This window comes from Pan troglodytes, chromosome 10 (genome assembly GCF_028858775.2).
Source record: "Pan troglodytes isolate AG18354 chromosome 10, NHGRI_mPanTro3-v2.0_pri, whole genome shotgun sequence".
Classification (NCBI taxonomy): domain Eukaryota; kingdom Metazoa; phylum Chordata; class Mammalia; order Primates; family Hominidae; genus Pan; species Pan troglodytes.
The window spans coordinates 85,599,819-86,753,251 of NC_072408.2; the positions used below are offsets into that span (position 1 = coordinate 85,599,819).

The window sequence follows — 1,153,433 nt, forward strand, 5'->3', positions numbered from 1 at the left end:
CATCATGTCTAGCACAATCCCAAACACTTGGTAGATGAAGACACATTGCTAAACCACCTTATTCATCCTTTCCAATTGCATATTTAAAATTTGAAATGGCCTTATGTTTATCTTTAAAAAATCAAAAGTAGATGTTATATCATTGGCTAACATGAAGAGTACAAGATGGAATAATAAGAAAGTTTTAAAAAAATGTATTTCAATGGTTAATGGAAATTAAATATTTATTTTATTTACTGTATTCCTATAAAGTTTTTAAAACCTTATGAACACTATTTTACTTTTTGTGAGACAATGTTTGGACAACCCTAAAGAACTGAAAAAAAAAAAAAAACCTCAGGAAATCCAATGACGTTTTCAATAAAATCTACAAACAGGTTTTATTCTCTTCTGGTGTCATTCAGCACCATATAGTTTCTTTTCCATTACATACAGCTGTATCGCAAATGATTTTTATCAGTGAGTTTGCATGATTTAGGTCAATTACTGTTTCTGTCTGCTTATGCTATTTAACTGAAAGGGTAATCTTAATTGGCAGAAATTTATTGTTAAAAGGATTTATTAATTTTTTCTAATATTTTTATCCTTCCATAAGAGCTACAAAACGGGAAAGAACAGAGAGATTTTTATTCTATTCATGTCTCATCACATAGTAAAATATGAAAGTCATATTAATTTGCACTTCACATCTGAAATGCCACACAAATTGCATAACCATATGGAAGAGTTACCATCTGAATTAAAATATATTAACAAATTGAAATAGTGAAACCATGAATATGTGTTTTAAACTTAGTGAGACATTTACTTTGGGATATAAAAAGACTATAAAAGTTAAATTTTAATTCAACTCAGTGAAATATAATAGGGGCATATTAATATATTTAATTTCGGACATTTGAATTTATTTCTTTGGTGCCACCTTTAATTTCTGTGTCTATTTTTTGTATTTTTAAAACTTATTACCTTATATTATTTGTTCAGCTATCTAACTCCCCAGAAAAAGCCATGTCTTTCTCAGTTGGTATTCTCATGTGGCCCACTGTATTGTGCCTTACGTAGTATAGGAGTAAAGCCATGTTTATTAAAGTAAAAAAAAGTTTAATAAATAATGCGATGGGTATATTATAGTCTTATGTGGATATTAAAGCTCTATGGAAAAATATTTAACAACATGGGAAAATATTCATAAAATAATTTGAAAAGACCTAAAGCGGGATACACAGTTTGTGTAATCATAACTATAATCCCAATTTTATGTAGAAATGTGTACATACACTGAGAAAAATGCTGGAGGTTAATACACCACAATCATTTTTTATATACTGAGTATGTTGGGAGCTAGAAGGTGAGACTAGAGATCTCTCTTTTCTTTCTCATATATTTCAGTATTTTTCAAAATGTCTACAGTGAAGGTATATTAATTGTATAATTAATATGCACTTAATCACTTCTCAAAATATATTTTGAACAATAAATTTATTTTTTAAATGAACAGAATGTAGCATTAAATTTTTGAGGGTCACTGCCTTACTTCATCCATTTCCAGTCTGATCTTATGCCCAGAGATACTAATGTTCCTTTTATTACTCTACCAGAATGTAAAATACACCTGAGTCTTTCAGATACTATCACAAATTGAGGAAAAATCAATTATTCCATCTTCTTTTAATTATGTATTCAACTTAAAATTAAATATACTGAATAGAAAATAATAATAATAAATCTAGTCAGTCAACTATGGAGTATTTCATTATGAAGAGCAATGTCAATAAAATTTTATTTTAGAGTTCCTGATGTCCCGCTCCAGTAGCGGAAAAAAAGTTTTTTGTTTTTGTTTTGTTTTTTGTTTTTTTTTTTTGCAGGGTTGATAGTGTATGAGAGAGAAGAATATTTTTTGTTTGAGCTTTTAAACTTTAATTTCGATTTTAAATAAGTTCACTGAACTCTTCAATTCTTATATTTTTTTTTCTTTTTGAAAGTAATAAATGCTGAAAGGTTCTGTAAAATATAAGCACCACTTGATACGTCGATAAAGCAAAGCTACAAAGGAGCATACTGCGTGGATAAGACCCAATTGAGCATGAGTTTTAATGGTAATCTTAGCTGACACTTACCTAATACCGTCTCTTACTTTGTCATTACACTATTACAGGTACAAGTTTGAGTGGCCCATAAATCAGAGATTCTCTAATTCTGCCTGAAAAATCAAGGCTGATTTATTCAAATTTATCTGAAATCCTAAGGCCCTTAAAGAATGGAATATTAAGTAGAGATATATGGCTCTCTAAGAGGGAACAGACATTGTGTTATGGTCTATTAATGTTCTTAACCTGCTTCAGACTTTTAACTTATCAAGGTTCTTTATTTCAGAATAGGGTGTATAAGAAAATAATCTGTACTTTATCGAAAAGCTTCAATATATTGTGTTTCACCCATAAAAATTTATCTTAAACTGACCTTGAGAAGCTTTCTAAGAGAGTGCTTTTTTTTTGTTTGTTTCTTTTAAGGTGAAATCTTCCACTCAAGAATTCTACCCAGGAGGATTAGAGATGGCTTTATCTCTGTTATGTATGTAGAGATTCCTATTGTTGGGTAAATTTTCTAGTCTGTTTTATGCCAGATCCTTGTCTCTCAATTTACCACTCTAATAGTATTTTCTCATTCAGCATACAGTTGAGGAAAATGATGTATATTTGCATATATTAAATTACTGTCATCCTTTCTTAGATTTATATCTCTGTTTTCATTTTAAAAACAAGTAATTTAGGCCTTTCAAATAGCATCCAAAACAAATTAAGGATTGTAAAACTTGAATTTTAACGTAAGCCTTGAAAAAATGTGAGGTTCAATAGTTATCTGGTTTTAATATGTCTTTTTGGTTTCTCTGTTGACTGATATATTCCTGTCTAAAATTTTGATCCAAATTTAATATCTCTTGTTACACAAGATTTATGTAAAAAGTAAATTCAGTTGCTTTCAAATTCATTTTGTGTCTCAGTGAAAACAGAATTTAGTAATTGCAAATCTTCTGGAAAGCATTGTTTTTTCCTGCCTCTAATTGTACCTTTAAAACTTCAGTCCATAATTTATTCTTTTAAAGAAAAGTACAATTTATAGTATAGTTGTTAAGATTATTTAGTAAAGCAAATATGTTGGTAAAATAAGCAACTTTTTAAAAATCTGAAATTATCACCAAGATGAAATTACAGAATTTATAAAAATCTCCTCTATCATGAATTACTTACTACTGAAACAATTCCTAATAACTTATTTTCACAAAGACTTAAGAATTATTCTAGTTGTAATAGTCCTTCATAAAAGTTACAGGGACTTAAAGTCTTCATTTTGTAAGAACAACATTTTAGTGCTGGAACATTGGCTGACTCCCTCCCACAAGATCAATGTTGTATGAAAAATGGAAAACACTCAAAATAGAGAAAACCTCACAAAGCTTATGGGGTTCTGTTTTGAACTAGTGTATGTGTTTCGTGTCAGGGGATGGGGAGGAAGGGCAGAGAATAAAATTTTTAGCATGGGGCATGGCAATGTTGTAGAAAGGTAAAGTAGAAAATAACTCTTGGTATTTAGTTTCTGCCATTGCCTTGGAGAGAACAAATGCGTGCCCCCACACCGGCCATGATTTAGAGCACCAGTCAGGAGTTTATCAGGAGTAAAATGTGGAGCCGTATGCATTTGAGAATTTGAGTAAAACAGGTGAAAATAACTAAATTTAGGCAGTGTTTTCACACCACTTTTTTTCTAAACTTTCTGAACTGATGAATTATATTCTAAAAAGGCTCTCCTCCTAATGGTCTTTTGTAGGGGTTGGGGTGAAGGCAAAACCTTTTCTGATTTTAGGAAGTGAAAAGGGAATTCCTGTGGTTTTCTGGTTAACTCCAAATCTTCATCCTAGAGCTCATTTCAGCTCTTCAGAGCCATCCTGGTCTTTCCAAATTGTCTGCAAATAGCTGATATACTCACAGGCAAATACATTTACTGGGTAAAATAAAATAAAATAAAACGAAACTTCTCCCAACACAACTGCTTAAACAAACTGTTCTTACTGTGAAGAAGCTAATCTTGAACTAATAGACAAAACAACCCAAACACTTTTTTGTTTGTTTGTTTGTTTGTTTTGAGATGGAGTCTTGCTCTGTCACCCAGGCTGGAGTGCAGTGCTGCGATCTCAGATCACTGCCACCTCTACCTCCCTGGTTCAGCCAATTCCCCTGCCTCAGCCTCCCAAGTAGCTGGAATTACAGGAGCACGCCACCATGCCCAGCTAATTTTTTTGTATTTTTAGTAGAGACCGGTTTCACCATGTTGGCCAGACTGGTCTCAAACTCCTGACCTCAGGCAATCCTCCAGCCTTGGCCTCCCACAGTACTGGGATTAAAGGCGTGAGCCACCGCGTCCGGCCACCCAAACATTTTTATCTTCCCTCTGTAGAATTATCTATAATTGCTGGTCCAGGGGAATGTTATAAAGTTTATCAGCAACAGTAAAAGGAGCACATTATTCATAGAAAGCTGTTATGAGAAGAAAAGATATACTAGGAATCAAAACTTTTTAGCTGAAGCAACACTCCCAAAACATGCCAACCATGAATCAGAGGAAAACTGATACACGACATCAACATAAATTAAACTTAATTGAATCAATTGTTAGAGATAAGATACACCACAATGAAGTAGAAATTCAAACTACTGAATTTTAAGTAGAAATTCTGAAAGTAGAAATGAAAAATACATTATTTACCAGATTAATTGAAGAAAAATAAAAAGTCAAATCTGAAGTGAATATTAAAATAAGAAATGGTCATGGGAGAATAAACATGATTGAATGTACAGTGATAGAGACGATACATGCAAAAAACAGCAAAAATAAAATTTCAAAATATAGATTAAAATATGAATAAAAGATATAGATCTGGAAGGCAGGCACGGGAGATCTAACATACCTATAATTGGAATTTGAATATGTAAAAATAAAACAAAATAGTACAAAAAAGCTAAACGTTTTTAAATGTTCTGAAATGGTGAAACCCCGTCTCTACTAAAAATACAAAAAATTAGCCCGTCGTGGTGGTGGGCGCCTGTAGTCCCAGCTACTCAGGAGGCTGAGGCAGGAGAATGGCGTGAACCCGGGAGGCGGAGCTTGCAGTGAGCCGAGATCACGCCACTGCACTCCAGCCTGGGCAAGAGAGTGAGACTGTCTCAAAAACAACAACAACAACAAAAGCATCTAATTTTTCCACTAAAGAGGTCCATCTTTGTAATTAGAAAAATTAACCCGGAAGGGTCAAGTCCAAAACATATCACAGTAGAATTTTTAGAAAATCTGTGCTTCTATACAAAAAATGAACAAAAATAACAACAAAAAACACAAAGGCAAACCAAATCATTTTTTAAAGAAAAATAATTGGCATCAAAATTTCCAATATTGTGTGGAGCAATATTTTTAAGTTACTGGGAAAAAATAGTCTAAGCCAAGCATTTTCTTTTGGATAAATTGATTTTCGACTATCAGAGCTAATAAAAACTGACTTAAACATTAAAAAATACAGAAACTATTTTAGTAGAAGAATAAATAAACATAGGGGACAAAGAGAAAATAAAAAATACAATGGTTAACGTTCTCGCAAGTGGGAGCTGAGCAATAAGAACACATGGACACAGGGAGGGGAAAAACACACACTGGGGCCTGTCATGGGGGGTGGGGGAGGAAGGGCATCAGGATACATAGCTAACGCATGAGGGGCTTAATACCTAGGTGATGGGTTGATCTGTGCAGCAAACCACCATGGCACACGTTTACCTATGTAACAAACATGCGCATCCTGCACAAGTATCCCAGAACTTAAGGTATAATAAAATTTTTAAAAATTTGTAGAGAAGCTATTTTACTTATGAGCCAACCTGAAATATTTACTGGTGGACAAGCATCATCCCACCAAAACATGATAGGAGAAATTTCAAAAAAATTATTTTTCAAGGAAAAATTCTAATGGAAGCACCTAGAAATAAAGCCACATTACTAACAATGAGCCTAACTAGTGAAAATCTTCTGAATATCACTCACAACAGAAGGAATAAGGAAAGCTTGAAGAAATGGCTAATTCTGAGTCTGGAGAGGTATGAGTATGAGATATTCTCAGCCAGAGTATGAGAAGTATGAGATATTCTGAGCCAGAAATTAGGGAAGATATCAAATATTAATGTACACAAAAGCTAGTTGTATGAAGAAAATTTAACCAAATTTGGAACAAGTTTAGCTTAAAAGAAGGAAAGCAATATTGTAATTGGTATGTATTAAGTATTTAAATATGGACTTTGTGGTGTGTGTGTGAGAGAGAGAGAGAAAGAGAGAGACAGAGACAGAGAGAGAGAGAGAGAGAAAGAGAAAAGAATCATATTCTAACATTCCCCAGGCAGGGATCACCAAAAGCTACTAAAACCATAAGACCATTAGGTGAAATGATATTGGGAAAAGATATTCACCAAGTACAAAAGTGTTACCCAAAATATGTATTGCAAAAGAGAGAACAGTCCTTTACAATACAGACATTTGTCAATCACGATCTTTAAGTCACTAAGCTTAGCATCACTAATAATGGAGCAAGCTGATATATGTTTCCTGTTGTGACATTTTCTGAAGTATATATTATCAACTACAAAGTATTTGTTCCAAGAATGCTCAATTTAAATCTGATCAAGTCTGCAGGCATATAATATCCAGTTTATAGGAAACAAAGGGCAATTTATTATAATACTACATTAATTGGAACCAAGAAGTGTGACTATTATGATATTTACAACTTACATTTAAATAATACAAGTATATGTAGGCAAGACAGAAAACACAATTTTGGTTTAGTTATTGAATCTAGGTAAAGGGTAAATAGATGTTTCTATATTATTCTTACAACTTTAAATGTTTTTTATACTAAAAAGTTATGGGAGAAACTCAGGTTCAAATTCCTTATAAAAAATTGAACCTCAGGTTCAAATTGCTTAACCAAAAATTATAAGGAAAACCCCACAAAAACAAAATACAATACTTGGAAACATTTTGGTAAGTTTTAAGATTTCACACACAAAGATAAACTTAAGGATACAGACAAAAAAAAATACACAAAGAAGAAAAATTGGTTTATCCGAATTTTTAACATTTGATGCAAAGTGGCAATAGAGTCACATTTTCTAAGAAGGATGTTATTTGGAATTTCAGATGTAATACCAGTCATTGTGTAATTCAACTACAGTGTCATGGTAAATTTTTAAAAAAATTATATAAACTACTTGAAGAGAAAAAATCCAGGAGATGCTGCAAGATAAAAATAAAAGCAAGTGATCAAATAGCATTGCAAGTTTTGTTGTCGTAAAAATTTACAAGAGTAAGAGTGAGGTTGGAGTGGATGAGGAGACCAATAAATCAGAGTATGCTAAAATTCTTATGGCAGGTAGAAGCAGTAGATATTATTTTTAAAATAAGATAAAATGAAGGAATAATACAGAAAAGGTGGTACAATTTGAAATAATGAATTAGGGAAAAATATTCAAGTAAACCAATGATTATAAAAAGCATCATTGGAGTAACTCAGAAATTAAAGGCAAATAACAGCAGATCGCATTAAGAAAAGAAAGAGATCTGGACGTCTAGATGACAACAAGGAATATGTTCAATTCATAAGGAGATATTATATCAATTATAAACATGTAAGAAATTTAAAGTTTCATATAAAGTAAATATTATTGATACATCTAAAGAAAGAATTTGAGTATTTTACCATCATACCTCAAGATTTCAATATCACTCTCAATTATTGATAGATTATGGGGAAAAGACAAAAATATGGAAAAGCTACTACCTACTAACACAATTAAGTCTTGATCTCATTGAGGGAGAATATATATACATATGGGAGTATATATACATACTTCCATGTTTATATATACACACATACCTATATATGTGTATTTATATAGGTGTGTGTGTATATACATATATATAGAGAGAGAATAGCACTTATTCAAACACTCATTAAACATTAATAAAAACATATCAAATACTAGGCCTTAAAAAAGGCCATACAAATTCAAAAAATTTTTCAAAAAATGCAAAACATAAAGACTGTGACTTCACCTTATTGACAATTATGATAGAAGTTCATAGTGAAAATATAAATTAAAATTTTCATATTTTGGAGATTAAAAGGAAAATATATTGATAAGTAATTAATTCTTCAAAAAGGAGGTTGTAGAGATTATGCAACCCTGAAACTGAATAAAAATGAAAACATTATTTATAAACTTACAGGCTACATTAAATATAATTTTTCTGCACTTTCCAATATGGTAGCCATCATCTATTCAAGTCTATTTAAATTTAAACTACTAAACTTATAAGTGTTCAATGTCACATGTGAAAAAGCAATCTATAAACTGGGGAAAAATACTTTAAAAAGTATATGTAATACATATTTTAACATAGACTAAAGAACTCTTAGAGCTTAATAACAAAAGAACCAGTCTAGTTACAATAGAAATAGTTCTGAACAGATGTTTTAGAAAAGAACTTATACAAATGCCCAATTAGTACATTAAAACATATTCAATATAATTAATCATTTGGGAAATCTAAATTAAACTACAAGGAGATTCTACTATAAACTAGAATGGTTTAAAGAGATTGGCAATGACAAATGTTGGAAAGAATGTAAAAAATGGGAACTCTCATATATTGCTGGTATGAATTCCACATTAGAATATACTTTGACCGTTTCTTCTAAAGGCACATGGACACTTACCACACAACCCAGCAATCTCACTCCAAGGTACACACCAAGATAAATGAAAATATATGTCGAGTCAAAGATGTATACATGAATGTTAACAAAGACTTTTTCATAATGACCATAAGCTCTAAACCCAAATGCCTATCAACTAATAAAAGGATAAACAAATTGTGGCATAAAACTACAAAACAAACAACTGTGCTTACTCACAACAAAAGCATTATGCTAAGTAAAAGAAGGCAAAAACAAACCAAAAGAAATTCATGTACCATATAATCCCACTTATATAAAATTTGAATAAAGGAAAAATTAACAATCAATAGTTATTAGTGTTGAGATGGGTATATGGAGGGGATCGACTGCAAGAGGGTATGAGGTTACTTTTTAGGGTGATGGAAATATTCTGTATCTTGAACGCCATGGTAGTTATATGGATTTGTACATTTGTCTCTCAAAATTTACGATACAATTCACTTTACATTGATGAAATTTACTATGTGAAATATACGTCAATTAAGCTGATTATGAATTCCTAGGAAATAATAATTGTCATAGTAGAACTTATAAAAGCTGCAGAATGTAGGAAAATCACAAGTACTTTGTGGAAAACTTATAGCATTAAATATTTATATTAAAAACTAGAAAGTATCATAATGAAGGACCTCAAACATGCATCTAAAGAAATGTTAATGTACCAAGATATTCAGGACCTGGACCCAAAATTAAGCCAAATGGATCTGATAAACCTTTACAGAACTGTCTGCCCCAAAACAATAGAATACACAGTCTTCTCATTGCCACATGGCATATACTCTAAATCAACCACACATTTCGACATAAAACAATCCTCAGCAAATGAAAAAGAATTTATATCATACCAAACACACTGTCAAACCACAGTGCAATAAAAATAAACATCACAACTAAAAAAAAATCATTCAAAACCATGCAATTACATGGAAATTAAACAGGCTGCTCCTGAATAACTTTTAGGTAAATAATGAAATTAAGACAGAAATCAAGAAGTTCTTTGAAACCAGTGAGAACAAAGATACAACATACCAGAATCTCTGGGACACAGCTAAGGTAGTGTTAAGAGGAAAATTTATAGCACTAAATACCTAAATCAAAAAGTTAGAAAAACCTCAAATTAACAACCTAATATCACAGCTAAAAGAACTAGAGAAGCAAGAGCAAACCAACTCCAAAGCAACAGAAGACAATAAATACCAAAATCAGAGGAGAAATGAAGGAGATCGAGACATGAAAAACCATTCAAAAGAGCAACAAATCCATTTTTTTGGGGTTTTTTTTTGTTTCGTTTTAATATATCCTCGATGAACACACACGCACACACAAAAAAACAAGGTCATGAGGTCAGGAGATTGAGACCAGCCTGGCTAACACGGTGAAACCCCATCTCTACTGAAATAAAATACGAAAAATTAGCCAGGTGTGGTGGCACACACCTGTAATCCCAGCTACTCTGGAGACTGAGGCAGGAGAATCGCTTGAACCCGGGAGGTGGAGGTTGCAGTGAGCTGAGATCACACCACTGCACTCCAGCCTGGGTAACAGAGCCAGACTCCATCTGAAAAAAAAACAAAAAACAAAAAAGAGAGAGAAAATCCAAATAAACACAAATAGAAATGAGAAAGAGAACATTACCACTCACCCCACAGAAACATAAATAACCATCGGAGCCTACTACAAACACCTCTATGCACACAAACTAGAAAATATAAAAGAAATGGATAAATTTCCAGACACATACACCCTTCCAGAAGTGAACCAAGAAGAAATTGGTTCCCTGAACAGACCAATAACAAGCTCCAAAATTGAATCATTAATATATAGCCTGCCAACCAATAAAAGCTCAGGACCAGATGGACTCAAAGTCAAATTCGACCAGATGTATTCAAAGTTAAATTCTACCAGATGTAAGAGCTGGTAACATTTCTATTAAACCTATTCCAAAAAAATTGAGGACAAGGGACTCTTCCCCAACACATTCTATGAGGCCAGCATCCTCCTGTTACCAAAACCTAGCAGAGTCACAAGAAAGAAAGAAAACTTTGAGGTTTTTCTAAGTTTTTAACGTAGGTTATTTATTTAAAACCAGACAATATCCTTGATGAATATTGATGCAAAAATATTCAGCAAAATACTACCAAACCAAATCCAGCAGCACATTGAAAAGCTTATCCTGCCTGGAGCGGTGGCTGGTACCTGTAATCTCAGCACTGTGGGAGGCAGAGGCGGGCAGATCACCTGAGGTCAGGAGTTTGAGACCAGCCTGGCCAACGTGGTGAAACCCCATCTCTACCAAAAATACAAAAATTAGCCTGATGTGGTGGTGTGCACCTGTAATCCCAGCTACTTGGGAGGCTGAGGCAGAAGAATTGCTTGAACCTGGGAGGCAGAGGTTGCAGTGAGCCGAGATCGCGCTACCAATGCACTCCAGCCTGGGCAACAAGAGCGAAACTCGTCTCAACAACAGCAACAAAAAAGTTTAACCACCACGATTAAGTAGGCTTTATCCCTGGGATGTAAGGTTGGTTTGACATACACAAATCAATAGATATGATTCATCACAGAAACAAAGCTAAAGACAAAACCACATGATTATCTCAATAGATGCAGAAAAGGCTTTTTATAAAACTCAACATCCTTTCGTCTTAAAAACCCTCGGTAAACTAGATACTGAAAGAACCAATTTTAAAATAATAAGCACCATCTATGACAGTTGACACCCAACATCATACTGAATGGGCAAAAACTGGAAGCATTGCCTTTGAAAACCTTCACAAGACAAAGATGCCCTCTCTCAGCACTTCTATTCAACGTAGTATTGCAAGTCCTGGCCACAGCAATCAGGCAAGCCAAAGAAATAAAGTGCATCCAAATAGGAAGAGATGAAATCAAACTATTCCTGTTTGCAGATGACAAACCTACAATGACTTTTTTAAAAAATTGCTGATACATAATTGTATATATTTATGGGATACAAGTGATATTTTGAGACCTGAATACAATGTATAATGATCCAATCAAAGTATTTAGGATATACATCACCTCAAACATTTATCTTTCTTTATGTGTTTGAGACATTGCTAATCATCTGTTCTAGCTATTTCAAAATATACAGTATAGTGTTGCTAACTATAGTCACCCTACTGTGCTATCAATGCTAGAACTTATTTCTTCTATCCAAGTGTACGTCTGTACCCATTAACCAACCTCTCTTTTTTTCCTCCCCCAGCGTTTCCCAGCTTCTGGTAACCATCATTCTACTCTCAACCTCCATGGGATCAATTTTTTGATTCCCATTATGAGTGAGAACATGTAATATTAATCTTTCTGTCTTATTTCATGTCTGCCTGGCTTATTTCACCTAATATAATGACTTCCAGCTCTATTCATACTGCTCCAATGACAGGATTTTATTCTGATTTCATTTCGTTTCGGTAAATATCTAGTAGTGAGATTGCTGGAAAGTATGGTAGTTCTATCTGAGAAACCACCATAATGTTTTTCATAATGGCTGTACTAATTTACTTTCCTACTAACAGCACCCTACACTGGTACTTCTTACATAGAAGTAAAGCTTTAAAAATTTTTAGTTATCAATTAGTCATGACATACTAAATATGTGTCAATATAACCAAATCTATATTTTAAATTACCCTTAAATCCTCAATTTTTATATGAAGACAAGAGTATTCTCTCTCACCTAGCCTCTCTCTGTAAAAGCACCTGCATGGATTTTTACTGAAATAGTCAATTTGGGTGCTTACATATTCCAAGGAGTGAATGAGAATTCAAATGAGATATAACACAAAGTTACAGACACAAATCCATGAACAAAATTTTAATAACTCAAGCTCAAGAAGGTTTATTTCTTGCTCACTTTTCAGTTTAAGCAGCTAATGCCAATCTTGAAGTAATTAGGAGACCCAGGATTCTTCCGTCTTCATTCTACTTTATGGGAGAGCCTTACTGTCATTTCCATCATCCAGTCACTTGAACGGGAGAGAAAGGGTGGAGCAGCCCCACCCATCTTTTTAACCCTTGTCCCAGATACAACATGTAGCACTTCCACTGCATTGCACTGGCTAGGTCTCAGAGACATGTTTAAGTTTAACTGCAAGGAAGCCTGGGACTTGTAGTCAAATTGTGTGCCCCCCCCCCCAAAAAAAAGAGCAAATAGATTTCAGTAAATGGCAGTTTCTGGTATAGAAATTCATTCCAGTTTGTATTTTAACATTCGAACTGTTAAGTGAAAAAGCTGAGTTCCTCTGGGGAAAAATACATATGGCATAGTGTCATAAAAAAGATGAACAAAGAATCATCATGCTTGCGCCCTCGATACCTCTGCCTTTAACAAATGAGTAAATAGACAAACTATTAAACTTCTGTAAAATTGCATTTTGAGCAATTTTCTGACTGGATTATTTCTAAGATTAGCTACAGCTTTAAAATGCTGTGATTATACTTCTGACAGTTTCCGAGGAGTTGAGCGAGGCTTAAATGTACAAAACTCCAGCAAACTGAAAAAGTGAAAAGCATATTCTGAAATAAATATTAAGGTTCATATGGATGATTTTCATTACATATCAGAGTTAACTTATTCTTTCTGTAGAAATTAAAGTGACAGTAATTGGGTAACTATATGATATACCAATTTATTTAAATCACTTTTTATATTTTATATTTTTAAAACACTATGTGCTGACACTACTATTTCTGGCACATAGTAGGCACCCTATAAGCATGTGCTGAATTAATAATGATGAATAAATGGACAAAATGAATTCAAATAAAATTTAGGTATTATAGCCTGTATTCGTTATAAACATATTTCCTAGACATCATCTCCATGGTTAATTGAAAAACATATTGAAAAGTCTCCTATAAAATTTAATACTTAAAAGGCAGTGCTCTCTGACATTTTCTTCAGGGCATGTTTTAAATGAAATTTAGATTGGTCTAATAATTAAACTAACTCTAACAAAAATCGAAGAAATGTACTTCTACAACTGGGACTGGTAAATGCATAGATATTATGTAGTTCAAATGAAAAAGACTACATTTTCCCACAACATATTACATACCAAAATTGATATTTTTGGAGGAATTTCCTAAGGGAAAGAACTAAAGAAGGAAATGTAATATTGAAATATTGGGCCTATTTTCATTCATTATTTAACTTAAACCTAAAAATATAGTAGCAATAGAGTGGTAGATAAGTGAGAGGACTTTGATTCTAAAGCTGGCATAAAGCTTCAAAACACTATGAAACAATTGCCACATTTCCTATTCTCGATTATAACTATCATCCTGCTCCTACACCAGCTTAAGGCAGTTTTCCTTTCTTCAGTGCTTCTGGGACAGAAAAATTTACTTATATTCATGTAAATGCAGGCAAATTCCCTCCACAATTTTATATTTTTACATAATTAATTCTCACCTTTGTTTATTTGTCCAACAAATATTCATCAAGCATTTCCTTTGGGTCAGGCACAGCTCTAGGTCTGAGTACATACTGGTGAGATAAAGACACACAGTTCCTGTCCTTTTTCAATTTGTACTAAAATAATATAGTATGGACCAGTATGTACTCTTTATCTCACCAGTATCCTCAATTATAAATGCTGCACCACTGTATTTGCTGAGTTAAAAGATTGAATAATTTGCCATTCACCAATTATAGAAAAGCAAAACATTCAAAAACTAAAATTAATATAGAGATTGATTTCATGTAAAAAGATAAATGAAGTTAGATAAAGTAGGGTTCAAATCCTATTTCCTTTTTCTTTTATTATCCACAAGTGTGTGGAAATGCTAGAAAAATGTCATAGAATATCTTAAATATATCTAAAAATCAAAAATAGCTACTTTGGAAGGTAGATATTATACATTGATTCATTTATTCATTCTGCAAATATTTATTCTCACCTTGGGACAAACATGCACAGATTTAAAATATAGATCAAGGGCCTGGGTTCATAGTAAATGTTCTATAGTGGTCACTAGTGTTAGACTCACTTATAGAGCCTTAAGTTCACATAAGAGTAGTCAATGATGTTTCACATAAAGAAAATACAAATAGAAAAGCAGGACAATAGAATGATTTTATATCAGGTCCTCAAATAACATTTGAGGAGCTTGTAGGAAGTGGACTGAATTGAGAAAAAATTAGTAAAATATTACTCTGGTAAAGTAGAGTGGCAGAAGTTTGATAACTAAGAACTCGTATGATATTCTATAGAACAATGCATAACAGATTTGTGTTATAAAAAAATTATTCTAATAGCAACTGGAAGGTATACTGGAGATGAAACAATACTTGGATTAGAGAGATCATTTTCAAAGCATTTGAAGGCACACATCCATTCTCTCCATGTACCAGGCACAATGATAAGTGACATTGATGCATAAATGAAGAGACGTCCACTTGTAAATCCAGCAGAGAAAGGATGAGGCTTGAAATGAAGTGGAAGAGGGAATAGTGAGTCATGGATTTGGGAAAACTTTAGGAGGTATAATTGACAAGAACATATGACCAAGTACATGTGGGCTTTGAGGAACAGGGAAGCATCCAGGATGACTCTCAAGTTTCTGACTAAAGCAGCTGAGTAGGATAGAGGCAGCACAGGGCTGGTGAAGAGTGTGATCTCTAGAGAAAAGATTGTTTGGGTTCAAATCCGGACTTCATGATTTTTTAGCTGACCATACCTTGGATAAGTAGCTCCTCCAATTATTAGCCATATGCCTGAGGTGGAACAGGGAAGACCTGAAGGTCAAAAAAGTAGAGAAATCCTCCCAGAACTTGATTGCTTTTCTGGAGGGAATTGAACATGTTTGCAGTTTAGGGTAGTTTTCTTATTAAGAATATTATTTTTAGAAAGGTAGGTATAGACACAAGAATATATGTGGAAACCAGACAGCCAAGGAGTAATTGCATGAATATTTGATCGTTTGAGGTACCATCAATATTAAATCCTTCTTCTTTCCATTGGTAAAAGAGGGAATAACATGGACAATATTTGTTCTATTTTCTTCTATGGAAACTGAGAGCAATTGCACCTAATGGCAGCAAAGCTGTGTGCAAGTATGTTAAGCAGAGCCCTGGGTGTTGAATCTGAATCTGAAGCAAATGATGTAAACACATTAAGATGGTTGGAATCATTAAAATTAGCTGTAACTAAATCCAGAGACAGAAATGCTTTAGCTGTTTATTTATTTAGTAAGAACACTTATAATTCTTACTATGCTTCAGGTCCAGATCTAAGTGTTTTACAAATATTCACTTACTAGGAAATGTTTATTAGTCGTTGACACTCTTCATCAAATACTCTGAACTCATGGTACAGTTGTACTCCCTGATAGCCTTCTGGTTGAGTGAAACCAAATAACCAGTTTTGGCCAATGAGTTAAGTGACAGTAGTTCCTTCTTTAGCCTGGTCATAGAAATGAGAATGACAAGACAAGGAGCTGTTACCTGCCAACCCATAATAAATACGTACCATGAGTATAAAATATACCTTTATTTAAAAATTGTTGAGACTTTGAAGAGTCGTTACCAAAAAGTAGCCTTCCCTAACCTACCCTGCCCAACACAAACCTTTATGAGGTAAATACTGTTATTATTCCCATAGTATAGATGAGGAAACTAAGCCACGGAAAGGTTAAGTACCTTATACAAAGCCACAGAAAGGTTAAGTACCTTATACAAAGTAACATAAGAGTAAGCAGCAGACCCAAGATTCAAACCCAGTCACACTGGCTTTAGAGCTTAGACTATTAATTGATAAGCTATGCTGTCTTTCTAGATTGTCAAACATAAAGGATGATTTCTGTGCTTTTTTGATTTTTATACTACCAGACTTGCCCTATACCTGTGTGCCTTCTTTATTAGCTACCCATTATTAGTTTAGGCCCTCAAGTAAGTTTGTCTTTTCTTACCTAACATAGACAGAGTTGTTTTGATGCTTAAAACCAAAAACTCCGAAAGACACATGTATATGCATGCATGGCTTTCTATCTTAAAAGCAACAGGGATTCACTGAACAAGTTAAAATGTAATGTCATAATCCAATTGTATTAAAATAAGTCAAATATCTTATAGAGTGATCCTACATTCTAATTTTATGAATTGGAAGTGTAGTAAAATTAATTTATTTAAAATAAGGATATTAGCAAAATGTCTTCAAGGTCCCTATGAATTGAGTCATGAATCTCATAGAATTTTAGATATTAGGGAAGGGTAACACAGGAATGCTCTGCTCTCATTATGATGCTAATATCAAATAAATCCTAACTCTAAATATTCATTCCAATTTTTAGAAACTGATTTCTATAATGTTATGACTAAGAAAATGTATTCTGAAAGTCCCACAGAACTACTTTTCTATTCACTATTGATGTTAAAGTATTTCCAAAAATCCTGGTTAAACATTTGGAACTCCATTTTAAAGCTAAAAAAGAAGCTTTGAAAAACTAAGACTGGATTTTACATTTGATAAGACTGCCAATTACTTTTCAATTTGGCTGTTAAAAATATTTAGATAGTAAATTGAAAGTTTTTATATCTACCACTAAAAAGTGGTGTTTGTCCTCAGAATGTCTGAGATAGAAATACATGATGACGCAAAGGCCTAAGAAAACTTTTAGTTACAGTGGCTGGAACTCAATATATATCTCCGAGAAGTAAAACAATACATACTGTCAACTTGGATTATTTCCATAATTGTCTGCCTCTTTAAATCAGATTTTTAAAATCTGAAACTAATCGAAACAAAATAATAGTTTACTCATTATACTTGAAAACTGCAGATAAATTTTATTATTATTTGTATATGTTAAACCTCTCCTAGAAAACATAGGACTAGATGTTATTGCACAAAACTAACCATAATTTTTTAGATTTTAGAATTCCCAAGGCAGTTAATAGAGTATAAGGATGATAATTTTGTTTTAGGCCATATAAAAGAAATTATGCTTATACAGATTTTTCTTTTTACCTTTTACAGAATAGTTGCATGTATTTGTTTCTATGTGTGCTTGTTTATTGTAATTTGCTATTTTTTTCAGTAATCTCAATTGCAATGACTTCTTTCTATGTAAAGAGAGAATATTAGTAAATTTGGGACCATTGTTTATAAGTAAGGTTTGCCAAAAGGCTAATACATTCTTTTCTGTAAGAATATAATTTCATGTTTGCATTATGGAAGAATGAATTAACATATGCAAATCCAACGACATTTTTGTTGGAGATCTTGCTGCGTAACCCTATCATCTTGATCTACTTAAAGTGAAGTTTGTCCCTTTGTTTAAGTTCTAATACAATTGCTAAGCAAGGACCTTTACTTAGGATGTACTGTGGGGAATACAATTCAGAGATTCTGTGAATAAATTTTTGTCATTAACTTTGTCAATCACGCTATAATTCTTATCATAACTTCTCTCCCGGATGGAGTAGAATGATGTGGTAATTTCCTGCCAAGGTAAAATTGTTGACCAGGAACTCCCTAACTTCTTAGTTTGCCCCAGCACAAGCCAGCCTGAGAGTTTAGATGCACAGAACCACTAAGATGTTTCAGATTTTAACTGTCAGGTAGAGGGCCGAAAGCAGTCATAGAACAGCTAAGTATGGCTTGAATATTACTTTTAAGCAGAATACAAAAGGTGCTCAGCCTAATCAGAAAGTACTGCCTTGTCAAGTTTTAAGACTTCCCCAAAACAAGTTACCAGTGTCTATTTAGAATCCAGGAAAAGACACGTAAACTGTGAGCAATTAGGATGATTTTTATATTTTTCTACTATATTTCTTCAACAGTAAATATGAAAGAAATAGGCTTGTATTGCTTGTTTGGAGAATCTCACTCTTCTGTTGTTAATCTCATTATTTGCCTAAGTGCTTACTATGTAATCATTAGATGAAGAAGTATACAACAATAGAAGGAAAATGTATGAATTCTAAACTAAGTTTATCTCTGAAGTCTGTCAATTATACATTTTCTTATTCCCCTAAATGAGGAGAGAATATTACTTATAATTACATTATTTAGTTACTAGAAAGAACAGAACGATCTAAACATAAGGTTCAAAATCATAATTAGTGGGTGCAGCGCACCAGCATGGCACATGTATACATATGTAACTAACCTGCACAATGTGCACATGTACCCTAAAACTTAAAGTATAATAAAAAAAAAAATCATAATTAGATGGTTCCTTGCAGTGAGCTCAGTAATCCATAATAATTTGATACAAACTGACATTTGGCTAAACCTGTGACAAGGAAAAAAACAAACTTTCATTGGAAAATAAGTAAATAATCTCCTAGGATTTTGAAGTATAGGCTAAAATTAAGGGTTTTTCGAGCTGAAGATAAGCTGATAAGTGTTACAGCACTTTCCTCCAGACTTTCAGCAAGCCCACAATCTACAATAGTCCCTAGTATTCCTTTTATTTTGCTCTATCACTTGCTTTTCTTTTTCTTTTTCTTTTTTTTTAAACTCCCCAGTGACTGAAGACATTTTTCTTAACAGGTGATTTTTCAATGAAATGTCATTTTGGCTTTGTGAGTATCCTTAGTGGCATGTACCAAATGACTCATTTCATTTGTGACCAGAGCCAAATTCAAATTTAATTTTCCAGAGGGGACAAGTTAATGTATAACCTATTGTGCCACCTGGCATCCTAAATTAAATTTCCTGAACTGTTTTCACTGAGAACAGAATCAGGTATTTTGCTGTGTAAAGGCATTTTCAAGTGTCAGTTGTGACTTTGATCACTCTTATAGTCATATAACCTTTTTGTTAGAACTAATAAATAATAAATACCCAAGATTCTTAATTTTGAAAATAACAATTGAGTTATTTGGCTCTATGGAATTGCAAATGCCTATATTCTGAACATTACAGAAATACTAGAAGTTTTCACTTGGACTTTCATTAAAACATCATATATCCAAATGATATGCTTTATGAATACAAACTTAGAGTAAAATTTTAATTTGAAATTCAAACCCAAACAAATTTAATTCCAAGGATTCCAAAGCCCATGTTCTTCCCACCACATAATATTAGAGTTGCAGGTATTTTATTAATTTTTATGGAATGTGTGTATATCATTAAGTTAAACAGAGAGAAAAGCATTTTAGACCACATCAAAATGGCATCTAGACACAAAGCCCTGGTAACATTTTATATCTGTAGGTTTAAACAAATGAAGTAAAACTCAGAAGGATTCCATATGTATGAAATTCTGATTTATTAAGGCCACTTTTTGTCTGGAGTGGCTTGACATGTCACCAGAACACAATAATCATCTCTAGCATAATATATATCCTGTAGCTCACCAATTTACATTCCATTAGTAACTTGCTAATTTTTATACAAATATTCATTTTTCTCTATATGTTTGACTAAACCCAAAATGAGCCATTTCAAATAGCTAACAAATATTACACTTTTTAAATTAATTAAATACTGTTTGAATTTATGAATGAATTTTTTTTTTAATTTCAGAAGCTGTTACTCCCTTCCTTATCCTTAACTGGAAGTTAAGACTACAGATTCTGAGTTAGACCAAGCTTCAAATTCCAGATATGCCATTTATTTGCGGTGTAACCTTGGAAGATAATAATAATGATTTCATTGGCTAATTATGAGAATTAGGCAATTTCATTTGACTAACGCACTTCAAACAACACCCACACATAGTGAATACTCAGAAAACATCAAGAAATACCTGTCTATAATACTTGATTTCTAGTGTATTTATTTTCTCTTTTCCCTCCTTTTTACTTCATTTTTCTGACAAGTGATAAATAATAATTATTAAAAATTAGAATATATGAAAAATAAGAAAACTCGTGGCATCTCCATCTAAACACATGTGCTATAAATATTTGAGAGTGTTGCTTCTTTTTTAAAATTTTGTTTTAGGTTCAGGGGTTCATGTGTCGTTTGTCATATAGATAAACTTGTGTCATGGGGGTTTGGTGTACAGATTATTGCATCACCCAGGTACTAAGCCTAGTACCCAATAGTGATTTTTTCTGATCCTATTCCTCCGCCTACCCTTGACTCTCAGCTATGCCCTGGTATCTGTTATTCCCTTCTTTGTGTCCATAGGTACTCTATGTCTAGCTCCCACTTATAAGTGAGAACATGTTATATTTGGTATTCTGTTCCTGTGGTTGCTTGCTAAGGATAATGACCTCCAGCTCCAAACATGTTCCTGCAAAGAACATGGTCTTGTTCTTTTTTTATGGCTGCACAATATTCCATCTTACATATGTACCATATTTTCTTTATCCAGTTTGCCATTGATGGACATTCAGGTTGATTCTATGTTTTTGCTATTGTGAATAGTGCTGCAGTAAACATACACATGTAGGTGTCTTTATGGTAGAACAATTTATATTCCTTTGGGTATATACCCAGTAATTAGATTGCTAGATTGAATGGTAGTTCTGTTTTCAGTTCTTAAAAGGAATCACCACACTGCTTTCCACAATAGTTGAACTAATTTACACTTCCACCAGCAGTGTATAAGTGTTCCTTTTTCTCCACAACTTCATCAGCATCTGTTATTTTTTTACTTTAGTAATAGCCATTCTGACAGGTTGAGATGGTATCTCATTGTGGTTTTGATTCCATTTCTCTAATTATTAGTGATATTAAGCATTTTTATATACTTGTTGGCCGCATGTAGGCCTTATTTTAAAAAGTGTCTGTTCTTGTCCTTTGCCCACTTTTTAATGGGATTTTCGTTGCTGTTTGTAAATTTGTTTAAGTTCTTTGTAAATGCTGGATATTAGATCTTTGTCAGATACATAGTTTGCAACTGTATTTTTCCCTTCTGTAGACTGTTTACTCTCTTGGTAGTTTCTTTGCTGTGCAGAAGCTCTTTAGTTTAATTAGATCCAATTTGTCAATTTTTGCTTTTGTTGCAGTTACTTTTGGTGCATTGATCATGAAATCTTTGCCAGTTCCTATGCCATAAATGGTATTGCCTAGGTTATCTTCCAGGGTTTGTATAGTGATGGGTTTTACATTTAATCTTTAATCCGTCTTGAGTTGATTTTCATAGATGGTGTAAGAAGGGGTCCAGTTTCAATCTTCTGCATATAGTTACCCAGTTATCCCAGCGCTATTTTTTGCATATGGGGCCTTTCCCCACTGCTTGTTTTTGTAAGCTTTGTCAAAGATCAGATGGTTGTAGGTGTATGGCATTATTTCTGGGTTCTCTATTCTGTTTTGTTAGTCTATGTGTCTATTTTTATACCAGTACCTTGCTGTTTGGGTTACTGTAGCCCTGTAGTACAGTTTGAAGTTGGGTAACATAATGCCTCCAGCTTTGTTCTTTTGATTACCTAGGCTATTTGGGCTCTTTTTTGGTTCCATTTGTATTTTAAAATAATTTTTTCTAATTCTGTGAAGAAAATGTCATTGGTAGTTTGATAGGAATAGCACTGAATCTATAAGTTGCTTTGGGCAGTATAGCCATTGTAACAATATTGAGTCTTCCTATTCATGAGCATGAAATGTTTGTCTGCTTTTTGTGTCATCTCTGATTTCTTTGAACAGTGTTTTGTAATTTTTCTTATAAGGATCTTTCACTTCCCTGGTTAACTGTATTCCTAGGTATTTTACTCTTTTTATGACAATTGTCACTGGGATTGTGCTCTTGATTTGGCTCTTGGTTTTGATGTTGCTGATGTATAGAAATGCTACTAATTTCTGTATGTTGATTTTGTATCCTGAAACTTTGTTGAAGTTGTTTGTCAGCTGAAGGAGCTATTAAGCAGAGACTTTGGGGTTTTCTAGATATAGAAGCATGTCATCTGCAAACAGAGATAGTTTGACTTTCTCTCATCCTATTTGAATGCCTTTTATTTCTTTCTCTTGCCTGATTGCTCTGACTAGGACTTCCAATACTATGTTGAATAGAAGTGGTGAGAGACGACATACTTGTCTTGTGCCAGTTTTCAAGGGGAATGATTCCAGCTTTTGCCCATTCAGTATGCTGTTGGTTGTAGCTTTGTCATAGATGGCTCTTATTGTTTCAAAATATCTTCATTCACTACCTGGTTTATTGAAGGTTTTTTAACATGAAAGGATGTTGAATTTTATCAAAACCTTTTTATGTATATATTGAAATAATCATGTGCTTTTTTGTCTTCAGTTTTGTTTCTGTGATGAATCACATTTATTGATTTGTGTATATCAAACCAACCTTGCATCCCACGAATAAAGCCTACTTGATCATGGTAGATAAACTTTTGTGCTGCTAGATCTGGTTTGCTAGTATTTTGTTCAGTATTTTTGCATCAGTGGTCATCAACAACATTGGCCTGAAGTTTTATTTCTTTGTTGTGTCTCTGCCAGGTTTTGGTATCATTATGATGCTGGCTTCATAGAATGAGTGGCTTCCTCCTCAATTTTTTGGAATAGTATCAGTAAAAATGGTATCAGCTCTTCTTTGCAAATCTGGTAGTATTCGACTGTGAATCTGTCTTGTCCTGGAGTTTTTTTGGTTAGTAGATTGTTTATTACCGATTCAATTTCAGAGCTCATTGTTTGTCTGTTCAGGGATTAAATTTCTTCCTGGTTTTTCCTAGGAGTACATACACACACTGTTATGATCACATTGCAAATATGATTCTTGGTCTTGCCCTATTCATATAATATTACAACAACAACAAAATATTTTCTGAGAAACATGTAGACATCATTTTAAATATCCACATAATGGTTTAAATTATTAATATATACTAAGTTATCTAACTATATTTCTATTATAGAGCATTTAGTTTATTTTTATCTTTTTATCATTATAGTTAGTGTCATGATTCATTCATTCACCAACTAAGAGTGTTCTCTAGCCAGGAGATATGGTAGAAAACAAAAGATGGAGAATCCCTACCTTTGTGAAGCTAATACTGTGGCTGGGGAAGAAATAATATAGACACAGGTAAAAACTTCTGTATACATATAAATAAATGGCATGGGCTACAAAGAATACTAAGGCAAGACATAGATATAAAAGGTAATGGGGAGGCTCTCTTTTAGACAAGGGTGAATTTAGAAAGCTTCTCTGAAGGGGAGATAGTTGAACAGACACCTGAATGCAATCCTGATGAAATCATAAAAATATTAGTGCATAAAATGTCTCATTATAATTTTTGAGTATATATGTACATTTATACATAGATGAAAAATCAATAGGTGCAAAAATCCTAAATATTTTCATGCCGTATCCTAAAGGCACTCCCCAGCAAGCATTAATATAAGCAAATCAATAACATGATAACAGCAAAATAAACATATTTGACTCACTGGTTGATAGATGACAGGTTCAAAATATGGCTCATAGAGTTACATGATTACTCAGGCCAATTTTCTTGTCTGGCAGGTTACAAGTCATGGATCTGAAAAGGGAATTTGGCTTTATATTTCTCAGCAAAATCTTCATCATCTATTTATAAAATATGGTCAACATCCATGGGTATGATTCTAACAGGCTCATCTACTTGGGTTCAAACTATTGGCAACAGCATATCTACATATTATTATACCTATAAAACAACTTAGACTCTCCTGTGGAATCTCAGTCGACAGAAACCTGTTATATTCAGCAATCTATAACCTGCAAAGAATTTCTTCTGACAGTCAGGGTGCATAATGGAGGCTGCCTTTGCTTAGAATTTTACATAATCACTGACAGTCAGCCTTCCTGCAGAAGTTCCCATATTCAGTGCTTCAGCCCTTTGATCATAATGCAATAGGACACATGTCAGAAATTATATTTCTATAAAGTGAAATAAATCTTGTTCTTTAACCCAGAAATGACTATAAACATTACCTTCATGCAAATTTCACTCATATGCATATATTCAGCTTCTGTAAGGAGAACACTGAATGACAATTAGGTAGTGGTATTTTTAATTGAAGACAAGACTAAATTTTACTTAGCAGATTCTCAAATAGTACAAGCTCAAAACTTTCATCTATATGCTATAGTAAAAACACAACCCTTTGACCTCAAAGCATTTCAGGTTTTTAAATTTTTCTTTGAAAGAAAAAGTGAAATTGATTTGGATAAGTCCTCTTGATGGAAAAAATTCATACAATATTTATATATCTGTTCTGTTCTTTAGTAGTGTGTTTATACATTTAGAGATAAAACCCAGAATTTCTTTTTTAGTTTTTTTGTTTGTTTGTTTGTTTGTTTACAATGTAGTACTATAGGAGCTCAAAAAACCTAAACAAAGCCTTAGGTGCATATACAAGGCTCAAATTGGAGATATGAGGGATTTAAGACTGGGCAATGGTAAGAAAGAGGAAAAGTAATGAAATGAGAACATACCTAAAAACACTAGGGAAGAATTTGTGGTAAGAATAGGCAGATAAGTGTCAGGCATGGTGGCTCACACCTGTAATCCCAGCACTTTGGAATGCCAAGGCTGACAGATCACTTGAGACCAGGGGTTCAAGACCAGCCTAGCCAACATAGTGAAACCACAGTTTCTATTAAAAATACAAAAAATCAGCTAGGCATGGTGGTGCACATCTGTAATCCCAGCTACTTGGTAGGTTGAGGCATGAGAATTGCTTGAACCGAGGAGGCAGGGATTGCAGTGAACTGTGATCAGACCACTGCACCCCAGCCTGGGTAGCAGAGCAAGACTCTGTCAAAAAAAGAAAAATAAAAAAGAATGGATAGATAAGAATTAGAAGTACCATGAGAAGGAGAAAGCAGAAAAGGAGGTAGGTAGAAAAAAAGACATAAAGAGTAGATAGAAATAGAAGCAAGAAGAAAGGGAAGAGAAAAGAAGTATTAGTAGAGAGGATTATATCAGCCCTCAACAAAAAAGAGGTATCAAGAAGGGAAAAGAGGAGAAAGTTAGAGGCAAAGGAAAGATAAATTCCAAGACTGAAAGTTACATAATACAACTACAACTAGGGATGGATGGATGGATGGTTAGATAGATGCATAGATAGATTAGATAGATATAGATAGATAGATAGATAGATAGATAGATGATAGATAGATAGACAGATAGATAGATAAACTATCTCGTAAAGATACACAGCTGTCTCAGAGAACACAATATGTGGAAGTTCAACCAGGTCTTTCCAGGAATTAACACCAGGACTGGAAAGCTGATAATTTCAAGAACTTATAGTCTTAATTGTATGTACTTGCTCCCTTCTTCTCTTTCTGCAGTTCGGCTTCTAGTTAGAAGTTTTGTTTTCTCACAGTTGCCAGTTTTTCATCTATTCAGTATGACCAACATCAGAGACTGGCTAGGATTACGAATTTTAATCCTCGACTTACCCAAAAGGCAGCTCTGCTTTGGGCCAGCCACCCCTGCAGGAGAGCCTACCACCAGAGAAATAAGGAGAAAATATAATATCCATGAGTATTCTTAGAAGTAAGGGAAGAGGAATGGCTTACCCCTACCTACAACATTCCAAATTAGTGAACTCATATGATGAGTGAGGTGCATTAACTAATATTGAAACAAAATATAAATGAATAGTGAGAAAAAATGAGATCGAAAAATTTTTACTAAATTTTGTTTTAAGTAAAGATTTAAATTTACTCACTAATAATGCCATTGATTTCTGCTTGTAACTAATACATTATTACTGTTTTTATTTATTTCTTAATGATAGCAATTAAAGCTTTGGTTATAATTCTCCTACATTAATTTAGTGGAAGCTTTCCAACAGTAATCTATTAAATTGTCCCTGTTAAATTAGCATGATGGACTTTTAATGGATCTCTTAATAAACATTATGATGATCAAAAATATTGTGAAATCAAAATCACTCTCAATGACATTTCTGACTTTGTGTAGTAACAGTCCTCAAAGTCACGGATTCTGGTCCTCTGAGAAATATCTCAAAATCCATTATTAAAAAATTTCTGTACTGCTAGCAAGAAAAATGACAAGTGAACATAGACTAGGTCACATTTAACAAGATTTTTTTAAAGAAATAAGCTCTTTAATTAGCTAATTTAAAGTTTTCATTATGATTCTCCAATTCTATGATCTTTCCCAATAAAATAGAGATAGAAGAGATGAGATTTGATTTTGAATTAAAGGAGTATAATAGATGGGCCATCTATTTGTATTTGTAAACTTCATGTCTTGGGATCATGTGTTCAATGATTTGGATCACCCATAAAGGCAAATCTTGAGGAGTTTAGTTTAACCTAATTTCAAAAATGACATTTCCTCTAGGATATAGATTCTTAAGACCTTCATGTACGGCCAGCAGCTATTTCCCTTTGCTTCTGTGGAAACAGACAACAAGACTCCTTGAATTAGCAAAAGCTAGAGAACTTCAATAATTTAACCTGGCTTGTGTCATTAAAAAAAAAAAAAAAAAAAAAAACAAAACCCGCTAAGCTGCATGCTTACAGTCTCTGAGGATATATTTTAAAGAAACTTCTGCAAGTGGTTGAAAGTTGTGCTCTATGCAGCTGCAGTAAGACAATGAAAACTGCTTACCTTGGGAACAATGACTATACCATGCTTATATCATCTGTGTTCTACTTAAATAGTTTACATTGCTGAAGGGGTAGCAAGGCTCATTGTTATGTTTCTTTCTTGCCACCATCATTTCCTATACTCACTGGGTATTTATTGCGAGAAAAGCAAATAGTTTTTATTTGAAATTTTCATTAGATTTTTATTATTTGTGTAATATATTTTCACCAAAGAAAATGTAAATATATACATATAATGACAGAACAGAATTTAGGAAATATTTGTCTTTTTTTTTTTTTTTTTTTGAGACAAAGTCTCGCTCTGTCACCCAGGTTGGAGTGCAGTGGCACGATCTTGGCTCACTGCAACCTCTGCCTCCCAGGTTCAAGTGATTCTCCTCCCTCAGCCTCCAGAGTAGCTGGGATTATGGGAGCCCACTCGTGGCTAATTTTTGTATGTTTAGTAGATACAGAGTTTTGCCATGTTGGCCAGGCTGGTATCGAACCCCTGGCCTCAGGTGATCTGCCCGCCTCAGCCTCCCAAAGTGTTGGAATTACAGGTGTGAGCCACCGCGCCCAGCCAGGAAGTATTTGTCTTATAATCCAGCACTTTATTACAAATCCTGGTAACAATTTAATTAATAACCATTAAGACATATTTATACGAGAATATTTGTTTTGCTTTGTTTTATTTTCCCTCATTATTCATTTAGTTCATTCATATATAAAGAATATTTCAAATGCATTAAACTTATAATTTCTAATGAACTACAAATGTTATAGAAAATGTTTTTAAAAATGAAAGAAATATAATAAATTGGAAATACTATATATCATTGCTCTCAGAGACAACTACTATGAATATTTTAAGATAAATATTTCATTTTCCCAATTTGTATTCTGAATAATTGAAATAACTGAATAATATATTAAGAACATACCCCATGTCAGTAAATGTGGAGAAACATCAATAGCATAGTGACCCAAAACATCATTTCTAGAATCACTTTTCCTGGCTTTCTGAATTAAGACTACCACTCAGTTGTGGACAACAGGACAAATTGCTTAACTTTATTGAACCTCATCTCTTTAATGGGGAATAAAGCACTACCTACCACATATGGCTATTGTAAAGTAACTAGTACATGGCATTTATATAACTAGTACATAGTATTTTATATAATACTATATAACTTGATACAATATTATACCACTAGTATATATTATTTTAGGTCACATTGTATATTATAACATAAAATCTTATATTTTTATTACTATTACTGCATACTTTGTCAAATGAATAGCTATACTATGAACTATTTAATCAATTCGATTTTGATGGACTTTCATAGCATTTCCAATTTGTCACTATTAAATAGAATGCCTGTGATAAAAATCTTTAGACATATTCCTTTTTCAATTATCAAATTATTTTGCACAAAATGGAAAGATAAGTCCAAGATTATTCATTTGAAATAATTTCAGAAAATACAAAACTTTTAAATTTTAAATCTTATTAATTACATGTGAGTATAAATAAAACTATGAATAAACACAAAAAGTATCAGAACTCTTCTTGGTGTCAACAAATGCCATTATTTATAACTTGCATGGAGGAACAAAAGGACTCACAATCTTTCAGAAACTTATCTGTTCATAAATAGAAGAATTTTTTTCTTGCCAAATTTCTTCTAGAAAGTTTATACCATATATCTTACATGACGTATTTTCTGTTTAAAATATTCAAACAAATATTTAAACAAAAATAAAAACCATGTAACATAAGTTTATAAGTAACTGTCAGTGTGTAAATATTTTGTGTTCAAGGGTTTATTTTAAATTTGTTATTTGTTTTTTGGAACTCATCTTTCCAACTGAGGGAGTGATAGACATAATGTAGTGATTTTCAGGCTACCCCCCAAAGACTTTATAAATCATGCTGTGTCTGAAACACATAATTTTACAATTTGTTATAATCTAATATTGAAACAAAAAATTCATGGTGCAAGGAGAATAAAATTTATATTTCTCACAATACTTGATACAACCACTAGATATTTGCGAAGGGTGTTGACTCTCAGAGAAAGTCTATCAAGCTGGTTCTTTTGGGTTTTGTAAAGGAAAAAAATGGAAAAAGATAGAATAATGGAAATGAGAGAGACATAAAGAAAGCTTAGGATTAGAAGACATTCCGCTAAAAATAATATAAAATTTTGGAAAGAGATGGAAGAAGAAAAATAAATCAGTAGCTTTAGGATAATGATTGATTTTTCCTGATGGTCTCCAGGGCAATTCCTCAAGGACCCAGAGGCAGAAATACTATTTGACCCAGCAATCCCATCACTGGCTATATACCCAAAGGAATATAAATCATTCTATTATAAAGAGACATGTACGCATATGTTTATTGCAGCACTATTCATATAGCAAAGACATGGAATCAACCTAAATGCCCATCAATGATAGACAGGATAAAGAAACTACGCATAGAAAGAAATGAGTTAATGTCCTTTGCATTGACATGGATGGAGGTGGAAGCCATCATTTTCAGCAAACTAACACAGGAACAGAAAACCAAATACCGCGTTTTCTCACTTATTAGTGAGAGGTGAATGATAAGAACACATGGACTCATGCGAGCAAGAAACATACACTGGGGCCTGTCGGAGGAGGCTGGGGGATGGGAGGAAGGAGAGCAGCAGGAAGAATAGCTAATGGGCTATTCAGAATAGCTAATGCTAGGCTTAATACCTAGGTGAGGGGATGATTCATGCAGCAAGCCACCATGGCACATGTTTACCTGTGTAACGATCCTGCACATCCTGCATATGTACCACTGAACTTAAAATAAAAGTTGGAGAAAGAAGAACCTGAGTAACGCAAGAAAAATGAACAAAATTTCTTCTAGAAATTTTATACCATATCAAATTTTATACCATTTTTTAATATGTTTAGTAGAACATGTATTTTTATATCTTTTAATTTTTTTCAAAATAAGTAAATAGAGAATGGCCTATAGGGAGAAAAAGAGAAAAGACATGACAAAGAAAAAGTAGAAAATGACGAATGTTACAAATAAATTGAAATAATTACTAATTATAATTATAGATGGACTTAGTTATTTAGTTAAAAAATAAAGTGGTTCTCAGAGGAACATGTATAGCCTCAAATGTTTATGTTTTAAAAAAAGTAATGACCATAAATTAAGAGGCCAAATCTTTATTATTTTCTCCTTCCTTCTCCCTCCCTTTCAGATGGCATCTTTGGCCACGGATGCATGTCTTTCATGGTTCCTCTCTGAGGTCTCAGCTCTCGCTGGACAGCCTTCACAGCAAGAGGAACCAGGGAGCTTGGCTCCTCATAGGTGGTAGCTGTTTCCTGATGCTGTGGAGCTCTAGATTCTCTCAGCTTCCCTGTATGGCCCTTCAAGTTTTTCAACCTTTGCAGCCACTTGGCTCTTTGAAATGTCTGCTGTTGAACTACTTGGAACACACTCTAGTTTTGCTGACTGTATCCTTAGAGATAGAAGAAGGATTTCCCACAATTCCCTCCCCACTCAGCGCCACAAAATAGTCCACAAATGATTGTAAAATTCACCACATTAAAATATATATATCCTTTTTTATCAAAAACAGTGAAAATAAAAGACAAAAATGACAAGATATATGCAACACATATAAATGATTAGTACCCAAAATATGTATAAACATCTATAATAAGCCAAATTAATAACTATATAAGAAAATGCCATAGATAAGGGAATTCTAACAGAACATTTGAATGGCCCATAAACATATCAAAGCTTAAGTCTATTAGTGAACACGAAAATGCAAATTAAAATAGCATCATTTTATACTCACTAGATAGAAAAAAAACTTTAATCTCCCAATATTAAATGTTGACAAGGATGAAAAGCAACCTGAAAATTATACAGTTCTGGAGGCAGTACAAACTGATTTAACCAATTTCAAAAACAATTTAACATTCCATAGTAAACTTAAGATTGCATGTTACCTCAGACTAATGTTATCTGATTTTTAGAAGTACATACTCAAAAAATCCTCCATGCTTGCAACAAAAAATATGTGTAAAATTGTTCCCAACAACACAGACGTAGCACAAAAAAGCAAATGTACTTCATTTGAGAATCACACAATAAATCACGATATATTCACATAATGGAGTAATATACAGCAGAAAATAAATGACTTGCAGCAACACTCAACAGTATGAACTGATCTCAGCAACTCAAAATTGAGTAATAAATCATAAAATGATAGAGCAGAAATTTAATTATATAAAGTTGTACAAAATGTTTAAATGTACAATTAAATAATGTATTGTTTAATGATACGAAGATGTGGTAAACTATAAAGAAAACTATAAATATGTAGGGGACTATTAGGCAGCAACTTCTGGGCAGTGGTAATCTCTGACGGGGGATGCAGTGGCTTGGGTCAAGGAGGGGCATACAGAAAGCTTTAAAGGTAAAAGTATTTGTTTTGGTCAACTAAATAGTGTGTAAAAATTGGATGATATTTTCATTGTATATTATTATAATTTACATATGCTTGTAAATATTTATCTGTATCTACGCAACAGGTCCCAAAAGACAAGTTTTTAAAATGACATAAAACTGCCCACTTGAGCTAATAATTAAATCCTAAAGTACTTCATACCTTAATATGAGTTATTAAACATAATTATTTGGTAATTCATTATTATTGGACTTCATATACTTATACCAAACATCATCTCCTGTATAAATCGGGAAAGATATAGTATTTACAACCAGTGTCATTCTGGCTATTTATAGATATATGTTACATATCATGTTTGAGTATTTATAATTCAGAACATGTCTATAGTATCTTCTAAAATCTAAAATAAGTAACTTTTCTTAAGTTAAAAAATGTATCTATCAGCCAAAGATTTAAAATGTAGGCCCTCTATCTCTTATAACATTAAAAATATAGTTTTATGATAGTTGAACTTTACATACAGACAAACTTATCTTGATGTAATGAACTCACATTTTATTTAACTTCTTGCTCATTTTTAATCCCAAATAAGTTTAGGGAATTCCTATTGATACACCACATTTTCCTGAGTTAACTCTTTTAAAGAAATGCCAAACTTAAATATAAGAGTTATAGTAAAAGTTTCCAGAACTTAATCCCTGAAATTGATTCACTTGTTTTTATTGATGTGAGATGGACTAAAAACTTTATTGATATTCAGGGTTCCAAGTTTTATTTCCTTGCAGGATTGACTTTATGACCAGAGGAATAGGTGAATTAAGTATATTAACACATAAAGAAAAAAAGTCACCATTTTATGAGAAATTTTGTTTAAGATTTATCTGATCATGAAATAATTAAAATTTAGTAATTTGTTGAAATGCCTAAAGTTCTACATGTCTTAAAAACCTAAAATTAGGTTATCATGTTTCACTGAAATGTTTCCTCTATTGCAATACTTCCTGAAATGTTTTTTTCTCCTTTCTTAACTTACATTTAGTGCTCCTTTCCCCACACAGTATGCAACTTGGCCACTATTTCTTCTTATTTTAAATAGAATAACATGGATATCAAGGGGTTCTTAATTTTCATATTTCAGATTGTGCTAATTGATACCAATCCCTTACATTTATATTTTTAATTATAAGTGAGCAATTTTCCAAGTTCAAGTAAAAGCACTTATTCTAAACCTTAGCTTTATTGTTCTATTCTTATAGTTCTTAAACAACTTACAAGTATCAATATCTTCCACTTTAGGTTATTAAGTGAAATCAAGTAATAAATGTACATAGTATAATTGCTTGATGATGCTCAATATGTTGTAATATTATTATTGCTTCCAGGTGATGAAAATAGTGGAGGTTTGTTTATTTGGGAGTCTAAATAAAGAGTGAACAGTACCAGGTATCATAAACGTGCAGAATTTCATAGTCTATGGAATGAGGGCAAAATATATATCAATCATATTATTTACATCACTTTTAAACTCAGACACATATAGGAAAGACATTTATGTGAATGATATGTTCAATAAGGAAATGAAATGAATACTAATGTTTTTAACAACATAAGGTTATTTTCTAATATACGAAAAAACTTGTTAAAGGATATGCCTGAAGATCTCACAGTAGAAAGTTTTTTCACAATCAATTTTAATTAGAAGACTTCCCACAATCCAATTGGAAGGAAAGCAAAAGAAGTGAACTCCTGCAGTGTCATATGTTTGAGAGCAATGAAATCCCTTCAGTCCAAGCATTAATAAGCATTTTCAGACTATAGAATAGTACACTGTTGGCATACTTTAAGAATGAACTTCTGGTTACACAGGAAGATTGGCATGTGTGTGTTTCTCCATCTTTCTTTGAATCATATCAAACATAAAATATACCTTATCTGTATAATCCTGTAAATCAAAAACTTGTAAATCCAGAGGGTTTGCAATTGTTTACGTTAAAAATAACTTTTAAATGTCTCAGAAGTAAATGATTTAAACTCTAATTTGGATATAAGAGCTGCTTAACTTTACAGATCTTCCACAGGTGCTGGACAATACAATTTTGAAAGCACATAAAAAAATTAAAGGAATCAAAGATGATTAAGGGGTGGAAAAGTAACACTGGTAAGAAGAAATTAAACGAAGAGGGTTATAATGTAAAAAAAAAGAAAAGAAAAATAGAACTAGTAATTCCTTTTCACACATAGTTTGTCTAACTTTGTAGAGACTGAGGCAATATGCTGATACCTTATTAGGAAGGGCTATCTGTATTGGTATGTCCTGAAAAAGTATCAGACATTAACCATGGGGTCAGAGAAGACAAATTCAGTGTAAAATTGTTTCAGCAAATTTCCCATACAAGTGCTACACTGTAAACAGCTTTCTTTTTATTTTTTTATTTTTTTTATTTTTTTGGAGACGGAGTCTCGCTCTATCGCCCAAGCTGGAGTGCAGTGGCGCTATCTCGGCTCACTGCAAGCTCCGCCTCCCGGGTTCAAGCCATTCTGCCTCAGCCTCCGGAGTAGCTGGGACTTTCTTAAAGAAAAAAGTTCAATACAGCACCTCATCAACAATGAAATGAAGTTCTATTTCAAGGGTCTCTTAACAACTCTCTTGATTCCTTCTAACTCATGGGATCATGACCATCAAAAGCGATATTCTTAACACAAAAACATACAATGTTATTCTCTTTTCCCACTATCTCCTTCTGAGCACATGGAATAATTTGTCTTTTTAAGTTTTTTATTATTATACAATACATATAAAATAAGAAATTTACCATCTTTTCCATTTTAAGGTATACAATCCAGTGGCATTTAATGTCGTAATGATGTTGTCCAATCATCCCCATGATCTAGTTCCAGAAGATCTTTATCACCTCTAAAAGAAACTCATACCCACAAGCAGCCACTCTCCTTAATGGGTTGTCTCTTTCCCCCACAACCCTTGACAATTATTAATATGCTTTGTGTCTCTATGGATTTAACTATTCTGGGTATTTTATCTAAGTGGAATGATATAATATGTACCCTTTTGTGTCTGGCATTGTTTACTTAGCGTAATTGTTTCAAGGTTCATGTATTTTTTTTTTCTTTTTTTTTTGTGTGTGTGAGCAACATGGCTGTTTATTTCACCTGGGTGCAGGCCGGCTGAGTCCGAAAAGAGAGTCAGCAAAGGGAGATAAGGGTGGGGCCGTTTTATAGGATTTGGGAAGGTAAAGGAAAATTACAGTCAAAGGGGGTTTGTTCTCTGGTGGGCAGGAGTGGGGGGTTGCAAGGTGCTCAGTGGGGGTGCTTTTTGAGCCAGGATGAGCTAGGAAAAGGACTTTCACAAGGTAATGTCATCACTTAAGGCAAGGACCAGCCATTTACACTTCTTTTGTGGTGGAATGTCATCAGTTAAGGTGGGGCAGGGCATATTCATTTCTTTTGTGATTCTTAGTTATTTCAGGCCATCTGGGCGTATACGTGCAAGTCACAGGGGATGCGATGGCTTGGCTTGGCTTGGGCTCAGAGGCCTGACATTCCTGCCTTCTTATATTAATAAGAAAAATAAAACAAAATAGTGTTGAAGTGTTGGGGCGGCGAAAATTTTTGGGGGTGGTATGGAGAGAGAATGGGCGATGTTTCTCAGGGCTGCTTCAAGCGGGATTAGGGGTGGTGTGGGAACCTAGAGTGGGAGAGATTAAGCTGAAGGGAGGTCTTATGGTAAAGGGTGATATTGTGGGGATGTTAGAAGAAACATTTGTCGTATAGAATGATTGGTGATGGCCTGGATACGGTTTTGGATGAATTGAGAAACTAAGTGGAATAACAGAAGGAGAAAAACAGGTATAAAAGGTCTAAGAATTGGGATGACTCAGGATATCTGATTAGAGAGTGCCTAAGGAGATTCAGCATAGTCCTGCCAGCAAAGATTATTTATTTACTTCAAGAGTTAAGAGTGGCAGTTTGGGGATAGCACCAGGAGATATCAGCTGTGATGGCTTGGAAAAACAGTGTAAACCGGCAGTGTAAACAAGAGCAGGGCATGTATGAGTAGTTGAGAACGGTGAATAGGAGTATGACTAGACAGAAGATAGTAGGGACGACAAGTTTTTTGGGGCACAGTGTAAGTTGGTCTGGTGTCTGGAATGAGACTGGGGCCTAATAAAAAGGAGTGTCCATACAGGAGCTCAAATGGGCTGTAACCTGTAGCATTCTGAGGACAGGCCTGAATTCTATGTATTTTATAAGCATGCACCAGGTACTTCATTATTTTTCATAAAAACCATATTCCATTGTTTGTTTATACCACATTTTGTCTGTTCGTCGATTGATGGACATTTGAGTTGTTTCCACATTTTGACTATTGGGAATAGTGCTGCTATGAATATAAAATATAGAATTTTTGGTTTGAACACTTGTGCTCTATTCTTTGGAGTATGTATCTACAAGAGGAAATGCTGGGTCATGTAGTACTTGCATGTTTTACTTCTATGTTTTAATTATTGAAGAACTGTTTTCCATAGCAGCTGCACCATTTGACATTCCCACCAGAGATATATATGAAAGTTAATATTTCTCCACATTCTTGTCAACACTTATTTTCATTTGTTAAATGATTATAGCCGCCCTAGTGTCTCTGAAATGGCGTATCATTTTGGTTTTAATTCTCCCTAATAACTAATGATATTGAGCATTTTTCATGTACTGGTTGGACATTTGTTTATGTTCTTTGAAAAAATGTCTACCGACATTTGCCAATGTATTAATTGGGTTGTTTTTATTTTATTGGTGATTTGCAAATGTTCTTTATATACAGGAATACCTCAGTTTATTGCACTTTGCCGATATTGCTTTTTTTCTTTCTTTTTCTTTTTCTTTTTTTACAAATGGAAGGTTTGTGGCAACTCTAAGTCAAGCAAGTCTACCAGAACCATTTTTTTCCAACAATGTGTGCTCACTTTTTGTCTCTATGTCAGATTTTGATAATTCACACAATATTTCAAATGCTTTCATTGTTATTATACCTCGTTATGGTCATCTGTGATCAGCAATATTTGATGTTACTATTGTAGTCGGTTTTTTTTTTTTTTTTTTTTTTTGAGACAGAGTCTCAGTCTGTCACCCGGGCTGAAGTGCAGTGGCGCGATCTCGGCTCACTGCAACCTCTGCTGCCCAGGATTCAAGCAATTCTCCTGCCTCAGCCTCCTGAGTAGCTGGGATTTCAGGCGCCTGCCACCGTGCCTGGCTAATTTTTTTTGTATTTTTTTGTAGAGATGGGGTTTCGCCATCTTAGCCAGGTTGGTCTTGAACTCCTGATCTTGTATTCCACCTGCCTTGGCCTCCCAAAGTGCTGCGATTACAAGCGTGAGCCACTGCGCCCGGCCTTGTAACTGTTTTGAGGTACCACAAACCTCAGCAAACTTCATTGATAAATATTGTGTGTGTTCTGACTGCCCCACTAACTAACTGACTGTTCCCCTGCTTCTCTCCCTCTTCTTAAGCCTCCTTGTTCCCGAGACAGAGCAATATTATAATTACATGAAGTAATTAATAATCCTACACTGGCCTCTAAGTGTTGAAGTGAAAAGAAGAGTCATGCATCTTTCATTTTAAATCAAAAGCTAGAAATGACTTAACTTAGTATGAAAGGCATGTTGGAAGCCAAGCTAGGTCAAAAGCTAGGCCTCTTATGCTGTGAACGCAAAGGAAAGCTTCCTGAAGAAAATTAAATATGCTACTCCAGTAAACACATAAATTATAAGAAAGTGAAACTATTTTATTACTAATATGGAGAGAGTTTTAGTGGTCTGACTATAAGATCAAACCACCCACAACATTCCTTTAAGCCAAAGCCTAATACAGAGTAAGGTCCTAACTCTTAAATTCTATGAAAGCTGAGAGAGCTGTGGAGGCTAAAGAAAAAAAGTTTGAAGCTAGCAGGGGTTGGTTCATGAGGTTTAATAAAAGAAGTTGTCTCCATAACATTAAAGTACAAGGTGAAGCAACAAGTGTTGATGGAGAAGCCGCAGCAAATTTTCCAGAAGACTTGGCTAACATATTTGGTTGCCACACTAGAGGTGGCCACACTAAACAACACACCTCTCTTATAAAGGAAACAGCCTTATATTGGAAGAAGATGTAATCTAAGACTTTCATAACTAGAGAGAAGTCTATATCTGGTTTCAAAGTTTCAAAAGGCAGGCTGACTCTCTCGTTAGAGACTAACACAGCTGGTGACTTTTAGCTGAAGCCAATGAGCATTTACCATTCCAAAAATCATAGGGCCTTTTAGAATGATGCTTTATAAATGGAAAAAATAAAGCCTAGATGACAGCACATCTGTTTACAGCATGGTTTATTGAATATTTTAAGCCAACTGTTGAGACCTACTGTTTGGAATAAAATAATCCTCTCAAAATATTATTGCTCATTGACAATGTACCTGGTCCCTCAAGAGCTCTAATGGAGATGTACAAGGAAATTAATATTGTTTTCATGCCAGCGAACATAACACCCATTCTGCAGCCCATGGATTAAGTAGTAATTTTGACTTTCAAGTCTTATTATTTAAAGCATACATCTTGTAAGGCTATTGCTGGGATATATTGTGGTTCTTCTGATGGAACTGAGCAAAGTAAATTAAAAACTTTCTGGAAAGGATTCACCATTCTAGATGCCATTAAGAGCAATAGTGATTCATGGGAGGTAGTCAAAATATCAAGATTAACAGGAATTTAGAAGAAATTGATTCCAACATTCATGGATGATTGAGGGGTTCAAGACTTCCGTGGAGGAAGCCACTGCAGATGTGGTGAAGATAGCAAGAGAACTAGCATTGGGAATGAAGTCTAAGATTTGATTAAATTCCTGCAATCTCATGATAAAACTTTAACAGATGAGGAGTTGCTTCTTATGGGTAGCACAGAAAGTGGTTTCTTGAGGTGGAATGTGCTCTGCTTGAAGATGCTGTGATCATTATTGAAATAACAACGAAGGATTTAGACTGTTACATAAACAGAGTTGATAGGGCAGTGGCAATTTTTGAAAGGATTAATTCTAATTTTGAAAGAAGTTCTATTGTGGGTAAAATGCTATTAAACACTATTGCATAGTACAGAGAAATTTTTCTTGAAAAGAAAAGTTAATCAATCTGGCAAGCTTCACTGTTGTCTTATTTTAAGAAATTACCAGTCACCCCAATCTTCAGCAACCACCACCCTGATTAGCCAGTAGCCAGCCATCAATGCCAAAGCAAGACCCACCACCAAAAGCAAAAAGATTACAACTTGCTGAAGGTTCAGATTATTGTTAGCGTATTTTAACAAAAAATTATCTTTACATTAAGGCATGTACTTTTTTTAGACATAATGTTTTTGCATATTAATAGACCACTGAATAGTGTGAACATAACTTTTATATGCACTGGGAAACCAAAAATTCATGTGACTCTGTTTATTGAACTATTTGCTTTATTGCAGTTGTTGGAAACCAAATCCACAATATCTATGAGATAGGTCTGTATTCTGGACACCAGAATCTGACCAGATTTATGATTTGCAATTATTTTCTACCAATATGTGGATTATCTTTTAAGACTCTTGATTGTGTCCTTTGATAGATAAACATTTTTAATTTTGATGAAGTCTAATGTATCTATTTTCTTTTGTCGCTTGTGTTTTTGGTATCATATCTAAGAAACGATTATGAAATCCATGGTTATGCAGATTTACCTCAGTTTTCTTCTAAGAGTTTTATAGTTTTAGCTCTTATCTTTGGGTCTTTGATCCATTTTTAGTTACTTTTTACATATGATGTGGGATAAAAAAGTACAACGCATTGTTTTGCACATTGCAATCCAATTGTCCCAGCATCATTATTGAAAAGATTGCCCTTTCCCTTTTGCAAAGTCTTGTCATCCTTGTCAAAAATTAATTGGTCATAGATATTTGGTTTATTTCTGTACTTTTAAGTCTATTTCATATGTCCACCCTTATGCCAGTACCACATTGGCATTGATTACTGTAGTTTTGTAGTTACTTTTGAGATCAGGAAGTGTGAATTTTCCAGTGTTTTAAAAAATATTGTTTGACTCTTCAGTGTTCCTTGCAATCTTACATAAATTTTAGGATCAGCTTTCCATTTCTACATAAAAGACGATTGGCTTTTGATAGAGATTTCACTGCTTCAATAAATTGCTTTGAGAAGTGTTGCTATTTAAGTAACATTAAGTCTGCCGATTCATGAACATGGAATGTCTTGCCATTTATTTAAGTATTTTTAAATTTCTCTCAACAATTTTAAGAAATTTTCAGTGTACAAGTGTTATACCTCATTTGTTACATTTATTCCTAAATATTTTATTCTTTTGATGCTATTATGAATAAAAGTGTTTTCTACATTTTGGAGGATTGTTCATTGATAGTATACAGAAATAAAACTGACATTTCGTTTTAATGTTGTATCCTGAAAATTTTTCTGAATTTATTTCTCTAACAGTTGCATCTTATGGATTCTTTAGAATTTTACATGTTTAAGATCACGTCATTTAACAATTGAGATAGTTTTACCTTTTCTTTTCCAATTTAGATGTCTCATATTTCCTTTTCTTGCCTAAATACTTGGACTATAACTTACAGTACAATATTGAATAAAAGTACAAAATGAAATTTTTGTCTTTTTCCTGATCTTAATGAGAAAAGTTTTATTCTTTCTGCATTGAGAATCATGTTAGATGTGAGTTTCTTATAAATGCCCTTTATCTTGTTGGGGTATTTCCTTTTTATTCCTAGTGTGTTGACTGTTACTATAAAATGGTGTTAGATTTTGTGAAACGCTTTTCCTTCACCAATTGAGATAATCATATAAGCTGACTTTTTGTTGTTGTTTTTCTTTTCTTTTTTAACCTTTGTTCATTAGTGTAGTATATTATACAAATTTGTCTATGTTGAGCCATTCTTACATTCCTGGTACAAATCCCACTTGTTGGTGGTCTATTTCTCACTTGGTCATGGTGTATAATCTTTTTAATATTTTGCTAGATTCACTTTGGTAGCATATTGTTCAGGATTTTTTTCATCTATAGAAGTAAGGGATATTGGTCTGTGTTCCTGTGGTAGTTTTGGCTTTTTATCAGCCTAGGCACATGGAATGAATTAGAAGGCATTCCCTCCTCTTTTAATTTCTGGAAGAGTTCAAGAAGAATTGAAGTTAATTTTTCCCTAAAATTTTGGTAGAATTAACCAGTAAAGTGATCTACTCTAGCACTTTTTCTTATTGGGAGGCTTTGTAGAGATATTTTACATTGTTTTAATTTGCAATTTCCCAAACATAAATGATTTGAGCACTTTTAAATGTACTAAACATATTCTTTTGTGACATGTCTGTTGAAATCTTTCCTCATTTTTTAAATTGCTTAACTATATTTTTATTATTGGGTTTTAGGATTTGTTCATATCTCTTGGGTACCAATGTGGCTTGCCTATTTAATTTCTTAAGTATCTTTTGAAGAGATTTTTAATATTGGTAGAATAATTTGTCAATATTTTCCTTTAATAGTTATTATTTTATGCGTTCTGCACAGTTAAGAACTCTTTAAATGCTCTAGATTTCAGTATTTTATTAGAAATGTGCAGTATAAATGATTTATCTCAGTTTGCGATGTGCCTTTTCAATCTTTTAATAATGTTTTCTGATGATCTGAAGTTCTTAATTTAACAAAGTTCATTATGTCAATTTTCCATCAATACTTAGTTATTTCCATTTAAGAAATGTTTGCCTATCTGTACCATGTGAAGATATTTTTCTATATGTTACACCAGAAGATTTACTGTTTAACTTTCACATTTAGGTCTATGTTCCAATTCCAATTATCCAATTAGATACATGTATCCAATTGGTTTAGTATTATATATTAAACATAAATCCTTTTTCCCACTGAATTGTAGATGTGCCTTTGTTATAAATCAGATGACTGTACACTTATGTGGGAGTATTTGTGGACTCTGCATTCAATTCCATTGGACTATTCACATATTCTTTTACCAGTAACACTGTTATGATTACTGAAGCTCTATAATAAATCCTTATACACAGTAGTATAAGCTTTTCAATTCAGTTAAATTTCTTCAAGAAGTTTTATGGCTACTATAAGACCTTTAGAGCTCCATATACATTTTTAATCAGCTTGTCAACTTACATTAAAATTGGTATTTAATTGTGCTGTAAATCAGCATAAGGGAAATTTATATTTATTCCTCTAATATAAAAATATGATATTTTTTCCATTTTCTTTATTTTTCCTCAGCAATGTTTATAATATTTAATATAGATGTCATAACCATATTTTGTTAGGCTTAATATTTAATGTTCTTTGATGTTATTTTAAATGGTATTTTAAATATTATTTATAATTATCTGTTTCTAATATATAGAGAAGTTATTTATTTTTGCATATTGATCATTTATCCAAAAATTGGTTGTCTGTTTATTAAATTTAAGACCACTTATCCTTTTTAAAAATTTTTTGCATATAGAAAAATGTAATTTGCAAATAATGACATGTTGATTTATTCATTATTTAGAAACACACAGACACACATACAAATTCCTATGTGAATTTAATTAGAGGGGAATTCTATTTTCCAGAATTTCTTTCTATGTATGATGTAAATAGAGAGTTGGTTCAGTGTTACTTGTGTAATATATGAAAGAAAGAAGTAAAGTTGCAGCTATTGGTCACAGAAGGTCCTCATACTCAGATGTGATATCTGACAGAAACTGACAAATGTGTAACATAAAGAACTTGGCAATTTCTAGCTTTTCCTCATATCTCTCCATTCTATACCTAGTTTTTCTTCCTAATAATGCCCTCAGACCCATAACCAGACCCTTGGCTGCAGACCCACAGACACACAACCACTTTCTATAAATCTCTCCATAAGTTTCATGTATTAGCTCCTTACTAAATATTAAGCTTACAATTATAAAGGACAGATAACTTAAACCTCTAACTATTTTTTAAAAAGCAAAGAAACAACAAAATGTATTCTCAGGCATTCCGAAGAAAAAATTTTTAATATGCAGAAAGAATATAAAATAGGTTTATATTTTATGATGGGTTGCCTGGAAAACATAAGGGTGAAACTTGAGGAAGTATATAAAGAAATAGTTGTTTCAGATAAATTTGAAGGAAAAAAATGCTATAATTAAATCATAAATTATTTTATATTTAAAAATGAAATGTTCTTCAACTTCTACAGACATTAACAATATAGACTGTTTATTTTAATTTTAGCGCTATTAAGTGTGTAGTTTGCAAATACATAAATTGCTACAAAATATTTTAAAGTACCATATAATAGTTAAAATCTTACACATTAAATTTGAGATTAAAATGCACCTCATTGTATTAATGATATTTAATTTCCAGTTCAATTTTTTATGTTTTAAAACTGTTCCATTTACGTAAAAATATAAACACATAAATTGTTCAGCTAAGAAACCCATATGTAAGCAGAGAAATATAGGAATTTTGAAAATAATAAAACCATTGTAAGCAATACTCATTGAATAGATGATATGAAGTTCTTATGGTTTCATCACGAATGTTTACATTAGACATGCCAAGACATTTGGCATAATTTTGATAAAATGCTTAAGAAAGCTGTATCGTCTCTAGTAAAAATACAAAATTATCTGGGCGTGGTGGTGTATGCCCGTAATCCCAGCTACTCAGGAGGCTGAGGCATGAGAATTGCTTGAACCCGGGAGGCGGAGGTTGTGGTGAGCCTAGATTGTGCCATTGCACTCCAGCCTGGGCAACAAGAGCAAAACTCCATCTCAAGAAAAAAAAAAGAAAAAAGGAGAAAAGAAACCTGTATCTTGCAGATACATTTTATTAAAATAAAATCATAGAAATCTCAATTGTATGCACCTAAATTTTTAAGAAAGTAATTCTTTGACCAATAAATACCTAACCTATAGTCTTAGGAATAGGCAGCAAAACAAAGTTAATTTCCCAAATTTTAGACCAATTCAAACTCACTTGAACCACCATTTTTACTAGCTCTTTGCAACTTGTGCTCTGAATTTTCTTTCAATTCAGTCCATTTTCATTCTCATTGACCTTCTCCTAATTAACCTTTTTCTAATCAGTTCCAAAATCCTCTGGTCTGTTAGATATGCCCAGAATCAGCTTGCCCTATCATCACCCCAACACCAGAATGTTAAATTCTTACTATTTAAGCTAAAACCACTGCAGATTTTTCTTCCCTTGGGAACAGCTTTTCTGATCAATGAATTGAAATAGCTGCCTTTGCCTAGCTATACCTAATATTTTTTAAGGCTTTACTGGCATAGCGTGAAACTATTCCTAGCTACTGCATTCTGGATTTTGCCTGGCATCAACAGTTTACTCTGACAATATCAATGTAGATGATACAGAAGTAAACTAGGTAAAGCAATAGACATAGCATCAGTAGAAGCAAGTTACACTCCTATACCGTTAATTGCTCTGTAATGTTTATTGTGACCTTTAAACAATCTGACTGTTAATTTCATCCTCTGTAAAGTGGGACCAATGGAAATGAGATCAGAAGGCTATGAGAATAAGATGATATGGGTACAAATATTCTGTAACATACAAAGTATTCCAATCATAAAATATGCAAATTTTGAAAATATTTTTGTAATATTCTGACATATTGCACTGATGTTTTTCTCCTGTAGAAGCAGTATTACATATGGTGGTTGGAATAGTTAATATGAATTATTATTATTAAGCTTTAGGTGTATAATGGATTGTATAGGCCTTTGTGAGTCCTCTAGAAGAGCATTATGACAATCCCTCTCTCTCTCTCTCTACTTCTACCCCTATATATGTGTGTGTGTCTGTATATATACATATATACATATTTAGTAAGCAACCATCTTACAAATAAACTTTTCATTATAATTTATTAATTTGTTTATTATAAATAAAGGTACCTGTTTTTTTTCTTTATATAAAATTATGCTCTAAGAAGCTTATGCAAACAGGGTTAATGGTGAGATACAAGTATTCTACCTTATTGTTAAAAATTGTGTGCTAGAACAATAGTACAAATGGCAAGAGCCCTTTTTTCTTATTGTGTTCCATGAATTTGATCACAAATAAACAACCTCTTCAAAGTGCTATCTCGAACCTGTACCTGATTGTCAGAGCTGAATATTTTTGGCCTATGCAAACACCGTCATATCTCCTTTCCATAGGCAACCTAAACTTCACAACTCCCACATTGAACTGACATTCTTTTTAAAATGTAATTTTTCTGTATTTGGACCTTAGTTAACAACTAATTTAAAATTTTCAATTAAGTCAGAAATCTGCTATCCTCCTATATTTCTCCTTTATCACCTCTGCCCTCAGACCTGAAGAAGTCTTAATTTTATCTGTTAAATATCTCCCCAGTGTGTTCCATGTTATCCATTTACTATCACTGACTTCATTCGGGTTCACATACATGCTGAGGCTAAAGGCCAGCAAACTTTTCTTGTAAAAGACCAGAGAGTAAATATTTTAGGATTTTTAGGTCATATAACCTCTGTATCAATTACCTACTTCTGCTGTTACACCCTGAAAGCAGCCATAGACAGCACATAAGCAAGTGGGTGCTGTTGGGTTTCACAAAAATTTTATTTACAAAAGACCACTGAAGCGGCAATTCATGTCTAATCCTGTAATCTCCCTCTCAAATCCATACTCCACATTTTATTTTCTGCATTGAAAAGAAAATCTGACTATATTTCTCTCTTTTAGTTGTTCTTTATTATTTGTAGATGCTCAAGGTTTGTCCTTCGTAATGTAAGTCCTGGCTAAAATTTCAAATTTATTTTGAGAACCCCAGTATACTCATCTACAGTTCTAAAGTTACTAAAGTACTTGCAGTTCTTGGCTCCTTACTCATGGATTTGGTAAACATTTATTAAGTACATATTATCTGCCAGTGTGGACTATTTTCTTTTATGTGAATCTCTCTCTAGACTGAACACCTGGGGTATGTCGATCTGGTAGCACAAATTTGCCTCCTCCAGTTTCACTTAAGAGCTTCATATTTTTATTTACTTATTAAATTTTATAATCTTCCCAAGGTTTCATTTTTAGCTCTTGATTTTCCATCACTATATATTTGATCTACTTTTATCACTTCAATGCTCATTCATAGCTGCCTGAATCTAAAATACATATTTCTGGTTTAAATTTCCGCTTTAGTTTCAATTATGTATTTACTATTGTCACATACAAATCCTTTGAAGACATCTCCAACTGAACATACCCAAAACCTGAACCATTAGCTTCCTTTATTTCTTATCTTGATTAGCACAACTATTAAATCAATTACCCAAAGACTCAATGTAATAAAGTTCAATGTAATAAAGACTACATCTTAAGGTTGACAGGAATGTTTATCAAAATTTGAAACTCAACTTTTATTTATTTCAGCTCATTAATACATTAAGGTGAACAGCCTCTATTCTATCCACCTACCAGAGGAAAAGATAAATTCTCTGTGGATGAATATATTTTAAGGCTCTATATTTTTAATGAAAAATGTGATGCATTCTAAAGAAAAATAATATTAAGGTATGCTGAGAGAAAAAAAATGAATGACAACAATCCAAGGTTAAAAAAAAAGAAACACAAAGATACAAGTGATAAAAATATTGTAATTAATGGTTAAGCATTTTTTAAAAAATAATCAAGATTGACAGTCAAAAAAGGAGATTAAAAAGGAGAGCATGAAAATATAGGAAAGGTGTAATAAAATAGAATTAGAGTCTATGAAAATGAATTAAATAAGGCTGGGCTTGGTGGATCACACCAGTAATCCTAGCACTTTGGGAGGCCAAGGTGGGCAGATCACAAGGTCAGGAGTTTGAGACCAGCCTGACCAACATGGTGAAACCCCGTCTCTACTAAAAATACAAAATTTAGCCGTGTGTGGTGGCATGTGCCTGTAGTCCCATCTACTCAGGAGGCTGAGGCAGGAGAATCGCTTGAACCTGAGAGGCAGAGGTTGCAGTGAGCCGAGATCATGCCATTGCACTCCAGCCTGGTGACAGAGTGAGACTCCATTAAAAAAAAAAAAAAAATGAAATGGATGTTCTAGAACTGAAAAATATAATAATTAAATTAAGTATTATATGGATTAAACAACAGATTAAATAGAGTAGAAGACAGAAATTGGACATAACAATTAAATTAAACATAATTCCATAGAGAAAATAAAGACTGCATACAGAGAGAAAAAGAATAGAAAATACAGAAATACTATAATACAGAGGTAGAGCACAGTAAGAAAGGTCTAGCATACATATAATAGGAGTCCCAGAGCAAGAGAAAGTAAAAGAAACGAAACAATATATAAAGATATATAAAGTGACTATAAAATTTTCAAAACTGAGGGAAGATATTAAGTCATATATTAAAGAAGCTCTGTAAACCCAAAGCAGGACAAACAAAGGGAAACCACAAATTGAAATAAGTTAATAAAATTACTGTAAAACACAGACAATTTCAGAAGTGATCAGAGTGAAAAAGAAATATTATATTTTGAGAACAAAAAAATAGATAATTTGCTTCTCAACAGAAAACAATAAAATGAAATATTTAAATGCTGAAAGAAAATAACTGACCACAGAATTCTAAACCCAGTGAAAACATTCATTAAAATGAAAGCAAATATGAAAAACTTTCACTTCTAGCCATGACAAAATAACAAGTTCCCAACTTACATTCTGTTCATAAAAACACTAGAAAACTGGACAAAATATATGAAACAACTGCTTTCAAATATTGGACAAGAGATACATAACTGCATTCCCCAAAATAGGGAAAGAAAAGAGTGTCACAACCATCCTGAAATTCTGTCTGGAGGCACTTTCTGGACTGTGGTTTAGAAAGGAGAAACTGAAGCAGTGCAAACTCAGTTTGCCTCTGGGTTTGTCTGACTCAAAAGAGACCAGTTCGGACAGTCTGAAGCAGCTGGAATTAACAGGGAAGGGTACTGGAAAAGGCACCAAATAGAGATGGAACAGAGATCCTGAAGCCAGCATAGAGATTACTTTGACTCTTTGGCTGAATACTAAGATCCACATGAGGGAAAAAGGGAACTTTCATGAGGGTGTGAATTCAACAGCTCACACAGGGCAGAGAAATAATTAGTTTCTAACCTACTCAAGCAGAGGAACCTTGCTGAACACCCAGAGCATTTAGTGGAGACCTCAGAGAGGTCATGCCTTAGGAAGAAAGCTACAGTAATCCTATAGTAATGGCTACTCTAGATGCACTCTAATGAAGCTAAAACATAAACCTTAAAATGAACAAGTTGATCTTAGATAAATAAATCTTCATGCCAATATAAAATTCAACACATTTCAAAAGAACACAACAATGCTCAGGTGCTCAACAATATAATATTCACAATGCCCTGTATTTTTCTTTCTATGATTAGGAGGAAAATCGTTAATAGAAAAATAACAGAAATAGCAGAGATGATAGAATTAGCAAAAAGGACTTCAAAAGAGCTATTATAAGTTCAAGCATTTAAAGGTAAACAAACACATAACAGAGAAAGAAATAGAAGATAGGAAACAGAACAACATTCTGAAGTTAAAGGCCCACTATCTAAAAGGAAAAATGATAGGCTAACTAAATATCAAATAAGATACTGAGAAGAAAAGAACAGTGTATAAAGTGACATAGGTATAAAATTATCAACACCCATACTGAAACAAAGAAAAAGAAAAAGTTAAATATATAAGTTTTGGTTAACTGTGAGAATATTAAGAAGTCTAACATATGTATAAGTGAAATCTTTATTAAAAACAAAATAGGTTTAAGGTGGGCAGAAGAAATATTTCAAAGATTAATGGCCCTAACTATAGACTGAAACTCTAAATCCATATATTAAAGAAACTGAATGAACCCAGCCAAACTAAAACAAACTTTTTGCAGGTATTTTTCCGTGAAAATTGTGAAACTAATTTTAAAAAGCATATTGAAATGCAGAGGACTAAGAATTGTCAAAGCAGTCTTGGAAAAAATCAACAAAGTATGAAAACATACTACCAAATTCAAGGCTTATGATGAAGCAGCAATGTTAAATAAGATAGTGCAATATTGTCATAAGGACAAAGTAAACCAATTGAACAAGATATAGATTCTATTAACAGAAGAAGACCTGTTGCATATTGATTGATGAGAATTGCTACTGCAGTGAAATGAGCAAAGGATCAGTTTAATAAATCCTGTTGGGTCAACTAGATACTCACATTGAAAAAAAAATCTTGACCCCAACTTAAAGCCATACATAAAATGTAATTCCAGATGGAGTACATAAGTGAATGTTAAAAGCAACAAACAAAGCTTTTAGATGAAAATACAGGAAACTGTCTTTACAACTTTGGAGTCAAGGAAGATTTCTTACAGTAGACACAAAACAAACCATCCATAAAGGCAAAATGTGAAACATTGTACTACATAGGAAAAAGAACACATGCCCAATATATTTTATTATGATGCTACAGTAACCTTGATATCAAAACCAGCAAGTATAGCTCAAGAGAAAAATTATAGTACCATCTTAGAAGACAATAGGAATGCAAACGCTTCAACAGAATATTATCAAATGAAATCCAGTAATTGATTTAAAAATATTACATTATATTAGAGTTCATTTATTTCAAAAATGCAAATGTAATTTAATTAAAATACACATTGTCTAGGTACAGTGGCTCATGCCTGTAATTCCAGCTCTTTGGGAGGCTTAGGTGGGAGGATTCCTTGAGGCCAGAAGTTATAGACTAGCCTGAGCAACAAAGCAAAACCCTCCCTCTACAAAAACTAAAAAATTAGCCAGGCATGGTGGCATACACCTACAGTCCCAGCTACTTGCAAGCCTGAGGCAAGAGGATTGCTTGAGCCCAAAAGTTCAAGGCTGCAGTGAGCTATGATTACACTACTGCACTCCAGCCTGGGTAGCAGAGGGAGACTTTGTCTCAAAAGCAACAACAACAAAAATACACGTTGATATAAATCATGTAAACCACATTAACAAATTGATAGAAACTTGCCCTCTCAGTATGTGTAAACAAAATAACAAACAAAAACCTAGACAAAATTCATCATCCATTCATGGTTACAATAATTAAAAAGTAAACCAAAAATAGAAGAGAACTTCCTTACCCTAATAAATAACTTTGTCTAAAACCCTACAGCAAACATTAGATTTATTGGTAACATATTATAGCATTTTTCTTAAAGGGAAGATAATAAGAGTCCTTACTTTAAGTGGATAATCAACCCAATGCAATAAGTAAGCATAAAAACTGAAAATGATAGATTTTGGAAAAAAACAAAAGCTACTTTTCATCGATTTTATGTTTGTCTCTAGAGAAAATTGTTAAAATCTGCAAATTATTATTATTAATTAGAAAACAGAATTGCTAGATACTTAATCCCTCTATAGAAGTTAATTTATTTCATTTTTATGAGGAAACATAAGTTTTAAAATAGTAGAATTTACAACATTAAAATTGGTATTAAATTAGATCTAGGAAAAAATGTGCCTTGCCTTTATTAGAAAATATATTAAATTTTTATTGAAATGCTTAGAGGAAGAACCAAATAATGAAACTATAAGCCAGATTGATAGAATCAAAGTCAAAATAATGCCAATTTTCCTCAAAATTAATTTTGAAAAGTAATAAATGATAGCAATAGATCAAGCAGCTTTTCGTTTTGCTGGAAATTTACAAGGGGACTCTAAAATATATATGAGCATGTTAAAGATTAAGAATAATCAAAACATTTTGGAAGTAGAAGCAAGAATTTGTGGGGAAATGCTCTTTCAGATATTAAAATATATTAGAAAGTTACATTATTAAGCAGTATGCTATTAATGCAGGAATAAAGAGGTCAAATAGAATGAAGACTTTTAGAAACGGATATGTGCATATATGAAAAAATGATAGAGCTAGAATTGAAAGTTGATGGGGAAAGAAGAGGTTCTCAATAACTGCTGGGAAACTGATCATTCGTGTAGAAAAATGGAATTAGATTATGTCTTATAGCATAAATAAAAATTATTTTTAGAAAAGGAAAGCAAATATAAAATGATTAAATTTTATTAACTTAGAGAGAATATAAAGAAAAAATGATAGAATTGGACTACACTAAAATAAATTTCTCATATGAAAAGAAAAAACCTCCCTAAAATTCAAAATATGAGCCACAAGCTGGGAGAAGATATCAATAGTATATAGTAGCCAATACAGTATTAATATTCAGACTATCAAAAATTCCACTGAATCGAAAGGAAATATTTAAAAATAAATAGATTATGGGCAAAAGATCTGTGAAGGCATATCACAGAAAAGGAAATATGAACCAATAAATATGTGACATTGTTCTCAAATTTCTCAGTATAAGAAAAATATAAATTTAAATCTCAAAAATATATCATTGGTATCCACCACACTGACAAAAATTATTAAGATTTGTTGTGATTTATTTTCTTATTCCAAGTAAATATAAACATCAATGCCTAATTTGGGGCTATTTTGTTTTTACAAAATACCTTAAATTATAAATATTTCCAATCTACAAAACGTGGATCCAATTCTTACCACAGGAGAAGCTTACCCAAGAGAAGCTTATGTATGTGTGACAATGTTCATAACAGCATTGTATGTAATATAAAATAATCAGAATAATGCAAATATCTAAAGACAGAAGAATGGGTTTAAAATATTAACGCAGCAGGGCGCAGTGGCTCACGCCTGTAATCCCAGCACTTTGGGAGGCTAAGGCGGGCTGAACACAAGGTCAAGCGATCAAAACCATCTTGGCCAACATGGTGAAACTAAAAATAATAAAAAAAAAATAAGTGGGTGTAATGGCACCTGCCTGTAGTCCCAACTACTCGGGAGGCTGAGGCAAGAGAATCGCTTGAACCTGGGAGGCGGAGGTTGCACTGAGCCAAGATCACGCCACTGCACTCCAGCCTGGCAACAGAACAAGACTCCATCTAAAAAAAAAAAAAAAAGTAATGCAATTGAACACAATCACGCCTGTAATCCCAGCACTTTGAGAATTCAAGGCGGGCAGATCACTTGAGGTCAGGAGTTCAAGACCAGCCTGGCCAACATGGTGAAACTCCATCTCTACTAAAAATACAAAAATTAGCCAGGCTTGGTGGTGGGTGCCTGTAATCCCAGCTACTTGGGAGGCTGAGGCAGGAGAATCGCTTGAACCCAGGAGGCGGAGGTTGCAGTGAGCCAAGATCACGCCACTGCATTCCAGCCTGGATGACAGAGCAAGATTCCGTCTAAAAAAAAAAAAAAAAAATTGATAAAATAATTTCAGTTACATAAATAAATCTCAAATTTTACTCTTTCACTAAGAAAGCAAGTGTCAGACGTACATATTAAAGCATGATTCTATGTATAAAGCATCAAAAACAGGTAAAACTAATATACATGGTAAAACTATAAAGAATAGCAGTATAATGGTAAACACAAGATAGTAGTTACCTTGGTTGTGCAGCTAGGGAGAAATATCAGATGGGGGAGAGAAATAGGTGATGGCAAATGTTACCTTAATACTTGATTTCTGAAGCTGGATTGTGGGTATACTGGTGGCTTTATTATTAACCTTTACAGCATGCATACTATTTCATAATGAAGTTCTAAGATTTCTTAAGCCCATAGCTAAAACTCAGTCGCCTCATTGGTTAAAGAGAGTGACTGGAAAAATATCCCTACTCTAGCTTCATGGATTTCCCTTGGTGGTGATGTGATACTTATATTAATAGATGTGATTCAAACTGTTCCTACATAAATCTTTCAAGTTACTCAGTATTTCTAGAGTCTACTCAACTAGACTGGTAGTCCTTGAAATAGTCACAGCTATTTTTAATACATCTTAAGTGTCTATTAACATTATCAAGCCATGGCATTTGAAGGCATGGAAGAGGGGGAGTCTCCCACCATGTGATCTTCAAAAAATTACTTAACATTTCTGTGTCTCAGGTTTTGCAAAAATGTTTGTTTTTATTTATACCATTGGCTTCCTGATACTCAAATCTAGTTATTCAGTTCTACTTAGGATAGATGTGGGGACACACATCCAGGACATCTATGGTCCAGGAGATGTCGTTTTTTTGCACCCATAGTAGGTTCCCGCCACCTGGAGTGAAAGCATGCCCACAGACAGAGAACAATCACTCACGTCCCTATCACCTCTAGCATGTCTTCAATATCCAAAAGACTTAAATATACAAATGGAAGTATGCCCAGATCCATGACAGACATTTCTGCTGGGGCCAGAGGCAGAAAACCTGGTGTCCTTACCCTTTTTATTAGTTCAATGTCCAATAAATGAACCTTCCTTTAGGAGTCCACCAATTTATGGTGCTTTATTTAGTATTAGGTGAACTAGGAACAAGTAGTACAGATTGCATAAAATATTGAAGCAAACCCATATGGTCCGCTCTGCAAAAAGCCATCCAGAAGTGTCCCAGAAAGGATCAAATGTATTTTTCAGCCCTTATCAGAACACTAAGAACCACTGCAGAATCAAATTTCAAAGTAGAGGTTTTGATTGTCTACTATCCTTCTCTTCACAATTGTATTATTAAAATAGTTTTATTTTGTTGAAAACACAGACTCTTCTCCCACTCACACTCAACCCTCTATGGCTTTGGGTAACTCGATTAGTCTCTCTGGACACACTTTTCAAATAAGTTGAATGAAGCAGCTGAACTATAATTCTCTGTGTGTTCAATTAGATAGAAATCCTTCCTCTGATTTCAAAGGGAATTAATGTAAACTTTAATGTTGCCCTTGCTTTATTAGCAAACTAGTTTTCACCACGGTATATTCCTTTTATCATAGAGTATTTGAAACATATATCATTTGTTTCCTTTCTAAGACCTTTAGCTAACATTAGCTCAAACTACTTTTATTTTGCCCCTGAGATAGATTCACCTAAATGATATTTTCCTTGCTAACCTCAACAGCCTGACACAGTATATTACTTTTTGAGTAACTGTCCTCCTTTTCATTTCCAATACTTTCTTAGCCATATCTTTAAGAAAAGGCTTTTGTAAAGCCACATAGAAAACTACTAGCTCTTTGTTTTCCTTTCTTTGGAAATTGTGAAGTTTCATCGTTCAATTATGGGGCTCTAACTCTCTGCTCCAGAGACTTGACTCCCATCAGTATTCATTTTTTTTCTTCTCCCATTTCTAGAGTCTCTTTATTAAATTCCATGGATGTTCAGTATAAAAATCAACACAGCTAATTTCTTATCTAATTCTGATACAAGGAGCCTTCATGTTTTTTCTTTACCAATCGGTTACAAAATCACTAGCAGTAATCCCAGGACAAATGATCTTGAGAAAGATGAATGGAAGAGAAATAAAAATGATGGCTCTACTGTCTTCAAGAGCATTTTCTAGAAAACAAAACAAAACAAAACAAAATAGTGTTCATCATTTTTTTTTGCCACCAGAATTGGATATTTCTTAATTTGAAAGAATAATATAAACAAATGTTTTTATGAAAAAAAAGCTTAAGTATACATCCCTAAAAACTAAATTATTCATCTCATAGATGATTACAGTGTAAGACTACTACATGCAAGACAGATGACTGTTGTCATTTTACGTATTAAAAAAGTTCTGTATCCAGGCGCGGTGACTCATACGTGTAATCTCAGCACTTTGGGAGGTCAAGGTGGAAGGATCACTTGAGCCCAGGAGTTCAAGACCAGCCTGGGCAATATGGCAAAAAAAAAAAAGAAAGAAAGAAAGAAAGAAAAAATTAGCCCAACATTGTGGCATGCACCTGTAGTCCCAGCTACTAAAGAGACTAAGCTGAGAGAATCACCTGAGCCTAGGAATTGGAGGATGCAGTCAGCCATGATTGAGTCACTGCGCTCTAGCATGAGCTACAGAGTTAGACACTGACTCCTCCTATCAAAAAATAAATAAAAGTTCTTATAACATGAATTAACACCCTTCTACCTTTAATGCTCATAGGTGAAGAGTCTATGGCTCACTATTGGCTTAAATGGATGAGATGACGGGAGGAAACCCAATAACCCAGAAATCTGGAAAAAAAAAAATAGTAGTAGCAGAAGTAGCAGCAATGATAATGATAAAATGATAATAATAGTCATTAAGTTCTTGCTATGTGCTTGGAACTAGCACTTTATGTGCACTGCTTTTTTTAATCCAGAAAAAAAAATCTAATGATAAATGTTGTGTTCTTATGTACATATTTTAGATGACAAAACTGAGACTTGGAGGGGTTTTGTACATTTTTCAAGGTGGCATAGCCAATTAGTGGTGAAGCTGGAATTCTACCCAAATTCTGACACCAGAAAACATTTAATTAATTATCTGTCCTGCAAAGAGAGCAAAAAGTCAGTATCTTGAGAAACACAGATATAAAGTGAAAAGAATAGTAAGATCTGCATCTATATAAAAAATAAACAAAAAAATAGAAAAATTTAGAGAAGTCAATTATTTTTCTTTTTTAAAGAAACAATCCTGGGTAATGATATTTATAAATAGCTTTTACCAGACAACTACTGTGGCTACTAAAGATATAAAGTTTCATGATGTATGAGTCTTAATTAAATGTAACTCTTTTTTTATTATTTATTTATTTATTTATTTTGAGACAGTCTCGCACTTGTCACCCTGGCTGGAGTGCAGTGGCGGGATCTCGGCTCACTGCAAGGTCCGCCTCTCGGGTTCACGCCATTCTCCTGCTTCAGCCTCCTGAGTAGCTGGGACTACAGGCGCCCGCCACCACGACGGGCTAACTTTTTGTATTTTTAGTAGAGACGGGGTTTCCCTGTGTTAGCCAGAATGGTCTCGATCTCCTGACCTCGTGATCCGCCCACCTCGGCCTCCCAAAGTGCTGGGATTACAGGCGTGAGCCACCGCGCCCAGCCGGATTAAATGTAACTCTTTAGTATCATTGATCAACCAGGTAATTCTGGCCTTTCCAACAACCTGCAGAATTTTCTTGATACCTCTCTCACGTTAAGTATTCTTTCTGTGGTTTACAGAAACCTTGGCTAAGTTTCCACTTAATGAATTTCTAGTTCTAATGTCCCTAATTCCCACTCTTGCCATAAGACACACTTTCCTCCTCAGTGCCCCAATCCAATTTAGTTTCTATTCTGATCCTGTAGCCTAAAATAGATGGCAAAGGAAGCATGAAAGTAGTAAATAGATGAATCCAATAAAAAAGGAATAAAGAAAATATTGAAAATGAGATCTTGATCAGAGCAAAATGTGAAGAAAAATTAATAACACTTTTTTAACGAAGAAAGAGGAAACAAAACATTAAACAGATTTTGTAAAAGTTCTGAAAATAATATTTTTAACATACCATACAATCAGGGGATAAGTTAATTCTCAACAGCAAAAGTACTCTAGATGTAAAAGTACTTAAGAAATGGAATGATAAGAGTGACAAAGAGCTCTCTCTTTGTCTCTACAGAACAATTGACCCGATCTTCCTTTTAATAAAAATGAGTCTGCTTCAATAGGCAAAGAGATGATACACACTTGCGGCAAAGTATAATGTGTCAGCCCAGTAGATCCAGGAGGGCGTCTTCAACACATTCCCAAGAGCTTGGAGAGAATTTAGGAATAGGAGGGAGAGTTAAAATCTTAGTATAGCTACAGTCACCATATAAATAGAGTCTTCTTATTATTTATGTACAGAAAATGTTATTAATTCTAAAGTTAAGCACAATATACATGTAAAGCCCATTTCTTATTTTAACCTGCAGTCTCCCTCAAGGAACATTGGGATACAAACTTCTGATACCATTCATGTTGCCAAGGATTCTGGCCACTGAAATAGAAAGATTGCTAGGTAAGATGTGAAGTAAACAGGAAAAGAAATTGACTAAAATATTAATGACAAAATCAGTGTCTGGAGCAAAAATTTTAAAATCTGTATTTGTATTCTATTGACTAATTTCTTCTAAAATAAGCATACTTTTTTTCTACATGCAGCTATTGGTAAATAGGATAAATGTGCCAGTTTTAATCACTGGAATCTAGAAAGTATGCTAGGCATATATTTAGAATAAAGATCTATATTAAGTGGATATTATAATAATCCTCTCATCCAAAGATACTTATTGGACAACAAAATTAGAGGGTTACTTAATTCTTCTTCGTCTTCTCTTCCTCCTTCTTCTCCTTTTCCTCCACCTCACCCTCCTCCTTCTCCTCCCCTTCCTCCTCCTCCAACTTCTTCTACTTTTTATCCTGTCGTTTTTCTTCCTTCTCTCTCTTCTCCTCCTCCTCTCCCTCACTAAATAACTGAAAAAAAAATTAGACCAAATTCTTTTATCTTATTTCTCCAACTATGAAATGATTTTAAAATAAGGTTTGGAGACTATTTTGGAAAATGGAAAGTGAATATTTACATGAAGTCACAAGTCTGGGGTGCATTATTTTCACACTTCTACCTCTAATGTTAAACTTCCTATTATTCAAGCATAGCCCAAACACAAGTGTTTGTCACTTAGAAGGATATATTTATATCACGTTGCCTTCTTTTCCCGTATACTTAGAAAAGGATCTTAATCTTAAACATTACATAAGTAGAAGAGATTTAATTAAAAACTTGAAGAAATGTGTTACTGTTAATTGAATTCTTGCTACATTTACCTTTGCACACCAATGTTAATAAAACTCCAGTTCAAAGTGGATGGGTTTGGGGAATTGAGATAGCTATTTATTTCCCTACCTGAGATGCCAAGATAATCTTCTCAGTAAAATAAAGAACCCAATTAGGAGAGTTCTCATTTGTAGCTATTGATCAAGTTTACACAAAATGCTAGGATTTCTAAATAAAACAAATAAGAGGTTCAAAGGCCTTTAAACGAGGTTGAGGGAGTGAGAAAGGGAAATAGTTCTCTCCGTTTTGAAAGCCTTTCACCTGTGGAGCAGATAATGGACGGGCCCCTCTCCCAGCTGGGCTCCGCTCCCGCCCCTAGCCTGGCGCGCGGTCCCTTCCCCCACCCGCTGAGCCTTCCTGTTCGGTATTTCGGTATTACCAAGCTATAAATTGCCTGAGAGCTTAGAGACAATCAGGTCACCACCGCCCTCACAAGGGAAAAGCTTCTTACTTCCGAGCAGAACGGTTCAGCTGGGAAGAGAGGAAGCAGGGAGAGAATCTATGCTTTAGTCGTCACTGCTCTGGCAAGGGGTCGAGAGAGATGGGGGAGGGAGGTGGCAAAAAAATAAAAATGAAAAAATAAAAATAAAAAGCATCTCCAACAATGTTGCACTTGACCCAAGTGTACAAACTTATTGGTCGCTGCAATGGAAACTCCCAGTGCACTCTCCACGGCCTGGCAGCCGCCGCTGATGGGTGGAGTCGCGCTCCCGGCCCCACCTATGGGACGGAGCTGCTTCTCCCGCATCTCGGCTCCACCGCACCCTTCGCGGGAAGTCCCCAGGCTTCCAGCAAAGCTCAGCTTATCCCGCCCCCGCTTCCAACCCGGAACCCCAGAAGAACAGCATGATGAGCCTCCGGCAGCCAGGCGGGCCACCTCCCCGCGGCTCAGTTTGAGGACACTTGTGCGGAACCCTTTCACGTCCCCACCCTACCCAGCTTTCACAACTCCGCCGGGTTAAATGGCCAAAGACAAACTTCTGCCTCTCCTGTCCCCGGTCCCAGCTTTTGAAAAACCCACAGCTGGCGAACCCACACACATCGAAACTCCTAGGTCGCTGTTGCAGTCTGGGCATGCTCAGTATCAGGGTAGGTTTTGATTGAGAGTAAAAAAAAAAAAAAAAAAAAAGCTTTGTATTATGCTCTCTTTCTCCTGTGCATACTGCTTGCTGAACAGCTTGTGGGGCATTCCTGAGTCTACCTAGAGGTTTTATCAGACGCCCTTGATTGTGTCTCCTTGGGATCTGTTCCCCTCTTACTTCACCCCCTCCCCCAACCCGCCTCCACCCCGCTTCCCAGGTCCCTGTCCGCTGTGGGGATGGAGAGACACTAACAGAACTGGGATGGGCGATGTTGGCTGAGCGGATCCACCTATTATTAGTGCGCGGGGATTGGCTCCTTGGCGCAGCGTACCCGAGGTGGAGCCAATCAGGATGCTGGGGCTGGGAGATGATGGGCGGCCGCCTCCTCACTGGAGGGATTCCTGGAGAAGCTGCAGTGTGGGGATGCTCTAGACCGAGTACTGCCCCCAGTGTCTTTCCACCTCCTCCTGCAGCAGCGGCAGCGGCAGCAGCAGTTAGCAGCGGCAACTTGAGGCTGCACCCCGGGCAAGTCCCCAGGGTGGTGCTCAGCCGAGAGGGGGGCTTGGCGCCCCGAAAGGGTGTGTGTAGGGTGGGGGCGACCAGCTGGGACCAGCTGGTGGCCCTGGAAAACCTCCCACACACCCACACCCACACACCCCTTTTGTGTTGCAGGCTGCCCCTCCAAGAGCGGAGGCAGCGAGAGTACGCGTGTGCCTCGCGCCGGTCCACGCGGGGAGAGCACTGGGGACCGAGACCCGGCACCACCTCCCGGTCCGCCCTCCAGGTAAGGAAGCGGGACTGGCGGCGCGGCCACCTCGGCGGTGCCTATCTGCTCGAATCCATCCCAAAGATTTTCTTCTCGATACACTTGGGTTTTAGTGGTGGGAGTCTGAGACCTAGGGAGGGATCCCCGGGTGGCCTATTGTGAGAAATATGAGACTACATGTGCATCTCCTGGAAAAGCACTTTGCACAGCGCCCGTGATTTAGAGCCTGGAGTTGATGTTGGGCATCCCCCATCTTCTTGCTTCCTCTTTCCTTCTCTTGTTCTCTCTCCTCCGTCCCCCACCCCCAATCTCAATCTTTTCTCTCTTTCTCTCCCACACCTCCCCTCTCGCCCTCCTCCCACCCTAAGCACGCACAGCGTTTCTTTCTCCTGGAGAGGATTGCCTTTCTTAGAGGAAAGAGGGGGAGTGAAGAAAGGAGAAAGATTTTTTTCTGTTGGGGAGAGGGATATTGGTGGGGGGGACGTAAACAAGATAGAATACAAGCTCTGCGAAAATCAGAGCACATAAAGCAATTAAACTGAATAAGGGGAGTAGACAACCAGTCCAGCTTGGGCTGTCAGAGAGAGGAAGCGTCAAGTTTGACTTGATTTCCTCCTTGCAAGAGTCTATGTCTCTCACTTGATTCGTTCAAATGGAACAAAAATAAACCGACAATCCAACCCACTTTCAACTGCTTAATTGCTTTTGCTTTTGAGTGCCAACCATCTGACTTTTCCTGTTTCCATCTGTCCTGTGGGGCTAACAATTTGGTATTGCACATCAGTGTTAATATCTGAACTTTGAAAGGTTTCTTGAGTAACAAAAAAAAACAATTAAAATAGATTATTACTTTCCTGAGGTTTCTTGGTATGGCCTGTTGTTGGGGGATCAAAAAATGTAAAGTTTCAAAACATTTGCAAGGGACAACAATTTTATAGGAAGGCTTGGATTTCTACTTTGAGAAAGCTAATCTTCTAGTTAGCTTTGTGTGCATGTTGATATTCACTTTCTCCAGTATTAACCCTTTCGTGAAATAAAGCAACTGTTTAACTTTTGTATGGAAGCTACATTTGTGTAGAATTTTCACTTTATTCTACCTTTGTACTATCTATTTGCATTTTATTGTCTGGATACCAAACTTATGCCTGGCTTTATTTTCTTTTAATAGGACAATATTTAATGGATATAAACATGATGTTTATACAATTTCAGCACTCCCTTTAGAAGGCACATGGAGGCTCAGTTGGACAAGAATCCTCCTGTACTGGAACTAAGTTTAGAAAGTAATGCTAGAAAGATACCCTAAATTTTAAAAATCCTGAAGGGGAAAACATTTTTGTAACGTCTTGTTAAAAGAAAGAAAAATATATCAAAACACCAACATGCCCCTGGCTGCCTGCATAATAGGTCAAGTAAATGGTACTTGTTGGACAGAGCCTTTACAGCAGCTTCAGCAGTCTCTAATTCCATCATTGGGGATATAAGCTTTCTTTTCTTATTATTCTTCAGGGACAGCTAAGCGATAGTACTGTCAGATGGAAGGAGGTATAGAGAAATGCCTCGTTTGATGTAATAGGAAAGCAATCCAAGTGGGTCTTACCTGAACACAGAGAAATCCACAGATGTTAGTATACAAAACACTTCTTTTTATTTATCAGGGGAAATGCAGAGTCTTACTTTTTTTTGTCTAGAACTCCACTTGATATAAGAAAAGAGAATCTTCTATCTTAACTGTGTCTGACCTTCCACACTAATTTTGTATCTCAGAGAGTATTTTTTCACTATGTATGTTTAATATATAAGTTTACACACCAACTTAGAGAAGAGCTGAATTCATTTGCCATCAGTGTAATGTGTACTATTTTCCAAACCATTTTGCATTTGAGGCAATGATCTCTCCCTAAATAGAATTACCAAGTCACGAAAAACGATTTTCTTTCTAGGGCTTTGACATTTAAATGAAAAAAAAAAAATAGTGTCTCTGTTGAAAGCTAACTCTGGTTTTTAGAGGTGCCACCTTTTGGTTACAAGGACAAAGGGACAATCACTTAATTACCTCACATGTATGTACAACTGAATTAACAAGTTTAGACATGAAAAGATGTACAAAAAGGAAGCCAGCTGCCTTCATGTGAGAAAATTAAGATTTTGTTTTCTCATTTCTCCACTGTCTTAGGAATATGTGAAAATTTAGGCTTGGTTTGTGACATTTATTTTCATGACTCTTTACAAATGTTAATTATAGAAATAACATCTAAAAATATGGATATGAGTAGTTTTTCAAATACTTCTAAAAAATTCAATATCTGTGTATTGGAAATCAGAACTAATTCCAATATATAGTGAGTGGATTGGGGAGAGACCTTACATGATATATTATAGGAAATTCTTACTTTGTTATCCCACAAAATAGTCTAATGTCACAATTTCATACAATCTTTGTTTTTTCTCCCTTTGACAGGATATTTTAGTAAATCTCATTAATGTTTCAGAGTAAATATGATAATTATGCCTCGAGGTATTTTTGTCAGAATTGAAGACTGCTAATATATAGGGAAAATCCTAAAATACTAATTTCACAAAAATACCACATGATTGAGAGTTGTTGCTGAGTAGTTTTGAACTTCATTTCATAATGGAGAATATTAGTTATTTCATCTGGTCAAATTATCAGATAGTTCTAATCAACAAATATGAAAATGAATAACATTGTATTTATACGATTTGCGCATTAGACTGAAATTGAAACTAAAAAATAGTATTAATTATATGCTTGTATTAATTATATGCAAGATGAGCTGGAAGATTAATAAAATAAAATGTAGAATATGTTAGAAATCTGAAAGTTAATTTGAACTTCCTGTTAGCCTAATAACACCATTAACATAATATCAGTTCATCACTTTTGATGTCAGTATATTAAATTGATTTTGAGAAAATTCCCAAAACAGTTAGAGCCATCTAATCTTAAAGAACACACACTTAATGCAGACAATTATATGAGCCTGAAATATAGTTCTTATGATTTCCAGTTTGTGCAACAGCCAAGAAGAGCTATCACTAATTCCAAATTGAAACATAATATTTATTTTCCTAATGGTAATAATTAAGTAATTTGGGGGGAACAAGAAATAAAAACAGTTTGATTATATAATGGAACAAATCTTTGTCTAATATTACCAAAAACCCATACCAAAGTTAGACTTTCTGCCATTGTATAATGTAGGTATGGGTCTTGCATGCATTCTGCTGAAAATATAATATTTTTAAAAATTAAATATCTGATGTAGTTGTGATATTTTAAATTTTTTAAATAATTTATTTATCATAAATATATCTGTACCAAAAGTTCAATACATGACGTGGCTGATTTTAGCTGAAATTTTTTCACTGAAATTGACCAAAGCCATTTAAAAAGAGACAAAGTATATGGCAATATACATAATAATTTCAGCTAGAATTTAAGGATATGTGTGTGTATATACATATGCATATATTTGTGTGTATATATATTCCGAAATTATCTAAATTTTTCAAAAAGGTTTAGAAACTCATGGACAGTAGACTATAATTTGCTGAAACTAGGGGCTATTCATGTACAAAGTACCATTTAAAGAAAGATGACGGTGTCTTGGGAATGCTTTTAAGGGTTCTTTAGTTGAAAGTCTGGGAATACTCAGAGATAATATTAATGAGAGCCTAGAGTTTTTTTCTTTTAAAATGGGGTTCCATGGCTTTGGGCAGAAATGATTTTTATATGTATCATGATTGAAAAAACTCTCAGTACAAGATGATGCACTTCTTTATACAGGTAACAAATAAGTTGAAATCATATTTTTACATGATTTAGATATGATGGCTGATAAAACTTCTGTCTTTCTAAGGCTTTTGGCAGATGTTTCTTTCAATATTTGCATTAAGGTAAACATTCTTAATTTTTTATGTAATTGAATGGCATGATGATCATTGCATTGGGTGGGAGAATGTGGGTTGATATGTTTTCATTAAATTCCTCAAGAAATGATCAACATTTTTTCAGTCTTTTTGCAAACTTGACTTAAACTTCTCCACTAAGTGTTTCCATTTCCTTAAGCAGAAATTTAACATTTCCAAAAAAAGATAACCAGCATTTTTCTTTCAGCTGGTCATTTTAAGAGTGTTCTTGAGGAGCTAGTTTTATATGGACTATAAGATAAACTGTGGTAGCTGGGTATGTGAACATCACTCCATTCATATGTACTAGCAATACAAAATAAGCTTATTTAAAATTACAGTGCAAATGTATGCTACCTATTAGAAGAGAGCATACCATCATTTACTGTCTACATCAATAAAATTTACTTTTGTTTTATTAAAAAAGAAAAGTTTTCTTTAAAGTGGACAATAAATATATTGCTATGTTGTAGAAATGGTAAACACTAGAGATGCTATTTCTGCAATTTAAAATATAATATTAGAGATTCTATTGCAAAGAATCCTAGTTTTAAAATGGCATCTACATTACATTATTTTAAAAAAGCAATATTTAAGAGAGTTTCAAAAGAAATTAAAACCTACATTAAAGTAAAATAACACCTTTATGGTAGTCTTAGAAATGAATTTTCTAGCATGTCTTTGACACATGCAAAACAAATATTTTAAAGAATTATTTCTGTAATTGCTCTAATTTTTATATTTATTTAAGCCTTAAGTTCTGATTGCTGATTTCCATACTTTACTAATAATGCAAATGAGAGGTCAAAGTTTATCTTTTTTGGTTACTGCTATTGCGGAGATACAAAGAAAGCATACTGGTCACTCCTATAAATGTCTCACACATAGTATGTTTTATGTTTAACATTATTACTTATGCACATAAAAAGGCATTTTGTTAAAGAGGAGCTCTAGAAAATCATAAAGCAGATGAAGATATAAAACATGCCTTCTATTTCTAGCTGTTTGTACAAAATGAGAGCTGGGGAATTTCCATGTAGAACGGGAATGGCCTATAAACTAGTGTAAGAATTCAGTGAAACTACTTGGTTAAGATATAATTTAAGATATTATTTCCAAGAGTTCATACAGCCCTGTTGGACAACATTTCATCACAGATACTAGCTTGCAACCATGCTATGGCAATCATAAGTACTGTTAACAAGACATTTAGCTAAGTGCCTCAGTTAGAAATTAATTTCTGATTGAAATATCCACTTAATTAAATTTAGGTATGGTACTGAAACTTGGTCATATCTTACCTCAAAGAACCTATTTCTGTACTTGTGAAATATAGCTTTATTAATAATTTTAAAGTGCTTAGAGTTCCGATTTTTTTTATCAAAGGGTATTATATAAGTAAAAGTAATTGTGTCTTATTTCCTGTGATAGATAAATGTTTTCTTTCTCTTTTGAAATCAAAGATAAAATGCACATATGCACTCAAATGCAAACACATTTGAAGAGTTTGAAATGTAAACATTCTTATTTTGCAATTGCTTACATGAGAAGTATATAGTCTCCTGTCCTCTTCCATCATGCTCCCTGACAGCAGCCATCATTTCAGTCCCTTGAGAATAGAAAGGAAAGCAGACAAACCACCTGAAAACTCTGGTGAAAGTTCTCATGATGTGGCCTCCAGGGAACAGCCTCTTGTTTTACTTGAGGCTCATTTCCTCTGGGCCATCCTCCTTGCATGTCACTCCATGCCTACTGTGGGTAGGAAACAGGTACTTGGATTGACTGATTGCTGCTTTGAGATTCCTTGACATATTTTTTCATCAACATGAAGGCAAAAGGACATGAATACTCAGTCAAAACATGCAGAGCTGTACTTACGTGAACACTTTTAAAATGCGATACTGAATCTTATATAATTTTAGGATAATTTATGAAAAAGCTTTTCTTTCTTGGAATTTCTTTTGTTTACTCACAAGTGATCCAAGCAAAAGATGAAGCTGTTAAACCATGAGTCAGTATAGTATTTTTTTAACTTAACACCTGAGAATAAAGCTGAAAGGATTGTTTAAAAAGTGTTTCAAATCATACTTTCAAAATCCATCTGTGTCTGGAGACCCTTAAATAAGCACATGCTTCATGGTCATTATCCCAGATAATTGACAATTTGTTTTTCTACAAAATCTCTAGATATTATGAAACATCACACACGAGCTTGCTTTTAGGATGGATTATTAATAATGTATTTTTCAGACACAATTGTATGTGAGAGTTTCTGCAAGTATAAACAATAAGATAACATTACAGCAGCAGGCAACACTCACTAAAATATCAATTTCGAATTGTCTGCTCTCTCTTTGAGAAGGAGAAAGAGCTAACTGAGTATCTTTTTCCCTCGTGATGTACTGGTCTCCACTATCCTATGCCATACAAACAGTGGACATGGTCCTTGCTTACCTCCTATGAAATACGGAAATTGCCTACCTGCTTATTTTTGAGGGAAAAAAAAACTTATTTAGAAAGATTTTTAGACAAATGATTTATTGGCCTTTGAATCAAGGACAAGTGCTATAACAACTTATTAAGGGATAGTTGAGCTCTAGCAATCAGGTTTTGAGTTATCAAGATTATTAGGAAGAAAAGTTGACACAGTTTCTCAGGAGAAAGACAAGGAAGCAAAGCATTGAAATCTGTTTCTGACTTGGAGTGTCTGCCAGATCCTAGTTTACAAGGCTGGCTTTCTGCCTAATCCCTAGCATTTTCATCAGATTTGAAGACTGAATAAAGTGAACTATTGGGCATTAGAGCATATTTCTAGAGCACTGAGACCTCTTCTATAAATAGCATAACATCACTCTTCTATTTTAACCAATGTTCAGAATCCGAGGCCACAAGTTTTTATATTTAAATATGTATAAACCAGATCATTCTATGCCTGTAAGTACTAGGGTTTCATCTGTCTGTGTACAGGAAATTCTTCTGTTAAAAGCTTAGTTAACAATATGACATTACAAATAATGTACCTATTTTTAGTGGTTTTATTAAATTATAATGTTAAATTTAAAAAGCCAAGCATTCACCTTGAGCTACATCTGAGCCTGATAATTCAAAAAGCGACATTTCAGTACAAAGCCAACATACCCTTAAATTGACAAAACTGCCCTGCTTTTAAATTGTTTTGTAAAAAAGTACTTGATATGCAAGTTTCCAACGACTTGTTTTTTTTCTGGAGAATCTTAGATACTTTCTGAGCCACTCTTAGACAACACAGAATGAATATTAATGACAGGAGAGAGCTGACTCCTTCAGGCAAAAGTGGATGAGACAAGTTCTTTTATGCCTTTGAGAATCTGTTTCATCATTTATATATTGAACACATAGCAACAGTTTTATTTCTCTTGATTTCTGGACTTTTAGACCTGTATGCATCGAAGCATATTACAACTCACAGCCTGAATAGGAAAGATTTGTTCAGTTCTCTGGTTATAAGAATGATATAGGAATTCCTTTGTGTTCCCTTCCTTTCTGTACATTTTATTCCTTTCTCGTGTCTTCCCTTCCTACTCTGCCCTTCTTCCTTCTTTTCTTCATTCTTTTGTCTTTCCTTTCTTTTTTTGTATCTTCATTAAATATTTTCCTATAGAATCACTAAATGAAGGTTTAGTACTTTTGACCCATAGTAATCTTCACCGGCTGAATTAATTTGTGTCAACAACTAAGAAATGTAATTCTTAGTTTGCATACATTTTAGGTTAGCTTCACAAAGTATATGTATAGATAGATAAAGGAGCAGCCTTTTAATTTGTTTATGTAATTGGCACACTTAAATGGAATGTGTCATGATATGAATGTTTTTAAAATTTTGCATGTAAAGGGCTTGCTGATAATTTCTAAACCATAACTTTTTGCAGAGAGACAGAATAATGTTTTAGAGTCCAAAAAACTGGCATGTACTATTTGGCATGTTTTTCTTTATTTTCTATTTTGCCATTGCAATGGTAACAAGTTATTGTTTTCATGACAGGCGTGCAGCACTGTATTTTTATTTGTTTATTTATTTTATTGCCTTATTTGATGTTGATAATGAAGAGTTTCTCTCTCTTAAAGATGCAATGAAGGAGACTCAAGTGTTGTTACTTGCCTGCAATTACACATTTAGAAAGCCTCTTATATTTTTTGTCTATTGGAACTTACTGCCTCAGCACTTAATAAAGCAGGAAAAAGCATGTTTCGTAATTCTCTTACTATGTAAGAACTAGTTTGCTTTTGCTTATCTAACATCATTATTGAGTATAAGATACATAGTCTTTATTTATCCCACTGAAAAAATAAGAAAGATTTGATATACCATTATTTCTTCTGTGACTCTAATTGCAAAATAAATTGAGTTTGTGTTTTAAAATTATTCAAGGGACATTTTTGTAATCTACAAGAAAAGTCACTAAGCTTGAGTCACTAGGCTAAGTTGGCCTTTAGTCATTGCTATATCACTGTGATGTTAGATAAGTCACCTTATTTGTTTTCTTATTTGTAAACTCCATAGTTCCAAGCCACCAAGTAGGGTGCAATGAGAAGTGATTGGAATCATAAGTGTTGTAGCTTTATCACTAACTCTCCAAACTTATCTCTTATTATTCTCCTCATTGATATTCATACACATCTTCTTGCTGTTCCTTCACATAACATTAGTGGAAGTTGTTGAATCTATTGATACTTTTTATCTTCTATTCCAAGGTAGAATGGTTAAACATTCTGCTCTAAGTGAACATATCCAAACCACAATTATTATTCAATTCAAATGTGAAGTCTATCAGTTGGCAATTCTTTGTGTTAAGAAACACATTTGGGAGCAATAGCTAATAGCCATACCATTGCAATGTGGAATAATATAAGTGTGTTTGTAGCTAATCTGATTGAAGAAAACAGGAATTTTAGTTGGGAAGGGCCTATAGAAAGAATACAAAATTATATGAAACATAGGATAGGTATTAAGGGAGATATTTGAATGAATACAGGTATTCATATTGTTTCTTACAATATGTCAAGCACTTTTCTATGTACTTTCCATGCTTCATCCCATTTAATATTCTCAATAACTCCTTGGGATTTGTGCTAATTTGTTTATAATTTTTAAGTGAGAAAGTAGTGGAAAAAGAATAACTGAGCAACTTCCCAGGGTCACATTACGTAGTAAGATGTAGAATTAAACCCAAGCTACCTATTTACAGAGCCAATACTCAATCATAGGTAGTCACACAATCAATAAACTCATAAATGTCAGAAGAAGAGAATAGATGGTGGCAAAGAGGTAGAGGTACCCAAAAGAGATTAAATAGTGATAGGCCAATTGATCCACTTTATAGGTTAGGTCAATATGAGCATGATGGCAATAGGATAAAAGTATGAAACTTAGAGAGCTGGATTCAGATAGCCAACTCTGGAATGGTGAACTTCAATAAGATAGTTCCCCAGGAATGAAAATGCAATAATGTTTGCAAATTGTCTGGTACCCTGTTACTATATGGTAGATTTGACCACCTTTGCTCTCTCTTTCTCTTTTTTTATTTTCAGAAATTCTTTCACTTGTAAAAATGCCACCTGACTCAAAATGCTTAAGCAAGAAAAGGGATTTTGGTGCTCATGTGACCATAAAGTTCATGAATATTCTGGCTTCAGTCATAGGTGGAAATGGGAGCTCACACCATGTGGTCAGAACCAAGCCTATTCTCCTTCCTACCACTGTACCACTAGTACTCAATAATTTAACGACTGGTATGATTATACCAGTGTGAAAAGTCTACCTATAAGAGGATATTGGCTGAGTTGAGTGTTATTTAATTCTAGTTATGTCCTTGCCTTACTCTGTTTGGCTTCCTCACTTTTTAATGCAGAAGGGTAGATAGTCTTTATTCATCTCATTGCAAAGATAAGAAGAAAGTCCTTTACAAGACTTGAAGAAATTCAGCTTAGTAGAACTAAGAACAGCAAATTGCAGAGCCACTTGCATATAAATGAGAATTTCAAACTTTTGTTAGTTTTGTAAGGAAGGAGGGGTTATTTCAAGGAGTTTATAAAGTTTTAACCTACATATGCTACAGATTAAATGTTATCAATTTGTACAAATATATTATACATTTCTATCTTTGCTGTACTCTGAATTGAAGAGGAAATATTTGGGAATAATATATTTCTTCGGTAAGTACGATGATGTTCCTATTATATGCCAGGCACCATTTGGATGCTGGGGATACAGAAATAAAAATAGTAGACAGGTTTCCTGCGTGTAGGAGCTTACATTCTAAGGAAGAAGAGAGACCATTAAAAACAACAACAAAACATAGCTATGGTACTTATATAATAAATACTACAAAATTGTAAAATAGGCTAATAACTAAAACAGAGCAATAGTGGGGAATGTGATCAACCAAAAGGAAAAGGAGCCAGCCCTGTAACTATCAGGGGAAAGCACTGGGGTCAAATGAAGCAACCAGTACAGAAGCTCTACAATGGGAACAGTTTGGTCTATTTAGGTATAAAGACACTGGTTTTATGTGTTTCCCGTGCCTTAATATTTTAATTAAAAATAATCTGCAAACATTATTAAGAAATTTTCAAAACAGTGTAATCATGTATAATCTCACCATGCTTTAAATATATGCTGTCTCATTTCTGTGTAATATGTTTCCAGTGTGTGTTCATATGCTTACATTTTTTATGGCGACAATCATAGAATATACACTGTTTTTACTTTGACTTTTAAAATGTATTCTCAGTTGTCTTGTAGACATGTATTTTTATACTCCAGTTTTATCTTCGGAAGAGTAGCTGCTTTTCTTTTATTCTGTATATTCCTCAGACACTTTCTGCATATCTTCCGTTTCTTAAATCTTAATAATTCTTTCCCTTTCCCCTCATTTCTAAAGAAATTAAATACATGGCCTAACTCCAGTTTTATTGTTCTATAAATTTAAGTCAACACCTTAACTTTTTATCACATTCATGACATTTTTCAATGCAATTTCCTTTTGAGTATATTTTTGATTATATCCTACAAAACTCTAATTTAGATTTTGAAACAAAAGTAAATAAACACGGAAAACATAATGAAACAAATCATTTTGTGTCGATTATCACTTAGACAACACAGCTCTTGTAGCATTAACCGGAAATTACTTTTCCTCTATCTAGTCTCATATCCTGGTTTCAAGAACTCAATAACCTAAGTCTACCTAGGTCGCTATATGATAGTAAACCAGTTGCCTACAAAGGCATATTAACTTTTGTGAGACTGCAATACCACTCAATCTGCTACACAGTAATGAAGTAATAATTAAAGCCTCAATCTTAAATGTTCCTCTTTTATTTTCTGCTAATGCTCTCTATAGACATTATATTCTGATAATAACATGTTTTGAAAATGGAGGTTGTTTTTTTTTTTTTTTTTGCCAAACTACTCTGCTCCATCAGGCTCTTTTGTATCCTAAATATTTTATGTTATACTATATATATGCGTGTGTGTATATATATACACACATATACACACATGTATATATACACATGTAAATATATACACATATGTATATACACATGTGTACTCATATGTATATACACATGTGTACACACATGTGTATATACACACATATATAGTATATTATATACTATATATAATATAAATATATAATTTATATATTTATATTATATATTTATATATTATATATTTATATTATATATTTATATATTATATTATATTTATTATATATTATACATATTATATATAATATATATTATATATTATATGTATTATATATTATATATTATATATATAGTGTATTTTGATTTTTTAAATGCACCTGGCTCCTCTAGTAAATGCCAGTTTTTCAGAATTTTGCAATGACATTTTTATCATCTCTGACTCTTCAGTACCTGAAAGATATTAAGGAGTGAATATTTTATAGAGTATTTATTGAATGAGTGTATTAGTCTGTTCTCACGCTGCTAATAAAGACATACCTGAGACTGGGCAACTTATAAAGGAAAGAGGTTTAATGGATTCACTGTTCCACATGGGTGGGGAGGCCTCAAAATCATGGCAGAAGATGAAGGAACAGCAAAGGGATGTCTTGTGTGGCGGTAGGCAAAGAGAGAGCATGTATAGGGGAACTCCCCTTTATAAAACCACAAGATCTCGCGAGACTTATTCACTATCATGAGAACAGCATGGGAAAAACCTTCCCCCATGATTCCGTTACCTCCCACTGTGTCCCTCCCACAACATGTGGGAATTTTGGGAGCTACAATTCAAGATGATATCTGGGTGGGGACACAGCTAAACCATATCAATGAGTAAATCCAGTAACTGTATATTTTCTAACATTTTTAACTGGCATCCGAATTTAGTATATGCATACACATACTATTAGCAAAAGTTCTATGAAATATTACTTGTTATGCTTTCTGATACTTTTCAATTATCCTTTTCTATTTCATTAAATAAGTACTGGTCATGATCAACTAAGTTTATATTACAATCTAACAATGTATAACAGCCTGTATTTTTTTTTTCCTTTTTGAGACAGATTCTGGCTCTGTCATTCAGGTTGGAGAGCAAGCACATGATCCTCCCAACTCAGCTACCTGAGTAACTGAGACTGCAGGTGCATACCACCACGCCTGGCTAATTTTTGTATTTTTTTGTAGAGACAGGGTCTCACTATGTTGCCCAGGCTGGTCCTGAACTCCTGGGTTGAAGAGATCTCCCTGATTCAGCTTCTCAAGGTACTAGGATTACAGGCATGAGCCACCACACCTGTCCTCAAAATTATAATCTTCTTGCTATATTCACATACAGGTAATTTTGTGTGAATTTATAATGCATTATTTTTAAGTCCACAATGAATCTAGCACCAATGCTGTTATTGGCCACTCTTAAGCAGATTCATGTCAGTTGGCTACCTTCTAAGGGATTCAGCTAATAGCTCTTAAGCTTCCTTTTGGTTGTCATGGGGTCGATATATTGCACTCCTTTTGTGTGTGTGTGTGTGTGTGGATAAACTTTCTTGTAGATCAGAAGAGGATACACGAAAGGAATAAGGGATTACCTCTTTTCCTTTAAAATAGTGAGTGGAGAACTAGTCTATGGAAAAAATAGACAATGAAGATTGAGCATAGGTATTTAGAGTTTTGTATTCAAATTAAGAAACAAACAAATAACATAAAATCTGTCAATCCTTCACTAAGTACATAATGTGGGAATTTTACTAAATGATTTCCCTGACACCTTTCAGTGCTAACATGTGAAGGTCTGTAATTGACTATGGCATTTTGCTGCAAGAAAATTAGACATATGAGTAACCCAGCACATAAAGCCTTTGGCTTCCCTTCTAACATTTGTTTACTCTCATAGTGGTGAATAAGGTTGAAGAGTATGTCTTTCATCTTTCAGTCATTCATTAATCTACTCAAAAATAGTTAAAGTACACAAACAAACTCCAAGACACCATTAGCCACCCATAAAAGAATTGAGTACCATCTAGTTAAGAGTGAAACCATAAGGAAGTAATGATTCACTCACATGTGAGCTGTGAAATAGCATTGTGTAGGATATTCTGTGGTAGCAAACAGTACAAAAGCCTCAAGGGCTTCAGCACGAAAGCTTTATTCCTTGGACATACCACATAGCCATTGCAGATCAGAGTGTTTGGAGAGTACATAGGGGAGAGTGTCCTCTGATTTACATAGTCATTCAAAAATCTAGACTCTGAGAGCTCCAGTGCCCCAGTGTCTTATAAGACTGTCATCTCAATGTAAAGTTTAAGGATTCATTGCAGTAGGGCAAAGAACATCAGAATTTCTTACCAGCAATTATCTACTCTGACCCTGTAAAAGATACATAAAATTTCTGCTCACGGTGCATTAGCCAGACCCAGTCACGTGGCTCCTAATTACAAGGATATAGGAAGTATAACACACCCATTCCCACCCCAGGCTTGGAAGAAGAGGATATTGGCAAGTATTTGAAGAGATAAGCTGCATCAGGAAAATGCAAAGCTTTCTGCAAACACATGAGAGTGAATGACAGCTGAAACAGCAATGGCTTCATATAGGAGGTGATGCATAAGATACTCTGAGCGACTTTGGGGTTATGTTAGGTGTTCAGTTCATTCATTAATGAAAGCATCTCTTTTTAAAAATCTAAGTCTCCAACAATGATATGTGTTTGGTTCAGAAGGCCAGCACTCCTGGCAAATTTGGAAGCTGAACAAAATCATTCCCGTCTTACTAGGATTCCTGACACGTAGTCCAACCACCTACATGGCAGATCTATTTAGAAGCCTGAAAGACATCTCAAACTCACCACATTCAAACTGAACTCATCTTCATCAACATATGTAGTCCTTCCCTAGTGTCTTCAATCTTAGTGAATGATTGCACCATCCATCTAATTTTGTTATCTAGAAACCTGGGAGTTATACTTGTTTCATATGTCTCTCATTTTTAATCTCAAATTCAGAATATATGTCTTAATAAAATTTTTAACTCATAAATATCTTTTGAATATATTTACTTTTCTCTGTCTACATTGCAGCACCATAATTCAAATCAACTTGCCTTCTCAAATCTATTATCCTTAACTTGACTTTCAAGTCCATGCATTATCTGGCCCTACGTATTCACCAGCCTCATTTATCATATTGTTCCTTTGTTCTGATACTCTGGCCATATTGACCTTTTTTCAGGTTTTTAATATTCCAGATTTTTTTCTGCCTCAGGATCTTAACACATTCTGGTTATGATGTTGGAGTGCTTTCTTTTCTCTTTTATCTGGTTAAATTCTATGCAGCCTTCAGATCTCAATATAGGTATCAACTATTCAGGGAAGACATTTTTGACTCTTCAGAATCACTCAGAACTTTGCGTTGTACCTCCTCATAGTGACCTGTATTTTCCCTTTACAGAATTTATCAATTTATCATTATATATGATTGTATATTTATTTGGGTGGTTATTTGATTAGTAACTTCTTCCCCAACCAGATTTGGAGTTTCAACAAAACAGGCATGATTTGTTTTCCTCATCCATGTGGATCAGAGCCTCACAAATAGTAATTCGTCATTACATTGCATTCCTGCCTCAGATCCTTTGTTCTTCCCCTTCCCACTGGATGGAATGCACTTCCTCTGTATTCTCTTTTGATTACTTCTTCAAACCTTTTGTGTGTTTACTCAATTTTTGTGTGGTCTTTCCTGACCAGTCTTGTAGTACATTGATATCTCCTCCCACTTCCCTAACATCTTTCTTCTTATCACTTATCACTCTTTGAATACAGTTTTTAAATAAATAAATTTATTTATTTATTGCCTCCCACTGTAAATTCCATGATAACAGAGATTTTTATATTTTTTACTTCCTGATCTCCGAATGCCTAAAACAACACATATTTGTTGTTCCATAAATATTTGTTGAGTCAATGAATAAATGAACTGTGAATTGTCTCTCCATTAATTAGAACAGCTCTATGCATCTCATCCAATGAAAAAAATATTAATTTACCAGTCTTAACAATTTGCATAGAGATGACAAGCTTATACCTTTAAAGTGCATGTAGGAATTTTTTTTTTTTGTAGACTAAGTTATAATTTACAATAAGAAGGCCAAAATGACTAATTTGTCTACTATACCATACTTGGAAACTTAAACTTTCTAGTGAAAGGGTTATATTTATTATAAAAATAATTTTCAGCTTAGCTGTTTTCTGACTGTCATCATCCAATCACCTTCATCCTACTGAATTTTCCTCTTAACTAATGCTAATTTGTTTCTCTAATCTCACATTAATTATTGTAAGAAAAAAAAAACAAACCTTTTTCCAACTGGCTTTTCTACCTTACGGTCCTGCTTTCTTCCAACTCATATTCCTCACAGTCACCTAAGTCACTGAACACAAATGTGATCAGATTATTCTTCTGATTGACATGCACATGCAGCTTCCTCAAAATTAGAAAACAAAAGGAAATGCCTGTCATTCCTATATACCCATTATAATTGACTTTGCTTGGCTCGTCACAGTACTTGTCACCCCCAAATACTTCCCTCCTGTCCCTTTCCATGAACAACTTCTACCCTTAACTACATCAATTTTATATCACTCCCTTCATTTCTAATTTATTTTTTAGGTCTGTTTCTCAAAGAAATTTTTCCCAACCCATCTCTGTAATTCAAAGCTTATGTAATACTCTCAGCATATTTCCAGCATTACACTTGTCATGTTGTTTTAGGATTATTGTTCATATAGCCACCCCCTGTTGGTTTTGAACTCGCTAGGTTTAAGGATTGTGTCTTATTCTTTGTATTCCCATTTACTGGAGGAATGTCTGGCACATAACAGACATTATCGAACCTTGTTGAATAAAAAGAGAATGAGTATATTTAGCCTTGATGGGGGAAAACTTCTAAAATATGCACAAAAAATCAGGCATTTTCTAACTGTGTTTGTAAAGATAAACTTGATTATATCACTAGCCATTTATGCTTTGGGGAGAGTAAGCTTCATGCAGTCTAGGGAAACCAAGTAACCTTCACTTGGTAATTTGCCTTTCAAAAGAAGAAAAGAGGAGAGGAGATGAGGAGAGGACAGAGGAAGGGAAAAGACAGAAAAAAGGAGATAAAAGAAGAAGAGTACCAGCTCTCTTTGAGAAGCTGATTCTAGGGCTCATCTTTGATAAGAGAAATGTTAAGATGATTTTTTTGGCTTGCTAAACTTGACTCATCCCTCAGGCATCTGCTTAAATCAGAGAGGATACTTCTGATCTCTCAATGACAATTTTGTCTCCCATTGTATTTCCCATAGCACCCTGTATTTTTTATAGCATTTGCACAATTTGCAATTATATATTTATTTATTAGACTATTCATTAAATGCCAGGAGAAGCCACTAAGAACATAAACCATAAGAGGTCGGGGTCCATGTATGCTCTATGGAAGCAGCCAAAATGCCAGTTACACTCAACACCTGACACATAGTAGATGTTCAAAAAACGTTTGCTGAATGAATGGGGAGATGATAAGATGCATAGGTGATTGACTGAACTTTAAATGGATGCTTTCTTTATCCCCTAATCTTTAAAGAAGTATGAAGTTTTCTATATCGGAGAGGAAACAGAAAATAATATTGTAGTCTGGTATATTTGAGGGAGGATGAGCAGGCTTGGTTAAAATAGAAAGCTGAGCTTTCCACAGTGATTGGATCCAATCTGAATACAAATTTAATCACTCTATGAGTGTATCTACTATCATTAGACACTAAAATTGTAAATTCAGCAATGTAATATGGCTGACTCTTTAAAAATAAATTTTTATTATTTATATCTGAGAGTAAATATTCAGTTTTTTCATATTATAGTAGTATGAATAATTTGCTTTCCAAAATTCCTCCAGAACTGCCAAGAATTGGCAAACTCTGCGTGGTAGAGAGATTTGAACAAATAATTGCAACAAAATGAAAATATTTCGGTAAACCCTAAGTAGACATTAAGTTTGAAAATATTGAAAACTTAAACGATTTTAAAGAAGAAATATATTTATAAATTCATATCTCATAGGTGAGGGTACTGATGAGACTAAATTTAGTTGACAGAAATCTGAAGTGAATGTAGAGAAGTGCTTTAAATATATATTGCTAAAATTTTAACCTTGAGTTTTTATCCAATTGTTTTGATAATCTCTTTTCTCTGAATCATGGCATCATAGATTTTTTTTTTCTTGTTTGCTTCTTTTCTTTGTAATGGGAACAGTCTGTGATCTTACATCCTCTGGGTGTGAAAACACATTTTCAGAAACTATCTAAAAAGTGCAGTGAAAAATAAATCTTCTAGATAAAGTAGAGATTGTTACTGAAATACAAGGTCATATGATTTTTTTAAAAAATCTCTTATTACTTGATTACCCAGTTGAGAATAACTATGTCAAAAAATCTCTGAGATTATATGTGTGTATTTCTGTAATTTCTTCGAACAATAATACACTAAATTATAATGTTATAACTGTGAACAATTGATGTTTATTGCCACAATGCAAAAAATAAGATTGAGTTAAGTCCTCTATGATTGCAGGAACCATTTCTATATTGTTTGCAATTTTTTCCCCAGTACCGACCTAGCAATACATGGCACATACTAAGTAGTACTTAAAAATCTTTGGTGGATATCACTGAAGTATCATCCTTCTTGATTTTTTTTCATTCGTTTCTCACTCACTTATATATTTCTTTTGAATAAGTGTACTACTTTAATGTGTGGTATTGGTAATAAGTCTTCATGAACTGATATTAGATGTAGTCAAGTCTTCTCTTCCAAGGTGAAATATGACTTTCTTTCTTTTCTCAGTCTTTGCTTCCCTAGATTAAATCACCAGGTAGCTCACTGTTAAGTTTCAAATAAAATATGGTAATTTAAATGCTCATTTTGTCATGGACAATTAAGAGTGAAGAGATGATATATAATAATATATTCCAATTTCTCTTTAATGGGACCAACTAATGTTTTGGATTATTTGAACCAATGTTACCTATCTCTGAAACAGATAATCATTCTTGACTTTCTCTTTTCCCTTTCACTTTCTCTCCACCTTTTCTTCTTTCTCTATTTTTAACCATTTCTTCAATTATATTATAAATCTCTATGGCGTCCAAAGTGCGAAGGGGTTCTGTCACTGAAAAAGTTATTCCTTCTGTAAATATATTCAATATATACTTAATACTATACACATGAAAGTGATAGTTTTAAGAAAATTATGATTCATTTCTAGTAAAGAGAAATATTTTAAAGGAAATATTTTAGCTTGTTTTTTAAATAAAAATAATTTTTTAAATAAAAAATTATTCCATAAAATTATTTAAAATACTCAAATAATCTAATAATATATAAATGGAAAAATTAGTCTTTTTTCAGACACTGTTTTCTTTCAGTCAGCCACTGTTACCAATCTCTTATATTCTCTAACAGAAATATTTAAAGCCCCTAACAGAAATATTGCATTTGCAAACATCACATTTAAAATCAACATTCCATGATATACACAACGGTCTATACATTTTCAGTTAGATTATTTTATTTATGTTGGATTAGATATTACTTTATACAATCTACAGTGATTTTTAAATGTATAGTTATATATTTTATATATTAGGAATAGCTATATCTACTGCTTTTGGTTAATGCAGCATTAAGTAATTGTGTGAAACATGTTAATTTGAAGTGATTTTTTACTCTAAGCTAATTCAGTTTGATAATTTAGTTTTTTTCTAGTAAAATTTGTGATGACAGTAACAATGAACATAAGGTGTATTAAAGGATTTTATAGATTGATCATGTCTAAAGATTTTTGTAAATGTTCCACTTCTTTCATACTGCAAAGTATCCTTGTGTTAACATATTTTATAACATCTTGTTTAATATTTTCATTAATAATTGATTCTCTTTATCATAATCTTAGAATATTTTAATGTTTGCATTTCTATATACATTCAGACATTATAAATAAAATTTTATAATTATATTTAATATATCTTTGGTTTGGGGCTGCAATTGTTGAGTTTAAGAATATTAAAGCTTTTCAAAATGTAAACTTGTTAAGAATGAGCTTGCACATGTTAGCTACATGTAAAATCTTTTTAAAACAAAAAGAAAAAATATGGAATCTGTCTGAAGAAATATGAAGTTTTAAAAGTGTTTATAAAATTTGGCAAATTTAATAATAATAGTTTATATGTATAGAGTTTTCATTACATACCAGGTGCTATTTTAACTGTTCTTGTATATTGCTTATTTAATACTTACTTCAAAACCTCTGTGAAGTTTCAACTATTATCATGCTTATTTTGGAAATAAGAAAATTGAGGCACAGAGAAATGATACTATTTGCTTTTAGGTCATAGCTGTTAAATGTTAGGGGATTTGGATTTCAATCCACTAGTATCTAGATGATTTATTACTTCATTAATTCAAAAATCTCTGAGCATTAATTCAAAATTTTTCAGTATTAATAAGTTATTTACCCTCAAATAACTTACCTTTCAGTGGGGGCAGAAAAATAAGTGGAGAAAGGAAGGAGGGCAGGAAGGGAAGAGTGAGAAGAAAGGGGGAAGGAGGGAAGGGAAGGAAGGAGGGAAGGAAGGCGAGAAGGAAGGAGAGAGGGAGGGAAGAAGGAAGGAAAGAAGGAAGGAGAGAAGGAAGAAAGGAAGGAAGGAACGAAGGAAGGGAGGGAGGGAGGAAGGGAAGGAAGGGAGAGAGAAGGAGGACAGGTGCTATTAATAAGCTGTATCTTCATGATTGCTATCAAAAAAATAAAAATAAAAAACAAGGAAAGAGAGTAGAGAGTGCCAAGTTGGGAATACGAAGACAGAATACATTTTTAAATAAGATTGTCACTGAAAATCACATTTCACCACAGATCTGGAAGAGGTGAGGAATTAAGCTAGGGTTAAAGATCAGGCCATGCCTGGTGATTTCAAAGAAAGCAAGGCGTCCACGTGGGCCAGGTGCTGCAGGCTGAGGGAGCACTGAAAGCTTTTTTTCTGAGAGGGAACACAGGGCCAGATGGTGTAAGGCCCTGGGGCGACTATGGTTTTTATTTCGAATGAGAGGTGAAACCAGTAAAGGATTTTGAGCATATGAGTAACACATCCAACTTTGATATTTTTAAGGATCATTTAGAATAAAATATTCTTGCTAGAATAGACTGAATGGGGCCAAGGGTGGAAACAAGAAGGGAATTTGGACTTTGTTGCCCTATGATGGAAGCAAAATACATATCTATTGTATGTATTTCCTAGATTTTGTGACCTCTAAGTACATTAAGATAGCAGTGGAAAGCTCAGAAATACATTCCTATCAATTTTTTATAAGAAATGGAGTTTAACTTCCCTCATACTTGGTAGAGCTTATCATAACACTAATTTTTTTAACATGTTATACATACTTCCTCAGCCACTTTGCCAGCTAATTTATTATCCTGGGGCAAGTAAATAAAAGTTGGGCTAACTTCAAGGCATCTAGGAAAATAGCAGAAAAATATCTTTTTATTTTTTTCTATGATTGAAAGACTAATGCACTCACAAACATCAGAGAATGAGAAGCATTAAGGGTTCATGAATATAGAGTGAGTGCAGTTGGTTCTAAAAGATATCCTCCTCAAAATTCCTGGATTGGTATTGCTTTTCAAGTAAGTTATTTTGAGACAAAATGCTTTTGCTTTTCAATATTTACATTTAATTTCATTTTAAACAAAAACAGATTGATACCAACATTCACAGTGATACCTACTGTGCTGAAGGCTGATTTTGACAGTTGTAAGATAATACATGCAATTCTTTGAAATTAATCATCACCTAAATGTTGCTTATTATAGACAAATACATAGCAACAAATTTAGAATTAAAAGATGTTTGTAACCGTATGCCTGTGATGATCTATATTTTAATAAGTACGTACTCCTGATGTTTTTAATACACAGTCAGCAAGTATTTACCTATTGCCTGCTCTGAGATGAGCATTCAGCCACATTTGAATAATGTTTTGAAAGGTTTGGGTTGTTTTCAGGGAGAATATAAAGTAAACAGCCAAGAAAGACCCACAAAATGCTTTTGGAGAAAAGTGTATGATAGTGCGTTATTTATTGCTCAAATAAAGACAATGGATATTTAAATAAAAGCCATGGGGAATAAGTTGATACAAGCTATATGGGGTTAAGTCATTCAACACATTTTCATGATCTATATTTAGGCATGAGATTAGACTGGAAGCCCCACCAGTCAGTGTAGGATAGAGTGCCAGTTTATGTATGAAGTTTTAGAAGGAATATTTTTCTTTGAGATTAAGGAAATAATGGTATCCCATGATACTTGCCCTTTCTACCTTTTACAGTAGTCCTCCTTACCCACGATTTCACTTTCTGTGGTTTCAGTTACCCATGGCCAACCATGGTCTGAAAATACTAAATGGAAAAATTCCAGAAATAAACTATTCATATGTTTTAAAATGCATGTTGTTTTGAGTAGCGTGATGAAATCTCACACCATCCTACTCATCCTGCCCAGGACATGAGTCATCTCTTTGTCCAGTATCTCGATGCTGTGTTATCCACCCGTTAGTCACTTAGTAGTCCTGGCAGTCGTCACACTGACTATCGGTATTACAGTGCTTGTGTTCAAGTAACCCTTATTTTACTTAATAATGGCCCAAATGCACACGAGTGTGGATGCTGGCAATTTGGATATGCCAAAGAGAAGCCATAAAGTGCTTCTTCTAAGTGACAAGGTGAAAGTTCTTGACTTAGTAAGGAAAGAAGAAAGAATCATATGCTGAGATCATTAACAGCGATGGTAAGAATAAATCTATTCATGAAACTGTGAAGAAGGAAAGAGAAATCCATGCATGGTACACATAATTATTGGTACTAGCCATAGTTTCAGGAATACAGTAGGGGAGCTGGAACATATCCCCCACGGATAAGGGAGGATTTCTGTAACGTAATTGCTTTTGTATATTATCTTCCCTATTAGGACAAGAGCTCCTCATAAGTAAAGAGGATATCTCAATCATCTTTATATCCAAAATTATATATCATAAAGTTAATATTCAGTAAATATTTATTAATTGAAGTAGGTGATGACATACTAAAATATAATTTCAATATCTAGCCCTTTCTTTAGAAGAAATTGATTATTCATACTTGTTTTAAAAACCTGATTGTATTTCTCAAGTATAATATTGTTAACTTATTGAAGACAGGTTTACACTGTTAAGATTTAAATAATTAAAACAAACTAACTGAATTTTATTTCTAAAGAGGACTGCTCAAATTTTGTGCCCAAAAAACTATGATAGGCAATTTAAAGTAAGAGATTTTCAAGTTATAATTAGTAGTGGAACTCATTACATGAGAAAATTAAGATGTGTCATTGGTAGTAGTAATAAGGAATATAAATTTATAGAATCACAGATATTATAATATTTTTAAATCCTTTCTTAAGAAATTGATAGTTTTTTTCAAAATCTATGATTTTGGAGGATGAGGTATTGTAGGTATTGGCTTTGTTTGTAGAAGATTACACATATAATTGTATAAAGTTAGTGTAAATGGATTGCTTATATTTCAATTCTTAGACCTCTTCTTCATTTCCTCTCCTGGAAATCCTTGTGTACAATTACCCTGGTAAATGGATGGACCCATTTCAATATTTTATATTTAATTTCATTTTAAATACAAATAGATTGACATCAACATCCCCAATGATACCACTCTGCTGAAGGATGATTTTGAAAGTTGTAAGACATTTTATGCAATCATTTAAAATTAATCATCACCTAAATGTTCCTTATTATAGTCAAATGCATAGCAACATATTTAGAATTAAAAAGATGTTTAGCACCGTGCTGGACACTTAGAAATGTCCAATAAATATTTCTATGATAGTTATTATCATCTTTTCTAATCTTGTTGGAGTTGTTCACTTTTAGGAGTGCTTCAAAGATCACTTCTTCTAGTCACCTTCTGAACTCCTCTTTACTTTTTATAGTTCAGCATACCACTACCTGCTGATTGGTTAATATCTTTGGTAGCTTCTGAGTCATGGTTCATCAGGAAACCAAGGGTGCGATTTGCATTCAAGCAAATCCTCCTCCTTCCTCCTGCTCACTGTCACTTCTATTTTTACTTTGGAGTGCAAGGTTCTTTAAGGCATCTGGTATTCTGAGGCTTCCTGCATTTACAGATTTACTACCTGCTTCTCTATAAGAAATGTGATTTGGTGACAAATCTTTACTAGAAAAAGGCAATTGTAATTAGATTAATACCTAAGGCCAAAGCTTTTCTTTGCTCCAAAACCCGTATTCTTTCCCCTTTTTAGACTATTATCAATTTTTATCTCAGTTCCTTCAGAGCTCCTGGTTAATTTTTTTTTAAGAAAAAATCAAGACTTATTTGAGAACCTTATAGTTAATGCATTGACAAACATGTATAGAATTCCTGCTTTGTCTGGGAATGTTTGTTAAGAACTAGTTCAGGATTTCTTATCCTGGCATCCATGTTTCTTCAAGGGTTTCAGAGAATTTTCTCTGAAATTTTATACAAAATGTGGTGTATACATTTGCATATGCATTTTTCTGGGTAATGAGCTTATAGCTCCAATCACGTTACCAAAGGGTTGAGACTCCAAAGAAGTTAAGATTCACTCACTACACTGGCAGAAATACAAAAAGCACATTTCCTTGCTTGAGGAACTTGTAATATAAATGAAGCTGACACCATAAATGACAGTATAAAAATAAAGGTGAAATGCTCTACAATAGGTAAAAAGAGAAAAATCACTTAATAATCATTTTGGAGAGGAATAACTGAGACTTTGTCTGGATTTAGAAATGTTATTTATGAAACTTTTATGGGACTTCTATCCTGTGTGGGAAAGAGTGTGAGCAAAGCCTTGGAATTAGTATTGATTAGAGTGCATGGGAACATAACGAAGAGCCCATGTCTTGAATAATATTGATTTATAAAGAAAGAAAAGCTATTGAACATGTGAGATATTAATAATTCTCATGGTTTAAAATGTTGACTAATACAATGATACATTGTAGATGATATTTTAGCTAATCACCCTTAGATTTAAACACTTTTGGATTTTGAAAACCTTAAATATTCTTCAAGGATGTTTTGTAAAATGACTCAATCACAATGATCATCACGATATATAATTAATAAAGACACTGGTCCATTTCCCAAAGGGGCCAAACACAGTTTTCCAATAACAAATCACATTATAGCAGTTTACACTGACACAGACTGCCTCAAACTTCTGTATATTTGAGTTTTATTAAGTACATTCAGTGCATTTTGCATCTGGGCTTCTGTTTTATTTGATTAAAAGAAAAAGTTCAAATTTTATGGCTAAAGAGAGCAGACATATCCATTTGAATATTCCACTGTCACCTCAAAAATAATATTTTTTTCTTTTCAAGCAGTGCTTTTATTTCTTACAATCTGTACAATAAGGTGACTTGCCTTGAAAGCATTTCACTTTTTCTATCCAAAAAAGTTATAAAAATTTGCAAAGTTAACTTTTATAAATTGATAGTGTTGTCTCTGACTCACATCATCATATTAGAGATGCATTTCCATAGTGGGAGGGAAAGAACCTTAGATCCAACATACCCACAATAGTATTTTAGATCAAGAAACAATAGGGTGGGGAACATCACACACTGGGGCTTGTCGTGGGGTGACGGGAGCGGGGAGGGATAGCATTAGTAGATATACCTAATGTAAATGACGAGTTAATGGGTGCAACACACCAACAAGGCGCTTGTATACATATGTAACAAACCTGCACGTTGTGCACATGTACCCTAGAACTTGAAGTATAATAAGATAATAATAATAATATATCTTAAACTAGACTGTTCAGGATGCTGTCCTCCCTTCTACTTTTATCATCTTCCTCCTCGCTCCTTTTTCTTCCAAGCTTCACAGTTTCTGTCCATTGTAACCAGTCTTTCATTCTCCAACTCCCTCATCTTTCCCAAAATGGACTCATTTCCCCCAGAAAATTACTTTCTTCATCTCCTTACACTGTCTTTCTTATTTTCACTCCTCGCTATAACTGCATTTCTGTTACCTCCAATCTACAATCCGGAGTCTATCTTTTCCTTTCACCATTTTAAATATTGCTCTAACTTCAAGGCTTGGCTGAAGAGTAACCATTTGCTAGAAAGTTTCTGAATTACAACTATGCAATAATTATGCCATAGAACTATGCTCCTAACATGCACCTCTCCAGATTTTAGGTACATAGCTCACTATTTTATTTAGAATTAATCCTACTGATTCCTCATGTATATGTGTATTACCTATCTTCTCACCCAAACTATAATATTCTTTGGGGCAGATATAAGTCTATTTTATTATTGGTTTATTGTTTGTTTTATTTTGTTTTGGTTTCATCTATCAGATCATTAGGCACAAAATGAGCTCTTGATATGTAGTTATTTATTAAGACACTGGCAAGATTTTAGGAGGGGAATGACACATAGTTGCTAGCCACCAACATATAATTTATGGTGTACAAAGCACTTTTACGTGCTTTTTCTCATTTACTACTCATAGCAACACTATTATATATTATCATCCACATTTTGCAGATAAGAAAACAGTACATTTAGAGAAAGTCATCGATTTGGTTAGGAATAGGAAACTAGTAAATTGCTAAACTGAGCATTAAACTCAACATTTTTACTCCATACCCAGGTTTCCATGTTACCATAGCTGTCTTCCAAGGCTGCGTTTTGTACAAGAGAGTTAAAAATGAAATGTTTCTAATATCTGTTTGATTAAAGGAAAATATCTGGAACAAATTTGTCAAGATAGCTAACAGAATTTCTAGGTGTTACTGAATTTTAAAGTCTCCACGGTGAAATGATGGTTAACTAACATTTATTTACATATGGAAGAAGGTATTTTTGGCAGCTTTTTAAGGTGTAAAACTTAAGACACCTCAGAACATGTAGGATAAAAGGAAACTTTGTCAGGGATGTCTTGAGAAACCTGTGGCATTTGAACTGTGCTCAGGAGGAAGGACACAAATCATGGCTGTAGTGAGATCTGTGAAGTAGTCTTCCCTCTACAGCTTCTCTTTAAAAGCTAAGTAATGGGTGGCAAAATAAACCAAACTGAAACTGAGATGCATGTCATCTCATTAGTGTCTTCTTAGATCCACAGTGCTAGCACTGATAAGCTCAAGTGCTGAGAATTGTTCAAATAAATTCTATGTGCAATCAATAGAAGACCTAAGAAAACTGTGAATAAGTTAATCACTATAATTTTATATATTAACAATTTTTCATTCTCTTTCTCCTGATATAAATATTTTTGTCTTAATTCTTATGAATTGAGGGTCAAGTTATGTCTGGTTTTCCTGCCATATCATGTATGGTCTGCCTGAACTATAGATCTGGCAAGTCCTTGAACTATGCTAAGTGGTTTAAATGGGGTAATACTTAACATACTTTGATAAAAACCAGGTGGCTTCACTCATTAACCTCTTGGATTCACTAATATGGAAAACATCATCTTATCATGTTTTTAACATGAAAACAACCTACCTACTACCTACCACTAATTTTTAAAATAATAATCTTATCATTCAAATTATAGTACATTTTAGGTTCTGCACATAATACTACTCAGAAATTAGCTTAGTCACATACACCCAGGGGATCAGTCACTGCTATTATAAAAATCAAAAAAGTTATAAACCATTCTTCAGTAATATAAAATAGAGAAAACATTTTAGCAATAGGAAAAATGACCAGTATAGACCTAAACAATCAGTTGTTTCCCTTTCCCCACCTCTCTAAACACACATTTTAAAATAGGAGCTGCCCCCATCAAATTTTAAATTTTGACAAATAAATAGAAGACTTCAATCTTCCATAGAAAATAACATTCATTTTATTTTACTGGAGGTCTGATTTAGAATTCAAAAGGAAGTCAAAATTTAAAAGGAAGGCAAAAGGAAGTCAAGATTAATTTGGAAATAATGGGACACAAATATATATGGATATTTAATTTAACAATACATTAATCACCCAAAATAATCTCAAGGGAGAAAGTTTAATGACAAATAACAGTAAAGAGGAGAATTATTTTTTTCAGAATTACACAATATTTTTGAAATAACTAGATATGAATCCTAATTTGAGTAAACTCACTTTCACAGAGAACTTAAGAGAAACGTAAGTAATATTCTTGAATTGAAAAATTAGGATGTATAAGTAGCATTATAATATTCTCATAATGGTTTGGACTCACTCCTAACTAAATTGCCCAAATAAGTTGATCTACTGCTGGCCTTTGCCATCAAAAATATTTACCAATCTCCATTAGGATTGTGCAGATAAATGCAATGGCTGCCATCATTACAATCAGTATGCATGTACTTACTGAGGAGGAGTCTACAAATGAAAACCAATTCCTGGGAATTTGTGGGCAATTTCAGTATTAAAAGCAACCATGACTAACAGTAAATGACAGGCTACATTTTTCAATTTGCTTATAATGATTCTTGCTTTAATTTTTTTTTAATTTCCACTGCTGATTTATCAAAATATATGGATTAGCACTGAATGTAAAGTTATAATCTAGATGGATCATTATTAATTCTTAGTACTAAAATACATATTTTTGAATTAAACTTGTCAAAAATTCAATTCTGTCTCCAAAATTTGAATCAATGTTAAGCATAACTTTCAAAGCCAACTCACCTAGCAACATTCTTCTACATCTGTATTAAAGAGGAGGAAAGTCTTAGTGCCAATAATCACTGAATACTAAAAAAATAAAATGCTCACAAACTTAGATACTCATGAAGTCTGAACTATAAGAGAATATCCTGGAAAAGTTGAGGCAAAGATGTCAAGTCTTCTATTTGAATAAAATTTGTTATCCTATAATTTCTGCTTACACTAGGCCAGTAGATGACAATATGTTATGAAAACAAACTTCTCTGAAGAGAAACTAAGACTTTAACCAAAAAGATAGGTTTAAGGCTAGAATTTATCTCATGTTTTATAGATAAGCAAAAAATAAAAACCATGGTGCAGTGTTAATAAATTAGAAGTGAGTTTAATGTTTATTTTATACGGATGATTCTGCCATAACCAAGGCAATGATAAAAAATAATAATAATAATAAAGTTGCCCTCTGCATTTCTCCTGAAGACCTCAACTTTCAGTCTCTCATGCGCAAAGATGCTTCCAGGGGCTTGGGGGAATGAGGAGGCTAGCAATGGATATGTTTTATTTTTGGAAAATCTGCAAAAATAAGCTATTTTAACCAATATTGGTGAGAGCACTGTGTTCTTTCTGCCTAACTTTGTATTCATATTGCTTTTATAATTTTTCTTTTTTTTTTTCCAAAAAGATTCTGATAATTGTACAAGTGTCAAGAAACTTAACACCTGGAACCATTCCTACATTCTTTTTCTCTGCTTCAATATCTCTCCCCATCAATCCTGCTCACTGAAATCCTTCCTAGCAGTCAAGGACTACCCTAAATACCTCCTCTCTAGGCAGTTGTTACAGTATGTTTATAGCACTTCGATTGTATCCATTTTCAGTTTTAATTTTACTCCGTCTTAATTTATGATTGTGTTTTTTAATGTTTTTTTTTTTGTGTGTGTGTGATCACCATAATATAGTAGCAAATGTCTACAGCCTAAAATAAGGCTGGCAGAGACTTGTACCCAAGCCTTATGACTTTCTAGCTGTGTAACATACACAAAAAAAGTCACTTATTCTTTTACTCTGATTGAGCCTCAGTTCCCTTACATTTTGATACACATCAAAATAATAGGATTCTCTTCATAAACTCCTCACGATTAAATGAAACAATGCATATTAAGTGCTTATCAGAGATCTTGGACAAGGATGACAACTCATTATGAGCTAGTTCTTACAATTACGGCTATTTAAAGCCAGGTACAGAAAGCCAAATATCTGACGATCTCACCAATATGTGGAATCTAAAAAAGTCAAACTCATAGAAACAGAGAGTCAAATGCTGGTTACCAGAGACTGGGAGCTGGGGATGAGGAGCTGTTGGTTAAAGGACACAAAATTTCAGTTAGACAAGAAGAGTAAGTTTAAGAGACCTATTGTACATCATGATGACTGTGGTTAATAGCAGTATATTGTATACTTGAAAACTGCTAAAAAGTAGATTTTAAGTGTTCTCACCACAAAAAAATAATTCAGTGAGGTAATGCATATGTTTATTAGCTTGATTTAGCCATTCCACAATATATACATATATCAAAACATCATATTATACAATATAAATATACACAATTTTTATTTGTTAATTAAAAATTAGATAAGCTAAAATTAAAAATTAAAAAAATTTGTGACCAAGCCACTATTTTTGATGTATTCTCCATTGAGGTTTTCCATACCATCCTCCAAAATACTTAGAAAATAAATATTTATTGAAATGAGTAACTCATGAGAATATTACTTTTTTGAGATATAAAATTATTTTGAATACAAAATGAGCAAAGATAAAAAAAGTGTTTTTTCATAAAACTAATTTGTGACACTTAGGATTATAGGATTAAGTAATCAGCATATTAAATAAAACAACCAAAAATTCTTCAACTATAATGTTTATTCTGTCAAATGCATAATGTAAAATAATATTTGTTTTGGCAATTACTGAAGACTTGGCATTTGTTTGCCTCCCACATAATAAACAGACTAAAGAAAAACACATTTGGTAGCTTGAAAAATGGCATCTTCATATGAAAAATTAAATATTTCTATAGACACATTTTCATTTCTTTGTGATAAAGATTTAATTTTAAGTATTTTTAAAAGTATTCCATAACACAATTCCATTTGTTGTTGTTGATCTATATACTTACCCATATGTAAAATATTTTAAATAATAACATATTTGAAGCCACAGGGCACAGAAATGAATAATTGTGAAATGTGCAAAGTATTTGAATAGTGAGAGCTAATTCTATACTATTAAGGACAATAAAAAGTGCAAAAGTAATTGTAACTGCTAAAATGTTCTTTCAAGTTTTAGTCCATATTTTGATCTATGGTCTAAATTGAAGTTTATTGATTCTGTAACTCATCGGAGTTTCAACCTAGAGAAATCAGTCACTGTATTATGCTGGGGGCCTTATAAAAAGTATAATTGTGTAGGAGAAAGAAAAATGGGTAAAAGAAACATAAGGACAGGAGACAAGTCAGCTATTTAGTTACCATGCAATGCAGTTATTTGGGAGCTTTTTCTCAAATGTAAACTGGGAATAATTATACCTAATCTAAAGCTGGGTGGTGCATAGAGCACTTGGATCAATTTCTGGCATATAGTCTGTGACAGAGCTATGTAAATAAATTAATCAATTTATATCTAGAAATCCAACTCTGTATACCACCAAATCCCTTTATTATTTTCTTTTTTCTAAGCATTTAATGTAAAGTTTGAACTGTATTATTCTTTCCTACTAATTTAAATTGCTGCTTGCCCTGTTTGAATAAAAAATTGCCTATTTCTATGGTTTTGCTAAATAGTGAATAACTAGTGCCCTTACAGGAATCACAAGAAAAACACACTGAAAAATGTACTTGGAAGAAAGAATATATGGAAATATATGATAAAGAAATAACTGGGAAAATGCCTTAGGATAAATTATGAAAGAAAATATTTTAGCTACCCATTTCTGTTGAACAAATGAGAAAATGTGGTCAAAAAACAAGTATAAATCTATTGGGAAAAAAAAAATTTATCTCCTATTACCCAAAATTTTACCTGAAACATGTTTTTAAGCAAAGAGAGAACAAACATATTCTGAAACATAGAAGAGGTGAGTTTAACTTGAAATTAAGAGCAACCACCCTCCCCAAGGGGAAAAATATCTCCAAACCTCTCTCCTCATGTAAACAGAGACTTTACAGTATTAGCAGTCAACAATATTTTTATTAATTATTTATAATGTAGAAAGCCATGCCATTTAATTCCATTTTCATTTAAAACACTACAAAATATGATATATCTTAATTTTAAAAATTATGTGAAAAGAAAATATCTGAATTATCTTCATTTCTTTTTGATGAATACAAAAAGAGAAAAAGGAAGTAGTTTTTACTTTACAATTTCTATATCTTTAGGAAGATAATAAGGAATCCAACATATAAAATATCATTTTCTACAGCAAAATTACTTTCAATAAATGGAAACCTATAATTAAATAATTTACCTTCCTTAAGTCTGAGAACCTCACAATCATGCTCTTCAGTTCTTTTGACTTAACAAAATATCTATATAAGTGTATGACAATGTCAATAGTCAACTGAAGGCAATATATTCAAGGTAAATTTTATTTTAAACTCTTCTTCTATTTCATACATATAGACTACAAAATAGCAAACCTGGCATTTAAATATATAATTCCTTCAAATTAATTAAACTAAAACATGTCATAAGTAGCTTTTATACATTTTTTATTAAAAATAACACTTAGAAAATATTCAGCCTAATTTATCTTTAAAAATGTCAAATATCAGGATACTTTTAATGATTTTTGAGCACAAAAGAAAAGCAACTTTTCTTTCTCTGTGGTTCAAAGATACTGACATGGGAATATTACCCGGTAAACTATCCTTGTAGGATTAAATGTTCAGTGACCAGAAGCTAGATTGTTTTGTTTTGTTTTGTTTAACAAATTAGGCTCAAATACTGTCCAAACCTAAAAGTGGATCTTCATCATTATATAAATTCTGCAAGCCTGAACAATGACAGCCCGAGACTGTTGTACAGAGACATATGTGAGACTTTATCCTGATCCTTTAAAATGAATAGTCAGATGATGGTTTCACACTGATACAAATTAGATCTCATATGCTGATATGCTCAATAATGCTAACAAGGATCTATATATAACTTATTAAGTGCTACAGGCAGAGCCTATGCTAGGGCTTTACATCTACCATTTCAAATGCTCATCAAAATCACAATTAACCTATTGATAAGTTTGTACTGGTAATTTAAAATTTGGAGGCATTCTTTTTCCAGTGGTTTTGAAATATTATGTTCATTAGAGAATACAGTGCCGAGCCTCTGATGCCTTTGTTGGTTTTTATTTCATGAAGTTAGTGTACACAGCACCTCTGCCTGAGCAGAGCTGAAACTCCCAAGTTAGGACATGAACCAAATATAAGGGCCACTCAGAGCTTGGGTTTAGGCAGCCTTCCTCACCTTTAGCTCCTAAAGGGTGAAACATCTCAGATGAAAAACCTCACTAACCAAAACTCCTAATTACTAAATAAAACTTAAGGCATTCATAAACGCTTGAATGTCTGAAATTGCAAGTCTATACAGTTGAAAATGCATTTTCTGAATTCAGATATTTGCCCTTGCTACATAATAACTGTAGAATGTTGAGCAAATTACTTAAATTCAGTGTCTCATTTGTCTTATCTGTAAAATTGGAATAAGACTAGCACTGCCTCATAGACTTATTTTGAGGATTAGAGTGACTTAATAAATATCAATACTCTTGGAACGATGCCTGGCAAAATTATTATTGTTTTGCCTTGTTGTTATCTTAGATAGGTTGTCCCTATACCATGCCAAAACTATTCTGTCAATTTGAGGGGGAAAAATTAAGAGTCAAAATAGCAAGTTGGTGCCTGAACATTTACTTTCCTTTTGATTATTTTATCATTGTGTCAAAGAATTACAAACAACATAATCCCTATTTTCAAAACTTCCTTAGCCCTCTGATCTTCCCAGAGTCACAAAAAGTAGTAGTTGAATGGCTTTAATCTAGTTTGTCTTAGTAATAGACCCACAGTCCATCAAGAAACAAATGCCATTCTATGGCCCTAGTTAAATAGAATTCATGATTGTCTTTTCCCCTAGGACTGCATTGCAACCTCAGACAAGAATGGCAGACAGCCAGCAGGTTCTGCCAGCTGGCTTTGCACTGCTCTCTGGGTTTTAGAGAACAGGAGCACAGATATTTTTGATTCTGCAGGCCAATTCAAGCATAATTTACAGTGAAGAAGAAACCCTTTAATAGTGATTTTGCATGTAGAGAAATTATATTTTTAATATAAAAGAACATCACAATTTTTTAACATGCGTGCATTTGAAATGGATACTTACAAATTATCAGCTAACACGGGACATTTCTTTAAAAAGCATGTTTTCCAACAATTGATTGCAAATCCAGTAAAGATATAAAATGACCTGTTGGTTTTGAGATATTTTATTCATTCATCTCTTCAATACATCTTTAGTGAGTGTCTACTATTTGCTCGACACTGGCATGACACTGTATTAACTTTATTATTGACAGCTTTGATGTGGCACATTCTGCTGTAATATTGTTGCTTATACTATACTAATAGTGGAAACTATTGCTCACTAACTATAACTAGTTTAAAATAAAATCTGAGATTAAAATTTAGCATTTAACTTTCTTAATAATTGAGATTATTGCTGAAATCATTATGAATGTTTTTAGTGTAGGGAACTTTGCCTTGTCCCTCAGTGTACTAGAACAGTGCCTGACAGTTAAGAGTGCAATGTAATAACTAATTCAGTAAATAAGTATGAAAATCTAAGAAATGCAGAATGTCAATTAGAGGAATTATGCTAATGATGAAAGGCTATGAACCCTGGAAAAAAATTTCATTTCAAAAATATACATAATATTCTCAAAATATAATTTTTATTTGTATTTAAAAAGACGTGCATAATTTGTATTAAATATGTATGAATGTATTATAAGTTAAAAAAGATGCATGTCTATATTTAAGTGTGGGTGGAGAGAAATACAATCTACTCTATTTAAAAGTTTCTGAAACGTACTTGTGAAATATTAATATTTTTCACCTAAAAGAGATTTTTCTTTTTTCTTATTCAAGAAAGTTTTCTCTTTGAAATTTAATGTAGCACTTAAAAATATTCAGTGCTTTGTTTAATACGCAAACTTAGCATAATTGGATTTTGTGAGCCTGGCTCTTAAAACACTATGTGAAAACTTTTTCTCTAATACACTTAGTTCAATATGCTTTATACTTTTTATCAAAACTTTGTAATGAATTTTAAAATAATTTTATAGCTAGATTATTTTATAGGTAACACAAAATATTTTCCAAGATGAAGTTCTTTGAAGCGAAGTCATTAATTTTGTTATATGATTGAATTTAGCTCCTACTTTTTAATCTAAGTTACTTTTAGAAATATAAATTAGAAAGTCATATGAATAGATAGACTCCTTATTGAAAGTAAAGTAGCATTATCTTGTAATTGTACAGTAAGACCAAACACAAATATGACAAACCAGGTTAATCAAATAAATGGTCATTGAAAATTGCTATTAAATGTGTAAGTGGTGACTAAGAGAGGCTGAGGTAATGATAATTATATTTCCATAGTTTTCTGATAAAGTAGATATTTTGGATGGAAAAAATACTGAGGTGATGTTTGTTTATTTATTATTTTATTCTTTCATTTAACAAATATTGATTTAAATTGACGCTTTGCCAGGCACTCTTCTATTACTAATACTAAATTTGTGAACAAGCCAGATAACAAAACTGCTCTCAGGGAACTTAAATCTGGGAGGAGAAGGCAGATGTTAATACATTATAACTATGGTGAAATCAGGTGGATTTAATTGTGAGAAGAAAATAAGAAAGACCAGAAAATGATGTGGGGAGACAGGGCCAATTTAGATTGAACAGTCAAGGAAGTCTCCTTTGAACTGAGATCCAATGACAAGATGCCAGCCATTAGAAGATTGTGAGTCCTATTCTCTAGGCAAAAGAAAGAGCCAAATGTTCCAAGGGAGAGAGCTGATCTCGGTGTGTCTGAAAAATGGAGAGAAGGCACAGTTGAGTGGAGCATGGAGAACTGGAGGAAGGAAGTGGAGAAGAGGCTAGAGCACATGCAAAGTACACCACATAGGGCCTTGTAGGCCATGGAAAGAACTGGACTGAACTACAAGTATCATGAATTGTGAACAGCATATTGGTACTATTTATAATTTTAGAAATTTCTTTTATGTGGAACAATAGCTGTTCTATACTTTTTATAGTTACATGAATTTGGATTCCTGTTGGTGAACGTTCTTATTTCTTAATTTGAATACTCAATACAATCAAAATGCATGTAATTTTTAATTCATTGTGGTTTGTCAGAACACTAGAGGCAATTAAAATCATTTGACATAGTATTTTCCTTTTTATCCTTTTACATGAATGCATTTTTCAGTTATTTCAAAATTCAATTGAACAAAATCTAAACCATTTATTTCACTATATCCTTCATAAAACATCACACTTTTTAAAACGTGTATGGATATGTATCTCTATCTGGTTGATTTTATATTAATCCATTGCTTCTCTAACCAGAAAGAATAGTAGTGAACAATATCTTTTCAGGTTAATGATTTAATGTGTCATGAAATTTTTCATGAAGTGTATCATGAAATGTTTCATGATGATAAAACTACTTATTTTCTAAAAACATTAACTTTGAATTGAATGTGGACCTCCTAAAATATTTTTTTCCAAAAAGAAAGTCATCTTCCATGAATGATGAAGATTAGTGTTGGTTACTGAGTTCGAGATTTTATTTTTGTGTAGTATTTTTTCCCTTTTCTTCATTTTCCAGACATGAATATCTGCCAAACACACACTGTATTTAAACCCCTGAGAAGTTCAAAAGGGATTGGAGACAGCAAAGGGAGGTCTTTTATATTTCAATATCCTCTGTAATTAACATTTCTGTCTTGGCATTAATAAAACTAAGCTTTTGCCTACTTTTGCTTTTGATTTTAGTGGTTGAAGCCATTATTATTTGTGCAAAAAGACAATCTAGTAACACAAGTGTAAATTGGAGGGTAATTTGAAGAGATAATTTGCTGTTGTGAAAACAAGTCTAAATATTTGTTCATGTAGTTATTGGCAAAATGGTGATCATAGACCAATCCAATTCTCCTCAGACACCAACTGGTTGTTGTTGAGTGCTTGGCCTTCACAGTAGTCATGTGATCAAACTCCATCATACATGCTTGAAACATCTTTAAAAATGGAGAGTACTCTTAATGGATGAAATGTGGATGCTGCCTCCTTACCTCTACATTCCTAAAAATAATCTACATTCCTAAAAATACACTTCAAACTGGAAACCATCATTCTCAGCAAACCAACACAAGAATAGAAAACCAAACACTGCATATTCTCACTCATAAGTGGGAACTGAACAATGAGAACACATGGACACAGGGAAGCGAACATCACACACCGGAGCCTGTCATAGGGTGGGGGATGGGAGGGAGGGATAGCATTAGGAGAAATACCTAATGTAGATGATTGGTTGAGGGGTGCAGCAAACCACCGTGGCACATGTATACCTATGTAACAAACCTGCACGTTCTGCACATGTACCCCAGAACTTAAAGTATAATAATAAATATGTGTATATATATATACTTTAATCCTGATTACGCTGATCATATAAAGATAATCATAATTACACACATACTGTTGATCTTATGTGTGTAACTATGCCCACTGATTCTTGAAAAAATGATAATACATTTGTTTACATAAATTGTAAAGAATCCAATTGAAAGCAAGCTCAACATATAGAGTAGTAAAAACATGAAGTGTATCTTAGGGACATCTCTGTACCTTCCACATAGGGCAATATAATAGGTCAGAATTTATAAACAGCCATCTACCAGTGTTAGTTCCTTATAAACAATGATGCAAAGTAGTGTAGGTAATATAAACTGAAAATATGGAAAAGAAAAAATAATTTGTCAGTAATAACAGCCTTCACTTTGAACTATAGCAATACTATTGATGAATATCAGTATTATTATATTTTTTCCAGGAGGTTTCTCATTTTTCTAGAAAGTGGTAGACCTTGAGTTTTTTAACAACCAAATAAATAAATATACAAAATCAAATTAAACATAGACAAGAAATTTAAGTTTTTTTTATTGATGTGGGTGCACACACATTAACTGTAAAGCAGAAATAAATTGATAGTTGGTTATTTCACTGGCAACTGTGTTTTGTTTGATCTTGACATCTGGTACTCATGAAATTTGTAGCATGCTGTGAAAGACTCTGACACTATTAAAAATTTGAAGCTCCAAATAAACATACTGGATGCACCATTTTCTGGAAGTCATTTGTGAGATTATGTACTAAAGCAAGGATCTTAATTTCAAGTCTTAACTATTCAAACTCTACTAATGTAAGTTCTGAAAGAGGAATTAGGGTCATAATATTAAATCAGCTGGATTTGGCTACAATTTTACAGAATCAATTCTTAGCTCAGAAAATTGTCAAAATTCATTTATCTTATACCTCATGTGAAAGTAGTATGGCAGTTCATAGTTAGAAGTAAAATAAAAAATCGTCAAATCTGAAATTTATCTTTCAAATAAATGTAGATACCTTTTTGTGTTTTATATTAAAAAGAGTTCTGTGTTTTATATTAAAAAAAGAGAAAAATCTCAAAATATTTATACATATACAAAATATATATACAAATATATATTATATGTATATATATTTTTGAGATGGAGTCTCACTGTGTCGCTCAGGCTGGAGCGCAGTGGCATGATCTTGGCTCACTGCAACCTCTGCCTCCTGGGTTCAAGCTATTGTCCTGCCTCAGCCTCCTGTGTAGCCTGGGATTACAGGCACGCACCACCATGCCCAGCTAATGTTTGTAATTTTAGTAGAGATGGGTTTTTGCCGTGTTGGTCAGGCTGGCCTCGAACTACTGACTTCGTGATCTGCCCGCCTCGGCCTCCCAAAGTGCTGGGATTACAGGTGTGACCCACCGCACCTGGACAAAATATTTGCATATTTTATATGTAACACTTGTTTTATAATTATCTGTACAATTCAATAGGCTTTTATTCTTTCTGCATTCTATAAAAAGGTTTTCTTTATTGGTTAAAGAGATACACATATATTAATTTCAAAAAGTGCTGAATGAACATTATTTACAATATTCTGAATATTTAATAGGTATGTATATTTATCATAATCTTGAATGACAAATTATAAGATAGTTATACATAAATTAATTTATAAATGTGCCAAGAATTTTCTTATAGTTTTTGACCATATTTTATAAAAAGAAATTTTTGTACCTTTTAAGCTAGAGGACAATACTCTTACCCCATTATTTTTTTCTATTAAAAAATCACGTATTATTAAAGAATCACAGTTGAATCTGTATTACAGAAAACTTGATCTGTCTCATTAATGGAACCAAATAACTACTGTATTCAGTAAGAAAAATAATAATTTAAACAGCTATATGTCATAACAGTTATTAGAATCCCCGGTAACCAAAATTTAGTCATAAAACAAATTTACTAATTTTTGTTTTTATAGTAAAATGTTACAATTTAAAAAACAAACTGGAAACACTAGTGTGTATTAAATTTGAACTTATATTTTTATAGACAATGTTTTCCTATAAATATTTGTGAGATTTTAAATTGGTCATGATCTGCATATGACTTAGCCTTATGATACTTCTATATTAAGTTACATGTGATTTATCCATTGGAAAGCTAATGGAAAGCTTAGATACATTGAAGAGAGACACTATTAATGTGTAAAAATATAAAATTTGAATTTTTTAGTAAGTATTCAATGAGCACCTACTCTGGAAAAAAATAATGTACTGGATCTTTGGAGAACATGGATGTATAAAACATCATAACCTCTATTCACCAGTTTTCGAGTATCTCGACCTAACTCTGCCCAAGGATGAAACTCATTAATTCTAGAGTAGCTCATGATACATAAGTCAACCTGAAACACAGAAAAACTATCTTTATATGGAAAACTTTTAAAAAGAAAAGTGCTGCAAGATAATGTTATTTGACATTTGAAGGGAAGAGATACATATTCCATTGTTCAAAAATGATGCAAAATCTGCTCCATTACATGAGTAATATTATATGAGCCATAGTCTATACAACATAAAAATACACAAGCGGACATTCTTAGTATTCTAATAACATACATACAATTTTAACCTGAAAGATCAAATTATATATATAATTGTCATTGGCAATTAGACATAATAGAACTAAATGTTTTAGAAGAGATTTTTTTTTTTTTGGTAAAAGATTTCAAAGTTTAAATAGAATCAACTTTCGCTTAAATCCATTTAATAGTTTGTAATATTGTCCTATCTTGAGTCTCAACTATCATTGTATTTAATCATCTTATAATAAGAAGGCCAAATATGAATTAAACAATCTCCTAAGATATCTCATAAAACTGTAGCTTTTTTGTTGTTGTTGTTCTTACCTGAATACATCCAATAGTAGGCACTGATTACTTGGTAAGGCAATTTTTTGTTCCGGGACCATTCTAATCTTGAGAAATGTCTTCCTGTTTTCTGTGGGCCAGAAAAGTTTATCATCTTTCTTTAGTAACATGTTGCCATGATTTTAAAGAGATTAATTATCTGGGGCCAGCCCATAGTTCCTTCTTAGTAGAAGTACAGAAATCCCGCAGGGGGCGGGAACTGACTTACCTACACACTTCCATTTAACATACAATGGGTTTTGCCATTATGATCAGCTTTAGGAGTAAGTGTCCACCAATTTCATGGAGAATTGGAAACTCTCCCTATCCAAATTATCTAACTTGTATGTTGACAGTGGTGGCCCGGTGGTAATTGAAGGAAAACAGTTGTAATAGTAATAGCTAAATTGTCTTGAACACTCACTAATATCAGCTTTACATTCAATGTTTACTTCAAAGTCATACAATTTATGTTTATTAAAATTCCTTAAGCAGGAATGGTTTGGAGAAAGGTAAACCATCTATTCTTCTCCCCTAACCTTTTATTACATGGCATCTACAATATATTGGATTTTGATTTTCTTACTGTTATTTATTTTCATTTTATTTCAGTTTCAATAAAATAAACCTAAATACCTGAACATTGGACTATTATTCCTTTTAAGGGAAATGACCTAGGAAAAGTAAAGATAGAGTTTTTTGACCTTTTTAATTTTTTTTTTAAATTACAGCACATTACAAGGCTATTAAACGTGTTGTAAGTAATGTAAAATCTATTTAAAACTCTAATATGGAGAAAAATTACTCTAATTATATGTGCTGCAGCATCAAGGAAGTTTTTTCCCCCAAAGGACTTCTCATATTTCATAAACACTGATGAGTTTTCCCTTCACTGAAGTAACATCAAAATTATATTTGTAATTTAGAAGTAAGTCTCCTTGTCAGTATATTTCAAGGAATCTGAAGAAATAAAAGCACTATTTTTAGCATACTCCAATCAAGCCAGTAAATAAAGATATGGAATATATAAATATAAAGAAATTTGTGTATTTAGAAAGTACAATTATAAAAGAGGTTCCTTTCAATAGAAGATGATTTATTGAATTATTTTCTATAACATTAAGAAAGTCTTGAAATAGAAAAAAAACAAAATCAAATCAAATATTAAGTTCTGGTGATTGATTTTATTGTAGGCTTTTGTGTATGTATTCAAAAAGTAGGAAGATGTTCTGAGGGAAAAATGTATTTCCTCATGACAAGTGGAAGTTCATTCAAGTATTTAACAAATACTGGTGAGTACCTGCCAAGTACCTGATTCTAAGGGCTGAAGATATAGCAGTGCCCAGAACAGAAAAAGATACCAACCTTCATTTAGTTTATGGGATAATAGAGAGAAGCAGATAGATGTACTAATTTGTAAAATATTTAGTGTGTCAGACTCTAAAATTCTATAGAGAAAGGAAAGGGGAAAAGGCCGTAACAGCAGTAAATATATGAGTTGTCTGTGGGCCACAAATTCATGCGACAGCATTCAAGGTGTGAGGGATACACTGGAAGTCCTGGCCTCTTGTGGAAATTAGAGTAAACAGAGGATTCATTCTGCCTGTCTTGATGCAGGTCGTGGACAGACTGGGGGTGTCTGTCCTGGTGTAAGAAATGACCAGAGTCCTGCCAGGAAGAAGCAGTGTTCTGGGCCCTATCTTTACTCTGCTAGAGCACCATGGTATCCCTAGGCCGTATTGATCATTCTGTCATTTTCAGGTTAACATCTCATCACCAAAACATTTATTTTAGTGCCTACTGTGTCAAACGTTATGCTATATCTTGTGCATACAAAGAAAATTAAGACTTCATAACCGCACATGAAAAGCTTAATTCTGGCACTTTAATAATACCTACTGCTATAACTTTTGATATAAATTATTTAAAGATAAGATTTTCATGTTGTATTTATTAAAGTGTACATTTATGGCAAAGTGTGGTTAGACAGGGAATTTAACATTTATTGAGGTCCTCCTCTTGTTTGGGTTTGTGGTAGGTGCTTCAGGTACATTACCTTATAAAATCACCTTAAAACATTATCTTCAGTTGGGTGTCATGTTTCCCATTTTAAAAGAAGAAAAAAAAAGATATGCAAGTTCATAAAGCAAGCAAGTGGCAAAGCAGACAATTGAATCTTAAGTATTCATTTATTCTTTCTGTCAAAATAGGATGCCTGCAAAAACCACCCCATAAAATAGATTCATTCTGTAGCTTGATAATATTATCATAATTACCTATACAATATGGAAAAATCAATTAGTTTATATGAAAATACATTAAATCAGAATATATTACATAATATATAAATAGATTTATATATAAATCAGAATATATTATATAATATATTATATATTAGTTCTCTGGGATATCACTTGTCTAGTGAAGGACAAAGAGATTGAGTTTCTCTAGCAAAGCAAAATGATTAAGTTTAGGTAATGATTCTTAGAGATTTACATCGTCAAAGCAGTTCTTTCCAGAAGTTGCATACTTATTAGAGCATTCAACACTAAATTCTTCTCTTATGTACTGATGAAAGTATCCGAAGATGAGCTGTCTGAAACCAAAATATAAAATGCCATGTGCCGTTAGGTCAAACACTCTGATCTGCCTCCCAGTTATTACTGTCATGAAGCTACCTTTTATTTTGTCAAATGAAATAAAAATGCGAGTTTGCCTATGCTTTACAACCAAAAAAGCATCATCAAAACCACAAGTTCTTAGGACTTAATAGAAGCAAAATGATCAAGATGACTGTTTGTACAAAGCATTGATCTGTTTCTCTGCTTTATACTTTGAAGGTAATGAGTAATTTAATTACCTCTCAGGTATATAGAGAAAAGTTTTTCTCCAAACATTTTCTAGGGTCTGAAGTATCTGAAATTGATCAGCCAGCAGCCGTGTTATCACACTGAAAGTATGCAAATTTTGGTTTTGCCTAAAGGTCAAAATAATAGAAAATCACACCAAGCTATTAAAATCTTACTTTATTTTTTTGTGTGTTTTTCTCATCTTGCCAGTTTTCAGAAACTCAAGGAAAATAATCTGTCAAGGATTCTTCACTATCTGATCAGCCTGAGGCAAATAACTTCATCTCCCTCTGCCTCAGTTTCCTCATATCCACAATCTCCACAATTCCATGAAAATCCTACTCATTCAACTGATATTCATGGAATTTCCCATTTCTAAGCACAGAGGGTCTTTCTTAATCCATTATTTTAGTTGAAATACTGAATTTAAAATTACAAATTTTGAAGACAGATCAGTTTTTCTTTTTTTTTTTAAGTACTGGTTATGTTATTTCTAAATATAATGTTACCTTAAGGGCACATGGTACAACTTCAAAGAAACCAGAAGCTCAGGCTACAGTCTCTGTCAGTTTTCATAAGAACATATCTCAACAATATAAAACTGAACAGAACTCAACAGTTCACTCTTAGAGCAGAATCTGTGTCAATCATTCTGCTCTAATGATCAGTACTTAAAGCCAAGATATTTTCCCCTAAACACTAAAATATGGTTTTCCCATGTTCCAATGGTTATTTGGTAATATTTCCACTTTACCCTGTATTACAACTTCCAATATTTCTATAAATAAAATAGACTTAATAGAATATTGCAGTGGAAATGAATAAAAAGAACTCATGGAAAGAGTCGGCAGAGTCCACTATTTTGGCCCTTAGTAAAGTCATGACATGTCCAGGTTTAACCTCTTATCTGGAATATGCAGAAAATCAAATTTTTTTTTACTTCATTTGGGATTGATCAGGTTCTGGGACACTGATCTCTATTATATGTTTCATAAAGAAATGATTTAACAATCAGATCATGTTTTATTAATATATAATTAAGGCATTTCAATCAACCAAAAGATTCCTAATCCCTGCAGGACAAAGAGGACATGGAAGTTGCCTTTTATGACAGACTCTGTATTGCTCCTCCCTGTGGATATGGAATGATTTCTGCCCAGAAATGGCTATCTTATTGGCATTGCACTGAGTAAATATATTACAGTTAATGTTTTTTCTAGCCTCCATGCATTTTTTGTGCTCCCATTCACAATTTTATTAACTTATTGTAAATATTTCCAAGGTGAATGGTTATCTAATATAAGTGTATGATTAGTTTAATTACTTTATGAAATTAAAGTATGCTATAATTTATCATCCATTTATTTACAAAACATCTCAGGGTGAGTTATTTCTAAATTGCTTTGCTTCGTCCGTTTCCTTATTTTCTAGGTAGAAAAATAATTTATTTTTTTCTTATTACATCTTCAAATTGTTTTCGGTATTTATAATTCCTTTTTGCTCTTAAGATTCTGATTAAATTCTAACTGCAACAAAAACAATAAATATAAGCTTATGCTTTATCCATAGGGAAAAAAATCCAGGGACATGTATACCCCCTTCTATCCAGAGAGAATTGTTATAGAAACCATTCTAACCAGACTTATTTGCTGACATATTTTTCTTACAGTTAAATTTTGGTCCTCTTATAATCTAAGCCTAGATAGACATAGACATAGATATAGATAAAGATTTTGTCCTCATTGTCCTCCATGAAGGAAAATTACAGATAATGACTAATCAATATAATATCTACTTGTTTTCTTGAACATTGCCATCACCAAACTAGTACTTTAATAACTAACACCTACCTCAATATAACCCATTTCACTTTTGGTTGTTGTAATTCATTTTACTGCAATCGAATACCATGTTATTCTAACTTAGTCTTCAAAGTGTCAAGTACCACCCACAACAGGTTGTTCTTTTAATTTTTAAAAAATGTACTCTCTCTTTAAATAATAGTCATTCATAAAGTTATCAGATATTACTGATGCCCTAGTACCATCTCCAATATTGTTTGACCCCTTCTTCCTCCTCTGTTCACATATATCCAGCTTGGCATTATCAGCCCCCAACCCTGTTGTTTCCTGCTTTATTCATGTACATCCAAGAATCACTACATTTCATATCTAGAAATAAATTAGAAATTGCTTCCTCACCATTGAGTGGGCCCCAGAACTATTTACCTACTAGGCTGTAAGCTTCCTAAGGAAGGGCAGTTGTCATCTTACATTTGTAGCCCAAATGCCTAGCATAGTCCATGTGGCATAGTAGGTGTTTAATAGATATTTGCTAAGTAAATGGATGAGTGAATAATTGGATAAACAAAAGCATGAACTTAAACCCTGACCTCCTTGCCTAGTTCTTATAGTTCCTTTATTGCATATCCAGTGTGTCAGTTCCTAAACATTCGATTTCTGCCTACTGCCTTGTACTAAACCTGGGTTAACTTTTTTAGACTCTAGGAGTCAAATAATAAAAAGGCTTAGGGATTTTTCTGCCCTTTTAATTGATTCCTCAGCTCATCTTAAATCCCTAGATATTTACATCCATCCGGTTCAGACTGCAAACATTTATTTGTTGATTCATTCAATTGGTGTATATTGATTTTTTAATGTAAGTTGTTGAATTTTGCATGCAACAGGGAGTAAACACGCAACAAGCAAAGCCCTTGCCTTCATGAAAATTGCAGTCTAGACAAATAGAGTAATTAGATAATTATTGCAAAAACACGCAAAGTTACAACTCTGAAAAATTCTACAGAAGAGGGTAAAATATACCGTGTTTTGAGAGCTCATAATAAGGAAACTTGACCTTATCGAAGAATCTAGGCTTTCACCAGTAGTGTACATGTGAGCTGACACCAGAAGGACAAACTGGAAATAACCTAGATAATGTGCATGGGAAAGAGAATCCAGGCAAATTATTGAGAGGGCAGACAAGAGAATGAAAAGTCCCCTGTATGTGGAAGTTCAGGCAATGCAGAAAGGCATGTTTAAGAAAAGATCAAAGTAGAGATAGCCAGATCATGCAGGGCCTTTTAGATTATGGTGAGAATTTGTTTAAGAGTAATGGAAGGCCACTGAAAGGTGTTGAACAAGAGAGGAAAATGATCAGATTTGATTTTTAAATTATCATCCAAGCTTCAGTATTGTAAATAGGTGAAAGTAGCACTAAGGTGGATGTAGACAGATTAGTTTGTTGTCAAGATGAGTTTTCTGGCTTGTACAACTAGACGGATGTGGGTGTTATTCATTGAGATAGAAAACACACTGAGTGTGTGGGAAGGCTGTGAATTTGATTTTGGACATGAATATGTGTTTGGAAATAAATCCTAGGAGAGATGTCTTATAGAAAATTGCATATATTGGTTGAGAGCTCAGAGAAAATAATTTGTGTTTAGGTAGTAATTCAAGCTGTGGATGTGGAAGAAAGTATACAATAAAAAAATGGAGAGCCTAAGACTGAACCTTGGGGTGCGCCAACATTTCATGTCTATGTACACGAGAATGAGCCTGCAAGCTGATAGTGGAAAGACTAAAATAAGGCAAATATGTGAGAGAAGACCTGGAAAGAACATGGTTTAAGAGTGAGAGAAGATGCTGTATCAAAAAAAAAAAAAAAAAAAGTCTGCTTTGAGATCACCTAAAAACTGAAAAATATCTGTTAGATTTAGTAATATGGAAGTCTTTCGGGATCCCAGCAAGGGCTGTTTCAATGCAGTCATGGGACCAGTCAACACAATGGTGTGGGGTGAGGAGATAAGTAAAGACAACTCCAGCCTCTCTGAGACTTTTTGGTCATGATGTTGGTGACACCTTGGGAAAGTGAGGAGACTTAAATGCTGGGGAAACATTTGCGATTGCCTCATTTCTTTCACTTTATTCTAAACATGGTAGTGATGGAGTCCTAGAGGCTCCCCATTGGGACTACCTACTTTGTTAAATTACTAAATGTGATGAATATTTGTTGACGATAGTACCTAAAAATTTGTATCAATAGAATCATAAAGTCTTCTACAAGGCTCAAAGTCCAACATAATTGATGACATCGTGTCTGACTTCCAATATTCATGACTTCCCAGGTGAGTTTCCATATTTCTGAAAGTTTTCTCTGTAACACTTGGAAAATACAATTTAGAATTGGGATATATAAGAAAGATAATATCAGGGATGGAATGTTAGGTGTATCTGTCATTTGTGATATTTTACAAAGTGAAAATAGATTTATTCACATATTTTTACCCCATCTTCTTCCTTTCTTATTCTTTTTTTCTCCTTGTTCTCTTTAAGAAATGAATACCTAATGTTTATTCTGTACTGTACAAGGCACTAGATGATAAATAGAAAAAGGAAATTATGAGATAATGATAAATACACTGAAATTGCTGAAAAAGAAAGGCTATGTCAGAATGAATAAAGATAAGGTTAAAGAGAATAGCATTGAGAGGACAGGTATGATAGATACTTTTGAATGCAAGGATGAGACGTGGTGGAGAATAAAGCAGCATTGAAAAAAATAACATTTAACAGAGATTTCCTAGCAGCTCTGTGAAGGTCTAAAAATAAAGAGAGTTTGGTTATTGTAATAATCTGGATATCAATTTTAGGAAGTGAATATAAATGAAAAGCATTATGTAATGGAAGTAGTCTGAAGACTCAGTAATCAACAGGGGCATGCAAAGGTAAAGGCAGTGAATTTGGAAATAACAGGAAATTTTTTAAAAAGATGCTTTAAAACGGAGATGTTTTAAATAAGTAAAATTATAATTATTGGCTTATTGGGCATCATGTGTTGGTAGGACATCTAAGTGTTCATATAATAAGCAGGAGAAAATGCTCACACACTTGGGGTTGCCCCGTAACTCACCTCAAATTATCACTGGGAATACCCACTTAGTAACTAGCATTTTCTAAGAGATGCTCTACATTGATAAATACAAGTGAAAATGTCCATTGATTGAAAATATGTTACACATCTATTAGATTTATTTACATAAGACTGGAAAGTTATATTTTACTTCTAATTATAAGTAAAGTTATTTTTAATATATTCACTTCTACTGGATGTTATTGAGTCTATTCTTAGATTACCTAAATAGAACATTTCAACTTTGTCACAGAAAATGTACACAATAATCTTGATTTTCCATTTAAAATTCTTATAAAGAAGGCTTATTTTTAATGAACTAAATTCTAAATTTTATTTCTCTGTTCTTCATAGATATGTTTTATTTAATTATTGAATTTATTTTGTTTTCTTTCAAAATAATTTTTAAGCATATTCATTTTGCATCAATCTACACTCATTGTAAAATCTAACATTGACTTAGAGCTATTAGTTAATTTTAAACTAAGCAAAATGCACTCTTTTTGTCTTATTAATTGTGTATTTGAGAAGATCTTAAACTTCGAAAAAATTCTATTTCTTCAAGAAACAATTATTAAACTTCTATATAATGCAATATTAAATACTTTATTATAGTTAAGGAACTTTATATATTTTTTCTCTAGATCTCATAATGATTTAAAATCCATACATGCTTCAAAAATGCTTTAGTATGCTCATTTCTCCAATTGTTTAACTGAAAAATATCCTGTAATGAGGTCAGTGATTATTTTTTATAAAATGCAGAATTCCTCATTCATTCTTTACTCTGAATAAGTATTTAAGTAGCTTTTTCCAGTATGAGTTGTTTGTTTATGCTTTGCTTGATTGATAATCAGATTCTTTGCAACTTTTATTTGATCTTGTAAAATATGTGATTTATTTAACACAATGGTGGGGACATGAAATGATTAAACTAATAGTAATTACAGTCTAACCATTAACCAGTGATATAGATGGTGAACAAATCAAACTTATGTATCACTAGTCACATACATGGGGATATTGGAAGGGTATCTTGCTATCCAAAATATTTATTGTGTCTCTAGGAGTCTCATAAAAATTTAAGTATCTTGGGAAAAATGGGTATGTTGTAAAGGGCATTGAATTGGATTTGCCTTGAGAAAATCAGTTAATTTCTTTAAGTTTCAGTTTCTTCATTTGTGACATATAGATAATAATTTTTACCTATTTCACAATGTTATTCTGACTATAAATTAGATAATATAGGTAAATTTATCAAAATGAAAAGATGATATTAATGTTCAATTAATTATTCTTTTGATCACCTATCAAATTAATCACTAATCAAAATTCTGAGGATATACATATATATATATAAAAGTAAATTTTCAAAGGGACATTGGGAAATGATTGTGGATCTTTTACATTGGAGAAATGGGTATTGCAGTGAAGATACCTTGGAAACTATTTCTGTGAGTGGGAAAAAGACGGCTTGTGGTGCTGATAATGAAGAGTGAGGTGCATAACTGGGACTAGAAACACAATGGAAAACTTCTATTTCCTGGTTTGTCCTGGAATCTATTCTGATAACAGTCTATGGCCTCTGCACAGATGTTTTCATATGGCTTAGCCACCAAGCAGTTTAATGAATTAAGACTACTATAACAGCAACAAATTATAAAGTAATTTGTTTGTATTGATGCACATGTTAGATAGATAGATAGATGATAGATATGTGAGTATAGATAGATAGAGCGATAGATGATAGATAGGTAGATAGGTAGATTGATAGAGAGACAGATGTTTCCACTTAAATGCCCTCATTTACATAAGTTTAAATAGACATATGAATTACAGCTCAGGCTGATTTGACTTCATTTATGGTTCCTATACCTTTTGATGTTTGCCTAAAGATATATTCAGCTTAAATGCTATATTAGGAATATTTATTTTTCTTCTTATAAAATCTCTGAATTCAAGAATATTATTTTGTTTTCTATGTATTTTTATGTATTAATTCATGTAATTAAATATGTACACTTGTGAGATATGTACACAGCATACAGAGTTTGTACATATGCAGACAATTATAATACAAAAGTGAAGATTACAAATGCCACATTAGTCATACAGAATGTTTGGGGATTCCAAAGAGGGTGTGATGACTTCTCACAGGTGGTGAAAGTGGGCATCTTAGAGGAAGTGTCTTTTGAGCTGCGCCTTGAAAGATAACTAGTAATCTCTTTAAAAAGATAGACTGGAACTCAACTATGAGCTATTGAACGTTTTAAAATAGAAAGGTGATGTCATCAGAGAGATGCTTTAAGAAGATTGAAGTAGTGGCTTGAACCAGGTGGACTGGAAGGCAGGGAATGACTCTGCAGGTAAAAATGCAGTCAGATCACTATTTTAACAATAGATCAAAGGTTCCCAAGCACTGAACCCCCTGCTACAGAAGCATCTGCAGAGACTTTTGAACTGCAAATTTCCAGGCCCCTCCTCAGAGCCTAATTCAGTGGGTCTAAGATATAGCCCCAGAAGTAATATTAAAAACCTACAGAGTGATTTTGATGCATAACCAAGGTTAAGAACCACAGGCTGCAATGAAAAAGCTCTGGCCTCGCTGATAGACTCGAAGGAGGGTGAGAAGACAAGACAATGGGGTCAAAAAAGAAAAAAAAATGTAGAAATGACACAGAAGATATTTTGTTTCCTGTTACTTGTCCAAATTTCAAAATGATAATTTCCACTATTTGAATTTAATAAAATACACTTGCCAGAAAGTTTGTCTTATATATGTATTTGTCTGTATTTTATCTATAGATGTATTGAATGGTTCTTTTCCTGCCATTTTTCTCTTATTTAAAAAACAACAAAATTTGTCTGAATAAGCTTACAATATTTTTTTTTCTATTTATTCTGGCTAGAATTTTGAAATTGTTTTAAGATTTTATGTCCTTTTACAATTACATTGATATTTAAAATGACTATGCTTGCTACCATGGATATTTTTAAGAAGAAAAATATCAGTTGATGAGAAAGAAAACCACTATGCTTGAGACCATTTTCAGAGCTTTGTTATCTACTTTTCATCCCAATTTCTATATATTTTTATTAAGATTCCCTAATGCATAAGGATAGAAATTGTATTTGTAAATGCTAACTTAAAATACCAGTATTTAATTATGTTGTGTTAATAGGGATGATTTATTCTAGACTTTAATCGGATGTTTTTGTGCCTAAATGAAATTTAGTCTTATTTTAATTAAATGGTAGAACATGCCAAAATTGATGGGTAAAACTAGAAGAAATGAACCCCAACGGAAGACTCCGGTTTCAGTTATCAGTTTTGTAGCTGTAAAGTAGTTAAGCTCTGTGGTTGAACATGCCAGACAGGCATTAACATTATGGTATAGGATTCATCTGCTGAGATAAGATTTTCTCTTATTTAACTTTATTGAAATGTCTGAATAAATCACTAAGCCAAATGTATGGTTTCTTGTTTAAAATATATTAAAATCATGGCATAAAACAAAATTCTCATATGAAGTAAATAATAAAAATAATTATGAATGTATCATTCAAAACATTTTTTCAATAAAAAATGTTTGAGGAGAGCTCAGATTTGGTTATTGAAACCAATATTCCTTTGATAACTTATTTCTCTTTTTTCTTTCAAAGTTCAGACTAGTTAAATTGACTTATTTCTCTCTTATCCTACTTTTTTGTAGTCTTGCAACTAAATAAATTTAGTTATTACTTATTGATCTGTTCGCTTGAACCATCTGACATTTTTTCCTATTGTGTACATATAAAATAAGCAAAGTATCCTTTATTTATAAAGGCCTTGGTTAATTGTACCCAATGAAACTATCAAAACCTTTTTTAATTACTTCTAAAACTGTATTCTCTGTTCAAGTCTCCGTGTTTAATATTTAATATTGAAACCATAGTGTTTACTGTTTTGCTACCTAATTTCTTTTTAAAGACTTTATTTTTTAGAGCACTTTTAGTTTCACAGGCAAAATTGAGAGGCAGGTACAGAGATTTCCTATGTACCCCCATTCTCACAGATTCATTTCTTTTTTAAAAATATAAACTTGAAAACTTTTCTTTTTACAATCTTAATATAAATTCTCAAAGCATTTACAATTGTCCCTGTCCTTTATTAGAAAATTCTCGCCCAGGCTGGAGTGCAGTGGCATGATGATGACTCACTGAAGCCCTGACCTCAAAAGCAATCCTCCCACTTCAGCCACCCAAGTACCTGGGACCACAGGCATGCACCACCATGCAGAGCTTTTTTTATATATATATTGTAGGAAATAAAAGAAAGAAAGTTCTTTCCTATATTGAGTTGAAATGTTTTCTTATATTTCCACCAATAGCTCAATCCCTTGTGGCTACACAGAACAAATCCTACCCTACACGGCAGCCTTTCAAGAATTTGAAGACAGTTGTATTTATCCTCCTACATCGTCTCTGCTCTTGGCAGTTTTTCATGAGTCATGGCTTTGAATTCTTTATCATCCTGTCTTCTGAATGTATCCCAATTAGTTTCCATACCCAAAGTTGACTGTAGGACTCAGTTTTAGTCTGAACATCACAGCAAAAGGAACAATGAGAGCACTTGGACACAAGAAGGGGAACATCACACACTGGGGCCTGTCGTGGGGTGAGGGGAGTGGGGAGGGATAGCGTTAGGAGGTGTACCTAATGTAAATGACGAGTTAACGGGTGCAGCACACCAACATGGCACATGTATACATATGTAACAAACCTGCACGTTGTGCACATGTACCCTAGAACTTAAAGTATAATAAAAAAATTTCAAAAAAAAAAAAAAAGGAAAACCAATTTTGTTCTTGAGAATATATTTCCATTAACACCCCTTGCTGCCCACCCACACATCCCCACAAACCTGCCTAATGAGATTAGCTTTGAAGATGGTTGTTTCGTAATCTTGACCCATATTGAATTTAAGGTTGACGAGAATTGGGCCTTGGACAGAACTAAAGCCTACGTTGTTGGATAGCCTAAAACACAAAATTTGTTAACTCTTAAGAATTAATGTTTTATACGGAACAAAGTCTTTCAGGAATTCTAAAAGTCATACATCAATAAAGAGATTTTTATGTCTTTGGTAAGGCTTTTAAGTACTGTCATATTAAATCCTCCCTAAAATAATTTAGCTCAGAAATGTACAGGCAATATTAACACAGATTTTTTTGCTTAAGTAATTCATTAGCCTCTGTAACTTCTTGAATATAAAAAATAACGCCAGGATTTTTTTTAAGGTGTCTTTAAATCTGCTAGCAAGTTAAAGAAAAGGTTAAACTTTTTCAGACGCTATGCTTTAATGAAAACAACAGAAGACACATGTTTTATTGTAAATAAATAGATAACTTTTCTATTAAGATTTGGAGCAAGGCTATGCACCATACATGCTCTGAGTGGGCTTGATTCCTCCTGGGAAGAGGCCAGGAAAGCATTGATGTGAAAACAGCCTTTCCCTTGCCATTCTCACCATTCCAGGCAGGTTATCTGCCAAGAAGCTCATCCCTATCTGTAAAACTGCCAGCATCAGTTCATGCAGCATTCATGTGTAATTTGCTTTTTCTGGAGAGCCATACCAGGGCAGAGTTGACTGATTGAGGGAATTAAAAGCTACAGACTCTGGGACAGGAGGGCTGCCCTGTGGGTATATGAGCTGGTTACATTTTGGCCCCTTTTCAAACCAGGGATATGCAACTCTTGATATGTATAGGAAAGGCAGAACTGCCAACACTGACAGCGCTCCTGAGCAGCGCAAATGATCCACATGGCAAATGCATCATTCACAGAGGACTCATCAGAGCAGCACCTAGAAAAAAACCAAACAGAGCAATAGACAGAGAGACCAACTGGGGCCAGATTTTGTATATAAAACATTCCTCATAGAGTGACTTATAATGGGTAGAAAAAGGATATGTCCTGAATGGCAAACTATTATAGTATTGATTATAGTACATCCATACAAAGAAATATCATGCATTTATGTATGATGATGGTAAAGAAAAACCTTTAAGATCTTCAGGAGAAATGTTTATGACATACTAAATTAAATATTAAATTTCAATGCAGTATGTATATTGGTACCTCATTTTTAAATTCTTAACTAATTTATCTGGAAAGAAAAATGGTAATTAAGATCAAGATGTGGAGACAGGACAAATGAAAGATTATAACGAAAATTTTAAAAGAGGCAAGGAAAGCATTGATGTGAAAACAACCTTTGAGATGACAGAGTTATTGATGACTTTTCATGATTATTAATTCCTGTCTTTGTGCTCCTATGTGTTATGCAAATATTCCACAGACAATAAAGTTACTACTTTTGTAATGAAAGTCTGTGTAATTAAATTTTTTTTTTAAAAGAAGTTGTGACAGGTATAAAAGTTTCTGGTTTATGAACAATAAAAACTACCTCTGGGGACCTTGAGCAAAATAATGATGGGTTAGAAGGCTATTAAAGAACTCCTAGAATCTGCTGGGTGGCTAGATCCAAGCTTCTGAAGGATGTCAAGGGAAGCTCAATACCAGGTGAGACCAGGGAGCTGAACACAAAGCTGGATCAGGCAGACCAAGAGAATAGTCTGGCTACAACTCTTCCACTTGACAATCGATCTGTGCCACAGCCTTTGACCCCTGGGCTGTCCTGCCATGAATAATCGTTAGTTCCCCTTACATTTTTGCTTTGCTTTGCCAAGAAACAAAAACTTAAGGTGGTGTAGTATATATGCAGTATATATTACCACCCCATTTCCCATGGCATATGACGATGTCTGAGCTTCCAGGGACTTGCATGTATATTTACTGCTTCCTTTGGCTTCTAGTGAAGGCATTTCTCATATTTTGAGATTTCTGTAATTCCCTGCCTCCAATAGAAAGGTGTTGGATGCTAAGTAGTGGCAAATGTCCTGCACATGAAATGTTGGAATAGAAGATAAAGTATTGTGTTAGTACGTCTCTGGATATTTTTAAAATCCTTAAAATAAATTTTTACCTGTGCAAGAAAGTCTAATTGTGTGTGCCACAATTCCTAAGACTCTAGAACATTTCCATAATTTGTATTATATAGGTCAAGCATAATACAAATACATTGTCCTAGTGATCAATGTGTGATCTGATTTATGTATGCATTGCCAGCCTCAGACACCATATATTAGTAGCAATATATTGTAGAGTATCATTGGGCTATTTTTTTTGTTCAAAGAGCTATGGAATTTAGTCTTTTTGAAATACTAAGGCAGAAAAATGTGAAGCTAACTACCGAAATTTAAATAAAAAAATATTTTCAGTTATGAGTGATATATAGTAATGTGTCTTTATTAATGGACTTGAATGAAATGTGCAAACTAAATTAAAATCATGGAAATCTATAATTAGGTTAATAATGTAGTGATGACTTCTTACCAGAGAAATAACAACATTTAATAGGATATGCTTTTTTCTTTCATAAGATGTTTTACAAGATAAGAAATAAAGTTATAGATATAATACCTGTGACTGGGTTGTCTTATGAGCTAATAGATCGCATTCAACAAATGAAGATGAAAAGACAAAATATGCATCATAGACAAACAGATGATGCCATCATCTATGAATGCACAGTATGGGTTATTGGAATGGCTTTAACACATTGAAGTTGGTCTAGTAAAAATTCAAGAAGCAATTTAGTTTTTAATTCACATGTTTTAATTTCTTCTTTTACCCACTTAGGTGCATGCATTTTTATAAACTTTTATAACTAAAAGTTCTCTAAATAAGCATGTTTTATTAAAATGCTTACATAACCACATTGAGAATAGAAATAGCTCTTTAAATATTGCTATTACCTTGGGGTATATAAAGTAAGTCTCAACTGGCAATTCAAAACCTTCTATGATCTATTCAGTTGAAATTAATCCCCTTTCTTTCCCTTCATGTTTCCACTAAACTTTGCTTTAACCTTTATTATCTGATTCAAGTTTGTATTATATGATGCTGCTAATAATGATGATAATGATGAACTTTTAGTGATTTGCAAATCAAAGATTAGACAGATTAGTAGGTTTGTTCAAGGCCATACAGCTGACAAATAAGGTATTAATACTAAGATTCAGTCCTGAGCAGTCAGACTTGAGTCCATAGTTTTCATTTCTACACGATTGATAGATTATCTATTTTCTTCTCTGCATCATCAGTTTTTTGAAGGTGAGGCATTGATTTTTATTTAGTATTATAACTTTGAAGATGCTTAGGACCACCATGACCACCAAATAACTAAAATTAAAAGAAAATATACCAAAAATTTTAGTACAGTTGTTGGATAGTGTGATTATAAGTTCTCTATCTCATGTTTTTACCACTTTAATTTTTTAAATATTCTATAATGAACAGAAGTTAGCATAGGGGAATAATTTAGAGTAGAAATTTTGGTCAAATACAACGGATTTTAAATTACTTCTTCCTCACTTTACGACTATAACAGGTTATCTATTGCTTCATCTAATCCATGAATTGGGAGCTGTTGGTGAAACCGATACTCAAGTTTGTTGTAACAACTATATATACACTTAGAGTCTCTGGCAGAAAGCAGTCAATAGATGCTAGTTATTATTTTTAAATCAAACAAAATATTTAGGGAGAGACTTTAATATTCTTAAACATAACCCTTCAAATCCTTAAACCAGATTTTTTTTCTATACAAGAAAGTCTGGTTGTATATGCTACAATTCCTAAAACTGGAACATTTCAATAATGTTATTACACAGCTCAGGTCTTGATTCTAATGCTCAGGGTGGATAGAATAGGCAAAAAGTGCTAGGTAATGAAGACATGCCCCACCAGGCTTCTTCCCATTGGTATGCTGCCTTGACACAGTCATATTTAACAGTGAACTCTGTTTGGAAGCAATTTATATGCATATATAGATATGTTCACATGGCACTGCTGAGATAATTACAATGTTATTTACTAGTTTTGTCTGGTATTTCTGCTATGTCTTTAGTGACAAAATGTTGCAGAGACACGGGTGAGAGAGACAAAAGATGATGAGGATGAGGTGATTTTGTAAATAAGCAAAAAGAGGAGTATTTTTGCATACTTTTGTGCTGGATGAAACCAGTAGAAGAGCAAATTTACGTCTAAGAGAAGGTAATAAATTATATGTTTAAATCAAATACCTTTAAAGAATAAAAAAAAAACTTTTGATCATCGCAGGAAAAATTTCAAAATATTTCATCTTGCATCAAAAAGTTACATCTAAATATTACTTCATAAAAATTATCCTAGGGTTTACTTGACTTTTGTCCATGCAATTCCAAATAAAATAAGGTTTTATGAACTCTGAGATTCTTTGAACAATTTGAAGAACTTGAACTGGAATATCTCTTATACTAAGCACAGGAGACTGTTCTCCATATTTAACACTATTTTCACAGTGTATACTACCATATCCAGTACATACTATGTGCTCAATAAATATACAATGAATGTGTAACTAATAGAGTCAAGAGGCATAAAGGACTTGGAGATGCAAGACCTCTCTTCAACCCTAGGCTTTGCCAGTTGTTGATTATTCAACTTTGGGCTAATAATTTATTATATAAAATGTTGTTTATTATATTAAATTTTAAATATATAATTTCTTAAGAAAACGTATTATAAAGTAAATTTATCTATTTGGAAAATTAAAAAAATTCTCAGACTGTATTCAGGAAATATATGTAAATGATCCTTGCAAATTATAAATGCTAATTGTTTTAAAGTCACTTCCAGGGCAGAATGGCAATGCTCTTAATATTATGAAATCATAGAGCCTCTGTTGAAAGAGACCTTAAAAGGCATCAAGTTCAACCACATCTCTGGTTTTTAATTATCTTTCTACATAGGGACCTGATGGACACATGCTGTATATTTAACTTTATCTTTAAGGAAATTGTTAACTGTATCCCTGGTATGCCTCAGAGTGTTCTCTTTGAATTATAAAGGAGTGTTCTTTTCAGTACTTTATTTCATTCATTTAGTTCTCACACAACCCCATGAAGTACTATTACTGTTCCCATTAAACAGATGAGAAACCTAAATAAAAAATGTGGTTACTTGCCCAGCAACTCAAAACTAGTAAGTTGTATAGTCAGGACGAGAACCCAGGTAATCTCCAGAGCCCATTCCCATAACCAGTACAGAGTACCCTTTCCATGTGAAGTGGAATGTGAAAATCTCCTCTGCTTCTTGCACACGATTGTGGTTGAATGTAAGGAGCACCCCTTTTAATTGCATTACAGTATACCATCCAAACCAGCAGAGTCCAATTTCTATAGAAATTTCGGATGTGAAAGAAATATTCTATATTTATGCTGTCCAATATGGTGGTTAGTAGCCACATTTGCCTTTTGAGCACTTGGTATGTGGCTAGTGTGATTGAGGAACCAACTTTATTATTTTGATAATTTTAATTTAAGTAAGCACACATGGCTGTCGCACATGCCAGCACTTACTGGGCAATGCAGTTTAAGTTCTATATCAAAGCTCTTCAGTGTTTTCTTTATTGGCATGTGTTACAGCTCCTATTTATATGTGAGACACTCTCCCATAGCTGTAGGCTGACAAGACAGAGAAAGTAGTGACTAAAAGTTTAGATGCTGAAGAGACAAGTTTACATCTTGGCTGTGGAGCTTAGTATGTTACTCTGAGTTTAGAGCTGACTTACCCTTAAATTGGGATGATTATTGAACTACATTATAGAACTATTTTTTAAAAAATTTTATTTTGACATAATTTCAGATTTCAGACGTTCAGAATAGAGACAAGAATTGTACAAAGAATAACTGCATGAACTTCACTGAGAATCTCCAAAGGTTTCTGAACTCTCTCTCCACCCCCCTTTCTTTCTCTCTCTCTCTCTCCCTCTCTCTCTCTTTCTGTGTGTATGTGTGTGTGTGTACACTTTATTGTTTTCATGAACAATGTGAGAGTAAGTTGCTGGCTTACTCCTTTTCTTTTAGGTGCATATTTTCTGAAAATAAAGGCATGATCTGTCATCAGGAAATTAACATTCACTAGTCTTAATACTATTATCTAATCTACAGACTTAATTCAGATTTCATAGGTTTCCCAATAATGTCTTTTATAGCTAAAGAAAATATCATCTTATGCCTTGCATTCCATTTTCATGTCTTTAAACTTCTTTATTCTGAAACAATTCCTCAATCTTAATTTGTGTTGCATGACATAGACATTTTCTAAATAATATAAGCCAGTTATTTTGTAAATAGTCTCTCAATTTAAGTTTGTCAAATGTTTCCTCATGATGAAATTTATTCTATGCACTTTTGGTGGCAATACCACAGAAGTGATGATGTGTCTTTTGCAATGCATCATATCAGAAGGCCCATGGTATTCATTGCCCCATTATGGTGATGTTAACTTCAATCACTTTATTATCGGGTTAAGGTGCTGTCTATCAGAATGGTGTTTGCTAGTATAGGCAATGTCTGCCAATAATTTCAATGTAGTTATTGCCTTTTCCCTCTGTAATGAAAAATATATTGGGGAAAGTTACATTGAGAATAACTAAATGTCCTGTTGCTGCCTCGAATTTTTACACACTTCTTTTTGCACTTATTCATGATTCTTATGTGAATTCTTATGATGATTGCTAAATAGAGATTTTCTAGTTCCATATTTTCTTTACATTTATTAGTCGAGTTTCCACCTGAAAAACAGCTTTTTTCCACCTAATTATTTATTTATATCCTGGTAGACATATATTATTCAATGGGTTATAATCCTTTATGTCATTACATATAATATATGTGAATATACATATATATGTATATATATTCTTTATATATATAAACATATATATTTGTATATATTTCTTTATATCTTTGATGCTCAAATTGTCCTGGATTTGAGTTAAGGGAGCTCCTTCAAGCTAGCTTCTACGTCCTTTTGATGTGTCTCCATAATTCTTTGAATACATCCCTAATTTCTGGCACAAGATGAGGTTTCATAATGATTTTCTACTTTCCCTCACTAGCCCTGGAATCAGTAATTTTCCTAAAATTCCTTTATTCCTTTGAGTGAAAAGTATTTAGAAGCCTAGATCATGGGCTAGGTCTTCTTCTTGTTGCTACTGGGTGTCATTGCTTCTAGGCCTTCTCAGCAGATAGCCTGGAAGTAGGACTTGAAATATTCATGAATGTATAATTATCTATATGAATAAATACATATAAAGGCATATATATTTATACATGTATATGAGTATATGTGTCACTACATATCTATTTCTATTTTTATGCCTATCTATGTATCTAGCTATCCATCTTAAAACTCTTAAATTCAAACTGACACCTCCAAAATCAACACCTTGGAGTTCATTCTATCTTCTCCCTTTTCCATATTTGTAATTCCCTTCTCTAATTTAGCAAAACTTAGTTACCATTGGCCACAATTTATTTTATTTATTTGCTCACCTTAGAATATATAGAAACTAGTTTCCAAACTGTTAATCTAGGAATCTGAGCAAAAGCTACTCACTAGAATTGAATATTTGTTCAGAGTTGTCTTCAGACTCAGAGTACATAGTTCTAATAGTCAAGGTTCATATAGTTCAAAAGTTAACTGAGGTTCCCCCTAAGCTGTTTGGCCTGTTATTCATTTGAAATATGACTCTGTTCATGTTTTTGTTTTAGGTTTTTGGATCTAGGAGTTTTTTCCTCCCATGCTTGTTGGTTTTCTATTCTTTTTAAAGTATGTATGTGAAACATTAAAAATTCCCAAAAGTCAGAACCATAAAATATTATACTCAAGAAGGTGTAAGTCCATCCTCCCTTTCTTCATAGAGCAGTTTTGAAGAGTAAATAATATTATAAATGTTTAGATTTTGCATTACCTGGCACATATTTAGGTCTCAAAAAATCTAATATAGCTATTCATCTAATAATAGCGCTTTTTCTATGTTCAATTACACACTCACTAAGTACTTCATACCTTTTTCTCAATGTATGAAACCAAATAAGAATGCACATATGTGAACAAAACTCTTCTAAAATTTTGGTATTTTAACTCTTATTAGCAAAATATTATTTGCAATCTTTCCCACAATTAATCACAAAACAAACTATTGTGTTTGATTTCCTAGCTAAGAAATAATGGCTTATTTCATTCCTTAAAAAGTGGAACAGGAATGCTGCATGTGGCATAAGCACAGTGTTACTGCAGGAGTAATATAGAAAACATATCAGGGTCAGAACTCATTTAGTGGTGCCTTAAATGTGAAGAAAATAGCTGCAATTCTGCATAAATGTTATAATTGTTAGATTGCAGAGAAACAAATAAAGAGTCCTGAGGCATGTCTGAAGAAATGAGCAGATTACATGCTTAACTAATTCTGGAAGATAAGGTTTCTAGATTAAGTCATGCTCTGCAAGGGAAACAAATAAAGCAAGCACTACATCATTAGAATCTATTTTATTTTAATGTATTTCTTTAAAGAGAAAGCTTTGATTCTGGAAATGTCTGACATTGCTGCATTTTTCTCATGAAGTCTTCTGTGCATACTTAACTCGTGATTCTAATATGTATATTTTACTAGTGATATTCAGTAAATATGTCAGAGAACAGATTTCTTCTCTTGGCTAAATGTTTGCAATAAAATTTCTGGATAAAATTTGAATTATTTTCCTATTTTGTGAATCATATATCCTTACTAAAGCATCTTTTTACTTCTTTTTTGATCATGTATAAAAGTTGTTGAGTATCATAAGAAATTTTAAAACATTTTATTTTTATCACATAACAGGAATGGAATAAACCAAAAAAAAGTATACTTAGAAAACTCTTAAATGAATACAACTATGAATCTTAAACATTTTTGGGAAGCAAATAGAGATGACATATCAAGATCAAATTGTAAAATCCATGTAAGTATCACCAGCATGACAATCTAAGAGATGGTTACTTTTAGATATACTCTCTATATTCTTTATAGTATATAGAAACTTTCTTTGTCCATATCTTAATAGCAGGGTGAACTTAGAGGTAAGTTACAAGTTGCATACATTTAAATGTTAATTTTAATGCACCTTTGGTACACTTTATATTTTGAATTGAAGAGAAATTTTATTCTGTAACATAAGTATCTTAATAGATACTTAATCATATATCCAGAGATATTAATAGATATCCAGTTTTACCCAGAATTTTCTTAAAGTAATACACAGATGCTTACTGATTGATTAGTACCCTTCTTTCACATTTCTGAGGTCTCATCTTCCAAATGAGGTAGATTCAACAACGTTTCCAAGTTGTAGCTCCTCAGGACCCAAGTCCTCTCCATGCTGTGGCTAGGGCTTCCAAAGTCCCTCATTTCCCCACATCACCACTCCTCTTTAAGATCTCCTTCTTTCCTGATTTCTCATACAACTTTTTTATGCCCATCTCTGTCCTTGATGCTGGAGGGGGAAGTGAAACTGCCAAACATCATCACCAGGATGTGCATGAAATCCAACCACACATTGAACCCCAGATCTCCTTGGGCTCTTTTGAACACCCAATCTTTGGGTAAGATTATTTCTATGAAAATTTTGTTTCAACTTTCCAAACAATTGAACTGTAAATTTTACTGTAAGATTAGTGTGCGTCATTTAAAAAATTTTGTGTCTTCCATGCGTTATGAGATATGTCCCATTCTGTAATCTCTGACCATGGAATCAAGCTTAAATTTCATGACCCTTTCTGAAATTACATAAGTGTCTTGAGTTTGTTTTTAACTGATATTCACCCACCCCGCTTGTTGGTCTAAATGAAGAGGAAATTATCCTAATGACTTTATTTTCCTTCTTTAGATGAAATTGTTAGCATGGCAAGGAAAAAATATATTAGCTTTTCCATGTTTATTGCAATAAGATTTCCAGTAGATATCAGGATAATTTAAGGCTTCCGTTGCTACAGTTGCTTGCCTTTCTCTCTTCTGGTTTTGAAATTATCATTAGGAATAAAGAACTCATTGCTTTCTCCTAGCTAACCATCTATAGCATAATACTAAATACCCTTTCAAAATGATGCTTCTATTTGCATTTATGTTACTTCATTCTACTAATTTTCCCTATGCTTTCACTCAAAAAGCTATGGATACCTCCACACTGTGTTTTTCGGTATTTCTCCCCATGTTCTTCTGCTGGGATTTGAAAGTACACACTTGAACTTGAAATAAATAATAGTAATTCATGCAATGTAAGAAATATTCTGCTATTATAGGATGGGGAGAGAGATAACTTAGAAAGACATAATTTGTAACAATAAAAGTTTTGAATATTTTTCCTTCCTGGCTGACTTCATTAGTAACTATCATAGAAGCATTTGACACTTCATTTTAAAGTACAGTAGTCCCCCATTATTCTCCAGGGATATATTAGAAGACCCCTAGTGATGCCTGGAACTGCAGATAGTACTGAACCCAATTGCTGTCAATCTTTCTGTTCATCTTCCAACTACAAATTTAATACTTATTCCACCTTAACTAAGCCCTTATCGTACACTCTAGCCATAACTTTTATAGTGAAGTATGACAGCAAAGCTTGCATAATTTGTTTTCCTTCTTCCCGATTTCATGAATAGAAGACTCATTCTTACCATAGACATTAGCAACCTCAACCTCAGCATACTTTTTTTTTCTTTCCTTAAGTGGAGAACTTTCACTTTTTCCCTTAAAGGAAGCACTTCCCAGCTTCTGTTTGGCATATCCAAATTCTCACCAACATTACTATTGTGCTTTGGGGTTATTCTGAAGTCAATTAAGGGTTCCTTGAACACATGCACTGTGATATCACAGACAGTCAATCCATCACAGAGATGAATACCAAGTGACTCATGAGCAAATAGCGTGGACAGCTTGGATACACTGGACAAAGAAATAATTCACATCCTGGGCCTGTAGGAGCAGGATGGCATGAGATTTCATCAGCTACTCAGAATGATGTGCATTATGAGTTGTTTATTTCCAAAATTTTTTATTTAATATTTTCAAACTGCACGGTAACTAAAGCCATGAAAAGCAAAACCTTGAACAAGAAGGGAATGCTGTATATATGTCTGAACCATATTCCATTGGGAATAATTTACATAAGATATACAGCATAGCTATATCTGTATAAACAACACAGGTTCGAACTGTGCAAATCTTACAGATGAAACTTAAGATTGTTAACTAAAAAAAATGATGGTAGAAAATTACATATAGTTTTATTTTATGTCTTAAATAATAATAATCAGGAAATTTGGATAAATATATAAAAAGTTATTAGCAGCCAGGCATGGTGACTCACTCCTGTAATCTCAGCACTTTGGGAGGCTGAGGCGGGCAGATCACCTGAGGGCAGGAGTTCAAGACCAGTCTGGCCAACATGGTGAAACTCCGCCTCTACTAGAAATACAAAAATTAGCTGGACGTGGCAGCACATGCCTGTAGTCCCAGCTACTCATGAGGCTGAGGCAGGAGAATTGCTTGAACCCGGGAGGCAGAGGTTTCAATGAGCGGAGATCGCGCCAGTGTACTCCAGCTCACCAGCCTGGGTGACAGAAAGAGACTCCGTCACAAAAAAAAAAAAAAAAGAAAAAAAAAAGGTTATTAGCAGCAATTAGTTTTATAAAGGTAGGAAGAATCTTTACTCAATAATTTTACTTTCTAACTTCACAATTTATGTAGTGTTTGAATGATTTACAGTTAGCAGTTATTACCTGTCTGAGTAGGAAAAGAGAGAGATTTTCAAAAGACAAATTTTATTTTAAAAAGCCAAATGATGTAATGGAAAGTTGTGGAGTTTACAGTCAGAAAATGTAGCAGCCATCTAATCATATGACTTACTAGACTTAATTTATTCCTTCTGAGCCTCAGTATTCTTACCTGTAAAATATGATAATAATTACCAACCTAAAAGATTGTTCTGCAAGCAACATGTGAGAAATGTAAGCTGCAAATAGCAAGATACGTCTTCTGGTTTTGTATGTATGATTTTATACTGACTTACAGATACTTATAATTGAGAAAGAATGTGGTGGGGGGAGGGGTGGTAGTGAGTAGGACCATTTGTAAAATGATGAGAACAAAATTCAATAAAGAAAGCTCATGTTTCTGCGAAGTGGGCTTTTTTGGATTACACAAATAAGTGAGATCTAAGAGGACAGAGGGGAGGAAGAGTTATGGAGAAAGAGGAGCTGTTGATCCAGGGATAAAATTTCAGTTAAACTGGAGGAATAAGTTTTAATAATCTATTGCACTGCATAGTGACTACAGATAATAATAATGTACTATATATTTCAAAATTGCTTATAATAGATTTTAATGTCTTCACCACAAAAAATCAGTTGCTGAGGTGATGAATACGTTAATTAGACTGGTTAAAACTTTCTGCAAAGTATAGATGGATCAAAACATCACATTGTACCCTATAAATACACACAATTATTAATTGTCATTTAAAAATAAACTAATAGAAAAAGAAAGCTCATGTTGAAAATTGAAGGCAGAAAGGGAAGGAAAATACAATGCAAATATACTGTAATACATTTTCAATCAAAGTAAAATAGCTATTCAGTGCTGAAAGTAAGGAGAAGGGGAATTGAAGAAAAAGTAACAAAGAAAACAAAAAGTCAAAAGTTGGGAAAAAAAATGGATGAAGTTAATGACTCAGAGATTTTTAGAAATAGCACCAAGCTGTGAAGCCCAAGAATGGTCATTCAATTTGGAAAGGATGATCGAAGCCTCAATCACTTTTGTAGATTGATAATGACAGGATTAAAATATTTTTAAAGATTTTCACCACTTCCCAACCTCCTCCATTGGGAGGTTGAGAAGTGGTGAAAACTTAAACATAACCAAGTGTTGCAAGCAAAATTTGATCTACTGAATGTAGTGCGGCTCTTCATGGCTTCAGGTTACGTGAGCAACAGGTATAAGCTAAGCTTTAGAGTAATATACAGATTTGTAATCTTGTGCCAATTGCTTTTCTTCCTTAAGTCTCATTTTCCTCATCTGTTAAATGAGGTTAAAAATAATAGCTATTCCATAAGGTTGTCGGGAGGAAATAATGTGTTGCTATACCTAAGACTGAATAAATGGTAAATATTGTTGTAGTTGTTGGAAAATTCTCCAGGCATTGTGCATCAATGATTTAAGAAGTTAGATATCCAAGTCAGGCACTGTGGCTCACGCGTGAAATCCCAGCTAATTGGGAGGCTGAGGCAGGAGAATCACTTGAACCCAGGAGGCAGAGGTTGCAGTGAGCTGAGATCACACCACTGCACTCCAGTCTGGGCAGCAAGAGTGAAAGTCTGTGGAAAGAAAGAAAGAAAGAAAGAAAGAAAGAAAGAAAGAAAGAAAGAAAGAAAGAAAGAAAGAAAGAAAGAAAGGGAGGGAGGGAGGGAGGGAGGGAGGGAGGAAAGAAAAGAAAGAGAGAGAAAGAAAAAGAAAGAAAGAAAAAGAAAGAAAGAAGGAAAGAAAGAAAGAAAAAATAAAGAAAGAGAAAGAAAGAAAAGAAAAGAAAGAAAGAAAGAAAGAAAGAAAGAAAGAAAGAAAGAAAGAAAGAAAGAAAGAAAGAGGTAAATATTCAGAGAGCTTCCATCTGCCCATAGAATGCAGGACTTCAATTCGCATCTTGAGAACCGAAATTGGTTACTTAGAACTGAGTGAACAAGTGTGTAGGCACGATGTAGATTTATTTATTTTTCTCTCAGGAGTTATTTTAACAATTTTGTTTTGAGACTTCTAACAGACTTTCTGGAGCTCTCCTACCAGCTGCTATTGTTCTGTGTCCCTTGCTGGCAAGTACTGTCTTTCAATAGAGATGAGCCAATTTATTTGATGCTGCCTCTGGAGAAGAGAGAAGCCCTTTGGGTACAAAGTGTGCCTGTCATGCAGATGGCTTCTCTAATCTAATGAGGTAGAGAGCTGAGCAGTCAGGAGAGGAAGGAGTGTTGGTAAAAGCAGAGTCTGTTCTCTGCACCCACTTCTCCCATCTATATATGAATAGTTAGTACAAGAGCCACTTTCTACAAGAATCTTTAAACTTTGACATGACTTGACAAGGATGACTATCCTAAAGATGAGCACATCTGAGTCTGTGCATGGCTGGTATATCAGTGCAGTCTGTTTGGACAGCCACTTTCCTCTACCGCAAGGTGTGTTTCCTTTTTATTCTTCGTGACAGTTTGGCTTATAAAGTCTTCCTTTATTGATGCAATTGTGAGAGAATAAATTTCATTCTTCCCCTGAATCTGTAACATCTTTAGAATATAATCTGAATATCAAAATTTAGGTTTTTGGTTTGGTTTTGTTTAATTAATTCATTTAACCATAAATACTTCTGTAATGAGAAACCAATTGTAGCTTATAGAATAACCTGATAGTGGTGATGAGGGAGACATAAGCCTGCTGCCTTAATGCTTTCTGTGCCTCAGTTTCCTCATGCATATAAGAGGGAAATATGTCACTATCTTTTACTGGTTTCATAGGATTATATTCAGTGCCAGTTATATTTGTTCTAAAATGCTTGGATAGTTATTTGTGCCTTCAAAATTATCTAATGTCATATGAAAATACAAATTTTGAAAGGATACTATTGCAATGAGCTGTCAGTTTTAAATATTTTGATTTGAATTTTATTGAAAAACCAAAATCCACCTTAGGTTTTCTATGTGAAATGTTTAAAATTTGTGTAAATATTAACATCACATGGAAATCATATTCTATTTAAATTTTTTGCCATCATTTATTTTTTATCTGACTCTCCTTGTAATTTTATTTTCAATTGCCTTCAGGGAACAATATGCAAACTCTTCGAGAATTCATTTAACTCTTATCAATTTGTACCAATAAAAATCAAAGCTTATATAGTATTATGCAAATATTTTATTCACTTGGATAAGAGGGAGTCCATTCAATTCTACTAAGTCAGTTCTTGTATTAAAATAATTATTCATTTTGTTTCATCATTTCAATTATAGGCGCATAAATTCTTATATCTTGTCTCAAACACAAAATCTCAGAACATCTTACTTTCATGCAAAAAAATTAAGTTCTATAAAAGCAAATTTATATCACCTTAAGACGTCCAAAATTATAAAGGTTATTGGACATCACTCCTGGTATCCTTGGAAATATTTGTTTGATTTTGAAGAAAGCCTCTAAGCAGTCAAGTTGAGTAATATTTTTAACTTACTTTTCTCGACTTTGAAAGAGTGCACCTGTGAAGAAATATCTAGGGCATAGATATTTCCTCATCTCTCTTTATCATCTTGCTTTCTACCCTGTTGGTCTGCATATGGTTAGATGAATCTGTGTGACTAATATCAGGGCAATCTTGACCTCAGTGTATCAACTTCTGTGAGCCTGTCTTGTCTAAAATGAATTTGGCTGAGTTATAGAGCCTCTAAGAAACTCTTACCAGAGGAAGGAAGACAAAAGTTTGCAGTGGGAAAGTGAAGAGGTCAAAAAAGGAGCTAGAACTTACTAAATAAACATTTTAGCATATATTATCAATATAAGAGTAACCCAGGAAAATCATTGTTATGGCTTCTATATTCTTGAATTTAGTAGTAAAAATAATTTGATTTTGGCTTAAATGTAATGTTCTATTTCTTAAGGTCCTGTTTCTCAAGGTCCCATTTCTTTTCACTCTACTTGTCAAGTTCAAGACCATTTAAAAAATTAGTATTTTGCTAGTACAGTTTATTAATAACCATCTCATTTAAAAGAGTAGAGATATATGTCAGGTGCACTCAACTTTATGTTTCAGATCACCTTGGATACTGTTTTAGCATTAGTTTAATAATTTTTGATAATTCATCATAAATTTCCATCACAGATTAGCATAAATTCTACAGGCCAATTTTTTAAATAAATCCTTGTTTTACCTCATCAAGAGAGAAATAAAGAGTGAGAGAAAAGTGAAAGAGATTGAGATGGGGTAGAATCCGATAACATTTAAATTTAAGGGAACATGCCTGCTTTGTGTGTTTGTCTGTTTGGTTATTTCCAGAAACATAGGAATCTCAGTAGGAGAAATTGAGTATAATGTTCTGTATTTAAGGGATGCAGTTTATATGTCTTTTTGGTCAATACAGTTATTCCCTTTATTCAGGGGGATATGTTCCAAGACCCTCAATGGATGCCTGAACCATGGATAGTAGTAAACCCTATATACACTGTTTTTACATATATATATGTGTGTATATACATACGTGTGTGTGTATGTATGTGTGTATATATATGTGTGTGTGTGTGTATATATATATATACACATGCATATATACACCCACACACACCATACCTGTTGATATGGTCTGGCTGTGTCCCCATCCAAATCTCACCTTGAATAACCCTCATGTGTCAAGGACAGGGCCAGGTGGAGATAATTGAATCACAGGGTGGATCACTTGAGTCAAGGAGTTCAAGACCAGCCTGGGCAACAGGGCAAAAACCTATCTCTACAAAAACTAACAAACAAACAAAACAAAACAATTAGCCACGTGTGGTGGTGCACATCTGTAGTATCAGCTACCCAGGAAGCTGAGATGGGAGGATCACCTGAGCCTGTGGGGTTGAGGCTACAGTGAGCCATGATTGTGCCATTGCACTTTAGCTTGGATAATAGAGCAAGACTCTGTCTCAAAAAACAAACAAATAAAACGAAATAACAACAACAAAAAAAAACACTTGTCTTATATCATGTCCGGAATTGAAAACACCTGTCACGCAGTCAAAAACTAGATTAATTTTCTATGTGGAATATAGAAAAAGAAAGAAGTTGAAGTGGAAAATCTGGAGCAAAATATTTATATTGAAATAAAATCTGAACTTTTTTTTGAAAAGATACACTGGAATTTACTACACAAATAAGTCAAGGCTCTCTCTAAAGAATGTGGCATATAATTTTTGTCTTTAGAAAGTAGTAGAAGCATGGGGATGGCTGCACGGCCTCCACATTCTCTGCGGGTAGATGAAATCTTGAATTTAGGAATTCTAGCAGATCGTGCTTTCTGCCCTTAGAGAAAAGGTATTACATGTTGGTAACTGAGGTATAAAAAAACCAAAGCCCAGATCTCTTCCCGTGCTCCACGGAAATCATGCCTCGCCCGAGTCTATAATTGGCTGAATTCATTTCCAATGAATGAAATGCAAAAACATGGAAAAGACTAAAATTGAAATTTTATAATTTAAAAGATTTAAGCTGTGAAGATGGTACATCCTTGACCTAGAGAATTTTGAATCTGTCTTTGGACAGGTGGGCAACCATAGGAAGCAAGTAGGTGTCTGGAGATGGCTGCAGAGACATCCCGTCCCCCTCGGTAGCACTGATTGCATTTTCCATGAAGGTTGCTCTTAACTTCAAAGCAGACACTCTGCTGTGAAGGTTCTGAGAGGTTAGTTCTGGGTCTCGTTGTTTCAATTAATCATTTATTCAATTAATAAATTTTGAGCTCCTGGTGTGAATCAGGCAGTATGCTAGGCCCTGTGGCTACAATATAGGCATGGTTCATGTTTTCAGCAAACAACATTTTACTGCTTTGGTAAAAATAACAATTCATCAGAAGAAAGGCTATATACTAAGTTATAGAACAGAACAGAAGTAAGACCCTCCAAAAAGGAATGTGAATATACAAGAATGGATATGAATAATTTTCCAAATTATGTGTTCAGCTTGGGTAAAGAAAACTGTGGGATTTGTTACCCTTGCTTTATGCTGAGAACTAAGAAAAAATAAAATAAATAAAATAAAATAAAACCTTTCATGTTAATCCTTTCTAAGACAAACATGCTTTTATATTCTGATTTTAATTTTCCATTTGCCAATGAAAGGCTCTTAGATAGTAGTTAAAAGAAGTATATAAAAATTAAAACAAAAAAGAAATTATTCCTAGGTTACTAAGTATTTAAGAGCTACAAACATATATAAAAACTAAAAAATTTGTTGTAAAGCCATTTGAAAAGGAGTATACTTATCTGTAGCCACCTAAGCTATATCTTAGGGCAGAGTAAGCACAGCTTGATCAAATAATCTGGAAACCAGAATTATGTTAGCCTCATAAAGTATTTCCAAGTATGAAGAGTTCATTTTCTTTGACAAAACAAAGGAGAGATACAGTAATCTTATAGCCAAGGCAAACCTTTGGATATAAGATTTTTAAAAGCTTGGAGAAAATTATTTTATTATAATAAAATCAATTATTGAGATCCACTGTATTTATGTCACTTCTTTTAGAGTTACATAGAAATTTTAATCTTTGTCTACAAAGAATTACACTTTAAAAGAACAATTTCAGTGTAGGAAAGGTTAACCAATGAAAATATCATATCATATTTGGGAATGTTTACTTAGATAAGGACATAGTATTCATTGTTTCCTCATTTGTAACATATGGTGGTTTAATCAGTATTATCTCTAAGTTTCCTGGTAACTTGAACACTAGGATTCTTTAAACCCTAAGGAATTAGAATTCAAATTATGACTTGTGTGCTTCCTACTATATAATTGAAAAGTTAAACCTTGCTTATTTACTGTTTCTTCAATCATTACATATGTGTTACATCTTTTAAGCAGCTTTTAGTATAATTCTTGTAGACTGGCCTTGTAGGTATGCCTGTTTATTTTCTTTATTCTTTAAATTGGGTATTTATAGATAATTAGGAAGTAAGATTAATTACAATTTTTCCTTAAAAAACCTTTTATGTTCACTAATTAAAAAATGCATATTCTTTATTTCTTAGTATATGTAGACTATATTTTTCTGACTTTAACCGAGTTTGGCAATTTTGCATGAACAAGCAAGGGGCACTTTATTCAAGACTATTGCAGTAGGAAAGAAAGGCCAGAATTCAGTCTGAGCTCAACTCCACTGAAATAAAAGGCAGAAATGTTCTTAAAAGCAGTGGTGGGGGAATGTTAAGCCATAGGTGTTTGTTAATTGTCTTTACCAAATGGAAAGGAAAACTTTCTCATATCTTCCAGGCAAGGGATGGCTTTACAACTTGGAGCAAGGTACCCCTGAAACTTAGGCTTCTACCCTCCAAAAGACAGGGGAATAGGAGCTCTATCTTCCTTAATGATGACATTTCAAAAGGATGGCTCCCAGGTCCTTGAGAAAGACATTTCTGGTTGTAAAACTGACAAGAAGCTTTTTTAAAGATTTACATTTCAAAGGAGGAAATATTTTGCAATTACAAGTTTTCTAAAGCAAATGCTCTAAGAAAAAAAAGATCAAGGGCCTAGAATCAGGAAGCAGCCTGTCTAAAATTTAGTCAAGCTGAGGGGAATGTTTAGTCTACCTTGGCCAATATATTAGGCTGTAATTTAACTTTTTTTTCGAGGTCCTGTGATTGTGGGCCTTCTGGGTATGACTCATTTGGACTCTTGGAGATAGGAGGAACAGTAGGGACGATGCTTTGGGTACTCTCCTTTACTCTGCTATCCACTATTTATTTATTGAGAAGCCTTTGTGGCCTTTAAATTCTATAAGTTGAGTAGAAATTAAATATTTATTCTGGTAACAAACAATGAAAATGTATCTTAAATCAGTGGGATTGCATAGAAGAGGATTATCATTGAAACACAATTATTAATAATATTTTTAGTACTTTTTTTAGACTGTAAACATGATGGGGAATAAAAAAGAGAGGTTGTTATGTTACAAAGATAAATAAATTCAAATGTAAGTCAAGATAAGCAACTACTTAAATAGAATAGCCATATTCTTCTATTAGCTGCTTCTTACCTTCCAACTGAAGTTAAAAGAGAAACGGTGTTTATGTGTCATTTTAGTAAGAAGACTGTAATAATTACAAATCACCTTTTTTCCTTCAGAATCTTCTCAACAAAAAGCCACAATTTCTGGAAAATTCTATAGTGTGCTATAATGCTGAAAATAATTCAGAATAAATTTGCTCATAAAAATGTCAGCAAGAAAAGCTAACTGGACAATTTTTATTTCTCTGAAAGCCAGAGCTCTCTAATATCTGCTTTTGGGATGCTGCTTAGGGTAATTAGGTATGCTTTTCCAGTTACTTGGGGACGAGCAGATGTGACTGGTATTGCTGAGATCCTAATTTTATACTGCTAATGCAATGCTTACCGTACAAAGGCATGTGAAGGTGAGATAGTTAAAGGTCGATGTAAAGATTGGAAACTGGGAGTCTTTGTACTATATTTAAAATAATTACAATTAGGGCTAAAAATAATTTTATTTTTGCATTTCTCTTTTTTCTTTGTTTTCATCCACCATTCCCATAGCACCTGAATTCTCAGGGTCCCTCTTCTCCCTTTCCACCCTTTTCCTTCTATTTCTCTTTTAACACAGCTTTTCTCCAGGAAAATAGGACACAGAAAGAACATCTACCTGCAAACAGCCATCAGCGAGTAAGTCCAGATCATGCCAGTACTCAGTAAGCCATGTCTGACAACTCACCCTTTCCTCTGAGTTTAATAGGATAAAGCTAGTAGTGGAATAGAAATTGAGAAATGTGGCTCTACTGATAAGGAAACCTTGTCATAAAGTATGAATTAGCAGCGCTTGAGCAGATTTACTTCAGGAGTGTTTCACTGCTATTATATTGCCTGTTTTATCCTTTGGCTTCTATGGAGATATCATCTGAGATAATGACCCTCCATCTATTTGCACAGGTGCAAGTAAAAAGGTCCTAAAATGGACACACAAACTCACACACATGCACACATAAGCATGCCAAGCATACTAAATTACAGAAACGAATAATTCATCAATAAAGCAAATGTTATAAAGTCCTGTGACTCATCATTCATGATTTACTCATAACACAAATTAAAAAATAATTTTGAAATAAGTTGACAGATTGGACCTGAGGATAAATGTAGGCTATCCAGGAAATATAACTCTGTACAGTAACACTAAAGAAACAGCTGCCGTCTTTGTGTAGCTCACACACAGTCTGCTTTTATAGACCCTAATGAGGACAAAACCGATTAGCAGATTAGAAATTGACAGAAATCAGAGACACTCTGCTTAAGAATCACTAAAGTTGGATAGTATTTCAACTAATGCTATTCTTTGTTCATCTAAAGATTTATGGAATGAGTGTCTTATGTATAAACATCTGCCTCTTCAGGGAAGCATCTGTCATGCAGCCACCAAATAACATGACAGAGGGGTACTGTGTGCATCTGAAGAGCCTTAAGATCTGTGGTATTGCCCAAGTTCCTACTGCAGATTAAAACTTTTAATCAGGTAGTTTTTTAAAAAAATAAAATAAACCTAGCTCATAAAATGAACTGTTGAATAGTTTAATGTAAAAGAAAGCATTTCAAAGGATATTTCATTTAAATGCAAATGTGGACTATGAGTTATTAAAGAGAATCGAGCTTTTCATATTCTTGTTTTTCTAGACTCCTGGGATCAAAGTCACCTTTTGAACTTGCAAAGTAAGCTTCAAAACTTCTATCTTACTGTTAGGATTTAAGTTTATTGTTTTCGCTATTAAAAGACAAATGCTATCTGAAGCTTTATCTGCAGCATTAATTGTCCCTTAAAGACAAGGGAACTGAATTAACAGGGGAAAGGGTAGGACTCTAGAACATTTAGGTCATGGCTTTGGAATCAGAGCTCTCAGCAGTTTCATGCTTTGTGGATAATTAAAATCTATATAAAATAATTATAGAACTAGAAGGATCTCCAGATACCTAATCCAGCCCCTTGTCTCCAGGAGAAACTAGCTCTAGTTTAAACTAACTTCCACACAGATACTTGAGTTGTGTGAGAGAAACTGGGACTCTAGATTCACTTTCTGCACTTACCAAGAATATTGCAAATGTGGCTTGCTAACCAGTGTTCAAAAAGAGATTATGGTTTTTATAAGCATGACATTGGCATCATGAAACTATCTTCTACAGTCTCAGATCAGCAATGGAAGGCAATGATGGCCAAAATAATATTCATCTTTCACACTACATTTATAGAGAAATTAGGGTTTCTGACAATGCCCCATCTGCTAGCTTGTCTTGTCATTTTTAGTGCATCCTGTCTTATCTTAAAAGTTTAGATTGGGTGCTACATCCTCCATGAAGCTTACCAATCTCAATTCTTATTGGTTATTTTCTTTTTGATTCCTTTATTTAATAAGACTTTAGGATATATACATAACTCTATAGTAAAAATATAGATGACCATATAAAGCAGCATTTGCCATCTCTCTACTTAAATGAAATGTGCTTAAATGCTAGTCCCTGGAGCCTAACACAATACTCTTTACTTAGTCACTACTCAAAAAATGCTGGTTGATGATTTTTTTTTTCTAAATCTGGTTGAAATTAATTCTCTTTATTATTCTGTTCTCAGGGAAGATGAGGACAAGAATGAGATGTATTGAGTCTCCTGATTTCAATTCCCTATTCCAACATTATATTTCTCTTTATACCATTCTTACTGCTCCTTTTGTTATGAGCTCAAACATCAGAACAGAGTGAAACAAATATATTCAAGCTCCATTAATGTTCCATTTCTTTAAGTAATTTTAAAGAGACAGTGACTTGCCTATTGCCCAGTCTACAGTGCAGTGGCCCAATCATGGCTTGCTGCAGCCTCAAACTCCTGAGCTCAAGTGATCCTCCTGCCTCAGCCTCCTGAGTAGCTGGGACAACAGGAGCCTGCCACCATGCACAGCTGATTTTTTTTTTTTAATTTTTTGTAGAGATGGGGCTACATTGCTCAGGCTGGTCTTGAACTCTTGGCCTCAAGCATCCTCCTGCCTCAGCCTCCCAAAGTGCTGGGGTTACCAGCATGAAACACTGCACCTAGCCACTTTAAGTAAAATTTAATGTGACAAAATTACTTTGCAACATAAATTTCTGGATGACTCCTTGGAGTTTAGTTTTATTTTTAGATACATTTTCTTCCTAAAGAAAAGGGGCATGGTTATCGAAGCATTTTGTAAATCAGTAGAATTCAACATGCCTAAGGTAAGGTGTCGAGTTAGATTAGTGGACTAGTACAACAATACTTTCTGTTTCAGAAAGGTCAACATTGAAAACATATGTGTGTCTGCATTACTGAACTGAATTGGCGAAGTTGAATATTTAATTATGTGCTCTGTGAGAATAACTGCAGTGAGATACATGTCCTTTAGAGCATTTCTTTTTTTCTTTTTCTTTTCCTTACTTTTTTTTTCTTTTTTTCTTTTTTTTTTTTTTTTTGAGATGGAGTCTCGCTCTGTCGCCCAGGCTGGAGTGCAGTGGCACAGTGGCGCCATCTCCTCTCACTGCAAGCTCTGCCTCCCCAGTTCACGCCATTCTTCTGCCTCAGCCTCCCCAGTAGCTGGGACTACAGGCGCCCGCCACCACGCCTGGCTAAGTTTTTGTATTTTTAGTAGAGACGGGGTTTCACTGTGTTAGCCAGGATGGTCTCGATCTCCTGACCTCGTGATCCACCTGCCTCAGCCTCCCAAAGTGCTGGGATTACAGGCGTGAGTCACCGCGCCCAGCCTAGAACATTTCTTAATAGAATCTACACACACACACACACACACACACACACACACACACACATTACGTAACACTTTAGAAGAAAAAGATGGATCATTTTCATTTTTAGAGAAAGTCTTAGGAAAATTTTATATTTTACATCTACTGCATGCTTTGCAAAAACAGAAGAGAGCTTTTAATCAACAGTAACATTAGGCAGCTATATGGAATTGCATCCTATTTCACTGAATCTTGTCATCCTTGACTACTGGTCAAAATGAAAGACTGCTATTACACGATTACAGGAAATGTTTCCCATTGATTGTTATTTCTACAACCAACAGTCTTCACCATACTTTTCTATATTCTCTGATCCACATCTTACATTTCTTTATAAATGCTTCTTCTTCCTCCTTGAGCTAATAGACACCTGGTTAGTTCACCTGCCAAAAACGCAAGGCATCCCAAGTGAGGCTATTCATTTCATTACACCAGTTGGGGGTGAAAAGAGAGGGAAGGGCTGAAAATAGGGATGACATTCTCCTCAGTTTCCATTGCCATTCAAGGACCATCACTTTCCTCTCATGTAAAACCTTTCCTCTGCACACACATCCCAGCACTGTCTTCTAATCATTGAGGACACTGGTATCTGGCTTACTATTTTCCTTTTGGCCTCTTTTGTACAACTTCATTGTCTTTGTGGAGAACCCTTCAATATGCCAACCTCCTCTACTGACATTCCATTCAGCAAACATTATCAAACCTGATGTCCAAAGAAAAGAATTAACCTTCATTTGATTCCTTATTAAAATCTCTCTCTCCATTCAAGCTTTATGTCCTTTAACTCTTTATGTCCTTTAAAATTATTCATTGAATCCTCCAAAACAACACATTACTGCACATAATGACTGCTTCCCATGATCACATGTTCAATCTTCTTATCCAGGCATTCAATGACCTTCAAGATTGGTTCTTAACCTTTGTCTCTAGACATTTTTTAATTACTTGCACAAGATTATAACTAATCCAACGATTCTCCAAATATGCCTAACTTTTCAGACTCCAAATCTTTCTCATGGCCTCTCTCCATCTTTCCAATTCTCTTCCTCCCCCACAACCCCAAATAATCATCCCCTTTAAAGCCCAAATTTCCAGGCATTCCATGACCTTTCCATGTCAAAGTGTCCATGTCCTTCTCTGAACTTCTGCAGAATTGTGTCCCACTGTCTGAAAGCGTTTACTTTCTTGCTCTGTGGTTACCTATATATTTATCTAAGTCTCCTTAACTACTTGGAAGGTAGTACCAGCTTACTGTATTAGTAAAATAGGGTATTAGTTCAGTCTCTGGTTCTAATTAGTTCTTCTGACTTATCTCGCCACCCGTATGAACAACAGTTGTAAAATATATTGCCTGGAACCAGCTTCCACTTTTCCTGTACTTCCAGGCTGAGCCGAGGGTCAACAGAAAGGAAAGCCATTCAGCTCTGGGGTCCCGACAAGTTGGTTGACCCTGCAGCCATGAGCGGAACTCTCAAAGTCATGTCGCCCAAGCGAGACCATGCAAAGATACTGGTTACAGTGCTTTGAGTTCTGTATGTGTTCTATGAAATCATCAGTAAAACTGACCAGGGCTTTCCTATGTTTATATTTTCCACATCACTCTCTGTATAGTAGTCTAATAATAGTAAATATTCAATGAGTATTCATTGACTAAGAAGAAGATATTTACTACATTCTTTTGTATAGAGCACAATAATTTATAAGGGGTTTCTAATCCATTCAAGTGGCTAGTTCTTCGGTCATCTATTACTTCTTTTATCCCATCTGTGGTCGGAATTTCTCATGGAGTCTCATTGTGTTAGGCTGTTCTTGCATTGCTATAAAGAAGAACCTGATAGTGGGTAATTTATAAAGAAAAGAATTTAATAGGTTCATGGGCCCGCAGGCTTTATAAGAAGCATGGTCTTGGCATCTGCACAGCTTCTGGGGAGGCCTCAGGAAGCTTACAATCATTGCAGAATACAAAAGGGGAGCAGGCACCTCACATGGTCAGAGGAGGAGCAAGAGGTGAGGGGCAAGGGAGGTGCCACAAGCTTTTAAACAAATAGATTTCTTATGAACTCATTCACTAGCTTGAGGACAATACCAAGGACATGGTGCTAAACCATGCATAAGAAATCTGCCCCTATGATCTAGTCATCTCCCACCAGGCCCCCTCTTTAACACTGGGGATTATAATTCAACATGAGATTTGGCAGGGACATATATTCAAACTATATCACCCATCTCACAGGCCACAGCTTTAGCCTATGTCGAATACTGAAACTAGTAGAAAAAGCATGGCATGTCGGATTTGGCAAAACAGATTTTTAAGTAATAGTGACAAGTCATACCATGTTACAATGCCATGATTGCTTTGAAAATACTTTGCAAAATTTCTCAACTACAATTCATCATATGGTTCTTGTACCTTGACAATATTTCCCTGATAAAATGACATAAAATTGGCATTGTTACTCACCATTGACAAGACTGCATCACATGATCCATCTGGCTTGAACCTCATACTAAGTCAGAAGTTACAACTTCTTCCTGTTGAATTAGTTGCATATTATCACTAATTTTGCATAATTATATATGTGTTTCTTTGAATGATGGTATCTCATAAACATTGCAATTTATATCTTTCAGAAACTTATACATTTTGGTTGTGTATATTGATAAATAATATTTAAAATTAGTTTATTCTTATAAAGATTTCAGAATTTTAAAAATCTCTGGGAAGGAATATACGCTAAAAGATGCTTAATGTTCAGTGTAGCTGAAACATACACTTAGAGGAAGGTTTTTCTTTTTAAACAGTTAAATAATGGTAAATTGGCAAGTACCATGCCAATCCCCCTTCTTGCCATGTGTAGTACAGCAGTGGTGGTAATGTTAGCTATTAGAGATATTAATTTTATTTATCTTTTTTCCTGGAGATAAAGGCTTAGTAAAAGATGAAAATATTTCTTTCTTTTTTTTTTTTTTTTTTTTTTTTTTTTTACACCTGGTAGACAAAGGAGCAATTTATTTGGTCAACATAGTTCTTTCTTTCTTTTCTTTTCTTTTTCTTTTTCTTTTTTTTTTTATTATACTTTAAGTTTTAGGGTACATGTGCACATTGGGCAGGTTACATATGTATACATGTGCCATGCTGGTGCGCTGCACCCACTAACTCGTCATCTAGCATTAGGTATATCTCCCAATGCTATCCCTCCCCCCTCCTCCCGCCCCACGACAGTCCCCAGAGTGTGATATTCCCCTTCCTGTGTCCATGTGATCTCATTGTTCAATTCCCACCTATGAGTGAGAATATGCGGTGTTTGGTTTTTTGTTCTTGCGATAGTTTACTGAGAATGATGATTTCCAATTTCATCCATGTCCCTGCAAAGGACATGAACTCATCATTTTTTATGGCTGCATAGTATTCCATGGTGTATATGTGCCACATTTTCTTAATCCAGTCTATCATTGTTGGACATTTGGGTTGGTTCCAAGTCTTTGCTATTGTGAATAGTGCCGCAATAAACATACGTGTGCATGTGTCTTTATAGCAGCATGATTTATAGTCCTTTGGGTATATACCCAGTAATGGGATGGCTGGGTCAAATGGTATTTCTAGTTCTAGATCCCTGAGGAATAGCCAAACTGACTTCCACAATGGTTGAACTAGTTTACAGTCCCACCAACAGTGTAAAAGTGTTCCTATTTCTCCACATCCTGTCCAGCACCTGTTGTTTCCTGACTTTTTAATGATTGCCATTCTAACTGGTGTGAGACAGTATCTCATTGTGGTTTTGATTTGCATTTCTCTGATGGCCAGTGATGATGAGCATTTTTTCATGTGTTTTTTGGCTGCATAAATGTCTTCTTTTGAGAAGTGTCTGTTCATGTCCTTTGCCCACTTTTTGATGGGGTTGTTTGTTTTTCTCTTGTAAATTTGTTTGAGTTCATTGTAGATTCTGGATATTAGCCCTTTGTCAGATGAGTAGGTTGCGAAAATTTTCTCCCATTTTGTAGGTTGCCTGTTCACTCTGATGGTAGTTTCTTTTGCTGTGCAGAAGCTCTTGAGTTTAATTAGATCCCATTTGTCAATTTTGTCTTTTGTTGCCATTGCTTTTGGTGTTTTGGACATGAAGTCCTTGCCCATGCCTATGTCCTGAATGGTAATGCCTAGGTTTTCTTCTAGGGTTTTTATGGTTTTAGGTCTAACGTTTAAGTCTTTAATCCATCTTGAATTGATTTTTGTATAATGCGTAAGGAAGGGATCCAGTTTCAGCTTTCTACATATGGCTAGCCAGTTTTCCCGGCGCCATTTATTAAATAGAGAATCCTTTCCCCATTGCTTGTTTTTCTCAGGTTTGTCAAAGATCAGATAGTTGTAGATATGCGGTGTTATTTCTGAGGGCTCTGTTCTGTTCCATTGATCTATATCTCTGTTTTGGTACCAGTACCATGCTGTTTTGGTTACTGTAGCCTTGTAGTATAGTTTGAAGTCAGGTAGTGTGATGCCTCCAGCTTTGTTCTTTTGGCTTAGGATTGCCTTGGCAATGCGGGCTCTTTTTTGGTTCCATATGAACTTTAAAGTAGTTTTTTCCGATTCTGTGAAGAAAGTCATTGGTAGCTTGATGGGGATGGCATTGAATCTGTAAATTACCTTGGGCAGTATGGCCATTTTCACGATACTCATTCTTCCTACCCATGAGCATGGAATGTTCTTCCATTTGTTTGTATCCTCTTTTATTTCCTTGAGCAGTGGTTTGTAGTTCTCCTTGAAGAGGTCCTTCACATCCCTTGTAAGTTGGATTCCTAGGTATTTTATTCTCTTTCAAGCAATTGTGAATGGGAGTTCACTCATGATTTGCTGTTTGTCTGTTATTGGTGTATAAGAATGCTTGTGATTTTCTATATTGATTTTGTATCCTGAGACTTTGCTGAAGTTGCTTATCAGCTGAAGGAGATTTTGGGCTGAGACAATGGGGTTTTCTAGATATACAATCATGCCGTCTGCAAACAGGGACAATTTGACTTCCTCTTTTCCTAATTGAATACCCTTTATTTCCTTCTCCTGCCTAATTGCCCTGGCCAGAACTTCCAACACTATGTTGAATAGGAGTGGTGAGAGAGGGCATCCCTGTCTTGTGCCAGTTTTCAAAGGGAATGCTTCCAGTTTTTGCCCATTCAGTATGATATTGGCTGTGGGTGTGTCATAGATAGCTCTTATTATTTTGAAATACGTCCCATCAATACCTAATTTATTGAGAGTTTTTAGCATGAAGGGTTGTTGAATTTTGTCAAAGGCTTTTTCTGCATCTATTGAGATAATCATGTGCTTTTTGTCTTTGGCTCTGTTTATATGCTGGATTACATTTATTGATTTGCGTATATTGAACCAGCCTTGCATCCCAGGGATGAAGCCCACTTGGTCATGGTGGATAAGCTTTTTGATGTGCTGCTGGATTCGTTTTGCCAGTATTTTATTGAGGATTTTTGCATCAATGTTCATCAAGGATATTGGTCTAAAATTCTCTTTTTTGGTTGTGTCTCTGCCTGGCTTTGGTATCAGAATGATGCTGGCCTCATAAAATGAGTTAGGGAGGATTCCCTCTTTTTCTATTGATTGGAATAGTTTCAGAAGGAATGGTACCAGCTCCTCCTTCTACCTCTGATAGAATTCGGCTGTGAATCCATCTGGTCCTGGACTCTTTTTGGTTGGTAAGCTATTGATTATTGCCACAATTTCAGCTCCTGTTATTGGTCTATTCAGAGATTCAACTTCTTCCTGGTTTAGTCCTGGGAGAGTGTATGTGTCGCGGAATGTATCCATTTCTTCTAGATTTTCTAGTTTATTTGCTTAGAGGTGTTTGTAGTATTCTCTGATGGTAGTTTGTATTTCTGTGGGATCGGTGGTGATATCCCCTTTATCATTTTTTATTGTGTCTATTTGATTCTTCTCTCTTTTTTCTTTATTAGTCTTGCTAGCGGTCTATCAATTTTGTTGATCCTTTCAAAAAACCAGCTCCTGGATTCATTAATTTTTTGAAGGGTTTTTTGTGTCTCTGTTTCCTTCAGTTCTGCTCTGATTTTAGTTATTTCTTGCCTTCTGCTAGCTTTTGAATGTGTTTGCTCTTGCTTTTCTAGTTCTTTTAATTGTGATGTTAGTGTGTCAATCTTGGATCTTTCCTGCTTTCTCTTGTGGGCATTTAGTGCTATAAATTTCCCTCTACACACTGCTTTGAATGCGTCCCAGAGATTCTGGTATGTTGTGTCTTTGTTCTCGTTGGTTTCAAAGAACATCTTTATTTCTGCCTTCATTTCGTTATGTATCCAGTAGTCATTCAGGAGCAGGTTGCTCAGTGTCCATGTAGTTGAGCGGTTTTGAATGAGATTCTTAATCCTGAGTTCTAGTTTGATTGCACTGTGGTCTGAGAGATAGTTTGTTATAATCTCTGTTCTTTTATATTTCCTGAGGAGAGCTTTACTTCCAACTATGTGGTCAATTTTGGAATAGGTGTGGTGTGGTGCTGAAAAAAATGTATATTCTGTTGATCTGGGGTGGAGAGTTCTGTCTATGTCTATTAGGTCCGCGTGGTGCAGAGCTGAGTTCAATTCCTGGGTATCCTTGTTGACTTTCTGTCTCGTTGATCTGTCTAATGTTGACAGTGGGGTGTTAAAGTCTCCCATTATTAATGTGTGGGAGTCTAAGTCTCTTTGTAGGTCACTCAGGACTTGCTTTATGAATCTGGGTGCTCCTGGATTGGGTGCATATATATTTAGGATAGTTAGCTCTTCTTGTTGAATTGATCCCTTTACCATTATGTAATGGCCTTCTTTGTCTCTTTTGATCTTTGTTGGTTTAAAGTCTGTTTTATCAGAGACTAGGATTGTAAGCCCTGCCTTTTTTTGTTTTCCATTTGCTTGGTAGATCTTCCTCCATCCTTTTATTTTGAGCCTATATGTGTCTCTGCATGTGAGATGGGTTTCCTGAATACAGCACACTGATGGGTCTTGACTCTTTATCCAATTTGCCAGTCTGTGTCTTTTAATTGGAGCATTTAGTCCATTTACATTTAAAGTTAATGTTGTTATGTGTGAATTTGATCCTGTCATTATGATGTTAGCTGGTTATTTTGCTCGTTAGTTGATGCAGTTTCTTCCTAGTCTCCATGGTCTTTACATTTTGGCATGATTTTGCAGCGGCTGGTGCCGGTTGTTCCTTTCCATGTTTATTGCTTCCTTCAGGAGCTCTTTTAGGGCAGGCCTGGTGGTGACAACATCTCTCAGCATTTGCTTGTCTGTAAAGTATTTTATTTCTCCTTCACTTATGAAGCTTAGTTTGGCTGGATATGAAATTCTGGGTTGAAAATTCTTTTCTTTAAGAATGTTGAATATTGGCCCCCACTCTCTTCTGGCTTGTAGGGTTTCTGCCGAGAGATCTGCTGTTAGTCTGATGGGCTTCCCTTTGAGGGTAACCCGACCTTTCTGGCTGCCCTTAACATTTTTTCCTTCATTTCAACTTTGGTGAATCTGACAATTATGTGTCTTGGAGTTGCTCTTCTCGAGGAGTATCTTTGTGGCGTTCTCTGTATTTCCTGAATCTGAACGTTGGCCTGCCTTGCTAGATTGGGGAAGTTCTCCTGGATAATATCCTGCAGAGTGTTTTCCAACTTGGTTCCATTCTCCCCATCACTTTCAGGTACACCAATCAGACGTAGATTTGGTCTTTTCACATAGTCCCATATTTCTTGGAGGCTTTGCTCATTTCTTTTCATTCTTTTTTCTCTAAACTTCCCTTCTCGCTTCATTTCATTCATTTCATCTTCCATTGCTGATACCCTTTCTTCCAGTTGATCGCATCGGCTCCTGAGGCTTCTGCATTCTTCACGTAGTTCTCGAGCCTTGGTTTTCAGCTCCATCAGCTCCTTTAAGCACTTCTCTGTATTGGTTATTCTAGTTATACATTCTTCTAAATTTTTTTCAAAGTTTTCAACTTCTTTGCCTTTGGTTTGAATGTCCTCCCGTAGCTCAGCGTAATTTGATCGTCTGAAGCCTTCTTCTCTCAGCTCGTCAAAGTCATTCTCCATCCAGCTTTGTTCCGTTGCTGGTGAGGAACTGCGTTCCTTTGGAGGAGGAGAGGTGCTCGGCGTTTTAGAGTTTCCAGTTTTTCTGTTCTGTTTTTTCCCCATCTTTTTGGTTTTATCTACTTTTGGTCTTTGATGATGGTGATGTACAGATGGGTTTTTGGTGTGGGTGTCCTTTCTGTTTGTTAGTTTTCCTTCTAATAGACAGGACTCTCAGCTGCAGGTCTGTTGGAGTACCCTGCCATGTGAGGTGTCAGTGTGCCCCTGCTGGGGGGTGCCTCCCAGTTAGGCTGCTCGGGGGTCAGGGGTCAGGCACCCACTTGAGGAGGCAGTCTGCCCGTTCTCAGATCTCCAGCTGCGTGCTGGGAGAAACACTGCTCTCTTCAAAGCTGTCAGACAGGGACATTTAAGTCTGCAGAGGTTACCGCTGTCTTTTTGTTTGTCTGTGCCCTGCCCCCAGAGGTGGAGCCTACAGAGGCAGGCAGGCCTCCTTGAGCTGTGGTGGGCTCCACCCAGTTCGAGCTTCCCGGCTGCTTTGTTTACCTAAGCAAGCCTGGGCAATGGCGGGCGCCCCTCCCCCAGCCTCGCTGCCGCCTTGCAGTTTGATCTCAGACTGCTGTGCTAGCAATCAGCGAGACTCCGTGGGCGTAGGACCCTCGGAGCCAGGTGCGGGATATAATCTCGTGGTCCGCCATTTTTTAAGCCGGTTGGAAAAGCGCAGTATTCGGGTGGGAGTGACCCGATTTTCCAGGTGCGTCTGTCACCCCTTTCTTTGACTCGGAAAGGGAACTCCCTGACTCCTTGCGCTTCCCAAGTGAGGCAATTCCTCGCCCTGCTTCGGCTCGCGCAGGGTGCGCGCACCCACTGACCTGCGCCCACTGTCTGGCACTCCCTAGTGAGATGAACCCGGTACCTCAGATGGAAATGCAGAAATCACCCGTCTTCTGCGTGGCTCACGCTGGGAGCTGTAGACCTGAGCTGTTCCTATTCGGCCATCTTGGCTCCTTCCCCGGTCGAAAATATTTCTTATAAGTAAGTTACTACAAACAACTTAGTTTCTATTTAAAAAGTGGGAAAAGCTTCTAACTCAGCCTCAGGACATTAATTTTATTTGTGTACCATCTAATATTTGTAAGTGGACTTCATTTTATCTTGGGAGTTCAGAATGCAAATAGAAAAACAAAATTCCTGGGGGGAAATGCAGTTATTAAAAACTCCCTTAGAGAATTATTCAAAAGACAGGTTACTTTATTTACTTAAATAAATAAAGTAAAAGAATGTTGTGATCACAACATGAAAGAATGAAATTAATCTGTATTTGTTACAGAACAGGAATAAAGTTAAGTTGTAATTAATTCAAAACAGAAATATGCCTTATTTGTAATTACCTTATTTATGACAGCATTTAATTATTCCTTTAAATACAATTTTGGAGAAACTAAAATTTTTGACTAAATTTTGATTTTAATCAACACACCCAGTGTAGTCTTATGTCATAATAACTGAGATTAATATCCAGTATGCAAAATACTTGAGATTAATGTAGAATAATTTTGAAGCAAAAATGTTTTTCCCTCAGATGTGGGACATGATTCAGCATTTGATACTTAGAATTTCCTTTGAAATGTTGCAGAGACAAACTGTACTCAAACTCAAATAAGAGCAATTTCCATTATTACATAGCAATCCTGGAAATGTGTGTGAGAATGACAACTTCAATTACCACCACATCAGTTTGCCTCCCTTGTCGATTTCTTAGTAAAACCAGTTTAAAAGAATGTGTAGCTACAGGTGTGTATAGACAAAACTGAACTTATAAATAACACAGCAATTCAGCTGTTTTTTTTTGTTTCAGAATAAATAATTATTTCATTTTTACAAATTATTTCTAAACTTTAAAAATATAAATGCACCTTAACTTGATTTTTTTTCTTACCTGAGCATCTGTGGATGATTAATTGGATTTTTAGCCTAAGATATTCTTTCACGTATGATTTTCTTTGTAGGAAGTTATAAAGCTATGCACACATATATATAATATTACACATATGATATGCATATGTTATACATATGTGTATATGTACATAATATACTCATACATATTTTACATTTATATTGTGTGTGTCTATATATATACACATTTCTTTCTTTATAAAATTACACAATTTTAGGTTAACCAATGATGTGATTAGGCAAATGTTTTCATGCCAAACCTCCCTCCTCTGTTCAGAAAATGAGATTAGCAGTGCTTATATGACACACTCCTTGAATCATCAGTCTTTGCTGCTAATTTAGTCAAATTAGGGTTATGCTTCCTTACTAATGTAGATTTTGACAGTGTAATCCAAAGACATGAATCTCGTAATATTAATAGGAAGTCACTTCCATTTGTAGAGAGAGTAAAGAATGGACAATTGTGCCCGGTCCACCCTTATTCAGTCCCTGATCCTCAACCCCATAGCCAACATGCCTCACACATATCCTACCTATAATCGAAGGCAGCCCTTCTTGGTTTTACCACTTTTTCTAAGATTCTTTAGCCTTGTAGAAGAAGGTTTAAGGGGGAAATAAAAGAAGTCTAGTTCAAAATATCCAGTTTCCTCTTCAATGGCACCGCTCAACCTAATACTGTTCAAAGAAAAATTCAGGACCTTTTCTTTCAAGCAGTAACATCCATGAGAAACTTTTAGGCTATAACACAGCGATAATATTGCAGCTGATTAATAACACACAAATAGTTATATATTAGAGAATTCTTAAATAAAACTCCTTTGTTTTTATTTCAATAAAATGTCTTTTTAAAAACATTTAAAATCTGAAGTAAACATTTCCAAAAGATCATCTCTTCCAATGAGGGAACAGGTTTATTCAGGCCTCAAGAATTTGCGGGGCATCTGGTGAATGCCAGGTGTCTTCTAACTGAAGATACAGCAGGAAACAAGAAAGACAAATGTCTTGTCTTTGAGAAGTTTATGTTCTAGTCATACTTAATGGATAAAAGCTTGTATTTATGGCTGGGCACAGTGGCTCACACCTCTAATCCCAGCACTTTGGGATGCCTAGGCAGGTGGATCACTTGAGGTCAGGAGTTCAAGACCAGCCTGGCCAACAAGGCAAAACTGCATCTTTACTAAAAATACAGAAATTAGCCGGGCGTGGTGGCACACACCTGCAATCCCAGCTACTCAGGAGGCTGAGGCAGGATAATCACTTGAACCCGGGAGGCAGAGGCAGGAGAATCGCTTGAACCTGGGAGGCAGAGGTTGCTGTGAACCAAGATCGTGCCACTGCACTTCAGCCTAACAGCCTAAGTGACAGAGTAAGACTCTGTCAAAAAAAAGAAAAAAAAAGAAAAAGAAAAGAAAAAGCATGTATTTATAAAATCCGGAGCAATTCTTAAACCTACTAAACTCAGTAAATCTATAGTGCCTATAACATTATACTAAATAAGTAATAAATACTTTTCTGATGATACACGTACTCACCAAATGTAATGACCAGAGAAGATATGTTTTTAGCTAAAATATCCTAGCTTTGGGATGAACAGTAGGAGCACTGGATTGGATCAGAATGCAGTATAGACATATTTATTTCTTATGAGTCTGCCTCTTAGTAAAAAGTGTATTTTATACCACTCTGTTTTCAAAAACACACCAAAACCCAAGTTTTGTTTCCTCAAATGTTTAATGACGTTTATTTATTGTATCTGAATGATTTATTATGATATTGTGATACAGCATCACTTAAGGTTGTTTGGATTTTTAAAAGCTATTCCCAAAAGATTTGCAACTACTTTCCCCTGCTATCTTGGTTGCTTCCTATTCTCACAGAAATGTGAAATGATGTCCCTCATGTATTGCTTATTTCTTGAGCTTTTAGGTACAACTTGGCAAATATACCAAATGATAGACAGGAAAAATGAAGGTATTTTTACATTGAAAATTTTTCACTGGCAAAGCTGTTTTCCTGAAGGAAACATCACTCATGTTTAGGCTAGATTATGTGCGCATCGTGACCTAGAATTGGAAACCCAGTGGCTACTGAATTGGGGCTCTTCTAAAGCCAAACCAAACCATTTGAGCAAGAACTATGGACTATTCATACAGGTTACCAAATTTAGCCAGATGAGAGAGACAGTGTCTGACAAAAGGTTGAATCTAGTAAAAAAAAAAAAAAAAAAAAAAAAAAAAAAAAAAAAAATTCACTTAGGATAAAATGTCTAATGGAGATTAAAACTTTAAAATATGTACTAAATTGGTGTTCCCCACGCTGTTCATATTCTCAGTGCCTACAAAATACAGAAAAGCTAGAAATAGCTAATGTAGCTTTGGAGGATAACAGAAATTTTGTTTGGTTTTGTTCCTATGTTTTTTTCAAAACGTTGTTATTCTTTATATAACTATTTAGGTTATTTTAATTGGTTTAAAAAAGCTCGAGTCTGTTCCAGGAGGGATTGTTTAAAAAAAAAAGATAGAATTTAAAAAGGTTGAGTCTCTACATGGATGAGAAAAAAAAAGCCAATATAAGTCTTTTATATAAACCAATCTCTTAAAACATTTTAATAAATATTTTATTTTAATCTATTAAAATCCCTTCATAGCCCACTAACATTCTAAAATACCAGCTATAAATTTCAAGTTCATTTTTTAGAACTTTGAAAGAAAAATAGATATATTGCATAAGAAAGGTGATGAACTTAATAGTAGTTATGGAAAAAGATACAAATATAACAATGAAAGGTCCTGCAGATTAATTTAACCATTTAATTAAGAAAAAGAGAGCACTATTACTTAGGTAATTTTTTAAAGTCAATATTACTATAACTCAGTATATTAAAGGCTTTCAAAATGAAGGAATTAGTCATGGAATAGTGTTTTGTATAATTAATGACATATTTAACTTTTTCATTTAGTCATATTGCTATCTTTATTCCTAATCAAAATGCAATTTACAGAATGTATTATTTCATTGAGAAATTAACAGCTGGCTTGTAAGAAACATTTAAGTTAGGTTAATTACTGCCTTTTAAATTTGTATAATATACTGTGACAGAAAATTAATGATGCTCACAGTATTTAGCATAGTTCATAACCCATATTTTAATGAAAATATACTATTATTAGTGATATACATGATACAGATATAATACACTCTAATTGCTGGTCATTTTATGTCTGTTCTATATAATTCTATAAAATGAAGCCATATTCATTCTGCTTATTAATTTAGACTTCACAGATAAAAATTTGCATTTAATATATTGATGTGTATATTGGATTATGTGAATTTTATTAACCTAAGGCATGACAAGCGGGGTTTGACTGACAGTTTCTCAAGATTCTAATCTGGTCAAGAATTCATTTTCCTTTCATCTTATCACAGACATATGAAAATCTTAAATTAAACTGAACACGTTAGCATTTTAAGTAGTATCCATTTTCTTCCTGTGCACTGTGCCAAAAGTGAGATAACTACTTGCATAGTGTCCATGGAGAGGTGTTTCCATAACATGCTCCGATAATAAATTTGTGACAACTCCAGTTCTGCTATCTCAAATGTAAGTTTCTTACAGAAGCCTAAGTTAAAATCTCTTTTTCTGTAGCAAAAATCAAGGCCTATTATATTATATTATATTATATTATATTATATTACATTATCAACTACCAAATTTAGGTTTCTTGAATTGGGTCACTGCTTTCTTTAGTCATACTAAGTTCAGTGATTGTCTTTATGCCAGTTGCTAGTGATTGGCTATAGGACTTCTCCAAACAAGGATTACAATTATAGGAAAGAAATGGTATACCTCTGAGCTAATATGAGAACACATATTTTTTGAACCATAGGCAAAAAATACTAGAAAAAGTGCCATTGTAGTTGTACCGTAGAACATAATTTTAGAAATATAGGACTCCCATGAAATACTTGAAGAAAATTTGATAAATATATTGCATGAATAGTCAAGATGGCTATATTAAAATGGGTGTGAAATAAAGTTTTATTACTTTTTTAAAGTAATACCAACTAACTTCTGTGCAGGTCAATGATAACGAGTAAAATATGTCTACTGGTTTCAAGATATTTCCAAGTAAGTTTAGAAGATGTGAGTTCTCACAAGACAATATAGCTCATTAAAAAAAAAAACCTTAAATAATATCCAGTTTAAGAGATTTCAAATACCATTGCATTTATAATTCACTTTGAAGTATCTGTGTTCCAGAAAATCACTGACAATGGCAAATGTTTCTGAGTCATTGCTATAGAAAATATCCAAGATGGGTTATTGCAGACATAAAAACTTCCCCTAAAAGAAGAGAATTCAAAGGAGGCAAGTAACGAAATTCATTTTTGAGTGAGAAAATATGACAGATTTTCAAATCTCTCATTTTGGCTTATTCAGCATATTGAGAAAGAAGCATATCAGAGAAACAGAGAAGCCACAGAGGATAGTAGGGCAGTTCCATCCCATTAGGGTGAAAGGACAAACAGGAAAAATGTGAAACTGGGCAACCTAAATTCTATTGGATTATCTGAACTATGAAAACCTTTAAGATATGCATTTCTAACTGAACAGGAAGAGTAAATAAATAATATAATAAATGTTTGTACATAGCAGCAGAATAACTTTTTTTCACAAGTTACAAATATTTTAGCATTTTTCTGTTAACCCACAATTCTCCAATTATTTTTTCAAAAACACAAAGAAAGTAACAGCCTCCCTGGAATTATTACTATATACTCTAAAAGTAACTGCAATAATCAGTTTGGTGTAAATCCCTTCAGACTTTTGATAGTGCATGAATATGTATTTTTGCATTAATGACATTTTCCTATAACATTTTGCTATAGACTAGATTTTCATTCAGTCATGAGGCATAAGCATTTTATATCATTACATATGAACCTACCTTATAATTTTGTCACTACAGTGTTTAATTAAATAACTGCATCATAATTCAATTAAATAATCCTTTTTGAAGTATCTTTTTAATGTAGTAATATAAGCCATCATGCAACATATGTAAATGAACAATCATGCAACACACACACTTCTAGTGGAATTTACATTTTTACACAGTTTCTAATAAGCCTCTGTGATACGAGGGGACCAGTTTCAGTGGAATATATAGGAACTGCCAGGGACTTTTTCATATATAATTTCATAAAATCAAAACATTTGTTTGTAGAAATTGTGAGCATTGTTTTACAGTAGAAGACAATATGTTTCAAAGAAGTTGAAAAGTTTGTTGAAAGACACATACATAATATATGGCAAAACAGATCTTCAAAATCAGTTGTGTTTGGATGAGTCCTTGCTCATTCCAGGTCAACAAACTGCAGGAAAGGCACTTTAAATGTATGTATATTTATTTGATTAGATCATGCTTTTTTAATCAGATGGTTTGAGTCTCAAACTGTTTTCCTTAACCACAAATCTCTGATTTGCTTTTCTAAACAGCACAAAAATTGTGCTGTTCTGATTTTCACCTAACATCCTTAACAGGAAACCTGGCTGCTCAGACAAAAATGGAGTTGCCATTGTGCTCTAGCCAAAAGTATCAGCTCACAAATTGTCTCAGCAGGAATGATGGGTTTCTATATTTCTACATTTTAAATACAAATTGACATCACCCATGGACATCAAAAATAAAATTTTCCCATCCGGTGCATATTATAGTATATTGGAACTAATTGGTTTGGTTGGAAAATGAGGCAATCCTCTACATAAATGAACGTATGTATTCTCTCCAGAGTGATAGTCAAGTCCAAACTCTCAGTATATGGACTAAATCTTTTTTCCTAATTCAGTAATCCCATTGCTTTCATAATAAATCCTTACTTGTAACTTTTTAAACAATTATTTTTTTTTCTTTTGAGTAAAAAGCGTTCTTTACCTCCTAATACGTCAGTCTATTATGGGACCAGGAAGTCATCTATTTATTTATTAAACAAAACTTATGAAACAATTATTATTTCCTAGATTTATGCTAGACTCTAGGGATATAAAAACAAATTACACATAGAATCAATATCTTCACGTAGTAGTTACCAATATAGTAGGTAGGAAAGTTATATGGGCAAGGAATTGTTATAATGTCGACTATGAGGTGAAATTATAGTCCAAAGTTCATTTGGAGTTATAATACAGAAGACATATGAACACCAGTGTAATTTTGGTTTCCAGGACAACATTAATATGGTATTTAATAACATAAAAATGTTAAAGTAATTGGAATACTCCAAGGTGGGAGAAATGTACCATTTAATATGTGATGTCAATGTGTAATTATGCAAAGAAATACAATGCCTGGTTAACAGTAATTTAAAACTCTCCTAGTCTGTATTTTGAGTCAGTACAGTGAACAAGTTAGTCAACCTACCAGTGAGCATGTTAAAAGCTGATGAATGACCAGATTTTTTTGTTCACCTGAGTGGATATTTTGCCATTGTCTAGTCACAACCTCCGTGCAGCTCCCAGTGATTTGGCTGCGTGAGTGCTTTCTGGAGCTTATGTGTCATTCAGGGCATCTCTGGCGTCTGCACTTCTGTCTGTTCTAATGACCACACTCAGCAAGCTCCAGCTTTCGAAGGAGACTCCACTAATTAGCTTAGTCGGCATAGCATCTGGTAACTGGTTGGTGGGATAAACAGAAAAGACTCCCGAAGTGAAGGATGGAAAAATGAATTCTCCAGGCCATGAAGAGCAAAATGAAATTATGAGCATACAACCCAAAACCATGAAGAAGCTTGATCATTTACATTAGCCGCATCTGTAACATTGCCTGGCACGAAATCCTGGGCCAAAATGGAGATAATTGGAATTACACAATACTCAGCGCTTCAGTTTGGCATCAGTTTCATAATATAATAAAACTTATCATTTGTAAGCCTGTCTGCTTTTTCAAAAAAAGACCTAGAACAATTTGATCTGTCCTGCTACAGCAGACACTGATGCAGGTGGTTTAAAAACAAAGCATTTAATCAGGCAGGGTTTTACTTAAACTACTTGATGATTCATCATCCAGCCTCTGCTCATTGTCAATTGTGCCTCTCTGAGCTATTATTTATAGAATATTTAAAGAGCCTGGACTGCATGTGCCTCTGTCTTGGGTTCTATTGTACTATAAATTATAGGTCCAGTTTGTTTCAAATTCGGCATGGACTGTCAGGATACCATGACTCATCCTCTGTTCAGATGAATACTGTATATGGCTAAAGCAAAAAGTACTGTTGTTACTATTAATTTATAGGTAATTCTGGAATATTCCTAGACTACAGTTTTGTCATGTTTTAGGTCCACAGAATCACTCTATTCCTACATTCCCCTATGTTCTTCTTTCCACAGGGTAAAAATAAATGAATGGCTTTATGACCACTATGTAAATTCTGGTCTTCTAAATGGCCACTGCTAAAGGAGGTTGTTCGGGATGACACAACCCTTTCTCCATCATGAAAACAGACCAACTTTTCCTAAGTAGAGACTGCATAGATTTATTGAAATCACATTCTATATGCTGAGGGATTTTTGTTTTGTTTTGTTTTTCTTAAGCTGACTATTAAAAACAAAGCCAGAATTAGATTAAAGAAAGGAAAAATTGACCTTTAATGAGAAAACCAAGAGGGTGAAATTTTTTATGTCTCATTTTTTAGCACTCAATAATTGCAATTAAATAAACATTCAGTTTACTTCATCCCCATAGGCTCCTTGGAAGCAGAACTGTCTATTTTCTTCATCACTGTATTCTAGCCTTTAACACATAGTAAGGGCACAATAACAAGATTGGTGGTAGGAATCGATGCATGAGTGAATGAGTAAAAGACGAGTTGTGTGGCTAGACTATTGTGAGTCTGGAGAAAGTGGATTTTTTTAATATTAAAGGATGAGAATAGGAATGAATGATATAGGGAAGAGATGAAATGGATATGTTTGTATCTGGTCTGAGAGTCCACTTCAAAATGAACATTCCCTCTTCAGAGCACACATGCATTGCTCATGTGCTGCTATTGCACCCATCACATTGATTTGTTATAGCTCCTAGGGGTTACTTAGATGGATTAGTTCACCTTTTTATTTCCAGCATAGAGTGTGGCACATTAGAAGTATCCGAATTGCATTTATGTATACACTGACTCATACTGGATGAACAGTATCATCATCGCCCAATCCTAAAGTCTTGCCCCGTTTAAGGAGCTTTGAGGTATTATTGTTTTGAAAACTCATGGAAATCGAAATAATGCACAAGAAGCAATGTCTGAAAGAGTCAGGCATTCAGCAAACACAATTTTTTGTAAAATTTGAAAATCCAAACCACAGTATGACATTAAGAAAACACAAATATTACTTAGCCAAAAGAAAAACCATTTTGAAATTTTTCTTAAAATATTTAGAAAGAAATAACTTGGAGCCTGGAGCAGTAGAGTGAGAAATAAGGAAGGACTATGTGGGAGAGAAGAGAAAGGGAAAAGAAAGTGCATCAGATTTTTTATTGTTATTAGCACTACACTGGTTTGCTTTGGGCCCCTAGCCAGGGTTGCTTTTTAAAACTATCCAAATATTTTTTTAAAAATCCTCAATGATATTTATATGTCTACTAACATTTCAGTTGTTTTTATAGGGTCAGTGATATTAAGGCAAATTATTCAGATTCACATGGCGAACAAAGGCACTTCATAGAATTCTTGGACTACTTAGAGAATCAGAGAGATACTTTCTCTAGCTGCTACTTCATTTGTGGCCTTAGAGAAATAATGCATTAATCTCCAATTAGATCATGTCATCTTTCAGGATGTTTAGCTAAGGTGAAATGTGTAATTAAACATTTTAAATTGCATGTCACCTCCACCCACAGGGTTGACACATGTTTTCTCTTTGGTATAGTTTTGTGTAAGGATTCACTCAGTATATCCAGAAGTCACCTTGACCATGAAAATAAATCTGCTGCAAATTACAGCCTCACAATTAACTCAAACATTATCATCTATTATTTGTGTTCTCTGACTTGAGGAGCAGGTATTTGATTTTTTTCCACTTTTTACTTATTAACATAACTTTTATATTTGAATATATAGTAATTTTTTAAATTATCAAAATGATAGCAGGTATTAAGTGACAGTCTTCAAAATGATCCTATGTGGTACCCTGTGTAGCTTTTCTTATAATAAAAATATACATGGAACATCAGAGAGAGAGAGAGAGAGAGAGAAAGAAAAATATATGTAAATATCTTTTTAATATTGAGCTAATTTAAGCTTCATCAGTTTGTTGTGCATATGATATTTACCCTACAGATTTGTTTTCAATAATGGTATTTTATGATGAATAACTTTAAATAGAAGTATTTTTCATTTAGAACTTTGTTGAATATTAGCACATGAGGGAAAAATAAAATATGTAACTCATCTATCTGTGTAAAATAATGAATGCTAGATCTAAAGGAGCCATTTGCTAAAATGTACTTAAACAAATGCATATTGCCTGCATTATATTTCTCTACTCTTTTATTGCACTATTAGTCAGAAATTTAAATTCTATTTTTGAGCTTGTGATTATCCTGAATACTAAGTGAAAGGGAAGTGATGATGGAATTTTTATTTTAATGATAACAACAGTTTTCAAGGGAGATAATCAAAATCTTTTTCTGAAGTTTGAAGATGAGAAAACTGTGTAAATCCATCTGCTGAGTTCATGTGCCTTTTGAGATTTGCTTTTCTGTCTTTTAATTTCACATTTCTGGTTTTTAAATTATTTCTCCTATAAAAGAATTTTTTGATGTCATTAATGCCGTTTCATTTTGAAGTGACGGTTAAACAGAGTTTCTAATAATTCAACAGTTCTGTTTGGTTTTGTATAACATGTTATATTCAGGTGATATCTGAATGATCAACTGGATCAAAATTCAGAAGACAAGAAAAGCGTTGCTTGATCGATTTTCGAACACACATTCAGGTTTTGTCCATAGATCTTGAATGCCATAACACCAGTTGTGCCTCAGGGAAAAGCATATGCTTACTTGTCACATAGATTTTTAGTTGGTATGTTAGACCATTTGGGTCATTATAACAAAATACCTTAGACCGGGTAATTTATAAATAACAGAAATGTATTACTTACAGTTCTGGAAGCTGGAAGCTCCTGGATCAAGGCCCTGGCAGATTCTGTCTGGTGAGAGCCCATTCCTTATGGTGGTAACTTCTATATGTCTTCCCACCACAGAAGGGGTAAGCAAGCTTCTTGGCCTCTTTTATAAGGGCACTAATTCCATTCATGAGGGCAGAGCCCCCCCAAAGGCCCACCTCTTAATGCCATTTTTGGAGACACAACATTCAAACCACAGCAATTGGTTTTAGTGTCATTGAACTACAAGCTTTATAAGGACCAGAAAGAAACTTTTTTTTTTTTTGCCTTTAACCTAACAGTTTTCTGGGTCCATGCGTTTTATTTTCTGCCAAGATATTTGTGTGTGTGTGTGTGTGTGTGTGTGTGTGTGTGTGTGTGTGTGCGTGCATGTAGAGAGAGAGAGACAGAGAGAAGCACTCAAATACAATGTCTGCACTATCAATTGCATTTTCCCCTATCTTTTGAAATTTCAAGTTCAAACTCGTAGTTTAATATTTTTCTCTGGCTGAAAATAAATGAGTTGATCTGTGTGGAATGGGGTGATAAAAGAGGTCAAGGTGTGTGGGTAAGGAAGGAAACTTCTATAATATGAAAAAATACTGCAATGAAGGTGCAGTATGAAGGTGCTTTACTTCTCTGTTGAACACAGATACTTTTTGAATGGAAATGTGGTATGTAGTAATTTGGGAGAGAGTATCTTAGTAATAATGGAGTACCAACATTGACAGAATGACTGGTATGGGGGGGCAGGATGTGCATTTAATAAATATTTCACAAAAGTGCAATAACAGTCTGAGAAATACCTGGAACATTTTAACATAAGATATTAATATAAAACACAGCCAAATAATCTGGAGACACACTTATTGAGTTTGAATCCTAGCTCTTCTCCTTTTTTTTTCCATGATGGGCAATTTGTTTAACTTCCCTGAGCCTCAGTTTCCTCATGGGTAAAATTGGGGAAACAGTAGCATCTATTTCATTAAATTGTCTTGATGTTTAACTGAGTTAATATCTCTCTCCCTACCCCTGCTAGAAAGAAAACTTGAGGAGGTTTTAACGTGTTTCAGGAATGTGGCCCAAACACCTGAAACAATGATGAAAATCATTTTAAACTTAAAATAGGCATCAAAAATGAAAAAAAAATGTTTATTGTCAAAAATAATGACATTTGTGCAGAGGTTCTGTATTTTAGTAGCCAATTACTCTGTAACATTTATTGAGATTTGACTCCGTATATATAAGGGAGTTTCAAAAAGCTTATGGAAAATGTAGTTAAAAGATAAAATTAAAAATATAAACTTTATTTCTTGACATAAGTTCTATCAAGTTCAAGAAACTTTTGTACATGAAGAACTAAAGTTCCTGGGAATTTAAATGTACTCTAGAGCAGTTAAATGGAGTCTATTTTTCAAAACCCATGTAGGCCATAAAGCCTTTCCTGACTTGAAAAAGAAAGATCAAATAGGACAGGAGCCCCACATCAGTGATTTCAAGGAGAATGCACAGCAGAGTGAATATGGACTATATCCTTTGTCCATTTTATCAGAGGACTAAGGAGATAAGGTCAGAATCAGAAAAAGATTTGCTGTTGAAAGTCACATTTGTTGATTCCACTGGCTGTCCACTGTTTGAGGGAGACTGATGGGCAAACATCTGCTTAGTTTTTATATCAATTGTCAATTTACCAGAAAATATACCCGTGTGCCTTGATTATTAAGAAGAACACCTAAAACTGGTCACAGTGGCTCATGCCTGAAATCCCAGCCCTTTGGGAGGCCCAGGCAGGAGGACAGCTTGAGTCCAGTGGTTCAAACTATCCTGGGCAACATGGTGAGAGCCTGTCTTTATTTTAAAAAAAGAAGAATACCTAAGAAGTAGTTACTTTTTTCCCCTACTTTCATTTTCTCCTTAAATAAAAGTGCTTTCTAAGTATTTTAAAGAAAACTCTTCTTTCTCATCCTGCCTCTTGCTGAAGCACTTACGACATTCAAGCATTAAGCATAATACTTACATTATTTCAACTAATACAAAAACTCTTTGGGATGAATTTTATTGACTTTATTTTGAAGCTTTAAAATGAACTCAGAAAGATTAAGTAATTTGTTTGTGATCACACAGCTAGTAGGAGAGTAGAGCCAAGGTTGGATCCTGTTTCTTTTTAAAGCAAAAGCTTATATTCTTTGCATTTCTTTGGGAGTCAAATAGCCTGCTGAACTGAATCACTACATGGTTTTTGTTATTGTTACTGTTGTTGTTGTTATTTTGGGTTGTTAAGGTCCTGTGCACATTTCTTTTTAAACCTGGAGATCTTAATCTTGTAAGGTGTTTTCAAATAATACTCACAAAATAAGTAAATAAAGAAATCCTACAAAATGTAGAAAATCAGTAACATTATACCAAATTGTTTGGTTCAGAAATTGCTTAAGACTTTAAAATCAGTTGACCCAATCTGTAATTTTATTTGCTTTCCAGCCTTCAGATAATTTTCAAACAAAAGAAATAACTAAAAAACTTTAATTTCTCTTTTCCTTTAAATTCTTGCATAGTTTCATGTGAGATCATAGCCTGTTATAATTCTGTTCAAACTAATTTTTATGGAAAAACCATTTTTGAGTGTACTTTTCATCTTTCTTTGTGAAGAAAGTTATAAGATAAAGATTTATCTCCCTTCTCCAAGTGTCCTTTAATAAATGGATTATGCTTCTGAAGCCCAGGTAGTTTCAAGCAACAGCATAAACACTGCACACAAGAGCTGTCACTTAGAAATGAAGTAATCAATAAACACTTCAAATTTCTTTTTAAAATTTATTTCACAAATCCAAACAAAACAAGTTTGTCTATAAGTTCCTTGCCATGTTTTTTTTTTTCTTTTTTTTCCCCTGTTTATATAATTCTTATTTAGTCCCTATCAGTTATGTTCAGGAACAGGCCAAAATCAATCAAAACACAAACAAGGCCGGGAGCCATGGCTTACACCAGAAATCCCAGCACTTTGGGAGGCTGAGGTTGAGGTAGGTGGATCACCTGAGGTCAAGAGTTGGAGACCAGCCTGGCCAACATGGTGAAACCCCTTCTCTACTAAAAATACAAAAATATGCTGGGTGTGGTGGCACACACCTGAAATCCCAGCTACTCGGGAGGCTAAAGCATGAGAATCACTTGAACCTGGGAGGCAGAGGTTGCAGTGAGTCAAGATCACACCACCACACTCCAGCCTGGGTGACAAAAGCAAAACTCTTTCTGAAGAGAAAAAAAAAAAAAACTATGCATTATTGTTTATGGTGATTGAGTTTTATTACTTGCAGCTGTAATTTGAAATAAAGGAAACCACACTATGCTTAACCTCATTTTGGATCATTTACGCAAACGTGGAAAACTTTCAAGATCTGTATAGTATCTGAGAAAAATATTTAGAGGGCTTACAAGTCTACTTTTTTTTTTGATATGTGAAAAGATTTCCTACATAAATATTCTTATAATATGCTAACTCAAACTTCATTCTTTCATTTTTCAGCAAAGTATTCAGTCAATCCATTTAGTTACTTTGCAAACTGATAGAAAGCTGTCAATATCTACAAACTGATAAAAAGCTATAAAACTGCAGCATAAGGGAAGCCCATTTGCATTCAGCTGAATTTAACTTGAATACCTAGATAACTTCTGGAAATTTGAGAAGCTACCTAAGCTGGAATGCGCAAATGTAGCTACCTGCTTACCTCACAGTTATTGTTAAGAAATAAAAGACTAAAACCTTAAAAAAATACAGCATGTATATACATAATTTATATATGCATGCTGTATTGAGGGAAACTCGGGAGATGTTCCAAAGTGTTGAATCAGCTAGAAGAAAGATTTTTTTAACTGAATATGTATGTTCATAAATATATTTAGAATAAAATTATAGGTAACTGCAAATATAATAGCTTAAGATGTTTGTTTAGAGTTACTGAGATAATCTTATTTTAAAATTTGTAATTTAAAAGCTACCTTACATAAAAATACTGATTTTATTTTGCTTCAAATTTGTTCTTTAATTTTTTTGTACACATCTGATATCACAAAAACATTGTTTATGAATTGGCACTGCTACCTTAAAATGTAAATGAGGGGGAACTTCGCCATAGATATCCATTATTCTGTTGGACAATTCTAGCAAGAGACACCTAAAAAGGAAGAATAAGTCAAACATAGAGGTTCTAGCCCCTTATTACAAACAACAGCTGTCAGGGCTTCTTAAGAATATGTGCCCATCAGAGAAGGCTGCTGAGTTCTTCCGTGTCTGAAATTAATAAAAACGCAGTTGCAATGCCAGCTATGTAAGCCAGGGAGGAACTCGGTGGAAAAGTGAGATAACAGGGGAAATGTTTTTATGTCTTTGGAGCTGTAAGTGCATTTCAATGTTATGCCATGATCAGAAGGGCCATATGAAGCAATTTTGTTTCTGAAGAATTGTGGTTATAGAGTTTGAACTACAGGTATCAGTAAACAAATAAACACTACTGGTGATTTTGAAATTGATACAAAGCCAAAGTTAGGAAAAACTGCATTCCAGAACTGTTTTAAAATGTAATATAAATTCAAAGTTCCAAAATGTATATATTTTTAAATTCTTGGTTTTTAAAAATTTTACCGTCTAATAGTCAATACATTAGTGAAGAAATTTAATAAAAATGGCAACTTTACCACTCATATGTTTTTCTGGGAGTTATGCTGGCTTTTGTTTTAACCCCATTTGAACCCATTCTTTTAGGTAGATTTCTTTCTAAACATTGGCCTTTTCAGATTTTCTCTAAATATGCATTTCAAGTAATAACTTGAATTTCAGGAATTTTTTGGTCATATTTTTCTGCCACAATTTAAATATATACAGCAATCTGGCAATAAAGTGACCTGCAAAATCAGTGCTCATTTCTTGAGTGAATAAGTAAATATGTTTATAATTTGGAAAATAGAAACACTTTTCTGACTCAATCTTTATCCCTAAGTTTCCCTTATCTTAAAGAAATGCCAAACAACAACAGCAACACCAACAACAAAACTGAGTTCCTTTAGCCTGAATGAAACCATTTGGTGAGCTAAATGTAACAGACAAATGTTCTCGCGTGCTTCCTGCTCTGGGACATCCCAGGCTCTTGAAGAGGACCAAGTTCAGAGCGGCACCATCAGTGTCATGTTATGAAGGGGGCTGCAGGATCCGCAGGTACCCAGGAAGGATTCTCACTTAAATCAATAGGGTTAGAGATGGCTTCTGGGAGATGTCACCTGGAATATGGAACAGTTTTGAAAATTTTCAAGTGAAAAAAACTTGACCTAGCTAAAAGTTTTAAAGAAGGACCTACCATGTTTTTTTCCTGTAGAACTAAAAATATTAGTTTATACTTGAATTGCAAGAATGTCTATTAGCCCAGTGGTCTGTGTTCACATGTTAGCACTTTGGAGCATATGGTAGAGGTGGAAAGCAATATAAAACTATCAGAATTGTTTTATATAGCCCAATATGGCTCTGTCATCCATTAATTTTCTAAAGTTTTCTTCAAAAACACATATATATTCATTCTACCTTTCTGAAGTAGTTTATTTCTGTACTCAAAATGCCCATTGTATTGAAGATTGAGTATTTTTTTGTTGCTGTTTCCTTAAGTTTGCTACTTCAAGCTTTATATTTTTTAAGAAATTTTTTTTTTAGAAAAAATTTCTCACTTTGTCATGCAGCCTGGAGTGCAGTAGTGTGATCACAGTTCACTGCAGCCTCCAACTCCTGGGATCACTTCCTACCTCAGCCTCCAGAGTAGCTGGGACTACAGGTATGCCCCACCTACCCACTGGCTAATTTTTTGAATTTGTATTTTGTGGAGACATAATCTTATTGTGTTGCCCAAGCTGGTCTTGAACTCCTGGCCCCAAGTGATCCTCCCACCTCAGCCTCCTAAACTGCTGGGACTACAGGTACCAGCCACTGTTCCCAGCACATTCCACACTTTAAATAGTTCTTACCCTCTTAAATTCTAGTGATGCAAGATTTCTGTGACCACGTTCCTATTGAACCAATTGGCTGCTTTCATGTCTTCATGAAAATTGATCATACCTTTTTGTCTTTGTAGAAGGAGAAGATTTTATCTTTGTAACTATGTCTCCTATAGTAGGTTGATATTTCCCTGGGTCGCAAGCAGTATGGCATATAAACATGAGAAGGTAGTTATAGAATACATTGCTTAACAATGAGCAATTCTTAGGCATTACTAATGACAACTTGAAACTATTTAGGCAGAAGGGCTCTTAGTACAGATAAAATGACCATCCTTCCAGAAGATATAAGCTGTATAATTGAACTGGAATAATTGTTGAACATGGTATCCTTTTCTTTTCTGCTTGATATGTCATATTTTGGCAAATGGACATAATCATTTACTAAGTAGCTGATATTATACTTTAGCAACTTCACAGTGACAACTTTTTGACTCATAAGTTACTAAGAACCAATCAAAGATAAAAGGTAATATTATAATATTCTTACAATTTTTTAATGTCACATAATTCTATGTAACTAAATTGTATTGGGACGAATGTATCGGATTATGTTGTTTGTTGTTTTATAGGTTTCTTCTCGTTTTTGTTTTCTTTTGTTGTTGTTTTGCTTTGTTTGGCTTGGTTTGGTTTGAGTTTAGGTTTGCTTACTTGAGTGTTTTGGACTGTGCTGACATAGAGAGTCTACACACAAGTTTGGGTCACTCAGCTAACTTAGGGAATTATCTCAATGAGGTTGGGTATATAATGGAGCAAACATACATATGAACTATCTAATATGATTGTTGCAAACGTTGAATAACTTAATACGAGGTAAAGTATTTTGACCACTGCTTGGTACGCAGTAATCATTCAATAGCATTCTTTCTTTTTTTTTTTTTTGAGTCTTATAATTAATAATAGCATCACTTCGTGGGTCACGTACCTTTGCTTTTCTCTTGTGCAAACTTATCCTTTATAGCCTAATGATCAATAAATATTGGACATCAGTACTAGAAAACTATCTCAATGTTTATGACCTAATTACATCAACCAAGTGGGTAAATTTATAAAGAGATTGGACCAATTGAATAAGTATATATATGTGAGGTGTGTGCATTTCCATCTTGTGTGGTGGGGGAGAGAGAGAGGTTGGCCTGTGTGTATTCTCATTCGTAATCTCTATAGGATATTCTAAATCTGAGCTGTCATTTAAATTATGTTTTAATAATGTGGCTCATAGGTACAAGGAATTTGATTAATCGGAATTGGAAAGAAAAAATTGTGTAGCTTAACTTGTCCATCTTTGTTTCCCTGAAATCTACTCACCATGCCACAGCCAAAATGATGTTTCAAAAATTCAGGTCTGATCAAGTAGAATTGCCCACCCGGCTTAACAATTTTTAATGACTTCCTTTTTCATTTTATTGTGGTAAGAAGAGTTAACACAATATCTCTAGAATTAATTCATCTTCATAAACTGAAACTTCATACCAATTGAACAACTCCCCAGTTCCCCTTGCCCCTAGTCTCGGGCAACCACCATTCCATTTTTTGATTCTATGAGTTTGACTATTTTACCTGTCTCATAAATTAGAACCATGAAGTATTTGACCTTCTGTGACTGTCTTATTTCACTTAGTGTAATATCCTCAAGTGTCATTCGTGTCATTGTATATTATAGGAATTCCTTCTCCTTGAATACTAAATAATATTCAATCGCATATATATATATGACATTTTCTTATCCATATATCTGTATTCTTAAAATATGTTTATCATAGGGAAAAACATCATGACATTGGTTTTTGCAATGATTTCATGAGTCTGAAAATAAAATTACGGGCAACAAAAGCAAAAATAGCAAATGTGACTACATTTAGCTAAAAAGTTTCTGCACAGTAAAGGAAACAATGGCGTGAAAAGACTACCTACAGAATGGGAGAAAATGTTTGCAAACCATAAATAATGATGGGTAAATTTTTAATGTAGGAACTCCTACAAATCAATAGCAAAAAAAACACACTGACAACCCAATTTAAAAATGGCCTAAATACCAGAACAGACATTTCTTTAAAGAAGACATACAGTTAGCCAGCAAATATATGAAAAGATGCTCAGCCTCACAAATCATTAGGAAAATGCAAATCAACACCAGAGATATCACCTCACACCTGTTAGGATGGCCACTAACAAAACAAAAACAAAACAAACAAAAAAACAGATGCTGGCAAGGTTGTGGAGAAATTGAAACCCTTATATGCTCTTGATGAAAATGGAAAAAGGGTTCAGCTGCTAAAAAAGCAAGAGGAGGCTTCTCAGACAATTAAAAGTAGTGCTATTATATGATTCAGTAATATCACTCCTGGGATTTGGTCAAAAGAATTAAATCAGGATACCAAAGAGACATTAGCACTCCCATATTCATAGCAGCAGTATTCACAATAGCAAGATGTGGAAATAACCTAAATGTCCATTGACAGATGAATACATTTTTTAAATGTAGTATATACATACAATGGACTACTGTTCCACTCTCACTTTGCTTTCTGTGCTTCAGCTGTCCCCGGCACATGCTCACTCATTTTGGAGGAATCTTTGGCATTCTGAATCATCCTCCTATAACACTTTCCCATCCAGGCCCCACCCAACTAATTTTTAATCATAATTTAGATCTCAACACAAAGGCTGGCACAAAGGTAAGTCCCAAAAATATATGTAGGATGAATGAAAAAAAGATGAATGAATAATTAATTGAATGTGTATTTTCTCAGAGGCTCTGGAATAAAGTATAATTTGAAAAGTTTTCATTAGTAGTTTTTCCTCTATTTGAGTTAGTTTTATATTAGAATTATGTCAAAACCCAACTTAAAGCTTCCCTTTCTTATATTTCATAATCATGTATCTGAATGTTTAAGATTCTTAGCAGGGTAACAGAGAAAAGAAATCCTTTATGTGCTACTATTTTCTTTTAAAATGTAGGGTTACTGCATTAAGCAGGGGAGGATAATACATACTCTCTTTAGAATTTTGGATGATTTGAGATAAGGCCCAAAACTTAGCTCACTGAAAATGGAATTACTGCACATATCAAAACTACACTGAATGGTCACAATTGAAATAGTGAATATGCTGCATATGGCATAAACTATTTTACTATTTGTGCTCTAAAGGTATTATAAAACTGTAGTCCTACAAAGATACTAAAGTTTAAAAATCTTAAAGTAAAAGAATTCCTGTAAGTGTTATGACCTTAATCCCCTGCAACTGTCTCAGTCTCCTCTCACAGCAGTCTTGGTTGTTTAGAGTGAGTAACTGAGACAAAAATAATTCTTTTGAAAGAAAAAACATTTGAGCCCCAAATGCTGATAACTTTTCTTCTCCTCTTAGAAGAGCAAAAAGAAAGAAAGATACAACCTCTGCACTTTACTTTTATATATAACAAGGTTGTTGTGGTCAAATAAATGTGAACAGTTTAGAATTCTATAAAATTGTAAAATACTGATGTAAATAATAATATTTTATTATTAACTATTATTAATGCAAATATATTCTGATATGCCACTGAGGAAAGTGATACATTTTATGCACACTAAATAAAAATAGGCCCAATCTGACAATGAGAAATTATTCCTAATCTTATTTCTAAGCTTTGTAAAATTTGTAAATTTAAATGATTCAAAATTTTATATTCACTTTAATCTTCCTCTATTTGTTAGTTCCTCACCATATTGGAAATCAATATTTGTTGTCTGATATATTTCTTAAATAATACGAATTAAATATTGTGAGATGTTTTAGGCCTTTAAGAGATATCATTTTTCCTTTTCAGTTTATGAAAATGCTAGTTGCCATTTTATATGTACAGATTAGGCAGCTACTATGAGCATAGAACAATAATACTAAGCAAGTGATGCACAACCTCTGCTCTCCTGGAGCATATAGTCTATAATCCTCTGTTTCCAGCTTCCTACTGAATATTTGTGCTTGATTTTCCTATTGGCATTTCAAATATATGATATTTAAGTTCAAATCAAATACATGTGTTCCCCTCAAATCTACATCTAGTGCTAATACTTACAATCTTTACAATTATAACCTAGTAAATCAGATATCACTTTAACTAGTCTTTGAGGGAAACCACTTTTTGAGAGTTTTCACAGGTGAGAAACAGGAGGCTGAATGGGGCTCAGCCACTTGCCAACAATCACATAGTTAATAAGTCCCAGAGCTGACACTTGAGCCAAGATCGGTCTCCAGGCCCCATTACCATCATGTGATACTCTCTCATCAAAGATCTCATGTTGCATGGAACCTAGTAAATCATCAAAAATATTCTGGAATAGGCTTGGTGCAGTGGCTCACACCTGTAATCCCAGCACTTTGGGAGGCTGAGGTGGGTGGATCACAAGGTCAGGAGTTCAAGACCAGCCTGACCAAGATGGTGAAACCCCGTCTGTACTAAAAATTCAAAAATTAGCTGGGCACGGTGGCAGGCGCCTGTAATCTCAGCTACTCAGGAGGCTGAGGCAGGAGAATCATTTGAACCCGGGCGGCAAAGATTGCAGTGAGCTGAGACCACGCCACTGCATTCTAGCTTGGGTGATAGAATGAGACTCTGTCTCAAAAAAAAAATTATTGAATAAATGAATATAATTGACTTTTATTAATTCATAGTTCACATTTTTTTACTATATCTATTTTCTGTTTTGTTGACAAGGTAGTGGGAAGGGACCAACATTTGCTGAACATTAAACATTTACATTTATTTGTAATCATTTATTCGTTTGTTTATTTTTTGTATTATTTATTTATTGTATTTATTTGTTATTATTTGAATCGTTTATTTGTCATATATCATCCCATTTTATCCTCTTAACTCTAAGATTGGTACCCTTATCATCATTTTAAAGAAGTGAAAACCCAAGAAATTGAAAAATTTTCTCTAGGCCAGTGTGTGTTAAAGTCACACACTGACTTCAGACAGACAATTACAAGTCTGCCTAATTCTAATGACTTAAATCTACTACACCATCTTGCTGATCCATTTTGCCTAGCAAACTATAGAGAGTAGTTTCCTTCTTCACATTTTTAGCGTTTCAAAAGATGTATGGCAAACATTTCTGCCATATTACTTATATCAGGTAAGTCAGAATAAAAAAGTTGATGAGGTGTCACCTATTTACTTACAGTGCCTCAGCCTGAACCCAGGAGCATGATTCAAAAATTCAGGCTTGTGTGTTAATTTCCCACTACATCCTTTTGATATGATGTTGGAGAAAGCACTTATTCCTTCTGTATCCTACAGATACATATAAAGCATACCAAAAAGTTAATATTCATAAAAGCATTTTCTTGCCAAAAATAGACAAATTTAAGAGAAATCATTGTTGATTTCTGAGTTACATGTAAAGTCAATATATGCTGCTAAACTCTCTTTAACTTTTCCAGTATGTTACAGTTTTTAACAATCTGTTGTTCAAAAACTAAATACCAGAGGTATATTAAATATTAGATAATATTTGAGCATAAACTGTTGAAGGCAACAGCATAATTTTATTTCCTTATGTCATAATAGAGCATCGCATCTCAGTCAGCCTACCCCAATGATGACATATTTTCTGAATTGTTTTTACCCACACATCTTATGCTCAATTTAACAAATATTTATTAAGTGCACAGTTGGCAAGGTGACACTATGGAGGAGATGAAAAAGACTAAAGTATCATTTGTGCCCTTGAGGAATTAATAATCTGACGGCAAAAGCTGACATGTATACAATCAACTGTAGTATTTGAAAGGATAAAGTAAGTCCTTTAATAGCAATATAAACTGCTCTGCTAGTATTGAGAGAGCAAGGCTAGAGGGCAGAGCAATGTGAAGCTTGGATTGAAGTGGCAGGATATTAAAGGCAAGACATCAGTTATGAAGCTAAAGCACATATAGGCAATAACATGATAACAGCCTGAATTAGTCAGTGGACTGATAGAATAGAAGGAAAAGGAATACCAGGGGCATTTCACTGGAAGAATCAATAGTATGTGACAATCAGATGTGAGAGTGGAAATTAGGAGGAGTCAAAGATGAATTCAAGTTTTCTTATCAGATACTGGGCTAGGAAACACAAAATTAGAAAGCTGTGGGAGAAGCATATGACATTTCATTTGAGGTTTGTGGGTTTAATATACCAGCAAGCCATCTATGAGCAGATAGCCATCAGTGGGAAATTTGAGTCTACAGTACAGTAAAGAGACCAGCAGCAAAGATATACAGCATAGCAGTAATTGGAGTACATAGAAGATTATAGAAATAGGAAAGTGCTGAGGATAAAAACTTGGGGGAAATTAAACACAGATATGATAAAGGAAGAGTAAGCAGAAAAATACACTGAAGTAGAACACAAAACTAGAAAAAACAAAATGTGTGTGCATTGACACGGAACCAAAATTTTGAAACAAAGAGTGAAAAGAAGCTCAACAATATTAACAATGTAGAGGAGTTCGGAATTGAGAATGAGGTATGGGATTTGACAACCAGGACTTTTGTGATGACTTTAGTAGGATGGAATGGGGAACCTAGATTACTAAAGATTACATATCTATATATGGAAGTAAATGCATAAAAATTTACTATGAAAATTTAATTGTAAATAGGAGAAAGAGGAGTATATGGTTAAATAGGATGCAATGTGGAATTAATATTTTGACTCAGTGTGGAGAAAATTGAACATACTTGTGAACCAGTAGGGAACAGAAATAGAGAAAAATGTAGCAAGAATTCTTAACCGAAAGTCACGGATTAGGAGTCTATTAGGTTGTTTTTGATCTCCTGCAAGCCTAGGCAATATATTGAATGTACATGTAGTTTTATTGGAAGAGTCATCACATTCTCATAAAGATTCATACACCCCTCTAGCCCCCACCACCCTCAAAAGGAAACTTTGGAATCTCTGAAATATGTAGACAGAGTATTTTATGAGCAATGCCCAAGGGAACAAGATGAAATGCATTTGAGAGGATGTATATTCTACACTATTTCATTGAAAGTTCATCTGTGAATTTCAAGTGTTCCCTGTAAATTTAAAACACATTTAAAAGGAGTAACTCATATCTCTTAATTTACTCTGAATCTTGAGAAGAAAATAGATCTAAAAGGATCTCCACTGTATTCATTTGTTCAACAAATGATTGTTGAACACTTCCCAATCTGGGGCATGCATAGTGCAGAGTGTACTTCAACAATTAAGCAGGATACCTAATTAACCCAGACTTTAGAGGGACCATGCCAGAGTAGGGTTCAGTAATATTTTAGCAGACATAATATCTAAGCTCAGGCATGAAAAATCCATTCACTCAACAAATATTTATATGGTGCTCATATAGGCCAGATACTATCCAAGATGCTGGTATCATGTGTGTGAATAAGACAAAGTGCCTGCCCTCATGCATTGTATGAAAGAGAGAAAATAAACAAATGAACAAGTAAACAAATTCTATAATCATGTAGTGATAAGTGTTATAAAGAAAATATATATGCAGTGACCCTTCTGTATCCACAGGTTCAACATCCTTGGATTCAACCAATCATAGATCAAAAATATATTTTTTAGAATTTGAACATGTAGAGACTTTTTCATGTTCTATTTCCTGAACAAGAGACTATAACAACTATTTACATGGCATTTACATTGTATTAGGTATTATAAGTAATCTAGAGATAAAGTATACTGGAAGATGTACGTAGGTTATATTCAAATACTACAACATTTTGTATCAGGGTCTTGAATAGCCAAAGATTTTAGTATTTACAGGAGGTCCTGGGACCAATCCCCAATAGATACTGAGGAATGACTGAATAAGATAAAGGTACAATGGCAATGGAAGACTTCCCTACAAAGGTGACATTCAGAAAAAGACTGCAATAAATAAAAGAATAAGCCAGGTTAACATCCAGAGGAGGTGGAGGGAAGAGCAAATGCAAAGCCCTGGGTAAAAACATATCTTGATTGGGCTTCAGGAATGACCAATGTGGCAAGAGCAGTTTGAGGAGGACAGAGAATGGTAGATAAGGCCAGCAGAGCCATTATGGGCCATGGCAGGGGATCAGGATAGGAATAAGTCAACTTGGGATTGGAAGGAGTAGCTTGGATTGGAAGAAGTAGCATGGCTTATTCCAGAAGTTTGATTTGACTGTGATATAATGAGGGGAGTGTGGTGAGATGAAGTAGGAGAAGTCAGCAGGACCCAGGAAATAAAGGGCATTATAAACGTAAGTTATCATCAGAGCAAAGGTGAGCCACTGAAGATTTTAAATGGGGAGGTGACGTGCTTTATCAGTCTTGCATTTTGAGTATTGCATTTTCACTGGATACATTATAGAAAATGCCTTGGCAGATGATCAAGATTGTCTTCAAGGATAAAATTTACAAGTAAAGGCCCAGGATTCGATGTCTATTGCTCTTTCTACTAGTACTTTCTTTCCTAATAATGGGAATGATTATGTACTCAAGTATATTAGGAAAATTAATCTGAAACTGGTGTTTCAGATGAAGGGGAAGTAGAAGATTATTCCAGAGTTTGTTACAGTATCTAAGTATAAAGTGGTAAAGATCTCAGTCAGTCCACTCAATGTATTAATGATGGAAATTGAGAGAAAAAGGTGAGTTGCTGCTAGAGTCATAGAAGAAAGAATTCATAGACTTGTGCCTGATTACAGAAAGAAAGGAAAAAAGCAAAGATGACCTCATGTGGTATTAATGACTAAAGACATTGTTATTTGTATTTGTGGGCCTAGCCCATTGCAAACCTCCAATAAACAGTACTTAAAGTGAATAAATGAACACAGGACCAAGTGAGAAAGAAAGAAAGCAAGGTTATGAGAACTGGTTTTAGTTTTAGGCATCTTATATTTGAATAGAATGGGTAAAGACAGTTGCCTAAATTTTAAAAGGTTATCAGTATATTAGTTTCATTTTACATCTTGGACTAACTCAGTAGTATTATAAACATGAGTCAGTTTAGCTAGGTGCACCTATGTTTCAGCAATACACAGAAAAAAAATAAGACAGAGACATGTTTAAGAGCAAGGTCTTGAAGCGTGATAGCCAGGGTTCAAATCTCAGCTCAACTTCCTGTTAGTGTGACCTTGAGAAAAGTATGTAATTGTTATATTCCTATTATCTTCTTCAGAGGATAGCAAAGATGTGATAAATAATCTGCTACCACTAGCCTTTAGCACATACACTATAAATCAGGTTTGCAGATCAAAGACATCACTGAGTAACTTAATTACCCAAGATTCTCAACCAATAAACCCAATATGGCTTATTATGAGCTACACATTTTAATTGGATTAATTACCCAATCCTCATAACAGCAATGTTGGAGATTTACTGTTATACCCATTGTTTTTGTTTGTTTTCTAGATGATGAAATCAAGAATTATAGCTAGGTAGGTGGATCACCTGAGGTCAAGAGCTCAAGACCAGCCTGGCCAACATGGTGAAACTCCATCTCTAATAAAATAAAAATAAAAAAATACAAAAAGTTAGCAAGGTGTGATGATGCATGCCTGTGATCCTAGCTACTCGGGAGGCTGAGGCAGGAGAATTGCTTGAACCCAGGTGGTGGAGGTTGCAGTGAGTTGAGATTGCACCACTGCACTCCAGCCTGGGCAACAGAGTGAGACTATGTCACTGTTCAATAGATCATGTGAGTTAAAAATTTTCTCTCATGATAACTACTTTCAGCAAATCTCTAGACTAGATTCCTTTCTTAACCAAATTTATCTTATAAAGATGTCCAAACTTCTTTTGAATAATTTAAAAATAAAATTTGAAAAATAAATTTACAAAAGATAAAAGAAATACATTCATCTGTCCTCACTAACAAAGGACTAGAGAAAGTGAAGGCAATTCAGTTGAACAAAAACAGGTTGTTAAAATTCACAGCATAGTCTGTGTTGAGATTTTAGAAATAATAAAAAAAAAGAGTAGATGCATTGTTCCATGGATTAAATCAGACAAGAGAGCTAAGCTTTTCAATTCACTTTTCTGAACAATTCACAAAGAAAAATTATATAAAGTTTCTTGTGTCTTTCATTTCACATTGAATAATATGCTAAACAATTTTTCCTAACATTTTTGATAAGAAAACAAACAAATTTTACTTCTAATAATGAAGCTAAAACGTGTATTTCTACGTATTTTGTACTATTTTAACTTTGTGATTCTAGAGGCAAATAAAGTCTTATGATGGCTTGACTTGGACTATATATTATAGCAGAGGCAATGTATAATGAAAAGGGCACTTTTCACTGACTAGACTGAGAATCAATAGATATGAATGATACTTCAACTATACTACTAATACGCTGTGAGACTTTGGGCAAGTAAATTCAATTTCTGAACACTGTTTTCAAGGAAGGGAATCATTGACCCCTTTTAAGAGTCTGGTGAAAATGCATAAACATGTATAATTTTACAAAATATTTCAGGAGGTTTGCAGACTTCTAGGAATTAAAGTTCCTATTAATAGGTACTTAAATGAAGAAATACATAATCCTAATGTCTGTTTTACATTCTGTTTCTAATACAATTTGTAATCATTTAATTGTAAATGATTTCTTAAACTAAGAACAAACAATTGAACGGTGTAGGTGAAAGTCTCGCTTTTCTATTTTCTCCCCCATTTGCTGCCTTTGACCTTTTAAAATAAGATTCTTCTTATGTAAATATCATGTAAGATATCTTAACACAAAGAATATTTCAGTGTAATTATTCCTTAAATATTCATGTCTCAGGTAATTAGCTGATATATCATCTGTGATTTGCTTATACGTAAGGTCAAAAACCTAAGGTAATGCATCATAAACTAATCATTTATATTTTCTTTGCCAAGGTTCACTGAATCTTTTAATCTACATTGACTATGATAAAGTTAATTTTCCATATTAAAGTAATATTCAAATTAGACTTTTAAAAATTATACTATGGGAAAAAACGAACACACGTAAGTTAAAATTAAGGGTGCCATAAGCAAATAACTTGGCAGCTTTTCTCAGCAAAAAAAAAAAAAAAATACATATATATATATTTATGAGGCACATTTCTCTAAATTATTTAAGTTGGTGTATTAAACCAATTTATATCTAATCCAGTGAAATTTATGGCACATATGTTCATTAGGAGAAAATAATTGATAAATTAAGAAACACTTCACTGTGAAAAATCTATTAATATTCCTAACTCATTCGATTTTTTTCTTTCACCTTTGAGTTTTTATGAACTTATTTCTATGCCATAACAATATAATATAGATAAGTATAAAATACATACGTTTGGCTTAAGTTATATCCCCACCAGTCTCCCTATCAAATAAAGGGTGCCAGACAGTCTGCTATCTGCATTTATCTCTAAACTGACAATAACTAAAGGATTCAGAATTTTATGTAAACATTAAGACAATGGGCTTAAAATAATTGAATCTTACTCTACAATAATCGAACTTAAAGTCTCAGAGAAATATGTTAGTTAGGACAAATATATTTTGCTTTCCCATTAGCCTCTTTACCTTCTATTTTTCATCAATTTGTTTTGCCCAGTCGGGTTTTATTTACACCTTTTTAATAAACTACAACAATTCTAACAACTGTTTCTTTTAAATTTATTTTTTAATTCACAGGAAAAATGATATGTATTTACATGCACAACATGATGTTTTGAAGTCTATGTACATTGTGAAATGACTAACACTAGCTAATTAACATATGCATTACCTCAAATAATTACTATTTTTGTGGTAAGAACACTTTACATCCACTCTTAGTATTTTTATGACTACCTCATATTATTAACTATACTCACCATGTTGTACAGTAGATCTCCTGAACTTATTCCTTCTAACTGAAATTTTGTTTCTTTTGGTCAACATCTCCCCAGCCCAACATCTAACCACCCCAGGCCCTGATAACCGCCATTCTATGGAGGCTTCTCAAGAAATTAGAAATAAAACTACCATATCATCCAGCAAGCCCATTACTGGGTATATATCCAAAGGAAATGAAACCAGAATGTCAAAGGGGTATCGCCATTCCACTACATATTGCAGTATTAATCACAGTAGCCAATGAATGTTTTTAATGACAAACAACCAGGAACACATTTTATTAATCTAATGTGCTCCAACTTACTACACAGGTTGACCTTGCATAAAAGTAACTTTACAAGAATATTAGCACTAAATAATTCCTAACATCTTGGAGACAATTTTCAAAATAATGCGTTTGGTTACTCATTCAAGATGTATTTACTGAGCTACCACTGTTATATGCCAAGTGATGTTCTAGGTCCTAGACATGTAGCAAAAACCAAACTGAAAAAAAAATTAACTCTTGTAGATTTTCAAAGCAACTATAGCAGCAAGAGGAAGAGACGAACACCAAAAAAAAAAAAAAAAAATATATATATATATATATATATATATATATATATATATATATGCAGTCATGTCTTACTTAGTGACAGGGATATGTTGTGAGAAATGCATCATTAGGCATTTTGTCATTGGGTGAACATCATAGAGTGTACTTACACAAACCTAGATGATATAAGCTAACTATATACATAGGCTAGATGGTATAGCCTATTGCTCCTAAGCTCAAAACCAGTACAACATGTTACTTCAATGAACACTGTAGACAATTGTAACACAATGGTAAGTATTTGTGTATTGAAACATAGTACAGTAAAAATATGGTATTATAAGCTTTTGAGACCATCATCTTAAATGCAATTCATCATTAACTGAAATTTTATTATTTGGTGCATAACTATATTGGATGATAAGTGCTATGAAGAAAAATATAGCATTACTTATAAATTAAGAAAACAGATCAATCTACTAAACATCAGGTCTTCCGAAAATTATTATTATTATTTTATTTTTATTTATTTATCTATTTATTTTGTGACGGAGTCTTGCTCTGTCGCCCAGGCTGGAGTGCAGTGGTACGATCTCAGCTCACTGCAAGCTCTGCCTCCCGGGTTCACGCCGTTCTCCTGCCTCAGCCTCCCAAGTAGCTGGGACTACAGGCACCCGCCACCATGCCCAGCTAATTTTTTGCATTTTTAGTAGAGACAGGTTTTCACCATGTTAGCCAGGATGGTCTCGATCTCCTGACCTCGTGATCCGCCCGCCTCAGCCTCCCAAAGTGCTCACATTACAGGCGTGAGCCACCGCCCCCGGCCCTGAAAATTATTTTTTAAACCAATATAATAGTTATTCCTGAGAATAGGTACAAGAATTTTTTTAATCATGATAAATCTCATCTCCTACCCCTCTTCATTCCTGCCTCCACCTCAATCCATTCTTCAAAGAGCAACTAAAGAAATTAGATCCTCCAGAGGCTTCTCGTGATCCTCCTCGCATAGACCCTTCAGCACAAACTCACCCATGCCCGCCTCCAGCTTCATCATTCTCCGTGTTTCTCTAAACTCACTATATTCAAGCCACAGTAACTTTTTATTTTTTTAAGTCTGTCAAACGTTTAATGCTCCTTCCTGCCTTGGGTCTTCACACATATATTGTTCCCACGTTGGGCCCACCCCCACCTCCCTGATCCCACCCCACCCCCAAACCCGACTAACTCCTGGTCACTTTTTAATACCGAAGTGTGATTTCTGCATGGAAGCCAATTCTCCATGAGGTTCCCCTGTTTTCACTCTTCAAGGGTCTTTACCTATCCTTTGGGAACTTACTACTATTTAAATTATGTAAACACTTATGTTATACTCTGTATATTTATCAAATACCCCTCCTCAGATTGCAAGTTCTGCAGGACGAGTTCAGAGAAGAGGTGGAGGCAGTTGTTTCTCTCCTTGGCCAGTGTACTTTCACTGCTTTGCACCCTGCCTGGCATAGACTAGGCATTTAGAAAATTGTTCCTGAGAGAATTAAAGAATAAATTTCATAAAAAATGTCTTCAGTTTACAACATGTAGTTTTATGCAACACTTGGCAAAGTGGGTTCTGGTGGGAGCTGGTAATATCCTTTAAATCATGGGACTGAGCAAATGATTCTAGTTGAATCTGTGTTATTTAATCTGTGTTTTTAAATCTGTGAGGCTCTTGCCCCAGACTCTACTTGAAGTCTGCTGTGCTTGCTTGTAAGCTCATAATCCCAATGACAGATGGTTTTTAATCTTTGCTATTTGGCTTCTAGAATGGGTATGTATTACTAACTCATGTATTTTCTCTGACATGTAGAATCTGATTCTGGTGGCCATTCCCTCTGAGGAATAAGATACTTTCTGGGACTTGTAGCCATAGGAGAAAGGTTGAAAACACTTTCAGAGAGTTGAGGGGAAGCCACTTTATGCTTGGAATCATTGTTGAAAAAAATTCAATTATGAAAAATCACAAATGGGTAAAACCATTAAATAATCCCAGATAGCAGTAGCTCAGGGCATTATTGTTTAATCATCTCATGCTCAATATTCTAAAGGACACGCACATACACAGCAAACAAACAGTGTTGGTGATGTTTTCTGTGTTTTTTAGAGTGAGAAATTAGAATTATTTTTGAGGACTGGAAGAATCTTTCCTCACTAACTAGCATATCCCAAATTTACACCATGACACTTACCAATTTATAAAAATATTTTATTTTATTTCCATATATGTCGCCCTAACTTCTTTAGAGGCATGAACCTATCTTTTCTCTTTTTTATCCCCAAGGACTGGCCAAAAAGAAGAAAAAAAAAGTTTAAAATAAGCAATTAATATTCATTAAATAAATCACAGATAGTAAAGAAGTATTAAAAGCAGCCTGAGCTGGAGTCAACTATTTCTTGTCTGTATCAGCCAGGCAAAATGTTGCTCAGAAGCCACTCGGGGAATAAAACTCTCTTGTGAAGAATCTGTTCCTTTAAACTAAGGACTTACGTTTTCCCAAACCCTGTAAATTCCCATGTTTTTCTATATGGATTTATGCCAGAATGATTCCAATCCACTGGTTGGCGAAGAGAATGGTTTAATAACTGCAGGGGAAATGTAAAATTCTATTCAGAATATAATGAAAGCTGTAGGGGATTATGTATTCATTTACCTTGTAGTAGGAAAACTCAAATCTTCAAATAACAGAGTGTTGCCATGTCAGCTTCCTCTGGAGAGTTGAAAACTAAACTGTAAAGACAGTAGAATGATGTGATTTGTATTGGAGTCACTGGAATCGACAAAACCTAAATTTTTTTTTATAATTTATTTATTTCAATTAACAAATGACAAATTTTATAAACTAGTGGTATACAATATGATTTTAATGTATGCTCTACTATGCAAAGCCTCAATTCTTAATTGGTCTACAGGATTCAGCTGATAATGTGAATTCTGTCTACCTGCGTTTTTATATTTGTGAAAGAATTATGCTACTTTATAACTCAGTTTTTTAGAGTTTCCATATTCTAAAATTATTACTTGCAACCATCAAATATAAGATAGTAGAAATATGAGGCAAAATTTTTTGCAGTTTTATATCAAAAAAGTAGATGAATGCAATAGGGAGTGCATTAAAGAGAACAGAAAAAATTTTTAAAAGAAAGAATGGGGAAAAAAGAAGAGAAAAAAATGTAAAAGAAAGGCGAGAGGAAGGGAACCCGAAAGGGCAAAGAAAGTGAGGAAGGAAGGGAATATTAAAGTATTTGATAGAGCTTCCCTACCACCCAGATGCTTTAGTATGTGCAGTATTTCAAAGTTCTTCCTAGGTAAATAGCAATGTCTTTCCTTTTTATTAGCACTGCTGCAGCTGCTGTTGCTCACAAAGAGATTCACAAATCAAAATAGACTCAGTTAGCTTTTCAATAATTCTGAAAAGGTAGGAGAACATTGCCAGAAAAGGATAGCACTCCAGTATCCTAACATAGAGTCTTGTTAGCAAAACAAAGTGTGAATTGCTTAGATAATTCCCTGCTGTTGGTAATTCCACTGGGTGTCTTCTGTGGCAGCACAGGTTACTTCTCCTCTATAGACCAATGCCATTGAACAGAAGATGTCAGAATGGTATGAAAAAGTTGCTCTTTTGAAATGTTTATTCTTCTAGATTTTTTAAAAATGTCAGCATGATTCATACCTATTGGTTCTTAGCCTGGAGCACCCAGCACAACCAGGAATTGAGGAAGCTAGAGCAGGATGTGAATAATGAATGGGCTGCATAAGCAGAAGTCTATACCCAGTCAATAAGCAGAAGTCTATACCCAGTCAATGTGCAGAGTTGCAGGCTAGCATTTTCACAGATTCTATTATTCTCTCTCTCTCAAGGGAAAACGGGAAAACTAGCAAGAGCTAGCAAGAACTAGCAAGAGCTTGAACAAACGCCTGGACTCAGATTGAAAGACTGCCCATTTGTCTACTGCCTCATTCCTGGAAATTGCACTGGAACTGTCTGATTAAGGTATTTGGAAAAAACAAATTTTTGACACATTTTGTTGATGATCAACCTCCTTTATCCATCCATATCTTTTTATATGTGGCGGCGGGGCCGGCGGAGGGAAGGGTAGTATTTGTGCTGAAGATTGAAGAACTGTATCTCTTTAAAAATTTTTGTGATATTAAGGGGAAATTAGTGTTTGTCACATATTCTGAAATTATTACTATTATTAATGTTTTTGAAATGCTGTTTTCGTTGGTGGGGCACTGGCTCCTTGTATAACATGTTTGCTTTCTCCCACTGTCATTTTGTACTCTATCAAATCCAAAGTTGTCATGGTTCATTATCTGTAGATGATCTTGAGCAGTCTTGCATTCTAAAAGAATATGCCATGGCATCTGCCTCTGTGCTTTTGTGGCCTGCTGCACAGATGATATTTTAGCACGAGTATTGGGTGAGGGGTTAGAGGGGAGAGCAGAATTTGTCTCAGACTGATGTTTCCTTGTACCATGCTGTGTCTCATTCTTTCATATATGGCTAATTCAACAGTGAAGTACATATATCACACTGTGACTATTACATATGTTAGAGTACATAATTTGGGTTGTAAAGTATCTGTTTGAATGTCTTAACTAATGAATTCCATCAAATTCAATTACCATTCTTCATTAACCAATCAAATTACTCCTTTGGTCTAAGTCATTTCTAACACAGTTTTATTAGGCATACACACAATTCTATGAAGTAAACGTGAGGTGATTAGATTATCTCATGATCTTTATTTGGAGTCCCATGCTACAGAAGTTTGGATTTCTAAAGAATAGCCTTTTGCATTACTTCCACTGTATACAGGAGAAATAGTGTTACAGTGTGAAGCTCTGTCTTTAAGACTCTGTTTTACTACTTCTATCTTAGACTTTCTTTTCCCTGAGGAAGTTTGCTACAGTGGATCGCCAATACAAAAATACATAGAAATACACCAACTATATATTTCTATAAAATTAACCTATTTATTAAGTAGATGTACCTATACGCTTATGCGATACTGGATCATAATATTTTTCACCTTTTAGGAATAAATTATTTCAGTACTAGAACTTTCTCCTATCTCTTGCAGTAAGATACCACAGTGTAGGATCACAGTTGTTATTGTTGAAACACTTTTTTCAAATTATCATTATTTCTTTACATGGATTTCTTTTTAAACAAAGTGGTTCTGGAAATGCATATACCCAGTATTGATAGTACTTCAGTTTTCTAGGAAATAATTGCCACAGCACTAATTTACATTGGAAATTTTAATCATTTTACAATGAAGGGCAGGTGCCTAATGTCCTTGCAGTATAATTCTTACCATACAGATCTTAAAATATTTCCATTTTGTTCTCTTCTACATTAATGTCTTTTAGGAACATTTTCATCTTCTTTCCTACAACTATTTTGAGAAACATCTCAAAATGTGGTCTAAAGCCAACCTACAAAAATACATGTTCTGAGTTCCATGCCAGACTTAAGTCAGAATCTTTGGGAGTAGGCCCTAGGACCAGCATTTAAAATATACATATTAGGTGATTATAATGTACTCCAAAGTGAAATAACCACTGCTCTACAAAATGAGAGCAAGGAAACAACTGACAGAAAAGCATTGTAAAACTAGATGTATAACTGATATGAAAAATGAAAACACCAAAATCAAGTTAAATTTGAATTTTAATTTTTTTCTACATGTTTTCATTACTTGGCTGCAAAAAGCATTCTAGGTTGTTTATTTCGCCTTTAATATGAGTTTTAAATATCTTAAATTAAAATTTTAATATTTAGTGTTAATTAAGGATATGGATGTCTGTTATTTAAAAGCTTTTTCCAAGTTGCCAAACAATGAATGATAGTTATAATGGTAAAAGGTATTAAATTTATAATTTGTATCATTCATTAGTATTTTCATATTTGAATCTTTAGTTTTACAAAGCTTTGTAAATAACAAGTCTATCTTTAATATTTTATATATCTAATAAACAACACTTTTTAAAGAATTTCAACCTATCTTTTTGTTAAGGTTTCCATTTAAATGAATTACGTGAGTGTCTTACTTTCAGAAGATACTTTATTAATACAACTAAATTGAATTCTTTGGGCTGAGATTTTTCCATTTTTTCATAAATGAATATTTCCATATTATCTAATCTTAATAAGAATATTTTCTCAGTGCGGCAAGTAAGACATGTTTGCCAATTTAATATACCAAACTCTAAAGTAAGTATACACTCAAATGAGAGTTAGGGGACAAAGAACTGTCTTCTGAACCATGAAAAGACGGAATGTCGTGATTACCTCAGGCACTGAAAGACAGCAAAAGTCTACATTAGTTCTAGTAGAAAGACTACAGAGAATGTTTGACCCATAAAATTAATTTTTGCTTCCTACATAACTGACTCCATGGAGACAAGGTCTAAAAAGGGAAAATGGTCGAAATCTTAGGTTTGTAGGTTAACTTACTTTGTAAACTAGATATGTCCTGAAAAGACTGGAATAATTTAAATTGTTTCTGCGTTCATAAGAATCATTTTATGTATCAAAAATTCTTTTGTTTTCAGCTAGTTTTGAAGATTGTATTTAGATTATGGACAGACACTACTTTAATTGGGTTGTGTTTCAAAAGTTTCATTTAGAAGTTAAATATTTGGGACTCAAAACTTATTTTCAAATATAAAGAATGCTATAAATGCTGTTTCATGCCCAGATTCAATTTTATGAAATCCACAACATTATAGTAAAATTACATAAGTTATAAAACTAGAAATTGAAGGGAAGAATCATTGAAAACAATACTATATGATCGTCAAAATTAAGCCAATTAGACCAAAAATATTACATTATATATTTACTTTGAATATAAATGCTAAAGGAAAGTAAATTTGCTTATAAATAAATGAGAAATTAGAAGAGGAGGTAGAATATTTTTCTAAAACACAGAGAGAGTGGGGTTATAGCATGAACAGTATTCTCCTGAGCTGGGGGGGAGAGGGAGATGGAGGGGAGAGATGCTGGGTAGATTTAGAGAATGAAAGGCAAAAGGATCTCAAGTATGAGTGGCCAACAGCATTGAACTAGCTATTAAAAAGAAAATTTGCTCATAAATGGTAGGCTTATAATCCAGAAGAACAGGTGTATTCAATGGTTTGTTTGTTTTTGTGTTTTTTGTTGATGTTTTGTTTGTTTCTTTGTTTTTTTTTTTTTTTTTTTTGAGACGGAGTTTTGCTCCTGTTGCGCAGGCTGGAGTGCAATGGCATGATCCTGGCTCACTGCAACCTCCAACTCCCAGGTTCAAATGATTCTCCTGCCTCAGCCTCCTGAGTAGCTGGGATTACAGGCGTGAGCCACCACGCCCAGCTAATTTTGTACTTTTAGTAGAGATGGGGTTTCTCCATGTTGGCCAGGCTGGTCAAAAACTCCTGACCTCAGGTGATCCACCACCTTGGCCTCCCAAAGTTCTGAGATTACAGGTGAGAGCCACCACGATCAGCCTTAATTCTTTTAAAATGAATAGGTAACTATGTTGTTAACATATCCATTTAGAAAGCAGCTGTGTAGAGGAAATGGTAAGGAGAGACAGTGAGCGAGCATGCATGCTAACTCAGTAAGTGCCAACTAATGGAGTGAAGGGAGAACTAATGAATCTTTGGCCTTCTACTAATGGCTTTATCTCTGAGTGGATTAACTCCTTACTCTTTATTGAGTTCCACTTTCTAAGGAATTCTACCCTTTGTTTCTTTCTGAAAATTCAGCATCAAGTGAACCGAATTTACCAATTTGCTGCCTTTGTGTGCACAGTTGTTCATTTAATTTATGAAATATTTATTGAATACCTACTATGTAGTCAGCACTATGCAAATTTTGTTACTTTTAGCCCAGACATTAGGACACAAAGAATATTTTGTTGTATTTGAATTTTAGTATTTTGTATTTTACCATTTCTCATTTATTTTCTGTTTCTTAAATTTGGATAGTTGAAGGGAACAGGTGGCATCCATGCCTAGGGATGGAGGGCTAGGAGTGTGGATAACCCAGAGAAGAAGGTGCAAAAAAGGGAGGTATCTGTCTTGTTCCTCTATTCTTCTGATTTTAAGGAGGTCTTAGCAGCCCTAAGTAGAGCCCCCATCACTTCCATTTAACCTTAAAAACAATTTTTAGAGATGGAAAAAATAGAACTATTTGCTCATGATAAAAATTCTACATTCAAAGTGAAGAAAAACTACTACATTCAAATTGAAGACCTGCAGTATATAGCTCTTTTTGAGCTGATATATCTCATTACTAGGCTAATCTATGGTATAAGAAGCAAGAAGTTAGAAAGGCATCCTGGGAAAATGGCCCATAATTCTTCATCAACTGTAATTTTCAGTGAAATAAAAGTCTAAATCTCCATTACTAGTTAGTTTGAAGTACAGAAGGTCATCATGTAAGTTTCTGGAATCCCTTTTAACTCTAGAAATTCTACTGGAGAGACAGGTGAATAAGATTGGGAAAAAATAATGGTTCATCTTTCATTGAAGAAAGTTATTTAGAGGAATTTTTCAATATCAAGCACCCCTCCTTTCCGTTCCATTTTCAAGAAACAAGAGCAAAGGATGAGTTTTGGCAACATTCCAAGAAGTGTCTTAGGGCAGAAATGGTCAATGCCTGTGTTGAGTTACCTGAATCTCTATTTGGCAGCTTCTGAAAGCTACTATAAAAACCTGGGCTTAAGAAGAGGATGATGGTATGGTCTCGCAGTCTTGTGTGAATTTTCTAAACAGTTTTGTTACCCCAAAGCATAGAAGTGATACCTCAAAATTTATAACTGATGCTATATCATAGTTATACTCACATATAAACTTGCTTGATAATATTTCCTACACTTAAGTTTCCAATCAATCTATTTTTGTCTCCTACACTTCCCTGATCCAACAAATCTTATCCATCATGCAGCCTGAGTTCATACCTTTGTTTCTTCAATGATTTTATTAAACATCTACAATGTCAGTTATTCTTCAAACCCTCTTGTACAGGCCCCTGTCCTCATAGAGACTACCTTCTAGTAGAGAGGTAGACTATTAACAAGGAACAAATATATAAATAATAAGACCCACCAAAATCTTGTTTATTCACTAACTTTAATCGTATTTTTGTCTAAATTTTCTTCTTCCAAGTTTTTTTTTTTTTCAGTCAGTAATCCTACTCTTCATTTTAGCCTACTTGATTCTTACTGTTTTCAACATTGCCCTCAAATTAATATAATCCACTATTTTAACTCTTTTAAGATTTTCCATCATCTTAAGTGGAAGGAACAAATAAATTCATAAATTTACATATTAGATAAGATGAATTGCTGGAGAAATTTGATCCGTATAGCCAGACGTAAGTAATACCAGAGTGGCTCCAATGTGGCCATTATGGAATCAAATACCTCACAGCCCAGGCCTCAAAGGCATCTTTTCTTATCATGAGATTTTTCTTAATTACATTTTCCAGTGATTAAGTGTCCCATTTCTACACATTGGAATGCATTTTCTATATTAAGTTGTCAATGATCATAAACTATCTGGCAAGAGCTTATTCCAATTATCCTAACAACCTCCTCTAGGATCCCTAGCTTAACCATTCTACATTTACTATATGTACTTGGCACAAAGATGGTATAAAGGTTTAGCCCTAAATTGTTTATAAATTTTTCACACTATTCCAGGATATTAGAACAGGATAGTCATTTACATGTGTACACATATAAATGTCTGAATACACGTCTTGAAAATGCAATAGGTTACATCTGATGATGGTTCAAGAAGAACTAAAAGGATAATCTTAAGGGAACATAAAAATTTCGTGTTTGAAGTTACTGCTAAGAAGAATAGCGATGTAAGAGTTCAGATAACTGCAAAAGTAAAGAATCAAGGCAGTGTAAAGTTTCTATATCTTAGGGAACTTAACTAGCTGTTAAAAGGGCACCTCTCTGACATCATTAAAATTTCAAAAATTTGATACATAAAGATGTGCCAGTACAAAGTTTGGTCCTTAGCAATAATCAATTAATGATACTGTCCTTTTCATTCAGTGAATCCAAGAATAATAGTTTTCAGACCTAAATATTTACAACCACAGTTTCATCAAAATACAGAGAATATATATTGTATCGAGTGTGCCTTTATCTAGGACAAATCTTAATAGCGTCTAGATTCAGACCAACCACCAAGACAAATTGCCAAGAGAATTATTAAGAAATTTGTATAAATCCCTTTATTACATCTTAGATTTTAAAACTTCTCAAAACAATTACAGCCCTTACATACCTGTGATGGTTTTTAATTCCCTGGACAATTTATCAAGAAATTAAAAATTCAGAGCTCCCTAGCAACACAGTGGTATATTTACCATTACAGTATGCCAGTTTTGTTTATTTTTTATGGCACAAATACCACAATGTATTTTATTTATTAACCTATTGGCTGAAGTATAATATGCCTACAGAAAAGTGAATAAAACATGCATTTTATATAGCATTATGAGATTTTTTATCTTGCTTTTTGGTCATTGATCTTGTAAATTGTTATTTTTTAGTTATTATGATGAGGATTTAATATCCAGAATATATTAAGAAATCCTACAACTCAACAACAAAAACCTAATGTGTCTATTTACAAATAAAAATTACAAATTAGTTTAGATAATTACAAATTAGAAAACAATGAAGAATAGAATTTAATTGAATGGAAAATAAATGTTTATATTCATGGAAGAAACACACATAAAGATGAATTATAATTTGCTATCAAATATACAGAAAATTAGATGGAGTTTTTGGTTCACAATAGCTGACAAGTTGACACTATGCTTATGTTAAAAATAAACATTATTCTAAGGTATTTAAATAGAAACATAACAAAAATAATCCTGGGTATGGTCACTTTGTTAGAGACTTGGGCTCAAATTTAGGTCCCACAATAGAAAAAGAATTAACAGGAAGGTGGAAAGAGCAACAAAACCGCAGTTATTTGTAGTTTGCGACATAATCTTGTAAGAAAATAAGTTCAAGATGCTAAAGAGAGAAAAAAGAAAGATGCATCAAGTGTGGATTTAAAGTAAATATATACCATTACAAGGCACATTGTATACCGAGAACCAAAAAGAAACTTACTGAAATTGTAGGAAAGAACAACGAATGACATAATGCAATATTCTGAGAAGAGAATGTTGAAATTTATTCTGGATTTTTTTTAAAAGACAGCTATTTATCTTTTGTGAAAAATCATAATACAGTTCTGTTTAACAATGAAGAACTATTCCACTGTATTACCTCCCAATTCTCACATATTTATACATAAGTATTAAAACTATATGTAGTATAACAAACCTAAATTTCTGAAATATGAACACTATCACAATTTTCTAGGTGATAAGTTATTATACGATTTTGTTATTTAACTGTAAGCAAGGGAGAATCTAAGAAAGAAGAATATATTCTTTCTAAAATAACTCCCCTTCAAGATGGCAGCTGAATACATAGAATAATCAGACTAATCATTTGGGGTTAGTGGTTGTTTTTATGTTACATAGAAGGAGAAATGACCACTATCTGATGGCATCCAAGAAAGTGCCTCTCTGGGGACAGAATTGTCACCCTGATCACCATTGCTCATGAACCCCCTTCATGTTAATGGGCACATTCCAAGTAGAAGATGTGATAACAAATTCTTTATGTTCTTTTAGGACTGTTAATTCTAAAAATTTTGGGACTTATTATATACTGCTGGTTAATTCTGAGTATAAATGTAAGGAAATTCTGTTTCATAATTTAGTGTCTAGAATAGGACTTTATAAATTGGTTTATGATCAGTGTGCTTCAAGTTTATTTTGGGTACCAAATGTTCCCTTTATTTAATCTATTTAAATCAACAAAAGAAGCAATTTCAAACGGTATTCATCCAATAAACTGTAGTTAGGAAAATGTTCATTAATCTATTTTTATTTACCAACAACTTTGTCCTTTTCTTTCAAAAAGCACTTTGAAGGAGGGAAAAATAAAAACAGAAGGAAAGAGAAATTATATACCACTATAAAAATTATATGCAGTTTTGCCTGCTTTTTATGTAACCTAGTATTCAAAACTTAACTGGTTTTATCAGATTCCATTATGTTATGAACACACAGGCCAGTATTTCCCCACCAGTTTCTTCTAACTAGGAAGTACATTCAAACTGAAAATCTAAGTTTGTGTTTTTCTACTGAAAGAAATGTCGTTGGTGAGTAGCGAAGATGATTTATGTGCATAAAGCTGACCTTATAAAAATAATCTCTGTGTTCATCATAATTTTATTGCTATGTAACATTTGTTCCATTTTCTTTTTGTATATCTCTGATAAACCATTAGTTTGTAGATCTCTGATGCCTTAGAACATATGACAGTTTAAAAATATCTATTGTGTTTTTCCCCAAATTATTTTATTAGTCAGTAGTTTTTTTTGATGAAACAGTGACATCAATTTCTTTCATGGTTACAATTTTTGCAGTGTTTTAGCTAACATATTTTACTAACTGAAAATTATCCTTGCCTTTTATTTACACTTCAGAAGTTAAAAATAAATATATTTATTAATTAACAATTATATCTCCAAAACAAAGTAACGATTATTTGGTTTCTAATGCTAGCAATTCTTGTTTATATTTAATGAAAATCGCATTTCTCCTGACAGGGGAAAAATATTTTTCCACATTAAGAAAGGCTTTTCATTCATGTCCTGAAACTACATATTTTTGTTCTGGAATATAAATCATCTATTTATTTGACATGTATGTTGAAATTTAGTTTGTGAAACAGAATATATATCTATTTGTATGTCTCTCTATAATAGAATTCTGGACTGTGATGAGTTGTTCTCCATATACATGAAGGATTAGATACATATCTTTCTTCTTTCCAAAAATGCCATCAGCATTGTCAGTCTCAGAAAACAGGTGGAAAATTGCCTCAGTGTTTCTGATATCTCTTATTAAAGATAATTATGATGCAGAACTGAAAAATACTAAAGTTTTATGAAGCATCACCATGAAGTAATAAAACTTTCCTTTAATAAAGGGCTCATATCCAATAAAGGGCTTATATCTGAATGAATATTGTCGTTCACTATGGTCACCTTAAATTTCAGATGCTTCCATCGTTCAAAATATTCTGCTGTTTGTTTGCAACTTTTAGAGCCAGTTTATGCACCAGGAAGCAGTCTTTGACAAACACCACTGTGAAGGCATTATATCATTATGATCAGTACAAATGAGGAGGCACCCTTTCTAAGCATGAGGAACATTTCTTTTAATGAGTCTGTGTCCTCTCCAAAAGAAATATGCATTCATCAAGTACACTTTAATTCAAAATGGTGTGTGTTTTCTAGACAAAAAGATACATCTCTCACAAAGGAGAAGTACTCTGAGGCTGATGGGCTCATGAGGTCACATGTTGGCTAAAAGACCTCGCAGGCTATGCCCAGAACATTAGTTAGACCTTTTCAAGATGTGGGGGAAAAAAAGACACATAAAGTTTCAGGCTGAATCAAAAAGACTATTTTTTTACTCAGCTCTTGTTATATTTTATAGTTACATCCTTATCCCAGACAGGATATAAGGTCCTTTCAAGAACCCATGAGGCTACACATGACCTTCCCCTGCTACCTCTCTTTACTGGAATATGAAACCTTACTTGAGCCTACGGTACTCTGCATACATAGTTACCATTTGCTATTTACTTTACATTAGGGATATATTAAAAAACCCTAAAAAGCCAGCCTATACCAAGCTCAGATGGGCTTACTAGTGAATTTTACTCAACATTTAAAAAGAGATATTACTAGTTCCCTACAATCTCTTCCGGAAGATAGAAGCAGAGGGAATACATCCTAACTCATTCTGTGAGGACAGAATTACATGAATATCAAAACTAGACAAAGGTAATACAAGAAAAGAATACTATATACCAGTATCTCTCATGAATATAGAGGCAAAACTCCTCAACAAAAGCCAGCCCATAAACCATCCTGCCAGGTGAAAAGGTAATGGAACTGTGGAGGGATGTTCTGCTTTCCATTAAAAACCATTTATTCATTCAACCAATATTTACTTCTGTGAGGTTGATTCTATGTGGTCAAGAAATCAAACCTGTCATCTCTCTCATTCAGTCAGTCACTTATTAATTCACTCACTGAACAAATATTTTTTTTTCAAAATGTACAATGCGTTAGGCATTATACCTGGTGCTGGGGGATACAATAGTGAGCAAAATAGGACAAATCCTTGCCATCATGGTTTTTACATTATATTGGAGAAACAGACAATAAATGAGATATTAAACAAATAAACAATAAACAAGATAAATATATCTATGTTATATACTATGTTATCTTTATATCAATAAATCAAGATACATAGATATCTTATTATCTATTTCTCCAATATAATGTAAGATATATAGTAAGATTTATATTATATATAATAAATATATATATATAAAATGTAAAGTATGCTAAAGATATATGCCAAGAAGAAAACAAGAACTTAACATGTACATAGGGTGAAATTTACAGAGATTGTTCAGAGATGGCCTCATTGAGAAAATGACTTTGTGTAAAATCCCAAAGGCAATGAAGAAAAGCATCTTGATAATGTTTCCTGGAAGAGCATTGCAGACATAAAGAACAAGACACAACAACAGAGGCTGGTGTAGAGTGAGTGAGGAAATATGCTTGGAGATGTGAAGTCAGAGATTTAGATGGAAATCAAATCATGCAGAGCCTTGTGAGAAATGACATGGAGTTTTGATTTTTGGCCAAATGTAATGAACAGCCATTGGAGGGTTTTCAATAGGAAAATGCTGTAAAATGATTGACTATTATACAAAATTTATTCCAGTTTCTGTATGGAAGACAATATTTAGATATCAAGAGTGCAGGCAGATAGAACAATAGAAGTTATTGCAGTATTCCAGGTGAGGCAGCTACCAGAGTTGGTAATTTTGATTAGGCTTATGGCTGTACACTACTGAGAAGTTAATAGACTTGAGATATGTTTTTAAAGTAGAACCTATATGACTTGTTGATGAATTGAATATGGAAAATAAGAGAGAAGGAATCATCAAAATAATTACCCTAGAGATTTCCTTGAACACTTTGGTGAAGCCATTTATTCTGATGGGGAAGACTCCAACAGAAACGGGTAGGGGAGGAGAAAACAAATTTTGTTTTTATATGTTAGGTTTGAGGTCATCTTTGGACTTCTAAGAGAAGCCAGTTAGGCAGTTAAAATATAGGAGGCTGGACCTCAGGGAAAAAGACTGGAATGAAGATATCACGTTAGGATTTGTATGAAGGATACTCTCAATAGCAAATTAAAGAATACCTTACTAAAATTTACTTAAATATTATTAATATTTGTTATGTCACTTTATTATATCTGTTTATTAAATCCAACTCTAGAGAGTACCAAGATTTATTCAGTAGATAATTGATATCAAAACCCTGGGTCAGCCTCTCTTGGAGTCTCAGGGCCTAGCCCCCCTGTTCCCAGACTTTGTGCAGCATCTCAAGCATCATATCCTCCCATGGCAACAGAGAAGGCAGAGTCACTGTAAGGAGAACATGCAGGAGAAAGGGGTTCTTTTTAAAGTTAGCTCTCTCATCTGATTGGGGAGAAGAGAGAAAATATCTTCCAGAAAACTACCAATGGATTTCCCTAATGTCTTCCTCCAGAGCTACAGCAAATGCCCATCCCTATACCATCCTTTGCAAAAGGGAAGTGTATTGTCTAAAATTGAGAGGACAAGTATGAGTTATTACTTGTGACTCAGGTTCCATCATCAAAGAAAAAGCTAGAACATGTTGGGAAGGTAACCTTCCATGTCTGCTACAGGAGACATTCTCTTATAGATTTTATTTAAAATCAGGACCAGATGATGTCCCCAAAAATACACCCACTGTGCACTCAAGATATCTTCATCCTCTCTGTATAAAACTCTATGTGGCTACTGGAAGAAACAGATTATATCAGCCTGATAAGGGGATAGACAGACCTGTTGAATCATAAATAGAACAAGCAGAAATAATAGAAGAGCTTAGAACATTCACAGGAAAGTAGAAGAAACTGGATTTTGGAAAATAAGTTTCTGGGGTTTGTACCACAATTGAGGGATTGTGGGTGGTATTTGAACATGAGCTAGTGCCCCTGAATGTCTTAGATGCCTGTGAATGCTGCCATTCACCAGCAGCCTCTGTGAGAGGGCTTAATGGGTATTAATTGTTCATTTGTTTCTGAGACTCTCCAATATACCAACCAGGTGCTGTGCCTGGAGCAAATAAAAAGCAGGCCTCTGTCCTCAAAAAGTTCATAATTTCTGATGGCGATCTAGGTAAATTAGTAATATATTAAATATTTTTGCCATAACTCTCCTATTATTGTAACTTTTTCTGACTTTAAAAACCATAACCCAAGCAATCTATTGGCATTTAAACCACGACTATCTGGTTTACACTGTCTTTCCAGACATTTACTTTGTTCTATTTGTTCTATTATAGAAAAGACAATGCAAGTTGATATCTACATGTGTTTTTAAGTACAAATTCTTATCTGTGTCTGCCATATCACACAGTATTGTGAGAAGTCCAAAATTTAGGTTCTTTCTTAAATTTAATTATCTGGTACTTTCCTACAACAGTGTGTCTCCTATTGACATTTCAAATTTCATTTTGTTCACATATCTAATGTTTGTGTCTCCTTGATATGGATAACAATAGCTGGTGTAACAGCTTATCTCCTTTTGATTCTGAAAATGTAATAAAGAAGGAAAATGCAAAGTAACAGCCACATGTGCCGGTTATTCAAGCAACCATCCAACTTCTGTATGAAGTTAATTTGGGGGAAATATGGTATGCACGCTGCAGCTCAAGCTCACTTGTGTCACAGAGAAATACGAAAGGCAAGGGATGGTGCTACTTTGACAAGTACATGAAGGAATAAAGTATTGAAATAAAACAAGTGAATGTGGCCTTATGAGAATCTTTGTTTTACTTATAAGGCACAGCAGTTTCAAGAATATGACCTTGCTTAATATATTACTGTTTTTACTTCAAAACAACAGCATTTGTATTCTTATGTAACAATTTATGAATACAAATGACATGAAAATCATGAGATACTTTTACTCTTTATATTGATTTTTATTCCATTTACTCCACTTGAATATATATCCTAAGTAATCATCAAAATTAAATGAATATTTGAGGGAAAATATAACATTAAAAGAACCCCTGAGAAGTTATGTAGTTCTTGCCTGACTCTAGGCAAATTTATAATATGTAAAGATCTTCTGAAGAAGAAATTCATATAACCTATTATAGAAACTCTTCCTTATTTCTAACTCAAATCTTTATATTTTATATTAAGCTTGTTGAAGTTTTTTCTTAGAAAATTTGTAATAAAACATCATGTCTCTTTGGCCTATAGCGAATGAAAAAACCTCACAGTTAATTAATACAGAGATTTTAAAATTGTAGACCTCTAGAAAACTCATTTTGTTTTCTTTGGATTTTATACATAAAAGTAAACATTGATTTGTAATTAAGAGAAGGGAAGAATTCATGATTTGGAATCATTTTCTGTAAAAGAAGAATAGAATTAAAGATGTGGCACTATTTAAAATTAGAGATTAGACTTTTTATCCATGAAAACTCTGGAGAAATAATTTTGATTTTCAAATATGATTAGAAAAACTCAAACATTCAGCCTTGCGCTTTCTTTGAACTCTTTCTTAGGCTAACAAGTTCTTCTAATCTTATAGTTTTAGGTGCTGTTTATAAAATTGATAGTTGTACATTTATAGATTTTACAGAATTGTACTCTTTTTGTGGATAAGTATCTTTATGCCAAGTTTATTTGGCTTTGTGTGAATTACTGTTTGAAAAAAGACTGATCATTTTGTAATGAGTATCATTACATGAAGAGCTATTATTTCCTGGAAACTTTATTCTGCAGCCTCAGAATGTAGATCAGGGGCCCTAGCAAGTTAAGGTCCAGGCTCCTCATCAAGGTCATTTTCCTTTTCATACCACTGCCCTTTCCCCAACTCAAAGTCAGCCTAATGGTCAGGAAGGTTCACTTATAGGGAAAGAAAAGGAACAGTGCCTTCTTTACCTATGCCCTGCATAGCAGGTAACAATTACCTAAAATTCATTGTGGAGGATTGGAATATCCAAGAGTTTTAGAAACAGTTATGCTCAGACACCTCTGTGTGATCCCAGGCAAAGTGACTAAGCTCTCCAACATATTGTCCTTTATACACAATAATTAAAAAGATTCCTCAAAACATTATCTCTAAGATAAGATATGAAGGTAGTTACGGTTTTTCCCAAACTATTTTGACTTGTTCTTTGTCAGTAGCATGAGGCTATATTAAGATATAACTTTAAATAGTGCTTCATAAACAGTGGATGGCCATGGAATCGAATTAGTGGCTTGTGATTGGCATTTGAATAAAATAGAATAGAAAAAAATAAAGGATGTAAGTTACATCAAATGCAGCGAGGATTAGTATTGCTTTGTGAAACTTTGTATATTTGTACTGTGTATATGAAATTGTGCTGTAAAATGTATTTCTTACCATGTGTAAAAGTTTTCCAAAAATGTTTAAAAGATGTCAGCCTACAGAATTGGACCATCTAGTACAACATGAAAACCCCCTAAAAAATACCACTCAAAGATACAGAGCACAGACTGGCATTCAGCACCACTAGAAAGAAGCAGTGCAGTGATGATCTTCAGGGTCTGTGATTGCTTTGGGCAGTCTTCTTGCTGTCATGTTGCAGTAAGTAAGGTATCTGAGCTGCAGTCATCATGTGGGTGTAATACGTAAAAAGTCACACATGCCCATTCAGTTGGGCACTTGTGGGAAAAAAGCAAATAGAATAGTGTATCCTTATTTAGTATATGTAAGAGCTGTGTTTAGGTATCTTTCCTCAGAATTCATGGTACTATGATGACTGCAGAGAAAATTCTCTATATGTTTCCTCTACAAACTTTTACACTTGCTCTTTGGCATTTTTTTGTCAGCAACAAGATGGCTACTGTATGCTAATAAAATCCCTGTGCATCTACCCGCAACTCATCCCTTCTGATGGCTTTATATCTAATTACTTAAAGCCTGTATTATGTGTATCTGTTTTCTAAAACAGAATATGAAACTGTCAGGCCTAAATTATCCTGAATCCCAATCTGTGAAAGGACACATAATGATGGGGGAAATATATTCCTTATCAGAACAACCAGGTGTTCTCAAATATTGACTGAGCTGCATAATCATTTGGGCAAAGTATATCTTGCAAGAAAAGGCAGTAATGTTCAAATTCTTGCATTTTTATTTTCCATGAGTTTGGTGTTTTCCTTTCAGAATAATCATTGTTCATGTTCTTGATAAAATCAAGTTGATGCATCAAGGCAGCCATCCTTGAAGATATAAAGCCTATGACATTAGGTCCTGTGATGTTGTTTTACATGTTGCTTACTGGCATGGATGCCCATTCAGAAATTCTGCTATTCTACTGGGACTCCATTTCTGTTTTTCTAGAAGCAACTGCACATCCATAGGATCTATCTTCTGGAAAGAAAACCTTTCAAATAAAACACACTCTGCATTTATTTATTTTAAGCCACATTAAAATTTTAAAAGGCAAACAAAAATTTAAAAGTATTTACATGAACCATTTGAAATTGCTGATACTTTGGTTTCTTTGGCCTATAAAAATGATGATTTCATATAGCCCAATCTAATATTACTTTTCAAAAAGTAAGTTAATATTCTAAACCCAATATGCAATTGCTTTTAAGTATCCAAATTCTTTGAGTTCAGCTGGTATTAGAAGCAGTCTGATGCTTTTCTTCATTCTCATACTTAACAAATATTGTCCTAAGTTTCTGCTATGTTCAGAGTGCCAGGCATGTGGTAAAGAAAGAATAAAGCTGACACAACTTAATAATTATGAAACATTTTTTCTGATGATAGTATGTTGTTGGCAGAACAAAAAAGTTGTGTTTCCTTTGCCTATAAAGTGACCCAAAACTTTATAACTCCTTCACATGTGTGGTTTTTCTTAAGCATTTCCTCAACTTGGTACTGCTTTTTATCAAATTCCCTGTATTTATTTCCTCCTGAGTAGATTCACCCTGAATCAACCTGTCAGTGTAGTTTAGTCTTTCCCAGATATTGTTCCCCAATTTTTAATGTAGGAATTAGCCTAGTCTTTCTGTGTCTTGAAACATTAACAAAGCACTTAAGTGAGCCTTGATCATTTCAATTGCACCAACCACGATAAATAAAACATTAGTTGTTCTCATATATTATTGTTCCTTCAGTTTTGAGGAGAGAATCACAAGTGGATGTCTATGTAGTTTGTCCCTTTGTAAGACATTCACTGAATAGTCTGCCTATTGTTCTGCCTAGCTCTTTCACATTTACTTGAGAAGTGTCATCATAATTTTTCTTTTTCTTCTTTTTTTTTTTTTCTTTTCGCTTGGTGAGCATCCTTTGTTCTGAGGATTTTTTTTTTTTTTTTGAGATGGAGTCTCACTCTGTCGTCAGGCTGGAATGCGGTGGCGTGACCTCAGCTCACTGCAACCTCTGCCCTCTGAGTTCAAGCGATTCTCCTGCCTCAGCCTCCTGAGGAGCTGGGATTACAGACGCCTGCCACTGCACCCGGCTAATTTTTTGTATTTTTAGTAGATACCGGGTTTCACCTTCTTGGCCAGGCTGGTCTTGAACTCCTGACCTCGTGATCCACCCGCCTCAGCCTCCCAAAGTGCTGGGATTACAGGCATGAGCCACCGTGCCCGGCCAATATTTTTGAAATGAATGTTTCCCACCATCAATATACCCAATGCTGCAGGGTTTCTGTTTTTTGTTTTTTTTCAGAGCTCTCACTTTGTTTCTCCAAAATTGGTCATCCCACCTGTGATTGCTGCACTGACGCTCCCCAGTCTATATGCTGAGTAACAGTAGGGCAATTCATGGAAGCCAGCGATTCTCCACCTTCACTTCACCCTGGATCACCTGGGGAGTTTTAAAAATACTGACACCTGGGTTTCACTCCCAAGATTCTGATTAAATAGGCCTGAACCAAAGGCTGGGCATTAGGATTTTTTTAAATCTCCCAGGGGGAGCTAAATGCACAGTGAAGCCTGAGAACCACTAATTGAAGTTTTAACAAGAATCCCCAGGCATAGCCTTGTGTCTTTGACCTCATTGAAACCAGGCCCAAACTTTGGAATAGGCTAAAAGCTAGTGTCTATATCCACTTTTAGAAACCCATCGTGGTGATTCATTGGCTACCATTTATTAAGTTTTTTCTATCTGCCCAAAATTCATCAGAGTAGAGCTCAGATCTCAATAGGGGTGAGAAACAATAACCATAATAGTCTTGAAGTCACTTTTTGGTATCCACTGCCAGATTATGCTACTCACCTAACAATTTGGGCAGCTTTCTCCAGAGAGTAATTAACATCTTTGTAAAGATGTAATCACCTGAAGCAGCTATATAAGCAAGAGCAGTCTCAAGAGCTTTCATTTCTAGCAGCAAAGAAATTGTATTACAGTAGCATTTTGCCAGCATATCTTAGAACATCAGTGTAATCAGTATTAGAATGATGCATTGTAAGACTGAATAACAGAAAGAGATTAATTTCTATTAAATATCTACATCTGTTGGTTCCCCAAGGTAGATTATGCTGGGAAAATCTAATGGAGTTTTTTTAACCCAGCCTCCTTTCACTCCGTGCCCAATTCCTGCAGTTGTTGCTGAGGTTCACCAGATGGATTAAAAGAAAAAATAAGAAGAAGTGGCCCGAAACATGTAAGCAATCCTCAATTCATTGCTGTTTGAATGAACTGTGGTGTTATTTGCATTCAGTGTTAATTTACAGGGAAAATGACATCCTTTCGCTTAGAAACAAAGATAGTTTTCTTTTTCTACGTAACGTTACTCACTGTAGGATCAAAAACTTGCCTGAAGTTTCTGAACCAAACTTATTGTTGTCCATAATGTCACTAATAACCCAGGTCTATCTCCATCCAGGATTGTTACAATAAGGTCTGGAGGTGTAATTATAGGTATAATTTGACCTCTTTTTTACTACCTTCATACAATTTACTTGGTTGAAAGATCTCTGTCAGCTTTTGCTGAACTTTATGCTTCGCTACCTCAGTGCATTAAGTAAACCATAAAAAGAGGTATTAATAGTAATTTTCAATGAATATAATATCCAGCTGCTCTCAAGAGAATCCCTTGATCACATCTATTGCCATGATTTTGCCTGAGTAAAATGTTACTGAGCACCGACTTCTCCCTTAAGGAAGGGTTGGTTTCAGGATTTTATAGGGGAATCTTGCAAAGGCACTTTTGCCCATTGACCAGTATATTGAGACAAAGTTAGAGAAAAGAATGAGATGGGAACTCTGCTAGGTGTCTGTTCTGTTTTGTCAGAACTTTGTTAAAGCCGTGGGGAAGAGCTTTAAACTTCCCTTGATTGTTATTTTAGACACTAATAGTCAAGGGTATTCTTTAAGGTTCTTAAAGTTCAGAAAGGCCACATTGACACTGTTACCTATCAAGAGTTAGGTTTCTAAACATCACATCAAACAGCATATGCAGAATGAGCCCAAGAACAGTATGATTTGAGGATGCTGTGGAGTTCCATGCCACACCCTACAAATCCATATATCTGCTTTTCCTGCTCAACTCTAGTTTGCCAAAATACAGAAAACGGGTCAAATAAATCACAGATATAAAGAACACAAGTAAACTAACAAAAGCAGCCTGGGAAATGCAGTGCTTTAAAGGAAACTCAGAAACAGAGTTTGGATTATTCACAGGATAAATATAGGCCTGGTCACTGTATGAAGAATCTTTGAATGGTAAGTCATAGAAACCATGTGAGCTAATCTCAGTGATTTTTATCAAAAAAGACACTGGGCTATCTACAGAACCCAAGGAAGCATTAAGCTTTAGCATCTCAAAGAGAGGGATCAAAAGCAAATACAGGGAGCTCAGCAGCAGGAGTATGGTCTCCAGGTTTCTGGAAGTCTCTTAGAGGCCCAACAGCATATGCCTCTATATCTCTCAGTTCCAATTCCAAACTGGCAGGAAAGTTATTTGATTTTTCTATTTGGATAAGAGGCTCATCCTATATGAACTAGTGAATTAGCAGTAACCAGGAAAGCTGTTCTTAGAACAAAAACATGGCCCGTGGGAATCATTGCTATAGACAGTGTGAGCAGTTCTCACTTAGAAGGACCTAGATAGATAACTCCATAAGATTCTGTTATGGCTATTTTCACAGAGTACTTAAAATAAAGAAAGGTCACCAAAATATAGGGAAACTTATGTATCACGTTATTCCCAATGCCTTGGGCTTTTCTATTTTGGCTAAATTGCCTTATATTCTTGACAGCTAGATATTAAATAATTATGCCTTGAGAGAAGGTGGTAATACTTTGCTTTTAAAAATAGGATTAAACTAGTCTGTAAGCAACCTTCAGTTTCTTTTCTCTTGAGTTTATAAGTGATACTTGAGGAGGAGCATGCACTGAGGGTATCTTCTGCCCTCCCAGAAGCCATCTATTACCCAAATTATGTATCTTTCCCCTTTCTTTCCTTCTTTCTCTTTCCTTTTTTTTTTTTTTTTTTTTTGAGAAATGAGGAAGAAAACAGTGGTGTTGGGATGAGATGACGGGTAGGAAAGGCCGTGAGGAAGAAGAGACACATGGGGAAGGAAAGACAGTGTCTAGCAGAGAACACTGCTGTTAAACGAGGTATCCCCTCACCTAGCAGCCTCATGGAAAGAGAACCACTGCTTCAAGGAATAATTCTGGAGAAGTGAGACTGACTCCACAGTCACCCTGTCTTTCTCTTAGTGACCCTGGTGCCTGAAATGACTTTACAAAAGCTCTGACCCTCAGTCCACATTTAAAAAGGAAAGACTGGATTCATTTAAATTCAAAACAAGCGACAAATTGGCTCCTATCAGATCTTTGCCCCAGATCAGGTTTTGGTAGATCTGAGAACAAATGAAACAAAAGAATTACAATAATCTGAAAAGGAAAGGAAAGAAAGAGCAGGATCTGAGAACCCCCAAAATGACTCTTGCTCTCTTCATAGTTTGCCTAGTGCTGTCCTTGATTAGAAGTAATTTTATTTCATTTGCCTATGAAAAAGAAAAATATTGAAATTATGACCAAGCATGGAGATATTTTACAGATACCGACCTTTAATTTAGCTGAAGGAACAGTTAGGGCAAGAGCACAACAGTCAGGATTTCACATGAAACAAATTTCATTCATACTTATTGGAAGATAACCCTAAATATGTGAACTCAGTGCAACCTATGTGTGAAGTCTCTTTGCCAAGGAGCAATGCTGCTTGCTTTGTTCAGGGATCTGGATTATGAGCACTCTGAGAAAAGAAGTCATGTCTACTGTGCCATGACATAACACCCAGCACCTAACATAGGGCCTGCACATGGAGGCACTGGACTGAGTAAGATTTGCTGAAAGGATATTAAATCATAAAGCAGTATCTAAACAACGATATGATGTTTGAGAAATCTTGGGAAGAAGTGTAGAATTAGTAGTGTTTAAGAGTGGGGACTCTCAAGTTAGATTAAATTGATTCAAATCATGACTGCATTCTCTAGCTTTGTGATCTCCGATTTGTTTACTCTCTCTAAATCTGGTTACTTTCTCTGCAAACTTGGAGTAATAATATGAGCTTCCTCATGGGATCATTCCTAAAAATGAATCAGCTTTTGGACATAAAGCACTTAACACATCTTCTTTCACACAATGAGTACTCAGAAATATTAAGTACAACAAGTTGCTGTACAGCTATATGCAAAGTCCAGTGGAAATTTGGTCAATATCTTGAGTTTCCGTATTGACAGAAATTTTCATTCTATCACACTGATTACTGATCAAGGGATGGGTGAAATAAAGCGTGGTGATAAAAAGGTCTCGTTTGTAGATAGTAATATTGCTGTTCTAGAACATCAATACTTTGGACCATGTCACAGAACATGGCTTATTTTAGTGCTCTGCCCTATCAACTAACCAATAAATAAATTATAAAATTCAAATAGGAAGCTCTGACCCAGCAAGTAATTTTTGGAAATTCATATCTCGTGTTTTTCATCTACATTAGCATCATTCAAGGAGCAGTAGCATGCTCTTGGCTGTGGTCCTAAGTGTTTTTGAAACTTCATTTGCAACATTCTCTCTAGAAAGGCAGCAAACAATTTAGAGGCAACATGATGGTGTTATTTGTCAAAGAAGATTCTTATGTATATCTATAGTTTCACTTTCTGAGGGTTATTTTTAAAGAGTCTGGATCTTTGACGTGTTTTTCTATTTTTTGTCTAAAAGTGGGAGACTAATAGTGCTGACCAAAACCAGGATAACCATGATGTAAACGGTTTCTGACAGCCCTTCTAATGACAAGTTCAATTCTGATTTATATCACCTTTCCTTTTCTTTTCTAATCCCTCCAGCCTGGAAGAAATAGTCTACTTTGGATGGAATGTATATCTATCAGAATACATGTGATTAATAGCAACTGGAATTAAATTAATCACACTCTCAATATTTGAATTTGTGTGTTTTAGAGAGGATAGGTAGGTGTAATGCAGGGTTCAGTGTAGCACTTTGGCCCACTGAATTGAGGTAATTCAGGAATCAGTCACTGTCAGTAGTTAATATATTCAATATTAGTGAGAATGGGAGAGGGGATCATCACAAGGTGTAGAAGCTTGCTAATATCCCTACAAAGAATTCATTAACTTCAATATGATGTGATTTGAGAGAAAACGTTCTAATCACTACACATTTTAAATAAGCACTTGCACTTAATAGGTGCCAGGGTGCCGATTATACAACTGGATATTATTTCATACTAAGAAATGCTAACTATTGGAAATGTATCAGTGAAGTTCATGGAAATATACAAAATGTTTGAAGTGTGAAATAAATGCAAACATTACCAATATTAGATCAGATTATATTAAATTGGATTGGGGTGTGTTAGAATATAGGACAGACAACATCTCTAAAGTAATTCAAAACTAATTCACCATTACTAAGCTGTGATTCAGCTGCAAACAAAATGGAAAGCAGAGTGCAATTTTTTTTTCAGCTAAGCAGTGGAAGGATTAAAAATTGTAAACTTCTTGGAAACAAAATACCTCCCTTGCTGTTTAACACAAGTGGTATTTAAAAATGACTTTTTAGAATTGCCTTAACTGCTTCTTTTTTTTGTTTGTTTGTTTTTGAGACAGAGTTTTGCTCTAGCTGCCCAGCCTGGAGTGCAATGGCACAATCTCAGCTCAATGCAACCTCCGCCGCCTGGGTTCAAGCGATTCTCCTGCCTCAGCCTCCCAAGTAGCTGAGATTACAGTTACAGGCATGTGCCACCACACCCAGCTAATTTTGTACTTTTAGTAGAGACGGGGTTTCACTGTGTTGGTCAGGCTTGTCTCAAACTCCTGACCTCAGGTGATCCACCCACCTCAGCCTTCCAAAGTGCTGGGATTACAGGCACGAGCCACTGTGCATGGCCGCCTTAACTTCTTCTTAATTTGAATACATAAAGCTCTTTATCCTTAAAGGGAAATTATAATTTGTCTGTATAGTTGAAGCTGCCAAGACTGAGGTTGGATTTCCTAATGGTGCCTTAGTCATTCATACACATTATTCTGGGGCCAAAGGGTTCCAATCAGTATTTTGTTTGGGGAAGAAACTTTTTTTTCATCATGATTTAATGAATTAAAAATTGTTGCTAGACCAAGTGGTTTACCTTTTAACATCAATATCTATTGATCAAATACCTGTATATTCAGTTTCTCCAAGAAATGCCAATTTAAATTCCCCAAAATATCGCTACTTAGAAAAACTAAACAAAAGCAATCTTAGCCACACTGTCAACAGAAAGTTTCAAATAAATTAGATAATTGAACAGTGCCTTTCCAAGAATTCTGAAAGTTTACATTTCTAATGTGATTGCCCATGGAATCACTTATTTGTCCATACCTTAATTCATATACTATTCTAGTGTAAAAATTACAGCAAGTATAAGGGGCTCCAGGAGATTTCTAGTTTAAACTTTCAGTAGCTAAAAATTGCCATTATGTAACCAGTTTACCTATTTTACATGCTACATTTAATGGACTAAAATGATGATATTTTGCAAATTCTTTACACATTATGAAGTTCATTTCTTTAAAAAAAAAAAAAAAAAAGCCCCTATCCTTCTAATGAAGCCACTGTCAGTAGTACAGTAGAACATTCTGAAGTTTCATCATTCAGAGATAATTTAGAGAACATTAACTTTAGTTCCCATTATTAATTGGATTCAAATATCAATACTTAGTAGTTTTCTCTTCCTTTAGTGCAAATTTTAACACTATTTTATAAAGAAGAACACAGTTCAAACAACGCATTTAAAGAGAATCTATGACTAGGGTTTAGAAGACTAAAGATGTTACACTGCTCTCTCTACAATCCATTCTAATGGTTGGAAAGATCAGGTGCTATTAGTGACTATATAAAGGCTCAAGGAGTCAGCACACCACCATTATCTGACTAATTGCTTTGTGAAGTGCTTTTAGAAAAATTGGAACTGAAAGGCACTCCATACTACCAATTTATTTTCTGTTCTTAGTGTCAGTGATGCATGAGAGAACAGCATATTGTAAAGTGTGTTTTTCTGGTGATAATATTTTTGTCAAAGCGATGCAGATTTTAAAATACTCTCTTGCTGAAAGGTACAAACTTATCTGTTTTTCCTGATGTGAAGTTTATCTTCTGGATATTGATTTCTTCAACTTTCTTCACTCAGATAAACTAGTTTTTTTTGGCACTTGCCTGGAATTTAAAAGAAGCTAAAAAGAGTACATGGATTAATTTCAGTGGTTGAATTAACTGACAAGTTTTGCTTTTGGTGATTTCAGGGTTTTATAATCCTATTTTAAGAGCATTCTCTACTTTAATCATCTGCATGATAAAATAACTAAAATATTTAAGGAAAAAACACTGCTACAGTTGCATAGAAATGTTTATAGGTCCCTTTTATAAAAAAGTATAAAAATATAATGTTTGTTTCTCATTTCTTTCAAACAATTAAATCAATTTTATTATAGACTTACTACAATCCTTTGCTGGTTAAAAAAAAATTGCAGAAATAACATGGAAAAAGTAAGCTTAAGCAAGAACAAAGTGCATCAATGCAACGTGCTCCCTCCCCAGTCGAAAGACTATGAAATAAAAGCAATCATGGCATATGCTTGCTGCTCCTTTATTATAATTTTCATTTATGAACAACTTACTTGCTCTTAGCTGAAATTTCCTCAGTAGGAGGAATAACAGCGCACTTGTGATTTCAACATGAAATATTCCTTGTTTGGCTTTTTGCTCATTGCCAGTATGAAGGAAAATTTTGCTTAAAATAATGTCTCATCATTTCACAGTTTTAAAAGTTTTTCCTAATGAATGAAGTTTGGCTTTTGACCTCAATTTCGGTATCCAGGTAGGGAGCTACACCGAAAATGTTCCCATGCTGTTTTTATTTAAATGCCCTGAACTCTTGCCCTGAGCTTATTTCATTTATATTCCAAGTCTCCTCTAATTGTGAATCTAGTTTAGCATCACTAATGACTATGTATTCCTTGACTCTCAATTTCACTGAGTCACTCCATTGGGATCCTTCTATTGTTGTTAAGGAGATGAGGAGGTAAAATAAGGCAGAATGAGAAACATAGGAGCCCCCCACTTTGTTTGGAAATGATTTTATGAGATTTAAAGTTTTAAAAATATGTGTTATATTAAGATCAGTATGTAGTTTCCTTTTAAAATGAGTACAAGGATCTTTTATTTATGCAGCACCTTTCTTCCCTAAGGAGTGTTACAAACTATACAAACTATACAGAGTGCAGAAATCACTTGACCCACCACTGGAGAGGAACAAAGCAGCTGTTTAACAGATCACAACAATACTGCAAAATCATTTAAGAAAAGAATTCAATGAGAAAGTACAGCATCCCAAAGAAACTATAGGGAGAGTCAGAAAAAGCAGACTACAGTCTCTCAACTTAGAATTTGGCTAGGATATTCAAGCCAAACACTTCATTCCATTTTTTTCCCCTTAAAAATTGTAGTGCCTTTGATCCAGTGATTGGTATCTAGAAATTTAAGTGTTTCTATCACATGACATCTCCTAGACCTAGTCCCTTGGAAATTACTTGTCTAGAACTGATCCCCCCCACCACACACACACACAAATCCCACTTAATGACTTGCAATCTTCACTCTTCTAGTGTACCTGCCTTCCTACCTTCATGTATCCTTTCCAAACACAGTCCTAGTCAACATTAGCAATATTGCCACACATATGTTATTTAAAACCCACAGTGGCGGAGTTGTAGCTTATCAAAAGCCTCATAAATATGAACAGGCACACACTTAAGACATCACTGCAAGATTAGAAAAAATTTAGAGATATTCAATGAAGTTAAGTACATAATGTAGTAGTAAAATAAACCTAGTATGCATCATTGATTGGTTGTTGCTTCTTTGTTTCTGATTACAAAAGGGTATACTTTAATTCATATTATACTGCAGATCTTTCTGAACTCCAGAATATGATCTATTCATACTTTACACGTTTGATGATGTAGTCTGTTTTCTCAATTTGTAAGTGTTGGACAGTCCCATTTCATTTTACATAATTCTATAGAAACTACTTCTACAAAGAAAAAACTGTAGGCTTTGAAGTCAGATTACAGTTATTTTTTTTCCATCTGGCAGGTTTGAGTCATCACTGTCTCTAAAAGGATTAATTTCTTTTGTTCCAATTTAAAGCAACAATTGCCAGCATCTTGAAAAGTATCAATTATGTGGGAAAACAGCCATGAGCAGAACCATAAGAAAATAGTTAACCTTCGTCTTTAGAGTAACTGTGATGCCACTAATAATTCCATTTTCTATGTTCCCAAATATCTAATGACCCTCCTTTTTAAAAATCTAATACTCTATTCAAGAAAAGGTAATCACATGTAGTTTATATGTATAAGAAATGATAATGAAAAAACATTCATATTCACTGAAATTTTATTCAATTTACAGTTATTAGTGAAGCTACCAGTTGTCTAAAATTCTTAAAGGTAATGTACTTGGGCATTTTAAAGCATGCTATATTATTATTATTAAAAACAAATAAATTATATTATTAATATGAAAGTGATGACAATTGCAATTTCTGTCAAAGTAATTATAGCATGTAACTAATTCAGCTAATTCTCACTGACTTCTCTTATGTACCTGATCAATTCCAAGATTTGGATATGAAGCACTGAGGACAGTCTTGGGAATTACTGAGCGCTACACAAATTTTGCCATTTTTATTATACTATTGTTTTCTTTAGTTGCATAAGTAATTGTATAAATTACTTTAGTTAGCATAAGTAATTTGAATGAAATTTCAATAAAATGTCAATAAAATAGCTATTTTGTTGGCTTGGGACTAGAGATAAGAAAGATTTGATGTTGCAATTGCTTTTGGATATTTTATTAGTACAGTAGCAATTGTTCATAAATACAGAGTGAAAATAATAATGCAATTTTGATACAGATGTGAGAAGACTCTAGACCAATATTTTGTATCTAATATGTCTCAGCTTCCTTTAATTACTTTACCACATTTCATTTCACAACAACATTATCAAGAAAATATTATTTCCATATTTAGATAAAGGAAATGGAGCAGAAAGTGGTTCAGTAACTTGCCCAGGTCACATGGTTATAAGTGATAGATCAATATAGCTAACTCTAAGATCCTTTCTATTAAACAATAATATTGGTTTGGTGAATAATATGCTCATATAATTTCAAACTTTCAAAGCAGAGTTTACACAAAAACTTGAAGCTTAACTTTAGTTGTATGAAACCCCAGGGTTTCATAGGAGGTAACTTGAAAACCATAATAGATAGCATCTTATTAAAAGATGCTTATTGTGTGGGCACAGTAAAACTTTCCTTTAGCACTTTCAGTCCTAGCAAATAAGGCTTCTCTGTGACTATGCTAATTTTATTTTCCTTAGCTATACGTGAAGTCAGCGGAGAAGCTTATTTCAAGGGTGCATCCAACATGTGTTATAGGCCAGCCATAGACTTTAGAAAGAGAGTATTAATGAACTCATAATATATCTGAACCTATTTATTAATAATGTTTTTCATAATATTTTATTCATATCATGATATTCAATTATATAAATATTTATTAATAGAAAGTATACCCGCCATGGATATTAAGAACGTGGAATTTAAGGTCCCACAAACCTGGATTGCAATCTCAGTTTTCCTTTTGCTGGCTCTAGATCTAGGACAAGTAATTTTAATTCACTCATCTACAGTTTCCTTATAGGAAAACTCAGGCCAATAATAATGTCTATCTCAGGGCTGTTGTACATTAATCATGTATTAAATTAGATAGTATATGTAAAACACTTAATGGGATATCTGAGCCATAGGAAGCCCTTCAGAAGTGATTTTATTATTTTTGCATATATAATAGCATTATTAGTGATAGATACTAGACAAGGTCCTTAATATTAAGTAGACATGGCCCCTACATAGACATGTAGGTTATGGACTGAAAAGAGAGGCAGTTAAACAAGCATTGGCCATGCAGTTTACTAATTACCAAGCCAGAAAAGAATTAAAATTGTCAGAGTTCCAAAAGCTTTCACTGAGTTCAAAAGTAATTTCAAGTTGAGAACTGGTCACATTGAAGGTATATATGTCATGAGGGCCCCAGTCTAAACTCACATTTTCAAATTGTCCTTCCCACCATGGAAACACTTCAACACTCATGGGTTAGAATCAGATACCCAAAGGAGTACTGCCATTTGGACAGGCACTCTGTTTGCCTACATTTCTTTTCCCTAATTGTTTTGCATCGAAAGTGTTTGGTGCACCTTTTAAGATGCCAAAAGACCACAGGCCTCATCTCCTAACAACCAGATGTGACTGTGAATAAAAAGTTTAGAGAGGATTCTCATTCAAGGTTTTCTTCTAGGGAGGACCAAAATCTTGAAATTGACTAAAAATACAATTTCTATTTTAGCTTAGAGAGGACATGATGGCATTCATTACTTTCAGGATTTCCTGTCTCCGGCAGGCCAACTTGTGACCATGTATGAAGATCACTTATATCAGGTTTGGGAATTAAAGTATTAGATTCAGTCATCAAAGGAATGCTTGGTTAAGACTAGCCAATGGATCAAGTGACTCCTGTATGGCTGAAATTGCCAAGGCCAAAGGGTGGCTAGTATGTAAGAAGTGGTTCCCATAATACGTTGTCATTGGAATGCTCTATGAGGGGAAAAAGCAGAAGGAGCAGTGACTGTAAATGAGGTCTAGACAACAGGTGCTTTTCTTGAGAAACTGGTCATGTTACTAAGAATGATGATGATGATATATATTTGGCTTTTCTTATCTTTTGGCAGTCAGTAGGGATAAGTATTTGGTGCCATCTTCTGAGAGCCCCTGAAATGACATCTGTCCCATCTGTTTTATTTATTTGTGTGTGTGAATTTTTTCTTTTGTTTTGGGTTTTGTTATCTGAAATATACTATGTAGGATCATTAGATATTTGTGAGAAGATATTCTCGGAAAGCTTCAGAGCTTTGCGTAGTAAGTCTGATTGCAATGGGGGAAAAGGGGAGGATCCTGCAACACAGTTCCTGCTTTCTCCATGATCAGCCATGCTGATGCTTTTGACAAAATGCATTATGATCCATTTAATTCCTTTGAAACAGTTTGTTAATGGGTAATTAAGATGTCTTGCATTGATTATTGACTTTGGTTGATATATAGTTCCTGATATTTCTTGCTTTGTAAATTTTTTCCAGCCACTAGCAGAGTTCTAAAGAAAGAAGTAGGTCTGTATCCTTACAAATATACTCCTAAGCTCTCTGCCCATTAACATTTCAGTTTATAAGTGTTTTCAGTGTGAAACTATTCACAGTTACCTTGTTGGCCATTTTTCAGCAAAAGGGCCACTCCTGCTGCTGACAGGCATGACAGCCAGCCAGGAGAAACTGGGCATAGAGGAGAAGCAAATCTCCCCTCAAAATTATGTGAGGGGAAATTATATGACTAAATATAGCAACTGTTTAAATTCATCCATAATTCAAGACTATATCAAGTCCCTCCTCCTCTGTGATGCTTCGTTAAGTACTCCAAGCCATGTTGACCACCTTGTCCTCTGGACTTTCGTGGCTCTTAGTTTATTCGGGTATTTAAAATGAAAAGTAAGACACATTAGTCATTGAGCACATGGAAACTATTTTCCTAGAGGGTGAAAACATGCATGTTTTATGTGATTATTGTATTTTTTTGTAGTCAGCTTCATTACCATTATTAGGAGATTATTGCCTGGATCAGTCCTGACCAAAGCTGTTTAACCATCATGTGGTAATAACAGTACTGCAGGAACTTGATGCCCTTAAGGACCTCTATGTCAAATATCTAGAATTTACTTTTTCTTAATTTAATAGATCATTTGAACTCAGAAGTTAGTGAACGGTTAATTTGGGAATGGAGGACAAAAGCTACATCATACTTATACCGTTTTTTGTTCCCATACGTCAACCTTCATTTCCTGGGAGGTGTCAAGAAAAGGCTTTGGGAGCAGAAGGTGAATAGTAGATTTGAGAGCTCAATTCTCATTAGAGAGGTAATGAAATAATTTCAGTGCAAAAGTTCATCAAAGGCAGAAGAGTATGTGGGAAGTAGATTCTGAGATAGGAAATGCATGTGGATAAAAAGTATGAGTAATGGCCCCCTTCAGCCATTCGGCATTCAACTACAAATGCTTTCTAAGTGTCTGGCACTGGTTTTAGGAAGCACTTGGAGATATAGTAATAAATATGTTAGCCAGGATCACTGACCTCAGAATAATCTTTGGTTGTCTGCATACTTCCTTATGGATGAGCATTGGCAAATGCAAATCATAGCTATTAATATTAAATTACAGGTATTAAGTTCTTACTTGCTCCCTGGTACCATGATAAACACGTGTATGTTTTATTTCACTTAATCAATGGAAATACCCTATGAAGTAAGTAACATAATTATCCCTGTTTTACTGATAAAGACTGAGGCTTAGAAAGGTTAAACATTGTGCCAATATCATCTAGCTGTTCAACTAGAACTGAAATGAATAAAAGTCTACAACTCACATTCTTAACTGTTTAGATTTTCAGCATTTTGAAATTTGATGTGCTTTCACTTGCATCTCTTCTTTGTTTCCCCATCAATATCAATTCCATTTGTTTCATTATCATCTTATGTTTCCTTTCTTTTATTTTTGTTTCTGAATCTAGATTTGGTGCTTTTCTCCACAGGTACTTTGAGCTTAGCACAGAGACGGCATCCTCTATGTTTCATGGCACTTTCCCCTCATTGCTGTCACTGTCCTCTCTCCCAGATTCACAATACTGAGCTCTGATAATATTTCCAACATTTCTTACTTGCCTTTCAGTGTCTGTGAATGGAATACTGCTATGTGAGTCTGAGGTTTGTACTGGAGGTTTTATGGGTTTCTTGTTATTGCTAGATGAATACTGTAGGTTATTACTATTACTGTAGGTTAATGTTTCTTTATCCTGTTCTTTCAATATCTTCCTAGTATGATGGAGAGAGAGGTTGAAAAATCAATAGAATTAGAATTGAAAAGAGACCATGACAAGATGAAAATTGGATAGAAACAAACTGAATGATTTTTTTTTCCAAGTTGAAGTTCAAGATTAGAGTAAAGAGGTGTCTCCAGCTTCTCTCAGAAAATAAAAGGTGGGGAATGTCTCACATGTATCTATCACATGCCCTTTTCTCACTTTGGTTGCCTACTATGGAATCCTCCACTTCATTCTGAACAAATTCTCCTCTCAAAATGTTTCCTTATGTGTTCACAGCAGGGACCAAGCTGTTTGTAGTAGTATTTCCTACTGCCTCCCTTGATGAAGACCGCACCTCTTTATATGAAAGTGGGGAGGGGAGGTATCTATATTTTATCCCCTCACTTATTAAATAAAGCCCACTACACTATTCCCTACTATATTTTTAAAATTAAACCTGGATTCCTGATTTAAAATTTCAATTCCTCCTATAATGCCTCCAAAACACCCAGATCTTCTGATCTTTTGATTCTCACTGATTATGCCTTTGTTCCTTCACTACAGACTCATAAAGTCCTGTCCTGCTATCAGTTTTCAAGTCATCCCTATGGAAGTTCAAAATTTTTTCTAGAGGTCATCCTAATCATTTCACCTTTCTATCTGTATTTTCATTATTCATTTTATGAAGACAATTTTCTTCTAAAGCTAGATCCTCTAATTGTACCCTTCATTTTATATTTACCTAATTCCTGAGCAATCTTGCTCCCATAAGAATGTTTTCATTTTCCAAACCTATTTTATTTCCCCTCAAAGGGAAGGAAGGACAGAGGTGTCTTGGTCTAGAATTGTAACTGCAGAGATGGTGAGAAATAGCCAGATTTAGGTCATTATGCCAATCATTGTTGAGAAGTTCTTACAGATTTTGCTTTCTATTTCTTAAAAGAAATAATGGCTAAAAGGTTGCATTACAGGAAGGGGAACATCACACTCTGGGGACTGTTGTGGGGTGGGCGGGGGGAGGGATAGCACTGGGAGATATACCTAATGCTAGATGATGAGTTAGTGGGTGCAGCACACCAGCATGGCACATGTATACATATGTAACTAACCTGCACAATGTGCACATGTACCCTAAAACTTAAAGTATAGTAATAATCATAATAAAAAAGAAAAAAAAGAATATAATATGAAACTTTACTCGAAATAATATAATGTCATTAGTGAAGAGGAAGTTAAGGAAGAGACCACAGTCTTCAAGTAATGGAAACATTTAACATTTACTGCATATTTTTTCATGCAATAAGTATTTATTAATTGCTAGGTACTCTGCTAGATATTAAAGATTCTCTTGAGCATACAATAAACAATATCTCCTTAAGTTTACATACCAGCTTAGAAGAAGGATAATTAATCAGTTTATTACAAGGAAGTGTGATGAGTGACCAGATTGGGAAATTACAGAGAAATATGCAAATTTATAGTAGGGCATTCCATCTAGTCAAGAAGGAAATAACATTTCATCAGAGACCGTAAGAATAAATAAGAGTTAATCCTATCCTAGTATTAAGGAGAGAAAGTTGAAAAAAAAGTGTGCCTGACCTCTAAGAACTTACAACACAGGAATATATATGCTTTCTGAAAGATCTTGCTAGAAATAGTTCAAATAAACTAGGAAGAAATTTTAAAACAATAGCTGCCAATTTTGCTCTTAACATTTTCCAGAGATTTGTAAAAAAAAAAAAAAAAAAAAAAAAAACACCTGTGACCAATCACCATTTTAAACCTCCTGAATTAAAATTTCTGGGAGTAGATCCTGGGAATCTGCATTTTATAAGCTCCCTGGGTGCTTCATATATATATGAGTAATTAGGAAACTTTGCCTAAAATATAAACATAGGTTTTCTTAAGAACCATCTGTGGGTGTTTTAGGCCTGGCATGGTGGCTCATGCCAGCATGAGCACTTTGGGGGGCTGAGGCGGGTGAATCACCTTAGGTCAGGAGTTCAAGACCAGCCTGGCCAACATGGTGAAACCCCAACTATACTAAAAATACAAAAATTGGATGGGCATGGTGGTGTGCACCTGTAGTCCCAGCTACTCGGGAGGCTGAGGCAGGAGAATTGCTTGAATCCAGGAGGCGGGAGCAGTAGTGAGCCAAGATCAGCCCACTGCACTCCAGCCTGGGTGACAGAATGAGATTCTGTCTCAAAAAAAAAAAAAAAAGAGGGAGAGAATCATCTGTGGTGTATTATATCTGCATATTCTCAGGCTGTACCTGAGAACCTGGAATTTGTAGAAGTAAGAGGTCCAGACTCTATTTTTAGGAATCAGCACAGTCAGTGCTGGTTGAGGAGTAGACAGACCACACATGGTAACTGAGAACTCTGAAGTTTCACCACCATATTATCTATTACAGAAGACAACTGTGGACTAGACACTGATTTAAGTTTTAGAGGCAGATTGGATCCAATCACCTGGATGATATCTTACTTTTTGACCATACACAGCACAAACCATCTCTTACTCAAGCATAATTGAGCAGGTACTATTCTGGTATACAAAAGGCAAACACTTCTTTGTTCACAAAAATGTAAGTATATGTGGAGATTTCAATATGTAAGGAGAGAATCACTTTTCCAATTCTATTATTTGTTACTGTGGTGCTTCTGGGATCTATGTGGTCACGTCACCATTATATAGCTCTTCCTTTCAAAAAGAGCTGAAGGGAAAATTTACTATAATATTTCCTGGTTCCTTGTGAAGTGTGTAGGCAAAAACAGCCAGCTGTCTATAAACAAGCGTTCAATGCTTCTGAAAACAGCAGAGTGCACCCTGTCGCTGCTCCCTGTGCCTCTTTCCAGACTGCCACTGCTTTGTAGTCAGAATGGCATTTTCCTTCTGTGGTTTCTCATTACGCTTTATGATGAGGTAATGTCCTTAATGTGGCTTGCTGTGCTTTCTGGGACGTACCCCAGCCCACCTCCAGATGCATCCACCCCTCTTTCTTTGCTTCATTAACTGTGCCATGCCCCTTTCTATTACAAGGCCCCTCCTCCCATGCAGTCCCTTCTACCTGGAGGTCTGTGCCACCTCTGCTTGCTTCCACACCAGCCTAGCTAACACTCGTCTTTCACATGTGAGCTCAGGAGTCACTTACCAAAGAAGCCTACCTTGATTCCCCATCAAGGTCAGTTATTAAACACTATTTCTGTCTTGTAGAGTGCACTTCTCAGTTTGTTTTTGTATTCTCTTTCATGAGTCTATTTGCTTAATATCACCTTAACTAGACTGAATGCAGGGATTGTGTGTTGGTGTGTGTGTGTGTGTTTACCATATTGTCTAAGCATAGTAGGTATTCCATAAGTATTTGTTGAAGAAGTGAATGAGGGTTTAAAACACTTTGAGAGCATCAGGTCTATGATTTCAGTTCACTGAGTGGGTTCATCAAATAATTGTTCAATATTTGCTATGTACTGAGTCCAGTAATGGGCACCAGGAACTCCGAGAGGGATTAACTGTTTATAAACTGTAACTACAACACGCACACTGAATTTTAGCCAACTCTCTTACAAGTAGATGCTGTTGGAGCATCCATTTGTATCAGCAGTAGCCCTTTCTCACTAACTCATCTCCCCATCTTCTCTACAAGCATCTGAAGCATATTTCACTATATTTCCTGCGTTTTTTCCTCTATAACACCTAGGAGGTCTTAATAAAAATATCCAATCCAGTCCAGTTATAGAAAACAAAGCAAAAACATCAGATAGGTTCTTCATTTACTATATAAAGCCACTTTTATTCTAGATAGTTATAGAATGTAAAGGCTAAGAGAAAACATTAGAAGGGTAAGCTTATGAAGGTTTTCTTCATATAAGACCAAGATTCTATGATTATGTACATTTTGTTAGAAAATAAGACTTCAGGCCGGACGCCGTGGCTCACGCCTGTAATCCCAGCACTTTGGGAGGCCAAGGCGGGCAGATAATGAGATCAAGAGATTGAGACCCTCCTGGCCAACATGGTGAAACCCCGTCTCTATTAAAAATACAAAAATTAGCTGGGCATGGTGGTGGGCGCCTGTAGTCCCAGGTACTCGGGATGATGAGGCAGGAGAATCGCTTGAACCCAGGAGGCAAGGGTTGCAGTGAGCTGAGATTGTGCCACTGCACTCCAGCCTGGCAACAGAGTGAGACTCTCTCCAAAAAAAAAAAAAAGAAAAAGAAAAAGAAAAAAAGAAAGAAAAAGGGAAAGAAAATAAGCCTTGGGTATTTTTGACAACTTCTAATGAAAAACCAGTTCAAATATTTTCATCAGTAACAAGTCTCATAGTTAGTACAATTTATTTTTTCTGAAATTTAACATGAAACCTACATTCAGATATGATTCCCAGTCTTTTCAAATACTTTATACTATTTAGAATAATGTTTAGAATTCTTCCCTTTAACCATTCCATATCATGCCTATTTTAGTGCAAATATTTCTTCTCTTTGAAAATGCATTCTCAAAAGAAGACATTTATGCAGCCAAAATCACATGAAAAAATGCTCATCATCACTGGCCATCAGAGAAATGCAAATCAAAACCACAATGAGATACCATCTCACACCAGTTAGAATGGCAATCATTAAAAAGTCAGGAAACAACAGGTGCTGGAGAGGATGTGGAGAAATAGGAACAGTTTTACACTGTTGGTGGGACTGTAAACTAGTTCAACCATTGTGGAAGTCAGTGTGGCGATTCCTCAGGGATCTAGAACTAGAAATACCATTTGACCCAGCCATCCCATTACTGGGTATATACCCAAAGGACTATAAATCATGCTGCTATAAAGACACATGCACACGTATGTTTATTGCGGCACTATTCACAATAGCAAAGACTTGGAACCAACCCAAATGTCCAACAATGATAGACTGGATTAAGAAAATGTGGCACATATACATCATGGAATACTATGCAGCCATAAAAAATGATGAGTTCGTGTCCTTTGTAGGGACATGGATGAAATTGGAAATCATCATTCTCAGTAAACTATCGCAAGGATAAAAAACCAAACACCGCATGTTCTCACTCATAGGTGGGAATTGAACAGTGAGAACACATGGACACAGGAAGGGGAACATCACACTCTGGGGACTGTTGTGGGGTGGGGGGAGAGGGGAGGGATAGCATTAGGAGATATACCTAATGCTAAATGAGGAGTTAATGGGTGCAGCACACCAGCATGGCACATGTATACATATGTAACTAACCTGCACATTGTGCACATGTACCCTAAAACTTAAAGTATAATAATAATAAAATAAAAAATAAAAAAAGAAAATGCATTCTAAAACTTTGATATTAAATGTAAGTTAAAAGTTTCAAAGCTAAACTTGCACTCTAATATAAGCTTATGCTGCATAGACTGGACTCCAATTTAAATATGTTTGTAATATTGTCCTTTTGTTTTAAGTAATAATAAGTAACCAACTTTTTTGTTTTTCCTATTTTTTATAGGTGTGCACATCAATTTATACCATATATTATCTCTTTGACAATTTGTTTTATCTGATTCATATTGTTGATGTCTATATCACTTACTACTTTGCTAATGATTTAAACTAGAAGAATCAGAGCCTAAAGAGCCAGAAAAATAAAAGTTTGTGCATTAAACATATTCATATAAAGAAGATATGCAGCCAGAATATTTCGGTCTAATGGACCAAAGTAAATATAATCGCTCCCCATTTGCTTAAACGAATCCAAAATACCTAGTTGTCAAAACAGTTCTGAAGTTCAAATGAAAGCAATTTGTTTAAAGGCTTATGTGAAAGACACAGTAATACTCTTATGCCATCAAGTTTATCCTTTATATCAATAAACTTCCATGTACGTACCTATTTAATGTATTCTGCTAGTGTTTATTTTTGCCAAGCTAGGTAGGCCAGGATTATCTACACTTCTTATAAATGAAAAATCTGAGGTAAGGGGAGGTTAAATGACTTTGCCAAGGTTGCACAGTGAGTCCACAGCAGATCTAAGATGAAAACAAAGTGTAATGAGCCATGGTGCCTCCCTTCCTGGAAAATAATTTATCAAGCACTTATCCCAAATCAAGATTAATAAGGTCAGATGATAACTTTTCCTTCACTGAAACACATTCAGCTAATACAACTGAGATCTGTTTATGTTACCATTTCTAAATTTTGTGTGTAATGAATCACAAAGAGAAAGACAGTTAAAAACAGAAGTTCTTTCTGTTCTCTAATAATATCAAAGGTTTCACATCTTTTCACTATCACAGCATCTGTGTGAGGTAGGACATGTATAGTGAATTTATCACACCTATCTCCAGATAAAAGCTCAAAAGAAAAATAGGTCTATGGCTCTTCAATGCTCTGATATCATACTTGTTTCTAGAATTAAGGCTGTGTCTAGGGTGTTTCCATAAGCATTATGCTTTCCTTTGGAGTCACATGGTTCCTGTTTAAACAGCTGTCCTCAGTGCAACTGCTTTCATACTGGTTGTAATTATACTTCAAATGAAAAACATTGTTGCATTGTTATTTATAAACTGGGGAGGGAGAGCAACTTAAACTACATAGAGGTTAGTTTTTCAGATCTGGAATCAGTTAAATTATTTACTAAGGGCGCCAGTGTCAGAAAGATTATCCTCTGGTATATTTATACATTTAAAGGGGAAAAACTCAATTACAAAATCCCTGAGCATTAAATGGGTAGCAATGCTTACTGCAACTTAATTTGAAATGGATTTTTAAAACTGGTGGAAGTTGTTACTAATGATGTCATGGAGGAGGCATGGTGATTAAGTTTATGTTCAGTATATGCCCAGGATTTAAATATCTGCATTTGGTCTCCCATTCAGTTTGTAACAGTTTAATTAATAACTACCAACAAGGTACAAATTTGGGAAAATTGTTATTTTTTATTTGAAATGTAGTGTAGTTTGATGGATAAAGGCCACCATAAATCCACTCCACTATGTACTAACTATGATGATTTTGGGCATTTTAAGAGGCAAAGCATTGGTCTGTTTAATTATCTGCTCCTAGATATGGACAAGGGGCTTATTGTGTTTATACAAATTTTCTTACATCCATCACTTATTGACCTATTAGAAATCCCTGGTGGGAATGGAGAAAAATATAGTGACTCCCTAATATTCCACAAGATTTCCAAAGGTGGCGTTAAAAAACAACCTCAAGTCAGCTACCTGAGAACTGGGAAGTTCTCTGCTTTATGATAGGTAGATATTCACATTTAAGAAAAATATGACTTCAGATCAGGAGACAAGAATATTAGAAATAATTGTAGTACATTCATTTTATACTTACTTGTATTAGGCATTTATTTTATATCAAGCATTATGCTAAGTGTTAAGAATAGCAAAATAATTAATCATAGCCTTTGTCTTCAGTGAGCTAACTGTCTAATAAAATAACCAAGCATGTAAGCAAATAACCACAGTGTAATGGTAGAGTCTCTAATTGAGACACATAGATCAACAAAGAAAAATTAACTAGGATAGTTCAAAAATATAACAGATGTTACTGAAGAGATAATTGTTCAATGATTTTTCAAAGTATTTTATTTACCAACAAACTGATAGATGAGGAGGGGGTTGTGAGCAATGTGTGTGATACAAAATTAGGAAATCTAAAAGGGCATGACACATTGTGGGGAGGGGACTTCAACCTAGCCAGAACATGTAAGAGTTGGGAGCCAATGTTGGAGGAAGAGGTTGGAAATATAAAAAGAAGTTAGGCTGATAAAGGTCCTGCATGCTCTGCTAAGGAATTTCAGGAAGCAGCTGTTGAAGATTTTTGACCAGAAAATTGACATGATTAGATTGTACTTTGATAAAATGTCTCTGTCAATGAGGAAATAAATAGATAGAAGGAGTAACACTAGTCATATAAAGCTAGCAGCAAAGAGTTTAGTATGGAAGTCATGGCATGGTCCAGGCCAAAGGTGAAGAGGTCAGTAGGGATGGTTTAAAAAGATTGGTTTGAAATAAAATTGTTTATTTTGGTTAGAAGAGTAGTGTGGCATGGATGGCAATGGATAATGAGGGCAAAGAAGGACATGAAGAGCAGATCTAGGTTTAGGGCAAAAGACAATTTTTCTTAAAAAAATTGTTTATTGCGGCACTGTTCACAATAGCAAAGACTTGGAACCAACCCAAATGTCCAACAATGATAGACTGGATTAAGAAAATGTGGCACATATACACCATGGAATACTATGCAGCCATAAAAAATGATGAGTTCATGTCCTTTGTAGGGACATGGATGAAGCTGGAAACCATCATTCTCAGCAAACTATCGCAAGGACAAAAAACCAAACACCACATGTTCTCACTCATAGGTGGGAATTGAACAATGAGAACACATGGACACAGGAAGGGGAACATCACACACCAGGGACTGTTGTGGGGTAGGGGAGAGGGGAGGGATAGCATTAGGAGATATACCTAATGCTAAAGACAAGTTAATGGGTGCAGTGCACCAGCATGGCACATGTATACATATGTAACAAACCTGCACGTTGTGCACATGTACCCTAAAACTTAAAGTATAATAATAATAAAAAATTGTATATTTATTAAAGTCTTTCCTCTTATATAAAACAAATTCTAAGTGAAAACCAAGTACCAAGAAAGGAAAGAGCTGCTAGAAGTGGATTTCCCTTGGTTGGATGGGCCAAACCTAAGTCCTATAAAGGCCTAAAGAAAAACATGTACCACTTGAGGGTGGAGACTTTCTAGAGTTGGGCAGCAAGACATTCCTGGAAGAAAAGTTGCTCCTTATGGGTATCATTATTTAGCTTCAGTAAGCATAAAGACTGGGTTCTTTGAGAGTTAAAGAGTTTCCTTCTAATAATTTGGGAAAGACGTGTTAATCTCAGTTCCGTGAATTAGTAGTTATAAAATTTTGTATGAATCAGTTGGATTCTCTCTGAAACTCAGTTGTATTATGCTTAAAATGGGAGAATAATATCTGCCTCATAATTATTTCTAAAATTAAATGAAATAGTATAAGTAAGGTGTTTTGTATTCTGCTCAGCACATACGTAATTTGTAAATGATAGCTATTCGTCAAATTCCTATTGAAAGTAGTACATGTGTCCATTAAATTAAGGAGTTGCCAAACCTCAATTTTATATTTCTTTATATCTTGTTTCTCTCCTTTATTCAATCAACAAGCAGTTTTTGAAGTGTTGTCCTGTATCAAGGGGTCACAGATTTGCTGGCTATGGTCTGACAATCTAATGGAGAGAGAGAAGTATTGTCAAATAAAGACAGTAAAATGTGATTTTGCAGTCTATAAATATATACAAATAATATTTCATTCATGAGTATTCTGTTAATGTCCTTCTTAAAATAACTTAATTTGGGGATTTGTCTTTAAAACTCTTGCAAAAATTTGAAGCCAAATTAAGTTACTCATGAGATAACTAGTTTGAATTACCATCAACATTCCAGGGTTATACTGCAAAACCTATAGATGATATAACTATATAAACCAATCTACACATTGATAATATCATAATGATAATAATCATAACGAAGTTAAAAGTTAATGCAAACATTATATTTCAGAGTGCCTACCTACCACAGTTGCTATCTGTATAGATGTAATTATCAAGAATAATCAACATGAGAGACATTTTATCTATGATTCATCTGCCTGGTTGGTACTATGTTGGTTACTTTTAACTTCGATGGGAAAAATGACATTGGACTGGGAGGAGTTAGAAGTGAAGAAACAACCTACAGCATTTATTTATTTATTTATTTTACTAAACTCCTTTCATGTCAGAGAAACATAAAACTGCTGATTAGAGAAACCAGGAGTAAAATTTGTCAGTGAAACAAAACAAATTCTAATCAATTCTTGTTACAGTACTAAAATGCTTTCATTTTCATAATCCATTTAACAAGTAGATGTTTCCTGTGATGCAAAAATACATTTTTTTTCTTTTCACACCTCTACAAATTGCTTTTGTGTGATACACTGCACCACAGGACACTTATCCGAAGAGCTAATGTAAAAACCTCATTTTGAGAAACAAAAGTAGTGTCAATTTATATGTCAAGAGAATGAATACTGCATTCCAAGTTGATATAGGATCTGACATTTCAAATCCAACATAAAGTATTTGGAAGACTCCTGTCTTTTTCCCTGACCTCTGTATTAACAGCTTTTGTGACCTTGAATGCAAATGAAGTACAATACTAAGGATGTTCTTCATCAGTATGAATTAGAAGTTTTTTAATGTATGTTTCTGTGATCATCAGCTTATTTTCCAACATTTATTTTTTATCTCCCTAAATCAGTTTAACCAGCAGCATGTTGCGAATGTGACTCATGTCATCTGTGCCTGTGGTTAACATTATGTTGCTGTAACAAGTCCACCTGACAGATTTTTTGAGCCTAGGAAGTTGTCCATTTCAATTAACAGGATGCCCAGGACATTTCCCTGGCAGAATAATAAAAGCTCACACTGGTTCTCCTCCTCTCTGAAAAAGAAGAAAATATTATGTACTATTACCATAAAGTCAACTTTCTATTTTTGTTTGAAAGCACAGTCTTAGCAGGAAACCAATATAAACAACAACAACAACAACAACAAAGTATGTGCTGAAACTTAGAGAAGTGTGATTTCTTTATTCTCTGCATTATAGTATATGCACCAGGCATTCCTTTCTTAATTCTGTCTCTCCTGTGGAAAATAGATGGATACATCCATGAGTTTATATTGCTGCTATTGCCTGCTGTTCCCTGTCCATAGCAATAGGTCTGGGTTTTCTGTGCTCTGGAAAGAAAGCACTTTGAAGAAAATGCATCATTCTAATGTTTAAATAGCATTTACTCTATGAACTCTTTGAAGAAACCTGTGGTGTTTAATTCCTAGACCATTGCTAAGCAAGGCTACCTAATGGGTGGTAAAGTAAAAACACAGTGTGATGATGACTCCAAAGGGCTTCAAGAAGAATTTATGCAGCTTCTCAATAATACTTTAATGAGATAGGAAACTGACATTTTCTCTTAGTCAACGTTGGTGCTAAACTTTTAACAAAATTGCCTTGTAAGCCATAACTCTTTTAGTCCAACTCAATTTCTCTCTGTTCTATTCTTGATAAATATTTTTAATTTTCATGTAAACCTACATCAGAAAAGAGGCCAAAAAAAAAAAGAAAACCAAACTGAAGCAAAGCTCCATTCAGCTATAAAAACATCCTTGCAAATGTATGCAGGCACTCCTTAGATATACCATTTTGTATGGTTGAGCTTCACAAACTCATCTCTGCAGCAGGCTGCACATTTGGCTAGGAGACAACTGAGTTATAAAATTGGTTTTGGACTGTTGAGAAAAGAAATGGAGCTAAAGCACAGAGATTCTATCATGAGCCTAGTAAAATAGGAACCATTTCTTTTAGTAAATTTTTCCTCTAATATTGGTTTATTTTCTTTCATAAGGGGCCTGATCATTATCAAGCTGCCTCACCCTGTTTCTCCATGCACAGTGATCCTCAGTTAAAATTGTGCATATATAGATAGTGAGGAGATGAGCCTAAAATACTGAAAATATCTCCTTTCTTAAAAAAATCAATTATTACTGAAAATAGTATCATAACATCGTACAATTGATAAATTATAGCATTATGAAAAATAATTATAAAAAAAGAACCATAGCATCATACAATTTGAGAACTGAAAGGATGATCAGTTAACCCCTCCAAAAATTATTTTAAAGATGAAAATTGCTGTGCACAAATGTTGATTTGCACCAAATCAGAAAGCTAGCTAGTATTGGAAGAATAGAAATTTAGAAAATATATAATGCCCAAACCTAGGCTTTTTAAGAAAATAATTTAGTGTAATTCTTTTTATTTGATTTTTCAAAGAATTGAATTCTGTCTAAGCAGAAAATTTAACTCACTCTTAACATTTTTATTCTGTTGCCAAAATAAATTTATTTTTTATATTTGTACGTCCCCTTTTTTTGAAAGCATCTTCAAATCTATTGTTTTTCTCTTCATAGCCATTCTGTAAGTTAGCTATAAAAATTTCTGATTTACTTTTTTCCCACTGAGGACAGTGTAAAACAGAGATAAACTACAACACTTCTAAGTTCACAAATCAATGTCACTACAGACATTGACTATATAATTATGAGTGCCAATGAATTTGCAGAAGAAAAAAAAAAGAGGAAACTTACTTTCACTGAATACAAAGTTATTTGTGCTGAAAACTATTGAGAGAAGTTTTATATTTATTAGGTAATTATCTGTGGAGAAGCATTATCTCAATTTCCCAAACAACAGACTGAGTCTCTTAGATAGGGTAAATAATTCAACTGAGGCTTTAAAACTGCTTGGAGACAAAGGTGGGATTCAAACTCAGGATTGTTACTCCATAACAACTACATGGTCTGCTACGTCAGTGGCTCTCAAAGTATGATCTGGGTACCTGTAGACCCCAAGACCTTTTTAAAGAAGATTCTAAGATTAAAACTATTTTCATTATAATACCATTTAAAATCTCATTCTCTAACAATTGTACACTGGAGTTTTCTAGAGGTTACCTCCAGCTGCTTGACCGAAGAAGCAGAGTCCATCTGTTTTCTCTTAAATCAAACATTTAATAAGATTTGCAGATACATAAAATAATGTCATGCTTCTTATTATTTGTTTTGTTTTGGAAAATTGTTTTTAATATATTAATTATGTTACATGTTAGAGGTTTATTGTTTATTTTAAAATAAATTATATTTTTATTTTTTACTTTTAATATCTAGTAGGTTATATGTCTGTAGATGCAGCTCACACACATAAAACCTCTAATGCATCCTTAATTTTTAAGAGTATAAAGGAGTTCTGATACAAAAAACATTTTGAGAACTGTGCTAAATTAAGCTTCTTTACTGAGTAAAATTGGAAGCTACAATATACAGCAAAACAACCCAGGATCTAGCTTTCAAAAGACAAGCAAATCTCTGTGTACCTTAGTTTTAGTGCTAGAAATAACCTTTAGATAAAATCTTGCTTCCATGCCGGTTTTTTATTTAACTTATCCTAGAAATAAATCAGTAATTATTGTTCTTTGCTTGGAGGTCATGAGTTATGAATTGTCACTCTAACCAGGTATTTAAATCAGACTCTTTTGACTTAGTTTGAGCAAAGGTCTAAAAAGCCAAAAAGGAAAAGATGGGTGATAAAACTTGCACGTTCCAATGTGAGGGGCTAGAGTCTCCACAGGGCTTTCAAAGACAACTTTAAAAATTGGTTTGACAATGCTGCTTCTACCTGAATATAAAAGAGTTGAAGTAGGAAAAGCCAGGTTTTTGGAAATTAAATAATTTATTTGATTATGGCTGTCATTGTGCTCTGAATCTTCATAGAGGAGGGAAGAAGAAAGCTTCTGTCTCCCACAAAACCGGAGGGGTGGGGCTTTAGAGAGACCATCTGGAGATCCTCATCTGTAACACATGACATTTCTGGGGCTCCACAGAGGATGTCTGACCCACAGCAGGAAAAGTCAAAGGTGGGGATATTGTGACTGGCTCAGCCCTCAAATGGAGGAGCATGCATTGGGAGCTTCATTGAGAGCAATCTGTGCTTACAGAGACTGAGAGCCAAGAATGATGTTTCCTCTGGGACCAGATATTGAGAAACCAGCCTGTAGTCGTTGTTTTTAGTAACTTTTTATTTTTTATTATATATAACTGACAATAATACATTCATTATTATTACATAATTATCTTGCATTATTTCATGCCTACAGACGTTACAAGACAAGCACAAAAATTCCCATATACTCTTTACCAAGCTTCATCAATTGTTTCTGTTATCTCATTTGCTTTATTATTCTATCTCTCTCTCTCTCTTTCTCTCTCTCTCCATGCACATTCATCACACATCCACTTTTGTTTTCTGAACTATTCACCTATAGGTTAGAGACATCATACCTCTTTACTCCTAAACACTTAAGTATGTACTTCCTAAGAATAAGCACATTTTCTTATATAACCACAGTACAGTGGTCAACATCAGGAAATTTCACATTGATGCAATAGGATTACCTAACACATAGCTGGAGTTGTTTTAAATTCTTCGCAACACTGCCTGGAAGAGCATCCTAACCTCACGGAGGGAGAGAACTGCTGTTTTCCCAAAGGTTGAAGGAGGAAGTGTGAAGGGCACACAGATGAAAATGCATGGGGTTCTAACTCAGTCTTGAGTGTCTAGCAATGATTCTAGGAAATTGGGGCTGGAAATAGAATAGAATCATTTACTGAAGGACAATTCAAAGACGTATTTGCTGGGTAATGGGATTGAGAGAGGCGTGTGGCCAGCAAGCAGCAAGGCAAATTCGAGGATGGGTTGGAGAGCACCTATCCCAAGCTTCTGTTTGTGCCTATTGACTAATGTCAGAATTGGTGGCAGAACCCAGGGTTGTGCTGCTTCAAAAAGTAAAGCACATTTATGTTCAGCAGCCAAGATTAGCTGCTGTACTCTTATCCAAATCCAGAATTTTGCTTGACAGTATGTTAATATAATGTGTAATGTATCTTTAACATTCTAGGGCTATAAACTCATTTATTCATTTAATAATCAAATATTAACTGAATGTCTACCTTGTAAAGATACCTGAGCAGTTTGTTCAACACTCATTCATTCAACAAACATTTACAGATAAGAATGATGTACCAGAGTTTCTAATTGCTAGGAAAACAGTATTTGACTAAAATGGGCAAGACCCCTGCTCTCCCCTGGAAAGTACTTTCTAGGGTACATTCTGTTGTCCTTGTTGAACTTAGCAATATCATTTCTGTAGGGGGATGCTGAAATGATGTTTTGGTGTATCTGACATACTATATTTTTTATTTTTGTGATTAAGGAAAGATTTGGATTGGAGAATAACGCTAAATAAAATTTTGATCTAGCTTTGTTCCTCAGAATGATCTACTGTCTTCTTAAAGTCCTGTTTGTTGGCTACATATTTTGTTATTTTTAAATATTTTCAGGATAGCAGGTACTTTATGCTGCATTTATTGTGACCTTTGATAGTCTAAAGCAAAGCAGAACACACTTATTTAAAATGTGCTTATAAGATGCTTCTTTAGGCAAATAAAATTTATACATTCATGAGCAAAAGCTTACAGATGTATACATTAATGAACTAATTATTGTGAATACCAAGTGTTGATTTTATATCCAAAGTTCCGTGTGTGTTTTTAATATTTAGGAAGTTATGATTTGTCTACAAGTATTTTGACGTGATACATGTATTAAACACTCAAGCCTGAATTCAGAGTAATTTTCCTCTGGAGGCAAGAAAAAAATTATCTGAACCATCATTAGTTTTACTTCAATGTGAATCATGACTCCACATCAACATGATTCCATTTCCCCTAAGCTGACTTTAAAACTCTTAAACTCAAAGCCAAAGCTATAATGACATTTGCTTGTTGAGCTTTATAGAAGCACTGGGAAGCCTGGAAATGATGCTTAAATTATATTGAACCTTGATGTTTCTAGTAGCCTTTTTTAAACCATGAGAAACTAAGTTTAGTAGCTTGCTTTGGGGATATTATTTCTAGACACACAAATCTAGTGAAAGGAACTCGAAGTACACTGTGTCAGATTTCTGGCTATTATACGTTGTAGAATAAAAACATGATTGATATCTTAGGCATACACACACATATAACACATGCACATATATGATATATGTATGTATATGTGTTTTATGTATACATATATATTTCTTCTATACATATGTATATAGGCTCTGTATTTTGTTCTTCAGTACTTGTAATGTATGCATTCATATATATGTTTATGTGTGCGTGCATAATAGCTATTAAGTGGTAGCAAGTTATAAAGCCTGTTTGACTCTAGAGCTTTTTTAAAAAATACCAGACATTGTAACTGTATAAGTGACCTTTTCAGAAGGTTGGTAATATTGACAACCTCGTTGGGAAATGTGTTTTGATTTTGCTAAATAGAAGTAGATTATGTTTATATATGAATATGAAACTACTTTAAAGTGAATCTTTCCCTCAGTGCTAGATATAAGATACTGAAAATAGATATTTAAAAAGATCCTTGAAATGCAAATGCCTTTGGCATAATATTATGATAAAGCATTGTGTTTAAAGCCTGATTTGTTAATTTTATGCATCATTTATTTGAATTTTATATAATTTTTAAAGGAAATATTACTATTCAAGTGTTTTAAATCACTTCCTTTTATAATTCTAAGTTAACAGATTGCTTACAGCAGTTTATGCTTCTGTTCAAACATTTTAAAGGAAGAAGAACTTTATTAACTTGTTGGGCATAGAAATTATATCTGTTCCATAAACATGTTCCAAGTACAGTACACAGTTATTATTGCTTCTTGATGAAGGAGTGCATGTCCTAGTTATAGAAATGAGGAAGTAAAGATCCAAAGAGTTAGTTGCATTCTCTGAATGTGTAATGCATTTATATATTGAACATTGGAAAAAATGCCCATTCTTATCCATTTAACATGTTCTTTCTTGATAAGAAAATGCAATTTTGCAGTTAAGAAAAGCGAAAAGTTATAACAAATAAAACACTATGCTTTTATGTTATTGGAATCACGTGGTTTATTTATTTATTGGTTTTTAGCTATTAGAATATATTTAAAGCTAATTGAAATTCCACGGAACTGGATACTGACTTGTTTCTTTTATACACATATATGTATAATATTGTGTGTGTATATACATATATATATATCTCACACTTTCATTGTCCATTCACTATCAATGGACACTTAGGTTGTTTCCATATCTTAGCTATTGTGAATAATGCTGCAAGAAATATGAAGTGGAGATATCTCTTTGAGATACTAATTTCGTTTCCTTTGGATTTATCAAGACCACAATGAGATATCACCTCACACCTATTAGGATGGCTACTACAAAAAAAGATAAGCAATAACAAGGGTTGGAAAGGGAATGGAGAAAAGGGAATCCTGTACATTGTTGATAGAAAAACAAATGCTACGGCCGTTATAGAAAACAGTGTGGAGGTTCCTCAAAAAATTGAAAATAGAACTACCACACAATCCAGTATAGCCCACTTGTGGATGTACCTGCTTTATTAAGAGGACTGAGGTTCTTGCTATTTCTTGAACACAGAGAACTATCTGCTGCCTCAGGCCACTGAGCCTTCAGCTCTCTCCACCTTCTCTCCAGGAAGTTTCTTACCTGGATCCTCAGCTGAATGTCTTTCTCACTTTACTCTGGTTTCTGCTGAAATATCTTTCCAGAGACCCCTTTGCTGACCGCCTACTTTAAATAGGCTCTCCTCCCTGTCTCCTGCTTACCTCCATTAAGCTTTACCTGCCTATATTTTTCTTCATAGCCATTATTACTACCAAGAGTTACATTGATTCACTTTCTCAATGAGTCCATGAGAGTGAGGACTTCATCATATTTAACACTAGAAACACTGTCTATCATATTAAGGAGGTGTCAAAAAATAAAATGTCAATGCATATATAAGGCATATAAATATATATGCTTTTTATTATATATAACAAATAATACATAGATATTATGTAGATATATATAAACTTGTCAAGCCCTCTGTGGAATAAATGCATTGGGCAGGTTGAAAACCGAAAGCTTTTAGGCATGTGACAACCATACATACTCGAAGCCAATTTGTGATCTTAAAAAAATTCATTTTTTTCCCAAAGAAGAAGTCAAACTAAAACATAATATTCTATGGATATTTTAATGTGGAACAATAGAAATAATTTATTTAAAACCAAAAATAAGAAGCTTTATTAAGATACATTCTATCTGCAGCAATATAAAAGCATAGCACCACATCAATTATCTTGAGTTTGCTTTAAACAGATAGAGACCAGTATAGCCATAGACTTCACATCAACCACCGGCCAAATTTTCATGGTCTGATAGCCTTTCTGTGGATGGCCATTTCTCCTTATACATTCCCACCTTGTATGCATTTGAACTTGTCTATCTCTTTATGCAGTCATATTATGGACTGATAAAGATCTCCACATTTGATCAGATTAAAGGGGAAAAAGAGGATACTGAATATGACCAAATCCATAAGATGAGATTATCAATTGCTTGTTCAAGTAATATTGTAAAAACGCATGGTTAATTTTGTCATCTCAAAGCTATTTCTGTGGTGAATGTGTTCAAAAACCAGAAAAATCACGTACTGTGTACTGAAAGCCTCTTCAAATTTTCTGTCTGTCGAGTTATTATTTGTGTTTTACTAACCCTGTCAGACCTTATCAGATATTTCTTCACTTCAATACAAATCTGTTTTTAAGCATAATCTTCTCTTATGTTACTGTTCTTCTAAAATTTTAAGTGTAAATGCTGCAGAATAATGCATGTTGCTGACTAATCTAATACTATAGAAGTTCAAAATTCAAAACACAGAAATAAACGAATATTGATAGAGCTAAGTGCTATTCAAAGTTTTTTCTGTAGAGAAAATTAGAGCCTGCATATTCGTTACAGAGACTGTAAACACTAGGAGAGTAAAGTCCCTGTGCGCACTGTGGGCCTCATGTCCAGGGCACTTAGTACTATATAGGCACTCAATACATCTTTGTTGGATAAACAGAAATTTGAGGCTATGTAAATGATCCCTTTTTCCCCAAAATAAAAATAATTATAACACAGTATTAGCCATTTAGGTATAATTGGTAAATAGTTAATATAGTCTTACTTTGGTCTAAAATGTGCCTGTTTTTCTGGATGTGGTATTGGGAAGGAATGAATTATATTCAGTAAACAATGAAATGTATAAGTATGATAGTTGTATAATTGAGTGACGATTTTATGCCATTCCATAAGTAAAAACTTCACTTTACCCATGACCTCGTCTCAAGAGCAATAGAATAGTTGAAATGGGACAAGACATAGAAAATGTATGTAGAGGTTCCTGCCATTCAAGGTGGAATAATAACAGTAATAAATATTCTAAGAGCATTATTTCAAAAAAGTCTTTTATGTTAACAATAGTCACAAAAATATTTCATTTTTCTATATCTTGTGGTTGTTTTTGAAGTCCTACATGGTAGTAGGATACTTTCTTGTTCCTGGGTAATTTCTACTAATGCAGATATCAGTTATGCCTTCAAACTATTCAATACCTCACCCTTGCATACTATGGGTAGTGCAGATTGTTTTTGTTTTATAGCCTTTGTTAATGCATTTGCAGATTGCACTGAAAAGAGCCTGAGAAAATTACTCCATATATCAGCATCAACAGTACAAATTGTTTTTGTTTCTTTTCTTTTTTAATTCACACACTGTGCTAGTGTGCCATATTGTACAAATCAGTAAAAAAAAAAAAAAAAAATGGTAATTAAAGCTGTTCTGGAAAGTTGTAGTGCTGGAGCAAATATATTTTTTCAATGTTTCTCAAAACCAAGCAACAGAAAGGGTAAATAAAATAAAACGTGAAACCAAACATACATTCTGCCCTCTTCCAACCACAAGGATTCAGAAATATTTGCAACTTCTGATTTGGTGATTAATTTAGCATCACTTGTGAAATTAGTGAAATTAAAATATTTTTCATGCATGTAATGTTATTCTCTAGCTAATGAATCCTGAATGAAATTTTATTTATGTAGATATGCTAAGTGTGGCCATAGGAGGTTACATGGTATAAGTTAAGTAATTAATAATAGCTGTAATAAATGTTATTCTAAGAATTCTCACAGTAACATTTTACAATTAGAGATTATTTTATAATCAACTGTATTATCAAGATAATGATTTTCTTCTTTACTCAAATGTAGAAAGGAAAGTTAGCTGATTTGTATGTTGCTAGCCACATGTATTATATAAATTCTAATATAATTACATGTCACTGTGCTTAGCTTTTATGTCAGACTTGCTTCACCATTCACACTTTTCCTTTTTCTCCTTGAACACAGATCATCAGTACCATATAAACTACATGAAATTTTGTGATTTTAAGTCAATCATGTTTTCTCTTCAACTTGTGATGAATTTCAGTATTAAATACGCTTCTATGAAAGAAGCAAAAATTCTACATACTTCATAATTCACTTTCTAAATTTTGCCTTACAATATTTTATTTTATTCAAGTACTGTGACATATTAAATGAAACATTACCTGATCAAATAAATGCTACCAAATTCTTGTGCTATATTAATTTTCTGAGTTTATCACTTTTCTCATGAGAAACCTGAATTTGCTCTTTGTTGCCCTTTGTGACCTTATTCTAAGGATGTCTACAATATGGTCCAATCTACTTTTTCAGTCCTCTTTCTCTCTCCTTCCCATACTTACCTTATTCTCCTGCCACACTAACCTACTCTCTAGAATCCAAATATTCCCAGTGCTTTTCTCCCTCCATAACTTTTCTCCTTCATAACTGAAACACTTTTCTCTATCAAAACGCATAGAAAGAATGGTCACCCTTCAAGGACCAAATGCCATTAGGGCTTTTACTATTCCATTGAGCTCTAATTTGTATGCATAAAAAACTCATCATAGTCTGCCTTGGGTAGAGTTTTAAATGGGTCGAACTCTCCTTTTCCCACTCCATCTTCTGGATTAAAAATTCTTGAAAGCAGAAATTTCTTGAGATTTCTTGCTTTTCTATTTTAAACAGCATTTGGGAAAATGCTTTGCCCAAAATAGTCTATCAGCAAAATATAATGAACCAATATACATTATGAGTGAATGGCACCAATTACTTTGGTGAGGCCATCCCAAAATAAAAACAATAGTTCTTTATACAGTTTTATGTTTAAATTAAGTGAAGGAGTAAGGTGATGCCATCAGCTCTACTTTGTCTTAGAAGTATACCTACATTGTTTTTAAATAATGATGACATTTAGATGAGATGGGTTGAGTTCTCCTCAGAGATATGTCATGTCTCCAGTAGAGTTATAGTATTCTCCAATCCTTACCTCCAATGCGTACTCACTCCCAACAACCACTATCTAAACTTTTGGAGCTGCTGCTCATTTATATATATTCCAGAAAGAATGAAATGCATAAGTTTAAATAGAGAATAAACACATAATTTTAAAAAATGATTTACATAAATAACATCTATTAAAATTAGCTGCTCAATAAAATCTCTACTAATTGAAATAATTATCAAAATAGTATTGATTATACTGATATTAACTATTAATGTCACAATTATTTGACTTCTCTCATGTTAAAACTCTATTCTAGAAAATAAATAAGAACATTTTCCTTAGTATATTAAATAAATGTAAATTTTATTTTATGCCTTCTGCAAATACTTCTGATATTCCCTTTTAAGTAATATTATAAAATTTGAGGTTGTAGTAGATTGTGCCTAATGTATTCATCAGGGCTTCCATGTTAAGTTATTTTCTTAGCTTTGGCTTCTTCACAATAAAGAAACGTGAACAATGTACAACACAGAAATGACCTCTCAGGTTTGTGGATAATCTGTTATAGCTTGTCAGAAAATGCAGGGGAATTTTATATTTATGGCTTGAATATCCCTAAATCACCAAATCCATCCGCTCTTACTTCCTGTTAAGATGCTAATTCTTGTTAGAACCCTATTATGTAACTTTCATATTAAACACATCACAGAATTAATCCTGGCTCTTCCTTATAGAACTTAAAAGAAAAGCGAAGGCATGCATAGTTAATGGGCAGGAGGTTAGTAAGGTTTGAGGTGTAGTAATTATCAGACTGGGAAAGAGGAAAAATGAGACATAGAATAGGATATAATAATATTCTACTTTTGGAATTCCTAATCATGGGAAATGTCTAGAATATATGCCCACATATGGCAAAGTATCTCCTGTACCTGTTTTTTCTTTCTATTAATGGTCACAAATCATGTTTAATGATGCAAGCTGGCATGTAAGCCTTTATGAAAATATATATATGTTATAATCTAAATAAATAAATATCATGGGAGATAATTGAAAATTATTTTATGTCCTACATAATAACTAAATATCCTGTAGAAATCAAGTAACTTTTTTCACGTTTACATAAAAGTCAGGAGCATAGCTAGTATTAAGCCTAAGTGTAATTGTAGCTCCATGATTCAACTGTACCACCAGATTGGCAAGGTAAATTCTGAGTGAGAGGATGCTGTGTTGGGAAAGGGGACTGATTGTGTCCTTTGAGCTTTTAGTTGAACAAATATTTATTTAGAACCTTATATGTATATGCCAGGCAATGTGCTAGGTACTGTGAACTGAAGATTAGTTAGATAGCGTTTCTTGGGGAGCTTCTATTGCCCTAAACAACAATAACAAAAACAAACAGTGTAATGCACTAAGTGATATATGATAGAGACATGAATTTTATAGGCAGGGACCTTATCTTATACTCTTTTTTACACCACACAACTCCTGGAATTAAACACTTTGTTGATGTTTGCCTGTTTTATAGAAATGGAACTTTGGCTTCACTTGGGGCTACCTCCAGCGTATTGACATAAGAATACAACTCACAATAATACTGTGATTTGTATTCAGCTAGAAGGGCTGAGCTTCCCATCAACCTCTGCCAACCAAGTTTGCTAGTCTTAATACAGTTAGCATTTAAACGATTTCATTATGTTGACATTTTAGGTCATGTTACAATTGTTAGTAAAATTAAAAATCCACATGTGATAGATGGTGTTACAAGATTCCAGTAAAGTCTGTTAAAGTGAATTATTTTATGATTATTTTCTGATTATTCCCTATTTCAAGGATACAAAGTAATTGTAAGAAAGACAGTTTCTTTTCAAAAGTGTTACAAACTTAAACCATAACAAAAGAGAAAATCACAACGCTAAGGGATTCTATGGCAAATACCACAATGATGACATTGAAAAACAAAGCAAAAAAATCACTCGAAATCACTTGCTATAGTATATAACTCCAAAAGAATTTGATTTTCAAATTGAACTTCAGTCTCTTTAGTTGAGTTTTATATCAGAAGACCAAAAACTCAGATCCTTATAATCTGCCTCGAGTTGTACCTCCCAGGAAATTTGCCTGTTCTAAGGAATTAATCTGATATTTCTCTTGAATATGTTCTTTTGTCAGTAAAAATTAGTTGCCATTCACATTAGACATCTAAAAGATCAAAGATTGGAAGCTGAGAAAACAGCTCATCCATGTTATTGCTTCACTTGATCTGCTGTTATTCTATTCATTGTATCATTTCATGGGTGAAATGAGAGTCTCCTTCCAACCAAGTCAAATAGTGTCAAAATTGTAGGTGTAATTAGATTGAACTCTTCCCCAAATCTCTAACCATAGTGCACCCAATTGCTTCCTCTAGTGAAAACTTTAGTATGACTTAACTATATGTTCCTCATGTAATTTGTTGAATGCTGTCTATTTCTCTCAAATACAATTACATTACTTTGAAAACATCTTTGAATTCTCCTCTGAATAAATCATTGATTTAGAATTTCATAGGATTGCATTTATGCTCATTTTAACATTAAAGAATAACTTGATCAGAATTAGGTGGTTGGTTCTTGACTTATGGTGAGCTTCTTTCTTGCATCATCGCCTACCTTTGGTCTTTTCTGTTTATCAGTATGTTTCATCCATTGAAGGGGGATCTAGAGTCTAGTATTCTGAAATCACGGCTTCATAAGTACTCCAACTTCCGAACATCTAAATCTAAGAACTAGCTTTTAAAATGTGTTTTAACCAAAGTAAATTTTTAAAAATTTTACTTCTAGGGCTTTTAGAATTAAAGAAATGCTGTCCATTTAAAAGGAGTGTGGCTATTTGGGTTAATATGGTCTTTTGTGATTTCAAGTCTCCATATAACATATCTTACCCATCTCTCTAGTACTTACCTCTTCACTTAGATTTTCACTCATATTTTATAGACTATAATTAAGACAAAATGTATCTCTAGGCCTCCATAGACATGTGGTTTTGTTTTATGCCTAATGTAATTCTATGTGAACTATGTAGAAATAGATGTTCTGGAGTTAAAAGTAGTATGACAAATGTTTTGAACTTCTCATAAATTTATCCTGAAGGCAAGCCCACAATATTAAATCGTCATGTGTAGAGGAAGCTGTCCTGTTGATTTTGAATTTTTTAAATATAAGAATCATGCTGTTCAAGCAAAAGTCCCAGGAAAACTGATCAATTTAAAGATGTTTTATCTTGAAAATTCTTTGGAAAGCCCTTTTGTTTTAAGGCTTTTGTTCCTCTAAGATTAGATAAATGATTTTCAGAAATCTAAGATACCTCAATAAATTAGTAAATCTGTTCTCTTTCCTTTGGGTAAATACTGCTTTCTCCCCATTTTACTGATGAAGAAAACTTACATTAATATGAAGGTAATATATCTAATAAGTAGTAAGGAATGTCTAAAAAATAGATTTACTACCCTCTCAAAGTCCATTCCAACATTACAGAGACTTTTTTGCAAGAGAAAAACAGGATTTGGATACAGACAGAATTGAATTTAGATCCTAGCTCTGATACTTATTAACTCCAAAGAAGTTATGAACTGAATTTGCTCATATGTAAATAGAGATAATTAACGCCTACTGCACGATTTCCTTGTGAAGCTGAATGTGATAAACATATGCAATCTGCTGAATGCAGCTTATTAAATAGCAGCTGTAATTTTTTTAAACTATGCTGCTTCTCCATAAATAGGCATATAGCCTCCTCCAGTGAATCTCTGAAGAGGGCAATTTTCATGTGAATATAAAGGTCCAGGATACCTGTGAACAAAGCTGTATTATTTTTTATAATCTGACACCTTTTTAAAAAGTTTTATTCTATTTTTAATTGATATATGCCCTTTTGATATACCTGTAAGTTGGTGTCTTAAAGACAGGGATAAAAAATAATGGTGTCTTTAGAGTAATTTAGCATGAGTAGTTGATTATTTCCTATTTTATTTCTACAGTTGTTCTCCACATGGATGCCCAACAGTGGAAACCAAAGACCACTTCCTCTAGGCTGTAATTTTTGTCCTTACTGGTCTTGCATTTCCAGCTTGGCACCTTCCCACCATTGTCATCACAGGGTATGGTACTGAACTAAACTCAGAATATAGCAAAGCACCTAAAGATGAGCCGCTAATCAGCTCAGAACTATAAAAATCTCACGCCGAACCCCAACATACCACTTACGTGTTCAATGACATACTGCTGGGTTTGAATATGGAGCAAACCAAGGTTTAAATACATAATTTTCTCTTCTTCAGTCTTAGGCATGTATAGAGAATTGCTGCCCCATTCTCTCTACCTCACTTCCCCAAAAGTTGGGAAAGCTGAGTCCATTTATGTTCATTGTTTGTCATTTCACCAACATCCTCCATCCTTATAGGAAATGTGCAGAGTTTAGGCAGTTACCTTAGAGCACTTTGTAAAGATATTTGGTTGGCTTCTCCTTTTTATGAAGCCAACAATTATGTATCTGTTTTATCTCAACATTCTCCAGACTCTAACGGTTGTAGCATCAGAATCTGTGTAGATACCAATACCTTCTGGAAATGAACTAATTCCTTTGCATTCTCTTTCCCTCATGCCTTCCTCCTCTTCTGTAGTCCCCTTCATTTACCCACCACTTCCTGCCCACAAAGCCACCCATTCTGCCATCACTGCCATGCCAGCTTCCTTATAGGAATATTGCCATGGTGGTCTTGATTTGTACATAGAATCATAAGAGACATTCTGCTCTGTTTTGATATAGCTGAGAAAATGACCCCTGCTCACCCCTGCAGACTCAACTGGCAAGGAGACTTGAAGCCGTAGCTTCAGTTGCTTGTAACGCTTTTTAAATAGACCTTTCTCATTAAAGAACTGTACATCTTTGAACCTCATGTGATAAGTGCCCTGGCCTCTCTTTCCAAGAACACCTAGGAGAATATGACAATGAGAAAACAAAACAAATAAAAAAAAAAAAAAAAAAACAAGGTAGAGGCATCACAGAAGTCCCAGGGACCATCCAGCCTTCATGGCTGAGAAGTCATCTTTGGCAGCTGCCAATCAACATTCCTGTCCAGTTTTTAAGCTCAGAGTATTTTCTGCTCATCTCCATTCATTGATGAGAGTTTATCTAACAACTACTCATTTTAAGTACCAGCTTATTACAGGGAAGCACAAATATATAGTGCATGGCCTCCTCTAGTTGTCAAGACGAAATGAGCATTGATGAAACTGGGAAAATAGAGAGATCATGTGTAAGTAAGTGTTGAATTTTGTGTTACAGAATGTAAGTACCTGACAAGCTTGTAGGAAAAAAAATACCTAAGGAAGCCATTGTTGGTATGGAAAGCTTCATGGAGGTGTCAGTAATTGCCAGATGGGTATTGAATTAGCTCTTCATGGAATTAAATATAGATGCTAAGAATTTATTCAGCTTTTTTTCCTCCACAATGAGTAGTCTCAATTATATGACCCTGTAGTAAAAGAATGTTTACATAAACTCCTACCATTTTGTAGCATCTTTTGAACACTCTTCATTTCTCTTCACTTGCGGATGCTAAACGTGGAAGCAGGAAGTGTGTAGAGTCACTCTGACTGTAATAAAAAAAAAAGATAAAGATTTCTACATCTGCATACCTATATCAATAGTACATGTGAATGTCAGTTCATGCATACAAAAACCATAAATTACCTTTGGCATTCTCTCCTTTATATTAAAGCCCCTTTCAGTGGTACTTACTTTTCATTATTTGAATCAGTGCATTGATCCTTTATTCATCTTTTCTATTTTTCTCATTTCTCTTTCTATAATTCATATCAGGCTATTCTCTTTCACGAGAGTGTTCACAATGGCCCATTTTAATAAACGGACCTGTATGCAGAAATATTTAAAGCTGGAAGTCACCTTGGAGAATCAACTTCTCCCACTCTCTCATTTCACAGCTAATGAAATCAAGGTCAAAATAGATGAAGTGATTTGCCTAAGGTTATGGACTAAACAGAGGCATCAGAAATAGGATTATAAGATACAGAATTTTACTTTTGTCATTATGTAACCTTATTAATTGAACATTTATTTATGTGACAGGTACTATTCTAGGGGCTGGAGACCAACCGAAGCCCCCCCAGGTACAATTCTGCTCCTGATATTCACATCTCTGCAGATTTCAGTTAGATGTGCTCAATGTGACTTTCCGTTATACATTTTGGTAAATAGTTTTGTTTCTTCATGCTTTGATAGTGCCCTTATCGTCACTCAGTCCCAATTAACTTCCCCAAGCTTCTCATTTAATTAATTCCCATCCTTTTTTTTTCAAGGTACATACTAGCTCTCCTTAGTGCCATCCTGCCTCATTGTCATCCCCCTTTCTAAAATAATTATTTTGAGTATAATGAAATGTTAAACATGATTGAACCCAGTATGTGATTATTGTAACTCTGGCTGCCAACAGATGTTTTCGTATTTGTTGACTTGTATAATAAAGTGTCAAAACAGAAAAAATGAGTAGTTCCTTCATCCCTGCCCCCTTTCCCTTTTTAAAATCTTTGTTAGTAAACATTTGTTCTGTCATAATGAGAGCGGGCTTGTAGACTTATGCCTCTTACATGGTTGTCAATGGTTAGACAACAAAAGAGAAAAAATAGGAAAATTCTTCTGCCCTAAATATGAGGTACAATCTTTTGGCCTTCTACCTTCATTTCCAAGAAAGTCCATATTCTGAACGATTGCCTTCCATACTCTTCCTACCAGCAACCCCACAGGTACTTCTAGTGGTTACCTGTAACCATAGAACATTTCTTTGTTTACTCTATTACTTGATGAATTCTTTTTCTTTCACTACCTAATACTCTTTAGTAGTTATCCAGGTAAACATTATTATCTTCTATAGCTGTAGACACAATCAGATAATGTCGTGCTTAATGAACAAAATAAAATAGCCACAGTTTCATGTAATACAGTATTGATAATGAAAATGGCATTTTATTTTTGTTTAATATTTTTAAAGGATAGTTGTATGGTCTTTTTTTGGTAATGTTTATTGCTCTATAATTTTAAATTCTCACAAAAAGCTGCCGGGATAGTACAGGTTCTCATATGCCTTCTACCTTGACTCACTAATTATTTACCTTTTGTCATATGTCATTTTTTCTCTATCTTCTCTCTCTCTGTGAATATATGAATATATATATATACACATATATACATACACACATACATATATATACACATATATATATATACACACACACACACACACACATATATATATAGTTGTCCAATACAGGCAATTTATCTTTAATATAATACCATTATCTAAATCACAATCTATATTCAAATTTCATCTACTGTCCTAATAATTTTCTTAACAGTTAATTGTTTTATTTCCCACTGGTCCAGGATCCAATCTAGAATCATGCAGTGAATTTAGTTGCCATACAGTGCTTTATTTTTGTGTTGAAAAGCTTACATTAACAATAATGATCTGGACAGTGTCCTTTTAAAAATAATCCCTGCTTACTGACTGCTGTTCCAATAATAAGAATTTAAGTCAAAAGATATGTAACAAAATCCCTTAGGATTAGTGATATCTGTGCTGAGGATATCTGTGCACATCAACCTTGTAACTATTTTCTAACCACCAGTTTTGGCATTTCAATGGGAGAGGGTCCAAGACAGAAAACTCTGAGTTTATTAATATTTTACAGTTTTGAAATTTAAACCTTAGGACTAGGATTCTACTGCCATTCTAGTCCACCATGGGTTAAAGGGATAGTGTTTATAAGTAGCCATGGAACAAGGATTCACAGTGCCCTCTTTAAAGCCAATCCTAAATAAATATTTAGCTCAGCACTATGCTACCGAAGCCTCAAATAAAATCAATATTCTCCTCAAAAGAAATGCTTGATATATTTAAAATCAAAACCTGGATATAAATATGAGTTATTTGTCATTCTTGAAAGTAAGTTATCTTTTTAAAAACATACAGCTATGCACTTTTAAATGTCCAACATTAAAATGAATATAAATAGTTGTCTTCCTCCCCAAAAATGCCACAAAAATTATTTGTATATTTCTGATGCCTAAAGCATGCAGTGCTTTGCTTAATTCTGTAAATAGACTATGGTTAGGTCTACAGGGTGTGAGCAGTTTGCTTTCTAGCCACTGTCGAAGCAATAATAATCCCTAAATCTCAGATATTTTTTTCTCCATGTCAAGCCTGTTTCTAAAACTAGATACAAAAAAACACTAAAAAGTCATCAGCTTTACCAACTATGAATGTATATAATATTTTGTGAAAAACACACAACCCTACCTAAACAGATTAATGTTCTTTAAAAGTATTGTACAAAAACATAAAAGTATCAAGCCTTGATAAGAGAAAATTATCTGAGTCAGTTAATACTAATTACATTACTGAAACATCAGATAGATGATGGAAGGTGCAAAATAATCCTTTACTATGTTCACTTTCTCCTCTAAAATAAAGACAAGGCATTTATACATGCAAGGGATATAAATTAGCTACCAGAAAAATGCTGTGCCCATCCATATTCAGAGCATAGATTAAGAATAAAATAGTTTTTTAATTGATTCTACCACATTTATTTTTTATTTTTTTATTTTTTATTTATTTATTTATTTATTTTTTTTTTTATTATACTTTAAGTTTTAGGGTACATGTGCACATTGTGCAGGTTAGTTACATATGTATGCATGTGCCATGCTGGTGCGCTGCACCCACTAACTCGTCATCTAGCATTAGGTATGTCTCCCAATGCTATCCCTTCCCCCTCCCCCCACCCCACCACAGTCCCCAGAGTGTGATATTCCCCTTCCTGTGTCCATGTGATCTCATTGTTCAATTCCCACCTATGAGTGAGAATATGCGGTGTTCGGTTTTTTGTTCTTGCGATAGTTTACTGAGAATGATGATTTCCAATTTCATCCATGTCCCTACAAAGGACATGAACTCATCATTTTTTATGGCTGCATAGTATTCCATGGTGTATATGTGCCACATTTTCTTGATCCAGTCTATCATTGTTGGACATTTGGGTTGGTTCCAAGTCTTTGCTATTGTGAATAGTGCCGCAATAAACATACGTGTGCATGTGTCTTTATAGCAGCATGATTTATAGTCCTTTGGGTATATACCCAGTAATGGGATGGCTGGGTCAAATGGTATTTCTAGTTCTAGATCCCTGAGGAATCGCCACACTGACTTCCACAATAGTTGAACTAGTTTACAGTCCCCCCAACAGTGTAAAAGTGTTCCTATTTCTCCACATCCTCTCCAGCACCAGTTGTTTCCTGACTTTTTAATGATTGCCATTCTAACTGGTGTGAGATGGTATCTCATTGTGGTTTTGATTTGCATTTCTCTGCTGGCCAGTGATGATGAGCATTTTTTCATGTGTTTTTTGGCTGCATAAATGTCTTCTTTTGAGAATTGTCTGTTCATGTCCTTCGCCCACTTTTTGATGGGGTTGTTTGTTTTTCTCTTGTAAATTTGTTTGGGTTCATTGTAGATTCTGGATATTAGCCCTTTGTCAGATGAGTAGGTTGCGAAAATTTTCTCCCATTTTGTAGGTTGCTTGTTCACTCTGATGGTAGTTTCTTTTGCTGTGCAGAAGCTCCTTAGTTTAATTAGATCCCATTTGTCAATTTTGGCTTTTGTTGCCGTTGCTTTTGGTGTTTTAGACATGAAGTCCTTGCCTATGCCTATGTCCTGAATGGTAATGCCTAGGTTTTCTTCTAGGGTTTTTATGGTTTTAGGTCTAACATGTAAGTCTTTAATCCATCTTGAATTGATTTTTGTATAAGGTGTAAGGAAGGGATCCAGTTTCAGCTTTCTACATATGGCTAGCCAGTTTTCCCAGCACCATTTATTAAATAGAGAATCCTTTCCCCATTGCTTGTTTTTGTCAGGTTTGTCAAAGATCAGATAGTTGTAGATATGCGGCGTTATTTCTGAGGGCTCTCTTCTGTTCCATTGATCTATATCTCTGTTTTGGTACCAGTACCATGCTGTTTTGGTTACTGTAGCCTTGTAGTGTAGTTTGAAGTCAGGTAGTGTGATGCCTCCAACTTTGTTCTTTTGGCTTAGGATTGACTTGGCAATGCGGGCTCTTTTTTGGTTCCATATGAACTTTAAAGTAGTTTTTTCCAGTTCTGTGAAGAAAGTCATTGGTAGCTTGATGGGGATGGCATTGAATCTATAAATTACCTTGGGCAGTATGGCCATTTTCACGATATTGATTCTTCCTACCCATGAGCATGGAATGTTCTTCCATTTGTTTGTATCCTCTTTTATTTCCTTGAGCAGTGGTTTGTAGTTCTCCTTGAAGAGGTCCTTCACATCCCTTGTAAGTTGGGTTCCTAGGTATTTTATTCTCTTTGAAGCAATTGTGAATGGGAATTCACTCATGATTTGGCTCTCTGTTTGTCTGTTGTTGGTGTATAAGAATGCTTGTGATTTTTGTACATTGATTTTGTATCCTGAGACTTTGCTGAAGTTGCTTATCAGCTTAAGGAGATTTTGGGCTGAGACAATGGGGTTTTCTAGATATACAATCATGTTGTCTGCAAACAGGGACAATTTGACTTCCTCTTTTCCTAATTGAATACCCTTTATTTCCTTCTCCTGCCTAATTGCCCTGGCCAGAACTTCCAACACTATGTTGAATAGGAGTGGTGAGAGAGGGCATCCCTGTCTTGTGCCAGTTTTCAAAGGGAATGCTTCCAGTTTTTGCCCATTCAGTATGATATTGGCTGTGGGTTTGTCATAGATAGCTCTTATTATTTTGAAATACATCACATCAATACCTAATTTATTGAGAGTTTTTAGCATGAAGCGTTGTTGAATTTTGTCAAAGGCTTTTTCTGCATCTATTGAGATAGTCATGTGCTTTTTGTCTTTGGCTCTGTTTATATGCTGGATTACATTTATTGATTTGCGTATATTGAACCAGCCTTGCATCCCAGGGATGAAGCCCACTTGATCGTGGTGGATAAGCTTTTTGATGTGCTGCTGGATTCATTTTGCCAGTATTTTATTGAGGATTTTTGCATCAATGTTCATCAAGGATATTGGTCTAAAATTCTCTTTTTTGGTTGTGTCTCTGCCCGGCTTTGGTATCAGAATGATGCTGGCCTCATAAAATGAGTTAGGGAGGATTCCCTCTTTTTCTATTGATTGGAATAGTTTCAGAAGGAATGGTAACAGCTCCTCCTTGTACCTCTCGTAGAATTTGGCTGTGAATCCATCTGGTCCTGGACTCTTTTTGGTTGGTAAGCTATTGATTATTGCCACAATTTCAGATCCTGTTATTGGTCTATTCAGAGATTCAACTTCTTCCTGGTTTAGTCTTGGGAGAGTGTATGTGTCGAGGAATTTATCCATTTCTTCTAGATTTTCTAGTTTATTTGCGTAGAGGTGTTTGTAGTATTCTCTGATGGTAGTTTGTATTTCTGTGGGATCAGTGGTGATATCCCCTTTATCATTTTTTATTGCATCTATTTGATTCTTCTCTCTTTTTTTCTTTATTAGTCTTGCTAGCGGTCTATCAATTTTGTTGATCCTTTCAAAAAACCAGCTCCTGGATTCATTAATTTTTTTGAAGGGTTTTTTGTGTCTCTATTTCCTTCAGTTCTGCTCTGATTTTAGTTATTTCTTGCCTTCTGCTAGCTTTTGAATGTGTTTGCTCTTGCTTTTCTAGTTATTTTAATTGTGATATTAGGGTGTCAGTTTTGGATCTTTCCTGCTTTCTCTTGTGGGCATTTAGTGCTACAAATTTCCCTCTACACACTGCTTTGAATGTGTCCCAGAGATTCTGGTATGTTGTGTCTTTGTTCTCATTGGTTTCAAAGAACATCTTTATTTCTGCCTTCATTTCGTTATGTACCCAGTAATCATTCAGGAGCAGGTTGTTCAGTTTCCATGTAGTTGAGCGGTTTTGAGTGAGGTTCTTAATCCTGAGTTCTAGTTTGATTGCACTGTGGTCTGAGAGATAGTTTGTTATAATCTCTGTTCTTTTACATTTGCTGAGGAGAGCTTTATTTCCAAGTATGTGGTCAATTTTGGAATAGGTGTGGTGTGGTGCTGAAAAAAATGTATATTCTGTTGATTTGGGGTGGAGGGTTCTGTAGATGTCTATTAGGTCCGCTTGGTGCAGAGCTGAGTTCAATTCCTGGGTATCCTTGTTGACTTTCTGTCTCGTTGATCTGTCTAATGTTGACAGTGGGGTGTTAAAGTCTCCCATTATTAATGTGTGGGAGTCTAAGTCTCTTTGTAGGTCACTCAGGACTTGCTTTATGAATCTGGGTGCTCCTGGATCGGGTGCATATATATTTAGGATAGTTAGATCTTCTTGTTGAATTGATCCCTTTACCATTATGTAATGGCCTTCTCTGTCTCTTTTGATCTTTGTTGGTTTAAAGTCTGTTTTATCAGAGACTAGGATGGCAACCCCTGTCTTTTTTTGTTTTCCATTTGCTTGGTAGATCTTCCTCCATCCTTTTATTTTGAGCCTATGTGTGTCTCTGCATGTGAGATGGGTTTCCTGAATACAGCACACTGATGGGTCTTGACTCTTTATCCAATTTGCCAGTCTGTGTCTTTTAATTGGAGCATTTAGTCCATTTACATTTAAAGTTAATATTGTTATGTGTGAATTTGATCCTGTCATTATGATGTTAGCTGGTTCTTTTGCTGGTTAGTTTATGCAGTTTCTTCCTAGTCTCGATGGTCTTTACATTTTGGCATGATTTTGCAGCGGCTGGTACCGGTTGTTCCTTTCCATGTTTAGCGCTTCCTTCAGGAGCTCTTTTAGGGCAGGCCGGGTGGTGACAAAATCTCTCAGCATTTGCTTGTCTGTAAAGTATTTTATTTCTCCTTCACTTATGAAGCTTAGTTTGGCTGGATATGAAATTCTGGGTTGAAAATTCTTTTCTTTAAGAATGTTGAATATTGGCCCCCACTCTCTTCTGGCTTGTAGGGTTTCTGCCGAGAGATCTGCTGTTAGTCTGATGGGCTTCCCTTTGAGGGTAACCCGACCTTTCTCTCTGGCTGCCCTTAACATTTTTTCCTTCATTTCAACTTTGGTGAATCTGACAATTATGTGTCTTGGAGATGCTCTTCTCGAGGGGTATCTTTGTGGCATTCTCTGTATTTCCTGAATCTGAACGTTGGCCTGCCTTGCTAGATTGGGGAAGTTCTCCTGGATAATATCCTGCAGAGTGTTTTCCAACTTGGTTCCATTCTCCCCATCACTTTCAGGTACACCAATCAGACGTAGATTTGGTCTTTTCACATAGTCCCATATTTCTTGGAGGCTTTGCTCATTTCTTTTCATTCTTTTTTCTCTTAACTTCCCTTCTCGCTTCATTTCATTCATTTCATCTTCCATTGCTGATACCCTTTCTTCCAGTTGATCGCATCGGCTCCTGAGGCTTCTGCATTCTTCACGTAGTTCTCGAGCCTTGGTTTTCAGCTCCATCAGCTCCTTTAAGCACTTCTCTGTATTGGTTATTCTAGTTATACATTCTTCTAAATTTTTTTCAAAGTTTTCAACTTCTTTGCCTTTGGTTTGAATGTCCTCCCGTAGCTCAGCGTAATTTGATCGTCTGAAGCCTTCTTCTCTCAGCTCGTCAAAGTCATTCTCCATCCAGCTTTGTTCCGTTGCTGGTGAGGAACTGCGTTCCTTTGGAGGAGGAGAGGCGCTCTGCTTTCTAGAGTTTCCAGTTTTTCTGTTCTGTTTTTTCCCCATCTTTGTGGTTTTATCTACTTTTGGTCTTTGATGATGGTGATGTACAGATGGGTTTTTGGTGTGGATGTCCTTTCTGTTTGTTAGTTTTCCTTCTAACAGACAGGACCCTCAGCTGCAGGTCTGTTGGAGTACCCTGCCATGTGAGGTGTCAGTGTGCCCCTGCTGGGGGGTTCCTCCCAGTTAGGCTGCTCGGGGGTCAGGGGTCAGGGACCCACTTGAGGAGGCAGTCTGCCCGTTCTCAGTTCTCCAGCTGCGTGCTGGGAGAACCACTGCTCTCTTCAAAGCTGTCAGACAGGGACATTTAAGTCTGCAGAGGTTACCGCTGTCTTTTTGTTTGTCTGTGCCCTGCCCCCAGAGGTGGAGCCTACAGAGGCAGGCAGGCCTCCTGGAGCTGTGGTGGGCTCCACCCAGTTCGAGCTTCCAGACTGCTTTGTTTACCTAAGCAAGCCTGGGCAATGGCGGGCGCCCCTCACCCAGCTTCGCTGCCGCCTTGCAGTTTGATCTCAGACTGCTGTGCTAGCAATCAGCGAGACTCCGTGGGCGTAGGACCCTCGGAGCCAGGTGCGGGATATAATCTCGTGGTCCGCCATTTTTTAAGCCGGTCGGAAAAGCGCAGTATTCGGGTGGGAGTGACCCGATTTTCCAGGTGCGTCTGTCACCCCTTTCTTTGACTCGGAAAGGGAACTCCCTGACCCCTTGCGCTTCCCAAGTGAGATAATGCCTCGCCCTGCTTCGGCTTGCGCACGGTGCGCGCACCCACTGACCTGCGCCCACTGTCTGGCACTCCCTAGTGAGATGAACCCGGTACCTCAGATGGAAATGCAGAAATCACCTGTCTTCTGCGTCGCTCATGCTGGGAGCTGTAGACTGGAGCTGTTCCTATTCGGCCATCTTGGCTCCTCCCTGATTCTACCACCAAGAATAAAATAGTTGTTTGTCCCCTACAGTAGAACAAGTTTGCCCATTCATCCTTGTGATAGATATGCATGCAAAACCAAAATGAAATAAAATCCCCACAGATGGCTGGTAAGTCAAAAACACTGTTTAATCCTTTCACTGCATCCCTTTGGGAAGCCTGGCCCTTGGTAAGTAATAATGTACAAAGTATATAGTGTCAATTATTCTCTTATTTTTTAATAGAATGTCTTTGTCTTATTTAACAGGTTTTTTTCCCCATATTTCTTGTAAGAAGCTCTGTGTCACTGTTTACCTTAATGTGTATGTCCACAGAATCTTGCTCTAGTTTTTGTTTTAATAAAAAAGAAGTGTCCGTATACTAAAACTATACAAAGCATATCTAAAATTGATTATGGCTCTAAGTCATGTTTTTAGAGGCAGTCAGGCAAACCTAGGTGCATTTTAACATTGCTCTTCCAAATGGATTTTACTAAGAAACAGTTGAGTTTCAAGCAGGAATAAAGGAAATGCAGATCTTCGAGATTTAACTGTTGAGCAGATGCAGTAAATGCGGCTTTGGAAATAACGCTGTCACTTTAGATATTTTATGCTGAGTTACCTATGTGACCCAATAGCTAGAGCTGCTGATATTAAAATATTTTTGTAATTCTGTTGAAAATAGATGCCATGAGAACTCTTAAAAACAGAGTAACATACCTATTATAAGACCTATTTTAAATATTTCATTCTTTCCTCATTTTCATGATACCTAAATTTTTTGAAGACTGAAAATGATGAGAACTTATATAAAAAGGTACTTGTCTGTAGCACCATGGAAATTTTCATTTATGAGTTGTTAACATGTCAAACCAAATCAGAAATTCCTGATATCTTTATTACATTAAAGCAATTCTTAATGTTGCCTCTTGAGAAGGGTTTAATTTTTTTACTCTTTAAACTGAAAGCTTATCTTTTTTATGCAATGACGTGCAATCATTTTTCTCTTAATTCCTGATGGGCTTGTAATATATACATATTTACTTGTGTGTGTATGTACATACATATCTATTAATATGTATATAAACATGTATATTTAAATACATGTATGTTTATCCTATGTACTAGAATAGTTAGTAGGTTATATCTAGATATTGATTAGCTTCTGAAAATAGGCAAATATGTATAACATATTGAGGTGTTTCTAACATTGGTGAAAAATATAAAACTTAAAAGTAACATGGGGCTGTACAAGGTTGATTTGTAATAGTCATATTGGTACTTGAGACAGCACCAGATATTTAATTGACTAAGAATCATGTGATTTATTTCTTAATAAATGTAATATTCTCTAATGTCTGCCTAGATTAGTGTTACTCTAATTTCAAATTAAAACACTATAGAAAGCATAATTGACTTTTCATAAAATCAGTATATAAACTATCCACAGACTCTCAATCTCTAGCTCATCAAACAACTTTAAAATCCAAACTATCTGTATTATATATACTAAATATGGATATATATGACATTATTTTTATTGGAATATATAGTAAAACTTTAAGTAGAAATATTAAATAATAAAATTAACATATTTATGACAAAAATGATTCTGAACTATGTGTAGTCAAGTAACCTCTGTATATATTGTTTTCCTTTTAGAAAAACAGAATAATTCTGAAAGAAAGAAAACAAAGAAAAACATACTCCAGAATTCCTAATAGAACAGTAAGTACTTTAATGACACAATGATGATAATAAATCTGTAAAATTAGAGCTTACAAATGTCTTTTATAGAAATACTAACTTCTATTTTCTAAGATAATAAATTAGTAGAGTAAGCAAGTTGAGCCTTCTCTTTCAATTTACTGGAGTAAACTGAAAATCATTTGTCCTATAATCCTCTTAGATAAGAGGGCAAAGTATTCTTTGTGATACATTTATGGGGCAGAAAACGTTTATGATGACTCCATCATATCTTTTGACTAGCATAGTATCATCTTAAATTCTAAAGAAGAAAACAGTAATAAGCTAGATGTAATCAAAGTGCCTCATTTTCTCCATATGTGATAAAAAGTTTTTACTTATTTTGAACAAAATTTTAAATAGTATTGATGTGCTTGGTTTATTTATAATCACTAAATTGGGATTATTAAAAAATGGCAGCTATCTGCAGGCTTAAAATCTACACCATATTCTCATTAGTACATTTGTTTCTAATCTCACAACTTAACTAAAAGTGTATTTCCTAGAAATGTATTTCCTTGCTATTGTTTGATGATAATATAGTTTTCCTAAATATGTTCTCACTAAGCAAAGTACATGTTGATGTCAATCTTTATGGGAAAATTGGTGACAATATAAAATTTTCAAGATGCAGGCAATTATAAATTTTGAATATGTGAATATGAAGAACAATAACATAAAGATAGAAAAGCAAAACCCATGTTGATGACCCACGTTGTATCACATTTAATATTTTTGAAACTGCATTTGAAATTGCATTTCAAACTCAATGTTTCAAAAGTTTCAAACAAATATTAGAGTAAAACATAGTATAATAAATTAACAAAATGAAAAATCTATATCTTAGTATATATCAAACTAGAGTCAAGTTCAATGGAAAAAAATGTAAGTTTGATATATAAAAAGTAGAAATTTCTAAATAATTTTATAGGATATATACAAACTATTCCTACATAATAACATTTTTTAGCCCCAAAGAACTTTGATGCATAAATTACATCTTAACTTTGAATGATTGGGTATAATTAATCATCATCACGATGATATAAATGAAGTTTATCTGAAATATATTTTATTTATTTTTGAGGTGTGAGAAAGGCAGAGAGAACACGTTTCTTTTACCTGCCTGTCTGAAGGTTATGTATGTTACAACTTCACCCAAAGCACTCTGCCACTTACTTTTTGTTGTAGTTATGAACGGCCATATATTTTAAATCAGAAATCTATAAAATTTATCATTCAAAATGTTTACACTTTTAAAAACTGCTCTTTGATTTAAAAAATTAACTCTAAATGTATGAAAGTCTATTTTGAGTATTCAGAGCAGGTTACGGGCATGTTTACATAGTTCTGGGTACAGGGATAATTTAAGAATCAGATTTTTCTGTCATATATAACAATTTTTGAAACCCGCAAATCTGCCTGAGTTACAAGATATGAAGTAAGTGAGAAATTTCTTTTTGACATAGACATTTTTTATCATCTTAATACCCTAACATAGACAATGAAATCATTCAGCCAAAACAAACCTTTTTCAACATCTAAAAGACTAGACTGTCTTTTTTTTTATATATAATTCTGTTTCTAAACATAATTTCAATTCTGTACAATACTCATTGGAAAATGGTTGAATTTTTTAAACTGACAGGACTGACATAAGCTCTTTATACAAGAACCAAGTGATATCTACTTCACTCCCTCACAATTTCTCGGCCCTCTGAGTATAATTTCATGTGAAAAGCCATCAATGACTCCTTTTCTGTGCTGATTTATGTATAAGTTATTTGATCTATTGTTCAGGTGTGACCTATATAAGTTATTTGACTGGAAATGTAATTTTCATAATTGTATTGAAATAGGATTTAGCCTAGCATACCTAGGAGACATCTCATTCAAGTAATGAGATCTCCTGTTCATTTGCAGTAATCTTAGAAAAAATAACATACATGTTTCCAAAGAAGAAATTATGCCTCTTTTCATGCATTTTTATGTGGTTTGGAGCAGGTTTTAATCTCAGATTTTAATTACCTATTATTTAATAATTATATGCTAAATCACTCATAAATTACATGCAAAAAAAAAGACTGTTAATTCTTATTATACTGTAATAAAAAGTATAATTTATCCTTTAAAAATTTTATCAGATATTGTGGAGAGGAATACTCTGACTTAGATGACATTGTCAAAACATAAGAGTTCTTAATATATCTTAGCCACTAAAGGCTTGTGAGCTAGTGTTAGACAACACATGGAATAAAACATGATATCAGATGAATATAATAGATAATACAGTGACATTTTATCTATAGACTGTGCATGTGTTTCTAGCCCATGAATGAGTTTTATGAATTTTATTGGAATCAAAACTTTATAAATGAAAGCTTTTTAGCACAGGAAAGCTCTACAAACCTCTTACAATTTTGCTTTTAAATCCATAGCTTAAGAACAAGTTGATAATTGATTAAAATATTACTATAATATTGCTAAAGACGCTTACAGCACATTGCATTTATTGCTTACAAAAGGTTTTTGTGCTTAAGAAATATAAAATATAAAACTATAAGATGCTTTCTTATAAGAATAGAAAAATAAAAGAACATTGGAAAGTGTATTCTAAAATACAATTGACTCTTGATCACCAACTCCCACACAGTCCTAAAATTCCATGCCTAACTTTTAACTCCCCCAAAACTTAACTACCAATAGCCTACTGTTGACTGGATGTTATCAATAACATAAATAGTCGATTAATTCATATTTTTATGTTATGTGTATTATATACTCTATTCTTAACAATAAAGTAGGAAAAGTGAAGAAAATGTTACTAAGAAAATCGTAAGGAAGAGAAAATGTATTTAGTATTCATTAAGTGGAAGTGGATCAGCATAAAGGTCTCCATCCTCATCTTCACATTAACTAGGCTGAGGAGGAGAAGGAAGAGGAGGGGTTGGTTGGTTTTACTGTCTCAGCAGTGGCAGAGGCAGAAGAAAACCTGTGAATAAGTGGACCTGCATAGTTCAAACCCGTGTTGTTCAAGTGTCAGCTATAGTCATCTTTCTTTTGATTGCTGAAGCTCAGTAATACTTTCAAGAACTTCATAGTCTGCTCCTTGTAAACTCTGGTCACACTGGATACTAATAATAAAGAGGGTGTGTTTAAAAAATCATTCAGATGCTCAGACATCCTTTTTAGAAACTCTTCATATTATCCTAGATTTCCTAAGCCTCTTTAATAAAACTGGGAGTTGATACACTCACTCAAAGTGTGACAATTATTAACAACACTGCTTTCCTGAAAAAACAAATATAGCAAGAAGTTTTTAGTAAGAGTGATTCTAGTGGAAAGCAGATTTTAGCCAATAAAACATCTTGTGACTCATTAGAGAATAAATGTTATTTGCAAATATCCCAAATGTTACCTGCAAATGCTCCTGACAAGTTTTACTTAGTCAATATTTCCCTATTAGAAGTAATAAAGTCCTGCAATAAAAAAGCATAAGCCTGTGAGTGTGTGTAATAGTGGCATAAAGCTAGGAGAAAATTTAGAGGTCACCTATTCTAATATTTTCATTTTATAGAGGTTACCTCCTCTAATATTATCATTTATATATGGCCTGATAGGTCAAGTCATTTGCCTAAGCTCTTATATCTAGTGATAGAATTGAAAAAAAAAAATCTGTGCTAATTAACCACCCACCATTTTTTTCTATCTGCCATATTAACTGAAAGTGCTGTTATTAAAAAATGCATGTGTCGGAACTGTTAAAAAAAACTCTTCTCCAAATTTAATCTTTTTTCAACCAAAACACTAGTGAAAATTTATGTAAATTATTGTTTGTCTAATCTCTAGTAGTTTAAAATTGTATTTTGATATAGTTTATTAGAATGATGTTTATAAAAGTTATATATCTCCACAGTATAACCTTTATAAATAAATATATATATATACATACATATGTATCTCCACTATGTATGTATAAAGAGAGCTCATTTATATAGGTATTTATTTATTTATATTTATATATATCTCTACTATATATGTATAAAGAGAGAGGTAATCTGAGTCTTGGCTTAATCCAACTCCACCTAATATTTATTAATGATAAGTAGTAAAGAAAAATAACATATGCACATTAAGTTTTCATGTGCAGCGAATCCATAGGAAAATTTGAGGACATTCAAGATTACACAGTGAAAAAACTACTAGATAATAATAATATGTAATAATAATACATAAAAGCAATCTGCCATCAGCAACACTTAAGCAGTTATCTCAATGAGTCTCCCTTTTCTCATCTGGGTAATGAAAAATGTCTACCTAGCATACTTCCCAAGATTCTCTGAGATTGGAATATGAAGATCTCTATAGTGATATTTAATTTAAAATTCTTATATATATTATCCTTTCCCCATTGCTTGTTTTTGTCAGGTTTGTCAAAGATCAGATAGTTGTAGATATGCAACATTATTTCTGAGGGCTCTGTTCTGTTCCATTGGTCCATATCTCTGTTTTGGTACCAGTACCCTGCTGTTTCAGTTACTGTAGCCTTGTAGTATAGTTTGAAGTCAGGTAGCGTGATGCCTCCAGCTTTGTTCTTTTGGCTTAGGATTGACTTGGCAATGCAGGCTCTTTTTTGGTTCCATATGAACTTTAAAATAGTTTTTTCCAATTCTGTGAAGAAAGTCATTGGTAGCTTGATAGGGATGGCATTGAATCTATAAATTACCTTGGGCAGTATGGCCATTTTCACGATATTGATTCTTCCTACCCATGAGCATGGAACGTTCTTCCATTTGTTTGTATCCTCTTTTATTTCATTGAGCAGTGGTTTGTAGTTCTCCTTGAAGGGGTCCTTCACATCCCTTGTAAGTTGGATTCCCTATTTAATAAATGGTGCTGGGAAAACTGGCTAGCCATATGTAGAAAGCTGAAACTGGATCCCTTCCTTACACCTTATACAAAAATCAATTCAAGATGGATTAAAGACTTACATTTTAGACCTAAAACCATAAAAACCCTAGAAGAAAACCTAGGCGATACCATTCAGGACATATGCATGGGCAAGGACTTCATGTCTAAAACACCAAAAGCAATGGCAACAAAAGCCAAAATTGACAAATGGGATCTAATTAAACTAAAGAGCTTCTGCACAGCAAAAGAAACTACCATCAGAGTGAACAGGCAGCCTACAGAATGGGAGAAAATTTTTGCAATCTACTCATCTGACAAAGGGCTAATATCCAGAATCTACAATGAACTCAAACAAATTTACAAGAAAAAAACAAACAACCCCATCAAAAAGTGGGTGAAGGATACGAACAGATGCTTCTCAAAAGAAGACATTTATGCAGCCAACAGACACATGAAAAAATGCTCATCATCACTGGCCATCAGAAATGCAAATCAAAACCACAATGAGATACCATCTCACACCAGTTAGAATGGCACTCATTAAAAAGTCAGGAAACAACAGGTGCTGGAGAGGGTGTGGAGAAATATGAACACTTCTACACTGTTGGTGGGACTGTAAACTAGTTCAACCCTTATGGAAGTCAGTGTGGCGATTCCTCAGGGATCTAGAACTAGAAATACCATTTGACCCAGCAATCCCATTACTGGGTATACACCCAAAGGATTATAAATCATGCTGCTATAAAGACATGTGCACATGTATGTTTATTGCATCACTATTCACAATAGCAAAGACTTGGAACCAACCCAAATGTCCAACAATGGTAGACTGGATTAAGAAAATGTGGCACACATACACCATGGAATACTATGCAGCCATAAAAAATGATGAGTTCATGTCCTTTGTAGGGACATAGATGAAGCTGGAAACCATCATTCTCAGCAAACTATCGCAAGGACAAAAAACCAAACACCCCATGTTCTCACTCATAGGTGGGAATTGAACAATGAGAACACGTGGACACAGGAGGGTGAACATCACACACCGAGGACTGTTGTGGGGTGGGGGGAACAGGGAGGGATAGCATTAGGAGATATACCTAATGCTAAATGATGAGTTAATGGGTGCAGCACACCAACATGGCACATGTATACATATGTAACAAACCTGCACGTTGTGCACACGTACCCCAAAGCTTAAAATAGAATAATAATAAAATTTTAAAAAATTCTTATATATATTATATAAATTCTTATGTATAAAATAATGCATATTAACTTTAAAATTATTTTATAATATTGACAAAATTATTTAAAATATATATCACCAATAAAAGATATTGATTTTTAATTAAAAATAATTAAAATTTATATATAAACAACACTTATTTTTAAACAAACAATAAGTATTATTACATAAAACTTAGACTATATTATTGTAAAAATAAGTTGTTTTTGTGAACATTTGCCTTAATTGTTTTTGGAGTACCATGTATCATTTTATGAAGGCATGTTTCTGAAACAACCAAAGTTGTTGGTTGATTTTTGCTTTAGGCAATAATGATCATCCGAAAAAAAATTCCCTTTTTCTTGAATTTATAATTTATCTTTAATCCTGATCTGTGTTCCCACACATAAGCCTAGGAGAGTTCATATATAGAAGGAAGGGAGTTGGGAAAGGAAAGGAAGCATTTATTGGGCTCTTGTTTTGTGTCATGTGTTTAGTAGGCATTGAACTAAATTTCATTTAATTATTCAAAGAATTCTTCTGATGTTATAGTGGTTTTGCAGATGATGAAAATGTGGATTGAAGGGTTTATAAAGTTAGCTTACTTAGTATGCAGCAGAGTTGCCATTTAAACTCAGGTCTGTCTGATTTCTCCTTTTCAAGTTAGGACTCAACTAAACGGGGACAACTAGTGAAAGTAGGGCATATTTCACCTTCCTATATGAATGTCTATGCAAAATACTTAATGTGAACACGTTACTTTTCTTTACTACTTATCATCAATAAATATTAGATTGCATCATGTATATTTGTCCTTCAGATGCTAAAAATAAACCATGGTAGGAGAATTTAATTATTAAAGACAGCAATCTTTTGATAGGAAAAGTAGAACCCAAATCAAAATGGATTATAGCCGTAAGTATAAACATTCACCTAAAGAAGAAAAACAATATTTATTTTGTTTGTAAATAGCAATACAGTGGATATTCACCATATATACTTAGATTTTTATACATACTACATTATCTGGACTTATTTTCTTTAAAAACTTTGGTACAACTTTGGAAATTCATTCCTTTATTTATCCTTCATTCTTTATTCAACAGCTGCTATTGATTACCCACTGTATACATAGTTCCAGGTGTTTTAGAAATAGGAATAAATAAAGTATAGTCTCTGTCATCAAGTAGTTTATATTTTTAGTAATTACAAATATAGAAAAGTTTGCTTCATAAGGAGAATAAAAGTTATATTGACTATAAGTCATAGATTTTATTTTCAAGCTACTCGTCTGATTAACCATGATCAGATTAAATTATGTTTTTATTTGTCAAATGATTCAGTGTTTTGTCACTTTCCCTGGAAATTGAGTAAAATGGGTTTCCCACAATCATCATTATTCATGATAAATCTAAACCATATTTCACGATTTACAGTATTTTTTGATACACTAACAAAGGAGTCTTTTATAATCTTATTATAGCATAGTACTGGCTTTGGAAATTCTCTATATTCAAATGCCAGCTCCACCACTTATTAACTATGGGATGTAGGACAATTTTTTAGACCTCTGTGAGTTTTGATTTCTCCATTGAGTAATTGTGATATTCAAATGAGTCAAATATAGGCCATGTCTTTGTTTATATAAGTCTCTTGTTGATTGTAGTTACTGTATTCAAGTTAGCTATTATAATTAGTTGATAGAATTCAGTTCATTGTTTCTAAAACTTCTTATTAATCTTTGATTTGTAAGCTCTCATTGATATTAGTCTTTATTTTATTCTGAAAAACATTATCTTTCATGACTCTGATATATAAGTTGTCTAGTCAAAAGAGATAAAGTGGAAATATTTAACCTGCATTTACAGTTTTAAAGAAATCATGTAAAGTCCAAAGTTAATAAGACTTTAAATCAAATGATTTAGCTATATGAATTATTAGTTTTGATCTGCTATAACATTATGATTTATTTACTTGGCTACACCAGGGTTTCGCCTTGGGTTGCATTATTCTCCTGTGTAATTAAGAATGTTTGCACTGGATAAAAAACTGTATTCAAGTGCTATTTCTGCCACTTACTACCTGTGTGTCAGCAGGAAAACAAAATAAGCTGCCTCAATGTCCTCTTCTATAAAAATGAAAATGAATCCTATTTTATACATTTCATATGAGAATAATGACATGTTTATTAACTGCTTATTACAGAAATTAATATAGTAACATAAGTAAAAATTAATGTTGTTATATTTGTTATTTAAAACATCTTAGTAATATCAAAGGGGCATTCTTTTCTTTCAAATTTATTTATTATAAATTGGCATCTTTTAAATTATAAAACATAGTTATGTACCACCTAACAAATTTCAGTCAATGATGGACTGCATATATAGCAGTGACACCTTAAGATTATAACATCAGATTTTTACTGTACCTTTTCTGTTAAGATACACAGATACTTACCAATGTGTTACAATTGCCTACAGTATTCAGTACAGTGACATGTACAGGTTTGTAGCCCAAGAACAAAAGGCTAAACCATACAGCCTAGGTGTGAGGTAGACTGTACCATCTAGGTTAGTATAAGTACATGCTGTGCTGTTCAGCAACAACAAAATTGCCTAATGATGCATTTCTCAGGATGTACCCCTGTTGTTGAGTGATTCATAACTGTATATAGAAGTCTAGATGGAATAAAGAGGAAGGGAAAGTGTGAGGGAAGAAAGAAAAGGAGAAAAGTCTGGTTAGAAATCTTTAACACAAGATGAAATTTGGATTTGATAGAGTAGGATGCAGGCTTGCTTTGGGAGGAGTCCATCAGGAGCCCTCTCCTTGAAGGCCTCTTCCTTCTTAAAGCAAACACAGAAATTAGACAATCTCAATAGCATGACTCACTTCCAGAAAGGTGGAGGGTAAAGCTTGAGACATTTTGACAGTCTTCGTGGCCCTAGAAGTAGGCTGAATCAGTATGCATCACGATGTGAAGGGTAGCAAAAATGCTTTCTATCTTACCATGAAATTATTTTCTTTGGAATAACAAAGGGGCCCACTTCCTCCAGAGAAAATAGACCTAACCAAACTGTAGACTGAACAGATGTCCAGAAATAAATTACATCCCACACATTGTTATTACATGCACCATTTTAAAGTTAAGGGCAGTATGATGCCATTACATGGCAACTCTCATTTTAAAAAATAATAAAATTTTGTATGTGATGTCTGAAATTGAAATCGCAGCATTATTCTTTTACCAAAGAAATCTCAGTTGACAAAGTTGCTTATTTTGCTGCATTTTTCCCTCATGATACAGAATACTGTTTCTCCTCATTTTAAAACCTCAATTAATTATCTTCAGATGAAAATTTTCATATTCGCCATTTTAAGTGGTTTTGTTGTTTGAGTCATTCTTTTGCAAACACCATAAAAATCCCTTTACAGTCTGACATGGGCTATCAATCCTAACACCACTTCTCCTTTCAATGTAAAATCTTGTTATGCCTCTAAAGATGAGTATATCCCAGTCTTAGTAATAACTATTCCTGTTTCAGCAGAAAGTAATTCATAATAAGTATCTTAGCAATTTCCTCCTTTCCTTGGAATTGAATCATTATAAATACTGACAATTTTATTTCTTTTCTATTCTGAAAGATGAAAAGTCTGGTTCAGCATATGCTCCATTGTACATTTGAGCAATCTATATCCTCTGTTCTTATGGTTAATATGAATTGCTTAATCCTGTGATTGTTTTTGTTTTCCATTTTCAAAGGAATCCTGGCAAAGCCTATGTTTATGAATTTGTACAAAATGTTTCAGACTAAGGAAAATGTCTCTAAACAAAAGCTCAAAATACATTGGTTTCTAACTCATATGACCCCCCCAAAATGATATTATACAATTTTTCAATAGTCTGAAATATATTATAAGAAATAATTCTTATCAGTAGTTTTGCAAGTTGCTCAGGATTTTTGCTGATCCATTTTATATTTGCATGTGGCATTGACACAATTTGCTATAACATCTCCTAGGAAGTAATATATTTTTTTTAGGCATTTACTATTTGAGCTATGAAGGTTAGTCTTAGATGTTCTTTCTCTTTTGTACTTTAAAAATTTTTTTCTAGTTTTACACAAGGTAAAAATGTTTTTAATACCCTCTATGTCTTAGACTCACCATGCAGGGGTGTCCAAGGGAGAGAGTACAGTCATGGGTTCTTAGTTTCTGTTTCTGGTTGGCCCAGTAAAACCCCTGCCTCATCCCTCCTTTCTGCTTACAATTAGACACAGAAACCAAAAATTATGGCTTCAGGCTGCTAAAAGCCTGAAACAAAACAAAACAAAAACAACAACAACAAATAAGGCAGGTTGGACAAGCTCATGAGCATTACATATGTCACAACCTTTATAATAAATACCATTTTATTACAGAATGCAACAAAATAATTATTTGAATTATGCCTAGTAACATAATTCCAGAAAAAATGGGTTTGGACAATTGTATATTTATGGATATATCCATTGTTCCCATTTTAAGAAGTGAACAATTATTAGTGTGTTTTTTTGAAAGGCAAAGCCAGATTTGTCATTAAATGAGACAGCTAAAAGAATGGAAGCAATACAAGCAGTCCCCAACTTATGAATGAGTTATATAACAAAATTCCTTTTAAGATGTTTTCTTTCCATTTTATAAGATGGATATTTATCGACAGTGGCCACACAAAAAAACCTGTGAAAACCCACAGCTTATGCTAAATGACAATATTTTTAGCATTGGTTATGGTGACTGTGTGAGTGAGAGGGACACAAGGAAAAACATGTTTCTCCATTTTTCCTGATACTCAGTTGACCCTGCCCAATATGTGAAAAATAACTAAAGCCAGCTTTTCACACAGCCTTCTCTCTCTTTGTCACCTTTGTTTTCTTCCTGAGGTAATGCTGTTTCCCATCTGATATTCTCTAGCTGCCTTTTCTTTAAAGTGGTTTTGGTTTCCAATTTTCTAACCCAACTTGTCTCTTGATCAAAATGACTCAGTACAGCTGGCATGGGGAAATGTCTAAGAAAAAATAATTGGGCCAAAGTGTCCACACCAGCCCTGCATCTTGCATCCCCTCTGCTTCTCACTTCCCGACCCCCACACCACAATTGTTAATTTAAATAAACAAATAACTTAAGGAATTTCTGGCAGTGTGGGGTCCTGGAGTGATACATGTATAGATAGTATGGGTGAAGATATTTGGAGACAGGAACTGGGATAGGTGGGAATTCAGCCTTAAATGCAGCATCCCCTGCACTGCTCTTGAAGTGATACATTTTCTTCAATACTATACTTAGGAGCCTATAGTTTCTTTATTTTAATACATACACATTTTCCCAGTGGGTCTTGCAAAGCTTGTGATAGAAGCTTTGTTAATGAGGTGTGTATTAGTCTGTTCTCACACTGCTAATAAAGACATACCCAAGACTGGGTAATTTATAAAGGAAAGAGGTTTAATTGACTCACAGTTCCACATAGCTGGGGAGGCCTCACAATCATGCCAGAAGGTGAATGGGGGTCAAAGGCACATCTTACATGGCGGCAGGCAAGGGAGCACGTGCAGAGGAAGTCCTTTTTATAAAACCATCAGATCTCATGAGACTTATTCACTATCACGAGAACAGCATGGGAAAGACGTCCCCATAATTCAATGACCTCCCATTGGGTCTCTCCCACAACAGGTGGGAATTATGGGAGCTACAATTCAAGATGAAATTTGGGTGGGGACACAACCAAACCATATCAAGATGTAATAAGCTAGAGATAACTGCTTCATTTTTTCTAAAATGTAAAAGTAAATGTAAAATACATGATTATATAATATTGTTTACCTATATTTTAATTTTAATTCTTTTCAATACCTCAAATGTAAAACCATCCACTCATAAAGTAAATTTTAAGAGTTACCTCTATATGAAAGAAATCGTTATTTGTATTAGTTATAACATTCCTTATACCTGGCCACCCAAAACAAGAAAATAATCAAGTTTTCAATTTTCAATTTTTTATCATAACTCTGGATATAAATATAACTAAAATGTTTTCAGTAATAACTCCATGAACAATGATCAAACAAATGCTGTACTTGTTGTGGGCTGGCATCAACAATTATGAAAGTGGCTTGGTAAGGCCAGGCCAGACCTTTGTAACCAGTTATACCAGGCTACTGTTAGACAGCCCCAGATAGCCCATCCCTCTGCCTCAGGGCTTATGGAAACAGTGGATGTTGGTAACTGAACACTTACTCCCTGCTGCATGCTTCCCATGTCATTTCATTCCTGCGAAGTGCATTTTCATATCTATATTTCATAAATGAGGAGACAGATTCTGAAAGGCAAACCAACTTGCTCAAAATAACTAGCTTATATATTTTGAGCCAGATGCAGACTAAAGTCTGTGTAATGCTAAAACCTGTGCTCCTAGACATTATGCAAACTGTTTCATGGGCTTACACTGAAATAATATCTGATGAATTTCTCTTTGCATAAGAGAGTGAGCTCCACAAGTGTGGTAGGCAGAGCATCCTCATATCTCAGAACCTGACACAGCGAAGGTGCTCAATGCTGGTTGAACCAAAGTGACAACTTGTTTATCCAGCTCTATCATAGCAGTAACTTTACTAAAAGTTCTCTGTTCCCTTACTTTTTTTCAGAAAAGTTATCCACGTCCCCAAACAAAACCTACGTCCCTGTAACAAAAAGCTTTTATTTTCAAGAGCTGTATCTGTAGCCATTTTTTTAATTGTGGTAAAATATATATAACATCAAATTTACCATTTTAACCATGTGAAAGTATACAGCTCAGTGGTATTAAGTACATTCACACTGTTGTTCGATCATCAGCATCATCCACCTTCAGAATTTTTTCATCTTCCCAAAGTGAAACTCCGTACATATTAAACAACAACTCCCCATTTCCCCTCCCTGCAGCCCCTGGCCATCACTATTTTACCTTCAGTCTTGATGAAACTGACTATTCTAACTACCTTATGTAAGTGGAATTATACAGTATTTTTCCTTTTGTAACTAGGTTATTTCATTTTGTATATTGTCAAGGTTTATCCTTATTGTAGCATGTGTCAAAATTTTCTTCCTAAGGCTGAATAATATTCCATTGTATGTATATATCACATTTTGTTTATCCATTTATCTGATGATTTATTGAGTAATGTAGTTGTCCAAAATGGAATCTTTTTGCCAATTCTTTGATGGAAAGATAAGATGCAAATATAGAAATGCAATGAGTTCATGATTTTTAGAACATCTCTCTTTTTATATCATAAGCCCTAAAATTAATCATGGAAAACTAGTTCAGTTTAGGCAATCAGCAAAAAAAAAATAGATGGGCTTAAGATAATTTAGGATTTATGAGTTATAAATATGCCACATTTTAACTACTCAGGCTGGAATTAGCCTGTCTTCATTTGATTATCTGTTTTGATACATTGACTGTTCTTCAGAAGATTCGTGAAGCTAGGGGTATTTAAAAATTGCCATTTCTCTAAAATTAAATAGAATAATAGGGAAGGGAGCATTGATTCTAAATAAGAATGCAAATTTATAGCCATCAAGTTTTCTACTACTACCATTTAACTTCTAATCAGCGTATTATGAAATATTCTTGTTCAAGAATTGGTGTCTGAATCTTAAGTCAATAAGAAGGAAATAATCTATACAGTTTTTAGTATTTTCAGCAGTTTTCCTTATGTGCTAACCAATAATTTTTTAGCTGGCATTTATCAATGCAAGAGACACACTCATATACACATATTATATATCCTCTAATACACAACATTATCCTCTAATCCTCTAATCCTTACACTGAAAAGTAGACGTCATCACCATTTTACAAATGAGGAAGGAGAGGATCAGAAAGGTTAAGTGACTTTCTCAGTTAATAACTGGCAGAGTTGGCATTTGAGAACAGGACTTCTAGATACAAGGCTGCTGCTCTGTCACCTCACACTTCCCCTACATGTTGTGAATAGTACTGGGCCACAAAAATGAATGGGACAGTCTCCACCCTGGAAGAATTTATATTATACTGGAATGGATGGGCATTTTTAACTAATTAAAATATAATAGTATGAAGATTAGAAGTTCTTTGGATGCCAGCAGGTAGACATAGCTTAATAGTGCCTGAAAAGCTTTGCAAAGGAAAGGGCATTCCATCTTGGCCTTACATGACTTCCTTCCATCCTGGTTTTCCATTTTAATTAGTAAAGAATTTAGTTAAGCACATGGGATGATTGGTTAAAGTTGAAGCTGTAATGAGATCATGAAGGTTAAATTAAAGTGTTTGAAGTTTATCTCTTAGCAGTGGAAAACAAATGTTTTTATGTTTTCATTCTTGTTACTTTTTTCTGCTTAATCTACCATTCTGTAGAAGCCTTAGTAATAGAACAAGCGAAGGAGAAGAAAAAGATATTTTTTTTAAAAAAGAATCCTTTTTTGAGCCTATGCTAGCTTATTTTAATGTTCTTGCATTATAGGCATGATTAAAGATTTTAAGTGTATGACTTTGCATTTTGATCAGAGTTATCATCTCCCTCAAGGCTGCTCAATAACATGATCCATAATGACATTTTGTTGTTATTTTCTGACCTGTTGGGTGAGGCACTAAAGCCAGCTTCCCTAGGTCTATGTAGCTTTAAGTTATTGCAGTGAGGAAATTTCACAGTGCTGTCATGCTTTTGGTTAATACAGTTTTGTGTTTTGCTTGGGAAAGACAATTCTGAGAGTGTCCTATTGATTCAGATGTTTTCTGACAGTAGCTGCCTACCAGGTTTGCCTTCATTGACTTTTCAATGTTCTGTTACAAATAACTTGCATGTACAATTTGATATTGAAAAGCCTAGAAGGTTCCCCACTGTGCATGAAGTTAGAGCAGCCCTGAGCCATGGGGTGGTGAGTGCTTATTATCATTCTGAAAATCATCCACTTGTCCTGGGCTGTTGCCATAAAAGGGTTCTGTTTTCTCTGTTATTCTTTTTTCTTCTCCTGCTTCTTTTATTCTTTCAGACATTCCAATGCACTTCTTATTCTTTAAAAGTTTAAACTTCATTCTTAAAAATTCCCCATGGTGACTGAAACATGGAATATAAAGTCAGAGGTGTTTTCTGATATTTTTGAACACACGGAATGTGAGATGGCTTGGATTGGAAGTACTTATTTTGTTAGTACAATTTAAAAGAATCACTTCTGTGAGATTTTTCTAAAATGATGAATGGTTAGAAATGTTCTTTTATAATCATAATAAAAATAACTACCATTTATCGAATGCCTACCATCTGCCAAGATCTGTGCTTAGCAACTTTCATGCTATCTATAATATTGACAACTCTGTAAGGTAGGTATCATTAAACCATTTACAGATAAAGAAACAAAGACTCTGAGAAGTTAAGTGACTTGTCCAAGACAAGAATGATTACTTCTATCTTTCTAATTGTGGTTGACTTCTACTTATTAAAAATGATGGTAATATCATTTGGGTTTGCAGAGCACGTCACAGTTTACATAGCAGTTTCACATATGCCACCTCCTTTAACCTCACAAAACTGATAACTATATTTTGCATTTCACCTTAATCTTTGTGAGACCATCTTGAGGCTTTAGATCAGAAATGGGGTATGAATTTCCTTGTGCTGAAATATGACCCTTTGTTAAGTTAGCATCATTTGCAAAAATGTCTTCATTTCTACCATTACTAGTTTATGCTTCTATTTTATCAGGGGAGAAGGCAGCTGGAGAACTTGCCTATTGATGCCCTTGAAGAGTTTGTGGGATTATGTTTACCCAGAAAATAGTTGCCTGTAGCAAAAGCATAATAATGTTTTTGAGACCCAGCTGCTCTGCCCCTGAAAACTATGTAGGAAATACTTACATAGCTGCTATTTCCTGCTCTCTCCTCCCAGGATCCCAGCCCGTGCGTGGCATCTCTGCCTTTCAAAGACATTCCACTGTGCAGTCTGTCCCTATGTCTGCTTGTAAACCAAAGCATAATGTTCATTTACACATAAGTGGAGGAGGGGGAAGGAGAACCTTATAGAATTACAAATAAGATAATATTATAGTGGGTAATAAGTACATTTCTGCCTCATCACCAGTATTTCCAAAACCCAATGGCATCAAATTCTCTGAAATAATTTAGGGCTCTGAAATGGGAATTGGGTAAAGAAAATAAGTTAAAAAGTTATTGGATTCAATAGGGAAAAATAATAAAACAAATACAGTAACAGGTACACTACCCTCCTCTATCCCCCTTGGGAACACCAAAGCAAACCCACTCACCCTTCCAAAAAGTATCATTTCTTTCAAATATCAGAGCTTTGACCCAGGAGCCTGACCTCACTTTTCCTGACCTAACTCCTCCTAGGCGAGATTGGTTTCTCCCTCTCTTCTGTATTCTCAAAGCACCTAGGACATGCCTCTGCTTCAGTATCCATCTCCTCTACTGGACATGAGCAAAATGAGCTTCCTCCTTATCCCTACCATTCCGGGGAACAGTCCATCACTTGGAGCACAAAGCTTAGTGCACAGTAGATGAATCTATTCAGCCATGCAACAGTACCAGACCTTCTGTTAGTGCTGTGTGCTACACTCAGAGAATGTTTAAAGAAATGAGGAATGAAGAAAGGGAGTGAAGAAGACAGGGAATGTAGGAATGAGAGAGACAGAAGAAAAGACTGAAGGAGGAAGGAAAGAGGGAGTGAGGAAGGAAGGAAAGAAGAAAGCCTGGCCCAAGATGTGAATAAGAATGTGATGATTTCACTTATCACATAGTATTTCACATAATACCTATTGTTTACTTTCAGCAAAGAAATTTATTTTGAGAATATGAATATTTCAGAGGAATAATTCACAGTGGAGATGGGGTAGATAGTTTTGTAGAAGACTAGAAATCAGTTTCTAAATGTTTCTCTTTCCACTAATTTCAAAGTTTATTTTTCTTATTACTAAAATATTTCCACTTTTATATATGTGAAGAGAAAACTTTTGCTTACTCCTTAGCTAATGAATTTTATAAACAAACTCTTTTATATGTTTTTATAATATAATATGTGAAATGAGAAGACTAAGGGATTTTACCTACCACCTACATATTACCATATTAAGATATTCCTGAATAAAGTAAACCCCACCATAAATGTATGTGTGTTGGGGGGTATGATTTTTCTTTTTGGTCTATGAAACAGATTATGCTAATTTACACCAGCACTTCCAATAACAACTAACTATTCTGCACCCCAAACACACACACACACACACACACAACACACCCCATCTACTCTTCTCTCTCCTGCTCCAGTACTCTGTAGCATTAGTTTAGTTTCTCTTATTCCCTCAGCCCCACTCTTTAGACAAAAAAAAAGAAAGAGAGAAAGAAAGAAAGAAAGAAGGAAGGAAGGAAGAAAGAAAGAAAGAAAGAAAGAAAGAAAGAAAGAAAGAAAGAAGAAAAGAAAGAAAGAAAAGGAAACCTTTCCTTCTCATTTCTAGGGCTCTTAGGGTTTGCACGCTGCCACTCTACCATTCTTCACACATTCCAATTAGAAACTTAAGGGTGGCCAGCACAGTGGCTTGTGCCTGTGATGCCAGCACTTTGGGAGGCTGAGGTGGGTGAATCGCTTCAGCCCAGGAGTTTGAGATCAGCCTGGGCAACGTGGTGAAAACCCATCTTCACAAAAAATAAAAACAAACAACAACAAAAATAGCCGGCATTATAGCACACACCTGTAGTCCCAGATACTAGGGAAGCTGAAGTGGGAGGGTCGCTTGAGTCCGGGAGGTGAAGGATATAGGCTGCAGTGAGGCTTTAGTGTGCCACTGCCCTCCAGCCTGGGCGACTGAGCGAGACTCTGTCCCAAAAGAGAGGAGTGGAGGGGAGGGGAGGAGAGGGGCACAAAGGTGCCATGCATATCAGAGGATGCTTTCTTGTCTGCTTATCTCAAATCTGGCCATACATTTGAATATCAAATAAAGCTGATATTCTCATTTTCTTCCTCTCTACTGAAAAATAATCTATCCCAGTAACAACAGTTAGCAGTCACTGCAGGCAAGATGATAAAGAGGAAAATAAAAAAGATCTTGAGGAAAAAAAAAGTCAAGGATGATTTTGAATATTTATTATGTTATCTTGAAACCCATCATAATCACTTCTCAAATTCTTAATGAAATCTGACCAAAATGTGCTCCCACTATTTGTTGAGATCTATAGGAAAGTCAAAATGATACAATTTCTCATTTTATCATTATTTTTTGTGCACTTATGCGCACAGAAGATACTGTGTGAATTGGTTTGAAGTTTTCCTTCTTTTCACTATCTTATAGCTTAACTGGTAATGAGCAGCAAATTTTAAAAGATTAAAAATTACAGGGGGAAGGGAAGAGGAAAGTTAGTGCCCTAGATAGAGTGACAAAAATTACAAAAGAACAAAGTAATTATTCACAAGATGGGAAAAAGATATAAATGAATTGAATTATGAGTCAGACAGAAAAGACCACACAAATATATACCCACATGCATGAACATAAACAAACACAAATACACATGCACACACAAAAAGACATGCACACACAGTCTACACTACACACATATCATCCACCCACACAAATGCAGAGACCGCACATTTGACACATGCTCACAAACACACTCATCCAAACATGGCAAAATTATGCTCCCAATTTAATTAGCAAAGAATACATTTTACCAGAAGCAGGGTAAACACCACATAGGATAGTAGCATGTATCAGAGTAGCTTCCCTTGATCCCCAGAGTCCTTGTGGGGGCTCACAGCTGCCTGTGAACTGGACATGTAAGCAAACCTATAAACCTTAATTCTTTCTGCAACACTGAACTTTTATATGCCAGAGGTACAGGATGATTTCAGAAAATCTTAAATTTACAATTTTTATGCCTCTGATTAACATTAAGCATCACATCTCTTGGTTCGAAAAAAAAATTAAAAAAAAAAAACTCAGTGACATGGAGGCCATATCATCATCTGGGGAGAGAGAGCAGAGTCAGTGAGCAGAAGCTATGAGCAAAATGGCATTACCTTGCAGTAAATATTGTGAATTTTACTTAATCTAATATTCAGTTTAAACATGGGGATAATTAATAATTAGTGCCTAATTAGAAATAAATAATATTGGTAACATAGCTAATACAATGCCTGGCACATCAAAGATGCTTAAAAAAACAGAAATGGGGAAAGGTGAGACAGATTTTCACTTCCTTGTTATAATTGATGATTATCCAGTTGCTTTTGGTCTGGTTGGTTCCCCTTGCATAATCCATTAGCTTAAACTAATTGCATTTTCCAACTTGATCACCATTTAGTGTCCTAACATGTATTAATATGGGCTACTGAATCTGCATTCATATGTCTCTGAGACCTGAATAAAACCTTAAAATTTTCAGGGATAGGTTGGAAATACACATAACATGAGTGTTACTATACATTGCCTTGATGCAGTGTTACTATAATTGCCTCCACTCAGTGTGCTTTGGGATCATAGATCAAAATGGTGAAAACCTTCCTGCCACAACAAGCCAGTTAGCTTGTCCCACTGTGAGATTCTCCTTACAAAATAGACATGCTTTTTCAAAAGTGTTTCTTTTAATTTGTTGAAATGTCAAGAAGAGCCTGATGTTATAGATTTTGGTGAAAGGTAGTTTTGTCTTATCAAAATCATACAGCTCATACCTATCTATTTTTTTCAAATGTCCATTGTACAAAAATACAGTCTTTATGGGTATTTAACTCCTACAGTTGACTTTAAGTTCTGCTCTCTATATTGAGCAGAAAAATAGTCATGGAACTGTGGAATTGGAATTTGAAGGTATGTATTTCAATGCCATTTATATATTAAAAGTAGTAGGAAACTATATCGATATAAATACAGTCATTTTCTAGAGTCAGTTAGTTCCAAGAGGCTTTTCTTTTTTTTAACATTTAAGATGCCTTACTTGGAGTTCCTTAGAGAAAAATTTCTTCGAATGCTAGGATAATATAAAAACCATAGCTTTCCAAAAACGTTTACATTAACTTTGAAACAAGTAACTAACATGGTATGAATGCAAGTGAGGCCAAGCAATTAGTGTAAGGAGACCTTGTAATTCAGAGGTGTAGGGGATTCCAGGTAAAACATCAATACCAACTGTACTTTTTTTCTGTGTGGTGTAGAAAGGCAGATGAGAGAAGTTGGGATATGGACACAGGTCCTGGACTTTAAAGATTCACTTAAATTTCCCCACTTCTTTATCGTGGCATACATCTTCCCCTAGGATCAAGCTGCCATGGGCTAGAAATAAAGACTCAGAATATATTTGTTCAAGACCAACAGATCAAGTAGAAATTGTTGTAGAACATATATGTGCTGCTGCGTTTCAGGGTTGAATATAATCATTTGGCAATATCACCTCTACATTTTTATTTCCAAGAAGACACACCCATGCGACAAGCCTTAAAGAAGGTGACAGCAATAGATATTATTTCCAGAGCTCCTACCATGCTTTGGATTACAATCTTATCAATTTGGGTTGAAGTTGCAAAAAATTCAGGCCAAAAATGAACTTTGAGTATTTTATGAAACCCAAACACACTTGTCAAACCTAACCATGCAAAACAGCACAAATTAAGTCAACTTTCAATCTGGTTTTGTGCCAAATGGAATGAAGCCTCTGGTGGGCTAGACAGCTCTGTTTCCTGCTTTCAATTTTGGAGAGTCCAATTAGTAAATTAAACTTTAAAAAGCTGTCTAAAATAATTAATTAGGTCATAATTATTCAGAAGCATATTTTATAGTGTACTCTAATCTAGTATCTAGTCTAAATACTTGAAAAAAGGGTATCAATTTCATTATTAAAGAATTAATTATAATTGGGCCTAATCCTTTGGTGATGAACGTTGAAAAAATACTCTAGGGATAAACTGTTCACATATGCGAAGTGGATAAATTCTTTCAGAGCTCAAGAATAATAGTTATGCTCTGGAAGTGTTTTCTGCTTATATTAATTCCTTTGTTAAAATTCTTACAGATATCACCCAACAAATAAAAGTTTCATAGGAAAAAGAGCCCTCTGTTTAAATGAGTTCATCACATATGGACAACTGATTTTCCTCCTACTCTATTCCAGACATTTTCCATAATCAGTACATTGGTACAGAAAAGAGAAAAGAAACAGGGAGAAGTAACCTGCCGGGCATGGTAGCTCATGCCTGTAATCCCAGCACTTTGGGACGCTGAGCCAAGAGAATCGTTTGAACTCAGGAGTTCATGAGCAGCCTGGGCAACATAGTGAGATCCATGCGGGAAACATTTTGCTATTTCTTTAACTTCCTTCTCATTTCTTCCTAATGTCCTTTTATGATCTAGTAAATCAAATTTAAAAACTCAACATATCATAAATAATGATACCAGAGATCAGTTTCCATCTATGTCAGAGAGAAGAAATAAATATAGACCATTTCAATACTCTTCCTGCATATACAGGCCAAATAGAATTATAAAGCCAAAGCTCTAGAGTTCAATAAAGGAAAGGCAGTTAATGATTATTGTTTTATGGATAAATTGTTGTAGTGAATTAATGTGTTTTTCAGAAGAGAGAGAACAGGAATGGCAGGTGTTCATCTATAAATGGTGATGAACAATGTGAAACCGAGACCACGGGTAATATTTCTGGTAAGGATTTCACAAGAGTATAAACCACAGCAGCTAAAAACAAAACTTAAATCCATAAGTAGACAAGTTAATCAGAAACATATTTTATGCACTGTTTCTTCTATAATTTTAGGCTTCACAAAATATATTACATACATAACTAAGGCCATAATACTGACTTAAGCTCTTATTTAAATGTATTTGTTGAAAATATTCACAGACTTTTTCAGAACATATGTTCTTTTTATATTTGTCTATACATGTTTCTGTTTTTTTTCAATTGTGTTTGGATGTTGAGATTCTAAATGATTTCTCTATTTTATTTATGGATATTATAATATTAATTTTAATACTAATTCAAAATATTAAAAATATAAAAAGGAATCTAAAAATCCCTGTAATGTAGAAAGATGGCTACTAACTATGACTTACATGTGACTTGACTGATAGAAAAATACTCGTGTGTTTACAAATGAACACATGATAAGTATGAAATAAGGATATAGTCAGATGTTAAAATCCCTTTCTGGATCTCAGTCCTCTTGGCAAACATAACTGTTGTGTTACTCTTTTTATTTTAATGGGAGTAAAGTGTTTGGGTGAAAGAATAATTTTTACTTTTATGTGTTTCCAAAAATACAAATACTGCTGTTTTGAGATGCAAAATGGAAAAATTGAATAGAATAGAATAGAATTAAGTCTCATTGTCCAACAGAATCAATAAATAATAAATGAGAAAAATAAAGAGATGCTCAAATATAACCTTGAACATAATGCTTTGCAGGGTTATAAGAGTGTTCAAATGCCTTTCATTTTCATCCTTTCAAATTTTTCAAAAGCTAATTAAGGTGTCATAGGTAAATAATAATGCTTCTATTATAACCAAAGCCTATTCTTTGAAGGCTGTTTATCACGCATTTCTGCTAGTTTATGTAACCATAGTGGACCTACCAATACACCCAATGAGTGGCATACAAACTGATCAAGATAGACCCAGGAATCTAGATACATGTGCATCAGTGTGAGAATAGCATTTGTCAAGTCAACACTTTTGCCTCCAAAATGCTTTATAGACCTCAAGAAATTCTAACAACACTCCTGAGAGAACATTTGCTCTTATTAACAATTTCTAGTGAGGAATTAATGGCTAATTAATTTGCCCAAGGACAAAAAAGTCAGATTATGGTTTTCAGGCTCATTTTTTTTTAGTCTAATTGATTATTAGCGTTGCATTATCTCTTTTTTTTAACCTTGAAGTTCTTTTTGTTTTCTTAAAAATGCAGCATTCTCTGCTATTGTGAATCTGTATTGTGGCTATACTTGTATTTGAGGTTACACTTCTATTCTAAGTTCCTATTTCCAACACCAATTTTTTAGGCATTTTTCTCTTCTTTTTTTTTTTCTTTTTCTAAAGTTTTACTTTATTCTGCAAAGCCAAACTAGAAAGATGTACTAAAGATTGTTTGGCACTGGGTACACTTGAACATAAACACGGGAACAACAGACACTGGGGATTACTGAAGAGGAAAGACAGCGACAGGGGCAAGGCTGAACAACTACCTATTGGGTACTATGCTTACTACCTGAGTGACAGATCATTTATTCTCGAAACCTCAATATCATGCAGTATACTTTTGTAACAAACCTGCTTGGGTGCCCTCTGAATCTGAAATAAAAGTTGAAAGGAAAAAAAAGAAAGAAAATTGTTTGGTTTTGTTTCAATTAGCCAAAATTTGAGATAAGTAATAGCTGCAAGTAGTAAAAAATAGTCTACGCTGTGTGTACATAAGAGTAGATAACTCAAACCTCGGTTCCCCTCTAAACACAAACTCTAAATAAGGGAAGAGGGTTCTGCCCTTCAAAAGTGAAGATATATAGACAAAAGAAACAAATATCTTGAAATGCTGAGCCTCATCCTTTTCAAAAAATATTTAAATAACTAGAAAAACAAAATAAAAATAGAATTCATGGTGTGTGTTTGAGAGCAACAGATCCTTCTTCAGTATATTATTGGCTGGAAGTGTACAGAAATCTTTGTAAATTTTTTAAAAAAATAATTTATTGGCTAATTCAAGATTTTATTTGCTACTTTCTATGCCAGACACTATTATGAGTTCTGAAGTTACAATAATAAATGATATGGACTTTGTCCTTAAAAAGCTCACAGTCTAAGAGAGTGGGGGAACCCAAATATAATAAATCTGTGCTAAAAGAGTACGAGGAAAAAAGTAATTATTAATAATTCTGTGGACAATAAACACTACTATAGATCAGAAAACTGTATCCCAAAGCCTAAATGTGGTTAAATGCCTACTATATTTGTTTGCTACCATAACAAACCACCAATTTGCATAACCTCAACAAAAGAAATTTATTCTCTCACAGTTCTGAAGGCTAGAAATCCAAACTCAAGATGTCAGTCAGGCAGTGCTTCCTCTGAACTCCTCTAGGGAAGGCTCCTTCCTTGCTTCTTCCAGCTTCTGGTAGCCCCAGGCACTTCTTAAATGTGGCAACATAACTCTAATTGCTGCCTCTGTCTTCACATGGCTGTCTTCCCTCATTGTCTTTGTCTCTTCTGTTCATTTAAGAACACCAGTTATGTTGGACTTAAGGCCTATCCTACTCAAGAATGACTTCACCTTAATTACATCTGCAAAGACCCTATTTCCAAATAAAGTCATATTCATAGATACTGGGGATTAGGACTTCAACATATCTTTTTAAGAGGCACAATTCAACACAAAACACTTACTCAGCTAGGTGCTCATTAAAACACTGGATTTCTGCCATTCTGAATTTAAAAGGTAATGATTTAATTAAAACATCAGAGAGTAAAATGACATATTAATGTTTTACAGTTTACAGTTCTATATATAGGCATATATATACACAGCTGTCATTATTTCATTGTTATCTATAGAATTTCTTATTCTGTCTTTAAATATAAAAAGGATTATCTTCTATGAACAATAAAAAAGATAAACTAAATTTAATTACCAATTAAAGATAGGGGTAAAAAAGAGCAACAACACTCTAAAACAGAATAATCATGGATATTGTGTAACCTCTCTCTTTCGTAGTTTATTCATACTGGGAGACTAATGAAATAGAATGATAAAATCTTGTCCAGAGATGAGGAGGAGTATTAAATGACATCCTGTTCATTTAATGTGAATATAATAAACTTCAAAGTCAAAAATGTGAATATAATAAAGTTTGAAATTTTTGAAAATATGACACATAAGCATAAATACGTACATAAGATTAACACATTTTATCTATAAGTTATTTAAATTTATATACATATCCAACCTGAAAATTGTTTAATATTTGAGTTTTTTATAGTGTCTAAGAATGCATAAATGGTATGCAAAAATATTTTCAATTTTTTGCTTACCATAGTTGAATGTTACAAACTTACTGTATCCAGCAAATTCCAAACTATATGCTAGAACTTGCAGAGAAAACAAAATGTTTTCCATGACAGGAAGAGACTCTATTTAATCATTATATTAAGAGATTTAAACAAGATGAGAATTAAGGATGGGATGGATATTCCAGAGAAATGGAACGATTAATTCATTCAATTTATATATGTTGAGATTCTGCTCTATACCAGGCACTGGTCAAGGTATTGGGAACACAGCAATGAACACAATGTTCCAAGTCTCTGCCCTCAAATAGGTTAACCTCAAGTAGCTTAAATTCTAGGTGAAGGAGTAAGGGGAAGGAAGGGAAACGGGATGAATAATAGATAAACAACAAATAAATTTTTAGTACAAGTATGTTCCATGCAATATTTGGGACACTTAAATAATTAAACAATGAATAAGTTGTCAGAATAGGTAATGACAAGGACAAGTAATAATATTTTTCATATGTCTGATGCAATAGTTAGAACATAATTATTCTTTTTTTAAAAAAAGACAAGGTCTCACTCTGTTGCCATGCTGGGGTGTAGTGGTGCCATAATAGCTCACTGCAGCCTTGAACTCCTAGACTCAAGCCATCTTCCCACCTCAGCCTCCCTAGTAGCTGGGACTATGGGTGCATGCCACCATGCCTGGATAGGATATAATTAACTAAAAAGTTTTTTGTTGCTTGTCTGAAGTTCAAATTTAACTGGGTGCCCTGTATTTTCATTTGCTCCATCAAACCATCTTAACAGGAGGAGATAGCAAATAAAGGCATTTTTAAAAGTAGTATGTTATATGGTGATAAATGCTTTGGAGAAAATAAGGCAAGGTTAGGCAAATTCGGAATGTTGTGAGGAGTGGGGAATCCCTACTCCATACATCAGCGGGATGACCTCTCCAATAATGAAGCATTTCAGCAGATACTTGAAGAAGGTGAGCATGTGGTCCAAGCCACCGGAGTCTTCCTGGCTTGGCTAGAAGGACAGCAGGTGAAAATCCCTGAGGCAGAAGAATGGTAGGTCTCTCCAGAAACAGAGGGTCCAGTGAACTGGAGTAGAGGGAGGAAGGAGAAAAGCAAATTTTTGCTTGCTCTTGCAGTATTTGTTGTTGGCCAGAATTACTTCTTCGACATTAATCAAAACATGACCTTCAGCTGTATGTATCTGCTCACCTCTGTCTACCTGTCTCTCTTTTTCTGTCTCTCCCTTTATCTCTGCCTCTCAGCACAGGCACCTATCTGTCTTCATATATAGCTTACTTATAAACCAAACACAAAGCAATGTCTGCTGCAAGAAAAAATAATGAGCAACTTAATTAATTCAGGCCTTATTTACCCTCACGTTGTCAATTTTGATCATTTGCTTATTTAACTAAATTGTTCTGCTTTCATTCCAGTCATTAGCTTCCATCTATAAAAAATAATGTGCTCACATTCCATAAGTATGTTAGATATTCACACATTTTGCATTTTGCAATAGAGACCAAGACTCTGGAGTGTTTTTATTTAATGAAACCTCTAATCAGATCCTGTGGATTTACTAGTAATTAATCTTTAAAATAACACCATATACAGGACTTTAATACCCCAATATGTTAATCTCATCTTTTGTTTTGAAAATCGTCCTCTATTTAACATTCTATCACACTGTATGCTGTCTCACTCCTGCAGCCCTCATCTCCACACAGCTGTGGTCTACATGGCCCCAACATGTGTATTCAGTACTGCCCCGCCAATTGTAAATGAGAGGTTTAAAAGGCTCCAGATCCAAGTGACACATGCAGCATTTGTGTTGAGGTTCTGCCTCCATCTTTGTGCCTAAATCTCTAACTGTGTAGCCTCCCACAACTGCAGTCTCTAGAAGCCTGGAACTCCACCTTTATCCCCTCATTAAGTCTTTTAAAAATCTACTTATTCTCTGATTTCTAGCCCAGTTGCTGATAGAATTTCACCTGCTGATAAAATTTTCTGAATAAAATGTCAGAATATGAATCATCCTTCATTCTTGAGTTTTGCTTACTTATGAACTGCGACATCCTATGTCAGCCTCTCAGACTCCTATTCTTGACTTTCCCCTCGACCTGTACCCTGCTATTATCATGCTTCTTGACACAGGCCAAGGTTTGCCTGATAGACTAAATTTCTCTGAGCATCAGCTGATGCTTTTGGGCTTCATTCAAGCCCAATTCTGAATGTGATTCCAGATTTTATTATCCCTGTCTTCCCTCTTTGGATTTGGCAGGGCTGAGACACTTAGGGATAAGGTAAGTTCTGCCCTCTTCTCAATAATGGGATTGGTTGGACATTGCTTTTTACTTCTTGTTTTCCATGCAGTGGGAATATAACCAAAAAATACTATGTACTTCACTGTGAAGTCCTCAAACAAAAATATCATCGTAAATACCCTGGATCTCAAGGATCTCTAATTAGATGTACCATACACATATTGTAGAACACTTCCAGAACCAGGGATTAGAAGAACAAGCCCTATATTTTGCAGAAATGCGAACCTTAACTAACATATGTCTAATCTCTTTAATTTTACATACTGATGCAAAAGAGATACTAGGAGTTCCCCCATCAGTTCGTTCAATCTCTTGCTTCTTGGGCAAAATCTTCAAGGCTCTTGAATTTCATAGTGAATTTCTCTTTTTGGTCTGTGGGCCTACTCTCCATCTTTGTTACTTCTCTTTTGAGGCTTTCCGCTTATACTCACTACAACTTCTCTCTCTCTCTCTCTTTTTTTTTTTTTTGTGCTAATCCAAATAGACTTTTTGGCCTTGCCCTAGCAGACATTTAGATTTTCCTTCCCAGCAAGTGTCTGTCTCTAAAGCTTGATGAATAGTTGCCAAAGAACACTTTCCTGATATAAGTAAATAGAGCCATGTTTGGTTGGGCTTTAAGATGAAACACAGAATCGTCTTTTTCACTGTGGTGAAGTACATCTGATGCTTTAACATTTATATTCTAGATCTAACATTTAGACTATCAGTTGTGTGACCTTAATCCCCAAGTCTTGGTTTCCTTATTTGTAAAATAAGAATATCAGCTATTTGATCTTGAAGGTCACCTACACCTCTGCAGTTTGTGATACAACTATTCATCACATTTAGCAGATGCCCTTCTCTTTAGAAAAATCTCAAGCCTATAGAATCGGATACAATTTAAATGATCCCCAGCATAATTTTGCCCTCTCAGGATTTCTATCTTCATAGTCATATACAGATTTTTTTGAAAACCCAAGAAAAGAAAACCATGCAAATTAGAAGTGAATATATATTAGATGATTATAAATCACAAATTATATCAACCTTGTAGGGAAGAAAAGATTTCTTTTCTCACCCATAGCTAGGTTCGTGGCTGAGGCCTTTATAACAAAAGTCATTAACAAGAGAAAAGCATACAGATTTTTTAATAAAAATTTTATGACATGTCATAAAATTACATTACAGAACACAGGAAACTTCAGAAGTGAAGAGCAAAGGAACAGGGAAACCTATGACCTTTTTGCTAAGTTTGATGAAGAAGTGGATAGTTGTGGAGGAGTATGATGTGATCTAATGGAACAAGCTGGGGGAATTTAGGAGGGCCTATTTGTTCAGATTCTCCTCTGTGTCCCTGTTCCTTCAGAGATAAGGATGTTTCTTTTCTCTGGGTATAGGGAGGCACCTCTAGAATGAGGGTTTTATGACCTGCTTCAGGGGAGAAAAATCAGAGGAAGGTGACAGCAACCTTCTTGCTTCTGTTGTTTCCTCAAATGCCAAGTTACATTATTTTGTGGTAGCGTGTCCTGAACTCCATCATATTTAAAAAATAGAATGTTACCAAAATTTTCTAAAAAGAAATAATATACTATTTTATATGTTGTTACTTTCGTACTTTCTATCCATTCTTTACTCTTTTATTTGTAGATGAATACATAAAAAGTTTCAGAATTTTCTAAATTAACCAAATCAGGTGAAATGCAATTGTGACCCCTGGTCCTCTGTTTTTGCTTTTCATAGTAGATATTATAAATATAAAACATTCAGTGCGAGCATATTTGTAAGAATATAAATTGTTGAGGCAGGGTGCGGTGGCTCACACCTGTAATTCCAGCATTTTGGGAGGCCGAGGCAGGCAGATCACGAGGTCAGGAGATCGAGGCCATCCTGGCCAATGTGGTGAAACCCCCTGTCTACTAAAAACACAAAAATTGCCTGGGCATGGTGGCACGTGCCTATAGTCCCAGCTATGCGAGAGGCTGAGGCAGTGGGCTTGTCATTGCAGACTTCCATGCCTAGATTTCACTAGTATTTACAGAGATGTTTTTTAGCCTGTCTTCCTTCCTACCCCTAACCCCAACTCTTCTCTGGATTTTCCACTTGCTGGATCTACTGTGTCAATTACTGAGCCAGTCTTGACAAAGTTCAGGTGTTTTAGTGCAGGCTGCAGCTCAGCATGCCTTTATTCCCTTGTCCCAGCTGTTGCATTAACCACCATGAATTTTCTACTTTGGTCTGCTGCTGCCCTGAGCTCTCTTGGATAAAGCCTTATTCCTGCTTGGTTTCTGTCAGCCCCACCTCTAGAGAATGAGAAGCTATTTATTCCTACAACATTGCTATATTCCTTCCAGAAATGGGCTACTTTGCCCAGATACAAAGCACTGCCATCCACCTAATTCTGATATTAAGCATACTGCTTATTCTTCCATGATACAGTGCATTCACACTATTGTATTCAACGCTCACGGTAACCACACAGAGATCTACCATTTGACACTGGATAGGACCAAGGGAAGGTACACTTTCTAGTTTCCAGTTTCTTGCCCATTTCCTTTCCATTGTCTCTTGTTGATGAAATGGCTCTCTGGCCCATTCTGACTGATCCAAATAGTGAGGGAAATTAGGTGGTTATTTGGGTAAGTTATCATGTTCTTGGGCAATTAATGGGAAAGGAATTGAGGCAAATTATGAATATTCTTCTTTTAAAATAAAGTGATACTAAGCAATGTATTGAAGGGTCAACTGTGCAGTATTTGCAAGAAATAAATGACAATTAATTAAAGACATAAATTTTGACAAGAGCATTACATACTTTCTGCTTTTCAATGTGTTGTTGCTTTTCCTACAAATTGTTAGCTGAAGGGAACTATGAAAAGCTGATTAAAAATAATGTCACATAAAAATAAGCATTGGGCCATTCAGTATTATCATGTCTATCTTGCTGGCCCTATTAGAAATACCATGCCCTTTTTAAAAAATTGTATGCTTTTTTTTTCTGGTTTGATAAATTTTTGCATTTAAATTTTAAATCATTAAAAAGTACTACTCACATTTTTTTCTGATATGTTTTCTGAAATATTTTTGCATTAGTTTTTATGTTAGTAGGTACAGAGGAAATTTTGTAAAACTACATTTAAGAATACATTTTTGGTGTTTAAAACTTGTTTTTTATGAAATGGTTTTTTTTCTCTAAAATTTCAATAAGCTTCGCTAGAACTACAAAATTAAGGTTGCCTTTTTCCCTTTACTCACTGGTCATTGTCCAGTTGTAATTTATCCTACTGACTATCACTTGAGATCCAGAGCAATGTTGGGGAAGAAGCAAGTTGATGTTAGACTTAGAGTTGGGAGCTAAGCGTGCCTTCTCCCCTCACCTTCACTCTGTTCTTGGATCTCACCCTCTTCAGCCCCCAAATTTTCTCATCTCTAAATAGTTAAGAATATCAGTATCTTCTCTAGCAGAGGTCATTTTTAGGGCTTTTATAATAGCCAATATATATAAAGCACTTAGTTTAGTGCCTGACATACAGTAGGAGCTTAATGAAATAATTACTTAAAACAACATAATTACCTATCTCTGAAGGAATTAACCTTTTTATGTTTTCCATTTTTTTTTCTAATACTAACAACCTCCTTGTTTTTTTCTTCAACTTTTAAAATTCTGGGGTTCATGTGCAGGATGTACAGGTTTGTTACATAGGTAAACCTGTGTATGGTGGTTTGCTGCACAGACCAACCCATCACCTAGGTATTACACCTGGCCTCCATTAGCTATTCTTCCTGATGCTCTCCCTCCCTCAACCTACCCACCCCCAAAAGGCCCCAGTGTGTGTTGTTCCCTGCATGTGTCCAGTGAAAAAACTGCCTTTTAAGAGAAGAATACATCAGTTTGTGTATACACACACACAGAAAGAAACGGGAGCATTATTTTCTGGTTTAGAGTTTCAAGAAGGTTTTATACATACTGTTTGCCCCTGGATGCAAATGGATACTTATGCTGTATGGTGTGACTTCATGGAGAGTCCATTGTACTCAATGGTAAGTGATAAATATATTCAGCTATATTAAGAGGAAGAATTTAAAAGGCACATTAATTTAAAAGAATGCATGAGATCCACCTAAAAATTCTGTTCTGACAGGGGACTAATTTAGGCTACAACCCTGAATCCCCAGTATGTTTAGCGCTTGTGATGTTTGGAATACCCTATAACTAAAGAATGAATAGAAAATATTTAACTTGCAATCATGGTAAAATATAAGTCTAATATAGAAACTGTTGTCACAAGTTGGCAAAACTATTGTCACAAGTTGGCAAGAACATGAGAACGATTTCAACTGACTTTCACCTCTCCCTACACAGAGATTAATACAGTAATAATTTTACTTTGATGTATAATCCATATTAAAATACACTGAGTGATTTAAATGGTTCCTATGCTATATGAAGCATTAGGTATATCAAAAGCCCCTGAATCCAACATGTAAAAGCCTTGGAACTTTATAAGAAGATTGACATGTATTTGTGAGATTATTTTTCTAGAATGTAAAATAGGAAATTTTATCTAGCTAAATTTAAATCCCCACTAACACAGATTATCATCTCATTTAAATTATGATATATATGTTGTTATTTAAATTAATTACCTAGATATTTTATACATAGATATATCAAATAAAATTAATGTATCAAAGTATGATAGCAGAAATGACATTTTCAGATATTTGAATTCCTTTATTTTTTCTTTCATTATAGCAATGTTCTATATCAACCACAGAACCTTTGAAACATGCACGTTATGTTATGAACATATAAATAAATAATTTTATTCATTTGAAAGGCCACAATAATTTCAAAGAACTATTTGCAGTTGACATTGACCAAAATAAAATACACTGAAGTGATAAAACAGATTTTAGATCTTAAAGTTGTAGTGGCTGTTAACATTGAATAGATCCATAAACATGAAAAATGGGCCATCTGTCCTTTTTGCTGACTCAAGGATAATACTTTAAAAATAAGATCAGTACTTTTACATAGCTGCTGATTGTTATGGATAACAATCTTAAATTCAAATTTAAGATTGAATTTAATCTTAATTCAATCTTAATTAATTTAAGGAGAATCTTAAATTCAAAGTACAATATTTTCTATTCTTCACCAGTGAGTCATTGTTACCAAAGTAAAACCTTCACTTCTTCAGTAGCAAACTTTCTGCTCTTTCAATGAGATTAAGCATTTGACTAATCCTCATTTTATGTTTAATATTAACTTATTGGTCCTATAGGAAAACAGTCTGAGGATTTAGTATATAGACATTTATCCAATGATATAAAATCCGTGTATTTGGACAAGAAAGAAAGAATTATGCAAATTACTTATTTCTTTTTATATTATATCAGACATCTGCATATTTGGGACATCTGGATATTTGACAACCACGAACCTCAATATGATTAACTGAGCATTTCATTTTTTATCTAAATGATTTGGCACCAGGCAAAACAGATTTAATGATTATTAATTAACCTTCAGGTCCAAGGAGAGTTAGAGAAAGTTCTGTTATAAAATGTAAGAAAAGCCATTCACTACACTAAAATTATTGTCCCTAAATCTGAATCTGAAAGGAATCACAATGGATTCTGGTGGATATACATATAAATACATTTTCTTCAATCTTTAAGACAAAAAAAATCACAAAAAGATGGTGGGGTTGAATATATAGGTTTTATAGGCTAAATATCACAAGCAAAAATTGATGAGAATGTACTGGCTCCAATATAAATTAGCAGCAATTACACCAGGCAATTTTTAGACTCTATTATCTTAAAGGCATTCAGATCTTACCAAGTCCACAAGCCATCTACTTGGATATAACAGCTCCCGAGAGGCTGCCTAGCAGCCACAAGGATGCTGTAGACTAACTAGGTTAGTACCTTCCACTTTCAATACTTCGTCAAAACAGTTTAAGATGACAGATGGGACAAGGAATTTAGGAATCCTGTAATGGATGTGAGATTGGAGAGTGTCTACAGCCAAGACATGGGTTTATGATAAAAGCAGATTAAAGAGGATACTATTGTGACTAGATGGGGGATTTAGGTCATGCTGTAAAACTCTTCAGATGGTATAGAGCTATATGTTAGGTCAGTACAGAGGCTGAGGGTGGTGGGAATGGGTCTGTAAAGGAACTGATAAAAGTTTGGGACTGAAAAGATTTTAAAAAGACAGAGATCTTGGAAGAGCTATATGTTATATCAAAAGCTATTGTGTGCCTGTGCATATGCATGTGTATGTGTGTGTGCACCTTGCACACATAACCTGCTGCTTACTACTCAGCCCCCTTGTGTCTTCTCCCCTTCCAGAGTAGGCCATATACCTATGAATGTTTTAACGCTCATGTATAAAATCTATAAAGAAAAGAAAAAAGCAAATTACTACATTTTTACCTCCACAGTGGAATCTGAGACACTGTTATGTCACACAAATTCACTTTTTTTTTTTTTTTTGACAGAATCTCACTCTATCACCCAGGCTGGAGTGCAGTGGCATGATCTTGGCTCACTACAACCTCTGTCTCCTGGGTTAATCTGATTCTCCTGCCTCAGCCTCCCAAGTAGCTGGGGTTATATGCACCTGCCACCATACCCAGCTAATTTTTTTATTTTTTAGTAGAGACAGGTTTCATCATGTTGGCCAGTCTAGTCTCAAACTCCTGATCTCAGGCAATCAGCCCACCTTGGCCTCCCAAAGTGCTGGGCTTACGGGTGTGAGCCACGGTGCCCAGCCCAAGTTCACTTTTTCTACAAGTGACACGTGAGGCCTATTCTGTATCTAGTCATTCGTCCTCATTTCTCTCTGTATTCCACAGTTTCTTCTTCCTATCAAATTTAAAATTAACAATTTGTTTCTCTGATGGAGCATATTCTCTGTCAATTCAAGTACTTCTGCTCTGCTTTCCCCAGGAGCTTCTAAGAGCACAAGTGACTGCTTTACCATTGAATTCATCTCACTGTAAAGGAGTATTTGTCACAATAAGCCTCCTATTTTCAAACCTGAAATAAATACAAAAATATATAGAAAAAATAGAAAATTATTTTTCTACAAAATAGAAGTAGTACATACATTGACATTAAAACTTTTTCCTACTGAAACTATTGTGGCCAAGATGAATGATGTAGTAAGCTGGACCTCAAATGCCCATCTATTGAAAGGCTTGTGTGGATTCAACACAGATTTTGGAAGGAATTTTGACCTTTTATAGACGCTTTCTTAGAGAGGAAGTTATATAGCCTTTTTTCAGACTTTTGTCGTTTTTTAATCTTTTATTATTTTTAAAAATGTTTGTGGGTTGGTGTCCTTTGTCTTCTTTTCTGTGTGTTTCCACAAAGGCTTAGAGACCCATCTCCCACTCAACAGTCTGCAAGAAGTAGCTTCAATAAACACCACAGGATAGCAACTTTCCAGGGAGAATAAGAAAATCTAATCATTCATTTATTAGTTCATTTACCATAAATTTTTGTGCGCCTACTATATCCCAGGAAGTACCCTAAGCACAAGTATGTTAGCTCTGAACAGACATGATCCCTATCCTTAGGAAACTGGTACAACAGAGCAGAAGTCAGACAATAAATGCATAAGAAAATAATATATACATAAACATATACCTCATAATATGTGTTACGAAGAAAATAAGTTGAGCAGTGATAGAAAATAGCTATCAGAGAATTATGGGAAGAGGATGGCTTGAATATATCCCTGAACCCTTGCTGCTTGCTGTATCTGAGCCAATCAGCTGCTAAGGCCTCCTGCCCTGCTGAACTATTGAAAGAAAGAGCTAAGGCAAGAATTTTTACTTCATGAGCCGAGGAAGAGGCAGGGACCAGTTAGGGGAGGTCTAAGGGGAGGCCCCAGTGCATGTGTTAGATTCTGACAAAAGCCTGGCCTGAGGGGTATATGAGCTAAACCTGCCTGTGAGAATGGTCCTTGCCAGGTGAACACGTCTTCTCAGGCTTTGAGCAGCTTCCAGGTAAAGGAAAAATTTTTTAATGAAAAAACAAAAATAAAATAAGCAATAAAAGAAATGATTGTCAAAGATAACTCCAAGAGGATTAAAAGAAACAAATAGACACAAATGAAAAAAAAAAAAAGGTAAAAAACATGAAAGAACAAGTCAAGACTAAGAAAATATATTTAAAAAACAAATAAATAATCCAGAAGAAAAATAGGTAAAAGATAACATCAGATATTTCATTGAGGAAAAAATTATAATGTCAATAAATATATCAAACGTTAAAGCTCACTAGCAACTTCTGAAATATTAATAAAGGAGGTTGATTGAAATTAATTAATTTTTAAAAACCAAGGTACTAATGAAGATGTGAAAAGATAAGACTTATATACATTACTGACTGAAGTATAAATTAGTACCACTGCAAAGGAGAGTATCTTCAAAACACCTGGTGAATTTGAGCAGGCTTATGAGCTATGACTCAGCAGTTTTAGTAGATGAATCCCCTAGAGTAGCTCCCACACATTTCCATAGGGAGTTATGGGCCAGGATGCTCAGGTCAGCTCCCTTTGTAAAGGTGAAACATAGCAACAACATAATTATTTTTAGTAAGAAAACAGATAAATAGTATTGGCTGAAAAATACTATACTAGCCATATGATTTTTAAAAAGCAAATTGCTAAAAATAAGAGTATTAAAGTATTTAAAGTTGTAAAACGTATATTAATGTAAAAATGCATTTGTATACAAACTTTAAGTCTAGAAAATAGCATTACATATATTGTTTATATAGATATCCATATTTTATGAAATATAAAATTATGTGGAGATGTAATATACACCAACTTCAGCAAAATGATTGCATTTGAGAAGGAAGGGAGGGCAAAATAATAGAAGACGCTTTAGCTGATGTCTAATATTCAATTCTTGGAGAGAGAGAACACTGATGCAAAGATGTCAACACGAACATCTTTGTGTTCATGGAAGTGGACATCCTTTGTAATATTATTCTTGTATTTCATAAAATCAAAATCACAATGGAAGATTCACAAATGAGCATATCTCCTAACAAGAACTAAAACAGCAGTTTGTCAAGGAGAGAGGCAGGTTGAGCGTGTCCTATGTCACAGAAGTGCATATGTATAGAGTAGCTGTTGGTGTGCTTTGAGATCAGGTGTGGAACAGTTCAGATGTAACTATTTACCAGATGTGAATTTTTAAAAGAGTTATTTCTCCTTTTAAAGATTCATTATTTTCATTAATAAAGTGGAATCTACTTCACAGTACTGTGATGCAATGTACTAATATTGCCTATATAAAACAATTGTCACTATGCCTAGAATAAATGTTCCATAAATGTTGATGGACACATAGTTTATTCATTCATCTAGATATTATTAAAATTTCAGGAATAAAAACATAATTAGCATAAAGATATTATGAGGGTAAATGGTAATTTAATAGTGAGAATTAGTTGAACATACACTAGTCTCCAGCTACCTTACATAATTAACCTGATACCCTCCAAATAACCATGCAGTGGTGACTCCATCATTCTATGTAAGGAGACCGAGACTCCAAGAGGCTCAGTGCTTTGCCTAAATTTGAGGTCCAGATTAAAGTCCATATCTGACTGCTGCACTCTTTCACTTACAGTGATATTCACACTGGACTTGCAGAGGATATGACAGCTTAAAAACATTTGAGAACCATAATTCTACACTACATGCTCTTTATGAATACTAGTAGATGTTTTCTAAGGTTCAGAGGAAGGCCTGTACAATTGGCCAATCTATAACTTTGATACCAGTGTAATATATCAATTATATACTACAAGTAAAATTTTAAAAAGAACAAAATTGTTTAACCTTAAGCTTATGATTTAATTTTTTTGATGTGTATCATAGAATTTGATATAGATAAAGTAGTTAATCAGATGTATAAAGAAAATAATACAGGTTGAGTATCCTGTAGCCAAAATGCTTGGGACCAGAAGTGTTTTGAATTTTTTGATTTTTTTCAAACTTTGAAATATTTGATATACATAAAGGGATATCTTGGGTTTGGGACCCAAATCTAAACACAAGATTCGTTTATATTTCATATAATACTTATACACATGACCTGAAGATAATTTTATACAATATTTTTTAAAATTTTTGTATGAAGCAAAGTTTGTGTACATTGAACTATCAGAAAGCAGAGGTGTCACTGTCTCAGCCACCTATGTGGACAACCTGTAGTTGTTTGGCATCACCATCATTCCTGACTCTGAATTTATATGCTAATGATAAGCAATCATTTTCTTGCAGTTACTCACACATAAGTATTAGCAGTAAGAAATATGACATACCATTACTACAGTGAAAAATTAATGTGTCAGAGGTGGAATTTTCTACTTGTGGCATCATGTCTGTGCTCAAACAGTTTCAAGTTTTGGAGCATTTCAGAGTTTGGATTTTTGTGTTAGTGATGCTCAGCCTATACAAAAATGACTCTTATGCTTGAAAATCTTAGTCCGTCTCTTCTGGTTTTTAAGTCATCCAGGAAGTTTATATGTGGTGGAAAATGCAACTGGCCATGTCCCAGGGCAGACACCTCCTCCAGTGCTCACAGTGGAGGCCACTGAATTGTTATGACCATGTTCTGTCAGTGATGTGTTCTTTTCTTTGGGCTCACACTGGCATAGAAAGATGTAACCAAAGTCTGGGGAATTGGGTCCTAATTAGAGAACTGCCAGTAACCAGGAGTAGGACCATAACACCTGGGACTCTGAGCTTCACCTCTCCAGGCTCCAGTTTCCTCATCTATGTAAATGAAAACATTGAACAAGAACAGTAAAGCAGTTATCAGGTCTGTTTTGACTCCTACAGTCCTTTATTCACTTGAAATTTTAAGCAAATGTTAAATATATAAACCTGAGCCTGAGATGGGACTTTGAGTACTCTCCCCAAATCCTCAGAGACATTTCAAGAAGCACTTTGGAACAACTCAGAGAAATCTTTGTAAAAATTAGTGGACAAGATGAACTCTAAGATTAAATTAATTAAGGAGAAAATTGAGGGTCCCATAATATGATCACCAGGTTTGAATCCCAGATCTTCCAGTTACTACTAGTCAGTCTGATATTGACTAAATTACTTAACTACTCTACAAGCAGTTTACTAACCTTACAGGATTATTGTGAATATTAATTAAGATAATTCATGTGAAGCACTTAGAAAAGAATCTAGAACATAAAGAAGAAATCAATAAAGTGATCTGTGATCAATTTACCATCACCATCATCATCATCATCATTGTTATATAAATGTAATCAAATACATGAGAAAAACCTAACACTTGTCTGGCACAAGGGAGCTGTGTATAGGTATATGTGTGTGTGTGAGCCTGTGACTAATTTTTTAGCCTCCGTTATTTTTCCTACTTTCCTGTCAAGATATCTACTCTCTATCAGGCACTAGAAATATAAAGTGTGATTAGTTTAGATTAAAAGATACTGAGGAATGAAGTACCAATCTCAGAACACGGTGATGAAAAATATTTTCTGCAGATTAAAATGAATATTGAACTAATAGCATTTTTGTTAGAAACTTTCTTTCATCCCCAGAAGTTTAGTATTCCCTTTTCTGGACATTTTAGTGGTTGAATCATTCCTGGCTATGCAGGATGTGAAGTGTTCATTAAAAGAAGCATCATGGTTACTGCCTTGTAAAGATGATCCTAACAGCTTAGTTCTTTGTGAACTATTTGTGTGTTGGCTTGCTGTGACTTTGCACAAGTTAGCCGCTGAAGCAGAAAAATCACCGCCGGGGTTGTCAAATATCATTGGTGCAAGGTGCCTTTCTGTGTGCCTGGCTGAGCAGCTTCCAATGACATGTGATGTGGGGTTTTCTCCCAAGGCTGTCGTGTGCTGTGTGCAGCATATCTAAGCTGAAAGACTAATGCATGGCCGGGTATTCTTGTTAGGCCTCCAGGCATTTCACATTCATTTATAAAATGCCTTTTTTCTACTTCAAATTAATCTTATGTTCTTTCCAATCACCATTGTAATATTCTTTTGACTTTATATTCTGACAAGCTTGAAATAGCCTGATAGGATTGAACTAAAGTATAAAAAACCAGAGTTACAACAGTCAGAAAGAAATGAAAAACTGAAACCAAGTCTGCAGCGTTACCTTCACAGCTGTGTTAGTACACAATTCGGGCCTTTTCTAGCTTTATGATTCTAAAGTATGTCTTTGTTTTGAATTAAGTTGCTGGCATTATGTTTGCAGAGCAGTTAATCCATCTCCAAAATTTGTAATAGTCATGGTTATTCTGTGACTTTCATTGCAAATGGAACTTCAGTGTCAGGTTTATGGGACAGCTATTAAAAAAACAGAAGGAGAGTTATCACAAGTCTCTTATGGAACTCGTTAACTTATGGTAATTAATCTAAATAGGACATTTATTTGAATTCTATCTCAGGAAACCAAATGAACTTTCTCTTCCTGAATGTGCAGTTTAATGCTCATTTATGTTAATATTATATTTCTTTAAGTTGTTAGTCACAATTTGTGTTGCTGTCTCATCCATTCATCTAACAAGCATGTATTTGGCACCTCCTGTGTGTCTGACTCGTAATTGAGTGATGAATAGGACTAGTTCCTGTCCTCAGAGAGTTCCTAGTCTGGTGGAGGGGAAGCTTTGCAGATAAAGAATGAGTAAGGTCCATCAAGCCCAGTGGTGAGTAACATGTACCAGGCAGAGGGATAACATAAGAGAATGGCATTAACTCATTCTGGGAGTTGAAGGAACACTTTCTGAAGAAAGTGATGTCTCAGCTGGATGAAAAGGAGTAAAATAGTGACAATCCATGATAGAAGCTCAGGTATAGTAATTTGTTAACCAAAATATTCCAAGTGAACGTAATTGAAATAGGGCATCTGAACGATTTGCATGGGGCTTTATATTTAGCACTTTCCTACTTTCAACTGTTCATTTTTTCCTCTCTCTTACAGAAACTCCCTGAGATACACAAACTGATATTCCTCTGAGTTTTCAAGTTGGAGAACTGGCCCTTAGGGTACACTCAGTGACTATTAGTTGAATGGGATAACACAACTAATATTTATTGAGTGCCTACTGCCTCTCTGTGCCTTAATTCTTTATTTGTAAAATTAGCATAATAACCAGGCCTCTCTCCTATGATTATGGTAAGGAAAAAATGAGATTAATATGTTATTAACATAGACTAGCATTGGTCTCAAAATCAGGGTTATATTAAGCCAGTTATTATTACTAGTAACTGCTACTGGTTATTAATTAGTTATTATTAGTAACTGGCTAGTTACTAGCCAGTTATTATTACTAGTAATTTTCTAGATAACAAGAAGTTGGTTTAGGGGTGAAGGGAATCTTCCTTACCCCTTCGGAAGGTTCAATAATTTGAGTCTGTAAAACAAACTGACAATAGACAGGTTAACAGGAAACAGGCATACAAAACGATACTAGTAATAATAATTAGTAGAGACATGCCACGCACTGTTTTAGGCACTGAACGTCAGCAGAGCAAAGGCTGGCTTTCATGCAGTTTAAACCGTGTGGCCAGAGTGGAGTGGCTGAGGAAGGGAGTAAATAAAAAGAAACGAAGTTGAAAGACTTGCTGTAGGAGGGAAAGGCACAGATTACAGAGGGATTTATAAGCCATGGTGAGACTTCAAAATTTTAAGCCAAGAAGGAACCTAATCTAACTTAGGTTTTAAAAGAATTACTTACGCACTCTGAATAGATTGGAGGAGCGCAAACATGGAGAGAACAGAAGAATCAGAAGGTTATTCAGATCACAGTGGCTTTGGGCCTGTGTGTGTGTGTGTGGGTGGGGGGCGGGGAGCAGAGAGAAGTGGTCAAAATCTGGATATATTTTGGAGGTTTACTAGGCAGAATTCACTAATGGAGTAGATATGTGGCATTCAACAAAGAGAGGTTCCAGAATTTTGGCCTAAGCAGAAAAATAGAAGCTTCCATTTCTTGAGATGGGAGAAGATTTATGAGGAAGAAAACTGGCTTCAAGAATGAAAATTTCCATTTTAGACATGTTAGTAATAAATCAGTGAATATAATATGGTATTGCAAAAGACCAAGGAATTAACCTGGGTTAGGAAAGATGGATAGAGATAAAAGAGAAAAGAATGTGAGAAAGATGTTACTATGGCTTCAAGATCCAAGGTGAGAAATGGGAGACAATAAGGCTCATAAAAGAGAAATCTGTTCGGATCTGAATCAGAAAGATCACACAGTATAGTAATGGGAATTAAAACTGCACAGAAACAATCAGGGTTTAGAAGGCTAAAGTGGACAATTTGAACTCATTTACTAGTAGCTTGGCAACAGTTAAAATTTTCAAAACAAGCTGATTTGAGCTAAGTCTCTTAGCATTCACCACATTATACTGTGTTATCTATTTCTGTGTTTTGCTATCCCACCAAACTGTAAATTCTGCTGTGTTTTATTCATCATTTTACTGCCTCTGCCTAGCATGGTACCTGGTACATGCTTGCCACTCAGTAATCACTTGTGGAAGTCAACTGAAAAAAAAAAAAAAAGAAAAGAAAAAAAAAAAAGGCTTGTGCCCAAACAAGGACACAAATTGAAATAACAGGCTCCATTGGTTCAAATTCAAACTATTCCCATATGCAAAGGATTCAAGTTTGCTGAGACCCCAGATCCAAGGCCCTATATCTGTCTTAATATGATAACAATGGGTAACACTCACCTCACATATCCCAAAAATAATTTTCAGTATCCTGCTACTACCTCATTTTGTCTCATACCAGAATTGAGAGCAAACACTCAATGTTTCTTTATCTCTTACGTTTAATTTGCTAAACTCCAAATCAAATTGAACCCTGGTCTATTTGAAGAAAATACACTGTAGTAGTTTCTCCTCCCCTGTGCAGGTTCATTTATCTGTACCCTAATTCACTCAAAACTCAGAGGAAAAACACATCTGTATTGAAACATTTTTGTGGCATTGATTGCTCCCCATGTGATTATTCCAACAACAACTATGTAACAACGTGAGGGTGAAAATAATCTCTGTAGCTTGTTTTGTGTGGGCTAACACCCTAGTGAGATGGAAAAATAGCCTAAAAGTATGTCTACTTTTTCCTGAGACTTGTCTTTTCAATAAGAGTTTATTTACTATACCTCCTGCTTGCTTTTAGTCAGTAATATGTTTTGAAGATAGAACAAATGATCTTTTCCACTTGAAAACACAATTTATTTTTATTGTAGTTAAACTATCCCATTAAAAAGTTTTTAAGATGTGGAGAATAGATCTCATTTTAAGTTGGTACAGCCTGTTCAAATTTTGATACAATAAATCAAACTGAAGGTGTTGAAGGTGTAGGATAGCAAATTTTTTTCTCCAGTCCCACTTAACAGCCAAAAATACATCACTCCAATATATCTGCCTCCATTTGGTTTCTTGCTCTTTCGTATCTTCCCTCAATTATTATGGTATCTCAAAACACCTCTCACACTTTCCTGTTTTGCCCATCCAGCCAATACTCCCTCATTCCTGAAGAATTCGCCCCATCAGAGACCCATAAGCAGTGCTGGGGTTCATGTACATCATAATTTTCTAGATAATAAGTTGGTTTAGGAATGAAGGGAATTTTTCTTACCCCTTCTGAAGGTTAGATAATTTGAGCCTATAAAACTAACAAACAGATTCACAGGAAAAAGCATACAAATTTATTACATGCACGTGCACAGGGAGCTACACAAAATACAGGACTCAAAGAAGGGCCTAAGGTTTTTATACGATACAGAAAGAAAAAGAGGCCTGAAGCTCCTGGAGGCTGTGGTGACAGGTTATGGAAGGGTAAGGGGAAGAAATGCACTGTGAACAAAGGCTGTTGTTTCATTGTGCAGAGAAAGTCTATCAGGTAATAGCCCTCAAAAAGAGTAGATGGTAACCTGTGGTAATAGTTTCTCTGTCAGACCTTTAAAAGTGTCAAACCTGTCTTTAGTCTTCTTTTCCTGTGAGTTAATCTTTCCTAGATTCAAATAAAAGGACCTCAGAGAAACCCTCTGCCTGCATCCCTTGTTTGCTTTATTAATATATACATGTAAATTTATTTTACAAAAGGATAAATTTTCAGAGCCATGCTTGTGTCTGCAGACCCTCTGAATAGCCATCTCAAAATATGCCAAAGAGGCACGCTTTGGATGGCATATTTTGGTTTCCCACAGTCCCCTCTTTGAAATTTATTTTCAGTAAGTTTTACATATTAAAATAGGATTGATAACTGTGGAAAATTTGCATTAGACATTTTGAGATAAGACATTAGCAAAGGGAAGAAAAACATAAATTGGAATAAGTAGAAAAATGTCTCATTTTAGGAAGTGGTGTTGCAGGGTTCCCACAGTTAAGTCTCTACGTGGTGTAAGCAAACAGGTTTTTAATATGAGGCTTCTCTAAAGAAACAAAAGAAAGACAAAACTTAATAATTGAAGCAGCATATAAACTAGTTCTGAGTCTAGCAGTTGAAAAGATTTCTAGATTTGGCCTCAAAACATCTTCAGTTGAAGTGTGGATAGACAGTGACAATCTGACAGATTTTAATTTGTTATTGTGATTTATCTGGAGTCAACCAGCTTCAGCTTTCAGGGCTTCAAGAAAAAGGCACATTTAATTTCAGTGATTCCAAGTCAGAAAAAAATTGGAGAAAAAAGTGAAAATGTTAGTTTGGAGAGTTGCAGTCAGACATTAGAGGAAACTAACAATTTCAGAATCCAGTCTAAATTGTAGGTAAATAATAAAATCTCAAAAAAATGAACAGAGCTAGAATCTAGTAACAGATACACTGTAGTTTTCTTTTAAGTCATAATTTTTCTCTCTCGAGTTCCCCCCTTTTTACCAAAGTTAATCACAATAAAACTAATTTGTTTGCAAAATAAGTTTTAGGCTTGTTATACTTTGCCTAATAATTTACAGAGGTACAGCAAAATGATGATTAATCATATAAGCTCATTTTCAATTTTGCTTTGCTGGAACTTTTCACAAGGAATCTCAGATTAAACTTTTGAAAGCCTCTTGAGGCTGGGAAGCCAATCCAAGGAGTCACCCTCAAATTGTGCCTGTAATACCTTTAAACTTGAGTGAATACTTCTCTTCTCAAGGTTCCCAAAAATATATTCAGGTTCCAGGGCCTCTCAGGAAGTGACATTTTTTCTCACCTATAAATCAACCATGTTAATTATTTATCCAAGATATCAAGATAGATTTTCCAAGGGGTTTTAATTGGCTTTATAAAGTCAACTTTAATTCCTTAGAGCAATCTGGTCATATCTCAGAATAGGACATGTCAGGCAAAGCCTTGGTAATATGGCCAATGTTTCCAATTGTGTCCTATTAGAAAGAGAATAGATTCTTCTTAAATGTAAGCAAATAACTGTATTGTTATTGAAATAAGAATACTCACAAATAGTCTCCAAACTCTGGAGGGATCAGGTAGGGAGAAAAAAAAATTTCAATTCTGCACACAAAAGTACACCTTCCCATATTCCCGTAAACTGTAGATAGCTGAAAGAAAAAAAAAATTTAATGTGGAAAATGAAACATGAAAGAATAAGCCATGTGCCAAACAAAAAAGTCATAAAATCATAATCTTTCATTGCTTTAGTCCCATGTAATAATTCTTATTCTGCTTGATGTTGGGTTAGTAGTTTTTTGAGTTCAGTTTTTTCACTGAAGTTCGAAATTCTTACCCAGTCAAATACTACGATCTCAAAATCATCAGAAAACTATATTCAATGGTACTTGTGAGAGTCTTTTCTATAAATTTCATTGAAGAAAAGCAATTTGGGGCTATAACTGACTGCAAGATGCTTTTAGAGAAGAAGCAAAACCACTGTCTGTCAATGACAAAAACTTACAATAGCCATGGTTAAAAACCTAATGAGAATTCATAACAAGTCATTGACAAGGAAATGTGTTGTGGCACACAACGCTTTAACATAATAACCATAATTATTACTGATAATGTACACTAGGATATAAATTTCTAGAAATTTCATACAATTTTGGAATACATGTGAATAACATATCTATAAAATTATAACTCAAAGAAGGTTAAACATACATGTGAATAACACATGTATAAAATTATAACTCAAAGAAGGTTAAACATCACTTGCTATTTGGAGTGCTTCCCATATAACTTAGTGTATTAAATAGGCCTAACTTGTTTAATATCTCTCTTTTGTACTGCTAGGGGTCCTTCTGGAATGCCCAAAAGTTAGTTTGAGGTCAAAAAGACTTAATTTTGATTTGGAGAAGGTTGTTAAAAAATAAAGGTTCGAAGCATTCGATCAAAAATAAGATCACAGGCTACTGTTAAATTCATTTAACCAGAATGGCAATTTAAAGACTTCAAAATAAAATGCAGGAAGTTACATAATTATAGAAACAGTTTAATTCTTTAACCCAGCTTTTCTAAGTAATCAAAGACCTAATAAAGACAGTATAAAGCATAGGAAATTATTTTGATAAAATGCAAAATCTATCAATACTCTTGTTTTTAAAAGAGAAGACCAAAGTTTAGTTTTTTACCAGTGCACTTTTTCTATTAAAGCTCATTTCTGAAACCTTTATAATAATTTTATTCAACTTTAGTCAGTTTAACCTTACAATATTTTCTCTCACTCTCTTCACCCAACTCTCTTGAACTGTCATTCAGCTTTTTATGTATCATTTCTTCATTCTGAAACAACCTTTAAACTAGAATAATTATTTTTTCTTCAACAACAAAAAATCCTTATGCCTTCCTTATAACTTTCCTCACCAAAAACGCATCCTAGTTTCCTTCTACACTTACATACAGAATTTTTTATCTTATTTCTAGTAGTTTTAATTACATATATTAATTAGAATTTCAATTCTTAGTAATCTTATTTTCCAGTGAAAATCTAGGAAGTAAACAATCTTGAACTGTCATGTACCAACATGTTATCAATAGATTTCATAATTTCTAGAAACAAAAGCTTTCTCATAAAATAATTTTACAATGTGGATCAGGACATATTTACCAGCCAAACCAAATATATTTAGTTCTCTTGTAACAAGAAGTTAAAAGTAAATAAGCTAAAATGTATGATTAACAATTAATGTTCCAGTATTATATCTTATTTGGAAATGATCTAATTATTTAAAGAATATTCATTATCTAATTTAGTTTAGCAATACTTTAAGGGTGTAGTTACCTGAAAGATTTGAGAAACCTTTGAAAGTATATATGATAAAGCATAATTATTGTTAAAAATTAAATTTATAAAGTTTTATCTCACTTACATCTATTTAATTACTATAAAACCAACAGCATTAAGCTAGTCCTATTTGTGAAAGATTTACCCAAGTCACATGAACTTGAAAAGCCTTTGAGTTTGTTACCATATTTCTAGCAGTTTTAAAAGTATTTAATTCATGAGAACAAATTTTTCTTTAAGCCAATTTGAAATTCTTCCAAGGAATTTTATCCCATGTAGATACAACTTGCACCATACATGCACACATGTATAAACATATACAAACATACAGATAGGACACAAACAAAAATATTATAGTTTTTATTGTAAAACTTTAGACAGATACAATAATATAAAACTCACCAATTTATGAAGTATTAACCAAGTTAACACTACCTGTTTACAATGGTCAAAACCCTTTATCAATATTAATAGAAAAGACCTTTAAGATTTTTCATTTGTTTTAAATTTTTAAATAGCTTTTTTTCCCTGAGTATATAGTTCCATTTTAGCTTAGGAGAGAAGGCAAAGAAATTCTTATTATGCTCTGAGTATGAACCAGAGCCTTAAAACAAAGGTATATCTACAAGAAACTCAACAGCAAAAATAATTCTCATGACCTATATTAATAAGCCTTTTAATGGCTTTAACCAAGTGTCTAAAGTTAGAGCAAAAAGATACAGGCTGCTGAAAATCCAAAGCCACTCCCAAAAGAAAGGCAGTCAAAAAGAAAGAAAAGCTTTGCTTGCCAAAATGGGGTACAACCCACATTTCTGTCCAGCCATATTTGTGGGTCTCTCAACCTTTTGGTAGGCCACCCATACATGAGGGCCTAATAACCTGTGTGCCCTCAGTAGACAAAATGTTTAAAAAAGACAACAGTTGGTAAGACAAACAGGAAAACAAAAGCCATTCATGAGAGGGAAGAGGATCATTATCAAACGAGTACCCCAAAAGTCAAGAGTTATACAAATTCAAAACAAATAATTCAAATAAATTCTTATAAACTAATTCTTACAAATATTTATCTCCTGAGCTAAAGAAATGTACTGAAAAAAATGGAGGTGGATTCAGAGAAGGGAAGTTTTAAACTTTGGAGCCCAGAGATCCAAAAACTTTTCTCATTTAAAAGGATTTTAACTTTGTTCTAAAACTGATTTTTATTATTTTAATATTGCCAAAGGAGTCTTTAAGGGTAACAGTTATATTTACATGTGTCTCTTCTTTTTTTTAATTTGATCTTTTCATAGATAGCAATAGTTAAGATGAGAGTTTTTCTACATATAACCAATTTATTTATTACAAAAGTGATTCAAATCAATAAAAGACTTCATTTATAGACATGTTTTCACCAGCAACTCCAAATTTGAAGGAAAAAGAGACGAGGAGTGACTGTTGCCACTCTTACTCAACTGGGCTCTAAAGGCAGAGATCTGGGAATACTGACCTTGGTAAAAATTCTTACCTTTCTTGGCTGGCTTTTTTGTTAGTTGTCCCAGGGTCCCATTTACGGCCTCTAAACTGAGCAGAGTGATTTGTTCTCCTGCCTGGGCTCACCAAAACTGTTAGGGACAAAGGCAACTTTCCTCCCTCTTCCTTCTGAAGATTCAATAATTTGTGTCTATAAAACCAACTGACAAGAGACAGATTAACAGGGTAAAAACACATACAAATTTATTATATGCACATGAGCATGAGAGTCACACAAAATATGAGACTCAAAAAAGAGCCTGATGGCTGACGTTTTCATATTGTACAGGAAGGATAGAGTCTTGGCGGTCCTGAGGGCTGTGGTGGCAGGTTATGGGAGGATGAGGGGAAGAAATGCACTGTGAACAAAGGCTGTTGTTTCATTGTACAGATAAAGTCTCTCAGGCAATAGCCCACAGAAAGAATAGATCATAACCTGTAGTGATAATTTCTCTGTCAGACCTTTAAAAGTGTCAGACCTTTCTTTAATTCCCTTTTCCTGTGATTTAATCTTTCCTAGGTTTAGAAAAAAGGGACCTCAGAAAAAGCCTCTGCCTGCAACTTTTGTTTGCTTTATTAATATAGATAGATGTAAATTTCTTTTACAAAAGGATAGATTTTTCAGAGCTATGCTTGCATCTGCAGCCCCTCTGAATAGCCGTCTCAAAATATGCCAAAGAGGTGCACTCTGGGGTGATGTATTTTGGTTTCCTGCATTGGTCAGGTGGAACAATATACCAGCTAGCAGGGATCTTTTGATCTCCTGAGAGACACTTTGCTAAGTGTGATTAATGCTTTAACAGATGTAGTCCAGAAGATACGTTTCTTAACACTTCCTGGGGCAGCTGAGGAATATTACACTGCAGAGATGTTGTTTAGTTGAACCTTGAAGGATGAGACAGAGTTTCCCCTTGAAAGGAGGCATTTTAGGTGAAATAAGCAGTATGTTAAAAGGAACAGAGGAATGCAACAATATGACCCATTTGGAGGAAAGAAACTAGGTGTGATTGGAAGGAAGAATCATCAAAGATCAGGGTAGATACTGGTGGGGCAGCTATTAAAGGAGTTTGAGCAGGGGCATGACATCTTCACATTGAAAGCAATGTGGGAGTCGAATTAAATTTAGTACCCAGTTGAGATAAAAGTCCATTGCCATATTCACAGTGAGGTGGGACAAAAGCAGAGTCAGAGAGATTAAGAGGCTGGGAAAGATTGAAGTGATTTTTAGGAATCAGAATCCACATCAGTTGATGACAAGTACAGAAGGGCACAATAGCAAGAAGAAGAAGTAAATGATAATTCCTAGATGCCATTAGTCACAATCAAGTACGGAAGAGACATTATTGACTGAGGTTGAATCAGGGCAGAGAAGATAATATACCTGATTTTGGAAGTGTTGCATGTAAGGGGGCTTCGATTTCAGCTACTTACATACTTGGGAATCTTTACAAAAGCAGGAAGGTTGAAGCCACAGATGTGGATGTAATTACTAAAAGTAGAAGAGGTAGAGTGAAAAGGGACATGGGATGAAGCAAAAGCAACATTTGAGACTGTCCAAAGAATACAGGTATATTCCCTTACTGCAGTAGTCAAAGTCCACAAGACCCTGAATAGGCCTAGTCCGTCTTAACTAGTCTGAGGGCTATCAGCCATACATCCGGTACATAAGCATATATTTCTTGGTTTAAAGAATTAAAATAATATATTATCATCCTCTAAGATGCATGAGACTGCCAGAATGACCTGTTAGCCAGAGGTCATTGATATCATCTATCCACAAGAGATTAAACCTCTGAGGTATTAGAAAGCAGTTTTTGGAGGGCCTATAGTAACAAATGTTTCCCTTTTCTTATGACTCCCTATAGCAGCTGGTATCACTATAAAATACCGTGTAATCTTTGAAAGTCCCTCTAGAAAAACCAACACGCTCACAAACTAAAGCTAAGATTTTGTCAAATGAGGGCTTACCCAGCTTTATTCAAGAAATAAGCAGTCCCATTGACCTCTGGAAAATGACCTATTTGTCTTCTCCTCCAAGGAATAGTAGTAAAACTATAATAACTGTACATTTATATTTAATAATGATAGAAAATTTAAACTTTCAAGTATCCTGCTTAGAGATGGAAAGCCAGGACTCCCAAAGCAACACTGCTTGTTCCTAACTAGGGAAAAGCTTAGTTTCTTCGCCTTCTTTAGTGTGAAACAAGAGCCCATTTCGGGTGTGTGCATGTGAGCATGCATATTACTCACACATACACATTTACCTGAAATCTACCAGACATTGCATGGTCTTTTAAAAACTTGTTTTGTTCTCCTGAAGTGTTTTCTATTTTGTTTTCTCCTAGTCTCTCTGGGCTTATGTTTTATCTCAGCCACCATTTAATGAGTTTCTATGCTGTTCAAAACCATAGAAGTTTCACATTCTTCATTTCATTTTATTTTTCAATATTTATATGAATGAGATGTTAACATCCACTTTTATACACGAATCTCCCTCTGCAAAAGGCTCAACAACTTGCCCAAAATAAGTCTTTCTGACACTAAAGCCATCACTTCTTCCACAACACTGTCATCTCCAAATGAGCTGGGGAGAAAGTGGCCCCTAATAATTCTGAGTTACCATGAACCTCTTTATTCCAGAACTCATCATCTACTAACAAAATTTTTTGTATGTCAATAATAAAACTAGAAATGAAAAATCTCAAAGTATTAGCAACAAGAGCCCAATAAATATGAAACACCCAGCAACAGAAACTATTTATATTGGCTAGATCAAAATTTGTCTATGTCAGTTAATATTATTTATGTTACCTCATCTCAAAGGGTATACTAGAATTTCAAGTTATAAAGATGTGGTTTCAATTAAATATATTAAACTAGTTCTCAAAACAGTTATTTTACAGTGTCCAGTTATTCACTAAGAAAAAAACATTTAATGTTCTGGTTAGTGGTGACTTAGTACAATGTTTCCATCCTTGGGCTCTTGGCCCCAGTCCAATCGTAAACATGTTGTACCCTGCTGTGGTACAACAGGAGAAAACCACGTGTTAGCAGAGGCTCCTATCAGGACCTTTGAGGAACTGAATCTCTTTGTGAATAAGCAGCTCCTAAGAAAGATCTGATCTAAGCATAACATGATCTGAAAATTTTTGCCTCTCCACGTGCCATTTTAGAACCTGTGAACAGCACACTACACAGATTGGTAGCAGAGCAACTTCAACTGGTCCAATGTATGAGTATCGACTTTTTATCCTTTAGAGCTTTACTGCTGCCACTCAAGGGCAAATTGGGAAATAATTCCAAAAAATGCAGCCAATGGTAATTTTCTACATTGTAAGCACAGGAAAGGAGGAAATAAAAGAAAAGATAAATAGGTTACCTTAGTGCTATCCTTAGTAACTCTGTCCAATCTTGGCAATGACAAACCTATATAAACTTTAACTAAATAAAGGCAATGCAGCCAGAAGGTGAATTTTGCTACTTGGCTTACAGTCCTGATCCTGAGAAAACTGTTAATTCCCCTGATGTCACTAAATACTCCCTACAATTAATTACTCCCTCAATTAATACATTGAGAAATGTATTAATTCAAAAAATCCATTTTCCACATAAAAGAGAAGCTTTAGCACAATAACGTTTTGTCTAAACATTATTTATTCATTGCCACTGAGAGTTTTAAAACAATGCAATTTGGAATAAACATATGCCTGGTTAATGTTATCCTTTAGAGAGAAATAAAAATTAATAATTTAAAACCATATAGTTGTAAGGCATCTGGTTTGATAGAAATGTACTCTTGAGGTAGAACAGTGAACAATTACTCAAAAATCAGAAATACTGGAGGAATCACAACTTCTCAGATGGTTAAAGTAGTCTATCTGTAAATACAAAGTAGGGTTTTTAATCCTTAAATAGCTTGTCATTTCTAACAATGTGAAGAATATATTGATAAATATCTTTAAAAGAATGAGTTTTTTTTTTTAACTTCTGTGTCTGTGTTAAAAACAAACACTGGTATACTTTGAAATAAATTGTCAGTAATGTACTGTGTGATTTTATAAAAATAGCATAGACACTAATTCCTAATTATGACAGTGACTGGCTTACTGGATTCAATTGGAGATTAAGCTAGTTCACATTTTTCAAAGCACAGCACTAATACTCTGTACTCCTAATCCGGATCCTCTAAATTAGAATCCCAGGGGAAGCATTTCCATTCAACATTCCAGGTAATCGTAGGCATGCTAAAGCTTTAGAATCACAGTAAACATATTTTGCCATAGAAATTTCTGAAGATTTGTCAAATGATTTAACGCTTGATTAAATAATTGTACATGTTCTTTGAACTTTAAAGTAATAGAGTAATATATTATTCATATGTTATATATAAGCATATTCAAAAATAGATGTATGTTAAATAATAATAACGAACATTTGGAGTGCTTCTTTGGAGGTATTGTTTTAAGGAGGAGTTCGTTAGTATTATTTTGTTGAGTACTCACAGCAACTGTACGAAGTATTATGTTTATCCCCCATTTTATGATGAGGAAAAGAGGTAACTAATTTGAATAAATTGCCTGAGGTCACACACCTAGCAAGTGGCAGAGCCAACTTTGGACTCATGCAATCTAGCTCCCAAACCTCGTCTTAACCACCAGGTCATACTATATCTTAAAGGTTTTTCAGTGAAAACTGGTCTGCTAAGAAGTCATAATAATAGGAAATGCTTTTAACACATTATTAGTTGAACAAGAGGAACGAAGGTAAGGAGGAGAGAGGAGAGGAAGGAAAAGAAGGAAAGGAGGAGGAGGAGAGAAAGGATCTTACAAAGCAATATAGACACAACTGTTTTGCAGTGAAAATATACATAGAAAAAAAAGACTAAAAAGGTATAAACCAAAATACTTATTATCAGATGATGGGGTGGCAGTAATTTACTGTGTTTTCTTTATTTTCCAAATTCCCTGTAATAAGAGAATGAATGATCATGTATTGCTCTTATAATCAGAAAACAATAAATGAGTCATTTTACAGGCTGATTACATATGTCTTAGTTGACCTGTTTCGTAAATATAGGAATTGATTTAGATTTTTAATTATACTTATTACTTAGCTACCTTTAGAACACATAAATGTATAATAACTGTTTTTTAAAAACTTTGAAGAATGGTTTAATCCTTATATGTAAATTCTATATTTTTATATTATGTTTAGGTGCTCTATGAAGAAAAAAATGCAAACCACATTGTGGCTTTAAAATAAGTATGTTATTTCTACCTCATTGCAATGGAAAACATTCCAATCTTATTTTGTTCTCCAATATTATGTACATAATGAAATAAATAAGATTATTTATCAATACATTTTATTTTACATTTGTTTTATTATTCTGATCAGAATTTATTTTGTTAGAATTCAGAAAACTGTACCTTAAAATGTAAGGTAAGAACAGATATTAGCACACTGGTGTTCATAGTACCACTATTCACAAGCATCATTCACAAGCCAAATAATTCATAGCACTATTCACAAGTACCAAAGGTGGAAGCAACACGAGTTGCTTCCATCAGTGGATAAGTGAATAAACAAAATGTGGTATAACCGTACAATGGAATATTTTTCAGACTTAAAAAGGAACGAAATTCTGACACATGTTACAAAATGGATGAACCTTGGAGACATTATGCTAAGTGAAATAATCCAGTCACAAAAGAACAAATATTGTATGATTTCACTTATATGAAGTGACTAGAGTTGTCAAATTCATAGAGACAGAAAGTAGAGTGCTGAAGGAAGGGAAGAATGGAGAGTCAGAGTATACAAGGTACAAAGTTTTAGAGAAGGTGAAAAGTTCTGAAGATGGAGAGTGGTGTTGGTTGTACAATGTGAATGTAGTTAATGGCAAAGAACTGTCCACTTAAAATGGTTAAAATAGTCAAGTTTGTGTTATATATAAATTTCCTCAATAAATAAGCTTGGTATGGTGGCTTATACATGTAATCTTAGCATTGCAAAGTTGAGGTGTGGAAACCACTTGAGAAGAGCCTGGGCAACATGGCAAAACCCCATCTCTACAAAAAGTAAAAAAATTAGCCAGGCATGGTGATGCATGCCTGTAGTCCCAGCTACTCGAGGGCTGAGGCCAGAAGATCACTTGAGCCTGACAGGTCGAGGCTGCAATGAGCTATGATCATGCCACTGCATTCCAGCCTAGGTGACAGAGTGAAACACTTCCTCAAATAATAAGTAAAATTAAAATAAATTAATTAATAAAATAAAAGATATTAAATAGTATTTTTTCATTTGTTATTGCGTTCAAGACAGATCACATTCTCAAAATCTTAAAATTACCTATTCATAAGGGTTGTACTCCTAAAGATGCTTTAATAGACATCTTTTTTAGAAACCTTGCATTTATCGCCTCCTAATTGGTCTTTGATCATAATATATCCCTGCTTATTGAACTCCTCCTGTGGGTATCATTCACATTATAAATAAAATCCAAAGTCTGCAAAAAATGCTTTATAATATTGATCTCTGTGCATAGAAATATACCTACACATATGTCCCCTCTCCCTCTCTTTCCTTCTCTCTCTCTCTCTCTCTCTCTCTCTCTCTCTCTCTCTCTCTGTCCTTCCTACAGCTGCACAGGCTTCTTGCTGTTCCTGGTACATACCAACTTTTTAACTTTGACAAAGACATGACACTCAATACTTCCACCCCTGGAAAGCTTCCCCTAGACTTCTGTTGTTCCTTTTCAGCAAGGTCATTCCTAAGGGCCCCATCCAAAACAGTGCTGCTTCTAAGATGCAGCTACTCTACGCTTTAGCCTTCTCTCTGTGTTTCCTCCTTAGCACTTCAATAACTAAAATGCTGTATGGTTCACTTGTGTGTTTTCTTTCTTTCTGTAGTGGAATGTGAGCACCAGGAGAGCACACATCTCAACTGTCTTGTTACCACTGTATCTCCAGTGTCACAGCACTTAGCACAGTGCCTGGTACAAAGTAAATACTCAGCAAATACTGCGTGTGCAACTGTTTGTATAAACATATTCAAAATACCTCATTGGCTGTCATTGATATTTGTGGTATAGATAAAATGAGATTGAGGTTTGCAGTAGTAAGGATGAGCCATTTCTGAATCAACAAATTTTAAGTAGGTGGTCATTTGTTCTCTGAGATAATATCCTGATTTTAGGTAATAGAATTTCATAAAATGGACCCAACTTTTTTCTCCACTGAGAAATAATTTGAATATGAGCATTTGTATTGTATTTTCTTAAATGCTTTACATTCATTGTAGCATTTCATCCTCACAACACTATAAGGTAAATATTATTATTGCCATTTTACAGATACAGAAACTGAGGTACACAGAGCGATTTACCCCAGGTCAAGTAAGTATTCAAATTGGATTTCATTATTAGCAATGATTCCCAAGCTAATGCCTTTAAGCAGTATTGACTGTGGCTTTCCCTAAACACAGATAAGTTTTACTTATCGTGGCAATTTTTTATTACCTATTACATTTAAAATGTGTGCTCATTCAAAAAAGTGAAGACATGAATATTCAAATAAGAAAATAATATAAAAATCATCCCTAATCCTTTAATTAGACATTACCACTTTTAAAATAAATTTTCCTTATCTTTGGGCTTTGCATAGACAACTTAAAATAAATCAAAGTGAAAGAGGAATGAAAATAGTGAACTAGTAAAATTCCAGAATAAGCAAAGTCCTAAAAGATATTTTTTTCATTTAACATGTGAAATGTTTTTTTCAATTGTATCCATTCATCTTTTACTTTATGATATGGAATGAGGAGTGAAAGTTTCCTTACTAAAAATTTTTTTTAAAAAACTGACCTGGCAGACAGTAGGTATATTCTTTTATGTACGTAAATATGAAATTATTTAAAGGGTATTCAAAAAGTTTTAATTGAATAATATAGCATAATATTCCCTAAAATAAAAATATTTTAAGTAGTTATAATATTAGATTCATAGTGGCTTCTAATATTTTTAGGGAAATATTAGAAGAATGATGTGACCTCTTAGTGTCCAACTCAACTTCCCTGGTTAAACTGTATCTGTGATAATTAACCATATTTTGAACAGATTTACTCTGAGCAGGCATTTTTCATATGTGTGAAAATGAGCCATAAGAGCTTCAACAGATAATGCCAGAGGATGGGGATCTCTTAAGAATATGTACTTACCCACACCAGCAGTGCAACCTTACCCTTGGGTCTGTAAATTTCACTTGATAGATATTCTACATGCATACTGTAAGAACATAAGGCAGGAAATATAGAAAAATTGAATGCTCCCACAGTGACAAATAGTAAAATTATACTAAAAATAGCTGCACAGGGATTGTTTTACAGTATTATTATATGCTGTTGTCACTGGAAAATAGTGTTTTTCTTGCAATACATTGCAATGTTATACGATATGTTATTATAAAAAAATTATGTTGACATCATTCAATGGAGTCAAATTTTTTTTTTTTTTGTAATTTGGTCTACTCTATCAGACAACACTCATCTCAATGTGTCCTTCAAAATACAAAGAGTTCTTTTTTCAAATTTAATAGAGATTTAGTGAAAACTGTAGAAAGTATATAAATAAGGATTTATGTTGCTTACAAAACTGAATAAAAGATCATACCTCTCTTTAGGGAACTTACAAATTAGGAGGGAGAGGGATTTTTAGAAACACAGTACATGATATATATATACAATACATATATAGCATGTTCCCTAATCGCTACAAAATCCTAAGGCAATTTAGAGAAAAAAGTGACCATAAAAATTGTGGTTAGGAAATAATGGGGAGATGCATAAGTCCTGATGTTTCATCAGGATAATGGCTTTAATTTGGATCCTGAAGTATTAGTAGGCTATTAATAGGCAAGGATCTCTTTATTCCTTACACACATATTAATTTAGCATCATACTATGAACTTGTCCAACGGCTAGACAGATCAATCGAACAGCACTAAGTAAACCCTACTCTAAAGGCTTCCGGTAAACGAATACTAGATAAATTAGGTAAGTTCAGATACTGATAAATTCTATTACAATAATAAGATAGGATAATAGCAAGTTGCTTGAAAGAGTAAGTTGCAAGCAAACTTGAAAGTTGTTTGAAAGAGGAGAGAATGGGGCCTTTTTGTGAGGTAGGGCTTTCTGGAAACACAGTATCTGAATAAATATTAAAAGCCAATCTCAAATAGAGCATTTCAGAAAAAGGCAATAGATTTATTAGCGATTCCGAGATTGAAACAATATTGGTCATGAGTTCAAGAAACAATAACTAGAACAAAATGGCGGTGGGACAGAATGAGGTCAGATTAGAGAGGTAGACACAGATAATGCTGTGCAGGATCAAGGAGATATTCAAGACAGAAAGAACAGCTAGAGCCATAATACAATTCAAAACACATAGAGCACAATGGTTGAACATAGGTGGCTATTGGGATCAAATGGCTTGGCTTCAAATTCTAGCTCTTCCACCTCCTGTTTGTTTAGCGTTGACCACATTATCTATTTTTTCGAGCTTCAGCCTTCTCATTTTTAATGCAAAAATAATGATGATGCCCAGCTTCCCATGTGTGATGAGTACTTCTTGGTATAATGCATGTACAGGGCTTAGCAACGTGTCCAGCACTAACAAAGTAACCATTCTAGAGTATTTTGAAGTACAGAATTGAGTCCAGTTTAATTGTTACATATAAGGAAGAGTAATGGAAAATGAGTCTACAAATAAAACAGGAACCAGAGTTAAGCAGAATATGAAACATCAGACTATTTCATAATCAGGAGAAAATCCTTGCACTCCTTTAAGCAGGGAAGTGATGTGTCAGCAGTAAACTTTGGGTAGATTAATATAGCAATTGTTGACAAAGTATTTTGGATATTGGAGATAAGAAAATAAGCAATTTGGCCGGGCGTGGTGGCTTACGCCTGTAATCCCAGCACTTTGGGAGGCCGAGGCAGACAGATCAGGAGGTCAGGAGATCGAGACCATCCTGGCTAACACGGTGAAACCCCGTCTCTACTAAAAATACAAAAAAATTAGCCGGGCCTGGTGGCGGGCGCCTGTAGTCCCAGCTACTCGGGAGGCTGAGGCAGGAGAATGGCATGAACCCGGGAGGCGGAGCTTGCAGTGAGCCTAGATTGCGCCACCGCACTCCTGCCTGGGCGACAGAACTAGACTCCGTCTCAAGAAAAGAAAAGAAAAAAAAAGGCAATTTAATTTGTTCTAAGATAGAGACCAAAGAGAAGGACTGGATTGAAGACATTGTAGAGGTTAACTTGGCAGGACTTTGTGACTAAATGAATGAGTACAATCTCAGGAGCCTGAGAGAATATATAATTGAAATACAGATGGTGGGGAAGGAACCAGTTTGAGTCAGAAGAAATTGAGTGAACTGTAGACCTGCTGCTCTGAGATTCCTGCAGCTATCCAGCAAGCAGTTGGAAATGCAAAAGTAAACTAAGGGGAAAAGTACTGGCTGGAAATGTAGGCTAACATTCAGATTTTAGCTGCAGCTTTCTGATTGCCGGTTGGATTGTCAAGAGAAAAGAATGAAGATAAAAGAGCAGAATACTAAGGATATAATCCTGAGGTCCAAGTATAGTTCACTAACAAGACTAGAAGAATGAGTTTATGAATGAGATAGGCGAGTGATCCACATGGTCAAAGGAAAGCCAGAAGAACAGGGATCATATTCTACATGTCAATTGCTGGATATAAATGATACCTAAATAATGAATTTAAACATTTTAACTCAGATATTCAGTTTATGGCATGGCAAACAACTGATTTAAAAATTGTTTATAATGCTTTTTTTTTTTTTTGCACATAATGAAAATGATGTAAAAATTCCTGAACTCTGTGTGTTTTTCCTGTATATATCTAATTTACTTACAAAACTCTCATAGGGAACTTTTTTTTAATGTTCCATTTTTAAAGCCTAGAATAACTTCCTAAGGAAAGTGTGAAATGTTCAGACCCATAATAGCTTCCTAGAAAGTAGTTCTTACTTTCCATATGAAAAAAAAAATCTTTGACATAATAGCTAAAGGTGATGAAATTGTTTCTTCTTTAAATGACTCTAGTCTTATGGTGGCATTTAGAAATGCATCTTAAGTGAGGGGTTATCACAAAGTCTTTTTTATCTGCTAGTTTTTCCTCTACTTTACCTTTAATCATAGTAGGAACAAAGTATAAACAAAATCAGCAAATATAAATAAAAATTGTATACATTGTTCTATTTTATTTGTTATCCAACATATGTCTCACTTTGCATTGTGTAGACCAGAATTCGGGTTCATAGAAAAAAATTCTTTCTTCAAATGAGCATGCTTATTTATATAAATAAAATTATAAATGGAATTAAGAAATAATAAAACTTATGTAAGGTATTTAATTACTATGACCAACTATATATTAATAAACTTGCAAATATCAGTGAAATAAATATCTCAAAAGCTAGAAATGATCAAAATTAACTCAAGACATATAAAACATAAAGAGTTCAATAAACCAGGAATAAATTTTATTTTTTATCCAAGAACTTTAGGGCCAGAGAGTTTACTAATGTTATTTTGAAATTCAAGTAATAACTTGATATAGTGTTTGTATAATATAAATTGTAATGGTTATCTATTATTGTTCCTGATGATTACAAAATTTGATCAACAATTTGATCAACAGCATGAAAAAATGTAGTACAATGATGCAGCTATTAACATAGATGAATACAAAAGTATAAAATATATACCAACAAGGTATTTCCAATAATACATTAATGTATTGATGACATAAGATAGGTTTGTTCCAGAAGTTTAAAAAATGTTGTCAATGAATTTGATAAAGTTTAATATTCACATTAAAAGTACTACCGTTAAAACCAAAATATAGCATACTTATTCTCTCCATTATTTTGGAATAAGAAAAAATTATTCTTTGCAGAGCTCATGCTTATATGCATAGAATACCCCAGAGAGTTATCTGAAAACTGTCAGACATTATTCTTAAAGACTTTAGCTACAAGAATTTAGATACAATATAAATAGCCTAAAAACCAGTAACTTGATGTTGTATCACTGATGACTGCTTACAAGATGGAAATAATTTATTATCAATTAAGAAAAAAGCTAAAACATACCCAGAAACAATCCTAACAAATCTGTGGGAACTTTACCAATAAAACTATAAAGCTTCATTTAAAAAACAAAAAACTAAATAAACAGAGAGATGTACTAGATGGGCTACTGGATGGAAACAAATATTGTAAAAATATAAATTCTAAATTTAGAGATTTAATGCAATCTTCAGCAAATTACTAGAATATTGTTAAGAACTTAACATAATCATAAAGTACATTTGGAACAATCAAAGTAGAAAGACAGCTGCAATTAAATGACATTACATTTTTTAATACAAGAAAAAAGAGCAAAGATGAAGATATGCACCAAGCTGATAACAATATAATCTCTTGGGGGTGGAATTAAAAGGGTTTGATGGAGGGGTGAGGCTATTTCTTTTTTTCTATATTTCTTTAGTGGGAGTGATTTTTACTTTCTTCTGACTGTATTTTTTTAAAAAGTTGTTAAAGCAATAAAAGCTGAAAATCTAGGGAAATATTTACATCCAATATAACAAATGTTTAATATCTTTAATATGTAAACATATGTATCACTTATAATAAAAGTATTCTAATAGAAAATTTTATAAATATTATCAGGTAATTGGCACTGAAAATAAGAAATTAAAAATTCAATATAACAAAAACATTTTAAAAATAGAGAAAGCTTTTTTATCTCTGTAATTTTGTGATTTAAATGTTAAGACTGATAAGGATACAGTGAGAGAGACCCTCCCATGCCCCTTGGATAGGAATGCAAAAGGGGAAATGAAAATCTCTGATTGCTGAATCATAATGCATTTTTACTTTCCTTCTCATACATTTGTGGATTTTAAAAAATTCTATAATACTACACATTATTTCTATATTAAGGAAAATAAAAAGTATTTCAAATTCAAGAAAGTTATGTTTTATGTAAATGCAGCAAGCTAGAACTTTTAAATATAGTACTTCTTTAAAACACTGCTTTTTAAAATTTATTTATGAGTATTGAACATGGTTATGGTCTCAATTTCTCTCCCCAGTAAGTTCATGCCTAACATTTTAGTCCTTGAAATGGAAATACACAATGTCTTATCATAAGGATAGTAGATGGTATATATAGTAATAACTATCATAACATTAGTAACGTTGCGGGAACTTTTCCTTAGTTCAGCTAAAGATGGGTGTCCACAAGAAATTAGGCTTGCAGACAATTTGAAGCATGAGGAGGGCAGGGTTCAAGGAAAAGAGGGAAAACAGGGACTCTCCACAAGGCCAGGGGCCCTGCTAGGGTGCTTCCAGCCTGGCAGATTGAATCCCGGGTTCTACTCAGGAAGTGGAGGGCCAGGCTCCTCCCTGCTGCAAACAGCACAAACTTTTATGGCTCCAACCCAGTGCGCACTCCTCCCAATGTTCAGGCCAGTTGGAGGCTCTGCCAGGGAGCCCTTCCCACCTGTCTCAGTAATAGTCAAAATATTGAACTTTATCATATGCCGGATACTGTGTTAAGCTCTTCAGAGGCATTAGCCCAGTTAATCATCAAACCCTATGTGATGGATGTTACTGCTTTCACCATTTTGTAGATAAAAGAATCGAGGGTCAGAGAAGTTACATGAATGTCCAGGATGGTGGGACTTGGAGGAGGAATGCCAACACCTACGCCCAGCTAGATCACTTATTTATTTGCTATCTTCCCTGAGAGGCCATTTAACTTACTTGAGCCAAAAGGTTCTCAACTCAGCTATAAAATGGAAATAATAATACTTGGCAATGTTGTGAAACCCAAATGATGTACTATATGTGAATGCACCCTGAATAGCAAATTCTATAAATTCAAAGCATAATAGAGATTAAGTATTTACAGTTTCCTTCTTTAAAGTATCTTTCTTATTTTACCACTTATCTTTGCCCCAAACTTTAAAAATTGTGATATTTCATAGGAGAAATTATTTTTCCTTATTGAATCCAATATCTGAAGCTTTGTCTACCCAGTGTTGCTAGTCAGTGTTTTATTGCAGACTAACCTATTAATGACCTCTTTAAAAGTAAATTCCAACCACAGAACCTGTCTTCCTGTGTAAGACTTTAGGTGCAGCAAATAATCATGCATCTACAGCAAGTTTTCCACTCTATATTGCTACTGCCAAAGAATCTCAGATGAGATATGACAGAAAATAAATTAGTCTCATATGATTCAAAATGTAGTGAACACTTTGCAAACAAGTATTTTTTAGCATCTTAAATAAATTTTGGTTGAATTACGTCTCATTTACAATATCACATTTCATCCTAATTTCAGTTGTTTTCCATATTGTCTCCTATTGACTTCTACTCCATTTCACAAGAAGAGTAAACCTTACTTTAATTCATCTCCGAATAGAAGATTGAAGGAAGACCCTGCTATAAGCATAGCGTCCTACACAAGGAATAGCTAGAGATGTAGGAAAATTTTTATTGATTGGAAAAAAAAAAGTGAGCTGGCCTCCAATATTTTCTGTTAGGTTTTCTCTGTGATATGGCACAGGAAAAAATAAATAATAATTTGAAAAAAGAGGCAGCTTTTTCATATTGCTATGGAGCAATTTATGAATAGGACATAAGTCCTTTTTTCCTCCTAAAATAGGGACTTTATGGGGTTTTCATCTTCTTTTTTATTAGTGGTTGGATTATCTGATCATTTACATTATAAGAAACACATGAAAATCTAGAAAACATTTTACATTTTGTTACAGATTTACAAATAGCATGTTTTCACCTTCATTCTAAAACTAATTATTGATATCAGAAATTTGTATCTTACCTAGATCATTGGTTAACAAGACAGATTTTTAATTCATAAACTTTAATTCTTCATATAGCAGTCTGATTGAACCAATACATTTTTAAAAAATTTATCAGCTAATTGAAGTATAACGTGAATTAAACACACATAGACTTCAAAATAAAGCATAAATAGAAGTGCATGGAAAAATGTACCGATGATTGGTTCTTAGGAAATTAATAATAAAGGCTAACATTTGTTGAACTCTTACCAAGTACGACATGCAGTTATAATATGCGTTACTTCTTTTAATATTCACAATAATTTTATAATTAAGTACCATTGCTACTTTATAGTCAAACTATTAAGTGATTTGCCCAAGGACATGCCACAAAAAAGGTGATGAAGTTGGATTATGCCGGCACTGGTCGAACTCAACAAGCAGTGTTCCTCACCTCTCACCTACACTCTGGGTAACATTTATTTTTCAAAATCTTAACTATATAAAGTATAGCAATGAAAAATGAAGAATGTTCTAAATATAAATTGTCCTCACTTAAAAGCTTAAAAAGAAACTAGCTACAATGAAAGGAGAATCCGTATATGTCAGCGTGATCTAGCGCAGTATTTGTAATAAAGCTGAGGTGGGGGGCAGTGGAATAAAGAAGGGAAAATCCCTAGGGGAATATATTAGAATTAAAAAGGAGCATTTTAATACTATGCACACACCACCTCCCAACTCTAGAATTTCCCACCAGTTTTTCTCCTGCCTTACATAGCTTTTCAAATACTCTTTCTCTTCCTGGAACACCCTTTCTACCTCTTCCTCACTTCAGGACTAAGTTCTGCAAGTTGATCTCTTCTAGACTATCAGAACCTTTCAAGCAAGGACCATAAGTTTTTTTATTCATCTTAACATAATAATAAGTTGTAATAATTATAATAAATTATAATAAGTTATAACAACTTTGAAAACTATCACGCCTCCCACAGACTCAACACTCAAGAAGTATTTGTTGAATAGACAAATATGATATATTTCAAAGTATCTCACAGTTTGCAACGCATTTTCTTATAATACCTCATTCTATTTTCATGATAAGCCCCTATGGTGAGTATTTAAATAAGAAGAAACCTGAGACACAGAGAAGCTAAGAAACTTGTCTAGATTCACAAATCCTGCAAAAAAAAAAAAAAAAAAAACTGAGACTCAAACTCATGCCTTTGAGTTCTGCGTCCAGTGTTGTTTCCCTCACAGCTCAGACAAGAAATTGGTCTTCTGGTAAATTATAAGGCCTACCTGTCATGTACCTAATTTCATGTTCTAAAAAATTTTACTACACCGAAGTGTTTACATTCCACAGAAATTTTTTAACTTTTCATTTCAACTTAACTGTTTATTGCAGAGCACAGTGGTAGTAAATAACAGATACAATCTTTGCCCTTGAGAGAACTTAAAATTTAGTTAGAAAGGATCAGGAAAAAAAAAAAAAAACACACAAAGAACTGCAATTCAAAGCAAGAAAGACATGGTATAAGAGAGTCAACAGTTAGTTGGACAAATTTTATTAGGTAATTAATCTATGCACCAGCCTTAATACAATATGCTAGTACATGAGGAATTTAAAAGAGGGGATTGTGGACTCAAAAGAAAGAGATACTAACAGACTCATGGGTATGGTAGAATCTGAGACAAAACTTGAAGAACTGGTTTACTTTTAAAAGACAAATATAAAGGTAGTCATTCTGAGATAATAATGAGACGTTGAGTAAAAGCTACAATGTGGAGACGTGTGGGGCATGTTTTGGAGAGAGCCAGTTTAGTAAGAGTGATACAAAAAAAAGTTCTATTTCTTAGAATATAAGAGTGAAATATTAGGACCTTAAATGCCAGACTAAGGAATTCATTCATAATTTGATAAGCCATGTGGAGCCATTGAGAGTTTTGAGCAGGGGAATGACATTATTGGAGGTGGGGTTTATAAAGATTGACCTACCGGTGAATACAGGATGCTGTAAGAAGCTCAAAGTAGGGACACTAGTCAAGTTTTCAAAGATAAAAATGATAAAGTAGCATCACTTAATTACACCATTGTATCTCAGAAAATATTTAGGTGATCTAAAATAAACATATTCTTTTAGTTTATTCCCTCAAATAGATAAAATGAGTTTAAGAGAGTCCCTGATGATGAGTTTTTATACTAAACAAAATGCTTATTTGGGTGAGAGATTGCAACTCAGTATGGTTAAATTAGATTTATTATTTCTTAGAACTACATTCCCTTTGGTACTTGTAGAGAACTTCTATTTCTGATTTAAAAAGAAGAACACAAGGCATATGGCAATTTTTCATAGTTATTACAGGTGACATCTAAACTGGCAGAGTGCAGACAAAGGAAAGGCATATAAATTAGACAAATAAAAGTTTCTTTAGACCCATACACAAACACCAACAGAAGTGTACAAAGAGATAATGAACTTGCCTAGGATCACTGCAACTGAATGAACAAGCCCAGATATCTATCAATTCCAAAATGTATTCGACATAAAAGTCAAGTTATTTTTTTACTGCTGTTTTCGAAAGCAGCCATTTTTAGGATATTTGTGTTTCTGATATGTTAACCAAAATGTTTTATGTATGGTGTCCATTTTAATGGTGTCAATACTGAGTATATTGTGCTAATAATGACCATAACAATTGGCATCTCTAAACAACATAGAAGGTCAATTTCATTGATTTAACTTGAAGTTTTTAGTAAATAGGAAAGTATTTGCCTTGATGCTGGCTATTGAGTCTGGCACTTACTGGCACTGAGTAAGCAGTTTTTTAATGATAACTATCTTATACTAGAGAGATATGACTTTGAAACTACGTTGTATTCGTTGACCAAAAAATTCTTAGAGTTATAAATTCTGTGAAATGATCTACAAAAGAAAAAATTATATTGTCAATTGAATTTTGGAAATTTGTATATCTTTTTCTTTTGGAGATACATACTGCCTAGTAGCATATTAAAGTCTAACATGTGCTATCTAAAAATAAAACCTATTTAACTTTCTTTAACCCAGTGCTTTCCAAACTTATTTGACCATGAAATTGATTTATCTTCCTTGAACATATATTCAGATTCCATGCTGACTTTAGGAAATTTTGCCAGAGAACAAGGAAAGCAGCATTATATACCAGAAAAATGTGAAGTTTTAATACAAGATCTGCTCACCACTAATCCCAGTTCCCACAAAAACTGCTATAGTGTCCTGTAACCTCACCCAACACCTCAACCCAATAGGTGTTCAAATTTAACCTAGGTGTTTACAGGATTTTCATAGTCCTATCTAATTCTGCCTCAAAAATAGAAAATTATCTCTGATTATTTTATCTCCCCATCTCTGCTGCCTCCATCCATTCATTCAACCAAGGCTTTCTATGTTCTGACTCCACAACAGGAAGCATGACATATGTTGAAATGAACTCGTGAGCAGACCTCATGGTCCTCACCTTCACTAAACAAGCAGGGTAGTAGAAGAAAAAGACAAGGAAAGAGCCTGATATGTCTTTGCTAAGGAAAATACCTTGGGTTGTGGGAACTGCCTTGGTGGATAAAGGTAGTTCTGTGAATAAACCAAAATCTGAAGGATGAGTAGGTAAGAGGGAAGGAAGAGTTTCAAACAAGGTCTTTGTGTGGGAGATTACGGCTTTATGGGGAAAAATAAGTGCAGTAATTCATTCCATTCGTGCAGTACAGAGCCTAAGGGAAAATATTTTTTACTGTTGGATTTCCATTGTCAGGAAAGCTTAGAAACACTAAGCAAACCCTGGTACATGTAGGATAATCTGGAGGCAGAATGAGTGGCATCACACCTCTTACAAGCTTGACCTTTGGCTCTTTAATCAGGTAGCTACAGGTATTGGGAGGTAAGGGGGCTGATGCTCAATTCCTCCAACCCCTAACTCCCATGTCTTAAGCCCAGAGTTGCAAAGGGTGACCCACCTACATCATAACTCCTCCTACAGTGCTGTACCTCTGGGGTTTTATCCAACTTTGGAGAAATTCCTTCATGCAGACTCTGGGTCTTGATTGCAATCATATCTTCAGGCCAGAGCACTTCTTTATTGAGATAGAACACAGCTCTTTGAAGTATATTCCCAAAATACAATATATGTTAGAATACTTCTGGCCAGGCCTATATTGATGTGTTTACTTCTTGTCAAAATATTAATTTGTCTTTGAGGAGAAGACCCACCAGATTTTGAAATCAATGTGTAAGCCATATAGAAGCAAAATTAGAGTTTCTACAATTGAAAATTTCAGCATTTTTCACATAATCTCAAAAATACCAAACTGGCAACATTCCAGTAAAATGAAGATTAAAATGTTTTAAAAAATGAAAAACTGGAATATGTTAGTATATGCAATTATTCTACATTTTTGAAAGGAAACATTCACAGGAGAATGTGCTCATTTATCATCCTGACCAGACCTCTCCCACTCTTTTCTCTTTAAAGTTGAAAATGCTGCAATTATTCTGTTATGCCTCATAAAATAGTAAATTATCTCCAATTACTGTACAGTCACAGTAGCAGTAAAAAGCTTGTGTAGAACAACATACTCCCCATAGTCATCTTGAAATTTATTAGAATATCATAAAATTATAACTCAGAAAGGAATTTCAAAAACATGTCTAGTCCATTTTTATTACCTCTGGGCAGGACTGAGTTGCAAATAATTCCAGGAAACTATCTAAAGAGAAGATTCAACAATTATTCTTGTTAGCTAGAGGGTTCAATCACACTTATATAGTGAGAAATATTTTTCCTATATGATACATTTCTTAAATGTTTCCTCATGTTCATATGCAGCTAAATTCTCAAAATTCACTTCTACCACCTCAACCCAAGTGAATGGCATCTGAGCAATACATAAACAACAAATTTTACCCTTATGAACTTAGGAAAAACCTTTCATTTATTTGCCACAATATTTTTATTTTCATCTGAAAGACAGCACTACCTAGACAAATTTTTAACCCCCTTAAATGAAATATCAAAAATAGTGTTTTAAGAGCAGGAGGTAACCTTGCCTCTGCACAAAAACATCTTGTTCTTTCCACAGAAACCATAAAGTAAGCACAGCTTTCACCACTGATATTGTAGAATATTAAGTAATTTTTTTAAATTATAATTACTAATTTTTGTTGGGAATCAGGGCAATGCCAGATATCCTTTGTAAAATTTTAACACAGTCAAATGTTCCTTTATTGCTCAGCATGCCATCCAGGCTCCATTCCAGGGCATGCCTTCCACAGTTTAGGGTTGCTTTGAATATTTCTACAGGATTTTTCAGACATTAGCCTGTCAATCAAATATGCAGTAAGTTCTCATAAAATTTCTCACTTCCCCACACCCTGCAAGCTATAATGAGCAAACAGAGTAGATTCTAATGATGTGAACAAGATAGCATACAACCTTTGAACTTAGATCTTTGTTTGATACCTGGTTCTGTCACTAACTAGCTGGATGATCTTGGAAATATCATTTGTCTTCTCTAAATTTCAAGTACCTTGTCATTAAAATGGGAATCATGATGGTTGCCTCATAGGTTAGAGTAGGATTAGTTGAGATAATTAATGGAAAACAAATAATAGGTGGTAAAGAAAACTGGCCCTCAGCCCATGTTTGTAGTTACTATGGCTGATATTTTTGTTGTTCTTAGTACTACTATGTCTATTGGGAGTGCCAGAGGATGGTGGCCCAAAAAGCCTAACAAAGACATTTAGGATTGGTATTAGTGTTCAGTAGAAGAAGTGCTTGGGGTTTTACACTGGCAGGGATGTACACAACATTCAATGGAGGAAAAGATAGGTGAAAATTAAGAAGGCAAAGTATTTCCTGCATGTGTTGGTGAGGTGTTGACTTAGGATCCACACAAAATCTCTAATCAAGCAAAACACTCTCTTATTTGTATCTTACTTCATAAGTGAGGAACTCACAGCATAGGGTATTAATATAACATGCCCAGCGTGGGTGAACTAAGGATTCAAACTTCAGATTTCAAAGTCCAAAGTGAATGCTTTGTTCACTTTTACCAGGCTTGCCCTCTGCCATTTACAAGAGCAGTCTTTCCCATATTCTTCCCTAAGCAGACAACAATTTAGCCCTTACCTATATTGAATTCTCATAGTATGCTATACTCACTTTATTATAGGATAACTATTTGCTGTATTCTGTCACTTTCTGCTAAATTGTGAGCTCTGGGAGGTCAAGGAGAATTTTCCATTCAGCTACATATCTCAGAGCCTACACCAAAATCCTGAGTTTCACCTCTGAAGGCCTGAGTAGGCAAGTTGCTCCTCTCCCCCTCCAGTGAGGAGGGCAAGTAAGATTCTATCTGGGCTCCTCTGAAATCCACGAGCAGCTCTGCAAATAGAGAAGCATTGATGTAGAGATTGTTGGGTAATAAAATTAATGAGGAAGCCATGGTACAAAATTTTAACACCTTTCTGTTCTGAACTAAAGTTAAATTCTTGAGTGTAGGCGTTCCTTCTTGAAAGTCCTGTTACTGGAGAGATTAATCTACCAGCAATATACAAAGACAGATTAGTGAGAGATGGTGGTCCCAATAAAATCATTTATAGGCTAATTAAATTCCTTCTTCACTCAGTTTTACTACAATTAAAATGTAAAAGGTCTGTTTACATTTTTGGTGCCTCAATATGTATTGAGAAATACAGTATTGTTAAGCAGGTTTTCACTTTGCATTTCTCTGCTTTAATATAATGAAGTCATTATCCGTGTGGGCCCACAATGCTCCGTGTTAAATTCGCCAACTGCTGTTCTGTACATTCCCTCAGCCAATTTATTTCACTTTCAGAAGGAGCAACCAACTCCACAGTGGATGACTGCTGACTGCAGTTCCACACCATCACTCTTCAAGAGTAAACTCAAATCAAGGAAAAAGCTTCCACATGTGAGCATGGATGTGCTCAATCTCCTGTTAGCTGCAGCCACAGTTTCAGGCCTGATAGACCCCAGCTTCTGCCCATGGGGTGCAGAGCTACAGACAGCTCACCTGCCTCTACCACAGGACAGATCACAGGACAGGCTGTGTGTGTGTGTGTGTGTGTGTGTGTGTGTGTATTACATCATATATATATATATATATATATATATATAATAAATAGGTTGCATACAGAAGATTTTCAAACCAATCATTAACACATGTAAGAGCTAGGTCATATTATTTATGGCACTGTTGGTGGTAGCCAGATATCATAAATGCAGTGTCATAAATACTTTTGTATGAAATTATATAATTCTTAGGGTAACACCTTAAAACTCATAATTTGCAGAGTTCCAGGGTTAGAGCCTAAATGTTCAGAAATTTTCCACAAATGGCTATCATCAATTTAAAATAGCTATGTTTACCAAATAAATTTGTACTGAGCTAGACACGTGGATTAGCAAATCTATAGCACAGAGCCGAGAAAGGAACCCCTTGGTCCTTTTGACCTCCCTGCTCTTGTCTCTTATTTTCTCTGTTTGCTGATTCCATCAAATAATTTGATCTTTTTAGAGCTGATCTAGCCTGTTGTTTGACAAGACCCTTTTTTCTTGAACTACATTATCACTTAACCCATTACCTTGTACTTGTGAACAGCATATTAGAATGAATCATTTTGCCATTTAACATGTGTGGTTAAAAATTATTGGTTATGTATTGAACTCCACTAAAACTATGATTTTAATATAGAAGCTGATGTTTCAAGAAATCAGCAGTCTCTACTGGGTTAGGTTTTTCAAAGTTTGGGTTGTGCATGATCATAAGGTTAAACATTTTTCAAGTGTAACATTAAGAACAAATTTTTCATGTAATTTGGATAGACAAGTCATTTCGTTCAAGTCTATATACAATTTTCTTGTGCTAATCTTGGTGTAAAAACTAATGGTAGACTGTCTTTTTCTGCTTTTGTTGTTTAAAATGACAGTAATCAAGTTTACCATCTCCACCATTTAATAAAGCAAACAGCACTAGTATAGAAATTAGAAAGGAAATAAAAGGAGCATTTAGTGAATGTCAATGTTGATCTAGTCAATCATTGTACATGTGTTAGCTCCTCTAGTTTCCACAAAGCCAAAATGAAGTCGTTATTATCTGAGTTTTACAGGTGTTAAGAAATTTACCAAATGTGCCCTGGTAGCTCTTTAAATGTTGTGTTCCACAGGCTCCCTGTCCTGAGCACTCTAATTTTCTATGGTACGTAATTCACCTGGGTGATCTCATCTCTTTACTTGGTTTCAATTGCTACTTATATACTCTGATTACTCTCAAATCCATTATTTTCCACTGTTACCTTTCTTCTCAACTTCAGATCCAGATATCCAACTGCCTACTAAACATCTCTTCCTTGTCCCTAGACACATAATCCTTCACTTACCCACTTTTGAATTCCCTATTCTCTATGTTTCCTGTATTCTTCCGTGGTTGCTGGTACCATCCAGCCAAAGTAGGAAAGGGCTGGTCGTTTTCTTCTTCTCCATTACCCCTGATATATTCCTACAAATTTTATCTCCTCTATAATGTACAAGAGCAACTAGAGAATCTGTGCCTGTCCTCTCCACTCGCACTAACTTCTTATTGTGTCTATCATCATCTCCTGCCTGAACTTTTAACAGGTCCTCCTGCCTTCAGTTTTAGCCTCCTGAACTTCGTCCTCCATACTACTGCTGGAGAAGTCAATAGTAAACAATGCACGTATGCCATTTTGCTTTTTAAAAACCTTTAATGGTTCTCCATTTCCTGGAGAAAACAGGCCAAGCTTCCTAACAAGTCCCTCCTTGATCTGGTTCACGCTTTCTTCTATAAAACTTCACCGCTCTTCAGTTTTTTGACCCCTGACTTTTTTCTCCAGACACACAACTCCTTACATATTTTCTCACATAAGGTGTTTTTTTTTTAGTCATAACTTTTCTTCAGCTGAGAAGGTCCTTCTTATCTACCCTTTCACTTTTTCTATCTAACTCCTCCTCACCCTTTAAGATTCAGTAAATGTCACTATCACCAGAAATCCTTTTCTGACCCAGTCTTACAAAAATTTGTAAGGGTCTTATATTTTGGAATTTGTTAACTAAATGTCTAGAGAGTTGACGTGACAGCAAGAAAGATATTCTTGTAAATGAACTCAAGAAACCCAGGACTCACTGAAACAAAGAGGAACATTTCAAATCATTTTGGAAGATTCCTTTACTTCCTGAATTAATTCATAAGTTTTTTTTTTTTCTAAGCTAAATTACTTAAATAGCTTTATTCTCCCCTTGAGTAAGGACAGAAGCTAATTAGGCATTCTCCAAGGCACAGATGGGAAAAATATCATCTCCCTTCCTCTTTTCTTAATCCCCAGTATAGCCAGATGTAGTGAAGGTCCCAGCTGCCTCCTAAAGACCTGCTGTGGAACAACAGGATCCAAGAGACTGAGGGAGCCAATCAAGCTTAACATTTGCATGCGAAGACCTCCCAGAAGCAAGGAATTCAGCTCCCTGGCTCCCTATCTGTTCTGCTGCTTGTGGGCAATAGCACCACACAAAGAAATGGGCCTGTGCTTAGGAAAAAATATATATATATTTACCCAAGTCAGAATGTTCGTATGTGGCGATGAGAACCCAATCAATTCAAGAGGACAGAGCAATTAATTTATATATCAGTTATAAAAATACAAATTGACATAAACATGGGAACAATAAGACACTGTGGACTACTAGAAGGGGGAGAGAGAAAGGGAGGCATGGATTGAAAAACTACCTATTGGGCACTAGGCTCACTACCTAGGTGTAATATTCCCATGTAGCAAATCTGCACCCGTACCTACTGTATCTGAAATCAAAGTTAAAATTTAAAAAAATATATAAAAATGCAAAATTTGAGAGGGAGAGCTGCTTAAAACAGCTTCAAGGATTTTTATCTTTCTTGAATTTCTATTTAGCAGTCAATGTTTCACACTCTTAGTATATAAGTTATCAAAACTAACACATTTTCAGTAAAACTGGACTTTGATGATGTAACTTATGCAAAGTATCCTCTAAAACATGGTTTTTCCCTTATGTAGATCAGCTGAGTGAACTGTAAGCATCAAACAAAGAAATCTATATGAAAATGTATGTTTATCAAAAAGTTATATGATGTTTCATGTGATTAAATTCTAAGAAGATGTTCCTAAATGTCTCATTCTTACAGCTGCAAAGCAGTGTTGACATCATCCGATCCAAATTCCCTGCTTTACAGCTGAAAATCCAATGCATGTAGCAGTTCAGTGACTTTAATGATGGCACAGCCAGTGTTAGCCTAGAAACCCAAGGTGCCTGACCTTGAAGGAAGTTCATATGTATACACATATTTGTGTATGTATATATATATATATATATACACACACACACACACATTTGTATATATATATACACACACATATTCGTGTGTATATATATACACATATTTGTATATGTATATATATGCATATGTTCATACATCTATCACCAATCACATACATATATGTAACCTGAATATATATATCCAGGTTAGGAATCTGTTTGTCTTCCTTCAGATTACTCCTAACCCCTGCCTTCTGTCTTCCTTCTCCTCTGGCAAACCCATTTTCCAATCACGAGCATCCCATTGCCCACTTACACACTGCTCACCACCGAGAATGTAGGGACTGAGTCTTACTCCCAAGAGACTCACTTCAAGCCACCTCCTTCCCAGCCATTGCTGGACTTGGCATCTGAATATGTTTTGTTCTGCAGGAGTAGATAGCCTCATATACTAATCAAGGGTGAAAGTTTTCTTTGTCTGTTGGGTTTCCTCTAACATCTTATGAATAATCTTAAATAAAATGTAGGGAAAGCTTTCAGTAACATCAAATAGATCTCAAAAGAAAGGCAGACTGCTATTCAACATTGCTAGCCTCTCTCTGATTCTAGAAGCAAAGCCTCTGAATAAAGGGTTCAATTTTACACTTTTGTTCTATCCCCACTCAGGACTTGCTAACCACAATCACCCCCTCACTCCATAACCTGCTCCCATGCCCATTTGTTAGTGTGGGTATAAAGTCAGGCCAGAGACAGCTAACGAGCAATGAGTCGGCTGCACTTGCATACTGAGCCACCAGAGGTGCTAATAGACAGGAAATTTTCTTATTAGATGCTTTCAAAAAATAAAATTCTGGAGCCCAAGTATTGTCTTTAATGTCCTAAGGGCAGATCTTGTATAGAGAGCTCAAGCCTTGTATTTGTTTAAATATCAAGAACCTGTCAATGTATTGAATAATATACAAATAGTAGATGTAATTCAATTTGACTAGTGTTTATTAAGTTCCTAATACAAGATAGCCTGATATATACAAAAAAGTGAAAAGCCCTGCTTCTGTGGTAAAGGGGAACTAAGAAAAGCTGAATTTAACCACACAGATTAATGAAAATATTCTGCTCTTGTCATTGCTTTCAGCACTTTTTGAAGTAGATGTCTTCTGTTTATCATATTTCCTGGCAAGATTTATAAGAGTCTTCAAATTATAAATCTTTAGCACGTCTTGAGTACACTCTCATTTCTTCAAACTCTTCATCACTCGTATAATTAGAAATAAAAGACTGTAGAAAAATATGAAATTCCTTTGAAAGAAGTCAACAAAGAGATTCATATTTCAAATGCACATGAACATTTAACTAGTTATTAAAAATTTCCAATAAATTGAGCTATTACTAAACTGGAATATACCTAATTCAGATTCCAAATGTGATGAGTAAGACACATTTTTCTGGTCAAAACTAAGTTCCATTCATTTTATTGCCTATAAATTGAGTCTGGTAAGTTTGAGTGAGAGATATTTGAGCATTATGATTTTTAAGGTAATGCTTTGTTTCCATCAAGTTCTTAGTAAATAATAAATTCTCAGTTATTTGGAGAAAGATGGCTTTTATTTTCCCCATATTGCCTAAGCCTCCAAGTTATAATTCTAACTGTTCATCCAACTTGCTCTATTTTTTATATAAATGATGACACCTCCTAAGTAAAGTGATCATTAACATCCATCATTTTTAAAAGCAGTTTCACTGAAAATGAAGAATGATAATGAGAAGAGAGCCTAGTTTTACAAACGGGAATTTTACCTTTTCTGTGGAGACAAGTTCTACAGTCACCCACAGAAACTTGTATGTTTAATTCAGTTATGATGGAAAGAATAAAATATCTCTTAAAAGCTTCAAACTAATTTACCATTTTATCCGCAAGTTTCTAGTAGGCTCTGACACTAAGCAAACCAGAAGCCAGTGAATTTCTAGACAGAACCTACCTTAAGTGCCCATCTATCTAAAAATGTGCTTTAAGTTGGATGCCTCAGCATTACAATTCCTATCAATGGGTCCAGTACTCGGTAACACTCTGTTACATGTATCTCTAAAAATGCAATGTGTGTGTGTGTGTGTGTGTGTGTGTGTGTGTGTGTTTAGCTATCATCTCAGAAATCAGGTAAGCAAGTCACCCAGGAAACAAAATAGGTAACTATGTTAAAAATAAACACCTAATGTTTATTTCATTTGGTCCTCTAGGTACTAACATCATCTCCATTCTAAAGATGAGGAATCTGAGGCTCATAGGGATTGAGTAACTTGTTCAAGGCTATGCTCTTAACCACAGCACTGCATTCTTGTATTGAAAGCAGTTTGTTTACTTACAATTTAGAAACACATTTACTGCATAAATCCAATACTGTTGTGCATAGAACCTTATTATACTTTTTTCCTCTGGCTAAAATAAAATTGAAGCATTTTACATTTCCTTAATTGCCAGCAGGTGTCTAAAGGTTCTGTTTTCCATTTTCTGGTGTTAAACCTGAATGAGCTCAAATTAATGATTCCTGATAAATATGGAATAAACAGAAATGCTTTTTAAAAATTAATGAATATTAGTTCTTTATTTCATTGACCAGTAAATCAGCAAAAAAGAAAAAAAAAAAGTCTTAAAGAGCTTTACTCTTCCCCTTAAGTGAAGAGGAGGCTAATTAAAGACTCTTTAATGCCAATAGGAGAAATATATTTCCCACCCTGCTTCTGTTTTGTTATTGCTCTTGTGTTTTTGGCTAACATTTATCAAGCACATACTATGCGCCAGGCACTGTGACAAAAACCTGCATCTAACTATTCAATGTTTGTCACAACCCCATGAGGTTTTCCTGAAATAAGCCACATTAAAATTGTCAAAAAGAAAAACCTCTTGCAAATAGCTGATCAAAATTCATCCTCTAAAAGCTATCCTCTAACTCACACATTTTGACTCTGCCCTAAACATAGCCAGAAGTAGGTTGCCTTTCAAAATTATGTGGCCTGCCATGGGAAAAAATTCTCCAGCACCAACATGATGTAATTGGAAGAACATACATGCCTAGTGTTTTAATATACCCTTCGCAACTTTCTTGCTGTATGATCTTGGAGACAATACCAAAGCTCTCAGAATCAGAATATCACATATTATCCTATCTGAAAAGGGACTATGATACCAAACTCACAATCTTCTGAGATTACAACTTACGACTCTTCTTTGGCTTGTTGTGAGGTAGAATATAGATAATATACGGATAATCTGGAAAAAAGCGTGCCCAATAAATAACAGGGTATTACTCTCACCATCATCATCATCATCACCATTGCCATCATCATCATCACCATCACCATTATCATCATCATCATCATCATCACCATTATCATCATCACCATCGCCATTATCATCATCCTCATCGTCATCATCACCTGATACATTCTTAGATTCTTTGGGAGAAAAATGGTAGGAAATGAGTAGAAAATAAGACTCTTCCATGTGGTAGTTGTGTGTATTGTACATATACAACAATATATGAAGTCATTTCATGTTTGGTAACTAGACAATTATATCTCTACTCTTTTTTCATGTTTGGTAACTAGACAATTATATCTCTACTCTTTTTTTTAATATTATTAGTCAGATGTCCAGTCCATAAAGGTTTAAAAAGTCAAGTATGGAGTAATTTGAGTATAACTGAAGAGCTTCATTTGTTTCAAATGAAATGAAGGGGAAAAAAGACTGGAGGAAACCAGGAAAGAAAGGAGGGAAATTGAGAGATGGGGAAAAAATTGAAATGTCAATTTTTTTTTTTTCCCATTCTCTGCTCTTGTGGGTTTTGTTTGGTTTGGTTTGGTTTGGTTTGATTTGGTTTGGTTTGGTAGGACTACAGTATAACATATGCATCCTTGCGTCTTTTTATTTCTCATGACGAATAATCCATCCATTTTTTGGTAAGCATCTTAGGGCTCAGCAGATTGCTTTATCACAGAAGGTTAAATCATAGAATCCTCAAAAGAATGGGTAGAATCCATTAAAAACTGTGCAAATGGAAAATAACGTACCTATTTATTTTTCTGTTTTCTTCTTGCTACTTCAGAACTTTATTTTTCTTTGGCAAACATTGTAAAGAAAGAAAAATGTTCAGAGGCTGGGCGCAGTAGCACATGCCTATAATCCCAGCAATTTGAGAGGCCAAGGCAGGAGGATCACTTTAACCCAGGAGTTCAAGACCAGCCTGGGAAACATAGTGCAACCCTCACTGTCTCTACAAAAAAAAAAAAAAAAAAAAAAAATTAGCTGTGTGTAGAGGCTCATGCCTGTGATCCCAGCCACATGGGAGGTGGCTGAGGTGGGAGGATTGCTTGATCCTAGGAGGTGGAGACTGCACTGAGCTGTGATTGCACCACTGCACCCCAGCCTGGGCAACAGAACAAGCCCCTGTCAAAAAAAAAAAAAGAAAAAAGAAAAAAAAAGAAAAAAGAGCTCAGAGTTCTCAGCATATTTACACAAAATTTAAAATATAAAAACTATATTTTTCCTTTGACTGCTCTAATATCAATATGCAGCTTGCTAATAGGCATATCACATTCCTGAATAAATGACATTCACTCTTCCTGGAACAGGTAGCCCCCAAGTTTCTTCATGTCTTTGCACAAAGGCCCCCTTATCAAAGAAGACTTTCCTAACCTCTGCAGGAAGTAAGTTCCCCGGCTCATCAATCACTACTTTCCTTATTTGGTTTTTTCTTTATTTTCTTCAGAGCACTTCTTGCAATGTAACATCTGTTTATTTAGTGTCGTTCTCAGTCCATTAGAAAGTAAGCTCCATGAGACCATGGATTTTCTTTGCTTCACTACTGTATGTCATGGCAGAAAACTTCAGCAATAATTATTTCAATGGTAATGCAGTGATTACTGAAAAGTGAATATTAAAGACTTATCTTCTGGAAGAGCAAAGTCCTAATTGATTAGGTATCAGAGACTGATAAAAATTAATATCAGCACATTTAAAATACATAGCTGATATCTTGAGTATGTAACCCATATATATGGCCATTAATAAAAGTGGTTTTTGTTTTGTTTTGTTTTGTTTTGTTTTTGTTTTTGTTTGAGACGGAGTCTCGCTCTGTTGCCAGGCTGGAGTGCAGTGGCACGATCTTGGCTCACTGCAACCTCTGCCTCCCGGGTTCAAACAATTCTCCTGCCTTAGCCTCCAGAGTAGCTGGGACTGCAGGCATGTGCCACCACACCTAGCTAATTTTTGTATTTTTAGTAGAGACGGGATTTCACCATGTTGGCCAGGATGGTCTCGATCTCTTGACCTCATGATCCACCCACCTCAGCCTCCCAAAGTGCTGAGATTATAGGCGTGAGCCACCATACCCGGCCAAAAGTGTTTAATAATATGCTAGAATTGTCCCTTAAATAACTCCAGTGAAATAGCGACTTTGGAGGATTTATATATGCAGTGTCAAATAACCCCATTTAAAGTATCTATCTGGACACCTCAAAATGGTGTTAGTAAGAATTATTTTCAGACCCAGAATAAGACAGTGTCCTAGATGTCCTGGATTAGTAAGTGAGCAGGTATAAGGGGTACTAGAGAGTAGGGACTCCCTTATTATGTCTTGGACTCAAGATTGAAATTAGGGTAGGGTTTACCAGTGACGTGAGTTCTGTGCTTATTTGTCAACCCTATGGTGTCTATACTGAATTCAGTAAAACTCTGGCTTTCAACTTGAGAATTAACACATCATACTTGTTTCCAATTTTATGTCATTGACATTGGTGAGAGACTCCTATGTAGGACCATAGCCCACCAGGAAGAGACACTTGGGAGTCTCTGGCAGCATCTCTCAGCATCTAATCTATTGTCTCACACTGTTAAAATGTGTCTCCAAAGTTTCATATTTTATTCCGCAAAATGAAAACCCAGGAATTATCTGGACTGATCTTCCACTGAAAGCAGACAAGTGGCATTTGTTACTTAAGCATAATTTTAGAGCTTCACTCTCTTCAACCAGGTTGCTCATCAGAGTGTTCCTCCCAGAGGCATAAACAAGCTCTAGTAGATGCAATTTTCTCCATCTTCTAACATTCCAAAAATAAATTTTAGTGCCCTTCACACATTGGCTTTCTGGCAAATGCCTGACTGGCCCACACTTAATCTGACTTTGACTTAACATAGCACTGGTTGCAAAAGATGTGAAAAACATGGGCAGTTCTTGCGAAACAGATTGTGGTTCTAGAGCTTAGTCATATTTAAGAGCAAGAGTTTTGAAGCCAGTGTAGGTGGTAACAGCCATCTGAATGTGGGAAACTTACTTAATGTTTCTAAAGCTCAGATTCCTCAGTTGTAAGATAGGAATAATGATAGTACCTAGCTCAGAGGAGTGATGTGAGAATATGAGTAAGCACTGAACAACGTTGTCTTAAGGCCTGAGCAGAATAGTGAACATGAAAATGACTATCACATAGCAGTTCAACATGTCTGTTGTTTTCATGTGCTGCCAACATCCTGCATTTGTGTGACTGTTTCTGTTTCCAGCTGTCTTTATCCAGCCACACAGAAGACGAAAAGCTCATAGGAGTCCTAGAAAACAATGGTTACTTTGTCTTTATTTCAAGCAATAGAAGGGGACCTTCTTTAGGAATGCGTGTTGGATCAAGTTGGAGAAGTTGATTAATATTGTTTAATGTTGTTTAAATTCAGCTGTTTAGGAAATGGAATGCCTGTGCTGATAATAAAAAAGATCATAGATAGATAGATGGGTAGATAGGTAAATAAATGCATGATGGATGAATTAGGTAGACAGAAAAACAGAAACAGTCATAATATAGATGAGTGAATAAGTAGATGGGTGGATGGACACAGAGATAAAAACAAATAAGGGTGCATAGATGGATAATTAGATAGACAGATTAGATAGATAGAAAGATAGCCTGGGCAGAGTGGCTCACACCTATAATCCCAGAACTTTGGGAGGCCAAGACGGGGAGGATCTCTTGAGCCCAGTAGTTCAAGACCAGCCTGGGCAACATAAGGAGACCGTGTCTCTCTAAAAATGAAAAAATTAGTCAGGTGTACTGGCTCACATTTGTAGTCCCAGCTACTTAGGAGGCTGAGGTGGGAGCACCTGTTTGAGCCAGGAGGTTGCGGCTGCAGTGAGCCACAGCACCCCAGCCTGGGTGACAGAATGAGATTCAGTCTCAAACAAACAAACAAAAAAAGATAGACAGGTAGATAGATAGATAGATGATAGATAGATACATAGATAGATAGACAGACACATAGATAGAAAGAACAAATCTTGGAACTCCCTTCCTCTTCTGAGTTACAGCTGAACACGCTTATGTTTAAAGTCTATGCTTTTCAGGCATGGTGCACTCAAGTTGCAAGGAAAACCTGGCAGATTTTCCTAGAACTTCTGATTTTGTTGATACCCTATTAAAATCATCAACATGCCCCTGCAAAATTAGATAAAATCCCAATTTCTTTATAGAACATAAAAACCCATTACTGAGTTGATGGGTGCAACAAACCACCATGGCACATGTATACCTATGTAATAAACCTGCACGTTCTGCACATGTATCCCTGAACTTGAAGTATAATAAAAAATAAGTTAATTTTAAAAATCCATTATTATCATACTTACCTTACTAACTTCTCTTCCTGTCAGTTCTTCCTACTCCTTGAGCCAAGCTGGACTTACTGGTAATTCCCTGAACACTTTTGATTTCTACATGATTTCTATATGCTATTCTTACTAGAATTTTGTGTTTGTGTTTCAAAAAGTGTAGATATAAGACAAAACAAAAAATATATATTTATATTTTATAGAACAAAACCTTAAAGAATCAGTGTCATTTTATGTTAGAGGAGCATGGCCTTGGGTTACAGTCCCCCAGACCCTCCTGATGGTATCCCTTCCCTCTCCTTTAGCTTTATGTGTACTTTGGTGAAAATTTTTAAAAATGCGTTGTTAACCAAAGGACTGCAATAATTGGTGTGGCATGACTCATAAAGGCTTTGCAATTTTTATTTTATTATGCTTTTATTTTAGCAATGTATAAATTCATTTTTGCTAATACTAAATACACATGCTATTAAGGTGATGCTCATCAGATGATATTTTCAGCAGAAAGGCTATGAGATGCAATGGAAAACAGAACACAGTTTGCTATGAGCAGAAGATAAAAGGCATAGATGCATGCTAAGCCAAAGAAAGATCAAATACTCAATAGACCCATAAAACTTTCCCTCATGGGTCTATGAAAGAGCACAGTCAAGCTGATAAAAGTTCTACTGAAAGGAAGAGTCACTGTTGAAAGAAGATCAATTGAGTAGTGTATTGACCATGGATGCAATTTTCTAAAGCTTTGTAGAAATATTGATGTACTCTAGGAGGGATTACGTTGCAAAATTTGCTGCCTCATTCACCATATTTGAGTATTTTAACCCCACTAAGTATGAGTGTCAGCAAAGACTTAGTACTTGAAAGTGTGCTAAGAGTTCAAAATGGTTAAGAATCTCTGAGTTAAATTTTGCATTTTAAATCAAGAGACTTACCAGTACCTTTTATCATCAAACCAGAACCAGAAAATCAGGGTTGGGGAGGAGGCGGTGGCTTTTAATATAGTAAATCTAAGTATAAATGTATAAAATTCCATTTAAGTCATAGTGCTTCCATGGAATGTAAAGTTATAACAAAGATGATTCGAATATGGGTATATTATAAACATTTACAGAGATGTATTATTTTGAAAATGGTAAAGACCTCTGCAAATGGCCAGATGGAGAGAATTACACATATACAAAAAAGTAACATTTTTAGATTAAAAGTTTGCAGATCTTTATCAGAAACCTTTATAAAAGCAAGTAAACTTTTTTCATTGTACATAAAAACATGGAAAATTTGCTAAGTTTCAGCAGCAATTTGGGGTATACAGTTATAGCCACCAAAGAATAATTTTTATGCTCATCTGGAAAGAATATTTTTTCAGGAATAAAGTGTTTTTTCACAGTGAGCTGTAACTGAGTGATTATATATGTATTCACATGAGACACTTTTGAGAGAGGAGGTGCTAAAACAAATTTAAAAGTATTAGTTGATCTATAGCAGGCTTTGTCCAGGCTTTTCTATGAGCAAACTGGAACACACAGTTAATCGAGGAATAATAACTACCTTCTTAATATCATTTGCCATCCTATGCATTATATTGTCCACCATCTCTAAACTCTCTGAGTCTCACCATCGTATTGTTCATAAGCAGTTCTCCATGGATGTCTGTTTCCAAACATCTTGAGAGCACAGGAATTGTCTGCCTTGATTCCAGATAATATATTCAAGAAATTTTGTATGGCAAAGAGCTTTGGAAGCTAGAAATTTGGAGCAAAGATCGGGTTCATTTGTTTGCATCTTTTATAAGATTTGGATTTTCTAAGACTAGGATTTCTCAGTTCTAACTTCAACCCATTATGTGAACATCATCTGCTTGGGCCATGCCATAATTACCCGCATGGGATTTGGGACTTGGGGTGTCAAGGGGAACTTGCACAAATATAAAGCTCATGCTGCTTGTTATGTCATAAATAATTTGGTCCTTTGTCTTTGAACCAGGAGTCTCATGTCTTCTGCTAGCATCCATGAATTTATAGCAGGCTAACTTGTTAGCTTACAAGTAGGTCAGAACCTCAGTCCCTTCATAGTTCTTAACACACATCTACAGGGCAAAGCAAAACAAATAAACATTATAATAGTGATATTCAATCCAGTTGAGCATGAGACAGGGCATTGAACAGGGATTTGGAAGTAAATTGTAATCCCACTGCATTACAACCATTTTTTGAGTTACTCTGTGCAAATTATTTCACTTCTTTCTGCTACTCAATTTCTTTTTTTTTAATAAAGGAACTTCTGCTAACATGCAAATGTGTGCATGTGTGTTTTCTTTTTTTTTTTTTTCTTTGACCATTGTTTTATTACACTTTAAGTTCTGGGATACATGTGCAGAACGTGCAGGTTTGTTACATAGGTATACATGTGCCATGGTGGTTTGCTGCACCCACCAACCCGTCATCTACATTAGGTATTTCCCTTAATCTATAAAGTTTTTTAGAGAGGGTGGTGGCCCTATAAGGTCTAACTCTAAATTCTTAAAAGTTGTTAAATTTTTTTCAGTGTTTTTCATAACTCTGTCCCTTATTCCTTCAACAAGGGTTTGTTTGTTTGTTTGTTTGTTTTGTGTGTGTGTGTTGTGATAACTTAAAAATCAGAAAATATTACATATGGGAAGCTCCTTAGAGATGATGTACTTTAGGGACTTCCATAATTATGTTCTGATCAATCCTAGGTTTCTTCAGAGAAAATTTTGGGTCTCTGAAATGCTTGATTGAACTTTAATTTTCATATACAATTTAATTAAGTTTTAAGCTAATAAGACAGCATGTATAATCAGATGTGTTATAAGCCAAGTGCTAACACATAGAAGACCATCAATGAGTCAACTTATATATTCACTGACATTAAAAATGCAAATGCCATAAAATTCAATTTCTAAAACAAATCTATACTGATAATATATTTATTTTGACTGTTTTTCTATGGAAAGTTAAGAACAATAAATCACTTTGAACAGCCCATTTTACAAATCAGAAATATGAAAAACTAATAGGAATATGAGTATGATGAAAGAATGTGGTTAATTCGAGTAAAGAGAAGACAGAGGAGGCAGGAAGTTAGCTATACATGTATGGAGCTATGATAATTTAGTTGAAGTTTTTTATTCCTTTTGAGTTAAAGATCACACTTTGTTTCTTTTGAGTTTCTATAGTTAAATGCTGCAATACCATGGAGTGTGGTTAACCAGAGTGAGTTTTCTTCCTATTAGAAATTGTTATTAAAGACTTTGTTACAACTAAACAGAAAAAATAAAGGAATAACCCCATTAAAAAGTATGCAAAGGACTGAATAAACATTTCTCAAAAGAAGACATACAGGCCGAGAGTGGTGGCTCACACCTCTAATCCCAGCACTTTGGGAGGCCAAGGTGGGTGGATGACGAGGTCAGAAATTCGAGGCAAACCTGACCAACAAGGTGAAACCCCGTCTGTACTACACATACAAAAATTAGCCTGGTATGGTGGCACGTGCCTGTCGTCCCAGCTACTCAGGAGGCTGAGGCAGGAGAATCGTTTGAACCTGCGAAATGGAGGTTGCAGTGAGCCAAGATCGCACCACTGCACTCCAGCCTGAGCGACAGAGCAAGATTCCGTCTCAAAAAATAAAAAAAATGCAAATGGCCAGGTATATGAAAAAATGCTAAACGTCACTAATCATCAGACAAATGCAAGTAAAAGCCGCAATAAAATCATCTTAACCTGGTTAGGATGTCTGTTATCAAAAAGACAATAACAAGGGCTGGTGAGGATGTGGAACTCTCATACATTGTTTATGGGAATGTAAATAAGAATAGCCCATATGGTCAACAATATGGAGTTTTCTCAAAAAAAAAAAAAAAAAAAAAGACCCTGAAAATAGAGCTACCATGAGATCCAGCAATCTCAATACTGGGTAGCTATCGAAATGAAAGGAAATCAGTATATCAAAGGGATACCTGGATTCCCATATTTATTGCAGTACTATTCACAATAGCCAAGATATTGAGTCAACCTAAGTGTTCATCATTGGATGAATAAAGAATATGTGGTATATATACACAATGAAATACTATATAGCCATAAAAAATAATAAAATCCTGTCATTTGCAGCAACATGGATGGAGCTGAAGGTCATTGTCAAGTGAAATAAACCAGAAGCAGAAAGATAAATATTACATGTTCTCACTCATATGTGGAAGCTAAAAAGTTTCTCTCATGGAGGAAGAGAATAGAATGATAGTTACTAGAGGCTTGGAATGTGGTGGTCAGGGTGGGATGAAGAGAGGGTAGTTAATGAGATAGATAGATAGAAGGAGTAAGTTCTTGTGTTTGATAGCACACTAAGGTAACCATAGTTAAAAACTGTATATTGTGTGTTGTATATTTCAAAATTGCTAGAAGAGGGTCAGGTGCAGTGGCTCACACCTGTAATCCCTGCACTTTGGGAGGCCGAGGTGGGAGAATCACTTAAGCCCAGGAGGTCAAGGCTGCAGTGAGCCTAGATGGTGCCACTGCACTCCAGCCTGGGTGTCAGAGTGAGACCCTGTCTCAAAAAACACAAAAACTACAAGAGAAGATTTAAAATGCAAAGAAAAGATAAATGCTTAAGGTAATGGATATCCTAAATACCCTGTTTGGATAATTATACCTTGTATGCATGTATCAAAATATCACCTATATCCTGTAGATATTTACAAATATTATGTATCCAAAAAAATTAAAAGGCTTTAAAATGTACATTTCTTCCTTGGCATTGCTACCTCTAATGATGAGATGACAGACCTAAACTTGGGAGAAACCAACCAGAATGAAAAAGAGATATGTATAAAAGACAATATGGAAGAAAAACCACAGAACTTAATGGCAGGTACAATTACAAAAAAAATTAAACTTTGCTCTTGCATCCTGGTGACTGGGAAATGATTATATTGTTGACAGAAATATGAAAGTTGAACAGAGCAACCGGTTTGGGAAGGAAAAAATTATCAACACAATTTCAGAAAGTTAGGAGTTTGAAGAGATAGCAGAACTCCTGCTCTAAATCTCCAGTGAACAGGTCAGAATTGAGGAGAAAGGCCTAGATAGAATTATAGATTTGGCAGTCATCTGTGTCCATAGATTGCAGGCTTCATATATCAGATTTTATCTGTTATTCTTGAATCTTGAAGTGCTGGTCATGTGGCAATTTTCTGCCACTCTTTCCAATAAAAAGTCCATATACTGATTTCCCTGTGACTCAGTAAATTGCCTCAAATCTCATACACTGTTTTTCTTGTTACTGGGTGTCAAACCAAATCTGCCTTTACTTTAAGTGTAAAAGTTTTAAAACTATGTTGTGTATATGCAAACTGGATAATTACATATTCATTTACTGAGAATATGGAAGCATGGAAAAAAAACTAATAAATCATTTTCCTCAATCAATGTAAGGAATCTAGGTTTACAAAGGCATATTTGAATTACTATAAAAGAAAAGGAGATCTGACAATTTCTGTTTGATTGTGAGATGTATAGCATCATCAAAATTACAAGGTAAAAGCTGAGGAACATTTTTCTGAATGCTTGAAGAATTGACTGGGTACTCAGCAGAAGCTGAATGAAAATGTCAGGCTAACAATGAAGATTTTGTACTTTATCACACCCTGATGACTGGTACATAGCAAGATTTGATCAGTTTCATAAAAGTAGGAAATTGAACTTTCAAAGACATCGCTAGTACTAGAATATACTAGAATGCTCCTTTGGTATGCATTCAAGTTTTTTAATAGTATGTTACTTGGTTAATATTTATGTCTGTCTCATCCCTTAAGTCTACCTACATTTAAATTTTATTTCTTGGTAAGTATAAAATTATTCTAAGCTTACCTCAGACACTAACAAATAAGTAACAAGGGCTCGATGGGTATCAATTCCATGCCTAACACAGGGCTGGGCATTATGAGAAGTTTAAGACATTCTAATAGAGTAGAATGGTGGTCTCCAGGGGCCACCTGGAGATGGAGAAAATAAGGAGATGTTGGTCTAAGGGTGCAAACTTTCCATTATAAGATGAATAAGTTCTGGGGATCTAATGTATAGCATGGTAACTATAGATAATAATATTGTATTGTACACTTGAAATTTGCAAAGAAAGTAGATCTTAAATGTTCTCACCACACACATACACACACACACAAATGGTAACAATGTGTTAACTAACTTGATTGTGGTAATTATTTCACTATATATATGTACTAAAATATCATGTTGTACACATTAAGTGCATATACTTTTTTTATTATTATTATACTTTAAGTTTTAGCGTACATGTGCACAACGTGCAGGTTTGTTACATATGTATACATGTGCCATGTTGGTGTGCTGCACCCATTAACTCATCATTTAGCATTAGGTATATCTCCTAATGCTATCCCTCCCCCCTCCCCCCATCCCACAACAGTCCCCAGTGTGTGATGTTCCCCTTCCTGTGTCCATGTGTTCTCATTGTTCAATTCCCACCTATGAGTGAGAACAGTGCATACACTTTTATTTGTCAATTATATCTCAATAAGGGTAGGGTGGGAAAGTGAGCCAGGACTTCTAATATCATGCTAGTCAATGCATTTATAAAATGTTATTTAATTACCATGTTCCTATTGTAAAGACTCAGTTTCAATAGTTCATAAATTATTTATTCATTATTGGTGTCCCTGACAAATAAATATGAAACAGGCTTGCACTTAAGAGGGGAAAAGCCTATGAAAAAATTACAAGCTACTTGGGAAGCCTTTTGGATACTTGTAAAGTAGGTTACTCCACATTTATTCTGTGATGAGGAAGAATGACAGACTTGGATGATTTACAGGAGCATCTTGCTTTCGATAGTAAAAGGCACTCATTGGAACATCAGCTTATTCAACTCCATGCCTTTACTTTTAGGGCCACAGGAAACAGGGGTCAATGATGGTGAATGCGTGCTTTTTCTCTTGACAGAAGTAGGAGGATTGAAAGATTCTGGTGCCCTTAAGTGTGGTTGAATTTCTGAACAAATAAGATCCTTGCAAGAGTAATTAAAATAAGCTGCTAATTAAAAGCTTTTGTTGTTTGAACTTGGAGAAGCAAATCAAAGTGGCAAGCTTTCACTCCAAGTCAACTCAGTGCTCTTTGACTCCCAGAAGGGCAGCTTGAGACAACATTGCCTAAAAATTTCTTGAATGCCTGAAAGGAGTTGGGTTGAGTTCAGCTTAGAAGTTTAGATTGGAAAAGATGTCTATGTTAGAATAAATCGTGGATTTTTAGATTTAACATTTAGATAGAAAATTACTTAATTTTGATTATTCTAAAAATAAATCCACCATTCCAGTTAGTAGAATAGACATCCTTTCAGCTACCATCTATTGAACTCTTATTAACAGTCTGGCACCTGGTAACTGCATAAGCTTAGTTAAATCTCACAGTAGTATTATGAGGTTGATAATTTAGTTATCCCATTTTTATAAAGAAGGGAAAAATAATGAAGATGTTAAGTAACATTCAAGATTCATTAGCTCACAAGGGTGAGGCTGGAATTGGAACCCAATGTACTGACCCCAAAGCCATCTTCTTTACTACCATATTTTGCCAACCTTGACCAGCTGTAAACTTGAGGAATCCCATACGCATGTGCTGGGTAAAATAGTTTCCAATTACAAAAAGACTTCTAATCTCCATTTTTTTGTACTACATATTACTATTATACTATTTTCTGTAGCTTCTAACAATATATAATACTCTAATAATGACATTGTAATTATTAATAAAAATGACTAATGCAACTCTGTAATTTTCACTTTTAACATGTTACCTAAAGCACTTTTTGCTTAAATGTTTCTTCTTGGTCAATAATTTATTGCTCTTGCTAAACTGAAAAACAATATGTTTGATGAAGTTATTTCATGTAAATGGTAAATCCTTTACATTTAGAAAAAAATCATTTCTCTTGTGTTTTTCATTAATTATAATGGCAGTGATCAATTTTAAATATGGCCTTACTTGCATATTAAAATTGATTTCCTTCCCAGTTTAGTTCTGCAAGTATTACTTATTTAGGAAACAAGAAAAATTATAAAATGTTTTTACTATTCCATGTTTGCAAGGTATGGGTAGTTATTTCTATGGGTCAGATATTTGTTCCAAAATACTATTCCTTTGCTTCCACAAACACAATAATAAAAACAGTTAGGTCTAACATTTATTATTCAATAAATTGATATGTTCCAAATACTATACTTGGAACTTTTTTTTTTTTCCTCCCCAAGATGGAGTTTCACTCTTATTGCCCAGCCTGGAGTGCAATGGTGCAATCTCGGCTCACTGCAACCTCCACCTCCCTGGTTCAGGCAATTCTCCTGTCTCAGCCTTCCGAGTAGCTGGGATTACAGGCATGCACCACCACGCCCAGCTAATTTTTGCATTTTTAATAGAGACGGGGTTTCACCATGTTGGTCAAGCTGGTCTCGAACTCCTGGCCTCAGGTGATCCATCCACCCCAACCTCCCAAAGTGCTGGGATTACAGGCATGAGCCACCCCACCCGGCCAGAACTTTTTTATACTTGGAACTTTATATCTATTATCTCATTAATACTTACAACCATCCTATAAAGCAGCTGACATTATACACAATAATACAAGAGCAATGGGGCTTAGATAAGTTAAATAACTCTCCCAAGTCATAAATTAGAAGAGACAAATGATTTTCTAAAACCAAGACTGCCTGCTTCCTAGTACTAATTTTTTACCCTATCAACTTGCTGCATTCAAAATACCTTTGAAAATATTAAAAATTAAACTATAAGTATAAAATAAGACCTTGAGTTCATTTAATATTTGGTTTATTCATAAACATTTTAATGCATATTTTTAAATTTTAGATGAATAGAATTTGATTTAGCTGTAATTCTATAATGCATTTCTTTACATAATTGGTATCATGTTAACTCTTTGTTAGCCTTGCTGACCTTTCCTAGCACTGGTATTCATGTATATGAGCCTGCTTTTGTATTGACTGTGGATATTTCTTCCTTTCCTCTTTCTCTGCACAGATCTCTTTGCTGTCATGTTGTTAGCAAATATTTATTCCATTCCTGCAAGTAGTCATGCATAAAAATATGATAATAGATATTCATGTCCTTTCTTAAACCCCAGCACATACCTACTTAACCATCATGTCATTCAATAATACTTATTTCACCATGACAAGAAGGGCAACATAAATAATTAATATTGATTTCCCTGATCTTGCCTCTAACCCATTCAGCTTTCTCAAGTACTGATTGATAGAAAAATACTTTACCTCTGAAGCTGTCTGACATTTAAATATTTAACTCCCATCTCATAGTTCATGAAATATTACTAAAATACACAAAAAAAACTACTTAAAAAGCAGTAATTCAAACTAAAAACTTGAGAAAGCAACTGAAACCAATGAAATCATGTATGATTTTTAAAAGATACCTCTAGAAACTTAAATTCAGGGCATCAAATTTATATTTTTAATCTCCATGAAAGAGGCAAGAACAGTATTGCTATTTAGTAATGCAATATTAAATGATATTTTGCTGCATTTCCCAAAGGCAGTAATAACTATTACTAGTAGTTTATTGGTTTATAAAAAAGTACTATCTTAATTCATAAATAGATTACTTTCTCTCACTTCTATTCACCTCCTGCCTTTGACCCGTCAGCTCTGCAACTTTGGGTAAATTACCTCTTTGAGCTTTCCTCACTTTATCTATAAAATGTAATGCAATTCACAGGATTAAATACGAATACACATACATATTATTTGTGTGTGTGTGTATGTGTGTGTGTGCATGCATTCATATGCATAAACAAACAATGCCTGGCATACATGTAGTAGGTTCTCAAAAACTGTGAGTCCCATCCTTTTTTTCCCTTTTTGTATATTTACATGACCTACCTGTGTACACACCTAGTTAAATACCTTATATTTTGCAAGGCTTTCACATATGGTGGGGCCAGGGTGAGGCAAGTGTGCCACTTGCCTTATGCACAAAATTTAAGGTGGTAAGAAAAAAACTCAATAATTAAGGTGAAATAAAAATTTAGGCAGTATTTTTAAAAATCAGAATTTATCCAAAATTTCCTGATGAACAAAACCTCAAAATATTAAATAAAGGCAAGGTCCACAGGACTGGCATTTCCTTCGCCTCAGCCTCCAGTGTGGCTTAGCCCAGCTCTGCTTTCACCAGCGTTACCTATACATGTCCCGTAGCTCTGGCCCCCACACAGAAACAACATCCAAGATGTCTGCGTCCTTAGTCGCAGGCCTCCTACATAAGGCAGCTCACAGCCTCATTCCTTATTCTCGGTTTGAGGTTGAAAGGTTTAAATCTTGAATTTGGCGATAGGAATGAAGGCAAAACTCAAGCTGAGAATTTGAGAGAAAGCAAGAATGAGAGAGTATAGAACGTCACAAAGATCTAGCCATGAGGGAGCTTCATTCTGAACTCACCATGGTTGAAAGGCTATAGATGAGCACTGTCTGTTCCCTCAGTCTGCATCAGCTTCATCCAAGAATGATTTTTGATGATGACATTGAATAAGTGTCCATGTTTCTGTAATAGTTTTAGGAGGCACAAAATGAACTTCTGGTTCCTCTTAGGCTTATAAATATAAAGGAGTATTCCATAGTTATTTTATCTTCCTATTGGCCTTGAAAAAAATACCCTATTAGTTATCTAAATCCTCATCATGTGTAGGTGTAGAGTCAATGTTAATAGTACTTTTTGATAAATAAAAATGATGACATCCTCCTTCTATAATACCTATTCCCAAATATTTAAATACGCTTCTACTAAAACCAAATCATAGACTAAGTTGGAGTGCTTGGTGTTACTTGGTTTTGATTTGTTCTCTACTGAGACAGGACACATTTTTCTCTTTGATTTACCCCAAGAGAAAGAATTGTCACCACTGGATAACCCAGTGAGCAGAATAATCAGGCCACTGCGCAGAATGAGTGAGTGATGGTGTTTCTAGTCCTCCATTACCAAATTGTGCACAAAATATATCGCAGCTGGTGCTGCCACGTATGCAGCATTTTAGGTGGGCTATGGACTGCCGGGAAAAGATCATACAAACCTATAGAAAGTCCCTGATTTATTTAACAAGTATCCTGAAATTAATGGAACAGGGGCTCTCCACAGCAGGAAAAGATAGGTAGTATATGGCCTCCCCTTTGCCCCTGGGCTCCCAGAGGGGCACACAGCTGCCAGAAACTCGCTTCATCTGAGAAGACCATGCTAATGTTGAAAATGTAGCCAAGTTCTTGCTATGCCACAGTCGCTTAAAATTTGAGGCATATAATAACCATAAATATTCCAGTGGCATTTAGGCTAAAAATCTGCATGCTTCCATTATAGAAGCATTTACAAACTTCAGACTCTACAGGTTCTTCTGCACACAAGAATCCCATATCCTCTTCTGGTAGATAACGCAGAATCAGGTTTCCCTTTACTGCGTATCTGCCTTTAGAATTCTTGTGTCTATAAAAAACTCTTTTCTAACAGAACACTCCTTGATACAGATTTAGTATGCCTTTACCTAGGTGCTTTCCGTATATAGTGTGATCTTAATAGTCACTTCTCTGAAATATATTGTCTTTACTGTGTGCAAACTTAAGTATTTGTTGAGGTCTTAGATCAAATGAATGTGTTTTAATTCAGGCTTAACTGACTATAAAAGACCGTGTGCTTCGTTACCATGCAGGGTTCTACAGATTGCATACATCAGAATCATCTGGAATGCTTATCAGCACCTCATTGCATCTGGTACTGAATCTTTGTCTGAGGGTATGGGGCCTAGGAATTGTTAGTTTTACAAGCTCCTCATACATGCTGAAGTTTGGAAATCATTGCTTTAATGTTATACTGCATCCTGGTTGCACTGATTCCTTCACAATTTGAAGTTCTTGCTATCTTAGGAAGAGAAGCCTATAGGCTAACAGATTGCCAGCACCCCTGTGACCATTACTGTTTGCTTCCCTCAAAAAAACCACATTGTTGATTGGCATAAGTCCTCTAGTCACTACCCCACCCTGAGCTCAGCTTGCCAACATCTGAATGAACTGGCAGTCAAAGCCATACAGTGCCAAGAGAGTTAGCTTCCTAAGAGTTCCTCATGAAAAATGGAGGCCAGGTTTTGCCCCTTGCTTTCTATCTTGAGTTTTGTTAAAACAAAAACTATTTTTATCTGTGGAAACAAGCATGTATGCCATCTGTTTTCTTTGAGATATCAAAGTTCAGTATTGTTTTTAATTCAGCAACAAATATTTATTTTGCCCTTCCATATGATGTTTATTCATACTCGTCTCCTTCACCCTACCAGCTTTATCTGATTAAATTCAGTCTATACATTGGTACATTAATATTGTCTGTTAATTTTTTTCCTAATTAAACCTAAGGAATTGTATATTTTAATATACTGTGACACTCTATGTAATCTTTATTTCTTCAAAATTATACTCCTTTGGAAATGCACAAATAATGCGTATTTGTATCTCTGCCATTTCTTAAGCTTATTATTTAGGCACATAATATATATAATATTAGACATGCTGGTTTAACTAAAATAAGCTATTCATTTTGTTTTCTTCCATTTATATTATTGTGGTTATATAGGTTAATATATTTGAAAAACATGAGAAATATATTATAATTAAATTATTTTGAATTTCATAGTCCAAACAAGTAAAACTAATGTTGTTCTAGCACTGACAATGAGACAAAGAGGAGTCATTGAATAATTAGGAAAAAGATAAAAAATATCTAGATTAGCAATGATTATTTAGACATGAAAAACAAGATGATATCTACTAAAATGTATATAAACTGATATTCAGACATATTCCACTTGTCATAATTAATTTGAGCCTTGTGTATGATATTCATTGCTTCTAATGCTCCCACAATTTTTTTCTGTCTTATGGAGCCCATATTTTCTAAGAAACATCATAGGGCCATAAGGACACATTGCCTTCAGATGCATAATTCATTAGGTTAAACAGTGTATGTCATTGGCTTGGGTTTCTTTCTTCAGGGTGCTGCCGAAGTGCATCAGAACCCTGTTTAACTGGCAGCAATTTGAGATGCAGAATTAGCATATTGTTTCTTGGGGAATGCCCTTGAATGTGCTTGAGTAGCTTGTTGTGTAAGGCATGAACAGAATTGCCAAGAGCCAGGGAAGAAATGGGTTCCAAGCATCATGCAGTAATCCTGTGTGCCTGTGCATATCTCAAGAAAGCTCCTCAGGAAATGTCAGATCATTGCTGAATGATTAACGCACAGACATTGCAGACCAGAGTTATACCTGGGGACTCACAGCTCACTCATATTACAGCACACCTGTGCAAAATTCCAAAGCAAGGGATCCCTGTGGTGCCAGGTAAGCGTCTCACCTTCACTACTAATGCTCTAAAGTTACAGCTGAGAAATTATTGAGAAGTTAAGCTACAACTTTGCTACAACTTGAAAACTTACATTTTTCACCTTTGTGGGGATGGAGCTTAATATATTTGTGTTCTGGAAGAGACAAAATGTAGAAATAAATAGAGGGCTGGCTTGGATAAAGTATACTAAAAATGTGACCATAAAAAGATGTAAAGAAAAACAAATCAACTTCCATGTGGACCAATCATGAGAGCTTAGAAATACGACTTTTTATTAATCTCACATGCCAAGAAACCATCCCTTACTAAAATGATGGAATGGAATATTTCCATTTGGCAAAATGCTTGCAGGTGAAGCAAAATTTAATCAATCAAATTCAAATATTAGTAAAATGAGGAGAAATAAACTCTAGGCAATTCATAATTTCATAAGAACTCTCATTTGTCTTTTGAGCAAAGAATAAAATAGCTATCATTGCTTTTAATCACTGGAGAACCAGAATTCTTTTTAGACTTCCATCACTTACTGTTGAATATGCTTGTGTATGAGTCCTCCAGTGTTCTAAACCAGAGAATAGTTTCTTTATGGGATTTGTGTCTGCTGCAGAATGCTTGGAGGAATATCATTTTTGCTTGCAGAAAATTGAAATAGGCATGGTCTATGTCTCAAGTGCGTTTTAAAGTAGGAGGTCAAGTACAACTCCTTGGCAAGTGAGAAGCAGACATAATAACAAAACTTCAAACCCTAGATTGTCTTCATGTAACCTTGTGGGTCTATGATTCTAGGAAAATCCTACATTTAAAAAAAAAGATGGGTGATTAGGTATAGAGAGCAATATACAGTTTTCTCTGATGATACTTCAAAAATGGATTCTTAAGAACAGACCCTGTTAAGATCTTTCCATGTTGCTAGGAGCAATTGTTACCATAGGAACAATGGTACTAGTAAGCATCATTTATACATACATAACATCCAACCCAGAAAGTGATTTAATTAAATTACCTTTACAATTATATACTGTTGTCTTTTGCAGCGTTTTCATGTGTATAGTACAACTTATTAGGCCCTCTTTTAGGTAAGCTTATGTAAATTTGCTCACTGGTAACTTTCACTGGTTTATATCCTCACCCATTTTGTTACATTGAAGTTTAGTCTTTCTTTGGCATAGAAGAAAAAAAGATTCAATATTCTGAGCTCAATTGTCATTTTTGTAGGGAACTTTGAGTCACAGCAGTGATGGGTGCTCAGCCCTGATGGGGCTACTATAATCAAATAAGAAAATCAAAGAAAATGTTGACACTGCTGCAGATTTAGATTGTGCTTCACCCACAACCCAGTCATTTTATGTTGAGTATTATTTTGAAAACATAAAATCAGAACAAGTAGTTATCCTCAAATTCCTTAAAACATTCTTTTTTTAATTTTTCATTAAAAATCACATTCTCTGGTGAAACTGAAAAGAATTCAGCTCGAGCAACGTTGGAAAATGCTCCTCTACTTCCCCCCTTAAAAGAATAGTTAATTAGACTATATTACAGATACTGATTACAGGCCTGTGGTTTGCTGTTGAAAGAATATCCTAGCTCAGGTTACAGATCTTTCTAAAGCCAAAAGAAAGAAGTATGAATTCAGGTTGTAAATTGTTAACATATTGCCAGAAAACAAATTGGGAGATGTGGTCCTCTGCTGTGGATGTGGATTTGTGCCATGATTGTGGATTTCCTGAAATACTCTTAAGTAGAGAGTCTTAGGTACTGGGGAAGATAAAGCACACCACACTTGACTGCAACAGGCTTCAGCTAATGGCACATCCATCCTCACCTCCTTGATCTGTCATTTCCTCCAAAATTAGCTCATTTAGTTTACAATGCATCAAATTACTTTTCAGTTTCTATCAATAAAGTGTGCCATCTATTATTACAACTGTGGAATATACTGGCAGGCACCAGACTTATTTCTCCTGAATCTCAAAAGTGGACAGGAAAAGCAGAGTCAATAACACCTATTAGCAAGGATTATGCATTCAGCAGTGTATATAAAATTCTGGGTTCTTTAAAATATAATAGAGAACAGAGCTATCAGTCCTCGGGCTCAAATCCCTTCCCTGACATTTTTCAGTAAGACGCTTCCTTTTTTACCCCACCGCCCAGAAGGGCATGTCTCAGCAGTTTCCTCAGCCCACATTGGGATAAGGGAAAGAGGCTTCTGATTTTCTGTGCAAGGACCCTTTCCAAGAGCACCCAGATGCCAGGCATCCATGGCCCAGGATGTACAATTCCCATTTACAAACAAACTGGGCTAGACAGCACCAGGAGGTAGATGGCTCTTGCAACAAGACCCATCGTCTGGGTCAGCCATTGCAACTATTGACCCAACACTAGGAAGACCAGAATACCTCTCAAACCTCTTCACACCCTGGCTCATTTCGTTTAAGAGACTTATTTCCCAAGAAATTGGCATGGGATAAGCTTCTAATAAGCTTTCACTTTAAACTACCAATAATTCTGTTTTACCTTTTCAGGGGAGAAATACTCTTGAATCCATCTGCACTGTCAAAATCAAAACACTGTTTCATCCTATTTAGCTGTAGCCTGAAGGCACTTTCTAAATTTTGTATCATGTTAGTGTTTAACACATTCAGAGCTTGGTACCCTCAGTAACAAAGAGTTTCAGAGTCTGACCTTGCCCTGGACAATTTGTTTTTTTCCTACAAACATCATAGAAAGAGCAAGAACCTTGGTATTAGCAACTTTCTAAGCTTCAGTTTACCTGTATAGAAAATAAAGAACATCACTTTACTACATAATATTGGAATATTAATGAGGATCAAGCTAGATAATGCATATAAAAGTACACAGGACAGCATCTAAATTACTACTCTTGTTCATTTCTACTCTTCCCCTAAATGCTTTAGATGGTAACAAATCCACTTAATATTCTGGAATGTGTATCATACATGCTTAATAATATATTATCTAATTTTATAAATCTCTATAGCTTTGACTCATCTTGATTAAAAACATATTTTTCTAATTTTATTTAGAATATTAACATTTTTAAAAAATATGAATTAACCTTTGTCATTTTGTTATATGTGAATTTTAAAGATCATAATCTTCATAAATCATCAGAAATATTTAAATTAATATTTATTTTTATCTGATTCTTTCTGTGACTTTAATAATTTTTTATCTAATTCTTTACATGCAATAATTAGTAATAGCTAACAAGTGTATGGTATGTATGCTTACAATGTCCAAAACACCATGACCATTTTTAATGATTTTACGTATTAAAATTTACTACTCATGACAACAACCCAATGAGATTGACATCATTACCAACAGCCTAGTTTTGCAAATGTGTAAATTGTGGCACAAATGTTTTATATAACTTCCCCAATATAACACAGCTAATTTTTCAAACCCAAATAGTTGGACCCCAGAACCCAAGATTTAAACATAGTGTTTTAAGTCCTGTGGAGGAGAGGGAAAAGCAAAAAGCTAACAGCACAACAACAAAACAAAAACCACTTCAGACTTCAAGGAGTTTTTAATCATGAGAATGTACAGCCTGTGTCCTAACCATCTTTCAGCCCTAAACATATTCCCACAGACAGGCAGCACATTCATACACCCTCAGACAACACACTACTCCGTCCTCACACTTTAGAGTAGAATGCAAGTTACAAGACAATGTCAATTAATGTTGTTGTAGGAAACAGTCCATTGGAAGGACTGGAACTGTCAGCTGTATGTCAGGCTCTTTCCCTGTACTGTCTCATTCAATCTTCATCACTTTAGAGAAAACTGAGGCCTAAGAAAGTTCATTACCTTTCTGAAGACCACACAGATAATTATGAAAGTTTTAGAATTCAACCCTCATTCTGACTTCAAAGCCTACAACACCACCATACCACAGTACAGAGGCCTTAACCCAAACTTCCAGTTTGAGAAGACAATGCTTTGAGTAGTGTGAAATGCTAATCTTCTCCAGACATTCACCTCAGAAGCCAGGAGACATTAATAATTAAACAAAAAGGAGTGTCTGTACTTCAACAATTCTGGAAAATAATAAACTTTAAAACATGACCTTATGAAATGATATGGTAGAATAATAAACAGAGGACATTGAAGTTCATCAAAGGATGTTTTCTGAACGTTTTTAGATCTGACCTGGGTTTTAAAAAAAATTGTGTAAAGTGTCTACAAAGTAAAGGAGATAAAAGGCTAAACAGCATATATCTACTACTTTTGTTTTGTTTTGTTTTGTTTTGTTTTGTTTTTTTTTTTGAGATGGAGTCTCACTCTGTCGCCCAGGCTAGAGCACAATGGCACGATCTCAGCTCACTGCAAGCTCTGCCTCCCGGGTTCAGGCCTTTCTCCTGCCTCAGCCTCCTGATTAGCTGGGATTACAGGCGCCCACCACCAAGTCCGGCTAATTTTTGTATTTTTAGTAGAGAAGGGGTTTCACCATATTGGCCAGGCTGGTCTCGAACTCCTCACCTTATGATTTGCCTGCCTTGGCCTCCCAAAGTGCTGGGATTACAGGTGTGAGCCACTGTGCCCGGCCAGCATATATCTACTTTAAAAAATAAATAAATCTTCAGAATGTACACATTGTTTGTAAACTGAATCTTTGTAATCATTACCAAAAATTAAGCTGTCTACTCTTCATATTTGCTCTCTTCCTCCACCTCTTAGCTAATGTAATATTTATTCTTAGCTATTATCTCCTTTATTTTCTAAGTATATGAAAAGGAAAGACAGGCCTTTAGAAAATATATTCTTAGTGTTCCCCTAATCACAAACTTTCTTGAAAATTAAAAGACAAAGAAAGGAGCTGAAGTATGTTTAAGGTGTACAGCCTATTTTTTTTCTAGACTTACACTGATTTTTAAAATATTTTTGTGAATTTTGAAACTGGGGGAAAAAGAGTGTTACAATGTTCGTTACAATAATTGTAACTTAAATTTGGACAATTTTAAGTAGGCTTTGTGAGGTTAAACAGTATTAACAGATCTTAAACTCAAAAGTTTGATAACTATAACTACATTTCTTACAATACATTCAGTACCAAATGCAAGTAGCTAATAATTAACTTGAACAGTCCCATCACAATGATTAAAAATATGTCAACTGACACAAAGGAACTGGTATACCTAATGAGTTCATAAAAGTCTTAGATTACCTACAGGAAGAAATATGAAATATCAATCCTGAATATTTTAATGTTTTAGTATTTGTAAGTCAGGGTGAGGGTCAAACGTAAAATTTTTCAAGGATGTGTAAGGGAATTTGTATTTGGTGAAATAGTAATGAATTTCAGCACTAACATATAATTGGTTTGAAATAGGAAGTTTTGATGCCACATCTGGAGAACAGAATAATATAATCCACAACAGGTAGTAATTACTTACTGAAGGTAATTGTAATGCAGCTTGAGTTGTAAACATTAATGAAAAAAAAAAGATTTCTAAGCAAATAAAATCTCACGCATCAAAAAGACAAAAAGTTTGTGATAAATGGTTCATTTAGGCATGCAGTGCTGTGTGGGCAAAATTGGATTGCAATCATAGGCATTTCAAAAAATGAAAACATTAGGAGAAAAGAAAATTGGACAGAAATGGCAGGGAAATTACAGCCTTTGATCCATTCCGAAGAACTTTTTTTTGAAGCATCATTATGAGTGGGCAGCAAACTCCTTCCAATCTTCTGTTAAAACTTTTATGAAACCCTGGAGACCACAAGGTAAAAATAATCAATTTAGGACAGACCATGGAAATATTTTTCAGTGGTAATCTTTTTTTCCCGTAAAATTGTACAAAACTAATTCCAATGTTGAATTGCTATCTGGTCTTGAAATTGACACTTTTAATTTCAGGAGAAGGTCTTTCCTGAATCATTTTTGACCTCTTCAACTAAAGATCTGTTATTAGACACATGCTTCACGGTAAATTATATGGAGATGGCACAATTTCACAAAAATAAAGAGTATTGTAATGCTCTTGCTGATATATCATTGAGAATATCATGGGTCCAAGAATCATACCTTTAATAATCACACCTTGAAACATAAATGGGCACTATGCTATGGAAACAGATCTTTGGCTATTGTAAATAATGCACTATAGTTTCCAAAGGGCTGAGGTGCTATATCTGTATGTGCAGAAACTTAAATTAATCCCTACAGCTTTGAAACAATGATGATGATAGACTTGTTCAATTGCTATTAAAATGTCTGTAATTTGATTGTAAACCATTAATATTCGAGATTACCGATTGGCTTTCCTTATTAAACACTGGTAATTAGTCATTTCATGAGGATTTTTGACCTTTATTGTTAAATCTAGGTTTTTAAATTAGCATCTCAATATCGTTTAAATTAGTTCTTGTATATAAGATTATTTTAAGTTATTATCTTTGGAAGAATGTTACATCCTAAAGTTAAAAAGGAGAATTACTGGCAAATAAGTATAAGAACATTACTTTATATTTGAGTAAATAGTAGCTTTATTCTTCTGAGGGGGCTGTTTAAATCAGATTTACAATGCCTGAAGCAACATCTAGATTTATTTTTTTACTTTATTTGACTTGACTACATTCTGTTTTCATTAACATTTTCTATTTGACCTTTTGAATTATAGACCCCTTCTAACCTAAAAAGATGTTATTATGAAAGAAGAATGTGTTTGTTTTGTATCTTTGAAAGTGAATACTGGTTTCATTGCTATTTGAAAATATTACTTAAAATATAGGGAGGTGAAATTTCAAATGAAATGACTGAAATATGTTTTTTCTGTCAAGATTTTTAACTCAACTATGGGTAAAGTAGTTTCTAGGATTTATTAATCTGCAAGTTCTATAACTAAAATGAATCATTTGCATGACACTTTTAAGGTTGTAATGGTAATTTTTCTAAATTATCCCTAACAATGTTTAGCATCATAAAATAGTTTCCTAAATAGCCTTTTTCTTAGGTCATTGTAACATATAACATATTTTTTTAATGTGAAAGAGATGAAAATCCTTGCCTTCGCTCTTGAAGAATCCATACTTTATGGAAAAGATTGATAAGTGATAAATTTAAAAATAGTGTGATGAGTGCTGTGAGGGAGGTGCTTAAACATCACTGCCTCAGGGACTGCTAGACTAGATTATATCCCCTGTGATAGACTGCCCTAGCACACTGAACTTCCCCTGTTAAAATGATCCACATTCTACATGGCAATTACGTCTTTCAAATCTGTATTCATAATAGACCATAAACTCTACACTGGCCCCACACCTTCTCTCTTGCTCACTATAGTATCTTCAATGCCAAGCATCATTTCTGACACATAGTAGCTGACTTATACATACTCACTGAAGAAATAAGTAAATGAGGGTGAATGAATGAAAGGTCTGAAACGGTGTTTTGTTATGTAACCCAGATTAGACTAGTTTTGAATTTTTTATTTTTAATTTATAAATAGTAATTGTATATGTTGATGGGGTCCAGTGAGATGTTTTGATATTTGTATACAACATGGTATAATTAAATCAAGTAATTAACATATCCATCAGTTCATATTCTGGTGTTTCATGGTGAGAGCATTTAAAATCTACTCTTTTAACAATTTTGAACCGTACATTATTACTAACTGTAGTCTCCAACAGATGAATAAAGAAAATGTATATACACACAATAGAATACTATTCAGCCATTAAAAGGGAAATTCTGTCATTTGCAACAACATGAATGAACCTAGAAGACTTTATTCTAAGTAAAATAAGCAGGCACCAAGAGATAAATATTGCATGGTCTCACTTATATATGGACTCTTAAAAGTCAAACTCACAGAAGTAGAGTAAAATGGTGTTTACCAAAAGGTGTATTTGAGAAGAGGGGTAGTGGGACTTTGGTCAAAGGATACAAATTACAATTAGACAGGAGGAATAAGTTTTTGAGATGTAGTGGACAGCATGGAGACAGACCATAGTTAATAATAATGTATATTTCAGATCAGACCATTTTTAAATGGGCACTGAACTGTCATAAAAGAAATTCCAAGTGAACATGATGAGGAGGGCACAAAAACAAGATGATAGTCATGCCAAGGTGCAGAGGTGAGAAAGAGCACAGAGCAAGTTAAATCAACTGCAAGGAATCTGGAATGATTGGGCATTCATAGAATAGTATTGCAGAATAATTGCTTAAGATATTATATTGTATTTTGTTGTTACCCTCCTCCATTTCGAGCAAGTAACCCATTACTTGTCTAAAGGCATTTTCTTTTCAGAGAAGAAAGGAGAAACAGCCAGCAGTCATTAGCAGTTCTTGTTTTTTGTGAGAGTTTAAATGTATTGAAGAGATACGTTAAGTGCCTAGAAAAAAGGAAAATAAAGGGGAGCATGATTTTGAGGATAAGGAGGGAATAAGAAGAGTGACTCCTGGAGATAAGAAAGGGGATCTAGTTTGTCAGGACCGTAAGACAATGGTAATGACTGTGCCACAGACCCAGAGGCTGCTGGCTTCACCTCAGAGTCCTGTGTCCCAATGACAGAATGAAGAAAAGGGAAGATGGGGTGATAAACCTATTGAAGAAACCATACTGGCTGAGAAATTGGGCATGTCAGAGGTGTCAAGGGTTGGCAGAGGAATTATGACCAGAGGAACTTCCATTCCTGCTTGGCATTCAGTAAATTCCTGGGACTTCAGAACAACCTGGAGATTATAAAGTTCCATATTTACTAAGATTGACATTCCCACCTGCCAGGAAGAATGGGAACTTGGAGTCAGTTTTAAGATGATTTATGAAAATAAATAAATGCAGTAGTTTTGTCATTTGAATTTGCAACTTGAAATTCATATGTGCTACCTAACCTAGAAAGACAGGTTGGAGGCACATCACTGAAGGGCATCATATTATCAAGCTAATACATTTGAAATTGATTCTGAAGAGAGTCGGCCATTAATGGTTTTTAATCAGGAGAATAATAAAAAACATCACCCTAATGATGACAAAAGGTTGGACTGGACACCAACAAGACTAGTGGGAAGTTGACCAGGTACAGCCAATATTGCAGTCGAGTTGATGAGCTGGACCAAAGATTATGAGTATAGAAAGGAGCTGATGGTTTGAGAGCTATTTAGGCTGTAGAATCACCTTGATTAGATGTCTGTGGTGAAGTAAAAACAAACCTCAGAGCACTCCCAAGTTCCTGGTTCACAGCAGGGCAGTACAGAGGAGATGTAATATTATCATTTGTCCCAAAAAGTACGAGGGATGTGCTGACGAGAGAAGGGAGAAAATGATATGGAGTTCAGGAGAGAGAAATTGGCGGCTTATCAGCAAAGTTGAATGTCGAACCACATAAAAGAGACATGGCCCAGAAATGTATAGATAGTAGAAGGGCTGAGAAAAGAACTGTGTGTATTCAGGAAGTTTCAGAGAAGACTGAGGAAGAGTGAGCACAAAGCTAGAAGAACAGTAGAGAATGATGTCACAGGAGAAGTGAGAGGAGAAATTTTCTGGAAGGAGAGATTAGTCAACTGTGACAGATACTACTAAAGGGAGAGAAATTAAAATAAACTTAGGAAATTTGAATGATAAGACTTTAGATGACCTGCGAGAAAAGAATGTGCAGATGTAGGGGGATAACGTGGAAACCAGACTTCAATGGGTCAAAAAGGTAGTTCTAAGTGATGATGTAGATATGTTACAGAATTTGATCAGGAGGAGAGAGGGAGATGCAGGACTCTGAATGGTTTTTAGGACATAGGAAGTTGGCAGTGGAGAGGAGTGAGATACAAACAGACATACCTCTTCTATTGGCATGGAAGGGAGGGTTGGAATCCTTATGAAGTGAGAATCGTTTTGCACTTTGTATAGGGCAGTTAGAAGTGGAAGAAAAGTGCCAGCTATCATGGAGATTGTTGTTTGTTTGCCTCTATTTTCTGAAGGGTAATGTATGAGAGAGGAATTACCTGTTATATGAGGAATATTATGTGAAGAATTATATATTCCTCATATAATCTCATATTACCGAAATATTTATCCATTATATCTATTCTATGAGAAATTGTATGGAGGTATCTCTATAAAATGAGAGAGGAATTGTATGCTGAGAGTGAGGACACAGCTTGGAATATTAATGGTTTAGAAGTAAGCATAGTAAGTATTTGAAGAATAGAATGGAAAGGGAAGCTTGACTAGGGACAGGTGAAAGGGGTATTATAGAAATTTTTGCTAGGAGCAAAGCTTTCATTTTGGGTCCAAACTATGGAAACTAATTAACTGATGATGCTTCATAAAAAGCAAGAAAAATGTAAAAAAAAAAAAAAAAAAGTAAGAGAAATTAAGACCTAGGAGAAACCTTAGGTTTTACCCATTATTATTATCCTTCTCATTTATATAAGAAAATTATTACCCTTCTCATTATATATAAGAATATTCAAGACCCTTTAATTTAAGGTAAACTACATTAATCTTGACAATAAGCTATAAGTGCCTATTTCCCAAGTTGTCATCGATGACCAAAAAACAACCCCAAAAAAGGCATTAAACTCAAAAGGAACCCTCACTGGGAGAGGTTGAGGGAAACGGGGCTGAGTTCTAGCCCAAGACATAGGTATTTCCAAAATTATTTAATTTCACAGGTTTCTCAGCTTTTGTCATCTGGAAAATAAAAACCTTAAATTTACTAGTACTTATGATCTCTATAATCAATTGGATGCCAATCAGATCAAATTCACCTGGTTTCAAATTTAACAATAAACCTATGCCCCTAGCTAGCTATCTGGAAAATTGTAGGTCAGAAGAAGAGCCATTGAACATGTTAGAAAACTCTGTTCTGTTTCACTACCTAAAAGAAAAATCGAGTTACAATTTTGATGGTTTATTGGCTACCCTAATGCAATCTATGTTATAGGATGGCTGTGGTTAAAAACTCAGTTGATGAACAATACAGACACATTAATTATGACTGGAAAAAATAAACATAAGCACAGAGGATATAATGCATTTTATATGTAAATTATCCTGCCTTATGATAATCAAACTATGCAGCAATGGTAACCCTTCTTTCACTATAATGGTTATTTTCAAATGCTTTTACTTCGTTAAGTGGACTTCATAGATGATAATCTCTGGCATAAAAACCATTCCATTGTCATCACTATTTCTTCAGAAAATTTGAAAGTTCATAGGTCTTTACTTAAAATGAGTCATTACGATGGTGTTATTTTTCTTTCTACTGTTTGTCTGCCCATGTATTCAATTAGACATTTGAGGTTCAGAAATAAAATCAAGTTGAATGTTTATCAGTTGGATATAAAACATGTACCCACATGGAAATCACTGTTGCTAATAATGTTGTCTCTATTTTACAGTCAGAGAAATTGACATTCAGAAAGATTAAAGAACTATGAAAACCAAGCAGATTTTAGTTGACAAATCTGAGAATCAAGCCCCTGACTTTATAAACTTCAAGTCCATTGATGTCCACTCTATAGCTTAGACTTCAGATACATTCTGCCAATCATTAGTGTGAAGTTAGGCTGAGACCTACTAGCTCATGTTACTACTAACCTGATTCTTGGTTAAATTTCTGTGGTGTATATCAGAGTTAAATATTCACAGGTATGTTAAAGAGCCACTGAAGAGCTCTTCAGAAGCTCTTCAATTTCAGAAGCTCTAAAATTTCAGAAATCACAAGAAAACTATTATTTTAGTTTAGTTAACTGTTACCTTAAAATATTGGTTAACATGTATTGAGTACTTACCCCATTGTTATGAGAACATTATGGGTAGGAATTTATTTAATCCTGAAACAACTCTATGACGTAGGTACGTTTTTTTCTCCTTTTTTTTTTTTTAAATAAATGAGGGATCTGAGGGACAGAGAAGTTAAATACCTTGACAAGGTCATACAGCTTGTAAGTTTTGGGGCTAGATTAGGAAGCAGTCTGACCCCAGAATCTATGCTTTACACCACTGTCAGGTAGAGATAATGGGGGGGAAAAGAGCAAAACATTGAATTCAATGATTACTTACATTTTGATGAGAAGCAGGAAAATCCCTGTAGAGTGAAGCATTTAGAAAATAATGGTGTTGGGGCATGTGATAACTAAATGAGGACCACATAGTAACAAACGGAGAGAACTTCAAACACTTCGTGAAAGGGTCACTGAGGACATATTGCTTCATAGTTTCACCTGGAATGTGTGAAGATAAGTTTAGAGGGAAAAGCATCTGGACTTGAGGCCTTGGAATCAACATGACAGCTAAGGTTTTGGGGGAAAAAAATGCTGTTTCCACTCCACTGAAGGCATATTGCACCACTTAGAGGTGCTTATTACTGAATACATCTACCAAGAAACATATGAAAGAGCCAGGAAATTATCTCTACTCCCACATGAAACAGCCATATGGCCATGGCACCACCATTTCACTCTTCTAAGCTCTTAAGCTCAGGATCTGATGAGCAAGAAAACATAAAAATAAATATTTAGCTAAATTTATGAGCCAAGTGTAGAAATTAAAAGTATATCAACATCAAGTTAATGGAAAAAATGAAAATACATTATAAAAACAGAAAAATACATCTTGCTAAAGGACAAGCTAAAGAACTATGTTCATTGCCATGAAAGACCAAACAAATGTAAGAGAGATAAAAATAAAGCAAGAGATTATAAAGAGATATAAGAAAAATCATTTTATTGAAGAGCTAATCAAATATTAGAATGGGCTGCCAAGAGGGATTATAGAGGCTCTGTCTCTGAATATCAGAAGGGATGCTGTTCATCCTCATTAATTAAAAATTCAGATGTTGGAAGGCAGGGACTCCCTAGGATCCCACTGTTAATATAGAAATCCATACTCAGCTGTAATCATTGTCTCTGAGGCATTAACAATCCAAACATGCCTGAATTTCTCTGTTGACATTATATTCTTTTAAAATAGGGTAAAACTTTCTTCTCATCTAGGCATCAAATCAACTGTAAAGATTTTGTTTAAAATCTGTGAGTAATTTAGTAGTGTCCTAGATTCACAGTGATGTCCCTAAATAACACAAAATATGTTTTAATGTACTTTATATATCAGAAAAGACAGCCTATTACAGTTATGTTTCCATCAATGCATTCTTTATCACAATTACAAATATCTAGTTTCACTTTTAAAATGTGCATTAAAATGGAACAAACTTCTCTGACAGACTTTTAGTGATGACTCCATTTCAGAAGGAAAAAAGCCAAAGGGAATTCTTCTGTTGCCTTCCGGCCTCTCTTGTGTATTTCCTCTTCACAGAGTAGAACTTGAATACTTTCAACCAACCAACGTGAGATGGGAATTTGTTAACAATTACATAACCTCGGTGGATAACTTGATTGCCTAATCAGCCATTGTTACATGTGTGGAGCAAATTACTAAATCATGTACTCAGTCTCTAACCAATCTTCCTAGAGGAAAAACATATTAAAATCTACTTGGGTCTAACATCTGGTCATTGTATATCTATCAAGTACCGTATGCCAAGTGTGTTACATATACGACTTCATACTAAGAACAACCTTGGACAAGATGAGTATTATTATTATTCATTTTACAAGTGACAAAACCAGAACTCAACAGGGTTTGACAGAATGAACTGACAGAATTGTGAAGCTAATCCAGAGAGGTTTATCTGACTTAGAAAGCCCACCATCAGTGAGCGAGGCCGTATGACCTCATTTTAATCAGGGAAGCTCACTGGTGTTCCTTGTATACACAGATGGCTTGTACGGGTAAATTATCTGTGTATGTGTGTAACCCTTTAAGGTTGTTTGCCTTCAGAGACTATTCTTACCCCCAAACTGCCTGAAAACTGTAGGCTGTTCAGTTAATTGTTGTGGTTGTTGCTGTTGTTGTTGTTGTTGTTGTTGTTGTTGTTGTTGTTGTTGTTGTTATGGAGTCTCGCTCTGTCTCCCAGGCTGGAGTGCAGTGGCATGATCTCAGCTCACTACAACCTCTGCCTCCCAAGTTCAAGCAATTCTCCTGCCTCAGCCTCCCGAGTAGCTGGGACTACAGGCACATGCCACCATGCCTGGCTAATTTTTTGTATTTTTAGTAGAGACAGGGTTTCACCGTGTTATCCAGGATGGTCTTGATCTCCTGACCTTGTGATCTGCCCGCCTCAGCCTCCCAAAGTACTGGGATTACAGGCGTGAGCCACTGCACCTGGCCTGTTCAGTTAATTTTTAATTCAATTATTTAATCAAAAATCATCAAAATTTAACACAACTTAAAGGTTCTGATTAGATGTGCTCAGTGACTTCACTCAGAGAAGGGTCCTACTTGGCGAGCATGACTGTCAATTGTCACAAGCAAACACTTCCAGGTCACCTTTCCCCTCACCAATACAGGCGGGAAGTGTCCAGAGCTTCACCTCCAGAATTGGCTTAGGCAAGAGAGAGACAGACTGATGGGGAGGAAGAGAAAAGAGGAGGAGGGAAAGGTGGTGTCAGGGTGAGGTGCAGAGAAGAGGAAGTTGTAGGGTTCAAGTAGACTGCCTAGACTGATCCTGGGTCTGGGTCACCCATCCCTGCTCCTGCCACCTCTGCACCTGCTGCAGTTAGTACCCTCTCCTTTCCACTGTCAGGCAAGCTTGTCACGCAAGACAAAGTGAACTGCTTGCCGTTTATTGCAAGGGAACTTTTTAGCAGTGACCTTTAAAAGCACCACATCCTATAGGCATGACTATCATTCACCCTTTGCATTGATGCAGGTGGCTGAAGTATGACACCAGGTTATGCACCTTGGGCAATTAAAAATTGCAAAAGACAGACTGACACTAGGTGAAAAAACCAAAATAGCTACTTCAGAATCAACCTCCGTCCCGTCGCTATTTAAAGCTTCTTTTTTGAAATAGAAAGTGACAAAAAGTCCCCCACTTTAAATGAAACCTAAACATGTTTAACTCTGTCTGTACAAAGAACCTGACAAAAATAATCTACTCATTTGACCTTATATGATAAATATGTGCTTCTATTCCATGTTGGTTTGATGGTACTGTTCATCAATAAATACTTATGGAGTATTGGACAAATGTCAGGAACTAGATTGGGTATTAAGAATATAAAGAAAAAACAGGATATTGTCCCTGCCAGTGAAAGACTGGCTTTCTAATTGGAAAGGCAAACAATTATAGGACTTTGTACTAAGAGCTTTAACCTTACTATGCCCTGGAATTCTTCTAAGTGATTTAAGTATATTAACTCAATAATTCTCCCAACAACTTTTCACATGGTTGCTATTATTATCCCCCATTTTACTAATAGAGAAAATAAAGCACAGAGAGGTTAAGTGACTTACTAATTTATTTATTAATACCTCTGAAACTAGGACTCAAACTCAGGCAGCTGACTCCACAGTCCACATTTACATCCACCATGGTATAAAGGAGCGGTCCCCAATCTTTTTGGCATCGGGGACCAGTTTCATGGAAGACGATTTTTCCATGGACCAGTGGGGAATGAACGGGGTGGTTTCGGGGTGATTCAAGCACACTACGTTTATCATGCACTTTATTTCTATTATTATTACATTGTAACATATGATGAAGTAATTATATAACTCACTATCATGTAGAATCAGTGCGATCCCTGAGCTTATTGTCCTACAACTAGATGGTCCCATCTGGGGGTGATGGGAGACAATGACAGATCATCAGGCATTAAATTCTCATAGGGAGCCCACAACCCAGATTCCTCACATGCACAGTTCACAATAGGGTTGGCCCTCCTGGGAGTATCTAATGTCACTGCTGATCTGACAAGAGGTGGAGCTCAGGTAGTAATGTGAGCGATGAAGAGGGGCTGTAAATACAGATGAAGCTTTGCTGCTTACCTGCCACTCACCTCCTGCTGTGTAGCCTTGGTCCTGAGAGGCCACACACCAGTACTGGTCCATGGCCTGTAGTTTGGGGACCCCTGCTATAATCACCTAAAATAAGAGAGTGACCCTTTCAGGGGAACCAGGAAATATTTCTGAGCAATAATAATAGATGATAAAAGGCCAGGCATGGTGGCTCATACCTGTAATCCCAGCACTTTAGGAGGCTGAGTCGGGTGGATCGCTTGAGCTCAGGAGTTCAAGACCAGCCTGGGCAACATGGTGAAAACCCATCTCTACAAAAAATACAAAAATATCTGGCTGTAGTGGAGCGCACCTGTAGTCCCAGCTATTTTGGAGGCTAATGTAGGAGAATCACTTGAGCCCAGGAAGTCGAGGCTGCAGTGAGCTGTGATCACGCCACTGAACTCCAGCCTGGGTGACAAGTGAAACCTTGTCTCAAAAAAAAAAAAAAAATTGATAAGAGATAGGTTGAATTTATAGTCAAAGAAAAGTATTTCAAGGCAAAACATGTAGCGTGTCCTGAGGCAACACAGTTTGTTCAAGGAAGCTTGAAGAAGTCTGTAAAAAATGGCATTTAAAGTATGTCAGAGAAATGAAGAAAGGTAGGGAAATTACATTAGGACCTGATTGGAAAAGACCTCTTATGCTTTGCCGAAGAGTTTGCACTTTATCCTGCAAACAATAGAGAGACAGCAAAGGTTTCCAAAGCAAGGAAAGAGAGGTGAACAGTAAGGTGGAGCATAGGCTGGTGGATTCTCTCCAAATTATAGAAAACGCAAAATGTAGAGATTAGGTAGGTTTAGAGATGATGCATACATATCATATTCAGCATTTTGTTTTCTAAGACTTATCCTGAGGACTGACAAAGAGAGTACTGGGGAGTGAAGACAGAAAGAGGAAACAGAAGACAGAATGGCTGGGAAGGTTGAGTAGTCCCCCCTTATCTGTGGATTGCTTTCCAAGGTTTCAGTTACCTGTGGTCAACCACAGACTGAAAATATTACAGTATTTTGAGACAGAGAGAGACAGAGAGATAGACCATGTTCATGTAACTTTTATTACAGTATATTATTATAATTGTTCTATCTTATTATGGTAATTGTTGTTACTCTTTCACTGTGCCTAATTTATAAGTTAAACTTTATCATAGGTATGTATATGTAGGAAAAAAAATAGTATATCTAGGGTTCAGTACTATCTAAGGCTTCAGGCCTCCACTGGGGAAATTGGAACATAACCCCCATGGAGAAAGGGAGATTACTGTACACAGAAAACCATTAGCATGTTTCATCAAATCTAAGGCACCATCGACTATAGAGCACATTAATTTTAAGAAATCCTAAGAAAGAAAAATACTTCCAGTTAAACACCATCTATTATTAGATACATTCCAATTTCTCGGAGTTAAAATGTAGCGGTGAATGCATCTCAGAATCTATGAAATATTGTATAATAACTTAGGCAAAAGTAGAATTGATCACTGGTTCCAGCCACTGAGTAAATGAGAACATAAATTAATTGCAAAAATACTTATTGAGTGTTGCAAAAATACTTACTGAGTATTACATGGAAATATAATGGAGATGTTGAGAATAAATGGCAGTTGTGATTGAAGGCAAGAAATGATCATGTTTTAAGATATTTAGAAAATAGAACTATTAGGCTTTGTTGTGCTACTGAATGCAGATGGTGAGGGAGAGACATTTAAGTGATGTCTAAGATGGCTGATGAGGTAATGTCTTTAAGACCAAAAGGGCAAAAAGAAGATCATGTTGGGCTATGACATCAAGTTTGGCTTTGGACATGCTGAGGTTGAAATATAAGTAGGACTTACATGTGGGATCCCCAGCAGGCAGTTGGAATATTGGCCCTAGCTCAGAAAAGAAGATAGAACTAGAGGTATTGATTTTGGATGTATCTAAGTGATGTGGTCAATGAAACCATGGAAGTGGATGAAGCCACTTACAAAATAAAAAGTCTGGCTAAGAAGTTATGTTCACGTGAACTAAGGGAAAGCATTAGAAATAAATGAAAGGAGACAGATTCAAGACATACTGTGAAGATGTCATTTCTAGGTCTTGATAACTGATGATCTTTAGGTATTGAGAGAAAAATGGTCCCAATAAGAGATACAGAGAAGTTAAGAAATATAGCAGTTTAGTTGGAGAAGAGTAAAAATTTCAGTTCTAGATGTGCTATGTTGAAAGTGCTGCCAAGACATCAAGTGAAAATGACCCAGGAATAGTTGAAAATGTGATCTATATTTCTGGAGATGGGGCAAATCTAGAGATGTAAATTTGAAAATCATCTATTCATAGTGAGAGTTGGTGCTGTGGCATAAAAGATTGCCAAGAGAAAAAATATAAAGAAATAGTAAAGGTTTCAAGCATAGAACCTTAAAGTAAGTTATACTCAGCAGAAGTCATGTGGTGCATAATGACCTTTTGATCAATGACAGACTGCATTTGTGATAGTGGTCCATAAAATTATAAGACTGGGCCAGGCGCAGTGGCTCACACCTGGAGTCCCAACATTTTGGGAGTTCCAGGCAGGTGGATCATTTGAGCCCAGGAGCTTGAGACCATCCTAGGCAATATAGCAAAAACCCATATCTATTTTTAAAAAAACACAAAAAATATTAGCCAGGTATGGTGGGTGCACCTGTAGTCCCAGGTACTCAGGATGCTAAGGCAGAAGGATCACTTGAGCCCAGGAGGCAAAGGTTGTAGTGAGCCAAGATTGTGCCACTGCAATCCAGCCTGGGCAACAGAGTGAGATCCTGTCTCAAAAAAGTGGGGGATTATAAGACTGTATTTTTACTTTACCTTTTCTATGTTTAAATACATTTAAAATACAAATACTTACCATTGTGTTACAGTTTTGCCTAGAGTATTCAGTACAGTCACATGCTAGGTTTGTAGCCTAGGAGAAAAAGGCTACACCATATAACCTAGCAGTGTAAAAGGCCATGCCATCTAGATTTGTGTAAGTACACTCTATAATGTTTGCTCAGTGACAAAATCACCTAGCAATGCATTTTTCAGACTGTATTCCATCGTTGTTAAGTGATGCATGCCTTATGCTAAATAATACTATTTAATAAAATACTAAAACTACTACTATATAATGGATGCTGATATGTGTAAGACATTTTACATCTGATTTAAAATACTTATAACTGCATAACAGATAATCAACTGTCTATTTTACAACTGAAGAACATCTGAGGTGTAGTAACATTCCCAGGGTCACAGAGCTAGTAAGTGACTGAGTAGGGATTTGAGCCTGAGGCTCTTTCTTGAAAGTCCTCGTGTTTCATACTGCACCCAGCCTACACAAAGCCTATCCTCCTTTAATTTTTATACATTGCTCTTATTTCTTTATAGAGTATAATATCAAACCCAAATGCTTACAGAAGACACAAGTAAGTAACATATGAGAGACCCTAGCTGGGTCTTTCCCTAAGGATATCTGGAATTGTATGCTTCTGACACTGGCATGCTTCTTTTAACTATGAAGACGTATTGTTCGATTCCACACACAAAGAAAAGGTTTTCTTGAAATACGTGATCTTCTTACTCTATTCTCATTTTTCTGTATTTTGACTGAAACATGGAAACAAGTATTTCTCTACCATAAGAAAGCAACAATGTAAGATGATGGTAAGAGCACCAGATACTTGAATTCAGTTTTGTGTACAATAAGGAATGGTGAGAACTATTGCAAAATGGAGAGTAAAACTCCATCTAAAAAGGTGGCAAACCCTCAAAGTTCTGTGTTGCTCAAATTTCAGATTTTGTAAGGGAAGGTGGAAACTTAAAATATTAGGTGAAGCCTCCCATTGATAATGTGACTCATTATTTTAAATACTATGCAAGCTAAAGAAAAAATCCCTGTGGGCAAAATGCACTTTAAAAGATGACACCACACTGCCTTATATTCTCGAAATTTAATATTTCCAATTCCTTCAACGGTTTATGTTGCTTGATTTACAAAACTTTATACTCTCCTTTGAGCAGAGACCATTCTATCACTGTTCCTCTTAAAATATGACATCTAGAGCTAAACAAAATCATGCAGCTTCTCTCTGGCCTTCTCAGAATTCAGTGAAACTGCTACTATTTTTGTGCTAAGCACTATATGCTAATGTAACCTAGTATTGCATTAGCTTTTTCTTTTTTTAGCATTTACAACATTTTACTGGTGCCTAATGAGTTTTAGTCCATAAAAACCCTTAGTTATTTTTTCACATTAACTGCCGAGATAAATCTTAACTCATCCAATACTTACAAAGAAGGAGCAATTTTGTTTTGAAATTAAATGCAAGACTTTACATTTTCTCTATTAATTTTTTATGGTGTAGATAGAGTTGAATAAACTTTATTTTATTTATGTGGGCCCATTATTCTAGATTTCAGGCAGAGTTTTCAATCATCTGTCTCTTTCCACAGCTTCAAGTATAAGGATCTACAATTCATTATATGTACTGTGCACAGATACAATGAATGTTCCTGAGAAATCTCATCCACCAAGGTGCACACAATTTTAAAAGGTTCAAATCAGAATTGATCCATAATTAGAATATTACATTAGCCTTTAAGAACTATCCCCACAGCACCCTGCAAATAACCACAGCATTATCTGTATTTGCCTGCCTTATGTATATGCACCCAGAGACGTCACACTGAGTGGGACACCTACTGCACACAGGGTGTCATTTCAGTAATTTCATCTATTTGGCTGCTTCTGCTATCATCCAGAACTCCAGCCTTAAGTCCTCTTCAGTGTTCATGGTAATTAGGAAATTCCTTTCTGGCAACTGTAAACATATGTTTGATCATAGAGAACATTCTCTTCCTGTTCCTCTGTTTAAAAGAACTAACCCATAAACATCAATTTATCTGGCTCATGGGGGCCTTGCACTCCACATGGCTTCCTTTCAGGGAACTGTGTAGGCTACAGTATCAATAATGAAAGTAGCTCATGCATCCTAAGGGGTCACTATGTGCCAAGCACTATGCTGTGCACTTTATGTAAGTCGTCTCCTATATTCCTTGATAACATGGTCTAAAGAAAGACTTCACAGCCAAGGAACTAAGACGTAAAGAACTTGAGTAGCCTCACAAAGTCAGTAATTGTCAGGGTCAACTTTCCAAAAAGCCTGTCTACACTGAAAACTCTGCTCTTTCTATTGCCGTTCTCGTTCCTCTGCAGGTCAGCTGACCCTTCCTTTGGTGTAGTCAAATAAATTACCAGTTGGACAGCAGCACCCACCATCACCAATGAATACCCTGTGTTCTGTGTTCTAAAGAGCTAATTTGGCAGGCATGTACCAAACCCTAAAGCAGAGTTCCCTGATAGTCCACTACTAAGTCTATACTTTTTAGCCTTTTTAAATCAAGGGGAGTATTTTTCAAACATTTTTCTCATTGTTTGTTAAGTAGGTGCTTTAGAGCTCAACATACACCTTCATTTCTTCAATCAGGCTGTTGGTAGGATATTGAATGAGAAAGAATTCTGGGCTGTGCCATTGCTGTATGACTTTCTATCTTTTTTCCACCATGACACAGATAATTGACATACATATCTGTATCATGTTCACAATACCCATTGCACTCCTAATTCTGAAGCTTCTTCTCCATTAAAAAAATAAGATCACAAGCATAAAATAAAGTAAGCATGGTATTATCGTAGGGACAACATCAAATCAGTTTTACTTTTTAAAGGAAGTAATTAAGAAATGTTGGTGCTTTACCATCGGGGATAAATTACTGGTGTCCCAAGACACTACTGCAGAGGACCACTTAGCTTGAAGCATTCACAGAGAATTTAGTGGGCATCTTTTCTTTAAAACGTCCATTGTTCCACCAACTATTAATTCATCTAAACTAGATTGCCCTCTCATTCTTCATTTTTCCATTTGCTTTTACAAAAAATATTGCAAGAAGTTGTGTGGATGCCTCACTAAATTAAAAAGTATGTGCGTACGAATAAATATTTATTACTTTTTCATCCACATCAGGCTTTGCTGTCATGAGATGAGAATAAAGAGAAAGACCTATGTCCCTTTACCTGCCTTAGAGCATGCCCAGAAAAAAACAATATAGAGAGAAATCCTTAGTAATTGCTTCTCTCAGTGGCTGCAATCTCTGTTGAGCCTCTTGTTTTGTCTTTGGAAATTTAATGTTTAATTATTTTTAATATGTCAAAATATTAGTTTCTCAAGAGAGAGGCTGTGCAGTAACAGGCATTTGGAGATCATTGGTTGCTTTGCAAAGTGGATAGATTAGATTTAAATTTATTTTTTAATGAATCAAGAAATATCCAGCTTTTACATTTAATAAATAAGAAATGGCAAATGAACAAAGGGAAATGGTGATGTAGACAGAACCCGGCAGATACCTAAATTTCTGTTGAGGGAGATTTATCCCTGTAGTTTAAGACTTTGATATAAAGTAAAAGGCAAATATCTAGAGAGGTAACATTTTGGCTATCATTGGTCTTTTGTGAAGGAGTTGGACACAAATTTTGATAAGACCGTAGAAAGAGAGGAATCTTATACTGGAATCCCTGTGGAAGTGAGAGGAAAGCAATAATAGGGTTGTTGGTTTTTTCATTATCTTCAAAATTTTTGCTGACTAGTGTCCCATTATTGTTTAGAAACGTAATTTTTCTTAGACAAGTATCAGCTAAGCTCATTTAAGAGAAGCTTGCTCTGGGTGACATTTTTGCTGCATTTATCTTTAGAAACAATTTTTAACTCTGTTTTTCTATGTCATTTATGGCTGAAAATTATAATTGAACAGTTAGAAAAAATCTCTGTTGATTAATTACATAGCTTATGTGGTATTTAAATGGCCAAATTTATTACATATTTGTAGCTTGAGAGGATTCTTTACAAATAAAAGCTTTTTTCTGGGCTGGGCACCATCCCAAATCAGATTTAGAACAGTGTTGGAAAGGTTTTGTTCACTAAATGTATTCCAAAATTATAATGTTCTTTAAGGACGGTATGGTTGCTGATTTTATTTGATGGTTTACTGTGAAGACTCTTCGATTAAAATGTGTTTCACTGAAAATTTATTCTTCAAGCAGACGCCTTAGAAATTTATCTTGATTGCAATGGAAGATGGCAATTTAGAACAATTATTTATCCTTATAATAACTCAAGAGCTTTTATCATCAAGCACTTGCTATTTGAAGACCTGACTCCCATTGCTAAATAAGTGAATATTAATCTGATTGTTTTTAGTCCTTATAACATAACTTAATCTTTTGCTACCCTATTGCATGAACTGAGTAAATATTAAGTGGGAGCTGAATTGTCCGCCTTCTCCACTGTTTATAAAGATACATATTAGGTGTGTTACAATAGAATGAGTGCTAAAGCACATTTTCTTTTGAAGAATAATATTCTAGGAAACTTAAGTTTCATTACTTGCTAAAGATCACCCATGGAATTCAATTTTTTCTTACTTTTTCTCATTTTGACTACCTGCCTTATTGCACAAAAACATATTACTGTTTACAAGAAATCATTATCCTTTATTTTCAAATGGAAAAGGCAAACCAAAGACAATAATCAAAATTGGATGTTATGTCAGATTCGTCAACTTGGAATTCTGAGATTTGATTATTCAAAACGTGGAACAGTACCGATAAAATTTGTTTTTACCTTTGTAAGCCATCTGGAACTCAAGAGCCATTAGACCTGCTTTTGCAAAACACTGTTTTATACAAATAAAACAATTTTTCAGAAGGCAATTTAGAATTTTGAAATACATACCAATTGTCAGAGTCAGTCTGTCAGGTTCTGCTCATCATTAATTTTTTAAAACATCAATTATGGTAAACTCTATCATAATTGCAATAGAATACAATTCAATAATGAATATAAACATTTAATGCAATGCATAGAATAGAATTCATAAGCTGACAGTAATATTGGTCTCTTCATATTCTATGCAGGGAAGCCCAAGCTCTAAACTGATATATACACTGCAGAGACTAGGAGACAAAGGTGATATTCTGAAGAAGAATATTTTAGGGAGAAAAAATGAGAAAATGAATAGCCATCTAGGTCATTTTTAGACCAAAATTTTATTTAATTTTATTTTTATGGTGTGATGCCCAAGTAATGGTTCAATAGCATCACAAATAGTCCTAAACCCTGGGGGATAACATGCTCTCCTTCTATTTTTAGAAATGCAATTGACATCAGAATAGTTATAAAAATACCTACCTCCCTGGGTCTTGTGAGGATCAAATGAGATGATGTGTATGAAAGACTCCAGATGCTATACAAATGTTGGTTGGATTATACGGGAAGCTTTAGAGATGCCTTTGCACAGTGGAAGGATCCTTGGACTTGGTAGTTGAAAAAATTCAGTTTTGCTAGCCATGTTATTTTGAGTAAATCATTTAAATTTAATTCCTCTGTGTCATACTTTTTACATGTAAAATGAGGATATAATTTCTACCACAGTGCTGTTTTGTAAATCACCTCAAACAAAATGAGATCTATAATGAAAGTGCTTTATAAACAATGAAGCATAATGCTAATAGTGTAACAGATTGTTAATAGAGTACTTATTAAATATGGCATAAGTAAAGGAATGACATTTACAACAAAATAAATACAATTGTTTAAGTGAAAAATCTATGTAGAAAAGATTGAGAATTGAACTGAGTTCTTCTGTTGAATACTTACCATATTGCGATCTCAGGTTCCCTATGAAAAGGACAAAGTCCTGCCCTTGAAAATGTTAGGATTTCAAGAAGAGGTAGGGCATACTTTGGGTATCTATAAGATATAAAGGAAATAAACCCAAAACTAAAATTTGCATTATAAGCCACTTTTATGGTTAAATCTCATTCCTAGCCTGAATAATACTTTTTATTGAGAATCAATTGTGTAGAAAGCATTGTTTTATGTCCTGATTTCTGGGAGAATGTATGTGTTTGTGTGTGCTTGTGTGTAGTGGAAATGGATTTGAAAGGTATACTACAAAAGAATGTAAATGTTTACTTCTATTCCCTCAAGCTTATATACTTGAGAAACATAAAATTTGATAATACGAAAAATCACAGAATAAATATCAAATGACTTACCCTAGGATGTATTATTGAAACTTATTAAGCCTACTATGTGGAAAATGGTCTTTAATTATTTTTACCAAAGAAACAAGAAGGTGAAATGTCAGGGACTGAATATTTGTGGCTATACTTTCCCCCCAAATCTAATAAATTGCAATTAAAACATTAAGAATTAAGAATAATTATGCGTATAGTGTAATACAGCGGTCCCCAACATTTTTGGCACCAGGGGCTTGTTTCATGGAAGACAGTTTTTCCCTGGGGGATGCAGCGGGCTGGGAATGGGGTGGTTTGGGAATGAAGCTGTTGCACGTCAGGTCATCAGGCATTAGATTCTCATAAGGAGCGTAACAACCTAGATCCCTCACATGTGCAGTCTACAATAGGGTTCACTCACCACAGGGTTCACAATCCTATGAGAATCTAATGCCTCTGCTGATCTGACAAGAGGCAGAACTCAGGCAGTAATGCTCATTCTCCATCTGCCACTCACCTCCTGCTGTGCGGTCCAGTTCCTAACAGGCCATGGACTGGTACCCATCCCTGGCAGGAGTTTGGGGGCCTCTGGTCTAATACATATGTATGTACTTAACTTCTTTGTCTTCTAGTGATTCCTTTAGAAATGTAAAGAGACAGGGAGCTTAGGAGAGACAACTAGATCTGGTTAGAGCCTTATTTGAGTGAAAGTTGTCAGATTACCTCCCTAAGCCTCAGTTTCTTCATCTGTGAGGGAAGTCCTAACTCAATGGGTTGTTGTAAAGATTCAGCATTATAATCAACACAAGTGAACCAAAACCGTGTCAGGCAAATGCTTGGGTCTCAAAAAAGTGAGAGTTTATTAAGTGTCTCAGTAATCTTTATTCTTAATAAACCCACCAAGTGATAGTTTGATCTGACAAAGATGGGATGGGACACCCAGCACTAAACTTAACTATTCTCTTTCACACAGAATATTGCTAGTTTTTACTGGTGACATTTTAATTTTATATTTACATTTTAAATTTTTCTGATATAGTCACTGGGAAGATAAAGGACAGAGTTTGTTACAGTGAGAAAATAACACAATTTTCTGAGGTCTTTTTCATGAAATGTTTTAAACCGGAGCTTTGTCTTTGGAAATTCTTGCTCTTGGGCATAGTTATCATGTTGTTTGAGGTTAGCAAGGATGTGATTTTGAGGTCACAACCAGACATTGTTTACTGAATGTGTATAAGATAAAATGAGATGAGAGGGTAATTATCTATAGGTTTGCCTTAATTAGCAGATAACATTTTCTAATTTAACGAGGCCTCAGTGATAATAATCAACAGTCAAGTTTCTAAATAGCTTTCCCATATCTTTGTGGCCATTAATTCCCTCATCTTTAAGTTTTCGACATTCTTTTCAAGGCATCTGGAATACTTGAGCAGCAATTTTCCCTGTTTGCAGCAATCACCAGTTGAATGCTTTTGTGAATGAGAAATTAAATGGGTTTTCCACAATGTAGATAGTTTTAAATGAGAGTCCCATTGAAATTATGGATGAATCAAGGGACAGCAGGAAGTCTGTGATTTTCTCCATTTGCAAAAGTTTTTCTAAAAAATGCCATCCTAAGAACACTTTACAGATATTAACCCATTAATTCCAGTGCCTCATTTTTTTGAAGTAATTCTTATTCTTTCTTTATGGCTCCAAAAATTCACAGAAGAATAGTTAGCAAAGCAGCAGTCAACTATCCACACCAAATTTTATAAACTGCATTAAATGTACTACTATTCACTGGAAAACTCTTATAAAATATATACATGCATGACTTACAAAAGTATAAATTATAAATGGTATGAAAAATGCTTCAAAATCTAGAAAGAATGTAAGAACTTAGGCAGGGAAAAAAGAAATATATACAATCTTATTTAGCGATCTGCTTATTATCACATGAATTTGTGAGCAGAATGATCTAGAGAAGGCCTATGACATGTAGTGAGGCAAACAACATTTTAAAAACTCCTCTGGAGGAAGATGGAATCAATGAAGTTTCAAATTCACCTGCAAAAGTTACAAGCAGATTTGAACTATGTGACCAAATCTAGCTGCACCTAGATTTGAAAGGACACCATTTGGATTTGCCATACACGCTTCTGAGAAGGAGAGAGGTATGAGTAGAGCTTTTTTTTTAACTTTTAAATTTAGGGGTACAAGTGCAGGTTTGTTTCACAGGTAAACTTGTGTTATGTGGGTTTGTTGTACAGATTATTTCATCATTCAGGTATTAATCCTGGTACCCATTAGTTATTTTTCCTGATCCTCTCCCTCCTTCACCTACCTGGCTCCAAAAGGCCCCAGGATGTGTTATTCCCCTCTATGTGTCCATGTGTCCTCATCGTTTAGCCCCTATTTAGAAGTGAGAACATGTGGTATTCGGTTTTCTGTTCCTGTATTAGTTTGCTAAGGTTAATGGCCTTCAGCTCCATCCACGTCTCTGCAAAGGACATGATCTCATTCTTTTTTATGGCTACATAGTATTCCGTGGTGTATATGTACCACATTTTCTTTAGCCAGTCTATCATTGATGGGCATTTAGGCTGATTCCATGTCTTTGCTATTGTGAATAGGGCTGCAATGAACATACACATGCATGAGTCTTTATAATAGAATGATTTCTATTCCTTTGAGTATATACCCAGTAATGGGATTGCTGGGTCAAATGGTAGTTCTGTCTTTAGGTCTTTGAGGCATTGCCACACTGTCTTCTACAATGGCTGAAGTAATTTACACTCCCACCAACAATGTAAAATCATTCCTTTTTCTCCACAACCTTGCCAGCATCCATTATTTTTTGACTTTTTGATAATAGCCATTCTAACTGGTGTTAGGTAGTATCTCACTGTGGTTTTGATTTGCATTTCTCTAATGATCAGTAATGTCGAACTTTTTTTATATGATTTTCGGCCACATGTATGTCTTCTTTTGAAAAGGGTCTGTTCTTGACCTTTGCCCACTTTTTTATGGGGTTGTTTGTGGGGTTTTTTGTACATTTGTTTAAGTTCCTTATGGATGCTGGATATTAGACCTTTGTTAGATGCATAGTTTGCAAAAACTTCCTCCCATTCTGTAGATTGTCTGTTTACTCTGTTGATAGTTTCTTTTGCTGTGCAGAAGCTCTTTAGTTTAATTAGGTCCTATTTGTCAATTTTTACATTTGTTGGAATTGCTTTTGGTATCTTCATCATGAAATCTTTGCCCATACCTATGTCCTGAATGGTATTGCCTAGGTTGTCTTCCAGAGTTTTTATAGTTTGAGGTTTTACACTTAAGACTTTAATCCATTTTATGTTGATTTTATATATGGCAGGGGTCCAGCTTCAATCTTTTTCATATGCCTAGCCAATTATCCCAGCACCATTGATTGAATAGGGAGTCCTCTCTCCATTGCTTGTTTTTGTCAGGTTTGTTGAAGATCAGAGAGTTGTAGGTGTGCAGTTTTATTTCCGGATTCTCTATTCTGTTCCATTGGTCTATGTGTCTCTTTTGGTACCAATACCATGCTGTTTGGATTACTGCAGCCCTGCAATATAGTTTGAAGTTGGGTAGTGTGACGTCTCCAGCTTTGTTCTTTTGCTTAGGGTTGCATTGGCTATTTGGGGTCTTTATTTGGTTCCACATGAATTTTAAAATAGTTTTCTCTAGTTCTGTAAAGAATGTCAAGAGTAGTTTAATAGGAATAGCATTGAATCTATGAATTGCTTTGGATAGTATAGCCATTTTCATGATATTGATTCTTCCTCTCCATGAGCATGGAATGTTTTTCCATTTGTTTGTGTCATCTCTGATTTCTTTGAGCAGTGGTTTGCAGTTCTCCTTGTAGAGATCTTTCACCTCCCTAGTTAGCTGTATTCCTAGGTATTTTATTCTTTATGTGGCAAGAGTAGAAATATTTTTAAGGAAGATGATTATTGCTCCTACTAAATAACTATGGAAGAGGAAGAATCATTTGGCTTTCACATGACTTGTGTATTATAAATAAAAAAGTTCTTTCAAATTAATTCCATTTACTATGTTTTATATATTCCTTCCATAATTCACTTATTCTGTTCAGTAAAGGCTTAGTCTGCCAAAACCACTGCATGATTTTCCAAAGGAGGTACACAGTAAAAAAAAAAAAAATGATTAGAACCATAAGTTCTGGAGTGGGACCACATGGGTTTAGATCTTGGCTATACTCCTTGCTAGCTGTGTGACATGGATGAACTAGTTAATCTCTCCAAACCTCAGTCTCCTCAGCTCTCCTATTATTAATAAAATCCGTTTAATAATAATGTATTCCTCCTTATTTTAATGAGAGGATTAAATGATAGCATGTTGAGAAAGCACTTACACAGTATCTGGCATATTATAAATGTCCAATAAGTACTAGTTATTGTTAGAATTTCTGGATTTAAAGAGATCACTTATTTTTTTTAAGGTATCTTGATTGTTACTACTATATCATGCAAATCTTTATCTCTTTTAATTATTTATTTAATAACAGAAAAATACTGTAAAAACTGAAAAATTCAAAATTAATTTTCCAAGTGCCTAAGTAATTTCTAAATAGAGATATAAACACATTTAAGTTCACAATAATAATTGCATTTCCTTGGAGTTTTACAACTACTGCTTGGTTCTAAATGCTTTGAACTAGACAGTTAAACTTCTCATATTTTAAATTTTTTTCCAAACATAAAATGCATACATTGAATAACCTAACTTTAGGTATACTGAGACTTCATTTTATAATGAACAGTTACATGAAGAGCGCCTGCTCCCAAAAAAAGGAGTTATAATGCTTCAATTTTAAGTGGTAAGACATTTACTGGGACACAGAGTAAAATTATAGTGAAAAATGTGAAGATGCTATCTGAATAGTGATAAGATAATTTTATTGTCTATTTAAAAACAGGCCTTGGCAATTGGAAAATATTAGTTAAATCTTTTTTTAGCTTTTTGCTGTTATTGTTGTTTTTATTATATTACTAGTTTTGCTTTCTTTCTTCTATCTTATAATATTTTCCCTAAAGAATGGGGTTAGTTATGTGGGGCAATCTAATATGATGGTATTTATAATGCTCTAAATCAAATTTTTGAGCTAAGAAAATCAGTCACAACACTTGAGATTTGTCAATTTTCTAGTGAATTATAGTTATCTGTAAACAGTTTTGATTATGAAACTTCTATGAACTCTCTTATTATTTTGTAACTTCTTTCCCTTATTTATTTTACAGACTAAGGCATTTTCTCTTAAGCCTATGTTAGCAGCATCTACCCTTGGAAATACTACGATCATTTGATAATACTGGGTTTCAAACTCTAGATGCCTTTCTCACATTGGCTTCATAGTTCAATTCCATAAGTTTGTGTCAAGATACTACTACATGTAATTCAGGTTACTAAGAGTTCCTGCTCTCAAAAAAAAAAAAAAAAAAAAAAAGGAGTTTGGCATGTCCAGAAATAAAATAATGTGGCAGAAAAGGTATATAAAACCTCTTGAGATTTTAGGGAACTGATTAATAGCATCTCTACCTTTTCACATCAGAGTCCTGAACCAACTAAGAGGTAGAACAAAGTGTCGAGCTGCTACAGATCAGGATAGTAGCTTTTTGCATTATGGGCATAAATGTGTAGCCCTAATTTGGTTCCTTGAATTGAGCTTACAATTCAGATCAGCAATGCTCCCCTGCAAGTTCCCTGTAAGCTCACTATGCATCTGATAGAGCAGCATGCAGCCTCTTAGGAGGTAGGCAGATGGATAGTAAGAACCCTAAATGTCCTGGACTAAGCGTGCTTAATTTCTTCCCCCAAATTTGTCAGTTAGGCCAAGCATCTTCCCCACTGCCCCACCTGGGCAAGATGGATGAAGGAAAGGATCCCAAAAGATGTAAATGTTGCTCCTTTTCTCCCCTTTAGCACATGCAGTGGAAATTCCCCATCACTCGGTTGGAATATGAAGAGTAAAAATAAGTGTTCCCATCCTAAAAGAGACAACATGAATTTCAATTCAAAGAAGAAAGATTCCAGATGGTTGGAATGATCAGGAAATAATTCAGAGAGAAGATAGTATCTGAGAAAGGCTTAAAAGAGGAATACAAATTAAGCAGGCAAGATGAAAGAAAAGGGCTACCATAAGGAGCCTTGTAAAACGTCCAGAAGAAATAACTAGAAGAATTTCCAGGCTTCAAAAAGGGCCCAGTTAACATTGGAGTGAATTTTTAATGAATTTAGTCAGTACGATTTGAGACTTTCTTTATTAATATTTAGGAGGCAAGGTAAGGCAGACATCATAAATTGTTTACAGTTAGCAAGTGCTGTAATGTATATTTAACTTAATGTGGCATTCTATGAAAGTAGTGTATCATTACAATAGATGTTGTGGAGTTCAGGCTCTGTTGCTGGACAAATGAAACCAGTATCTGTGTCAGTCTAGGAGGAGTAAAGAAAGGAAAATAATGAACAGATTTATGGGGAAAAGCAGAAGACAGACGTCTATAATGAAAGAGAAGTTTTGGAAAATGGATTAATGCCCAGAGATAAAACCCACACTATAATTATGAAAATCATTAGAATTTTAACAAAAGGAATTTTGAGGGCCACATAGCAGAGGGTCATCACTGGATGCTGAAATCACTAAGGATGCTTCTAAAAATGTTGGCACAATGTGGTGTAAGCTAGTGGAGAAAGATAGATACCCATCACAGAAGTTGTTGGTGACATTGATGAAGAATTAAATAGCATAAATACAGAAAAAATAAGTGGCTTCAGAACATGCTGTTGGTTAATAATCTGGAAGTGGTATTGGCTGATAAATAATATGGTGACGTATTCTCCTGTCCTTATAGAAAAATAGGCTAGAAGGCATCAGGGAGAAATCGGGTTTCAATTAATAAAAAGTGTAACGAGCCTTGAAAAAGATTTGAGAATTTATTACAATGTGCAATAAAATGTAGCTAGTCAGTAACATATGATTTATGAGACACTAGCAAGGAAATGGGCCAGAGTATATATGTGGCCTGGGAAACAAGAGAGATCTAGGTAAGAAAAGGGAGTTGGGAACTATCAATAGCAAGGATTAAGAAAATGGGTTGAGAGAGAAGCTCCAGGAAACTGTTGACAGTACAGAAGGTGTCATAATTTAATCACTTCAGTCCTTTGGAATGGTATTGCCAAGTCACTTTGGGATGTTAAAAAATTATATTCCTTCAACACTTTATAATTAGGAACAGGAATTGGCGTCATCCTATTGGAGCTTGCTGCTAACAACGTGGGAGTTTTTAGAGACAGATACAAGGTCTTGCCAACACATTCTAATGTAGTCACAATGCCATCCAGTGGTTACTTTGGTTACTTTACAGGTACTTTCCATTGCTCTTTAAGAATATATTTTATTTTATAGTTAATATTCATCAAAGTTTCAGAAAGCTTGTATGGAAAGTCTTTTATTATATCTTCAAAAATGGCATAGCAGGGATTTGATTTGCTATGTACTTCTAAGCTAATGGAGTTATATCCAGCTTGTTTTCTATATGTGTTATGCTGTGGGAAACATGATTTAGCCTGTCCTCTATCAAAATTAATGCAATAAGGAACCATGAAATAATGGGACTTACACTGTATTCAATTTTAGTTCTAATAGAAACACAATGGAAAATAACATCTGCGACATAGGCCTGGTTGATCAGAGGAAAGTAATGGACATTTGTTGCTGTGATTTTATTGGTGCTATGGGTTTTATCCTTCACGGTATGCTCATCAGTATAGGGATAATGTAATAAATACTTTTGACTTCACTTGTATTTAGTCTCAGTTTGTCTGTAAGGTCATAACGAGCAAACTTAAATGGGAAACATTAATTTGGCAGCTGACAACATAAAATAAATCTAGCTGCCATTAGCAAGGACCCTTCTTAAAATTTTTATAAAAGCACAGCTTTCAAGTTTATTGCACATCTCTTTAAAAATGTATTTCAAAGTAACTTCAGAGACATCTATTTGGCACACTCAAACTTTTGGTGATGAAATTCCCTTTTGCCACAAAAATTCATTATTTGAATCTCCATGGTAAATTAGCTTTATGAGTTAGCTATTGTAATTATTTTTCTATGAAGCAAAGGCAGGAGTAGAGACAATTTCATCATCTTATCATCATTTGTATGTGGAATCACTAAAGAGTTTATCCATGTGGAACCATGAAAGTCCCTGATTTACCCCTCTATCAGTAGGCATAAACATATCTAAACCACCCAAGAAACTGTACATTAATATTGCTTCTAAGACCTGGGGGTTGGGGGGTAGCATCCCCACAGTCAACAATGTTAAACTGATGAAACATTTTAAACAATTTTAATGTTAAAATTATTGGAGCCATTTCTTGTTTGATTATTTTCACACTATTGGCCCTTAAACTGTTTAAATTTCGTTCAGAAAGTACAGAAGTGGGCCGGGTGTGGAGGCTCACACCTGTAATCCCAGCACTTTGGAAGGCCGAGGAGGGCGGATCTCCTGATGTTTAGAGTTCAAAACCAGCCTGGCCAACATGGTGAAATCTCATCTCTACTAAAAATACAAAATTAGCCAGGTATGGTGGTGCATGCCTGGAATCCCAGCTACTTGGGAGGCTGAGGCAGGAGAATCACTTGAACCTGGGAGGCTGAGGTTGCAGTGAGCCTAGATCACTCCATTCACTCCAGCCTGGGCAACAAGAGCGAAACTCCGTCTCAAAAAAAAAAAAAATACCAAAGTGATTTGGAAAAGAAAGTGATATTGATGTAAATGATGGCAGTGTCTGCAGATTTTCAGGGGTGTAGGAGCAAGAGATCTAATGTTACCCAGACCGAGTGGCAAAACTGAAGATAATGACCACAATAGAAACACTTCACAGTTCACAAGAGTTATGGTGTTTTATCTTCACTCATGTAGCTAAATACTCCATGTTGATATTCATTTATCAATACTAAATTAAGCTGAGTAATTCTTTTAACTAAACACTGATACTCTACAACCTGCTTCGTACAATACATTTATTGGGGGCTTTGTTCTTGTTGTTGAGTTCTATATTTTTTTAACTTTACATTTGAAAAAGTTTTAGACTTACAAAAAAAAGTTGAAATAGTACAATGAACACACATATACCTTTGCTTACACCAAATGGTAACCTCTTTGCCACATTTGTTTTGACTATCAATTTATTTTTTTTGGAGTAAACTAGATAAAAATAAGTTGAAGACACTTCAACCTATAACTCTATAACCTATAACCTATAACCCTATAACCTATAACTCTTTGCCACATTTGCTTTGACTATCAATTTATTTTTTTTGGAGTAAACTAGATAAAAATAAGTTGAAGACACTTCAACCTATAACCCTGTAAACCTTAGGGTTTACAACCCTACGTAGTTTACAATACTACTACGTACTTCAGTAGTATCTCCTAAGAACAAAAATACTTTCCTGTATAACCACAATGTCAATCACACATCCAACAATTGAACATTCATCCAATAATATTATCCAATATAATCTCTAAATTTAAATTCCCCCAATTCTCCAAAATTTCACTGATAACTCTATTGTAAAAGCATATTTCTATTCTTATCATTAATATTCTCTTCCCAGGATATCTTCTACCCAGTGTTTTTAGCATAGTTGGCCCTTGCCTGAATCACTTATTATATTGACTATTACAAAAAGGTGATTTTCTAATTCTATCATTTCCTTTACATTTTGAGATCTTTTTTATTCTGTGAAGACTGTTCTCTTCCTTTTACTTAATAGTATCACTCAGCCACATAGATTCCTTTTTATTTCAATTTTTTTGTAATCCATCACCATTATTTTTCTTTTTCATGCTCGTATTGTCTGAAATTTAGCTGATGAGAGCCACCAAAAACCACCTCCTGTGTCTTTCTAACATGTCTCCAACAGATTTGGGGCATGTTCTTACTTATAAAATAAGGTATTCTAGGCCCACTTTGTACCTTGCCTGTTCCAGACGTTTGTTTTTTGTTTTGTTTTGTTTTGTTTTTTGTTTTTTTCCAATGGGCAATGATATTTGGAAACCTGCATATGCTCATTTTTACTGCAATATTATTTTTCTAGGCTCATTTGGTGGACAGGGTTATATTTTTCTTAATAATGAGTACATAGTTATACCTCCAAGTCAAATCCAATACCATAGAATGTTTCCTCACTTTTCTCCATTTCATATGTTTATATCACATCTCCCACTGTGAAAACAGTAGTTTGTTTGTTTGTTTGTTTGTTTATTTATTTTTGAGATGGAATTTCGCTCTTATAGCCCAGGCTGGAGTGCGATGGTGTGATCTCGGCTCACTGCAATCTCCTCAACCTCCTGAGTAGCTGGGATTACATGCATGCGCCACCACACCCAGATATAGATATCGATATATCGATATATAGATATATAGATCGATATATCTATATATCGATATATAGATATATCGATCGATATTTCTATATATCGATATAGATATCGATATATCTATATAGATATATCGATATCTATATCGATATAGATATATAGATATATAGATATAGATATAGATATATAGATATAGATATATTTTTTTTTAATAGAGACGGGATTTCTCCATGTGGGTCAGGCTGGTCTCAAACTCCCTACCTCAGGTGATCAGCCCACTTCCGCCTCCCAAAGTGCTGGGATTACAGGCGTGAGCAACCATGCCTGGCTGAAAACAGTAGTTTCTAACGTCCTTGATCTATTTGCCATTTGCTCTAGCCTAAGTTTCAGATTTTTAATTATTCATTTTTGTCCTTGGACAATGTACCACTAAGGGTGTCTCACTTAAAAATGTATATTGAAACTAACTTTACATTTGAAAAAGTTTTAGACTTACAGATTATAGAGATACACTTTATTTTTTTTATGGCTTCATAGTTCTTCATTTTATGGATCTATCAGAATTTACTCAACCAATCCCTATAATTCGATATTTGGGATTTTCCCCAATATTATGCTATAATGATGTACTTTGTGCTTGTTATTTTATATTCTTCAAGACATATCTTCAGGGTGAATTTCTAGAAGTGGGATTGCAAAGAGAAGAGTTACTAAAGATAAATACTTTTGTCAGATATTGCCAAATTTCCCTCTATTAGAAATTGTACCATTTTGCATTTCCACCATTGTCCTTCCTAAAATAACCAAACCATTATTTCTCTTTGAAAATATGAACAATAATTAACTAATATTAAAAAATAAAGAGCTTTTCTAGAACAAGCATAAGAATTCCTTACACACTATCCTCACTTCCTGATTCCAAACTCAAATTTAGATTTTATAGGTAGAATATGCCACTGCAGAAGCAGAGAAGACTATAATTCTAGACAAGCCTCAACATATGTAATCATTTAAAGCTTTAGTATTGGTATTAGTCCATTCTCACATTGTTATGAAGAAGTATCTGAGACTGGTAATTTCTTTTCTTTTTTTTTTTTTTTTTTAAGGAGGTTTAATTGGCTCGGGGTTCTGCAGGCTGTACAGATAGCATAATGCTGGCATCTTCTTAGCTTCTGAGGAGGCCTCAGGAAACTTATAATCATGGCTGAAGTGGAAGGAGGAGCAGGCGTCTCACATGGCAGGAGCAGGAACAAGAGAGAGTGAAGGGGGAGGTGCCACACACTTTTAAATGAGCAGATCTCAAGAAAATGAACTCACTATCATGAGGACAGTATCAAGAGAATGGTGCTAAACCATTCATGAGAAATCACCCCTATGATCCAATCACCTCCCAGCAGGCCCCACCTCCAACTTTGGGTGATATGGTTTGGCTGTGTCCCCCAGCCCAATCTCATCTTGAATTGTAGTTCCCATAATCCCTACATTTCATGGGAGGGACCCAGTGGGAGATAACTGAATCATGGGGACAGTTACCTCCATGCTGTCCTCATGATAGTGAGTGAGTTCTCTCGAGAGCTGATGGTTTTATACGGGGATTTTCCCCTCTTCACTCTGCATTCTCCTTGCTGCCGCCACATGAAGAAGGACGTATATGCGTCCCCTCTGTCATGATTGTAAGTTTCCTGAGGCCTCCCGAGCCCTGCAGAACTGCGAGTCAATTAAACCTCTTTCCTTTAGAAATTACCCAGTCTTGGGTATGTCTTTATTAACACTGTGAGAATGGACTAATCCACTGGGGTTTACAATTGAACGTGAGATTTGGGTGAGGACACAGGTTCAAATGATATCAGTATTTATGATTGCATTTTTCTTGAGCTAATTAAAAATATTAAATAAAACAAAGTCATTCATAACATAGAAATTTGGAGTGGAAAGAAATCTTAGGGATTTACTTTTATGGATCATATTAGCAGAAGGTGAAGTACTGACAATATAAAAATGATTGAATGCATATCACATTGTTTCTTAGAGTATGGATCAATATATATAGCATTTTTGCCACTTTCTACTCAAAATACAATCTTCTCTCCCTTTTTTTTCTTCCAGGGCCCCCACTCTTCTCCATATCTATCTTATACCTTTCTAGATGTCTAATATATTTAAATAGTTCCTGAGATCCTATGATCTGATTTCTCAGTTTCCATTCCCAAGTAGCTAAGTGTGGCAGACCAGGTCATGTGACTGGAACCACTGTGGATTCTCCTCATGAGACACCAATGGGCTTTCACTGCTACTCAGTACTCCTGCTGCTCCAGGCTTCAAATGTCTGAAATTCCCCCAATGCCCCTAATACCTTCTCTTTCAGCTGATGACCTTAGTTTTTAGTTCACATGAAGACCAACAACATCCCATTGTGTTCCTATCAATTCTATCATCCCTTTTCCAGAACATCTTTATTTTCACTCTTTTTTCTCTTTCTCCTAGACAACCCCACCCCTACCTCATCCTCCATGCTCTTCCTCTGGAGCACTATAAGTCATCTCCTTTTTAATTTATAATGTTTTAAATCTTTCTCACTTCTGGTAACTTCTCTTTGTCCACACACATGTATAGGTCTGTAACATTCTAAAGACAGCTTTTCACCATGTTACCCTGAGTTATTACTTTGTCTTTGTCCTTTCAACTGCAAAATTGTGCACTGTTTTAAAATCACAGCTTTTTACTCACTTGTCAAGCCCTTGTAATCCAGCTTCCACTTCATAATGCTGTTCTCTTAAAAGTTTCTAGTGACCTCTAAACTCTAATTTCAATAGTCTTTTACTGGTCTTCATCCTCCTTAAACTCACTTTAATGTTTGGTACTGCTGATTGGTCTTTTTTTAACTCCCTTTCTGTGATTTTTTTGGGACACTTTGGTGTCATGGTTTTCTTCCTAAATGCTCTTATTCTCTCTTGTTCATTAGTTTGTCCCAACTCCTAAAATTAAGCATTTCCTGAAACATCTTCATAAACTCTACTTGAGTAATTGACCAGATGAACAACAAGTTGAGGACCATCCATGAGAATATACCTCCTGGACTGTGAAAATAGCATAATGCATCCTGGGGACTCAATCAACAAAGCCTGAGAGTAAAAGGAGAAAAAACTATAGATATGGGTAGGTCCAGATGATATGCGTATAGTTCAAGAACTTTATTTTTTAGACCAACACATATTGCAGTTAATTGCATCAATAGTTTTTAACTGACTGAAAGCAGAGATCTGAACTATAATTTAAAAGCATAAATGTTTACCCTTCTTCTAGCATCTCTGCTGAAAAGATTTTCTTTCAATCTGATAACCTAAAGCAAACTGCATAATATTAGTGTGTCTAAACTGCGCTTAGTTACTTCTCATTAGAAATCAGTTCTGTCACTTCTGTTACTTCTCATTAGAAATCAGTTCTGTTTCCCCATTTTTAAAGGTCTAACAATTTTAAAAAGTTAAATATTGTGTACACATAATAATATTGTTATAGCTTCATTTGATGTAGGTCAAATTCTGATGCAAACTGGTCCTTGTAATAATCGTTCAGAGTAAGAACCAAATGTGTTATATTCTTTTTAATTAGGAATTTAAGAAATATTTCATCATACATTCATTGCCTAAGTCAGCATATGTTTATTGTGCACTGACTATGTGGAATTCACTTTTCTGAGCATTAGAGATTCAAGCTAGACAAACTTTTGTCCCCTGGAGCATGCACATTACATCTGAATGAATTAAACTGACTGAGATATTATGGTATATGTAGCTTACACATGCAGCACCACTCACTTCGGGAAGAGACAAGTCTTCTGCAGTGAGTGGTGCTGCATAGGATGTACCAGCTTTTAGTGAACACAGTAAGTTGCGCAGACAGGAAGATATTTGTCTTCTGTAGAGAGGAACTGGTTCATCTTTGCCAGTGGTTCTCAACCAGGGATGATATTGCCCCCAGGGGACATGGGCAATATCTGGAGATATTTTTAATTGCCACAACTCAGGGAAAAGGGTGCTACTGGCATTTAGTAATGCTGCTAAACATCCCACAATGCACAGGAGAGCTACCCCCAACCACCAAAGAATTATGTAGTCCAAAATGTCAACAGTGTCAAGGCCAAGAAACCCTTCTCTAGGCTAAAGGGTCTATGTGGCTTAATTACTGGGTTCTTTCTTAGAAGAACATACACCATGCTGTTCCCACAGCCCCTCTCCTCCCTCTTACCGTATAGATAGTCCTTTCAAGCTAATTTTTCTGGCTGTTTTTTGTTCCATGGGTAAACAGAGAATGTTCAGGTTAGATATGTACCTTCTATTTGTTTTTCAAGCTGTTCTCAAGGGTCAATCAATGCTTACTAAAGTTTTCGAGCAAGCACTAAGGTAGTGAGTTCTGTGCCTGCTGGGAATAATTACAGGAAACAACTTTGCTTTTAAAATCTCATAACAAGAAGCACAAGCACAATCCACAAATTACAATTCCTTTGCAGTGTGTTTGTACCCTTAGCAGCTCACAGCAGGGCCACATCATCGTCTCCGCCAGCCACCATTTTTCTAGCTACCTTCCTAAAATATCAGAAACAACAAACTTCCCAGGGTGAGGAAACATCCTGTAGTTTTGCCCACATGGATCAGTATTTTTCCCATTCTGTCATTATGTTGCTATGAAGTAGACAATAAATTATTATGAAAATATGAATAGAAAGAGGAAGTGAGTCATGTAAATCATTATTAGTATTCTATTTCACGTGATGGAAAACTCACAGGGATCTTGGTGTTAGTCCAGAATTCACTCATGTTTTCCCTTTATTTTAAATGCTGAAAAAAACATAGGTTGTAATGTTATCATTGTACTTGTAGAACTATATGACTAGATATGAACTAAGTTACTTGGCAACAGTTGAGCTCCAAATGGAACTTATGCCTTTATTAGTTATGTAACATTAGATACCTCACTTAACCTTTCAAGGGCTCAATTTGGTAATATGTTAAATAAATAAATTGAGCTAGTATCTGGCATGAGAATCCTGGGTTTGAATTTAGCATCATCAGTTTCTGGCCATGTGACCATCAGCAAGCCACCCACTGTGCAGACAGATTATAATGAGATGAGATTAACATGGGCATTACAAAGATTTTTGCCATTGCTGTTGTCACCAACAGATAATTATCTTGCATGTGTCTTCTACAGCACAACTGAAAATCACTGTAAACTATATTAAGAGATAATATCCAGCATTCAGAATATCTAAGATGGTCAGAATTAGGTAGGTTTTAAAACTCTTATGTTTCAGCTGTTTCCAAGTCAAATATGAATAACTATAATCCACATCTAGGAGTAGAAGTAAAAGAATGGAAATCTAATTTGCACCCCAGTGGTTTGTGACATCATCTTTATTAACATGCACACTCTGAGTATTTTAGATTCACTGGGAAACTGTTGATATTTAGAAAGGGAATATTTCTCTTTAAACTGGTAAAGCTTAAGCATCTCCTCTGAAAATTCTTCTATCCTAGGATCTCTTTCCTGACATAAAACCGCATGAGTTGTGTTCTTACCGCAAAAGCATCTTCATTAGCAAACAGAAATGTCACCTAGCAAAAGGAAGTATCAAGAAGCCGGTTCTCTCCACTATGAACTGCTATCTTGGTCTGTACTACTGATCCTCAGGAGCACTAGTTATGCTCAGAAATTGACCTAAGACATTATTTACAGATTCTGTGAATTTCTAATTACCTTTGTTCACAAGAAGTCAATCATCAGTGCTTATGAAGAGTCACCTATTTGAATGACAAATAACTAAGTGCTGGGGATTTATTAAAATGAAATTAAATGCTACTTAAATTATCTTTCACCTATCCATGTGCATTTCTATTTTTCCAGACTGTTTTTCTAGCAGTTCTATTGAGCCTGGTAAGGTCTTCACCTCCATCAGGCACTTTTAGGGTTGAATGCACATTGGAGTGATCTAGTGTGAGATTTTACAGAACAACCATTCCACCTTTCCAATATCCCTTCTGTGTTAGATTTCTCCAGAGTACACAGATAATAAGTGGCCACACTATATCTTGTTATATAAGTTTGCACTGTAGAAGGAATGGTCTGGGTCTCCAAGGAGCTGACGTCTTTATTAGAGACAAAAGACAAATATATGTTAAAAAAAGAGTAGCCCGTTCAAAAAAACATCAGTCCATTACAGCAAATCTTCATTATATCAGCTAACTACTAGCAGTATGGACTGAAAATGTGGATCAGTAGTATGTATATAGAAGTGATTTGAAAATATCCATGATTACATACCAGTTCCACTGAATCAAGTAATGTATCATGTAATGATTATTTTATAGCAAAGTTAACTATACAGGCTTTTTCTATAAAATATGTCCTATATTTCCACTAATGTCCATTAGAAAATGAGAGATACTCTCCATTTTTCAAATCTTCAACATTTTTGGCCAAAAAAATATTTAAATGCAATTCTGCAGCATGTTAAGAATTTAACTGTTTTACTTTCTGACATTTTAATTCTCAAAAATCGTTCATTTGGTGTCATAGCATTTTTTATATCTTTCTTTGTTCAAGAAGCTGCTTCTGTCACCTTTTCCCCTGACACTGAAGGATTTTCTTTATATTCAAGGACCCCCTCAAATTTACATCTTCTAAAACTTTCCTCTCATCTTTCTTTGCATGTGATTTTCTGGTATCTTCTGGATTTTACTTATTTCATAAGTATAAAATTTTTATGAGTAATATGACATAAAGTTCAATTACTTTATCAATCCTAGACATTCAAATTCCTCTTATCTATTCTACCTCACTTGCATGATACCTATGTTAGTTTGTATTTTATTTATATTTGTTGCACAAAGCCATTACTTTGTAAAAAGTATTCTTATACTATACTGGAAAAAGTGTAGAAAACCTGGGTTCTAGTCTTACATTGCTTGACATTTTCTTTCATCAATATTAGAATGGGAATATTGTACTTGATTGTGTTCCTTTGCCCATAACTTTTTAATTGTGTGTGTTTTTTATATTCATGGGCTTTTCAATTTATTATCCTCCCCAGGTATAGAAAGAAAATTGAACTTTTGAAACTTTTTCTTTGAGAGAAAGGAAGTAATTTTATTCATGATATCCATTTCAGTTAGTAAAAATGTCTTTAAGCAGCTAAGTGGCTCCCCAAAGATTAAATGTCCAATAAGCGATAAAATCGGAAGTAGACTCCTGGCCCCCTGGTTTCCCACATCAAAGACTAGCTGCCAGATACATTTCCTCCTACCAGATTTCTCTTGAAATTGTAATTTGTCATCTTCTGAGTAGTAGACAATGAAGGCCTAAGATTTATTTTCCTTGCAAGTGAATAATTAGTGAATGTCAATTTCATGTTTTTTTCAGTCTGTGTGAAAGTCAAAAATAGTCACGTTAATTATACTTAGCAGGCACTTTTCTGTGATAATACACCAATTCCTGGAGATGACAAATGTAAATATTATTGTTTTGCTCCTTAAAAGGTAATCTAATCTGGTATTATTTATAAGTTCATTTAACATTGTCTTCCTTATAGATAACTTCAATAGTGTTTTGCTAATTAGATATAAGAAAGACAGTCCCCTCATCTAAACATTATTTTATTTACACTTGCTTTTAGGTTTTTATTGTTTCTTTATTTTCTTCTACACCTCCTTACAGCACAAGGTATCTCAAACCTCAAGCAGCTACCATCTGGCTTGTTTTATATAACTCTCTCAGCCCATTCAAGTGGCAATACACCAGCGAAGAATAAAAAGATATATATTGGATGGAGCCCAAGAACTGCACCCAAAATAGCTTTTTAAAATCATTGAGCATAACAGTGGGAATAATAGGAAGGTCTTAAGCGGCAGCTGCTCAGAGAGCACTGGAATAATTCTCTCATCATCTTGCCACAGGTATCGTCCAGAAAGCAACGCTCCTAGCACCTCCACTTTCTTTTTCACTTTAGTTTTTATGTCTATCTTTAGTTTTTATGTCTATCACTCAAATTGCAACAGCTGACAATCACCTGGGATTTAATTCCTGCCGGATTTCATACATTCACATTAATTTTGGTAATTTCCCAATTGTAACAGTGAGAACCTTCCCCAATTTGGGTGAGCAGCTTTAATATTTCATTGCATATTCATGTATCACCTCACGTTATTTTTAGTTTCTAAAAGAGATAGCAGACGAGGCTTCATAAAAGATTAGTAGGAGCCCTAGAAATAGCTTTATCACTATTCCAGTATATTTCTTTTTTCTTTTCCTGAGAGGGCAGAAAAGGATTCCCTTCAAAGAAGGCATATTTGGTAGTGAACAGAAGAGAACCTTCCCAAGACCACTAGCAATCTCGCTGATATGTTGGAATGTCTAATTTTGATTCTCTCAAGACAGCCTACCGCAATGCCCCTGTTCAGCTATTGTAGGGCACAAGCTAATCTTTACATTCTGTTTCCTTCCTGCCAATTCTTCTCATTTGAATTATTTAAGGAATATGTCATGTTTCATTATTTCTACATTTCTTTCACTGAACTATCAAAACTTGGGAAAGAAACACGTCTTTTTAAAAAACACACACATGTACAGCACAGTTTATTCCTTTTCCATTTCAAATAATTTATTCACATTATATTGGTGTCTTGTAAATTTCATATTTACTGTGCTGCTTTTTCAAATAATTTTTTTAAAGTGAAATTTCCTATTCCAGTTCCCTTTTTCATCCAGAGATTTTTATAAGATCATATAGCATGTAATACAGTAAAAAACTCAACATACCAGAATATATTTTTAGAATAGAGACATTCTACAAATGGCAGGAGATTTTTTTCCATTTTATGCCTTATGAAAAATGGATTTGGAACTTATAAAAAATGTATCTGGAACATCTGAGTGCAAGATTTTTGATTGGATTTTAGAATTCAGATCTATGATTTAAAAGCAATTTCTTCCTTTCTGAAAGTGTCCATGTCAAATTGATTTTTAAGGAGAAAGAAAGGGTGTAATTTGGATTTTGAACACTTTTCTCAGGACTTAGATTGTTTTCATTTATCTTGACTTCCTTTATCTTTATTGCATCCTCATGGAGTTGGAAAAGCATGTGTTTTCACAACTTTTTTTACAAGGGTTGACCACAGGCAAAGCCATAAATAAGGCTTTATTCTTTGTTCCATTTCACTTTTCTAGCTTCACATCTATTCAACGCCAATGTGGCTTTCTAGCTAATACTCTTTTTTTCTATCTTGAGGGAAAAGTCTTCATATTTTGTAGCATCACTCCAAAAAATAATTTGCTTTTTTCCCCCCCACAAACAGTAAGGAGAGAAAATAGTTAACACAAATGAATTAATCACTAATGGCTGACTTTCAAGTAAAAATCCAATGAATGTGGAGTAGTTGTCTAGGAGATGTAACTGGAAATTTTTCAAGTCCTTGAAAATGCATAGAAGAATACAGAGTCCCACTTTATTATTCTTATAAAAACCAAAGATCTGAGTATCAAATCACTAACGTATTTTTTTTTTATCTTGATGCTCAAGCTCTGAAAGTAGCTCTTTCTCCGTCAGGCTTCTAACTTCTATGATGGTTGCATCAACTTTAATGTTCTAATTTTTAGCACAGCTAATGGAGTAAACTGTAACTGAGTAAAAAGATGACTAGACCACTATCTAGCTTTCTGACTTTTGGAAGCAACCACCCCTTTCTGAATGTTATTTGCCTCCTCTAAAATTAGGAGGCTCAAGCTATTTCTTAAAAAAGAGTTCTGCAATAAGCTTCTTGGGTTTGAATTCAGATTCTATCACTTTACTAGCTCTGTGGTCTTGTACAAACTATTTAGTCTGTCTACACTTTAATTTCCTTACTGTAACATGGAGATCATTGCAGTATCTACTATAGAAGGAATTCTATCAAATGATGTTGGCCTAGTTGACTTTCAATAACTTTTAGTTATTGTTTGATTCAGAGGTATGTTCAAGTCATTATAGCTATGTAAAACAATTAAAATAACTGAAAAATGTGAACAATTCCCAAATATTTGTATAATAGCTGACATTTTATTAAGTGTTTATTATATGAGAAACACTAAGTTCTTGATTTGTATATTTCAATTATTCCTCTCAGTAACACAGTATAGAAGATATAATTATCCCTGGTTTACCCATGAAAAAATTAACCTAGGAGAAGCATGGTGGCTCACACCTGTAATCCCAGCACTTTGGGAAGCCAAGGCAGGCAGATCACCTGAGGTCAAGAGTTTGAGACTAGCCTGGCTAACATAACAAAACCTCGTCTCTACTAAAAATACAAAAATTAGCCAGACATGGTGGTTCATTCCTGTAGACCCAGTTACTCTGGAGGCTGAGGAAGGAGAATCACTTGAACCCAGGAGGCGGAGGTTGCAGTGAGCTGAGATCGTGCCACTGCACTCCAGCCTGGGTGACAGAACAAGACTCTGTCTCAAAAAAGTAAATATAAATAACCTAAATAAGCACACAGTCACACAAGTGAAAAAGTGCTGGAAGTGGCATATAAAGGGGAGCGTGTTTTCCCCCAGAGTTCACTCTTTTAATCACTGGACTGTATTTTGCCTTCCACTCTGGTGGAAGACCTCTGCCTTCAGTCTAGATGACTAATGCATAATTAACTGCAGCACTACATCCTGAAGAAAATCAACCTGTCCATGTTTCTTGAATCATTTTTACAATTAATATCTGATTTATATTTCTTCTTTTCCGAACTTGCCAGAGAACTTTAGAACATGATGCATATATATTTTTCAAGCATGCAAATCCATAAAGTCAAAGAGAGTTTTTGAACCACAGCTTGTTACTCCCCTACCTTCTTTCCTGTCAAAATCACCTGTGAAGAATCAACTTTCTCAGAAAGCTCAGCAACTTATTGAGATTTGGCCTGGAATTCACATAAAACTAGATAAAATTAGTGCTAAAAGGCCTATAAGAGCACCATAAAATAATTGACATCAAAACACACACACACACACACACACACATACATTTTCATTTCAAATATAAGAAGCCAGAGCTCTGACCCCATTGCTTTCCATAACTAACTGGCGAAAAGTATGACTTTTGAAATCGATACATTGCAATCTCCATGTTACCATCCTAGTGCAGTACTCCACAGCGCCGGCGCCGGGAAGAAACATCAGTGTTTCATTCTCCAGATTAATGCTCTCCTTTCAGAGAAATGACTTTCAGCTATTTTAGACTACATGCCCTTCATTTGAGAAGCAGTTTGTATTCATTCACTTACAGTCAATATTCACTAATATCATGGATTGATGGAGTTAAAAAGCTTTTCATTAGTTCTGTTAGCAAGGCTAATTTTTATAGCATTTGATCATTTTACTTCTAGTTGCCCCTCTTTTTTTCAGAACTTTGTGTCCCCCAATCATTCTTTTGATAGAGTAATATATTACATGTTTTTTATCTACAAAGATGTGTCCATGTCCCCAATAATGAGAGCAGCTACTCACAAAACAAGGTTCCTGTTTCTTGAACTACTTATGCACAGAAATTTCTACCTCTCACTTACCAATGAGATAATTAAAATGTGAGTCTTGGAGCAGAGAGGATTAGAGGTTTAGATGCTTGTATAATACATATATTACTGGCTAGTAATTTGTACTGAAAAAAACATAAATATAAATATATATATATGTATAAACTCTTTGCTCCATTTCTCATGTATCTTATTATTTGTTTATTTTTGCAGATGTTATTATTCCTAAATTCAAATTGGTCACAGGTTCATTCAAGAAAAACACTATACCAATGTAACTACATAGCAATTATAAAAATAAGGAATGTCTTGATGAAACATAGATATGGGGATAGAATAGATATTCCTGATCTCTAAGTGTACATCAACAGTAGGGTTCTTTCCTCATTAAGTTTAACTTACCAAGAACATGTGTAAAAACTCTATTTTGCTGTTCAAAGACATTCACATGAAATTTTTTTAGTGAAGTAGCAGATCCAAGTACATGAAGAGCCTTGGGAATAAAAATAGGCCAAGCCTTATAATAATGATTCCTGCTAATAGAAATATTTATAATTACACTATGACATCCTGTTTTTAGTTGCTATGCAATTAACATTTTCTCTTTTCTTCTACTTCCTCTTACACTTATACACATGAGGATATGTGGGTTTCATTATGCCAGGATGACAAGGTAGAGACATTTGTTGATATTTTAAGAATTTTAAGACATTTCTAGACTTCAAAAATGAGTGGTTAGTTGTTTCTTTTTTTTTGTCAAAAACTTGTAGTGGACATTGCTATGCTTCAGGGACTTCACACATACATAACATCTCCTTCAATCCTCATGTAACCTCTGAGGACTTGCTGGTCTAGTATGGAATATGGGACATATACCTGAATAACCACAACTTAAGACACAGAATGGTGATGGCCATGAGCAAGGTACAGAGATCAATAGCCATAACCGTGCAGAAGAAAAATGTTGCTTCTACCTGAAAAAAATAAAAAAGGTTCCTTTAAGTGGTGACATTAGGAGCTGACCTGAGGGGAAAACAATGGTACTTTTAATATAAATCCACCCATATAACTTCCCCTTAACTTTAGATGTGTATCATTAGCATTATTCTTGTGTTAAAACATTAGGGGGATGCTTTGGCAAGAACCTGAAATGAAGACAAGCGTGCAAGTAAAAAGGAAAGAGATTGAAGGTCTAAGAATGTCAGAAATACCTAGCAAGGACTAGGAGTGAGAAGGAACAAGAGTGTGTGTTTTAGTGAAAAGAGATCACATAGGATGAAAGGAACCAAAATCTATTCCTAAGGAGTTAAAAATAAAAGGATGCAGAGTAGGAAAATCATTGTTTGATTCTCCTTTGATAGAATCACCAGTTGATATCATTAAAACAGTCTAGTTTATTTGTTGCCTGAATTGACCTATTCAGATGCCAAAGGAGACCTTTTGTCTTCAGGATGGGTAGGGATAAAGTGAGAAGAGTTTAATTTCTGACCCCATGTACAGGACATTGGAGGCTCAGATGCTCATTACTCCGGGAATACCGATGAGGATGAACCATGAAGTGCATCATCTACTGAGGGTCTGGAAGTTTACTATTGTTAATACCTACAACGTGGAGGGTGGGGAAAGGATGCAAAGGAGGAAGAGACACTTGTTTTGAAGGTGACCAAGATGACCTTTACCCTATAGCTAAGCTGAATGACCTTGCTGGTAGGTGAAGTATTTTGCGAAACCATTCTGGCTCACTTAGGGGCCAGCCTTGTGGATTGTCATTATTCATAGAAAGACACAGTGTCTGCTCCCAACATTGACCTCACAGTATGAGAGTTGAGTAATATGAATGAATTATTTATTACTTATTCAAATTTTAAGACCCACTGGCCTCTAATAGAACCAAAATAAGAAATTTTTTTCTTCTTTCTTTTCCAATAAGTTGATACCTCTATCTATGCTTCTCACAAATGGATTCTCTACAATCAAGTGATTCCTTTCAATACTGTGGACTCACAAACTGGCTAATTATACCTGAATTAAGGGCAGTTCCATTCAGGTGATTCTACATTTCATTTTACACAATGCCATAGCCAGGAATGACCCAAAACAATTTCTTAATAGCCTGAAAGAGTTCCTTAACTTTCCAACAACTTCAGGAAACTTCAGGAAAAACACATAGGATAATTAAATAAATCCAGGAAACAATTTTTTAAACATTTTCTTTATACTCGGGTTGAGCTAGACACTACCTAACTCTCAAGGAGTTTACAGTATGACTTTTTGAAGCCTTATTTTTTACAAAAATGAAATAGATGTATAAATAATAAATAAAATGCTAGGCAATAAGACATAAGAGATGTACTAGGGAAATAAATAATTTTGACTGGGCTGGCTCAGAGAAGAAGAAAACAGTTGACTTAGAACTTAAACCATTACAAGGATTAGGATAGTAAATAATTAAGTGGGAGTGGAATTTGGGTAGAAAGTTTGCCAGGACTGAGGAAAATTGAGCTCCTATCAATATGGTGAGTTAATTAATAGAGTTAAAATTCAGGTGTGTAACCCAATAATTTACTTTCATTTCCTGGCTTATCATTACTTATTTTCATACTTCCATTTTTTACTATTATTAAGATTCATCAAAGCTGGATATTGTGCCTCAAACCAGTAATCCCAGCTATTCAAGAGGCTGTGGCAAAAGAATCGCTCATGCCCAGCAGTTCAAGGCTGCAGTGAGCTATGATCATGCCACTGCACTCCAGCCTGGGTAGTGAGAACCCCATCTCTAAGATCCATCAAGTCAGCATGGCCAAAATATCTTTTGTTCAATACATGAAAAATGGATGAAGCTAACATTAAATATCATTCTTATATATTTCTTCATCAAATTCCACATTTTTTATTTTTAAAATGATTCACTTTGTATTGTTTTATTTTTTCTTACTTCTTAGGTATTTCTAAATCCCAATATGCTCTGATAAATAATTATCATAGAGCATATGATTTTAAGCAGAGATGCTAATTGGCTTTAAAAAATACAGACTCATGATTGTAATCATCTAACTGTTGTTGAACCCCAAATTTCAAATTCCTGCTAAGCAGTGCAACTCGTATAAAATTATTCAGAAAAGCAGTGTTTTATGCAGAGTGAGCCTCTGAGGAAAAAATTATCTTTAGTCTAAATAACTTTTGCAAATAGGCCTACTATAAAATTTGGTAGACTGATTTTTCCTGTCTCTCAGTAAATCTAGTATAACATTGAAAAAGATCACCACACTTGGTTTGAAGTCTAAATGAAATAATAGGCTTGATTTAAGAGCCATATTGTATGAAAAATATAATTGTTTTTTACTATTTTTTTCCTGAGTGGGTATGATTGGTGTCACCTATGTTTAATAATGTAACTACTGCAGTGGGTCTCAAAGACAAGCCACATCAGATTCACCTGGAGGGCTTGTTAAACTCAGTTGCAAAATTCTACACTCAGAAAGTCTGAAGTGGGGCTTAATAATTTTGTTATTATTATTATTATTATTATTATTATTATTGTAGAGACGGGTCTCACTATGTTGCCCAGGCTAGTCTTGAACTCCTGTCCTCAAGCAATCCCCCTGCCTTGACCTCCCAAAATTAGAATTACAGACATGAAAGGATTTTTATTTTTAATGAGTAACCAGTGATGCCAATGCTGCTGGTCCAGGGGACCCACTTTGAGAACGACTGTGTACACACACACACTTGAAACACATAAATATATATATCTTAAATTAATTTGTGGTCATGAAGGGTATGTGTGTGTGTTTAAATGCCTGTGTGATTGTATATCATTCAACCAACTACATTTTTTAATCATTAGTCATTTCTTATTATGTGGCAGTGAATATAACCACTTCTAACCTATAGAACTGTTTTGATGTTCAAAACCAGTTCTCAGCTGCTGGGAATGCCTTAAACGCTAAGGTCAAATTGTCAATAGAATCCTGCCTGCGTAGACTTAATACCAGTAAGATAGATCTAAAATTGGCATTTCAATAAGCTATTTTGCTAAACTTTAGTAACACAAATTCTGTTAACCTTGAAGCCCTGATTAAAACACAAATAAGCGAGAAAATCCCTATTGTTAACTGAGCCCATTTTGCATATTTATTGCTACACCTTTTAATTTGTAAGGCCATGGCAGACTGTATAATGAAATCTGCTCTCTAGTTGCTAGGTCTTTCTTTTTGTCTTTTCCACATTATATTACATGTAGGTGCTGGATGTCAGTGTAGTAGCAGCTTACCTACATTTGGAGAAAATATAAAAACCTTTGAAAAATGTTTGCTATCATTCTGTCATTCCTTCCTTAACTCTAACTTTTTCCTATATTTGTCCATCATCTGTTTTCAGAGTCCAAAAATTTTAACTAGTTTTTTCACTCCACCAAAATGAAAATTCTAACTATATTTATTTAGCTATTTATTTTTTAAAGAAATGCTGCATTTTGTTGGGTTGAGTGGTATATAGAGTCTACCAGGTGCTTTGATTAATTCAGAGTTATCCTTTGCACAATCATATACTTGAAAAAAGAGAGGCAACCCTGAAAAAAAAAAAAAGAGAATACAGTATGAATGAGCTGGGGTTGGAGAGTTTGAGAATACCAAAGTTCAGAAACATGGGGACTATTTGGTACCCAAGAAAATAACCACATAGTCATCATCAGGTTTTGGGACTGCTTATGGGGAGGAAAGAGGATGCCCAAAGTAGTTTAATGAAACACTGAAAGTAATGATTTAGGAACAGATTAAAAGATGCCAGATTCATCACTTCATCACATGATCTGCCTTTCTTTGCAGTCTAACTTGGGAGAAACTAAGGAAGAAAGTATGACAATCAAATTACCTGCTTTTCCTTTTTTTATAAAATTATGTAAAATTATAGAAGACAGTTAAAACTACATGTTACATTTCAACTACTATATCTATGGATTTCTTACTGAGAACTGTCTCCAATGACACAAATAATTTTAAATTGCATGCATTGTTTATATTTAAAGACTATAAATTCTATTTATTCATTCAACAAATATTTATTATGCAACTTCTGTGTGCCAAGTGTTAGCTGAAGGAAATATAGTTGCGAACAGACATCTCTTGCCCAGCCAGGTAGTTAAGACATACTAAGAAACAATAATAGCAATAAAATGTACATGGATCTATGTACATTTCTAATTCTGTTGTTGTTGTTATTGTTGTTGTTGAGATGGAATCTCCCTCTGTCACCAAGCTGGAGTGCAGTGTCACGATCTCGGCTCACTGCAACCTCCACCTCCTGGGTTCAAGTCATTCTCCTGCCTCAGCCTCCCAAGTAGCTGGGACTACAGGCACCTGCCAAAATGCCCAGCAAATTTTTGTGTTTTTACTAGAGATGGGGTTTCACCATGTTGGCCAGGATGGTCTCGATTTCTTGACCTCGTGATCTGCCCTCCTCAGCCTCCCAAAGTACTGATATTACAGGCATGAGCCATCGCACCCGGCTGTACATTTCTAATTCTATATCTGGGTACTCCTCTCAAACTCGAAGAACCTTAATTTGGAATTTAATTTCAATTATATGGAGGAAAAGGAATTAGTCCAACCTCTATACCTTTTCTTTTAGTAACAACTACAGAGCAGAAATGTGTCCCTTTAACCTTTGAAGGGGCTATTTTCCCTTTCAACACAACGGAAGAAAGCTTCAGATCAGAACTAATTGTTCTGTGATTGATTGATAGTTTCCCTCTTGCTGCTACATACAGCCCAATGACATGCATTGTACACACAACAGGAGGTAAGAGAGTCAATCAATTAGGGAAACAATTAGTTCCAGTTTCTACAATTCATTTGATGTTGTAGATGAAATTGCCTGAAAATATTAAGAACATTAAAGATCAGTGGTGAAAGCTAAGTAAATACATTTATATTCAAATTTTAGAGGCAGATGCTTAGTTGATGCTGCTCTTCTGCAGATAGGCGATGTTAATGCAATAACAATTACAGTTTGGCAGCAATTAATAAATGGACTGTCAAAATCAGTCAAGTTGTGTTCATGGTTTTGGAAGGCTGCTGATTTTAGCTTTGACAAGATGTGGCTGAAGTGTTGCTGAAAAACTCAAAGTGATTAATTAATTTAGAAGATATAATTCTGTGACTCCCCTTCTATGGGTAGTAGTTGGAAATGGGGGAACCCAAACATTCAGTGCAACCTGATGCCTTCTTTGGGGTCCACATTTAATTAGTATTTATGTCTAGTAAATGCAATGTGTAGGAATAGTCTAAGATTTATGAGATTGATGAAGTTGCAACCAAGAAAATATGAGGCAACTTGGAGTAATATAATTGATGAGATCTTCAGGTCATACGGAATTCTAGATTTAGAGCTTCTGTTGCGATATTAGGGTACAAAATTCAGGGTGGGGAGGAAATCAGGATGGACTAAGAGTGATGGGCTAGCTCTAAGTGAGTTCAAAGCTATGTCTCATGCAGAGCAATATGAGAGACAGGTCCCTCTCCTCCTCGGGGTAAGAAAGCAAAAAGAAAGTTAATAAAAATAATCAAGAACATTTCATCCAAAACAGTGGAAAAGAGAAAATGCTTAAGAATTTTACTATATTTCCTCAAAAGCAAAATATAGGAACAAGTTTAAAGCCATAATTCCATCAAATTTTGAGTTTATATGTTAGCCTATTCTTAATAATGATCAAAGCTGCTTAAACCCGGAAAGTAAATCCTGATCAGTTTCACATTATCTTTTAGTTTGTTCAGCAAAAGAATAAAGAGAATACTGATGTTAACATGTGTATGTCTGTAGTATTTAAAATCCAACACACTCTGACAGAAATGTTCTAGAGTGACTCAAATTTGATCCCTCAGAGAAAAAGTATATTTTTTAACAAGGTAACACTGTTACTTTGATGAATAAATTTTTTTCTAAAAAACTCTGGATACAACTAAGACAGCTAAGAAACATGGAAAGCAAATAAAACATCACTATCACCCAGAAAAAATAAGATAATACTAATAGAGAAAATTAATTCTAAATATTAAATCCATTTCTAGACCAAAACAGAAAAGAATTCACATTACCTTATTCAGGTTTTTCTAACCTTTCAATAAAAATCTTGTAGAAATTTGTTATAAAATTTCATTTTGTAATTTAATATTAGGAATTAATTAGGAGGGAAAACAAATTGATATTCTCAGCTCCTTATCTTTGGTGTTTTAGTACTTACATTGTCTTTCATGTTCTAATTAATTTTACTAATCCCTTTAGCTAATGAATAAGTAAATGAGGACCAGGGGAAAAATTCATCAATTGCAAGAAAAGTGTAGAAAATTATTAATTCAGAAGTAACCCATAACAACCACAGTGAACTTGTCAGTATTGCTTTGCTCTCTTGCTAATATTCTAATTTCTGTTTTATTATTCTTCATAGAGCAAAATGTTTCACAGTTAATCTTAACAGTACTTTTGTTTCTAAGCCTTCTAAAAGGCATTGATTTGGGAATAGCCAAATATTTGAATATAAATTGATTTTATGCAATACACAGAAAACAAGTATTTTATTGATATAAGTGGTTTCTTTATTTGTAGAATTACACTTAAAATTATTTTGAAGCAGCATGAACTCTCTCTGGATGGTTTTGGAATTTCATGCCCAAATCAACTTGAACATTACTTTTATATGAGCTTTTTGTCTTCTGCAGTAGCATAAATGCCTATGGTTGGAAGTGTCAGGGGAGTAGAGATGGAGATAAAAGCTTCAGGAAACAAGATGTAAGTGTGAAAATGACAGAATGTTCATGTGGGAAGAAATTGCTATAAAGCTTTTCTTTCCTTCATTCCTCTTCCTAAAAGAAATACTTAAATTTTAGGACTTCAGTCATTTTCTTTCAATCTGGTTGATAATAGCAGGAGACTAAGGCCTACTTTACATATTAAGACAGAAAATGCTCAGACATTACAGAGACAGGCATGAAGAAGGGGAAGCCTGCATGAATTTTTGGAATGACAAACCTTCTGTGCTGATATTCTGATGTCAGTTGACATTCTGATATTGGTTTTCAGACTTCCTTCACTGAGGAAGTAGTTATAATCTTTAACCAGCATGGCCAAGAAAGAAATCTCAAGGGCAGTAGAGACTTTTGCTGTTGTCTAAGTTCTTTTTATTCTCTTTAATGCCATACCATTCTTACCTCTTTGGAAGGCTGTTTGTCATTCACAACCAATTCAATTCAATTCAGTCTCTGATGATGGACTTCTACAAAGTGCATCTTAATCAGCAGATTTCCACAGAGACTTTTCCTCTCTCTAACACCCTCTGCAAAATGCTGGCTGAAATTTTTACTTGTTACCATGAATAACAGCATGATTTTGCAGCTACATGTTCCCCTCTTTCAAAATTGAATGCTCTATATCCGTTTTTCCCTACCAGCTGCCTTCCCTCTCTCCACTGTCAGCATTTTGTGATGAAAAAGATTCAGTTACAATATGTGCCCCATATTGTGTAGGCTTTATATTCACTCAGGCTTTGAGTCAGGCCTCCATTCTCACCATAGAAATGCCCTATCACCTCTCCAAACACCAATTCTCTCTAAAATTAAATTTATTCTGCTATAACATGCAAAACCTAGAAATGCATCCAAAGCCTACTTCTGACACCAGAGAAAAATGAAAAATCATGAGCAAATTCACCTAAGTTTACTCATATTTATGTTTTACTCCCTTATAACAGAGTAATGCAATATTAGGTTTATATCAATATAAATACATATCATAAGCACTATCAAATTTTATACTGTGGTAGGGATTGAGACATTGTGCTGAGTATTGCAAATACAAATGTTAATAAAATCCTATCCCAAAACTCAGGGAGCTCAGAGATGATTGATGAAATAGATACATAAGAAGATAATCATGATATAATTCTAGAAATGCATTAATTCCTAAAAATCTTGATCCTTTCCCTTTCCCAATATAATGGTAAGGAACTTAGTTTAAGAAAATATGTTTAAGAATAGGTAGCATAAATTTTTTTCATTAGAATTATAAAGAGGGCTTCTCTTCCTGGTGACATCTTAACCACAAGAGATTATTTATGCTTCCTACCAAAAGCTACTGAAATGTTAGAATAGAAGAGAGATGAAAAGGGTGAAGGACATAAAATTCTGTGCAACAAGAAAGTACCTTAACAAATCAGAAATTCTGAACTGTTTCCAAGACATAGAAAGCATTTTATAATAATTGATAAAGATACCAGATCTGAGAAAACTGCAACCCAGAAGTGCTTGGAAGAAATGTGCTGCAGAGAGAGGCGTCATTTTCCCCAGCTGGCCCTTGATAGTCTAACAAATTGCCAAAGGATTTCTGCCTGGAGGGTAATTACAGTGGAGTAATTTATTAAAGGAGAATTGCCTCCTCACTGCTGGACAACTGGCTCCAGTTCACATAAAGGTACTTAGAGCCACTATGAGGGCTCTCTGAGTAATGTGGACAGGGTGTAGGACCAAACAAGAAGCAAAGCACAGTCCTCTGAAACTCAAAAGGGTATGAAAGAGTAAGAATAGCCCCTCTGCCAGACAGAAAATGCTGTCCGCTCCCAGAAAAATTCCTCCTTTACCTTGAAAAATGAGGGAACTCCTAGCTTATCTACTGCTACCTGCCCAGGCACTTAGAAGGAAAGTCTGTGTCACCATGTGTAATACTCTCTCAGTCAACACTTTCATTCAGAGAAGAAGTAACTGGGGAAAGAGATTTGCCCAGTTTAGACAAAATCTATACCAGTCATAAGATTAATCAACATTAGATTCCAACATAGAGTTTCTAGCTTCAGAGTCCATGCTGTTATCCAGATAATAACTGAACCAGTCTACATAATTCAGAAACATAATATGTCCACCCTCCCTGTCATATATATCTTGATTAAAGGGGATTTTTTGTAAGCCAGATAAATATCTAATTGGTGAATCATCAACCTGTAAAAATAGTGAAATGGTAAGGAAATGTATTTTGGAATCAGAGGGTTATCACATGGGTCAGCCCATCATTTCATGGAGCCATCCTTTGATCATTTCCCAGCTGTTTCCAATTCTCAGAGCTTTTTACTTCCTTCATTGTTAATGCCGTGGAGCCTCTAAAAGGCTTATAGTAACGTTCCTAGGATCTGTAGTGGAACACCCATGCTAGGCAAGGGTGATTTCCCCATATGTATTTTTTGGAAGTTGGGGCTTGTAAATAGTTGACTACCTTGACTACCTCTGAGTGTCATGCAAAGCTGAGCCAGAGCCAATGAGAGATTCTAGCCAGTTTCACAAATAATCCTGAATAATTTATTTGGCAGCAGCTATGATTTTATTTAAAAGTTGATAAATCTGAAAATATCTTTAGATCCTATTCTATAAAGAAAGGCAAACAGGCTTCATCAAGAAATTGACAAAAATACTTTCAGTTCTGTATAAGTCAAATCGATGTTGCTATAAGGCCAAAGGATAGTGAAGTAGGGACGCAAAAAGTTAGCCATATTCCAGGATCTGACCTTCAAAATTATAGGCTCAAAAATTTGTTTAAAGTCATCTTTTGGTATGACTGACACTACCCAATTCACAAGGGGCTAATATATAAGCCAGAATTTTAATAATTGTTTAGTACTGAGTATCTAAATACAAACATGTTTTCTTCCAACAATGCATCATAGTTTATAACTAGACTGATGAAATAAACTTGGAGTCCTAGTCATCAACAATCTTGAGCTACACAATAGGAAAAGGTGCAGATCTTCCATATATCTGTTGCTTTGCAGTAAGGTAGAAATGACTTCTACTTAAGAATATTAAAAAATTATAAGAGGGCTTTTGATAATAAAAGGCATCCAACAACATTTAAAGTGGAAGTTTGGCACACTCAGTATAAGCACTTTAGATCATGTTTTAGTTTTCTTTTAATGTCATAATATCAAATTATTGATCAGTAAGTATGAAAAAAAGTCTAAAGAAATGAGCCAACTGCCTGTAGAATGACTTCATATCAGTGAAATTATAGTATCTATAATTACTGAATAAAACATGAAAAGGCAATTTAGCTCCATGTATTGCTCTTGTCGGTAAGCCAGCATGCCTGTTTATCATGTAAATAGGATAGTATTTACATATCATGCTCCAAATCCGAAACTATATTCTTTCTAAACTCTTTATTTGAAGATCTGAGATGCAAACTGTGGTATATTCATCAGTCTTATTAAGCCACTCAGATGGCAATGGCATTAAGTCCAGGCATTGGCCAAAATGAAAATAAAAGTTAAAGAGCCAGAGATAATGACCTTTTATTAAAGTTACTTACTTCACAATGTTCAATGTCATGTTCCAATGTGAGATGGTGACTCAATGGTATTTTATAGGAAATCTGTTCTTAACCCCGCTTTCTTAAAGTGGTGTGTTCTGGGTTTGTCAAGACGAAGGAAAAATGTGAAAATTCGCCTTGGACATATCCCTAACTTTATTAAAGCGTGACTTGTTGAAGAAACAGAAAATAAATTGTTTCTTACTAAGAAACAAAAGCAAAGAAGAAAGAGAAGGAGTCAGGGAAGAAGCAAAAGAAAAGGAACTCACTAAGAAACACATGGAGATTATGCCATGTAAGAATCACAATAGGGCACCTGCCTTTCAAATATTCTTTCCAGTCCTCCAAGTCCCCCGGATTTATTTGTAGAGTACTCCTAGTAGATCAAGGTGTACTTGTCCACTGCTTCCTCACTTGCAGACTTTGATCAATGATGGACACACTAAAAGGTAGAACATTCAATTGAAATGCAATTTCAATTTGAAACCCTTACCTAAACGTTTCAAATCTTTTAAAGCAGCTTAAACCAATCGCAAAACTAATTTTCTTATAATCCACATCAATTCAATTCATATTTATCCAGCTCCACAGGATGCAGGGTGCTGAACTTCACCATAATTTACAGAATGTAGGGAAGACACAACCCTGTTTTGAATAGGAAAAAAATGTAATGAAAATCTCTTAGACCTATTGGGAATCAAAAGCTAGGAGTCAGAGGCACACGTAGGTAAAGAGTATTAGCAACAAGGCAAGTTAGCTTCGCCTAGTAGATAATAAGCCTATGTAAAAAATAAGTTTTTTATTGTGAAAATGAGATTGTTAAGTATTTGTGTATGCTCGTTTTTGGCAGATGTAATACAAACTGAATCAAACCGTAAGGGAAATGTATTATTTTCCATTACAAGAAGTCCCAAGGTATGGTTGTCGTAGGTTGGTTAACACAGCTGCTCAACGGCATGGTGAGGTTATGGTTACTTTCAGTTTATAGCTCGCTGTCCATAGAGTATCTATCTGCCTTCCCTTTCACCAGATTCTCTCATACTTACGACATGGCTGCAAGCAGTTCCAGGTACCACATGCAAACACATCACCACCCAGCAAAGGAGATACTGCTTCCTCTGTACGTCTTTTTAAAAGTTAGAAAAACATTTCCAGAAATCACCCAACAGAATTCCTCTTATATTACTACACTTCCAAATTGACTCATATGCCCTTGCCTAAACCAACCATCGGCAAAAAGAATAGGATTTCCATGATCAACATATAGACTAATAAGATTTTCTCATGAAACAGGGATAAGGTAATCTCCCCAAAGCAGTACTTGTCAGAAAAAAAAAGTGGGGGTTTATCTTAAATTGAAAGGAAGGAATAGCTGTTAGGTAAAAAACCAACACACTGTTAGGTAAACGGCCAACAATCTTGCTTGTTATTTTTTCGTAGATTGTAGATACTGTTCATTCTTGTCTCATGTCCCCAAATTAATTCATTGGCACACAACAGAAGGTAGAATTTGGGGAGAAGTCTCCTATAATTATTTATACTAGAGTATATTTTGGATTTTAACCATCTGCGTACATGGCTGTATCCCCAGGCATTCAAATAGTGAATGAATTACTTGAGAATTATTCAAAGCACCTAGTATAATGTTGGACACATTGTAGACACACAGTTTATTCATTCGATCAACATTTATCTATTCATTTATTAGTAAGGCAGACTTCCATGGACTCAGAGCTGGCCTGTTTCAATTTAAATCCTGGCTCCACCACTTACTAGCTGTGCAAACTTTGGCAAATTCTCTCATCTATAATAGAGAGACACTGTAATAATATTGCCTGACTCATGAGGTTTATTTTGTGAGCATTATATGAGCTTAGATGTTTAAAGCACTTATAATAATGTCTAGGTAATAGTATAGCTTAATAAATGTTAGATATTTTTATTTATTGATATATTATTTCTAACTGGTAGATTGCAACATTTTCCATCATCCTATTTACCTCAGTCTGAACTGTGTATAGATGGATTTTAAAGTTTTGCTTCACTGTGTGACAAAACAATGACTGTTTGAACACAGTGTGATAAAAGAGGGCTGTGAGCTGCAAGCTCAGATTTTCTGTCAAGCGCCTGCAGCTCAGAAACAGCAAGAGTTCAGAGTTGAGTTTCAGCAAAGCAACGGAGAAAGGAAATTCCAAATTATTAATCTGTAACTTCTATAAAAAACACTATGAGAGCCGATTGGCTTGCTTCAACTAAGCTATATCTCTTCATAACTACCAAAAACATCTAGTACCATCTTACTATACAAAAGTTAGAGATCACTTCAATTAATATTCTATACAATGAGTACAGTCACTAAAAAAAGCTATGTCAAATTGATCCATGGAAGATTTCAGTTCCATCTCTAGGCCTTTACATCTCCCTCTTCTATCAAAAATAAATTAAAAAGAAAAAAGAGAGACTTTGCTCCTGTTGTAACTTTTTTTTTTTTTTTGAGACAGAGTCTCTCTTTGTCGCCCAGGCTGGAGTGCACTGGTGCAATCTCGGCTCACTGCAAGCTCCGCCTCCCGGGTTCACACCATTCTCCTGCCTCAGCCTCCCGAGTAGCTGGGACTACAGGCGCCCGCCACCACGACCGGCTAATTTTTTGTAATTTTAAGAGACGGGGTTTCACCGTGTTAGCCAGGATGGTCTCAATCTCCTGACCTCGTGATCTGCCCGCCTCGGCCTCCCAAAGTGCTAGGATTATAGGCGTGAGCCACTGCACCCGGCCTCCTGTTGCAACATTTTTTAAAACACTGTAAAATACACCTGAAGTTTTTATAATGCATTTGAAAAAAACTCCTATCTTTTCTTGATTATGAACCTGCCATTCCTACTAAAATCTTGGGAGGCTTTTTAGAGCCAGAAAAATTCTACATTATTCAGTGGCACTTTTAAAATAAATATGGTTTTTGAAACTGCAATGATAAAATATTTTATTTATAGAGAAATGAACACGTAATAAGTGGATTATCAGCAAAACAATGTTAAACTTGTGAATTCATTAATGAATACGTTTTTAGTTACAATTCTGCTGTACCATATTTTTAAGATTCACATCCCTATTGTAGGTGGAAAATTTTCAGGTTTGTATAAAACCTTCTGATTTTCTGTATATCACTTTAGTAATTCAGTACTTGAATTTTCTCTTGGATATGTTTTGCTTGTTTGTTTCCATTCTTTTATTCTCAGTAATATAGGTCCAAAGGGGAAAATAACATAGCAATGAATATAGTTTTCACTTGGCTCATGGATTTATTTTTATTTTGGCTAGTTCTTCTGAAATTCATGTTGACTACAATTGCTAAATATAATTGTAATTGATCTTCTGAGAATGAGAAACACAGTTTGTTTAAATTTGTTTTAAGTTTTCCCTTTCCAATACATTATTTATAAACAATACTCGTATTTTCTCCTCATTCTTTAGGAAATACATATTTCATGTACTCTAAGAGACCATTAACTACAAGATGCACCATTATTTTATAAAGCACTAAGAAAGCATGTTGCAAAACAATTTCAAAAATGGTTTCATATAATTTGAATTTTATTTTGTATTAAAAGATTATTTAGACTTATTTAGACAGATTTCATTTTGTCACTCTTGTGCACACAAAAAAAAACTAAAAGCAAAATAAATTGGTTAATGAATTTCTAAAATTTCTAAATCTGTTCTCAATACTCAGATTTGATAATGCTCTTTTTTTCAGATACCATTTCTGCAAATATTGCTTTACTGTTGCCTCCAAAATCTTCCAAATTGCTTGACTCTCATTCTGCTAGTTTTGATGGTAAAGCCAATATATTAGAAGGTTTCAGACGACAACCCAGATGCAGATCCCTTCTTTAAGTCACCTTTAAGTGATTTGTTGACTGGAACATCAGCAGGAATAATAACTGTGTTGAGCGTACGTTGAGCAAATAACAACTGGGCCTGGCAGACAGTGATAGTAAGATACCACAGATTTTAAGAAAAATCCCCATTTCAAAGATGTAAAAAATGTGAAAAAAAATATTGTGAAAGAATGTATTCAGTTGAGTGTTTAATCCATCACTCAACTATCAGTCTCCATGGCATTTTCCTTAGCTTCCATGATGGGATCCCACATCACTCAATGCTCTCAGTTCTAACAGTCTTCCATGTACAGTTAGGAATGCACGGTGAAGAGTTACTGACAAAATTCATTACTTCTGGCTATAAATTCAAATGATCCAGAAACTAACAGGACTAGTGACTCCACACAGTAGGTTTTGTTTCTCATAATACTTTCTTGATTACAAGGTGCAGATACTTAGATCATCATCAAGTGGGATACTATGTAGTGAAACTCAGATCGAGGTGAAAACCAGGCCAACAGAAGTGGAGTAACTGCAAGGATGACATTGGACAGTGATCACAGATGTGAACCCTGGGATCAGATAGCCATACTGGAATCCTGGCTTCACCACTTATTAACTCTGTGACAATGAGCATGTTTATTTTTTTCTCTATGCCTTAGTTTCTTCAAAGTTTTTCATAGTTTAAATTCCTAGGGAATGATTCTTACTGCCTAACTCACCTTTTCATGCCAAACAGTGTCATTGGCCTCAGTCCAATGAGCTGCCATTGAATCAGGTACACATTCCTCCTTAAATTTGCTGTGACTATGCTGTAGGGGGTGGTCACACAATGTGCATGAGCTCTTTCCCACCTTTAGAGCCATGAGAACAATTTTACTGAAAAGGAGCTATCGATGGGCACACACTGGATTTCATACTTTGAGTACATCTCCCACCCACCACCTTTAGGATCAAGGGTTAGATCCATCTCTCCTCAGAGAAAACAAAGTTTTTCGTTTGTTTTAATTCGATTTGATTTTAGGTTCCAGGATACATGTACAGGACATGCAGCTTTGTTACATAGGTAAACGTGTGCCATGGTGGTTTGCTGCATCCATCAACCCATCACCTAGGTATTAAGCCCCTCATGCATTAGCTGTTTGTCCTGATGCTCTCCCTGCCCCACCAACAAGCCCCGGTGTGTTGTTCCCCTCCCTGTGTCCATGTGTACTCATTGTTCAGCTCCCACTTATGAGTGAGAACATGCAGTGAAAAACAAAGTTTAAAAAAAGAAAAAAGATATAGAGATGTTAAACTAGTTGGGCCAGCTTGGAAACAAATCTAGAAAAAAATGACACTTTTTGACACAGGATGTTATTATGATTTTTAAACAATGAAAATTAGGATTAGATGGGAAAATAGCTAAATTCTTAATATAACCAGTCTCCTTCCATCTTTAAGAAAGATGGCTCCTAAGCTTTTGCTCAACTTCAAGAGACAGGGATGGGAGGGAATGAACACTGGAGAATCTAGCAAACTACATGAGAAAAAACAAGAAAGAATTCTCATTAACAATATGAAATTTGCAAGTTGGTAAGTCAGTTTTCCAACCTCTGGAAGTAGGATTACCTAGCTACTTAAACAGTTTAACCCCTGGTTTTTAACACAAACATTTGCCTTTTAAGCTATTTGTTCATTTTGAGAAACTTACTGCTGCATCTCTCTGCACGTATCCTTTTTGGGCCCAAATTTCCTAATTCCTGGTCCTATTTGCTACTTCTTCTTCATGCTTTCCCACCTGCTTCCTGGAAATCAGAGTCATGTTCCCAATTATCTAACAATGTCAAGAAGATAACTATGAGTTGTAATTTACCACTATTGGTTTCAGGAGATGCCATTGTGGGGGCATATTTGAGTTTCCATAATGGGAGGAAGGGTCAGCAAGCAGAAACTCATGGGCTGCTTTAATGGTGTGAATTGATGTCTTATTCTCCTATTCTCCAACTGCACACAAAGCATAAAGCTCACTAAATTCTCATTACTTACATCAAGTCTTTAGTACATGGTAAGTGAGACCTAACTAAAAATAATTCTTGTTCTCCCATTAGGGAAAAAAATAATCAAATAAAGAAAAGAAAAAGTTAAGACCAAGGAAGGGTTATAAGAGGAAATGGAGACTGAAGCATTTCGATCAGAATGAGAAGAGAGGCAGACAGGAGAGAGGGATATGAGAAGGAAAGCCAATGGGGCTTAGGAAGCTGCGGAGAATTTCTGAAGAAGGAAGAGAGAAGACATATAGTAGGGGGAAAAGAGATATTTAAAGGGGATTCTTAGGAAAGGCAGCTGGTGAGCATGCAATATTTCCTTCTGCTTACATTCTTCCAAAGACACCTTCAGCATAACACCTCTACACACCTCTTCAATGTTTGTATTGTGGGATTTGTGACATTGTGGAAGAATGTTTGTTCTCTTCTTAAAGTAAACCTAAGAAGGCCCAGTTATATTTAATTTGCAAAAGCACTATGAGAAATACTTCCTGGAAGGCATACTCTTTAAAAAAAAATCTCCCTACACCTCTGAGGAAATATTTGTGACTTGTTGAATGGGTAAAATCTGGAGGTAACTAGATCCATTTTGGAAAAAAGGGAAGAATCCAGGCACCTGGGTGTTTTAGGTTAGCCAAACTGCTGTGCTTCCAGTTGTTCCAAGGTCTGAAAAACAACCTTTCATCAGTAGCTGTTTCTTTGGAACTACTGCCATAAGTCAGCTCTCATCCATAGTGACAGGGCTGTTCAATCTCTTGCTTCCCACTTAATTCCCTCAAGAGAAATTATGTTTGAACTAGACAGAAGATACACCTCAAGCCTGACATTCAAACATCTGCAAACTTATGGAGGATTTTGATATGCTGCTAGGCTTTACTTAACTGCCTAAGGATCTTTGGATTTGGAAAGAATTTAAATGAAAGCTTTGACAGTGGTTCATTTTTTTTCCAAAAATATTTCAGAGTAGGTGTTATAGGTCAGATTCCCTGGGAACCTGCTCTCAATCAGAGGTAGTTTACTAGGAAATGTTCTCCATGTAAGAAACTGAAGAAAGCAGATGTGCAGAAGGGGAGATGCTTGCTGAACTGATATGCCATTACAACAGGCTGATCCTGCAGTGTCCTTCAGAGATGAACTAAATCGAGGCCAGCATCCACCACTCATTGTGTGAAGGCCATTCCTGGGTAAGGGGGTTTAACCTTCAGCAAGGCAGCTGCTTTTGGTCAAGGGCAATTTCTTTGGAGTGACTCTCTGGCTGTGAGCAGGCAGCACTGCCTGAAGCTGAGGGAAGAGGCTGAAATCCTTATTCTTGAAAGCCCCAGGGCATGGGAAGAAGTGAATAGACCTGGCCCTCACTTACGGATTCTACCTATACCCACAGCAGATCAAGGAAAACTTGGATGGAATAAAATCACTACATTCTGCCCTCCACCTCAAAATATACTCTAACACCTTCCATAATATCTCCAGCTTCTTTTTAATAATTATTCCAAGAGTTAGTTTCAATATGGGACTTTTCTGCATTAGAAGACTTTTTTTAGTAATATTTTTTCGACCTCCTCCTGTATGTGCTTTAATTTTGCATGCTATTGTTATAAAATACAATACTTAAATAGAGATGGAAATAATGCTTTGTCTAAAAATCATGATGCTATTGCAGTATAGTAGACTATCTTACTATGTAATCTGAGAAATCTATATTAATTTGTAGATCTAGAGATAGGTATAATTAAAGTCCTACTAAGAAGAATAATTTCTAAGGGGACAGAGGGAAGTTGTCATAGCAATCAAAGTCCTGATTTTCCTCATTTTATACCACAAAACTATAAACTTTTTTTCATATCTCATTTTTTTTCATTTTTCATAACTTATTGGTGTACAGGTGGTATTTGGTTACATGAGTAAGTTCCTTAGTGGTGATTTGTGAGATTTTGGTGCACCCATAGCCCAAGCAGTACACATTGCACCATATTTGTAGTCTTTTATCTCTCACCCCTCTCCCACTTTTCCCAAGTCCCCAAAGTTTGTTGAATCATTCTTATGCCTTTACATCCTCATAGCTTAGCTCCCACATATCAGTGAGAACATACAATATTTGGTTTTCCATTCCTGAGTTACTTCACTTAGAATCCAGGTTGCTGCAAGTGCCGTTTATTCATTCCTTTTCATGGCTGAGTAGTATTCCATTGTATAAATATACCGCAGTTTCTTTATCCACTCATTGATTGATGGACATTTGGGTTGGTTCCATGATTTTGCAATTGCGAATTGTGCTGCTATAAACATGCATGTGCAAGTATCTTTTTCATATAATGACTTATTTTCCTCTGGAAAGGTACCCAGTAATGAGATTGCTGGATCAAATTCTAGTTCTAACAAAAGTATAAATTTTAATGATACCTTCATATCTTTTCTACATTGTATTTTAGCCAGTGGCCATTTTACATATTGGCTAAATATGTAGCTGCATCATTCATTCTTGAGATTTAGCTTCTGAATTACATTTTAAAGTTTTTTTTTTTTTGAAAATCTGACATGAGGAAATTAAACCTCTTCTGCAAGATCCAGTTTTCTCCAGAATAAAAGTTTTAAAGATTTTTTTTCTTTTTGTAATTTAAAATAATTCAGGTTTACAATATTTTGAGAATGTAGACATATAGGGGAAAAGTGGGTATTCTTCCACAAGGCTAACACTTTATAATGCATCTTTCCAGCCTCTTCTCTGCAAAAGATTTCTTAAAGAGAAACTGGACACTTTATATACTGTCTCATAATTTGTGTTTTTACCTAACACTCCCATGTATTTCCAGGTTTATAGATGGCTACCTTTTAGATACTTTTTATAACATCATTTTATAGATCATTATAATTAGGAGGTCTCTCTGTTGGATAATTTCTGGCACTTCTAATATTGTAAATAATGTTACTACAAACATCCTTATATTAAATTGCTTTTATATCCATTTAAGATTAATTTTTTATTGAGAATTCCTAGAAGAAAAATGACCCTTTCTAAAGTTTTTTATGTGTTCTGTTAGTTTGGTATCTATAAAGTATCCTCCTAATCTAGTCTCCTTCCTAACTGCCCAGTTTCTTGTACCCTCACCTTCACTATCTATATTTAGCCAGATTTATAAATGAATATGTCATCCCACTGTTATTTTAATTTTCAGTTCTTTATTTGTGAAATTACATTTTTAAAGATTTTGCTTTTAGTTTTTGTCAAGAGGTAGAGGAGTTTGTATTTCTTTCTTTGAAAATTGTTTGTGCTGCTATTTACAATAGCAAAGGCTTGGAACCAACCAAAATGCCCATCAATGATAGAGTGGATAAAGAAAATGTGGCACATATACACTGTGGAATACTATGCAGCTATAAAAAAAGAATGAGTTCATGTCCTTTGCAGGGACATGGATGAAGCTGGAAGCCATCATTCTCAGCAAACTAACACAAGAACAGAAAACCAAACACTGCATGTTCTCACTTATAAGTGGGAGTTGAACAATGAGAACACATGGATGCAGGGAGGGGAACATCAGACACCCGGACCTTTCAGGGGTGGGAGGCAAGGGGAGGGAGAGCATTAGGACAAATACCTAATGCATGCGGTGCTTAAAACCACCACAGCACACGTATACCTATGTAACAAACCTGCACGTTCTGCACATATATCCCAGAACTTAAAGTAAAATGAAAAAAAGAAAGAAAATTGCTTGTGCTGGACTTTCTTTTAGAACATAATTTAATTTTCTATTCAATAATATTTTTCTTGATAATTTAATTTTCTATTCAATAATATTTTTCTTGGTATATTTCAGGATGCTGAATTCCACTTTAACAAACTAAATGACTGTGTCTCTAAAATTAAGTACTATGTTTCCTTTCAGTAAGATGACTTGTGTCTTCCATTTACTGGCAGATAGATTCAAAAGAAAATCATAAATACTTCTTCAGTACTGATTTAATTGTTTAATGATGCTTAAATGTTATTAGTAGAGTAGACCAGTAGAAGGAACCTTGGATCAGGTTAAATCTGTGTAGGACCAATCACTTAATCCTGGGAAAGCCACACTCCAGTTACTTCTGTAAAATAAGATTGAGTTACTTTTCAGGGTTGTAATAGGAATTGAGAATTTTCTCCTTAAATATCAACAACAGTATTTTGGCACAAAGTAGGTGCCTAATAAATGGAATCATTAGTATTAGCCCCTTTTGGTGTTATTTTATATTAATATGTCCTTTATTTTAGTGGTTTTTCAAACTGCAGGTATCAAATCATGAGTGGATTGTGAAACTAATGTACACAACTTTGAGATACAACTAGAATTTTTTAGTGATAAAGAATAGAGTAGAATTGAATTTATCCAAGTATTTCACAGAAGTGTTTTTATGTGAAACTTCTCTTCAGTATATAATATCTAGGCAGACAGAGTGTGTATACTGGATGACAATGTAAAATAACCTCTTAACTATGGGTTGTATCCAAAAACTCCTCCAAAAAACAGGATTATATTGGATACTTGTCTCATAGTTTACAAGTCTCTTGATACTATAGTGGCTAAGACACCTTGGTTCAAATCGCAACTCCATTAATTACTACTATATGACTTTAACTGTCTGGCTTTTACTGTATAACCTCCTATGACTTACTTTTCTCACCTATGAAATGGGTGATAATTATTAACGGGAATAATATGAAATACTATATGCTTTAATATGTGTAAACCACTTAGTGGGTGCTCAATAACTGTTAGCTTATTTTTTAAAGACTGAGTAGAATATCTTTTTTTTCTGAATAACCAAACTATGTACATAAAAGAATATAAAGTCATTGGGCTGGGCGCCTGATGGCTCACGCCTGTAATCCCAGCACTTTGGGAGGCCGAAGCGGGCGGATCACTTGAGGTCAGGAGTTTGAGACCAGCCTGGCCAACATGGTGAAACTCTGTCTCTACTGAAAATACAAAAATTAGCCAGGTGTGTTGGTGGGTGCCTGTAATCCTGACTACTCAGGAGGCCGAGGCAGAATTGCTTGAAGCCAAGAGATGGAAGTTGCAGTGAGCAGAAATTGCACCACTGCTCTCCAGCCTGGGCTACAGAGTGATACTCTGTCTCAAAACAATAAAAAACAAAAAATGAAGTCATCACATTAGCCAGGACGGAATAATCAGCTAATTTTTTCATCCACAAAATGATGCCTCCTGATAAGCATTTTATTTCCACAAATATGAATTTTCAAGAACCAAGTAACTATTCTTAGGTTTGCTATTTACAAACAATATTATCTCTCAAGATATGAAGGAATAAAAATGAAACACTAAGCAATCCCTTAGTTTTTGTCAGTATATTAGATCCTCAATTACCCACAACATTTTTGTATTTTATGATTTTTTTTAAATTTCATGGTGGTATGCACTAAGTAAAAAGAACTTTGTCTATATTTCTTACAATCTTTTTTTGATTAAAAAATAAGAAATAACAGGGATGATATCATTGGCTGGTAAGAGTTAAAAGCTTATAGCTCTTACTTTTTTGATGAACACCTTCCAAGGGTATTTTATGTCTATAGAGGATTGGTTTGGAAATTATAGAAACATTCTTTGCTTCCCTTAAAAAAAAAGCTGGGTAACTTTAAGAACATTTTCTAAATGTTGACCCTGTTTAGCAAAAGTCTTATTGTTCCTATAGTCTTTTATGTCTTTCAAACTATATGTAGAAATTTTTTATGTGCAATTATAAGCTGGAGTAAAATGAAAACTATTTAGCAACTCAAGAAGTGAAGGAGGATCCAGCTATCAGTACACACAAAGGCTAGAAACAACTGTGTAATCACTTGAAAGTAGGAGCTGAACATCAGTCTGAATGACCAGCAACAATATCCCACCTCTACAACTGGACAAAAATTAAGCAGAAACATAGTTGAGCAATATACCTTTAATGTAATGATGGAGCTATTGTACTTAGCTATTTTCATTGAACTCAATCATTTCCTTTAAATTCTACAGTAAGCCATAAGTCCTCAAATATCTTCAACTATCCTGTACAGAGATAAGTAATAATGTGTGTCACATCTGGTGTTTCTCACAGCAAAGGAAAAATTAATTTTTTGAATACATGCCTGTAATAATATGTGTGTGTGTGTGTGTGTGTGTGTGTGTACAATTTTGGTCTGGCTGACTCAATGAAATACAGAAGTTAGGACATCATTAATATCAACAGTTTTACAAACCAAGTTGTATCAACAGAGCAAACAAAACTTCAAAGTTTTCCAGGGAGATGAGCTCCTAAACTGAACAAAATCAGATAATCAGAAAAAGCTTCTGGGACCTGACTTGAGTTGGAAACAAAAAGTTTCCACATTCTGGACAATTCTGGGAGGCCAAGTGCTATTAGAGATGTGTGGATAAATCAATTGATCAATCAATTGATTGATCCACTGGTAGTTTGTTCCATTGATCCACTGATCTCTGGAACAAACCAATATGCCAGTGGATCAATTGAACAATGGTTCAATGGAACAAATTAATATGCCGGACACTATGCTACATTTTTTGCATAAATTATTTCATACTCATAAAAACCTTACAGATTTGGTCTGATTATCCTCATTTTACAAAAGAAGAAACTGAAAAACGAAGAAGATCTGAGCCGATATCTGTCCAATTCTACCCTTTAGGATTATATTGGTAGCTAGTAATGGAAAATTAAAAACTTAAAAAAGAGAACAAGGCCAGGTGCGGTGGCTCACACCTGTAATCCCAATACTTGAGAAGGCTGAAACCAGTAGGATCATGCGAGCCCAGGAGCTCAAGGCTGCAATGAGCTATGATCTCGCCACTGCTCTCCAGCCTAACAACAGAGCAAGACCCTATCTGATAAAAGAGAGAGAGAGAAATAGACAATTATAAAATAAAAATTCTTATCTATGTATATGTGTTAGCCTCAGCCATGATCTCCTGGAAGTAGATCCAAAATCTCTGGATTTTGATTAAGATTTTAATAAGAATCTTATGCATCTGAGATTATTCTATTTTCAATTGTACTTTCACTAAATATGTAACTATGCATAACCAACTCACAAATCGTTTGCATTTTTTTTTTTTTTTTTTTTTTGAGACAGAGTTTCGCTCTTGTAGCCAGGCTGGAGTGCAGTAGCACAATCTTGGCTCACTACAACCTCCGCCGCCTGGGTTCAAGCGATTCTCCTGTCTCAGCCTCCCGACTAGCTGGGATTACAGGTGCCTGCCACCACACTTGACTAATTTTTATATTTTAGTAGAGATGGGGTTTCTTCATGTTGGCCAGGCTGGTCTCGAACTCCTGACCTCAAGTGATCCGCCTGCCTCAGCCTCCCAAAGTGCTGGGATTACAGGAGTGGGCCACCACGCCCAGACTAAGTTTCATTTTTTTAAAAATCTTGTTTGCTGGTTATCTCCACGTCTTTGCAAATTAAAAGGTTTTTATAAGTTCATCTACTTTCTTGTTAAGAATGTGAAGTGAATCCTGTCCAGGCCTCTTTACTTATCTATTTCTGCCCCAAATCATGCCCATTCTTTCCTCAGAAAGCCTGAAATCTTAAGTTGTGCACGAAAATTACAAAGTCTGGAATATTTTTAGAATGGAGAATATTCGTTCATTTCTACTCCCTTAGAATACCTTCCTTACATTTGTACCTTCACGTATTCTAAGAAAAATCCAGGAAGGGCAGGTTTTAGTTCTTCATATTCCAGAAGGTGGATAAATTAGGATGTCAAATGCCCTGTTAAAGTTTATTTAACTAGTGAAGAGGATGAGAACTGATGTCTTCTGAATTCACAGCTGTTTGTATTGATTACTTTATTAATTATTTTGGCATATTTTGGAGGTAAACAAATACTTAAAATAATTGAATACATTAATAAAATAAAATATTCTAATTAAATAAGCTAAATAAAGTAAAATATCTAAACTTATAAGTTATGTTTCATTAGCAGCACCTTGATGTATATAGTCAACCATGCCACATTTATAGTGACTTAAATAATTACCCAGCAAGACAAGTAAATTATTGATCAGAGTATTGTGTATAATAAATGTGAAAAAAGTGACTGTGGTGAAAACTTACCATCAATAAATAAGATTCAAGAACCAATTACTATAATATATTCATAACATCTTAGAGTATCAATATTATGAATAATATTACTTGTAACCATTTTTAAAGTCACTAGCATTTTGAGTACATGTTATCATTTATCAACATTTCCAATACAAATATTTTATCTCTTTCTTCCTTTTAGAAAATACAAAATATTTAAAGTATAAAGCATGTATTTCATCAAGAATTGTTTCATACACGTTTTGGTAAGATATGGATTAAAAGTTAAATCTACACAGCAAATAATTGGCTGTATAAATAACTAATAGATTTGACAGTATACATAGTATTGCTGGAATAGAATGCTATTCAGTAACTATGTCTGGTCTTACCTTCTGGGGAAGAACTCCTCACTCGCTGTGGTTCCATAAATATTTCATGAACCAACACAAAGCAATATGCTAATGATGGACTATTTACCCAGTGAGCAGGTGCCACCTCTGATGTTGTTTCATCTCTGGGATACCTTTGATGTGGGAGCAGTTAAGCCATTTTGAATTGTTCTGTCTTTGCTTCCCTCCCCTCACAGCTTCACCTGAACCTAAAATGGTGAGCGAGAGTCACCATGAGGCCCTGGCAGCCCCGCCAGTCACCACTGTCGCGACTGTTCTGCCAAGCAATGCCACAGAGCCAGCCAGTCCTGGAGAAGGAAAGGAAGATGCATTTTCTAAGCTGAAGGAGAAGTTTATGAATGAGTTGCATAAAATTCCACGTGAGTATTCTATATTAGTACTTGAGTAAAAATAAGTGGTTTAAACATACCCCATCCATTGGAAAGAAAGCAGAACTCCATTTAATATACTATAAATTTACATTTAATTTATTACTATGGGAATGATAGTATCCCAATATAAAATGAAATATTCTTGGAAATGGAATATTCTTCTTGTCTTTAAATGTACTTCATAAATGAAAATCCAGTTTACAAAAAAAAAGTCTGCAGCTTGTATTTAATACAGGTAGGTTCTTTTCTTTGGTGTCTGTTTCTCTCAAGAATATTAATGTTTATGGGTTCTGTTATATTTATTTTGGATTTGCATTTATGAAATTATTTCATTGCGAAGATTGTTTCTGAACAATAGCTAAGGTTTGCTTTCCCAATATCGCAGGTTTGATTTTCTGTCATTCGTCATTTAAAAATCTTATTGTTATTTTTTAAAGTTTCCTTATTGTCATTAAAAAAAAACTGCACGTAAGTTTATTTGGATAAGTATAGCACTAAGTCTAATCAGTGACATTTAATTTTTTAATTTTATTTTTACACTGACAGATAAAATCATACTATTGTACAACATGTTGGCTATCATTAATAATATATCTATGGTGTATTCCAGAAAAATGTTAAGAGCGTGAATATAAAGTGTTCTCACCACAAAAATAACTATGTGAGATTATGCATATGTCAGTTAGCAGGATTCAGTTATTCCACAATGTACCAAAATATCATGTTGTAGACAGTAAACATCATGTTGTACAAAAGATCTCTCGAACTTATTTCTCCTCTCTAACTGAAATGTATTCTTCGACCAACATCTCCCCAATTGCCACCTCCCCACAATCACCACAGCCACTGGTAACCACCATTCTACTCTCTACTTCTATGAAATCAACTTTTTTAGATTTCACATATGAGTGAGATCATGTATTATTTATGTTCTGTGCCTGGATTATTTCACTTAACAATGTTCACCAGGCTCATTCATGTTGTCACAAATACCAGGATTTCATTTTTTTATAGCTGAATGGTATCTATCTTTCAAGTGGATGTACCACAGTTCATTCATCCACTGATAAGACACTTGGGTTGATTCCATATCTTGGCTATTGTGAAAAATTCTGCAACAAACATGGGAGTGCAGATATCTGTTTGTCATATTGATTTCATTTCTTTGCATATATACTGGGTAGTAGGATTGCTGGATCATATGGTAGTTCTAGTTTTAATTTTTAAAGAAATCTCCATACTATTTTCCATAGTGGTTGTAGTAATTTACATTCCCACCAACAGTGTGCAAGGGTTCCCTTTTCTCCACATCCTCGCCAACACTTATATTTGATTTTTTGATAATAGCCATTCTAACAGGTTTGAGGTGATATTTCGTTGTGGCTTTAATTTGCATTGCCTTGATAATTAGTGGTATTAAGCATTTTTTCATATTTCTGTTGACCATTTAAATATCTTCTTTTGAGAAATGTCTAGTCAGGTCGTTTGCCCTTCTTTTGATTGGGTTATTTGTTTTCTTGCTGTTTGAGGTCATATATTTTGGATATTAACCCCTTATCAGATGTATAGTTTGCAAATATTTTCTCCCCTTCTGTAGATTGCCCCTTTATTTTGTTGATTGTTTCCTCTCCTGTGCAGAAGCTATTTAGTTTGATATAATCCCATTCGTCTATTTGCTTTTATTACCTGTGCTTTTTGGGTCATATCCAAAAAGTTATTGTCAAGACCATGTCATAAAATTTTTATCCTGCATTTTATTCTAGATTCATAATTTTGAATCTTATATTTAAATCTTTAATTCATTTTAGTTGATTTTTGTACATGTTGTGAGATAGAGTATAGTTTCATTCTTATGCATGTGGATATCCAGTTTTCCCAACACCATTTACCAAAGAGGCTGTTCTTTCTCCATTGTGGGTTCTTGGCTCTTTTGTTGAAAGTGAGTTGGCAGTAAATGTGTGGATTTCTTTCTGGGTTCTCTTTCTGTTTCATCGTCTATGTGTCTGTTTTTATGCTTGTACCATGCTGTTTTGATTACTATAGCTCTATAGTATAAAACTATAACTCTGTAGTATATTTCGAAGTCAGGTAGTGTGATACCTCCAGCAATGTCCTTTTTGCTCAAGATTACTTTGGCTATTTAGGGATTTGTGTAGTTCCATACAAATTTTAATTTTGTTTTTTCTATTTCTGTGAAGAATGTAATTGGTATTTTGTAGTGTCTTTGTCTGGCATTTCTATCAGGGCTTTTCTGGCTTTGTAAAATGAGTTTGGAAGTATTCCTTCTTCCATTTTTGGAAGAGTTTGAGAAGAAACGGTATTAGTTCTTCAAATGTTTCATAGAGATTAGCAATGAAGATATAAGGTCTTCACTTATGGGAGATTTTTTATTACTGATTCAATCTTTTGTTCATTACTGATCTATTAAGATACTCTATTTCTTCATAATTCAACCTTGGTAGGTTGTATGTATCAAGGAACATATCCATGTTTTCTTGGTTATCCAATTTGTTGGTATATAATTGTTCATAAGAGTCCCATGAGCCTTTGCATTTCTATTGTATCAGTTGCAATATCTCCTTTTTTGTTTCTTATTTTATTTATTTGAGTCTTCTCTCTTTTTTTTCTTAGCTAGGCTTGCTAAAGGTTTGTCAATTTTGTTTAACTTTCAAAAACGCAGTTTTGTTGATCTCAGTTTTGTTGATCTTTTCTGTTGTTTCTGTAGTCTCTATTTCATGTCTTTCTGCTCTGATTTTTGTGGTTTCCTTCCTTTACTAAATTTGAGCTTAGTTTGTCTTTGTTTTTCTAATTTCTTGAGGTTCAACATTAGGCTATTTATTTAAGATTTTTCTTCCTTTGATGGAATAGACATTTATTTCTATAATTCCCTCTTAGAACTGCTTTTGCTGTATTGCATAGGTTTTGCTATATTGTGTTTTCTTTTTCATTTGTCTTAAGAAATTTTTTGTCTTCAAGAAATGTTTGTTTCCTTTTTCATTTCTTCAGTGACTCATTATTTATTCAAGAGTATGTTGTTTAATTTCCATGTATTTGTGCATTTTTTCTAAAGTCCCTTCTTTTTTTGCTTTCTAGTTTTATATCATGGTCAGAAAAAAATAACTTGATATGGTTTTAATCTTCTTAAGTTTATTAAGACTTATTTTGTGGCCTCACATACGATCTATTCTGAGGAATGTTTCATGTGCAGTTGAGAAGAATGTGTATTCTGTAGCTGTTGGACAGAATAATCTGTATATGTCTGTTGGGCTGATTAGATGCAGATTGTAGTTTAGGTGATGTTTCCCTACTGATTTCCTGTCTGGATGATCTGTCCATTACTGAAAATGGGGTGTTAAGTCACTATTATTGTATTACGGTTGATCTCTCCCTTCAGGTCTGTTAATATTTGCTTTACATATTTAGGTGCTCCAATGTTAGGTGCATATATGTTTGCAATTATTATATTCTCTTGCTGAATTTTGACCATTTTTATCATTATATAATGACCTTTTTATTTCTTTTTGCAACTTTTGCTTTTATTTTATTTGATCTCATACACATATAGTTATTCCTGCTCTCTTTTGGTTTCCATTTGAATTAGATATCTTTTTTCATTCCTTTATTCTGTATGTCCTTACAGGTGAACTGTAGACAGCATGTAGCTGGATCTTTTTAAAATCCATTCAGTCAGTCTATGCCTTTTGATTGGAGAATTTAACCTATTTACATTTAAAGTAATTATCAATACTTACTACTGCCATATTATTAATTGTTTTCTAGTTATTTTGTACATTGTTTATTTCTCTCTTTTCTCTCATGCTGTCTTCCCTTGTGGCTAAATGATTTTTCTCTAGTGGTATGTCTGATTCCTTGCTTTTCATTTTTTGTATATCAGCTAGAGGTTTCTTCTATGTGGTTACCATGAGGTTTTCAAAAAACATCTATAGTTATAACAGGTTATTTTAAGCTGAAAACAAATTAACTTTGATCATGAAAAAACCTCTACAATTTTACTCCTCTACTGTCCACATTTTGAATTTTTTATGTCAAAATTTACATATTTTATATTGCATATTCCTTTAAAAAATTATTGTGGCTCTTATTATTTTTAATTGTTTTGCCTTTTAGCCTTCATACTGAAGTTATAAGTAATTGACACACCAGGATTACAGTGTTATAGTATTCTGCATTTGACTGTGTACTTACTTTTACCAGCAAATTTTATACTTTTAAACGTTTTTGTGTTAATCATTAGCAACTTTTTTTTTTCAACTTGAAGAACTCCCCTTAGTATTTTTATAAGACAGGCCTGGTGGTAATGAACTCCCACAACTTTTGTTTGTCTAGGAAAGCCTTTATCTCTCCTTTATTTCTGAAAGATAGCTTTGCTGGGTACACTATTCTCTGTTGGCAGTTTTTTCTTCAGCATGTTTTATAATATTCCACTCTCTCCTGGCCTATAAAATTTCTGTTGAAAAGTCAGCTGCTGGATGTATTGGAACTTCCTTATATATTATTTGCTTCTTTTCTCTTGCTGCTCTCAGGATCCTCTTTTTTGTCTTTGATCCTTGACAACTTGAGTATATGTCTTGGGGTAGTCTTATTTGGAATGAATTTAATTGGACACCTCTGATTTTTCTGTATCTGGATACTTACATCTTTCTCCAGGTTTAAGAAATTTTCTGCTACTATTTATTTATTTACTTTTTTTTCTTTTTTCTTTTTTTTTTTTTTTTGATGGAGTTTTGCTTGTTACCTAGACTGAGGTGCAGTGGCACAATCTTGCCTCACTGCAACCTCCACCTCCCAGGTTCAAGCGATTCTCCTGCCTCAGCCTCCCAAGTAGCTAGGATTACAGGTGTCCACCACCATGCCCAGCTAATTTTTTGTATTTTTAGTAGAGACGGGGTTTCACCATGTTGGCCCAGCTGGTCTCGAACTCCTGACCTCGGGTGATCCACCCACCTTGGCATCCTAAAGTGCTGGGATTCCAGGCATGAGCCACTGCACCTGGCCTACTTTAAATAAGCTCCCCACTCTTTGTCTCTGTCTTCTTTTTTATCTCCTATGGCTTGATTGTTTGCTCTGTTGATGCTGTCCCATAAATCCCATGAGCTTTCTTCATTTCTTCTCATTCTTTTTTCTTCTCTGACTATTTTTAAATAACCTGTCTTCAAAATCAAGGATTCTTTCTTCTGTTTGACCAGTTCTGCTGTTAATACCCTCTACTGCATTTTTTTTCTTTCATTATATTTTTCTTGACTCCACTTTTCATTTCATTCATTGTATTTCTTAGCTTCAAGATACTTTTTTATTATTTAAACCTCTATTAAATGTCTTATTCTGGTCTCATATTATTTTCTCATTTTGTTTTCTTGAAGTTCACTGAGCTTCCTTAGTTATTTGGAATTATTTGTCAGGCATTTTATACCTCTCCATTTATTTACGGTCATCACTTGCACCTTAGTTTTTTCCTTTGGTGATTTGTTTCCCTGATTCTTCTTGATCTTTATGATGATGTATCAATGTCTGTGCATTTGAAGAAATAGGCACTTACTTCAGTCTTCACAGTCTTCATAGACAGGCTTTGTCTGTGAAAGCCTTGCAGTAGGGTGTGGTGCTAGAGTGCATCAGAAGCCCAGGACAGTTGCAGCCAGCATGGCATCGCCAGAGCCTGGGGCCCACTGTGGCAGGTGAAGCACTGGAGTGGGCAAGAAGCCTGGGGCAGATGCAAATGGAAAGACACTAAGGTGCTCTAGCAGCCGGATGCAGCTGAAGCCAGTGCAGTGCTCCCAGAAGCCTAGGGCCCACTACAGCAGGTATGGCACTGGGGCAGACCAAAGCCTGGGACAGCTGTGGCCAGCATGGCACTTCCAGAATCTCAGGGCAATTGTGGCCATAAGAGTGCTGCCAGAAGCCTGAGGTCCACAACAGCAAGCACAGTACTGGGACAGCTAAAGCCAAGGGCCACTAATGCTGCCTGCTGCTGAGGGTGACCTGAAGCTCAAGACCACTGATACCAACCCAGTGGCGATACATACCAGAGATCGAGTTTGCCATACAAGCCTGAAGCCTGGGGCTTTGTGGTCCCTCCTGGCACCAAGGCAAGTTTAGAGGCTCAGTCACCAGTGTAGGTCTTGAATATAATGCCATGGGAGTCTGCCTGGTACTGAGTTTTACTGTGCAGTTGCAATGCTAGGGTCCAAAGCAAAGTCCTGTGGTCGCTTCCCTCTCTTTCCCCCAAGTTGACGGTATCTCTTTCTGCACCTGTGCTGCCTGGGGCTAGGGAAAGAGTGATGCAGGTGTTGTAGAACTGTCCTTCCTATCTCTTCAATGCATTTTTTCTTATTATTATGCTACTACCAGTTACTGTGAGCTTTCATGTGGTTTCCTTAGCTCTTGTGAAGTTATTTTCATGCATGGATAGTTGTTCAAACTTATGATTTTGTCGGAGATGGTATCTGGAGAGCCCTACTCCTCCATCTTGCTCTGCCTCAGTTCCAGTTGCATATAATTTGAATCTTAAACTACAACTTAGTCTTTTTTCTTCAAGTATGAATACTTACTATGTACTAGGCACTTTCCCAAATGCTGAGAACAAATATTTAGCACTCACAGAGCTTATATTCTAGTGAGGAAAAGAAGTTAGAAATTAATAAAGAGGAAAATATATATTAATAAATGATGTAAGGAAAAATATAATAGTGTAAATGTAATAGGGAAGGGGAAAAGCATAAAAGATTGTTATTTTGGGGATGACCAGGGCTGGTTTCCTTCATAAGGAGATCTGAAGGAAGTGGAGGAGAAGCTATCACAAAACCTGGCAAATAGAACCAAGGCCCTTAGGTAAGAATCTACCTGGAAGAGCAAGAAGCCCAGTGTGCCTTAAGTAGATTGAATGAGGTGGAGACTGGCAGAAGATAAATTTGAATGTAGCAGAAGCCATGTCATGTGGGGCCTTGTCAATTGTTCTAAAGAACTTAGATTTTACACTGAGTGAAATAAAATGCCTTTTTGAGCAGAGGTGTCCCATGATCTGACGGGTGGTTTTTTTGTTTTGTTTCATTTTTTATTTTTTTATTATTATTATTATTATTAGAGACAGAGTTTCACTCTTGTTACCCAGGCTGGAATGCAATGGCGCGATCTCAGCTCACTGCAACCTCCATCTCCTGGGTTCAAGCGATTCTTCTGCCTCAGCCTCCCAAGTAGCTGGGACTACAGGCATGCACCACCACGCCCGGCTAATTTTTTGTATTTTTAGTAGAGACGGGATTTCTCCATGTTGGTCAGGCTGGTCTCGAACTCCCAACCTCAGGTGATCTGCCCACCTTGGCCTCCCAAAGTGCTGGAATTACAGGCGTGAACCACTGCGCCCAGCCCTGACTTGAGTTTTTTAAAAGATTATTCTTGCTACAGTGGAAAAAAACAAAGCAGGGGTAGCAGGCTATAGAGAGGCAAGGGTAGAAGAGAAAGCAGGTTGTTGCAATAATCCGGATGAGAGATTTATAAGAGAATTATTCTATAAGGACACTGAAAAACTAAATGAAGCATACAAGGAATCAGCTTCTTATTCCTCATTAATTAGCAACTTGTTAATTTGTCTGTCCACTTTTAAGAAGTTCAAGTTGATCTAAGACACACACTTAGCACAGTTGTCAGTAATTACCATTCTTAGCAGGAAGACTTGTAAGCCAGTAGAGATGAAGATGGTCCAATACATCGAACACTAGAATGGGAAACACAAAATCTCAGTTCTTGTCCTTGCTCTGCTGCTGAGTTAATGGACTGATATGCAAACTCCGGGTACTTTTGATATAACTTTGAGGTCATAACTACCAGGCATAAACCAAATACATATATTATGGGTGCAAACTTTCACTTAAGGAATATTTTATCAAAATGTTTACATAGGAGAAATGTGTTCTAGAGAAGCAGAGAAAGTAATGAACAACATAAATCAAATTCATATCTTGGCTTTTAACACCATCTTCCTCTCTGGAAGAATAAACAATATGAGACACATGGCAAGGCTGATAAGTATAGGATTGAAATGCTCCCCATATACGAGCCTAACTCATTTACCCATTTCCTTTTGGTCTTTGCCCAATGTTAGCACCTCCCCAACCACACTATTTAAAATTGCAATCCGTTCATCTCACCCCATCTTTGCCAGTATTTCCTGTCCCCCATCCTTGCTTTATTTCCCACCATATTACTTAGCAATATCTGAAATATCATGTATTTTATTATTTCGTTTTAAATTGCTCTAGCTTCTTCCAAAATAATGTAAGCTCTATGAAGGCAATATGTTGGGTCTGTTTATGCTGATGCCTGGCACATACGAGGCACTAAATACATATTTGATGAATGAGTGGATTAATAACAACCAATTTAACTTGTATCCTGAGCCATTCCTCTTAGAATTTGAGGCCTTAATATGCTGACAAATTTAAGCATCTTACTAAATCATACATTTTAAATTTCCAACACTTATGAAAGCATCATTTTAATGCTTGACTATGTCATAAACATTGAAAATGTAATTGTTTCTTTGGTCACAACTCCTCCATCTTTTAGCCTTTCTCACTCAGAGCCAGCTATTACTTTATTTTTTTTCTTCCCTATTCATTAGTAGGAAAGCAATCAGCTGGAAAAAAATTATCTATGAAACTCTCCTTTCTTTTGTTTCTCTTGGGTAATCTCATCTTTTTCCTTCCCAAACCATTGTCTTAGTCCTGTGTCCCTCTATTGGGCACTGGAAATCAGACCAGATAAACAATCTGCTTGTCCATGAAGATTTGCCTTTGACCAGCAACCTAAAATAATAGAATGTCAAAGAATCTGAGTACCACCCCTAAAAAATATTATGTTGCTAGCACTCTCCTTGATTTAACAGGAAGAAAAAAGTAAGGTAACTAAAACCTTAAAGTGGTATGGTAAATCAATGTTAGAAAACACTGCATCATAAAGAAAAGCCATGCCATTTATTTAAAGTGGTATGTTAAATCAATGTTAGAAAACACAGCATCATAAATAAAAGCCATGCCATTTATTAAAAGTGTGTAATAGTATGTATTTTACACTTTCATTTTAATCCATCATAATTTTTCCTGCCTGTATAATTGACATTTCTAATAGGATTTATATGCAGGAGGCAATACTAAACAAAAATAAAACATATCCTTAAAATCAAATTCCTTTAGGAGCATATGATATATAAAGGTTATCACTTTTGACTTGGCATAACATACTGTGATGCTAATGATGGGTAACAAATTAGGATATTAATCGATTTCAGTATCTGAACTAAATCTTGGCTATCTGGCAGATGTGTTTTTGCAAAATTGACAGCAAACAGCTTTAGTCTGTCACTTGAAATTCCCACTTGTAAGAAAAGGGGTGTCACAATGGCAAGGAGTGTGCATGTCATTAGTTGGGTAATCTGCACAGTCCAGCATGAAACATATTCAAACCAAATTGCCTGATGATATCATCCATAATACCACAGGGCTTAAATTTTTTTTAAAAAAGGAGAAGGAAATGGTAAACGCTTAGCATTTTTATCTTTCAATTCATTCTTCACACTGTTATCTAAATGAAGCAGACAAGGTTTTTTAGAATTTTTTTTATTTTGCAACTTTGATTTTAATATGACTAGGGCCATGGTTGGCCTGTAAAGCATGAACTCATGTCATCTGAATAGCTGTGATTAAGGCTTTGATATTCATGAGCTTCTTGAAGTAGAGTGCACCTTTCTTTAAGCACAGTAGAAAGTCAAATAGCCAGAACCTGACTCTTAGTCCAGAATAAGAGCAAGTGGATTAGGAATAGTTGTATAATTTATGCAGAAATGTTATTGGATAGACAGTTTAATTCAGAAATTAAAAATACAAGCTCTAGACATAGACTACAAGAGTTCAAACCCCAGCTCCACTGCATACTGGCTTTGTGACCTTGGGCATCTTAATTAATTTTTCTGACTATCAGTTTCCTCCTATATAAAATGGGGATGAAAATAATACTCCCATCATAGGGTTGTTTGGTAAAGGTGTCAATGCATGTGAAGTCGTTAGCAGAGTGTCTGGCACTGAATAAGCGCTCTATAAATGGTAGCTATTATTAAACTCAAGCTGTCACTTTAACAAGTCTATTTCTATTTTAGAAAAACCCTCTATTCAGGTCAGTCACCCAAATTGAGAAAATTTCGGAAACTTTGCAGCCAAATACAAGTGCATTGCATTCTTTAATCCCATTCCAATGATCTCTGTATTAGAGAAGGTAAATTCTCTCTTGGTGTTTCTTATTTCATCCTCTCCTCCTTTGTTTTTTTTTTTTTTTTGGTCCTATAATTTTACCCTTCTCTCTCCTTCATTCCCTTTAGCCTACACACATGCTCAAGATTCACATATCTGAAAATGCCTAGCAAAATTCCACACATCGTAGGTTCTTAAGGATACCAGTTTTCTACCTTTATGCTCTAAAAATTTCTTCCCCTACTTTACCTCTCCCATCAAGCTATCATTCTGTCTCCTCCCTTCACATCTCTACCATACTTATTTAAAAACGTAATCTGGACCCTGACATCTGTTTTATCAACTCCCATTACCAACTCAATTCCTTTCACTCTAATTTCCATCCTTTGCATACTATTAAAATTCTTTTTACTAAAGTCCCCAGATACTTCCCGATGTACAATTACGAGGGTTATTACAAATATTCAGTTGCTCAGATATTTCTGCATTATTATCACTATTGCCCTTCATCTACTGAAAACTGTGACTTCCAGGACCACTCTCCTTTCTTCCTCTTCTTTCCTCCCCTCCTTATTCTCCTTCACTGACTGGTCCTTCTTTTGTTATGATCTTTTCTCCCATTAGGTATTAGAGGTCCTTGTTTTCTGGAGTTTCTCTTTTAATCCTATTCCATGTTTATTCTACATGCTCTTTTTGGGCAGTTTCATTCACCTAGCCATTCAAATAAAAAAATCTCACTATTATTCTTGACTCCTTGAGCGATTTCACCACATATTCTGTACCTGCATTCAAGTTATGTGAACTACCTTGAACGCCTCTCAAAACCAGCCAGCACTTCACTACACCACTGTCTCCCCTCATGATTTTCTCTCTTCCTGGATTCCCCTTCCCCAGTACCCTAATACATTGTTGGGGTTTTTTTTTGCCATTCAAGAGCCAGTTCAAGTGTCACCACTTGGATGAGAGGTTCCCTCATTTCCCAAGGCAGAAATATATGAGTCTTCTCCAACCTTTCAGAGCTCTTCATTCAAATCTCTCACTGTTTTGGTTACCTGGGGTTTTCTGCCTTTCTCACTGAAATGTAAATTAGCCAAAGGCAGGACCATTTTCTTACACATCTTTGTATCCCCCACATCTTGAAAGTGTCTGACACCAAAGGCATTAATCAAATCCAGATCTTCTCTTCTCGGCACTGTGTTGGGATGAGGAACAACAGCAAAGCTGTCCTTCCAATACATGGGGCAGCCTAAACGGGGAGGAGGAGCTGTTTCCTTTGAGACTAGGTTAATTACTGCTACAAACAACTATTTAGATATCAAATTACAAAAATTAACATTAAATCAAACAGTGGGGTTCTTGTGCCATGCTCGGAGAAACTGTGATCTAGAAAGCAGTAGTTTTCAAACCTTTTTAGCCAAGGATTGCTTTGTTCAAATGCAGTATTACATAGATACTTAAATGTATAAGGTCTTATTTTATTTCATCATCTTCTTTAGTTTATAATTTTAGTTTAATTTTGACTCAAAATATAGAAAGTGTGTCTGTGTGTGTACTACCGTGTACGTGTGTTTTAAGAGTTACCATTAAAAACAATCCTATGGCAGAAAGTTCACCTAAAGCAGTAGGGGTTTTTTTATTTTTTTTAGACAGAGTTTTGCTTTGTCGCCCAGGCTGGAGTGCAGTGGCACAATCCCAGCTCACTACAACTTCCGCCTCCCGGGTTCAAGCGATTCTCCTGCCTTAGTCTCCCAAGTAGCTGGGATTTCAGGCGCTCACCACCATGCCTGGCTAATTTTTTGTATTTTTAGTAGAGACGGGGTTTCATCATATTGGCCAGGCTAGTCTCAAACTCCTGACCTCGGGTGATCCACCCGCCTCAGCCTCCCAAAATGCTGGAATTACAGGCGTGAGCCACCACGCCCAGCCAAGCAGTAGTTCTTAATAGAGATGGCACTGCTCCTACAACACAGTGTAAATATTTTGGGGGTCATTTTCAGTATATTAAAAAATGCAGGAAACTCCTGGCATTTAGAGGGCATGGTCACAGGACCCTACACATCCTGTAAAGTGTGGGACAGTTTCACAGAATGAAGAATTGTTCTGAATCCCACACAAATTTCAAAAGCCCCATAGGACATACATGTAGATGGAAACCCTTTCTATAATTATCTGAACCTAAAACTATTTTCTGTATAAACACAAAGTGTTTTTGCATGGCTCTCATATATGAATACATGGAATAGTCTAGTTTGTATTCTATATGTCCACCTAGCCTTTAATCTCCAATTTTCTTGTGATTTTTAAAAAATCTTCTGATTGTCTTCTCTAAATCTAAACATGCTTTTTAGTATTACATAGTTTCAAGCATTTGATTATTTCATTGTGTCTTATTGTATAGTTGCATCTGAGGATTTTTGTACTGAAATAGAATTTTTTAAATAAATTACTGTCATTTCTCCATTATATTATAGTCGACACATTTTATTAATTTTAAAATTACGTAGGTAGGTATGTTATATTCTTATTTACACTTTGAGACAGAAAAAAAGGAATATTATAAAATATTTGTTATGAACTGGGGTAATACTGATTTTAAAAAACAAATGTGCAGTAGGACTCTATCAACATTCTCTATTCAAGGTGGAATGCTAACAAAAGTACATTCTACTGATGCTACATTTCAGGAAAGCTGTTTATATGTCTCCTTGGATTTTGTTTTATAAACTAGTGTTGAGGGATTTTTATAAACTTCCAAAGCATAGGTAATACAGAGTAACAGTAAGCACAAAAAGCCACCAAGTAAATTAAAATCGCATCTAAGTTTCTAAACTTTATTCAGCTACATTCCATTAGCATTTCAAAGATATTAAGAAAACACACCTGAGGAAAATGAGGGGCTTGAACAAGATTTTGGACCTATATCCAAAATAATTCAGGAATTACTTTGCTGAAACACCATACGAATATACTTTAAAATAGCTTTAACATCTATTTTGTTTTTACCACGTAGCAAACCACAGACTACATTTTCACTAAGCAAAGCCTGACTACAAAAACAAATCTACAAAGATGACAGAATAAGAGAAGCTGGGAGACTGCTGTTTCTCCTCACTCATGACTATGTAGATCTCTTATTGCATTGCTGATCTGTCAGGTTTGTGCTAGTTTCTACTAAATTGAGTAAAGAATTTAGAAGCAGAAACCAGAGGGAATGTATGAGATATACCATTATATTTTTAGTGCTTGGCTTTATTTTTGTTTGTTTTGATTTTCCTTTATGAGAATACTGTAATAAAGGGATTTGTACTTGATATCTTCTGAGTCCACGTGTCTCTCCAGACTGTCTTTTGAGTAAACCTAGGTAACTTTGAAATAAAGATTAAGAAAATATTGGCCCATTGAAAGATTTCCTCACTAAGCAACACTTTCATTGACACTGCTGCCCGGGAGAAATTTCAAAACCACTTGAACCCTCTCCTTTTTTCTCTTCTCTTTCAAGCTGTTTTCACACATACAAGTTTTTCTTAAAAAAAAAAAAAAAAAGATAATAATAGACAACGAATAATAGAAATATATTTGAACTGATAAATATGCCATTTTCTGAAAGTAGTTTATATCTGTCCATAAAAACTCAGAAAAGAGCCAGGATCTCGGGACAATAAACTATAATTGATTTAGTCATATTGTTCAATGCCTTGAAGGTAAAATGTTATTTTAATGTAAAAATGTAAAAAATTAATTATTTAATGTAAAATGTAAAAAATTTATTTTTGTAAGGATTTGGATCAGATTATTTTAAATCAGTTAACTATTGCAGTGGATTTAAAACACTGCTGTTATAATCACACAAATATTACTACCTAAATTATTTGGTATACTTCAGTAGCCCAAAAGTGGTAGCAATTTATCCATAATGCTGTCTTAATCACTCACAGATTCTTAGCCAATATTAGCAACTAACCCAGGTTCAGGAGAACATTGTTTGCTATGGTAAGCATCTATGAAATGAGGTCATTTGTAGTATGAGCTGCAAAGTTGGTCTTCCCAAGTTCAAAATTCTGACTCTACCATTACTAGTGTGTGACCTTGGGCAAATCATATAATTTCTCTGTAAAATAAAGACAATAATAGTACTTTACCTCTGGGAAGGTGTGAGCAGTAAAGTATTCGTATATATAAAGTGCTTAAAACAATGTCTGGAATATAATGGTCACATTCAAATTCCACAAGCTTCCACTGCATATGTATAGAGCACCTACTATGTGCAAGACTGTATATGCCATAGGAAGGAGTTAAATCAAAGCACATAATTTTTCTGGACCTCAACAGCATTACAACTCAGAACTTTTCTGTGAGAAGGACTTCTAAATTAAAATGTCTTAGCAGGACAGCAATGGCTCTTTATGATATGGCTCTTGCATATGCTCTAGCCTCCTCTTCAACTGTTCGCCCTCACACAGTTTGCTCCAGCACGACAGTTACTAAATGTATTATCCATAGTTTTTCTTTCTTCCAGATCTTTATACAAATTGTCTCCTCTGCCTGAAATTCCTTACTTGCCATAGCTTGTCTACCTAGACTCCTTCTAGTTAGCCTTCAGAACTCTATTTTTGTTTAAAGCTTTTCCTTTTTTCTGGTACCAACTTCCTAACCCACTATTCCTCAGCAATTCTCCCTCCATAACAAGTTTATACTTTGCATATGTTTATAAATTTTACTTTTATTATTTTGTATTTACTTGAGGCCAAGGACACACTGTCTTTTCATCTTTGTGTCTCCAGTTCCAGCACAAAATCTGGCTCATAGGTAGGCAGAATTATTATTCTCCTTTAGCTCAAAGGCCCTCATATCAAGTTATCAAGAAAGACTTCCAAAGAGCTCTTACGGGAAAAGGGTGAGAGAGGACATAATAATCAAAGGCGACATTCACTGTGAAGCTGAACCGAAGGTAGGCGACCCTCCAGAACCATTCTGCCTTGCCCTCTACCCCACTCTACTTTACAATACATCTTTGCTTTTTCTCTCTCCTTTTATTTCTTTTCTCCCTTTCCTCGACCTTTCTTTAACATTATCATCTTCTGTTCCCTTTCTTTCCTCCTTGCCCCTGCTGATTTAAAATGTTCATTGTTTATTTTTTTCTCTACCTGTCTCGTGGCAGCCCCATCTAATTCAGAGTCAAGATGCAAGCAGCCACCAAATTGGTCCTCCAGCTAAACAGTGTCCTCACCCCCAAGCAGGTTTATTCCAAGTGGAGATCAGGGACTCGGTGATAGCTTCATCTTTTTGTTTTAAAAATAACGAATTGTATTGAAATGTCCAGAAAATAAGATTAGTTCATTTTACATGATGATTGTTATCTAACATAGCCCAGTTTCCTGTGTTTTCACTGAGACAGTTCAAAAGAAAGCTGGATACACTGTTACAGTGGCTTTTCCTCCAGTGGGTACTTGTGTGAGGTTTGCTTTGCTGAGTAGCTGTTTATACGAAACTTGTGTAGGTTTCTGTTTCACCCTATCAGGCACACAAAGCACAGCAGTTCCTCTTTTCAGCTACATTGTCGATATCACCACAACCATGGATATCATTTGAAGTGGTGCTTCCACGTGGCCTGGACAGCCATCTTCTGCCCACAATGATTGGAACTGTTCTGTCATCTCACCTTTCTACAGCTGCTGTCATTCATCCACCTTTCTTTTCCGGATCTGCTAATGTGGCTCTAATGTGATTTACCTGGCTGCTTTCCAGGCCCTCATCAGTAGTGAATCTGTTTTGCTATTTTGCATTAAGTAGTCTTAAGCACCAGTGCTGCTGACGTGAAAGGCAAGGTACTTCCATAAAAGCTTGAATGTAATAATCTAACAGTTGAGCCCTGCATAATTTTACCAGTGCTGCAATTACAGGAAAACATATAGGCAGTTTCCCAAAGTCAGTTGTGCTGCTGTTATCTTCCAATGGAGATTGATGCCGCCTTGCCTCTACTCTGGATTACTTGATTTGGCCATTCCCTTAGGCAGGGATAGTTGCATCCGTATGTACAAGGCACCCCACACAATGTATCTTACTGTTTATTGAAAATCTCTTCTCCCTTGGCTTCTGATACTCAATTCTCTAATTCTCTTTCTTTCCTTCTAACATTCTTTCTCTCTCTCTGTCTCCTCCAATTGCCTACAGGTGAGTACTCTCCAAGCCTCTGCCTCTGACATTTTTCTACCTCTATGATTTATTTATAATTTCAGGATTTCCAATACTATATGTAAATCACACTCAAAACTCAGTCCTCAAACTTGATATCTCTGTTGAACTCTCCTCTTTTGTTAAATTAACTTTATTGAAGAATGGTTTACATACAATAAGATGCACCCATTGAAAATGTATAGTTCTGTGCTTTTAGTCATATACAAGCAATGTAATCACCACCCCCAAAAATTGCTTCTAGTTCCTTTCTAGCAATTGCTGCCCTGCTACCTCTAGTTATGGGCAATTATTAATCTCTTTTCTGTTATTACAAATTAGTTATAACTGTTCCAGCATTTCACTAAAATGGAACCATGCACGTATTCTGTGTCTGATTTCTTTCACTTAGCACAATGTTTTTGCAATTCATCTTGCATGTTTCAGTAGTCCATTTCTTTTTATTGCTGAGTAGCATTTCATTGAATGGATATCCATGAGTTGCTTATCCATGTATTTCTTGATAGACATTTAGGTTATTTCTAGTTTGGGGCTTTTTCTTTCTTTCTTTCTTTCTTTCTTTTTTTTTTTTTTTGAGATGAAGTCTTGCTGTGTCACCAGGCTGGAGTGAAGTGGCGCAATCTTGGCTCACTGCAACCTCCGCCTTCCGGGTTCAAGCAATTCTCCTGTCTCAGCCTCCTGAGTAGCTGGGACTACAGGCACATGCCACCATGCCCAGCTAATTTTTGTATTTTTAGTAGAGATGGGGTTTCACCATGTTGGCTAGGATGGTCTCTTTCTCTGGGCTTCATGATCCACCCACCTTGGCCTCCCAAAATGCTGGGATTACAGGCATGAGCCACTGCGCCCAGCCTACTTTGGGGCTCTTAAGAATAAAGTTGCAGTAAATATTTTTGGGCAACTCTTTAAGAGGACATATATTTATTATGTTTTCGTTTCTCTTAGGAAGTGCCTAAGTATAGAATTACTATGTCTGGTAGTATAGAAGTATATTTGTCTTACTTTATAAAAAAGAACTGCCAATCTGTTTTCTAAAGTGGTTTTATTATTTATATCTCCACAGGTGATATATGAGAATTCTAGTTGCTCTACATCCTTGCTAACACTTGGAATTGTCTAGTCTTTTTCATTTTAGTTACTCTAGTATGGGTATAGAATATATCATTGTGGTTTTAATGTGCAATTCCCTGGTAACTCACAATGGATTGTAGACCTAAGTGTAAAAGTTAAAACTGTAAAACTTCTAGAAGAAAATATAGACAATTTCATGACCTTGATATAGACAAAGATTTTCTTAACAGGTCACCAGAATCGTTAAGTATAAAAGAAAAACTTGATAAGTTAGGATTTTTCAAGGAGTCAAGCCTTCTGCTTTGTAAATATACCATTAAGAAAATACCAAAAACGGCTAGTCACAGAATGGGAGAGAATATTCATTTCATATATAGATATAAATATATATGTAATTAATATATAAATATATATAATGATTATATATAATGACATAGAAGTCATTTCCATAATATATATATTTTAAAACTTCTTACAATTCAATACAAATATGAGCAAAATATTTTTAATAGACCCTAAATCAAAGAAGATATGAATGGCTAAGTTCATGTAAACATGTTCAGCATTCTTAGTAAGAAAATATAAAATAACAATGAAATGGATTTTTAAAGCTCTCTTTTAGATTTGTTCAACTATATACCCATTAGCAACTGAAATTCACCATATCCAAAACTAAATTCACTTTCTTTTCTTTTTCCCCCAACAAAACAAACACATGCATGTTTCTTGACTCTGAAGCTCAATACCAGAGCTTATATTTAATTCTACCCACTTTTGGACCCCCATTGTCCAACTAGTTAGCAAGTCATATTTCCTAATTTTCTGTCCTCTCTCTACTCTCAACTTCCACTGTCATTATTCTGGTTTGAGCCCTCATCTATATTGTAAGAGTCTCTTAGGAGGTGTTCCCACAACGATTTTCCATTTATGGCCAGCCCATTGTACATAAATCTTTCAGATGATTTTTCTTAGATCCCAGCTCTGAACATGCAAGTCCCTTGTTCAGAAACCTTTAGTACTTCCCCCTTAGCTGGCTTTTCGAGTTCTTTATTTGGCATTCAAACCTCTCTATAGTTTAACCCCAACCTACCTTTCCAGCCTCTTTCCAGCCTCTCTTTTAAGTACTCAATACTTTGTGAACTGAACTAATTACTGTTCTACAGATACGTGCTTCCATTTCCTGTTGTTTTACCTTAGTCCGTGGTGTTCTCACATCTGAAATGACATTACCCCATCTCTGTATATTCAAACCTCCCTATCCTAAAAGACTAAGACTCAATTCAAATGCTAGCTCTCCTATAAAGCTCCTGCTGAATACCAGTATTACTCATTTAATATACTTTTCATCTTCCACCAAGTGGTATTACTATAAGCTCATATCTTCCTTACTAGATTTTTAAGAAAACCGTAGAAGTTGACCCATTCCTACATAGTGCCAACTACATGTTATATGCCCTACAAGGAGAAAACAGTCAACAAATGTTTGTGTCATGGATAAACAGCTTGATGGTGGGATATAAAATAGAATAAGCCATCATTCTTACAATCTGATAAGAGAAATAGAATATGCATGGAAACAATAACAACGTAGCATGTGATGCATAATAAAACTTGTGAGAGACGTGTAGAGGAGTCATCATAGGGTAATTTGGAATTAGGTTAGAGAGGTCCATCAATATCAGGCTTAGGTTAGACTTTATTTAATAGTTAAAGATGAGCCAGGAACCATTCAAGATATTCAAACACAGAAGTAACATAATTACAGTTTTGTATCAATCTGGCAGCAGTGTGTGGGTAGAATGGATTGTGACGGGGGAACCTGGAAGGAGAGAAAGGCAGGACAGAGAGAACTGAAGGAACACTAGCGTGAGATAATGAAAGACTAAATTGCTAGCAAAAGCGCAGATGTGACAGACTCTGTGAACACGCTGTTGACAGGTGCTGTGTCTGGGTCTGAAGGTATGTAGAAAAGAGAAAATGAAATATAATTTCAGAGAAGCTGGGTAACCATTCCAGGGTTATGCCCTGTAGGGATTGGACAATACGAGAAAGAGTTGGGCATTAGAAATTGAGATTTCTTTGACCACATACAAGTTTAGGTTGCATTAAATAAAGTGGATATATGTTATTAGTAAGACTACACAGAGGGGAAAAAAAAAGACAGAAATCCAGTGATAAATTCCTAAAATACAAAACTCATGGAAGAGTAAAGAAGTTGATGAACGGATAAATGAGCTGTCAAAGACTATTGGGTAAAGTAGAACAGCAGTGTGTCATGGAAGCTAAATAAAGAGAGAGTTTCAGAGAAACAATAGTCATTTCCATGTGAAAGAATGTTTTTGAAAGTACTGCTTAAAGTTTGGAAGAAACAAACAATAGGGAGGCTCTGAGCCTACTCCAGCTCCAGAAGCTGCCCGTTGAAAATTTTAAATTAAAAAAAAAGAAACAAAAATGATTAAAGCAGGCAATCTACCCTTATAGTGTTTTCAGTCTAATGGGGCAGAAGTAGCAGACTTCATCCTCATCATCACCATTCCCATCATTTTCCGAGTGCTTAGTACAGGCCATCATCTGTATATTGAATTATAATTTTGCTAACCCTATACACTTATGATCCCAATTTTATAGAGGAGTAGAAAGTCTCAAAGATGTTATGCAGAATACATTTTAGTACAGGGTTTAATGAAGTACATATTAAAGTGAGATACAAGTGAGCTAAGCTCAAAGGAAATAGAACTTGTATGGGAATGACAGAAAAGGAGTTAAGAAAGAGATAACCTCTAGACTGTGCCTTGAACCAAAGAAGGATTTGCATAACCAGAGAGTTGGTAAAAAGTCATTCCACACTGAATGAGGTATCATCAGAGTTTTGTGGTTAACAGTGAGGTTGGTGTGATTGCTTGGTGTACAATATATTGTATATCCTATAACTTACTGTAGGATACATTTAGTGGTATGGCTGGAAGAGAAAGCATGTGACCCCGTTTTCTAAGAACTTTTAATGCCATCCTAAGCAGGTTTTATGCTGCAAACTCTAATCCTTTGTGGGCTTTAAGGAACAAAGTATGACCCAACTTTTTTTTCTTTTTGGACCATTAAAGAAATAGCTAGACATATAAGCATCCAGGCATGGCAAATGCTTCAGATAGATCACAGAAGATTATGCCTGAAAAGAGGGCCAGTGGATTTAGAGCTCTTTGTTGACCTTGGAAAGCCTTGTTTCATTAGAGAGCTGGAATCAGAAGCCAAGTTGCAGGGTACAGGATGAGAAGTTAAGAAGTGAGGAAACAGAGTGAGAATGTGAAAGCAGTGAGCGTGAACTGTTCTCTTCCATAAGAGGACAAGTAGAATTACAGCTCATGCACTTAACAAGATGCAGGGCAATTGGGTATGTGCTGCGGTAGTGAAAAGAAGGAGATGAAAATAAATAGGTTTTCATTACCAAAGGCAGAGCTAACTCTCCTGCCTACTTCCAAATGCTACCACATATCCACACCCTTGATGTCATTACTAATCCCTCATATATTTGCAGCAGAAGTTGCTTGTGAACCTGGGACAGAAATGTTGATGGCAATCCAACTGATAATCTTGAATTTGAGAAATCCTTTTGGATATATTCATATGGCTAATTTGCTTTGACTATAAAGTGTTGCTGAGACCTCATTAACAAATTTGCGATATTTCCCCTGCTTCTTTGATCAGAGTCTCCCTGTCCTTGGAATTCTCCATAAGCCTCATGCATATAGCACTTGCCAATTTTATTTGTATGTTCTAGTTATTTGCCTTATTCTTCCAAATTATCCTATATTCTGTGGTGGCAGAAATTGATATTTTATATGTACTGCTCCTATAGAGCAGGCACTAAATAATTACTTTTGGTTTGAAATAATTTTAGATACTATGTTTCCCTATTATAAATATGTGTAAAAAATTGACTTGTAGAGATACATTAGTTTTCTATTGCTGCATAAAAGTTTGCCACAAGCTATTCCTCTGCAGAACTAATAGCCCTAGTATAACCATGAGAAAAATATCAGACAAATCCCAATTTAGAGACATTTTGAAAATACTTGACCAGTACTTCTCAAAACTGTCAAGGTCATCAAGAACAAAGAAAGTCTGAGAAACTGTCACAACCAAGAGAAGCCAACGGACACATGACAACTAAATGTAATGTGGTGTCCTGGAACAGAAAAACTCAGAAAATCTGAATAAAGTATGGACTTTAGTTAACAATAATGCATTTATATTGGTCCATTCATTGTAATAAATGTGCCATATTAATGTAGATGTTAATAATAGGGGAAACTAGGTATGAGGTATATGAGAAATCTCTGTACAGTCTTAACGTTTCTGTAAATCTAAACCTATTCTAAAAAAAGTTTGTTAAAAACATTTGCTACAATATTAGTGGCTTAAAACAACACAACGTTTATTATCTCACAGTTTACATGAATTAGAAATCCAAGCCCAGCCTAACAGGGTCCTCTGCTCGGTGTCTTGCAAGGCTGCCATCAAAATGTCAACTAGACCACAGAAGAGGGAGTCCAGGCTTTTTTCCAAGCTCTTTCAGACTTTTTGGCAGAAATTCTGTTCCTTGAAATTACAGGACTGAGACCCTCAGTTCCTAAAGATGACTCTGCCATATGCAGTTTACAACGTGACTGCTTCTTCAAGGCCAGTGGAACATCTCTCTCACCTCAGGAAGGGCCTAGTCATGCTTTAAGGGCTTTCAACTGGGCTCACCCAGGACAGTCTCCCTTTTGATGAATTGAAATACAACCTATTTGGGAATTTAATTACATCTGCAAAATCCTTTCACCTTTGCCACATAGCACAATCCATTACAGTCACGGATCTTTCCCATACTCAAAGAGAAGGCTTACATAGGGCATGTATGCAGGAGAGGGTAGAGTCTTGCAAACCATCTTATTAATAGAATTCTGCTTACCAAAGATTTGGAAAGAGAATGAACATATGACAGAGAACAAAAGAATTGTTACTTTATGAAAAGGCAATAGATTACCTTTTATCTAAATAGTGTCAATTTGCACTACTCTATTTTTTACAAAATTTAAAGGATTTGAACTGAAAAGCATCCTTCTTATTCTCATTTTCTTCTCTCCTTCTTTTTGGTGTCATTCCATTATAGCCACTAAAATAGTGTATTTTTGCAGGGTTAGCAGCAGCATGGTTATTATAGTGGTGATATCTTCCAGTGCAGATTCTTTAGAGTCTGAGCATTGTTTAAAAAGAAAATGAAAGCTATATCAGTTCACTATTAATTATTCTCAGTCTAGTGAATCCTTCAAAGGTTATATTTTGGTGATGGTGATCAGTTCATATCAACAGGTTCAGGAATGTCTATTTCCAATCTATGAAAACAACATAGATTCCAGGTTGGAGACACGGTTCCAATTCTAAACTTTTGCTTAAAATAAAAAAATGATTAGGAAGAAGTAGAGTTTCTGTGCTTAATTTGATCTCAGTTTTACAACTTGAAATTATGAGCTAGTATACATGGGATTGGTTATTAGAAATTGCTAGCTTGACACATTCATTTTTTAAAAAGTAATTATATATTGCAAGGTGTTGATATTGTCTTTTATAAGAAATATGCATCTAAAAAATGTAGAGGAGAATATTTTATTTAAAAAAGAAAGGGCTGGGCACAATGGCTCACACGTGTAATCCCAACGCTTTAGGAGGCCACAGCAGGAGGATAGCTTGAGCCCAAGAGTTTGAGACCAGTCTGGGCAACATAGCAAGATCCCATCTCTATAAAAAATTTTAAAACCAGCCTGTCTTGGTGGCACATGCCTTTAGTCCCAGCTACTTAGGAGACTGAGGTGGGAGGATTGCTTGAGCCCAGAAAGTCAAGGCTACAAGTGAACTGTGATAGTGCCACTGCACTTCAGCCTGGGCAACAGAGTGAAACCCTGTCTCAAAACAAAAACAAAAACAAATGGTAAGTAAAATTCTGAGATTCTAGAAAAAAGCGATTCGTTTACTGAGGAATGATTTGCACTGGCAACTTTTTTTTTTTTTAATTTTATTTTTGGAGATGAAGTCTCACTCTGTCACCCAGGCTGGAGTGCAGTGGCACGATCTCGGCTCACTGCAACCTCCACCTTCCGGATTCACGTGATTCTCCTGCCTCAGCCTCCTGAGTAATTGGGACTACAGGTGGGCGCCACCATGCCCGGCTAATTTTTTGTATTTTTAGTACAGATGGGGTTACGCCATGTTGGCCAGGCTGGTCTCGAACTCCTGGCCTCAGGTGATCCTCCCAAAGTGCTGGGATTACAGGCATGAGCCACCATGTCCAGCCTACACTGACTTTGAATGTGTTTCCCAAAACATAAAAATTCATGTTTTTATAAAGCATAGGAAAATGACTAAGTACAAAATAATTGGTGTTGGTGAAAACAGAAAAAAAAATGTATCTGCATTAAGAAATTAGAAATGTATTTTTTAAACTCAAAAGTAGATAATGTGTGCTGTGGGTCGAATCATGTGCCCCATACTGTATGTTCAAGTCCTAACCCTTGGTACCTATCTGCAAATGTGACTTCTTTAGAAATAGATCACTTTTTTTTTGAAGATCGAATCAAGTTAAGGTGAGGTCATACTGAAGTAGTGCCTTAGAAGAGAAGAGACCAGTGTCCTTAGAAGAGAAGAGAGAGACACAGGGAGAACGCCATGTGGCAATGGAGGCAGAGATTAGAGTGATACATCTATAAGCCTAGGAACACCAAGGATTACTGGCAACACCAGAAACTGAGAGAAAGGCACGGAACAGAGTCTCTCTCAGAGCATTCAGAAACAGTATGGCCTTCCAATACTTTGATTTCAGACTTGAAGCCCCCAAAACTGTGAGAGAATAAATTTCTGTTGTTTTCAGTCACCCAGTTTGTGGTCATTTGTTACAGCAGTCATAGGAAACAAATATAATGGACGAGCTGCATGTGGATCACCTGGGTACTTGTGAACGAATGCTGAGATGACTTTACCATCTCTGCCCAGGATCATTGTCACCCACTGCTCCTGAAGGAGAGAATGTCCCTTAACAAGAAGAGGGTTATAGAGCGGCTTGGGAAGCTAGACTTCATCTACTTATCATCTTCTCTTGGGCTAGTTATGTCTACTTTCGATTGTGTGAGAACAAGGAAAACTCTGGCCAGAGGAACTTTTACAGTGAGAGGCCCCTCCCCTGTGGGCCTGAAATGCTGATTTATGCACTGGGGCTTGATTGTCCTAATAGCCACCATTGGCTGAGTATGCACCTAGTAATATACAGAAAGAAATTAAGTTTTCAAGCAACAAGCAAAGTGATATTTTTTTAAATCATGGCTTCTACATAGAGGTAAAACATTTTCAGAAATTGAAGATCAGAAATTGAAGATAGAGAGATTTATTAACCAAGATTATTCAACTGCCAAGTAGCAGGGCAGGATTCAAAACTTAGCCAAAACTAAGTTCTTGAACCAACCAGGTTCTCTGCTGCTACATGCTGCCTCCTCCTCCCAAAATGCCAGTGGAAGACTGTGTGTTATATTTAATATGTAACTTGTATTGCACTTGTATATAACTTCTATGTAACTTTACACTGAAAATTGTACCTTGCTGCTTTTTTCCTAAAATGGTGTATTAGTCATTTTTATACTGCTATGAAGAAATACCCAAGACTGGGTAATTTATAAGGAAAAGGAGATTTAATGGACTCACAGTACCATATGGATGGAGAAGCCTCACAATCATGGCAGAAGATGAAGGAGGAGAAGAGGCACATCTTACATGGCAGCAGGCAAGAGAGCATGTGCAGGGGAACTGCCCTTTATAAAACCATCAGATCTTGTGAGACTTATACACTATCATGAGAACAGGAGGGGAAAAACCCGCCCCCATGATTCAATTACCTCCCATCGGGTCCCTCCCACAACATGTGGGGATTATGGGAGCTACAATTCAAGATGAGATTTGAGTGGGGACACAGTCGAACCATATCAAATAGTCTCCAAAATGTTCCCATTTTATCATTTTTTCATGTTTGTTTTCTTTATGACTTGTTAAATAGAATTTCTTAAATTGCCCTAGCACAGCCACATGCTTTCTCACATTTCAGTGTCAAGCAAAACATCAAGTACAGGGCATATTTTTCACACTGATGCAACTTTGCTGGTAAATTAAGATAAGAATATTTATTAGGTCCCTTTTGTGTTTATGTATTAAAATAAATTCTAAAATAAACTCAGCACAGTGAGAATAAATTTGAGGACCTTCCCTGGGAGCAAGAATTGCTAAAGCTGGAGACTCAGTGCAGAAAATCGAATCCCTTTTCCCTGCTTCGAAATTCAAGCATCATAAAGCATTCTTACTGGCAAGCAGGAGGTCTCTAAAACTAAAGTCACTCCAGAGTAGCAGAGTTGTCACTTTAAAGATAGGCCTTAATGTAATGTTAATTTCAAACCTCTACTCCTTAAATGTACTAAGTATCCTTATCTCAGAAATGGAAAACAAAGTTCACAGGGCCTTCCAAGCAGGAAAAAAAGGTAATATTACAAATTTACTTAGCATAAAAAGTAAGGAAGGAGGAAAGGAGGGAAGGAAAAAAGAGAGGAAAAAAAAGGAAAAAAGGGAGGTGAGATGGAAGGAAGGAGGGAAGGAAGGAAGGAAGGAGGGAAGGAAATACAGGATGGGGGTGGCTAAATTATACCTAATAAAGCTTAGAATGTGATATAAATTTTATGACATGAAAAGCATAATCCTGTATACTCTATCATAAAGTAAAAGAAAGTTGTTATATATTTTACCCAGTTTCATAATGAACTCTTACACCACATTTTCACTTGTGTTAAAACAATTGATCAATTCACCTTGATTCCATTCTGGGCACTTTAACGTACTGCATCGAAAGACTTCATACTGATAATTATCAGTGTTCTCTTTTCCTGGCCAAAAATTAAGATGCTTTAATTAATACCTTCATCACTATCATTGGCTTTGCACATGCCATACTCTCATTTACTTTACAATTTGCTAAACCTTTTTCTCTCTCTTTGGAAATCTTGATCCTCAAGAACTTTCCACATGATTTCTTTCATAGTTCTTTTGCATTCTTTTCCTCCTTAGAAACTTTCATTTTTTCTACATTGGCACAGGAAACATCAATATTTGATCATAAAGCTAAAGTGATAGCCTGGCACAGTGGCTCACGCCTGTAATCCCAGCACTTTGGGAGGCCGAGGTGGGAGGATCACTTGAGGTCAGGAGTTCGAGACCAGCCTGGCCAACATGGTAAAACCTGTCTCTACTAAAAATACAAAAATTAGCCAGTCATGGTGGTGGCGCCTGTAGTCCCAGCTACTCAGGAGGCTGAGGCAGAAGAATTGCTTGAACCCAGGAGGCAGAGGTTGCAGTGAGCCAGGATCACGCCACTGCACTCCAGCCTGGACGACAGAGAGAGACCCTGTCTCAAAAAAAGAAGAAGAAAAAAAAAAAAGCTAAAGTGCTCCATGGTTATATTAACCTTCCCCGCTAAGTTTCCACACATCTCAGTTTAGCACATGTTGAGCTAGTGAAGCTGGGATTCTAGTTTGACTTTTGAACGGCTTTTTTTTTAACTGAGATTTCTATCTTTAGTTTCTTTTTCTATGTGGCAATAATGGAATGAGAACTTTAAAAGTTACTCAAAAACTTCATCTGATGAAGTAGGTAGCTGTCTTGGCAAGTAAATGCAATTCCTGAAAATGTTTTCCACTGGAATGATAGCTATTATGGCTACAAGATAAGGTATGAGCAATGAGTTTTCTGGCCGAAGGAATGACTCTGAAATTGCCATACCTCTGTGTAGAAGCAAGCCATGCTTTAAAAAATGACACTTTGCTCTTTGCTTGAAAACTCAAACATAAATAAGTAACTTCTAACCTGGCTTTGACTTCATAAGAACTTCATTATTGCCGGGCACGGTGGCTCACGCCTGTAATCCCAGCACTTTGGAAGGCCGAGGCGGGCGGATCACGAGGTGAGGAGATCCAGACCATCCTGGCTAACACACGGTGAAACCCCGTCTCTACAAAAAGAAAAAAAAAAAAATTAGCCAGGCATGTTAGCGGGCGCCTGTAGTCCCAGCTACTCGGGAGTTTGAGGCAGGAGAATGGCGTGAACCCGGGAGGCGGAGCTTGCAATGAGCCCAGATGGCGCCACTGCACTCCAGCCTGGGCACAGAGCGAGACTCCGTCAACAACAACAAAAAAACTTCATTATATATGTATTCGTGCAGAACTTTGAGAAGAATGTTTATAACAAGAAAAATATAATGGCAAAGCATCGTGGCAAAAAGAAAAAAAAGAAAAAGAACCCAGAAAATTATTATGCAATTTTGTTAATTCTGAGACCAAAGCAAGCTGTTCTGGGGAGCAACTCAGGGGAAATCCCTCAAACTAGCTTCTATCACTGTCTAATTAAATTCAACATGATTTCTTATAGATCATGTAGTAGGATAAATATAGGTGAGATACCAAATGAACATAATACATGATTCCTTCAGTTCTAGAAATGTTTAACAGAGTAGTTTAAGAGGATTTCATGAAAAGTAAAAAGAATATATAACAGTAGACTAACACTTTTTTTTTTCAGGAAAGGAAACCACATGAGCAAATAGATGTGGCCTGAGCAGGGCATAATTGAGAAACGTGGAAAGATCAGTTTGGTTGCAGAAAATCAGCCCCTGCACCATAGTATGAGATAAATGTTTAGCATCCAAATATAAAGTACTTTTAATATCAATTTAAAGCAGAGCATTTCTTTTATTTTAAAAAATAGGGAGTTATTAAAGATTTTTACTAGTATTTTAATCATAAGATTAAAATATTTTATGGAAATTATGCAAAAGTCTTAATGGAGAACAGAATCTGAAGACCAGTAAACATATTAGTGGTCAATTCCAAAAGACGAGGCAATGTGCATAAAAGATATTGTTCTCTTTTTCAATATGGTACTTATTTTCACCTCTACTCTTTTATTCACGTTGCCTCTCTTTCACCCATCAGCTTCGCATGTGTGAATTTTACACATTTTTCATGATACCCCTTTCATAAGTCCATTCCAGTTCTTCTCTTCTTTCTCTGAATTTCCACATTTTTTTAACTTTTGCCTCTGTCTTAGTCCATTCCTGCCGCTATAACAAAATATGTGCGACTGGATAATTTTTAAAGAACATGCATTTATTGCTCACAGTTTTGGAGGCTGGAAAGTCCAAGATCAAGGTACCAACAGGTTCAGTGTCTGGATAGGGGCCTGGTCCTTGCTTCTAAGATGGCGCCTTGAACACTGTCTCCTCACACGGTGGCAGGTGGAAGGGCAAAGGGGCAAATACTGTGTGAAGCCTCTTTTATAAGGCATTAATCCTATTCACAAGGGAGGAGCCCTCATGACTTAATCACTTCTTAAATACCTTGACTTTTAAAATTACCACACTGGTGATGAAGTTTCAACATATGAATTTTGGGGGACACATTCAGACAATAATGGCCTCTGAGGCAATTATCATTAATTCTATCTGAAATCATAGTCATTTATCTCTTATCTCAATTATTATGATTTTCTGGAAAATTAAGGGGATGCTTTGATTTCTTTTTATCACCCTTGTCCAGCCCAGTGCCTGGAACATAAGGGTTCAGTATAAGGTTGACAGAGTATTCAGTTATTGGGGGTGTTAGATGGATAGAGTGATAGAAGTAAAGATGTACAGTTGCTGAGAAGTCAAAGAATAAAAGCAACAGATTCAAAGGATAAAGTTTTTTTAATTTAGAAATTTTAAATTTGTTTCCAATTCTAAGTGTCATAGAGGTTGGGAAAAATAAAGATAATTACATTTAGTGATGAGTTTATCACCTGTGACTTTCCAGTGTATGGTTTTTATAGAGCAGATATTAAAATTTTAGGGAGGGTATTCAAAAGTCAAGTATGATGAGGCATCTTTTCTCACCTGTATAGAAAATGCATTCTCATTTCTCCGATTTACTGGTACTTTCGGTTCACTGCTTTTAAAAAGATATCTGAAGTTAAAAACCATCTAATATGTATAACTCATGAGGCAGGGAAGGCTTTTCTTATAATTGGACTTTATAATATTGCTTTTAAACATTCTTGGCCTAGAATTAACATACCACTGCTGGGATATATAGAGTATAATGCAAAATAACACAAGCAAAGTCAATGATACACAATTCTTCCTCATGAGAGAAACAATTTATGGGAAATTATTAAGAACTCCAGGATTATTAGCATCCCACCTGCAATTGAGAAAGGTAAAAACATATATTCCCTTAATACATGGTAGATTGTTTAGCAACCACCTACACATTGGCCGTGGATCTCTAAACATTTAATGAGTGCCTGCTGTGTACTAAACAACCTTCTAGAGTACACAACAATGGCAGTGGAAGACATTTACAATACAATAGATGCTTACAGCACACAAACATAGATACTCAAAAGGCTCACAGTTATAAAAGAAAACAAAAAAAAAATAAGAGTTGAAAAACAGCTTCCAGAGCAGTATTTCAAAAACCGCAGGAAGTTATAGTGAAAATCTAGGAAGATGCACAGTGAAGGAACACAAAGTATGAAAGTAATAAGAGCCATCTTGGCTGCTGAAAATATTTCTCTTAAGAAAGAACATCTTGAATTACGTGTTCAGAAAATGAAGGTCAATAAAGATCTTATTGGTTAGAAAAAATAGCGAAGAATAGTCCAAATAATTAAGTCAAATTTTAAAGTTAACTTACACAGAACTAAGCCCATTTGACCAAGTTGGCACAGTCCATTTAAATCTTCCTTAGGATGCCCCACATTAAAGTAGGTGAACTAATCACATAACATTGGTGCAAACCAATGAGATTTCTGAAAAAAATACTTTAAGTGAATCCTCCATTAATGGAGAGTTGAGAAGATTATTTTTAGATCCAAAAGACAGGATTTAATAGTAAGTGAGATGAATGAGATGGATAAAGGGTACAGTAAGATTAGATTGATTAAAATAAAAATATATTAGAAAAACTAGGAATCAACAGAGGGAGAGATTGGGTTGTGCAGGTGATGGAGAACTTCTATTGTACCTGACATTCTTTAAAGGAGGAAAATTAACATATTCAAAAAAGAAAAAATATTTTGACAATAGCATGAAAGCCAGAGACCTTTCTTGCCTCCTTGTTTAGAAATCATTATAGCAATTTAGGCATGGAAATATCAGAAGGAAGGAGAAGTATGGTGTTTGTGAAAATGAAAAAGTCTTAAGTTTCAAAAATGCCATGGAGAGGAATTTGGCAGTGGGTAGGATGTAAATGAGTACCAAAGAAGATGGAGAAGGCTAACTTTACCGAAGACTAAAATGAGAGTCAAGAGGAAATGGTATGTTCAACAAAATGCAAATAGGCAAGAAGAGCTTGATTCTGGAACATATCAGATTTCAGATCTTGCTGACACAAACACCTCTGGGCCAAAAGTTTAAGTCAGCTGGAGACCCTTGACATTCTAATTGAGAGTTAGCCCTGCAAAGGAGGTGATCGATTAAATTGATTCTAACACATAACTGATTGTATAGAAAATCTGAGAATATTGACCCTTTAAAAATCTGTGAAATTAATTATCTGTTTTTAGAGGTAGGATATCCTTGACAGAATAAACTGATTTTATTTCTCTGCATGTGTTTTAGCTATTTTTGACTCCGGAGCATGTTTCATCTCCCAAGCATATGGCTATTCCGGCTTAGAGTTGTTGAAGGGCAACCACTATGCAAATTATTCCCTCTTCTCTTTACCTCTTTCTATATCTTCCGTCTGAAGAGTTGGAAGTGTGAGTGGTGAGAAATCACATGCATCCAGAGGAGACAGACTCTAAAGGACATATACAACTCTATGGAAGGACTAGACTAGCAGCCCAATCAGGTAGTTAAAGAAAGACCAAAAGTTATTGGTTTTTCTTTCGGGAGATGGCATCAAAACATTTTGAGCCAGAAGTTAGTGCTAAGTACCTGCAGGAAGGATGTAGAAACAAGGGTCTGGTCATTTACAGATAGCCAAGCAGGTAATGTGGCAGCCAATAGCAGCAGCCCAGCCTTGGGGATGACTTTACTCCTATCAATGAACCAACAAGAGAAGGTTAGGTCACCATTCCTGGAGAAATGGAATTTAAAATTTTCCATGTTAACAGCAGTTTAGGAGAATGAAGCCTGTTTTAGAAATTAGAGTAGAATGTAAAGTATCAAAGTTTTGAACCCCAACATCAGAAGTGAATCTCCAAATCAGAATAAGGCAAATTAAGAAAGCTAGAACTCCTTAAAGTCCCCAGACCAAATAAAAAAAAAATAGGGTTGGGTCTGGAACCTGTAATAGGATCATTATCATTAATATAGTGATTATTAAGCACTTTACTTGAATCATCTTAATTAATCTTCATGCAATTCTATAAGATGAATATTATCATTATTTCCATTTTAGAGAAATTAACTTACCCAAAGTTTTACCAATAATATGTATCTAGGAAGATACAAAATCTATCTAAAAGTGGTTGACAAAAAATACCACTGCATAGGTAAAAGGAGGATTCAGGACAAGAGTTGAACATCCCTTTTATAGAAGTCCTTCCAGGAAAAAAAGGAACATGGCTTGGTGTGTCTGACTTCCAGAATATGATACCAGTAAGAAAAAGCTCTTATTTCTTGTTCTTACTCACCCTTTATTAATAAATACAATTCTGGTATGTAAACATATTCCTCCGTATTCCTAATAAGGGCTTTCCTGGAACACTCACGTTGAATCACCCTCAGATATGTCAATTTCCTTGAGTCCAGCAAGAACGGACCACTTAAAATATTTCAAATTTGAGGGTAATTATCATGCACAACTTTGGTATATCTCTGGAGTGTTTTTATATCTGTGGAAATGTATTTATAATTTATACTGCAGCAATAATAGAAATCTGTGAAGAAAATGGTGAAGTCAGTGATTTTAGGATGATCCAATTCTGGTCATTTTGTTATAATAACCCAGAACTAGAGAATCTTCATATGATAAAATGGATGATCTATGAATTGTATTTTAGGTGGGGGGAACTCAACTTCAACTTGTGTGTTACGGGGAATTTTTTGTTTGTTTGTTTGTTTAAAAATTAAGAAGTAGCCACCTACCCTGGCTTCCACAAAGCTGGACACCAAAGGGCAAATTATGTTATCAGCATTTCGTTTTTTCTTTTTCCATCTTTGGCTTGGCTTTCTTCAGGTTTTAACATCTCTCTTAGGCAGGTGTCCTCTACATGTTGGTTATCTGGCAGCTCAAGGTTTCCATTCAACTAGTGGAGCAGCTCAGCATAAAGTGAAAAGTCACTTTATGCTGAGTGCCTACCATGTGACAGCATTGTACTCAATGTGGAAATACATCAGTAAAGAAGACTGCAAAATTTCTACCCTTCTGTTGCCTTTTCTAGTTCTAGCATTTGTCACAATAGTCTCAAGTCTGAGTACTACTAATACTGACTTGGGTCATGTACTCATCTATAGACTAATCATTTTGCCCTGGAGGAATGAAATCTCCTGACTCACCAGACCTGAGACTTATATCCACCCTTAAAGAAGGGAAGAATCACTAATACTCTAATTACCATGATTAACAATGAGGAAGCATTATTTTTCCAGAGAGGAATTTGAGTGCTTTTACCAAACAATGGATGTGAACCTGGAGAAAAAAAAAAATCAATTAAAACTCCAAAATCCAAATTCAGGAAAATTAAATGAGGAAATCTCCCCAGAAAATAAATAGAACTTGCTCAGATAAGAGAAAATGGAAATTTGAGTCAAAATAAGCCTCCTGAGTCATCAAATCTAGATACTCCCTCACCCAGTCAACAAGCACAGGTAGCAAAATAGTCTTCCCATAAAGAGTAAGTTGGTGGATGAAGTTGCACTTCTATGGATAACCACACTCTGTAGTCATTGCCTGAATGCATTGTCTGAGGTTTATAACTTCTATTTATAGAAGTTCAGCGCTCACCAAGTGAAGAGCTCTGGGCTATAGATACTTGCTTCCTTCCATGGACAGTAAAAAGTGTGTTCAATCTTGACTTAACCCCAAGTGAGTAGAACTCAAGCTGTTAGTGATTGAGGCCTCAGGCTTGGTAATTTATAAAATATACTTTGCTTTTCTGTTTTATGGAGGAAAACCTGCCTACTTCCATGCTTTGGAAAAACTGATTCAAAACGTGTCTAATATGCTGACTTCAACTAAGTGTATAGTAACTGATAAATATCTCCTAATGGAGTTTTATTTTTTTTTCCAATAACAGTGTTATGGTAGTTGAATATATGTTTTTCTTAACAAGATAGATGATTGATAGATAGATAGATAATATATAGACAGATGTGTATCTATATATATGTATGGATATTTGAAGAGCAAAAATTTACAGATTTATGACATGGTAGAGCATGTTAGTTACACGCATAGATTTCACAGCTACACGGCCTAAGTTTAGTAAAAAATCATGACTCTATCATTAAGCTTCTAAATGTGAGCAAGAACCTACTCTGAGATTTTCATCAGAGAAATGAGAATAAAAATGGTACTCACATTATAAGATTATTGTACATATTAAATGCATTAATATTAAAAATTTAGAACAATGGCTAATTTATTGTTGACATTCAATAATTTTAAGAATTATTATCATCATCATCATCATCACCACCATATTTAGTATACATTCACTGCAAGTAACAGGATTCTTAAGCAGAGGTAGTGGTCATTAGTACTGTTCAAAAAGTATTTCTGACTGCGCCTGCTTAGGGGCACATGGCAGAACTGCACTTTTTTTACTCTCTTGTGGGTAGAATTGTGTGATTCATTCTGACAGGGACGTTGTGAGTGGAAGTGATATGCTTCACTTCTGGGATAAGCATTTGATTGTTGATATGAGATCATCCAGACCTCATTCTTCTTTCAGGAACAGAAACCAGCAATTTTGCAGGTACTCCTGCTCCATCAACCCAGGTCTCTAAGTGACTGCAATAAACAGAAGTTCCACTGAGACCTGTAGCATGAGTGAGAAATAAGCCTTTGTGGTGTTATACCCTGGAGACTTCGGATTGTTTGTGACATTACTGGTGCATAATCTAACTTATCCTGACTAATACAGCCACCTTACACAATAACGCATTTAACTTTCTCAGATAAAGTCAAGTAATGGAGAAGGAAGTTCCAGAGCTAGTTGACAGGTTGAGCCAGTAATTCTGAGCCTTCTCTGAATCATTAAAGAACAGCTGTGGCAGCTCCAAACATCATATTCCCACATAGCAATACAATCAGGAAGTGGAATGGTGGGGAGCAAAGGCAAAAAGGATCTTTTCCCCTAGTGCTCTCTCTTTTATCAGGGAGGAAAATATTTTCTGGAAGTCTCCTCCAGGTTTCCATTATATCTTACTGTTAGTGCTAAATCTTATGTCTAACCCTAGACCAATCAATGACAAAAAGAAAAAAACTATAAGCCTACCTCATTTTATCATGTTTCACTGTATTGCACTTTAAAGATACTGCAGATTTTTTTACAAATTGAAGATTTTTAGTAAATCTGTGTCAAGCAAATCAATGCCATTTTCCCCAAAGCTATGCTCACTCTATCTCTGTTGTGTCACATTTTGGTAATTCTTGAAATTTTTAAATCTTTTTCATTATTATTGTATCTGTTATGGTGATCGGTGATCTTTGATGTTACTATTGTAATTGGGGGCACCAAGAACTATGCCCATATGAGACAGTAAATGTAATCCATAAATGTGGTGTATGTTCTAACTGTTCCACCAAAAGCCATTGCCCAGTCTCTCTCTCTCTCTCTCTCTCTCTCTCTCTCTCTCTCTCTCACCCTCACCCTCACCTCAGAAAGCTTCCCAATTCTCTGAGACACAGCAATATTGAAATTAGGCCAATTAATAATCCTGCAATGACCTCTAAGTGTTCAAGTGAAAGGAAGAGTCTTGTGTCTTTCACTTTAAATCTAAAGCCAGGAATGATTAGGCTTAGTGAGGAAGGCATGTTGAAACCCAAGATAGGCTGAAAGCTAGTCATCTCGCACAACTTAGCCAAGTTGTGAACGTAAAGGAAAAGTTCTTGAAGGAAAGGTGCTACTCCATTGAACACACAAATCACAAGAAAGTGAAACAGCCTTATTGCTGATGTGGAGAAATTTCAGATAGGTCAAACTAGTTACAACTACCTAATTTGATGCCTAATCCAGAGCAAGATCCTAACTCTCTTCACAACTCTATGAAAGCTGAGAGAAGTAAGGGAGCTGCAGAAAAACAGTTTGAAGTTGGTTCATGAGGTTTAAGGAAAGAAGTTGCCCCCAGACCATCAAAGTGCAAAGTGAAGCAGGAAGTGCTGATGGAGAAGCTGCCACAAGTTTCCCAGAAGACTTGACTAAGATAATTGATGAAGGTGGCCACACTAAACAACATGTCTTCCACGTAGATAAAGCAGCCTTGCATTGGAAGAAGACTTTCATAGGACTTTCATAGCTAGAGAGAAGTCAATGCCTGGTTTCAAAGTTTCAAAGGACAGGCTGACTCTTATTAGGGATGAATGCAGCTGGTTGAAGCCAGTGCTCATTTACCATTCCAAAAATTTTACAGCCCTTAAGAATGATGACACAGCTACTCTTCTATAAATGGAACGTTCTATAAATGGAACGACAAAGCTGGATGGCAGCATATCTGTTTACAGCATGGTTTATTGAATATTTTAAGCCCATTGTTGAGACCTGCTGCTCAGCCAAAAAAAAAAGATTATTTTCAAAATATTACTGCCCATTGACAATACACACAGTCACCCAAGAGCTCTGATGAAGACGCAGGAGGAGATTGATGCTGTTTTCATGCTTGTTAACACAACATCCTTTCTAAAGCCCATGGATTAGGAAGTAATTTTAACTTTCAAGCCTTATTATTTAAGAAATACATTTTGTAAGACTGTAACTGCTGTATATAGTTATTCTTTTAATGCAGCTGAGCAAAGTAAACTGAAAATCTTCTAGAAAGTATTCATCATTCTAGATGCCATTAAGAACATTCATGATTCATAGGAGGTCAAAATATCAACATTAACAGGAGTTTGGAAGAAGTTGATTCCAATCCTTATGGATGACTTTGAGAGGTTCAGAACTTCAGTGGAGAAGGTAAATGCAGATGTGAAAATGGCAAGAGAACTAGAATTAGAAGTGGAGCCTGAAGATGTAACTGAATTGCTGCAATCTCATGATAAAACATTAACAGATAAAGAACTGCTTCTTATGGATGAGCAAAGAAAGTGGTTCCTTGAGATGGCATTTACTCCTGGTGAAGATACTATGAACATTATTGAAATGACAACAAAGGATTTAGATTACTACATAAACTTATTTGATAAAGCAGTGGCAGGGTTTGAGCAGATTAACTCTGCCTTCAAAAGAAGTTTGGCTGTGGGTAAAATGTTATCAAACAGTATTACAGGCTGCAGAGAAACCTTTCATGAAAGGAAGAGTTGGTTGATGCAGCAAACTTCATAGTTATCTTATTTTAAGAAATTGCCACAGCCACCCCAAACTTTAGCAACCACCACCCTAATTAGTCAGCATCCATCAGCCTTCAACACAGAAGCAAGACCCTCCACCTGCAAAAGATTATGACTTGCTGAAGGCTCAGATGATCGTCAGCATTTTTTTAGCTATAAAGTGTTTTTAAGTTAATATATGTACATTGATTTTTAGACCTAATGCTATTATATACTTAACAGGCTACAGTATAGTGTAAACAGAACTTTTATATGCACTGTGAAACCAAAAAATTCATGTGACTCACTTTATTGCAATATTCATTTTATTGTGGTGGTTTGGAACCAAGCCTGCAATATCTGTAAGTTATGCCTGTACAAAACTGACTTAATTTGGTCATAATCCATCCCACACATCTGGGAAAGGAACCTACTATTCTTGAGTAAATTAATCCCTGCATAATACCAGAACAAAATCAGCACTCTCTTAGCAAAAAGTAAGGAAGAAGAATGTCTATGTAACCAGGAACATTTTTCATAAGAGTAATGGCCTTCTACAAGACTCTGTGGAATTGAAAGATTTCTTAAAATGAGGTGCCCTTGTGTTTGCGGTATATGCAGTTTTGTCTCAGGAGAGAGTTTTGGGTCTACTGAGAAGAAACTGAGGTATACTGATAAGTTTCACTGCTTGTGTATTGTAGTGGATAATGTGGATTTCTAAATAGATTTGCTCTGCCACATTATTAGACAGATGCCTAATAATTTAATGTACATTAAAGTATGTTAATAGGGAGAATGTGTAATCATAAATTAATTACCAAGATTATGATTATCCCAATTTTAAACAGTGCTTGAATTAAAATATATCCCTAGAATACAAAATGAATAATGGCTTACGTGTTCTAAGGTGAGAGATAAGGGCTCTGCAACCACTTGCGGCTTTGGAAAATGACACATTTTGCAGTTTGAAAGCATGGATTTCAGTTAAACATTAAAAGCAGATGACTGCCATGACTATCTGTAACATGATCATGCAGGACAATGAGAGAAACGGCAAAAGAAATTCTGCCTTTCGGCACATATTTTCTCTACTAATATTTGCAATGCCAATTTTCAACAGCACAGGTGTATTTAATTGCCTCTGAATATTGCAATGCAAATCCATTCAATGTTGAAAACAGGAGCCCAAAAAGGAATCTCAGGCTTTGTTGGCCTGCAGAATCTTGTAGCTCCAGATTGATTTTAATATATCCAGGGAATTTTTTTTCTTTGTCATTGCGCTTTCTTTAGAAGGGCATTTAAATTATCAAACCATTACCTTATCAAGCACAAATGTGATGCCAATTCTTGTGATTTCTGAGTTATATGTGCTAAAAATTACATGAGTTCTATTGAATATTTTTATCAAGTCCAGTGATAGAAACATGTATTTTCTCATGCTGTAGTTCCAAGATCTTTAAAAGGGGTTGGTCAATAACTCAAAACCATTTTTTGATTAAGAGAGATATACTACTAATAGCAGATATGCTTCCGAAAGTTTACAAACAATAGGAATGCTTCTAAACTTTTTAATGCCAGTTACTCTGCCTGATACAGAAGAAAAATGCCATCTACTCAAGTTAATTAATCCATGTTTCTCATTTGTTTGCCTTACACTTGAGTTTTATCTGAGTAACAATATTACAAAATGTATTTACACAGTATGAGAATATTATATTTTCCGCAGGGTACACCCATGATTCATCTTTAAATTAACTTCAGGAAATCTCAAATCAAAGCTTGCTAATGTTAACTTCAGCTCCATTTCCAGAGGAGACCATGTTACTAATAAAAATAGCTTCTAGCAACTTGATAAGAGAGTCTCTGTGTGTTCATGGCCAAGATAAATGATCTTAAAGATTTAGGGCACAAAAGAGAATTTTGTTGAATTTAGCCTTAACAGATATTTAGTAGCATGTATCAAAATTCAATTTTATCTGAAACTGAAGAAAACCCATCAGATATTATAATAAGACAATAACTCAATTTCAGACTTGTAAACAAAGGTGATATTAATCTATTGAAATGTGGAAAAATAGTCAATCTGTATCCTTCTCATACCATAAATCAGCATGTTTGATCACTGGAAGCTTCATTTTGATGATTAGCAGTCATGTATTGAGGCTAAATGATATGTTTGTCACACAGCTAATATTAATTAAATCTATTTATCGTCTTGCCAGTGGTACTACAGTGAGGTCACACTTTTGGTGCAGAACAAAAAGAAGCCAGGAATCTGTTAACAGCATCCCATTGTAACATTGCTGTTTTTTGTTTTGTTTTGTTTTGTTTTGTTTTTGTTTCCGAGACGGAGTCTCGCTCTGTCGCCCAGGCTGGAGTGCAGTGGCGCGATCTCAGCTCACTGCAAGCTCCGCCTCCCGGGTTCACGCCATTCTCCTGCCTCAGCCTCCCGAGTAGCTGGGACTATAGGCACCCGCCACAACGCCCGCCTAATTTTTTGTATTTTTAGTAGAGACAGGGTTTCACCGTGTTAGCCAGGATGATCTCGATCTCTTGACCTGGTGATCCGCTCGCCTCGGCCTCCCAAAGTGCTGGGATTACAGCCGTGAGCCACCGCGCGAATAAACCAAGAAAGAAAAGCATCTGACTATTAACCTCATGTACTTTTGGAAATGGATGTTTGTGTCCACATCCCCTTTGATATACTGGGTTATGGCCTTGGCGGTGAAAATTCCTTACTGTATATAGTGGGTCAAAAAAGTAGGATGAATGCTAACAAATGTTTTAGGATGTATCACGACAATATCTGAATTCTCCCTTCTGATGCTTAGCATTTTATTTCACAAAAGGCAAGGTTACTAAAAGAGGAAAAAAAATCAGCTGTTTAGATGAAGAAGCAAAATTAATTAGTAAATATAAAAAGTGATTATTTGAGTTTTGCTATGACAATAAACAAGATATCTCATTCTCAAAAGAAAGTCAGCTAAAGTACACCTTTATTTTACATATTTCTATGGATTACACATTTAAGAATACTAAGGAATAATCATTCTGATTTATTTTATTTCAGAATGACTGCGATGGTGTTGGAAAGCAGGGTTTTATGCTTCTTTTCTTATGTTTTTCTGACTTAACATCTTGTCTGACTTTCAAACAGTTCAAAGGAAAGAGAGTACCAATTAGACAAGGGAAGAAGATGAGAGACTGCCTGAACAGCATCACTTTTGTAAACTGAGAGTTCTTCCAAGGATAGAGTGTGTAAATGCTGACCTACATTAAATACAAGTGACATGGATTTCTGGGCATGTGGGACGCCTTGGTAATTTGAGTGACAAATCACGTATGGTGCATTTACTACTCTTTTGTGACTTTAAAGTTAGGTGATTTTGACTCTAAAGCATGAAAGTTCAAAGAGCTGTTAAGATTTCTCTGTGATGTATGCAAGGGTTTTCTTAGGAATAAAAAGTCTAAAAAGTCCCCAAGAAGACACTTATGTGTAATAAAAGCATAAAGAAATGTACAGGAATAAAAGCACTAGATTTTGTGTAGAGGTTACCCCTTAGGAAGAGAGAAAAGGTTGCAATCAAAGGTAGTCATATGTGGCCTTAGTAGTACCCATACTTTTTTATTTCTTCACTGAGTGTGGGTAAATAAATAACATAATTTTTTACTTGACTTAATTTTAATAATATTTGAAAGAATTAAAGAAGTCCATGAGGTAATGTGAAAACTTGTAATGAAAAAGGCTGAATACAAAATTGTATATGCTGGGATGACAACTCTAAATGTTTGTGTGGAGATGGGGACAAGAAGAAATAGAGTTAACTTGCTAAGATGGCAGAATTATGAGAAATTTGGACAGAAATTGATAAGAAAAGTGATTTGAGGTTTTGGTGATGAAGAAAGGGAGAATATAACCTAAGGAAGATTAAAGATTTCACATAAGACTAGGAAATGTTTAGCATAAATCAATTTCACCAATTTGAACCTGGTCTTCCTCTCTGTCCTATCCCTTGTAGTCACCAAATCATTTTACAATCTTCCAGTTAAGGAAAAATACTTCCTTTGGTATGAATGTCTAGAATTAATATTTATAGTTCTACAAAAAAATTCAGAGCTCTTAACCTAAAACAAGTGAAAGTACAATCATTGTTTTTAAATGTTACAAATACAATACCTGACATTAAATTGTATTTCCTCTATATTGCATATTCTGAATTTAAAACTGTCTAACACCTTTAAGTTTAAAGCTTAAATTAGGCATGTAAAACAAGATAATGACAAAAGAAAAGAAGGCCGGATGTGGTGGCTCATGCCTATAATCCCAGCACTTTAGGAAGCAAAGACTGGAGAATGCTTGAGCCCAGGAGTTCAAGACCAGCCTGGGCAACATATGGAGACCCCATCTCTATAAAAAAATAAAAATATTAGCCAGGCATGGTGTCATGCACCTGTGGTCCCAGCTACTCAGGAGGCTGAGGCAGGAGGATCTCTTGAGCCTGGAAGGTAGGGGCTAGAGTGAGCTATGATTGTGTCACTGACCTCCAGCCTGGATGGAAGAGTGAGCCCCTGTCACAAACAAAAACAAAAAACTCATATTTATTTTCAGAAGGGATTTGATTATATGGAGCCATATGGGGCAAAGTGCAAATATACCTTAGAACTACTTTAAAATACCTATTATTTTTTCTATAAGTATCCACAGCCAGAAAGAGCAAAACTTGCTGAGTATGATTGGCAAAAAGATTTTCTTTTGTTTTGATTCCACCGTTCCTTATTTTTCAGGCCTTGAATAAAGTCAAATACAGAACTCTTATGAAAAAATTCAGTGTAGAACCTATAATTTAGCTGCGATTGTTCTCTTGGTTTTATTTTATCTTGATCAATTTCAGTCAGGTTCCCTTGATTTCTCTGAAATTGGAGAGTATTGTATTCTAAACGAATGACTTGTCTTTGCCAGTTGAAGTAAATAAGCAATTAGAGCAAAAGGCTGTTTCATTGAACTTCAAAGAAAATTGTTTTTAAGATTCTGTTGTTGTTCTGTGGCCCTTAATAATGCAGACGGTCTTTATACAACAGAAATCTGTCAGAGAAGAAATTTTTATTGGTAGCTAACTTTACACACACACAAACACATGCACACACAACTTCAGAAGCAGAAGCACAAGGTACTTCCTCAGAGAACCACAAATATCATCAAAGTCTTATTTTGACATAATGCTACTTTAACAAGAAATTCAGATTTATGGAATGAAAATTGCTGTAGTAACAAGTATTTTGAAATCCACCCTAATACCCAGAAAGTGACAGCAAATCCCAGTGCTTCAGTAACTCTGAGCCAGTTAAACTGTAGGACAAAATTCTGTTGTGTTCTAGTATTACTGTCTTTCTGAACTAAGACTGTCTTGTGCTTTGGTTGATAGGAAGCAGTGAGGGTCCTGCCTTTCCCAGGTTTGAACTTTCTCAGGTGGTTGAGATCTTCCTTGCAGCTCCTAAATTTCATTATATTTTTCTCCACTCCACAATCCCCATCCAGTAATAAAAATCTATTCAAAAGTTGAAATTAGGAATTCTTCCATCTACATCTAAGCGTTAGATTATTTTTCTAAGGAAAAAATTAAGATTCTGTTTTTACAGAAATCTCATATTTTTTTTTTAGTAGACTTGGGTCTCAAGCCATTCTGTTAAAAGGGGAAAGGAGTAATATCATTATATTAAAATATCCAACCATATCATGAGATCAAAGGATAAAAACATCTTGAGGATCATTTGGTGAGTCCGTCTACCTGCAGAAATCCTGCATGTCTGCATCACTGTGAACAGCTCAGTATGGCTCAGGGGTCACCTCGCTGTTGGAACTTCAGTGGTCTCACATAGTCCCTAAATCCAAGCCACTGTCATTGTTCTTTGGGGTTGTAAAGGCCATTAAGTGCTCAGTAGTCTTATAAAAACATACAGATTCTTCAAACAGAAATAATAGCTTTAGTTAGTATACTTTAGAGCCATAAGTTTAAAACCCAGCAGGAGAATATAAATGATGGCCAGGCAAGAAAAACAAAACTCCCTGCCAACCTTCACTGCCTACAAAACTTAATGATCTATGCCACATCTACTGTTTGTAAAATTCTTTCAGAAAGTATCCATTCTTAACATTAAGAAATGTCTACCTTCCTTCCTCCAATATTTTCAATCTCTCTGCCACACTATGTTTATATTCTCTCAGAATTCTAGTGGATCCCATTGTCTAAGACTTAAAAGCTGTTATTTTATACTGGATTAACTTTAATCATCTGTATTTCTTCCAAATTGTAGAGATTGCATTGGTCCAATTTTCTTTTCCTTCAATTTTTAAGAGAAGCAAATCAAACCAAGTCTTTAAAGGAAGAACAGCAAGTCTCAGATAATTTTATTGTTTGGGTCTAATTATTTTAAATGTTACCAAGGAATATCTTTAGGTTAAAAAAATTAAATTTTAGAACAGATTTTGATATATATTTCTTATTATTTAAAATGGGAAAGGGCATTAGCATTTATTAAATCTCATCTGTGTGCCAAGTATTCATATGTATCACCTCATGTAATTCTCACAGTTATTATTGCAGTATTATTATTTCAATTTTCATGTAAAGAAATAAAAGCTCAAAGAAGAAAATGACTCACTGAGTTCTGAACACACAATTCTCTGAGTCCAAACCTCTAGCACTTTCTAGAATACCATGAAGAGTGGAAGTAATATGTAACATTATAATTAATATTTTATTATTTTACTCTCTTATTGTTAAATTTCACACAGTAAAATCTACACATAAACATTCATTTTAATTTAAAATCAAATTATACTGACATAGTGCCAAAATAACTGCTCTATGAGATCAATAAATCCAATCTATTCTGATGTAGAAAGGCAAAACCCATGTGCATTGCTTTGTAATAGTAACCAAACAGTCATTATGTTTCAGCCATTTCAGGAACTTATTTGTGATTGTTGTATATTGATTATAATTCTGGTCAGTTGTGGTTAACAAGACTTTTTTTTCCTTATACTTTCTTTTTTCCAAAGAACCTATTTTGTTTTATAGCATGGTTGGACTTTTCTCTAGAAAATTACAAATGTATTCAATATAACCAGTATTTATCCCAACTTTCTGAAGAAGAAACTTCTCCTACTTAACTCCAACCTTATGACTCTTCTCTGATATTTTTCCAGCCGTAGGTGTTAGCATCTGCTGTTGTAAAATCTTTGGTGTTGATTGGTGTGGACTGAGGTGAGGACCAGAGCCAAGATCACTTTTTACAAGAAATATTATACAATTCTGCCCCTTGTCCAACTCTATAAATTACTAGAAGTTTCTGGAAGTGTGTACATCTTCAAGCTCATCTTAATCATTTCCACATTTGTATTCTTGAGATTATACCTGAGATTCTCATCCACACGATCCTTAATTAAAGCAGCTGACTCGCTTCTCACAATATAGGAAAATGGGGGTGCCAACTGCTTTCTCTGCCAACTTCTGAGTACTGTTGAAGCTGAACTAGCTCCTCAACGCTTCTTCTCCAGGAAATGTACTGCAACTCTCATGCTATTTAGCACCTTCCCTCCTCATTTCAAAAATTGTGCTGATCAGAGACATTCAGAAAAAGTGCAAAAGAACAAAACAGCTCCAAATAGCTTTCCACAGTTCTGCACTGTATTCTTCCCTCTGTTGATTTCCCTACAAAACAAATAGGCAAAAAAGCAGCTCACAAAAAAGATAGAGTACATAGAAAAGAGAAAACCGAGGCATAAGACAGCACTGTGTGCTTCAAGAAAGTCCTGGAGCAAAGCTTGGAGCACAGGGTTCAGGTGAGAACTGAAGTTATATTAGCATAAACATATGGTCACTTACTGCCCCCTCTGCAATGTCCAGAATGCATTCCTAATTTTCATTCCATTTGTCTCCAATGAGTGATAGGACTTCAAAGAGTCATGATTAAAGAAATTGTTCAGTGCAATTAGTCACCACTTACAAGTCAGTGAGCTCGCATTCTGGGGTGAGTGCTAAGCTTTTTCAATAGGAGATAGCACACTCCATTCACTTCTTTGTTGTTCTTTCTTAAGATCCTCCTTCTGGTGATTTTTTTTTTTTTATGTCCAGAGTTCTACTATTTTCTTTCTTTCTGCCTAATAATACTTAATTTAAAATAAATACATCTTTTCAGAAATAATAATTTGATCCTTAGTGAAAACATTTACCCATATCAGCCCACTATATTTTGTGTTTTATATTATTTCATTTAAAAGTATTAAGATGAACTTCAATTATAAAATCTTACATTGCTTGAAAGACATTTGCCTAAATATGTTATGTGTCTACTGTAGTTTTTCAAAAAATTTTGATTTAAGAAGCCACAAGTATATTAAAATAATTCTATTTCTTCCAGGAAATGGCTGGATTTAGTGATCCTGTAAGGTTAAAAACATTATAATATTTGTATAGTGACCAGGCTCTTGATTTAGATAGTTACATATAAGCAAAATACTGAATGAAGACAAAAAACACAGCTATCCCTTTTATTAAGTTTCATAGCTTTTAATCCCCTAAGGAAATCCTTTAGCTATTTCACTATTTTACTAAATCATATTAAAATGCAAATTTCCACTAATATTACAATTCTAGTCAAAACCACCAAAAGAAAACATGGGCTCTTAAGCTTTTTTTTTTTTAAGTATGAGCACAGACAGCAGAAAATAAAGCTTTCCTGTAAGTGAATATGGCATCTACATTTGAATTATGTACACAGTAAAGGACTAAAAATTGTGTGGTCCTAAGTAAGTTTAAATTCTATTGTCTTTGATTGATTTGAAATAGAATTATCAGAGATTGGATTAATAAAAAGAGCTTGACAGTTCAAAGAAGTAAGCTTGTGATTGGGCTATGATTTTTTCCAAGGATTTTTTGGGCAGTCATATTATTTTCTGTACCTTAAATTTACCATCTATGAATAAAGATAATATTGACTACATGAAATAATAAGCCCAGCAATTTTTTTTTTTTTTTTTTTTTGAGATGGAGTCTCCTGTGTCACCCAAGCTGGAGTGCAGTGGCGCGCTCTCTGCTCACTGCAAGCTCCACCTCTCAGGTTCATGCCATTCTCCTGCCTCAGCCTCTCGAGTAGCTGGGACTACTGGCGCCCGCCACCACACCTGGCTAATTTTTTGTATTTTTAGCAGAGATGGTAAACTATTCAGTGGAAACGTGATAAAGTTGTTTCTCAATGAAAGTGATCATTATAATGTAAATGTGCATGTAACTAGTTATTGAATAATAAAAGTTGAACTCAAGGTAGCTTTTTCAGTCACTTCAAATACTTGGCCAATTTTGAAGGAAAAAAGAAAGCAGCACCCAAAAGTCTATTGTTGATGCACTATAGAATTGAGAGTGTGTTCAAGCAAAATCTAGCATGTTGCCAATGGAAAGATAGTAAAAATCTTGCTACTAATACCTGCACTGCTCTGCTAAAACATTTACCTCAGGTAGTGTTAGCTGGAATGGCTAATTATTGAAAATACAAAGTACTGCATATTGTTTATTTCCATTAGTACAAATTTAGTATTATTCTAATGCTGCTTGCATTATTTGAATAAGATAAACAATTCTCAGTCACTGTGACTTCAAAGAACTATTCTTTATTCTCCCCAAAGTTTGATTTACTCATTCTATTATTTATTCATGAATAGCTGCCTACTACCAAATGTCTTGCCTTTCAATTTTTCGACAGCAATCTTTACTTTAGAACCTTACTCTCACCTTCTGATATATCATTAAGTTTGAACATGTTGAATGCTTTGACGGTTGTATTATACGTGTAAAATTGCTTGTATTTCATCTTTTAACTAGACAGCTTTTATAGTTTGGGTTTTTTTCAACCAAGTTTTCAACATTTTTAAGTTATGAAGTTTAACAGGAATTGCTGACAAATGATAATAACTGGCATTTTTAACTCTTCTTAGCATCCACTACACTAAGTACTTTACATATTATAAATCTATATATTATCACAAATCATTTACAGGGTTTTTATGCTTATCTCCTCTCTCCACCTGCCTCTCATTTTATACATAGGAAAACTGAAGTTCAGAAAGTTTAACTAACTTGATCAAATTTATTTGGCAATTTAAGTGGCAAAGCTAGGAGTCCAAATCCATGAAACTTCTTATACTCGATATTGCCCTGTTGTTGTTATGATTAATAGCAATTATGTTTTTTGACAAATGATTTTCACTGATTTGGAGTAAATAATTTAAAATTATTTCATTTAAATTAAGCCTGATAATACTATACTAACTGATACATTTACAAAACTAAACTCTTCTTAGCTGTAATATCATTAGCATTTGCTCAATTTTCAGCATAGACACAAAAGAATGCCAGAATATATGGAAAGAGTATGAAAGCTGAACCCCAAGGACCTAAATCTGATCCCAACTCTAATAGGAATCACTTTACAAAAGCTACATTTTAGATCCCCAATGTTATCATCTTTAAAATGAAGATAATGTTAGCTACTTTAGCTATTCTACAATATGGTGTTTAGGATCAAACCAGTTGAGGTCATGGGAAAGGGTCTCAGAAAGTGAAAAAAACTATAAATGAAAGAATTAGACAATACTGCAAGTGCTGCATGCAAGAAGAGTAAAACTATTAGCATTACTAATACAATGTTAAGAGAATCTTTTCAAGAGGATCTGCTATGCAAAAATTATTTAGAAAAACTAATTGACAGAAAACAATTGAGTCTTTCTGTCATTTCCATAATCTATCTAGAATAAAGAGTAATGAACACATGCATACGTTTTCTAAATAATCTGGAAAAGTTGATATTTTTTAAGTGTACCACTTAGATTTAATAAGGAGTCCAGTGGAGCCATGCTTACACTATAGGTAAACAATATTTGAAGAAAGCTTTCTCTGCCTCTGATTATATTTTTATTTATTCAATAAACATTTTCTAAAGACTTAGCATGTACTTAACTGACATTTCATGGAAGGCAAAGGAAAGGAAGAAAGCAGTATCCCTCTTCAGGTAGCCTCCCCCATGTTAGAAAGACAAGTCACAAAGCTACTAGAAAACAAAGATTGATATATGATAATACAAAATAAAAGGCATGAATACATGCAGATATGAAACAAAATAAAGGGCTTATATATGGTATTACTCAGGTAGATATTTGGAAGAAATCTTTTGGGAGCAATGTCTTATTTTGGCAAAGAAAAATAAATAAAGGGGATTCTACATCCTTAAGGGAGATCTGTGAAAACCTACAATAGCAAGAGTCATGCAGGGCCTTGTGGTCATGTGCTTACAGTTGCAGTGCTTAGAATACAAACTCTAAACAGAAGAGGCATATGATGGTAAAAGAAAAAAATCATGAAGAAAAAGCAACTGTGTAAAAGACTGACAGGTATAGGGAAGTCCCTTCAGACGCAAGAACAGACAATAAATCAAGGATCATGGGAGTTGTAGAATGAAGTTGACAGTTTAAAAGCCAGGAAACAAAAAGAAAAAGTGCTGCTACACTTTGAAAATTGGACAGATAAAATTGCCATGGAGAGAAACTGATTTGACAAAAACAGAGCAAACTACAGATTGGGAGGAAAATTAATAAGCTTGGTCTGTAGCAGCACAAATCCATTGGATAATCAAAGAAAAATGTCCCGTGGATACTTAGGCAAGTGAGGGGCTTTGTTTTCACTGTTGCCTACCTGTCACTTTGTATAGTAATGAAATTAATGAGCCTGAATCTTCCCTTTCATGACTGTAAAGACTCAAACGCCCTGTTCTTCTTCACTCAAGCACAGCAGCCATGCAATTCTGCTGTCAATGCAATCAAATCTTTCCAAATTACAGAGAATTCTAAAAACGTCCTCACTTGTTTCTAGAATCTTAAAAGAAAGGTAGTGGAGGAAAAAAAATCCTTCCAAAAAACAAGTAATAAGGCATTTTTGTTTACTTATTGCTTATAGCTGTTGGCCTTAAATTATAAAATATCAGGGAATATATCTGCCCCTGTAGCTGATAATCTTTTATCATAATTGAATTTAATCTCAATAACATTAAATTGCTTAGAAAAGAAACAAAGTAGATATTAAGATATTGAATTATTCAGAAGTTATCAACAGGGGCCATGTTCAATTCTTGGAATGAATTTCTTTTTCTCAGGCATCTTTGCCAAAGTTAGAAAACAGGTTAACAAAATTGTTAACCAAATTGAAAGCGTCAAAATAAAGCCAAATACAAATTGGGTCAGAATCCAAGAGCTGCCTATTGTGAAGTCTTCTAACGTAAAAGTTGAGAAGAAAGTTAGCTTCCTTGACAAAAGAAAAAAAAGACTAAGAGGTTATGTGTTTTTAGTTTTGAACTTAGAAATCAGAACTCAAGAAAGACATACTGAAAATTTCATAGGATGAATGGATTTCCCTTTAACCACAATATTGTGTTGTCCACAGCATGAATGAAAACTGTTACAAACTTCCAAAGGCTTCAGATGATTAGCCTGTGAATTGCCTTCACCTCTGCCAACTTACCTGGCAGCCTTTACGTTTACCAGCGCACTTCTCCCTGGAGCCTGCAGACAACAAGCTCCTGGGCTGACTGTGGAGGCTTATCTAAATCCTCTGAAAGTTGTGCTGGGGTTTATCTCTGCCTGAAGACCCATCATTTTGCATGTCAAATGTCAGACATTCCAATACTGTGAAGATATAGATGGCTTTGCCTTATCATTTAAAGCAGACTAATATTATTATAGGCATTTTATAAAATTAATTATTTGACCAATACATGTGCAGATAAAACGTCCTTCATTCAACTAACTTCCATCATCAAGACTAATCATTGCATGCAGTGAGAAACATCAGTAACCTTAATAAGTTATTCAGTAGGGACTGTGAATTTGTTCAACAGCACAGGAAGTACAGAAATCAGATCAAAGGGTAGAGGATCTGGTAAAAATTTATCGAAGCATAGATTGTGACTTTGTGTATATCAAAACAATATAATATACTTTACTAAAGTTTTGATGTATTGACAGTTGAGTTTATGGGCAAAGAGAGGCAGATTTACGATTCTATTAAATGTTAAGGATTTTTTAAAAATCATCGAAAAAATTGTATTCATTTGACATGTAAAATAAGTTTGCCATGACTATATAGCAGAATCAAAATCCATTAACCATGGATTAATCATTAACCCTTTAATTTGGAATTTAACATGATATGTGGTATTTTTCACAGTATTTCATATATGTTAGTCAAATCTGCCCAAGCAGACTGTAAACTAATAAATTATTTCAAACTTGTTCAAATGGATGAGCGAATGAATGAGTGAATGAATGAATGAATGAGTCTGTCTTCTAGATTGCTGTTAACCACAATTTATCTGCCCTAAAAAGTCACAGGTAACTGACCCAAGTCAATGGCTTGGAGCATTTTTACAGTATTTTTGCACAGACATATATTCCAGTTTCCTCTTTGTCAGGAACACAAATTGAAAAGAGAAATAGAGCTATGTGGGAGGAGAATGTGACATGTATTCTTAAGGAGACAATTCTGAAGGCTATTTGGAGAAGGCTACATGAATTTACTACAAGGAAACATCTTTTCATCTACTATGATAGAAAAATCTAATGCAGATTTTGATAAGTCTGTGTCATATTGAAAGCTCTGTTTAACAGAGTAATCACTGGGTGACAAATTAGATTAAAAGGAGTCTGAAAACCAAAGGAAAGAAAGGAAGGAAAGAGAAAGGATGAAAGAGAGGCAGGTAGGAAAAGAAACGGTGTCTTCCAAATACTGTTTTCACCGTGGAGCAAGAAGGGCTTTGGAGCATACCTCAGAACGCAGCTCCTCCATGAAGTCTTTTTTGAATTCCAGGCCCCTTTTATCTTGCCCTTCTCTTTTTTTTTTTAATTGAATATCAATAAATTTATTGAATGCCAGATTCTGGGCTCAATGTTTTCATACATTTATTCACTTAATCCTGACAGCAATCCTGTGAGGCAGGTAGTGTTCTCTTAATTTACAGGTAGAAAACTGAGAAACAGAGAATTTTTTTATTGTAAATAAAGTCCCTCTCCATGAGCTTTATATATATATCTTGCCCTTCTCTAACCAGCTACCTATAAATCCTTTGTGCTCCACTGAATTTTGTGCTTAACTCTGTATTGCCTCCTATCTCTAGTTTTATTTTCTGGGAGTTAGTCTTTCTAAGCTCCTAGGGAAAGGGAACCATCCTTTCTGTGTTCTCTGTTCTCTCTCTCCACCTCTGCATACGTTCTCTCACTCCACCCCTGTATAGTTTAAACACACAGCAGATTGTCAGTAGGAAAGAAATGAATGGTTAAATGATCTGATGAAGGAATACGTTTTTCCTTTGGCCTTGGTGTGTCTTGCCTTGATGCTCTGAGAAACAGCTTTTTAATTTGGAGTCCAGTTGTCTTCCAGACCTGGAGAACAATAATCTGCACTCGGGTACCACATATTACCAACTGTATGAAAAAGTACACACACACACACACACACACACACACACACACACACACACAATGCACACACGGATATATGCAGAGTCCACAACTTTTATCATATTTTAAACTGGACATATGATTCAAAAAAGGTTTAGAACTATCATTCTAAAGGAAAAAAGATACTTCAATACCCTGGGGCCAAGAATTGGTAGTCTTTGAAGCCATTTTAGGCTATAATGAGAAATTCTTCATTTGGACCTCTGACTGGTTGATGTAATCTTAAACTATGTTCTATGAGACTTTACATACTTTTTCAAATATGCATTTAATGTTCTGTCTCCAGAGGTGGCCAATGAGTGTATTAATGCACATATTTCCAGAACTTTTTTCCATTTGTATTGTATAATTTAGAAAAAGCTTGTTTTTATTTTTGCTGATTTTTGAAAAATGATTATCCTTGTGTGTTTTTGAAAATTATTCATAAACAGCCCCAAAAGCAAGACTTTGAAAAAGATTTTTTGTGCTGGTTAACAGCAGAATAATTATTTCCATATTATATTCTGCACCTTGCATCTACTTATAATGATCTAGAAAGATGATGGATTATTTTGAGTAAAACTAGAAATTGGCAAAAAGCATCAGTAAATATAAGAATGAAGAAACATGTAGATTATTCATAAAATGAATAATGCAGACATTAGTGCAGTGGTGAAGCATTCATAAGACAAAATAGAGATATGTTGAAGGTAGAAAATGCTTGAAGTTACTGCTGAATTTTTGTGGTGACCATAGCAATGGTATTACCTGTATTGTCTTGAGGCTCTTGGCTGAAATATCTGGGACTGATACAAATGTACAAGCTTATATTTTTCCAGGGACGAAAATATAGCTCATCCTGTGAAAAAGATATGAATTTAAGGTTGTTTCTTAATATGATAAATGCCAATGGAACTAATAATACAAATCTGCCCTTAAAAGTGAAACCAAGGCAGAAATACAAAAGACAATGAATTATGCCGTAGATTAAACCAAGATCCCAGTGAGTAAATCTACCAAAGTTTTCCAGCCTAGGGGACAGAAATAGCTGACTATGAATGGGAATGAGGATGAAGAGAATCAGTGCTAAGGAAAAGCCCCTTGAGATAGTGGCGTACTTCAAAGACTGTCCACTCTACTTCTACTTGAGCTTAAGAACATGGCTATGTGGGTTTCCTTCAAGTCATCTAATATTTATTGAGCACTGACTCAGGCATTTTAGGGACTGCAAAAAAGATCCATTTGGAAATAAATGCATAGAACCGCATAGAGCCTGCCTCCCCTTAGCCATAGGGCACATTGTATAAATTAGAAAAGGGGCTCCTCCCCAATTGTTCATTCAGTAGGTGTGAGATTCAATGAATGTCTGATGAACAGGCCTCAGATTTGGAAGCATGAACTTGACATGCACAGCTGCTAGTCTATAATACCAAAGATTTTCCTTTTTAAAATGTATACTCTGCAACACTCTTGCTCTTGGTGAAGATTTCATCTTTGTTTTCACAATGCTCAATTAAAGAGAAAGATATTTGGAGCATTTACTTTTAAAATACATATATGTCAGGACTCCTTAAGTAAATAATTTTTTAAAAAATTTATTTAGTGCCAAAACTCCCTGGAAGAAGAAATAATGACGTTTTTCCATCTGAGAGTTATATTTTTATTGTAGAAAGAATATTTATTAGTTGGCTTCATCAATAGTTGTATCCCTGAAGCACTAAATTTGTATACAGGAGCCTATTAGGCCATGTAGATTTCATTTGAAAAATGTACCGTATTATGTTCTAAGAGCTGAGTTTAGCAAATATGAGAAATTGAGTTCTTTTAGTAAAATAAATAAGACTGAGATTTTAACACCTGGGAAATAAATAATAAGCTTCATGATTGTACAAACCATCCTTAGCACTGTATCCCAATCCTGAGAAAAATGCCTTGCACATAGTAGATGCTCAATAAATATTTTTCACTGCACAATTTTTAACTGCTCAATTTATGCCTACTTGTCATGAAAAAACAGGCTTTCTTGATAAAGGAAGATCTTTTTTTCAACAAAAGACTTGCTAATACTAATTTATTTCTAAATGATTCCAAGTATTTCTATTGTGTTTGTATTAATATCAGTGCTTTGTGTCATGAATAATCTACAGAGAGCCAAGATTTAAGTCGGTGAGAAAAACATTTCTTGTATGGGAAGAGAGTTTATTAAGATACATTTTATACATTTGCACACATTTATCTCTTTTTTTCTTAATGCATCTTTTTATACCCATCTAACATAAACCACTCAATGTATTGTATCACATAGTCAATATTTCTACCAATGGGGAGCAGATTTTAACAGATGTATCCGATATTTTTATTTAAAAATCCATCAATGCTAAGTGAGGCATATGGTAAGCCTTGAAAAGGAAGTATTATTTAAATGACTGGAGAGGAAGAAGAATAGCATTTGAAAAAAGAAAGAATGCACTTTAGAAAACACAGGAGTAGAATTGAGCAGGGAACAACTTACCCAGTCTGATGAGAATAGAGGTGAGTGTGGGGGAACAGTGAGAAATAAACACAAATAAGTAGGATGGGCTAAATGACAGAGGACTTTGAACACTGTGCACAAAATAATTGATAATTATATATTGGAAAGTTTTATCTGATTACAATGAACGGATAAAATGGACAGAGGAGATAATTGATGGGAAAAGAGATCAGATGGGAGATAATATCAGGTCTATACCTTATAAATAGACATAAAAGAAGAGTAAAACACATTAAAGGAGAAATGGCAAAGCTTACCAACCAGTTGGATTTGGGAGTATGCATTTCCCCATTTTTCCAATGGGGTAGGAAATGACAGAAGCACCGACAGAGCCATGGAGCTGTTTTGGAGAACTGGTTTGGGAAGGAGATAAAGGATGCACAAAGCATTCTATAGACTTTGGGAATACACTCCTGGAGTATAGAATAGGGAGTAGAATAGAGTAACTGACCGAGTAGTGAGGCATGGGAAAGCATGTGCTCAACAATGAGTGAATGGGAAGATAACCAAGGGGCTGAGAACCACCTTAAGTAGCAACCACATTCAAGCCTTGAGAATAGAAAGGGAAGGAGAGGGGGAAAATGTAGAGATGTAGCAGGACATGCTGGTAGGGAACAGTAACATGAAAATAAAAGCAGAAGAAAATTTTAGGAAGGATTATGTGAGCAAGATTTTCTAATACCACAGACAGTGTTGTTTGGGTTTGACCAAAAAAAGCTATTCATTATCTTTTGGAGAATCCTGAGTACAATGTTAGAGTCTTGAGACTGCTTGCAGAATGAATAGATAGAAAGGGTAGATAAGAAGAAAAGACAGTTTTTTACACCCAAGATAGCGGATTGGAGCCTTTGTTAGTGTGCCTCAGCCACTTGGAGAGAGCAAAATAGTGTGTGTTACCTTTTTTTTTTTTTTTTTTTTTTTTTTTTTTTTTGACAATATCTCGCTCTGTTACTCAGGCTGCAGTGCAGTGGCACAATCATAGCTCATGGCAGCCTCAAACTCCTGGGCTTAAGTGATCCTATCACCTCAGCTCCTACATAGCTGGGACCACAGGTATGCACAACATCCAGCTATTTTTTTTTATTATTTTTTGTAGAGCTAAGGTCTCATGTTGCCTAGATCTTGAACTCCTGGACTCAGGTGATCCTCCTGCCTCAGCCTCCCAAACTATTGGCATTATAGTTATGAGCCACCATGCCTGGCCACACATTGTGAACTTTTATCCAAGAAGGAAAAGAGAAACTTAACAGAAAAAGTGAAAGAAACTTCACTTTCAAAGGAGCAGTAGGCAGTGAGGCAGAAAACTGTGAGTCTCCAAAGGGCAAAAGAGGGAGAGACCATCACCATGATTCTCATTTCCACTGCAGAGCCTGGCAATTCGGGCCACAGGGGAGCACCTTAACCCTACCCAGCACTGAAGCTGATTTTGTGAGCAGCGAGGAGGATATGAGGAGCGGCACAGGACACACTTTGCAGGCACTCCTAGACCCCAGTGAAACAGAAGGAAGACATTCCTGATCCTAACTCGTAAAATCCTCCAAAAGTTGGCAAGTTAAACTCAGCCAGGGCTTAGAGGTTGCCAGAAACTCCCAACTGTGGTGGGGCGTGGTGGCTCACGCCTGTAATCCCAGCACTTTGGAAGGCCGATGCTGGCAGATCACGAGGTCAAGAGATGGAGACCATCCTGGCCAACATGGTGAAACCCCGTCTCTCCTAAAAATACAGAAATTAGCTGGCCGTGGTGGCACGCACTGGTAGTCCCAGCTACTCAGGAGGCTGAGGCGGGAGGATCACTTGAACCCAGGAGGCGGAGGTTGCAGTGAGCCGAGATGGCGCCACTGCACTCCAGCCTGGCAACAAAGCAAGACTCCGTCTGAAAAAATAAATAAATAAGAAAGAAAGAAACTCCCAAATGAGATTCGTGATATAATCTCAAGTGGGGATGAACCCCGAAGGCCAGAGCTAAGCACAAGTGGGAAGTGCGCTCTTGCCACAGGTGCGGGAGCTGGACACCTCTGCTTTGCGGGTCAATCCAGGAGGGGTGTGGCCTGAGAGCCATTGTTTGTGTCTTGAGTGGGAAGTCTTGCATCCTGGGTCAGTTTTGTATTCTGAGCATGAACTGCCTGAGATTCCGCTGGCAGTTACAGCTTTCTTCTGCTGAAGTCTGCAGGTGTGAGACACACCATGTCAGGGGCATGAGAGCTGAGTGGGTCTCACTGTGGTCTGCTGCCCCTCTCTTCCTGCGCAGACTGTTTTGTGCAGCAGAAATGGTTCCACTCCTCTCTGGAACATTACCCCAGTGGCCAGGAAACTTCCTTTCAACCTCCGCTGCTTTGCATCTGCACTTGGGCAGCCACAGCGCAAACTTGGCTCACCCAACCCCCACACAGCTTCACCTCCTTTATATGCCTTGGTAGCAGACAATGGATAGGGACTTTTGAAAATTCGATGGCCCCACCCATCTCCTGGGATATCTGAGTACTCTTCCTGGGTAACCTAGGCCATGCACAAATCCCACAGCCACAGCTGGCTCCCTCCTGAAAGTGTCACCTCCTGGCAGGAGGTCAACTGGCACAGCCAATTACAACATCTGCTGACACAACATAGTGCTCATAGTGAACATGCTCACTGTAGCTGGCAATTGAGAAAGCCACCACACTAAGGCTATTTATAACCAAGGAAATCTTAGAGAGATACATCACTTCCCTGTCACCCCCATCAGAGCTGGTGCTTGCACCTGCCACTGGGAGACCAGAGGACAGATCAGCCTTGTCCAGCTCCACCCACCACCAGCATGGGTTGTGGCAGCCCCACCAGGTGGCTAGATCCAGAGGAGCAGGAGCATTCACAGTCTTCTGACCCTAAGGGACTGCCACTCCTAGGGGAAAAGGGAGTGCACCACACCAAGGGAGCACCCCACAGGACAAAAGAAACCAGAGTGAGAGCTTTTCTCTATTCCAGAACTTCCTGCTTGTGGGCAAGGAACAGCTGCACCTCTTTAAGCAGAGGCACAGGCAGAGTGCTGGGCTCAGTGGAGGAAGACTGTGGCTCTGCGCAGCAGTCAAGCAGCCCCTGTGCTCATGAAGAGATTTGGAGAAGGGTACTTCTTGTCCCCCTTGGCCATTGCTGCAGGCACACCCAGGAATCCTCCTGTGAAAACTCAGTGAGAGTGCACCTGTACACAGCCTTTCTGGAACATTTTGGGGTGACTGCATCCCCAAGGGAGGTGTGCCCTCCAGGTTCAGGCTTGCAAGAGGGGTGGAGTTCCACTCCCCCTCTACATGAATATCAGTATTCCTGCAGATGGACCGAGGTGCCTATCTGATCTGAATATAAAAAATCCTGGGATGGGGGCATGATAGGAAGGTAGGTCACTTTTGTGCTGGCCTCATAGTGGAGCTGAGGTGACTCCCTCCCTCCCCTGTAAAGATTTCAGTGTATTTCGCTGGGAGCTCCTCCAGCCACCTCTATCAGAGCTGGGACTTTTGCCCACTATTGGGTTTTGCATTTACCCAGCTGCTTCAGCCACAGGCAGTTCTTACCCTTAGGTGGCTTCTACTGGCCTGAAGGCTGAACTGTTCAACCCAGTGAAAAAATACTGAGGGTGTGGGGAGGGAAGTACACATGACTGGGGAATGAGGTAAGCTTCATGAGACAGACCTCTGCCACCCTAGCCCCACAGGAGACAGTAAACCTGCTTACACATCCAGTACATAGCTACTACAAGCAGCATGTGAGAAAGTCATTGCACAAAGATTCTCTATATCTAAGGAACTCATACAGAGTCTTTGACATGGAAAGTACCCAGAGCCAAAGCTAGTCAATCATAAACTATACACATTATAGTCACAACCTCAAAGCTCCATCAAAATAAATTTTAAAATAATAAGAAGAAATATCCCCAGATGAGAAAGAACCAGAAAAATGATTCTGGCAATATAAAACAAACAAACAAACAAACAGTTTTATAACACCCCCAAAAGATCACACTAACTCTCCAGCAAAGGATCCAAATCAAAATGAAATCTTTGGAATACCAGATAAAGAATTCAAAAAATTGATTGCAAAGTTTCTCAGTGGGATCCAAGAGAAACTTGGAAACCAACATAAAAAATCAAAAAATACAATTCAGGATATAAATGAAAAATTATCTAAAAACAAATATTTCTTTAAAAAACAAAACAAAAAAACAGAATTAGTGGGGCACAATGACTCATGCCTGTAATTCCAGCACTTTGAGAGGCCAAGGCAGGCAGATCATGAGGTCAAGAGATCGAGACCATCCTGGCCAACATGGTGAAACCCCATCTCTACTAAAAATACAAAAATTAGCTGGGCATGGTGGCACACACCTCTAGTCCCAGCTACTAGGGTGGCTGAGGCAGGAGAATCACTTGAACCCGGGAGGCAGAGGTTGCAGTGAGCTAAGATCGCGCCACTGCACTCTAGCCTGGTGACAGAGCAAGACTCCATCAAAAAAAAAAAAAAAAACAGAACTTCTAGAAAAAAAAACAGAACTTCTAGAAATAAAAGACTTGCTTAGGGAATTACACAATGCAGTTGAAGATTTTAACAGTAAACTAGACCAAGCAGATGAAAGAAATTAAGAGCTTGAAGATGAGGCTTTTAAGTTAACCCAATCAGACAAAAATAACAAAAAAAAAAAGAAATAAAGTCTCCAAGAAATGTGGCATTACATAAAATGTCAAAACCTAACAATCCAGAAGAAGAAGGAAAAATGATGAAGGAAGAAGAAGAAGAAGAAGAAGAGGAAGAAAGGAGGAAGAGGAGGAGGGAGAAGGAGGAGAAGAGGAAGAGGAAGAAGAAGGAGAAGGGGACAACAATAAAATGTTTAGAAACCTATTTGAGAGGACAATTGAGGAAATATTCCCTGGTCTTGCTGGAATATTAGACATCTAGACACAAAAAGCTCAAAGAACTCCTGGGAGATACATTACAAAAAGGATATCACCACAGCATATAATTATCAGGCTATATAAAATCAATGTGAAGGAAAGAATTCTAAGAGTAGTGAGACAAAATAACTTATAAAAGAAATAACATATAAAGGAAATCAAATAACTTATAAAGGAAAACCTATTAGACTAACAGCAGACTTCTCAGCAGAAACCTTCTAAACCAGAAGGCCTTGGGGTCTTGTCTTTAGTCTTCTAAACAGAAGAACTATCAGCCAAGAATTTTGTATCCTGCAAAACTAAATTTCATAAATAAAGGTGAAGTAAAGTCATTCCCAGACAAACAAATGCTGACAGAATTTGTCACAATTAGACCACCTCTACAAGAAATGCTCAAAGGAATGGTAAACATCAAAGCAAAAGGTTGATATTCACCAGTATAAAAACACTCAAAATTATAAATTCAAAGAGCTTATGAAATAATAACACAATGGAGAATACAAAGCAATTAATGATCCACATGATGAATGGAACAGTTACCCACATATCAATATTGACCTTGAATGTAAATGTTCTAAATTCTCCGCTTAAAAGATATAGGTTGGCAGAACTGATAAAATGCATAATCCAAATATCTACCTCCTTCAAGAGACCAACTTAACATATAAAGATTCTTACAGAGTCAAGATAAAAGAGTGGGAATATATATATCATGCAAATGGAAGCCAAAAGCAAGCAGTAGTACCTATTCTTACATCACAGAAAACAGACTTTAAATCAACAGCAGTAATAAAGACAAAGAAGGTCATTATATAATGATAAAGAATCAATTCAACAAGAAGATATAACAATCATAAATATATACGCATCTAACATCAGAGCTCTCAGATTCATGAAACAAATACTACCAGACCTAAGAAAAGAGATAGACAGCAATACAGTAATAGGGGAGAATTCAACAATCCACTGACAGAAGTAGACAGATTGTCAAGGCAGAAAGTCAACAAGAGAGCACTAGACTTAAACTGGTCTCTGGAACAAATGGACCTAACAAATATTTACAAAACATTCTGCCCCAAAAGTGCAGCATATACATACTTCTCATCAGCACATAGAACATTTTCCAGGATAGACCATATGACAGGCCACAAAACAAGTCTCAATAAATTTTTAGAGATTTAAATCCTACCAAGTATCTTCTCAGACCACAGCAGAATAAAACTAAAAATCAATTTTAGGAGGAGCTCTCAAAACTATAAAAAATACATGGAAATTTAAAACCTGCTTCTGAATGATCTTTGGGTCAATGATGAAATTAAGACAGAAATTTTTTAAAATTTTTGAAAGGAATTATAACAGTAACACAACATATCAAAATCTCTGGGATACAGCAAAAGCAGAGCTAAGAGGGAAGTTTACAATGCTAAATGCCTACACAAAAAAGACAGAAACATCACAAATTGACAAGCTAATGTCATGCCTCAAGGAACTAGAAAAACAAGAACAAAACAAACCCAAACCTAGCAGAAGAAAAGAAATAATAAAGAGCAGAACTAAATGAAATTGAACCCAACAAATACAAGGATCAATGAAACAAAAAGTTGGTTATTTGAAAAGATAAATAAAATCGATAGACCAATAGCTAGATTAACCAAAAAAAGAAGAAAGAGAATTTAAATAAGCTCAATCAGAAATGAAAATGAAGACATTACAACAGATACTACAGAAATGTAAAGTATTATTCAAGATTACTCTGAACACCTCTAAGCAAACAAACTAGAAAATCTAGAGGAAATAGATAAATTCCTAAAAACATATAGCCCCCCCAAGCCTGAATCAGGAAGAAATAGAACTCTTGAACAGACCAATAACAAGTCTTGAAATTGAATTAATACTAAAAAAAAAAAAACCTCACAACAAAGAAAAGCCCAGAACTAGATGAATTCACAGCCAAATTCTACCAGTCATAAAACTGACATCTATCCTACCGAAACTACTCCAGTGGATCAAGAAGGAGAGAATCCTCCCTAACTCATTCTACAAAGCCAGTATCACCCTAATAACCAAGCCAGAAAAGGACACAGCCGAATAGGAAATGTCCCTGATGAACATAGATGCAAAAATTCTCAACAAAATACTAGAAAACAAAATCCAACAGCACATGAAAAAATTAATTCACTGCAATCAATTGGGTTTCATTCCAGGGATGCTAGGAGGGATAAATATATGCAAGTCAATAAACATGATTCACCACATAAGCAGAATTAAAAATAAATCCATATGATCATATCAATAGATGTAGAAAAATCATTCAATAAAATCTAGCATCTCTTCCTGGTAAAAATTCTCCACAAACTAGGAATAGAAGGAAAAGGAACATAACTCAAAATAATAAAAGCCAGATACATCAAACCCATAGCCAACATCATACTGAATGAGGGCAAAGTTGAATGTGTTCCCCCTAAGAACCAGAACAAGACAAGGGCTCCCAGTTTTACCACTTCCATTCAACATAGTACTGGAGGTCTTAGCCAGAACAATCAGGCAAAATAAAGAAATAAAGAGCATCCACATTGGAAAAGAGGATGTCAAACTGTCTCTGTTGGCTGTTGATATAAATGTATACATAGAAAACCCCAAAGACTCCTAGATTTGATAAATGAATTTAATGAAGTCTCAGGGTACAAAATCAAGGTACGTAAATCAGTACCACTGCTATATGCCAATAATGATCAAGCTGAGAATCAAATCGAGAACTCAATCCCATTTATAATAGCTGCAAAAAACATAAAATACCTAAAAATATGCTTAGCTAAGGAGATGAAAGATCTCTACAAGGAGAACTACAAAACACTGATAAAAGAAATCATAGATGACACAAACAAATGGAAAAGCATCCCATGTTCATGGATTAAAAGAATCAATATTGTGAAAATGACCATACTATCCAAAGCAATCTTCAGACTCAATATAATTACTGTCAAAGTATCAACATCATTTTTCACAGAATTAGAAAAAAAAAACACTAAAATTCATATGGAACCAAAAAAGAGCCTGAATAGCCTAAGCAATCCTAAACAAAAATAACAAATCTGGCAATATCACATTACCTGACTTAAAATTATACTACAAGGCTCTAGCAACCGAAACAGCATGGTTGTAAAATAAAAGTAATATAAAAGTAGACATATAGACCAATGGAATAGAATATACCCAGAAATAAAGCCACGTCTCTACAGCCAACTGATCTTCAACAAAGCCGATGAGAACATACACTGGGGAATCGATATCCTATTCAACAAATGGTGATGGGAAAATTGGATAGCCAAATACAGAAGAATGAAACTGGATCCCTATCTCTGACCATATACAAAAAAATTAACACAACTTGGATTAAAGCCTTAAATGTAAGACCCGAAACCATAAAGATTCTAAAAGAAAACCTAGGGAAAAACTCTTCTCAACATTGGTGTAGGTAAAAGATTTATGACCAAGACCCCAAAAGCAAATGTAATAAAAACAAAAATAAATAAATAGGACTTAAATTAAAAAACTTCTGTACAGCTAAATAAATAATCAACAGAGTAAGTAGACAACCTATAGAATGGGAGAAAATATTCACAAACTATACATCCAACAAACGGCTAATATCCAAGATCCACACGGACCTCAAATCAGCAAGAAAAAAAGATAATAATCCCATAAAAAGTGGGAATATGTGAAGAGAGATTTTTCAAAAGAAGCCATACAAGTGGCCAACAAACATATGAAAAAAATGCTCCACATCACTAATCATCAGAGAAATAAAAATTAAAACCAAAATGAGATACCACCTTGCAGTCAGAATGGCCATTAATAAAAAGTCAAAAAAAAATAGATACTGGCATGGATGCTGTGAAAATGGAACTCTTACTCACTGTTGATGTATTAGGTAAATTAGTACAACTTCTATGCAGAACAATATGGAGAGTTCTCAAAGAACTAAAAACAGTTCTACCATTTGATCCAGCAATCCCACTAATGGATATCTACCCAAAGAAAAAGAAGCCATTATCTCAAAAAGACACCTGCACTTATATGTTTATTGCAGCACAATTCACAAACGCAGAGGTATGGAATCAACCTAAGTGCTCATCAATGGATGAGTGGATAAAGAAAATGTCAGATACGGATATAGAGATATAGATAGATATAGATAGATAGATCATGGAATACTACTCAGTTATAATAAAAGAACAAAATAATGTCTTTTGCAGCAACTTGGTTAGAATTGGAGGCTATTATCCTAAGTGAAGTAACTCAGAAACAGAAAACCAAAAACTGCATATTCTCACTTATAAGTGAAAGCTAAGCTATGGGTATGCATGGGCATATAGAATGGTATAATGAACACTGGAGACTCAAAAGTGGGAAGGGGATGAGAGATTAAATATTACCTATTGGATACAATGTACACCATTCAGGTGATGGGTACACTAAAAGCCCAGACGTTACCACTATACAATTCATCCATTTAACCAAACCCCTAGAGCTACTAAAATAAATAAATAAATAAGGAAGAAAAGACAGCAGAAAATACATGACTAGCCCACATGAATATTACTAATGTATAGTTACCTATATACAGCATATGTTACAAATCTCTTGAGGTCTTCTTTGTATCACTTGAGTTCCTATTGTTGCTATAATGAATTATTCCAAGTTTACTGTCATAAAAGCCACACATATTTATTATTTTCCCATTCTGGAGGTCAGAAATCTGAAATTGGTTTCACTGAGCTGAAATCAAGGTGTCAGCAGGGCCAATTCTCTCTTGAAGGTGTAGGGGAGAATCCATTTCCCTGCCTTTTCCAGCTTCAAGAGGCACCTGCATTCCTTGGCTCATGGTCCCTTTCTTTATCTACAAAACCAGCAACAGAGACTCTTCAAATCTCCCTCTCTCTCTTGGACTCTGACATTTCTGCCTGCCTCTTTCACTTATAAAAACTCTGGTAATTGCATTGAGTCTACACTCAGATAATTCAGGATAATTTCCCCATCTCAAGATCCTTTATCTAATCACACTTGCAAAGTCCCTCTTACCAGGCAGGGTAAGGTATTCACAGCTTCCAGAAAATAGGATGTGGTCATCTTGGAGGGGCCATTATCATGTCTACCACAAGGTATAAATTAAAACATCAGAAGCAGTTTTAAATTAATTTGCCTTGTACTTAATTATTATGTATCAATTTACCTTTGGGTCAGATAATATATGTGAGATTGATTCATTAACTAGAAAATGAAAATAAAATTTTTAATAGAGTTTTTATACTAGTCAATTATTTTCTGCTGAAAGGCCTTTAAGTTGAATGTTAAAATTGTTATTATAAACTTTCATGTAATGGTAGTTGGGTAGCAATAACAATAAACTGATAGTTTTCTGCCTGTAGCAGTATTTTGATGAGACTATTTTTGACTGAAACTCTTATTTTGTATTTAAAAAATCACTGCATTTTATGCTGTTATTTGCTTCACTGAATTATTTAATTTAATATGTTCTATTAAAGAGACTTTAAAGCTAGATACAAATTTTTTCTCTGTATACATTTTTAATATTCACATTTTTAACCTAACGACCTAAAGATAAATTTGAATTTCTCAAACTATTCAACCTATAGTTTTTCCTCTGTAAAACTGCAGTGATACTGAACAAAACTGCTGCAAAGAATAAATAAGATAATGTATCTATAACTGTAGCCAAACTGCTGGGCCATAACAGGTAGGTAGGTCTTCAATAAACTTTTAGCCTGATCCAAAATATATTCCACAAGATTTGCTGACCAATATTGAAACATGTTTCTACAAATACTGCAGATGAATAATACTGTGGGTGTTGTTTCTTTGTAAACTTGCCAAATTTTAAATATTTGGTTACTCTACACAATTAAATAAAATTTTAACATGAGCATCCAAGTAACTCTATTTACTAAAAATGGCTGTTTCTTTACATGATATATGACTAATGAGTGAAGCTATCCTATAGCTATACAAAATGATAACGTTAAGCATTTTTTATTTTGTCTATCTAAAGGTGCCAATACATTGTGAAGAAAATTCTGTTAATTTCATTACATTTAATACAGCATATTCCAACTTAAAGTTATTCAGAAGATCAACTGAAGGCAAATCTAAAAGACAGCAGTGCTTTAAGAAATAAAAGTCATAAAATAAAAGTTTTTCAGTGGTTATAAATTACTTTCAAGTTGCATTATTTCAAATTTCTTCTGTAATCTCATGTTCCTAGGTCTTTAACTCCCTTTGATTAAATGATGTTTCTTTGCTTTCACTATTTTCTTTTTGTGAACTTGTCAAATCATCTTTGTCTTGTCTTGTACAATTTAAGAGACTTTTATGTAGCTCTCTGAGCGACTATCACCACACAAGTCCAACTGGGAGAATAATTTATGAGGTTCAAAATGAAGGGTCATTATGAATGCTGTCTTTCCCGCAATGAATACATACACTCTCTTGTTCATGCATGACAGGATTTTAACTAAATCAACGGAGATAGATGCTTTTAAATGAAGTATTATGAATGATATCATTGGTTACATAAAATAATTTACTTTTTTAATCTTTACCTTGTTTAATAAGTTTAGAGAACTGGAAGAAAACTTCTTTAGGTGGGGGTTTATCTGTAACTGTCACATAAGTATTTCTTCGGTAGAAAACACAATTTCAAAAGTTGTAGTTTTATGTCCTTAGGTTAACATCTAGTATCCAGTCATAAGCCAGAATATTATGCATAGTAAGTATTCTGCACAATGATACTAAATGCAGAGGAAAAGCAAAGAGAGTAGATTTTCTCAATTTTGAAGAGAGGTTAATTTTTAAGTGTTTTTACTTTATCAAAGTACTCCTGACTGGTGTTCAGCAATCATTGGTTCTAGTAATGTTTATTTGGCTTTTTCTTATCATTTCAGTGCCCAGTATCTTTTTTTTTATTACAACAGACAAATCTAATTACTTCTGATTAATCTCAATAGCTGTGATTTGTATTATGAATACTTCCCTTCCAATCTAACTGAAATCATAAATGTTTCCATGTCACCTTATTTTTTATAAGCACATGGTGTAAGGCATACCAAATAAGAAAATATATTAACTTTTAGCAGAGAGACAACTGTAATAGAAAACCCAATGTTTATTTGAGTATATTTATGTATATATGTTCTATTATTTTAAACAGCCTGTAAACCTAAGCCTCTCCTCTTATCTAAAAATCATCCGTCCTCCTCTCATTCCCTTTGCATTTTCACTAAACTCCCCTCTGTGTATTTATCTTGCTTTTTACGTATTTACTTGTGTGAGTAGTTTATGTTTTTTCATATGTCCTGAGCTCTCTGCCTTACCCACAATGCCTTGACTATAAAGAAATGATAGCTAACTTTGGCCAGGTGCGGTGGTTCACGCCTGTAATCCCAGCACTTTGCAAGGCCGAGGCAGGTGGATCATAAGGTCAGGAGATCGAGACCATCCTGGCCAACATGGTGAAACCCCGTATCTACTAAAAATATATATAAAAATTAGCTGGGCATGGTGGCGTGTGCCTGAAGTCCCAGCTACTCGGGACGCTGAGGCAGGGGAATTGCTTGAACCCAGGAGGCAGAGTTTGCAGTGAGCCGAGATCGTGCCACTACACTCCAGCCTGGCAAGAGAGCAAGATTCCATCTCAAAAAAAAAAAAAAGAATTGATAGCTAACATTAATTGAGCTCTTGCTATGTTCCAGATGCATTAAAAGCTTTTTAACATATTAATCCCTTTCATCTTTAAGCCAGATGAAATGGGTACCACTGTAATCTTCACTGTATAGAGGAGGAAACAGAAACTCAGAACAGTGAAGCAATCTGAGTAGAGTCACACAGCCTCTAAGTGGCCAAAGCCAAAATCTAAACCTGGGTTAAGAGCCACCGAATACATGAGCATCACCCACATCTGGAGAACTTCAGTGCATACATTTCCCCCATGATTGATTTTCAAATCACCAAGTACTTTTAATTAACCTTCACTATTGTTATGATTTGACATTTGTTGTTCTATATATACGACTAATATCTGCCCCATACCATGCCAGAACATAAGAATACAACACCTAGTATTTTATAGATGAGTAATAGCAGCTGCCATTTATTAAGCTTTTGCCATGTGCCAGGCACTGCATCTTATTATTTAATACTCAGAAAGATCTATGGGGTACCTACCAATTTATTTCCACTTTAGAGATGAGGAAAGTGAGGCAGAGAGAGGTTAGATGACTTGCCCAAGATCACACAGCTAGTAAATGGTGAAGCCAGGATTTAAACTCAATGGCTGAACTCCAAAGCTTGGCTCTGAATGAGTGAAGAGATGTGTTCCTAGAAATCTAGCTTGGAGAGTCAAGAAAAGTAATAGGGAGGAGATGACATTTGACATATCTGGAAGGGCAAAGTGGGAAAGAAAGGAAACAATACACTCAAGGGAGACAACAACATGGATAAAGTACTGAGGAATGGTGTACCTGCAGCATAACAGGTGCTCAAAAATGCAAATGAAAAAAATGAATATCTTTATAGCCCATGAGTTAAAAGGTTTTCCACATCTAAGTGTTGTATGACTAGTGCTCTCTGTGTGTTTCTTTCAGTGCCACCATGGGCCTTAATTGCAATAGCCATAGTCGCAGTCCTTTTAGTCCTGACCTGCTGCTTTTGTATCTGTAAGAAATGTTTGTTCAAAAAGAAAAACAAGAAGAAGGGAAAGGAAAAAGGAGGGAAGAATGCCATTAACATGAAAGATGTAAAAGACTTAGGGAAGACGATGAAAGATCAGGTAATGTATTCTTTCTACATTTCTTCTTATTTTGTTTAAAAAAGATAAACAAATGTATTATTTTATGCCATATAATTATAGAAATAAACAACTTTTGGACCCATATCGTTTTTGAGATGCTTTGCAAACCTTTCGGTCATTGTTCAAGATCCCAAAGCATAATGGAGGCATTTGGCAGGGTTTTCCAATGTCCTGAGCATATAGAACAGAAAAGGGCATCCATGATCATCAGGCCCATCTTGATGGGTTTGGCATATGAGAATGAAGCCTGAATATTTTGATTACATCTGTTTAACCAGTCTTCATTGTGTTTAGAGTTAGAAAAATCAGATAAAAAGTGCCTGAGTGTTTTGCATTTGGGCAGGGGATCTTTCTAATTTCTACTGTTCACGGTCACTGTTAAATAACTGAGTTTCACAGCTGTTCATCAAACTTGATGAAAGCTGCTTTTCCTACATGTCCATCCAGCTGAAAAATTAGTTCTCAAGAATAATGAGTTACATGGGAGACGGGAGAGAAATATGAGCCAGTTCTAAAGAACACGACAGGATAGAATTTTTGCCTTATGAAAAAGTTTTCTTTCTTATTTCTTATAAGACAAAATTCTCATTTCAATTTAATAAGGACAATTACAACTATAACACTGGTTATAAAATCCATCTGGCTGGGTTATCTTTCCAAGCCCAAAAAAGCTATTTGGATGTTCTTTATGTTGCTATCTGTTTTTGGCTAAATTAATTGGACAACTTGGTTCAAGATAATGTTTACTATTATTAATGATAATTATTAAATGCCTCTTCATTTTTGAAATAATATCCATGTTGAATATCTCTAAAGAATATTTAATTCATATTTTAAAATTAAAATGTAAATGTACAGATTTTTAATAGAATTAACATTTTCAATTATCAATGTTTTCCATCAAATACAAAAGTTTTATTTATTCCCAAATAGCAAAATATATAAGCAGTTTTATAAATTTCTCTTATACTATTAATTACTATTAATCAAACTCTTAAACCTGAATCTCCTGAAGAACAATTTAATCAGGTGTTACAACAGGCATTTTAAGTACATTTGCGTTGTTTCCTAGTTCATTACACATTCAGGGACATTAACTCCCCTTCCCAGCTTCAGTTTTAAACTCTTTTTCCTCAAAGACACTATAGTATCTATTGATAATAATTTCACAAAGGCTCATGTTTTACTCCCTGCATTTTTGTTCTGTTTTGGAGCTATGGAATGGATGAAATGCCTGTACTCATACTCAGAGAGTTTTGGCCTGAGCTCGGAGTAGCAAGGGTTTGATTTTTCTGGCAATTTCTAATCACAGTCACAAAAGCCAATGCATAAACGTTCAACTACAGGTGTCTAATAAAGATTTTTCTCTTCAGTTAATTTAAGTAGAAACTAAAATTTCCAGGCATGTCTTACTTTATTTCCACACTTTTCATAGCAAGCAGGACTTGATAAAGATTTCTTTTAACAACTTATTGGGAGATTAAGTGTGGAAATAACCTCCTAGATGGACATGGACTGAATAATATGTATGTTAATTTTATCAATATTGTGAAAACAATAATTTGACAATAGACCACTATCTTTTTCATAATTATCATAAAATTTGAATGTGGTTTCCCTGTGTTCTAGAACTAATTAAAATTACTGAATAATGTTAAGTGATAACGATAGCATTTCTTCCTAGGACAATAAATCTATAATATTTGTGGGATTTGTTCTGTATGATGTAAAATTATAATTTGCAGCATAGTGGTGGTGTTTATTACCCCTGTTATGACCTGGATAAATGACCAAGATCTCAAATATAGAGAATTAATGGGGGTTAATTTTTCATTGATGATCTATTTTTTGGATGGGGAGAGACAGAGAAAATGATTCAAACAAAGAAATATTAAGAAGTCAGTGATAGTTTATACTAATCTGTTATTGCAAATTATTTAGAATTTCAACCACTCAAAAAGATGTTTTCAGTTATTTTAGGTAGAGCACTTTGTCTACATAGGACATTAGCTAGGTCTCAATTTTTCTAAGTTATGAACAATTAAATTCACAGAATAAGGTACAATTTGGACAGATGAATATACACTCCAGTGATAAACGTTTATATAACCATAGCTTATGCTACTTTTTGAAGCAGACAAAAGTAGCTAATCATGGGTTCCATCATTTTATGAAGAGGAAGGCTAAAAAAGCAAAATAGAATGTGCAGATTTTAAGAGGATGTTTCATCACATGATGATCACCAGATCACCCAAAATTCAAAACAGCATGAATACAAATTAAAAATATTATTAAATAATTATATTTTCAAAATATCTTCAGCAGAATGTTGAAGTGAACATGGGGAAGAAAATAAAGATGGCTTATGCCCTTCTCGTTTAAAAGCAAGACAAATGTGAGAGGCATTTTAGATATAATTTCTTAATCTTAAGAAATATCTATATATAGGCTCTATATACAAGATATAAAGGCTCTAGGACAATCAATACATTTTTACCATTTTAATTCATATCAAATTCACAGAAATTCAAATTTCAATATTCATGGCTACATGTCTCTATAGTAAGGTTTTGCAACCAAGGAAGATTTTTTTAAATATTCTGCAATGACTACAAAAAGTATAGACATTTATGTTGCATAAGATATATATTTATGTGTTCTTTTGTATGTGTTAAAATTGGAGAACACTAACCAGACAGAGGGAAAATATTCACATGTAAAGTCATAGGTCTGGAAAGGTCATTTCTCCACGGTTTTCACTAATGTGTGTGGATATTTTAATTTTTATTTCTTCCTTCTATGTCCTTATCTGTGTTGTGTCTCATGACTGTTCTGGACTGTCCCTTGCGGTAGGTTTCCTCTGCTACTTAGACATCCCTAGTCAACGCTCAGATACATTTAGTGGCCTGGCACCTGGGGCTCCACAGCTGAGGGTATATCATTCTGACACACATCAAGAGGCTGAACTAAATTGATTTTTTTAAAAATAAGGTGTTCTCATTTTAAACACGCCAACAGATTAAATATAACAGTATTAGAAAGCTCAAGTTTTAAGTTGATGGACACAAAAAGAAATTCAGTCCCTTGTGCTACTTTTCTAGTGCGCCTTATTAAATCCAAATCTGAACAATGTAACTGAGAATGAACAAATGCTCCTTTTGATGGTTGCAAACAAAGCACCTGTTGAATGTCAAAGCAAACCATAAGCATGCGCACTTAATCTTTGAAATTTAAAATAACGTCTGATGTTCCCAACCCAGCTTTTTCTACTGCAATTTATCAAACCTCAGTACTGCTAGGTTTACAAGCTTTTTCTTCCGAATTTTGTTCTATGAAGAGGAAAATAGTGCTCTTGAGATATTATAATAGCTACTGATTTAATAGGTCTGAATTTAATATGATGGTACAGAAAATGTCGTGCTTAAGCTCAGCCTTTGGGACAGGAATAGACTTAATCACTTCAGTGATGAACAGTAGCACTGAGAAATTATCAAAAATTTAGCCCTATTTCATGCAGAATAATTGCAAGGATGGTCCTGCCTTCTATTCAGGTAAAAACCACTTAGGGAGAAGGAGATTTAATATATCAGCTATTTCAAATTGCATTGGGCTGAAACATGATACATAAATTCAGTTCTGAAAGAGACTTTTGAAAAGGTATTTTAATCAATGAATTTTTCATTATAATAATAGAGCAACGTGCAGATTTATCAAACAGAAATAGATGTTAAATAGTTTGTTATTATTTTTTAAAAACCAAAATCTTATAGGAAGGCAAATTACCTAAGCTGCAATTTCCTGAGCACACCTAAGACAGTGTTAAAGACTTATACACAGGTAGGGTTTTGAAAGGTCAAAGGGATTCCACTGCCTGAAGTTCTCTAATTAAACTCAGTAGTTTTTTTTTTTTTTTTTTGTCACTTTACTATCACGTTACCTTTAGTGACCAAGCCCCTTGTTCAAAAATTAAACAATTAAAATAAATTTTAAAATATTTTCATGTTGTTTCCTGCCTTTAGCTATTAGTAAGTCAACATTTTAACATTCAAAGAAACAACGAAGCATAGATTAAACTTTCCAAATTAAGTGGTTTGTAGCTAACCAAATTTGATAATGTTTCTACACCGATGTATATCATGATGGCAATTTTCAATTTTCAAAACTCACTGAAGGCTCCTAAGAAATTCCCAGCAAACAAAGGGGAGGCATCACTGACAACAGCTCAATTCTGTTTATATGACCTTCCCACCTGAATGAGTTCTATTAAACTGTGATACAGCTGAGTCTCAGTTTTTTAGAATCAAGTTGGAGTTAACTGGGTGAAGCCAAATTAGAAAATCTTGTAATTTCAAGGACTGAAGGTGCCATTTTGAAGCACCACTGAAGGTCCCTGAGTAAGTGGGTGGATTGAACAGAGAATCTCCTTCCTGAGAATGCTGAACACAGCAAAGAAAAAAGACCATGTAGTCTTGGATGTGGGAGTAGCAGAGTGGAGGAACTGCGGTCTGATGACTGATGCCTATCTACAGCCTGGTTATACTTCTTGCATTTGAGTTCTATGAGAATTCTTAGATTTAATTTGAGAGCTAAGAAGAGTTAAGATTCCTTTACTTTATCAGAGATATAAAACAGTCCACCACTGGCATATCCATTTTGATTTCTGTGAGATTCTACAGTAATAAATGTATGCATACACATATATAAAATTAGCAATGAAAATGCTATAACCTAAAACCAGGAGACAATAATTGTGATATATAACACAACAATGAAGTTGAAATCATTAAAATACAAAGAGCCTTTGCAAATCAATAAGAAAAAGGCAAACAACACATAGACAAATTAGCAAAGGATATGTACAGGCAGTCCCCAGAAGAAAAAATACAAATGGTTAATATAAAAGTTTGTAATCTTTTCAACCTCAGGAAAATGTAATTTTGTATTTTTTTAATTTTGAATAATGACTGTGTATAGATTTCTAATTAATTATTCTAATTACTTAAAGCAGTAAGAATTACACATCCCTAGAAACAAAACTTCATGTACTTATAACCTTTGCTATTTTTAGCAAAATGTTTGCATGTTAGAAAAACACATTATATATTTTGATTTTTTAAAAAGAAGAGCATTTGAATGAAACTTATGAGTTAGTGAGCTTTCTAATATTTCCATTTATAGTACACTTAAGTTTTAGGTTATAAAGAGTATTCAATTGGTCAGACTGAGTTTTGAGAGTTCAATACAATTGATTTTGTTCTTAAATACAAAACGAATTCTTATGCCAATTTGTTTTTGACAGAACTGCAAACTTAACTCTTTTTATCTTTTGATATCAAACAGACTCTTAATCAATTTAATTCAGCCTAGCTTTTGGTGGAGCTGTTATGAAAATAAAGTGGTAAACTGAAATTGGAAGTGGGGTGAACTTTTCTCTAAACACGGATTTGCTGGTGGCATGTTTTTTTCCTCTTTTTCATACCATGATAAATGTATATGTGAAACACAGGGAATTTAAATTTTCTGAGGATCATTACTGAACTATCTTTTTCATAGGAAATAAGGCAACAAAAGGCCATGCATTTTATATTAATTATTCCACTGCATGTAGCGATGATATTTTATATGATGCTGAGCATCTCTTTAAACTACATGAATGTGAAACTTGGCCTGGTTAGTAGCATGTTTATCTTTCCTCTGAAAGCAGCAGTTTTATCAGAGCCAAATACAACACCAAGTTGACACTTTCTTTGCAACAATGTTACATTTTTTGCTTGCAATATTCTGAGGGGCTTCTTCCATCGCTTCCATTTTGCTTGCTGATTGGGGAAAGAAATTCCGTGCACAAAAGGAATTTAAAAAATATGTAAGCAGCAAATGTGAATGTGTGTCAGACAAACAGATTTCCAGCATCTTAGTGCTTGCTTCGAACAGCTTGGAAGTGTAACTACAGGCCCAGTTCAATTTGAGTTTTGATGAAAACTCTGAAATTCACATGTGATCCTTTCTCTATACATAGGCCCTCAAGGATGATGATGCTGAAACTGGATTGACAGATGGAGAAGAAAAAGAAGAACCCAAAGAAGAGGAGAAACTGGGAAAACTTCAGTATTCACTGGATTATGATTTCCAAAATAACCAGGTCTGAAGTGGAGAAATGTCTTCTAATTCCATTACATTTTCTGAAATTACCAAGTAGAAATTGCAGCAAGATACCTCTTAAAATATTTTGTTTGCTGCGAGGGGAAAATGCAATTATCAAAGCTATGGATGAAATAATTTCTAAGAACAGGCAGTCCCCTACTTGCTAATTTAACTTCTGGTAATTAGAATTCACAGTATTCAACCGATTACATCTACTTGTGGCACTTTCAGCAGGCAGACAGAATACAAATTAACTTGAAGCAGTCGGTCTGCTTCTGAGAGCTTCTAGCCACAGTCTCACCTTCTCAGCTTCCTCAGCCTGAGCTGCAGCAACCTTCCTTGGACTTTACAGATTTAGAACTAGACAGGGCTAGGGGCCTCTGAGTTGGGCCACTATTCTAGCCAAATTTTTGAAAAATAATATAATGATTTGATAAGGGATCAAAGATGAAAAATTAATTCTTGTCCATTAAATTTAAAAGCAGGATGGCCTTATATGATACTAGGTGAAACTCCTAGTGCTAATGAGATAGCAATTCTAAAAGAGTGAGAAAACCAGAGACTTACTTCTAGAAGGTAACAAAACAGGCATTTTTGCTTCAATTTCTCAAGAAGTCATGAAATGTCACCTAGATGAATGATAATATTGGCTACCTTTTATTGACTGCCTGTCAATAAAATAGAGATTGCTGAAAGAAAACTGTTAAAAATCGCTTTTCATTCGAAGACATTCCAGGATCCACAACGTTGATGAAAATGTTCCTTACCTTCTGAATTGTTAAAGAAATGTGAAAGCTGGATAAGAATTAGGGGAACAGGCTAAGTTAGAGACCAGGTTTTTAAAAATCTGTAAGACAGGCAGGGTGCAGTGGCTCAGGCCTGTAATCCCAGCACTTTGGGAGGCCAAGGCAGGCGTATCACGAGGTCAGGAGATCAAGACCATCCTGGCTAACACGGTGAAACCCTGTCTCTACTAAAAATACAAAAAAAAAAAAAAAAATTAGCTGGGCGTGGTGGCGGGCGCCTGTAGTCCCAGCTACTCAGGAGGCTGAGGCAGGAGAATGGTGTGAACCCGGGAGGCAGAGCTTGCAGTGAGCCGAGATCATGCCACTGCACTCCAGCCTGGGCGACAGAGCGAGACTCCATCTCAAAAAATAAAATAAAATAAAATAAAATAAAAAAATCTGTAAGACATAGCCCTTCTCCAAGTAGGAAAGTTTTAAAACTCTCCAGTTCATTTTGCTTCTCTCATCTTTTTGGGTAAAGAACTGATGAATGTAAAATAAATACAGTTACTAGTAATGCAGCATGTGCTAATGATTTCCAGTTTGATGGGAAATGAACAATAAATAAATGAAACACTAATGCTCATCTTTGATGACTAACATCCAAAGTCAGTAATGCTGTGAGAGCTCTAAGCAGTTGCAGAAATTCTGTGCTTTATTTAGGAACTGACAGTTCAAATAATGTCTTCACTTTCTAAAGTTTCCAGAGGGTTCCTCATGAAGGATGTACAAATATACTGTCATATTAAAAATAATTTTTTGATCAGCTTCATTATAGCCCTGGCTAGTTATTACATAATACATTCTAGAAAACTACATTATTGGTTTACAGGTTCAGGTTTGTAGTTATACCATTTTTAGTTAATTACATCTGACATTTGTGGTCATTTCTATCACTTCTATGAAAATTTGAGCATCAGGATTTGGTTAGGAGCAAAACCTCTTATTTATATATTCTAGGAAAGATCAAGGACAACTTATATTGGTCTTAATATATAACATATTTTCCAAAAATTTAATCTGGCTTTCTATATGCATCCAGTATTTTTTTCATCATATTGACCATTCATATTTTCCAGTGGAAAGCTAGTGGTGTCTCATTCTGATTAGTCATAATTTTGAAGCTTTCAAGTTAGCTTTAATTATTAATACTATAAGTATCATTTTATAAAGTAGTATTTTTAAGAAAACAATAATACTGAGAATTTTTTTACTAAAATATAGTGAGAGTACATTTACTGTTCCCTTTTCAGCAAACATCAAATCTAAAAAGTTATTTCATTCTGAGAAACTGATGAATTTTTAAAATATTATGCATTGATTTTTCCCAAATGTTCTCAGCTAATTTGATTTATAAAGTGATTCCTAAGAGGCAGGAAGTTAAAGTCTGAAAAACTTCATAAAGTTTGGATCAAATATATGTTTACCAAAACTAAAAGACAACCCTAAAATATTCTAATTAAGACGCTTTCATGGTACAGAGAAATGTGATATTTATCTCTTAGGCAGAAGTCAGAACAAGGTTGTAAAAAGTAACCTCATTCTTTATTAACAAAATATCCAAAAACTCTAAATTATAAATCATCTAGTTTCTAAAGAGTTTAAGCCATCTCTCTAGCATTTTTTCTGCTCAAAAGAAAATTGGTTTTAAAAAGTGAGGATGAGGAAATAGAATCTTACTTATTCGCATTACTACATAAAGGTAAATACCAAATACCTACTTAGCAAACAAAGAGACAGTTTGCTTTACTAATCATGTCTTTATAATCCGATGCCTATTTTAGCTGTTTTTTGACCATCTGTCTGTGTTTTGTTTACCTACAATCTAGCACTCTTATTGCCACTGTTGTATCATGATTCCACAAAAAAAAAAGATATTGAAGCATTAAAATAGAAACAACATAATCATTCAGGTTATTGGGCCATGTTAAAAATTGAGCCACCTAGCCAAAATGCACTTAAGTACACGGTAGGTCACAATTAAAATGGTTATGCATTTTTTTTAAGAGGGGGAATTGCTTTTTTACTCTACTAGCTAAAAAGGCATGAACTCAGATTTTCAGGCTGAGATGTAAAAACCTATGGTGTTACTGCATTTACAAAATAGCATATACCTTGAATAACAGTAAGAGTCTGCTTTGTTACCTATATGGATCTAAATCAGTCTGTTGACACAAAATCTCTAATGGCAGAGTATCTATGATAGTCTACTCACACCTCTTTTTTTCTTTGCAAAAATATTAACCATACCATAATACCTTAATATTCATAATGAGGCTTAAGAATGCATCAGTAAGAAAACAGACTTAAAGAAATGTAATAGTTCTGTGGTGTTTGGAAAAAATAAAAAACACAGTTACTCACCATTAAAAAACCTCACCTCTAATCTCCCTTCCTTTCTATGAAGCTGAAATTACATTTCTTTTACTCCATGTCCTATATTTAAACACAGAATCTCATAGATAATAATCATTCTACTGTAAGTTAAAATAAATGTAGTCAGCACACCAGTGAAGGTCAAATATAATAGAAACTAGAAGATCTTATTTTTTATCTCAAAATGCTACCCAATTTCTAAGAAATTTCTACTCAGCTAGCCTGAGGCTTTGATAAAGAATAAAAGTTTCCCACTTTGTAATTACAAACTTGTGATTGCTTAACAATGCATTTTCACTTACAAATCATGCTCTGGAAGAAAAACAATGCACAAGAGCTTTTAGCAACTGGAAAGTTATTTGATTACAACTCTTTTGCAAAAATGAACTCCATATTTAACTGCAATCAGCAACCTTTTAAAAGCCTCTTTTGTGCTTAAAACCAGGCTTCCCAGAGCCTGCATCAGTCATAATTGGGTTTCTGAAGTCTACATAGCTCAGTTCATTTGCCTTCTGTGTTCAGATTCATAAGAGAGTCAGAGTTTTATTAAAAATAAATAGGAAGAGGGAGAAATCCCAATATGCAGCGTTGTGAACAAATCGATCTTTTCCAAAATGTCCACTGATATTTATGTATGCTGTATTCTGTCATTTATTTCAGCTGCTGGTAGGGATCATTCAGGCTGCCGAACTGCCCGCCTTGGACATGGGGGGCACATCTGATCCTTACGTGAAAGTGTTTCTGCTACCTGATAAGAAGAAGAAATTTGAGACAAAAGTCCACCGAAAAACCCTTAATCCTGTCTTCAATGAGCAATTTACTTTCAAGGTATTTGTTAACATTTATTTATAACCTTTCCTTTGTTGTTTTACTTAAAAGACTGATCTCATCCTGACACATACATAGACATGCACATGAATGCTTGTTCAGGCACTCACAATAATTCCAGTCAGAATATGCAAAATTCTTATCTTCACTACAGTCAACATTTGATATTGCCTTTCAGCGTGTTCAGAGTAGGATTCGGTTCAGTCATTTCAGAATGGAATGGACTAGAACATGACTAGGATGTCATAGTCACATCTAAAAAGTGAGATCCCTCCCTGAAATAAAGCCAAAGGAATGAAATCATTATTTTTCTGAATTTCAAAGTTTGTGAAAATAAGTACATCTGTTACAATCCCAGGATTAAGTAAGCTATGTCCCAATGCTTAAATGGTACAAATAGACATGACTCTTGTAACAAAATTGTGTGTGTAGAGGGCAATTTGAGCACTTCAAAGTCATTCTTCTTAACTAATCAATAAAAGGAATATGAACATATTTTTTATTGCATTTCTAGCCTTTTTCCTTTACTCTAGGTTCTGCCCTGATGTTCTTCATCTTGTTGAGGCACCTCAGTTGACAAACAACAGAGAGATTCCAGCCATATAATATCTCATCAGGAAAACATGTCCTGCAGGTCTCCAGGATCTTCGTGGATCTTGGCTTGAAATCATTCATAAAAACAATTCTTTTGGTGGATATCTTTAACATGCGAAAAAACTTTTTAATGCATTACTTAGAACAATATGTTTCTGAAAAATGAAATATCTGTGAATATGCCAGCAGGCTAATTCAAAATCACCACGTCCATCAGCCAGGCTTAGCATGTGCCTTGTGTTGGCAAACATTCTGGGATGAAATAAATTGAAAATGAGGGCATGAGTCATTTTCTCAAACCTTGTTTTCAATTATGTAAAGGGGAAGTGTCTTTCTATTTACTCTAAAATTTCTGAGTTTTCAAGACAAAGGTCCCTCATGTATTGTCAGTAATCTTATTTAAAATCTGGTTTTTCTGTACCTAAGCAGTGAATTTAAAGTAGCAGTAAAGACATTCTGGAAATACTCAGTTCATGAAGAGTATCTGCTCATGAAGCTTAATCACTATAGTCAACATACCACAAAACGTAAAATGGAAATAAAATTTTAAAAATATTGTAATAGTAATCACAGTTGTTTTATTCATCTATTTATTAACCTTAACTTAGGTCAGCAGTTTCTGACCAAAACTTAGTAAGGAAATTCTTAAATTATATGAGCTAATGTATTGGGGCTTTGTTTTGTATTGCATTACCTACATTATTATTTCTTTAAAAAATGCTAATAATTTTATTAGTAATTTCTATAAAACCAAGTATAATTATTGAAATTTTTGAATTCTCTATACATTTTTATCAAGTTTCATTTTATTTCAGAAAGGTTGATCAAACTATACATAAATCCAAAGTATAATATATTCTGCTATATTTAAAAATACTTCAATTTTTCTAGAGAACTGGTTAGACATTGTAGATTACTCATCTTGAAATGCCAAGAGGCAATATGATACAGGAATGGAAGTATAAAAGACTTTAAGGAAGCCTGGCTTTACAATGGATTTAAATCACTTAACAGGAACTCAACATGCCCCAAATTAATTCATCTTCTTTTCCCCCAAAACAGTTATCTGAAGGAGCTACTAATCATTCAAACAATAAATATTTTTAAGTGCTTCTTCTGTGCTAGGTGTTTTACATATATTCATTCATCCCTAAAATAGCCCCATGAAGCAGCCATTATTACAGTATTATCACAATTTAATAGATGAATAAACTTATGTTTAATCACGTGTCCCAGGCCCTTTAGTTGGAAAGTCCAAATCTGGTACAAGGTCTGTCTGACCCCAAGTCCAGGTTTTTGACTGTTGCTCTTTGAGTACAATCACTAGAAAGTCTAGAGAGATTTTAGATATACAATAAAATTTTCAAGGGTTTATCCTTACTCTAAAAAATTTTGTTTCTTTCTTTGAGAGTCAGCTCTTTGGAAGGGTTTATTTTCCATTCCTTCTAAAATGGAAAAAGGATGATGCTTACTTTTTAATCATATCATTTTAATAAAATAATCAGGTTCCAAACAGATGGTAAATAAATGACAGAAAAGAAAAACTCTTTGGAAAACTAAAATTTCTTGTATGTAGATGGCCCAATATTCTTCCTTTTCTTCCCTCCTTAATATACAGAGTTAATTGAGAAATGTTTGCTGAAGCATAAGACAACCATTTACACTGATAAAATAATAGGAAGTGTATGAAAATTGATCAAACCTTTAAGACAAGTCTAAACAATTTCTTAATTAGGTATTTCTACCCAGTTACTGAAGTGTAGCTTACTTGGATTGCACTGCTTTCACTGAATATTAAAAATGTCACTAATAAACATCCCAACCCATAGCATCTGTCCCAGATATATTTGAACAGCTGGAGAATTCATCAGTTCTTGGCCTTTTGCCACCACTCATCCTAAGGCATGTCATACCCAAGAATGAACTTCAAAACCCATATTATAATGCACCTGTTATATTCAAAACATCAATTTCCTAGTCAGTTCTTGTCAATCAGCAAATTATTTTAGGGAGTAGGTGAGGCACTTGTGAATATCATTTCAATCCTTTCAGACTCCTAGCATAGCCTTTAATAAATCATTGCTCCATTGAACTGTGGCATTTAAATGCCTTGAAAGAGTTAATGGAGCATTTGAAATAAGTTATTTGCCCCTCAGTAAGTTACACCCTGACAATACAACTTAAAACAACAATAACAACAAAATATTCTACAAGAAAAACTTACTTATAGTCAAATGCAATTGGCTTGTTTATTGTTTTATTAATCTTAAGGCTTTATAGTATAACTAACAGCAGGATCCATTATTAATAATGCTAACAGCTTCTAGAACTTTGAGATAAAGCAATAAATCACTAAAATTTCCCATTTTCTCTCAAGTAATTTTAGCCTCAAGCAGTTTGTCAAAAGTCTCAATTTAAAAAATAACCAAAAACAAATTATCTCCCTGTTCTGTTTATGCAATGTAAATATTAAATTAAGCACCATGAACAAGTAACATGTTTTAAGCATTTTTGTGACTGGATATTTTATCCTCATGTCTTTTAATTTAGGTACCATACTCGGAATTGGGTGGCAAAACCCTAGTGATGGCTGTATATGATTTTGATCGTTTCTCTAAGCATGACATCATTGGAGAATTTAAAGTCCCTATGAACACAGTGGATTTTGGCCATGTAACTGAGGAATGGCGTGACCTGCAAAGTGCTGAGAAGGAAGAGGTAAGGGAATTACTAGCATTTCTAACATCACAAGCTGTACTCGCCAGTTGCTGCTCATATAATAACTTATTGAGAAATACTCTTTACAAAGGGGGATGTGGGCCTCTAGTTGTTGACAGCTGGTAAAATAGGGTCAAGGGCACTGCACCACCTCGTTAAAAAGTGTACAGGTCTTCTGGGTGTTATCTGAAAGAAGAGAGAGACATTTGTGTACTGGATCTAGAAACAGCAACCCTGGACACAAACAAACACACATGCCCACAGGAACTCTTTCTAAAAGCTTACAAAAGGCCACACACACTCATAAACTACTGCTTTAAAATGACAACGAAAAATTATTTTATTTCTCATATTTTTCCACAATCATTTTGTGTTTTCTGCATAGGTTATGTAGCTATTACACAGAAATAAAATGGTACTTTTTCCTTGATTGTTTCTGCATATCACAGACAGTTCATTGTTTCTCCTAAAGATACGAGAGCATGATTGGTCAAACATCAAATATAATTCACAAAGCCTGATATTAAATCCATTTTTTAAATGACTCACATTTTTATGCTACTCCTCACATTGTTTATTCCCAGTTTTAATAGTTTAGCCCAGTATTTTTCCATGACTTGAAAAGGGAAGTTCAATATGTTTAGTGCATTTAAGCTTCATAATAATCAATTGTATCTGATTATGCGATGCCTGCCTAGCACCAGCATTTTTCTCTGCAAACATTTCAGTAGACCAATACTAGAAAAGCAAACAACCCTTAGCTTCTCCAAATTCCTAAAACAACTCCTTTCGCAATCACTCTTTAGTTCCTGATGTAAGGCTGTAATTACCCAACAGATTGCTGACAGCTCAGTCATTTAGGATCTCCAGGTCCCTAGGATTCCCTGGCCTCTTGGGGTCACCAGGGAGATCAGAGAGAAGGTCAGGCCTTCAGAGAAACTCAATCAAGTCCATCACCTGGGAATCCTCTCAGCCTAAGGTTTTCTGTGACGAATCTGAGGCTATGAACTTTATACCCCCTATATGATGAAATGAGGTTTTAGAACAGGCCTATTAATTCCCATGCTGAAATTGAACTTTTCACTCTAAAATTGCTGTTTGCTATTTGATTTTACAAAATGAGTCAAAAAAAGTTAAACTCTGCTTTTTTTTTTTGGAAAAAAGTATGTATACTTATACTTTCCAAAAAAGAGAGCAGAGCTTAAGTATTTTTGTATATAATATTCATGTATACTTATTTTATATATATATATATATTTACTGTCTCAATATCTAAGAATGTTGACTAACCTTTCTTAGACATTGAGACAGATTTAGCCCTACTGTGGATATTCAAGAATACCCAGGAAAAATACCGAGTTTTAAAATTATATGATTTTATGGATAGTTCTTTCCTATAAGTGAACTAATAGTAATGTTACAGACATCTTCATGAAAAAAAAATTCAATCATTCAATTACAATGTTTATAATTATTTAACAAAGTAGTGGGATGTTTCATTGACTTTTTTGTTGAAGTGTTTGACTTTGTGTAAATTTTTTGGGTGATAAAGTAGGACCATAAGAAATGTTTATTAACTGATTGGTTTTATTAATTGACTGGTGTTTGGTTGGCTTGTTGGTTGAATATGAGAACATGAACCACTGGTACTTCACAATGCCCACCTGTGCAGGGTGCATGGCTCACACTTGTTACTTTCACCTGGATAATTATCAGGTGGTAATGACATCCAAGATCACACCCAGTGGGTTTCTGAGAAATTGTGCAGTGTTTTTTTCTGAGCTAAGGGAATGTGGACCATTGAGCAAGTTTCCTCTTTCAGAAATCTTTGAGTACGAGCAGAGTTTGAAACTTAACACCAGGCTGACGGGTTTCACTCTAGAATCTAGGGGGTTAGGTAAACTGCCCATTCAGAATTTTAACCTAGAAAGTGGCTTAACATGATTTACCCCTTATCTTACTTACCGATGAAATAGAATAGAACGTGAAGTACCCAGCATAGAGTCTGGCATATGGTAAATGTTCACTAAGTGAGAGGTCTCTCATACCTTTTTCTTGGTTAATTTTGTGTGTGTGTTCTCTTTCCCCATTTTGTGTGTTCACCTCCTCATTTGTTGTGTCTCTTCCCTCTATTTTTATGTACTTCGCCATCCTTTTTCTCACCATTGCACTTACTGAGTATCTGTAGGAGTTATTAATGGGAAATATTAATTTTATCATTACACTCGTAAAACTCTAGAGACTTTCCTCTTTGATTTCTACTCAGGAATAGAAATTTTTGGTTTTCAGTTAGACTATTTCTCTTTATCAAGGTATAGGTTATAAAAAACTGTATAAGACAGATGTCTAGCTTACAAAGTATCTCTGGATGACTAGACCCAGTTAGAAACTTTTTCATTATAAAGGAAGTAAGATTCCACTTACATTTTATATCTGAAGAATTACATATTCTCAGTGATGTCTGCTCTAACTTTTCATGCCACTGTCCATTAATTGTAGAAAATTATAATTGTGTGAATAAATTGAAGTCTTAGATTGACTTTAGTTTTATGATTTTAAAGAAATTGTTTTTTCACTTTACATGAGCAATTTTGTTCATGATTTTAGTTTTGCTTTCATCTAGCAGTGTTAAGCATTATTTTTAATGTCATAATGAGATGAAAGATATCAAAGAAAGTGAGAAAAAGGAGTTCAAGGAACAGCTTTGGAATCTAGAACAAGTACTGCTAATCATAGTAAGCTGTTCTGCCAGAGACTTGGATTTAAAGAGGTTAAATCAGACCCACTGACAGCCAACTCTGTGATGTTAATTAAATGGAGTAAGGTTTTATTGCCAGAAAGTTGACAACTATAAGTCATAAGATGATGAAGTAATTGTGTAACTTAAAGGATTATGTACTATTTTAGTGACCAAATAATGTGCAAGCAATTTAGAAAGAAATGGGAAGGAACATGGATAGTGTAAGAGCCTCATTTGGAAGTGACTAGGCCCATGTTTAAAAGGAAGTGATGTGGAAGAGATAAGCTGTACCAGGAAGAGCCACAACAAAAGCACATTGTTCCCACTATTCGATTCTATCCCCAGGTGGAAACATCACTGGTGAGGTTTCCATTTGGCTTGATCGTGTTCCGCAAATTTACACAATCAAAGCCACCTCACTGGTTTCCGTTCACTTGCCAGTTTGTTTTTTCAGTGATGCATGGTCGACTACTTTCTTCCTCCACTTCCCCACCTTCTAATAGATGAAGGTGGAATTTGACCTTGGAGACAGGTCAACATTTCTCTTGTTTTTGTTTCTTTAAAACAGAAATATGTATCCTCTGAGTTCCTAGAGATGGTTATATATAAAACTGTTGTTTCTTAATTTTTTTATTTCTCAGTATATGGCTTCAAAATCATCCTTGGTAATCAGTATTTAATTCTTCAGTGTGCAAAAGGCTACCAATATGTATAGCCCCAAGCTGAATCTTTGAGATTTTCTTCTCTTTAATCTTTCAAAAAATAAGTATTTATTGTATAAACAAGTCAAACCTGAAACCAATCTTTATCTTTTTAGAATAATCTATTTAATATTTTGACTTAATTATTTGAAACATTACAAGCAACAGCTATGACTCCATTTTTCCCTTCTTATAAATTTCACTTATGTGCAGTTTTAAAATTGTCTCAGTTCTGCACCCCAGGATCAGGTATATCATCAAAGTATTTAAACTCTTTTTATTTTAACATTTTGTTCCTATTTATAAAGTTTATTTTTATCTCCATGCCTTCTACTGATATTTGTTATCTCTAAAAACAGCATAAGGAATAGATAGCACCAGAAAAAAAAAACTAAGCCTTTTTTTTTTAACATTCCGCCCTGATATGCTGCAAGCTCTCATGACTTGAGCAGTACTGTTTTATTGTTTTGTTTCCATTAGAGAATAAGTCTATCACCTCTGCTTTGTGTAAAATTTGGTAAAGAGTGATTTTTAAATGAGATTCTGTAATCTAGTGCAAATGGAAAAAAAATTGATTGCAGAATTAAAACAAGTTGGAACATAATTTAATTAGTATCCAAGCAGAAGGGAAGAGAAACTACTTTAATGCTTTAATGGAAAATCAATTTTGCAAGAAAATTTCACATTTTTAAGCCTAATTAGAAAAAGATTTACTTCACAGAAAAGCATGTGAAGAATACATATTCAGTCAAATGGCAACAGTTTTTTAACTTCCAATGGTCAATTCCTTAGTACTTCCTTGGAATGAGTTAAAGTCATTATTCCTTATGGCATCTTTTATGCCCAAGGATCATGAAAGAAGTGATGCTGTTTCTAAGTACATTTAGCAATCAGACGGCAACTATGCTCTCCAAGAATCTCCACCCAACGATCAATGCCCTGATTGGAAATCCTTATAAAAGGTTAATTGTTGGAATTTTAAACATGGATGCCAATAAGAACCTTCCTGGTCATTCATTCACAACCTATCACATTTGAGAAATGCAACAAAAACATTAATTTGCATCCATAGCATTTCAGGAATTATACTTGTTTTTCTTTACTTGTTCGTTGTCTATCTTCCTCACTGGACTGAAACTCCATCCAGGCAGCAACCATGTCTATGGTTCCTCACCAAGTGTAATCACAGAGGCAAGAACACAATAGGCGTGAAAAACTATTTTTGAATGAATGAATGCAGATGTTTATTGTATTGTAAGAAATGTGTCCAAACGCCCTTTTTAAAGTCCGTATTAATAGTCATTGTGTTCATATTTTACAAATGAAGGTTAAAGTATTCTGAAAGCTAATCAGCAAAATGTCCTAGCTCTGAATGCTGAAGATAGTTTAGTGCCTTTCTGGGTTTTTTTGGTATGTTTCTTTAAAGATAGAGGCAGTACAGATTCTTAGCAAAATCAACCTTGTTATTGTTCTTGTTTTTGGTTTTGAAAATGATAATAGATTTTGTCTCAACAACTTTTGTTTGTTTGTTAAAGGCTTATTTAGTTTCTCCCTCTTAGTAACCCTCTTTTTCATCCTGTTTCCATAATGCACATGGAGCTCATAGATTACCTTAATTTAATTTTTATTTAAATGTAAGACTGAAAGCTATGGTGTAAGTCTCTGCCTACATCATGGAAATTGATCCAGAGGAAAATGGGAAAGAATTAGTTCTAGGGAGAACTCAAAGAGTAGGAATAGAATCTAAGTTTATCATGCCTAGAATATTTGTTGTTAATCAATTTTATAATATAGTAGATATAGTTTAGTAGTATTGAATTATTTTATAGTATATTAAAACTATAATATATATTAGTGTATCTAGTATCTATGCGTCCATATCATGGGACTTGGAACATATTGATTTCCCTTTAAACTGCTACAGAAGTATAGATGTGTTTTATTTTTTACAGTATCTTGGGTCATAGCTGTGGTTTATTTGAGTTTGAGTCTTTGGTTAGAATTTCTGTCACCAATTATAATTGTATTCTTATGTATAATAAATGTTATCCACTTCGTGATGTGGTTTCCAAGAACATAATAGGAAAAAGCAAGTAACTTGAAATATCTCTCTAGTATGTAGGACTGTAATTTGCTTGCCTTTCTGGTTAAAAAGACTTTTCAGGCAGAGGTAGAAGAAATCCAAATTCTCACTTTAGAGTTTCTAAACAAAAATCCAATATTTTTTATTTTAAATTCCCTAGAAAAGTAATATAAATTAGACTCTAATTTGAAGCAAGAATGAAAGCAAGGAGAGATCCTGGACATTTTCAAAATGCACTTTGGCTACCTTCCATTGTTCTCCCTCCTGTTGTCATACTTTAGCCTACTGCACCTGCCTTCCTTGTCACAGTGATAACCACCCAAAGGTCTGGTCTCACAGCCTGGCTCTCTAGCTTCCAAAGTTCATCTTCATTAAAGCTTATATTAACTTCTCTACCTATCCTATAAACACAAATAATAGCTATCATTTACTGAGAGTCTACTATATGCTGACAAAAAAAAAAATCTCATAACATTCTTCAAAATTGGCATTACCAAATCTGTTTTACAAAACAGGGAAGGAAGGGAACTGAGACCCAGGAAAGTTTAAGTAATGTGTCCAAGTTTACACGGGCAATGCCATAACTACAATTCAAACACAGGTCTAAAAGCCTACACTTGCCATTTTTTGAGATTGAGTCTCACTCTATCGCCCAGGCTAGAGTGCAGTGGTGTGATCTCAGCTCACTGCAACCCCCCGCCTCCCAGGTTCAAGCGATTCTCCTGCCTCAGCCGCCCAAGTAGCTGGGATTAGAGGTGCCTGCCACCATGCCCAGCTATTTTTTGTATTTTTAGTAGAAATGAGGTTTCACCATGTTGGCCAGCCTGGTCTCGAACTCATGACCTCAAGTGACCCACCCACCTCGGCCTCCCAAAGTGCTGGGATTACACGCGTGAGCCACTGCACCTGGCCCACACCATTTTCTTTAAAGAGTCTCTCTTGGTCTTTTCAGGTCTGTCTGGCTCCCAAACCCATTTTCTCTCTACACTGCCATATTGCCACTAAGAGAGTGCAAGGATATTGTCTGTTTTGTTTATCTACTTAGGCCCAGCACATTGCACTGTGACTGCAACATCCAAAGTGCTTAAATAAATATTTTCAAGTAGATTGGTTGAACAAATTAGAATTTAACAAATATGCATTCTAATGTTCTATCACCTTTGAGAGAGTCATCTTTAAAAGATACCCAGTCATTCCAGTTGCACTGTGGTATCCTAAAATATTTTTGAATTCCAGTCCCTCTCTCCAAGTATCTTTCTCAGTGTATAATACATTATCTGTTCTCAATAATGATTTGTCTTTGCCTTGAAAAGGTAAATCTCATTGAAATGGCCATAACTATGTAGGGTCAAGTATAGGCTATTAGTTGATGATCGAATTGGGTAAAACAGTTGTAATTACTGTGGGAAAGCGATGAGATGGATGTTCTTGTGAGTTTTATATTCTGATTCTGTCCTAAATGCTTTGAGCATTAACATCATTACATGGTCTCTCAAATGGTTTGCTATGGGGAAAATTCTCATTAGGAGATATAAATTCTGATACACATAGTACCAAGAAAATATAATTGTTTTAATAGAAATCAATGTAAGTATTAGGTTTTCTTTTTATCCAAAGAATAAAAGGACCGAGAGTTTTCAGCTGAATTTTAAATAAAGCAGAGCAAAGTGGATTTGGGAGCCTGGATTTCATGTATATAAGCTGGCAGAGCAGAAAGTGAGGAGTGGGAGTTGAAATGGGAACAAATATAAAACAAAAGGAGAATGAGAATAATGATGTAGACAAGAGCAGCCTTGTTTACATCTGGTTTTTCATATTACTGAAATAATGAAAAGGGTTTTGAGTGGGAAGCAATGTGAGCAACACAGGAGAATGTTTTGTTCTGTCTTCCACAGATTTAAACCTTTTCAAATGTAATCTTTTCTCTTGAGTTCATCATATGCTTGGGAGCAATATTTTTTATCTTGTCTGTGAATCTTAAAATTAGATGTTTTTACCTTCTGTCTTACTCCTACCTACCTTTGAGCAGGCCAAATGTTTGTGCTGTAAAATCTTTAATCCATTACAATCTGTTACTCTGCAATTAGATGAAATGTCAGTGATTGACTTGTACTAGTTGTACTACAGAATAAGGGAGGAGAATGAGGACTCGCTGAAAAACAAGAGCTTAAATAATTAAAGAATGCGCGAGAGAGGAAGCATACACAGACACACAAACTTACTTGCTTTAAACATGATTAAATTCTTGCCAATTATGAACAAGAACTTTTAAATACTGTAAATTAATTTTATTTATTCATTCTTTCATTGATTTCATCATATATTAAACCTCTTTTATAAGCCAGGTATTGTGCTAACTTCAGGGAATACAGTGGTGAATAAGATAGACCCCCACATTCGGCCACCTGACCTTCCGAGCTGGCGGGGCTGAGGCTGGAATCCTCCCAGGAGTCACAGGGGAATGAAATTTGCAGACTTCCGGGGCTCCTGGCCCTGGGCGTTGGGCGAGCCCGGGGATGGTCGGAAGGGCTCGGGGTGGGGGTGCGGGGGCGTGGGGGGGGCGTGGGGGGCGGCAGGAGGAGCCCGAACGAAGCCTTTGCAATTACAGTCATGGCCACCCAGATGGGGCAGTCTTCTGGAGGAGAAGGGCTGTTTACCGGCAATGGCAACATTGGAATGGCCTTGCCTAACGGCATGTATGACTTGCATGATCTCTCTAAAGCTGAACTGGCCTCACCTCATCCTGTCTTGCTGGCAAATGCGGCCTTCAGTGGGAAAGTAAATGGCAGCTGCTGTGATTACCTGGTCGGTGAAGAAAGACAGATGGCAAAATTGATGCCTGTTGGGGATGACAGCTTTTCAGATAGTGAAGAAGGAGAAGGCCTTGAAGAGTGCTGAAATAAAAGGTGAACCTCATGGGCTGAGACGTTTGGAACTCAGCGTTGTAGAACTTCAGCCTGCATTTGAAGCATCAGCTGCTCCAGAGATTTACAGCTCAAATAAAGATCTTCCTCCTGAAACACCTGGAACAGAGGACAGAGGCAAGAACTCGAAGACCAAATCCTTTTGCTGTAAGTCATGCCAATATGAAGCAGAATCTGAAGAACGGTTTGTGCATCACATCAGAGTGCACAGTGCCAAGAAATGTTTTGTGGAAGTGCGGAGAGGCAGGACGCGGTGGCTCACGCCTGTAATCCCAGCACTTTGGGAGGCCGAGACGGGAGAATCACCTGAGGTCAGGAGTTCGAGACCAGCCTGACCAACATGGAGAAACCCTGTCTCCATTAAAAATACAAAATTAGCCCGGTGTTGTGGCGCATGCCTGTAATCCCAGCTACTCGGGAGGCTGAAGCCAAAGAATCGCTTGAACCCAGGAGGCGGAGCTTGCATGCGGTGAGCCGAGATCATGCCATTGCACTGCAGCCTATACAACAAGAGCGAAACTCCGTCAAAAGAAAGAAAGAAGAAAGAAAGAAAGAAAGAGAAAAAGAAAGAAAGGAAAAGAAAGAAAAGAAGGAAAAGAAGAAAGAAAGAAAGAAAGAGAGAAAGAGAGAAAGAAAGAAAGGAAGAAAGAAAGAAAGAAAGAAAGAAAGAAAGAAAGAAAGAAAGAAAGAAAGAAAAGAGAAGCAAGCAATAGACAAGGAATCTGGCTCTTCCACTGCAGAAGAGGGAGATTTCTCCAAGGTCTGTATTCGCTGTGACCACTGTGGCTACAATACCAATCGATATGGTCCCTATACTGCACACCTGAAACACCACACCAGAGCTGGGGATAATGAGCGAGTCTACAAGTGTATCATCTGCACATACACAACAGTAAACGATATTTGGAAACTGTAAGCCTGGAATTAGGAGACATAATTATTCCTTCAAGTTTTATAGAATATCACTTGGGAGATTCCAAAACCATAGCTATTACATGGCAAACCTAGGATAAGAGCAGTAGTATGAGTGCTGGCAGACCAGCTGCCACTTTCCTATACAGTGAAAAAGGCCAGTGAAACAAGTACAGGCCAGATTTTTAAAAATCATACATTCTCAAGGATCTCCACAAACTGGAGGGTGTACTGGCTGTCTGTGTGATAGCCTCTTTCTACAAGTGAGGCCTCAAATGAACTGCAGCTATCCTGGTGTTCCTGTTGGGGCACTTTGTATGAAAAAAGGGCATGTACTCCAAAACATTTTTGTAGGTTCTTTGGCCAGGCGCCAAACAGTACAAAAGAGTCCAATGTAGGATTTTTCTTACTGATAGCAGTTATTCATTGCAGTGAAATAAAATATGATCCCAGTAGGGAATCTTGAATTCTGACCTCCCATGTTCTATTTTGAAATAACCACTTTACGTTTCTTTTTTTTTTTTAATCTGATGATCTCTTTGAGGCCAGCTTCAGATTTTGGTGGTACAACATGAAAGATTAGGAAAAGCATTAATAATCTGTGGGTGGAAAACTTGTTAAAAATCTGAGAGTAAAGTTTGAGTTAAAAGTTGTTTGAACATGGAATTGACAGGGAGGCCAAAGATTTTTAAAAGCAGAAGATTCTTAAGACCTGAGGAATAAGTTATGTGATAATGGTGTGTGTTTTGTGTGCATGAATGGAAATTGTAAATGTTGAATTCTAGGCTCCGATAATCACTGTCAACAGAAGATCAAGCTGCAAATATTTATGCTTTAAAACTTAAATTATAAAGCTAGTTAAATCTTTCTAACAACTAGTTTTAATGTTCATGGGTACATTTTACCTAAGGTACTGTTAACATTGTATAGAAAAAGATTCATCTTAAGCACAGATTGGCTATCAGGAATTAGTTTGGGGATGGGGTTGTTTGTTTTTTTCTTGTAAATTTGTTTGAGTTCATTGTAGATTCTGGATATTAGCCCTTTGTCAGATGAGTAGGTTGCGAAAATTTTCTCCCATTTTGTAGGTTGCCTGTTCACTCTGATGGTAGTTTCTTTTGCTGTGCAGAAGCTCTTTAGTTTAATTAGATCCCATTTGTCAATTTTGGCTTTTGTTGCCATTGCTTTTGGTGTTTTAGACATGAAGTCCTTGCCCATGCCTGTGTACTGAATGGTAATGCCTAGGTTTTCTTCTAGGGTTTTTATGGTTTTAGGTCTAACGTTTAAGTCTTTAATCCATCTTGAATTAATTTTTGTATAAGGTGTAAGGAAGGGATCCAGTTTCAGCTTTCTACATATGGCTAGCCAGTTTTCCCAGCACCATTTATTAAATAGGGAATCCTTTCCCCATTGCTTGTTTTTCTCAGATTTGTCAAAGATCAGATAGTTGTAGATATGCGGCATTATTTCTGAGGGCTCTGTTCTGTTCCATTGATCTATATCTCTGTTTTGGTACCAGTACCATGCTGTTTTGGTTACTGTAGCCTTGTAGTGTAGTTTGAAGTCAGGTAGCATGATGCCTCCAGCTTTGTTCTTTTGGCTTAGGATTGACTTGGCAATGCAGGCTCTTTTGGTTCCATATGAACTTTAAAGTAGTTTTTTCCAATTCTGTGAAGAAAGTCATTGGTAGCTTGATGGGGATGGCATTGAATCTGTAAATTACCTTGGGCAGTATGGCCATTTTCATGATATTGATTCTTCCTACCCGTGAGCATGGAATGTTCTTCCATTTGTTTGTATCCTCTTTTATTTCCTTGAGCAGTGGTTTGTAGTTCTCCTTGAAGAGGTCCTTCATGTCCCTCGTAAGTTGGATTCCTAGGTATTTTATTCTCTTTGAAGCAATTGTGAATGGGAGTTCACTCATGATTTGGCTCTCTGTTTGTCTGTTATTGGTGTATAAGAATGCTTGTGATTTTTGTACATTGATTTTGTATCCTGAGACTTTGCTGAAGTTGCTTATCAGCTGAAGGAGATTTTGGGCTGAGACAATGGGGTTTTCTAGATATACAATCATGTCATCTGCAAACAGGGACAATTTGACTTCCTCTTTTCCTAATTGAATACCCTTTATTTCCTTCTCCTGCCTAATGGACCTGGCCAGACTTCCAACAGTATATTGAATAGGAGTGGTGAGAGAGGGCATCCCTGTCTTGTGCCAGTTTTCAAAGGGAATGCTTCCAGTTTTTGCCCATTCAGTATGATATTGGCTGTGGGTTTGTCATAGATAGCTCTTATTATTTTGAGATACGTCCCCATCAAAAAGTGGGCAAAGGACATGAACAGACACTTCTCAAAAGAAGACATTTATGCAGCCAAAAAACACATGAAAAAATGCTCACCATCACTGGCCATCAGAGAAATGCAAATCAAAACCACAATGAGATACCATCTCACACCAGTTAGAATGGCAATCATTAAAAAGTCAGGAAACAACAGGTGCTGGAGAGGATGTGGAGAAATAGGAACAGTTTTACACTGTTGGTGGGACTGTAAACTAGTTCAACCATTGTGGAAGTCAGTGTGGCGATTCCTCAGGGATCTAGAACTAGAAATACCATTTGACCCAGCCATCCCATTACTGGGTATATACCCAAAGGACTATAAATCATGCTACTATAAAGACACATGCACACGTATGTTTATTGCGGCACTATTCACAATAGCAAAGACTTGGAACCAACCCAAATGTCCAACAATGATAGACTGGATTAAGAAAATGTGGCACATATACACCATGGAATACTATGCAGCCATAAAAAATGATGAGTTCATGTCCTTTGTAGGGACATGGATGAAATTGGAAATCATCATTCTCAGTAAACTATCGCAAGGACAAAAAAGCAAACACCGCATGTTCTCACTCATAGGTGGGAATTGAACAATGAGAACACATGGACACAGGAAGGGGAACATCACACTCTGGGTACTGTTGTGGGGTGGGGGGAGGGGGAGAGATAGCATTAGGAGATATACCTAATGCTAAATGACGAGTTAATGGGTGCAGCACACCAGCATGGCACATGTATACATATGTAACTAACCTGCACATTGTGCACATGTACCCTAAAACTTAAAGTGTAATAATAATAAAATAAAAAATAAAATTAATTAAAAATTAATTGATTTTAAAAAAGGAATTAGTTTGGGGAAAAGGTTTTTTTGTGGATTCTTTCATACTGCAAAAGTAAAACCATTTGCCTTCTGGGGAATTGAGCTAAATTCTCATCTAGTCTAAGACTAAAATGCTAAAAACAAAAACATGAAGGAAATTAAAACCCCTTATTATTAAATCAATTTGTAAAAATGTTGTTACTGGAAATTTATTGCACTTGAGGCCTTCTTCCAGAAAATAAGGACTTGATTGTCAGGGCCTGTATTAGGTTCTGAACTTTAATGCCATGTATTCGTACTTATCAGAAATAATTTCATTGAAAAGTACATTCGCAGTATGAACTTCTGATCCAGTTGAAAGTTCTTCCATTTGAAAAATGTGATATTTCTATGGAAATGTTTTCATCTTTTTCTTTTCTAGTCCCACTCCCCCAGACTGGATAGAATTTAAGCTAGAATTTTCCCTTTTGATAAAAGAACAAAAAATGAACATGTTATTTGTAAGTTGATGTGTAGTATCTAGTGATAAACTTGAAACACTAGAATACATGACAAGCCTAATCTTAGGTAGTCTTATGAAAACGAATCTCTTACCTATCTTTTGAAACTATATTCACGTTGATTTTTAAGATTTTTAAAGTTATATTTTTTCCTTTTTTCTTCAGAGCTGCTTCTTATTTTGGCACCACTTTTTTCTTTTATTGTGTAATTCACAAGGGGCTGCATTTTTTTTTTTGATAAGGCTTGTAACTATGGCTGGATGTTTTGCTCTAGTCTTCTAAGAAAGGCCATTTTATTTTTCAGAGTCACTTATAAAGTCATGTGTAATTAACTTTGTAGACTGTTTTGCATATGACTGCTGCTACAAATTAAAACCCAAATAGACCTCATTGCATGTCACCCTATGAATGTTGACAATGAAAGGAATACCTTGCCTGTGGTATACTGTCACTTTTGGACTGAAAAGCTGAGGAAGAAACTTAATTTTCTTTTTTGCATAAGTCAGAAAAACTTACAACTGGTGTTCCCAGTTTCCTGGTTGACTCCAGCAGATGAAATGAACAGATAGTGTTAATTCAGACTGAAGAAATTATCTGAATCTTGGCTTGTGTAGATTTACAATCTACATGCAATATTAACTGAATCAGATAGCTTTTACAGTTTCACATGTGTACATAGGTTCCCTCCCAGTCCCTTCCATACCCATTAGTTATTGAACTTTCTAATTCTAATTCTATTGAAACATTACAACAGTGTTTTGTTGCACCAATTTTATAAACTTATGCCGTGCAATACGTGTTATTTTTCTGAGGCAGACCAAAGGTAAATTTCTCAAGGTTCTTGCTGCCTTCTTTAGCAGTATTTGAGGGAGGATCTTTTATACATTTGTAACAGATAAAAATGAAGCAGTTTGCAAATCCTTTTTTAAAATCTTAAACCATGTACCAAGTTTTTGGTCCAAATTGTGTAGGATAAGTTAACCTTAAATTGCATTCTATTAACCAATATGAGTGTATTTCCGTAAGCATAGTTATGTTGAAATACAGTTTTAAAAAGAAAAAAAAATAAATAAATAAATAAAAGATAGACCCGCTAAGCTTAGTCAATTAAAAATTAATGGTGAGGCAGAACTACAGGGTAGATTAAAGCTCAGCCTATATGCATCACCATGACTCCGCTTACTACTGATGTCTCCTTTGGCTTGTTGCTTAATCCTTTCATAAAATGGGATTAGTATTTACTCTCCTCCGTGAGTTGTGACACACTCTAAATGAGATAATTAATGTAAAGCACTTAGAACAATACTTGGCACCAGAGAAGCTCTCAAAAAAATATTAGTGGTTTTTGTTATTAAAAACATTGGTCAGAGCCCTTATTTCCTTGCCAGCCGAAAAGCATTGCTCTGATGACTAGATTTACATCCTTCCTTTTTTGAGGACAGTGGGACAGCCTAAGTGTTCAGAAGGCATTGTCATACATAGTTTTAATAAAAAAGTGGATATCTGAGCCTAGATACCATGTGCGAGAGTCTGTGGGATGTGAAAAGATTGCACAAAGACGGACCCAGTTTAAGGCTCAGCACATGTGAGTGGAAGATAGTGCTACCATGGTGTGACCTCAGTGATTGTGCACCAATTAACTCCTCTAAGCTCTGACACCCCATAAAGGAACTCAAAGTTTCAGGCTCTGCTAAAATAAGACAGACAATAGCAAGTGTTGGCAAAGATGTGAAAAAATTGGAATTCTTATACATTGCTAATGGAAGGTAAAATGATGTAGCCACTTTTGAAACCAGTTTGACAGTTCCTCAAAATGTTAAATAAAGTTGCCATGCTATCCAACAATTCTACTAAGTTCTACCCAAGAAAAATGGAAACTCATGTATACACACCAAAAAAAATGTACAACAACAGTAGTAGCATTTTTCATAACAGCCAAAAAAGTAGAAACAACCAAAATATTCATCAAGTGATGAATGGATAAGCAAAATGTGGTATATCCATACAATAGAAAATTACTTAGCCGTAAAAAGAAATAAAGTCTTGATACATGCTATAACACTCATGAGCCAAAATAGGCAAATCCACAGACAGACAGAAAGTAGATTCATGCCTAAGGGTAAGGATAGGATAGGGAATGGGGAATGACAGGTAATGGGTATGGGATTCTTTTGGAGTGATGAAAATCTTCTAGAATTAGATAGCAATGATGGTTACATAACCCAGTGAATATACTAAAATCCACCAAACTGTACACTTTAAATGGGTGAATTTTATGGTATGTGAATAAATACCATTTTTCTCAACAAGCTGTTTCTTATTTTTTATTTTCTTTATTATTTTTATATTAAATACAATTAAAAAAATTATTTGAGACAGGGTCTCTTTTTGTCACCCAGACCAGCGTACAGTGGCACAATCATAGCTCACTGCAGCTTCAAACTCCCAAACCCAAGCAATCCTTTCACCTCAGCCTCCTGAGTAGCTGGGACTGCAGGCTGGCACCACCATGCCCAGCTAATATTTTTTGTTTGTTTGTTTGTAGAGACTGGATCTTACTATGTTACGCAGTTTGGCCTCAAACTCCTGGCCTCAAACAATCCTCTCACCTAAGCCTCATAACCTGTGGATCACCACAGCCAGTCCTAAATCTGTTTTTAAAAAAAAGTTTCAGGGACAGAGATCCTAAACATCAAAGCGTGATGCTCCAGGCTGACTGGGGTTCCATGTGAAATAGCCCTCAGGTGTGCTGGAAATGTCTTTCCTGGGGCTGTTTCAAAAGTTTTGAGATATTCGCTGAAAATATTCTAGTCTCTCTTTAAAGTAGAACACTTGTCTCCAAAATCACACTCCTTATTACCATTTCTGTTGATATAAGGGCAGTACTAAGGTTCACTTTTTAGAGATGAGGAACCCAGGCCTAGGACATATGCTAGCCAATGAGAGCTCAAGATGTAAATACCAGTTTTTCTGATTCCACAGCCATTTTCTAGTAATCTACTCTCCCTTAGGATAAGAAGTTTATGCCTAATTCTCCTGATGTAAAAACAAAGTTTTAAACATGAGAACCAATCTTTTTGCAGCTTGTTTTCATACTGTAGCTTCTCAGAGATTCTCCCAAGTTGCTCTTTTCCAGACCTTTTTTCTAGTAACATCGTGACTTTTTAAATTGAAATAAAATTGGCATGCAATAAAACGCACAGATGTTAAGTGTACAGTTCAATGAGTCTTGACAACGCTATACACAGTGTAACACCAATCAAGCTACAGAACATTTCTTATCCCCAGAGAAGTTCCTCATACCTCTTTCCAATGTGTCTTAGCGCAAGCTCCTAGAGGTAACTTCTGTTCTGATTTTTCTTACCACAGATTAGTTTGCCTGTTTTGAACTATATACCATGGAATCATGTTATTTTGTGTCTGGCTTCTTCAGCTCAAGATGATGTTTATGAGATTCTTCATACAGTAATATTTCACTCCTTTTTATTGCTAAGTGGTATTCTATTATGTGAATATATCAAGATTTATCCATTTTCCTATTGGTGGACTTTTGGGTTGCTTCCAGTTTGAGATTGTTAGGAATAAAGCTGTTGTACTTGTACAGCTTTCTGTGGACATATGCTTTCATTTCTCCTGAACTGCTGGTTCATAGGTAGGTGTATGTATCACACTTCTTTAAAGCTAAAATGACCAGGACCCCAGGTAATAGTCTATACAGGAATGTATTGTGATACCTACCGCACAGGCTTCAGTCATGTTTTCTTTTCATTCTCACTAGCCTCCACGATGATGCTCAGCACCACCTTGATTCTTGACCTGGGCACTATGTTGTCTGGCACCTCATAACACACGTTTATTCTCTAAGTGTAGGTGCATACCCACACAATGCTGTTAGATAAAAAGATGCCTTGTTTACCTGTTTCGTTGTCTCGATAGGTAGAACATAAGCTTCTTATAAGTGAGGAAAGCATCTTAGCACTTTTGCACATCACAGTAATTAGCTCTTAGGAGAAAGTATGGCATGGATCAAATGAGCATAGAACTCAGAGTCCAAGTCACATCAACTCTCTGAGCCTCATTTCCACATATGTTAAATATTATTGAAAAAATGTAAAATAAATTATATACCTATGTGTTTGAAATTTAAAAGTTATTTTTCAAGCATAGGTCTGTCCAATGCCAAATGAATTCCTAAGATAAACAATCGGATACATCGAGTAGCTATTCACTTTCACTATTTTATGGGGGGAAAAAAATCCATTGTTTCCAGAACCATTTAAAAAGTTTAGGAGTATTTTCACTTTCACTGCAGGGCTAGTGAACATCTCAGTATCTTTGTCACCACTTCCTTCCATCCTTCCCAGATTTCAAGTGCCCGAAGGCAAAGTGGAATGACCCCTAAGCTTTTTTCAAAAGCTGATGGAAGAATTCCCTGTCAGCCTACTTTATGCAAAACAACTTCCGGCACTGGCTGTCACCCTGCCAGCCATATCTCCACTCTTCTTACTTTTTGCTCTACTTTAAATGTCTCTCAAATCATTAATCATATGCAATTATTTTCCCCCTGGGACAGGCCACAGCAAGATTGTGAACAAGAGATGGCAAAGTACTCACTGGGGCGCCTTGCTCCTGGGCTTCAGGAGCTGGCAGACTTCTGGCTTGAAAAAGAGCAGGACATTGCACAGTGGGAGAACCTGGGGCACACAAACCCAGCTCAAGTCAAGCTATCTACTTACAACTTTAAAATGCTTATAGGGCACTGTTGTCAGAGGTGACTGTCAGGCGAAGTGTCAGAGCCCTGGCATCAGGAAGTGCTCAACTCACGTGTTGGTAAAAAGAATTTACCAACAACAGCATAGGTTTGAAAAGGAAAAGTTTATTGGAAAGAAAGAACACTGCAGAAGAGTGCAGCAGTGCACCGCAGTGAGAGGACTGAGCGCACTGCTGTAGGTTTTTCCTTAGGGGTATTCGTGGACCTTAAGGCGGGAGCTTAAGGGTACTTTGGACCGTATTAGTCACATAGATCATGATAAATGATCATGTTTGTAGACATTTTGGTGTGTTAATGTCAGCAAGGGTTGTAAAATGAGTTTTGGAATGGCATTACTGATATAAGATACTGAGCTGTGAAGAATTGCCCCAAATTTAAAAATTTTTAAAGAATGAGAAAGCTACCAAAAATGTATGGTTCCCTAAATGTACTGCAATGGGAACTATGGCACTGACCATTCTCCTAAATTTCCATTTCTATATAAAGAGATGTATAGAAATTTTAATTACTTAGAAAGATTGAAAAAGGCCTGGAACCAGAGGCCAACTTTGGATATTAGGAAAGTCTAATTACTTCTAATTTTCCCAGATAAGGAGTTGTGCCTCCGGAGGGCCTGTTTAATAGTCACCGAGTGACCCGTACTCTCTTCTAAATTCCTCAAATAAGGAGTTTTTGTCTCCGGGGCCTTTTCAATGGTCACCAGGTGATTTTCACTCTCCTCTGTGACCCGGTTTGTCCTCGAATGGAACCCTGCTTCCAGCATCCCTTCTGAAAGGCTTCTACCTCAATATTTCTCTTTTCATGTGAACTATAACTATGTTATATGCAAGAATAAATTTCTGGGCCCTGGATAACACTAGAATACAGACAGGAACATTTATGAGTGAAGCAAAAGGCCCCATGTACAATTCTAGATGAGGACAAAGAGGAAAATTTGAAACTATCTCTAGTCAACTTTTCTTATTCTCTAAGCTGCAGATACTCTGGAATGTAGTCAGAGGTTGAGATTTGCCACAAGTTAACCAACTGCTCTTCACTTTAAGCTGTGATTTCTACATGAATAAATCAATATTCCGACAAGGTGCTTCCCTGAATTTTAACGTTCTGCTAGTGTTTTAAAGATAGGAGAAAAAAATGTTTTTCAGAAACCAACATAGCATCAGAAATAGTCTGCTCTTAATCGTATCTCAGTGTCAAAAAACAAAAACAGAGTGAGATTAGAATATTAAAATAGGCAGAGATTGTGGAATTTTATGTTTTTATTTTAGAACGTATTTTTGGATAGCCTCTCAAGTCATAAACAGGGAATATAGAAAGCAGACTTTGAAATGCCTGCCTGAGATAAAATCAACATTAATATTTAACTTAGAATCAGAGGAGAGATATATGCCTCTTTTCAAGGTCACCAACTTTCCAAGCTGTGTCACACTGATGTTCTGTTTATGTTGAAGCCATGCTGCCATGTTTGAAGATGACATAAAGGCAATGGAACCTATGTGTCGCAGTGGGATTACCTAATTTTGGTTTTAAAAATGCCATTTTTGTTTCTTTTTGGTAAACAGTGCTCTCTGTTTCCTGGAAAATCACGTATAGTGCAAATTTACCTTTACTCATGTTTAAGCTCACACCATTGAGTATCTGTTTAAGTCAAGCACTGTGCTAAGTGTGTAACTCATTTACTCACAACAACACTGTGGGGTAGGCGCCATTATTATCCCCAATTTATAGACAAAGAAGCTGAAACTCAGAGAAGTTGGAATTCCACATGGCCAAGTAGCTAATAATGGGAGGGCTGAGATTCAGAATTTTGTCTGACCGCAAGGTTCTTATCCATCATGTTAAATTTACTCTAACTTAGAAATATGTCACAGGGCCTATGCAAGGGATGATGTTTTGGTCTGCAATGCATACACTCCACACATGCCCTATAGTTGTCTGTTTCCTTACTCCAAACTCCCAGCAATTCTGCCAACACCGCAACACCACACAGTACCAAGGGAGGGCTGCAACAGCCGGCATCCATTCAACACCACTCCCAAGTCTCTTAGCTGCTCCCAAGATTTCTGGGCCACTCTTTCCATGATACACATATGCATGAAAAATCTCGTATAAAATTCACATGCTTCTGTTTTCAAGTCCCTCTATTCCCCATCCTTTGCTTTATTCCATTCCACAATAGTGCAAGTTCCTGGAAAAACGCAATAGTGTCTTCCATCTCTTTCATCACCTTCCCTTTTACCAAATAGGATGAGGAGCATGGAGTAGAATATCCATCCCTGTAATTATACCTAAAACACTAACGATCAGTGAAGTGTGTATTTTAATGTTCTCCAAATAGTATTTAATTAGGGGTACTTGAATATATGAGAAATGTCTTTGCAAAGTAAATGTTTTACGTGCTTAGAGTTTTCTAAGCCCCTGTGTTTCATAATGCAATATAAGCTCTTTATTAGTACCCTCTGGCTGAGATAAGATATTGAGCTGTGAAGAATTGCCCAAAATTTAAAACTTTTTAAAGAATAGAAAAGCTACCAAAAAATGTATGATTCCCTAAAATGTACTGTGATGTGAACTGCAGCACTGACCATTCTCCCAAATTTCCATCCCAAAACCCTGCTTCTCATGAAAGAGAGAGAAAAAAATAGGGAGAAAAAAGCACATGCTGCATCTTACAAACGAGATAGTTACTAAATGCTTGTCATTTGGTCCCCAAATTATCCTTTCTTGAAATCCAAATCTTTAATATTTTAAAGAATAAATTGCAGCATTTCTGCCTGGAGGTTTTTATGTCATCTTCATAGGAATCATTTTGACCAATTTTACATAGAACTTAGCTAAATGTTTGTGTTAGATCTGAATCTTGGAGCATAACTAGTCTGTATTAGATGAGGAACAGTTGGCATTTTCAGTTATGACTCTCCAAACTTCGTATCAGCTGGTGCTATGGCCCTGATTTCCTGTATCAGCAGCACCTCTCTCAGGTAATTTATCTTTTTTTCTTTTTCCCTTTTTTTTTTTTTTTTTTGAGACAGAGTGGTGCGATCTCAGCTCACTGCAACCTCTGCCTCCTGGGGTTCAGGTGATTCTCCTGCCTCAGCCTCCCAAGTAGCTTGGACTATAGGCATGTTCCACCAGGCACAGCTAATTTTTGTGTTTTTAGTAGAGATGGGGTTTCACCATGTTGGCCAGGATGGTCTCTATCTCTTGGCCTCGTGATCGGCCCAACTTGGCCTCCCAAAGTGCTGGGATTACAGGTGTGAGCCACCACACCTGGCCTCTTGGGTAATTTCTGAAGACCTTGATTCTCACCACCACTGCAAACCCCCAAACCCAACCCATTCTACCTGCTGGCTTGTGCTCCCTCTTCAGAACTTTCCTAATTTTGTGATTCTAGTTGCTGTTCAGTCCCCTTGAGAGGAAAAACAATGGACAAACTTAATTTAAATCTGAAATAACTGATTAGTTCAATGAAATCTCACAAACTGTGTTACAGATATTATTAAGCCAAATTTGCAAATTAGGAAACTGAGACTCAGAAAGGCTAAGAAATTTATCTGGAATCATATAACTAAGGAAGTAATGGCCAAAAATTTAAATCAAAAGTTTGCCTTACTCCAAAGTGTGTGTTAATTACTATTTTAAAGTTCTGTTAAAGCAGGGACTTCATGTTAAATTCCTAGTATTGGGAGTTCAGGAAATGTTCAAGAAAAGCATGAGGGTCCCTGGTAATGAACTTATGAAAGAAATGTATCATGTGAATATGGTGACTTTTCCTTTTTTAACAAATGGATTGAAGGTTTTCCTGAAAAAGTGATGAGGGATAACTTTAAAAGGTGCCTATTTAAATTAGCATACAGGCAGTTTGAATTCTAGTTCTTCCTCTTTTAGTATGTTAGAGGGAAGGAAATGGTTTATCCCAGTGACTGCTACTCCATAGACACCTGAACTGAACCTGAAGGTAGAAAAGGAATGGGACTTAGCTGAATTTTAACAAGGATCATTTAGGCCAGGGCTGCTGTTCAGGGCACTGGGTTTGAGTCTAAGACTAGTATTTACCAAAATATGTTATACAACTCATCAGGGGATACATTCATGGAAAAACTCAGTACGCAAGGACAAGGACCAAACCTTCTTTCAGATCCTCATGTTGAGCACATAATGAATTCAGTGCCCTGGGCTAGAATTTAAGTAACTGGGAGCAGAAACCAGTTCATCATGTGTAATTTCTATAGGAAGATAATGCTTCAGATATTGTGTGATCTCCTCCAAGTGGAGCACAGCCACTTGCCCAGCCATTAGTTAGAGTGCCCGGACGAGAGGAGAGAAGCAGAGGCTGGGAACGTAACAGGGGAGTGCAGTTGGTTGTTCCTCTCAGGGCCAAGATGAAGTGACCCACCGTTTCCCACCACCCCTCCCATTCTCAGTATACAGTCTGGTCAATGTTCCCTAAGAAAATGATTCATTCAGCATGCCCCCTTTCCAGTTGAAATCACATACACTTGACTTCAGAACTGAGAACGAAAATGGTTCCTCCTAAATGCAAGTTCTGGCATGCCTAAACAAAAATTTCATATATAGTAAGCTAAAATCTCCTAAAGAGTTTAAGGCATAACTTATTCAAACATATTCTGAGACTGTGAAAATTGAGGACTCATCTATCCTCAAATGGAAACTGCTGCTGGCCTCATCTTCTGCACCTTATCCTTCCTTTTAAAAAAAACTCTGAGATTTACCACTTACATGCCTGCATCTGTTTGGATTAACTTTCATGTTCCATATATTTCTGTTTTTATTAGTTCATCTTTGTCCTCCAAATGTGGGTCATCATACAAGTGATAAGTTTAAGTAAGATTTACATTCTCTTTGTTCTTATGAGTGTATCAGTGAATATTATTAATATTGCCTCACATTTGCAGGACACTTTCATGTGCTATGGAAGCCATTGGAACCCAGCCCGGTATTTCTGAACCAAATTCTCTCCTCCCTCAAACTCTCGGGGCATTGGGCATTCCCTCAATTATGTGGCATCTATGGCAGTTTCTAATCTGATTGGGGCTCTTAAAATAGAACCAGAATCTCTTTTTTGGAGTGAGAGAGCGCAGTGATGAGTATTTATTAATTAGGGGAAAAGCCTCCACTTGAGGCAGCTGGGAATGACTTTCTGAAGACACTAAAATCCAAATAAAAAGAAAGACATTCAAATGTGGGAAGAAAAAGTAAACCCAGTAAGACCCTCCTGAAAGTGTTAAATGTTGAAACGATATCTGAAAGAACCAACTTCTTTGGAGGATTTTTAAAAATAAGAATTGGGGCATGGATTTGTAGTCTTGCTTCAAGGCAAGGGAATAGACAAGGTGATCTCCCGTGGGATCTAACAGCCCTGTAATTCATCAAAGAAAGTATTTAAAAGCAAAGCCATGGGGGAAAGAGAACAGTAGCATCAATCTAAATCAAGCCTTACATGCATTTTCTCTCTCTTTTTTTTTTTTTCACTTCTAATCTCTCCCTGCTTTTTTGTAAGACCCATCACAGCAGGACATACTCTCTACAATTACTTTGACAAACAATGGTAACAGCACTTGGGTTTTTAGTGTCTTCCAAAGTAATCTATTTTTGACAGTGAAAAGTAGAGGAAACTGATTCCTGAAGCTATGAACTAAAATGACAGATTTGGGGATCTGATTTACCAGAGTGGGTTTTCCATATATCAGCCCTTGCTGACATTCCTGGGCAAGTACCCACAGGCACAAACTCCCAGTGGAAAGTCGGATAAATGTAACACAAACAACAGTCATAAGTTGACTTTCCTATCAGGTACCTTGTAAAAAAATAGGTACGACATTTTATAAGTCTTTTATTTTAATGAAGTTTACTTAACACCGAAAACGTCAGTCCAGAGATGTGAAATCTTACATTATAAAGAGTTATGGCAAATAGAAACACTAACAAACTGAGCCTTTAGCTGTCATATCTGAAATACTATACATACACATATTCATGGATGCCAACATGCTGTAACATAATTTTACATATTAAAATAGGCTCAATTTTCAATGATAATAAAATGGCTACTGATACTATGACTTCATGGAATATTAGATAGCCATTAGGCATACTTATATGGAAAAATGTTTTAGTATGTTAAATAGAAAAAGCAAAATATAAAATTATATATAAATTATATATATATATGCTTTTGTAGTGGGTTTTAAAAATATTTGCATATGTATAAAAATAATTTGGGAATCCATGAAATGAGAATAATTAGGAGGCTAAGATTATGATATTTTTGTTTCTATTTTCTTTTCTTTTTTTTTTTTTTTTTGAGATAGAGTCTTCCTCTGTCACCCAGGCTGGAGTGCAGTGGCGCAATCTCAGCTCACTACAACCTCCGCCTCCCGTGTTCAAGCGATTCTCCTGCCTCAGCCTCCTGAGTATCTGGGATTACAGGTGCACGCCACCACTCCTGGCTAATTTTTTGTATTTTTAGTAGAAACGGGGTTTCACCATGTTGTTCAGGATGGTCTCGAACTCCTGACCTTGTGATCTGCCTGCCTCGGCCTCCCAAAGTGCTGGGATTACAGGTGTGAGCCACCGCGCCTGGCCTGTTTCCATTTTCAATATACAAAAATACAAATGCACACACACAGGGAGATAACACATTTGATGTAACAAATGACCATGCTTTCAGAATTCAGTCCAGTATATTATGGTTTAAGAACAGACTTACATTAAGTGTTCTGCCATGAGTTATCAGAAAAAGTAAATAGACCCACATGACCCCACCTTCATTCCCTTTTCTCCTCTTAACACCTCTGCCAGCAAGAACACACACACTGAGTGGGCCATTGTAACTTAAATCCATCTGGTAAGATTCTTTTTCTTCTTCCAAATTAGTTTGTTCCAAAAATTATCCAGCAGATTGTTCAAGAGAAGCATTTAATATTTGCCTTTAAGAAATGAGAAAATAGGGAGGTCAAAATGAATTAGCATTTAAAAATAAGACCTGTAGCACCCCTGCAGTGCATCTGTGGGGTTTGAGATGTGCAGCATCATACAAATATCACTAGGAAACTGAGACATTTGGAAACAGCTAAGAAGAGCCATGTTGCTGGAAAAAATCATGACTGGCAAAAAAAAAAAAGCTTTTTGTGAATATTCCATACCCTACAAAGAACGGGACAAAAATAAATACATAAAGACTTATACCCTGGAATAACACAGCAGAAAATATCTTATTAAAAGGTTTTCACTACCTTTGAGATACCATGACATAATCATATTAATCCAAAATACTTTCTTGAAGCATGGATTTTTAAAGCTTGACTTTTTAATGCCAGTTGGGCTGTGTTATAAGTAGCCATCAAATTTTTTGTTTCCTTTTCCTGGCCATCACAGAAAAATCTTTGGTAGTTGGTAAGTTTGCTCTACTACAAGAAAACCTGGTAACCTTGGGATACTCTGCTGTTAATATCCGATTCCTATTCAAGTATCTTCCCAGGAAAAGCATGGGGGTTGCAGGGGGAGGCCAAACCATCTGCTTATTTTAACAAGGCTTTTGGCCAGCTTCTCATGGTTAAGGAGCGCTAACTCCCTGGCTAGCCTACCAGAAGCTCAGAGAATGAGAGTTCCTGGTATTTACAGTGTTACTTTTTGAATCAGTTTCAGAATGTGACTAGTACACCTTCCTAGGTAGGAAAAAGCTATGTTATGGCTGAAAAGAAAAGAAGCAAATACTCATATTCTTGGTGGATGTGGGAAAACAAACAATTTGGATACTGAATAAAGAATAAATACTGTTAAGCACTTAATTTCATACACAAAATATATAGAGAATTTATTTTAAGCTTTCAATTGCCTTTTAGATGCCAAATTCAGATCTATTTATAGATGCCAGCTTTGAGTAATTCAAAAATTTATATAAAATCATTTCTGTGAAACTTACAGTTTATGGAAAACAGAGAAAGCATTGCCCATTTCATATAAGGCCTATGATTTCCTCCTTTTACACTGATTTAGTATGGCTACAGATAAGGTTCATGGAATAAGAAGGTTTTTGTAGTCAGACCTGGGTTCTGATTGCCTCTGCCATTCATGAGCCGTGCAAACTTGAAGACAGCTAACCTCCCTGTGCTTTAATGTTCTCATGCATAAGATAGAGAATATAAAACCTCATCACAGTGTTATTGTAGGGATTAGATGAGATGCAATATGCAAAAACACCCAAAACTAACAAGTATGCAGTCAATATTAGCTCCCTTTCCTCTTTTCCTTCTTCCAGGCTCTTGGGCTACTGTAATTTACACATTAACTCATTGTGTAACTTAAATTTCCTACTACCTCTTTAAAATACAGACCATATTTATTGATGGGGGAAAAATATACAAAGCTTAAAGCATGTGCCATAAAATAGTTCCTTAAAGGGTAGTACAGCAAAATGGAACAGATTTTCTTGCCCATTCACAGGACGACTGTGAATTTTAGCATAATTATTGAAAAAAACTCAGCTACTCTGACTTTTTACAATATCTAGTGATCAAGAAAACCTTTAGATCATATTACTTTTCCTCTCAATGTTGTAGTTAGGCTATTCACTCAGAGAGGCCTGTGACAAGCTATAGTTAATAAGTCTTCCATGGTGTCAAAAGTAATAATATTAACACGCCGTTGTGGGTTAAATTAATTTTGTTTTGTGCACTGGCCTGCATAAATGCGAATGACATTTCAAAATATGATCAGGCAGAAGCTGAGAAGGAGCCAAGTGGCAAGGCAGAATGAGATGCGGTCATTAGAGCAGAGCAGCCAGCTGCAAGCATTTGTCAGTGCAGGCAAAGAGGTGCAGGATATTATTACAGCAAACTTAGGGGGTTGTTCTTTCAGTTCATTTTGCCCTTTGGAAAAAAAATACTGATTTTTGTCTTTAGAGAAAAATAGAGATGTTTGACATCCAGGCTCTCCATGTTTGGAAATGAAAGACCATCTTCCTGCTAATCACTGATTTCAAGTGTCTTTCAACCCACAGATTTTTTTTCTCTGCCTGCAAGAGGCAGCTGATTGGTAATAGCTTTTAAACTGATGACCAAAAAGTGGCATTTTAAAGTCTTAATGGTTGTGTTTATTTCAGAGACTTCTTCAGATTCCCCACCACCACCATACACAAAGGCATATACCTCCTGCAAATAGAACAAATAAATATGCTGTCTGTAAACAGTTAAAAGATACAGGTTGAACCTAGGAAGAAAACACCTCAGGATGACTCAGGGATCAGATGACCAAAATGACTGGTGTAATAAGTTTTATACTTTTTACCAAATGGCTGGACAAGCCCTTTTCCACTTGAGTTCTAGTATTTTGACTACTGCAATCAGAAATCAAATTATAAGAAAAATGGAGATGTTCCTATTAAAGGTAGTCACCGTAAACAAGAACTGGATAATAATTTAAGGGGCTCTGTACCTCTTCATATGTTAAACTTGACAATTTAGGCAACATCCCATAGTAATGAGCCTCTACATTTCTTTCATATATCTAGTATCACAATATTTTTGTCTGTTCAGAAGTACTACACATGCACCAAACAATTTTTAAATTTGTCTATAGAAGTTTCTCTATTTTAATAAAATGAAGAGCACTATATTCAGAGCTCTACATATTGTTTAGTATCCACAGCAATCCTACATGATATGAAAGCATTGTTATCCTCATTTCACAAAGGAAAAGTAAAGGAATTCCCTGAAAGCTATAGGACTGTTAAGTCACAGAATCTGTGTTTTAACTCAGATCAATTTCACTCCAAAGCCTGTGCTCTAGGTAACATATAGCCACAAATACCCATGCCCTATTTCCTTCTGGCAACCAATCCACTGTGACTTCTATGGTAAACAACTATGTTCTGTAGCTTCTGCATTTAACTATCTCAAATCAAAAGGCACCAGCAAAGGAAATGGCTTATTCTGGAAGATTTTGCATTAATCTGATGATTCACTTCAACAAACATACATCTTCAGATCATTTCATGCTGGGCACTGGTGATGTAAAGATGAATTAGACAGTGCTAGGTTCAAGGACTTCATAGGCGATGAGGAAGGGATGATGCTATCTGGAAGTGAAGAGAGTTCAGAAGAGACGGTCAGAATGTAAATTTGAAATGAGTTCTAAAGGATGACTAGGAATTCATCTGATTGAGAATAAGGGCTTCCAAGAAGAGGAAGCAGGGAAAGCATTGGAACATGTAAAGAACAAGATGTCCAGATCTGATTATAATCTAGTACTGTACATGTGAGGGGGGAATGGCGTGAGGGGTAAGCCAGAAAAAATAAATAAGGGTAATATTTTAGGGCCTTGAAGGTGGGAGTTAACATTTTAAGTCTCACATTTGGGAGGCAGGGAGGATGTTAAAGCTGTCAGTGGCCACATCAGTTCTGTGTGTAAGAAAGCCAATTTTTTGGCAGTGTGAAGATGAATTGGAGGCTCTTGCCTCCATTTAGGAGTCCATGAACTATATGGCTGTGAAGACAGAATGTGAACTAAAATTGAAAAATTATTTTCAAAACAAGAATTTGTAGAATTTTGTTATTGATCAGATAGAGAGGTGAGGGGCAGAGAAAGCTATTGAAAATAATTTCAATTAGTTTGGTTGACTGAGAAATGAGCAAACAGGGCAATAAATGAAATTACAGAAAGATGCACTAATTTTAAGGGAAAACATTAAGTTCTGTTTTGGACATGTTGATTAAAACAGAGTTCATTTCTATTTAAGATGATATTACATCCTTTTTTACCCCACCACAACTTGTTTTAATGTTTTATATGCAGTATTTAATGTTCTCCTAAATAGTACCATACCCACAGTCAAGGAGCATTATTTAATTTATCTGATTCCTTTATCTCTTTACCAACCTAACACTTTTTTAAAATTACTCATGGCCGGGTGCGATGGCTCACGCCTGTAATCCCAGCACTTTGGGAGGCTGAGGAGGGCAGATCACGAGGTTAGGAGATCGAGACCATCCTGGCTAACACAGTGAAACCCCGTCTCTACTAAAAATACAAAAAATTAGCCGGGCGTGGTGGCAGGCACCTGCAGTCCCAGCTACTCAGGAGGCTGAGGCAGGAGAATGGCCTGAACCCGGGAGGCAGAGCTTGCAGTAAGCCAAGATCACGCCATAGCACTCCAGCCTGGGCGACAGAGCGAGACTCCATCTCAAAAAAAAAAAAAAAAAATTACTCACAAAGAAATCATAAAACCATGTTTTTTTCTTTCAAAAGAATTCCAAAGGAAAAAAAATGCCCTGAAGAATAGCAAGCATGGCCTTTATCCTTGCAGCTTAGGATGCTGCATTTTCAAGTTTCCTCATGGACTTTGTGATTTCCATTTCAACATATCCCAGTTAGCAGCCAGGTATAACAAACCGCTACAATCATCCGCTCTTTATTGTGCTGATCCAAGCTCATGGCCACAGAGGGGTTAAGTGGAAAATGAAATCCAAACTGTGTTATCCAAGCGCAGGATTCAGTGGACTTCAGCTCTGAAAGACCCACTGGGTGAGGAGGCCGTAAGCAACCCTGCAGAAGGAGAGCCTTGGAAAGGGCCCAAGTGTGGTAAGATACACACCTCCACATAGATGTCTTACAAGGCCTCACTCCATGTGCTCTTCTGTGTGTCTAAGAAAAACCTGGTAAGAGAGCTGACTTAGGGGAATGTCTCTATATGAACACTTACATGACATTATCTTTCCATTAATTAATATACTGAAAATATAAGTGTCTGCTATGTGCCAGGCACTAGCTGAGCAGGAAATACACAAAGTTGGATAAAACATTTTAAAATTATTCTTAATTACTTATGGATGGGAATGCTACTGTACTTGAATAATAATGAAATAACTAGCATGCATGTACACTTTCCACATTCTAGGCACTGTTCTGACCACTTTATCTCATCTCATCTCATTTAATCCTCACAACCAGGTGAGATCAGTACAATTATTATCCCCATTTTATACAATAGGAAACAAGCTTAGAGAAATGAAACAATCTGCACAAGGTCACCTATCTAGTAAGTGGCAAGCCAGAGTTTCCAAGCTGTGTCTGTCTGACTTAAGGCTTCAGCTGCAAACCCCTACTCTGTGTAACCTAACAGGTGCTTCACTCACACAGCCATCTCTACACTGTATCCATTGACCTTCAGCCATATGGAAACGGAGAAGATAGCACTTATTACTTGTTTAGAGAAGGTGGCTTGCTTTTATCTTTTTCTAATTCACTCCTTAAAATAATCCCTTTCTTGCATTTATCCCTCTTTTTTGCAGAAAGCATATCTTTCCACCTATTTTATCGTATTTGACCTCATTAAATCCCTATAAGGAGAGAGGAATAAATTTTATTACCCCTCCTGAGTCAAGGCACTGTAATACATCTCCTCTTAGTCAATCTGTTTAACTCAGGCAACCTCAGGAATGTAAAGGAAAATCAGAAGCTTGTGTTTGGACATGATTCTGCTCCTCTGAGAAACCCTTTCACCTCAACAGTCTACAGATTTCCATGGAAGACCTTGAGATGGTCATTCAGGAATTGTAGCCTGCTGTTTCCTGTGCATTCAGGAAGACATGAAAGCAATTACAAATTGCTTAACAGACGATGCATAATATTAGAGATGAAGAATCTGGCTGTGAACACTTGCACCAGGGAAATTCTGCTGTGTGATTTCTTTTCCAGATCAGCACCTTGTGCTAACAGTATCGTACTGGCATGATGCTGAGTACTCCTAAATAATGATCCAGTATAAGAAGAAAATTAAAATTTCAGAAACTTTCACTACATAGAAGAAAGAGCATGGATGTCTGTGCGTAACAGACCTGTTTTCTGAGTTCTAATAACATTAGGAAAATTACCTCACAGGGCTGACTCTCAATTTGTTCATTCACAAAATGGAGATAATAACTATATTTCAGGGCTGTGAAGATATGAAATAACTTACGTGAAATACCTAGCATATAGAGGCTGTTCCATAAGTGATAGCCTGTTATTGACATTGACTAACATTTATTGAGCACTTAGAATATGCCAGGTGCTGTTGTATGCACTTCATATGTATTCCGTTAAATCCACAGAACGGTCCTTTCACTTAGGTACTATTATCATTCAGATTTTCCTGATGAGGACATGAAGGTCCATAAGGTTTAAGAATATTACCAGATCACATAGCTAGTAAGTGGTAAGCCAGAATTTTTGAACCCAGGAGACTAACTGTAGTCTTAATTATGGCACTCACTGTCTCTAAAATCATCTTGGGAACCTAACATCTTTCAGGCCTACAGACTTAACTTCCAGTCCATTTTCGTTTCCTGCAGTTCCTTATTCATAAACCTAGGAAATATTTCTCAGTGACCCCAGGAAAAATTGCCCCAGCTTAACTCTATAACCTGTTCAATTTTACCCTCACATGCAATTGAGAAGTGTTCTTAATTTATAACAGCAACAGCTTCTTTCAGAAAGCTTTCCCACCTAACTGTACCAATCTCACCTATAAGCGACATCATTGGCTCATTTCTCTACCTTGAATTTCACTCTGGATAAATTTAGAAGTCACCTTTTATAATTTTACACATTTTCTTTAAATTTTTCCCACAACATAAACCTACAAGATTCTTCTTTTTTCTTAACAGCTTGCAAAAGTAGTCATATATATCTATGATTCATCTCCTTCAGCCAAATGGTCTGAAATATTCAAGGACTTCAACTGCCTAAAGGCTTTTTTCAGATAACACAATTGTGCATATACTCTTTTCAGCTTTAAATTCAAAATACTGTCCGTTAGATTTTTCATATTCTCCTAGTTGAAAGACTTTTTAGGACATCTAAAATTTGTGTGAATTTTTAAATTTATGTCTTTTGAGTTATTTTCTTCTTTTATTTTGCCAAGAATTAATATGCATTTTAAAGCAATAGAAATAATTTGTCCCTTTGCAGCATTTTTTTATCCCTTTGCAGAATTTATTAAACAATAGTTACTACCTTTATGAAGCAGATTTCCTGGACATCTACAAACTTCCTTAAATTGCAGTGTTAGTAGTAAACATGCTTTTATGAGATTCCACATGTGGAAAAAAATAACTTTTTAAGAATGTTTAGTTTGATCTCCACCCAATAGGATATCATATAATAAAATTATAGGTAAAAGCCACAAAAAAAAATAAAGTCATAAAAAATGATAAAAGTTATCTGGTGAAATTGATTAGCAATGTATGGTCATTTTTCTCATTTACATTTTTCTAGAAACTTATTAATTTTTCTTCATCAAAATGTGATGCTCAAAAGTTGAAAGCCAGAATGCCATCACAAATAAGGAGGAAAATTGTCGTAGTTTAGAATGCCTAAAGTTACAATTGCATAACATATGCTGTTAAAAAAAAAATCCTCTATTAGTCATTTCTCATAAAAATCTGTGATGAACTTTACATAACCAAAAAATCCCTGGTATCTCAGCAGGGTCACTCCAGCTGTCAGTGTGAATACATGCAAAATGAAACAAACAAGATATACCTATTTTCTTTCTTTGTCTGAAAAGGATGGCTTTCATTCAAATTCACATCATACATTTGCAGATAAACTATATTTTTGCATCGTGTGATTTAGTGACATCACATTTTCATGCAAAGGATCATTGAATTCCCTAATTATGTTCTGATTTTCTTAACAATGAACACCAGTGAACTTTCCCCTAGGCAAACCAGATGGAAACTAAATCGTTTCTGCAGAATGAACGATTTGTGAAATCTTGGCAAATTGAATTCCAAATATACTTAGAGATGATCTTGACTTTCTCTGCAACTCTGCCACAACATGCAATGCATTTAAGGCCTACATGGGAAATACACTAATTAGTTGCATAACCTTTATGCAGAAATGAATGAGAACAGAAGATCACCATCAAAGGAATAAAAGTCAATAACTCTGAAAAAGAAGTAATATGCAGATGGGACATCTTCACTAAGAAAGTATGAGTTTAATGTAGATATTGTGGGAGGTATTCCCTTGTCATCTTTGAATTGGTTCTTCCTGCTTTGTGAAGGAGGTAACTCATTAAGCACGTTTCTTTACATTGTTTCGAATACGTTATTTAGCTAGTTATATGAAAATCTGAATTCAAATTCTTAATCTATGTGTCTACATTTTCAACTTCACACACTCTCTTACCTATACCCCAAAATGGAATTAAATGGACTGTGCATGAAAAAGATTTTGTTTCTGTTACCCACAATGTAATTATATTATTTTCACAGTGACATTATGAAACTATCCAGTAGATGCAACATGTTTGTCACACAAAAGATAAACTGTGCTTTCTTCTTTATTTCAAGTAAAGAATCCTTACAATTCTCATAGCATTCCATCTACAGAGGGTTATAATTTCCCCAGAAGTGACTAAAATGGCCATAGTTATCATTAGGTTTTATATCTTGTCTGAGTCCATTTAGGCTACTATAACAAGATACCATAAATTGGGTGGCTCATAAACAACAAAAATTTATTTCTCACAGTTCTGGAAGCTGAGAAGTCTGAGATGAAGGTGCCAGCAAATTTAGTGTCTGATGAAGTCCGCTTACTGGCTCATGGTCTTTTCACCATGTCCTCACATGTCAGACGGGGCAAAGGAATTCTCTCTGGCCTCTTTTACAAGGACTCTCATCCCATTCAGGAAGACTTAGCCCTCATCACCTAATCACCTTCCATTGGCCTCGCCTCCTAATACCATCACCTTGGGAGTTAGGATTTCAATGTATGAATTCTGCGGAGGAGACACAAACATTCACAGCACAGTGTACCTATTCAGAAATTCAGATATTCCACCTCAACTACTATGTCATCAAGTAATGAGGGCTTTTTTGCATTTTTACAAGGTTCACTCATATCTAAATCTAAATCTAAAGAGGGTTTTTTTTGCATCTTTACAAGATTCAGCCACTCAATGTCTTTAAAAAATAATGAGGCAAAGTCAGGAAAACGCTTTTTAGAAAGGGTTTTTCTACTGGCATTAAACTAGCAAGAAAAAAATATTGGCATCTTTCATTTATAGAACAGGTTTAATTTATCAACACTTTTATATTTTGACTTGTTTATTCCTACCAGCTCTTTGTTATAAAAGATAGTTACATTATTATTTATAAATCTAACAACAAACAACAAACCAGCCAAATTCCCAATGTTGTTTATGTATCATTTTTCAAACCTATTCATTTTTCTCAAATTGTGATTGTTTTCTCTTTGTCTTGTTCACATTTTTTCCTGCCAAGTTAATTCTCCAATAAACTTTATACATGGTCCGTGACATTGCTCCCCTTCTGGAAACATTGATACCCAAAATCCTACTTTATATTTTTACCTTTGCTTTTAATGAGAAACCCAAATGTATCTTAACTCTTCAAAAAAAAGTTACTGAGTATCAGCTATGTGCTAGGCAGCTTTTTCTTTTTAATATCACTATTGCCTATAGCTTAGTTTTTCATTTTTTCCTCATGGTCTTGACCAACTAACTCCAAACTTTTCTTACTGAGGTACAAACTAAGAATGACTATTTTCTCTGTCCTATGCCTTTCCCACAGTTAAAAAAAAAAAAAATCTCTCTTGCCTGTAACTCTATATTCATATGGTGCACACTGTTAGGCAAACCGATTAAAACCCAGGACATATTTAATGAAAGATGGAGAAAGGTGAGCAGATATTTACGGCACAATATTGCAAGTGCTATACTGAGGGTTTGGGAAGGTGTTACAGAAATGCAAAGAAAGAAGAAGGGCCAAACTTGAACGAGAATGGTCAGGGAAAGGCTCGGTGAGGATATGATAGTGAGAAATAAGTAGGAGACCAGTAGGAAAACAAGGGAAGGGAAGTTGTACCAGGCAGATGAAGCAGCATGTTCAAAGGCTTGGAGGCACAAGAACATGGTGCAATCGAGAACACGCAAGCATCCGCTCTCCTTGTTCTATTTCCTGCAACCCTATATGAATTTGCTTTCATGTAGTAAGATTTCTGTTGTGTAAGCTTAATCTCCTTTGATATTTCTTTGATAATACTTTCATCATTTTTCTTCTTATGTCCATAGACTTCATCCTCTACTCTGGCATCATCTTCATAGGTTGCCCTTTGTATTCTTAAAAATCTTTTCAAGTGGGATCACCTTTTCCAAAAGCCTGTCAAGAGGTCAGGTTATGTTTAACCAGGACCCTCCCATGTCTACTGTGTTAATCCTTCTTGCTTGTAAATATTAGGAGAGCCAGGAACATTCACAAAGCTGGTCTTTTTTTATTTCTCACGACACATTAACACATCTAACTCACTTTTTCCTTCTCCCACAATTCATTCCCCCACTCCAGGTGACATTCTTCCCCTACTGATGAGTATCAAAACATCCCAAGCCTATCCCTTCAGGTGTGTGACCTCCCTCTTTACATTATAGTAAAGTGCTTGTGCTTAATAGTAAATTCCATTCTGCTTCCAACACGGCAAGCAGTGCTTTCCTACACTTGTACGATTTTATTTAGGCCCCCAAGACCCTTTCAACTAGATCTTTCTTTCTGGAATCTAATGTCTCCTCTTGTCAGATAGTCCTTTTTTCTGGAACTTGGGTTTTATCCACAGAAAGCCTGTTATGTTTGTCTGTTTTTCCAGCCTTTCCTCGTATTTCTTCTGTGTGTTCTTATGCCTTTCCTTTCCTTGTATGCCTTTGCTTGTGTTCTCTGATGCTTTTTTTTTTTTTTACTCGCAATCTTTTCTTTAATTTTCTGTGGACTTCAAACACAGGTCTGTGTTTGAAAAGGCAGTGGTTTCCCTTTCCTCTGCAAGAACCATCTTCTCCAGGCACCTTTACCTTGGCTCTTGCTCTTTCTGACTAGCTTATTTAAATTCCTGCTGTACCTTTCAATCCATTTTGAGAGAAGTATAAATAATATGTAACATTGATAACATTTTCCTCCATTCAATCAACAATAGTTTACCAACACACACACACACCCAAAATACCCAATGACAACCTCTTTTTAGGGTCCATCCATTCAAAAACACATACCCTGTGCTAAACCTCTCATGCTACCTTTTCCTTATCTGAGACTTTTCTCCAAGCACTTTCTTCTCATGTGATTTGTCAACACACATATAAAGGACATCTCTGGCTGTTCCAGCAACAGCCAGAACTTGTTTCTGTTCTGGATTAAAAGCAGCTGGAAAGTAGAATGCCCATGTTCACCTTGACAGCTTTCTGTTCCATACTTATGTTTCCCTATCCTAATGCCAAATTTCTCTGCTGCTGTTAATGAAACTTTACTACATCATAATGGGATTTTTCAATGAAATTGCCATATGACCTATCTCCTGTGTTACAGTTATGAAAAGAACTAACAGCCTTTGGCTTTAACTTGCTTGGGGAAATCACCAGTGCCTCCTGCTTTTTCTCCTGATACAGCCTACAAAATATATCCATTTTCTCTATCATCTGAGGTTCACATCAAACTCTTTATTTCTGTGGATTTGAATTACTGCAAATACGTCTCCTGGGTTCTTCCCAATTGAACTGATAATTAGGGTCCTGCCACATAGTCCCTCTCCAGGCAACAGCTCTCATCCATTATGAAGTAAATCCACAAAAAAAGTCTTTCAAAATCCTTCCACTGCTTTCCCCACGATTCCTGAGTTGATTTTCCTTATCTTCTCTCTTCCTTCTGTCCTCTTCCTAATGGAAGATAAAATAGACAAATTGGCACTTTTTCCCCTTTATTCTCTTCCTCTAGCTTCTTTTTTCTCCTCTATATCTTTCTCTATTTTTCCTACGGCTTTGCCTCTCTAACTACAATTCTTTGCCTTTTTTTGTGTCTTCTCTCCTTTTTTAAGTGTCCCATTTGCATTTGCTTTTGACAGATGCCATGGCAAGCTAGAGCCAAAAGTAGAGAAGCTGGCTTTGGCCCCCTCTGACCTCCCTAACACTGCACTCATTCATTCATTCATTGAGACAGGATCTCAGTCTTTTACCCAGGCTGGAGTGCAGTGGCAATCATAGTTCACTGCAGCCTCCTTATAACTTCTGGGCTCAAGCAATCCTTCCACCTCAGCCTCTGGAATAGCTGGGATGACCAGTGCACACCACCATGCTGGGCCAATTTTTTATTTTTTATTTCATGTTATGTATTTATTTATTTTTATTATTTTTTATTTTGGGGGGTGGAGACAGGGTCTTGTTTTGTTGCACAGGCTGGTCTCAAACTCCTGATTTCAAGAGATCTTCTGCCTTAGCCTCCAAAAATTTTGGGAGTACAGCATGAGCCACTGTGCCCAGCCCCTAACACTCCTTTAAATAGCTCTTCTCTCCTCACCATCTTGTGTGTGACTTGCCTTAGTCTATCCCATGTCTTTCATGTCCTCCTTTTTGGTTCCCCTCCCCCCAGTGTTGGGCCCCCCTTGGCTCACAGATAGATTGTGTGCCATCCTCACTGATAGGTAAATAGACATTTACAGTCAATATCGCAGTAGACAAAGAAGATATTATTTATCCATTTTAATGGTGGGAGGAGAACATGCTCAGAGTGCACCTAGGAGCTGATTAGTGGCAGAACTCAGGTCTGCTGGGCATTCCCCACAGCTCCTCTTTTATGACGGCTCCCTGACAAGAAGGAAAACTTTCCTTGGGTAATGACATCTCCAAATTGCGTGGCCATTCCTATTCCCTCCAGAGATTTCTTCTTGGTTACCATTGTCCCAGAACTAAAAAGAGAAAAATACTCTTTGGATAGAACAACATCCTAGCTTCTGAGCTTTCTGCATCAAGACCCCATTTTCCCCATGATGTCTTCTCAAGTTAATTAGGATGCACTAGCAGAAGTAGCTACAGAGTGACAGAACTTCAGGATACAAAGTCCTTGCAGTCATTGAGTATCATTAGTAAAAATGTAATGCTGCTCTTTCAGGAAGCCTGTGTATAAATCATTCAGATACATATCTCTGCCACTAAAGATTATGCTTCTCAGAGTTAAAAGTACTAAACAATGCCTTCCAAGGTTTATCTGCCACTGTTTTTCATGAACGCTCCAGGATCAAGAGCACACTTTCTGGCATATTGCTTTAAAATGCCTCCTTTCTAACTGTGCAGGTCAAATCTGCATTGTTATTTAGAAATACATGTTGCCCATATTTCAAAATTACTTGGTATCCACATTTACATTTACATTTTAACAGAAGATAATACTGGTTCCCATAATCCAAATCACTATGAGGCAGCTTTATCCCAGAGCCTCAAAGTCAGGTGAGGACAGGAAAGTAGAATGTTTAAAATTGGATTTGACCCAGAAAACCGAGGACATGTGGTTGACAGAGGGAGAATGTTAAAGTGACAAAGCAACTTGGTAAAAGGCTTGTCTTTGGACGCCATCCACAAACTGTTCTCCATTAGTTTCTTTCCACTTCGCATGTCCTTAGGCAATTGGCCATTTGCCTGGATTCCTACTTAGCCCTCTACCGAGAGCAGCACTCAAGCTATGGGGCTGACCTACCATCTTCCCCATTTTTCACCATTTCCATTGACTTAGAGAAATCATCCATATTCCAAGAAAATGTCCACTAATTTTTTTTTTTCTTTTTTCTTTTTCCTTTTTTTTTTTCTTTTTTGAGACAGGATCTCACTCTGTCACCCAGGCTGGAGGGCAGTGGTACAAATCATAGCTCACTGCAGCTTCAAACTCCTGGGCTCAGGCAATCCCCCTACCTCCTACCTCAGCCTCCCAAGTCACTGGGACTACAGGCATACACCACCACTAATTTTCTTTAATTTTTATTTTTAGTCGCTTTGTTGCCCAGGCTGGTCTTGAACTCCTGAGCTCAAGTGATCCTCCCACCCTGACCTCCCAACACACTGGGATTACAACTGTGAGCCACCACACCTGACCAACTAAAATTTCTCTTTTTTTTTTTCTTCACTCCCTCCCTCCCTCCCTTACTTCCTTTCTTCCTTCCTTCCTTCTTCCCTCCCTCCCTCCCTTTTTTTTTTTATTATACTTTAAGTTCTAGGGTACATGTGCACAATGTGCAGGTTTGTTACATATGTATACATGTGCTGTGTTGGTTTGCCGCACCCATTAACTCATCATTTACATTAGGTATTTCTCCTAATACTATCCCTCCCCCATCCCCCGACCCCACGACAGGCCCCAGTGTGTGATGTTCCCCACCCTGTGTCCAAGTGTTCTCATTGTTCAATTCCCACCTATGAGTGAGAACATGCAGTGTTTGGTTTTCTGTCCTTGTGATAGTTTGCTCAGAATAATGGTTTCCAGCTTCATCCATGTCACTACAAACAACATGAATTCATCCTTTTTTATGGCTGCATAGTATTCCATGGTGTATATGTGCCGCATTTTCTTTATCCAGTCTATCATTGATGGACATTTGGGTTGGTTCCAAGTCTTTGCTATTGTGAATAGTGCTGCAATAAACATACGTGTGCATGTGTCTTTATAGCAGCATGATTTATAATCCTTTGGGTATATACCCAGTAATGGGATGGCTGGGTCAAATGGTATTTCTAGTTCTAGATCCTTGAAGGAATTGCCACACTGTCTTCCACAATGGTTGAACTAATTTACACTCCCTCCAACAGTGTAAAAGTGTTCCTATTTCTCCACATCCTCTCCAGCACCTGTTGTTTCCTGACTTTTTAATGATCGCCATTCTAACTGTTGTGAGATAGTATCTCATTGTGGTTTTGATTTGCATTTCTCTGATGACCAGTGATGATGAGCATTTTTTCATGTGTCTGTTGGCTGCATAAATGTCTTCTTTTGAAAAGTATCTGTTCATATCCTTTGCCCACGTTTTGATGGGGTCGTTTGATTTTTTCTTGTAAATTTGTTTAAGTTCTTTGTAGATTCTGGAAATTAGCCCTTTGTCAGATGGGTAGATTGCAAAAATTTTCTGCCATTCTGAAGGTTACCTGTTCACTCTGATGGTAGTTTCTTTTGCTGTGCAGAAGCCCTTTAGTTTAATTAGATCCCATTTGTCTATTTTGACTTTTGTTGTCATTGCTTTTGGTGTTTTAGTCATGAAGTCCTTGCCCGTGCCTACGTCCTGAATGGTATTGCCTAGGTTTTCTTCTAGGGATTTTATGGTTTTAGGTCTAACAATTAAGTCTTTAATGCATCTTGAATTAATTTTTGTATAAGGTGTAAGGAAGGGATCCAGTTTCAGCTTTCTACATAATGGCTAGCCAGTTTTCCCAGCACCATTTGTTAAATAGGGAATCCTTTCCCCATTTCTTGTTTTTGTCAGGTTTGTCAAAGATCAGATGGTTGTAGATGTGTGGTGTTATTTCTGAGGGCTCTGTTCTGTTCCATTGGTCTATATGTCTGTTTTGGTACCAGTACCATGCTGTTTTGGTTACTGTAGCCTTGTAGTATAGTTTGAAGTAAGGTGGTGTGATGCCTCCAGCTTTGTTCTTTTTGCTTAGGATGTCTTGGCAATGCGGGCTCTTTTTTGGTTCCATATGAACTTTAAAGTAGTTTTTTCCAATTCTGTGAAGAAAGTCATTGGTAGCTTGATGGGGATGGCACTGAATCTATAAATTACCTTGGGCAGTATGGCCATTTTCATGATATTCATTCTTCCTGTCCATGAACATGGAGTGTTCTTCCATTTGCTTGTGTCCTCTTTTATTTCATTGAGCAGTGGTTTGTAGTTCTCCTTGAAGAGGTCCTTCACATCCCTTGTAAGTTGGATTCCTAGGTATTTTTTTCTCTTTGTGGTAATTGTGAATGGGAGCTCACTCATGATTTGGCTCTCTGTTTGTCTGTTATTGGTGTATAAGAATGCTTGTGATTTTGCATATTGATTTTGTATCCTGAGACTTTGCTGAAGTTGCTTATCAGCTTAAGGAGATTTTGGGCTGAGACAATGGGGTTTTCTAAATATACAATCATGTCATCTGCAAACAGAGACAATTTGACTTCCTGTTTTCCTAATTGAATACTCTTTATTTCTTTCTCTTGCCTGATTGCCCTCTGGCCAACTAAAATTTCATACCATGATGGATGCCATGTTGCCCATTAGGGGGTGAAACAGTGTTTCATATTGTTTTAAAGGACCCATAGAGATCTAAAGCTTTAGCTAAAGGTAATAAATGGTAGAATTTCAAGTACCTCAGCACACTATAGCATAAAGAATCTTTTGACAAGGACACTTTTGGAATTCACTTTTCCCTACTCTCCACTAAAAAGTCACAGTAGTAATTATTTACAAATTCCTCTACTTTCTCTATAGTGGTCCTTCCTAATATATGTCTCTATAATGACACCTACAATTTTATGTTGAATTTTTGTTTATATGCCTGTTCACGCCAGCACTGAAAAAGCTTCTTAAGGCAAAGACATGTTTTAATCATCCTTTGTTTCTAGTTCTTTGTAGCATGACTGGCATATTGAAAACCCAACATAAGGGTTTGACATATAAGACTAAGCTTTACTCATTTTCTACAAACCACAGATTGTTAAGTGGATCACTAATTATACTTCTGAAAACACTGTTTAGAAGTCATTTATTTATTATTAGTATTAATTATTTCAGGCTAGGCTACAATAACAAATAGGCCCAAACACGTAATGGGTTCTGCAAAGAGAAGTCGTGGCAGGTAGGGCTCTGCTTTATTAAATCTTCAAGGATCTTGTCTCACTAAACCTCTGCCATCTTCAGCATTTCAGCATGTAGCTTCCAAGGTCACTCTGAGGTCACTATCACAGACATAGAAAAGAAAAAAAATCATGCGTAGGAGTTCTGGGGGACTGGGTCTAGAAGTGGTGCACATCACTTCTGTTCACATTCCATTAGCTAGAACCCAATCACAAGACCACATCTAACTACAAGAAAGGCTGGGAAATGTAGTCTAGCTATGTTCTCAGGAAGAAGAGCGTGGACTTTTGGTAAACTACAGAGACTCTGGCAGTCTCTGCCAGAGTGGAATACTTAATAAATACATTCATTCTTTTTTTTTTTTTTTTTTTTTTTTGAGACAGAGTCTCGCTCTATCGCCCAGGCTGGGGTGCAGTGGCGTGATCTCGGCTCACTGCAAGCTCCAACTCCCAGGTTCACACCATTCTCCTGCCTCAGCCTCCCAAGTAGCTGGGACTACAGGCACCCACCACTATGCCCAGCTAATTTTTTGTATTTTTAGTAGAGACGGAGTTTCACCGTGTTAGCCAGGATGGTCTTGATCTCCTGACCTTGTGATCCACCCGCCTCGTCATTCAGAAAGATGTGAAAGATGAGTGAAAGTTAACTAAGTAAACGGGAGGGTGGCAAGAGGGCAGAATGTCAAGCAAAAGGAACTGTTTATGTGAAGCCTCTGAAAGTGTAGGTGGCGTGGCACAGTTAATGATATAAAGAAGGCTTTCCCCTTGTGGCTGTTGCACAGAGGGAGAAAGAGGCATTTGATGAGGCAGTGGAATAAGTAGGAAATAGAACTTGAAGATTATTCTAAATGATCATAAGAATTTGGGCCTTTTAACTCAAGAGAGATAGGAGACCTACTTAAGGATTTTAAGATTTGGTTTTTTGATGTTTTGTTTTTTAGAGACAGGGTCTTGCTCTGTTGCCCAGGCTGGAGTGCAGTGCCACAGTCATAGCTCACTGAAGACTCAAACTCTCGGGCTCAACTGATCTTCCTGCCTCAGCCTACTGAGTCACTGGAACTACAGGCATGCACCACCATGCCTGGCTATTTTTTTGTTTTTTGTAGAGATAGAGTCTGGCTTCATTGCCCAGACTGGTCTCAAAATCCCGGTTTCAAGCTATTCACCCTCCTTGGCCTCCCAAAGTGCTGGGATTATAGGAGTGAGATACGATGCCTGTTATTTAAAAGGTGACTCTGTCAATTGTATTCTAAGAGTAAATTTCAGGAAACCAATTAAGAGGGTATTGGAGTAATCTATATGAGAGATTATTTGATCACATGGTGAAGACTATAAGGATGGAAACAAGCGAACTTATTGAGAGATTTTATGATAAATAAAATCAGAACTCAAAAGAAGTCAATGATCAACGATCAGTGATAATGCCCAGTTTTCTGGCTTAAGCAACCCCTTGGATGCTAATATCATTTGTTGAAATCGAGTGAACCAGATTTAGAAGAAAGACCATAAATTCCGTTTTTGGCATTTGAGTCTAAAACGAGTGTGAGATATTCAATGACTAGTGGACAGTTGGATATAAAAGTCTGGGGCTTAGAGAAAATATCTAAACTAGAAATACAAACTGGAGAATCACTTCCATATTAGAACTAAAACCATATACTGGGTTAAGATTAGTTTATGAAGAAAAGAAGTTAGTTATAACTACGCCCTGCAAAGGGAGACCAAGAGTGAGTGGCCAGGGAGGCAGAGAAACTAAAATCAGGAAAGCATTGTATTACAGAATCCAAGGAAAGAAAGGGAGTCAATAAATTCTGCTGAAAGTTCATGGAAATGAGACCTGCAAAATATTAATGGTTCGGTAATACGAATGTCATTTGAAATCTTAGTAGCAACCATTTTAATAAAATGATGGAGAGAGAAATCAATGGAACATGAAAAAATGGGGACAGTGATTGTAACCAATTTCTTCAAGAAATTTGGCTGTGCAAAGGAGCAGAGAGACATGGCACATGTAGAAAAGAGGATAGTTGAAATAGGAATTTTGTTATGATAATAGCGAACACTCACACAGTACATTTTGTGAGCCAGGAACTCTTCTAACTCCTTTTTTACATACTAACTGATGTAATTCTACTGACTCTGTCACTATTCTTCCATTTTAGAGATGAGAAAAGTGAGGCACAGAAGAGAAAGTACATTGCTTGAGGCTTAGTAGGTAATAAGAAGCAGACCTGGGAATTCAACCTGAGTAGCCTGACTATAGAGTCTATGTTGTTACAAAGTCACTTAGGAATCTTCTAAGCATATTTTAATTTGAAGGAAAGATCTCAAATGTTATTTTTGTCTTTTGTCAGTAATAAAATATTTGGCACATACTCCCAATATTTCTGTCTTTCTATAAATCATATATATATTGTGCTATACCAATATATGATGTGTTTTATAAAACATATAAATGAAACACAATTTTGAAAATATGGGATTAAAGTAAATATAAATAGAAGGTCTAATATTTTCTTCTCATACTCCAATGGATTACCTTATGAAATCTGCAATGAAGATAACTAAAGAAGAGAGGGAAAGGATAGAGAGAAAGAACTGAGTGCATTTACTGGTTTCAACTGCATGTGCAAATTTCCACAAACTCCATGGCTTAAAACACCCATTTATTAGTTCAGTCCAGTAAAACAGAGAGAAAAACTAGACAAGTAGCTCTAATAAAGTAAAATCATGGAAATATATGATTTCCCAGCCAGAAGAACCTCCAGGACTGTGTTCTCCAGACCTGTTTTATAAAGACAAGGAAGGTGGATCCCGATGGTTAAGCAGTTGACCACATTTCACCTCCTTCAAATCCTTCTTATACAGACATTCCCTGAACTTCCTGTTTCAAATTGCTATCCTTATCCCCCACCTACTTTACATGTTTCCACAGCACATACCTCACCAAACATGCCTTTTATTTTACTGTTATTTTGTTGACTTTACGTGTCTTACTGACCACTGTGCCCAAGTGCCTAGAACAGTGCCTGGCACAGAGGAGGTACCCAATAAATATCAGTTATACCAAAAAATAGTGAATGAATACACATGGCGGTCCAGTGCTCTTTCCACCACTCTATACTGTACTTTACTGTCACTTTTTGTTTGTTTTTGTTATTGAGACAGGGTCTCGCTCTGTCTCCCAGGCTAAAGTACAGTGGCACGATCTCTGCCCACTGCAACCTCCACCTCTTGGGCTCAAGTAATCCTCCCACCTCAGCCTCCTGAGTAGCTGGGGCTATAGGCACGCATCACCACACCTGGCTATTTTTTTGTATTTTTTTGTAGAGACAGGGTTTCACCAAGTTGCCCAGGCTGGTCTCAAACTCCTGGGCTCAAGCAGTCTGCCCGCCTCTGCCTTCCAAAGTGCTGGGATTAAAGCCATGAGCCACCACACCCGGCCTACTGTCACTTTTAAGAAGCATTTTCATTTTCTATTTTCATCCTTATTTTGATCACATCAGAATATCTGCTTTTCTGTGAATTATTATTTCTAATGGGACCACAAGTGTATCAGTTAATCAAAATATAAGTTATGGACATCATAAGGAAATTTTGAATTTCTAAATCATAAAGTGGAAATCCATTTTCAATTAAATTACATGAATTTTACACTTACAGAAGGGTAACTTGGTTTAAGCTGTTCAAGGGATATAGTACTGTGTACATGCATTCCTGTGCCTAGAACACTCATGCCCTCTTGTGGACAGGGTTCATCCTGACTTCCTGCCGAACCTTCCTTATCTCAGCCCAGGTAACCACTCCTCCAGGACACCTATATGTCCCCTGCCCTCCTCCTCCTCCCACAGACACCAGCTCTGGTTAAAAGGGGAAAACTAGAAGGCTTGTCTTAAAGCTACATTTGCATGGCCAGCACATTGGTTTTACAAAGAACATGCATTCGGGGTGGCTTGCAGAAATTTATAACGATTATTGAGGGAATAAATCTCTAAAGTCCCCCTCTCCTTAGTTCTGTTACTAGACCCTGGAAGGTTTCAATCTTCACCTCCTATAGCATTTGTGCCACTTCTGTGGTACAGTCAATGCATTATATTTTTACTCATCTAGGTATCCATAGAGCCTAGACTAGAACCTAGAAGAGTCTGTGGTGGAACTCAGTAATTATTTTTTAATAAGAAATGAACGAATATAAACCAATGAGTTACAGAGTATGCCTAAAGAATAAGCATCCAAAGATACACTCTCTTTCACCTGAACAATTTACTATACATTTGTAGACTAGGCCAGATTCAGTCTTTCTAGCCTGAACACATTACACGGCAACATTTCACACTGTGACCATCTGGTCCATTAGATGTAAATACCGATTTGGCAGATACTTCAGGAGTATGAGAGTAATGCGGAATAAAATGAAGTTGAAAAATGCTACCACCCAAAAGATATATTTAAAGCCACATATTATCTTATTAAAATTAAAAACCTAACATTGTCCTTCATATAAGTGAAGACTGTTTTAGTATTTTTACTAATGGGGACTATGCAAATGGTCTGAATTTTCATTTGAGAGATAATTGGGTCTCCATTTGTATGTCACCTCTAAACAAGACTCCCAACCTCAGAGAAAAACCATCTACTCATCAAAGAATCTGTTGCCAATTTAACACATAGAAAAATCTTCCTACAATTAACATAAATAGAATGTCCTTTTAAAATGTCACAGCATTAATTCAGGTACTTTTGAAAAACTCACTCAAGAGTACAGTGTTTCCATCAAATGTATGAACTTAGCCCCATTTGCAAAGGTCACTAAAATGAACCCATCTTTTTCCACATAAAACGATGTATGGGGCTACAGAGCCATTAAATAAATATTCATTTTAAATCAAGCTTTTTATTTATCCATTGGAGATGACCTCTGTTCTAATTATCTATAATGCTTTTCAAAAAGGAAAGGTATTTTTGTCGTTGTCTAGTAAATCATTAATTTGTGTCTATTCAATGGCTGCATTTTAAAAAAAATAATGAAATTATCAAGCTGCTCAGAACAAAGCTGCCTTCTGATTGTCGGCTGTATATTCTAAAAGAGCAGGTTAATTTTTCTGAATCTCACAGCTGGAACTTTTCTAACACTAACTGGCAGTTTCCACCTAGTGATCAAGGCAATTGACTAAAATAAATTACACATAAAGCTGAAATTCCTAATAGTAATAAGGCCCCTTCATGAGATAATCACACCAGCAAAAGCACTCATGTGTTGGCTGCAACCCTACAGGGTCTTGAAATTATCTTATAAAAGCTATACCTCCAGAAATGGTTTTGTTTCTAGTTTCATGACAGGGCTAATATGACAGTGTCCATAGCACTAGGTACAAAGGAGGAGCTCCAAAAAAAATTCATTACTTGACTGGATTAAAATGGAGACACTGTTGTTAAAGCACTAACATCAGTGCTATTTACAAAGCAGATGACTGGTGAGGACCTCATTTCAATACAGTCAACTGACAATTATTTAGAAGGCTTTATTATGTGCCTGGAGCTAGGCATAGAAAAGTAGTATATAGTCCCTGCTCTTCTGGAGTTTAAGGTGAGTTGAGCTCACATGTAAGAAATAAATAGGGAAAAAGTAATCTCGAGGCACCATTCTACCAGCTATAAAGCAATTGCTAGCAGAAATCCAAGTGGGCTAGAATAGTAAGGAGGTTTTTTTGTTTGTGTGTGTGTTTGTTTTTTCCTTTTTTTTTTTTTTTTGAACATGGACTAGGGCTTAATGGTTAGGAGTAATTTGATTAGGCAGAAGGGAATAAAGGATTGCAGATGGATTTTCCAACTAAGCAAAAGTCTGGTAACTGGAAGGAATATAGCTCACAGAGAAATAGTGATTGCTGTAGCAAACTTCCCAATCTTTGTACCATCTTCATGACCAATGCATTTATTAACTGGGCTGTCAGGAGTGTTGATGGCTTATAGCTCATAACTGAGTTCCCCCTTCCTGGCATCACCCTCAGCTGAAAAGATGCTCACCCAAGATGTAGGAGCAGCCCACATCCAATGTTTGGGGGATTCAGGATGATAAAATCTCATCCTTGTTGCCCCATTTCCAAATATGTTTGAAGAACTCTCCCAGCTCCAGAGTTCCCCATAGAATTGACTGAGGTCTTGATGTAACTGTATCACAGCCCAACTTCTCAGCCTGTGTAATCCCGATTCCCTCACTCCCAAAGAGGGGTTGATCTAAAGGACACACCCCTGTGAACCTCATGTTGAAAATCTGCCTGAGTCTGCTTCCTCAGAGAACTCAACTTATGACAAATGAAGATGCTGAAAAGACCAACCTGACTTATTCAGTTGTAGGGAAGCTGCATGTTCTCATTCAGTAGGCATAGACACTATTCCAATGCTGGGAACACAGCAGTAAGAAAAACAAGTCTTTTCTCTTATGGATCTGATATTCTGGTGAGGAAAACCTAAATAGACATAATAGAATGTCAAGTAATGACGGGTACTAAGACAAAAGAGAAGCAGGGCAAGAGGAGAGGTAATGTTTGTGTTTAGAACTGCATTGGACTACATTAGATAGAGTGGCCACAGAAAAAGTCCCTAAAGAGGTAACATGCAAGCAGAAAGCTGAATAAACTAATGAAACAATTCATACCAGTATCTAGGAGAATATTGCTGACAGAAGGAACAGCAATGCAAAGATCCTCAGATAGAAGTGTGTTTGGCATGTTTTGGAAAGAGGAAGTGAAATCTGGAGAACAGTGGTAGGATACGAAGGGGGCAGATCATATCAGGCCTTTTAGTATAAGGAACAGATGTTATTCTAAGTAAAAAGGGAAGATCTCAAAGGGCTTTGAGTAGGACTGTCCCATGGTCAGATTTCCATTTTAAAAGGATCATGCTGCCTTTTATGTGAGAAGGAAACTAGAAAGGAGCAAGAAGAGATGCAGAGAGGCTATTATGAGGCTATTACAGAGGTCTAGGTCAGAAGTGACAATGACATGGACTTAAGGTTGCCACTGGTCATGGCTTGCCTGGGACTGAGGGGTTTCCCAGGATGCAGGACTTTTAGATCTTAAACCAGGAGGATCTTGAACAAATCAGGATGTTTGGTCACCCTACTTGGACTAGAGTAATAACCCTATGAATGAAGGCATGTGGTCAGGTTCAAAATATATTCTAAGGGTTGAAGAAGCAGTGAAACAAGAGAAAATGGTTTAGACATTTAGGTCAGAGGCAAAGTGTAAAACTTCTTGAAAGTCAGGAAGAGGGGTTCAGACCTTTCAAACATTCACTTGGCATTAGTATGTAGTATGCATTGAATTTTGAAGGGACTATAACTAAAGAGGTCTTTAATCAGACTACTTCAGAAAATATGACAGAAATGTCACTAGGGCTTAACCACAATGGAACTGATGGTAAAAATGGAGGTGGAGGTGATTGAAATGGTGGTGTTGGTAGTAGCAGAGGTCATAGTGTAGGATGGTGAAGGTGGTAGTGATAGTGACAAGTATCATATAGAGATGGTGGTCATATTGACATGGATGTGGAAGTGGAAGGAAAGAAAGAAAGACAGATGAAAAAAGACAAAAAAAGAAAGGAAGAAAGGAAAAAAGAAAGAAAGGAAAGAAAAAGAAAGAAAAAAGAAAAAGGAAGAAAGAGGAAGAAAGAGAGAGAGAAAGAAAGAGAAAGAAAGGAGGGAGGGAGGGAGGGAAGGAGGGAAGGAAGGAAGGAAGGAAGGACGGACAAACAGGAGGAAGGAAGGAAGGTAGGAAGGAAGAGGAAGGAAGGAAGGAAGAAAAGGGGAAGGAAGGAAAGAAGGGAGGGAGGGAAGGAAGGAAGGAAGGGGAAGGAAGGAAGGATGGAAGGAAGGATCTAACTTGAGAGACATTTACAAAATGAGAAACATCAGGACTTGTGGGTTAAGTGAATAAAGGAAAACAAAGAGAAAGGAAATGGAGATGAGTTAGTGACCCTGACAGAAGGATGTTGGAAAGAATAGTTGAGGGGAGGGATTGGTATTGAACATTAATTTAGTTACAGATATAAAGTAAGAGTGGAATAACCAAGTGGATGGCCAGCTGGAATATTAGTTTCTATCATTCCAGACAGCAGTGTACTAGTAAAGAAAACTCATGATTTTGAGTTAAAAGAGTTTGCCCCAGTTCCTCTCTGAGACAGCTATGTAACCTACACCCTCTCAGTCTCAAAGTCTTTATATATAAAATGGACATAACAGTACCTAGTTCACAGGGCTATTCTAGAAAAAAAGTAGACAAAATTGTCAAGGAGCAGCAAGGATCTGACTTGGGTATCTTCTTTTTTCTTTGTAAATTTTCCAAGAACCCTTTTAGTCCCCATCACCATAATCCCACCAAAGAAAAACATTTTTTTTAATTTAGAAAACCTTGGTTTCTAGAACTTTAGAGTGATAAATAAAATATTTATATTAAATGTTTATAAATTACTATGCAGCCATCTTTCTTCCAAACTGGCATGCCAAAACTATGAAATTAGAGTTTGATGTAAAACTGTTCATATAAAACTATTGAGTTCTTCTAATTCCTCTATGTTGATGGACAAGATATATAGTAAAAGCTTCACATGCTAGAACAAGACTCTAGGGACAGAAGTGCTTTTCTTCTCATCACAGAAGTTCAGTGAAAGACTTCACTGAGGAAATGAAAATATTGGTTTCCAAAAATTCGTACTGGCATGAGTCTTTAAATCTGATTCAGGGTAACAACACTGGCTTACTATATATGCCACAAACACAAGCCTTGTTTTGACTGGGGCAGAATAGAACACACCTTGTGGGGATGACACAGAAGTCCAGGTCATCCTGCCGTGAGGGTCCTTCTTGCGGGCAGTATCAGGGCCTCCCCAGGATGCATATTCTTTTTTTTTTTTTTTTTTTTTTTTTTTTGAGACGGAGTCTCGCTCTGTCTCCCAGGCTGGAGTGCAGTGGCGCGATCTCGGCTCACTGCAAGCTCTGCCTCCCGGGTTCACACCATTCTCCTGCCTCAGCCTCCCAATTAGCTGGGACTACAGGCGCCCGCCACCATGCCCGGCTAATTTTTTGTATTTTTAGTAGAGATGGGGTTTCACTGTGTTAGCCAGAATGGTCTCGATGTCCTGACCTCGTGATCCGCCCGCCTTGGACTCCCAAAGTGCTGGGATTACAGGCGTGAGCCACCGCGCCCGGCCCTCAGGATGCATATTCTTGCTCTTGTTTCACATAAACTTCAAGTCCCTCATCCTCCCCAACATGTGAGAAACACATGACAATCATATTTGCAAATGTCCTAGATCAATTAATCTTGGATCAAACCACCAGGTAGTAAAAGAAAGCTGCCCTAATTTTCAAACTTTTGGCAGACAATTATTAAAGCTGATTCTTAGGGCATTAGGGAAAGCATATACTTAAACCTCCAAAAATTTCACTAACAAGAAAATGGTTAGTATAAATTGGGTATTTTCCTTGCCTTTTTCTGGAAATGAGTTTTTCTCAATCTTGTTGATGCCCATAAAGGACACAAATTTCAGGAAAATCAAGGACTAGCTTTCAAATATCTTGGAGATCCAGAAGTAATAAAATGTTAAAACATTTTGAAAAGTAACTTCAGTTAATTAATATAAACTACACATTCAATTTGGCATATCAATTACAATAATTTTATGAGCAAATGAAATTTTACATGTTAAAGTTCTTAAACTAATGAAGCAAATGTAGATCTGTAAAGGGTGCTTTAAAAAAAGCACTTTTCCATATTTTTCTTTCTCCCAAAATGCCCATATTTTTCTCTTAAACACTCATTCTTCTCCCATCCCATAACTTTAAAATTACAAGTAACATCACAGATTTCTCCTGCTTCCGAGCATGCTTTTTCAAACTGTACAAATACTCTCTTCTGAAGATAAATATTATGTAAAATCTTTTAAACTGCCTATGTGTCATAAGATTGAGTAATAAAAAGGTATTGGAAGAAGACATTTGTGACATTTCTTTGTTCAACACAATTGCAATGCCCCTAAATTAATCGTGGAATTAGATTATGGCCCATAAAGGGAGATGTTATTTAAGAGAGAGCAGTCATGTCTGAAATTCCTAATTAGAACAGTTAGAGTAACCTGATCCTGCAACACAATCAGTTCCCCAAGGAGGCTATTGTGGAAAATAGACAGAATTCTGCGAAAAAAAAAAAAAAAAAAAAGAGCCCTCCTCCTAACGAGCATTTTGAACAGCAATTTTGTTCATTTACATTTCTCTTGTCCCATAAAGTTCAGATAAATTTGTCCATATTTTATATTAATTTCCATGATATTGTCTCCCATTCATTATTTTCAGATACTCTGAAGAGTGATTTATTCCACTAGCCTCTCCTGTTGTATAAATTAATTCCTAGGAGTGAGTAGGCACATCAGGTGAATTCAGCACATTAGAAGTAACTCTTTATTATTTATATTAGTGGAAGGGGGTTATGACCTAGGTAATTCAATACAGGTATTTTCTAAAGTTTTCACTTATTTAAGTTTTGAAACTGTGTGGAAAGTGATAATTTAATGATGGATCCTGTCTTCAAGGAGTTTACAATCATGTGGGAGAATTAAGACATATATACACTGAGACAAAAACAGAGTTCTTGGTAACATAGAGATGTATGGTAAAATGCTATGGGGACTCAAGAAATGAAAGACTTGGAGCCATAAACATATTTGGTGATGTTTCCAGCACAGACATTACTTTAGCAGAAAGAGGCACTATTTCTCCCTCACACATTGAATGTATTACCTCTCAATTATAGAAAAATTACAATCTTTCTCTTTTGAAAAATGGATATAATGAATACACCCCCCCCCCAGAAAAAACGGGGGTGGATTACATTTTCTTACCTGTTAAATTACATCTAGGCACCTATTTCCACACTGGAGACTCTGGCTGACTTAACACATATGTCAAGTTATAGATAAAGATACATATAGTCATAATAAAGGTATTACTTGAAAGTGCCTTAGTATATGGCTTTCTGTAGCTCATTCCTATGTTAAAAGTCTATCTGCAGAAGTCTGACATAACTGTTGCCTTCTATAGAATCAGAATTCACATTTTATTGTGGGAAACACTAAAATAAGTCTTGATTTGCCATATAGCTAATTCTGCATGTCAGAAAGCACTCTAGAGCCTCCAGTATCTGAGGGGCATACAACAAACTCTCTCTCTTGCACTCTCTCTATCTCTATCACATGCTTATAAATATGAATGCAAATTCTACTTATGTTGAACAATAATTTGGTTCTTAATTAATCACCCTAGAAAATAAAACACTTAAGGCAGGAGAATCAGTAGGAGTCTTTTCTGAAAAAAAAGTAAAATTCTCTATACCATCATCATTGTAAACACTTGATCAGTTGTTCAAAAATGCCTGAGTACAGGACTGTTGAATGTTCTTTGGGCCTAAAGTATGGTATCAGTGAAATAACATGAGAAGTTATGAGATGCATTTGCATTGTGTTACTATGGGTTTCAATTTTCTAGCCTGCTGCTCAGATTTTTAGAATTAGGAATAAAAGTTAGACCTCACTTAATATGAGTAATACTAAAAGTGCAAAACCTTATACTTTGTTACATTTCAGCTATCAGGAATTCAGAATTTCTCATCAATAAGTAGAATTTAATGACACACAAATGCAAGTCCTTCTCCCAAAAACCTAAATATAGAGTATTAGAGGTAATCCTATTTGAAATGTAAAAGGACAAAAATTTAGGTCGATTGATTCAACTAAAGTGTTAGGCTTATTTCAAAGCTGTTTAATAAAAACATGAAAATTTTGCCAAGAGTTTTGCAGTGCTATTCAGAGCACAAAGTCTCTTTAAAAAGTCATGTTGTTCTCATTTCCTGCACCATTGAATTATAGATATATTTTGATGAACATTAAAGTATAGATGATCTTTGTTAAAAACTGAAATAGATGGTCTTAAAAAAAAAAAAGCTGTTATCACTCTTGATACCTTAGTCAATGAAAGGCCACTGTGTAAATGCCAATGGACCTAAAATTTTCCAATTCTAATCAACATAATCCTCCTCTTGAAGAATTTACAATATATATGTTAAAACTCTATTTACTTGTATTTGAAAAATTGCTAATACTTTCTTATTGGTTTTCTTAGCAAGAGAAATTGGGTGATATCTGCTTCTCCCTTCGCTACGTACCTACTGCTGGTAAGCTGACTGTTGTCATTCTGGAGGCAAAGAACCTGAAGAAGATGGATGTGGGTGGCTTATCTGGTAAGCCTGCAGTGTTTATTGATTTTTTTCAAATGCTATTTCATCGTGGATACCAAATGCATGGCGCACATGCTGCGACTCCCCACTCCTTAATTGATCACAGTTCTCTTTACTATGGAGCCTGGAAGCAGTCTCAGAATTCATCCCAACACAGTGCCCCAGGAAGCCACTCTCAATTTATAGGAATTGGCATAGAAGATGAAATCTATTTTCCTTCTTTGGAGCCAAAGTATCAATTGTCTTTTTAATGGCATTGAAAGCTGAAAATGTTTGCTTCTTTTCTGAAAGAGAGTGTTTATGACAGATTATAATTTTGTTGAGCCTAGAGGGGGTTTTTGGTCAAAATTCACCCATGATATAAAAAACAATGTTTTCCATGAGACTTATTTATTAGGTATTTGATAGCCTAACATAGTTCCTATGATACCATTTATTAAAGACACAGCATTTCAATATATATGCATAATGAAATCTCTGTTTCAGAGTGAACCCCTATGGTAATGCATTTAATTCCACAGCTGACATTGAGGATGGGAGAGATGTGGGGATTGAAATTTCCATACAACCCAACCTTAGTAAAACATGGTGAATAAAGTATACCCTGGCTCAGAAGCAAAGTCAACTCAAGGACTTGTCACTTCCACGGTTGAACATAATTTTTCTTCTTCTGCATATGATTAAATCAATTATATTTTTAATTTTCCGCTAAATCATTAAAGTGTGAGGAATTTTCTTGATATGCCACAAGGTCATCATAAATTGACTGCAGTTGTCATTGTTTGTGGCTATGGAATTACAACCAACATTACTGGTTATTCAATGCTTTCTTTAATAAAAATATTGCAAACTTCAAAAGGTCACCCTAAGGCAGCATGGTGATTTTTTATTCTAAAGCATAACAGCTAAAAAGTGCTACAGCTGAGCTTCCCCTCACTTACCCACTAATTTGTCGACCAAATTCTCCTGGTACCTGAGTGTATTTCTCTTTATAAATAAGTCACCTGGGGAAGCTGTACTAATTCTTTCATGTCATTAAGACCCTATTTAATAACTTGCTGTTTTTATTGTGCCTAGCAGTGTAACACAGCAAATTTAAAGCAAAGAGCACAGTGTTCTCTAGAAGTATAGAGTATTTAATGTGACTATAAGTGAAAAACATGCAGAGAAATTTTTAACTACAATAACAGTTCCCTCCTAGATTATTACTTAGTTTCCTAGGGTAACTTCAGACACCTTTAACATTCCCCTGTCCTTTGGTTCAATAGCCAACTATCATGACATGATTTCTTTGTATCCTCTCTCTTATGCTTTGTCCCAAATATCCATGCCAACCATCCCCTCATAACCTATGTCTAGTACTCTGCTAGTCTTCCTAAGTCATCCTATCTGCTTCAGCAGATAGGATTTGTCCTGGCTTCTTCCGGGGTCCCAGAAATGAGTTCCCATCATCATAGAGAGATATTTCAACCACGAGTTGTTCATCCCAGTTTGCCGTCTGTTTCCACTAGGACTTCTCCACCGTCTGTCCCCTTCTCATTCAGTGGCATCAGAGAGGCTGGCTGCAGGCATTTTGGAAACTTGGCTAAGGGAAGTTAGGTCTAGCAGGTTATTTTTATGGGGCTTACAGTCATATAATGTATAGTGAGGTTATTGCTACCTATCCCAAAGAAGGAAGGGTACCTGCAATGCACTGACTAACTCAGCATTGTGAAATGAATAAGGAAAGGCCAAAGGTCATACCTAATTTAGTATTCATAACTTCATATTCTTTTTTTCTGAAGAGAACCAGCAAAACCGTATTAGCTTCAGGATCCTCACAACCTGGGTTCGCCCCTACATTTGAATTACCTGGAAGGAGTTTAATTATTAAGTAAGAATATTTAAAGAGTAAATATCCTGAAAAGCCCTAATTTTAAGGGCTTCTCACTGCCTGTGGAATTAAGCCATAATCACTCTAATCACTTGAGTCTACATAATGTAGATATGTCCAGCCTATGTCATGCCATATCTCATTTTCACCAAATTGACGAGCACACTCTTTTGCAAACAAACTATACAACTTTCTGCCTCTATTACTTGCTTAGGTCGTTTCCTTCACCTGGAATTCTCTTCCTTCCAACAATGTCTAGCCAATTCCTACCCATTCTTTAGGCCCAGCTTAAGTATTAACTCTTCCATTCATTCAATAAACATATATTGTGTCCCTACTTTAAGTCAACATTGTTCTGAGCACTAGGTTTACATTAGTGGATAAAACAGTGCAAAAGACCCTCCCCTCCTGCAACTTGCATTCTAATGTAGGGAAACAGAAAAGAAACCAACAGATAGCAAAAGCATGAGTCTACCAAGAGGTAACAGGTGCTATGGAGCAGTAAAGCAGGAAGTAGGATAAGGAATATTGGGGATTCATCTTAAATGGGGTTCAGAGAAGACCTCTGAGTAGGTGGCATTTCCGCAACAACCTGGAAGAAGAGAAGAATTGAGCCATGGGGCGTCTGGGAGAGAGAACAGCCACGGGGCTTCTGGGAGAGAGAACAGCCATGGGGTGTCTGGGAGAGAGAACAGCCATGGGGTGTCTGGGAGAGACAACAGATACCTCGTGGCTCACTTCTTCACTTCTTCCAGGTTGTTGCTGAAATGCCACCTACTCATGAGGTCTTAAGACCTCATGGTTTTAAGATCCATCCCAGTAGAACAAATCTTTGCCTTTTTTTTAAATGCCATTAGCCATTTGTTTACACCCCTCAAACATCATGCTTCTCTCTCACTAGACTGTGTTCTGTATTTATCCCTCCCACAATGCTCTCAGTGATGGGTAGCACTAAGCATAGCTGCTGAATGAATAATGAATTATTTACAAAGGAGCTATGGCCTGAAAAAACAAGTCTTGCATTTCAAATGTGTCTAACCCACTTACCATTAAAATAACTTTAAGCACTTGGATGGTCTGTCTCAAAGTAAGTTGACCTATGTACGAGGAGACCAAAATTATATAATAAGATCATTCCAGGTAATTCAAATGCCAAAGTACATTTGCTGGAAATGACTAGTTAATTGGAACCAAAGTGGGTTGTTTTGCCAGAGTTTAAACTCCATCTGCCACTAACTAGCAATTTGACATTGCACAAGTTATTTATTTAACTCTTCTAAGCCTCAGCTGCATTATCTATAAAGTGGGAATAATGAGAGGACTTTGTTGATGATGCTATGAGAAATAAATGAAAGCACAGGGCCTGGCACAACTAAGTGCTCACTAAATACTATTGTAGTCATTTCTATTAGTAATTTTATCAAATCTTGGGCTAAATATGCAACATGGGAAAGCAACCAATGGATGATTTAACCAATTACTTGCTTCAATGGGGAAAAAAAGTTTATCTTATTGTTTGATGGAATTAGCTGATTAATTCAGGCAAACGTATCAGTAGGCCCACATTTTGCATAGACACTATAGTGAATTAAGATAATTAACAAAACATTTGAGAAAATAAAACATGAAAACATATGTAAAATAATTTTCTTATTGCTCTCCAACAAGGTTATTTCCTTCCTGCAGTATTCATTCAAAATGCATTGCACAAAGATTTGGCCTCTATTGTATATCCACATGCAAAAAATGCAAATCTCAGTCCTTCATACTTTACAGTGACAAGCCTAATTGGACTATGTACATCTCTACAGTAGATCCTTGCATTTGCATTCTTAATATCCCAACTTTCAAATGCTTGTGAGCAACAGTGAGGATTTCTGAATTTAACTGCAGTCATGTGTTGATTAACAACAGGCATACATTTTGAGAAATGTATCATTAGGTTATTTGATCATTGCACAAACATCATAAACACAAACCTAGATGGTGCAGCCTGCTACATACCTAAGATATGTGGTATGGCTTATTGCTCCTAGGCTACCAATCTATACAACATGTTACCATACTGAATACTGTAGGTAATTGTATTTGTGTATCTAAACATAGAGAAGGTACAACAAAAATACAGTATTATAATCTTATGGGACCACCATTCTATAGGCAGTCCATCCTTGACTGAAATGTGGTTACACAGGGCATGACTGTATTTGTATTGAGATCTTGAATCTTGCAGGCTGCAAGACTGTTCTTCAGGAGCAAGTTGGTGCTGTAGAATATGTGTAGGACTTTTTGCCTTATACGTGGAGACAATCAAGACTTCTGCCTAGTAAACATGTCTCAATAGCTTCGTTGCCTTTTACACATCTCTGTGTGGAGTAAATCTTCCTTCAAATAAGAAATGTTTTCTATTTGGGAAAATTGGGGAAGAGAATAAAGAGGTCAAAGTAAAGGCATTGGAAACATTGAGGCTTCCCAAAGGTATGAGGCTGTGTGTCTCATAGTTTTGAGCTAAAGTATATAACTTTTATTCTTAAATTTGTACCTGTGTAAACTCCTAAGTCAGAGACTAATCAGATACTTTGCTTCTTGTCCCTATTTGTGTCACAGCAATCACTTTCCTCAAGTTTGGTGTTTTGTTTTGTTTTTTGTCATCTCAGAAATTTGACACGTCTGAGTACAGCTTTAATGAGGAATGTCAACACTGTAAGTTTAGTTTAGGCTTTCTGTTGTAAATTCAATGAAATTCTGAAAGTTTTCTATTTAAGGACATGGCTGTTTAAAGAAGGAAACACTAAACTTTAAAATCAGCAAAAATTGAAGTGATTATAGCTTTTAAATTTTGATCTATTCCGTAGAAATTCTGTTTTTCTACTTCAATCTGAGAATTATTTTTAACTGTTAAAAAGTCACATTATCAGTTATAGAACACTTTCTAATTTAGAAATATTTTTTAACTTGGTTTTCTCATGTGGTTCTCATGATAGCCCTGTGAGATACTTTCTGAAGATAACATTCTGATTTTACCAGTGAGAAAATTGAAGCTTAGAGACATTAGACAATGTCCATAAACTATCTTCCTGCATGTGGCACATAGATGGGGGTGTTCAATACTTGCAATTGCTCTTATCACTACTGACATTTGATCTCAGCTGATTTGAGGGTAGGACTGAAGTTCAGATCCCCCAGTTCTCAATGCAGAGGACTTTCTAATATAACATTCAGCCTTGCCCACACCCCTACCTTCAAGATGGGAGAGCAAGGATTCCTTAGCTCTAACCTGCGTGAGGTGCCTCCCCTGCCCAAAGCCGAAACATCAAGATGAGGTCGTCACAGTAGGGAAGACTAGAAATGGAGTCTTCATGGATTGTTGGAAATGGAGGGATTCTTGGAGACTGGGGAAAATGTTCGTAAGTGTAAACCCTTAAGGATACTCCTAGTCAAATAGCTCCAGGGTGCCCCCTTTCTTGCCTTCTCAGAACCACAAATTGATTTTCTTGCTTCACTTGTGGTTTCTGGCAGATTCCTCTTCTTGCCTGGCCCAATATGAAACAGAATGTGATCTCACAGACATGTTCTACTTCCCTCATTCCCTGAAGCTAGCACGCAATTCTTTTGAGACTTTTTTCTGTGTTTGTACTGCTAGTAGCCATGGCAAATCAACAAGGGTAAAAAGTGTGCAGTTCTGCTCATTTGATGTGGTTTGCATTCACCTAAATTGGGGGAGTAGGGAACATAACAAAAGTATGTCAAGCATGGGGGCAAGCTGGAAACCCATATGGTAAAGGGCTGAAATCACATGTAGCTATTCCAGCAGCCTCCTGAACATCAAGGAGCTAGGGAGGAGGCTGGGAGGTGGGATCAGGTCAACAATGGTTGCAAAGTGCTCTCCTTCATCATTTTTCTGTCCCTTTCACTCTGTGTTCTATGACTCATCCCTAGTCCTCTTCCTGGCCATCCCTAGTCCTGCCTTGTTACTATGAAATGAAACCTGTACTGTGAAAAGCAACATTTGGGGCTGTAGGAGAGTTCCTCCAAAACATCTCTAAGTCTCCAAAAGAAAAGGGAAATGAAATGTTTGAAAGTGGCAGCAATTACTTGAGGGAAATGATAGAGAGGGAACAGGGGACTCGTGGTGATGAAGGAGCCACCATCACTATATGTCACACTGCCAGTGTGTGGATTAGCTGCTGTGACCTAGGCGAGCAAAATTTACCCTGTCCCTCTCCCTCCACCCACACACACTCTGTTTTCTGGAAGATGCCATTTTTTAAATGTTAATCATGGGTTTGTCTTTTCTCTAGCTCCTTTTCTACTGTCCTAGAAATGTAATTTGGGAAATGCAGCCAGATTTAAATATTTGAGATCAGTTAGGAAAGAGCAACTCACCCAACCTCAGGTAACTAGATTCCAAGGAGAAACCATGAACCAGCAGAGGTAGGTCATTCCCTCAGGCTATATTTATCAACATGTGATATTTTGCATAACCCCATCAAAATCACCTAGGGTACTTATTAAAAACTAAGATTTCAAGGACTAATTCAAACCGAGCTGTGACTGAGTATCTAGGGGTGGGAACCTGGAAATTGCCTTTTAAACAGGTCCTCCCCGTCCATACACACATACCCATGTTATTTTTATGCATCTTAAATTTGAAAACTACACTTCAGAGGCTTAAAATGCTATGTCATAATTTTAACTGAGGCCTAGGTCAGCCAAGTTCCAAGTTAGAATTTTTTTTTTTTTTTTTTGGTCAGTAACGTAGAATACATCTTTTGCTTTATATAATGGAATTTCCTCAAATAAGAAGTTCTATTTCTTTCATCAGTCCAGTATCCTCTTCCCTGAAAAATACCTGGCCCACATGTCTAAATTATTATCTTTTTTTCTTGAGTCTCCTCCACTGAAAGAGGAAACAAAAGCAATAGATGTTTCCTTTGTACATTCTGAAGTTGTTTCCTAGTACCCTTGACTACCACCCTTATCTGTCCTTCCACTGGTGCTGAAAGCACAACAAAGAAAAACACTCCAAATTCAATTGATTTGAACTAAAAGCCACCAGTCCGGGAGCCGGGCCAATAAATAAAATGGCAAAAACTTATTTGAACCAATTAGACAGGGATATGCAAATTAATTGGCCATGATATCAGGGTCAAGCAATAATATGCAAATAAACTGGCATCTTATTGAGCTGATGGGACAGGAATATGCATAATAAGTTGGCTGTGATGTCAGAAGCTTCATCATAATTTTAGGCATGAATGTTACAATATAATATCAATTCTGGGATACTTCAAAATGCTTAATTACAATATTGATAAAATAATCTGAATTCGTAAAACATGAACAGATTGGTCTAAAAAACAAATGACAAGTCTTGAAACTGGATCATTCTAGAAAATGAGTAATTAGAAAGGATTATAGCCAAGCCTGGTACAAGTTGGGACACAGTTATCCACAGAATGGATAGAAATGCTCTGCCTGAAGGACTAAAAGTTTTAGAGAAATGAGCAGATGTGAAATCAAGAGAAATAAGTGATAGGCTATAATGTATTTGTTCAGAAGAGTTAGCCCAAAAACTCCTAAGTAGATTCTTTAGCCAGCAGGTATATATCCAATCAGTCAACAAACATCATGTGAAAACTCCTTTGTGCCAGGCACCACGCCAATCCTTGGGAATATGAGTAAAAACAGCAGACACTTGCATAGCAGAATGTGAGCCAGACACTGTTCTAAATGCTTTACATATGGCTAACTGATTTAATCCCCATTACAACCCTATGAGGTAGATACTATTTTTAATGTGATTTTATTGATGATAGAACTGAAGGACAGAGAGGTACATAACTTACCCAAGGTCACAGGATTACTATTTGACAGAGCTAGGATGTCAACCCAAGCAGACTGTCTTCAGACTCCAATGAATAAAACCTGATGTCTAGGTCCTTATCATTGCTCAGCAGGTTCAACCTGGAGAACAGGTGGATAACTACATGCTGCAGTTTGAAAGATGTCCAAAAGTGACCTGATTCCAAATATCCTCTATACTCAAGCTAAAATTCTATCATGGAACTCACTAACATAAATCAGTTGGTTGACTGTTTAATTAGTTCTTCAGCTACTTAGACAGCAAAGGTGAGATCAACAAGTCCATAACACCAGACATTGAATAGTTATAGATGATTTTTATGCTGGAAAGGACTGTATCAGTTTCTCCCTAATGTACAGATTGGTATGTTATTTTAGTGACTTATTCTTCACACACAAAAGAAGATGAGACACAAAACAGTGACATTTCAGCTGTATCTGTGGTACAGAAGAGAGGTTGCCGAACATGGTAGAAGAGAGTCCAGGTTTAAGGGATTTGAGTGCCTTTTAGAGATTAAAGAAAAATTTTACCTACAACTAAATTTTAGCAAGGGCTAATTCTGTAAAGGAGTATGTGATATTATTGGGAGAGGGGCAGTATGATGTAGGAGTACAAAAGCTTACTACCCCTGTAAATTGTTATGGGACTCTTTGGGTCAAAATTACATATCTAAATACTAAAATTAAAGAAATTTGAATTGCAATAGACAACTTACCAGGAAAACACATGTCAGCTAGATAATTTTAACAAGAGAAATCTACAGATGAAGAAGTAGAAACAGGGAGTTCCAAAGAGGTCTGTTCTAAGGCACTTTCACCAGTCACCTTAAAACTCATAATTCTGAAGGTAAGATAAATGTTTCCAGCCATTGAAATGCAAAGCTCAGTGGGTAAATTAAAAAAATCTAGCTAAGCTGAGTAAGCCAAAAAATGTGGTAGATGTGCTTCATTTGGGTCAAGCTAAAAAATAATACACTAAAAGGAAAACATGACCCAATTTAGAGTATAGAGTAATAGGATCAATTATAAATCAAGAAAAATGTCACATAGAACCATCCACTGAAGACATTCACCAAGTGAACGTGTCTTTTTTGCTACCCCAAAAAAGGCTTGATGTTGTCACAGAAGATTTTATAAATAAAAGGGAGGGAAAATCTCCTACCTTTGTCCAAGTCCAGAGCTCATTCATGTGTACAACACACAGAGTTTTGGTTGTTCACCTCAGAAAAGACAGTGGTATTAGATGACTATCTGCTGGAGGAAAGCAGCTACAATAGAGGGATGAAGGGGCCGTGTGTGAGGACAGGCTAGGAACAGCGGGACTTTGTGGTCTGGAAAAGGAAGGCTGAACAAGGATATGATGAAAGTCTGAAAATCATGAAAGGTAGAGCTAGAGTAATACCTACCTATTTATCACATCCCACAATACTAGAATCAGGAAGTCACCTTGATGTTTGAAAGAGAATAGATAAAAGGGACAGCTATTCAGGATGATCTCAAAGGCACCTTTCTACTCAAAAATTCTTTGTCAAATTTTCTTTACTACTTTACATTTGGGTTGTAAATACGTGTTGCTCTAGGAAATGGAACAGATTGAAATATAAGACTGAGGTAAGTGTAGGTCTGTTTTGTGTTATAGGCTTACAAGGAGACATCTCTAAACCTTTGTGTTGTCTTGTAGAACCCCTCATGCCTTTCCATGGGTAACCATAAATAGCCCACAGCTGCATATCTCACTAATCCAACCCAGAATGCTTACATTTGCATCCTTCAGTTAGCCACTTCTATTCCCTTCTCTTCATTCAGTATACAGAAAAAAAATAAGGAGGGTCAGAATTTCTAATAGGTAATTGCACTGGGAGGAATAGAGTCCCCACAAATTCCTATTTTTAAAAATTATGTTTAGTGGGTTCTTTCAGGAGATATTTGGGAGTTTCTAATAAAACTATTAAAAACATGTAGCAAAAGTCGGTGCTATTCCCCCTTCCTTTTACAAAGGTATAAGATTCCTGTTAGTAAAGCCTATAATAGGTGACAAAAGCATGCAAAGTTTTGAGTCTCAAACACTACAATAATGCTCAGAAATGGAAACATCAAAGACAGTCTTTTAAAAACAACTGTACTGGCCAGGTGCAGTGGCTCACACCTGTAATCCCAGTACTTTGGCAGGCCAAGGTGGGAGGCTCGCTTGAGCCCAGGAGTTTGACATCAGCCTGAGCTGCATAGTGGGACCCCCATCTCTACAAAAAAATTAAAAAAAAAAAAAAAAAAAAAAACTAGCCAGGAATGGTAGCGCACACCTGTGGTCCCAGCTACATGGGAAGCTGAGGTGAGAAGATCTTTCAAGCCCAGGAGGTCAAGGCTGCAGTGAGCTGTGATTGTGCCACTGCACTCCAGCCTGAGTGACAGAGCGTGTCCCTGTCTCAAAAAAAAAAAAAAAAAAATTGTACTTTATTATAATCACCTCTGCTTCCAAAAGTATATACTGTTTCTACTTGGTTCCTTAATCCCTTATTCTTAATCTCAGTTATAAAGATATCATTCTTGTTCCCTTTTCACCATAGTCTTGCCACGTGCTGCACCATGAGCTACTTTGAGAGCAGGGATTGTGTCTACTTATGTCTGTGTTCTCAGAGCCCCTAGCATATATGCTGAAGAAACAGACCTTAATATACCCTGCCTAAACAATCAGTTATGAATTTTTAAATTCCACTAATCTAACTGATTATTTTGTCTTCATCTTCCAAATGATCTGACTTAATTTCATCACTTAATGCAATTATTTTGGCGTCATATAGTAGTAATCCTATTATAATAGAAATAGCGGCTCATAAATAAAAACCAGACAATGGAATTCTTAAAATCAATTGGTTATTTCAGCCATCATTTTCAGAAGATTTTACTTCCTTCCTTCATTTCCCCCCTCCCCACCCCCTTTAGTGGTTAAAGAAAAGAAAAACAGACTATCTCCAAGAGATAAAAGAAGAGAGTGACACAGAAATGCACACATTACTGTAGTTATACCTCAGTGACAGTCATAAAGGCATTTTCAAGGGAAAAAGTAAAGACAGAGAATGATCCCTTGGTCACCTTTTGCCCAGCATGAACAGATAAGGCAATGATTCAGCATCTTACTTGTCCACTGTTTTAAAGACTAACTCCTTATCAAAGGAAGTCAAAAGACCATACCAGCTGACAGCCTTTTTAAATTACTAATGGCCTAAATTTTGTGGTACATCATTTTCAGTGATGACTGGAAAACTAGGAGGCTTCCAATAATTTTTTCTTTCAGAAATAAATGATTTTATTTAACTTAAAAAAAGAATTAAGCGCATTTATTTTATATCCTCAGAACCACTGAAACTGCTTTTAGCCAAAACTAAAGCAACATGATTAAGAAATTAATAGATTTCAAACTACTGATTTCAGTCAACAATATGACAGTGTAATTAACTAATAAAGTGTCCCATTAACAAAAAAAAAGAGCCGAATGCACATTTCGTGATAGTGCACTTGCAGAATTACTACATATACTACATATACATATGAAACTGCAAGATTACTCAGTAATCTACTGACACAGCTGTCATTTTTAGAGAATATTATGAACTTTCATATCCTTATTAAGGAAACAAATGCTTTCACAAATAGCCCTGTGTTTAAATATTTATCTAGAATTTTAGTTTTAAAATTATAGGGAAGCTCAAGAAATAAAGTTAATCCATAACCCCACCACTTCTTTTCATACATAAGTAAAAAAGTAACTCAAATCAGCCACCTCTAATCCTTTCCCATTCCTCAGAGTTAATTGACTCAAGGAAATAATTTGAAATTTCATATCCTTCCAGATTTTCTTTCTGCTTATATCAATTCTATACATATATATACAAATATATATACATTTTACAAAATGGGATTTTAAACACATTATTCTGTAATTATTTTTCACCTACCAATATATAATGGAGATCCTTTGGGCCAACATATAGATCTGCCATATCTAGTGGTTGCATAGCATCCCTTTGTTCGAATGTATCATGGTATATTTAGTAATTCTCTTATAAATATAACTATGAGAAAAACTATATAAATTCACCGAAAGACTTCAAATGAGACCTAAATAAATAGAAAAATAACATGCTCTTGGATAGGGAACAATATAGTAAAGATGTCATGCTTCCCAAATAAATGCCATAAATGAATTTGAAAGATGAGTAACACACTAAAAGAAAGCTTTGCCTAACATAAACAGATCAAGTATTAATATCCCTGTAATACAAAGAGTTTCTACATATCAATGAGAAAGAAAAGCAATAGGAGAAAGTCTCTATTTTATTAATGTTCCTAAAATTTACTTGCTGCTGCTTCTACTACTGGCTGCTGTTGCTGAGAAGTAAAATGTTACATTTATACAATGCCATTATGCATCTAAATAAGAAAGGATTTTAAAGTAAGATGCAATTACCCTAAGTTCAAAACCTAAAAATGTGTTGCTTAAAAAGACAGCCTAGACTGATTGCAAAGAGTACCAGAAAAAAAAAAAAGGCAGGTCATTAGCTTGTAGATTTTCATATTTTCATCAACTATATTTGCAGGAGTCTGAATCCATTAAAACACTCAATCCAGCAGCATTATTATGATAACAACTTGAAAAGATATGTGACAGTCACTAAAAGTCAAAGTAAAAATACATACCGCTATGAAAGTCATTTTGAAGGGAAGTTCCCAATTTCTAGACTTTATAAAAACAATTAAGCATCTGAAAGCTACTTTTACTAAAAGTTGCCAATTCAATTTGTGTATCTAGAAAACACTCCTGCATTTTACAGCACTGTCTTTAATGTAGTGAAAATATTGCAAATGAAACTAGCCTAAAGGGCAATAATATATCACAGTATATCTCCAGTTACAGTAATTAGGAATCTATTCTAATCTTACCTGAAAGATATGTTAGTGTTTTATGTTTATAAGGATTTCACCAAAATTTTTTAAAAATAGCTTAGTAGAAGAGATTTTAAAAGAGGCAGTGAATGTTTATGAATTATGCAAGTCTGAACTTTCATTTTAATAACTTCATTAAAATATAAAAACCTTAAAAGCCTCCCATCAGGAATTTAACTTTATAGAAATGCTTTATATGTGCCCTGACCTTGCCAAGAGGCAGGCCTAAGGCATGATTTAACAGTTACTACAAGGCAAAGCCTAATAATAAATACCTATCTGAAAATGCCAGCATTTGTCCCTGCCTCCTTGGCCTCCAGTGGAGTTGCAGCTCAGCCATAAACAGGCCCTCTCCTGAGAGACAGCGGGGCGCAGCAGAAAGGGAGCAGCAACTGGCCCTGGAAAGCCTGGATCGGAAGCCTTTAACCTTTCTGATCCTCAGTCTGTTCATCTATAAAACTAGGGTATTAGAAACAGCCATATTGTTGAATAAACAAATGAGATAACGTTAGGTGAAAGCTCCAGGTAGAAAGCACTATATAAATATTGGTTATTTCTAAGCAAAAGACAGTTCTTGGTTAACTCTTAATTTTTGTCACCATATCCTGGCTCCAGGAGAATGTGTGTTCCTATATGGCTGATATAAATAATACTCTGTGTGTGTGTGTGTGTGTGTGTATGAGTGTGTTCAAAGAACGCCTCTTCATTATTTGGATGGCAGTTAACTGCTTTGGCTAACTTATGTTGGCATCCTGAAGCTAACAGCAAATCCTCCTCCCATCTCCTGTAACTTGTGGCCACAAGACCCAGCATATTTTATAAGAAATCAGACCAGTAGTATATTTCTACGATCTTCAGTTTGTTAAGCTATTTATTTGAGTTAAGACACCGAGTTGTCTTCCAAGTACTTCTTTTATGATAACAGATCCAAGACAGACACAGCTAATTTGGGCAACAAGTAGGGACAAAGAGGAAGAACAGAGCTTCTGTCATCCTAATTATCAAGTTAATGCCTGGTTGCTGGACAAACTCTCCCTCTCTCTAAAATGAACCACCGCAAGTTGGAACCTGCTGTTGCAATGTTAATTTGACTAGAAGTGGCAGGACCTGGTCCCAGAGCAGCTCTTGGTTGTCTTTCCAAATAATTTTGCCCCAGGTAATAAATACCTAATTGATGCAATATGAGTCAGTATTTGTTGTTCATTGCTACATAATTGAGTGGTCAAGGTTTCATCTTTCACCTGTCTCTACAAATTCTTAATCTCCACAAGTAGTCAACATTAAAAACAAGAAAGTTACCCATGTAAATTTCTACATGCTTGCATCCAAACACCCTTTGACTCTCTTCAGCTTGCTTTCCTCTCGATGAAATTTCATTTTCTATATTAAACATATCTCCAGGCTGTGCCCATCTTGGCATTTCAAAAAAAAATAGAAAAACCTGGTTGGATTATATGTCTGCCTTCTCCTTAAATCAGATGAATTGCTCCACTTGCCGGTAGGATAAATAGTTCAGTTAAAGCATATACTAAGAATCTCAGATAAGTAGCTCAGTTAAAACATATACTAAGAACCTAGGTAAGAAATGTGAAAAAAAAAACATTGCTTATTAGTCCTACAGCAGAGATGATACCTTTTTTAAAAAAAAAATTATTATTATACTTTAAGTTTTAGGGTACATGTGCACAATGTGCAGGTTAGTTACATATGTATACATGTGCCATGCTGGTGTGCTGCACCCATTAACCCGTCATTTAGCATTAGGTATAGCTCCTAAAGCTATCCCTCCCCCCACCCCACAACAGTCCCCAGAGTGTGATGTTCCCCTTCCTGTGTCCATGTGTTCTCATTGTTCAATTCCCACCTATGAGTGAGAACATGCGGTGTTTGATTTTTTTTCCTTGCGATAGTTTACTGAGAATGATGATTTCCAATTTCATCCATGTCCCTACAAAGGACATGAACTCATCATTTTTTATGGCTGCATAGTATTCCATGGTGTATATGTGCCACATTTTCTTAATCCAGTCTATCATTTTTGGACATTTGGATTGGTTCCAAGTCTTTGCTATTGTGAATAGTGCCTCAATAAACATACGTGTGTATGTGTCTTTACAGCAGCATGATTTATAGTCCTTTGGGTATATACCCAGTAATGGGATGGCTGGGTCAAATGGTATTTCTAGTTCTAGATCCCTGAGGAATCGCCACACTGACTTCCACAATGGTTGAACTAGTTTACAGTCCCACCAACAGTGTAAAACTGTTCCTATTTCTCCACATCCTCTCCAGCACCTGTTGTTTCCTGACTTTTTAATGATTGCCATTCTAACTGGTGTGAGATGGTATCTCATTGTGGTTTTGATTTGCATTTCTCTGACGGCCAGTGATGGTGAGCATTTTTTCATGTGTTTTCTGGCTGCATAAATGTCTTCTTTTGAGAAGTGTCTGTTCATGTCCTTCACCCACTTTTTGATGGGGTTGTTTGTTTTTTCTTGTAAATTTGTTTGAGTTCATTGTAGATTCTGGATATTAGCCCTTTGTCAGATGAGTAGGTTGCGAAAATTGTCTCCCATTCTGTAGGTTGCCTGTTCACTCTGATGGTAGTTTCTTTTGCTGTGCAGAAGCTCTTTAGTTTAATTAGATCCCATTTGTCAATTTTGGCTTTTGTTGCCATTGCTTTTGGTGTTTTAGACATGAAGTCCTTGCCCATGCCTATGTCCTGAATGGTAATGAGATGATACTTTTATACCACTTGGATTTGTCATTTAACTAATTGCTAAATTTGCCCATATCAGTCATGTTGAACTGTGCCTCCCTCAAACAACTAGCAAGACTGATCTGAGGTTGAACCAACTGCTTAGGAAACATCCTCTATGAAGCTATAAACCTGAAACCTATCTATATTCAGTCTCTGGAGATGAAAGTGTCAGAGCTGGCAGGGCATGGTGGCTCATCCCTGTAATCCCAGAACTTTAGAAGGCTGAGGCAGGAGGATTGCTGGAAACCAGGAGTTTGAGACCAGCCTAGGCAACATAGTGAAACCCTGTCTCTACAAAAATTATTAGCCAGGCATGGTGGCATATGCCTGTAGTCCTAATTACGTGGGAAGGTGAGGCAGGAGGATTGCTTGAGCCCAGGAGGCTCAAGCCCATGATCACTCATACTGCCACACTCCAGACTGGGTGACAAAGCGAGACTCTGCCTCAAAAAGAAAAGAAAAAGAAAGTGTCAGATAAATTTAAGAGGTACATTTCAGCCTGATCCATATTGAGATTAAGGGCTGCTTTCTTTTTAAATAAAGATATGTTTAGTATTTCTACAATAGGATTCAATACAATAGAATTGAAAGTATGTGTAAGTTTAGCCCAAAGCTAAAGAGAAAGATACTATTCTCAAGCCAAATTACATACAGTATGTAGATGTACCTGTATCTTTATCTTTTTTTATTTTTTTTGAGACAGTCAGATATATCTTTTAAAACTGACTTGGCCTCATACTTTTATAGCACATGCAGATTTTGATTCTTGTAACTGTCACTTGAAATTTTGTTTTTTAAAGCTAAATTAGTCCAATCATCTTGCATACTGCAAGAGGAACTAGTTATTCAAACTATGAGAATTTAGTATTTGCTTACAAGCAAGATAACAAGAATGGAATCTTTTTTATCTTGGGTGGGTCAGTGAGCAAAAATATATTTCTTTTTATTTCTGTGTGCTATTAATATGGGTGGTTCTCATCATTGCCTCTCTAACTTTCCATTTAAATTTCAAAATGATTTAATCTTAAATGTAAAACAACTGTGAAATCTTATTACCGAGATTATTTATTTCAAAAATGAGTCTCCGGCAACAGAGTTCCTATACTCTATGCTGAGAGATCTGGAATATTGCATTCATTTCTGAAAACACACTTAAGAGGAGAGACATTAACTTTCTGAAGCAAATTCAGCAGGAAATCAGGGTCATGCAGAGGGCAGATACAGTCTCAGTTAAGGAACAGTTCAGGCAATTGGAGATGTTTAAGCTGCAAAATACAGAATTGAAAGAGGACATAACTGTCTGAAAAATGTGAGAAAAGAATTGAACCTACTCTTATTAACTATAAAGACCTGAACTGGGATCCATGAGTATAAGTGATAGAAATCCATACTTGGTTCTTCCCATTTTAGTTCCCAAACAAAAGCTAGAGGAAAGTTTATCAGAAATACTGAGTTAGGGCCGGGCGCAGTGGCTCACGCCTGTAATCCCAGCACTTTGGGAGGCTGAGGCGGGCGGATCACGAGGTCAGGAGATCGGGACCATCCTGGCTAAAACGGTGAAACCCCCTCTCTACTAAAAATACAAAAAATTTAGCCGGGCGTGGTAGCGGGCGCCTGTAGTCCCAGCTACTCGGGAGGCTGAGACAGGAGAATGGCGTGAACCCGGGAGGCGGAGCTTGCAGTGAGCAGAGATCGTGCCACTGCACTCCAGCCTGGGCGACAGAGCGATATTCCGTCTCAAAAAATAATAATAATAAAAATAAAAAATAAAAATAAAAGAAATACTGAGTTAGGGATGGTACCCTACCTACCTGCCATAGGTTAGGGAATTAACCTATTAAATCCCTCCAATCTTCTAAAGTTTCATTTTAAAACTCTAAAAGATCATGCCCAGCCTAAAGACAACATCAGCCCATGGAAGAGCACATCTATTAGAGACAAATGTATCCTCACCAAAAGTGATTATTTTATTTTTTCCTTAAGATAATACGAATGAAAGACTACTACTGCTAATAATAATTATAGTTATAATCTAGTCAGTGCTTTCTCTGCTGTGCATTTACTAATTTCGTCTTGTTTAATCCTATTCATACTCTCATGAGGTAGGTATGGTTATCCCCATATATGAATGAGAAAACTAAGGTTTGGAAAAGAGACTTGCTCAAGGTCACAAGGTAAAGAAATGGCAAAGGCCCAGCTCCTCACTCCAGCAGCATCTGTTACCTAAGCCTGCCCACTTACTCACAGCTTCCCCCACCTAGACAGTGCACACTGTAATTTCAATTGGCCATAATCCCCAAATCATAGAAACCTCAACTCTAGAAGATAATGAATGCTCTTGAGCAGCAAAATGATCATCAGTTGACTCACAATGAATACTCTCTATAGATTATTTTGACAAAGTAACGCTATCCAACTGTGCCTGCAAATGCCAACACATGCAAATCCCTGCGACTTCATAAACAGCAAATGCCCTAATGAGCTAAAGAAACAATTGCTCTTTACTCATTTTCTTCAGTGTGTTTCTTATTTCTGCTGGAAAATAATGTCCAGAAGGAATTTGTGTTCTATTCAATGACTATAAAAAAGAGGAAGTTTAGTGTTTACAAGTTTACATAATACAAAAAAGAGTGGCCGTGAAACAGTGAGCTGTGGCTTCCTGGTGGGAAGACACTCACATGCAGCCTGTGACTTCCTGGGCAGTTTTAATTTACTTTTAATGATTTCAGAAGTCATGCCTCAGAGGTTTGAGATAAAAAGGTTCATAGCATCTTACCTTTTTCTTTTCTGCCCCTCCTTTTTTAGTTTGGTAAAATGTAGTCCAGAAAAACAGGTGGAGGGGGAAGAGCCAGTGTAAGTATTTGCTCCTCCAGGAAACTTCCCACATATCCTAAACCCATCTTTGTTCTTCTTTACCTTTATACTGTCCACGTTTTTTCACTTGATCACTGACTGTTGTGTTTCTTCGACTGTGTTCTGTACATACCTTTTCTCATTCATGAGAATGAATTGTTTAATCATCAGGGTTGCCAACACCCTCATTATTTCTTTTTCTGTGTTCCCATGGTGCACGGGAGTTATCTCGTCCCATGATTTATCACACACTGTAGGTATTCGTGGCTCTTTCTCTGTGAACTCCTTTAAGGAGACCCAACTTAATTCACTTTTGCATAACCGTCATCTAGCATCGCCTAGCACATTGTAGGCCCCCATGAAGAGATTAAATTAAATGAAAACTCGAATAGTTCATTTAATCCCCAGTGTTTAACATATAGTATGAACTGAATTGAAGTAAAGTGAATTAAATTCAATCAGAACAAATCAAAATGAACTGAAATGATTATAAGACATTATTATGTTGGATAAAGTTATCCAGATTATATTTATAATTTGTAGAAAAATTGATTAGCACAGCCTAGCTACGTTGTTGTGTGATTCCTATGATGGACACTCAGGATTGCCCATTATGCTACTACCATAGAAAGGTCAGCAGCCTTTAGTCCCAATGTTAGTTAGTTCTTTAAGCTGAGGCCATAAGGGTAGACACAGTCTAAATCACTGTGTATTGGCTGAGAAATGTAGACCAAACTCCGGAAGGCTGACAGTATTTCTGAACAAGCAAATGATGCTTAAAGTGAACTGATGCTGTTGATTATACAGGAGGATTCCCCAACAAGTAGATCTAAAATTTCATTTCCAGGGCTAAGTCACCTTCTTGGTCCATGGTTTGCTGTGATCTCAGAGGGAGAGGAAACCATACCCACAACAGCCCCTCATCCCTCCCCTCTCTTCTTATCTCTAGCTTCTAAATAGTAGTCCATCAGCACGCACTGTGCACCCCATCTGAGTTCAGCTGTGTGTTAGGCACCTGAAATTCAGTCAATACTATGAACATTATCTCTCCACTTTTGGGTCCTAACTTCTCAAAAAGGAGACCAACAATAAGTAAGTACCAAAAATATTAATCATAAATGATCACAAATTCTATCAGGATGTGAAAGAGAGAAATGACAAGATATTTCCCTCATCCAAAAATGTAGACTCTGATTTAGGAGTATAGGCAATTCTTTTCTCAAAATTATATCTCTTTTCATCAAAAAAAGTAATTACTGGTAAACCAGATAAATAAGCATTTTGTAAAAATGAAAATGATTGGGGGAGAGAGGAATATCCTCTCCTACAATTTGTGCTTAACTAGCTTAGGTTTGTCCAATGAGATCAGACATCTTTTAATGTTGATGATGTTCACCTATCAGTAAAACTTTGGGAGCACATTCCTCTTTATACATTTACTTGTGGGTTTGTAAGTGTATATAGACTACTATAGTAATATAAAATGGACATTATAAACTTAAAAGTCAAAAAATGTAAAAGATAAAGCAAAAGTAAACATTTTACAATTTGCTTTATGAATGATAAAAATGTTACTCTCCCTTTAAAATATAATTACTAATATGTTAATAATAAATATGCCTCACTTTTCTTTAAGATATCTGTTTAACTTTGTAATGTAGCAATTCACAAGCATAATATTAGATTCCATTTATTTCAACACTTAGTTTTATAGATGGTCACATCAAAAAAATGCCTCACAAATGCACAATATTCATAATATTTAATATGACATTAGTTTGGAATTTACAGAAAATATGTCAATATATCACATCGACTGAAGTTTTTGATTTTTTTTAAATCACAACTTTTAAAAGTTTAAAACTTTTAAACTTTTAGAGAAGCTTTTAGCCAGCTTCTCTAACCTGAAATAGATGATCATTTTTACCTGTAGGCATGACTGACAGAGCACAGCTGAAGAAGAGGTACCAGCTCTGTCATATTCTCATTTCTCACTCGTGTTTGCATTATCAAGTTTTCTTCAAGCCACAGTTGTTGTTCAGGACTCATTTTAGGCAACATGCTCATTTTGTGAAGAGTAGTTTGGTTACAATTAAATAACATAATCTATAAACCAATTTAACTGGGCTCACATAAAGCGCAATACATAGAAAAATGCTAACAGCAAATAAAGTGCAGGCCCCTCTGGCACCCCACCCCACGGTGGCGCTTCCATGCCACCCTCAGGAAACCTTGAGTACTGCGTGTGAATCATGCCAGAACAGGGGCACCTCTGTGATACTGTATATCAGACCTCAGTAAATTTCCAATCCTTTATTTTTAGAAGAAGAAAATAAAGTAGAAACTCTGGTATTTTCTTCTGGGGTGCCAGAAGTAAATATTTGAATTTCTACTTTATTTTTTCCACACTGGAGATCAGAGAAACTAAAGGTTTCAAGTTTATAAACCAAAAGTCGGCCAGCAAATACATTTTCCTTTCCTTTCTCTTACCAAAGAGAAAAAGATGATATCATATTGATTAAGTTTTGTCTTTATAGACCAATTATTCATTAACCAGAAGGACAGATCATTGTTATTTATTAATGTGATACCTAATTTTTATTTTAAAAGGGTACACATTCTAACAAATGGTAATTTCTTCATAATTTTCCAAAATAATGCCAGGTTTTAAAAAGAAAAACAGATGATGTAAAGAGGCACTAAACCAGATTAGTTTCAGGACATTCAATGTCACCAGAAGAACAGGAATGGCTGGATGTTGCACCTATAAAGGGAAACACTGGATGGGTAGCAGGATGGCTGCTCACAAGGATTTGAAGAACTACCCTGTGGACAAAAGTATGGAATCACATATTCAGCAAATATGTATTAAATGCCCACTTACTAAGTACCACAGTGAGGAGCTGGAGAGCTGGTGGTAGTGAGATGGATTTTGTGATACCTGCCTACAAGGAGCTTGGAACAAGCTCAGGGAGATCCACTTTAAAATACTGTGTGATTTAGATTAGGAGTAAACAAACTTTTTTTGTAAAGGACCAGATAGTAAATATTTTAGGCTTTGCAGGCCACATGGTCTCTCGCAACTAAATATTCAACTCTATTGCAACACAAAAGCAGCCACAGACAGTCTGTAAGGAGTAGACATAGCTGTGTTCTAATCAAACTTTTTATTTATGGATATTGATATGCAAATTTCATGTAATTTTATATGTCATGAAATATTAATCTTTTTTATTTTTTTCAACTCTAAAAATGTAAACATTTTCTTACCTTACGACCTACAGAAACATGCAGCAGCCAGATCTGGTCCACAGGTAGTAACCTGCCAAGAGCTAATTAACAGGATTTCACAAGAGCTCAGAGGAAGAGTACTTAACCTCCACTGGAGATTTCGTGGGCGCTTCCTGGAGAAACCAAGAACCAGGTTGAGGGATTGTGCAGGGCAAAGGGATAGGCCAAAAGGACAGTGAGAGCTAAGGCCTGGTTGTACAAAACAGATCGTGTAGTGTAGAGGAACTGCTAAGAAATGAAGTTAGAGAGGCAGAGCCCAGTCAGGAAAGTTGAACTTTATGTTCCAGAGGTGGTGAGTAGCCACTGCAGGGATTTAAGCAGGGAGTTTGTGCTGGAAACTGTAACATTAATTCCAGCTCAGGCTGTGGAATCAAACTGACATGGTTAGGATCCCAGTTCTGCCACTCACCAAGCATCTGAATTCAAATCATTTTCTTATCCTCTTCAAATATCAGTTCCATCATCTGAAAACCAAAGATAATCCCTACCTTGCTCTTTGTTATTCTCTATTCTTGTACCTGTCTGCTTCACTTATTGCTCATAGTGTCACAACTGGTAATATAAATTTCATTGCTAACTTGTTATTTGACTGATGCCCCCTCTAGATTGTGGGGCCATGTCATCATCCATATAAACCAGGTACCTAGCAGGGCGCCTGACTCAAAAGTACCTGATGAATAAATGGAAAAAAACAAAATCAACTAACAATGATAAAGCCAACGATCTCCCACCTTGTAGTTCTATCACTATCCATGCTTGCTTCTTGCCTTACAAGGATAAATATGTTGTATCATTTATTTAAAACTTGGAATAAAGTCATAAAGAAAAATGATTAATCATTTCTATACATCTGTCTTATCCATAATGTTTATTTTCTTGAGCAAGTTCTCATTACACTTCATTTTGCCACATGGCTTTTCCTTCTTCCACTGAGACGCACTTCCTCCAAGAAACTTCCTTAATCTAAATGTTACAGGAAAGGGGTCCCAATCCAGACCCCAAGAGAGGGTTCTTGGATCTTGTGCAAGGAGGAATTCAGGGCGAGTCTGCAGTGCACAGTGAAAGCAAGTTTATTAAGAAAGTAAAGGAATAAAAGAATGGCTACTCCATAGACAGAGCAGTCCCGAGGGCTGCTGGTTGCCCATTTTTATGGTCATTTCTTGATGATATGCTGAACAAAGGGTGGATTATTCATGCCTCCCCTTTTTAGACCATATAGGGTAACTTCCTGATGTTGCCATGGCATTTGTAAACCATCATGGTACTGGTGGGAGTGTAGCAGTGAGGACAACCAGAGATCACTCTCGGCGCCATTTTGGTTTTGGTGGGTTTGGCTGGCTCCTTTACTGCAAACTGTTTTATCAGCAAGGTCTTTATGACCTGTATTTTATGCTGACCTCCTTTCTCATCCTGTTACTTAGAATGCCTTAGCCGTCTGGGAATGCAGCCCAGTAGGTTTCAGCCTCATCTTACCCAGCTCCTATTTAAGATGGAGTTGCTCTGGTTCACACACATCTGACATAAATGGGCAATTTTCTAGTTTATATTGCAGTGAGCTGGAAATGAAGCAAAATCTTTCCAATGCATAATTCAGGCTAACTTTTAACTTAAATTCACAGGTAGGGTAAATGGCCCATTTCATTAATGATTTACAAACGTCTGCATGCCTCCTTATCTAAATTGCCAAAATACCTTTATATTTCACTGCCCGATATCACATTATAAATTGTAAATATATGACTTGTCTATTCATTAGATTTCCAGAACTCTTATTCTAGGGCAAACAAGAAAGCAATAAAATCCATGTTGAATTTTAGCTCATATTTCTCCTTATTGTTCAATTTCATTCATTCGTTCCACAAGTATCTATTGAATGCTTACTGTGTGCCATGTATTGTTAAATCTTCCCTTTTAGAGATGTTTATGTAACATTTTTTGTTTTGTTTTGTTTTTTGTTTTGTTTTTTTTTTTTGAGACAGAGTCTCGCTCCATTGCCCAGGCTGGAGTGCAGTGGCGCAATCTCAGCTCACTGCAAGCTCTGCCTCCCAGGTTCACGCCATTCTCCTGCCTCAGCCTCCCGAGTAGCTGGGACTGCAGGCTACCGCCACCATGCCCGGCTAATTTTTTGTATTTTCAGTAGAGACGAGGTTTCACCGTTTTAGCCAGGATGGTCTCGATCTCCTGACCTCGTGATCCGCCTACCTTGGCCTCCCAAAGTTCTAGGATTACGGTAACATGTGTTTTAAGGTGTTTATTTTCTAAATAGCTTAAATCTTAACCACCAATTTATTTTTTTCTTCTATATGTGTTGGTAATTGTGGCCTAGATAAAAGCTCTAGCAATTGTAGTGACAGGACAAAATATAAAAATTCTCAGGGCTATTTAAATTATAAACAGATTTTAAGAAGCACTGTGTGGTATTTCTGTTATCCTTCTGCTTTCCAAGAGAATATATCTGCATCCTGAAATCTAATCACACTTACTTCAGGCAGAGTTGCTTTTGGAAATTCAGGCTTTGCCCATATTGTCTTTGTTGTATAAACAACTTAGCTTCCCTTTCTCCCTTTTAGTTCTAGAATTCTTTAGTACTAATTATAGATTGAGAATATCCAGGGTCAGGAAGACCTAGTCCAGGTCTAGGGAGAATCCAGGTTCAGGAAGAGTGGACAGCATGGGCTTAGTTAGGGACATATTAAGCCTATGATACCAATTAAGACAACAAATGGAGATGTCTAATATGCAGTTAGTCCACCAAAATTATAACTTCTTATTTCTTAAGTTTTTCAAACTGCCATGGAATAGTCCCTTTTTCATTATCTCAACCATGACAAATTTCTCATATTTATCACTCCCAATACATTTAAAAGGTGTTAGCTAGAGTGTGTTTCTCACTTATTCCTCATACTATCTAATTCTTAAAGCTCTTAACTATATAAAATGCAGGCCATAAGCCATGGAGTTTTCACTCATCCTTATTTTTAATTCACTTGCTAGATTATCAAATTCAAATTCTCTTCTATTAGAAATCTTTGCCTCACTAACTGGAAGAAGCTCAAGTCTTGATTCCTTTATGCAATCCTTCCAATCCAACCCCAGTTTACAGATGTGTGCCTTTTTCCAGGATAAATTTGGAAACCTTCCGAAATATCACAGATATGACCAAATTTTGAAGGATCTTCTATTGTGGTTATGTAATCTGTGACACATAAACACAACTCTTAAAATTTCAAAGAGAACAGTCCACTGGAAACAACCTTTTTGATTCTTCTTACTACCAAACAGGCTAGATTACATAGCCCATGAAGCCAGTTTACAGAAATGAATTTGTAAAGAAAATCGCTTTTAAAGAATCAACTGAAGAGAGGTTAGTTTAGTGGCCTCACAGACTTCATTAAAAACAAACCTTGCTCTGATTTGGCAGGGATTTTCAAACTATTCTGATTCAAGAACCACTTTTGAAGGTCAAAAGCACAATTTACTAGCCTCATTGGCTATAAAAAGAAACAAAACATGACCCCCAGTGGGGTAAAGGCTTCTGATGAGACACTAGCATTAAATTGCTAACTCATGCCAAAAACAAAAGTATAAAGATTGGAATCTAGGTCAGTAGTGATTAATCCGAGGAACAGGCTGGAATGAAACAACCTAAGGACCCTACTTGGGGAAGCATTAAATATCATAAATAAAAATGGCCATTAGATGAATTTACAGCCCAAATTAGGAAAGTTTTTCTATCAGTCACTTGCATACAGAACTTAGGAAATTTATGGAAGACGTGACAGTGACTTCCAAAATCGATAGAAAAATTAGTACATGTTTGAAAACAGACTTTGGGTCAAAGTGTTTCTTTTCAAAATAGGGGTGGGAGTTGGGGATGTGTTACCCTCTAAAATCTTCCATAGTAATTTCCTCCTGAGAAAAGAAATTCATTTCATTTTAGTGTTCCTATCATGTTTTTGAGAATTTCCATCCTCATTTTCTGTTCTGAGAGCATGGTTTAGTAAATAGTCCTCAGACCCAATAAACATATCAACAGAGAATTTTTTAGCAAGTTAATCAAAATATGAGGCAAACAATGGGATATGCTTGAAATAACAAGTCACTTGATTACTTAATTAGGTTAACAAGACTGCCACAAATTGAAACCCTGTCATTTTTTAAAACCTCGGTCGAAAATATTTCTGGGTAATGATTCAAGGAATGAAGAAAATTGGCCTTTTTGAAGGTTACCAAAATGTACCAGCTGTGTACCATTCCAAGGAGTCCTCTGAGAACCCTGAAAATACATATGGGTTTTTGTTAATCATTTTAAAATCTCAAAGAGCAGTCTGTGCTACACAATAATACACGAAATCCACATGAAGCCTCCGGGTATTTTATGGCAAGTCCTACTTAGGCCAAGCTTTTTGGATTTGCTTCAGATCTTTATTTCCAAGCTCAGTAGCAAACTCCTGAAAGCTTTGATTTCAAATAAACATCTCCATTTTGTCTTTTGCCTCTTCATGTAGTAATCGTGTATATGTTTATATACTGAAGAATCAATCATCCAATAGAAATCTAGCTTTGATAAGTATGTTTACTAAGAGGATACTAAAATTACCCATAAGGTAATTTAAGGGAATTCATTACCCAAATAAAAGACTATGAGCATAAAAAACTATAGATATTGCTGAGAGTTTACTTACTGTGCTTAATACTTCACATGTACTATTACGACTAATTTGCCTTCTTGAAAAGATGAGGAAACAAGCCTAAAGAAATTAAATAATTTGCTGAAGGTTACACCCGAGAGCAAGCAACTGAACCAATCATCTAACCCAGGCCTTCTAACTCCATTTGGGTCATCTTTTCTGATTTGTGGCTCTAAAACCCCCTTTCCAGAAACAATCTGACATTTTTAGAAACCTTCTTTTAGAATTGACGTATTTTACTGAAAAAGATTCCATTTCTTTTGAAGATTAACCAGAGATTTTAAAGCTAATCTTGGCTTTTCTTTCAACATTTCTTCACCACTGCCACCCCCACCAAAAAATAAGAGAAAATGCAGTTTCTGTCATTTAGATATTTTGAGAAAATATTAACTGCAGAAACAAATTAGCATGCTCTGAAAAACAAGTCCCAGAGTTTAGAGAGACTCTGACAAAGATGCAATTTGAGTGTGTTCCTCAAGCACATTCATTGCCATTTATACCTTATTCACAATCAGCAAATCTGGCTGTGCCTGGGATGAAGAATTTTTTGTTTATTTATTTTAGAGACAGAACTTTGCTCTGCCACCCAGGCTGCTGCATCCTAGGTGATGTAGCCTGCTACATGATCATAGCTCACTGAAGCCTCGAAACTCCCCTCTTGCCTCAGCCTCCCAAGTAGTTGGGACTACAGGTACACACCACCCTGCTCTGCTAATTTTTTTAAGACATGGGTGGTCTCACTATATTGCCCAGGCTGGTCTCAAACTCCTGGCCTCAAGCAATCCTTCCACCTCAGCCTTCCAGGTATCTGGGATTGCTGGCATGAGCCATCATGCCCAGCTAAACAAGTTCTTCCCTAAAAGTGAAGAGGGCTTGTTTAAAAGGACTGTAATAAGCTTCCCTTGCAATTCCCCAAGTGGACTTGGCAAAATGTCCTCCTCCCCTCAACTCTTCCACCTCCTAGAAACACCTATTCATGCCTTCTTCCTTCCTGGAAGCCCTAGGAGTTTCCTGGGGTTTCTTGAGCTATGGCAACCCCATATGTATGATTCCAAATTTAGACAGAGGAGTGTAACCTGTGTCCTAGTGTGCAAGCCCAGGAAAGAGAATTAGCACCAATATGTGATACTAAACACTTGACAATCTTTCCCTCATTTAATTCCTACGACAAAACTAGGTAATACTGTCATTATCAACAATTTGCAGATAGGGCTTAGAGACTCTGAAATCTGAAGTCCATGCCTTTGGCTACTCCACCATAATTTCTCCTAGGATTTAGTAGTTTTTATTCCTTGAAACACTGGCAACGAATGGCCTACTATATTATTATGCTGAATTCCCTGATTCCTACTTTAAAACACAACCATTTCCATTTTCGAAAGATTATAGATCCATCTCTTGCTTGCCTGAAAGTAACCCATTCTTTCTTCAAAGGTAAAACTGTACACCTAAACTTTGTAAAACTCTGTAGTTGAGACTGTCTCAAGTTCCTATTGAATCAGATAATTGTTATCAGATCTCCTTGAAAAAGATAAAAGGACCACCACTGTTACAAAGTACAGAGCAACAAAAGCCAAGGCCCAGTTAACAGCACTTCATTGAAATGCAAGAGGCATCTCTGTGTACTTACTTCCCATCTTAGACACAGGAGAGCAGGGGGTTTGAAGGATTTGAATTCTGAATTTCTGTTAGAATGAGATCTGCCAAGAATAAGCCCTGAATGTACTACTTTTCCCTGTAGAGAAAAATGAGCTTATCACGCAGGTCTTTGTCGAGATAATACCTACACCTGTTGTCAGGCTAAAGATTTAGATAGTCCTGGATGAAATTCCAGGTCTGCTGTGTGAGTGTTAGGGAGCATGGTTGAGCTACAAATTGCGTGGAAGCAAGCTGATTTTAAGTTGCCATGGCAAAGAAAATGCAGAGAATGAGAAGCTTTTACCTTAATATTTTCTACATCTTGTTAGGATAGGATTGTCCAGCTGAGGGGTGCTTTTTTTGTGCTTCTACTGACATGAACAGATAAAATAATAAACACTAATTATAGAGTATTATAATGATTTCTGGGCTTGCCTCAGAGGGGCATCTATCTGGCTAGGTAATTACTTCCCTGACAGATAGGTTTTTACGTGAGAATGGAGCATGATGAGCCTAGTTTATTGCCTGCTGATGAGACCACGGGGGAGGAAGGTCATGCGGTATGCTTATTAAGACCATTTTAGTCAACGTGTTTTTCAATCAGTCGTCAGGGTACCCACCCCTGGTTAAAGAAACGCTACAGATGAAAATGACACAGTGATTCTCAGTCGTGCGAGTCTGTTGCTTTAGGGAAGTGACTAAACGGTAAGAGACTTCTCAGGTTGAAGTGGAAGGCATTTCTTGAAAATATGATGCCTTTGCCTATAATGCTCTAAAGTTGATCCCTAGTGTGAAAGAGAGTGCTGCTTTCTGTATGATACTTCATTCCCTGAAAGATTATTTTCCCCAGCTAAGTCAGATTCAAGTTTCTACACAATTCTGGATAATGTTTAGGAGGTATCCTGACTTCAAGGAATTTATATTCAAAAATACACAAGCACATGTACTCTTCTCCCTTCTCCCGTAACCTAATTGAGTTTGCCAGGAAAAAGGGGCAATGATTTTTTCCCCTTGTTATTTACTAATAGATAGTAAAGAATATATACTAGGGGTAAAAAAGACAGAAAATCAGAGAATCCAGAGAAGAAAGGAAGTTAAAAAAAAAAAAAAGAAAAACTAAATGAAGCTTCGACAAAAATGCAATAGTGTACACATACTGCCCTTCTTGAAATGATCCATCTTATTAAATGATGTGGTTTCAGTGCTTACCTCTTAGTCCTGCTACACCTATGGGAATTTGGAAGAAAGCTAGGTTTTTCACTTTTTAAATGATGGCAAATGTTACGTGCTCCAAACGCTGAGTAGAGATTCTTGGATTGTGATGAAATATAAAAATATAGTGCAGTCCCCACTTTGAATTACTAAACAAACTCAAATATTGTAAAAAGGCAGGCATTTCTTGACTGCTCATACAACATAAACTTTTCTCCCAAGGAGTCTGTGTCGTGTGTGAAACTGTAGATAATAAATCTAGGCTTGTTTGCCATGTCTTCTATGAATGCTCGAAGGAAGTTTATCCACACCTAAACGTAACTGTTGAAATATTTATTGGCATGATATGCTAATAGAGGCCCTTATAGTGCTTTGTGGAACAGACACATATACAGTCACGTGGGATATGGGTATGTTTTGAGAAATGCACAGTTAGGCAATTTCATCATTGTTGTGTGAACTTCATAGAGTGTATTTGCACAAACCTAGGTGTTGTAGCCTGCTACATACCTAAGCTATAGGGTATAGCCTATTGCTCCAAGGCTACAAACCTTTAGAGAATATTATTGTACTGAATATTGTAAGCAGTGGAAACACAAAGGTAAGTATTTGTGTATCTAAAGATAGAAAAGGTACATTTAAAACACATCATTATAATCTTACAGGACCACCATAGAACATGTGGTTCATCCTTGACCAAAACATTCTTGTATTTCCACTTCCTCCCTAACTATGAATACTTTCATGCTGTTCAATACGGTACAATGGCAAAATAAGTTTATATAGTATAGATGGCTATTCAAGATATAGTTACTTAAATAAAAAGTGGGTTTTTTTCCTAAAAACAAAACAAAAGAAAATCTCCTTTTGCTTTTCTAACTACCCTTTATGTCCATTTTGTTGTTGTCCCTTGCAGAATTTACAGTATTAGACAAAACACACAGTGGAAGATCAGAATTTAATTAGATTTATTTGTTGTTGAAACAGCTTTCAAATTCTTTCATCTTATAAGGAGTGAATCCCTAGATTACTCACAGACACATGAAAATAAAAAACTACAGAAGAATGTTCACATTGCATTTCAGTTCTTCATCATGTAAAGCACTTGGGCCTTTCTAAAAGATGCAAATCCCTCTTTATTATTTTGATGAGCTAACAAGATGAATTCATCTCTAGAACACTATAAAAACTAAATTGTGAAAAATGGCGCCAACCATATAACCTGTCCTTGATCATACCTATTATTTGGTAACTCTGTGGGGAAACTAGAATCTTTTAGAAGTATTATTTGTGTCCTAACTATTTAAGTGGATGATTTACCCTCCTCTAGGAAACTTAATATTGAGAGTAGGCTGAGAGGTGATCATGTTAATCTGGAAAATTTTTCATAAATTAAGGAAATTGAGTTTAATAGTTAGAGCAAATTCTCCACATGCATCATGTTTCTGTACTGAGTGCTGAACTATACAATAAACAAGGAACTGAAAACAAGCTTTGAAAATATCCAGCAGATTCAAGTATTGCTATTTGGCCTAACAACCTCTTAAACATATGCTCATTTGCAACTGCAAATATAAAAGCTTTTGTGTAAAAGGCTTTATATTTTATACACAAAATATAAAAAATTTTGTAAGATTAGATTTGTATGCCAAAAAAATCTTTCATATATATAATTCTCTAATTCTTAGATATCAAAAACAAGACTATTTGAACAGTTTAGTATTAAAATAAGTGACAACTTACATTACTTATGAGGGCATGTAATCAGAGTGGCTGTACCTGAACTAGGTACAAAAATGCTTAATACTCAGCTTAACACCAGCATGTAAAATGTATGTGAATTCAGCAAAACATATTTTAAATGACTTTACATTCCATTGCTATGTGTGTTATAGACACAAAGTTATGGCACTGAGATGAATCACTACTTTTGACAAACATTTTTTGACACTCTCACCTGGGAGATCCGGAGCACCATCCACTGAGAGCCAAAATGATCTAAATTTATAGTTCCATTGTTTCAAGGCTTGAATAGAAGCATAGCAGAAAACAAGAATGAGAGCTAATTTTCTATTGTTGGCAGATGTGAAAAAACATCATCACTTATTATATGATAGGTTTGGTTGGCTTTCTCCTGAGTTACATAAGATGTTATGTTCCTGATCTGTTTATGTATTGCTGTTTAATACCCAAATCTTTGAATTATTGTTAGATTATTTACTATCTTTTGCTAGTAGTTATTCCCACCAAGCAATTTATAATAAGCAGCTAATGGAAGGGACCACTGGATTTTTTTTTTTTTTTTGAGACAGTCTCACTCTGTCACCCAGGCTGGAGTGCAATGGCACGATCTCAGCTCACTGCAACCTCCGCCTCCTAGATTCAAGTGATTCTCCTGCCTCAGCCTCTCTAGTAGTTGGGATTACAGGCACCCACCACCATGCCCAGCTAATTCTTGTGTTTTTGGTAGAGACAGGGTTTCACCATGTTGGCCAGGCTGGTCTCGAACTCCTGCCCTCAAGTGATCTGCCAGCCTCGGCCTCCCAAAGTGTCGGGATTACAGGCATGAGCCACTGCTTCTGGGCAGGACCACTGGATTTCCATATGGAAAAAACTACTATCAAAAAAAGAATTTTTTTTCCAAACTCTACATAGATAAGGATTGTATAATCAGTTACTGGAAATGCATTCTTGGGATTGTTTGCATAATTTATTTTCTATGTATTTGTGGATGCTCAATCAAGCTTTATGTATATTCATTGATTTTTTTTCAAATCTGATTAGCCTTAGTTATGCGTGTTTATTCCCCCAAAAATTGCCAGCCACAATTAAAATTAAAATTATGATACCAAACTTACTGGTGGTAGCATGCTATAATTTATAATTCAAGATGGTATCAGAGCCACATTATATACTAAACTGGTTTTGTAGATGCAGGTTATCATAGGATTTAGAACAAATCAGTGTATTAGGCCAGAGTTACCAACTGAAGGGAGCATCAACCAACTGTGGTTATACAGTCAATTACCTGTTGTTGTTGTTGTTGTTGTTGTTGTTTTAATTCAGGAAAATGTGTTGTATATGAATATACTAAATAAAGGAAATAAAGCTATTAATAGAATGTGCCACTGGTGTCTTAGGTGAAAACATACACCAAGATTCATAACTCCCCTAAAATTGTTATTGTCAGTTAGCTGGATAAAGTGGTCTATGACTAAGTTAAAAAGCTAGAAAAATCTTGTAGTCAAAAGGAAAACAAACTTTGTTATGTATACTCAGGCTGGCCCACAGAAGGTGGTGCGTGGCAGTGCTGGTGAATATCATTGCTGCAGTCTCTAATACTGCTGCAGTGCTGCCTAGCTGCTACTTTAAACCAACACTGGCTCATCTGGGGCCTTGAATTACCCCTTAAAGGTTGTATGGTGCATTACCCTGCTATTTCAAAATTACTTTAAACCATTCCTAAAGAAAGGTACCACATCCTTCTCCAGAGAAGAAGTTATTAGATTCTTTACAAAAACACATATTTATTTAAATAATAAATTTCCAACAAAAAATTCACAATTATAAGATTCCTTTGAAAATTACCAAGGTTTTCCCCAAATACATTTTTGGGTTTTTTTTTCCTTCCTTACTATTCATTAGTTTTCTTTTTTTCTTTTTTTTTTTTTAATACTTTAAGTTCTGGGGTACATGTGCACAACGTGCAGGTTTGTTACATAGGTATACACATGCCATGGTGGTTTGCTGCACCCATCAACCCGTCATCTACATTAGGTATTTCTCTTAATGCTATCCCTCCCCTAGCCCCCCACCCCTCACAGACCCTGGTGTGTGATGTTCCCCTCCCTGTGTCCATGTGTTCTCATTGTTCAACTCCCACTTACTAGTTTTCTATTGTATGAACTATCTTCCATGCTTATTTTGCTTTTATTAAAAATAAGAAATCTGTATTCCTGGTATTCCCTGGTGTTTGGATCTTTTACACACCTATTAGAACCATAATTTCTGTAACATAATAACGCTTTTCAAAACGTCTCAGTGCCTGTTCCTGAAGTTATTAGTTTCCAAGTCTCCTCGATGCCTAGCCTCGTGCATCCATGGGTCTGTAGTTGCGCCTATAGCATTCTCATTGCTACTTCAGTTTCCCTGTGACCTCCTACTTGTCTTCTCTACGGGTGTGCACTCTCCTTATCTTTCTTGCTTTCTCTCTCAACATTAAATTCACATATATGAAAGACATTCTATGGGAAGAATAACCTACTCCAGCATTTAATAGAGCCATTCTAAACATATCTGACATAGAGATGTCCGCCTGTCACCTGCCTATTCAGGAAATGAGCTTGAGACTGGAGATAGATATATTATTGCAAACCACAATCAAGGCTAATATCTTAACCTGATTTTATCCTAATTTATCTCTGTTTATCTTCATTTTCAGCATTTCTGCTCTTTCTACCCTCTCTTACCCACCTTGTAATCTTCGAATACTATATCTAACTGATACCCTTCATAAAGGGAATATTTTTGCACATATTATGCACTTTCACTTGAAGAGACAGTAACCCTCCAAGACAGCAATGGCCCAGAAAAGAGACTAGAAATGTAGTGATAATTCATAAGTCAACATCTGCCTCTCTTTTCTACCTTAGCCAAGTTTAATGCAGAGGGCATTACACTTATTTCTAGTCTCAAGTCTACCATAATTAGAACCATAATCATGGGCAAATCACTTAACTTGTCTGGGCATCAATCTCTCAATGAAAAAACTAAGCTATTTGACACATATGGCCCCTTTTATGTTTAAATCAATTTTATTGTTTTTTACTAAATGAGGTTTAGAACATTGACCCATCAAATGAAGTCACTGTAAAGAATATAAAAATTATAGTTAAATAACATTTCAAATATGAAGCTATTTAAATGTCAATTGTGCAGGCAATTTTTAAATATTTCTAGTCAATCATAATCACTGCTTTCTCAGTCTTTCTATTCTTCCTATAAGCATTTGATTAAAGTTGATAACACAGAATTCTCTTTTAATATGCATTCTGTTGGGGATACCAATTAAGATTTCTTTAACTTGTTTATTTTAGAAGTTGTTTATAACGCCAAGCAACAGTTGTAAAGAGGATAACATTCCCAGTAGATGGTTTTGAAAACTTCTATAATATCTAATTATGTATAGATCCAGACTGTTTATGTTTGGCATACAAATAATTGCTGGGAGTTAGAATGGTTTGATCAATGCATGCAATTAAGTGCACATATGTTAACCTTTTTCTTTAAAAGTTACTTTGTTATATGAACATTTATTTTTTAGGTTATATATTTAATCCCAAATCTTTGCTATCTCATGAAGACCAGTTTGTCATAAACACTTAATAAATGTCATTTTGTTCAATTAAAACAGAAGGGCCTGTACATCCTATGCATACATACTTTTTCTTCTACTGCATTGTACAAACATTTAAACCTGTGTGTGTATAGCTTCAGGAAACTATAGCTGGAGCTGGGCCAGAAAATGTCTACAGTAGCCTTACAATAGTTTTCTAGTTCCTTGGTCACTACTATGCATCACGAGTGCCTTTACCTATGTCCTTTTCCTCTTCAACCTATATACACACAGACTTTTTCCTGCTTCTTTAAGGGGGAAAAGTCTGCTAATTCAGGTGAGGGACTATGTGTTTGAAAAAGTGTTTTCAAATAAAATACTTGGCCAGTCGCAGTGGCTCACATCTGTAATCATAACACTTTGGGAGGGTGAGGTGGGTGGACCACCTGAGTCCAGGAGTTCAAGACCAGACTGGGAAACATGGCAAAACCCCATCTCCACTAAAAATAAAAATAAAAAATAAATTAAAAAATAGCCAGGTGTGGTGGCACACACCTGTAGTTCCAGCTACAAGGGAGGCTGAGGTCAGAGGATCACTTGAGCCAGGGATGTGGCAGTTGCAGTGAGCCAGGATCGTACCACTGCACTCCAGCCTGGGCAACAGAGTGAGACTCTGTCTCCAAATAAATAAATAAATAAATTTTGTAGTGGTAGAAGTTTCTAAGCAGGGATTTCCATGTTCTACTCATAGAAAAACTTACAGAACAAGCAGGTACTTTAAACCCCAACTTCTAGGGCTAACTACGTCATAGAAATTATTCTATAAGGACATGATCTACATCATTACATCACACATGAGTCCAGCCCTCTTTGTCTAAGCCTGTGACACATACTTAAACCCTGCTGTTTAACAAATCAACTCCAAAGTAACCCATCTTTGAATGTCATTAAGGATGAGTATCTGCAACGCAAGAAACTTTGTTATCCCATGATGTTTAGAAAAATCTGCTTAATAAGTAGATATATTCCACTTGTTTGTTACTCTCCATAGGTACTCTCTCTCTACTTACAACAGAATTATATGTAATCAGTTGTTCTCATTCACATAAACAAACCCTGACAAGAAATAAAAATGTGGTAATATCAGTTCTCTGCATCAAGGAACATTTTTAATAAGCTGTACTATAGAACGTCTTACTAATCAGATCTTTTAACAACACATATGTTAGCCATAATTTCTGTACTAAGACACTGAATCTATATTACATTGTAAAAATTTGAGTATGAGCTATCTATATGTTCCCAGCATTGTATCCTATGTAAAAACCCTAAATTAAATAATACACCCAAAGAAATTGAGACCATTTTTAGTTAATTTAAGAAAATAATGTCAGATATTTCCAGTTGCTAAGCATTTAATATGAATCAGGCACTGTGCTAAGAATTTTATAGAGAGTAGCCCATCTAACCCTCACAGTAACCCTATATGGTAGGTACTGTAATTAATATTATTTTACAGAGGAGGAAACTAAAATGTTAAAAGCTTAATTGTCCATAATTGTAAGTGGAGCTAGAATTCAAACCAAGTTTTTCTGGCTCCTGAATTATATTTTTATACCACCACCTACCAGTACATTTATATTCAGGTTTCTTTGGCTATCTCACCATAAAATGCTGCCACCCCATCTTAATGGTTGAGGAGATTCAACTCTCAGTTCTACCATAAGCAGTAGCATGCAATTTTAGCTATAGCTCTAGAAGTATCCAAGATTATTTAGCTCAATTTCCCAGCTCTGTAGGTTAAATTCATTGTCTTTAATGTGTTTCACTCTAGCTACCCAATGCAAATTATGTCACTAAGAACAAAGGAATAGTCACTACTTGTTTGTTTCCAATAATTCTTTTTTTTTTTTTCTTTTTTTTGAGACGGAGTCTTGCTCTGTTGCCCAGGCTGGAGTGCAGTGGCGCGATCTTGGCTCACTGCAATTTCTGCCTCCTGGGTTCACACCATTCTCCTGCCTCAGCCTCCTGAGTAGCTGGGACTACAGGTGCCTGCCACCATGCCCAGCTAATTTTTTTGTCTTTTTAATAGAGACGGGGTTTCACTGTTTTAGCCAGAATGGTCTCAATCTCCTGACCTTGTGATCCGCCCGCCCCAGCCTCCCAAAGTGCTGGGATTACAGGCGTGAACCACCGCGCCCGGCCTCCAATAATTCTTTATTATATACTGTGCTGTATTGAATTACCTTGGATTCCCTTATTTTGCCAAATCATTTATTTATAAGATAAATTCCTAGAAGTAACATTTCTGGGTCAAACGACGTTAGTAATATTGATAGGTACAAAGGCTTTTTGTTATTGTTAGTTTTCATTTTTATTAAAGTTATGCATACAAGCACATAGATTTAAGAATCAAACAATTCTACAATTTTTTTAAAAGGATAAGAAAAGCAGACACTCCCCTCACAGTGCTTGCAGGCACCTCTTTTAGCTTTTATTTTTATTTTCAATTTACCCTCTTGTCTCTAGATGATACGCTGCTTGGTGAATTTTGTTTCAGCGTTACCCACTGACTCCCTGCCATGGAAAATGAGGGTTTAGCTCTTTTCTATGCACACACATATTTCCAATATAGTTATGCCATAATTTTGTCTAGCTCAGTATTCAATTCACATTATTGGGATTATGTGGAAACTGCACAATTGAGCCCTATAGTAACCTTTCAACACTTTTCCTTTCTCATCTAACATTGTTTAATTGTCCCATTGGCTTAATTTTCATATGTTTATTACCAATTCAATCCCAACCTCACTGCTGATTGTCTAAATCTCTCTCAAATTGCTCATCCTTATGAAGTAGCCTTCCCCAGAACCTGACTTGCTACAGTCTAGACTGGTTGCTCTCTAACTCATCCTGCAGATTCCTGCCATCTGTGTGGGAGCTTCTAATGTCTTCCTCTTTCAGTGTTGGCTCCATCTTGGTGGCAAACATCCAGTAGTAACTAACTGCCTGCAAGGTGACTTTGGGAAAGCTGCTTAACAACTCCAAACCTCAGTCCTCTCATCTCACCTTAATTGTGTCACTACTTTTAAGATTAGTCATAGCCTCTTGACCCAGTGGTTAAAGCAGTTGTTTTCAATTGGCAGAATGCATTAGAAGTTCTGGGGGGCGTTTGTTAAAAATGCTGGTGCCCAGGCCCACCCCAGTGATCCTGATTCAATAGCTCTGAAATAGGGTGTATCTGAATATTAAAAATACCTGGTGGTTATTCTGATGCAAAGTCCTGAAGCATCACTTTTTAAGAAGCACCAGCTCAAAGATATAAAACAAAAATAACAAGTCAGCAGTGATTTTCAAAGCCAACAGTAAAAGAAGCTTTCAAAAATCCCTTCCCAGTTCTAAAATGTATACATTGGGGGATGCCAGAAAAATATTGCTTAAGATTTTTGAAAAGTTCCCTAGGAATTTAAAAAAAACTAATTTAATAAAGAATAACACAGTCCATAGGTCATTAACTTCAAATCATGTATTAGGAAGATGGCGAAGAGCTAAAGTGGCCCATTTTTATTATTTTCTGAAAGTGGAAAAGATGTTGCCAAAAGCAAAGAAAAGAAGACATTATCTTTTGTAATCATTGAAATAGAATTTTTAGTTGATTCCCGCCCCCCAACAGTTTTGAGTAGACAGTAAGAATTACAAATGATTACACCACTTAGAAAAGCCAGAGAAAGGAATAAATAGATTTATTTTTGTTCAGAATGACTGATTTGTTATGATCAGAAACCAAAGGATTTTAAAATACTGAGTACAAACCTGCATATGAGGTTTGTAAGACAATGGGTAGAATACTGGATGTCACAACTAAAAATGAGGCCAGTACCACAGTAATTTTGCAAGATGTGTGTAAAATATCAATCCATTGTTGAAAGGTATCCAATTCATATATACCCTAAACCTTAGTAAAAAATGTGCCACATCCACACCACATGAACAGCACATATCATCACAAAAATAGTGTTCTTTGAAGAATGCGTAGGTACCACTAGACACCTATTATTAATCATTGTTTCTCCAAAGAAGGAAGAGTTTAGATATGGTTTTGGGAGAGTATCTTAATGACCACCACATTTCAATATTTTTAAAATATATGTTTGAAATATCCTAAATAGGCAAGTTTCCATGGCAATATACTTTGGGCAATTTGAAAGCAAACAAATAACTATGAAAATTTTTATTTAAAAAGTTTTTATTTTCTAGCATATCTACAAAAATCACATCAACTCTTTGCTATTGTGAAAAACTACATGTCATAGGAAAAACAAGTAATGATATAAACAGATTTCATAATTTGAAATAAACTATCAGCTGAACAAAGATTACATTAAGAACATACCCAATAATACAGATTGTAGATGCACAAGTAAGAATTTACACTGGTTTACAGCAAATGAGGACAGGAGGATGGAGGATACTTTACTCCCCATTTGATCCCACATATGGTATACAATTTACTTGGAGTATAAAGGACAAAGAAAAAGGGTATAGGGAGACTATCAGGAGAGGTAAACCAATTTAAGCTAATGCAAAACGAAAAAAAAGAAAAATGTTTATGTCTGATGACATAAAATTAAAAGATTACTAGTTCAGTCAGTTTAATGAAGATTAATCTGGTCCAGTTAATAAAGAAAACTGAGTATATGTATTGTAACCATGTCTGAAGAGGCAATCCTGAAAGCATTTTTTTTTTCTGAAGCACAACTCTTTATCTTTCTTTTTTTTTTTTTTTTTTTTTAGTTATACTTTAAGTTCTAGGTTACATGTGCACAACGTGCAGGTTTGTTACATAGGTATACATGTGCCATGTTGGTTTGCTGCACCCATCAACTCCTCATTTACATTAGGTATTTCTCCTAACGCTATCCCTCCCCAAGCCCCCCACCCCCGAGCAGGCCCCCACATGTGATGTTCCCCTGTCTGTGTCCATGTGTTCTCATTGTTCAATTTCCACTTATAAGTGAGAACATGCAGTGTTTGGTTTTCTGTCCTCGTGGTATTTTGCTGAGAATGATGGTTTCCAGCTTCATCCATGTCCCTGCAAAGGACATGAACTCATCCTTTTTTGTGGCTGCATAGTATTCCATGGTGTATATGTGCCACATTTTCTTTATCCAGTCTATTATTGATGTACGTTTGGGTTGGCTCCAAGTCTTTGCTATGGTGAATAGTGCCAAAATAAACATACGTGTGCATGTGTCTTTGTAGTAGCGTGACTTATAATCCTTTGGGTATATACCCAGTAATGGGATTGCTGGGTCAAATGGTATTTCTAGTTCTAGATCCTTGAGGAATCACCACACTGTCTTCCACAATGGTTGTACTAATTCGCACTCCCACCAACAGTGTAAAAGCGTTCCTATTTCTTCACATCCTCTCCAGCATCTGTTGTTTCCTGACTTCTTAATGATTGCCATTCTAACTGGCGTGAGATGGTGTCTCATTGTGGTTTTGATTTGCATTTCTCTGATGACCAGTGATGATGAGCATTTTTTCATATGTCTGTTGGCTGCATAAATGTCTTATTTTGAGAAGTGTCTGTTCATATCCTTTGCCCACTTTTTGATGGGATTGTTTTTTTTCTTTCAAATTTGTTTAAGTTCTTTGTAGATTCTGGATATTAGCCTTTTGTCAAATGGGTAGATTGTGAGAATTTTCTCCCATTCGGTAGGTTGCCTGTTCACTCTGATGATAGTTTATTTTGCTGTGCAGAAACTCTTTCGTTTAATTAAATCCCATTTGTCTATTTTGGCTTTTGTTGCCATCTGAAAGCATTTCTTTAAGCTTCTCTGTCAGCCTCCCTCTTCTTTTCCCCACTCCATCCTTCTCTCTGATTTCTTCTGCCTTCTGGGGAAGAAATGAAGACTGAGCAATTTCATCAGTATATACCCCTCTACTAAGCACTAGCATCCTGTGCTGTTCCCTCCTGGGACAGAGAAGACCAGAAACAGCTGCTATGTCAATTTACACCTTGTCTCTGACTAACCTAGAAGCTATAGCAGGGGCTGCATTAAAGACATAATATGTCATTTGTCTGTAATCTGCTCTAATGCTTTGGCATCTGGTCACATGTATTACTTAAAATCAGACAAATACATAAACTGTTCACATAGCCCAGATAGCTCGGTGATAGCACCTGGTAAATGCTAGGGGTATGTAGCCGGGTATTAACTTGAATTGCAATGGACCAGCAGATATGAAAATGATTTGGGATATTACCAAAGCAGTTGTTAAAATGGAAATAATATTGCTCTTACTGGGAAGAAAAAATTGAAAACAGTAAAAATGCAGCTACAAAAAAAATTACAGGCAGAAGCGCTATAGTATATTAGATTTAACCTGTGTAGGCAACTGACAAACACTGATAAAGACAGATGGCCATGACAGCATATAAAACAGTCCTCAGGATGATTCAGTATACAAATGTGAACCCATTTAAGCTAATAAAGATCAATACCAACCAGAAGTTGATGATGCATAACCCACCCTTTATTCTTATGTCTCATTTTAAAGGTTAACACATTTCAAAATTTATACATTTAAAGATGCTTAACTTTTAAGATAGGAATTGATTTGGCTTATTTTATGTTAAAGAAAACTGTTTCAGCTCACATCAATAAAATATAATACCTAACTAGAATTCATCAAAAACAGGTTTCTACTGCAACATTTCAACAAACTAGATGATATGTTTTACGCTTATTAATTACTCAAATGCTAAAACATCTGGACTGTAAATTTAATCTTCCAATGAAATAGCTACACAATACAGTTTTTTCACTATTAAATACATTAGGTTATTACCCTGTTTACCTAAAGTTACCTCCATAATTACCAATAGAATTAAGGTTAAGTTGATAAATTTCATGAGAATCCCAAAGTTTGAAAACTATTTTCACACAACACACACATAATTTTATTATCTTATATTATTTTTTAAGGCCAAGATAATTTTAAAGAACTTGATACATAATAAGCCTTAAATACATTTGTCAAAGAGATGAGAGAAAAAGAGGAAGGGAAAGAGGTAGAGAGGAAGACTGGTTGTAGAAGAGACATAAATAAACCATGTCTGCATTTAAAAATTCCTCTGAATGATTTATGAATTCATTACAGAGATCAACTTTTTTGGTTTTTTGGTTTTTTGGTTTTTGTTTTTGAGATGGAGTCACTTCTTTCACCCAGGCTGGTGTGCAGTGGCGCAATCTCAGCTCACTGCAACCTCTGCCTCCCAGATTCAATCAAGTCTTCTGCCTCTGCCTCCTGAGTAGCTGGGATTACAGGGGCCCACCACCACGCCCAGCTAATTTTTGTATTTTTAGTAGAGATGAGGTTTCACCATGTTGACCAGGCTGGTCTTGAACTCCTGACCTCAAGTGATCCTCCAGCCTTGACCTCCCAAAGTGTTGGGATTACAAGTGTGAGCCACCATGCCTAGCCCCAGAGCTCAACATTTATTACAGATTTTGTTTTTTGGCTTTTGTTTTTTGTAGAGATGTCATCTCACTATGTTGCTCAGGCTGGTCTCAAACACCTGGAATCAAGCAAATCTCCTGCCTTGGCCTCCCAAAGTGCTGGGATTACAGGCATGAGCCAACATGCCTGACTATTACAGACTTTGATAGTAGTCTACTTGATTCATAAAGATATTTCCTTTCCTAGTCTATGTGTAGTAAGCACTTTACTTAGAGCATAATAAAAGGGGGAAAAGAATATAGAAATAATATCAAAGAAGAGAAAAATTGATTTAAACTGATGCATATAATATCAAAATAAATTTAAAATAACATAGTAAAGAACTATCCAGATTTCCCTAATTTTCTAAATTAATAAATTTAGGGAGACATCTTTATAGTTTATAAGATAGCCATTGACTATTTTGTTATCATACTATGGCTGCAATATACCCAATAATACTCTGTATCCTAAATTAGTTACTACACCTGGGAATATAATTTTTAATTGCTTAATGCTTACATACAAAGTTATCTATAACCATTTCTAAGCAGAATATTTTAATACTTTAGAAATTGAGTGAGGTATTTAGTATGCTGACCATTTTATAAGGTCCAAAGAGTATGCTAATGGAGTTCCAGGTGAGAACAAGAAATTTTTATAATGATGGCCAATTTTCATCTGGGACCACCCTCAATGCAGAAGGATTGGTTGATGTCATGTCTGCCCTAAACTGAAACTATTTCACTTGAATACAAATTTAGAAAAATATGTTGATAATTCTTCAGCATATTGCAAGTAAATATTAATTTAAATATTACATGTATAAGTATTAAATTAAATATTAATCCAGTCTTTCTCAACCCTCCCAGTACATCAGAATCACCTTAGTGGATTTTTAAAATACAGATGCCAGGGCTCTATCCCAAGAGAAGCAGTTAGTTGAAGGTCATAGGAAATAATTATTTTTTGAAAGTTTTCCCAGATGATACTAATCCAGTACAAAACAGGATTAAATGAAGTCATCATAGTCCTTTTCTGTCAGAATAAAGGAATAGAGCTTCCATTCAAAGAATGGAAGTTTTATAAATTCTATATCTAGGCTAAGGGGACATAATCATAGGTTAAGTGGAGAAAACTGTGACTCAAATACTTTATGTGACTTGATTGAAGGATGATATTTTTCTGACAGTGTGTCAACAAATATTTATTGAGCATTTATTTGGTGCCAGGCATTATAATGTTGGTACTAGGAATAGAGAGATTAACATGATATTTTCCCTTCAGCAATTTATATTCTGGAAGAGAGAGTTAAATAATAAACATAAAATAATTTTGGGTGCTGGTAAGTGCAACAAAGAAGACAAATAGAATAATGTGAAAGGTAAATGAAGGGGTGGACTTAGCTCTGGTGAACAGACAAGTTTCTTTAAAAAGGTAACATATGAAAACCTAGAGGAAGAGTGTTTCAGGCAATAAGAAATGTGAATGCTAAGGTCCTGAGATGGGAAGAAACTTTATATATGTTCGAGGAATATCCAGGAAGCTGGAATGGCCAGAACTTGGCCCAGCACTGGGAGAGTGAAAGGGATGAGGTCTCAGAGGCAGGCAGGAACCAGCTGGTGTAGAGGTTTGGAGGCCACCGGAAGGGGGTTGCTTGTATTCCAGTTGCACCAGGGAACTAGCCATCAGAGATTTTGTTTTATTTTGTTTGAGACAGGGTCTCCCTCTGTTGCCCAGGCTGGAGTGCAGTGACACAATCATGGCTCACTGCAGTCTCGATCTCTTGGGCTTAAGCAGTCCTCCCACCTCAGCCTTCCGAATAGCTGGGATTACAGGCCTGTGCCACCATGCCTGGATAATTTTATTTTTCTGTAGAGATGGGAGTCTCCCTATGTTGCCCAGGCTGGTCTCGAACTCCCGGGCTCACGTGATCCTTCCACTTCAGCCTCCCAAAGTGTTGCGATTACAGGCTTGAGCTACCATGCGTGGCCCATCAGAGGTTTTTAAATGAAAGGAGATCTGTCTGCATTTTGGAATGTTACTCTGGTTGCTGTGTGGGAGTTGGCCTGAAGAAGGAGGTCAACTTTGGAGGCAGGATCCCTGATGCTGCAAAATGATGGTACCTGGGTACTGGGAAGATTCTAATTGATGACCTAAGTCTTACAAATAATGGTTTTTCTTTATCATTCTTTTAGGTCAAAAGCTCTATGCTACAAGACTTAAAGATGTGGGGAGGATGTGATTCATATAAAAAGGAAGCATCCTGATAGATTTTTCCGAGTATATGTGATCTCCTAATCCAAACAGCTTTTCATCCAGGAAGTTTCCATCATGCTGTCCACTATCCACTGTAAATTCCATATCACTATGCAGAACTGAGGTTCCTGACATTTTTGTGTTTCTCAGAAAATGTTGGTGCAGCTTTTTAGTCTTGTAACCGAATGAGGTTAGGTTATGTTCACGCTACAAACATTAGATTCCAAATCACTGCTTAAAGCTGAAAGTTAACCTTCTAATTGAATTAATTTCTACATATGTTTTTCCTGTTCCACCAATTATATTCCATTTGTCATTTGTTATATTTCAGGAAAAGTGTTCAGTATGAAAGGCCAGTCTGATCCACAGAATAAGGGTAGGAGGGCTCTTGCTGTAACATAGGCTGAGCTCCTCTGAACTAACAGGGAAAATGTAATCAAATGCTACTGAATGAATTCCATACTTTAAGAAGACAGAATACTAAGGGCCATGCTCTGAGTTCATAGCAGTAGTTATCTCATATTTAATAATTGACTTGGCTTTTAAATACTGTCTTAAAATATCTTCTGAATTATTATGTTTAATTCTTAATTTATCCTGGCTTTGTACTGTTAGCCAACTTAATTTTAAATTTCCTGATAACAAGGAGTAGGTATTATATGGGGCCCATGTGTGTTAAGCCTATTATGACATAAAATATGTAATAGGAAGTCAGTAAATAGATGCCGAATAAAGTAAACGTTTAACAGAATATGGTCCTTATATGGTCCTTATTATGGTCCTTGACTCTAGAAGTCAAGAATAAGGTCCTTATACTTTAGACTTTAAAATGCATTTAAAATATGATAAATGTTAACTTATACAAATCAACATATATAAAATTTGTCAACAGTAGACATGTATCAAAACATTTGCAAATAGGATTTATTGATGAGGAAAATTTTCTGGGAAAACATCTAAATTGCTATTTTAGAAGGAAAATGATTGTAATATATAAAATGGACATGTTTTTTAAACAATGCATTTTGAGTAGGAGAGGGTACAGAATCTAATATCGGGGCCAAACAATTTTCTATTCAACAGTAATTCCTTTTACAGTATTTTTGCCATGGCCCTTGTAGCTGATTCTTCTCCAACCCCTGCTCCAAGTCACTGTCCAGCTCAACACGACCATACGAATAACCAGTACAGTAGATGAAAATAAATCATGTAGTCTCAGAAAGTCTTCTATATTTCTGTCTGCTTAGTCAGTCAGTGTTGACAACATTAATGCATAGTCCAGTATTGTTGTCCCTGGTTTCCTTTGAAATGCTACAATTTTAGAATCCTATTATTTCAGTGACATTTATTTTCTTAGGGGATTGGATTAGGGCATGAATAAGAAGGAATATTCATCTTTTCCTTGTTCTTTTCAAGTTTTAAAAGGGTTTTTAATATTGTTATTTTTGATGCAGATTGTTATATGACATTGAAACAAGTCATCTGCAGTAATTTGAATTTTTTTTTTTTTTTGCCTTTCAAAATTCCAATCACTGTCTTCAGTAGGTAATCCCAAGGAATATTATGATAAAAGATAACATAAAAATTCAGATACGATATTCCTGTTATTTAGAGGTTATATTTAATTTTCCTGTAAGTCAAAGTATTCAAATATGTTTCAAATATATTTCCAAAAATATAATTCCAATCAAACTTAAATTGGCTTTGTTTATACTCGGAACAGTCTATGTTAACTACATTTATCCCATCTTCCATAACATATTAGGGGAAAAAGCAGACTAAATGTTGTCAAGTATATTCATTTGATGATTGCTGATGGATTTAGTTTTAAAGGCACCTTTTAATATACAAATAAATTAAAATTCTCATGTAGAAGATATTACAGAGTAAAGAAGTGGCTCTGAAACATTGGGGTTTCTGAATAATCTGGAGGTCTTGTTAAAATGCAGATTTCCCTTCCCACTCCCAGATGTCTGGGTGGTGCCCAAGAATTTCCATTTCTAACAAGTCCCCAGCTGATGCTGACCTTGCTGGTATAGGGCCACACCCTGAGTACCACTTGTAAAAATGATGCTCATCAGTTCTCTGCTTTTCTTAAGTAATAAAATTGTTCAAGCTAATCAGTTATATCCACAAGTACAATATCATTTAAGAGAAGCTTCTAGAGATCTTTAACCATATTCATATACAGCTCTGCTGGACAAACCAAATTGACTTGAGTTAATGCAAAGAGCTTATCTGAGCATCTTTCTCTCCAAAGCCAAGATGACTGGAATATACCTAGTCCTATTCTTGGAACTTCACTTTTTCTCCAAGAATACACTAGTCATTCCCTCTCCTCCAAGTTCAAACTTCCTACTCGGCTTTCTCACTCCTCTATGCCTAACTTATCCTTTATGTTTATGGACATAGTATAAACTATAGAAAAAAGTAGGTACTAGGACCCATGGCAAGTCATTAAGTTGAGCCACGATTTCATCAAAATGTAAAGGTAATAGTACCTACTTCTGGCTATTGTGGATGGAAAAATGAGATGATATATGCACAGAATCAAGCACAATACCCAGTACTCAGGATGTCTCCCCTCCTACTGCCTGCAAAATAAGTTTTTTCCTATCTTCCTAGAACTTCTGGCTTCTACAGTTATTGATCTCCCTGTCAACTGCATTCCATGAAATTCCCTGCTAATCCTAGAGTGTATCAGACAGAAACTGAAAAAATGACCATATCAGACAGCATTTTCAGTTTTCTGGAAGGCAGAAAAACACAAAGGGGATAATTTGATGGCTGCTTGCCAGAAAGTAGCAGGACAGAAATTAGAGCTATGGAAATCTGTAACTGTCTTAATCACCTCTGGTGAAACACAACATCCGGCAGAACATAACAAATGAGACCACGCCATGTTTGATAGTAAGTTTTAGACTGAGGGCACATTGCTGAAAGGCAGGTGTTGTTCTGATCACCTTTGTACTCACTGTTGCCTGTGCTATTGCCATGTTTTCATAAGCCTCAGTAGTGCATTTGGTTTCCATGGAGTCCATCCATGAACTAAAAGAACAAAACATCTAATCCCAAAGCAGAATACAGATCTCTTGTAGTTTCATTCACCCTTTTAAACAATATCACGTAATTTTTAGATTCAAATAATCATTGAGAGACCCTGTACTAGCAGTTAGGGACATGTCATCTGGGCGTTGGCTCTATTGAACAATATGATCTTAAATAAACCTTTTCAGTGCCTTGGGTCTATGACCCATCTGTAAGGTGGACATAATGCTGCCTGGCTAATCTGCCTTTCATTGTTATTATAATACATATCAAATTGCATTGTAGAATAAAAATGTTAAACAAGGGCCAATGGAATACTGGTGACAAAGTTGAATAGCACTAGTAACTAGAATCAAGTCAATTATCAGCTTTCAAACATACCGAATATCAAGAAAGTACCATAAGGCCAGGCACAATGACTCACTCCTGTAATCCCAGCACTTTGGGAGGCTGAGGCAGGAAGATTGCTTAAGCCCAGGAGTTCCAGGCTGCAGTGCACTATGATTGTGCCACTGCACTCCAGCTGGGGAGACAAAGCGAGACCCGGTGTCAATTAAAAAAAAAAAGTGTGCCATAATAATCTCATAATGCTTTCACTTCGTATTCATGAAGCTAGTAACATAAGCCCCCTTGATAATACAGCCTATTACAAAATCAAAGTTGGCCCCTTCTACTTTGGAACAAATGTCTTTTATGAGTGCTTTGGTTGGCTAATGAATTTCTGTAGAAAGAATTTTACTTTTCAGTTTTCTTCATTTTGATAAAGGAGATTACCACATGGAAGAATGATATTAAAGACAATAATTAAAACTCATCAAAACTCAAACTTTTTTTTTTTTTTTGGAGACAAGGTCTCACCCTGCTACCCAGGCTGGAGTGCAGCAGCACAGTCATAGCTCACTGTAGCCTCTAACTCCTGGGCTCAAGAGATCCTCCTGCCTCAGCTTCCCAAGTAGCTAGGACTACAGGCAGGAGCCACCATGTCCGGCTAATTATTTCATTTTTGTAAAGTCATGGTCTTGCTATGTTGCCCAGGCTGGTCTCATACTCCTGGGCTCAAGCGATCCTCCCACCTTGACCTTCCAAAGTACTGGGATTAGAGGCATAAGCCACCAAAACTCAAACATTTTTAGGCCAAAACTCAAACGTTTTTAGGAAGAAAGAGATTAAGAAGGTGGGCTGCCCTGGGACTTACTGATTGTGTAAGCCAGCATTGTTGGCCTAGTGAGTGTTTTAGCACTTTCAGAATCTCAGAGCCCTTCACAGATCCTCTGACAGGAGTTGACCCTTTGGCTTGAGTCAATCTACACTCCACCCATCGCAAGCTCAGATAGTAGAAATTTCTCCCGTAAAAAGTTTCCATAATGCTACACGCAAACCTCTTGGGAACAGTAGCTCCTCTCTTGCCTGGAAGTGCAGGCTACTTTCTGGAGCTGCCATGTCCCACGTGGCCAGTAAGTGCTGCCATGTAAACTTGTGCAATTTCCCAGTCTCAACACAAAATCAAAGCTTCAAGCTTTGGGAGATAAAATCTGGGTTTCAAGTTTGATAAAATATTTTTCACAGTAGTTATCTAGGATTGATCAATTCTGAAGGCTCTAATTTCTGTTCTTCAAGCTAATTTAACACAAGGCAGCCTGAACAATACCACTCTTGGATGGGCAGCCTAAGAAACAGATTTTCGCAGGTGTTTCCTCTGTGCTGCAAACCTAAATAGCCCCCTACATTCAATCACATCGATGCCAGAGGCAGGAAAAAAACTGCAACAAAAGAAGAAAAGAGAGCAAGCTCAGTAAAGCTGAGGACTGCTCAAGAGCCGTTTTGATGTAGAGATCTCTGTGAAAGCTCATTAAATCCTCAGTGTGTGAGGCAGGGCTTAGGGAAAAATAGAAATAAGGATAATAAGACACCATATCCATCCATACTGACATATTTGTAAAGCATTCATTAGTTAAAATCCTCCAAGGAAACTCCATGTGACTCCTCAGCATATTAAGGACATGAATCAGCTCTTCTGGTTAAACCACAGTCCAGATTAACAGTTACATACTGGAGAGATACAGTTAGTTTTTGTTTTGTTTTATTTTTCATAATACCATGAACAAACCTATTGCAAAAGCAATTCAAAGCATGGTTCCCATAATGAAGAACCAGTTGGGTCCTCTTCAGGAGGAAAGATAGCCCCATATACCATGAATATCTAATACATCTGAATAAATGATAATAAGTCATTAGATGACGGGTGTATATGAGAAAAGCCAAACTTACTAAGTTAGGTCCCCATTGCTTTTATTTTCTGGAAGACATTCATAAGGAAAGATGTATCTTCATGCTTCAGCCAAAACCCAGATGGGAATAAGACCTTCTATTATTCAGGATTCCCCAGAGAAACAGAACCAATAGTGAGGGGGTCAGGGGAAGAGGCAGTTGGGAGAGAGGGAGAAAGAGAGAGAGGCTTTATCTTAAGGAATTGGCTCATTCAATTTTAGAGTTTGGCAAGTCCAAAATTTGCAGAGTAGCCCAGTAGACTGGAGACCCAGGAAATACTTGATGTTCAGTCCAAAGGCACTCTGCTGGCAAAATTCCCTCTTCTTCAGGGGAGGTCTTTTTTCTCTTAAGGCTTCTAACTGATTGGATAAAGCCCACCTAATGACCTCATTGTAATTTAATTACCTCTTTAAAGACATTGTCTCCAAATACAATCTCATTCTGGGGTGCTAAGGGTTACAACTTCAACATATGAATTTAAGGGGACACAATTTCACCCATAAAATACCTCAGTGGGTTTTATTATGATCTAGATATTAGAAAGAGAGAGAGAGACAGAGACAGAGACATGGGGAGGTTGATAAATAGCAGATGTATTTCTCAAAGCAGTGATTCTCAAAGTACAGGCCCAGGCCCAGAAGTATCAGTATCATGTGAGAACTGGTTAGAAATGCAAATTCTCAGCCCCTACCCCAAATCTGCTGAGTCTGTAAGTGGGGCCCAGGAATTTGTGAATAAACCTTCCTTCCTGGTGGTTCCAATGAAGGCTAAAGTTTGAAAACAACTCTCTTAGAAGTTGCTTTATTAAAAGAATGACGCCACCTAAGAAGTTTTCCAACACACATGGGTATAAATATTGTTTAATCTGTGTGTTTTCATTAAATATATCAAGATAAGTCATATTTTATAAGTGAGCCTTGGATCTATTTTACTCTTATAAATTGAAAACAAAGCCAGAGCTCCAAGGATAAGCACCACAACACTGCAAAGAAACTTGGCCTCTGAGTACAGATTTCACAGGGTAAAAGCAAAACTGTGAGTACCCAATAAAGCTAATATATCAAATACCAGAGCAGTCTAATTGCTGTCTGTCTGGTTGGAAGCCTCCATTACCTTATGTAATTCCCATGAATGGCAGACTAAATTATAGTGGTGGTACTTAATAAAATTCATTCTACCCTCTTCTTAAAAATGAAAAACTATAAATAGAACTACTGAGTGGCCACTTTTGAGCAAGAATGTAATTTATATTATGTCCCAAAACACCTTCCACACCCTCACAAAAGTAACATTTGCAAATACACCAGCATTAAACAAGCCTCTCCCCCATGTTCTTTGAGAATCTACAGTACAGCCACAGGAGCAAGAAGTTTTAATTCACCTGTGAGTTATTTCCAAGTCTTGCTGGATGGTCAGATCTGTGAACAGTCATACACACAACCAACTTATCTGGAGAAGTCAGCTTCATCCGAGCATATATTCTACTTAGTGGTCAAGTACATGTAACTAAAGGTAAAGCCTACATCCAGGAAGCTTACGTGACTTGCCTAGCGTAGGTTTCAGCACATAAGATGCTAGATCAGATTGCATAATGCAACGAGAGCTAACACTCATAATTACTTATGTAAATTATATGGCAAGAATTTCCCAGGCCTTTAGGGAAAAAATGTTTATCTGCGGAGCCTAATTTTTTTTTTTTTTTTTTTTTATACTTTAAGTTTTAGGGTACATGTGCACATTGTGCAGGTTAGTTACATATGTATACATGTGCCATGCTGGTGCGCTGCACATGTTTATTGCGGCATTATTCACAAGAGCCTAATTTTTTATATCAGCTATCACGAAAAAGATTGTCAAGGAGCATATTTGATTATTGGACTTGGATCTAGATGTACCCTCTTTGTGACATTGTCACATAATGACAACCTGGAGGTTAATACATTAAGGCAGCCTGTATGTGAGTGAAGCTTCAGAACTACTTGAAAATTGCATTATTTAACTGTGTCCAGATGGAATAGAGAACATTCTCACACTGAGCAATTATACCAGCAGGCCATTGATTAGAAAGTTGATGTTTGTCTTTTTCCACATGAACAAGGGCAGTCCCATTGCTGGAAGCTAGTGCTCTATCATTTTTAAATAAACAGAATGTTTGTCATTAGCATTTTCTAAAGCATTGGAGATATTTAATCTGGATTTGCTTTTATTTCTTCTTGATCAAATGAAATCTGCAAAGCCTCCATATACTCTTGTGCAATCTTAACACTTACTTAAATCATAGAAGCTCATAGAATCAAAAGTATACTTTTCATAAGAATTTTTAAACCCCAAAATTCCAAACAGGCAGAAATAAATATTACCTAGAGTTCTTGCAGATTTTTCAATGAATGCCTTCCTAATCAAAAAATTATAATTTAAATATTGATTAATTTATCTAGAATTTTAGAAGATTTAGAGTAATATCAACCCAGCTATGGGAAATACAAAAATAAATCATTAAACAAACATTTTATGACCCTTGCTATATCTCAGGAATTATACTGAAGTCTGACAAATAAATGTCTGACCACAAGCAATCATAGACCCCTGCCCTCAAGGCTTCACAGTTGGGATATACCCTAAGCAATATCTATTTCAGTTAAGAACACATTGGGCTGCAAGTAACAGAAAATCCTCTGTAAACAGTAGAGTAGGCAACTTGGGAATTACTTTTTTCACATAACAAGAAGTCAGAATGCAACCTTTGGTTTGCCTACTCTATGATGCCATCAGGGACCTGTGCTTTTTCCTTCTTTTCAGCTCCTCTATCCTTAGTATGTTGGCCTCTGTTTCCATGATTGTCTCCTCATGGTGCAATTGAAGACAGTGGCTGTCCCAACCAAGTTTTTCCTCTTTACCAGTAAAGCAAAGGGTTTCTCAGAAATCCCACTCAGACTTTCCTTAGATCTTATTAACTGGAGAGTCAAAGGGCCACTTTTATCTAAAAGACTAAATGAGAACTAATGGGACAAGATCATCATGGCTGGCTTTTAAGTACAAGAATGACATAGGAAAGTAATGGTTTAAAAAAATTAATATGGAAATGAAAGAGGAGAAAGGGAGTCAGTAAGACCAAGTGGAGCATTGCTAATATAATTCTGTCATAAGAACAAGAAGGTCTAGGTAATGGATCCTCTTATGATGGCTTAGTTTGTAATACCTTTCATGAAAGAAAAAACATTATGGACAGGTGGTCAGATACTTCCTAAACAACAATCACAAGTTGCACTGCACTGTGGTGACTGGTATGTCTGTAGCTGCAGGTTAAGCACTATCTCAAGCATAGAGGTGACCCTTGGGGCAAGATAGTGCCTCTGAGCTTCTAAGGGTTACATGTTATAGGTCTGATTTCCACCTTATTCTATACACTCTCTGAAACTTCCAAAGATTCTGCTGCATAAATCAACCTCATGCCCAAGTTGGTGGCAGCAGAAATGAACCTTAACTTAGCCCAAAAGGGTTTGAAGAGAACCAAGAAATAAAGCTAGAACCAGATCCAGCACTATCATTATTCTCATGCTACTTTTTAAAGTCTTGTCCACATTATTCAGTGATAGAAAACTGATGTTAGGAACACTGAGCACCTAAGTGTCACTCACTCTGATCTCTAGTTGCTGCTTCTGATAACTTTCACCAATTAGCACAGGCTTAGAGTCAGATTATCTGGGTTTGAATACCAGTTCTGCTACTTAATAGTGGTGTAATCTTGGGGAAGTGCTTAAATTCTCTGTATTTTTCAATAAAATATTGATCACAATAGCACCTACCTCACAGAATTGTAGTGAGAAAGAAAGTGAGTTAATATTTGAAAGTCCTTGAAAAGTGTGTGGCACATGTCAGCCCTCCCGGAATGTCTGCTATTTTTATTACTGCAGCCATTATTATTCTGGTGTAGAGGTGAACTACCCTGTTTTGGAGGCCATAAAGACCTTGATTCAAATCCTGCCATTATCACTTACTATCCCTATGGCCCTGGACAAGTTAATTCATGGTTCTGAGCCTCAGTTTATTTATCTGTTAAAAAGGGATAATAATGCTTGTTTCATCAAGCTATGGCAAGTATTAAGATGGCATGTGACAGTGCTTAGCACAGGCCCTGACAAATAAGTAATTTGTATTCTTTTTTATCCTCCATGATACACTCTTTTCTCTGGGTTTATCACTAGAACTCCCCCGGGATGATCTGTTACTTATGACTAATCATACTCTGTACTTATACCACTAATATTATTTGAGTGAAACAAACTTAAATTCAGCATCAGGAACTACCTTGAAAGGAAAATAGACTCATAAGAGTAGTCTCTTCCAGTTTTGAGAAGAAAAGATGCCATCCTACAAGTATGGTAAAGGTCTTGATGAGGGAGGTAGGACCATGACAGTACCACCACGCCTTCGTCTCACTTCCCCACCACAACTGAGTGATCTAGCCACCCTCTAGAGTTGCTACCACCATTCGTTGGGAAGCCATGAAGTCAAAGAAAAGTTTGAGACCTGGGATAGTTGTCCCCATTTGTCATAACATTGGGATAGCTCTGATCGTCACATTCTCAGAAATGCAAATACTAAGCTCTGAGAAGATACAGTCTTCTTTGTGAATCACCTCCATCCCAATTTTTGACCTCACTTTTAGGTGGGATGTATCTACAGCACAGAGTCTGTGACTCTGAGATACATCAAAGACTATTTGGTGGCCCCTCCTGAAATCAGAAGAGGATGTAATTTGCTGTGGTTTTTGCAACTCTCTTACGCACAGTCCAAGCAAAGAACATTATAGTTTTAGAGTGGATGTGGCTGTCCTTACTCTGGTATACTCACAGGAGAAGGACATTGCTGTCTTCTTTCCTTCCATCTTTGATCACATCACTACTGTATTGTGACCTCTTCTTCCCAGAAGAACAACAGTTTTATCCTCTTAATCTTGTTCAAACTGCCTTCTAACACTGACCACCACCAAAAGATGTTGCTTCGAGAAGAGGCTGAATGGAGAACCTTAAATGCATGGGGAATATTCCTGACTCTCATTGAAATCAGTTTATCCTGGGTATTACACTTGAATTTAAAGCAAATGTATGCACAGGCAATCCTGGGTGAGCTACTCTGAACAGGAGATGGCAGTAGCAGCCAAGGATTTGGGCAGCCCTTTCTAGTCCTAACAGAGGGGATTTCCTATTGGTTCATTGTCGATTCTGGACTGCAGTTTTGCCTCACCAAAGCCAAGGTGGCTAAATAATATGCCCAAGATCCCAGACCTTGCTGAATTTCACAACTATTGAAGAATTAGAAATTGCTCAAATTGAAGGCTGAACGACCAAGTGAACACTGTGGGGAGCTTTTACTAAGTCTCACTGCAGAGGAAGGGAGGAGCCCTACAGGAAATAAACAGATATGCCCACTTAGCTTGGCATTAGTGGGTTTATTGGAAGGAGCAAGGATCGGAGATCCAGTGCACATTCTTACTGAGACTTTGAGCAAGTCATTTAGCGAGGTGATTCAGCCCATGCTCTCATGTGGATTCAGGGAATAAAGAAGTCTTCCTCACAGACTTTACAAAGGGTTCAGTAAGATAACAGCCAGGAAAACTCATTTTCTAAACTATGACATGCTATAAAAATACAAGAAGGACATTTTGGTTGGTTTTAGGTCATTTCTTTGAATTTGTCCTGGCGCCTCCAAATTTCCTAGACCACATTTTTTTCTTTCCTTTTCTTTCTTTTTTTTTTTTTCCAAGTAATATGGTCAGAAGCTGTTTGACTATGAGTCTATTATTTCTCTGATAATTATAATTTCCCGGAGAGTTATGGCACACAAATTACTTTGTAATAGCTCTAAATTCTTTGCTTTATCCTGAGTCTACAATTATGCACTTATCCATGCTCCTGTCATCTGTGGTACTGATTTATGGAACCTCTGTTCTCTGATCTCCTCATTTCTTACCTCTGCCTCCTTTAAAACTCAAGAAATGTGGCAGCAAGGTCAAATTTCTCATCGGGCCAGCATTACATTCTCAGGTGTAATCATTACCGTCTTAATAAAGCAAGCAGTTAGTTCCACAATGGTCTGTTTAATCCACTAGATAATTGCTAAGCCTTAATTATATAACCCAGCATACTGTCCCTTGCTATAATTCCAGAACCACCATGTTGTGGTTTGAAACATCTATTAATTTGGTGCAAATATTAATTAAAAATTTATTTCTAGCCAAGAATATGATGGATCAAGTGCCATGTATTAAAAAAGGAAAATATAATTAATCTTAACCAATTTCACTTCGAGCAAAAACAATGTAACTGGAAAGTTTTCTGGTAACTGCCACACACTTACAGACTTTTTTCAAAATTTGAAAAAAAGTATGTCTAAATTTTAAAGTATTGCAGTATCAGTTTGGTATTATGGTAGAGGATTTATAAGCCATGCAACTGCACAAAATTTTTGATATCGTTAATAAGGCAAAGATATATTACTTCACTTTGTTCTGCTTGTGACCTAGAGTGAATTTTATTCATATCAAAATTAGACCTTACTAGCTTCTTATACCTGAATGGCCTAGAGGTAGAGAAATGTCCAGAACAGCCTTATTAGAGAGTGGGGTGCATGACAAGACCATAATCTAAAGCCAGTTTTCAGTTTTATTATTTACTTTGCTGCCTTGATCATTTTTCTGCACTCATTTGGCTTGAAGGCATAGACATTCCCTGTTGATTATCTCGGCTTGGCAGTGGGTTTCTGCTACACATTTTGATTCCTTATATGGTAGTAGGAGAGGATTTTGTATGAGTTCCAGCGAGTTTCTCTGGGCTTGTGGAATGCAGCAAGGAAAGAATCCTACAGAGATGAAAACATGAATATTTGCATTGATTAAAGAGAAAAATGAAAGAAAGAAAAAGTATCACTCTAAACTGTTTTTTTCCTTTTCTTACTCTGTTCACTTCACTTCTAATAATGTCTTACACTTTTGGGGGTGGGAGGAATTAATGCTGTGTGTTCTTTTATTGCTCATATCTTCATGGCCATTTCAAAAATTATTTTGAAATGCTGAGTGTGTTTACAGAGGCAATGTTAACAAAATAGTTTTCATCATCATCAAGGTTTGAATCCCTGAAGCACCCTATCCCTCTGTTCTACAAATTAGCCACATGAAGAAAACTGAGAGAATAAGTTTCATGTTGCTAAAAGAGAATAATAGGCTGATCATGTATATTCACAGGGTACAAATTACATTGTCTTAATTTTGCAGCAATATGAACTATTACTAAAGAAATACCTTACTTGCCTATCCATGTATTGATTGTGTTGGAGTTCAATACAATTTTTCTCTCAGGGTCATAAAGTCATTCACAGAATCAGGGGTGTTCAAGGGCGAGAATTCAGTCATGGGTTCTTAGTTTCTGTTTCTGGTTGGGCCAGTAAAGCCCCTTCCTCATCCCTCTTTTCCACTTATCACTACAGATGCAGACTTAAAACCATGGCTTCAGGCTGTTCAAAGTCAAAAAAAAAAAAAAAGAAGAACGACAATAACAACAACAAAATAAAGCAGGTTAGACAAGCTCGTATGCATCTCAGATGAAGAACTTTCCTCTAGTAATACGCTCCTTTTCCCTAAATGTATTTACTGAAGGCCTCGTATTTTAATAAGCTATATTTTCACTGGTTTTAAAACTTCATTATTTTCACCATTATTCACATCCATTTAATGTGTTACTTTTCTATAATTAAGCATTACATTTGGCAGTTATGCCCTCAAAACTGACTATATCAACATTTAAGGTCATGTATTTGTAGGCTTATTGGGGGCTGTATCAAAAAAAAGTCACTAATGAGAGATCATCTACAAATCCAAGAAATTCAGCATGCTAGTGTAGATCTGAAAGTGTGGTTTTCATAGTGCTCCAAATATTTTCTTTTTCTGGATAACTTATTTTAAGAAGCCCTTCAGTAAACAGTTCTGATTTGACAGCAATAACCAACCACAAACACAATTAGTCAGTATATTAGATAAGCCCGAGATTGGTTGAAGAATAATGCAAACCTCAAAATAACAATGATGTAAATGACATAGAAATTTATTTCTCTGAAATATGAAATAATGTAAGATAAGCAGTCCAAAGCTGACATGGGGTCTTCATCTATCACAAGGAACCTAAGCTGCTGTCTTTCTCTTCTGCCATCCTCAGCATATGGCTTTCATGTCATGGACCTGTGTGGCACATGAGGCTCCAGACAATGAAGAGAAAAAGGGAAAAATAAGTGTGAACCTATGTCCTTTACTGAAAGTCCCACATAGTACTTCCACTTACATCTCGATGGTCATGAATCTAGTCTTGACCACCTGCAAGGGAGGCTGGGAAATGTAGTCTTTTATTCTAGGTGGCAATGTGCCCAGCTAAAAATCAGGGTGCTAAAACTAAGGGAAGGTGGTGAAATGGGTACTGAAGGAGGCAACACCTAGTTTTGGTCATGGTCAGGTTCTCTGGCTCCTTGACTTGCTATCATTGTCAGATCATACAGTGACTTAGCTTTCCATGCATATTCATATTTATTTATATAAATCAAACCTTTTGTGTTTTACTAACATAAATATAAATATTTGAAACAAACATAAATATATGTATTTACATAGAAATATATATATGTAATTGTAGAAATTTTGAAATGTAGATAATTAGAAAAAAGTGCTAAGCAATCATAAAACTCACCACCCAGAAATAAGTGCAGTTGATTTTATGGTACATTTTTCCAGGTTGATTTTCATATACACATGTGTATCTATATACTTCTCTTAATACAATTGAAACATACAAAGCACATCATTTTTAACCTCTTTTTTTTTTAGCAATGATATATTGAGGCATCCTTCTGCACCAATATTCTTTTCAACATTGTTTTAAATTGCTATAGATCATTTCATGATATCATTCCACTATTTAACCAACATCCTGTTGTTGGCATGGTGAGTCTGTACAGGTCTGAAATGTTACAGTAGATAGCTAGTCAGACATGAACAGGGCAGTAGAAAGTTTATTAAAAAGCTTTAGAGCAGAAAGAAGTAAAGTACACTTGGAAGAGGGCCACACAGGTGACTTGAGAGATCAAGTCCACAGTTTGACCTTTTGATTTGGGGTTTTATACATTGGCATGCTTCCTGGGTCTTGTGTCCCTTCTGCCATGATTCTTCCCTTGGGGTGGGCTGTCCGCATGCACAGTGGCCCGCCAGTGCTTAGGAGGAGCCACATGCACAGTGTGTTTACTGGAGTTGTATGCATGCTTACTAGAGGCACTCTTCCCTTAACAGTCAAGTGTTCCTATAAGGTAATATACCAGTTAAACTCCACCATCTTGCCTCTTAGTTTGCATGCTTCAGCCCACTCGCCCAACTCCTGAGATCTTATCAGGAAGCTGATCACTAGTCTCAGGTTTTTCTATGTATTGGGAGACTACTTTCCCTGAGGCTGGCTGCAACCAATTATTATTTTAGAGAGTCAGTTAATAATTGCCTGAGCATCATCTGTTGGTTGCCTGACATTCCTGGGTGGGGAACGGGAGGGTGGTCTCTCCTGTCCTGCTCATGTCTGACCAGCCACCTACTGTAACACTATTGTTAATCATTTTGAGTTTTTCTGTATTATAAACCACACTGCAATTAACATCTTTGTTACTAAATCTTTGTTCATATCCACAATTACTTTTAGAAGTAGTTTTTCTGATCAAATAATATGCATATCTTAAAGCTTTGATATGCCAAATTCCTCTCCAGAAAAATTAACATTTTACATTGTTACCCTACTATCTGAGTATATGCCAATACCTTTTGCCCAGCAATAAACATCATATAATTTTTTAAAATTCTTTACCGATTCAATAGACCAAAACATCAGCCTCAGGTTAACTATGCCTTTGATCACTACTGAAGTGGAACATTTCCCCTGCCTTTATATTTAGCCTTTTTTATTATTGTGGAAAGATATTAGAGGAGAGAAAGAAGCTCATGGGCTCAAATTTGGAAACACTAACTTCAGACTGAAAGGAAAAAGCCTCTGGTTCTGAAGATAAGTCATGTATGCTAACTCAGAATGGCAACATAAAAGGAGAGGTTATCCTTCCATTTCAAGAGGCAGTCAATGAAGCTGTCACCTGACCTCTTCCAATAAGGTACCCAGATATTTTCCTCCTTTGAAGAAAGAAGCCACCATGATCTTGGCTCGCATTGTGTTGAGTTTGAAGGACACTGCTTCATATGTGATTTATGGGTTTTCTCCCAGCACAGTTTTTCCCTTGACTTGACTGTCAAGCTCTTGTCTCTGCAGAGTGGCAAGTGAAAATATTCCAAGGGGCTCAAATTTAATTCAAGTAGTCAATAAACCATAAGATCTGTCTGCTCAACTATTTTCATACCAAATAGGATACTCCCCATCTAAATGTGTAACTGAGCTGAAAACAACTTTGTGCCTTTAAATATCTGATGCTGTGTCACGTTTCACTACATTTAAAGCCAATACAGTAAGTAGCCAGATCACAATATGCCAAATAGCTGTTTGTATCATTTCCTGATATTTGCTAAGTAGAGAATTTCAAATACCCTAGGCACATTCTATATGTGAATGGGATGATATATTTTCTTGCTTCTGTGTTGTATAAAATACTCTGGAGTAGTTAATTCTTTGCAAGATTTTAAACCTTTCCTCATGGTCAAAAGCTAAATCATAAATCAAGAATTAATGTAAGAGAAAGTTTGAATACTCTCTCTTAATTCCCAGTTAGATTATCAGGACAAAACTTCAGGTAATTGCATGCCTAAATAGTAAGGTACAAATAAAAACAGGAAGAAAAAAATAATCCTCTAACAGCAAAATCAAAAATTAAATATTGAACCATAACTCTCTGTTCCTCTATAAGCCTAACAGTTCTTTTCCATATATGTAAGGAAGGCAAATATGCATTTTTTGTTTACAATTTAGGCTGGGACTGCTACAGTGACTCACCTGGAGTACACCCCAATGAAAATTTAGTGGGCAATAACACAGAACACCATGCCCATAAAATTATAAAACATTATTGGGGTTTGCCCATCCTCCAATTGTCTTGCTGAAGTCTATTTTTCTTCCTCTATAGGAGAAGCTATTTAGAGTCAAGCATCATTAAATCAAAATGCAAAGGAAGGAGAAATTGAATGTGGGTTAACTGCATTCTGAATGCAACTGAACCGCAGTTGGTACAAATTACTGGCCTATAAGAATGCATTGTGCCTACCAGGAAGCAAGTATTTTGGTGAAGCCGGAGTATGGGTGTGTACCAGGAAGTGGCAGCAGATGATGATTCTGAGTGTGTTTGTGTGTGTGTATGTGTGTGTGTTGGCAGGTGGGGACACATTAGATCCTTGTATGTTGTACTAAGCAGTTGGTACTTTGTCCTGAAGCATAGCTCTCCCAGGAGAATTGCAGCTACTGTCTAGGAGGATCCCAGTCTATGCAATTTGGCACACTCTGTGTAATCTTCTCTCCTTTATCACACAAAGAAGTCCTATACCTGCAATCTTGCTAGAGAAGTAAAACCTGTATTCCTTATCAGTAGATCTACAGGGTAATAAAGGGAACACTATGATGGAAGCAGCTGTAATGGAATTGAAGACCTCTTTCTTCTTGCCATCAACTGCCTGAAGATAAAAGGAATACAATTAATATAAATAAAGGGCAGAAAGGCACTGACTCTAAGGCAATGAAATTTTGTAATAGAAATGGAAGGAAAGCAGAGACGAATGAGGGCTACAAGAATCACAACAGGCTCCTGGGAGGAGGTGATACTTGCTGTCCCTGCCAGACGTAAAGCATAATTTTCAGGGTCCTCAAGAATTAAGTGGCAATAGGACTCAAAAAACCATTTCTCCAGTAGGAATATAGTGATGTGCAAAACAGACAAATCTCTGGTCTCATGGCTCACCACAGAAAACACAGGTACTTGTATTTTTTTGCAGGGCCTTGTTAGGTTACCTGTACCCAAAGGATTTAGGTAACTCTTCCTTTATATATTTTCCATTTTATTTATTTATTTATATGGAATTATTTGCTTGCTTATTTACAATGTTTGTTTGTTTAAATTATAAAAGTAATATGTGTTTATGGCAGAGAAGTAAAAACAGACCAGAAGTATAAAGTTTCTCTCTCCCCTGCCCTACCCAGTCCTTCCATTAAGGGATAACCAATGTTAAAGTGTTGCATGTGCATCCTTTCAGAAATTTTTCATACATGTGCAAGCATAGATTTATGTTATATATAAATATTATCATACTATTTTACTTTTTCATGTAACTGCTGTAGTGATAGCACCATAATGCTAGTATAAAAGGGACTCCACCAGGGCAATCTGGTTGGAAAGAGGGTCTTGAAGCTCCATTGCAAAACACTTATGTAAAATAGAATATCAATTGTTCATATCAAAGAAAGGAATGTGCTGGAAAGTGGAGACAGTAAAGCCCCAGCAAGTAATTCCTTGGTTTTACCACTTAAACATTTTTGCATGATAGCACATAAATAGCTGCCTATGATTCCCTTGAGTGAATGGACCATAATTTCTTGATCATTCCCCAACAGTAGACGTGCAGATTATATGTAGAGTTTTTGCCTTCATAAACAATACTATTTTGAATCCCTTTGTACAAAGCTTATACTTAGGCAAGGGAACCTATAACATAATTCCTATAAGCAGAATTCCTGACTGAAAGGGAATATGCCTTTTAAATGTTAATAGATGTTGCCAAAATTAAGCCAATTTTCCAGTTTGCAGTTAATGGGAGAGGACGTTGTTTTTTTAAGGCTTTCCTTGTAGAAAGAAAGTGCTGAGTAATGTGGCCACAGAACTAGTTCTGCTAGCTTAAGTTTCAAAGTCTACCTACCCATTTGCAACTAGGATCCAAGCCAGGCTTTACATGTTCAGCTTTCTCTGAGCTTTTGATAACGAAGCTGTTTACATTAGTAATCCAGCTAAACTGTGGAGTGGCATAGTCCCATTTACATTGAGAATCATTTTTGTTTTGGCTTGTGGGAGTGTAAATTACTATTAAAGGAGTTCCATTTCAAATCCAAAGAACATTCTATTGAGAAGAAAACTAATAAGAGAGAGGGAGCCACGAAGGCCAAGTCTGAGCTGCTGACAGCAATGCAGATAGAAAGAAACAAGGCAAGGCAGAGAAACAAGTTCAGGGAATTGAATAAAAAACGGTGTCACAGTCACATGATCACAGTCATATGATCATGAAACAAAAGGTATGGTAGATATTTGCCTGGAAGTCCCTTAGGAAATGATGGCAGCAAGACCAGACGGCAAAAACAAAAAGTTGAACATCTTTGCCATTTTCATTTCATGTCCAAATGCTTCTTAGAAACATACAACCTTATCGGCATTAACATTTTGACATTTTATGTATAGATCCTCTTCTAAATAGAGTTTAGGTTTATATTCATATTATTGTAGTAAAATAACAGATGATCACTATTTTTTCAAAGATTAAAAAATATGACTCAGAAAAATGCGAGCATTGGTAATTTAGTTTTGGGCTTTGTCAAATATCTTTTAAAAAACTCAGCTAATAATACACTAAGGCTTCTCATACATAATTTATATTGTTGATTAAAACATAAGAATGGAAGGAAAAGGCTGAGTCTAATTTTTTTGCTAAAAGAATGAGTAAAAAGTAATCAGCCATGTTAATATTTCAAACAGCAAACTATTTGAAATGCATTTCTGCTTTGAAAGGAAAATTTGAGATGAACAAGTTCTATTATACACTATTGATAAAGAAAGAAGATATAAAAGATACAATACACTCTTAAAAATGATTGCACTTTCAAGGAAACATAAAAGAATAGCTTCTTTTTTGGCCAGTAAGAAAACTGAAGCCCTGTGTAGTCATAAATAGCAAAAATACAACGAAAATCCTAATATGTGTGTGTGTGTGTTTTCTCTTCTTCAAGATTCCTATAATATCTAACAATGATATATTTGTAACTTACTCTGAATTGCAAAGCATGTATCAATTGTCAGTTATCAAAAGTGTCTCTGAAAATTTGAGGTAGCAAAAAACAAAGAAACAATAAACATGTTCATTTAGTCTTCCCTGCTTTTACAATTTGTCACTGAAACCTGTGTCTTCCTCCTAATCATGTTTTCTTAAATTGTACTTTTATTTAGGATTTGGTGATTGAGAGTTTGCGTTTTCTGTTTGCTAGTTGATTGGTTAGGTGGCCAGGTGGTTGGTTTCTCTTCATCCAATTGCATACAATGTATTTCTAAAAGGATTTTTAAGGAAATGTGGAATATCATGTAGTAATATGCCCTGTTGCTCATTCCTCCTAAATCTCTCTCTTATCTCCACCTCTGCCTCCTTTCCCGCGGCCTGCCTTGGTTTAGGCCCTCACCACTTCTCTACTGATGACAACAGCCTCTCAAAGCCCAGCCCCCTTGGCTCCTGCCTTGACGTTACTGCCAATGGCCTCATCCTAAAGCAAAAATCTCATTATGCCTCTCTCCTGTTTAAAATATTTAATTGGTTTTAATTAGCTTCTCACTACCTTCATGATGAAATTCGAATTCCTTAGAATGCTCTGCAAGCCCTTTCATGACAAGGCCCAGGCCTGCCTCTCCAAATGGCATCACTTGTAAATGGCATCATTTACCCTATGCCCCAGCAGTAATAACACTATGCATTCACACAGGGGAGGTTTTGTGGGTGTCAGTGCTCTCCCTGAACTGTCATCATAGTATACCCCCACTCCCACCCCCCACTTCAACCTGGAGAACCTCTAAAGTTGTGCTTTTCTGTTTTTCTTTTGCATATCATGTCCTGAGAATCTTGTTAAAAAGACTTTACTTCTGTGGGCCTAAGATGGGGCCCGACGTTCTGCATTTCTAATCAGTTCCCAGGCAATGCTGGGAACACATATTGAAGACAAAGCTGAAAAACCTTACTCTACCATCACTCCCTCTGTGAAAAACTCTCCTGCAAAGCTGATCTACACAAAGCATCCTCTTTCTAATGTTTATGACTTGTATATAGAACATGTACAGGTCTTCTTAGATGTCTCACGCCTTATTTAATTACTTGGTTATAGATCTGTCCGTGTAATCACTTGTCCATCATCAAGGGCTGGAACAGTGACTGCTGCTCCTTGTAGTCCCAGCGCTAACATTTGGTCCAGATGTATAGGAATTTCCTAGAAGTATTTTGCATGGAAATTAGCGAAAATTTTTCACTTGGTGCCCGAATGATCATTTGATAAGGTGTTGTTAAAAATGTCCACTGGATGGAAGGTTACACTAACTTTTTAGCTCTCAAATTCATGGTTTTTCTTTATGTTATTGACAATCTCTCCAGTGGGGTTTTGGTTAGGGGGAGGCTTAAAAGTAATTGATTTATGATTCTTTTAACCAACATGTAAGTCAAGAGGCTGGCCAAGAGTTTGAAGAGCCCAAACCTGTTAGACAGTAAACCAATTATCTTTGTGGCCTTGTGGGTGACTTCACCACCCCCACTGCATAGCACAGCCCTGCCTGTTTCCAAAACACCTGGCCTTGCACAAAAGAATGAAGAAAGAGCCAAGGCACAGAGAATATTCTCCAGCAGAGAGTTTGGGCAAGAAGTCTTAAAGATGTCTGAGTAGAGAGACAATTAGTGGAAACAAACATCTGTCCAAGGTTTCTCCCATCATGTCATGAACTTGACAAGAAAGGCCAGCAGTAACTCTTCCAACCGTGGTAACCAATGGCCCTGAAATTTGTTCAATATCAGGTATATCAGAGCCTGAGAGATAAGAGTGGTTTTCAATGCTGTATGCACATTAGAATCACCTGGGAAGTGATATTTGTAAAATATGAACACCTGAGGCCCCACCCCAGAACATCTAATTCAGAATTTCTGGGGGAATGGCCAAGGGGTCAGTAGATTTTAAAACTCAGGTGATTATACTGTGAAGCCAGAGTTAACAACCACTGATAGAGGGTAGTACATTCTTCCCCTATGGGTGCCTCAGAAGTGAACATCTACCTTCAGCTTACACATCCCACTAATTGGCCACTGAGTCTTACTTATTTTAGGCAAAATGAAACCAATAGAAAGTTTTGCCTTTTCTCTATGTAGAAGGGACTAATGATTCTATAAGAATTTTTAAATTCCTACTCACATTTCCCATCACACAGTTGTTGAGAAATTGGTAAGTTGAGAAAAAATGTGAGGTGTAGAAAGAAGGAAGTTGAATTCATTTAGAAAAGAGAATTCCAAATGAGCTTAATTTCCTTTTTTCTAAATCTTAATAATCTACCTTGCTTTTCTTCTCCTTCCACTGCACCCTTTCTCCATGAATTCATCAGTCATAGTGGTAAGCTCACAGTATCCGGCAGCAGGTCAGGTGGGATCACACTGGCTAACAAAGGATCTGAGGGTACAATGCAGAAGTTGCCAGATAATGGGATTCACTTACATTTCTAAGCATAGACTTCTCCAGTGTTGGCTGTTACACTGCCCAATGTGGAAAAGCACTGCTTTATCTACATGGCAAGTGCTTCATGCATTTTAGTTGAATCTGACTCGGAGTACCTCAATTTTTTTAATGAAATATTTGAGGTCTACAATGGTAAGTATAAATAATAATATAATGAAGACTCTTGTACCTATCACACTAAAGAAATAAAGCCTAACATCTATAATCAAAATAGCCTATGTCCTCTTTATCTCCTTTCTCTCATTCTCTCCTCAGAGGTAACTGTTACCTTGAATTTATGATTCCCAACCCTGTTTTCTCATTTTGTTTGTCATTCCAATGTATGTTTTTATGACACACACAGTTTTGGTTTTGTATGTTTTCAGCCATATAAATGGCACTTTACTGTATGTATTTTGTGCATTTTCAAGCTTTATATAAATTGTATCATATATCCTTCTGCAACTTGACTCCATATTTCATTCTTGGGATGTATCCGTGTTGATTAAAGTAACGTTGTTACTTTTTATTGCTGTATAACATGCCGTGGTAGGTAAATACCCCAGTTGGTCAGCTAATGGATTTTTGAATTGTTTCTAATCTCTTGCTGTCACAGACAATACAACATAGCTCCTTGTGCAAATGTGGGTGAGTATTTCTAGATATTTACATAAGAGTGGGATTGCTGGAATGTAGGGTATGCACAATTTTTAAATTTCCTAGATGTATTAAATAACACCCCAACCAGAAGTGTGTGAGCTTTCCTATTGCTCATATCCTTGCCACGTTGGCACTGTTAGACTTTTAAATGTTCCGCCAATTTTAACTGGTGAGTTTTCCCTTAAAAACCCTGAAGAGGGCAGCATATCCTGGTAATTGCTGCTTCTTATACCTGCATTCCAGTTTATGGGTCCCTCCCTTCTTTACTGGTTGAAATCCTTTGACCTTCTCAGTTACTCTTCAACCCACTCTCTCACCTCAGTCAGCTCTGGGCAGTATCTTAGAAGGACAGACAATATAACACTATCTCAAAGCTGAAAGTTACCTCCAGCTTTTTCATTCCACATTCCTGGCACACTTCTGTCCTCTGACAAGGAGGAGGTAGGGAAACAGAAACAAGTCAGTCTGGAATTAAAACACTTTTTCCAGTTCAAAGTAGCACAAGAGAGATATGATGTGAGTAGAGAGTAGTCTTCCACCATTCTAAAGCAGTGGTTTGTAATCTAAATAGAAGGGCATTGCACACTATCAAAAACTATGCTTATGTAAATGGGAGAAATACTGAGAAGTAGGAAAAAGTATTGCAAAGTGGTAGTAGCATTGTTTTTCTTCTAGAATAAAAGATATTTACTCTTTGCCTTCTCAGTTACATTGTTCCTGGTTCCCTAAGGAAAAAAAAAGTGTTCAGCTTCAGAACATCTCCTAGAATTTCTCTCGTATAATACCAAGCTAAAGTCCTGCCACTTCCAGAGTTCCACAGTGGGAATGCAACCTTCACAAAGATGCTTTCCTTTAAACAAAGCAGATGTGAAATTGAGCCATGCTTAAAGATTTGACATGGCTGCTTTAGGAGCGAATTTATTGTTAGTACTTTCAAAGTAGACCTAAAAACACCACTCTGCTTTTTTTATTCCTGAACTGGATTTTAAGATCATATTGCTTTAAAATAAATGAATGAATAAATAATAAAATTTTATTTTGGGGAGGAGGAAGTAGAAAAATAAATATGAATTGTTTTGGAATTGATTGCTGTTTTGAGTTATTAAATCATTTTCCCATCCATTGTGGTAGATGAAACTTCCTCCAAATGAGATCTGCTGCTTTTTCATTACTGTCTTGAACTCTTTTATATGCTGGTGTGTTTTATAAATTTCTAAGGTGCGCCATTTAGAGAGTCTGTGCTTCTGAACTGTTTGACCATAGTTTCCTTGTTCAAGGAACACCTCACTGGAGTTCAAAGGTCACACTTTGGAAAAATGCTAGCATAGCTATTCTAAAGGTGGCTACACCATCATTACTAACCATTCTGGCCAGAAATTCACAAGACCCAATTATATGTCATCTTGACTGAAATTCTTTCATGATAGAATATCTGTCTTGACATGTTGGTTGGTATACATATTGCTCTTGCATTGAATGCTGTTATGGAGACATTTGAAGTCAGGCTAATTTTTGCTTTATCCAATGTGACACTTTTTTTGCTTTTTTGGTTTTTGTTTTTTTTTTTATTGTTGGTGGTGGTGGGTTTTTTTGTTTGTTTGTTTTCTCAAATTCCCAAGGAATGTCTTTATACTTGAATTTTAAGTGTTCAATCAGGGCTGTGTTAAGCATTCTGTTATCAGTATTTCCTAGAACATGGTATGTTCTTTCAATCTATAAATGTGGTTATTCTTTCCCTTTAGTGAAATTTCCTTGTGTGGTATTTGTGAATACTTTTCCTGTTCCATTTATTGAAACTTCTCCTTCAGGGACATCAATTTCCTCATGTTAAGTGCTTTTGAACTCCAATCTGTCACCTTCTAATTCCTTTGGTTCCCTTGTATTTACAAGCCATTCCTCGAGGCCGGTAATTTTATTTGCAGCCATGTTTATTTTGTTCCTTGCTCTGTCACCTTTTAAAAATTCACTCTATAATATTGTTTTTGTACTCAGCCTCCTTAGTTCTGTAACCTTCCTGGAGTTCTGTCAACTCATCTTTGAGCTCTTGTTTTTCTGAGTTCATGTTCTCATTAACTTGATTCATAGTACAAAGCACTTCTGAGGAGTTTTGTTTTGTTCTTTGGACTATGTTTTCTTTAAAAGAGGGAGTTTCATCTTTCTTTTGCATGCTATGTTCCTTTCTTTTAAGGTTGATTGGTTTTGTTTATTTTCATTTGGGAGCATTGCCTTAGCATATTTGGATGTTTGTCACTGATTTCCCCCATCTTATTCATACCTAAACAGCTTTATCCGGATCTTCTCTGTTCTATCTAGTATAGGTGACTTATTGACTCAATTTCCATAGACTCTAACTTTTTTCCCCAAAGCTATGGTTAAAGAACTTGATTTTGGATACCATCCACTTAACTGCAGCCTAAGGAAATGGTGCAGGGAGTAGAGAGGGAAGGGAAAGGTCTGCTGAAGCTGTGTGACATCTGAGTTAGAACTCCTGGGCTCTGCACTTTTGGTTGCTCGCGCTCTCTCTCTCTCTCTCTCTCTCTCTCTCTCTCTCTCTCTCTGGGATTTGTTAGATACTTTGAACTACATTTTAATCCCTCTCTTTAATCAGAATACATATCCATCCTGAAGCGGAACACTCTAGGATTTTTAAAAATCATTCAGCAAATTTTTATTGAGCCCCTCTCCTTTGCAAGGCACATTCTAATCTAGGTGCTAGAAATAAGCTGTGTGAACAAATGAGACAAGATTCCCCTTTCTAATGAGTTTATATGCAATGTGGTATCTTTACTGATACATGCTCTGTCAGAAAGAAGCAGCCCACTTCTGTCCAATAGCCAATCCACTACCCTTCAGACAAAAATGAGAAAAATAAGGATAGTCATTTAGTTAGTTTCTCTCCAGATCTGAAGACTATAGTGAGGTCTTGAGAGTTCAGTAATTCACCAGTAAGGTTCCAGGGGCAGGAAGGGAGTTCAGGGTTAGAAGCTACACTGTGCCACTCCAAGATCTGTTCTTTTGTGAGCCAGCATTGTATGTGCGTGTGTGTGTCTGTGCGCCCACACGTGTGCACACATGTGCATGCATGCTTTGTTTTGTTTTAATGTCCATATTATTAGGTTACAGTCTTTTCCTTATTTCATTGCTGACTTATTACTAGAAAGGAGGGAGCTAGTGGTTTTCATTGTTGGTATCCCTTGTTTTTAGTTCTGAGAGAAAGAGAAAGAGAGAGACTCTATAATCTGCTTTCATTCTATCACCTGAGGCTGGAGGCCTCAACTAGTTCTTTTAACTCTAATTAAGCCTTAGAGTCTGCAAGTATAAGACTGCTATGAAGTAGCTCTGCCCTCAGAATTTTGTAAGTACTTTAAGACACAGACAAACACACACACACATAACAAAACAAAACAAAAACATAAAGCTGAGGTGGTTTGGTTGGGTTCTTTGCCAGGTTAGCCTCTTACTCTTGGCTAAAAAACATTTCAAGGACTTAAACTGTGGAATAATTCTAAGAAATTGCTTAGTCTTATCCCTGGACACTGCAAAATGGATTGCCTCAGATCTAAGAAACCCATTTATCAGAAAAATTCTTCAATTTCATGATATGTTATGGTCGAGATGTTATTGCACAATCCCACAGAAATCTAGTCCCTCTCCTAAATATGCCGAACACCTGTACAGATGGAGGCAAGCAGAGAGAGGAAGTGAGAGTGAACACTTGTTCCTGAAATCTCCCAAGATACCGGCTCTGGGTTAGCATTAGAAGGCCTAAGCACCTGGATCTATTAACCTAAATAGAAAAAAGAAATAACCAACAAGTATTTGGTTATTTCTTTTTTCTATTTAGGTTAATAGATGGAGCGTTACCTAAAAATGAGATGAAGCATCACCTACAAATGTCCCTCAAACAAGTCATACTTAGTTCAGATTATAAAGAGAGTATTTGATAAATGCTGTACGTATAAGGGAATTCGAATGGCACTAGCTTACAGCTTCTTGTGTCACTACCATGCCTCTAATGCAATTTCCCCCATCTAGAAATGTAATCTTCAGCCAGTTGCCTTGAAAGCTGGTTACCGTGGAGATGATTATCAGTATTATGATGACCTATTTAGAAGAATTTCTGCATCACCAGAAAACAAATAACCACAGAGAGAGCCTTTCAAATGAATCATGCTCTTTCTCTGAAAGTGCCTTTACAAACAAATGCCATGGATGTATTGTGTATGTGTGCTGTGTGTGGATTTGTTCATTATTTGTATTTGCAAAGGTTTTAGTGAAATTCCAGTTGTCTTTAGGCATGCCAAGAGTAGAGAGGGTAGTACAAACAACAGGCATAAGCATATAGACATCTGTCCTCTTCCTACAATTTGAAATGCATGGCCATGGCTGTATTGATTTCTCAGCAATGTTAACATTTCTTTCATTTGTACAGTTTTTCTTGCTCATCCACTGCTTTTTGAGGCTTTTTAAGGACTGCTGGAATGTGGTTGGCAGGTGGTTGGTAAAGACTGGTTTTTACAAACTGATTGGCCATTAATAGCTCCTAGACACATTATGACTACTTGATGGCTATTTTGATTTTCTCAAAATTATGTCATGAAATATTCTCTTAACTTCTGTTTGGTCTCCCATTTTTCTATAAAATAGTTTTGTGTGTGATTGTATGCAGACCTAGTGCTTTTTTTTTTTAAGTTTTTAAATTTGTTATCCATTAATCATTGCCCTGCTCCTTATAGGAAAGACTGATTTTCAGCTGCTGCCCTTTTTGGTTTTGTTTTGCTTTTGATTTTTCTTCTTCTTTTTTTTTTTTTTTTTTTTTTTTTGAGACATTTAATTTGAACTTGTAAAAATTTCAGTGACAAAAATTAAACCTTTATTATGTTCATAGAAGCAGCAAATAACAATATAAGCCAAATGTTACCCCAAAGAGGTCAAACAGATCTAATATTTTCCTTCCAGTCTATGAAGGTCGTGTATTATGGCATTTTTATATTTGTTCTTATTGTATTTTCAGGCCCACTCCTTTTTCTACTCTCATCCTTCCACCCACTGTCACTTCTTCTAAGGTAATGGCAGGAATGTTCATATTTTCTGCTGTTATTTCATATCATCTAGCAAAGTGCTGGATAATCGATGTTTAATAAACCTGACCCCTCATATAACCTCAAAAGTTTCAAAAGTTCTTTAACCAGATAAACTCCATTTTTGTCTGTTCATGTTCACAATGGCCTTCCAGTCTAGGAATCTCCATTTTTTAAACCATGTACAGGCAGTCTGTTTTCCACAGAACATTTTGGGTTTAAGTCAATTAACTAATTTTGGCCCCATTTTCAATTTCTATACCATAGACTTGTCCTTATGCCCGAAATCACATTGCTCTGAACTGAGGGCAAATATCAAATTCATATTAATCACCTCACTAATATTCTTAGGCTGGTCTAAATGCTATGTAAATCCCAATAAAAATCTTACTGTGAAAAAATTTTCTTCAACTAAATATAACTCTTTCTCTTTCAATATTTTTTAGAAGGAAGTACATTGACATTTTAATTAACAAGTTCTTACTTAAATTTTAACTCCAAAGAGTCTAGCACAATATATTTAAGTAGTCAACTACACAGTCAGTATAAAATGTTGACTTCTGTCCATCTAACACAGTTGTATAGGAACGGTTTTACCTGCAAAGCACTAATAATGCTTATTGGCGTATGGCCTTTGACTCATTTATACCATTTCCTAAAAGAGGCATGAAGGACACAGAGAGCTTTTCCATGTAACTCAGAGCCCATAAATGGTAGCTCCTCTTAGAATATTATGTCTATTCTCTTATTCAATTATTCAATAAAGATTGTTAACTCTCCCTCTAAAGTGGCCTTCAAATTAAGTAACAAGTTGTGAGTTGTTTGAAGCATATTCACATCCAGCACTGTTTGATTAAAAAAAAAAATTGCCTTTCTGAAACCAGACTTGGAGTCCTAATCACCCAGAATAGTTCCAGACAAGATTCAGAATCAGACCTCTGACTCTGCCCAACAATTCCACTAAATTAATTCACTCTGCACTCTCTTGGATGGATTTGGAAGGCAAATCATGAGCTTGCTTTAGAGTATTTCCTCTTTGTCTAATCTTCACTCCTAGAAATGATAGTGCTTAGCATTTAGCACTTGCAATCCTTCCCACCCTGAAGCTAAACTGGGAAGAATGAGAGCAGAGTGTTCTAACCTTATTCATACCACAGGCAATTATTCAAGGAAAAAAAAAACATATTTCACAGCCTTTAATTAGATAAACTTGCTTTGTGAATAGAACACAATCTTCAGAAGAATGATGTGGAATAACTTTTCTCCAGAAACATTCCATGGCTTTATTCCCTCTTCTCTAAGAAAATTCATGTCCTTAACTGCTAGCTATCCAAAGCAAATCATTAACACCCCATGTGTCTTGCAATATTGTATGATAGCAATTATCTAATATTGATAACCTGCAGAACTGCTCACTCCAGGAAGCTATCAAAAAAATGATAAGCCAAGTGAAAAAAGTACAGCCACACAACAGAATGTTAATATTTATGTTTCTAATAACATTTTTTAAAAAGGTTTCTAATTAATGTAAATATATTATGATATGGTTTGGCTGTGTCCCCACCTAAAATCTCATCTTGAATTCCAGTCCCCATAATCCCCACATGTCAAGGGTGGGACCAGGTGAAGGTAATTGAATCATGGGGGGAGTTTCCCCCATGCTGTCCTCATGACAGTGAGTGAGTCTCAAGATATCTGACGGTTTTATAAGCATCTGACATTTCCCCTGCTTACAATTCTCCTTCCTGCCACCGTGTGAAGAAGGACGTATTTGCTTCCCCTTCTGCCATGATTGTAAGTTTCCTGAGGCCTCCCTAAGCCATGCTGAACTGTCAGTCAATTAAACCTCTTTCCTTTATAAATTACCCAGTCTCAGGTATGTCTTCATTAGCAGTGTGAAAACAGACTAATACATATTAACTCACTACAGTTATTCCCGCTAATAATTTTTGTCATGTTCTATCCAATCTGGAACAGTACCTGTTAGGGTATTCCTGATGAGAAGCTCAGGGAGGGCACTGCTGGATAAATCAGCTGTTTACAAGTTTCATTCACCATTATGTTAGTGTTCAGTGAGTAAACTATGCCATTTAAGATTTCCAGGGACAATTCTTATGGGGCTGTGCCCAAGAAGTCCCCATAAGGTTTAGCGCCCTCACTCCAACATGCTGAGAGAATAAACCAAAAATCATGTATTCATTAAAGAAGTGATCATTGAGGACCCACTGTGTGCCATCAGGTTCTCAGCTAGTGCTAAAGATATGGTGGGAAGAAAACAATAAAAACGGAAATGGTTCCTGTCTTTTGAGGCTTAGAGATTAGGAGGGAAAAAGACATTTATAAGTCACACAAATAGAAAGAATGAATTGGCATTTTATAAGAATTATGAAAGGAAACTCTGCTTTAGAATGAGGAGTCAAAGGAGTTTCTGTGAATAAATGATGTTGGAGCTGAGCTTAATTGAAGAGGTATGGGAAAGGGACATGAGGAGGAGGCATCCCAGGCATGAGGCATGAGGAGTGGAACACATTCAAAGGGCTAAAAGGTCACTGAGGCTGGAATGGAGGCAGCAAGTGGGAGCGTCCTGAGAGAAGAAACTGGAGAGGTAGAGTAGGAGCCAGATCATTCAGGCTCTATTTTTCTAGCTCAGACATGTCTGCATTTAACTTATGGTATAATTACTGGATTAAAAACAATATAAGGAGTTATACAATGTTTTAATCCTTCTTTATACAATGTATATAATCTACGTTGATAATGCTTATGAATGTTGAATTACAATGAATGTTCAAAGTCACAGGACTTCTGTGATAACTAATATTAACTGTGTGACTGTGGAGTGATAACTTTTAGTCTTAAGTACCTCATCTGTAAAATGAAGGTCATAGTACCTACCTCTCAGGGTAGCCACTAAGTCTTCATAGATAAATTGGAGAGACTGGATGGTACAGTGCCTTGTCAAAGCCTTTGAAAAATTAGAAGAAATATGCAGCACAGCCCTTATACCTGGGAAAGAATGAACCCTATCCTGGAACCCAGAGTTTAGAGGGCCCTATTCTGGTCCTTGCCTAGCTACACTCTCAAAGGGTGGAGAGTCTTCAAGTCCAACAGAATATACTCACCTGGAGGCCACACTGAACTCTGTATTCTAGATGATGCTCTGGATACCTGAGACCCCAAAGTTTCCTACCAAAATGATCCCATGATGATTCACGAGGCCTTTAAGTGTCTTTTCCCCAAGCATGCACCATCTGAAGACAGATGCATACCCCATGTCTGAGGGGTGGCTAGGGAGCAGTGGTGAATAGAACTTGTACATACAGGCAGAGTGTCCTCAAATGTATATGTGAAACTTCTTGCAATGCACGTTGTAGCTCAGTGTGAGAAGAGGAGGGGGACGGGACAGGGCCAGAAATAAACTTTACCCACACTACCAGGTTCTATGGTGGGACCACAATCTGAGAATTATAAATGTAAAGCTGGATTCTCTGGTCATTATTAACATTTATTTGTCAAGATACGAGAACAGAAAATACCTATTGCCTTAGTCCACTTGCATTGCTATAAAGGAATACCTGAGGCTGGGTAATTTATAAAGAAAAGTGGTTTATTTGGCTCATGGTTCCATAGGCTGGACAAGAAGCATAGTGCCAGCATCTGCTTCTGCTGAGGACCTCAGGAAGCTTCCAATTGTAGTAGAAGAAAGGGAGCAGGAATCACACGACAAGAGAAGGTGCAAGAGAGAGAGTGGGAGGAAAGTGCCAGGCTCTTTTTAAAACTCAAATTTCTTGGGAACTGATAGAGCAAGAACTCACTCATTACCATAGGATGACACCAAGTCATTCATGAGGGATCCACCCCCATGACCCCATGACCAAAACACCTCCCACTGGGACCCACCTCCAGCATTGGGGATCAAATTTCAATACAAAATTTGGAGGGGACAAATATCCAAACTATGTCACATATGTTAACAGTTGGATTTTTTGTTTTTGTTTTTGAAATGGAGTCTCGCTCTGTTGCCCAGGCTGGAGTGCAGTGGTGTGATCTCGGCTCACTGCAACCTCCACCTCCCAGGTTCAAGCGATTCTCCTGCCTCAGCCTCCCACATAGCTGGAACTACAGGCACCAGCCACCACACCTGGCAAATTTTTGTATTTTTATTAGAGAGATGGGGTTTCACCATGTTGACCAGGCTGGTCTTGAACTTCTGGCCTCAAGTGATACGCCTGTCTCGGCCTCCCAAACTGTGGGGATTACAGGCCACCATGCCCAGCCTGGATTTTTATTATGATTTTTTTGTTTGTTTGTTTTTGTTTTTTGAGCTGGAGTCTCGTTCTGTCACCCAGGATGGAGTGCAGTGACGCGATCTCGGCTCACTGCAAGCTCCGCCTCCCGTGCTCACGCCATTCTCCTGCCTCTGCCTCCCGAGTAGCTGGGACTACAGGCACCCACCACCACGCCCTGCTAATTTTTTTGTATTTTTAGTAGAGACGGGGTTTCACCGTGTTAGCCAGGATGGTCTTCATCTCCTGACCTCGTGGATTTTTAATTTATAACTTTTAACAATTAGACATATGGCACCTGGACTTGGATTTGTAGTGTTAATCTGGGCAAGTAAAACAGGGAGGTCTGAGCCTGTGATTTACAAAAGTCTACATATCAGAGAATTCCATTTCATTTAAACCATCTTAAGATATATGGATTTCCTATTTATGAAAATCACATTAGGTTAATCACGAATTTCCATTATGCACAGGAAGACTAGAGAAAGCCAAGGGAAATAGTAAGTTCAAAGGAAGACAGTCCCTCTAGTGACCTCTTTCCCTCTCTACCTAAGCATACCGCTATCCAAATATCACTGAATGTATGTCTTATGAAACTGTATATCTCTATGTAGAGGTGGAAGGAGAAAAAAACATGAAAGATGTTTAGAATTAACAAAACGTTAGTTCTGTAGCTGTAAAACTTGTTTGTACTCCCTGACTATAAAGCCTCAAATTCAAATTGAGCATTTCCAGCTGAGTGAAAGGTGCCTGCCTGCTCTGAGTTCCTGTCACAGTTATTGCTGTACATAAGTCATTTGGCAAGAAAACACACACGGTCTTAGGCTATCTTTCCTACTACAAAAAATATGGACTAATTTAAATATAACTTTTTTAGGAATTGATGTCTTCTCTTCCCAACTGAACTATAAGTTCTTTGAAGAACAAATTGGAGTCTACTGTTTTCTGTATGCCTTCATTCTCTTGCAGCCCCTAAGAGTTGCTTAGGAAAGCTGGGCATGGTGGCTCATGCCTGTAATCCCAGGACTTTGGGAGGCTGAGGCAGGAGGATCACTTGAGTTCAAGAGTTCAAGACCAGCCTAGGCAACATAGCAAGCTCTCATCTGTACTAAAAATCAAAAGAATTAGCCAGGTGTTGTGGTGTGCACCTGTAGTCCCAGCTACTTGGGAGGCTGAGGTGGGAGGATCACTTGAGCCCGGAGGTTGAGGCAGCAGTGAGCCATGATTGTGCCACTGCACTCCAGCCTGGGCAACAGCAAGACTCTTGTCTCAAGACTAAACAAAACAACAACAACAAAAGAGACGCTCAGTAGATATTTATACTTAACTGGTTCATTCAGGTATCTAGCAAATATTGACTGGATCCCCACCATGTGCCAGGCTCTGTGCCAAGCATGGGGATACAGAGTTGAACAAGACACTGGCTGAAAGATAAATACCTGGCACATAACAGACACTCAGTGAGTGAGTGAATAAATAAATGAATGAATTCTGTACCACAAAGTTAAGAGAAAATATCAAGAAAACTGGAATCACCATTTAAGTTATCTTACATCTGAAGTTATCAAGGTGAAAGATGTCAGCCTGGCAGAATGCCCACAATTCTAGAAAATCTGGGGAAAACAAGACAGTCCTAGCATTTGTTCCTCTGGATCATCTCCATGACTATTTAGTATGTGGTGCTAGAATCTTGCAAAGAATTAAAACTTTTCATAGAAACCAAATTTTCTATGTAAGGAATTTAACTAATACCCCCACTCTCACTTCTCAGGGACAGAGCAGTGTATGTCAAGAAATTTCTTTTGTCAAGGAAATCAGTGTATACAACATATTATTGTATTTTTTACTGAGATCTGAAATATGAATGTGTGGTGATTGACTTTAATCACAAATTTGCTTCATAAAAGTCTGTGGAATCAGCACAGAATTATATTACTCCATGTCATTTTCCTATATATGGTATAATATTAAAGCCATAGTTTAGTTTATTTTATTATTTATTTATTTATTTATTTATTTATTTATTTATTTATTGAGATGGAGTTTCGCTCTTGTTGCCCAGGCTGGAGTTGGAGTGCAATGGCGCAATCTTGGCTCACTGCAACCTCTGCCTCCTGGGTTCAAGCGATTATTCTGCCTCAGCCTCCCAAGTAGCTGGGATTACAGGCATGTGCCACCACACCTAGCTAATTTTGTATTTTTAGTACAGACGGGGTTTCACCATGTTGGTCAGGCTGGTCTCGAACTCCTGACCTCAGGTGATCCCCCTGCCTCGGCATCCCAAAGTGCTGGGATTACAGGCATGAGCCACCATGCCTGGCCCTTGAGCCACCGTGCCTGGCCCCATAGTTTTTTTATTTTCTCCTTCTAATATTGTAAGAAAACTAGATTACCAAGGTAGAAGTTGATCTCTCCCTCAAAGCTATTTATCTCCTTGATGTGCAGTATGCAAACTGATTTTAAACAGAATTTTGCAGCTTTATGAAAGAGAATCACATTTGGTCATCAATGAATTAAAATGAAATATCTCTCTGGAAGGATAAGGAAAATCAACATTCAAATATAAAAATTTAATAAGCTGCCAACTAACATGTTCAAAGTTTCTCTTTTTAAAAAAGGGCCTACATTATTAATACTATAAAATTTCAAACCAGATATTATAGATCTTAAAAAAATTATCACTTTTTCTTTTTTTTTTAATTATTATACTTTAAGTTCTAGGGTACATGTGCACAACCTGCAGGTTTGTTACATATGTATACATGTGCCATGTTGGTTTGCTGCACCCATTAACTCGTCATTTACATTAGGTATTTTTCCTAATGCTATCCCTCCCCCTGCCCCCCAACCCCACAAGAGGCCCCGGTGTGTGATGGTCCCCTTCCTGTGTCCGTGTGTTCTCGTTCAATTCCCACCTATGAGTGAGAACATGCGGTTTTTGGTTTTCTGTCCTTGAACATTATCACTTTTTCTAATGGGAGAAAACAACTGCATTGTTCATCCTCTTCCAAGTCCATAGGCTCAACAAAGTCACTTAAGGATAGGAAGGGGGTAGCACAGGGAAAGAAACCCCCTTAAAAAAATAAGTCTCTTTTCTTTTTTTTCCAGAGGGAGTCTTGTTCTGTCACCCAGGCTGGAGTGCAGTGGCACAATCTCAGCTCACTGCAACCTCCACCTCCCAGGTTCAAGCAATTCTCCTGGGCCAGCCTCCTGAGTAGCTGGGATTACAGGCGTGTACAACCACACCCGGCTAATTTTTGTATTCTTAGTAGAGACAGAGTTTCACCATGTTGGCCAGGCTGGTTTCGAACTCTTGACCTCATGATCCGCCCATCTCGGCCTCCCAAAGTGCTGGGATTACAGGCGTGAGCCACCGCGCCCAGCCCTATTTTCTTTTTTAAGCAGAGAAAGAAGCACTGAGACGTTTTCAGCTAAGAAAACTTAGAAGCATTACCCAACCCCCTAGGAAATATACTCAAAACCTTGAAAAGTACTAGAAATAGTTCAAAATGAGGAAATGAGAGTGATTTTTTTCACTTTTTAGAAGCATTTCCAGGTCTCCCTCAGTTATCCTAAGATTATCTCAGTCCATACACTGCCTAATTCTTAGATGGCAGAATGTTTAAAAAACATGCAGATATCTTAAAGCAAGTGCATTCAAGGAATAGAGAGTTAATGAAAGTAAAATTGATTCTGGCCAAACCAATTGTAGAACTGAGTGAGCCTGAGTAAGCCACTGAAGACCAGGAACCCGTGTAGTCATATGACGTATAAGATACCCTCTATTCTCACATTGTTTTCATTTTGTACTCATGTTAAATTGTCTGGGGACTGTCTCTATGTGGATAAGAAGTAGCATTAATTTGTCATATTACATGTACATTTATTAAAAATCCTAGCAGCAATGTTACCAAGTAACAATGTTACTGATATTATTTCATCAATTAGAAATGCTGAATTATTTTTAAAGAAAAGTCTCGCTAGTGACCTTTCATCTGACGTAAATAAGAGGCTAAACCTACATCTCAAAAAAAAAATCAAGTCAAATTTACCACTTGTAATTTTGTTTGCATTACTGAATCATTTGACTTGTTTTTGTCTCTGTGTTTGTTAGTCAGCTCATACAAACAGTTTATCCTCAGTCATTCCACCAAGCTCTTTGCAGTCATCTAGAAAGAATCAGGCATTATTACTACTATTCTTGTTTACCCTTCCTGAAAGATTTTCCAAAGAAAAGGAGAAACAGGCTTGAATTATACATGAAGAATTTCACCATAAAATCTGAACAAAAAACATCCAGATTATACAAACGTAATGTACTTGCCCCTCTACTAAGGGTGGTGCTCCAACCCTCACTCTGATATGTCAACTGCCCATAACCATGCCCCACCTGAGAGCTCTTTCTTTGCCATATCCTTGTTTTCCAGCTTTTGTATATGCATCCCTACATTTTTAGTCAAGAAGCTGGCAGTCACATGCTGTCCATTTGCCAATGTTGGAAATGGCTGTTGGAATTCAATGGTTTCCCCCACCACTAAGAAAAATGCTTTTCATTTAATTCATAATAACAACAGTTTGCATTTATGTTTTTTATCTGTTTCAAAGCACTCTGCCACCATTAATGAACTAAATCAGCCTTTGCTATTTTATGATCTGTCTCATTAAAATGGAGTTGATTTTCTCTGTGGTAGTCACTTGCGTAATGTTGTTTTCTTCTAGCAAACCCTGCACTTAACTAATGTAAATTCATTTTTAAATTGTGTGTTTACATAGAAAATTTTCCCCAAATATATTTTTAATGCTGCATCCTTTCAACAGCATTACGGGGAGTATTTTATTCTATATAGACAGTTTAAACTATAAAGACACTTAAATGCTTTAATGTAGCCTTCTCTAAGTACTTGTGAATTATTTATAAAGACCCCCTCAAGTAAATGTGTTGAAACTGCCAGTGGTAGAAATAGAAATTGTTTGCTCTGTGAGCCCTATTAGTACTTAATTATTTGTATAGTATTAAATGATTGGCTTACTGATGAACTAAGGCTTACTCAATAAGTGAACAAGAAAACTTGCAGTTGGCAAAGAAACTCTGAATGTTAAATTTATTATGGTTTAACTCTGTCTCTGTTACTACTGGACCACTTATACAAGTGCCTGATGGCTCATTCCTAGGGATTTGATCTAATGTGGGAGAAAGATGTCTCTCTGCAAATAAGTGCAGGCACACACAAGTTTAGGCAGAGATGGTGTTCTAGTGACTCTAGGTTGAGAAACTATGAATATTGGTTGGTTGCCGCCCACCTTCCATCCTGCCTTCTTTTGGGTAGAGACTTCTGGCTTCTGCTTGAGGAACCACCCTATCCTACTCTAGCCTTGTGCTTAGAATAAAATTGAGCTTACCCCCAATTCCAAAGGTGGGTCTACCTGGCCTTCCTAATGATTTAAAGATAGACACATAACTCAACCTAGCTCATCACATTCTTTTAGACACAGGGATTAATATAGAATAAGCATTTCATCTATGTTAGTCCAATCAGAATACACTTAGGACTTGCCCTGGGAATTCTGGATGTAGACTGTCTTTTCCCTTGGGTGGTATAGTGTGATGATATAAGACTTGTAGCTGGTGCAGTCATTTGCATCCATAAGAGGAAAGCCTAGAATGGCTGGAAAGCAATGGCTGGGACCTTGCTGATACTGTTGGATTTATATTAGATAGGGAACAGACCAAACTGCTGTAACAAAGAGATTCTAAAATACAGGGACTGAAAAAGATAAAATTTCCTTTTTAGATTCTTTTTTTGTCTTTTGTTTTCCTTTTAGTGGAGAATGGGGTCTTGCTACATTGCCCAGGCAGGTCTGGAACTTCTGGGCTTAAGCTATCCTCCCACCTCTGCCTCCCTAAGAGCTGGGACTAGAGGAGTGAGCCACTGCACCCTGCTAAACTTTTTATTTTCCTTACGTCTCTGTCTATCTACCTCATAACTATATGGCTGGCCAAGACTGATAGGCAGTTTGGGGTCATGGGGTCAGTTAGGGACCCAGAATCTTCCTATCTTGTTGTTCTGCTGTCCTGCTAGGGTATTGTCTTCATGTTGCAAAGCCAGTGATGCTTCACCACCCTCCCATCACAGCCTTGTTTCAGTTACAAGAAAAAAGAAAGGAATAGTGGAGGGCAAGAAGCTTATTCTAATGCAGGGCTTATCAATCTAAGCTCTATTGACATTTTGGGCCTGGTAATTATTTTCTGTTTGGGGTTGTCTTGTATATTGTATGTTTAGCAGAATCCCTGGCCTCTAGTGCCTAATGCCCATAGCATCCCTCCCTCTCTCCTAGTAATGGCAATCAAAAATGTCTCAGACATTGCCAGCTGTCTGGGAGGGAAAACAGCCCCCCGCTGAGAACCCCTGCTTTAAGGATATCTATGGAAGTTATACATATCACTTCTCTGTAAGAGTCAGAAGATAACATGTGGACACACTGAGTCATAAGACAGTCTGGGAGAAATATTTCTAGCTGGGTGAACTTTTGCCCAGGTACAATTTCAGGGGCTCTATTGCTAAAAAATTAGGGAAAATGAATTTTAGGGGACAATTCAAAATCTCTTCCACACAGCTGTACTTTTGAAGCTTTCTATCATATTAGCCACTAAGTTACCTTTACAATTTAAACAATTTGGAATAGGTTTTTCGGTCACTTGAAGTTCAGAGCCCTAATTGATACCAGTATTATTATCTTTATCCAACACTGTAAGTTGAAAATAGTGAACATTATCCAAAGAAAAAAGGATAAAAGGAATAATACCTGAAGATACTCAGAAGCTGGGTACTGGCTGAGAAGGGATTGAACAAAACAGCAGAAATGAGGCTATTTCTTATCAAGAGAAGTATGGTGGAAATGGAAAGGCCATGGTCGCAGAAGCCCACGGTCACTGTAGTAGTTAAGAAAAAAGGCAGTATAATTATGCTAAATTACCAAAATGAAAACTGCAGGCATCTTGCATTATTTGGCTTTGAACTGCTACTTTCTAGTTCTCATTGTAAATACAAAAAGCGTTTAGTGGCTCCCTTATATCTCACACAAAAGGATCACTGCTTACAGCCAGCTGTTTGGCAATTATATTTCTATGAAGTTAGCATAATTTGAGATTAGAACTGCCTAAGAAGAGGGGGGTGGTGATAACATTCTAGTGTATTGAAGTAGGGTATGGAATAGTGATGGTGGAAGCTCTGATTTTAGAAGTGAATGGCCTTTCCAAAGTTCATCTCAAAGCCAACAGTTCTGAATTCAAAACATATTTTGCCATAGGAATCTTATTTTTTTAAGTTATTAGATTAGCACAGGAGCCCTCCAATACCAGAAAAGAAAGAGACATGTACTTTACGGTAGTACAGAAGAAAATGCTGCAGGGCAAAGGAAGATTTGTCTGAAGGTTCAGACTGAGGAAATCATTAGTAAAATCTTCAGGGAGGTGGTGACTTTTAAACTAAGCTTTAGATGAGAAAAGAAAGAAAGGGCCTTTCAGGGTGAAGGACAGCCAGTTCAAAGACACAGTATTTAAAATTCTCCATGAGGAATAGTAAGTGCCTACCGTGAGTACAGCATAGGGTTTGTGGAGATATGACAATAAGTTAGGACGGGGCTGTGAATGTATGGTGTAGTTTGGATTTTTTTAGTCCACAACCCACTAAAGAGTTTTAATGAGGAGGATAGTATGATCAAATATAGCTTTAATAATTACATGAAGAATGCTTTGAAATTGAGGACATTACTGCAAGAGAATTGGATTTCTGATCTTGAGACATGGCAGTGGGTTAGAAAGAGAGAAATCACCAGAGAAACAATGTGAAGGTAAATTGGCATGGGAGGTAGAGAAGAAAGAATCAAATATGGCTCCAAATTTTTAGGTCTATAAGGTTGGAATCATGGCACAAGTGTAGGCTTAAAAGGAAAGGAATGAGCTCAGTAGGTATCTGTCTGCAGGATAAGAGAAGAGTTAAGGTGGTCATGGCCTTATCGTATAGCATATGGGCTACATTTACATTTCTGTAAAGCTTGCCCACTGGGGTCCCTATAATTGGAGAAAAATCACTTACTGAATTTTGTACCTAGTTCCAGTCTTCCTCCAAGTTTACTTTATATTATTTGTTTGGGATATAGCTCCACATGTTGAAACTGTGCCTCTAACACCAGTGTTGGTGAAGACATTGCATTCCAGTGCCAGATTCTGTGGTCAGAAATTTTGTTTAACAGAGGTAGCAATAATATTGGAAGCATAGGTTGCATTGTAGAGTGTCTGAGAAAAGGGGTGCAGAGAAAAATCCTATCAAACATGTGTTAAAATAATGTCAAATGTGATATACTCATAAAAACATGCCCTTGAACATCTTGGGGCAGAGGAAGGGATGGGAGAGAATAAAGGAGGATCATCTCATGCTCAAAGAGAGAAAAAGAAGATAGCAAAGGAGAGTTTCGCAGGAAGGGTACTGTGGAAACGCCAGCAAAGGTGGGATCAGGAATTATCTGGAAAAGAGAGAATTTCTGGGGTGTCTTTTGATCCACATCCTACTTCCTTATTTCTATTCCATCCAGGCAGTTGAAGTCATCAAACCAACCAAGCCTTTGTATAGCATGGTAGGTGATGGAGAAGGACAGTAATTGGAACAGTAAGGAAACAGAGGCATATCTCATATGCCATATATGCCTGTATATCATATATCATCTCCTCTTACTCCCTGGCCAAAAAAAAAGATGGCAGATTCATTGTATCCAGGATATACTGATGGAGGCAAGTAGGATGGAATGCCATGCCTGAAGGACTAGGTGGAGGTAATAGTTCATGCCACCTAGAGCTAGATATTGGAGCATCAGGGCTAGATCAACGTGCTAGGTACTGGTTGCTGGAAGGAACCCTGCAGAAATGAAACTCCTACCAATTAATATGAGAGATCTATGTTTCACTCAAAGTTTATGCCAGAATAGGACTAAATGAACAAAAAAGAATGGCACCAGGCCGCAGGCGTCTGCCCCATGAATTGTATTCAGAAGGGGCTGCCCATTTGGCAGAGTTGTAGAATTGCTAGTTCATCTTTAGAGTTGCTCATAGACTGGAACTGATCAAGTAATTACAAAACCAGTCAAACAAGGTCTATATCCTCTTCCTTGAAAATAGCTAGTAAGACCAAAGTAGTCATCTGGTCACCATGCTAGGATCCTCTGCTTCCCTCTCACATGGCATAGTCAGTGTTCTAGGTCTCCACTGTCTTGGAGCTGAGGAACAATTTGATTTGATTTGGTAAGTCATATCCCCGTAGCTTTAACACAGTGACTTCCTATTCCTCATTCTGAATAGGAAAGAGTTTGGGGTGCAGGGTAGTTTTACAGCTAAGTGGAAACCAGAAAGAAGAAAACAGACTATAGAATTTTCTCAGAGTAGAAAGGAGTCACGAGAAAAAGTAAGGGAAGAGGTATGGATATTACCTCACTCCAACAACCAACACATACTACCACATCTCTAACAAAAATAAACCTCAAGCCTGAGGGATTCCTTTTCTCTAATTCCTCATTTCAGCAGAATAAGGAAAGTAGATACTTCAGGCATAATATGCCTAAGTGTATCAACATTAGCTGGCCTCAGAATCTGGAAAGAAGCTCAGTAAATCAGTTTTGATTTACACTATCCTACAGCCTCAGTAATAAGATTCCACCTGGAACTCTGAGTATAACTTTTCAACTGTGTGTAATTTGATCTATTGATGTCAGGAACAGGAGCAAACTGTACAGGATGTTGAATCAGTTTCCCATCTCACGCTGCGAGACCACCTCATATAGGTGGTAATGAAAGAAATGTTCCCTTTGTCTTTTATCTCATACATGATGACATTCTTTAAAATGAACCAGTTGTTTAGAGCGGGTATGCTTCTTTCCAGAAATAAATTGGGACTGGGATAGCTTGGCTTACTTGTGCAGCAAATGGGAAGACTTTTTCCCATTTGCTAATGGTGGTTACCAATTCAGCAAAGTGAGTTGAAGGAGAGTCTGATTCACAGATGCTGACTTAGATGTTAGCCCTTTCATAAAACCATAGTAATAATTAACAATGAAATGTGCCAGCCACACTTTGAATCACTTTCCATGTGGTAATTCAATTTAATTTTAACAACTTTATGAGCTAGGCATTATCATTTTCACTACTTTACAGTTGAGGGAGTTATGCCACAAAGAGGTGAAATAACTTCTCCAAGACCACACAGCTAGAAAAAAGCAGAGCCAAGATCCAAGTTAGGTTGGCTCTAGAGTCTGTACTTGTAAACACTGTACTAAATTGTCTCTCTGACATATCACAAAGAGCAGCAGGTTTGGAGTCAGGATAGACTGGCTTGAATTCTTTAAAAAAAAAATAAATCAGCCTTTCTGGCTGGGCACAGTGGCTCACTTCTGTAATCCCAGCATTTTAAGAGGCCAAGACAGGTGGATCACCTGAGGTCAGGAGCTCAAGACCAGCCTGGCCAACATGGTGAAACCCCGTCTCTACTAAAAATACAAAAATTAGCTGGGCATGTGCCTGTAATCCCAGCTACTTGGGAGGCTGAGGAGGGAGAATCGCTTGAACCTGGGAGGCAGAGGTTGCAGTGAGCCACGACTGTGCCACTGCACTCCAGCCTGGGTGAAAGAGCGAGTCTCCATCTCAAAAAAAAGAGAGAGAGAGACTCAACTACTTTTTTAAGATAAGTTAAACAAAAGAAGTGAAGTGTCCCATGTCTTGCATCTATTTCATTGGCAAGAAGAATTATCTAAATGACATTGAAGATGGGGTGTCAGTATTTAGATGATGAAGGTTTCCATGAGTTCTTGTTTTGGGGAACAGAATGAATCCATACATGAGTTCCTGTTTTGGGGAACAGAATGAATCCATACAGTTACGGAGATATAGAGTGCCTAGAGACAGTAGCCCAATTTTTTGGTTGCAGGTTTCCTATGCTATTTACATGTTTCAAAAAACCTAGTGAATGTTTAGATGCTATGCATGTTGTCCAGCAGCTGTACTCAGGAAAAGCAAGAGCAACATTTGTGAGTTTCATTACATCTTATTTTATTATTTCCATAAAATTGTGTTTTGTTATGCAATCACAAGGACTTCTAAGCCACCAAGAGACTGACAAGGATTTTGCTTTGCAGAGCAACCCCTAAAACAGAACAAATTCAATTATCCAGAGGCCTATTTTGTAGGAGAGGTAATCTTTGCTTTAGAATTTTTAAAATTGTGTTCTTAAAGCAAAAATGTGACTCATAGGCAGGTGTATTTCCATTTAGAGAACTCAACCAGTAGCTGAGGATGTAGGAGCAAGGTCTAGATCTCAGAAAAAGTTACAAACAAGCTAAGCAAGAGATTAGGGATATCGCTAAAGGGACCCAAGTTCAGGACAAGACTTCAATACAGTGAAAGAACTAGAAGACACTTAGTTCCTTGGCAATCAAGACTGGAGAAAATGGAGATGCAATCTAAGACTTCAGATTGTTGGGCTAAGAAGATGCTCAAATGTGCCCATCCCAGGTACATAACATATAGTCTAGACTTATCGAGGCACAAAAGCTGATAAAGAACCCTAAGTTTCTTCCAGCTTTTGTTTTGACTAAGTTGGGAATTTTGCCTGCAACGTAAGTGCTTTGGTACCTGTATCAGGGTCAATCTGCGAAGGCAAAGACCGAGACTTCCCGTTTATAGCAGTTCCAAACCTGCTCCGCTTTCAGCCCTGTTTTTTTTTGTTGTTGTTGTTGCTGCTGCTGCTGCTGTTGTTGTTGTTGTTGTTGTTGTTGTTGTTGTTGTTGTTGTTGTGAGATTCTGGCTCTGTTGCCCAGGCTGGAGTGCAGTGGTGTGATCCTGGCTCACTGCAACCTCCATCTCCCTGGTTCAAGCAATTCTCCTGCCTCACCTTTGGAGTAGCTGGGATCACAGGTGTGCACCACCACGCCTGGCTAATTTTTGTATTTTTGGTAGAGATGGGGTTTCACCATGTTAGTCAGGCTGGTCTCAAACTCCTAACCTCAGGTGATCTACCTGCCTCGGCCTCCCAAAGCGCTGGGATTATAGGTATGAGCCACTGCACCCAGCCCCCAACCCTCTGTTCTCTTTTTTATGTATCATGAAATAGTAGAATACATCTGAATCATCAGAACTGACAGCCTCTGCTTACAAAAGCAACAGATCAGCAGGTCCTAAGTTAACGCTTTGACCTCACCATCTACCTCTCTTCCCCCTGCCTTCATTGTTTCTCAAACATGCAGAAGGAGGTGCAACTTAGGGCCTTTGCAGGTACTGCTCCTTCTGGCTGGTACAAGCATCACCATACAGCCAAATGACTGGTTCTTTCTTGTCTTTCAGTTCTTGGCTAAAATGTTGCCTTCTCAATGAGGACTTTCCTGATCAACCTTTTTTAAATTACCCTATTCTCCCCAAGGCATTAATAACATCATGTCAGAGCTCTTAGCAAAATCTGAAACTATCCTGTTGGGTTTTAATTTGCTTACTGAAATGGCAGATGTGCAAGGTTTTTTCTTATCACTTATTGTGTTAAATGAATCAAGATACTCAGAGTGCTTCTCTTGAGAAAACCTATGCCTCAGTTAGGTTGACAAAGTTTCAACGCATGAACACAGGAGGCATATATAGTATATACATGTATTTCATCAGTCCCAAAGAACAACTGGAGACATGACTAGCTTTATAAAATTGCAAGGCGTTGGATGGGGGAGCTAGGGAACTTTATAAAACAAACAAGGTCTCTGAACCAAAAATCAACATTGGCTGTGAACAGTAACATGGATTATCAGTGACATTTTTTGCTTCCATTTACAACTGTTTACAGTGGCTTTTTTTTTAACTGACCAACTCTTTAGTTTGTGGAGTTGGTTTTACATCTCTAGGCCTGGTTTTTAAAGATATTCTTAATTTTGATGAAAATCTTCATTATGATCTCCTGGACTGGATGTAACATTTAAAAAAATCTCCTAACAACATATATCCTAGTAATGCAGGCTCTGGGGTAGTGGGAAAAATTCAGGACTGGGAGTCACAAGACCCAGACTGAGGCCCTAAATAAGTTCCACTTATTCAACAAAAATTGAATATGTGCCAGGCACTGTTTTAGCAAATTCAAATAGTGAATATGACAGACAAAGTGTCTGTCCCTTAGGAATTATGTTCTACTGGGGATAGGGAGAGGGTGATAAAAATACCCTTTTTTCATCTGCAGTTTTCTCTTCTAAAAATAGGTGGGCATTAGACTAGATCATCTGGAAAGTTTCTCCCAGCTCTACATGTTCCGAGAGAGAGGAAAGAAAATTTGAAAGGCTTCGCAGTAGTTATTTTAGGGAAGTAAAATCCTAGATTTAAATTTTTTTTTCTTTTTGGTCATCACTGTGTTCTGATATTTTTTCTATAATGAACATGCATTACATATGAAATGGAAAAATGTTTAAGAAAAACAGTAGAGATTTTCCTTTCAACCGTGAGCATTGGTTTCTAGTGACCTGAAGGTACAACATTCATCCATTAGTAATGGGAGCTGTAAATGGGAATTGTCTTGCCTCTCCAGTGACTTATTAATCTTTGCCTAATGGGGCTTTAGGGAAACTGCTCAGGGGATCTTTATGCTCCTTTTCCCATTACTTCAGTGTGTACCGGTCTCTTCTCTTTTCCTCGAACACTTGAAGTTCTTCTCCACCTTGGAATATTTAGGCTCAGTTGGCCTCATCTCACCCTTCAACCTTCACATCTCAGCTTAAATGTTAATTCCATAGATGCCTAAACAGAGCAATCTAAAACCTAAATTCCCTTCCTACTTTACTACTCACCATATCATCCTTGGTATTTCCTATATTATCTCTATTCTGCTTTTTTCTTACAGAGCACTCTTGTCAACTTGTAGTTTCATGTCTTTTGTTTCTGTATAAACTTAGTCTATTTTCCCCCACAGTCTGAAGTTTCATTGTGAAGACAGGGATAGTCTGTTGTGTTGAGGCTATATTCCTAGGGCCTAACAGTGCCTATCACATCATAGGTACTCAACTAATATTGATTGAGTAAATGAATAAATGAATGAATGAAATGGCTCCTTTGTCCTCTCTCTGTTAAGTGTTTTATTCCCATACAGTGTTGTGCTGCAGGCAAGCCCTTTGCCAGCTCACAAGAGTGAACGGTTAATTTTTCAGGGATTTTGCAAGCCAATTGTTAAGCTTAGTGGCTTGACATTGGCCTTGGTTGGGGTATATATATACCATAGACATAGGGAAATGCTGCACGTTAAGACTTTTTATTCCCACAAAGAGCTGGTTTACCAGCATACCGCTACTCTCATCTTCTAAATCAAACTATAAATATTGAGCTATCATGCAAAATCATGCCCATAGGTTATTTAAAATATTTCAATAAAAAAGTATTGAATTTAAAAAATATTAAATACATGCTATATAATTATTTACCTGTGGGAAATACTTAGTTCTTTTATAAGCTAACTTATAATCTAAAATATGTGTCTCTGATCTCCTAAAGTTTGTTTCCTGTTTTTCATTCAGATCCTTATGTGAAGATTCATCTGATGCAGAATGGTAAGAGGCTGAAGAAGAAAAAGACAACAATTAAAAAGAACACACTTAACCCCTACTACAATGAGTCATTCAGCTTTGAAGTACCTTTTGAACAAATCCAGGTAATGTCAAACATAATTTTGTCTTCCCACTCAATTTCATTCCTTCAGACCACATAAATTATACACACAGACCTTGTAAGTTATCAGTGTACATGCCTTCATTAGAACTGCCATTCTTTCTCCCCATGCACATTTGATGCTTGAGCTACATCAGGAAGGATAGGATAAAATATACAGCACAGGATGTGCTGACTCATCAGCCCAAAACAGCTGGCACTGTGTTGAGCAGAAATAAAGTAGGAAAAAGAAAATCAACAGAACAACTCTGCTAACTCAAAAAGTGCATCTATAAAAGTTAAAAAGCCCAGAGAAAACTATGAGCTTTCACTATTTACTCCCAGGCCATAAATAAGTCTCCCCATCAGATCTTTAGAGCAAAAAATAGTGATAAGAGAAATATTTTTGGTTGATGCTAAATATGCAGCATATTGAGTCTTTATTAAAAGATGATTAACAATAGAAAAATTAGGCTAAGTTGTATTTTCAATTATTTAAATCCAGCTTCCCGTGTCTGAGTTGGAATGGATGGCTATTTTATTAAAAATGGAGCCTTAATATGCCAGACAATAATTATGAAGGGAAATATTCTATTAAATATCCTTGTAGTTAATATGTTCATATTAAGTTGCTATATGTAGCCACAATGATAACATGCAATCTTATCATTTAGGGGTTTTTGAAAATATTTACATTTTCTCACCCCATCTCCATAGTTAGCCTATAAGAATCTAAAGTTCATATCAATAATTTTGGGCCATTTCTTGCAAATCTTTAATGGGCATCAGAGAGTCAAACTGCATAAAGCAACACTATTTTTACATTTTATTAAATAATTGGCGCAGGTGTATATTTTCAGTGATACACGAGTTTGCCCATAACTTGAAGGAGAAACAAAGAGCAGACATCAAACCTACAGCAAAGAACCTTCTAAAGGTCCAGAATAACAAATATTCTTTATTTATTTTATTTTATTTATTTTAATTGCCAAATAGTAGTTGTACATATTCATGGGGCACATAGTAATGTTTTCATATATATAATGTATTGTAATCAAATCAGAGTAGTTAGCATATTTATCATCTCCAACATTTATCATTTGTTTGTCTTGGGAACAGTCAATATCCTATTTGTAGCTATTTGAAATTATATCATATGTCACTGTTAACTATAGCCATCCTGTAGTGGTACAGAACACTAGAATTCATTCCTCCTATGTAGCTGTGATTTTGTATCCTTAAACAAATCTCTCCCTACCTTCCCCTTCCCAGTCTTTAGTATCCTTTGTTCTACCTTTTATTTCTATGATATCAACTTTTCTTTAGCTTCCACATGAGTAAGAACATACAGTGTTTACTTTCTGTTCCTGGCTTATTTCACTTAACATAATGTCTGCCAGTTCCATCCATTGCCACAAATGACAGGATTCATTCTTTTTTATGGCCGAATAGTATTCCATTGTGTATATGTACCACATTTTATTTATCCATTCATCTGTTGTTGGACACCTAGGTTAATTCCATATGTTGGCTGTTGTGTATAGTGCCATACCACTCTTAATATGCCCAATTGTGTCTTCATTTACCTTTAATCTATTCTTAGAAGACAGTATCTTATGAATTAATGACAGCTTTATTCCAAGAAGAAAGCTAATATAATAGCTACACTTATTTTATATATATAAAATATATATTATATATATAATAAGTATAGCTATATAATATATACATATATAAAATAAGTATAGCTATTATATTAGCTTTCTTCATGGAAACATTAATCCAAAGACATATATATATATATATATATATACACACACACATACACATATAGATAGATAGATAGATAGATAGATAGATAGATAGATAGATAATTATATGCCTAGGTCCAAGTTGACCACTTTATGTATGTAATCTCATTTCATACTTAGAAGAACTTTATGAGAAAAGTACTATTGTTATTATCCTAATTTTATATGTGAAAAAACTGAGGCTTAGAATTTCTTTACATGTAAAATAGGAATGATAACAGAGTCCTTGTCAAAGTGAGATTATGCATATAAAAGCACTTGGAACAGCACCCAATACATAGGAACACACAGTAAATGGTCCTGTCATCATCATCATTATTATTCACATGCTAATGTCCTCTTTTTTTCAAGTTAACATTTTATTAGAAAATAGATCTAACAATAAGATTAAATCAGTATATAAATCAGTGCTGTCTAATAGAACTTTGTGATGATTGAAATATTCTATCATCCATGCTGTCCAATAATATGATAGCCACAGCTGGCCAATGAGCACCTCAGTCACTAATTTGCCCAAGGAACGTTATTTAACTTCCATGTATTTAAATTTAAATTGATATAGCTAGATGTGGCTGGTAGCTACTGTGTAGTATAGGGCAGTCTTAAATGACCAAAAATAACCAATAACTCTACCATCTTCGTATTGGTTGATAGTTTTAAATACAACCTTTATCATATAAATTTTCACATGGTGTCAAATTATACATACTTATTTACTTTCAACATCTGTTACATAAGTAAATGCAGAGGACACTGGTTCCCTGTTCCCAATAACTTTTTCACTGGCCTGAACCAGCGGGCCCCCTGCTTTGGACCCACTCACAAACCCTCAAGACATCAATTTTTTCCAACGATTTATTTGGCAATGTTTATTCAGTGAACTTTTTTGAGTTCTAAGACCTTATTCCTATGGAAACTAACACCTCCTGGCATTTAACTTTTTTAATTCCACAAAATAATATAAAGCAAGGCATTGAGATGAAAAGTCCCATAGAGCTACAATTCTATGCCTTTAAAATAAATATCCTTTTCAACTACAAACTGCAGAAAATGCAGGTATATTGAAAGTGAAGCACATTAAAAATAAGACATATGCTAGGTTTCTGGGGCAGCATTTCAGAGGCAATAACGTTTTGTCAGGACAGACAGAAACTAAGCCCAATATAGAATACATTAGACATGGAAATAATGAGCATTCCTTTGACTGTATCCCTCTTTCTCTGCTCCTTGATTCACTTTGTTCTTTTTTTTTTTTTTCCTTTTTTTATAGGAGGCAACTTTTCTAGTCTTCACCTTTTTCTAGAAAAAAATAATTGAGTATTTCACATGCTAAAATAGGGGCTTAAGTTTCCCTTATCCTGAGGTTATAAGACAATCTGCCTGTTCTTCTGTCTTTCTCTATCCCTGTGAAATGTATTATGAAAGAAGCAAAATATGCTAATTTCCAAATGCATGTGAGAATGTAAGCCCTCCTCCCCCAAATGTAGAAATAAACTACATATGCAGCTGGAAACATTAATCCAAAGGCTTCACAAGGATATTTTGTCTTGAATGCTACTAATCAATGCATTCCTAAGTGGAATAATCAAACTCTAAAAACTTCTGTTACCTTTGTGTGTCATGTCCCCCACCCCATTCATTACAATATGATTGCTTCCTGATAAATTTGCTTAGAACAAGCTCTAAGAATCAGTATAGCCCTCTTCTTTGTTCCAGAAACTATCCAGTGGATAGTTAATTCCTTTCACAGTGGAATCACTCCAAGGGAAGATTGTCCGTTTTATTGACAATGTGTTGCATTTCACATTCTAAATTCCACTTTCAGAAGTGATTGTTTTCTCTGCTCTGAAGCTGTATATCAATGACATTTCTCATTTCATTAACATAATAAATCAGCCTCCAGCATATAAAGTCCACTAAAGGGCCCTAACTCAGCTGGTTCTTAATCTGGCCCTAGCTTTTATAATTACATTTTCTGCTACTTTCAACTCTGGCAATAAATGTTACATATTCCATTTATTTTAAACTCTTACCTTTACACTCAGCTGCTAGATTGAAACCATCACATATTCTGCTAAGTAAATTCATTACTTAGGAAGTAGAACTGAAATTTGCTTTTAAAAAGTATATATTTTATACCATAATGGTATAGGTTTGCTTTCATCAGTTCAATAATTCAGAAAAGGAAGTTATCAAATAAACTTTCAAAATCTGATGGAATCATTGAATAAATCCTGTGTAGCCTAAACTGATATTTCCATTTGATATCAATGCCAGATACATAGTAGTTACTCAGTAAATGTTTACTAAGAGAACGTATGGATGAGAAAAAAATATCTTTATTACTACTTTTTAACCATACTTTTCACTATACTATCATGTTTTATGCTCATAATCATATGATTCGTTGAAATTCTATATTAATTCTATATTAATTTTTTTGTAACATGCTGTCCCCCCACCCTTGAAATCAGATTATTGCACATGGTTGCCTTGGGAATTGTAATCAAATAGAGTGGGCTGAACACCAATGCCAGAACTTTCACTGATAAGACAACTGAAGCAAATGAATTTAGAGGTTAGCACAAGTTGACACAGACTCCATGGCATGGAGGTTCACAGCATAGGCTCTGAAAACCAAACAACTCATTCCTTAAACAACCTCAGACAGGTTATATAACTTCTCAGAGCTTCAAGCATCCTTATCTGTATAATGGCAATATTAATAGGATCTATTATGAGAAGTAACTGAGTTCATTCATGTAAAAGACTTAGCGCAAAGTATATAATAAAAATTAACGTTTGAGTATTAAGATTCAAGCCATTTTCATCCTCATCCTAGTGCTTGGAGATTGATTCTTCTATTTCCAATTCTTTAGCGCTCAAGGACGCTTTATAGTCGGGCCTCATCTCTAGAGCTAGATGATTCATATTCATTTCATGGCTTCTTTCAGAAAGTGCAGGTGGTGGTAACTGTTTTGGACTATGACAAGATTGGCAAGAACGATGCCATCGGCAAAGTCTTTGTGGGCTACAACAGCACCGGCGCGGAGCTGCGACACTGGTCAGACATGCTGGCCAACCCCAGGCGACCTATTGCCCAGTGGCACACCCTGCAGGTAGAGGAGGAAGTTGATGCCATGCTGGCCGTCAAGAAGTAAAGGAAAGAAGAAGCCTTTCTGCATTTGCCCATATAGTGCTCTTTAGCCAGTATCTGTAAATACCTCAGTAATATGGGTCCTTTCATTTTTCCAGCCATGCATTCCTAACACAATTCAGTGGTACTTCGAATCCTGTTTTAATTTGCACAAATTTAAATGTAGAGAGCCCCTAAGTCCTTCATCATACCACTGCCCTCCAAATCTACTCTTCTTTTAAGCAATATGATGTGTAGATAGAGCATGAATGAAATTATTTATTGTATCACACTGTTGTATATACCAGTATGCTAAAGATTTATTTCTAGTTTGTGTATTTGTATGTTGTAAGCGTTTCCTAATCTGTGTATATCTAGATGTTTTTAATAAGATGTTCTATTTTAAACTATGTAAATTGACTGAGATATAGGAGAGCTGATAATATATTATACGGTAAATATAGTATCGTCTGCATTCCAGCAAAAATATCAACTCGTAAGGCACTAGTACAGTTAAACTGACATCTTAAAGGACAACTTAAACCTGAGCTTTCTATTGAATCATTTGAGTACCAAGATAAACTTAAACCACATACTTGGTGGGTGAATCCAATTTTGTAGAATTCCTACACAGGCAAAATAGCATGATCTGAGCAGCAGCATCCAGGCTGACCTCAAGGAAGTGTAGCCACAAACCAGAATAGCACCTGTCTGTACATATTTACAAAGCTAAAATAATGGCTTCACTCTTACATTTGAGGAAGCAACTGAACAGGAGTCAATGATTTCATATTACTGCATATAGAATAACAACAAGGTGTTCCGTGTGTGTGTGTGTGTGTGGTGTGCACACATTTGTTTGGGGATGGGGGAGAAGAAGCTAAGGGGAGAAGTCAACATTTATGAAATATTGCCTGACTATTTAAAAAGAAAAAAGTAGCTCTCCGTTATCACCTTCATACAAAATGTGCATCCTGTGAATTCTGTTCCAGATTTCACACCCACAATAATTCCAAAAGGTTTGCACATTAGAGTTTGTAACAAAATATTTTATTATATAAAACCAGGTTAGAAGGAATGCAGGATATTTTTAACACAACAATCTGTGCTTATTACCCAAAATTACTTTGTGGTAAACAGACAGTATTGTAATCCCATCAAAAGATGAAAGAAAAACAAAAACAAAAACCAACAACAATTAGCCATAGTTCTGAATGCACTTCAATTAAGCCAAAACAGACAGCTAGTGATCTTTTTATATGCTCTTTTTACTTCAGTAAGTTTTAATTTGTCCTTTAAAAAAAGGTGAAACAAACCAAGAACAAGTTCTAGAAAACTGAAGCAACCTCTTATGTATACTAGATGCTTGATTTAGGAGGAGTTTTTAAACGTTTTCAATGTTATTATGTAGTAAATGGCACTATTATGAAGCTACTAGTCATTCCATAAGAGTCTTAAAGGACTGCTCTGTGTAACACTGTGACTGCCGTGTGTGCTTAGACCCGTAGTTTCCTCAGTGGATAGCACTCAATTTATTCCGTAGTGATATTGTAACAATACTGCCATTCCCTTCTACTGCACTGCCCAAGGTGTGTGTAGCACAAACAGTTCTCATTACAAAGGACCAATTCAGAACTGAAAAGCTATGCATAGGACAAGGAAGATACATAGAAAGGGGTGGAACACAGCATTTTGTCAAGCACTGTGCAATATTCCATATTTTTCCCCACTATGGTAGACAACCATTTCGTGGAAGGGCAGCCTATTATCCCACACTGCATCTAGCCTTTTATCCCATTCACTTCTGTGATCCATTTTAATTTCCAGGCCACAAGACAGTAGTGATGCTCTGAAATGAAAGTTTGTCTTCACAAATATCAAAACAAAATGGAGGAAAACTAAGCATTGGCCTCATGTTCAGTCTTCAGGATATCACACCATGTCTTTTCAAAAACTAAAGAGAATTCAAAAAGGGCTGATGGTAGGCTTTGAACATGGGGTTGGCTGTTTCCCAGTAAAACTGGAATTCCTGTCATTACTGTTTCCTTATCAAAGAAGGGGCAAGCGCTTTTGCCTTTTAGGCCAGACATAGCAAACGCTTTATAATTGGCATAGACATAAAGGATAAAAGGAAAATAACCGTCTGCCGATGGTCCATACTTCTTAAAAAACATAGGTAATAGAAAATATACACAAGTCAGAATGTGAAATTAAATAATGGTTTGAACAGAAAATTCAAACAAGACTCTTTCCAATTTAAAGGGCCAAACCCTACCAAAGAGAGGGAGTTGACTGGCTTTTAAAAAGTATTTAAATACCACAAATGACATTTAATTTCACTGTATTCAGCTTTAAGTTGTTCACAATGAAACCACACTTTCAAACAAGCAGGTTCAAGCTGCTGAATAGACATTATTTCTTGCATTAAAATACCACTAATGCATTCTCTTGCAACACTGCCAGACATGGGATTGTCACCATAGAATTAGTTGGTACTATGCCATCTTTCACTCTTTCACAAGTCAGTGATGGAACCTGCTTTATGACCAAGATTCATCCTCAAATAAGCCACATGTACCCTTCTGACAAAGCTGTGTAAAGTATTAGAATCTGATGCTCTAGAAAGATCCTAGTTGCCTTTGTGTATATTTACTGCCTGCTTGAGTGTTTCTATGTGTGGGTTTTCCCTGTATCTTGTAGAAATGTTGGGGTGTTTTCCTCTGCCATATGGCTCGTGGCCTGCGAGCCAACTATTTCAGCTGTATTTTACCTTCATTTTTGATGAGGTGATTTAAATTTTGTTTCACTTTGTGTGGTGAATTCCACAGTAGTTTTCTGATTGTTGTTAAAAATGACTTAACATATTACACAGATATTCAATAAAAATGTTTTATTTCCTGTTGATGTTGCTGCGTTCCCACTCTTTTCCTTGCCTGACTCTGGTGGTAAGCCAATGGCCTATTGACTTTGGGGGACTCCTGGAAGCAGCAGCAGCTAAACAAAACTGCACTGAATGCCAGCGTCTGAGTCACATCTGAGTACAGAATAGCTAGAGGGAAAACAACACCCGGGAGCATTTGGCCATGACCGCGTGGTGTTCCTGGGCAGTGTCATTCTCAACATGTGTTTCTCTATTCCTGTGTGTCATCAGTTCATCTGGCGTACTCTGAGGCTTTTCACTTTGCCCTGCATGTGTCCTTCAGGGTTTTCACTCCAGAACCCAAGTCACACAACTTCTCCAGAATGGGACGGAAAACAAAACTATTTAAACCCCAGTTTCAGAGGACAGTATGACACATTAAATTCTATGCCTACTATGATCGCTATGGGAAACAAGTAAATACTTTTCCTCCACTAAATTTATCAAGTGCCTACTGTACTGGACGCTGAAGCCCACAGTTTCAGGCTGATGTAAATACACTATCCCAATGCACTGTGATGTGGGCTTAAAAGTAAGGGTGTTGGGTCCCTGAGGACTTTTTTTTTTTTTTTTTTTTTTTTTCTGGCCGAGTCTCGCTCTGTTGCCAGGCTGGAGTGCAGTGGTGCGATCTCGGCTCACGGCAACCTCCACTTCCCGGCTTCAAGCGATTCTCCTGCTTCAGCCTCCCGAGTAGCTGGGATTACAGAAGCCCGCCACCACGCCCAGCTAATTTTTGTATTTTTAGTAGTGACAGGGTTTCACCATGTTGGCCAGGATGGTCTCCATCTCCTGACCTCGTGATCCACCCATCTCGGCCTCCCAAAGTGCTGGGATTACAGGCGTGAACCACTGTGCCCGACCTATCCCTGAGGACTTTTACTGAATCAATCGTAGTAGATACCATGGTGTATCACCATGATCCCCCTTCAGCAGAGAGGTACTCTTGCTGCAGCTGCTGGAAGTGGTGCTTGCTGACAGCTGACAGCTGTGTTCCTCTGCGCTCTACAGAAGGAAGCTGTCTGACCTAAGTTTATGCACCCTCCCTGGGAGCAGCCCACAATCGGCTGCTGATTTCGGAATCTCTGAAGCGCCATCTCAGTTTCATAGCCCCAGGGGTTAGTGGAGACTGCTTTTGCAACTGCACTGCAGTTCAACTTCTTTCTCTGCCCTGTTGGTTTTCTTCAGTGCTTTGCAGGTGTTGCTCCTAAGAGCACTTCCTCCAATAAAACCCCTTCATGTACAGTTTCATCTCAGAATCTGTATCCTGGGGATCCCATCCCACAGCACATTCTTTGGGGAGGAGATATCAAGAAGAGTTTTCTAGAGAGGATAACACAGCGAAGTACTAAAGGAACTGGCAGGAGTCATCCAAGTCAGGGAGTGAGCAAGACTTCTGCAAAATTTATCTCACTTGACAAGTGTATTCATGATGGAGTCTTTGAGGTTGGCTGTATTATACTTCCTTCGATCAGCTCTATCAGTCATGGCCAAATAAAAATAGGAACTAAACCCAAACTGCTAAGACAACCAGTGGAAAGATCACTTAATAACTATACACTGTGAGGAAGCTGCTGGCAAAGGGTTCAAAATCTAAGTTTACAAAACGAAACTTAAGGCACAACTGGTTTAGAAATTTTAAAAAAAATCAGCATTAAACAATCACAATCGTTTGGTTTTCAATGGTGAGGATTCTGTTTCTTAAAATGCTCCTGAAATTTGATCCAAAACTATTTAAAGAATATTTCTTAATGAATTATCAAAAAGAAAAAACTCACTTCATCCTTTTTCAATGTCATTTTCCAAAAGGTTTGAAGGTCTAATATAAATACATTGAAGATATTTATTAGGTGTACTAGCCAGGAAAACAAAACCATTTCACATATTTCAGTGAGAGATTTCAACATAGGAAAGTGGCTGCATAAGGGAGAGCTGAGAAAGCAAAGCAGAGACAGTAGAGTAACCCAGAGATTAGTACATAGCAACTCTGGGGCTGGGAGAAGAAAAGAGAAAATGTAGTATTCATGGAGCCCGGGACTGGAAAGGAGGGGCTGGAATCTTGGAGAAGGTTGCATGGAGACCCCATGATTCTAGGACCACAAAAGGGTATTAGGCCCACCCCGGAGGTGAGGGAACTCCCAGAAAACGCTGATCCAGTCTGCTCACTATTGCTAGAAGGAAATTGATAGAAGCTGAAGGCAGGAAGATAATCTCTTCTCCTCTTCTCCTTTCCACTACAACCAGTGCTTCCCATTGGCAGAACCAGCTGGTAAGGGATTCTAGGAAAATAGTCTGCAAAGGCTCAGACCCCACCCCAAGTATATAGCAGAGTACAAAGGTGGGAATGAGAACAGCCAGCAAATGATCAGTGCATTAGGAAACCTGTTACCAGCTGCAAACACTTTTTAAGTGCTTTCATTTTTCCCACAGAAGAGTCAGATGTTTCTGAGTCACACAAGTCATCCCCCACCTGATAAAACATGCATAGGAAATCACATTCTTATTCTATTTATGCAGAGAGTTTACTCTTAACAGATTTGAAAATTCCAACCATGATTGCAGTTACCTTCCACCCCGACTGCAACACATCTTTATTACATATGCACAGGACTCTTTGATGTTTAGCAACTGATTTAGGCTGCACACAAATCTCTACCATAAAACAGTCACACGGTGACTTTGGAATAAGAAGGTGAAAAAGCAGGAAAATAAAAATGAGGAATAGCCTGGTACTAAATGTACAAAAAAATTTTCCAAAGCATACAGAGTAATAATTATGCAAGAGGAGCCATCAAGAGAGACCCAGAAATAAAAGCACCATGCAAACATGCTGATGATTTGTGTAATCTAAGTTCGAAGGCTGTTATATACATTTTTAAATCCGCATTTCAACTATATTGATTTCTTCCCTCCCCACTTCTTCCCACCAATGAATATCCCCAAAGTTGTCACATTCATCTTTCCCTGACAGTAACTATCCTGCCAGCCAAGCCTATCCCCTGTGCAAAATATTCTTGCCCCTACCAGGGCACACACAAGGTTAAGAGGTATTTTATACTTAGCAAGTTGGGACTCACTTCCTTTTCAGCTGTCCACTTTAACTCTGTCAACTTCCTACCTCCTCTGGACTCCGCAACAAAGTGTTGACACCTTTTATAGGTAAGAATGTTTGAGTTGCAAATGGAAGAAATCTAAATCAAGTGGTATTAAGGAAAAAAGAGAGAAAGAAAGGTAAAAAAGTAGGAAGCTTTGGAGAAAGAGATAAACCACTGGCTCACCTAAACCAGGAAGTTCAACGCAGATGATTACTTTTAAGAACAGCTGGATCAAAAGCCACAAACAGTGTCATCATTTTCTCTCTCATTCTCCTCCTTCCCCATAAACTCTGCTATCCTTAGTATTGACTTCATTGCCAAGCTGCTATGTCTCCATGTAGCAACAGGGAAGACCCTTGGCAGCTTCACACATATTCTTCCAGCTTAGCAGGCTTGCAGGGAGTGTTTGCTTCACAATTATACCACCAAAATTCCCAAACCTGACTTGTATGACTGGGTCACATGTTCTTAAAACAATCCACATAGCCAGATGATGATACAGTATTTACTTCAGCCAAAACTAGGCCATGTCTCTAGACCCAGAGCCAAAGAGATAGGGGAAAAATAGCTCCTCAAAAGAAAATAAAAATGATATTAACAAAAAAGAAAAGTAGATACCGGGCAGACAAAAACAGCAAACAGCTACACTTTGGTTCCTGGTATACCACCAGCCCTAAGAGGAGGGACAAACTCAGGTGATAACAGCGTCCTGGTCATTCCTCCTTTTACTAAAAACACTATTAGAAAGGAAATTGTAAAAGTGTGTACTACCTTTCAATTATCTGAAATTTTCCACTTACTTTCCTATTTATTGCCGGGAAAATCAATCACTTGCTGTATCTTTTAACAGATTTTTTTTTTTTTGAGACAGGATCTTGCTCTGTCACCGGGCAGGAAAGGATGATAATATCCGCCCTGTGATATGGTTCGTGATATCCAGTGGGGGAGAGGGTGATATTACTCGCCATATCACTGGGGGTGTACAATCCTATGTAATATCTACCTTGGAATTAGGAATAATGTTTTCCTAGAATATTTTGAATAAATTCACAGGGTGTATACCTACTATGACATTAGGCGTAATATCTCCCTACGATATTACCAATAATATCACAAGGTGTACAGCCACTGTGACACCAGGAGTAACATCTCAGTAGGATACTATGAATAGCAAGCATTACACTGTGACATTAGGTGTACACTGTGACATTAGGTGTAACAGCTCAGTAGGATATTACAAATAATATAACTGGGAGTACACCCCATGTGATATTAAGAGTAATATTAATATTGCTTGGATATTACAAATATCGATTAATATTTACGGTAATAATTATTAACATATTATTTGTAATACCCTAGGGTGATTTTATTTCTAATGTCACAGTGTGTGTACACCATGTGTATACACCCTGTGATATTATTCATAGTATCCTAGAAAAATGTTACTCCTAATGTCACAGTGGGTGTATATTGTGTGTTTACACTCTGTAATATTATTCGTAATATCCTATGGGGATGTTACGTGGGTATACACTATCTGACATTATCTGTAATATCCTAGGGGGGTGTGACTGTTAATGTCACAGTGGGTGTACAAGATGTTTTTACATCCTGTATAATAATACAGGGGATGTTATAACTAATGTCAGAGTGGGTGTACACCATGTGTGTACACCATGTATGCACACCCTGTGATATTATTTGTAATACCTAGGCAGATGTTATTCCTAATGTCACAGTGGGTGTACACTAGGTGTATAAAATCTGTGATATTATTCATAATACCCTGGGGGGGTGTTACTCCTAATGTCACAGTTGGTGTACACCATGTGTGTTCACCCCGTGGTATTATTCGTAAAATCCTAGGGAAATGTTACTCCTAATTTCATAGTAAGTGTACACTATGTGTGTACACCCTGTGGTATTATTCGTAAAATCCTAGGGAGATGTTACTCCTAATTTCATAGTAAGTGTACACCATGTGTGTGCACCCTGTGATATTATTCATAAAATCCTAGGGGGATGTTACTCCTAATTTCATAGTAAGTGTACACCATGTGTGTACACCCTGTGATATTATTTATGTAATTATAGGGGTATGTTACTTTAATGTCACAGTGGGTGTACTCATATAGTGTACACCCTGTGATAATATTCGTAATATTTTAGGGGGATTTTACTTCTAATACCACAGTGGTATTACAACCTGTGTGTACAACCTGTGATATTATTTGTAATATCCTAGGGAGATATTACTTATAATATCACAGTGAGTGTAAACTCTGTGGTATTATTTGTAATATCCTAGGGCAATATTACTCCTAATATCACAGTGATGACTTGATATCCTAGGAGGATATTATTCTTAATATCCTAGGGAAATGTTACTCCTAATGTCACAGGTGGTATAACCTGTGATATTATTCGTAATTTTCTAGGGTGACGATACTCGTAATGTCACAGGGGGTGTACACCTTGTGATATTAATTGTAATTTATTAGGACGGTGTTACTTTTCATTTCACAAGGAGTGTATACTCTGTGATTTTATTCATTATATCCTAGGGGAATGTTATTCCTAATGTCACAGGTGGTGTATACCCTGTGATATTCGTTATATTCTAGGGTGATGTTACTCCTAGTGTACACCCTGTGATATTATTCATAATATCCTAGGAGGATGTTACTCCTAATGTCACAGGGGGTGTACATTCTGTGATATTATTATTTTTGTCATAGGGGGATGTTACCCCTGATGTCACAGAGGGTGTATGTCCTGTGATATTACTGGAAATATCCTCATCAGATGTTAGTCCTAACATCACAATGGGTGTACACTCTGTGATATTATTCATAATATCCTAGGGGGATGTTACTCCTAATGTCACAGGGGGTGTACTTCCTGTGATATTATTTGTAATACCTTAGGTGATATTACTTATAATGTCATAGGGGGTGTACGCCTTGTTATATATTCGTAATTTTCTAGATGTTGGTTACTTTTAATGTCATAGGGGATGTACACCCTGTGATATTATTTGTAATATGCTAAGGAGATATAACTTCAAATATCCACCTGGGTGTACATAGTGTACACCCTGTGATATTATTCATAATATTTTAGGATGATATAATTCCTAATATCACCATGGGTGTAAACCATGTGTGTACACCCTGTGATATTATTTGTAGTGTCCTAGGTAGTTATTACTTATTTTTTCAGAGTGGGTGTACACTCTGTTATATTTTTCATACATTTTAGAGAACTATTACTTCTAATATCACACATATGGTGTTCACTTCTAATTAAAACACATATGGTGTACACCCTGTTATATTATTTGTAATATCCAAGGGAGATTTTACTCACAATATCACAGTTGGTGTACACCCTGTGATATTTGTTCTAATATTCTAGGAAGATATTACTCCTAATATCAAAGTGGGTGTACACACTGTGATAATTTTGGTAATATCCTAGGGGGATGTTACTCCTAATGTCTCTGGGGGTGTACATCCTGTGGTATTATTTGTAATATTCTAGGGGGATGTTATCCTAATATCACAAGGGTGTACATTCTGTGATATTATTCATAATATCCTAGGGGCATATTACTCCTAATGTGTACACCCTGTAATATTATTCATTATATCCTAGGGTGATGTTACTCCTAATGTCACAAGGAGTGTACACCCTGTGATATTATTCATAACATCCTAGAAAAATGTTACTCCTAATATCACCGGGGGTGTACACCCTGAGATATTATTCATAATCTCCTAGGGGAATGTTACTACTAATGTCACAATGGGTCTACACCATGTTATATTATTCATAGTATCCTACTGGAGTGTTACTCCTAATGTCACAGGGGGTGTACTCCCTGTGATATCATTCATAATATCTTGTGGGGATGTTACTCCTAGTGTCACAGGGGTGTACACCTTGTGATATTATTCATAATATCCTAAAAAGATGTCAGTCCTCATTTCACAGAGGGTGTACATGCTGTGATATTATTCAAAATACCTTAGGGGGATGTTACTCCGAATGTCACAGAGGGTGCACACCATGAGATATTATTTGAAATATTTCAGGGGGATGTTACTTCTAATGTCACAGGGGGTGTATACACGGTGATATTATTAATAATATCCTAGGGGAAAGTTACTCATAATGTCACAGGGGCTGCACACCGTGTGATATTATCCATAGTATCATAGGAGAATGTTACTGCTAATGTCACAGGGAGTGTACACCCTGTGCTATTCTTCCTAATATCCTAGAGGAATGTTACTCCTGATGTCACAGGGGGTGCTCACCCTATGATACGGTTCATAATATCCTAGGGTAATGTTACTCCTAATGTCACAGCAGGTGTACACACATATTTTTTGTAACATCCTAGGGGGATGTTATTCATAATGTCACAGGGATGTCCACCATGTGTGCACACCCCCTGTGACATTATTCGTAATATCCTAAAGTGATGTTACTGCTAATGTCACAGGGGGTGTACCCCATGTGTGTAAACCACCAGTGATATTATTCATAATATCCTAGGGAAATGTTACTGCTAATGTCACAGTGAGTTAAACAATGTGTGTACACACTGTGATATTATTCATAATATTTTAAGCAGATGTTACACCTAATGTCACAGTGGGTGTACACCATGTGTGTACACCCTGTGATATTAATCAGAATATTCTAGGGGTGTGTCCGTTCTAATGTGACAGTGCCTGTACTCCATGTGTGTACACCCTGTGATATTATTTGTATTATTATAGGGGGATGTTACTTCTAATGTCACAGTGGGTGTATACCATGTGCGTATTTGTAATATCCTAGGGGGATTCTACTCTTTTTTTTTTTTTTTTTTTTTTTTGAGACGCAGTCTTGCTTTGTTGCCCAGGCTGGAGTGCAGTGGTGTGATCTCAGCTCACTGCAAGCTCCACCTCCCAGGTTCATGCCATTCTCCTGCCTCAGCCTCCCGAGTAGCTGGTACTACAGGCACCCACCACCACGCCCAGCTAATTTTTGTATTTTTAGTAGAGATGTGTTACCCAGAATGGTCTCGATCTCATGACCTCGTGATCTGCCTGCCTCGGCCTCCCAAAGTGCTGGGATTACAGGCATGAGCCACCGCTCCGGCCGGGGATTCTACTCCTAATCTCACAGTGGGTGTACATCATGTGTGTATATTCTGTAATATTATTCATAATATCCTAGGGAGATGTCACTCCTAATATCACAGGGGCTGTTCACCATGTGTGTATATTCTGTGATATTATTCATAATATCCCAGTGAGTTATAACTCCTAACACCACAGTGAATGTAGGCCCTGTGATAGTACTCATAATATGCTCAGAAGATATTACTTTTAATATCACAGAGGGTGTACACACTGTGATAATATTCATAGTATCCTAAGGAGATATTACTCCTAATGTCACAATGGGTGTACACCCTGTGATATTATTTGTAATATCCTAGGGAGATGTTACTCCTAGTAACACAGTGAGTATATACTCAGTGATATTATTTGTAATATCCCAGGGAGAAATTACTCCTAATACCCCAGTGGGTAAACATTCTGTGATATTATTCTTAATATCCCATGGAGATATTATTCCTAATATCACAGTGGGTGTACACCCTGTGATATTATTCATAATATCTTAGGGAGAAATTACTCCTAATATCACAATGGGTGTACATTCTGTGATATTATTCATAATATCATAGGGAGATATTACTCTTAATATCACAGTGTGTGTACACCCACTGTGGTGCACACCTGCTGTGATATTAGGAGTAATATCTTTGAGAGATATTGCTCCTAATATCAAAGTGGTTGTACACCATGTGATATTTTTCATAATATTCTAGGGAGATATTAATCCCATTATCATAGTGGGTTTACACCCTGTGATATTATTTATAACATCCTGGAGAGATATTACTTCTAATATCACAGTGGGTGTACACCCAAATATATTATTCATAATATCCTGTGGAGATATTACACCTAATACCACAGCGGGTGTACACCCTGGGATATTGTTCATAATATCCTGGGGAGATATTACTCCTTATATCACAGTGGGTGTACACCATGTGTGTACACTCTGGGATATTACACATAATATCCTGGGCTGATATTACTCTTAATATCACAGTGGGTGTACACCATGTGGGTACACCCTGGGATATTATTCATAATATCCTGGGGAGATATTAGTCTCCTAATATCACAGTAAGTGTACACTATGTGTGTACACCTGGGATATCATTTGTGATATCTGGGAGAATATTATGTGTGTACACCCTGGGTATTATTCATAATATCCTGGGGCGATATTACCCTCTTAGTATCACAGTGGGTGTACACCATGTGGGTACATCCTGGGATATTATTTGTAATATCTTGGGGAGTTATTACTGTCTTAATATCACAGTTTGTGTACACCATAAGTGTACACCCTGGAATATCATTAGTAATATTCTGGGAAGATATTACACTTAACATCACAGCAGGTGTGCACCACATGTGTACACCCTGGGATTTCATTCATAACATCCTGGGGAGATACTACTCCTAATATCACAGTGGGTGTACACCATGTGTGAGCATTCTGGGATATCATTCATAATATCTGAAAGGATATTACACTTAATATCACAGCGGGGATACACGATGTGTATACACCTTGGAATATCATTCATAATATTCTAGGGAGATATTACTCCTAATATCACAGTGGGTGTTCACCATGTGTGTAAACACTGGGATATTATTTATAATACACTTGGGAGATATTACATCTAATATCACAGTGGATACACACCCTGGGATATTATTTGTAATATCCTAGGGAGATGTTACTCCTAATATCACAGTGGGTACACACCCTGGGATATTATTCATATTTTAGGGTGATATTACTTGTAATATCAAAGTGGGTGCTCACCCTGTGTGGACACTCACTGTGATATTATTCATAATATCCTAGTAAGATATTACTCCTAATATCATGGTGGGTGCACAACATGTGTGGACACCCACTATGACATTATTTGTAATATCCTAGGGCGATATTACTCCTAATATCACAGTGGGCGCACACCATGTGTTGACACCCACTGTGATATTATTCGTAATATCCTGGGGAAATATTACTCCAAATATCACAGTGGGTGCACAACATGTGTGGACACCCACTGTGATATTATTCATAATATTCTACAGAGATATTACTCCTATTATCACAGTGGGTGCACACCATGTGTGGTCACCCACTGTGATATTATTAGTAATATTATAGGGAGATATTACTTTTAATATCACAATGGGTACACACCATGTGTGGACAATCACTGATATTGTTCGTAATACTTTAGAAAGATAGTACTTCTAATATCACAGTGAGTGTACACTTTATGATATTATTCATAATATCCTAGAGAGATATTACTTATAAAATCACAGTGGGTGCACACCATGTGTGTACACCCTGTGATATTATTCATAATATTTTAGGTAGCTACTACTTCTAATATTACAGTGAGTGTACACCCTGTAATATTATTCACAATATCCTAAAAAGATATTACTCCTAATATCAAAGTGAGTGTACACCCTGTAATATTTTTCATACTATTTTAGGGAGAAATTATTCCTAACATCACAGTGGGTGTTCATTCTGTGATATTATTCATAATATCCTACTAAGATGTTACTCCTAATATCACAGCACGTGCACCCCATGTCATATTTTTTGTAATATCCTAGGAAGATATTACTCCTAATATCCCAGTGGTTATACACCCTGTGATATTATTTGTAATATCCTTGGGAGATATTACTCCTGATATCACCGTGGGTTTACACCCTGTTATATTATTCGTAATATCCTAGGAAGATATTACTCCTAATACCACAGTGAGTGTACACCAGGTGTGTAGACCCTGTGATATTATTCATAATATCCTTGGTAGATACTACTCCTAATATCACAGTGGGTGTACACCTAGTGATACTATTCGTAATATCTTAGGGAGATATTACTTCTAATATCACAGTTGGTGTACACTATGTGTATGCTACACTGTGACGTTAGGAGTAATATCCTAGGGAGATATTACTCCCAATATCACAGTGGTTGTACCCCTTGTGATATAAGGAGTAATATCGCAGGGAGATACCACTCCTAATGTCACAGTGGGTGTATACCCTGTGATATAATTCATAATATTCTAGGGGGATGTTACCCCTAATATCACAGTGGGTGCACAGCCTGTGATATTATTTGTAATATCCTAGAGAGATGTTACCCCTAATGTCACAGGGGGTGTTCACCCTGTGATATTATTCTTAATATCTTAGGGGTATGTTTCTCCTAATGTCACAGAGGGTGTACACAATATGATATTATTCATAATATCCTAGAAGGATATTGCTCCTAAAGTCACAGGGGGTGTACACCCTTTGATATTATTCGTAATATTTTAGAAATATGTTACACCTAGCATCACAGGGGGTGTATACCCTGTGATACTATTCGTAATATTCTAGGGGAATGTTACTCTTAAGGTCACTGAGAGTGTACATCCTGTGTTATTATTCATAATATACTGTGGAAATGTTACTCCTAATGTCACAATAAGTGTACATACTGTGATATTACTCATAATATCCTAGAGAGATACTGCTCCTAATTTTACAGCGGGTGTACACCCTGTGGTATTACTCGTAATGTTATAGGAGGATGTTACTTCTAATGTCAAAGGGAATGTACATTCTGTGATATTATTCGTAATATCCTAGGGGGATGGTACTCCTAATATCACAGTGGGTGTACACCCTGTAATATTGTTCATAATATCCTAGGAATATGTTAAATCTAATGTAACAGGGGGTGTACACCCTGTGATATTATTTGTAATATTTTATGGGGATATTACTCCTAATGTTGCAGGGGGTGTACAACCTGTAAAATTATTCACAATATTCTAAGAGGATGTTACTCCTAATGTCACAGGTGGTGTTCACCATATGTGTACACCCCTTGTCATATTATTCGTAGTATCCTAGGATTATGCTCCTAAAGACACAAGGCATATACACCATGTGTGTACAACCCCTGTGATATTATTTGTAATATTCTATGGGGATTTTACTCCTAATGTTGTAGGGGGTGTACACCGTGTGTGTACACCCTCTGTGACATTATTCTTAATATCCTAGGAGGATGTTGCTTTTAATGTCACAAGGGGTGTACACCATTTGTGTAAACCACCTGTGATACTACTTGTAATATCCTAGGGGGATGTTACTTCTAATGTCACAAAGGGTATAAACCACATGTGTACAACCCCTGTGATATTATTTGTAATACCTTGGCACGATGTTACTTATAATGTCACAGTGGGTGTACACCCTGTGATATTATTCGTAATATCCTAGAGGGATGTTATTCCTAATGTCACAGTAAGTGTACACAATGTGTGTACACCCTGTGATATTATTTGTAATTATCTTAGGGGGATGTTGATCCTAATGTCACAGTGGGTTACACGATATGTGTACACCTTGTGATATTATTCATAATATCCCAGGGAGACATTACTCCTAATGTTCAAGTTGGTGTACACCCTGCATGTACACCCTGTGATATTATTCGTAATATCTCAGGGGATGTTACTCCTAAAGTCACGGTGAACGTACAAAATGTGTGTACACCCTATGATATTTTTCATGAGATTCTAGGGGAACGTTACTCCTAATGTCACAGTGGGTGCACACCCTGTGATATTATTTGTAATATCCTACAAAGATGTTACTTCTAACGTCAGAGTGGGTGTACACCATGTGTGTATATTTTGCGCTATTATTTGTAATATCCTAGAGGGATGTTACTCTTAACGTCACAGTGTGGGTGTATACCATGTGTATACACTGTGTGATATTATTCATAATATCCTAGAAGGATGTTACTCCTAATGTCACTATGGGTGTACACCATGTGTGTGTGCTGTGTGATGTTATTCCTATTATTCTATGGGAATATTACTCCTAATGTCACAGTGGGTGTACACCCTGTGATGTTATTTCTATTATTCTACGGGAACGTTACTCCTAATTTCACAGTCGGTGTACAGCATGTGCATACACCCTGTGATATTATCTGTAGTATTATACAAATATGTCACAAGTGGTGTACTCTCTGTGATATAATTCTTAGTATCCTAAGGGAATGTTGTAATGTCTCAGGGGGTATACACCATGTGTGTAAAACACCTGTGATATTATTTGTAATATTTTAGGGGGATGGTACTTCTAATGTCACAAAGGGTGTACACCATGTGTGTACACTCCCTGTGATATTATTTGTAATATCCTGGTGAGATATTACATTTAGTGTCACAGTGGGTGTACACCCTGTGATATTATTCGTAATATCCTAGGGGGATGTTATACCTAATGTCACAGTGGGTGTACACCATGTGTGTACAACTTATGATATTATTCATAATATTCAAGGGGAATATTTCTCCTAATGTCACAGTGTGTGTATATCATGTGTGTAGACACCCTGTGATATTATATGCAATTTCTTAGTGGTATGTTACTCCTAATGTCACAGTGGGTGTACACTATGGGTATACAGTGTGTGACATTATTCATTATATGCTAGCGGGGTGTTGCTCCTAATGTCACAGTTGGTGTACACCATGTGTGTACATGGTGTACACCCTATGGTATTATTCACAAAATCCTAGGGGGATGTTACTCCTAATTTCACAGTAAGTGTATACACCATGTGTGTACACTCTGTGATATTCGTATAATTACAGGGGGATGTTACTTTGAATGTCACAGTGGATGTACACATATGGTGTACACCCTGCAATAATATTCATTTTAGGGGGATTTTACTCCTAATATCACAGTGGTTGTACAGACTGTGTATACAACCTGTGATATTATTTGTAATATCCTTGAAAGATATTACCTCTAATATCACAGTAGGTGTACACCCTGTGATATTAGGAGTAATATCCTAGGGGGATGTTACTCCTAATGTCACAATAGATGTACATCCTGTGGTATTTTTGGTAGTATCCTAGAGGGATGTTACTCCTACCATCACAGGGGTGTACACTCTGTGATATTATTCATGATATCCTAGGTGGATGTTACTCCCAATGTGTACACCCTGTGATATTATTCATAATATCCTAGAAAAATGTTACTCCTAATGCCTCAGAGAGTGTACACCCTGTGATATTTTTCATATCCTAAGGGAATATTACTATTAATGTCACGATGAATGTACACTCTGTGATATTATTCATAGTATCTTACTGGGATGTTACTCCTAATGTCACACGGGGTGTACGCACGTGATATTATTCATAATATCCTAGGGGAAGGTTACTTGTAATCTCGCAGGGTCTGTACACCCTCTGATATTATTCATAATATCATAGGGAGATGTTACTATTAATGTCACAGGTAGTGTATACCCTGTGATATTATTATTGATATTTTAAGGGAATGTTACTGCTAATGTCCCAAGGGGTGTACACCCTGTGATATTATTTGTAATATTCTAAAGGGATTTTAATGTTACAGAAGGTGTACATTCTGTGATATTATTTCTAATATCCTAGGAGGATGTTATTACTCCTGATGTCACAGGGGTCGTACACCCTGTGATATTATTCATAGTATTTTAGAATAATGTTACTCTTTATGTCCCAGAAAATGTACATTCTGTGATATTGTTTGTAATATCCTATGGGAATGTTACTTCTAATGTCACAGTGAATGTACACCATGTGTGTACAGCGTGTGATATTATTCATAATATCCTAAGGAGATATTACTCCTAATGTCACTGTGGGTGTGCACTCTGTGATATTATTCGTAATATCCTAGGGAGATGTTACTCTTAATGTCACTGTGTGTGTGTGCACTCTGTGAAATTATTCATAATATTCTAGAAGGATGTTACTACTAATGACACAGTGCATGTACACTCTGTGATATTATTCATAATATTTTAGGCAGATGTTACTCCTAATGTTACAGTGGGTGTACATCCTGTGATATTATTAGTAATATTCTAGGTAGATGTTACTCCTAATGTCACAATTGTTGTACACCTTGTGATATTACTCATAATATCATAAGAAGATAGGACTCCTAATAGCACAGTGAGTGTACTCTGTGTGATATTATTCATAATATCCTAGAAAAATATAACTTCTAGTATCACAGTGGGTGTACACTCTGTGATATTATTCATACTATCCTAGGGAAAAATTACTCCTAATACCACAGTGAGTGTACATCCCGCATGTGATATTGTTCCTAATGTACACTGGAGGAGAAAATGATAATACTTCCAATATCGTGGGGTGTACACCCCTTCTGTTATATTGTTCCTTACACGCAGGGGGAAAGAGGATTATATGACTCCAAATACCGCAGGGGGTGTACTCCCCACATGTGATATTGTTCCTAACATCCAGGCAAGGGGAGGATATTACTCCCAATATGGCGGGGGTGGACACCCACCCTGTGATATATTTCCTAATATCCAGTAGAGGAGAGGATGATATTACTCCCAATACCTTATAGTGTGTACACACTTTCTGTGTTATTGTTCGTAATATCCCCAGGGGGAGAGGATAATATTACTCCCAATATCGCAGGGGGTGCACACACCCCCCCCCATGATATTGCTCCTACTATCCAAAAGAAAACACACTGTTATTACTGCCAATATCTCAGGGGGTGTACACCTCCATTGTGATGTTGTTCCTAATACACTGAGCGGAGAGGATGATATTACTCCCAAAATTGCAGGGGGTGTACACCTTCCTTGGGATATTGTTCCTAATGTCCAAGTGGGTAGAAGATAATATTACTCCCAATTTCACAGAAGGTGGACATTCCCCTGTGATATTGTTCCTAATATCCAGTGGGGGAGAGGATGACATTAAGCCCAATATCGCAAAAAGTGTACAGCTTTTTTTGTGATGTGTTTCCTAATATCCAGAGGGGGGAGAGGACGATCTTAGAATCAATATCACGGGGGGAGTGTACACCCCCCATGATATTGTTCCTAATATCATGGTGGGGGGAGGGTTAATATTACTCCCAATTTCGCAGCAGTTGTTCACCCGCCCTAAGATATTGTTTTTAACATCCAAGGGGGAGAGGATATTACTCTCAATATCCCTGGGTGTGTACACCCCCTTTTTGATATTGTTTCTAATATAAGCAGAGAAGATGATATTACTCCCAACACTGCATGGGCTGTACACACCCTCTGCAATATTGTTTGTAATATCCGGTGGGGGGGGAAGAGGATGATATTACTCCCAATGTCACAGAGGATGTACACCGTCCTTGTGATATTGTTACTAATATCCAGTGGGGGAGAGGGTGATATTACTCCCTACATCATAGGGAGTGTACACCATCCCTGTAACATTGTTCCTAATATCGTTGAAGGAAGAGGATGATATTACTCCCAATATCGCATGGTTATATACACCCTTATGTAATATTGTTCCTAATATCCATAAAGGGAGAGGATGATATTGGTCCCAATATCGCAGGGGGTGCACACCACTCCTGTGATATTGTTCCTATTATCCAGGTGAGGAGAGGATAATATTACTCCAAATATTGCAGGGGATGTACACTTCCCTCGTGATATTGTTTCTAATATCCAGGGGGAGAGAGGACGATATTACTCCCAATATCTCGAGAGGGGTACACTTCCCCTGTGATATTGTTCCTAATATCCAGCATGGGAGAGAATAATATTACTCCCAATATTGCAGGGATGTACACCCTCCTTGTGATACAGTCTCTAATATCCCAGGTGGGAGAGAATTATATTATTCCCAATACAAAAATAGTGTACAACCCCTCCCCGTGATATTGTTCCTAATATCTAGTGGGGGTATTATAGTACTGTTAATATCGCAGGGAGTGTACACCCCACTGTGACATTTTTAAAATATCCATGTGGGGAAAGGATGATATGACTTCCAATATAGCTGGGGATGTACATCCTCCCTGTGATATGTGATATTGTTTTGAATATCCAGGAAGGGAAAGGATAACATTACTCCCCATATGGAAGGGGAGATACACCCTTCTTGTTACATTGCTCTTAATATTCGGGGGGGAAGAGGAAAGCATTACTCCCAATATCTAAGGGGGTGTAAAACCCCCCTGTGATACTGTTTGTAATATCCAGGAAAGGAGAGGATGATATTACTCTCAATATCGCAGAAATGTACACACCCCTGTGATATTGTTCTTAATATCCAGGGGGTAGAGGATGATTTTACTCTCAATATAGCAGGGGTTGTACACCCCTGCTGTGATATTGTTCCTTATATCACGTGGGGCAGAGGATGATATTACTCCCAATATCACAGGGGGTGTGCACCTCCCCTGTGATATTTTTCCTAATATCCAGGGGGGAGGCACGATGTTATAACTCCAAATATCACAGGAAATGTACATGCACACTGTGATAATTTCATAATATATAGAAAAGGAGATGATATTACTCCCAATATCGCAAGGGGTGCACACCCCTTTTTAATATTGTTTTTAATATCCACGGAGGAAGAGAATGACATTACTCCCATTATCCCAGAATGTGTAGACCCCTCTCTGATATTGTTCCTAATATCCAGAAGGGGAGAGGATGATATTACCGCCAACATCACAAGGGGTGTACACAATTTTCGTGATTTTTTTCCTGATATCAATGAAAAAAGAGGATGATATTACACCGAATATCGCAGAAGGTGTACTCCCCCCGTGTGATATCTTTCCTAATATCTAGGTCAGGAGAGTATGATATTACTCTTAATATCACAAGAAGTGTACACACCCCTGTGATAGTGTTCCAAATATCCAGGCAGGCGGAGGATATGACTCCCAATATAGCAGGGGATGTACATCCTCCCTGTGATATTGTTCCTAATATCCAGAGAGGGAGAGGATGATATTACTCCTAATATGGAAGGGGGTGTACCCTTTCCGGTGATATTGTTCTTAATATTCAGGGGTGAAAAATATTGTATTACTCCCAATACCTCAGGGGGAGTACAAACCTCCTGTCATATTGTTCCTAATATCCGGGGGGCGGGGGGGGGGAGAAGATGATATTACTCCCAATATCACAGGGGTGTACACCTCCCTTGTGATATAGATTTTAATATCCCGTGGGGGAGAGGGCGATATTACACCCAATATCGCAGTGGGTGTAGACCCCCCCTGTGATATTGTTCGTAATATCCCCATATCGCGGAAGGGTGATTTGCTGTGTGATCTGTTGCATAATATCCATTGGGGGGAGAGGGTGATATTACTCCCCATTTCGCGGAGGGTGTACACACCCATGTGAACTAGTTCATCATATCCAGGGATGTGGAGGGTGATATTACACCCAATATAGCGGGGGGTGTTCACTCCCCTGTGATCTGGTTTGAAATATTCATGGAAGGAGAGGGTGATATTACTACCCATATCCCGGGGGGTGTAAAACATCCTGTGATCTGGTTCGTAATATCCGGGGGGCAGAGGGTGATATTACTCCTCATATCGTGGGAAGTGTGCACTTTCCTGTAATCTGGTTCGTAATGTCCAGGATTCGAGAAGGTGACATTAATATCCATGTCACGTGGCAGTGGGTGGGGGGGGGGTATAAATCCCAATGTGATCTGGTTTGTAATATCCAGTGGGGGAGAGGGTGACATTACTACCCATATCCCAGGGGTGTACACCTTACTGTGATCTGGCTCGTAATATCCAATATAGGAAGAGGTGTACACCTTTCTGACGTAATATCCAGAAGGAGAAAGAGTAATATTACTCCTAATATTGTGGGGGGTGTACACTCCAAATATCACTGGGGGCATACACTCCCCTGTGATATTATTTGTAATACCCAGGGGAGAGAGAATATTACTCTTAATATCGCAGGGGGTGTACACACCACTGTGATATTGTTCCTAATATCCAGGAAGGGAGAGAATGATACTACTCCCAATATCGCAACAAGTGTACACCTCTTCTGTGATATTGTTCCTAATATCCAGAAGGGGAGAGGATAATATTACTCTCAATATCGCAGAGGGTGTATACACAGCCCTGTGATATTGTTGGTAATACCCAGGGGGAAAGAGGATGATATTACTCCAAATATCGCAGTTGGTGTACACCCCCCCGTGATATTGTTCCTAATATACACGAGAAGATAATATTATTCTCAGTATCGCAGTGGGTGTACACCTTCCTTGTGGTATTGTTCCTAATATCCAGGGGAAGAGACAATGATATTACTGTCAATATCGCAAAAGGTGTACACTCCCCCTATGATATTGTTCCTAATATTTAGAGGAGGAAAGAAAAATATTACTCCCAATATCGCACAGGGTGTACAACCCTTGTGATATTGTATCTAATATCCCAGTGGGCAGAGGATGATATTACTCAAAATATCACAGGGCGTATACACCCCTCCTGTGATATTGTTCCTAATATCCAGGTGGAGAGATTATATTACTCCCAATATTGCAGGGCATAGACAACTCCCTGTGATATTGTTTTTAATATCCAGAGGGGGGAAATATAATATTACTCCAAATATATCAGGGAGTGTACACACCCTTTTTGATACTGTTCCTAATATCCTGGGGGAAAGAAAATAATATTACTCCCAATATCTCATGGGGTGTACACCACCCCTGTAATATTGTTCCTAATATTCAGGTGAGGAGAGAATGATATTACACTCAATTTTGCAGGAGGTGTACACCTCCACAGTGATACTTTTCCTAATCTCCTGGCGGGGAGAGGATGATATTACACTTAGTATCACAAGGGCTGTACACCACTCCAGTGTTACTATTTCTAACATCCTAAATGGAAGAGAATGTTATTACTCTTAATATCACAGGGGGTGTACAGCCACCCTGTGGTATTGTTCCTAATATGCATTGGGGGAAAGGATGATATTACTCCCAATATCACAGAAGGTGTGCATCCACCCTGTGATATTGTTCTTAAAATCCAGTGTGGGAAAGAATTATATTACTCCAAATATTGCAGGGGGTTTACACCCAACCCATGATTTTATTCCTAATATTCACTGGCGGAGACAATGATAGTAATCCCAATATTGCAGGGGATGTACACTCTTCCTTTGATATTATTCCTAATTTCCAGGGAAGGAGAGGGTAATATTATTCCCAATGTCCCATGGGGCATACATCGCCCCTGTGATATTGTTCCTAACAATGATATTACTTTCATATTGCTGGGGATGTACACCGCCCCCCATGATATTGTTCAAAATATCCAAGAAAGGAGAGTACAATATTACTCCCAATATTGCAGGGTGTGTACATTTCCCCTAGTGCTCCTAATATTTAGGAGGAAAGAGAATGATAATACTTCCAACATTGCAGTGGGAGTACACCCTCCGCCCCTGTGATACTGTTACTAATTCCAGGGGAAAAGAGGATGGTATTACTCCCAATATCACAGGAGGTGTATAGCCCCCTGTGTGATGTTTTTTCTAATGTCAAGGGGAAAAGAAGATGATATTGCTCTCAGTATCGCAGGGTGTGTACACCCTCTGTGATATTGTTCCTAATATCAAAGGGGGACAGGATGATATTACTCCCTATATCACAGGGAGCATACACAATTTTTGTGATATTGTTCCAATATCCAAAGGGGGAGAGGATGATATTACTCCCACTACTGCAAGGGGTGTAAACCCGCCCTGTTATATTGTTCCTAATATCCAGTGGGGTAGAAAATGATATTACTTCCAATATCGCAGAGTGTGTACACCCCCACTGTGATATTGTTCCTAATATCCATGGGGTGAGAGGATGACATTACTCTCAATGTCACAGTGAATGTACACCTTTTCTGTGATATTGTTCCTAATATCCAGGAGGCAGAGAATAATATTACTTTCAATATTGCAGGGGGCATAGACCTCCCCTGTGATATTGTTCCTAATATCCAGCGAGGGAGAGGATGATACTACATTCAATATCGCAGGTGTTGTATACCCTTCCGGCCTCATTGTTCCTAATATCTATGGGAAGAGAGGATGATATTACTCCCAATATCACCAGTGCTGTACACCCTCCCTGTGATATTATTACTAATACCCAGGGGAGAGGCAATGATATTGCTTTCAATATCGCAGGAGGTGTACACCTTTCTAATATTGTTCCTAATATCCACAAGGGGAGAGGATGATATTACTCAAAATATCACAGAGGTGTATACTCTTTCTGTGATATTGTTCCTAATATCCAGGGAGGGAGAGAATGACATTACTCCCAATGTCCCATGGGGTGTACACCGCCCCTGTGACATTGTCCCTAATATCCAGGGAGAGAGAGGACGATATTACTTCCTATATCGCAGGGGGTGTACACCCTCCCCCACAATGATATTGTTTAAAATATCCATGGAAGGAAAGAATGATATTGCTCCCAATATTGCAGGGTGTGTACACCCCCCCGTGATATTGCTCTTAATATTGAGAGGGAAGGAGAATGATATTACTCCCAATATAGCAGTGAGTGTAACCCCCCCATGATACTGTTTCTAATATCCAGGGGGAAAGGAGATGATGTTACTCTCACTATCGCATGGAGTGTACACCCTCCGTGATATTGTTCCTAATATCCAAGGGGGCAGACAATGATATTACTCCCAATATCGCAGGAGGTGTACACCTTCTGGTGATATTGTTCCTAATATCCATGGGGGGAGAGGCTGATATTACTCAAAACATCGCAGGAGGTGTACAGCCCCCCTTTGATATTGTTTCTAATATCCAGGAGTGGAGAGGATGATATTACTCCCAATATCGCAGGGGTTGTACATCCATCCTGTGACATTGTTTCTAATATCCACGGGGGAAGAGAATATTACTCCTAATATAGCATGACGTCTACACCCACCCTGTGATGTTGTTCCTAATATCCAGGTGGAAAGAGGATAATATTACGCCCAATATCGCTGGAGGTGTACATCCCCCCTGTGATATTGTTCCCAACATCCGGGTGGGAGGATGATATTACTCCCAATATCACAGGGTGTGTACACCCCCGCTGTGATATTGTTTCTAATATCCAAGGAGGAGAAAATAATATTACTCCCAATATCACAGTAGGTGTACACTCCCCAGTAATACAGTTCCTAATATCCAGGTCAGAGGATGATATTACTCCCAATATCGCAGCAGGTGTACAACACTGTGATTTTTTTTTAATATCCCAGTAGAGAGAGGATGATGTTACTCCCAATATCGCTGAAGGTGCACACCACCTCTGTTATATTGTTCCTAATATCCAGAACGCCAGATGATGATATTACTTCCAATATCACAGGGGGTGTACACCTCCCTCCTCCTGTGATATTGTTCCTGATATCCAGGAATTGATACGATGATATTACTCCCAAAATCGCAGGGGGTGTGCACCCCCCTGAGCTATTGTTCCTAATATGCAGGGGAGAAGAGGATTTTGTTATATTCAATATCACAGGGTGTGGACACCCCCCCCCCGTGATATTGTTCCTAATATCCAGGAAAGGACAGGATGACATTACTCCCAATATTGCAGGGACTGTACACCCCAAGTGTAATACTATATTCTTCCTAATATCCAGGAAAGGAGAGAATGATATTACTACCAATATATCAGGAGGTGAACAGCCCTCCTGTGACATTGTTTCTAATATCCATGAGGCAGAGGATGATATTACTCCTAATATCACAGAGGTGTACACCCTTCTGTGATATTGTTCCTAATGTCCAGGGGTGGGGGGAGAGGATGATATTACTTTCAAAATCGCAGGGAGTGTACGCCACCCCTGTGATATTGTCCCTAATATCCAAATGGAGACAGGCTGATATTACTTCCAATATCGCAGGGGGTGTACATCCACCCTGTGATATTGTCCCTAACATGCAGGGGGAGAGAGGATGATATTACTGCCAATATCGCAGATGGTGTACACCCCCCATGTAATACTGTTCTTAGTATCCAAACAAGGAGAGGCTGATATTACTCCCAATATTGCAGGGGGTGTACCCCACCCCTGTGATATTGTTCCTAATATCCAGGCGCGGAGAGGATGATGTTACTCCCAATATCACAGGAAGCGTTCACACACACCCCCCCCCCATGATATTGTTCCTAAAATCTAAGGGGAGAGAGGGTGATGTTACTCCTAATATCACAGGGGGTATACACCCCCCCTCCGGAGATATTTTTCCTAATGTCCAGGAAGGGAGAAGATGATATTACTGCTAATATCGCAGAGAGTGAACACCTTCCCTGTAATATTGTTTCCAATGTTTCGGGGGTGAGAATGATACTCCCAATATCCCAGGGGATGTGCACCCACCCTGCGATATTGTTCCTAATATTCAGGGTGGTAGAGGATGATATTATTCCCAGTGTCATAGGGGGTATACACACCCTCTGTGATGCTGTCCTTAATATCCAGGTGGGTAGAGGATGATATTGCTCAAAATATTGCAGGGGGTGTACACCCCACAGTGATATTGTTTCTAATAACCAGAAGAGGATAAAACGGTATTGCTCCTAATATCACGGAAAGTGTAAACCACCCCTGTGATATTGTTCATAAAATCCAGGGAAAGGAGAGGATGATATTACTGTAAATATTGCAGGGGTCCTACAACACTCTTGATATTTTTCTAATATCCAGGAAGGAGATTCTTATATTACTCCTAATATTTCAGGGGGTGCACATCTCTTCTGTGATATTGTTCCCAAAATCCAGGAGGGAAGAAGATATCGTTTCAAGTATCGCAGGAAGTGTACACCTGCCTCGTGATACGTTTCTAATATCCAGGTGGTGAGGATGATATTACTCCCAATATCGAAAGGGATGTACAGCCTCCCTGGTATTTGTTCCCAATGTTTAGGAGAGGAGAGGATAATATTATTCCCATTATCGCAAGGGGTGTACACCCCCATTTGATACTGTTCCTAATATCCAGGGGGGAGAGTTTGCTGTTAATTGCAATATCGCTGGGGATGTACACCCATGCTGTGATATGGTTCCTAATATCCAAGTGGGGAAAGGATACTATTACTTCCAGTATCGCAAGGCGTGTACACTGCCACCGTGATATTGTTCCTAATATCCGGGGGGGGGGTGGTGGATGATATTATTCCCAATGTGGCAAAAGGTGTACCCTCACTCTGTGATATTGTTCCTAATATCAAGGGAAGGAAAGGATGATATTACTCCCAATATTGCAGGGAATGTACACCTCCCTCTGTGATATTGTTTCTAATGTCCAGTGGGAAAGAGGATGATATTATTCCCCATATCGCAAGGGATATACACCCGCCATGTGATATTGTTCCGGATATCCAGGGGGGGAAGAGCATATAACTCCCAATATCGCAGGGTGTGTACACCACAGTGTGATATTGTTCCTAATATCCAGGGAGGGAGGGAGAGGATGTTATTACTCCCAAGATTGCAGGAAATGTACATGCCGCCTGTGATACTGTTTCTATTCTACAGGAGGGAGAAGATGATATTACTCCCAATAACGCAGGGCGTGTACACCCCCTTGTGATATTGTTTTTAATATCAAAAAGGAAGTTAATATTACTCCCAATATAGTAAATACATTGTGTGTACAACCCCTGCGCTATGGTTCATAATATCCAGGGGGGAGAGGGTGATATTACTCGCCATAGCAAGTGGGATGTACACCCCCACCCCATGCTATGATTTGCAATATCCATGGCGGCAGAGGGTGATATTACTTGCAATAGCCTGGTGGGTCATATTATTTGTAATATCCTAGGGCGATTTTATTTCCAATGTCACAGTATATGTACACCATGCATGTTCCATCTGTGATATTACTCTTAGTATCAAAGAAAAACATTACTCTTAATGTCACACTGGGTGTACAACATGTGTTTACACTCTGTATTATTCATAATATCCTATGGGGATGTTACATGGTTATACACTATGTGATATTATCTGTAATATCCTAGCGGGATGTGACTCTTACTGTCACAGTGGGTGTACACGATGTTTTTGCATCCTGTGTTATTATTTATAATAACATAGGGGGATGTTACTCCTAATGTCACAGTGAGTAAACACAATGTGTGGGTACATTTAGTTATACTAATTGTAATATCCTACGGGGATGTTATACTAATGCCACCGTGGGTGTACACCATGTGTGTACCCTCTGTGATATTATTCATAATATTCCAGGAAAATGTTACTCCTAATGTCACAATGGGTGTACACCATGTGTGTACACCCTGTGATATTATTTCTAATACCTAGGCAAATGTTATTTTTAATGTCACAGTAAGTGTACGCTATGTGTATACAGTGTGTGATATTATTCATAATATCCTAGGGGGATGTTACTCCTAATGTCACAGTTGGTGTACACCACGTGTGTTCACCGTGTGGTTTCATTCATAAAATCCTAGGGGGATGTTACTCCTCATTTCACAGTAAGTGTACACCCTGTGATATTATTCATATAATTATAGGGGTATGTTACTTCTAATGTTACACTGGGGGGTATACCATATATGTACACCCTGTGACAATATTCGTAATATTTCAGAAGGATTTTACTTCTAATATCACAGTGGTTGTACAGCCTATGTGTACAACCTGTGATATTATTCATAATATCCTAGGAAGATATTACTTCTAATATCACAGTCTGTGTACACCCACTGTGATATTATTCATAATTTCCTAGGGGAATATTATCCATAATGTCATAGGTGGTGTATACCCTGTGATATTATTCGTTATATTCTAGGGTGATGTTACTCCTAATGTCACAGGGGGTGTACACCCTGTGATATTATTCGTAATATCCTAGGGGGATGTTACTCCTAATGTCACAGGGGGTGTACACCCTGTGATATTATTCATAATATCCTAGGGGGATGTTACTCCTAATGTCACAGGGGTTGTACTTCCTGTGATATTATTTGTAATATCTTAGTGTGATATTACTTATAATGTCACAAGGGGTGTACACCTTGTTATATAAGTCGTAATTTTCTAGATGTTGCTTACTTTTAATGTCATAGGGGATGTACACCCTGTGATATTATTTGTAATATCCTAAGGAGATATAACTTCAAATATCCACCTGGGTGTACATACATAGTGTACACCCTGTGATATTATTCATAGTATTTTAGGAAGATATACCTCCTAATATCACAGTGGGTGTAAACCACGTGTGTACACCCTGTGATATTATTTGTAGTATCCTAGGTGGTTATTACTTCTTTTGTCACAATTGGTGTACACCCTGTGATATTTTTCATACTATTTTAGGGAGCTATTACTTCTAATATCACAAATATGGTGTTCACTTCTAATTAAAACACATATGGTGTACACCCTGCTATATTATTCATAATATCCAAGGGAGATATTACTCATAATATCACAGTTGGTGTACATCCTGTGATATTCGTTGTAATATTTTAGGAAGATATTACTCCTAATATCACAGTGAGGGTACACACTGTGATATTTTTGGTAATATCCTAGGGGAATGTTACTCCTAATGTCACAGTGGATATACATCCTGTGATAGTTTTGGTAATATCCTAGGGGGATGTTACTCCTAATGTCACAGGGGGTGTACACCCTGTGATATTATTCATAATATCCTAGAAAAATGTTACTCCTAATGTGACCGATGTGATATTATTCGTAGTATCCTAGGGAAATGTTACTACTAATGTCACAATGGGTCTACACCATGTTATATTATTCATAGTATCCTATTGGGTTGTTACGCCTAATGTCACAGGGGGTGTACTCTCTGTGATATTATTCATAATATCTTACGGGGATGTTACTCCCAGTGTCACAGGGGTGTACACCTTGTGATATTATTTGTAATATCCTAAAAAGATGTTAGTCCTCATGTTACAGGAGGTGTACAGGCTGTGATATTATTTGTAATACCTTAGGGGGAATGTTACTCTGAATGTCACAGAGGGTGCACACCCTGAGATATTATTCAAAATATTATAGGGGAATATTACTTCGAATGTCACAGGGTGTGTACACACATTGATATTATTAATAATATCCTAGGGGAATGTTACTTGTAATGTCACAGGGGCTGTACGCCATGTAATATTACCCATAGTATCATAGGCGGATGTTACTACCAATGTCACAGGGATTGTACACCCTGCAATATTCTTCCTAATATCCTGGAGGAATGTTACTCCTAATGTCACAGAGGGTGTACACATTGTGATATTATTCATAATATTTTAAAGGGATTTTACTCCTGAGGTCACAGAAGGTGTACACCCTGTGATATTATTCCTAATATCCTAGAGGAATGTTACTCCTGATGTCACAGGGGGTGCTCACCCTATGATACGGTTTGTAATATCCTAGGGTAATGTTACTCCTGATGTCACAGCAGGTGTACGCACATATTATTTGTAACATCCTATGGGGATGTTATTCCTAATGTCATAGGGGATGTCCACCATGTGTGCACATCCTCTGTGATATTATTCATAATATTCTAAAGTGATGTTACTGCTAATGTCACAGGGAGTGTACCCCATGTATGTAAACCACCAGTGATATTATTCGTAATATCATAGGGAAATGTTACTGCTAATGTCACAGTGAGTTAAACAATGTGTGTACACCCTGTGATATTATTCGTAATATTTTTGGCGGATGTTACACCTAATGTCACAGTGGGTGTACACATATGGTGTGTACACCCTGTGGTATTATTCGTAATATCCTAGGGGGATGTTACTCCAAATGTCACAGTGAGTGTACACCATGTGTGTATACCCTGTGATATTAATTGTAACATTCTAGGGGGATGTTAGTTCTAATGTGACAGTGCATGTACACCATGTGTGTACATCCTGTGATATTATTAGCATTATTATAGGGGATGTTACTTCTAATGTCACAGTGTGTGTACTAGGATATTATTCGTAATATCCTAGGGGGATTCTACTCCTAATGTCACAGTGGGTATACAACATGTATGTACATTCTGTGATACTATTCATAATATCCTAGGGAGATGTTACTCCTAATATCACAGGGGCTGTACACCATACCATGTGTGTACATTCTGTGATATTATTTGTAATATCCCAGAGAGATATAACTCCTAACATCACAGTGAATGTACACCCTGTGATAGTGTTCGTGATGTCCTCGGAATATATTACTTTTAATATCACAGAGGGTGTACACACTGTGATAATATTCATAGTATCCTAAGGAGATATTACTTCTAATATCACAATGGGTGTATGCCCTGTGATATTATTAGTAATATCCTAGGGAGATGTTACTCCTAATAACACAGTGAGTGTATACTCTGTGACATTAATCATAATTTCCTAGGGAGAAATTACTCCTAATATCCCAGTGGGTGTACATTCTGTGATATTATTCATAATATCATAAAGAGATATTACTCTTAATATCACAGTGTGTGTACACCCACTGTGATATTATTCGTAATATCTTTGGGAGATATTACTGCTTATATCACAGAGGCTGTACACCCTGTGATATTATTTGTAACATCCTGGGGACATATTACTCCTAATATCACAGTGGGTGTACATGCTGTGTGTACACCCTGAAATATTATTTGTAATATCTTAGACAGAAATTACTCCTAATATCACAGTGTGTGTCAATGCTGGGATATTATTTGTAATATCCTGGGGAGACAGTACTCTTAATATTACAGTGAGTGTAGACCTTTGGATATTATTTATAATATCTTGTGGAGATATTATTACTGATATCACAGTCAATGTACACCCTGGTAAATTATTCATAATATCCTGAGGAGATATTTGTTCTAATATCACAGTGGGTGTACACTCTGGGATACTATTCGTAATATCCTGGAGAGATATTACTCCTAATATCACAGTGGGTGTACTTCCAAAGATATTATTCATAATATCCTGTGGAGATATTACTCCTAATACCACAGCAGGTGTACACCCCGGGATATTGTTCATAATATCCTGGGGGTGATATTACTCTTTATATCACAGCAGGTGTACACCATGTGTGTACACTCTGGGATATTATTTGTAATATCCTGGGGTGATATTACTCCTAATAACACAGTGGGTGTACACCATGTGGGTACGCCCTGGGATATTATTCATAATATCCTAGGGAGATATTAGTCTCAATATCACAGTAAGTGTACACCATGTGCATACACCCTGAATATTATGTGTAATATCCTGAGGAGATATCACTTTCCTAATACCACAGTGGATGCAAAACATTTGTGTACAACCTGGGATATTATTCATAATGTGCTGCAGAGATATTAATCTCCTAATACCACAGAGGGTGTACACCATGTGCGTACACCCTGGAATATGATTCATAATATGCTGCAGAGATATTACTCTCCTAATATCACAGAGGGTGTACACCCTTATAAAATAAGCATTCAATAAATGGTAGTTATTGTCTTTCTAAATCTAGCCCAGCCGTCAGCAGACTTTAGCTGTAAAGAACCAGAAGTAAATATTTCAGGCTTTGTGGGCGATACATTCTCTGCCACATCTTCTCTCTGTCTGTTCATCAGCCCACCCTTCCTTTCTTTCCAATCCCTTTACAAATATAAAAACCACTCATAACTCACCAGCCACACAAATACAGGCAGCTGTAGTTTGCTGCCTAGATTCAAGTCATGTCACTCTGCTTCTAAAAAAGCTTCAGCGTTTCCTAATCCTTAAAGATTAACATTGAAATTCTTTAGCATCGCAAGAATGCTGAAGGCCATCCCCAGGTACTAGCTATTTGCCTCTCTCAAACCCTGCCCCATTTTCTAGCAACAAAATTCTCTAAACAAGCTGCATGCTCTCACATCTCCATGCCTTTATAATGCCATCCTTCCACCTGAAATTTCCTGGCAAAGTCCTCCAGGTTGGTGAGTGAGGTGGGGAGGAAGGGAAGGTGGGGAGGTGCTCAGGCAGTTTGGGGGAGGAGACAGACGTGCCATTTATTTCCAACTGCGCTGCACTGCCACTCTCTCTGTGAAGCACAGCCCAGGTTCTCAGGCTTTGTTCATTATTGCTGTGTTCTTCTAGCCCACAAATGGTTGGTTCCTTCATTTCCAGATGCTTCTGACCCTTAGGCAAACAGCAATGCTTTTTAGAGCAACAATGCCTGAAGGACACACCACTTTCCTTGAACACACTGCAGAATTTTTTTAAAAAATTCAGGGGAAAAGAAACACATTTCAGAATATGTAAGTGATGCTTTCTCCAGCAAATGTGAGATAGTAGGATGCCTTATCAATTATAGAAAGGAATCAGAAGATACGTCCCTGACTAATTTTCTGTAAGTGCCACAGTTGCTTCATTTTCTCACATTTCCCTAAAAATATGTGTTTCTGGGCTTCTCACAGCCAGGACTCAGACCCAGATGACTCAAATTAGGCAGGTTTGGGACAGTAATTATGGGCTACATGACTCACCTTTGTTCTGCCTCAGCCTACCATCATTGCTGGAGTCTCATGGCCAGGAGAGGAAAAGATAAAGGCATCCTCATTTGCCTCCGCAACCCCAGAAGCCACTGTGACTTGAGCTCACCCCAGCCTGCATTTTTACTCTGAAAGATTCTCCTAGTTTGCTGAGAATTCTTTAGGAATATGTATGCCATCTCTATCTATTTAGTCTTTGAACACTTGCTCTGAACTAAGTGCTTATTATTTGGTTGGGAGTCTAAGGCAGACCTAGGTGGGGTCATTTGGGGCCTGTTATAGACTGAATTTTATGTTCCCTGCAAATCCATATGTTGAAGTCCTAATGCCCAGTACCTCAGCAGGTGACTGTACTTGGGAATAGGGCCTTTAAAGAGGTAATTAAGTTAAAATGTGGGCATTAGGGTGGGCCCTAAGTCAACCCAACAGATGTCCTTATTACAAGAGGTGATTAGGACCCAGTGAGCCACCAGAGGCACCTGGGCACAGAGGGATGACTGGAGGCAGCAAGCAGGTAGCCATCTGCAAGCCAAGGACAGAGGTCTCGGAGAAACCAAACCTGCCAGCACACTGGTCTCTGATTACTAGGCTCCAGAACTTCAAGAAAATTAATTTCTCTGTTTAAGTCACCCAGTCTGTGGTATTTTGTTATGGTGGCTTTGGCAGACAAATTCAGGACCCATCTATTTGGCCCTTGACAGAATTAAAAATGCTTCAACCCAAGCGAAACTGGCTTTGCTAGGACTGTAGATCAGATCTCTCTGGGCCTCTGGAAACAGAATATACTCTCTCTTGCAAAGTCAGCATAGACCCTTTCCTTCACACTTCTCACGCTCCCTTCCTCTTACCCCCTGGACAATATAGCACCTCTCCTGCCTCACTTACCCATTCCCAATGCACATACTTCTCTTCCTAGATTGATCACTATTCTGCAAAACTCTGTACTCTAGAAATGAGGCAGGGAGGTGGAGTAGGGGGTTCTAGATATGGTGTGTGTCTTTCCTTTGTCTCATGCATGTTGTATTGGTTCTCCAGAAAAACAGAACCAACAGAATGTGTATACATATTGATGGAGAGAGAGGGAGAAATGTATTTTAACAAATTGGCTCAAGCCACTGTAGAGGCTTAGTAAGTCCAAAATCTTATGGGCTAAGCTGGCAGGCTGGCGACAGAGAAGAGTTGCAGTTTGAGTCCAAAGGCCACCAGCTGGCAGAATTCCTTCTTTCTTGGGAAAGTCTGTTGTAGTACTAATCAGGCCTTCAACGAATTGTATGAGGCCCACCCACATTATGGAAGATAACATGCTTTACTCAAAGTCCACTGATTTAAATGTTAACCTCATCCAAAACCACCTTCACAGAAACATCCAGAATAGTGTTTAACCAAATATCTGGGCATGTGGCCTAGCCAAGTTGACACATAAAATCAACCATCACACATGTCATTCTTTTTTTTTTTTTTTTTTCATTATTAAGTGTTAGCATTTATTTGCCCCTGACTCCACTATCCATTTTCTTTTTTTTTTTATTATTATACTTTAAGTTTTAGGGTACATGTGCACATTGTGCAGGTTAGTTACATATGTATACATGTGCCATGCTGGTGCGCTGCACCCACTAACTCGTCATCTAGCATTAGGTATATCTCCCAATGCTATCCCTCCCCCCTCCCCCCTCCCCACCACAGTCCCCAGAGTATGATATTCCCCTTCCTGTGTCCATGTGATCTCATTGTTCAATTCCCACCTATGAGTGAGAATATGCGGTGTTTGGTTTTTTGTTCTTGCGATAGTTTACTGAGAATGATGGTTTCCAATTTCATCCATGTCCCTACAAAGGATATGAACTCATCATTTTTTATGGCTGCATAGTATTCCATGGTGTATATGTGCCACATTTTCTTAATCCAGTCTATCATTGTTGATACACATGTCATTCTTGAACTAAACTTCTTTGCCCCATTCTCAATGAACTAATTAGAACTATATTGTCAAATACAATCGCCACTAGCCACGTGGTGCTAATGGAGCATTTGAAATGAGCTAGTTCAAGTTCAGAGGTGCTGTATACATAGGATATACACTAGACTCTGAAGACTAAGTACAAAAAAGTAAAATATCTCATTAATAATCTTTATATAGATTTCACCTAGAAATGATAATTTGGGGAGTATATGGAGTATATTAGCTTCGTAGAGTCGCCATACAAATTATTAGAAATTTAGTGGCTTAAAACAACACATTTATTATCTTACATTTCTGTAGTTCAAAAGTCTGACTCAGGTCTCATTGGGCAAAATCAAGGTTTTGGCAGGGTTGCATTCCTTTTGGAGGCCTTAGGTGAGAATTCGTTCCCTTGCCTTTTTCAGCTTCTAGAGGTTTCCCACACTCCTTGGCTAGTGGCTCCTTGCTCCATCTTCAAAGCCAACAGTATCTCCTCTCTCGCCCTTCTCCATCCTCGCATCTCCCTGACCATAGATTGGACCCACCTGTATGATTCTTGACACTCTATTCTTCTCAAGCCCCTTAGCCTTAATCACATCTGCAAAGTCCCTTTGCCATGTAAGGAATATATTCACATTTCAGGGATCTTAGACATCTTTCATTATTTTGCCTACCTCATTGGGTTAAATAAAATATGTTATTGATATTAATTTCACACCTTAAAAAACTTTTTAGTGGCCACATTTAGTGGCCACAAGAAAAGTTTTTTAATTACATATGTAGCAGGCATTTGTGGCTCTCAATGTATTTCTATTGGACAACGCTAGATTAGAAACTGAGAAGCATAGAGATTAAGGGGCTTGTCAAAAGTTATATATCACATCAATAATGATGCTAAGAACTTTGGTGGGGGATTTTTTTTGTTTTTTGTTTTTTGAGATAGGGTCTCGCTCTGTCACCCAGGTTGGAGTGCAGCGGTACTATCTCAGCTCACTGCAACCTCCGCCTCCCAGGCTCAGGTGATCCCCATGCCTCAGCCTCCTGAGTCGCTGGGACTACAGGCATACACCACCACTTCTGTCTAAATTTTTAATTTTTTTGTAGAGACAGGGTTTCACCTTGTTGCGCAGGCTGGTATTAAACTCCTGGACTCGAGCAATCCAGCCACCTTGGCCTCCCAAAGTGTTGGGATTACAGGTGTGAGCCACCACACCCAGCCCCTAAGAACTTTGAAGGGCCTCAGGGCTCAGACCTCTTCTCTTTCCACACTCATCTTAGGTGATCTCATCCTGTCTAATTAATGCTTTGTTGTTTGTTGTTGTTGTTGTTGTTGTTACAGGTTCTCACTCTGTAGCCCAGGCTGGAGTGCAGTGGCAACACCACAGCTCACTGCTGGCTGCCTCAATCTCCTGGGCCCAAATAATCCTCCACCTCAGCCTCCTGAGTAGCTGGGACCACAGGTGTATGCCACCATGCCTGACTAATTTATTCTATTTTTTTGGAGAGATGGGGTCTTGCTATGTTGCCTAGGTTGGTCTTGAACTCCTAGGTTCCAGAGGTCCTCCCACCTTGGCCTCCCAAAGTGCTGGGATTACAGGTATGAGGCACTGCACCCAGCTGACTTGAATGCTATTTACATGCTGATGACCCCAAAATGTTTATCTTTAGCCCAGGCCTCACCCTTGAACTCTAGCCTCACATCCAGCTGCCTACTCAATGTTTCCACTTGGATGTCTAAGAGGCATCCGAAATGGAATGTGTCTCAAAGGGAACACTTGCTCTTCCCCAGCACCCCTGCCACTCTTCATCCCCACCCACTATTCATATTATTTCCCCCATCTCAGTAAGGCCAAAAACAACTTTGACTACTCTTTTTTCTTTCATGACCCATGTCCAATTTATCGGCAAGCTCTGTCAGCCTTGCCTTTGAAATATATCCAGTATCTAACTATTCACCACCTCTACCCCTCCCACCTGATCCCAGCCAGTGTTGTATTTCACAACAATTAGTGCCACAGCTTCTTAACAGACCTCTGTGCTTTCCACCTTCTCCCCTTTAGTATATATTTAATAACAGCAGCCAAAGTTATTGTGTTAAAACACACAGATTGTGTCATTTCTCATCTTAAAATTTTCCAGTGGATTTCCATCATACTCAGGAGAAAAGCCAAATGTTTTCCAAGTTCTACAAGGCCTTACATGGTCTACCCTCTGGCCACTGCTTTGACCTCTCTACACAGAACTCCTTCCCTAGCTTCAGACATGCCAACGTGCTGCCACCTCGGGGCCTTTGCACCTGCTGCACCTGCTTTTCCTTCTAATTCAACAGTCATTCTCCAAAGAACTCCATATATAATTCTTTCACTTTTTTAGGTCCTTGATCAAATATCAACTCATCAGTATCCCCATTCCATCATCCTCTATCCCCCACCCTGCTTTTTTTTTTTTTTTTTTTTTTTTTTTTTGTGCCAGAGTCTTGCTCTGTTACTCAGGCTGGAGTGCAGTGGTGCGATCTCAGCTCACTGCAACCTCCGCCTTCCTGGTTCAAGTGATTCTCCTGTTTCAGACTCCCTAGTAGCTGGAATTACAGGTGTGCACTGGCATGCCTGGTTAATTTTTGTATTTTCAGTAGAGACGGGGTTTCGCCATGTTGGCCAGGCTGGTCTCGAACTCCTGACCTCAGGTGATCCACCCGCCTCGGCTCCCAAACCCTGCTTTTTTTCATAAAATGTCACTATCTAACATACTAAATATTTTCTTGGGTATCTGTTTATTGCCTATTTCTTTTCCTCAAACCCTGGGGACTACGCCTTTCAACTGCTTGTTCACTCCTATATCTCATGTATCTAGAACACTGCCTGGCATTGTAAGCCCTCAGTAAATGCTGACCAATAAATATATGAACTATCTCACTCAAAAAGAATTAGTAGTATTAGGCTGAATAATTAGGAATAACCTAGATAACCATGTGTTCAATATTTTTTTTTCCAGAACTGCATTATTTAGTTTGGCAGATATTTAAAGGCAAATTATCAACCCTGTTTGCCAATTTTCAGATGACAATCTTATCCACCAAAGAGCTAGTGTTTTCAAATCCTAGTTGCCCTTTTGCTACTCAAGATCAGTTGTTTTTTTTTTACATAGATAATTGTTTCAATCTAGTCTTTAGAACTGACCTGAGAAAAATGCAGACAATTGCTGTTATAATAAATGGAAAAGCAGCAAAAGTTACTGATTTTTTTTCAGTTCATTTAGTCCCTAATCAACTGTCAAACAGAACGTCCTTCCCAACTGACAGCCTCAGTTAGCAAACTTAAAAAGCCTGCTTTTCTGAGGCTCCTGTCACATTGCAAGTCTCAGAAAGCAAGCTAATTTCTTATCACTTATGCAGAATGGGAATGGGGCATTATATTTTCTTACTAGTGTAAAACTCTATCCCCTTATTGGCTAATTTTTTGGAGCTGTTGATTTCAACTTTCAAATTGCATGTTTTCCCCAACCCATATCAATACCAGATGTTTATAACTTTGAAATGAAATCCTCTTTTGCTTTATTTTTCTTAAAATCACATTGCACTCGACACTATTGTCTACATGCGGTATTGCAATGTTTTAAAGAAACTTCCAAACTACCAATAGCCTTTATCTTCTTTTCATAAAACCTTGAACTAATGTTTACATTTTTGCCCAATGACTTACCAGTCCTATGGCCCTTAAAGACATTAAAAAGTAGAAGGAGGCCGGGCATGGTGGCTCACTCCTGTAATCCCAGCACTTTGGGAGGCCAACGCAGGTGAATCACGAGGTCAGGAGTTTGAGACCAGCCTGACCAACATGGTGAAACCTTGTCTCTACTAAAAATACAAAAGTTAGCTGGTCATGGTGGTGCGTGCCTGTAATCCCAGCTACTCAGGAGGCTGAAGGAGGAGAATCGCTTGAACCCGGGAGACAGAGGTTGCAGTGAGCCAAGATCATGCTGCTGCACTTCAGCCTGGGTGACAGAGTGAGACTCCATCTCAAAAAAAAAAAAAAAAAGTAGAAGGAGCTGTTCTACTGAATCATTTTAAAAATTACAATGAAATTGGACCTAAAGGAGTATTAAAAAGTTGGAAAAAAACCCATAATCCATAAATTAGGACAGTACTAATTCTTGCTCCAGCAGATATTAGAAAGTTAGATGGTCACCACACTACACAGATACCCCAACAGAATAGAAAAGAAAGTCCAGAGAGACCAAAAATATATAAAAGAATTTAGTATATGGGAAAGTAGCCATTTCAGTAGTTTTTGTTTTGTTTTGTTTTGTCTTGAGACAGGTTTCACCCTGTACCCAGGCTGGAGTGCAGTGGCGTGATCTCAGCTCGCTGCAGCCTTAACTTCCTGGACTCGAGCAATCCTCCCACCTCAGCCTCCCAAAGTGCTGGGATTACAGATGTGAACCACTGTGCCTGGCCTTCAGTAATGTTTAAGAGTGTTTTATAACTGTCCAATAAGTTGAAAAACAAAAAATTTAAATTCTACATCAGTTTAAAATGCTCTGGCTGAAAGTAACAAAACGCAAGCTGACAGAGGCTGAATACATAAAGATGTCGCATATTACATAACATGAAGTCCAAAGGTAGAAAGTCCCAGGATTGGTTTAATGCCGTAAAGATGTTTTCAAATACCCAGGCTCTACATTTTTCCTTTTCACCATCCTCAGTGGGCTGGCTTTTTGTTCTTGGGCTTGTTGCTAGTGATCCAAGATGGCTATCAGAACTCGATGTCAAGTCATCACACAGCAAAGGCAAGAGGTAAAGGTGGGCCAGGGTAGTGAGACAGAGAGCATTCTGCTTTAGTGCCTCTCTCCTTTTATCAGGGACTAACATTCTTTATTTAGAAGCCTCCCAAAAGAATCCCTCTTGTGTCTCATTGGCTAGGCTAAGTCCATGAGCATTACTTGCTGCAGAGGATGAAGGTTAAACCAGTATCTGACTTTTTCAGTCTCTGCAATAGGCAATGGACAAGGGAAGGGGCATTGGAAATGGGTATTTGGTAGCCAATCAGACCGTCAATCACATATATCAATATCAAATTCATACTTCTGTCTTTCATGCAACTTAAAAATCCACCCTCTCTATAACCACCTTCTCTATTGTGTAATACACTTAACCTGCTTTAGAAAAATCTAGAGTCCAAAACTGCCAGAGAATTTAATTTCTCTTATTTGGTTTCTAAATTTCTCTGCCATATTTCTTTGTCTTCATTCTCTTTAGGAATTCAGTTGTTTTTACTGACTTCTGATTTACTGTTTATACAGATTTCTACTCTTTTTTTTTTTTGGCATAGTGATTTTTTTGGGAACCTATGTAATGGGTACATTTTTTTCACTTTTATTTAGCTTTTTTCTAGATCACTATGTTTGGAAATGTAAAAGTAACACGGTAAAAATAAGATATATCTATCGAGAAGCAAAGTGAAATTCACTCAGATGCACTCCTGTACGTACTAGTACTTAAATGAACTTTTCATTTTTTCTTACCTTGTATTAAAGTTATTTTTGATATACTACTCATCTCCAGCTGACAACATTCCAAAAATAGGTCCCCCCCCTCAAAAAAAAAGAACAACTATCCTTCATACTACTGGAAACGCACCAATCCCCAACCCAAATATTATTACATAAAGTTAACAATACTTAATGCTGATGTGAAGTCAATAAATCTTATGTCACATGATAATGAAGAAAGGAAATAAAATGAAGGTATTTTCCTAGTACAAGTGTATACATGCACAAACATGTTTTTAACAAAAGAAGGAGGAAATACTCATGACAATTACAGTCCCTGTTTCTGCAGCTGGTCACGTGGTCGTAGCTGGTATTGATGACTACCTTCTTCTACTACCCATTCTGTACGCCCTTTGCCTTCAGCAAGCACCTCAGCAGGTCGTGTTTTTTTGTTTTGTTTTGTTTTGTTTTTGTCGTTTTTTTTTTTTTGGTGGAGTGACCCAAACCTTCATTCCTGAAGCGTCTGGCCATGTGTAGTCCTGCATAGATTGGGCTGCTGTAGTTTCCCATTGACCTTAATCACAGAGCACAGCAATACTAAGAGACGCCCTAATGGATCTTTTTTTTTTTTTTTTAAGTTTTAAAAGTCTTTAATTTCACCCCTCCACAAATTCTGAACAATACTTATTTTTGTTTTTAGTTTAGTGACAGGGTCTCACTATGTTTCCCAGACTGGACTTAAACACCTGGGCTCAAGTGATCCTCCCACATCTCTTGTATTCCATGCATACTCTTTCTTACCTCCGTTGTGGAGTGGTAGACTGATTTCATCTTGATAGTCCGGATCAATCACCCCAGTCAACACTGTAACTCCCTTCTTAGCCTGTTGACGTAAAGGTAGGAGGAGCCCAAAGTGTCCAGGTGGCAAACTTAACTTCCAGTTTAATGGAATTGTTGTCATGTCTCCTGGTGGCAGCATTCCTCCCTCTAGAACTAAGACCTCTAGGCCAGCAATGTGAATGTCATGGAAACAGGAAGCAAAAAATTTGCTAGTGGATCACTAGGGGTGATGGTGAGTGGTGCCACTTCCACTTCCACCCCTTGATTCCTGGATCCTTGAATCCTGGCTATGGGAGAAACAGTACCATATATTGGGCACTGATTCAGAGCATACACAGCCTTCTGGAGAGCTTTGTCTCAGCCCTGCAAAGTATTGTCACCTAGTTGGAGTTTTGTAATTGTGACTTCAAAAGCCCATTCCACCGTTCTATCAATCCAGCTGCTTCAAGATGATGGGAAATATGGTAAGACCAGTGAATTCCATGAGCAAGAGCTCACTGCCACACATATTTAACTATAAAGTGAGTGCCTTGGTCAGAGGCAATGTTCTATGGAATACCATGACAGTGGATAAGGCATTCCGTGAGTACGTAAATGGTAGTCTTGGCAGAAGCATTGAGTGCAGGATAGGCAAACCCATATCCAGAGTAGGTGTCTATTCCAGTAAGGACAAACCTCTGCCCTTTCCATGATGGAAGAGGTCCAATATAATCAACTTGCCACCAGGTAGCTAACTGATCACCCTGAGGAACAGTGTCATATCAAGGGCTCAGTGTTGGTCTCTGCTGCTGGCAAATGGGTACTCAGCAGTGGCCATAGCCAAGTCAGCCTTGGTGAGTGGAAGTCCATCTTGCTGAGCCTATGCATAACCTCCATCACTGCCAACATGGCCACTTTGTTCATGGGCCCATTGGGTGATCACAGGGGTGGCTGAGAAAGAGGCTGAGTGGTGTCCACAGAACAGGTCATCCTATCCACTTGATTATTAAAATCTTCCTCCACCAAGATCACCTGTTGGTGAGCACTCACATGGGATAAAAATATCTTCACAGTTTTTGACCATTCAGAGAGGTCCATCCACATACCTCTTCCCCAACTTTCTTTGTCACCGATTTTCCAATCATGCTTCTTCCAAGACCCTGGCCATCCAGCCAAACCATTGGCTACAGCTTATGAATCAGTATATAATCACACAGTTGGCCATTTCTCCTTCCATGCAAAGTGTACAACCAAGTGCACTGCTCAAAGTTCTGTTCACTGGGATGATTTCTCTTCACTTCTGTCCTTCAGTGTTGTCCTAGAAAGGGGCTGTAGTGCTGCAACTGTCCACTTTCAGGTGGTGCCTGTGTAATGTGCAGAACCATCTGTGAACCAGGCCCCAGTCTTCTCTTCCTCTGCGAACTGAATCATAGGGAACTTCCCTATAAGGCCATCAGTGCGGGCTGGGGGAAGAGAAGGCAGGGTGGGAGGAGTGGAGACCATAGGCATTTGAGCTACTTACTCATGTAACTTACTTGTGCCCAATCACCTATATACCACTTCTGTTTGATGATGGAATGCTGCTAGGCATGACCCACTTTATGGCTAGATGGTTCAGAAAGCACCCAGTTCATGATAGGCAGTTCAGGTTGCATGGTAATTTGATGACCCATAGTCAAATATTCAGTTTCCACCAAAGTTCGGTAATAGGCGAAGAGCTGTCTCTCAAAAGGAGAGTAGTTATCTGCAGAAGATGGCAGGGTCTTGCTCCAAAATCCTAGAGGCCTCCACTGTGATTCACCTATGGGAGCCTGCCAAAGGCTCCAGACAGCATCCCTATCTGCCAATGACACCACAATCACCATTGAATCTGCTGGGTCATATGGCCCAAGTGGCAGAAATGCTTGCACAGCAGCATGGACCTGTTGGAGAGCCTTCTCCTGTTCTAGACCCCACTCAAAACTGGCAGCCTTTTGGGTCACTCAATAAATAGTCCAGAGTAACCCACCCAAATGAAGAATGTGTTGCCTACAAAATCCAAATAGGACCATTAGGCATTGTGCCTCTTTCTGGGTTTTGGGAGGGGCCAAATGCAGCAACTTATCCTTCACCTTAAAAAGAATATCTCGACAGGCCCCAAACCACTGGACCCCTAAAAATTTTAGTGAGGTAGAAGTTCCCTGAATTTTAGTTGGATTTATTTCCCATCCTCTAGCATGCAAATGTCTTATCAATGAGTCCAGTGTGTTTGCTACTTCTTGCTCTCTGAATCCAATCAGCATAATGTCATCAATGTAATAAAGCAAAAGCGATCAAAATCTCTCAGAATAAGATTATGAAACAAAGCCAGAGTTGATATAACTCTTGAGGTACAACAGTGAAGGTAAATTGCTGACCTTGCCAGCCAAAGGTAAATTGCTTCTGGTGTGCCTTATGGATAGGAATGGAGAAAAAGGCATTTGCCAAGTCAATGGCTGCATATCAGTTACCAGGAGGTGTGTTAATTTGCTCAAGCAATAAAAACACATCTGGTACAGCAGCTGCAATTGGAGTCAACACTTGGTTAATCTTACAATAATCCACTGTCATTCTCCAAGATCCATCTGTCTTCTGCACAGGCCAAATGGGACAGTCAAACGGAGATGAGGTGGGAATCACTACCCCTGCATCTTTCTTTTTTTCTTTTTAATTATACTTTAAGTTCTAGGATACATGTGCAGAATGTGCAGGTTTGTTATATAGGTATACATGTGCCATGGTGGTTTGCTGCACCCATCAACCAGTCATCTGAATTAGGTATTTCTCCTAATGCTATCCCTCCTCTGGCCCGCCACCTCCCGACAGGCCCTGGTGTGTGATGTTCCCCTCCCTGTGTCCATGTGTTCTCATTGTTCAATTCCCACTTATGAGTGAGAACATGTGGTGTTTGGTTTTCTGTTCCTATGTTAGTTTGCTGAGAATGATGGTTTCCAGCTTCATCCATGTCCCTGCAAAGGACATGAACACATCTTATTTTATGGCTGCATAGTATTCCATGGTGTACATGTGCCACATTTTCTTTATCCAGTCTATCACTGATGGGCATTTGGCTTGGTTCCAAGACTTAGCTATTGTGAATAGTGCTGGAAAAAACATACATGTGCATGTATCTTTATAGTAGAATGATTTATAATCCTTTGGGTATATACCCAGTAATGGGATTGCTGGGTCAAATGGTATTTCTGGTTCTAGATCCTTGAGGAATTGCCACACTGTCTTCCACAATGGTTGAGGTAATTTACACTCCCACCAACAGTGTAAAAGCATTCCTATTTCTCCACATCTCTCCAGCATCTATTGTTTCCTGACTTTTTAATGATTGCCATTCTCACTGGTGTGAGATGGTATCTGGTATCTCATTGTGGTTTTGATTTGCATTTCTCTAATGACGAGTGATGATAAGCTTTTTTTCATATGTTTGTTGGCCACATAAATGTCTTCTTTTGAGAAGTGTCTGTTCATATCCTTTGCCCACTTTCTGATGGGGTCATTTGTTTTTTCTTGTAAATTTAAGTTCCTTGTAGATTCTAGATATTAGCCCTTTGTCAGATGGATAGGTTGCAAAAATTTTCTCCCATTCTGTAGGTTGCCTGTTCACTCTGAAGGTAGTTTCTTTTGCTGTGCAGAAGCTCTTTAGTTTAATTAGATCCCATTTTTCTCTTTTGGCTTTTGTTGCTATTGCTTTTGGTATTTTAGTCATGAAATCTTTGCCCATGCCTATGTCCTCAATGGTATTGCCTAGATTTTCTTCTAGGGTTTTTATGGTTTTAGGTCTTATGTTTAAGTCTTAACATATAAGGTGTAAGGAAGGGGTCCAGTTTCAGTTTTCCGCATATGGCTGGCCAGTTTTCCCAACACCATTTATTAAATAGGGAATCATTTCCTCATTGCTTGTTTTTGTCAGGTTTGTCAAAAATCAGATGGTTGTAGACATGCGGTGTTATTTCTGAGGCCTCTGTTCTGTTCCATTGGTCTGTATATCTGTTTTGGTACCAGTACCATGCTGTTTTAGTTACTGTAGCCTTGTAGAATAGTTTGAGGTCAGGTAGCATGATGCCTCCATCTTTGTTCTTTTTGCTTAGGATTGTCTTGGCTAAATGGGTTTTTTTTGTTGTTGTTGTTCCATAGGAAATTTAAAGTAGTTTTTCTAATTCTGTGAAGAAAGTCAATGGTATTTTATTCTCTTTGTAGCAATTGTGAATAGGAATTCACTCATCATTTGGCTGTCTGTGTCTATTATTGATATATGAGAATGCTTGTGACTTTTGCACATTGATTTTGTATCCTGAGACTTTGCTGAAGTTGCTTATCAGCTTAAGGAGATTTTGGGCTGAGATGATGGGATTTTCTAAATATATAATCAGGTCATTTGCAAACAGAGACAATTTGATTTCCTCTCTTCCTATTTGAATATCCTTTATTTCTTTCTCTTGCCTGATATCCCTGGCCAGAACTTCCAATACTATGTTGAGTAGGACTGGTGAGAGGGGGCATCCTTGTCTTGTGTCGGTTTTCAAAGGGAATGCTTCCAGCTTTTGCCCATGCAGTATGATAATGGCTGTGGGTTTCTCATAAATAGCTCTTATTATTTTGAGATATGTTCCTTCGATACCTAGTTTATCGAGAGTTTTAGCATGAAGCGATGTTGAATTTTATCAAAGGCCTTTTCTTCATTTATTGAGATAATCATGTGGTTTTTGTCATTTGTTCTGTTTATGTGATGGGTTACATTTGTTAATTTGTGTATCTTGAAGCAGCCTTGCATCCCGGGGATGAAGCTGACTTGATTGTGGTGGATAAGCTTTTTGATGTGCTGCTGGATTTGGTTTGCCAGTATTTTATTGAGGATTTTCACATCGAAGTTCATCAGGGATATTGGCCTGAAATTTTCTTTTTTTGTTGTGTCTCCACCAGGTTTTGGTGTCAGGATGCTGCTGGCCTCATGAAATGAGTTAGGGAGGAGTCCCTCTTTTTCTATTTTTGGAATAGTTTCAGAAGGAATGGTACCAGCTCCTCTTTGTACCTCTGGTAAAATTCAGCTGTGAATCCGCCTGGTCCTGGACTTTTTTTGGTTGGTAGACTATTAATTACTGCCTCAATTTCAGAATTTGTTATTGGTCTATTCAGGGATTCAACTTCTTCCTGGTTTAGTCTTGAGAGGGTGTGTGTGTCCAGGAATTTATCCATTTCTTCTAGATTTTCTAGTTTATTTGTGTAGAGGTGTTTATAGTATTCTCCGATGGTAGTTTGTAGTTCTGTGGAATCAGTGGTGATATCCCCTTTGTAATTTTTATTGTGTCTATTTGATTATTCTCTCTTTTCTTCTTTTTTAGTCTGGCTAGTGGTCTATCTACTTTGTTAATCTTTTCAAAAAACCAGCTCCTGGATTCATTAATTTTTCTGAAGGATTTTTCATGCCTCTATCTCCTTCAGTTCTGCTCTGATCTTAGTTATTTCTTGTCTTCTGTTTGCCTTTAAATTTGTTTGTTCTTGCTTCTCTAGTTCTTTAAATTGTGATGTTAGGATGTTGATTTTAGATCTTTCCTGCTTTCTCCTGTGGGCATTTAGTGCTATAAACTTCCCTCTAAACACTGCTTTAGCTGTGTCCCAGAGATTGTGGAACATTGTATCTTTGTTCTCATTGGTTTCAAAGAACTTATTTATTTCTGCCTTAATTTCATTATTTACCCAGTAGTCATTCAAGAGCAGGTTGTTCAGTTTCCATGTAGTTGTATGGTTTTGAGTGAGTTTCTTATTCCTGAGTTCTAATTCGATTGCACTGTGGTCTGAGAGACAGTTTGTTATGATTTCTGTTCTTTTGCATTTGCTGAGGAGTGTTTTATTTCCAATTATGTGGTCAATTTTAGAATAAGTGCAATGTGGTGCTAAGAAGAATGTACATTTTGTTGATTTGAGTTCTGTATATGTCTATTAGGTCCGCTTGGTCCAGAACTGAGATCTTGGTCCAGTGAGCTGAGATCTCGCCACTGCCCTCCAGCCTGGGCAACAGAGCAAGAATCCATCTCAAAAAAAAAAAGAAAGAAAAGAAAAAAAGAAAAGAAACCCAGGGCCCTGGTGGTGTAGGTACCTGAGGGAATCTCCTGGTCAGCAGGTTGTGAAGACCATGGGAAAAGCGTATCTGGGCCAGAATGCACCATTCCTCACGACACAGTCCCTCATGGCTTCCCTTGGCTAGGGGAGGGAGTTCCCTGACCCTTGTGCTTCCCTGGTGAGGCGATGCACCACCCTGCTTTGGCTCACCCTCCATGGGTTGCACCCACTGTCTACCCAGTCCCAATGAGATGAGCCAGGGACCTCAGTTGGAAATAACCCACCTTCTGTGTTGATCTCACTGGGAGCTGCCAACCAGACCTGTTCCTATTTGGCCATCTTGCCAGCCACACCCACCCCTGCATCTTTCAAGTCCCTGATGGTGGCACTAATCTTTGCAATCCCTTCAGGGATGCGATATTGTTTTCGATTTACTCTTGTCTTTTTTTTTTTTTTTTTTTTTTTGAGATGAAGTTTCACTCTATTGCTCAGGCTGGAGTGCAGTGGCACAATCTCAGTTCACTACAAACTCCGCCTCCCAGGTTCAAGTGATTCTTCTGCCTCAGCCTCCCAAGTAGAGTAGCTGGGATTACAAGCATTCGCCACCATGCCTGGCCAATTGTTTTGTATTGTTAGTAGAGATGGGGTTTCAGTATGTTGGCCGGGCTGGTCTTGAACTCCTGACCTCTAGTGATCCTCCCATCTTGGCCTCCCAAAGTGTTGGGATTACAGGTGTGAGCCACCATGCCTGGCCCTACTATTTTTCTAGGTAGAGGCAGCTCTAATGGCTTCCATTTGGCCTTTCCCACCATAATAGCTTTTGCCCTACTAGTCAAGGAGCCAATGTGGGTGTTCTGCCAGGTGCTAAGTATGTCTATGCCAATTATGCATTCTGGCACTGAGGAAATGACCAAAGGATGAGTCCAGGGACCCACTGGACCCACTGTAAGTCAGATCTGAGTGAAAACTCCATTAATTACCTGACTTTCCTAAGTCCCTACTTTAACTGGAGGACCACAATGACGTTTTGGGTCTCCTGGAATCAATGTCAGCTCAGAGCCCGTGTCCAGTAGTCCCCAAAATGTCTGATCATTTCCCTTTCCCAATGTACACTTACCCTGGTAAAAGACCAGAGGTCTTCTTGGGGAAGGATGGGAAAAAAGATTCACACATAAAGTGTCAGTAATGTAGTAAGGTCCTTCCTCAAGGAGACTTTGCTTCCCCTTCATTCAAGGGGTTCCAGGTCTGTAAACGGCTCAAGTCTGGAAACCGATTGAGGGGCCATGATTCTCTGTTTTTATATTTCAAATTATTCTTTTGTCCATTTGACTTAGAAGTTTTCTGCTTATATAAATTAAATAGGAATGCAGTAGGCTTCCTATCAATTTCACTTCTAGGAACATGATTAATTAGCCAATGCCAGGGCTGTACATGAGCCAGACTATTCTGATTGCTGCTTTGCCTCTGCTGTCCATTACGGTAGCTATGCCTACCTTGCCTTTGACAATTGAGTGCCACCACTTGGCCCCTGCCACTTTGGGATCCAATTATTCCCACTGTATTTAAATTTTGTAGTTGAGTGGCTGCGGTCCCCACTGTTAGGTCTGACATACAGAGAAAAGCAAGTACAGGGCTCTTCAAAGATGCAGGTGCTGCCTTCACAAATCTATTTCACAAGTCATTGGTCAAGGGTGTATCTTCTGGACCCTTCCACTTGGGATGAGTAGGTCTAAAGTGACTAATCCACTCCACTATCCCAATCTCCCTAAGCCTTTGGATCCCTTCCTCTACGTTAAACCAAGGGAGATCAGGCTTTTCCAGCTCACTCACAGATCTTTTAATCCATACTTCAGCTAACCAAGCAAATAAACTATTAGAACCTTTTTTAACTCCCTGAACTGAAACATTAAATGCACAGTCGCTACTTAGTGGGCCCAAATCAATAAATTCAGCCTGACCCAGTTCTATGTTCCTTCCACCATTGTCTCACAACCTTAACATCCATTTGCATGCCTGTTCTCCAGATTTCTGTTTATATAAATTAGAAAACTCAAGCAGTTCTTTTCAAGTGTAGTGCACCTCCTCATGGGTCACACTCTCAACCTCACCTCTAGGGGTCTGCCAGGACTTTAGTCTAGTTATAGGTCTAGAAGCAAACAGGGGTGCTGTGGGTGGCTCTTGAGGAGAATCAACATTATCTTGCCTGGCAACTGCCTCGGGGGAGGCCATCACTGTTGCCTCAGGCAGTGCAGGGTTTATCTCCTCAGACAAAAGTGGAAAGGCTGATGACAGCATGGGTCAGGGAGGGGATGTTGCCACTACTGAGAATGGGGAAGCTGTTTCTTCTGGCAAAAAAAAAAGGTTCATCGGAGTTTACAAATTCATCGTTCCCAACTTCATCAGGGTCTTCCCACATGTCCCCATCCCAAGTTGCAGGGTCCTATTCTTTTCCAATAAATGCCCTCACTTTAAAGTTGACACCTAGTGAGGCTGTGCATGCACCTTTCCCTGCAGACCAGCCACTTGCATAAGAGCTTGTGTCTGTTTTTCCACAGTTTCAGCTCTTTCTCTACAGAAGATAAGACTCTCACTCAGAGCAATCTTAACAGATTTGAGGCTCATCGTCTGTTTCTGAAGCTGGGATTTAGAATCCCTGAATTCATCATTTTATTTCATCATGTTAAGTATTAACTCACATGATCACAAGGCCCCACAATGGCTTGCTCCTGCAGGCCGAGGAGCAAGGAAAGCCAGTCCGAGTTCCAAAACTGAAGAATTTGGAGTCTGATGCTCGAGGGCAGGAAGCATCCAGCATGGGAGAAAGATGTAGGCTGGGAGGCCTATTTTCACATTTTTCTGCCTGCTTTATATTCTAGCCGTGCTGGCAGCTGATTAGATTGTGCCCACCCAGATTAAGGATGGGTCTGCCTTCCCCAGCCCACTGACTCAAAAGTTAATCTCCTTTGGCAACACCCTCACAGACATACCCAGGATCAATACTTTGTATCCTTCAATCCAATTAAGTTGACAGTCAGTATTAACCATCACATAGTTCTCATCTCACCAGACCTTGACCTCGCTTTTTTTTTTTTTTTTTAACTTTGGACCTCTCATCTGTGTCATCTGTTGTACTCAGGCTCACCTATCTTGGGGTTCCGCTACCATCTCATGTCTCTTCATATTCCAGGGCTCTTTTTCTTTCTCCAGGCAGTTTATTAGGTCTGGCTTAGAGACAGCAATACTAAGGAAGACCAGGTTTCTGTAGTTCTCTAATATCTTTTTTTTTTTTTTTTTTTGAGACGGAGTCTCGCTCTGTGGCCCAGGCTGGAGTGCAGTGGTGTGATCTCAGCTCACTGCAAGCTCTGCCTCCTGGGTTCACGCCATTCTCCTGCCTCAGCCTCCCGAGTAGCTGGGACTACAGGCACCTGCCACCACACCTAGCTTATTTATTTATTTATTTATTTTTGTATTTTTTTGGTAGAGATGGGGTTTCACTGTGTTAGCCAGAATGGTCTCGATCTCCTGACCTCATGATCTGCCTGCCTTAGCCTCTCAAAGTGCTGGGATTACAGGCATAAGCCACCGTGCCTGGCCCCTAACATCACATTTCTATAAAATTACGCTGTGCTGTATTTAGGCATTGCCTCTCCTCCAGAAAGAATTCTATGGCCACATCCATAAGTGTCACTGGTCCCATTTCTAGGCTTCCAGGAGGTCAAGGTGTCTTAGCTGTGGATCTCCCAACACCTGCAGGCCACAGAGGCTGTATCTCTAGGGGCAGAAGACATAGAGAAGTCTACATTGTTATTCTGATAAAGACTACTTTGAATCTGAAGATTGCTTTGGGCGGTATGATCATTTTAATGATCATAATCCTTCCAATCCATGAGCAGGGGATGCCTTTCCATTTGTTTGTGGCTGCTTTAATTTCTTTCAACAGTGTGCTTGGTTTTCCTTATAGAGATCTTTCACCTCTTTGGTTAAATTTATCCTTAGGTATTTTACTTTTGTGGCTATTGTAAATGAAATTGCATTCTTGACTTTTTTTTCTCAAGTACTTCATTATTGGTGTATAGAAATGTTACTGATTTTTGTATCTTGCAACTTTACTAAATTTAAAAAATCAAATCAGAATTTTTTGGTGGACTTTTGCCTTTTCTTTCATTTTCTTGCTTGATTGCTCTGACTAGAATGTCCAGTAATATGTTGAATAAAAGTGGTGAAAATGGGCATTCTGTCTTGTTCCAGTTCTTACAGAAAAGACTGTCGGGCTTTCCCCATTCAATATGGTAATAGTCATGGGTTTGTCATATCTGGCCTTTATAATGTTGAGGCATGTTCCTTCTATGCCTAGATTGTTGAGAGTTTTTACCATGATGAGATGTTGATTTTATCAAATGCTTTTTTTGTATCTACTGGGGTGATCATGTGATTTTTGTCTTTCATTCTGTTGATGTGATGTATCATGTTTATTGTCTTGCATATGTTGAACTACCCTTGCATCCCTGTAAGAAATCCCACTTGTTATAGTGTATTTTTTGTTTGTTTGATGTGCTGTTGGATTTGGTTTGCTAGTATTTTATTGATAATTTTTGCATCTACTTTCATCAGGAATGTTGGGTAGGTCTAGCCCATAGTTTTCTTTTTTTGTTATGTCTTTGTGTGGTTTGGTATCAGGGTAATGCTGGCTTCATAGAATGAGTTAGGGAGAATTTCTTCCTCTTAAACTTTCTGGAATCATTTCAGAAAAATTGGTGTTAGTTCTTTTTTGAAAGTTTGGTAGAATTTGAGCCAGGCATGTGGCATGTTCCTGAAGTCCCAGCTACTCAGGAGGCTGAAACAGGAGGATCTTGTGAGCCCAGGAACTTGACACTAGCCTGGGCAACATAACAAGACCTTGTCTCAAAACAATTTTATGTAAAGAAAAGAAACTTTGGTAGAATTTGGCAGTGAAGCCATCTGTTCCTAAACTTATCTTTGTTGAAAGATTTTGTGTTACTCAGACAATCTCAATACTCATTATCAGTCTGTTCAGGTTTTCTATTTCTTTGTGATTTATTTTTGTAGGTTATATGTGTCTAGGAATTTATCCATTACCTCTCAGTTTTCCAGTTTGTTAGTCTATAGTTGTTCATAATAGTCTCTGATTATATATTTTTTTAAAATTCTTGTGGGTACATGATATGTATATATATTGATGGAGCACATGAGATGTTTTGATACAGGTATGCAATGTTCTAAATGATGTTTTGTATTTCTATGGTATCAGTTGTAATGCTTCCTTTTTCGTTTCTGATTTTTTTGGGGGAGGGAGTCTTCTCTCTTTTTTTCTTGGCTAGTCTCACAACTGGTTTATTAATTTAGTTTACCTTTTCAAAGAACCAACTTTTCATTTTGTTGATCCTTTATATTGATTTTTAGTCTGTTTCAGTGTGTTCTGACCTGATCCTTATTATTTCCTTCCTTCTATTAGTTTGGGTTTGGCTTCTTCTTGCTTTTCTCATTCCTTTTGATCCATTTTTAGAATGTTTAGTTGGAATCTTTCTACTTTTTTATGTAAGCATTTGTCTTAGTTTGTTTGCATTGCTATAGAGGAATACCTAAAGCTGAGTATTTTATAAATAAAAAGGGTTTATTTGGCTCACTGTCCTTCAGACTGTGCAGGAAGCATGATACCAGACTCTGCTTCTGTTAACAACCTCAAGAAGCTTCCAATCGTGGAGGACGGGGAAGGGGAACACATATTACATGGTGAGAGTGGAGGAAACAGAGAGAGGAGGAGATGCCAGGCTCTTTCTAACAGTTCTCATAAGAATTAATAGAGTTATTCAGCAGGATACAGACAAACAACAACAACAACAACAAAATAACAAAAAGAGAATTAACAAAGAACTCACTCAGGGGATTGTGGCCAAGATGGCCGACTATAAGCAGCTGCTGTGCACCACTGTCGTGAAGGGAAATGGAAGGGGTGAGTAAAAACAGCACCTTCAATTGAAATATCCAGGTATGTGCAATGGGATTAATCAAGGATACAACTCAACCCATAGAGAATGGAGAAAAGCAAGGCAGGATGACCACCCACTTGGGAGCAATGTGGAGCAGGGGGAACCTACACTGTCCAGGGAAGTGGTGAGTGAGTAAGCAGCCCTGGGAACCCATACTTCTCCCATGGATCCTTGCAACCCTCGAATGAGGACGTACCTTCATGAACTCACTCCACAAGGGTCTTCAGTCTGACACACAGAATTATGTGGAGTCTCAGCAGAGCAGCCACTCAGGCACATGCAGAGCCCCAAGAAACTTAGATACCCAGGCTTCTTGGCAAAAGCAGCTGCAACTCTGGCAAAGGGGTACGTAGACCCCCATACATACCCCTGGAAAAAGGGACTGAATCCAGAAGACTGAGCAGTGACAGGCTATAGGTTCCGCTTCCACGGCACTTTGCAGGATAAGATCCACTGACTTGGAACTCCAGTCAGCCACCATTAACCATTAACCATTAACATTAACATTAGCACCATTAACATTAGCAGTGTTAATCTCCCTGAGACAGAGGGAGGGGTGGGTCACCATCTTTGCTGTTTAGCCAACTTAGCCATTCTTGCCTTCTGGTTTTGGAAAGTCTGAGGCAACTGGGGTTTGGGGCAGAACCTCTGCACAGTATAGCTGCTCTACGAAAATGTGACCAGACTGCTGTTTTAAGTGGGTCCCTGATCCCATTCCTCCCCACTGGGTGGGACCTCCAGACTGGGGTCTCCAGCTACCCATCGTTTTCTGGCCAACAGAGGTTTCAAACCTCCCTGGAATGAAGCTCCCAGAGGAAGGGGCAGGCTGCCATCTTTGATGTTTGGCTGACTTAGCCATTCTTACCTTCGGGCTTTGGAGAGTCAGAGACAACCAGGAGCTGGAGCAGAGCCCCAGCACAACACAGCTGTCCTACAAGAATGTGGCCAAACTGCATTTTTTTTTTGAGACAGTCGCTCTGTTGCCCAGGCTGGAGTGCAGTGGCACGATCTCAGCTCACTGCAACCTCCGCCCCCCAGGTTCAAGCAATTCTCCTGCCTCAGCCGCCTGAGTAGCTAGGACTACAGGTGTGCACCACCACCACGCCCAGTTAATTTTTGTATTGTTAGTAGAGATGGGCTTTCACCATGTTGGCCAGGCTGGTCTCGAACTCCTGACCTCGTGATCTGCCCTCCTTGGTCTCCCAATGTGCTGGGATTACAGATGTGAGCCACTGCACCCGGCCCCAAACTGCTTTTTAAAGCAGGTCACCAATAACATTCTTCCTTACTGGTGACACCTCCCAAATGGGGTCTCCAGCCACCTCTTACAAGTGCATTCAGGCTGGCAACAGGCCCATACTTCCCTGGGACAGAGCTCCCAGAGGGAGGAGCAGGCCACCATCTTTGTCACTTCACAGCCTTTACTGTTGATACCTCAGGTACTGGAGAATCCAAGGTAACTAGAGACTGGAGCAGACCCCCAGCATGCCACAGCAGCCCTACGGAGAAGTGGCCAGACTGTTAAGTGGAAGCCCATTCCCGTATCTTCTCACCAAGAAGGTCCTCCAGGCCTGGGCCTCCAGCCACCCCCTGCCGAAACTAACAATCCAATAGCAGCTCTGCAACTTCCTGGACACAACTCCAGGATGGGAGGGGTGGGTTGCCATCTTCACTGTCTTGCAGCCCTTGCCCTTGCTGTCTCCAGGCTTGGGAGAGTCTGCAGGCACCAGAGACTGATACGGACTCCCAGCACAAAGCAACCACCTCTCAGAAAAGTGGCCAGACTGTTCTCCATGCAGATCCCAGTCCTCACTTCTCCTCACTGAGCAGGGTGGCCTGACCTGGGACTCCAGAACAGTCACCCTGTCTCCACCTGATCACCACCATCAGAGACAGCCCAGCATTTCTCCAAGGAGGAAATCTAAGTCAACCCACAACCGCTCCACCACCACGTTTTCAGAGGTACAGCTGTTACAGCCCTCGAACTGGGAAGGAACAAAGGTCCTAGTCATTACACTGGCACCTCCAGCACACTGCAGCCACCATAGAGAGAGGGGTCCAGCCTCTCTTTGCTGGGAACCCCCACCCCCACTCTTCACCAGGCAGGATCCCCAGCTCATGAGTGCAGAACAGTCGCTCCACCCATAACTGAGCATACTCACTGGTAGTGGCTCAGAGTTTCCCTCAGGAGAGGCTCCCGGAGGCATACAACAGCCCCTCTGCCACTGCCACAGTAACAGTTCTATCCCTCCTGCCCTTGATCTGGGAAAGAAACAAAGAACCTGAGGACTACACCGAAGTTTACAGCACAGCACAGCACAGCCACCATACAAAGAGGAGATCAATCTCCTCCCTGTGAACATTTGACCCCCTGCTCCTCAACAAGCAGAACCCCAAGCTCACATGAGCAGTGCAGCCACCCTGCCACACTAGCTTAACACTCCCAGCAATAGCCACTCCAAGTGTCTTGGAAGTGGAGCCCCCAGGGGCAACTGAAAGATTCTCTGCCATTACCTCTGTAGTGAAACTGCCCTTGCTACTCTTGGACTAATGAAAAAGCAAAGACTGTAAGTGCCTTAACCACACCTCCAATAAGCTGCAGTCAACCCAAGGAAAGGAGGCCAGTCCACCTCACACAGGTACCATCCACCACCACCCTTTCATCACCAGATAGGAAATCCCTGGCTTGGGCCCACAGCACACATGCTCTATCCTGGGATGATTGCACTGAGCAACTTCTGACCTTCATCTCTCCGGGGTGGAGCCCTCAGGAAACAAACAAAACACCCTTGGCCACAACCACCACTAAGGTCCCTTCATCTGCTGCCTCCAAGTTGGGGAAGGAAAATAAACCCTGAGGTTTTCCCAGAGCTGTGGTAGACAGCACCAGGAGCACCAAGCCATGATCTACAACCAGCACTCAAGTGGGAGAGGAGCCCATAATTTCAGAGCATTGAGAGGGAGCATAGTGGCAACTGTGAGGAAATATAGGGGAGCCACACAACTGAGCAAGAGCCTACCAACTGACCAATATGCCTAAGCACCACCTACTAGATTACACTGCAAAGCTTCAACACCAAAATACCTTGCTAACTATGCCCCTGTGAAAGCAAATACTATAAATTAGCTACAAATAAAGACCCTGCACAAAGCCTCAGCCCTGTGAAAACATCCAGAAAAGAAGTTTATTGATTGTACTCAACGTATACTGCAGTTAAAGGAATACCCACATGCAGAGATGAGAAAGAACCAATGCAAGAACTCCAGTAGCTCAAATGTCCAGAGTGCCATATGTCCTCCAAACGACTGCATCAGCTCTCCAGTAAAGATTTTTAACCAGGCTGAGCTGGCTGAAATGACAGAAATAGAATTCAGAATATGAATAGGAATGAAGGTTACTGAGATGCAGGAGAATGACAAAAACCAATCAAAAGGTGTTATTTCTAAGGCCTCTGTTCTGTTCCATTGGTCTATATATCTGTTTTGGTACCAGTACCATGTTGTTTTGGTTACTGTAGCCTTGTAGTATAGTTTTGAAGTCAGGTAGCATGATGCCTCCAGTTTTGTTCTTTTTGCTTAGGATTGCCGTGGCTATGTGGGCTCTTTTTTGGTTCCATGTGAAATTTAAAGTAGTTTTTTCCAATTCTGTGGAGAAAGTCAATGGTAGCTTGATGGGGATAGGATTGAATCTATAAATTACTTTGGGCAGTATGGCCATTTTCACGATATTGATTCTTCCTATCCATGAGCATGGAATGTTCTTCCATTTGTTTGTGTCCTCTCTTAGTTCCTTGAGCAGTGGTTTGTAGTTCTCCTTGAAGAGGTCCTTCATATAACTTGAAGTTGTATTCCTAGGTATTTTATTCTCTTTGTAGCAATGGTGAATGGGAGTTCACTCATAATCTGGCTGTTTGTCTGTTATTGGTGTATAAGAATGTTTGTGATTTTTGCACATTGATTTTGTATCCTGAGACTTTGCTGAAGTTGCTTACCTTAAGGAGATTTTGGGCTGAGACGATGGGGTTTTCTAAATATACGATCACGTCATCTGCAAACAGGGACAATTTGATTTCCTCTTTTCCTAATTGAATACCCTTTATTTCTTTCTCTTGCCTGATTGCCCTGGCCAGAACTTCCAATACTATGTTCAATAGGAGTGGTGACAGATGGCATCCTTGTCTTGTGCCGGTTTTCATAGGGAATGCTTCCAGCTTTTGCCCATTCAGTATGATATTGGCTGTGGGTTTCTCTTAAATAGCTCTTATTATTTTGAGATATGTTCCATCAATACCTAGTTTATTCAGAGTTTTTAGCACGAAAGGCTGTTCAGTTTTGTCAAAGGCCTTTTCTGCACCTATTGAGATAATCATGTGGTTTTTGTCATTGGTTCTGTTTATGTGATGAATTACATTTATTGATTTGCATATGTTGAATCAGCCTTGCATCCCCGGGTGAAGCCGACTTGATTGTGGTGGATAAACTTTTTGATGTGCTGCTGGATTCGGTTTGCCAGTATTTTATTGAGGATTTTTGCATCGATGTTCATCAGGGATACTGGCCTGAAATTTTCTTTTTTGTTGTTGTGTCTCTGCCAGGTTTTGGTATCAGGATGATGTTGTCCTCATAAAATGAGTTAGGAAGGATTCCCTCTTTTTCTATTGTTTGGAATAATTTCAGAAGGAATGGTACCAGCTCCACTTTGTATCTCTGGTAGAATTTGGATGTGAATCCGTATGGTCCTGGACTTTTTTTGGTTGGTAGGCTATTAATTGCTGCCTCAATTTCAGAACTTGTTATTGGTGTATTCAGGGATTCGGCTTCTTCCTGGTTTAGTCTTGAGAGGGTGTATGTGTCCAGGAACTTATCCATTTCTTCTAGATTTTCTAGTTTATTTGTGTAGAGGTGTTTATAGTATTCTCTGATAGTAGTTTGTATTTTTGTGGGATTGGTGGTGATATCGCTTTATCATTTTTTATTGCATCTGTTTGATTCTTCTCTCTTTTCTTCTTTATTAGTCTGGCTAGCGGTCTATCTCTTTTGCTGATCTTTTCAAAAAACCAGCTCCTGGATTCATTACTTTTTGAAGGGGTTTTCGTAACTCTATCTCCCTCAGTTCTGCTCTGATCTTAGTTATTTCTTGCCTTCTGCTAGCTTTCAAATGCAAAAGAATGGAAATAATAACAAACAGTCTCTCAGACTACAGGGCCATCAAATTAGAACTCAGGATTAAGAAACTACTCAAAACCGCACGACTGCATTGAAACTGAACAACATGCTCCTGAATGACTACTGGGTAAATAACTAAATGAGGGCATAAATAAAGATGTTCTTTGAAACCAATGAGAACAAAGACACAATGTACCAGAATCTCTGGGACACATTTATAGCACTAAATGCCAACAAGAGAAAACAGGAAAGATCTAAAATCGACACCTTAACATCACATTTAAAAGAACTAGAGAAGCAGGAGCATACATTAGATTTTATATCAATTTTTCTACCTGTCTTTACGAAACAAAACAAATCCGTTTTGTTCAATGAGGAAACGTGCTCAGCTAAAAACACTCACCTAACTTAGATCTCCTTATGATCTTGTGACCAAGTTTTAGCAAATTAGAGTTAAGCTGAAGTAATGAGGCTACAGTTTATAGGAAAGAAATTCAAGAGGTACTAATTCTATTGATGTGTCCATTTTGCCTTTTGTCTCTGTCACTTTATCCTACCTGGAACACAGTCATGATGCCTGAGGTACAGCCAGCATTTTGCAACTATGAGATTGAAATCCACACTCTAAAGCGAATAGAGCAGGAAGATGGAAACAGCCTGGCACCTGATGGCGTTATTGAGCTGCCCAGTCTCCAGAACTTCTTTTTGTTTCAGAAAAATAAGCTTCTTTCTTATCTAAGCTAAGTCTTCTTTCAATTTTAACAAACACATTCCTAACCAACAGTCACATTTATAACATTTTACATAATTTTTTATCTTTGCAATTATTTGATTATGTTTTGAATTTATTATTCTTATACTTTTATTGACTATCACCTCAAGCCCTTCTTGAAAGTAGGTAGGGTGTACCTAATCAATGAAAAATACTTATATTTATAAGTATATGTTCTACACTGCAAACTTTGTAGAAAAGCAATTAGAAATAAAAATACAAGTGGCGTGCAATGATTTTTCTAAACCAAAATATTGATCAAAAAATCTAAAACCATTATTTTTTTATTTTGTAGCAATCACCTCCTACAAATTATAATATGTTCCCATTCATAATTTAAATACATGAAAATAAATTTTCTGGTGAGAATTTTATTTTACCCTTTGTAAAACTATCACCACCCTTAAGTATTATACTCTTGAAGTTGGGATGCCAGAAACCAGATACATATCTGTAACTTCTACTTTGTCTCTTTTCATGGAGAAAATTTGACTTCATTCCAGTTCCCAGCACAACCAGACTTAGGAATGCTGGGAAATTGATAGCTCTAAAATATGAGGTAAAATGAAGGGGATTTAAATTGCTAAGTATTATCATCATCTTGATGGCATTGCCATCTTTTTCTCTTCTTTAGACACAGATTCACTGGCTGGGATGAGAGATAAAATTGAATTCTATAAGTCTACACAAGAATGGAAAGGCAATAATCCAAACCACTCTCCAAGTTCTATTGAAGATTAGTTGCTTTGCAGTTACAGCAAATTGCCTTGCAATTTTCAAAGGTAACTATAGAGACTTTGACATTTTTAGCTATGGAAAAGTGATGAGACAGAATCCAGGCTCATTTAGGAAGTTTCACCTGATTGAAAAAGGGCCAAGGAGGCCGGGACCGGTGGCTCACGCCTGTAATGCAGCACTTTGGGAGGCAGAGGCGGGCGGATCATTGAGGTCAGGAGTTCAAGACCAGCCTGGCCAACATGGCAAAACCCCGTCTCTATTAAAAATACAAAAATTAGCCGAGTATGGTGGTGCGCACTTGTAATCTCAGCTACTTTGGGGGCCAAGGCAGGATAATTGCTTGAACCTGGGAGATAGAGGTTGTGGTGAGCCAAGATCATGCCACTGCACTCCAGCCTGGGCAACAGAGCAAAACTTCATTAAAAAAAAAAAAAAGCCAAGGAAATCAAGCCCAATTCTTGAAATTTGCATGCATATTAGTTCCTCATAATTGCAAATGGAATTCTATGGAATGCTGAGGCTGTCACTTAAAAGCCTTCTAAATAACCTGCCATAAAGAGAGAAAGATCAAAGAGGGAAATACTTAATCTTTGGCAAGAGTCACCTCAAATAAATTACAAAGAATGTGCCTCTTAGCTTTGCGTGCAAAAGCAATCTCCTTTAGGTAAGTAATTAATTGACTCAAAATATATTCTGAGCAATTAATAAGTTTAACAAACTCTATTGAGTGCCTATTATTTGTTATCACTGAGATTTATGCTAAGAATACAAAAAACATTTATATGGCAAAAGTATGTAACTTTAAAAAGTTTATAACAGAAAAGGAAATATAAAACAAATACAGGAAAAAAATAATGATACATAGACTAAGTATTCTACATTGAAGTGACACAGCCAAAATGACTACATGAATCCAACATAATAAATAGAGTGCCAGGCCGGGCGTGGTGGCTCACGCCTGTAATCCCAGCACTTTGGGAGGCCGAGGCGGGCGGATCACGAGGTCAGGAGATCGAGACCATCCTGGCTAACAAAGTGAAACCCCGTCTCTACTAAAAATACGAAAAATTAGCCGGGCGTGATGGCGGGCGCCTGTAGTCCCAGCTATTCGGGAGGCTGAGGCAGGAGAATGGCATGAACCCGGGAGGCGGAGCTTGCAATGAGCCCATATCGCCCCACTGCACTCCAGCCTGGGTGACAGAGCGAGACTCCGTCTCAAAATAAATAAATAAATAAATAAATAAATAAATAAATAAATAAATAGAGTGCCATGGGCAATAACTCTGTAAAACAGAATGGGCTTGAATCCCTGTTCCATCCACTTCATCTCTGTGACTTGAGGCATGTTATGCAACCTGTCTATGCCTCAGTTTCCTCAACTGTAAAATGGACGTAAGAAATGTACCTACTGCACAAGGATGTTGTAAGGATTAAATATGATAATGTATGTAAAATGCTTCTTATGAAGTCTGGCAAGAGTAAGTACACGATAAATATTACCCATTATAAAAAATTATTAGAGGAACGATAACTGAAGACTGGCTCTGCAACTGCATTGGAAGTCTTTTTAGAGATGTTGTGAAGGATCCAATTTTTTTTTTTTTTTTTTTTTTTTATGAGACGGAGTCTCGCTCTGTCGCCCAGGCTAGAGTGCAGTGGCACCATCTCGGCTCACTGCAAGCTCCGCCTCCCGGGTTCATGCCATTCTCCTGCCTCAGCCTCCCGAGTAGCTGGGACTACAGGCGCCCGCCATCACGCCCGGCTAATTTTTTGTATTTTTAGTAGAGACGGAGTTTCACCGTGTTAGCCAAGATGGTCTCGATCTCCTGACCTCGTGAACCTCCCACCTTGGCCTCCCAAAGTGCTGGGATTACGGGCGTGAGCCACTGCGCCCGGCTGTGAAGGATCCAAGTTAAACAAGAAGAGGGCAGGGAATCACTGAACACATGGACTGACATGAATACATATAGGAAAACAGGAATGCACAGGGAATGTTTTAGAATTATAAATTTGCATGCAGCTGAGCAGTAGTTTTTTACTTTAAAATGAATATTACAATGAATAAAGAAGCAAAGAGTATGAGTGGCAAATTAACAAATTAGGGAATGATTAGTAAACGAACACGGAAAAAATGTAGGCTTACAAAGAATCAAAAGTGCAAATTAAAACACAATGAGAGAGGGCGCCTATGTCAAGATGGTGAATTAAACACACAAATCTAATTATTCTCTGAACCCCAAATCCCAAAAACGACAGGCATGATTTTAAGAAAATAGAACAAAGTGCCACCAGCAGAGTAGAAATGTTGTGAAATGTTTTAACTATAAAAACCACACAGCACTGGATTGATGGAGAATACTCAAAAGAATGTGCAGAAAAAGACCTCTACCTTGCAGAATGCAGCCCTTCTGGAGGTTATCCAAGTTCACAGGTAATTAAAACATGGAGGAGCTGGGATGAATAGTTGTGGAAATTATTGGGTAGCTGCTGTAACAGACACATCCTGAAATCTCATTGGTTTAATACAATAGACGCTTCTTTCTCCCACTTGTATCATGTGCAATCAGCCGCAAGGATGAGTGAGAGTTGCAAGATGGGGGCGCTGTTGCATGCTTTCCTTCAGTTTGATGGACGCTCTGACATCTTTAAACTATAATTTTAGGTATTTCCCTGGGAAGAAAGGGAGGAAGCAGTAATGCCTTTAGACCAGGGCAAGTGAGGCTTTTCTCCTGGGTCATGCCACTCAGGGATCCCTGTGCTTTGGAGCATATTCCTTGACATTTTCTAAACCTGGTGTCTCGAACTGCCCAGAGACAGCCAGTGTCTTCCATGCAGGGCACTTCAAGTCTGGACCTGGTCTAACATGATTATGGTCATCAGAATCTCCTCTCCGAAATGTCCTAAGCTCTCTCCCAGGACTGGGAACAGCCTGAGCTGGAAGTATCATCCAGGTGAGGCACCCTGGGCCAGGACTGAGTGGGTTTCAGTCCGGTTTCTCCCCTTCGGACTATTCTCTGACTCCTTCCCATATCTTTGTTTTTTTTTTCTAATGTGTCTTTTCTTTTTTTTTTCCTGGCTGCTTTTAAGATTTTTCTCATCACTACCACTTTTCAGCAATTTTATTATGAGTTGATGTGGCTTCATTCGTGTTTCTTATGTTTGGTGTTTGTCATGCTTCTCATATCTATAGGTTTATAGCAATTTTGCAAAATTTTGAATCTTTTTTTTTCAAATATTTTTCTCTCCCCTCTCCCTCTTTTCCTGGGAATCCAATTACATGTAGTTTTGACTGCTTGATATTGTCCCACAGATCATGATGCTCTGTTGTTTTTTTTAAGGCTTCTTGTACTCTTTGATTTCTTTTTCTTTTTCTTTTTTTGGCAGTCTCGCTCTGTCACCAGGCTGGAGTGCAGTGGCATGATCTGGGCTCACTGCAACCTCCCCCTCCTGGGTTCAAGCGATTCTCCTGCCTCAGCCTCCTGAGTAGCTGGGACTACAGGCATGTGCCACCATGCCAAGCTAATTTTTGTATTTTTAGTAGAGACGAGTTTTCACCATGTTGGCCAGGATGGTCTCGATCTCTTGACCTCGTGATCTGCCCGCCTCAGCCTCCCAAAGCACTGGGAATACAGGTGTGAGCCACCGCTCCCAGCCTGAGCCATCGCACCTGGCTTTTTTTTTCTTTTTTCTTTTTTTGAGATGGAGTCTTGCTCTGTTGCCCAGGCTGGAATACAGTGGCACAATCTTGGCTCACTGCAACCTCCACCTCCCAGGTTGAAGCAATTCTCGTGCCTCAGCCTCCCGAGTAGCTGAGATTACAGGCACTCACCATCACGCCCAGCTAATTTTTGTACTTTTAGTAGAGACAGGGTTTCACCATGTTGGCCAGGCTGGTCTCGAACTCCTGCCCTCAGGTGATCCACTCGCCTTGACCTCCCAAAGTTCTAGGATAACAGGCATGAGCCACCTCACCCGGCCAGTCAAAGGCTAATTTAATTCCAATACTAAGATAACACTCTAGAGGTTTCTTCCCAATGTGTTGTATATAATGAAATCTTTCCACTATGTCTGGTGGGCAGATGAACTATTCCCAGCCTTGAGCTCCAGCCACAATTGTTCCTACTCCTTTCTGATGGTTGTTATTCTGGTCTTGGAGAATTTTTTTCTCACACATGTACAAATCAATACTTAGGACCCCTCTGCAGCTCAGCCTCTCCTTCCCTCTTCTTCCTTCCCTCCCTTTCATTTTTTCTTTCTCTCCCTCTCTCCCTCCCTCTCTATGCCTTTCCCTCTCTTGTCTCCTTTGGGAATTCCTTTTTTTTTTTTTTTTTTTTTTTTTGAGACAGAGTTTCACTCTGTCACCCAGGCTGGAGTGCAGTGGCACAATCTCGGCTCACTGCAAGCTCCACCTCCCGGGTTCACGCCATTCTCCTGCCTCAGTCTCCCGAGTAGCTGGGATTACAGGCACCTGCCACCATGCCCGGCTAATTTTTTTGTATTTTTAGTGGAGACGGGGTTTCACTGTGTTAGCCAGGATGGTCTCGATCTCCTGACCTCCTGACCTCCTGATCCACGGGCCTCGGCCTCCCAAAGTGCTGGGATTACAGGCAAGAGCCACCAGCCCGGACGGGAATTCCTTTTATGAGGAGGTTAGTTAGCTTGATGGTGTTTCATAATTCTTGTAGGCCTTCTTCACTCTTTTTCATTCTTTTTTTCCTTTTGCTTCTCTGATTAGGTAATTTTACATATTCTGTCTTCAATCTTGTTAATTCTTTCTTCTGGTTGATCACGTCTGCTGTAGAAGCTTTCTAATGAGTTTTTTAATTCAGTTATTGTATTTCTAGGATTTCTATTTGGTTTAAAAAATTGTTTCTATTTATTTATTAAATTTGTTATTTTGTTCCTGGGCTGTTTCCCTAATTTCATTTAATTTTCTATCCATATTTTTTGTGATTCCCTGAACTTTAAGAGAATTATTCTAACTTCTCTGTCTGTCATTGTATACATCTTCAATTCTAGGTCCATTGGTTCCTTTTAATGGTGTCATATTTCCCTGAGTTTTCACAATCTTTGCACCTTTACATTGACGGCAGTGCATTTGAGGAGACAGTCACCCCTTCAAGTTTTTGTAGGTGTTCTTTGGTAGTATTAGACCTTTACTAATTAGTATCAGAACTTAAATCTTGGACTGTTGTCTCTTCCCATTCTAGGGAGGACCTATAATGAGCACCAGAACTAAAACACTGCAGTGGAAGTGATTCATTGTCCTGTTGTTATTTCCTGCTCTGGGGAAGACTTACAGTGAGCACCAGAACTTAATGTTGCTCCAGAAATATATTGCTGCTCTGTCGTTGTTTTCCAGGATGGGGGAGAATAAGTGGGCACTGGAACTTAATCCTGACCTTTTAGTTGTTTCTAGGCCAGGGAAAGGCTCCACACAAGAACCTGGGCTTAATGAAAACTCTGACCAGGGAATTGAGGCCTTCCTGTGAATTGTGCCCCCTGTGGCACTATGGCCCCAGCCTGTCTCTTTATCATGGCATCCCTGCTGATGGGAGCACAAAGTATCCATCAAAATCCACATGCTATTTGCTGCAATCTGTGTCCTGCTCTTTGTGTGCAATTCACTCTGGGTGGTTCAGCCCTCCTTGCACCCCAGTGATTCCTATGGGACAGGACTTGAGTAGGATTCCCTTGAAGATTTCCAGACTGGTGGGAGATCAAATGTCCACCTCTGATTCCCTTCTCTAACCTGGGAAATTCTCTATAAGTGATGTTATGCAGGCTTGCCGGAGGGGCAGCACAGTCTGAAATGACCATTTCTCTTACAAGTCATAGATTCTCTCTGTGGGCCCAGGAGGTTTTTCTGCTTCTCCCCTGATTTCTGGTAAATTCAGGATGGTATTCTTGTCTTGGAGTAGTTTCAAGTTGCATTTTTGTGGGGCGGGGAGAGATGCCATGGGACCTTTTATCTCACCATCTTGCTCGTATCATCTCCCTCCCTCCTTCCCTCCCTTCTCCCCTCTCTCTGTCTCTCCCTCTCTGCAACTCCATTCTCTGTGGTACTCTGACCCACAGATTCTTGCTACTTTGGCCTCCCCAAACTGTAATCTGTCTTTTCACTTAATGGAGAGTGCCAGGTTCTATTTGGGCCCCCTCCCTGTGCTGTGGCCTGGAAACTGCCTCCAGGCAATAAGCTGGCACAGTCACAAATCTAACCTTATTTGTTTTCCTTCTCCCAGAAATATATCTCTGTGCTGCCTATTATCCAATGTCTGAAAACTGTTGTTTCATATATATTTTGCCCAGATTTTTAGGTAAGGTAAGAAAGAAAATCTTTTCCATTTATTCCACCCTGGTCAGAAACTTCTCAATGTAGCTTTAATTTACATTTCTCTGATGCTGAATTCTTGATCAAAGAGTATACGCATTTCAAATGTTGCGAATACTGCCTACTTGCTCTCCAGAAAAAGTGTTACAAATTTATATTTTAAGAATTTTGGGGCCGGGTGCAGTGGCTCACACCTGTAATCCCAGCACTTTGGGAGGCCGAGGTGGGTGGATCACCTGAGGTCAGGAGTTCAAGACCAGCCTGACCAACATGGAGAAACCCCGTCTCTACTAAAATTAGCCGGACAAGGTGGCGCACACCTGTAATCCCAGCTACTTGAGAGGCTGAGGCAGGAGAACCACTTGAAACCCAGGAGGCGAAGGTTATGGTGAGCCAAGATCACGCCATTGCACTCCAGCCTGGGCAACACGAGTGAAACTCCATCGCAAAAACAAAGAAAAAAAAAGGAGTTTTGGAGAGTATTTTCTTACATTCAGGACAATCCCAGTGATTGCCAATCTTAAAACATTGGATATGGATAGGCAGTGATCAGAATAGGAAATACAAATGCCTTTACACATATGAAAACATGCTCAACCCAATATGGAATACAGAGACCCAAAGCACAAAATTAGGGAAAAAAGTAACTTAGTGGAAGGAGAGACCATGCAAAAACAGAAAATATCAATATGTTTTGTTTTTTGAGATGGAATCGCACTCTGTCACCCAGGCTGGAGTGCAGTGGTGTGATCTCAGCTTCACTGCAGCCTCTGCCTCTCAGGTTCAAGCAATTCTCCTACCTCAGCCTCCCAAGTAGCTGGGATTGTAAGCACCCGCCACCATGCCTGGCTAATTTTTGTATTTTTAGTAGAGATGGGGTTTTGCCATGTTGGCCAGGCTGGTCTCGAACCCCTAACCTCAGGTGATCCGCCCACCTTGGCCTCCCAAAGTGCTGGGATTACAGCTGTGAGCCACCACACCCAGCCAAACAATATGTTTTTGATCAGAGAAGATAATGCATTCATAAAAGAAGACACTATTTTTTAAAAGAGACATTTCTGAGAAAAAAAAATGCTCTCATAAATTTAAAATGTGATCACAAAAGTTAAAAAAAAAACAACAACAAGAAAAACCCCAAGAAACAAAAGAAGGGTTGATAAAAGTTCCCATAAGTTGTACACTCACACACACTAAAGGACAAAGATATGGGAAATAAGAGGAAAAAAAAAAAAGATTAAAAAAAAATAATGGAGCCAATCCAAAAAATCCAGTGCTTACATAGTAGGAGTTTCAAAAACAGAGAATATGGAGGAGGAAATTATCAACAAAATAATTCAGAAGAATTTCCCAAAACTGAGATACTAGATTGAAAGTGTCCAATGAGTGCCCAATACAGTGGATGAAAATAAGAATGAAACATATTATGGTGACATTTCAAAACACTAGGACCAAGAGAAGATTCCGTAAGTTTCCAGAGAGAAAGGGAGAGGAAGAGGAGGGGACGGAGGAGGAGGAAGAGGACAAAAAGGACAGTGAGGATGAGGAAAAGAATGTGGTGACCATACAAAGAATCTGATGTGAGAATAACATTGGACATCTCAATAGCTATACTGAAGCTGGAAGACAATGGAAAAATGACTTCAAATGATATCCAACTTAAAATTCTATACCCAACCAAATACCAAGCAAGAGGATGAAGGTGGAATACAGGCATTTGGCATTTTCAGGCATTCAAGATCTCAAAACATATATATATATATCCCATTAACTCAACATTAAGTGAAACTGATGAATGTGTTCTACCAAAACAAGGAAGTAAATCAAGAAAGAGGAAAACAGGATATTTAGGAAAACAGGAGATCCAACACAAAAGGGAAGCAAATGGAATACCCAGGAAAAAGTGAAGGATGATCCCAAGATTACAGTCATACAGCAAGTATAGAGGCCAATCAGAACAGTGTTATTCAATTGACCGTCAAATTGAGAAGTACCATGAGCAAGATTCTGCTTCCTTTTTGCTATTATTTTAATCTGAGGACTGAATGCCCAAATAAAGCCTGGCCCAGATTTTCATATATACTTGGCTTATTTGAATCATGTGCAGATGCATCTCTTCGCTCCACACCCTGACTCTTGGATTAGCTAGGAATACTAATTTCTCTCCCGTGAAATGTTTTGCTTTGACCTATTCCTGAAAGTTTGAGGTAGGCCATAGTGAGCTCGTAAGTAGAAAATACAATGCAGCCTTTTCCCCTATTCCTATTGGACATCCAGTACCTGAACATCCACATTCCTTCCAGATACCTCAACTGTGGTAAACCCTGTTTCACTGCATTCACTCATGACCGTGTGCCCTGACATCCCAAAAGGGGCTGAGGCCAGGCTATAGTCTAGTGATTCTGCACAAGTTGTTTCCTTGGAAGTTTTCATCTAATAGTGGCAATATTGACTTTTCCTTACACAGCTAAGTTTGTGCTTGCTACTTAGTTTCTTTAAAATTAAACAATGTTTTCTTAAAATATACAAATATAGGTGGTACAGCTATACAGAAAAACATCATAATAAATACAAAACTCATATAGCATTTCCTTTGGAAGGGAAAAAATGAATGCAATTAGGAAGAAACACAGAGCTTTTTCTAAAGTGTCAGTAATATTTTGATCTGGTTGGCATATACACAGCTTTTCATTTCCTTTTTATTTTATTATTATTATTATTATTATTAACATACGGAGTCTCGCTCTGTTGCCCAGGCTGGAGTGCAGCAGCACGGTGTCGGCTTACTGCAACCTCCGCCTCCCAGGATCAAGCGATTCTCCTGCCTCAGCCTCCTGAGTAGCTGGGATTACAGGCGCTTGCTACCATGCCCAGCTAATATTTTTTGTATTTTTATTAGAGACAGGGTTTCACCATGTTGGCCAGGCTGGTCTCGAACTCCTGACCTCAGGTGATCTGCCCGCCTTGGCCTCCCAAAGTGCTGAGATTACAGGCATGAGCCATTGTGCCCGGCCAACTTTTCATTTTCTAATTATTCTTTAAAATGCATGTATATATATACACACAGATATGTACATTTTATATACTCTTCCATGTGAGATATACTTCACAAACTTTACAATAAAAAAGAAAAAAACACATAACAAACAATATTCATAACTGGAAAAGTTGGCCATAAAATTGAATGCATGCTGTGATTACAACTATGTGCCTTATGTGACTAGAGGGGAAAGACTGGAAGGCAGTTATATCTAAATAAGAACAGTGAATTACATTTAAAAAATTACATGTAATTTTCTCACAAATGCAACAGTTTTCAAGTGACTCCAAATGCATTATCCCATTTGGTCCTCAGCATTCTGTGAGGCAAAGATTTTTAACAACCTTCATATTAGTTATGAAGCAGAGGGCTCACATAGTTTAACAAAGTTTCTCCATAATCTGACAGCCAAGGGTAGTGGGCCTGGAACTCAATTCTCAGTCTTCTGGCTTTAACTTTGCCCTTTGCTCTGTCCTCTATGCCATACAACATCTCTATACCATGCTATTTTCCTACCTTGGTCAAGTGACAACTTACTAAGGCTCAGCTTCTTCATCTGTAAAGTAACAATAACAATGATAGGGCTTCATTCAGAGTTATCAAGATTAAATGAAATAAATCATGTAAAGTACTTAGTATAATACCTAGCACATAATAAGTGCTCAATAGCTGTTAAGTATCAGTAATGGTAATGTTAAAATTAAAAACTAATTAGTTGAGTTCAAGTACTATTCAACTAAGTATTAGGCATGCAAGAAAGAATATGAGCTCACTGTCCAGAACAGACACATAAACAAATTCAGGAACCTATGGGAATGATGGCAGTATACAGAGGATGCTATGGGAATAGGGAAAAGGAACATATGGATTGAGACTGGCTGGGTAAAGGCAGATGGGGAAGGCTTCCTTGAGATGTTACATCCTCTGAGATGTACAGCTGAATTGGAAAGGGTATCTGAGATGATCATACTATCCCCTCAACCTCCACCTGAGAAAAGGAGACATAATGATAGTTAGAGTAGAGGCAAGGATATGACTATATCCAGAGTTTAATATTACCTTACTGAGAAGGTCTACGATGGCTGTTAAAACAAATCAAAGGAATAAAGACAAAAGATCACTTTTGACAATTAAAAGATAACCAGCATTAAAAAAACTTGAACATTTACTGGGGATTAGATAATATCAAGGAAGTGTTAATTTTGTTGTGTGTGCTATGGTTACAATTTTTATAATAATAATTTTTAAAATGTCTTTATTAGAAATAGAGAGTTCAGTTTCCATAGTTATATTTAATTTATACATTTGGCCCACAATGCAAATGAGATGGAGGGAGTCAGGATTATTAAAAGAAGTATCACAAGAAAAAAATCACCAGGAATTCAATGAGAAGAATAATTTTATCTGTACTTTTATATTTTTTTGACATTTTTATAATACAAAATTTAAATTAAAAAAAAAGTCAGCCAGGTGCAGTGGCTCACGCCTGTAATCTCAGCACTTTGGGAGGCCGAGGTGGGCAGATCACTTGAAGTCAGGAGTTCGAGACCAGCCTGGCCAACATGGTGAAACCCCGTTTCTACTAAAAACACAAAAATTAGCCAGGCATGGTGGCACACACCTGTAGTCCCAGCTACTCAGGAGGCCGAGGCAGGAGAATCGCTTCAACCCAGGAGGTGGAGGTTGCAGTGAGCTGAGATCATGCCACTGCACTCCAGCCTGGGAGACAGTGCGAGACTCCATCTCAAAAAAATAAAATAAAATAAAGTCACTAGTGACCTTGATGGAAGCCATATCACTGCTGTGGAGAGAAGACAGATGGCAAAGGATCAAGGAGTGCATGGGTGAAGAACTATGAAGGCAATGAGTCTAGCATGACTCAAGAATGTGGGCCATAGCTCAATGGAATATCGGGTTGAGAAAGCATAAAGAGTAGATATAAATACATAGATATATACAAAAATAAACATACTTTGGCTAATTCTTTTTTTTTTTTTTTTTTTTTTTTTTTTTGAGACAGGGTGTCACTCTGTCAGGCAGGCTGGAGTTCAGTGGTGCAATCTCGGCTCACTGCAACCTCTGCCTCCTGAGTAGCTGGGACTGCAGGCGTGCACCACCACGCCTGGCTAATTGTATTTTTTAGTAGAGACAGGGTTTCACCATATTGGCCAGGCTGGTCTCGAACTCCTGACTTCGTGATCCGCCCGTCTCAGCCTCCCAAAGTGCTGGGATTACAGGCATGAGCCACCTTGCCCAGCCTACTGCGGCTAATTCTAAAGGAAAGCTAAACACATATGTAGGTCTAAAGAGATCGTGCCATTGCACTCCAGCCTGGGGGACAGAGCGAGGCCTGTCTCAAAGAAAGAAAGAGAGAGAGGAAGAGAGAAGGAAAGGAGAGGGGAGGGGAGGGGAGGGGGCAAAGAGAGAAAGACTGAAAAAATAAAAGAGAAGGATGATAGATTAAAAACCCTGATGACAGGCATGGGTCCTAAAAAGGGAGGGGATTCAACTATTAATAAAAGAACAAAAGAAACTATATTCAAAACCTCATCCAATGGGACAAAATCTTCAGCTTTCTTTCAGCCCAATCCCCCACTAATTTCAGGGAGACAGCAGCCATTGCCATTATGGTTGGGATAGAGCTATTTTGATGGAAGACCTGACACACTGGAGTTGCCAACAAAAAGGAGAGAAAGCAACATAGCTACTCAGAGTGAAAAGTTTCATATTGAAAGACTCTGGCATTGGGGTGAATCATGCCATTCACCCACAGCCCTGCTGTTCACCACTAAGTTTAATCAGACTTGTTCCAGCAAATGACCTACCCACACCCTCAGGTCTCAAGTTCGGGAAAGGCAAGAGGTCTGACCTAGGTTGGAGTAACCCAAAAGGGTTAATATGGACTCAGCCTGAGGTAACTGGGGCAGGGTTGGGGACTGGAGGTGTCAGTATCCATGTCAGAGAAATTCTAAGTTCCAAATTCAATAGGTTTTTAATCTCAGGGGTCAGTCCAAACTTAGGCCAACTTTGTTTTGGTTTGAAATAGCAGCAGGCTGCTTAAATGGCTACTCACTAACAGTACTCCTGCTATTATTCTATACTAAATTCAATGATGCAGGAATTTCGGCTCACCATTTCTCTGTAATTGAATTTCCACACTTACCCCTAAGTTGGCCCCACAGCAGGAGAAAATTATTTCCAAATAATCATCATAAGAAAAAAAATTAATTTTAATAAAGGAATAAAATTATTCCTCTCCTGTATGCAAACAAAAAAAAAATTTCCTTCCTTTCCGCCTACACCCATCCAAAGACGTATCTGAATCAGTGGTATTTTGAGAGCCAACAATAACTCCCAATTGTTAAGGAACTCGAATTCTACTAGAATAAATCATTTTCCTAACAATGCCATGCAACTGAAACTATTTGTTGCACTCTTTAGTTGTCTTAATAGGACATCATTAAAATTCCCTTTTCCATTCACTACTTGAGATGCAAAGCCAGGGAAATGGTCCACTACGTGTGGGTAAAGACACTCTAATTAGTGTTATTGTAACCCGGTTTCCTGCCCGTGGATATGCTAAATCATGTGAACTGCATGAATAGCGAAATACAGTGGCAAGTGTTTCAGATCTGCCTGCTGTGCTGAATCTATATTCTGCCTCTAATTAGAGCTACAAAGATTTCCTATATACAAGCCCACATTTCTAACTCTCCACTTGTTATTGACTCTTCCCTGAAGCCACCTCACCCCACGGTCCTCTCGGCAGTGCTCACTCCTGTGTATGTTTTTTATTCCCTGGAACACAATCCATTTCCCCTGGCCAAGAATTCTCACTGACAATACCTGGAGAGCAGAGTTATTCTCAGAGAACAGCTTGCCCAGTGCCAGGCTTCATTTGTCTTTCCCTATGGGTCGTTTATCACAGGAAGGTGGCCTGTTGAGGTAAATCCCGATTGAAAGCCTGTATATTCTCCTATGTGCAACCTGATTCCAGCACTGAGCAAAGGAAATTATTTTGCACCCTGCATACAGGGTGCACCAGTACAGAAATGAAAAAGTCTCACCAGCTGGCAATAACACATGGCCTATCACTGTCTTTGGAAGACAGTCTTCAGTTCTTAGAGAAGAGCAATCACATAGTATGGCGATTTACATATGCTACCTGAGATTTCCCCCATTCCAAAGGCTTTAACTACCTTAACATCAGAACCCAACATCAGAAGGCCAGGTTCCTAAACTTAGGTATGTTCGTACATCCATTTCCTCACCCTTTCCCACCTTCTCTCCACCCTGTTGAACTTGACGTTACAGGTAGAATCCATTTATAAACAACTCAGATACATTTATTCTACATTCAGTAAACATCTGTAAGTTGCTGGTATGCACCAGGCACAATGGTAATAAGTAAATCCAAATCATTGGAGGAAAGTAGAATTCTGATTCTGAAGAATTATACATCACACTAATACAAGCATTCATTATTGATTTTCAATTTTTAGGGTCTATCTATACACAAAACTTCAACTCGATAAAAACACACAGGGCAGCATGTGAATGTTAACAAACGTGACAATGTAAAAACACAGATGACAGAGTCTGGGAAGTGGAAGGCAGGAATCATTGTTCATGGGAAGGGTTGGGGAATCAAGAAATAATTTCTAGGGTCAATGGAAGAATTAAAAAAGGAATAAATAAATTAAACCTATGGAGTTAATTATAGCAGACATTATTTGTGCCTGTCCTATTGCTACCCCCCCCTTCTTCCTCCCTTCCTACTGCTTTTTTTGTTGTTGTTATTGTTAGCAGAGGCCAGATTTTACTCATGTCTCCACATTATTCTTTGGGATCGGGTCATGAGCTCAGAAGGATTGAGGTAAATCATGATCATTGTAGATTATGGTAATGGTACACCCCTTGTCAGTCATGAATAGTGGGTATATGGCTGGTTTTAGTCGGAGACATGAGGAGGAATCTGCGCTGGGCTTCCAGGAGTGCTAGAAAGGAAGAAACAGCCTCTCATATTCTTTTAGACATTATCTGAATTAATTAATCTTATAGCTGACTTATCTTGGGACGTGTTATTGCGAGAAAATACATTTTCCTTACTGCTTAAATATTGAAATTGATTTTCAATTACTAGCAGTGAATGTACCTTTACATAAGATAAACCACTGAGGAATTAAAAATGATGATTTAACTATACTGGAAGGAAGGAGAAAAGATGGGGGAGGAAATACAAGTGAAGAAAACTTCCACGTAAATAGTAGAAAGTCAGTAGATAATAGACATATAACTGATTTTTTTTAAAGGAAATGAAGTAGTGGTATAATACTATTTAGAGAGATGGAAGTAGTCATCAAAATAAACAGGAGTTAAAAATGGGACCAGAATTGAGGAGGGGAGTGGTGGGTAAACGTTGCTTTCCATTATTAAGTCCTTTTGCACTATTTTATTTTTAAACTATGTGCATGTATTATTTTGATAAAAGTTTTAAAATTGACATAAAAAAGAAAATGAATTTTAAACCACAAATTAATTTCCTTTTCTGGAGGCACTAGAAAGAAAGAAAATAGGAATTTTTCTCTGAGACAAATCAGCAAGTTAATAGAAGTGCTTTTAACCTAGGAAGAGTTCCAAGGGCTCCAGTGCTTTTCCTTGTGCTATTAGTGCAGTAGCGTTCTCTTTGTGCAGATGTGGATTAGGCTTTTGGCAGTGAAAGTGTTTGAAACAGGAAGAGATAAAGGAGCTTGGAAGGCAAATAAAGATAAAAATCCCCTAGCTACAGTCTAATCCGTTTTTCTCTCCCCATCCAAATAATGCAAATGACACAGATTCTCAGATTCCATTTTGTGTTTGTCTGCCTGTTTGTTTTAGAGACAGGGGTCTCACTATGTTGCCCAGTCTGGAGGGCAGTGGCTATTCACAGGTGCAGTCCCACTACTAATCAACACAGCAGTTTTGACCTGCTCCATTTCTGACCTGGGCTGGCTCACCCCTCCTCAAGCAACCTGGTGGTCCCCTGATTTGGGAGGTCACTACATTGTGGCCAAACATAGTGTGGACACTCTATCAGCATAGCACACTACAGCCCAAAATGGCTGGACCCAAGCGATCCTCCCACCTCAGCCTCCTGAATAGTTGTGATGATAGGTGTGCACCACAGCATCCAGCTCCATTTTGTTAAAACAGTATTATATGAATTAGATAACTCAGCATGCTGGATTTCTCCCACCAATTTTCTCCAAGCTAATTTCACTCTTAAAATTACAACAGAAAATTGTCTTGGTTATCTTGACAGTCTCCTCAGGGATATGAACACAGATCACCCTTCAAAGTGGATCTCCCACACCTGTTTGACGTTGTTAACTAAAAGGTACTAATGCCCTAACTTGAGCAACCAGCAGTGCTTTAAATTGGCCAGACATTCCTCTTCAATAAATCCCAAAGCCTCCAAAGCTACAATTGTGTTCTCAGGAGAACAGAGTTACTAAAACAAATTCTAGGAAGAGGACAATCCTATAACTTCCAAAGTCCAAGAGAAATAAACATTTAACTTCCAACTTTATTCACTTAGCGATGTCCCATTGAACCCACTGGTCAATAGGCCATTTGCTTTAAGTTGTTTTTCAGTAATGCAAGCCATACATATTGGTTTAAAGTCAGTTAAAATAAATCCTAACCTGAATCTACTGAAGTCTTCTTTAACTTATTGCAATATTAAATATGTCTTTATCTAGCCATGCATATTTCTATGAATATATCCTTCAGAAAAACATACAATATTGTACATTGCAGCATCTTTTCTTGAGGCAAAACTTAAAATGGAAACTGGAAACAATCTGAAAGTCAAATAGCAGGAGACTAATTGAATATATAATGATGTAATCACCTTATGGAATATCATGCAGCTATAAAATCAAAAACAAACTAGATAGAATTCCATGAATTGACAGAGAAAGGCGTTCATGATACATTGTTACATATATAAAAAGCAAGTTGCAGAAATATGTGCCCAATTTCATTCTATTTTTCTAAGAAAAGGTATGTATTCTTTTTTCATATAACTGAGGGAAGGTATGAAAGGGTATATAACAAACTATTAATGATGATCATCTCAGTGCATGGAATTAGAGCACAGTCAAGTTTTACTTTATATACTAGTGAATATTTTGAATTACCATATCAACCATGCATTATTTTGCATCAAGGGAAAAAATAAAATTCGTCTGTTGGGAATGTGAGAAAGTTATCTATCCTTCTTTCCAGGACACTCCTAATATCACAACTTAATAAAAATATATACAGTTTTTTCAATATCTTCAGTAGATAAAGATTTTACAAACTTCTGTAATTTTGTCATAATACTAGTTTTGTTTATCAAAAGGCTCAGATGTATAATATAGTAGGTAATTCACATACAGTTACTTATCTACTCCTCTACTAACAGCACAGGCTCTGTTATGTCCATTTTACAGATAAGAAAACAAAATAACTTAAACAAGATCACATAATTCTAGAAAGTAGCCTAGCCAAGATAATAGACTGGAAAGCAGACCTAAGTGGAAAGCTAATGTTCTTCCTAACACTATACTAGAGCTATTAGGCACATACATCTAAGTTAAATCAATCACTTCATTTCAAATTCATTTGTAAATGAAAATAGCATACTATGGGGATCTAAAAAACCTACCTTTTAGAGTTGTTTAAAAAGGATCAAAAGAGTTTTCCCAGTCTTCAACAAATCCCTCTTCTACTCATCACACTCGCCTCCTAAACAAAACTGTCCTTCATGAGCCACCATGTCTTCTGGTACTCAAAGTCATACTCTTCCTGCCTTATATTCTCCTTCAATCTGTTTTTCTTTTTTTGAGACGAAGTCTTGCTCTGTCACCCAGGGTGGAGTGTAGTGGGGCCATCTCGGCTTACTGCAACCTCCGCCTCCCGGGTTCAAGGGATTCTCCTGCCTCAGCCTCCCGCATAGCTGGAATTACAGGCATGTGCCACCACACCCAGCCAGTTTTTATATTTTTAGTAGACACAGGGTTTTGCCATGTTGGCCAGGATGGTCCTGACCCTCCCAAAGTGCTGGGATTATAGGTGTGAGCCACTGCGTCTGGCCTACCTTCAATCTGTTTTTCAAAAATTACCTAAGTGAAGTCTCTCCAAATTCTCTAGGTTTCTCTAGACTTGATACCTGATCAGGGATCTTCAATATTGAAGATTACCTCACGACTTCTAAAAGCTAAGATTGTATTCATGTATCAGAATATCCTGCAGGTGTGGTGTTATGTTTTGTACATTAACAAAATAAAAAATATTGCAGACTCATAATCATTTAACTCTAATATCTTTTTCAGCTCTACTTGCATATGGTTTGTCATTCCTGGCCTTGAATTTGTAATATTTGTTAGCAACTCTATCGGGGGGACAGTGGCCAACAATTTTTACAGGGAAATGCTCATTACAGCAAAAGATGAAAACTCGGTAGGGTTTAGAAAATGCAAAGCATAGTAAATAAGAAATGGGAAAATGCACTAGACATCAGAGAGGAGGTAGCTCTGTCCCCTATTGTGTATCCTGAGACATAACTGAATTTATTACTGATGCTGCATTCCCACACAGTTTCAGTGACCAGAAGTGCTTTTCATCCCATCTCTGGCTGGTCCAAAGATCATACTCTCCAGGGACCTAGTACTTCATAATAATGATTCATTATTTATTCTAGCCCCAGGACATTTCAAATGAGTGTTTCAAACCACTGCTGGTTATTATATTGGATTTAACTCTACTGATGCATTTATTGACACCACAGGATCCACCGAAATGCAGCAGTCTCCATAGCTCTTTGAAAGCTGCATCTTTATTTGATTTTCTTTCTCAAATCCTGAAACATAGCACAAGAATCTTTCTATGATAATTAATCAAAGTAAACGTATTTGGCGAATTAATTAATAAATGAACATTTAAACAAACTAGCAGAGTAAAATCTAATGACTTTAAAGTTTTAAAGAATTAATTATTTTTCTTAATGAGCATAGCAAACATTTTCCAAGCCCATGCCAAAATAGCCATGAAGGTAGGAGTGGCATCTGGTGTTACCTGGCATACTGAAGAACTCAATTAATAGTTGCTGAGAAAATGTAAGACAAGCTAGATTATCAAAACAAGTTATCTTATTATTTTTTCTTGATATTATACAAGTGCTATGGAGTAGAAACTGGAAACATGTCTGCTCCTTTTTTATCTACCTTTAACCTTTCTGCCTGGGATCACTGCTACCTGAGTCACAGTGTCTATATATCCTACAAATAGAAAGAGACATAGGTCATCAGAGAGAAAATTCAGAAGGGTGCTTCCAAGTCATTTCCAGAAAACCAGCCTTCAGGATCAACAGAAGAAAAGGAAACAAAATAACACCCCCCCACCCCATCCCATATCTCCCTAGAGCATAGATGCTGCTAATTGGAAAGGGTGCTTTAAACCCTGGAGAGAAACCTCATCTGGAGTCTACTACAAGTAAATCTTCACAGTTGCATTTGCTTGAGCCCATAAGAAAGGATGTAGAGGAACGAAAAGAAGAGGCTGTTAGTGTAAATGGTCAACCACATACAGTCATGTGCCACATAACATTTTGATCAATGACAGATCATATTAATGATGGCGGTCCCATAGGATTATAATACCATATTTTTACTACACCATTTTATGTTTGGACACACAAATACTTACTGTTATGTTACATTTGCCTACAGGATTGGGTACAGTCACATGCTATACAGGTTTGTAGCTGAGGAACAAAAGGCCATGCCATAGAGCCTAGGTGGCCAACATGGCAAAACCCTATCTCTACTAGAAATACAAAAATTAGCCGGGTGTGGTGGTGGGCACCTGTAATCCCAGCTACTCGGGAGGCTGAGGCAGGAGAATCGCTTGAACCCGGGAGGCAGAGGTTGCAGTGAGCCAAGATCGCGCCATTGCACTTCAGCCTGGGTGACAGCACAGGACTCTTTCTCAAAAAAAAGAAAAAAAAAAAGAAAGAAAAGAAATCACAGATATCTGGTACTGATGTATCACCCAGGCCACAAATTGCAGACTACTGGGTATCGGAAAACAAACTGTCATCTAAAAATGTCTCCTGAATAGATACCACTAGTTAAAAAGGTATTAATGCAGCTTTCTAATTACATTAATGAAGTAGTTTACAGCAGAATGACTAATTCCTTTGCACAAATATGAAGAGAACTCTAGAGAATTACTTTACTATAAAATCCCCCTTTCTCCCCAATGCCACCAGCAGCCTTAATAATAGTACCACCATCTACTCATTGCTGAGATTAAAAACCTAGTAGTCATCCTGAGTTCTTCTCTTTCACATCCAATCCATTTATAAGTCTTGAGAGCCCTGGCTACAACAAACGTCTCTAAACTGACCATTTCTCACCTTCATTGTTACCACCCTATTTTAAAGCAATTAACAGGTCTCCTTGACATCACATGTGCCATCACATTGGCAAGGCAACCCATTTGGCCATTTTCTTCACAGCAGACAAATTAATTTTTTCTAATTACATCAGACCTCATCCCTTTCCTGCATAAAACACTCAATGACTCTTCATTGCAACATGAATAAACTCCAAACTCCTTACCATGGCCAAAAACACCTTCAGTGACCCAGCCTCTGCCTTCCTCTTTAGCCTCATCTCCCTGACCATTCTCCCTTGTTCACCCCATCCCGATCTACTGGTCTTGTTTCTATCAGACATGCTGAGCTCAATCTCTTTCCCCTCAAAATTGTCAAATGGTTGCCTTTTCCCCAACATTCAGACTTTAATTCAGATATCATTCTTCTGAGAGATCTTTTTTTTTTGAGATGGAGTTTTGCTCTGTCGCCCAGGCTGGAGTGCAGTAGCACGATCTCGGTTCACTGCAACCTCCACCTCCCAGGTTCAAGCCATTCTCTGCATCAGCCTCCCGAGTAGCTGGGATTACAGGCGCCCACCAGCACGCCCAGCTAATTTTTTGTATTTTTAGTAGAGACGGGGTTTCACCATCTTGGCCAGGCTGATCTTGAACTCCTGACCTCATGATCCATGTGCCTCGGCCTCCCAAAGTGCTGGGATTACAGGTGTGAGGCACCGCGCCTGGCCTCTTCTGAGAGATCTTCCTTAACCAATTTAGTCAATCTGTAATGCATCACTTTATCTTATCTTCTCATGGCTGCACTTTTATCATTTGTCTCCTCCCACTAAAGTGGAAGCTATGTACAGACAAGGAGTCATCTGTGTTGTTCTTTTCTCTGTCCTCATGAACAGAACAGTTCCTAGCACAAAGTATGCATTAGTAAATATTTGCCAACTAACCTAGTACCACCATAAAAGGATATTCTTCTCCAAATAACAAAGCTTCGTGTTCAGAATTAGCACACCTGGAAGCTCCATTTTGAAAAACAAACAGCTTATCTCTTTGAAAGGAATATTCCAGACCACTGTGTGATACGATTTGCATCCCTAAGCAAAGAAATGACTTGTCATGGGCAGACACTATAAGTAGTTCATTTTTCATTCTCTCTGGATTAAGATGTAAAAGTCTGATTTCAACATCCTGAGACCTTCAAACTAAACTTGATGAATTATTTCCCTTCTCTGGTCAATGGATAAACAGAAACTTCTTGTCAATTCTCACTATAATTTACTGAATCTTAATCTTTGGAAATCTGTTTGCTCCATCTTAGTGCAGTTACAGCTCCACTGTGTGGAAAAACAAGGGAGACAGGCAATACAATATAGGTATGTTACCTAAGTGACCAGTGAGAAAATTTGGGAAAGTGTGTATAAGAGATTATAATCTGTAAAAACATATGCACAAAATATCAGAATGATAAAGAGTATTTTATTCTTATCTAGATTGGATATGGTATTTCTAAAAATTAATTATGAATCAGGGGCCAATAAATATTTGATTATTTACATGCTGTCTTTCCCATCTTCTCGCCTCTTATTTCCATAGCATGCTTGAAGCTGTTCAGCAATTTTCGCTTTTAACTATTGCATCTCTGTCAGTAAACACTCTGACATGTATAAAAATCACAAATACAAAACACAAAATTCATTCTAGTCAGATCCAGAAATGAGACAATTTAAAGCAAATAATTCCCTATGTGTAGATACATAGAGATGCAGCTATGGAAACTAGCAGAGGCAGCACTCTCTTTTCTGAAAAGAAATGTTTTCCATTGACTTGCATCCCTTGACCTTTGCCTAGGAAAAAAGATCCTTCATAAAACTGTCAATCATTATGAGTGACACTAAATCAAGACCTAATCAATGTCTAACTGGCTCAGTTTCCAGGAGATCAGGTGCAGAGATAAGTTAATAATCTCTTCCCAAAAGGCTCAGAAATATTTTTAACATTTCTTAGGATTTCATACATTGCAATTTTGGGTCTTCAAGGCACCAAAGCATAGTCTGATTTCTAGTAACACAGCAACACTCAAATAAAGAGCTATGCAGCTTTTACTGGTTTACCGCTGAAGACTTTAAAACCATTTCAGACCCAGTTTCAACAAATGACTGATGGAAATAGTAGAATTCTTTCCTTCCCTAGCTTCAGTGGGTAGAATGAGCTCCACTATGTACTACTGGGTCTTTCATTGGACTAACTCATTAGAAGGCTTCAGCTGTTGGTGAAATTAGAAACTAGGCAAAGTTTATCTTTGGTGGCTCAAGCAAGATAAACCCTCATCTCCACTCTCCCCCATGCTCCTGTTGCTCTTTAGCTCTCAAGTTCTTTTCCTATCAAAACATCCTCTGTGCAAGAAATCAGAACTCCCTAGCATTAAAATAAATGTTCGCTAGAAGCTTCAAGGATGACCTTTCTCAAGGAGCTAAGGAAACAAACAGGAATCAGAGCTCTGAATTATAGTATGTTTTCCAGAAAAAGAGAACAGGTAGGGAGATGATAGGGGAGTTTTACCTGAACCTGTAAAATGGTACCACACAGCAGCTGTCTGCTTTGTCTACACTGTGGTTGTCAATTCAGTTAAAAACTTCAAAACCAGACTCTTCTCTCAAGTCGTTCATAATTCAGACAAGTAAACAATTAATTTTCATTTATGAAATAATTGCAAGGATATTTAAAGGACAGAATTAGTACAAAAAAAGGTTAAGTTTTACAGAGGAGGCAATAATTGAGCTTGGTTTCCAAGATTGAATAAGATTTTGTCAGTGGTTGAGGTTAAAGGACATTTTAAGCAATGGGATCAAAATGAGCAAGGTAAGGTGAACTGAAAAGCATTATATTAGTAGCATGGACTCTAATTCACCTCTCTTCCCCCTCCAGAAGATTCTGACCTTAAGTATTATGAACTCTGCTTACAACTATCAGTGTTCAGTTTTAGGACATAAATATGTATTGAGCATATTATTGATGGATATTCACTGTGTGGAATACAATGATGAGTAAGGTACAGCCCAACCTCAAAGCAGTTTACAATATAATGGGTTTAGACAGAAATGTATGCAAATAACATAAGATCACTCAAAATGAAATTCATTAAATCCCCCAATCTGACCATAGTTCCCTGTATGGCTGACAGCAGCTGCTTAGACCAGACTTTTTTTTTTTTTTTTTTTGAGATGGAGTCTCGCTCTGTTGCCCAGGCTGGAGTGCAGTGGCACGATCTCGGCTCACTGCCAGCTCTGCCTCCCGGGTTCACACCATTCTCCTGCCTCAGCCTCCCAAGTAGCTGGGACTACAGGCACCCACTACCACGTCCAGCTAATTTTTTGTATTTTTAGTAGAGACGGAGTTTCACCTTATTAGCCAGGATGGTCTCGATCTCCTGACCTCGTGATCCACCCGCCTCGGCCTCCCAAAGTGCTGCGATTACAGGCGTGAGCCACCGCGCCCGACCATAGACCAGCCTTTACTCAGCTAACAGTATGCAGGCCTGTTAGAGTAAGGAAAGCTCTACTCCAAGTGTTGACATATGTCCCTCCCCCTGTGGCTAAATCAGCCTGCCCGGTCATCCGTGACGAAAGTTTGAGCTCACCAGGAAGCCTTGACTCCTTTGGCCAGATATCCAGCTGATTGTTTTGGACAATTATGAATTGGGAAAATATTTTCTTAAGGCTGAAATGTTAACAGTTTGGGTAAATGCTCTCCAAAGCTTCAGGTAGGGAGTCAACCACACTTTTCCTTTAGAAAGTCTCATCCCCTCACTTTTAACCTTTTAAAGCAGTAAGGGCAAGATTGGAATTCACTGCTGCTTTTCTTTTTTCCTTTTTTATTTTCTTGAGTGCAGAAGCATGGAGGACCCGTGTTAAGAGGTCCTTCTCTCTCGAGAAAACATCTGAAGTCCAAACACCTGCCTTGAGATTCCCACTTACGGGATGATATGAGCCTCTCATGTAAAATGAATGCAGTAACAAAAGATGAAAGCAATCTTAGTAAACACTGAGATTTCATTATATGAAAAAAATGTGAATGGGGTATTCTGTAGTTTAGAATCACAGGAGCATAGATTCAAAAAGACCTCAGAGGCCATTTCATCTAATTTCTCATTTTATGATTTAGGGAATTCATTTTCATTCATTCACTTATTCAAAACTCAAAATGATTCATCCTAGGCCAGCATTCATCTTACTGACTCTCAAAGTATAAGCCCAGCAGCATTAACATCACCTGGGCCTTCCTAAAAGTAAAAATTCTTTTTCATTTTATTTACTCATTTATTTATGAGACAGAGTCTCACTTTTTTGTGCAGGCTGGTTTCAAACTCCTGGCTTCAAGTGACCTTCCCACCTCAGCCTCGCAAAGTGTTGGGATTACAGGCGTAAGCCACTGTGCCCAACCAAAAAAAAAAAAAAAAAATTCTTGAGTCCCATCCCAGATCTACTGTATTGGAAGCTGCGGTAGTAGGGCCCAGCATCTGTATTTTAACAAATCCTCCAATTTATTATAGTGCATGTAGAAGTTTGAGAATTACTTCCCTATACCCTATAAGTGAAACGTATTAGTCAGGGATATATAGTTTAACTGGTTTAAGCAAAAAAGGGAATCTGTGCTCTGTGCAACTATTAAGTTCAGGGAATAATACTTTCTCCAGAATATCTGTGAAAAACACCACATTTTTGCAATGACTCCCAATTTCCTTCCCCATCAACTACATACTCCTCTGTGACAGTTGTACATAATCTTGCTCCCAAGTTGCCTAACTTGATTTTCCACTGCTCTTCAACAGGCATCTCAGTTAGACTTTGTAGTCTCCTCTCCATGCCTTGACCATGCCATGTCCATTTCCCTCATTCCCATTTCATCCATGAAGTTCCCCTCGACCGTAACACTTTGCATTCCCTCCACCTATCAAAAATCCTGCCCAGACATTAAGATTTGAGCTTACATTCCACCACTTACATAAAAAATCCTTTGTCTGCTCCAACCCTTTCTTATAACTGTCTTATGAACTCCCACAACATTTAAGTCTCTGAATCACACAATGTAGCTGTTAATTACATTTCTGTCTTAGGGACTGTTTCGTTGTAAAAGAACCCATCTGTGTTAGCTTAAATAAGTGTAGATAGTGGTAAGGATTCGGATGGATTTCCCATAATCCAATTGCAGGATAATGAGCTAAACCTCAACAGGTTTGAAAGTCTTAAGTATTAGATAAGAGCACTTACTCCTCATGTTGCAATATGAATAGACATATACTGGCCTCTCTCCTTAACCCTCAACCAATCTTAATCAATTATCTGACTGGTGAGTTTGAAGGAAGAAACTACACATGCTTTGTGCAGCCCTTTCCTTTCTTCTCCTTGGGAATCTTCTGAATGGGGCGTTCAAGGGCAGGTCCCCACAGCAGGGAAAAACCAGGATGGGACGGTGGGCAGCACTGCAGTTTTCCAAGTCTGCCTTTGATTAGGTAGATAAGTTTATTTCTGCAGTGAAGTTGGTAAGCCCCTTGATACTGCAAGATTAAAGTTGTCCTCCTGGTTGGGTGTGGTGGCTCATGCCTGTAATCCCAGCACTTTGTGAGGCCAAGGCAGGCGGATCACAAGGTCAAGAGATAGACCATGCTGGCCAACATGGTGAAACCTCATCTCTCCTAAAAATACAAAAATTAGCTGGGCGTGGTGGCATGTGCCTGTAGGCCCAGCTACTCAGGAAGCTGAGGCAGGAGAATCGCTTGAACCCGCAAGGCAGAGGTTACAGTGAACTGAGATTGGGCCACTGCACTCCAGCCTGGTGACAGAGCGAGACTCCATCTCAAAAAAAAAAAAAAAAAAAAAGTTGTCCTCCAAATGGCTTAGGTGACACTTTTATTTCCATGTGCCTGACTTAATTATCTGTCCCTCAATTGGTTTGGAACTCAGGAGATGAAAAAGGGGGTGTTATCAATGGTCACACTAAAATTTAGATAATAGGCACTGATCTTTTCTCTATCTGAAGCTGCATATTTAGGATTTCTGCTGTAATCCACTCCAATTCATCTCACTCTGAAAACTAACTTCTTTTTAACTGGATCTTCTGGTTCCTCACTAACTTGGGCTTTTATATGGAACTAGTGTTATTATTAGTGACAGAGACTACTAATTTTCACCAAAATTTAATCTTCTCTGCTTCTTTATTAAGAGAACACCCAAATAGGTGGTGAATGGTGGCCCAGAATAAAGAATACATTTCTCATCTAGGTGTGGACATGTGTTAAAATTCTCACCAATGAGATTTAAGTGGAAGAGCTGTGCACACTTCCCAGAAGATATCCTAAAAAGGGAAAGAGTTTGATCTTTTCTTCCAATTTCTTCCATTCTATTGATTGAAATGCAATTCTAATGTCTGGAGTGAGGGCAGCCATTTTGGACCATGAGAGAGAAACAGAGGTGTGCTAGATCTGGCTTATATGAGCTTGGGAGAACAGATGATTAAACATTGAGGAATTCTGCAAGCTGGTTGTTAAACCATTGTAGCTTGAAATTGGCCATGGTGGGAGTATTTCCACCATGAAAATCAGGCAAATGCTACAAATTATGCCATTTTGCCCCCCAAGAGAGCCAGTTTACCAGCCTGCGACTGGGTAAAAGCCACATGTTGAAAATGGTAGAGCAATAAGACAGAAGGGGTCTGAGTCCCTGATGATCATGAAATGGCTAGCCAGATGAGCCTTCAGGACTGCCTATATTTACATCAGAGAAAAATAAGTTACCATCTTGCTTAGGCATTGTAATTTTTGCTTTCTGCCCCTCAAAGCCAAATTTAATTGTAACTAAAGCCCATTTGAAGCACTAGGCCCAACTCAACACTATCTAAATACAGTTTTGGGGTCATTAAGGAAACTGAGAAAGAAAATATAACTTGTTCAGCTTAGGTCAGGTATTCACATTCCTGGTGCAATCTGTGGGGCCAGAGATGTGGGTTCGATGGTACACACCTAGCCACCTAAACCTATCCTTTCAGCAGGGGCTATTGATTCACATCTGAAAAAGAAGATATGGGCTGATAGACATCCCAAACTAGTTTACTATGCTACCATTTGCTATATTAGCATATAATAAATGGTAGTACAGCACATCGTTGTTGTTGTTGTTTTCTTTTTTTGAGATGGAGTTTCAGTCTATTGCCTAGGCTGGAGTGCAGTGGCATGATCTTAGCTCACTGCAACCTCTGCCTCCTGGGTTCAAGTAATTCTCCTGCCTCAGCCTCCCAAGTAGCTGGGATTACAAGCATCCACCACCACGCCTGGCTAATTTTGTATTTTTAGTATTGAAGGGGTTTTACCATGTCAGTCAGGCTGGTCTCAAACTCCTGACCTCAGGTGATCCACCTACCTCGGCCTCCCAAAGTGTTGGGATTACAGGTGTGAGCCACTGCGCCCAGCCCTTATCTAATATCATTCTATGTAGCATCTATTCCTTTTAAGCTTATTTGTCTGAATTATTTTCCAAAAATGTTTTATAAATCATTGTTCATATGCATTTTTCCTTTCATTGCTAGATATAGATTTTCTGTTTTGCCATGAGTGCAGTAGACTGTTTTATACTCTGTCAGCCACTGAGCATTCTACTATGCTGCCCTAAGTATCTTGTTTATTCCAGTATGGTCTCTCTCCATTTATTTTATGTTCTAGCCAACCATTTTGACCAATAATGCCTGACAAAACTGTTCAAATGATGGTGCTGTACCACAGGAGACCTTCAAATACCTGTTTTACTGCAGCTCTAAGTACCTTCAAGGAAACAGAGAATAAAGAGAATAAGAGACTTGTAAATATCTTTTGACTATAGGAAAACCCTCATAAACATGACTGCATCCAAGGAGGATTGACCAAAAATCATGTGAATATGGAGCTATAGGACGACATAGATGGAGGCATATCAGACTTTAGGGGATCTGAAAAGACTGGAAAAACTACTGTCACTGTAGTTTTTCAGTGGAAAGGCATTTCCAGTGGACTTTGCTATCATGACCTTTTATATTGCTGATTCAGTTAGGGCACCCCAATTCAAAGACACAATGCAGCATGTAAATGCATCTACTTAAAGTGTGTGTGTGTGTGTGTATTTCATATCTGAATTGATATATTGCTAATCATATTATAAACTCCTGGTGGACCTGCAGAGAAAAAATAAATAAATAAGACAGGATCCTTAACCTATTACAGAAAAGAGAAAAATAAAGAGAATACCACAAAATGGTGTGAAAAGTGCTATGAGAGAGGTAAGCAAGGTGTAGTGTTCATAAAAGTTGACTTTCCAATATTCATTCCACCCCCTGTGGACAGTATAATCCACCAATGAGAATCCTATTCCCTTGACTGGCCATTGGCTTCAAAAGTGAACATATGATTCAGTCTTGGTTAATGAGACACAGAAGGAAGTGGGAAGTTTTCTGAGAAAGTTTTCTCACTCCTAAACTGGAGACATAAAGAAGAGATGCTCCCTCTCTTTCGCTGAACTTTGGAGTGGGCTTACTATAAGGCAGTAGATATTATTTTAGCACATGGAAAAGAAGGCCTGGAAAGAAAAAGGTATCTGAGTAGACAGACTTTAAATGCCATAGGAGGAAGTACCATTCTTCTCATGGCCAGGAGCTAAACCTTTTAAAAAAAGGCCTAGACCAATTACTTTGCATGATAACTAATTGCAGAAATCTTATCCCTATTCCTTACTATGTTATAGGGCTAGGACCAAGTGTAAAGCAAAACCACAAGCACAGCACCTTGGCCAGCCCAACTGGCAGTGTTAAGATAAAAAATTCCATTTTTTTTTCCTAAGAGTGAGATTATTTGATGGTGAGAAAAACAAAATGATTAGTATGAAAATTTTGGGGGGAAATGGAACTATTCAATGATCCCTTCCCCAAATTCTTCATCCGTCAAACTACTCATACAGGAGTTTTGCTTTCTTCAGATGCACCTCAAGAAACACATGTTTCTCAAGAGACTGATATACTAACCAATCTCTATAATTATTTCTAAATCCTGTCCTTTCAGAGTCTTGTTCTCTCCACTGGTCATGTGAGGTTCTTAATCCTCACTTTGCATCAAAATCATTAGATTAAAAAACAAAACAAAACAAAACCCTAAAACTACAATACCAAGAACAATTGAAGCTAATATGAAGCCAAGACTGAGAAACACTAACTCATTGTACTGGGGACTAAACATCAAGAATCGCAGAGGAAGGCCTGGAGCTAAGAATAAAACTCTACCTCACGTTCTATGTCTAAAGAAGTTACAGATGTATGGGACAGACATCCTCATGCAGGCATTAAACGCAGTTAATACTTCAGCAGACTCACTTCTCTGATTAAAGACTTGGAGAAAACAGAGGTCACGCTGGGTGGGTGGCTCACACCTGTAATCCCATCACTGCCAAGGCAGGCGGATCACCTGAGGTCAGGAGTTCAACACCAGCCTGGCCAACGAGATGAAACCCTATCTCTACTTTAAAAAAAAGAAAAGAAAAATTAGCTGGGTGTGATGCCACACACCTGAAATCCCAGCTACTTGGGGGGCTGAGGCAGAAGAATTGCTTGAACTTGGGAGGCGGAGGTTTCAGTGAGCCAAGTTATGCCACTGCACCCCAGCCTGGGCGACAAAGTGAAACCCTGTCTCAAAAAAAAAAAAAAAAAAAAAAGAAAGAAAGAAAGAAAAGAAAGAAAACAGGGGTTATCTCTTAGGGAGATGCATTTTGTAGAGAGCTGACTATCCCTTCCACCATCTCTTACTGTTTGGGGAGTTAGAATGTGACCTAGGCATTCCACATGAACTAAAATGTGCTTCCCACCAACACCACTAAGCTGGGGATTGGAGATTGGCTCTGATCTGAAAGTTGTCACATCATTGACCTGACACAGCACCTGATCCTTGGGAGAGCAGAGGGAGGAGAGAGGTGCTGAAGCTGAGAAGTGCCAGAGGACAGACTGCATTGCCACTCTTTGGAGTAGCAAGAATAAAGGGTTTCGCATGGCACTGATAAATACCAAGGAAGGTGGCGGGAGGCTTAAGTCTTCGTGCTTTCCCATGAAACTGGGTACTATGGTATGAAGAAGATTATCGTACCTGAGAGAGGTCTCCACCTGGAGCCTGGTCAGAAATATCCTATAGAGTCCACTGAAGAACCAGCATATGTGTCTCAAGAGAGACCACATTCAGACTCCTTCCTATGGATTCAACCAAAGGACAGTCTGTTGCCCAAATAAACAGCCACAACCTACGGAGAGAAGTGAGGACAAGACAACCTCACTAGAGGCAGGCAGGTAAGAGGAGTCAATGTCAGCCTCAGTTTCTACATCAGAGGGTAACTGTCAGGCCTCTGAGCCCAAGCCAACCCATCGCATCCCCTGTGACTTGCACATATATGCCCAGATGGCCTGAAGTAACTGAAGAATCACAAAAGAAGTGAATATGCCCTGCCCCACCTTAACTGATGACATTCCACCACAAAAGAAGTGTAAATGGCTGGTCCTTGCCTTAACTGATGACATTACCTTGTGAAAGTCCTTTTCCTGGCTCATCCTGGCTCAAAAAGCACCCCCACTGAGCACCTTGCGACCCCCACTCCTGCCCGCCAGAGAACAAACCCCCTTTGACTGTAATTTTCCTTTACCTACCCAAATCCTATAAAACGGCCCCACCCTTATCTCCCTTCACTGATTCTCTTTTTGGACTCAGCCTGCCTGCACCCAGGTGAAATAAACAGCCATGTTGCTCACACAAAGCCTGTTTGGTGGTCTCTTCACACCGACGCACATGAAATTTTGGTGCCGTGACTCGGATTGGGGGACCTCCCTTGGGAGATCAATCCCCTATACTCCTGTTCTTTGCTCCTTGAGAAAGATCCACCTATGACCTCAGGTCCTCAGACCGACCAGCCCAAGGAACATCTCACCAATTTTAAATCAGGTAAGCAGCCTCTTCTTACTCTCTTCTCCAACCTCTCTCACTGTCTCTCAACCACTTTCTCCTTTCCACTCTTCAATCTCTCCCTTCTCTTAATTTCAATTCCTTTCATTTTCTGGGAGAGACAAAGGAGACACGTTTTATCCGTGGACCCAAAACTCCGGCGCCAGTCACGGACTGGGAAGGCAGCCTTCCCTTGGTGTTTAATCATTGCAGGGACGCCTCTCTGATTATACACCCACGTTTCAAGGGTGTCAGACCACGCAGGGACGCCTGCCTTTGTCCTTCACCCTTAGCGGCAAGTCCCGCTTTTCTGGGGAAGGGGCAAGTACCCCAACTCCTTCTCTCCTTGTCTTGTCTCTACCCCTTCTCTGCTTTTCTGGGAGAGGGGCAGGTACCCCTCAACCCCTTCTCCTTCACCCTTAGTGGCAAGTCCCACTTTTCTGGGAGAGGGGCAAGTACCCCTCAACCCCTTCTCCTTCACCCTTAGCAGCAAGTCCCGCTTTTCTACGGGGCAAGAATCCCCAATCCCTTATTTCCATGCCCCAACCTCTTATCTCTGCACCCCAATCCCTTATTTCTGCACCCCAACATCTTATATCTCTGTGCCCCAATCCCTTATTTCTGCACCCCAACCTCATATCTCTGCACCCCAACCCCTTTTCCCACTTTTCTGGAAGGTAAGAACCCCCAAACCCCTTCCCTCTATTTCTCTACTCTCTCTTTTCTCTAGGCTTGCTTCCTTCACTATGGGCAACCTTCCACCCTCCATTCCTCCTTCTACTCCCTTGGCCTGTGTTCTCAAAAACTTAAAACCTCTTCAACTCACACCTGACCTAAAACCTAAATGCCTTATTTTCTTCTGCAATGCCACTTGACCCCAATACAAACTCGACAGTAGTTCCAAATAGTCAGAAAATGGCACTTTGAATTTTTCCATCCTGCAAAATCTAAATAATTCTTGTAAAATAGGCAAACGGTCTGAGGTGCCTGACATCCAGGCATTCTTTTACACATCAGTCCCTTCCTAGTCTCTGTGCCCAGTGCAACTCATCCCAAATCTTCCTTCTTTCCCTCCTGCCTGTCCCCTCAGTACCAACCCCAAGCGTCGCTGAGTCTTTCTAATCTTCCTTTTCTACAGACCCATCTGACCTCTCCCTTCCTCCCCAGGCTGCTCCTCGCCAGGCCGAGCTAGGTCCCAATTCTTCCTCAGCCTCTGCTCCTCCACCCTATAATCTTTTTATCACCTCCCCTCCTCACACCTGGTCCGGCTTACAGTTTCGTTCCGTGACTAGCCCTCCCCCACCTGCCCAGCAATTTACTCTTAAAAAGGTGGCTGGAGCCAAAGGCATAGTCAAGGTTAATGCTCCTTTTTCTTTATCCCAAATCAGAAGCGTTTTGGCTCTTTTTCATCAAATATAAAAATCCAGCCCAGTTCATGGCTCGTTTGGCAGCAACCCTGAGACGCTTTACAGCCCTAGACCCTAAAAGGTCAAAAGGCCGTCTTATGGTCAATATACATTTTATTACCCAATCTGCTCCCGACATTAAATAAAACTCCAAAAATTGGAATCTGGCCCTCAAACCCCACAACAGGACTTAATTAACCTCACCTTCAAGGTGTACAATAACAGAAAAAAGTTGCAATTCCTTGCCTCCACTGTGAGACAAACCCCAGCCACATCTCCAGCACACAAGAACTTCCAAACACCTGAACCGCAGCAGCCAGGTGTTCCTCCAGAACCTCCTCCCCCAGGAGCTTGCTACACGTGCCGGAAATCTGGCCACTGGGCCAAGGAATGCCTGCAGCCCGGGATTCCTCCTAAGCCGTGTCCCATCTGTGTGGGACCCCACTGAAAATTGGACTGTTCAACTCACCTGGCAGCCACTCCCAAAGCCCCTGGAACTCTGGCCCAGGGCTCTCTGACTGACTCCTTCCCAGATCTTCTCGGCTTAGCGGCTGAAGACTGACACTGCCGGATCGCCTCGGAAGCCCCCTAGACCATCATGGACGCCGAGCTTCAGGTAACTCTCACAGTGGAAGGTAAGTCCGTCCCCTTCTTAATCAATACGGAGGCTACCCACTCCACATTACCTTCTTTTCAAGGGCCTGTTTCCCTTGCTTCCATAACTTTGTGGGTATTGACAGCCAGGCTTCTAAACCTCTTAAAACTCCCCAACTCTGGTGCCAACTTAGACAATACTCTTTTAAGCACTCCTTTTTAGTTATCCCCACCTGCCCAGTTCCCTTATTAGGCTGAGACACTTTAACTAAATTATCTGCTTCCCTGACTATTCCTGGACTACAGTTATATCTCATTGCCGCCCTTCTGCCCAATCCAAAGCCTCCTTTGCGTCCTCCTCTTGTACTCCCCCACCTTAACCCACAAGTATAAGATACCTCTACTCCCTCCTTGGCGACTGATCATGCACCCCTTACCATCTCATTAAAACCTAATCACCCTTACCCCACTCAACACCAATATCCCATCCCGCAGCACGCTTTGAAAAGATTAAAGCCTGTTATCACTCGCCTGCTACAGCATGGCCTTTTAAAACCTATAAACTCTCCTTACAATTCCCCCATTTTACCTGTCCTAAAACCAGACAAGCCTTCCAAGTTAGCTCAGGATCTGCACCTTATCAACCAAATTGTTTTGCCTATCCACCCTGTGGTGCCCAACCTGTACACTCTTTTGTCCTCAATACCTTCCTCCACAACTCACTATTCTGTGCTTGATCTTAAAGATGCTTTTTTCACTATTCCCCTGCACCCCTCGTCCCAGCCTCTCTTTGGTTTCACTTAGACTGACCCTGAGACCCATTAGACTCAGCAAATTACCTAGGCTGTACTGCCGCAAGGCTTCATAGACAGCCCCCATTACTTCAGTCAAGCCCAAATTTTATTCTCATCTGTTACCTATCTCGGCATAATTCTCATAAAAACATACATGCTTTCCCTGCTGATCATGTCCAATTAATCTCCCAAACCTCAATCCCTTACAAAACAGCAACTCCTTTCCTTCCTAGGCATAGTTAGTGTGGTCAGAATTCTTACACAAGAGCCAGGACCACACCCTGTAGCCTTTCTGTGCAAACAACTTGACCTTACTGTTTTAGCCTAGCACTCATGTCTGCGTGCAGCAGCTGCCGCTGCTTTAAAAATTTTAGAGGCCCTCAAAATCAAAAACTATGCTCAACTCACTCTTTACAGTTCTCATAACTTCCAAAATCTATTTTCTTCCTCATACCTGACGCATATACTTTCTGCTTCCCGGCTCCTTCAGCTGTACTCACTCTTTGTTGAGTTTCCCACAATTACCATTGTTCCTGGCCCGGACTTCAATCCAGCCTCCCACATTATTCCTGATACCACACCTGACCCCCATGACTGTATCTCTCTGATCCACCTGACATTCACCCCATTTCCCCAAATTTCCTTCTTTCCTGTTCCTCACCCTGATCACGCTTGATTTATTGATGGCGGTTCCACCAGGCCTAATCGCCACACACCAGCAAAGGCAGGTTATGCTATAGTACAAGCCACTAGCCCGCCTCTTAGAACCTCTCATTTCCTTTCCATCGTGGAAATCTATCCTCAAGGAAATAACTTCTCAGTGTTCCATCTGCTATTCTACTACTCCTCAGGGATTATTCACGTCCCCTACCTTCCCTACACATCAAGCTGGAGGATTTGCCCCCACCCAGGACTGGCAAATTAGCTTTACTCAACATGCCCGAGTCAGGAAACTAAAATACCTCTTAGTCTAAATAGACACTTTCACTGAATAAGTAAAGGCCTTTCCTACAGGGTCTGAGAAGGCCACCGCAGTCATTTCTTCCCTTCTGTCAGACATAATTCCTCAGTTTAGCCTTCCCACCTCAATACAGTCTGATAACAGATGAGCCTTTATTAGTCAAATCAGCCAAGCAGTTTTTCAGGCTCTTAGTATTCACTGAAACCTTTATATCCCTTATGGTCCTCCATCTTCAAGAAAAGTAGAATGGACTAAAGGTCTTTTAAAAACACACCTCACCAAGCTCAGCTACCAACTTAAAAAAGACTGGACAATACTTCTACCACTTTCCCTTCTCAGAATTCAGGTCTGTCCTCAGAATGCTACAGCGTACAGCCCATTTAAGCTCCTGTATAGATGCTCCTTTTTATTAGGCCCCAGTCTCATTCCAGACAACAGACCAACTTAGACTGTGCCCCACCCCCCCAAAAAAAACTTGTCATCCTACTATTTTCTGTCTAGTCATACTCCTATTCACCATTCTGAACTACTCATACATGCCCTGCTCTTGTTTACACTGCCGGTTTACCCTGTTTTTCCAAGCCATCACAGCTGATATCTCCTGGTGCTATCCCCAAACTGCCACTCTTAACTCTTGAAGTAAATAAATAATCTTTGCTGGCAGGACTCTGCCGAATCTCCTTAAGCACTCTCTAATCAGATATCCTGAGTTGTCCCAATTCTTAGACCTTTTATACCTGTTTTTCTCCTTCTGTTATTCCATTTAGTTTTTCAATTCATACAAAACCATATCCAGGCCATCACCAATCATTCTATACGACAAATGTTTCTTCTAACATCCCCACAATATCACCCCTTACCACAAGACCTCCCTTCAGCTTAATCTCTCCCACTCTAGGTTCCCACGCCGCCCCTAATCCCACTTGAAGCAGCCCTGAGAAACATCGCCCATTCTCTCTCCATACCACCCCCCAAAAATTTTCGCCGCCCCAACACTTCAACGCTATTTTGTTTTATTTTTCTTATTAATATAAGAAGGCAGAAATGTCAGGCCTCTGAGCCCAAGCCAAGCCATCGCATCGCCTGTGACTTGCACGTATACGCCCAGATGGCCTGAAGTAACTGAAGAATCACAAAAGAAGTGAATATGCCCTGCCCCACCTTAACTGATGACATTCCACCACAAAAGAAGTGTAAATGGCCGGTCCTTGCCTTAACTGATGACATTACCTTGTGAAAGTCCTTTTCCTGGCTCATCCTGGCTCAAAAATCACCCCCACTGAGCAACTTACGACCCCCACTCCTGCCCGCCAGAGAACAAACCCCCTTTGACTGTAATTTTCCTTTACCTACCCAAATCCTATAAAATGGCCCCACCCTTATCTCCCTTCACTGACTCTCTTTTCGGACTCAGTCTGCCTGCACCCAGGTGAAATAAACAGCCATGTTGCTCACACAAAGCCTGTTTGGTGGTCTCTTCACACGGACACGCATGAAAGTAACCACAGGAAAGGGGACTAGGATGTGAAAGAATAGGCCAAGACCCCCCACTCCACCCTCCAGTATTTAAGATTACTAGACTATTCTGGGGGTAGATAGAGGAGAAAGAAGACTTTTGGATAGAAAATGATTTTTACACTTTTTAAAAGAACACTTCTGAGTCTTAAGATTCCAATGAGAGCATTTTTAATAAACTGGATGTGACACAAGTTATAGAACTAGGCTGAGACACCATTAAGGGAGCTTACTGCCCAGCAGGCAGAGTTTTTAAAAAAAACACAGTTAGTAGCAATTATGGGAAAAATAAGATCCTTTTGTGTTTATACCTTAACATAAGGAAAGATTCTCACTAAATTGGTTAAGCATGGTAATGTTTGCACTCTTTAAATGTAAGTTGAAGTGTTGCCTCTCCTAAGTAACACATTTATGTTTCCAAGGTGGTTTTCATGGAGACAAAAGGTGGAGAAGGACAGTCCTGTGAAGTGGCTGCAACAGTTGAAGGTAACAGTAAGTCTTCATCAAGAGCCAGACATGCCTTAGAATAACAGGTAAATAAATAATTTAAAGCAGAGGCCTCACATTACCAGACTAAGTCCCAACCAACCAAATCATCTTCCTCATTTGAAATTCCTCTAAGTGTCACAAAGGTTGTTGTGTTTGTGATGTGGGTTTTGACTGTCCTCATGTTACCAGAAAGAGGTCCTGATCCAGACCCCAAAAGAGGGTTATTGGATCTTGCACAAAAAAGAATTTGAGGCAAATCCATAAAGTGAAAGCAAGTTTGCTAGGAAAGTAATGGCTTTTTACTAGGAAAGTAATACAGGAATGGCTACTCCATAGTCAGAGCTGCCCCACAGGTTGCTGGTTGCCCACTTTTCCAGTTATTTCTTGATGATACGCTAAACAAGAAGTGGATTATTCATGCCTCCCCTTTTTAGACCATATAGGGTAAACTGTGATGGCGCTGATGGGAGTGTAGCAGTGAGGACAACCTGAGGTCACTCTCATCGTCATCTTGGTTTTGGTTTGGTGGGTTTTAGTCGGCTTCTTTACTGCAACCTGTTTTTACCAGCAAGGCCTTTATGACCTGTATCTTGTGCCCACCTCTTATCTGATCCTGTGACTTAGAATTCCTAACTGTCTGGGAATGCAGCCCAGTAGGCCTCAGCCTTATTTTACCTAGCCCCCCTATTTAAGACGAAGTTGCTCTGAGTTGAATAAAAAGCATTCAAAAATAACCAAATAAAAAACTTTATGTGGATAGAGAATCAGAAAGACTGTGGTGACAGTTCTGAGTCAAACCTTCACAATTTTCCCCTCCTTCCTGTAATGAAATTAGACTCAGGAGAAGTTCCAGGATTTAACAAACCCAGGAATAATAGTCTACATTTCAACACTGAAAAGTTTTCTTACTCTGTTTACCAACTATGGGGACTATGACTAAAATATTATGAGAAATAACTCATGTCTCAAGACTCAGAGCCAAATTAATTTCACATATCTATAATTTGCTACACAAACAACCACTTTCCCAGAGGCCTCTGTTCCTATAGGTCAACAAACACGAGATGACTCCACGATGAGACTCCCAGGCTTCAGACAAGTCCATAGCCTTAGGTAATTATGATCTGAGGTGGTTTTGAAGCTCCTCTTACACACACAGACCCCCCAAACCCATCCCTCCCACCCCTGCACCCCGCCCCATCTCTGGGCCAAAACTTTCTTTCCAGTGGGACTGAAAAGTACTGCCTGAAATTGTCAGCATTCCTGTCATTCTCTAAAGGCTGAGGCAGCTCTTTAAACATTCTTTCAGGCACCTGAGGAATTGGGCCACCAGCTCTTCTGTGGGGAGCCAACAGGAAATTAAGTATAAAGGGCAGCAAAAGTATTTGGGGAGATGACAATGAGGCATAAAGGAAACAAAGAAGGGTGGGGGTGCAAGAAAAGAAGCCTGGTCTACCTACACACTTTGCCCTGCAGATGGTTCTACCTCTCAGCACGTGTGATGACTTACCTAGGAATGGAATGTGGACCAGGGAGGGGAAGCTGGTACAAAGCTGTGGAGGCTGGAAAGGAACCCAGGGCCCTATTACAAATCGTGAATAGTGACTTTTAGCTAGAATCACTTGCCAGAAGCTTGGGAAAAAAATGTTTTCACTGAGGGCCTAATTGGATGTCAGAAGCCTTCTACAGAAAGCCTGGCTCCTAGAGCTTCCTAGCTGCTGAGATGGGCTATCCTGGCAAGAATCCTCTCCCTCCTCCTTTCTTTCCCTCTTGCTCCCTTCCTCTTTCCCCTCCTTTTCTCTTTTCCGTACACAATCTGACAGTTTATTTGGGACAATTCTTTGGAGAACTGGGATACACCTGCAGTATATTCATTTTTAAGCCATGGACAAACCACTAGAGGGCAATGCCATCACTAATTGCTGAAACTTTCCTGCTTTCCTCTGGCTTCAGCATTCAGCAGGCCTATCCACACATCCTGTGACAGGATGTTTCTGAACTTTTCCTTCAATTCTCATTGTAAATAAACAACCTCAGGGTGAATACATCCAGATGCACATCATAGCGACATGCAGCATGAATTGCACAGGCCAAAGTTTCTGGTCTATCCGGAACAGTCTTGCCTAATATGCACCACAGTTCAGAAACCAGAGGTTAAACTTGCTTTTTTGTCCTGAATTTCTGCCTGAATTTTGGAGTTTCTCTCAAATGCTATCTCTAAGGGCAAAAGGAGCCCTTCAAAGAAATGAAAAGTTAAATAATCCAGCACAGCCCATTGGTACAGGATTTCTGTTTTGTTTCCATATTCAAGTTACAAATATTTGGTTTGCTTAAATGCAGGGTTGCCCAAATGGTCAAAAGCTATTAGTAGATTAGTCATGTATGCAAACATAGGGAGCAGGGGCACATGTTTCTCACTGCTTGAGAAACTATGTGTATAAACGGGGTCCCAGTAAATTTGGTCCTAGCCGGGGCGTACCAAAGAAAGCAAAGCTAGCAGGGGTAGTGGCTAATGTCTGTAATCCCAACACTTTGGGAAGTTAAGGCAGGAGGATCACTTGAGGCTGGGAGTTCAAGGTTTGCCTGGGCAACATAGCAAGACCCCATCTCTAAAAAAATAAAAATAGTCATGTACTATTATACAGGTGTGCACCTGTAGTCCCAGCTCCTCAGGAGGCTGGGGTGGGAGGATCCTTTGAGCCCAGGAGTTTGAGGCTGCAGTAGCTGTGATCACACCACTGCACTCTAGCCTGGGTGACAAAGCAAGACCCTGTCTGAAAAAAAAAAAGGGAAGAGAAAGAAAGAAGGAAAGAAAGAAAGAAAGAAAAAGAAAGAGAGATAGAGAAAAGAAAAGAAAAAAGAAAAGAAAAGAAGGCTGCTAGAAATCTTAAACTCGGCTGGGTGCAGTGGCTCATGCCTGTAATCCCAGCACTTTGGGAGGCCGAGACGGGTGGATCACCTGAGGTCAGGGGTTGGAGACCAGCCTGGCCAACATGGTGAAACTAGTCTCTACTAAAAATACAAAAATTAGCCACGCATGGTGGCGGGAGCCTGTAATCCCAGCTGAGGCAGGAGAGGAGGCTGAGGCAGGAGAATCGCTTGAACCCAGGAGGTGGAGGTTGCAGTGAGCTGAGATCGTGCCACTGCACTCCAGCCTGGGAGACAAAGTGAGACTCCTTCTCAAAAAAAAGAAAAAGAAAAAAAAAAAGAAATCTTAGAACTCCTTGAACTTTTTTGTGCAGAATCTCCCTTCCTATGAGTTCAACTAGTGTTCCTAGGCATACACTCTGCCTCCTGTATAGAGGCAGACTAGCATCAGACTTCTCTGAGATTAGTATTTCAAGAATGTATGCAAACTAACCTACTGAAGTTAGACTGAAGATCTGGGTAAAAATGTAAATCAGAAAGTATTCAATAAATCAGGTAAAGGACATAACAGGCAATTCATGTACTGGAATACTGCTGCCTCCAGCACTGGTGGTGTACTTCTTCAAGTACAGCACTTCTTCAAATATTTGCTGATGTCAAGCTTATCCTCCATTTATCAGCAGAGGCAGATAAGGTGAGGAAAATATTTGTAGGCAGAGAGATTTCTGGAATTTTCCTACAGTGCTGAAATACCATCCAGAGTTCAAGTGGGCCATATTTGGACAATGACTGCTATGTTATTTTTTCTATCTCTTGTATTTTCACTGCTATATAATAACATTAACACTCTTTACACAAGGTCAGTACTATTTACCTAAGACTTTCCCAAATCTTTCCCATTCTCTCCCCTCAAAAGTTCATGAACACATTCTATGTTTCTGAAGGAAAAAATATAATAGAGGAAAAGTTTATTGAGATTAGTCAGGTGGGGATTGTAATTCACCAAATCTGCATTTACTAGAAGGAAGATAGAGCAGAAAACTAGTCCCAGGGTTTAAAGACTACAATTCATAGAAGACTCCTATTGTTGGGCCAACACCGTATTTCACAGTAGGTGAAGAGAGAAAAAGTACAGGAAAACAAACAAGGATGGAAGTATGGTGCAGGAGGGTGCACAGTGAATAGAAGAAAATGCTATGGAAGACTACTCCTCACCGAGCAAAACCCGACTAGGTGGAACGTGGACTGAAGGTGGAGATGAATTCAAGAGTTTTACGGAGGGCACCTGTCACCTAATCACAGCGCCACCAACGCTACCAAGAAAGCATCATGGCCTTTTCTTTTACAGGCACTTTGTTTACAGGACAAATCAAGGAAATCAAGGAAAAGGCATCTTTTCTCTTCCAGATCACTTTTAGAATCCAAGATTTGGTACACTGGGACAAATAAAAACACATAGCTAGGAAAGGGTTGATGAGATCCCATTTGTAACTTGGCTAAATAGAGTTGTTTCAGTACCTGACAACTTGAGTTCAATCTGTATTATTCTGAATGTATAATTGATGTGGCCATCAGTTTCCAGTAAAGGAACTTTTGTTTTGCTTTTTTCCCCCCACTTTCCCTCAGAAGGAATGGCTTTCTCATTAGGAAACGTTCGCATGCCCTCAGAAAAGGTGTTTGGAATAGAAAGACTCCCCGGAATCAGATTAAAATGCCAGCAGAGTTGAGTATGTTCTTCCCCATTTTGAGCTAGTTAAATGAGAACTCACGCCATTCTCCACACAGGGAACTTCTTAGGTAAAACTATTAAAGCCATGGAACCATTTACTTAGTGTGGTTATTAAAATCCTATGGCACTCTGGTGAACAGTGCTGTGGACTGGCAGCCAGAATATCTTTTCCAATTCTAGCCCCTATATTTCCCGGATTTATAGAAGCAAAGCAACTAGGAAAGCTGTAGGTCTTCTCACCCATTTTGTAGATATTTGTTGAGTACCCAATGTTTTAGGCACTGGAGTACAATAATAAACCAGATCTAGCACAGTCCTTGCCTTCACAGTTCAGAGTCATGAAGGAAACAAACCAGTAAAAAGGCAATTGTAACTTCACACCCATTAGCATGGCCATGATAAAAGAGAGAGAGAGAGGAGGAAAAAAAGGAAAGAAAGAAGTGTTGGTGAGGACACTAAGCAATCAGAACCCTCATACAGTGTTGGTGTCAATGTAAAATGATGCGGCTACTCTAGAAAAGTCCTCCAAAAGCTCAATACAGAATCAGAATAACCATACAATGTAGCAGTGTCGCTGCTAGGTACATACTCAAGACCATTGAAAACATGGCCATACGAAAACTTGTACACAAATGTTAATAGAAGCATTATTAATACTCAAAAAGTGGAAACAATCCAAATGTCCATCAGCTGACGAATGGATATACAAAATGTGGTACATACATACAATGGAATATTTCAACCATAAAATGAAATGAAGTACTGATACATAATACAACATGGATGAACCTTAGAAACATATTTAGTGCAAGAAGACAGACACAAAGGGACAAATATGGTATGATTCTATTCATATAAAATGTCCAGACTAGGAAAATAAATAGAGATAAAAAGTAGATTAATAATTGTCAGGGGATTGGGGGAAGGGGAAACATGGAGTGGCTGTCAATGGGTGTGTATGTGGGTTCTTTTAGGAGTGATGAAAATGTTCTCCAATTATATAGTGATTGCATAACCTTGTAAATATATTAAAAACCACTGAATTGTACAATTTAAAAGAGTGACTTTTATGTTATGTAAATTATATCAATAAGACAAGGTAATTATAATACAATAAGATGATGGCCATATTAGAGCGTGCTAGTCTACATGTGTGGGGGTAGTGTTGGAGAAGAGGTTCAGAAAAGCTTTCTGAAAAAAATGACTTTTAAGCAGTGATCACAGAAGACAAGTAGGAGTAAGAAGGAAAAGGAGGAAGAATGGATCAATGTTAAAGGAACAGCAGAATATGACCACGGCAGAGGGGAGAGAGCACATGGTACATTTGGAGGAATAGTGGTCCTGCTGGGCTGAAACATGATGTTCACAGTGGAGAGAAGTAAGGCTAGGGATAGAAGGAGCAAACCAACCATGCTAAAGAATTTCTACTTTATCCTAATTATAACAGGAAACCCTTGAAAGAGCTAAAGCACAGGAATGACAAGATCTGATCTGTTCTTTGGAAAGGTTGTTCTAAGTGCAACGCGAAGAACAGACTGGAGGTAAAGCAAGCATAGGGGCCAAGAGATTGGTTAGGAGGTTATTGCACTAACACAGGTCTGACCTGACCAAATAGGGAAAATTGGAAGGTACCGGGGAAGTTCTTCCAAGCTCCCTGTAATGCTCTGCCAACTATAACAGTACTAGGCTCTGCCAGGAAGCAAGATGTGGCTTTAGTAAGGAGGTGGTGCCAATGCTAAGGCTGCTAGCGAGTCTTCCAGTAGACACTACTCCTGCTTTTAGCCCAAACTTTATACTCAATCTCTAGACTTGGGCTCCCTTTTCCCTCCACAATGAACATAAAGATCCTCACCATGTGCAACAGATAGTCTACTGTAAGAGTACGGATTTGAGTCAGAAGCACCTAAGTTCAAATTCCTACCCTGCCATTTCCAAACTTATGTGATAAGATATACTTAACCTCTGATCTCAGTTTTCTTGGATGTGAAATTAGGAAGATAATAACATATCTCAGTTTTGTGCTAAGGATTATATGTGATTACAGATGTAAAAAAGCCTTGCACCAGGCCTGCTATTTAGTAGGTGCTCAATAAATGTAGTCTCTGTGCTCTTTGCATCACAATCCTATAGTTACAATCGTGTTCCTAATTGGTGGGTTCTTGGTCTCGCTGACTTCAAGAATGAAGCCGCGGACCCTCGTGGTAAGTGTTACAGTTCTTAAAGATGGCGTGTCCGGAGTTTGTTCCTTCTGATGTTCAGACATGTCTGGAGTTTCTTCCTTCTGGTGGGTTCGTGGTCTCGCTGGCTTCAGGAGTGAAGCTGCAGATCTTCACGGTGTTACAGCTCTTAAGGCGGTCCATCTAGAGTTGTTCATTCCTCCCGTTTGGAGTTGTTCATTCCTCCCGGTGCGTTCATCGTCTCGCTGGCCTCCTGCAGACCTTCACGGTGAGTGTTAGAGCTCATAACGGCAGCGCAGACCCAAGGAGTGAGCAGCAACAAGATTTATTGCCAAGAGCAAAAGAACAAAACTTCCACAGTCGGGAAAGGGACCGGACTGAGTGGGCCCTGCTGGTTAGGGCAGCCAGCTTTTATTCCCTTATTTGGCCCCACCCACATCCTGCTGATTGGTCCATTTTACAGAGAGCTGATTGGTCTGTTTTGACAGGGTGCTGATTGGTGCATTTACAATCCCTGAGCCAGACAGAGTGCTGATTGGTGTATTTACAATCCTCTAGCTAGATGTAAAAGTTCTCCAAGTTCCCACTAGATTAGCTAGACACAGATCACTGATTGGTGCATTTACAAACCTTGAGCTAGACACAGGGTGCTGACTGGTGCGTTTACAATCCCTGAGCTAGACACAGAGTGCTGACTGGTGCATTTACAATACTCTAACTAGACATATAAGTTCTCCAAGTCCCCACCAGATTAGCTAGATACAGAGTGCTGATTGGTGCATCCACAAACCTTGAGCTAGACACAGGGTGCTGATTGGTGTATTTACAAACCTTGAGCCAGAAACAAAGTGCTGATTGGTGCATTTACAATCCTCAAGCTAGACATAAAAGTTCTCCAAGTCCCCACCAGATTAGCTAGGTACAGAGTGCTGATTGGTGCATCCATGAACCCCGAGCTAGACACAGAGTGCTGACTGGTGCATATACAATCCTCCAGCTAGACATAAAAGTTCTCCAAGTCCCCATCCGACTCAGGAGCCCAGATGGCTTCGCCTAGTGGATCCTGCACCAGGGCCACAGGTGGAGCTGCCTGCCAGTCCCGCGCCACACGCCTGCACTCCTCAGCCCTTGGGCAGTCAATGGGATGGGGCGCTGTGGAGCAGGGGGTGGCACCCATTGGGGAGGCTCAGGCCAGGGACTCGGGCATGGCAGGCTGCAGGTCCTGAGCCCTGCCCCACAGGGAGGCAGCTGAGGCCCGGCGAGAATTTGAGCATGGCACGGGCAGGCTGGCAGTGCTGGGGGAGCCGGTGCCCCCTCTGCAGCTGCTGGCCTGGGTGCTAAGCCCCTCATTGCTCAGGGCCAGCGGTGCCGCCCGCCGCTCCCAGTGTGGGGCCCACTGAGCCTGCACCCACCCAGAACTCACGTTGGCCCGTGAGCGCCACGTGCAGCCCCGGTTCCTGCCTGGGCCTCTCCCTCCACACCTCTCTGCAAGCAGAGGGAGCCGGCTCCGGCCTCAGCCAGCCCAGAGAGGGGCTTCCACAGTGCAGTGATGGGCTGAAGGGCTCCTCAAGCGTGGCCAGAGTGGACGCCGAGGCTGAGGAGGTGCTGAGAGCGAGCGAGGGCTGCTAGCACGTTGTCACCTCTCACAATCATAATTCTTCAATGCAAGCATGACACCAAAGGGTGAGGCCTGCTACTGTCAAAATTTTAGTGAGCTAGGAGGACTATTCCATATTTTCCTAGAAATAGGTATTTGCTAGTTGACAAACATAAGTTATTTGTATCCATGGTTCCTTAAAATACCATTTCAAAGCCAAATGTATTTAGGACCGGGCGCAGTGGCTCATGCCTGTAATCCCAGCACTTTGGGAGGCCAAGGCAGGTGGATCACCTGAGGTCAGGAGTTTGAGACCAGCCTGGTCAACAAGGTGAAACCCTGTCTCTACTAAAAATACAAAAATTAGCCAGGCATGGTGGCAGGTGACTGTAACCCCAACTACTCAGGAGGCTGAAGCAGGAAAACTGTTCAAACCCGGGAGGCGGAGATTGCAGTGAGCCAAGATCACGCCATTGTACTCCAGCCTGGGTGACAAGGGTGAAACGCTGTCTCAAAAACAAACAAACAAACAAAAACAAAAAGTTAGACTTATTTAAATTAATTCCTAAAAGGAAAGATCTGAGAGCTCCTCAGACAAGTCATCAAATCAGGCTTGTTTATGCTCAAGCAGGAAGGCCAAAGTTCCAGGTAAAGGCTCTCCTTTCTAGAATCAGCATAACTGCAAGGCAGCAGACCATATAAATAGTTTGATGCTCTGAACAAATGGAATGTTGTCTGGAATGATAATGTGGAAAGAGTTCATGTTAACACAGCAGGCCATTTAATGTAAAGAAACACGTTTTAAAAGCTACCTAGAGCTTTCTAGGTACAAGTGTTTTGTTCAGGTTTTTATGCAGACAGAAACAGTTTAAAAACAGGCAAGGATCGAAGGTATCAAAATGTGTTTTAAAACCTATCTGAAGGAGTTGATTACTATCAGCACTAAAACCCAGTCTTTAATCTCCTCCTTAACCAGGATGCAGTTCCTAGAGATAAAATATAATGTTAACACTGATCTAATATAGTAAACAATCCTCAGACCTTTGGAAAGATTTCTCTCTCTCTCTACACACACACACACACACACACACACACACACACATTTTATATCTTTCATGTATCCCTCTCCCCCTCCTCCCATACTATGAAGTAATATTTAACCCCAAAGAAATAACAACCTTGTTAAGTTTGTTTCCTTCTTTGCTAATCACTGCAGTGGATTTCAGAAAGCACAAGGTGGCAGAAGCACACTAAAAATCCAACTGGAATAAAGGCTACAGCAATTAGAACATCATGAAAATGGCAGCAAACTCTATTTTTAAAAATAAATGAGTACTTTTTCATCATAGCAAACATGCTCAATAAAATTTTGAAAATATGACAGGTAGAAAAAGGAAAGGGGATTGTATTACTGAGACATATGGACAAATGTTTAATTCTTCTTACTACAATTATTAGTTGTGATTTTATCAGATATGCAACTTTATATCCTCCCTTTTAAACTCTAACAATGGGAGCACTTTCAAACCTGCTTTAGTCAAACATCTCTGTTTCAAAAAAGATTTAAGGCATCTGCATGTGTCCATGTTTTTATAAACATTTTCAAAAGATCACTGATTAGAACATGGCTAATTTTATCTAGCCATTTTCCCATTAGCAATGATTGTTTTAAGTTAAACATTATGACACCTGAGCCAGTAAATTTACATTTTAAGATCTCATTTCAAAAATCAAACAGGCTGGGGGCGGTGGCTCATGCCTATAATCCCAGTACTTTGGGAGGCCAAGGCAGGCGGATCACCAGAGGTCAGGAGTTCGAGACCAGCCTGACCAACATGGAGAAACCCCGTCTCTACTAAAAATACAAACATTAGCCAGGTGTAGTGGTGGGCACCTGTAATCCCAACTACTCAGGAGGCTGAGGCAGGAGAATCACTTGAATTCGGGAGGCGGAAGTTGCAATGAGCCGAGATCAGGCCATTGCACTCCAGCCTGGGCGACAGCGAGACTCTGTCTCAAAAAACAAATAAAAACAGCCATCTGAGAAAATCAGACATGAACAAATGAAATAACATTTTATTCCAAAACAGAATCAAATGATGCTATCCTGTTTACTTTTTGTGCTGGCCTGTGGGTACTTGGACCTTTCTTATTTTACAAACCTATATCTACAGTGTGTGTTTAGAAAATCATTGTATATGTCGAAAATATAACAAAATAATTTTAAAAATACTTAAGTATTGTGGTAGCAGTCAAAAGTTATTTATACTTTTAAAAGATTGCTACCAACTAGATTTGCCCCTGAAAAAATAACCAAAGCCATAATTCATTTGCTACTTTGGAATCAACCTGAATGCTAAAAACAACTGTATAAAATCATTTGGTCTAGTCATCTGCTTTAGACAGGTGAAAAGCCATTATTATTCCCCTCTATTATGGGCTCAGGAAAATAAAGCCAACATCAATGGAAGATGGTGCTCAGAACCCTGTCAAGTATGGGGAAAATTCTGTATCTCTGGATGTCTTTTGACCTTAATTCAGACCTTTAATCCACAGGTCAAAATATGTAAAATTAGAAATAATGTAATGACTTTTCCCCCTTTTAACTGAAACTCAGTTTTCTCTATTAAATGAGCAAAACAATGACTTCCATGAGAGAGGAAATTCAATTGTCAGGAACAAATGTTATTACATTCCAGCACCTTCTGAATGTTTAGTCTTGAGTCTTTCTTTTGTAAGCACTAACTAAGCAATCACAGAGAATTCTCTTCAAGAAGGATTCTCATTCATGATTTTCTCCAGGCCCCAGTGAGAACTCTAAATTAAAGGGCTCTCACTCTTTATGGCTTCATTTGCTTCTTCCTTCCCCAGTAGCTTTGAAGAAATTTCCCTTTTTATTCAAATGTGCTCACCCAGGTCAGAGAGGAGATTTCCTGAACTCTGAACACCAAGGTTAAATCTTCCATGGTCTAACACCTTGCAAGCTGCAAATAACTGAAGAGGGGAAAAAAGATCACCTTAAAGAAATTATTAGTATAGAACCTTTCTGCACTTTCTCAACATTTCTTCTCCTTAGGCCTGCATGAGAAATTCAAGACCAAGTCTGGATAATTCAACTATAAACTCAGCATCAGAATGTTTTTTGCCTGCCTATTTGCTAAGGTTTCCAAAAACTGGGCTTATCCATTTCCAGAGCCCTGGAAAAAATTTGAAAACATGAACTATATTAATAATAATGTGCCTTCTCTATAGAGCATCCACATTTTAAAAGCCTAGAGATCCCGGCTTGGGAAAGCTAGAAAAGTAAATACCAACTATGATGACTGGAGAAACTAATTTAAATTCCTCTGCTGAATCTTGTCCCCAGGCTTCCAATAAAAATAAGTTAGGTTTTGGCCCTGAACTATTCCTTACAAAAATTGCTTATCATTATACAAGAATAGTTTCCCTATTTTCTGTTTATTTGTTTTTCCTCTAGTTCTATTCTTTCCCACATAGATTAAACCAAAATAAGATTAGCCAAACCTAATTTGATTCTAATCCAAGCCACACACCCTATGTATTCCATTACAAATCAAGTTTAATTTACTGACTTCCTTGGGTCCCAACTGAATGACCTACTGGAAGCTATGAAAGGGGTCACAGAGTAAGACTGCAGGCCAAAAAAAGAATGTGAAAAACACAAGCAAGCCTGGAAACAAATTCACCCAAAGACATAACTTGCTTAAGATGTTTCTTGTGGAATTTGAATGCTAAAAGATCAAGTCTCCTAACAGGAAAAGCAGCCAACAGAGAAGCAGATGCATTCACATTCACTCATCATTCGTTCGTTCATTCATTCATTCAACAATTATACATAGACCTCTCATAGTCATGAGTTTTAACAACAGCAGAAACTTCAGGAGAGTATTTGCTTTCTGGTGCTCAGTTCTGCACTGAAGCCAGTCTCCCATTACCGCAGGATTTTTTCTGTATGTTGTAAAATCTGTGAACATAAACTTTAGTTTTTATCTGCTTTTATTTTTTGGTAATTTGGAAGCTGAATTAAAAACATCCCCTTTAATTTTGGCAATGAGTATCTTTTAGATTCTTTTAATCCAAGGGATTTTAGACCTTCTGAAGTCAAGGTTTACTTCTAAAGAATAAAGAATTTTGTTTGCTAACAATGTGAAAGTAAGAGCTAATATAATAGCTACATATGGTCTTATACCAGTGATAAGTCACTGATGTTGTTACAGCTTATGTGACAAACGTTCACAATGTTTTTGGTCCTCAAAATCACCCTGACAGCAGTAGTACTCTAGAGAGGTGTGAGGAGACGAGTGAAAAACCCAAAAAGAAGAAAAAGCAAAAGCCCCAGGAGGTTCCTCAGGAGAAAACAGAAGACCCATCTATCTCTTTCTCCAAACCCAAGAAAAAGAAATCTTTTTCCAAGGAGGAGTTGATGAGTAGTGATCTTGAAGAGACTGCTGGCAGCACCAGTCTTCTCAAGAGGAAGAAGTCTTCACCCAAGACGGAAACAGTTAATGACCCCGAAGAGGCAGGCAACAGAAGTGTCTCCAAGAAAAAGACGAAATTCTCCAAAGAGGAACCTGTCAGCAGTGGACCTGAAGAGGCTGCTGGCAGCAAGAGCAGCTCCAAGAAGAAAATGTTCCATAAAGAAGCCCAGGAAGATTAGAATGCAAATGGACATTCTCTGGGAGGCGGGGCATACCATAGCCCAAGACATTTCCTACCATGTCCAGTTCCCCAATAAAAACAAATTCACACACACACACAAATCACCCTCATGAAATAAGAGAGGAATTATTATGACCACTTTGAAGATCAGGAAGTGGAGGCTCAGGAAAGGGAAATGATATGTCCAAGGTCCCTTTTTCTAAGTGGTGAATTCAAATCTTAACACTATCTGATCACTGTTCTTTTCTACTTTTCCTCAATTAATATTTAGTTTAAAATTTAAGCTTTTGTGTATTTTGTTCTAGGGGTTGGGACTATAAAGCTGTACACATATATAAAATTCCTCCTTAGCCTAGACAACATGGCAAAACCCAATCTCAACAAAAAAAATACAAAAATTAGCTGGGCATGGTGGTGTGCATCTGTAGTCCCAGTCACTTCGGAGGCTGAGGTGGGAGGATAGCTTAGGCCCCAGAGGCAGAGGTTGCAGTGAGCCAAGATGGCACCATTGCACTCCAGCCTGGGGCAACAGAGCCCAAAACTGTTACAAAAAAAAAAAAAAAAAAAATTCCTCCTTATGATTCAAGAGATTCCTGCATAGTCCTCAATCTTTGGTTTTGCTTTAAGAACAGATCATCTGCCCCATTTGGCTTAAAAACAAAAATTAAACACATAATACAAACATGAGACTACAAATACATTAAACTTCCAATAAATAGAACAAAAATGTTCACTGTTTAGTTACAGCATGTCATTTGATGAGCAGAAAATTAGAAAAATGATTTTAGTCCCCATTTCAGCATTATTTAACTAGAAAACCTTGGGTAAATCTCTCAAATTCTGTGTCTCAGTTTGTATACACTATTAAATGGGTATAAAAAATTGTCCTTCAAATGTTATAACCAGTACAAAATCATTAAATCTAAAATTGGTATATTTTAGATTTCCTAGTACTACTGGTATAAGAATTCTGAAAAAAGAGAGGAAAAGTTCATTTCAGTTTTGTCTCACGCAATAGTTAACATACAAGGTACTTTTTTTAAAGCTTGTTTAGTATCTAGAATATTGTGTACACATTCATTAAATTCCTTAAATTCTTTTTACTGATATCCCTTTGGACCCTGAATCCAATATTATGTAGCCATTTTCCCTATTACACAAATAGACTGGTTTGCACAGGTTACACAGTATGTTAATGGCAGAATCAAAGGTCAAAATATCTGATCGATATCCTAACCATGCCAGGATCATCCACTGCTAACAAGACAGAACTGTGACAGTCTCTTTAACGTCAGCAGAATTCTCTAAGCTGAGCCTTATTTTAGCTATCAGTTTCCTTCAGTTCCCATGCTGAATTTTATCAGATCTGCTTCTTTCTCTTCCTCTATTCATGCCTAATAAGCAAAGAAATAAAAAAGAAAAGCTGTAAAAAGCAGAGCACAGCATCTGGATAATCCACAAACCAGAAAAACCTGACTGACAAATAAGAGTTAACTAAATGGATTTTTTAGTGGATTTGTTTGTTTTTTTGAGACAGGGTCTCACTCTGTTGCCTAAGCTGAGGGTAGGCGCACAATCACGGATCACTGCAGCCTCAAATTCCTGGGCTCAGGCAATCCTCCCACCTCAGCTGATCCTCCTGCCTCAGCCTCTTGAGTAGCTGGGTCTACAGGCATGCACCACCACACCGGTCTGATGTTTTGTTTTGCTTTGTAGAGACAGTTCTTGCTATTTTGCCAAGGCTGGTCTCAAACTCCTGGCCTCAAGTGATCCTCCTGCCTGGCCCTCCCAAAGTGCTGGGATTACAGTAGTGAGCTACTGTGCCTGGCTGGATTTCTTGTCTACAGTTTAGAAACTCAATCTTCTTCAATCACATAATGAGTCTCAGGATATAACAGCAAGACACAACGTGAATTTGTGATTAAATTTTATTTTCATGAAATTTTTTGCATAGCCAGAATCACAAAACAAAAATGAGGAAATGCTTAAGTTGATTTACAAAAAGTGAAAGAAAAAACACACCCGTGGGAACCCCATCACAAAAACCGTAAAAAAAAAAAAAAAATTGCAAAAATCTTTCAGAAAAGGCAGTCTAGTCACCCAAAGAAATTTATAAGTTGACTGGCTGGAGAAGATTTCTTGAAAATATATAATAGAAGTTACAAATTAAGAAGTAACATATGGAGTAGGTAGTCAAAGTGAGAGGCGACAGCATGCTGGCAGCCCTTGCTCACTCTTGGCGCCTCCTTGGCCTCGGTGCCCACTCCGGCTGCGCTTGAGGAGCCCTTTAGCCCGCTGCTGTAATGGAGGAGCCCCTCTCTGGGCTGGCCAAGGCTGGAGCCGGCTCCCTCTGCTTGCGGGGAGCTGTGGAGGGAGCGGCATGGGCGGGAACTCAGGCTGCGTGTGGCGTACGCGGGCCAGCATGAGTTCTGGGTGGGCGCAGGCTTGGCAGCCCCGCACCTGGAGCAGCCGGCCAGTGCCACCGGTCCCGCGCAGTGAGGGGCTTAGCACCCAGGCCAGCAGCTGTGGAGAGTGTGCCAGGTCCCCCAGCACTGCTGGCCCGCCCATGCTGTGCTCAAATTCTCACCGGGCCTCAGCCGCCTCCCTGCGGGGCAGGGCTCAGGACCTGCAGCCCGTCATGCCCGAAGAATGCCCCCTGCTTCCCCACCGTGGGCTTCTGCATGGCCCGAGCCTCCCCGATGGGTGCCGCCCCCTGCTCCGCAGCGCCTGGTCCCATCGACCACCCAAGGGCTGAGAATTGCAGGCACACGGCGTGGGACTGACAGGCAGCTCCACCCGTGGCCCTGGTGCAGGATCCACTAGGCGAAGCCAGCTGGGCTCGTGAATCAGGCAGGGACTTGGAGAACTTTTATGTCTAGCTGGAGGATTGTAAATGCACAAATCAGCACTCTGTGTCTAGCTCAGGGTTTGTAAATGCACCAATCAGCACTCTGTGTCTAGCTCAGGGTTTGTAAATGCACCAATCAGCACTCTGTGTCTAGCTCAAGGTTTGTAAATGCACCAATCAGCACCCTGTGTCTAGCTCAAGGTTTGTAAACGCACCAATCAATGCTCTGTGTCTAGCTAATCTAGTGGGGACTTGGAGAACTTTTATGTCTAGCTAGAAGATTGTATATGCACCAATCAGCACTCTGTGTCTAGCTCAGGGATTGTAAATGCACCAATCAGCACCCTGTGTCTAGCTCAAGGTTTGTAAATGCACCAATCAGTGCTCCGTGTCTAGCTAATCTAGTGGGGACATGGAGAACTTCTGTGTCTAGCTCAGGGATTCTAAATGCACCAATCAGCACCCTGTCAAAACGGACCAATCAGCTCTCTATAAAATTGGCCAATCAGCTTTCTGTAAAATGGACCAATCGGCAAGATGTGGGTGGGGCCAAATAAGGGAATAAAAGCAGGCTGCCCGAGCCAGCAGCAGCAACCCACTCAGGTCCCCTTCCATACTATGGAATCTTTGTTCTTTCACTCTTTGCAATAAATCTTGCTGCTGCTCACTTTTTGGGTCCACACTGCCTTTATGAGCTGTAACACTCACTGCGAAGGTTTGCAGCTTCACTCCTGAGGTCAGTGAGACCACGAACCCAGCAGGAGAAATGAACAATTCCAGATGTGCTGCCTTAAGAGCTGTAACACTCACCACGAAGGTCTGCAGCTTCACTCATGAAGCCAACGAGACCATGAACCCACCAGAAGGAAGAAATTCCAAACATGTCTGAACATCAGAAGGAACAAACTCCAGACACACCATCTTTAAGAACTGTAACACCACGAGGTTCTGCGGCTTCATTCTTGAAGTCAGCGAGACCAAGAACCCACCAATTCTGGACACAAAAGTGTATGTGGAAATAATAGCAATAGTTCTGCATTTACCATGTGATTTATATTGGGCTATGCATTTTTAAAATCTATTTTACTTAATCCTTACAAATCCTAGATTGTTAAGAAGTCCTGCTAGTCCTTAAGGGAAATAATCTCTTCTTACTCTGTGCTTGTTCACATTATATCTATACTTTGTTTCTGTCTTCGGTAAGTTTACATTTAGTCAATCTGATTCATGTTAGTCCTGCCTTGGGCATCTATAGTTGCCTGCCCAATAAATAGTAGAGTTTAAATGAGTAATTTTCAAACTTTGGGTGCATGAGAACCTTGAGTAGATCCTATTAAGAGGACAAAGATCTATAACCCACACCCCAAAAAACGACTCAGTAGATCTGAGTTTGATCTAGTGCTTATGTGAAATATTCAACAAAAGTTTACTAAATACTTTATGCAATAGGTATTATAAACTCCACCTTACAGACAAGGAAATAGAGCCGTCAGTATGTAAAGTAACTTGCTAAAAGTCATAAAACTTAGATGAGTCAGCATAAGTACAATAGACAAGGTCTCTCACTCATTCATTCCTGTATTCACTTATTCAACAGGTATCTGAATACCTCCTACAGCCTTTCTCAAGGGAAATGCATTCAGATAACAAAAATCAATTATATCTGTACCATTAGCTGACAGGCCTGAAAAGCTTCCCTCTACCAATGTAGTACTGGAACATACATCAAAAGGGATGCAAATCAAGAAGAAAAAAGGGATGTTCTAGTTTTATTTCTAGAGATAGCAGCAACTATTTTAGAAATAGCTGTTTCCTTTGGACACTAAATTTTTTTCAATGGGGAATAATATTTTAAAAGGTGTTTTTTCTAGGCCTGGCACAGAGGCTCAAAACGCCTGTAATCCTAACAATTTGGGAGGCCAAGGTGGATGGATTGCTTGAGCTCAGGAGTTCAAAACCAGCCTGGGCAACAAGGGGAAACCCCAACTCTACAAAAAATACAAAAATTAGCTGGGCATGATGGCATGAGCCTGTAGTCCCAGCTACTTGTGGGGGCTGAGGCAGGAAGATCACTTGAGCCTGGGAGGTGAAGGCTGCAGTGAGCTGAGATGGTGCCAGTGCACTCCAACTTGGGTGACAATTTAAGTAAGACCCTGTCTCAAAAAAAGTGTGCCTTTTAAATGTCTTTTTCTGTTTAATGTCTTGGTCGTCTTTTCACTGTCCAGAAAATTCATCTACCTCTTTAAATCTGTATTATCTTTGGTAATCCCTATCAATCTGTATTAAAAGTCCCCAATATTTTTATTAATAGTTAAAAAGACTCTGTTTCCAGCTTCTTCTGTTTAATCTCACTCATGGAAAAATAGTTCCTACTATGTCTGAATTTTTTTTTTTAGACAGGGTCTCACTCTGTCACCTAGGCTGCAGTGCAGTGACACAATCTCCACTCACTGCCACCTCCACCTCCCAGGATCAAGCAATACTCCCACCTCAGCCTCCCGAGTAGCTGGGACCACAGACATGTACCACCATGCCCAGCTAATTTTTTGTAATTTTATTAGAGATAGCATTTCACCATGCTGCCCAAGCTGATGTCAAACTCCTGGGCTCAAGCGATCTGCCTGTGTTGGCCTCTCAAAATGCTGGGATTGATTATAGGTGTGCACCACCCTGCCTGGCCCTGAACTTAGAGATTAAACTTTATTTCTTATATTCCACAAATTTCACATAATCACAAGTAAACATCTCATGTTTATGCTGAGCAGAGTGAGAGGTGACAGCGTGCTGGCAGCCCTTGCAGCCCTCACTCGCTCTCAGTGCCTCCTCGGCCTCTGCACCCATTCTGGCCACGCTTGAGGAGCACTTCAGCCTGCCGCTGCACTGCGAGAGCCCTTCTCTGGGCTGGCCGAGGCCGGAGCTGGCTCCCTCGGCTTGCGGGGAGGTGTGGAGGGAAAGGCACAGGCGGGAACCAGGGCTGCAGGCAGTGCTTGCGGGTCAGCTAGAGTTCTGGGTGGGTGTTGGCTCGGCGGGCCCTGCACTCGGAGCGGCCCCAGGCAGTGAGGGGCTTAGCACCCGGGCCAGCAGCTGCAGAGGGTGCACTGGGTCCCCCAGCAGTGCCAGCCCACTGGCCCTGCACTCGATTTCTTGCTAGGCCTTAGCTGCCTCCCCGTGGGGCAGGGGACCTGCAGCCTGCCATACCTGAGCCTCCCCCACCCCCGCCCCGCCATGGGCTCCTGCATGGCCTGAGCCTCCCCGACGAGTGCTGCCCCCTGCTCCATGGCACCTGGTCCCATCGACCGCCCAAGGGCTGAGGAGTGTGGGCACACGGCGTGGGACTGGCAGGCAGCTCCACCTGCGGCCCCGGTGTGGGATCCACTGGGTGAAGCCAGCTGGGCTCCTGAGTCTAGTGGGGACTTAGAGAAACTTTATGTCTAGCTAAGGGATTGTAAATACACCAATCAGGACTCTGTATCTAGCTCAGGGTTTGTAAATACACCAATTGACACTCTGTATCTAGCTAATCTAGTGGGGACGTGGAGAACTTTTGTGTCTGTCTCAGGGATTGTAAACACACTAATCAGCACCCTGTCAAAACAGACCAATCAGCTCTCTGTAAAACAGACCAATCGGCTCCCTGTAAAATGGACCAATCAGCAGGACGTGGGTGGGGCCAGATAAGAGAATAAACGCAGGCCGCCTGAGCCAGCAGTGGCAAGCCACTCGGGTCCCCTTCCACACTGTGGAAGCTTTGTTCTTTTGCTCTTTACAATAAATCTTGCTACTGCTCTTTGGTTCCACACTGCCTTTATGAGCTGTAACACTCACCATGAAGGTCTGCAGCTTCACTCCTGAAGCCATCGAGACCACAAAACCACCGGGAGGAACGAACAACTCCAGACGCGCCGCCTTAAGAGCTGTTTAACACTCACCACGAAGGTCTGCAGCTTCACTCCTGAGCCAGCGAGACCATGAACCCACCAGAAGGAAGAAATTCCTAACACATCCGAACATCAAAAGGAACAAACTCTGGACACGCTGCCTTTAAGAACTGTAACACTCGCCGTGAGGGTCCACGGCTTCATTCTTGAAGTCAGTGAGACCAAGAACCCACCAATTCCAGACACAAGAGTACTGACCTACTTACTAGAGTGTATTCATCAGATATATAGAGTCTAATAATGGTAAGTATAAGATCCAACATAAGGAAAAAATACAACATGAAGAAATTGTCCTGTGTGTATAATTTCAAATTAATACATATAATTGGACAAATAAAATATCCACTTCCCAATTAAAGCCTTTTTCTAGGTCATAAAATAAACATTACTTTCAAACTTGTGCAATTCAGCAGAAAAAAATGTTTTGTTCTAGACCCTTTCAAGTGCCCCTGTGACCACCTCCTGCAATGATTAAAAAAAAAAAAAAAAACCCTATTGCCAACATCTATACTTGCTGCCTTAAAGCATGTGTATGCAAATCAATAAAAAATGCTTCTTGTTGTACAGGAACAGGAGCAGGTCAGTAGACAAGCAACTTCCTGCTTTGGTATGCTTCCTGTTTTCTGCTATCAGGACATACCTGTAAGTAGTAATCAGGATCACTGAAAAAACAAATTGAGAAGTAGAGAAAAAAAATGACTTGTTGCCAACCCACGTGAATTCAAGCTAATTCATCCTGTTTATTTAGTTCCTGTTTCAGCTTGGTTAATGACACTTCCCTGGAATGTATTTGTTTAGGAGTCCAAGCAGAGACATTTCTTACTAGGAAAACAGGCCCAGGGTGAACCCAGAGATTTAGAGGAAAAGAAACCTAACGGGGAAATATTTTAAGCTTCTCAAGTAAACTAACTCAAGAAACTTTCTTTCTAAAAGATGTCTTCCTTTACCCAAGATTTTGTTCAATATTTCTTCAGTAGCTACAATTTACCAGGGACTGTAGAGATTACATCTGTGTCAATACATACTGCATTCTTTTTTAGAACAGAGTTCTGATTTACTTCAATTGGGTTTCTAAGAGACATAGAGTCTTCCTAGAAAAGCAGAAATTTATGACCAGAAGGCAGTTTTGTTAATAGTCCAGAAGCTTCCTTATAACCTTTTTTTAAAAAAAGATTTTCAGGAAAGACAACCATTACAATCTTCTCAACTTCGCTACTGATATAAACCATATTATCCATGAAAATGCATTGTTTCACACAATTTACATGCATTATCTCATTTGTTCTTCACGATGACCCAACCAAGTTAGGCACTATTTTGTCCTTGCTGTAGAAGAGGAAACTGTAAAGCAACTTGCCCTACCTGACAGAGCTAGTAGTGGTAGAGCCAGGATTTGAATTCAAGTAGGTCTAACTTGGAAGCTAGTGCTCAAGTGTGTCTGATTTGGAAGCTACCACTTCATTAGGTGGTGCTTGTACAAACAGCCTTAAATACAGCACTCAGGTGTAATAACCATGGTTCAGTCAGATGTTGAATGCATTTTTCTAAATATTTCTCTGATTGAAACCAATCTCTCCATCTCAATTCCTTCAAAGCTTGCCTTAAATACTAGATCCTAAAGAAGTCCCTCCTAGTCCTTTAAGGAACGAATTAATCTCTCTCCTTTGCTTGTGCACATTCTGTTCTCTATATGTAAGCTTTTTTGAGAATGGAACCAGGCTGATTTCCTATGCACTCCTGGTGCTTCTCATACAGAAGTAAAAGGACCATATCATACTTAAAGAAACAGGCATCCAACTGCTGTTTGTAATGCTGAATTCAAATCATGTTCTAAAGAGGCAAGAATAAATAAGCATTAATTTCTACTCTACTAAAAAAATAGTTTTTATAACTTCCTATATACCATATGGCTTGATAGTATTTTGTAATCCCTAGTCTTTCTTCTAAACAGACCTGTGCTGCAGACTAATTTTATTAGTGGTTAGATACCTCAGTTTTCAGGTACTGGTAAATATCTGATTTAATTTATATCATCATGAGATCTCAAATAAATAAAATATCTCCCTCAGCCTTATTTCCCCATCTTCAAATAGATTGATCAACTTCTAAACAGTCAGGAAGACGTTATAAACTCATTTGAGGCCAAATAAGAGAAACTTCTCAAGTATCCTAAGGAGGGAATTTAAGTTGTTTTAAGAGTTTTTAAAAATCAATGTATAAAAGGCTACATAAATACTATTCTAAGTTAATAAATGAGCCAGGTACAGTAAATCTCCCAAACTGGATCTAATTCCCCCACATGTTCTCCTCAAATGAAATAAATCTTTACATAAGAATCACAACAAAATAATAAAATGTCGGCCAGGCACAGTGGCTCATGCCTGTAATCCCAGCACTCTGGGAGGCTGAAGCGGGTGGATCACCTGAGGTCAGGAGTTCGTGACCAGCCTGGCCAACATGGTGAAACCCCATCTCTACTAAAAATTACAAAAAATTAGCCGAACATGGTGGCACACGCCTGTAATCCCAGCTACTCTGGAGGCTGAGGCAGGAGAATCGCTTGAACCTGGGAGGCGGTGGTTGCAAGTGAGCCGAGACTGCGCCACTGCACTCCAGCCTAGGTGACACAGCGAGACTTCATCTCAAAAAAAAAAAAAAAAAAAAGAATAAAGTGTCTTGACCATTCAATTCCCCCCTCCACCCACCAAAACAGTAAAAGGATGATGATTTCAACCATAGTGGGAGTGTTTCTCAAGTAACTAGATACAAAGAGCTTGTCAAGTACACTGTACTTTCACCTCAATTGCAGATCTCAGAAGGGAAAAACACAGGAAGAATAAATAGATTTAATTGTGGGTGACTTTGGGAATTTTATGAGCTATAGGAACTCAGATATTTGGAAATCCATTACAAAATTAAGAACAGAAACTGAGTGTAAACAATTACAAATGCTTTAGAGGATCAGAATGTATGAGAAAATGTGGGATTCTCACTGCCCACCAAGTACTTAATAGCACTGGCCATTAAGGACATGACTTCTGGGCAAAAATAAAATTCATGTATAGGAGGCGGGCTTCAAGATGGCCGACTAGAAGCATTTCATGCTAGCCTCCTCCAGTTACAAGAACCAAAATAGGCAGGGTGCGGTGGCTCATGCCTGTAATCTCATCACTTTGGGAGGCTGAGTGGGGCAGATCACGAGGTCAGGAGTTTTGAGACCAGCCTGGCCAACATTGTGAAACCCCGTCTCTACTAAAAATACAAAAATTAGCCGGGCATAGTGGCGTGCACCTGTAGTCCCAGCTACTCGGGAGGCTGAGGCAGAACTGCTTGAACCCAGGAGGTGGAAGTTGTGATGAGCCGAGATCACAGCACTGCACTCCAGCCCGGACAACAGAGCAAGACTCCGTCTCAAAAAAAAAAATAATAATAATAATAAACAATCACGCTTCAAACTATCCAAAAGAGAATACTAGAATTAAACAGAAAAGTGTCATGAGATAATAAAAGCACAAAAGGAGAAGGAACAAAGGCAGTCTGTTTGGCTGGGAGCCATGGGCGACTTCCTAGTGTGGGGAGAGGTGAGAGACATTTAGGAGTACACATCTCCACCATGGAATTATGCATTCCTGACCACAGTAGAGCCAAGAGACCATGGGACAGAACTGCTGTCTCACATACCTTCTGAGCCCTAAGTGGCTACAGCAAGGCATCATTTTCAAACCTGGGCTTTGGCAGACTGCACTGTGTGCTGGATCCAAGCAGCACTGGTACTGATGAAATAGGGAAACTGAGACTGTCATTGCTGGAACTGGGGCACAAACTTGGGAGCACTCCTGTTGGCAGGGCTAAGCAGCCAGTGAGATATGAGCTGCAGCTGCCAGTCCTGTGCCCTTCTAGGACTGGGCCATGAGTTGGATGCAGTCTCTACCTGCCAACCCAGGCTGTGGCCACTGGGGCCAGCTTCGCCCTCTCCAGTGGCAGGGTCTCAGTGCAGCTGCTAACACTCATCATGTAAGCATTCTGCCTGGGACCTGAGATCACCTGGTTCCAGTCCACCAAGGCTGGTGCCGACTCTCACCATTGGGGGACTTCAGCAAAAGCCCACCTAGCCTGATTTCACCTCTACACCCCTAACGAGAGACAGGAAACTGCTCAGGACCCAGAAGATTGTTCTGCCACCGCTACTGCCATTGTCCACACAATGCTGAATGCTCAGGGGCCTGAAAATCTGCCCACCTGCCTAGTCCACTGCTGCCACTACTGGAATACAAACAAGCCATCTGGTAGACCAAGAATCAGCCCACTGGTAACTGCCAACACAAGTGACAGCATACGCCACCCTGGGACACAAAGATAGCCATAGTCAACCTACTGCTGCTACCACTAAGGCCTGAAAACTGGCTTACTTGACATCCCAGTCCCCAGCACACAGCTTCACCACAGCCTTCACTAATAACAGTACACTAACCCACAGAGGAAATCACAGATACTACTAATGCTGTTTATAGCTGAAGAAATAACACAGAGAGTACACTACTGCATACATCAAAAATCAAAGCCAAACTACCCTACACAACCAACACCACAGATATATCTTAAGGAAAAATTCTCTCCTACACAAGTAAATCCAGGCCAGGTGCAGTGGCTCACCCTTGGAATCCCACCACTTTGGGAGGCCAAGACAAACAGATCACCTGAGGTCAGGAGTTCAAGACCAGCTTGGCCAACATGGTGAAACCCTGTCTCTACTAAAAATATAAAAATTAGCCAGGTGTGGTGGTGCATACCTGTAAGCTCAGCTATTTGGGAGGCTGAGGCAGGAGAATCACATGAACCTGGGAGGTGGAGGTTGCAGGGAACCAAGATCGTGCCACTGCACTCCTGCTTGGGCAACAGAGTGAGTCTCCATCTCAAAAACAAAAAAAACAAAAAAACAAAAAGGAAATTCAAAAATAGGAAAAAGCAACTGTTACAGCAGATGTACAGATATAAATGTAAGGTCATAAGAAACATGAAAAAACGAATATGACACTTACAAAGGAATATCATAATTCTCCAGCAATATCTCTCTTTTTTTGAGATGGAGTCTCCCTCTGCCACCCAGGCTGGAGTGCAGTGGCGTGATATCAGCTCAGTGCAAGCTCCACCTCTCCTGCCTCAGTGCCTGAGTAGCTGGAACTACAGGCGCCTGCCACTACGCCCAGCTAATTTTTTGTATTTTTAGTAGAGATGGGGTTTCACCATGTTAGCCAGGATGGGCTTGATCTCCTGACCTTGTGATCCACCCACCTTGGCCTCCCAAAGTGCTGGGATTACAGGCGTGAGCCAATGTGCCCGGCCTTCTTTTTTTTTTTTTTTTTTTTTTGAGATGGAGTTTCGCTCTGTCACCCAGGCTGGAGTGCAGTGGTGGTATGATCTCGGCTCACTGCAAGCTCCGCCTCCTGGGTTCAAGTGATTTTCCTGCCTCAGCCTCCCGAGTAGCTGGGACTACAGGTGCACACCACCATGCCGGGCTAATTTTTGTATTTTTACAAAATTAATTTTGTATTTTTACAACACGTTGGCCAGGATGGTCTCGATCTCCTGACCTTGTGATCTGCCTGCCTTGGCCTCCCAAAGTGCTGGGCTTACAGGCGTGAGTCACTGTGCCCAGCCGGCAATACCTCTTAATCAAAAAAATTTTCTTTCTGACTCCAGAAATAGGAAAAAAAACATTCAAAATCCCAGATAAAAGATTCAAAATATTGATTTTAGAGCTCAGTGAGAAACAAGACAATTCTGAAAAATAATACCAAAATAAACCAGAAAAACAATTCAGGATATAAATGAGAAATTTACCAAAGTGATAGAAATTTTTAAAAAGAACTATACAGAAATTCTGGAATTGAAGAATTTACTGAAGAAAATATAAGACATATTAGAAAGCTTCAACCATAAACTAGGTCAAGCAGAAGAAAGGATCTCAGAACTTGAAAACAAATCTTTTAAAATCATCCAGTCGGGGAAAAAAAAGAAAAAATAATAAAAAGTAATGAGCAAAGCCTAGGTGACACTTGGAACCACATAAAGAAATCAAATTTAGGGCCAGGTGTGGTGGCTCACACCTGTAATCCCAGCACTTTGGGATGCCGAGGCAGTCAGATCACCTGAGGTCAGGAGTTTGAGACCAGCCTGACCAACATAGAGAAACCCTGTCTCTACTAAAAATATAAAATTAGCTGGGCATTGTGGTGCATGCCTGTAATCCCAGCTACTTGGGAGGCTAAGGCAGGAGAATCACTTGAACCCAAGAGGTGGGGGCTGCAGTGAGCCAAGATCACCTGGGCAACAAGAGTAAAATGCCGTGTCAAAAAAAAAAAAAAAAAAAGAAAGAAATCAAATTTAGGTTGGGAGAGGTGGCTTACACCTGTAATCCCAGCACTCTGGAAGGCCGAGGTGGGGGGATCACTTGAGGTCAGGATTCGAGACCAGCCTAGGCAACATGGTAAAACCCAATGTCTACCAAAAAATACAAAAATTACCCAGGTGTGATGGCGCACGCCTGTAGTCCCCAGCTACTCAGGAGGTTGAGGCAGAAGAATAGCTTGAACCTGGGAGGCGGAGGTTGCAGTAAGCCAAGATTGTGCCACTGCACTGCAGCCTGGGCAACAGAGTGGACTGCATCTCAGAAAAAAAAAAAAAAAAGAAAAGAAAAGAAAGAAAGAAATCAAATTTCAAGATAATAGATGAAAACTGCTTAAGTCAAGGAAGAGATTTAGATATTCAGATACAGAAGGCTCAGGAATATCCAGGTAGATACAATGCAAAAAGTTCTTCTTCCATGTCACATTGTACTCAGATTGTCTAAAGTCAAAGATAAAGAAAAATCCTAAAAACAGCATAAGAAAAGCATCCAGTCACCTCTAAAGAAAACCCCATCAAACTTACAGCAGATTCCTCTGCAGAAACCTTATACATAAGAAGAGAATGAGATAATATATTCAAAGTGCTGAAAAGACAAAACTGTCTGCCAAGGATACTATATGTAGGAAAATTATCCTTCACAAATGAAGGAGAAATGAAGTATTTTCTGGACAAGCAAATGCTGAGAGAATTTATGTATTACCACTAGACTACAAGAAATGCTCAAAGGAATCCCAAATTTAGAAGTGAACGGATGCCACTTACCATTGTGAAAATATGCAAAAGTACAGGCCGGGCGCAGTGGCTCGTGCCTGTAATCCCAGCACTTTGGGAGGCCAAGATGGGTGGATCACGAGGTCAGGAGTTCAAGACCAGCCTGGTCAAGGTGGTGAAACCCCATCTCTACTAAAAATACCAAAAATTAGCCGGGCGCGGTGGCAGGCACCTGTAATCCCAGCACTTCAGGAGGCTGAGGCAGGATAATCACTTGAACTCAGAGGGCGGAGGTTTTAGTGAGCCAAGATCGCGCCACTGCACTCCAGCCTGGGTGACAGAGTGAGACTCCCTCTCGAAAAAAAAAAATATATATATATACACACACACACACACACACACACGTACAAAACTCACTGGTAAAGCAGTCACACAAAAGAGAAAGAAAAAGGACTCAAATGGCCCCATTTGAAAAATCTACCAAACTACAATGACAAACAATAAGAGAAAAAGGAAAAATAATATATAAAATCACCAGAAAACAATGAACAATTATGACAGGAACATAATAACCCTGAAGGTAAATGGATTAAATTCTCCACTTAAAAGATATAGAGTAGCTGAATGAATGCAAAAGCATGATCCAACTTCATGCTGCTTACAAGAAACTCATGTTAGCGAGAGGTGACAGCATGCTGGCAGCCCTCACAGCCCTCGCTCGCTCTCGGCGCCTCCTCAGCCTTGGCGCCCACTCTGGCCATGCTTGAGGAGCCCTTCAGCCTGCCGCTGCACTGTGGGAGCCCCTTTCTGGGCTAGCCAAGGCCGGAGCCGGCTCCCTCAGCTTGCAGGGAGGTGTGGAGGGAGAGGTGCGGGCAGGAACCGGGGCTGTGCGCAGTGCTTGCGAGCCAGCGCGAGTTCCGGGTGGGCATGGGCTTGGTGGGCCCCGCACTCAGAGTGGCCGGCCGGCCCCAGGCAGTGACGGGATTAGCACCTGGGCCAGCAGCTGCTGTGCTCGATTTCTCACTGGACCTTAAGCTGCCTCCCCATGGGGCAGGACTCAGGACCTGCAGCCCGCCATGCCTGAGTCTCCCCCTGCCACCCACCGTGGGCTCCTGCACAGCCTCAGTCTCCCTGATGAGTGCCACCCCCTGCTCCACGGCGCCCAGTCCCATCAACCGCCCAAGGGCTGAGGAGTGCGGGCACACAGCACGGGACTGGCAGGCAGCTCCACCTGTGGCCCCAGTGCGAGATCCACTGGGTAAAGCCAGCTAGGCTCCTGAGTCTAGTGGGGACTTGGAGAATCTTTATGTCTAGCTAAGGGATTGTGAATGCACCAATCGGCACTCTGTATCTAGCTCAGGGTTTGTAAATACACCAATCAACACTCTGTATCTAGCTAATCTAGTGGGGACGTGGAGAACTTTTGTGTCTCTCTCAGGGATTGTAAACGTACCAATCAGCACCCTGTCAAAACAGACCAATCAGCTCTCTGTAGAACAGACCAATTGGCTCTCTGTAAAATGGACCAATCAGCAGGATTTGGGTGGGGCCAGATAAGATAACAAAGGTAGGCTGGCCAAGCCAGCCGTGGCAACCCGCTCCAGTCCCCTTCCACGCTGTGGAAGCTTTGTTCTTTTGCTCTTTTCAATAAATCTTGCTGCTGCTCACTCTTTGGGTCCACACTGCCTTTATGAGCTGTAACACTCACCGCGAAGGTCTGCAGCTTCACTCCTGAAGCCAGTGAGACCACGAACCCGCCGGGAGGAACGAACAACTCTAGACATGCCGCCTTAAGAGCTGTAACACTCACCGTGAAGGTCTGCAGCTTCACTCCTGAGCCAGCGAGACCACGAACCCACCAGAAGAAAGAAACTGCAAACACATCCGAACATCAGAAGGAACGAACTCCGGACACACCACCTTTAAGAACTGTGACGCTCACCGCGAGGGTCCGCAGCTTCATTCTTGAAGTCAGTGAGACGAAGAACCCACCAATTCTGGACATATTAGCACTAAAGAAACAGTTTGAAAGTGATGGAAAAAGATATTCTACATAAACAGAATTCAGAAGCAAGCAAGAATAACTATACTTGTATCAGATAAAACGACTTTAAGTCAAAAACAGTAAAAAAAGACAAAGGTCTTTGTGTAAGGATAAAAGGATAAGTCTAGCAAGAGGTTATAACAATTTTAAATATATATGCATCTAACTCAAGGAGCACCCAGATTCATAAAGCAAATATTACTAGATCTAAACAGAGAGAAAGACTGTAACACAATTGTGGGGGACTTCGAGACTTCAGTCCCAGCATTAGAGAGATGACCTAGAGAGAAATTCAACAAAGAAACGTGGATTTAAATTGGACATTAGACCAAATGTACCTAACAGACATTTACAAAACATTCCCCAAACAGCAAAATATACATTCTTTTCATATATATGAGACATTCTCCAGGACAGACCATATGTTAGGCCACAAAACAAGTCTCGACTTATTTATTTATTTATTTATTTAGAGATGGTGTTTCGCTCTGTTGCCCAGGCTGGAGAGCAACAGCTCGATTTGGGCTCACTGCAACCTCCACCTCCCAGGTTCAAGTGATTCTCCTGCCTCAGCCTCTCAAGTAGCTGGGATTACAGATGCCCACAACCACACCTGGCTAATCTATCTATCTATCTATCTATCTATCTATCTATCTATATATGTTTTTGGTTTTTTTTTTTTTTTTTGAGATGGAGTCTCACTCTGTCACCCAGGCTGAGTGCAGTGGCACTATCTCGGCTCACTGCAAGCTCCGCCTCCTGGGTTCACACCATTCTCCTGCCTCAGCCTCCCGAGTAGCTGGGACTACAGGTGCCTGCCACCACGCCCGGCAAATTTTTTGTATTTTTAGTAGAGACAGGGTTTCACCACGTTAGCCAGGATGGTCTCAATCTCCTGACCTCGTGATCTGCCCACCTCGGCCTCCCAAAGTGCTGGGATTACAGGTGTAAGCCACCACGTCCGGCCTAATTTTTATATTTTTAGTAGAGATGGGGTTTCACTATGTTGGCCAGGCTGGTGTCAAATTCCTGACCTCAGGTGATCCACCCACCTTGGCTTTCCAAAGTGCTGAGATTACAGACATGAGTCACTGTGCCCGGCTCAACAAATTTTTAAAAATCAAAATCATACCAAGTATCTTTTCAGACAATAGAATAAAACTAAAAGTCAGTAACAAAAGTAACTCTGGAAACTATACAAATACATGGAAATTAAACAGCATGCTCCTGAATGACAAATGAGTCAATGAAGAGATTAAAACAGAAATTTCTTTTAACACCTTGAAACAAATAAGAATGGAAATGCAATTTATCAAAACCTGTGAGATATGTAAAAGCAGTGCTAAAAGGGAAGTTTGTGGTAATAAATAACTACATCAAGACAGCAGAAAGATTACAAATGAACAATCTAACAATGCACCACAAGGAGCTAGAAAAGCAAGCACAAACCAAACCCAAAATTAACACAAGAAAAGAAATAATAAAGATTATAGCAGAAATAAATGAAGTAGAGAATAAAAAGCACAAAAGATAATGAAAAGTTGGTTTTCCTTAAACATTATAAACCTCTAGCTAGAATAACTAAGATAGAAGAAACAAACATACGAAATCAGAAATAAAAAAGGAAACACTACAAGTGATACTGCAGAAACAGAAGAGATCATCAGAGACTATGAATAAATATATGCTGACAAACTGAAAAACCTAGAGAAAATGGATAAATTCCTGAAAACACACAGCCTATCAAGATAGAATCAGGAATAGAAAACCTGAACAGACCAAGAATGAGTAATGAGATTTTATCAATAAAAAGTCTCCCAAAAAAGAAAAGCCCAAGACTGCATGAATTCATAGCTGAATGATACCAAATGTACAAATGAGAACTAATACAAGTCCTCTTGATATTATTTCAAAAACTGAAGAGAAGGGAATTCTAACTCATTCTATGAGGCCAGCATCCCTCGGATTCGAAATCAGACAAAGATGTAACAATAAAAAAGAAAACTACAGGCCAATATCCCTGATATTGATATAGAGATGCAACGATTATCAATGAAGTACTACCTAATCATATTCAACAGCACATCAAAAAAAATACATCATTACCAAGTAGGATTTATCTCAGGGATGCAAGCAAAGATGGTTCAATATACACAAATCCATAAACATGATACATCACATCAACAGAATGAAGAACAAAAACCACATGACCTTCACAATGATTTCAGAAAAAGCATTTGGTAAAATTCAACATGCCTCAACTGCCTCAACATAAGAAAGACCAGACACGACAAACCCATACCTAACATGGTGTTGAATGGGGAAAACCTAATTAGAACAAGTCACTACTCCTATTCAACACAGCACTGGAAGTGCTAGCCAGAGCAATCATGCAAGGGAAATAATAAAAGGCATCCAAATTGGAAGAGGGAAAGTCAAATGATTCCTCTTTGCTGATAATACAATCTTGTATCTAAAACAAACTAAAGACTACACCAAAAAAACCTCTTAAATTTGATAAATGAATTCAGTAAAGTTGCAGGATACAAAATCAACATACAAAAATCAGTTGCATTTCTATACACCAGTAATAATCTAGCCAAGACAGAAATGAAGGCAATCCCATTTACAATAGACAAAAAAAAAAAAAAAAAAAAAAAGGATGAAATGCCTAGGAATAAATTTAAGCAAGGAGGTGAAAGATCTCTGTAAAGGAAAACTACAGGCCAGGCACAGTGGGGCTCACGCCTGTAATCCCAGCACTTTGGGAGACCAAGGCAGTATGTAATCCCAGCTACTTGGGAGGCTGAGGCAGGAGAATCGCTTGAACCCAGGAGGCAGAGATTGCAGTGAGCCAAGATCGCAGCATTGCACTCCAGCCTGGACAACAAGAGTGAAACTCCATCTCAAATAAGAAAAAAAAAAAAACAAAACTACAAAACACTGATGCAGTCCTAGCTACTAGAGAGGCTGTGATGGTAGTATCACTTTGAGCCCAAGAGTTTGAGGCTGCAGTAAGCTATGATCATGCCACTGTACTCCAGCCTGGGCAACAGAGCTAGACCCTGTCTCTAAAAATAGTGATAACAAAAAACACTGATGAAAAAAATTGGTAACACAAACAAATGGAAAAACATACCATATTCAAGGACTGAAGAGTATCATTAAAATGACCATATTGCCCAAAGCAATCTACAGATTCAATACAATCTGTATCAAAATAGCAATGTCATTTTTCACAGAATTAGAAAACACAATCCTAAAATTCATATGGAGCCTGAATAGCCAAAGCAATCCTGAGCAAAAAGAACAAAGCTGGAGGTATCACATTACTTGACTTTAAAATACACTACAAGGGTATAGTCACCAAAACAACATGGTATCGGTATACAAACAGACACATAGACCAATGGAACGGAAGTGAGAACCCACAAATGGGATAAAGCTAAATGTTTACAGTCAACTGACAAAGCTAACAAGAACTTACAATGGGGAAAGGACAATTTCTTCAATAAATGGTGCTAGGAAGATTGAATAACCAGATGCAGAAGAATAAACTAGGACCCCTATCTCTCACCACATACAAAACCAACTCAAGATGGATTAATGACTTAAATGCAAGACCCGGAACTATAAAACTACTATAAGAAAACGTAAGGAAAACACTTCAGGACTGTATTAATCCTTTCTCACGCTGCTATAAAGATACCAAGACTGAGTAAGTTATAAAGGAAAGAGGTTTAATTGGCTCAAAGTTCCGGAGGCCTCAGGAAACTTACAATCAAGGCAAAAGGCGAAGGGGAAGCAAGACACATCTTACATGGTGGCAGGAGGGCAGGGAGCGCCAGATACTTACCAAACAACCAGATCTCCTGAGAACTCACTACCATGAGAACAACAAGAGGAGAATCTGCCCCCATGATCCAATCACCTCCCACCAGGTCCTCCCTCAACATGTGGGGATTACAATTTGATATGAGATTTGGGTAAGGCCACAGAGCCAAATCATATCAAGGACATTGATCTAAATAAAGATTTTAGAGCTAAGACCTCAAAAGCACAAACAACAAAACAAAAATAGACAAATAGGACTATAAACTATAAAGCTTCTGCACAACAAAGGAAACAATCAACTAAGTGAAGAGATAACACGTTGAATGGAGAAAATATTTGAAAACTATTCATCTGACAAGGGACTAATATCCAGAATATATGAGGAACTCAAATAACAGTAATAAATAATAATAATCCCATTAAAAATTGGGCAAAGGACATGACTAGACATTTCTCAAATGAAGTTATACAAATAGCCAATAGGTATATAAAAAAATGCTGAACATCACTAATCATCAGGGAAATGCAAAACAAGACCAAAATGAGGTATCATCTTACCCCAGTCAGAATGGTTATTATTAAAAAGACAAAATATCTGATGCTAGCAAGGATGCAGAGAAAAGGGAACTCTTATACACTGTTGGTGGAAATATAAACTAACACAGCCATTATGGAAAACAAGTATGAAGAATTCTCAAAATACTAAGAATAGAATTACCATTTCATCCAGCAACCCCACTGCTAGGTATCTACTAAAGGAAAAGAAATCAATATATCAAAGCAATAGTTGCACTCACATGTTTTTGTAGCACTATTCACAATAGCAAAGATATAGAATCCACCTAAGAGTCCATCAATGAATAGATGGATAAAGAAAATGTGGCATGTATACACAATGGAATATTATTCAACCATAAAAAAGAATAAAATCATGTTATTTGCAGGAACATGCATGAAACTGGAGGTCATTATGTTAAGTGAAATAAACCAGGCACAAAGAAAGAAACAGTGCACACTTCCACTTATATGTGGAAGCCACAAAATTTGATCACATGCAGATAAGAGAATGGAAAGATACTAGAGACCGGGAAGGGTGAGGGGGAGGAAAGAGATTAAAGAGAAGTGGCTTAAAGAATACAAAAATAAAGTTAGACAAAATGAATAAGTTCAATGTTTGATAGCTGAGTAAACTGACTATAGTTAAGACAAAAGTATTGTACTTAGGTGATGGACACTCTAAATAACCTGACTTGATCACTATGTATTATAAACACATAACAAAATTTCAAATGCACTCCATGTATTTGTGCAAATAAAGTAATAAAATTCATTTAACAAAAATTAATGGAAACATAAACTTGTGCCCCAAACCCCCATTCTCAATTTCTAAAGATTAAGGGAACAAATCTGTCTTTTCCAAACATTAGACCTATCAGCATAATTTTTTCATCACAAATTATTACCCATGACATGTATTGACACCATCTCTGTCAAAAAACAAGTGGAGTTCAATTCTCATCTTTTGGAAAGGATCAAAGAACATTCTAACAACCAGTCCTCAATTCTGTGTCAACACTCTTTCATTGGGTAACTAAAAATTAAAATGGTGTCGGCTAGGATTTTTTTGTTCACTACTATGTTCCTAGTACCTAGAACAGAGCAAAAAGTAGGCACACAATAAGTATTTGTGAACCAATACAAAAAACAAAATGGAAGAATTTTAGGCTTCAGTTGCTTTCCACATTCTGGAAGAAAACAGTGGACCCTTCCTTTTGGATGGAGGTACTAAGGGAGTAGAGGAAGGGTTTTGCCAGAATTATGAAGTGGCGTCCCAGGTGATGGCTGCCAGTAACTGGGCTTTATTCCAAGCACTGCAGAGGGTCTTGGTGGTTCCATCAGTCAAAAGGGCAACTTCACAGCCTGTTTTGAGCCATCAACCAACACTTTCCTCATCAGGACTGCCTCACAACCAGCTGTGAAAACTTACCAATGACTGGCACCTCCACACAGACCTTCACTCAGATGTGGCTAGAGATGAAGTATCTAATCAGGAGCACAATTTGGGCATCACTTTTTAAATTATGTATTTAATTTACATAGTTCTGATGTCCTTTCACACCTAATATCTATAAATTTTTACATAGTTATGTGGCTACTACCTAATTTGAACACAACTACTAAAAAAAGTCTTGCTTTTTATAGTCAATCTCCTGAAGTTCCTAACATACATGTATAGATTTGAATTTTCAAAAAAAAAAAAAATCAACATAGAGTCAGTCATCCCTCAGTATCTTTGGGGGATTGGGTCTAGGATCCCCTATGGATACCTATGAATACCAATTATCTGTGTAGTATTTGCATATAGCCTATGCATATCCTCCTGCATACTTCATCAGCCCTAGATTACTTACAATACCTAATACAATGCAAATGCTCTGTAAATAGTTACACTGTATTTTTAAATGTGTATCTTTTTTTAACTGTTGTAATTTTAATTTTTTCCTAATACTTTCCATCTATGGTTGGTTGAATCCATAGATTCAAAATCCATGGATATATAGAGCCAACTATATGTCTATGATCTGCTGTCTTGCACAGAATATGTGAGAAAATAAATTTTAAGAAGGCAAAGAAACAAGCATATTTCTGTCACCCTAAATATGCAGTGAAAGTACAAGTTGGAGGCTGTAATCCCAGCACTTTGAGAGGCCAAGGCGGGCAGATCACCTGAGGTCAGGAGTTCAAGACCAGCCTGGCCAACATGGTGAAACCCCGTCTCTACTAAAAATACAAAACTTAGCCAGGCGCGGTGGCAGGCACCTGTAATTCCAGCTACTTTGGAGGTTGAGACAGGATAATTGCTTGAACCCAGGAGGTGGAGGTTGCACTGAGCTGAGACAGTACCACCACACTCCAGCCTGGGCAACAGAGCAAGACAGTCTCAAAAAAAAGAAAAGAAAAGAAAAGAAAGTACAAGTTGGAAAATATTTCAAAGTCCTTACAGACTTTACAGTTAAGAACTCCATAAATGGGCCAGGTGCAGTGGCTCATGCCTGTAATCCCAGCACTTTGGGAGGCTCAGTTGGGTGGATCACCTGAGGTCAGGAGTTCAAGACCAACTTGACACATGGAGAAACCCTGTCCTACTAAATACAAAAATTAGCCAGGTGTGGTGGTGGGCACCTGTAGTCCCAGCTACTCGGGAGGCTGAGGCAGGAGAAATGCTTGAACTGGGGGGCGGAGGTTGCAGTGAACTGAGATTGTGCCACTGCACTCCAGCCTGGACGACAGAGCAAGACTCTGTCTCAAAAACAACAACAACAACAACAACTCCATAAATGCCCTCGTTTTTTATACCATCTAATAAGTTAGATGGTTATCAGGCTTTAATTACCTGCAAAAGAAGGTAACCTGGAGGTCCTGAAAACAAAATGTACAAGACGAGATTGGAACGTCTTATGCCAGAAAACAAGGAAGTTATTGATAACCAAAATGATACAGGAACCAACTTGAAGGGGCTTCCACTGGCCAAAGATGAGACGATTTGGACATAAAAAAATAATTACTGCAATGGAGTAAAGCTCATGAAATAAACTCATTACTTACCTCTGGAGGTTACTAAGCTATAGCCCATTATTATAAAATTAGTAAAGAATCAGTATGATTTTATCTTTCTTGTATTTTAGGGAAACCAAGCAGTTGATGAGAAAAGTTTCTCTAAAGAACTCCAACTACTCATGTAAATAAATCACAGAATTAGAAAACTATCACTTTGAAATACCTAAAGATATAACGGATGTGGGCAATAATCATTAATGTTTGCTAAAATTATTACACAAAAGGTTGATGGGGAGCTTTCAAATAGAGCAATAAAGATAGCATCTGAATCTACTTATCAATATTAACATCATTAAAAGTGAGACAACCAGACATTGCATCCTCTGATGTGAATCAGTCGGAAGCACTCACCACCTATTGAATCTAATAAAGGTGTCACATCTAACAATTACCAAAAAATAGAGGTTGATAGAGGGATACATTAATACCATAGATACAGTGAAATCCAGAATGTGGGAAATTCTGTAGAGCAAATGATCTAATTTCTTCAATTTGAAAAATGGTCTAAGAATGGGGAAGAAGGGATAATTTACAGGTTAAAAAAGACTCAAGAGACACACTAATAAAATGCAATAGTTGACTCTCATTTGGATCCTTAACCAACACTGAAAGGACAATTTTAGAGGCATCTGGAGGAAATCTGAACACAAAGTATTAGATGATGTGACAGTCATACAAAAAATGGACCTCTCAGATCTCCAGCTTTAGGGTGGGTAATTGACGGGCAGTTCCAGTCACTGTGGTCTGAATCCACCATGGTATTCAGCTGAGGGCACACTTCCTACTGGCTGCTCCGTGCCAACAAATGAGCATTGCAGGATTACAATGGCAGGCCCATTACTACAAGATGTGAGACTGCTCAGGAGCGGGAACATTTGGTTTGAGGACTCCCAAACAGCCTCGTTAAAACTTTTTTAGAATTACTGATGTAGTTTGACCTCCTCCAAATCTCATGTTGAAATTTTATTCCCAATGTTGGAGATAGGGCCTAGTGGCAGGTGTCTCGGTCATTGTTGCAGATGCTTCATAAACAGCTTGGTGCCATGCTCAAGGTAGTGAGTTCTCACTCTAGTTCATGAGAGCTGGTTGTTTAAAAGGGCATTAAGGCCTGCTTTTCCCACTCTCTTCCATCCTCTCTTGCCATGTGACACATTGGCTCCCCTTCCTCTTCTACTGTGAGTGGAAGCGGCCTGAAGCCCTCACCTGAAGCAGATGTTAGCACCATACTTCTTGTACAACCTGCAGACCATGAGCCAAATGAACTTCTTTCTCAATTACCTCAGGTATTCCTTTATAGCAATACAAATGGACTAAAACAATTATGGATTAAGACTTCCTGTCCAACTATCCTCCTCTCCCCTTCACCAGGCAGACCTGTATCAAGTTCTGACACTTTTCTCAACCTCCTCTAGCTCCCTCTCTCCAATTTTCTTCACAAGTGTTTTCCCCCAATAAATCTCATGCATGCCTGCTTCTTAGGGAACCCAAAGTAAACAGATATTAAATAATTAATATTAATTTTGTTAGGTATAACATTGTGGTTATTCTTTTAAATTCTTACTATTAGAGATATATACTGAAGTATCTGCAGGTGAAAGGATAATTGGAGTTTAACTTTAAAACACCCCAAGAAAAAAGAAAAAGGAAGCAGGACAGATAACAAAAAATTAGCAGGATATTGCTAGTGATTTTCTGTACTTTTCTGTGTATCTGAAATATCCATAGTAAAGTGCCCAGAACTAAAAACTGTCAAGGGCATCAAAAACAAGGAAAATCTAAGAAACTGTCACAGCCAAGAGAATTTTATGGAGACACAGGTACTAAATATAATGTAGTATCCTGGACTGGACACTGGAAAAGAGAAAGGACATTAGGGGAAAATTTAGGAAATCTGAATCAAGTATGGACTTTAATAATCGTGCATAAATATTGGACGATTAACTGTGATAAATGCACAGTATTAATGTAAGATGTTAGTAGGAGAAACTTGGTGTGGTGGCATATGAGAACCCTCTGTACTATCTTCACAATAACTTTATAAATCTAAAACTGTTCTCAAGTTTATAAAAAGTAAACAGGAGTAGCTTATTTATTTATATAAAAAATGATCTTGAATCGATAAAGAGAGTCAATTTTATCTTTACTCATCAGGATGCAACACTGTGATTTCTCCACACTGATCAATTAGCTCAAAAGTGCTATTCATTTTCTGAGCTCACAGAAAGTATATTTTGAAGATTCAGGCTCCTCAGGGACCACCCCAGTGTCCACACATACAAAACAAATTGTATAACTGATGAAACATACATTTATTTTTTCCAATCAAGTCTTAAAAGTTTGATGAAAGCACATTATTGTTACCAAAAGTCTTCAGGCAATAACAGAGATAAAACTTAACACAGAAAAACAATGATTTTATTCCATAGTCTCTTGGACTTGAGAATCCATTTGAGTTTCAGAGAGAATACTAAATTAATGGGGGTTATGTCAGGATGCCAATGTCCATGCTGAGGCTTCTCCTGATACAACCTTTTGCAACGTAACCAACAAAGATCAGGAGCTTAAAACAAAACAAAACAAAACAAAAACAAACAAAAAACAAGTTCATGTTATTTCTACAATGTCCAAAAAGAAAGACCAAGATCTTTGCTTAAAAATAGAAATGCATACTGCAGTGGCTCAAAAACTTAGGCCTGCATCAAAATTACATGAAGCGCTTGTTAAAACAGATTGAGCCCCATCTGCAAAGTTTGTGACTCAAGTGTTGGGTGGGGCCAAATAATTTGTATTTCTAACAGGTTTCTAAGTGAAGTCAATGCTACTGGTGTCAGAAACACACTTTAAGAACCACTGGCAAAACATTTAATAAGACAATTCCATGATAAAAGTATATCATAACATAAAACCACAAAACTTTGGACTCAAAGACTAGTTTTGTGATACAATGTCACCTTGGTTCTGTACACTCCACAAGTTTTAAAAAATTAAACAATATATAAAGCACCTAACACAGCCTGGCACATACGGCTACTGAATTACTAATGAATGTTATGCCATCATAAGTTATGGTTAAAGTTATGCTCAAATTGTTACCTGAGATGCTTTGCTTCATTGAAACTATATTGATTTTTTTTATTTTTGAGGTAGAGTCTTGCTCTGTCACCCAGGCTGGAGTGCAGTGGTGTGATCTTGGCTCACTGCAGTCTCGACCTCCCAGGCTCAAGCAATCCTTCCCCCTCAGCCTACCAAGCAGCTGGGACTACAGGTGCATGCCATCTTGCCCAGCTCATTTATTTTTTTGTATAGACGGCATAACCCTGTGTTACCCCGTTGGTATTACAGGCATGAGCCACTGCACCTAGCCAGGCATATTGGTTTTAAAAGGGTTACAAGAAACAAGATGCACTTTTAGGCCTCCTATAATCCTGCATTTCCAAAGCATCCATTTATTCATCTCATTAAAATTTTCATTGATTTAAATAAGTTAATATGAACAGACTGACATAATTTTACTTTAATGATGTTGTTTATTGTCCTAAACCATCCATACACAAAACGTTTAATGTGTTATGGAAGGCTAACGGTTTTTCAACTTTTCTCAATACTTTCAGCCATCCATACATAAAACGTTTAATGTGTTATGGAAGGCTAACAGTTTTTCAACTTTTCTCAATACTATCAGATGAAGGTATTCTTACCAATCATGATTTACGTTTTTCAAATGTGGATTTCTTAGGCCTTTGACTGATAGCTTTAGGCTTTTGCACTACACAAAGAAAAAGACACCTTTCTATTCATTTCTTAATAATTTGTTTCCATAAAGCTAAAATGTCCACTGATGACATAATCTACCTTTGGTTAATCACAGCAAATAGTTCACATTTTAAAGGAATGCAGATATTTGGATAGAAGCCTCTAACAATGTAAATATTGTGCATTTCAAGTTCCATAGTGTGTCTAACCAGGGATAGCAAATGATTATATGTGGATTAACAATAGTGAATAACTGAGCACATATTAAACATGAATAACATACACAGCAGTCAAAACTTACTGTTTTTCATATGTGTAAAGTAAAAATTCAATCTATCTTTAACCGGCTCATACTGTTTTCATGTTGTTCAACTATTTGACACAAAAAGAGCTTTTTCCTTTCTTTAAAAGGATTTTGATTCAGTCATAACAGATTTTTGAAAGTGACAGTAAAATTATGCATTTGGTCCAGGATTAAGAGGGAAGTTTTGCTTGCTAGTGTCTATCTGGTTAGACATCAGAATAAAATGAATGGACTGTAAAGGATCTTATAACCAGTCTCTCTCTTTAATATGAAGGCCCAATATTACATAATTCTTTATAAGAGTTGACCAGGAATGAAATGTAACCTCTTTTAAAGATGAAGAAAAACTGAAAAAATGAGATTAAGAAAATATGTGGGTAGTTTACAGCTGCTGATAGAATTGTGTGCACGCGTGCATGCATGCATAAACACAAAGTGAATCTAGAAGGGAAAAAATTGAGTTTGATGAAGTCTAAGATGAAAGGTTCCATTTCATGTAAGATTATGTGACCTTGGAAAAATTTACTGGCTTGCTAGTGGAATACATCCTTATATAGGGACTTGAAGCGTTTATCTAAATAGACTGACTTAAGGATGGTTTTCCTCTTGTTAGACTTGTATGACATTACTGAGAAGATTTAGAGTTCTAGAAGTAGAGAAGATTGATTAGCTTGTGCCTGTGTATGAAGAATGACAAATTAAGACAAAAGGTTATGCAAACCATTTACTAAAAAAGTCTAAATTTTTATATTCCTAGGCCCCTACTTATCTTTTACAAACTTTGAAGGACCTGAAATTCTTTGGACACCATCAGATTTAGTTTATAAGAGTTCTGATTTTGAATCAAGAAATTATTCATGTAGTTTTAAAACACAATTAAAATTTTCAGTCAGGCTGAACTTTTGTGCACTTCCTCATTTATTCGAGAAACCCCACCACTAATGTATTTAGACCTTAACATGATGGCTTTGAGTCTTAAATCATTGTCCACCTAAAATAATATACCAAATAAAGATTTTTAAAGTGCTGCATATGGTTTCTGTAAGAGGTACATAATTAGATTACCAGCATTATCCTTTAGCTTCAAAAGTAAAACTCATAGTCAGGATTTTACTGATAGTACAGGAAGAAAAAAAATAACCACTGTTGAAAAATAAATGAAAAAAATTTTATTGAGTATTACTTTATACATGCAAATTGAAAGTGAATCTATATTAAGTTGACTATTCCACAATAAAAACCTATGAAATGGGAATGATCAAAGCTGTCTACACAATACTAATGTGTTCAATAAATTATCCAGATGTTTTTCCACAAATATTTGGATTACCTGAATTAGCTGATTCTTCAGCAAAAGTTAAATTTTAGCTTTAACATGGTAGCAGCAGGATGCTACTTAACTTTAGAAGAAAAACATAAGAATAAAAACCCTGAATAGCATAGCCAAATCTTCCAAGAAATAAGTTCACCAAAAAAGTAGCATACACCTATTTGGTATCCAGAGGAGGAAACAAAACACAGGCACTTAATCAACATCCACCAAGTGATCATCACTAACATTCTATTATTACCAGAGTAACTGTCGATATGTGAACTGTAGATTAGAACAGACTTACATATCTAAAAACAAACCAGTAATCAATAATATATACAGAAATACTAACTTGAAGTCACATTTAAATACCATCAACAGTTTGGTGTATCTGATATAACTGAATTCATTTCATCACTGCTATAAATTCCTTAAAAGTGTTCTTTTCCTAATTAACATTATCTTTAAAAAATGGTAGATATTTCCCAATATGCATCAGTTTTTTCACTCCACCATTCAGTAAATGTTGTAGCAAATTAAATAGAACCTATTAACTAGATCTAAAAACAGTGGCTGAATACTTAACACAAAGAAGTACTTTTGAGTAAACTATTCAGATTAGACAGGCTAATGCTAAGACTGCATTTTGTGCTACTGACATGCACTATATAGATTGTACACTACTAGATGGAAAGTTGGTCCATGTCCATTTATTTAAAGATTCTGTAACACCTATAATAGTATTTAATACAGCTCCCACATACAATATTCCTCTCACATAGACATAGTTATTTTTAGTGGGGATAAGGATATGACTTTAACATGCTATGAGATTCTAACTAAGTAAAATAAGAACAATATGGACTCAGATTTTCTTAGGAAATATTAGTTCAAGTTTTTAAACTGGGAAACAATCAACTTCCATATATCCAGGAGAAACTTAGCATGGGGGGAGGTGCCCTAGTTGATGTGCCTGATAAGCAAACTGTTAGTTGTCTATTAGTATTATGTTTTCGGCTTAATGTAACAACAAAAGAAAGTTGTCACACTACTTCTCAGATAATATCAATTACAATCTTAGAGACTGTAATTGGGAATACAATCCTATAACAAGTTATTAACAATATCATGAATAGTTATTAAGTAAGTGCCAGCACTACATGGAACTTCCTGGTCACCAACTCAGAACCCATAAAACTATACACATATGCACAAAAAAAAACTCCAAAGAAAGATACCTATCACTGTACATATGAATACTGTCCAGGATATCAGATCAATTATCAAATCCAAGGTCTCTGCTGTTTTGTCTTACAGTGTTGAATATATGAATGCTTCTCTATTACACTGACTTGTACTATTTTCAAGAAATTAAGTGGATTCAAAATCTTACATTTTTATTTCTAATTATAAAATCCAGATTAATCCAAAAAACACAAACCACATGTAACCGAGGTAGGTTTTTCACCTTAAGAATACATTGCTTCTACCACAATTAAAAATTTTTTAAACTGAAGAAAAAAAAAACTACATTGCTCCACATACCTGATACTTAATTTTCTATGTTTGAAACTACTTGAACAAGTGTGACAGTGCTAATCTACTATATTTAGTAAATCCCTTAGTACCTACAAATACACACCCAAAAGCCCTTCCCCCCTTCTCTAATGGTAACTGTTGTATAATAAAATTGCCAACAACTCTAGAAAGATGAAATAAAGATTACTATAGCAATCTTCAATTAATTCATTTCAGAAATCAAGGAGGCAAGTCATGTTCATTTTAAAGATGACAAACTTACTATTTTGAAAATGAGCTCATAAACACATTAGAACTTTGAATGTGCTTTATTATGCCACAAATTCCCAGGAGATTTAAGAAATAGTATTTCTGAACAGGAATAATAATTTCACAAATACTAACACTTTATTGACAATAGACAAGTCTTTTAGGGTAGTGCACATGTACTTAAAAACTACCTTCTACCAATCTCAACACTTTTTATAAATTTTCAGGTGAAACTGTAGCAGATCCTACTTTATTTTTCAATGGTTAGTGTAAAATTCTGTATGTAAAATAAATACATATTTTGAGATGGAAGAAGGACTGCATGTGAAATGCTTTGCCTAAGTTGTAAGGCTCCTGTCTTTACGCTATCATTAAAGGCCAAAAAAATCACTGCTAGAAATGTTCCCCAAAAAATTCTTAAACAGCTCAGTCTTTAAAAGTATTAATAATTTTTTTTTTTTTTTTTTTTTTTTTTAGAGACAGAGTTTCGCTCTTCTTGCCCAGGCTGGAGTACAATGGCGCAATCTCAGCTCACCGCAACCTCTGTCTCCTGGGTTTTCAAGCGATTCTCCTGCCTCAGCCTCCTGAGTAGCCAGGATTACAGGCATGCGCCACCACACCTGGCTAATTTTGTATTTTTAGTAGAGACGGGGTTTCTCCATGTTGGTCAAGCTGGTCTCGAACTCCCGAACTCTGGTAATCCACCTGCCTTGGCCTCCCAAAGTGCTGGGATTACAGGCATGAGCCACTGCACCCAGCCTAATAACTGATATAATTTTTTTAAGTGAAATGAAATGTTCCTTTATTTACATATGAATTAAATAGAAAATTCAAAGTAATTCTTTTAATAAAAACCCATATACTAATATATTTTAAGGTTGGATACTAACAGCATTTTCACAAGATCCAAAGTGTGGATGAGGAACTAGGCAATAAGGACATGTGTGCCACATAACTAAGGATAACTAAAGGAAGATGAGTACCTCACAACCAAAAGCAGTTAACTATGCCTGGCATACCACCCTGTCATGTGGGCAGATCACTGTTCCCATGCTGGGTAAGAGTCTCCAAGAAGGGAAGCCCTTATGCAGTAATTCTGCAACTATATTAAATTTGGTAATCTAACATTAAACTTTTTTGTGAGCAGTGAATATATACATGGTCATATGAAAACTGCCCTGGAGACCGGGTTAATTATTAAATAAACTAAAAGGGGAGAAATGCTGATAGATAAAATTATGTCAATTCCAGGGTGTTCAATGGAATAAAGAAACAGCAGCAACTGCTTCAAAAGTAGACTATGATCAGAAACCTCAGATGGTAACCTTTAAAAATTGTGGAGTCCAGAGTCTCAACCTAAACCTACATAGGAGCTACAGCCAGGGAGTTCTTTCTAAGTTCCTCAAGTGATTCTGATGATTGGCCAAGCTGGAAACTTCTGAACTGGGGAAGGGAGAAAGCCAACCTAGGTAAATGTAGAGACTTTTAGAATTCAACATTTGATACTTATCATTTACTCCACATTTTCCCCCAGCTGTCTTACCTTCTCTATTTTTCTAACAGTGAACAATAAAAGGGCTTGGTAAGTGAAGGAAAAAGTCAGTAGAGTACCTAAAATGGATTTGACTATATTCAAGCCACTTTCATATATTAACTAGATAAAAGGATACCATACTGCTATTTGAAATTCAATCACAAAGCAAAAATGTCATAATTTTAATGTATTTTAAGGGAAGACGGGGTTCTTAACATGAATATGTAATACAAAAACAATTCTAAATAATAATATTTAATAGAAGAAAAAATTTGTATAATTATTTAGAAGTAACTCTGTTTTTAAAATTTCAATGTTAGGAAGAAAATCCCTTAAATTTGAAATAGCGGAATATTCTCTCATATGAAAAAACTGTGTCCCAGTGTTATTCTTCAACTTAGAAATTAGGCAAAGTATTTTAGTACTACTTCTGCTTACATATTGTTTTGTATGAATGTTTTAAGTATGAATAATATTTTGGTTTTTAGTGTGCATGCTAATATAAAAATATGGATTTTTTTCTCCTACACTGACTTTGTACACTTTCCAGGCCCGAAGAATAAAAAACTTTTAAAATATCCTGTGTTCACTAGCAAACCTTGGAACGATAAAAAAAGGTAGTACCTACATAAGAAATTTTACATTGAAATTACAATTGTATGTTTTTCAGGAGTTAACGTGATTCAATTTTTCAATATTCAAACACAAAATAGTAAATTTTTATTTACTATAGCACAATTCAAGTATTCTCTTAAATTTATATTTAGTCAACTAAAACATGACAGTGACTTTATAAGAGCTTTCCTTTTAAAAGGTTGCTGTTATACAAAAGTATGACTCTATTACTCTAAATGCTTAGAATAAGTGGAAAGAACAAATGACAGTAGACAAAAACCTTTATGAGTGAGTCATCAACACATAAAAGGTTGCACACATCAGTAATAAGACATGTGAAGGTAACATCCCAAAAGTATTTGAACTCATGTAAACAAAGACTATGTATATTCCTAAGGGAGAACATGTACTACCAAAGATAAAATATATTCAAACGGCTGTGACTTTAAACCATGTATTAGTTGAATACCACACAAAACCAAAAAGGCATTATCTATCATTTAATAACTGAAAGATATTACTTATTTGTGAGATAAAAGGATGATGCTTTTTTAAAACCAATAATGAAAAAGAAGTATTTTGAAAACAAACATCTGTTTGCTAGAAATAAATATACTTGCTTAGTTATTTTAATGTATTGCAGCATAGGAATATTGTGCTAGCATTGACCATTAACATTCAATCAGTAGTTTAAAATATTTTTTCCACATTGAGTCTTGAATCCTCTACCTGGTCAGCTGACCAACAACTTTCAAAAGAGTTTTATTTTCCTGCTTTAGCTGTTCATTTTCATCTTCTATGTCATCTAGGTCCTTAAGAAAAAAAAAAGACACTTTAAAAATACTTAAAAATATTTGAGGAGAGATGAAAACACTTAATACACATTAAAAAATAATTCATACAACCAATTAATTTTGAAATGAGGGCAAGCTCTGAAAACAACTTTAGATGTAATATGCCCCACCAAAAATGAGCATCCATTACTTGACTCTTCATTCTTACAACAAGTGTATAGGCCAACTCTTACAGATCTTTCAGTTTTTCAAAGGAAGCCAAAAGTCAGAATTTTAAAATTGTGAATCTTCCAATTTTTAATCATCATAAATAAGTTAGTTTTTTAGCTAAACAAACTCCACTTCCCCTCCCTAAAACTGAGGCAAAAAAAAAACTACCCATGCAAGCCATATGTGGTATTGAGCCCTAGGTTGCAACCTTGTGTCAAATTAGTCATCAAAAGGTGCAGGTACAAGTTCTAGATGCACTCCTACCACTGTCTGATCTTTAAAGGTGTACAATGGGGATAACACTCTGGAGAGGTGACAAAACTGAGGCCTACGGAAAAGGGGATCTGGAGTATCTTGATCTGGATCAATTTTGTTTTCAGCTCCAGATCAATTTATATGTTGGACTTTTCTACATTTTGAAGGAAAGGTTTTAGAGCTAAAATTAATTCAAAGCCACTAAATTAAGTATTCGCTCTCCAGCTTTAAAAGCATATGATCCAGCTCTTTTTTCCCTGTATTAATCCTTGTCCCAAATACACAACCATCTGGTTAAAACAAATTCACCATAAGTTTTAGTTACAAGAAACATTATTTCAAGACAGACTCTTTACTATTAAAAAAGCAGACATTTATAGATTTATTCTTGCAGTTTAAAATAATAAATCTTGATGTAATCAATTTGAATCACTTGAACCCGGGGGGTGGAGGTTGCAGTGAGCTGAGATCGCGCCACTGAACTCCAGCCTGGGCAACAGAGAGAGACTCCTTCTCAAAAAATAATAATAATAATAATAAAGAGTACCAATTTTAGTGGTTTTTTATTTATTTTTTTTTTTTTTGAGACAGAGTCTTACTCTTGCTGCCCAGGCTGGCGTGCAGCAGCGCAATCTTGGCTCACTGCAACCTCCACCTCCTGGGATCGAGCAATTCTCCTGCCTCAACCTTCTGAGTAGCTGAGATTACAGGTGCCCACCACCATGCCCAGCTAATTTTTCATATTTTTAGTAGAGTCGGGGTTTTACCATGTTGGCCAGGCTGGTCTCGAACTCCTGACTTCACGTGATCCGCCCTCCTCGGCCTCCCAAAGTGCTGAGATTACAGGTGTGAGCCACTGCGCCTGGCCAATTTTAGATATTTCTTGAGGCAACTCTGTGCCAGTGCCCTTACATATGGTAGTGACAAAGCGCCTGTCACCCTCAGATTTTAACAAAACACAGAACAAACCATAAATCAGTCTATCTCCAAAAGAATAAAATTAAGTGAGCTAAACTGATAACTGCCCAAAGGAAATCAGTTTTTGGAAGAAAATGATACTTCTTACTAATTATTATTTCACTAACAAAAGAACAAAGTGAATAATGCAATTAATAATTTCTTCATATTTATATATTTTCATCCAATTGCCAAAAAAAAACCCCTCCAAACCTGAAATATGGTGAAATACTTACTCTATTTAATAAATCAATTTCTTCTTTGAGTTTTCCAATCATTTCCTCTTTATCTTGCATCAGTCTCACAAGTCTTAGGTTTTCTTGTCTTTCTCTTACTACTTCCTGGTAGATACAATTAAAAACCAGTAATTAGGAAGTAATTGGTTATTTATAATCTTCCTAAATGGCATATATCTCCCCAATTTGGTAAAATATCTTACATACATGAAGATTTCCAATGAATCCCTTAAGACATTTGGTGAAGGAACAAAGATCCCACCACAAAAGGAATCAGAGAATGCACAGGAGATATTAGGATGCTCCTGAGTAAAGCTATGTTTACACAAGTCTTTAACAAAACTAATGTAATAGACTCAATGATTTAACCTCGTGTGTGTGTGTGTGTGTGTGTGTGTGTATGTATGTATGTATGTATGTGTGGCAGTGTTTCACTCTTGTCACCCAGGCTGGAGTACAATGGCACCTTGGCTCACTGCAACCTCCACCTCCTGGGTTCAAGCGATTCTCCTGCCTCAGCCTCCCAAGTAGCTGGAATTACAGGTGCATACCACCATGCCTGGGTAATTTTCATATTTTTAGTACAGATGGGGCTTTGCCATGTTGGCCAGGCTGGTCTCGAACTCCTGACCTCAAGTGATCTGCCCGCCTCAGCCTACCAAAGTGCTGGGATTACAAGCGTGAGCCACTGTGCCCGGCCTGTGATTTAACTTATTTAGCTTATCACCACTATAAGTTATGAACTACCTTATTTTTTAATGGGTATCTTGTTTGAAATAATTCAAAATTAATTTTTCTTAAAAATACAAAGTTTAAAGGAGATGGCCCAATAGAAACTCTAAACAGAAAAACAATGGTCCTCAGTTTTACTTCTGGCTCTGCCAGTTAACTGATAATGGATAAAAAGAAGGAACTAAAATAGATTACTGATTTTTAATTTTTTTTTTCTTTAAACAATGCAACATCTTTTTCAAAGACATCTTATTTAGAATCCAGGGCACTGGGCTTGGTCAGCCACCTTGGGGGCAAAAGGGAAGCAGAGCTCAAAAGGCCTTGCCTAGAACTTGGCTTCTTTCCTACTAAACCTCCTACAGAGCAATCAACCATCCATATCCCTTAGCTGCTGCCAACTACTAGCAATTCAATCCAAACTCTTGTGGAACTCACGAAGCCTTTCTGGGCAACTCTCTTCAAAACTATTAGATTACATATTGTCTAAACTTTTTAATTTAAAATTATGAAATAATAGGCTGGGCACAGTGGCTCACGCCTGTAATTCCAGCATTTTAGGAAGCCGAGGCGGGTGGATCACCTGAGGTTAGGAATTCAAGACCAGCCTGACCAACATGGTGAAACCCCTTCTCTACTAAAAATACAAAAAAAGAATTAGCCGGGCTTGGTGGTGCATGCCTGTAATCCCAGTTACTTGGAAGGCTGAGGCAGAAGAAACACTTGAACCTGGGAAGTGGAGGTTGCAGTGAGCCGATACTGAGCCATTGTACTCCAGCTTAGGCAACAAGAGCGAAACTCTGTCTCAAAACTAAATAAATAAATAAAAATAAATAAAACGATGAAATAATAATTCCAAGAAGAAACTGTTGTTAAAGCTTAGAAATGTGACCTCAAAAAATCATAAATGTTATAAAATAGAAACAAGTTTTAAAAATGAAATTTCTTTACATAACATATATAAATTAGATCTTTAATAATATAGAGAATAATCTCAAGTAAAACAAAACACATTTTCAACAATTACAAAAGTATTCAACACCATTGCTAATTTTAGGGGTTGAATGTCTATGGCACAAATCTGAGACCCTATGGTTAATAAATTTATGCCAAGAGTCATCTGACTTGTACTGAAAGACACTTTTAAACAGGCATATTCTTAGACAAAATTGTTTCAAACACCAAAGATGGACCTAACTCAGATTTACTCCTGTAATTTGTAAAGTTACAAATGAAGATCTATTCAGACAATATAATAAATACACAGTAGTATATATTTGCCAGCTCAGACTTCTAACCACTTCAAAAACAAGGGCTTTTAATATATTAAAGGTAACAGTTGGCAGAAAAGCACACATATTAAATGTTAAGGAATATTATTTCCTTTCTCACTCAGTTGCTATGAAACAAAAGAATTCTAATGGTATATTAATTTTATCAATCTTAAATAACTTATAATCCATACCTTTTCAAGATCTTCAATTTTCTTTTCCAGTGTGCTACTTGAAACCAGAGTACCTGAAACATTTGCATCCCTGTTATATCTAGGGAACCCACTTCTATCTGTTCGAGAATATCTACTTGAGACATCTTCTTCAGAGACACTGGTTGTGCTGTGGAAATATAAACATTTTATTAAAATCCCTAGTATTCAGCAAGAAAAATGACAAGAATATTTTCTATTGAGCTTAAAAAAATTAACATTCCCCAAGGACATATGGTTATAGTAGCAACTTATTTGTAACTGTAGAAGTTAATCATTATTCCCACACAATGAAAAAAATGTAAAAGTACCATTAATTCTTTCGACCAATATCTACTGAGTAGGTGTTAAGTAACGAACACTGTTCTGGATACTGAAGATGTAACAGCAAACACAAACATGGACTCTGCCCTTCATAGAGCTTTTGGTTAAAAGGGAATATAACTAATAATAAAGCAAGATGATCAGTAAAATAAGGTCAGTGATGGATACTATGAGAACTACGATAGGACAGATCTCCCAGATTATCTTTTTTTTTTTTTTTTTTGAGATGGGGTCTCACTCTTGTCACCCAGACTGGAGTGCAGTGGTGCAATCACAGCTCACTGTGGCTTCGGCTTCCTGGGCTCAAGAGATCCTCCCACCTCAGCTTCCTGAGTAGCTGGGACTACACGTATGTGGCCACCACACCGGGCAAATTATTTTGTATTTCTTTTTTCAGAGACGGGGTTTCACCATGTTGCCCAGGCTGGTCTCAAACTCTTGGGCTCAAGCGATCCACCCACCTCGGCCTCCCAAAGTGCTAGGATTACAGATGTGAGCATTGTGCCTGGCCTAGATTGCCCAGACTATCTGTGGTGAAAAACCACTTTCCTTCTTCAAAATTACAATCTTTCATGGACCAACACTTTTAAAAAGTAAAATTAAAATGAACTGCTGGAAAAATAAAAGTTAAAAAGGTCATACAAAATACAAGTCCAAATGTTTTATTAGATTCAGGCCCATAAAATTATAAATAGAAAAAAAGAAAAGAGTTACATCAGTGGCAAATTCTCCACTATAAGTATGCATACAGGCAATCAATACAGAAAATTGCTACCATATTGATAATTTTGTTATGCCATAATTCTAACTTAATCAAAAGTTGTAAGTAAAACAGCAATTCCTTAAACACCAGTTCATACCCTCTGAACAGCACATATGTCAGTATTTAAAGTTTTTAATGTAACAAATGAGTTTGCTTCTTGTTTGCTGTATTATTCTATTAAAAATTACCCCCAAACTTACACACAATTCTTATCTCAAAGTTTCCGTTGGTCAGGAATTTAGAAGCAGCTTAGGTGGGTGATTATGATTTGGGGCTTCTCATGAGCTTTTAATCAAGATGTTGGTTGGGGCTTCAGTCATCTGAAGGCTTAACTGGGCTGGAGAATCTGCTTCTAAGCTCACTCACATGACTGATGACAACAGCCTCAGTTCCTCACTATGTTGGGCCTCTCCACTGGCCTGTTCACCACATGGCAGCTGGCTTCCAGAGACAAACTGACAGAGCAACCGAGACAGAAGCTGCAGTGTCGGTCATAACGCAACCTCAAAAGTGACATACTATCACACTGACCTTATTCTATTGTTCACACATATCAACTTGGTATGTTGTGTGAGAGGATTATACACAGTGCAAACATCAGGAGGTAGGGTTCACTGGGGGCTATCTTGAAAGCCAGTTACTACATTTGTTAATCTAGGTTGGACCGAGGACAATGCTACTCAACAAGGGATAATGTATATCTAAACTCTTTCTGTGTTTTGTTTTAATAGCAATCAGAGAAAACAGTCTCAAAGGACAGAAATAGCAGTGATTTTAATGCAATTTCAACAAGCTCGGACATTCATTTTTAAAAACTTTTGTCAAAAATGTAGAAAATTTGCTTTTCAAAATTTGTTTTCAATCCTTCACTGACTGGTATCCATTTCCAATAATTTATCCAGCAAATTTACAGTTAAATCGAAAGTGACTTCTCGTTTTAAAAATTGATTCCTCATCTATGAATTTCTTACCTATGAATTTTCTTGTGATAGAAAATAAAAGTGTCCTATCAAATTTGTAAGGTATTTGATTGTAACCTTTTCAAATGTGCAATACCAAGATCACCATCTACTTTACTGATAGTTGTTACTATATCGTAGAACCCTTTATAACGAGCTAAGGTAACTTTCTCCTCAAAAATCCAACTTTCATTTTTGTCACCTGATCTTATCTGCCATTGCAAAGCCTTCTGGCTCACTGCAACCTCCGCCTCCTGGGTTCAAGCGATTTTCCTGCCTCAGCCTCCTGAGTAGCTGGGATTACAGGCGCCTGCCACCATGCCCGGCTAATTTTTGTATTTTTAGTAGAGACAGGGTTTCACCATGTTGGCCAGGCTGGCCTTGAGCTCCTGACCTCGTGATCCACCTGCCCCGGCCTCCCAAAGTGCAGGGATTACAGGCATGAGCCACTGCGCCCGGCCAACTGACATTCCTTCTTTGCATGGAAAGCTAAGATCACTTAAAAAATAAAGAATAAGGCCATCAGACAAAAAGCTAACTCACATATTTGAAAAGCTGGGGACCAAACTGGTTTCTTATCTTGCAAAAACACCAAGAGTTCATCCCAAAATTCAAATACTCTTGACTGAAAAGGTCAGTTTGAAGACAAATGTACACCCTAGCATCTGATAACAGCTGATCAGCTAACTCCCAAATTACAGTATCTAATTTTTTAGAAACCTCAAATGTAATGAATTAGTGTTTAATAATAAATTCACACTTTTAGTGTACTATACTGTGAATTCAGCTGATATAGCAAGAACACTGTTTAGTTCAGCTGACAAAGCAAGACTTTCTCAATGAAAGAAGCAGGACACCGATTTACATTCTGGTACAAGCTTCAGTATGTTTTTCTTATTACTGTGCCTGCATAATTAGAATATATTCCTATAAAAGTAAAGCAAAACTCCAAACCACATTTGTTGATACTGTAACCCTTTGCAAGTGTTATATAGTTCAGAGCAAGCTGTATGTCAGCAATGAAGCTGAAAAATAAATTGTTACTTCCTATGTTAGCAAAACCAATGTGTTCATCAAATTGTAACAAAAATTCCTTTGCAGGATCTTATTTGTCTGAGAGTTAGTCTTCTGTATCACTGTCCTGTCCCTAAACACATCAAGCTATCATGGTGTTGCTGGAAAGTGGTATGTGAACTATCTTCTTTACTACAGATTCATCCAACATTTCCAAGCAAACATGTTTTGTCTTGTCATTTGTATGCAGTTTTTTTTAATGTTAGCAACCTCAAGTCAGACTATCAGAAACCCCAAAAATACTAGTGATCACATGTGAAATCCTGAACATCTGCTCCGGTCATCTTTGTAATATTCTTTCAAATAATGAATTTGGTTTTGAACATATTTGATGAATTCGTTTTGAACATTCATGCCTACAACTACCAATTAAATTTTGATCATTTTATATTGTTTAAATAGCCAGTGTATCTCCAAACAACCCACTTTGGTTTTGGTTTTAGCACTTCGCCCATCAATTATGGCTAAAAACTAAACATAGGACACATAATACTTTCCAAGAAAACTAGTACAAATTCTTTTGATCTGTATCTCTTTGAAATTACTTCCATTGTCATCATTTGGTTTACTACTGCTATCGCATTCAAAAAAGTGTATCTTTGCTTGTCAAAAAAGTCCAGTAAAGTTTGTTTTGTCATCAGTAAATCTGACTTATAAATAATACAAATTTTGCTTCCAGGATTTAAATAATACTTGTAAAACATAAAATTCTAAAGAATGAAAAAGATTTTTACATTTTAAAATTACTATATATTTTTAAATTATTTATGGGACGAGAAGAAGTGTGATTAAAATTAACGAGATTTTAAAAATAAATGCTTTGCTTTTTTGGGGGGGGGCGGGGGGAGATAGGGTCTTGCACTGTCACCCAGGCTGATGTACAGAGGTGCCACCATGGCTCACTGCAGTCTTGAAACCTCAAAACTCCTAGGCTCAAGTGATCCTTCCACCTTAGCCTACCAAGTAGCTGGGACTACAGGCATATGCCACCACCATACCTGGCTAATTTTTTTTTTTTTTTTTTTTTTGTAGAGACATGTCTTACTATGTTGACCAGGCTGGTCTCAAACTCCTGGCTTCAAGCTATCCTCCTGCTTTGGTCTTGGGATTACAGGCATAAGCCAGCCACATTTTACTTAATTCTTACACATTTTTGGGTTACAAATGACTAACTTCAAAATATCACACATTGTAACAGCCCTGCTGGGCATGATTAGCATGCAACTTGCCATGGCACTTGAACTACTCTATATCCTGTTCACAGAGTAATCCACTGATCATGCACTTGGATGTGATGATGACAAGTCAAAATGCAATTCAAGTTTCTAAATGCTTATTCTCAAGTTCTTTTCTTGTCTTGGATTGACAACAAACAGTTCAAGGACTACACTTTGGGTATCACTATGTTAGAGAAGGTTGAAACGTAAAAAGAAGGACAAGAATGTGCAAAAACCTATAAATTGTGGCCCATTTGAGAAACAGAAAACTCCAATATGGCTAAAGCATGGAGTGTAAACATAAGAGTAATAAAATATGAGTCTGAAAAAAAAGCAGGAAACCTGAATTTATTTATTTTTTTTTTAAGAGACAGGTTCTCACTCTGTGGCCCAGGCTGGAGTGCAGTGGACAATCATAGCTCACTGTAAATTCAAATTCCTGGGCCCAAGCAATCCTCCCCTCAGCCTCTGGAGTAGCTACATGTGCGACCATGCCCGCTAATTTATCTTAATTTTTTAGAAGTTAGGTCTTGCTATGTTGCCCAGGCCGGTCCTGAAGTCCTGGCCTCAAGCGATCTTCCTGTGTCAGCCACCCAAAGTGCTTGGGAGTAGAAGTCTGAGCTACCACGCCTGGCCCTGAAAGCTATTTTATGGAAGAATTTAAACTAAAGATCTCCAAATATTATTCATAATTACATACCCATGTTGGTATCTATGTTTACTTATCTACCATTTTTATAGGATTTACAATATGACTATATAAAATAATCGTCTGTATCCCAAAAATAGAGCATAAGAAAAAGACTAAAATTTGTTTTATTTATGGTACAAAAGTTTGTTCTCACAAATATTTTAAATAAAATATTGAATATGCTTCATTATTTCTGAAGATCTTAACACCGTGTGATACAGAGATTCAAAGATCTAGTTCTAACATCAGTTTGAATATTTGATTTTTAATGGCTATCAAAGCAGAAAGGGATGCCTTACAAAAAAATGAGAATTTTTAAAAAAAGTTTCACTTAAAACCTCAAAATCAGCGTAACTTTTCTTAATTCATGAGAACAGATTTGATTTTGTATATCTTACCAGCTGAACAACAATGTGATCTTATTTGCAGTTAAACACTTGATTTTCTCCACAAATTCCCTAATCCCAGACTTACATATTTTGTAATAAACTAGATAACTCATAAATCTGCATAGATGGACATTCAAATTATAGTATTGTGCAATATGCAGAAAGTGAACAAAGCATGCTTCCCTCAGGACACCTTTAGTACCAAATGACCATCTGACATATAGAGCAAAGAAGGAATGACTAAATAACTATTACACAGTAGTAGCTTTTAAATATTAATGCCTTAGTGTTTTTCAAATAAAAAGGTAAATATGAATAAAAGTTCCAATATTTTCCTCCTGCACCCTAGCAGATTATCTTGTATATCACCCCCCTTTGGAGACCACTGATTCAGACTCCATTTAAAGGTAATGGTAAGCCATTAAAGCAGAGAAAGTAACAGTATCATTTTTATAAAATATATTGGGAGATGAGCTAAACGGAGACAGGGAGGCCAGTGTGGAGGCTATTGTAATCACCTATGTAAGAGATGATGGTGTCCTAGATTGGTGTGATGGCAATGAGATACTCAGAAGATAAACTCAACAAGGCTTGGTGAATGAATGGATAAGGGCAAGATGGGAAAAAAAAATAAGTGTCATAAATAATGTCCAGGCTACTGACTTCAGCAAAAGTAGATGCTGATGTCAACTACTGAAATCCATCAGGTTTCACAAGTTTACTTTTGAAAATGCTTAGTTTAGTTTGCTTAGCAGATATTTAATAGCTGTTGATTATACAGGTATGGAGCTACAGGCATATGCCACCATACCTGGCTAATTTTTTTTTTTTTTTTGTAGAGACGTGTCACTATGTTGACCAGGCTGGTCTCAAACTCCTGGCTTCTGGATCTGGAGTCATCAGCATTATGTATAGATAATAAGTGAAGTCATCGGAGTGAATGAAATTTCTACCACAAATACACAAAACGAAAAGAGAATAAAGTCTAAGATTAACAGCTGAGTAGGCTGAGCACAGTGGCTCTCAACTGTAATCTCAGCACTTTGGGGGGCCAAGGCAGGAGGACTGCTTAGGTCCAGGAGTTCAAGACCAGTCTGGACAACATAATGAGACTCTGTCTCTATAAAATTAAAAAAATAAAAAATTAGGCATGGTGGCATGTTCCTGGAGTCCCAAGCACTTGGGACTTGGGAGGCTGTGGTAGGAGGATTGCTTGAGCCCAAGAGGTTGAGGCTGCAGTGAGCAATTACGCCACTGCACTCAGCCTGGGTGACATGGTGAAACCCTGTAAAAAGAAACAAAAACAAAAAAAATCGAGTAATACCAATACACGAAGAAGAGATACAGGAAAGAAAGAACTACAAATAAGACTGGGAAATACCAGCAAAGTGGTAAAAAGAAAATCAACAGAGGAGGTATCACTAAAGCCATACCATATTATAGAAGACCATTAGAAGCATTTTAAAGGACCCATTTTTCACAAAAAAAAGAAGTCCAACTTTCTGCATCCATCCATGACTTTTTAGGTAGAAACTATAATGCTGACAGCTACAAACAAACCATCCAGAAATATGGATGTCTGTTAGTAATCGTGTATTTGCTTGATGAACATGTTTAAAACAATATTTCAAAAAAGTTTAACTTATTAACAATTTTTAAAACCTTCCATCTTAGACTTGTCAATACATAAACGGCATCATTATGCAATTTTTTTTTTTTTTTGGAGACAGAGTTTCACTCCTGTTGCCCAGGCTGGAGTGCAATGCCACTATTTTGGCTCACTGCAACCTCAGCCTGCAGTCAAGTGATTCTCCTACCTCCGCCTCCCAAGTAGCTGGGATTACAGGTGCCTGCCACCACGCCCGGCTAATTTTTGTATTTTTAGTAGAGATGGGGTTTCCCCATGTTGACCAGGCTGGTCTCAAACTCCTGACCTCAGGTGATCCGCCCACCTCGGCCTTCCCAAAGTGCTGGGATTACAGGCATGAGCCACCACACCCGGCCTTCATTATGCAAATGCAAGGAATAGTGAAAAACAAAATCAGTGCTTCATTCCCAATATGTATTATGTTTTAGGGAATACTGTCATAATTGTGAAGAATTGTGTTACTTGATCTTATTGCCAAATTTAGCCATTTAACCTATTTTGAAAGCCAGATATGCACAGTGCAAAATACTCAGAATAAAAGATTGTTCATTAACTCCAAAAAGTTTTTAACATTTTACTTAGGAATGTTAACATAAATCTCTAATACGATACAAAAAGAATCCTCCCTCCACTCTTAGCTACAAAGACATGAACTATAATGCTCAGAAAAGGGAAAAGAAACAGTATCATCAAAGATAAATGCCACCCCTTACTGGAAGTTTTCCCCCTCTGGGAATTTTCGCATCTTATGTAGAAACACCAGGGGGTGTTGTGTTGGGGAAAATTACACTATTATTCTAAAACTATCATGAGAATGAGATTGGCAGCATTAAGAGATTATAGCTAGAGGAATTTTCCACTAAAATAGACATTATAAAGCTTAGCAATGAGAAGAAATACAAGACTCAAGGGTAAATCCTACTTTTAGAATAAGTATCAAATATTCAAAAGTACAGGATATATTCTGAAATTCCCAAATAACCAACAACTACTTAACTGGCTTCCATCCTTTTAGTATCTTTCACTGCCCCATTCTCTTCACCCTCCAACACTCCCACTCCTCATAACAGCTCCTTGCTCTGTGTAGGGTTTATCTCTCTTCCTTTAAATACAAACATACACATAAGCACATACACCAACAACTAAAAATCAAAATCAACTCCCATTATATTAAACTCTCATAACTCTTTATTAAAATTGATACATATTTATTATAGAAAACAGAAAATACAAATGAGTGTCATCAGTAATTCCACTAACCCAGAGATAATGTCCATTAACATTTTATAACATATTAGTAAATGTTTAGCCTTCTGGATCAGATTTCTTTTAAAAATCTTATGAAAAATATGTATCTCCTCCCAGAAAAATAAACATTATCTTCTTTTACACAGAATTTTAGCAGTTTATCACATGAATAGTTCTCAGATAATACTTTATATATATTATACTTTTTGTATCATACTTTTTTGTAATATGTTCTCTCCTCCATTTTACATAAACAGGTAATAATTTTCTTATGTAATTATTTTTCTATAGCATCATTTTAATGGCTGCATTATAACTGTTTATAGCAATATATTATAGGTTTTAATCTATCTCGTTAAAAATTTAAGTTGTTGCAGTTAGGGAATATCATACATATTCATTTCTGGTATATTAAATATAGTGAATTATCCTAAAGAGATCAAATATATCTGGCTGCTCAAATTTCACCACCTGAGAGCTAGACAAGTCCAGAAAACACTCTCCAAATATAGTTTATTATATACAGTAGAAACAGCTAAAATTATACATTCCTCATTATCATCTTAACATGGGTGTCCTAAACAGCCAGGCATAGTACCCTGCACCTTTGAACTATTCAATATTTGACATATAATGTGTGTATATACAGATACATTCTTTAAAAAAAAAAAAAAAGCCTTCAACTAAGCAACATGAAAAATTTCTGTGTAGTAAGAATAGGGGTCACACAAAAACTTGTACATGAATGTTCACAGCATATTGCCTATTATATGTATAATATTTCATATAGGCAAAAAGTGTAAAGAATCTAACATTATGTTAATCCAAATGGTAAAACATAATATAGTATATCCTGCAAACTTCAATATGGAATCATCTTGAAAAAATTATGCTTAGCAAATGACGAGACACAAAAAGCCACATACTTGGCCAGGTGCAGTGGCTCACGCCTGTAATCCCAGCACTTTGGGAGGCCAAGGCAGGCAGATCACTTGAGGCCAGGATTTCAAGATCAGCCTGGCCAACATGGTGAAACCCTATCTCTACTAAAAATACAAAAATTGGCTGGGTGGGGTGGTGCACACCTGTAGTCCCAGCTGCTTGGGAGGCTGAGGGACAAGAATCACTTGAACCCACAACGCGGGGGTTGCAGTGAGCCGAGATCGCACCACTGCACACTAGCCTGGGCAACAGAGTGAGACTCTGCCTAAAAACAAACAAACAAACAAAAAAACCCAAGAAAGCCATATACTATATGATTCCATTTATCTGAAATATCCAACACAGACAAATCTATAAGGACAGAAAACATATTACTGGTTGCTGGGGGACCTAGGGGCAGAGGAAGAATGGATATGAAGGGTATGAAGTTTCCTTCAGGGTAGAACAATTTTGGAACTAGACAGCAGTGATGGTTGTAAACACTGTGAATGCCCTAAAAATGCTGAACTGTACACCTTAAAAGAGTGAATTTTTATGGCATTTGAATTACATCTTAATAACAGGGAACAGTAAGATCAGTTTAGTGGTTAATTTCCAAATAAATGCACAAAATGCACCTAAAATGACACCAAATACTATGACATGGTTTATCTTTCATTATAACGAAGAAACTCTAGATGTTGTTAGACTTCATAATTCAGAACAAGTTATTTTCTGACATTGTACTACAGCTAAAACAAAGTAAAGATCTGAGTGGATTTGTGAAATCTAGAGCCATATATCTAGAAGTTACTTTTCGGGAAAAAATAAAATAAAACCCTATGTTCGAAAAAAATCTAGTTACTGGTACCATCCAGTCACTTGGAGTTTAAATAAGCTAATCAAACTACCACACTGTATCTATTTCCTACCCATGCTAGGCAAATTAACATTACTACCATGAGGTAATGCAACATATGCTGACACAATCTGCAAATTATTACCTGTTTAATCATACAAGTCATTAAACTTCACTGTGCCTCAGTTTACTCATTTGTAAAATAAGAATAATAAAAGCATCTCCCTAGGACTATCAAGGAATTAACTAAATGGAAAGTACTTTGAATAGTACCTGGTACACACTAATATTATATAAATATGAATAATATTTATGACCTAGAAAAGTTCAGAAATTCACCAGTCCACAAAATGTATAAGAATCCCAATTTATTTTAAATAATCATTTTATGACTTTCATGTACTGTTTTCAAATCTATTAACTAGAAAGGTCACTGCTATTGCATGCCTGACAGCATTGGGTAAAATATAGAACATATCCTAATATAGAAATAATAGATCTTGCCAGGCATGGTGGCTCACGCCTGTAATCCCAGCACCTTGGGAGGCTGAGGCAGATGGATCACTTGAGGTCAAGAGTTTGAGACCAGCCTGGCCAACACAGTGAAACCCCATCTCTAGCCTGGGTGACACAGTGAGACTCTGTCTTTAAAAAAAAAAGAAAGAAAGAATAGATCTTGAAAGGAACAGATTTCTTTAGAAAGGGTCATATATAGCCCAAGAAGACTCTCTTTCTTTAACTACTGAGAGATATATTTGGTCGTCTTCAGTTTGGATTTCCCACCATTAAAGAATCTGGCTGATTTCTGGCCAGGTACAATGGCTCACACCTGTAATTGCAGCACTTTGGGAGGCCAAGGCAGGCAGATCTCTTTAGCCTAGGAGTTCAGGATCAGCCTGGGCAACACAGAAAAACCCTGTCTCTACAAAAAATTTAAAAATTAGCTGGGTGTGGTGGCACATGCCTGTAGTTACAGCCACTTGGGAGGCCAAAGCTGGAGAATCACCTAAGCCAGGGAATTGAGGGCTGCAGTGAGCCATGATTACACTACTGCACTCCAGCCTGGGCATCGGAATGAGACCTTGTCTCAAAAAAAAAAAAAAAAAAAAATAATAATAATAATAATAATAATCTAGCTGATTTTTCTGGTTTTGACCCTTGACCAACAAACCAAGGAAGTTTGTGTCTACTTGGTGGTTCTCAAAACAAGAACTACTGGTTAAAACAATGATCATGGTGAAACCCCGTCTCTACTAAAAATACAAAATTAACCAGGCATGGTGGCGCATGCCTGTAATCCCAGCTACTCAGGAGCCTGAGGCAGGAGAATCACTTGAACCTGGGAGGCGGAGGTTGCAGTGAGCCAAGATTGTGCCAATGCACTCCAGCCTGGGCGACAAGAGCAAAACTCAGACTCAAAAAAAAAAAAAAATCATAAAGTTCCATCTAGGAAAAAAAGTTAACATTGTTGTGTTGCAACATCTTAAATCTTGAATGAAAACTATGTTTCTAAATAAATTATTCATCTCTAAACTTGAACCGGTTCTAGTCGGTTTCTTATGAAAGAGCTTGAGAATGAGGTTGAGAACTAAAGTTCTTAACTGGCCATCCCCAACCTTTTTGGCAACAGGGAACAGTTTCATAGAAGACAATTTTTCCAAGGACCAGGGGGATGGCAGGGAGGATGGTTTCAGGATGAAACTGTTCCACCACAGATCATCAGGCATTAGATTCTCATAAAGGAGCATGTAACCTAGGTCCCTCGCATGAACAGTTCACAATAGGGTTCGCACGCTCCTATGAGAATCTAATGCCGTTGCTGATCTTGCAGGAGGCAAAGCTTAGGCAGTAATGCTCACCGACTGCTCACCTCCTGCTGTGTGGACTGGCTCCTAACAGGCCACAGACAGGTAGCAGTCCACACCCCGAGGGGTGGGGACCCCTGGCTTAAAGTATTTCACAGTGTCTCAAATTAAATGCATTTATGTTATGTAGAAGTCTTATCATTTAAACAATGGCAAAGATTTAGTTTACTGAACCATCTACCCAGAGTTAGTTCTGCTATAATACAATATTAAGTGTTTCTAAAATCACTGTGTTATGCAAAAATCACTCAATAAAAACATGGTGGGCCAGGCATGGTGGCTCATGACTGTAATCCCAGCACTTTGGGAGGCTGAGGTGGGTGAACTACTTGAGATCAGGAGTTTGAGACCAGTCTGGCCAACATGGCAAAACCCCATCTCTACTAAAAATACAAAAGTTAGCTGGGCATGGTGGCAGGTGCCTTTAATCCCAGCTACTTGGGAGGCTGTGGCAGGAGAATCACTTGAGCTCAGGAGGTAAAGGTTGCTTCAGCCCAGGAGGTAAAGGATGCAATGAGCCAAGATCATGCTACTGCACTCCAGCCTGGGTGACAAGAGTGAGACTCCACCTCAAAAAAACAAAAGGAGGGGGGCAATTATACAGAAAATGGGGTTGGAGGACAATGTTCTAAAACTTCATCTGTGACACATTATAAAATATAGTAGTCTAATATAAAGTGGTAGTACAGTTTTACAGGTTACAACAGCTAAGAAATAAATAAATACAGCATTTTATCTTGAAAAAGTAGTGAGGTTTCCTTATAGAAGCTGGTTGGCAGCAGAAGGGTTGCAGCTTGTGGGTTAATACGAAATGTGAGAAAGAAGATATCTGAAATTAGACTGGAAGTTGTAACATCACATATGGAAGTGATAGGGACAGGAGGCAGGAAAATGCTGGGCAGAAGAGGGTGGTCCTGGTGAGGGTCCCACCCTCAATCCTTGAACTGTGGCCCAAAGTGAGAACATGCATCCCTGTTTTCCTGCTTGAATGTTGCCTTTTCCAAAACCACCCATGGCCCGTCCTGCTCCCCATCCTGTGCCCATAAAAACCTCAGGCTCTGCCACCACAGAGAGGAGAGGAAGAGAAGAGGAGAAGCAGTTTGACTTCAGAGTAATGGCTTGACAATGCTGCACCAGGGAAAGATTATCTTCCCACTCTATCCCCTTTCCAGCTCCCCTTTCATTGGCAATATAATCCTCCATATTCACCACCCTTCAATTCGTTCATGTGACCTGATTTTTCCTGGACACTGAATGGGTGCAAATGCTAAAGGCTGTCATACTGACCCTCTGCTCTCACTAGCAGAGAGCAACTGCCTCACAAGAAAAGGCAGAGGACCCACTGAACTGTTTAACACTTAAGCCGTCCATGGATGGCAAAGCTAAAAGAGCACTAACTATAACACTTCTTCTGGGACTTCAGGGGTGGGCATCCCCCTAGATACTGCCATGGGGACAGTACAGAATTCATTCCTGCCAGGGTCCAAAAGCGCTCACCCTGGCTCTTGCACCTGCTCACCTGTGCTCCCCCTCCCATGAGGGGTAGAATGCAGTGGGTTCGAGTGAGTGGAATTTGCCCCTGCCACACCAAAGTGCCCGGCTAGGTCCAGCACCTGTGCACTCCAGTTCCTGCCTGCAAAGGGGCCAGGGAAACTTTTCTGCTTCAGAAGCAAAGCTGTAGCTCATACTGAGGTACCTGGTAGATGTTTGTCAGGAATGCCTGAGAACCTTCTGTGTATTCCTATGCAGCTTGGTTGAGCTGGGTAAGGTTTTCAGCATTTACCTAGCATTTCTGGTGAACAAAACTGTATATAAGCAAAGGTAAAATTTGAGTTAGGGTCAAACTGTTCCCTAATGTACCAATTAGGACCAATTTGCATTTCAAAAGCAAGCATTATAGCAGAATTGACTTTGCAAGAAAATTCTGACCCTGAAGAAAAAGAATCATAGTCATGTTTTATCCAAATAAAGTAGACAGAAATTATGGGTTACCAAAGCAGTGACAGTGAGGATTTCTGGTATATTTATGCTACACTTCGTTTAAAAGGCAGAAATCACTCAGTTGATACTAGCCATTATTTAGAGAACTTAAAAGGTGAAGATACTCATGTTACATTAGGTGAGGAGTAAAATTACACATTGAGGCCAGGCACAGTGGCTCATGCCTCTAATCTCAGTACTTTGGGAGGCAGAGTTGGGAGGATCACTTGAGTTTGAGATCACCCTGGGCAACATAGAGAGATTCTGTCTCTACCAAAAATTAAAAAAAAAAAAAAAGAAAAAGAAAAAGAAAATTACGCATTGAAAAAAAAAAAAACCCACAAATTGGTAACACTGATCCATCTTTACTAAATCTTGAGTTTCAGAAATTACATAACCCTCACCTCCAAATAGTTCCCTACAGTTAAACACATTTTTATAAGGAAAAATGGGAATATGTAAGACACATTCCACGAAAGTCAATTCAAATTTTAAAATACAGCACAATTAGACTGAGCACGTAACAGACTCAAGGCTAAAAATGTACATTCTTATTTGTGAGAAAAATTAAGTATTTAATTCGTAATTTATGAGAGCATATATTCAAACGAATCTTCTGGGTGTTTGAACCTCCTAATGACTTTAAGAGTTATTTCTAGCTATATAAAATTTATATATATATTTATATAAATCTTATAGATATTTATATATAAATCTTATAGATATTTATATATAAATCTTATATTTATATATAAATCTTATAGATATTTATATATAAATCTTATACAGTATATATTTTATATATTTATATATAATATATAATTTATATAGAATATATATAATTTCTTGGAAGTTATTTGGTTTACTGAAAATATTTTCTATTTTCAGTTATATATATATAAAAAATAAGTTATTAGGTTTACTGAAAATATTTTCTTACATGTGATGCCAAATTTCTGTCTTTTACTCTATTCTCCCTTTTCTTCATTCCCATTAGTCAGCAGACACCTTCACTAAGAAACATCTATTCTCTAGTCATTGCTATAACTTGCTGACAGATTAATGAAAATAACAAACTGTTGATATAAAGTACAACACATTTCTACTAGATAAGAGATAATTTCATATACAGATTCTAGGTTTTGTGGCTTTTTAAGTTTTTGTCTTTTTTTCTCTTTTTAGATGGCATTAAAATGGAGCTCCAAACCAATAAAAAATGATGGGAAACTTTAAGATATTTATAACAGTATTAAACAGGGGCAAATCTTTGAAAGCTGAAAAGTAAACCACATGCTCTAGGCTATGAGAATACAAGTAAGAAAAGTACAAACACATGGACATATCACAAGTAATGGTCTCAAAAGTTTCACAAAAATTCACAGAGAATAAATTTGCCTTCTGATTTAACACAATGACATGTAAATAAAGCTTTTGATAGGATTTATAAAATTATTCCCCTCTTGATTCTAATTAAAGAACACAAATTTGAAAAGTGTCATTCGTACTTTAAGACTATTACTTGATAAGAACTAAAGGTATAAGATCAATACAACAAACTTGATAAGTTGCCACAGTTTATCTTTAGTCTCCAAACCAAAAACTAATGCTAAAAATTTTTTGGTTTGAGAATGTGGTATGGGAACAGGCCACATCAAGGCTATTTCATAATTATTTCCGGAAAGAGAAAAAGGATTTTTTCCAGTTTAAACTATTAATGGCAAACGAAAGCAGGTTTCATTATACCTACATCAAAATTACCCAGAAATGAAAATAAAAGCAGTAACAGTAGTAAATGTATTGAGTGTTTTCTCATGTGCCAGAAACTACTTCAGACTTAATTACTCTTCTGATTATCTTGGCCTTCTCATCTCTTTCTATTGCTAATAAATACTGCAGCCCATGACAAAAATTAAATTTTATTTTTATATAATATTGGTTAATGAATGTTTTATTTTAGATGAAACAGCTGAAATATTTTAAACTCCAACATACAGATGAAAGTAAGTGTTTTACATGTATAAATCTAGGCAGATGGTCTTACATAGTTAATAAAAATGTGGGCTCCAGAGTCAGGCTGCCAGAGTTCAAATCCAGAATTTACTGTTGACTAGGTTTATAACCCCAGAAAAATTATTCTACTTATTTAACCTCACGTCTCTCATCTATAAAATGGAAATAAATATTATTCCTGCCTTATAAGATAATCATGAGAATTGAAAGAACTCTATGTAAAGCAATTTGGACACAGTAAGTACTCAATAATATTTATCATTCTAGGATTATTAGCGCAAGTATGACCACATGCTTCTGCAACCTTTATGGCCTCAACAGGGAAGAAGGAAGTGAATATCCTAGACACCTCCACTGAAAAACTTCTTGTACCCAATTCTGACTTTCTTCCTATACATATACATGCACAAACACATTCTCTGGTTAGAAGTGTTACTCATTGTGTACAGGTGGTGCAATGGACTGATCTGTGTCCTCCCAAAATTCATATGTTGAAGCCATAACCCTTAATGAGATGGAGCCCTTGGGAGATAATTGGGTTTAAATGAGGTCACAAGGATGAGACCCTCATGATGCGATTAGTTCCTTTATAAAGAAGGGACCTCAGAAAGCTTACTTTCCCTCTTCCTCCCTCTTTCTCTCTGCCATGTGAGGACACAGTGAGAAAGTGGCTACCTATAAGGCAGGAAGAGAGTCCTCACCAGAACCTGACAATGGTGGACATGCAGCCTCCAGAAATGTGAGAAAATTAATTTCTGTTAAGTCACCAGTCTATAGTATTTTGTTATGGCACTCTGAGCTAACTAATACAGATGGGTCTACTTATATTTTCAATGTTTAAATACATGAGAAATAGCAATTCAAGGCATTTATTTTGCAAAGTTCATCAGACCCATGCAAATTCACGGTGAGTTTTCAAAGACTTCGGCATGTCAGAATAAGCCATGGTCAGGCAGACATGATACTCCTGCTTACAATATAATTTATTTTTAAGAGCACAGTAGAAAGGTTTCTTACTTTTCAAAAAGCTGCTTTAAATAGTTCTAGTTAAGTCAATGTCAGACAGACATTACATTCATGTCTACAATATGTTTAAGTCATAAGGATTCTTACCTTTTATATCTGCCTGAAACTGTTCTAGGTGGCTCCTGCAAAGTAAAAATAATTATGTATCAGTTTGAGTATGTATGTACACAATTACTTATTATATAAAATAGTTGATAGAGAATACCTAATTTTAAAAAGGCCAACTTGAAGCAATTACTGTTTTAAAAAATTCACACTGCTGGTCAAACAAAACAGGAGTCTACATCTGATTTTTCAGTCCAAATCAATCACTTTTTTAAAATTATGTTTTTAATAAAGAAGTATTTTAAAAACTCAGAAAATGGACAAGGCCGGGGGCATCACTCATCATCCACTCAGCTTAAATCCTCTTGAAAGTCAAGGGGCATTAAAAAGTACCACCATTTTATATATATATATATATATATATATATATCCATTATATATATATATCCATTATATATATATATCCATTATATATATATATCCATTATATATATATCCATTATATATATATCCATTATATATATATATATATATATATATTTTTTTTTTTTTTTTTTTTTTTTTTTTTTTGAGAAGGAGTTTCACTCTTGTTGCCCAGGCTACAGTGCAATGGTGTCATCTGGGCTCACCACAACCTCCGCCTCCCGGGTTCAAGTGATTCTCCTGCCTCAGCCTCCCAAGTAGCTGGGATTACAGGCATGTGCCACCACGCCTGGCTAATTTTGTATTTTTAGTAGAGACGGGGTTTCTCCATGTTGGTCAGATTGGTCTCGAACTCCTGACCTCGGGTGATCCGTCCACCTCAGCCTCCCCAAGTGCTGGGATTACAGGTGTGAGCCACTGCGCCCGGCCTTATAGTCTTTAGTCTTTATATATCTCCCTTTGTCTTTTTTATGCCATCAATTTTTCTAAAACTTACAACTTACCGTGTGCATACAGTAATTAGTTCCTATTTTTAAAGACTACATATACAGCTAAAAATGAAAAGTGAAAAAGTACATTTTAATATTGTGCTGATTCTAAGCTACTAAAAAAAAAAAAAAGGTTGCTAAAAGTTAACATTAACCATTGGGTAGAAAAATTGTTACCTTGCAAATAACTAGGCAGTCATGTCTCTGTTCAATCTTTTGACAGTCTAGGTTCTCCAAATACTTCTGCAGTTTCACTTTAATAAAACAGGTCAAAATCAAATGACGTCTTTAAAAATTGATAACTTTTTTCCTAATTAATCATTAAGTTGCCAAGAGAGATCCTACAATTAAAGAAGTTCTCATCTGGTTAAGGTAAAAGAATAAGCTACCTTTATAAGATAACCAGTTCCAGAGTAAAAGAGTAAATACTGACTGCATGATGCGATAAAAGACTAGCAATGTGGGGAACCAGTACAGCAAACCATATGATTAAGAGGAGGGATCGGATCAAGTTTCCAACCAGACAGGCTACTCCGTAGCTAGGAGACTATGGGTTTAACCTCTATCAGTGTCTACTGATCTCTAAAATGGAATAACAGTGCCTATTTTATTGGGTTGTTGTAGAGATAAAATGACGTAAGTGAGTAAAATTAGCACAGTCCCTTCCAAACAGGCTTTCAATTTCAATTTGATAGCTAACACAAACAGAAAACTAACTGGGATATGGAAAAATCTTAATTGAATTTTCTGCATGGAATTTGAGTAAGTCTGTCTTAATTATTCCAAGTCAATAAATTCTCATTACAGAAGCCTATATCACTTAGTTTAATTTGTATCTCAATTTTTCATGTATATATCTTATATTCTAAGTAAAATGTAAGTGTCTGACAAATAAGAACCCTCCACCAGCAATTCCTTTCTTTCTCCCCCAAAACCCCAGCTCACCTAGTATGCAATAAATATATATTGACAACTTAGGGAAATAACTTCCTTAGTAATCTGCAGTTACAAAAATGTACCATTTGGGAAGTAACCAGTTGCAGGAAATAACCAGGTGACAGGATACTTGAGCGACTGTGTATGTGGGCTTGACCCCATAAACAGGCTTAGTTCTGGGGAAGTCATGCCTTGACAGGTGATACAAAGACATTTTAACCAACCCTGAGCATCAGCTGTTCTTACAGCAAGGACAACAACAAAACCTGGCAAGCAAACTTTAAAGAGTTTCTTATCTGCTTGTCATTAAGCAGATATCCACGAATCTACACTTTTGTACCAAACACGTAAAACAGATCCCCTATTTATTTAGATGGTTATTTAATGTCGAAAGAAATATTAAGCTTATGTATACTCACTCAAAATATACTTTATTAAATTTGAGTGATAATGATTCATACAGAAGTTTTTCCAGCTGGGTGCAGTGGCTCATACTTGTAATCCCAGCACTTTGGGAGGCCGAAGGGAGTGGATCACTTGAGCCCTGGAAGTCAAAACCAGCCTAGGCAACATGGTGAAACTCTTATCTCTACATAAAATACAAAATTAGCTGGGTGAAGTGGCGTGTGCCTGTAGTCCCAGCTACTCAGGAGGCTGAAGTGGGTGGACTGCTTGAACTCAAGAGGCAGAGGTTGCAGTGAGCTGAGATCACACTACTATACTCCAGCCTGTGCAACAGAGCAAGACCCTGTCTCAAAAAAAAAAGTTTTTCCCCTGGTAGTTTCACAAACGGTATTTGCATTAACATTTTACAAAGAGCTTCTTTTATTAAATTCCCTAATATTACCCTATATGAACTAAACTAAGGCGTATGATGTCTGTCTACGCATGCATGAGAAAAAATGCCAGAATCTCCAAAATAAAGTTCTAAAACATCACATATCATTTCTCTCACATCTGTCTCATTTTGGTTATATTTGAAATATCTCAGAACATGCCACATCAGCTTGATTGCCCAGATTGCCTTTTACTGAAATGAAGTCAGCAAAATTGCTAAATGAGAGCAACCCTTACTAGATTTACTAATTTGTGGGTTACTGGTATATCAACTGAAATGGTATGAATAACTTGGCAACAAACACTATTTTCTGAGGCTTGAAATAGACTTTTTCTGTAATATGGTAAAACTTAGAGTAATAGAGATGTAGAGTAGAATTTTAACAAAAACAGAAATGTAAAATGGAGGACATTTTCAGCAACTCTAAATTGCAGTGGCATTATAATAATTTCACACTTTGACCCAATTATAAATGACTTAAAAGTCAGTATCAGACAAGTTTTGAGTTAAGTATGCTAACCAGAAGTCATGTAAAAATATCAGATTTCTACATTTCTCTATAGTTGTTTGGGTTTTTTTTTTTTAAACACTCAGTCACTTAAAACATAACTCAGTAAGTTTTACACAGTATTTTCCACACTGCTAGCTTGATACAGTTGATAAAATTAGAACTCCCACATACTACGTTGGTACGAAAAGTAATTGCGGGTTTGCCATTACAGTCATTCCATGCTCATGTCTGAGACATACAAATAATCAGAATTTAAGCTATACTTATTTCTTGTATATAGCTAATATTTCAATAGTTAAGATTTTGAAGCACACAGACGACACGAGTTTATTCCTTATTGGTGGATTTGAATATGGTCTTTTATTAGAGATTATACATTTTGAAGCTGAATGTTATTTTATAGTGATTCTTGTTTTTTGGCAGGGCGCGGTGGCTCACACCTGTAATCCCAGCACTTTGGGAGGCCAACGCAGGAAGATCACCTAAGGTCCGGAGACCAGCCTGGCCAACGTGGTGAAACCCTGTCTCTACTAAAAATACAACAATTAGCCGGGCCTGGAGGCAAGTGCCTGTAATCCCAGCTACTTGGGAGGCTGAGACAGGAGAATTGCTTTAACAGAGGAGGTGGAGGTTGCAGTGAGCTGAGATCATGCCACTGCACTCCAGCCTGGGTGGCAGAGCAAGACTCCGTCTCAAAAAACAACAAAAAAAACTTTTAACAGTAAAATGTTCCCCACACTGGATAGATTATACCAGTATGATTAGAGACTGGGAGGGGTGGGAGTCTTCTTATGCATGTTAAAAATGGGCAATTAAAGGTGGAGTTTAAAGTGATTTCTATATCCTGGCCAAAAAGAGAAAACTGGGCATATATCTTAAATTAGAAATGTTAGGTTAAAAAAAAAATCAACCTATATGGTGCAGTGAAAGGGTCCCTTATAATTTTTTTAGCTTTATTTTTAATTGACAAATAATGATTAGATATATGTATAAGGCACAAAGTGATATTTTTATTTCAATACATGTATATATTATGGAAGGATCAAATTAGAGTAATTAGCATGTATGTCTATTTTGGATGTCCCCTCCAAATCTCATGTTGAAATGTAATCTCCAGTGTTGAAGGTGGGGCCTGTTGGGAGGTGACTGGATCATGGGAGTGGATTTCTCATGAATGGGTTAGCACCAATGAGATCTGGTTAAGAGCATGGGACCTGCCCCCTCTCTCTCTCGCTCCTGCTCCTATCATGTGATGTGCCTGCTTCCACTTTGCTTTCCTCCATGAGTAGCTCCCTGAGGGCCTCATAAGAAGCTGAGCACATGTTGGTGCCATGCTTGTATAGCCTGTAGAAGTGTGAGACAATTTAACCTATTTTTCTTATAAATTATCCAATCTCAGGTGTCTCTTTATAGCAATGCAAAGAACAACCTATACAGAATTACCTCAAATACTCATCACTTCTTTTTTTTGTTGTTTCTTTTTTTGAGATACAGTCTCGCTGTCACCCAGGCTGGAATGCAGTGGTGTGATCTCAGCTGACTGCAACATCCGCCTCCAAGGTTCAAGTAATTTTTGTGCCTCAGCCTCCTGAGTAGCTGGGATTACACGTGAACACCACCATGCTCAGCTAATTGTTGTATTTTTAGAAGAGATGGGGTTTTGTCATGTTGGCCAGGCTGGTCTTGAACTTCTGGCATCAAGTGGTCCACCCACTTCGGCCTCCCAGAGTGCTGGGATTACAGGCATGAGCCATTGCACCAGGCCCTTATCACTTCTTTCTGGTGAGAACATTTAAAATACTCTTAGCTATTTTGAAATATACATTATTATGAACTATAATCACCTTACTGTGCAATAAAACAGAAATTATTCCTCCTATCTAACTGTAACTTTGCACCCATTGGCCAATGTTTCTCCTTTCTCCATCTACCTTAGCCTCTGGTAATCACCATTCTACTCTCTACTTCTATGAGTTTGACTTTTTTGGATTCCACATATAAGTGAGATCACTGTGACAAAATGGATGACGGCAGAGGACATTATGTTCACTGAAATAAGTCCCTGATAATTTTAACGAGGAAAATGCTTGACATTCTTACATGGCAGAACAAAATTCCACACAAATATAAACGTCACCTTAGATGTCTTAACTATATTTCTGTAGCCACAAAAATTTCCAGGCAAAGAAACAACTATATAATTATTTGGCACTTTAATAATTACTACTCCATACTAAATAGGGAAAAAAAAATGAAGAAATACAGTAGTCCTTTCTCCCTTATCCAAGCTTTCACTTTCTACAGTTTCAGTTACCCATGGTCAACCCATGGGTATTAATAAAGCTAGATTAATAATTTTTAATATTTGTTATTTAATAATTTTAATTAATAAAATTTTAGTATTTTAATCAATAAATTAAAATATTAAATAGAAAACTCGAGACATAATTTATAAACTTTAAGTTGTGAGTTGTCCTGACTAGCATGATGAAACTTGGTGCTGTCCTGCTCCATCTCGCCCAGGGCCTGAATCATCCCTTTGTAAAATGTATCCACAGTGTCTATGCTCCCTACCTATTAGTCACTTGGGAGCCACCTTGGTTATCAGACTGTTGTGGTATCCCAGTGATTGTGTTCAATCAACTTTTCTTTTACTTGATAATTGCCCCAAAGTACAAGAGTAGTGATGCTGGCAATTCTGATATGCCAAAGAGAAGCTGTAAAGTGCTTGCTTTAAGTGAAAAGGTGAAAATTCTCAGCTTAATAAAGAAAGAAAAATCATATCCTGAAGTTGCTAAGCTTTATGATAAGAACATATCTTCTATCCATGAAATTGTAAGGAAGGAAAAACAAATATGTGCATAGTATATATAGCGTTCAGAACTATCTATGATTTCAGGCATCCATTGGAGGTCTTGGAACATAACTCCCTTTGATATGGGGGGACTGCTATACTAGTATCATTGAAACGGCTTGTAAAAAGTACAACTGTTAAGACTGGTACTGGTCTTAAAAGTTTCAATGACTATGTAATTAGATCTCCCCCAAATCCTTAAGTCTGTTATACAACTGATTTCAAATATACTCTTTCTGAAACAATCTTCCTTGCAATGGGATGGTTTCTATTACTAAAGGGAAGGGGAAAGATCTATGTAGAGCTGAGAAAATGTTGGCAAAGCATAAACCGTTTTGTGTTAAGTTTAAATAAAACGCTCTGCTTTATTCAAGCTTATAAAGATCAATAAGGAAATCCCCATGAAAACAGTCTTTACAGGTACAGTGGCAGATCAGAACTTCTAACGTATAAACAAGTATAACAGCATAGGTGAAATAAGATCAGACAAATACAAGTCAGATGAATACAGCAAAGTAATACTGATGTTATTCAAATAATCTAGCAACAAAGCCACAGCCCTCAGTAAAATTATGGCATAACATGCTAACTGACCCTCAGGACTAACTTAAAATATCTATGTTGCCATGTATAATTTAGTATGATATATTGTTGAAGATGACTGCAGAATAAAATTTCTCTAATCTATAACTGATAAAATAAGAAAATGAAAAATAAGAGCTTTATCAAATTAACAAATATTTTAAAAGGAAAAACTCATCCTTCCCCTTCCTTTCCTGAATAATTAAGTCCTAAAGCCATTAGGCAGGGCAGAGCAACGTGAGAAACACAGTGGCTCAGATCAGGGTATCAGAACCTGTCATAAAGAAGAGCTGCTTGGCATAGAGAATTCAAGTCCAAGCAAACCAAGGAGACTGCTCACATAGCATAGCTCACTCAGCCTGACCTAAGAAATCAGAGCCTGAGCAGAATGAGGAAGATTTCTACAAAGCAGGGAAGGTAAGGCCTCATTTGTGAGGCAAGGTCAGAAAGGGAGTCTCATAAAGGGGCAGCCAGAGTCCCAAGTAGAATGTGAAGTTTACCTTTACAGGAGGGTGGCTCAGAAAAGGGTGATAGAGCTCTAGCAGGGTAAAAAATGTCTACCCTCCAAGAGGCAGCCTGGCATGGGGTACTCGGTGCCAGAGCGCAGGCAGGATGAAGTGAATGTTCACATGGAGTGGCAGTCTGGCCTGGAGTTGTCAAAACCTAATCAAGTTGAGGACGAGTCCCCATGGAGGAGCAATCCGACATGAGTTCTCCGAGTCTCAGCAGGAGCAAACAGAGGCCCTACAGAACAGCCTATCAAAGGATGCACAAGCCGGAAAAGGGTGAAGAGAGTGTTCATGCTTACGGTGAGCCCAACATGTGATGTCAGAACCCACTTATGGTAAGGAAGGCATAAGTAGGAGGAAAGGAGGCAATGGGAGACATGTTACTACATACAACTCAAGAGGCATAATTGAAAAATTGCCATTAAAATAGATAGTGACTTCCTGGTATTTTTAAATACTCACCTGTACCAGATAGGAACTGCCTGGATCTAGTAAGTTTACAGCTTCATTCTGCATAGTGTTCTGTTGTGTAATTGCATCTTCTCGTTTCCGCTCTTTCTGCCCTGCTTCATCATCTTCGTACTCATCTAAGCACTGAAAGAAAAAAAGAGTTTCCATTTTATTTCTACTATTAATAGACTGTTTCGATAATATGTGAAAATATATTTTGATAGTATTAAAGAAATATTTGTGCATTCAGAAATTAGTTTGCATAATAAAAGTATTTTTCTTTCAGCAATATGTACATTTAATTCCTATAAATTATCTGCTTAAAACTTGTACTTCCATATCCACACCACTGCCAACAAATCTTTTCCCTAAACTCCAAACATCAGTGACAGGGTTTTCTTAAAGGAAAGGTTTATTCATTCTTTATCATTCATTCAATAAGTAAACTACGTCTACCTTAAACAAGGCATTCTGCAGAAGGTAACAAAGGATGCATTAAAGAAATGGAATTTATAATCTAGTAGGAAAGATAATATATATATAGATAGATAGATAGATAACTTAGTGATAAAAGCCCACTTTCTAGCTTTATATTCTATGAGCATATAAAGGAAGAGTATTTTTACCTGGAGAGTTAGAAAAGACTATAAAAAATCTTGTAATTTAAAGAATGGCTACAATTTGGAATTGCAGATATATAAAAAAAGAGAATTACACATGTAACAGCATATTGAAAAAGCTTACAAGAGAAGGTTGCTAAAAAACAGAAGCAACACTAGAAATTATCTAACTCTACACTTTCTACATAAGAAAAACAAAATAGAAACAAATCTCTATCCATTATACACATCATGGGCTGGGTTATCCGTTCCTTGCAACTGAATACATTCCTAACCAATACACTGCCCTAAAGGTTTCTGCATGAGAACCCACACCCCCTCCAGACAAAAACAAATAAACAAACAAAAACGAAAACAAAAAAAACCACACACCTCTTTGTAGAGACACTAAGGAACTGATCACAGCAAAGTATAACAGTATGGCAGTGAAGACAATAGGAATTGGACAAAAAAAAAAAAGTTGTGCAGAGAGAAGAAAACACTGAAGCCATTGTGCAAACCAAGAAGGTGCACTGGAATATTTGGAGATAGGAGGAACATACTGAAAGGGGTACCAAGCTTGATAAAGACAAGGTCTACAATGGAGGACATGGAAGAAAGCATCTGTCTGAGATGGAGTGTTTTTTATTTATTTTTTATTATTATTATACTTTAAGTTGTAGGGTACATGTGCACAATGTGCAGGTTTGTTACACATGTATACATGTGCCATGTTGGTGTGCTGCACCCATTAACTCGTCATTTACGTTAGGTGTATCTCCTAACGCTATCCCTCCCCTCTCCCCCAACCCCACGACAGGTCCCGGAGTGTGATGTTCCTCACCCTGTGTCCAAGTGTTCTCATTGTTCAATTCCCACCTATGAGTGAGAATATGCGGTGATTGGTTTTCTGTCCTTGCGATAGTTTGCTCAGAATGATGGTTTCTAGCTGAGATGGAGTCTTACAACATTAGGATGATACAGAGAAGTCTGAGGACAGAAATGGAAAGGGCAAATGAAAGGAGCATGCAGATTGAGATTTGGTGTCACCTGGCCCTTGTCATATCAACCTGCCAAGAGTGGGGCTTGGGGAAACAGCACAAGAAAATTATGATACTGTAGCTACTGTTATTGCTGAGTCTAAACTGTTCTTGACTCTAACTAACCCAGGAGACTAGTATCTTTTGCCAGCATACACAAGCTAACGTGTTAGCCAACAAGTGGGGTATGATCTCAAAGCCATCACAGTTTTTGACAGAAGTGAGGACTCGAAAGGCATAGAGGGAACATAAATAATAGATAACCCAAGAAGTTTAGACTTCTCACTCCATAGCTTGGAATGATGTTACAATGCTATACAATTCCTTGGGATAAGGAATGATCAAAATTCTTTTTGGGAAGAACCTGGAAATAGCAATGCAGAGAACAGGAACAAGACCAAAAGTGAAAAGACTAGTTAAGTGACTAGTTAAATGACATAGGCAATTTTATCCTATGAAAAATGATATATCATAGGTGGAAACAGAGTCAGTGAAAGAAATCTGGTATGGGACACCAAAGTGTTAAGAAATTAGTCCTTATTAGAAAAAAAAAAATCTCTCTCAGGACTTTCAAAAACTTTCTCCAATCACTAGACAATATCTTGTTTAATGACAACATACCAGCAAAATTTAAAGTAAAATCAGACTCAAGGCATTGATGTCCACTATTAACATAATTGTTAACATCATTCTGAAAGTGCTAGTTGATAGAACTAGGTAAGAAGAATAGGCAATTTTAACATTAGAAAGGAGGCAAAATTACTATCAGAGAAAATGATTTTGTAAAAAACAAAAACATTTTAGAATTATGAGTTACTTAAGATTTTTTTTCAGTAAATAAGCAAAAAATTTCCCAAAGTAACATCAATAGCCAGTTACAAAATTTTTAGTAACAACCATTAAAAAACTAAAAAACAGTACGTGCATGAAAAAAGCTATACGACTTTACTGAAGAATACAAATTAAAACCTGCTTTTAAGAAAAACCTAGTATTGTGAAGGTGTCAACAGTCTCTTAACACATAAATTAAAATTCCAATCAAAATCATGAAGAAATTTATTTGGAAAGTAGTGGTGCATCATCTGGAAGAAAAAATACATAAGGTATCAAAAAATTACTTTTTTAAAAAAGAGGTATGACCAAAGACTCTAGTTAATGTTAAAATGTATAAAACTACAATAACAAAAATACCTGATAGAGGTCCTAGAACAGAAAGAATAAAATAGCATAAAAGGCATTTTAAATCAAGGAGTTCCTTTAAAAGGGGGAGGGGAGGTCAATCATTTAATGAACAGTAGGAGAAGCAAAAGTATGAGATCTGGAAAAGAATAAAGAATGGTCTCATCTCTAGTCTTCTACTGTGTGAAAGCAATCATCACTTATTCTCCAGCATATGGACTCAAAAATCCCTCACCTAGGCTCCAACATCATTAGCTTAAAGTTGGAATTCTTAAATTATCATAGATTAATATTAACAGAAAGCAAAAGTTGAGGCAGGTAGCCATGCACTCCCAGAGAACTGGGATGCTATTTTATTTGTCTTTGTTTTCATTTTCTGAGACCCAGCCCCACAACACTAACTTTCCCTCCTCCTGCCCCCTCAACTAGACTCCCTTACCAGTATATTAAAAGAAAAAAGAAAGGAAGAAACAAAACACTCGGTAAATGTTTCATAAAACAATGAATGAGTTACCAAGATGAGATAAATCATCTTGGAGATGAACTGGAAGGTGAACTGTGATACCTGAAGTTAAAATTCTGAATGCTCTTTCCCATGGCAACACTGTTATCCACTGAACTGGAAACCTATTCATCACACATAGTATCCCTGTGGATACAGTATGTATCTAACATTCCAGGTAGCTTTTAGTATAGGATTACTTGATGAATCACAACTTCTCTCCAAAATTCTGCTAGCAACCAGTGCAGTTCTTTTGATAACAAGCATCCTAGAAATTCTTAAGCAATCTTTTCTAACTGGGATAAATACATCTGGAGGAAGAAGTTGGCGGAAATCATGAGAAATAAGAGAATTCCTGTATCTGCTATACTTAAGAGAAGTGGATCCTCCTCATTCCTTTCTTCAGCTGCATAATAATTTTATTAAATAGATGTACCTACCATATTTTAATCAGAGCTTTATTGATGAACATTTGGGTTTTTTACACGCTCTAAGAAAAATGTGTTAGAAAGGCTTATATACATAGTTTCTGTATATATGCAATGGATTTCCTGGATAGATTCTTAGTATTAGGATTGCTGGCTCACAAGGTAAATGAATATGTCAATTTGGCAGGTATTTCCAAATTCCACTCAATAGGGATTGTATCATTTTACATTTCCTTCAGTATGACATTACCTGTTCTCCCAATAGTTTTCATACTTTTGCAGTTTTTGCCAATATAATAATTGAAAAAAAGTATCTCAGTGTAATTTTAGCAGCAGTTCCTATGGTTAAGAGTCATTTGCATTTCTTTTGAGGTCTACCTCTAGTTTTCCATTTCTCTATAGGTTAATCTTTTATTTTTCAGTTGTTTATATATTAGGAATATATAAATTAAAGTGACCTGTGAGACAGTATCAAGCAGTCTAACACATGCATAATTGGGGTCTCAGAAGGCAAGGAGAGAGAAATGAGGGGAAAAAAAGCAACTGAAGAAATAATAGCTGAATTTTATCCAAATTTGATGAAAATTATAAACACACAGATGCAAGCTCAACAAGTCCAAAAAGAATAAGCAAAAAGAAATCATATACACATTATAATCAAAGTAATAAAGAGAAAATTTTAAAAGTAACAGAGGAAGAATTAAAAAATTAAAAATTAAAATTTAAAAAGTAACAGAGGGGCCGGGCGTGGTGGCTCACGCCTGTAATCCCAGCACTTTGGGAGGCCAAGGCGGGCAGATCACAAGATCAGGAGATCTACAAAACATGGCTAACACGGTGAAACCCTGTCTCTACTAAAAATACAAAAAATTAGCTGGCCGTGGTGGTGGGCACCTGTAGTCCCAGCTACTCGGGAGGCTGAGGCAGGAGAATGTCACGAACGCGGGAGGCAGAGCTTGCAGTGAGCCGAGATCACGCCACTGCACTCCAGCCTGGGCGACAGAGTGAGACTCTGTCTCAAAAAAACAAAACAAAAAAGTAACAGATGGGTGGAAGCAGATTATACACCAAAGTATATAAGAAATATAAAGTATGGGCCGGGCACAGTGGTTCAGCACATTGGGAGGCCGAGGCAGGCGGATCATGAGGTCAGGAGATCGAGACCATCCTGGCTAACACAGTGAAACCCCGTCTCTACTAAAAATACAAAAAACTAGCCAGGCGTGGTAGCGCGCGCCTGTAGTCCCAGCTACTCGGGAGGCTGAGGCAGGAGAATGGAGTGAACCCGGGAGGCGGAGCTTGCAGTGAGCCGAGATCACGCCACTGCACTCCAGCCTGGGCTACAGAGTGAGACTCCATCTTAAAAAAAAAAAAAAAAAAAAAAGAATACATATATATATAAAATGAAGAATTAAAGCTGACTTATCAACAGAAACTATACAAGCCAGAAAACAATGAAATGACTTTTTTTTTTTGAGATGGGGTCTTGCTGTGTCGCCCAGGCTGGAGTGCAGTGGCGTGATCTCGGCTCACTGCAAGCTCCGCCTCCCAGGTTCACATCATACTCCTGCCTCAGCCTCCTGAGTAGCTGGGACTACAGGCGCCCACCACCATGCCTGGATCATTTTTTGTATTTTTAGTAGAGATGGGGGTTCACCATGTTAGCCAGGATGGTCTCGATCTCCTGACCTCGTGATCCACCCCCCACAGCCTCCCAAAGTGCTGGGATTACAGGTGTGAGCCACACGCCCTGCCGAAATGACAACTTTTTTTTTCCTTTTTTAAAAATTTTATTATTATTATACTTTAAGTTTTAGGGTACACGTGCACAAGGTGCAGGTTTGTTACATATATATACATGTGCCATGTTGGTGTGCTGCACCCATTAACTCGTCATTTAACATTAGGTATATCTCCTAATGCTATCCCTCCCCCTTCCCCCACCCCACAACAGTCCCTGGTGTGTGATGTTCCCTTTCCTGTGTCCATGTGTTCTCATTGTCCAATTCCCACCTATGAGTGAGAACATGCGGTGTTTGGTTTTCTGTCCTTGCGATAGTTTGCTGAGAATGATGGTTTCCAGTTTCATCCATGTCCCTACAAAGGATATGAACTCATCATTTTTTATGGCTGCATAGTATTCCATGGTGTGTATATGCCACATTTTCTTAATCCAGTCTATCGTTGTTGGACATTTAGGTTGGTTCCAAGTCTCTGCTATTGTGAATAGTGCCACTATAAACATACGTGTGCATGTGTCTTTATAGCAGCATGATTTATAATCCTTTGGGTATATATCCAGTAACGGCATGGCTGGGTCAAATGGTATTTCTAGTTCTAGATCCCTGAGGAATCACCACACTGACTTCCACAATAGTTGAACTAGTTTACAGTCCCACCAACAGTGTCAAAGTGTTCCTATTTCTCCACATCCTCTCCAGCACCTGTTGTTTCCTGACTTTTTAATGATCGCCATTCTAACTGGCATGAGATGGTATCTCATTGTGGTTTTGATTTGCATTTCTCTGATGGCCAGTGATGATGAGCATTTTTTCATGTGTTTTTTGGCTGCACAAATGTCCTCTTTTGAGAAGTGTCTGTTCATATCCTTCGCCCACTTTTTGATGGGGTTGTTTTTTTCTTGTAAATTTGTTTGAGTTCATTGTAGGTTCTGGATATTAGCCCTTTGTCACATGAGTAGGTTGCAAAAATTTTCTCCCATTCTGTAGGTTGCCTGTTCACTCTGATGGTAAGTTTCTTTTGCTGTGCAGAAGCTCTTTAGTTTAATTAGATCCCATTTGTCAATTTTGGCTTTTGTTGCCATTGCTTTTGGTGTTTTAGACATGAAGTCCTTGCCCATGCCTATGTCCTGAACGGTACTGCCTAGGTTTTTGAGACAAAGAAGGCCATTACATAATGGTAAAGGGATCAATTCAACAAGAAGAGCTAACTATCCTAAATATATATGCGCCCAATACAGGAGCACCCAGATTCATAAAGCAAGTCCTGAGTGACCTACAAAGAGACTTAGACTCCCACACAATAATAATGGGAGACTTTAACACCCCACTGTCAACATTAGACAGATCAACTAGACAGAAGTTAACAAGGATACCCAGGAATTGAACTCAGCTCTGCACCAAGCGGACCTAATAGACATCTACAGAACTCTCCACCCCAAATCAACAGAATGTACATTCTTTTCAGCACCACACCACACCTACTCCAAAATTGACCACATAGTTGGAAGTAAAGCACTCCTCAGCAAATGTAAAAGAACAGAAATTATAACTAACTGTCTCTCAGATCACAGTGCAATCAAACTAGAACTCAGGATTAAGAAACTCTCTCAAAACCACTCAACTACATGGAAACTGAACAACCTGCTCCTGAATGACTACTAGGTACATAATGAAATGAAGGCAGAAATAAAGATGTTCTTTGAAACCAACGAGAACAAAGACACAACATACATTCAGAATCTCTGGGACACATTCAAAGCAGTGTGTAGAGGGAAATTTATAGCACTAAATGCCCACAAGAGAAAGCAGGAAAGATCTAAAATTGACACCCTAACATCATAATTAAAAGAACTAGAAAAGCAAGAGCAAACACATTCAAAAGCTAGCAGAAGGCAAGAAATAACTAAGATCAGAGCAGAACTGAAGGAAATAGAGACACAAAAAACACTTCGAAATGACAACTTTTAAGCACTAAAAAGAAAAATCTGTCAAATAAAGGTTCTAAATGTAGTAAAATGTTTCAAAAAGAAAAGAAAAATAAAGACTTCTACAAATAACAAAAACTGAGCAGCAGACCTTCAGTATAAAAAAAGGTTAAATGAAGTTTCTCTGTAAAAGAAAAGGATACCGCAAGAAAATGTGGAACCACTCAAAGGAATGAAGAACATCCAAAATGGTCAATACATGAATAAATATAAGAAACTGTTATTTCTTATTTTGGTATCTCCTTAACATGTAAGTGATTAAAGAAAAAATGATAATGACATTTTGTGATATTTATAACACATGGAAAGGTAAAATGTATGGCAATGGCACAAAGGCAGGAAATAAAAGTATACCAGTGTAAGATTCTTACACTGTACATGGCATGGTATAATATTACATAAAAGCAGACTGTGATGAGTTAAAGATGTATAATACATATATATAGATATTTAACCCTAAAGCAACTGCTTTAAAAGCCAATCAAAGAGCTTTTTAGGCAACACTAAAGATAAAATTGAATGATTAAACAATACTCAACACAAATGCAGGCAGAAAAAAAAGGAGAGAACAGATAGGATAAATAGAAAACAAAGATCAAGCAGGAAGATTTAAACCAAACCACTTCAATTATTAAATGCACATGATCTAACCATTTCAACTGAAAGGCAGAAGTTATAATAATAAAAGCAAGACCCAAATATATGCTGTCAACAAGAAACACATTTAAATAGAATGACACAAATAGGTTCCAAGTGAAAGGACGAAAAAAGATGCATCATAAAACACATATCTAATGTAAGCTGAAACAGTCTTATCGAAGTAGATTACACAATAAAGAATATTATCATGAATAAATAGGGACATTACATAATGATAAAGGGGTCAATTCATCCAGAAGACATACAGTTTTTAAAAATGTAGTCACCAAATAAAGGAGCTTCAGATCAAATGAAACAAAAAGAACTGAAAATAAAAATGGGCAAATCCACAAATTCAGTTGGAGATTTCAACACTTCTCTATCAGTACTTAATACAACATGAAGGTGGGAAATGTGTAGAGATATAAAAAAAAAAAAAACTTCAATTCTGTCAATTTGACCCAACATTTATAGAACACTCCCCCCACAAAAATAAAGTATATGTTTGTTTTGTTTTGTTTTTCGAAAACACACTGTATGTTCAATAAGACAGAACATATTGTGGAACATAAAACAGGATTTGTGCAAACATAAGATGATGAAATCATACCATGAATGTTCTTTGACCACTACTCAATTAAACTTAAAATCAGTAACAGAAAGCTACCTGAAAAATCTGCTAAATATATGGAAATTAATTCACAAATAATCATGTGAAAAAAGAAATCACAAGTAGAAAATATTTTCAAATGAATTTTAAAAGCACAACATAAAATTTGAAATCCACCTAAAAGCAGAGCTTAGAAGAAAATTTATAACAATGAATATTTATTTTAGAAAAAAAGAAGTCTCAAATCAATGATCAAGGCTTTCATCTTAAAAAGCTATGGGCAAATTAAACCCAAAATAAATGGAAGAAAATGAAAATAAGAGCAAAATACAATAAAACAAAATAGAAAAAAAAAATAATGAAACCAAAAGTGGGTTCTTAGAAGTAATAGATAAAATTAGTAAACCTCTTGGCAGTCTGAACAAAAAAGACAGAAAATCACTACTATAAGTAAAAGTAAATGATATTCTATGATATTAAAAGATTAAGAAAAAATTATGAAAAACTTTGTGTCACTAATATATATATATATATTTTTGAGACAGTCTCAGTCACCCAGGCTGGAGTGCAGTGGTGTAATCTCGGCTCACTGCAACCTCTGCCTCCCGGGTTCAAGCAATTCTCATGCCTCAGCCTCCCAAATAGCTGGAACTACAGGTGAGCACCACCGCACTTGGCTAATTTTTGTATTTTTAGTATAAGAGACGGGGTTTCGTCATGTTGCCCAGGCTGGTCTTGAACTCCTGGCCTCAAGCAATCTACCTGCCTCGGCCTCCCAAAGGGCTGGGATTACAGGTGAGGGCCACCATGTGTGGGCCACCATGTGTGGCTTATGCCAGTAAATTTGATAACTTTGATAAAATTGACAAATTCCGTGAAAGACTGAAGCTATCAAAGTTCAATCAAGCAGGAGTATATAACCTGAATAGCTCTCTATCTAGTAAAGAAAAGAAAATATCAAACCAAGATGGTTTGGTAAACTATCAAACTTTTAAAGAAACACCATCTGTTCACAAATTCTTCTAGATGGAAGAAATACTTCTCAACTTATTTTGAGGCCAGCAATGCTCTGGTACCAAAACCAAATAAAAAAAAAAAAAATCTAAAATAATAAGAACTACAGACCAATGTAATCTGGTAAAGACAGACAAAAAGGCCTTTGCAAAATTTTAGCATAAAAAATGCAAAATATATAAAAAAGGACAATGACCAAAATGGGGTCTATCCCAGTAAAACACTTTGTTTAACCTTCAAATCAGTGATTCATCATCTTTACAAAGGAGAAAAATATATAATCACCAATACATTAGTAAAAAGCATGACACAAACATAAACCCTCATGCCAATAAAACCCACAAAAAAATTCTTAGCAAACTTAGAAGAGAATAGCCTTAATCTGATCAGAAAAACCCATATCTAACATCACATTTAGTGGTAAAAGAAATCAATCTTTTCCCCTGGGACCAAGAATCAGGTAAGATGCTTTCACCATTTTTGCTCTCACCACTTCTATTCAATATCTATCATACTGCCAGTCCAAGCCAGGACAATAAGGTAAGCATAAGAAAGAAAAGGTATACATATTGGAAAGCAAAAAGTAATATATCTTTATTCATAGATGGCATTATCTTCTATATAGAATATCTTAAGGACTTATTTAAAAACAAACTACCAGAACTGACAAATGAGTTTAGGAAGATCGCAAGATACAAAAATCAATTGTATTTTTATATAATGGCGACCAATAAATGTGAAAATTCAAACTGAAGAAAAATACCATTTAAAATACAAACAAAATACAAAAAACATACTATACCCTTACATTACAACTATAAAAATCTTGCTAAGAAAAATTTAAAAGACCTCAGTATGGAAAAATATGCTATGTTAGGGGATCTGAAGACTCAATGTTGTCAATAAGATAATTTCTCCTCAACTTGATACATAAATTCAAGGCAATCCTAAAATCAAAATCCTAACAGTTTTTGTAGAAACTATCAAACTGATTCAAAATTTAAGTGGAAATGAAGAGGATCTAAAATAATCTGAAAAAACATTTTAAAAGAAAAATCAAGTTGGATAGGCACAGTGGCTCACACCTGTAATCCTAGCACTTTGGAGGCCCAGGCAGGTGGATTGCCTGAGCTCAAGAGTTCGAGACCAGCCTGGGGAACATGATGAAACCCTGTCTCTACTAAAATACAGAAAATTAGCTGGGCATGGTGGCGTGCACCTGTAATCTCAGCTACTCGGGAAGCTGAGACAGGAGAATCGCTTGAACCCGGGAGGCAGAAATTGCAGTGAGTCGAGATCACGCCATTGCACTCCAGCCTGGGTGACAGAGCAAGACTCTGTCTCAAAAAAAAAAAAAAAACAAAAAACAACAACAACAAAAAAAACCAATTAAAGAACTTATACTACTTGATTTCAATACTTATAAAGTGAGAGTAATCAAGAGTGTGTTATTGGCGTAAAGATATTCATACAAATCAAAAGAATGCACTAGAGTCCAGAAATAGAACTATATATATATAATATATATTTTTTAGACAGGGTCTTGGCTCTGTTGCCCAGGCTGGAGTGCAGTGGTGCAACCATGGGTCACTGCAGCCTTGACCTCCTGGGCTCAATCCATCCTCCTACCTCAACCTCCCAGGTAGGTGAGACTATGGGTGCTTGCCACCATGTCTGGCTAATTCTTGTTTTGTTTTGTTTTGTTTTTTGTAGAAATGGGGTTTTGCTGTTGCCCAGACTAGTCTTGAACTCCTGGGCTCAAGTGATCACCTGCCTCAGTCTCACAAAGTTCTGGGATTATAGGCGTGCACCACACCATGTGCCCAGCCTGGCCCTTTAATTTTTAGCAAAGATGTTATGAAGATTCAACTGGGAAAGGATGATCTTTTCAGCAAATGGTGCTGTAACAAATAGATATCCATATATACCCTCCCACTAAAAGGAAAAAGTTAACTTCAGTTCTTTATCTCACATCAGTTACAAAAATAAGCTTAAAATGTACTATCATAGCCAGACACGGTGGCTCATGGCTGTAATCCCAGCACTTTGGGAGGCTGAGGTGGGCGGATCACTTGAGGCCAGGAGTTCGAGACCAGCCTGGCCAACATGGTGAAACCCTGTCTCTACTAAAAATATGAAAATCAGCCAGGCGTAGTGGCGCATGTCTGTAGTCTCAGTTACTTGGGAGGTGGAGGTAGGAGAATCCGAGAGGTGGAGGTTGCACTGAGCTGAGATTGTGCCATTGTACTCCAGCCTAGGCAACAGAGAGAGACTCTGTCTCAAAAACAAACAAACAAACAAACAAACAAAAAACAAAAAAACTATCAAAATTAAAAACTTTTGCTATTCAAAAAATAGTTAAGGAAATAAAAAGGCGTGCCACAGACTAGAAGAAAATATTTGCAAAAACACACAGCTGATGAATTTGTAGCCAGAACATATAATGAGCTCTTAGAACACAATAAAAAAAAACCCAATTAAAAATGACCAAAAATGTGAACAGATATTTCACCAAAGAAATGTCAAATAAACACACGAAAAGACACTCAACATCATGTCATTAGGGAAATGCAAGCTGAAACCATAATGAACCACCTACCAGAATGACTAAAATTATAAGACTGACGATACCAATTGTTGGTGAGGATTTAGCAGCATAAAGTCAGCTGTTTGTTTTGTTGTTGTTGTTTTTCTTTTATAAACAACCCTTTAAAACTATAAAAACCACTCTTGGCTCTCTGTCATATAAAAACAAGCCTCTGCTGACCAAATGGCCCAGTTTCTACAACTTATAAATTGCAAAGAGAAAAGAAGGGAAAGGAGATATATGAATTTGAAACTCAAAGAACATAAGAACCAACAAGGTACTCACCTCATTTGCATCCTTATTTAAAGAAACTACTTTAAAAATTATTTAACAAACACTTTGAACATGAATATATATTTGATGAGATTAAGGAACTACTTTTTAAAACTTTTTCAAGTGAGATAATGACATTGTCCTTCTGGTTAAAAAAAAAATCCATATATTTTAGAGATGTATACTGAAGTATTTAAAGATGACATAACATGCCACCTGGGATTTGTTTCAAAATAAGACAAGAGGTAAGACAGGCAGTGTGCTGGTATAGATAAAACAAAACTGGCCATGAGTTGAAAATTATTGAAACTGAAGATGAGTACAGGTAGACTTCATTATATGATTCTCCTTACATCTCTATATGATTGAAATCCCCAAATACAGTTTAAAAATGCAATAAAATTTATGTTTTGACTAAATAACTATAAGTAAATACATATTTTATTCATCTGTACCATAACACTTCTGCCTCTGGAGAATAGAATATTATCTGAAAACAGTTTTCAAAATAATGTTGGGAAATGCTTCCAATTTAATATATAAAGATATGTATGAATGATAAGGATACATTTATCTCTTGGTTTTTTCTTTTTTAAAAAAATAATCTTCTGTAAAGTGGGTGTTAGATTTCACAACTACAAGACAAGAACTCAGATTTTAGAATTGGAAACCTAGATTCAGATCCCAGTCTGACACTTAAAGTAGGGTACTACTAAGCACTAAAATCCAGTATCTCATAATTCTCACAAAAATTTTTGGAGGTACGCACAATGTACATTCAGGAAGAGGGGACAAGATAAGAATTAATGCTTAAGGACACATTTGTTGAATAGTGCAGTCAGAACTCCAACCTAAGCAGTCTAACTCCAAAACCTGAACTCAATTTTCCAACTGCCAGGTGTAACTATTTGTTAGTTATGAAATCAATTTACTGCATTGCAACCCAGAATTTTTAAGAAAAAGAACAGAATAGATAATAGCAGTGAGCACTTTTCCAAACTTTTGTTTCAGATTACTTGTAAGTATACTGAGTCACTTTGTAGAACACAGAATTACTGAGAATTGCAGCTGAAAAAAAAAAGAGTGACTATGGGTTGATGATTATTATTGCTGGATGACAGTTATATAAGGATTCATTTGGCTTGGTAGTTCTCTGTATGTTAACATTTTTACATAATTTTTTTTTAATTTTAAAGAGGCTATCTGGAGGAATTCTATAAGGTCTCATTTCCAAGTTTACACCTCAGTCACTAATAGCAGACCCAGCTTCCCCAAGTCTCATCTATCACTGTACAGATTCTCACTTACTATACTGCTCTGTACATAACCTCACATATCCTAATCTGTTCCAATACTGCATTCTTCCTCTCCCTTCCAAATTATTCCATTCTACTGCCTAAAATTCCTGCTCAGTGTTTAACATCTTGCTATTGTCAGATGCAGATTGAAACCTGGCTGGCTCCCTGAAAAAGACTCCCTGTGGTGTCTCAACTGGAACTTATTTAATTCCCCTCATAGCTTGGGACCTGGTAGTAGGGTTAGTATCTTCTCCAAGTATGTCTCTGCGGCAAGTCTCTACTTTGGCCATAATGCTCTGGGCTCAGTGATTCTTTCATAATACCTAAAAGGTATTATGAAATTCTGTGGAGGCATTTTGGTCACCTTGATGACTGAGGGATATTACTGGTTATGGAGCAGAAACCTGGAATGCTACCCATATTGCAATTTGAAAACACAGTTCCGGTAAGAAAGAAAAGACCTACACCTTGTTTAACTGGAGAATGTAATGTTGAGTCAGCCAGCAGGTGAAAAATAAGTTTATAATTATCTGAGCCCAACCATTTACCTATAAAAACAAAGCAGGAGAAGTACAGGATTTGTAAATATATACAAAGATTTTTCCAGAAGACGGCTATCCTGAAAATCCAGGAAATATGTTGTTTATAATCTTATTTTTAAAAATTGCTTGCCATTTTGGAAAATGTCATTAACTGTAAAACTATTCATATTTGCGTCACCAATAAAGCATAATTTTATCTGTCCAAAAAAAGTTTGAAAGCCACTGCTATGTTTTGATAGTTTTATGACTTTGCTTGGGGCAACAGATTGCACCATCACAATATTATCATCACCACAGTATTTCACACTCCTGTTATTACAAAACATGGTGTATGTTGCACATATTCAATAAATGTTTGCTGAACTAAATACTAGGGTGTTTGGTAGAGACTAGACTGACTGGACTGTATTACAAAGACATTGTGGCTAAACAGGAATTGGGACATGAAGTCATAAATACAAAAAAAATCAGCCAATCATAGTCACTTCTTGAACAAATGAGATAAAACATGCTGCTTTTGAAAGACTAACCTTACAGTGATATATATGTTAAATATGGAAATAAACTTGACTTAGAAATCTTAAAGGCAATAGTTTCCTACTACTAACATTTCTATTACTACAGCTCAAAGATTTTAATATAGAAATTTAATAAGTTCATAGACTAAATATCAAAAAGATTCATCTCATGGCAGCTTTTTCCTATCAATTTTATAAAACAGAATTCCACAAAACTCAGTTCAGAAAAAGCAATCAATATACCATTTGCCTCTATTAAACAAAAACTGTATTAACACATGTTTAAATGTTTCTAATATATGGAGAAGAGTATAACTTTTTACTTATATTAATAACAACTCTTGAACAGTAGGGGTAAACCTAAGCACATAAGGCAATCATCATTCACAGCTACTATTTATCTAAAACTATGCATACTAACTAAACAAGAAAATACAATGTTAAAAATTTTAACATAAAACATAAGAACTGTTCAAATTAATTTTTAATAAGTGCTCAAGCCAAAGTTTTGATACTTTGATAGCTTAAATTGTGATCTACTATCTAGTTCTTGAAAGAATTCAACTAGATATTGTTTCACATTCCTTTCTCTACTTTCCCATTTGCTCTTTCTCATAAGTAGTAAGTCTTACAAATGAATGCAATAGTTTATTCATTTTTAAGTAGAAAATATTTACAACCGTTCGTAAAATCCTTTACATAATACTGACATTCCTTATAATGCTTATTCCTTCGATTTTCAGAATCCTTAAAAAAATTTTATCTCATTTTCTTCTATCCAAATATGCCTGTAGACACAACATATGTACATCTTAAGAATCCACACAAATTTCTTAGGTGTTTTAATTTTTGAACAAATTTTTGCAAAGTATAAACACTCCTCAACAAGGCTCTAATAAGGAAAATATGACAACTTTTAAATTACGAATCAGAATGAGAAAAATAACTACAATAGAACTAAAATGAAATACAGATTTTAAACAGCCAAGTAAGTTCAACTGCATTTATGTACAATAAATTATATAAATGTAGTTCAAAAACTGTGACTGCCCACTACATCTAAAAAATAATCAGGTAAGCAATCTTTGCAAAGCTTCTTGGGGAAAGAATTAGAGCTCCCTAAAAGGGGGATGGGCAGGACAGTCTATTTGGGATCACACAATTACAAACCATGTGTGTGGATTAAGTGCCTGTGCCTTCCAAAATGAGTTACTATAACCATGAAAGGTATTAGGGAAATTAAAATAGATTCCACTCATTTTCTTCAGGGAGACCATGTCAATCCTATCAGTAATGCCACTTCTTTATCCGCCTCCTTCTCTGGTAATACCCTTTTCATCTACCATTAGTCCTTCTTTTATCTAGCATATACCATTCTGTCATCACTCGACCTCTGCCCTAGCTTTACCTCACCTTCCATCCCTGGCTCCTAAGCCAAAAGTTACTATGAGATGATTAAACAACAACAACAACATTGAACATTAAAAAAAAAAAAAAAAGATAAATTGAAATAAGGTCAAATTATTAAGTATCTCTATGTGAAAAGAACTGGGCATAATAAACAAATGACGTCTTCTAACTGGATAGCAGAAAGAAACGTATTAATCTATGTTATAATGAACATAGATTAATATGCTACGGTCTGCTACACACACACCAACACTCACACACATACAACATACCTCTAAACTAGAAAGCTTGGGAACTGAGTAAATTTAAAACGTATAAATTTTCAAAACTATTAACATCTTAAAAAAAAGAAAAAAGAAAAATCATTCTTAATCTTAACCAACTATTATTACTGTGGTAAACATCTTTCTATGAGAACTAGTTCTTTTTTAAATTCAAATAGTTGTGGATATCCCATTTTGAAGTGTACTTACATCATCTCTTGTAACAAAAATTTTAGTAGCTGCATAGTATTGTATCAGCTTATGAATACAATGTGATTTGTTCAATCCTGTCTGTGTCATGAGACATACAAGTTAAATAGCCTTTCACGTAAATTTTTGTGTGTATCTCTAATTTTTATGGCTCTTTAAACATACTGTCATTCTTCAGAGTACAGCTTTTGGGTTTCAAAAAAAAAAAAAAAATACTGCCAATATTGCCCCAGAAAGCTTGTGTAAGATTGGTCTCACCCTTATTTTTTCAACTCTCACCAAATATATTAGGCAAATAGGGGTTTCACTGAATCCTAATTAATAGGATAAACTTTTGTCATATTTTTATTGGCTTTATATATTTCTTTTATGTATCTTCATTTACTTCACTGATGTTGTCTGCCAATTTCATTTCTTAGTACTTCTAAAAGCAGTATATAACAAGAATGGTAATCTTTGTCCAACATATTGTTAATGTCTTTTTCTAGTTTACCTTTTAATTCCGTTTAGTTTCCCTTTTGCAATTTCTCCCTGTGGTTCTATAAAAGAAAGTTTTTCCCACTCCAAGATCTAATCAACACATATTTTCTTATTTTTACTATCTCATTTTTAACTTAACTAATCTCATATTTAATTTGTTGTGTAGTGAAGTTGGACTCTACTGGTTTCTAGTTTGATAACAGCCAATTGTTTCAACTATGTACACAGAATACAGAATTGCAACAACGGCAGTGGGTTGTATGAATAATGGCTCCGACTGGAGTACAGCATTCCCTCAGCCCCACTCAGGGTTCATACCCAGGGACTCTAGATCTATCGCCTCACTATCAAGTCCAAATGCTATCATTATATTTGGGGGGTGTGTGTGTGTGTGTGTGTGTGTATTATATATATACATATATATATATATATTTTGAGATGGAGTCATATATATACATATATATATTTTTTTGAGATGGAGTCTTACTCTGTCGCCCAGGCTGGAGTGCAGTGGCATGATCTCAGCTCACTGCAACCTCCGCCTCCTGGATTCAAGAGATTCTCCTGCCTCAGCCTCCTGAGTAGCTGGGGTTACAGGCGCATGCCACCACGCACAGCTAATTTTTGTATTTTTAGTAGAGACAGGGTTTCACCATGTTGGTCAGGCTGGTCTCGAACACCTGACCCCATGATCTGCCCACCTCAGCCTCCCAAAGTGCTGGATAGGTATGACAGGCGTGAGCCACGGCACCCTATTTTTAGCTTTCAATACTGTTTCACCAATTTATCTACATAAAAGCCATATTATTTTTATCATTATAAGTTAATAATATCTAGTAATACCAGTTCTCTTTCTTATTATTCACTTTTAAAATTTTCTTGGCTTCTCCCAGCCAACATATTTTCCTAGTAAAATACTTATGTCAATACATTTTACTTAATGTATAAATTATGTGGAGAGTTATGGCTAGGTTTCCACATGCACAGCACAAAGCTCTGTGCCCAAATTCTCTGTAGAACCTACGTTTGTGGTTTAGTGTCTGTAAAGTTCATCTTTAGCCTCAACTGGTCCCTCTCAAGAAACTTCACACTCTTGTTTAAATTTCCTTGTCCCCTGGACTTCTATGCACATCCTCTCCCTTTACCCATATATTCCTCTAAAAATAATTTAAATTTATATAATGCATACCTTCATTTTCAAGAATTTTTCCTCTCACTAAAAATTAAAAGTTTAGGTCTATATAAAACAAACTAAAACTACCTTGTATGTTAACTGGCAATTAGCAGTAGTGGTTGGCACATACTGTATAAGTACTTAAGAATATCAAGTAAATGAATGAGATTTCCATTCCTTTCCTTTCCTTTCCCTTTTCCCATTCCCATTCCCACTCCCATTCCCATTCCATTCCATTCCATTCTAGAGATGGAGTCTCACTCTATCGCCCAGGCTGGAGTGCAGTGGCATGATCTCATCTAAGTGCAACCACCACCTCCTGGGTTCAAGTAATTCTCCTGCCTCAGCCTCCTGAGTAGCTGGGATTACAGGTGCCTGCGAACACACCTGGCTAATTTTTGTATTTTTAGTAGAGACAAGGTTTCACCATGTTAGCCAGGCTGGTCGAACTCCTGACCTCAAGCGATCCTCCCACCTCAGCCTCCCAACATTCTGGGATTTCAGGCATGAGCCACCGTGCCTGGCCATAAATCTATTTTAGCAGAGCCTACTCCCTGCCCACAAAGAGCAAGACTCCTTATTTTCCTTCCTTAGCAATCCCTTAGTCCTAAATCCTCCACTTCTCTCCCATCCCTCCACCCCAAGACTCAAGGACTCAGTCCTATTTGCTGTAACTTATTCCTCTATTGCAGACCTTCAATCATACTACAACCCAAGTAGGCAATTCAACCTTTATGACCAAGAAAGACTCTGTCTTCTCAAGCTGATTAGTATTTTGAATAGGCTGGGCATAGTGGCTCACACTTATAATCCCAGCACTTTGGGAGGCCAAGGCAGGCAGATCCCTTGAGCTCAGGAGTTTGAGACCAGCCCAGGCAACATGACAAAACTCTGTCTCTATAAAAAATACCAAAATTAGCCGGGTGTGGTGGTGTGCGCCTGTAGTCCCAGCCACTTGGGAGGCTGAGGTAGGAGGATCACTTGGGCCCTGGAAGTCCAGGATGAGGCTGCAGTGAGCCGTGATCATGCCACTGCACTCCAGCCTGGGTGCCAGAGCAAGACCCTGTCTTTAAAAAATAAAAATAAAAATCTGAATACACATATCCCTGGCATGTAAAAGAGAAAGGACTTAGGAGAAGACTGATTAGTTGGGAACACAGGGATACATATTAAAGAAACTATGTCCTATAATAGTTTGATGCGTAAGGATCTTGGATGAGAGCTTGTGAGTTATGTGTCTGTGTATCTGAGAGTTTGAAGTTAAGGGAAATAACTAAATTGTATATTCTGTTACACTGGCGGTGGTTACATACTAAAGAAAATGAACAGAGGACTAAAAATTTAATCCTAATTTTATCTAATTACCATACAACACACTCATCATTAAAGTTAGGTTCATTTTAACTTTCATTAGATAAGATTAAATTCTATTTTTACTTTGAATTCTCAGGTTTTGTTGCTTATACAGAAAGGCAATTGGTATTTTTTTAAATGTTTAAGAAAAAACACTATTCATTAACTCAAAGGAACAATAATAACAATAGCAGCTAACAATTACATAGCACCTACGTGACAGCCATTGTTCTAAGAGCTTTTCAGAGCAAAACTCTTCTAACCTTCACAACAACCCTATGAGATAGGTACTATTTTTATCCCTACTTTATCGATTTGAAAGCAGTTAAACATTTGCTTAAAGTTACACAGCTAACAAGTGATGGAGCTGTGATATGAACTCAAGACATTCTGTCTGAAGAGCCTATTCTCTTAACTATGAGACCACATTTACTGTTTTATGACAATTAGCTTATTCTCTATTTTTACTTATATAAAACAAGCTCTCCAATACAGCAGATATTTTATAGAATATTAACAGGATTAAGAAAGTCATATGATTGGCCAGGCGCGGTGGCTCACGCCTGTAATCCCAGCACTATGGGAGGCCGAGGTGGGCGGATCACGAGATCAGGAGATCGAGACCATCCTGGCCAACATGGTGAAACCCTGTCTCTACTAAAAATACAAAAATTAGCTGGGCGTAGTGGCATGTGCCTGTAATCCCAGCTACTTGGGAGGCTGAGGCAAGAGAATCACGTGGACCAGGGAGTTGGAGGTTGCAGTGAGCCGAGATCGCACCACTGTACTCCAGCCTGGCAACAGAGCGAGACTCCGTCTCAAAAAAAAAAAAAAAAAAGTCATATGATTTACTACAGAAAGCTACATAATAACTCCTTTCCTGATTGTTTTGAAGAATCACAAATATTTGAGATGCTACAAGGGGACCTGGAGAGGTGGGATATAATGTAAAAAATGTATTTCATTCAATCTAAGATGCCACTGATTGAAAACATACCATTATTTTATGTGCCACTGAGAAATGAAACTCTGCCAAACTGTAACACATTATCTTTTAAAATATACTAGTATATAAAAAGGGAATAAAAGTATAAATAAATCAATGATTATAGTGACTTACCAAAGATACCTTCAATATATGGCTGCTTAATAGATAAGACTACATACAAGAAAATTAGTATTTCTTGAAAGCTATTATACTTTCTGGGAATCTATGTATTTGGAAGAAATCAAAGACTTGACACCAGCCCAAGATTGAGGTATGAACTGTGGTTGTAGAGAACTTCAGGACAACAAGAAAAATTGGTTTATCAAGCACATGCCTACATTAGGTCAGATGTATTACTAAATAGTTTGCTTTTGCTGCCATTAAAAAATACCACAGACCAGGTGGGTTACATCACAGAATTTTATTTTCTCACAGTTCTGGAGGTTGGAAGTCCAAGATCAAGCTGCTGGCAGGTTTGATCTTTCCTCTTGCCTCCTTGGCTTGCAGATGGTCACCTTTCTTTCTCATTGTGTCTTCATTTGGCCTTTTTTCTGTGTGTGTGCATCCTTGGTCTCTCTCTCCCTCTCCTAGTAAGAACACCAGTCATACTGGCTTTATAGTCTCACTCTTAAGGCCTCATCTAACTTCAATTACCTACTTAGAGGTCATATCTGCAAATCTCCAAATATAGTTCATATTGGGGGCTAGGGTTTCAACATATGAATTTGAGAGAGACAAAACTTAGTCCATTAACAACATAATAGCTGATCTTATTGGAACCAAAAATAAAACACTTGGAACCTGGAATGCAAAACATTGTTTCTGTTAACAGCAAGCTACTGTTGAGGTAACAGTAAAGTCATTTCTACATTAGGATTAACAACTCAAAGAAAAAACAAAACCATACCAGCTCTTCATTTGAGACTAAAATTAATTACTATAATAGGAATTCTTTTAAATTGTTTGAGGCTTAAGACAGTATCCTTATTTTTGGTTCCTGCTATATTCTTATATACCAATCAATTCACATTTCGTATTACAAAGGCAAATCTTGCTTTCAGGCAATTTTTGCACCCTATTTTCTATACTATGTAACAAGAACCACTGTTTATCTTTGACTCACTAGTACCTTCAATGTGTGTGGCATATAGTAGCTACTTAATAAATATCAGAGGGAGGAAAGAAAAGAAGGTAGGGAGGAAGGAGGAAACTAAGTTAGATATTTACCAATTTATATAGTACCCTTAACTTTTATTTGCTTTAGTCTGGCACCGTGCAGATTATATGAACCAAAATACTTAATAGTCAAAGAAGTAATGAAAATATACATAACAAATTTAAGGTACAACACAAACTTCTTATCAAGGCTTTTAAAAGTAGAAACCAAGAAAATCTTCTCAACAAAACGTCCAGGTACCCCCTGCCGTGAATGAGCATTTAAATGCTATTTGAAAGTACAAAGACAACACTTGAAAGACATTTCAAAGCCTATATAAAATTGCCAAAATGTCTACTAGCAGAGTTTTTGAAACTAGCTAATTCTGATGTTTCAACAAGAAATTTTTACAGAAGTTCCTCCTCCACCAAAAAGCCTTCATAAAACACAGCATTTACATACAAAACCTACTCTAATCCTAGATAATCAGAAATCATCCACTGAATAGTCAGCTCATTTGCAGTTTATTTATATTCGTGGCTCTAATCTATAAAGGGAAAAGTAAAAGCAAAGTAAGCTACAGCTATGTGAAAAGAGATACTCAAACACTTACCTGCTATTTTTCAGCTGTCAGGGAATATCAAAATTTTACATAGCAAAAATAAAATAATATGTAAATGTTTGGTTAGAATGTTAACAAAATAAAAAATATTTCACTGACATTGGACTAAATAATTACTAGGTGAACAAACATGGGTTTTGGTCTACTATGTGTCATGCTGCTCTATAAATTCGCACAAGTTCGTATGAAGCAAATGGTAAGACAATAACGCTATTGATTCAGATGTGTCAAATCAAACATTAACATACATCAGTTGTTTAGAAGGGAAAACATTCCTTCAGTACAAATGTGCTTATTATGTGGTTTCTCTTCTTTGTAATTGAAATTTTAGATTTGTTTAAATTGCCAAAATCCCGTATCATTGGGTTTTGCTTTATTTTAAAGGGACCCAAAGTTCTTGATCTCATTTCAGGAGGACAGAACAAGACTTTTATAAGAAAGACAGAAAACAAAATGTCTACATAAAACAAGTTAATTTTGTCTCAACTTTGACATTTACTGAAAAATGCTCTTGTGCAGCGTCTTTTAAAGAATGATAATCATATGCCTTTCTCATTACATAGTTTGCATCAAATTATATGCCTAACAATTACAACCATGAAGTATTCATTTACATACCTCTCTTCAGTGTTCAAAACACGTTACTGTTGAGCCAGTCACCTAAGTGGAAGATTTAAATAGGACACTAGAAGGTAAACATTCCATTTCTCTCTACCTCAGTTGTTTTCCTATTCCCTTTATCAAATAATTGGTAAAGAGTGCTGTGCTTCAGAAAGTTTTAAATAAACAAAAACTTTCGTCAATGATTCTTTTTTAAAAAAAATCTGTGAGCAAAGATAGAAAGCTTCCTGCTTTTTTATTTTGTTAGCAAAAACATTTTCACATAAAGTAAAACTAAAAATCCAAGGTAAAGAAAATACAACTTTACCTGAAGTCTAAACTGAAACTAGGCTTTAAAATTCCCTTAGATTCTAAACAGGTTTGCATTTACATGTCCTAACCCTAAGATAGTTTCCAAACAACACATCAAAGTGCAGTGAACTCAGACACCTCAGACAAACTTTAAATTTCTGAGGGAAACAAAGTAATTTTAGGTAATCTGTAGAATACTGATGAACCCTAACTCAACAGTCCAGTTTCAAAATTAGATCCTATTATACTTTCCATAGCATCACATCTTTACAAAACTGAGTCACTGTAATGTAAAAAAGAAAGAAGAATCATGCTCCCTCCACCCCCACCACACACACACACACACACACACACACACACACACACACACACAAATCAATGTGGAATAGGAAATGAGGGTAGAGCTTCTAATCGGACTCCAAGTTTTAAGAAGTTGTACAGTGTCCAAGAGATGCACACATCCCATTAGAAATGTTGGTTACTTAAGAATGAAGTAAAAATATTTCTTCAAAGAATTCATATATTATTTATTCAAATGGCTACTAAGTTATTAGGACATAAATACTTATACTGTTTGGACCAAACTACTAAGAAAATAAAACTATCTGGTATTTCTTTAGATCTAAGGACATCATAAAAAGATTACTTAGCCCACTAAGAGTGTGATGAACAGAGGAAGTTTGGGAACCTTTGCAGCATATGGGTAGAAACTGAAATGACACTGGACCTGTCACTAAACTTGGTGAAATATTAACTGACTAGCTTGTATTATTACCCAAAGGCCATTAGTGCTGTGTAAGGGCTAGTATACTCTATTTACAAATATTTGAGGGCTAATTAACTGAAATCCTGCTGTGGCCTAAGGAGTCCAGTTTCTCTGCAGCTCTCTCCAGGGAGAAATGCTCCTCTGTTCTCATCTGGGCCTGTACAAAGTCATCTTCCTTTAACAGTACTTAGGAAAAACATCCAGTGTTATACATCTAAAACTCATAAATTAATAGAGATCTTGGTAACATTACCCTATCAATGATAACATTATTAATATTATATGGAACATTTCCAAAAATATTTTCAGAGCTATTAGCTCCTAACTATAGTGTTTCATTGTATAATGTGAAGGCCCATTGGGCCAGCTCACGGTGATTTGATTATAGCAATTCAAAGAAGCAACAGCTTTTAGTAGATAATGCCCAGGATTCACAATTAAGAACATGTGTTTTGGAATCAGGTTCTGTCACCATGTAACTTTAGGCATGTCCCTCCATCTCCTGAGCCTCATTATCTTCAACCATTTTTAAAAGAATTATTTTTATATTAACACAGGTACAGTCTCCCTTATCTGAAATACTTGAAACCAGAAGTGTTTCGGATTTGTGTTTTTTTCAGAGTTTGGAATATTTGCATTACATTGATTGAGCATCCCTAATCCAAAAATCCAAAATCTTAAATGCTTCAATGAGAAGCTCCTAAAGGCAAGGGGAAGGGATGGGGGAAAGCTGGAGAAATGATGAAAGTCTGCAGGAAGTTAGTGAATCTTAAATTCAGTTGATTAAGAAAAAGCTGTAGTAGTAGTACTAAGGACACTCCTGCCCCGTATGCCACTTCAGTCAGGCAACTATCCCACACCGATGGAGATGGTTTATTCTCTGTAGATACTGAACTAAAGACATGTCTGACTCTGAGACATCAGTAATAGTCAAGAGTAGAGGTAAAGAACAAACCATTTGAGAAATAAGGAGTGAAAGTCTACATACAAAATACTGGCATTTCCAGTCCCCTTCCCCAACACATGTCTCCAAATATTAAAATGAAACGAGTGTAATAAATATTTCCATATGTTCATATTTATCAGATTTACTGTATACAACAAATCTTTATAATGGTTCCTGTCCACCAAAAACCCATATCTCACTATCAAAGAAAAAGACTTAATTGTGGTCAAGTTTTATATAGAAAGAGAAAAAAGGAGAAAGAGAATTATATTCAGAGGTTAAATGATCTTTTAAGAGATGCCTGAAGCAGTAAATAGATAATTCAATACAATTAGGTAGTACACAAACAAAATGGTTTAGGTAGTTACTTTAATATACATTAAAAATCTATATAGCTAGTATATAGAACCTGTAATTTCACAGATATTATTGCTTAGGCAAGGCAAAGTTTGTAAACTATCAAATAAATATTAACATAGGCATTTTGGCCGGGCACGGTGGCTCACACATGTAATCCCAGCACTGTGGGAGGCTGAGGTGGGAGGATCACAAGGTCAAGAGATAGAGACCATCCTGGCCAACATGGTGAAACCCCATCTTTACTAAAATACAAAAATTAGCTGGGTGTGGTGGCACACACCTGTAGTCTCAGCTACTTGGGAGGCTGAGGCAGAAGAATCGCTTGAAACCAGGAGGCAGAGGTTGCAGTGAGCCAAGATGGTGCCACTGCATTCCAGTCTGGTGACAGAGCAAGACTCCATTTCAAAAAAAAAAAAAAAAAGAAAAGGAAAGAAATGGCAGTAGTATGTGAATGTCTAAACTTTCAGGCATACTACTGCAGAGATAATTACTAAATTTGGTGGTAAAGTTAAACTTTAATTTAAAGTTAAACTACAATTCCTTTCAATGTGATTCTGGAAACTTTAAAAAACTGATACAAATGTTATTGTATACAAAGTTTAACTTTTTGAAATTAGGGGCAAGTTTTTTGGGATTTACACTGACATAAGACAGGTTGACCACAGACATGCTTTTTCAGGGAAATTTTCCCAAGATAGGAATCAACATCAGGTAAAATTAATTACTGAAGCTACTGCAAGTTTAAAGTTCTAAAAACAGTTAATAGACAAGATGAAGAAACAAGAAAGCAATTAGATAAGACAGGAGGATAACTAGCAGCTATACTGACAGAACTACCATTTTGTTTGAACTTCTACTACGTGCTAGGCACAGAGTTAGGTCACCAAAATAGGTAGTCTTTATGCATATCTGCCTTTTACAGATTAAAAATCTAAGATTCAAGTTAGATAATTTACTTCTAGCACCAGTTCTGGGGAAGGGAAAGTTGAACATGAAAAAAAGTATAATATAAAGGCAAAAATCCCTTTGATAACCAACTAAGTATCAAAATTAAATTCCCAATATAGTTTTCTAACACAGCGGTCCCCAATCTTTTTGGTACCAGGCACTGGTGCTATGGAACACAAGACAGGGGCAGGGGGATGGTTTCAGGATGAAACTGTTCTACCTCAAATCATCAGCCATCAGATTCTCATAAAGAGCATGCAACCTAGATCTCTCACATGCACAGTTCACAATAAGGTTCACACTCCTTTGAGAATCTAATGCCCCTGCTGATCTGACAGGAGGCAGAGCTCAGGCAGTAATGTTAACTTGCTTGCCAGCGGCTCACCTCCTGCTGTGTGGCCTGGTTTCTAACAGGCCAAGGACCACAGAATGGCGACCCCTGTTCTAACATTCCTAACCTCAAAATCTTTATAAAATCCATAAAGTAAATAAAATGACTGAAGATGACTGCAGACTGGTAGGTTAAGAGATGGTCAATAAATTAGATTTGGTGCATTTAGCATTCCAAGAAGGTACTGTGCCCAGAAATTTGACAGGATGGATTCCTAATGTTCCTCTTATCCTAGCTGAAGACTTAATTACATTGCTGGTTCGGTAAATGAAGAGTCATACCCAAAATTTAAGTGGCCACATTTCCACTTTTCAATTAAACAAAGTCAGAAGTTATTGAACAACAACAACCACACACATTTGGATATATGCTTTAAACTTCTATAATGTGTATTATTTGCATAAAAGGGACTGTGCGCAGTAATGCTTTGGGAGACCAAGGCGGGAGGATGGCTTGAGCAAAAGAGTTCAAGACCAACCTGGGCAACATAATGAGACTCTGTCTCTACAAAAAAAAAAAAAAAAAAAATTAGTTGGGCATGGTGGCACATGTCTGTAGTACCAGCTACCAGGGAGGCGGAGGTGGGAGGGTCACTTGAGCCCAGGAAGTCGAAGCTACAATGAGCCATGACTATGCCTTTGCACTCCATCCTGGGCAACAGGATGGCTCTAACAGGGGCTAGAAAAAAAAAAAAAAAAAAAAAACCCTAAAAGGTCATTTAGCAATTAACTTCTCTAAGTTTTCAGAAATCCTCCTACACTTGGAATATCATAAAAAGTAGTAATTTTGTGAAACTGTAGGGAGACTCTGCTATTCATGCTTTTAAAATGTGCTTTTAATTTCTCTGACTACTAAAGGCTATAATAATGTCACTTGGAAAACAGAAAGCTGAGTGAGCATCTGAGGGTAAAAAGGAATGTTTTCACAGACTCAGTTGGTAAATACCACTGGCCCTAGCTGAACACTGTGATTCCTTAACTGGAAGCCAATCACAATCTTAATTTTAAAAGTCTCCTTGTTACATAGGGCAAAGGGCAGCCATATTATCTCAATTACTCCTTCACAGAAAACTCAAGAATTGAACTAATACTTTGAAGCATCATAAACATGTTTTCCTTTTTACCATATTTTTGAGTCTATACGAAGAGGTCAGATTTAATTGAAATAGTCAACAGGCTCAGATGTTAGTCTAGTTTGGGTATTACAAAGGGCAGCTTTTTCTTTATGTTAAGGACATTTATGATATATTATATATACCATAGGTCAATAGATACAAAAACATATATGTCAAGGATATATATAACATACAATACATGTATGTTAGGATATTTATTATAGCATTGTCATATTAAAAAGTTGGAGAGTCTAAATACCCATCAATAAGGAAATAGAGCTAGTCTCAGTGGCTCATGCTTGTAATCCCAGCACCTTGAGAGGCCAACGCAGAAGGATTGCTTGAAGCCAGGAGTACAAGACCAGCCCGGGCAACATAGCAAAACACTGTCTCTATAAAAAATTTTTAAAAATATAGCCAGGCATAGTGGTGTGCACTTGTAGTCCCAACTGCTTGGGAGGCTGAGGTGGGAGGATGGTTTGAGCCCAGGATTTGAGGCTGCAGTGAGCTATGATTGCGCCAAGGGACTCCAGCCTGGTGACAGGGTGAGACCTAGTATCAAATAAATAAATAAGGAAATAGTTAAATCAGCAGTCCTCAACCTTTCTGACAACAGGGACTGGTTTCATGAAAGACAATTTTTTCACGTACTGGGCTGTAGCAGGGGGGAGGTTTTGGGATGAAACTGTTCCACCTCAGATCATCAGTCATTAGTTAAGATTCTCATAAAGAGCATGCAACCTAGATCCTTCACATGCACAGTTCACAATAGGGTTTGTGCTCCTATGAAAATCTAATGCCACTGCTGATCTGATAGCAGGTGGCGCTCAGGCTGTAATGTTTGCCAGCCACTCACCTCCTGATGTATAGCCTGGTAGGGTCTGCAGCCCAGGGTTTGAGAACCCCTGAGTTAAATTTGCATATCCATAAGATAATGTAGTGTGCAACCATTTAAAACAATGAGGTTAGATGTATAATGTATTGGCTACTTCACAATTAAAGTATATTTAAAGCATTTCATTTTATGACACATTTTAAGCAAATTTTGTTAGAATTCTTGCAATATCTGCTGAGCTGCAAAGGAAGGCTACACGCTACATTGACACTGTACCTTGTTATCAACAAAACTGCTAGTTATTAAATTTTTGGTTTTTTATTCCCAATGGGTGCATGCTCAAATATTGGACCTTCAGACTCATCTGTATATTGCCAAAGGACTGTACGTGAGGATTCATATTCCATATAAACATCTCAGTATATTGGGCAAAACTTACTAAAATACATCAAAGGATCTTTGATCTACTAAACCAGGAGTTGGCAAATGTTTTCTCTGTAAAGAACAGATAGTAAATATTATAGGCTTTGTGGACCATAGGTCTCTGTTGTTGTAGACCAAAATCTATCGGTCACAGACAATATATGAACAGGTGTGGCTGTGTTCCAGTAAAACTTTACTTACTCAAGTTCAACAGAGCTTAAAGGTTATTAAAAAAAAAAAAAAAAAGGTACTTACAAAGACAGGCAGTGGGCCGGACTTGGCCTACAACCACTAATTTGCTGATCCCTGTGCTAAAATCAAGGTGCTGCTAATGTAGTTAATCTTCTTTTTAACAGTACCCCACATGCATGCCATTATCCTTCAAAGGCAGACCTTTATACTGCGTGCTTTCATTTTGATATTTCAAATGTTCAATTTGCAAGTTACCATACAAGTGCTTTAAGGGAATAATATCTTGTGGGACTCAATACAGAACTTCAATGTCAAAACAATTTTTCATTGTATTAAAGCACAGAAGTGTGAATAAGGCCAGTACAATAGGAAGAAATAATTCTACACAAATACATCCTATAGTAATAATTTGCAATCAAGAAATCCACTTGGGTGCTGGAGTAAATGGCCTTGAACAGAAAGAACTAGTATCTAGGAAATGCATAATCACATAAATAAAAATTTCTAAAATAAAGCAAAAGGTTACATTTCTAAACTTTATTTTTCTTTCTTCACACTTGAATTTTTATTCTAAGTGACCGAACAAAAAAATACACCAAGATGAAAAGGCAATTCAGAAAAGAAATACAAACACCTAGCAAATCAGTGTAAATAAATGCAATCTCCAAAAAAAGTAAATTATAACCAGAAGAATCGGTTAAAAAAATTAGGGTGCATAATTTGCATTTGAAGCTTTCCCTTACAAGCCTGAATCCTCAATACCAGATCTTCATCTTCCGTATCTCAGCTCAGCCTCTCCAAATACAGCTGCCTCATCAGATATTTCAGTTTAGATCTGGCCAGATGATCAGGCTATTCCCCTATCTAGTCTGGGCCACAAAAGACTCGAGTGACATTAAGAAAAATCAAAGAAGATGAGCCAGGCCTGGTAGCTCACGCCTGTAATTATCTGGAGGCTAAGTGGGGAGGATTGCTCGAGCCTAGGAGTTCAAAGCCATCCTGGGCTCACAAAAAAATGGCGGGGGCTGGGGGCGTGGGGCCAGGTGGGAATTTCGATGCTTAAATTCCTTGGTCTCTTCTGTAGTAGATTTCTAAACCATTTGTAAGCCGATAGAAGGCAACGGTACAATCAGTATTTTAAATCTATGCCATGAAAGAAAAAGAAGCAAGCCAGTATCTACCAAGCTACCAATGAATGAAGTGTTAGATACACATAATGGAATACTATTCAGCCTTAAAAAGGAAATTCTGATACATGCTGTAACATAGATGCTCCTTTGAAGACACTATGCTAGAGGAAATAAGCCATTCACAAGAGGACAAATATGTATGATCTCCCTTCTACAAAGTACCTAGAGTAGTCAAATTAATATAGACAAAGTAGAATGGTGGTTGGCCAGAGGGGGGTGGGAAATTAGGAGTTATTGTTTACTAGATATGTAGTTTCAGTTTGGAAAGATGAAAAACTTCTGGAGATGGATAATGGTGATGGTTACAAAACAATGTAAATATACTTAATGCCACTGAACTCTACACTTAAAATGGTTCGATGCTAAGTTTTATATTATATACGTATATGTTACCACATTAATAAAAAAGGAAAGAAAAGCTGAAAGCAATTAAGTTTACAACTGACCCTAAAAACCTTTCAACAGCATTAGCGGAATTAAAATATTTAATTTACTAAGTAATACAAAGATACTCATTGGCTAAATATACCCTGCAATACAGACCACAACCTGAGATGTGCAGATGTGAGCAGATTAAAGAAAAGCTTTCAATACAAGTCACTTTTAAAGCTTTATTGTGAAGAAGCTTCAGATTTGTAATTCTGAAGGGAATGTGTCTTTTCAAAAGTTCTTTGGAAAAAGTTCAATCACAAAACATGATCAAAATATGGAGCATCATGAATTTATTTCATTTTCCAACCTCTATATTAAACTGCTCCTAAAATGTATTTAAAAAGAATGCATATTCTTCAGCAAATCTTTTCATCAATCACCATGTGAAAACCTTTGGCAGGGACACTGTGCATTCCTGGGAGGATTTAAATTAATTTGTGAGGGAGTGAAACCTGGCTTATAAGCAAAGAATTGGATTTAGTATTTGACAAAGAGTTCTTTTCTGAATTTAAAATGTTGTATCATGAGTTCACATTTATGTTCTCCATCACCAGTAAAGTAATAATACAGAACTTCAATTCAATTAAAAATATAGTTTTCTACGTATTTATGGTCATAGCTTTATCTGCCTACAACAACAAAGTATTTGAAATCACATTTCTACTTTGAGTTAAAAAAATAAATTAATATTCCAACTGTAAGAAATTCTGTTTTTGTTTTTTTGTTTGTTTGTTTGTTTGTTTGAGACGGAGTCTCGCTGTTGTTGCCCAGGCTGGAGTGCAGTGGCATGATCTCAGCTCACTGGAACCTCCACCTCCCAGGTTCCAGCAATTCTCCTGCCTCAGCCTTCCAAGTTGCTTAGATTACACCACCACACTCAGCTAATTTTTGTATTTTTAGTAGAGACAGGGTTTCACCACGTTGGCCAGGCTGGTCTCGAACTCCTGACCCCAGGTGATCCACCGGCCTCGGCTTCCCAAAGTACTGAGATTACAGGCGTGAGCCACTGCACCCAGCCCAAAAAATCCTGTTTCAATTCATTTTAAAACTCTTACCTGATCTACTTTTAAAAAATGGGACCTTTCTACTAAAAAGCAGGATAAGTTTTTAAATTGCTGCAATTTCAATTTTCTTAAATATTTTTCAGTGAATGTCTGCAGTGTTTTGTTTGTTTGTTTTGAGGCAGAGTTTCGCTCTTGTTGCCCAGGCTGGAGTGCAATGGCACGATCTCAGCTCACTGCAACCTCCACTGCCCAGGTTCAAGCGATTCTCCTGCCTCAGCCTCCCGAGTAGCTGGGATTACAGGCATGCGCCACCACGCCAGGCTAATTTTGTACTTTTAGTAGAGACGGGGTTTCTCCATGTTGGTTAGGTTTGTCTCGAACTCCCAACCTCAGGTGATCCACCCGCCTCGGCCTCCCAAAGTACTGGGATTACAGGCGTGAGCCACTGCACCTGCCCTCAGTGCTTATTTTTTAAGAATTCACCTCCTCATTTTATTTGTATTTCAAATTCAAATTCTTTTTTTAGAAAAATGTTAGACAAACTATTTTAACTGTAGACAACAGGAATTCATTTAATCCTGCAACTTTTAGTTGAGGCCTAAGAACTCAAACTGATTTATAGCATCCTTATTTGTACTGAAGTAAATAACAGAAAAATCAAGCCCAGTTGGAGGTACTACTGTGTCTGAATGATATAAAATCTTCCTATAATAGCCAAATTGTCAGATCAGCTTAAAGTCATAAAACATGTTAAAACAGCTGCTGTAGACATGAGAGAGGAAGATAAAAAGGTTAACAAAAATGAAGTGATGGTCCTTAAGAGACAGGGAAAAACCAATTAGCCTTATGTTTGGTTACATCAAATGATTAAATATTAAATGACTGCATTTAAGATTTATTTTAAGTACAATACTATTCAAAGCACCAGCAAAGTGTGGGGGAGTTAGGGGAGACATGCGCTTGTCAATCTAATGGTTATAGTGACTAAAAATAGTAACAATGAGGCAGTACATGTGATCAATAAATTTTAAAATGGAGAGGGATGTGTTTCCATATAAATACAAAGCTTTGCATCATTTCTAACACACTGGTTCAAAAGATAGCTTTTTTTTGTACCCTGTCCAAAAGCAATGAGATGCTCCTTCCCATAAATCAAACAACCAAAGCTCTGGGAGAGCTGGCTTCCCTTCTTCACATGGGAAGCTGTTCATAAAGCCTAGTTCTCGTAGAGACTTACCACCTGTATTAGTCCGTTTTCACACTGCTACAAAGAACTGCCCAGTTTATAATAGCTGGGTAATTATAAGTAAGAGGTTTAATTGACTCACAGTTCCACATGGCTGTGGAGGCCTCAGGAAACTTACAATCATGGCGGAAGGCGAAGCAGGCACCTTCTTCAAAAGGTGGCAGGAGAGTGTGAGCATGTAGAAAACTACCATTTATAAAACCATCAGATCTCGTGAGAATTCACTATCACGAGAACAACATGGAGGAAACCACCCCCATAATCCTATCACTTCCCTCCCTCTAAACATGGTGATTACAATTCGAAATGAGATTTGGGTGGGGACACAGAGCCAAACCATATCACCACCCCAGAGGGAGTTACCACTTGGGTACTGGGGATTGCCAGCAGTTAAATGCCCTTTATTCTTTATTCTGTTCAATAACAATCAAGGAATTGAAGGAATTCTTTCAGCTCGCCAAGCTGCCAGGTATTGCTGTGGTACTCTATAGGAAAAGTTAAGGAAATAAGAGAAAGTATAAATTTGCTTAGGTGTAGCATCTCTATCAGTTTTCTAATGCATTGCCTGGAGGCTTGTTAAGAATAGAATGTCAGGCCTTTAAACAAATCCCAGTCTCTTTAAACAAAATCTGCAGCTTAACAAGAGCCTCAGGTGATTCGTATGCACATTAAAGTCTGAGGAGTACTGGTCTTTAGGGACCACAGCTGCCAACCTGACAGCCCCAATTAGCTCCAGGCCGCCACTCTCCAAACATTTAGGCTTTACAAAGAATGTGTGAAAGCAGCTCAAAATCAAAATATGAAATGACAATTTCTCAAATTCCAGACTAAAAAGAGAGAAGACTTCAAACTAAAACATAGGTTCTTATTCCTGGCTCTCCTTAGAGTTCCCTAGGCACTAGTTTTACCAAAATATCAGTGCCCAGGACCTACCTACACCAAAGGATTAAATACTGGGCATCAGTTTCCCAGGTGATTTTAACATGTAGCTAAAAAGGATAACCAATAAACTTAGAGCATGCCTTCTCAACCTTTAAATGCAGATTCGGATTTCAGGAAGTCTGTATTAAGGCCTCAGATACTACATTTCCAACAATATTCTGAAATGGAGCAACTCAGCCTCTGCCCTTGTAGTCCGTAAATTTAGAAACAGGTTGTCAAAAAGACTTCAAGCTTTTGCCCTCAGAGCAACTTTCTCTATAGTCAAGTATGATTACTGCCTCCAATTCAGAATATTAACATATGTGTTATAAACTGTTTTAGACAAAGTCAATACAAAAATATGACATAAAATTCCTATCCTTGTGGGGTATACAGTGTAAAATATGTGAAAGAGACAAATAAGCAATTAAAATAGAGTGCTGATAGAAGGTATCTAACCCAGATCCGGGATCAAGAAAGATTTCCGGAGTGATATCTAATAGAGATAAGCAAATGTGGGATAGAACTCCTTCAGGCAAAGGGTAGTAAATCTCAAGATTTGAAAATGAAGGAAAGCATATCACATCTGAGGTATCAAGGTATCCTTCCAAGAATATGAAGGATAGAATATTTGAGAGGTGAGACAGAACGGGCAGAGGGAGCAAAGACCAAAACACGAAGAATGCTGTAAACCACCTTAAATATATTTTGGACTTCTCCTAAAGAAAACAGAAAACTGTATGAATAGATTTGTGTTTTGAAAACTAGTTCTAACTGCAGGATAAAGAGCAGACTAGAGGCAAATAAATTAATTAGGATCTACTATAGTGATTCAACTGGTTGATATTGGTAGCCTGAACTAGTGTGGTAGTAATGAGAATGGGAGAGAAGTAGATGAATCTGAGCAATATCTAGAACTAAAATTGACAACATATGGTGAATGGATGCATAACATGGGGGTGAGGCGGGGGAAATATGGAAGACATGTCAATTCAGAACATTCGTGGCAATGACTTGGAAAAACTAGGTAGATGGTGCTACTACTCACAAGTTAGGAATACAAGAACAGGAAGGTTTAGCAGGAGAAAATGATGATGATTTAGAAAAAAGCAGAAAATGTCCAATAGGCAGACTAGCACACAGGTCTCAAGCTCAAGAGGAAAATATGGACTGGAAATATAGATTAGTAAATTCAATAATGACATCCAGTTCTGGCCAAGTTGGAATAACTGGGACCAGATTTACCACCATCCCTGAAATAACAACAAAAAATAGATGAAATATACAAAATAGTTTTCAGAGACTGAATATAAGGCAGCACAAAACAATGACCCTGAGAGACAGAAAACAAACCAGGTGAGCTCTACAATTACTGCAGCTTAGTGAGGGAGAACCTGGGCAGAGACCAGCACTCTCCCTGAATTGAAAAGATGGAAATGGGAGTCCAGGAATGCCAAGGTAGCTAGTTTTCAGGTCAGAGTTCTGAAGAGGAAAAAAACAGCAGAGATCTCTCTGTAATCTAAGTATTGAACAGCATATTACGCACATGAGGAAATACTCCAAGGCTGGGGAGAGTCATCCGAAAGGTTGAAGGAATAAACCTAAACAAAGCTGAGAAGAGGCAACATGAATGAATCTCAAGACAAGTGTGCTCAATGAAGCTAGATTTTAGGGAAAAAAAGAGTCCATAATGTATGCTTCCATTTATATAAAATTCTAGAAAATTCAAAGTACTCTATTGTAACAGAAAGCAGATCAACAGTTGCCTTGGGCTGGGGAAAGGATTACAAAAGAACACGGGTAAACTCGTGGGGGTGATGGATTGTTCATTCAATACCTTGAGTGTGGTGGTTTCATGTGCCAAAACTTGTTGAATTGCACACTGCAAAAAAATGCAGTTTACTGTATGTCACCTACACTTCAATATATTTTTTAAAAAAAACTATCAGGATACATATAGTAACTAAGTTAAGGGGGTGGGTTGAGATTGCTGAGAAATCCTATATAGATTCTGAAGAAGGGCCGCGCAGTGGCTCACGCCCGTAATCCCAGCACTTTGGGAGGCCGAGGCGGGCGGATCACAAGGTCAGGAGACCGAGACCATCTTGGCTAACACGGTGAAACCCCGTCTCTACTAAAAACACACAAAAAAATTAGCCGGGCGTGGTGGCGGGCACATGTAGTCCCAGCGACTCGGGAGGCTGAGGCAGGAGAATGGCGTGAACCCGGGAGGTGGAGCTTGCAGTGAGCCAAGATCGCGCCACTGCACTCCAGCCTGGGCCACAGAGCGAGACTCCGCCTCAAAAAAAAAAAAAGATTCTCAAGGAGGACTCGAATAGAACCATAAAGGGTACCAACATTTAAGGAAGTAATAAAACAAAGAGATTATGAAGGAATGTCCAAAGAATTGGAGGAGAAATCTGAGGAGTATGGCGTCATTGAAGCAAAGGGGGAAAAATTTTTCTCAAGGAGAAAATATGAAAGATCCATAATGTCAAACAAGATAAGGCCTTAAAATGTCCAATGTGCATATGACTGAAAGACTATGAGGTGGGCATCATGGTGCAGGAAGAAAGAGCACCAAAGCAGTCTCATATCCAAAAATTTGTGTCACTTTACCTAGAAAGACTAAGAAATCTAGAGGAATTTTTATTTCAGATTTGACAGTTAAGAAAAACACAGGAATCCTAGATGCCAACAGATCTTTGCACCTGGCATTGGCACCCTCCTAATATGTTATATTCAATATAAACAATAATTAATTGTCCTTAAAGAGTCTTTAAAAGAAATTAGGCCAGAATCAAGCTAAGAGTTATTAATGCATACAACTCATTAAGGACAAGGAAAAGTTCAACTTAGAGGTCTATCATCCCATCTGAATTTAATAAGAAACTAAATACTTGAAATTCTTCCAGTTTTTCTTTTTTAGTGAGTAATAGGGGGTTGTGTTCCTCTTATCGGACAACCAAGCAGAGAAAAAAGATTTTTTTGCCTTGTGTTTGAATAAAAACTTATGTTTACATACAGATGCACATCATCAGTACACATAAGAATTTAATCAGTAAATTAAATGTAGTGAACAATCTCCAAAACAAATGCAGATTTATGTTATATAACACTAAAATTTCAAGAGAATATTCATCCTTCAAAATAAATAATACAATAAAATAGCTGTTTAATTGTTTAAGTTTACAGATTCAGTTGGAATGAATCTGTAAGGCTGGAGTGCAGTGGCATGATCTCGGCTCACTGCAACCTCCACCTCCCAAATTCAAGCGATTCTCCTGCCTCAGCCTCTTGAGTAGCTGGGATTACAGGCACCCGCCATGCCCAGCTAATTTTTGTATTTTTAGTAGTGAGGGGATTTCACCACATTGGCCAGGCTGGTCTTGAACTCGTGACTTCAAGTGATCCACCCACCTCAGCCTCTCAAAGTGCTGGGATTACAGTCATGAGCCACTGCTCCTGGCCTCTTAGCACACTAAAAAAAAAAAAAAAAAAGAAAGAAAAAAAACCACACACATCTGGCCGGGCACAGCGGCTCATGCCTGTTATCCCAACACTTTGGGAGGCCAAGGCAGGCAGATCACAAACTCAGGAGATCAAGACCATCCTGGCTAACACGGTGAAACCCCATCTCTACTAAAAGTACAAAAAATGAGCCAGGCGTGGTGGCGGGCGCCTGTAGTCCCAGCTACTTGGGAGGCTAAGGCAGGAGAATCGCTTGATCCCGGGAGGTGGAGGTTGCAGTGAGCCAAGATGGCGCCACTGCACTCCAGCCTGGGCGACAGAGTGAGACTCAGTCTCAAAGAAAAAAAAAAATCTAAATTCAAGCTAAAAAAATATCCCTGTAATGTATTTTGGCAGGGGCATTTTAGACATCGGGAAAGGTGAGTAAACATAGAAGTCCAAATCTAATCATATACTTTAACATAAATAGGCTTTATTTGTTCTTGTCATTAAAAACACTGCCTCTGGCCTCCTCATGTTAGCAGCCAATTCCCCATTTGTACAGAAGTAATACATGACTAGACAAAGTCCATTAGCATACATTGTCCGCACCAAGAAACCCCTAAATAAGGCTAAAGTGTTAATAAAATTTTTCCATGGCAAATCCCATTTTACAACTATGCACATTTCTATCTACAGTTATTCAGATTATTTATTGTATTCTTATACAACTAAAGAGGAAAATAAACTATAGTAGATTGACAGTTCACATTAATTCAAAATCCTATCAATGATAAAAACAACATCAACCAAGTTTTTAAAAATTATTTTGTGGTATTTGGAAAATATTTTGTCTGTTGCCCATCCTGTTTAATTTTTTTCTCTTCTCATATTTAAAGGAAATATTTGGATTTAAAAGACTATAGACTCCCCAAAAGTAGTTTTTGTCCAAAAGAAGGGAGATTAAAGGGGGTGGGGAAAGAAGTAAAGACATGGAAAAAAAGATTTACTCTTCTTAAGTAACTATTATATTAGACAAGGCTGCAGGAAATAATAGTAAAAAGAAAATGCTGAGAACAATACACTCTCTCACTATGGTTAGTGCCAGGCCCATATTAACAGTTTTGCAGATAAAACTAGCCATTAAAAAGCAGTGAGCAAACATACCACAGACATTGTCGGTTATAAATGTTAATAGTACTTGGAGCTTTCCAATCAGCTACAGTGAACTGTCTAAAGTCTCTTACAAATTTATCCCAGTCAAGAGTAGCCAAGGAAAATGAAATGAGGGAAACAGGTAACAGCACAGATAAAATCCTTTTTCCTAGGGCAATCTTCATAGTGGCACTGACAGGAATCTCCTCCTTCCCCAATAAACTGAAAATGTTATGAGGCAGAGAATGAAAGGAATTAAGTATCCCAGGACAATTCAAGATGACAAATAGAACCAAACAGAAGTGCTAAGAGGTTATACTGAGAGAAGTGTGTTATAAGAAGCCTTCCAAATGATGTTATGCACTAAAGTTTGAGAACCACTGCCATAGACAAACTGACTAGGTTCACATCATTACCTCTAAAGATCTCTTCCCTAAACTCCAGACGTGATATATGTAGCAAGATGGCTAAAAAAAATTTCATTGTACTTTTTTTTTTTTTTGAGATGGAGTCTCGTTCTGTTGCCCAGGCTGGAGTGCAGTGGCACAATCTTGGCTCACTGCAACCTCTGCCTACCGGGTTCAAGTGATTCTCCTGCCTCAGTCTCCCGAGTAGCTGGGACTACAGGTGCATGCCACCAGGCCCAGCTAATTTTTGTAATTTTACTAGAGACGGGGTTTCACCATATTGGTCAGGATGGTCTTGAACTCCTGAACTGAGCTGATCTACCTGCCTCAGCCTCCCAAAGTGCTGGGATTACAGGCGAGAGCCATTGCGGCCAGCCACTGTATTTTTTTTTTAAAGTATATAATCATATAGACTACAGAATATAAAGATTAAATCCATATAGCTAAGAAAAAAATCCGTCCTTAAGAGCGTACAATTTTGGCTGAGCACAATGACTCACGCCTGCAATCCCAGCACTTTGGGAGGCCGAGGTGGGTGTATCACTTGAGGTCAGGAGTTCGAGACCAGCCTGGCCAACAGGGTGAAACCCCATCTCTAACAAAAATACAAAAATTAGCCTGTAATCCCAGCTACTGGGGAGGCTGAGGCAGGGGAATTGCTTGAACCCGGGAGGCGGAGGTTGCAGTGAGCTACGATAGCGCCATTGCACTCCAGCCTGGGCGAAGAAGTGAGACTCTGTCTCAAAAAAAAAAGAACTTACATTTTAGTAAACTTTTAGCCATAATATTTCTACAATCTGTCCTTAGAAACTTAAATTTTAAACTTTTAGCTTACAAACAAAAGATTTCAAATCCATTATGCCATTAACAACCTTGAAAGAAAAAATCTCTGGAGATACCCACACATATTTCTTGGTAAAAACAGAAAATATCTCCGGAAGGATACTTAAGAAATAACAACAATGGCTGTCTGCACCACTTGAAATTTTATCATGGACATATCACTCTTTTCTTAAGAAATTAATTTATTACATTTAAGATAATGTTTTAAGCCGTAAGAAGATAGTTTTCTTACTCAAAAATTTTATGTTAGTAACATTTTACACTTAAAAAAACTATTAAAACTAGGAAATCTTCAAAGTTTGATTCATTTTAAAGACATTATTACATACATTAGACCAAAGCCCTCTCCCTACACCATGTTCCCCTTATCCTCACAAACACTTATTTCAATAGGCATCTATGAAAAGTCTATGTGTCATCAGTAAGTGGTAATATGATCAGCTGGGGCCATACACTAAGCAGGGGAGACTACAGAGTTCAGGGAATTATAATATAGGAGGGTTACAGCTGCTTAATCATATTCAGAAAGTAAAATGGAAAAGTAACAAAAAGTAAAAATAAATAAAAACATCTCAAACAATAACCTAAAAGTTGCCACTTTAATAAATGATAAAAAAGATTCTCATGCCCAAAGATAGTATTTTCAAAAAGCTCTATTTCAACTTGAAATTCAGGGCATATTACCTAGATGACAGAAAAATCTCAGTCAATAGGCATAGTAGCATTTAGCTAAGCACAGTGGCATGTGCCTGTGGTCGCAGCTACTTCAGAGGCTGAGGTAGGAGGTTTACTTGAACCCACAAGTTCAAGGCCAGCCTGGGCAACATACTGGGACGTCTCTCAAAAAAAAAAAAAAAAAAAAAAAAAGCATACTAATGCTTAAAAGATCCAGAACTTTCAGGACAGGAAACAGTAATATAAATCATTTGTAGTTCACATTTGAAAAAACAGTTTTTACTGATAACATCTTGTTTAACCCTAACAACCACCCTGGTAATAGGCTTTGATGTATTCTAACAACAAAATAATCAAGGATCAAAGAAGTTAGGTAACTGCTCAGAATCATCCAGCTCCAGAAAAGTCCAGTCTTTTAGTTCTTTGCCTGTGACTTTCTACTGTATTTACCGTATGAGGAAATCTAGATATCCTGCAATTATTAATCTCTTGCTTCCATTCACATTCTAGTTCTAGACACTTCAATAATGGACCACACTGCCAAGTTGACCTAGAATTCAGTTCAGCTCACTTCCTTCTACAAGGCAAAAGTATCACTCATACATAAAGACAAAAAAAGCAGAAGCCCAGCTCTTTATGGATTCCAGACTAAGAAATGCACAAAGGTTTAAACCAAATCACATAAAGTCCATTTACACAAAGGCTTGAACAAAATCACATAAAGCCTATCTACTTTTTCTTAGATTTCTAAGGGTTACTAAGCACTCTTAGCACTTGGCATGTGAAGATGGAGTAAGGAAACATCAAGAAAATGCTGTTTTTAAAGTGGTAATTATTAATCACAAGGAAATAATTAAAATGATTCTATGGTAACATGTTGTCATTAAAAACAAAAAATAGCTATCCTTTGAGAATGAGAACCTCTTACATGGCAGATATTTTGAGTAAATGCTTTTAATTTATTTAATTCTAAGCCTAAAGATAGGCAGTTCAATCTCCATTATACTAATGAGAGCCTGTCCACCTACCTAATTTTACACAACAAATAACTATCTTACTCCAAAATTCATCAACTTCATTTTTTGTGTAATGGGAAAATAATGAATGCATAAGGTGTTCAGTAGCATAAGGCTTGCTCCCTTGGTGTGGCCAAAGAACACCAGTTACTTACTCTGTATTCTAAGGTTTTGTACATGGGATATGGAGATTTTTATTGGTGCTTTGCCTCCTTCTCCTATCTTGTCTATGGTTTTAAGTGTTGATGCACACATTTCAGGACTATTTCTTTATCTTCTCTGTCCTTTAGGAATACACCTGACAGAAATGGGTGCCACTTTTGACTTACAGTTTACACCTTAATCAGAATTACCTGGGAAGATTTTTTAAATGTAGATTCATCAGTCCTGTCATAGATTCATTGAAGTTCCCTTCGTGATTCTTAGGCAAATAAAGTTTAAAAACTTATTTGTTTTTATTTTACACCGTGGGAAGCTGAGGCAGGAGGATCGCTTGAGCCCAGGAGCTCAAGACTAGCCTGGGCAACATGGCAAAACCCCAGCTCTACTAAAAAATACAAAAAATTAGCTGGGTGTGGTGGCACACACCTGTAGTCCCAGCTACTTGGGAGGCTGAGGTGGGACAATCACTTGAGCGCGGGAGGTGGAGATTGCAGTGAGCCATGATCTGCACCACTATACTCCAGCCTGGGCAATGGAGTGAGACTCTGTCTCAAACAAAACCAAAAAAAACCCCTATTTATTTTAAAAGCACAGCGTGAACTTCTGACACAGAAACTTTTAAGAGAAATAAATGAAAAGTTTTATTACATGTAGTGATTTACTAACATCCCAGTTAACTGAAGAGTAAGATTAATCAGGCTATGTGCTTATAATATAATAAACAAAAATAAATCCAACTACAAAGTATATGCCAAATATACATTTTAGGAAAAGTACTGAGTATTGGCAAATATGAAACTGCCAATGTGCCAATGGGAGAAATAGCTTATAATAAAATAGTCCATCTTACATTCCAAACAGAAATTTGCCCATTAAAAATAACTAGTCATAGTGAGAAATGTGGGATTATTTATCACTATTCATAAAGGATTATTTTCTTAAAAGATGGACAAAGTAAATATCCTTGAGACAGTCAACGGAGGCCACCACTTCAAGGGTTGAGACTGCAACTAGACCCCAACTTTTTTTTAAGTGCATTTTCATTACTCAAAAAGATCTGGAAATAAAAGACAATGATCGGAGTGATCCTCTTCTTTCATTCCACCTCTGCAAAACCCTCCCTCGATTAAAAAAATTATATAGTAAATTAAACACTCATTTCTTTACTATCTTACTTAGAGTCTTCTCTAATTTTTAGAACTTTAGGATCATGCCATGCTTCCAGATCATTAACTACCAAAAACTTTAATACCAAGTTTTTATACTAAACCTATATTTACTGTAACATGCCCTGAAAGGGCATTTTTGTTTGTTTTTAAACCCATGTCATTATCTTGTTTGGGGCCACACGTTGTTTTTTAGAAAGTCAATGTTTCAAAAGGTAGTATTAAAAATAAGGTCCTAAATGTGCTATCAAATTATTTTAAGGACAAAGTAGACTCTTTGGCGGGGGGGGGGAGGGGAGAGAGAGAGAGGTCTTGCTATGTTGTCCAGGCCAGCCTTGAACTCCTGGACTCAAGTGATCCTCCTGCCTCAGCCTCCCAAGTACCCGGGACTACAGATATGCGTCATCATGTCTGGCTATTTTTTTTTTTAAAGTTCCAAGGCCTATACTTGAACAAAAATAAAATAGTGATTATTGTGCAAGTATAGTTATACATCTACTATTGCTGTAAACCAAAAATGTAGTGAACATTCAGTCACTGCATTCAGCATTTACAACTACACAAAATCTCTTCAATTTCCAACTTGGAAGGAGGAGCAGCAATTCACTAAACCATTTTCCAAAAGTCAACAATAGTTATATTTTAAGGTTCAACTGTGAGGTTTACTATGTACCTCCAATAATATGAAAAAACAGATTATAACAATGAAAAGATTTAATTTCTGAGATATGTTTCCATAGAATGATGGTACTACTCAGAAGATTCCCCAAAAAATCTGATTTTTAAGGAAAATTTTATAGAGACAAAAATTAGTTCCATATTTACTTTTCTTATAGTCTACAAATACGTAGCTAAAACAGATATCTTCGAACCATAACTATTCTATTAAGTTCCAATCTCTAAAACAATTTTCATCAGGTCCAAAAACAACAAGAGATTAAGTCTAACTAGAAAAGATTTATTTTGCTGACAGATTATTCTATTTGGTCCAGCTTCCTTCCATCCTTCAACTCACATCCTTCCCACTTCTAACCCACATTAAATAACTATTTAAACTGCCAAATATTTTAAGATGTATAGATAGTTGGCTCAATAAACTTGTCTCAACATATTTCTATTGTATCATAAAAATTCCGTAAGTCAATTAAAATAAAAATTGTTACGTAGAGGAAAACTGACTTCACATTTCATCTCAAGTATATACAAGTAAGGAATTAAGATGAACTTCCCCTTTCATTTGTGTTTAAGAACAAGAACTGAAATTTCATTATGCCTAATTAACCTATTGCTTACACTACTCTGATATACATCTCCTCTCTCCAGACTTCATTCCATTCCAAGTCTTAGTCTCTGGGTTGTATCATTTATGACAGCTTACAACTCCCTGTCTTGCCTCAAGAGCACTCAAGTTTTTGAAGCAATTCTGAAAGCAAATTAGTTGAGTTTTATAAAATCAAACTGCCGCAAAACTCAATATCCCGTAACAGAGCCTGATTTTTCTCTTCCATGGAGTTAATAGTAATATATCTCACAATAAATAAGCATTTTAAGCTAATCGCAGACATTATCTTGTTAATCTTTGCATTTTCACAAGGAAATAGGTGAAAGTATCATCAGATAACTTCAAAGCTTCCAATCCTTTTTAGACTCCTCAAGCAAGTTTCTTAAAGAGATTATATAGTGTTAGTTGATATAGTACTAAAATAAGCAACCTCTAAGATACAAACTGCATCTTAATAATTTAAGAAGGCAACTGTACTAGTGGAGTCCTTCCTTCACTTGTTAAGTGGAGGCGGTTTCAATTAGTACAAAGGGGGCTTAAAAGTAGTCTTCTCATCTCTTTCTCACATAGTAAAATGAATGCAATAAAGCTTCTGTCTCCTTAAACGAAAAGAATCAAACATCTAGGCTATCTTATTTGTACAAATTGTATCTCAAGGTAACTAAAACAGCTGATGAAAGGAAATTTCTCTATATAAAATATTCCAGGTAATAAATTACAAAGGAATGAATTAGAATACCACCATTTTGCAACCAATAATAAAATAGATCATAGTCCAAGCACCCCTGTGAGTCCCCAAGACCATTTCAGAGGATCTGCAAGGTCAAACTATTTTTAGAATGCTAAAATCTTACTTGCCTTTTCTCTTTCCTCATTCTCCCATGAGTGTACACAAAGTTTCCAACGGTTACATGATATGTAATATTACAACAAACTAAAGGATGAAGCAGATAGGAGAAACAGGATGTCTTCTTTTCAGCTGAACAATAAAGAGATTTACAAAAATGTTAAACAGTGGACCAATTTTCTAAAGTTTTGTTTGGAAAATAGTTCTCACAAAAATGTTATTTATATAAACATGCAGTGGGCTTTTTTTCCAATTAATAACAGGCATTTCTAAAATTTCTTGGTTTTAATTTCTAAAAAAGTAAATGCTCATACATACAGTGATATTTACACATAAACAAAAACCCTTTAGGATACTCAATAATTTTTAAGAATGTAAAGGGATCTTAAGGCTGAAAAGTTTGGTGTGAAAGAAAATAAATCTTGGGACCCCAAAATCACTAAGCTGAAGGGAAAAGTGAAGCTAGGAACTGCTTAGGGCAAACCTGCCTCTGACCTAGAAGCCCCTTCCCCTCTTCAAGTTGTCCTGCCTTTCTGGATGGAACCAAGTACATCTTACATGATGTCTCATATGTCTCCCTAGATGTACAAAACCAAACTGTGCCCCGACCACCTTGGGCACATGTTGTCAGGACCTCCAGACGCTGTGTCACAGGTGCATCCTTAACCTTGGCAAAATAAATTTTCTAAATTGACTGACACCTGTCTCAGATATTAATATTTTGAGTTGACAGCTGATCTAGGCAATTTACCAGTGATTGCTGACATAGAAAAAGAACTGACTAGACTTTTACTCCTTCTGATGGAAGTACAAAATACCACATATAATGTATCCTTGTCAAAATAATAATAATAATAATGAATGGATCTGATCAAACCTCTAGTTTAAATCTAAATTTACCAAATTATAGGAAATAGTTTACAGGATTACATTCAACAAGACCACGGGGGATGCATTCAGCAAAATCCAGACTGTGAGAAACAACAAGCTTTATTCAACAGATAAACTGTGAAAAAATAATACAGGAAGATTGTAAAGATTACAAGTTAAGAGACACTGCAAGCAACTATAATGTATAGATCTTATTTGGACAAAATATAAAAGACATATATGAGATACCCATGAAAATTTGGGCACTGATTGGACATTTGATATTAATGAATTATTATTTACATGTAATAGTGGAATGTAGTAATCTTTTAAAAATAAGAGTCCTTATCTTTAATAAATTCATACTATCTACAAATGAAATGATATCCAGTATTGCCTCAAAACAATAAAAATTTGAAGAAATCAATAAAGTAAGATGAGCCATAAATTAAAAATAACTGAAGCTAGTTAACATGTTCACACATAGGGTTGATAATACTATCTTATTTCCTTTTGTTCATTTGATTTTTCCTTGTTTTTTTTTTTTTTTTGAGACGGAGTTTTGCTCTTGTTGCCCAGGCTGGAGTGCAAAGGCACGATCTCGGCTCACCACAACCTCTGTCCCCCGGGTTCAAGCGATTCTCCTGCCTCAGCCTCTTGAGTACCTGGGATTACAGGCATGTGCCACCATGCCTGGCTAATTTTGTATTTTTAGTAGAGACGGGGTTTCTCCATGTTGGTCAGGCTGGTCTAGAACCCCCAACCTCAGGTGATCTGCCCACCTCAGCCTCCCAAAGTGCTGGCCACATTTGATCTTTCTATAGTAAAAGTTTGTAGATATTTTTTGTTTTTAATGTTCCAAGTTAGAAGAAAATGTATTTCCTTAAGTAAGTTGAATCATTTACCCTTACGCCTAAGGGCATTAACAGTGCTTCCTCCCACAAAAGCTACCTGATGAAGTGCTGTTTCTGCTTCACGAAATAGCCCTGAAGTAGTTTGTCTTTGGCCTTCTTTTATCTTACTTCTGAACTCTTTACCTCTAAAATATTAGAAACAAAAACAACTGGTTAAGTAAGGAAAGTTATAGAGCAGTGGTTCCCAGCCTTTTTGGCACCAGGGACTGGTTTCATGGGACACAATTTTTCCATGGACCAGGGTGATAATGGGGAGGATGGTTTCTGGATGAAACTGTTCCACCTCAGATCATCAGACATTGGTTAGATTCTCATAAGGAGTGCACAACCTACATCCCTCACATGCGCAGTTCAAAAGAGGGTTCGTGTTCCTATGAGAATCTAAGGGTGCCGCTGATCTGTCAGGAGGCAGAGCCCAGGCAGTAATGCAAGTGATGGGGAATGGCTGTAAATACAGATGAAGCTTTGCTCGCTTGCCCACTGCTCATCTCCTGCTGTGTGGCCTGGTTCCTAACAAGTCATGGACCAGTACGGGTCTACGGCCCAGGGGCTGGGGACCCCTGTATAGAGAATACAAATATAAGGAGAGGAATCCAGACAACAAGTTGGGGTATTCCTATTGGAAGGAAATACTCTCATCCCAATCAAATACAAACATATTTACACACATGCACTTCCAACTGTGTGCTGTTATGAAGAAAACAGTTCAAAACAAACAAAGCTAGGGAAAGGAAGAATGGAGTACGTTTTTAAATAATTTCACTTATCTTTTTCTGTTCAGATACATCAAAGACTTTAGTCTTCACATTTTGGCTTGAATGACTTCAGTCTTGGTGATATTTAAAAAATAGCCCTAAAAGTTACTGGCATGAGCTATGCAGAAGATTCCCCACACAGTGCAGATTATGTAAAGATTAGGGATATAAGACCAACAATATTAAATTGAGGGTTTCTTGTACAATGATGTTAATAGAACTTAAAAAGTAATTTGCAAAATAGATTTAAGAATTAGAGAGGCCTCAGAACTTTCCCTGCATGGAGGGAATAAGCCATATTACAGAGTAGGGCCATGTCTATTCTCAGGACTATGCAAATTTCAAGATACACTGTTCTATCTTTTCAACTTGCCATATTATCTTATATCTTGATTATTGGTTTGGGACATATGATTTTCGTATCTGCAGACCTTAAATAACTAAGAAATATATTTAAAAAAACTCCTCTTCTAATAACCATCTTAAATTATACATACTTCATTTTCAAGTCCTCCAACGAAAGCAACTCTAACAAACATCTAGATAATCTAAACTTAGTTGAGTAATTCTCAAGTGTTCTTTAAAAAAAGAAAAAAATCAAACGATACATGGAAAAAAAGATTTCAAAATATACTGAAACTGTTAAATAAGTTATTTATATAATGAATAAACAGTTATTCATTCTTTTTGTTTGTTTGTTGGGTTTGTTTTTTTAAGACAGTCTCTTGCTCTGTCACCCAGGCTGGAGTACAGTGGCACAATCTTGGCTTACTGCAACCTCCACCTCCCGGTTCAAACATACTATAGGTGTGCACCACTATACTGGGCTAATTTTTGTATTTTCAGTGGAGATGGGGTTTTGCCATGTTGCCCAGGCTGGTCTCAAACTCCTGAGCTCAAGCAATCCACCCTCCTCCACCTCCCAAAGTACTGGAATTACAGATGTGAACCACCACGCTTGGCCTTTTTTGTTCTTAAACGGGTTACTTTTCTAAGAAAAATGTAAATATTTTTAACCTATGCGTATACAAAATGCTAAAAATAGGTGGATGTTTGAAACATGAAAAAAATTAAGTTGTTAATCACACTGTATTCATTCGTTGCACCACAGCATGTTTCTATTGTTTTTCCCCCATTTTAAAAAGCCATGTAAACAGTTTTAACAATGACAAAAAGTTTTAAGCAACTAATTGGCAGTACATAAGCAAAGTCCAAGAGAAAAATGCAAGTAAAGTTACTAAATTATAGAAAAGGCTGGTTGGTTGGTTGAATTGTATCCTCAAAGATTACAGAATTAGGTAATGAAAGCTTAAAAAACCAAATTATCAAATCTGTTACTGAAATCAAAATAAAATCCAAAGAGCAATATACTTTACCAGGAGAATGTCTATCTTATGTGTCACTATTATACATCATTTTTTCTTGGGGAAAAAAAAAATGCAATGAATAAGAATAAAAATTCTTCATAGAAAAATCATTAGGTTTCAAAATGCCAAAAATATCTCATTCAATTCATTCTGAAAAGTCCATCTGACATTAGAAAAAATATTTCCTGAGACAGCAAATGTTACAAAGGGAGTAATTTACAAAATATCAAGGTAATAGCAATCACTGTAACTGAACCTTTCTTATAACGACACGAATTTATCAATAGATACTCTCTAGTATCAAGTATTAAAACTTCAGTTCACAATAAAAAAAAAGGCTATCATAAGCTGAACTTCAAATTTTAAGTGTACTTCAAGATTTTGTGATTTTAAAGCAAAACCTTAGAAGAAAACACAATTTATAAATGAAATAATTTCCATATCAGAATATGTTTGCCACTTTTTTTTTAGGGTTTTTTTTTTTTTCATTATTTCCCTAGTTGACAGAACCACCTTCTTAATCCTACATGTCAAGCACTGAGCTAAGTATTAAGGATACTAAAATAGACTGTCAAGGAAAACCTAGCTTAAAAAGGAAAAATATTAGCCAGGCACAGTAGCACTTAAGCCTAGGAGTTCGAGTCTAGCCTGGGCAAAAAGCAAGACCTTAGCACTTAAAAAAAAAAAAAAAAAAGGAAACAAAAACATTACATTCAAATACTAATTTTAAATTCCACTACAGCCTAAAGTTGTTTGGTGGTGTTTTAAACTTTAATTCAACAAAATGGAAAGTACTAGACAACATAATTGAAATCTCTTTTCTCTAATCAATTTACCATCTAAAATATTCCACCAATTTCAAGATTAAATCCCTTCACTAGGAGAATCATGCGGCTAGATTTAATCAAAACAGGAAAGGTTTTAATCAATATTCTGTACTAGAAACATAGCCCTTATGTGTAGTTAGCGTAGAAGTAGCTTCTCTAAATTCAAATATATGGCTATAGGTTTTTGTAGATATTCATCAAACTGAGGCCATTCCCATCTATTCCTAGTTTACCAAGAAGTTTTACTGTGAATGGGTATTGGATCTTGTCAAATACTTTTTCTCCATCTATTAATATGAGATTTTTCTTCTTTAGCTTGTTGATGTGTTTTTTACCATGTTAATTGTTCAGTTTCCTCGATATGAGGGATATAAAGACAAATAGTTCATTTAATTTTTTATGATAATTAAATAAGCTTATACATGTAATGAACTTAGAACAATGCCTAGCATATACTCAAAATGTTAAGATTATTTATAAAGAGGCTCAATCATAATTTCTACAAAAAGGACACAGCCAGGCACAGTTGTGCACCTGTAGTCCTAGTTACTTGGGAGGCTGAGGCAAGAGGATCACTTGAGCCCAGGAGCTCAAAGCCAGCGTGGGCAACATAGCAAGACCCTATCTCTAAAAATAAAAATATTAAAAAGCTATACTTCTGCATGACATTATTTTACTGCACGAATAGCAGTGAAAAGTATTGTTAATTAATGGCATCAGCATCCACCCAATTGCTCTAAAGGAAAACCTAATTATCATTTTGATTGCTCTGCTTCTCACAGAAAGTGCTGTCAGCTCTACCTCTAAAACATATTCCATACGCAATCCCGTCTCTCCATGGCCCCTACCTCCCACCTGGTCACTCTCTCCTGTACTGCTGTAGTGGTCTGCCCTCTCCTTCCCATACATAGAGCCCATTCTTTACCTACAACCTAAACTGATCTTTCTGAAACAAAAATTAGATCAAGTACTTCCTCTGCTTCAACCAACAAGCAGCTCCCAACTGCACTTAAACTCCAAACTCTACCATGACCTGGTCTTTATCTCTTCTCACCTACCCAACTTTTGCTTTAAGCTGAATACTTGAAGTTTCCTGCCTCAAAACCTCTGTAATGTCTGTTCCCTCTACCTAGAACTTTTGTTTTGTTTTCTTTCTCCCCACAATCTCTTCCGATTCTCCTACCTAGAACATTTTTACCCCAGCTCCTTCCCCTGATTTTTACCTAACTGGCTCCTTCCAAAGTTTGGATCTCAACTAAATACCTTGCTCCATATAGAGGCTTTCCTTGCCAGCCCTAAAGTGCTACCACCACTTTGCAGCCTCTACTCTCTATAGCCTATCTCCCTGTTTTATCCTCTCCAAGGTACTTATCATCAAGTTTATTGTGTGTATTAGATCACATCCATACCCCTCAACGAGAATCAGTTTTATTAACTTGAATGTATCACCAAAAAAAAAAAGATTCTAATTTTTTTCTGTATTTCAAACATATACAGCAGTAGAGAAAATAAAATAATCCTACTTTGTTCATTACTGCAATTTCAACAAGTACAAATTTCATTTATATTTCTATTACTTTCCCACCACCATCTGTCCTATATTATTTGGAAGCAAATCCCAGGCATTTCTTCTCTAAATATACCAATATATATCTCTAAAACAATTCTTCTACAGCACACACTAAACCACTACCACAACTAAAATAATGAAAAATGATTACTTAATATTATCAAATATCAAGTTAGATGTCAAATTTCTCAATTACCACAACCATTATTAAGTGAGTCAAATTAATCATATTTCTTTTTTTGAGATGGAGTCTTGCTCTGTCTCCCAGGCTGGAGTGCAGTGGCGTGATCTTGGCTCACTGCAAGCTCCGCCTCCCGGGTTCACGCTATTCTCCTCCCTCAGCCTCCCGAGTAGCTGGGACTACAGGCGCCCGCCACCACGCCTGGCTAATTTTTTGTATTTTTAGTAGAGACGGGGTTTCACCGTGTTAGCCAGGATGGTCTTGATCTCCTGACCTCCTGATCTGCCCGCCTCAGCCTCCCAAAGTGCTGGGATTACAGGCATGAGCCACCGTGCCCAGCCCTAAATTAATCATATTTCTTTCTAGTCTCTACCAATACAAAGAGAGAAAAGGAAATTGCAAGTCTGGAGAAGGAAGAAGTGATTTGTTCTTCAAGTTTGCTTCCTGTTCTGTCAGTTTCACCTGAGCCTTGCTTAGTCACTAGAGCAGCACTCATTCAAGTAGCAACAGCTGAAACCAGCCTTATTGTGCCCCTCAGTGACTCAGTTACCAGCCAGTTGGAGGCCTCTCCTCAAAGAGCTGAGCCTGAGCTCCTCTTTCAAATTCAGTAACCCAATACTAGCCAAACAGCACTCCCTTGTCAGAGGTCTGAGATTTGTGAGAACTTAAAATAAGAGCTAAAAATAGGTAATATACTTTATGGTAGCATTTTTTATTCCTCATATAAGCACTTCACAAGTTTAAATTCTTCTACTTAGAATGTAATCCCATTCACAACAACCACAAAAAGAATAAAACACCTAGGAATAAGCTAACCAGGGAGGTGAAAGGTTTCTACAATGAGAATTACAAAACACTGCTGAAAGAAATCAGAGATGACACAAAGTAATGGAAAAACATCCCATGCTCATGGATAGGAAGAATCAGTATTGTTAAGATGGCCACCCTACCCAAAGCAATTTACAGATTTAATGCTATTCCTAACAAGCTATCAATAGCGTTATTTGCAGAATTAGAAAAAAAAATTCTAAAATTCATCTGGAAACAAAAAAGAGCCCAAATAGCCAATACAATCCTAAGCAAAAAGAACAAAGCTGGAGGCATCACAATACCCGACTTCACTACACGACAAGGCTACAGTAACTAAAAGAGCATGGTATTGGTATAAAAACAGACACATGGACCAATGGAGCAGGTCAGAGAACCCCAGAAATAAAGCTGCACACCTACAACCATCTGATCTTTGACAAAGCCAACAAACAAGCAAAGGAGAAAGGACTCCTTATTCAATAAACAGTGCTGAGATAACTGGCTAGCCATATGCAGAAGACTGAAATTGGACCCCTTCTTTTCACCAGATAAAAAAAAAAAATCAACTCAAATGGACTAAAGGCTTAAATGTAAAACCTGCAACTATGAAAACCCTAGAAGAAAACCTAGGAAATATCATCTGAACATCAGCCTTGGCAAAGATTTCATGATGAAGACTCCAAAAGCAATTCAAACAAAAACAAAAATTGACAAGTGGGACCTAATCAAACTAAAGAGCTTCTGCACAGCAAAATAAACTATCAACAGAGTAAAAAGACAATCTACAGAATGGGAGAAAATATTTGCAAATTATGCATCCGACAAAAGTCTAATGTCCAGAATCTACAGGGACCTTAAGCAAATCAATAAGCCAAAAAAAAATGACTGCATTAAAAAGTGGGCAAAGGACATGAACAGACACTTCTCAAAACATGACATACACATAGCAACAAGCATATGAAAAAAATGCTCAATATGACTAATCATTTGAGAAATGTAAATTAAAACCACAATAAGATACCATCTCACACCAGTCAGAATGGCTACTATTAAAAAGCCAAAAATCCACAGATGTTGGTGAGGTTGCAGAGAAAAGGGAACACCCAAACACTGCTGGTGAGAATTTAAATTAGTTCAGCCACTGTGGAAAGCAGTTTGGAGATTTCTCAATGAACTTAAAACAGAACTACCATCCAGACCCAGCAATCCCTTTACTGGGTATATACCCAAAGGACTAGAAATCATTCTACCACAGAGCCAGGCACGGTGGCTCACGCCTGTAATCGCAGCACTTTGGAGGCCAAGGCGGGTGGATCGCTTGGGCTCAGGAGTTCAAGACCAGCCTGGGCAACATGGCAAAACCCTGTCTCTACTAAAAATACAAAAAATTTTAGCTAGGCGTGGTGCCACACTTGTGTTCGCAGCTACTCGGGAGGCTGAGGTGGGGAGGATCACTTGAGCCTGGAAGGTGGAGGTTGCAGTAAGCTAGGATCACACCACTGCACTCCAACCTGGGTGACAGAGCAAGACTCTCTCAAATATAAAAATAAAAATAAAATAAATCATTCTACCATGAAGACACAAGCATGCATATATTCATCGCAGCACTATTCACAATAGCAAAGATAAGTAATCAACCCAGATCTCCATCAACAGTTGATTGGATAAAGAAAATGTGGTACATAAACACCATGGAATCCTACACAGCCATAAAAAAGAACAAGGTCATGTCCTTTGCAGCAATATAGATGGAGCTAGAGGCCATTATCCTAAGCACATTAATGCAGGAACAGAAAACCAAATACTGCATGTTTTCAGTTATAAGACGGAGCTAAATATTAAGTACACATGGACGCAAAGAAGGAAACAATAGTCACTGGGCCTACTTAACAGTGGAGGGTGGGAGAAGGGTAAGGATATTATGGGTACTATGCTGATTACCTGGGTAACAAAATTATCTGTACACCAAACCCCCACGACATGAAATTTACCCATGCAGCAAACCTGCAAATGTACCCCCTGAATCTAAAATAAAAGTTGGAAAGAAAAAAAATAATAATAGCAAGCTTAATATATTTGTTTTGCTCAGGCTAGTATTTAAAAGGTGACACTGACCCCATTGTGAAGCTGGAAGCACAGGAGAAAAAAGTGACCCTGATCGCATTATGAAGTTGGAAACAGAGGGAAAAAAAAAAAATCAAGAATGGAGGCAAGTGCAAAGTTAGCAACTAATTTCTCAAATCAGAAATCTGAACTTCTCAATGCTTTGCTTTCCTCACCTGTAAAATAGAAATAATAATAATAATAGCAGTGACCCGTCTAGAGCTGTTCTAAAAATTTAATGAGTTAATACATGTAAAGGACTTAGAATAGTACCAGGCTCAAAAAGCACATAAGTGTAATCTCACATTAATATGGCCTGCTTATTCAGAAATACAAATACCTTTATTCACCCATAATTAATAAAATATTCTAAGAGCCAGCTTATAGTATAAGCAATTTCTGATTTAATCAATCTTTCAAATTATCATGTGACTCAAGATAATAATAAGCTCCCCTATGTACTCCAACTGAAGACACTAACAGTCAATTAAATAGTCATAAAACTGAAAACATTAATAAACTGTATTCTCTGCTATAGTGTTCTATAATTTCACACACAGTATCTTCCCAACTAGAGTATGGCAACAACTAATCTCCTTATCTCTATTCTCTCTTTCTTCTAGTCTGCTCTGTGTACCACAGCCTGATAGTTGATCTTATTAAAATTTTGCTCTCACAATATGAACATATCCTGCTCAAGTTCTCCTGTAGCCAGATACATCAAACCAAAAACCTTCGGGCTTGTTTTTAAGATCCTTCACTATTCTGCTCCCTCAGTTTCACCTAATATTTCCTAACATAAGCCCTCTACCCCAATCAGGTTACTAATTCTCATCTTTGTACTACTGCCCACTCTGCTTTCACAGCCTGAAATAGAACTCTCCTCTTCACCTGTGCATTTCTTATCAGTCCTTCAAGATTCAGTTCAAATCTCACATTCCCTTCACAAAATTACCTGGACCATTCAATCCTCCAGGAATCTCTCAAATATCTGTACTAAGAGTATGACCTAACATTTAACATTTTATTATACTCATTTTTTAATGTTCAAGAATTGTCCTATATAATCTTATTTTTCTGAGTTAGATTATAAAGTACTCAAGGACAAAATCAGAGTTGTCCAAATCCTGGCAGGGCTGGTAACAGAACAGCTGTATTAACTTAAGCATTCAAAAGGCCTAGTGCAGTGTCTAACATGTACTAACAAGGTAGTAAATGTATGCTAGCTATACCGGAACATCCAAATTAGAGAATATTCTGTAGACATTAAGAATAACACACCTGTGATGTTTGTAAAGATAGTGATAACAAAAATGTTGTAACAATATCTGTAAAATGATTAAATTTCTGGATAAATACATTTATTTTGTGGGTGGCTTCAAATAATTGTATTCCAAAAATATAAAGTACTAGTATCACTGGATAGTCAGAATCACTATCCAATGAAAATGATTATGAAACAAAAGTGTTTATGAAACAACAAAAAAAAGTAATAACATTTCTCCTTTAAAAAAAGCTTAAAATGAAATAATAAGACAATGTCAAGTTTAAAGGCAGGTTATAAGAATGTACATAGAATATAATCCCAATGTATAAAAATAAAAATGGAAGAAAATTTGTTAAATTTATAAGTAATATTCTATAGCTGATTTTTGCACAATCCTAGACTTGCTATTTTATTTCAAATTTTCTGAATACTATTCCTAAAACATGGTTTGGAGATGCCCTTGAGTTCCTCGAAGATACTACCAGGAAGGAGGGAAGTATGGAGGGAGAAAACACTTGTAGAAGTTAAACAAGTAATACATGGAGAAAAATTCAAATGCAATTCCCATCCTTAAGCACCTGTATTCCTACCATCTGTATTACAGAATGAACTAGAGAATCAGAATGCAATAAACTGGTTTTATATTAAAGTGCAGGGCAAAGTACAAACTCAGGGATAACGTTAAGCTATAAACTTCTCCATGATTACACTAGAATCAAACTCTAGCAATTTAGTATCACTGGAGTTCCCCACCTCCACTGCATCTGCCCTCTACCCCCAAACACTCAAATTTATTCATTATATAATTATTTTTGTCATCAAAAGAAATCACTTGGTACAACTTTGTTTAGATCCTATCCTCTAGTTTCTTTTTAATGCATATGGAAATTTTGATTTATTCTACTATATGTTATTTTCACAGTATTTTGTGTTGTTTACTACTCTTGAATATCTACCTCCGAACAAGAAAATCCTTTTAATGATTTCAAATTAGGCAGACAAAACTGTTTTCTTTCCAAAACCTGTGAGAGTTGTTGCATAAACAGATATGGACAGAGGAAGGAAGTACCCAGTCAACAATACTGAACAGCAGAATAAAGTCTGAATTCTTTGGCATGGCATTAAAATCCAACACAATTGGTCCATATCAATCCTCTTTAACTGTTCTCCATTCGCTCCCCATCATGAATTTTCTGAACATCACCATTTCCTCTGTTAGAACATATCCTGCTTATTTCCAACAATGATAACCAATGTGTGGGCACTGGCACCCAAACAGACCTGGAGTCAAAGCCAAGTTCTGCCAGGATGGCCTTTGGGCAAGTCATAACTTCTTTGAGGCTCAACTTCCTCATCTTATAAAATGATAAATATAAAAACCTACCTCATGAGTTAATGTGAAGATTAGATGTAACCCATGGAAAGCCCTCTGTGCAGTTCTGGACATACAGCAGGCATGCAATATAAAGTTATTGTTTCTATTACTTCCCAGTTCTCTGCCTTTGCACGTGCTATTTGCTCTACCTGAAATGTTACCCTGTTCCCCTCTTCACTTGGAGAATCTTTCTTACCAACTGAGACCTAAAGCATAATACCACCTCATGTTATGTAAAGCCTTTACTGACTTCCTTAATTAATGGCTCCCTTTAGGGTATTTTTTTTTTTTTTGGCGGGGGTGGGAGGCACAGGATGGTGGTTAGAGACAAGGTCTCACTCTGTCACCCAGGCTGAAGTGCAGTGGCATTATCATAGCTAACGGCAGCCTAAAATTCCTGGGCTCAAGCAATCCTCCTGCCTAAATCTCCCAATCTGCTGAGATTACAGGTGAAAGCCACTGTGCCCGGCCCATGGCCCCCTTTTCTGTGCTAGTTCAGTACTTTGCTCTTTTCTCCATCATAGTTGTTATTATACTAAACTCTAATTATTTATCTCTTTCCCTGAAAGATTAGAAGTTCCTTAAAGACTGGTGAATATTTTCTATCACACAGCACTGAGCCTGGGGCACACAACAGGCATTCAAATGTTTCTGAAGAAACATTTACATACAGATTCTTATAAAAGAATCTATAAAAAATGCTGCAGCATATGAGAGGAGTGACAGGGCAAATGCTACAGAGAGGACAAATGGAATGAAAGAAGCTGTCACATTTGGCAATTAAGAGGTCACAAGTTTGGTGACACTGGTACAAAAAAAAGGTCACAGGCAACCTTAGAGAGATGAATTTCAATACAGTAGTAAGAAATGAACAGTCAGCAGGTGAAAATGTTGCCTTTAAGAAACTGACCAATTATGGAGAAAAAACAGTAAGCTGAAGGTAAAGCAAAATTAAGGGAACATTTCTGCATGACAAGATGAACCAGGAGGTAGAGGCTGAGTATTTAAGTAAGAGGTAACAAAATAAAATCCCTGATACGGCGGTAGTATTAGCCTGGTGGGGCCAGGAGCAGTGGGGGATATGCTAGACTCAGCTAGAGGAAAAAGGTTGAGGTTGAAATGCAACTTAAGTTTTGAGGTAAAAGCTTTCTGGAAAGACTACATTAATGTTTTGTTTTTTGTAATGGGCTAGATGATCTCTAAACACTTTTCCAGCGCAAAACATCCAGTTATGTAATTTTTAATGCCAATGAAATATCTCTGAAATCTATTCTTTCTTTCCTTTTCTACCACCATTGCCCTAGCGATCATTATTAGTATACTCTTATATGAGTACTCCCATTTCTCTGCTTCCTATACCTTACCTCTATGTCATTACTTGGATTGATCTTCCCAAGCCATTGTTTTCTATGTTTTTACGTTTTACGTATTTTAGACAGATTGATGGGGATACAGATATCTATGTATGGGTAAACATATATGCACTATAACATTTGTTTAGAAAAACATGGATTTGTCCCAATGCCACTGATATGAACACATGTTAGGGAACAAGTTGAGAATAACACTAATTTTGTGTTTGCTTATGTTCAAATGCAAGAAATGCTCAGCAGGCACAGATAACTGCAACCCAGTCACGTAGAAATATATGCATACACACCTCAAACATCTGCCAGTTACGTCAGTTCACTGCATACGTTATGAGCTACACCCATCCACATCTGGTGTAACACTCTCACTCCAATTTCAGATAACCTTCCTCCTACCATTTTACAGTAATTCACAAGCTGGGATCCTTCTAACACTTTTTGAAAAGTTTAGGTATTTTTCAAAGTAAAGTGTCATATTTGTTGTAGTATTTATGTACTTATTAAGCATTTAACATGTGTGAAACTGCTAGTTTTTATTAGGTTTCTATCTTTTTAAATGCCATTGACAAACTTTTTGAGTGTTATGCCCCAAACTCCATTTTCACATATGCCCTACAGTTTTTACTGCACAATTTTGCATACCATGATGAGTTTCAGGAACTTATTTCAGCTACAGCATACATATATTTATAATTACTCCAGCTCCAACCACCAACTTCCCAGTGAAATCAAAGGTTATAGAGGTTTAAAAAAAGAAAAAACCTCTGGTCATCCTTCACAATTATCTGAACCTATGAGACTCTTTCAATGGCACAAACACTTTTCCTGAGCAATGTTTCAGGAAACACAATATATGAAAAGAAAAAAATAGACCAGGTGGAGTGGCTCACACCTGTAATCCCAACAACACTTTGAGAGGCCAAGGTGAGAGAAGCATTTGCGTGTAGGAGTTCAAGACCAGCAACATACTGAGACCCCATCTCTACAAACAAATTAAAAAATTAGCCCGATGTGGTGGTGCAAGCCTGCAGTCCCAGCTACTCAGGAGGCTCACGTGAGAGGATCTCTTGAACTCAGGAGGTTGAGTCTGCAGTGAGCCATGATCGTGCCACTGCACTGAGCCTGGGTGACAGAGATCCTGTCTCAGAAAAAAGGAGAAGAGGGGAGGGGAGGGGAGGGGAGGGGAGAGGAGGGGAGGAAAGGAAAGGAAAGGGCTATTTATCTAAGACTATTTATGGGCTAATCAAAAAGCCACATAATAAGGCAGATAAGCAGTAAGATCCTTTCCCAATGAAGTAATGGTTAAGTATTTTAATATCAAACAGCACAAAACACATGCATCCAACTGGACATGGTGGCTCATGCCTGTACTCTCAGCTGCTTGGTAGGCTGAGGCAATAGGATCACTTGAGCCCAGGAGTTTGAGGCTGAGTGATCACACCATAGTACTGCAGCCTGGGGAACAAGCAAGATCCCTGTCTCTAAAAAACATACAACAAAAGATACACATCCACCCCTATTTTTGAAGTTATAGAATAACATCATAAAAATACTCATGATGAGTGGTTAAGTATACACACAAATCGATAGTGTGGTTCCATTTCTCAAGTAGATTCACAGAAATAAGAATAGAAACACAAATATTAATATGTATAAGATAACAGGTTTTTCTACCTTTCCTTGGATTTATTTCCATGAGAGAACTACAGTGAACACACTGCCTTTTTAACACATTACTTCTACTAGCAGAAAAAAATTAGGATTACATAAATTTGATTTGCATCAACTTTTGCTTACATTATAGGATATGGAGAAGTCTTTCAAGAATTTGAAACCTAAAGTAACTTCTTTGATTATTTCAGCTAATATAATCGTACTTTTTATTCCTATTCCTCAAGCACCATCTTCTGAATGTTAACTCTGTTCTGAGATTTACATTCTTTTTAAATACTACTAAAAATATTCTGGAAAAAACTCCAAAATAATAGAAAATCAATTGATACTTTATGTAACCTGCAAATTCTAAAATATTAAGTAGTTTGCTTACATGACCATAGATAAGCTTAGTCTGAAAGATGTCTTTTTAAGTTAATTTCATGTTTCAGTTCTGTATTTCAAACTGTATATTATTATGTTTATTTATCCTATTCTCTTAGTCCCCCTAGAGTTTTGTTTTGTTTGGGTTTTTCTCAGCCAGGGTCTCACTTTGTCACCCAGGCTGTAGTGTAGTTGAGCAGTCACGGCTCACTGCAGGCTCGACCTCCTGGGCTCAATTGATTCTCCCACCTTAGCTTCTCAAAGTGGTAGCATTAGAGGTGTGAGCTATGGCACCTGGCCCCACAGAATTTATTATGAAGAGCCTGAAAACAAAGTTTCAGCTGCCACAGAATTGTAATCCACAATATAAATTCTCTCCTATCTGTTCACTTCAGCAAAACCTAACAAAATATTAATTTTCAGAATACAACTGCCCTATTTCTTCAACTACTTAAAATAAATGAGACTATCATTGAAAAATACACTGTGACCCACAAAATTTTGCTGGACAAAATCTCCAAAAACTATCACAGAATAAACATTTTACTAGTCAACTGACACGCTAAGATTTGAACTTGCTGGAGCTCTTTCTACCTTTGAAGTGTGTGATTTTGCTGCTTTTAGAATTTAAATATTCCTACAATGTCATTCAGCCATGGTGCCCTGTGTATTTTTACATAGCCTAAGGAGAATGTAACAGGTGGCTGAGGCTCAATTCTATACATGTAGGTATATGGCTATAACACATTTGCCTAAGATCTAAACAGAAAGTTGACTCAGCAGTTAACCAAATATGTTCAAAATCAATTGCCAGTCAAGGATGCCTATAGGTCTAACATGTTAAGATTTGTAATCAATGGGAAAAATGTTTGCACTTGATAGTAGTTTGATAAGATGGCAAACACAATGCTTTAAAAGTTTGAGTTGCTAATTATCAAATACATTTATAAACACAAGTATATGCTTTCACTTAAAGATATGTAAAAATTAAAAATGAATGAAAGTAAAGTTCTAATTACGCATTAACTATTTGAGGTGTTTCTGTAGTCTAGACTTGTCTAAATTCTGGAAAAGAGGCAAAGCAGACAGAGCATTTTGCACTAAGTATGTGACATTACATAAATGTTTAAAGTACTTTGAATTTCCAAGTAGCTCAACCTGTCTGTTAAAATATGCACAGTTTTAAATTGGAAGAAAAAAATGAAAATGTTTAGCAACCTCATAGGAAATTAACCTATACAGTAACTACAATTTCTGATTTGGGCATTTTTATAACATTTTCACAAACATCATTTTATTTAATTCATGTAACAATCCTGTTAGATAACCAGCATTCATTTCATTTGACGGATCAGTAAACTAGTACAGGGTATTTAAGTTAGTTCTTCCCAAACTTTAGTGTGTACCAAAATCACTCAAGTTAAAATGCAGACTCTCAGATAACATCCCTAACCCAGACTGGGGTGGATCCCAGAAATCTGATTTTAAATAAATGGCAAAAGTGATACTGGTAGAGATGGTCCCCCCAGAAACATCTTTTAGGACACTGATTCTAGTACTGTAACTAAAGTGGTAAGCAGTGGAAACTCCTTTTTTTTTTTTTTTTTTTTACTCTGAATCAATGTTCCCAAATGTTTAGATGACAGAGCTTTGCAGATCTCCACGAAAGATATGTAAAAATTTTATTAAGGTGAAAGTATTACACTCAGTTAAATTGTTAGGTTTTTGCAAAAGTAATCCAACTATTAGGCTGGTGCCATTACTTTCAATGGCAAAAACTGTGATTACTTTTGCACCAACCTAATAAATACCTATTATACTAAACTCCACTGCAAACAAATGGTAGTAGGTGCCCAAGTTTTAAGAAACTTAAAATTGAGGAGATCCTACCATAATTTCATTTTCTCTGTAAAGTGGGAAAGGCTGATATTAAATTATTTTAAGTTAATGGCTTCTCATAATTTGAATACGATATCACTTTACTGAAAGGAAAGCTAAAATTTAGGGACCAGAGGTTCTAAGAACATAATGAAAAATAAAGATGAAAATATAAAAGCACTTAAGAGCACACCGTGTGAATACTAAAAAACCACTGAACTGTACACTTTAAAAGGGTAAATTTTATTGTATGTGAATTATATCTCAATTTTTAAAAAAGGAAAAAAAAAGCACTGAGAAAATGTCAAACCCTAATATTTGCCAATAATTTTATACTTATAAAACATTATATCAACCTTGCTATTAAATGGCATAATTATTTTCTGGCACACATCATAGGTGCTAAAAAAAAAATGCAGAAATAATAAATAGCATAGATAGGCTTGGTACGGTGGCTCCCACCTGTAATCCAAGCACTTTGGGAGGCTGAGGCGGGTAGATCACTTGAGGCTGGAAGTTTGAGAGCAGCCTGGCCAACATGGTGAAACACCATCTCTACTAAAATGACAAAAATTAGCCAGGCATGATGGTGCACACCTGCAGTCCCAGCTACTTGGGAGACTGACGCAGGAGAATTGCTTGAACCCGGGAGGTGGAGGCTGCAGTGAGCTGAGATCACACCACATGCCACTGTACTCCAGCCTGGGCAACAGAGCAAGACTCCATCTCAAAAAAAAAAAAAAAGAAAGAAAGAAAGAAAGAAAGAAAATAGTATAAACAGGCCACTAGCTTGATAATGCTTTTAAATAAGAATTTTAATGCCAGTGTTTATATATTCATTTGTTCTCAAAATTTTCCATTAAAGTCTCACTTCATCTATCTTCTATAAATAGGGCTATTTTTAAATTCTATAGTCATATACTAACAATTTAACACTAAAATATTCTTTGTATTTCTTAAACTAGGTATACAGTATGTAATACACTAAAGTGTAGTCAGATAGTTTATTATGCACAAGACTGTGAGTGCAAACTATCTCTAATCTACTTCTCACTACATGTATGACCTGAAGCAAGTAACATACCTTCTCTTCCCCATTTTCCCATAGGGCTGTGGTGAGAATTAAATGCACTAATGTATGTCAAGTGCTTAGAACAGTGCCTGGCACTTAATAAGCACACCATAAATGTCATCTACTTTAATTATGTAATTATTATTTTTATGAGAAATGGCATCCCAGCTCAGACAACTCAGTACAAATCCCGATAATATTAAAATTTCAAGTTACTTTACCAGTGAGCTCAAACATTTAGGAAAGCTGGGCTAATATCAGCCCAGGTTTTACACTAAACAGTCTCAGTGTTTACACTATATCTACCCCATTCACAAATCAAATTTTCTCCAACTCTGAGACATTATTAGTTTCTCTCCTGACTCATCACACAGAAAGGTAGACAGTCTGGAGCATAATGGGAATAACAAAAGGCATTTCTTAATCCACCTGGATTTATAAAGTTTACTAAGTGGAACTTGTCCTATATATAATGTCCAATAAACATACTAAATAATTATGACCTAACCTGTGTTCACTTAAAAGTGCTTTCTATATGTTAAATGCTCCTTTATCTTCCCTTTCACCAACACGATTTCAAACTATGGAGTAGGTGTCATGACCCCATCTTGATAGAAAAACAATATATCACTTAAGTAAAATCAAAGATTCACATTTGCTGACCACTAGCCAAAAATAAATTTACGTTTTGCCGAGAGCCTGGTGTTCAAAATTTTGCCACTCTATAGGTTAGAGCGTCAGAGGCAATCTCTGAGTCCACAAATTTGACCTGAAATTCTATTCAATTCCATACCTTTACTGTTTTCCTCATTCAGATGTTTAAATTACTTAAGATAATCTTTAATAAAGTTATGTAAAAATCTAGGGAAATATGCTGAATAATGAAAAGTAGGTTAATTTTTAAAAACTCCCCTTTCCCTAGATATATACATACACACAAAATACACAAAAATGTTTAAAATATTGCTCTATCAGTTACTTTCTATGTGATCTTGAATCATTTAAGCTCTAAGTCTTCATTTTCTCCTCTGGAAATAGGGATAAACAGTGTAACTACTACATGAGATTGCTGTGAACTTCAGTACATAAAGCACTTTAGCCAACCACTAAAGCTAAACCACTTTAGCCAACCACTATTTTAAAACAGAAGTTTTAAATACTGTATATGTTAACTTTTATATTTAAACCAAAACTTCAGTGCCACCTCTACCTATTCAAAGATTACATTTTCTATGGCAACCATCTCCATTAACCCATTCACACAACCCTACTCAATGGCAGTAACTTCACAAACCCCCTGAAAAGAAGTATGTAACTGTCTAGGAAGCTTTCTTCAACTATCACTCCTCCTCCCTGGGTTAGGTACCCTGCTCAGGCACTAAGCTATACTTACTACTCTACTTTTCACATTTCCTTATATTACCTGAGAGCACCTCGTGGGCAAGGCTTATGTCCTATTCATTTCTATACCCAGACTGCAGTCCAACAGTTGTTATCACTGACTCACATTTGAATCAAATGGGGAACTTATAAAAATATTAATGCCTGGGATCCATCCCAGACCCATTCAATATTACAGGGTGGGGTGAAGGGACAAAGAGGGCACGGAATTGAATTAGCATGAGCAAACATTTTTTTAAAGATCCTAACATGCTATCAATGTGCTGCTCAAGTTAAGAACCACTGCATGCTGGTACTTAATATACTATACAAACAATTATGTATACATGTACATATGTGAGAACATATGTGAAAATATACAGGTACTGAAAAGTTTAAGACTCAGGTCAAGATTCTCATCCTCAATAGCTTCTCCCAGCCCAATCATCTCCCCTTTTTAAACACACACTATGTCCAATAAATAGTTACATGCTTCATTAAGATGGCTTTTAAACTGTTAACTCAGTACTTAAATTTTTTCATGTAATTATGCCTTATCCTTCTTCCTAGGTTATAGCCTTGCTCCTTGAGAATATACACTGCCGTGTTCTTATTTTCTCCACTGCTTAAGGATAGTGTCTTTAACAGGTATGTAATACACATTTGACTGATCTGATAAACACACACAAAAATTACTGGCAAGAAGTATGCCACGTCCAAATTACCCAGTTCAGGTGAATTACTACCAAAAAATAGAAAATGTAAAAATTTAGAAAAAAGGATATTTTTCTTAAATCTCTTAGTAAATTTTATCTCATTAAAGAAGCTCTGGATAGTTCGACTTTAGCCATCACATGCAGTAACCACCCACTTTCCTACCTCCCAAATAGCTAGTTTTGGTTTTTGACCTGGTTCCTTGCCTATAACTATCTTCTAGTCAATTCTGGTATCTTTAGCTGCTGTCAGGTACCTTTATAACAGTATTATATATACACTCTATAACCAGTAAAGTGAGGTAATGAAAGTCACAATAAATGTATCACACAGATGTTTCATAAGTACTTCCTTGAAGGAACTTAATGTTTATCCACCATTAAAACCAGATCTCTACATATGAACTACATGTTAATCTACTAATACAAACTTGGTTGGGAATCATGTCTGAAAATAAGAGTCTTACTCGACATTAGATAAAATAAAGTCTACTTTTGAATATAAAGAGATTGGTCATTTTCATCTTTTTACTTATTTTCATACCCGAAAAATTTGCAAAATATGTATGACTTTTTAAAACAGGGGTGCTAAATTAAATATTACACAAGAAACTCCACAGCAACTGGTATTCTCAATGTTGAAACTACCAGGAGAAATGGCACAATTCTAAAAAAGCAACAATATAAACACATGAAAATGGCTCAGCTTTAAAGTTTTGCATCATATATTTTACCACTATTAAAATAATCTGAAATACATAAGTTGTTTTGAAAAATAAGAAAATACGAGGAGGAGGCGCTCAAGAAGTATGTCTGTTAATTAGATACTGTAGTGAAGCATTACTGTTTTGTTGGGTCCTGCAGCTTGAAACGGACAGAGCCATAGTTACCACTAAAAGAAAGCAGTCCTCAATTCCCTATTCAATAAAAAGGTTCAAATTCCACAGACAAAAAAAAAGGTACCCTTGGTTTGTTTGTTTTTAAGGAAGATTAAATTTAGGAGTTGCCAACACCCAAACGAAAAACATTCCAGAGCATTAGACTCCATTGTAGTGGGAAGTCATCTACATTCTCAGCACTATGTTCTCTTACTCAAAGCAGGGGTATTAACAAAAGATGTTTCTTAGGATCTCACAAGATACACTCTACTTACTTCCCCCAGTAAACATTACCCTTGTTTAAAAAAAAAAAAAGTACTTGAAAAATAATTTTAGCACATGCAGCCAGAAAAAAAGTGAAGTTTAACATCTGCCAAGATATTTCCCAAAATAAGACCGCTGTCAGATGAACAATGAGGAAAAGATTGAAAATGACAAATTCTTTTATTTGGATCATCAGCTACTTTTAAAAATCAAGTTGAGGAATGTAGCTTTTCCAAAGCCTTGTCTTCAATTTCCCCTTAATCTTCATATTTTTAACTAAAAAAAAAAAAAAAACCTAGAAATTTGATTACCACTCTTACGAATTCCTTCTAAAACAATTTAATGAATAACAGATCTTTTGTGCAAGTAGCAAACCGCAGAGGACAGTTTTGCTGGCTGATAAAAATCTCTGAAACGCTCATATAAATACATCCTACAAAGACACACTATGATTTAACAGGTATGGAAATCATAATACTAAAAATTTAGGTATATTTAATATACACCCTAACTTATTGCAAATGCTTCTACTTAAACCACAATTAAAGTTGAGTAAAATTAGAAAGCCAGGAGAAGAAAAAGTGAAAGCTAAAGAGTCAATGAGAAAAAGATGCAACTATTTTAGGTGAAACAAGGTAGTTGAACCACTTCCTCAAATCCATGAGCTACTATCAAAGTAACCAAAACTTGTTTGAGATTGTTTTGTCTTGTTTCTGGTAGAGGGAGGTGTGATTATACACTTAGTAAAAATGTTTTACCAGTCACTCTAATGGAAGATGCTGCTACCTGTAACAACGTTTCGAAAATGCTCAAAACTGCAAACAACCCAAAACAAACAAAAACCCTACCACATGTTTTTCAGACACAGTACTCAAAAAGAGATCGTCTTAGCGAACAGAATTGTGGGTTACTAAATCATCCCTATTGTCCTAAATATCACTCAGAAAAACACTGTGTGTGTGTTTAGGAGCACAACTTATAAACAGTTGATTTATATATAAAATAGTGCACGTATTCATTTGGATATACTCATCTTGAGCTCACTGTAAGATAAAGCTGTCTTGGATATTGCTAAGGCAACATTTTCTTTACAGATGTTATTAAGCATTGGTAAGAAAGGAGAAATAAACTGGTAACTTCACATGGGCACCTGAGACCCTAGAGAATGTCGTCACCATTAATCAATTTTTCTAACTGATCAAGCATAAACAGCCAAGTCCAGGTGGCCAAGTCAGCCAAGTCCAGGTGGGCAAGTCCTGGAGCCATAAGTTGTCTTTCTACCACGGTAAAAAAGGATCCTGGATCTGAGACCTGGCCAGGAAGCCTGAAAAGCACGTGTCCTACTCTGAGTTTGGGGAACTTCCCAGGAAGCATTTGTTCAGAGTAAAACTCCATCACCCCCTGCCTGCCTAACTCGGTGAAGGGACAAGTACGAGCCAGGGGAGGTAAACTCTGGGCCCCGGGTAGCTCCCAGGAGGAAGACACCGGGAGGCAGCTGCCCGGCCCGGTCCGGCTGCGGCCCCCGCCCGGCTCACCTCTGCGGCAGGGATGTTGACCACGCCGGTGGAGCGCCGCTTCTCCCGCAGCTTCCTCTTCTCGATCTGCCCCTTGCCTTTCCTGGCACTGGGGCCCGAGCTCTTGCCCTTCTCCGGGACGCCGTCCGGCTCCTCCTCGTCACGCCGGGGCGGCGGTGCAGCCGAGGTAGAGGCGGCTGGGGGCTCGTCCTCCGACCGCCGCGGGCCGGGGGCCGCCCGCGTCAGCATGGCGGAGCCGACCGCGCAGTTCACGCCCCCGGGACCGGGGACGGCAGGTGCGGCCGGCGCGCCGCCCGGGAGGTTGTTGTTGAGCTCGTTGGCAGCGGCGGCCGCCGGGGTGCCCAGAGCCCCCGCGGGGGGCTTCCCAGCGGCGTCGCTGCTGCCCCCTCCCGGGGGGGCCGGGCCCGGGGGGTTCTGCTTGGCGCGCATCTTCTCGCGTTTCGCCTTCCACTCCTCCAGGAAGTCTGTGGTGCTGCCGCCGAGGCCGCTGCTGGTCCGGTAGCCACCGGTCGCCATATTCCCAAAGGGGCCGGTCGGGCTCTCACCTCAGGCCGCCCACCAGGGCTCCGGCCGCTGCCTCCTCTTCCTTCCTGCGGCCCCGAGGATGCCAGGAGACGACCTCCAGGAGAGGGACGGCCGCCGCTCCCACAGCAGCCGGCGGGGCTGAGGTGAAAGACAAAAGGGGGCGGGTAAGGGAAGCGTTAAGATCCCCGCCCGACCCGAGGGTCTGCCCCCGGGCTGCGCCCCTTGGAGTCCTCGAGCGCGCCCACCAGTCACTACCGGCCAGCAGCCGCCGGGTCCCCACCCTGCAAAGTTTCTCCCATGCACCTACAGTACGGACCCCGACGATCGCCGCCCCTAGAAGGGAGGAGAGAGGACTGACCCCACCCCCAAGTCGGCCCGCCCGCCCCATCCCCACCAAGGTCCGCGCCGGCGGCGGTCGAGATACTAGGGCCAGACCCGCCACCTGTCGGCTCGTCGTATCGCCTGCTCCGCGCTCTGGCCACCGCCGGTCCGAGGTCCCCGTCAGCTACAACCCCACTCCCAAGGCGAGGCGCGGAGCTCCTAGCCGGTTCGCAGAGGAGGCGGGGACCCAGCTGTCCCGCCGAGCGTGGAAAGGACCGGGTGTGAGCGAGCGCCTTACCTCGGAGGAGCTTGTAGGGGACGAGGCGTAGGGCTGGGATCCGGCTCCCAGGTGTGCCGAAGCTGGCGCGCGCTCTTCCGCCGCGCGGAAAGTGCCGCGGCAAACTCGCGGTGCGGAGCTCCAGGCAATCCCAGGACAGGAGGGAGGGAGAAGAAGGAGGGAGGGAGGGAGGGAGGGAGCCAGGGGCGGGAAGGGAGCCGAGCGGCGCCGAAGCACGAGCGGAAAAGGCCGAGGCGGCGCGCGAGGGGCGCGGCGCGCGGTGGGAAGGGTCGTGGCCGCTGACGCCCCGCCCCCGGCGCTCAGGTGCGCGGCGTCGCGTCCGGCCCGCCGCTGCAGCCTGCTCTGCGCCAGCCGTCCTCTGCCCCGCACCCGCCGCAGACCACACCGCGCCCGCCGCGCTCCGCCCGCGGCCGGCGAGTTGGACCGCACATTCCTGGGCTAGCAGCCTCGCGGCGTCCGGCCTCCCGGCGCCTCCGACTCCGGGGCGGGAACGGCACTCCACGCCCTTCTTGCTTGTCTTCTCCGCCTCTCTCTTCTCCCACCACTCTTCCTTTTAAGTACAAGACCGTATTATTTGAGAGAAAGTCTCGAACGCTGCTGGCTAAGGGGAAAAGTGCGATAACTTGTGATGATTCAGGGAATGACTAGACAGGATGGGAAAATACCCACGTGTCTCTTTTCCTAGTCGCTGCTCCCTTTTCAGATGTACTAGGGCAGCGGGCAGGAGAATAGAAAGACCTGAGACAAACCCAGCACCCTCCTTCTAAGAAAACTGCGGTGTCCTGGTGAAAACGGTTGGCTAAGAGGAAGGACTTACTAGTATCTTAGGGTTGCGGGAGAAAAAAACTCAGTTCGACAGTTTATTGTATTGGCGATTCCAGTCTTGGAGTTTTCCCCTTAACCCTATCTCTGCCTCTCCTCTTTACAGAGAATGAATTTAGCAGCAAAGCTCCCTACCAAAGTACTAACGCTGCACTGATGCTAATTTGAGATGAGCTGGGGCAGTGATTGTCTCTATTTTTTCATTATTAACATGCCAGAGGCTTATCCTCTGATGCAAGTCATCTGAAATTTCTGGATCAGAGCGGGGTGGGCTGTCACTGACGCACCTAAGACTGACCTTTCTATATCCAGGTAATGTCAGGGCACATCATTGTGGGAGGCTACAAATGCCAGGTCTCCATTTTGTAAAAAAGTAGGAGAGCCCTAAGTCACGCTCTTACCTAACATAAACCTTTCTTCCTACTTAATATTCCTGTTTTGCCCAGGTAGCACATGGTGAGTGAGCAATCAGTGTTTGCCTGCCACAGAACTGGGAACAGAAGAAAGTGATTCACATGCTCTATATTTCTCAGGGACAGTTTTGGTCTTTGGTCTGGCTGTTGTGGGAAACGTATGGCGAGAGCTCTGGAAAAATCCTTAGAAAATTAAAAGCTTTTCTTGGGAATAGGTCTAAAAGGCTGAGCGGCTGTTTACCTAAGCTAGTACCAACCCCAGTGTGCCACCTGAAGTTTCTCAATTACATATTCATTAGTTTGTTTTCTGAGTTTTAAGGAGAGTAAGGGAGGCTGGGACATTAAACGTATTCACATTCATATGCTTTGTAACTTATCAGAGGACTTTTCTCCTGGAAGGGCTGCAGGATATAGTGGAAAGAGGGTATAGTCAGCTAGCTGAGAGATCTTGGGCATGTTTACATTATCTGGTACTCAGCTTTCTGTACTATAAAATCAGCAAAAATTACATTTTTTTTTTTTTTGAGGCGGAGTCTCGCTCTGTCGCCAGGCTGGAGTGCAGTGGCGGGATCTCAGCTCACTGCAACCTCCGCCTCCTGAGTTCAAGCGATTCTCCTGCTCTCAGCCTCCCAATTACATTATATTTAAGCTGTCTTAAGAACTGACACTGCACATAAAATGTGCTTGATTCGAGGAAGGCACTCAGTAAACATAGTCCCTTCTAGGGGCTTAAAGTCCTTGGTCTCTAAGAAGTGTATGGGAGAAGAGGAAATTAAAACAGATGGGGTATTGAATATACAATATCAGCCTAAAAACGATAGACTTTGAGTGAACTAGGATAACACGCCACATAAATTTATCACTGCATGGCTTAGACCAGTTCTCTTAGTATTAATAGGTTCTGAGTCAGGAATTTTGGCTGCTACTGACTTGTGTGGCTTTGGGCAAGTTGCTTAACTTTTGTGCCTCTGTTTACTTACATATAAAATGGGGATAATAATACTTCCTACATCGTGAGAGTGTTGTGAAAGTGCCTGCAGTCCTTAGATAAAAGGTGGTATGTGAGTACCAGAGTAGGTATTATTAGTCTATAAAGTGCCCTAGGAACCATGGATGAAAGAGATTATTGAGGTACAAAGCTCTGTGTTTTGTTATTATTATCATTTATTATACCTTTTGTCTTTACCATTCTCAATGTTCCCGAAGATATATTTCACAGCCAGACTGCTTCCAACATTGCACCGAGGTATTTAGCTGAGTCAGTCCTAAATTGCAAGATGTTTGCATATCATCAATCTTTATGTATAGCGTTCTGATGAAATAATCCTCAAAGACTTGGAGCTTGGTTTCTCAACCTCAGCACTGTTACATTTGGGGCTGGATAATTCTTTGCTGTCCTGCCCATTGTAGGTTGTTTAGCAGCATCGTTGGCTTCTACCTATTAGATACCAATAAGAAACCCCCACCTGTATTGTGACATTGCCACATGGTCCCTGGGATAAAATTCTTCCCCGGTTGAGCACCTCTGAGTTAGCCTAAAATAACCAATTTTTAGCGGCTCACTTGCCCTTAATAATAAAATGAAATATGATGATAATGCTGACAAAAACAGATTCATTTTAATATGTCAGAGTGAAACCTAGATGTTAGTCTTAATGATTTTGAGGAAGTGTATTATTATATGTATGGATAGCTAGTATATTGGGAAGTAGCCATTTTGCCTTCAGTGCAGGTATTTCTGGAACATATGCAATTCATCCTCTAACATCAAAATATTATATGTGCATAGGATTAAAAAATTACATACTTTAGTTCTGCAAGGATTATAACAAAAAACAGCAATCCCCTCTCTACCTTATCCATTCTGAAAACCCTACCCACAACTTTGAACTTTTTAACTGTTTCCATTAATAGAGATCTTCACATTTATTTTTTATGTGCATATCTGCTATTGTACATCTTGATTTTTCCATTTTTAGATATAGAAGAGGATTTAGCTCTAATACACTAATAACACATATACTTTTCTTTTCTTTTCTTTTTTTTTTTTTTTTGAGATGGAGTCTCGCTCTGTCTCCCAGGCTGGAGTGCAGTGGCGCGATCTCGGCTCACTGCAAGCTCCGCCTCCCGGGTTCACGCCATTCTCCTGCCTCAGCCTCCTGAGTAGCTGGGACTACAGGTGGCTGCCACCACGCCCGGCTAATTTTTTTTTTTTTTTTTTTTTTTTTTTTTTTGCATTTTTAGTACAGACGGGGTTTCACTGTGTTAGCCAGGATGATCTCAATCTCCTGACCTCGTGATCCACCTGCCTCGGCCTCCCAAAGTTCTGGGATTACAGGCATGAGCCACCATGCCCGGCCACACATATACTTTTCATACTCCTACACGCCCATAGTATTATGACTGTACAAATACTGTTCATAGCTGAGTCATGTGGTGTACTATGATTGCATTTCTTTTTTTTACAACTGTTTTTCCTTGTTGCACAACTATACCTTTTGTCTTTACCATTTTTCTGCAGTTAAAACTTGCCTCTTTTTTTTTCTTTAATCATCGGCTTATTTTTTTATATACCAGTCACAAGTATATACTCAAATTTTCCTCCTCTCAATGACGTTAATCACATTGGGTAAGCTATCAGTTCTATTCTCTTTTTGGAAACATCTCTTCTGGAGCCCTCCATCCCCTGCTTTAATATGGATTGATTTTGTTTGTTTGTTTGTTTGGAGACGGAGTCTCGCTCTGTTGGTGAGGCTGTAGTGCAGTGGCACAGTCTTGGCTCACTGCAACCTCCGCCTCCTGGGTTCAAGCAATTCTCCTGCATCAGCCTCCAGAGTAGCTGGGAATACAGGCACATGCCACCACGCCCGGCTAATTTTTTGTATTTTAGTAGAGACGGGGGTTTCACCATGTTGCCCAGACTGGTCTCGAACTTCTGAGCTCAGGCAACCAGGCTGCTTTGGCCTCCCAAAGTGCTGGGATTACAGGTGTGAGCCACCGCACCTGGCCTAATCTGGACTGATTTTAAGGCTCGTTGCTTGTGGTCATCCTGGGATTATGCTCCTCTAGCATCTTGAGAATCATTTTCTCTGTAGACTTCTTGTTTCCTGAATTGCATACTTTTCTCTTTTTGTTTCTCCCCTTCATTTTAGCAGAGTATATCCTCAGTATATTCTGAAGATAGTATAACTCATTCTTAGAGACCTTGCATATTGGAAAATGTTTTAAATTTATCTTCACACTTGATTAATAGTTTGGTGGAGCATAGAACTCTAGGTTAGAAAGCATTTTCCTTCATAATTTTGAAGGCATTGCTTTATTATCATCTAGTTTCCAGAGTTGCTGTTTAGAAGACCAGTGGCATTCTGATTGCATTGTATTTTCTGTCTCAAAATTTTTGGATCTTCTTACTTAGATCCTCTGAAATATCTTGAAGATATGCTCTGATTTGGTCTTTTATCATTATTATGTTATGCAGTCAGTGGACCCTTTTAATCAGCTATCTGCCCTCCAGTTAGGAAATTTTCTTATCCTCTTTCTTTTTCTTTGACATGGAGTCTCGCTCTGTCACCCAGGTCAGAGTGCAGTGGCCTGATCTAGGCTCACAGCAACCTTCACCTTTCGGGTTCAAGCGATTCTCCTGCCTCAGCCTCCTGAGTAGCTGGGATTACAGGCACACACGCCTGGTTAATTTTTGTATTTTTAGTAGAGACGGGGCTTCACCATGTTGGTCAGGTTGGTCTTGAACTCCTGACCTCATGATCCACCTGCCTCAGCCTCCCAAAATGCTGGGATTACAGGCGTGAGCCACCGTGCCTGGCCTATTCTCTTTCTTTTATAAGACTTTCCTTCTACTTTCTCTGTTCCTGCCTTCTGGAATTCCTGTTAAGTAGGTGTTGGAATGCTAGAAGTTCTCTAACAAATTTTTTATCTTTTCTCTTTTATTTTTCATTTCCTTGGCATGTTATTCTACTTTTAGTGAAATTTCCTTCACTTTGTATGCCAGTTCTTCTATAGAATTTTCTGTTTCGGACACTATTTCTAATATCTCTTTCTTGTTCTCTAAATATTTTTTTCTGTAGCATCTTGTTCTTATGATACATATTGAGCATTTTTTCCTCTAAGCAAATTGCCTACATTTTTTTGTTTGTTTTAATCTTCATCTTTCATGTTAGAGCACTTCCTCATCAGTCTGCTGTTTATTCATATTTAAGACTGAAGCACTGCAAAGCTGATTGAAAGCTCTTATGTGAAAAGGAAGACCTTGTTGGACTGATGGGCCTCATTTAGGGAGCCAGTGTTTGGCCGCAGACATTTTCTGGAGGCATGTGTCAAATTCAGCATCTGTGGAGCTTCTCTTTTGGCCCAATAATTTTCCTTGAGTAAAACTATTTCTGCTTGTGTTGTCAGTTGCCAATTTTTTCAGGTGCCAAGTAGGGAAAGAAGACTGGAGGAGTCTCATTACTCAATACGCAGGTTTTCACTTAATCCCTATACTTAGTATATCTGACGTACCCAATTTCAGTGCATTTGTAATTCAACATCTGTACAATGTGAAAACTTCCAGTCTGTACAATGTGAAAACTTCCAGTCCTCTGCCAGGATCAGGAGAGATAGTCTCCTTGCTACTGAGCCCTGCAGAAGGGATTTGAGAATCTAACTGTTCCTTGTGTAGATTTTCAACTAATCCTTCTGTTTTCATCCCCATCCTTCACTCTGTTTCAGAGATATATGCTGCTGCCTCCAATTCTGAACCTTTCTTCAGGGATCTGCAGGACAAAAAAAGTTTACTTCTTATTGGCTTTGTCTCTTGCAGGTTGTTAGAATTTACCTTACTCTGCTCTGCTAAAGTCTGTCTTGCTTTCTATCTTTCATCTTCCAAAATTTTGTTCTTACCATTCATCCTCTTTGTTGTTACTGGTTTATCATTTTACTTTGGTTTTAGTGAAGTTACTTGAGGAAGTAAAGATAAACACGTGTGTTCAGCCTGTTATATTTAATAGGAAGTCCAATTCATCTGTTTTGCAGATTTCTAGATACTTTGCAATCTACTCCATAAGTCCAGATCAGCAGAGACGTCTACATCTTATTTCTCTCCTCAGTGATTTACATCATAAGCCCATATTGATTGACACTATAAGAAAGAGCTCTAAAAATTTGTTTTATTTTCTGTAGGCTTTTTTTGAAGGTGTGGCCCATTATATTACATATATTCCTATTATCAAAAACCTAGAAAACATTTTCTGACATCCATATTAAGAATAGATGTGGTTCTCTTTTGGAACTTTTTTTAACCATATAGTAAAACTATTTTTCATATAGCTAGTGAATATTCTGTTTTCAATTGCCTATAGGTAATCTTAGACCAGATTTTTGGCCTATCCAGGGAAGACCTAGATTTTATGGTGCCTGAAGCTTACATAATTTGGTGGACTTTCTATAAGAAAAAGAATCCGTAAGAAAATAAATATTTAGAATAAGTGAGAAATTTTTTTAAATTACAAATTTTAACAAATTGAAAAATGCCATAAATATCACAAAAATCCAGGAAAAAACCCTATTCATTTACTCTCTGACATATTTCTATGCCATTTTGTATGCATTTTATTATTGATTTTATTACTTATTGATGCATAAAGTACATGTCTTTACATGCAGATATATCCACTATTTGTAGTACAAGTATATAGGTTTATGCATCACAAACATAAGAACTCTTATAAATTGTACATCAAAAAAAATCTACTTCAAAAAGGAAAATAATGTATAGGCCATTCATAATTTTATACTCAGCATTATATCATATATTCCAGATAGGAAAGAATATCTATTCCTGATAGGAAAGTATATCAAATGCCAATGAAAACCTAATTCTCTGCTTATTTTACATGTCTCATGATTGGAAGAATTTCCCACAGACTGGTTTTAGTGCCATCAGACTATACTACTCTCTACAAGGAGCAACTCATTGTTCCTGTTGTCAGCCTACTTCCAAGTCACTCTTACTTACTGAGGACTTTAACTGCTAGCTAACCTTCTTTCTCCCCACTCCTCTTTATGTCCAGTTCTTAGTGATAACATCTACAAAGATAATTTATCCAGTCTCCTGGCATCTCAGATACTTGACCTCCTCACTCCAAATAACATTTTTCCTCTTTACCCCCTCTTCAGCTAGATATCTCTTGACTTTGTCATCATCAATAAGTACATCTTCAAAATCTCAGTTCTGAACATTCCATTTTCAACCACTATCACCTAACTCTTCAGCACACTTCCTCTCATACCCCCACTCCAACCATTTTTTGATCTATTGATCCTACTAATTTTTCATTATCCTTCCTTTCCATGTCCTAACTTCCTTACTAGGCTTTAGTTCTAAAGTTTATAATTATTAGCCTCTTCTGTGTATACCTGCTCACCTAAAGAAAGATAGTTAAAAACACTATGGCATGCTTCCTAACCCTACTTTAATGCATGTCCACAGTCTTAACTAGGCAGTCCATACTATCTGGCAATCCTAGTAAGCTTGCTTTCCTGTACTCCAAAATGACTAGTTTATATCAGTCTTTTAAGCCTCCAATACCTCCTTATACCAACCTCACTCTCAGTTGATGAGCTTGCCTTCACACTTCACTGACTCTAAAATAGCACCACTCAGAGTAGGGCTTATCTGCCCAAGACAGCTTTACCCATCTTCCTGCATCTAGATCTACTCTCTGCCTTCTTAATTAAATGAAGTTATTTGCTCCTCTTAAAGGCTGTCCTGCCACCTGTATCTTTCCCCTTTTGAGGGTTTTGCTTCTACAATTATACTCTCATGCATAATCAGTTTCTTCTCTATTAAATCATTCCCTTCAGCATACAAATGAGCTCTAGTAATTCCCTCTGTATTAGTTTTCTCTTTGTTGTCGTAACAAAGTTCCAAAGACTTAGCATCTTTAAAAGAAAAATCCCACCTTTATCATCTTACAGTTCTGTAGGATAGAAGTGCTACCTGGATCCCACTGGGCTAAAACCAAGAAACTGGCAAGGCTGCATTCCCTTGTGGAAGTTCTTGAGAACAATCCATGCTCTTGCCCTTTCCAGCCTCTAGAGGCCACGCACATTCCTGGCTGGTGGTCCTCTTCTCTCAAAGCAAATAATGGTGCATCTCTCGGCCTTTCTTCCATAGACACATCTCTCTAGGATTCTCTCTTTTGCCTCTGTGTTCTACTTGTAAGGATCATTGGGACCACCTGAATAATCCAAGATAATCTCCTTATTTTAAGGTCAGGTGACTAGCAACTATAATTCTATCTTCAACCTTAATTTCCCTTTGCCATGTAGCTTAATGCATTCAGAAGTTCCAGAGATTACAGTCTGGAAGTTGTTGGAGGCCATTATCTACTTACTATGCCCCCTTAAAGAAATAAACTTCCCTTGACTCCAGAATCTAATCTGGTCAATGTTATAATTCACTGTCAAAATTTTTGGAAGGGTTATCTTTAGTCACTGTTGATATTTCCACCCTTACCATTCTTTCTATAATAATTTCCAAATGGTCATTAGTCCTCACCACTCCACTATTATTCACCACTCCTGTCAAAATTATCGATAAGCTTCATATGTTTTTTATCCTACCTAACCTTTCTGTATTATTCAGCACAAATGACTCCCTCATTTTTAAAATCCTCCTTCTTGTAACTTTTTAAAAAATCACCAAAAATTTTATTTTGTCCTCCAACTTCATTGGATGCTCCTTCTCAGCCTCCTTTACCCACTCCTCCCCATCTGCTTAATCTGTGAAAACTAAAGTCTTCTCAGTAGTTAATCACTGGCCCTCTTTTCTTCTCATGCAACACTTTATCCCTAGGTGAATCCATGGAATACCATGGCTTTAGGAGTCACTCTCATATCCCATTTGCCAGTTTGACATCTGTATTAGTCAGGGTTTCCTAGAGTGACAGAACTAATAGGATAGATGTATATATGAAGGGGAGTTTATTAAGGAGTATTAACTCACATGATCACAAGGTGAAGTCCCACAATAGGCCATCTGCAAGCTGAGGTGCAAGGAAGACAGTCTGAGTCCCAAAACCTCAAAAGTAGGGAAGCCAACAGTGCAGCCTTCAGTCTGTGGCCAAAGGCTCGAGAGCCCCTGGCAAATCACTGATATAATTCCAAGAGTCCAAAAGCTGGAGAACTTGGAATCGATGTTCAGGGGCAGGAAGCATCCAGGATGTGAGAGAGATGAAGGCCGGAAGACTCAGCAAGTCTGCTCTTCCTTCTTCTGCTTGCTTTATTCTAGCAGCAGCTGATTAGATGGTGCCCACCCAGCTCAAGATGCGGCCTGCCTCTCCCAGTCCACTGACTCAAATGTTAATCTCCTTTGGCAGCACCATCACAGACACACCCAGGAGCGATACTTTGCATCGCTTCAATCTGGTCAAGTTGACATTCCATATCAACCATCAAAACATCTTCATATGGATGTCTTCTCAAAATGAACATGACCAAAAAAAACTTCCATCCATTTCTCCATCTGCCCCTACCTTATTTCTCTCTCATTTCTTTCCCATCTTGGTAAATGGTCTCACCATCCATCCAACTGTTCAAGCAAAAACCTACAAGACTTCTTTGATTCATCTCTTCCTTACCCCATAAATCCAATTCACCATTCTATCAGCTCCCATTCCAAAATATATTCGATCCTCACAACAACCAGAATGTTCTTCTCAAAATGTAATCAGACCATGTGACTCCCTTGTTCTCAGCCCTCTAAAAGTCCCTATTTCACTTAAAATCCAAATTCCTTTCATTGGCCTTTAAGATCCTGTATGATCTGGTTCCTGCTTTCACCTTTAACGTTGATTCTGATGACTCGCCCTCTTTTCATTAAACTCAGCTTTTTGTCTGTTCCTAAAATATTCAAAGCTCATTCCTGCCTTGGTGCTCCTGCACTGCTCAGAAGCATTTGCCCCCAGATCTAGCTATACCTATCATTGAGGTCTCAGTTCAACTGTCACCTCCCCAAAAAAAGCCTTCTCTGATCACCCAATCTAAAAAAGCCAAATTCTCCACCCTAAACCTCAATCACTATTGTATTGCCATTTTATAGTATTTATAATACTATCACCACTAGAAATTATTCATATGTTTATTGGCAGCCTCTCCCACTCTAGAATATAAGCATACTGAAACAGACATCTTGCCTATTGCCTTCACAGCTGTATTCCCAGCACCAGTAACTCGCGATAAACATTAGGCATTCAACTTAATCTGAGTTCTATGGATAGATTTAGAAAGGTCTACAAATCAAGTAAGGAAAAAAAAAGCTTAGTTTCCCCTTCGGCGTCTTCCTATTTGCTTTAAATTTGTCTGAATACAAAGAAAGTTATTTTTATTGTCAATTTATGACTTAATAGACTACTAATAGATACAGAGGCTGAGAAGGGGCATACAATTTTGATATCATGTTATCTGTCTGTTATTAGGAATTTAACATATGCTGCCCTTAAAATAATGGGCATCTACCTTTGTTTACATCAAGCATAGCTTAAGTTGGAAAATATCAAAGTAAAGAAGGTTCTACAAAGGCAGGTAGGATTATGGTGGTCCAAAGCAGTTCACGTTGACTTCAGGCATTTCTAAGTTACATGACCTTGGGCAAATTACCTAATTTCTCTGCCACAATATTTACCTCACAGATTATTGGGGGTATTAAATGAAATTTATCCTTTGAGTTTGCTTTTTAAAAAAAAAAAAAAAGAAAGAAAAACAGGGTTTTGCTCTATCACCCAGGCTGGAGTGCAGTAGCATGGTCATTGCCCACTGCAGCCTCAAACTCCTGGGCTATACCAGTCCTCCTGCCTCAGCCTCCCAAGTAGCTAGGACCACAGGTGCATACCACCATGCCCAGCTAATTATTATTATTATTATTATTGTTATTATTATTATTATTTATGGAGACAAGGTCTAGCTGTGCTGCCCAGTCTGGTCTCAAACTCCTGGCTTCAAGTGATCCTCATGCCTCAGCCTCCCTTATTTAACTTTTGACATAACCACTGAACATACTGAGACACGAAAGCCATAGCAGTTTTAATACAGAAAGATTCTTGCCAACAAAATCAGATTTCAACAAAGCTAAAAGATCATATTCCACCTTGTAAGTATACAGCCAAAGAAGAAAATAAGAGTTCCTTATGATACCAGAAAAAGGGGAAATGTCTTAAGGCATCAAAGCCAAGACTGAACAATTTGACTACTTTTTTTTTCTTTTTTCTTTTCTTTTTTTTTTTTTTTTTTTTTTTTGAGAGAGTCTTGCTCTATCACCCAGGCTGGAGTGCAGTGGTGTGATCTTGGCTCACCGCAACCTCCACCTCCCGAGTTCAAGCGATTCTCATACCTCAGCCTTCTGAGTAGCTGGGACTACAGGTGTGCACCACCACGCCCAGCTAATTTTTGTATTTTTAGTAGAGATGGTTTCACCATATTGGCCAGGCTGGTCTTCAACTCCTGACCTCAAGTGCCCTGCCTGCTGCAGCCTCCCAAAGTGCTTGGATTACAGGTGTGAGCCACCACACCTGGCCCTGACTACATTTTTAAAAGTGACAATAGGCAGGGCAGTGGTGGCTAACGCCTGTAATCCCAACACTTCAGGAGGCCGAGGTAGGAGAATTGTTGAGGCCAGGAGTTCAAGACCAGCTTGGTCAGCATAGCAAGACCCTGTTTCTACAAAACAAAAAAAAAAAAAAAAAAAAAGAGAGAGAGAGAAAAATTAGGTGGTGGTGTGCGCCTGTAGTTCCAGCTTCTTGGGAGGATTGCTTGAGCCTAGGAGTTTGAGGGTACAGTGAGCTAAGATCACACCACTGCACTCACAGCTGGGTGACACAACGAGACCTTGACTTAAAGAAAAAATTGACAACAAACAAAGTAAAAAGACAAGTCACATGTTGAAAGCAGAAATTTGCCTGGCATATAATATAAAGAGAATGATTAATATTGAAAGAACTGTAACAAATCATTGAGGAAAAAAGCAATGATGTTTTAAAAATGGTCTAATCACACTTGTAATCCCAGTGACTCTGGTGGCTGAGGGAGAATTGCTTGAGGCCAGGAGTTTGAGACCAGCCTGGGCAACATAACAAGACCCCATTCCCAAAAATAACAATTTTAAAAATTAGTTGGGTAGTGTAGCCCATGCCTGTAGTCCCAGCTACTTGGGAGGCTGAGGCAGGAGGATCGCTTGAGCCAGGGAGTTGAAGGCTACAGTGATGAGCTATGATTGCACCACTGCACTCCAGCCTGAGTGACAGAGTAAGACCATGACTCTTAAAAAAAAAGAAAAAATTGACTTAAGAATATGAATAGTCCATTCATAGGAGAAGAAACTGAATGGCAGATAGATGCAGGAAAATATACACAAATGTCAAAATAAAACAAAAAGTACCCTTTTATACCTATTGTATTATCCAAAGTTAATGTCTGATAATGCCAAGTGATGGTGGGCAAATGGAGGGAAAACTCAGCACTGAGTATAAATTGATCCAACTATTTTGGAAGACTTTTGGCAATACTTAAGTTGAAGATGTAATTTTCCAACAACTCAACAACTGCATACTTAGATGTCTACCCTAGAGAAATCCTGATATATACACAAGGACACATGGACATAAATATTTATTGTGGCCAGGCACAGTGGCTCATGCTTGTAATCCTAGCACTTTGGCAGCCCAAAGTGGGAGAATTGCTTGAGCCTAGGAGTTCAAGACTAGCCTGGGCATCATGGCAAAACCCCATCTCTACAAAAAGATAAAAAATTAGGCAGGAGTGGTGGTGCACCCCGTAGTCCCAGCCATTTGGGAGGCTGAAGCAGGAGGATCACTTGAGCCTGGGAGGTGGAGGTTGCCGTGAACCGTGATCACGCCACTGCACTCCAGCCTGAGTGAAAGAATGAGACTCCATCTCAAAAAAAAACCAAAAAACGTAGCACGAATTTTCAACTTTTAGTTTTAGAATGGATATATACAGTTTTTTAAAATAGAACATGTGATAGCATCTCAGAAACATGTTTAAAAACTAGTTTCAAGTGCATATGGAAAGTATGATACCATTCATATAAATTTCTAAAATGTACAAACAATATGTATATTGTTGACAGATACATATTTTTGTAATAAAAACACAAGCACACAAAATTCAGTTTATTAGTTGCTTCTTAGGACAGATGGAGAGAAAAAGCTATAGGAGCTGTAATGTTTTATTGTTTATAATGTTTTATTTCTTTAAAAAGAAAGCTCTAAGATAAATGTAAAATGTTAACATTTGTTCAATTTGAATAGGGCAAGTACATAAACTTATCTTTGTACTTTTGTATGTTTGAAACTTATATTATCTTCTGTACTTTTGTATGTTTGAAATATAGGATTCAAAGTAATGTTTAAAAGAAAAGACCTGGCCAGGCACGGTGGTTCACGCCTGTAATCCCAGCACTTTGGGAGGCTGAGGCAGGCGGATCACCCGATGTCAGGCGTTCAAGACCAGCCTGGCCAATGTGGTGAAACCCCGTCTCTACTAAAAATGCAAAAATTAGCTGGGCGTAGTGGCATGTGCCTGTAGTCCCAGCTACTTGGGAGGCTGAGGCAGGAGAGTCGCTTGAACCCGGGAGGCAGAGGTTGCAGTGAGCCGAGATCACGCCACTGCACTGGAGCCTGGGTGACAGAGCGAGACTGTGTCTCAAAAAAAAATAATAAATAAATAAATAATAAAAGAAAATACCTGGACTTACAATAATCATTTCATAAGAAAACATTGTATTTTAAAAGGCTGCAACTTTAACAAAATTAAACTTGTCCCAACTTGTCTTGGGGCAAACTTAAAATGTCAGTATTTTTCTAACAAGCAAAAAAAAAAAAAAAAAAAAAAACCCACACAAAATTGGAGAAAATTTAATGAAACCACATGCCCTGGAAATATTTGAATTGGTTTGTGGCCTGGCGCAAAAGAAGAAAACTGAAGCCATGCCAATTTTAAAGTTATAACCTCTTTTTGAATAACTGATCTTTCTTCTAGTATTTGGAAACAGATCCCTAAACTGGCTCCTAAACTGCTTTACTTCAACAGGCATACAGCTGGGCAAAACTGCAATGCCTCTCATTTTAACCAGCTCTTGATTGTCACCTTTTATTTGTGCACTGGTGCCACTGAAGAAGTATTCCAATTGTTCTGATTTCCTTTTGGAAACTTGACAAGCCACTGCCATTTTCTTTCTTTCTTTTCTTTTTTTTTTTTAAGACAGAGTCTTGCTCTTGTCGCCCAGGCTGGAGTGCAATGGCACGATCTTGGCTCACTGCAACCTCGGCCTCCTGGGTTCAAGCGATTCTCCTGCCTCAGCCTCCAGAATAGCTGGGATTACAGGCTCCTGCCACCACGCCTGGCTAATTTTTATATTTTTAGTAGAGGCGGGGTTTTGCCATGTTTGCCAGGTTGGTCTCAAACTCCTGACCTCATGATCCACCCGCCTTGGCCTCCCAAAGTGTTGGGATTACAGGCGTGAGCCACTCCGCCCAGCCGCCACTGCCATTTTCAAAATGGTGAAAACATGTCTTTGTCAAGGAAGATGTTGTAGACGGAATGTTTTGGTTTTCTGGGCACAGATTGAGCACCTGAGAGTCTCAGTAACACACCTGGTTTGGCTGCTTTGCTGAAGACACTCCATACATTGTGATTTGTTGCTCTCACCATCAACAGGAATTGGGCTGTGCAAGCAATTCTGAAAGAAGTGTTGTCTACTGCTGTGAAAGTCATCAACTTTATCAGAGCCCAGTCTTGACCCCAGCCTTTTCAAGAAATTTTGTCTAGAAAAAAGATCACAGTAGAAAATTATTCTCTATTGCACATAGTTTACTGACTTTCCAAGGAACAAATGGTAAAGTATGTAACTGAACTTCATGGGGGCAGAGGGAAAGCAGGTAACTGATCAGAACGGTTTAGGAGTTCTTTCATGGTTTTGTTACATCATAGATGTTTTTGGTCACAAGACTCAGATAAATTTTTTGATTCAAGATCGTAGAGTATTATGTATGCTGCTAAAAGAACCAACTCTTATAGCTCAGCCATCGTTTCTTTAGTTCCTACCTAATGGAGATGGGTTATAAACTTCCCAGCATGGAGGAAGGACTTTCTATTGTCTGAAGCCCATTGAGAAAGTCTTATTCATTTCTCTGCAAGCAGATGTCTTCAACACCTGAAACACCACAGAATTCTTTTGAGTGTTACTTGTGCTCAGATGATTCATGTTTAATGAGTACCTCACCAAAGATGGCTCCATTGATTTACAATGGTTATGATGAGATATGAATTCAATTCAGTCTTGGAGTTTTGACCTATATGAGTCAATGTGTTCAGTACTTCTTGCCATGCAAACAAAAAAACAACTGGATGACATAGATGATGTAACATCTAGATTTTAATCTAAAACATAGATTCAAATCAGAAGCATTTTTTCACTGGAATTCACTATTGAGCAAAGTAAAAGTTGCCTTTTATTGACACACTTGAATTTAAATTACTGAAGATAATATTTTGCATAACATAATTTATAGCAGTAATTTTTTGATTACGACAAGCAGGACACTATGCTAATCACTGCATATATAGTGTATTAGTTCATTCTTACATTGCTATAAAGAAATACCTGAGGTTGGGTAATTTATAAAGAAAAAATGTTTCATTGGCTCATGGTTTTGCAAGCTGTAGAGGAAGCATGGTGCCAGCATATGCTGGGTTTCTGGTGGGGGCCTCAGGGAGCTCTTACTCATGGCAGAAGGTGACGGGGATACAGCATGTCACATGGTGAGAGTGGAAGTAAGAGAGAGAAGGGGGAGGTCTCAGACTCTTAACTGGATCTCACATGATTTAACTGAGCAAGAACTCACTTATGACCAGGGAAAGATGCTAAGCCATTCATGAGGGATCCTACCCCAAGATCCAATCCCCTCCCACCAGTCTCCACCTCCAACATTGGGAATCACGTTTCAACATGATATTTAGAGAGGACAAACATCCAAACCATATCCATGTTTAACCCTGTAACAGTCCTATGAGAGGAGCATTAGTATTACTTTTCTTGGACTGATCAGAGCAGTGAGACATAGAGAGATTAAGAATCACACATTTGTGTGATTCCAGAGCCCATCTTTAGATTATACATAAAAGGAATCAATTTTCTGGGCAATAAAATACACAGAATGCAAACACCACAGTTTCTGTACATTTTTCTCTAAAAGATTTGCTTTGATTTCTTCAAAATTTCAGGGCTTCATAATCAGCAAAAGACAATCACTCATCTAGACAAACCACATAATTTGAGCTCCTTAAAGAGTCTTTCTCTCTCTTTTTTTTTCTCCTCCCTCTTTTTGCATCACAGTGTCTGGAGTACAGCAGGTGCTATATGTATAAATATTTGTCAAATGGCATACAATCAGGATGGCTGTCCTGAGGCGGCCCCAGAAACAAGCTCACTGTCTCCTAGGGCTGTACTTGGGATGTGAGGGCAGTTTGTGGTGGGGAAGTATTCCTTGGTATATGTACCATAGCTGGTGTTTGACCTTCAGTCTTGCAGCTTCAGAACTTTTGATTTTATCCATTTGAAGAGCCTATTATTGATGGCTCAGGGACACAGTTACATTAATGTTGACAGTTTGCCTGATATATCAGAGCCAAATAATTCATTGATCTATAATGAAAAACATGAAGGTCAGAAACACAGGATTGTTAAAGTTGTTACGATCAGCATGTGTTCTCCAAGAAGGCAGACCTACATGGGAATGAAAGCATAACTGGAGTTTACCTGGTAAATATGAAGAATGAACAAGAGGGGTTGATTAGAGGATTCCAGTGTTTACTGGACTCAGCTAAGAGAGCCTAAGGCATCCATCTCCATAAATAAGGAAAGCCCTGCCAAAGTGCATAGAGCAGAATTGCTCTCCCCAGGACCTTTGCCATCCAACTGTTTGCTAAGGAGGCCAACCAACGCTGCTACGATGAACACATTCATTCTTTGTATATGCTAATTATTTTAGTCTGGTTATGGTCATGTTTTATTGGTCAGATCTCTTTTAGGTGAATTTGCATATCTCTGTAAAATCCATTTTTTCAACTTTTCAAAGTTCAATTCTTCCAAGGCAATTTTATTGGTGGGTGTTCTACTATAACTTTAGTGTACTAATGACTAACATTTTTGAAGGCCACTCAAAAGAGGTCTAGTCCCTTTATCTTCCATTGAAAATTGCTCCTAATTTTAAAGTCAATATGTAAACCACATGAAGAAAATAATTACAGTCCTTCACTCAATAAACATTTTGGGGGCATACTTACTGTGTGCCAGCCTTGCTCTATGCAAGTTACTGTTCTAGGCAATGACATACAAAGAGGAATGATAGCTCCAACTTCAAGGAACTTGCAGGTGTGTAAACACATATGTAAATAAAAACAAGATCATAAAAGAATATCTATACAAAAAAAGACTTGTAAACAAAATGATATTCAGTTCTAAACAGAAATATGAACAAATTACTGTGGGAAGCACAGAATGAAAAAAGAGATGGCTTCGCCAAGAATAAATAGATTTTTTCAAATAGACAAGATAGGGAAATGCTTCTAACAGATGAAACCATTCATGCAAGCCCACAAAGATGTAAAGTGCCTACAAGGAATGGGGAAGGTGGTGACCTGGAAGGCCGGAAGTGGGAACAAAGATGGGTTAGAGGAGACACGGGCATAAGTATGAGTTTAAATTCTTCAGGGCCAGAGGTGCAGGAGACCTTTCCTACCTCCCTGGAATACTCAACTCTCCTTACTTGCCTCCTGTACCTCTGGCTATTAATTTTCTGTCTCTTTCAGAAGCTTCAGTTTTCCTCAGTTCATTCTTTAAATCAGCAATTTAAAAAATAAGTTTTTGAATGCATAATGCATGTATGTAGCACAATATTCAAAAGCTATAAGGGCAAAGTGGAAAAAATCCTATTCCCGATAGCTAGCCATGCAGTTCTGCTCTCCTGCTTCCTGAGACAATCACTGGACCAGCTTCCTGCACATCCTCCCAAAAAGTCTCTACATAGGCAAGCATATACGTGTATGCATGTGTGTATGTGTGTGTGCATAGGTGTGTATGTATGTAAGTTTTTCATATATAATTATTCACATGGAGAATAGAATATTAATGTATCTTGAATTCTTCACTCTAAAATAGATTTTGAATATCTTTCCATTTTGATTCATTATTTTATTCATTTATTTGACAAGTATTTACTCAATGCCTACCATGTGCCAGGCACTCATGTGGTGAAGATACAGCAGAGGACAAAATAGGCTAAATCTCTGTCTTATGGAACTGACATTCTAGTAGAAAAGTTGCAGGAAAAACAGACAAAAACTGAATAAGCAATGAAATATATATAGTAAGCCAGGTGGTGATAAGAGCTGTGGAGAAAAATAAAGCTGGAAGAGTAGAAGTTGAAGAGTGGCTGTGAGGATCTAAAGGATGCAGACAGCGAGCGAGAGACTTTATTGTTTATTGGTCCAGTAGCATTCTATGATTATACCACAATTTGTATAATCAGTCTCCTTCTGATAAACATTTACATTGTTTCTAATATTTTGCTGTTCCAGTGATAAATTTGTATACAAGTCATCGGATACATTTGAGAGTATATTTGTAGATTAAAATCCTAGAGGTGGAATTGCCATTTCAAAGGGTCTGTGCAGATTGATTGACTGATTGATTTTTAAGGCAGTCTCGCTCTGTCACCCAGGCTTGAGTGCAGTGACACAATCTCGGCTTACTGCAGCATCCACCTCCTGGGTTCAAGCAATTCTCCTGCCTCAGCCTCCCAAGTAGCTGAGGCTACCAGCATGCACCACCACACCAGGCTAATTTTTGTATTTTTAGTAGAGACAGGGTTTCACCATGTCGGTCAGGCTGGTCTTGAACTCCTGATCTCAGGTGATCCACCCACCTTGTCCTCCCAAAGTGCTGGGATTACAGGCGTGAGCTACCGCGCACAGCCTGCAGTTGTAATTTTAACAGATATTGCCAAATTGCTCTATTTTCTGTAAGCTTTCTGTTCATATTCTTTAAAAAACAAAAATTGTTCAAATTTTTGCATGCACGTGTGTGTGTGTGTGTGTGTGTGTGTGTTAGGGGATTGCTTTTGTTTGCTTTTTTTTTTTTTCATTTTTGATTTGTAGGAACTACTTAGTAAGGAATTTAGCTCTTTGTCTGAGATGTGGGTAGTAAATATTTTACCCAATTTGTCAGTTCTCTTAACTAGGTTTACAATGCATGAAGAAAACGTTTATTGTCTTGTAGTTCAATTAAACAGTCTTTTTATGGCTTCGTAATTTTTTTTTAATCTGCAATGTTTTCTTCTAGTACTTTAACAGTTTTCAACACTTATGTGCTTAATTCATCTGAAATTCATTCTGTATGAGGTGTGAGGCATGACTCCTGACATGGTTTGGCTCTGTGTCCCCACCCAAATCTCATCTTGAATTGTAATCCCCATGTGTTGAGGGAAGGACCTGGTGGGAGGTGACTGTATCATGGGGGCAGTTTTCCCCATGCAATTCTCCTGGTAATGAAGGAGTTTTCATAAGATATTGAGAGGCGACAGCATGCTGGCTGCCCTTGCAGCCCTCGCTGACTCTCGGTGCCTCCTTGGCCTCGGAGCCCACTCTGGCCGCGCTTAAGGAGCCCTTCAGCCCGCCGCTGGACCGAGAGAGCCCTCCTCTGGGCTGGCTGAGGCCGGAGCCCGCTCCCTCGGCTTGGGGGGAGGCGTGGAGGGAGAGGCACTGGCGGGAACCGGGGCTGCGCATGGCGCTTGCGGGCCACCTAGAGTTCCGGGTGGGCGTGGGCTTGGCAGCCCGCACTCGGAGCGGCTGGCCCGCCCTCCCAGCCTGGGCAGTGAGGGGCTTAGCACCCGGGCCAGCAGCTGTGGAGGGTGCACCGGGTCCCCCAGCAGTGCCGGCCCACCGACCCTGCGCTCGATTTCTTGCTGGCCTTAGCTGCCTCCCTGTGGGGCAGGGCTCAGGACCTGCAGCCCGCCATGCCTGGGTCTTCCCCGACCCCCAACGCCCTGGGCTCCTGCGCAGCCTGAGCCTCCCCAGGAGCGCCGCCCCCTGCTCCACAGCGCCCTGTCCCATTGACCGCCCAAGGGCTGAGGAGTCCGGGCACACGGCGCGCGGGACTGGCGGGCAGCTCTACCTGCGGTCCCAGTGCGGGACCCACTGGGTGAAGCCAGCTGGGCTCCTGAGTCTAGTGGGGACTTGGAGAACCTTTATGTCTAGTTAAGGGATTGTTAATACACCAGGCGGCACTCTGTGTCTAGTTCAAGGTTTGTAAATGCACCAATCAGTGCTCTGCGTCTAGCTGATCTGGTGGGGACTTGGAGAATCTTTATGTCTGGCTAAGGGATTGTGAATACACCAATCAGTACTCTGTGTCTAGCTCAGGGTTTGTAAATGCACCAATCAGCACTCTGTATCTAGCTAATCTAGTGGGGAGGTGGAGAACTTTTGTGTCTAGCTCAGGGATTGTAAACGCACCAATCAGCACCCTGTCAAAAAGGACCACTCAGCTCTCTGTAAAACACACCAGTCAGCTCTCTGTAAAATGGGCCAATCAGCAGGATGTGGGTGGGGCCAGATAAGGGAATAAAAGCAGGCTGCCCGAGCTAGCAGTGGCAACCCGCTCTGGTCACCTTCCACCGTGTGGTAGCTTTGTTGTTTCACTCTTTGCAATCCACCTTGCTATTGCTTACTCTTTGGGTCCACACTGCCTTTATGAGCTGTAATACTCACTGCGAGGGTTTGCAGCTTCACTCCTGAAGCCAGCCAGACCACGAACCCACCGGGAGGAACGAACAACTCCAGACGCGCTGCCTTAAGAGCAGTAACATTCACTGCGAAGGTCTGCAGCTTCACTCTTGAAGCCAGAGAGACCACGAACCCACCAGAAGGAAGAAACTCCGAACACATCCGAACAGCAGAAGGAGCAAACTCCAGACACGCTGCCTTTAAGAACTGTAACACTTACCGCGAGGGTCCGCGGCTTCATTCTTGAAGTCAGTGAGACCAAGAACCCACCAATTCCGGAAACGATATGATGGTTTTAAAACTGGCAGTTTTTCCTGCTCACTCTGTCTCCTGTCTCCATGTAAGACGTACTCTGTTTCCCCTTCACCTTCTGCCATGAGTTTAAGTTTCCTGAGGTCTCTCCAGCCATGCGGAACTGTAAGTTAATTAAACCTCTTTTATTTATACATTACCCAATTTCAGGTAGTATCTTTATAGCAGTGTGAGAATGGAATAATACAGCTCCAATTCTTTTTTTTTCCAACTGCTACCCAGTTGTCCCAACCCTATTTATAGAACAATTTATCTTTTCTCCACAATTTTGAAGTCCTACTTTTTTCATCTGCCAAATTCAAATAAGCATTTTGGTCCAATTTGGATTTTTTATTTAACTCTATTGATATGACTACTCGGTTATGCAACAAATATGTATTAAATGTGTCAGGCATTGTTCTATACATTATCAGTACCACATTTTGCAATGTTTTAGCTTATAAAATATATTTTACTGTCTGGTAGAGAAATGCATCTCATTTTACTTATTTTTAAAGAGTTTTCCTGGCGTTTCTTATTTGTTTTCCGTTTGAACTTTAGAATCAGTTTATCTGGTTCCCAAATAATTTGGTATTTTTATTGGGATTACACTACATTTATAGATTGATTTAGGAAGATTGACATGGTTGTCATGCTAAAATTTCCTGAACGAGAACAATATGGGTCATTTGAAACATCTTTTTTGTGTTTCCTTCGGTAGTGTTTTAATTTTCTTCACACGAATCTTTCACATTTCCTATTTTATTTTTTTCAGCTTTTTTTTTTTTTTTTTTTTTTTTTTGAGACAGGGTCTCACTCGTCACCAGCCTGTGCAATGGCGTGATTTCGGCTCACTGCAACCTCCGCCTCCCTGGTTCAAGCAATTCTACTGCCTCAGCCTCCCAAGTAGCTGGGATTACAGGCGTGTGCGCCACTGTGGCCAGCTAATTTTTGTATTTTTATTATTTATTTGTTTATTTTGAAACAGAGTCTCACTCTGTCACTAGGCTGGAGTGCAGTGGCACGATCTTGGCTCACTGCAACCTTCGCCTCCTGGGTTCCAGCGATTATCCTGCCTCAGCCTCCCGAGTAGCTGGGACTACAGGCTTGCACCACCATGCTCAAGCTAATTTCTGTCTTTTTAGTAGAGACAGGGTTTCACCATGTTGGCCAGGATGGTCTCGATCTCTTGAACTCGTGATCTGCCCGCCTCGGCCTCCCAAAGTGGTGGGATTACAGGCGTGAGCCACTGCGCCTGGCCTTTTTGTATTTTTAATAGAGACGGGGTTTTGCCATGTTGGCCAGGCTGGTCTCAAACTCCTAGCCTCAAGTGATCTGCTGTCCTCGGCTTCCCAAGGTGCTGGGATTGCAGGGATGGGCCACCATGTTCAGCCGTGTCTTTTTCTCAGCTTTTTAAAAATTATTTTATTGTTTCTGACAGTTTTTCATTTGGTTCTTTTTAGTTTTCCAGATAATCGTAGCATCCGCAAATGACAATTTTGCTTTACTTTTTCCAATTTCAATTTTATTTATTTCTGTTATCTAATTGTGTTGGCTGAATAACAATGGTGATAAAGAAGCTCCTTTGCTTATTATTGATATTAATGGGAATGCTACTCTGCTACAAGCTTCTTTGTTATAGTTAGAAACAAAAGTCTCTGGCCAGGTGCCGTAGCTCATGCCTGTAATCCCAACACTTTGGGAGGCTGAGGTGGGAGGATCGCTTAGCTCAGGAGTTCAAGACCCACCTGGGCAACATAGAAAGATTTCATCTCTACTAGAAATTAAAAAAAAAAAAATAGCCAGACATGGTGGCATGCACTTGTAGTCCCAGCAACTCAGGAGGCTGAGGTGGGAGAATTGCTTGAGCCCAGGAAGTTGAGACTGCAGTGAGCTGTGATCATGCACTGCACTCCAGTTTAGGCAACGGAGCGAGACCCTGTCCAGAGAAAGAGAGAGAGGGAGAAATCTCCAATGAAAAGTTTTTAAGTCGTCAAATGTGGGGTGCTTATCAAGGACCAAAGTCTTTCAACATGAAAAGGTTTATATATAGGTATTTTCTGGTGATGGGGATTTATCATAAGAATGTTTGGGAAAGTGAGGGGGATAAAAAACCTTGGCAGCATAGTTGCTAATTACTCTTCATCTCACTTTTTTTTTGCCATCCTAACACTACAGTATCCTCACATTTCTACACACGTAAGGTAGTCTGAAATGTACTTCCTCAAGGGTTACAGGAAAGGAAACTTAATTGATAGAAATTATACTTTCTTGCTTTGAAATTACTCATTCCTGAATGGATGTACTGGTGAATAATGAAATTCCCAGACAACAAGAATAGGAAAGCACTACGAGATCCAAGTGACCTGATAGTACCCTAACTCATCAGTCCTTAATTAGCCAAAATTTGGCCTTGGAGACTTTTTCCTCAAACATACAAAAATTTGCCCCCACTTGACTAATCTATCAATACTCAAGAGTTCTTGTCTAAAAACATTGCACAAAACAGAGATTGTGCAAAGGCTTTCATTTTGATCCTCCACGGTGCCTCAAATATAACAAATATTAAAAAAAAAAAAAAGACCTGTTGAATGAGTGAATGTCACGTAATTAGTGCACTGTGTGTGGTTTTATATTAGTGATATGTTGCAATGTATTTTGAACAATGAAAGACTTTTGTCTGACAAATGCATTCGTTTTTAAAAGATGATAAATGTGGCCGGGTACGGTGGCTCACGTCTGTTATCCTAGCACTTTGGGAGGCCAAGGTGAGCAGATCACTTGAGGTCAGGAGTTTGAAACCAGCCTGGCCAACATAATGAAACCCTGTCTCTACTAAAAATACAAAAAAAATTAGCTGGGTGTGGTGGTGGGCAACTGTAATCCCAGCTACTCAGGAGGCAGAGACACAAGAATCGCTTGAATCCGGGGGACAGAGGTTGCAGTGAGCTGAGATCACACCACTGCACTTCAGCCAGGGCAACAAAGTGAGACTCTGTCTCAAAAGAAAGATAATAAATGTAGTTTCTAAATATCATATTATTATAAGAATATCATGTTTGTTGATTGCTAACAACTGGTTTTGTACTGAAACTTTATTAACTATCATGGTGAAAATTTACTCTGTCCTCTGCTATTTTATTTTTTCTTTTCCTTTTAAAACACCCAAAAGGCACTATAACCCTCTGTTATTTATTAACAGCACATATGTTGAGGTGAGGACATTTCTAAGCCCCCAAATTGCTGACTTTGCAATGTTTTAGTGTCTGTTTGTTTTTTCTTTTATGTTGCAATGGTGCGAATAAAGAGCCGAATAACTTATGTACTACTCTACATGTGATAGGACAAAACTAAGAAAATTTTAAGTCTGGAAAAGGTTTGTCAAAACAATCTCTTTGGTTTAATTCTTTAAACTCTTTTTAGCTAGTCATTTGATGTGAGCCATTGCAAATAAAATGACTTAATCCTGGAAATGCAAATAATACATAATTCATCTTCAAATCAATTGCTAGACACTTAATAAATGATATTAAATGAAAAAAATGAATTAATGGATACATAAATTCAGTATATCTTTCTCTTTGGAATTCTAACTTACCTACCTACCTAGCTGTGGAGCTTAGAATTAGTAGATTCAACTATTGATATAGAACTAGAAAGAAATGTTTCATAAAACTTAACTCAACATTTTTATTTGAAATAGGAAAATATTCATATTTACCTTCTGAGTCACTTTTTTTTCTTTTACAGACAGGGTGTCACTTTGTCACCCAGGCTGAAGTGCAGTGGTGGGATCACAGCTCACTGCAGCCTCAACCTCCCAGGTCAGGTGATCCTCCCACCTCTGCCACCTGAGTAGCTGGAACTACAGATGCATGCCACCACTCTTGGCTAATTTTTTTTGCACGTTTTTTGTAGAGACAGGTTTTTGTCATGTTGCCTAGGCTGGTCTCTAACTCCTGTGATCAAGCAATCTGCCCACCTGGGCCCTACAAAGTGCTAGGAATACAGGTGTGAGCTACCATGCCTTGCCCTGAGTCATCTTAAATATTTTAGAATTTCCACAAAATTAAGAAATAAGATGAAAGAAAATAAGTTTTCTATATTGTGCAGTATTTTGATGGTGGCTGGTCATCAACATTCACTTAATCACTTATTCATTAAAGGGAATCCTAGGATCAGAGAACATTAGAAGCAACATTAGACATCACCTAACACAGGGCTCACAAATTGGTGGCTAGTAGATTTCAGACAGATTTTTCCTGACCAGCACATTACTTTTTTTTTTCCTAAATATGATTTTGAACCCTTCACAAGGGTCAAGCACCTAATGGTGCTGTAGGTTCTTAAGCTCTATATTATCTCCTGGGCTTTTCGCCCAGCAGCCTCAAAAATTTTTTCCTACTTGTTTGATTCCCATGGTTATTTAATAAATGAATTCTAGTCCAACAACTCATTCTACAGATTAGACCCAGAATGTAAGTAGATATGATGTGTTAATGTTAAAAGTCAGCATAAGGCAGCAGTTCTAAAAGTAAAGTGTGGATTCCTGGGTCTCGGGGGGTTTCTAGATGTATCAGGGGTTAGTTTCTCACATCATTATATATGGCAGTAGCCAGTGTGCAAAGCTCTTTCAGGTTGCCAGGGAGAGCTTTATACTCAGGGTCTGTCTGTATGGTGATGGAGATTTATTGAAAGGATATGAGAAAGGAAGAAAAGAAACCATGGTAGCAATTGAAAGAACAGGCCTCGGGAACTAAAGCCTAGTGTAAAATATAACAGTGGATTCAGTAATCTTCCATTCTCATGACTTATTGGCTCCTCTGTTTCTCTCTCCACTTTTCCATCCTAGTTCACTACTCCCTGTCTCCTGGTATATATTGTATTAAAAATCCAGAAGGAAAATATTTGTTTGATTCAATTGTCACAATATAGAATCACTTTCCTTCATGGGTTAATTCTCAGCTCAGATTCCTGGCTATCCTGGGGATCAGCATTTATCAGGTATTTTGACCACAACCTGCAGCAATAAATATATTTTACATGTGATCTTATGCATGCATGCATATACTTTTTTTTTTTTTTTTTGAGTTGGAGTCTCGCTCCATCACCCAATCTGGAGTGTAATGGCACGATCTTAGCTCAATGCAACCTCTGACTCCCAGATTCAAGCGATTCTCCTATCTCAGCCTCCCAAGTAGCTGGGACTACAGGTGCGTGCCACCGTGCTTCGCTAATTTTTGTGTTTTTAGTAGAGATGGGGTTTCACCATGTTGGCCAGGTTTGTCTCAACCTCCTGACCTCAGGTGATCCGCTTGCCTCGGCTTCCCAAAATGCTGGAATTACTGGCATGAGCCACCGTGCCCAGCCATTTATACTTTCTTAAGGTAATACTTAGCCAAACTATGTTTTACACTCTGATAATTTCTGTCCTTAATTAGTTGTATCCTGTCCCATTCTACTCTATTCATTTAGCTAGTTATGCCATGCTGAATTGATTTCATAACTGCAAGCTTGTACAACAATGCTATAGATCAGTGTTTCTCAAACTTTAACGTATACACAAGTCACCTGGGGATCTCATTAAAAATGCAGATTCTGATTCAGTAGGTCTGAGATACTGCATTTCTAACAGACCTCAGTGATGCTGACACTGCCAGTCTGTGTCCCACACTTCGAGAAGTAAGCCTGTAGGGAGTTTGTCTTTGGTTCTTGTGGTCCAATCCCTGGCTTAATCAGCCAAGGCCAGGGGCTTAGAATCTCATTATAAAGTGGCTGGGCGCAGTGGCTCACGCCTGTAATCCCAGCACTTTGGGAGGCCGAGGCAGGTGGATCACCTGACCTCAGGAGTTTGAGACTAGCCTGGCCAACATGATGAAAACCCATCTCTACTAAAAATACAAAAATTAGCTGGGCGTGGTGGTGCGCGCCTATAATCCCAGCTACTCAGGAGGCTGAAGCAGGAGAACCACTTGAACCTGGGAGGTGGAGGTTGCAGTGAGCCAAGATCACGCCACTGCACTCCAGCCTGGGCAACAAGAGCAAAACTCTGTCTCAAATAATAATAATAATCTTAGTATAAAGTATGGAAATCTGTGCACAAAGATCTTTGGCCATTTTGTTGAGAAAGAGCTGTGGCCATGATAGGCATTCAGAACAGCAAAGACTCTTACCAAGTACAGTGACATTTAGTTCAGATCTTAAACGTGATCATGTTCATTTAATGAATATTTATTTATAGAAAATTTACTATGTGCCAGGCCCAGTTCCAGGATAAGACAAAGTATTTCTTTTGTATTTTACATGTTAATGGAGTGAACAATTACATCTATAATTTCAGGTTATGGTAAGTGAAATGAAGAGAAATGAAGCAGGGTGAAGGGAAAGATCATGGCAATGTGAGGTGTTTGAAGTGTTAGATTAGGTGTTTAGGCAATGTCTTACAAGGCCAGTGACATTTGACAGAGACCCAAATGAAGAAAGACAACCTTGGGAAGATCTAGAGGAAGGACAGCCCAGGCAGAGAGAACAGCAAGGGCACAGGTACTCAGGTGGGAAAAAAGTGATGTTGGAGGGTTCAGTAAGAAGGCAGGGCTGACTAGAGAGGAGTAAGACAGGAAAGATGAGGTCATTTAGGGAAGCAGCCCTGATCAGGGAGGACATTACAGGCTGAGCTAAGTTTGGATTTTATTCTGAAGGTGACTGGAAACACTGAAGGGTTTTTAAGCAGGGAAATGACATGAAATTGTAGTTTTAAACGACCACTGTGGTGAATTTCTGGAGAATACACTATAGAACAAGCTTGTCCAACCCACAGCCCATGGGCCACATGTGGCTCAGGATGGCTTTGAATGTGGCCCAACACAAATTTGTAAACTTTCTTAAAATATTATGATTTTTTGTGATTTTTTTTTAGCTCATCTGCTGTCATTAGTGTTAATTTATTTTATGCGTGGCCCAAGACAATTCTTCTTAAGTGTGGCCCAAGACAATTCTTCTTCCAATGTGGCCCAGGGAAGCCAAAAGATTGGACACCTCTGCTTAGGTCAGGAGTAGAAGTATGAAGACTGGTTAAGGCATTATAGTAATAGATCATATTAACTCATTGTGTCCACTGATTGGATTGTGCCAATTTGTTTTTTTTAGAATTGGGGATAAATTGAAGTATTTAGCACTGCTGAAAGACTATAAGATTGAAAATGTAAAGATACTCATTTATATTAGGAGCTTTGTTGATAATTGACATCTAGCAATGCAGGATGCAAAATTCAACAAAGGATGGTTAAAAAATATAATAGATTTCCCTATTTTTCCATAAACCCAGATTTCTAGGTGAGCTCCAAGCCTGCACAGCATCAGCCTGACCTCCATTCCACAATGTCCAGATACCAGAGTAGGAAATTTCATCTGCCTAGAATAATCAAGTGTTCAATGTCCTGAGACTGACTTAAGTAACAGGAAATGATATGGTTTTTGTTTTAAATAATAAAGTAATAAATATTGGTTAAAGGCACCATCACCCTCATCTCTTATAGGTGGTAACCTTCTCCCTCTGGGCCGTCTTGTTCAAAACTGATTTTGCTGCTCTTATTTCTCTTATTATGCTAAATCGAAGATGTCATCATGTGGAGAATGATGTGCCATTATTTAGTATAACACAGAGAAAGAAAAAGATACCAACACTGCCAATTAAGTAGACATACCATCACATATAAGATGAACTTCAACTTCAGAGATATCAAAATGTGAAAAATATGTCCTTCTTAAAAGTTATGAGGTATGTATTTTTATCATTATCCAGCTACTCAGAAACCTAGAGGTCATTGTAGGCTACCCTCTCTTAACTCCCACATCCTATCAATAACCAGGCTCTAGAATTTCTACTTCCCAAATCTCACAAATTCTTGCCTTATCTTTCACCTTGGAAAGCTCATATCTATTCTAGCCTGAACAACTTTATTAACTACCAAGTCACTCTCCACATTAAAAGCAGAATGATAATCCAAAATATGGATCTGATAATTACAGTACTAGATTAAAAACTTCATTCTCTAGTTTGCTTCTGGGTCAAGTTTAATCTTTTCATAATCTAAACATACTTTGTGATCTTGATCTTTTCTCTACCTTTTTTTTTTTTTTTTGAGACGGAGTTTTGCTCCTATTGCACAGGCTGAAGTGCAATGGCACAATCTCGGCTCACTGTAACCTCTGCCTCCTGGGTTCAAGCGATTCTCCTGCCTCAGCCTCCCAAGTAGCTGGGATTACAGGCGCCCACCACCACACCCAGCTAATTTTTGTATTTTTAGTAGAGACAGGGTTTCATCACGTTGGCCACACTGGTCTTGAACTCCTGACCTCAGGTGATCCGCCTGCCTCGGCCTCCCAAAGTGCTGGGATACCAGGCATGAGCCACCGCACCTGGCCTCTACCTCCTTTTTAAGTAGGTTCAGGAACATACAAACTAGCATGTAAAAAATGTATTACCTTCTTCTGTAGTGGCTTCCCCTTCTCCTTTAATTTTTTCCTTCCTTGAGACAGGGCCTCAATCTGTCACTCAGGCTGGAGTGTAGTGGTACAATTATGGCTCACTGTAGCCTTGACTTCCCAGGCTCAAGCAATCCTCCCAGCTCAGTCTCCCAAGTAGCTGGGACTACAAGTGCATGCCACCACACCTGGCTAATTTTTGTATTTTTTGTAGAGATGGGGTTTTGCCATGTTGCTAAGGCTGGTCTCAAACTCCTGAGCTCAAGTGATCCTCCTACCTTGGCCTCCCAAAGTGTTGGGATTACAAGTATGAGCCACCTTGCCTAGCCCCTTCTGCCTTTTCTGCCTTGAGAATGTGTACTTATCCTTCAATAATTGGTTTAAATGTTGCCTCCTTAGTAAACGTTTTTGGTGCCCTCTGTACCCACTCTCCAAGGATCTGTTTTTTTCTTCTACAGTAGTTGACTTATAGGCCCCTCCTTTAGCCTCTATCCAATGTTATAATTGCTGGCCCTTCTGCATTGTGAGCCCCTTAAGGTCAACAAACATAATCTGTATATCATCACATCCTCAACACACAGCATTGGTCCTGGCACACAAGCAGGCCCTTACCAAATGTTTGCCATTAATAAGGAAATGGTGTGGCCCATGCATGGTGGCTCACGCCTGTAATCCCAGCACTTTGGGAGGCCGAGGCAGGCAGATCACCTGAGGTTGTTAGTTCAAGACCAGCCCGACCAACATGGAGAAACCCTGTCTCTACTAAAAATACAAAATTAGCCAGGCTTGGTGGCACATGCCTGTAATCCCAGCTACTCAGGAGGCTGAGGCAGGAGAATCGCTTGAACTCGGGAGGTGGAGGTTGCAGTGAGCCAAGATCGTGCCATTGCACTCCAGCCTGGGCAACAAGAGTGAAACTCCGTCTCAAAAAAAAAAAGGAAATGATGTGAAGCTGAAAAAAAAAAATCACCCTTAATAAATAATATGAGGTCTAAAGGTTAAAAATATCAATTACTCCAACTTTGAAGCGAGGGTCAGGGCTAAAGGAAAGACATGGTCCCTCTCGCCTTTCTCAGCCCCCGTTGTAAAGTCCACTGCTCTTGCATGGAATCCAGAGTACTATGGCGCCCTGATCCTGGAACCCTCTGTGGCTACGGTGGTCCCTGAAGTAAGTTTGTGAGGCAAAGAAACCTGGGTGACCATAGAATGTAGGGGTGGCTTTTTGTCAGCCACCATTGCATTCAACAAAAGTAGTCTAGATTTATAATCAGTTGATCCATGTGGCTTATCACTAGAAATTATTTTATGAAATATCAATCAACGTTTCAAAAAATCGTAATTGGTAATTTTCAAAGTTATTCACCCATACTGTGAAAGGGCAATAGCCCCTGTAAACCTTTTCTCTATGACTCTCCCTTAAGAATATTGTTGTCAAAAATCAGAAAATTCCAAAGAAAACTGAATAGTTCAATGTATAAATTGTTCTTTAAATTCTTCTAAGGCCAAGGTGATGGTTTTCTTTCCATTTCACATCTTTCTACACCATAGCACTTCACAGAGTGCCAGTACCTTGTGAGTACTTAATACATGTTGATTGAAAAATGTTGAAAGAAAAATCTTACTTTGAAAAATTTTGTAACTTTAATTTTGCCTTGGGCTTGTTCCTTTCAAACTTGGATAAATAACAGGGAAAAACATAATCAGTCTCCAAACCACTAAAATCATGACTGGCTTCCTTATGCCCCTATATGACTACAATATAAATATCACAATAAATATTCAAAGTGATGTTCAAGCAGTAGAAGGTCAGAAAGCAATAGGACTATATTACAGGGAAGGCATGAGGACCCAAATTTCTTCTTATGTGCTATTACTGTAATTGTGTGGTCTACAGAGTTGTAAGAGGTTTGAACAATAAGAGGGAGTATAAGGACTATTCAAGAAGTAAAGGGAGGAATAAGAAAATAATTATTTTGAGAAAGACAATTTATATTACATCAAGCCATTTTAAAAATGCCATTTTGTAGTAAAAAGTGGTTGAAGGTATGAACCTGTATTCCCAGCTACTCAGGAGGTTGAGGCGGGAGGATTGAGTGAGCTCCAGACTTCAACCCTGTCTCACACACACAACAAAAAAACGTGAAAAGAAAGTATTTTTTTTTTCTTTTTGAGACGGAGTCTTGCTCTGTCGCCCAGGCTGGAGTGCAGTGGTGCGATCTCGGCTCACTGCAAGCTCTGCCTTCCATGTTCATGCCATTCTCCTGCCTCAGCCTCCCATGTAGCTGGGACTACATGCGCCCACCACCACACCCAGCTAATTTTTTGTATTTTTAGTAGAGACAGGGTTTTACCATGTTAGCCAGGATGGTCTCGATCTCCTGACCTCATGATCCACCCGCCTCGGCCTCCCAAAGTGTTGGGATTACAGGCGTGAGCCAACGCGTCCAGCTGCCGAAAGTAATTTTTAAAATAAGAGATGCGTTCATGCAACGTTAGTGCCCTGAAGGCCTCAAAAGAAATGAAAACAGCCCTTCAGCATCTGTATCAGCCAGAGACTATGTAGCATACTGGTTAAGATATGAATTTTTTAAGCTGTTGGTTCTTTTCTCGAGAGTTTAAAATGTTTTTAATTAACAAAAATTGTATATATTTATCACATGCAACATGTTTGAAACATGTACACACTGTGGAATGACTACATTGAGCTAATTAATATATGCATTGCCGAACACACTTACTTATATGATGAGAACACTTAAAATCCACTCTCTTAGCAACTTCCAAGACTATAATACATTGTTATTTACTATTGTCTCCATGTGGTACAATAGATCTCTTGAACTTATTCCTCCTACCTAACTGAAATTTTGTCTCCTTTGACCAATATTTCCCCGACACCACCCCCCCACCACCACCTCTCTCCAGCCCCTGGTAACCAGCATGCGACTCTCTACTTTTATGATTCTGACTTCTGACTTTTTAAAATTCCACAAATGGGTGAGATCATGCAGTATTGTCTTCCTGTGCCTGGCTTATTTCACTTAACATAATGTTTTCCAGGTTCATCCATGTAGTTCCAAATGACAACCCGGTCGTCCTTCCTTTTTAAGGCTGGATTTTCTTGCTTTTAAGGCTGAATGTTACTCCATTGTGTATACATTTTCTTTCTTCATTCATCTGTTGATAGACACTTAGGTTGATTCCATATCTTGGCTATTGTGAAAAATGCTGCAATGAACATGGGAGTGCAGATATCTCTTCGACATACAAATTTCATTTCCTTTGTATAAATATCCAGTAATGCGATTGCTAGATCATGTGGTAATTCTTTTAAGATATGAGTTTTAAGGTCAGACTTCCTTTAATTGAATCTTGCCTATACTACTTAACTGTATGATCTTTGTCAAATTCCTTCATTTCTGCTGCCTCAGTTTCTTCACCTGCAAAAGAGGAAAATAATATTATTTACTTTATTATGTTTTTATAAAGTTTAAATGGGATAAAGCTATAATGAACTTAGAATGGTGCCTGGCACATACCAAGTTTCTACTAGATGAATGATGTTACTTCGATCAGTCCTCTTCAGTCAGAAAGGAAACTATGAAGTTAGCAGTCATTTATATGGGGGCAAATAAGAATTTTGAGTTCCTAATTATTTTTATAGATTTATTAGGAGAGATGAAGCTTTGGGGTCAAACACATCTGGGTTTCTCTTTGGGGAAATTTATTTACCTTTTCTAACATCATCTTTTTCATCTGTAAAATGGGCAAAAGATTATAACTAAGTCATATATTTGTTGTGAAAAGTAAATGAAATTAGTTATGTAAAATCCTCAACAGAAAGCTCACAGAGTGCTTAATAAATGGCAGCTCTTGCTATCTGTAATAATTACATTGACCTGTATTTTACAGATGTATCTTCTTAGTTTCCTAAAATTACCCAATTCAAAAAAGAACTTAAAATGTTTATTACACAAACCTATTCTTGAATATTCTGTAATAACCATTGCCTACTTAATTTTTAGAGCTAATTAGAATTATTAAAAATATATACATTTTGAAGGTATACTCTATTTTATAATATATGAACAATGTTGAGATTTCAAAATAAGGACCACATAGAAACATTAAAACAATTATATTACTTAACCTGTTAAAAAAAAATCACAGTTTCTAGTTGTGAAGTTCTATGTGCAAAAATGAAAAAGAAAAAAAATCAAAACAAAAATACTGGTAAACAGGCCAGGCATGGTACTCACACCTGTAATCCCAGCACTTTGGGAGGTCAAGGCAGAAGGATCACTTGAGGCCAGGTGTTCGAGACCTGCCTGGCCAACATGATGAAACCCCATTTCTACTAAAAGTACAAAAATTAGCTGGACATGGTGGTACACACCTGTAATCCCAACTACTTGGGAAGTTGAGGCATGAGAATCGCTTGAACCCGGGAGACGGGGGTGGCAGTGATCCAAGATCATGCCACTGCACTCCAGACTGGGTGACAGAGTGAGACTCTGTCTCAAAAACAAACAAACAAAAACAACAAACTGGTACACAAAGGCATATTTTGTTGATCAGTGCAATGAAGAGGAGGCAACACAAGGTTGATAGAAGCCTAGTAAAGGGGGTGCAATATATTTGAAGGGATAGGTCATGTTTTATTTCCCTTTTCATAACCCTATATGGCCCTGACACAGTGGTGTTGTGATTCATAGGCCTCAATTCTAAGGAGATATTCTTCCAACCAGCATATTCTTATAAATGATATAATTTAAATGATGGTAATAAAAAATCAAGGGTAGTTACTGAAATCGACTTGGAAGACTTGGGAGAGAAGCAGATAGAACATGAACAAGAAAAGATCAGCTCAGATTGAGTCTTCAAATAATTTTAAGAGGCGTTTGTTTAGAAAGACACTCCTAGGGATTTATATGTTCAAAGAGAAAAAGAATGAATTTAAAGATGATGTCATGGCTATGCATTAGTTTAATGGAAGGGACAACATTAATGGTTATAGAAAATGTGCTTTTATATAACTTGAAAAGTTAGAAATTGATATACAACCTCAAAACACTTCATTGACTAGGAATGTATTTTTCCCTGAGGCTCGAGAACTTTAAAGCCACATGAAATATTTCATTGTCTTGTGATTCATAATGCTGGCACATTTTACATCACACTCAATTAAAGAACAGGGCCTGTTTCTATACATCATCTTCCCAGAGCAAAACTAAGGAACATGAAGGCAAGTTACATTGTCAGAAATAAGATCTTCACTCCTATATTAGACATTTTTGTTCATTTCTTCTATGATATCTCCATACGTGACTTTTAAGTTTCTGCTTCCAATATACCATATGCTCATGTGTTTTTCAATTTCTACCAGTCTGCAACAGTTTCATTTTGGTTGGAATTAGGCAGGTGGTACCTGAAGGCCTTCTACATACATTTGTTCTGATTTCAAAAGGAATGAGTCGGTATAGCGAAGTGATTAAAATTCATTATTAGGTTTCAGACAGACCCAGTTCAAATCCAGATCTGACTTATGTACTTCAAGTCTCTAAGCTTCAGTTTTCTCATTTGTAAAAAAAGTGTAATAATAATAATATTGATTCCATCTGATTGTCGAGAGCATTAATTGTATGTAAGGAACTATGGTAAAAACTAAACGCATGATAATTATTTTTAAGCTCTTTATTATATAATGTTTGGAGAATTATAGGACTTAGAGGATGGCATTTACTTATTAAGATGGGAACTCAAGTCTTTCTTGCTTCATGGAGTATCCTTAAGCAATAACAGTCTCTTCTGCATTTAATATTAATTGTATACTTTGAAATACCTTTATTATTATTTTCTATGGTAGATTATTATCTCAATGAATGGAATAAAAAGACTGGAAATGCAGCTAATGCTTCCGGTAAGATGGAGTAGATGTAATTTTCCCTATTCCTTCCATTAAGTACAACTTAAAACCCTAGATATTATCTATAAAACAAACATAAATAGACTATGAAAAGTGGAGGGAAGAAGGCAGACCAGCTAGGGACCTTGGAACCCAAGGAATGACATGGTAGTGAATTATTTAGGTTTTCTTTTTGCTTCATATATCCTGGATTGGGTGCTGGAGAAGGCTATAATCCAAATCCCAACAAGCACAGACCAAAAAGTTAAAGCCCCTCAAAAAGCTTGCTTTCTCTAACTAAAAAACCAGGAATAGGGCGGCCTGAAAGGTCAGAAAACTTTGAGATAATAACCAATCTATTTCAGCCAAACACCATAGAAAAAACTGGCCCCATCCTTCTCCACACCAGGAAAGGCCAAATGGGAGGCTTAGACCTCCATCTTTTCCAGGCTGAAATAAAGCACCCCAACTACCCCACCAGTATGGTGTCAGAGAAGACTAAGTAGGGAGCTGGAACTTTTGTGCCCATAGGCAGCAATGAGCCCCCAGCTGCCATGCTTCACAATGACCGTATAAACCATGTGGGGGGCTTGGTCTTCCACTCCCACCAAGTAATAATGAGATGTCCTCCCTCCCTACTGTGGTGGTGTAGAGGAGGCTAGGTGGAGAGACAGGACTTTCACTACTGCCCAGCAGTAATGAGACCACACTCTTCCATCCCTCTATGATGTCAGTAGAAACATAGAAAGAGGAGTGTTGAGACACTCCTACTCCTCTAAGCCAAGGAGGTCTAGTGTGAAGCCAGAACACATAGCCTTTCCCAGAAAGAACAAGGAGTCCCTGACCTGAGCTGTCAATGAAGGCTGACTACTGAACTCCTACCCCTACCTGGTAATAATGAGGTAACGTTCTACCACCCCACTTTCCCTGCTAGAGTGGTATCAGAGAAATCCAGCTAAAACAAAGTTTAAATAAGATTCAGTCTCGTAACATAATGCTTCAAAAATCCCCATTTCAATAGTAAATCACTTGTCATGCCAAGAACGAGGAAGATCTCAAACTGAATGAAAAAAGATGATGTCAACTCCTAGATGACATGAGAGTTTAGAATTATCTGGAAAATATTGTAAATGAGCCACCATAAAGATGTTTAGATGAGCAATTACAAACATGCCTGAAATAAATTTTAAAAAATAGAAAGTTTCAGCAAATAGAAAATCTCAGTAAAGAAATAGAAGACATGAAGAAGAATCAAAGGGAAATTTTAGAACAAAAAATATATCTGGTATAAAAATGAAAAAGCAGAATAGAGAAGACAAAGCAAAGAATCAGTAAACTAGAAGACAGAGCAATAGAAATTACCCAATCTGAACAACAGAGTTAGAAACAGACTGGGAAAAAGAAAAATGAACATAGCCTTAGAAATCTAAGGAACTATAACAAAAGATGTAACTTTTATGTTATTAGAGTGCCAGAAGGAGAGGATAAAGAGGTACTTAAAGAAATAAGACTGAAACTTACCAAGTTTTACAAAAGACATAAACCTACAGATTCTAGAAACTGAGTGAATGTGATAAACCTAAAGAAATCTATAACAAGACATATCATAATCAAACTTCTAAAAATTGAAGACAAACAATCTTGAAAGCAATGAGAAAAAAAATGACACTTTACCCAGCATTACCAGGGGATAAACAATTCAAATAACAGTGGATTTCTCACTATAAATCATGGAAGCAGAAGGAAGTGGCACAACATTTTTCAAGTGATGAAAGCAAAGAATCATCAACTCAGAATTCAGCAAAAATATCCTTCAAGAATGAAAGAACAATAAAGGCTTTCTCAGATGAAGGAATATCAAGAGAACTTGTTGCCAGCTGACTTACCCTTAAAAAATGGCTAATGAAAATGTTCTAAACAAGAAGAAAATGATAAAAGAAGGAATCTTGGAACATCAGAAAAGAAGAAAGAACAATACAAGAAAGATAAGCAAAAATATGGGTAAATACAATAGATTTCTTTCTCTTTTTGAGTTTTCTAAATTATGTTTGATGGTTGAATTTAAAAGTTACAATGTGCACATGTACCCTAAAACTTAAAGTATAAAAAAAAAAAAAAAAAAAAAAAAAGTTACAATCCTGTATGATGTGGTTTTAAATGCAGGTAGAGAAAATATTTAAGGTAATATAAATGGGGGATATGTAAAAGGATATAAAGGGAGATAAATTTCCACATTTCACTCTAACTGTTAAAATAACACCACCAGTAGACTGTGATAAGTTATGTATATGTAGTGTGATACCTAGAGCAACCAATACAAAAATAAACATTTTCATTTTAAAACACTGTAGATAAATAAAATGGAATTCTAAAAAATGTTAAGTAACCCACAGAAAGGAAAAAAATAGAAATTAAAAGGAGAGAACAAACGAGAAATAAAACAAAGTAGCATACTTATGCCCCCAAATAACAATAATTACATTGAATATAAATGGTCTAAACACACCAATTAAAAGACAGATATTGTTAGAGTGGATTAAAAACATGACCCAAATATATACTTTCACAAGAAACTCATTTCAAATATAATAATATAGGTAGCTTGTTAGTGAAGAATAGAAAAAGGTATATCATGTAGACATTAGTGAAAAACAATCAGTGGTAGCTATTGTCAGATAAGTCAGATAAGGCCGACTTCAGAACAAAGAAAATTACCAGACAGAGAAGAACAACATAAATGAAAAAATGTCAATTCACCAAGAAGACTTAGCAATCCTAGATGATTATGCACTCTATAACAAAGCTGCAAAATATGTGAAGAAAAAACTGATAGATCAGAAAGAAGAAATAGGCAAATTCATGATTATAGTTGTAGAGAATACAACACCCTTCTCAATAATGGATAGAAAAACTGGACAGAAAATCAGCAAAGATATAGAAGAACTCAACTGAACAGCATTGACTGACAGTATCTAATCAACATTTATAGAACATTCCATCAGACAACAACAAAATACCCATTCTTTCCAAGTGCCCATGGAACTTGATACCAAAATAGATGATATCCTGAGCCACAAAACAATCTTCAACAATTTGAAAACAGTTGAAATTATATGGAGTATGTTCTCTGACCACAATGGAATCAAACTAGAAATAAACAATGGAAAGATGACAGGAAAATCTTCAAACACTTGAAAACTAAATAGTGCATTTCTAAATAATCAGTGAGTCAATGGGGAAGTCACAAAGGCATTTTATTTTATTTTTATATTTATTTATTTATTTATTTATTTATTTACTTATTTATTTTTGAGACAGGGTCTCTTTATCACTCAGGCTGGAGTGCAGTGGTGCGATCTTGGCTCACTGCAACCTTAGCCTCCCAGTTCAAGAGAATCTCCTGCCTCAGCCTCCCAAGTAGCTGGGATTACAGGCGCCTGCCACCATGCCTGGCTAATTTTTGTATTTTTAGTAGAGACAGGGTTTCATCATGTTGGCCAGACTGGTCTCGAATTCCTGGCCTCCCAGTGATCTGCCCACCTTGGCCTCCCAAAGTGCTGGGATTACAGGTGTGAGCCACCGTGCCCGGCCACAAAGAAAATTTTTTAAAAAATAAGCTGAGCAGAATGAAAATGACAAAACAATATATCAAAATGTGTATGACACAGCTAAAGCAGTGCTAAAAAAATTTTAAGCACTAAGTGCATACATTATGAAACAGAAAAAGCCTAAAAGCAATAATTGAATCTCGAGAACTTAGAAAGAAAGCAAAATAAAACCAAAGCAAGCAGAAGGAAATAATAAAGATAAAAACAGAAATCAATAAAATCAAAAATAGTAAAACAACAGAGAACAACTATTTTAGATTATTCCTTTGAGTGAGATCATGTGGTATTTGTCTTTCTGTTTGGCTTTTTTTCACTTAACATAATGTCCTCCAGTATCATCCATGTTGTTGCACATGACAGAATTTCATTCATTTTTGTGGCTGAATGATAATTCCATTTTGTATATATACTACATTTTCTTTATCCATTCATCCATTAATGGACACTTAAGTTGATTCCATGTCTTGGCTCTTGTGAATAGTGCTGTCATAAATATTGGAGTGCAGGTAAATCTTTGATATACTGATTTCAATTCCTTTGGATATATATCCAGTAGTGGAATTGCTGGATTGTATGGTAGTACTATTTGTAATTTTTTGAGGAATCTGCATAGTGTTTTCCACAACAGCAGTACTAATTTACATTTCTACCAGCAGTGTATAAGTTTCCTTTTCTCCACATGGTGGTTACCAGAGGTTGGGGCTGCTGCAGGGAAGGGGAGAATGGGAAGATATTGGTCAAAGCATACATAATTTCAGTTAGGAGAATTAAGTTCAAGAGATGTATTGTACAGCAAGGTGACTACAGTTAGTGATGATATAGTATACTCTTGAAAACGTAAAGAGAGTAGGTATTATGTGCTCTCACCACAAAAAAAAGATACCTGTGAGGTAATACATTTGTTAATTAGCAAGATTCAACCATCCAATAATGTGTCTGTACTTCAAAATATCATGTACATAATAAAAATGTACAATGTTAGCTGTCAATTTAAAAATGTAATAGTAAAAAGAAAACAATAGAGAAAATGATGAAATTGGAAGCAAAAAACAATAGAGGAAATCAATGAAACAAAGCACTGATTCCTTAGAAAGATCAGTCAAACCTCTGGCTAGACTGAAAAAGAAAAAAAAGAGGAAACATGAATTATTAACATATTTGATGTACTTGTTTAAATGTTAATATCATGAATGAAATAGGGATATTACTATAGACTTTGCAGACATGAAAAAGACAGTAAGAGAATAATTTGAACAACTCTACACATATAAACTCCACAGCTTAGATGGAATAAAAGAATTCCTTGAAAAACTATCACAACTCACCCAACATGAAAGAGGTACTTTGAATAGACCTATAACCATTAAGGAAATTGAATTTGTTATTTAACAACTTACAAAAAAGAAACATCCAAGCCTAGATGCTTTCACTGGAGAATTCCAACCAACATTTAAAGAATTAATGCCAAGTATACATTTTCTCTTACCTCTTCCAGAACATAGAAGAGAAACACTTCCTAATTCATTTATGAAGCTAATATTACCCTGATGCCAAAAGCAGACAAAGATAGTACAAAGAGAGAAAACTATAGACCAATATCGTTCATGAATAAAGATGCAAAGATCCTTAACAAATATTAGCAAATAGAATTCAGGCATACATACATATGTATATGTATCCACAAAGAATTATAAATCATACCAAGGGGGTTTATTGTTGGGGTGTTCAGTTGATTTAATATTTGAAAATCAATCAATGTAATTCACCATATTAATAGGCTAAAAATCATATGATTATATCAAGCAGTGCAGAAAAAAATTTGACAAAATTCAATACTCATATATGATTTTTAAAACTCTCAGAGGACTGGCTGTGGTGGCTGACAGACACCTTGTAATTCCAGCACTTTGTGAGGCTGAGGTGGAAGGATTGCTTGAGGCCAGAGTTCGAGACCAGCCTAGGCAACATAGTGAGACTTGTCTCTACAAAACATTTTTTTAAAATTAGCTGGGCATGGTGGCATGCTCCTGTAGTCCCAGCTACTTGGAAGGCTGAGGTGGGAGGATTGCTTGAGCCCAGGGTTTGAGGCTGCGGTGAGCTATGATCACACCACTGTACACCAGCCTGGGTGACAGTTTTTGTTTATTTGTTTAGGAGACAAATGAATATGTACTTGATTTATGTGAGCTTACATAATAAAAACTCTCAGAGATACAGGAATAGCAGGGAACTTCCTCAATTTGATCAAGATCATCTACCAAAAAAACTGTAGATCACAATATACTCAATGGTGAATGCTTTCCCACTAGGATCAGGAACAAGTCAAGGATGTCTGCTGTCACTCTTCTTATTCAACATAGTGCTAGAAGTCCTAGCAAGTGCAATAAAACAAGGAAAGAAAGTAAAAACATACAAATCACAAAGAAAGACATAAAACTGTCACTATTTGTAGATTACATAACTATCTAAATAGAAAATGCCAAGGAGTCTATAAAAAAACTCCTACAACTAGTAGATGAATTCATCAAGGTCACAGGATAAGCTTACATAAATCAATTATATTTTTGTATATTAGCAATTATCACATGGACACCAATATTAAAAGTACAATACCATTTATGATTGCTCAAAAAATTGAAATATTTAGGTGTAACCATCACAAAACAGGTACAGGAGTTTAATGCTGAAAACTACAAAACACTGCTGAAAAAAATGAAAGCCCTAAATAAATGAGAGACACACCATGATCATGGATTGGAAAACTCAACATAGTAAGGATATCAATTTTCACTGATTTGATAGACAAATTTAATCCATTTGCTACCAAAATCTCAGCAGATTTTTGTAAATATACATGAGACTATTCTAAAACTTATATGAAAAAAAAAAGAAGTAGACAAAACTATTTTGAAAAAAAAGAATTAAGTGGGAATCCAATTTCAAGATTTATTATATAGCTTCATTATGAAGTCTGTGGTATTGGTGGACAGGGACACACACATAGATCAATGAGATAGGACAGAGCCCAGGAATAGACCTGCACGTGTATGTCCAATTGATTTTTTTTTTTTTTTTTTTTTTTGAGAAAGGGTCTCACTCTGTCACCCATGCTGGAGTGCAGTCATGCAATCTCAGCTCACTGCAACCTCTGCCTCCTGGGTTCAAGCAATTCTCATGCCTCAGCTACTGAATAGCTGGGATTACAGGTGTGGGCCACCATGCCTGGCTAATTTTGTATTTTTAGTAGAAATGGGTTTTTGCCATGTTGGCCAGGCTGGTCTCTAATTCCTGGCCTCCCAGTGATCCGCCTGCCTCTGCCTCACGAAGTACTGGGATCACAGGCATAATCCACTGTGCCTGGCCTCCAACTGATTTTTGACAAAGGCACAAACGCAATTCAATGGAAGAAAGCCTTTAAAAAATGGTGCTAGAGCAATTGGACATTCATTTTAAAAACAAATCTCAACCCAAACCTCAGACCTTATCCAAAAATTAACTTAAAATGGTACAGGGATATAAATGTAAAATATAAAAGTATAAAACTTTTAGAAATAATAGGGGAAAATGTTTGAGATCTAGAGATGGACAAAGAGTTCTTAGACTTGACAAGAAAAACATGATCCATAAAAGGAAAAACTGACACATTGAACTTTATCAAAATTAAAAACATTTGCTGTGTGAAAAATTCTATTAAAAAGATGAAAGGACAAGGAGTAATGTTCAGAATATATAAAGAACTCTCAAAACTCAACAGTTAAAAAAAATCCAAAAGTCAAGTACTGCATGTTCTCATTTATAAGTGGTAGCTAAATAATGTGTACACATGAACATAAAGGAAAGAATAATAGACACTGAAGACTCAGAAGAGGAGGAGGGCGGGGGAGGGGAGATGGAGGTGAGGAATGAGAAATTACTTCATAGGTACAATGTATATTATTTGGGTGATAGTTACACTAAAAGCTCAAACTTCGCCACTGCTCAATATATCCATGTATTAAAACTGCACTCATACCCCTTACATTTATAGAAATAAAAAATTACTTAAAATACATAAATAAAAAATAAAATTTTAAAATCCAAGTATAAAGTGGACAAAATAAATTTTACCAGAGCGAATATACAGATATCAAAAAGCATACACAAAGATGTTTAACATCATTAGATATTAGGGAATTCAAATTAAAACCACAATGCATAATACTACACACCTATGAGAATGACTAAAATTTTTTTAAAATTTAAAAAATTAGTGAAAACACCAAATTCTGGTGAAGATGGGAAAAAAAAAACTATCACTCCTACATTGCCGGTAGGAATACAAAATGATACACCTACTCTGGAAAATAGTTTCTTTTAGAACTAAACATGTGAAGGTACCAAGAACATACATTGGGAAAGAACAATAAATGGTGCTTGGAAACTGGATATTTATATGAAGAAGGAGAAAATTAAACCCCTATCTCTTATTATATACAAAAATCAAATCTAAATTGAATAGAAACTTAAATGTAAGACCTGAAACTATGAACCTACTATAAGATAACATTAGGAAAATTATCTAGGACATTGATTTGTGCAAAGATTTCTTGAGTAAGACCGCAAAAGCACAGGCAACCAAAGCAAGAAATGGACAAATGGGATCACAGCAGAGGAAACAATCAACAAAGTGAAAAGACAACCCACAGCATGGGAGAAAATATTTGCCAACTACCTATCTGACATGGGATTAATAACCAGAATATATAAGGAGCTCAGACGTCTCAACAGAAAAAATTCAAATTGAAAATGGGTGAAAGATATGAATAGACATTTCTCAAAAGAAGACATACAGATGGCCGACAGGTATATTACAAAATGCTCAACATCACCAATCATCAGAGAACTGCAAATCAAAACTATGAGATATTATCTCAGTCCAGTTAAAATGACTTTTATAAAAAAGGCAATAACGGATGCTAGGGCAGATAGGGAGAAAGTGGAACCCTCCAACACTGTTGGTGGGAATGTAAATTAGCACAGTCACTATGGAGAACAGTATGGAGACCTCTCAAACAACTAAAAATATAACTACCCAATGATCCAGCAATCCTACTGCTGGGTATAGGATCCATATAAAAGGAAATCAGTATATTGAAGAAGTATCTGCACTCCCATGTTTATTGCAGCACTATTCACAGTAGCCAAGATAGGGAATCAACCTAAGTATCCATCGATGGATAAATGGACAAAGAAAATGTGGTACATATATCTACAATAGAAAATTATTCAGCCACAAAAAAGAACGAAATTCTGTTATTTGCAACAATATGGATGGAAGTGTAAGGCATTACGTTAAGTGAAATAAGCCAGGCGCAGCAAGACAAATATCACATGTTCTCACTCATATGTGGGAGCTAAATGTGTTGATCTCATGAAGATACAGGGTAGAATGATCATTACCAGAGGCTAGGAAGGATACCAGAGGCTAGGAAGGATACCAGAGGTGGGGAAAGGGGGATAAAGAGGAATTGGTTAGTGGGTACAAAAATATAGATAGAAGGAATCAGATATAATGTTTGGTAGCACAATAAGGTGACCATAGTTAACAAAAATTTATTGTATATTTCACAATAGCAGAGTGGAATTGGGATGTCCCTAACACAAAGAAATGATAAATGTTCAAGAAATGTTCAAGATGATGATACCCCAGTTACCCTGATTTGATCATTACACATTTAATGCTTATATCAAAATATTACTTCTACCCTATAAATATGTGCAACTATAATGTATCCATAAAAATTAAAAATAAGAAAAAACTAAACATGCAACTACACAGTGACCCAGCAATTGCACTCCTGGGCATTTATCCCAGAGAAATAAAAATTTATATTCACATGAAAAGGTGTACACAAATATTTATAGCAGCTTTATTTATAAGAGTCAAAAATTGGAGGGCCATATGCGGTAGGCGGATTTCTTGAGCTCAGAAGTTAAAAACCAGCTTGGGCAACATGGTGAAACCTCATTTCTATAAAAAAAAAAAAATACAAAAATTGGCCAAGTGTGGTGGTGCACGCCTGTGGTCCCAACTACTCAGGAGGCTGAGGTAGAAGGATAGCTTGAGCTCCATAGGCGGAGGTTGCAGTGAGCTGAGATTGTGCCACTGCACTCCAGCCTGGACAACAGAGTGAGACCTTGTCTCAAAAACAAACAAGCAAGCAAACACCTGGAAACAATTTAGATGTCCTTCAATCCTTCAATGGGTGAATGCTTAAAAATCTGTGACACAGGCCGAGTGTGGTGGCTCACGCCTGTAATCTCAGCACTTTGGGAGGCCGAGGCGGGCGGATCACCTGAGGTCAGGAGTTCAAGACCAACCTGACCAACATGGAGAAACTCCATCTCTACTAAAAATACAAAATTAGCCGGGCGTGGTGGTGCATGCCTGTAATCCCAGCTACTTGGGAGGCTGAGGCAGGAGAATCACTTGAACCCAGAAGGTGGAGGTTGTGGTGAGCCAAGATCGCACCATTGCACGCCAGCCTGGGCAACAAGAGCGAAACTCTGCCTCCAAAAAAAAAATCTGTGACATATCCACACCATGAACTACTCCTCAGCAATAAAAAGGAATGCATTATTGATACATGCAGCAACCTGAATGAATCTTCAGAGAATTATGCTTAATGAAAAAATAAATCCTGAAAGCTTACATACATATGATTCCATTTACATAACATTCTTGAAATAACAAAAATCGTAGAAATGGAGAACAAATTAGAGGTTTCCAGGGGCTAAGTAAAGAGTCAAGGTAGGAGTAAAATGTGTGCAGCTATAAATGGGAAACAGAGATTCTTGTGGTGTTGGAATTGTTCTGTATCTTGACTGTATTGATGTGAATATCCTAGTTGTGATATTATACTATAATTTTGCAAAATGTTCCCATTAGAGGAAACCGGGTAAATTTTACATGGGATTTCTGCTTGGTTTTCTTTTTTCTTTTTTTTCTTTTTCTTTTTTTTTACAACTGCAAGTGAATCTCAAAGGAGACTTTTAGAAAACTATTAAATTACCCATCCTTAGTTTACTATTTATTTGTAAAATGGAGAAAATAATAGCTGTACTATATCCTGGAATTGGGCCGCTAAAGTTGGAAAATGCTTAAGAACTTGGACATAGTGCTACATACTTGGATTTACAGACTTCTGGATCACAGAGTTGTTAGTAATTTTCTATTTCATTGGTATCCAAATTATTTTTTTTCTGGACCACAGGTTGGACACTGAGGAGACTGGTGGGAAGCAGAGCAAAAGGTGCTTCTCATACCTTCTTCTCTTTCCAACATCCAACCACGCTTCCCTCCCTTCTCAGTCTTGCTTTCATCTGTTTTCCATATTAGAATTCTGAGGGATTTTGTAGAAGAAAAGAGGCTTTTACTTACATTTTGAAACCAACTCATCTAGTCCCAATCTTTTACTTTACTGATCAGGAGATAGAAACCAGAGAGGTTTAGTGACTACTCAAGACGCTGAGGTAGTTGGTGGTGAAGCTGAGAACAGAACAAGGACTATTGACCCTCACTCCAGTGTTTTTTCCACTAAATCATGGTGACTTGTATTTAGATTGCTTTCTCAATATTTTTGTCAACAATCAAATAGCAACACCATTTATTGTTGTCTAGAGGCATAACTTTGTGCAGTAATTCTTAAGTATATGGGTAGAATTTTTAAGCATTTTGGTAGTCATGGTATGGGATATTGTTCAAGGAGTGCCTTAAACATAGGTACATTTATTGTACATATCGGAAAAGCTTATTGGTGCCACCTAGTGGTTTGAGTGGCAGGTATCGGTAGCAATTAAGAAGACATTTCAATGCCCCACCCGGCTTTTGTTTATGCTTTATCAATAGGTATACTAAAAGTCATCGCCAACTACCTCAGCCGCTTTTTTTTCTGTAACATTTTAGGTGAAAAATGCTTTTCAGAATACAAAAGAAGAGACTTGGTTTTGGGTTAGCTGTAATTTATCTCTACTAATTAAAAACTTTCTCCTTAATAGAGTAAATTATTTAGATAAATTATTTTCAAACTCAAATTACCTGCTAATTACTGTTCATTCTTAAATCAGAAAAACAGACACTTAGCACAGATCCTTAGGATTCCTGTAAAATGAACAGTTGGGTTCAGTAGGTGCTTAGAAGTACTAAATTTTTTTAAAATTCTGATTCAGATTTTTTACTAAATCAGGTATTTTTCTGTGTTTAAAAAAAATCTTGTGACCATATAAAGACTTGTCATAAGGGCTACAATTAGAATTAAGTACTCAATTTAATCATTAGAAGGTTTTAACCATGTGAGGTTTTCTAATGAGCATACATTTCTTTCAATGAAAATTTACACTGAACAGATACAATCCTTGTCCTAACATCAAAGCAATTGTTTGCAGACCAAACCCATCAGTACAACTATCGAATACCTAAAACACTTAATTACATCTTTATTCTCACCATACAATTTTTTTCTCTTATGAGGGGTCATGAAAGGAGTGAATCATGATATAATTTGTTTGCCCAAGGTGTTATTAACTTTAGAAATTGCTGGTCTTCTGGGCTGGCCCACTTATCAAAGCCATTTTCAGAACAATTATGACAATGATGACTAAATACTTAAGTAGACAAAAGATGTTTGGCGGACAAGGAAAAGGGATGTTGTTAACTGGTCTGTAAAAGGAACCTGAATAAACCCAAGAATTGTAGGATACAAAGGTGACCACTGAGAGGAATGGGATCAGTGACAGGAAGAGAACAGAAAACGGTTTTAAGAAAAAATGGCCAGGAGTGGTGGCTCATACCTGTAATCCCAGCACTTTAGGAAGCTGAGGTGGGCAGATCACTTGAGGTCAGGAGTTTGAGACCAGCCTGGCCAACATGGTGAAACCCCGTCTCTACTAAAAATACAAAAACTAGCTGGGCATGGTGGCGGGTGCCTGTAATCCCAGCTACTCGGGAGGCTGAGGCAGGAGAATCACTTGAGCCTGGGAGGCAGAGGTTGCAGTGAGCCGAGAGGTTGCAGTCAGCCAGCCTGGGTGACAGAGCAAGGCTCTGTCTCAAAAAAAAAAAAAGAAAAAAGAAAAAAGAAAAACATGAAATATCACCATCACCACCAGAAAAGAGAAAAAGGTCTGAGATAATACTTAACAGGACTGAAAAAGTTTAACTAATGGGAGGAATTTGGAAAACATATTTAAGTGTCCATTTAAAACTCTCAACCTGTGCAAATTATGCTTTCAGGTGTTTGAGACTTTCTTTTTTCTTTCTTTCTTTTTTTTTTTTTTTTTTTTGAGACAGAGTCTCACTCTGTAGCCCAGGCTCTGGAGTGCAGTGGCGTAATCACAGCTCACTGCAGCCTTGATCTCCTGTGCTTAAGCCATCCTCCGACGTCAGCCTCCTGAGTACCTTGCACCACAGGCGCATACCATCACACCCAGCTTATTTTTGTATTTTATGTAGAGACGGGGTTTCGCCATGTTGCCTGGGCTGGTGTCCCAATTCCTGGGCTCAAGCAATCCTCTTGCTTCAACCTCCCAAAGTGGCCTGAGCCACTGTGCCTGGCTACATTTATTTTAATAATTGAGAAATTTTAAACCATTGACTAGATTCATATTTTCAGACTAACAATTCAAAAAGATTTACTAAGAAAACATGATGCAAATGTAGTCCACTTTCAAGGGCAAGGATCAGACATGAAGTTTGTGGGTAGCAGTCATCACTTATGTCAGAAAATACTCAAAGAAAATCTGAACATTGGAACACCCTCAGAATTCTTTAGTTCAGTGGTTTAGATTGAATGTTGAAGACGTGGGAGAAAACGGCGGGTTTTGAAGGAAAAGTACATGAGAACTTTGGTGTTGACTTGAAATTACATGAAGTAGAATGGGTATTAAGTAAGATATTGTTCAGCTCCTGGCTTCATTGCTCATGCCTTAAGCTCATGAATTCAATTTCTTCCTCTTACCTCAGTCAACTGAAAAATCAGACTGCCTCTTATGGTTGTTGTGAGGATTAAATGATATACTGTGCATAAAGTGCTTATCAATGCTTGGCACATAGTAAGGTATCAAGAAATGTTAATTTCTTTTTTTATTTATGACTAAACATACCAGATAATATTTAGCAAAGCAATCAGGAAAGCCTTCAAAGTTCTTTCCCATAGTTTTTTTGGTTTCACTGGTTGCGTAGACTTGCAATGGCAAAAAGTCACAAGTTTTTCACAATACTCACATAAAATTCTTAATACCCAAAAAATCTATTATCACACATAATTATAACAAGTAGATTTTGTGCCTAGTGACACATATTTTTAAATTTTTGAATAATACAAGTTGGAAAACTAACATGTTCCATTTTGACTTGAGGTTGCAAATTTCTTAGTCTGGAGCCAACATGGAACTTCTTAAAGAATTAGGCAATAATAAGCATGTAGGCTACAAAAAGAACACTTTTATTTTTAGGATCAGTATCAAATAAATGTGAAATATTGGTGATTTCTTTTTTCTTTGTCTTTTTTTTTTTTTTTTTTTAGATGGAGTCTCGCTCTGTTGCCAGGCTGGAGTGCAATGGCGTGATCTCGGCTCACTGCAACCTCCGCCTCCCGGGTTCAAGCAATTCTTCTGCCTCAGCCTCCCAAGTAACTGCGACTGCAGGTGCGCACCACCATACCCAGCTAATTTTTGTATTTTTAGTAGAGACGGGGTTTCACCATGTTGGCCAGGATGGTCTCAATCTCCTGACCTCGTAATCCGCCTGCCTCGGCCTCCCAAAGTGCTGGGATTACAGGCGTGAGCCACTGCACCCAGCCAATATTCGTGATTTCTAAAGAGATTTTTGTACCAAGTTTTGAGAAAAATATTCTTGCTTCTATTAATATTTTCAAAGATGTGTAAATGAATACAGATGATAATTTTTAAGGATTCTATGCAAGATTTGCTACCCCTTCCAATGCTATTCCTGGCCCAAATCCAGAAACATAAACATGCTATAACAGGCAAAATGTCATTATTGAGATACAGTATCTACATTATGGATCCTCAACATCTCCCTAACAATACTCACACAGGCTCACATTAATAAACTGTGCTTGCAGACATGTCCATTCAGTGGTTTACTGATGAACTTAGAAAAAAAAATGTTGGCATATTGGTAAAGTGCAAATATAGCCCTTTTTTAAAAAGTCTGGCAATATTTAAAGTAAAAGTATAATGTAAATTTTTTTCAAAGTGTAAAATATTGAGTACTAATTATATTTGAGAATAATGCCTAATTATGCATGTTAAATGTATAACTTTGCCATTTGAAATCTTGTTTCACATGTCCCTTATTAAGCTACTAAATGTATTTTGTGGTCCTTATATTTTCCAAGTAGATCTTTTAAAAAATTGGCCGGGTGCAGTGGCTTAGGCCTGTAATCCCAGCACTTTGTGAGGTTAGGCGGTGGATTACATGACGTCAGGAGTTCAAGACCAGCTTGGCCAACATGGTGAAACCCCATCCCTACTAACAATACAAAATTAGCTAGGCATGGTGGTGCATGCCTGTAATCCCAGCTACTTGGGAGGCTGAGGCATGAGAATCACTTGAACCCAGAAGGCGGAGGTTGCAGTGAGCTGAGATCCTGCCACTGTACTCCAGCCTGGGCAACAGAGCCAGACTCTGTCTCAATTAAAAACAAAACAAAACAATAACAACAACAAAACACAAACATTAAGCCCATCAATACTGTTCTTTGCTTTCTGTGAATTTATATTATCTCCTGATATATATCTAACATTATTCTGTTTAGTTATTCAGTCATTCACTCAGTTTTGAGTGTGCCTCACAATATGGAGGAGTTTGGATTGTCTGTATCCCTGTGCACATATTCCAGCCAAGGCTGCAGGAGAAACACTTAGAAGTGCATTTCTTTGTTTGGGGCAGTCATCTAAACTCATCTTCAGCACAGTTATAGTCCTCCTGCTGTACTCCTCTCCCTTCCTATCTCAGGGAAAGAAGCATAAGAAGTAGGGATAGGAGCTTCTAAATGTTGCTCCAATCCCCCAAATTCAGATGTGAAGGAAAGAGGGCATGTGTAAGGGTGTGCCCCACAGTGACAACCACTGGCCTGTGCAAGGAGTCCCTGAAGGTGTGAGAATGGAAAGAACTTTCTCATGTCTATGATTGTAAGTTGCTAGCACCCATTCTCCTCCACTCCTGCTCATCATTTCCTCATTTATGACTCTGACATTCTAGCTTACTTGCCTGAGAATTTAGCTGCAATAACTCTTTCTTCCACCTGCTGGCTTTTTAGCCATCAACCTCCCTAGCTTGATAAGGAGGGGAGGACTAAAAAGGCTACAAGATCAATTCTAACTCTGTAATTCTATAGAATTCACTAAAGTTTTGTATTAAATTTTATAAATGACAAACTGCTTCATTAACCTTAGCTATTAACATAATTTTTGTCAGAGTCCATGAGTATCTTGTTCTATATTGCGGGACTAGTTTTGCTGCCTGTTATACATATTGTGCTTTTGTAGTTAAAATGGTCTCTAAAATGGATTTAATTTGTACAAGGATAAAGGGGAAAATATGACTCATTTCAGGGCCTTAGACAAAAATAAGATGTGCTGACTTATGGTCTTGTGGGAGGAACTGATTGATGTACTCAAAGCCAATTATAACCACTATGGCAGACGCACAAAGTAGTGCCATGAGAATCCAAAGAAAACCCAGCTTCACAAAAGGGGTGCCATGTTAGCTGGCTCTTGACAGCTGCATTGGAAACAAGGTAGATTATAGGTAAAGGCATGGAAAGTTAGAGGTCTGCTCTGAGAGTGAAATATGGATGGAGCATAGAGGGGGGCAAATCAAAGTGTGATTGATTTTAAGAAACAGACCTGGTACAGTGCTTGGCTTATAAGAGATGCCCAGTCGATGTTGAAAGAAAAGAAGATGGATTATGTCACTCTTCTGCTCAAAATCTTCCCATCACATTTGGAATAAAACCCTAGGACCATATCCTGCTTCATAAGCCCCTATAATCCCTGCCCCCTTCCCCTCTCACCTCATGTCTTACTATTCTTCACCCTGGTTAGTTCTTCTCTGACCCACTGTCTGGTGAAACCCATTTCTGCCTCAGAATGTGCATCTGCAGTTCCCTCTGCTAATCCCATTCTCCTTTCAGATATACATGCAGCTCCACCTCTCACCTCCCTCAGGTTCTTGGTCAAATATCTCCTGCTGAGAGATGTCTTTTTTTCTGTCCAAGCTACCTGGAATACTCACCTTCTGTTATATACTAAATGTTTATGTCCCCCCACCCCTAAATTCATATGTTGAAATCCTACCCACCCCCCAATGTGATAGTAGTAGGACGTAGGGGCTTTGGTAGGTGATTAGGTCGTGAGGACAGAGCCCTCATGAATGGGATTCATGCTCTTATAAAAGAGAATCTGAAGGACTCCTGCATCAGTGGTTATCTGTGAACCAGGAAACAGGCTCTCACCAGACACTGAATTTGCTAGTGCCTTGATCTTGGGCTTCCCAGCCAAGAACTGTGAGAAGTAAATTTCTGTTGTTTCTAAGCCACCCAGTAGCTATGGCAATTTGTTATAGCAGCCTGAACTAACACATTCTCATACCCAGTTATTACCCCTTTCCTCTACTTTGATTTTTTTTTTGAAATGGAGTCTACCTCTGTCACCCAGGCTGGAGTACGGTGGCACGATCTCAGCTCACTGCACCCTGCACCTCCTGGGTTTAAGCAATTCTCCTGCCTCAGCCTCTGGAGTAGCTGGGATGACAGGCACGCACCACCAAGCCTGGCTTTTTTTTTTTTTTTTTTTTTTTTTGAAACGGAGTTTCACTCTTGTTGCCCAGGCTGGAGTGCAATAGCATGATCTTGGCTCACCGCAACTTCCGCCTCCCAGGTTCAAATGATTCTCCTGCCTCAGCCTCTCAAGTAGCTGCGATACAGACATGCGGCACCATGCCCGGCTAATTTTGTATTTTTAGTATAAATGAGATTTCTCCATGTTGGTCAGGCTGGTCTCAAACTCCCAATCTCTGGTGACCCGCCCGCTTCGGCCTCCCAAAGTGCTGGGATTACAGGTGTGAGCCACCATGCCTGGCCTAGCCCTGCTAACTTTTGTATTTTTAGTAGAGACAGGGTTTCAACATGTTGGCCAGGCTGGTCTTGAACTCCTGACCTCAGGTGATCCACTTGACTCAGCCTCCTAAAGTGCTGGGATTACAGGAGTGAGCCACCATGCCTGGCTTACTTTGATTTTTTAATAGCACTTATCACTGCCCAATATTGCATCCTTTATTGATTTGTCAATATTCTATCTCCTTCACTAGGCTATATGTTAAGTCATCAAGCATAGGGATTTCACTTAGCTTACCACTGTTATCTCCAGTGCCTAGTACATAGTAGGTCTCAATAAATTATTTGGAAAAGGAAAGGAGAGAGCAAGGGGCTAGTTGGTGGGCTTTGAATACAATGTCCAATTATTCTGAAGGACACTGTCTTCCAGTCACACATGTTTACTCATTTCCCAGCTTACAGATAAACACTTCATGAATCCTTATCATCTTTTGCTTGATTCAATGGGACTATATTAAGTACTTAGCATGTAGATGGTATACTATTATGCATGAAGTAGAAACAAAAGAAATAAGTAGATATTCTTTCAGTCAACACACATTTGTTGGGTACATCTTATTGTCAGGTGCTAGTCTAGGTGCTGGGAATATAGCAATGAATAAGACAGATATACTGTCACAGAGCTTGTAGTTCAACAGGGAGAGTTAGAATGAAGAATGATGAGCATATTACTTAAGGGAAAAGAGTAGGTACTCTAGTAGATGAAAGTTTATTAGAGGAAAGTTTGTTCAAACTCAGGCCTGAGAGATGAGTTGGCCAAACAGAAGAGGAAAGATGAAGAGTATCTCGGAACAAGGAAACAGAATGTGCAAAAGGAAGTGTGAGGAAATCAGAGAAGTTGTATATGGCGGAAAGCTGAAGTTCTCAGTCTTCCAGATGCTTACAATCCAGGTGGGGAGATAAGACATGGACATGTGAAACAGTTACATAAGAATGCAAGCAACACAGATGGAACTGAAGATCATTTTCTTAAGTGAAATAAGCCAGGTAAAAAAAAGACAAATATTGCATGTTCTCATTTATATGTAGCAGCTAAAAAATTGGATGAGATGGAGGTAGAAAGTGGAAAGAGAGATAACAGAGACTGGGAAGGATGAGAAGGGTTGGGGAGGAGGATGAAGGGACGTGTGTTAAAGGGTACAACATGGTGAGATAGAAGGAATAAATTTAATGTTTGATAGCAGAGTAAAGTGACTATAATCAACAAAAACGTATTGAACTCGGGTGACAAACACCCCTAAACACCCTGACTTGATCACTATGTATTACATACATGTAACAAAATTTCACATGTACCCCATACATTTGTACAAATAATAAATAAATAAATATGGGCCGGGCACAGTGGCTCATGCCTGTAATCCCAGCACTTCAGGAGGCTGAGGTAGAAGGACTGCTTAAGTCTAGGAGTCCAAGACCAGTCTCACAAAACTCCATCTCTACAAAAAAATATAAAAATTAGCCGGGTGTGGTGGTACACTTGTAGTCCCAGCTACTCAGGAGGGTGAGGCAGGGGAATCACTTGAGCCCAGGAGGCAGAGGTTGCAGTGAGCCAAGATCACACACCTCTGCACTCCAGCCTGGGTGACAGAGTGAAACCCCATCTCAAAAAAATAAAAATAAATAAATATGAATGCAAGTACCTGTAGGAAAAAGATCACTGGTTATAGTACTGAGTGCAACAGATTGTGAGTCCTGTAGAAGAGAAAAGAGAGGACAGTGGGGCTGAAGGTGCCTACATGTCCACAAGAAGCAGATAACATGCAGGCAGAATATGGAAAAGGTATCTGGAATGCGGCTAGATAAACAAAGGTAAGAAGCCTTCTAATCAGGAGAATCGAATCGGTATTTTGGAGAATAGGATGGGCTAGGACTGCTTAGAGTGTTAACATGGGAATGGAGGGAATAATAAAGTTTGATAGCAAGGTTACAAAAGGCGGCCCTTGAAAATAAGCCTGAAGAATTTAGACTTTATCTTGAGGAGGATTAGGAGAGAGTGAAAGTAAAATGTCAGTGAATAACTGACTCCATAACAAATACTTATTGATTACCCATTATATGCCAGGTACTACACTGTGCCAATACAGCAGTGAATAAAACACATCCCTGCCTTCATGGAGGTTATAAAGAAAACACGTTAGATGATAAAGATATGTAGGATAAACTGGGCAGGAAGATATGCCCTTACCAAGAGAAAGGGATGCACATGGAATACATTTGCAAAATAGGAAAAAAAGGAATTGGACAATGAATGAATACGGAGAACAAAGGCAAGACAAGAGTTTTGGGTCTTTGCTTTGCTTTACTTTCCTACTTGCCATTCTGTTTATCCTCACAATTGAGAAATTAGTCTGAATTTAAGACTTTTAAAGAATTGAGTGTTGACTGACACCTGTTTACTAGGCTATTAAAATTTTTGATTTTTACAAACAGCTTTACAACAATCTAAATTATTTAAAACACAGATTCTCTCAGTCTCTCTGTTGTCTTATATGGGTGGCTTACCTAAACCAGTCAGAAACTGTGTAATAAGTAATTTGCAATAATGGTTGAAATAGAAACAGTGTATTGCACATAGTAGGCATTCAGTAAGTATCTGTAAGTGAATGAATAAAGTTTTCTAATTATTTACTTTAATAAGTTAGAGCAGAATCAGGGTTTTCTGATAAGAATGTTTTTCTTACTTACCTGAGTTCTAATATACTTCCCTGAGTGTGTAGAGAAAAAGAAGGGTGGTGAGTAACATACTGCAGTCAGAAGGGGAATCTCCCATAATCTCCAGTTTGTCTTATCTATGCCAGAGGCCACCATTTAGTAGAAAACAATGGAATGTGATAGTCATCCAGTATGTGTGTCCGAGGGGGAAAAAGTATTTGAGATCTTCTGCCTTAAAAATCATCCTCAAATGTCATTCTACAAATTAGTTGTTTTCCTTTTTCCATATCCCTTTCTGATTTGCTCTAATGCATACATATTAGTTGTATATGTATAGTATATTCATTTTTATTTAATATTAAGCTGGAAATTTAAAATGAAACATTAAAGGTCATCTATGGCAGATTCTTCTACTACGTAAGGTAATCTGGTAGGTTTATAACCCAGGCATTTGGCAATGAGTTGTGGCTAATTGCCTTTGTATATGGTAGAGTTTCCTTGCTTCTTCTTTTATTTATTTTTTCTTTTTTTTGGAAATGGAGTCTCACTCTGTTGCCCAGGCTGGAGTGCAGTGGTGTGATCTCGGCTTACTGCAACCTCTGCCCCCTGGGTTCAAGCAACTGTCTGCCTCAGCCTCCAGAGGAGCTGGGGTTACAGGCACCTGCCACCACACCCGGCTATTTTTTATTTTTATTTTTAGTAGAGACAGGGTTTCACCATCTTGGCCAGGCTGGTCTTGAACTCCTGACCTTGTGATCCATCTGCCTCGGCCTCCCAAAGTGCTGGGATTACAGGTGTGAGCCACTGTGCTTGGCCAGTTTCCTTGCTTCTTTAAACTTCTCCACCCCTGCAAAACCATCCTCCCTCACCCAACAGATAACCCGAAGATGACTCATGTTCTTCACACACAAACACACCTTTTACTTTAACTTACACACTTTCTACTCTCTGGGCTGCCTTCACTGCAGCCCAGAGAGTAGAAAGTGTATAAGTTAATTTTCAATGCAGATTTCATTCACTGAGAAAAGTTTAATGAAAAAAGAATCACTGGCTGTGGTGGCTAACGCTTGTAATCTCAACACTTTGGGAAGCTGAGGTAGGTGGATTGCTTGAGTCCAGGAGTTCAAGGCCGGCCTGGGCAACATGGTGAAACCCCATCTCTACAAAAAACGCTAAAGTTAGCCAGGCATGGTCGTGCATGCCTGTAGTCTCAGCTACTTGGGAGGCTGAGGCAGGAGCATCATTTGAGCCTGGGATGTGGAGGTGCAGTGAGCCGAGATCACACCATTCCATTCCAGCCTAGGTGACAGAGAGGGACCCTGTCTCCAAAAAAAAAAAAAAAAAAAAAAAAAACCCAAAACCAATTACATTACAGAAAATTAGGAATATAAAGACAAAAAATTACCTATAAAGCTAATCATTAATATAAAAGATTGATTTTTAGTCCATCTGTTTTAGCCCTTTGTAAAGCTAGTTTTTAAATTATAAAAGTAATGAAGTAATACAGAGGTTTTGTTTTCAGTAATGGCACAATAGCTTATATTGGACTGTTTTCCACAGATAACAATTTTGGACCCTGGACAAAATTTTTTAAAAAACCAAAACACTGGAAAGTTACCAAAAGTAATCACAAAGTAAAAAAGACTCCACCCCTGGTACTGTGGTTTGAATGTGTCCCCCAGATTTCATGCTTTGTAAACTTAATCCGCTAATTTATATGTTGATAGTATTTGAAGGTGAGGGTTTTGGGAGCTAATTAGGATTAGATAAAGTCATCAGGATGGGGCCCCTGTGATGGGGGAAGAGGAAGGGAGACCTGGGCTGGCACGCTCCTGCCCTCTCGCTATGTGATGCCCTCTGCCATTTTATGACACAGCATGAGGTCACAGCCAGATGCAGCTGCCTGATCTTGAATTTCCCAGCCTCTAGAATGATGAGTTAAATCAACCTCTTATCTTTATAAATTACCTAGTCTCAGGTATTCTGTTATAGCAACAGAAAATGGACTAATACACCTGGAAAGGAAGGGAACACCACTTAGTAAAATCCATGTTTAAACAGATTAATCCCTGAGGGCATTTTCCAATTAATGCTGTGGAAGTTAGAACTCAAGCTGAAGTCTGATTGGCTTTAAGTATGGAAGGACAGAGTTTGGGGTTGCCAGAACAGCTGGCAATTGAGGAGGAAAGTTCTGAAAATGAGAGCCGTGAAGACGGGATTTCCAAACCTGTGTATTAATTTTCCATCAAATCCTTGGATGATCTCTGAATTGCACATGCATGGTCTCAAAAAAAGTCCATTGTAAAGTAATAGGTTAAAAATGCTCAGCAGAGGCCAGGTGCAGTGGCTCACGTTTGTAATCCCAGCACTTTGGGAGGCTGAGGTGGGTGGATCACCTGAGGTCAGAAGTTCAAGATCAGCCTGGCCAACATGGTGCAACCCTGTCTCTACTACAAATACAAAAAATTAGATGGGTGTGGTGGCACATGCCTGTAATCCCACCTACTCAGGAGGCTGAGGCAAGAGAATCGCTTGAACCCAGGAGGCAGAGGTTGCATTGAGCTGAGATCACGCCATTGCCCTCTAGCCTGGGCGAAAAGAGTGAGACTCTGTCTCAAAAACAAACAAACAAAAATGCTGAGCAGAGATTTCAGTTGTTGCTCACCATAAGAGAGATAGATTTTGGAGTTTGAAGGCTACAAAGTCAAAAAGGGGCTTAGTAAACACCTCAAGCTTTCAATAGAAACTTGAGAGGAGCCACACCTTTGAGTAAAGACTCTTTCCTAGGACTAAGGATTTATTCTAAAACTAAGGATAAAATTGAAATAGATACATCTTAAAATTATAAAAACCAAGCTTACACAAGTTCAAAGTCATTAGCCAAAAACTTGGCTGCCTGCTAGAATGAAAATCAGCATTCTTCAGAGGAAGATAATGTTTTATCCACAATGTCTAGTATAAAAAAATTAAACATGTAATGAAACAGGAAAATGTGACTCAAGATCAAGAGAAAGAGTAGTCAACACAAATAAATCCTGACATGACCTACATTAGCAAGAATTTTAAAGCAGTTATAAATATTTTCAAGGACTTAAAGGAAAATGTAGCCATAGTGAGTGAACAGGTGAAGGAATCTCAGGAGACATTAAAAAAATAACTAAAATGAAATTCTAGAACTGAAAAGTGTAATATCTGAAATTTAAAAAAATCTCTGCGTGGGTCTACCACCAGAGTGAAGGTGGCAAAAGGGTCAGTGAATGTGAAGAGAAGTCAACAGAAAATGTCTAATCTGAAGAACAGAAAAGAACAGGATGAAGAAAAAACGAACAAAGCCTTAGTGAGCATTTGGACAATATTAAGTATTCTAATGTGCATGCAGTTGAAATCTATGGAGAGGAGAGAAATAATGTAATGGAGAAGAAGGAAAATTTGAAAAAGGTAATGACTGAAATTTTCTCAAATTTGGTGAAAATATCAACTAAAAATCCAAAAATCTCAGTGAATGCCTAGCAGCAAAAAGACAAAGAAAACAGCACTATGTACTACCAAATATAAAGAGATGGTCTTAAAACAATGAAAGGAAAAAATTACAGATAGGAAAACAATTAATTATAACTGAATTATCATCAAAAACAATGGAGATCAGAAGACAATGGTATGACAAGTTTAAAAGGCCGAATACAAAAAGGGATACAAAAAGGAATACAAAAAGATGTCGAAGGCAAATGACATGGTATGACAATTTGGATCTACAGGAGCAAAAGGTAAACACAAAAGACCATCTATATTAGTTTCCTGTTGCTGCTGTAACAAATTACTACAAAGTTAGTGGCTTAAAACAAGACAAATTCATCTTATGACTCTGGAGGTCAGAATTCTGAAATGAGTCTGTCTTAGGCTAAAATTAAGGGGTTAGCAGAGCAGTGTTACTTCTGGAGGCTTTAGGGCAAAATAAATGTCCTTGCTTTCTCCAACTTTTAGAGGCCACCTGCATTCTTGCTCATAGTCCCATTTCTCTATCTTCAAAGCCACCAATGGCTTTGAAGTCGAGCCCTTTTCACGTTACCATTTCCATTGGTCCTCTACTGCATCCTTCTTTTCATTTTAAGGATCCTTATGATTACACTGAGACCTTCTGGGTAATTCAGAATGTCCTCCCTATCCTAACAGCAGTTGATTAGCAAGTGTAATTCTATCTGCTACCTTAATTTCCCTTTACCATAGGACCTAACATATTGAGAAATTCTAGAGATTAGGACCTGGACTTCTTATTGCATGGGGAGGGCATTATTCTGCCTACTACACCAATTTTTTTTCCTCTTAATTTCTTAAGTATAACTGTTATTGCACAAATCATAACATAGTATTTTGGCATTAATAAATAAGTAGATATAAAATGTATGATAGCAATAGCACAAGGGGTGAAGGGGGGTAAATAGGATAAACTGCTGTAAGTTTACATGAAGTGGTATCATATTAACTTGTAGTAGACTATATTAGGGATGCATATTATCATCCCTAGAGCAAAGTTTCTTAAATAGAGTTCTATGGAACCTAGGTTTCTGCAAGATGTTGCTAGTTTTGAATTACCTCTTGAATTACCTTCTCTAATCTTCTATTTCATGCCACACACTGACTTACGTTAGTGAACAAGCTCTGTCAGTGAAATAGCAAATAGGAAGTTTTCCTTCTAAAGAAGGAATTTTATTTGATAAGATTTACTTGCACCCTGGCCACTCCACTGTTGTTATAAATGTTGAAAACATAAATTATGTAGGCTAGAAGTAAATTGCATTGTGAAAATTTTGGCTTTTTTTTTGTGATTTACACACTTAGTTATCATACCCTTTTGTTACGTATTTTATTAGAGTTTATGTTTTATAAAAATGCCTGATGATCTAGTATGGTGACTTTTGAAGAAGAGGTGTGAGAAGGATGAGAGGTATTTTAGGCCAACACTTATTTAAAATTCTAATATGTTAGTAATGAATAATTATAATCTTCAGAGTCATTTCATTACACAAGTGCAACAAAGGACATAAAGTCTGTCTTTACAATAATGCTGTTTATCAATAGGTTTTACATGGACTAGGAATCCAAGTTTTCCTATTCCATTGTGTATCATTGGCATTCACCAATTTCTAAATGTAACAGTAGTTCCACCAAAAATGAAAAGACACTTAAAAATTACTACCATTTGACGACCAGAGATGCTGATTACTTTATGTGGCAAGTTCAACCTCAAAACATAATGAAACTTTTACTTTTTAAAAAAAGTCACATTCTATGAAAAGTCTCAGCAATTTATTTAATAAGAGAACTTATTGCTCAGAAAAGGAAAAGTCACACATTTGGTGAGAACATAATAATGCATTATTCAAAATTGTAGTGAGTTAAAGGCTAGAACAAGATGCAGCATAAGAAATTGAAAAGTTCCATTCTCAAATAGTACAATAAGTTGACATATTGATAACATGTCTCATGATGGTAAAGAAATGTTCTATAGTAAATTGAAAATTAATAACTTCTCTAGGTTTATGAGGCAACAGATGTCATTAATATATGTCATACTGTACCATTTGTAAGATTTTTAGTTAATGGTAAAATATTAAACTTTTTTTTCTGCTGCAAAGAGCTGCCTGCAATAAGCAAAGCCCAAGATACATTTAATGTTTTGTCCTCGTAACTGGAAACAAATGGCCAGTCTTAAAGAAACTCTATTGGTATCTGTACTAATGATGGCCCATCAATGGTTGGCTGCAGCCTCTTGTTAAAACAAAACAACAAAACACACACACACACACAAAAAGGAAAGAAAATGCTGTTTTTGATGTCACAGTACTCTGTTTTCTTTACAGATAGATGCTAGTGTCAAAAACTCTTAGAGATGAATGCGGTGGCTCACGCCTGTAATCCCAACTCATTGGGAGGCTGAGGCAGGCAGATCACGAGGTCAGGAGATCAAGACCATCCTGGACAACATGATGAAACCCCGTCTCTACTAAAAATACAAAAATTAGCCAGCTGTAATGGTGTGTGCTTGCAGTTTCAGCTACTTCGGAGGCTGAGGCAGGAGAATTGCTTGAATCTGGGAGGTGGAGGTTGCAGTGAGCCGAGCTTGCGCCACTGTACTCCAGCCTGGCGACAGAGCAAGACTCCATCTCAAAAAAAAAAAAAAAAGAAAGAAATTTGAAAATGCAGATGATGCTACCAAAAAATGGTTAACCGTGTTAAACAAAGATCAAGTCACTCAAGAATGTTTTTAAAAACTGCATGAAAATCTGGAAAATCAGTGAGTAAATCACTTGCTACATACAGAAATCTAGGGGCTCAGTAGAGGAAGAGTTCTCAATAGAGTGCTTGAACTTAAAACCTTGCAGGAGGTTTTTTTTGTTTGTTTTTGAGGCAGGGTCTCACTCTGTCACCCAGTCTGGCATGAAGTGGCACAATCTCAGCTCACTGCAACCTCTACTTCCCAGGCTCAAGCATTCCTCCAGCCTCAGCCTCATAAATAGCTGGGACTACAGGCATGAGCCACCAAGCCCTAACTAATTTTTTTTTTTTTTTTTTTTTTTTTTTTTTTTAGAGATGGGGTTTAGTCATGTTGCCCAGGCAGGTCTTGAACTCCTGAGCTCAAAGGGATCAGCCTGACTCAGCCTCCCGAAGTACTGGGATTACAGACATGAGCCACTGCACCCAGCTGCAGAAGTATTTTTAAGAAAATAAAGTGCCAGAGTTTGCTCAGTGCTTTGAAATGCAGAATAGCTGCAGAAATGAACCTGCTTAGCAGACATCTTTTATCTCACGAAACAGTTGACCAAATCTCTACAAGACCTTGTAGAAAAGGTTTTTATTTCAATTGACAAAATTCTTAGACTTTAAAGGGAATTGAATCTTTGGGAAAATCATGTTGCAGAAGGAAATTTTGAAATGTTTCCACTACTGCTTGATTATGCAAGTGAGGTGGGATATCACTAAGTAGGCTTTTTATTGAAACCACCTGGAAGAACTTCAGTATACAGCTAAACAGTATTCTCCCTCCCTTCTAATACAGGAGTAGGGTCCCTTTAAGATCTGCTCAGGTTGAGAACTTTGAGCTGCAGTCTGATTTTACACTCAAGATGAGAGCTACTGATATGCCTCTAGACAACTTCTGGCTTTCTATTTAAAAGAGAGAGAGACAGAGAGAGAATATCCTGTCATTCATAGAAAAATAATGAATATCTGGCCAGGCGCAGTGGCTTGCACCTGTAATCACAGCACTTTGGGAGGCTGAGGTGGGTGGACACCTGAGGTCAGGAGTTCAAGACCAGCCTGAGCAACATGGTGAAACCCTGTCTCTACTAAAAATACAAAAAAATTAGCCAGGCGTGGTGACATGTGCCTGTAGTCCCAGCTACTTAGGAGGCTGAGACAGGAGAATCATTTGAACCCAGGAGGCAGAGGTTGCAGTGAGCTGAGGTTGCATCGCTGCACTCTAGCCTGGGTGACAGTGAGACTCCATCTCAAAAAAAAGAAAGAAAAATAATGAATATCTTGCTGGAGTTTTCAGTTCCTTATATGTGTGAATAGGCTTATTTACTTCAGGTGAAAATGAAGTCTGTGTACTTATCCTAACCTATACCCAGAATTGAGCACCCATTAAAGCACATTATAACCAATATAGGCATAGTCTAACAATGATATGCTTTCAATTCTTCCCTTCAATCTTCTGTGCTATTATTGTTATACAGTTACATTTAAATATGTTATACTCTCAGTATACTGTTCCTATTTTTTATTTAGCCATTTATTTTAAGAGCTATTAAGTATGCAAAAAGTCCTTTATATTTACCTATATCTTAAGCATTTCCACAAAGCTTCTCTTCTTTGCATAGTTCCAAATTAGTTTGATATCCTATTCCTTCTGCCTAACTTCCTTTAACATTTTTTTGTAGCATAAATCTGCTGCTATTGAATTTCCCATTTTTCTCTTAAAAAACATTTGTCATTCATTTTTCAAAATACTTTCCTGGCTGGGCATGGTGGCTCATGCCTGTAATCCCAGCACTTTGGGAAGCCAAGGCAGGTAGATCACCTGAGGTCAGGAGTTCGAGGCCAGCCTGGCCAACATGGCTAAACCCCGTCTCTACTAAAAATACAAAAATTAGCCAGGTGTGGTGATGGGTGCCTGTAATCCCAGCTACTCAGGAGGCTGAGGAAGGAGAGTCACTTGAACCTGGGAGGCGGAGGTTGCAGTGAGCCGAGATCGTGCCACTGCACTCCAGCCTGGGTGACGGGGCAGGACTCTGTCTCAAAAAAAAAAAAAAAAAAAAAAAACAGTTTGCTGTGTATATTATTCAGAACCAACAGTTCTTTTTTCTTTAAAGATGCCGTCCCACTGTTTTTTGGCTTGCATAGTTTCTGAAGAGGAGTCTGCTATTATTCTTACCATCTTTTTCTGTATATAATGTCTTTTTTTTTTCTCCACTGATCATCTACAAGATTTTATCTGTATCTTTGGTTTTCAGCAGTTTGAACATGGTGAATCTAGTTTTTTGTTTTTAAATTCTTGGCATTTTCTGAGCTTTTTGAAACTGTATTTCATCATTTTTGAAAAATTCTCAACAATTGTCTCTTTCTAGGATTAAAATTACACATATGTTAGACCATATGATATTGTTCAACATCTCTTGAATGCTATTTGTTTTCTTTTGCTCTTGCCACTTATTTTTCTTTTTGATCATTTCATTGACCTATCTTTAACTTCACTGTTTCTTTCCTTGATTGTGTCAAATGATGTATGGATGTGTCTGTATAAGTCACTTTTTATATCTGTTACCATGATTTTAAATTCTACCACTTGACTATCTTTTACCTTCTATATGTCTGCTGATTTTCCTTATCTTTCCATGCATGTTCTCCCTCTTTTCCAGGAGGAAAGGCTAACAATTTAATCATAATTATTTAAAATTTCATATCTGATAGTTCCAACATCAATGTCATCTCCAAATCTGGTTCTATTGATTGCTTTGTCTCTTGAAAATGGGTTTAAACTTTTTTTTTTGTTTTTTTTGTATCTTGTACTTTTAAATTTCTTGCTGCACAGAATAGGTAGAACAGTAGAAATTGAGATAAATAGTAGTAAATACTATTTATTACTGGAAATGACATTTCTCCTGTTGGCTTCTAGAGGGTTAGTCAGTATAGTCAGGAATTGAGCTGGGTTTCTCTTTTGCTGTTGCTATGTTTATGTTCCATGTACCACCAGTTTTAGATTTCACTAGATATACCTTGTGCGTAGGGTGGGATTTGGTTTCCAGAGGCTTTTTCCTCAATGTCCTGCTTCTTCCTTAACTTTATACCTTCTCTATAAATGTGTGCCTCAGAGTTCTCCATGTTCTTGCCTCTTCCCCAAAAGTAGACTTTGGTTGCTTGTTGCCTGGTGCTTGTTATTTGGCACTTGCTAGAGGGTAGGATGGGGAGAGAGAGGGCAGGATAACTTTCTGTGGTCCTTCTCCAGCCTCAGACTTAGTCAGACCCTATATCTCTGGGTCTAGGAGTGGAGTTTTCTCAGTGATCGTATCCCTCACCCAGAGGCAGGAAACCTCTCTTGGACTGGATCCATAATAGTTTCTTTCCCCTCCTCCAGAGTTGGAGGGTTTTGTTCTTTGTATTTCTCCCAGATAAAATGGTATGTCACCTGTGCTCTGGGGGAGATAGGTTTACTGCCCTTACCCTAACAACATAAGTATTTTGTTTCTTAGGGGAGAAGGTCTGGGTGGAGCTTTGTGTGTTTACCACAGAACTCGCCATTCTCCTCTCCAGGCCTATACTGCAAAAGGCGGCTTCCTATGAAATCCCACCCTGACTCCTGTCTTTCTCATCTGTATCCAGCGAAGTTGGTGAAAACAAACCAGCAAAAGGATGCAAACCATCTTTGGGTCTAGGGCTCTCAAGGGTTCCATGATTTCATTCTAGAACAAACTCAGCCTTTAGCAATTTGTTAAATATTTTAGCTTCTTACCTGCTTGTATGGTGGGCTTGCCTTCCTCTTATGCTCTGCCACAGGTAAATCAATGCTTTCATCTTCTCTCCTCTTGAAGATGCCTATTTTTCCTTAGAATATCAGGCTATTTTGGTGCCTTACCTCAGTTCTTGAGGGGGGGTGGTTCAAGACAAATTATGATTTTGTACATTATTTTTTCTTGTTGTTAGCAAAATTAAAAATTATTTCCAGTTTTCTAGATCTTAGGCAGAAGCTATAAGCATTCCTAAGGATTTGAAATGTCATGTTTATCATATTCTAAATTCTCATATGTATTTGGATTCATTTCTCAACTTTTTATTCTATTTCATTAATCTGTCAATCTATGCACATACCAGTTACATGAATTGTAGCTTTATTGTAAATAATGATGAGGGACATTTCATCCATCCTCATTATTGTTATTTTTCAAAAATTTCTTAGATATTCTTGCTAAGTTAATTTTTAAATATAAAGTGTAACATAATTTTCACTTTAGAGCACTGAACTTAAAATAGCCTATGTTTAAGACAGCACTCTACAGCTATATCTCTAAAAGAGACCCTATTTCTAATTCTTTTAACAATTTAATAATGTTTTTCTCTTATTAAATCAAACTTATTCAGTATAGCAAAATAAAAAATAATAGATAGTTAAATAAAAAGAGTAAAATTATCTGCAATTCCACCATCCAATTATACCACTGTTAGCTTTGGACTATATCCTTGTTACAGAACTTTTACTACATAAGCAGACACATGTTACACCTATTATGTATAAATGGTTTCACACAGCATTATAATCTGCTTTTAAACTTAAAATTAAAAAATTTAAATATTATTAAAATTATATATTAATATATTATCAAAATATTTAATATTAAATATTCTTATTAACAATATTTTACAAATAGATACCCTTCCAGAACAGTGATTTTCAGATGTGCTGCTGGGAACTCTAAGGATTAAAACTCTAGACTTCTAGATTTCTAGAACTCTAGAAAACTTTTCATGGGCTATTCTGCATGAGGTTGGAGAATAGAGATTGCCAAGCTGAACCTAACTCTGGCCCACTATTCTCTCTTCTAGTAGAACATTTACTTGTCTCTTTTGGTTCTTAGGATTCTGCATAAGTTTTAATTTTAAAAAAGGCTCTGAAAAGAAAAATAAGTTTAAAAATCACCATTTTGCATCATCAATTAATTTTCTATGAACTACTTCAGGCATACAAAAAAGAGAGTATAATATAAAACTTGAACATATATCACTAACCTCAAGAAATGGACATAATATTATTGAAGCTTTCTGGATGCCTCTTTTTCATTCTTCAGACGCAAGCAATCACTATCCTTTGTTTTATCGTTCTCCTGCAAGTCCTTTTATATTTTTGCTACATATGTTTCTATAAGTAAAATATGATATTATTTTGGGCCAGGAGTGGTGGCTCACGCCTGTAATCCCAGCACTTTGGGAGGCCCAGGTGGGCGGATCACCTGAGGTCAGGAGTTCGAAACCAGCCTGGCCAACATGGTGAAACCCCATCTCTACTAAAAACATACAAAAAATTAGCCAGGCATGGTGGCAGGCACATGTAATCCCAGCTACTTGGGAGGCTGAGGCAGAAGAATCACTTGAACCCAGTAGGCAGAGGTTGCAGTGAGCCGAGACCCTGCCACTGCACTCCAGCCTGGGCAACAGAGCAAGACTCCATCTCAAAAAAAAAAAACCCAACAACAAAAAAACCCAGATTCCTCTCCAAAGAAGTGGGGGCGGTTTATATGTACATTAAGAATATATGAAGCTGGGCGCTGTGGCTCACGCCTGTAATCCCAACACTTTGGGAGGCCGAGGCAGGTGGATCATGAGGTCAGGAGATCGAGACCATCCTGGCTAACACAGTGAAACCCTGTCTCTATTAAAAATACAAAAAAATAGCCAGGCATGGTGGCGGGCGCCTGTAGTCCCAGCTACTTGGGAGGCTGAGGCAGAAGAATGTCATGAACCCAGGAGGCAGAGCTTGCAGTGAGCCAAGATCGCGCCACTGCACTCCAGCCTGGGCGACAGAGCGAGACTCCGTCTCCTAAAAAGAAAAAAAAAGAAAAGAATATATGAAAGTTCCAGTTGCTTCACAGCCTCACAGTTATATCCTTTGTGGAAATTCCATTTTATTATACTTTAAGTTCTAGGTTACATGTGCACAACGTGCAGGTTTGTTACATATGTATATATGTGCTATGTTGGTGTGCTGCACCCATTAACTCGTCATTTACGTTAGGTATATCCCCTAATGCTATCCCTCCCCCCCTCTCCCCACCCCACAACAGGCCCTGGTATGTGATGTTCCCCACCCTGTGTCCAAGTGTTCTCATTGTTCAATTCCCACCTATGAGTGAGAGCATGCAGTGTTTGGTTTTCTGTCCTTGTGATAGTTTGCTCAGAATGATGGTTTCCAGCTTCATCCATGTCCCTAAAAAGGACATGAACTCATCCTTTTTATGGCTGCATAGTATTCCATGGTGTATATGTGCCACATTTTCTTAATCCAGTCTATCACTGATGGAGATTTGGTTTGGTTCCAGGTCTTTGCTATTGTGAATAGTGCCGCAGTAAACCTGTGTGCATGTGTCTTTATAGCAGCGTGATTTATAATCCTTTGGGTATATACCCAGTAATGGGATGGCTGGATCAAATGGTATTTTTAGTTCTAGATCCTTGAGGAATCGCCACACTGTCTTCCACAATGGTTGAACTAGTTTACACTCCCACCAACAGTGTAAAAGTGTTCCTATTTCTCCACATCCTCTCCAGCACCTGTTGTTTCCTAACTTTTTAATGATTGCCATTCTAACTGGTGTGAGATGGTATCTCATTGTGGTTTTGATTTGCGTTTCTCTGACGGCCAGTGATGAAGAGCATTTTTTCACGTGTCTGTTGGCTGCATGAACGTCTTCTTTTGAGAAGTGTCTGTTCATATCCTTCACCCACTTTTTGATGGAGTTGTTTGATTTTTTCTTGTAAATTTGTTTAAGTTCTTTGTAGATTCTGGATATTCGCCTTTTGTCAGATGGATAGATTGCAAAAATTTTCTCCCATTCTGTAGGTTGCCTGTTCACTCTGATGGTAGTTTCTTTTGCTGTGCAGAAGCTCTTTAGTTTAATTAGATGCCATTTGTCAATTTGGCTTTTGTTGCCATTGCTTTTGGTGTTTTAGACATGAAGTCCTTGCCCATGCCTATTTCCTGAATGGTATTGCCTAGGTTTTCTTCTAGGGTTTTTGTGGTTTTAGGTCTAACATTTAAGTCTTTAATCCATCTTGAATTAATTTTTGTATAAGGTGTAAGGAAGGGATCCAGTTTCAGCTTTCTACATATGGCTAGCCAGTTTTCCCAGCACCATTTATTAAATAGGGAGTCCTTTCCCCATTTCTTGTTTTTGTCAGGTTTGTCAAAGATCAGATGGTTGTAGATGTGTGGTATTATTTCTGAGGGCTCCGTTCTGTTTTTTTTGTTGTTGTTTTTGTTGTTGTTGAGACGGAGTTTCACTCTTGTCACCGAGGCTGGAGTGCAGTGGCGTGATCTTGGCTCACTGTAACCTCCGCCTCCCAGGTTCAAGCGATTCTCCTGTCTCAGCCTCCCAAGTAGCTGGGATTACAAGCATGTGCCACCATGCCCAGCTAATTTTTGTATTTGTAGTAGAGACGGTGTTTCACCATGTTGGCCAAGCTGGTCATGAACTCACGACTCAGGTGATCTGCCCGTCTCGGCCTCCCAAAGTGCTGGGATTACAGACGTGAGCCACCATGCTCAGCCAATATTAGCATATTTATAGTTCATATTTTAGGACTAATCTTGGAACTAATCAGTACTATGTATTTCAAATATCTTCTCCCATTATGTGACTTGTTTCATTTTTGTGTATGTTTTTTATGCAGAAAATTTTTAAAGTTGAATATAATATACTATATCAGTATTTTCCTTTATGGTCATCTTTGTGTTTTACTTAAATTTTTTTTACCTTACCCTTAGATCAAAAAGATAGCCTCCTACATTCTATTAAAAATGTTAAGGTTTTGCTTTTATTTGGGCTTGTAATTTGCCTGAAATTTATGTGTGTGTGTGTGTGTGGTGAGATAAAGATCCAATTTGTTATTTTATTTAGATAACCAACCGTTCCAACCATTCTTCTCTAATCATTTATGATGTTACATCTGCTACTTATTAAGTTCTCATAAGTTTGAGTCTATTTTGGAGTTCTGTATGTATTGTTTATTTTTGTATTATTGGGTTCAACATTGTTTAAAATACTATGATTTTATAATGTCTTGATAGTTTTTAGGGTAAAACTTCACTTGATCCTTAGTCTTCAAAATTGTCTTGGCTATTTTTGGCACTTAGCTTACTCATATAAACTCAAATTCTTCATTTCTAAGCAATAATGTTGTCCCTAAATCATTTAATTTTCCATTTTTGTAAGTATGTAGAAATGCAAGTGATTTTTGAATTTGACCTTGTATCCTGAGACCTTGATAAATTCATTCTTAGTTCTAGTAGTTGCTTTGTGGATTCCTTAGGATTTTTTGTGCAGACAATATGTCAGCTGAAAATACAGTTATACTTTTTCCTTTCAGATATTTATTTTTTGTTTTTTCTTAATACACTAGCTAGGACTGCCAACACCACGCTGAATGGAATGAGTAAGGGACTAAGAGGGGACCATCCGTTACTTGTTTCTGATCTTAGGAAGAAAGCATTTAATATTTCACCATTATGTTGGGTGTAGGTTTTTAATGGAGGGCCATTATCAGATTGAGAAAGTTTTTTATATTTCTAGTTTGCCGAGAGTTTTACATTATGAGTGGGTATTATAGCTGTTAAATGCTTTTTCTGGGCCTATTGAAATGCTCATATTTTATTTCCTTTACTATGTTAATATGAATTACATTGATTATCAAATGTTAAACCAACCTCTCAATTCTAGTATAAACCACATTCAATTATGATGATTTATGCTTTTTATATATTGGTTAATAGTGTTGAAGACTTTTGCATTTATGTTATTGAGGGATATTGGTTTGTAATTTTCTTGTAATGTCTCCATTAGGTCTTGGTATCAGGCTAATGCTGACCTTACAAAATGAACTGGGAAGTTCTGCCTCCTCCTTCATTTTTTGAAGAGTTTGCATGTAAAATGTTTTATTTCTTCCTTAATTTTGGGTAGAATTCAATATAGAAACCATCTGGACCTTTAGTTTTCTGTGAATCACAGCTATTTTAAAGTTTGTTTCTGATAAAACAGTTGTACTGTCACCTTGGACAAGCTGCAACTACATTTCTTTTTTTTTTTTGAGATGGAGTCTCGCTCTGTCACCCAGGCTGGAGTACAGTGGCACGATCTCGGCTCACTGCAAGCTCCACCTCCCGGGTTCACACCATTCTCCTGCCTCAACCTCCTGAGTAGCTGGGACTACAGGTGCCTGCCACCACACCCGGCAAATTTTTTTTTTTTTTTTTTTTTAGTAGAGATGGGGTTTCACCATGTTAGCCAGGATGGTCTTGATCTCCTGACCTCGTGATCCGCCCACCTCGGCCTCCCAAAGTGCTGGGATTATAGGCTTGAGCCACCGCGCCCGGGCCAAGCTGCAACTACATTTCAAAGAATCTCATTCCCTGTTTAGTTCTGGATTAGTTGGCCAAAATCAAAATATGCATGAGATTTGGAAGGTAGAGTGAAATAGTAGCTAATATACTCTGATGGTCTTTGTGGTGAGAAGTGGTGAGATACAACTGCAGAGGTGCTGGTGGGTTCCAATCTGTCCTTGTTCTTCCCTGCTCCATGTCCAACTTTTATTTCTAACTGCAGACCCTGTTGACCAATTATGACCCAAGACTCACTACCAAATGAAGTGACAGTATCTTCAAACAACTCTTCCAGCTTTCTTTTGCAGGCTCACTTCAGCAACTGGATATGCCTGGCTTCTCAATTTCCCTGACAAGCTCCAATTTGGCCAACTATACCTGTGCTTCAGAAAGGCTGGTTCATGACTTTTCTCTTATCCACCAGCTCACCCTTTCAGATCCTTACTTCTTCAGTTTCTTCCACAGTTGTGTCAAATCTGTTGCTATAAATTCCTTATTTCATAATACTCACACTGGTTCTGCTTCCCTGATTGAACTTTAATAGAGATAACTAAAAAATTAAAATTTTCTATGGGTCTGTTTTAATTATCCTTTTTCCTTTGTTTTTACAGTCAGTTGGTTTTATCTCCTTGAATGCCTTGTCATTTATTGATTGAATGCTGGACACTGTGTATCCAAATTATAATAATTTTAGGGTCTGGATGATGTTATCTTCTTCCAAAATGATGGACTTTAACATCCAGCAGTGAGTTAGGGTAAGAACAGATCATCTTAATCTTGTTCAGGATTGAGCAATTTCAGACTTTGTGATGGCTTACTTATTTTGGGTTTATGCTTTTCTTTTAGGGAATAGCCCTTCAAGGATCCCCACTTAAAAAAAAAAAAGTTGGTATTTAATGCAGTTCCTCCCCTTTGGCAGGCCATGAACTGAATGTTCTGAATCCCCCACCCTGTGTGAGTGATAATACAGCTGCTCAGTTTTTCAGTCTCTTGGCCACTAGTTATAAATTGTCTTTGGGGAAAAGTGGTGCTGAATGTGTGGTTCACTTTTTTTTGTGCTCCTCTTCTTTTTAGGATCCTGGTCCCGCAAGGCCTTGCTGCAAAACATTGGAAAAAATTATCTATATTAAACCCAGTTATTTCCCTCTCATTCTCATCCAAACAGGATTTCACCCCCATCACTGTAGTTAAATTGCTCGTATTGCAATATCCAGTTGACAGTTCTCAGTCCTTATCTGGTAACAGCAATCATTGCTTCCTAGAAACATTTTCTTCACTCTCTAGGGCCTCAGTCTCCTTATTTTATTCCTATTTCATTGGCCAACCTTCATTATTTTTTGTTGGGTTCCTGTCTTCCTGATCTCTTAACATTAGACGACCCAGGCCCCAATCCTGGGACTTTTTTTTTTTTTTTTTTTTTGAGATGGGGTCTCACTCTGTCGCCAGGCTAGAGTGCAGTGGCGCGATCTCGGCTCACTGCAACCTCTACCTCCCAGGTTCAAGCGATTCTCCTGCCTCAGCCTCCTGAGTAGCTGGGACTACAAGTGCGCACCACCACGCCCAGCTAATTTTTTTATTTTTAGTAAAGACAGGGTTTCACCATGTTGGCCAGGATGGTCTCGATCTCTTGACCCCATGATCCACCCACCTTGGCCTCCCAAAGTGCTGGGATTACAGGCATGAGCCACCGTGCCCAGCCCTTTACTCTCATTCAGTCTCATGAATTTCCCTATCATGCATATGCTCAGGCTCCCAGATTTCTATCTCCAGCTTCTCTCTTCTGAACTCAACATTTTGACTTGGATGTTTAACAAATATTCACACTGATAAGCATCTCAAACTTAACATGTCCAAAACATAACTTCATACTTTCTACCACAAACTTGTTCTACTGTCTTCTAAGCTAATTGCAATTCCATCCTTCTAGTTACTAGGGCTATAATCCTGAACTCTCCTACTTCACATCCAATCGTGTGGGCTCTACCTTCAAAATAGATTTAGAATCCTACCACTTCTCAGCACCTTCACTGTTATCTCCCATATGGATTGCAGTAATAGTGTCCTAAGTAGTCTAAGGGAGATTCCTTAAAAACCTAAGTCAGATTATATTATTTTCTCAAATCCTTCAAATGGCTTCCAGTCTCAGATTAAAAACTTCAAGTACTTACGATGGTTTATAAGACGATACATAATCTTGCCTCCAAATATTCTTCTGGCCTCGTCTCTCATACACTTGTCCTTGTTTACTTGGCTTCAGCCACATTGGCTTTCTTGCTATTTCTTAAAAATGCTTCTGCCCCCTGCCTTTGGGCATGCTGTTCCAAACAGACATACTTGGAATGCTTTTTCCCAGAAATCTTGATGGATCACACTACCATTTCCTTCAGTCATATCAGTGATGCTTTCCTTAACCTATTTAAAACCAAAACCCTCCTCCCTAATAAGCCCTTCCCCAACATTCCTTAGGCTTTTTCTTATCCCTACTTTTTCTCCAAGGACTTGTAATTCTCCCTATAATTATTTTTTCTGCCTACATCCAATAGCATATAAGCTTCATTATGGTGGAGTTTTGTCAATTTTGTTCACTGCTTTATCCCTCGCACCTAGAATAGCACCTGACACATAGTAGCACTCAATATTTGAATAACTCATCAATTTTCAATGGATTCTGATTAAATTTACAAGTCAATTCTAAACAAGCGGTGACATTTCAAGGTTTAAACTTCAGTGATCAGGTTCCTTTTAGGTGATATTCCTGTCATTGATTTTTTGCTTGCTTTTTGTCCTTCTTCTGGTTATAGTCCCCTTCTTTTTTGGGGGGGGACTGTACATCCTTTATATCTTCTGGCAATGCTGCTAACCGTAAAACTTTACATCTCCCTTGCTTAGAGTGGTAAATAGAAACCCAGGACTGATCAATCAGTACTCCATCTCCATGGAAAAACAGATTAGTTCAAGGGATTAAAATGGCTCATTTCCTGGGATTTCATATATTAGGTGTTGGGATAAGAAATTACTTCTTTCCGGCCGGGCGCGGTGGCTCACGCCTGTATTCCCAGCACTTTGGGAGGCCGAGGCGGGCGGATCACGAGGTCAGTAGATCGAGACCATCCTGGCTAACACGGTGAAACCCCGTCTCTACTAAAAATACAAAAAATTAGCCGGGCGTGGTAGCGGGCGCCTGTAGTCCCAGCTACTCGGGAGGCTGAGGCAGGAGAATGGCGTGAACCCGGGAGGCGGAGCTTGCAGTGAGCCGAGATCGCGCCACTGCACTCCTGCCTGGGCGACAGAGCGAGACTCCGTCTCAAAAAAAAAAAAAAAGAAATTACTTCTTTCCTCTGCGGTTGTTAGTCATTCATAGTCCTAAGTTTTCTCCATTTTAGTAGGACAGATGAGGTCACTGCACAGAAGAGAAGAGAGGTGACACCCGATGGATTCTGTCTTGTCTAAGGACAGCTAGACCTCTGAACTTCCTGGTAACTTGAGCCAATATATTTTATCTATCCTTCCATCCCTAAATTTCTAGGTAATTTGAGTTTCTTCACTTGTAACTTGACAAGCATTGAATAATATACACCTCATTTTAATAGTATAACCTTATCTCCCCCCAAACAAAAATCTCTTGTTCAGTTTCTTCTGTAGGGATTCCCTAAAAAAGATTTTTGAAGTGAATCTGCTCGACTTAAAATGAATTCATCTGATTAGGAACTTCTCCAATCCAGTTGTGGAGATTAAGGTCTTCCCTAGCATTTTTCAGATGGTGGGAGTGGTATCAGCAGAACATTCCAATATAGCTAGAGATTTGTTACCCCACTGATAATTCTTTTCACTCCTCACTAAAAGCCTTGAGAATTCTTTTTTTTTTTTTCAACCCTTAGTTCTACTTCAGCCCAGGTGATCTAGATTTGAAACCTATAGGCAAGTAGTTCTCAAACTTTAGCTTGCATCATAATCCCTTGGTGAGGTTGCTGAAAAAGACTGTTGGGGCCAGGTACAGAGGCTTATGCCTGTAATCCCAGCACTTCGGGAGGCTGAGGCAGGAGGACTGCTTGAGCCCAGGAGTTCGAGACCAGCCTAGGCAACATAGGGAGACCCTGTCTCTACAAAAAATAAAAAATTAGCTGGCTGTGATGATGTACGCCCAGCTACTCGGGAGGTTGAGACCTGGGTGGAGGATCCACCAGGAGGCCAAGGCTGCAGTGAGCCATGTTCACACCACTGCACACTACTTCAGCCTGGTAGAGGAAGACTCCTTCTCAAAAACAAACAAACAAACAAACAACAAAAAAACAACAGTTGTGCTTCATCCTCAGTTTTTGATTCTGTAGGTTTGGGGTGTGGTCTGATAATTTGTATTTCTAACAAATTCCCAGATGATGCTGATACTATTGGTCCCAAGATGACATTTTGAGAATTACTGATAGATTCATATGTTAATAATAGAAAGTGGTTATTTTCCTTTAATCCAAGTACTCAAGTAACTAGCAGTCCTGGCATATTTAGCTGCATAAGTCATGCAGCAAATGGATGCATATTTTAGAAGTATTAGAGTCCCTACATCATGCTGTGCCATGGTAATGATGCACTTTATAGAATGCAGAAAGCTTGGGCCTCAAAGATAAGCAGCAGTTGTGTTGGTTTTCCTAAGAATTTAACCTTGCAAGAGATCGATTGTAGAACATTTGCCTCCCCACTTGGAATTTTTGGCTTTCTCTCTCTCTTTAGCAAGCAGAGAAGAGATGTAGGAGACTGGCTACTCTTTTCCTGATCAAATGTTAAGGGACTATCATCGAGCTACTTGTCTCATATGAAAAAATCTTTTTCTAACTTGATTTCCCAATACACTAGATTAGATTTGTTTGGAGGTGTACTTTTCCTTTGCCAGGGAATATGTAGTATGACTGAACACATGATCTTTTATTTTTTAACTATTATTCGTGTTACCCAAGGTTTGATATCTATATGATCTCTTTTTTAACTACTAACATAGAATACCTACATTTTAAGTTCTCACAAGTGATTTTACTAATGAACTCTATTTCCGTTCAGAAAAAAGACAATTGGTAGTGTAAGTTTCTAAATACAGTTTCTGGACCAACAATATCAACATCATAAGAGAACGTGACGGAAATGCAAATTCATGGGCCCCACTCCAGACACTCAATACTGACTTAGAAACAGGAGCAACCAAAATTGTGTCTGAACAAGCTTGCCAGGTGATTCAAGTTTGAAAACCACTGTTGCCGAGGAATAATTAAGCTAAACACTCCTAGGACAAGAAAGATGGTGACTATTACACACTGGGATGATATTACTATGATCCCTGTTGGAACGATAGCACAACATTTATGGAAGCACACCTCAATATTCTAGCTGAGACAATGCAGAGACAAATGAGGACAGTGTACGTACGTTAAGTGTACAGACCAATAGTAAAATCCATGAGAAAAATCATTTTCTGAGAACTGCTCTAAAAATGTTTATTTTGCCCAATGAACTGATACGATTTTTTAATATAACAATGACATTTATAATCAATTTTCCTATTCCTAGCTTGGTTGCTTGGAGACTTTGAAAATGTTTTATATTTAAATGAATGTTTCCTCTAGGTGATTTAGCTTAGTTTTCTAGTATAATTATCCTTATTAACAACTTATATAATTCTTTTATTAAAAAATATTTATAGTTATACAGTATTTGTGGGTTTTATTAAGAAGAATTACAAATTCTTCTTGGGAAAAGGATATATAGATAAGGTTTTTGAGGGAGCAAGTCTAGCATATGGTCAATAAATATCTAAATGAAGTCCTGAGTTTAGCTCTCCTGTTGCCTCTCTGACCTTCTCTCCTATTACTCTACTTCTTGCTCACTCCAATATAACCATATTAACCTTACTGTTTCTCCAACATATGAGAATATCTGCACCTCAAGGCCTTTGCTTTTGTTCCTCTGCATGGAAATGGTGGTCTCCTAGACATCTGCATAATTTTTGTCCAACGTTTCTTGCAGTTTTGGCTCAGATACTACATTCTCAGTGAGGCTTTCTCTAATTAGTTCTCCCTTCGCTCCTGAATTCTTTTCCTGGCCTAGTTTTTGCACGATCTCAGCTCACTGCAACCTCTGCCTCCCGGGTTCAAGTGATTCTCCTGCTTCAGCCTCTTGAGTAGATGGGACTACAGGCACGCACCACCATGCCCAGCTAATTTTTGTATTTTTAGTAGAGATGGGGTTTCACCATGTTGGCCAGATGGTCTCATCTCTTGACCTCGTGATCCACCTGCCTTGGCCTCCCAAAGTGCTGGGATTACAGGCGTGAGCCACCACGCCCAGCCCATTTTTCCCTAGTTAGCTATTATCATGTAAGGTAACATGTAATGGATTATTTTCAGTCTTTCTGCTATTTGAAAGTAGCCTCCACAAGGCAGGGATTTTATTTTTGCCTGTTTTGCTTTTGGATGTATGCCCATCACCTACAGCAGTGCTTGGCATATAAGTGCTAACAGGAGCTTGTGAATGACTGAGACAAAGTATGCAAGAATCTGAATGTTTATATTTAATAGCTTTAAAAAGCTTTTTTAAAAATCTAGATGCTAGCCTAGATTTTTTCTTCCACAACACATACCACAACTATTCAGATTTACTCTTTCCTCCAAAACATTTAGTAAACACCTACTACATGCCAGGCACTGTGCTAAGTGTTGAGAACAAAGATGAATGAGATTCTGATGTTTCCTGGAGCTCATAGTAAAATAAAGGAAACAACTTTTTTTAAAAAAACACAAATACAAGATATGTGTAGGCGTTTGTACACAGAAAATACTAAAATTTAGGTCCTTTCCCCTCTGGTTTTTCTACTACTAGTCTCAGTAAAGCAAATACTAGACACTAGAGGGACAGTAAAGCACAAAGAAAGAATGAGATAGGCAGGACTAAAGCTTCAGCCAAAAGAACAAATCACAGATTATAACATTCTTATGCAGAAGAGCATTATGTAACAAGGTTAGTCTGACCCGAAGGCTGACAAATGGCCCAGATGACCTCATGATATTTTGAGAAGCATTACGTAAACTTTAAGTATCCACAATTAGTGATAATCCTGACATTCCAACAAATAAAATTATAATATTTTCTTAACAATTATTAGCTATTATCAAGTCTTGATTACAACATTTTCTAGCCCACAACACCTGTCTTTTCTATGGCAAACACATTTTGCATATGACGCCTATAAACATCCTGCCACTTTTCCCTATCTTTCCTTCTCTGGTAACAGCAACTAGGGTTCATAAACAAAGCAGATTCATATGAGTAGCAGGTCAGTGTCCCTGGAGTTCTTTAGGACAGATGTGGCAGCATAGTTACAGAGGTTTACTTTGCTCTTTCCAATGGTACAAGGAAGTCCTCTGAAATCCACCTCTTAAACCTTTCTTCCTTACTGGTCTGAGTAAAAAATTAGGTGTTTATGGTAACCAAGTAAATTATTCCAAAATTTTGCTTTAAGGTATTTTAAGAAGAAACAATAACATGTTTTTTAAAACAAGATGCTTTGGATATATGTAATTGACTTTTATCAAATGAAGCTGAGATTTATTATCTAGATGTGATTGAATCCAAAGGACCATGTCAAAGGTTTACAGATCAGTGTCCCCGTAGGGCTTGCAAAGTTATTTAATGGATTTTATCAAATTTAAATTCAAATTTTGCTAAAATGCTTTAATTTTTAGAAATTGTAAAAATAATGTTTAGATATAGGCAAAATTTGGACATATTGAATACTAGTGCACTAACTTGTACTGCCAGGTTATCTTTGTGTGAGGCTTCTCCTACACTGTACCTCTATTTGTTTTGTTTTTCACTGTTGAGGAAAGTAATAGCACACTCACTCACATAAACTAGTATACTACTAGAGCATGTGTATAGTATATATATTATAAAAGTTTAAGTCAGATGCATCTGCTTAGCAATGCTGTGGTCACAACCTAAGAATTGTGCAGTAACAAGTGAAGGAGTCAAGCTGCTGTCATAAAACTGTTTTATAGAGGCCCATTTTGGCTACTGTTTTGGGAGGTGGGGAAGTTCATATCTATGAGTTTCTATAAATTCAATTTTTATGTTTTACATATTTGGTATTCCACACATTTTTCACTGGAAGAGAAAAGTCTGTTAAAACTGTAGCACTAATAACGTTGCTTATCTTACTAGGGAATAAAAAAGGAATTAAGCTCTGAGCACCAATTTTTAAACATCTATTTTTGAAGAATGCAAAGGAAATTTTTCATGCAGGTATGTTAAATCTTAATGGACTACTGGCCATCATTAGAATTTGCACCAGAAAATCAACTAACTGCTTGAGCATTACAGCATTCCTCTAAAACAAAAACAAAAACAAATTATAGGGCAAAGTGGTATTAAGTAAGCCCTAAGAAAGGAAAAATATAGCAGGTGTGGGGGTGAGGATGTGACATTAGAGGATGAGGAGAAAAAAAAAAAATCAAGAGGCCGGGCGCGGTGGCTCACGCCTGTAATCCCAACACTTTAGGAGGCTGAGGCGGGCGGATCACGAGGTCAGGAAATCGAGGCCATCCTGGCTAACACGGTGAAACCCCGTCTTTACTAAAAATACAAAAAATTAGCCGGATGTGGCGGTGGGCATCTGTAGTCCCAGCTACTCGGGAGGCTGAGGCAGGAGAATGGCGTGAACCTGGGAGGCGGAGCTTGCAGTGAGCCGAGATCACTGGACTCCAGCCTGGGCGACAGAGTGAGACTCCGTCTCAAAAAAAAAAAAAAAAAATCAAGAAATGCCATCCTCCAAGATAATCAAATATTTTAAGCCTAAGTATATAGACTCAAGAAACTTACGCAATTACATGAAAATAATGTATGCAACTAACTGGTATATGAAAAAAAAGTCCTGGATTCAGTTGGGAAAAACCACCACCACAAAGTATCGGTTAAGAGTTTTGTGTTGTACCAGGCTTTGGATGCTGAACAAATAAAGAATCCGTAAACCTCAGCTTTCTCACCTGTAAAATGGAGCACTTTAAGGATCAAATGAGATATGCTGTTGAAACAGACCTGTAAGAAAAACTGAGAGTGAGAAAGGGGGGAAGAAAACAAATCTCTTCTTTTCCACTGTCACTCTTCCAGACCTACAACCACCAAGTACATGTTCTATTAGTTATATATTGTTGAGGACAGAATCTGCTAATATCCTTCATTTCTGCAAACTTTTCCCCTTTTCCTTCAGCTTTTTAAAAATGAAAATGCAGTTGGTTTATGAGACCCAGACATTTACTGGAATTTAAGCAGGGACGTGTTGGGATAGCTTGACTCAAAAGATCTTACTTCTAATAACCTTTAGACAACTTTTAATAAAACTTTCAAGTTACAGTAATAAGGTAGAATCCATTATTTGTTACCTTATTATAGAAATAAATCTCACACTTCTGACTCCTGTAATTTTATTTTATATTTAGTACTTTTGTAATCTGGTTATTTTATAGGCAAGGAACAGCAATATAATACTCTCCACATCACTTACCTAAGAGAAAGAGCACTCGTTTGTATGGCAATTAACGCCAGAGAACCTTTCCAAAATCAAAGTCAAGAAATGGATTTAGTTAGACAGAGATTAATAAAATATGAAAACAATCAATATTTCACTCTAAACCCAATACTTTGAGAGTTCTCATATGTACATCATCCCTGCTGAACATCATATTCAGATAGAGACCACACACATACAGTGTAAACATGGAACATCAAAGCAGACTCCATCAGCCAGCTTTCGTCTTTGCAAACAAAGGTTATCATTAACAAGATAGAGCTAATGAATAGTTAATAATTTTTAGTGGAGTTTGCTCTGGGTTCTGCTTATAATGTCAAAGTGAAGGATAATCTACAAAGCTATTTCTTATGCCCTATGGGAAATGTGTTGGGATTGGGAGTCATGACTGTCTCAGATTAGCCAGGGAAGATTAAGTAGTAATATACTTTTAAGCAAAAGAATAAAGTTAGCCTAATGGATTAGAAAATATCTACTTTTTTTATATGAATACTCCTCCAGAGTTCTATAGTAGCTTTTATTTGGCTTTCAAGTATTTGCATGTAAAATGCTTGTTTTTTTTATGGAGGACAAATAACAGTAAAACCTACCATTCTGAGCATGAATAGGTGAAGTACTGGAAATAGAAATAATAGAATTCAATCCTTGTTGTATTAATTTAGTCAATAGTACTAATTTAGGCTTACTACCAGTCCTCTATCAAAGTTCCAAAATCAAAAGTGCCTTTTTTTTTTTTTTTTTTTTTTTGGAGACGGAGTCTCACTCTGTTGCCCAGGCTGAAGTGCAGTGGCATGATCTTGGCTCACTGCAACCTCTGCCTCCCTGGTTCAAGTGATTCTCCTGTCTCAGCCTCCTGAGTAGCTGGGACTACAGGCGAGTGCGCCATCATACCTGGCTAATTTTTTATTTTTAGTAGGAACGGGGTTTCGCCCTGTTGGCCAGGCTGGTCTCAAACTCCTGACCTCAGGTGATCCTCCCACCTGGGCCTCCCAACCATGCCTGGCTAAAAGTGCCTCTTATTTATAGATGTGTTAGCAGGTCGAAACTTGGACAAATCTAAATTGGAAAATGATCTAATATTAAAGTAAACTGTATGCTTCAATGGAATATTACCTTTATATGTATCGCTAAGCCTATGTTTGCAGATAAGAAAAAGCACAGGTTTACTTTAAAAAAAAAATGTTTATGGAAGCAAAATCTTGTGCTACAAAGCAACTACCCTAAAACTCACTGTTATTATTTTTTACCCACTTATTATCATAAAAAAACTAGTTCTCAGATTCTGCATACAGACAGCTTTATGTAAAATATATAAACATTTGTCCAAATTGGTACACAGATTGCATAAATATGGCAATTAAGATTGCATTTACAGATGTGCATGTACAATGCTGTGCAAATTATCACAATATTACAATTTCAGAAATTATTCAAATTGGTATCCAAGTAAAGCAATTAGTGAAAAAATACCCATGCAGAATTTAAATATCTCAGAACAAAATTTAAAATGTCTTCATTAAAAGTTCACACATTTAAAATAGTTTTATTCATTTTATTTGTATATGTCAAAATACATTTTTATTTCCAAAATAGTGGGTTTTGCAACTAGTTTCATGCAGAAACAAGGTCTGCTCAATACTACCAATAAAATCAATATAGCACAGTAGCTGTTCAGTTTTAGATACAAAGAATAAATAACCTAAATACAAAACACTAAAATATTAGAAACATGTATTTAATCATTCTTCACAGGCATCCAAACTTCACAAATATAAACCATAGCATGCCTAACTGTTGTGCAACCAGAACATGTTGCAGTCACTCAAACTGATCAGTTATCTGTATATTTTACCTCCACATAAGACCATGGAAATTCTCAATATTCAGACCTACCATTCATACAGTTCAAATATAACCAAAAATAAAACTCCCACAACTATCCTTGTACCTTTAAAATCAAGAATCCTGAGCTTGGTAGTAAGAGCATAACCTTATATCTTCATAAAACCAATCAAGAGAGAGAGGACTTAAAATCCTGCTTACCAAAACACCCTTCCCCAACCCCAAAGTAATCTAAAATAGGCAGTAGAACACAATGACCTTTTAAAATGAAGGGGTACAAATTCACATTTAATATAGTATACAATACAATCAATAATACAATCAGCTACTATAAGCTTTACAATGTACAATTTATTCAAATGGCTGAACTGTTCAGTGGTTAAGGAGACAGTTATGTGCCAGAAAGATGTAGTATTTTTTGCATGGTTTAATGAAAATATAAAAGCTATTTGTCCAAATAAAAGCCATCGTCACTATGTACTTGGTTTTGCGCTTTTTTTCCTTAAAAAAAAAACAAGGCCACTGAAATGTATAAAATGGTCTGAACATAATGGTGGTATCAAAGTCGATGCCTCTTCACATGGCAATAACAGTGCATTTAACATTAACTCACGGGTTAATTCTGCAAATGATTTCATAACATTACTTTGGCTAGCACAACAGTTTTAGACAGCACTCAGATAAATATAGGTATGTGAAATGTAAAGCAATTATCTTATGCAACTTTAATTATGGTTGAGTACTATCAAATGAAAACTGAAAATAAAAGCACTTTACAGTAGGAAACTTTTGTAAAGATAGGGCTCCACATAATGTGTAACTTTTAAAGTCTTTATATCACATTGTTAGCAAATTTTGTATTTTAACACTATCATGGAGTAGCCTACTCTGCATTAGCAGACATTTGAAATAAGAAATAGTCAAGCATGCCATGTGGTGGTCTAAAAATCAAAACAATACACTTATTTGTATATACAGAATCACTCAGTACCTGCTAAAATGAATGTGAAGATTACAGAATCTAACATCTTATACTACAATAAAAAAAAAGTGACCAATGAAGCAGAAAATAGGAATTAAAAGATCTAATCTCAAATGACTTTAAAGCATTCATATAAGAAATAAATGCATATTGCACAAACAGTGAAAGCATATGTTCCACCAAGCAATTCAGTTCCAGGTGGGAAGACAACACAGCATTAGCCTAATACATGACAATAATCACAGAAGAGCAAGTGTTCTTTTCTGTAATGAAAAAGCTGTGAAAACATAGAAGACTCTGCCACATGAAGAGTTTAGAAGGAAAAAATACAAACCCAAACTTAGATGAAAAGCCAAAAAATTTAAATATCGAAAAACTCGAAACTGTGGCACATCAAAAAATGTTGAGTAACTGTCTTCTGTGAGAGCTGAAAGTTTTTGTTGACACAAAAGTATTTATGTACAACTAAGGCTTACTGGTTAAATATCTGAGGCATATCTGGCCTTGAACACTTTCCTTATATGCTGGAGCTGTAAACAAGTTTTCTCAGTCATTAAAAAAAAATCTTCTCAGCAGCTGCATTAACATGAAACAATGGTCTTGATTAAAAAAAAAAAAAACACAAACCAACAACAACAAAAACACCCCAGAAAATTAAACAAAATGAAACAAAAATTCTAGATAAGAGGGCATTTGGCAGGATATCCGAAAATGACAGTCTCCAAGGATTCTTCCCAGACTTCCAGTGACTGCCAATTATGGTCCACTGGGTTACTAATATGTGCAATTCCATTACTTGCTGCTTTTTTTTTTCTTTTTTTTTATTTGGAAAGTTTGCTTATAACTCTGATCAAGGCCCCATTTTCATCCTTTAGCCTCTGGTTGTCTGCTTTTAGGTCTGGTAACATCTATAAAGACAAAAATTGAAGATCAAGTTTTACCTTCAATATTAAAAGATAAAACGTTATTCTTAATAAATGTTATATTTTCACCACAAAACACATGATCAAGCTTTGTCAGTTATATATATTTCTAGTATCTAAAACATGTATCAGGAAGAAGGAAAAAAACCACACCTGGATTTGTAAAGCTCATTAGTTTCATAAATGCTGGAATGAAAGGTTTATTCTCTCCAAATTTTCCATTGAAATTTACTAAATCACTTGATTTTATGACTTACAAGAACACCACATTCCAGCAGCCAAGACAAGCCTGTTTTTGTTAGGATAGGCTCTTAAAAGAGGTTCCTGTCAGCACCTAAACCAAAGACTTTTGCTTTTATGTATGTCAGACCTAAAATCATAATACTTAATATTGTTCCACAAGAAAGCCAAACTACCTAGGAAAACATTGAGGAAATTAGACTTGTTCTAAATTATTAAAATTCCTTAAACGATTCACCTACAGTAGCTCAGTTTAAAATGCCTAAACAATGTCCGATCCCAGATAGATGCTTATTAAATGGTAACAAGCAATTACTATTATTAGAATAGTGTATCATGTTTAAGCTAAAGTAGTAAGTCTGTATCTATGATCCAACTATTACAAAAATAACCAATTTTGAAGCAAATAGCCTCATATCTTCAAACAACGCATCTCAATTTTCTGTTGTTTTACAGACAAATTGATGAAGGGGTGAAAATATTACAAGTTAACTGAATACTCTACTAAGGATGATTAAAACTGTATGTTCTTTGCCAGTTTCACTAGGAAATGAAATAGCTCATATTTTTGGTCCCTAAACCATACTTTCCAAAATAGTCCTCTTTCCTCAGTTTTCAAAATGTATTAGATTATCTAACTCAATAAAAGTAAAACTTCTATTTGCAAAACTACCTTAAGCAAAATCTTTAGGAAGATTTAATTTTACGTGGAACCAGTATGTTCTTATCTGTGTTCAGAATCTTTAAGATATAAAATATAGTAATATTAAGTTTATTCATTTGAATATTTGTAATATAAACTGAAATATAAACTAATGTGGTTCTGACTTCAAATGACATTATTTTGAAAAACAGATAATGCATGCTTAATCTTCAGCTTCAAAATATATTAATTATATGTAAAATGTTATATACTGTTTGTTTTCTCTCTAGTAAAGAACTGTAAATAAGTCATATTTTAAGTCCTAAAATATCTGTATAGCTAAAAAATGTGCAAAAGCTTTACAAAAGTACAGATAAGTCTTTAACTTAAATTCCAAAATCATCCCTAATTTTACTGTAGCTCATCAATTGCAATATACAATTAGTGACAATTTCTAGCATTCTAAGAAGCCATGCATAATTAGTTATATGATATGCTCCAGACACAATGGCATTAATTTGTAAAAGTGAGCTCTTACAAAACACGCCTACTAATATAAAAACACCTGCCTGGCTCTACCAAGAAGAAATGATGAAACTAAAAATTATAGGTTCACAGACTGCAGGTGCCTATAGAACCCTGAGCGCTTGGCTACCACTCTTGTCAAGGCCCTATTCTCAGTCAGCAGTCGCTCATTTAACTCCCTCAGAGACTGAATTTGCTTTATTTGGTGCAGGTTCTGCAGGAATCAGAACATAAAGAAATAGGAATAAAAAATAAGAAAATGGAAAAGAGTATAATAAGAATGTAATCACAGGTAATTTTTTAAAAATATTACGTCTTAAAGGAATAAGAGATTCAGAAAGGTAAACACTGTATTCCTAAAATTCTATTTCAAACTAAATAATACATAAGCAAACAAAATACAAAAGATTTGTCTCCAATCCTCAAAGCCATTCAATAATGGTCTAATAATAAACCAAACAATTTAATAATGAAACATCTAAATCTTGAACTTCTAATTCTATGGGTACAATATACTATGCATTGGTTCATTAATTCACAATGTGATAAAGATTTTATGAAGGACAGTGTGGTAAGAGGTAATCAATTAACTATGCTACTTGTGAAGACATTCAAAACATAATTATTTCTATAGGTAATATGGAGTTTGATAAAATACAGCTCTGCCTGTTCACTCCCCTAATGTCCTTTACTTTCAAAGGAGAACATTTTATAGTAACCCCCTCCACTACTTACTCGCCAAAAAACATGAAAGTATATAGAAACATAAAGAATAAATAATAAATCCTACATCTTATTATTATTGTCTAACTTTTTCTATACCTGAACAGCAAAAGTGCTACACAAATTGATTATCAAAATAATTCAGGTTTTATTTTTTATTTTTGCTCCTTCTTTTCATAGGTGTTAAGATTTGGGTTTTAGACCCTCTTCTGGCTCACTAAAACCTGGATTCAGGAAGAAAGAGAAGCACCAGATATAGACAGTTCACAAATTGGGTAATCAGCTTTGAGAACAATTAATGTAAACCATGTCTATAATAGTATTTTAAACATTAATACATAAACAGCACTCTCTCTCATAAGTAACATAGTTTACTTACTTTGAGCTCTTCTTCCATTTCAGATATTCTTCTTTCTAGAGCTCTTCGTTCCTAGATCGATTTAAGGTACCAATGTTAGTTATATAATTATTATATTCTTAAGTCTTCTTCTATACTGTGAAATAGTGATACTTCAGAATTAAAGGTCCAATCAGGAGCAGTGTAGAAAAGATGTGATGCCAGTGATATGTAAAGAGCTTTCCAAAATTTGACAAAAATAAATATGAAGATCTTTATCCTTAGAGTACAAGCTCTTAATTTAAAGCTTTGACTTTCTGGGAAGATGCTATATAACATGTTCAAACTACTTTTTGAGTTCATGTAAAACTTAGAGTGAATCAATACTCAAGACTGAAGACTGTACAGAAAAGAAAAACAAAACTCACACAAAGATGCAATCATATTACAGTGACAGAAGCAGAAAAGCAAGAAGCAAACATGCCTAAAATATGTGTACTTTGCAATTTCAGAGGAATGTAAGAGAAGCTCATTTCCTCCACTCACAATGTGTACTAGCCATTATTTATCCAACTGACTTTATAGCTTTGTATTTAGGTTGACATTATGTGTAGCATTAATGCAGTGAATGTAATAGAAAAGCAACTGCAGCGTTTATTTTAAACTTGTTTCAAAGAGTGACAGGCAAAGCCAACACACCACACATTATTGCAGTGTACTGTTTTATTCTCCCTTAAATGATAAGCATTCTGGGGTGTTATGCAAAAAGCAAGCAGCAGTAATTGATGAGCTGTAAAACTGGTTAGGTCATACCGCCCAGAAGATACTGACTCTTGCCGGTCACCTTTCAGATACAAACCATTTAAATTTAGTTTAATCACACTGAAACTATTTCCAAGACATTCTTTCCCAGATTAATAACAAATGCTGATATTTAGTCAAGCAGTACATTTACTGTAAATGTTAATGTTTTTAGGGTATGTGATTTTAAAAAGTAGACAGAATCCTACTGATCATCTTTTAAGTACCATGTTATTCCAACATTGGCATGCCTAAACATTATTGTATAGACAAAAACATTATTTTCAATACATAGATCTTTCTTCTACTAAATAATACAGTCATGACAAATTCATACAAATCATCACACTTCTCAAAATACTAGCACATAAAGTGTCATATTTGATCTTTACCACTTTGCAAAATATCAGAAATAGAATATTTCTTCTGAGAGGTAATCTCCCTATAAGCCTCAATTTTATTAGGTGTCTTCAAGATTTTAAATTAGTGGTAAAGTAAGACAAGAAAACTACACCCAACTGCCTGATTCTATTAGCTCAATGAAATTGACATCTGTAAAATGGTATGAAATTTCTTATGTTTGACAAACATATTAACATTAAAAAATATAACTGGACAGGCACAATGGCTCAAGCCTGTAATCCCAGCACTTTGGGAGGCCTAGGTGAAAGGATGGCATAAAGCCAAGAGTTCAAGACCAGCCTTGGCAACAAAGTCAGACCTTGTCTCCAAAAAGAAATTTAAAAAATAGCTGGGTGTGGAGACATGCACCTGTAGTGCCAGCTATTCTGGAGGCTGATGCAGGAGGATTGCTTGAACCCAGGAACTGGAGGATGCAGTGATCCGTGACTGTGCCACTGTACTCCAGCCTGGGTGACAGAGCAATATTCTGTCTCTTTAAAAAAACAAACGGACAAACAAACAAAAAAAAAAACACAAGGAAAAAAATATGGTTTAGAGAAAACGCATGTGAAGTGTTTAATTTTGTGCCTGCTTGATATACAGAGAATGATGAATAAATGTTAGCAGTTAGTATTAATACCATGATTATAGAGAGTGGATTAGCTACTTTGTAATTTATCTGCATTTGACAAGCAGAAAAAGGAGGTCAGGTGAGCTTGTCAGAGTATGAATGTGTCTGCATCATGTGTATGTTAGAAAAAAAAAGTATCAAAATATCAGCTATCTCTGCATGACAGATTACAGATAATTTAATATTGTCTTCTTTTGTTAAAGTTTCTGTAATAAACATATTACTTTCATAAGAAAAATTAAATATTTAAAATTGTGATTGTATTTGAAAAATAAATACTACTTTAAGTACAGTTTGTTATCCATGCCTTTCATCTCAACCGTTAGTATAACAGAGAACTGATTTTATTATTTCTGCCTATCCTGGAGATAAAATTCAGTAACAGTTAAATATTCTAACAGGATATAATAATATTAAATTTATTAAAACAATATTTTAGCAATTATTATGTCCATTTTGAAAACATGACTCAGAACACTAATTTTTAAAACTTGCAGAAAGCATAATAAAATGGTAGCTATTGCAAGGTACAACTAGCAAATGACAGACATTATAACACTATTTTTATATTCTTTTTTTTTAACCATTTCTCTTTTTTTTGGTGAAAAGGGCAAATTGGTTATTTTAAAATAGAATGGAAGAAAAATGTTTTTATATCAATAGCTCCTAAGTATTTACTCTTTGATCATAGCTACCAGCATGTCATTTCTTCTCTGGTCGAAACCCTACCAAGTCTAGCTACTGCTCAGCTACACTACAAACAATCTTTGGGCACTTTTCTTTTAACTTTTGGATCATTTATACATTCTCAACTGATGAGGCTAAACTTGTACAGTTATTCCTATGACTACTCCTAGACCTCTGAGCAACAATAAGTGAAGAGAAATACAAGTGAATGTATTACATTCAATAAAAACTTGCAGAAAGACATCAAGTGGCATAAGGATTTTCTTGTAATCATTTTTTTGTTTAAAATAGCCTACTTAAGTTAAATATTTCAACTCAAAATTTAAAAAAATTATTAAATTAACTTTAAAAAGAATTTGAAAATTTGATGTTCCAGATTTAGAAACTTTATTTCAAGAATGAAAGTATTTTAGGTTTATAAAGAATTAAAATAAATGTATTTATGATTAAAACGTTTTAGGTACAGGCCATAAGAGATAAACGGCATTTCAAAAATATCAAATTCACTATCAAAATGTGTATAGTACATTTCAGAATCAAGGCAAGACAGTTTTTTTAAATTCATTAAAAGAATTATGTGGTAAATTAAACTTTATTTAACAAGGTCATTTCATACCTAGAGAAACCCCATAGAATTCTATAAAGAAGTTGCTGTAAAATACATTAACTCAATAAATATTTAAACTAATTAAAACTGCCATCCATAATAACAAAATAAAAACAAAAAACCTACCATTGTTTACCTAAAACAAGAAAGAAAAAAATAATTATTTAATAAGTGGGACACTTACCCTTTTTTCCATTTCCAACAGTGATCTATCAGCAAATCTTTCTTGTCTCTGCAACAAAGTAAGAAATTATAAAAGAGATAAGTGCAAAAAAGTTGAGGGGCGACCACAGTAATTCTCTTTTAATAGGTATTAAATCACAATATTCAAGTGGAGTAAAACACAGGTTTGTGAGTAAAGCAAAGAGAAAACAGGATTTGTATTAAAATAATAAAGAGTGCAATGAATGTTTAGAAATAGAATGGTAACCAGAGCTCTCATTTTATGTTCTCTATCACTTTTCCCCAGGAACTTTCATAGTTTAGTTGGGCGTGAGGGTGAGTGAGTGAGTATGTGGAAGAAAAACAAAAAAAAACTGTAGCTTTCCTTCTGAAGCTGAAATTCTTTCCTTTCCTACACCATCAGGAGTGGCTAATCAGAATGGTCAGATTCCAGGACCTTGATTGAAATATATTCATTAGCAGGTTGAATGACTCTGTATCCACGCAGCCAGACCAGTAAACTGGCCTTTTTATCTTCTCCCACAGCTATCTTGGTCTTGGCTCACACTCTAGGTTTCTTTTCCAATCATCCATGCTCCACAATTGGTTCACATCCACTTTCACTTATAAGAAATTCTAGCTGTACAGCTTTCTTCTGCTGGTGAGCTCAGGCCTTTCATTTTTTCCACTTCCTGTACTATCTGACCAGCTCAAAGCTGATGAAATCCTGATATTTAAGCTTGGCTTTAAGGGATGGAAAAGCACCTTGGGTTTTAGCCTACATGTTGTATCCTGTACTGGAGAGCTCTGGACATTAAGCACAGGCACAGTTTAAGAACAAAACGAAAAAAGAAAAAAAAAGAAAAAAACAGTGGCATCTTAGATTTTATTTACATTGATCTCTGTACAAACATCTCCCTTGGAATTCCTGGTCAATTTGCTGAAAATGAATTCCTCAAAAGCCAACTTGCTGAATAACCAATTTTACTAGTTTACCAAAAATGGTTTTTGACCACTTTAACAAGAATGCTTTATGAGTGCTAACCACAAAATATGCTTTAAAAACATATTGATTAAACACAATTTCACTGTTAAATGTGGTAATTTTAAAAATACTTCTTTACATAATTTTCTTTTATGCCAACCCTTTCAGTATTCATGTTTTAGTATCTCTAGGACTTGTAACCAAGTCACTTTTTGATTCCTCTTTCACAATTTTTACGGTTATGGTGTATAACATTTAAAGAACTAATCATGGCTAGGTTTTCTTACTTTTTTTCTTATTTTAAAATGGCTTCAAGCTTTTCTGCTTACTCTTTCTGGAGACATAAAAGTCAATATTCCAATTGGTTCCTGTGAGAAATTCAGTTCAGAATTTCAAATATCAGGCTGGGTGTAGTGGCTTACACTTGTAATTCTAACACTTTGTGAGGCTGAGATGGGCGGATCACTTGAGCCCAGGAGTTCAAGACCAGCCTGGGCAACACGGTGAAACCCCGTCTCTACCGAAAAAAAAAAAAAAAAAAAAAAAGGATAATTAAACAGGTGTGGTGGCATTGCCTGTAGTCCTAACTACCTGGGAGGCTAAGGTGGGATGATTGCTTGAGCCAGGGATATTGAGGCTGCAGTGAGCCCTGACTGTACCACTGCACTCCAGCTTGAGTGACACAGCGAGATGCTGTATCCATTAAAAAAAATAATAATTCAAATATGAATAAGACTGTTTAGTTAATTCTCATTTATTTTTGGTTTTGAATTTAAACACTTAATTGCTAGAAATACAAAACAAAGGCTGATACACCACGTGAGGATTTAAAAATAAATCATAGAAACTCTTTACAAGACCAAAAAAATTTTAAATAACATTCAAAAGCACCTGAAAAAAATCAAATAGCCAAAATAATAACAACACATGTAAATTAACAAAACATGGAAAAATAGCATTTCACTGGAGATTTTTTCATATGGGAAGATTTTAGCAATTATATGTGGTTTGCCAATTTCATTGATTAGAAAACATTAACATCAGTTTAGATAGTATTTTTACTTAGTTAACTTTCTTGTTAAACATTCCAGTTAAAGCTGTTAAAATCACAATGATTAGATCTGGTGAAATGGTCATTTGGCAAAGTGGTATTCAGCAAACTGGTTCCGGTAAGCTGGCATATTTTTTCCCTTCCTTGGAGATGATATGGGAAGGAGGGTACTTGGGCTAGGGCAAGAGTCAAGGATTCCAGAGTCTCTTGGCTAAATACTATCAAACAGACCTAAACTTCAAGATTAATTTCATGCAACTATCAAAACTGCCACTGCTATTTGTGGCAAATATCTGACGCAAATATTTGTGTATTTGTGAATAGTTATGAAGTCAATCAATGCCAAAAAAAAAAAGGTGGAAAAGTTCACAGTAGATTCAGGATAAATACCTGAAAGTTGAACCCCTGATTAAAGTTACTTTAATGCTTATCAGTTTTACTTTTATGAATTATACTTCTCATTCTTAACTCAGCATACTGGATGCGATACTCAGAGTACCTGCCAAGGCAGAAGCTGTGGTATTTTTTAATCCTACTTCTCTTGCCAGGTAACAGAAATTGGTACCTGACCCACAGGCAACTTTCTGTCCAGTGACCTATGAAATGGCCACTAACAAAACAGGCTGCTCCATACTGGGTAGTAACAGGCTAATTCTATCAACTCCTCTCTCTTGCAGGGTTTGACTGAGAGACATACAGGAAGAATTACATGACAATGAAGTAGGCAGCAGAGCAGAACACAGAGAAGGCATTAAGTAGTGGAGACACAGATGAGCTGAGTCACCATGACAGAACACTATAGTAGGGAGCAGTGGATATTTATTTATTTATTTATTTGAGATGGAGTCTTGCTCTGTCACTCAGGCTGGAGTTGCAGTGGCACGATCTTGGCTCACTGCAACCTCCACCTCCCAGGTTCAAGCAATTCTCCTGCCTCAGCTTCCGAGTAGCTGGGACTACAGGCGCCCACCACCACACCCAGCTATTTTTTCTGTATTTTTAGTAGAGATGAGGTTTCACTATGTTGGCCAGGCTGGTCTCGAGCTCGTGACCTCAGGTGATCCGCCCACCTTGGACTCCCAAAGTGCTGGAATTACAGGCGTGAGCCACCGCGCCTGGCTGCAGTGGACATCTTTACTTAGAACATTATAATGAAATCCCTAGAGCTGAAGCTATGCTCAGAGAACTCATTATATTTTTATGTATGCAGGCTCACTAAGATACTAATGCAACCTGAAGGATGATGACAAGTTCACTGATTAAAAAACAGCAACATCAGTTTAGGTATTTTTACTGTTAACTTTTCTGCTAAACATTCCAGTTTACCATGAAGCCTAAATATAAGTAGTAGTTTTAATGTGTATGACACTGTAAGTTTTTATGACATCTCACTATGAAACCTATTCTTGTTCTGTTTTACTTTTCTGTTTATCTTTACAAAAACCTCCATTAACATGAAGGAATTTGAGGAGTGGTGAGGTTAGCCTGAACCCTAGAAGTTTGGCACAGTATCTACCGTGCACAGACAATCGCTTTACAACACAACAATGGTTAAAAAAAGGATCTGGTAACAAATTTAAGTTCAACAAACAGAATGAACTTTTTTGGCTTTTGTTTTGTTGTTGTTTTTTTAGAATTAATTTTTAAAAATTAAGAAAAAGATGAGTGTAAAGACTGACCAAAAAAAGTACGTAGTCCCATTCACAGATCTGGATATGCTGTTTTTAGATCCATGCTTTCAGCTGGATTCTAAGAGTTGTGCTGCAGAAATACGTTTATGCTAGAAAGTCCCAGGTTAAAATTGGACACATTTGTTTTCTTAAAAATTACAGGATGCCTTAGAGCCTTTAGCATATAAATAGACCCTGTAAAGTCTTTAACATGTAAAATATGTAGTATTTCCCTAGTTTCTTTGGTCACAAAGCTTTTTTTTGTTTGTTTTTTGAAAGGAGGGAAATGAGAAGATGTACCTATTCCTGTCTCCCAGAACTAATGTTCCATGGAAATGGAAAAGTGGCTTGGGAAACAATTGCTAGATCATATGTACAAAGTTGTGAGTTTTGCTTGGCCATCCCAATTTTATTGTCCAAATTTATCTTCTCTAGACTGCTGCATAGAAGGAACTTACAAAAGGAGTTATGATTAAAATTATCTTCTTCCAGCACTATAATATAAAATAACCTTTACTTGAACAAACATAAAATATTTGTAGTAAACAAAAACTATTATAAAAATTTTTATATGGCTATAAGATGATTCTGTATAGATGCTTTTAATGTTTTAATGACTTGCTACATTTGGTATTCTGGAAATAAACATTTAAAACCTTGACATACCACAACACTGGTATTAAAAGGCTTTTTATACGTTGACTTTCGACTATGACTATTTTTTAAATTTACTCCAGAAAAAGTAAATAATCCATAAGCAGCATTATCTTCTATTATCAATTATCAAACTTCTATTTAGAGTATTAGAAAAAATTTTAATACCATTTTTAGATGGGATAAATCACAACCATTACCTTGAGAGTAACAAAAAGAAAAGGGTACAAACCTGGGTGGCCTTTTCCAACTGTAACTTAAGATCTGTTAGTTCCATATTTGTATCATGTAGCTGTGCCTTCAGCTTTTCATTTTCAGCTAGAATTTGTTCATAAAGCTATAAAAATTAGGGTAAAAGAACAAATTACTTTTCTGCTCTCCTATTACTTTAAAATTTCTCATTGATTACTTTGCAATATTAAAACAGCTTAATGTAGCATATGAGCTATAAAGGATACATTTAAAAAATCCTTCATGGTTGCAAAGCAGAGACTGTTCGTTATGCAAGTGTGTTTGTCCCATATAAAGTCTTAAAATTAGTTCCAGTATTCAAAAATCAAGACTTCACAGAAAAATTGGACTTTTCAGGTTATCTTAAAAAAGATTCAGTTATCTGATAAAGAGGGACCACATACCTGCACAGCAACTGCAGCTAGGGCTAAGGAGTCACTGTGATCTTTATTTGGAGTCCGTGAGATTTTCTGCCCATCACTCTCTCTTGAATTCCCAAAAATGAGACGGAGTACCAGCTGTATTTATCATTATACTTCTACATTGCTTATAGTAAAGTTAAAAGGCAAATGACGTATTTCCTGAAATATTTCAAATCCAGGATAAAATCCAAGACCTTCCCCTTTTCTAATGTTTGTCATCTTTCTTAACACTCCTTCTTCCTTACCCCTGCTTTACTACTTCCACCATAATTCTGGCTATGATCATCTCTTATCTAAACTATTCTAATTCCCTGATCACCCTCTAATCTGTTTTATATATAGGAGCTAAAATTAACTTTTCAAAATGAAAATCTCATAATTTTCATAGGCCAACCATTCCATTTCCACCCACAAATTAAAAACTCTTGAATGGCTTCCCAGTGTTCTTAGCATACGAAAAATCTTACAATGGCCTATAAGGCACTGCATGATCTGGTCTCAGCCTATACAACTGCTGCCTCAAATGAATATTTCTTCCACTCTACTAGCTATAATTAAAATTTAATTATTCCAATGCATCATGTATTCTCCCCCCACCAGGTCTATGTGCTTGTAATTCCACTCTATTTGGAATAATTTCCTCACCCATTTTTGCCCGTTAACTATTAGTAATCCTTCCGTTTTTGGCTGAAACCACACTTCCTTTGGAAATTGATCCACTTTCTTTTTTTTTTGAGATAACAGTTTTCCTCTTGTTGCCCAGGCTGGAGTGCAATGGCGTGATCTCAGCTCACTGCAACCTCTGCCTCCTGGGTTCATGTGATTCTCCTGCCTCAGCCTCCCGAGTAGCTAGGATTATAGGCATGCGCCACCACACCTGGGGTAATTTTGTATTTTTGGTAGAGACGGGGTTTCTTCATGTTGGTCAGGCTGGTCTCGAACTCCCGACCTCAGGTGATGGCCTGCCGCAGCCTCCCAAAGTGCTGGGATTACAGGCGTGAGCCACTGCGCCCAGCCAAGGAAATCAATCTACTTTCTTTTGTTATATACTTTTATAAAATTGCTTTTCTACTTCAAGTTAACTGTCTCCATTATTTATTATACAGTCATTAGTATGACTGTGTAATAAGGTCTCTCTCCCCCACTACATGGAAAATGCCCACAAGAGCAAGATAGTATCTTCATCTCCATTTGCCCATGAGTAGAATCTCTCTACTTAGCATAGTTCAGTTCTTTATTGAATAAATGATGAATCTTATTCATAATGTAAAATGATTCTCTCCCTCACCCGTTCCCCTAACTTGGCTTTTAAAAAAGTATGTAATTCAAATAGCTGCCAGATAACTGGGGACATGTACAAATGCCATAAGCTTTCTCCTTCTCCAACAGACTTTATGTTTACTATAAGCACAAAATAAGAAGATATAGTTTCTGCGATTTATTCATTAATTACTTCAATCCTTAATAGCACTTGAGCTGCCCCAAGTTTTTCAGTTACCTATGAAAAACTATCAATATATTCTCTTAGGAAAAGCCACCTTCTCTGTTTGGCTGCTTCCTAGTAACAAGAAACAAAGTGTGTATACATTTGTGTGCACCCATTTATTGAACGCTCCTTTCCAGCTCAATCATAGCAATGACTTGAGATACTTAAATGTAAAATCATCTTGGATGACTTTCTCTTCCCTTTAATAAACAAACAGCTATTTACATTCTACTTAACCATCACTTGCCGAAAACTGAAAATGAAAATAAGTTATTTCAAAATACTCATTTCATTATGAGTTTTTAAAATAATATTTGAATATGAGTATCTCAACATAAAAGATAACTTTTTATTAAATATAACTAAATAACCCAAGTACCTTTTTAAAGTCAGTTGAGTCATCCTTTTCTAGCCTGCTGCTGTAAGGTTTTCTTTCTTCTAAGTAACTGTATGATCCAGAGCGACCCAGCAAGGAATCATATCGATCACCAGCTGATGTAGAACTGGTTTCATATCTTCAAAAGATTAATTTAAATAAAAAACCTTGTTATAGGCTTTTGCAATTATAACAACATACATCCTAGTACACATATAACTTGACAGTTCAAAAGAGTAGGTCACAGTCTCCCTCTGTTATCTGATTAATTTTTGTGATATATAATAAGTGGGAAGTTATTTTATTTTTTTAGATAGGGTCTCACTCTGCTGCCCAGGTTGGAGTGCAGTGGCATGATCTCAGCTCACTGCAGACTCGACTTCTAGGGCTCAAGTGATTCCTCTACCTCAGCCTCCTGGGTTGCTGGGACTACAGGCATATGCCACCATGCCTAATTCTGTACTTTTGGTAGGGATGGGGTTTCACCATGTTGCCCAGGCTGGTCTTGAACTCCTGGGCTCAAGCAATTCACATGCCTCAGCCTCCCAAAGTGCTGGGAGACTACAGGAATGAGCCACTGCACCCAGCCTATTTTTTTAATACTACTAATTTCCATTAATTGAGGAAGAGAGTCAAAATTTCCATGTTTAAAAGCCAAAACTGGTTTCATATAATGATTAATATTTTAAATTGTACATTTCCTCCCACATTTTAATATTTCCAAAACCAGAAAATGGCTTACAATTGATGATGCATTATAGTTTAATTGGTAGCACCTTTCCTTTTTTTCAGTAGTAGGTAACGCAATGGTGTTTTAAAATGAGTAATGTCTTAGATTTGATGAAATAAAGTATATCCAAAGTGACAAGTAATGGGTTTGTCCTAAGCAGGAAAAACATATCTTATTGGTAAAGGAGAATTCTCTTATTATCTGGTTCTGAAATTCAGGTTACCTTTTCTGATAGATGCCATTGGCTCTGCATTTCAATTCAATAGAATCATCAGTAGACAGAAATTTATTACTGGTCTTACAGGGCTGTGGTTAACAATGATAAGAGAAATGGAATGGAGATCAAAATCAAGGATATAGTGGAGGTTCTCTGAAAAGATGGATAATTTTGAATTAGGTGACACTTTTTTTTTTTTTTTTTAAAGACACAGGGTCTCACTGTATCCAGTGAGGAGTGCAGGCTGGAGTGCAGTGGCACAACCATAGCTCACTATAACCTTGAACTCCTGGGAGCTCAAGTGATCCTTCTGACTCAGCCTCCCCAGCAGCTAGAAATAGAGGAGCATACAGTTATGCCTGGATAATTAAGAAAATTTTTTTTTTTTTTTTTTGGTAGAGATGGAGTCTTGATGTTGTCCATGCTGGTCTTCAACTCCTGGACTCAAGTGATGCTCCTGCCTCAGCCTCCCCAAGTGCTAGGATTACAGGGTTGAGCTAGATGACATTTTTTTTTAAAGTGTCTTCACTGGTTCTCTTTTGTCTAAAGCAGGGCTACAAGAGAAGATTCTGAATACTTAATCAAATACATTTCTGGCCAAGTGTGGGTTTTATCAGTCCCTGATGTTAATAATGAGATAGTTGAACTAACTTAAGAAACTTTGGAATACCTTTGTTGTAGAGATTTGGGGAAAAATCTTACTTGCTCTGACTAGTGATCTTGAAGTAAAACCTTTAACAAAGAAAGCTAGTAACAATGATAAGGCCATCAAAATTTCTGTTTTTTTAATTATCAAATAATTCTATAAACTTACAAAATCCATAAATTCCTAGCAACACATTTTTAACAAAGATAAAAATAAGAAAAAAATGTCAGTTAAAAAATAAATAAAACATACCTAGAAATGGAATCCGTCTGGAAAGAAAGAGAAAAAACATAGGCATACTAAATTTTTATGCTTTCATTAAACTATTAACCTATGATTATAAGTAAATTTAATGTAGTATCAATAGAAGCAAACGAATGAACACCTAAGATTCTTTATGCATAACAGTATATACATATTTTGCTTAAAATTTACTTTCTCGAAATCTAGCTATATACCTTTAAGGTCAGCAATTAGGTGACAGGAAATTTAATTTTCTCAAGCAAGTGGTATGCTACACTGAAGTTCCAGAAAGTCTTATCTAAATCGTGAAATGATTAATAAGGTAAAACAGTCTTACTGGGGGCCAAAGTAGTCTTTTTCAGTAGTCAAATTTAGCCTTTTCTTTTTCTATTGAAATACTCACTGATTCTATAATTTATTCAGAATGGTTTGTTAAACTTCTTAATTTAAATATTAGTGATTTCCCATTATATTTATCTTTGGAGATACTGTAAAATTACTAGGTTACTTTTGGGATTGTTTAAAGTCTATTTTGGACTAAAAATGTTTTACTAAAGTCTGTAAATTTCCTCTGCAAAATCAATTTTAACTTTGCTCCTTACATTGTTTTTTAAGGTAATGTTTTCTTTTATTGATTCTTTGGTTTAACAACAACTAACAATTTTAAAGAATAAATTTCAATTTTCAAGATAATCAAATTCAGTAAAATGGCCATTCATGAACTAAAATGTCTACATATCAAACAAAAATAATACATCTTACCTTATAGTCTGCACTTACATTCACTGATTTAAATTTTAACAATAAAAAGTCTAGTGAGAAATCACTCAAATTCCATTTATCTTTAAAAATCATGGTGTTATCACTGATTATTATTACTATTTTTGAGATGAGGTGTCGCTCTGTTTCCCAGGCTGGAGTGCAGTGATACGATCACAGCTCACTACAGCCTCGACCTCCTGGCCCAGCTGATCCTTCTGCCTCAGCCTCCTAGTTAGCTGGGACTACAGGCATGCACCATCACATCCGACTAATTTCTTAAATTTACTGTGGAGATAGTGTCTCCCTATGTTGCCCAGGTTGGTCTTGAACTCCTGGCCTCAAGCAGTCCTCCCACCTCAGCCTCCCAGAGTGTTGGGATTATAGGTGTGAGCCACCATGCCCGGCCTAGCATTATTTAAAAACTTTTAAGAATTGTGGTAAAAACCACGTAATATAAAATTTACCATGTAAACCATTTTTTAGAGTATATAGTTCAGGATTTTTAATTATATTCATATTGTTGTGCAAAAGATCGCTAGAACTTTTTCATCTTGCAAAAATAAAACTCTATATCCACTGAACAACTTCCTTTGTCCTCCTCTTCCTAGCTCTGGCAACAAAGGTTCTACTTTCTGTTTCTATGATACCCAAATAAAATAAGTGGAATCACACAGTTCTTGTCTTTTTGTAACTTGCTTATTTCATTTAGCATAATGCCCTTGTTCCCCACATTTTAAGATTAATTTCCCAAAGTAAAAATATCTTTTTAAAGATAAAAAAGATCAAAATATATAGAAAGATATTCAGAAATATCTTTCTGACTATGGTATTGTAAAGTTCATATAATGGTATACAAAGTTCCTGTGTAATTCCTCATCCCTCCATTCTCTAGATAACCACTGTTATCTAACCAACCTTTTCTGGACACATAATATCTATGTGAATATAGAAAATATTGATCTATGCACATACATTGCACCTTATTTATTTATCTACATCCATTCTTCCTTTTTCTCATGGTATAGCAGTTACTAGGTTTAGGTGAGATGACACATGGCCCATGTTGGTAGCAAAATGGCTGCAACAGTTCAGTGATAGGCCCTGTCTATCCTAAGCCAACTATAATCCTATCCCTATGAGGTACATCAGCCTGAGGATGAAGCTGACACAAAGGACTGCAGAATATAACTGGAGTACAATACATTTTCTTTGTTTAATCCAGTTTGACTTAGGTTTCATATTGTTATTTATATTTGTTATATTTCTTTATATGTTATTCATTACTTATAACTAAAAGAACTCTAAACAATCTAAAGTAAACAAAAACTACTTAAATTGAAAATAAAAAAACTTTTCTTCTTAGAAACAATGTTCCTCTTCATCTTAACTTATCTCATATAATTTTAACAGTAAAACTTAAAATACAATATATATCAATATGCTTCAAAATTACAACTTTAAAAGCCAGACAATCTCCCTTCCACTCCAGCCTGGTGGGGGCTGGAGTCTGCGTGATAAGGCAATGAGAGGGGTCAGATGGGGATGGTTTACTAATTTCCTCCCCTCTTGTTTAATAAAGAAGGGACATAGGTAAATTGGGGAGTTCTGATAACTGATAACCAAAAAATTTAGGTAACAGTTAAAGCTTTAGGCCTGCAAATAATTTAACCTCAGAACCAATTCACTCCTCATTGTCTGGCCACCTAAAGATAAAATAAAATTTTGGGGTCAAAATAGGCAAACTTGGCCCTAAAATAATGTTCACCGTCACCTAGCACAGGTAACCAACTTTTGTTCACATTACTGTAGATCCTTGCTGACTAAAAAGAAATGTAATAGCTCTATTAAGGAACTTCAACTCAAAATGAAGAAAATATTAATATGACCAGAATGCTATTTCATGCTAGACAGTGCCAGGTTTAGACTCGTGTTGTTCAGCTCTATCCTCATATGAACAGAAATATTTTGAATATTTTTTTAGCTTTCTACACAGCCAAACAATCAAGAAGGGGGTCGGGGGAACTTTCAACCCTTGCTGGCTGTGCAGCATTGTCATTCAAACTTGATTTAGGTCCTTCATCAGTACTGAGAGGAAAAAAATGTCTTTTAGATTCTCAACATAAAAATCTGTTGGAGACTCTAAATTTCTAAATACATGTAAAAGAAAGTTAAAAGATGCCTATATTCTCCAGAACATAACTTTGAAATAAAATCTACAGAAATAAAATCTGAGCCTACTACTTCTGGATTTCCACTACTTCTGATTATCCTTTAGATATTTTCCGTTGGCCAAGGGTACTATTTCTTTTTTTGCTTTTTCTTTTAACTCCGAAGGTTAAATGACATACATTAAATTACATCCACTTAGAGTGTACAATTTGGCGAGTTTTAGCAGTTCTGTATATCCATAAAACCACTGCTAGGATCAAGACCCAGAACATTTTCATCACCTCCAAAACATTATTTTGTGACCCTTCCCAGTCCTTTTAATCCTGATCCCCAGGCAAACACTGATATTGCATACCCAGCATGTAGGTAGAGTATGCAATAACTGCTTTGCATGAATAAATATAATAAAACACAATTTAAAAGTAATTATTAAAAAATATGAATACTTCTCAATACAAAAAGTAATGGTATTTACCTGAGTTTCTTTCTTATTGGATCCCTCTTCTGTGTCTGATTGTTGTTCTTGTTCATTTTCATCACTCTAAAAACAGATTGCCAATTTATATTTTAGGAAATTTTAGTAATAATTTCAAAAATTATTTTTTAAAATTATTTTTGGGAGTCCTTCTCTCTCAGAATATACATTGAGACATTTGTAGATAGAATGAGATGTCTAGGATTTTCTTCTAAATAATATGGGAGTTGGGAGATGGAGTGGGAACTTAGCTGAAAAAAATGAATACTTCGGGTAGGGCTCATTATACTATTATGTTACTTCTATAAAGTATATGTTTAACTTTTCTATATTAAAAATCAAAAGAAAAATAGAAAACTATTTTTCGATTTCCCCATCTGTTCTTCCCTTCTTTGTCATTTATGTATGATTTTCCCTCTCTTTTTAAACTTTTTTAAATAGACATATGCACTCTTGATTCATCAAGTTGAATATATATTTTGTCCACAGCATGGACAATGCAAAGATACTAAAACTCTTCAACTCCATTTAATACTTTCCCATATTTTTGTGCTATTGTTTTCATATGCCTTAGCTCTTTATATATTTTAAACTGCATATGACAATGTTATTTGTTTCATGTAATTAAGTAATTAGTAATTAAGTAAAATTAAAATGGACTGAAACACTGCAATTAAAAAAAAGTTCAGAAAAAAGTTGACCTAAATATGTTGTTTATTAAAAAAAACAAATAAATTGAAAATAACAGAAAATATATTATACAAAGATAATCAAAAGGAAGCTTTTCAAAAAAGCAGTATTTAAGGTCAGATATAATATTAGAGATAAAAGAGGAACATATAGTGAGAGATGGGTCAGTTTAACAGGAAGACAGATGATTCCATGTTCTTTCAGTGAAATAGTTAGAAATTTTCTTTAAAAAATATTTTTATAACAATAGAAGTAAATGTACTGCTACATACAATAGCATAGATATATCTTATAACACTGAGTTATAAAATTTATAGTTCTAGTCATATGCTCTTCAAAAACAGGCATAGTTAACTACGGTGTTAGAAATCAGGATACTAGCTGACTTTGAAAATGAGGATGATAGGGATTGAGAGGGAGAACATGGGGGCAATCTACACTGCTGTTTTTATTCATCATTCTGAGTGGTGATTACATAGATATGCTCCTATTGTGCTAATCCATTAAGCTATACATGTATGAATTATGTTTCTAAACATGCCATACTTCAATAAAAGGTTTATTTTTTAGAAAATGGAAACAAAATCAATGAATAGCAATGTCAGGCCTACAGTCAAGGACCAGGAAAACACTAATTTTTACAAGACTGTTGTAATTTGATAAGCAAAGCACTGTCTCTATTTAGCATGCTTTGAAATGGAAGTAATCTGTAATGTAGATCTTATAATGACATTTATGAAAATGAAATTAAACAGACTCCTTAGAAATTCTTAAAAGATGTTTTTACAAGAAGCAGTTTACCTATTATAAAATAATCAGTACATGCACTCTGAGCTTCAGACATTATTATTTCTATTCCATAATTAGGTCAGAACCACTCCTTTTAAGTAGTACCAACAATCTAAGTAGTTAACTATCCTTAAAAATAATTTTTCTTATTTAACAACTCAGAAAACACAGTGATGATTTAAGGAATATGAAATCTAAGGCATATAAGAAATTATTAGTATGTATTTTTGGACACATTAAGAATACTATCAAGAATACTATCAAATAATGTATTTTAATAGGTTCTCACATCTTGTGTCCAAAATGAAACTCCTGTAGATCTTCTTTTCTCTCTTGGTCGTCGTCGTTCTCTGATTGATTTAGGTTGTGATTTATCTTCTCCTTCTTTCTCCTCTTCTCTTTTTTCTCCCTCTGTTAAGGATTGCAATGAACCACAATATAGCAATATATCTTGACAATATTTTGCAAGGTAATTGTAAAAACAATGGGTAAAATGGGCCAGGGGACTATCTAGGGGGATGGAAGGTAGGCAGCTGCTACTACTTAGCTCCAGCCAATTGTTGGTATGTGAGAATTCAGATCCAGTGTTGCCAGGTCAGCCAACTTTTCAAGAAATGGCAAAAATCTGAAGTTTGAAGTGAGTATCTCTAATTTTAAATGTTGGTTCAACATTTTTACGAACACAATGCGGGCCTCACACATAGAAGTTTAAAGAACTGAAATATCTCAATGATCAACATGAGAAAATATATAGCTGGAAATTGGGAAAAAACTTTATTTTCTGCTGTTTATTCTACATTACTACTGATATTATCATGACTAATACTGTAAGATTTAGGCTTTAAAATATGAAATGCCTATATTTAGTACTTATATCTGATTTAAAGTAGGAATTAATCAAAATTTAAATAGAAAGTTTATATAAAATAATAGGAAATGGTAATGAGTATCAATATGCCAATATATAGTTGAGAAAGAAATGTATTTTTTAAGAAATAAGCATACAAATGTGTTTTAGTGAGAGCATTACATGTATTTAGTAATTTTAGTTTACAACAATTTCACAAAAAAACATTTAAATGATATGATCTACACAGTAGGCAAGAAATAGCTTAAAGCATCTGAGAAGTACTACACTAGTAAACTGCTTCTAGAAATAGTCACCCACCAGTTCGATATTAACTTTTCTTTGTAGGTGGACATGAAGATTTTTGTGAAGTATTAGGTTATAAAAATATTAGTATCAACAGCAGGCCATATTCTATTTCTGTTTTCTACTTTTCTCATTCTCAACCTTCATATTCTTTCTGTTTAGGTTCAATGAATCACAAGTTAGGATGCTGTTCCTTTACTGTTGAATTATTATTTAGGAAACCCTAATCCAAAGGATTATATGAAGAAAGCAAAGTGTTTTCAAAATTTGGTATTCTTACCTCTTTCATTTTCTTTTGTTATTCCTCTGGAGTAAGCAGAAGTTATGCCTACAAGACTATTTGGCCTGTTTAGTTGACTTGAAGCATAGAGTGAACTGCTCATAGTAGAAAGTGAAGAGGATGGAGTAGTTGAACTTGAAGTTGATACTGGCCTATAACGCTGGTAAGTCTGTGAAACATTAAGATCAAAACCCATTTGAAACATTAAACACAATTAAAAACAAAATACTTAAAAATTCATTTCAAAGAAATAGTATACTAATCACGCCAAAGTAATTCAAATTTCCAGCTAAAATCCTTTACAGTATTTTGCATATGGTTTGTTGGTATATAAATCTCTTGTATGTTAAGGATCATAAGGACTATTCATACCATTTGACTTAAATGTGCTTTTGATATACTGTTACCTCATCATACGTTCTGGAGTACTTTTGTTTATATTCATCTTCTCTAGATGTTTCTGACTCCTTCTTTTCTTCTTGTTTCTCTTTATCTTGTTTTTCTTTTTCCTCTTTTTCTTTTTCTTCGTTTTCTTGTTCTCTGGTTCGGGTAGAACGACTTCTTCCTATTGTTTTCTCAGCTTCTTGAAGATCAGTTAATGTCACTCCCTGCACACACAAAAAGATCAATATAATTATGAGATGCATTAAAGCTTGTTTCAAGGAATATTTTAGAAATAGATATATTACATACAAATGCATTAAAAGTCAAATATGCATGTTTAAAATTGGTTTGCAAATGGAAACAGCAAGTTACATTCATTCTATGAAGAATCACCATTAGCAAGCACAACGATAGGTACTGGATACTCTATGCATATAAATGTTCCCCACAAGTTCAAACTAGAGAAGAATAGCCAATATCTGTACTGTTTGTATATTATAAATATTTATGTTTATATATATGTCTGTGTGTGTGTATATATATGTGTGTATATGTATCTATATACACATGCATGATGATTGTTAAGGCTTAAAAGAGATTTCGATAAATTTTTCAAGATTTGACCTTGAAGAACAGGTTAGATTTCAAGAAGTGAAAAGTATAAAGACAGAAAAAGTATATTAAGGCCCTAGCAAATAGTTCAGCTTGAAAGCTAAGTAATGGTAAGGATAGACAGCTGAATCTGGACTGTGGAGCTTCTTAACTGTGGGAAAGCAGAAAGACACAAAAGTATACATCATATACAGCATAATCAGAATGGCAAAACGGAGGTAAGGAGATCACCAGCCTGAATGAGATTTTTTTCATACTTGCACATTAGTTGTTTATACCTAATATACGAGCCTATTCTCTGCCCCCGATTTCCAAATATTCATAGAACTTTTAAATACTTATTAGACATCATATATGATTAATTTATTCTAACCAAATACTCTGGGCCAGACACTGTATTAGGAATAAGGATTTAAAAAATACTCATAAAGACACAAAGGCATATGCTAATTAGATGAAATATAATAGTAGCAGTGTAACCATACAAAAGGCTATGAGCAACCTTTACCTTTTAAGGATTTATTCACACTAGAATTACTAGAATAACTACAGCAACCTTTACCTTTTAAGGATTTACTCACACTATATACTGACATCAATATTTTCACAACAAAGTGAAAAAGAGAAAGGTAACTTGTTTTATGTCAGTGTGTGTATATATATTTTATATGCTACTTATGTAAGTTTTATATATTAATTACATTAACTATACCTGTGTTGATCTTCTAGATTGTCTTGCTTGTCTAGATCTTGCTTTTCTTTGGGATTCAGACTCTTCATCCCTAACAGGAGTGAGGTATGATCTACAGTAGTAAATTGAAAAATCGTTAGCTGTAAATACAATACCTGTGAATGTAAATATCTATCAATGCATATGAATAAAACATACAGGTTTAATATCTTAATAAGTTTTAAGGAAAAGTCTTCAGAAAATGGTCTTTGAAATTCAATAATGCAATCTTGTAATTTCTTTTTAGATTGGAACTAGTTATATTTTAATAATTATATTTTAACATCACATTTTAACTTCCTAACTACATTTTTAAAAATAATGTAATTTAATTTTAAGATGGAACCACATTTTTGAAAAGGATTTAGAGAACTGAAGATTAAAAATTTTAGCTCTATTGAAAAAAATAGAAGGATTTCATTTAGCCCAATTAAGCAGAATGGATAAGGAGTAAATTTTTTGTCTGTTTTTAACTGAGGAAGGTCCTCTTCTCTAGCCCTGAAAACATCCCCCAAAAGTGATAATCTAAGCATCTTACTTAATGACCTACTAAAAGGGGTTTTAAATTATTCTCTACCTACAGTATTTTCAAATATTGGAAGACAGGTATCAAATTCCTTTCTAAATCTTTTTGTTTTGTTTTGTTTTGGTTTGAGACAAAGTCTCGCTCTGTCGCCCAGGCTGGAGTGCAGTGGCGCGATCTCAGCTCACTGTAACCTCTGCCTCCCGGGTTCAAGTGATTCTCTCACCTCAGCCTCCTGAGTAGCTGGGACTACCTGCGCATACCACCACGCCCGACTAATTTTTTTATTTTTAGTGGAGATGGGGTTTCAACCATGTTGGCCAGGCTGGTCTCGAACTCCTGACCTCAAGTGATCTGCCTGTCTCGGCCTCAGAGGGTGTTGGGATTAAAGGCGTGGGCCACCGCGCCCGGTCTCCCTGCATTCTTGTCAGTGTGCTTTTACTAATAACACGTCAGACAACATATTATTGTTCATACTTTTGAGTGCTCTAAAAAATTCCAGTGTTTTTTTATATATAAACAGCTTTTAAATCAGCATGTTACTCCTAAGTAACTGATTTTCTGATATAAAGAACAGGACTTGGCATTTATCTTCACTAAATTTCTTCTTATAAATTTAAGCCTATGTTTCCTCTTGTCACGGGGTATGCACCTTTTCAATAGCAAGTAATCTGTGTCAAAAGTTAAGTAAGGCTGGGTGTGGTGGGTCATGCCTGTAATTCCAGCACATTGGAAGGCTGAAGCAGGCTGATTGCTTGAGCCCAGGAATTCGAGCCCAGCCTGGGAAACATGAGGAAACCTGTCACTACAAAAAAATAGAAAAATTAGCCAGGCATGTGGCACATGCCTGTACTCCCAGTTACTCGGGAGGCTGAGATGAGAGGATCACCTGAGCCTGGAGATCAAGGCTGCAGTGAGCTGAGATTGTACCACCCCGCAGCCTGGGTGACAGAGTTGAGACTCAAAAAAAAAAGTTAAATAATTAAAGAGTCAAACAAGCAAAGATATGACAGAGCCCTGCAACACAACATAAAGACTTTCCTCTGATAATCAATATTTCTTGGGAAGTTCAATCATTAACGCTTCATCGAATTACACCACCTAGCTCACATTTCTCAGAGAACACTTATAGAACTAGAGTACAGTTGACTGCTGAACAACACAAGTTTGAACTGTGCAGGTCCACTTATATGAAAGTTACACCAAGTGTGCCTGCCTCTTCTGCCTCCTTCCACCTCCACCACCTCTGAGATAGCAAGACCAATCCCTCCTCTTCCTCCTCAGTGTGAGGACGAAGAGAATTCTGACCTTTATGATGACCCACTTCCACTTAATGAGTAGTAAATACATTTTTCTTCCTTATGATTATCTTAATAACATTCTTTTCTCTAGCTAGCTTTATAGTAAGAATACAGTATATAATATATGTAACATACAATATACGTGCTAATCAACTGCTTATGTTATTGGTAAGGCTTGCAGTCAATGGTAGGCTATTAATTTAGATTAGGGGGACTCAAAAGTTTTACGCAAATTTTTGACTGCACAGGGAGTCAGCACCCCTAACCCTTGCATTGTTCAAGGGTCAACTGTATCTCTATCTTCTATGCTGTTTAAATTTATTAAGTTTACTCCATGTATCCCCCTCTCAAAACCCCAAGCAATGATCTAGTGAGTTTTCTTTATTCAAATGCTACTTTTTTTTTTTTTTTTTTTTGAAACGGAGTCTCGCTCTGTCGCCCAGGCTAGAGTGCAGTGGCACGATCTCGGCTCACTGCAAGCTTTGCCTCCTGGGTTCACGCCATTCTCCTGCCTCAGCCTCCCGAGTAGTTGAGACTACAGGCGTCTGCCACCACATCTGGCTAATTTTTTGTATTTTTAGTAGAGACGGGGTTTCACCCTGTTAGCCAGGATGGTCTTGATCTTCTGACCTCGTGATCCGCCCACCTCAGCCTCCCAAAGTGCTGGGATTACAGGCATGAGCCACCGTGCCCAGCTCAAATGCTACTTTTAAAAAAGGCTCTTTCTTGGCTGGGCGCGGTGGCTCATGCCTGTAATCCCAGTAGTTTGGGAGGCCGAGGCAGGTGGATCACCTGAGGTCAGGAGTTTGAGACCAGCCTGACCAACATGGAGAAACCCCGTCTCTATTAAAAATACAAAATTAGCCGGGCGTGGTGGCGCATGCCTGTAATCCCAGTAGTTTGGGAGGCCGAGGCAGGTGGATCACCTGAGGTCAGGAGTTTGAGACCAGCCTGACCAACATGGAGAAACCCCGTCTCTATTAAAAATACAAAATTAGCCGGGCGTGGTGGCGCATGCCTGTAATCCTAGCTACTCAGGAGGCTGAGGCAGGAGAACTGCTTGAACCCGGGAGGTGGAGATTGCAGTGAGCTGAGATTGCGCCATTGCACTCCAGCCTGGGCAACTAGAGCAAAACTCTGTCTCAAAAAAAAAAAGGCTCTTTCTTTTGTTAGCTTTAACATTCTTCTCAATTTGTAATTCATTTTTTTAGCCTAACACTATTCATACAATCATAACAAACCTCTGAATTTACTGTGAGTTTTATGCCTTTTCTCTGTGTCCTTTAAAGCTCTCAGTTCAGCGAGTATAGCATATCTTCAAAGATCCTTAGAATCATCTACCATTTTTTCAAAACTCTTTTTAGAGAGCCCTCATTCTTTTTATATATATAAGGAAATCATATTTCTTTCTACAACCCTGAAATTTTTGGAATCTGTTTCTCTAAAACTAGAATATATGACACTCTTCTTAGCATTCACCTCCTTAGACAATTAACCCTAAGATGACCAGGTAATTTCTCACGCAAGATCTTAGTTGCCTCAATTTCATCAATTAACTCTTACTTATTGCTTAAAATTAGTTCAGAAAACTGGTTCTTCTTGCTGTTTCCACATAATTACATTTGTAGCTAAGTCAAGAAATTTACAAGAGGGAGTTTTACTTGAATGGGACATCCAACATACTTATATTAAGATGAAAATTCCATCACTATTATACTTTGACTTTAATTTTATTTAGATATAACAGATACTATGTTTTTATAACTATTATAGTGAGTTTCCTGGGACAAGTAATTCAAAAGGAATAAGAGAGTAACTAATAATCTTGTTATTAAAATTTAAGAAACATTAATTCTGGGATATAAGAGGGGCTTGTTATAGAAAATGGTTGCATAAATTAGGGAAATGCTATACATTCTAACCTTCTCTAGGAAAATCACAATAAAATATTGAAAGCTCTGTGATACAATCAGAGATGTAACCTATATTAACTTGGCTTAACTCAGTACTTCCCAAGACCATTTAAATAGAGAATCCTCCACCCCTGACCCATTTTGTGGCATATTCAGTAAATATAGAAAAGTGCTCCTAAGAACACCAGCCTGGAAAATGTCCAATAGCTATTTTTTCCATTCATTCATTTAATTTATGTACCTACTGGCCCTATGCAAGTTATTACTTTTTGGACTTCTACCAAAGGAAGAGAAGAAAAAATAAAAGGAGATGAAACCTAAATGTGATAGTTAATCTGGTTAAACAAAGCTTATAGCAGGCTGGGTACAGTTGCTCATGCCTGTATTCCAGCACGTTGGGAGGTCAAGGTGGGAAGACTGCTTGTGGCCAGGAGTTTGAGACCAGCCTAGGCAACATAGCGAGACTCCATCTCTACAAAAATTTAAAAAATTAGCTGGGTGTGATGGCGCACCTGTAGTCCCAGCTACTCAGGAGGCTGAGGTGAGAGGATTGCTTGAGCCCAGGAGGTCATGGCTGCAGAAGCTATCATCACACCACCACACTACAGCCTGGGTGACAGAGATCCTGTCTTGGAAAAAAAAAGTTCATAGCAAGACAGATAGGGTGCATGCTATCACTTTAGCATTTCATGAGCTGCTCTGAAACTAAATATGAACGTGAACTACTGTCAAATTTGACTACAGTGAAATGTTTCATATTTAGTGTATAATAGAGAAACTTGCATTGACACTTGGCTCTTTTTTAGTACCATGGCAAATAGTACTATCAACCACTACACTCTCTCCCAATGAGCCTGGATTCCTTTTCAATAGTTTCAAATTGCCATGAAAGTCAATAAATCTATCATACCTGGTTTCACATATGAAGGTTGGGGGGATAAAAGTTACTAACTGAAAGACATAAAATCTGCACCTGCAGATAATTTTAATTTTCCATATGACATTCATCCCAAATTAGCATAAAAATATAGCTTATCAATTTGTAATACAGACACATTTCCTTTATTTGATAATTACCATCTAATATTCAGTTCCTTTCTCCTCCTTTGGGGTACCTATCTAGAGCAGACCTCTAAGAATACGACATAGAGAAGAAAAATAATTTATATATTTTATGTACTTTTAATTGCAAAGAGCTGATCATTAAAAGATGGTAGAATATACCCACCAAACCCCATTGTTGCCTTTATCATTGCTGTATCACACTGACCTACTGCATCTCTTTCTTAGAACTATATAGGGTATATAATTTTATTCCTTAGATGCTTACCATTTTCTGAGCAACCCAAAGGGTATACCTGTGTTGACTTTTTTTGTTTTAGCCACAGTATATTCTCAAATCACCATATATACATTTTTTAGGCAAATTTTAAATCATATACATTTCAGAACCACTGACGAAATTTAAATAAAAGACAAAGAGAAGAGGCCAACAATGTATTCAAGATTGCAAACAATTATTTCACATGGAACAAAACACAAACAATATCACTGCAAACATCATTGAAACAAGGTTAAGACAAACAAAAAATCTCTATAATATAGACGAGAAAAAATGTTGCCACATTTTTTTCTTATGCAATTAGAATCTGTTGTGTTTAAAAATATATCCAAGCGTTTAATTTTCAATCTTCAATGTCTTCCATTAAAACTAATTAGGACTAATTCTAAAAGTCAAAACTCAATTCTCTTTAGCAGAATAAACAATCTGTGGGTTAAGAATCATAATTTGTTCTGAAACAACTGATGATTCTGGGGAGACATTTATTAGGTTTTGTCACTGGAGAAATTTTCAAAAGCACTGAATCTCTATGCTAGAGATAAAAAAGATTCTAGAAGTTAAAAATAATATAAATCAAACACCTCATTTAACAGAAGAGTTTCTGACTCAAAGATAATTCTAACCTTAAGAATCAAGGCAGAGTAAGGAGTAAGAAACCAAGAACTTCTGATCCTTCTTCCTTTCAATAACCCCTCCCAACCCCACCACCAAAAAAAGCAAAGCCCTCAAACTTATTTAAGTTTGATTAAATGATGGATACTAATTTCTGTTGGCTCTGTGGTCTTACTGAGAAGCACTACAACAACCTAAAACTGACTTAAGTTTATAGGAAAAAGGGGAAGATAATTAAAATATAATATGACCTATACTGGTACTCAAATCACAAAATACTAACCACTTGCAGTGGCATTATAAAAGTACCACTAAATTTCACCATAGAAATAGAAACAAAACCTAAATATAGGCAAAAACTAAAGATGCAATGATAGAAAAAAAAGTTAACACTAACTTATTACTTTTCATATATTCAAACACAAATATTACTGTGAGGCCATTACTACTACAGGCCAGGCACTTCACTAGGCAACAGAGAAAAAGAACTCTGTATGTAAGTACTACGTGACAGAAATAAAACAAAGTTAATCTGGTCAGTATTTTAGTAAAAAAAAAATTAGTTACATAGTTAATTTAATTTTGCAAGAATAAAATATAAAAATAAAGCTGACATTTGGTTTCCTAAGGTTTTATTTTTTTTCAAGAGGAAAAAAAAAGCTAAGGACTGTGCATAATATAGCAGAAAGAACTGAACTACTTTTCCTGCAATCTTGGGGCTAGCCTCAGCCCTCACACCAATAAACCATACAAAAGTAAAATAGTCACATATTATTTCTGGGTCTCAGTTTCCTTCGGTAAAGCAAGGAAATCCCAAAAGATAGTTAGTAAGCTCCTTTGTACATCTATGATTCCATGCCAGTAGGCAGCAATAGAAAGAAGTGAGCAATCTTTTAAAAATATTTAAGCACACAAAATAAATTCAGACTCTTTGAAAAAATCTGAATAAGTGCTTTCTATGTATCAGAGATAAAATTAAATGAATGTATTCAACATACTCAAAATTATTTGGCTTACACTTATGCACAGAAGTCTTTCCTTACCAAGAGAAGAAATTCTCCAAATCAACAGGAACAAAACAGTTCAACATCCTTCAAATTTCTTAATAATGGGAGGAAACAATGAGAAGAATGACAAAACCTGTTTTTGTCATGTTGCATCTAATTTTCCTTAAGTGTGTGGTGTTTTCAGTTCTTCATCAAAAAATTTTTTTTGAAATAAACCACCTTAGAAACTAAAATGTTTAAGAAAACAACTGTCTTGCTCACTGACTTTAAACAAAAAAACATTAATTCTGTCAGAGGTGAGTCGCAAAGCCTAAATATAAATAATTGCTAGTTGTATCAATTTACATAGTTCTGAGCTGACAGGGTATTTCATTTATTAGTCTACTGGAGAGATGGCCATCAACCTCACAAGATCTTTTTTAAAACAAAAAACAACTTTGATCACTGGGCAAGATATATCAGCAGTACTGTTATGACCTTTACACACCTGCGTCTCTCCCTGACCTCTGTTGTGGAGGAGACAGTGCCAGCAGTAGTTGTAGTCAGGGTTGTGGTAGAAGCTGCAGCATTTACAACAGTTGGAGCAACAGGAATGGTCACTGCCGTAGGAACACTGTCCTTTTCTTTCTCAGTACTATCCTCAGCCCACAAACGATTTGAGGTACTATAGCATCATAAGCAGCAACACAAAAAAGAGAAAAGGAAAACAGCTAAACAATGAAAGCACTTTCTAGCAGCTGAAAACACATGACTACAGGGATGGATTTTTTTAAAACGCAAGGTGAGACATCCTTAAATTATGAACCAAAAAGCTCACCCAGAGCTGTCAAAGAGAGAAATTTACATTTTAAGCAGTCTAATTCAAGGAAAGTTCATAGTTCAGGGACTTAAAATTTCCCCCAGACATGCATAATTGCCTCATTTTGGAACCAATTTTTGTCTGCAAATAAATTTAACAAGATAAATGAAAAAATCCAGAGCCCCACAATCTTCTAAACAAAAACGCATGCACATACATAAGCACACAGTAGACCTGAGCACAAAATGTATCTGTGACTTACCTGCTTTGTGTGCCTGCTGAGGAAGAACCCGTTGTAATCTTTGTAGTAGTGCTTGTGCTGGAAAGCAGGCTTTTCTGAAGCCCAGCTGCAGAGGTAACTGTTGGTGTTGATGTGGTGCTTGGAACACTAGAACTAATCAAATCATCTTGTCTTCTACCAAAGGAGCAACTAAACAAAAGAGTCATATCTATATAGGATGTGTTTGTATGTGTATTCTATAGTTAATGTCTATACATTATACAAATTACAAGGCTAGAAAAAAAATTTAAAAACTGTGTTCCTAAATACACCACCAGCTCCAGCACCAAGAGTTGCATCTACAACTTGCTAGAGTTTAGACGATTTCACTTAATTCGGTAGTGTATCATTTTAGTGCTTCCTCCCAACTTTCTCAACAAGACAAAGATGATCTGATATTTCATATTTTTGAAACTATTCCACACCATATGGTCATGCCAGGCTGAGCCTGAAAAACACACTTTGGTTTTGTATTACCCGGGGAAATCAAGACGTTGACATTTTTTTGAAGGAAATTATTTCAGCAATGGGTCAGATACCTCGGAAGTAACCAATGCCTACATGATACTTGTTCACATCTTATTCTTTTTGGTTGCTTTTAGTAAAGAAATTGTTTATAGGGCTTTTTTTCCTCTTCAATATGATACTACCAACATTCCAACTGAAGGCATTTCCATAGCTCTGAGTTCTAGGGCAAGCCAAATCTTTCCAGATCAACAATGACAACTAGATCCATTAAGACACTGGCCTGTTTAAGTTGTTCTAGTCAAGGAGTTCCTTCTAAAGGAGTTCCTTTTAAATATGTAACAATCCAAAAAACATTTCATAATATTTGAAGCTTAATTATATAATAGGCATAAGAACAAATTATCACCTATCTTTAAATATATATCCTGTGTTTAGAGTAAGTTTTAAACAACAAAAACTCGTATTTAATAAAAACACATATTTGTTTAAAATGATGTTAAACTGAGGGCTCCAAACAAATTGCCTCATATTTTTATAAATGAATACATAAAAACCACTTAAGAATAGTATTATTACCTTTTATGATACGTTGATCCTTCATTAATTGAGCTATTTTTTTTAAGATCATCTTCCCATTTTCTCCTTGTATATGAACTACTTGTTCGCAAACTTGAAGAATCTCTGTTAAAAGAACACCCTTCAGATTCTGGTACATAATTTTAAAATAGGATTAAGAAAGCTGTACACTAGTAAATATTAGTATAAGCTGAAACTAGTAAAAACCTTTGGGAGGACACTTAGGAATACTAATCAAGAAGATAAAGTAATTTCAGTACTAAGATTATACCCTAAGGTATACTTTTTCCCCTAAGTATGGGGGAAAATTCAGATATTTATAGAAATATGCTTTTTGATCACAAAATATAAAGTAGGGTAGATGCTTACTTTAACCGCAGAAGATCTACTTTATAGTATGTTATGTGCCGATAAAAAAAATGCTTATTAAGAATATATATTAACATAGAAGACTGCTTATGAGATCTTAGGGGAAAAAAATAAAAAATTAGATATTATAACATGATTACAAGTATATTAAAAAGTTATTGGCCGGGTGCAGTGGTTCACACCTGTAACCCAGCACTTTGAGAGGCCGAGGCGGGTGGCTCACAAGGTCAGGAGTTCAAGACCAGCCTGGCCAAGATGGTGAAACCCCGTCTCTACTAAAAATAAAAAAATTAGCCGAGCAGGGTGGCAGGTGCCTGTAATCCCAGCCACTTGAGAGGCTGAGGCAGAGAACCACTTGAACCTGAGAGGTGGAGATTGCAGTGAGCTGAGATTGCGCCACTGCACTCCAGCATGGGTGACAGAGCGAGACTCTGTCTCAAAAAAAAAAATAAAATAAAATAAAAATAATTAAATTAAAAAAAAAATTCTATAAGCTGAAAAACAGGAAGAAACTAAAATATTTAAACAATATTTAAACAAAAATATTTAAAACAAACTAAAATGATTAAGGGCTTTCCTTCCCTTCTTCTTTCCCCTTTCCTAAATGTTCCGAATATTTAGAGAACTCGTACTAGTTTGTGACCTTATCTCCTCCCACTTTCCCCTTACTCTGTTTCAGCCACATCTTCTTTGCTATTATTTCATGAACATACCAAGCCTGCACCTCCTCAGGACTATGTACCTGGTATTTTCTCCTTCAGGAATATCCTCCATCTCTTCCCACAATACATATCCGCACATAACTACAATGCTCATGTATTAACTCTAATGCTAGATAATAAAGATTTTATAGTGAATGCATAAAGCAAATCAAAATAAACTCACCTGTTTTCTTTCTCTTCAATGTCAGATGTACTGGCTAGTCGTCTTGGTATTGTAGGTGCAACATATGCAAGCCTAGTTCCTTTACTATCTTTCTCCTACACAACAGGGAAAAAAATAGGTAAAAATTAATTTGGGTACTGGCTATAGGCAATGCTAAAAGTATTAAGAAAAGGTTATTCAATAATTATAATTACATAGCTATCACAGTTTACAGTATTTCAACAATTCCTAGCTGAACTCTAAAATTAATGTCAATCAATAATCAGCCTGTTCAAATTAGTTTTCTTTCTCTTTTAGCCTGGAATCAGATAATATTTTACTAAGAAAGGAAAAAAATTTCTCCAGATTTTAATGACTTTTTCTAAAACTTCTCTAACAGATTAATACTGTGTCATAAGCTGAAATATCTTTATTTCTTCCAGAGAAATAAACTTTCAAATATGGTTCACTGAGAGGTCTCAAGCATTTATATTATACAAGCTATTTAGAACCTTGATAATCAATGCTCTCAAATACATCAAAATAGTCAAAACAAATATTATTTAAATTATATTTATCCAAATATGGCTAAGAGTGTGTAGTGACAATGACACTCTGATACATTCCTAGTAAGCTGGCATAAAATACCTGGAAACCAACTGCACAGTAAACTGATAAAAAAGCACAAATATTAGAATTACTTGATGAGAAATTTCATCTGAATTTCTGATATAAGGAAACATTTCTAAGTATAGAAAGAAAACTGTATGGGCAAAAAATAGTCCAAGCACTGAATATGCTGTAGAAATAAATACTAGTATTGAATAAACTGTGGTACATCCTATATAATGCAGTATTAATACTGCCTCTCAAAATAGAGTTATTAAATTTACTCATTAAGACAAAGTTGCTTGTAATATGGTAGATGAAAAATCTGGTATTTTTTTTCAGATACTGAATAAATGTAACTTATGAGTATACTAACATTCTAGAATAAATGTGTTCCTGTTTTTTAAACTTCAGAAAGCTTCTTGAATCATAATAAACAAAATAAGCCTGCTCCTTAATACAGTTCTATTATAAATTCTCAAGTAAGATAATAGATTCCTTTAACAGAGTATAGTCCCATAATTTATGTTTTAGGCAAATACATCTGATCTTTCCAGTATTTATAATTCTGTATAAATTACATTTGTCTTATGTAATTCATTAAGGTTAATTAACTTGATACCTAGATCTAAAGATAACTAGCAGAAAATCTACCAGATTTGATGTTCCTGGAAAAGAAATCATAAGAGTTTTCATAGAAACCAGACTGTGAAATAGATTACCTTTTCTTTATTATCCAAAGAGGAGGAAAGTCTGGGACTTGAAGCTGAACGTGTAACACCTGCAGTATCTTTTTCTTTCTGACCCTCTTTAGATGCTGTGATTTCAGCAAGTGCACCATAGCTGCCCGTCTTTCTAAGTCCTAACCTCCAAGTTGCAGGAGACTCATCTTTTCTCTCTTCTTCTTTGGGAGAAATTTTTGTAGCTGTGGTTGGAAACTGTGTTTATTTTATTTTTTAGGAAAAGAAAAAAGAATTTTTAAAGCTGATCAGTCCTTAAATTGGAAACAATAAGTTTACAGATAATATATTTAAAATTATGGTTTACAGTTTCAGGATAAAACACTTTTACTACATAGGTTAATGTCTTAGTAAAAAATGTAAAGATCTAAAAATTTTAAAGAAATAGACTACCTTCCTAGGGGTTAGACTTAAGAAAACACACTACACACTTTATATCACACAGAAAAATTATGATGCAAATACAGAAAACAGAAATGAGCACACCATAAGGACTTAAAACCATGCATCTTTGGAACCAATTTATATTAAACTTGTTATGTTGTAACCTAATATAAATTCTTGCACATAGAAATGCCTCACCATAGATTTTTCACCCTTACTGGGCACAAGAACAATGCCAGTTTTGCGCAAGCCCTGCCTCCATGATGCAGGATCTACTGATTCCACCACAGGCATGATAGGAGCAATGAAATCATACTAAAGCCAATTAAAATAAGACAGGTAAAGAGATAAAGATTGAAAGCATGAAAACAGAAAAGGGAAGTTATGAACAAAAAATATTTTCTTCATTTTAAAATAATTTTATAATAAACCCCAATAATTGGGTAATGATCCAATCTTTAAAAGTCACTGGGAACAAGTTCTAATTTTAGCATGAGATAATCTGAAAAAAATCTAATAAACTTCTAAAGCAATTAAAGGCATACAGAGTAGATAATATAGCATGTGACTGAACAAACTACTGCACATGAATTTTGTTTTTAATCCATGTATATACTCTGGTTAAAAAATTTTGTGTCCAATATAATCAACAAAAACTAGTAACTGATATTTTTCCAATTATAATACTTTTTTTTTTAACATCACAGCCTTAAATTTACTGATTTCCCCACCAAACATTAACTATTTCAACTATAATAAAAACTAATTTTATGTACAAATATTTATGCTATCTTAAGGGCTTTCCAACAACCCTAAAAATGCAACCTCTGTTATCCTTAGATCACTTCATCAACTTCACTTCTAGAATTTCTATACTCAACCACAGTTAACTATATAGATTGGTGAATACAGCAACTAACTAGTTGCCACAAGCATAGGGTATTAATAATTTTTTAAAAATCATTTCTTTCATATCTATTGCCAACATTTGCTATAATTAGCAGGTTAACAGGGCTTGTTAAAGCTCCCATGATGATGCTTGAGGGCCACTTCATAGACAAAACTGTTATAAAGATATACCTCTGGTACTTCCAGTAATGAATTGCTATCAATAGGGTCTAAGCATTCCTCAGTTCCTAAAATGTGCACCAAAGTGCTCCAGAGTGTCACAACAAAATCACGGGGGCTCTGTAGAATATTTTAAAGTTTTGAGAGAAGCACAGTGACATCTCATAGACACTGCACATACTGCCATTTTGATCACATTTCCATCAAACTACTTAATGAGACAAACAGGCAATTCCTTTTGCCAGTGGCACTGTGAAAAAATCCTACCCAACACTAGGGGCTCCAATGACCAAGAAAGTTTGCGAACTCTAATATTCTGTGCAATATGATGGGTACTGAGACAGCTGCTTATTGATTGGTGAGGTTACAGGGCTACACTGTAAATGCTAGGCTTTGTGGAACACAGATAATATTAATACACAAATGATTGAGTGTGGCTGTAACCAATAAAACTTTAGGGACAATGACATTTTTTAAATTTTTTTTCTCCAACCAGTTTGCTATACAAAAACAGGTAATGGGCTAGGTTTGGCCCACCAGCCATAGTTTGCCAACACCCACATTAGGTCTCCCACCTCCTCAAAAAACAGAAACAAAAAAACAAACAAAAAACCTGGAAACAAACGTTTTTTCCCCCATTATAAAACAGCCAGAGATCAGATAACATTTATTGTTATAAATGAAGCTAACATTTATTGTTATAAATGAAGATAACATTTAACAAATATTTACTAGTGTGTGACCCTCAGCTAAGTGCTTCACATGGGTTATCCTGTTTCAACCTTATAATTACCCAATGAAATACTACTATTACTGTTATTTTAGAGTTGAGAAAAACGAGGCAGTACTATCTATCAATTTTGAAATGGGCATTTGTTACGCTGTAATGGCTGATATACCTCCACTCTGCCCAACATGAATTTGGATTTAAGTACTGCTTTATATGTCTAAAAGCACCTTTTAATTGTACTTGATACATAAAATAAACCCTTCCTGAAATACTTAACTATACCTCCTCCTCCATTAAACTCTCTTTGGCTTCTTTTACTGGATGCTATCTTGACCTTCTTTTTCTTTTTATTCTGACCATTCCTTTTCTTGACTGACTCTGTGTGCGTGTGTGTGTGTGTGTATGTGTGTGTATACAACGTTCCTTATACAGGGTGTGTGTGTGTGTGTGTGTGTGTGTGTGTACAACTTTCCTTGTGCTAGCCCTTCCAGAGCCTGCTCTTGGATCTCTCATATTCTCTTTCTACTTTCTTCTCCTGGGGGGTTAGGAGGAGGGTCTTTACTTCCTCAGGCTAAATATTAATTGTAGTCAGCTTATTCTCAAATGTGTTGTTCTCCAGTCCAGTCTCCTAAATTTCCAGTCCTAATTTTACCTGTAGAGTGGACAATCTAGAATTATAACTGAAAACTTGAAACTCAGTATGTCTAAAATAAAACACCTTTACTTCCAAACCATCTCTCCTTCAGTTCCCTAATTCTGTTAATGGCACTAAGTATATCTCTTCAATCTCCTGTTTCAAACTTCACAATTATGTTAGACCTTCTCTGTCATTTTCCTCCATCCATAAATTAGAGGTCAAGTCTCTAAATCTCCTCTCCTTTATAAGCCCAGAGTCACTTCTCTAGTTCATATTCTTATCATTGTGGGCAACTTCAATGACTTTCTAATAAACCTTTTCTCAATAAGCCTCTCATCTTCAAATCTGTACACTGCTGTCAGAATAATATTCTATAAAGAATAATTCTCTCCATGGCATTGTTCAAACATCTTCCACGACTACTACTTATCAAAAAGATTATAAAAGTGTTATCCTACAGTTGAAGACATCCTGCAATATAGCTCTACTTTTCCTGTTTACTTTGTATATATGCACCCTATAAATCAATCAAATGGAACAATTCATTTTTCCTGCGACAGTATTCCATATTATCCCCACTTGCTCATATTGTTTTTCTTCTCTCCCTTTCAACAAGTTTTACAAGCCCTTCTTCTCTCAGGTGGAGTACTACCTACTTTAAGATTTATCTAAAATGTCCTGATTCTATTACCTTAAGTCAAATATAATTTCTTCTCCTTTTAAATCATGCTACATCTGTACATTTCGATTGGACTACTTTATATACCCACAGCACATAGCAGTCTTTTGTTAAATTATTAGCTATTACATTGAATTCAATTAACCAGAACACTTAATTCCATAAAAATTCTGATTTTTTACCATCAAGTAAAGAAAATGCCATTTACATTTTATTGGAATGTACACCCATATAGAAGAATAGATAATCTGCTTTAGAGATCCCAACAATATTTATTTTGACTAGAGAGGCTTATATAAACTTGTTAGTTAACAATTTTAAGCACAAAATCAAACTGATGGTTTTATAGATAACATCTCCACAAATCATCAGCTTGATATTGCTACAGAAACAGTTCTTTAATTTCAGTGGAAGGGTTAAAGAATTAAGGAAAGATCATTTAAAGTAAACACATCTATCTTTCACCATAGTTAACCCAAGTTATTAAAAGAAAATAAGCATGTAAAACTGTTTCGTGTGCTTCCATTTTTGTGATCTGTCTTGCCATGAACACAAGTGCACACATACATAGTTTATGTACTGGGGTAGGAAGCTGGAGAACTTGATAACTTTATCTAAATATTAGAAGTGGAGTCATGACTGGGAACCTAAAAACAGATAATTGCAAAACCTTTTAAGATGCAATTAGAAATTAACAATCTGTTAAAGGAAATTTAATGTTAGGTCACTAAAGTTACAGATAAACTTGAAACAATTTTTAAAAATACTAATATGCTAAATTAAAGTAGATACAGGAGTATAAGAATCACTGAATATAACAGGTTTTAAAAGTCATACAATATTGATAAGAAGACTCCCTCTTCGGCTGGGCATGGTGGCTCATGCCTGTAATCCCAGCACCTTGGAAGGCTGAGGCGGGTGGATCACGAGGTCAGGAGATCGAGACCATCCTGGCTAACACGGTGAAACCCCGTCTCTACTAAAAATACAAAAAATTAGCCAGGTGTGGTGGTGGATGCCTGTAGTCCCGGCTACTTGGGAGGCTGAGGCAGGAGAATGGCGTGAACTTGGGAGGCGGAGCTTGCAGTGAGCCAAGATCGTGCTACTGCACTCCAGCCTGGGCAACAGAGCAAGACTCCGTCCCAAAAAAAAAAAAAGAAAAAAAAAAAGACTCCCCCTCTTCATTAAAAAAAAAATTTCAGGCCAGGCACGGTGGCTCATGCCTGTAATCCTAGCACTTTGCAAGGCCGAGACAGGTGGATCACCTGAGGTCAGGAGTTTGAGACCAACCCAGCCAACATGATGAAACCCCGTCTCTATTAAAAATACAAAAATTAGCTGGGTGTGGTGACAGGTGTCTGTAATTCAGCTACTCAGGAGGCTGAGGCAGGAGAATCACTTGAATCTGGGAGGTGGAGGTTGCAGTGAGCCAAGATTGCGCCACTGCACCCCAGCCTGGGTGACAAGAGTGAAACTCTGTCTCAAAAAAAAAAAAAAAAAAAAAAAATTCAAAATTTTTACACATGATCGTTTTGAATAAAATTTGGTTACAAAACTTTAAGAACAAAGAAACAATATAATCTTCAAAGTAAGTTATGGTGCTTGAAACTGAGAATAAAGTAGTTTCTAAATATGCAAATTTAGAAGCAGATGTTATTATATTAGCTTAATTACAGAATCAAGAGTGATTTTGAATAAGAACTTTCACAGCCAAGAGATTACTGGCCCACTATACTAACAGAGGTTATAAAGTATTTCTTTTCAGTTAGGGCATTAGGTATAAATTGAGAACTACATTGCCATAAATGTTGGCTATATGTGAGAAAAAGAAAAAGAAAATTGAACACAGGAAGTTTACCGTAATCATTTGACTGTAGTAGGAAAGGGATTACTTAGCCAAATACCCAAAAGATAGCCAGTGCTGGGTGCAGTGGCTCACGCCTGTAACCCCAGTACTTTGGGTGGGCGGATCACAAGGTCAGGAGTTCGAGAATACCCTAACATGGTGAAAACCCATCTCTACTGAAAATATAATTAGTCAGGTGTGGTGGAGGTGCCTGTGATCCCTGTTACTCAGTAGGCTGAGACAGGAGAATCGCTTAAACCTGGGAGGCAGATGTTGCAATGAGCCAAGATCGTGCCATTGCACTCCAGCCTGGGTGACAGAGCAAGGCTGTCTCAAAAAGAAAAAAAAAAAAAAGATAGCCAGTTTCTTGCCTAGGTATTCCAGGGAGATGGAATTTCTGATAACATTATAGTCTAAACAGATCAAAAGATGCAGGAATGAATTTAGTATTCACTGAAGAAGTACATGGGGGTCCTAGAAGTAAAATAAACTTTAATTAAAGCAGTTTATAGTGACGCTAGTTATAGGATGATTAACAGTCTTCAAAATTTTGCAGACAAACTGCTTTTAGAGAATTTCTTAACTAAAGCATACATAATTATTATCATATGAACATGAGTTCTAACTGAATTCAAGAAGCCCTCAGTTTTGGAATATATAAGGTAAGATAAGTGATTCATACAGTTTCTCAATATTCAAACTATGTACCAATGAAACCAAGACGTTTCTACCACTAATAATTTACATTACTGCCTTCCTTGCGAAGTTTGAGAGAAGGATTATTACTAACAGCAGGGATTTTTTTTTTTATTCTGTAGTTTATGATTTCAAAAAGATCTATATTTTGACCACCTAAAGCCAAATCCAAATATTGGCAAGACTGACAACACAACAGAAATGCTGTGAGGATTTAAAAACCAATCAGTCCTTAAACTCATGCACATAATGTCAAACGAGCAACAAAATAAGAAGTTCAAAGGCAACTAAACACAATGTACAATCCAAGTGGACCCCTGATTTTAAAAAACAAAGACTCAAAGGACAATTGGGAAAATCTGGGTATATTAGTTATTAATAACATAATAGTATTATACCAAAGTTAAATTTCCTAAGTGTGATTATTTTGAGAATGAAGGATAATAGCCTTGTACTAGGAGATACATATTGACATATTTAGGCATGAAGTGTTATGATTACTGCAATCAATTTTTCAAGGGTTTGGTTAAAAAAAAAGGTATGTGTGGACAGAGAGGGAAATGATAAAAAAAGATAAAAAAAAGGACGGGTGAAGAGAAATCTTTGAAAAGAGACTAGTAGGTCAAACATAAACAAACAAAAACTCTTAATTGTTAATTTGGGTTAAAAGAAAGATAGGTTCCAGAGAAGCAGGAAAACGTAAAGTCTTAAAAAGATTAACACACTAACTGGAAAACACTGCTTCGGTGGAGAGAAGAGACGAGAGGGATGGAGAACAGACAGAGAACAGAAAGAAGAGAAAGAAATGAAACTAACATTTTGAAAACACACTCAGTTTACTGGCCAGGCTATCTCAACCAATCCTTACAATATTAACTGTATTTCTCTTTATTTTATTTTGTTATACAAAAGGAAGATAGTAAGTAACTTGCTCAAGGTCATAACAACTAATAAGGTAGAGTCAGGAGCTCATCTCTGGTTTATCTGACCTCAGAGATCATGCTCCTACTGGCATACCAAAGTTGCCTGCCTAGCGCTTTGTACTATGAGTTTAAAAAATTTAGATTCTAGTTCTCTCATTGACTTGTGGTAGTAGTATTTGTAACTTACCCGTGTGTGAAATTATCAACATGCACACCTCTACTTAATAGAGATAAAGGATATAAAACCTGAGCTTCCCAAAATAAAAGTTCAATAGAAAAAAAAAAAAACTAATACAATCACTGATTTTAATATTACAAAAATTTTTATCTTTCTGCCATTTATTATCAACTGTATGTAATATTTGTTAACTACCAACTGTAATATCAACAGTAATATCAATTGCAAAAAGGATAAAAAAACATGATTCAGAAGAAATCTCATTCAACTTAGAAACATAAATACATATTTATATTCTGAAATCTTACATAGTTTTGCAACAGACTATAAAAATTCAGAATTACTTTAATGAGTTAGTCCAAGTGGTACATAAATAGAATACATGTATTTTCAGCAAATACAATTTTGGCTTACCTTTTTAATAGGTGATGTAGGTGTTGCTTGACCTGATGACACAGTAGGTGTTGTAACAGCTACAGGAGCTGCTTGTGTACTAGAAGTGTTGGCATTAGTTACAGAAGCCAGGGGTTTTGTCTTATCTATTAAAGACAAACAATTAAGAGTCAAGATTCCATATATATTTGGTCTCAATGGCTGGGAAAAAATCATTTTATATTCCATTTTTGTTTAAGGTTTTGTTAACTAAAAGTCTTTCCCCACTGTGATTCCTTTTCGCAAGTCAGTTTTTCAGGGAGCTTCTAGACTTGTCTCTATATATATGCTGAAATAAATAGTTAAGATAATAAAGATACACAACAAAGCTTCTGACAATAAAACGCACAAATAGAATCTGACTTCTGTACTTTTAAAATGAAGAAAATAAAAAGAAATTTAAGATTTAAAATTTGAATGCATGAATGCAATGTAACTAAAAACTTAACAGTAGCTATGCAATTTTCTAATGGATAAACAACTATTATTACTGATCTAAAACTGATGGTTCCTCTTTAATCAAGGAAATCTAAAAGTGCTTTTGTCAATAATTACCTTACATTCCTGTCAAACAGTATGGTTAAATGTCCCAAAGAGCATGTCTTCCCACTCCTAAAAAGTCTAAAGTTAAATGGGCACAATATCATCTTCTTGGAAAATAATCCACCTAACTGTGTAGAGAATCAATCAACAAATAATAAGTGTCCCCATTCTTCAAGTAGTGCCCTAGGTACTAGGGATATATCAGCCAATGAAAAGACAAAATACCTTCACTTGCAGTCTAGTAGGAGATATAAATAACAAATAAGATAAACCCCATGTACCACCATCCAACTTATTTATTTACTTTGAGACAGGGTCTTGTTCTATTGCCCAGGTTGGGGTACAGTGGCATGATCTTGGCTCACTGAAGCCTGTTACCCAGGCTCAAGCGATCTTCCCACCTCAGCCTCTTGAGTAGCTGGGACTACAGGTGTGTGCTACCACACCTACTAATTGTTGTATTTTTTTTGTAAAGACAGGGCTTCCCCATGTTGCCCAGGCTGGTCTTGAACTCGTGAGCTTAAGCAATCCTCCAGACTTGGACTCCCAAACTGCTGAGATTACTAGCATGATCCACAGCACCCAGCCCCACCATCCAACTTACTTTGTAAATGTTATTAATATTGCTGTAGTCTTTCTATCCATTTGATTTCAACAAAGAACAAAAAAATCCTAGAAGAAAGAACCCTAAAAGCAAAAATGTACTCTTCTTTCTCATTTTCTCAACTAACTTTCACAATTGTAAATTGTTTGAAAGGTAACTAAAACTTATGGTTGCACTCTCATTTTTATCTGCTTTATGAGAAGAGAAAGAACACTGAAGAAAAACTGTTTTGGCAAATTATTTATTTTACAAAATTCAGCAAAATAGTTATTTTACGTCAAATAGTTTCCCAAGGAAATAACCTTACAAAAAGTAGAAAGAACAAATGGTTTACAAATTGTCAAATTAAGCTGTAGCGCTACAGGGAAATGGCTGCTTTCTCAAGCTTTCCAAATAAAGTATGATAAAGCCTAGCTGATATTAAAAGAGTGAGAGGAAAGGAACCACACAGCATTTACATGGGTTAATTCTTGAGACAGTCAAATTTTCCTGGCACAACTGACCACTAGCAACAGGAAGAACAAAATTATCATAGTACAATGCTTAAAAGGAACATTTAAAGTTAGCTCAGTGAGAAACTGAGTAGAGAGCAATTAGTACGTTTCAATTCCAAACCGGGAACAAATACAATGCAATTTGATGGTAATTAGTTATACTTAATAGAATACTAGAGTTTTAAGAACCATCTAGGTCATATAGCCCGATTTTTCTCATTTTATAATCAAGGAAATTCAACCAAAAGATAGCAGAAGATTTGCTGGTTAGTGCTAAAACTGGCCTAAGGTCTCTTGTTTGTTTTAAATAGTTCCTTGGTGTCTAACATTGAACAGTGACTTGTATACAAACAAGGGCTAATGAAGAAAAAATTTAGTGATGAACAAAAACCTAGAAATCTTTGAAAGAGATGCCTGGACTTCTAGTTCTTGAATTATACTACATAAGTAGTAAAAGACTTAAAATACAAGTTAGGAGATCTGGGTGCAAGTCTTGGCTCTCTTGTGCACATAGTTTAATTTGTAATGATATACTTGACTACAGACTGAGAGCTAAGTAATGTCTCCCAGGGAGGAGATTAACTGCATAAAAATAACTTTAGGCTATAGGTTGAGCACAATGGCTCATGCCTGTAATCCCAGCACTTTGGGAGGCTGAGGTGGGAGAATTGCTTGAGGACAGGAGTTCAAGACTAGCCTCAGCAAAATAGTTAACCCTACAAAAAACAAAAATAAAATTAGATGTGCATGGTAACATGTGCTTGTTGTCCCAGCTACTGGAGAAGCTGAGGAGGATCACTTGAACCCAGGAGTTTGAGAATAAGGTAAATGTTCATCAGAATGGAAACAGACATATTTAATAGAATACTATACAATAGCTAAAAAAAAAAAAATGCAGATCAAGTTATAGAAATAGATTTATGGACAAATATAAAAAACATAACTTTTGAGTGAAAAAAGATGTATAACAATTCCTACCATATGAAAAAAACACAAAACAATATTATAATTGTTATATGTTACATATGAATACACATATGTAAGACTATAAAAATGAACTAGAAGATTACAGAAAAAAACTCATGATAGTGACTGCCTTTGAAGGAAGGAAAGGGAAGCAGACTAGGGTGGGTGACTAAAAAAGACATCTATAATGTTTTAACTTCATTTAAGAAATTGAAGTAAATATGATTAAATGTCACAGTAGTTAAAGTCTTAAGTCGAGGTTGTTGGAATATGAATGTTTGTTTATTATACTTTTCTGTATCTTTAAAATTTCTCAAAACAAAGCAAATTCCCCCACACCCTCACAGGAAAGAGTTTTTACTCCATTCCTACTTTACTATTTCTTAGGGAAAATTTGGGATGCTGTTGGGACCGGCATCCTGGACGTTTGGACCTCAGAAGGAACAGGAGCATTTCTCAATTGCTGAGAACCCACTCACAACCTATCTGTACCTAAGGAGTCTTAGAAGCCTCTGCAACTTCTTTAAATATAGGTCGGCAAAATGCAGAGGTGAACAACAGCCTCCAGATAATTAAATAATAATAAATTCACAACTATATGTAAGTTTCTAGCATTCACTGAAAGATAATTTAGTAGCGTGGCAGGTATCTAAACAAGTAGCAAATCAGTCTGAAAAATTTAAAAATTACGTCTCTTCTTGTCTTATTTTACACTGCCACAAAATTCAACGAAAATGCATTTATCTTTTAATTTTACCTGTTTCAGCTTCTGATTCCGAGTCATCTTCCTCATCTTCTTCACTAGAGCAGCTAGACTCATCCTTCTTTCCTTCTTCTTCTTCATCAACCTTTTCTTGTTCCAGAGATTCAATACGGGATGCATTTTTCTCTGGTTCAATAATCAACGTCTCTTTGCTGTTAAAGGAAAACAGTGTTCAAATGATTAGAAATACAAAAGGTTAAAATATATTCATTCTTCCCAGATCCACAATAATCATGCCTGTGGCCACTATGCCAACTCATTCACAAAAGTAACAAATGTACTTGAATATTTTACTCACTTTTTAAAGGTCTTCTGTGACTGATTATTGTCCATATTTGCTGTTGATTCAATTAGTGGAGATTTCTTGTCCCGTTTTTCACTATGGAGCTTTGTACAAAGTTATGCAAAGGAAAATAAGAAAACTATTAAGATACTATTACTAAGATGCAGAGTTTAAAATAATAACAAAGTAGTTTTTCAGACATTAAATAAGACAAAACAAAGAAAGAAATAAATTAAGTTTTACCTGAAAAGGAAAGAGCTTGAATAAAGAATGAAATAGGCTAGACAATTAAAAAGCTCCATGCAGGGCTAAGATGGATTTTTTACATCCCTCCAACTTTACTGAAAAAGTCGAGATCCACTAACCACTTAGGCTGGCTGAGGATATTTTACTTAAAGAACTGTTTCTGGCTGGGCGCAGTGGCTCACACCTGTAATCCTAGCACTTTGGGAGGCCGAGGCGGGAGGACTGCCTGAGCTCAGGAGTTCAAGACCAGCCTGGGCAACATGGTGAAACCCCATCTCTACTAAAACACAAAAAATTAGCCGGGCATGGTGGCGTGTACCTGTAGTCCGAGCTACTCAGGAGGCTGAGGCAGGAGAATTGCTCGGACCCGGGAGGTGGAGGCTGCAGTGAGTTGAGATCGTGCCACTGTACTCTAGCCTGGGACAGAGTAAGACCCCATCTCCAAAAAAAAAAAAAAACTGTTTTCTAGTGATATAACTCCTTGCTTATCTAGGACCTGCTATTGGATATATGAGATTTTATAGATTCCATCTTTTAAGTAAAACACTCTAATGAAATTATAAAAACGTTATTCTTGAGGACATATATGAGTATTCATTTTGAGAAGGGGAGGAAATAGAAATGGGGATAAGCAACACAAAAGGCTAAATATCACCACCCTTTATTCTCTTTCACTATCATTTAGTGAAACTTAAGGATAACTTAAAACCAAAAAGTACAAAACATCACAAGAATACTTTTGTAATTGTTTCAAATTCAAAGTTATTAAGATAAGTAATATAGGCAATTATTAGTCATCAAACATACCAGATTTTGTTTCTTTTGCAACTCTTCTAAATATCCTAAAATGTCTTCGTCTGCTACATCAAAGGCTGTTTGGCCCTACGTAGGAAACAAGGGGGGATGGTGATGGTCAAAAGTCAATAAATCATAAAATGCCTTCAGTAATTCTGTATAATTTTATATAAAGAAGTTGGATAACATTTTTTACAGTGGTTATAAATGATACAATAACTACTGTAAGAACATACAACTCTAAGGCAATGTATGTGAAATTTATGTGAGACAGAAGCTGAGAATATCTCCCCTTATTTTTTTGGTAACAGCTTTATTGAGATATAATTCATATACCATACAAATCACTCATTTAAAGTGTACAATTCAATGGTTTTATGGATATTCAGAGTTGTACAACTATCAAAATAACCAATTTCAAATATTTTTATCACCCTAAGAAGTAGGAACATACCCTTTAGTAGTCACTGTCTGCATCCAGCCCAAGGCAACCACTAATCTACTTTCTGTCTCTATAGGTCTGCCTATGCTAGGCATTTCCTATAAATGGAATCATACAATATATGGTTCTTTGTGACTGGCTTCTTTCACTCTATATGTTTTCAAGGTTCATTCATGTTATAGCATGTATCACTTCATTTCTTTTGATGAATAATATTCCATTGCATGATATATACAGTTTGCTAATCTAGTCATCAGGTGGACATCTGCATTTTTTTTTCTTTGCCTATGATGAATAATGCTGCTATGAGCATTCATATACAACTTTTGTGTGGACACCTGTTTTCATTTTCTTCAACATACAGTTAAGGGCAAAATTACTGGGTAATTTAACCTTTTGAGACTTTTTCTTTTTGATGACTTCCTAAAACTTAATTAACTTCTTGGTAGAGTAATAAAATTAAAAATATATATATGTTTAAGCTGTTTAACATTCAGCCAGCCACAGGTATGGCTTAATTTTTAAAATTAGTCCAGATGAACATATGTCAATCCATTTTAATTCACTGTGAAAGAGAAAATTTCAAAGAGCTGCTGACTAAACATAGTAAGAATATTTCCTGCTGCCTGCATTAGTCCTTATAATAGCCCTACTGTACAAGTTTCCAGGATGCTTACAAGTTCATTATTTAGAATATAGTCTTCTTTGTATGTTATCCAGTATATGATCCTTTCACAGAAAAAAAATGTTTTTAGCAACAAAAAATATAATTCTGAAAGGAAGTTAAAATTTCTTAATAGTATTCCTATATCCACAACAAGATCAGAATGGATAAGAAATAATGGCTTCTAAAATCACATTAATTTTTCCATTTAGAAACAAACAACAAACCTCGTTTCTATACCAACATCAGGATGTTAACATGTATTCAGAAAGGAGCTAATTTCCAAACACTATAAAACAAACTATAAGCTAGCCAATATCTGAGCTAGTTTTCCCATTGTCTGTTAATAAAATAAAAAGTCATTGTCTATGAAAGGTATCTTTTTTTTTTTTTTTTTTTTTTTAAAGATAGGATCTTGCTCTGTTACCAAGGTTGGAGTGCACTGGCATGATCGTGGCTCACTGCAGCCTCAACCTCCTGGGACTCAGGTGATCCTCCCACTTCAGCCTCCTGAGTAGCTGGGACCACAGGTGCACACCTCCACGCCTGACTAGTTTTTGTATTTTTTTGTAGAGATGGAGTTTCACCATGTTGCCCAGGCTGGTTTTGAACTCCAGGGCTCAGGCCCACCTCCACCTCCCAAAGTGCTGGGATTATAGGTATGGGCCACTGTGCCCAGCCCTATGAAGTATATCTTCAAAGTATATAAAATACTGCTTTTTCAAAATAGGTGAGTATGTACATAAATTTACAAGATTCAAAAATACTTATCATACTTGCCTTTTCTTGCTAGAAAGTCTTACCAGTAGGAATTTAAGAGACAATCTATCCTTTCCCACTCAGTCCAAGATAAAAAGTTTTAGTTTTAACAAACTTTCCTGCCATTTCAATCTTGGGAAATAGAAGCCAAAATTTAAATTCCTGAAGAATAAATAGTTCTGAAATCAAATAACTGGCTCAAAACTTAAGGTGCCCTTTAAATTAGAAATACATGTTAATTCTAGTTTTGCTATATCATATGCTTTACATAATCAGTTCTAAAATGTTAATAATGCTATTTATTTAATGTAAAGTGTGTTTAAGATTATGTTATGTGGAAATAATTCAGTGACTTCTTTTTAAATATCATTTTAAGCATTATCAACCCTTTTCATGAATGAACTACCCCACCTTGAAAATGTTTGAACTGTAATTAAATTTTTCTAGCAGTTAAATGCAATGGAGTCACTTTAATAATCAAGGAACTCTCCTCTTTAAGAATAAGAAATTGGATCACCCTACTAACCTTTATTTTCACTTTCTCCCTTGATAAATGAATCTACTTTGCAAACAGCAGCTGATACACAATCAAATTAGAGTAAAATGTGGGCTATAAGAATTTCTAATTTCAAAAAAAGCACACTCATCAACTTAACTCATCAACTTAAACATGCTCTTTAAACAATCTGCAGCAGAGTTATAAAGCTAACAGTCGTGAAGTTATAAACATTATTTGGTTCTTAACTACTATAAGGCTATTATGCTTCATTGATAGAGTATAAACACATTTATAGTATATAAGCAGTGTCACTCAAAGCAACCAGGCAACAAATGAGGACACAATGCTGAGGTATGAGAACATAAAAACTTTATCAAGAGAACTATCTTAAAAGTAACTGCTTAAAAAAAAAATCAGTCCAATACATCTATTAAGAGTCACAAACACACTAGAGACATTATAAGTCTAACTTCATAGTTTCTTCATTTTTCTTTACTCACTTATTCTAACCAAATTTTTTTTTAGGTACAACCTCTTCATCTTCACAACAACGAATAATGTAGCTGGGACAAGTATCAGAATGATTCTCACTGTACAGATGAAGAAACTCAGTCTGCGTGCATGGTATTTGCCCAAGGTCATACAGGTCATTAAGAGAAAGTGGGAATACAATCTAGGTCTCTACTAGTGTGTCATTTTGTCTTTATCAAAAATAAAAATAAATTCAGATGGAATTAGGGTAAAAAAAATTCTTGTGTCCATTAATAGCAGAAATAGCTTTGTTATTCATTTAAATCTTTATAATGACAGTTATATTAATCTAAAAACTTGTCTGCTAACCATTGTATTAATTCGGTAAGAGAAATTCCAACCAGAAAAGCATTCTAGTCAATATTTAAAGAAAGAACAATATTAGATACATTCTAGTAAAGCAATTATTTTAATAAATTAAGAAAGCAAATAAAAACCTTTGTATTTAAGGTCTGTATCACGTAATTTATAATAATGAATTAAAATGACAGTAAATATGTATTACAGTTTGCAAATAATTTAAAGAAATGAAACTGAAATCTCTAAATATTTTTAGACCATTTCTCTCACTTCCATGTAGAAAGTTTCAGATTTTCTATATATTTGTTACACTTACTATATTATACATTATTTTCCCAAATCATGTTTTCTAGTACTAAATAATTTATCTAAACTCTGGTAGTACCTTAAGTGCACATCTTTAATATCGTTTTTAAAACAATTTAGTAATAATCTTCAATCTGTAAGTACTAAGGAAGGTATCCAATGACAATATAAATTCACATAGGCAGGCTTACATAATTAAGACAAAGTAATTTATTTTGACTGAACATGATGTATGACAATTTAAAATGTAGACAATAAAAACAGTCTAATTCATACATGCAAAGTTATGAAATTAAAATTTTAAAAATCAAGGTCTTAAAATAGAACTTCTCAAATGAAAAAAAAAGCCTTGTATTTGGATATATTTATGGCACAAAGTCCTTTAGAATGCTATAGACATTATGTAGCTCCTCACTATAAAAAGCAGTCTTTAAAATCTTGATTTTTAAAAGAAAAATATTTTGATTAAAATTTATATTTTTATAGCTTAATAGTATCTTGAAAAATAAAAGATGAGGAAACTAAAACGAAAAGAAGTTATAGAGGAACTTAGCAGAATAAAAAGATAAAACAATTTCAGGGTTTTAGGAATATATACTTGACTTCTCTGATCATGTTCCTGAATCCAAAAAACTTAATTTCACAGGGTCGTTAAAAGAATTGCATTAGGTAATATGTGTAAAAAAGGCTGAAAACCTTTAAATTCTATGTAAATATGAGGCACAATTGTTTCGGGTTTTTTTTTTTTTTTTTTTTTTTGAGCAGGGTCTCCTTCTGTTGCCCACTGCTGTGCAGTGCCACAACCATGACTCACTGCAGCCTTGAACTCCTGGACTCAAGTGATCCTTCTACTACCTCAGCCTCCCATGTAGCTGGGATTACAGGTGCATACCACAAAGCCTGGCTCACAATTCTTTTAAGATCACATAAAGATCTACTGAAATATCGAATGACAGATAAGGAGTAAATAAAATTTAGAGTGACATAAGGAGCTGCTACTATAGTAATTTTTTAAAAAAGGATATAAGGCAAAATAATTTTACACGCACTCCTCTGATAGCAAAATTATGATAAATTGTATAGCATAGGAATTAGACAATTGTTGGCCAGATGCCAATAAAATTTTTGTCATACATACAATATATTGTGTATGTTTCACTAGAATACTGATTCAGTAGGGGAAACACACCATGTTTCAACTTGTAAGTGAAATAATCCTTTTTGGAAACCATTTCAATTAATAAGCTTCTCTCATCTAGTTCTCATCCGGAGGCTACTGTTACTAAATGAACCAATTATCAGCACTGCCCATATGAATGGACATGTGGTAAAAGGTCACTGTTTGGGAGAGAAGAATGCAGACCAGAGTTCAGAGGCTAATAGGTATCCGCTAATCTTTTCAGAAAAAAATTTCTGAAGGGGAATTTCTACATGAAAAGAGAGGTAACACGACTTGCGAAGCTAAAATTAGCTGGCCTTTTACTTGAATAGTATCAATATTTATTTGTCTTCTAATGCTGATTACAAAACAACTATTATGATGAAAAACAACAGAGAAAGTAAATTATTGAAAGTTTTAACTAAAAATTCAACCCAAAGATTTTTGTATTTGTATATAAGTACAAACCAATCATTCCCCCAAATTTTTTTACTTTCCTTGAGACTTTTACCAATTCCTATGATTTTCATGCCTGCACATTTCTTATATAAAATATATTTTTAAATCAGTTAATGAAAACAAGATATTTAAAACTCTACTCCAAAAACAGCAAAAGAATTAGCCCTGTTTTGAATAAAGATGAGATCATTTTATGAATCTCTGCTACATAACCTATGATATTATCCTATAAAATGCAATATACAAGGAACATTCTATGGAAAGGTAATCAAACCCACTAGAGGAGACGTGTTTTGAGTTCTCCGTGATACTTATTACCTACCAACACAGAGTAGGAAGAGACTAGCAGGAATACTGGTGACTGGCTATTGACTGATAGTGTATCTAAAAAGGAGTAGAGGAGAGAAGTCTAGTTTAACAAGAAACTTGATAACCTGAATCTTTTCATGATTTTGTGAAAAACGCTTGTATGACATTTTCTCCCTCCCTCCTTCTACGTAATTGTGGTATTAAGTACATCATTTACCTCACTCAACTCAACTATTTTCTCATCTACAAAACTAGAAGACTAGATGATGTTGCATCTCAATGATCCCCTTTGGCATAAAACTTTATAGTTATATTTACTGTCATCACCTGCTGTAAGACCTCATTATTCATGTCACTTAAAGAATTCTATAAGCAAGCTAAAAGACCATCAGCTAAAGAATTAGAAACACACTTCTACATGTGTTCCAACTCAAAGGGGTGGCAGAAAACATTCACATAGGAATGCAACATTTTCTTAGCTTCTGAATTCCTAAGAACATAGTATTAATGCAAGTATCCAAATCTACTCTACATGTATGGCAATCTGATTACTGAAAGAGCAATACTTCTTTCTTTGCAGTACAAGGCCAGAACCACCTCATACGGTAGCTGAAAAGACTTAAACCATTAATTAGTAAGTCAGTTGGCTGAAAAAATGTTTTATACAGTTAATAAAAATATAATTATATAATGTAATCCTTATAACCTTTTGAGACTATATTTCTAAATATACTTTCTAAAACTATATTTCTAAAAGTTAAAGTATTAAAATACATTTAAAACGCCTACCACTTTGTTGACCATCTCCATATCACACAGATTGTCCACTAAAATTCGACATGCTTCTTCTTTACCCCAATGAGCTGCAGCATGAAGAGGTGTCCAGCCATCATAGTCTTTAATATTAACATCATAGCCTGCCTGTATTAAAAGTCTAAAGAAATTACAGTGAATTAGACAATCATTAAAATCTAGAAATAAACGATCATGATCAAAAGCTATCTACCATGCAATTTAACTACAATTTTCAGTTAATTTCTTTTCAGAATTCACATCCTTCCCCCTCAATGAATTAACTATGGCAAATACAAAGTAATTCTCAGAAAAAACTCGGAAAAAGAGGATCTTGAGTCGTTGCCATAATAATGCAGTTTTAATTAATTCCTAATGACTCTAAGTCTTATGGTTTGGTGTGACACTGATTAATTCTTGTTAATATGACTTGTAAGTGAAATTTTCACAGAAAAGCCCATAATTTTTCAATGTAAAATCGAAAACTGATGAATCACTTTGTATGTAAAACTGATTTATTGCAGGAACTATCATCTTCAGGTTTCCATATAATACATAATCTCGGGCTAAATGTGTTCTAAGAATACATTGGAATCAAAGAAACTTGTTTTGTAATATTTCTGTTGCCTTGAAATTAAGGAGCTGAAAATTTTCAAAGGAAAATGACAATCTTTTAAGAACAAAACAAAGCAAAAAACATATTCCAAGGAGTCGGATCTATTTTTCTGAGCAGTAGAAAGCAGATACTCCAATCATCAACAAGCTAAAACAGAAACACATTTTAATACAATGCAAAGAGTTGCATAAATTATGTTAGTATGCCCTTCTAACTACATACTGACAACAACCTTTATTTTATTTAGACATTAAGCTCACAGACAGCAAGGATGGGTCTATCAACTGCACATAGCATAGCCCCACACAAACAGGTGAACGAACACTAAATACAACTCATGAAATCTAGTTAACCTTTACCTCACTTTCCAAGATGTTGAGCTTGAGAAGGACCTTCTTTTTACCTACAGGAGGTGGTAGTGACAACTAATGTATAATCCCCCTTTATTTATTTAAGAACAAATCTGGTATTTCCTAACAATATCTAATACAGCTGTTTCTAATCCTGCCTCTGTAACGGAACCATCTGAAGGGCTTGTTTTTTAAAAATAGATTCCCCAGCTCACCCCAGTACTACTCAATCAGCATATGGAGAGATGGGCCCTGCTAATCTATATTCTTAATAAGTCCCCCATATGATTTTCATATCATTGCCTGTCACCTGCCTGCAGACCAACATTTAAGAGCCATTATCTAAAGAAAAGCTGAAAGATATAAGTCCAAAGAAATATCTCCACTGATATATATTATCAGAAACCTTATTAATAGAGGCAGAAACAATACTGGAATGTAAGAGAAAAATGCTGTTCCCCCTTAGGAAATATGAACAATAATAATGTTAAATATGCTGAGCAACATTTTTAAGTACTTAGAAGTCTGTCTGGAGAGAAAAAAGAGGTAAATTTTTTCAACATAAAAAAAGACAGTATCTATATTCAAGGAGCTTTTACTGGAAGTGAAACAACAACCAACTCTCAAGGATAGGTTCTATGAATAGACATGCAATGGGAGTACAAAACTGAAAAGCATCAAAATCAAATTGAAAGGAGTTGTGTGTGTTTGGGAGGGAGAGAAAATGTGAAGAAGGTTACATTTGAAACATCTTTTCTATTGATTTTTATTTCATATATGTTTTAACTTTCATAAGTAATATGTTCACAAAGTTAAAAAAAAAAGAATGAAAGGATACATAGGGACATCACTCTCTCACCGCTTTTAGCCAACTAGCTTGCCCTACCTCAAAATAACCATACTATTAATTTTTATTGGATCCTTACACAATGATTTCATGCATATATAAGCAAATACAATTTTAATTTTTTTTACAATAAATACAAATGATACATACTTGGATCCTTGATTTTGACATTTCATAATATACCCTAGTGTTCTTTCTACAACAGTATGTAAGGAGATTTCTCATTCTTGTTTTAATTGTTTCAGAATATGCCAGTGAAAGCATATACCATAATTTATTAAACCATTCTCTTATTCCTATTATAAACAATGCTGCTAGCACGTATCTTACTTCCCATGTGAGTGGGAATATCTGTAAAAAAACAAATTCCTAGAGGTAGAATCAGGGAACTAAAGAATAACTGTTACTTTGATTGAATTTGCTCAATTGTCATTTCTACTAGTAAGAGTGCCTTTTCCTACACCCTGTCAACAGGATGTCAAATGTTTTGATCTTTGCCACTTGACAGATGTAAAAGTGTAACTCATTGTAGCTTTATTTGCACTTAATTATGAATGAAGTTGAGCATTTTTTTTCATATGCTTAAGGGCCTTTAACTGATTCAAAGGATAGAGCAGAATTTGCCTCCAAGTTGAAGAGATGGTGAATAAAAGCATCCAGACAGAAACAAGGGAAGGCATTAAGACATCATGACAGAACTTCAATAGATATATGTAACTGGCACAATTCATACTTTAGGGGCAATGGTGGTAGCTTAGCTTAAAAGGGAAGACAGTGGCCAGATAATGAAGAACCTATGTAACTAAGTTGAGGAGTTTAAAATTTATCCTGATCCCCCCTAAGAACTAATAAAGGATTTTGGGAGCTTGGATAACCTAATTACAAAGATCATTTGGAAGCCATCCAGAAACCTATTTTGCAATATAACCCAGTACTCATATACATATTTACAGAAACAAGTGCTTTAAGAAACAATTCTTACCTTTATGTAATACTCTTTAATACTTTCTATTCTCAAAAAAAAAAAATGCTGTTGGCAACTCACAAAAGTTTTGGATTAGAGAGAAACAGGTGGACAAGAAAACTAATAAAAAGGCAACACTGCCATACTATTCTTAGGAAAAAGGCCTAAATTATTGAAGTTGAATAGAGATTGAAAAGAGGAGGCTGGGTGGTGATGGCTCAAGTCTGTAATCCCAACACTTTGGGAGGCTGAGGCAGGCAGATCACTTGAGCCCAGGAGTTCAAGACCAGCCTGGGAAACATGGTGGAACCTTGTCTCTACAAAAAATATGAAAATTAAGTGGGCGTAGTGGCACATGCTTGTAGTCCCAGCTACTAGAGAGGCTGAGGTGGGAGGACTGCCTGAGCCTCTGTCACCCAAGAGGAGGAAACTTGGGAAAGGTGACTCATATATTCTTTACTGCTTTTACTAATGAGTGGGAATAAGAAAGATTGATATTAGAAGCTCAAGTGAATTAGAAGCAATATATTAATAAAAGGTGCAGTAGATTTTGCTAAGTGCTGGTCTTACTTCCTTTCACATACATGTAAGAATAATTTTATATATTGAATAATACGCAGAATAATTTTCTTCATATAGTTGCCAATATTTGCATTGCAGAAGTAAAAATATTATTGCAACATAAAGAAGCTTTGTTCCAAGCAAATTTGCTAAACAATATACAGCCCTGTAGAGTCAAAGTTGCTTATGGCTTAATATTTTATAGCGTGCTAATAGTACTAAGTTCCAGTGTTCATGTAGTAAACAAGAAAACTGTATTTAAGATAAGTTACATGTAAATAAATATTCTGCAGGAATCAAGCTCTCAAAATTGATGGTATGTTCACAGGACATTGTTCTTAAGACTCACAAACCAGTTATCAATCTGGAACCTCAAAATGACTCTCTGTAGTGATTTATTAGGCCAAAAGGTCACAGAGAATAGGTGACTGACACTTAAATTCAACTTACTGGAAAATCACAACTGATTAAAAAATAGTAACAATTAGAGAGTTGAAAGAATTTTAGAACAAAAGCAATCATATTCAAAGTAGTTTTTCTCTTTCTTCCTGAAAACAGGCATTAAAGAACTCTTTTATGTTGCTTCAAAATAACGTTTGCAGGTATTTTAAGAAAAGGAACAATGAATAAAGAAGACAAACTAAAATAGAAAAACTCTGTAAAAAACAATACTTACTTTAAAACTTCCGTATAGCCTTTAGCAGCTGCAACGTGAAGTGCTGTACCTCCAGATTTTGCATGCCGGACATCATTTATATGACCACTATTTAGCCACTGCCTGGCATCTCTAAGCATGATCCGTTCTTCTTCCTTTCGAGCTGCTTCTATATCAACCCCTGATAAAATAAAAATAATTATTTTTATTTTTGCTTAAAATTGTTCTATGTTGGGAAATAAAACTATCCAAAACATGTCAAGTTTAAATAGAATTAAAAGTGAAAGTATGTCTTTTTTAAATGGGCTGCTTATAACAAGTTGGTTAAACTAAAAAATGTGGGGATATTGTAGACCTTATATTAACTTTTTCTACTTATTACTTGGTTTTTGCTTCACAATACTATTTTGATCTTATTTTTCCTTTCTGATTATTCTTCTTGTTTTTTAAAAACTTGAACATTTCCTAAGGTATAAGCATCCTTTGGGCTAAATTTTTTTTTTAACAATTATAATGAATAAGTCTCAAATTTCTATCTACTGTTTTGATCTGTTCTATGAAATCTAGCCTAGCAGGTACAAATGTTTACTGAATGCTTCAACTTGGAGGTCCCGTCTTCATCTAAAATATATCATACCTTAAAATAGATTATTTCTCTAGCAAACTCCCTTCATTTCCTTTTCCAACACAGTACATTCTTCATACCATTAAAGTTATTTTCATAATTTTAGTAAGTTATATAAATGTTCATTCATTTAAAAGCACTTACTCTAAGCACTACCCTAGGTTGAGGTGACAAAAGTGGAAAGAGGCCAGGCGAGGTGGCTCACACCTATAATCCCAGCTACTTGGGAGGCTGATGTGGAAGGATCGCTTGAGCCAGGAGGTCAAGGCTGCAGCGAGCCATGATCATGCCACTGCATTACAGCCTGGGTGAGAGCAACACCCTGTCTCAAAAAACAAACAAAAAAAGGGAAGAATACAAAAATGAATAGGACCCTCTAATTCCTACCTTCAAAGAGCTCAACACCTTGGAAAAAAAATTAAAGAAAGATACTCTTGAAATTCCTGAATGATTTCATCTGGTCTTATGGCTTTGACTACTTGCTATTTAATAAACAACACACACCGCAATGCATTTACAATCTGCCTTACTCCACAAGTCTATAGGCCTTTTTATCTTTTATCCCCACTGTCTGGTAGAATACCTGATACAAAGCAAAGGGAGATCAGAGCCAGGTGCGTTGGCTCACACTTGTAATTCAAGCACTTTGAGAGGGTGAGATGGGCAGATCATTTGAGGTCAGCAGTTCAAGACCAGCCTGGCCAACATGGTGAAACCCCGTCTCTACTAAAAATACAAAAAAAAAAAAAAAAAAAAAAATTAGCCAGGCATAGTGGCAGGTGCCTGTAGTCCCAGCTACTTGGGAGGCTGAGTCAGGAGAACTACTTAAGCCCAGGAGATGGAGGATGCAGTAAGCCAAGATCACGCCACTGCACTCCAGCCTGGGCAACGGAGTGAGACTTTGCCTCAAAGAAAAGGGGAAAAAAAAAAAGCAAAGTACAGGGAGATCAGTAAATGTTCACTAAATGAACAATGAATGAACAAATATAAAACAAGAACACACACACACACATTTCCTCAGCTAAGATTCTCCTATAATCCATATCCATGTATACAACTGTTTGGACAAGATTTTTCATTCATCCATCCATACATTTAATATATACTGAGCACCTACTATTTTGCCAGGTACATTGTTAGATGCTACAGGTATAGATGTGAACTTATGATATGGCAGAAGATGATTCATTTGTGAAGAAAAATAAAGCAAGGAAAGGAAACAGAAAGGGTAATGAGAAGGGGTGTTATTTTATATAGGTTGGTAAAACATAGCTTCTTTGATGACATTACAACAAGAAATAAAGTGAGTGACAGCCATACTACTGGGAAAACATTCCAGGCAGAGGGAAGTACCAGTAGGCCCTAAAGTGGGAGCCTGCTAGGAATGTTCTGTTTAGAAGGACAGGGTCTCTACAGAGTAGTAAGGACAATGAGCGTGGTGACATGATCTGACTTAAGAGGATCACTTAGGATGAAAAGTTGAGTAGATACTGAGATACCCACTTGGAGGCTACTGCAATAATCTAGGCAAGCAATTATGGTAACTTGAACAAGGGTGGTAGCAGTGCAGACAGTAAAGTGGTTGAATTCTGGGTTTTTCAAGGCTTACCAAGAGAATTTGCTGTTAGTTTGGATACAGAAGAAAAAGAGAGGTCGAGAATCAATCAGAGGTTTTCAGTCTGAGCAACTGAAAAAATTAAAGCTTCAATTTCGGAAATGTGAAGTTTAAGATGCCTAACAAATATCTAGTCACAGATATCAAGTAATCAGTTGCATATCTAAGCCTGTAGGAGAGAGAACTAGGGAAATAATAAAATAATATGCCATGGGCATCTCAAACTCAATGCTAAAATCTTAACCAAATTTTTCCCCAACCATTCTATTTGCTGCCTGTCTTGTTTTCCTACACTAAGTGCCCTCAATTACCTAGCAACCTGAAAGTCATCTGAATTTCTCCCTTTACCTTACTCTCACCCCATCTGTGATTGTTAATTGTGTCAACTTAACTGGATTGAGAGATTCCTAGATGGCTGGTGAAGCACTGTCCCTGGGTGCAGTTGAGGGTGTTTCCAGAGGAAAGTGACATGGGAGTCAGTGGCCTGGGAGAGGAAGACCCATCCTCAATGTGCACAGGCACAATCCAATCACCTGGGAGAAATGGGCTGAAAAAGGAGGATTTGCTCTTTCTGCTTGCTCTCTCCCTTCAGGAGGAGGATACCTTTTTTCCTCCTGCTTTTGGATATCAGACTACAGGTTCTTCAACTTTTGGACTCTGGGACTTGCACCAATGGCTCCTTGGGGAGCTGTCAGGCCTGACAGGCACTGCAGTGTCAGTTTCCCAGCTTCTAGGGCTTTGAACTTGGACTGAAACACGCTACTGGCTTTGAGCCAGCCAGATTACCAGCTTCTCTGGTTCTTCATTTTGCAGGTGACCTATTGTGGGACTTTGCAGTGATTCTGTGTCAGTTGCTCCTAATAAATCCCCTTCCATATATCCTACAGGTTCTGTCTCTATGGAGAAGCCTGACTAATACACCATCCTATTAGTTACCAGATTTGGAGTTGCCACTTCTAGACTGTCTTCTAAATGGCCCCTATCACTATCCTAGTTCATAGCTTATGTCTCACACTTTGACTACTGCTACCAGCCCTTAACTCATTCCGTCTTTAGTCCCTTCTAATTCATCCCTCAATCTACTGCTGGACTGGAAAAAATAAAATATGATGTCATTGCTTTATATAAAATTTGTCAATGGCTGCTTCTGTAAGACAAAGCTCAAGCTCTTTAGTATACAAGACAAAGCCTTTTATGACTTGGTCTCAGTGCATTTTTAACTTCATCTATAGTCTTTCTCCCTTACCATCATCTAGTGTTCTAACCATCTAGACCTCCACATAGGTCCCCAAGTACATCATGGTCTCTGCTGTCATGCCAGCTACTATCCTCTACCTGAACTGTATTTTTATTTTGCCTGCTTATTAGCAAATTACCATTTTTTCCAAGACAACTAAACTGCTGATTACTCAACTGAAGCTCAGCTTTTAAAAAGCAGACAATAATTCAGAAATATTTTTAAAACTCCAAGATTACACATGTATAGAAAAAGTCATCTTCAAACTAGAGATTATAACATCTCATTACTGCATTTGAAGGCAACTTGCAACAAGATTTTCCAAATAGACCTTATGAAGACAATAAATTGTACTATATATGGAATGAACACAACCTATTATAATTTTTATAAAAATCAAATGCCACCATTTCTATAGTAAAGCAGTTTTACTTGTATCAAAAATTTCCCACCAAAAGATAATCAGCCCATTTAAGATATGCCTAATGTTAATAACCTTTCTATTAAGTGATTTATCTTAGATTTGCTTTTTTAATGTTACTCTCTTACTGTCTTTTAAAACAGGTAGCTTTTTATTATTTTTATCCCTCCTTTCATTACAATCTTAAACATTCTGATTTTTATTGTCTTTTACTATTCTGTTTCCTTTGAACTTCAAGTTAAAAAAAACCTACTTCTTTTATATTTATCTAATTTCATGCTAACTTTATCTAATGACAAAGCAATTACCCTCTTTAGCTTCCAAATTGTGCTCACATCTGATTCACACATAAAAACAATCCAAGTGTAAAGTTAACGTGAAGGGCAATTCCTTATGTTTAAGAAAATTAAATTAGAAAAGAAAAACCTTTCTCTTGTTCTTAAATTTTTAAAATACTACCGATTAGAGTATGTAGACCGTGCTTAGCTCATCAAAAACTTGAAGGAAAAAAAATCTAATTGTACTATGTATTAGGAGACCTGCTTTCTAATTTCAGTGCTTTGACTAACTAGCCAGTGATCCTGAGAAAGCCATAGCTTCTTTGGATATTAGTAAGATAAGTTAAGAAAACAGATACTGAACCGAGACTGGCTGGATTTGAATCTCTGATCCACCACTTACTAGCTGTACTACCTCAGGGTAGACAATCTATGCTACGCTCTGGTTTCATTTGTAAGATGGGAGTGATGCCAGTATCTATCCCATATGGTTGTTCTGAAAACTAAATTAATTAATACATATAAAGTGTTTAGATCAGGGATAAACACTAAGGTGTTAATTATCATTATCAGTTTGAAAAGTCTATGATTCTGCTTCTTTTCTTGATTTCTGTTTTAAAAGAAAAAAAATCTTATAATGCATTTAACTGGTCCTTAACCCACCTACTATAATTGCAAGGTTTTTAAACAATGAAAATAGTATATAATAAAACTAAAGTGGGTATAACAAAGTGATTAGACTAACATCTGTCACTATGATTTAAGAGCAGTAAATATTAAAATATAACCAAATTTCTTAGATTAAAATAAATAAAATTAGATTGGAATTTAGTCAGCAACAGATTCAAAAATCAATGTGTCCCTAGATAAATAAAGAAAATAATTACAGCTACTGTTCAATTATTACTACTTTCAAAGGCAATTTATTTAAGCATAACTAGTTACTGATCAAATGTACTAGAATAAGAAAAGCCAAAAGAATGATTAAAAAACTTAAAAATATTAAACAATAATTTTCATACCTAGATAATTTGAGAAATGTTACCACTACTAATGATATGGTTTGGCTGTGTTCTCACCCAAATCTCATCTTGAATTGTAGTTCCCATAATCCCTACATGTGGTGGGAAGGACCCAGTGGGAGGTAACTAAATCATGGGGACGATTACTCCTATGCTACTGTTCTTGTGATAGTGAGTGAGTTCTCACAAGATCTTATGGTTTAAGAGGCTTTTTCCTCTTTGTTCGGCATGTCTCTCTCCAGCCGCCATGTGAAGAAGGACGTGTTTGCTTCTCCTTCCACTATGATTGTGCTTCCCCTTCCACTATGATTGTAAGTTTCCTGAGGACCCCCAGCCATGTGGAACTGTGAGTCAAACCTCTTTCCTTTATAAATTACCCACTCTCGGGTACTTTTTCATAGCAGCATGAGAATGGACTAATACAGTAATTTGGTATCGGGTAGTGGGGCACAGTTGTAAAGATACCCAAAAAATGTGGAAGCAATTTTGAAACTGGGTAACAGGCAGAGGCTGGAACAGTTTAGAGGGCTCAGAGGAAGACAGGAAGATGTAGCAAAGTTTGGAACTTCCTAGAGACTTACTGAATGGCTTTGACCAAAATGCTGATAGTGATATGGACAATGAAGTCTAGGCTGAGTTGGTCTCAGATGGAGATGAGAAACTTGTTGGGTACTAAAGCAAAGGTCACTCTTGTTATGCTTTGGCAAAGAGACCAGTGGCATTCTGCCCCTGCCCTAGAGATCTGTGGAACTCTGAACTTGAGGGAGGTAATTTAGGGTATCTGATGAAAGAAATTTCTAAGCAGCAAAGTGTTCAAAAGGAAGCAGCGCAAAGAAGTATGAAAAATTTGCAGCCTGATAATGTGAAAGAAAACCCGATTTTCTGGGGAGAAATTCAAGCTGGCTGCAGAAATTTGCATAAGTAACGAGTAACCAAATGTTAATTGCCAAGACAAAGGGGAAAAGGTCCCCAGGGCATGTCAAAGACTTTCAAGGCAGCCCTTCCCATCACAGGCCTGGAGGCCTGGGAGGGAAAAATGGTTTCATGGGCCGGGTCCAGGGCCCCCTTGCTGTGTGCAGCCTTGGGACTTGGTGCCCTGTGTCCCAGCTACTCCAGCCCTGGCTAAAAGGGGCCAATGTACAGCTCAGGCCATCGCTTCAGAGGATGCAAGCCCCAAGCCTTTGTGGCTTCCATGTGGTGTTGGGACTATGGGTGTGCAGAAGTCAAGAACTGAGGTTTGGGAAGCTCTGCCTAGATTTCAGAGGATGTATGGAAAGGCCTGGATGTCCAGGCAGAAGTCTGCTGCAGAGGTAAAGCCCTCATGGAGAACTTCTGCTAGGGCAGCGTGGAAGGGAAATGTGAGGTCAGAGACCCCACATAGAATCCCCACTGGGGTACTGCCTAGTGCAGCCATGAGAAGAGGGCCACCGTCTTCCAGACCCCAGAATGACAGATCCACTAACACCTTGCACTGTGTGCCTAGAAAAGCCAGAGACACTCAACACTGGCCCATGAAAGAAGCCAGGAGTGGGGCTGTACCCTGCAAAGCTACAGAGGCAGAGCTGTCCAAGGCTGTGGGAGCCCACCTCTTACATCAGCATGACCTGGATGTGAGACATGAAGTCAAAGGACATCATTTTGGAACTTTAATGTTTAATAACAGCCCTATTGGATTTCAGACTTCCATGGGGCTTATAGCCTCTTTGTTTGGGCCAATTTCTCCCATCTGGAACAGGTATATTCACCCAATGCCTGTACCCCCACTGTGTCTAGGAAGTAATTAACTTGCTTTCGATTTTACAGGCTCACAGGCAGAAGGGACTTACCTTGCCTCAGATGAGACTTTGGACTTGGACTTTTGGGTTAATGTTGGAATGAGTTAAGACTCTGGGGGACTGTTGGGAAGGTATGATTGTGTTTTGAAATGTGAGGACATGAGATTTGGAAGGGGCCAGGAGTGGGATGATATGATTTGTCTGTTTCCCACCCAAATCTCATCTTGAATTGTAGTTCCCACAATCCCCACAAGTCATGGGAGGGACTCCGTGTGAGGTAACTGAATCATGGGGGCAGTTACCCCCAGTGCTGCTGTTCTTGTGATAGTGAGTGAGTTCCCACGAGATCTGATGGTTTTAAAAGGGTCTTTGCTTGGCACTTCTCTCTTCTGCCACCGTGTGAAGAAGGATATGTTTGCCTTCCCATCTGTCATGACTGCATGATTGTAAGTTTCCTGATGTGTTTGCTTTCTCTTCTGTCATGACTGCATGACTGTAAGTTTCCTGAGGCCTCCCCAGCCCTGTGGAACTATAAGTCAATTAAACCTCTTTCCTTTACAAATTACCCAGTCTTGGGTATTTCTTCATAGCATCATGAGAATGGACTAATACAACTAGAGATATATTTAGGGTGCTTTTTTATAATTATTAAAATCTGTTAGAGATGCCCCTATACTTTTGTTTCTTTGGAATTAAGATATGCTATATAAATTTATGCATTCCCATTATATGTATCAAATGAACATCATGAAGTATTTTCTAGGGAGACATTTTAAATAAAATGCAGTACGGTACAGTGGTACAGAATGTGGGCTCAAGATATCTGTCTTACTGTTTAGGACAGACCTATAGCACTACCACTTCCTACCTGTATGATCTTGGGTAAATCACTAAGCCTCAATTTTCTCATCTGGAAATGGGGTAACAGTAGTATAAACCTCACAGAATTGCTATGAGGATGAAATGAAGAAATGCATGTGAAGCTCTTGGCTCAATGCCTGGCATATAATAAGCATTTAATAACAGTTAGCTATTGTCATTACTACTATTATCAGTGTTAGCACTTAGCTTTTCGTCTCCAGGGTCATCTCATCTACTAGTTTCCAGAATTCCCCCTCCTTATGGTTCTCCTAGATTTACTTTTCACATCTTTACATACCCTAAGTTCTGACAATGCACCAACCACTGTCATCTAGATGTCCTTTAGTACTACAAACCCAATATATACTCATGTAGTCCCTCAGTCTGGTTCTGTCTCATCTCACACTTTCCTACATGAACTCATCTAATCATCACTTCTTCAACTGGAAACTTTAGTAAGTTAGGCTTAATTCTTCCTTCATATCTGCATTCAATTCTTTACCAAACTGTTCTAATTTTACTTCAATATTTCCTCAAGACAGCCTTGTTCTTCATTTCAAGTGTGACAGGTTTTGGCTCTTATGATCTTTCACCTGGACTAATTTGAGAATCTTCTTCAAGGAATGCGTGTCACCATATATCCTACATTCTATTTCATCCTCCAAGTTGCCATCAGCTTTATACTAAAAACCAAATCCAATCAAATTAATTTATTGCTTGGAGATATTTGTTCCATCTATCCAATGTCTACAAAAATAGATATCCTTCACTATCTGGCTCTGACCTATCTTTTCAGGCCTCATCTCCTACAAATCCCACCCTGACTTTGCATCTCAATTCCAGTCCCAATGAATGTGTCTGTCTTCCAGTCCACATATGCTATGTATGTCTCCAATTCCTTTTTATTTAAAAAAAAAAAAAAAAGAGAGAGAGACAAGGTCTCACTCTGTTGTCCAGGCTGGAGTGCAGTGATGCAATCGTAGCTCACAGTAACCTTGTACTCCTGGCCTCAAGCAAGCCTCTCATCTCAGCCCCCCAAAGCAATGGAATTATAGGCAAGAGCCACTGTGCTTGGCCTTCCAACTCCTTTTCTTTCACATTTTGATACCCTGCCTTTTCTGTCCACCAGTTCCTTTCTTTGCCAAGCCAACTCCCTCTAAATGTCATCACTCTGAAACCTTTCCTCACTACAGCTTTTTCTATTCTCTCACAACATTCTGTTCCTATATATTTTAATACATAGCACACTGTATTGTGAAGCTCTCTTCATTTGACACTTCTGCTAGACTGTGAAATCCTTAAGAAGGATTGTCTTGCTTTTTTTATTGTTAACACCCAGCACATAGAACATTTGCTGGCACATTAATCAGTACTAAATGAATCATTAAAACTAAAATCAGCCCTGCTTACAGTTACGCTAGCAATTTCCCTTATACAGAAGGAAACCAAATGCAAGAAATTTTCAGTACAACTCCATGCCTTTTCTAGTTTATAACAATTGCTAATATCAGATAAAAAATAGGAGCCTTAAATGTTTACTTTAAAGAATTACCATTGTTTGACAGGAAACTGTTATCTGAGCACTCATCACAGCAAAATGGGCAGGGAAGTTCTTGCTAGGTTGTGATGCTTTATACTTATTCTTTAGTTTACTCAATTCTAGAAGATCCTATGACTCTAAAACACTTGTCTAGAACATGGCTGTTGAAAGCTCTTCTCTGTGCTTATTCAGGCTCCAGTTTATAACCACTTTTCTATTGCATTTCTTGTTTTTTTTAGGCTCTAGTTATCTTTAATCACTTTTTATAACACCTCAATTCTATTTTAGGTATTTATTTTCTCGGTTTTCATGCTTAAGATAGTTTTTTTTTAAACAAACCCACAGTTGGCTAGATGCGGTCGCTCATGCCTATAATATCAGAACTTTGGGAGGCCAAGATAGGTGGACTGCTTGAGTTCAGTAGTTCAAGATCAGCCTGACCAACACAGTAAAACCCCATCTCTACTTAAAATACAAAAATTAGCCAGGTGAGGTGGCATGCGCCTACAGTCCCAGCTCCTCAAGAGGCTAAGGTGGGAGGATCGCTACAGTCTGGGAGGTTGAGGCTGTAGTGAGCCATGATTGTGTCACTGCACTCCAGTCTGTCTCAAAACAAACGAAAACAAAACAAAACAAACCCGCAGTCATTAGGAATTTTCCTAATCCCAAGGAATAAAAATCTCCTTTCATGGAATTTATTTACCTTCTATTCCTTTCTAATCCTTAGTTTCTATTTTCTGATGAAGCACATTTCAGCAGGAGTCGGCCCTCTACATCAATATTTCATACCATTCCTCTATCGTTTGACCTCAGTAAAACACAGCTCTAATAATACCTGTTTGATCACTGCCTAATGGACTATAACAAAAATCACATGTGGCACTGTGTGTGTGTGTGTGTGTGTGTGTGTGTGTGTGTGTCAGTCCTGCCCAAAGGTACTGCAGAAGTAATCACACATACATAAATTTTTAATTGTAGTAAAATAAACATAAAAATAAAATTTACCATCTTAACTTTCTTTGTTGTTTTCAGAAAGGGTCTCACTCTGTCACCCAGGCTGGAGCACGGTGATGTGATCAGATCACTGCAGCCTGGAACACACGAGCTAAAGCAATCCTCCCCCCTTAGCTGGGATTACAGGTCTTAACTATTTTTAAGTGTACAGTTCTTAAGTACATTCACATTGTTGTGTAACATATCTACATAGCTTTTTTCATCTTGCAAAAGAAAAACTCTGCCATTAAAAAACAACTCCCTTTTCTCCCCTCCTTCCAGCCCCTGGCAGCCATCATTCTATTTTCTCTATGAATTTGACTATTCTAGGTACCTCATATATGTAGAATCATTTGTTTTTGGTTTTTTTTGATCACTGGCTTATGTCACTTACCGTAAAGTCCTCCATGCTGTAGCATATGTTTGATTTCCTTCCTTAAGGCTGAATAATATTTCACTGTATATATATTCCACATTTTGTTTATTTATTCATCCATCAATGGACACTTGGTTTGCTTTCATCTTTTGGCTAATATGAATAATTTGTACACCCATGTTTGTACAAATTATTCAATTTCAAAGAGTTGAGTTGTTTTAAATTCTTTTGGGTAGGCTGGGAGTGCTGGCTCATGCCTGTAATCCCAGCACTTTGGGAGGCCCAGGCAGGAGGATCACCAGAGGTCAGGAGGTGGAGACCAGCCTGGCCAACACGGTAAAACCCCCAAAAATACAAAAATATTAGCCAGGCACGGTGGCAGGCGCCTGTAATCCCAGCTACTCGGGAGGCTGAGGCAAGGAGAATCACTTGAACCCAAGAGGCAGAGGTTGCAGTGAACCCAGACTGCAAAGGTTGCAGCGAACCCAGATTACGCCACTGCACTCCAGCCTGGGTGACACAGCAAGACTCTGTCTCAAAAAATATATATATATATAGATAGATAGATAGATACAGATATATAGATAGATAGATAGATATAGATATATGGTAAATTTCTAGAAAAGGAGTTGCTGGATCTTTTTTTTTTTTTTTTTAGACGGAGTCTCACTCTGTTGCCAAGGCTGGAGTGCAGTGGTGCAATCTCAGCTTACTGCGACCTCCGCCTCCCGGGTTCAAGCAATTCTCCTGCCTCAGCCTTCTGAGTAGCTGGGATTACAGGCGCCCACCACCACGCCCAGCTAATTTTTGTATTTTTAGTAGAGACAGGGTTTCACCATGTTGGTCAGGCTGGTCTCAAGCTCCTGACCTCGTGATCCGCCTGCCTTGGCCTCCCAAAGTGCTGGGATTACAGGCATGAGCCACTGCTGCCAAGCTGGATCATATTTTATATATACATACATATATATACACACACACAGCTTTATTAAGATCTAATTCACAGCATTTACATAGCATTTAAAGTGTAGAATTCAATGTTTTTTTTTAGTAAATGTGAGGAGTGGTGTAACCATCATCACAATCAACTTTAGAATACTCATCACTCTTGAGTAATGAAACTCTGTGCCCATTAGCAATCACTGTTATCTATAAATGAACACCTCCCAAATTTACATATCCATTTTGTAACTGCAGACTCACATATTCAACAGTTTGGATATCTAACACGCAAAACAAATTTAACATGCCTGAAAATGAAGCCCTAATATTTCCCTATAAAACCTACTCTTCTTACAATCTTCACATCTCAGATAGGAACTTCATCCATCCATTTGTTCAAACCAAAAATCTTAGAATCTTCTTTTTTTCACACCTTCTAGCTAATGACTCAATAATCCTCTTGGCCAAACCTTCAAAATATATCCATAATCCAATCTCTTCTCATCACTTCATCTACTACCAGTCAAAAATAAATCACTTTATTTTGTCTGGATTATGGCAGTTATTTCCTAACCCTTCTCCTACTTCTGTCCTTGTCTTCCTACAATCTATTTTCAACACAAGAGCCAGAGAGATCCTTTCTAAAAGTATAACAAATCATGTCAATCCTCTGCCTCAATCCCTCCATTGGCTTCCTATTTCACTCAGGTTAAAAGCCAAAGTCTTCCCAATGGCTCACAAGGCCTTAGGTGATATGACCTCCTGCTACTTCTGTGACCTCATCTCCTTCCTGCCTCTTCCTCTGCTCTGCCTCTAGCTGCTTCTCTGCATATACAAGACACCCTCCCATTCTTGTATTCATTGCTCCCCTTGTCTGGAATGCTCTTTCCCCAGATCAACATGACTCATTCCCTCATTGTATTCACATCTCAGCTTAAATGATCCCTTATCAGTGAGCCTTCTTGACCACACTACTTAACTTTGCAATGTGCCACTTACCCTGTGCACTTTCTATCCCCTTTGCCTGCTTTATTTTGCTCCAAAACTTTTACTTCCACATACTTTTATGCCTGATCCTGCTGCTTCTAAGATTTCTTTTAACTTTAAAAATACTTAAAAGATAGAGTGGAGAATATTTTAGAAAACAGAAACATACTGTACTATTGTTTTGCAAGCTGAATTCATTTTTTTCATGAAATTATGATTGTCCTTCAATGTCAACAAATATTTTTGCTGGAAAAGTATCATATTCTTTCTAAAACATTTTTCCATTTAGGTTGCTTTTTATTTTACCTTGCCGATTAACTTCATTTTGAAGTAGCTCTTCCATTGCCTCCTCCTCCGCAATATCTAAAGGTGTATCTCCTTCACTGTTGACAGCCCCTACATGTGCTCCTTGACCAATCAAAAACCTGTAAAACCAAAGGAAAAACAGTTAAGCAAAAGATATTATCATTGAAATAAAACTAAGTGCATAACCAATGAGGAAAGTTCCTATATAAAGCAGCAATAAAGGGCAGTATATACATTATTTAAATTTTTAAAAACTATCAGGCCAGGCGCAGTGGCTCACGCCTGTAATCCCAGCACTTTGGGAGGCCAAGGCAGGCGGATCACGAGGTCAGATCAAGACCATCCTAACACGGTGAAACCCTGTCTCTACTAAAAATACAAAAAATTAGCCGGGCGTGGTGGTGGGCGCCTGTAGTCCCAGCTACTCAGGAGGCTGAGGCAGGAGAATGGCGAGAACCCGGGAGGTGGAGCTTGCAGTGAGCTGAGATCAAGCCAAAAAAACAAAAAACAAAACTATCTAGAGCATGTTTCTTTTTTAAATTTATATTTCCTAATTTTTCTATAATGTACACACGTTGCTTTACCAATACAAAAATTTTAATTTTTAATAATAATTAGAAAGTATTTCATAAAAATGCTAATTTTTAATAATAATTAGAAAGTCTCATAGGATCCACCTCCACTGAGACTTCTCATTATCTCCATATGGACTGGTTTCCTTACTGGTCTCTGTGCTCCCAATCTCATCCCACAAACAAGAGTTCTTAAGCTGGGGTTCATGGGTAAAATTCAGAAGGTTCATAAAAAATTCAATTAACACAGATACATTAAATTATTGCTTATCATTATTTTAAAATTAGTTATTAAACCCACCAATAGGTCTTTTTAATATTTTACTAAAGAAGCAGACAAGATAATTATACTACAAATATATTTTAAAATATTTTGATAAGTGCATTCCAATATAATTGGCTTCTGTGTACTCTGTATTTTATTTTAAGCATCCAAAACACAATTCTAAGAAAGTATCTATAGGCTTCATCAAACCTGCCAAAGGTATTCAGATACAAAAAGGTTATTTATCTATTTAATCATGTCAACAGCACATCTCCCAGAGTCATCTACTGAACGATGTAACTAACCATCTATTACCCAAGTCAATTTCTTTTTTCTCTCTTTTTGTTTTTTTTGAGACAGAGTCTCGCTTTGTCACCCAGGCTGGAGTGCAGCGGCGTGATCTCTGCTCACGGCAAGCTCCACCTCCCGGGTTCATGCCATTCTCCTGCCTCAGCCTCCCCAGTAGCTGGGACTACAGGCACCCGCCACTGCGCGTGGCTCATTTTTTTTTTTTTTTTTTTGTATTCTTAGTAGAGACGAGGTTTCACCGTGGTCTCAATCTCCTGACCTCGTGATCCGCCTGCCTCGGCCTCCCAAAGTGCTGGGATTACAGGAGTGAGCCACCATGCCCAGCCTACCCAAGTCAAGTTCTAACTTAAAAAATTTTTCGATGGCTCTACCATGCTAGGAGAAAAGATAATGTACAGCCCTCACTGATCTGGCCTTGTCTTCTTTTTCAGCCTCCTCCTTCTTCCGGCATCACACTTTAGGCACCAACAATATAGAACTACTTGTAGTTCTAAATTAAACCATTTGATTTGGGTATCCCTGGTTTTATTTTTCCATATATAAAGAATAGGTCTTTTTCTTTATGTTCCTAACAATTTAGCTCCTTCATACTTCGACTATATAAAAATATTCTAATTATAAAATAGTTTTTTAAAAAAGTACACGTCCACAGAGGGAAAAAAGAACTCCTTTATTCCTCTCCTACTATTATGTTCCCTCCCCCAGAGATAAACACTATCAACAGTAGGGCAAAAATCTTTCCAGTACCTCTGCCATAAATTTATATGTGTGTAAACATATATACACCATCACTTTTGGGGTTCTTTTTGTAAAGCACAAATTAATGAGATTATTCTAAATGAAGTATAATGTAACTCTTCCCTTCTAACACCTGAAAAATATTCCATAGTATGTCTGGTTCATACCTTCATTTAATATTATTCTCTTAATAGATGTGCACTTAAATAGACAGTTGAAATTAACAATCTTTAAAAAATTTTCCCAACATCATGAAGATAAAACATGTTGTCATTGCTTTAATTTGTATTTCTTGATTACACATGAGACTGAAAATATTTAGATATATTTACTGGCACTTGTATTTCTCCTTTTATGAACTGCTTATGTACATTCTTTGCTGGTATTTCAAACGTATTCATTAATTCAACCAATATTTATGGAGTGTCTAGTATGCATCTGGCACTATGTTACATACCAGGAATATAAAGGTAAACAAAAAGAAACACAGAATTTCCCTTCAAAAAGTTTATAGTCTAGTAAGACAGTCAGATTAAATACACAAATAAATGTAAAGCTGTGGTAGGTCCTGTAACAGAATTAGGTAGTGTCTAGGATTAATAGGAAAAATGGATTTAGTGAAGTCAGAAAAGGATTCTCTGATGATTATGTAGGTGCTAACAAAAGAGAACAGAAGGGCAATGTGCTGTAGGTGAGAAGGAACAAAATAAAGTCCTGTGATAGGAAGTATATACAGCCAGGTGGAGGCCCAGTTCATTTTCCTTAGAATAAATGAAATAATTGATCAATCTCTATATCTTTTACACACACACACACCCTCCCTCTAACAGTGGGTACCTCTAAGAGATAGAGGAAGAGAGATTTGTATTGGTTGTTTTGTGTGTTAACCAAGTTTTCTGTAATAAGTTTGTTCTGGACATGTGTATCTGATCACAAAAATGGCTACTGTATCATTTTGTAGTTTCATGTTTTAAATTTAAAAATATGCTGTAAAAGTTTTATCATCTTTATGGAAATTCTACAAACAGAAGTTAGACTTGAGGTAATTTTTCCTGTTTTCATAGTTTTGAAAATGTATATAAAACTAAAAAGAATATTTCCTCATATACTACAAATAAATAAATGAGTCTAAAGCAGAAAGGTAAGATATAGTGGAGTCTTGCTGTGCTATGCTCTAAGAGAATATGTAATTATTCTCCTAGGCAAAATTCCAAACAATTAGGAATATTTACATAAAAATACATCTATTCTGCTTGGGTATCACAAATCATTCAAAGGATACAAAGATTGAGAATAAAAGGAATATCTCAGACTAGCTGCAGCTTGAAGTACAGGAAGCAGAGTTTCAAGGAAATACCAGGTCAAAGCCAAATACGGACAATACAGAATTTATATAAACAGGAAGGATGTTAAGAGAAACTAACAGAGTGAAGTACCAAAACTGCTGGCAGGAAGCAGGGCCCAAAGCAATCCTTGAGCCAAAAGATTACGTATGTGTATATGTACATATGTATGTATATATTTATGCATGCAAACACACAATTCACAAACTTCTCCTGCACTCTAGAACTATTACTTGCAAATGTAAATGTTACAAAGGCACATTTGAAATAATAATAATAAATAATAATAAACAAAATCTCACGGACTGATTAATCCTATGGTGGATTAATTCTTATCTACCATAAATAGTCTCCAAAAGCAATTCAAAGGTTGGATGGGTGAAAAAAGCAGAAACTTTTATGCTCTGCAGACTTCGGGTTCAGTTCCCACCTCTGCCTGTTGACACCTGCGTGACATTCAAAGATATAGTTGAGTATAATACACTGTAGTTATATATTATTTAGTTATAAGTTATATATATATAACTTAACTAAAATCTAATTTATAAAATAACTTTACAGGGCAATGTGGTTTAAATGAGTTAAAAATAAAATTAAAGTACTATCTGTTGTCATATGCAAAATTATCACATTTAGAAAGCAATGTTTCACTTTGGTAGGCCAAGGTGGGCAGATCATCTGAGGTCAGAAGTTCGAGACCAGCCTGGCCAACATAGCAAAACCCCAACTCTACTAAAAAAATACAAAAAAATTAGCTGGGTGTGGTGGCGCACACCTGTAATCCCAGCTACTTGGAGGCTAAGACAGAAGAATCGCTTGAACCCAGAAGGCAGAGGTTGTAGTGAGCCGAGATTGTGCCACTGCATTCCAGTCTGGGTGACAGGGCTAGACTCCATTTCAAAGGGGGAAGAAAAAAAAGAAAGAAAGCAATGCTTAAGATAATGTTAAACAAACTACAGGCTATCTGGAATATGAAAATTTCACTTTGAAAGACCCTGGAGATATTGAAAACAGACATCTAGATTTCCTTCAGAACAAAAGCTGGGGTATTAGAAGCTACTTGTGCGGCTATTAATTAGGAAAAATATGCCATAGCTATTCTAAGATTCCTTGGAAAGAAAACAAACAAACAAACAAACAAACAAACAGATTTTCACACAGGTGTTCCAAACTGAAAGTTAGACGACTGGGCTACTTTTCAAATGAACAACCGTATTGAGTGCTTCAGGGTAAAGAAAATCAGGCCTATATTTTCTTAACAATACTTAGTAATTTCCTTAAGCAAATCAAAGGTAGTCAACATAAGAGATGCCACCTAGTACAGGATGAAATTCTTTTTGATCTTTATTTTTGAAGAGACAGTCTCATTCTGTTGCCCAGGCTAGAATGCAGCAGTGCAATCATAGTTCATTGTAACCTTGAACTCTTAGGCTCAAGCCATCCTAACTGCCTCGGCCTCCCTAGTTGCTAGGAATACAAGAACATACTACAACACTCAGCTAAATTAAAAAAAAAATTTTAGGGATGGGGTCTCCCTTTGTTGCCCAGGCTGGTCCCAAACTTCTGGCATTATGCAATCCTCCCACCTTGGGATTACAGGTGTGAGCCACCGGGCCCAACCATGAAATTCTTAACAAATTGTAGAAATGAAAAATGGTAATCTGGCAGATTTAATTGAGATTTATAATACTCTAGAAACTCTGATTTGATAATTTTAGATAGATAAATGAGTAAGCTTCCAAATCAAGACATGATCCAAAAGGATTTTTACAAAATTATTTATGGGCTAACTGGAAAATCTAACAAAAGGTATAAAGTTAACAAAGCTATTGGTTGCAATGTGAATATGGTATATTAGATAAACAGGTGAGATTCTGGGTTAACTGACTTTGGAAGACAAATTTTGATAGTCTCCACTGTCTTCTGAGTTTTGTCAAAAACCAAACCACAGAAGCAAATATTTAAGAAAAGGAAATAGCTATTTAAAAATTTTCATCCTTTAAGAAAAAATTTAAGAAAAACTTTGTCTTTAAACCAGAAGCTAATGAGAACTTAGTGAAGAGAGACAAAGAAAGCAATTATCAGCAAGAGCTAAATATATTTAGTGTCCAAATTTAATGTATATTTTCTTATTCAGTTGATATGGTTTGGCTCTATGTCCCCACCCAAATCTGATACTGAATTGCATTTCTTAGTGTTGCAGCTGGGGCCTGGTGGGAGGTGACTGGATCATGAGGGTGGTTTCTAATGGTTTAGCACCATCCTCTTAGTGCTGTCTTAGTGCTGACAGAGTTCTCACGAGATATGGCTGTTTGAAAGTGTGCAGCACCTCCCTCTTTGCTCTCTTTCTCTCTTCTTGCTGGCCATACAAAGATGTGCACACTTCCCCTTTGCCTTCTGCCATAATTCTAAGTTTCCTGAGGCTTCCCCTGCCATGCTTCCTGTACAGCCTATGGAACTGTGAGTCAATTAAACCTCTTTTCTTCATATATTACCCTGTCTCAGGTAGTTCTTCATAGCAGTGCGAGATTGGACTAATACATTATTGTAGAAAAAGTAGTATTAAAAAGTTATTTTAACCAATATACAAAGTTTTAAAAATCAGAAAGTCAGCAAAATAGCATTGTAATAGTTATATGCTTCTTGAAAATCTGAAAAAATTACTCAAAGCCATCCTAGGAGAAATTATGAAAATTAAACTATCTGAACTATTCAAAGATTAAGCAGAACATTACACTATTCAGAAATAAATGCTATTTTCATTAGCAAGTCTCTGAGCAACAAAATGCAAAATAGTAAATAATCTTATGATTATTTCTCATTAGTAGAAATGCACTTTCCCATTTTCTTTTGAAAGTTCTGTATCCCAATGAAAGATACTGTGTAACATTATGAATCCAAACAAAAGTTCTGACCTCAGACCTTTGAAAGTTTTCTTAAAAATAACAGTTCTTTTCTATCAGTACTTAATAAATGTGACATGTAGTCTCCATGATTTCTGATGAGAAATCTGCTGTCATTCAAACTATTTATCCCCCCTCTGGTATAGTTTCTAATTTCTTTCAAGATTTTTTAATCTTCAATTTTCAAAAGTCTGCATATGCCATGTCTTGGCGTGGACTGCTTTGGTTTACCCTGTTAGGAGTTTGCTAGGTTTCTTAAATCTGTAGGTTTATGTCTTTTGCCAAATTTGGGAAAAGTTTTCAGTGATCATTTCTTTTAATACTTTTCCAGCCATGCCCTCTTTCTCCACTTCTTCCGAGAGATCTGATGGCATAGATGTTTGCTCTTTTGCTACAGTCCCTGAGGCTCTGTTCATTTTTAGCCTATTTTCTCTCTGCTGTTCAGATTTGGCAATTTCTATTGTTCTATCAGTTTACTGAGTCATTCTTCTATTTCCTCCATTCTGCTACTGAGCCTATCATCCATTGAAGTTTTTAATTTAGTTACTGGATTTTTCAGATCTAAAATTTCTATTTGGTTCTTCTATTTATTTCTTTGCTAAGACTTTCTATTTTTTCATTTGTTTCAGGCATGCTCATTCATAATTGCTTGTTGAAGCATTTTAAGATAGCTGGCTTTACAATCTTTGTCAGATAATTTTAATATCTGTTATCCTGGTGTTCATCTCTATTAATTGTCTTTTTTCACTCAATTTGAGATCTTCTAGGTTCCTAGTATGACAATTTTTTCTTTTTCTTTTTTTTTTTTTTTTGTGACACACGGTCTCACTCTGTTGCCCAGGTTGGAGTGCAGTGGCATGATCACAGTTCACTACAGCCATGACCTCCCCAGCTCAAGTGATCCTCCCACCTAAGCCTTCCGAGTAGCTGGCATTATAGGCATGTGCCATCACGCCTGGCTAATTTTTTTTTCTTTTTTTGGTAGAGATGAGGTTTCGCCATGTTGCGCAGGCTGGTCTCAAACTCCTAGACTCAGGTGATCCACCCACCTTGGCTTCCCAAAGTGCTAGGATTACAGTTGTGAGCCACCACACTCAGCCAGACAATTTTTAATTAAAATCTGCACACTTTGGGTATTATAAGACTCTAGATCTTACTTAAATTTTCTGTGTTAGTTGGCTTTGTTTGATTTTGCTCCAGCAGATGAAGATAGTGAGGTGCCATTTCATTTCGGCAAGTTGGGGGTAGATGTTCAGGTTCCCCATTTGTCCTCCATTTACACTACAGATGGGGCAGCTTCTTGATTCCCCTGGGCTGGGTGGGAATCCTGACTCTCCACACCACCTCCACTGACATGTCTCTGGCTGAGAAGCTACTGCTCCCATGTAGCCTCTACTAATACCCCTGGGTGCTGGGGGTTGGGGTGCATAGGTAGAGAAAGGCTTTTTTACTGCTTAGAAGTGGTGAAAGTATTCATTCTCCAATAGGACTCCTCTGATGCCACTTAGCAGGGAAGGACAGAAGCTCCTCTTTACTCCCAAATAAACGTAGAAGTTTTAGCTTCCCACATGGTCTCCAGTAACACTACAAGTTGGGGAAAGGCTAGTTAACCATTCTATGGGAATTAAAGTCCCAACTCTGTACCTGGCCTAATCTGACACAATTCCAGTGGAGGAGGTGTTAGGGTGCCTCATAACAGCTTGGTGAGGATGGAAATCTAGGATCCCTACTTGGCCTTTGCAGCTATGAGTGTGACCAATGTTTTTGTCTGTGGTGTTTGGTTGAAGTAGAATGGTTATTCTCAAAAAGTTTTCTGTCTTGCTAGGGTGTCCCTCTACTAGTATTTAAAAGATTGGGCTTTTGCTGGCGCTTTCTTTGTCTGTGGCCATTGCACTTCTGGGTTATCAGCTTCTTTAGCTCTAATTATGGAATATATGAGGCTAAAAGAAAGGGCAGGGAACTACTGCTGTGTCATTATTTGGGTCCTGAGATCCCTAGCTCCTCTGCCTTATTCTCTCCACCTTTCAGAGTCTTCTTGTGTTTTACATATAATATTCAGAGTTTTTAGTTGTACTCAGCATATAGTACAATTAATTATACCAGTAACAAAGACCAAGCTAACACTTATGAGAGAAATCAATCTATTTGTGAAATGGGTCACCTAGATTGTCATTTATAAAAAATAAATTCACAATCAGGGGAAGTATTTACATTTTCTTCATAAAGTAACTCTTAAACATAGGAAATGCTCAAGACAGAATCTTTCTCTCAACTTTTCACTAGAGAATTGATTCTAAACCTCTTCAATCATGTATTAACTCTTGAAAACCATGTATTTATTAAAAACATTTACATGCCTTAGCATCTTACTTTATTACTGCAACTTCCAATTCTCAGAGGCAAAAGTACTACTTATTGTTTAACAATTCTAAGATGCACATTTCCTACACATTTTAATGTCATTGAAATCTTTTACAATCAATGGATCTTAAAATCAATGACTTTGTATAATTGATGTTGGCCAGGTGGCAGACATGACTGGGTTGTCATTATCATCCACATGTGACACCAGTCACAGCTATTCATATTGTTTTCACTTCAGTTGAGTTATGTGTGTTGTTGGAATCATATCTGTTGACCTTAACTATTACATAAAATTTCTTCTGGATGCTGTCTGAAAACTATATGTTGATATTTTATGGTAAGATCAAGAAAGTGCCAAAATCAAAGCTTGCAGAATGCCTATCAGTGACGCAGAAGAAAATCCCAAGCAAGCAATGTTATATACTCTAAGCAGCACAGAGAATGATACTGTGTGTGTGTGGCCGGGGGGCAGGGGAAACTTATGGGATAAAAACAAATACTGCACCATAATTTTATTTAATTTTTAAAATCGGTATTTATGATGTTACAACGATGGCACCTTAGATCTGATGAAATCCAGTATGTGCATTATAAATATATCCAAAATATTTCTGGCTTCCTACTGTACTTTTTCCATTGATAGCTCAAATTAGACCAATCTAAATTAATATTCTACTACACTGTCTCCCTCTTCTTCAGCTTCCCCTAATTCCACTCTTTAGATCCCTTAATAAGTTTAATGGTATCATTTTCCCAATGACAAAGGCTAGAAAGAGAGGCAGAATAGTGTAGTATCTAAAATGCACATTTGAAAAGTTAAGACTCTGTAGGTTCAAACCCTAGCTCTGACACATATTTTGTGTGATTTCTCTCTATGACTCAGTCTCTTCATCTATAATTTTTATTTTTTTTAACTTTTTTTATTTTAGAGATGGAGTCTCATTCTGTGGCTCAGGCTGAAGTGAACAGGTGCAATCATAGTTTACTGCAGCCTCAACTCCTGGGCTCAAACGATCCTCCCACCTCAGCCTCCCGAGTAACTAGGCCTACTGGCATGCACTGCCAGGCCCAGCTGATTTTTTTGTTGTTGTTGGTAGAGATGGGGTAGCTATGTTGCTGAAGCTGGTCTATAACTCTTGGCCTCAAGCAATCCTCCCACCTAGGCCTCTCAAGGTGTTGGGATTATAGGTGTTGGCCATTGTGCCCAACCAAATAACAATTATTATTATTATTATTTTGAGATGGACCCTTGCTCTGTCGCCCAGGCTGGAGTGCAATGGCGCTATCTCCGCTCACTGTAAGCTCCGCCTCCCGGGTTCACGCCATTCTCCTGCTTCAGCCTCCCGAGTAGCTGGGACTACAGGCGCCTGCCACCACGCCCGGCTAATTTTTTGTATTTTTAGTAAAGACGGGGTTTCACCGTGTTAGCCAGGATGGCCTCGATCTCCTGACCTCATGATCCGCCCGCCTCAGCCTCCCAAAGTGCTGGGATTACATGTGTGAGCCACCGCGACTGGCCCCCAAATAACAATTATTAATACAGGTCTATTATCTCTCGCCTAAACCCAAATTTCAAAATTGTTCATATTTTTTTCACCCTAAGAGGTCTGAGAAAAACAAACAAAGAAAATTTCATGTCTTTGTTACTGTGAATAGTGCTGCGATGAACATATATGTGCATGTATCTTTATGGTACAAATTTATTTTCCTTTGGGTATATAACCAATAATGGGATTGCTGGGTCAAATGATAACTGTTTTAAGGTTTTGAGAAATCACCAAATTGCTTTCCACAATGGCTGATCTAATTTACATTTCCACCAGCAGAAGAAAAGTGAAAGTTTTTCATATTTTAGAAAGATAATATTATGGATTATGTAACACTCCCACCAGGTCTGGGACAGCACTCCATAACCAAACACAAAATTATTTCTGCAAAAAAAAAACAAACCACACATTTACAGTTAAGTGAGATAAAGACTACAAATAGCCTCCCATCAGTGCAGGTCATTATCTGTTGCCAAATGTGCCTACAACAAACTTAAAATTTATGTTTTCATTTTTTGCAGTTTTGGAGGTTTATGCATAAGGACCTGTGGGAAGTAGTACGTTTTTATGTGACTGTTAGGATGACTAAAATTATGTTATCTAAAGGACTTAGAACAGTAAAAAAACACACACACCGTAAGCACTTGGTAAATGTTAGCTATTTATCATCATTAGCACCACCTTTGATTTTTCTTCCTACCTTAGTACTTAGATCCAGTAAATCACACCAAGACTTATCAATTCTATTCTCCAAATTTCTTTCAGATCTGCTCTACTTCCAATCTCACTGCCACTGCCCTAGTTTTCCTGCCCAACCTCTCTAATTTGTCAAGAATCTTCCAAAAAAACAGTCTGAAAGGTCATCACTTCCCTAAAACTGCATCACCATCAAAGGACAAACTCAGCCTGGCATACAAATCTTTTACGTTGTAACCCCAGCTGACTTTCCCAGTCTTATCTGCTACCCTCTCCATATTCCACTAATGCCTTCTCTGCAAGAAATTATGGCTCCAATAAGGCCCTTCTGTTTAATGCAATCAGAACCAGTATTTGCTTGGTTAACCAAAAAGGCTGACTGAAATAGGTAATCATAAAATATAACACATATGCATAAATAATGCATTTATTTAATCATACAAGACATAAATGCATATTTATTTATCCATCCTTTAGTGAAGACTAGTCTATTTCTTTGGATGATGTCTTCATGACTATAAATCCATGCTGTCTTTCTTGCATAAATGATATCCGTAATGTGTTATCTAAGACTTCGAACTGTCTTTAGAGTGAACCAAAAACTTGAAGTCAACAGTAAAGCAATTTGAGTACACAATCCTTCTAGTTCTTTTTTTCTTTCAGTCTTTGAGTTGTCTCACCCCCATCTAATTAAACAACAACCATCCTTTTAGGGCACTGCCACTGAGTCTTTCCAAAGTATTCAACTTTGTTATCTTAGCAACAATATTCTGGTTTTGCATATAACATGCATTAACAGGTAGAAAACACATACAAATAACTTTTGGTAGGTCTGCAATTCAAGTGTTGGAAACAGAACTGTGAGCTTAGTAGAAGTGGCCTATTAGCAGCAATGTTTAGGCATATGGATATCAGTCAATAAGTTTTAACAAAGAAACGGTAAGTATAAATACAGTGGTAGCCAGTTAAAAGAACTTTATCATATATTATTTCTCATTTGTGAATGACATGACTTTCCTCAGGCAGCTCCCAACTCGCAGAGGCAAAAATTATGCTCATCCTTTTCCAGCCATCCCATTACTGGGTATATACCCAAAGGACTATAAATCATGCTGCTATAAAGACACATGCACACGTATGTTTATTGCGGCATTATTCACAATAGCAAAGGCTTGGAACCAACCCAAATGTCCAACAATGATAGACTGGATTAAGAAAATGTGGCACATATACACCATGGAATACTATGCAGCCATAAAAAATGATGAGTTCATGTCCTTTGTAGGGACATGGATGAAATTGGAAATCATCATTCTCAGTAAACTATCACAAGGACAAAAAACCAAACACCGCATGTTCTCACTCATAGATGGGAATTGAACAATGAGAACACGTGGACACAGGAAGGGGAACATCACACTCTGGGGATTGTTGTGGGGTGGGGGGAAAGGGGAGGGATAGCATTAGGAGATATACCTAATGCTAAATGATGAGTTAATGAAGAGTTAATGCATGTATACATATGTAACTAACCTGCACATTGTGCACATGTACCCTAGAACTTAAAGTATAATAATAAAAAAATAATAAAATAATAAAATAAACAAATGTTACCTCCTCCAGAATCTTTCTTTAATTGGCCTAGACAGAATTAAGCACTTCTTCCTCAGAGTTCCTTATATACTGGTCCATTTAGTCTACCAAGTATTAGAGTTAATTGACTTCACATGTATCTATCTATAAGCCTGAAGATGAGAATCTATGTTGCAGTCATTTTCAAATCTCACAGTGCCCAATGCTACTATCAGTTATGATATAATGGAAAAAAATCATCAGAATTTACGTCTCAAGAATGAGAGTTCAGTTCTGATTGTGAAATAGGAATAACAGTGAACATTCCCATAAATTTCCATGAAAAACCAAGTAAGAAAGTATATGGGAACATCTATAGCTTTTAACAAATGTATCTCATTATTATAATACAAGGATATAAATACCCCAAATAAATTTTTAATATTTTCCTAAGATCTTAATTTCTCCAAGACTTCTAATCAAAATACATGATATGCTTTGTACTAATAAAGTATTCTTGACAAGAAATATATAATAAAATTGAAATTCATGGATTTGCCAACTTTCCTATGGCCCACATAACAACATATGAATGAAAATATGACAAATTACTACTTCATTCTCCTCTGCTCCTCTCTTCTAGATAAGTTTGCCCTAAAACCAAGAGACAAAATGATAGTTTCCTTTGTTAAATAATCTGGGAAACCCAAGAGCTTACCTATTTTTCACTGAAAAGTGGTAACCAAAAATTATATTATAAACAATAACAACTAATTCAGCTAATATTTACTGAATAGAAATACTTGCCACATATTGTGCCAAGTGTCTTATACATATGATCTCATTTAATCTTCACAATCTTATAAATTAGGTACAAGTATTAATATTTCCATTTTATGGATGAAGAAATGGAGGCTTAGGGAAGCTGGTAATTCATTCAAAGTTGACGAGAATTACTTAACAGAATTAAGATTTAAACAGAGTTGCCTAACTCCTGAGCCTGAGCTCTTAACTCCTATACTATAATATTTCTTGCTGGGGGGGAGGTGAGGTTCAAGAATTTCTGAAATTCCTGAAATTTCTGTTTTCAAAGCACCAAAAATAACAGCATTATTGAATTCCAGACAGAAGAACCAGCAAATAGATGGAAAGGCCATGAGGCAAGATGCCTAGTCGGTTTAAAGGCTCAACCAAGGGACCAGTGTAGGTTTAGCACAAAGCCTAGAAAAGAGTGGAGGATGGAGTCAGAGAGGTGACAAGGCACCAAAGCATACCTCTGTAGGCCACCAGAACTCTGGCTTCTACCCTGAATGCAGCATAAATCCACTGATAGGCTTTCAATAAAACTGTCATGTTACCCAACACAAAATAATTTAAAATGATCATTATGGCTACAACGCAAAATAATTTAAAACAATCATTGCGGCTACTGTGAAAAAAAATAGGTGTGGGAAAGATGACAGTTATGCCTACAAGGAGGCAACTGCAATAATTCCAGTGAAAAACAACAGTGGGAGGCCAAGGGGGGCAGATCACAAGGTCAGGAGATTGAGACCATCCTGGCTAACATGGTGAAATCCCGCCTCTACTAAAACTACAAAAAAAATCAGCTGGGCATGGTGGCACGTGCCTGTAGTCCCAGCTACTCGGGAGGCAGAAGCAGGAGAATGGCATGAACCCGGCAGGTGGAGCCTGCAGTGAGCCGAGATCGTGCCACTGCACTCCAGCCTGGGAAACAGGGTGAGACTCCGTCTTTAAAAAAAAAAAAGAAAGAAAAAAAAGAAAAACAACAGTGCTCAGGATCAAAGAGAGATGGAAAAAGGTAATGAGAAATAGATACTGGATATATTTTAAAGCTGAGCCAACAGAAATCTTAGGATTCTGTTGGATGTTTATAAAATAAAGGCTATAATGCAGAAGAAAAGCCAAGCCATAAGTAAGTCGCCACACATATTTCAAAGTTATATCCTTAAATAGCTAATTATTTAATGATCAAGTGACAAAGCTAATGAATTTTTTTCCATGCTGAAAATGTCACTGGGCCAGGCCTCATGGTTGATTCCTATAATCCCAACACTTAAGGAGAGCGAAGCAGAAGGATCACTTGAGGTCAGGAGTTTGAGACCACCCTGGAAAACACAGCGAGACTCTGTCTCTACAAAAATAAAAAATAAAAATAAAAAAATTAGCTAGAAGCAGTGGTGCAAGTCTACAGTCCTAGCTACCCCTGCTGAGGCAGGAGGATTGCTTAAGCCCAGGAAGTCCAGGCTGCGGTGTGTTATGATCATCCCACTGCACTCCAGCCTGGGCGACAGAGCAAGACGCTGTCTCAAACAAACCAACAAAATTCTATGAGCATTTTATAATAGGATATGAAATCTCCAACAGCAATGTCTATAAAATCACTCTAAACAAGAAGAAAAATGCGTTAAGTGCACCAATTAATAGTCTACTCCATGAACTGTGAAGCCATATAATGCTAGGCTAATATAGGGCTAATTTCCCTCTTACATTGGAAAACTGAACACTAAAGCTATTCAAGATTAAAGCATGCCTTAAGTATTTGCAGTGGAAGCCTAAAAAACAAATGTGGTGGCAAAATTAAATAACAGAAAAGATTATATCCAAATAATTACACCAGAAACCAAAATGTTAATCATTACATTTTCTTATTCATATACAAAATATTTTATAGATAAACATAAAAATTCCTATAACTTGCAATAATACAAAAAAAGGGACAACTCTAAGACTAAAATTATAGTCATTCAATTAACCAACATTCATTGGTCAATTAAGAGGGACACACCGAATAAATGATGAACTATAATGAATACTACACAGTGGAGTACTACAACTGAAAAGAACAATGACGAGTATCTCTACACTCCACTAGATAGTGAGCTCCAGAATAGACTGTTAAGTGAAAAAAGCAAAGTGGAGAAATACGTGTGTGATATTCTATCAGTTATTACAAAAGATGGGGGGATTAATACTTCAATAAAAATAATACTTTTATTAGCAAACTAGAAGATAGTTTTTAAAACTTTTTTAATAGGGTATGGGATGAAATATGGTGGTAGAGCAGGTATTGCCACTGGAACTAGTATTTTACGTAAATTATAAAACAAAATTAAAATTTTAAAAAGTAAACTGAAGTGAATTCAACACATAGTAACCTGATGGTATATTCCAAGTTGAATATACTAAGGACAAAAAGAAATGCCAACAAAACAAAACCCTCAAAAACAAAACTTTGAATGATTTCAGGAATCATACTGGTGGTGGTGGTGGTGGTGGCATTATTATACTCAGTGTAATGTATGTGTAATACATGATGAAGCAAATTAGTAATTACGTGTTACTTTAATCCTGTGCTTCCCAGCAATGTATGAGAGGAAAGACAGTGACACAGGTTAGAAGAAGTTAAAGAAAAAAACACTTTGGTGCTGATTTCGACCTGGAAACAATGACCAACCCAATAGTAATGAGCACTCTCAGTAGCCATCCTAAGGAATAGGGTTTCTTGGAGAAATGAGGACTCCAGGCCTTGGGCAGGAATATAAAAGATTAGTCTGGAAAATCTTGCAATACCAGAGAGTAAGGAAACTTTTAAAGACTACTTTATTTGGTCATGTCCCAAGGTCTTAGGAAGCCAACTTCAAGAGCCTCTCAATGACCAAAGATGGTTCAATTTGCCAACTGATAAGGATAATAGCTGCAATGGACTGAAACACATCAATATGTTCAAACGGGAGTCACTTCCAAGATGTCCAAATAGGAACAGTTCTGGTCTGCAGCTCCCAGCAAGATCGATGCAGAAGATGGGTGATTTCTGCATTTCCAACTGAGGTACCTGCTTCATCTCACTGGGACTGGTTGGACAGTAGGTGCAGCCCGCAGAGGGCGAGCTGAAGCAGGGCGGGGTGTTGCCTCACCCGGGAAGCGCAAGGGGTCATGGGATTTCCCTTTCCTAGCCAAGGGAAGCCGTGAGTGACCGTACCTGGAGGAGCAGTATACTCCTGCCCAAATACTGCACTTCTCCCATGGTCTTTGCAACAGCAGACCAAAAGATCCCCTCCCGTGCTTGGCTTGGCGGGTCTCACACCCTTGCTCACTGCTAGCACAGCAGTCTGAGATCAACCTGCAATGTGGGAGCTTGGCGGGGGGAAAGGGCATCTGCCATTGCTGAGGCTTGAGTAGGTGGTTCTAGGCTCACAGTGTAAACAAAGCGGCAGGGAAGATAGAACTGGGCAGAGCTCAGCAAGGCCTACTGACTCTCTTGAATCCACTCTGGGGGCAGGGCATATTGGAACAAAAGACAGCAGACAGCTTCTCCAAACTTAAACGTCTGTGCCTAACAGCTCTGAAGAGAGCAGTGGCTCTCCCAGCACAATATTCAATCTCTGTAAACGGACAGACTGCCTCCTCAACAGGGTCCCTGACCCCTGTGCAGCCTGGCTGGGAGACACCTCCCAGTAGAAGAAAACAGACACCTCATACAGGGGGGTGCCCTTCTGGGACAGAGCTTCCAGAGGAAGGATCAGGCAGCAATATTTGCTGTTCTGCAGCCTCCATTGGTGATGCCCAGGCAAACAGGGTCTGGAGTGGACCTCCAGCAAACTCCAACAGACCTGCATCTGAGGGGCCTGTTAGAAGGAAAACTAACAAACAAAAAGGAATAGTATCAATATCAACAAAAAGGACATCCACACCAAAACCCCATCTGTAGGTCACCAATGTTAAAGACCAAAGGTAGATAAAACCACAAAGATGGGGAAAAACCAGAGCAGAAAGGCTGAAAATTCCGAAAACCAGAGCACCTCTACTCCTCCAAAGGAACACAACTCCTCACCAGCAAGGGAACAAAACTGGGCAGAGAATGAGTTCGACAAAGTGACAGAAGTCAGCTTCAGAAGGTCATAACAAACTTCTCCGAGCTAAAAGAGCATGTTCTAACCCATAGCAAGAAAGCTAAAAACCTTGAAAAAAGGTTAGACAAATGACTAGCTAGAATAACCAGTGTAGAGAAGAGCTAAATGACCTGATGGAGCTGAAAACCACAGTACGAGAACTTCATGAAGCATATACAAGCTTCAATAGCCAATTCAATCAAGCAGAAGAAATGATATCAGTGATGGAAGATCAAATTAATGAAATAAAGGAAAAAGAGAAGTTTAGAGAAAAAACAGTAAAAAGAAACGAATAAAGCCTCCAAGAAATATGGGACTATGTGAAAAAACGAAATCAACGTTTGATTGGTATACCTGAAAGTGACGGGGAGAATGGAACCAAGTTGGAAAACACTCTGCAGGATATTATCCAGGAGAACTTCCCCAACCTAGCAAGGCAGGCCAACATTCAAATTCAGGAAATACAGAGAACACCACAAAGATACTCCTCGAGAAGAGCAACCCCAAGACACACAATTGTCAGGTTCACCAAAGTTGAAATGAAGGAAAAAATGTTAAGGGCAGCCAGAGAGAAAGGTTGGGTTACCCACAAAGGGAGGCCCATCAGACTAACAGCAGATCTCTTGGCAGAAACCCTAGAAGCCAGAAGAGAGTGGGGGCCGATATTCAACATTCTTAAAGAAAAGAATTTTCAACCCAGAATTTCATATCCAGCCAAACTAAGCTTCATAAGTGAAGGAGAAATAAAATCCTTTACAGATAAGCAAATGCTGAGAGATTTTGTCACCACCATGTCTGCCTTACAAGAGCTCCTGAAGGAAGCACTAAACATGGAAAGGAACAACTGGTACCAGCCACTGCAAAAACATGCCAAATTGTAAATACCATCGACACTATGAAGAAAGTGCATCAATTAATGGGCAAAATAACCAGCTGGCATCATAATGACAGGATCGAATTCACACCTAACAATATTAACCTTAAATGTAAATGGGCTAAATGCCCCACTTAAAGGACACAGACTGGCAAATTGGATAAAGACTCAAGACCAATCAGTGTGCTGTATTCAGGAGACCCATCTCATGTGCAAAGACACATATAGGCTCAAAATAGAGGGATGGAGGAAGATCTACCAAGCAAATTGAAAGCAAAAAAAAAAAAAAAAAAAAAAAAGAGCAGGGGTTGCAATCCTGGTCTCTGATAAAACAGACTTTAAACCAACAAAGATCAAAAGAGACAAAGAAGGCCATTACATAATGGTAAAGGGATCAATTCAACAAGAAGAGCTAACTATCTTAAATATGTATGCACCCAATACAGGAGCACCCAGATACATAAAGCAAGTTCTTAGAGACCTACGAAGAGACTTAGACTTCCACACAATAATAGTGGGAGACTTTAACACCCCACTGTCAATATTAAATGGATCAACGAGACAGAAAATTAACAAGGATATCCAGGACTTGAACTCAGCTCTGGACCAAGAAGACCTAATAGACATCTACAGAACTCTCCACCCCAAATCATCAGAATATACATTCTTCTCAGCACCACATGGCCCTTATTCTAAAACTGACCACATAATTGGAAGTAAAACACTTCTCAGCAAATGTAAAAGAACAGAAATCACAACAAACTGTCTCTCAGACCACAGTGCAATCAAATTAGAACTCAGGATTAAGAAACTCACTCAAAACCACACAACTACATGGAAACTGAACAACCTGCTCCTGAGTAACTACTGGGTAAATAACGAAATGAAGGCAGAGATAAAGATGTTCTTTGAAACCAATGAGAACAAAGACACAACGTACCAGAATCTCTAGGACACATTTAAAGCAGTGTATACAGGGAAATTTATAGCACTAAATGCCCACAAGAGAAAGCAGGAGTGATCTAAAATTGACACCCTAATATCACAATTAAAAGAACTAGAGAAACAAGAGCAAACAAATTCAAAAGCTAGCAGAAGACAAGCAATAACTAAGATCAGAGCACAACTGAAGAAGACAGAGACAGAAAAAAAACCCTTGAAAAAAATCAATGGCTTTTTGAAAAGATCAACAAAATAGACAGCTAGCAAGACTAATAAAGAGAGAAGAATCCAATAGACACAATAAAAAATGATGAAGTGGTCGGTCATCACCACCAATCCCACAGAAATACAAACTACCATCAGAGAATACTATAAACACTTCTATGCAAATAAACTAGAAAATCTAGAAGAAATGGATAAATTCCTCGACACATACACCCTTCCAAGACTAAACCAGGAAGAAGTTAAATCTCTGAACAGGACAATAACAGGTTCTGAAATTGAGGCAATAATAGCCTACCAACCAAAAAAAGTCCAGGACCAGATGGATTCATAGCCGAATTCTACCAGAGGTACAAAGAGGAGCTGGTACCATTCCTTCTGAAACTATTCTGATCAACAGAAAAAGAGGCAATCCTCCTCAACTCATTTTATGAGGCCAGAATCATCCTGATACCAAAGCCTGGCAGAGACACAACAAAAAAAGAGAATTTTAGGCCAACATTCCTGATGAACATTGATGTGAAAATCCTCAATAAAATCCTGGCAAACCGAATCCAGCAGCACATCAAAAAGCTTATCCACCACGATCAAGTTGGCTTCAGCCCTGGGATGCAAGGCTGGTTCAACATACGCAAATTAATAAACGTAATCCATCACATAAACAGAACCAACAACAAAAACCACATGATTATCTCAACAGATGCAGAAAAGGCCTTCGATAAAATTCAACAGCCTTTCATGCTAAAAACTCTCAATAAACTAGGTATCGATGGAACGTATCTCAAAATAATAAAAGCTATTTATGACAAACCCACAGCCAATATCATATTGAATGGGCAAAAACTGGAAGCATTCCATTTGAAAACCGGCACAAGACAAGGATCCCCTCTCTCGTCACTCCTTTTCAACATAGTATTGGAAGTTCTGGCCAGGGCAATCAGGCAAGAGAAAGCAATAAAACGTATTCAAATAGGAAGAGAGGAAGTCAAATTGTCTCTGTTTACAGATGATAAGATTGTATATTTACAAAACCCCATCGTCTCAGCCCAAAATCTCCTTAAACTGATAAGCAACTTCAGCAAATTCTCAGGATACAAAATCAATGTACAAAAATCACAAGCATCCCTATACACCAAAACAGACAAACAGAGAGCCAGATCATGAGTGAACTCCCATTCACAATTGCTACTAAGAGAATAAAATACCTAGGAATGCAACTTATAAGGGATGTGAAGGACCTCTTCAAGGAGAACTACAAACCACTGCTCAAGGAAATAAGAGAGGACACAAACAAATGGAAAAACATTCCATGCTCATGGACAGAAAGAATCAATATCGTGAAAATGGCCTTACTACCCAAAGTAACTTATAGATTCAATGCTACCCCCATCAAGCTACCACTGAGTTTCTTCACAGAATTGGAAAAAACTACTTTAAACTTCATATGGAACCAAAAAAGAGCCGGCATAGCCAAGACAATCCTGGGCAAGAAGAACAAAGCTGGAATCATCATACTACCTGACTTCAAACTTTACTAGAAGGCTACAGTAACCAAAACAGCATGGTACTGGTACCAAAACAGATCTACAGACCAATGGAACAGAACAGAGGCCTCAGAAATAACACCACACATCTATCAACACCTGATCTTTGACAAACCTGACACACACAAGCAATGGGGAAAAAGATTCCCTATTTAATAAATGGTGTTGGGAAAACTGGCTAGCCATATGCAGAAAACTGAAACTAGACCACTTCTTTACAACTTATATAAAAATCAACTCAAGATGGATCAAAGACTTAAACATAAGACCTAAAACCATTAAAATTCTAGAAGAAAACCTGGGCAATACCATTCAGGACATATGCATGGGCAAAGACTTCATGACTAAAACACCAAAAGCAATGGCAACAAAAGCCAAAATTGACAAATGGGATCTAATTCAACTAAAGATATTCTGCATAGCAAAAGAAACTATCATCAGAGTAAACAGACAACCTACAGAATCGGAGAAAATTTTTGCAATCTATCCATCTGACAAAGGGCTAATACCCAGAATCTACAAAGAACTTAAATTTACAAGAAAAAAGCAAACAACCCCATCAAAAAATGGGCAAAGGATATGAACAGCCACTTCTCAAAAGAAGACATTTATGCAGCCAACAGACATGTGAAAAAATGCTCATCATCACTGGTCATTAGAGAAATGCAAATCAAAACCACAATGAGATACCATCTCACGCCAGTTACAATGGCGATCATTAAAAAGTTAGGAAACAACAGATGCTGGAGAGGTTGTGGAAAAACAGGAACGCTTTTACACTGTTGGTGGGAGTGTAAATTAGTTCAACCATTATGGAAGACAGTGTGGCCATTCCTCAAGGATCTAGAACCAGAAATATCATTTAACCCAGCAATCTCATTACTGGGTAGATACCCAAAGGATTATAATCATCCTGCAATAAAGACACAGGTACACATATGTTTATTGCAGCACTATTCACAATAGAAAAACACTTGCAACCAACCAAAATGCCCATCAATGATAGACTGGGTTAAGCAAACGTGGCACATATACACCATGGAATATTGTGCAGCCATAAAAAAGGATGAGTTCATGTCCTTTCAGGGACACGGATGAAGCTGGAAACTACCATTCTCAGCAAACTATCACAAGATCAGAAAACCAAACACTGCATGTTCTCACTCATAAGTGGGAACTGAACAATAAGAACACACGGACACAGGGATGGGAACATCACACACCAGGGTCTGTGGGGGGTGGGGGGTCAGGGGAAGGATAACATTAGGAGAAATACCCAATTGATGGGTTGATGGGTGTGGCACACCATCATGGCATCTGTATTCCTATGTAACAAAACTGTACGTTCTGCACATGTAACCCAGAACTTAAAAGTATAATACAAATAAAATAAAATAGAAAATATGTTCAAATGCATGAGCTCCTAATATTACTTTAACTAGAAAAAAAAATTAGTCCCTACTGAAGGTAGATAGCAAGGAAATTCATTATTTAAAAAGCCAGTACATAAGGAGAAATAATAAAGAATATACTCTGTCTCCCCTATAAAAATTGTACTGAGGTAATATGGTTTGGCTGTGTCCTTACCCAAATCTCATCTTGAATTGTAGTTTCCATAATCCCCACATGTTGTAGGAGGAACCCAGAGGGAGGTAATTGAATCCTGGGGGTGGTTACCCCTATGCTTCTGTTCTTGTGACAGTGAGTGAGTTCTCATGAGATCTGATGATTTTATAAAGGGCTTTTCCCCCTTTGCTTGGCACTTCTTCCTGCCGCCATGTGAAGAAGAATGTGTTTGCTTCTCCTTCCACCATGATTGTAAGTTTCCTGAGGCCTCCCCAGTCCTGTGGAACTGTGAGTCAATTAAACCTTGTTCCTTTATAAATTACCCAGTCTTGGGCAGTTTTTTACAACAGCGTGAGAATGGACTAATACAAAGGGTAACCAAATAGTAGAGATGAGAAAGTTTCTTTCACAAAAATATTCCAACTAATAAATAAAAAAGAATGACAATTAAAATGTTACCATTGTATAGTTCCTATGTTTTCATCTAATTATTTCTTCAGTCAGAGAACTTGGTTTTCAATGCTTTGCACACAGTAATTCAATTATAATTTATGCCACAGATGTATAATGAATTGATAATTCAAGATTGGAACAATAAATTGCATACATGGGTTCTTGGGCTCTAAAATCATTTGCCTTTTCTAGTATGTCCAAAGTCATACTGTTCCGTTTTATTTTTGATCCATAGCCAATGACATTAACACTGTAATTTTTAAGGAAGAGTATGCCTTGATGTGATAGTGGAAAGTTTATACTGCTTATATTAGTTTGCTAGGACTACCATAATAAAATGCCACAAACTGGGTGGCTTAAACAATAGAGATATTATTTTCTCACAGTTCTGGTGCCTAGAAGTCCAAGATCAATGTGTTAGCAGCTTTGGTTTCTTCATAGGCCTCTCTCCTTGGTTGGTAGATGGCTGCCTTCTTGTTTCTTCACATGGTTTCTTTCCTCTCTATGAGAGGGGCCCTGGTGTCTCTTTTTTGTCCCAATGTCTTCCTCTTATAAGAAAACCAGCCAGACTGGATGAGAAACAACTCCATCAGCCTCATTTTAACTTAATCATCCCTTTAGAGACCGCTTCTCCAAATAGAGTCACATTCTGAAGTACTGGAGGTTAGGGTTTCAACTAAGAATTTGGGGTGACACTATTCTGCCCATAATACTGATTCAGCACCCCAAAGGAAAAGAATGATGTTAATGCATACATTTTAGTACCTGACCTGATATATATAGTAAGTGCTTAAATATTTATTGACTGCATAATTTTTAAAACATGTTAATCAAAGTAGTAATATTCTTAAGAATGAAAAACTCAAGGCAGTGAGTATTTATTAAAACAATGCATATGCTGAGCATAAAATCAGGCTCCACAAACTCACTTCATTTATTTGTCCTCCATTCCATTCTGGAGAAAGGACATTACTAAACAACCTCTATTTTTAGTTTACCCTAGGACTTCTACCTTGTTAAGAATAAGCAAAAGTTGAGGGTAATTATTTTGGTGAAAAGGTGAGATAACTGAGCCAGTGTATGAAGAGCCATCATTCATCTACCTATTCACTTGGCTTCTATTACGCTACAGACCAAATGTAAAATTGTTAAATGCCTAGAAATGAAACTGTAATCTGACATTCTTTGTTCTACTATTTCCAACAGAGGTTAAAAATTTAGAACTCAATGTATCCTAATCATCCTCAAATCCTCAGAGTAAACTAATCTAGGCTTAACTGCACATATCAATAGGGATGAATTACTACTATTCAGTGCATAAATGCAGTTAGTATAGAAGCATATAAACAAACAACTGATGTGTTAGAGATGATGATGAATTTGCCAAGAACATCAGAAACTCTTCCTGGAAGAAATGACCCTTATACAAACTGCATCTTGAGAGTTTGGTAGAAGCTGCTCAAGTAATGCAACAGCAGGCAAATAAACTATTACGAAGAAAGGCACACTGATGTAAACCAGTAGGGAATGTTGGGGAACTAAAAGTAGTCCAGTATTGACAGAGTGAAAAATGTGAAGTGGAATGCAATATGAGAAAAAAGACTTAGGAAGAAACTAGATCTTTCCAATTTTATAAATAATCTTAAATTACTGAGACTAAGTAGATTGGTCAAGCACACAAAGCTAGTGAATGGCAGAACTAGGATTTGCAACAAATTTAACTCCAAAATACTTCAGTTACCACAGTGACCATATGCCCCAGTTTCCTATCCCCTGGTTTATAACTATTGTCTCTATTATTATTATAATTATTATAAGTGCTTTCTTTCATGCCTATAAAACACTGATCTGTGGACTATCTTCACCCTATCAATTAGGCCACCAGACTATTATTTTTCTATACCCAAGAAAACTAGGGTTTCATTAATTTCACTTAATCATTAGTGAAATTAACTGCTGAAAGAGGTGTTTTTAATGTATTTTTTTCTTTTTTTGAAACAAGGTTTCACTCTTGTCACCTAGGCTTAAGTGCAATGGTGCTATCTCAGCTCACTGCAACCTCTGCCTCCCAGGCTCAAGCAATTCTCCTGCCTTAGCCTCCAGAGTAGCTGGGACACATCATTGTGCCTGGCTAATTTTTTTGTATGTTTTGCAGACATGGGGTTTTGTCATGTTGCCCAGGCTGGTCTCGAACTCCTGAGCTCACGCAAGGCCTCCCAAAGTGCTGGGATTTCAGGCATGAGCCACCATGCCCAACCTGCTAAAAGAGATTATGCTGATAAAAATGAGCATTCGGAAGGATTTTGGGCTATCATCACCTTAATAAATCATCCAGTATATGCTAGAGTTAAACTGCCTTCTATAAAAACAGTCATTATTTTAAAAAAGAATCTTGTGGCAGAAAGAATAAAAAGGAAAACTTATTCTTCTAATTTTAATCTGGTTCAAGGAAACTCCATAGTTTATAGCACAGTCATAAATTCAAACTAAAGTAATTAGATTAGCAACTATAGTCAACCTTGGCCAAAAAAGGTCACTTTTGTTTGCACAAGTCCTGTAAAGCATATATTCCATATCCCACCCTCCAAAAACTGAAAATAGTCACCCTACTGATAACATTAGCAACTGCAACAAACTGCTTACCCTTCCTCATACTTCTTATATACTAGCATGTAAAAGCTGAATATGCCAAGATATTTACTTTTCCTAGCTACAACATGGACAAATGACCAAGACCAGGCCAAAAGAAGTCCCATTATGGGATGTCTTCAGCAACTGGAGGGCTCTCTGGGAAAGGTTTTCCTCTTTGATGTACACAGAATACAGGGAGGATATTTTCTACTTGCAATCCATTTTTTTTTTATTTGCTTTTGGATGTGGATATGTAAAACACAATTCTAGAGTTGTGGCAATCATCTTGTAACCAAGAGGGGAGAAGGCTAAGAATAAAGTCCATTTTTGGGAAATTCAGAAGAAAAAACTGAAAGATTCCAGGTCCTTGCTGACATCACTGAGTGGCTTAATAAGCCTAAATGTCCTTCCTCTAAATGATATTTTATCCTGTATAACAAGTACCATTATTCTTTAGGTCATTTTAAATTGGGTATTCTATCACTTGCAGCTAAAAGCATTCCAACTGACACAATAGGTCTGTGACCCAATCAAGTCTATGCAAAGAAATTATTCAAGACAATTAATATTGTCTTTTCAAACTCAGAAACATGAATACAAAAAGGAAACATAAGAATTAAACATCTGAAGAAAGAGGTTGAGTTTTAATTTTCCCAGTGTAGATACAAAAGGTAATGGTCAAAAGTTAATATGTACTATTTCCTATGAGCCAGGTCCTATGTTTGATGAATTACTGCAGTTAATCCTCACAACAAACCTAGGAAATACTACTTTAGAGAAGAGAAAACCAAAGCCTAGAAAAGTTAAACAACTTGCCAAGGTTATAGTATTCCTTGATAGTGACTGAGGAGGCATTCATATTCCATATCAATTAACTCCAGAGCCTAATCATTAAGTATAGTTAAAGATAAATGCACAATTATCTGGTTTTTTTTTTCTATGAAGAGATCTAAGTCTTCTGTTGAGCAGGAAAAGTCCAAAAAGGAAGTAAAGAACTCGAGATTGAGCGGGAAAAGTACAAAAAGGAAGTAAAGAACTTGAGAATCACAATTGTTAGGTTTAAACAACCACTGCTGTTTTGCAACGGGAAAAAGACTTCCTCAGTTTATATAACAAAGAAATCACGGCTCAGAAAGAGGAAACAAATTATGGAAAGATGTCGTATAGTTAGTGGCAGAGTCAGTAATAAAATTCGGGTAATTCAGACCTTATCGTTTCCAGGCTGGAGCACTTTTCATTTCACCATACAGTTACTGCCTTGAAATTGAGATATTGTATCTCCAGCACAAATGGGGAAAAAAAGCAAAATGTAGACAGAAAACTATGAAGGCTTACTAAGATATTTACAGAGTAGAATTCCCATATTCAATATTTATTCATTGATAAGCTTTCATATATGAGCAGAGAGACAACAAAACTGTTTACTGTGTGGATAGATAGTAATAAGAAAAATAATTTAATGAAAAAATTATTTTTCAAGATATCTATACTTCCATTGTTAAATGCTTTAAAAAATCAGATGTTCTTAGTGTGTACCCACACATTAAAGGTAGTAGAGAATACAATGACTATTTCTCATTGAATTTTCTAAAAAACGTATTTTTTAAAAAAGACAATCTTCAGAAAAACTAAGTAAACAGGCTCACTGGAGAACTATGTATCATATTCTCCCTATAGCAATGTAACCCAGTTGCCAAATTTATGATTATAAAGGAATGAGTTAGACTGCTAAGTATTAACCCTCAATCATTTGACAATGCTCTAGCTGTACTCAAAAGAAAAAAGATGGAGACAGAGAATGTGTACAATTACTAATGTTAATACAAAGTACCAAAGGCCAAAGAAGGTGGGGAGACAAAAAGAAGATCTGATTCTGAGAATATATGGATTCCCAATAACCACTTATTTTCTTTCTTGGAAAGAATAATTTTCATGAATTAAAGTAATGTAAGAGTTCACTCATTTATCTTTATCATTTCAATAAACACTCAGGTCTGTCAAACAGTATCAGAATAAAATGAAAACACAGAACTGGCTTACTCTGCAATATCAAGATATCCACAGGAAGCTGCTGCATGTAGTGGTATCCAGCCTTCATTATCAGGTTGATTAATATTTGCTCCATTTTCTACCAGAAACTTCACCATATCAACATTGTCATCAATGCAAGCCTAAAAACAAAACAGAAAGCAAGATTGGAAAAAATACAAATTAACACTCCAAATAATACATCAATAGAATAAAATTCCTACTTTGTAGCTTTTATAATATAAATATTCTCTGTAAATAAATCTGCTGCTATCTTGACTATACTCCATCAAACATGCTAATGACACTAAATTGTTAAGGGTACTTGCTTAGGTACACATACAACAGTAGTGTATGTGCCTAGACTCTTTATGGCAACCCAATCTGGATAACAAGTACCTATTAAAATGAAGACATTATAATTAAGTACTAACAATAGTCTCTATAGCAGTGGTTCCCAAAAATGTTGTCTGCTGGGGGAAGGGGGAGTAGATTCCTTTAGGGAGTTGATTAGGGCAAAACTGTTTTCAAGATAAAACTAAGATGTCATTTCCCTTTTTTACTTTGTTGACATGTACACGTGATGGTATAAAGGTACCAGCTGTAAAACTGCATGTGTTTTAGCACAAATAATGGCAGTGGCCAAAAAAAACCCACCTCTATTAACAGTCACTGTTTCGACCACTTTGTACTCATAATTAAAAAAAACCAAAACAAAACATTGCTAAGCACAGTGGCTCATGCTTGTAATCCCATCTACTTGGGAGGCTGAGGCAGGAGGATCGCTTGAGTTTGAGTTCAAGGCTGCAATGAACTATGATCACACCACTGCACTCCAACCTGGGCAACAGAGTGAGACCCTGTCTCCAAAACAAGTCGTGGTTGGGGGGCAGCAATTTTTACTCATACATGTCTTTGACAAAGCGGTACGTATTAAATCTTGGCCCTTGTATACAGGTCTTTTTTATATTCTCTGGAACAAGATAGGAAGTGTATGTTAAAGTACCTCTTCCAAGTATGATGGTTGTCTTGATGAAAAGCACTTGTGACACTGAGATGCAAGCTGACTTAGCCACTTTTCCATGTAACATTATGTCTACTTAAATGACAAACTACAGTTAGTCTAACTTTGATTTTTGGGAGATCTTTTCTTGCAAATGAACAAAATGAGTCTGTCACTTCAAGAAAAGCAATTAACGCCAGGTGCGGTGGCTCACGCCTGTAATCCCAGCGCTTTGGGAGGCCGAGGCTGGCAGATCACCTGAGGTCAGGAGTTTGAGACCATCCTGGCCAACATGGTGAAACCCCATCTCTATTAAAAGTAGAAAAATTAGCCAGGCATGGTGCAGCACGCCTAGTCCCAGCTACTAGGGAGGCTGAGGCAGGAGAATTGCCTGAACCCAGGAGGCAGAGGTTGCAGTGAGCCAAGATCGCGCCATTGCCCTCCAGCATGGGCAACAGAGCAAGACTCCGTCTCCAAAAAAAAAAAAGAAAAGCAATTAACAGTATATTTGTTGCCAATGGTAAACTTTCAAGAAAAAATGAATTAGTTATTTTAATTAAAAAATGTTATTTGGTAACATGGGTAAATCGCTATTATTTTTAAATAGTGTTTTAAATCCTCAGTTTTAAACTCTAAGACTGTAAATATTAATACATACAACCAAGAAAAAATGAATTAGTTATTTTAATTAAAAAATGTCATTTGGTAACAGGGGTAAATCATTGTTATTTTTAAATGAATTAATAGTATTTTAAATCCCTGGTTTTAAACTCTAAGACTATAAATATTAATACATATAACCTACAGAAACAAAAGCTCATTGGAATCTTCAGTAATTCTTAAGAATATAAAGAAGTCCTAAAATAAAAAAAAATTTGAGAACTACAGCCCTAAAGTAAATAAGAAGGGAACTTTTATCAAATGCTTGCTTTGTGCCAGGTAGTATGAAAGGTGCTTTATCTATGATTTACATACATTATTCTCACAAAAACCCACTCCAAGGTACTCATTGTTCCCCACAACTGTTCCTAAAATCACTCTGTTCCAGCCACAATAGGGACCTTACTATTCCTTGACCAGATACCTCAGAGCCTTTGTTCTTGCAGTTCTCACTGTAAGGAATGCTCTGCCCCCAGATCTAAGCATGCTGATTCCTTCTCATTAAACAAATCTCAATGCAGATGTTTCTTCTTCAGGAAGGCCCTCCTAGTCATCCTTTTAAAGTAATTCCTAGTACTCTATCACATTATCAATAATATCAATAGCCACAATTTTCTTATTTATACCTATGTTCTACCTCTACTAGAATGTAAACTCCATAATTTTCAGATTAGGGATATATCTGTATGTGAATATAAGTACTTTATACCTGTGTTCATAAACACACTCCATTTACCCTGGGGAGGCTTTCTGGAATTGGCACTATTCATAATCATCATCATATTGTCCCTCCTGAGATGCAATCCCCATGTATTACCAGGACCCCTGCCCAAGAATGTAAAGTCTGTGCCGTGTATTTGACTTGGGGGATTGGGAAGGTGGGATGAAATCCACTCAAGGAGCCTTTAACTTGGTGAAAGGTTTTTTCCCTCCTAATTCACATAAAGCCACTATTTGCCCAGAGGGCAAGTGGCCTTTTTTTTTCTAATGTGGGTAAAACTCAGTAAATGAACTAATTAGCTCCTATTTCCTATCTATGATAAACAACTAATACACAACTAGGAGTATGTGGGCTGATGACTATTATCTCTGTACTCTAAAAGTGTTTCTACTAAACTGATCAGTAGACACATTAATTTACACACTGTCATCTTTGGTTTATTGCCAGAAGATCTTTGTTGGAAAATTCATGTGCTACCCATTTAAATGTATAAAAAGCCCAAGTTTATTAAGAATCCGGAAGGATATTTGAAGTAGCTGTTGAAAGTAATAAAAATTGATGTGCCATTTAAAAAGTGGTTCTAATACATTTTGCTACACATAGACCATTACCTTTATCTACCCATCCCCTTAAAAGAGGCTTAAACACCAAGACAGTACTTAACCACCAAAGGAAGTTCCTGTTTGTTCATATTTGGGGAAAAAAACTATTTTCTAGGACTGAAAACACATCATCAACAACAAAAAAGGATATTAATATCAGACCATAACTCATGGAGAAAACAAAAGAGCTTCTTAAATGCCACTTCAACCTAAGAAAGAGCAGTTTGGGGCTGGCTGATGAGAGATAATGGATCAGCATTATACACAAGCAATGCATAAATAAGATACGACTGTATCCACATTTCATAAATGAAGTCTTTGCTCAACTCTCACCTTTTTGGTATTGCCTTTCTTGGACAGCATACTAAAATTACAACCCCCTCCCTACCATTTTATATCCTGAGTATCTACTTTATTTTTCTCCATACCGTTTATTACAACATACTATATATACTTTGCTTACTTATTTACCATCTGTTTACCCACTCCCAGAATGAGCGTTTACTGAGAGCAGGAATTCTGCTGCATCCTCAATACCATGCACAGTTCTTGACATGCAGAATTCGGCTGCTTCCACAATACCTTGAGTTCTTGGGCTCAATAAATGAATTAATGAATGTAGGAGGAAGCTAAGATTCAAAGAGATTAAGTAGCTTGAATAAGTCACACAGACAGGAAATGATAGGGCTGGGAATCTCACAGAGATGCTCAGGTTCCAGAAACTCAGCTTTTTCCACACTTAACACACTGCTTTCCACAGATGTTCCTAGTTTATCAACACATTTCTCACCTGCAACAGGATATCACGCATTCTAGGGGCTAAGTATTACTTGTATAAATGAAATAAATTTTCCTTAACTACCATAGAAACAAAAGAAATGCTTTTAGCAGCATTTCCCTAAGGAAGAAAATGACAAAGTTTCTATCAAGAAAAGCACTATACGGTGTACCCAACAAGTTTTAAAGCGGGAGGCTGAGGCAGGTGGATCATGAGATCAGCAGATCAAGACCATCCTGGTAAACATGGTGAAACCCTGTCTCTACTAAAAATACAAAAAACTAGCCAGGCATGGTGGCACACACCTGTAGTCCCAGCTACTCGGACTGAGACAGGAGAACCCCTTGACCCCGGGAGGCGGAGGCTGCAATGAGCCGAGATCATGCCACTGCACTCCAGCCTGGGCAACAGAGCAAGACTCCATCTCAGAAAAAAAAAAGGGTAAAAGCATTGAGAGAGAATCACTGCTTTTGGTTTTAGGTTCTAGTTCTGGCTCTGCCACAAATTTTGTGGCTGTGAACAAGTAATTTAATCTTTTTGGACGTTGGTGTCTTCATATTTCAAGTGGAGGGAAGAAGTGTGAGGGGGGTATTTATCATAAAAATTCCCTACCATATTTAAAATTATTATGTATCTTCCCTCTAGAACAAGTTATAAGCAAGCTGACGGCAGTTTTCCAAAGTGCCTAGAACATATCTTACATATAAGAGATGATAAAAGAATACATAGGCAACGTTGATACAGATATTGCTCAAGAAAACTATTTTTCACAGGGCAGTGGTTAAAAGAAAGAGGTTTGAGAATCACAGCTATTTAATGACGAAGAAACATAAAAAGTGTATTGTATTAGAAAGTAGTTTATAGAATGCTGAGATAAGAGAGTGACTTACTGTGACTTGCATAATCATTCACTTTCCTTGAGAAATCATACTGATTAAATTCTTTCTCTTTTCAGACAGAGTCTTGCTCTGTCACCCAGGCTGGAGTGCAGTAGCGCAATCTCGGCTCAATGCAACCTCCGCCTCCCGGGTTCAACCGATCCTCTTGCATCAGCCTCCTAGGTAGCTGGAACTACAGGTGTGTGCCACCATGCCTGGCTAATTCTTGTATTTTTAGTAGAAATGGGGTTTCAACATGCTGGCCTGGCTGGTCTCAAACTCCTGACCTCAAGTGATCCACTCACCTTGGCTTCTCAAAGTGCTGGGATCACAGGTGTGAGCCACCACACCTGGCTGATACTCATTAAATTCTGTTCACCTTTTTTTCTCAACCTCTTTTTAATCCCATAGGCTCCAAAACTGTATCCTGAATTTTATCCTCAGTATAAGAATATAAAACCCTACTTGATAATTATATGTAATACAAATATGATTATTCTTTTAAATTGAAAAATATCAACAAGCAAATAAGAAATGATTCTTTATAAAAGAATATGGGGAAATGCCCACAATATATTAAGAAGGTTTCTTTTTTGTTTGTTTTGTTTTTTAAGCCTACAACACTACAAAACTACAAATCTTTGTTGGGGTGATTTTTACATAGGGATATACATAAGTGAAATTTCACTGAATTGTATACTTAAGAGTTGTATACTTTACCAATGTAAATTATACCTCAAGTTAAAAAGTTAAAAAAAAAAAAACAGGCTACCATTTGAGACTACTATGTATCACTTAAAATACCTATTCCTTTAACTTCTACGCCTTGCCTCCTCAAGTTCCACATACCAAATGCAATTGGTATTCCTAGTAGTCTCCCATTCAAGTACTAACCAGATCCAACCCTGCTTAGCTTCCTAGATTAGATGAGATCAGGTGTTTTCAAGGTGGTATAGCAAGTTTTTTTTAAAAAGGATGCAAATATGGAAATGGAAAAGGATAAAAGAATATAGGAGAAAACACACAATGTATTTTTTAATGCCTAATATGATTTAAAGTTTTATATTAGTCCGTTCTTATGCTGCTAATAAAGACATACCAGAGACAGAGTAATTTATAAAGGAAAGAGATTTAATTGACTCACAGTTCCACACAGCTGGGGTGGCCTCAGGAAACTTACCATCATGTGGAAGGAGAAGCAAACACCTCCTCCTTCACATGGCAGCGCTGAGCAAAACAGGAAAAGTCCCTTATAAAACCATCAGATCTTGTGAGAACTCACTCACTATCATGAGAACAGCAGCATGGGGGTAACTGCCCCTATGATTCATTCAATTACCTCCCACTGGGTCCCTCCCACAACACATGGGGATTATGGGAACTACAATTCAAGATGAGAGTTGGGTGGGAACACAGCCAAAGCATATCAACTTTACTAAAAAAATTCACACAAGACTAAAAGAATACATCCTGAAGGTTAAAAATAATGGTTGTGAGACCCACTTTTATTTTCTTCCTTAATTTTTCCTTTATTTTCAAAATGTCTACAATGAATAGACAGTGTTTCAAGTAAAAAATTCAAGAAGTTCTTTCTTACATAAAAAGCATTAAATGGTAATGTGGAAAAACAACCAAGGCTGGGTGTGGCAGCTCATGCCTATAATCCCAACACCTTGGGAGGCTGAGGTAGGCAGATCACTTGAGGTCAGGAGTTCAAGACCAGCCTGGCCAACACGGCAAAACCCCGTCTCTACTAAAAATACAAAAATTAGCCAGGCACGGTGGCACATGCTACTTGAGAGGCTGAAGCAAGAGAATCGCTTGAACCTGGGAGGCGGAGGTTGCAGTGAGCCAAGATCACGCTACGGAGCTCCAAGCCTGAGCAACAGAGCAAGACTGTCTCAAAAAAAAAGAAAACAACCAAATTGCTGGTGAAAGTATGAAATTCACACAACCACTTCAGAAAACTATCTAATAGCATCTACTAAAGTTATGTGGAATGGATAAATACACAGGGTGGGGTGAGGTGTAGGAAGGGAGATCCTATTCACATAACAGAATCCTATAAACTGATTAAAAAAAGAAAAGAACATTGAACAAAAAGAACAAAATACTGCTATCTTCAACAACATGAATGAAATACATAAATGAGTAAAGAAGGCAGGTAAAGAAGGCAGGTACAAAAGGATACATACTGCAGGTCTCCAGATAAAATAAGATCTGGTGATAAGACTCAGAACCAGGGTTAAATCTGTGGGAGAATGACAGGAGGGACACAAGGGGGCTTTCCGGGCAGTTGGAAATGTCCCTATCTTTGTCGGGGTGATTTTTACATAGAGATACACATATGTGAAATTTCACTGAATTGTATACTTAAGAGTTGTATACTTTACCAATGTAAATTATACCTCAAGTTAAAAAGTTAAAAAAAAAGCAGGCTACCATTTGAGACTACTATGTATCACTTAAAATATGTATTCCTTTAACTTCCATGCCTTGCCTCCTCAAGCTCCACATACCAAATGCAATCCTTCTTTTAACTGATAACCTCTAAATACTCTGAAAACATTTTTTTCCCCAAGAATTCTAGCATATTCTCTGTTTACGGCTAAATATCACTAATTCCTTTAGCTATTTTTCATATTATATATACTAAAAAGTATATATGCCAAGATCGTATGAAAAAGATCACATTAAAATATAGTTGGATAGTCCATAAATAACAATGATCACATAAGGGCCATAATAGCAGTGGGTAGAAAGTACTAAAGTATCACTGAGGACATAAAGAGATCTTTTTGTGACTAAGAGGGTCCATACGGGTCCCTACATATTTGAGCATAGTTTTGAAGATTATATAAGAGTTCAAGTACCAAATCAACTGGCAAGAACCTCACTGAGCACAGACACTGCTGATTTTAAAAGTTCATGGAATAAACAAACAGTAAGTCAACCAGTGGTAGACAGTATCTGTAAGTTATAAAACAGGATAAGGCTAAGTGGTAAAAGATCTGAATATAATGCAAAGACTGTAGTTGTACTACAGATGATTTTCAACCTCTTTTTACCTCAACAGACGAACAGAATCTGCTATGTTCCCATCAGTAACGGTGGCTCAAGTAAGCAGTAGGAGAAAGTAGAAAAAAACACTTTAGAATTTCAAGATGATGCTTGAAAAAGCTTATTTAGAGTTTTTAGGAAGAGGGGTGACGTGATCAGATCAGTATTTCAGAAAGGTCACAGAAGCAATAAGAAGAGGAAAGGGCCTGAACTAAACCACCACCGATATCGGCATACCTAGTTTTACTGTGCCTCATGGATACTGCATTTTTTTGTTTGTTTGTTTAAAATTTGAAGGTTTGTGGCAACCCCGTGTCAGGCAAGTGTATTGGTGCCACTTTTCTAAACATGTGCTTACCTCATGTCTGTGTCACATTTTGGTAATTTGCACAATATTTTAAATTTTTTCATTATTACTAGATCTGTTATGGTGATTTGTGATCAGTGATCTGTGATGTTACTATTACAATTGTTTTGGGGCGCCATGAACCATATTCATAGCAGAGGTGAACTTAATTGATAAATGTTATATATATGCTCTGACCACTCCACAAACTGGCAGTTCCCCATCTCTCTCCCTTTCCTGAGGCCTCCCTATTCCCTTAGAAATAACAATATTAAAATTAGACCACAATGAATAACCCTACAATCACCTCTAAGTACTCAAGTGAAAGGAAGAGTCATGTGTCTCTCATTTTAAATCACAAGCTAGAAATGATTAAGCTTGGTGAGAAAGGTATGCTGAGGTAGGCCAAAAGCTAGGCCTCTTGTGCCAAACAGCCAAGTTGTTAATGCAAAGGAAAAGTTCTTGAAGGAAATTAAAAGTGCTACTCCAGTGAACACACAAATGGTAAGAAAGCAAAGCAGCCTTACTGCGGACATGGAGAAAGTGTTAGTGACCTGGACAGGTCAAACTAGCTGCAACATTCCCTTAAGCCAAAGCCTAATAGAGAGTAAGGCCCCAGCTCTCTTCAATTCTGTGAAGCCCAAGAGAGGTGAGGAAGCTGGAGAAGAAAAGTCTGAAGCTAACAGGAAGTTGATTCATGAGGTTTAAGGTAAGAAGCAATCTCCATATCATACAAGTGCAAGGTGAAGCAGCAAGTGCTGATGGAGAAGCTGCATCTTCCAGATGCAGCTAAAATCACTGATGAAGGTGGCTACAACTAAACAATAGCGTTTCACTGTAGACAAGGCAGCCTTCTACTGGAAGAAGATGACATGTAGCACTTTTATAGCTTGAGAGGAGAAATCAATGCCTGGCTTCAAAGTTTCCACGGACAGGTTGAATCTCTTTTCAGGGGCTAATGCAGCTGGTGACCTTAAGTTTGAAGCCAGTGCTCATTACCCATTCCAAAAATCCTAGGTCCCTTAAGAATTACACTAAATCTACTCTGCCAGTGCTCTATAAATGGAACAACAAAGCCTGGATGGCAGCACATCTGTTTACAGCATGGTTTACTAAGTATTTTAAGCCCACTATTGAGACCTATTGCTCAGAAAAAAAGATTCCTTTCAAAATATTGCTGCTAACAACAATGAACCTGGTCACCCAAGGGGTCTGATGGGAGATGTACAGGATTAATGTTGTTTTCATGCCTGCTAACAAAACATCCATTCTGCAGCTCAAGGAGTAATCTCCACTTTTATGTCTTCGTATTTAAAAAATACATTTTGTAATGCTATAGTTAGTTGCCACAGATAGTGATTCCTCTGATGGATCTGGGCAAAGTAAATTGAAAACCTTTTGGAAAGAATTCACTATTCTACATGCTATTAAGAACATTGGTGATTCATGGAAGGAGGTCAAAATATCAACATTAATGGGAGTTTGAAAGTTGATTCCAACCCTCATGGACTTTGAGGGATTCAAGACTTCAGTGAAGGAAGTAACTGCAGATGTGGTATAAACGGCAAGAGAACAAGAATTAGAAGTGGAGCCTGAGGATGTGACTGAATTGCTGCAATCTCATGATAAAACTTGAATAGATGAGGAGTTATTTCTCATGGACAAGCAAAGCAAGTGGTTTCTTGAGAGGGAATCTACTCCTGGTGAAGATGCTGTGAACATTGTTGAAATAGCAATAAAAGGTTTAGAAAATGACATAAACTTGGTTGATACAGTGGCAGGGTCTGAGAGGATCGACTCCAATTCTGAAAGAAGTTCTACTGGGGGTACAATGCTATCAGACAGCATCACATACTACAGAGAAATCTTTCATGAGAGGAAGAGTCAGTTGATGAGGGAAACTTGTCTTATTTTATGAAACTGTCACAGTCACTCCAACCTTCAGCAACCACCGCCCTGATTAATCAGCAGCCAACATCAAGTCAAGACCCTCCACCAGGCCAGGCGCGGTGGCTCACGCCTGTAATCCTAGCACTTTGGGAGGCCGAGGCGGGCGGATCATGAGGTCAGGAGTATGGGACCAGCCTGACCAACATGGTGAAACCCCATCTCTACTAAAAATACAAAAATGAGTTGGGTGTGGTGGCATGCACCTATAATCCCAGCTACTCGGGAGGTGGAGGCAGGAGAATTGCTTGAATCTGGGAGGTGGAGTTTACAGTGAGCCGAGATTGTGCCACTGCACTCCAGCCTCAGCAACAGAGCAAGACTCCGTCAAAACAAAAACAAACAAAACAAAACAAAAAAAACCCTCCACCAGCAAAAAGACTATGACTGACTGAAGGCTCATATAATCACTAGCATTTGTTTTTAGCAATAAAGCATTTTTAAATTAAGGTATGTACTACAGCATTATGATTTTTTAAAGATATAATGCTACATTACATTTAATAGACTACGGTATAGCATAAACACAACTTTTATATGCACTGAGAAACCAAAAAAATTTGTGTGACTCACTTTTTTGTGGTAGTCTGGAACCAAACCCACAGTATCTCTAAGGTATGCCTGTACTCATGAAACTGTATTAAGGAAGCTTAGGAGGAAATGTTCAAGGTTTAATGAAAGATATGAAGAGTTAAGATGCAGGAAGAAGACATTCATGAAGATACACACCACAGATTCAAGCAGCAGATTGGGAAAAGAAAGATGACAATTTTATTTGTTTTGGATATGCTGAATTTATAGGTGTCTGTACCCCTATCTAACCATATAGATCTGGAGCTGTGAAAATAAACGTGGGAAGAAAATGTCAATTTGGGAATTATCTGCATTGAGGTAATAAAACAATGGGACTTGAAATCATTCAGGGAAAGAGTGTAGAGAAGTGATTTTGAAAACAGTAAGGAAAGGGGTAAGATTAAATCATGATGAGGATATTGTGCTTGGAAAACAGACATTTGTGATACCTTAGTCAGTAAACAGCTAGAAATAGAAAGTTCAAGACACCATCTAGTACAGAAGACAAATACAAAAATAGATGATTATATCAAAAGGAATATGGTAAGACAATTTCAGACACGTCCACTGGTTTTTATGAGAGCTGAGAAAAGGAGAACTAAGAAGGAATGGTGGTCGTCAGGGAATATTTCCTGGAGGTGACTCATATATTTGAGTTTAACGTAAGAACAAGTGAAAAACAGGTCTGGTATATAAAGACGCAAAGCCAAATACGGTGAGGTAAGCAAGATCCAGAATAGGGTCTTATCTGCCATCTTTTGAGTAATCCTTTGACACTTAAGATAAAAGACTTTAATGACAAATTGGTAATTTTTAAAGTTTCTCCATTTGAAGAAGGTGATTACACTGGCTCTTTGAAAGACATTAACACACAGAAATAGCTATTCTCCAATAAATGAAACACTGCTAATTTTGATTTTAAATGTATATACTTTTAAGTCGACATAAGAAACACCAACAAAATACCAATACCAAAAGCAATTAATGTTAAATCTGCTTGTTCTTTTGTTTATAAATGTTTTTGAAATATTTTAATATAAATTAAATGCTAAAAGCATTGCCGCAAAATATATATCATATATCAATCTCAAATTAGTGGTGTAAATTGTTCAAACTGTTTGTTGTCCTCAACATTTATAAAGTACATACAAGAAACTGGCAAAGCATGCCCATAAAAATATTGTTGCTAAGAGAATCAAAAGCTAACACATGTAGCACATTAAGAAAAACAAGACTTGCTGACTTAAATTTCTGACTAAATTTGGTCAGTTTACTGAACCATATAAGGAAAGAAGCAGAACGGCTCAAATACACTTTCAAAATCTTATCTGACATGGTTTACCTTCAAGTTTTTCTTGAATGTAAATGCAGAATAATTACCAATAATAAATGGCTGTGTGAAGACAGTTTTGTCATTTAATTCCAGGTACAGGCAGCTTTGTCAACTTGAGTTGTAAACTAATTCAAGTACATAAAACTTTAGTTTTTATTGTTCCACACATATTCATAAGGAAAAAATTGAGAAGCCTGCTAACAAAGAGTTAACAAGGTGTTTATACAATGCTCAAAGCAGACAGAGTCCATGACTTAAAGACAGATCTTGAGATGTGTAGCTTGAAAAAACATTAAATTTCATTCCTAAAATAGAACAAGTATGTTTAAACAAACATAATTAAATTGAGTAAACTTGCCATCACAAAACAAGTAGCATTTGAAATAAATTCTAACATTGTTATATTCCTTTTCTTGAAATTATTTTTGTTAAAAGTACAAACTCTAGAGCCAGACTGTCTGGAATTAATCCAGTTCTGCCATTTACTGGTTGGGTGTTCTTGGGTAAACTCCCATCTTGTGTGCCACAGTCTCCTCCTGAAAATGAGGATAATAATAGAACCCACTACCTCAAAAGTTTACTATGAGAAATATATGAATATATACAGCACATAAAGTAGTACCTGTCAAAAAGTTAAACACTATTGTTTATATAGTCCATGCTAATTCTTCCCCATTTAAATTATTTTCTCCTTTTTATATTATTATTCTAGAATGCATTTTTATCCCACTATAAATTATGAAACAGTTAAATGGCAAAGAATTGTCAAATATTCCTTTTAGTGCCACTTTTGGTAAGAGTCCCACCTGCCGAAAGTTTCTAAGAGGATGGTTAAGTTTTAAAAGATGCCCTAAGAAAATCTTAGGGATTACAAACATCCTTCAAACAAACTTTTCTGCAAACTCATTCATAAGTTTATATATGATTCAGAAGAGCAAAGCAAAAGAAAAGAGTTGTATAAATGTAATTATAACAATTTAGGTGAAAATGAAATTATAGTCCATTACCCGAAATGCTTGCAATTTGTGCCTAATCATTAGGAACAGCTAATTATTGATAGGTAATAGGCAAATTAGTCTGAATTACTTTGAATACAGAAGTTCTCTTAGTCAATTTCCTCTTCACAGAAACAATTCCTTTTTTGTTTGTTTTTTGTTAGAGATAGTGTCTCACTATGTTGCCCAGGCTGGTCTAGAACTCCTGGCCTCAAGCAATCCTCTTGCTTTGGCCTCCCAGAGTGCTGGCATTACAGGTGTGAGCCACCACATTCAGCCAAACAGAAACAATTCTTTGTGACTCTTAGGACAAGCTCAACTGGTACAAGCAGAAATGTGTGTATATACTAGAAAATATTTCATGCCCCAAGCATTCAGGGCGACATAAATGTCAGTATGTTTAAAGAGGAACTGAATTGGATACTGTCCAAGCAATGTTTTTGTTCTATTTTAAAGAAAACTGAAGCGGGACATTTCAAAGGAGGAATTATGGGTGTGGTTTACACAAGAAAGACAAAGAAAAACTCCAAGCAGTACTCCTATACTAAATAATAAAAAAGAAACCTAGCTCTTGCATTAGAATACTGGCAAATGAAAAGCAAGTACAATTTTAGGAGGCCATCTATATTTAGTTATGAAAACAAAGAGTCCAGCATTGCATTTAAATTGACCTTTTCTCACCTTTCTACTACCTCAGGTGTGAAAATCTAGATGTAAAAACAGAAATCTATCCACATAATAATTAAATATTCAAATGAGATTCAAATGACAAGATGACTAGAACAAGAGATCCAAAACATACACAATGGCTAGACCATAGGGAACTCTTCATTTGGACAAACAAAAGTTGAGGCTTATATATAGTATCTAAGAGTAATTATAGAAGAACAGTGTCTGACAAAGAGAGATCACAATATATATTTGTTGACTGAATGAACTAGACATAGCAAATACAGGATATAAAAAAATCTGACGAAAACAAATCAAGACAAAAAACCCACAAAAGTTTCTAAAGAAAAAGTAATTTAATTACTGTATAAATATTCATTCAACAAATACTATATACTTGAATGATAATGCAAAAACTAGAAACCACAAATATCCAAAGATTAAAATATGCTCTTTATCTATTCTTGTTACATAGCTCTGTTATTTCCTTTACTGATAAAAATCTATAAAGTAGTACATTGAACCTAGATTTTTAGAAGCCAACACTTTTATTTGGGGACTTAGTAAGGGCACAGAATTTCTTCTGGAGTTTAGTCATTAGGGATACAAAATAAATTGAACTTCAGGGTCATTCTTTCATGAATAATTTTTACTAATTGCCTACTACATATAACGTAATGCAGTAAGTCATTCATTTTGGTAGATACAAAGACCAACACTAGAGGGCATATTTTCCTGTTTCCTTTGTGCACAATGCCTAGCATACAGCAAATACATAATACATATGTAGTGAACCAAAATACTAATTTCTTAAATGAGTAGGCATTTATGACCTACTGTGTGTATGTATACATAAAACTGTATTAAGTACTGTGTAAGACATGCTGACTTTATTAGTATTTTATGTATTTCCACTCTTCTCCTGGCTAGATTATAGTTCCTTAAGAATAGAAACTGCCTTACACATTCCATAATTCCTGACAGTGCTATTTCAATAAATTTTTGTTGATGAACTGAAATAAACAATCTTGTCCACAGGATGCCCAATTAAGAAAAAAAGATAAGCAAGTAAGTAGAAAAATGCTATGAAATTTAACAGTGATATAGCGAAATAAAGGAAAACTCAATATGTGAATGGAAATAAGTTAAAAGAAAACTTTTTGGAGAAAATAAATGTTATGCAGGTCTCATTACTGTCTGCACTCTGGAGATAGGGTGGAAGGCAGATACAGAGAAAGGTTTCCTTGCTGAATTCTATCGTTTATCAGATGTGGTTCACAAACTCAGCTAGAGGGGTTTAATCAATAAATACACTCAATAAATATACTAATGCGAAAATTTTAGTTTCAGGGAAACAAAAGCTTCTACTTACTATTTACTTAAAAAACAAGTTACAAAAGAATACTCATAATATGACACAATTCTTGCTGTTGCAATGTCTAATGAAAAGCCTGGAAGAATACACAACAAAGCGTTAATTAACACTTTAAGTCATTAACGTCTTAAAGTCACTGAGTTATTTCCCAAAAACATCTCTACAGTAAGGACATAAAATTGTTACAGTCTTCTAAAACAAAACATTAACATAGTTAATACACATAGTTGTTAACTAATTGTTTCTTGATGAAACAGTGTTCAGCAAAACAAGTGGGCCATAAAGAGAACAGATTAATAATTCAACTATTATTTACTGAGTGTCTGCTACAGCCAGACACTATGCTGGCTGGTAGGAATACAATGGTGAAGTATACAGACCAGATACCTGAATTCACACAGCTTAGAGTCCAGCACAAGGCACGTAACTAAACACACAACAACAAAAAGAGCTATGATAAATGCTATGGATTTAACTAAAGTACTTAACCAATATTTGGGGGAGAGGAGAAATCAAAATCTCTGAAGGTGGTGCCCAGAAATTTCCTCTTTAAAGAAGTTGCCCATCTAACTTGTAAAATACATTAGATTGTGAACCACTGATACCCACAGTAACCAAAGCTAGAGGAATAAATAACAAGGCACCCGCAGCATGTGTAAAAAGTGATCAGAGAAAGCTACGTCAGAACCCAGAGGGCATGAGTATTTAAGAAAGGGGAAACAACAGAGGGTTGAGAAGCAGTAGCTTGAAGAGGCAGGAGGGAAAGAAATAAAGTGCAGTTACATAGAAGCAAGGGGAAAATGGAAAATAGAATTATAAGAAGTTCTTCCTAGTAAAAATGGCAGAGTGAAGCCACATTTTACAGAATCCATGTCCTAAATAAACACTAACCCTTACTTACATAGCACTTTTATACGTGCCATGGAACTGTTCCAGGTAGTTTACATATACTCATTCATTTAATCTTCATAACAACCCAGTAACTGAGAACTATTACTACCATTTAACAGATGATAACTGGCAAAATTCAGGATTTTAACCCAGCAGTCTGGCTTCAGCATCTGCACCCCTAACCAATAGGCTACACAACTAAACAGCAGCAGCAAAAGGTAAAATAACACCCCAAAACAATTTGGTTCTATCTATCAAAATTTCAAAGGCACATATCCCTTGACAGTGCAATTTCATTCTAGGAATTTATTCTGCAGATACAATCACATGTGCAAAATGACATGTACAGAATTATTTGCTAAGTTCTTGTTAGTGTAAAACTGGAAACAATTTAAATGTCCATCAATAAAGAACTAATTTATGGACTAATATGAAACAAATTCCTGGATATTTTGCAAAGTGAAAAGAACAAATGTAAAACACGAGTAGTCTCTGACCAATGTGATATATTTTGTGTGTGTGTGTATTTGTTCACATATGGATTATCTCTAAAAAGATACAGAATAAACACTATGGCAATTGTGACAGAACATGTCCAGTTCAACTGAAGGCCCTATAAGGGAGTAGGAAATAGAGCCCTAGTAAATGAATGTCACAGCAAGGAATGGCCTACATAGTAACATGCAGAAGAGAAAGCTGATGGGCTCTCCCTTTGCTTCTTTCTCCACCAGCCTAGTGATAGAAAAGACAACAAAATCCAGGCTCTGAGCTGCTCCCCACTGGGTTCCTCATGCCAAGTGAGCCACAATGACCACCAACACATGAGGTAGGGAGACACTGACTGGGAAATAATATCTCCCATATCCCTGTATCTTTATCTGGTTTACAACATTTGTACTGTTCACTGGCTATTTTGATACAATTCTGCACTGGGTCTAAACTTTTCTTGCCAATCCTTGAATACAAATCAGCCCTCTGTAGTCTAACCTAATTCAGCAACTATGAACAACACATACTACAGGAAGAAAGAATAAAAAAGAAATGGTGGGGTTGGGGTTAATGTGTCTTGGTTTGTTTGAGCTGCTGTTATTTTTAAAATATCATAAACTGGGGGACTTATAAGCAGCAAACATTTATTTCATAATTTTGGAGTCAGAAGTCCAAGATCAAGGCACTGGCAGATTCCATGTCCAGTGAAGGTCTGCGTCCTGACTCATATACGTATCCTCATATGGTGGAAGGGCAAGCAGCTCCCTTGGGCCTCTTTTATAAGAGCACTAATTTCAACTTAAAAGGGTTCTGCCCTCATGACCTAACCATCTCCCAAAGGTCCCATCTTCTAATACCATCACACCTTGGGGTAAGGAATCCAAGATATGAATTTTTAGGCATGACAGAAATATTCAGACCATAGCAGTATATAAGCATGTAAAACTTCAGATAGAGACAGCAGTGTGGAAGAGGACATAACTTGAAAAACCAAAGAAAATGCCCTACATTTTGAGGCTACTTAATAACATTGAATAAAATAAGAGATCAAAGGTAGATGATAAATCTTATTTAACAATAAAATCCAGTCAAAAGAACAAAATAAAACTCAGAATTCAAAACAGCATGGTTGAAAAACTCATACAAAGTAAATTAGAAAGGATTTAAATATCATACACTCTAATAAGGTAGAAATAGTAACATGGCTAACAAAATGAGATGAAGATTAAAATGGATGAGTGCTGACTTCCTCATCTTCCCCAGTAAGCAACTAATTGAGTATGTCTAGAATTGAAATGTAGTTAAAAATTATCCTACACAAAAATATCCACTGAAATGTTTTCAGGCCTATCTTCTAAATCTTAAAGAAATCCTTAAGAAAATACTCTCTCTAGTTGTAAAGGAAAATTTACCCAAATTTGAACCGTTACTTCAGTCTTCTAACATTTTTTAATTAAAATAAGCATATGTAATATGCATCCTTTTCAACAAAAGTATATCAAAGGATTTGTATAAAGAGATTCTGAAAAGATGCTTTCTAATTAAACGATGGTTAGTTACGGACAATCAACATTAACTGAACAACTTACTTTTTAACATAAAGCATGGAGGCCTAGCTCAAAACCGTTTTAAAAGAGAGCCAAACCTTACCTGCAATAAACTCATGGGCCATCAGACATAAGCATACACATAGATAAATTTCTAATATTAACTCTCTAATCTCAAATTCTCCTTACTCCAGTATACACGGGTAACTTCAGAAACCTCAAGAATACACACACACACCCACACACACTCACTCACTCTCTCTCTCTCTCTCTCTCCAATTGAGAAAAAGGGGAAAGGTTTTGGAAGAGAAGGGAAATTTTCTTTGTCATGTCATGACATGGAAAGAAAAAAAAAGTTGGAGGGCAGGGGGGAACTACATTCCTGAATCCTTTTCAGAATGAAAGAGCAAAGATATGTATAAGAGAGACTGAGAACCTAGTAATTATTCAGCTATATTCAGATATGTTTTTTAAAAAATAAAAAATGAAGTTAAGAATATATAATTCTGGATCCTGGGGATGATGAAGGATTGAAAAAATCTTATATGGTTATCTTAACTAAATAATATTTTCCATTTTAGACAACCAAGTTACTCTGCATTTCTGGGACCACTGATAAGGGGAGTTGAGGAAACAGGAGTTAATACTTCAAAGTCACAAAATAAGAGGGGCACTGAACATTTAGATGGGGGCAGAGGGGAAAGAAGCAAAGATAAAATTGATTCAAGTATCTTGTTGAATAGTGAGAAAGGGAGATAACAAGCAGCTCTTAAGGCATAATAAATAGGAACCAACTGCTAAGTACATGGCAATGTAAATTGAAGAATGTAAAATACCACAAATATTATATTAGTTTGCTTATAGTAGGTAGCCTCTAAGGTGGCAATGATCACTACCTCATGGTAGTCACACACTTGTGTAACTGCCTCCCCTAGACTGGGTGACTTGTTTCTTACAAACTTAATGAGACAGAAGTAATAAGATGTCACTTCTGAGATTAGGTTATAAAAAGACTATGGCTTCCATCTTGGCATGCACCCTCCTCTCTTGCTCTCTCCTGGATCACTCACAACCTGGGATAAGCCAAATGTCATGCTGGAAGGCAGCCATGTTGAGAGACACATGTGGCAAGGAAGCAAGGCCTGCCAATAACATAAGTGAACTTGGAAGCAGATCCTCACCCTACCCTACCCAATCCTTCAGATGAGATGGCAGTCCCAGCCAATAGCTCGAGGAAAATATCATGAGAAACCTTTAGTCAGAAGCACCCAGCTAAGTCATATCCATTCCTGACCCACAGAAAGTGTGAGCTAATGTTTGGTATTTTAAGTCTGGGGGTAATCTACTATGCAGTGATAACTAATGGCCATACTGTTGGATTTTGATGAATGTATAAAGTATTCATACCAGTCTTCACTGCTTAAGCTTATGTGTATCCAAACATTATGTTCCCTTCTGCAACTTATAATATCTGTCTTTTCTCCTGTATTTTCACCCTTCTTAAATGTCATCAAGTAAGAGTTACCTAAACTTAGTCCTCTCTCTCCACTTCCACAAATTCAAAGCTCTAATAACACTAGACCACCCTCCATTTCTTAAACATGCCCAATCCGAAATTATAACTTGAGAACCAAAAAATAATAATTGTCTGATAATGTGGCAGTACTCATGATTAACAAGTAAAAACTATACAAAACAACAGTCTAACCAGAGTTATTCTAATAAATAATAAAAATTATTATTCGTTTAATATTTACTTTTGAGGAGACAGGGCAAATGGCAATAATTTTTTTAAAAAAGAAATGTCAACTTTTATACATTTGCATTGAGGGAAATATAAATTTTCTGCTGCATAACTCATTCATTCAATCATTTTCTTCGATGCTAGTACTTTTATATTTAAAGTTTTAACACCTCTTCAAAGCATATCACTATCCTGTCAAAAGGGGAAGTAATAGGGCAGAAATAAGAACACCTAAATTTTTAATCTGCCTCCTGAAACAACTGTCAGTATGGAGCCCTTCTGAGCGTAAAGTTACTTAAAAAAAAAATTATCATAGTATTTCCAAACTGTTTCCATGAAACTACTGAATGGAAAATGTTAATAAATGCTCTTTGAGGTCAGGCGTGGTGGCTCATCCCTATAATCCCAGTACTTTGGAAGGCCAAGGTGGGCGGATCACTTGAGGTTAAGAGTTCGAGACCAGCCTGGCCAACATGGTGAAACCCCGTCTCTACTAAAAATACAAAAATTAGCTGGGAGTGGTGGCGAGTGCCTGTAATCCCAGCTATTCAGGAGGCTGAGGCAGGAGAACTGCTTGAACCTGGGAGGTGGAGTTGCCGTGAGCCAAGATTGCGCCACTGTACTCCCAGCCTGGGCGACAAAAGCAAGACTGTGTCTCAAAAAAAAAAAAAAAAAAAGTAATTAACTACAGTAATTTAGGACTTTTAACTTCTCTGGAGGAAGATAAAGGGTGCCCTGAGTAATGGATGACACACTGTTAGACCCTACAGATTTCTCCTCAATTTAGTCTTTTACAACTTAAGCCTTTATTTCTAATGTCTTCTCCAGCCTATGTTAATGCAGCTAAGGTTGAATAACTGCCTCCCACTATTTTCGGTGATATTATAACACACCTGTCCTAACATACCTTAAAAATTGTATAATTATCTACTTGTATGTACTATCTTTACATTCATCCCTTTTCTCCCCCTTCTGCCTCCACTACACTACGGGCTCTCAAACAGGCTCTCAAAAGCAAGAACCCATCTTAGTTGTTACTATATGTACAGTATCTAGAACACATTAGACAGTAATCAAATGCTGAAGGAAAGAAACCTTGTCTACAAGTATGATTTAGCTTCATTAGTAGGACTAGGAAATAGTTTGCCAATACTTTGTCACCTGTAAATCACTGTGATCAGAGAAATTTTTCTGTATCATAGCTGACTTACTATAGGAGGATGGATACATTGTAAAAACCTTTTCCAATTTTCTTTTGTTAAACAGGCAAATAACACTTTCCTTTTTCCTACATGAAAAATGTGTAATTGATACTAAAAATTTTCTACAGACTATTAAACCATGTTGGAGTTAAATGTATAAGTAAGTGATACTCATGACCACTCAGAAAAATCATATCCTTCAAGGCAAAAAGATAACTGTACTTAGAGCTAAATAAGAACATACCAGAGTAGAAGTAAGTTATCCTAGCATCCCTTTGTCACTTATCACTGCTGCTCCTGAATGTTCACCTCATTATCACCTGTGCCCTCTATTCAGGTAGCAGGTGTTCCATGGCAGAAAGAGTCCAAGGAAGTAATAATTTTGCTTTCACCTTCCCTAGTATTTACCATCAATGAAACCTACACTTCCTAGTTACACCACATGAAGATCTAACCCCTCTCTATGCTTATAGTGACATTAACATAATGAGACTGCTTTTAAGTTTCCTTTAAAAAATTACATAACCAATAGCATATAATGTTCTGTTAAAATAACAGCACTGTAGCATAAAACTACTGCCACAAAAGGAATTCCTCCCTCTACTAAGACAGACTACCAACGCACAGAAGGTTCTTAGTAATTTAACTACTGTGGTAATAAAGCCAGGCAAAAAGACAGAACTGAAGACAGAGTAAAAGACAGCTAGTTGGTTTTTTTATTTTCTTTCTTTTTTGGAGTGGTGCCTTGCATTTCACTAGAAATCTAAAAGCTAAGTCTTGACCATATAAGGCTTTGGGATTCCCATGGATAGAAAGATCAAGGAAAAAGTCACATCTAATAATCTTAAAATACACACACACAGGTACTAAGCTATCATCCGAGGATTCATATTTTTAAATTCTAGTTTCATTTAAACATACTGTCATAGATCCCAAAAATGTTCCTATAAAATATTATGATCAAATTCACAAAAAGGAGTATATATAAATCATTGATATTGCCTTAAAAAAAAGTCTTTTATTGGAAATCTTCCTAAAATCTATCACACACTCCTTTGTCATTTTAAACAAATACAAAAATGTAATTTAACTTTTTTCTATTAACTTATTATTGCATCAGTTATTACACTCTGCTGTTACACAACAATGTCCTTATAACCAATAGTTTACGCAGCTAAAATACCTAACACGCTTTTTGGGAATTATGTTTGCTTTTAGCAGGTTGTCTGCCTTTCGTCTTGCTTTCAGCTGTCTCCTCTTAAAACTATCTGACAACTTTTTATCTTCCATACTAATTTGCAACTCTTAATTTGCCAAATTTTTTTTTAAAGAGCCTAAAATAAGAGTACAAAAAAATCATGTGAGGACTTCTCCCTAGTAAAATAAAAGTCCTTATGCTTACGTGTGTGGATTCTACAACTTCTGTGTCAGTTCTATGAGTAATGATTATTTCCCAGATATTTTTAAGTCATAAAGTTTCCAATACGGGGGTAAAAGTTTATTAGAGAAATTATGCCCTGTAAAATGTAGAGGGCTAGCCCATAAGCAAGTAATGTCAAAACTGACTACTGCTGAGAAAAAGAAAGCTAACATTATTGGCAATGTTTTCTTCACATGGAGATAATTAAAAAGAGCAATCACATGAAGCAACTCCTGCAGATAATTTCAGGGTTCCTGGAAAAAAAACCAGGAGAAACTCTAAGAAAATGTAGAAAGATTATATGCTAATACTTTATCTTTGTATTATTTACATTTTATTTACAATTCTGCCTACTCATGACTTCAAAATTAAAATATACTAGTAAATCACTGTATGATGTAATTTTTAAGTACTATAGAACCAAAAAAGGGGAGGGAAATAGAAGCAGCTCAGCTTACAAAACAGCAATGTATAAAGCTCAATGGAATAGTTATGTCTGATCCAAATGGAACACTATTTTCTGATACAGCTATTTCATGTTAAGAGAACAGACTGTATACATAAGACATAAAGGTATACCCCAAGCCTCTATTTTATTATAGTAATAAACTTCCTCTTCCAGAGAATAGCTTTCAGAAAACCACAGTTTGACATCAATGCCCTTCACCAGCACTGCTACTCTGTTCAGATTTTGTCAACAATTACTATCATCTGTAAGGTACTATATGCTGGGAATACAAAAAAATGAATCATGACTAATACCGAGCCTTATTAAATATATGATTTTAACAGACTCAATGTGAAAACAAAATAATACAGCAAATGCTGTATTTTGTAGGAGCTCAGAGATTAGGGAGTAGCCTAAGTAGGAGCAAGGCTTCTAGGAGAAACCTGATCTATGTCATTAAGGATAAAGAAATGGTGAAGGTTAAAACAATTTTTTTTTTAAAAGAGGAGTAGTATATCAAATAGAGAACATTTAATATTGCTGAAGGGTCATAAAGTACAAGAAACAATAGTAGGTGATTAGAGAGAATTAAGGAGAGATAAGAAGAAGGGGTTGTGACTGGCCTTATAAACCATGCTAGGAGGACCTAAATTTATTCTGGTACAACAGAATTTTTCAAATATGAGTAACATAAGACCTTTCTAAAACATCCCTAATATTGACTAGAATTATTTTTGTTACAAAGTTATTTAAATAGCTAATAACATAAACCTAGGCCTTTATATATGTTTCAGTGCATATCTAAACCAAAATAAATTTTATTTATTTATTTTTGAGACACGGTCTCACTTTCGTCACCCAGGCTGGAGTGCAGTGGCTCGAACATAGCTCACTGTAGCCTCAACTTCCCAGGCTCAGGTGATTCTTCCACCTCAGCCTCCCAAGCAGCTGCGACCACAGACGTGCCACCTTTCCCAGCTGATTTTTGTATTTTTTTGTAGAGACAGGTGTTCGCCACATTGCCCAGGCTGGTCTCAAACTCCTGGCCTTAAGTGATGCTCCCATCTCAGCCTCCCAAAGTGCTGAGATTAAGGCGTAAGCCACTGAGGCCAGTGCAAAATATATTTATACATTTTCTTGCCATTTTCTCTTTAGTTCGTAAAGGGGTGAGTGATGCCATCTCACTGGGAATTGGCCCCCACTTATTGCAAAGATGATTTAAATCCATCTTGATCTTTCCTCATTTGTGTATGACAATAAACCTATTCTATTTGGCACCAACTCACAGCATAAATGCAATTGTATGCAACTGAAATCAAGAAGGAGTGTATCAGTTCTAAAATAGTAATTCATCTTGTTCATCTATCTAGTTATCCATTCTCATATAGTTTAGATTATCCTCACAGCAAAAATTCAAAAATTAAAACAATCTCGTTGAGGTGGAGATTAAGAGAATAAGTTTCAAGAAGGCTTCCTGAAGACTTCCCAAGAACGATCCAGCAACCCCATTGCTGTGTCTATACCCCAAAGAAAACAAATTGTTCTACCAAAAAGACACATGTACTTGCATGTCCATTGCTGCGCCATGCACAACAGCAAAAACATGGAATCAACCTAGGTGCCCATTAATGATGAACTGGATAAAGAAAACGTGGTATTAAACATACACACCATGGAATTCTAGAGAGCCATAAAAAAATAACGAAATCATGTCTTCTGCAGTAACATGGATGCAAGGTGCAGGTGAAGGCCATTATCCTAATTGAATTAATGCAGGAACAGAAAACCAAATACCATATGTTCTAACTTATAAGTGTGAGCTAAATATTGGGTACTGTATTCATGGACATAAAGATGGCAACAACAGTGGGGAGTCGGGGAGGGAACAAGGGAGAGTGGGAAGAGTTGAAAAACTGTTGGGTACTTTGCTCAGTACCTGGGTAATAGATACATCACATAATATACCCAGGTAACAAACCTGCACATGTACCCTCTAAATCTAAAATAAAAGTTGAAAAAGAGAAAAAAGAAAATCAGGTTACCAAAAAGCAAAACAAAACAAAAGAAAAAAAACAACAAGCCTCCTAAGTTCTAGGTTTATGTGATCAAGTGGAGGATGATGCCAGTTACTTCCAAATGTTTCACTGTGAAGACCTTAGAACTCTGAAATTCAGCAGAGAAGAACGTGGTACCACATCCTGCATCTCCTCCACCCTTTTTAAACTGAATCTTCTTTTGTCCTCATTGTGAATTCCTGACTCTTGACTCATTCCAACTCTTCCAGTCTACCACCATTCACAGGCTTTACTTGCCTCCTCTTTACTTTAACTACACATTCACTGCACCTCAGGATTCTTGGTAACCCTTGCCAATCTCTAGGACTGAGTAATACCATTAATTTGCTCTGTTCTCCCACACAGATGCTGTCAAACAATGCTAGGAGAATTCAGAAACTATGTGGATTTGGTCCTCAATGACTTCACACTAAACTCAGTGTAATACTCTACCAGCAGATATTTTTTAAATGTCTACTGCCAGAACTCCTAACACATTCTATTTATCACCTCAAATCTCTGACATTTGCCTTAAGATCTCATCGGTACCAAATCCCACTGATCCACAATCCCACTTATAATAAATATCCAATAGCTGGCCGGGCGCGGTGGCTCACGCCTGTAATCCTAGCACTTTGGGAGGCCGAGGTGGGCGGACTGCCTGAGCTCAGGAGTTCAAGACCAGCCTGGGCAACATGGTGAAACCCTGTCTCTACTAAAATACAAAAAGAAAAAATTAGCCAGGCGTGGCAGTGTGCACCTGTAGTCCCAGCTACTTCGGAGGCTGAGGCAGGAGAACTGCTTGAACCCGGGACGTGGAGGTTGCAGTGAGCCGAGATGGTGCCACGGCACTCCAGCCTGATGACAGAGTGAGACTCTGTCTCAAAAAACAAATAAATATCCAATAGCTATACCCTTACACTATCAAGAAAATGGAAATGGTCAACGGCTATTATCTAAAGATTTCATTCTTTCCACATAAGTTTTTACAGTTTCACACTCCTCATCTTCCTTCCCCTTTGCTGCAAAGGAAGAAATAGTCTACCACTCACAAACTGAACTTCTAATGATTTCTTACACAAATGCCTTCTACTTTTCCATCTTCATGTTGCAATATTTTGCCCTGTACTTTAGCCAAACAAAACCAATCACTAGTCCAATTCTTAACCTGCTATTTCTCCTATTGCTACTTCCTCCTCCTATAATGCCTTTCCGACATCTCTGCCTATACCAACTCACACCCTCCCTCAACCAAAACAAATCTTTTCCATCCCTCTACATCCTAAGATCTACTTAAATAAAAACATTTTTAAAATTTCCTTATGCTACCTTCCATATATACGATTCCTCTTTTCCTTCGCATTTTATTGTATGAAAATCTTCAAACATATAGCAAAGTTGAAAGAATTTTACAGTGAACACCTATATAATCACCATCTAGATTCTACTATTAATATGCTACTACTTGCTCAGCACACTTATCTATCCACAGTCATTTATTTACACATTAATACAGCTACTTTGAAAGTACCAAAAAAGTAAAACTGTAGAGTACATGTCTCCCTAAATAACTCAGCATGTTTGTCATTAATATGTTAATTAATAAGTTCAATATATATCATTTTCTTTTGATGCAAAATTTAGATACAATGAAATGCAGAGATCTTAAATATATATATATATATATATATATATATATATATATATTCACTGTCTTATCAATGCATAAACCAGTGCACACAACCTAACCTGTATCAAGATTCAGAACATACCATTACTACAGAAAATTTTCCCATGTCCCTTTCTGGTCTGTCTCTCCCATTCAGAGTCAACTACTGTTCTGGGTTTTTTTTTCCACCACAATAAATAAGATGAGTGGCCATTCTAAAACTTCATGTAAATGGAATCTTAGAACGTATCTTTATTTTGTGAAAGGCTTCTTTTAGCAAAATGTTTATGAGATTCATTCATGTTGTTGTGGTTATCAAGTAGTTCATTCCCTTTTATTGCTGCATAAATATTCCCTTATATATCTATACCATAGATCATCCACTCCACCACTGATAAACACCTGGGCTATTTCTAGTTTTTGACTACTAAGAATGAAGTTGCTATGAATAAGTCTTCTTAGAACATATGTTTTCTTTTTCTCTTGGGTAAACATAAGGAGTGGAATTTCTCAGCAGGTATACATTGACTTTTATAAGAAAATACCAAACATCTTTACAAAGCAATTGTACCAATTTACATCACCAACGAGAGTTCCAATTGTGCCACATCATCGCAGGCATTTCATGATGCTCACATCAAAGGTTTTTTCATTTTGGCCTTTCTGATTAGTGTAACATCTCCCCTTTTTTGAATACAATAGGCATTGGTTGTACCATTCATGTTATTTTACATATTATTCATATATTTGTCTTGTCTCTATTAAACTGTATGCTTCCTGAAGTTATGAACTGTGTGTTAGCCATCCTTTCCACCCTGCAATATTTACAGCAGAATGCTTTGCACCTGATAGAACAATAAATATAACTTTCATTCAATTGTTTAACAAAACTTCTTTGCCTTTCCTGTTTGGATAAGCCAGGGCAAAAAAATTCAAAACACAGATCTGTGAAATAAGGTAACAGATAATGAAGAGTTAGCAATGGCCCTCCAATTTTATTAGTCCTCTACTAAAATACAAAACATCCTTAAAACAATTTATTATGCTGCCTGTCCTATAATGATGTCATACCTACACACACGCATATAGAAACATACAGAGGCAGCAAATAAGCTCCATGTAAACTCCACCAGCGCAGGGATTTTTGTCTGCTTTGTGAATTCATTGATGGATTCTAGGGTCCACCACGTAATAGGCACACAAATATTTGCTGAATAAATACACACAAAATATACATTTCCGTAAATGTGCCTTTGAAACAAATGGCAAGGAACTTAAATCATGAACAAAGCTTTTCAAGGCTATAGCTTTAACATCCTTAAACCTAATACTCATGAACGTATCTTTCAGATATATATTTCAGTTTCTGTCCAGGATTTTAAAGTATTTCCCAAGGTGTATCTTCACACCATCAGAATGGTAATTCTCTGTAACGTAATTACATGACTTTGGGGTGTATACACAACGAATTTTAAGAGGAGAAGGCTCCTAAATAGTCACCCCAGATGTACCAAAATCAATGCAGCAATCAATGACATGTCATAAACCATAGTATAGAAGGATTGTTCATCTATTAAAAATCTCAGTTTAACTATTCATCTGGGTATCCATGCACCAAATAAATCAGGAGGAGAATTTCCAAGTGTCCATTCTCTTCAAGGCCCGAAGATGAAGTCCTTGAAACAGGTTACTGTGAAGAGAATCCTTCATACCATTAAACATTTCCTGAATATCTAGCAATCAATGTCCTAGGTACTATGTTAGGTGAGAAGGCTATAAAGACAAAATCAAGAAACTTCTATTTTGGGTGGAAGGAACAGTTAAGTAAATAAACAATTACAGAACCGTTACAGAAATATGAAAGAATGTAAGAACACACAATAGAGGGCTCTAGATCAGGAACCAATTAGGATAAGCTTTTTGGCAGAAGTAACTGTTTGAGATGCCTGATTACATGAGCCAGCAAAGTAAGGATCAATTCCAAAGGAAAATTTTAGTAGTAATCACACTCAAACACCAGCTTTCTCCAGACCAGCTGATCCCTTTCAGTAGGGCTCCTTTGATTACTGAAGGGCAGCTGAAGGACATTTGGGTTGTTGACATGACACCTGAAGGGCATCTGAGTTGTTTTCAGTTCTTGGTTATTATAAATAAAGCCACTATAAAAATGTACATACAACTTTTTGTGTGAACATGTTTTCATTTCTCTGGAGGTAAAAAAGTAAGCTTACTGCAACTTAACTTGGTCCTTGTTTGTGAATGGTGTCATTACAAAAAAAAAAAGTATGTGACAAGTGCACAGCTTCCTTAAAGGTAAATATTACCACACAATAATCATAACAGCTATTAACTGAATATGCACCCCAAAAAGATGAAGAAGGAAGCAAAAGCAAAGCAAAAATTAGATTAAGATCCAAAGAGAAGTTATTCAATATTTTAACTTAATTGCTCAACAATTATTTACTGAGAACTCACTATGTGCCAGGCACTAGGATAATGCTTGGGTTCACTGCTAGACAAATAAACAAACAAATACATAATTACACCCTAGGAGAAGAGGCATGAAAGAACAGGGTGCTAATAGGAAAAGACAGGTTTCTGGAGAATAAGACATAGAGTCAGGGAAAACTTTCCCTGTTTCCCTGTTACAAAACTTAAAGAACGAATAGGAGTTAAGAGAAGGTGAGGATAAGGGATGGAAAGACTGTTCTACGCAAAGGGAAAATACAAGAGCTGGAGATGTGAATGGGCTCAGGATATTTAAGGGTCTGAAGGGAAGTGTAGCTAGAATACAGATGAACAAGAGAAGAGACTACAAAAGTCAGCAGATCCAGATAAGTCTTGTTAAAGATTTGAGATCTTATTCCCTAACAGCTTGGTTCAACTTAAATAGAGTGTCAACTACTTCATATATCTCCAATTATTTTAAGAGAGATGTAGAATTCCAAAGCAGATTTCACTATCAAATCTATAGTAAGTGTTTCTAACAAACAACACCATTTCCTCTAAGCCTCAAGTGTTACTAATAATATCAGTACCAATGCTTAACCTGAAAATATGACATTTCTTCTTAAGCTCTTTCATTAGTACTGCATTTTATATATTATTTTATACATACAGTATTTCATCTAATCCCCACAATAAATTGGTCCAATTTTTCTAGCAATTTTATGCTAGAGTCTTGAAATCTTTTGACACCTCAAATTGAAAAAAAGTGATATTTTTATTTTAAAATTAAATGAGATTCAGTTCAACAAACATTTACCTCATAGACAAGTTACCAGTTTTCAAAGAGATTTTTTAAATGGATATTGGCCTTTCAAACTTCAAAAAAAAATTTTTTAATTTCAATTTTTACAGGTACATAGGTGTATATATTAAACTCACTCCTTTTTAAAAACAATTTCCTGTTTCCATGCTGTTTACCTCAGAAAGTCATTTTAAACTAATTCTACCAAAAATAACAATCAAGGAGAAACCTACATTTTTATATTACAGGTTGAGCATCACTAATCTGAATCCCCAAAAATACTCCCAAATCCAAAAATTTTTGAGCACCAACATGATGCCACAAGTGGAAAATTCCACACCTGACCTTATGTGACAGATCAAAGTTAAAATGTACGTACACAACATATAATTTATACAGGATCCTCCTCTCTTTAGATGAAATTATCATTCCTGTGCATGCCCCAATTCCCCCATGCAGGCATACCCACAAAAGGTTAAAAAAAAAAAAATTCACACGTGTACGTGTAAGAAAATGACTGCTTATCAGTAGCATATAAATTCAGTCAAGAGTAATGGTGATGCCAAACAACTACACACTGTCCACATGAGTGACTGAAATAGCGACACCTTTGCTTTCTGATGGTTCAAGGTACACAAACTTTGTTTCATGCACAAAATTATTAAAAACATCATATAGGCCGGGCATGGTGGCTCATGCCTGTAAATCCCAACATTTTGGGAGGCCGAGGCGGGTGGATCACAAAGTCGAGAGTTCAAGACCAGCCTGGCCAACATTGTGAAACCCCATCTCTACTAAAAATACAAAAATTAGCCAGGTGTGGTGGCATGTGCCTGTAATCCCAGCTACTCGGGAGGCTGAGGCAGGAGAATTGCTTGAACCCGGGAAGCAGATGTTGCAGTGAGCTGAGATCATGCCACTGCACTCCAGCCTAGGCAACAGAGCAGGACTCCATCTCAAAAAAAAAAAAAAAAAAAAATCATATAAAATTACCTTCAGGCTATGTGTATGAGGTACACATGAAGCGTAAATCAATTTCTTATTTAGACCTGGGACCCATCCCCAAGATACCTCATTAAATACATGCAAATATTCCAAAATTAGAAAAAAGGTGAAATCTGAAATTCTTCTGGTCCCAAGTATCTTGGATGAGGGACACTCAATCTGTATTCTATATAGCACAATCTGGATCTTGATACTGTGTCCATGTCTTGCTTTCTAGTTTCATGCATAAATGCTATCTTTTATCTATTTTGCTTATTACAATTAATTCTTTGAGAAAATAAAGGTAAATATAAATACAATCATGAATTCACAGCTCTTCAAATAAATAAATAAATGTAAAACCACATTATACAACTATTACTGTCTAGCTGACCCATTCTTCCCCCTACTCAATAACTCTACCTCTCCCTCCCAACACATTAGATATTTTCCTTGAAAATCTGCCTGTTGACATCATCTACAATCAAGAAAGTTTACTTTTATGTAAAAGTGTATCCCTTTTTCACTTGAGGTCAGGAGTTTGAGACCAGCAAGGCCAACATGGTGAAATCTCGTTTCTACTAAAAATATAAAAATTAGCCAGGCATGGTGATGGGCACCTGTAATCCCAGCTACTCGGGAGGCTGAAGCAGGAGAATCGCTTGAACCCGGGAGGTGGAGGTTGTGGTGAGCTGAGATCATACCACTGTACTCCAGCCTGGGTGACAAAGTAAGACTCTGTCTCCAAAAAAAAAAAGGAGTGTATCCCTTTTTTCTCCCAATTCTGCTTGACCGGAATAAAATGATGGCACTTATATGTGGTGCTTAATTAAACAGAAAAAAATGTTCTAAATGACTAAAGTCATTTCAGATCCATTCATTCTGTATCCCCGAACAGACTGGAAACTCAAAGGCAGACACTTTCTGTATGTGCCCCACTACCTAACAAAAAATTTTGAATGGAGTGGTTACTCAAATATTACCTCCCTTTTCCCTATAATGGGAAAGGCTGTGCTAGGTACTTTCACATATCCCTCTCATTTCATCCTTATGACGAAAACCTTGCTGCAGAATATTATTATCATTTAACAAGCTCTGAAGAGGAAAAGACTTATATAAAGAGCATAAAGTAGCTCATTCCAGTGGTACAAGTTCTTCCCTCTACATTTTTCACTTGCTCTCTATTTCTTTGATACCTATAACACCCTACAATATAATGTTTTATTAAGCAATTGGCTGCTTAATATACGTGAAAGTATCTGCAGATTTCACTTGCTCCATATTCAACTCTGAAAGACAACAGCACTCGGTGACTGGTGCTTACAAGGGCCAAAAGGTGATCTATTCTCAGTGAAGGTGTGTGTGGTGTAGAAGTAAAGTGGAGACCAAGAGGGGAAAAGAACTGTTGTTCAATTATTCAAAACACACTGAAGCATTTTCACTCGGAAAAGAATACCAAAACCACACAAAGGTAAATTCAAATATAAATACAAAAACATTTCTAAAACCTAAAATAGTGAAATTCAGGTCTGAAAATCTATTTCAACACTTTATATTGTAATCAATTCATGCATGGCTTGGTTAATCTTTCTTCCAGCTGCTATGTTACTAAACTACCTTTCTTCACTAATTCTATTCATGTTTTACTATAGCTATTATTTTCCTGCTTAGTATACCTAACAGCCTTCAAACAACTTTGTAAAGTCTATTCTGCAAAATTCTGAGTAAACATTCTAAAAAAATAAAATTGAAAAGCCCATTAAACCTAAAAACAGCACTACTAGAGCTTAACAACAAATTAATTTAGAGCGTGAACCACATAAAGAAAAGTTGTTCAAATATCCTATTCTAGAATGTTTTGTTTTGCCCCCCCCCACCCCTTTTTTTTTGAAGGAGAGGCATCCAAATCTGTTTCCCTGTCATTTCTGGCAATCATTTTACATTCTTATGCCATTCACATTTCACAAAAGAGTAAACAAACTCAAAGGGGTTAATAACAACAGGGAACTAGTAAGTGGCACAGAAGGATTTAAACCTAAGACACAGAACCAGTGTTCTTTTCAGTTGCCTTCCTGCTGAAGGCAGGATGCTGCAGATACTTTCTGATTTAAGGCTACTTATATATATAGCCTTAAATTTGAGTCATTTATTTGGTATCATAACTATCTTTCCAATTACGCATATTTTTATTTATACATTTGATAGTCTTTGCTTCACTCTTAACCCATGTATGTATTTTTAATTATGATTTTGAATCAAGCATCTCCTGTAGAAGAAATCATTGAATTGTGGAACAAACTAACATGTATTTTTAAAATTTATATAATCCACCTGTAATACATTAAATGTGTAAAACTGTCCATAGCGGTAATAAACTGAAAGAAGTAAATTATTGTGTACAGTGCAGGTGAGGACAGAGTAAAACAGACTCACATTCTTAGTGGTCAAACTGGTGTGAAACTTTGAAAACAATTTGGTAATGCTTATAATGAGTGGTTTAATACATTCCTTCATTTTCACCCAGAAAAGTCAGTGTGGAGATGCTCAGCTAAGGAAATCATCCTACTTTAACTGAAAAAAATCTTATGCATCAAAATAGTCATCAAAATATTAGCACCAAAGCAAGCATACAATAAATATTTACTATTTGAATGAATAAGCAAATGAATGAATGAGTGAACTGCAAATAATAAAAACCTAGAAACAGAATTGGAATGGTTAATAAAATTACAAACATCCAAATTAATATTAATGATAAAAACTTAAAAAATCAGCTATATGATAAGTGGGATTAAAAAAACTGTATAGTACAATCACAAGAATGTTTTTAACCCACAAATACACAAAATACATTTAGTATACACACAAAGTATATAAAAATACACACAAACACATAAAAATTAGGCAAAAGGAGTATACCAATATATTAACATAGAGTAAAGGGCTGATAGTAATTTTTTCTTTTATTTCTTATTTTCTAAATGTTCTATACGGCAGATATATTACCATTAATATTTTTTAAAAAGCTAAAACACATCAATATTATCAATATTTAGCCAATATCAGGAAAAAAAGCAGCTTGCTTTAAATTGCTTATTGAACACAAAGTGCTGGTTTATTTATTCATTTATTTATGTATGTATGTATGTATGTATTTATTTATTTATAAATTTATTTATTTTTGAGACAGAGTCCCACTCTGTCGTCCAGGCTGGACAGGCTGGAGTGCAGTGGCACGATCTTGGCTTACCGCAACTTCCGCCTCCCAGGTTCAGGCAATTCTCCTGCTACAGCTTCCCAAGTAGCTGGGACTACAGGCGCCCACCACCACGCCCAGCTAACTTTTTTGTATTTTTAGTAGAGAAAGGATTTCGCCATGTTGACCCGGCTGGTCTCGAACTCCTGACCTCAAGTGATTTGCCCGCCTTGGCCTCCCGAGGCAGGCAAATTACAGTGCTAGGATTACAGGTGTGAGCCACCGCATCCGGCCTACAAATTGCCTATTGTACTGATTCTACATAAATTATCTCAGTAAATCTCTTTACATCCATGCATAAATTTTTTAATGTACTTCATTAATATATAAATACAGATTATAATAACTCTATCTCCCCTCACTCAAAAGGTCTCTTAGGTATGTTAGTATGAGAAAGAGGCAGGTGGGAAAGGTACAGCTGTCATCTACAAGAAAGTCCCTGTGAAAAAGATTATAAGAAAATTAAAATGTCTTTTGATATATTTTCCAATCACCCTAAGATTATTAAGAACAGGCAGACCCTGTCCTTCTTTTAGCTCTACTAAAACTCATCTGCTCATGATTTCAATTTACAATAAACATATTTTAGCTTTAAAAGACAACTAGAAAGATAAAATGGAACTCTGGAACTTCTTTAAAAATTGGGGGGGGAAAACTTCTGAGTGTCCAAAGAGATTTAGCCTATACTAAAATATCATCAAGGTTAAAAAATAGAAAAGTTAAACAAAATAAAAATTAAAGACCAAGTGGTATATTTTCTTGGGAGGGAATGAAAATTAAGAACTTGATAAACAGAGCAAGTGCCTACAAAGATGAAAGTTCACTCTATAATTGCCTACTTTCACTATCTGGGCTTAACCTAACTTTATTACTGTTTATAAAAATAAATCTGTTCAGGCAAGGTGGCTCACGCCTGTAATCCCAGTGCTTTGGGAGGCCAAGGCAGGAGGATCACTTGAGGCCAGCAGTTCAAGACCTGCCTGGGCAACACAGCAAGACTCCACCTCTACAAAAAATTTAAAAATTAGCCGGGGTGGTAGTGTGTGCCAGTAGTCCCAGCTACTCGGGAGGCTGAGGCAGGAGTGTTGCTTGAGCCAAGGAGTTCAAGATTATATTGAATTATGATCCTGCTGCTGTACTCCAGGTTGGGAGACAAAGCAAGACCTAGCCTCTATATATTAATCTATGTATCTATGTTTCTTTAAAAATTGGAAGACTGCTATACTGTATTCTGTGGTATACAATTGTGGTTCACAGTACTTTTAATGGAGTGACCTCCATTATTAGCCTAAGGAACAATCAGACGGCTTGCTACATACACTAAATTTCTGAAGAATAGATTTCTTCATAAGAATGGGTATCTGGGGTTGAAAACGTTTAGTTAGGATACTAACTAACAATTGATCTTTCCCATATAAAGCTTTCTTTAAACAATGTTAACTCTTACAGTGTCTTCCACAGTAATTAAAGAGTAGAATCCTTTCTGAAAATTCATTTCTATTTAAAACAGGGCGAGGATCCAAAGCATTGTATTTAATTATTTCAGATCTTCAAAGAACACACTGTTTGTAGTAGTGGAAGCATCTATGATAACTACCATACCTAAACTAGACTCTAGCTTTACTTTTATTCCAAAATAGGAAAAGAGCAGTTAATAATAGAAGACCCAAATGCCTTTGAATTTTTTGCTGAAACTAGGAACTGCTTTTCTTGTAGTCTTTTCATTTTTTATCTCCCTGTCATCCACAGTCCTTTAAAACATAGAAGTTCTAAACTTGGAATCCGATTATCCAATAAAAACAAACAAGATTCCAGTAATGGAAGAAATGACTTAATATGAAAGCAGAAGCTAGGAGAAAAGCAGGTATATAATCTCATATAGTTAAATTGAAAATGAAACAGAAGCATTTAATAAGGCTTTTACACAATGTCTTCTGATATAGGAACATTTTAAAGAAGTTAATGGAAATATAAAATACTAACAGAAGACCTGTGACCAGCTAGTTTGGTGTTAGATTTTAGTCATTATATGTTAACAGTGTTCAGATAAAGTTATTTAAAATCAAAGGCTGATTAAATAACCATATGCCAACAGGATTCTCAATTTCTTGTTATATACCACCCATGATTATAAACAGTGAGCCCTGGAGCAACAGAACACATTAGCTGGCAAGAGTAAGACCTTGGTGTACCCTGGATGCATCCAGGAAGTTTCTGGAACACCCCATTGGGGTAGCTTTAGGAGATAACTGACCTACCAGATTTGTTGTGGCCTATCAATTGTCCTATAATTAAGACCCAGGTATTCTTAAGGATACCATGAGGATGGAACCTGGTGATTCAAGTAGTCCAGAGGCACTATGGCATAGCGTTTGTGAGAACACTGTTCAGTCAAACTTCTCAGGTTCAACTCCCAGCTCTGTAATTTATAAGCTTTGTTGTGACCCTACAGTCACATCTGTACCTCATTTTCTTCACAGGTCTAATGGAATAATAAAATGAATAATACCTCATATGATTAATGTGATAATGTAACCGCCTAAGGCATGTCTGTTATATCCTTAAATACTATTATATAAGTGTTTACTATTTACTATTCCAACCAAATAGTTCCCTCTGAAGTCTCAAAGATGTTAATTCCCAAATAGGTCCTTCTGAAGACTCAGATATTAATTCCCACAACTGTTACTAGAATCTGTTACAGTATGAACTTAGAAGTTCTGCACCCCGGCTGGGCATGGTGGCTCACGTCTGTAATCCCAGTACTTTGGGAGGCCAAGGTGAGCAGATCTCGAGGTCAAGAGATGGAGACCATCCTCACCAACACAGTGAAACCCCGTCTCTACTAAAAATACAAAAATTAGCTGGGTGTGGTGGTGGGTGCCTGTAGTCCCAGCTACTCAGGAGGCTGAGGCAGGAGAATCGTTGAACCCGGGAGGTGGAGGCTGCAGTGAGCCGAGATCACGCTACTGTACTCCAGCCTGGTGACAGAACTCCGTCTCAAAAAAAAAAAAAAATTCTGCATCCCAACTACAGCCTCTGCTTAATGTCATATTGCTTCGTTGTTGTTGTTGTTGTTGTTGTTGTTGACGATGTTTTGAGACACAGTCTCACTCTGTCGCCCAGGCATCATATCCGGCTAATTTTTGTATTTTTGTAGAGAGAGAGTTTCACCATGTTGGCCAGGCTGTTTTAACTCCTGACCTCCGGTGATCCGCCCGCCTTAGCCTCCCAAAGTGCTGGGATTACAGGCCTGAGCCACCCCGCCCAGCCTGTCATATTATTTTTATAATAAAAAAGGGGAGGAATCATTTTGTAAACTGACAACAAATAACATTTATCATTTGGATGCGGATAAAGAAGAAAGCAGTTTACTGGATGAGAAAAGAGCCAATCTGAATTGGTCTAAAAGACCTAATTCAAACATAATGGGATGGGATAACTACAACATCTAATTAAAATGAACCTTAAAACCAGGCACAGTGGCTCATGCCTGTAATCCCAGCACTTTAGGAGGATGAGGTGGGAGGATCACCTGAGGTCAGGACTTCGAAACCAGCCTGTCCAACATGGAGAAACCTTGTCTCCACTAAAAATACAAAAATTAGCTGGGCTTGGTGCTAGGCGCTTGTAATCCCAGCTACTCGGGAGGCTGAGGCACAAGAATTGCTTGAACCTGGGAGGTGGGAGGTTGCAGTGAGCCGAGACGGCGCCACTGCCTGGGCAACAGAGCACGACTCCGTCAAATAAATAAATAAATAAATAGAACCTTAAAAAGTATACTTCAAAGTATAATCCCCATGATTTATTCTTAAAAAAAAAAAAAAAACTTTTCCAATCTTATAAGAGCTATGTAAAATTAAAATGTTTTAAATCTAGTTTATTCTACTATGATTTCACTCCTTAAAGTTAATGCATTATTCGAACATGCATGCATATATGTATACAAACACACATAAACACATCTAATTTCAAAGGCTAGTCGTAACACAAAGATGAATACTAACAGTTCAAATCATTTAGTAATTTACTAGTTTAGTGTTAAGTATATGTAGCTATTAAAATACAGAATATAGCTAGTGGCTAAAAAAGTTAGTATTACTGATTTGAAAAGGGAAAGTAGAAAGTAAAAAGCCCTAACTTCTTAATTTCTAACACAAATCACTTGAAACTTAAGCACAGAATTCTGAAGATCAATATAAATCACTGACCAAAAAACCCCCATAACTTCTTCAGTAAATAGAACACTTACAGCATCAAATAAAATCAGAGAGAATGGAAGGGATATTTTTATCTCTAAGGTGAACTACTGAAATAGGTTGCTAGCAGCCATGTCCTAACCTATTTACCCCTACTACCAAATTAATCTTTCTGCAGTAGCCCTTAGTTCATTTAATCTACTGTTAGAAATTCACAATTTATGAATTAAGTCTACACTTCTAGGCTTGCTACAATCCATCTTCCCACTCTTTTTTCAGACACCTTTTTTCCATTTCCTAAAACCAACAACCCTCCAGGCGCAACACCCTGAGATTCCATTTCTATCACTTGGCTTCAGCTCCTTCCTCAGCCTCTCTCCTCTTCAGTGCATTTTATCCTAAGCGAACTAACACAGGAACAGCAAACCAAATACTGCATGTTCTCACAAGTGGAAGCTAAACAACAAAAACACATGGACACAAAGAGGGCAACAACAGACACTGGGGCCTACCTGAGGGTGGAGGGTGGGAGAAGGGAGAAGATCAGAAAAAATACCATTGAGTACTAGCTTATTACCTGGTTGACAAAATAATCTGTACACCAAACCCCCATGACACGCAGTTTAACTATATAACAAACCTGCTCATGTACCCTGAAACCTGAAATAAAAGGTTTTTTTTTTAAGACTATTAAAAATCCTAGCAAAATCTGTTTTACCTTGTTTAATGGAGCATCTCCCAAACGTATCATAATTTTTTTTTACTTAGCATGCCTTTTAACATCTTGTAAAGCACCAGCTTTCGACTGAAAAGCCATCTGAGAAAGAGCTCTTGCCTCTACTCCCGTATCAGCCTCTGGAACTGGCCTCCAGGCACAACTCTCCTCTCCACCTCCCATTCCCCCCACCCAATCTGTTCTACAGCCAGCAGCCGTCTCTTAAAAATGCAAATCTGATTAGCACTAAAGCAATTAAAACACTTTAATGCATTTCTAGGGGTCTAGTGTGAAAATGAGCTTATCAAGGTCTCCTGGATCCTCCTAGATCTGACCTCAACCTATCTCTATACTGTTTGCTATACCATTCTTCTCACCCCCTGTGCTCCAGTCACACTGGCCTTCTAGTTCCTCTGCTGAGCATGCTTTCTCCAAAGGGCTTTGCTCTGACCAGAACCTATTTCTCCACCTTTCACCAAGAATCTATCTCTCCACCCTCGACCATCAACTCTTTATCAAGTTACAACTACTGGTCTTTCAGTTCTCACTTCAATCATGACTTTCACAGACTCCATCCAAACTCTCAAAACCTTCTGTTCTTGTATAACACTTTATACTTTTCCTTCAAAATACTTAATACAACTTGCATTGATACATTTAATGAGAAGAGGGTCTTGTTTTGCTAATCTCTGTATTCTCTAGCTCCCAGTATTATGACTGGCACACACAAGGCAGGCAAACATTTTTTAAATTAATGAAACACTGCCAGGCATGGTGACTCACACTGGTAATCCCCACACTTTGGAAGGCCAAGGCGGGAGGATCGCTTGAGCCCAGGAGTTCAAGAACAGCCTGGGCAACATAGCGAGACCCCCAACTACAAAAAAATAAAAAAGTTAGCTGGGCATGATAGCATGCACCTGCAGTCCCAACTACTCAGGTGGCTGAGGTGGGAGGATTGCTTGAGCTCAGGAGGTCAAGGCTGCAGTGAGCCGTGATTGTGCCATTGCACTCTAGCCTGGGTGACAGAGGAAAGCCTGATTAAAAAAAAAAAAAAAGAAATAAAATTAATGAATCTCTGATAATATAATTATCACCTAATCATAATAAGAGAATCCCTATCAACTATAAACATTTTTATAACCAATCACTTTAACAAAAACCTTCAGCAATCTCCTGTGGAATTTTAGCTTTAAATAGTATGTTAATCCATAGAGTACGTTTCCATTGCTACTGCATATGTACAACCAAGCAAGAGATAAACAAATTTTAAATATATTTGAATACATTAGAAATCTCACATACTTCTTACACTAGCAGTGTATGAGAATTCTCGTTTCTCCACATCCCTTCCCAGCATTTGATATCATCAGTCTTTTGTAATTTTAGCCATTCCAGTGGTATGTGCTGATATCTATTGTGCTCTTAATTTGCATTTCTCTGGTGAATGAGATTGAATAACTTTTTGTATGTTTATTACCAAAGGAATATTTTCTTTTGTGATGCATCTGTGTATTTTTGTTGTTTAAAACACACAGGTGCACACGCACATGCACACACAATCTTTTCCTTCATGGGTAATAATCTTTTTGTGAACTGTTTAAAAATCTTTTCCCTACCCGAAGGTTATGAAGATATTCTCATAGTTACCTTCTAGAGTATCTATTACTTTTGTATTTCACATTTAGATCTACAATCCACCTGGAATTTATTTTTGTGTATGGTATAAGGTACGGGGGAGATGAAGATGAACTTTTCCCCCATATAGACAGGTTGACAAGACTCTCCTTTCCCTACTTTTCTGAAATGCCACCTTTATCATCAATCAAGTGTCCATATCTGTCTGCATCTTTTTCCACACTCTATTCTGATTCATTAGTTTGTTGTCTAATTTTGCACTAACACCACATTGTCTTAATTACTGTGGCTTTATAAGTCTTAATGTCCATCAGAGTCGGTCAGTCCTCTCACTTTCTTGTTCCTAAAGACTGACTTGGCTGTGCCTGGTCTTTTTCATTTTTATATCAATTTACCATTTTTCACACATGCATACACAAACAGACAATGCACACATATCTGGGATTTTGTTTGGACTTGTATTAAATCTGTGATTGGTTTTGGAAGAACATCTTTACAATACTTACAGTCTTTCAAGCCATGAACATAGTATATCCCCTCAATTATTTAGCTCAGTGTTTCTCTTAGCCCCTTACAGAAGTCTACAAGGTTAATACTCTCATTCTCTTACAAGCATATGATGGAGTTTTCCAGGAGCTTGTATGTGACATCACAATAGGCTAGATGCAGAAGTGGATATGAGAATCCAGCTGTCTTAATTAAGACATTGAAAAAAAGTTCCAAAAATGTAAAACGATGCCTCTCTTTTTGTTTTGTAAAATACATCTATTTTTCATAAGCATAATATTTATGTTGGAATGTAATGGGTTATTATTTTAAAATAAATATTTAAAAGTTTTTTCAACTTTATTTTCTAATTTGGTAAATACAGACAGCCAACATAAACAAAAACCTCTTTGGGTTCCTTAATTTTTTTTTTAGCATTAAAATAATAACAGACAAAAAATTCAAAATGGTATTTTATTGCAGTAATGTGCATTCACATGAAGTTGTAAGAAGTAATACCAAGATATCCCTTTGTCTAGTTTCTAATGGTAAAACTTTGCAAAACTATAATATAATATAATCAGAATATTAACATTGATATACTGATATTCATATTTACCCAGTTTTATTTATTTGGATAGTGTGTCCTTGATTTTTAATATTATAAATGGGGTCCTAAAACCAAAAAGTCTGATAACTGCTGATTTAAAATTTCTTTAACATTTGTTTGTACTTTATTTGTACAGACTGTACATTTATACAATCAATATTGGCATCTTTCTGAACTTGCTTATTATTTCCAGCTTTATGTCCCCATCATCTCCTCAAAATACATGATTACAGTTAGAGTAGGCATGTTTTTTCAGAGGGGTTCAGCCCCATCAGCCACCACTGATGACCTTGTATGATACATGAATAACCTGAGATGGATCATTTGGTCCCTTTCCTGGAAATCTGGAATTAGAAGTCAGAAGGAGATAAATCTCTCTAGATAACTAGACCAGAACGTAAACTCTGGAAGTGACCTTATTTTCTGCCTTTTTAAACTGGGAAAACAAAAAATCTGGTTTTCTATTAAAAAAAAAATCTGGATTTGTTAGAAACAATAATGAGAAACTTAGAGAACTTCTTGAGTTGCATATAGTACCTGATTCTAATTCATTCCAGAAGCCCCAGTTCTATGAGATACTACAATCTTATAAATTATTCAGGCCGGTTCCAATGGGCTTTTCTGACTTACAACCAAGACTCCTAACTAATATATGCACAAAATCCTTCTACCATTTTCCTACTAGAGGTTGGTCTAACACTGTAGGTAAGTATGCGGCTTTGAAAATTGATTCCTTTTTGTTTTTCAAGGGGCTCATAAGAAAATAATTGAGTTGATGGAGTTCTGGGAATCTTAGGGCATTTTAAGACTCCAATTAACCATACTGTGAAGTACGTGTGCTTGCTTATGTGTGAGAATGTATGCATGTTTATGTATAAATTTGATAACAATTCTAGAAAAAAAAATTGGAACACAGGTTTGTTTTTCTCTGTAGAACTAACTTTGTTATATGAAGCCATTCCCTTGGCAGGTCATTGGTAAGATCTGCTGAACAGCAAACAAATCTAAAAACCTAGACACATTCTACAGATGTGATCTTACAATGCAGAATAGATTTTTTTTTAAATCTAGGCTTAACACTATTTTTGCTTTACATTAAATTGGTATATTTAAAAATTATTATACTGTTGTCAGACACCAGGCTTGCTGTTAAACTTCCAATGACTTATTTCTCATATGTCTGTCAAAAATGATCTCTACCAACCTACACTCATCCATTTTTAATGTGGAATTTTAATTTAATACCCATTATCTTTTCATCTTATTATTTAAAACCCACTATTTTATGCTTTTTGAAGTTCTCTCTCAGCTCCTACAACTTTATCTGCTTAAATGTTACACAGGATAGGGTCAAGATTAAGAACACAAGGACCACTATGTTAGTCTTCCCTCTGGGTTGACACTGAGTGATCAATCAGCAGGCTGACATGTATACAGTAGTTCACCCAGCTATTAGTCAGCCTAATCCTGATAATATTCACGCCAAATTTTTGTCATGTTAACCGTAAAGACATAACAAGAGCCTTTCCATGTGCTTTACAAAAAAATCAAGCTACACTGTTTGCAACATTTCCCCCAGTTATGTTTCTAAACCTTGACCAAAAAGGAAGTAAAGATAGGTCAACATAACTTGTTTTCAGAAAACTCAAATTGACATCTAGTGTTCAACACAGTCTCTTCCAGAACTATCTGCTTAATAGTGGATATTAGAATTTTGCCAGTGTAGAGTAGAAGACCATTTTAAACAAATGTACCTATAAACAACAAATGTACCTATAAACAACAAATGTGTATGTAAATTAAAAGCCATTCCATCAGTTGCCTTCCATCTTCCTATTCTTGTTCTGGTTTATAAATTTTAAAAGTCCTCTTTTCACTGCCTTCAAAAATATTTTCACAAAATTCACGTAACTATGGGCTTCAACATTCCTAATTCTAAGAGACTTGGGGCTGTTTTTTCAATTCATTCTTAGACAGATATTCATCGACAAATGCTTTATACATTCATAAAGAATGGGGCAAAAGAGCATACTGTATAAAACTGCTTTTCTAATTCTTTCTTCACATTATCTCCTATTGGAATTGTTTAAAATTCTAAAACCCAAATTTTATCCTTTAAAACCCCTTTGTCCTTCAAAAATGACTTGCCTTTTTGGTAATTATACTTAGCTTTTCTCTGAACTTTCTGTAGTCCACTTGCAAAAAGCTACAAAATACATCTAACCATATCCACAATTCCATTATTTGCTTAAAATACTCTCCCAAGGTGTTCATCACATCGTCAAGCAGTCATTCCTCATGAAATAAAAGGTTCAGAGAAAAGGCAAGTATAATACAGAAATAAATACTGAACCATCAACACCAGCTTCTTTGAGTGGCCAAACACTAGCAAACTAAAATTCATTAGTTATATCAATGTTTCTATATTTAATCCATAAAATATTACTAGGAATAGCCATTTAGGCATTTTTCTCCAATTGAGATTTTTCTTTTTTTTTTTCTGCTTGTTGTAAAAGATCCAAAAGTGACATAATTCAAAATCTGTATTTCCCTCCCAGAGACAACCACTGTTAACAGTTGAGGTACTTTACCAGACTTTTTCCCTATGTAAATAACCCCCCAAAGGGCTCATACCATACATACTGTCCTGCAATTAACATTTTTTACATTTGAGTGTTTTTAAAGCGAGAAAAACTTATACAGTATTCCCACATATAAAGACTGGCCGTAAATGTCAAGGATGGGTTGAAAAGGGAAAAAGATGCCATGTTATACAGAGTTAAGAGTTTAGGCCGGGCACAGTGGCTCATGCCTGTAATCCCAGCACTTTGGGAGGCTGAGGCGGGTGGATCACGAGGTCACGAGATTGAGACCAGCCTGACCAACATGGTGAAACCCCATCTCTACTAAAAATAGAAAAAATAGCTGGGCATGGTGGCACATGCCTATAATCCCAGCTACTCGGGAGGCTGAGGCAGGAGAACTGCTTGAACCTGGGAAGCGGAGGTTGCAGTCAGCCGAGATCATGCCACTGCACTCCAGCCTGGTGACGGAGCGAGACTCTGTCTCAAAAAAAAAAAAAAAAAAAAAGAGTTTAATATATAACAATTATGTCCTATTTCATTCAAGCTGAAACAAATCTGCTGATGCTTACTCAAAGTCGAAATAACCCAACCTTTCTGTACACTATTACTTTCCTCATTAACTGCAACTTTTAAAAATATTAAAACATGCAAAACACCCTCAAATACTCAAAGCAAGTCCTGTAATATTTTGAGCAAAAAAGAAAAAACATTAAATCTATTAGACATAAAAAGTGTATAAAGGTGTTAGGTTTCTTAGTTGTAACTAATATTTTACCTTTATTTTCCCTGAAAAATACCATTTAGTAAATTTAGAAACTGAGAGAAGTTAGAGATTGTTAAAATTCTTTCACTATACAATTAGAAAAATCCAACATGCTCTGAGAAAATGTACTCTCACCTATCTTAACCTGTGACTTTATTTTCATAGCGTACTATTTCAGTCAATAAAAGACTTGTAGATCGTTACCACTACCACTCCTTTATTCCTCTCCAACAGTTCTGTGATCCACTCCTCCCCATACACCTCTGCCACATACATAATATCATAAAAGTAAATTTGGCTTTACCTAGAAGTTCTTTACTAATTCTTCTGAACTGAAAAGTACAGAAAAACAAAATTTTGCATATATTTTTAGGCAGTTCACTGAAACCTTAAAAAAAAAAAAACATAATCACAAATCTGTATCCTGCGTTTTTTCTGTATGTTCATAAATTGTTTTCTACTTGGTTTTCACATTTCCAGGGAATCAGAGGCAAGTAAGAGAACAGACTAAATCCAAGGAAAATACCACACTCCAAGCATGATCTCCATGTATTAATTATAGTTAGGCCACCCCTCCTCCATGTGTGCACAACATCCTGTACAGATAGCCTTTAGCGTACATTTTACACTTGATTTTCATTTCTTGTTTACTTGACTGTCTCCTCCAGTATCATTCTGCAATATCAATACTCTGCTGCTGACCTATACAGTAAGCACACAATATTTACTGCATGCTGTGAAAAGCACCTTCATCATCTAGTTGTCCAAGCCAGAAAACAGGTGCATGCACATCTTTAAATAATCCCTCAAGCCAATCCACCTCCAATTCCTACCAATTCTATTTCATAAATATATTTTAAGTCCATCTACTATTTTCCAACCCTCCTGCCGCTAAGCTAGTTCATCGCATAGTCATCTCTCTCAGACTACCCAACTTCCTCAAATGTCTACCTTCAGCTTTGTCCTCTCTTTTCAGTGCCTTGTCCACACTGCAGCCAAAAGTGATTTTTCTTAAAAAAGAAAAATTGGTTGTCCATTTAACCTGATTAAAATCCTTCAACTGGCCAGGTGCAGTGGCTCACGCCTGTAATCCCAGCACTTTGGGAGGCCAAGGCGGGCAGATTACTTGAGGTCAGGAGTTCGAGACCAGCCTGGCCAACATGGCAAAACCCCGTCTCTACTAAAAATACAAAAATTAGCTAGGTGTGGTGGCATGCGCCTGTAATCCCAGCTACTCAGGAGGCTGAGGTGGGAGAATCACTTGAACCCGGGAGTCAGAGGTGGCAGTGAGCTGAGATCATGCCACTGTACTCCAGACAGAGCAAGACTCTTGTCTTAAAAAAAAAAATCCTTCAGCACTTCTGTGCACTTCCAGATCTTTACACATGCTATTTTCCCTCTCTCTGAAATAGTTTCCCATAATCTTCCCTCCCTAACAACCTTGGCTAACATTTACTCATCTCTGAGCAGCTCAAACATCAACTTTATCCAGAAAGTCTTCTCAGCCGGGCGCGGTGGCTCACACCTGTAATCCCAGCACTTTGGGAAGCTGAGGCGGGCAGCACTTTGGGAAGCTGAGGTCAGGAGTTCAAGACCAGCCTGACCAACATGGTGAAACCCCATCTCTACTAAAAATACAAAAATTAGCCAGGCATGGTGGCGCATGCCTGTAATCTCAGCTACTCAGGAGGCTGAGGCAAGAGAATCACTTGAACCTGGGAGGTGGAAGTTGCAGTGAGCTGAAATCACGCCACTGCACTGCAGCCTGGGCAACAGAGTGAGACTCCATCTCAAAAAAAAAAAAAAAGTCTTCTCCCCTCCCCCAATCTAGGTGAAATATGCCTTCATAAGCTTCCATACTGTATTACCATTACATATCATTACACATAACTGATGTAAATTTATAATTGTCTGTGTATTATCTATACACTCCAGTAGACTACAAGCTGTGTTAGGGCAGGGGCAATGTCTGGCTGTTCTGTTCACCATCATAATTATAGTGACTAATACCAAGCCTAGGCTGAGGCTGGGGGACTGATAGAAGATAATTACTCTGGCTCTGTCAGTGCCTCAATTTTTAGTAGTAAACACTGATAAATATATACGTTCACTTTTTTAAATGTTTGAGATACCATTCACATACCATAAAATAACCCATTTAAAGTGTACAAATAAACGATTCACAGAGTTGTGCAACTGTCAGCACAATTTTACAACATTTTTGTCACCCTAAAAAGTTGTACCCATTAGCAGTTATTCACCAACTCCCCTCAACACCTCTAGTTTCTGGCAACCATTTATCTCCCTTCTTGCTTCATACACAGATTTGCCTATTCTGGACATTTCATATAAATGGAATCATACACCATGTGGTCTTTTGTGACTGGCTTCTTTCACTTAGCATGTTTAAGATTCATCTTTGTAGCAATTATCAGCATCCCCTTTTTGCTACTGAATAATATTCCGCTGATTCCAGGGACAAAACGTATCACTTTATTCATCAGCTGATAAGACATTTGTGTTTTCATCTTTGGCTATCATCAATAATGCTGCCATGAACATTACTATACACATTTCTGTGTGGACACATGTTCAATTCTCTTGAATATACACCTAAGAGTAGAACTGCTGGGTCATATGGTAACTCTGTTTAACCTTTTGAGAAAATGCCAGACTGTTTTGAAAGTGGCTATACCATCTTACTATTACCACCAGCAGTGCATGAGGGTTCCAATTTCTCCATATCTGCTGTGATTTAAATATCCCTCCCAAAACTCATGCTGAAACCTGATCCCTAATGTGGCACTGTTGATAGCTGGGGACTTTGGGAGGTGACTGCATCAGGAGGGCTCTTCTCTCATAAATGGATTAATCCACTCATGGATTAAAGGGTTAATGAATTAATTGGTTATCATGGGAGTGGAACTTGTGGCTTTCTAAGAAGAGGAAGAGAGACCTTGAGCACGTTATCACACTCGGCCCCCTCACCATGTGATACTCTGTGCTGCCTCAGGACTCTACAGAGTCCCCAACAGGCAAGAAGGCTCTCACCAGAGTTGACCCTACAACCTTGGACTTCTTAGCCGCCATAGCTGTAATAAGTAAATCTTTTTAAATAATCCGGTTTCTGGTATTCCGTTATAAGCAACAGAAAACAGGACTAATACAACATCCTGGTCATTACTTGTTCTCTTTTTTATTAAAGCCATCCTAGTAGGTGTGAACTAGTATCGCATTGTGGTTTTGATTTGCATTTCCCAAATGGCTAATTTCATTTTACTGTCGACTCTATGAGGGTACTGTTGGTATATTTTTGCTCAAAAATGTGTCTTCTCAGCACTTAATAGTGTCTGGCACAGAAGAGACCTTTAATATATATTAAATGAATATACAAAAGATGATTTTTTTTTTAGGTGTGTGCATGGTAGAGGAGATGGACTGTATGCAAGTGAGGAGAAAACAGAAAAAGACCCTGAGATTCTAGCTTAGTAAATGGAAGACTGATATAAAAAATAAGATATGGATCATGTAAGAAGGAGGACAGATCATATAAAAAGAAAGTTGAAACTACATAAATAACACAAAAAAGGAAAAAAGACATATGAGAACCTTGGCAACATTCATCTTCAAGAAAGAAACTGACAAAAAGGTACACTGAACCGGGGCATTCAGAAGACAAACCAGTAGTGAATAGGGTCATAAAAGGCTCAAGACATCTGCTGATAAGTTACCTATAACTTACAGAGCTTTCTCAGGGATGTCTTCCATTGATACTCTGGGTTACGCCCGCCTAATAAAGCCTTTAATTTCACCTTGTATCTCTACTCTACCACTTATTTACATTGTAATCATCGGCTCATGCTGCCACCTCAACTAGATTGTATACTACATGTAGCCAGGGACCACTGTTTTTAGAGATTAGTACTGTGCTGGACATATGATAAATGGTGATCTCTCTATGTTTCTTGCATGAATGAGTTATTCACTAATTTAAATGAATAACAGCATCATATAAATGAATACAGATATTGTTTAATATTTTAATAACTTCAAAATTTTCAAACATTAGAACTAAACCTTACATAAAGAAAAAAGGAAGAACACTTTTTACCTTGTCTTCCCCAATTGCTTCTCTGAGTGAAATACAACTAATTTTATTCTCACAAACACACACACACAGAGTAATAAAGCAATAAAATAATTTTCCTCAGCCAGGCATGGTAGTGCATGGCTGTAATCCAAGCACTTTGGGATGCCAAGGCAGGAGGATTGCTTGAGCCCAGGAGTTTGAAACCAGCCTGGGCAACACAGCAAAACCTTGTCTCTACTACTAATAATAATGATTTTAAAAGTCAGCCAGTTGTGGTGGGCACACGCCTGTAGTCTCAGCTACTCAAAAGGCTGAGGTGGGAGAATCACTTAAGGCCAGGCAGTTGAAGCTGCAGTGAGCTGTGTTCACACCACTGCACTCCCAGCCTGGGTAACAGAGCAAGACCCCATCTCAAAACAAAACAAAAAAAACAATAAATAAAACAAAAATCTGCCTGTGGGTGACATATAGGGGATAACATTATCGCATCAATTTAACAGATGTGTCAACATGAGTACTTTCATGGTTAGTTTTCCATTTTCAATATACTAGAAACTTTATTAAAAATGCCTTTTGCAGACTTAGAACTAACCCAAATCCCCATCAATGATGAACTGGATAAAGAAAATGTAGCACATACACACCATGGAATACAGTCATAAAAAAGAATGAGTTCATGTCCTTTGCAGGGACATGGATGAAGCTGGAAGCCATCATTCTCAGCAAACTAATACAGGAACAGAAAACCAAACACCTCAGGTTCTCACTCATAAGTGGAAGTTGAACAATGAGAACATATGGACACAGGGAGGACCATCACACACTGGGGCCTGTCGGGGGCTCAGGGGCAAGGGTAGGGAGAGCATTAGGACAAATACCTAATGCATGCAGGGCTTAAAACCTAGATACGAGTCGGTAAGTGCAGCAAACTACCATAGCACACGTATACCCATGTAACACACCTGCACGTTCTGCACATGTATACCAGAACTTAAAGTAAAAATTTTTTTAAGAAGTATTTTGTATAAACAATCATTTAAATCGCATGTTATTTTGAGCAAAACATAAGATTGCAGGTAAGATTTCTAAGAAACAATCCTAAGGAATACAATATGATCAGCGAGTAAAGATGTACATGGTATAGGCCAGGTGCAATGGCTCACACCTGTAATCCTAGCACTTTGGGAGCCCGAGGTGGGTAGATCACCTGAGGTCAGGAGTTCAAGACCAGCCTGGCCAACATGGTGAAACCCCATCTTTACTAAAATACAAAAATTAGCCGGGCATGATGGCGGGTGCCTGTAATCCCAGCTACTCGGGAGGCTGAGATGGGACAATCGCTTGAACCCAGGAGACGGTAGTTGCAGTCAGCCGAGATCACGCCCCTGCACTCCAGCCTGAGCTGCTGAGGGAGACTTCGTCTCAAAAAAATAAATAAATAAATAAATAAGATGTACATAATATTCACCATATGATAAAAAGTGGAAAATATACTGAATGTTCATCAGGAAAGGACTAGGAAAATAAATTCCAAGATGTATATGCACATGCACATACAATGGAATACGATATACTCATTAAAAGGGAAAATGTATATGAATATTCTTTAACACAGAAATGTTTCTTAAAATACATAATGTTTCAAAACTGGTTATAAACCAGAAAATTAGGTTTGACCCCATTTATAGAAAATTACATACTTGTATAGAGATATTTAAAAGGATGTTAAACTTTTAAATGGAGCAAAGTTCAGTCCCGAAATTTTGGATAACATTTTATTTTTTACATTTGTCTTTAGTGTTTTAATTAAATAATTAATCTTAAACTTTTACAACTATTTTTATTTGAGATAAAATTCACATACAACATTAAACATACAAAAGTAAGCCATGTTTAAAAATAAAAAGGAGAGGCCAGGCACAGTGGCTCACGCCTGTAATCCCAGCACTTTGGGAGGCTGAGGCGAGTGGATCACCTGAGGTCAGGAGTTTGAGACCGGTCTGGCCAACACGGTGAAACCCAGTCTCTACTAAAAATAAGAAAAATTAGCCAGGCATGGTGGTGGACGCCTGTAATCCCAGCTACTCGGGAGGCTGAGGCAGGAGAATCACTTGAACCTGGGAGGCGGCATTTGCAGTGAGCCGAGACTGTGCCATTGCACTCTAGCCTGGGAGACAGAGCAAGACTCCATCTCAAAAAATAAAATAAAATTAAAAAAAAAAGGAGATGGGGATGACCCATATAAAAGCAAGACACTGAAGACTTAATAATTACTTATTAAATTTTCATGTATATCAAAAAATAATGGAAAACACTGAGAAGATCAACAATATAAAGGCATTTTAACTGTAAAAAATGATGGTTCAAAGAGTTAAACAGCAATAGGCATTTTAAAAGAAAAAATCTTGAATATGCTACAGAGTTCTTAAGTAGATTCCATGTACTTGGAAGGAATACAGAAATTGCTGAATATGTCATCTGTCCAAACCTTTTAAGAAAAACTGCAGAAATTAAAATATCTTTGAGAAAAACAATAGCTCTTAATGAAATAGTGTCATGATCTAGAGCCAGCAGCATCACAACCTTTTTTTAAAATGTGAGACCTGGTCTCACTCTGTCGTTCAGGCTAGAATGCAGTGGCGTGATCACAGCTCACTGCAACCCCAACCTCCTGGGCTCAAGCAATCCTCCTGCCTCAGCCTCCCGAGTAGCTGAGACCACAGATGCGTGTCACCATGCTCAGCTAATTTTTAAATTTTTTGTAGAGACAAGGTCTCACTTTGTTGCCCAAGCCAGTTTTGAACTCCTGGGCTCAAGCAATCCTCCCACCTCGGCCTCCCAAAGTGCTGGGATTACAGGCATGAGCTACTGTGCCAGGCAGCACCAAAATCTTTTGCAGAAAACACAAACATATACAAAAAAGACTATGTTCACAAGCTATAACATTGACTTGTTTCATCAAAATCTAGAACACAAATGAACAGTACTTTAGGTTTACAAATTCTGAAGCATACTCAAATCCACACAACGTAAAGAGTTAACTTAAATCCAAGGTGACATTTATGATCATATTCCAGTTAAGAGTAAGCTTTTTAGAAAATATCATGTAATCACGGTATTTATTAACCATGATGACTACGTGATCCACCTTTATTCACCAGATGCATCTTCGAATGATATCATTTTCAAAATTTAAAAACTCTCCTGAAAGAAAAAAAAACTCTCAACACTGAGGGTATTTTTAAAAAATGTTCTGGAGCTGAAACTCCAACAGAAAAGCTCTAGAAGTGTTCCATGCAAGAATATAAATATTCAAATAAGTTTATAACCATCTAAAACAATTTTGAAGGCTAATAAAATATATATAATTTGGGATGTTTATTACAAGTAAAGGTTGAGTGCATACGTGTACGTGTGTGTGTGTAACAGTCCATGAAAATATACTTTCCCACATGGTTATTAATCTTTAAGAGGGTGCCAAGTGACATCTCACAAAATGTATTCTCCTCTGCACTATGCAGTATTCAAGAAAATGACATGAGCTTTGTACAATCTTATGATTTTATTGTTAGAGGTCACGTTAAACTAAGAAAATAGTAATTTCGGCTCAAATGTGAGTTAAATCATCAAGTTAAAGTAAAGCTTTTTATTAAGTGAAGCTCTCTCTGCAGAATATCTCACTTAATATACATAACATTTAAATAGACTACTAAAAAAGTGACAGCTGAGGAATGCTTTCACTTCTTTCCATGGTTTCTACTGAATGTCATTTCAGAAATGCCTATACAACACATGACAATGTGGAATGTCTCCTCCCATGAAAGAGCATTTGAGTTGAACAGCAAGCACACTTAGGGCAGTAACACAGAACTCAAGCGTGTCTTTTTATGGTTAGCCAGCATAACAATGCAAAGATAAACAACCAAAACACTAATAAGGTCAGAAAATACTGACATAGAGGGAGCCATAGTAAAAATGTTATTTGGAAAAAAAAAGTATCAGTAAAATAACAGAAAATACGCATTATTTCTAATATTACCATGCTAGAGATTTCTTTTCTCTTTCTTTTCTTTTCTCTTTATTGGTAGAGACACGGTCTCCTTATATTGCCCAGGCTGGTCTTGAACTTCTGGGATCAAGTCTCTTGCCTTGGCTTCTCAAAGTGCTGGGATTACAGGTGTGAGCCACTGCATCCAGCCTAGAGATTACTTTTCTAAATGAACACTCAAGGATTTGTTTAAAGAATTTTTAAACTAAGTTACATAAACTGAAGCATCTATTGATAATCAGTAATAGATCTCATTTCAAAAATAAATCTAACATCCCAATAATTTTTTTCTTTAAGACAGAATCTCGCTCTGTCGCCCAAGCTGGAGTGAAGAGGCATGATCTCAGTTCACTCCAACCTCTGCCTCTTGGGTTCAGGCAATTCTCGTGCCTCAGCCTCCTGAGTAGCTGGGATTACAGGCATGCGCCACCATGCCTGGCTAATTTTTATTTTGTATTTTTAGTAGAGATGGGGTTTTCCCATGTTGGCCAGGTTGATCTCAAATTCCCGAGCTCAGGTGATCCGCCTGCCTAGGCCTCGCAAAGTGCTAGGACTACAAGCGTGAGCCACCATACCCAGCCACCTAATAAATGTTTTGATTGTAATAATGGCTACCTTTACATTGTAAGTATTATAAAAGTAAGTGGTTGATATAAGCTTTTTTATTAGGACATTTTAAAAGTTTGTCAGTGTGTTTGTTACACTTACCCAATTATTTAATATTCTATGAATTCTGCTCTTCAAAATATTAGTTTACATTGTGTCCAATTTTTTTTAATCATTAAATATTTATTGTGTACCTACTAAAACAAAATGCCGATACAAAAGGAGATTTAAAGAAAAAAGAATCAAAGTCCCTACCTTAAGGGTATATAAGGGACTTCTTCCCCCCCACCCCCAGTATCCATGGTATGAAGTTTCCTACAATTTGTCTCTAAAAAGAATCAAATATGTACATGTATGTATGTATAAAAAATTTACTGTAAATGATTAAAAAAAACTAAAACAGGCTAAGTGCAGTGGCTCACGCCTGTAATCCCAGCACTTTGGGAGGCTGAGATGGGAGGATCACTTGGGCCCAGAAGTTTGAGACTAGCTTAAGCAACACGGGGAGACTCTGTCAAAGAAAAAAAAAAAATTAGCTGGAAGTGGTGGCACATGCCTGTATTCCCAGCTGATCGGGAGGCTGAGGTGGGATGATCACTTGAGCCCAGGAAGGCTACAGTGAACTATGTTCATGCCACTGCACTCCAGCCATGGTGACAGAGTCTGTCACCCTGTCTCAAAACACACATACACACACCACACCCACACACACACCCAACAACTGAAACAATATGAATTGCTATTAGGGTAAAGAAAAATAAAGGTAGTTAAAAATTAAATTCTATGTCCTGAAAAAAGGAGTGTTTCTTGTTGCTGCTGATATATTCTGCACATAATGGTAAGTCAAAAATAATCTTGGCACTTCCTAAAATTTAGGACAATTTCGAATTCTGAGATTAATTTAGATACAGTACTATTGCACTTCAATTACCATAGAAAGGTCTTAAAAGTATGGGCTAGCTAAAACAAATGTGGATGAAGAAAAAAATTATATGTGTGTTTCACTTGATTTTCAGCTAATTTACAGAGAAACCTCCAATTACTAAACACCACCATAATGATGAAAAGATTTAAGAATATTTCCTTCTTCAGACTTCAAAGAAGATAGCTGGCATAGGGTAAAGTTTGAGTTTCGGCATCAAACAGACCTGCATAAGAATTCCAGCTCTGCCATTTATTTTCTTGTTAACCTTGAGCAAGTGAAACAGCATGTTGTGAAAATTAAACTATTGTTTGGAAAAGCACTGCTCCTCAATAAAACACTGATTAAGTCATGGCTACTACATATCTGACTCCAACTGAGAATAAACTTATAACTGTTGGAGTTCTTCAACCTTTCAAAGAGGTATACCAAAATGCCAATACCTCATCATCTTTTCAACCTTATTGTGGAGCCCCACAAACTTTCAAAAGAAGGGTGGAGTAAAAGATGGCAATTTTTTGCGGTAGAGGCAATGAAAATAGCAACTTCATATAGCGTCAAGAAGTAACATGTTATGGTAGTAACAAAACAACGTTTTATGCCTCCCCCTATTAAAAGGTTTTTAAATAGTTTTCTTTTAAAAATCATCTAATAAGATTTTTAAAACACTTTTCTTATGTGAACTGTAATTTTTAAATGTGGTAATAACAAATGGATGATGAAAAACATTTCCTCTATTCCATCCAGTGTTTCTACCTGGCTATAGAAAATGCTCAGTCACAGCTTGCAATCATACTGTAGCTGAGGCACATGAAAGATGGTCTTGGTTATGACACCTCAAAGTCAGACCACAAAAGTGTTGCCAGGAAGCACAGAGGCAGCAACTACAGAAAAAGCATTATAACAGCAGCAGTGTGGGCACTGGTGCCCTACCAGCACACCCCATATATGGCTAGGGTTGCCCACTTATTTGTAGGAAGTGAGGGGCCAGTTTGGGGTTGGGAGGGTTTTATTTGTTTGTTTAGGTAGGTTTTTAAAAATGGATTTAGGATGATTTCAATAAAAACTTTTGAAAGGCATGAGCATAAAGTGTTACAGCTTTTCTAAAAAGAAAACTATGTCGAGAAATATTTTACACTGCACATTCTTTTAGACACAAATTTTAATGCTCTTTAAAAGTTATCCAGTAGGTTCTTCCAAGATCTTAACATTCTCCATCAAAAAAAGGTAAACAGTTACAAACTATAAACTCTTAATTCAGATTTTACATAGTAATCAAACTATTTGCTAACAAGCAACTCAAAATTAATTGCTTCCAGTCTCTTTTACACTTCACATCTTAAGAAGACTACACAAAAGTATTCCTTTTACTGACGAGAGGATCACATATTTTACAAAGATGCTTAAAATGGCTCCCTTAGAAGTAGATCAAATTTGTATTTTAAGAGCAAAAGGATTTCATATTAAACCTATCTGTAAGTCTGTCTGTTTTGGAAAGTAAAAGAAAAACTATTTTAAAATTCTAATAGCATAGAACATGGAACTAATTCTACTTTGTATTCCTCTAGAAGTGGTACCCAACCTTGGCATCAGGAACTAGTTTTGTGAATGACAATTTTTCCACAGATGGGGGTTGGGGAGTGGGGCCGGATGAAACTGTTCTACCTCACATCATCATCAGGAATTAGATGCTCATAAAGAGCACACAACCTAGATACCTCAGAAGCGCAGTTCACAATAGGGTCCGCACTCCTATGGGAATCTAATGCCGCTGCTGATCTGACAAGAGGCGGATTTCAGGCAGTAATGCTAGCTTGCCAGTGTGTCGCTCACCTCCTGCTGTGTGGCCTTGTTCCTCACAGGTCGTAGATTGACCTGTCCACGGCCCAGCGTTTGTGAACCCCCGCTCTAGAGGATCTAGCTCAGACTCTTACAAAGTGAGTAATTAATTAATGACTCAACTGGATATAATATTTTTCTACCACTTACCCAATATCTAGACTGCTTTAAAATTTAATAGAAAGGAGGTCGATATTAAGAATTTTTTAGGCCGGCCACAGTGGCTCACACCTGTAATCCTAGCACTTTGGGAGGCCAAGACGGGCGGATCACTTGAGGTCAGGAGTTCGAAATGAGCCTGGCCAACATGGTGAAACCCCATCTCTACCAAAAATACAAAAAAAATTAGCCAGGCGTGGTGCCACGCACCCGTAATCCCAGCTACTTGGGAGGCTGTGGCAGGAGAATCACTTGAACCTGGGAGGCGGAGTTTGCAGTAAGCCAAGATTACGCCACTGCACTCCAGCCTGGGTGACAGAATGAGACTCCATCTCAAAAAAAAAAAAAGATTTTTTTAAAATCTCAAGATATTAAAATATATTGAAATCTACAACAAAGTTTTTAATTTGTTTCATAATCACACAAATTCCATTATGTGCAAGAACAATATGCTAAGTATCTGATGAGAAGGTTTCAAAAATATATCTCACAACATAAAAATAACTCTGAAACTTCCTATTGATGATGAGGTAAAAAGAGAAAAATTCAATAAACCTTTAGTGAGCATCTACTATGTGCTAGGCTCTGGAAATACAAAAATTGTGGAAGATTAGGTCCTCAGAGGCTACAAGGGAAGACAAACACAAACACTATTCAGTAAAAAGTGTTTTTATTGCAGGAGAGGCACAATATAAGGTACAGTGAACACCCCAGAAAAGAGAATGTGAATCTTGAACAATGACTAGAATTTTAATTGGCAAACGAGGGAGAGAGGATAAAAAGCATGGCTAAAGGCATGGAAATAAAAAATGTAAAGATCTAGTTGAAATGTAAGCAAGTTAACCAATTTCTATAAAGGATACAACACAATGGAGATGTATCAACCATAAGCTAAATGATAAAATGTACTATATCCAAATTTAGAGAGAGGAATAACACCATCAAAATGATACTGTTCAAAGATTAATATGACAGCAATATGCATGCTAGATTAAATAAGGGAGAGAATAGAGGCAGGAAAAACAATTAAGCTATTACTATACTCTAGGGATAAAAATAAGGCTAGGTGCGGTGGCTCACGCCTGTAATCCCAGCACTTTGGGAGGCAGGTGGATCACCTGAGGTCAGGAGTTCGAGACCAGTCTGATCAACATAGAGAAACCGCATCTCTACTAAAAATACAAAATTAGCTGGGCATGGTGGCACACATCTGTAATCCCTGCTACTCGGGAAGCTGAGCCAGGAGAATCGCTCGAACCTGGGAGGTGGAGGTTTCAGTGAGCCAAGATAGCGCCACTGCACTCCAGCCTGGGCAACAAGAGCGAAACTCCATCTCAAAAAAATAAAATAAAATAAAATAATAAAGGTATAAACTAGGTTGCCAGTAAAAAGTGGCAAAGAAAAGAACTGATGCCAAGGTAATTGTAAAGAAAAGACTGAGCTAGAAGACAGACTGGATTATGCATAGACAAGGGGAATGAGTAAACAATAACTAAAATGTTTAACTTGATTCTAAAGATTAATACATCATTAACAGAAACAGGAACATCAATGAGAAGAGTAGACTTGATGAAGAAAGACAGACCTGTTTTAGGATGAATTTAAAGAAATTCCTGACGATGTAAAATTGTCTTACAACCAAATTAATAATACTTTTAAAATAATTAGTTAAAAAGGATGCTGGTAAAGTCTACAGATAAGTATCTCTAATGTTAACGGATAAACGTAAAATTATAATACTGAATTGCAACTATGAAAATCTGTATTTGAACAATAAGAAATCCTTTGAAGAAATCACAAAGGTTAACGTGAATACAGTAGTTGCCATTCTATGGCAAAGGGGGTGAACTTGTATTTACTATATTACTACTTAAAAGACATTATTAAATATAAAATTACAATACATTTAATATTTCATTTCAAATCAATACATAACCCCAAAAAACGGAAATGAGGCTTGGAGCTTTGCAGAAATGAGGGAACTGTAAACTGACTTGGAAATCACTGGCACAGAGGAAAAAGAAAAGATTTTAAGGCTAAAATCAACAGGCTAAACTCAAAACTGCTGGAGAAAAATCTCAGCCCTGTATTTTATGCACACCAGTATCAGTAAGAATCAGCAATAAGGAATTCTATATATAACTTTATTAATCTCCTTAAATCTTTATAAAATACGCTAAAATAGAGATATAATCACATACTGTAAAACTCTACCAGGTAGCTATAAAATCAGAAGCTGATTATTGCCCCATTGGTAATAATGAAATTCTACTCTAGACCTCGGTTCTAGAAAAACCAGAAATTTATATCTATGGTTAACTTTGTGCTGTTTTGTAGCTTTAGGGGTCAGGTCCCGGGTGGAGTGGGTGGGGGAGAAAGGCTATTCTGAAGACTAAGATAGGAAATTTGACAAGAAACGCTGCTTTTTCTTCTATACAGAGGACATATTTCTATACAAAAAGAACAGCTGAAGACTGGATATCTTTTATAACTTCTAATGAGGTAGCACATTCAACAAATTAATAAACCTTTAAATATAAGCTCTTTAAAGTAAAAGTAAAATATTCGATTTTTAAAAGCATATTTGTGGGTTGTGATGTTCCTAAAACTTTTCTCTTGATAATGAAATTTAGAACACTTGATCAAAACCAAAAAGTAAATGAATATTCAGAAAACAATAAACAATTAACCCGGTTATACATTTTAGGTATTCTACGATCTTTTGAGAGGTTAAAGTTTTAAAGAACTATTCAAGGACTATTAAATCAGTGATTTTAGTTTTTATAATTAAGTATGGAAAACAAGCTAAGTTCAAGAGATTTCTTAAAAGCTTAAAATTTTCTTGTGTGTGGTTTTTAATTTTATTTATTGTCTTTCACTAACTGTTGTCCTAAATTTGCCCAAAGTGAACTCCCTGTTTTCATAGTAACAATGGGAAAAAAGTACAAGAGTTGATAAATAAGAAATGAGAGTGAAGAAAACAACAAAAATTTTTAATGCTTGATATTTTAAAGACTTTGGCTTCACCGATTTAAGGAATTTGCAGATAAGGAAAAATGTTATGGAAAAGGGGAGGCGGTTGGAGATTATCGGGTCAAGCCCACACTCACAGTGACAAAAAGTGACAGAAAGATACTATGCAAATGGAGTAAATTTAGAAACTTCTGTTTGTCAACTAAAACAAAATACCCAATAAAGATATATCTACACAACACCAAACTGACCACTGAATTCAGTTAATCAGGAAGACATTGGTAAGTCTGACAATTCTTGTAACGTGTGAATATTGAGAGGAGAAAAAAAGATCTTAAGAAGGCAGTTAAATGTATTTTCTCTTCTTCCCTAAACCAGTATCACAATAATGTAAATATCAAAACTTTTCGTCTTCCTCTAAGCCAATACAACTGGGTTCCTCCACAACAATAGTAATTTTAAATTTCTATTTGACAATTTGAATAAAACATATTGATGCGAACCATTATCCAATTATTCTGACCTCCTACAGTAATAATCGTCTTTCAAAATCTGTTTCACACTAAAACGTGTAAAGTACACTTGAAAGAAATTTGAAGATTCATCTTATATAATCACATTATCATTTTTAATGCCAAAAGTTTCCTTCATTCTCAACACCATGGTTTTAAAATCTTAAGAGTTATGATATGCCTTAAATAAACTTCACCCAAATAAAAAGTTTGCTATGCATTAGAGAATCTAAATTAATGAAACTGAGAAAGCGCTAGACACCCTGCTATATTTTTACTGGGTGCCACATTTTTAATTCCATATTTGTCCTGCAATGTGTCAATCATTTCAATGTATCCAGTCAACTTTGTAAACAAAGGCTATACTCCATGTCTGATATGAGAATTCCATTACATAAAATTTAAAATGGTCATCACTCCCTTAAACAGTAAGCAGGACAAGGAAAAATGTCACTACACACCTTTTTTAAAAAGGCGTCAAGTTAATATTCATGAAATATAAAGCCTTGAGTTTCAACCTCCCAAACAAGTTTTTACTACAACATTACTCAAAATAAGGCTATGCATCTTCCACACACAACCAAGGCAACTTTGAGATAGCTTACAAGTCTTTTCATTGTTAAGGGGAAGCTATTGCTGCAAAGTCATTTTCTATTACAATTATTCCAAGTTGCCCGCTAAAAAAATAGAAAAAGCCTATGTTTTGTCACCTATTACCATCACTTAAAAATTGCTTTTTATGCATAACTCTACGTGGTTGTGTTGCTTTTGGCCTGTTAAAGGCAAGGCAACATTATCTCTGGATTGCCAATAGTTTCTCCTTATTTGGCTAACATTGAGAGATCCCAATCAGACTACTATAAAACTTTAATATGCACAAAGCATCCATTTTGAGAAAAGTTTGTGACCAGCTTTCTTTTTTCCCACCCCCAAAAGAAAAACCAGAGCTTGGTAACCGGCTTTGAAAAGAGTGTCCCCTATTTATTCTTCTCTTTCTAACACCAGTGCACACCCCAGGACCTGGGGCTCAAGGATCTCTGACACTGCGGCAAACTTCGGGTATCAGACTCAACACGTTCCGGTCCGGAGGTGGGCAAGCCCTTTAGAGGGCTTCTTTACTCTACCCACTTCCATCCCCTTCCTTTCAGCCGGTGCAGATCAGCTAATTACACCCTGTTTTCCCCTCCCCAGTGACCAAGAGTAATAAATGAGAAAACAGGAAATCGTTCGTTCAGGGCACTCAGCTTAGGGCTCTAGATTACTATTATTATCATCATTTATAATCAAGTCCTAAAAAGTGCAACAAATCCAATGCCCACCTACAAGTCAAAGATGTTCATCTGCCTAACCGTCCCTAATGCCCCTTGTTAGTTTTCTTCCTTCAGCATCCACCCCTCCGAATATACCACTGACACCGGGGCCCAGGCACAACCCCACTACACCCCTCCTTGTCTCGACCCCAAATCCCAGACTTATCCACGAATGGCCCTGGGGCCCCAAGACGACCACAGTTCCTTTTCCCCTATGCCCCGGAAATCACCCGGTTCCCAACTCCACCAGCAACTGTTCTGAAGGGGGGCCTCAAGCCCAGCGCCCTCCCTTCCACCAGCTCTCCCTCCCGCCCTTTGGGGAAACCGCCCCCTCATCCCGCAGCAGGGAGTCTCCCGCCGCCCCCAGCCTCAAGAGGTGGAGAACTGAGGGCAGGCCCGAGCAGGAGGCCGACGAGAACCCTCACGGTCAGGAGAGCCGGCGGCGGGGCGCACAGACCTGGTGCAGGGCAGTGAGTCCGTCCACATTGGCGTAATTGATGTCGGCGCCGCGGTGCAGCAGCTTGAGGACCTCGTCCGTGTCGCCGCTGGAGCAAGCAGCCAGGAAGACGGCGCCATCGTCGAACTTCACCTTGGTCTTCTGGCGCTTCACCACCGGAGGCTCGAGGTCCGTCTCGGAGCCGATCCAGCGTTTCAGCTGCTCGTTCCGCTTCTGCTTCGCGTCCGCCATCTTCATCCCCTCTCCTGCCGCCGGGTCTTCTTATCGCGAGGGGGGGAAGGGGGAGGCGGAGAGGGAAGAGAGGGGAGGCAGGGGGTGTGTGAATGTTTCTATGAGTGCGGGCCAGAGGAGGGCTGGGAACCCGGAGCCGACGCTCGAGACTTCCAGTATCCCACAGAGCACTGGGGCGGCGCACCCGGCCGAGCGGACCTCCCTTCCTACCACAGAAGCCCTCCCGCCCCCAGCACGGCCACCCGTCACCGGCGGCCAATCTAACGTAACTTCGCGAGATCCGGACTGGGAGGCGCCCTTCGACCAGTGCGCATGCGCCCTGGGACTGCGCCCGCCCCAGGAAGAGCGCTCCCGCGAACTGCGGCGGGGGTGGCTGGGCCACCGGAGGGAAGAGGGTGTGGCCCAGGCAGCGGGGGCTGGGACGGACCTGGAAAGGAGGAAGCGGGGAAGGAAGGTTGTCCTGTCGGGCTGGGGGCTCCCGGGAATCCGGAGGCCAGCAGTGGAACCGCAAGGCTCTACAGGGCAGATCTGCCTCCCGGGCTGTCTCAGCTACGCCGAGTCGTTGGCTCAGGGCGGAGGATTTTCCCATTGGCTGCGTTATTTGAATGGAATGGGGGATAGGTCGTGAAGTAGGTGCTGCTGGTTGCTCTTTCTAAGGAACTCAGATGAACTTGGACATGTCAGAATTAATAACCTTTTAAAAGTGGGGTCTGTGTAGCCGAGGGTTTTAATGGTAAGTTCTTGAGGTGACCACCTATTGACAAGGGTTGACCTGCTGTAATTGCGGTGGCTTCCTGCCAACCCCCACTTTAGAAATGTTTTTCTTCCTCTCTTTACTTGTTTTGTTTTGCTTTCTCTCACGCTTGGGTTCTCGTCTTTCTTCCTTCAGTGCTTTAAGCCTGTCTCGTACTACCCATGAGCTTAGCTCAGCCTGATTACTGGTCCTTACCTTTTAAGGGATTTCTGGTTACAGTTCCATCTCTTTCCAAGGAGGGGTAAAGACCTAGCTGCGTCTAGCATTTAAACGGAACGTTAATGAAGGCAATTAATTCAACCACTATTTATTGAATACGTACTATGAGCCAGTAACTGTACTAGGCACTGAAGATACAATGAAAAATATGACATTTATTTGAACCACCTCTTGAGTTCACTCGCCCAAACAAGACTAATTTATCATCGTCATAAAAAAAAGACTTTAACTTTGCCTTGTATGACCACACGCGCACACACATAGGATTTGTAATACTGATGTCTTATGAGCCATCTATCAACAATCTCCACCAATTGATTTTACTGAACACTGCATTGTTACCATCCACTACTATTTTTAGAGCATTTAGAAAAGCCAAGATAAAAACCACAAAACCTTACCATGGAAGTTTAGGGGTCATCTAGACAGAGTCCCTCTAGAACTAATTAATTTACTTAATTTTACCCAGAAGTAGGATTAGAATTCACTCAGCAAATACTATGCACCTGTTCTGGGTCAGGCATTGTTCTAGGTGCTGGAGATAGAGCAGTGAACAAATAAGCTTTTCTTACTCTCAGCATGATGCCTTTTCCAGTGGACTACTTCACAGCCTATCATATTGAGAAATAAAATAATTGAGTAAAACATGATTAGGAAACTGTCTGCCTGTGAGACAATTTTCTGAACCACAATTATTAGGATAGCGATAGAATCCAGGTCAGGGTAAAAATATTTCCTCTGAAAACATTGTAGGAATAGAAAATGAATGTAATATTCATAAGATGTACCATTGTATCATTGTATGTTCATTACATACATTAAAGATAACATTAGACCTTTGAATACTCATGGTGTTAGGTATTGAAAAACATTGTTAGCACTAAAATACAAAATCCCTATCCACAGAATACAGCTCTCAGAATAAAAGAAAGGAACTTGAGGATTGCCTTGTCAGCTCCTGTCTCTACCTAGGCAAACTGACAGCATATACTGTTTTCCAAGAACGTTATGGCCTATGTGGTAGCTCTTAAAAGTGCCCATGCAGTATAGATGGGAATCTGAAGATTTCATTCAGGCAAAAGGAATTTAGTGGGAAGTATGCTATTCCTGATTCAAGCACTTATTTCAGGATGCAAAATTAATAATAGTTTATTAATAAAACATAATTAAGTTCATTCAGTTTCCAGAAGCTGTCAGGGAAAAAACAGCCAACCAAGGAGGGCTGTTATCATGTGCAAATTTCACTGAATTTAGTTTTTCTTCTTTTCGTGGCTCTAAGGGTCAAGACGCTCTATGTTAATATTGAAAGTACTCTGAAACTGCCACCTACTTTGTCTTTAGGGAGGATTTTTTTAATTGTTGTTAGTGAATTAATGGTACTGAAGACCTTGGGTTAATTCTAGAACAAGCAAAATTTTTTATTGACACACACAGTCCCAGCACAGTGGCTCACACCTGTAATCCTACCACTTTGAGAGGCTGAGGAGAACTCTGCCCAGGAGTTCGAGGCTGCAGTGAGCTATCTGCACTACAACCTGAGCGACAGAGCTAGACCCTATCTTTACCAAAAAAAAAAAAAAAAAAAAAAAAAGACACACACACACACACATGCTTTTATTACATATTTGTCTAAGCAGAACAAATGGAAAAAATGCAAATATTTTCACTTCCTAATGGCTTCTAAACAGATTGGGATGTGAGGATACATTTTAGCTCCTTTAAAGCAAATTAAGCCTTAAAATAGAAGTACAAATAAAACTATACTTACTAATTTGCATATATGTATATATAAAAATATATTTTTGGCTGCACCAAATCAATCATATTGGAGGTTTTTGTTTCTGAGACGGGGTCTCACTCTATCGCTCAGGCTGCAGTGCAGAGGCATGATCTCAGCCTCCCAAGTAGCTGAGACTACAGGCGTGTGCACCACCAGGCTTAGCTAATTTATTTTTTAAGTTTTGTAAAGATGGGGTCTACCTATGTTGTCCAGGCTGGTCTCAAACTCCTGGGATCAAGTGATCCTCTGCCTTGGCTTCTTAAAGTGTTGGGATTACAGGCGTGAGCCACTGTACCTGGCTGGGGGTTTTATTTATTACATGCACAAGATTGTCAGAATGAGATCTGTGTATATCTTTTTCAAAGTTTAATCACACTACAGACATTTCCTTACCATTAATTTGCTTGCTAATTATGATCAACTTAAACAATTTAAATTATAAACATATTTGAAATGCTGACATGCACAGCTTAGATTTGTTTCTGCTATTATAATCTCTTTGTTAAAAATGTACATAAGATATTAATAAATACTTTGATATATTTATGTTCTCTTTATCCCTAATTTAAACCTGAGATACTAATTTACATTTATACACTTGAGAATAGAACAGTCAACAAGGACCTTGTTTCTGTCTCCTGTATTCTACACCTGGGCCAAACTCTCTTCCATTGCATAATAATTTCTTTCCAATGTTTTATTTAAGAACCTGAAGAAAAGGCTGGGCACGGTGGCTCATGCCTGTAATCCCAGGGCTTTGGGAGGCCAACGTGGGCAGATCACCTGAGGTTAGTAGTTCGAGACCAGCCTGGCCAACATGGCAAAACCCCCGTCTCTACTAAAAATACAAAAATTAGCTGGGCGTGGTGGCACGTGCCTGTAATCTCAGCTACTCGGGAGGCTGAACCCGAGAATACATGAGAATTACTTGAACCAGAAGGCGGAGGTTGCAGTGAGCCAAGATTGTGCCACTGCTTTCCAGCCTGGGTGACAGAGCAAGACTCTGTCTCAAAAAGAAAAAAAAAAAACTTAAAGAAAAGTTTACAATCCATTCACATCATAATTTATTTAGTCCTACCCAGGGAGTTGACCAGAACCAACATGGAACCACCCTAACTTGCTTCAGACTCCATTGCTAGATCAATCCTGATTTCTAGATCATAGCATCTAATCTTTGCCTTGCCTCTGGATTACAAGGTGAGTTTCTAATTTACTTTAGGGTAAATTTTCTGCCACATCTGACTTCATTTCAAGAAACTAACCCTATCACAGTACAAGTAGTGGCTAATATGCTCATAAAGCTTCTTTTGTCCCCCAAAACTAGGACTCAGATGAGTGTCTGGCAACAATCCAAAGTGCAGTTATACTGCTGAAGAGATAACTCACCTCCATTGCACATGACTCCCAACCTGTATCATGTGACAGAACATCACATGCCCCTTTCATATGAATTAATTTAATGTTTCCCAAATTTTATCAATTTTGTTGCCAAATTCAAGAACTGCAAATACTAGTATTTGCTTAATGTTTTCTTTAACCTTTTTAAGACAAATTTATTTTAAAGCAACATTATGTTGCTTTGGTAAGTGAAAAACGTTTCCACTTGACATAAAGAAGACTGTTAAAGCAAATACAATGAAAACAAAACATTAGTTAGGTTGTCTGTCAAGGGTCTGAGCCCAAGCCGTGCTCTCAATTTGTTAAAAAAGGGATATTGGTAAGGGTTGGACATGTGAGCATCAACCTAAGATTTTTCAGTTTAGCATAATCGGAAAGATTAAAGGGTAGTGAAAAAAGAATATTGTGCTAAGTGCTTCACTGTTGTTTTAATGTTACATCTACCTTATAACATTACCTCATGTACCACCAGTCTACATGTCCTACACTTTAGGAAACTGACTGACTTTAATTAGTATGTGTAATAATAATTACAACTAATTAAGTGAAGGTTATAGGATAGGCCTTAGTGGCACACCCAACTCAAGGTATCAAGGCAAGGCATTGGCAGGAAGGCCAATTTGTATGAAAATATCTGTGTGCTGAAGGAATTTCAGAAATAAGAGTCATTCTCCATGGCACTGAAATTACAAGAATAAATTACAAGATCAATATCTGGAAGGCAAGTTTAGGTGCATGAGTTCTATCTTGGATCACTAATATTTAGTTGAGGGATCCATTCAATTGTCCTTCAAATCAAATCCTAGGAAAAGCTTTAAAATTCCTTCACAGACCAGAGTGCAAAAACAAGGTATTCATGAGAACCAAAACATGCTGACCGTGCTCAATTTTGACAGGTGGGAATATCAACTTCATGTGGTTGTCTTAAAGATTAAATGAATAATGTATGTGAGAGAGAAAAAAATTTGAGATTTTGTTTGTGTTCTTGTATTTGCCTTTTCCTTCCCTTATTTAAGCTGATAGCAACTCTGCTTCCTTGCCTCAGGACAGGTTTGTGGCAAGGAAGAAAGCAGAAGTTGCTTTCAAAACATTTTCCCTCCTAACTTGAAATTTCCACCCACCAATTTCTATTTAATAAGAATTTAGGGCTAGTGATCTGATTGGAATTAGTATATGAGGTTGCTAGAAACTTATTTAAGTTCTATTTGCATAGCATTATAAATCAATAAAAATAGCACTGTTTTCTAAATTTGCCTTTATTTTCACTTTACAAAAATTTTCACCATAATTCCATGGAATGTTATTTTTACTTAGGGTGGAACCAAGCAGAGGGGTTCACCCAAGCCATCCTTGGGTGCTTCCATGGGAAAGAAGGATTTCACTGAGAATAATAAGTGACACCAAGGCTCAAAAGAATGAGAGAGAAGTCTGTTGGTCTCTTGAACAGCAGGGATTTGCTCACACATCTCTGGAAGTAGCCAGAATGTGACAGGATCTCAAAATGAATGGCTGCTTCATGGAGGCTGGAACATAAGCCTGGGACTCCCAGTAGCCAAACATAGCTGTGCCACAAACATGGCTGAAATGTAGCAGTTTGGTGGATCCGAGGTCAGTCATTGAAAATGTATTGATTGGCACCTATTCGTTGTCAATCATTATTCTGGGTTCTGGGGTCACAGGAGCAAATGAAACAAATGAAGTACCTGCCATCAATGAGCTTACATTCTAGTAAAGAGGGACAGAAAATGAATACATTTTAAATGAATAAATTCAGATACCGCTAAATGTAGTGAAGAAAAAAATTGGGCTAAAGAGAGCGAAAAACAATTTCTGAAGTTACTAGCAGTAAAGGGTGGGGGAAGAGAAGAGATGGATTTAACCAGGAAAGATCTGAGCTGAGGGTGTATCCAGGTTTTCTGGAACCTGATATTATTACAGTTTAGAGATTCTTCTTCAAGAAAAAGACTTTAAAATTACAAATGATTAACTTCAGGGCCTTAGAAGGGGTCCACTCAAGTGAGCAGAAAATTATGTGCTCCTTATAAAATATATGATTTAAAACTACAACAGTGGCTGGCCGTGGTGGCGCATGCCTGTAATCCCAGCACTTTGGGAGGCTGAGGCAGGTGGATCGCGAAGTAAAGAGATCGAGACCAACCTGGCCAACATGGTGAAACCCCGTCTCTACTAAAAATACAAAAATCAGCTGGGCGTGGTGGTGTGTGCCTGGTGTCCCAGCTACTTGGGAGGCAGAGGCAGGAGAATCGCTTGAACCTGGGAGGTGGAGGTTGCAGTGAGCCGAGATTGTGCCACTGCACTCCAGCCTGGCGACAGAGTGAGACTGTCTCAAAAAAAAAAAAAAAAAAAACTATAACAGTAATTGAGTGTATAAACACTCAATTTGTTTCCTCAGCTAGATCTAGAACCAAGGATTCTAGAAAATATGTGTCAAAACCCAGCTCTCAGTTTTGTTAGCTATCACTTAACATCAGTTTAAATCATTCATTTATTCACCATTCATTAAGCCGGTATTTATGAGTACCCTATTGGTACTCTGTATGTACTAGTGCTATAACTATAACAATGTAAACACTCATGCCCTGCAATCAACAATATATACTGGCCAAAGATTCAATTCCATGATCAAGCATAGCAGCATTAATAGTAGAGCAACCTCCATTATGTGCCTAAGCATTACCTAAATTTTAGCCTGAGTTTAACCAGGTGTTTTAGATCAAATATCACTTTACTAGAAACATGGGAGATAGAAGAACATATTAAATGATACCACACATACTTAATCAAACAAACCTGAAATGTAGGATAAACTCTAGGGCACTGGCCTGGTTTCTTTTAAAAAGTCAGTGTTATAAAAAATTTTAAATAAAAATGTTCTAGATTAAAAGATACTGAAAATCATAATGACTAATTAAGCTTGTAAACTTTGATTAAGTTCTGGTTTGGAAAAAAGTTGTATGTAATTGATTATTGGAAAAATTGAATATGGATTGTGTTTTAGATGATATTAAGGAATTTTTGTTATTTCTGTTCTAAGATGTAATAATGTGATTATGTAGGAATGTATCCTTAATTTAAGGAGATGAGTATGTTAAATATGATGTTGACAACTTCCTTTCAAATGATTTCGTGAAATAAAAAATAAATAAATATAAATGCATGTAAGTAGATAATGCAAGTTTGGCAAGATTTTAATTTCTGAATTTAGGTAACAGGTATCCAAGTGTCTTTTACTATTTTTTCAACTTTGCTGTTTGATATTTTTTACAATAAAATATTGAGGGAGAAAAAGAATGGATTGTGGGGAGACTGTGTTGTGATTCTCTAATAGAGTCAATGCCATTACTCCAAAGATATTTGGACATGTGGGTGAGGTGTTTTTGATTATCAAAATGATTGTGGAACACTACTGTGGTTTAGTGAGGAAGTGAGTAATAAATAACTTGCAATGTGTGGGAATTTTCCAAACAACAACTAAGTACCCTTCCCAAAATGCTAATAACTCCCCTGTTGAGAAATACTAAAATTAAACCAATAAGTAGCTCATACAAAAAATATTCCATTGACCTTATATACAACTCTAATGTTTGTTCTCCAATTCACAAAAAAGTACTCCTGATAAAGAGTCATATATATTCATGGCTTCCATATCCATGTTTTCTTTCTTTTTTTTTACTATACTTTTAAGTTCTAGGGTACACGTGCACAACGTGCAGGTTTGTTACATAGGTATACATGTACCATGTTGGTTTGCTGCACCCATCAACTCATCATTTACATTAGGTATTTCTCCTAATGCTATCCCTCCCCCAGTCCCCCAACCCCCAACAGGCCCCAGTGTGTGATGTTCCCTGCCCTGTGTCCAAGTGTTCTTATTGTTCAATTCCCACCTATGAGTGAGAACATGTGGTGTTTGGTTTTCTGTCCTTGTGATAGTTTGCTGAGAATGATGGTTTCCAGCTTCATCCATGTCCCTGCATCCTTTTTTATGGCTGCGTAGTATTCCATGGTGTATATGTGCCACATTTTCTTAATCTAGTCTATCATTGATGGACATTTGGGTTGGTTCTAAGTCTTTGCTATTGTGAATAGTGCCACAATAAACATACGTGTGCATGTGTCTTTATAGTAGCATGATTTATAATCCTTTGGGTGTATACCCAGTAATGGGATCGCTGGGTCAAATGCTATTTCTAGTTCTAGATCCTTGAGGAATCACCACACTGTCTTCCGCAATGGCTGAACTAATTTACACTCCCACCAACAGTGTAAAAGTGTTCCTATTCTCCACATCCTCTGCAGCATCTGTTGTTTCCTGACTTTTTTTTTTTTTTTTTTTTTGAGATGGAGTCTTACTCTGTCGCCCAGGCTAGAGTGCAATGGCATCATCTCCGGTCACTGCAGACTTCACCTCCCGGGTTCACATCATTCTCCTGCCTCAGCCTCCCAAGTAGCTGGGACTACAGGCGCCGGGCACCACGCCCGGCTAATTTTTTTTTTTTTTTTTTGTATTTTTACTACAGACGGGGTTTCACCGTGTTAGCCAGGATGGTCTTGATCTCCTGACCTCGTGATCCGCCTGCCTTGGCCTCCCAAAGTGCTGGGGTTACAGGCATGAGCCACCGCGCCCGGCCTGTTTCCTGACTTTTTAATGATGGCCATTCTAACTGGCGTGAGATGGTATCTCACTGTGGTCTTGATTTGCATTTCTCTAATGACCAGTGATGATGAGCATTTTTTCATGTGTCTGTTGGCTGCATGAATGTCTTCTTTTGAGAAGTGTATGTTCATATCCTTTGCCCACTTTTTGATGGGGTTGTTTTTTTCTTGTAAATTTGTTTAAGTTCTTTGTAGATTCTGGATATTAGCCCTTTGTCAGATGAGTAGATTGCAAAAATTTTCTCCCATTCTGTAGGTTGTCTGTTCACTCTGATGGCAGTTTCTTTTGCTGGGCAGAAGCTCTTTAGTTTAATTAGATCCCATTTGTCTATTTTTGCTTCTGTTGCCATTGCTTTTGCTATTTTAGTCATGAAGTCCTTGCCCATGCCTATGTCCTGCATGGTATTGCCTAAATTTTCTTCTAGGGTTTTTATGGTTTTAGGTCTAACATTTAAGTCTTTACTCCATCTTGAATTAATTTTTGTGTAAGTTGTAAGGAAGGGATCCAGTTTCAGCTTTCTACATATATCCACGTTTTCTATTCATTCCTCAGTCCACTCAAGTTTGGTTCAACAACCACCTTCCTTAAAACCAGTTTTATCAGGATTAGCACTGATATCTTTGCTAAATCCAAAGGGTGCTTTACATTATTTGACCACGGTGAATATTTCCTCCCTCTGGAAATTTTCGCCTTGTCTTCCATGACACTACTTTCTTCTGGGTTTTCCTAACTCTCTAATTTTTTCAGACTCCTATTATAAGCCCCCTTTTTCTTTGCCTACATCTTATTTCACAGGATTTCATCTTTAGCTCACTATTTAATTTTTATGATTAGGAGGATAAATGGTGTCTAAGGCAAAGTGATGTGTTTGTAATAAATAATAATAAAAATTATTCTATTTAATTTTTCTCAGATCCCCACCTCAAGGCAAAATATTGCACCTAAGTCCCATACCTATTTACACGACTGCCTACTGACATGAAATCTTCAAGCCTAACATACCTGAAGTGGAACTTAATATCCCCCCACATACACTTGCTTCTCTTATAGTCTTTATTTCAATTAATGACTAGGATCTACTTAATGCTTTAGGGACCTACCCAGGAGACATGGATTCCAAATGGCAAGGGAGGAGAGTGGTAGGGAAAGAGATGGCTTCCAGGAGGAGGTGACACTTAAGCTAGGCGACTAATCAAGGGAGAATTGAATGAGGTGTTTGGAAGTGATGCAATGTGAGTTAGGGAAGATGCTCCATGTGCAGAAAAAGAAGCAAATGCACAAAGGAAAATAATGCTACACTTTTTTTCTAAAAGTGGAGAGCAACTCAGAATTGATGAAGTATACTTTTTTTTTTTGCAGGAAGAATAGGCAAGAAATATAGTTGGTAAAGTAGGCAGAAACTAGATCATGAAGAATCTTTTATGCCATTCTAAGGAGTCTGGATCTCAACCTATCAGGTCAGAGTTCACAGGTTGATTGTTCACAGACTACACAAGTGGCTTGTTTGGCTTATGCCGTGCTTTAAAACGTGATGAATTATTTGTTGACATTTAAAAGCTAAACCGTTTCACATAAAATCTGGATTTCCAGTCTCTTTTGAAGAACTGGAAGTTCTGGCCACATTTTCCCACATTTGACAGGCTCTAATGTCACCACTCTGCAATAGTCCCCATCTGATCTGCTTTGTTCCGTTGTCACTTCTGCTTCCTGCCTGGCACCTGAGAGCTTTGGCAGTTGCTACTTCTGCTTCAGATGATGAGAAATTATTGAAGCAAGAGAGTAATACCAGATATTTGGGTCAGAAAGATCATTCTGGAAGAAAAATAGAGGACAGGCACTGGGGCATAGGAGAGAGTGCCCTAAAGAAATGAATGCAAATTCTAGAGTAACAGTGGATGTGTTTACAGAGGGAGAACAAACACATCACTTTGCCTTAGACACCATTTATCCTCCTAAACCACGGGATAGCTCAGAGGAGACAAGACTCATGCAGTACTGAGGTGACAGTTGAAGATGGCCTCAGCTAGAGCAATGACAGTACAGATGAAAAGGAGGGGCCAGGAATCAATAAAGCTTAATCATTGATTGTATGTGGCATGTAAAAACTGGAAGGAATGTAAAATAATTTCCAAGTGAATGATAAGAGAACAAGGTGCTAAAAATCTTCACTTATCACACTAATAAAAAAATTATTCTGTATTGAACAAATTTGCTTTCATAGTGATTCACTTACTAGATCCATTTTCACATATGCCTAGTAACTATAAATTAGTCAATTATACATCATTTCTAAGTAAAACTCTAGGAAAGATAATTAAATGCAAAATGAATGGAAATTTTAAGAACTTAACGATCATTAGGAACAACTAAAGGTTTTTTGAGAAATGAGCCATGCTAAATTAGGCTCGCTTATCATTTTGTTGCTTGTGTGTTTGTTTTGTTAAGAATGCTAGGCTAAGTCAGGATCACATAGTGATAGAGTCTGAGAGAGTAGGCACAATTAATAAAACTTCTCTAAGCTGCTTTGTCATGATAGGTACATGGTAGTCATTGCATTTCTTAACCTGAACACATTATTTCTCATACTGTATCAGCTTTCCGTTTTTCTTTTTTCTTTCTTTCTTTTTTTTTTTTTTTTTTTGAGACGGAGTTTTGCTCTTGTTGCCCAGGCTGGAGTGCAGTGGCGCGATCTTGGCTCACCGCAACCTCCGCCTAAGGTTCAAGCGATTCTCCTGCCTCAGCCTCCTGAGTAGCTGGGATTGCAGGCATGCACCACCATGCCTGGCTGATTTTGTATTTTTAGTAGAGATGACGTTTCACCATGTTGGCCAGGCTGGTCTCAAACTCCTGACCTCGTGATCTGCCCACCTTGGCCTCCCAAAGTGCTGGAATTACAGGCGTGAGCCACCGCTCCTGGCCAGCTTTCCATTTTTGAAATGATTCTCCACATTATCCTATTTTCTCTTTTTCAATTTTACTTTCCATTTTTAATTTTTTCATTTGGTTTTCAGTCACTAATTGAGTGACAGTGTTGTCTTCTACCCATTGAACTTTAGATATTTCTAGTTTTCCCAAGCTATATGACTTTTATTTAAATCCTCAATATTATTACACCTGTTGTATATATCTTTACCTCTCTGACTCATAATCTCTCACTTCTCATATGCACACGTGTACACACATGCTATATATATATATATATTCTATAGTATACTATATGGAAATGATTTAATTTTTATTTTACTTGCTTTCATTTTTCATTATTTTCAGATTCATCCTTTTGAATTTTATCCATATGTCTTATTTTTATTATTATAGATAAAATTCTATAACTATGACATTCTTTTTTATACCCTATTATGTAGTTACTCCAGTAATTACATAATATACATATATACATATAATGTACACAATAGACGCATAAAAATAAAGAAGCTTGTATATGTTTCACACCTATGTTGGTAAAAGAAGTTATGAAAAACATACTGAGAGGAATAAGGGTTAGGTTTGCCACATGCATACAGATTTGTAAGACATGAATGAGTTGAAATTATAAACGAGAATTACTTTATTTTTAATTACATCCAAGTAGGCAAACAGCCAAGATCTTTCTGTCTGAGAAAGTAATTAATTTTCACTTTTCTTTAGCATAGGTTAAAGAAAAATTTTAGAGTGGATAAGAAAGCCGTTCCTCTGTTCATTTTTATAAAAATCATTGCAATATCTAATCTCTCAGGAATAGGAAATGTTTATATGGCATTAGATTAGTTGAGATCTGAAGTGAAAGCTTGAAAACCTGTCTCAGTAACATTATTCTTGTACTTTTATAGCAATTCTTGTGTTTTTTACTGTGACACCCTGTCTGGTTTCCTTTATCTCCAGATTCCTATTACAGATCAACCCTGTTTACTTCATTTCTAGAGGTAAAAGTTGACATAGTATGGTTTTCTCAATTGTAAAGGTTTCTGGTATGCTATCGGCTTAATTCTGAAGGCAAGACAAATATAAGAAGTAAAGAGGAAAGAACTAATATTTTGGCACGATGAAGCTGTTTTAGATATTGATTATGGTGATGTTTATATAAGAGTATACATTTGTCAAAGCTCACAGAACTATACATGAAAAAAGCTGAAGCTTACTGTGGGTAAATTATGTTTCACTAGAAAGAGAGAGAGAACCTAAGACTGTCAGTCACAGCCAGGAAAAACTCCTATGCCATATTCAAATGTCAGATTCATATTCAGATGAAACATTTCCTGTTAATATAGTAAATATTACTGATGTGACCTTCTATATAAATCAATTTTAGCTTATCTACTTTCATCTTCAAAACTTTCAAAGAAAATAGGTTCTCAAAAGCCATTTACACGCTAATCATTGGTTTTTCAGAAGTTTACATTTGAATATAAGTTAACAGTACTAAATTGGTTAACTAAGTAAGTGTGGTTGATGGCCAGCCTCCAGGATGGCCCACAGTGCGTCTTGCCTCGGGGTGTTCACACCCTTGTGTAGAGCACTTCCACAGTGAAAGGGGGTGATATATGTAAGGAACAGGATATTGAGGAAATGGCAGTGTGACTTCTCAGCCTAGGCCATAAAAGCATTAAAAGTTTCTGCTTTGCTCTCTCAGGGTAACATACTCATTGCAGAGGAAGCCAACTGCCTTGTTGAAATGATACTCAAGCAGCCCTATGGAGATGTCCACAGAGCAAGGAACTGTTCCTGTGAGGAAGCCATCTTAGAAGGGCATCCTCAAGCCTAAGTAAACCGTCACGTGACTGATGTCTTTTTTTTTTTTTTTTTTTTTTTGAGACGGAGTCTCACTCTGTACCCAGGCGGGAGTGCCGTAGCAGGATCTCGGCTCACTGCAACCTCCGCCTCCTGGGTTCAAGCGATTCTCCTGCCTCAGCCTCCCGAGTAGCTGGGATTGGCTAATTTTTGTATTTTTTTAGTAGAGACAGGGCTTCACCGTGTTGGTCAGGCTGGTCTCGAGCTCCTGACCTCAGGTGATCCACCCGCCTCGGCCTCCCAATGTGCTGCGATTACAGGCGTGAGCCACTGCTCCCAGCAGATTGATGTGTTAAAGGCGACCTTATGATAGACCTAGAGCTATGCCACCCTCAAATTCCTGACCCATAGACACTGTGAAATAATAAATGCTCATTGTTGTTTTAAGCTGCTAAGTTTGGGGAATATTTTTGTTATATTGCAATAGACAATAAATACACTAATATTTTATTTTTCTGAAACATATTCAAACTCATATATTCTAGGACCAGCTACACTGACACAGAATACTATTTGCTGGAATTTTAAGCTCAATGATATTAATTAATAAAGTGAGAATATTGAAATATGTAGACAACGCATTGAGTCTAACTTCTAATACGAACAAGATGGTAAAGAAGTGATAGTTGGGGAATTTTTTTTTTTTTTTTTTTTTTTTGGTCAGAGCCTGTTTATCTGCAAGGAGGTGAAACCTAATCAGAGTAGTTTAAGTAAAAATGGGCTATATTGCAAGGATAAAACCTCGCAGAAGAGAAAAAGCTGAGTTCTTGGGAATTGGAAAGTTGTCAGGTGGTACTCTCTCCTCCCTCCTTCACTCCCCTTTTCCCTCTCATTATTTTCTCTTCTGTTTCTGTGCTTCTGTTTCTCTACCTCCTTCTCCCTGCATCTCTTTTCTCTTTCTGTCTCTCTCATTCTCTCCATGTCTTTTCTTCTCCTCCCTGCTTTAATTTTCTCTACTCCTCTTTTCTTGTTCTCCTATATGTATCCCTCCTTTCCTCCTTCCCTCTGTCCTCCTTCCTCTCTACAGCATTCCAACTTTCCTTGCCCTCTCTTCATCCCTCATCCCCTTGTCTCCTCTTCCCTCTTTTTTGCCTTTCCTTCTTTCTTCCCTTCTTTTCCTCTCCCCTTCCCTCTGCCTTTTTTTATATGTCTCCCTTTCTTTTTCTATTTCTCCATAATCTCGTATCATTTTTACTATGTGTGCTTTTTTTCTTTTTTTTTTTCACCCTTCTCTTGTGAAGGATGCCTACTTTTTCCCCCTAACTTCTTTCTTGGGCTGTTATCAACTGTGGCCCCAGTTCTAAGTGGGCTTTAACAGGTTCAGGCCTACTGTGTTTATAGGAGAAACTGCAAAGTGGCTAACCATAGCCGAATTTGGCTTACAAATGTGTTTTGCTTGATCCAGTCTCTGATTCTCCTAGGTTTAATTGTTGATCATAAATTTAAAATATAAAAGAAGTATAGGTTGCCTCAAACAAAACACTTTTCTATGCTTCAGTAGTCCAGAACATACCTTTGCATATTACAGAGTAGTCTCAAAGTGGATACTCATTGTAATGAATTAGGAAGAAAATATAAAACTTTATTCAGATATTTCAGAAGTCAGAAGCATTCTTTATAAATATTTCAATAAAATATTTTTTAAAGATGCTTAAAACATAAGCTCTAGACATGTAGAAAATTTGGATATGAGGAAAATCACATTTCAGGGAATTTTAATGAAAAGTTAATTATATTAAATAAAAACAAAGCTGAATTGTTAACTTTCTTTTTTTCTCTTTTTTTTTGAGGCGGAGTCTTGTTCTATCGCCCAGACTGGAGTGCAGTGGCATGATCTCAGCTCACTGCAATCTCTGCCTCCTGGGTTCAAGCGATTCTCCTGCCTCAGCCTCCCAAACAGCTGGGATTACAGGTGCCCACCATCATGTCCGACTAATTTTTGTATTTTTGTTTTTTTTAGTAGAGATGGGTTTTTGCCATGTTGGCGGGGCTGGCCTCTAACTCCTGACCTTAAGTGATCCGCCTGCCTCAGCCCCCCAAAGTGCTGGGATTACAGGCATGAGCCACTGCGTCCGGCTGAATTGTCAACTTTCTTTCATTGTTTAAGAAGAAACATAACATAAGTATAAGATGCCCAAACATAAATATAAGATGCCCTAGCTTTTGATGCAGTAGAATCCAACAGATCCTAACACACTAACACCTTTAAAATTAGAGTTTTAAATGATACAAAAAGTATTGGAGGTCAGCATTAACATTCTATACTAACAAGCATGAAACTGTTCCAATAAGTAGCTAAAAGACAAACTTCCTTCTGTCCATGGACATAAATTAGCAATTTTTTTTTTTGTAGGGGGGTGGGGGTAGGGTCTCACTCTGTCGCCCAGGCTGGAGTGCAGTGGCACAATCTCTGCTCACTGTAGCCTCAGCCTCCTGGACTTAAGTTATCCTCCCAACTCACTCCCTCCCCTACCAAGTAGCTGGGACTACAGGCGTGCACCACCACACCCAGCTATAAATTAGCAATTCTTATATTCCTAACTAGTTACTTGTAAGAATGAATAGTGTGGATTTGTTTTCATTCTCCAGCTAGTTCTAATATCCTTTAAGGCAGACTCAAATTTCTTCTGTCCTCTTGTATTGTGAAGCATCATATTTTTCACATTGTGCATGCTCAACAAATGCTTATGATTAATAAACTGACTGATACTGTAGTTTGCAAGTGGGACCCTAGCAAACATAATTCTTTCCAAATGTGCTGCATACATGTAAATTGCAACCATTTCTTTGGGCAAGAATCATAAATCAAGCTCCCCCAAATATTCAGCTGAGTAATTTTTAATAGTTTTTTTTAAATTATAAAGCTAATCATTATCTTTGCAAAATTATCAGGAAATAAAAAATATAAAGAAGATAATGTCACTTGTAATATCATTACCTGGAGATTTACTAATTTTTTGGTACACAGTATCTTCTAGATTTTTTCTTTGAAAACACTTGTAAATACATGCAGAGTTAATTTTTTTAATTTTTCATCTTTACTTGGATATAATTGACAAATATAAATTGTACATATTGAAGGCTTATAACTTGATGTTTTGATATATGTATTCATTATGAAAATATCATCGCAATCAAATTAGTTAACATAACCATCACCTCACGTAGTTACCTTTTTTTGTGTGTGGTGAGAGCACTACCCTCTCAGTACATTTCAGGTATACAGTATGGATTTGTTAACTGTAGTTACCATGCTGTACATTAGATCTCAAGAATTTATTCATCTTCTATAACTGAAACTTTGTATTCTTTGGCCAGTATCTCTCCATTTTCCTCACCTTCCATACCCTGGCAACCACTGTTCTACTCTGTGCTTCTGTAAGTTTCACTATTTTAGATTCTACGTATAAGTATGATCATGCAGTATTTGTCTTTCTGTGTTAGCTTACGTCATTCAGCATAATGTTCTCCATGTTCATCCATGTTGTCCCAAATGAGAGGATTTCCTTCCTTTCTAAGGCTTAGTAATATTCCATTCTATACATTTCACATTTTCCTTATTCATTCATCTTTGGATAGACACTTAGGTTGTTTCCATCTTAGGTGTTGTGAATAACGCTACAATGAGCATACAAGTGCAAATATCTCTTTGAGTTACTAATCTTTGTTTATTTTGGATATGCTTTGGTTTGAAATGTCCCCCAAAATTCATGTGTTGAAATGTAATCCCCATTATTGTGGTATTAAGAAGTGTGACCTTTGGGAGGTGATTAATTCATGAGGACTTTGACCTAGTGAATGGGATTGGCATCCTTACAAAAGGGTTGCAGGTTGAAGGGAGTACTGTCTTGCCCTTCTGTCCTTTCAGCTACGCGAAGGCATAGCAATCCTCCTCTCGGGAGGATTTAGCAACAAGGTGCCATCCTGGAAGCAGAGAACAATCCTCACCAAACACCAATCTTGCCAATGCCTTGATCTTAGATTTCCCAGCTTCTAGAACATGAGAAATAAATTTCTACTGTTAATAAAATACTCAGCCCGTGGTATTTTCTTATTCAAATGGATTAAGACAGAATGTATACCCAGAAGTAAGACTATGGGATCATAGGATAGTACTATTTTTTAATTTTTGAGGACCCTGCATTCTATTTTCCTTAATGGCTGTACCAATTTCTATTCTCATCAACTGTGTACAAGTTTCCCTTTTCTCTACATCCTCATCAACACTTGTTATATTTTGTCTTTTTGATACTAGCTGTCCTAACAGATATGTGATGTTATCTCACTGTGGTTTTGATTTGCATTTATCTGATGATTAGTGATGTTGAACATTTTTTCAAATGCTTGTTGGACATATGTATATCTTCTTTTGAGAAATGTGTATTCAGGTCTTAGTTCATTTTTCAATCACATTACTTGTTTTTTTGATTTTTTTTTTAGTTCCTTATATATTTTGCTTTTAACAATTTTTTTAAATTAAAAAAAATTTTAAATAGAGACAGGGTCTCACTTTGTTGTCCAGATTTGTCTCAAACTCCTGGGCTCAAGTGATCTTCCCACCTCAGCCTTACAAAGTCCTAGGATTACAGGTCTGAGTCACTGTGTCCAGCTGAGTTCCTTATATATTTTGGATATTGTACCCTTATCAGATATTTAGTTTGCAAATATTTTATTATTGTTATTGAAAATGGAATTATTTTCTTAATTTCCTTTTAGATAGTTCATTATTTGTGTATAAAAATGCCACTAATTTTTGTATGTTAATTTTATATCCCACAACTTATTTAAATTTGTTCTAACAGTTTTTTGTTTAGTCTTTAACGTTTTCTACATATATGATACTGTCATCTACAAACAGTGATAATTTTTCTTCTGCCTTTCCTGTTTGGATGTATTTTCTTTTTCTTTCTTTCTTCTTTATTTTTTCCTTTTTTTTTTTTTTTTTTTTTTGTCTAATTGCTCTGGCTATGACTAGTGTATGTTGACTAGAATTAGTAAGAATAGGCATTCTTTCCTTGTACTGGATCTTAGAGGGAAAGCTTCCAGTTTTTCCCCATTGATTATGATGTTTGCTGTGGGCTTTTCCTATATGATCTTTATTGTGTTGAGATAAGTACCTTCCATATCTATTTTATTGAGAGTTTATTTTTTATTACGAATGGATGTTGAAATTTGTCACATGCTTTTTCTATATTTATTGAGATGATCATGTGGTTTTTATGTTTCCTTCTGCTAATGTGGTATACCATACCAATTGTTATTTGCAAATCAAACATCTGAACCATCCTTGCATCTCAGGGAGAAATCCCACTTGATCATGGTGTATAATCCTTTCAATTGCTGTGGAATTTGGTTTGCTAGATTTTATTGAGGATTTTTGCATTTGTGTTCATTGGGGATATTGACCTATTGTGTTCTTTTCTTGGAGTCTTTGTCTGGTATCATGGTTATCCTGGTTTTGGTAGTATGGTGATGCTGGTATAACAATTCCTGTTTTCTTTTGGTTACCATTTGCATGAGATATCTTTCTGCATCCCTTCACCTTCAGCCTGTGTGTCCTTAAATCTAAAGTGAGTCTTTTGTGGACATCATGTAGTTAGGTCTTGTTTTTATTTTTGTTTTTAAATCCATTTAGCCAATCCATGTCTTTTGTTTGGGGAGTTTAGCCCATTGGCCTTCAAAGTAATTTTTGATAGGTAAGAATTTACTCTTGCCATTTTATTAATTGTTTTCTGCCTGTTTTGTAGTTATCTTTTTCCTGTCTTCTGTTGTTGCCTTTCTTCTCTTGTGGTTTGCTAACGTTTTTGTGGTGGTATGCTTTGATTCTTTTCTCCTTATTTTTTGTCTATCTAGTGTACATTTTTTCATGGTTACTATGGAGTTTACATTAAACCTTTTCTAGATATAGAAATATGTTTTAGGCTGATAACCACTTAACTTCAATCACATACATACATACTGCATATTTTATTTCCCCTCCACACACTTTATGTAATTGATGTCAGATTTTGCCTCTTTCTACGTTGTGTTTTCATTACAAATTTTTGTGGTTATAGTTATTCTGACTAATTTTGTATTCTGATTTATATATGAGTGTTAACAGTAATTTTATTGCCACAGTTACAGTATTATATGTTTGTGTTGTTTACCTTTATAAAAGTGAGATTTATACTTTCATATGCTTTCATGCTGTTGTTTAATATCTTTTTATTTCAACTTGAAGAACTTCCTTTAGCACTTTTTGTAAGGCAGGTCTAGTGGTGACAAATTCCCTTAGTTTTTATTTGTCTGGGAAAGTCTTTATCTTTCCTTCATTATTAAAAAACAATTTTGGCAGATAAAGTCTTCTTGGTTGGCAGGTTTTTTTGTTTGTTTGTTTCAGCACTTTTAACATATAATCCCACTCTTTCCCAATCTGTAATGTTTCTGCTGAGAACTTTACTGATCTGTAATGTTTCTACTGAGAAGTCTTATTTGGGTTTTTTGTCTATTTGATAAGTCACTTTTCTCTTGCTGCTTTAAGAATTCTTTTTTGTTTTTGTCTTTGGCCTTTGATAATTTAGTTATAATGTCTCATGGTAGACCTCATTGGCTTCAATCTATTTGGGGATCTTTGGGCTTCATGAATCAGGATGTTCATTCCACTTTCTAGGTTTGGGAAGTTTTTAGCCATTATTTCTTTAAATAGGCTTTCTCTCTCTTTCTCTTTCTCTTCTCCTTCTGATAAGGCCATAATGTGTATATTGGTTCACTTGATGTTGTCCCCCATTAGTTCTATACTTTTTTCATTTTTTTTTCTTTTGTTCTTCTAACTAGATATGTTCAAATCTGTCTTTGAGTTCATGGACTTCTTCTTCTACATGACTGAGTCTGTTGTTAAACTTTTTATTGAGCTTTCATTCTTTTTGTTCCAGGATTTCTATTAGGTTCTTTTACGTAGTTTCTATTTTCTTGGCTGCACTTCTTATTTTTGTTCATATATTGTTTCCCCCAGTTCATTTAGTTGTTTATCTGTGTTATTTTGTAGCTCATTGAGCTTCTTTAAGAAAATTATTTTGAATTCTTTGTCAAACAGTTAATAAATCTCCATTTCTTTAGGGTCAGTTACTGGAGCTTATTAGTTTGCTTTGCTGGTATCGTGTTTGCTTGATTCTTCATGATCTGTGTAGCCTTGAGTTGGTGCCTGTGAATTTGAAGAAGCAAACGTCTTTTCCAGTCTTTACAGGCTGGCTTGGCAGATCTCCTTCTACTGTGGACTTGAAGTGATGGGACTGTCTTCTAGGATCATGGTTTACCAAGGGTGGAGTTGTGTCATGTCATTGCTGCTGAGTCTGCATTTAGGTCTGCCATTGGTGAGCCTGATACTGGGGACATAGGCAGGTGTGTATCCTGAGGAATGGGACTGCCTCTGTAACCATGGTCAAGCAGGGCTGGAGCCAGGTCATGAGGCCACTTCTGGTCTGCAGTTGGACCCACAGATGGCAAGACTCTACCAGAGTCACAGATGGTTGTGGCTCCTGCTGCATCCTTGGGTGAGCTCCTGTTGGGTTCTGGATGGGTTGCTGAGTGGGCAGGACTGCTCTGGGACTGCAGTACGGCAGAGTTGGATCTAGGTCACAGGGCTCCTTCACAGTCTAGTTAGGTCCGTGCTTGGCTGGCCTTTTACCAGGGGCACAGATGAGTGTGGCTCCTCCCTTGATGGTCCCTTGGTGGAAGGGGCTAGTGGCAGGACTGTGGAAAAGTGGGGCTGGAGCCAAGTCCACAGGGATACAGGGCTGCTTCTTGTCTGCAGCCAGGACCATGGTCATTGAGCCTGCCACTGGGATGTGAGCCTGTTTTCTCAAAACAACCCTCTTGGTCTTGCGTTCCACCAATGCTTTGCCACCTTCTACTAGGATCCCAAAGTTCTCTCAAAGGCACTTTTGTCCATGGATGGCTGCCAAATTATTATTTCTCTTGGTGTGGAGGGCGGGCATAAGCTGGGGTCTCCTATTCTGTCATCTTGCTGTTCATCTCTTGGCATACATTTTTAAAATACAAAAATGGGATCACTTTATACATACAGTTTTATAACTGTCTTTTCCATCTAGCCATATATTAGGGACACCTTTCCATGTCAATGAATATAGGTCTATATATTCATATAATATAAATATCATTCCATGTACTGTATTTTATTTAATCAATCCTTTTTTGTTGATTTTAAGGCATTTACATGTTTTCTATTATAAACAATGTATAGTTGAACATCATTTACCTTTCTTTAGAAAAAAATTTCCAAAACAGAATTGCACAACAAGCTCCAAGCATGAGATCAATAAATACTTGTTGAATAATCATCAACTATATGACTAATAATGGGGACACAACTATTGTTTAACTCGTTTGAAATGGTTAATCTTTTAGACATATGAAGATATGTTAGAAAACTGTGTATATACACATATATTGCATATAGTAGCTGGGACTACAGGCGCACACCACTCTGCCTGGCTAATTTTTCTGTTTTTTGTAGAGACAAAGTTTCGCCATGTGCCCAGCTGGTCTCAAACTCTTGAGCTCAAATGATTCGCCTGCCTTGGCCACCCAAAGTGCTGGAATTACAGGCATTAGTCACTATACCTGGTCTATAAAAGTATATTTTTGAAGTCTTTCTAGTAGCTTCACTGACAAATATTTTGAGATGCTTATTCAGAGAGAATATTTGTGGTCTAAAGTTTGGGAGAGACCCAATATGCTGTTAATCCCAGCACTTTGGGAGGCCTAGGGAGGCAGATCACTTGAGCTCAGTTCAAGACCAGCCTGGGCAACATGGTGAAACCCTGTCTCTAGCAAAAATAAAAAAACTTAGCTGCACATGGTGGCACACATCTGTGGTCCTAGTTACTTAGGAGGCTGAGGAGGGAAGATTGCTTGAGCTCAGGGTGCGGAGGTTGCAGTGAGCCGAGATTCTGCCACTGCATTCCTGCCTGAGTGACAGAGTGAGACCCCATTTCAAAAAAAAAAA

At 36.7% G+C, this 1,153,433-nt stretch overlaps 4 protein-coding genes, 3 long non-coding RNA genes, 1 other non-coding gene and 1 pseudogene across 32 annotated transcripts; 5 read left to right on the forward strand and 4 right to left on the reverse strand.

The window, feature by feature from the left end:
- Nucleotides 1-20,019: 20,019 nt before the first annotated feature.
- LOC107967777 (uncharacterized) lies at nt 20,020-52,521 on the reverse strand. Its single transcript, XR_001708495.3, has 3 exons — nt 52,393-52,521; nt 24,157-24,248; nt 20,020-23,434 (listed from the first exon to the last, which is right to left on the reverse strand). It is a non-coding gene; the product is annotated as an uncharacterized LOC107967777 (long non-coding RNA).
- Nucleotides 52,522-59,048: 6,527 nt separating this feature from the next.
- SYT1 (synaptotagmin 1) lies at nt 59,049-647,787 on the forward strand. Of its 7 annotated transcripts, XM_054664525.2 has the most exons (13): nt 154,539-154,665; nt 155,769-155,873; nt 178,091-178,223; nt 246,284-246,349; nt 302,003-302,044; nt 413,832-414,014; nt 481,768-481,952; nt 487,990-488,112; nt 491,936-492,103; nt 495,248-495,415; nt 549,047-549,164; nt 639,809-639,942; nt 644,704-647,787. In XM_054664525.2, the coding sequence occupies exons 6-13, from the start codon at nt 413,849-413,851 to the stop codon at nt 644,908-644,910; spliced, it is 1,269 nt and encodes a 422-aa protein (XP_054520500.1). In that variant the 5' UTR covers nt 154,539-154,665; nt 155,769-155,873; nt 178,091-178,223; nt 246,284-246,349; nt 302,003-302,044; nt 413,832-413,848; the 3' UTR covers nt 644,911-647,787. The 7 variants fall into 7 exon arrangements, with proteins under 7 accessions (XP_016779390.1, XP_016779392.1, XP_016779391.1 ...); XM_016923901.3 differs by lacking the exons at nt 154,539-154,665; nt 155,769-155,873 and adding an exon at nt 59,049-59,442; XM_054664526.2 differs by lacking the exons at nt 154,539-154,665; nt 302,003-302,044 and adding an exon at nt 59,050-59,442.
- Nucleotides 503,513-504,483, forward strand: LOC107967588 (RE1-silencing transcription factor-like; annotated as a pseudogene).
- On the forward strand, nt 614,951-615,059 carry MIR1252 (microRNA mir-1252). Its single transcript, NR_106626.1, has one exon. It is a non-coding gene; the product is annotated as a microRNA mir-1252 (primary transcript).
- Nucleotides 647,788-785,770: 137,983 nt separating the features above from the next.
- Nucleotides 785,771-886,458, reverse strand: PAWR (pro-apoptotic WT1 regulator). Of its 3 annotated transcripts, none has more exons than XM_016923906.4 (6): nt 885,615-886,446; nt 817,166-817,297; nt 809,605-809,639; nt 792,526-792,673; nt 790,332-790,436; nt 785,771-788,691 (listed from the first exon to the last, which is right to left on the reverse strand). In XM_016923906.4, the coding sequence occupies exons 1-6, from the start codon at nt 886,128-886,130 to the stop codon at nt 788,605-788,607; spliced, it is 1,023 nt and encodes a 340-aa protein (XP_016779395.1). In that variant the 5' UTR covers nt 886,131-886,446; the 3' UTR covers nt 785,771-788,604. The 3 variants fall into 3 exon arrangements, 1 of the variants encoding a protein (XP_016779395.1); XR_008538520.2 differs by lacking the exons at nt 785,771-788,691; nt 790,332-790,436 and adding exons at nt 793,831-794,085; nt 799,394-800,710 and having other exon boundaries at nt 792,525-792,673; nt 885,615-886,458; XR_008538519.2 differs by lacking the exons at nt 785,771-788,691; nt 790,332-790,436 and adding an exon at nt 793,831-800,710 and having other exon boundaries at nt 792,525-792,673; nt 885,615-886,458.
- On the reverse strand, nt 886,149-906,848 carry LOC134807535 (uncharacterized). Its single transcript, XM_063786186.1, has 3 exons — nt 906,555-906,848; nt 886,759-887,308; nt 886,149-886,277 (listed from the first exon to the last, which is right to left on the reverse strand). Exons 1-3 carry the CDS (start codon nt 906,846-906,848, stop codon nt 886,156-886,158), a joined length of 966 nt encoding a protein of 321 aa, XP_063642256.1. The 3' UTR covers nt 886,149-886,155.
- Nucleotides 906,849-923,256: 16,408 nt separating this feature from the next.
- LOC107967589 (uncharacterized) lies at nt 923,257-1,021,200 on the forward strand. Of its 4 annotated transcripts, none has more exons than XR_008538523.2 (7): nt 923,260-924,528; nt 974,231-974,325; nt 974,453-974,495; nt 992,739-992,869; nt 994,432-994,498; nt 1,016,403-1,016,615; nt 1,020,992-1,021,200. It is a non-coding gene; the product is annotated as an uncharacterized LOC107967589 (long non-coding RNA). The 4 variants fall into 4 exon arrangements; XR_008538522.2 differs by lacking the exon at nt 1,016,403-1,016,615 and adding an exon at nt 966,810-966,890 and having other exon boundaries at nt 923,305-924,528; XR_008538521.2 differs by lacking the exon at nt 1,016,403-1,016,615 and having other exon boundaries at nt 923,257-924,528.
- On the reverse strand, nt 969,711-1,131,136 carry PPP1R12A (protein phosphatase 1 regulatory subunit 12A). Of its 14 annotated transcripts, XM_024347959.3 has the most exons (26): nt 1,130,579-1,131,096; nt 1,068,785-1,068,915; nt 1,041,291-1,041,409; nt 1,028,337-1,028,496; nt 1,024,320-1,024,464; nt 1,018,115-1,018,189; nt 1,017,077-1,017,165; nt 1,016,773-1,016,930; nt 1,013,391-1,013,515; nt 1,005,818-1,006,033; nt 1,004,508-1,004,602; nt 1,003,254-1,003,358; nt 1,002,192-1,002,359; nt 1,001,618-1,001,794; nt 994,415-994,505; nt 993,114-993,314; nt 992,707-992,875; nt 991,563-991,684; nt 989,795-989,860; nt 986,398-986,414; nt 984,556-984,691; nt 982,270-982,374; nt 977,700-977,747; nt 975,201-975,231; nt 974,430-974,480; nt 969,711-971,904 (listed from the first exon to the last, which is right to left on the reverse strand). In XM_024347959.3, the coding sequence occupies exons 1-25, from the start codon at nt 1,130,813-1,130,815 to the stop codon at nt 974,449-974,451; spliced, it is 3,018 nt and encodes a 1,005-aa protein (XP_024203727.1). In that variant the 5' UTR covers nt 1,130,816-1,131,096; the 3' UTR covers nt 969,711-971,904; nt 974,430-974,448. The 14 variants fall into 14 exon arrangements, with proteins under 14 accessions (XP_024203727.1, XP_001163581.2, XP_063642997.1 ...); XM_001163581.6 differs by lacking the exon at nt 975,201-975,231 and having other exon boundaries at nt 1,130,579-1,131,136; XM_063786927.1 differs by lacking the exon at nt 975,201-975,231 and having other exon boundaries at nt 1,002,192-1,002,323; nt 1,130,579-1,131,107.
- Nucleotides 1,131,137-1,134,621: 3,485 nt separating this feature from the next.
- On the forward strand, nt 1,134,622-1,137,334 carry LOC134807586 (uncharacterized). Its single transcript, XR_010148371.1, has 2 exons — nt 1,134,622-1,134,759; nt 1,136,275-1,137,334. It is a non-coding gene; the product is annotated as an uncharacterized LOC134807586 (long non-coding RNA).
- The last annotated feature ends 16,099 nt before the right edge of the window (nt 1,137,335-1,153,433 follow it).

What these genes read in the sequence shown, in the direction of transcription:
- PPP1R12A (XM_001163581.6), bottom strand. Translation starts at nt 1,130,815, where the DNA reads ATGAAGATGGCGGACGCGAAGCAGAAGCGGAACGAGCAGCTGAAACGC. An exon ending in GGATCAACGTATCATAAAAG is followed by an intron (nt 1,002,360 to 1,003,253) that starts GTAATAATACTA and finishes TCTTTTGTTTAG; the next exon opens with TTGCTCCTTTGGTAGAAGAC. An exon ending in AACAAAAGAAAATGAAAGAG is followed by an intron (nt 991,685 to 992,706) that starts GTAAGAATACCA and finishes AATCCTTAACAG; the next exon opens with AGGGAGAAAAAAGAGAAGAG.
- SYT1 (XM_016923901.3), top strand. Translation starts at nt 413,849, where the DNA reads ATGGTGAGCGAGAGTCACCATGAGGCCCTGGCAGCCCCGCCAGTCACC. An exon ending in TGAGTTGCATAAAATTCCAC is followed by an intron (nt 414,015 to 481,767) that starts GTGAGTATTCTA and finishes TGTTTCTTTCAG; the next exon opens with TGCCACCATGGGCCTTAATT. An exon ending in ATGATTTCCAAAATAACCAG is followed by an intron (nt 488,113 to 491,935) that starts GTCTGAAGTGGA and finishes CATTTATTTCAG; the next exon opens with CTGCTGGTAGGGATCATTCA.
- PAWR (XM_016923906.4), bottom strand. Translation starts at nt 886,130, where the DNA reads ATGGCGACCGGTGGCTACCGGACCAGCAGCGGCCTCGGCGGCAGCACC. An exon ending in GCAGTTCCTATCTGGTACAG is followed by an intron (nt 809,640 to 817,165) that starts GTGAGTATTTAA and finishes TTTACTTTGCAG; the next exon opens with GAGCCACCTAGAACAGTTTC. An exon ending in AAATTGAAGATCTTGAAAAG is followed by an intron (nt 790,437 to 792,525) that starts GTATGGATTATA and finishes TGTATCTACCAG; the next exon opens with GAAGTAGTAAGAGAAAGACA.
- LOC134807535 (XM_063786186.1), bottom strand. Translation starts at nt 906,848, where the DNA reads ATGCGCAGCCCCGGTTCCCGCCAGTGCCTCTCCCTCCACGCCTCCCCC. An exon ending in ATACAGTCACCTCCCACCAG is followed by an intron (nt 887,309 to 906,554) that starts GTCCTTCCCTCA and finishes TGTACTTAAAAG; the next exon opens with GAAGAGTGGTGGGAGAAGAG. An exon ending in CCCCTACAAGCTCCTCCGAG is followed by an intron (nt 886,278 to 886,758) that starts GTAAGGCGCTCG and finishes CTTTCACCTCAG; the next exon opens with CCCCGCCGGCTGCTGTGGGA.